The sequence below is a fragment of the Tachyglossus aculeatus genome, chromosome 1, assembly GCF_015852505.1.
Source record: "Tachyglossus aculeatus isolate mTacAcu1 chromosome 1, mTacAcu1.pri, whole genome shotgun sequence".
Classification (NCBI taxonomy): domain Eukaryota; kingdom Metazoa; phylum Chordata; class Mammalia; order Monotremata; family Tachyglossidae; genus Tachyglossus; species Tachyglossus aculeatus.
The window spans coordinates 141,006,153-142,159,585 of NC_052066.1; the positions used below are offsets into that span (position 1 = coordinate 141,006,153).

At 44.0% G+C, this 1,153,433-nt stretch overlaps 1 protein-coding gene, 1 long non-coding RNA gene, 9 other non-coding genes and 2 pseudogenes across 16 annotated transcripts; 9 read left to right on the plus strand and 4 right to left on the minus strand.

Moving 5' to 3' along the window:
• Positions 1 to 104,819: 104,819 nt before the first annotated feature.
• Positions 104,820 to 588,675, minus strand: SLC8A1 (solute carrier family 8 member A1). 6 transcript variants are annotated; one of them, XM_038757794.1, is made up of 11 exons: positions 588,610 to 588,675; positions 489,669 to 491,508; positions 179,565 to 179,671; positions 175,656 to 175,676; positions 175,184 to 175,201; positions 175,044 to 175,058; positions 168,855 to 168,923; positions 156,744 to 156,874; positions 150,126 to 150,225; positions 137,096 to 137,371; positions 104,820 to 107,981 (listed from the first exon to the last, which is right to left on the minus strand). In XM_038757794.1, the coding sequence occupies exons 2-11, from the start codon at positions 491,471 to 491,473 to the stop codon at positions 107,605 to 107,607; spliced, it is 2,919 nt and encodes a 972-aa protein (XP_038613722.1). In that variant the 5' UTR covers positions 491,474 to 491,508; positions 588,610 to 588,675; the 3' UTR covers positions 104,820 to 107,604. The 6 variants fall into 6 exon arrangements, with proteins under 6 accessions (XP_038613722.1, XP_038613795.1, XP_038613873.1 ...); XM_038757867.1 differs by lacking the exon at positions 588,610 to 588,675 and adding an exon at positions 510,502 to 510,655; XM_038757945.1 differs by lacking the exon at positions 175,656 to 175,676.
• Positions 312,111 to 312,248, plus strand: LOC119936534. The gene has a single exon (XR_005453799.1). It is a non-coding gene; the product is annotated as a small nucleolar RNA SNORA7 (small nucleolar RNA).
• A 291-nt stretch (positions 588,676 to 588,966) lies between the features above and the next one.
• LOC119930975 lies at positions 588,967 to 605,189 on the plus strand. Its single transcript, XR_005451867.1, has 3 exons — positions 588,967 to 589,193; positions 597,395 to 597,487; positions 605,023 to 605,189. It is a non-coding gene; the product is annotated as an uncharacterized LOC119930975 (long non-coding RNA).
• A 66,628-nt stretch (positions 605,190 to 671,817) lies between these two features.
• LOC119937133 lies at positions 671,818 to 671,956 on the plus strand. Its single transcript, XR_005453929.1, has one exon. It is a non-coding gene; the product is annotated as a small nucleolar RNA SNORA7 (small nucleolar RNA).
• A 50,196-nt stretch (positions 671,957 to 722,152) lies between these two features.
• Positions 722,153 to 722,289, minus strand: LOC119936740. The gene has a single exon (XR_005453834.1). It is a non-coding gene; the product is annotated as a small nucleolar RNA SNORA7 (small nucleolar RNA).
• Positions 722,290 to 833,311: 111,022 nt separating this feature from the next.
• Positions 833,312 to 833,449, plus strand: LOC119937068. Its single transcript, XR_005453918.1, has one exon. It is a non-coding gene; the product is annotated as a small nucleolar RNA SNORA7 (small nucleolar RNA).
• Positions 833,450 to 909,556: 76,107 nt separating this feature from the next.
• LOC119934639 lies at positions 909,557 to 909,694 on the plus strand. Its single transcript, XR_005452990.1, has one exon. It is a non-coding gene; the product is annotated as a small nucleolar RNA SNORA7 (small nucleolar RNA).
• A 17,136-nt stretch (positions 909,695 to 926,830) lies between these two features.
• LOC119934435 lies at positions 926,831 to 926,968 on the plus strand. The gene has a single exon (XR_005452935.1). It is a non-coding gene; the product is annotated as a small nucleolar RNA SNORA7 (small nucleolar RNA).
• A 48,039-nt stretch (positions 926,969 to 975,007) lies between these two features.
• Positions 975,008 to 975,145, minus strand: LOC119934585. The gene has a single exon (XR_005452974.1). It is a non-coding gene; the product is annotated as a small nucleolar RNA SNORA7 (small nucleolar RNA).
• A 68,349-nt stretch (positions 975,146 to 1,043,494) lies between these two features.
• Positions 1,043,495 to 1,043,896, plus strand: LOC119932607 (annotated as a pseudogene).
• LOC119936035 lies at positions 1,043,647 to 1,043,766 on the plus strand (annotated as a pseudogene).
• A 43,480-nt stretch (positions 1,043,897 to 1,087,376) lies between the features above and the next one.
• LOC119934938 lies at positions 1,087,377 to 1,087,514 on the minus strand. Its single transcript, XR_005453043.1, has one exon. It is a non-coding gene; the product is annotated as a small nucleolar RNA SNORA7 (small nucleolar RNA).
• A 36,222-nt stretch (positions 1,087,515 to 1,123,736) lies between these two features.
• LOC119936735 lies at positions 1,123,737 to 1,123,894 on the plus strand. Its single transcript, XR_005453833.1, has one exon. It is a non-coding gene; the product is annotated as a U1 spliceosomal RNA (small nuclear RNA).
• The last annotated feature ends 29,539 nt before the right edge of the window (positions 1,123,895 to 1,153,433 follow it).

Genomic DNA, 1,153,433 nt, shown 5'->3' on the forward strand with positions numbered 1-1,153,433 from the left:
ATGTGGCTGTAGTGAGTAGAAACAGCTCTCCTGTCATGGTCCAGGCTTAGCATAGATATGGATTCTAATCCCAGCTCTGCCACTTGCCTGCTGTGTGAACTTGGGCAAGTCACTTCACTTCTCTGTGCCTCAGTTACCTCATCTGTAAGACAGGGATTAAGATCATGAGCTCCATGTGGGACAGGGACTGTGTTCAATCTGATTAGAGAAGCAGCGTGGCTCAGTGGAAAGAGCCCGGGCTTTGGAGTCAGAGGTCATGGGTTCAAATCCCGGCTCTGCCAATTGTCAGCTGTGTGACTTTGGACAAGTCACTTCACTTCACTGAGCCTCAGTTCCCTCATCTGTAAAATGGGGATGAAGACTGTGAGCCCTCCATGGGACAATCTGATCACTTTGTAACCTGAACAGTGCTTTGCACATAGTAAGTGCTTAATAAATACTATTATTATTATTAACTTGTATCTAATTAACCTGATTACCTTGTTTCCCCCTCTAGACTGTAAACTTCTTATGGGTAGGGAATGTGTCTGCTAATTCTGTTATATGATTCCAAGCACTAAGTATAGTATTCTGCACATACTAAGTGATTGATAAATACCAATGATTGATTGATTGATTATCTACTCCAGTCCTTAGCACAGTGCCCGGCACACAAATACCATTCAAAAAGAAAATAATAATAATAATAATGGTATATTTTAAGAGCTATGTGCCAATCAATCAATCAATCGTATTTATTGAGTGCTTACTATGTGCAGAGCACTGTACTAAGCGCTTGGGAAGTACAAATTGGCAACACATAGAGACAGTCCCTACCCAACAGTGGGCTCACAGTCTAAAAGGGGGCGGGGGGGAGTCTAAAAAAAAACTGTACTAAGCTCTGGGGTGGACACAAGCAAATTGGGTTGGACACAGTCCCTGTCTCATGTGGTGCTCACAGTCTCAATCCACACTTTCGTAAATGAGGTAACTGAGGCACAGAAAAGTGACATCACACAGCAGACAAGTGGCAGAGCTTGCTAAAAAAAGTAGCCAGCTTTGAGGTGCCATCCTTCCAGGTCAAGACTGTAAGCTCATTGTGGGCAGGGAATGTGTCTGTTTACTGTTGTATTGTACCCTCCCAAGGGTTTAGTACAGTGCTGTGCACACAATAAGTGTTCAATAATTCCAACTGAATATATAATAATAATAATAATAATAATAATAATAATGATGATGATGGTATTTGTTAAGCACTATGTGCCAAGAACTGTCCTAAGTGCTGGGGAGGTGGGGGGAATACAAGGTACTCAGGTTGTCCCACGTGGGGCTCACAGTCTTAATCCCCGTTTGACAGATGAGGGAACTGAGGCACAGAGAAATTAAGTGATTTGCCCAAAGTCACACAGATGACAAGTGGCGGAGCAGGGATTAGAACCCATGACCTCTGACTCCCAAGCCCAGGCTTTTTCCACTGAGCCACACTGCTTGAATATATGAATGAATGAATTTTTGCCTATTGAAAGAACGATCCCATTTGTTCATTGATTTAGCTGTTTAATCTCTCCATCCAGAAACACGGATAGTTGTAAAGGCTATTTTACTTAAAACTGTGATTAGGGAACTTATAACCCTCTCTCTAGATTGCAGGATACTTGTAGGCAGGGACCATGTCTACCAACTCTGTTATATTGCACTCTCCCAAGCACTAAGTACAGTGCTCTGTAGCGTGGCTTAATGGAAAGAGCATAAGCTTGGGAGTCAGAGGTCATGGGTTCTAGTCCCAACTCCGACACAAAGCTGTGTGACTTTGGGCAAGTCACTTAACTTCTCTGTGCCTCAGTTATGTCATCTGTAAAATGGGGATTAGGACTATGAGCCACACGTGTGACAACCTGATTACCTTGCATCCCCCCCAGCTCTTAGAACAGTACTTGGCACATAGTAAGTGCTTAACAAACACCGTCATTATTATTATTACTATTATTATAAATACCATTGATGATGATTATGATGATGACGATGATGATGATGATCCTGATATCACCCAGGAAGTTATTGAAAAGAAAGGTACCGCAGCCTATAATCAGAGCATACTATTATTATATTACCCTTCCTCCCAGTAAATTTTTAATCACTGAGGAATGGAAGGATGAGTCGTGTAATTTAAGACTTTAAATTACATGCTGTCTTTTAATTAATATTTTTAAAGGGAAGAATGTGAACAATTCATTGGGAATGAATCATTTACGTTTCTTTTGTGCCCCAGTCACCGCATCTGGATCAGGCAGTTCCCAACAAACACGGGTCAGAAACGCTTGTGTATAAATGGAACAGGGTGACAGGTCTCTGCTTGAAAGATCTGTGTCTTTTCTTTGCTCTGGAGGTCACTGCTGAAGAAATGGTCCTGCCCAGAGAAGGAAATACATCCAGCCATAATCACCTTCCTGAAATAATAATAATGATGGCATTTGTTAAGTGCTTACTATGTGCAAAGCACTGTTCTAAGCACTGGGGAGGGTACAAGGTGATCAGGTTGTCCCACGGTGGGGCTCACAGTCTTAATCCCCATTTTACAGATGAGGTAACTGAAGCCCAGAGAAGTTAAGTCACTTGCCCAAAGTCACAGCTTCCACAGCTTTAAGGTTTTCCACCGCTTGCTCCTCCTTAGTTATTGGCTCTCCCCACCCACTTCTCCCCTGATAATAATAATAATTATGATGATGATGGCATTTGTTAAGTGCTTGCTATGAGCCAGACACCGTACCAAGCACTGGGGTGGATACAAGCAAATCGAGTTGGACACAGTCCCAGTTTCATGTGGGGCTCACAGTTTCAATCCCCATTTTACAGATGAGGTAACTGAGGCCCAGAGAAGTGAGTGACTTGCCCAAGGTCACACAGCAGACACATGGCAGAACTTGGATTAGAACCCATTACCTTTCACTCCCAGGCCTGTGTTCTGTCCACTGCGTCATGCTGCTTCTACCCCTGATGACATTCGTTGCTCCTCCCAAGCTCACTGATGAGCTGCATCCCACTCTTATCTTTCCTACTTCTGATCCCTTGCCCATTTTTTTTATTAATTAATTCATTCAATCATATTTATTGAGTGCTTACTGTGTGCAGAGCACTGTACTAAGCGCTTAGGAAGTACAAGTTGGCAACATATAGAGACAGTCCCTACCCAATAACGGGCTCACAGTCTAGAAGGGGGAGACAGACAACAAAACAAAACATGTGGACAGGTGTCAAGTCATCAGAATAAATAGAAATAAAGCTAGATGTACATCATTAAGAAAATAAATAGAATAGTAAATATGTACAAGGAAAATAAATAGAGTAATAAATCTGTACAAACATATATACAGGTGCGGTGGGGAGGGGAAGGAGGTAAAGCGGGGGGATGGGGAGGAGGAGAGGAAAAAGGGGGCTCAGTCTGGGAAGGCCTCTTGGAGGAGGTGAGCTCTCAGTAGGGCTTTATGGAACATTTATTATGTGTTAGGCACTGTACAAACCTCTGCGGTAGATGCAAGGTAATAAGGTTGGACCCAGTCCCTGTCCCACATGGAGCTCACAGTTTTAATCCCCATTGTATAGATGTGGTAACTGAGGCCCAGAGACGCGACTTGCTCAAGCAACTTCTGTGTGCCTCTGTTGCCTCATCTGCAAAATGGGGATGAAAACTGTGAGCCTCGTGTAGGACATGAACTGTGTTCAACCTGATTAGTTTGTATCTATCCCAGCACTTAGTACGGTGCCTGGCACATAGTAAGTGCTTTAACAGATGCCTTAAAAAAATATCCTAAAATACAGCAGTGGGAAAAGGGCAGCCAGAGGATGGCAGCAGGGCCAGTAGCAATGATATCAGTATCAACAATACTTTAGGTACCAGTCTTTTGCAGTAGCAGTGATAATTAGAGAAGCAGCGTGGCTCAGTGGAAAGATTACGGGCTTGGGAGTCAGACATCATGGGTTCTAATCCTGGCTCCGCCACTTGTCTGCTGAGTGACTTTCGGCAAGTCACTTAACTTCTCTGTGCCTGTTACCTCATCTGTAAAATGGGGATTAAGACTGTGAGCCCAATGTGGGACAACCTAATCACCTTGTATCCCCCCACCCAGCGCTTAAAACAGTGTTTTGCACATAGTAAACAACAGATACAACAATAATAATAATAATTGTGCCCAGTGGAAAGAGCCTGGGCTTGGGAGTCAGAGGTCATGGGTTCTAATTCCGGCTCCACCACGTCTGCTGTGTGACCTTGGGCAAGTCACTTAACTTCTCTGAGCCTCAGTTCCCTATCTGTAAAATGGGGATGAAGACTGTGAGCCCCACATGGGACAACCTGACCATCTTGTATTCCCCCAGCACTTAGAACCGTGCTTTGCACATAGTAAGTACTTAACAAATGCCATTATTATTATTATTATCTTCCCCACTGCTGAGTGGCATTGAGTCACTTAACTTCTCTGGGCTTCAGTTACCTCATCTGTAAAATGGGGATTAAGACTGTGAGCTCCCCGTGGGACAACCTGATCACTTTGTAACCTCCCCAGTACTTAGAACAGTGCTTTGCACATAGTAAATGCTTAATAAATGCTATCATTATTATTATTATTGCCACTGCTTCTGCTGTCCTTTGCCCCCGTTAGCTATGGGCACCTCCAGAAGAAATGCTGGCAGGGGAAGTGGAAGTTACTACAGTGGCAGCATAAATCACAGAAGCATTGGAAGCTGTACTGTATTGTCTGTTGATTCTTACCTACTCTTTCTCCTGCTCTCGATTTCTCACTGAAGAGATCACTTAAGAGAACACTACTTGTTCGCGTGCATGCGTGTGTATCGTGTGTTTGTTTGTTGGGAAGCGCGGGCCTGAGAGTTAGAGAACATGGGTTCTAGTCCAGCCTCTGCCCTGCTGAGTGACCCTGGGCAAGTCCCTTAACTCTCATCCCCGTAAACTGGAAATATGTGTTCTCTCTCCAACTTAGACTGCAAGCTCCACGTGGGACAGGGATTGGATCTGACCTGATTAACTTGGAAAGGTGCTGGACACATAGTAAGTGCTGAACAAATATTATCATCATCATTATTACTGTCTCTATCTATGTGCTTTCTTCTTTCTCTCTTTTCTTTCTCCTTTCTGGTCTTTTTCTTCCATGCCCTCCCGAAGTTTACCCAGCAGCCTGCCCCTCACCCCACCTTAAATTCCAGATAGACCTCCGGCCTGGGAGTCAAAAGGTTGTGGGTTTTAATCCCGGCTCTACCATTTGTCTGCTGTATGACCTTGGGTAAGTAACTTCACTTCTCTGGGCCTCAGTTACCTCGTCTGTAAAATGGGGTTTGAGGTTGAACCCCATGTGAGACAGGGACTCCTCCCCAGCACTTAGTACGGTGCCTGGCACATAGTAAATGCTTAACAAGTGTCATTATTATTAAATAGGCCAACAGATGATAACCACGTGCTGTTTTCATTTGCCCTGGAAAGAATCCATCGGATTGCCACATGAAGCCTGGAGGCGGCTCTCCATCTCTTTGGTGGTGAATTCCGATCCCAGGCTCACACATTCCAACAGCGTTTTACTTTGATTTAACAACAACATGCTCTTGCCCTCGAGTTCGACTGCACTGTAATATTTTTATATTATATTACTTTATATTTTATATTATTTTATAATAGAGAAGCAGCATGGCTCAGTGGAGAAAGCACGGGCTTTGGAGTCAGAGGTCATGGGTTCACATCCCAGCTCTGCCAATTGCCAGCTGTGTGACTTTGGGCAAGTCACTTCACTTCTCTGTGCCTCAGTTACCTCATCTGTAAAATAGGGATGAAGACTGTGAACCCCCCGGGGGACAACCTGATCACCTTGTAACCTCCCCAGTGCTCAGAACAGTGCTTTGCACATAGTAAGCGCTTAATAAATGCTAACATTATTATTATTATGATTATTATTTTTGATGGACAGTCGATTGTAAACCAAATGCTTCAGAAACTATAAAAGTCAACCCGGAAAGCAATAGTTCTGCCATGTGTCCAGTATCCTTAAAGGGATATAAATTCAAGGGGGGGGGAAAAGCATTCATCGGAGAAGGTTGGGTCCAGAGAGGTTTCTCTTTTCTGGAGATGGTCTCCACTGACCCTTGTTGACCAGGGCCTTTCCCCACTGGTAGCATCAGCTGCAGTAACACTAGCTAATTTCCAAAAGACTTACATCTGAGTAGCAACATGACCTACTGGAAAGAGCTCGAGGCTGGGAGTCAGAGGACCCGAGTTCTAATCCCTGCTCTGCCGCTTGTCTGCTGTGTGACCTTGGGCAAGTCACTTCACTTCTCTGGGCTTCAGTTACCTCATCTGTAAAATGGGGATTAAGACTGTGAGCCCCATTTGGGACAAGGACTGCATCATTTCTTCATTCAATGGTATTTATTGAGTGCTTACTTTGTGCAAAGCACTGTACTAAGTGCTTGGAGGAGTACAATATAACAATTAACAGACGCAATGAGCTTGTGTCCAACCTGATTAACTTGTATCTACCCCAGCATTTTAGAACAGTGCTTGACACATAGTAAGCGCTTATCAAATAGCATAATTATTATAATAATTATCTAATTACCTTTACCTAGAGCAATAGGCGAGAGGTTGAGGACAGAGCACATATTGATTCCTTAATTATAATGCAGAGAGTCCAATAATTATCCTCAGCCAAAGTTCCCCCAAGAAGTCGATTAATTTTCGAGAGTGTACAGACTGTGAGCCCATTGTTGGGTAGAGACCAACTCTATATGTTGCCAACTTGTACTTCCCAAGTGCTTAGTACAGTGCTCTGCACACAGCAAGTGCTCAATAAATACGATTGAATGAATGAATGAATCAGATCCCTAGGCCTGACCCAAGGTTTGTTTTTTTTTTCAATAAGGGTTTGAGCCTGATGGTCTATATTTGTAGATGAGCTAGCCCTGAGCTCTTCAGTGAGCTCTCAGTTTCCAATTGTTTTGTGGAAAGTGTTTCTGTAATTACCCCCTTGTTTTGTACAGAGTGTTTGGGGTAGCTGCTTTAGCTTAATGTTTAGACATCAATGGAGAAATTGGGCTGGGGATGAAGCCAGCCCTGGGCATTGTTATTAAGGTTATAGGTTTTAGCCTGATTGGATTAAATGCTGATTACATCTAAAGACTCCAGGGGGAAAGTTATTAAAAGTTATCGGGAAAGACTTGTTCCTTGTGACTTGGTGTAATTCCCAAGGGCTTCTACAGGTCAAGGCCATTAACAGATGTTTGGGGGAGTGAAAGCCAGTCTTTATAAATGAAAACAACCCGGGGACTGAACAATGAAGGGTTTCCTGGGTGTAGCACCCTCTTTTCCAAACGTGGCAGAAAATGCATAGCCAAAACAATGCCACACCAAGCAATGGGATAAAGTTGATTAATTTGCGTGGTGGAATTAGCAAAATGGCAAGTTTGAACTTGCTAAATATGGGCAGATACATTCCACTGTTCTGTACACCCCATGCTAGCCTAAACAGTGAATCTGCTCCCATGACAATGTACTTCTTCCATTTTCAAAGATGCCAAGCACAGATAGGAAACCCTACTTCATAAATTGTGGTCCTGTTCTTTACAGCGTTGCTATTTTGGTCTCCAGATGTGATTTCTGCCTGTGGCTGCACTGACCAAAGAGGATTGATCACTCCCAGGTAAAATGGAGGCCCGCCTTTCACTTCCATGCTGCTCCTGGTCAAGGAAAATTCCTTTTCTGGGAATACGGTTCCCGGAAACGGTCACAGGCCTCAAAGAGAACACATAAAGGTGAGCCCTGGGAGAAAGCTCTGCTGTGGATTGAGATGCACACAGAAATACTTGTTTTAGAAATGGGGTCGTGACCTCCAGACAAGATTTATTTCATTCAATCGTATTTATTGAGCACTTACTGTGTGCAGAGCACACAACAAAGATGCTCCTGCTGGCCAAGGACATACTTAAGTCCATGGCCCTGTGAACAATTCATTTATCCTGGACACGGTGGGGTTGGCTAGATTAGTCACCGTGCAGAATGAACTGAGATTCCTCCTCAGGCCCATATGGTCTTTTCCAGCCACTAAAGAGACCCCAAAAGCCAAGAAGTTCAATTAATATGTATACTGCTCTGCCCTTTGGAAGGAGCTGGGTGGCTGCCCCCTTGGGTCCTTGCCCTTAGGAGTGGATGCGGGGGTGGGAATGAGGTAAGCAGGGCACAGGAATGATATTTAAAATACTAGGAAGATCGGGCAGGTCTTAAACTGAGGATTGTGAGTGGGACAGGATAGCGCCTGAGGACTTGTCCATGCAAACCCTAATGAACGGTTACACTTTGGCTTCTCGAAACTTTTCAATTGTTGAAGTTTACCCGTTTTTCTGAAGTCTGATTAATCCTAAATCCCCCTTTCCTCTTCTCCCACTCCCTTCTGCATCACCCTGACTTGCTCCCTTTGTTCTTCCCCATCCCAGCTCCACAACACTTATGAAAATATCTGTAATTTATTTATTAATATTAACATCTATCTCCACCCCCCTTCTAGATGGTAACATCATTGTGGGTGGGGAATATGTCTGTTTATTGTTGTATTGTACTCTCCCAAGCATTTAGAACAGTGCTCTGCACACATTAAGCGCTCAATACCACTGAATGAATGAATGAATAAATCCTACTTGCTGACTTTGCTACCCTCCCCTTTTTAGAGTGTAAGCCCCCTGTGGACCAGAGATCTTTCCTAATCAATTCCCTAGGAATCATCCCCTCACTCAGAACAACTGTTCACATACTACAGGACTATCGCCAGCTCTCAGTACAGCTCTGCATGCACTGCAGGAATCTCCCCAGTGCTCAGTATAGGTCATCACGCACTGCAGAAATATCTCCAGAGGTTAGTACAGGTTTCTCGCCACCGCAAGGATCTCTCCAGGGTTCAGTACATCTCTTCATGCACTGTAGGAATCTCCCTACTGCCCAGTAATCCTAACACACTGCAGGAATCCCCCCCCCATTGCTCAGTACAGCTCATCTTGCACTGCAGTAATCTCCCCACTGCCCAGTACAGCTCTTCACACACTGCAGGAATCTCTCCAGAACTCAGTACAGTGCTTCACACTCTGCAGGAATATCCCCGGTGCTCAGTACAGCTCTTCATACCCTGCAGGAATCTCCTCAGTGTTGCCAACTTGTATTTCCCAAGCACTTAGTACAGTGCTCTGCACACAGTGAGCACTCAATAAATGCGATTGAATGAATTCCCTTCCCAGCTCCACAGCACTTATGCATATATCTGTAATTTATTTATTTCTATTGATGTCTGTCTCCCCATATAGACTGTAAGCTCATTGTGGGAGCGAATGTGTCTGTTTATTGTTATAGCGTATTCTCCCAAGTTCTTAGTACAGTGTTCTGCACATAGTAAATGCTCAATAAATATGAATGAATGAAAGAACACACATGCACACACAACCACACACATCCACAACTAGGGAAGTGCATTCGACCAGGGAAGTGAACAAGTAGATAGATGCTCACCCACCCACACTGGTCAGGAAGGCTTACAGACACAGATATGGGGTGGGAAGAGCTCCAAAGACACACAGAGAAAGCAGTTGTGGCTTGACAGTTCCCATTCCCTGCTGAGATTGGGACAGGAAACATCTGTGATCGGGGTCAGTGTCTCTGCTCCTGCTTCTGGATGGTATCTTTTGATAATAATAATAATTGTGGTATTTAAGCACTTACTATGTGCCAGGCACTGTAATAATAATAATAGTAATAATGATGGCATTTGTTAAGCACTTACTATGTGCAAAGCACTGTTCTAAGTGTTTGGAGGTGATACAAGGTGATCATGTTGTCCCACGTGGGGCTCACAGTCTTAATCCCTGTTTTACAGATGAGGCAACTGAGGCTCAGAGAAGTTAAGTGACTTGCCCAAGGTCACACAGCAGACATGTGGGGGAGCCGGGATTAGAACCCATGACCTCTGACTCCCAAGCCCGTGCTCTTTCCACTGAGCCACGCTGCTTCTCTTCACTGTACTAAGTGCTGGGGTGGATACAGTCCCTGTCCCACATGGGGCTCACAGTCTCGATCCCCATCTTAAAGATGAGGTAACTGAGGTCCAGAGAAGTGAAATGACTTCCCCAAGGTCGCACAGCAGACAAGTGGTAGAGCCGGGATCAGAACCCATGACCTTCTGACTCCTGGGCCTGTGCTCTATTCACTATGCCATGCTGCTTCTCTGTTTCTTCTGATCGACAGGGGCTAGGGGTGATAAACTGCCCAAAAAGTGGTGGGGGTAACTCTACCCCCTCCCCTCCCCAGACCATAAGCTCTCTGTGGGCAGGGAATGTGTCTGTTTATTGTTGTAGAATACTCTCCCAAGCGCTTAGTACAGTGGTCGGCACACAGTAAGTGCTCAATAAATACAACTGAATGAATGAACAAATGAATCCCCTGCCCTCCCCCCAGTTCAAATTGTAAGGGGAAAATGTCCCCTTTCTCCTTCCACATTTGCACACTTGACATCCCTGGTGACATTTATTCCAGTGGCTTGCTCTGTGACCTCAAATAAGTGACAACCTCAGGAGAGGCAGTGAGCCCTAGTGACTGAGCACGGGACTCAGAGGGCCTGAGTTCTAAATCCGGCTGTGTGACCTTGGCCAGGTCTCTTCAACTGTCCAGGACTCAATTTCCTCATCTGTAAAATAGTGATTAAGACTGTCAGCCCCATGTGGGACAGCAACTGAGTCCAACCCCGGTTATCTTATATCTACCCCAGTGCTTAGTACAGTGCCTGGAACAAAGTAAGGGCTTGAAAAATCCCGCAATTATTAGGAGGGTTATTTTTCTTGTCCAAGGTTAAGATGTCATGGCAAGTCAGTGCAAGACACAGGATTAGAACTGAGAATCAAATACTTGGTTTACCTCATCATTAGACTGTGAACTGTTAAGAGGGCATTTTATACTTCCTCGAAAGAGTATTCAAGGACCTTGAGCAGTCCATTGCACTTTTAATAAACACTGTGATCCTGATCCTCCTGGGGTTGTGTTGAATCAGCATTTTCCTGGAGCACACCATTAGCCAGGCTAAGTATTACAACTTATTAGTTGTGTAATTTTTTTAAAAGGCATTTGTTGAACACTTACTATGTGGCATGCCCTCTCAGAGGTCACCAATGACCTCCCTCTTGCCAAATTCAATGGCTCCTACTCTATCCTAATACTCCTCGAACTCTCAGCTGCCTTCAACACTGTGGACCATCCCCTTCTCCTCAACACGCTATCCAACCTTGGCTTCACAGACTCTGTCCTCTCCTGGTTCTCCTCTTATCTCTCTGGCCATTCATTTTCAGTCTCCTTCGTGTGCTCCTCCTCCCCCGTCCAACCTTTTACTGTAGGGGTTCCTCAAGGGTCAGTTCTTGGTCCCCTTCTGTCCTCCATCTATACTCACTCTTTTGGTGAACTCATTTTCTCCCACGGCTTCAACTATCATCTCTAAGCTGATGACACCCAAATCTACATTTCCACCTCTGTTCTCTCTCCCTCCCTCCAGGCTCGTATCTCCTCCTGCCTTCAGGACATCTCCGTCTGGATGTCTACCTGCCATCTAAATGGTGCCATCTTCCCATTAGGGGAAGCAGTGTGGCTCAGTGGAAAGAGCATGGGCTTGGGAGTCAGAGGTCATGGGTTCTAATCCCGGCTCTGCCACTTCTCAGCTGTGTGACTTTGGGCAAGTCACTTAACTTATCTGGGCCTTAGTTCCTTCATCTGTAAAATGGGGATTAAGATTGTGAGACCCATGTGGAACAACCCTGATTACCTTGTATCCCCCCAGCACTTAGAATAGTGCTTGGCATATAGAAAGTGCTTAACAAATACCAACATTATTATTATTATTATCTAAAACTCAATATGTCCAAGTCTGATCTCCTTATCTTCCCTTCCAAATCCTGTTCTCTTCTTGACTTTCCTGTCACTGTGGATGGCACTACCATCTTTCCGTTTCACAAGCCCACAACCTTAGTGTCATCCTTGACTCCGCTCTCTCATTCACTCCACACATCCAACCCATCATCAAAACCTGCCGGTCTCACCTCCACAATGTCGCCAAGATCCGCTCTTTCCTCTGCATACAAACCTCTACCTTGCTGGTTCAATCTCTCATAATATCCCAACTGGATTACTGCATCAGCCTCCCTTCTGATCTCCCATCCACCTGTCTCTCCCTGCTTCAATCTATACTTCACACTGCTGCCCAGATCATCTCTGTGCAGAAACACTCTGGGCATGTTACTCCCCTCCTCAAAAATCTCCAGTGGCTACCAATCAACCTATGCATCAGGCAAAAACTCCTCACTCTCATTGGCTTCAAAGCTCCTCTACTGGTCCACGCTGCTTCTCTGCTTTCATGTTCCATGAAAGCACCCATTTTTCCAAATGCCTGAAGACTCTCTCCTTTAAACTTAAACATCCTATTTTAATACACTCTCTCCAATCAGTTAATGAATTGATGGTATTTATTGAGTACTTACTGTGTGCAAAGCACTGTACTAGCCCTTGGGAAGGTACGACACAACAGAGTTGGTAGATTCGATCGCTGCTCACAAGGTGTTTAGTCTCAATCCTAAATGCCTCTTCTTCTTTCACTCCTCTCTTCCCATGGATACTGTAGGGGCCAAAGCTGTTAAATCGTAAAGCAAGGTGATGCTTCGTGGGGAAAAAAAATAAAAGATCGAGTTCCAGAACTGCTGTGGTTGACTACTCAATCAATCAATCAATCAGTCGTATTTATTGAGCGCTTACTATGTGCAGAGCACTGTACTAAGCGCTTGGGAAGTACAAATTGGCAACATATAGAGACAGTCCCTACCCAAGAGTGGGCTCACAGTCTAAAAGGGGGAGACAGAGAACAAAACCAAACATAGTAACAAAATAAAATAAATAGGATAGATATGTACAAGTAAAATAAATAAATAAATAAATAGAGTAATAAATAGGTACAAACATCTATACATATATACAGGTGCTGTGGGGAAGGGAAGGAGGTAAGATGGGGGGGATGGAGAGGGGGACGAGGGGGAGAGGAAGGAAGGGGCTCAGTCTGGGAAGGCCTCCTGGAGGAGGTGAGCTCTCAGTAGGGCCTTGAAGGGAGGAAGAGAGCTAGCTTGTTTTCTACGTTTTTTTCTCCAGACCATGTCCTTATTTACACCAGAATGGAAAGAAGGCCAAATCCCGAAGAAAAATTCTGGAAATAATAAGCTCTATTCCAGCTGCTTCAGCAAAAGGAAACAGCTGTGTTAGCAAAGGAAATCATACCCGCTGGATTCCCCTCTGAAGCTGAAGATCGAAAGAGTTTCAAGATGTCTGTGACAGTAATGCATTTCTCTTCCCGTGATTTCACTTTGCTCTGACTTAGAAAAATCCTCTTTGAAAGAGATTGTTTTTATTTTAATGAATATCATGGAAGAATAATGGAGAAATGATTAGGTTTCATTTTCAGGTTGGATTTTGCTTTCCAAATTTCCATGTGACACACCACCTCTGTGATTCCAGGGGTGACTGTGACTCTATTATGTTCACTGAAAGAACCTCAGCAGTGGCTCAGTGGAAAGAGCCCGGGCTTTGGAGTCAGAGGTCATGGGTTCAAATCCTGGCTCCGCCAACTGTCAGCTGTGTGACTTTGGGCAAGTCACTTAACTTCTCTGGGCCTCAGTTACCTCATCTGTAAAATGGGGATTAAGACTGTGAGCCCCACAAGGGACAACCTGATCACCTTGTATCCTTCCCGGTGCTTAGAACAGTGCTTTGCACATAGTAAGCGCTTAATAAAAGCCATTATTATTATTATTATTATTATTATTATTATTATTATTATTATACGTGAATGCCATCCTTAACAGTGCAACATTGACATAAAGAACAGGTGAAGACTAATGCTCCTGTAGACTGAGAGCCCCATGTGTGACAGGGATATGTCCAACTTGATGATTTTGTACCCACCCCAGTGCTTAGCAAAGAGCACAACTATTGCTATGACCAAAGAGCTTCTTGCGGCAAAACAAACAATATATCAACAACGCTTAATGGAAAGAGCACGGGCTTGGGAGTCAGAGGTCCTGGGTTCTAATCCCAGCTCTGCCACTTGTCAGCTGTGTGACTTTGGGCAAGTCACTTAAATTCTCTGAACCTCAGTTACCTCATCTGTAAAATGGGGATTAAGACTGTGAGCCCCACGTGGGACAACCTGATGACCTCGTATTTAGCCCACTGCTTAGAACAGTGCTTGGCACATAGTAAGCGCTTAACAAACACCATCATTATTATTACCTAGTGACAGAGAAGGAGCATAGCCAAATGACAGAGCAAGAGCTTGGGAATCAGAAAGACCTATGTTCTAATTCTGACTCTGCACTAGTCTGCTGTGTCACCTTGGGTGAGTCACTTAACTTCTCTATGCCTCAGTTACCTCATCTGTAAAATAGGGATTAAGACTGGGAGTTTATTACTCTATTTATTTTACTTGTAGATATTTACTATTCCATTTATTTTGTTAATTATGTGCATCTAGCTTTAATTCTATTTGTTCTGACGACTTGACACCTGTCCACATGTTTCGTTTTGTTGTCTGTCTCCCCCTTCTAGACTGTGAGCCCGTTGTTGGGTAGGGACTGTCTCTATATGTTGCCGACTTGTACTTCCCAAGCGCTTAGTACAGTGCTCTGCACACAGTAAGCGCTCAATAAATATGATTGAATGAATGAATGAAGTGGGACAGGGACTGTGTCCAACCTGATAAGCTTTAACTACCTGAGCTCTTAGTACAGTGCTCTGCACACACCAAGTGTTCAGTAAATTCCACTGATCGATTGATTCCTTTCTCCATCACCTGCAGAGAAAAGCTGTGTTGTTATAGGTCCATGGTTGTTCAACCTATTCTATATGTTGATGAATGACTTTTAGAAGCATACACCCCAGAAGGCATGAAGATGATTCTGGACTGCTTCTCACAATCAGTAAAAATTTTTCTGGCTAACAATTTGTCTTCTAGACTGTGAGCCCACTGTTGGGTAGGGACCATCTCTATATGTTGCCAACTTGTACTTCCCAAGCGCTTAGTACAGTGCTCTGCACACAGTAAGCGCTCAATAAATACGACTGATTGATTGATTGAAGGAGTGAGAGGTTATGTAGCAGCCTGTTCTACCTACAGCTGATGTTTTCTTGTAACAACACAGCGTGGAATAATAATTACAGAATTTGTACTAAGTGCTGGGGTGGAAATAAGTAAATTGGGTTTCAATTTACTCAGTCTCAATCAAAAACAGTCTCAATCCCCGTTGTACAGATGAGGTCATTGAGGCCTGGAGAAGTGAAGTGACTTGCCCAAGGTAGAGAAGCAGCATGGCTCACTGGAAAGAGCTCAGGCTTGGGAGTCAGAGGTCATGGGTTCTAATCCCGACTCCTCCACAGATCAGCTGTGTGACCTTGGGCAAGTCACTTGACTTCTGTGTGCCTCAGTTACCTCATCTGTAAAATGGGGATGAAGACTGTGAGCCCCACGTGGGACAAGTTTATTACCTTGTATCCCCCTCCCCCCAACACTTAGAAAAGTGCTTTGCACAGAGTAAGTGCTTAACAAATACCATCATCATTATTATTCTCTGGTCCTCAGTTCCCTCATCTGTAAAATGGGGATAAAGACTGTGAGCCCCATGTGGGACAACCTCATTACCTTGTGTCTACCTCAGTGCTTAGAGCAGTGCTTGGCACATAGTAAGCGCTTAAGAAATGCCATTATTATTATTATTATAGCAGACACGTGGCAGAGCTGGGATTAGAACCCACGACCTTCTTACTCCCAAACCCATGCTCTATCCACTACACCATGCTGCTTCTCTATGTTGTCACTCAGTTTTGTTAACTTGTCAACAAAGTTGTGGGCAGGGAAAGTGGATACCAACTCTTGTTACACTGGGCTTTCCCAAGTGCTGGTACAGTGCTGGGTACAAAGCAAGTGTTCAGTGAATATGCCTGACTGAGTGATCAGTTGATCAAGGAGTCTAGGGTGTACTTGAGGAGACTACAATAGAGTGACATTAAATTCAGATTAAACTGAAGTTATGCAGTTTTGTCACTTGGTTAGCCCGTTGTCCAAAGACACAAGGACAGACAAAGAGGTGTAAAACCCAATCAGGGAGACTAGGTTATATTTGGGGAAACCCTAGGGCTTTTAAAATAATAATAATAATAATAATTGGCATTTATTAAGCGCTTACTATGTGCAAAGCACTGTTCTAAGTGCTGGGGAGGATACAGGGTGATCAGGTTGTCCCACGTGGGGCTCACAGTCTTAATCCCCATTTTACAGATGAGGAAACTGAGGCCCAGAGAAGTTAAGTGATTTGCCCAAGATCACACAGCAGACATATGGCGGAGCGGGATTCGAACCCATGACCTCTGACTCCAAAGCCCGTGCTCTTTCCACTGAGCCACGCTAGGCACTGTATTAAGTGCTGTGGGAGATACAAGATAATTGAGTTGGACACAGTCCTTGATCCCTCATGGGGCTTACAGCATCAATCTCCATATTGCGGATGAGGAAACTGAGGCCCAGAGAAGTGATATTACTTGCCCAAGCTTACACAGCAGGCAAGTGGCAGGGTCGGGATTACAACCCAGGTCATCTGTCTCCCAGCACTGTAATTATTATTATTGCTATATTTTTTGGTTGGAGCATGGTGAAAGAATTAGGGAGCATTCTTCATTCATTCATTCATTCAATCGTATTTATGGAGTGCTTACTATGTGCAGAGCACTGTTCTAAGCACTTGGAAAGTACAAGTTGGCAACATATAGAGAAGGTCCCTACCCAACATCCAGAGGGATCCGGTGGGATATAATGTCAGACTCGGGGTGAGTACGTCAATACAATTTATTCTTAACAAGGGGTTCTGAGAGAGATGCAATTCTTGCGGTAAAGCAGAGCTGAGTGCACATCTAAATCCCCAAGAGTTCACCCTCTTTAAATACACTGAGCTTTCCACGGAGGAAGATTAGCATGAACTGTTCCAACACAAGCAAAACGAATGTTTACATTTCTGCTGGGGCAGAAAGTAAGAAACTTCAATTTTGGAACAGTAAAGATAGTCATCACCCTGACTCTGTTTACCGATTGTATCTCGTCTTTTGCATTCCAGAAGAGTTAAAGATTTACCAATGAGAAATCTCCAGCTTCTACCATTTGAATCCACTCCCCACAGACTGGACTCCAATGGCTCATTCTTAGAGTTCAAATCCTTGCCATCTCCTCAGTCGATCCTTTAAGCACCAAAGAGTCAGCGGTAAAGGCCGCATCTACACAGTACTGTGACTGGTTGAAAGTGGGAAGAAAAAAAGGGGTTGAACAGTGTCCATTTTCCATGCTCCCTGTGGCAACCCCAGAGGGGAAGAATTTGGCCCTGGGAGTGAAAAATCAAACAAAAAGACATAGAATTGTTTGTTTTATGATACTTGTTGAGTGCTTACTATGTGCCAAACAGTGCTCTAAGTGCTGGATGATTATAGTATTTGTTAAGCGCTTTCTATGTGCCAGGCACCGTACTAAGCACTGGGGTGGACACGAGCAAATTGGGTTGGACACAGTCCCTGTCCTGCGTAGGACTCACAGTCTTAATCCCCATTTTACAGATGAGGTAACTGAAGCCAGGAGAAGTGAAGTGACTTGTCCCAGACCACACAGCAGGCAAGTGGTGAAGCCAGGATTAGAACACATGACCTTCCAACTCCCAGGCCGGTGCTCTATCCAAGCTGTTTCTTGGACCCAACTCAAGGCCATCTATTTGGGTTTCGTATAATAATAATAATGGCATTTATTAAGCGCTTACTATGTGCAAAGCACTGTTCTAAGTGCTCGGGAGGTTACAAGGTGATCAGGTTGTCCCACGTGGGGCTCACAGTCTTAATCCCCATTTTACAGATGAGGTAACTGAGGCACAGAGAAGTTAAGTGACTTGCCCAAAGTCACACATCTGACAATTGGCAGAGCTGGGATTCGAACCCATGACCTCTGACTCCAAAGCCAGGGCTCTTTCCACTGAGCCACACTGCTTCTTTCTCTTCTTTTACTCTTCCGTCACATGTGTTTCCCCTGGGGAGCTCCATTTACTCTGAGTGTATTGCAGACACGCCTGGTCATTCTGCGTCAAAGAAGAGGCACATCACTAATTGGTGTCAGGGAGACATCTGATCCCGGGGTGATGTTGCACAGCAACCACGGTTCTCGGTTTTTTCCCTCTTTCCTCCTAGGCAGCCAAGTCTGGGAAGCTTCAGGCCCTGGACAGGGGCCACACTCTCTCACGTGGGCCGGAACATGGTTATCCTGACCTAAAATAGGTTACATGTGGACCAGTGGCCTGGGTTCGAACTCACTTCCGTACACCCTATTGCCACACTGTGTAGTCAGCTCCCTTCCCTTCTCCTGAAGATTTCCTCTTCCTCCCATCCCACAGCAGATGGAAAAAAAAACCCTGCAGGCCATGCTCTGGGAATACAAATCTCAATTATGAGACATATTCCTGCTACGCAACTGTACACCGATCTGGTCTTATAGTTGATTTTCAATTGGAAATTCACCCTTCCTGAATTCCCAGAAACTGTGATTCAGTTTAAATTCTACATTTACTATGTACAGATGTGCATGTGTTCACATGGATACACACGCACGCGCGCACACACACACACACACACACACACACACACACACACACACCTACCTCTAGATTTTAAACTCTTTGCTACATTGAAAGTCTTTCAGGGACACAATAGTGTTTATTTACTCTACAGTACTCTCCCAAGGACTTAGTGCAAAGTTCTGCACATGAAGTGCTCAATAAATACCAGTGATTCAGAGACACGCACCCACACATGGACAACCATCCTCCAGGTAGCAGTGCTTATTCATTCATTCATTCATTCAATCATATTTATTGAGCACTTACTGTGTGCAGAGCACTGTACTAAGCACTTGGGAAGTACAAGTTGGCAACATATAGAGATGGTCCCTACCCAATAAGGGGCTCACAGTCTAGAAGGGGGAGACAGACAACAAAACAAAATATATTAACAAAATGAAATAGAATAAATATGTACAAGTAAAATAGAGTAATAAATATGTACAAACATATATACATATATACAGGTGCTGTGGGAGGGGAAGGAGGTAAGACGGGGGATGGGGGGAGGGGGGAGAGGAAGTAGGGGGCTCAGTTTGGGAAGGCCTCCTGGAGGAGGTGAGCTCTCGGTAGGGCTTTGAAGGGAGGAAGAGAGTTTTGACAACACGTGGTGGAACGTGTTGACGTCTCTTGTCTTATGCTGCCGAGTTGTCTCCAACCCATAACGACTCCACGGACACATCTCTCCCAGAGCGCCCTACCTCCATCTACAATTATTCCGGTCGTGTTTCCATAGAGTTTTCTCGGTCAAAATACAGAAGTGGTTTAATAATAATAATAATAATGGCATTTATTAAGCACTTACTAAGTACAAAGCACTGTTCTAAGCACTGTGGAGGTTGCCAGGTGATCAGATTGTCCCATGAGGGGCTCACAGTCTTAATCCCCATTTTACAGATGAGGTAATGAGGCACAGAGAAGTGAAGTGACTTGCCCGAAGTCATACAGCTAACACTTGACAGAGCTAGGATTTGAACTCATGACCTCTAACTCCAAAGCCCGTGCTCTTTCCACTGAGCCATGCTGCTTCTCTAATTGGGGAATCTGATTCTCTAATTGGAGAATCCTCCAAGTGCAGATCTCCTGCAGACTAAGCACTCATTCACATATCCCATTTTCCCTCCTTACTTCCCCATTCTTGACATTAGTCCCAATCTGGAAGAATTTAAATATTTCCCCTAACACCAAAAAAATTTTGTACCTATACTGTTCTGCTTCTCCTCTCTGGAATTTATTTTAAAGTCTGTCTACCCCACTAGTCTGTAAACTCCTTGAGGAAAGGCATTATGTCTTTGAATTCTATTGTATTTGACTCTTCCAAGTGCTTAGTTCTGTGCTCTGCATGAAGAGATTGATAAATGGCTTGATCAGCTGATTGAGTGGCACTGCAAGCCCCAAGCACTATAATTCATTCATTCATTCAATTGTATTTATTTATCGCTTACTGCGTGCAGAGCACTGTACTAAGCACTTGGGAAGTACAAATCGGCAACATATAGAGACGGTCCCTACCGAACAACGGGCTCACAGTCTAGGAGGGGGAGGCAGACAACAAAACAAAGCAAGTAAACAGGTGTCAATACCATCAGAATAAATAGAATTATAGCTATATGAACATCATTAATAATCAATTCCTCTATTCAGGTTCCTGCTCCTTGCACCCCAATTCAACCACTCCACCCTCTCCCCTGATTCTTCAGTCAGTCATACAATCAATCATATTTATTGAGCATTTACTAGGTGCAGAGCACTGTACTAGGCACTTGGGCGAGCACAATATAACAAAGTTGGTAGTTATGTTCCCTGACCGCAATGAGCTTACAGTCTAGATGGGAAGACAGATGTTTATATAAATAAATGAATTTAGGATATGTGCACAACTGCTTTGGGGCTGAGGTAGGGGTGAATAAAGGGTGCAAATACAAGGGCAAGGGTAACACAGAAGGGAGTGGGAGAAGAGGAAGTCGGGGAAGTCCTCTTGGAGGAGATGTCTTTCCCTACAGCCTATTATTTTGGGTCCTTGTTTGAACCCTAAACACAAATTCAGTTGGTGTTGGTGAAATACCCACCATCACTACCCTGCCTCATCCTAACCCCATTCTCACAGTTCTGGTGAGGGTTGTAATTCATTTCTTAGATCTGTAATTTAGTACAGTGCTCTGCGCACAGTGAACGCTCAGTAAATATGACAATGAACAAACGAAAAGTTCATTCATGCATTCAGTCATATTTATTGAGCATTTACTGTGTGCAGAGCACTGTACTAAGCGCTTGGGAGAGTACAATAGGACAATAAAGGGACACAATCTGTGCCCACGAGGAGTTTACAGTCTGGTAGAGCTGCAGGCTGGGAAGGGAAAAGGGATGGCATTCATTCATTCATTCAATCGTTGTTATTGAGCGCTTACTGTGTGCAGAGCACTGTACTAAGCGCTTGAGAAGTACAAAAGGCAAAGGAGGTACCGCATCAGCAGTCGCTAATGGTTCCTTGAAACAAAAATGATACTTAACTGGAGCACGGAAATGTTGGGATATGCCTGGGAAGTGGGAGGAAGATTGAATTCAGAATTCATGGCAGGTGGGATGGGGAGAGCTATACAGGACAATTTTTTACTTATAGCGCTTGGCTGCATACTGGGACTGACTCTGGAAGGGATTAGGGGCCTGAGAGTCAGAGGACCTGGGTTCTAATTATGGCTCTGCCACTTGTCTGCCGTGTGACCATGGGAAAATCACTTCCCTTCTCTGGGCCTCAGTTATTTCATCTGGAAAATGTAGATTAAGACTGTAAACCCTGTGTAGGGACTCTGCCCAACCTGATTATCTTGTATCTACCCCAGTGCAGTATGGTGTAGTGGATAGAGCACAGGACTGGGAATCAGAAGGTCATGGGTTCTAATCTTGGCTCTGCCACTTCTCTGTTCTGTGGTCTTGGGCAAGTCACTTCAATTCTCTGTGCCTCAGTTACTTCACCTGTAAAACGAGGATTGAGACTGTGAGCCCCTAATGGAACAGGTAGTTTGTTCAACCTGATTTATAATAATAATAATAATAATGATGATGGTATTTGTTAAGCATTTACTATGGGCAAAGTACTGTTCTAAGCACTGGGGAGGTTACAAGGTGATCAGGTTGTCCCACGGGGGGCTCACAGTTTTTAATCCCCATTTTTCAGATGAAGTAACTGAGGCACAGAGAAGTGAAGTGACTTGCCCAAAGTCACACAGCTGACAGTTGGAGGAGCCAGGATTTGAACCCATGACCTCTGACTCCAAAGCCCAGGCTCCTGTATCTACCCCAGTACAGTGTTTGGAATGTAGTAAGTGCTTAACAAAAACCTCAATTATCATTATTATTAGTATTATTACAGTGCTTTGTACATACAAAGTGCTTAAGAAATACCATAAAAAAGCTTATATAATTTAATGTGAGTTTATGGGAAAGCATACTCATGATAATAATAATGTTGGTATTTGTTAAGCGCTTACTGTGTGGCAAGCACTGGTCTAAGCACCGGGGTAGATACAAGTAATCAGATGGTCCCACGTGGGGCTCACAGTCTTCATCCCCATTTTATAGATGAGGTAACTGAGGCACAGAGAAGTTAAGTGGCTTGCCCAAGATCACACATCTGACAAGTGGCAGAGCCGGGATTACAACCTACAACTTCTGACTCCCAAGCCCGGGCTCTTTCCACTAAGCCACGCTGCTTCTCAATATGATGATATAATCATTCGTGATACAACTGCATTTTCCAGGATCATAATCAGGTGATATTGGGAGGTTTGCTTGGCATTTGTGACCTAGACATCCTTGGTTTCTTCAAACTCAGAGGACAGGGACAGACTTGTTCAGGAAACTGGGCTGAGACTCTTTAGGACAGGTGAGAGTTGAGTATCAAACAAAGACATGCTGGAATTGGGCTGCTATCGACTTTCTGAGAAGTGGAAATAGTCCAAACCAGAAAGCAATTCTCTTACTCGTTGTGATTTATTGTGGCCTCTGTCATTTCTGCTGCTTCAGTCCTGTTTATTTCCACTCAGCCTCGCTTCCCCATAGCTGCCATGGACAAATCAAATCATGAGCTCTTTCTGTCTAGGGTCCCACTGTGTTCTGAAATACTCAATACAATTTCAGTTGTTCCCCATCTTCCTCCCTCCCTTGTCAGATACCTAGTAGGTGTGTGAGTCTTGTAGTCAGATGACCTGTGTTCTAAAACCCCTCCACTCCTTGGCTGCTGTGTGACTTTGTGCAATCACTTGACTTTTCTGTGCCTCTGTTCCTCATCAGTAAAATAGGGATTAACTTCACATTCTCCCTCCCTCTAAGACTGTGAGCCCCATGTGGGAGAGGGTCTGTGTCTGACCTGGTTATCTTGTATCTACTCCAGCAGTAGAATGGTGGTAGGCTGAGAGCAATAATAATAATAAGTATGATATTTGTTAAGCACTTACTATGTGCCAAGCACTGTTCTAAGCACTGGGGTAGATACAAGGTAATCAGGTTGAACACAATCCCTGTCCCACATGAGGCTCACAGTTTTAATCCCCATTTTGTAGGTTGGGTAACTGAGGTGCAGAGAAGTTAAGTTCACACAGCAGAAAAGAGGGGAGCCAGGATTAGAATCCACATCCTCGACTCCCAAGCCCATTCTCTTGCCTCTAGGCCAGCTCTTGCTTCTCAAGAGATTAACAAATATCACAATTCTGATTCTGATTCTGATTATTAATAAGATGCTCTCCCTGCTAGCAACTCTGGGAAAAGGAGCCCATCCACATCTGAATCAAACAAAAACTCTTCACCATTGGCTTTAAAGCATTTCATCACCTTTCTCCCTCTTACCTCACTTCACTTCCCTCCTTTTACAACCCAGCCCGCATACTTCACTCCGCGTACTTCACTGCACTCGATCTTGCCTGTCTCACTGCTGATCCCTCACCCACGTCCTTCATCTGGCCTGAAGCACCCTCCCTTCTCAAATCCAACAATTACTGTCCCCTGCTTAAAGGTCTTATTGAAGGCACAACTCCTCCAAGAGGCCTTCCCAGACTAAGCCCCACCTTTTCTCATCTCCCACTCCCTCCTGCATCACCCTGACTTGCTCCCTTTGCTCTTCCCCACTCCCCTCCCCACAGCACTTATGTACATATCTGTAATTGTATTTATTTGTACTGATGTCTGTTTCCCCCCCCACTCTGGACTGTAAGCTCACTGTGGGCAGGGAATATGTCTGTTTACTGTTGTTTTGTACTGTCCCAAGTGCTTATTTTTTAGAGTGCTCTGCACACACTCAGTGCATACGTTGAACAAACGAATAGAAAGGATTCCCTGAAGGGTTTCCTGGGGGAAATCCCAAAGCCTTGGACTGTTAAATCATTGCTTTTCCCATTGTTGGGAGAGTCTCAGGAAGCCTAAGCTCACTGTGGCCAGGGAATGTTTCTACCAACTCTTTTCTATTGTCTTCTCCCAAGCACTTAGTACAGTGCTCTGCACACAGTCAGGCACTCAGACTGACTGACTGACTATAGGCAGGATGGATGAAAACCTTTTCCACCCCAAAGTAATTAGGTGCTGACTTGTTCAATTTATTCTATACAGTCATACTAAACACGAAGCATTCAAATGATTATGAAATAATTTTCTGGATCAGCAAAGTGTTATGTTTAATGATTTGCCTGAAGAAAACAAACACTATGAATTAGGAGGCACCAGGAGAGGAAGAAACGTGTCCTAGTGGAAAGAGCAAGAGCCTGGGAGTCAGAGGACCTGGGTTTTAATCCTAGCTCCATCTCTTGTCTGCAGTGTGACCTTGGACAAGTCATTTAACTTCTCTGTGTCTCAGTTCCCTCCTTTGCAAAATGGGGATTCAATACCTGATTTTCCTCCTACTCAGACTGTGAGCCCCAATTGGGGGCTTATTATCTTGCCTCTATCCCACTGCTTAGTACATTGCTCGGCACATAATAAATGCTCAGAATATACAATTATTATTATTATTATTATCATTATTATTAACTCTGCATAGTCAAGAGTACCCACTGATGACCCAGAGTTGAATGCAGTCCCTTAAATTATTTATGCATTACATTGCCCTATGGTGGCAGCGCTTCTTTAGCAGACATTTTTTTAAAGGTATATGCTAAGTGCTTAATCAATCAATGGTATTTATTGAGTGCTTACTATGTATAGAGCACTGTACTAAGCACTTGGGATATTCATTCATTCAATCGTATTTATTGAGCGCTTACTGTGTGCAGAGCACTGTACTAAGCACTTGGGAAGTACAAGTTGGCAACATATACAGACGGTCCCTACCCAACAGCAGGCTCACAGTCTAGAAGGGGGAGACAGACAACAAAACATATTAACAAAATAAAATAAATAGAATAGTAAATATGTACAAGTAAAATAAATAGAGTAATAAATCAGTACAAACATATATACAGGTGCTGTGGGGAGGGGAAGGAGGTAAGGCAGGGGGAGAGGAATGGGGGGGCTCAATCTGAGAAAGCCTCCTGGAGGAGGTGAGCCCTCAGTAGGCCTTTGAAGGGAGGAAGAGAGCTAGCTTGGCGGATGTGCGGAGGGAGGGCATTCCAGGCCAGGGGGAGGACATGGGCCGGAGGTCGATGGTGGGACAGGCGAGAACGAGGCCCAGTGAGGAGGTTAGCGGCATAGGAGCAGATTCTGCAGGCTGGGCTGTAGAAGGAAAGAAGGGAGGTGAGGTAGGAGGGGGTGAGGTGATGGACAGCCTTGAAGCCGAGAGTGAGGAGTTTTTGCCTGATGCGTAGGTTGATTGGTAGCCACTGGAGATTTTGGAGGAGGGGAGTAACATGCCCAGAGTATTTCTGCACAGAGATGATCCGGGCAGCAGCGTGAAGTATGGAATGAAGTGGGGAGAGACAGGAGGATGGGAGATCAGAGAGGAGGCTGATGCAGTAATCCAGTTGGGATAGGATGAGAGACTGAACCAGGGGTAATGGTTTCCTCTCCACCCCTGGTGGAGAGGAAAGGGTGGATCTTGGCGATGCTGTGGAGGTGAGAGCAGCAGTTTTTGGTGACGGATTGGATGTGAGGGGTGAATGAGAGAGCAGAGTCGAAGATGACACCAAGGTTGCGGGCTTGTGAGACGGGAAGGATGATAATGCCATCAACAGTGATGGGAAAGTCAGGGAGAGGGCAGGGTTCAGGAGGGAAGATAAGGAGTTCAGTCTTGGACATACTGAGTTTTAGGTGTTGGGCAGACATCCAGATGGAGATGTCTTGAAGGCAGAAGGAGACACGAGCCTGAAGGGAGGGAGAGAGAGCAGGGGCAGAGATGTAGATTTGGGTGTCATCAGCGTTGAGATGATAGTTGAAGCCGTGGGAGCGAATTGAGTTCACCAAGGGAGTGAGTGTAGATAGAGTACAGAAGGAGACTGAGAACTGACCCTTGAGGAACCCCTGCAGTAAGGGGATGGGAGGGGGAGGAGGAGCCCGCAAAAGAGACTGAGAATGAATGGCCGGAGAGATGAGAGGAGAACCAGGAAAGGACAGAGTCTGTGAAGCCAAGGTTGGATAGCTTGTTGAGGAGAAGGGGGTGGTCTACAGTGTCGAAGGCAGCTGAGAGGTCCAGGAGGATTAGGATAGAGTAGGAGCTGTTGGTTTTGGCTAGAAGGAGGTCATTGGTGACCTTTGAGATGGCAGCTTTGGTGGAATGTAGAGGACAGAAGCCAGATTGAAGGGGGTCGAGGAGAGAGTTGGCATTGAGGAATTCGAGGCAGTGGGTGTAGATGACTCGTTCAAGGAGTTTGGAAAGGAATGGTAGGAGGGCATTAGGGTGATAGCTAGAAGGGGAGGTGGGGTCAAGAGAGGGTTTTTTTAGGATGGGGGAGACATGGGCATGTTTGAAGGCAGAGGGGTAGGAACCAGTGGAGAGTGAATGGTTGAAGATGGAAGTTGTGGAGGGGAGGAGGGAGGATAGTGGATAGAGCATGGCATAGTGGATAGAGCACGGGCCTGGGAAAGGGACTGTTTCCAACCTGATGACTTTGTACCTAGCCCAGCGATTAGAACTATGATTGGCACATAGTTAGCGCTTAACAAGTACCATTATTATTATGAGATGCTGTCTGCATCACAGCTTCTCTGAATGGTTAACAGCAGGGCACTGAAATGGCTGCTTCACTAAGAGATGAAATGGAGGAACAGTAAATAGGGTGGGCAAAAACCATGATTTAAGGATAAAATAAAGCTCAACTTCATATGCCATTAAATAGCAGTGGATAGCTGGGAAAAAGCAGCAGAAGATGGACCAGGCTTGCCATCAATAATCCGAAATGAGATGCCTCTCAAAGATTTAGAAAAAACACCAACTGTGATATAATGAAGGGAGATGAAAACGGAAATTCTGAGGGTAGCCAAGGGCTCTAAACCCTACAAGAGGCAATTTTTCCACACACCCAAAGAGGATTGTTAGTCATTCGTTGGCCTTGTCAGCCCCCCTTTGCCTATACTGATTAAATTTTGCCTTCTGGGACCTCATCTTTGAATGCTGAGGAGCAGGTAGAGAGTTGCTAATGGGAGTTCCTTCTCATTTCTAGGGGACCCCAGGGATGGCAGACACTGTGAGAGTGAGTCCAGGTCACATAAAACCCGTTTCCTGTAGGAAACCTCCTTCGGATAGGCAAAAAAGGGAAGTTATACTGTTTCATTCATTCATTCAATTATATTTATTGAGCGCTTACTGTGTGCAGAGCACTGTACTAAGTGCTTGGGAAGTACAAGTTGGCAACATATAGAGACTGTCCCTACCCAACAGTGGGCTCACAGTCTAGAAGGGGGAGACAGACAACAAAACAAAACATATTAACAAAATAAAATAAGTAGAATAAATATGTACTAGTAAAATAAATAAATAAATAGGGTAATAAATACATACAAACATATATACATATATACAGGTGCTGTGGGGAAGGGAAGGAGGTAAGACGAGGGGGGATGGAGAAGGGAAGGAGGGGGAGAGGAAGGAGGGGACTCAGTCTGGGAAGGCCTCCTGGAGGAGGTGAGCTCTCAGTAGGGCCTTGAAGGGAGGAAGAGAGCAGGTTGAGAAGCATGTGGCCTAGTGGGAGCAGCCATAGGACCTGGGTTCTAATTTATGTACGAGACCTTTGGAAAGTCACAACTTCTCTGTGCCTCAGTTTCCTCATCTGTAAAATGGAGTATTGAATCCCCAATACTTGTTCTCCATCCCTTTAAGACTGTGAGCCCCGTTTGGGACAGGGACTGTGTTGGATCTACTTATGCAGTATTTACCCCAGTGCTTGGCAAATAATAAGAGCTTAAAAATGTCTAAATGAAACAGGTAAAAGCAGAGTGGGCTTTTCCCAGCCACACTGTGACAGTTAGTTCCCTTAAGCTTCCTTCTTTTTGCCTGGTAGAAGGGATTCAAGCCTGGGTTTTTGTCCTTGGACAATTCACTTAATTTCCCTGTGCCACAGTTCTCTCATCTGTATAATGAGGATTAAAACTGTGAGCCCCCGGTGGGACATGGACTGTGTGGATAAAGCACAGGGGTGGGAGTCAGAAAGTAATGTGTTCTAATCCCCACTTTACCACTTATCTGCCATGTGACCTTGGGCAAGTCATTTCATTTTTCTGTCCTCAGTTCCCTCATCTGTAAGATGGGAATTAAAACTGTGAGCCCCAAGTGGGGCAGGGACTGTGTCCAATCCAGTTGTCTTCTATCTACCCCAACGATTAATACAGTGCCTGGCCTGGCACATAGTAAACACTTAACAAATACCATAATTATTATTATTACTATTACTTGTGCCTGGCATATAGTAAGCACTTAAGAAATACCATTAAAAAAAAGCATGGGGAGGCCATATAATTCAGAGGTTCGAGAATTTTCCAAGGATCAGGAAATCCATTTTACATGGCACTCCCTAGAGTTTGTTTCCCCATCTGCAAATAGAAATTCCACTCCCCACTGTCCCTCCCTGCTCCCCAAGATAATGTGAAAAGGGAATTGCAGGTTGATGTCTTTGGGTTAAGGTGAGATGGGAGAGAGATTATTACAAAACAACATCATCCATGGGTAAATTGCTTGGAGAATTTCAGATGAAAGAGACCTCATTTGATTATTCCTGTCCTAGCCGCTGCTGCGACTTTGCTATCCCTCAGGTCATTTATCATTCGTTTTCCTCCCGGACTGCGCTTTCCCAGCAGCTCTCTAAAGGCTAGATGCGGGGTGGAAGGGCTTGAATGTTGAATAGGTGCGGCTATTAAAGGATGGCCTGATCATCTCAAAATATCAAAGCCCATCACAGCTGCTGGCCCACAGCAGCCTGCATCAATTCCCCCCACTCTTCCCTCCTCATCCCTTCTCCCCCCAACCCCCCCCCCCCCCTCAAATAAACCCCACAACTGTGTAAGCTTGATAATGCTAAAGGCAATTGATTCTTCTGGGAGAGGAAAACACTATTTGTTCAGGGGAAGAGGGGGCTTTTTGCCTCTGGTTAGTCTAACTTAATGGATGAAGTTCCTTCAAAATGAGACTCATAGAGAAGAAAAGCCTTGTTTTACCTTAGTGTGGTACAGCTTGCTACTCCCTCAGGAAACAGAGGGGTTGGAGATTTTCCTGTCCAAAAACCAAGAGCAGAGGATAGAGTCAGTGGTCCCTCTGCAGATGAGAAGCAGCAAGGCATAGTGGACAGAGCATGGGATTGGGAGTCAGAAGGTTATAGATTCTAATCCCAGCTCTGCAACTTGTCTGCTGTGTGATCTTGGGCAAGGCACTTCACTTCTATGTGTCTCAGTGACCTCATCTGCAAAATGGGGATTAAGACTGTGAGCCCTATGTGGGACAGGAACTGTGTTCAACCTGATTATGCTGTATCTACTCCAGCATTCAGAACCATGCCTGGCACATAATAAATTCTTCATAAATACCATAATTATTATTAAGGAAATGCTGAGCATCTGCAGGGACTCCGGTTCCCAAAGCCAGAGAGGACCTCTGAGGCTGATCAAATGTCTTGTTTTTTCTTTTCTTTTTATTGGCGGGGGGGGGGGGGGGGGGGGGGAGGGTATTCTTACTAGGTGCCAAGCACTGGGCAATATAACCAGATCGGACACCATCCCGTCCTACATAGCCTTAATCCCACAGATGCGGTAGCTGAGGGACAGAAATGGGAAGTCACTTGCCCAGAGTCACACAGCAGATGAGTGGTGGAGACAGGATTAGAACCAAGGTCATATGAATCTCAGGCCTATGCTCTTTTCCACTGGCCCACCCTGCTTCTCTTGTTCTGGGGGGCCAAGAGGGCATGGGGAAGGGAGAGGAGAGAGAATCATCCAGAAGCCACCCACTCATTGTACATTGGCTTCTCCCAAGAACTCAAGACCATTGCTAATGCTATTCTTTGGTTAGATCAATTGTCCATCAGTTCTCTCTGACCCTCAGTCAGCTCTCCCCCTCCTATCTAACCTCACTAATCTCTGACTATATTCCAGCCCTCCCGCTTCAAACTGCAACCTAATCACTCTGCCTCACTTTCATCTCTCTGGCCGAGGACTCCTTGCTTATGCCCGTCCTCCTGCCTGGAGCTTCTAACTCCTTCTTAGCTGACAGACGACCACTTTTCCTATCTTCAAACCCCTACCAAAATCATATTTTCTCCAAGAAACCTTCTGTGACCAACCTCTTTTATACCCACCCTATTAACCCCCCTTTCTGTATCACCTATGCATTTGGGCCTGTATCCCTTAAGCACTTTGATATTCTCCCCACCCCAGCCCCACAACACTTATGCACAACTCCTTATATTTTCATGCTCCTTCTATATGAAATTTATTTTAATATCTGTCTTCCCCATTAGATTGCTAAATCTTTGAGGATGAGGATTGTGGCTACTCGTATTGTATTCTCCCAAGTGCTTAGTATAACATTCCACACAGAGTAAGTGCTCAGTATATACCACTGATTGATTGACAGCAGCAACAAGATACTTGGAGGAACTGTGGGTTAAGATTAGGGTTAAGATAATTAGTTAATCAATTGTATTTATTGAGTGCTTACTATGTGCAGAGCACTGTGTTAAGCTCTTGAAAGAGTACAACAGAATTAGCAGACACATACCCTGTCCACAACAAGAACGCATTCCCTGTCTACAACAACAATAATAATAATATTCATTAAGCATATACTATGTGCCAAGCACTGTATTAAGCACTGGGTTAGATACAAGGTAATCAGGTTAGACGCAGTCCCTGCCCCACATGGGGTTTACAATCTTAATCCCTTTTTTACAGATGAGGTAACTGAGGCACCGAGAAGTTAAGTGACATGCCCAAGGTCATGCAGCAGACAAGTGGCTGAGCAGGGATTAGAACCGATGACCTTCTGACTCCCAGGCTCGTATTCTATCCATTAGGTCACACTACAGAATAGAGAGGGTTTACAGTCTAGATAAACCTAAAATTGATGGTTGCCCTCTCAGGTGACATCCCCATGGACTGGGATGGATCACCTAATATCTCTACTACATCCCTAACATTCCCTTTGATGACCCAATATGGACTGCTCATATTTGCATTTGTTCAAAGCCCTCTTTCCAGCCCAGACAACTTCCTGGGGTAAGGTGCTCCTTGGGCTAACCTTCCACTGAAAGAAGAAACATTTTCTCATTTGTCTTGAATCTCCCAACCTCAAGCTTCTTGGACTCACCCTCATCCTTGTGTGGTGAGATTTACTGGACAATAATCCTGTTTTTACCCTGTCCACACCTCTCAAGATTTTGTGCTTCAAGTCCTTTCCCATCCTTCACCTCTCCAGGCTGCAGAGTCCTCTGGTCTATGGTGAGGCAGATATCCTGGGACTGCTTGAAATCCATCAATCAATTGTGTATACTAAACATATACTCTGTACAGAGCACAGTACTTGAGCGCTTGATTGCATACAATACAACTGAGTTGGTAGACATATTCCTGGCCCACAAGGATCTTATATGGACCCATCTTAGTTCTACACTCAGTCAATACTCCCAACAGCAATACTCCTAAGGCTGAGTTGGAAACAATTTAGCTTCTTGGAGAAGGTGGATGTGGGTTCATCCTCTCTCTGATTTTCCAGCAAAACTTTCTGAAGTGCTCCCTGTCAATCAATCAATCAATAAATCACTAGTGTTTACTGAGTGCTTTCTGTGGGCAGAGAACTGTACTAAGTGCTTGGGAAAGTACAGTAAAATAAAGTTCATAGATGTGGTCCCTGAGAAGCTGCATAGGCTAGTGGATAGAGCACGGCTCAGGAGACAGGAGGACCTGGGTTCTCATTCTGGTTCCACCACTTGTGGGCTATGGACCTTGGGCAAGTCACTTTACTTCTCTGTACCTCAGTTAGCTCATCTGTAAAATGGGGATTAGGACTGTGAGCCACATTAGGGCCAACCAGATTAGCTTGTATGTACCCCAGTTTTAGTATTGTGCCGGGCACATAGTGAGCACTTAATAAACACCATTAAAAAAAGAGCCCTAAACACAAGGAGCTTCCAAGTCCCTCAACCCTTACATCTCCTGAGAAGGTTACCAATTACTTGCCCCTGCTTGAAACCTCCTTCCCTGCTTAAGTTTCGAACACAACCAAGATAGATCTGATTACTTCTGTTGGAGTCGCTGATTGAGATAAACTACCATTCATTCATTCATACTTATTGAGCACTTACTGTGTGCAGAGCACTCTACTAAGTGCTAGGAAAGTACAATTTGGCAACATATAGAGACAGTCTCTACCCAACAATGGGCTCACATTCTAGTAGAGGGAGACAGACAGCAAAACAAAACAGGTAGACAGGTGTCAATACCATCCTCAGTGCAAAGAGCACAGGCTTTGGGGTCAGAGGTCGTGGGTTCAAGTCCTGGCTCTGCCACTTGTCAGCTGTGTGACTTTGGGCAAGTCACTTAACTTCTCTGGGCCTCAGTTCCCTCATCTGTAAAATGGGGATGAAGACTGTGAGCCTCACGTAGGACAACATGATTACCTTGTATCTACCCCAGTGCTCAGAACAGTGCTTTGCACATAGTAAGCACTTAACAAATACCAACATTATTATTATTATTATTATTATCCAAATAAATAGAATTGTAGATATATACACATAGGTGAATGCTTTCTATTTGAGATTGTAGTCTTGGTGCTAGACATGTTTGCTAAGAAAACCACCAGCTTTTATTTTATTTTTTTGTCCAATGGTATTTGTTAAGTGCTTACTGTGTGTCAGGCCCTGTACTAAGCAATGGGGTAGATACAAGCTAATCAGGTTGGACAGTCTGTGTGTCACATGGGACTCAGTCTTAATTCCAATTTTACAGATGAAGTAACTGAGGCACAGAGAAGTTAGGTTCCTTGCCCCAGGTCCCACAGTAGACAACTGGTGAAGCCAGGATTAGAACCCAGGTCCTTCTGAGTTCTATGTTGCCAACTTGTACTTCCCAAGTGCTTAGTACAGTGCTCTGCACACAGTAAACGCTCAATAAATACGATTGATTGATTGATTCTGACCCCACGGTGGGCCCCCCCCATCCACTCGGCCATGCTGCTTTATTCCCACACCCTTTTGACAGCATGATTTAGACTTGTGCCTCTCGTAACCCTCACAAAATTTGGGAGAATCAGACCTTCCTTGCGTCGGGAGACAGGTCTGACAGAGACAGAGGACCCTGCTTCTTGCTGTTCCCATATGCAGAGGCATGAGTCCGAATAAACTTGGTCTCATCCTGAAAGGTCGTGCCTTGCATCTTTTACCATTGACTACGGCATCAAATAAATAGATGACTGAGAAACAGCTCTCTCCAGCACAACCCATTTCTGCTGAGCTCTGGCTTCACGGTGATTAATGAGAATGCGCTCTCTTTCTCTCTCTCTCTTTCTCTGTCTCTCTTGCTCTCATGCTCTCTCCCTCTCCTCTCCACTTTTCCTTCCTTGTGAAAATTGGGTGTGCTGTCTCATTGGAGTCATTATGACTTACTCATGGGCGTCATTTTGACTTACTGGAAAGAGTGTAGAACTGTGAGTCAAAGGATCCAGGTTCTAATTCTGACTCTGCAACTAGCCTTCTGTGTGACCTTGGGCAAGTCTCTGAACTTTTCTGTGCCTTAGTTTCCTCCTCTGTAAATGGAAATGAGTTACCCATTCTTCGTACTTCTTAGAGTAGACTAGATGTAGAGAAGGGACTGTCTGTGACCTGATTATCTTGCATCTACCCCAGTGCTTGGTACATAGTAAGTACTTTATAAATATCGTAATTACTTTTTTTATCCATGAAGTCCTCATTTCTTCATTCTTCAGGGACCATCATGTTATTTCTCTAAGGGAGTTGTTTCCAGTTCGCTAATACACTATTGCTTGAAGATCGAATTGGCTCTAATCCAGGAGAAGTCTGTAACTTGGCATCTTTGTCATAAACTACAAGCACTCAGATCAAGAGAATTTGGTTTAGCCATGCAGGCAATCATTTTCTCCCCAATAATTCTGTAAATTATCATACCATTAGTTTCCAAGGAAACCCATCTCAGTGAATCTTGAGGAAAGTAGCTCATACTGGAGCAGTGCCATTTTTCTCCATGAGAATTGGATTCTCCATACTTCGTTTACTCCTGACCTTGACTCTGGCCACTGTCTGTCCATTTGACCTCATGTTGTTGGCTGATGTGAGTGAGTTCTATGACGGAAGTCGTCCATACCTACCTGAAAGATGGAGTTAAAATACAAATGCTCTTTGTGGGTAGGGAATGTGTCTACCAATTCTGTTATTCATTCATTTAATGGTATTTGTTATTAATAATAATAATGATAGCATTTATTAAGTGCAAAGCACTGTACTAAGCACTGGGGAGGTTACATGGTGATTAGGTTTTCCCATGGGGGGCTCACAGTCTTCATCCCCATTTTACAGATGAGGCCACTGAGGCACAGAGAAGTTAAGTGACTTGCCCAAAGTCACACAGTTGGCATTATGTGGAGCCGGGATTTGAACGCATGACCTCTGACTCCAAAGCCCATGCTCTTTCCATTGAGCCACACTGCTTCTGAATGTGTGCAGGGTACTGTACTCAGAGCTGGGGAGAATACACTACAACAATAAGAAGACAAATTCCTGCCCACAAAGAGCTTATAGTCTAGAGGGGGAAAGAGACATCAATACAAATAAATAAATTACAGATATGAACATGAGTGCTGTGGGCCTGGGGAGGGGGAAGAACACAGAGAGAAAGTCAGGAGGAAATGTGCCTTCATTCACTCATTCAATTGTATTTATTGAGCACTTACTGTGTGCAGAGCACTGTACTAAGCGCTTGCACTGTACTAATAAGGCTTAAAGCGGGGCAGAGTAATTGTCTGTTGGATTTGAGGAGGGAGAGTGTTCCAGGCCATAAGCAGGACATGAGCAAGGAGTCAGCGGCAAGATAGGCAAGATCAAAGTGAAGTGTGTGTTGTATTGTACTCTCCCCAGTCCACAGTACAGTGCTTAGCATACAAGTGCTCAGTAAATACAATGATTGATTGAAATGCTGTTCTGGGCTGTCCTCACTGGTCTCTGACCACATCATTCTCTGCCCCACATTTCAACCATTTGGATAACAACAACCCTTCCCAGACTGTGAGCCCGCTGTTGGGTAGGGACCGTCTCTATATGTTGCCAACTTGTACTTCCCAAGTGCTTAGTACAGTGCTCTGCACACAGTAAGCGTTCAATAAATACAATTGAATGAATGAATTAAGAACCTGAGCAGGATTTGAAGGGATTTTGCTGAATGCTGATTCACTCTCCTCTATGTTCCCCTTGCAGTAGCAGATTTGCCTTTCTTTTCAGCCTGGAAAAGAATAGTCAGGAGGTGAATGGCTTAATGGTTTGGCAATGCCTGATTTGTGTGGACTTCTGGAAATTCAGTCCCCCAGGTTTTCTGGAATTTTTGGATTTTGTTTTCCGTACCTGAAAAAAACATTTTTGAACAAAGCTAGGAAGCACTAGATATCATTAGATATAGGTCTCATTAAACAGTGCAGGCAGGAGGAGAGTAGTTTTTGGTTTTATTGGGTCTCTGGTGGGGAAAGGAGGAATGCAGAACTGAAAGGCAGTTAGGAAGATGTCTGGTGAGCGTTTCTCCCGGTCACTGACAAAATGGCTGCTGTTTCTCAAAGTAACTCTATTTCCAGAAGGCAAGGAAAGGATAATCATGGACAGACAACATTCCCACTGGCTTTCTGCATGAGGAAGAGGAGATGCTATTGATATCATGATGATGAGGAAAAGAAGAGAATCAGTGGGATAATTTCACCCACAGGACACAAGCTTTGCACCCCTGGACCAAAGACAGAACTGGGCTATCATAATCTTAGGACACTTCTATCTGGTCTTGCTTGTTTTTAACCAACTGATCTTCATTGGACAGTTTTAATTGCCAAATCAATTTTATTCTCCCACCCCAGATTGCTTTTTTACCCCTTATTATGACATTTTTTAAGTTCTTAGTATGTGCAGACACAGTATTAAGGGCTGGGGTAGATACAAGATAATCAGGTTGAACACAGTCTCTCTCCTACTTGGGACTCACAGTCTTAAGCCCCATTATACAAATCAGGCACAGAGCAGTTAGGTGACTTATCCAAGGTCATATAGCAGACAAGTTGTGGAGCTGGGATTAGAGCCCAAGTCCTCTAACTCTATCTTGCTGCTGACCTCTCGCCCAATTCCTGCCTCTGGCCTGGAAAACACTTCTTCCTCATATCTGGCAGACAATTACTTTCTCTGCCTTATTAAACCACATCACTTCCAAGAGATCTTCCCTAAACTCTCCTTTCCTCTCCCACACCCCATCCTCGACCTCTCAGCTGCCTTTGACACTGTGGAACACCCCCTTCTCCTCAACACGTTATCTGACCTTGGCTTCACAGACTCCGTCCTCTCCTGGTTCTCCTCTTATCTCTCCGGTCGTTCTTTCTCAGTCTCTTTTGCAGGCTCCTCCTCCCCCTCCCATCCTCTTACTGTGGGGGTTCCCCAAGGTTCAGTGCTTGGTCCCCTTCTGTTCTCAAACTACACTCACTCCCTTGGTGACCTCATTCGCTCCCACGGCTTCAACTATCATCTCTACACTGATGACACCCAGATCTACATCTCTGCCCCTGCTCTCTCCCCCTCCCTCCAGGCTCGCATCTCCTCCTGCCTTCAGGACATCTCCATCTGGATGTCCGCCCGCCACCTAAAGCTCAACATGTCGAAGACTGAGCTCCTTGTCTTCCCTCCCAAACCTTGTCCTCTCCCTGACTTTCCCATCTCTGTTGACGGCACTACCATCCTTCCCGTCTCACAAGCCCGCAACCTTGGTGTCATCCTCGACTCCGCTCTCTCATTCACCCCTCACATCCAAGCCGTCACCAAAACCTGCCAGTCTCAGCTCCGCAACATTGCCAAGATCCGCCCTTTCCTCTCCATCCAAACTGCTACCCTGCTAATTCAAGCTCTCATCCTATCCCGTCTGGACTACTGCACTAGCCTTCTGTCTGATCTCCCATCCTCGTGTCTCTCTCCACTTCAATCCATACTTCATGCTGCTGCCCGGATTATCTTTGTCCAGAAACGCTCTGGACATATTACTCCCCTCCTCAAAAACCTCCAATGGCTACCGATCAATCCGCGCATCAGGCAGAAACTCCTCACCCTGGGCTTCAAGGCTCTCCATCACCTCACCCCCTCCTACCTCACCTCCCTTCTCTCCTTCTACTGCCCAGCCCTCACCCTCCGCTCCTCCACCGCTAATCTCCTCACTGTACCTCGTTCTCGCCTGTCCCGCCATCGACCCCCGGCCCACGTCATCCCCCGGGCCTGGAAAGCCCTCCCTCTGCCCATCCGCCAAGCTAGCTCTCTTCCTCCCTTCAAGGCCCTGCTGAGAGCTCACCTCCTCCAGGAGGCCTTCCCAGACTGAGCCCCTTCTTTCCTCTCCCCCTCGTCCCCCTCTCCATCCCCCCGTCTTACCTTCTTCCCTTCCCCACAGCACCTGTATATATGTATATATGGTTGTACATATTTATTACTCTATTTATTTATTTTACTTGTACATTTCTATCCTACTTATTTTATTTTGTTGGTATGTTTGGTTCTGTTCTCTGTCTCCCCCTTTTAGACTGTGAGCCCACTGTTGGGTAGGGACTGTCTCTATGTGATGCCAATTTGTACTTCCCAAGCGCTTAGTACAGTGCTCTGCACATAGTAAGCGCTCAATAAATGCGATTGATTGATTGATTGATTGATTCATTACCCCTCTCAGCCCCATAGCTCTTACATATCTTCAATGTATTTACTTATATTAACGTCTGTCTCCCCCTCTAGACTGTAAGATCGTTGTGGGAAGGGAATGTGTCCGTTTATTGTTGTGTTATACTCTCTCAAGTGCTTAGTGCAATGCTCTGCACACAGCAAGTGCTTAATAAATATGATTGACTGACTGACTGACTCCCAGGACTGTGTTCTACCCACTAGGCCATGCTGCTTCTCTGGCTTGTGTAACTCTGGCCCAGGGTTATATAATATAGGATAAACCTGATTGTTTCCCCACGGGGTTTATCCAGAATGATGCCGGTTCTTTGCTGACATGTCATAAGTTAAGAAGAAAAGGTTTTCTTTTCATAAGAGATTTAGAGTTAACCAGAGTCCCCACTTCAAAGAAACCCCCCAATCCAATTTCTGGACTATTCAGTATGTGCCTGTTCCAACAGGAGAACTCCAAACATTAAGAAATGGAGTGGAGATTTCAAGGATTCCAAATTTAGTTTACATTTCTGCTTGAACATCTGTCTTGACAACAATAACTAGTGAGATGGAAATGTAATCTTGTGAGTCGAGGGTTGAGAGGGAGGTGGTCTGTAGAAAGTGCTGAAAGAGAGAAGAATGAACACGTAAGGGTACTCCAAGTGGAGAAGAAATAGTTGTCTTTGGGGATGAAATAGCAGGTTATTCATGTGTGCTTCTATTCTCCATCATCAACAATGCCAGTTTTGTGGGTTCTGTAGGTGGGATTGAAGAGAAGAAATAAAGAATTCAGAGGATGTACTACAATCCATAGGAATTTGTATTATTTCAGTCTGCAAAATGTGACCCACAGATTTTGAATTGAATTCCATAGGTTGTTGTAAAATTGTGGCTCATGAGAACGAGAACATAATTCAACTCCTTGAGGTGAAAAGTCCAACAGAGAACAATGTGGAAAGTTCCTTGAATGTCAGAAGAACTTGGCAGAGGTTGAAAAAGTTGTATCCAAGGGAGACGTCAAGCAGATGTTTCTCGTGGTCCCAGCTGTATCTTGGTCCAATTTATGTTCAAATCATATACATTTAGAATGATTTCAGGCTAATATGATTTGGGTCTAACAGTTGGCCACAACGTTTAGGCACATTTCCAGTGTGTTTGTCCTTCAGTAAAACATTACTTTTTCCAACACCTGACATATCTTTAGGGCTAGGAAATCATTTTTATATTTTTCAGATTTTAGAAAGTGAAGAATTCTACATAAGGAAAGGATCTTACTTTAGGGCCATCACCAATTAAGCTCTCTTTTTCTGGCCTCCCTCTGTGTTGTCTGTGCACTTAGATCTGTCCTCTTTGGGCATTGGGTACCACCCTCAGCCCCCAGCACCTATGTTCATACCTATACCTATAGAGCCAAGATAGCTCTCGTCCTCCCTTCAAGGCCCTACTGAGAGCTCACCTCCTCCAGGAGGCCTTCCCAGACTGAGCCCCCTCCTTCCTTTCCCCCTCCTCCCCCCTCTCCAACCCCCCCGCCTTACCGCCTTCCCTTCCCCACAGCACCTGTATATATGTTTGTACGTATTTATTACTCTATTTATTTACTTATTTTACTTGTACATATCTATTCTATTCATTTTGTTAATATGTTTTGTTCTCTGTCTCCCCTTTCTAAACTGTGAGCCCGCTGTTGGGTAGAGACCGTCTCTATGTGTTGCCAACTTGTACTTCTCAAGCAGTTAGTACAGTGCTCTGCACACAGTAAGCGCTCAATAAATACGATTGATTGATTGAAATGATTCATTTACATTAATGTCTGTCTCCCATCTGGACTGTAAGCTCGTTGTTCTGGACTCTCCCAAACTCTTAATATAGTGCTCCAACCCACTACCATGTTAACACAATCACTCATCCTTTTCCGCTTGGATTACTGCATCAGCCTCCTTGCTTACCTCTTAGCTTCCTGTCTCTCCCACTTCAGTCCATATTTCTCTCTGCTGCACAGATTACTTTTCTACAAAAATGTTCAACCCCTCAAAAAACTCCAGTGATTGCCTAACCACCTCTGTATCAGAAAAAACCTTCTCACCATTGGCTTTAAAGCACTCTACCTCCTTGTCCCCTCCTACCTCACCTCACTACTCTCCTTCTACAACATAGCCCACAAACTTTGCTCCTCTAGTGCTAGCCTTCTCACTGTGACTCAATCTCTCCTGTCTCACTGCCAGCCCCTAGACCATGTCCTGCCTTTATTTATTTGTATTCATGGCTGTCTAGAGTGAGAACTCTAGACTGTAAGCTCATTGTGGGCAGGGAACATGACTGTTTATTGTTGTACTGGACTATTCCTAGCACTTAGTAGGGAAGCAATGTGGCTTAGTGGAAAGAACACAGGCTTGGGAGTCAGCGGTCATGGGGTCTAATCCCGGCTCTGTCACTTCTCAGCTGTGTGACTTTGGGCAAGTCACTTCACTTCTCTGTGCCTCATTTACCTCATCTGTAAAATGGGGATTAAGACTGTGAGCCCCACATGGGACAATCTGATTACTTTGTATCTATCCCAGTGGTTAGAATAGTGCTTGGCACATAGTAAGTGCTTAACAAATACCATCATTATTATTATTACAGTACTCTGCACACAATAGGAGCTCAATAAATACGATTGAATGAATGAATGAGCAAGTGCTCAACAAACATCACTGATTGATTGATTTATTGGTTGACCTGATTTTTCTTCCTTTAAAGCCACCTTCAAGAGCCACATTTAGGAACTTCTCTTTCTCAAATCTCTTCAAGATGGGGAGTGGTGATGTGGGAGGAGGCTAACCTGATTGCTACCCAGGGACATCAGTGAGGAAAATTTGTGTCAAATTTAATGTTGCTGTGCTGCAGTTTATAGCTGTCCTTTGTGTTCTAAGATGACTCAACTGGTGTTGAATTCATATTCTGCATGCAAACGTGGCCAAAAAGACTAACCCATCCCACATCACCTTCAGCCTTGTGACAAGAATGGATTCTTGAAGTGCTAGTGAGTTTGTCCCACAATGAGTGGGCCTAGATCTGTTTTCTGCTCTACTTCCTCATAACCCACTCTTCCTGATGCTTTTACCCTCAGAGAGCAGTCCCTCTCCTGACTTCTTCCCACTGGGATGGTTGGTCTGTCTGCTACAGTAGATTTCCAAGAGTCCACTGCTGGACTTCCAAGAGTCCATTTGCTATGGGACATCATTGGAGACTGTGCTTCAGTGTGGCTTCAAATTGTTTATTCCTCTCATCAGAGCTGCATGCACCCCTTTTCAGTGTCCTACACAGCAGCTGCTTGGGCACCTGGCTGTCATCCAGATAATAATAATAATAATGGCATTTATTAAGCACTTACTATGTGCAAAGCACTGTTCTAAGCACTGGGGAGGTTACAAGGTGATCAGGTTGTCCCACGGGGGGCTCACAGTCTTCATCCCCATTTTACAGATGAGGGAACTGAGGCACAGAGAAGTTAAATGACTTGCCCAAAATCATACAGCTGACAATAGGCAGAGCCGGGATTCAAACCCATGACCTCTGACTCCAAAGCCCGGGCTCTTTTCACTGAGCCACGAATGGCCTGGTGAATAGGGCACGGGTTTGGCAGTCAGAAGGACCTGGGTTCTAATTCCAGCTCTGCCACTGGTCTGCTATGTGACCTTGGGCAAGTTACTTCACTTCTCTGGGCCTCACTTACCTCATCTGCAAATGGGGATTAAGACTGAGGCAGGGACTGTGTCCAACCTGATTAACTTGTAACTACCCCAGTGCTTAGGACAGTGCCTGTCACATAATAAGCACTTAACACATATCAAAAAAAATCCACTCTCACTTGTCCTACCTACCTTGGCCTCACTGCATATGGATAATCTTTTAATATGGTGTTTGTTAAGCACTTACTACGTGCCAGGAATTATTATAACTGCTGGGGTAGATATAAGATTGTCAGGTTGGACACAGTCCTTATCCCACATGGGGCTCACAGTCATAATCCCCATTTTACAGATGAATAACTGAGGCACAGAGAAGTGAAGTGACTTGCCCAAGATTAGAAAGCAAACAAGCGGAGGAGCTGGCAATTAGCACCCAGGTCCTTCTGACTTCTAGGCCTGTGCTCTTTCCATTAGGCCACACTGCTTCTTGACCTGCCACTCGATGGTAAATATGGTTTGTTGGTGATGCTGATGCATCAGCTTGAGCAGCTGAATGTGTAACTAATGATGGTATTTTTTAAGTGTTTACTATGTGCCAAGCACTGTTCTAAGCACTGTAGATCAATTCCATATTGTTCGCCAGCAAAGGGAGTTCATATCTATTAAATGGCAATAACTTCTAATTTGTACTTTCTAATCAGTCATCTGCAAATGACAAACATTCATTCATTCAATCGTATTTAGTGAGTGCTTACTGTGTGCAGAGCACTGTACTAAGCACTTGGGAAGTACAAATCGGCAACATATAGAGACAGTTCCTACCCAACAACGGGCTCCCAGTCTAGAAACATGAGAGAAAATAGAGACGGAGAAATCGAAAAAACAGCGCTCTTTACTACAGTGAACTGAAGGCTTGGTGGCATTACTAAACACCTGAAGAAAAGCTTCTTGTAGGTCCTAAACAAAATCCATCACTGCCACCTTCCGATTCCGGACTTGGACCATCTACAGATGATGCATCCAACTGTTGAACCGGTTCAATCAGTGTCACCTATGAATCATACTCACCATCGGATGGCAGGACAAGATCATCATAAAGACAGTGAGGCCATGCTCACAGCTCTGTTAGGCAGGACAAGTGAGAGTGGATTTTAAAAAATGGTATTTGTTGAAGTGCTATGTGCCTTGCTCTGGGGTAGATACATGTTAATCAGGTTGGACACAGCTCCTGTCCCACATAGGGCTCGCCATCTTAATCCTTATTTTACAGGTGAGTTAACTGAGGCCCAGAAAGTGAAATGGCTTGCCCAAGGCCACACAGCAGACAACGGTGGAGCTGGGATTAGAACCGATGACCTACTGACCCCAGGCTCTTATTCTATCCACCGCACCATGCTGCTCTCTAACTTTCCCTTTCTTCCCCATCACCACGTCTTTTAAAATTTTCGTTTTCCTGTGCCTCTTGAGCTTTCTTACTATACCATGCCACCATATAATAATAATAATAATAATAATAATTTTGATATTTGTTAAGCACTATGTGCCAAGCACTGTTCTAAGCACTAAGGAGAATTCAAAGTGATCAGGTTGTCCCACATGCGGCTCACAGTCTTCATCCTCATTTGACAGATGAGGGAACTGAGGCCCAGAGAAGTGAAGTGACTTGCCTAAAGTCACACAGCTGACAAGTGGCGGAGGTGCAATTTGAACCCACGACCTCTGATTCCCAAGCCCAGGCTCTTTCCCCTGAGCCACGCTGCCATATCTGCCCCCATGAACTCTGCAACTTTCCCTTCAACCCCAGCCAACAATACTTAATTATTTTTTTCTTTAATTTTTTTTTTATTTGTTAAGCGCTTACTATGTGCCAAGCCCTGTTGTAAGCGCTGGGATAGGTACAAGGGTGTTAGGTTGTCCTACGTGGAGCTCACAGTCTTAATCCCTATTTTACAGATGAGGTCACTGAGACACAGAGAAGTTACGTGACTTGCCCAAAGTCACCCAGCTGACAAGTGGTGGAGCTGGGATTAGAACTCACGACTTCTGACTCCCAAGCCCGGGCTCTTTCCACTAAGCCAGGCTGCTTCTCTGAATCTTGTTTCAGTGCTGTGACTGGTCCTTTCTCTGATCACATTTTTGGGGCTGCCAAAGACATGGGGACTGGATGGGTTTAGAGAGAGCAGTGTCAGACCCTTCTTGAGCCCTTCAAAATCTCCCCGTCCCTGCCCGGGTCCTGTGAAAAAGTAAAGGTGGAAAACTGTCTCCTACCTGCCCTACATTGGTCTTTGCAGTCACAGCTACACTCAATAGCGATGGAAACACATCCACAACCAGATCCATTTAGTGGTAAATTTTAAAAATTATGTCATTTCAAAGGCAATCTTGCAATTTTCATATTTGACTGAACATGTTTCTCGAAAAGTATGACAATTTGTGGTTGAGATATGTTTTCTGTTATAAACTGAATTGTTAAGGTTAAATCAGTGATATTCTACTGAGACTGTTTTCACTTATTTTTGATAGGCCTTTTTTATTTATTTGAGGAAAATAAATAGAAACAACGAGAGTATTCTATGACTAATCTCTTTCCTCCCCTAAATTTCTTCCCCTTCTGAATTGATGCATTTTAGTTTTAGTTATTATGTTGTTCTTTTTCAGTAAACCTAGATCCCTTGACAGAGCTAGTAAACTTCATTTTGTCAAAGGGACTCTCTTTTTTATTTTCTGTAGTTTCCCATTAAACTTCACCTTGCCGACCTAGCAAACACAGGATGGAGGAGGTGAGAGAGGGGGATGTAGTTTAAAGTATTAGCTGCAATGAAAAGGGACAGCTAGCTTTTAATTTCCCTTTCAGGATCGCACCAGGAGACTTTCCTCTAACGGTCCTGACTACAGGAGGGAGAATCAAGTAGAGGCCTATCCACTCCATTCCTAGCTTGGGCAGTGGCTAACAAGTGGAAGGCCATTTACTACAAGTCAAAGCTCAGCTGTGTTGGGCTACAGCAGAAAGGGTGAGAATTGACAGTGGTAAACCATTTGCGTATTTTTACCAAGAAAACTCTATGGATCCACTACCAGAATGATTGCAGATGGAGGTGGGGCATTCTGGCAGAGATGTGTCCATGGATCGCTACGGATCAGAGACGAGACAACAGCATAAGACAAGTTTTTTATTATAAGATTCGATTACCCTTTTTATGTTTTACCATAATCTCCAATCTAAATGCAGAAGCAAGTAGTAGTGTTGACTGAGGGCCCACTTGATATGCAACACTGTACTTGGGAAGTAAAGAATAAAGACGTGTCACATAGGAATTTACACTCAAAGGGAGAAGACAGACATAAGCACATTTACATCGTCTTGTCTTATGCCATCGAGTCGTCTCAGACCCACAGCGACACCACAGACTTCCAGAATGCCCCAATGCCATCTGCAATTATTCTGGTAGAATATCCGTAGAGTTTTCTCGGTAAAAATACAGAAGTGGTTTACCACTGCCTCCTTCCCCACAATAAACCTGAGTCTCCACACTTGACTCTCTCCTATGCCGGTGTTGCCCAGCATAAGTGAATTTTGACTTGTAGCTGATTGCCTTCCACTCGCTAGCCACTGCCCAAGCTAGGAATGGAATGGGTAGGCCTCTGCGTGATTCTTTCTCTCATTGGTAGAGGACTGGTGTGACCCTGAGAGGGGATATTTACATTAAAGTAGTCAAAAATAAATAAGTAAATGGCATCAATCAGTAGCATTTATTGAGCTCTTACTGTGTGCACAGCATTGTAGTAGGTGCTTGGGAGAGTACAGTAGAATAGAGGAGAAGCAGTGTGGGCTAGTGGAAAGAGCACAGGCCTGAGAGTCAAAAGACCTGGGTTCTAGTCCTGGCTCTTCCACTTATCTGTTGTGGGACCCTGTCTGCTCTGTACCTCAGTTTCTGCATCTGTAAAATGGGGATGAAGACTGCAAGCCCCATGTGGGGGGCATGGAGTGTGTCCAACCTGATTAGCTTGAATCTACCCCAGTGCCAGGCACACAGTAAGTACTTAACAAATACCACAATTATTATTAAATACCTTTAAGAAACAGAGTTGATAGCCATGATCCTTGCTCACAGTGTAGAAGGGAAGACAGACATTAATATCAATTACAGATAGGGAAAATAATAAACAAATGCACAATTGAGTACACAGAGAAGCAGTGTGGCTTAGTGGAAAGAGCACGGTCTTGGGAGTCAGAGGTCATAGGTTCTAATCCCGACTCAGCCACTTGTCTGCTGTGTGACAACTTCCCTTACCTTAAAGTCACTTCACTTCTCTGTGCCTCAGCTTCCTCATCTACAAAATGGGGATGAAGACTGTGAGCCCAATGTGGGACAACTTGATTACCTTGTATTTACTCCAGCGCTTAGAACAGTGCTTGGCACATAGTAAGTGCTTAACAAAAAACATCATCATTATTATTACAGATACTTACATGAGTGCTATAAAGAATATAAATAAGTTCAGATGTGCTATAGTTGGCCAAAAGGATAATTTGGATCAGGGTGCTGGGAAATTAACTGGGGAAGGCAAATTGGAGAATGTGGGATTTTCATCAATCCTGTGAAATCTGTGGCAGTAAATATTAATTCTATACTTCTTATGTAGCTCAGCATAATAGACAGGGCATTCAATTCATTGGGTTTTTATTGCTGCTTTAACAGCTTTTCCTTCCACAGAATCTGAAAAGGATCTTTGATCTCCAGAGTATTTTTTTTTATTTCTATTGATTCAACATAAAACGAGGGGGGATAGGTTTTTTTTTTTTAATTTTACTCAACTCTATTCTCTTCAAACAGCTGGAGAGTTGTGGGGTTCACTGAGTAGGGTAGCTTGGAAGCTGAGGTTCAGAGCTGGTTCCTGCATCTTGCCCTTCTTTGATTGTAATGGAGGTAGCCTGATTTCCAGCGTTTAAGTTAGTCCTTTTTGCTGTAGAAGTTCCTACCTCTCAGCACTTGGGCTAATTATAAGGGCACCTACATGTGGCTGACTTATACTTCCCAAATGTGGAAAAGCAACATGGCTCAGTGGAAAGAGCAAGGGCTCGGGAGTCAGAAGTCATGGGTTCTAATCCCGGCTTCACCACTTGTCAGCTGTGTGACCTTGGGCAAGTCACTTAACTTCTCTGTGCCTCAGTTCCCTCATCTGTAAAATGGGGATGAAGACTGTGAGCCCCACATGGGACAACCTTGATTACCTTGTATCCCCCCCAGCACTTAGAACAGTGCTTGGCACATAGTAAGTGCTTAACAAATATCAACATTATTACTATTACAGTGCTCTGCACACAGGAAGTATGATTAAATGAATAGTTCCTGCTTTAGCTAGCTGACTGGAAGCCTTGGGAAGTAGCATAAGTCAACCATTAATCCTTGTATGGGTCTGAGATAACAATAATGATAATTGTGGTATTTGTAAAGTGTTTACTATCAGGTACTGTACTAAGCACTGGGGTATATACAAGCAAATCGGGTTGGAAACAGTTACTGTCCCACGTGGGGCTCACAGACTCAATCCCCGTTTTACAGATTAGGGAACAGAGGCTCAGAGAAGTGAAGTGTCTTGCCCAAGGTCATACCACAGAAAGGGGCACAGTCAGGATTAGAACCATTGTCCTTCCGACTCCCAATAATAATAATAATAATGATGGCATTTATTAAACGCTTACTATGTGCAAAGGACTGTTCTAAGCGCTGGGGAATTTACAAGGTGACCAGGTTATCCCACGTGGGGCTCACAGTCTTAATCCCCACTTTACAGAGGAGGTAACTGAGGCCCAGAGAAGTGAAGTGACTTGCCCAAAGTCACACAGCTGACAAGTGGCAGAGCCGGGATTTGAACCTATGACCTCTGACTTCAAAGCCCAGGCTCTTTCCGCTGAGCCACGCTGCTTCCCAACTTCCCAAGCGCTTAGTACAGTGCTCTGCCCACAGTAAGCGCTCCATAAATACGACGGAATGAATGAATAAATGAAGCACTGTTCTAAGCGCTGGGGGGGTTACAAGGTGATCAGGTTGCCCCACGCGGGCTCACAGTCTTCATCCCCATTTTACAGATGGAACTGAGGCCCAGAGAAGTGAAGTGACTTGCCCAAGGCCACACAGCTGACAAGTGGTGGAGTCAGGATTTGAACCCCTGACCTCTGACTCCAAAGCCTGGGCTCTTGCCACTGAACCACACTGCTTCTCTATACTGTTCTATACTATACTGTAATACACTATATACTCTCCTATTCCCAAGCTCTTGGTACAGTGCTCTACACACAGTAAGCACTCAATAAATAAATACGATTGAATGAAAGGTCTTGCTCTATCTGCACAGACCCCAAGAAGTAACCCCAAACAATAACCTCTGCATCAGTAAAAATTCTTCTTCCCTGTTCTTCCTTCACTTGTCCCATTTGGCAAATAGAGGTGACAATAGATGACCTTCCTGTCCTTAGCCTTCGTCGTTCCCAGAGGCGTCTGGGAGATATAGTGATATATCAGATATAGTGATATAGTGATATATCAGATATAGTGATATAGTGATATTGTCCCCCTCTCCATCCCCCCATCTTACCTCCTTCCCTTCCCCACAGCACCTGTATATATGTTTGTACATATTTATTACTCTATTTATTTATTTTACTTGTACATATCTATTCTATTTATTTTATTTTGTTAGTATGTTTGGTTTTGTTCTCTGTCTCCCCCTTTTAGACTGTGAGCCCACTATTGGGTAGGGACTGTCTCTATATGTTGCCAACTTGTACTTCCCAAGCGCTTAGTACAGTGCTCTGCACACAGTAAGCGCTCAATAAATACGATTGATGATGATGATAGTGAGCACATCATCCTCAGTATACATCATTCTGTCAGTCTGTTGCGGGGACCCACCCAGGAGGATGAGGGAGCCAGTGGCCCTGTTAAGAGCAAACAGCTTGGGGGGGGTAAATAATGTCATTTCCAGAAAAGATATACTGGATAATGATTATTCAGTCTGTGCAAGGTTGATGTATTTTTCTGCCAGTGCATTCACTAGGCTACATTCTGAAATTGTTTGTTATTTTTAGAATAGCATTCTTTTTCCCTGCCAACGATTCTGGAACTAATATTCTGATGAGAAAGCAGCTGGGGCTACTTCAATCATTCAATCTTATTCATTAATAATAATAATAATAATAATGGCATTTATTAAGTGCTTACTATGTGCAAAGCACTGTTCTAAGCGCTGGGGAGGTTACAAAGTGATCAGGTTGTCCCACAGGTGGCTCACAGTCCTAATCCCCATTTTACATATGAGGTAACTGCCTCATCTGAGAAGTTAAGTGACTTGCTCAAAGTCACACAGCTGACAATTGGCAGAGCCGGGATTAGAACCCATGACCTCTGACTCCAAAGCCCGTGCTCTTTCCACTGAGCCACGCTGCTTCTCAAAAATCAGGTTGGAGCTGTGTGCAGAGCACTGTACTAAGCGCTTGGGAAGTACAAATTGGGCAATCAATAGGTGAGCACTCACTGTGCACAGAGCACTGTATTAAGGGCTTGACTTTTAAGTGAAAAAGATGACCATTCTTGTGGCTGGAGTTAGAGACATTATTTTCTCGATCCAAATTAGAATTTCACTGAAACATAGGAAAAGGTAAATTTACCCTACACCAAGAGCTGGAACTGACCTGACACGATTGGGAGGCTGAATCTAGGAGATCTTCCTGCAGGAGGTGTCTGACATCCCAACCTAGTCTGGCCCTTCACGCAGGCAAGGAGAAAGCTCCAGAAGTTTCTATAACAGGGAAAAGAAAAAACTCACTCAGTCCCCTCTCAGAGGAGGTTTTTTTAAATTGTGGGGGATGTTAATCACTCACCTAGTAACATTAGAGAAGCGGCGTGGCTCAGTGGAAAGTGCATGGGCTTTGGAGTCAGAGGTCATGGGTTCAAATCCCCGCTCCGCCAATTGTCAACTGTGCGACTGTGGGCAAGTCACTTAACTTCTCTGTGCCTCAGTTACCTCATCTGTAAAATGGGGATTAAGACTGTGAGCCCCCTGAGGGACAACCTGATCACCTTGTAACCTCCCCAGCGCTTAGAACAGTGCTTTGCACACAGTAAGTGCTTAATAAATGCCATTATTATTATTATTATTATTACTACTACTACTGCCATCTGGATCACAGCCAGTCACAGGGGGAGTTGGGAAAAATCTGGGGGCTAGGAAATAGGGGCTAAACCCTAGAGCCAAGAGGAGAAGCCCTACTGGATATCTGAAGGAATGGACCTGGGAAATTAAATTTCATTAGGAAGGCGGAGAAGGACTGGATTACTTCTCAGTCCTCTAGACTATAAGCTAGTTATAATAATAATAATGACATTTATTAAGTGATTACTATATGCAAAGCACTGTTCGAAGCACTGGGGAGGTTACGAGGTGACCAGGTTGTCCCACGGGGGGCTCACAGTCTTAATCCCCATTTTCTAGATGAGGTAACTGAGGCACAGAGAAGTTAAGTGACTTGTACAAAGTCACACAGCTGACAATTGGTGGAGCCAGGATTTGAACCCATGACCTCTGACTCCAAAGCCCATGCTCTTTCCACTGAGCCACGCTGCCTCTCTGGACAAGGAACGTGTTCAACAACCCCATTATATTGTACTTTCCTAAGCATTTAGTACGGTATTCTGTGCACAATAAGCACTCAATAAATATGACTGATTGAACCGTGGACAGAAGAGCTGTCTGACTAAACCCTGACTGATTTGTGTGCTTTCAGAGATTCCAGTGTGGCTCAGTGGCAAGAACACGGGCTTGGGAGTCAAAGGTCATGGGTTCTAATCCCACCTCCGCCACTTGTCTGCTGTGTGACCTTGGGCAAGCCACTTAACTTCTCTGTGCCTCAGTTACCTCATCTGGAATATGGGGATGAAGACTGTGAGCCCCATGTGGGACAACATGGTTACCTTGTATCTACCGCAGCACTTAGAACAGTGCTTGGCACATAGTAAGTGCTTAACAAATACCATAATTATTATTATTATGTTCCAAATCTTAAAGTCATGGGATGGTGGCGACAAACTTGGGGGACACTACAGTCAGGACGCAAGAGAGTCCCTAACCTGGCTGTATATTGCTGAGGACACTGAAGCCTGGTGCTAGAGACTGGACATCTCATCTCAAATGATAGAAAGTCACCTGTGATCTGGGCAAGGTGATTTACATCACCTCACAAGGTGGGGTTGAAGTAGAGCCTTGAATTAATAATAATTGTGGTACTTGTTAAGCGCTTACTATGTGCCAACCACTATACCAAGTGCTGGGGGGATACAAGCAAATTGGGTTGGACACAGTACCTGTCCCACATCGGGCTCACAGTCTTAATCCCCATGTTACAGATGAGGTAACTGAGGCATAGAGGAGTGAAGTGACTTGACCAAGGTCACAGAGAGGACAAGTGGTGGAGCCGAGATTAGAACCCATGCCCTTCTATCTCCCAGGCCCAGGCTGTATCCAATAGGTCATGCTGTTTCTCTTTTAAACCTTGTGAACTACTAATTCATTAATTATTAACTGACAAACTATTTAGTGGCTCTACAAATTCTTTTTTCAACTAAAGGCTTTGAGATCAGAATTGTTTGTGTAATGACTCCTCCACCATTCCTTTATTTTGCCTGTCAGAGAGAGCCTTGAAGATCTTGCCTTTTGGAGGCCAACACCAATATGATCTTTTTAGAGCTCAATTAAATTTCTTCCCCTCTTGGCGTAATTTTTAAGACACCTTTCCAGATATCACTTTTAATATTGAACAATAAACTGTGCCCATAAAATTTAAAACTATCATATTTGTTCAGCATCTTCAATATTTAATTGTTAGCTTTATTTCCAGAGCCCCATACATACCACTATGATGTGTGACAATGAACATTTGAGAATTTCTAGAATACGTCAGCCCTATTCTCAGCTCCTATTGTGCTTTTATTGCCAGCGGCTTGATCTTGCTTACAAAAAGCAGGAGCTGATTTCCACTAGCTCCATGTGGATATAAAAAAAAATGTGAAATCAAGTTTTCTTCTTGAGACTAGGGAATGTTTAACTCATTAGCTAGCATCGTGACATGAAATGCCAGTTATTTTGGCTAAGGCCTCACATAGCTGTTTGGGGGGTACACAGATGCTGTCAAAAGGGGAGCAGGTTGGAGAGGCAAAAAAGGGCAACCTTAATGGTTTCTACCTAATAATGATTGTGGCACTTGTTAAGTGTTTACTATGTACCAGGCACTGTACTAAACTCTGTGGGGCTTGGGGTCCAGGGGGGATACAAACAAATCAGGTTGAACACAATCTCTGTTCCACATGGGGCTCACCATCTTAATCCCCATTTTACATATAAAGGTCACTTCACTTTTACAGGGAAGTGAAGTGACTTGCCCAAGGTCACACAGCAGACAGGTGAAGAGCTGGGATTAGAACCCATGACCTTCTGACTCCCAGCCCTGTGCTCTATCCACTAAGCCAAGCTGCTTCTTTTACAGATAAATGACAGATGTATGCATGTGTGCCATGGGGATGGGAGGGGGGATGAATGAAGGGAGCAAGTCAGGATGGCGCAGAAGGGAGTGGGAAGAGAGGAGAGGAGGACTTAGAGAAGGCTTCTTGGAGGAGATGTGCCTTCAATAAGGTTTTGAAGTGGGGGGCGGGCAATTATCTGTCTGAGATGAGGAGGGAGGGCATTCCAGGCTAGAGGTAGGATGTGGGCTAGAGGTCAATGGTGAGATAGGTGAGATGGAGGTACAGTGAGAAGGTTAGCATTAGAAGAACATAGTGTGCTTAATCACCTTACCCCCTCCTACCTTAAGGAAGCAGCGTGGCTCAGTGGAAAGAGCATGGGCTTTGGAGTCAGAGGTCATGGGTTCAAATCCCGGCTCCACCACTTGTGAGCTGTGTGACTTTGGGCAAGTCACTTAACTTCTTTGTGCCTCAGCTCCCTCATCTGTAAAATGGGGATTAAGACTGTGAGCCCCCTGTGGGACAACCTGATGACCTTGTAACCTCCCCAGCCCTTAGAACAGTGCTTTGCACATAGTAAGTGCTTAATAAATGCCATTATTATTGGAGAAGCAGCGTGGCTCAGTGGAAAGAACACAGGCTTTGGAGTCAGAGGTCATGGATTCGTATCCCAGCTCCCTCACATGTCTGCTGTGTGACCTTGGGCAAGTCACTTAACTTCTCAGAGCCTCAGTTACCTCATCTGTAAAATGGGGGTGAAGAGTGTGAGCCCCACCGTGGGACAGCCTAATCACCTTGTATCCCCACCTAGCGCTTAGAACAGTGCTTTGCACATAGTAAGTGCTTAACAAATGCCGTCATTATTATTATTATTACCTTACCTCACCACTCTCTTACTACAAGACAGCCCACACACTTCAGTCCTCTAATGTCAATCTACTGACTCTACCTCTATCTCAGATATCTCTCTAATGACCTCTTGCCCACATCCTGTCTCTGACCTGGGATGCCCTCCCTCTTCATATCCGGCAGATAATTACTCTTCCCACCTTCAAAGCTTTATTGAAAGCACATCTCCTCCAAGGGGCCTTCCCTGACTAAGCCCTCCTTTCCTCTCTCACTCCCTGCTGCATCACCATTACTCTATTCACCCCTCCCATCCCCTACTCCCAGCCCCACAGCATTGATGTACATATCAGTAATTCATTTATTTATATTAATGTCTGTCTTCCCCTCTAGACTGTAAGCTTGCTTTGTGCAGGGAATGTGTCTGTTGTATGGTTATATCATACTTTTCCAAGTACTTAATATAGCGCCCTGCACACATTAAGTGCTCAATGAATACAATTGATTGATTGATTGTTTGATTGATTGATTGAAACTAGGTTTTGTTAATTTTCTGGTTTCTAACTACCTTAACTAGGAATCTTCATCCTTTAGGCAGCACACATTTACATGGTTAACAGGCATTTAAATGCCAAAATGGGACTCTTCCACCGTTTGTTTTGAACATGTGGTTAGAATATGTAGAGGGCAATGTTGATGATAACAGTCTAAAACATGCAAACCATGTGGCAGGGAATACCAGTCACTCAATAGCTTTTTCCACCACATTCGCACACATGGGTTGGATCAGATCACACTGTCAGCAGTGCCACCTTTGAAAGCTAAGCAAAAAGCCCAGGCTGATGTCCATTTTAAATAGACTGAGGTTTTTCTCTGACACTTGGCTAATGGCTCCGGATGAAGGATCAATCAATCAATCGTATTTATTGAGTGCTTACTGTGTGCAGAGCACTGTACTAAGCGCTTGGGAAGTACAAGTTGGCAACATGTAGAGACAGTCCCTACCCAACAGTGGGCTCACAGTCTAAAAGATCTGACAGTGGATTCATTTACAAAGATCACTCAGATCTGGGCCATGGGCTCAAGGCTTTTTGAGGAAGAAACTCAATCAGTCAATTGTATTTATTGAGTGCTGACCATGTGCAGAGCACTGTACTAAGTTCTTGAGAGAGTACAAAATAACAGAGTTGATAGATACGTTTCTTGCCCACAGGGAGGTTAAAGTCTAGAAGGGAAGTCAGATATGAATATAAATAAATTACGGATGTGTACAGAAGTGCATGGCATAGTGAATAGAGCACATGTCTGGGAATCAGAAGGTCATGGGTTCTAATCCTGCTCTGCCACTTGTCTGCTGTGTAACCCTTGGCAAGTCAATTGTATATATCTATAATTCTATTTATATTGATGCTATTGATGCCTATCCACTCGTTTTGCTGTCTGTCTCCCCCCTTCTAGACTGTGAGAACACTGGGTAGGGATTGTCTCTGTTGCTGAATTGTATTATCCAAGCGCCTAGTACAGTGCTCTGAACACAGTAAGCCCTCAGCACAATTGAACGAATGAATGAACTTCTCTGGGCCTCAGTTACCTCACGGGCAAAATGGGGATTTTGGACTTTGTCCAAACTGACTAACCTGTATCTACCCTGGTGCTTAGAACAGTGCTTGGCACATAGTAAGCAGTTAACAAGTACCATGATAATAATAATAATAATAATTATTAGTATAAGTGCTGTGGGGTGGAGGGAGGGTTGAATAAAGGGTGCAAATCCATGTCAAGGGTACATATCTATTCTATTTATTTTATTTTGTTAGTATGTTTGGTTTTGTTCTCTGTCTCCCCCTTTTAGACTGTGAGCCCACTGTTGGGTAGGGACTGTCTCTATATGTTGCCAACTTGTACTTCCCAAGCGCTTAGTACAGTGCTCTACACACAGTAAGCTCTCAATAGATATGATTAACACAGAAGGGAGAGGGAGTAGAGGAAATGAGAGCTTAGGGAAGTCTTCTTGGAAGCAATAGGATTTTCATAAGGATTTGAAGGTGGAGAGAGTGATGATCTGTCAGATATGAAGGAGGAGGAAGTTTCAGTCCAGAGGCAGGTTGTGGGTGAAAGGTCAGCGATGAGATATATGAGATCAAGATACAGTGAGTAAATTGGCATTATAGGCGAGAAGATTTCAGGCTGGGTTGGAGTAGGAAATCAGAAAAGTGGGATAAGAGGAATCAAGGAGAGCTTTAAAGCACTTAATCTACACTGTGAGTTCTTTACAGGCAGGGACTGTGTCCGTTTGTTGTTGTATTATACTCTCCCAAGTGCGTAGTACAGTGTTTTGCACACAGTAAGTGCTCAATAAATATGATTGAATGAACAAAGCCAATCAATCAGTGGTATTTACTGAGCACTTACTATGTGCACAGCACTGTACTAAGCCCTTGGGAGCATGGTAAGGAGTTTCTGTTAGATGCAGAGGTGGGTGGTTCTGGAAATTCTTGAGTTGTGGGGAAACATGGACCAAACATTTGTAGAAAAATGATCAGAACAGCAAAGTATGACCTGGAGTGGAGAGAGACAGGAGGCAGGAGAACAAGAAGGCTGAGGCAGTATTCAAACCAGGATAGGATAAATACTTGAATTAATGTGGTAGCAGTTTGGATGGGGAGGATTTTAGCAATGTTGTGAAGGTTGAACTGACAGGATCTAGTGACAGATTGAATATAATAATAATAATGACGGCATTTGTTAAGTACTTACTATGTGTGAAGCACTGTTCTAAGCACTGGGGAGGCTACAAGGTGATCAGGTTGTCCCACGGGGGGGCTCACAGTCTTAATCCCCATATTACAGATGAGGTAACTGAGGCACAGAGAAGCCAAGTGACTTGCCCAAAGTCACACAGCTGACAATTGGCGGGGCTAGGATTTGAACCCATGACCACTGACTCCAAAGCCCATGCTCTTTCCGCTGAGCCACGCTGCTTCTCTGAATGTGTGGGCTGAATGAGAGAGATGGGTAGAGGAAAATGCTAAGGCTTGAGAGAAGCAGCGTGGCTCAGTGGCAAGAGCCTGGGCTTTGGAGTCAGAGGTCATGGGTTCAAATCCCAGCTCTGCCAATTGCCTGCTGTGTGACCTTGGGCAAGTCACTTAACTTCTCTGTGCCTCAGTTGCTTCATCTGTAAAATGGGGGTTAAGACTTTGAGCCCCCCCCCCACCCCGAGGGATAACCTGATTGCCTTGTAACCTCCCCAGCGCTTAGAACAGTGCTTTGCACATAGTAAGCACTTAATAAATGCCATTATTATTATGGAGAATGGTAGTGCTGTTTACAGTAATGGGAAAGTAGGGAGGAGAACAGGCTCTGGGTGGAAAGATGAGGAGTTGTTTTGGACATGTTATGTTTGAGGTGCCAACAAGTCATGAAAGGAAAGATGTCTTGAAGGCAAGAGGATAGGTGAGGCTGCAGAGAAGGAGAAAGATCTGGGCTAGAGGTGAAGATCATCTGCATAGAGATGTTAGCTGAAGCCATGGGAGTGAATGAGTTCTCCGAAGGAGTGAGTGAAGATAGGGAATAGAAGGGGACCCAGGACTGAGTTTTCAGGGATTCTATTTTGGGGGGTGTCTGCTATTGCAGGTGACTTTACCTACTCTGTTCTCAAATCCTGTTTCAATCTGGCCGCTTCCACCACTCTGCCCAAAGAAGGAAAAACTCCTCAATCTTAATACCTCCTCCACTCTCAGTTCCAGCTCATCTACTCTCAGTTTTAATTAAGCCCTCCCTGTATGTCAGTGATTACTAAATTATTAAACCACGAGACTAATTCATTTCTGAATTCTTTTAAATTAGATCTGCTGGATTTGGAACTCAAATCACACTTGCTAAAGCAAAGACAAACATTTCATCTCCCCAGAAAGCAAGACGGGTCAGGAAAGCCCCAGCGTAGATGTGTTCCAGGCCCTAGTTTTGCCCTCAATTTACTGGTCGACATTGGTTAGTTCAGTTTCTCAGTTCCCCAGACTTCTTTAAATGTGAAGATGGGGATGGTGCCTCTTTTATTATCATCAATCAATCAGTCATATTTATTGAGCTTTTATACTGTGTCCAGACCACTGTACTAAGCACTTGGGAGAGTACAATATAACAGAATTGGTATGTTCCCTGCCCACAATGAACTTACAGTCTAGAGGGTTTGTCAGTAGTTTGTAAGCAAATTCTTATTCCAGTAAATGGGGATGATGCTGGGCCTTGGGGTTAGACTACTTTCTGATCTCCCATCTTCCTGTCTCTCCCCGCTTCAGTCTATTCTTCACTCGGCTGCCTGGATTATCTCTGTACAGAAATGCTCTGGGCATGTCACTCCCCTCCTCAAAAATCTCCAGGGGTTTCCTGTCAACTTATGAATCAAGCAAAAACTCCTCACTCTCGGCTACAAGGCTCTCCAACACCTCACCTCCCTTTTCTCCTTCTACAGCTCAGCCCACACCCTCCGCTCCACTGTGGCTAACCTCCTCACTGTGCCTCATTCTCGCCTGTCCTGCCGTCGACCCCTGGCCCACATCCTTCCTCTGGACTGTAATGCCCTCCCTCCGCACATCTGCCAAACAAGCTCTCCTCTTCCCTTCAAAGCCCTACTGAGAGCTCACCTCCTCCAGGAAGCCTTCCCAGAAAAAGCCCCCCCATTTCCCTCTCCTCTTCCCCTTCCCCTCCCCACAGTACTTGTGTATATTTGTACATATTTATTACTCTATTTAATCAATGATGTATATAACTGAGCCCCTTCTTTCCTCTCCCCCTCGTCCCCCTCTCCATCCCCGTCTTACCTCCTTCCCTTCCCCACAGCACCTGTATATATGTATATATGGTTGTACATATTTATTACTCTGTTTATTTATTTATTTATTTTACTTGTACATTTCTATCCTACTTATTTTATTTTGTTGGTATGTTTGGTTCTGTTCTCTGTCTCCCCCCTTTTAGACTGTGAGCCCACTATCGGGTAGGGACTGTCTCTATGTGATGCCAATTTGTACTTCCCAAGCGCTTAGTACAGTGCTCTGCACATAGTAAGCGCTCAATAAATACGATTGATTGATTGATTGATTGATATAGCTATGATTCTATTTATTCTAATGGTATTGACACCTGTCTACTTATTTTGTTTTGTTGTCTGTCTCCCTCTTCCAGACTGTGAGCCCATTGTTGGGTAGGTACTGTCTCTATATGTTGCCGATTTGTACTTTCCAAGTGCTTAGTACAGTGCTCTGCACACAGTAAGCGCTCAATAAATACGATTGAATGAATGAATGAATTACCCAAGAAGGGATTGAACTGTTTCCCAAGAGCCTATGGGGAAAGTTGTACTTTCTGCAGTTTTTCAATCAATCATTTGTTTTTATTAAGCCCTTACTATAGGCAAAGCACTGTACTAAGCTCTTGGAAGTGTAGAGGGAACGTGTCTACCAACTCTGTGGTATTGTACTCTCACAAGTGATTAGTACAGTGCTCTGCCTACAATAAGTGCTCAATAAATACCACTGATTGATTACAACAGAGTTGGCAAACCTATTCCCTGCCCACAATGAGCTAACAGTCCTCAACTCCACTCTCTCATTCACCCCTCACATCCAAGCCGTCACCAAAACCTGCCAGTCTCAGCTCCGCAACCCTGCCAAGATCCGCCCTTTCCTCTCCATCCAAATCGCTACCCTGCTCGTTCAAGCTCTCATCCTATCCCGTCTGGACTACTGCTCTCTTCCTCCCTTCAAGGCCCTACTGAGAGCTCACCTCCTCCAGGAGGCCTTCCCGGACTGAGCCCCTTCCTTCCTCTCCCCCTCGTCCCCCTCTCCATGCCCCCATCTTACCTCCTTCCCTTCCCCACAGCACCTGTATATATGTATATATGTTTGTACATATTTATTAATCTATTTATTTATTTTACTTGGACATGTCTATTCTATTTATTTTATTTTGTTAATATGTTTGGTTTAGTTCTCTGTCTCCCCATTCTAGACTGTGAGCCCACTGTTGGGTAGGGACCGTCACTATATGTTGCCAACTTGTACTTCCCAAGCGCTTAGTACAGTGCTCTGCACACAGTAAGTGCTCAATAAATATGATTAATTGATTGATTGATTGATCACATAGTAGGTAAGTGGTGGAGCCAGGATTAGAAACTAGGTCCTCTGACTCTCAGGCGCTTGCTCATTCCACTTGACAAATGCGATCCAGTTAATCAATCAATTAATCAGTCATATATATTGAGTAACTACTGAGTACTCAGCACTGAACAAAGTGTTTGGAAGCATTCAACAGTAGCAAGACATACACTCTCTACCCTCAGGGAGTTCTAATGGAGGAGATGGACAAAATGTATTTACGGATAGTAAAAGCAGGAGAAAGTACAAGGATAAAGCAAGGAGCAGTTCAAGCACATCAGGATATAATAGCTGAAGACCTAACCAAACATACAGCCAACTATATTAAAAAAAATATACGAAGAGATTAAAATAAGCATATATGTGAGTGTTGAATATAGGAATAAAATATACAAAATCTGTGGATGGGCAGTGGACTGATGGGAATTAATTGGGGAAGAATTCCTGGAGAAGATGAGATTTTAGGAGGGCTTTAAAGATGGCGAGTGTTGAGGTCTGGTGAAGAGCTGCAGTTTCCAGACTGTGAGAACAATGTGAGTGACAGGCTGAAGGTGGGACTGTCAAGAGCTAGGCACAGTTTGAAGGTGAATTTGGGAGAAGAAAATAGTGTGAGTAGGGAAGAGTGGTTGAGAGAGTTGATACAGGAGATGAGAGAGGGCAGGCAGAGAGTCTTAAGGCAATGGTAAGGAGTTCCTGCTTCATGTGGAGTAAGTTGGCTAGTCAGTGGAGGATTTAGAGGAGTGGATGATGCATACTACAAGAAGATGATCTGTGCATCAGAGAGAAGCTGGAGGCAGGGAGACAAGTGAGAAGGCGGCTGGGGTAGTATAATTGTGGTATTTGTTAAGTGTCTACTATATACTGAGCCCTGTACTGAGCACTGGAGTCGATACAAAACAAGCAATTTCATATGGGGCTCACAGTCTAGGTAGAAAAAGTGTTGAATCCCCATTTTGCAGGTGATGGAACTAAAGAACAGAGAAGTTAAGTGACCAGTCCAAGGTCACACAACAGGCAAATGGGGGAGCCGGGATTAGAAGCAGGCTCCTCTTTGGGCACCTTGTGACATTGGACAAGTCACGTAACTTTTAGACTGTGAGCCCACTGTTGGGTAGGGACTGTCTCTATATGTCACCAACTTGTACTTCCCAAGCGTTTAGTACACTGCTCTGCACACAGTAAGCGCTCAATAAATACGATTGATGATGACGACAACTTCTGTGGGCCTCAGTTATCTGTAAAATGGATATTAAGACTGTGAGCCCTCCATGGGACAACCTGCTCACCTTGTAACCTCCCCAGTGCTTAGAACAGTGCTTTGCACATAGTAAGCACTTAATAAATGCCATCATTATTATTAATTATTATTATTAGAACCCAGGTTCTCTGACTCCAAGGCCTGTGCTCTTTCCACTAGGCCATGCTACTTTGATTTGCAAAGAGCTTGGGTCAGGGTGGGAATTGAAGTAGAGAGGAAAGGGCGGCTCTGGAAATTGAGGAGCGGTGTGACCTAGTGGAAAAAGCATGGGCCTTGCAGCCAGAGGATCTGGGTTCTAATCCTAGCCCTGCCACTTGTCTGCTGTGTGTGACCTTGGGCAAGTCACTCAACTTCTCTGTCCCTCAGTTACCTCATCTGTAAAATGGGGATTAAGACTATAAACCCGATGAGGGACAAGACTGTAACCAAACTGATTAGCTTGTATTTACGCAAAGACTTAGTTCACTTCCTGGCACATAGTAAGTTCTTAATAAATGCCCTAAAAACAAAGTAATGAAATGGAAGAAGAATTGGCAAGATTTATGTGCCATGAGAGATGGAGGGGGGGAAAAGGTCAAGGACAAAGCTTCAATAGCCTGTGACATTTCTGGTCATATTTTGAGATTGCACTCCTGGTTACCACACTAGGGTCTCAGTCTTTCTGGAAATTTATTATTATTATTGTTATTGCTATTATTTGTGCTAACAATAATAATTGTTAAGCACTTATGTCAAGCACTGTACCAAGTGTGGGGGAAGACACAAGACAATCAGGTTAGACAATGTCCCTGTTCCACACATAGCTCATAAGTAAGAGGGAGCACGGGTATTAAATCCCTGTTTTACAGATGAGGTAACTGAGGCACAGAAAAGTGAAGTGACTTGCCCAAGATCACCAATGCAGACAAGTGGCAGAGCAGGGATTAGAACCCAAGTCCTTTGACTCCCAGTCCATGCTCTTTCCACTAGGCAATGCTGCTCCTCAATCAGGAATACCTTCGTATCCCTGCCTAAAGTTATGGATTTCAATGGAAACCAAACCAGAAGGGCACTGCAAGTAAAGACAGGGTGCAGTCAGTCAGTCAGTCGTATTCAGTGAGCGCTTACTGTGTGCAGAGCACTGTACTAAGCGCTTGGGAGAGTACAGTAGAACAATAAACAGATACATTCCCTGCCCACAATGAGCTAGGAGGAAAAGTGGCTAGTCCCGTGAGAACTGGTTACCTCGCAACTCCTTCCTCCCCCATTCTGAGAAGCCAGGACATCAGGCAGAAGAGAGAAAGAGTTATGGAAGCCTTGCTGAGCAGTTCAAGTAGTAACACATCAGCCTGGAGATAATTCACAGAACATCCAGCGGGCGCTGAACATTCATCCTGGTACCTGAGCCTTCAAGGCCCTACTGAGAGCTCACCTCCTCCAGGAGGCCTTCCCAGACTGAGCCCCTTCCTTCCTCTCCCCCTCGTCCCCCTCTTCATCCCCCCATCTTACCTCCTTCCCTTCCCCACAACACCTGAATATATGTTTGTACATATTTATTACTCTATTTATTTTACCTGTACATATCTATTCTATTTATTTTATTTTGTTAGTATGTTTGGTTTTGTTCTCTGTCTCCCCCTTTTAGACTGTGAGCCCATTGTTGGGTAGGGACTGTCTCTATATGTTGCCAACTTGTACTTCCCAAGCGCTTAGTACAGTGCTCTGCACACAGTAAGTGCTCAATAAATACGACTGATTGATTGATTGATTAGGTGTTCTTTCTGGGCAGGTTGACCTTCCCTGGTGGGCAGCCCCAGAGGGAATATCAGTGTTCCACCACAACAGCCAAGGGAAAGGGAGTGAGGGGTAGCAGCTCATATGTACACATGCATTTCAGGGTTATTAGACTGTTTATGTCTTGCTTAATTCATTTCATGCCAATTTAGTCTTTTGTGATTTGGTTTATTCTGATTTCCCATTGATTGGCCACATTACTTTTGTTTGATTTAGGATTGTTTTCTGTTTTTGTTCATTATTTTATTTTCCAAGACATCTGTCTCCCCCTTATAGACTGTCTCCCCCTTTTAGACTGTGAGCCCACTGTTGGGTTGGGACTGTCTCTATATGTTGCCAATTTGTGCTTCCCAAGTGCTTAGTACAGTGCTCTGCACATAGTAAGCGCTCAATAAATACGATTGATTGATTGATTGTACTTCCCAAGCGCTTAGTACAGTGCTCTGCACACAGTAAGCACTCAATAAATACGATTGATGATGGTGATCTGATTTTTTAATTACAGGAATCTAATGAAATCTCTTCATTCCCATTGTCCTTTATTTCTCCCCATTGCCTTCCTTCCTCAATTTAGACTCGCTATGGGAGTAGAGAAGGTAAGATGAGAATTAGAGGGATAGTTAAGTCCACCCGCACTCCTTCTCATCAATCATATTCATTGAGCACTTACTGCATGCAGAACTAAGTGCTCAAGTAGATACAGCTCAACAGAGTTGGAAGACATGTTCCCTGCCCACACTGAGCTCACAGTCTAGAGGGAGAAACAGACATTAATATGAATAAATAATTTATAATATGGAATTTATAGATACATACATAAATCCTTCAGGACTAAGGATAGGGTAGATATCAAATGCCCCCTCCTCATGGGCCCCAGTGACCCCTTATAACATCTAAGCTTCAGGGCATCAGCTCCTCTCTGGGAATGGAGATCAGGGGGATAGCTCTTATGTGATAGACAAAGAGCCAACAGGATTGAGCTGGCCTTTGGGGAAATGGAAAGTTGGAATCATTGTTTTTCTTGGCCTAAGGAATTAGGGGATCCTTAATAGGGCTGGAAGAAGTCTTGGAATCACATTTATCCCTTGCTCCATAAAAGAAAGGGAGGGGTGAATCTCTTCATTTTAGACTTCCAGAGAGGGATGTTCCTTAGCCTTCTTACATAGTGGACCTCAGGGCTCAAGATGCAGCGTGGCTCAGAGGAAAGAGCACGGGATTTGGAGTCAGAGGTCATGGGTTCAAATCCCAGCTCCTCCAATTGTCAGCTGTGTGACTTTGGGCAAGTCACTTAACCTCTCTGTGCCTCATTTACCACATCTGTAAAATGGGGATTAAGACTGTGAGTTCCCCCGTGAGACAACCAGATTACCTTGTAACCTCCCTCAGCACTTAGAACAGTGCTTTGCACATAGTAAGTGCTTAATAAATGCCATCGTCATCACATACACACACACAACAAAGGCACACAAACCCAAACATAATAATTGTGATATATAATAAGGGCTTTCTAAGTGCCAAGCACTGTACTGAGCACTGGTGTAGATGCAAGATAATCAGGCCCCATATGGGACTCACAGACTAAGTAGGAGGGATAAACAGATATTGAATCCCCATTTTGCGGGTGAGGGAACTGAGGTGTGGAGAAGTGACTTGCCCATGATCTCACAAGTCAGTCAATCAATCGATTGAATTTATTAAGCACTTACTGTGTGCAGAGCACTGTACTAAGCACAATATAACAGTTCATAGACACATTCCCTGCCCACAATGAGCTTACAGTCCAGAGAGGTAAGTGGCAGAGCTGGAATTAGAACCCAGGTCCTCTGATCCCCAGGCCCACGCTCTTCCTATGGGTCATGTTACTTCTCCAATATAAACACACACAGCAAATATACAGGCCCAGACACACACAAGATAAATACAAGCATATGAACACATACAATCAGGACACACATAAGCAGGCCTGCACCATATACAAAGATGCACATGCTTAGCACAGTGCTTTGCACACAGTACTCAATATGATAGTATAAATGAATGAATGCCGAGATATAAAAACACTCATCCATGGGGGAATGGGACTTGAGTTGAAGGAGCATAGAATGGTGGACATGTGGGGCATCTGTCTCCCCCTGCTAGACTGTGAGCCCGTTGTTGGGTAGGGACCATCCCTATATGTTGCCGACTTGTACTTCCCAAGCGCTTAGTCAAGTGATCTGCACACAGTAAGCGCTCAATAAATACGATTCAATGAATTTAAGGCAGTATGGTAAGACTGGAATGCTGGGCCAGACAATTCAGACACACTCCAGGTTGGCTGCCAACATCACCCAACTCCCCAGGAATACCTTCCTGCCCGTGGCTTTGGACAAACCAACCAATAATCAGTGGTATTTACTGAGTGCTGTGTACAGAGCACTGTATTAAGTGCTTGGGAGAGTATAATACAACAGAATTAACGAATTCATTCCTATCACATAATGAGTTTACTGGCTATAGGAGGAGACAGCCATTAATCTAAATAATTTATAATATAGAATAAGCAGGCTGATGAGTAGAAACGCAAGCTTGCTCACTCTGTGCTATTGCCAACAACAGGCAGACAAAATGGTGTGGCCTATTGGAAAGAGCCTGAGCCTGGGAGTTGGAGGACCAGGGTTCTGCCTCCACTACTTATCTGCGGGGTGACCTTGGGCAAGTCACTTCACTTCTCTGGGCCTCAATTACCTCATCTGTAAAATGGGGATGAAGGCTGTAAGCCCCCTCCGTGGGACAACCTGATCACCTTGTAACCTCCCCAGCGCTTAGAATAGTGCTTTGTACATAGTAAGCGCTTAATAAATGCCATTATTATTATTATTATTATTATTATTCTCTGTGTCTCGGTTCCCTCATCTGCAAAATGGGGATTCAATTCCTGTTCTCCCTCCTACTTAGAATGTGAGACTCATATGGTTGTTGATTAGCTTGTATCTACCCAATACTTAGCATATATTAAGCACTTAAGAAATACTACAATTATTACTATTATTGCAAACTACTACTAGTTATTACCATTAATTTCAAATCTTATCACAACTAATTCATTTCCTGAGGGTCACAATACATGGCCACCTTTATTACCATCCCCAAACCTGTGTTTCACTCAAGCTATGAAAAAGTGGCTCAAGGAATTAGTGGTAGAGGTCACTCAAATATCTTCTAACAAGAGGAAATTCAGCCTGGAATAATGGTCTTCCTGGCTCAGACTTTTTCATCATAATTCAGCCACTCTTCCTCCACCTTCCTTCCCATTTCCCCCAGACTATGTGAAAACCATAGAAACAAATAAACCCTCTTGAGACTAAAGCACAAACTCTTCCAACCACCAGCAACTTCTTGGAAATGAGCTTTGCAGCTGTGGAAGATTTGAATGGGAAGAGAGATGAGAATTTTGCACTTTTAAGCACTTTCATGTTTGGGCTTTCATTTTTCCTTTGCCTTCCTCTTTCAGTGAAACATTTTATTTTAAATGGTATTTGTTAAGCATTTAGTATGTATGTGCCAGGCACTTTTCTAAGCACTGGGGTAGATACAAGGTAACCAGGTTGGACAAAGCTCCTGTCCCACATGGGGCTCAGTCTTAATCCCCATTCTACAGATGAGGTAAATGAGGCAAAGAGAGTGGAATCACTTGCCTGAAGTCACACAGCAGACAAGTGGAGGAGGCAGGATTAGAAATTAGATCCTTCTGACTTGCTGGCCTGTGTTCTATCTATTATGCATGACTCAGTGAAAAGAGCAAGGGCTTGGGAGCCAGAGGTCATAGGTTCTAATCCCAGATCCGCCAATTGTCAGCTGTGTGACTTTGGGCAAGTCATTTAAATTCTCTGTGCCACAGTTACCTCATTTGTAAAATGGGGATTAAGACTGTGAGCCCCACAAGGGACAACCTGATCACCTTGTAACCCCCCAGCACCTAGAACAGTGCTTCACACATAGTAAGCGCTCAACAAATGCCATCACTATTAGGCCGCACAGCTTTTGTTTGGTTAGCTTGCCACATATCTCGAGTCAGTCAGAGCCCATTTATTAGATCCCAGGCAAAGTAATCTTAGCCATCATTATTTCTTTCTAGAAAGGATACTCTGTGCTCATGTTTCGGAAGACCTCATAGCCTTTATCCTGTGGCAACTTTTTGGAATTTATTTCACACCATGCGATGGGTGAGTTAGGGATTAGTATCTCCATAATACTGATGAGGCACAGGAAGCTTAAGAAATTTGTCCAAGGTCACAGGACAATGCAGTGGTTCAACTAAAATTAAAGTCTCCTGTCACCCAGATTCAAGTGTTTTTTGCTTGTTTCCTCCCTGGATCTAACCTGTCTCTGACCTAACCAACCACGAAACCCACCATAAACTGACCCCATCTGCTTCAGCACTGGAGGTCTAAGCACACTGGGCTGGTTACTGCCTGCTATTAATTTCCTTCACCCCAACAGTCATTAAAGGGGAGACAAGCCAGGTTTTCTCTGTTCAGCTTTTATTATCACCACCTGATTGGTCATAAAAAGCAATTGGGCATCAGCAAACAGCAGCCTTTCAGAAATGACAATGGCCTTGTGAGAGAGGGCAGGCCTGATGTCAGGACCACCTGGTGTGTGTAAACATCTGACAGCAGAGGGGGAGGCTCAAGTCCCACCTCCAAGGGTCCATGGACCTTGAAGAAAATGGGGTTACAAGTCAAAAGGACCCCAGTGTTCTTGGTTTGGATGTGCCAGGCACTAAACTAAGTGCTGAGGTGGAAAATGAGATAATCAGGTTGGACACAGTCACTGTCCGGCACGGGACTCACAATCTTAATCCTCATTTTGCAGATGAGATAACTGAGGCCCAGTGTAGTGAAATGACTTACCTAAGGTCACAGAGCAGGCACGTGGAAGATCCAGGATTAGAACCCAGGTCCTTCTGACTCCCAGCCTGCATTCTATCCACCAAGCCACACTGCTTCTCATAATACAATAAAGTTAGTAATAATAAAAATAATAATTATGATGGCATTTGTTAAGTGCTTACTATGTGCACTGTTCTAAGCGCTGGGGTGGTTACAAGGTGATAAGGTTGTCCCACAGGGGGCTCACGGTTTTAATCCCCATTTTACAGATGAGGTAACTGAGGCATGGAGAAGTTAAGTGACTTGCCCAAAGTCACACAGCTGACAGTTGGTGGAGCCAGGATTTGAACCCATGACCTCTGACTCCAAAGCCCGTGTTCTTTCCACTGAGCCAAACTGCTTCTCTATTTATTAAGCACTATGTGCAAAGCACTGTTCTAAGCGCTGGGGAGGTTACAAGGTGATCAGGTTGTCCCACAGGAGGCTCACAGTTTTAATCCCCATTTTACAGATGAGGTAACTGAGGCCCAGAGAAGTTAAGTGACTTGCCCAAAGTCACACAGCTAAGTGGTGGAGTCAGAATTTGAACCCATGACCTCTGACTCCAAAGCCCATGCTCTTTCCACTGAGCAACACTGCTTCTCCGGTAGACACAATCCATGTCCTCAAGGAATTTACAATCTAGTGTGGAAGATGGATAATAATAATAATAATAATAATAATAATGGCATTTGTTAAGCATTTACTATGTGCAAAGCACTGTTCTAAGCGCTGGGGGGGATACAAGGTAATCAGGTTGTCCCACGTGGGGCTCAGTCTTTACCCCCATTTTACAGATGAGGTAACTGAGGCACAGAGAAGTTAAGTGACTTGCCCAAAGTCACACAGCTGACAATTGGTGGAGGCGGGATTTGAACCCATGACCTCTGACTCCAAAGCCCGGGCTCTTTCCACTGAGCCACGCTGCTTCTCTTTGTTGTTAAAATGTTAAAATGAATTACAGATAGGGGAGAAGCAGGTGATCTAGTAAGTAGAGCATGGGCTGGGAAGTCAGAAGAACCTGGGGTCTAATACCAGCTCTAACATTTCTCTGCTGAGTGACCTTGGGTGAGGCACTTAACTTCTCTGAGCCTATTATGTAAGCTGTAAAATTGAAATTTAGACTGTGAGCCCCATGTGGAACATGGACTGTGTCCAATCTGATTAACTTGTATCTACCCCAATGCTTAGTACAGTGCCTGGAACATGTAAATTCTTAACAAATATCACAAAAAACTAGGGGAAGCAGCGGAGTATAAGGATATGTACCTAAATTCATTCATTCAATCGTATTTATTGAGCATTTACTGTGTGCAGAGCACTGTACTAAGCTCTTGGGAAGTACAAGTCAGTGACATATAGAGACGGTTCCTACCCAACAACGGGCTCACAGTCTAGAATACTTTGAAGATGGGGTGAGTGTCAAAGTGTTGAAGGGGGACAGACCCAAGTGAAGTGGGTGAGGAGAAAAGGTTAGTCAGGAAAGGTTTCTTGGAGGAGATGTGACTTTAGTAAGGTTTTGAGGATGGGGAGAATGGTAGTTTCCCAGATATTAAACAGCATGGCCTTGTGGAAAAGCACAGGCCTGAGAGTCAGAGGACCTGGGTTCTAATTCCAGCTCTTCCAATTGCTTGCTATGGAACCTTGAGCAAGTCACTCGGCTTCTCTGTGCCTCAGTTTCCTCATCTGCAATACTAGTTTTTCATCCTACTAAGACTGTGAGCCTCGTGTCAGACAGGGACTGTGTCCAGGCTCATAAACCTGTATCGACCCCAGCACCTAAAACAGTGCATGACACATAGTAAGCACTTAATACAATAATAGTAATTATGATAATAATAATAATTATGAAGGGGGAGGGAGTTTCATCTAGGAGTAGCACTGTGACCTAGAGGAAAGAACATGGGCCTGGGAATCAAAGGACCTGGCTTCTAATCCTGACTCTGCCATTTGTCTACTGTGTGACCTTCGGCAAGTCCTTTCACTTTTCTGTGCCTCAGTTACCTCATTTGTAATATTTGGATTCAATGGCCATTCTCTCTCCTACTTAGACCGTGAGCCCCAAGTGGGACAGGGACTATGTTTGATCTCATTAACTTGTAACTACTCCAGGCCTTAACAGAGTGCTTGACAAATAGTGAGTGTTTAACAAATACCATAATGATAAGTAGAGAGGGACATACAGAGAGCAGTTCAGCAAACCAGTGGGCAGGGAAGCAACATGGCCTAGTGAGAAGAGCATGTGTGTGGAACCTGGGTTCTAATTCCAGCTCTGCCACTTGTTTGCTGTGTCACCTTAAGTCACAACTTCTCTGTCCATCACTTTTCATTTGTAAAAATATTATTGTTATTATTATTATTTTATTAAGCACTTACTATGTGTCAAGCACCGCTCTAAGCCTTGGGGTAGATCTAAAATAATCAGGTTGGACAAAGTTCCAAATCCCACATGCTGTTCACAATCTAAGAAGGAGAAAGAAGAGGAAAAATGAGGATTAAATCTCCCTCCCTCTACTTTAGATTGTGAGCCCCATATGGGACAGGGGCTGATTATTTTGTGTCTTCCCAAGTGTTTAGTACAGTACCTGCCATATAGTAAACACTTCACGAGTACCATGAATAATAATAAATGAATAAGACAGTTACCTCTTGGCTGAGATCTCAAACCCATGGAAATTCCTCCATAATACCTAGTGCCACCTTGCCAGATTATTTGACTGAGGGAATCCAACCTAGCCAACACCCACCTATTTTTTTAATGTTATTTGTTAATCGCTTACAACGTGCCAGGCACTCTTCTAAGCACTAGGGATGATACAAGTGAATCAGGTTGGACATATTCCAAGTTCCACATGGGGTTTTCAGTCAGTCCCCATTTTGCAGATGAGGTAACTGAGGCACAGAGAAGTTAAGTAAGTAGCCCAGGGTCACACAGCAGACTAGTGGTACAACAGGGATTAGAACCCAAGTTCTGAGTCAGCTCTGACGTCACCTATCTGCTTGAGTTGGGCTAGTCTGTGGCTCCAACCTCATGATAGCAAGGAGCGGTGGTTGGCTAGCCTTAAGGCTGCCTCTGATTAATAAAGATGATGGTATTAAGTGTTTACTACTTGCCAGGCACTGTACTAAGCACTGGGGTGGATACAAGCAAATTGATTTGGCCACAGTCCTTGTCCCATGTGGAGCACAGAGTCTCAACCCCCATTTTACAAATGAGATAATTGAGACATGGATAAGTGACATGATTTGCCCAAGGCCACACAGCAGACAAGTGGCAGAGATGGGATTAGAACCTATGACCTTCTGACTTCCAGGACCTTCCTCTATGGACTAAGCCATGTTAATCAATCAATCAGTGGTATTTAGTGAGTACTTACTGTGTGCAGAGTACCATACTAAGATCTTGGGAGAGTATAATTCAACAGCGTACATAGGCATGTTCCCTGCCAACCATGAGCTTACAGTCTAGACTGATTTAGAAGCCTTTCTAGTTTTGTTGAATCTGGGATTTAAACCAAAAGCAAACTTTTCAGTGTTCGTAATTGTTTACGCAAGGCAAAGAGAAATTTGCTGCTCCCTGGAAGGGAAAAAAATAAGCTTTTCAGGATAATTTTTTAGAACACAAACGGGTTCTTGGACACCCTTCTTCCAAATAACATTTAGATGAGTTAAATGTAAAGGAATCAGAAACATATGGATTAAGCTGCTATTAAAAACTCATAGGGGTTTCACGCAAATGGAAAATGCACATGGCGGGAGCTGGAGCTGAACCATTGGGAAAGCTCTGGAGGCACTGGACAAGCTCCACAGTTGCAGCTGCAAAATCCTTCCTTGCTCTGGTTCCCACGGCTCCAGGCTTCTCTCCCTCTTTACATCAATCAGTGTGCACAGAGAATTGTAATAATAACAATGACTATGGTATTCATTAAGTGCTTACTGTGTGCCAGGCACTGTACTAAGCACTGGGGTGAATATAATAACAGCATTTATTAAGTGCTTACTATAATAATAATAATAAGAAGAAGAAGAATGATGGTATTTGTTAAACCCTTACTATGTGCAAGGCACTGTTCTAAGCACTGGGGAGGTTACAAGGTGAACAGGTTGTCCCACGTGGGGCTCACAGTCAATCCCCATTTTACAGATGAGGTCACTAAGGCCCAGAGAAATGAAGTGACTTGCCCAAAGTCACACAGCTGACAAGTGGTGGAACTAGGATTTGAACCCCTGACCTCTGACTCCAAAGCCCAGGCTCTTTCCACAGAGCCACACTGCTTCTCGTAAGGTATAAGGTAATCAGGTTGGACACAGTCCCTGCTCCACGTGGGGCTCACAGTCTCAATCCCCAATATACAGGTGAGGTAACAAGTACAGAGATGTTAAGTGACTTGCCCACTGTCACATAGTAGATAAATGGTATAGCTGGGATTAGACCTCATAATAATAATGATAATGATAATAATAATAATGATGATGGCATTTGTTAAATGCTATGTACAAAGCACTGTTCTAAGCACTGGGGAGGATACAAGGTGATCATGATGTCCCATGTGGGGTTCACAGTCTTAATCCCCATTTTACAGATCAGGTAACTGAGGCTCAGAGAAGTGACTTGCCCAAAGTCACACAGCAGACATGTGGGGGAGCCAGGATTAGAACCCATAACCTCCTGATTCCCAGGCCCGTGCTGTATCCACTACACCATGTTACTTCTTTAAGTGCTGTACTAAGTGCTTTGGAGAGTGCTGTATAACAGAGTTGGTAGACATATTCCCTGCTCACAAACTGACAGTCTAGTCCAGAGAGACCTGAGAGGGCCCTGGGAATACATGGGATGAATGAGGGAAGATGGCCTGGATTCCCATTACTGGAACGAGGATTTCACGAGGTTGCAGCTGCAGGGACTAACAATTACAGGACAATTTTGCCCTGCTCCCTTAGTTAGAATCCATAGGGATTTTTTTTTAAAGGTACTTATCAAGTACTTACTATAAGGTAGGAATTTGTACTAAGCCCTGAGACAGATATGATATAATCAAATTGGACACAAACCCTGCACCACATGGGGATCACCATCTAAATATTTCCAACCTGCTTACTTCATGCTTTCCCAGCTCCACGGACAAAGGTGGAGCTTTGCTATTTCTATCCTATTCTATTTTGCCATTTCTATCCCTTGCTTCTGCACTCTTGAAATGGCAATAGTTCCCTTATGTGAACAGCTGTTTTCCATGTGGTGGGCTTGATTCCCTCCCTCTCTTCAAGCCCACCTAACAGCTAACACCTAACAGCCATTGGTGGTACCAGTAGTAGCAATATCATCATCATTAATGGCATTTTTTGAGCACTTACTATGTGCAGAACACTCAAGTGCTTAGGAGAGTACAATACAACAGAATTGTTAGACACGTTCCAAATATATTCATTTACCACTAATAGTATGCCAAAGCATCATGATAAGTACTTAAGAAAGAACATTAGATGCAAAAATCACTCTGCCTTTGATCTCGTTGAAGCTGACCTTCCACCCCTGAATGACATGGCCACAGGATTAGGAAAGAGTGTTTCTGTTATTGTCGAAGGAAGAGTGGGGAGGGAAGAGAAGCATTATAAAAATAACGACAAATTTTCTCTAATCCACATCACTCCTTAAATGGCGCCATTTTTTCCTACACCCAGACAATTGGTAGTAAGTAGAATGAGATGCTCTGGAAAGCATTGTGAAGTAGGTAAATAATGAGTAGGAGGATCAGTCCTTCTTGATGATAGACTTGTATTTTTTAAGTGCTTAATGGTGTCTAGCATTGTTCTAAGCACTGAGGTAGATAGAAACTAATCAAGTTGGATACAGTCCCTGTCCCACAAGAAGCTCACACTCTTAATCCCCATTTTATGTATGTGGGAACTGAGGCATTAGAGAAGTGACTTGCCCAAGGTCACATAGCAGACAAGTGGTAAAGCCAGGATTAGAACCCAAGTCTAAGTCTTGTCCTAATAGACACAACAAATTAAATTTGTTTTAAAATGGAGGTTAGACTCTCCTTGAGAATAATGGGCTATTTATTTACCTGGTCCTCTAAAATTTAAGAAGATGCAAAGGGTAAAGGAGGAGAAATTGGCAACCAACCACTGCACACCCCATCTGCCCTAGATTGTAAGCCCCCCAAATATTGTCAGCCCCTTGAGGAACAGGGACTGTGTCTAATTCCCACCTATGTATTCTCTCCAAGTGCTTAGTACAAAACTCTGTACACTGTAAGTGCTAAAAAAATACCATTATACTGCTACAACCCCACCCTGCTCCATTTCATCCCGTCACATCACCTGGTATTTTGTTGGATTTCAGGCTCATCAAAATGGTTCAACACAGCAAGTTTCCAGCTCTAATCCATGTGATCAGTCAGGGATAACGGTGGAAGAAATTCATGATTATTCCATACGGCCTCACCATCACTGGGGTGATAAAGTAATGGTGGTTTTAATATAAAGAGAGTAAGAAGAGATAGAAGCTAAGCTCAGATTCTTATACTTCACTTGTCACCCAGTAATAAGCTAACCTGCTTCCCTAACCATGCTTTATGGGATTTGAGTACATGTGGGTGGAGTTTTTACTCATTGATAAATAACACAGGGGCAACGGCAGAGAGAGAACCAACCCCATTTCACCTGGAATTGTAAATCCACCTGTTTAGCTGATTGGTTGAGTTTCTTCTAGGTTCCTATTGACAAGCCCCATCTCCTCCCATAAGGTTCCAGTTACCCAGGAACATAATCTCCTTTAGGATCTTGGGAAATATAGTTGCCAGTTAGGAGGGGGTTAGGAATAAGCCCTTATTATTAGAAAGTTATAGGAATAGGAATAAGTTTCCTATTCCTCCTTCAATCTCTTAACAATCAATGGCGTTTATTGAGCACTTACTCTTTGCAGAGCATTGTACTAGGTCCCTGGAAGAGTACACTATAACAGTAGGTAGATTCATTCACTGCCCACTTAGGATTTATGGTTATATAGCAATCACTTGTATTTATCAAATGCTTACTATGAGCAGAGCACTGTTTTAAGCACTTGGGAGAGTACAGTGTAAGAGAGTTGATAGACACAATCCCTGTCCACAAGGAGATTGCAATTTCTCTCTCTCTCTCTATATATATATGAATATGATATGATTACACAGTTTTATATATACTGTATGATTATGATTGTGGTTGTTGTCTCATCTCCAGCAGTGGCTTCACTATTTCAACAACCAGATCTCATTTTGTGCTTGGATTTGCATCCTTTATTCACCCCTATCTCAGCCCTACATCACTTATATACGTATCTATCATTTATTCATGGAAATGTCTGTTTCCCCCTCTAGGCTGTAAGTTCATTGTGGGCAGGGAACATATCTACCTACTCACCCACATTGCCCTCTCCAAAGCACTGAGCACAGTGCTCTGCACATAGTAAGTGATCAATAAATGCAACTGATGGGTTGATCTCATGAAGCTCAGCCCCAGCAATACCACCCAGTTGATATCATCAGAATTTGACTGTCTGCCTAAAATTGGATTATTACATTTAATGTTGGCATATAATCCCAACTGTCCCTGACCAGGTTCAGGCCTAAAAACTAGGTGTAGAAATGTGAAAATTGGATTTCTTCCACTTAAATGGGGGTGGAAATTTTGCAGATTCGCAGGGCTTGGCTGTGGCCTCAGACTTATCTGTTGAAATCTGTGGCATCAGCCGTAAAGGTGTCAGAGGGTCTGTCTGGCTAGACAATGGCACAAATACTGCTCGAGAATAGTTCAATTGGTTGACCCATCAATAACTCTGTCTAGTGTCTTGCCAGGATAATCTGGACTGGTTTTATGTGGGTAGCACTGACTCGTTGGCTGTGAAACCCACTGCAATTTACCGCCAGCTTTCATGTGTGTAGAATGTGAAACCAGCTCTGCAGCTTCACTGCCTGCAAAGACAGTCTGAATGGTTCAGATGATATGAATTAAAGGTAGAGAATGATATGTTTTAGATCACTGACATCTTACTCTGGTGGTAGAATCCACCTCAAGGCCTGCTTTCTTTTGACTGTTTCTTTGTTATCAGAAATATCTTTCCCTCTATCCTCATTAGCCCATCCAGGAAATTAATTTGGTCAATGATTGACTGACTGACATCTAACCATCTGAAGAATTACTTTCCTAACACCAAACAGGCTCTTTGTTTTGTCGCTGCTCTTAGGGCAAGATCTCAGTGACTTTGGATGCTCCAAGTGTTATTCCTATTAGAGATATCTGTTTAATAATAGTTCACTTATTCATTCATTCAATCGTATTTATTGAGCACTTACTGTGTGCAGAGCACTGTACTAAGCGCTTGGGGTATTATATGTTAAGCACTTTCTAGCTGCCAAGCACTGTACTAAGTGTTTGGGTAGATACAAGATAATCAGGTCCCTTATGGGGGTCACAGTCTAAGTAGGAGGAAGAGCAAGTATTGGATCTCCATTTTGCAGATGAGGGAATTGAGCCCAGAAAAGTTAAGTGCCTTGCCCAAGGTCATACAGCAAGTAAGTGGCAGAACTGAGATTAGAACCCAGGTCCTTTGATTCCCAGGCCTGAGCTCCTTCCACTAGGCCATGTTGCTTTTCTATTTCAGCACTGGGCAGTTTATTAGCTTGGGGAAGCTCAATTCATTAACAAACAAGCCTTTCATCAAACAATCCTTTCATCTAAACTGGGGATCTTTACCTATGTCATTCATTCATTCATTCATTCATTCATTCATTCATTCAGTCGTATTTATTGAGTGCTTACTGTGTGCAGAGCACTGTACTAAGCACTTGGGAAGTACAAGTTGGCAACATATAGAGACGGTCCTTACCCAACAACGGGCTCATAGTCTAGAAGGGAGAGACAGACAACAAAACAAAATATATACATACATACATACATATGCCCTTTGAGTCCCATAAGGGACGGAAGCTGAGTCCAACCTGATTACATGGTATCTACCCCAGTGCTTAGAACAGTGTTGGACACATAGTAAGCACTTAACAGATACTACAACAACAGTAATACCTAAAGTTCAATGAGACTGTCTTCTGATACACTTTCAGAGAAGTCAGACAAGCATCCAAAGTCATCAACATAGCAGAGAAAAAAGAAATCAGAACTCAGGAAATCTGAAACCATTCATTGCTCTTCCAATTACTTTAGCCAATATTCATTGCTCAGGGAAATATTTGATCAAGTGGCTTTAATTACATGTCGATCATTATGAGCTCTTCCAAAATCGGTCTTCGACTTAGTCACTGTGTGTTTTTAACAGTCACTTCAATGAGTATGGCTTAAGCGGTATACTTTCGAACCAGGTGACTTGAAGGACTCAGAGTAGTGATTCACTTTCTTCCATTTCTCTTGGAAAATAAGGAATAGGAAACTGAGAAAGAGCAGTAAGAAAGGTGGGGAGGGAGACAGGGGAAAACTGGGTGAATGAAACCAGGCCAGATAGAGTGTCAGTAAGAAAGGAAGTCAAAAGAACAAAGGCAGAACAGAATAGGAGCCCATCAGATATGGCTAAAAAGATATCATTAAGGACTTTGGTGATAGTGGACTCAGTAGACCTCCCCCTCTTGACTGTAAGCTCATTGTGGACAAGGAATGTGTCTGTTTGTTGTCGTATTGTACTCTTCCAACCACTTAGTACAATGCTTTGCACACAGTAAGTGCTCAATGAATACGATTGAATGAATGAATAGAACTCTTTCAGCACTTTCAGCAATTATGTGCATATCTAGAATATCCCAACTAGCCTTTGAGTCGGCTTAGAGTGCACAAGAAAAGCTGGCTGAGAACATGAAAGTCTTGGAGAAATGTTGGAAGGCCTTTTTCCTCTCTTCCTCCCCATCCACCCCCCGGCCCTACCTCCTTCCCCTCCCCACAGCACTTGTATACATTTGTACAGATTTATTACTCTATTTTACTTGTACATATTTACTAGTCTATTTATTTTGTTAATGATGTGCATATAGCTATAATTCTATTTAATCTGACAGTTTTGACACTTGTCTACGTGGTTTTTTTTTTTTTGATGTCTGTCTCCCACTTCTAGACTGTGAGCCTGTTGTTGGGTAGGGACCGTCTCTATATGTTGCCAACTTGTACTTTCCAAGCGCTTAGTACAGTGCTCTGCACACAGTAAGTGCTCAATAAATACGATTGATTGATTGATTGATTGATTGATTGATCTAGAAATGAAAGATTTTAATTTACTTGTTCATATTAATGCCTGTTTACCCCTTTAGACCGCAAGTTCACTTTGGGCAGAGAACGTGTCTGCTAACTAGGTTTCACAGTATGCTCCCAAAAGCTTAGTTTGGTGTTCTGAATATGCACTCAATAAATATCAATGCTGGATTAAATGATATAAATTATTTACATATATTAATATCTGTCTCCCCCTCTGTACTGTAACTATGTAGTGGGCAGGGAATGTATCTACCAACTGTACTTTATTGTTCTCTCCCATGTGCTTAGTACAGTGTTCTGCACACAGTAAGCATTCAATAAATACCATTGATGATGATGATATGCCCCAACTGCCCTTTCAGTATTTTTGTTCCACCTAAGTACTCAAAACCCTCAACTCCATCCAACAGCAAGGTACCTATCTTTATACTTTTTGATGTAATTTAGTAATTCATTTCAGTGCCTGTCTCCCCCTTTACATTGTAGATCTTTAGAGAGCAGAGATTATGTCTGCTTATTCTATTGTACTGTCCTGAGGGCTTACTTAGGTGCTCAGTAAATCCTATTGATTGACTGAGTAGTAGGATAAGAAGAGAGGAAGTGAAGTTAGCTGGGGGTACACAGTAAACAGCATGGCTCAGTGGAAAGAGCCTGAGCCTGGAAGACAGAGGTCATGGGTTCTAATCCCCACTCTGTCATTTGTCACCTGTGTGACTTTGGACAAGTCACTTCACTTCTCTGTGCCTCAGTTCCCTCATCTGTAAAATGGGGATTGACTGTGAGCCCCACATGGGACAAGCTGATCACCTTGTATCCCCCCCAGCTCTTAGAAACAGTGCTTTTCATACAGTAAGCGCTTAACAAATACCATCATCATTATTATTATTATTAGTCAAAGAGATTTGGCAGAGTGAAAAGAGGAAGTTGAGGTTGTATTTGGAGGAAAATGTGGAGTCAAGATAGAATTCTTTTAGTATGAAACTCAGGCATGTTTGGCGTAGTGGAAGGGGCCAGGGGAGAGGGTGAGGTTCGATATAGCAGTAAGGGAGGGGAAGAGGGTATGATCAAATGATTTTAAGAGGATGGGGTTCCACATAGAAGTAGAGGGGGAGTAAATTTCGTTGCTTCAGCATTGTTCTTAGTATCAAAATAATAGTAATGGTTTTCCACATTCTTCCCAATTATGCTTGCCACCATTTTGGAAACTGCCATTCATGGGGCATCATTAGACCTAGAGTTGTTTACTTTGTGGATCTCTGTGTTTGTGTGTGCAAGCGTGAGTGTGTGTGCACATCTAAATGTACATTTATGTATGACCCGTGAAGGTCCCTGTTAGGGTCCCTAGCATGACAAGTGGATGGGGGGATTCATTCAATCCTATTTTTTGAGTGCTTACTGTGTGCAGAGTGCTGTACTAAGCACTTGGGAAAGTACAATACAGATCATTTTCAGCTCTCTCCTTGTTCCACCGAGTCTCTAAATGAGTGGATCAAGATTACTTTAGAACTGGTTGCTTCGATTTGCCTCTGATTAATCCTGAGCTCCTATTGTGTTGAGGAGACTAACTGTAGTTGGAATCCGTGGGACAGGTTTTAAACAGATGGGTTCATGATTTCTGTGTGTTTTGGTTTCTATGGTAACAAAAGGTCGCACCTTTTCCTCAAGAAGTGAAAACATCCCTAGTGCATCATGGTATCTATGACAACAGATGCCACAGTTGGAGTCCTCATTCATAGCCTTGTAAGGGTTTGAACCTTAATCCCATGTGTCTACTTTGTGATTCTCATCTGGGTAATGTCATGAGAAACATCTCTTGGAATTGATCCATTGTTGATGAGCCCATTTTATCTGGAGTTTGAGGAGTGTTTGGTATTCCAAAGTTAGGGTCCGTTAAAGACTTCAGACCAGGAGTCAATCAGAACATTATCCCCCACTTCCTTCACACTAATTAAAAGATTCCATTGTAGCCTTGGCCCAGGGATTGCATCCTGAGCGGTGTAAAGTCTCACTGTGGGCAGGGAACATGTGTACCAATTCTGTTAAATTGTACTCTCTCAAGCGCTTAGTTCAGTCTCTGCACACAGTAAGTGCTCAATAAATGTATCTCACTGTCAGCAGAGAACATGACTACCAACTCTGTTATATTGTACTCTCTTGAGCGCTTAGTTCAGTCTCTGCACACAGTAAGCATTCAACAGATACAATTGACTGATGAAGTCTTGTAAAACTGGAGCATTCTAGGAGGTCCCACTGGGTCATATTGGCATTTAATATTTCACCTCTTGTCCCTCTAGACCATAAACTCAGGGAATGTGTCTGTTTATTGTTGTACTGTTCTCTCCCAAGAGCTTAGTACAGTGCTCTGCACACAGTGAGCACTCAATAAATATGACTGAATATGATTGAATGAAGGTCAGTGTCTCTTATGAAGTCTAAACAAGAGGAAAAGATGATTTCCTGTCAGATTCCTGCACCTGCTGTTATGCTGCCTTCATTCTTTAACCAATAAACGAACAAACATTAGAGCTAGCCTGAGGGCTAAATAAAGTCTAGAGCTGTTGCTCATTCAGGGCTTGTCTTGTTTCCTCTTCCACTACCAGGCAGAGACCTGTCACTTCCAGATAATATTCCCAGTCTCTCTATCCTTGCTACCCAAGGGTTGGGGAGGGAAGGGCCTGGAGATACGTAGCCTGATGCTTCATGGCTCTGGAGAAAAGCAGTCAAGGGTAATAATAATTATAATGAGAATTGTGGTATTTGTTAAGTACTTATGTGCCAGGCACTGTACTAAGCTCTGGGGTGGATACAAGCAAAAGGGTATGGAAACTTGGGAGAGAGAACGGTTTAGATGTCATTGACAGCCTTTTTTTTTTAAAGTGATATTTGTTAAGCACTTACTCTGTGTCAGGCACTTTACTAAGTTCTGGGGTAGATAGAAGTTAATCAGGTTGGACGCAGTCCTTGTTTCACGTGTGGCTCACAGTCTTAATCCCCATTTTTACAGATGAGGTAACCGAGGCAAAGAGAAGCTAAGTGATTTGCCCCAGGTCACACAGCAGAGAAGTAGAGGAGCTGGGATCAGAAGCCTGGTCCATTTGACTCCCAGCCCATGCTCTATCCACTAGGCCATGCTGCTTCTCATGGGACTTCCTCTTTTAATAATAATAATAATAATAATAATAATAATGGTATTTGTTAAGCCCTTACTATGAGCAAAGCACTGTTCTAAGTGCTGGGGAGGTTACAAGGTGATCAGGTCATCCCACGGGGGGCTCACAGTTTTAATCCCCATTTTACAGATGAGGTAACTGAGGCATGGAGAAGTTAAGTGACTTGCCCAAAGTCACACAGCTGACAGTTGGTGGAGCCAGGATTTGAACCCATGACCTCTGACTCCAAAGCCTGTGCTCTTTACACTGAGCCATGCTACTTCTCCCCCAAGTGCTTAGTACAGTGTTACACACACATTAAGCACTAAATAAATATGATTGATTAACACCCCTGACTTTGCTTTCCCAAAAAAAGAGCTGAGCCTTGCAGGATCAGTCGGTCAATCATTTAGTTGTATTTATTGAACACTTACTATATGCATAGCGCTATACTAAGTGCTTGGGAGAGTACAGGATTGAGGTCTGAGATCTTTGCCTAGCTTATCTCCCATGTCTCCCTCCTCTTTCCACCCCCACTTCTTCTTTCCTCCCCATCCGACTGCTAAGCCCTGAAAAATACAGTGGAAAAAAACCGAACTGGACCAGAAGAACATGATGTTGATAAAGAATGGGTTGAATGCTTCACAGTCTTTTTCATGCATCCAGAGTTCCTGATCCTGATTGAGGAAAATTTAATCTTCGACAGGAGTTGAATTTCTCAAGCACCGTATGCTGAAAGAGATGCAGCTGGGAATGATGATGAGAAATAGGACTGAATTCTTGAGATTCACTCCCAGAAACACCCCGTCGTCTAGTATTTACCTTACTTTTTGTGCCTGTGAGCATGCATGTATGTTTTTCTTTCTGTGTGTGTGCCTGGCCCTAGTCATTCAACCATATTTATTGAGCATTTACTGTGTGCAGAGCACTGTACTAATTGCTTTTGCACACATGCTTCTCTTTTTTGCCTTAAACTAGATTGTAAACTCCTTGAAGGCAGACTTCCTGTGTCAGTGTTCCCCATTTGGCAATCAGTATTGGTATTCACAGTGACAGAATGAACAGAAAAATGATGAATAGACACAAATATGCTTGAGGCTGGTTTTCACCAGAGTAGTCAGGCAGTGGATATCAGGGGCTAACCTACACAGACCTGACCCATCTAATAGAAAATTCCAATTGTTCCAGGCTTCTCTTTCTCCGTGCCCACCTCATTTCTTTCATGCCTATAACTCACCTTGGAATCAGATGTCCTGCTTTTAATGAAGAGGTGAAGGGATTAGGAAGGGAGATGAGAATTAGGCTGCACTTTAACTCCTAGACCTTAAATAATTTAGAACATGAAGTAGTGAAGAATGATGGTTTAAAAGAAAGTAAGATAATTCTACAGAAAAGGCATGATAATAGAAGGACTTCTGGAACAACTCTGTTTTATTGTACTCTCCAAGAGCTTCATAGTTTGCCCACAGCAAGTGCTCAGGAAATATTACTGATTAATATCCTCATCCTGCTTTCATTCTAGGTTATCTCATCGAAGAAGTCCTTTGGACAGCTATTTCTCCATAATCTTAATCCTTGTGTCGGGCATTCCAATTCAGACTGTTACAATATGGGCCATTTAATTTACATAGCAAACTTTCTCGAATGATCTGCAAACAAACACTTAATCTTCACAGCAGGGTTATGAGGCTCCTGGGATTTTTCTTCCAGGGGTGGGGACCAAATCTTTTTAATGACAAAGAGGACCTTGCATCTCTTGTAATGGTAAACAGTGTTGCCTAGTGGAAAGAACACAACCTGGGAGCCAGAAGAAATGGGTTTGAATCCTGGTCTGCCTCTTGCCTGCTGTGTCATTCAGGGGGAGTCATTTTGCTCCTCTATGCCTCAATTTCCTCATCTGTAAAATGGGATGAAATCCTCCTCCCTCTAACTTAGTCTATGAACCCCTTATCGGGCAGGGACTTTTGTCCAACCTGATTACCTTGTATCTAGCCCAGTATTTAAAACAGTGCTTGGCACATAATAATTGCGGTATTTGTTAAGTGCTTACTATGTGACAGACACTGTACCAAGCCCTGGGATGGATACAAGCAAATTGGGTTGGACACAGTCGCTGCCCCCCACAATGGGCTCACAGTCTCAATACCCATTTTAGAGATAAGGTAACTGAGGCACAGTGAAGTGACATGGCTAAGCCAGGATTAGAACCCAGGTCCTTCTGACTTCCAGGCTTATGCTCTAGTCATTAGGCCATGCTGCTTCCTAAATAGTAAATGCTTAACAAGGACCATAATTATTACTAATTATTATTAATATTTACATCTAAAAGCCCTGCCTAGTGAAATAATGCTTTCATATGCTACTGCATTTTGTTGTGATGCAAACTCTGATTTTCAACAGGGCCTTCTCCAAAACAAAATGATCTATGGATTCATGGTGGTCCCTGGTTCAGAATGGAGAAGTAGCTATTCCTCCATTTGCCTTTCCTTGCCTCCATCTGCCTGTGCAGGTCACCCTCAGGGCTGACCCAATAGTACAGAAAGTGAAAAAGGGAACAGCCTAATGGTCAGAGAATGGCCCTGGAGTCAGAAAGACCTGGGTCCTAATCCTGATTCCACCACTTGTCTGCTCTGTGACCTTGGGCAAATCACTTAACTTCTCTGTGCCTCGGTTACCTCACCTGTAAAATGGGGATTCAGACTGTGGGCCCCATGTGCGAAATGGCCTGTGTCCAACTTGATTACCTTGAATCTACCCCAGACCTTAGTATAATAATAATAATAATAGCATTTATTAAGCGCTTTCTATGTGCAAAGCACTGTTCTAAGTGTCGGGGAGGTTACAAGTTGATCAGGTTGCCCCACGGGGGGCTCACAGTCTTAATCCCCATTTTACAGATGAGGTAACTGAGGCACAGAGAAGTGCCCAAAGTCACACAGTTGACAATTGGCGGAGCTGGGATTTGAACCCATGACCTCTGACTCCAAAGCCAGTGCTTTTTCCACTGAGCCACGCTACATAGTAAGCGCTTAACAAATACCATAAAGAAACCCCAAACAATAAAGAAAAAATAAATAAAAACAATTGCCCCAGACCCCAGTCTTTAGGAAGAACCATCTTTCTCTTGGAGACCTCTCGGCCCTAAGAAATAGGGTCTTGCAGGATTCATTCATTCATCTATTCATTCATTATTTGTATTTATTGAGTGTCTACTGTGTGCAGAGCACTTTACTGAGTGCTTGGGGGAGCATATCACATCAAAAAACAGATACCTTCCCTGCCCACAATGAGCAGGGACTTGGTCCACTAGAATGTAAGCTACTTGAATAATAATAATAATTATGGTATTTGTTTATCGCATTATGTGCCAGGCACTGTACTAAGTGCTGGGGTGGATACAGGCAAATTAGCTTGAACACAATTCCTGTCCCACATAGGGCTCACAGTATCGATCCCCATTTTACAGATGAGGTAACTGAGGCCCAGAGAAGTGAAGTGACTTGCCCAAGGTCACACAGCAGATCATTGGTGGAGGCAGAATTAGAACCCATGACCTTCTGACTCCTAGGCACGTGTTCTAACTACTCCACCATGCTGCTTCTCTACTTGAAGGCAGGAATTGTGTCTACCAAGAATAGAGTTACACACTCTCCTAAACATGTAGTACAGTTCTCTGCACTCTGTAAGCACTCAAAACCTCTGACAGTGATTGATTGACTTATCTTGGTGGGGAATGACAATGGGCCTGCTTTCTGTCTCCCCCCTTCTAGACTGTGAGCCCGTTGTGGGCAAGGAACTGTCTCTATTTGTTGCTGAATTGTACTTTCCAAGTGCTTAGTACAGTGCTCCGCACACGGTAAGTGCTATGCTTCACCCTGACCCTATTTACCTATCGCTTACCTTGGGCATCCACTCTACTGATGCCTATGGACCCAGAGCAGGATCAGCCTACAAGTCAGAAGGACCCGGGTTCTAATCCCAGTTCCTCCACTTGCCTGCTGTGTGACCTTGGGTAAGTCACTTCACTTCTCTGGGCCTCAGTTACCTCATCTGCAAAATGGGGATAAGGACTGTGAGCCTCATGTGGGGCAGGGACTGTGTCCAATCTGATTTACTTGTATCCACCCCAGTGCTTAGTACAGTTCCTGGAACATAGAAAGCACTTAACAAATACCACAATTATTATTATTATCATTGTTATTGGCAGGTGGGAGTCGAATATTGAATTGATGCTACAAGATGTTAGACATTTGGAGACATCCACATCCACTCCCACGTAGACAGAGAGAAACAAAGTGAGACAGAGAAAAATGGGGACGGCAAGAGGCAGGAATATAAACACAAACACGTAGGGAAAGGTTAAAAAAATAACTCAGAATGTTGTTTGCCTTTTCTCTAGTATTTTCTGTTCTGGCCTTTGTTCCTTCTAGAGAGAGGCAGTGTGGTCTAGTGGAACGAGTACAGGACAGAGAGTCAGAGGAACTGCCGTAGGCCACAGTAGCCTTGTATTGAAAATGGAAGGGTAGGAATGATTTCCCATACTTCCACCAGGTTAGTCCACAAAGCCTCACATGAGAGACATAAAAGGAGACCAAATGGATGAATAATTTGCAAACATCTAATCCCGGCTCCATTACTTGCCTCCTCTGAGACCTTGGATAAGTCACTTAACTTTGTTGTGGCAGATAATTACCCATCCTCCCCCCTCCTTAGACTGTGAGCCCCGTGTGTGAGGGGGGCGGGGTCTGACATGATTAATTTATAGCTACTCCAGCACAGTACAGTGCTTGGCACATAGTAAGTGCTAAACAAAAACCAATCTCATTTATTATCAGTGGCACTTATGAGGAGAGGGTTGGGGAGCTGGTTAATGATGAACTTTCTCTCTTCAGGGCTAAATGGTGGAAAAACCATCTTCTTTTGGAGCAATGCAAAGGGGAAGTCAAAAGGTAGCTCATTTGCAATGGAACCGTGGAATCTTGGGACTGCTGCTGCAGGAAGGGCCCAGGGCTCTTAGGATCCTCTTTCCATTGCCATAGGCCAGAATAGCCTTGGATTGAAAGAGGAAGGGTGGAAATCATTTCCCAACCTTCCACGAGGTTAGTCCACAAAGCCTCACTTGAGAGACATAAAAGGAGACCAAATGGATGAATAATTTACAAACATCTATATTTCAGAGTTAGGAAATGTGGCAAGATTAGGAAAACAGTTAGTCGAAGACGCTGATTTGTACAAAGCTGACCATTTCAGGCCATGAGAGAGTTCTACAGGATACAGTTTAACAAGGTCAAGGTTAACACACGACATACATGTAGAACAGACATAACCCTTCTGCATTTGACAGAACACATCATCAGTTACACATACACCATGGTGAAACGCTGCATGTCAATTGCGGTTATGCAACATACAATCTTTTTGTATAAGGCAAGTCATATATAACTCTTAGTTTCAAATCACAATCTCAGGCAGCATGCAGGAAAAAAGTCATTTATTTTGTACAGTTGTGTGACACACCTTGCAACAAGCTTCCATTTTCGGTAATTAGATCAAGGATATAGAAACCATTCAAATAATAGATTTGTTTAATCAGCAGTTGTAATTACTTGATGAAAGAGCAGTAAGTCCTGGTAAAAATAAAACTATCTGATTCATTCATTAACAAAATGCACAGTGATCATGAACTCAATTCTTCTAAAAATGGCCTTTCCCAATTCATGCTCTGTGTCTGTGATTCAATTCTGGATACACAGAGCTGATTGGACATCACAGGAGGAATTTTGGTTCCTGTAGTTCCCATGGATACAAAAATGTTGCTAACCATTTGCAATCACAAATTATAACAACAGTGCTCCACTAACATCACACACATCTGATGTTTCAGAAGGTCAACAAGTATTATAATGTGTATTGTAATCACACGTATCGTAAGATTTAGAAAATACATTTTATACAACAGGTATTTAATTTCTTCACTACCTATTAGTTGCAGTGTTCCTCACCTGTACACTTGCAGTCCGTGAAGAAACTCTGGTTTGGCCCGAGTCAATAAAACCAATATAGTTGATTCTCCCCCCAACTGCCACCCATTCCCCCCCCCCCCCCCCCCGAAATATGGCTGAGTATATATTAACCTTAAAGTCAAGAAAGCAAATCTAAATCACGATAGCTTTCAAAAAAGTCTGTAAAATCAAATGGTTATACTAGAGATCGACTTGAAATTCACACACACAAAATTAAACAAGTCTCTTACAAAAGTCTGATGTGGGTTTTTGTGAATGGTTCATCCTTGCAAACTGCACACAAAATGATTTTCACACATTTTGGCAATTCAACTTGCTTACCATAGAGTTAAACTTCTTTATAGAGTTACATGAAATGTTAAATACAGTGTTGTGGAGACTCAGATTCCTAGAAAACTGGATGATGGTTTCTCTCCCCATAAACACTTGAGACATAAAATTCACTATTGGCTCCCACAAAGGTCAAGCTCCCCATTAATGATCTTAACCTCACCTGGCAGCACTACTAATTAGAAGAAAACCTAATTAGTTAGTAACCTCGTGCTCTGATTCCACACTATTATTTTGCAAGTGACTGGCATAAAGTTACCTCTTTATTGGTCAAGCCACAACCAATGACTTTGTCTTCAAATATAGAAAAATCTTGATTTCTGAAAATAAGCGGGTGATCAGGTGGAGGTACTTCACAAGCACATTCACGGCAAAAGATTTTAAATTACTTAATAGCTTATGAAACCATGGTCTTTGGCAGCGTATTTTCAATAAATCATCTTTACAAATAAATTTCGGCATTATCATTATTCATTTGGACTATCACACTCTGGCTTCAGCTGGATGGCTGCTTGTTCCCTACTTTAGGTCTATAGGAAAACACCACAGGTATAAAAATATACGAGTTTCACACATTATCTTTACTAACAACTCTTTGTCAAAGTGTTTTAATTCACACCAGAGAAGATAGATATTACACGGGAATTCCTAAGAGGGTCATTTCAGTTGGTCACAATTTTTACAATGCATCCAAAAAGACTCTAGCTTAGCTTCTGCCTTCCGCAAGATTAGCACATCAACACACTGGTTGAATTATGCATTTGGAATTGCTGTACACCTTCGTTTCTGTACAATAGGATGCTTACTAATCTCTTGAGAGATGCTGAGTTCTAGATGCCGAATGGGTATCTCTTTGAAATGCAAAGGCGCATAGAAAAATATTTCATATGAGGCAGTGAGGAATGGTTCAGGGTACTGAATTGGCCAAGGAAGGTGAAGACTTCATAAAAACACAGCCCAGAACACCTGAGCTGTGTTCCGGGGGCAAATAGGAGACTGGGCAGTGGGGGTGGGGTGGATAAACATCCCTGTGTCAGGATAATCTCGATTCCACCTTATTTTGAAGGGTTTTGTGAACATATTTTGTGAGGTCTCTCAGGCCCCAGTTTGGGTAAGCACACAATAATCACCACTGGGTTAGGGTTCGGAAGATCTGTAGTACCATAATCTCCTGGTTAAAATTGTGGAAAATCAAGCTAATTCAAATGAAGCTCAACTGCCTCACATATTCCCACCTGCTCGCCTTTTGTTACGTCTTCTTCCATGTGGACTAAGGAGTCTAAGTGCCCAAGGAATGCACAGTGGAGGCTACCCAAGTGCTAACCAGGTCTGGGATCTGCAACGAGGTCTTTGGAGGACTCTCTCTCCAATCCGATGAAGCAACATATGATCTTTATGGCATGTTATTCCCACTGTCCTGGCGGGATAATTTAACCAGTTTAACCAGTTTAACCAGTGAGAAAGATTTACCAAGGACACCAAGGACAAAGTCCCTTCTCCTCCTTCCCACCCACCCCTCTGATCTTACCATGTTAGGGGTGGAAATTTCCTTTCCTCCACCCCTCCTTGGTATATCCAGTGATTTTATGAAGTAGCTAGATATTTTAAACAACATATACACTATATACAGGTTTACAGTATGCCTCACCCTTTCTGGGACACTACAAGTGTTTCCTCATTGTGATCTCTCTATTATCAACTAATATTTCTATTTGAGACATAGGGGGAAATTCCCCTCTGTAATAGTAGGTGTGCTATCAGCTACTATTATGGCTTATTTCATAGCGTTGTATTGTGATGCGGAATCCATAAAATAATCAAGAAAGACATTGAGATGAGAACGTGGTTAAAGAGAAAATTCACTGCCCTCCAACAAAACGCACGCTCACCATGAACAGCGAGTGTATCCTGGTGAATTTCAGGCCTGCTTTGACTCTGCCAGTGAAACTTCAGTCAGCAGATCGGTTTCCATCTTCAAGACTTATGTGGGGAATCTTAGACCATTCTAATTGAATTTCTCTTTTCAGATCGTGTGCAGAGGCAGTGAGGAACTGGAACTTTTGAAAGAAAAGCCTCACCCCTCCTTACAAGAGTGCCCTGTAAATGTTTGGAGGAGATTATGATTCAGTTTTTTAAGGGCAGATTTTGGTGTCATCTCTAGAGTGGAAGGTGATGAGGGCCCTTCCCGTTCTTCTCTCATCCACCCAAATTCCTGGGTGGGAAGGAATCATTTTCCCTTTAAGAGATATGTTTTGAAGGCTTGTCCGATTTAAGCTCTTTTAGCTTTAAGTCAAAAACATTGTTGATTTGAAATGTGAATGAATGCACATATACATGAATAAGGAAGAGATGTGGTATGGTCTCTGGAGTTTCTTAGGGAGATTACCTAAGAGAAAAGGCAAAGAAATGTAGAGATAAAGCTTGATGTTTTCTAATTCATGAGTGTAAGAACAGAAGGCCAGCAGTAAGCCATCCCTGGATTAGAACATAGAGCCCTGTTTTCAACAAAAACAAAAGAGCATTTTGTTAAGAATGGATAACCTGGCATTCCTAACTTTTCCCCCTCTGCAGCCTTAACTTTCCATTCAGATAGTCCATTATGTATTTCTCATCATTGAATTTATTCATAGTCTTCTTGAAGTAACATTTTACATAAATGCTTACCACCCACTATCTGAAAAGGTGTTTCCTCTTCTTTACTTTGAACCTACTAGTCCTCAAATTTTCCCTTAGTCTTGGTGTTGTGGGATTTAATCAATAGCAATTCTGCATCTGTCCTGTTTCCATTCTTCACGATTCTGTATACTACATTCGTATCCCTTTACAGGCTCTGTCTCTCCAGATCAAAAAGCCCATTTACAGTTTCTCCTCTTAATGGAAACTACTCTAGGTTGCCCTTCTCCAATGCATTCATCTCCAGTTTTATTATGTTTTTATTTTTTATCAAGTTTTAGATATAAGAGGAAAGGACACATTAATATGGTCAGTGTTAAAAAAAAACCCGACACAAAATTCCCAGTGGCTTCATTGTTTAAATGCCAGTGATCATAGAAAAAAAATCACAAATAACCAGCTAGCTGAATTATCGCTGAACTAATGGAATGATATTACACCAAAAATGAAGCCTTTTGATCTTAAAGGCCAACAAAATCCAACCTTTAATAAAGATTCTACCCTAACCCCCATTTCCTCCTCAAGGCTAGCACTGTCAAACTTTTTATTACTTCTAGTTTCTGTGGGTTGGAATGACAGAAAGAGCAAATCAACTAACAGATTTACTTTGGTCTCAGTGCAGTGGCATTTATAATTCTTAAGTTTCCTACCAGAGTCCAGTGTCTTCTTTGGGGTATCTTTTGACTGTCCTCTCAGCCTATTTTTGACATCGAAGAGTCTTAGTACATTTCAGTTTCTTTGAGATGGCTTTAGTTTTGTCAATAAAAAGTGTCCTGAATATTCTATTCAGCTTATTTTTCTTCTCTAAATCTACCTCCTGACCATTCCCATCCTTTTTTATTTATTTTTCAATCTCATTTAGCTCCTCTTAAAATTAAGGCTCTTTGAAAAGAGTTTCTGATTGTCATCTGAATATTTTTAAATTGTTCGAAACCTCATGCTAACCAACTTTGGAAAAACCAGTCCAAACAGGCCATAGATTGCCTGCTGTCTATCGTTTATGGCAAAACAAGATAAACTGATTTAGATACTTAAGGCAATCATGACGAGGCAGGATGAGAATCAGAGAGATAAAAGGTTTCTGCTGTTATCTCTTAAGATAACAAAGTAAGGCATTCAACTAGAACAAAGTCTAGAAAAGGAATGAACAGCTTCTGTACCTCAAGGCGTTAGATGCTGGCCTCCTTAGTGGCTACAAGACATCAGTGTGTGGAAAAGTCTAAGTTGCTTAATGTGGCCTAGGAGTTAGTAATTGAGTGACTAAGGATGTGAAATCCTTTCTAATAATTATAATAATAATGGCATTTAAGCACTTACTATGTGCCAAGCACTGTTTCTGTTACGGTCACCTCTCTAACTTCCTCAAGACAGAGTGACTTTTAAAAGTATCAGGGACTCTTGTCTAGAATGTGCCCGATGGCTGGATTCCATGACCATTTATGTCATGCTGTCATGGCATCCAACATCTTTCCAGAAATTGAGAGTGGGAGAAGAATGGCTTTCTCCACTTCCAATCCCAGGGGCTTCCACTCCACCCAGGTGTGTAGGGGTCAGAATAGAGGGTCAAATTAAATATCATGCTCACTTGCTTTGAACACTGCAGCAGCTCTTAACCAGCTGGCCTTCAACAACAACCAGGACGGGTGGTGGGAAAAATCAGGACTTCCTGGACAAACTGAGGTGAATTAAAATAATTAAAAAGAATCATGGTATTTACTTAGTGCTCCCTACATATCAAGCAGCGTACTAAGGGCTAGGGTAGTCATGAAATGATTAGTTGGACACAATCCCTGTCCCACACTGGGCTCACAGTCTAAGTAGGAGGAAGTAGGATTTAATCTCCATTTTACAGATGAAGGAACTGAAGCCCAAAGAAGTTAAGTGACTTGCCCAAGGTCACACAGCAGGTAAGTGGCAGTGGACTTGAATAGTCGACAGTCTCCAGAAGCAACAGATAGCTATGCGATAGAAAGATGCCAAACTTGTTCTTGCTTTGGGACTCAAATACAATGCAAAAGACAGTGTATTATAATAGTTTTAATTTTCACCACCTTGCCGTATCTACCCTGTGGCCAGATGAATAGCTCTGAGCAAAGAATGTTTCAAATTTTCCAAACCTGTAAGATATGTCTTATTTCAAGTGCCTGGGTGTTTCCTGGTTTATTATTTCCTAGTTGATCCTTCTTCTTCTTATTATTATTCCCGAGTTTCCTGGAAGGCTGCAGCTTCTTGGAGAAACTTGTCCTCCCCTGGGGATTTGCCTGTGTCCTAGGAGGAATTAGCTAATTAACTGTGGGGTAAGTCTGGAGCATATCTTTATTATCATCATCACTATCATCACCATCACACCATATTTATCAAAGTGGCTGATCTACTGTGGGCACAACAATGTATTAGGGACTTGGGGAATTCAAATAATCAATCAAGGGTTTATATTGAGCATTTGCTATGTGCAGAACGCTGTACTAAGCACCTGTGATAGTACAATAAACAGAGTTGATAGACACAGTCCCTGACCACAATGAGCTTACTATCTAGGAGAATCTAAGGCATGATTTCAATCTAATAGCTCATGCCTAATCTCTTGTATCTGCTCCAGCACTTAACACACGGTATGTGCTTAATAAATTTCATGCTGTTTTTCTAGGTATTCCTACCTGTTTATGGAAAACAACAAATGATCAAAAAGGCCAAAGGTATGGCCTCGGAACACATAACAGATTAATTACTGATCAGAGAATAAAATTCAAGATTCCTATACCTCTTCCAAAACTCTGCAAGTCAACTCAGCTTCAAGTTTCATTTAACCAGCCCAATTTCTCTGTAAGAACTTTTCTTTGCATCTGGGAGTCATTCCGAGGCCTTCATTCTTAAGTGCTGGTTTCTTGGAGAGTTTGAGCATGGGGTGGAGACTGGATGGGTATTATATGCTGAAAAAAATTTATCTTGCACTATTTGGGTGCTATTATAGCTAAACATTATTTTAGTCCTAGTTTACAAATATTAAACCTTTTAAAAACAGCCAAAACAAATCATTTCCAAGAACATTTCACCTGCCTCATCTAATTAGTGGTAAAATGAGATTCCAGGAAGGTCATTTGTGATAGGTTTATATTAGGTTTCCTTCCCTCAGGAGTCTGAGTGCGTTTTTGTTGTTGGGAGAAAAAGTCGGGTTTGGTTTTGTTTTTGCTTGTTTTTTCAGGAAAGCCAGCAGCACCTTTAATGAGTTTCTTGCTGTCTCTTGCTCCAAGGCCCCGTTCTTGCTAAATTTCCTTTGCCACTTTTAAAGCCAAAGCCAACAGCCCATTTCATGGCTTAGCCTTTTGAAATCCTCCTCTGAGTGTGGACTGGGTACCAAAGTGCTAATGTGGTAGCAAACAGATGGGAAAAGCATGGCAGATCAATTCCTTTAGACCTGGCTTTTGAGGATTAAGTTGAAGATGTCATGACATCTAATTATATCTTCATGTTTCTTTGAGGATTCAGGGTGGGTCAGTGAAGGGGGCCAGATTTGTGAAAGGGACAGAACAAGAATATATGAGCTGGTAATCACAATATTCACGGGGCCAGAGGAAAGCTAAATTGATTCACACACTCCGCCTTAAAAGTGATCTCCTCAGCTGACTGACAGAGAAAGCAATACTCATCATAACAGCTACTGTAGACAGCTTGTGGCACAGCTGTTCCAACCTTACATTTTCACTTTCCCAGTCAAAATACAAATGTGGTCATAGAGGGCTGCGTCTTCAAGTCCAATGTAATTAGCTGTTCAAAATCAAAGGTCTAAAGTCCTCATTTAAAATAAAAGTAACTTAAAAGTAAAAATAAAAGACATAAGGAAAGTAGAAAGAGTAATATCTCCCTCCAAGTGATGTACAAAATATCTAAATGGCTGTACTTTATTTAGCACTGCACCTGTATTGTAGCTCGCTTTATGTCATCTGGTGGGATGTGGCATCTCTGTTTACTTTTTCACACAACATATTTGCCTTTTGGCATCAAGGCTAATAAAAGAAGGAGCCTATCAGTGTCAGGGTATTATAGGGATTTTGTGGTACCTGATTACTAACTGAGATTTTCTTGCAAGAGAATGATTATATTAATTTATTTTATTCAAAAGGCAGCTCATATTGATTCCTCGGTACTTTCTCTGTTTACATCACTCAAATTCACCAAAGGTACTTTTTTTACTTTTGTTTGCAATGTCAGTACATTTAGTGCATTTTTCTCTGGCTGGGTAGAGCCACAACATAATAATTTTAGGCCTACAACGGAACACATTTGGGAAGGAAATGATGATTGCTGCTGATGAGATTTATGTCTTTTTGTAATCATTACCGAATTTCATTTTTGCCATAATCATCACCCAGGGAGATATTTCAGACCATCTTGAATCTGTGGAAAATGCAAGACTTAAAGAGAGAACATGAAAAGCAATGGGGAGAAACAAATAACTGACTTCAATTTCCTCCCTTAGCCTGCTACCATCCAATTTCTTTCCATCAGTTCTCTGTTGCAGTTCAGAACTTGTACATTTGAGTTTAAAATAGTTCTGGTTGTCTTTTCCCCTCTAAAAAAGTTTTAATGTTGCCAAAGCCAAGCTGCGTCAGAAAGGAAAAGGAAATGAAGATAAACACCGACTGACCAGAGGAAACCATAAAAACCTGATATCTCCAAAATTTTGAATTTAGATCAATGGAGACATCATCCCTCGGTTTTTAAGAATTTTCAAGGAGTAATATACTAAAAATATCCTTCCTCTGCACAGTTTCCAAAGGTGGAACCCCAAATCAAGAACAAAGCATGCTGGGGGGGGGGGGGGGTGTTACTGGTTTAGAACTCACCAGTCCCATAAATCTACATAAAATTTGGTGGTGGGAAGAACCTACCTCTCAGAGCGGCGAAAAATGCAATGGGGAAATAAAGTAAATTTCTAGCCACTTTTTTATGATATTTGTTAAATCTATGTGCCAGGCACTGCATTAAGTGCTGAGGTCAATACAAGCTAATCAGGTTGGGCACAGTCCATATCCCATACGGGTCCCACAGTCTTCATCCCCATTTTACAGATGAGGAAACTGAGGCAATGAAAAAATTGAATGACATGCTCAAGATCACACAGCAGACAAGTGGCAGAGCTGGAATTAGAACCCAGATCCCTCTGACTTCCGGGCCCATACTCTATCCACTAGGCTACGCTTCTTCTCCACTAAGGGCCACATCTGATATAGTGGAAATTCAAATTTGTTCCTGGCAAGCTGGCTCAACCAGAGTAATAAACTGCAGCTGAAGGAAGGTGGGAGGATGGTTTCTAGGAGGAAATACAGTCTCTTTAGGAACTTCTGCTACACACTGAAAAAGATCCTTCATGAAAGGGGAATATTTTAATAGTCCTCCCTGAACCCACATTGCCTGAACCTTGTGGCCCTTTAATTGTAGAGGGGAACTCGTTATTTATGTTCTTCATGTTACTGAGGTCTTTGGGCTACTCTGAAAGTGCACCACCGATTCCATGGGGTGGGAAGCAGATGCACAGTACAGGAACCAAGAACCAAACAACAGAAAGTCACCCAATTCACGTGAATGGAGGTAGAACCATCCTAGACAAAATGATGTCAAGAAACTGTCATCCCCTCAGCTAGAGAACTGGGAGCCGGGGCTAGGCCTGAAGATTCAACTATTATATTTTGGTACAAATGATTTTCGCAGAACCAGAGGAGAACTCTGAATATGATTTAAAAAATCATAAGGATGACAAGCCCTCTGGTCTTTTTTTTTAACAATCCCTAAATTTTAAACACTTGCTTAAACCAATGGAATTAATCTAAGTGAAAATGAAGGGAAATTCAATAGAAAGTCCTAGAGTTAGCTGGAGATTCCTTATTTCCCAGAAAGACTTAATACTAATCCTGTCAGACTACACAAGTTAGTACTTTCTCTTCATTACCTATGAAAATTGGATTTGCGACAAAATTGCACCGTTGTGTTAACTGGGAGAAATCTTTTTCAGTTTTGTGTTATAGACAATGGTTGTTCAAAGGGGCATTAGCATATCCTCAGATTCAGAAGACTGAGTTTAGCTGTAATGACATTTATTTTCAACTACCTCCAGGTGAATATCTTTCTGAAAGGTATTCCTCCCTGAACCCACATTGCCTGAACCTCGTTGCCTTTTAATTGTAGATGGGAACTCATTATTTATTTGTTTATATTAACATCTGTCTCCCCATCTAGACTGTGAGCTCGTTGTGGTCAGGGAATGTGTCTGCTTATTGCTATATCGTACTATCCCAAGCACTTAGTACAGTGCTCTGCACACAGTATACGCTCAGTAAATATGATTGATTGAATGAATCAACTAACCTGGCCAAGAGGTTGTTCTGCAGAAGAATAGGAGGGTCTTTTAACTTCTGGGTATTTTCTAGTACTTCGTGATGGGGAAAACCTTTGACCTTCCTGAATCCTGACTGTAATCACCATAATGACAGATGTTGATGATGGAGATGGAAATGGGGGAGACTAAGGAGCTGTGCTTTGGTTCAAAGGCTGGGAAGTCAGATCACTTTTGCGAAAGTTTCAGCAACAGCTTTCAAGGATGTCTTCTTGCTGGGCCTTTGTCCCAGAGTGAAAGGTGAAATCATAGTGACACTTCTCCATTGGCAAGGCCAATGGTCAGTCAGCCCTGGTTAATCCCTGTCTTGGGAGAATTTCTGAAATAAGTGTGCCCAACCAGGCCCAGCCCGATCTCTCATTATCCTTTCTTGCTCCCCAATGCCAGAATGCTAGCCTGCTCTCCAGCCCCATCTGGTTCATTTTCCGAACATAATGTCCATCATCAAACTGGAAAGTTTTGTTCAAGGCTAGGCAGAGATGGTCATAAACCGCCCACACCCAACATTGGAGTCCGTAATGTTTTTCACTTGCAACATGAACATTTTCTTTTGGATACTGCTTTTAAAAAACTGCATTCAAAATGGATTAAAAATAATGCAAACACCCTTAGTTATTCTGGGAACTATTCATCATTTTCTTTGCAGAGGCAAGTACAATAAGCATAAATATATCTTCCTTTTTATAGACTCAAAAGACTATTTTCTACAGAGATAAACTGTTTTCCTCCCATTTAAAGAGATACACTTGCCACCCATTAGCTCTCTTCTTTAATTTTCAGCCATTTCTGAAGTAGATGGTTGGGCTTTAAGTACCTGTAGTGCTTAATGCCCTGGCCAAGACATGGTGGCGGCTCACAACCTTCTCTGTGAGCCCACCGTAAACTAATTGCTGTAGACAACATCAAATTTTCAGAAGCATCTGGACTGTTCACTCAGCCATTCCAGGGACCCACAGGGCTAAATCAAAAACCTGTGTAAAAAGTAAGTATATGGGGTAAAAAAAATTTCCAAAACAAAACAAAACAAAAAGATTATCAAGAGTTGTGGGAGACATTTAGAATACACTCCAAGAGCTATCCTCTGTGTCTTGGCAGTCAATCTGAGAATGAGGTAAAGTGTGCATTCTGAATTATTGCTGGTGACACTGAAAGTTGCAATAGGTCTGCATACCTATGATTACTACTTTTATGTTTACTAAATACCATGTTAAATTATATGACTGTTGCATTTTAGAGGTGGCATCTCTGACTCCTTTCTTTTTTATGTTCCACATTTAGTCTGCCTTTAAGCCTGGCCAGTTCTTCCTAAATCATATTTCATAGACCTACCCCTTCCTCCTCATTCTCATCACCACCAGGCTGAATGACTTAACTAGTTCCTCTCTGGTCTGCCTGCTTAGGCCCTCTCCCCTCTATTCTCTTTAGTGTGTATTACAGAGAGCCTCGATGATTTAAAACGCAAAGCAGCCCTTCCTCCGAAACTTCCAGTGGCTCCTCATTACTTCTTGCCTAAGATAGCATTTTATGAGGTAACAGTTTCTGACCAAGGATTTCAAGGCGCTATATTGATTGACTTCCTCCTTCCTATCTGCTAACCACCCTCTTCTCCCACTTTGCTCCAGTTCATGCTCTTCTTTCCTTGCAAACAAGTCAGTGAGGAATGGCCTCCTTCCAGTTTCACCAACGCATGTTTCTCCCCTTTTTAGAAGACCTTGCAATAGGCTACATTCTCCAAGAGAACATTTACCTCAACTTCCCAGGCCTGTCATTCCTTCAGTCACATATTTACCTACTTGTAATTGATTTTTTAAATCACTTGTGTTTGTTATTAATATTCTTTTAACTTGATGCCTATCAACTTGTTCCATTTTGTTGTCTGTCTCCCCCTTCTAGACTGTGAGCCCGTTGTTGGGTAGGGATTGTCTCTGTTGCCAAATTGTACTTTCCAAGTGCTTAGTACAGTGCTCTGCACACAGTAAGCACTCAATAAATATGATTGAATGAATGAATGTTGTATATATGTATATATGTTATATATATATATTTAAATGTATTTGTGCTCGTTCTTCTCTATTAATAATAATAATAATAATAATGATGGCATTTGTTAAGCACTTACTATGTGCAGACCACTGTTCTAAGCGCTGGGGGGGATACAGGTGATCAAGTTGTCCCACGTGGGGCTCACAGTCTTAATCCCCATTTTACAGATGAGAGAACTGAGGCTCAGAGAAGTTAAGTGACTTGCCCAAGGTCACACAGAGGACATGTGGTGGAGTCGGGACTCGGACCCATGCCCTCTGACTCAAAAGCCCGTGCTCTTTCCAATGAGCCACACTGCTACTCTACACTTGCTACTCTACACTTGCAAGAGTCCAACGAAACAAAGTTAGCAGATGTTCCCTGCCAACCACAAGCTTACAGTCAGCTCTTAGAACAGCATCAGTGCTTAGAACAGTGCTTGGCACATAGTAAGTACTTAACAAATACCATAATTATCATTATTATCTACAGGCAATGGTAGCCAGTTGACGAAAATCAGGGAGAAGACAGAGGGGCTTGAAGGTAATTGCTATCATTCCGGTGTTGATAGGCTAATATATTGTATTCTCCCAAGTGCTTAGGACAGTGCTCTGCACATAGTAAGTGCTCAATATGATTGATGGTGATGATGGGGACACTCTCTGGAGACCCACGTCCCCAGTGGGTTCTGCTGACCTGATCTTATCCCCATGAGTCCCATGACTCCACAATGACAGGGGCATTGGAATCAGAACCTATGTCTACTCCTTGGACTCCTAAGAAGGCAACTATAGCTTAGGCTGTAAGCTCATCATGGGCAGCAAATGTATCTGCCAAATCTGTTGTATTATACTCTCCCAAGTGCTTAGTACAGTGCTCTACACACAGGAAATACTCAATGAATACCATTGATTGATTGACTGATCAGAGATGAAGTTTATACTCCAACCACCAGTAAGCTTGAGGAAAAGACAAACACAGTCCTTTTCTGGTGGATGTACCTTTACCACAGTTCTACTGGAGTTTTCAGGTTGAGATGGGAGCTGCCCTCTTCTTAAGAGTCACTTGAAATGGGCCAACAGACCCAATAGCTGCTCTTCCTGGACAACTGAGGCAGTGACTTTAACATCCAATTACTGGTCCCCTCAATCTCTTTGCTGTACATTCTCTAGATAAACTCCCTAGGTGGAGATGGGATAAGAAACAGAGTGGGGGAATTGATGAACGTAACCAATTGGAGGATAAAAGATCCTTATCTAAGCTTTTGAAATAGTGCATCCATTACTGGGGTTTCCCATCCTATGGCACGCTGACTCAATCACTAGGAAGAGTGATTTTGGAAAAAAAAAGTTTTCAGTTTGCTGGGTCCTGAAGGTCCAGGTCTAGGAAAGCAAGTCATGGTGGGATTGAAACAGCATCAACCTTTTCCCCAAATTACTTTCCACTCTAAACATGTTCACTGTTTATAAGCTTTATGGGAGGGTGGAAAAAAATGGAAATTTCTGGCTGAATTTAAATGAGACCGTTACACTGTCCAATGACTTTCTGGAAATGTTTGCAATAAATTTCTGGCAGGTGATTGATAAAGATAGCACAGAAGACTGCTCAGCCCTCAATGCTCTCTGTTTACCTAAAACACTTTGCAAATATGTTCAAAAAGGGGAAATTTGACTAAACAAAACAACAAAGAACGGACCTAGCAACAACGCCATGGTAGTATAGTTACCCACCTTCTCTTTGATCATTCAGAAAAATCCCCAGCCAACACAGACAAGAGAACTGCCAGCATGAAATTCAATTTGTTTCAAATTCTTTACATTTCCTGAGTCGGCCTTTTATGATTTATATATACAAATGAGAACACCTACCTTTCCAGCTTTTTCCCTTTTCCCCCTTTCATTGTTGTCCATGAGAGCACACTGTAATGATATTGGCTAAGTCTGTGATCACTGACACAAAAGATCATTGTGTTTGGTCAATGAATCAGATGCTCAAGCATAGTTGTCCAGGTGGCTGAAGACATCTTCCATTATGAAAGGCCAGCAACATTTCTGCAGAGCCTATAAGAACCTGGAGGTTGGGATTTGCACTTGGAAAACTGCAAATAAATTTGAAGGGAAGACTAATTCTCTCAGACCAATCCTGCCCTATCCAACAAGAAAATGATTTTTCCTCAGCAGTAGCTGTCATCCTAGGGGGAGAGAATCTCAGCACCTCCCAAAGTGCCTAACCCAGACTGAGGGGGTGTTCTCTACTCACCTGGTCTACCAGCAGGAGTATCATACTGATACAAACCCCACAACACTTAATAAGAATAATAATAATGATGGTATTTGTTAAGCGCTTACTATGTGCAGGGCACTGTTCTAAGCACTGGGGAGGTTACAAGTGATCAGGTTGTCCCATGCGGGGCTCACAGTTTTAATCCCCATTTTACAGATGAGGTAACTGAGGCCCAGAGAAGTGAAGTGACTTGCCCAAAGTCACACAGATGACAGTTGGTGGAGCCGGGATTTGAACCCATGACCTCTGACTCCAAAGCCCGGGCTCTTTCCACTGAGCCATGCTGCTTCTCAGACTTATGTCCATATCTGTAATTTATTTAATTGTATTAATATCTGTCTCCCCCTCTAGACTGTAAGCTCCTCCTGGGCAGGGAATGTGTCTGTTTATTGTTCTATTGTACTCTCCCAAGCTTAGTACAGTGCTCTGCACACAGTAAGCACTCAATAAGTATGATTGAATGAATGAATGAATAGGACATTAAGAACCGATAGAATTGAATACTATTTCTCCTCTCATGCCTCATTTTCCTTTTTTTTTTTTTTTTGACTCTGCAGAAAGGATAATTAACTCAAACCACTGGCTCAAGGCATAGATACACTGGAGGATCAATTCGGGTTTAATCTGCACATGCTAATCAATCACTCTTTAAAAGAGGGCTTAATTAGATGGAATGAGGGAAGATGATGTGTCAATTCAATGCCTGTTATGATTTACTCATACCCATACCACTCTGTATTCAAACTCTTCATTTTTTTGGTTAAAGAATGGGATGAAATTCTCTCTAGTTACAGTTTCCTTCCTGGAAAAGACACTCTGGATTTCCCTCTGACAGTTCTCAGGCAGGTGGTACAGATGACTGAAACTGCTTCCTTGGGACAATAACTCGGGAAGATGTAATCAAAACTTGAACATCGTATTGGGAACTGGGAGAGGGCAAAGTCCGTGCGGTGGAAATCGGTGAAGGAGGATTCAGATGAATGATTCCATTACTCTGAGATGGTTACCATGACTGAGGAAAACAAAAAAATGTTTGGAAAGAAGCTTTGGGGAAACCTGCTACAGGTTGAGAAAAATCTGTCTGCTGAGTTGAGAAGATGGAGCAAATGTATGTTGATGTCTATTACTGAAAGGAAGAGGAAAGGATGGAATTATGATCCAGGCTAGAAAAGCACTCCCACTAATGTGGAGTCAGATTTTTCTCTGCTTTCTAATGTTGGGCTTCCAAATCATTTTGGGAGGCAGTGCTCTGGGGTAAGAAACTAACTGAACTAAATGAAGTTTTGTATACTCACTGTGTCAGTGTCTCATAGGAGAGAAAGTTTTGTCTTTGCGGTGAAGATGATAACAGTGAAACGCTCAGTGTATCTTCCTGGAAACTGGGCAGATAGGATAGGAGTCCTATAAAGTTAGATACTCTGTCATTTCTTGCTGAATGTAGAGGAAGAGAAGAAGGTTAGTATGGTTCTGGGTTAATTGAATTACCTCTTCATAGAGCGACTTCCTCTCTTTTGACTCTCAAAACTCGATATCCAAAACTGCATGGATAGAATTTTTAAATGCCATTTTCCTTTAGAAGATTCTGGCTTCACCTAAATGGCACAGAGCAAACTGAACATCTGGTGTCGACTACCTCTAGTGGGTGTGTACTATCTTTTTTAAGATTGTCCTTTCCGGAGCTGCATATCCCTAGTCTTAAATCCAAGCCTACCCACTGTAGGATAAAGGCAATGAAGAGGATGGAGCCTGCCAATATGAATGACAAGGTAAGCCTCAGTCCTGACCCTTCAGAGCTGAGAACATGTGGAGAATAATTGGTGCTGGAAACGTGGCCCGAACATTTCTGTAGAAAAATGATCCAGGCAGCAGAGTGTAGTGTGGACTGGAGTGGGGAGAGACAGGAAGACAGGAGGCTGATACAGTAATCAAGGAGGGATAAGGTAAATGCTTGGACTAATGGCATAGCAGTTTGGATGGAGAGGAAAGGGTGGATTTTAGCGATGTACCTCTTACATTCTTTCAAACCTGTCAGTCATGAAACCACTAGGGCACTGAGTGAACAAGTGAGTGTGTTGTCCTTGACAATATACAGGTTTCACCCACATTAGTCAGCTACTGGCAGAAGCAGGACTAGAACCCAGGTCTCCTGAAAGTCAATGCAGGGCTCTTTCCACCATCCCAGAAGCAGATCAGACTTTGCCTCGGTAGCATCTGCATAGCAACTGGGATCCAGAACATTTTGAAATGCAATCCAAACTAATCAGGAGCCCTAGACGAGACACAGCTAGGTAGAAAATATCCCCAGTCTGCACCTCATCATCCTGTTGCTCTCAAGTCCTTACATGCTGATTAAAAACAAAATTCAACCATCAAACTCTCCTTATGGAAGCAAGATAATGTGTGAGAAATCATTCAGACTGTCAGATGCGGTCATGAAGGGATAGTCAGTGAGTGTTGTCTAAGCCATCTTAGCTTGAAAAGGAATATCAGCAGCTGAGATAGAAATATTATTGATAACAACACCTTCAATGTGTAAAGTGTGTTCCAAAGCCCTGTCTCATCCAATACCCAACTTCATCCTCATAGTTTTCTTCTGAGAGCAATTTAAACAGGTATTATTATCCCCATTTTACAGAAGTGGAGCCCAAGGTACACGACGGGGGGTGGGAGGTGAGGTGACCTGCCCAAGGCCACATGATAGGTGACAGGCTAGGGACTATCCTATGACTTGACAAAGTGGCCGGCCTGCCGAGAATGGCCTATCCCCAATCCCGAGGCCAGACTCAGACAAGGTATTTCATGAGGAATACAGGGTATTGGAATAGCTGGATAAAAGACCAAAACGAATTGTAGGAAAAGTGAGGATTGGATGAGGCCAAAAAATCTTTAAAAATCCAATCGTTTTAGTGTCACTGTTCCTCCTGCTCACCTAATGTCCAGGGTTGTGATTTCCTTCCTCTCGCTTTGTCCCCGTGTAGCTTCACTAAGAGAGAGAAATCACTGACAGAGTTGAGCCATTATGATTTCCAAAGACAATAAACCCCTGGCTAGTGCCAGTGCCCTCCTCCAGTGAAGCCCCACTGGTGTTAGAAGACCAAAAGCTTATTGCAGTGCTCTGCACACAGGAAACATTCAAAAAATACCACTGATTGATTTCATTCCCGAGACTGTGTGCTGGACAAGTCTGTCTGAGAGGGAAGGGTTTAGAAAGAGGCTGTCCGGACACCATATCAAAATACGGATAGGATAGAAGGAAGGAAACCATGAGCTGCCATTTTGTGTGTTGTCCGCAGTGCAAACGACCTGAAATTCACTAACATTGGTCTCCATTAGGGCTTTTCCTGTCTCCCTGACAGCTGTTCAGCTACTGAGTTCATCTTCAAAAATATCGGCCAAGATAACAGACCATGTTAAATGGAGGCTTTCTGGAAGGAGAGTGAGCATCTGGGGATCGCTGTAATCTGGGCAGTCAGCCCCAGGCATGGGGGCAGATACTGGGACCAAAGACAAAACTAGACTGCAGAACCATAGTCCAGATTTGAGGCAGATTGGTAACAGCGAGACAACGATCCATGGGGGTAGGACAATCTCTGCTCCATAAACGCCCCTTTCACATACGTCTCAACATGTTGGAGAAAACAGCAGTTGAAGCTCTGTGAAATAAGCAAAAGGCATGGAATGCTAGTGAATGAGCAAACACAGTGGAACTTAATGTGCCTCTTCATTCCCATCTGCAAAATGCATGTCGAGTACAGGCCCTGCTCCACAGGCTGGATGAGAGAAATAATTTAGAAGACAATTGGAAAGAACTTCCCAAGTATAAAGTGCTTTATAGTTGCTTTGTTACCCTCACCCTGCAAGAGTCAGGTCTCCAGATAGCATGCCGCCTTTCTGATAAATACAAAATACTTCTCTGCCTCTCTCTTTTGGCTTTACTAACCTTAACCCCCATCCCTGCATGCTTTCCCCCCACCCCACTCTACCTCCCCAAATCCCCTATTCCCAAGTTGCATCTTCCACCATCCACATAATAAAAAAATATTGTCTGTAATCCTACTGGCCTGCCAGAAATAATTCCTGGCCATCGACAGGGGAAATTCTCCCATGGATCTGAGAATCTCTGTTATATGGCCCAGGACAATACCCATCTCCATCTCTGTTCAGCTCTAAAGGGATTGGCTGATGTTTTACCATTGTGCTGCATGAACCAGACCCTTAAGTTTCCAATAGGCAGTGATTAAACAATGGTATCAATTGGTGATGAGGTCTAAAAGACGCCAGATGGAATGATACCCCTTGCCTGCTGTTGGCTGAGCCTTGGAGGAAAATCAAAGATTCTGACACCCCAGAGTGCCATACTGGAAGGTTGAGATGACAGGGTTCATGGCCTTTTGGCTGCTATTCAGGAGAGATGGAATGTGGTTCCTTCCTTGTAAGGAGGAAGGGTTCCATGTGTCAAACACACCTTTTCAGCTTTTATTTTCTTCTGGACATGAAGACAGAAGGCAAAATCGCTAGATGACAATGGGAAGGGAGAAAACATTCCAAACAGAACATGCTTTATCACTACTGGTTAAATCAGAAACAATTATAAACTTTATTTGTCGGTGTCAATGATGTGTACCATTTATAAGGAATAGCACAATTCGTGCACTTTTTTCCTAAATCTGTGCACAATACACACACAAAACAAAATGAAATAATCAAACAAATAAAATGAAATAATTTTACACAAAAGTAATAATAATAATAATTAATTATAACCCTGAAGAGTCAGAATCATATTTTAATATTTTCCTTACAGGACAAAAAAAGTAAAACAAACCAAACCAACCACAAACAATCAAGGATTTCATTTTACTCCTCTGTGAACACCTAGCACCGGGGTTACCGTTCTGCCAGGGGGGACTAAACGTGAGCGTGAAATCTCTCTAACTATCACACATTGGCTTTCAATTCAAGAATTCATTTTCCTTCTTACTTACTGCTATGCCCTTTGTACATTCTCAGCAAAGACTGGAGTAAGGAGGAGCACTGTAAGGTGAGTTAACTGGCTGATTTCTGAACCATCGCAGGCCCAGGAACTGACCACCATGGCAGGGCATGGAACTGACCGGCACAGGTCATCGGGCCGGCCATGGCAGGGCATGGAACCGTCCGGCTCAGGATGCAAGTCTAGCCCTGAGTGGCCCTAGGACTGATCCCCAAAGTCTTAATCTCAAAATACTTGGATGAGCAATTGAAAAACACAAAATGGCCCTTCTCCTCTCTGGCTCTCCAATATGAATCATCAACTTATGCCCATTTTTCCCTTTTCTCCTCTGTTCAACTATGAAAGGCAGTCAATCAATCAACTTCCACAAAGGATGGGCTGAGAAATGGTTCATAACGCTGCACCCTATTTGCTCTGGTCTGAGAAGTGCCCCAACTGTCCCAAAAGAGAAAACCTTGCCTTCCGCTTGCAGCTGCTTTGGACTGAGGATTTTCCTCAACTGGTGACGTGGTATTTTTCCTCAAACAGCCCTTGGATCAATCTGTTTCTACATGGTGTTTTTTCTTTTTTAACCTTTGGCCTGATCCAGAAGAGGTGAGGAGGGAGCCAGGCCAGAGCTAGCTCTTACTACCTCGAAAGAGCCAATAACTCCTGGTCTGGGGTCTTTCCATGAGCTGTTGATGCCAGGTCACAGGTTGCCTAGAAACCCTCTAAAGCTAAAATATCCCTTCCTCTGGGAAATGCTCAACACTCCCAAGGAGAAGCCTCAAAGGGTGATCAATTTGCTGAGTCAATCAAGCAAGCGATGGCTTTTAGCGAGCATTTACTGTGAGTAGAGCGGTATAATAAGCTCTTGTCCCACCTCCAGAGTGGCAGAAGGTGCAGCTCTAAGAACCGAAACTCACTTCTGACTTCCTAACCCTTAGGAGCTGCGGATATGATCAGAATGATCTGACTGGCTGAAGGAATTTGGAGCTCAAAACACCCTTTAGTAATCCAGCTCACTCTCCCACCTGGGCTAAGCTAGTGTCTAAGAAAGCTCAGCCCATACCATCAACCTTACTTTCTGCACACTCTCATTCCCCCAGAAGAAGGACCCTAATCTCTACCAGCCTTCAGGCTGCCTTCAGCAAAGACTGATTGTCCACGAAGACCGTCTGCGTTCGGCTCGGCTACGGCTCGCTGGAATCATTTTATTACTTCTCAGAAACCGATGAGCACACCCACGCGAGCCTTTCGCTCCCTGCCCAATAACCAAAATGAGAATGGCGACGAAAGAAAAACAACCTTCAGGTGCAAAGAAAACTCATTCATGTCTCCGATGCTCAATTAGCACTGCTGAATGGGGTGACACGCGCCACTCTATCCTACGCGTCACTCTATTCTACTATATACACATAAATTGGGGTTTAGCTTTTTTTTTCATTCATGCACAGTGTAACAAGAATCACAACGACATTCCCAAACAGGAGGATGGAGAAGGAGTAAATGTTCGGCAGAGGCGGCATTGGCCAGGCCCAAGTGGTTATGAATTCCACTGAAATGACACCGACAGACAGTCCCACTGACACCACGATGCGGGGGTGGAGGATGTGATTCGGAGATGTCGGCGGTTGCACGGTGGAACAGAATGGGGTGCGCTCTGAATCCCTTCTCTTGCTCAGGGGTGGAGAGGAGAGGGCCAGGGGCTCCGAAGGATGTGTTGATCACAATACAGCTCAGAAGATCATGAGATGACTAAGTTTGTTCCCGGGGAACAAATGTGGTATTGTTTCGACCCTCGAGCCAGAAGAGAGGTGCCCCGGCTAGGTCAGCGGAGGGTCTGGTTTTGGTGTGGCGAGTGAATGACCTGAGCCTGAAACTGTTCCCTCCAGGTCTGTCTCTGCTCAGGTTTTGAAGCCGGCTGCAATATTTTCTAATAAACTGATAAAACTCCTTCTTTCACCTGACCATACCTGCCTCCTATGGCCAGAACCTTAACTTTTAAACAAAGACATTAGGGATCTGGCCACTTTCCATCTTTAACAGAAAGCACATGTTGCGTTCAGATCAGTTGTTTAACAAAAAAGAAAAGGAAAAAGAAAAAGGAGTCCATCCATCAAATCAATCGCGAGAGACACTCTTGGAGGAGTCGCAAAGATGGCCCTGCATCCATGCCTGGTTCAACGTGATGGCACCCTGGGTAAGAACCCTGCTGAATTCTTACCCCTATCTAGGACCAGTCTGCTCTTGAAGCTGTCTGTGTTCCGTCAGCAGGCAAGTCAACATGACAAATGTCAGTTTTCCTCTGTTCGTTATACATAGATCTTTATATATATATATATGTGCATATATATATATAAATTTACTATATTCGATTGTTCCTTTAGAAGCCTTTTATGTGGCAGTAGGCCTCCAGGGAGGAGAAGAAAATGTACAAGAGCCAAAGCAACACAAACAGGGAGGACGTGAGGAGCTTGGCAGTCCGGGGCCCACCCAGCTCACCTCCGATTTCTGGCCTCCGCCGATACAGCAGCACCCCGACATTGATGAAAGCAAAAATGGTGAAGAGGGTGACCGAGAAAGCTAGGGTGCCGGGGGACACTTCAAACTCCTTCCCGTTGGCCGCGTGGTAGATGGCGGCGATGGACCAGGCCACGCCGATCCCCAGGAACACGTTCACGGCGTTGCTCCCGGTGACGTTGCCGATGGAGGCGTCCGCGTACTGGTCCTGGGTGGCTGCCACTTTGCTGGCAAATGTGTCTGGAGTGGGGGAAAGGAGAAAGCAGAGGACCCTAAACTGGGAGCCTAAAGAAGGGGTGCTAGTCCCGGCTCCATCACTTATCTGCTGTGTGACCTTGGGAGAGTCACTTCAATCCTCTGGGCCTCAATCTCCTCATCTGCAAGATGGGGATTCAATATATGTGCTCCATCCTACTTAGAGTGTGAGCCCCACGTGGAAGCTGATTAGCTCGTATCTACCCCAATGCTTAGTAAAGCGTTCGGCACCTAATAAGCGCTTAACAAATGCCACAATTATTATCAACAAGGGGTCTCACAAGGGAGCTCCCATCATGCTCTCGTGAATGACCCAATCAAAGGTGGGATTTGGGATTCAAGGGTGATTCAAGCATGCCCAGAATCACTGGCTCCCACTATCAGGCAGGTGTACTATTCATTCATTCAATCGTATTTATTGAGCGCTTACTGTGTGCAGAGCACTGTACTAAGCACTTGGGAAGTACAAGTTGGCAACATAAAGAGACGGTCCCTACCCAACAATGGGCTAGAGAAGCAGCATGGCCTAGTGGAAAGGGCACAGGTCTGGAAAGGGGAGGATCTGGGTTCTAATTCCAGCTCTGCCACATGACTGCTGTGTGATCTGGGGCAAGTCACTTCGCTTCTCTGTGCCTCAGTTACCACATCTGTAAAATGGACATTAAATTCTACTTTCCTACTTAGACTGTGAGCCCCACGTGGGACAGTGACTGCGTTCAACTTGACAGATGTGTATCTATCGCATCTTTTAGAACAGTACTTGCCAAATAATAAATTCTTACTCAGTAGGCCTAACAGACAAACAAACAAACAAAAAAAAACAGGGTTGAACTCTCCAGGCTCAGAGTTAGTGGATTCCATTGGAGATTGATTCCCCAAGGCACATCTCTGGATAGATAGGTAATTGGCCATTCCTTAAAGATTGCCAGTTAATATTGCACAGCTTACTTTGGTACTCCCCTCTCAGGAAGCGCACTCTAAATGGTCTATGCTGAACCCCTGGTGTTTTTAACAATCAGTCAATCAATGTCATTTATTGAGTTTTTACTGTAGGCAGAGCACTGTACTAATTGAGTACAATATAACAGAATTGATAGACATGTTCCCTGCTCACAATGAGCTCTCCTCTTACTATGAAGCTTACATTTTTTGGTGTAATCACTCTTAGTATTCATAAGTTTCACTGGAGGGTGTAACAAAATTGTACGGTCTTAATCATTAGTGCCTGAATGAGACTCATCCAAATGGCCAAGGGCCAGAAATAATGCATTACTGGATTTTCATGGGCACAATATGCAAAAGATACTTTCTCAGAGACATTCATGGATACAATCTCACCATTGCCAGAATAGGCTTTGAATGGGACAACTCTACTAAATTCCACATCTAGAAACAATGCTGTCATGGGGCTAAAACCATCCCCATTGATATGGAAATTCTGCACTGCATATTCTCTTTGCCCACAGTCATTTCATTACCATGACTCAGCACTGCCATGACACAAACATTCAAATTTGTAGCTTGATTATCTTATATTTCCTACATATTCATTCTGCCACCAAATCCTGTCAGTTCTACCTTTTCAGCTTTGCTAAAATCTGCACTTTCCTCTCCATTCAAACTGCTACCATGATAATCCAAGCACTTTATTCTATCCCACCTTAATAATAATAATAATAATAATAATAATAATAATAATAATAATGGCATTTATTAAGCACTTACTATGTGCAAAGCACTGTTCTAAGCACTGAACATCAGCCTCCTTGCTGAAATCCTGACTTCCTGTCTCTCCCTACTCCAGTCCATATTTTACTCGGCTGCTCAAATCCTTTTCTACAAAAGCAGTCAGTCTATGCTTTCCCACTCCTCAAGGACCACGAGTGGTTGCCTATCCAACTCTACAATGAACAGAAATACCTCAATCTCGCTTATCTCACCGCAGACCTCTTGTCCACGTCCTGCTTCTTTCCTGGAACGCTCTCCCTCTTCATACCTGTCAGACAATGACTCTCTCCCCTTTCAAAGCTTTATTGAAAGCACATTTCCTCCAAGAGGCCTTCCCTGACTAAGCTCTCCTTTCCTCTTCTCCCACTCCTTTCTGCGTCACCCTGACTTGCTCCCTTTATTCAACCCCTCTTCCCAGGCCCACAGCACTTACGTACACATCTGTAATTAATTTATTTATATTAGTGTCTGTATTCCCCTCTAGACTGTAAGCTCATTGTGCGTGGGAATGTGTCTGTTTGTTGCTTCGTACTCTCCCAAGTACTTAGTTCAGTGGTCTGCACACAGTAAGTGCTCAATAAATGACTAACACTGCCGACTTTCAAGTGCTCAATCACTTTGCCCCTCTCACCTTATCTCACTGATTTCCTGCTATGACCCAGCCCTAACCCTTTAGTCTTCTAATGCCAACGTACTCACTACACCTTGATCTTGTCTATCTTGCCATTGACCCCTCACCCACCTACTGCTTCTGGCCTGAAATATCCTTCCTCTTAATATCCAACAGGTGATCACTCCTGCACCTTATCAGAAGCACATTTCCTCCAAGAGGCCTTTCCCGACTAAGTCCTCATTTCCTCTTCCCCACTTCCTTCTCCATCGTCCTTGCACTTGAATTTGCACCCTTGTTTCGCCCCTCCCTCACCCCCACAGCACATATGCACATATCCATATTTTATTTATATGCATTTATTTTATTTTATTTATTTATACAATCCAGCCCTCCCCCACATATAAACTCCATAGGTGTTCCACTCCTTCCAATATTCTGCAACTTTCCATACTCTAATCCTGGTCCCCCAACCCTCTGTGACACCCTGGTTTCCTGGCTCTCTCTATAACCCTTTTCACATCAAATCCACTACACATCCCCCTCCTGAGCTCCCAACAGCACTACAACCACTACAAACCCGATAATCATGCCTTGCCCTCTGCCCCCAAGAAACAACCCATCTCCCACACAGCCACAAAGTTGGAGGGCCTAGGCCAGGGCAGGACTGGGGGAAAGCGGGCAGTGCAGTGATGGCTGAGTTGGAGGAAGAGCCCCATATCCCAAAACTTCCTCCAGAGTAGGCTCAGCCTGGAGAATTCTAGACTGTAAGCTCATTGTGGGCAGGGAATGTGTCTGTTCATTGTTATACTGTTATTTTGTACTCTCCCAAGAGCTTAGTACAGTGCTTTGCACACAGTAAGCGCTCAATAAATGCAACTGAATGATTGAGTGAACTCAAGAGAAGACCCACTGACACATATGGATCCGGGCCCTGCCTGCTTCTGGTTCCCAAAGCCAGAGGGCCTAACGGATAGAGTACGAGCCTGGGAGTCAGAAGGACCTGAGTTCTAATCCTGACTCTGCCACTTGTCTGCTTTGTGACCTCGGACAAGTTCCTTCACTCTTCTGTGTCTCAGTTGCCTCATCTACAAAATGGGGATTGAGAGTGTGAACCCCATGGAAATGTGATACTGTGTCCAACCTGATTTGCTGGTATCCTCCCCAGTGCTTGGCACATAGTAAGTGCTTAACAAATATTTATTCAACAGGATTTATTGAGCACTTACTATGTGCAAAGCACCACACTAAGCCCTTTGGAGAGTACAATGTAGCAACAAAAAGACAGAGCCCACAACGAGCTCACAGTCTAGAGGAAGGAACAGGCACTAATACACATAAAGAAATAAATAATTCGATGAATTGCAGATATATACGTATGTGCTGTGGGGCTGTGAGGGAGGATGAATGAAGGGAGCAAGTCAGAGCGATACAGAAGGGAGTGGGACAAGAGGAGAGGAGGGCTAAGTCAGGGAAGGCTTCTTGGAGTAGATGGGCCTTGAATAAGACTTTGAAGTGGGAGAGAGCAATTATCTGCCTGATATGAGGAAGGAGGGTTTTCCAGGTCAGAGGCAGGATGCTAGCAAGAGGTTGGGGGTGAGAAAGATGAGATCGAGGTATAGTGAGAAGGTTAGCATTAGGAGAATGAAGTGCACTCACTGGGTTGTAATAGGAGAGTAGCAAGGTAAGGTAGGAGGGAGCAAGGTGATTGACTGCTTTAAAGCCAATTGCGAGGGTTTTTGTTTGATGTGGAGATGGATGGGCAACCACTGGAGTTTCTTGAGGAGAGGGGAAACATGGTCTGAATGTTTTTGAAGGAAAGTGATCTGGACAGCAGAGTGGACTATGGACTGGAGTGGGGAGAGACAGGAGGCAGGGAGGTCAGCAAAGAGGCTGATACAATAATCAAAGCGGTTTAGGATAAGTGCTTGTATTAATGTGGTTGCAGTTTGTATGGTGAAGGCGTGGATTTTAGCGATGTCGTGAAGGTAGAACTGACAGAATTTAGTGATGGTTGGACCATATGTGTTGAGTGACAGAGAGGAGTTAAGGATAATGCCAAGGTTATGGTTAAATATCACAATTATTATTATTATTATTATTATTGCACCGGAGTGTTTGGGGGAAAGCACTGATGCGGGAATCTGCGGGTTAATATAAAATGGCAAATTCCTGACCTGAGAATCCAGTGCACAAATTCATCCTTCTCACAGGGCAACCCCAAAACCACAAGGATAAAACAAGTTCATGGGTTCAAATTCCAGCTCTGCTAATTGTCAGCTGTGTGACTTTGGGCAAGTCACTTAACTACTCTGCACCTCAGTTACCTCATCTGTAAAATGGGGATGAAGACTGTGAGCCCCCTGTGGGACAACCTGATCATCTTGTAACCTCCCCAGTGCTTAGAACAGTGCTTTGCATATAGTAAGCACTTAATAAATACCATTTAAAAAAAGTTACAAAGCCCCACTAAAATCTTTACTACTTTTTCCAGCCAAGGTCTCCATTTCATAGCAGCCTCACGTGGAAACCAAAGGACTGTGCTTTTTGATTGTGTCCTGTTTGTTTTGTTTTAATGGTATTTTTAAAGGCTTACTATATGCCAGACACTATAACAGGAACACATTGAACAGGAATCATCACCTCTGTGTCCTTCTGCTGTGGCAGCTCACGCCTCCTTCTCTGAAATCCAACCCTTTACAGAAGTTATCAATCTTGCCAGCTAATCAAATAGGCTTCTCGTCTATTTAGTTATTCATCCCAGCCCCCTAGCAAACAGGGTGTGAAAACACCCCGCAGCTCAAACAGGTCTTAATTCATTCAAGCAAACTACTAGGAAAGGCTATATTCTACCAATTATAGCACTTTGAATGTTTGGAAAATTGCTCTCAGTCACTGCTTTGCTGTTTGGGATACAGCATAATGGAATTCACCATATGTTAATCCACACTAAACCTTTAAAGAATAAGGCCACATTTCACCAATGGGCAATTAAATTCAAATGCAATAAAATAGAATACATTTTTTTTTAGATTGAAATCTTGGGAAATACATTAATCCCAGGTCTCACTGGCTCTCTTGTGAGACCCTGGGGGTCTGAAGTCTGATTCACTGTCACACTGGCTGAAAGGTATTTCTCTTTTAACAAAATCAACTGCTTTGAAGTTCTCCTGCAGGGACCAAAAAGATTTGAGCTTTCTTTATATACGTTTTGCTCTCAGGCTGCTCTTCATTCCAGAGGAGAATTCAGTTAGGTTCACCAATAGCAGGCACCACTGTAGATTGAGGAATAGACAGTCAAGGGGAAAACATTTTGGATAAGGCATTAGAAGATCAGGGCCCTCTGATTTTCTCCCTGATTCAAGTACTTTACAGGTGACCCTAGATAAATCCCACCAGCTTTCTTTATTTAGGTCTCTGAAATGCCAGGGAAATAGACAGCCTAGCAATGATCTGGGCCATTAGAGGGGGTGAGAAAACCCGCTTAGAGCATTCAAGCTACACAATTCTCCCTCCCTTTTGTGTCAACTGTGTAATTAAATCCATATCCCTTAAGCATGTGATATTCTCCCCAACTCCCAACCTCACAGCACTTATTCATTCATTCATTCAATCGTATTTATTGAGAGCTTACTGTGTGCAAAGCACTGTACTAAGCACTTGGGAGAGTACAATATAACAATAAAGAGAAGCGTATCCTGCCCACAACGAGCTTACTTATAAATATATCTCCTTATACTCTGCCACTTTCCCTAGCTGTAATTATTTTAATGTCTGTTTTCATCATCGAATGTAAGCAGCATGAAGGCAGGGATTGTGTCTACCAATTCTGATGTATTGTACTCTCCCAAGAACTTAGTATAGTGCTCTGTACACAAGAAGGGTTAAAGAAAGGAGGGAAGCAGTGTGGTCTAGTGGAAAGAGCATGGGCCTTGGTGTCAGAGGACCAGGGTTCTAATCCCGGCTCTGCCACATGCCTGCTGTGTGACCTTGGGCAAGTCATTTAATTTCTCTGTGCCCCAGTTACCTCAGAATTGTCCCTTTGCCTGAGTTCAGTAGGCACTAGATGTCTCCACCCATACTGAAACATGTTCTCTCTGAATTTTACTGTCTTCGAAAGGGGACCACTCCTCTGTTCTTTGACCAAATAATTGCACCAAACGGGCATGGGGCAACTTATATTGGACTGTTCTACTCTCTGCTCTGGGAGGCAAAGTCACACTCCCTCAAAAGGTTCAAGGAGAGTGAGTGAGAAAGAGAGAGGAAATGAGAAGCAGTGTGGCTTGGTGGAAAGAACAAGTGTTTGGGAGTCAGAGGTCATAGGTTCTAATCCCAGCTCCACCACTTGTCAGCTATGTGACTTTGGGCAAGTCACTTAACTTCTCTGTGCTTCAGTTACCTCATCTGTAAAATGGGGACTAAGACTGGGAGCCCCACATGGGACGGCCTGATTACCTTGGGCCTACCCCAGTGATTAGAACAGTGAATGGCACACAGTAAATGCTTAACAAATACCATCAGTGTTATTATTATTAACAACGGGGAAGAGAGGGAGAGAAAGAGAGAAAGGGAGAGGAACAGAGAGAAAGAGGAGAGAGGAAAGAGAGAGAGGAGTGAGGAGAGAGAGAGAGTGGTTGAAGCTCCATGCCAAGTTGATGCTGGATTTAGGGGTGAGGGGGTTCTGGAATGGGAGGCAGAAGACCTGAAAACTGCTTTTTGTACTGTCCTGTGATAGCCAGGCTGGTTTCTACCACTCCAGTTGCCTCCTTTGAGTAAAACAGGAAGTAGTACTCTTTCTACTAGTCACAGTGTTTATTGAGGGTATAGTGAATGCAAAACACTGTACTAAGTGCTCAGGAATTACAGTGGAAGTATAAGATGTGCTCCCATCAAACTGGGAAGGACTCAATAAGGCTGGTGCAACTGCTTGAGTGGTCAGGGAGGAAGAGTCTAACTGAATGTGGTTGGCGGAATCATCATCATCATCATCAATCGTATTTATTGAGCGCTTACTGTGTGCAGAGCACTGTACTAAGCGCTTGGGAAGTACAAGTTGGCAACATATAGAGACAGTCCCTACCCAACAGTGGGCTCACAGTCTAAAAGGGGGAGACAGAGAACAAAACCAAACACGCTAACAAAATAAAATAAATAGAATAGATATGTACAAGTAAAATAAATAAATAAATAAATAGAGTAACAAATATGTACAAACATATATACGCATATACAGGTGCAGTGGGGAAGGGAAGGAGGTCAGATGGGGGGGATGGAGAGGGGGACGAGGGGGAGAGGAAGGAAGGGGCTCAGTGTGGGAAGGCCTCCTGGAGGAGGTGAGCTCTCAGTAGGGCCTTGAAGGTAGGAAGAGAGCTAGCTTGGCGGATGGGCAGAGGGAGGGCATTCCAGGCCCGGGGGATGACGTGGGCCGGGGGTCGATGGCGGGACAGGCGAGAACGAGGTACGGTGAGGAGATTAGCGGCAGAGGAGTGGAGGGTGCATGGTGGGCTGTAGAAGGAGAGAAGGGAGGTGAGGTAGGAGGGGGCGAGGTGATAGAGAGCCTTGAAGCCCAGGGTGAGGAGTTTCTGCCTGATGTGCAGATTGATTGGAAGCCACTGGAGATTTTTGAGGAGGGGAGTAACATGCCCAGAGTGTTTCTGGACAAAGACAATCCGGGCAGCAGAATGAAGAGTGGATTGAAGTGGGGAGAGACACGAGGATGGGAGATCAGAGAGAAGAATGGAGATCAGATCAGAGGAATGGACTGAAAGCTAAAGGACAAAATCCTTTCAATGGCTCTGCCTTTGTTCAGTCAACTGATCAATCAATGGTATTTACTGAGCTCTTACTGTGTGCACAGCACTGGACTAAGAGCTTGGAAGAGTTCAATACAACACAGTTGGTAGATATATTCCCTCCTTACAACAAGCTTACAAGTCTAGAGGGGGAGACAAACATCAATGTAAATAAATATATTATGGATAGCTATGTAAGTGCCCTGGAGCTGGATGTAGATCTAAGTTCATATATGACACATATTCATTTATCACTAAATAATGGAGCATAAAAATATGGAATGCTTTCCTGTGGTAAATTTGGCCTTTGCCTAGATGTTCATGCAAGGGGTCAACCTCACGTGAATTGGAAATGTGCTCCACAGGCCGGACTAGTGTTTTTGAAGCCACAAAAACATCCAAGTCCCACATTTAAGTCTACAGGAGGAAGCCTATATGAGCACCTCCCTCTGACAGAAGACATATCCAGGGTTTTCCAACCCCAGACTTGTCTCCTCACCCCACTGCTGCCTGAAAATATTTCCCTCCGATGCCCTTTTTTTTTTGCTGTTATTGTTAGGCTTCCTGACAAGTGATGGCTTTTACTGTGACTTTTGGTATGTGTAAGTCCTTATTATATGCCAGGCACTGTACTAAGCACTGGGATAGATCCAAGATAATCTGGTTGGACACAGTCCTGAACTACCACCTGCTTGCTGATGCCTTGCCAAGACTGTTTCTATTTTCTTTTTACAATACTGATCCAAACTTGGGTTGCTTATGTTCCAAGAAGGGGCTAATTTCAATTTAGAAGAAGGATGGTGAAAGTGTTTCTTTCCTCTAAACTAGGGTAAACAGGGAAGGCTCACGGCCCAGCAGGGATATTAATTCAGTATCCTACATGCCAGTTCATCCTTTTCAGAAAATGCCGATGATCCACCCACTCTGAGACACAGCCGAACAGGCATATTATCATCATAAATGGAACAGGGAAGAAGCTGTGAAGTCTAGTGGATAGAGCACAGGTCTGTGAGTCAGAAGTCATGGGTTCTAATCCTGACTCCGCCACTTAGAGAAGCAGCGTGGCTCAGTGGAAAGAGCATGGGCTTTGGAGTCAGTGGTCATGGGTTCAAATCCCGGCTCTGCCAATTGTCAGCCGTGTGACTTTGGGCAAGTCACTTAACCTCTCTGGGCCTCAGTTACTTCATTTTTAAATGGGGATTGACTGTGAACCCCCCATGGGACAACCTGATCACCTTGTAACCTCCCCAGTGCTTAGAACAGTGCTTTGCACATAGTAAGCACTAAATAAATGCCATCATTATTATTATTGTCTGTTGTGTGACCTTGGGCAAGTCACTTTAATAATAATAATAATAATAATGATGGCATTTATTAAGCACTTACTATGTGCCAAGTACTGTCCTAAGCGCTGGAGAGGTTACAAGGTGATCAGGTTGTCCCACATGGAACTCACAGTCTTCATCCTCATTTTACAGATGAGGTCACTGAGGCACAGAGAAATGAAGTGACATGCCTGAAGTCACACAGCTGACAATTGGTGGAGCCAGGATTTGAACCCATGACCCGACTCCAAAGCCTGTGCTCTTTCCACTGAGCCATGCTGCTTCTCTCACTGCTGCTTCACTTCACTCTCATGCTGTTTCACTTTACTTCTCTAGGCCTCAGTGACCTCATCTGGAAAATGAGGATTAAGCCTATGAGTCCCATACAGAACAGAGACTGTGTCCAACCCAATTACTTTGTATCTGCCCCAATGCTTAGTACAGTGCCTGAAGTGTAGTAAGCATTTAACAAATACCATTATTGTTATTATCATTATTATTGAGCACTTACTATGTGCAGATACACTCTGTTCTATTGTCTTCTTCCAAGCACTTAGTACAGTGTGCTGAATACAGTAAGAACTCAATAAATATAATTCAATAATAATAATAATAATAATAATAATAATAATAATGACGACACTTGTTAAGTGCTTACTATGTGTCAAGCACTGTTCTAAGTGCTGATTAGATTGATTGATTGCCTTACACTGTATTAAGCATTTGGGAGAGTACAATTCAACAGAGTTGGTAGCCATGTTCCAGGTCCACAATGACCTTACTTTCCATGTGGCAATGGGTTCAAACCCCTAGAGTGAAAAACCAGAAGAACCTAGTGACAAGCAGTATTGCCTACTGGAAATAGCATGAACTTGCAAGTCAAAGGTCCTAATCCTAGCTCTATTGCTTGTCTGTTGTGTGTGAACTTGTGCAAGTCACTTTACTTCTCGGTGCCTTAGTTTCCTCCCCTGTAAAATGGGGATTAATTTCTACCCCCCTCAGTTTAGACCATGAGCCCCACTTGGGACAGTGACTGTGTTCAACTTGATTATCTAGTTACACAGTGTTTGCAGCATAGTAAGCATTAGACAATTACCATTATTATTATTGGTATTCTCAATCTGGTTTGAATACGATCTGAATTTGCTGCTGTAGAACTGGGGGACCAAACGCCCCTGAACTGGGAAGCAGCTGCTTTTCAAGATCTCAAAACACTTGCCAGGCCTGGGGTTCTTGTCTCCCCCATGGATCAGGTGAGCAGTTGTCAAGTTCCTTCCTGAGAATGGAACTGGGAAGGGGATGTCTCAGAACTGTCACAGTGATAATTATTATCATGATGCTACTCGGTGAGAGCTTACTATGTGCCTAGTTGGGGAAGGTGCAAGCCAATTAGACGATAGGAAGCGTGGCTTAGTGGAAAGAGCCTGGGCTTGAGAGTCAGAGGTTGTGGGTTCTAATCCCGGCTCCGCCACTTATCAGCTGTGTGAATTTGGTCAAGTCAGTGAACTTCTCTGGGCCCCAGTTACCTCATCTGCAAAATGGGGGTTAAGACTGTGAGCACCTCATGGAACAACCTGATCAACTTGTACCCTCCCCAGCACTTATAACAGTGCTTTGCACACAGTAAGCGCTTAATAAATACCATTATTATCCAACTTGTACTTTCCCCAACTTGTACTTCACAAGCGCTTAGTACAGTGCTCTGTACACAGTAAGCATTCAATAAATATGATTGAATGAATGAATGAATGAGAAAGGGCAGAATGAATATCTGAAAGGGAAGTGATTGATTCCTTAGACAAAGGGAAGGGTACAAAACATCCAGTCAATCTAGGAGAACCAACATCCAGCCCAAGGGAGATATGAATAAGGCATCATCTGGCCCTTTCCACAATTAACTCCCTCCTTGGCTCCCCGGAATCTATCTCAGTACTAGACCCCAGAGTCATTCCCCCACCTCTTCTGGGTGCAGAGCCAGGTTGGAGTTGGAATCTATCAACAGACCAATCAATTAAGTGTTTATTGAGCACTTACTGTGTACAGAGCACTGCACTAAGCACTTGGGAGCATACAATATGATAGAATTGGTAAACACAATCCCTACCCTCAAGTAATTTACAATTTGGTGGAGGAGATAGACATTAAAATAAATTACAGATGGGGAAGCAGTAGAGTATAAAACTGAGGGTGGGGTATCACAATGCTTAAGGGATACAGGCCCAAGGGTATCGTTGATGTAGATGGGAGGGCAGTTAGGGAAAACATGGGTTTAGTCAGGAAAGGCCTCTTGGAGGAGATGTGATCTTAGAAGGGCTCGAAGATTGTGGTGATCTGTCGTACATGAAGGGGGAGGGAATTCCAGATCAGAGGGAGGATGTAGGCAAGGGGTCAGCAGCCAGAGGCGTGAGATCAAGATACAGTGAGTGGGTTGGTGTTAGAAGAGTGACGTGGGCTGGGGTGTCTAAACTGTGGACCTTTTTGTGTCGAAACAAAGTGATGATAACATGCAAGGTGGGATTATTAAATTGAGAATATATGTAAAGCCCTTAAAATCAGATCACTGGGCCTCCACGCTGTTTGCTTCCTTCATCAGTCACACAAAATGATCCTTGTCAGGTGTTCTCTGCCTATCTACTTGTTTGTTTTAATTTTTTTGATTTCTTGTCTCAGTATGCCTCTGTCTGCACTGCTGTGTTTGCCACCACGCCGAATTACTCACTTACTGACTCAGGAGTATTGCTTGAGCACCTGCTGTATTTACAGCCCTCTACTAGGTGTCTGAGAGAGAACAAGAGAGAAGAAGACAGGATCTCTGCCCTTTAAGTAGCTTTTAGTCTAACAGAGGAGGCAGACAGAAAATTATACAGTGTGCTGATCATTGTTAGAGAAGCAGCGTGGCTCAGTGGAAAGAGCACGGGCTTGGGAGTCAGAGGTCATGGGTTTTAATTCCGGCTCTGCCACTTGTCAGCTGTGTGATTTTCGGCAAGTCTCTTAACTTCTCTGTGCCTCAGTTACCTCATCTGTAAAATAGGGATTAATACTGTGAGCCCCATATGGGACAATCTGATTACCTTGTATCCCCCAGCACTTAGAACAGTGCTTTGCACATAGTTCGTGCTTAACAAATGCCATCATTATTATTATTATTGTTAGTCTGTGGAAAATTTCATTTTCTCAGCCAGTGTTTTCAGTCATCAAAGAGAATGCCAGTTACTTCAGATGAGCTTATCCCTGAAATCTTTTCCCTGATAATAATTGTGATATTAGTTAAGTACTTTCTGTGTGCCACCCGACGTTCTGGAGAAAATGTAATAATAATAAAAATAATGATAATTGTGGTATTTGTTAAGCACTTACTATGTGCCAAGCTCTGTTCTAAGCGCTGGGGTAGATACAAGGTAAGCAGGTTGTCCCACATGGGGCTCACAGTCTTATTCCCCATTTTACATTTGAGATAACTGAAGCACATAGAAGTTAAGTGGCTTGCCCAAAATCACACAGCAGACAAGTAGTGGAGCCAGGATTAGATATCCTTAGAGTCTCTATGAATCGGAAATGACGGGATGGCACTAGAAAAAAATAATAATAATGTGCCAAGCACAATACTAAATGCTGGGGTACATACAGGATAATCAGACTGGATACAGTCTCTGTCCCTGCCCCACATGGGGCTCACAGTCTAAAGCGGAGGAAGAACAGATATTTACCTGATTATCTTGTATCTACCCCAGCGCTTAGAACAGTGCCTAATGCATAGTAAGCACTTAACAAAAACCACAAATAAAAGCCCCAGGAGAAATCCTGGTAAATAACAGCCAATGTGGACAGCACAGACTATGGAAGTCATCAAGACAACCATCTGCTGGATCATGGAACTGTGGCATAGCAAGAAGCAGTGCTCTGCACACAGTAAGCACTCAATAAATATGATGTTGCCTGAAAAAAAACCTTCTTTATTCCTTTGTAAAAGGATGCTCTCCCACCTGTGGACTTGCTCCTTGCAATACATGTCCCACTGGGAACTTGACTAGCAGGGATGAGAGCAAATGGAACTGGGCAAATTCATTTTGCTGTAATCAATTCCTTCATGCAGATTCTGGGCCCTGAAGGTTCAGGACTACGACTCATCAGTGGATCCCAGCCTCATCATCATCACTTCGCTGATACTGTTCTTTCCTGACTTTCCTCCTATCTCTCTGACTATTCCTTCTTTTTTTTGTGGTATTTGTTAAGCACTTACTATGTTCCAGGAACTGTACTATGCCCTTTGTCACTTCTTTGCCCAGTAACTTGGGAACTAGATTTTCAGACACCCGACCTGTTGCGGTACCTCAGGGAGCCTGGTCAAGATTTGCGCTGCTACATATTTTTCCTCAAGGCAATGTTTCCAGAAGCAATAACCTCACAATAACGTAGCCTTTCTGAAGTCAGACTCAAAGCCCTGGGGGTTCTTGAAGGCAAGAGTAAACAAACACATCACTTCCTTAATGTAAATAATCATTCAAAAAATGAACTATTTCTCTTTGTCCCTCAGGACATGTAATTTGTATTTGCTAAGGGACTTTGCAGGCCTTGGGCCTCATCATTCATCAGGATAACAATATTAGCAGTGTTCGTACCTCACAAATCATAGCCTTAGAGAGGCTGGGAGGCTCAGAACCAGAGCTTTGCTGACATTTGACTGGAGCGAGAGAAGCTGCTGAAAACCATTTTTTAAAAATGGTATTTTTTAAAGCACTTACTATGTGCAGATAATAATAATAATTATAACATTTATTAAAGCGCTTACTATGTGCAAAGCACTGTTCTAAGTGCTGGGGAGGTTATAAGGTGATCAGTTTGTCCCACAGGGGGCTCACAGTCTTAATCCCCATTTTACAGATGAGGGAACTGAGGCACAGAGAAGTGAAGTGACTTGCCCAAAGTCACACAGCTGAAAAGTGGTAGAGCAGGATTTGAACCCATGACCACTGACTCCAAAGCCCATGATCAGGTGCTGTACCAAGTGCCAGGGTAGATACAGTTGGTCAGTCAATTGTATTTATTGAGTGCTTACTATGGGCAGAGCACTGTAATAAGCACTTGGGAGAGTACAACGTAACAATAAGCAGACACATTCCATGCCCACAACAAGTTTACAGTTTAGAGATCAATCAATCAATCAATCAATCGTATTTATTGAGCGCTTACTATGTGCAGAGCACTGTACTAAGCGCTTGGGAAGTACAAATTGGCATCACATAGAGACAGTCCCTACCCAACAGTGGGCTCACAGTCTAAAAGGGGGAGACAGAGAACAGAACCAAACATACCAACAAAATAAAATAAGTAGGATAGAAATGTACAAGTAAAATAAATAAATAAATAAATAAATAGAGTAATAAATATGTACAACCATATATACATATATACAGGTGGTGTGGGGAAGGGAAGGAGGTAAGACGGGGGGATGGAGAGGGGGACGAGGGGAGAGGAAAGAAGGGGCTCAGTCTGGGAAGGCCTCCTGGAGGAGGTGAGCTCTCAGCAGGGCCTTGAAGGGAGGAAGAGAGCTAGCTTGGCGGATGGGCAGAGGGAGGGCATTCCAGGCCCGGGGGATGACGTGGGCCGGGGGTCGATGGCGGGACAGGCGAGAGCGAGGTACAGTGAGGAGATTAGTGGTGGAGGAGCGGAGGGTGCGGGCTGGGCAGTAGAAGGAGAGAAGGGAGGTGAGGTAGGAGGGGGCGAGGTGATGGACAGCCTTGAAGCCCAGGGTGAGGAGTTTCTGCTTGATGCGCAGATTGATCGGTAGCCATTGGAGGTTTTTGAGGAGGGGAGTAATATGTCCAGAGCGTTTCTGGACAAAGATAATCCGGGCAGCAGCATGAAGTATGGATTGAAGTGGAGAGAGACACGAGGATGGGAGATCAGAGAGAAGGCTAGTGCAGTAGTCCAGACGGGATAGGATGAGAGCTTGAATGAGCAGGGTAGCAGTTGGGATGGAGAGGAAAGGGCGGATCTTGGCAAGGAAAGGGCGGATCTTGGCAAGAGATGAACTTATACTAGCAACTCTGAGGGGTTTCCCAGGAAAAGGCCCTGGAGTTGGCAGGATAACTCACTGCTGTTACTCTCCCAAAGAGAAACACACCTATGTACCTCCCATGATCGCTGGAGAGAATCCCATCCTCCACCCGAAACATCGACCCAATTTAAAACCCATTTGGTTTTCTTTCCTAAACCGCTGAGACATGTTAATTTATCCAATTCAATATTTATGGGCTCTAAGGAGACTCAAGATATACAACATTTCCTCTTCAATGTCCCTGGGGCTGCCCATCTGGAAAGCGCTCAGAGGATTTAGGAAACAGTCATAAATAGTAGGGGAAAGACCAAGATGCTTTCCATTCCCACTGGGAACCCTGGAATCCCAGGCTGAGATGAAGTTGAAAGAAAAAGACATCTTTCATGTCCAGGATTATACTCTGTCCCAAACCTCCTGGAATATAGAGCTATGTAAATAGTCCAAGTTAATGACCAACATTGGGTTTCTGTATAAAATCGATTGCCCATTCAATTATTTTTTTCTGGTAATCTGTAAATCTATTTATGTTTATCTCTCCTGTTAAAGTGTAAGTTTCTTTGTGGAAAGGGGACATGTCTTAAGCTTCTAATGTACTTTCTCAAAAGTACAGTTCATTGCAGTGCACTTAATGAGTGCTCAATACATGCCATTATTACTATTACTGTTAGGTGAGCCTCTAGTTCTACAATCATCATCATCAATGGTATTTTTTGAGAACTTAACTGTGTGTAGAGCACTGTGTTTTTTCACCCTTTCCTCAGCCCCCCAGGACTTATGACTATAACCATCCACCAATGCGGGCAGGGAATGCATCTACCAACTCTGTTATATTGTACTCTCCAAAGTGCTTACTTCAGTGCTCAGCACACAGCACTCAATAAATATGATTGATAGATTGATTGATTAAGAGAGTACAATAAGCAATAGGCCTTGCATCCTCCCTGGGGGTGATACTAGTGATGTTAATGGTGTTTGCATTTGATTCATGTTGTTTCTGGTGAAGTAAGGTAGTTTAAGACACCATGAAAGGCACTGTATTTTCTGGAATATTAAAGGAAGGAACTGTATGGGGTTTGGATTGGTGGGTTTCCAAAGTCATGTGAAAAATGGTCAGTGCAGAATTTCAGAGTTTGAATCTGTAGGAATCAGGAAGTAGTCTGATAAGCTACAATAATAATAATAATAATAATAATAATGACATTTATTAAGCACTTACTATGTGCAAAGCACTGTTCTAAGCACTGGGGAGGTTACAAAGTGATCAGGTTGTACCACGGGGGGCTCACAGTCTTAATCCCCACTTTACAGATGAGGTAACTGAGGCACAGAGAAGTTAAGGGACTTGCCCAAAGTCACACAGCTGACAAGTGGTGGAGCAGGGATTTGAACCCATGACTTCTGACTCTTTCCACTGAGCCACGCTGCTTCTCTAATGAACTCTAATGAACTCTTGCAGTCTTTTGCCTTTAAGATATTGAAAAATGGACAGTTTGAAGAAGTGGTGTGGCCTAGTGTGAAGAGCATGGGCCTCTGAGTCAAAAAACCTGTGTTCTGCCACTTTCCTGATGTGTGACCTTGGGCTAGTCAGTTCACTTCTCTGTGCATCAGTTTCCTCATTGATAAAATGCAGATTAAAGACCTATTCTCCCTCCACTTAGATTGGGAGTCCCATGTGGTAAAGGGACTATGTTCCATGTGATTATCTTGTAGCTTACCTTTCCAGGGCTTAGTACAGTGCTCTGAAATTAGAAAATCCCAAACTCGCAAGGAAATCAGACAATTTTCAATAGCTTGAAGTTGTTTCATGAACAAGAGAAATAATTTAAAATCTCTTTCAAATCATAAAACACAAAGTCCCTGAATTAAAGTCATGCTCACTTCAGCATTTAGTGAAAAGGTAGGAAGCTGTAGAAGAGTTTGAGGCCTGAAGGATAAAGGAAAACAATAATAGTAGCTAAGACATAACCCACGATCACCAGTCTCTAAGAATTGGCTCCTCCCTCTGAAAATATAACTGCTGACTTTCATTTAATTTTCAATTTGTCAAATCAAAGAGATGAGAACAAAATCAAAATGCTAATTATGAGCTCAGTTTGCAACTGGAATATCAAGGTTATATATTTCTGAAACAGACAAAGGGAATGAAAATGAATGCCTACTCGATTTCTCCTGGTCTTCTTTCTCCATTGATGTATTGATCGATTGATTGATTGAAGGTGCCCAAAACCTTCAGTTCCTTGCCCAAAGACTGTGCCTTTTTCTCAACATCACACTAAACATGCATCACTAAGGCAGCGCAAGCAGGCAGAAATCCTTGCTATGATTCTAGGTTTCACCTGACTCCTGTTATTACACTCCAACCACTCAGTGGTAAAGCAATATTTTGAAAAACAACATCCAAGCCCCCCAGATGGCAAAGCATCCAGCAGGGCTCTCTGTCTCACTAGCCCAGCAGTATTCCTTGCAGAAGGAACAGTGTGGCCCAGTGAAAAGAGCATGGGCTTAGTAGCCAGAGGCTCTGGGTTCTAATTCTGCCTCCTCCACTTGTCTGCTGTGTGACTGTGGTCAGGTCCCTTCATTTTTCTGGATTTCAGTTCCCCCATCTGCAAAATAGGGATTCAGTGCATGTCTTCCCTCCTACTTAGACGGTGAGCCCCACGTGGAACCTGATTATCTTATAATAATAATGATAGTAATAATAATAATTATGGCATTTGTTAAGTGCTTACTATGTGCCAAGCACTGTTCTAAGTGCTGGGGTAGATACAACGTAATTAGGTTGCCCCATGTGGGGCTCACGGTCTCAATCCCCATTTTACAGATGAGGTCACTGAGGCATAGATAAGTGACTTGCCCAAGATCATACAGCAGACACGTGGCGGAGTCAAGACTAGAACCTGCTGGTCTCACCTCCACAACATTCCCAAGATCCACACTTTTCTCTCCATCCAAACCGCTACCTTGCTGGTTCAAGCTTTCATCCTATCCCGACTGGATTACTGCATCAGCTTCCTCTCTGATCTTCCATCCTCCTGTCTCTCCCCACTTCAGTCTATACTTCATGCTGCTGCCCGGATCATCTTTGTGCAGAAACACTCTGGGCATGTTACTCCCCTTCTCAAAAATCTCCAGTGGCTGCCAATCAACCTACGCATCAAGCAAAAACTCCTCACTCTTGGCTTCAAGGCTGTCCATCGCCTTGTCCCCTCCTACCTCACCTTCCTTCTCTCCTTCTCCAGCCCAGCCCACACCCTCTGCTCCTCTGCCGCTAACCTCCTCACCGTACCTCGTTCTCGCCTGTCCTGCCGTCGACCCCCGGCCCACGTCCTCCCCTTGGTCTGGAATGCCCTCCCTCCACACATCTGCCAAGCTAGCTCTCTTCCTCTCTTCAAAGCCCTACTGAGAGCTCACCTCCTCCAGGAGGCCTTCCCAGACTGAGCCCCCTTTTTCCTCTTCTCGTCCCCATTCCCCCCGCCCTTCCTCCTTCCCCTCCCCACAGCACCTGTATATATGTTTGTACAGATTTATTACTCTATTTATTTTACTTGTACATATTTACTATTCTATTTATTTTGTTAATGATGTGCATCTAGCTTTATTTCTATTTATTCTGATGACTTGACACCTGTCCACATGTTTTGTTTTGTTGTCTGTCTCCTCCTTCTAGACTGTAAGCCCATTGTTGGGTAGGGACCGTCTCTATCTGTTGCCAACTTGTACTTCCCAAGCGCTTAGTACAGTGCTCTGTACACAGTAAGTGCTCAATACGATTGAATGAATGAATGAACCCATGTCCTTTGACTCCCAAGCCCCTGCTCTTGCCACTAGGCCATGCTGCTTCTCTTCTATCTACCCCAGTACTTAGTACAGTGCTTGGCACACAGTAAGCACTTAACAAATACCACAATTATAAAGTACCCATGCTGACAGAAAATGGACACTTCTGAGATCCTGTGGATCACCAGTTCAGGTTGAAACTTGGGCTCAGAGAACCAGTGACACCAAAATGGGGTTTAGGGAAAAGGTTCAGACAGGAGTGTGAGAACTGCTTGAATCTCCCAACCCTAGAACTGTAAGCTCGTTATGGGCAGGGAACACATCCGCTAATTCCCCACTTCTAGACTGTGAGCCTGTTGTTGGGTAGGGATTGTCTCTGTTGCTGAATTGTACTTTCCAAGCTATTAGTACAGTACTCTGTACACAGTAAATGCTCAATAACTACAATTGAATGAATGAATTATGATGATGATGATGGCATTTGTTAAGTGCTTACTATGTGCAATGCACTGTTCTAAGCGCTGGGGAGGATACAAGGTGATCAGGTTGTCCCACGTGGGGCTCACAGTCTTAATCTCCATTTTACAGATGAGGGAACTGAGGCCCAGAGAAGTTAAGTGACTTGCCCAAAGTCACACAGCTGACAATTGGCGGAGCTGGGATTTGAACCCATGACCTCTGACTCCGAAGCCTGTGCTCTTTCCATTGAGCCACGCTGCTTCTTTTAATTCTGTTATATTGTACTCTCCCAAGCTCTTAGTGCAGGGTTCTCCACATAGTAAGTGACTCAATAAATACCATTGATCGATTGATTGATTGAGTCTATCCATACAGAGTCTCAGGATGTGGAATTACCTGATCTGGTGGTATTACTGTTGTGCTTTATGCACAAGGAGGAAACGTACTGTGTGTATGCCTCCACAATTTTTTCTTCAACATGAACCACATGGAAAAGAACTCCTTATATTCCCCCTCAAACCCTGTCCTCCCTAGTATTTCCTAACCCTTCAGACAATGCTATTAACCCTCCATCTCACAAACCCTAAAACTTGGCATTATCTGAGACTCAGCTCTCTCACACAGCCCCAAAATTCATTCTCATCAAACCCTGTCAGTGCTACCTTCACAACCAAGCTAAAAATCTGCCCTTTCTTCTCCATCCAAACCGCTACTCTGCTGATCCAAACATTTATCCTACCCACTTTGATTACTGAATCTGCCTTCCTCACTGACCTCCCTGCTTCCTGTCTCTTCCTATTCCAGTCAATACTTCACTCTGCTGCACAGATTGCTTTTCTGAAAAAAAAAACACCCCAAAAACATTCAGTTCACATCTCCCCACTCATCAACAACCTCCAGCAGTTGCCCATCCACTTTTGCATCAGACAGAAACTCCTTACCATTGACTTCAAAGCACTGTCAGCTCACCCCATCCTATCTCACCTCACTGATCTCCAACTATAGCCCAGCCCGCTAGTGTCAGCTCAGCTAGGGTCAGCTTTCTCACTGTGCTCCGATCACATCTATCTCAGCACCAACCCCTTTCCCACATCCTCCCTTTGACCTGTAACTCCTTCCCCCTCCAAATATTCCAGACCACCACTCTCACCACTTTCAAAACCTTATTAAGCTCACATTTTCTCCAAGAGGCCTTCCCTCTCCCTTACATATCATCTATACACTTGAATATGTACCCTTGGGGCACATGGTATTCAACCCATCCTCAATCCCATGGCACTTTTGCATATATCCATGATTTATTAGTTTTAAACTAATGTCTGTCTTCCCCTCTAGTCTGTCACCTCTTTGTGAGCAGTATCTGCCAACTCTGTTGTACTCTCCCAAGCATCTAGTACAGTGCTCTGCACACAGTAAGTGATCAATAAGTACCATCGATTGATGGAGATGCTACCGGATTTCAAAGAGGCCAGCACGGTCACCATCAAAACGGCCCCCAACGTAACACTTTAAAACAAGCGAAACAAAAGGCAGTTTTCCAACTGTATAAAGCCTGGAATGTCCACACATATTTCCACATGCAATTCTTGTCACTGTATCTTAGGCAGGATGTAGACAGGATTCATCTTCAGGAGCCTGGTAGTCAGATATATACTGCTTGATTACCTGATCGCTGTCATCATTTAGGATTACATCCTTCGTTTAGAGACTGCTCAGCTGAGCATGTCAATCAATCAATCAATTGTATTTATTGAGCGCATACAAGGTTGTAACTGTTTTTCATCATGCACTTCTCTCTCACGCACTGTCTGTTCCCATCCAAGCTCATTGTGGGCAGAGAAAGTGTCTACCAATTCTGTTATATTTTACTCTCCCTGGCACACTTAGCACAGCATTCTGCACATAGTAGCTACTCAATGAATACTATTGATTGATTGATTGACTGAGCCAGGGTCCTCTTCCACACAACTCCTCCTCAAAAACAGACTTCCCTGACACACACCTATGCACTCACCAAGGAATAAGTTCCTAGGCTAGAATGAGGTTTAACCTGCCTGATTCTTTCTCCATTTCCTCCACAAATGAAAAACGTGAGACACACCAGTCAGCCCAGATAGGTGCTCTTGGTCACCACAGACATGGCTGGAACTCACTCTTTGATGCATGACAGCATCCCTCCCCCACCTACGCCTGCCCAGTGGCCACTCCATTTCCACCACCACAGAGTCACCCTTGGGCAATACAGAATGGTGGCAAGGTTACCCACTTCAGCAGCCAGCACCTCCCTCATTAATTATGTGACCTCAGACAAATCACTTCACTTTTCTGTGCCTCAGTTACCTCATCTGTAAAAGCGGAATAAGGCTGTGAGCCCCATGTGGGAAAGGGACTGTGGCAAACCTGATTAACTTGTATTTAGTCCAGGCTTGGCACATCATAAGCGCTTCACAAGTACCATTATCATTATTATTATTACAATTATTATTAATTAAATTAGAAGTAAGAAGCAGAGGGGCTTAGTTGAAAGAGCACTCACTGAGGCCCTGGGTTCCTAATCCCGGCTCCGTCACTTGTCTGCTATGTAACAGTGAGCAAGTCACTTAACTTCCCTGTGCCTCAGTTACCTCACCTGTAAAATGGGGATTAAGCTGTGGGACCTGTATGGGACATGTAAGGAGTCCAAACTCATTATCTAATATCTATTATCTAATATTATCTAATATCTATTATCTAATATTTACAGCAGCACTTAAAACAGAGTCTGCCACATAGTAAGCCAAATACCATTTTAAAAAGAAAATATCATTTTTAAAAGAAAGTGTTGCTATGTCATATCGGGACCCATCAGGTGCTGAGAAAGAGGCAAAAACCCACCCATAAGAAGCTTAAACAGAAACTTCAGAGTCTATAGGTTTTCTGAGTAAGAGGACTTTCCTTCACATCCTCCAATTTCAAACTAATCCAGCTTGGCAATAATAATAATAATGGCATTTATTAAACACTTACTGTGTACAAAGCACTGTTCTAAGCACTGAGGAGGTACAAGGTGATCAGTTGCCCCATGTGGGGCTCACAGTCTTAATCCCCATTTTACAGATGAGGGAACTGAGGCCCAGAGAAGTGAAGTGACTTGCCCAAAGTCACACAGCTGACAACTGGTGGAGCCGGAATTTGCACCCATGACCTCTGACTCCAAAGCCCATACTCTTTCCACTGAGCCACACTGATTCTCTAACACTTCTCTAATACTCACTCATTCATTCAGTGGCATTTATTGAGTGCTTATTATGTGCAGAGCACTCTACTAAATGCTTGGGAAATGTAATCCAAAAGAATTAGAAATAGTAGTAGTGCTAATAGTAGCAGCAGTGAAGCAGTAGTAGCAAGAAGCTGTAACCTAGGGGAAAGAGCAGGGGCCCAAAGTCAGAAGGACCTGGGTTCTAATCCCAGCTCTGCCACTTGTCTGCTATATGACTTTGGGCAAGTCACTTCACTTCCCTTGTCCTCAGTTACCTCATCTGTAAAATGAGGATTTAGACCAAGAGCCCCATGGAGAACAGGGATTCAACCCAATTATTTTGTATCTACACCAGCACTTAGTACAGTGCATGGCACACAGCAAGCAATTAATAATAATAATAATAATAATAGTAATAATGGCATTGGTTAAGCGCTTACTATGTGCCAAGCACTATTCTAAGCACTGGGGGGATACAAGACAATCAGGTTGTCCCACATGGGGCTAACAGTCTTAATCCCCATTTTACAGATAAGGTAATTGAGGCACAGAGAAGTTCAGTGACATGCCCAAAGTCACACAGTAGATAAGTGGTGGAGCCGGGATTAGAACCCATGACCTCTGACTCCTAAACCCGTACTCTTTCCACTGAGCCACGCTGCTTCCCACAACAAATACTTAATAACATAACAACTACCACAATTATGATAACTATCATTTTTATCAATGGTATTTATTAAGCCCTTTTTATGGGATTTGTTAAGCACCTACTATATGCCAGACACTGTTTGGAGTACTGAGGTAGATACAAGCTAATCAAGTTGGGCACAGTCCATAACCCACATGGGACTCTTTTAGACTGTGAGCCCACTGTTGGGTAGGGACTGTCTCTATATGTTGTCAACTTGTACTTCCCAAGCGCTTAGTACAGTGCTCTGCACACAGTAAGCGCTCAATAAATACGACTGATTGATGGATTGACTCACAGTCTTAATCCCCATTTTACAGATGAGGCAACTGAGGAACAGAGAAGTGATGTGATTTGCCCAAGATCTCAGAGTGGACAAGTGTGCTCTTGCAAAGGTAGCAGCACTCAAGGTTCTGGCTCAGATGTTACTCATAGGCTCCCCGTAACCCACAACCCTCAGTCATTCTGCATCTGATTGTTTTCTACAAGTGAGTGAGCTCTTCTGCCTCCCACCCACTAATTGTGGGAGTACTTCAAGGCTCAATTCTGGGTCCCCTTCTATTCTCCAACCAAACCCACTCCCTCAGAAAACTCATTCACTCCCACAGCTCCAACCTAATGAGAGTGATTCCCAAATCGACATCTCCAGCCCTGATCTCCTCTCTCTGCAGTCTCGTATTTCCTCCTGCCTCTGTGACATCTCTACTTGGACACCTCAAACTCATGGCTCAGTGGAAAGAACCCAGGCTTTGGACTTAGAGGTCATGGGTTCAAATCCCGGCTCCGCCAAATGTCAGCTGTGTGTCTTTGGGCAAATCACTTAACTTCTCTGTGCCTCAGTTCCCTCATCTGTAAAATGGGGATTAAGATTGTGAGCCCCCAGGGGGACAAACTATCACCTTGTAACCTCCCCAGCACTTAGAACAGTGCTTTGCACATAGTAAGTGCTTAATAAATGCCATCATCATCATCATCATTATTATTATTATTATGTCCAAAGCAGAACTCCTCATCTTCCCACCCAAATTCTGTCTTCCCCCTGTCTTTCCCATCAGGTAGACAGCCCCACCATCCTCCCTGTCTCACAAGCCCATAAACTTGGCATTACCTTGGACTCCTCTCTCTCATTAAACCCACACATTCAATCTGTCACCAAATCCTGTTGGTTCAACCTTCACAAAATTGCTAAAATCCACCCTATCCTCTCCATCCAGAAATGCTCTCAAATTAATCCAAAGCACTTATCTTATCCCGCCTTGATTATTGTATCACCCTCCTTGGTGGCTTCCCCACCTCCTGCCTCTCCCCACACCAGTTCATACTTTGCTCTGCTGCCCTGATCATTTTGCTACAAAACCATTCATTCTGTGTTTCTCCACTCCTCAAGAGCCTCCACTGGTTGCCCATCCACCACCGTGTCGATCAAAAATGCCTGATCATTGGCTTTAAAGCACTCAATCAGCTTGCCCCATTCTACCTCACATCATTGCCCACACATTCTGTGCTTACTCACCGTGCCCTGATCTCATCTATCTTACAACTGATGTCTTCCTCCTAGTCTGGAACTCCCTCTCCCTCCAAATTCATTCATTCATTCAATCACATTTATTGAGTGCTTACTGTGTGCAGAGCACTGTACTAAGTGCTTGGGAAGCACAAGTTGGCAACATATAGAGACGGTCCCTACCCAACAACGGGCTCACAGTCTAGAAGGGGGAGACAGACACCAAAACAAAATATGTGGACAGGTGTCAAGTCGTCAGAACAAATAGAATTAAAGCTAAATGTACATAATTAACAAAATATTTAATTTGTAATATTTATTTACTATTTATGTTGTAATAGAATAGTAAATATATACCAGTAAAATAAATTGAGTAATAAATCTGTACAAACGTATATACAGGTGCTTTGGGGCGGGGAAGAAGGGTAGGGTGGGGGGATGGGGAGGGGGAGAGGAAAGAGGGGGCTCAGTCTGGGAAGACCTCCTGGAGGAGGTGAGCTCTCAGTAGGGCTTTGAAGGGAGAAAGAGAGCTAGCTTGGCGGATGTGCGGAAGGAGGGCATTCCAGGCCAGGGGGAGGATGTGGCTGGGGGTCGACGGAAGGACAGGCGAGAACGAGGTACAGTGAGGAGGTTAGCGGAGGAAGAGGAGTGGAGGGTGCGGGCTGGGCTGGAGAAGGAGAGAAAGGAAGTGAGGTATGAGGGGGCGAGGTGATGGACAGCCTTGAAGCCGAGAGTGAGGAGTTTTTGCTTGATGCGTAGGTTGACAGGCAGCCACATGGGAATGTGTTAGACCATATGTTAGACCAAATGTGATAGACCACCACCCTCTCCACCTCCAAAACACTATTAAGGTCTCCGCTCCTCCAAGAGGCTTTCCCTGATTCCCCAGCGTGCTCTCCCTCTGCATCATCTATGCCCTTGGATCAGTGATCCCTGGACATTTGCTCTGCAGCCCAATCCCCAACTCCATAGCACTTTTGTAGATATATTTCAATTATGTATTATAGATAAGTTAATTAATAATAATAATAATAATGGCATTTATTAAGTGCTTACTATGTGCAAAGCACTGTTCTAAGCACTGGGGAGGTTACAAGGTGATCAGGTTGTCCCATGGGGGGCTCACAGTCTTCATCCCCATTTTACAGATGAAGGAACTGAGGCACAGAGAAGTGAAGTGACGTGCCCAAAGTCACACAGCTGACAACTGGCAGAGCCGGAATTTGAACCCATGACCTCTGACTCCAAAGCCCGGGCTCTTTCCACTGAGCCACGCTGCTTCTCTATTTATATTAATGACAGTCTCCCCCTCTAGACTGTAAGCTTGTTATGGGCAAGGAAGATGCCCACTAATTCTGTTGTACTGTACTTTCCCAAGTGCTTAGTACAGTGCCCTGCACATAGTTGGTGCTCAATAAATACCATTGATGATTGACAGAAAATTACTCTTCCCCCCTTCAAAGTCTTATTGAAAGCACATCTCATATAAGAGGCCTTCCACAACTAAGCCCCCCTTTCCTCTTCTCCCTCTCCTTTCTGTCGCCCTGATTTGCTCCCTTCATTCATTCCCCTTCCCAGCCCCACAGCATTTATGCCGATTTGTACTTCCCAAGCGCTTAGTACATTGCTCTGCACACAGTAAGCGTTCAATAAATACGATTGAATGAATGAATGAATGCATATATCTGTAATGTATTCATTTATAAATTAGTTGTCTATCTCCTCTGCTAGACTCTAAGCTCATTGTGGGCAGGAAATGTGTCTGTTTATTGTTATATTGTACTCTCCCAAGTGCTTAGGACAGCGCTTTGCATATAGTAAGTGCTTAATAAATATGCTTGAAAGTAAACACTTATGAATGAGGCTTTGAGGGTGCTGCTTGTCAGCTGACACTGGTGCTACCATTTCTTTATCTCCAAGCTCCCTACTTGCTAAATGAAATCCTTGCAGTTATCTTTGGGCATTCGGAATTCACCCCATCCTCAGCCCCACAGCGCTCATTTGTAAGTTATTTATTTGTGTAACTGTCTGACTCTCTCTTTAGACTGTATGCTCCTTCTGGGCAGGAAACAGGCCTACTGACTTCTCTGTATTTTACTTTCTCATGGTGCTTAGTACAGTTTTCTGTACACAGCAAGAGCTCAATAAATACCATGGATTGATTGATTAATTGATCGTCATAACCAGGTGCTTTGGAGATTTTCTTTCCATAGACTCCTCTAGTCTCTGGACCAGAAGGCATGTGGATGCAATGTCACTTCATGGTTGATGAAAGTGCCCTTTTTTACCATCCAATTTATAAGTTGCTACGCCAAGTCGTCAAGCAAGAGTCAGAAAACCCGGGTTCAAAGCCTAGTTCAGCCACTGGGCAGAAGGGTGACAATGCAGAAACCGCTCTGAGCATGTTACTCCCTTCCTCAAAAATCTCCAGTGGTTACCAGTTAACCTATGCATCAAGCAAAAACTCCTCACTCTCGGCTTCAAGGCTGTCCATCCCCTCACCCCCTCCTACCTCACCTCCCTTCTCTCCTTCTATAGCCCAGCCCACAACCTCTGCTCCTCTGCCACTGCTAACCTCCTCACTGGGCCTCGTTCTTGCCTGTCCTGATGTCGACCCCAGCCCACATCCTCCCACTGGCCTGGAATGCCCTCCCTCCGCCCATCCGCCAAGCTCGCTCTCTTCCTCCCTTCAAAGCCCTACTGAGAGCTCACCTCCTCCAAGAGGCCTTCCCAGTCTGAGCCCCCTTTTTCCTCTCCTCCTCCACATCCCCCCACCCTACCTCCTTCCCTTCCCCACAGCACCCTGTATATATGTTTGTACAGATTTACTACTCTATTTTACTTGTACATATTTACTATTCTATTTATTTTGTTAATGATGTACATCTAGCTTTATTTCTATTTATTCTGATGACTTGACACCTGTCCATGTTTTGTTTTGTTGTCTGTCTCCCCCTTCTAGACTGTGAGCCCGTTGTTGGGTAGGGACCATCTCTATATGTTGCCAACTTGTACTTCCCAAGCACTTAGTACAGTGCTCTGCACACAGTAAGCGCTAAATAAATACAACTGAATGAATGAATGAATGGGCAGTCAGTCCACTGTGCCTAAGTTTCCTTCTCTGTAAAATGCGAATAACAATGCCTGCCTCTTCCTACCTCACAAGGATCTAGGGTGGCCTTTCATCTTGGTTTCTACCAGACTGGCTTTCAGCTGGTCTGTCCCCTGCCCAGAATTGTATGAATAAGTGCCCTATGGCGTGCCATGAGTGGCATCCTACCAGGATGATGGGAGATTATTTCACGACAAAGTGCTTGGGAAAAAGTAGAAAAATGCATTTTGCTATCTGCTATTAGGAAGTGGGAGCTTTTATTTATTTTTTCTTTTTGGGGTATTTGTTAAGCATTTACTATTTGTCAAGCACTGTTCTAAGCATTGGGGTAAATACAAGTCTATCAGATTGTTTATTCAATCATATTTATTCATTCAATCATATTTATTGAGCGCTTACTGTATGCAGAGCACTGTACTAAGCGCTTGGGAAGTACAGGTTGGCAACCAATAGAGACGGCCCCTACCCAACAACGGTCTCACAGTCTAGAAGGGGGAGACAGACAACAAAACAAAACGTATTTATTGATTGCTTACGGTGTGTAGATCACTGTACTAAGCGTAGTACTAAAAGGATCCCTGTTCCACGTGGGGCTCACAGTTTAGGTAGGAGGGATTTAGAGATTTATGGATTTAGGGATTTATGTTGCCAATTTGTACTTCCCAAGCGCTTAGTACAGTGCTCTGCACATAGTAAGCGCTCAATAAATACGATTGATGATGATGATGATGATTTAGAGGGATCTCCGAGCAGAATCGTCTTCTAGCTGAAGCGGAACAGGCTGGCTGACCCTTTCGAGGCTCCCTACCTGGCACCGAGGTCCCGAGGGCCACGAAGACCACCGCGGTCACGGAGTCCTTCAGGCCGATGGTGCAGCCGAAGTGGGAGGCCAGGTCGCCGATGAAGGCCGTCAGGAGGCCGATCATGAGGATGGACACGACGAAGCAGGCCCAGCCATTCCAGTACTCCGTGGGGGGCACGAAGGCGAACAGGACCTTCCAGAATACCGTCAGGAAGTGCATCACATAATCAAAGCAGGAGGGCAGCTTCTCCTCCCCACATTCGTCGTCATCGTCGTCTTCGCCTGGGGAAAGACAGGGAGCTTGTCAACCACTGGCATGGCCCTGGGCCCTTCAGGTGGGCACCTGTTCTCCTCGTGCCCATCCATCCCCGTCACACCCTGGTGGCACTGGGGCCACCAGCTTGGGTTGGACTGTGAGCTAAGGAGGCTGTGCTTTAGCTTCCTCATCTGTAAAATGGAAACTAAATACCTGTTCTCCTTCTTAGAGAACCTCATGTAGGAATGCCACTTTGTCGGATGATGATAATGGCATTTATTAAGCGCTTACTATGTGCAAAGCACTGTTCTAAGCGCTGGGGGGATACAAAGTGATGAGGTTGTCCCACGTGGGGCTCACAGTCTTCATCCCCATTTTCCAGATGAGGGAACTGAGGCCCAGAGAAGTGAAGTGACTTGCCCAAAGTCACACAGCTGACAAGTGGCGGAGCCGGGAGTTGAACCCATGTCCTCTGACACCAAAGCCCGTGCTCTTTCCCACTGAGCCACACTGTTTCTCTAATCTGATCTGATTATCCTGTACTACATCAGCACTATATACACAGTAAGCATTGAATAAATATTATTATAGTTATGACCTCTGAGGAAGAACATTATCCCCACCAAGGCCACAGGGACCAAATTTTTGTTTTGAATATGAGGATGCAACGGGGCAGACTTTTTAGGTGGAAGAGGAGACAGGCTTCAATGATCTAACAGTTCAGAAATCCATCATTTTGGGTCGGTCTTGACTGGAACCCCTTAAATTTTGTCAGAGTAGAAGTAGTAGCGCTGTCATCTATGGAGCAACCACTGAGTATGGAAGTGCTTAGTACAGTGCTCTGCACACAGTAAGTGCTCAATAAATACGATTGAATGAATGAATACACTGCATTGATGTTAATAATGACTATAGTACTTGTTAAACACTTACTCAAACACCATGCTAAGCACTGGGATAGATAGAACAACAGGATAGACAGAGTTCCTGGCCCACAAGGAGCTCACAGCCTAAAGAGGAGGGAGGACAGGCATTTAATTCCCAATTTACAGATGAGGTAACTGAGGTCCTGAAATGAGAAGTGATTGCTCAAGTTCACCCAGCGCAAAAGTCGGAGAGCTGGAAATAGAACCCAGATTCCCTGACTGCCAGCCAGGTACTCTTTCCACAGGCCTCACTGCTTCCCTAGGTGTTGCTAAACTGAATAGCTTCTAGTGGAATCTGGGAATCAGTGGGTCTGGGTTTTAATCCTGGCTCTGCCACTAGTCTGCTGTGTGAGTTTGGGAAATTCATTTAACTTCTCTGGGCCTCAGTTAGACAATTTGTAAAATAGGGATTAAAATCTCCTCCCGCTGATTTGGTCAGTAAGCCCCATGTGGGACGGAGACTGTGCCAACCTGAATAGCTTATATCTACCCCAGTGCTTAGTACAGTGCCTGGCAAATAGTAAGCACTTATCAATTGCAATGAAAACAAAACAAAACATAAAAACCAAAAGCTCAAGGCACACTCCCGTGCACACCCTGAGTTTACCAACAGGGGAGACAGATATAAAAATATTTGCGAATATAATGATCCAAATAAACAATTGGCTGACAAAAACGGCATCTGTCTCCCCCTTCTAGACTGTGAGCCCGCTGTTGGGTAGGGAGCGTCTCTATATTTTGCCAACTTGTACTTCTCAAGCGCTTAGTACAGTGCTCTGCACACAGTAAGCGCTCAATAAATACGATTGAATGAATAGTACACCTGCCTGATAGTGGGAGCCAGTGATTCTGGGCTTGCTTGAATCACCCTTGAATCCCAAATCCCACCTTTGATTGGGTCATTCACGAGAGCATGATGGGAGCTCCCCTGTGAGACCCCTTGTTGATAACAATTGTGGCATTTGTTAAGCGCTTATTAGGTGCCGAACGCTTTACTAAGCATTGGGGTAGATACGAGCTAATCAGCTTCCATATGGGGCTGACACTCTAAGTAGGATGGAGCACATGTATTGAATCCCCATCTTGCAGATGAGGAGATTGAGGCCCAGAGAATTGAAGTGACTCGCCCAAGGTCACACAGCAGATAAGTGATGGAGCCGGGACTAGCACCCCTTCTTTAGTCTCCCAGTTTAGAGTCCTTTGCTTTCTCTTTTCCCCCACTCCAGACACATTTGCCAGCAAAGTGGCAGCCACCCAGGACCAGTACGCGGACGCCTCCATCGGCAACGTCACCAGGAGCAATGTCACTACTGCTGTACTTTGGGCAAGTCACTTCACTTCTCTGTGCCTCAGTTACCTCATCTGCAAAAATGGGGATTAGGATTGTAAACCTCCCATGGGACAACCTGATCACCTTGTAACCTCCCCAGTGCTTAGAACAGTGCTTGGCACATAGTAAGCACTTAATAAATGCCATTATTATTATTATTTTACTTTCTCAAGTGCTTAGTACCATGCTCTGCACACAGTAAGTGCTTAATAAATACTATTGAATGAATTCTCTGTATAATAAGCCCTCAATAAATATCATTGATTGATTATGATAACGATAACAATAATATTACCATTATGAACTCCTGGAAGCCTACCATGGGGCTGGTGGGCTCAGATTTTGAGTGTGTTTGTTGGGGCGGGGGGTGGGGGGGCGATGGGGAGATGCATATGTTTGTACATATTTATTACTCTATTTATTTATTTATTTATTTTACTTGTACATATCTATTCTATTTTATTTTGTTAGTATGTTTGGTTTTGTTCTCTGTCTCCCCCCTTTTAGACTGTGAGCCCACTGTTGGGTAGGGACTGTCTCTATATGTTCCCAATTTGTACTTCCCAAGCGCTTAGTACAGTGCTCTGCACATAGTAAGCGCTCAATAAATACGATTGATGATGATGATGGAGGAGAAAGCACAGGGATCCTGCCCCGAAAAGCATTAAGATTTCTGTGTGTGTCACCACTCCTGCAATTCTGCCTTTGAAACCGCCATCCTCCAGGGTTCCCAGCTTCCCCAACTCTGCAACTCAATCAACCCATCAATCACATTTAATAACAAATAATAATAATAATGGCATTTCTTAAGCGCTTACTATGTGCACAGCACTCACATTTATTGAGCACTTATGTGCAGAGCTCTTTTACTAAGTGCTTGCCCCAAAGCCACCCCAGAGACAACAATAGGGTCATCTTATTCTACTTTCCTGCCCAGCGGCTGTGGCTTTTCTTGGAGCTGGGAAGTGATGCCCCTGGCCTCGCCTCAGCACATGGGAACAGCTTAGGGGTATATTGCTCGGGATCACATTTTACCGGGTCCATGTTCACCTCAGACGCAGGTACTGCTTAATCTTGCAAAATGAGATTGGGGGAAGAAGCACTGCCCTTGCCCATCTGTGTCAGCTGTTTTGGATGATGGCATTTTTTTATTAAGCACTTACTATGTGCAAAGCACTGTTCAAAGCACTGGAGAGGTTACAAGGTGATTAGGTTGTCCCACGAGGGGCTCACAGTCTTAATCCCCATTTTACAGATGAGGTAACTGAGGCACAGAGAAGTTAAGTGACTTGCCCAAAGTCACACAGTCACGTAGCTGACAATTGGCAGAGCCGGGATTTGAACCCATGACCTCTAACTCCAAAGCCCGTGCTCTTTCCACTGAGCCACACTGCTCCTCCTGGATGCTTGGCCGGTGTCTGTTTTCCAGTGAGACCAACGAGGCAGACAACAATAGTCTTAGTGTCATTTTTTATGGGACGTCAAAGGCGATGCCTTTGACAAAGGCGATGTCAAAGTGTCCAGAAGTCTGCGGCTACAACTGAAAGATGCCGTCTGTCCTGCTTGCATGCAGGCAGCGTGACTGGTGTGTCTTTCTTTATAGAAGGCCCAGATAAATTTCTCTTACCTCAGTCAAGGTCCTGCTAACAGAAAAGTGGAGTCATAGTGACCCTACCACTTTTTTTTTTTCTCCTAAGGTATTTGTTAAATGCTTACTATGTGCCAAGCACTATACTCAGTGCTGGAGAAGATACAACCTAATCAGGTTGGTCACAGTCCACATCCCACACGGGGCTCACAGTCTTAATCTCCATTTTAGGGATGAGGTGACTGAGTCCCAGAGAAGTGAAGCGACTTGCCTAAGGTCACACAGCAGGCATGTGGCGGAACTAGGATTAGAACCCAGGTCCTTCTGATTCCCATGCCTGTGCTATTTCACCTAGGCCATGCTGCCTCTCAACTTGTTCCACTGAGCCACAACAGACTCCCTAGAGACAGCGAGGGACAGGGCAGACCTCAGGACCAGTGACCTCCCACTGAGGTGTGTAATATTGACCTAAAACACTGCTAGCTACGATTAGCATAGAGAAGCAGCAAGACCAAGAGGATACAGTACAGGCTTGGGAGTCAGAAGGAGCTGGGTTCTGTTGCCGCCTCCTCAGCAATCAGTCAATCAATTGTATTTATGGAGCGCTTACTGTAAGCAGAACACTGTAGGAGAAGCAGCATGGCTCAATGGAAAAAACATGGGTTTTGGAGTCAGAGGTCATGGGTTCAAATCCCAGCTCCGCCAATTGTCAGCTGTGTGACTTTGGGCAAGTCACTTAACTTCTCTGTGCCTCAGTTACCTGATCTGTAAAATGGGGATTAAGACTGTGAGCCCACCGGGGGACAACCTGATCATCTTGTAACCACCCCAGCGCTTAGAACAGTGCTTTGCACATAGTAAGTGCTTAAGAAATAACATCATTATTATTATTACTAGGCACTCAGGAGATGGAGCAAGCAAGATTATGGGCTCCTACTTACACAGGTTATTTGTTAAGGGTTAAGGAAGGGGGCTCCCATTCTGGGCAGGAATAGAGTTGTTTTGCAATGGACCATTCACACTCTTTCACTCATGGCGTAGTGGACAGAGGCCCATCCAGTGAGTCAGAAGGGCATGGGCTCTAATTCCAGCTCTGCCACATGTCTGCTGTGTGAACTTGGGCAAGTCACTTCACTTTTACTGTGCCTCAGTTTCCTCAATTGTAAAATGGGGATTCAATACTGAAATTGTGGTGCAGGGACTGTGTTCAACCTGAGTCACTCCCTTCCTATGGGTCACCCCAGCTGTGGTGGGCATCACAGTTGGGCCCGGGGCTCCCGGGGGCTTCCCCATTCCTCCCCACCCACCTATGGTCCATCTCCAAAACTCATCCTGTCCAAGACAGAGTTCCTTATCTTCCCTCCCAAACTCTGTCCTCTCCCTGACTTTCCCGTCACTGTGGATGGCACTACCATCCTTCCCATCTCACAAGCTCTCAACCTTGGTGTCATCCTTGACTCTGCTCTCTCATTCACCCCACACATCCAATCTGTCACCAAAACATGCCGGTTTCACCTCCACATCGCCAAGATCCGCCCTTTCCTCTCCATCCAAATCGCTGCTCTGCTGGTTCAATCTCTCATCCTATCCTGCTGGGTTACTGCATCAGCCTCCTTTCTGATCTCCCATCCTCCTGTCTTTCCCCTCTTCAGTCTATACTTCACTATGCTGCCTGGATTATCTTTGTACAGAAACACCTTGGGCATGTCACTCCCCTCTTCAAAAATCTCCGGTGGTTGCCCATCAACCTTCAAATCAAGCAAAAGCTCCTCACTCCTGGCTTCAAAGCTCTCCATCACCTCGCCCCCTCCTACCTCACCTCCCTTCTCTCCTTCTACAACCCAGCCTGCACACTCCGCTCCTCTGCCGCTAACCTCCTTACTGTGCCTCATTCTCACCTGTCCCGCTGTTGACCCCTGGCCCATGTCCTACCTCTGGCCTGGAATGCCCTCCCTCCACACATCCATCAAGCTAGCTCTCTTCATCCCTTTGAAGCCCTACTGAGAGCTCACCTCCTCCAGGGGCCTTCCCAGACGGAGCCTCCCCTTTTTCCTCTCCTCCTGCTCCTCCTCCCCTTCCCTTTTTCCTCTCCTCTTGCTCCTCCTCCCCTTCCCTTTTTCCTCTCCTCCTGCTCCTCCTCCCCTTCCCATCTCCACCCACCCCCCTCCTTCTGCCCTATCCCCTTCCACTCCCCACAGCACTTGTGTATATTTGTACAAATTTATTACTCTTTTATTAGTGATGTGTATATAGCTATAATTCTATTCATTCTGATGGTATTGACACCTGTCTACTTGTTTTGTTTTGTTGTCTGTCTCCCCCTGCTAGACTGTGAGTCCATTGTTGGGTAGGGACCATGTCTATATGTTGCCGATTTGTACTTCCCAAGCACTTAGTAGAGTGCTCTGCACACAGTAAGCACTCAATAAATATGATTGATTGAATAAATTAATGATTAGCCCCAGTTCTTAGAACAGGGCTTGACACACAGTAAACACTTAACAAATACCATTAAAAAAAACGTGGTGTTGGAGGGAAGTACAGTTATTCCTCCAGGAATCCATAAGGTGAGAATCCAGTTTCTGAGACTGGCCTTTGCTGAGGCTGTTCAGGAATCAATCCAAAGTAGATCAAGAAGAGAACAGATATTCTCAGAGAAGCAGCGTGGCTCAGTGGAAAGAGCACGGGCTTGGGAGTCAGAGGTCATGTGTTCAAATCCCGGCTCTGCCAATTGCCAGCTGTGTGACCTGGGGCAAGTCACTTCACTTCTCTGGGCCTCAGTTCCCTCATCTGTAAAATGGGGATGAAGACTGTGAGCCCCCCGTGGGACAACCTGATCACCTTGTAACCTCCCCAGCGCTTAGAACAGTGCTTTGCACACAGTAAGTGCTTAATAAATGCTATTATTATTATTATTATTATTACATTCCTTAGATTCTGACCACCATATTTCCTCTTCTTTCTCACCAACCCTTTTTTCTTAGCCTTCAAGACCTCCTGGCTTCATTAACCCTAATAGTTAATGGGTTCAAACAAGAACTTCTTAATAGACCCCAAAGAGCAAATAATCTCTCCTCTTATTGAGGTTTTATTTTAAAAGAAGGAACAAGTCGAGTAGCGCAAAGGGGGGAGACTGTTTTAATTTGACTTTCTTAGCTTTCCTTTTCCCAAACAATAAGTTCCTCTTGCACAGGGCATAATTCTAGCAGTGCTTTGCACATAGTAAGTGCTTAACAAATGCCATCATTATTATTATTAAAGAATCACAATAAAGTAAAATCTCAGTGGTCCTCCAAACCTTTCTGAGGTCACTATTTTGCGTTCACTAGCCAATGAAATGTACTGTCAAAATCTCTCTAATAGATGTCTAGCTTGAATATCCAGGAAGATCAATCAATAAATCTGTCAAGAGAGGGACAAAGGTAGCCTCCTTAGCCTGGTGGGAGACCAGACACCAAACAGTAAAATCATTACCCTCCTCTCAATGAATAATAAAAATGACATTTTGTAAGTGCTAACTCTGTTCCAGGTATTGTAATAATAATAATAATGATGGCATTTATTAAGTGCTTACTATGTGCAAAGCACTGTTCTAAGCGCTGGGGAGGTTACAAGGTGATCAGGTTGTCCCGGGCGGGGGGTTAGGGGGAGCTCACAGCCCTAATCCCCATTTTACAGATGAGCAAACTGAGGCACAGAGAAGTGAAGTGACTTGCCCAAAGTCACACAGCTGATAATTGGCGGAGCTGGTATTTGAACCCATGACCTCTGATTCCAAAGCCCGTGCTTTTTGCACTGAGCCTGTAAGCTCTGGGGTAGATACAAGATAATCACACATGAGGCCCACAGTCTAAGGAGGAGGGAGAACAAATATTGAAACCCCATTGTGCAGATGAGGGACCTGAGGCACAGAGAAGTTACGTGACTCGTCCAAAGACACACAGAAGTCTCACTGTAGGAACATAGCAGAGCTAGGATTAGCACCAGGTCCTTCAACTCCCAGGCCCGTGCTCTTTCTGCTAGGCCACATGGGTTCTCTGTTACTTACGATTAGGCTACAACGTTCAACATTTGAGGAAAATGTGAATTCAGACTCAGGGCACACTCACAAACATTAATTAAATTTTGCACTTAACATATGTTGTTGGTCTTCAAACAATGACAGAAAGGGCAGTTTAACAGGGGGAATCCCGCTCCTGTTATTTCGGTAACTTCCAGAGGAGGGGTAAGAAGACAACTGTGGTTTGGGGGTGGCCTAAAGCCCAAGATAGTGTCCTATTAAATCCTAGCCAATAAGATGACAGGAGGTAGACTTAGTTTACCCATGTGGGAAGGGTAAACTGATTTAGATCAGGCAGTCATGCTCTATGGTCAGTACTCTTTCTCCTTTCCCAGACACCCACGTAAACCTCTCTCTCTCCTCCCTCCCCACCAATGGACCTCTTAGGGGATCACAAAGCCCTGAAATGTTGGGCAGCCTCTATGAAGTTAATTACACTGACTGTTCCACATGGATACGGCTAAATTGTTCTCTCTCCAGGACTGCACACACCATGGGCAACCCGCACATTCACGCTTAAAGCTGAAAGTTTAGATTATCCAGCCTGGGACCAAAAAAGAGCCCAAAATTTGCTCAGAAAATTGGCTATGCTGGTATGCTCCTGCCTTTAATTCTTGAGTTGCTTTGCTCCAGGGAACTTCCAGGCTTTGAGCAAAGGAAATGAAGAGCGGTGAAAGCTCTTTATGCAGTTGTCCTGACTTCCCTGGTAGCAGATCCTGCCACAATACTGTTGAAACAGAACATGCCTTTACCAGGCACCTGACAGCATGACTGACCCAAAAATCACCTCTCAGCCTTCCCGGTCAAAGGGGCTGAAGCGGGGGAGACACATCAGAGGTCTCAGAGGCTTCTCTTCAGGAGTCTTGCTTTTATTTGCAAAGTCAGAGAGACACCATCTCCACTCCAGTGTATGCCGGGAATGGCCAGCCTAATTGCCATGTGGCATCTTCCTCAACTCAGCTCCTCGTCTGTGTGGGGAAGAGATGTCTTTTTTCCTGTCACAGCTCTTGCAAGAATGCTGAGATTTCTTTCCCCCCTAGAAAAGAAGTGTTCCCAGGTGCCTCCTGCCACAGGAGCATGGCTCCCTGCAGCAGCAGGGATCAATCCAAAAGCCCCAGCGGATTCAAATAGCATCGGGACCAGCTGCCAAACGAGCCACTGAGATCCAGTTTCAGCAGATTGTTGCAGGGGCCAGGTTTCTGCCACTCCAAACAAACATCAAACCACAGATTTGACCACCATCTTCTGCTATAGTGAGCTCTTCAGTGCAGTGTAACTCGTTGTGGGCGAAGAATGTGTTTGTTATACTGTACTCTCCCAGGCAGTTAGTACAGTACTCTTGACATAGTAGGTGTTCAATAAATACAGTTGACGGACTGACAGATAAGTACCTTGGGAGTGACCAAGTCCAGACATGACACTGTTCTTTTCAGAAGCAAGGTGAAAGTTGATCCAGAAGTGGTGGGGGGAAGATGGCAATTTTTCTCTCTTGGCTGTTTGGCCCACTGGATTCATTCATTCAATCATATTTATTGAGCACCTACTGTGTGCAGAGCGCTGTACTAAACACTTAGCACTGAATTCTGAGTTGAGGCATTCAAGCTGTGTGATTCAGTGTTTAGTACTGTGACTCAGGTGTAGGAGGAAGGAAGAGGGCCCTGTCAAGTTAACAACAAAGGGTCTCCTTTGTGCTCTTAGTGGTTTCTGGGAAGGAGAGGTATTTCCTAAAGGAGTGGAGTTGCTTTGTTCTGGTTTTCCACAGACCCACTGTGGTCTGAGCTGTAAAATAATGATAATAATAATGGTAATTGTTAAGTGCTTATTATGTGACAAGCACTGTTCTAAGCACTGGGATATATACAAATTAATCAGGTTAGACACAGTCCCTGTCTCCCATGGAGCTCACACCCGTAATCCCCATTTTACAAATGAGGTAATTGAGGCACAGAGAAGTTAAGTGACTTGCCCCAGTTCACACAGCGGATGTGACAGAGCTAGGATTAGAACCTAGGTCCTTCTGACTTCCACTAAGCCAAACTATTTTTCATGCTAGCTATGGGTCATGCTGACCCATCTCTTCTAGGCTAGGGCAGATTGCAGGAGTGGAGAGAAAAGACTCCACTTTTATATGTGGCCCGAGGCTCACAATAGTGGGCTGCTCAAAGAGCATAGCCAGGTTGTGAGGGGATCTGGCCTTTCTCTCCTGGGGTCCCTAATCTTCTTTGGGGGTTCCCAGCATTGTGGTGTCTTCTTCTCCCTTGAGGCGGGTCCTCAGCCGGCTAGGGGATGGGTGTGGTTCTGAACTGAAACGTGGGACACGAAGTCTTTTAGACTGTGAGCCCACTGTTGGGTAGGGACTGTCTCTATATGTTGCCAACTTGTACTTCCCAAGCGCTTAGTACAGTGCTCTGCACAGAGTAAGCGCTCAATAAATACGATTGATTGATTGAAGTCACTTACCCCTCATTGGCTGGAATCTCTTTAGCAGCTCTTTGGTTGCACCCAGGCTAAACACTGGAAAGTGTCAGAAGATTCACCTCTGGACTGAATCTCTACAGTCCCTTGCCATTTTCCCTACAGTGTTCTGAGTTACCGTTGGCCAGAGGAAACACTACAGGAAGTTATGAGGGCCCAGTATACTATAAATTAATGGATGGATAAATTGATGGACGGGTGAGAGGGTTAGGGAAGGAGAGAGGAGAGTTGAGTGTGTTGGACGGTGCATGGTGGGTCATTAGAAGAAGGACTAGGGATGGAGAAGGGAAAATTGGCAATGTTGGATGGCCCTTCCCCAAGTGTGAGGGAGGGTGCCCGCGAGGGCACAGCACATGGGAAGCAGCATGGTTTAGTGGATACTGCACGGGAGTCAAGGGTTCTAATCTTGCCTCTGCCACTTGTCTGCTGCATGGCCTTGGGCAAGTCATTTCACTTCTCTGGGCCTCAGTTCCCTCATCTGTAAAATGGGGATTAAGACCGTAAACCCTATGTGGGACAGGGACTTTGCCCAACCCAATTTGCTTTGATCCACCCCAGCACTTAGTACAGTGCCTGGCACATAGTAAGCACTTAACAAATACCTTAATTACTAATATTATTATGGTTTTACCAAGCGTCAGAGTGCCACTGTTTGAGACAGAGTCCTGAGGTGGATAGGTAAAGGGTTTGATTTAGGATGATTTCTCTCATGACATTAATTTCTAAGAACTTGAGCCAAAGTTCCCAAAGGGCTGGGATACAAAATACAGGCTAGATTGAAGAAAGATTCAGCTGCTTCTTGAGAATTAATTGAACCCAGAAAAATTAGATTGGTAAAGAGAGCGACCCTAATCCCTTTCCTGAATCAATTAACACTCATGAAAGAGGCCAGAATAATCAGCTTTACCTCAAACTATTAAGCCGTTGACATTTAGGAAGAAAAATGCCCCGAATCCTTAAAAGCATTTTAATTAATACAGTATTTTATAATAACCCAGCCTTTTTCTGTGCCTGAATATTCAGACAAGAGAACTAAGACTCTCAGAATACAATAAGTCTGTTTATGAGAATATTATACTAAGCACACTTAATTGTCAATTAGAACACAAGAGTGTTACCATTTTTGCAGTCACTCTAATGATCATTATAGTGAGATCTGTGTTTGATACAGATTTAAAACATTTCATTTCTCCTACTCCCTCTCCCATCTGCATCACCTACGCATTTTGACCTTAACTCTTGAGAAACATTGTGGCTTAGTGGAAAGAGTACAGGCTTGGGAGTCAGAGGTCATGGGTTCTAATTCCAGCTCCGCCACTTAGCAGCTGTGTAACATTGGGCAAGTCACTACACTTCTCTGTGCCTCAGTGACCTCATCTGTAAAATGAGACTGTGAGCCCCATGTGGGACAACCTGATTACCTTGTATCTACCCTAGTGTTTAGAACAGTGCTTGGCACCTAGTAAGTGCTTAAAAAATACCAACATTATTATTATTATTATTATTATTGATAAGCGCTTAACAAAGCCCATCATTATTATTATTTGATATTCACCCCACCCTCAGTCCCACAGTACTCACATATGTATCTGTAATTTATTTTAATATCTGTCCCCACCTCTAGACAGTAAGCTCTTAGTGGACAGGAAGCATGTCTGCCAACTCTGTTGCATTGCATTTTCCTAAGCACGTAGTACAGTGCTCTGTTCAAAGTGGGCACTCTATAAATACCACTGGTTGATTGACTGATGTCATGTGTGAGTGATTATACTCCCTCCTAGGGAATAAATGAAATATTCACCTAGGGGTTAACTTCTTCAATCTGCTAGGCTGCCGTTTAATGATCTGAATGGAGAATGCACTAAATCAATCAATCAATCAATCAATCGTATTTATTGAGCGCTTACTGTGTGATGTCCTAATGGGCCAAATGTATCTCTAAGGCCTAATTTACTCCCAAAGAAAAATAGAGAGCTCTGTACAGGCATATCCCAGGTGCTGAGCACCCTATAATGCACAAATCCTGTCCGTGTTCCTCATGGGATTTACAGTCTAAGTATGAGGGAAAACAGGTATTTCATCTCCATTTTACATTTGAGGAAGGTGAGGTACGGAGAAATTAGGTGACTTGCCCATGGTCACACAGCAGACAAATAGTAGAGTGGGATTAGAAACCAGATCCCTCTAACTCCCAGGCCTGTGCTCTTTCTACTAAACCATGTTGAGTCCCCCCTCCAAGTGTTTTGCAAGTGGATGCTAAATACCTTTGTTTTCCATTTTGTTTGGCTAGGAATACCCATCTGTCAATATTCAGCATGGCAGAGGTTCATTAAATAAAATCAGCCTGGGAGACAGGTCTCTTCCGCTTATCATGTGGGTTAGAGCAGAGGTGGGAACTCACCAGCGCTGACGGTGATCGCTTCAATAAACTGTTCTCTCCAGCTGTTTGTTCCGACCACAAGGGCTAGGTTCGTCTTCTTAATGAGTTTGTCCACGGTACTCTGGAGATGAAAAGCAAAATGAGGCCACTGTTATTGGGTTGGGTAAGGCCTCGGGAAACCTAAGATCTTGTTGATTCAAAACCTCCAGAGTTATACCAGGGGCAGCAGATGTTACACTCCAAACAAGAGTACTGGGAGCAAACGTCATCATTATTATGCATAAATGCCAAGTCACCAGTTTGAAATATCCATACCTGGAACTCTCCACTTTCAATCTCAGAATCCTCCTCAACCTGGTAACAGATGGAGCCTGACATGCCCCCGATGATCAGGGTGAAGCGGGTGGCAGTGACCCGACCATTTATTTCAGGTTGGATTATTGAGGCTTTGTGAACTTCCTTTATTTTACTCACGGCCTCCACTCATGTTACTGCACAGCAGTAACAGAGAACTCTGCTAGGTATTATTATGTCTGGGGAAGGTGGGAATGGTAGCAAAATAATAATTACGGTATTTCTTAAGTGCTTACTATGTGCCAAGCACTGTTCTAATCACTGATGGGCCTTTTCTCTGGATATCAAAGGAACTGTAGTGGGAATACATCAAGGCTACTCCACAGCCTGCAGTGGATTGATTTTCCCCTTGTCATCCATTTTTATCCACCTTGTTCCTGTTGGACCATGATTTTCCCAAGCTACTCTTTACCAGCTTGAATTGTGCCTGTCAATCTGGGTTTGCGTCTCCATCTGTTTTGCTACTGATGAGTTCCATGCCCCTTAATATTTTAGACACTTGTCAAGCGGTTGGATCCGTACGATGACCGCTAAATGTCAGTTAATATATCAGCTGAGGCAGCCAAGCGATCGTGTACTAAACCAGAAGACGCACACGGTAAACTCAGGGGTGTACCCATAGAGACTCCAGAGCTGGTGAGCACGCCCAGTGTGCTAAGCAGCTTTGGAGGCTAAACTACATTAAGTTCGCTACCAAACAACCGAACTTGCTGTCAGCGAATCCTCCAAATCCTAATTTTGAAGAAGCATAAACATGCATTATATTTGCTGATTTCAAAATTTTGACACGATGCACCTGCATTTCCTATGAAAGGAGGTTGCACATTTCAAGCTAAATGATGCATGGAGAAGCGAGCTTTGGAGGCTAGAAATGAAGAGCCATCAAAATCCCAAGTGGTAACAAAATAGAGAAATGGGAAAGGCAGTGATTTGCTCTGAAATGACACAGTCATAGAGAAAAAAATAAGGTTAGAAAGCCCTCCCAGCCTATTCCTTTCTCTTAATATCTGTTTACAGAAGCCAAAAAGTCTCTCTTCTATCTTGTTAACACAGGTTCTGGGGTCTAAAGGGAGATATTTACCAATGAAGGCATTCTCATCGTTCCACTGTTCATGTGACAGAGAATAAAAAAAAAGTCTGCCATTGGCTAGGTTTGATGTCACTTGACCCAAGCATTCTTCATCTCCCTTTCTGCTCTGGACTCATCCACTCTATGAAATGTTTCGGACATTCAGAGCAGTACCAAGATGGAGACTCCACATTCCAAGTGACAGTCAATCAATCAATTGTATTTACTGGGCGCTTACTGTATGCAGAGCACTGTACTAAGCACTTGGGAGAGTTCAATAAGACAGAATTGGTAGGCGCGTACCCTGCCCACAATGAGCTTACAGTTTAGAGGGGAAGCCAGACATTAATATGAATAAATTATGAATATGCACATAGGTACTGTGGGGCTGTGGCAGGGGTGAATAAAGGGTGCAAATTTAAGTATAAAGGTGATGCGGAAGGGAGTAGGAGAAGAGGAAAAGGGAACTTAGAGAAGGCCTCTTGGAGGAGATGTGGCTTCAATAAGGCTCTGAATGAAGGTGGGGAGAGTGATAGTCTGTAGAAGATAAAGAGGGAGAGAAATAACTTTGGGCCCTTTTTATGGTATTTGTTAAACGCTCACTATGATCCAGGCCCTGTTTTAATTGCTGGGGTAGATACAAGGTAATCAGGTTGGACAAAGTCCATATCCCACATGCAATCCCTATTTTACAGATGAGGTAACTGAGGCACAGAGAAGTTAAGTGAGTTGCCCAAGGCACATAGCAGACAAGTGGCAGAGCTGGGATTAGAACGCAGGTCCTTCTGACTCCTAGGCCTGTGTTCTATCCAAAACTGCTTCTCCACTAGTAGTAGTAGTAATAATAGTACTTATTATGTGTCTACTGTTTTTGCAGAGCACTGTACGAAGCACTGGAAGAGAATACACACTTGGAAAAATGTTACATTGTGCCTGTCACTCAGAGGCTCACTTCTAACCATGAATCTATGATTTACTCCAGATACCACTTAAGACTAGGCCTAAGTAGCAAAGTGAGTTAGCCAATAAAGTGCTTGGTGGTATATCTGCGAGGGAGAAGGGAAAGATGGTCAGTGTATAAAAACTGATTTTCCCATATGAGAAATACGACACTTTTTGTGATTATTATACGAACAAATGCTAGCTCAAAAACTAAAGTCTTGAAGGAATAAAAATTAGGGAGTAGCACGGCAGGGAGAAAAATTGAAGTCTCACTTGCATCTTTTGTTCTAGGAGATAAGAGGGATCGATGTGATATATTTGTCAATGCGTCACCATACTTGGGCCTACAAGGCCAGGTGGCCAGAGTCAGCAGCGTTTAAAACAGAGTTAGTCCAGGGGCTCAGAGTAATAGTAGTAGAAATAGTGTTGCCTAGTCGAAAGAGCCCAGCCCTGGGAGTCAGAGGACCTGGATTGCTGTGTGACCATGGGCAAGTTGCTTAAATTTTCTGTACCTCAGTTTCCTCAGTTGTAAAATGGGGATTTAGTACCTGTCTTCCCTTCTACTTAGACTATGAGCCCCATGTGGGGAAGGAACTGTGTCAAACCTCATTAACTTTTATCTACCCCATCCCTTAGAATGTGCTTGACACATAGTAAGTGCTTAACAAATACTACAGTGATGATTATTGTCATCATTACTATTATTATTATTATTAGTATTAGTAGTAGTAGTAATAGTAGCAGCCATAGCAGAAGCACTCACTGAAGACTTGCTTAAATGTTGTGGACCCAATTAGGTGATTGGAAAGTATGTAATATATAAGTGAAACATTCCCTTCCCACAAGGAACATATCTCTAATGGGGGAGACAAACATAAGTAGATTCCTAACTAGGGTCATCAAAATAAATAATTGAGTACACACACATGCCTGCACATCCACATATGAATGCTGAGGAAGGTGTGAACAAGTTCATAAATTCTAGGATTGGTCAAAGGGATACTGTGGCTTGGGGAACTGGGAGATTAATTGAAGTTGCCATGGTTTCTTTCTTTCCTTGGCTGGCAGGGAGAAAAGTAGTAATAGTAACAATAGTATTAATAATAATAATAATAATGGCATTTATTAAGTGCTTACTATGTGCAAAACACTGTTCTAAGTGCTGGGGGGGTTACAAGGTGATCAGGTTGTCCCACAGGGGGCTCACAGTCTTCATCCCCATTTTACAGATGAGGGAACTGAGGCCCAGAGAAGTGAAGTGACTTGCCCAAAGTCACACAGCTGACCATTGGCGGAGCCGGTATTTGAACCCATGACCTCTGACTCCAGAGCCCGCGCTCTTTCCACTGGGCCATGCTGCTTCTCAATTAATTGAGGGCTTACTGTGTCCAGAGCACTCTACTTACCCCAGGGAAAGAATCAGACAGAGGGGGAATTAAACATGGTCCCTGTCCCCCAAAATGGTCTAGATGAGACACTTTGATGTAAAACACCTTTTCAGCTCAGTTACTAATGAGCTAAAGAGACTAGCTGACGATGGTGTTGATGATAATGATGATGAAGGTGATGATAAAGATAATAATGAAGAATTTTTCTTCCCCCTGCACTTTGAGGAGGCACCAAGTGGACTAAATTTAGAAGGAATGGCTCAGTGAGGATCAAATGGAACATTAATGAGAAAAATTGAAAATACCGCAGGCTTCAATTAGTTGCTGGCCCATTTCTGCATTTTGGAACTCCGGATTCATATTCCAGAAGGAGCAGAAGCTGAATTGATGGTCTGTGGTATTCTGAAACTACCAGTCTAGGCTCTGATTCAGAAATTCTCAAATGTGGGTTCCGTCTGATGGTTTCTTTTTATGAGTATTCCATCCCAGAACAAAGATGTGGTATTGATGAAGGATGCTTTGATTCTGGCCCGGGGTTTTAACCTGGACAACTTGGCACAGCTGTTTGGAAAGTATCCTGTTTCTAGGAGGAATAAGAGTTCATGTGCCCAGTGTGAGTATATTGAAATTTCATTTACTTGACATTCCCTGATTCTAGGGTCTGAACAAGTAGAGGAATACAACTGCTGGGAATGGAGGAGACTGTGTCACCTCAATGTCGCTTTCCAATCCACTCAGCTTTTGCTGAAGAATTTCCATTGGCTGGATAAGTTTCTGGTGTAACACTGAGGTAAATTACATAACAATAATAATAATAAATATGGCATTTGTTAAGCACTTACTATGTGCCAGGCACTATACTGAGCACTGGAGTGGATACAAGCAAATAGGGTTGGACACAATCCCTGTCCCATGCGGGGCTCACAGTCTCAACCCCTATTTTACAGATGAGGTAACCGAGGCACCGAGAAGTGAAGTGATTTACCCAAGGTCACACAACGGACAAGTGGCAGATGTGGGATTAGAAAACATGACCTTCTGACTCTTGGGCCTGTGCTCTATCCACTGCACAATACATGTCATCCTGTTTGATTCTAAACTCCTTGAGAAAAGAGGTTCTTGGTTTTTTGCTGTCCTGACTTAAGGCTGAGTGCTGGTGTGTGAATAAAGGAAGTGAAACAGGCTTGCCAAGAAGTAACCGACAGGATTTGCTGCAACTTGACTAGTCTTGGATTTTCACCACCCTGATGATATTTCTCTTTGTAACCCTGTCATGGACACGGAATGTGCCTACCAACTCTATTGTAGTGTACTCTCCCAAGCGCTTAGTACAATGCTCTGTACACACGAAGGGCTTGATAAATGACAATGATTGATAGCATCCAAATTCATGTTTCATTTATTTTCCCTGCTGAAACAGCCCATCGAGACATCCCTCCTTCTCCCCCTTATTTCCTCCTCTAAAGCAACCCCCCAAATAACTATATTCCCGGGGTAGCATCATGGCCTAGTGGATAGAACATGGGCCTGGGAATCAGAAGTACCTTCATTCTAATTCAGGCTCCACCATTTTTTTAATAGTATTTGTTAAGTGTTTACTATGTGCCAATCACAGTAGTAAGTACCGAGGTAGATACAATATATTCAGATGGACACAGTTCCTAACCCACATGGGGTTCACAGTCTTAACCCCCATTTTACAGATGAGGGTACTGAGGCAGAGAAGTTGCCCTCGGTCACACAGGAGACAAGTGGCAGAGCCAAGATTAGAACCCAAGTCCTTCTGACTCCCAGGCCTGTGCTCTATCCACTAAGCCACACTGCTTCTCTTGTCTTCTGTGTGACCTTGAGCAAGTCACTTAACTTCTCTGTGCTTCAGTTCCCTCACCTGCAAAATGGGGATGAAATAAATACAATAAATAATAATGATGGCATTTATTAAGTGCTTACTATGTGCAAAGCACTGTTCTAAGCACTGGGGAGGTTACAAGGTGATCAAGTTGTCTCACAGGGGACTCACAGTCTTTATCCCCATTTTACAGATGAGGGACCTGAGGCCCAGAGAAGTTAAGTGACTTGCCCAAAGTCACACAGCTGACAACTGGCAGAGCCGGAAATTGAACCCATGACCTCTGACTCCAAAGCCCGTGCTCTTTCCCCTGAGCCACGCTGCTTCCCTGTGATTAAGACTGTGAGCCCGATATGGGACATAGACTGTGTCCAACCTGATTAGCTTTCAACTACCTCAGTGCTTATTACAGTGCCTAGCACATAGAAAGTGCTAAACAAATACCATTGAAAAAAAAATCACCTAGCAGTCCAGGAGCAAGGCATAACCCATCTCCACATTTTTTTAATGGAATTTGTTAAATGCTCACTATGTGTCAAACACTGTTCTAAGCACTAGGGTAGATACAAGTGAATTAGGTTGGACACAGTCCCTGTCCTGAATGAATAGGAGGGATAACAGGAAAACTGAGGTACAGGGAAGTTAAATGACTAGCCTAAGGTCTCACAGCAAGCAGAGCTAGGATTAGAACCCGGATCCTCTGTCTCTCATGCTTGGGTTCTTTCCACTAGGCTTTCTCCCACTCCCTTCAGCGTCGCCCTGTCTTGCTCCCTTTATTCATCCCTCCTCCTAGCCCCACAGCACATATCTGTAATTTATTTATTTACATTAATGTCTCTCTCCCCCTCTAGACTGTAAGCTCATTGTGGGTAGAGATTGTTTAGGTTTGTCTAGCCTCTGGCATTTGTCTAGCTCAATCCAGCTGCTTAATGTAACATTTTTTCATGTTACATTTTCCCTAAAGCACGGCTAATCCATGCGATTTCAGAAGTCATTGCCTGGACTCAGGGGTCCTGAGGTGGTTTCAGGGCTAGTACCTTGAACTCATAGGATTCCTCAATGATGATTTCCAGCTTGGTGTGTTCCCCCAGGATGGGACGGCCTAGTTCTGCAATGCGGCGTTCCTCTTCCTCTTTGCTGGTCAAGGGCTGTTTGTCATTTGCGTCATCTGCAGGAGGAAACAGACAGATGTTGAGTCGAGGGCAGGAGTTCATCCTCTACGAAACCAACAAGGAAACAGCAAAGCCCTTTCCACCAGTCAATCAATCATATTTACTGAGTGTTTACTGTGTATACATCACTGTACTAAGCGCTTGGGAGAGTAGAATATAACAATAAACAGACACATTCTCTGCTCACAACGAGTTTACGGTCTAGAGGCGGAGACAGTCATCAGTATAAAAAATAAATTACAGTTATGTACATAAGTGCTGTGGGGCTGGGAGGGGGGAATGAATGAAAGGAGCAAGTCAGGGTGATGTGAAAGGGAGTGGGAGAAGAGGAAGAGTTACCATCTCCACGTGTCAGGGAAAACGCTTCCCTGAAGAATATGGATCGCCCCTACTAGACTGTGAGTGTCATGTTGGACAAGGACTGGGTCTGACCCAATCAATTAATTGTAGCTACTGAGTGCTTATTATGTGCAGAGCACCATACTAGCACTTGAGAGAGTGCAATGTAATGGAGTTGGTAGACATGTTTCTTGCCCAAAATGAGCTTACTTTCTAGAGGGGGAGACAGATATTAAAATAAACAAATAAATTACAGTACTGTAGGGCTGAGGGGTCAATAAAAGTTTGCAAATCCAAAGGCATGGGTGATGTGATGGAGACAGCGTGGCTCAGTGGAAAGAGCAGGAGCTTTGGAGTCAGAGTTCATGGGTTCAAATCCCAGCTCCGCCAATTGTCAGCTGTGTGACTTTGGGCAAGTCACTTAACTTCTCTGTGTCTCCGTTACTTCATCTGTAAAATGGGGATTAAGACTGCGAGCCCCCCGTGGCACAACCTGATCACCTTGTAACCTCCCCAGTGCTTAGAACATTGTTTTGCACATAGAAAGCACTTAATAAATGTCATTATTATTATTATTCTGTGGAAAGGTGTTGGAGAAGAGGAAATGGCCTCTTGGAGGAGATTCACTTTTAATAAGGGAAGCAGCATGGCCTAGTGGATAGAGCATGAGGCTGGAGATCAGAAGGACTCGGGTTCTAATCCCAGCTCTGTCGTTTGTCTGCAGTGTGACCTTGGGCAAATCATTTCACTTCTTTGTGCCTCAGTTCCCTTATCTGTACAATGGGGATTTAGACTGAGAGCCCCATATGGGCTAGAGAACTGTGTCTAACCTGATTGGCTTGTATCTTCCCCAGTGCTTAGTACAGTGCCTGGTATATAGTAAGCACTTAAATGCCATACAAAAAGTCTGTGAAGGTGGGGAGAGCGATGGTCTGTTGGACATGAAGAGGGAGGACGGTCCGGACCAGAGACAGGAAGTGGGTGAAGGGTTGATGGTGAGATAGATGAGATTATTTACCCCAGCACTGAGTATACTGCTTGATATGTAGAATCACTTACCAAATACTATCATTATTATTATTGTTATCAGCCTAAGAAGAGGACATTCAATGAGCAAGAGGGAAGCTACCTTGAAGCCCAAACAAGAGACTTTTCTGTCACTCATCTGTCCCCTCACAACCCTTAAAATATAGCCACGGCCACAGGGAAAGCAAAAATTCCCTTCTAAGATTGCTGGGTCCTTGAATGGGCGATAGCTTCCAGAAGCGTGGCTCAGTGGAAAGAGCACGGGCTTTGGAGTCAGAGGCCATGGGTTCAAATCCCAGCTCTGCCAATTGTCAGCTGTGTAACTGTGTGACTTTGGACAAAGCACTTAACTTCTCTGTGCCTCAGTTACCTCATCTGTAAAATGGTGATTAAGACTGTGAGCCCCCTGTGGGACAACCTGATCACCTTGTAACCTCCCCAGTGCTTAGAACAGTGCTTTGCACATAGTAAGCGCTTAACAAATACCATCATTATTATCCCCGCTCCTCCACTCTTCTGCTGGGTGAACCTGACCAACTCACTTTATCAAGTGCTTAGTACAGTGTTCTGCACACAGTAAGCACTCAATAGATATGATTGAATGAATGTCCCTCACATTTTAGGCATCCCTCAGCCTGGCCAAGACTAGTTCTGGGCAAGACATTTGCCACTAACCTAATCTCACTGCCAGTCAACTTCCCTCTTGAAGGCCTCAAGTTTGAACCTCGATTCACTACTGACCTCTCCTGCCATCTTTCAATTTGCCCTCAAAGTCGAAAGAGAACACACCTGGGAGTAATAAGACATGGGTTCTAATCCTGGCTCTGTCATTTGTCTGCTGTGAGATGGCAGGCAAGTCACTCAGCTTCTCGGTAGATCAGTTCCCTCATCTATAAAATGGGAATTAAGACTATGAGCCCTATGGGGGACACAGACTGTGTCCAACCTAATCATTGTGTATCTACCCCAGCACCCAGTACAGTGCCTGGCACATAGTAAGCACTTAACAAATGCCATAAAAAAATAGTCAGGAGGCCGTTGCCCACATTCTGATCACGGGATTGAGCTAAAATGGTGACAGCAACAGTGGCTGTGAACCCGGCCCTAATTAAAAATCTCCCAGCAGCTAGGCTGAAAGACTTTGTCCCCTGCAGCAAATCAGCAATTAGAAATTCAAACGCTTCTTTAATTCTTCCCCTTGCTTTCCTACTGCGTTTTGTATGAGCTGCTCTTCACCATTGAAATCTCTTGCACACATTTAGTCATTGGCTGAGACTGCCCAGGAGCTGTGATATGTGATATTTTAGATAACAAAGGACTGAGAAAGTAACTTTCCCTTTCCCAAGAACTGTGTGAGATTCCCCCAGTGTGTGAACATCAGGAACACTGAATTCCTAACAAAATCCTTGCTTAAGGCTGACCCAAGGGAGAATCCACCCCCATTCCCCAGAAAATCAGATCGAGAACATTTGATTTTCTGGAAAAACGTGACGAAAATTCTGGCAGGAACCTAGGGTTGAGCAAAGTGAATCTTTGCTGCAAGGAACCTCCTTTAGAGCCTTGTGGATTCACATCTACATTCAGCGAAGGTAGAGATGAGGAAAGGTCTTAATGGAAATCTGACTCCAATTTGTTCTCACTGACTGGATCACAGAGACCAGAAACAAAGAGACTGTCTGTTTAATGGTAGGTTCTCTGAGGCTGGAGCTTGAGGACACTGTCAGAGTTGCTTGACCTTGGATAGTTGCTTCCCAGACAACCCCAGCCTTCTGAATCCAACATTTCAGGGGTTCAAAAGAGCTGGCAACACTTCAGGACTACACTTCAATCAATCAATCAATCAGTGGAATTTGTTCAGCACTTTACTGTGTGCACAGCCCCATAGTAAGCGCTTAGGAGAGTACAATGCAACAGAATTAGCACACAATGAGCTTATGGCCAGGTCCATGTTTGCGGAAGCAAAACTGTTGGATCAGGATACATTTTTTCTAAGAAAATCTAGCCATTATGTCAGGCCTCAGAGGGGTTCCCCTGGTCTGGGATTGTTTGTTGACTCTGAATGCATGTGTGTTTGGCTGTAGGATCCATTTTCTTCTGCCTGCAGAGGTGAGAAAGCTCTCCCTATGTTTTCTTATGCCTCCTTCCAGTGTCCCTCATTGGCAGGTTCAAATCTGGCTGCAGGAGAGGATGATTCTCTTTATGCTGCTGCTGACTGACTGGATCCTAGACTGACTGGTCCCTATCAATGGCGTAGGGCTACGATCTTTCAGAAACAGTTGAGCAATTTTCCCGTCCCCGTGCCTGAAAAGAGGCCTGCCTGCAAGCTATCCCATAGCAGTGTTGTTTCCAGGCTTCGATGGGGGCAGTAGTCTCTGCCCACGGTGATGGCAATGAGGGATACTGAGGCAGGGCTTTATGGCTGCTCTGCTCACCTCTACCTTCCTTCAATAGGAAAGTCCGCAGGAGAGAAGGAGGCTCAGGAAGCAATACTAATTGATCATGCGACTTGGAGATCTGAAAGTGAATTTTGGGGCCAGTTTTGCCAAGAACCAGGCTCACAGAAATATGAAAACTACTTGGGCCAAATCTTCCTTGAAGAGGATCTTTCCCACCTCCTTTTCTATTCTCCATATCACACATTAACTTATATCTGCCTTCAACCTGACTTCTTTCAGGCCTGTGGTACACTTTCACATGGGATTTCTCTAGGTCCCAAACTTATTTTCAGCTCTCTTTAGTTCAATCAGAAAATGGTTTATGAGCAGGTATTTTCCCACCTCTTCAATGCTGTGACCACTGGAACCAAAATGTTAGGCACCAATAGGAGAATTGGGGAGGACTCAAACTATGTATATATGTTTGTACATATTTTTACTCTATTTATTTATTTATTTATTTTACTTGTACCTATCTATTCTATTTATTTTATTTTGTTAGTACGTTTGGTTTTGTTCTCTGTCTCCCCCTTCTAGACTGTGAGCCCACTGTTGGGTAGGGACTGTCTATATGTTGCCAGCTTGTACTTCCCAAGCGCTTAGTACAGTGCTCTGCACACAGTAAGCACTCAATAAATACAATTGATTGATTGATTGATTGATTGATGTACATTGCTTTCCATCATCCAATCCATCAATGGCATTTATGGAGTGATTACTTTGCACAGAGCACTGTACTAAGCACTTGGGAGAGTACAATACAACAGAGTTGATATACAGGTTCCCTCTACTCTCAGCATCACATCTGTAGAGTTTCCAGTACTCTACCAGTCTCGGCTACAGGAGGGAGAGTCAATCAATCAATCAATCAATCAATCAATCGTATTTATTGAGCGCTTACTATGTGCAGAGCACTGTACTAAGCGCTTGGGAAGTACAAATTGGCATCACATAGAGACAGTCCCTACCCAACAGTGGGCTCACAGTCTAAAAGGGGGAGACAGAAAACAGAACCAAACATACCAACAAAATAAAATAAGTAGGATAGAAATGTACAAGTAAAATAAATAAATAAATAAATAAATAAATAGAGTAATAAATATGTACAACCATATATACATATATACAGGTGCTGTGGGGAAGGGAAGGAGGTAAGACGGGGGGATGGAGAGGGGGACGAGGGGGAGAGGAAAGAAGGGGCTCAGTCTGGGAAGGCCTCCTGGAGGAGGTGAGCTCTCAGCAGGGCCTTGAAGGGAGGAAGAGTGCTAGCTTGGCGGATGGGCAGAGGGAGGGCATTCCAGGCCCGGGGGATGACGTGGGCCGGGGGTCGATGGCGGGACAGGCGAGAGCGAGGTACAGTGAGGAGATTAGCGGTGGAGGAGCGGAGGGTGCGGGCTGGGCAGTAGAAGGAGAGAAGGGAGGTGAGGTAGGAGGGGGCGAGGTGATGGAGAGCCTTGAAGCCCAGGGTGAGGAGTTTCTGCCTGATGCGCAGATTGATCGGTAGCCATTGGAGGTTTTTGAGGAGGGGAGTAATATGTCCAGAGCGTTTCTGGACAAAGATAATCCGGGCAGCAGCATGAAGTATGGATTGAAGTGGAGAGAGACACGAGGATGGGAGATCAGAGAGAAGGCTAGTGCAGTAGTCCAGACGGGATAGGATGAGAGCTTGAATGAGCAGGGTAGCAGTTTGGATGGAGAGGAAAGGGCGGATCTTGGCAATGTTGCGGAGCTGAGACCGGCAGGTTTTGGTGACGGCTTGGATGTGAGGGGTGAATGAGAGAGCAGAGTCGAGGATGACACCAAGGTTGCGGGCTTGTGAGACGGGAAGGATGGTAGTGCCGTCAACAGAGATGGGAAAGTCAGGGAGAGGACAAGGTTTGGGAGGGAAGACAAGGAGCTCAGTCTTCGACATGTTGAGCTTTAGGTGGCGGGCGGACATCCAGATGGAGATGTCCTGAAGGCAGGAGGAGATGCGAGCCTGGAGGGAGGGGGAGAGAGCGGGGGCAGAGATGTAGATCTGGGTGTCATCAGCGTAGAGATGATAGTTGAAGCCGTGGGAGCGAATGAGGTCACCAAGGGAGTGAGTGTATATTGAGAACAGAAGGGGACCAAGTACTGAACCTTGGGGAACCCCCACCGTAAGAGGATGGGAGGGGGAGGAGGAGCCTGCAAAAGAGACTGAGAAAGAACGACCGGAGAGATAAGAGGAGAACCAGGAGAGGACGGAGTCTGTGAAGCCAAGGTCAGATAACGTGTGGAGGAGAAGGGGGTGGTCCACAGTGTCAAAGGCAGCTGAGAGGTCGAGGAGGATTAGGACAGAGTATGAGCCGTTGGATTTGGCAAGCAGGAGGTCATTGGTGACCTTTGAGAGCGCAGTTTCCGTGGAATGAAGGGGACGGAAGCCAGACTGGAGGGGGTCGAGGAGAGAGTTGTTGTTGAGGAATTCTAGGCAGCGCGTGTAGACAACTCGTTCAAGGAGTTTGGAAAGGAATGGTAGGAGGGATATGGGACGATAACTAGAAGGTGAGGTGGGGTCAAGAGAGGGTTTTTTTAGGATGGGAGAGACATGGGCATGTTTGAAGGCAGAGGGGAAGGAACCAGTGGAGAGTGAGCGGTTGAAGATGGAGTCAAGCAGAGGCTTGGGAGTCAGAGGTTGTGGGTTCTAATCCTGACTCTGCCACTTGTCAGCTGTGTGACTTTGGGCAAGTCACTTAACTTCTCTGTGCCTCAGTTCCCTCATCTGGGGATTAAGACTGTGAGCCCCACATGGGACAACCTGATCATCTTGTAGCCACCCCAGCACTTAGAACAGTGCCTTGCACATAGTAAATGCTTAGCAAATACCATTATTATTATTGTTATTATTCCTAGCTTGAGCAGTGGCTAGTGAGTGGAAGGCAAGCTGCTATAAGTCAAAATAATACTAATAATAATGATAATAATAATGGCATTTGTTAAGTGCTTACTGTGTGCCAAGCACAGTTCTAAGCACTGGGGTAGATACAAGGTAATCAAATTGGATACAATCCTTGTCCCACATGGGGCTCAAAGTCTCAATCCCCATTTTACAGATGAGGTAACTGAGACACAGAGAAGTTAAGTGACTTCCCCAAGGTCACACAGCAGACAAGTGGCAGAGCCAGGATTAGAACAGGTGAATCAAGGAGAGTCGAGGGCGGAGACCTAAATTAACTGGGTGGAAGAAGGCAATGGTAAACCACTTCTATATTTTGACCAAGAAAACTCATTGAATACACTACCAGAATGATTGCAGCTGGAGGTGGGGCATTCTGGGAGAGATGTGTCCATGGAGTCACTATGGGTTGGAGATGACTCAACAGATAAAATAAAATAAAATAGGACAGGTTCCCTGCCCCTGTCATCCATTCTCCCAGGACCAGAATATGTTTCTATAATCACTGGATGAGATGATACTTGCATTTTGCTGGACAATCTAAGTCTGGATCCCATGGCAATTTATGATTAACGTGGAAGATTTTCTTGGCTGCAATTCTGATTTGTAACAACAGATGGGAGATGGATGAGGAAGGGATCCAAGCTGATCTGTACACAGAATGGGGAAATTCAGTGGTCAAGGGTCAACATGACTGTATGGTGGGTAGGTGAGGGTCTCTGGAGAGTTCTCGGTTCCCCGATGGATTACTTTGGGAGCCTCTCACCATCTGCGCATCCTTTTCTTGCCCATTACACACAAGGGAATTGAACACTGATTGAACCAGGCTGTGGTGATGATGAATGAGACCCTTGCATTTGGAAGAACCTTTGAGTTCCTCAGAGGAAGTTGCTCAATCAATCCCAATTACTGCTGATTATAAAGATAAAAATTATGCTGCACATGTGGACATGGCATTTTCTGGGAAGGAAATGAGTTTACAGAATGGAAAAAAATCCAGGGCTTCAAACCAGGCTAAAAACCCATCAAATTGTTGGGGCCTGTGACAGTGGATGGAGAGTGGAGAAACTGTTGATGGAGACTGCAGGAGGAATACCAAGAAAAGGTTGACTTGGAGGGCTCAGGGGATGAGAGGCAGGAAGTGAATATTATTGGCCTAAAAAATGCTAGCTTCAAAGTGGGGCCTGGGTTGACACATGAACCATACTGGGTCACTGGCAGGAAAGGTAGGGATAGAGAATAATAAGAAGCATAACCTAGTGGAAAGAACACAGGCCTGTGAGTCAGGGGATCTGTGTTCTAAATCTGACTTCACCACTTCTCTGCCATGTGAATTTGGGAGATTCACTTAAATTCTCTGTGCCTCAGTTACCTCATCTGCAAAATAAGGATTATGGCTGTGAACCTCACGTGGGAGATGGATTGTGTCCAACCTGATTAGTCTGTATCTACTCCAGTGCTTAATACAGTGCCTGGCACATACAAAGTGCTTAGAAAATCTCATTTAAAAAAATAGAGAGGGGAAAGTTAAGGGTGGAAGATGGGTAATCTCTGATAGTCCAGATGGCTGTCTAGGAAGGCAACCAACTCATGACCACTCTGTGTGTCTTGTTACCCGATGGAGACACAGACCTGGGCTGGATGGACTAAGGGACTGGTCAAGGTATCACTGTGCTGCCACAACTTGATTGGCGAAGTGACTTGTGCCACCAACACAGGAATTTCTGATAACTAATCAACATCTAGGTTGTGTAAATGCAATACTGTATGATGTCACATCCCGATGGTTCAGGATTGATTGAGTTTCAGATATACGAAAATCAGGACTGTCTATACCTCTGTGTCAGTTCCATATTGGCCCCAAGCCCTGATTTCTGTTCCCAGGCCTGGTTCATGATCCTGGCTCCTAAAATAATTTAAATAATGGTGCTGGGGAGCATGAGCCCCTCTTCTCACTTCTACCTTGCTGTCGGGGAGTGGGAAGGGGTGAGATAGATGTGCACCTGCTCCCACATAATCATTTTTAAATTTTTATAGAGCTGGGAGCCATTGTTGGGAGATGGAACTTAGCTATGGGAGTTAGGTAAGGGAAGCAGCATGGCCCATCGGAAAGAGCACAGTCCCTGGGGGTCAGTAGACCTAGGTTCTAATCCTGGCTCTGCTACTTGTCCGTGGTGTAAACCCTGGGCAAGTCACTTAACTTCTCTGTGCTTCAGTTTCCTCAGCTATAAAATGAGGATGAAATATTGAGCCCCCTCGTTCTCTCCCCCTCCTCCCCATCCCCCCACCTTACCACCTTCCCCTCCTCACAGCACCTGTATATATGTTTGTACAGATTTATTACTCTATTTATTTTACTTGTACATATTTACTATTCTATTTATTTTATTTTGTTAATATGTTTTGTTTTGTTGTCTGTCTCCCCCTTCTAGACTGTGAGCCTGCTGTTGGGTAGGGACTGTCACTATGTGTTGCCAACTTGTACTTCCCAAGTGCTTAGTACAGTGCTCTGCACACATTAAGTGCTCAATAAATACGATTGAATGAATGAATGAATGTTCTCCCTCCTATTTAGACTGTGAGCCCCATTTGGGACAGGGGCTGTGTCTAACCTGATTAACTTTATCTACCCCACACTTGAAAGAGTGCTTGACACATAGTAAAAACTTAATAAATACCTCAATTATTAGTTAAGAGAGGTAGGAGTGAGTCCAGGAGCTTAAAATACAACTTCCTGTACTCAATCCTCTGAGGAGCCAGAAGTCAAAAAAGGTACACCAGAGATTTAGAATTGGGGAGAGAGACGAAGGGCAGAAAGAGATGGATGAAAAGCAGCGTGGCTTAGTGGATACAGCACGGGCCTGGAAGTCTGAAGGACCTGGGTTCTAATCCCGGCTCTGCCACTTGTCTGCTGTGTGACTTTGGGCAAATCACTTCACTTCCCTGTGCCTTAGTTAACTCATCTGTAAAAATAGGGATAACAGTGTTAGCCCCATGTGGGACAGGGACTGTGTCCAACCTGATTAACGTAACTTGCGTCTACTCCAGTGTTTAAAACAGTAGTTAACACATAGTAAGCACTCAACAAGTACCATAATTCTTAATTACTATTATTATAAATGAATTGTACTCTATACTCTGAATGAAAGTGTTTTTTCTGGCAGGTCATGCTTACCTTAAGGCCTAGCCAATCATTTTATGGAAGGGACCTATCCTTCTGTTTACTATAAGACTTTATTTTTCCTCTCTCCCTGCCACCACAGGGATTCAGGATCTGGCGCTCACTTGGGAAGGAAGGAGAGGAAATGGAGAACAGAAAGCAGTGTGGCCTAGTGGATAGAGCACAGGCCGGAAGTCAGAAGGACCTGGGTTCTAATCCCAGTTTCACCACACGTCTGTTTAGTCACCTTGGGCAAGTCACTTCATTTCTCTGTGCCTCAGTTTCTCTTTAAATTCTCTTTAAATTTCTCTTTTAATTTCAATTTTATTTAATGTTATTTAATTTTAATTTTTTAGTTTTTAGTTTCTCTTTTAATTTCCCCTTTAAAATAGGAATTAAGACTGAGCCCCAAGTGGGACATGGACTGTGTTGAACCTGATTAACTTGTATCTACCCCAGCACTTACTACAGTGCCTGGCACATAGTAAGCGCATAACAAATAGCATTAAAAAAAAAAGGAAGGGATGCTAAGGAGACCAGACAGAGGAGCATCAACAACCTTGTAAGGAAGGACCATCTTCTATCTTTGCTGGCTGGTTGGGTTGTTTTATGGTGAAGGACCTGATCTTTTTTGCATTGGTTCTTTGGCTTCCCCAGTGGGGTCCTAGAGCAGCATTCTGGTTTATCTTAGAACAGGGGTTCTGAGGCATCCGAGGCTTAGCTCATGAAATCGGGACAGGGGAGAAGTAGAGAGGGGGTGATGGGGATGGGGGACTGCTAGCAATGCTGCTTGAGAACTCCTCCATTGCTGAAAGCCCAGATGGAAAGGAAAGACTGGAAAGGGCAATGGTCACTGCGGCCCTAGTGGGGCTGAAGCAGACACAGTCCTGTCTCAGTGGGAGATCGGGAGGGCAGTGAGGAAATAGAAGGCAGTGAGAGGGGTGACATCACTGCACCTTCAACAGGCCTGACTGGGAAGGTTGGTTTCAACAGAAAACACAAACCACCCCCTGTTAAAAATTTGGATCTCTGTTCCTTCCCAGCACGTTTTGAGCCAAAAGCAAGATTGTGTTGGATCCAGATGAACCACTGGGGGACAACTCAAAGAGGCCTATCACCAGAAGACAGACCCCCCCACCCCCCGCCTTCAAACCAACATGTAATAAGCTTTCCAAGAACAGCTAGCTCTCCTTTTTCCTTCCAACTGAATGCGTGGGTGGGAAAAAAGCAAAGATGGAGACCCAGCTTTAGGGAGACCCAGCTGCAATTCTGTTCTTCTCAATCAATCACAGCTGGGTTCCCAAGCCTTGAGCAAGGGGTGCGAAATCCTAACTAGGAAGGAATACGATAGAAGACTAGTCTCAGGAAAGCCAAGAATGCGGTGTTGGCTTTTTGGTGGAGTTCTTGCTAAAGAGGTGTTGCTGCTATTCTGTTTACAGAGAAAAATCAACAATTAATTTAGAGTGGGAAAATGTAGTTAGAAGTGTCTTGAGATCATCCCTGTCCTGGATTCTCCAACTTTTCACTCATGCTGACAAAAGACCCAAAAGAGGCAGGACTAAACCGGATGCATTACATTTCCTGCTCCAGGTTCCCTTGAGACCCTGGGAAAGGAATCAAACAGTGCAATCTTCAAGGCAGCCCTTTGTCCTGAAGAGAAAGGATATATACTGCTCTTGGGATCAAAGGGTGCAGATTTGATTTTAATCAAGCTTCCATTTTCTTAGGTAGAACAATCCTTTCATTTCTGGAGAGGCGACAGACTTTTCCAAAAGCCAATGTCTCCCAAGGAATTGGGGAAATCTGGATTCATTTCCCCAACACATTCAGCCTTGTCTGATGCCTTCTTCACCCTTCCTGACCAGGTGTTTTTTTTTAATAAGAACATTGAAATCACAGGCCCAGCTCCTCACATTCCTAGAGCAGGGCAGAGGCTGCCCCAGACTTCTTGCTGCAAAGGTCTGTTTCCCAGAGATGTCCTGTGACAGAGGAGATGGAAGTTCCAACCTGAGCATCTGAGCAGCAGGATACCCGGAACCCCTGAAGCAGCTGATGCTCATGGAAGTATACTGTGGGCTACCATGATCACAATGAAATGGTACCTGCAATCCTGATTACAGTGGAGGGGATGGCGCGTTCTCTAGCATGAACCTTCCTGAAGACAGGCTGGCCTAGTGAAAGGAGCAGCAGAGAACCAGCTGAATGAACTGCACAGATTTGTCAAGGCTGCTAGTCTGTGGAGTTAGTAAACTAGAGCCCACCACAAACACACATTCACACACACCACTGTCACGTTCATGCAAAGGTTAGGTTTTGTTGAATGTCCACAATGGCTTTCCAGTACTCTCAAGCTTCTTTTGGAAGTGTCCAAGGGGACTCCTGTAGTTCTCTGACCCCAAAAGGTGCTCAGGCCAACCTGTTGGTCGATGGACAGACCATTTCCTTGGTTTGCTTGACTGATTCTGACCAATTCCTTCTCTATGTGGTGTTTTAGCAGGCAAACTTCGTTGGAGGGAGTTTCAGGTTCACCAACCAGGGAACTGGGGCAGCCTAGAGCATCTTGAATAGTGGCTTCAGTTCTGCTCTCTTGCTATGGGTGGCAGGTGCACCCCAGAGTCTCTAAAGGCCCAGAAATGACTGATCCAAGGAGTCATTAGAGAGGTGGTCTCCCCTTTCGAGCCAGAGATTTCCTGGGATGCTTGCCTCTTTAATGCTGCACCAATCGATCAATCAATGATATTTATTGAGCACTTACTGGGGGCAGAGCACTGTACTGAGTGCTTGGGGAAGGACAATGCAGCAGGGTTGGTAGATATGTTTCCTGGCCACCAGGAGCTTGCAGTACAGAGAATTACAGTAGTACAGAAGTACAGAAGTAGTACAGAAGTACAGTACAGAGTAGAAGCAGCGTGGCTCAGTGGAAAGAGCACGGACTTTGGAGTCAGAGGTCATGGGTTCAAACCTCGGCTCTGCCGCTTGTCAGCTGTGTGACTTTGGGCAAGTCATTTCACTTCTCTGGGCCTCGGTTCCCTCATCTGTAAAATGGGGATGAAGACTGTGAGCCCCCCGTGGGATAACCTGATCACCTTGTATCTTCCCTAGTGCTTAGAACAGTGCTTTGCACATAGTAATTGCTTAATATATGCCATTATTATTATTATTACAGAGGGTATGTACATAAGTGCTGTGGGACTGAGGGTGGAGTGCATGTCATGTGCTTAAAGGGTACAGAGCCAAGTGCAACAGCACTGCAGGAGGGAGAAAGGGAGCAAGGGAAAGGAGGATCTAGCTGGGGAAGGCTTCCTCCAGGAAGCCTTCCTAGATCAAGTCCCCTTTTCCCTTTGCTCCCCCTTCCCTCCCCATCGTCCCAACTCACTCCCTTTGCTGTAACCCCCTCCCCACCCCACAGCACTTGTGAATATATGTACATATTTATCATTATTATTCCATTTATTTTTATAATGATGTGTATATATCTATAATTCTATTTATTTATAATGATGTCACTAATGCCTGTTTTCTTGTTTCGATGTTTGTCTCCCTGCTTTTAGACTGTGAGCCCATTGTGGGCAGCGATTGTCCCTGTTGCTGAATTGTACAGTGCTCCGCATACAGTAAGCACTCAATATATATGATTGAATGAATGAATGAATGAAGGATTCTTGGAGGAGGTGTGATTTAAATAAGGCTAATTATATGAACCAGTTAGGAATTCCCCTTGCAGGGCCACTGATTGAGACAGCCACTCTAGAGTCATGGCACTGGGCAGTGGATATGACATGCACTCCTCGGTTTGGCTGTAGAGACCCTCCCCTGCCCCTCACATTTAAGAATGGTGGTTATTGCCTACTGGGTTAAAGCCATCTTGGGCTTCTCCTGTGAAAACGATTTAGATTCCAGTTGTCTAAATCCACCCTCCTGGGCCAGAAGAACCCTGAATAATTAGCTGTGAGGAGAAAAGTCTCTAAATTTATGTGGTCTGGTTCTAAGGCATTTTTGGGTCATATTTTTCTCCCTTTTGTGCTGGAGCCCAATAGTTAGCTACAGCTGTTTTAGGGTTGAAGGCAAGCAGGATTTTTTGCTGCCCTTTCAGCTCTTAAAAGCAACATTTTTTTTCCACGTATGACTTAGTGACCTCTAATGAGAGCAGGCCCAGAAAGAATGGGGAGGCCCATGGAGCTGTTTGCAAAGGAAAAATACATCTTCTTTCCTTGACCCTAGTCAAAGAGATGCTGGAAGACTTGGCACTGGCAAGGATCAAATGGCATATTCCCATGCCAGAGATTAAACCCCATCCAATTGTTCCTTTCAGGAGGCCCCAGTGCTAAAAGCCTAGGTCAATTTGTCAATCTCTCTGAAGTCTCAGAGATCACAATGGGCTTGTGATCTAAGGGAATCAGTGTGGCCTGGTGGAAAGAACACAGGCCTAGTGGAAAGGGAATTGGCCTGAGCATCAGAAGACCAGGGTTCTAATCCCAGTTCTGCTATGTACCTGCTGTGTGACTTGCGTCACTTAACTTCTCTATGCCTCAGTTCCCTCATCTGCCAAACAGGGATTCAATATCTGTTCTCCCTCCTACTTATGACTGTGAGCCTCATGTGGGGCCTGATTCTTTTGTATCTTACCCCAGCAAGCTCGCTGTGGGGAGGGGATGTGTCTGTTTACTGTAATATTGTTCTATCCCAAACACTTAGTACAGTGTTCTGCATACAGTAAGTGTATGATTGACTGACTGACTAGTAATGAGGATGATGGTATTTGTTAAGCACTTACTGTGTGTCCAGCACTGTTCTAAGTCCTGGGGTAGATACTTAACTTCTCTGAGCCTCAGTTGCCTCATCTGTAAAATGGGGATTAAGACTGTGAGCCCCACATGGGACAACCTGATCACTTTGTTTTCTCCCCCAGTGCTTAGAACAGTGCTTCGCACATAATAAGTGCTTAAAAAATGTCATTATCATTATTATTACAAGCTAACCAGTTTGGACAAGGTCCCAGTCCTTCATGGGGCTCACAGTCTTAATCCCCATTTTATGGATAAGGTAACTGAGGCACGGAGAAGTAAAGTGACTTGCCCAAGGTCACATAGCAGATGAGTGCCACAGCTGGAATTAGAACACAGGTCCTTCTGACTCCCATGGTCTATCCACTACACTATACAGTGCTTGGCACATAGTAAGGCTTAACAAATACTACAGTTGTTATCTATGAGCTCAGGGAGGGATTCGAGCCTGCCAATAGTCTCTCATCACTGCAAATCAAAATCCTTGTCGAAATGGGATCTGAGATTTGTTCATGGACTGTGGCCATGGGGCCCAAAAAAGGGCAGAAACTGTCAGAGGCATGGAAGCCTGGCTCTCATCATAGGTGCCTGGCCTCGTGGAAAAAGCCTAAATTCTAGTTCTGGGCTCTAGGGCCAACTCTTCCAATGATCTGTTGTATGATTTAGCCTCTGAGCTTCATATTTCCTGTCAATAAAATGGGCACACTTGAGAAGCAGCATGGCTCAGTGGAAAGAGCATGGGCTTCGGAGTCAGAGATCAAGGGTTCAAACCCCAGCTCTGCCAATTGTCAGCTGAGTGACTTTGGGCAAGTCACTTAACTTCTCTGTGCCTCAGTACCTCATCTGTAAAATGGGGATTAAGACTGTGAGCCCCACATGGGACAACCTGATCACTTTGTAACCTCCCCAGTGCTTAGAACAGTGCTTTGCACATAGTAAGTGCTTAATAAATGCCATCATTGTTATTATTATTATTATGTGCTCTCCACCCACCTTTTTATGGTATTTGTTAAGCACTTTGTGCCAGGCATTATAATAAGCACTGGGGTAGATTGAAGCTAATCAGCTTGTACACAGTCCATGTCCAACTTGGGGCTCACAGTCTTTATCTCCATTTTATAGATCTGGTAACTGAGGTACAGAGAACTGAAGTGACTTGCCCAAGGTCACAGAGCAGATAGGAGGCAGAGCTGGGATAAGAATATGAAAGACTCCCAGGCCTGTGTTCTATTCACTAGGCACGCCACTTCTCACCCCTCACAGGACGGGGGCAAGGCTAAATGGAAATAGTCGATATGAAAGCATTTTTGAAAAATATATGTCCTATTGAGAAGCAGCATGGCTTAGTGGGTAGTATATGGACCTGGAAGTGAGAAGGACCTGGATTATAATCCTGTCTTTGCCACACGTCTGCTGTGTGACCTTGGCCAAGTCACTTTACTTCTCTGGGCCTCAGTTATCTCATCTCTAAAATGGTGATTAAGAGTGTGAGCCCATATGGGACAGGGACTGTGTCCAACCTGATTAACTTGTATCTACCCCAGTGCTTAGAACAGTGATTGGTATATAGTAAGCGCTTAACAAGTACCATAATAATATTATTATTAATAATGGTTTACTAATGACGCTATTAATGAGAACCCATAACCTGAACAACAGTGACATTCATTCTCAACTGAGAATGAATGAGAACTTCTCCTCACTGTGCCTTGTTCTCGCCTGTCCCGCTGTCGACCCCCAGCCCCCGTCCTCCCCCTGGCCTGGAATGCCCTCCCTCTGCCCATCCGCCAAGCTAGCTCTCTTCCTCCCTTCAAAGCCCTACTGAGAGCTCACCTCCTCCAGGAGGCCTTCCCAGACTGAGCCCCCTTTTTCCTCTCCTCCTCCCCATTCCCCCCACCCTACCTCCTTCCCCTCTCCCCCATCTAGACTGTGAGCCCGCAGTTGGGTAGGGACTGTCTCTATATGTTGCTGACTTTACTCCCCAGGCGCTTAGTACAGTGCTCTGCACACAGTAAGCGCTCAATAAATACGATTGAATGAATGAATGAACGAACTGAGAAATTTTCCCTTGACTTTTCATGTGAGAAATATAATCCCTAAGAAAATGTGAATGCCTTGGTTTTTACCATTTTCGGAAGTGGGAACTCTCATTGGCTCTTTGGAATGAGAAATCTTTTCTGCAGTTTTTTGACAGCTCCCAGCTAGGGATCACAGATCAAAATGTCACTTTTCAGGTTTTTTTATGCTGAAATCCAAAATCCAAAATTTGACCGTGGGTAGAACTTCTCAAGTAGGTGAGAAAATATTACCAAGCACCATCATTGCTGGGTTATTCTGGTATGAAAAAGGATAGGATAATCTAATCTAGCAGGTCATTCTAACCCTAGCTGTATTCTGTATGTGGGGAATTTTGAATTTTTTATTAATGTATTTGGACTATGTGCCAGGCACTGTACTAAGAGCTAGGGTCGATACAAGACAGGTTGGACACAGTCCATGTTCCACATGGGGCTCACAGTTTTGATCACCATTTTACAGATGAGATAACTGAGGTACAGAGAAGTAAAGTGATTTGCCCAAGGTCACAATGCAGACAAGTGGTGGAGCAGGGATTAGAACCCAGGTCATCTGACTCCCAAGGCCCACACTCTTTCCATGCACTCCTTTTTTAGGGGGAATATTTAGACTGTAAATTCCTTGTAGGAAGGGAACAGGTCTACTAACCCTGTTATATTGTACTCTCAGTGCTTAGTACAGTTCTGTGCACAGTAAGCAGTCGATAAATATGACTGCTTGATTAGAATATTACTTTTTTTTTTTACTAAGGAATCCATTTGCCTTTCTTATCTCAGAGAATCCCAAATTGGAAAACCTCTCATGTCATTTTAAAGGCTTTTTCCACTTGCTTGTCTAGGTAGCATTTTCTGATTTATTTTACTTCGTCCAATTTTAATGCCTTTCCTTCTATGCATGTGTAAACTTGTTCACAAAAATTGTTCCTAAAATAATTTTTAAAAATTACCACAACTCATAGTCACAAAACTAATCTTTGGATCAATTTTTCAGAAAACCAATGGCTGAACAGATAGTCACTTGAAGAAAGAATTTTCTCAGGCTCCTAGTTCCAAAGACTTTCTGTGCTCTAGGGCAGAGAAAGTCCACAGCTTCAAAAGCTGCTGTAAAACTGTCATGGGTCGTTTTCATTTTCAAATCCTTTTAGTTTGCTAAACTAAACTGTGCTTCGAGTTTTGACAAGCAAAGGACTTTCTAAAGGCCTTAGAATGGTAATTAAATAGAATTTTGAGATATTAATGGCTGGATAATTTTCACTTTCAAAAGACTTGCTTTTTTAAAAGTTAAATATTGATGAACAAAACAAGCGTGCTGTTAAATGTGTGAAAATGGCACATCACTCTAAATTCCACAAATTGATGTTAACCCAGAACAGTCAAGCTCTGATTTGATGTGATTTTAGTATAACATAAGAAACACTTAATCTCTTCTTACCATACAAATATTTCCCTACATTAAAAAACAAAAACAAACACAAATGAGATATAACCACTGAGCACTTGACAGAATTATACAGTATAGAAACCATAAGGAATGTGAGGCAATTTTAATACTTTAAACTGAAACATCCATACCTGTTATTGTGAAGCCACCTGAGAGTAACAAAAAGAAAAGAAAAAAAGATTAAAATGCAAGTTAAATTGCATCTTAATTTCTTCTGTTTCAGAGTATACACCCACCCTCTGAAAATACAAGATTCCCCCTCCCCATAGTATATGTTTTATATGTTATATGTTCCCAGTGAGAGGAAGAATTCACTGAATGACTCTGTTACATGATTTGGGTCATACACATTCAATAGGGCTCTGGATTGATAAAAATAATATAAGAGTTTACCTCTCAAACAGCAGATCTTTTAGATCATTTTAAAATAAGAACACAACATGAATTACCTTGTGTTAGTAAAATGGTTTCAGGGATCCTACTACACCAATCTTGGCGGAGATCAACAGATTTAAAAGAAAAGTTGGATAAATGAAAAAAGTCACCTCACACATGGAGAAAAAGTGGGGAAAATGGCAAAGGCGGGGGGAATGCAATGCTTACCAAGCTCATTCAACAACAGGGCTGTGGAGGAAACAGACAAGAGACAACACAGAATAAGAAACAAAATGAATAATGAAAATAGGAGGAATATCCAGAGAAAGACATCTACAGAGATATGGTTAAGGGCCAAAGTACCATTGGGGCAGATTTCAGGGCAATGCAATGAACTTCAGGGTATGGAAGATTCCAGACTTACGATCTCTAGAAGGAATGCCTTTTCAAACTGTATGCAGTTTTGGGACATAGAAAGAAATCTGCAATCAGGGTCCACATCTGTTACTTTCTGTACTTTATAGGTTTGTATTAAACCAACACATGATCAGGGGTTAATCAGTATCCCTCTTTATAATTCATTCTATTGCATTTCAATCGTATTTATTGAGTGCTTATTGTATGCAGGACACTGTATTAAGTGCTTGGGAGAGTGCAATAGAACAATAAACAGACATATATCTTGCCCACAAGGAGCTTACAAACAAGAGGACTTACTCTTATATAGGAGTAAGGTCAAAGGCCCTAGAAAAACAGCTTTGATTCCCCCATGACAGGCAAGGAACCTATGACTTAGGAACCAGGGTACAGTCTCCGATGTTTCTTATTTCTGATCCATTTAATTTCCGTTTCTTTGGACTCTCCGGAAATGAAAGTTGTTGATCCCTCATTGTCTTTGATAGGCCCTTCCTTCTACTAAAGGGTCAAAGATAACTCTCCAAACTAGTCATGAAAACTCATTTCCAACCGTGGGCTTATCCCAGCCCCTGGGGGATGTTTGAGGTATTCAACTGGATTCTATTCTAAATGCAGATTCAGTGCAACTGATTGATGAAGTACACAGGCACATTCAATGGGGTTGCCCTTATTGCTTTCTCAGTCTCGGTACTTTGTTTAATTTAACTCCACTAAATGATAGCCACTGATAGGTATCGTTGATTTTATTTCTACTGTCAAGAGACCACCAGAGAGGGGCTAAAACCAGAGCTGACTCTAAAGGCATTTGATTTGTTCCTTCTACAGTAAATTTTACTAGAGTGATGATGAAACCCCCTGGGTAATCTTCTTGTAATCTTCCCTAAGCTAAAAGACAGTTCTGAAAGAAATGCATTAGCTGTAAATCCTTTTTCCTAGTCTGAAAATGGAAATGGAAGACACTGGAGAAATGTGTGATGCTTTTTTAAAACCCAGAATCTGTTTCCCATTGCCCCTCTGCTGTTGAGTCCCATGTCCTGTTTACAATTTTGTGGAAACATTTTCTTGAGTGTCCGGTGGCTTGACGGTTTAATTCTCTAATTCTTCCAGTCACAAGCTTGTGGCTGAATGTCACCTCATAATGGTCTCTGCTAGAGGTGAATCTTGTCCATAATAATAATAATAATAATAATAATAATAATAATAATAATAATAATAATAAAGGCATTTGTTAAGCGCTTACTATGTGCTTTCCACATTCTAAGTGTTCTAAGTGTTCTAAGCACTGGGGGGGATACAAAGTGATCAGGTTGTCCCACGTGGGACTCACAGTCTTAATCCCCATTTTACAGATGAGTTAACTGAGGCTCAGAGAAGTTAAGTGACTCGCCCAAGATCACACAGCAGACATGTGGCGGAACCGGGATTCAATCCCATGACCTCTGACTCCCAAACCCATGCTCCTTCCACTGAGCCACGCTGGGGGTGTGGAGGTTCACAGGATTTTAGAGCCAGGATCTGATCATGTGGGCTATGAGTCTAGACACCCCTAGCCCAAGACTAATGGTTCAATGATTCCACAGTGATTCTTATATGGAGAACACTTTCTCCCTTTTGTTCCTGGGACCTGTTCTCAAGTTATTCCTGAGAGAGAGGATATCTAACTACTGTCTTTCACCGTTGCACCAGACTGAAAGTTTACCTTAGCTCTCCCAGGGAAACTCAACAAAGGAAAGAAAGACTGTATTCTTCACCATGCATGGCAGCTGGGCTCTTGTCTGAGGAAAACTTCATTTCTGCTGAACCAGAATTTCAGTCCAAAGGCACTGAACATCTAGATTTACTGAGATTCAAAGAGAAACAAATTTGCTCCACCAACCTCATTGGATTGGAGGAGAAATTGTCTGAGGGCAGCTGAGACTACCTATATCCTTGAGTAATTGTAAATCACTCTGAAGGAGTTATCATTTCATGCCTCTGCCAAATGGAGGGAGGGTTAGGGGAAAAAACAGTGTAGGCTTTTCTTGAAGCTTATCTTGACGCTATCAAAAAGGCCCATATGCAATATATTTTATAAGGCACTGTACATCTCTCACTGGCAAGCTCCTAGGCTATGACAGACAGGCACCTTCATTTTCATTTTTGAGAAGTTTCTACAAGTGTGCATTTGAACTTATCCTTTTGGTTCTAAATGGTGCTATTGCCAGTAAGCTTTTATCCCTGAAGAAAGGGATGGCTGAAAAGAACAAAATGTACATGAATATTCATCAGAAAATCTGAATCTCAAAGCCAATATCTACATATATTTGGATATTAATGTTATTTTATTTTTTATACTTTTTGTGTAATTCAGAAAGCTTCAGAACTATACAGGTTAAATTACTGTAGAAATAATTTGCCTTTCTTGTTATTGGTGGTAGTGATTTCAGGGTCCACGGAGAATTCCCATCTCGGATCCAGTGACTCAAAGAGATTATAGGAATCCAGACATTACAACTATTAGGACAATCCCTTCGGAGGTTGAGTCTGGTGTCTTTCCTTTCTGGAATTTCATCTCTTTCTTTCTGAGCTTCCTAAAGGAAACTCTAATGCAGAATTTCCTTCAAAATTTCCTGCCATTGATTGTTCATTAGGTAGAGTCACTTTGGTCCCCACAGGTTTCCCATTTCCACCGTCAACTAGGCAAAACTCCCTTTGAGGAGAGGGATGCCAATACAGGAATCAGTGGCACATTCTGGAATGGAAAAAGGGCATCCATCCTGTGCCCTGAAAGGAAACAGCTGTTTCTCAAAACATTCTGCTATTGTTTTATTTCTGAAAAACCAAAAAAACCCTCCTGGTCCGTGAAATTCATTGCATCCCATCGTAGCCTGGTTAGCTGGCATTAAACCAAAACCTATTTTAGTGGGGATTGTCTGGTGCACTTAGGGTTAGAAAAAACAGCAAGATCGGCTTGAGTTTTGAAGGAGACAAAGCAAAGGGTTCGGAAGCCAAAGGGGAGAAGAAAGTTCAGTGTGAGAGTCAGGAGACACGGAGAGAGAAGAGTACAATTTCTCGCTGGCATGTCTTGGTATACTCTCACACCTTTCATTCCTCTTCGAATCCATATTGGCTCCTCAAGTACAAGGGAGAAACTGCACTCTTTCTCATATTCCTCACGGTCAAATATTGTAAGGGGAATGATCTTCCTGTGGGAACACAAGACAAAGGCAAAACAAATGGTTGGAGTCGCACGCTCATGCTCCGGGGTCCACAGTGGTTACTGGGATGTAATGAGTGGAAGACACTGCAGCACATTTATCTCATGTCATTATGAACAAGGCCTAGACCTGCTTCCCATCTCCCCACTGCTGGCCACCAGCTGACCACGGCCCTCCTTTCTCAATTAGGCGTGTATCCTCAGGAGGAAATCGGAAAGTGCCCCGTTTAGGGGTTGAAATTTAGAGCTCCGCACCTAATTCCTGAGAGGAGCAAGGCAGGTGATAGAATTGAGAGTCAGTGAGCTTTCCTCCTCACTCTCGAGGGCCAATACTGCATTGCTCCACTGAAATGATGAAGTGGAGCCTGCCAAGCCGTATGGGTTCGGTCAGCTGGGGTCCCAGGGAAGTCCCAAGCCCAGTTACATAGACAGAGGAATGTGCGCATTGCAAACTCTGTTCAGGCATCCAGATGGGGGAACGGCAGGCACAAGCACTTTGGCTCCACTCTGGAGCAACGTCCCACCTTTCTTCTCACTCATCTCCACCAGCCGAGGTTCCCCAATCTCAAGGAAGAAGGTCTTGTTTTTCTCATACTCCTCATCATCAATTACTTTGACTGATACTGTTTTGCTGAAACAGAGAAGAATATAGATTGACGAACAAAGGGGACAGGAAGGACAGGAAAACGAAAGGAAAAGTAGAGGAGGAAAGGCGTGTTAAAAGCTGTCTGCTCAGGTGAAGAACGAGGTAAGACTGCGGTAACGAGATTAAGTACTTCAGGGCTGAGGGTCAGAGACGGATGGAAAGCTGCGAGGATTCTACCTGTTCCAGTGCCCCCACAGCTGGTTGAAGATAGGCTGAAGTTAGCGAGATCAAAATAGAAGAAAGGGGGGAAATTGGGTGCTGATCAAAAGACACACAGAAAGCAGAGTTTGCAAATAGAAGACAGGAAAAAGTCATTTACCAGATAAAAATGTTATTAGGCAGAGATTGCTGCATGTGGTACTCAAAATTGGCTCCATGAGAAATAAATCCCCTAGTAGATTGAGCTGTTAGTTGAAAACATTTATCTCTATTGAGAATTTCACTCCCAACCCCAACTCAGTCTAGTCAAGATTTACCTCATCTATTACATGGACAGGGTTCATCAGCCCCAGTGGGAGCCACATACCCATTTTAAAGGAAAAAAAAATGGCTCACAGAGTTTCTTGTCTTTACCTCTAGACCCTATCCTGGCTTCGCACCACAAAGCCTCAAATGTTTCTTAGGCCACAGACCTAATTGGACTTTCCACAGATACTTATAATAATGATGAATGTAGTATTTGTTAAGCCCTTACTATTTTCATTACCATATCAGTATTAGGGTAAATAGAAGGTAATCAGGTCACAATCCCTGATCCACATGGAGCTCACAGTCAAAGTAGGAGGGAGAACAGGTATTGAATCCTCATTTAACAGATGATAAAATCGAATCACTGAGAAGTTATTTGCCCGAAGTCACACAGCAGGCAAATGCTGGAGCCAAGGTGGACTTTCCATGAGCCCATGCTGCTAAAGTTGTCCCAGTCCTCTTCTTCATTAAGACTTCAGAGCAAATGCTGATTGGGGCTGAATCAAGGCTTCTGGATCATAGTTGCACTTTATGAAAATTTTCAGTTCCAATGTCAGGTGTGTTTCACTCTTGAGGAGATAATGAGCTCCTTGAGGGCAATGAACATGTGTTTGGCTTCTGGTGTATTTTCCCAAGTACTTACTAGAGGGTGTTGCACTCAATAGCTGATCAATATTTATGGTTTCTCCTCCTTCTCCTCGTCCTCCTACCTGAACCTGACATGGCACCAACAGGGTATAACGGTGGGTCTCAGTGCAATCTCAGCTGCAAGCACCAAGCTTCGATCTGAAACTTCCACAGAAATCACTTCTGTCCCTTCAGGGGTCCAGGCTTATGCTCCGAGCTGCCACAAAAGTGAATAAGGCCAGGCCATAGGCCCTACTTTAGACAAGGCAAATCCATCCCCTGACTTGATGTGCCGAGAGTCGGCAATTCAATTTGATCTCTAAAGTTATTTCTCCCAAACTTATCAGGTTATTAGCTGCCCTGATGCTACCCATTTATGACTTGTGACAGCCTCAGACCCTGAGGGAGAGATATCCAGTTTGGAGATTAAATGAGGGAGAAGTGGAAGGACAAAGTGTCAAAAGTCACATCCATTTTCTTGTTTCGCTAGGCATGGAGCCAAGCGTTGCATTTGCCAAAGGCTTCAGGTTGGAAAAGGAGTACTGCTGTCCATTTTAGTGTCCCTGCATTGTGTGGCCTGGACAGGGAACAATCCTTCATACAAACTCCTGCTCTTTCAAGTTCGGGAACAGATGACATTTACTTTCCAAAGATCATCATTCAGATTCATTTGGAACATGCAAAGAGCATGTTTGAAAATAAATCATCAGTGTCAATTGTCGAGAGCTACGGTAAACATGGACCGAGTTGGAGGCTGCAAATATTGCTACAGCTGGAACTTACCCTTCGAAAATGTCTGTCGGCTTACCAGTTTCTCTGTCAATTGCATTTATTGAGTGCTTACTGTGTGCCGGGCACTGTACTAAACACTTGGGAGACTTCAACACAACAATATCACAGGCGAAGTCTCTCCTTTCCTCTTTGACATTATCTTTGTTCCTTCGGTACTCATGCTACTCTATTATCTGTAACACTGGCTAAGTTTCTAAAACATTTTCAGAAAGGAATTGGCACCCCCAGAACATAATGTGAAGAAGACAAGGAGCTCTGTGTTGGCCAGATATTTTCCCTGGGCAGAATTCATCTTCCAGGTTTCAGGGGAATCTCCTTGCTACCAGGGTCAGATTCTGATCTTCAGGAAAGAACATTCTTTGCACAAATTCCTATCTCCCATCCTGGTACCTCCTGGCTACTCTCCCTCCTTTCCTGGTCTCTGAACCCCAGACACCAGGCCAGAAGAGGTGAGGCTGGGGTCAAAAAAGGTGGAGTATTGAAAGGGTTGGGGAGAAAGAGTGGGAAAAGAGAATATGGAGTAAAGTGAGGAAAGGAGAGAGGGGAAAAAGGGAGAGAGAGAGAAAAGGAAAGCAGGTAAAGGGGAGAGAGAGAGAGAAGGGTCAGTCACAACGGGGAAGAGGCAGTTCTTTCTTGCTCCCTTGACTGCTTCTTTCTAGTGGTCCTGATAGAGGCCCAGTCCATGGCAGGCTTTATCACTTGGTCTATTGCTACTCCCTGGGCTGTCATGTTGGAGGTGCTGGCCCAAGGGGCACTGATCTGCTCTGCTTTGTCTCTTCTGGGGCCAATGGGCTGGTGGTGTTGACTGTAGTCATGCAACAGATTCAGCATCCCGGGCCCAAAATGGGAACTGTGGGTCTGCAGAATGGCCATGCCAACTCTCTGGATCACCCCCTCTGTCCCTTCTCAATCAATCAATCGTATTTATTGAGCGCTTACTGTGTGCAGAGCACTGTACTAAGTGCTTGGGAAGTACAAGTTGGCAACATATACAGTCCCTACCCAACAGTGGGCTCACAGTCTAGAAGGGGGAGACAGAGAAAAAAGCCAAACATATTAACAAAATAAAATAAATAGAATAGATATGTACAAGTAAATGTACTTTATTGTACAAGTATGTACTTCTCCCCATACGAGGAAGAAGATGGTGCCAGAACAGCCATACATCACGTTCCCCCCTACATCCATTGGCTGAGAAGCACAGGGGCATCTCAGCCAACCATTTTGTTTCTTTGAATGGGTCCCAAAGAACATAGAGTGGGCAGTGGAATAGTTTCCAGGTGGGCAGGATGATCCCTCCAGCAGGGTGTGGTGGATAGAGCCCAGGCCTGGGAGTCAGAAGGTCATGGGTTCTAATCCTGGCTCTGTCACTTGTTTGCGGTGTGGCTTAGGGGAAGTTAGTTCCCTTCTCTGTGCCTCATCACCTCATCTGTAAAATGGGGATTAAGACTGTAAGCCCTGTGTGAGATAGCCTTCTCTCTGATCTCCCATCCTCGTGTCTCTCTCCACTTCAATCCATACTTCATGCTGCTGCCCGGATTATCTTTGTCCAGAAACGCTCTGGGTATATTACTCCCCTCCTCAAAAATCTCCAGTGGCTACCAATCAATCTGCGCATCAGGCAGAAACTCCTCACCCTGGGCTTCAAGGCTGTCCATCCCCTCGCCCCCTCCTACGTCACCTCCCTTCTCTCCTTCTACAGCCCAGCCCGCACCCTCCACTCCTCTGCCACTAATCTCCTCACCGTACCTCGTTCTCGCCTGTCCCGCCATCGACCCCCGGCCCACGTCATCCCCCGTGCCTGGAATGGCCTCCCTCTGCCCATCCGCCAAGCTAGCTCTCTTCCTCCTTTCAAGGCCCTACTGAGAGCTCACCTCCTCCAGGAGGCCTTCCCAGACTGAGCCCCTTCCTTCCTCTCCCCCTCGTCCCCCTCTCCATCCCCCCATCTTATCTCCTTCCCTTCCCCACAGCACCTGTATATATGTATATATCAATCAATCAATCAATCGTATTTATTGAGCGCTTACTATGTGCAGAGCACTGTACTAAGCGCTTGGGAAGTACAAATTGGCAACACATAGAGACAGTCCCTACCCAACAGTGGGCTCACAGTCTAAAAGGGGGAGACAGAGAACAAAACCAAACATACCAACAAAATAAAATAAATAAGATAGAAATGTACAAGTCAAATAAATAAATAGAGTAATAAATATGTACAACCATATATACATATATACAGGTGCTGTGGGGAAGGGAAGGGGGTAAGATGGGGGGATGGAGAGGGGGACGAGGGGGAGAGGAAGGAAGGGGCTCAGTCTGGGAAGGCCTCCTGGAGGAGGTGAGCTCTCAGCAGGGCCTTAATAGTAAATAGTAAATAGGTACTATATGTAATATGTATATGTATATGTACATATGAATATGTATGAATATGAATATGTATATGTAATAGTAAATAGTAATAGAATAGTAAATATGTACAAGTAAAATAGAGGAATAAATAATAATAATAATAATAATGGCATTTATTAAGCACTTACTGTGTGCAAAGCACTGTTCTAAGCACCAGGGAGGTTACAAGGTGATCAGGTCGTCCCACGGGGGGCTCACAGTCTTCATCCCCATTTTACAGATGAGGGAACTGAGGCCCAGAGCACTTACTGTGTGCAGAGCACTGTTCTAAGCGCTTGGAAGAATACATTAAGACAGAGTTGGTAGGCATGTTCCCTGCCCACAACGAGCTTACAGTCTAGATGGGGAGAGGGAGACTTCAGGAAAGGAGCAGGGGCAGTGTGGCCTATTGGCTAGCACCTGGGCCTGAGAGTCAGAAGGATGTGGGTTCTAATCCCAGCTGGGTCACTGGTCTGTTGGGTGACCTTGGACAAGTCGCTTTACTTCTCGGTGCCTCAATTGCCTAATCCGTAAAGTGAGGATTAAGACCGTGAGCTCCATGTGGGACATGGACTGTGTCCAACCTGATTGGATTGTATCTACTTCAGCACTTTGTACAGTGTCTGGTGCGTAACAAATGCCATAAAATGCCAGAGAAGCAGCGTGGCTCAGTGGAAAGAGCACGGGCTTTGGAGTCAGTGGTCATGGGTTCAAATCCTGGCCCCGCCAACTGTCAGCTGTGTGACTTTGGACTAGTCACTTAGAGAAGCCCCGTGGCTCAGTGGAAAGAGCACGGGCTTGGGAGCCAGAGGCCATGGGTTCGAATCCCTGCTCTGCCACTTGTCAGCTGTGTGACCTTGGGCAAGTCACTTCACCCCTCTGGGCCTCAGTTCCCTCATCTGTAAAATGGGGGTTAAGACTGTGAACTCCATGTGGGACAACCTGATTACTTTGTATCCCCCAAGCGCTTAGAACAGTGCTTTTCACGTTGTAAGCGCTTAACAAATGTCATTATTATTATTATTCTCTGTGCCTCAGTTACCTCATCTGTAAAATGGGGATTAAGACTGTGAGCCCCCCATGGGACAACCTGATCACCTTGTAACCTCCCCAGCGCTTAGAACAGTGCTTTGCACATAGTAAGCGCTTAATAAATGTCATTATTATTATTATTATTATAAAAGGGGGGTGCCTGATTCAAGTCTCCTTGCTTCCCTGCTCTGCTGTCTTTCTCCAGAGACCCATCAGCCTGGAGGGAAGGGACCATGGACACAAGGCCCAGGGCTATACAGAGCCCTGTTGGAAAGGAAAGGGAGGATGGGGATATATGTTTGTACATATTTATTACTCTATTTATTTATTTATTTATTTTACTTGTACATATCTATTCTATTTATTTTATTTTGTTAGTATGTTTGGTTTTGTTCTCTGTCTCCCCCGTTTTAGACTGCGAGCCCACTGTTGGGTAGGGACTGTCTCTATATGTTGCCAATTTGTACTTCCCAAGCACTTAGTACAGTGCTCTGCACATAGTAAGCGCTCAATAAATACGATTGATGATGATGAGATAGGGACTGTGTCCAACTCGATTTGCTTATATCCACCCCAGCACTTAATACAGTGCCTGACCCATAGTAAGCACTTAACAAATACCATTGTTATTAAAATTATTAGCCCTCCCATAATAATAATAATGATGGCATTTATTAAGTGCTCACTATGTGCAAAGCACTGTTCTAAGTGCTGGGGAGGTTACAAGGTGAACAGGTTGTCACACGGGGCTCACAGTCTTAAACTCCATTTTACAGATGAGGTAACTGAAGCACAGAGAAGTTAAGTGACTTGCCCAAAGTCACACAGCTGACAATTGGCGGAGCCAGGATATGAACCCATGACCTCTGACTCCAAAGCCCGTGCTCGTTCCCCATTCCCAGACACATCCTTAGACAAGCATTGCAGCATAGAGAAGTGGGGAATTTACAGCCCTGGGTACCACCTTGGGCAAATCACTTAACTTCTCTGTGCCTGAGTTACCTCATCTGTAAAATGGGGTTTGAAACTGTGAGCCCCATGTGGGATAGGGACTCTATCCAAACTGTTACCAAACTTGTATGTACTCCAGTGCTTAGAACAGTGCTTGGCACATAGTGAGTGCTTAACAAATACCACAATTATCATTGTTATTATTTTTCTGCCTGTTCTCCGGGCAAGCCCAGCTGAGGACGAGAACATGGCTTTAAGGAAATGCCACCTGCAGTATCCTCAAGGAAAAAGTAATCCAAGTAGAAGGTTATATTTCTTCTACTACTTGGGGGAACCTATTAGTTTCTGCTCTTCAGGCATATAATGGATTTGTTTACTGTTTTCTGGGCTACTGACGGCTGGGGAAAATGTAGTCCACGGTTCAGCATAATGTGACAATATAATGAACAAAATAGAAATCAATGTTTATTCTGCCTATATATGACCATAGGGATCATCTGCAGGCACAGAAAAGGAGGCTGTCAAAGCAAAAGCAGAATACCTCACTAGGGGCAGAGATACTGGAAATCATTTTAGTCAAAGGAGGGAAAAAGAATAGAAAATTGTCTCAGAGCCTGTAGCGAAGGCACTTAAAATAGATGCAGAATGTAAAATGGCACTTAGTTTCAAAATCATTAGTGATGAGATCAATAATGGCCTTGACAAGAAACATTAAATTATGTGCTGATTTCTGTCTTCCTGCATGAAAGGGCTATTATTAGGATTTAATTAACAAAGAATTATCTCCATCAGTCTCAGGTAACAGCAGAAAGATGGTTCTGGTAACGAGGTCTCCTATATTCAGACAGCTGAGAAACGAAAAATACCGTACATGGTATTTTCATAAACGGGCTCTAGAGATGAACATTCTCCGCCAAGGACAGCTTGGGTAGAAATGGGTCCCTGTTCCTTTCAAAGGCTCACTTCCCAGTGAGATCAATGTCGTACTTTCCAACAAGCCAAGCACACAAAAGTAAATGAAATCACTACTTCCAAAGCAGGGAAAGTGTTTCTAAATGTTGCTTTCCTCAAGAGAGTATTGATTTGAAGGTGCCTACAGTGATTGATTTCCCATGTCTGGTAATCAAGGGTACGCCTGACAGTGCTCAAATTTCGGCAGCAGTCAAGTGCCTTCTCATAGACTCAAAGTGGGTCTTGGTACATCTCTCTCTTTCTTCCCCCTCCCCTTTCTGTCTCTCCCCCCGCCTCCCACTCTTTCTGTCTCTTGTGTTCTTCCTCTCTCTTCTCTTTTTTCTCTCTTTCTTCTTCCCTCTTTCTGTCTCTCTCCCTTTTCCTTTCTTCTCTTTGTTTCCCTCCATCTTTCTTCTTTCTCTTCTCTTTCTGTCTCTCCCTCTTCCTCTCTCTTCTCTTTCCCTCAGTCTTTCTTCTCTCTCCTATTTCTAACCCTCTCCCTCTTCCTCCCTTGCCTCTCCTCATCCCTATCTTTTCGTCTGAGGCTGAGACCCTGATTTTTTTTGTCAACATGGTGGTGCACAAAAGTGTACCACGCAATTATGTCTCCAGGCAATGATGGATGGCCAATTTAGAATTCAGCGATGAAACCCATGGCATATTTCTAGGGAATCTTTTTCTACCAAAAAACCATGTTCTGTTTCATCAGGGAAAAGCAGTTCATTGAAGGTGGCTGAAAGACTGCCCCAAAATGGATAGCATGGTCACTCTTTCTAGAATTCTGACCCATCCTGAAAGGCCTTAAGTGGGACCCATTAGGTCCCTGCTTCCATTCAGGGTTTCAAGAGAGAATCCTTTGACCACAGTACAAGGACAGGGGCTAATCAACACCGAGGATGATGAGAGATGGTGACACCATAGAAGAGGAGGAGAAGAACTTTTTCTCCCCTCCTGAATCTCTTTTCTTCCCCTCTCTTGCTTTCTGTCCCTTTATTCCACCCTTCGTTTCCCCATCATCCCTCTCCTCTATTTATTTCCTTTATCTCTGGATCAACAAGAGAAGCAGCATGGCTCAGTGGAAAGAGCATGGGCTTGGGAGCCAGAGGTCATGGGTTCTAATCCCAACTCCACCACATGTTTGCTGTGTGACCTTTGGCAAGTCACTTAACTTCTCTGAGCCTCAGTTACTTCATCTGTAAAATGGGGATTAAGACTGGGAGTCCCACGTGGTACAACCTCTCTCTGGGCATGTTACTCCCCTCCTCAAAAGTCTCCAGTGGCTACCAATCAATCTGCGCATCAGGCAGAAACTCCTCACCCTTGGCTTCAAGGCTGTCCATCACCTCGCCCCCTCCTACCTCACCTCCCTTCTCTCCTTCTACAGCCCAGCCCACACCCTCCGCTCCTCTGCCCCTAATCTCCTCACCGTGCCTCGTTCTCGCCTGTCCCGCCATCAACCCCTGGCCCACGTCATCCCCCTGGCCTGGAATGCCTTCCCTCCCCACATCCACCAAGCTAGCTCTCTTCCTCCCTTCAAGGCCCTACTGAGAGCTCACCTCCTCCAGGAGGCCTTCCCAGACTGAGCCCCCTCCTTCCTCTCCCCCTCGCCCCCTCTCCATCCCCACGTCTTACCTCCTTCCCTTCCCCACAGCACCTGTATATATGTATATATGTTTGTACATATTTATTACTCTATTTATTTATTTATTTTACTTGTACATATCTATTCTATTTATTTTATTTTGTTAATATGGTTGGTTTTGCTCTCTGTCTCCCCCTTCTATCATCAATCGTATTTATTGAGCGCTTACTGTGTGCAGAGCACTGTACTAAGTGCTTACTAGACTGTGAGCCCACTGTTGGGTAGGGACTGTCTCTATATGTTGCCAACTTGTACTTCCCAAGCACTTAGTACAGTGCTCTGCACACAGTAAGCACTCAAAAATACGATTGATTGATTGATTGATTGACAACCTGATCACCTTGTATCCCCCCCAGCACTTAGAACAGTGCTTTGTACATAATAAGCGCTTAACAAATGCCATTATTATTATTATTATTAAGAACTTCTTCTCTCCTCCTCAATCTCTTTTCTTCTCCTCTCTTGCTTCCTGTCCCTTTATTCCACTCTTCTTTTCCCTATCCTCCCTCTCCTCTATTTCTTTCCTTTATCTCTGGATCAACAACTCTTTTTGGCCCTGATCTGTGAAAGACCCACTGGTGTATTACCTTGGACCTGGGGACATTGGAGCACTTTATGCAGAGAAGGGATCAATGGCTCATTTCCAGAAAAGGAATAAGCAAACTAATGAGAATACAGATAACATTTCTATTTATAGGTTTTAGTGATTGTAACTAATGAGAAAAGGCACATCTAACACAATGCTAAGGACCCCTATGAATTCCATTCTGATCGGTTGGTGTATCACTAAGTCATGGGTTAATGCCAAGGACTATGGGTAGCAGTGTAGGGTCATGAATGGTATGGGAAGGGTCATGAATGGGTAGTGCATGGGCTTTGGAGTCAGAAGGTCATGAGTTCTAATCCAGGCTCCGCCACTTGTCTGCTGTGTGGCCTTGGGCAAATCACTTCACTTCTCTGGACCTCAGTTACTTCATTGGTAAAATGGGGATTGAGACTGGGAGCCCATATGGGACAGTGACTATGTCCAACTCGATTTACGTGTATCCCCCCTAGCACTTAGTACAGTGCCTGGCACATAGTAAGTGCTTAACAAATACCATCATCATCATCATCATCATTATTACTATTATTAAATTGCTACCCCTGATGGCAGTGCTGTGGCAAAATATGCGTTTATAATAATAATAATGGCATTTATTAAGCACTTACTATGTGCAAAACACTGTTCTAAGTGCTGGGGAGGTTACAAGGTGATCAGGTTGTCCCGTGAGGGGCTCACAGTCTTTAATCCCCATTTTACAGATGAGGTAACTGAGGCACAGAGAAGTGCAGTGACTTGCCCAAACTCACACAGCTGACAATTGACAGAGCCGGGATTTGAACCCATGACCTCTGACTCCAAAGCCCGGGCTCTTTCCATTGAGCCATGCTGCTTCTCTTTATGCATTCATGATGCTCTCAGGTGAGCAAAGCATAACTCCAACCAGGCTTGCAGACAAGTTTCGCAATCACTAAGTCCCCACATACATTCCACTGGCCCATGCTCACCAATTCCACACCACCAACTCCATATCAGTTCCCCTTCTGGCCTCTTCCCTATCTCATATTATCATGGCATCTGTTAAGTGCTTACTTTGGGCGAATCGCTGTATCAAGTTCTGGATTAGATGCAGATAGCTGTAGGTCAGATGCAATCTCTATTTCATAAGGGGCTCACAGTCTAAGTGGCGGGGGGAAATCCCCATTTCATAGATTAAAGAAATAGGCACAAAGAAGTTGAGTTGCCCAAGGTCGCATACCAGGCAATGTCAACCAATCAATAGTATTTATTGAATGCTTCTGTGTGCAGGGCACTGTGCTAAGTACTTGGGATAGAACTACACAATATGAAGGTAGACAAGATCCCTGACCAAAAGGAGCTTACAGACTTGAGTCGGGTGATAGACAATAAAATAACATTACGGCTGGATACATAACTGAGTGTTGTGTGACTGGACATGGGGTAAGTATAACACCTAAGTATCACGGGGTGAACACATCCAAGTGCATAGGTGATTCAGAAGGGAGGGTGAATACTTGCCTGTTTGCTTCTACTTATTTTGTTTTGTTTTGTTGTCTGCCTCCCCACTTCTAGACTGTTGCTGGTTAGGAACTGTCTCTGTTTCTGAATTGTATTTTCCAAGCACTCAGTACAGTGCTCTGCACACAGTAAGTGCTCAATAAATACAGTTGAATGAAAGGATGAATAAGGCATGTAAGGGCTTAATCCCAGAAGGCCTTTTGGAGGAGGTGTGATTTGAGCAGAGCTTTGAAGATGTGAAGTGTGATGGACTATCAGGGGCAAAGTGGTGGAATCATTATTAGACCCCATGTCCTCTAACTTCCAGGATCATGCTCTTTCCCTTAGACCTTGTTGCTTTCCCACTATCCATCAGAAGCAATTCTGCCCCCAAATGCCCTCAGTTTCAGCTCCAGGGATGTGAAACAAAATGGGAATTTATGATAACAGAGAAATGAGGGACTTTTAGGTCTCTTTCGATTCAATTACATTACATTATATGTTGACAATTTGTACTTCCCAAGTGCTTAGTAGAGTGCTCTGCATATATTAAGTGCTCAATAAATGCAATTGAATGAATGAATGAATGAGTCTGATTCCAGCTAACACTGCCTTCATTTTTATTTTATTTTATTTTTTAAGGTTTTTATTAAGCCCTTACTCTGTGCTAGGCACTGTACTAAGTGTTGGGGTAGATACAAGCTTATCAGGTTGGACATAGTACCTGTCCCATATGGGGCTCACAGTCTTAATCCCCATTTTACAAATGTGATAACTGAGGCACAGAGAAGTTAAGTGACTTGTCCAAGGTCACACACAGCAGACAAATGGCAGAGCTGGGATCAGAACCCAGGTGCTCCTGATTCCCTAGCCCATGCTCAATCCACTGGGTCCCGCTACTTTTTCATTTCTTCATCTGCTGCTTGGATCATTTTTCTAAAATTTCCTAATGGACACCCCAGGAGGAAGTCAATGCCATACCCTAGCTAAGACTTTGGGTATGCTTGAGTCAGTATGGGATTTAAAAGAGGACATAGCCAAGACCAACTTCCATAGATGAGTAATGTTTTAAATTAAAGACAATGGAAACTCTCTGGCTATTTTCCTCAGCAGCCTTTGCTACACCAAAAGCAAAGAAAGAAATAGAGAAGCAAAATCCACTCATTTTTCAGAGTGTGGGCTCTACAGTCTCTATCAGTTAGGGTAAAAAGGGGGGATGATATTAATAATAATAATATTTGTTAAGTGCTTAGTACGTGCCAAGCATTGTTCTTGATTATCTGATACAAGGTAGTCAGGTTGGATGCAGTCCCTGCCATTCATTCATTCATTCATTCACATTAATTAACTGCTTACTGTGTGCAGAGCACTGTACTAAGCAATTGGGAGAGTAAAATATAACAATAAATGGACACATTCCTTGCTCACAATGAGCACATTGAGTTCACAGTCTTAATCCCTATTTTACAGATGAGGGAACTAAGGCACAGAGAAGTGAAGTGACTTGCCCAAGGTCACACAGCAGACATGTGGTAAAGCTGGAATTAGAACCCAGGTCCTCCAACTCCCATGCCTGTGCTCTTTCCACTAGGTCATGCTGTTTCCCACTAGACCATGCTGGCATATCTGCTGATCTGTATCCACCCAATAGCCATGACCTGGAAGCAAAAGAAATATTGAGAAGCCTGGGCCCTAGCAGTGCTTTTCTCTGGGAAACCTCTGCCCAGGGATCAAGAGATCTTCTGTTTAGGAACTGCCAATACTCAAACCCAGAAATATCCAGCAAGAGGATCCGTGAGCAGAGGCATATCCTGCCCATTGGCAGACTGTGAGCAGGCAAGAAAAAATGGTAGATTTACCCTGAGGCTACTGTGTTGGCCTCCTTAGTCAGATGATTGTATTAGCCTTCTTGCTGGTCTCCTTAGCTCCAGTCTCTCCCCAACACTGCTGCAAGGATCAGCTGCTTGAAACGTCACTGGGCACCCATTTCCCTTCAGATCCAACAGGAACTCCTTTGCGGCACGCTATTAGCTCTAGGAACTTTACTAACCTTCACCCCCTACTCTTCAGCTGGAACTCTTTTCTCTTTTCTCCTCCACAGTTCAGCTTCTAACAGTCCCCTGTTCCAGACTTTCCTTCCTCTAGACTCTCCCTCTATCTGCTGGGGGGGTGGGATTGCACTTCTGACAGATCTTACAGCAGTGATAGCTCTGCTCTGGTTTTTCAGCCTGCATAACAGTGAAAAGCAATAATAATGGTGGTATTATAAGTACTTCGGCACTTGGGAAACTGAACTACAACAGAGTTGGAAAACACATTCCTCACTCACAAGAAGCTCACAGTCCTCTTGACCGTAAGCTAGTTGAGGGTAAGAAATGTGACTATCAACTCTGTTACAGAGTACTCTCTCAAAGGCTTAGTATAGTGTTCTGCACAAATACACTCTCAATAAATACGAATGATTAATTGAATGATCAAGGGGGAGGCAGTCATTGTTCCAAGCACTGTACTGAAGTAGATGTACAATGATCAGATTAGACACAGTCCTTGTCCCACATAGGGCTCACAGTCTAAGGGACATGGAAAACAGGTATTTCACCCCCATTTTACAGATGAGGAAACCAAGTCACATAGAAGTAACTTGCCACAGGTCACACTGCAAGGCAAATAGGGGAGCTGAGATTAGAACCTGGGTCTCCTGTCTCCCATTCTTGTGCTTTTTCCACTAGGCCCCACCCTGTTCTGTGTGGTTCATCTGCTTCCCTGCCAGGAACACTCTGAGGAATCCCCCACCTTCCCCAACCAGAAAGCAGAAGCAAACACCAGAAACCACTTCTATTAAAAATGAGAGAAATGGAAGGGAGGTGTTTCACCATCCCTTAGCCCATTCCTAGTGTCCTCAGCACTCTCCATTTCCCCAGTCCATCATCATGATGGTCAAATTGAATTTACTCTCCTCTCCCCAGAGGGCATGATGATTTACTCTGAGTTCTTCAACTTCCTGACCACTTCGTCTTTGCTAAGTAAAGCATTTCCCCTTATTAAAGCAGAAGGGTCCACCTCTGGTCTGAATGTCTCTCTGAAAAGAACCTGCCAGCTCTCACAGATTGCAGTGGGCAACCCACAAACTCCTCAGGAAAAGAGACCAGCAGGGCAGAGTCAGCCCGAGGATTTTTGACATCTTTCAGAAGGATGTGATATGCCCAATACTCCATTTTCCTCACCGCTGGTGGGCTTTGTGTAACTTTTAAGTGACTGAAAAGCCTGGAGAAACAGAAACAGGAGTCCAGGACTCCTCAGCCAGAATCCACCTGCAAGCTTGTGAAAATGTAGCCTTATCTGATTTACGGTTCTCAAGATGGAGAGGGGGCACTGGAAAGGGAACAAAGTACCAATCAATCAATCATTCAGTAATATTTATTGAGCATTTCCTGCGTGCAGAGCACTGTATTAAAAGCTTAGAAGACTACAATATGGCAGAGGTAGTAGAAAGGTTCCCTGCCCACAATGAGCTTAGAAGCCTTTTCAAAATTCTAAGATAGAAAACAGCCCCCATCTTCTCAGAGGCATCCTCTTTCTCCACCCAATGAGAAACTCAGTAAATCAATCAATCAATGGTTTTTACAAAGTGCCAATAGACAATGGAGAACTGTCCTAAGTGTCTGGGGGAGGAGAGAAGCGGCACACATTTACCCGGCCTTGAGGGAACTCAGTATTTCCAGCCGTTATTTTGGCCCACCGTCACCAGGACAGAGTTTCCGTTACAGAATAGTTATTTTACATTCCCGTTCGCCCCAGCTCCCAGGCTGGGAAAATGGACCAGAAGGCATAATTTCTTCCTTTTTTAAAAGTCCTGCAATGAACAGGATGCTTGAAGAACAAATCTTGCCCTGCCTTGAAGAGGAATTTGACAGTTAAACAGGATTAGTGGCAGGACTGAGGCACGGGGAAATACTTACAGCTAGATGTCTGAAGTAATTTGTCTGGGGTCAATCTGGGATACTTCTTGAGCACTTATGGTGTGCAGAGCACTGTACTAAGTGCTTGAGTGGTGAGTTCAATACAGTAGATCCCTGCCCTCAAGGTGCTTACAATCTAATGGGAGCTTGGCGTCCTCATGGATTGTCTTGGGGGGTTGACACAGAGTGGCTGGTAGAATGCATCAAACTTCAGTCTTGTTGATTCCAAGACACTGTGCAACTTTGACAGGATCCTTGCGCATCAGTAAAGGAGTAAAGAACAACCAGAAAACACCACACGTCACTCCATATGCTTGTTTTCCACTCCGGTCCCAAAAAGTGAATTTCCCATCCTTTCATAGTCCTCTCCATAGGGTGCAAACTTCACAGCCCCGGGGGTACGATTCCAATGCTCCAATCATTGAGTTGGTAATCAGAGAAACAAGGAGCTCAAGAGACTGTGGACTGTTAAGAAAACAAAGTGCCAGAAAAGGAGAAATCTCAGCATCCTATCACTCATTTTTACGGCTTGGATTGCTGGTGGGATCCACGCCATGGAGAGCCCCCTGGTACAAAGTCGCCAGGGAAAAAACTTGGCAGAAAAGCAGTTATTTCTTCATAAAAGTTTGGAATTCAGAAAATAGATATTGAGGAAAATTCTTGAGGAAACAATTGCAGAAAATGAGAATCCTATTTTTGCATGTGCTAACTTTCAACTGGTGGTGCTCATCAACGCCTTTGATTCAGTTTCAGTCAGTCTTTACAGATCCACAGGCCCTGGGACATAGCCCAGACGGCATCCTGCGGGATTTCAAAGGAGGGAGTATGTAATTTGTCATTTTCCTTTAGAAAACTTCCTTCTCTGAAAACCTCTTACAGATTTCTGGGTTGTTATTAACACTTTTTCCAAGATTACTTGAATCTTGGTTCTCTGAGTTTTCTTTGTGGGAAAGTTCAGAGGAGAACAACAAAAGAATTACATTCATGAAATGCGGCAAGATTGGGACTTCTGACTGTGGGGAAAATTGGTATTTCAACTTCAAAAGCTACTTGAGATCAAAATACAAAACCAGAATTTCTTTTTATTTGCATAATGTCTGTCCTTCTGTCTTCCTTTGTCTATATATTCAAATAACTAGAAAGATAAACTAATTACTGAAGATTACTGGAGACCCAAACAACCCACTGGAAAAAACAGTGTATGCTCCATGAACATAATCAATCAATCAATCAATACTATTTATTGAGCCATTACTATATGCTGAGCACTTATACCAATCTATTTTTATGGTGTGTTCCCAAATACCTAGTATAGTACTCTCCATGCAGTACAATGTAGATGCAGTGCTCGCAAAGAGGGGGCATGGAGTTAAGTGCTTTGCTTACAGAGGAGCCCAGTACATTGCTCTGACGATGATGGTATTTATTAACTGCTTACCATGTGCCAAACACCATGCTAAGCCCTGGGGATGACACAAGATGATCTGATCAGACACAATCCAGTCCCTGTCCTGCAGAAGCCTATCAATCTATTAAGGAAGGAGAACAGATATTTCGTCCCCATTTAAAAGATGAGGAAACTGAGGCACAAAGAGGTTAAGTAACTTACCCAAGGTTATACAGCAGTCAAGTGGCAGAGATGGGACTAGGACCAGGAACTCCTGATTCCAAACCCTATGCTCTCTTCACTATACCATGCTCTGCATACAGTGGGTTCTAGAGTAATAATCTATTAATCAATCAGTTGTTTTTGAGTATTTTGTGCAGAGCTCTGTACTTAGTGGGAGACCACAATACAACAGTGTTGGTAGACACATTCCCTGCCCATAATGGGCTTAAAGTCTAGAGGACTGTACTCTATACACAATAGGACCCCAGAAAAGTGCTCTCTCCAGCAGAGGGATCCCATATAGTGCTCTGCATATAATAAGTGTCCGGTACAGTGCTCAGGAAATACTGGTGATGATAGTGAAGATGTTCAAATACCCTGAAGGAGTTCCTCTGAATGGAACATCAATCAACCTGGCAATTGTATTGAGCACTTACTCTGTGCAGAGCACTGTACTCAGGGCTTGTATTGTCTTATGCTGTTGAGTCGTCTCCGACACATAGCAATTCCATGGCCATATTTCTCCCAGCATGCTCCACCTCCATCTGCAATCACTCCAGGAGTGTATCCATAGGGTTTTCTTGATAGAAATATGGCAGTGGTTTACCATTGCCTTCTTCCACGCAGTAAACTTGAATCTCCACCCTTGACTCTCTCCATGCCGCTGCTGCCCAGCACAAGGGAGTTTTGACTCGCTAGCCATTGACCAAGCTAGGAATGGAATGGGTATGTCTCTGCTTGACTCTCCCTCCCGTAGTCGAGACTGGTAGAGGACTGGAAACTCTCCAGGTGCCATCCCGAGTTGGGTACTCAGTAGTTAGGACAGTACAGTAGAAAAGTGTTAGTAAAACATGTTCCCTGCCCACAAGGAAGTTATTGACAGGAGGGGGACACATTTTTAAAGTACCTGAAAGCAGTTGATTGGATGAAAGGACCTTTGAAAGAACCCTCTGACTAGGTGACTAAATGGGATACAGAGAAGATAACCCATCTAACTTCACCTAAAGACCTAGAAGTGAATGATTTTCATACTGTTGAGGGGCTGTGGGAGGGGCATTTCAATTGTTTTTTATCAGCCAAGCCCTCAGTTACCTTCCACTTGTTACCTTTGAACCCTAAGGACCATCTATTAGCCTGAGGGTTAAAGTAAAAAACTTTTATATGCTCAAATTTCAAGGTCAGATCAAAGTTAGACTACTGTATCATCATCCTCTCTGATCTCCCCGCTTCCAGCCTATCGCCTTGCCAGTACATAATATGTGCTTCTAAACAGATCAGCTCAATGTGGGCAGGGAATGTGTCTGTTAATTGTTGTATTGTACTCTCCCAAGCGTTTAGTACAGTGCTTTACACATAGTAAGTGCTCAATAAATTCGATTCAATGAATGAATGAATGAATGAATGAATGAAAAGTTTCCCGTGTATGTCTTCATTCCTTCTTCTTGCTTCTTTCTAATCACTACTCACCTCTTTCCTGATTTATAAAAATTATAATTGTAAGTGCTTGCTATGTTTCAGGGACTGTACTAAGCCCTGGTATAGATAAAAAATAATCTGTTTGGACACCAATCCCCTCCCACATAGGGGTCATGGTCTAAGTTGGAGAGAGGATGATTTCCCCCTATGGACTGTATGCTCATTCTGGGCAGGGAATATGTCTACCAACTGTTATACTGCAGTCTCCCAAGCGCTTAGTACAGTGCTTCGCACACAGTAGATACTTTATAAATATGGTTGAATGATTGACTGCTGACTGAGGTACAGAGAAGTTAAGTGATTTGCCCAGGGTCACATGTCAGGCAGGTGGCATTGGGGCATTAGAACCCAGGTCCTCTGATTCCCAGGCCCGTATTCTTTCCACTAAGCTGCACTGCTCCTCATCAAACAGAAACTCCTAGTCATTGGCTTCAAGACTCTTAGCAACTTTCTCCACCTTGCATATCAGCTCTCTTCACCTATTATTCCTCAACTCACACCCTTTGGTCCTCCCAAGTTCACCTTTTAACTTGCTCTTTGCCCTAGATTCTCCCACCTCTGCCTCCTTGCTCATGTTGTTTCCCTGGCCTGAAATGCTCTCTCAGTGAAAATCTGTCAGACCTCAGCTTTCCCCCTTCCAAACACTCTAAATGCCACCTCCTCCCAGAATCCTTCTTCCTAATTGTGTCAACCCAACACCTGCTTTTAGGACTTGTGATTTTCTTCCTATCCTCAGCACTTATTTATACACACACACGTTTTCTTCATATGTTCACCTATTTATTCAGCTATTCTATCATGATATACTTACGTTACTGTTACTTTTTTTGTTCTCCCCCTGATCCCACTACTTGTAAATATAATTTGTCTCTCTGCTTCCCCCATTAGGTTGTAAACTCTTTGACAGCAGGGATTGGCCAGGGGGTGGTCTTGCTTCTGTTGTATTCTTACAAGCCCTTGTGGAAATCTTCACAATCAGCGCTCAATCAGTGCCACTGGATGGCTAACTGATTGAAGGGTATTTCTTCCAGGTTTTTCCACAATTCCTAGTACCCTGGCAGCTCAATCAGTATGTTGTAGATGCTGCGGTGCTGGTTGATATGGGCTGCCTGCACTTAAGGATCCATTATTGCTGACTTGTACTTTCCAAGCACTTAGAACAGTGTTCTACACCCAGTAAGTGCTCAATAAATATGATTGAATGAATTAATAAATGAATGAGACAGTGTTTCGATGGACAAGGAAGGCACTTTGCATCTGTGGTCTTACTTTGGACAAGTCACTTAACTCCTCTGTGCCTCAGTTTCTTCATCTGTAAGATAGGGATTAAATACTTTTTCTCCCTCTCAGACTATGAGCCCCACGTGGGACAGGGACTATGTCCGTCTTATCTTGTATCTACCCAAGTGCTCAGTACAGTATTTAGTACGAATTAAGACCTTAACTAATACCACAATTATTATTCTCATCATCGCTATTATCATTGTTATTATCATTGCCCCAAACCAAAGGGGGAGGCTTGATCTCAGAGGGAATAAGAAAGATTAAAATGCATAGATTGCAAACTGTTTGTGATCAGGAACTGTGTCTTCTTTTTCTATTTACTCTGCCAAGCACTTAATACTATGATTTCCATAAAGAAACTCCTCCTAAGTAACATTGATTATTTGACTGAAAACTTCTCTCATCCCTCCTTGCCAGCCTCACCTTTGGCCCCAGCCTCCTGAGAGTTTTTTTAATTTCATGGTATTTATTAAGCACTTATTATATGCCAAGCACTGTATTAAACACTAGAGTAAGCACAAAATAATCAGATTGGGCACAACCCCGTCCCACATAGCATTCACAGTCTTAATCCCCCTTTTACAGAAGAAGTTACTGAGGCACAGAGAAGTGAGGTGACTCCTCCAAGGTCACACAACAGACAAGTGGTGGAGTTGGGACTAGAACTCAGGTCTTCTGACTCTCAGTACTGTGTTCTTTCTACTAGGCCACTCTGCTTTGAGTTTTATTCCTGCTCTAAGTCCAACACTCATTCCCTCTTTCTTGCAGAAGCCAGCTGCATTACTTCAGTGGCATCAAATTCAAACTCTACTCCCACTTTAAACAAATACCAAATAAATACTAGTTCAAATCCACGGCTAAGGCTTCTCATCAGGAGCCCATCTAAAGGCAAGTCATTGAGTGGTCCCGAGCCCATACCGTTAAGAAAAACGTGCTCCAGTGAGATCATGACATCATTTGCTGATGGAACGGTCATAACTAATGGAAAAAATGAAGTACGAGCAAATGAAAGATCAAGCAGAAAAGAGGCTACCAGTCACAAGAATTGATTAAGCTCCCAGCAGCATGGTGGCCTAGTGAAAAGTGCACAGTTCTGAGAGTCAGAAGTCCTGGGTTGTCCTTCTTTTCCACTTGCCTGCTGCATGACTTTGGACAAGTCATTTCACTTTGTGTTTCAGTTCCCTTTTCTGCAGAATGGGGATTCAATACCTGTTCTTCTCCTACTTAGATGGTGAGCCCAATGTGAGACTGGTACAGTGTCCAACCTGATTAACTTGTATCTACCCCAGTGCTTCACAGAGTGCTTGGCACAGAGTGAGATCTTAACATTTATTACCACACTGATTATCATTATTATCCCATGCAGTCTAAAACAGTTTCCCCTAGGCACCTTACTCAGGCAGGCAAGAAAGATTTAGGTTTCCAAAAAACTATAATAATTGTGGTATTTGTTAAACATTTACTATGTGTCAGGCACTGTACTAAGCACTGGGGTGGATACAAGCAGATCGGGTTGCACACAGTCCCTGTCCCACATGGGGCTCAACAGTCTCAATCCCCATTCTGCAGATGTGAGGTAACTGAGGCCCAGGGAACTGAAGTGACTTGACGAAGGTCACACGGCAGACAAGCGGCGGAGCTGGGATTAGAACCCATGACCTTCTTACTCCCAGACCTGTATGCTATCCAGTAGGCAATGCTGCTTCACACAATTATGAAACCAGTATGATTCTTCAAGGTGAGGTTAGTGGTCAGAGATTGATTCCTTCTTCCATTCACCTCGCTCTTCGCAGAGGGAAGCTGGGCTGTTAGAGCTTTTCCGTTCAGTCATTCTGCCCGGGTGAGGAATTCAGTTTCCTTTATCCCACTTGGTTAAAACTCCCCTGCACAGTTCACAGCGTCCCTAATGCAAGAGGCCTGAGGCTCTCTGTAGGCAATCAGCCCAAGATAAAATTAGCAAAGAGCCAATTAAATTTGTAGCTACCAGCCTCTTAAAGCTGAAAAACAAATCTGAAAATGAGAAGCGGTCTAATGTGGGAAGGTTAATTTTTTTTTTTTTTGGTTTCTCTTCGGTTTTCTTTTTTTGCCACCGGAATCTTCCTAAATTTGTCTATGAGCCCACGCTTGATCTTCTAAAAGCAAACATTCTGCCCTTCACCTCCCCGCACCCCGAGCCATCTGACTGCATGGGATAGGAGAGTCGCTAGTGGGAGGCTGTGGCTAATTACAGGTTTTCTGGTGAAGCAGCGTGGCTCAGTGGAAAGAGCCTGGGCTTTGGAGTCAGAGGTCATGGGTTCTAATCCCAGCTCCACCACTTATCAGCTGTGTGACTTTGGGCAAGTCATTTAACTTCTCTGTACCTCAGTTACCTCATCTGTAAAATGGGGATGAAGACTGAGTCCCACGTGGGACAACCTGATCACCTTGTATCCCCCCAGCACTTAGAACAGTGCTTAGCAAATAGTAAGCACTTAACAAATGCCATCATCATCATTATTATTATTATTTGGAGTGAGAGGTCATGGGTTCAAATCCTGCTCCACCAATTATCAGCTGTGACTTTGGGTAAGTCACCTAACTTCTCTGGGCCTCAGTTCCCTCATCTGTAAAATGGGAATTAAGACTGTGAGCCCCCAGTGGGACAATCTGATCACCTTGTAACCTCCTCAGCACTTAGAACAGTGCGTTGCACATAATAAGCACTTAATAAATGCCATCATAATTATTATTATCTGCCATCCTGACTCCCTTGATTTGGAGTGAAGACCTTCAGATGTCCAGTTGGGCACCCTCTCCTTCCAGCTCTCAGTCCAGGTTGGTGCCTTCGGGCTTGTTGGTATTAAATCGGGTAGAATAATCACCACCCTCATCATCACAACTCTGGTTCCAGATTTAAATTTGCTCTTTGGAAAACGGGTCGCTTTTAGAATTTGTGCCAATTTACAAGCTCCGGGAATGCAGGTTCTATTGGGGATAGTGGTTTCAAATGATAATAATAATGATAGAATTAATTATACACTTCATTGTGCAAAGCAGTGTGCTTAGTGCTGGGTTTGGCTGCAAGGTATATCAGATTGGACACAATTCCCATCTCACCGGAGACTCACAGATCAATCAATCAATTGTATTTATTGAGCGCTTACTGTGTGCAGAGCTTACTGTGTGCAGATGTAAGGAGAACAGGTATTGTATCTCCATTTTGGAGGTGAGGAATCAGGGCAGTTAAGTGATCTGTCCAAGTTCACCCTGCAGACCAGTTGCAGGGCTGGGACTAGAACCCGAGTTCCTGTATTCTTATTTCTGTGCTCCTTTCACCACGCCATGCTGAACAGCGAGCCATTTGGTGATTAGGCCATGTGAATGGGTCTCCAAGGAAGGGAAGTGCTAATGTAATTATTATTCCTTTTTTATGGCATTTGTCAAGTGCTTACTATGTGCCATGCGCTGTACTAAATGCTGGGGCAGATACAAACTAATCATGTTGGACAGATTCCATGCCCTATGTGGGGCTCACAGTCATAATCCCCATTTTACAGATGAGGTAACAGGCACAGTGAAATGAAGTGACTTGCCCAAGGTCCCACAGCAGACAACTGGCAGAGCTGGGAGAAGAACCTAGGTCCTGTTGACTCCCATGCCTGTGTTCTATCCACCAAGCTATGCTCCTTCTCTATCCTAATCTATTCTTCTGTCCTAATCCTCATCACGAACACATGAACTCTCAATATAGCATCCTACACTTTGACCGACATTTTCAGTGGATAGCAATACACAGTTAGAATAATAATTGTGGTATTTTTTAAATGCTTACTATGTGCCAAACCCTGTACTAAGCACTGGGGTGGATACAAGCAAATCGGGTTGTACACAATCCCTGTCCCATGTGGGGCTCACAGTCTCGATCACCATTTTACATATGAGGCAACTGAGGCCCAGAGAAGTGAAGTGACTTGTCCGAGGTCACACAGCAGGCAGGTAATGGAGCCAGGATTAGAACACATGACCTTCTGTCTCCCATGCTCTAACCACTATGCCAGGCTGCTTTCCATGCATCTAACCTTTGGAATTCCATGAAGATGCTACTGATGGTGAGATTTTCTTGGTATATGTGGGCTGGCTGATGGACCAATGCTTGATTAACCATTGAGTGCTGTCAAAGCAGCCCTTTACTGTACAGTTGCACTCACTTTCCACAATACCTGATGCCATTTTCATTTCTCTCTCTTGATTCTATAATCCTGAGTCTGATTCAGAGCCATGTTCCAGACAACACAGTGGTTGCAGGTAAGCCTGCCCTAATGATCAATTCTGCACGCCTCTGGTAGGTCACCCAATCCCAAAGTGGATAGTCCTCTGTTTTATGTGTGACAGGAATGGCGTGAAAAGGGAAAAAGTTTTCTGTTCTTCACCCACTGGGGATTGGACACTTGGAATTTGTTCCCAAAGGATGCTGGGCATCAGGACACACCAGGAGGTTCAAGTGGGATGTGGATTATTGGATGAGACATACACAATGTGTTGCTAGAGAAAGAGTTAGGGGGTGTTGGGTGGTCCTTCTCTAATCAAGAGGGTGGGGTTCCAGGAAAACAACCCACATATGCGAGACTCAGTGGAAAAAGCATGGGCTTTGGAGTCAGAGGTCATGGGTTCAAATCCCAGCTCCACCAATTGTCAGCTGTGTGACTTTGGGCAATTCACGTCACTTCTCTGTGCCTCAGCTACCTCATCTGTAAAATGGGGATTAAGGCTGTGAGCTCCCCGTGGGACAATCTGATCACCTTGTAACCCCCCCCCCCAAAGCACTTAGAACAGTGCTTTGCACATAGTAAGTGCTTAATAAATGCCATCATTATTATTATTATATGGTTCCTCCACACATCTAGGAGTCCCTTTGAGAGAAAGACTCCTGGGCTGGATGGGGCCACAGGGCTGACCTGGAGTGGCATGGCACTAGGACTGATGATTTATGGGACTTTAGCAAACACCTTCCTAATAAGGTGTTCATAACACTGTCTGTAACTCCTGTCTTCGGGCTAGTTTGCAACTGGGTTTGGCACCTGGAGAGGAAGAAAAGGAGTGGAGGAGCTGGGGATTCTTTTCGGCCTGAAAATCTGAATTGAGAGTTGGAGAAATTGATTGAAATTCCAGGAAATGCTCTCCCCCAAGCTCTTTTCTCAGCTGCAGCCAGCCACCAGGAGCCGGCAAAGAACTATTTGTTGGAGGGAGTTGGAAAGAAGAAAATGCATTTCTTCGGGCTGTAAAGATGACTAGGGATTCATAGAGGAAGGATCACATTATCCCCTATGATTTCAAGTTGCTATGCCTGATGCTGATTTATTTATATTATCTGAGAGGCAAGCTTTATGGCAAAATGATATTAAAGGTTAGATGTCAAGTTTTTAAATGAACAGAATAAAACCTGAAGACAAGGGTTAATTAATCACATTGAAAATTGCTACCACATTACATTATATTTCTTAGACTCCATTGGCAAGTGTGTTGATGAGACGATTAGGCTTAATACGAAGTAATGAGATGGAAATCTACCAGCTGAGAGTGAGAGGTGGCACACAAAAATTCACTCTTCCAGTACCCTGACTCTCTCCCTAAAACTGATGGAACTTCAATTGCAAGTCAGTCAGTCAATGGTATTTATTGAGTGCTTTACTGTGTGCAAAGCACTGTACTAAGCATTTGGGAGAGTACAATACAAAGCATTGGTAGACATGTCCCCTGAATACAAGGGGTTAACAGTGTAGACAGAAGAGAATAAGTCAATAATGATGTGGATTTTACCTTCTCTCTCTGTTGAGAGTGCTTATTCCACAAGGATAGAGAAGACATGATGCAATCCCTGCCCTCTAGAAGTTTACAATCTAATATGGGAACAAGATATAAAAGCCCAAAATGATAGAGGGCAAAGAGTTTCAGAGGTTTTCAGATTTACTCAAATGTACTCAATGGAGGACAGGGACCATTGTCTTATCTGATTATCATGTATTCATTCAATTGTATTTATTGAGTGCTTACTGTGTGCAGAGCACTGTACTATCTGCCCCAGTGTTTTTCTACGGTATTTGTTAATCAATTTATTAATTAATGAGCACTCATTCATTCATTCATTCATGTGCATTACTGAGTGCCTACTGTGTACAAAGCACTGTACTAAGCACTTGGGAGAGTACAATATAACAGCAAGCAGACACATACCACGACCAGAACAAGCTCACAGTCTAGAGGGGGAGACAGACATTAATATAAATAAATAAATAAATAAATAAATAAATAAATAAATAAATAAATAAATAAATGACAGATCTATACATATGTGTTGTGGGGATGGGAGGTAAGATGAATGAAGGGAGCAAGTCAAGGTGATGCAGAAGGGAGTGGGAGAAGAGGAGAGGAGGGCTTAGTCAGGGAAGTCTTCTTGGAGGAGATGTGTCATCAATAAGGCTTTGAAGTGGGTGAGAGCAATTATCTGTATGATCTTTCCAGAGGCAGGGGATGGACCAGATGACCTTGTGGGGTTCATGATAGCCTGAGGAAGTTTTTCAGCAATACGGCCACCCTAATCTTAACTATTTCTTAAGCTTGTCCTGCCCAATCAGTTTTTGTTTCAAGTGAGAGAGGTTGCACAGGCCCAGACACAAAGTGGCACCAAGATTCCGAGTCCTGGATGGAAGACAGGAACCATGAGGCCGCTTTTCCTCTTCAGAGCACGGTAGCTTAATTTGTTTTTTTTTTTTTGAAGAAACTTTCTCTTCTCTTTACGTCTTTAATCATTTCTGCTCCTGAAAATATCTTCATCTTACACATCCTTAAACAAGATTCATTCCACCAGAAGATCAGCTAGTTTGGGACACCACATTTCTGACTAAATTAAATAGCTTTAATTTTATTTGTTCTGATGACTTGAAACCTGTCCACATGTTTTGTTTTGTTGTCTGTCTCCCCCTTCTAGACTGTGAGCCCGTTGTTGGGTAGGGACTGTCTCTACATGGTGCCAACTTGTACTTCCCAAGCGCTTAGTACAGTGCTCTGCACACAGTAAGTGCTCAATAAATATGATTGAATGAATGAATATGAGGAGGGAGGGCATTCCAGGCCAGAGGTAGTATGTGGGTGAGAGGTCAGCGGTGAGATAGACGAGAATATAACAAAAGAGAATTAGTGGTCACATTGTTAAAAGCTATGTGCTATCGACTATTTTATGTGTTGGGGTAGATACAAACTATTCAGGTTGGATAGAGTCCACGTCCCACATGGGGCTCACAGTCTTAATCCTCCTTTTACAGATGACATAACTGAGGCACAGAGAAGTTAAGCGCCTTGCCCAAGGTCAAACAGCAGACAAATGGCAGTGCTGAGATTAGACCCTAGGTACCTCTGACTCCCATGTCTATGCTCTACCCACAAGGAAACCCTGCTTCTCAGTGCTTGGAGCATAGTAAGAGTTTAACAAATACCACAACAATCATTATTAACAATTGAGGAGGGAAAGGCAGTTGGACAGGTGTGCTATTGGGGTGTTTGGAGTTGACCACATTTCGAGAGCCAGGTGGGCTACTTTGTCCTGGCTTTAGAGAGGAGGAAAAGGCTGAACCAAGTTAGAACTGGGGAAAGGATGTAGCTTAATTAATAAAATAATAATAATGATAGCATTTATTAAGCACTTACTATGTGCAAAACACTGTTCTAAGCACTGGGGAGGTTACACGCTGATCAGGTTGTCCCACGGGGGGCTCACAGTCTTAATTCCCATTTTACAGATGAGGTAACTGAGGCGCAGAGAAGTTAAATGACTTGCCCAAAGTCACACAGTTGACAAGTGGGGGAGCTGGGATTTGAACCCATGACTCCAAAGCCCAGGCTCTTTCCACTGAGCCACGCTGCTTCAGGGAGAAAAAGATAAGACGACCTTCTCTGACTCTTCCACTCCTTTCTGCGTCACCCTGACTTGCTTCCTTTATTAATCCCCCCTCCCAGTCCCAAAGTACTTATGAATTTATCTGTAATTTATTTATTTATATTAATGCCTGTCTCCCCCTCTTAGATTGTAAGCTTGTTGTGGGCAGGGTATATGTCTGTTGAATTGTTATATTGCACGCTCCCTGGCACATAATACAGTGCTCTGCACACAGCTAGCACTCAATAAATACAACCGACTGACTGACCTCATTTCGAGAGCCAGGTGGGCTAGTTTGTCCTGGCTTCATAGAGGAAGAAAAGGCTGAACAGAGTTAGAACTCGGGGAAGGATATGGCTTAAATGGGAGGAAAAGACAAGACAGTCTAGATCGTGGGAACTGTTTTCAAGTTTGGCATTCCTTCATTCATTTATTCGTATTTATTGAGTGTTCATTGTTTGCAGAGCACTATACTAAGTGCTCGGAAAGTACAATACAGCAGTAGAGACAAAAGGGTGCTCCACAAATTCCCCTGGCTTAGAGACTCATGAGTGAGGAGGCTGAGAGGCATGAGAGGGCAAAGTGGACACTGGGGATTCTGTCTAGAAACAGAGCCCTCAAATTGGGTTCTAGAAGCGAGAAGATTGGTCTGAGGCAAGGGCAGTTTTTCAATCAATCAATTAATCAATCAATCAATCATATTTATTGAGCACTTACTGTGTGCAGAGCAATGTACTAAGCACTTGGGAAGTACAAGTTGGCAACATATAGAGACGGTCCCTACCCAACAGTGGGCTCACAGTCTAAAAGAGGGAGACGGAGAACAAAACCAAACATACTAACAAAATAAAATAAATAGAATAGATATGTACAAGTAAAATAAATAGAGTAATAAATATGTACAAACATATGAACATATATACAGGTGCTGTGGGGAAGGGAAGGAGGTAAGATGGGGGGATAGAGAGGGGGACGAGGGGGAGAGGAAGGAAGTATTTATTGAGTGCTTACAGTGTGCAGTACTGTGTGTAATCAAAGGGCCCAATGTCCAGAGTTTTAATCATATTTGGGAAGCAATTCGGTTACCTCTTTGGGGTTCTCGACAGAAGAAGACTTTTTGTTACAAAGGGTGAGAAGAGAGAGTACCCTGAAAAGTTGGAGGAATCCAGGAGTGGTCTCCTGAAGAATAGGGAAACCAAGGAAGATTTCAAGATGGAGGGGAAGGAGCTACATCTGGGAATCTGGATTGATTCAGGCACGGATTTAAACAATAAGAAAGGTATCCGTTAAGCACTTACTATGTACCAGGCACTGTGATAAGCCCTGGGATGGAGACAACCAAATCAGGTAGGCCACAGTCCCCGTCCCACAAGGGGCTCAAAGGAAAATGGAATCCTTAAGACTCCTGCTGAGATTTTGGAATCCTCTCCTCTCCCCTGGAATGACTGAGCCCCATAGGTTTGGTATGTGTCAAAAGGTCCTTCTTGATGGGAAATGCAAACCTTGATTAGAATTAGCCACTGAGGCATGTGCCAGAAAAGGAGTGAGTGTCAGACTGTCTTTAATTATGGGAATTAATATTTAAGGTCTCCTAAACTGTACTGGCTTAACTCTTCGAAGCTCACAGAAGGTCCTGGATACCTCAGAATGTAAAATCCACAGCCCCCTTCCAGAAGCAATCTCACTTCATCTCAACAACTAAGAAGAACCATTTCAATCAATCGATCAATCATTGGTATTTACTGAGCACTTACTGTGTGCAGACCACTGTACTAAACACTTGGGAGAATACGAAACAACAGAGTCAGTCCCTAATCTAAAGAAAGCTTGTTCTGGAATTTGGAAGGGACCGGCCTACTGAACTTGGAGGGTTAGAAGAATCTCAGAGGGCATATTATTTGATCTGCATTACTCAAATGAAAGTTTGATTGGAAAACCCAGAAGGAAATGCAATAAATGGAGCAACTATTGAATCAGGAATTGCATCTACCAACTCCCTTGTACTGTACTTTCCTGAGTGCTTAGTAATCAATCAATCATATTTATTGAGCACATACTATGTGCTGAGCACTATAGTGAGCATTTAGGAGAGTACAATATAATAGACATGGTAGACACGTTCCCTGCCCACAACGAGCTTAGTATGGTGCTTTGCAAACAGCAAACATTCAATAATACCACTGATTTATTGAATTAACTGTGTGGGGGACAATTATGTCTGATTATTTGAATTTTCCATGATCTTAACTGTTCCTTTTTTTTAATGGCATTTGTTAATTGCCTACTGTGTATAAGGCTTTGTACTAAGCGCTGGGGTAGATATAAACTAATCAGTTTGGACGCAATCCCTGTCCCACACATGGTACATAGTCTTAATCCCCATTTTACAGATGAGGAAACTGAGGCACAAAGAAGTGAAGTGACTTGTCCAAGACCACACAGCAGACAAGCGGAAGAGCCGGGATTATAACCCAGGTCCTCTAAGTCCCAAGGCCATGCTCTTTCCACTAGGTCACTCTGCTTCTCTTTAAGATCACTAGCTCAGACAATCAGCCTTCTGTTAGTTGCCCCTCTATCAGGGTTGATTGCATTTTGCATGGCTGGACACTCTTGTTCCTAGCAGCTCAGAGAACTCTGTATATATTATCTCACTGATATTCATAACATTTGGGAAGCAAGGAACTTTCCATCCATTTCAAAGATGGTCGAAGTAAGCATAAGCAACAGACAGATTTAATGACTTGGCCAAGATATCTGTGTTTCCAGGGTAATTTTTTTCTCTTTTTTTTCAGTATGGCCAAATTGAAGGTTCCCCAGTGACGCTTGAAAAATTCATGCGAGAGGGTCACGTGAGGAAATGGAGAAGAGGAAGATACCCAAACGGCTGCTGGATGGCGAACCCAAATGGGGTACATTCAAGTTAGAAGGGTGGAATAAAGTATTTAAAGACACAGTGAAGCACAGATTCAAATGATACGGCTCAGGGATGAACTTCTGGGAGACCACTATTGCAGACAGACCAGTCTGGGAGGCAGCAGTCGGTGTAGGGATAGCTCTCCTCAAATAGGGACTTTGGGAAGATCAGCAGACTAGGAGCTCTCTTCAAAAATAGCAACTGGCCCTGTAAATGGAATGTACCTAGCACAAAAATGGCAATCTTTACTAGACTGTGGAATAGACTCCTTTCAGTCACACCCATTAGGCTTGGATGAGATCAATCAATCATATTTATTGAGCATTGACTGTGTGCAGAGCACTGAACTAAGTGCTTAGGAGAGTACAATATAACGGACACATTCCCTGCCCATAAGGAGCTTACAGTCTAGATTGCTAGATCTAGAGATTTCACCACAAACTGCCTCATCTTGGAAATGCCGAAAACAATTGATGCTGGTTGTTGACAGGGACTGTGTCTGTTATGTTGTTATATTGTACTCTCCCAAGCACTTAGTACAGTGAATTGTACTTTCCAAGTGCTTAGAACAGTGCTCTGCACACAGTAAATGATCAATAAATGTGGCTGAATGAATGAATGCTCTGCATATAGTAAGTGCTCAATAAATATGATTGATGCACCCACTCATCAACTTACATATTTTATCATTTTATTTATTCATCCATCTTTCTATTTCTTTCTCCTCCTACCTGCAAATACTTTTCTGTCTGTATCTCCTGTTAGCTGAAGTCAGGCAGACTTTCCTTTATTTACTGTTTTAGATGGAAAAAGGAATCAACAAACCAAATTCTGCCCCAGGGCATCCAGAAACCCACCAGGGCTACAGGAAAACAATCCCTAACTTTTGTGGAGTTGGGGGTGGATCTAGCCTCAGGATTGGATGTTCCTCAACCCTTTGGCTCAGTAGTTACATTGCACATTCTGCTAGATGGTCTCTCCAGTCTCATAATGCCACAACTCCATTCTTCCTGTTTTCTCTGAAGAGCCCTTGTGAAGTCACAGAGAGGGAGGATCAGGGAGAGAGGAGGAAGTGAATTGGACTCTGAGGAGGTGGAACTATCTGGTTCCTTCTCTTCCAGCACTGGAACGTTAGAGCCCCTCATGTTCTTGAGATGCCCTGCTTTGAGGATCTCAGAACATTTTGTAAACATGATTTAATTAGACTTCACTTCATTTCTATGCATTAGAGCAGATGTTGCCAATCCCATTTTGCTGGTGTGAAAATTTTATTCACTGATTTGATTTTTAAACTATGCCCTTCGCAAGACTGCCTCAGGGATCCAGCATGGAGAAAAGTGCCAATGAAACACAAATATGATATTGTATAAAACAGTGGCACCATGGTGGAACCAGTTTCTCTCAGGGCCTGAGCCATTCGTGGTTGAAAGTTGGGCATCTTTGAAAGCTGTGGTAACTTTTTCTCACCACCAGGAAGCCACCCAGCAAACTATCCTTTGGGATTTAATGCATCACTGTTGCAAACCCACTATCAATCAATCATATTTACTGAGGATTTACTGTGTGCAGGGCACTGAATCAGTCGATCAATCTTATTTACTGAGCACTTATCTGTGTGCAGAGCACTGTACTAAGCACTTGGAAAGTACAATTCAGCAATACAGAGAGACAATCCCTGTCCACACCGGGTTTACAGTCTAGTAGGGGGGAGACTGACATCAAAACAAGTAAACAGGCATCAATATAAATAGAATTATAGATAGAAACCTATATACATAAGTGCTGTGGGGCAGGGAGGAGGGGGGAAGAGCAAAGGGAGCAAGTCCAGGTGACGTGGAAGAGAGGGGGAGCTGAGGAAAAGGGGGCTTAATCTGGGAAGGCCTCTTGGAGGAGGTGAGCCTTTAGTAAGACTTCGAAGGGGGGAAGAGTGATAGGAAGATTTGAGTAGGGAGGGCACTGCAAGCCAGAGGTAGGATGTGGGCCAGGGGTCAATGGTGGGACAGGCGAGAACGAGGCACAGTGAGAAGGTTAGCACCAGAGGAGTGGAGTGTGTGGGCTGGGTTGTAGAAGGAGAGAAGGGAGGTGAGGTGAGATGAGGTAAGGTAATGGAAAGCTTTGAAGCCAACAGTGAGGAGTTTTTGTTTGATATGGAGGTTGATAGGCAACCATTGGAGATTTTTGAAGAAGAGAGTGACATGACCTGAACGTTTCTGTAGAAAGATAAGCCAGGCAGCAGACTGAAGTATGGACCGAAGTGGGAAGAGGCAGAATGTTGAGAGATGAGAAGGGAGGCTGATGCAGTAATCCAGTAGGGACAGGAGGAGTGATCGTACTAACGTGAACTGAACTAAGCGCGCGCTTGGGAGAGTACAACTCAACAATATAACAACATATTCCTAGGCATCAACCCATATCTAATAATAATAATAATGTTGGTATTTGTTAAGCACTTACTATGTGCCAAGCACTGTTCTAAGTGCTGGGGAAGATACAAGGTAATCAGGCTGTCCCACGTGGGGCTCACGGTCTTTATTCCCATTTTTCAAATGAGGGAACTGAGGCACAGAGAAGTTAAGTGAGTTGCCCAAGGTCACACAGCAGACAAGTGGCAGAGTCGTGATTAGAACCCATGACCTCTAACTTCCAGGCCCGGGCTCTTTCCACTAGGCCACGCTGCTTCTTTTAGAAGCAGCGTGGCCTAGTGATTAGAGCATGGGCCTGTGAGTTAGAAGTACCAGTGTCTTAATCCTGGGTCCTAATCTGTCACTTGCCTGCTGTGTGACCTCAGGCAAGTCACTTGACTTCTCTGTGCATCTGTTACTTCACCTGTAATATGGGAATTGAGAATGTGAGTCCCTTGTGGGACAGGGACTGTGTCCATCCTGATTACTTTGTATCTACCTCAGTGCTTAGAACAGGGCCTGGCACAAATAGTAAGTGCTTAAGGAATGCTGTATAAACAGACACTGAACAGTGCAGTACTTAGAACAGTGTTTGGCATACAGTAAGCGCTTAACAAATTCCATAGAAAGCTCGAGGTATTTGGAGAATGAGAAAAAGTGGGAAGTGGAGAAAGAGAGAGAGGAGGGAGAGAAAGAGCACATGAATGTATGCAAGAGGGAGATGGCACCTCTCAGGGATACATTTCCTTGGCAGTTCAATTTAGGGGGCAAATATTTTTCTTCCCTTGCACAGCCCACCCCACATCGCGATACCCCGCCGTCAACAATTAGCTCTAAGTGAGATGGCTAATGGCTTCAATTTGGAGAGGCTGCAGAGAATATTTCATTTCTAGACCCTGCAATTTATTTATAAACCATTTATTTACCTGATTTATCATGAGGACTGGGCTACCACAGTTCTGTGAGCAGGAGCGGGACACGAGGAATATAAAATGTGTTGAATTTATGTTCTGAAACATCGAGAAAGGAAACTACTAAGTCTGGGAGCCCCAACTGAATGAGTGCATTAGATCCGTGGTATATTGAAGTGACTATCAGGTCAGAGGGAAAATGAGCGGCAATATAACAGCATTCCTTCCATCTTTTCCAAAAGTAGACGCAATGGGGAAACAGCGTGGCTTAGTGGAAAGAACACAGGCTTGGGAGTCAGAGGACCTGGGTTCTAATCCTGCCACCACCACTTACCTGCTGTGTAACCCTGGGCAAATCACTTCACTTCCCTGTGCCCTAGTTTTCTCAACTGTAAAATGGGGATTCAATATCTTTTCTTTCTCCTACTTAGACTGTGAGCCCCATGTGGGACAGGGACTGTGTCTAACCTCATTACCTTGTATCTACCCCAGCTCTTAGAACAGCACTTGACACATAGTAAGTGTTTAACAAATGCTGGAATCATCACAAGTCGAAGCCTGATCCCGATACAGCCCACCCGTGGGAAAAAAGAGTTCCGAGTCTATTCCCGGCACTGTGACTCAACCTACTTCTCCTGTTCTGACAGCAAGCAAAGCCGACCTGATAATATGGTGCCTTTCTAGGTGAAAACCCATCTATAGAATGTGACTTAGCAGGCAGAGAAAGCAGCAGGCCTTCAAAGCTATAGAGAGCAGAATCAGGTGCAAATAATAATAATAATGATGGCATTTGTTAAGCACTTACTATGTGACAAGCAATGTTCTAAGAGCTAGGATGGGGATACAAGCTAATCAGGTTGTCCCACGTGGGGCTCACAGTCTTAATCCCCATTTTACTTATGAGGGAACTGAGGCACAGAGAAGCTAAATGACTTGCCCAGAGTCACACAGCTGACAATGGCGGAGCTGGGATTAGAACCCATGACCTCTGTCGCCCAAGCCTGTGCTCTTTCCACTGAGCCACGCTACTTAAAACTCCATGATCTGGAATTCTGGCAGCTAGGAGAGAAATCCCCCACTCTGACACTTGCCAGGAAACTATGAATCTGACCTCGACATTCCTTTCTTCAGTTAGAAAACCACAACCACTGAATATCATCCCCAGAGCTTGTAGGCCCTGGGTATTTTAACATACAGCACTGACTTCAACTTTGTAATTGGGTATACGGGAAATGCAGGTCCTTACATTAAATCTTAGTTTGTATTTTTGGTCTTCGTGGGTAGGCAAGCGGAGGGAGAGAAAATGATTCCTTCTTGGCTGCATTTGGCAAACCCTCACTGGTCTTCTTGCTTCCTTGTGACTATCCACCCTGAGTGAGTCCCGGACACAGGCCAGATGTCATTCCGATGTTAAAATTACAGTTTGTACAACCCAGTCAGCTTACATCACCCTTAAATTCATCAGGCAAATGTTTCTCATCCTCAGTTCTTTGTCCTGGTCAGAATGAATAAGATCTCCCCAGTGGATATGCCAGAATGAAAACTAAAGGTAGAGCTGGAATGTTTTTATGACATAACTGGCTTCTCTAGCACCCCACTAGTGTGATCTGAGAATCAGCATGACTCAGTGGAAAGAGTGTGGGCTTGGGAGTCAGAGATCATGGGTTTGAATCCCAGCTCAGCCGCTTGTCAGCTGTGTGACCTTGGGCAAGTCACTTAACTTCTCAGAACCTCAGTTACCTCATCTGTAAAATGGGGATTAAGACTGTGAGCCCTATGTGGGACAACCTGATCACTTTGTATCCCCCCCCCGTGCTTAGAACAGTGCTTTGCACATAGTAAGTGCTTAACAAATACCACCATTATTATTATTATTATCTCAATCATTGATAAGCACTTCATCATGTGCTTCTTGGGGTTTCTTTGAGCTCTGAAAAACTCTTTCTGAAGACAGGAAGAGACCCACACAAACACACAGACACTCACGCGTAGTAACTCACTGCACAAATGACTGGTCATCACCCTGCGCTCTTGAATCCAGGTGACCCACTTGTGCCTTGTTTGGCCGGTTCTTTCAGAGTCACAGTCTTGTCTGGCACTGAGCTGATGTCTGGAATTTGGATTGCTGAGCTCTTCCCAGGTTATAGAGCACATCGCTGACACTTTCAGGGGGTTGAGATTAGTAACTGCCATGTGTTCGGATTCAGAAAAAACAAACAAACAACTTTAAATAGGCAATAGGCAACAGAACGTGGCAGTTGCCAAGGGAAAAGATTCTGGTGAACCCAGGGCCCTATCTAATTGTTTGGTGAATAATTTTTCTTCTGGCCTGGGACTCACTCCCCATGCCTGTATGCCCCTACCTTCATAGCCTTATTAAGGTAACATCAGTGCTTAGAACAGTGCTTGGCACATAGTAAGCGCTTAACAAATGCCATTATTATTATTATTATTATTATTATCTCCTCCAAGAGGCCTCCCAGATTAAGTCCTCTTTTTTCCTGGCTCCCTCTCCCTTCTGCACCCCTCTGCACTTGGATCTCTACCCTTTGGGCATTTGGTATTTACCCCAAACACAGCTCCACAGAACTTCAGTACATATATATAAATTGTTTATTTAGATTGTCTAGACTGTAAGCTTCTTGTGGGCAGGAAACGTGTCTACCAACTTTGTTGTATTGTACTCTCCCAAGTGATTAGTTCAGTGCTCTGCACATAGTAAGTGCTTAATAATACCATGGATTCATTGATTAGTTGATAGAATTGAAGCAAAGTCCTTTCTTGAGATTTTCAACTCTGTGCTTCTTTGCTGCTGGGGAAGCTGTGAAGAAAGGCATGGATATGAATGGGGAAACCTGCCCTGGTTCTACTTCCAGCTTCTGACCTTGCCTTTTTTTTCTTTTTAATACAGTAGTTGTTAACACTTACTGTATAATAATAATAATAATAATAATAATAATAACGACGGTATTTGTTAAGTGCTTACTAGGTGCAAAGCACTGTTCTAAGCACTGGGGGGTATATAAGGTGATCAGGTTGTCCCACATGGGGCTCACAGGCTTACTCCCCATTTTACAGATGAGGTAACTGAGGCACAGAGAAGTTAAGTCACACAGCTGATAAGCGGCGGAGCCAGGATTAGAACCTCTGATTCCCAAACCCGGGCTCTTTCCACTAAGCCATGCTGCCAGGCACTGTACTATGCGCTGGAGTAGATACAAGCTACTCAAGTTGGACACAGTCCATGTTCCCCTTTGGTCTCACAGCCTTAATCCCCATTTTATAGATAAGGTAACTGAGACACAGAAGCCAAGTTACTTGATCAAGGTCACAGGGAAGACAAGTGGTGGAGCCAGAATTAGAACCCAGATCCTTCTGACCCTCGAGCCTGTGCTCTATCCACTAGGCCAAGCTGCTGCTTCTCAACCAGAATTCCTTGCTAAGGTGTCCTGGGTGAGTGCACCTCTATCCGGAGTGAACTGTGCCTCCTAAATCTGCCAATCCAGGTGGACACCTGGGCCACCTTCTTCCACACACAGTCCTGAGTGAGGGAACAGAGACAACTTTTTAGTCAGTCAGTCAATCGCATTTACTGAGCACTTACTGTGTGCAGAGCACTGTACTAAGAGCTTGGGATGATTCAACACAGCAGTGTAACAAACACATTCTCTTCCCACAGTGAGCTTGCAGTCTAGAGGGGGATGATTCACTCATTCATTCAATTGTATTTATTGAGTGCTTACTGTGTGCAGAGCACTGTGCTAAGCACTTGGGAAGTACAAGTTGGCAACATATAGAGACGATCCCTACCCAACAATGGGCTCACAGTCTAGAAGGGGGAGACGGACAACAAAACATGTGGACAGGTGTCAAGTCATCAAAATAATTAGAAATAAAGCTAGATGTGCATCAATAACAAAATAAATAGAATAGTAAATAGGTACAAGTAAAATAGAGTAATAAATAATTATAATAATGGTGGTATTTGTTAAGCGCTTACTGTGTGCAAAGCACTGTTCTAAGAGCTGGGGGGGATACAAGGTGATTAGGTTGTCCCATGATAGGCTCACAGTCTTAATCCCCATTTTACAGATGAGGGAACTGAGGCACAGAGAAGTTAAGTGACTTGCCCAAAGTCACACAGCAGACAAGTGGCGGAGCTGGGATTAGAAACCATGACCTCTGGCTCCCAAGCCCAGCCTCTTTCCACTGAGCCACGCTGCTTCTCTGTCTGTACAAGCATATATACAGGTGCTGTGGGGAGGGGAAGGAGGTAGGGCAGGGGAGATGATTGATTGCGAGTCTTTCGAGGGACAGGAATCCTGTCTAATTCCCACCTGTTTATTCTCTCCCAGCACTTAGTACAGTGATCTGAACACAGCAAGTGCTTAATACTATTATACTACTACTACTAACTGGGTAAGCGGATGATCAAATGATCAAAATGTTGATTAAAGATGACGGCAGAGACTCAGGTTTTTACTGTGGGGAAGAAGACAACGATAAACTACTTCCATATCTCTGCCACACATACCAGATATGCACACCAGAATGACTCACATGTCATTCCGAATGACTGGACACACACACCAGAATGATACACACGTCATTCTGAAGGAATGGACACACATACAGAATGACTTTATGACAGAAAATGGGATGTGGCCCAGAGGAAGGTGTCCCAGAATGACTTTATGACAGAAGACGGGATGTTCTGAAGAGGGTGTGTCCATGGAGTTGTTATGGGTCGGAAACAACCTGAAGGCATTTGAAGACAACTAACTGTTTCCATTTGCAGTTTCTACAAGGCCAGAGAAAATTCCTTCCCAGGAACCATGAATTTACCTTTTCCACCCTGTGACCAGCCCTCTCTGGGAAGCAGAGAGCGTTTCTCGGACCTGAAGGGCTCCGGAGAAGGAGATTATTCAACCATCCTCAGATGCCTGTTCCAACATTCAATAACCGGCTGCCTGGAGAATCCCCAACATGGCTTTACCAAATCTCTCCTGCTGAAATTATTTTGGCCTCAGGGAACATGAAGAACTTCGTCATTGCCCTCTGATTAATAACCGGGCCTAATCCTGAACATTATGGTCCGGTTGCTATGGGAACTAAGGAGAAAAATATCTTAGGACTTTTAGCCATTTAAGTCTTTAGTGCTCTTCTAGTGGTTCCACACATAACATACATAAGATATAGGGAGCTATCCTTCATAGGTAAGTTCTGCGGTTTGGAAGGCCTGATAGTTCGACCGTTAATCGGCCCAATGTTAGACAGATTGTCCCTTCTGAATCATGTGCTGTAAACCTCACTCCACCTTGTACTCCTTGCTGTTGTTACCCAGGGTTTCCTGCTGCCATATCCGTCAATCAGTCAATCATATTCCATGTGCGCTTCCTGTGTGCAGAGATCTATCGATCGATCAGTCCATCAGTGGCATTTATTGAGTGTTGACTGTGTGCAGAGCACTGCACTAAACACTTGTCTCTCCCATCTGGTTTCACCATCTTCTCAAAGCCTCCACTCTCACTTATCTGACTACGGCCCACCAGGTCGACCTGGTTTCTGTGACTGTCAACTAACTGACCACTGCTCGGCCACATCTTTTGAGGTTTTGCTTTGTTCTCTGTTTAAAATATTTCTTCCACCCTGTTCACTGTTATCCCATCTCAGCTCACCATCAGGCAAGTGGTAGCATACCCACTTTCATCCAGAGTCAATAATTCATGACAAACATAACTTCCTGGAAAGTATTGAAAAGAAATTAATGCACCTTGGACTATAAGCTCCATAATCAATTAATCAATCAATCACTGGTATTTACTGAGCCTTTTCTGTGTGCAGAGCATTATACTAAGCGCTCAATAAATACGACTGAATGAATACTAAGAAACTGGGTGAGTGCAATACAAAAGAATTGGTAGATACGTTCCCTGCCCACAAGGAGACTTTGCATTATACTTTTATTGAATGTGTACAATGTGACACACTGCAATGCCCCTGCTAAGTGCTCAATAAATGCTGATTAAGATACAGATGTTAAAGTGACTGAACTAGACAATGTAGCCCAAAGCAGACAGATAATGGCCAGACCCACGCATAACAATATGAGCAAGATCCAGCCCATCTACTGATTTAATAGGGTCTGAAAGGCAGGCCAGATGACACTGATAGATTCCAGGAAGTAAAGGTATTTGTTAAGCTCTAACTGTGTGCCAGACACTGTACTAAGTGCTGGGGTAGATACAGGCTAAACAGGTTGGACACAGTCCCTGTCCCAAATGGGACTCATAGTCTTGCTCTTGTAAAATGGGGATTAAGACTGTGAGCCCCATGTGGGACAGCCTGATCACTTTGTATCCCCCCAGTGCTCAGAACAATGCTTTGCACATAGTAAGTGCTTAACAAATGCCAGCATTATTATTGCTCAGTGGAAAGAGCACGGGCTTTGGAGTCAGAGGTCATGGGTTAAAATCCTGGCTCCGCTGCTTGTCAGCTGTGTGACTTTGGGCAAGTCACTTAACTTCTCTGGGCCTCAGTTACCTCATCTGTAAAATGGGGATTAAGACTGTGAGCCCCCCGTGGGACAACCTGATCACCTTGTAACCTCCCCAGCGCTTAGAACAGTGCTTTGTGCATAATAAGCATTTAATGAATGCCGTTATTATTATTATTATTATTAATCCCCATTTTACAGGTGAGGGAAATGAGGCAAAGAGAAATTAAGTGAGTTGTCCAGGTCACAGAGCAGATAAGTGGTGGAACTGGGATTAGAACTTTGGTCCCTCTGACTCTCACACCCCTGCTCTATCCACTAATAATAATAATAATAATGGCATTTGTTAAGCCCTTACTATGTGCAAAGCACTGGGCAATGGTGCTTCTTGCTACTGATAATAGTGGCTTTTACTTGTTTCCTGGTGGCTTCTAGTTGGTGCCTCTGCATGCCATAGACAAAAGAGCAGTGAGCTCAAGAGTAGTGACCTCAAGAGCAGCAAAGGTTGGGAACGTCTGAATCCACATTTAGCTGGGTCCAAGGGAAAATAATAATAATAATAATTTTGGTATTTGTTAAGTGCTTACTATGTTCCAGGCACTGTACTAAGCACTGGGGTGGATTCAAACAAACCAAATTGGACACAGTCCCTGTCCCACATGGGGCTCACCATCTCAATCACCATTTAACAGATAACGTAACCGAGGCCCTGAGAAGTGAAGTGATTTACCCTAAATCACATAGCAGATAAGTGGCGGAGGTAGGATTAGAACTCATGACCTTTTGACTTTCAGGCCCATGCTCTATTCACTACACCAAGCTGAACATGAATCCTGAACATGGAACTGCTTCCTCCTTCCCATCTGCTTCCCGACGTGCCCTGGTAACACTGGAGCAATCAATCAATCAATCCATTATATTTTTTAAGTGCTTACTATGTGCAGAGCACTGTACTTAGCGCTTGGGAGAGTATAACAGAGAGCATGTTCTCATAGGCTTAGAGGCATACCCTCAGAGCCAAATAACTGCCCCTGAGCTTTCAGTATTGCCTCTTGCCCACAGCCCTCACCCCTCAGGTTTAAATGCTTTTTCTTTCCTTCAGCAGAAGAGAAAATCACAAAATCAAATGATAATTCCCCTAGGAGAAGGGATGAGTGGGGAATTCCAATGAAAGCCAAAGTAATAATAGGATTTGCTAAGGGTTCATTAAGTGCCAAGCACTGGGCTTGATAAAATACAATACCAGATGGAATCCTTGTCCCAGATGGACTCAAGGTCTCAGGGGGATGGAGAAAAAGTATTTAACCCCCATTTTACATATGAGGAAACTGAGGCAACAGGGAGCCTACAAAGCTGTCCATTCTATGTTTCCTCAAGAACCTCTAATGGTTGTACATCCATTCTGTATCAAAACCATCAGTTTTAAAGTGCTCAAACACATCCCCCCCTCCTACCTTACCTCGCCGCTCTCTTACTACAGCCAAGCCTGCTTGCTCTGCTCCTTTAACACCAAGCTACTCACTGTACCTTGATCTTGTCTACCTCCCCAATCACCCCTCTCTAATGTTCTCCTTCTAATAATAATGATAATGGCATTTATTACATGCTTACTATGTGCAAAGCACTGTTCTAAGCACTGGGGAGGTTACAAGGTGATCAGGTTGTCCCACGGGGGGCTCACAGTCTTGATCCCCATTTTACAGATGAGGTACCTGAGGCACAGAGAATATAATAATAATAATAATGATTTTGGTATTTGTTGAGTGCTTACTTTGTGCAAAGCACTGTTCTAAGCACTGGGGAGGATACAAGGTGATCAGGTTGTCCCATTTGGGGCTCACAATCTTAATGTCCATTTTACAGATGAGGTAACAGGCACAGAGAAGTGAAGTGACTTGCCCAAAGTCAAACAACTGACAGTTGGTGGAGCCCATGACCTCCGACTCCAAAGCTCGTGCTCTTTCCACTGAGCCACGTTCCTTCTGAACTGGAACTCCATCCCCCTTTACATGGGACAGACCATCACTCTTCCCTTCTTCAAATCCTTACTAAAATCCCATCTCCTCCAAGAGGCCTTTCCTGACAAAGCCCTCATCTTCCCTACCCCTTCTCCCTTCTGTGCCACTCTTGCACTTGGATTTAATCCCTTCATCATCATCATCATCATCATCATCAATCGTATTTATTGAGCGCTGACTGTGTGCAGAGCACTGTACTAAGCGCTTGGGAAGTACAAGTTGGAAACATATAGAGACAGTCTCTACCCAACAGTGGGCTCACAGTCTAAAAGGGGGAGACAGAGAACAAAACCAAACATACTAACAAAATAAAATAAATAGAATAGATATGTACAAGTAAAATAAATAAATAAATAAATAAATAGAATAACATATATGTACAAACATATATACATATACACAGGTGCAGTGGGGAAGGGAAGGAGGTAAGATGGGGGGGGATGGAGAGGGGGGTGAGGGGGAGAGGAAGGACCCTCAGCCCCTCACCCCCAGCCCCCACCCTCAGCCCCATAGCTCCTATGCCCTTATCTGTAATTTATGTTAATGTCTGTGTCTCCATCTACACTATAAGCTCCCAGAGTGTGTGGAGAATGTGCCTACTAACTCTGATGTACTGTACTCTTGTCTGCTGTGTGACCTTGAGCAAATCACTTCACTTTCTCTGTGCCTCAGTCACCTCATCTGTCAAATGGGGAGTAAGACTGTGAATCCCATGTGGGACAGGGACTGTGTCGAATGCGATTTGCTTGTAACGATCCCAGTGCTTAATATAATGCCTGGCACATGCAAATAATACACATATTATTTGTACATATTTGTACATATTTATTCCATTTGTATTCTATTTGTATCTATTTGTACATATTTGTACATATTTATTCTATTTATTTTATTTTGTTTATATCATCATCATCATCATCAATGGTATTTATTGAGCACTTACTATGTGCTGAGCACTGTACTAAGCGCTTAGGAAGTACAAATTGGCAACATATAGAGACAGTCCCTAATATATTCTGTCTTGTTGTCTATCTTCCCTTTCTAGACTGTGAGCCCGCTGTTGGGTAGGGACCGTCTCTAGATGTTGCCAACTTGTACTTCCCAAGGTCTTAGTACAGTGCTCTGCACACAGGAAGCGCTCAGTCAATCAATCAATCGTATTTATTGAGCACTTACTGTGTGCAGAGCACTGTACTAAGCACTTGGGAAGTACAAGTTGGCAACATATAGAGATGGTCCTTACCCAACAGTGGGCTCATAGTCTAGAAGGGGGCTCAATAAATACGATTGACTGAATGAATAACTTGTCCTTCCCAAGCGCTTAGTACAGTGCTCTGCACACAGTAAGCACTCAATAAATACAACTGAATGAATGAACATAGTAAGCCCCTAACAAATACCACCATTGTCACTAGTATTATTAGTACCCGTGCTCTGCATACAATTAGCACTCAATACATGCCACTGATTGATTAATTGATTAACCACCAGGCCTGCATCACTATGCAGTGCTGGAGTCCACTGGTGACTCTAGATACAAACTGGGATTCCCAATCAAATACTACTACTATTACTACAACTACTACTACTAATGGCACTTATTAAGCGCTTACTATGTGCCAGGTAACTGTCCTAAGCACTGGGGTGGATATGGGAACATCAGGTTGGACACAGTCCCTGTCCCACACTGGGCTCAGAGTCTTAAAGAAGCAGCGTGGCTCAAGGGAAAGATCTTGGGCTTTGGAGACAGAGGTCATGGGTTCAAATGCCAGCTCCGCCAACTGTCAGCTGTGTGACTTTGGGCACGTCACTTAACTTCTCTGTGCTTGAGTTACCTCATCTGTCGAAAGGGGATTAAAACTGTGAGCCCCCCCGTGGTACAACCTGATCACCTTGTAACCTCCCCAGCGCTTAGAACAGTACTTTGCACATAGTAAGCGCTTAACAAATACCATTATTATTATTACTGTTTTACGGATGAGGTAACTGAGGCACAGAGAAGTGAAGTGACTTTCCCAAGGTCACACAGCAGATAAGTGGTGGAGCTGGGATTAGAAACCAGGTCCTTCTGACTCTCAGGCCTGTATTCTCATCCATTAGGCCACGCTGCTCAGAAACCTCCCCACTGTGGTTTAGTCTGAAATCATCGGGCTCGGATGGAGTCTCTGGCCTCTTGGCCCAAGAAATCTACAAAGATAGCAGTGCTCGAAAGGCTTTCAACCAGTGCTGGTGCAGTGTGGAGATGCCAAGGGCAGCCACCTAGACAAGTTCACCACCTCTCTGCTTTCCCATACTAAAAACTTTCTTAAAAATCCAGCAGGGAGAGAGCTAACACAACAGGTTGCCTGAATCCCTTAAATAAAAGGAAAAGATAGGTGTCCTTTAAATGGCATTTCAAGAACACTACACATTATCACGTCCCAAACACAAATGTGTTTTACGTGTTTCTCTCTCAGACGGCTGCTATGGCAGCACAAGTGGCATGGGAACTTAGTTCTTCTTGACTCAAGTAGGGGCTATTGGTACCTTCCGGTACCTGATGGTTGGAGCAGTGAAGTGGAGTCATCCTGACATTAACTGATTAATCAATCAATCGATGTATTTATTTATTAACTTTGAATGGTATTTGTTAAGCACTTACTATATGCCAGGCACTGTACTAAGAACTGGGGTTGATACAAGACAGGTTGGACACAGTCCATGTCCCACATGGGGCTCACAGTCAATCCCCATTTTACAGATGAGGTAATTGAGGGACAGAAAAGTTAAGTGACTTGTCCAGGGTCACTCAGTAAATCAAGTGGCTGGCCTGGATTAGAATGCAGGTCCTTTCAACTCCCAGGCCCATGCTCTATCCACAGGTCCGCTCTGCTTCTCCATTTATTGAGTGCTGAGTGCCCAGTGCAGAGCACTGTTTGGGAGAGCACAATGCAGTAGAGTTAGTACACACATTCCCTGCTTACAACGGGGAAACAGATGTTAAGCACTTAACATAGTGCCCTGCACACAGTAAGCACTCAATAAATACAATTGAATGAATGAATGTTAAAAGCAATTAAAGACAGGGAAGATAGAAGAGTATAAGGATTTGTACATAAGTGCTATGGGTGGGTTGTGTATTAAAATGCTTAAGGAATACACAGCCAAGTGCATAGATGGTGCAGAGGGGAGGTGAATAGAGTGAATGAGGGCTTAGTTAGGGAAGGACTGCCCAGATCATCTCCCATCTCAGGATTTTAAATCACAGAGACACAGCTTTTCAGCCATTAACAATTCCTCTTAGCCACTCAAGATAAATGGTCCTGATTGGACCAGGCTTTTTTAGCTAGGGAACTGCAGAAGCTCATTGTGGACAGGGAGTGTGTCTGTCATATTGTTATACTGTACACTCCCAAGAGCTTAGTACAGTGCTCTGCACACAGTTGGCACTCAATAAATGGGATTGACTGACTCATTTCTTGTTGGTGCTTAGATCTGGTGAAACCATCTGTTCAGAGCTCAGCTGTGTCAGAGCACAGTGGAACAGCTGGCTAGCTTTCCAGCTATGTTGGTTTTCTCGGGGTCATTCTTCTCCTTCCTATTATTATTATGTTAATAATACTAAGAAGAAGAATATTTAAGCAATATGCCAAGCACAGCACTAAATGCTTGGATAGAAAGAAGGTTATCAGGTTGGAGTCAGTCTCTGTCTTACATGGGGCTCACAATTTAAGTAGGAGGGAAAACAGACATTTGACATTTCATCAATAGGGAAACTGAGGCACAGATTATTTTCATCATTCATTCATTTAATCATATGTATTGAGTGCTTATTGCGTGCAGAGCACTGTACTAAGTGCTTGGAAAGTACAATTTGGCAACATATAGAGACAGTTCCTACCCAACAAGGGGCTTACAGTCTAGAAGGGGGAGACAGAAAGCAAAACAGAACAAGTAGACAGGTGCTGTCCTATTAGAGAAGCAGCGCGGCTCAGTGGAAAGAGCATGGGCTTTGGAGTCAGTGGTCATGGGTTTTTTTTAATGGCATTTATTAAGCGCTTACTATGTGCAAAGCACTGTTCTAAGCTCTCGGGGGGATACAAGGTGATCAGGTTGTCCCACGGGGGGCTCACAGTCAATCCCCATTTTACAGATGAGGGAACTGAGGCCCAGAGAAGTGAAGTGACTTGCCCAAAGTCACACAGCTGACAGTTGGCAGAGCCGGGATTTGAACCTGCCAGGATTTCAAATCCTGGCTCCACCAATTTTCAGCTGTTTACTTTGTGCAAACCACTTAACTTCTCTGTGCCTCAGTTAACTCATCTGTAAAATGGGGATTGACTGTAAGTCCCCCGTGGGACAACCTGATCACTTTGTAGCCTCCCCAGTACTTAGAACAGTGCTTCACACATAATAAGCGCTTTAGCCTTACTAAATTTGAGGTGACAGGAGGACATCCAAGAACACATTTTACAGATGAGGTAACTGAGGCACGGAGAAGTGAAGTGACTTGCCCAGGGTCACACAGCAGACAAGTGGCAGAACTGGGATCAGGTCCTCTGACTCTCAGGCATTTGGTATTTCCACTAGGCCTCACTGCTTCTCCACTATGACCTTTGACTCTCATTTTGTGCTTGGCAGGACACAAATCCTACTTCATAATTAAGCCATAGTGATCTTTTGCATGTATTTATTACTCTATTTATTTTACTTGTACATATTCTATTTATTTTATTTTGTTAATATGTTTTGTTTTGTTCTCTGTCTCTCCCTTCTAGACTGTGAGCCCACTGTTGGGTAGGGTGGTCTATGTGTTGCCAACTTGTACTTCCCAAGTGCTTGGCACAGTGCTCTGCACACAGTAAGCGCTCAATAAATACGACGGAATGAATGAATGAATGAACAAATGCCACCCTTATTATTATTACTATTATTACCCTCTGCAAGGAAGAATGATGATTCTTTTTTTATCAGACTAGATCTGTCCCTTTAATGTGTTTGAGGTGAGGATTTAGAGGGTAGAATGATGAGGATTTATCCAAAAGGTAGCGGCTTTATCCTAAAATGCTGTCCAAATAACTGCCTCGATGGCGATTGTGCTCATAGTACAAATTAATCTGGCCACTAGAGGGCACCAAAGATGTTGACCAATAGCTTTAACCCACCATCCTCAAAGAAGGGGATGAAATATTTTCCTTTTCCTTGGAAACCTCCCTTCAGGAGAGGTTCCCAATTACATTGGTAAGACTCAAATGTGTGCCAAAGAGGAGTTTGGAAAGACATTCTTCAGGAGACAGAAGGGGGCATCTGTTTTCTGCTGTTCCCATCTTCCAAGGGATGGGAACTGTGACCGATGCCCACATGTATATTCTTAGAACGAAACTCTGCACACAATAAACACTACATGAACAGTATTCCTACTACAAAGTAAGAAGCAATGCTTCTTGCTGGGCACAAGGATGAGACTGAACCTCGGGGGGCCCAGGAAATTGTACAAGGAATTCCGGAGGACCTGGGTTCTAATTCCGGCTCCACCCCTGGTCTGCTGTGTGACCTTAGGCAAGTCACTTAAATCCTCTGTGCTTCAGCTATCTCATCTGTACAATTAGGATTGACTGAGAGCTCCATATGGGACAGCTATAATTCTATTTATTCTAATAGTATTGAACCCTGTCTATTTGTTTTGTTGTCTGTCTCCCCCTTCTAGACTGTGAGCCTGTTGTTGGGTAGAGACCATCTCTATATGTTGCCGATTTGTACTTCTCAAGCGCTTAGTACAGTGCTCTGCACACAATAAGCGCTCAATAAATATGATTGAATGAATGAATGAATGACAATAACTGTGTCTAATCCGATTAACTAACCCCATGGCTTAGTATAGTGCCTGGCACATTGTAAGTGCTTAAATACCATGAGAAAAAAAAAGGCATCTGACAGGTGAGGACAGTAGAAAAATCAGTAGCTCCATGATCTGGGGTACACATATTGAAAAGTGTACCCCAAACTCCCTTTCTGTCCACTGACATTTACCACACAATTAGAAGTGTACCCCAGTAGGTACATGGTCATAGACATGGGGAAATACGTTCCACAGCCCATTGAGATTTATCTGCAACTCATCACTTCTTGCATTTTGGCATGATACAGGACCTTTTTCCATTAAATGGCTTAATTTTTTATCCTCCTGATGGCTTAGAGAGGAGAGGCATTGTTAATTACTAGGGTTTTTTTGTCATTGCAGGAAATGGCAGTGAAAGAGATTGGCATGACGTTGAAATGGCTCACCACCACATCCTTCACAATTTTTTTAAAATGTTTTTAAATGTTTGCTATGTTTTTTTTTTATGGTATTTGTTAAGCATGTACTATGAGCCAAGCACTGTTTTAAGTGCTGGGGTAGATACAAGGTATTCAGGTTGTCCCACGTGGGGTTCACAGTCTTAATCCCCATTTTACAGTTGAGGTAGCTGAGGCACAGAGAAGTTAAGTGACTTGCCCAAAGTCACACAGCTGACATGTAGTGGAGGCGGAATTAGAATCCACAACGTCTGGCTCCGAAGCCCATGCTCTTTCCACTAAGCCATGCTGTGTGAGACACTGTACTAAGTGCTGGGATGGATACAAGTGAATCATGTTGAACACAGTCCATGTTCCCTATGGGGCTCACAGTCTTAATCCCCATTTTACAGATTAGGTAAACCAGGCACAGAGAAGTGAAGTGACTTAATCAAGGTCACACAGCCGACAAATGGCAGAGTTCGAATGAGCACCCAGGTCCTTCTGACCCCCAGGCCCGTGCTGTACCCACTAGGCAACAAAATTTAGAGTATAATAATAATAATGATGGTTTTTGTTGAGTGCTTACTATGTGCCAAGCACTGTTCTAAGAGCTGGGATAGATACAAGGTAATCAGGTTGTCCCTCAGGGGGCTCACAGTCTTAATCCCCATTTTACAGATGAGGGTACTGAGACACAGAGAAGCTAAGTGACTTGCCCAAGGTCACAAAGTAGACAAATGGCAGAATCAGGATTAGCTTGCCCAAGGTCACCCAGTAGACAAATGGCAGAATCAGGATTTGCACCCACAACCTCTGACTCCCAAGCTTGTGCTCTTTCCACTAAGCCATGCTGCTTACTTTGGTGACGGGGTGGGCAAAGCTGGGTAATGATGAGAAGGCACATGGATTTGAGTTTCTGGTGACACTCAGAGAGAGAAAAAAATTGTTCTCTAAGTCACTTTCAAAGCATTCTCTCTCCTTGGGAGGTGGAACATGTAGAAACCCAATCTATAAATACTTTGGTGGCCATCTCTCCTTTTCACGTTACATCTTCAGAGAAGTAGCATGACCTAGTGTCCTGTGAGTCAAAGGACATGAGTTCATTCAATTTATTCATATTTACTGAGAACTTACTGTGTGCAGAGCACTGAATTAAGAGCTTGGCAGAGTACAATAAGCAAATACATTCCCTGCCCACAACGAGCTTAGAGTCTAGAGGGGGAGACGGGTGCTAACAGAAATGAATACATTGCAAATATGTACATAAGTGCTGTGGGACTGGAAAGGGGGATAATAATAATAATGGCATTTATTAAGCACTTACTATGTGCAAAGCACTGTTCAAAGCACTGGGGAGGTTACAAGGTGATCAGGTTGTCCCACTGGGGGCTCACAGTCTTAATCCCCATTTTACAGATGAGGTAACTGCGGTACAGAGAAGTTAAGTGACTTGCCCAAAGTCACACAGCTGACAATTGCCGAAGCTGGGATTTGAACCCATGACCTCTGACTCCAAAGCCCGTGGTCTTTCCACTGAGCCACACAAGTCAGGGCTACACAGAAAGGGGGAGCAGAGGAAAGGATGAGTTCTAAATCCGGCTCTGCCATTTGCCGGATGTTTGAGTTTGGGCAAGTCACTTAACTTCTCTGTGCCTCAGTTCCTTAAATTTGCTAAAGCAGTGTTCAATACCTGATCTCTTTCATACTTAGACTGTGAGTTCCATGTTGGGACTTGATGATCTTGCATATATTCCAGCATTTAGTACAGTGCTTAACAAAAACCACAATTATTATTGTGAGTGCTTGCAGTGTGTTTGAGAGCAAGCAGTAGAAACAGAAGATACTGTCCCCTCCCTCAAGGAGCTAACAACCTAATGAATCTCTAAATTAAAACAGTACTTAAGTCCCTTAATTCACAAGGGCCAGGAGTAAATTTTGGCTCTCTGGAGTTTTTCCTGCTCTGTTGAAGTTGGCTCCTAACTTCCCTTTTGCCTCTTTCTCTCCCCTTATTGCCCCAACCGAAGATAAATGTCCTAATCTGACTGATATTTCCTGCTCTCAGGCCTATTAGTTGCATCACTATCAACTTCAATCTGACAGAGTGTCTACTATGTGTCCAGCACTGTACAGAACACCTATCATGTGCAGAGAACAGAACTGAGCATCTACTATGAGCACGGGCCCTGATGGACCCCTCATCTACTAAGCTGGATATTTTATTAACCTTATCGTTGTTCAGTTTTTCAGAGCAGATTATAACTCCTTTATATAAAACACTTTTTGCTGCCAACACAAGGCCTCAGCTACTAAAATCCAAGCAGGGGGGTTTGTTGTCTACTGGAGTCTAGAGATGCAGAATGGCCTAGAGAAAAGAGCACGGGCCTGGGAATCAGAGGGCCTAGATTTTAATTTGGCCTCTGCCACTTGCCTGCTGAGTGACCTTGGGCAAATCACTGAACTTTTTTGTGCCTTAGATTGTAGACTTCAAGCTTGTTGTGGGCAGGGAATGTGTCTACCAACTCTGTTACATTATACTCTCCCATGTGCTTAGTACAGTGCTCTGAAAAAAGTAAGGACTCAGTAAATATGACTGATTGGTCGATTAGCTTCCTCATCTGTAAAATGGGGGATTCAATACCTATTCTCCACCGATACTTAGACCAGGAGCCCAATACGGAACAAGGTCTATGTCTGACCTGATTATCCTGAATCTACCCCAGCACTTAGTATGGTACTTGGCACATAGTAAATGCTTGACAAATACCAAACATTATTTTGGGGGTAGTAGGAAGCTGCTATCCTATTCTGATCTCACTGGCCCTGCATCTGCCTGATCTCTTCCCTTCCTTCCTGGACAAGCTTGGGGCTCATTAGAGACCCTGTAGGGCCTGGTTGAAAAGATTGCAAGAACTCAGGGCTTTTTTCTTCTGATTCTTCCAAGAAAAATCTGATTGTACCACATGACCCTTCTTATGGGCACACACCGTGAATGGCTCTGGACTCTGCCCAGCTGTACCGCTGACTTCCACCTTGGCTGAACTAGAAAGCAGGCCTGGATTGTATAAATACATTATGGATATGTACCTAAGTGCTGTGGGGCTCAAGGAGGAGTAAATAAAGGGAACAAATCAAACTGTAAAGGTGATTCAGAAAGGAGTGGGAAAAGAGGAAAGAAGGGCTTTCTTTCTGGAGAAAATGTGCTTTCTATAAGGCATGGGTGGTAGGAAGAGAGATCGTCTGTTGGATATGAAGATGGAAGGCGTTGGGTCGGTGGCGAGATAGATGAAACTGAGGTACAGTAAGTAGGTTGGCAGCAGCGTGGCTCAGTGGAAAGAGCCCGGGCTTTAGAGTCCGAGGTTGTGGGTTCAAATCCCGGCTCCGCCAATTGTCAGTTGTGTGACTTTGGGCAAGTCACTTCACTTCTCTGGGCCTCAGTTCCTTCATCTGTAAAATGGGGATGAAGACTGTGAGCCCCGTGCGGGACAACCTGATCACCTTGTCACCTCCCTAGCGCTTAGAACAGTGCTTTGCACATAGTAAGCACTTAATAAATGCCATTATTATTATTAATAATAATAATGATCATAGTAACAATGATAATAATAATCATGATGGTATTTTTTAAGTGCTTACTATGTGTCAAGTACTATTCTAAGTGCTGCGGAAGATTCAAGCTAATCACATTGGATACAGTCCCTGTCCCACATGGAACTCACTGTCTTAAACCTCATTTTACAGGTGAGGTAACTGAGGCACAGAGAAGTTAAGTGATTTGCCCAAGGTCACCCAGTAGACAAGTGGCAGAACCAGGATTAGAACCCAGGTCCTTCTGACTCCCAGGCTCGTGCTCTACCCATTAGGCAACACTGCTTCCTCAAGCAGCATTAGAGGAGAATATATTTTTATAATGTACTCTCCCAAGTGCATATTACAGTGCTCTGCACCCTGTAAGTGCTCAATAACCAAGTTGACTAGATCCTCATTTCCTTTTCTCCCACTCCCTTCTACCTCACCATGATTTGCTCCCTTTATTCATTCATTCAATCGTATTTATTGAGCACTTACTGTGTGCAGAGTACTGTACTAAGCACTTGGAAAGTACAAACCGGCAACATATAGAGCCAACAATGGGCTCACAGCCACCTCCCTTCAAGCCCTACAGCACTTAGGTATAGTATAGATTCATAATTTATTTCTTTATTTTAATGTCTGCCTCCTGCTCTACATGTGTCTACCAACTCACACTGTTGTATTGTACTCTCCCAAGTGCTTAGTACAGTGCCCTGCACACAGTAAGAGATTAATACTATTGATTGATTGTTTGAATAAATATGGAGGGGTATACTAGGTCAGTCAGTCAAGCAGTGCTTTATTAGTGCTATCTGCATGGCCCGATTCTTTATATTGGTTTTGTGCAGTGTTAGCTGTGAGCCATTCCATTTGGGAAAGACCCAGGAGTTTTCTTCAGGAAAAAAAAAAAAATCTTTCATTACTTTCCCAAAACCCAGCTGGGTATGTGAGGAAGGCATTCCATAATAATAATTACAGAATATAATAGTAATTAACTAAGCGCTCACTACATGCTAAGCACTAGAGAAGCAGCATGGCTCAGTGGAAAGAGCCCAGGCTTTGGAGTCAGAGGTCGTGGGTTTAAATACCGGCTCCGCCAATTGTCAGCTATGTGACTTTGGCCAAGTCACTTCACTTCTCTGCGCCTCAGTTCCCACATCTGCAAAACAGGGATGAAGACTGTGAACCCCCCATGGGACAACGTGATCACCTTGTGACATCCCCAGCACTTAGAACAGTGCTTTGCACATAGTAAGTGCTTAATAAATGCTATCATCATCACTAGGGTGGATACAAGGTTGTCAGATTGGATGCAGTACCTGTTCCACCCAGGGCTCATTGTCTACCTATTGCCATTTTACTGAAGCCGAAGAGATTAACTGGTTTGCCTGAGATCACTTACAGCAGGCGACTGGCAAAGCTGAGATCAAAACCCTGGAGAAGCAGTGTGGCCTATTGGGTAGTGCACAGGCCTAGGAGGCTGAAGAACCTGGGTTCTAATTCTGCTCTGTCACTTTGCTGTGTGACCTTGGGCAAGTCATATCATTGGTCTGTGCCTCAATTCCATCACCTACGAAAGGGGGATTAGGAATCTGAGCCTCATGGCAAACATGGACTGTGTCCAACTTAACTTGTATCTAACCCAGTGCTTTGTACCATGCCTGGCACATAGTAAGGGCTTAACAAATACCACAGTTATTATTATCATAATTATATGTATGCCAGAACTTAGTATAGTGCCTGGCACATAGTAAGTGCTTAACAAATACCACAATTACTATTGTATTATCACTATTATTAGTACTGTATCTATTCCAGCACTTAGTACAGTGCCTGACATGTAGTAAATGCTTGACAAATGCCATTAAAACAAAACAAAACAAAAAACAAAATGACCCCTGACCCCTTCCACCCCTGTGCTATTTGTATTTGATCATACTGCCTCCTCAGGATGAGCTGTTCTCAGAGCTTTCAATCATATTTATCGAGCACTTACAGCGTGCAGAGCACTGTACTAAGTGCTTGGGAGAGTAAATTTCCCGTCCACCACAAACTTGGAGTCTATAGCTTTGTCATGGCATTGCAGAAACTTCCAATACCTCAGTTTCATCAGCCACAGTACATGCTCATAGTTATGGCAACAACCACAAAGGGATGTTGTGAAGTGTTTTGAAAGACATATGTGCCATAAATCTAATTTATTACTGTATTCGCATATAATTAGCAGCCTATTTCTGGACCTTTAATATTCCAATTATGTTAAGCAAAGTTTTTGGTTGACTAAAATTTATGTTCACTAAATTAATTTCTTGGGGAATTTATATAGATGAATACAGGGTATATAAAAAAAGAAGCCGACCAGAGATAACAACCCTTTCTCATCTATAAAAGCAAAATCTTTAGAATCCTTCCTCCTCTCTCTCCTTCATTGGCTGGGTTGGTTCAGTTCAGGTGAACTGGAGGGCTGAGTAACTGTCCAACTGATTTAATCCATGCTATTTAACCAAAAATTGAGGAAACGCAGCCAATGAAGTGTGTCGGTATTGCGGTGGTCACCATCATAAGAAAGATAGCAGAGAACAGGGATGTTAGTTGATCGGAGTGGTGCCTCCTCTCAAATTCTAGCCCCTCCACCTGTATTTCCTTGCCCATCCCTTGCACCTTATCACCCTAGTTATCCCCTCCCTTCATTCATTCATTCATTCATTCATTCAATCGTATTTATTGAGCATTTACTGTGTGCACAGCAATGTACTAAGCGCTTGGGAAGTACAGGTTGGCAACATATACAGATGGTCCCTACCCAACAACGGGCTCACAGTCTAGAAAGGGGAAACAGACAACAAAACAAAACATGTGGAGAGGTGTCAAGTCATCAGAATAAATAGAAATAAAGCTAGATGCACATCATTAACAAAATAAATAGAATAGTAAATATGTACAAGTGAAATAGAGTAATAAATCTGTACAAACATATATACAGGTGCTTTGGGATGGGGAAGGAGGTAGGGCATGGGGGACGGAGACGGGGAGAGGAAAAAAGGGGCTCAGTCTGGGAAGGCCTCCCGGAGGAGGGGCATCTCTGACTGCTACCTTCAACCATTCACTTCCCAGTATCTCCTTTCCCACTGCTTTCAAACATGCCCATGTATCCCCTATCCTAAAAATAACCTCTCGACCCGATGGCACCCTCCTGTTATCGCCCCCACTTTTTCCTATCATTCCTCTCTGAGCTCATTGAGAGTTGTTTACACCTGCTGTCTCCACCTCTTTTCCAATTCTCTCCTCTACCCCCTGAAATCTGGCTTTCATCCCCTTAACTCCATGGAAACTTGACTGCCTTATTATCAAATCCAATGGTCTCTACTCCATCGTAATCCTCCCCAACCTCTCGGCTGGCTTCGAAACTGAGGACAACTTCCTTCTGGAAACATTATCTTGGCTTCACTGACACTGTCCTCTCCTGTTCTTTTATCTCTCAGGCCAGTCAATTCTCAGTCACTTCCACAGGCTCCTCCTTTGCCTTCTACCCCCTAACTGTGGGAGTCCCTCAAGGATTAGTTCTGGGTCCCCTTCTATTCTCCATCTATACCCTCTCCTTTGGAGAATTTATTCACTCCCACGGCTTCCACTACCATCTCTATGCAGGTGATTCCTAAATCTACCATTAGCACTGCAATCAGTTCCTCCTCAGCATCTTAGTGACTGGAGTGAGATTCATGGCCTAGTGGCAAGACCCCGGTCTTGGGAGTCAGAGGTCTTGGGTTCTAATCTTGGCTTTGCCACTTGTCTGCTGTGTGACCTTGGGCAAGTCACTTCACTTATCTGGGCAAGTCACTTCACTTATCTGTGCCTCAGTTACCTCATCTGTAAAATGGGGATGAAGACTGTGAGTCCCCCGTGGGACAATCTAATGCTCTTGTATCTACCCCAAAGCTTAGAACAGTGCATAGCACATAGTAAGCGCTTAAATACCACAATTATTATTATTATTATTATTAGTCAATCCCACCAAACAACTTGAGCTCTTGAGCCCTGCCTATCAGTTTGCTTCTGATGTTTTTTTTGCATTATACATCTTCTTACATCAAGATGAGGCAGGAGGTTGCTCTAACATTCCTAATCACTTCGATTTTCCAGGAATAGAGCTGTTCCTAATCCCAGAGAAATGACGCTTGGAGCTTGGAGTCTCTGAATTTATTACAGACTGTGTGAAAGCCCCATTTTTAAGACACATGCTTAGCACTCTGAAAAACTGGAAAGGTCAAACAAGATATCCAGTTGCATTTTTCAGCCCCATCTAGGCATGGAAAAAACCTTTATATTAATTATTCAGAGAAAACCCGGGGTGTTTACTAACCATGGCAATTTGCTAATGCTCTGGAGGCAGCTTTTCTTCTGGAGGCTGGGGGAAGAGACAGTGGCATTTTCAAGTTATTCTCTCTGTCAATTTTCCTGAATTCCTGGTTAGAAGGATCCTTCTGAAGCTCTGATTCCATCCTAATCTCAGCAATCCTGATTCCCAGGGGTCTTTAGTGGTGAGATTAGGCTGAAAAAGTATAAAAGGATGAATCTCCCTGTCTTACCAAAACTGTTGTTTCCGCCTTGGGAGCTGTTTAGGGGGTGAAAGGCTATGGATGCCATTTCTGCACATTTTCCCTACCTGACAGGGAATGTATCTACCAATTCTGTTATATTGTACGCTCCCAAGCGCTTAGTAAAGTGCTCTGTACACAGTAAGTGCTCAGTACATACCACTGATGATGATAAATACGATTGATCGATTGACTGACACAAGGTTAGCATATGCTTTCTGGATACAATCTGAGTGCATCCAAGCCATAGTGGCTTCAGATGGCAACTCTCTTCCGAATGCCCCATTTGACCACTGATGCTGGCTCAGACCAATGCCAGGCATGAACTGGTCCTTCTCTCGCTGGCATCCCAAGCCTACCAAGTCAGGATCATAATAATAATAACGATTATGGTATTTTTAACCTTGTGTCTAAGCACTGGGATAGAAACAGAGTAAACAGGTTGGACCCAGGCCCTATCCCAGACGGGGCTCACAGCCTAAAACAGAGGGAGGGGGATTTAATCCCTATTTTACAACTGACAGTTTACAGAGACTGCAGAGAGGACACACAGTAGACAAGTGACAGCACCAGAATTAGAACCCCCTGATCCCTAAACCCATGCATTAGGCCACAGTATTCTCACCCATGCTGGTTAAGAATATGAACTTCTGTCAGATTGTCAGAATTCTCACCTGATAAAGAAGCTTCTTGTGTAAACACACAACACAAACCCCCGTTTTTTGCTATTGTGTAAATGCTTTCACATGGGATGATTTTCGAATCTATTAGGAGGTCTGTCCCATGCCCCTCTCTCCTGAGAAATCCACAAGCAGACACCTCCCTCAGCTGTTCAGCAGTACAGCATCAAACTAGCAGGCAGAAGCCAAGCTTTGCAGGCTGGCTATAAATCCCAGCAACGTTTTGCCTGGAAGTTGCCTGAGATCTTGGAAATGGATTCTCCCAGCTCTGCCATCTCTTTGAGGTGAATACAAGTGTCTAGGCACTTTTAATGAGGACATTAAACTCCATTTCACCTGCATTTCCCCTGCTATGAATCTCTCCTAGGGTAAGCGCCTGCAGTCAATCCCTGCTAGAAAAATAGCTCTTCTTCTCCAACTTTTATTGGACATTTCTTTACCAATTTTTCCTCTGGAAATCCCATTCAGGGCCAAGAGGCTAACATAACTAATTGTTTCATCAAAACCCGATTCAGACTCATAAGCAAACTTGTCATTTGCCCTCTTAGTTTCCTTTCACAAGAATGAGCTGTGCTCTCTTTCACCTCACTGATCAACCCTGCGGTTATCTGAGCAGCCTCGAAACTGACATTTTACAAGAAAAGAAGTAACTTGAAGCAAAGAATTTAGATGTGCTCTAGCCACTGCACTTGAGCAGCAGCGTGATCTAATGATAAGAGAACGTGCTTGGGCATCTGAGGACCTGGAAATCTAATCCGAGCTCTGCCATTTGCCTGTTGGGTGGCCTTGGGCAAGTGACTTCACTTCTCTGGGACTCAGTTTCCTCACTTGCACTCTTCTACCTTGAACTAAGACTGTGAGCCCCATGGTGTGGGACAGATACTGTGACTGATCTGATTATCAGCTCATTTCAGTGCTTGGCACATGGTGCACACTTAACAAATACCACAATCATTATTAATGGTAATTGTTGTATTTATTAAGCATTTACTATGTTCCAGGCATTGTACTAAGTGCTGGGGAGAATACAAGCAAATCAGGTTGGGCACAGTCCTTGTTCCACATGGGGCTCACAGTCTTAATCCCCATTTTACAGATGAGGGAACTGAGGCACAGAGAATTGAAGTGACTTGCCCAAAGCTACACAGCAGACAAATGGAGTAACTGGGATTAGAATCCCAGGCCCATGCTCTATTCAATCGTATTTATTGAGCGCTTACTGTGTGCAGAGCATGTCCACTACAGCACGCTGCTTCACCATGAACAGCTCCCACCCAAAGCAGCAAATCTGTCAATATCTATTTACACTGACTAACCTCTGAAATCACAGAAAGCCCCTCTGCTGCAGTTGCCCTTTCCTGAGCATTTACTACAGTGCTTGGCCTATAGTAAGTGCTCAATAAATACCAATGATAGACTAATTGGTTGGCTCTCTGGGTCCAGTGGAAAACAATTTCAGGGAAAGGTCTGCTCCTCAAATCAAGACTCATTCACTATGACACCTCAAATTCATGGTCTTCTCCTGCACGACAAGCAAAAGGAACTGAAGGTCCAAAATGTAACCTGTAGGTTCCAATAAATCAATCATTCATCTTATTTATTGAGAACCTACTGTTTGCAGAGAACTGCACTAAGTGCTTGGAAGGGTACAATACAATGGAATTGGTAGATACAATCCCTGCCTTCAAGGAGTCTGTGATCTAGTTCCCTGTGAGGAACTCAAACTCAGATTCCTGGTGTCATGAGTTTCTTTTCAGTCTGGGTCCCTTGTGCAACCTTTCTTAGATTTTACCCTACAGTGGAGGGTTTTCATCAACAGATCTGGGGACAACCTTTAATAATAATAATAATAATAATGGTATTTGTTAAGCACTTTTTGCCAAGCACTGTTCTAAGCACTGGGGAGGTTACAAGGTGATCAGGTTGTCCCACAGGGGGCTCACAGTTTTAATCCCCATTTTACAGATGAGGTAACTAAAGCACAGAGAAGTTAAGTGACTTGCCCAAAGTCACACAGCTGACAAGCGGCGGAGATGAGATTTGAACCCATGACCTCTGACTCCAAAGCCCATGCTCTTTCCACTGGGCCATGTTGCTTCTCTAACAAAACTGTATCTACCCCAGCACTTAATACAGTACCTGGCTTAACAAATACCATAAAGGAATAGTTTGGTAGGAAGAAAATTAATTTAAGATGATTTTCCTTTCCATCAAACAGAGAAGCAGTTAATTACTTGATTGATTTGCCAAATTTCATCAGTTGAGTGTTGCCCAGAGCCCATGAGAATGCAGTTAAAAAAAAATTTTGGCATCAATCAATATTTTTTATTGAGCACTATTGCATGCAGAGCACTGTAATGGGAGGGTACAATACAACAGAGTTGGTAGACATGTTATTTGCTCAGAAGGAGCCTGTGGTCTAGATGGGGAGACAGACATTAAAAGAAATTACACAGTCCTATGGAAATGAGGGTGGAACCAAACAGAGGAATTTGATAGGCTGTGTCCTCAATACCCATGAAATCCCTTTGTTCAGTATTCATTATTTTACTCACCTTGTACTCAGAACCAGAGTGGAAAGATTGTGGCTTTGGCAGTTGAGTCTCTAAGTGCCTTCCTATCCCTCTCTGAGAAGCACCTCACACAGCAGATGACAATTAGGATGGCTTAATTTCCCAACCTTCAGGGGGAAGAACATTCTCTGCTGTCACAAAGTGATGCCCAATTAGGACACTGGTTCTTCCTGAACTGCAACTGAAAGGTAAGTGGTGAAAGTGCTGACCAGACACTTGATAGGAATTTCCTTATCTGGAGCAAATAAAAATGCTTGCTGGCAAAAAGTGCCAGGTGTTCTTTTAGCATTTACAGATGACTGTTTTGAGGAAATCACCATCACCATGTAAAGACAACTCTTCCGACATTATTCGAGCCTCACTGTAGCTTTCAAAGCTGCTGGCCAATCAATCAATTTATTAAGCATTTACTATTTGCAGGGCTCTGTACTAAGCATTGGGGAAAGTACAGTATAATAGAGTTGGTAGATACATTTCCTTCCACGAGAAGCTCACAGTCTAGAGGATGAGTTTACAGTCAAGAGGAAGAAAACTAAAACTAATCTCAAATGGTGACAGTGATACAATGGAGTTCTTTGGTGCCTTTAACAACTCTAACAATGAGAAGAAGCATGGTCTAATGGACAGAGCACTGACCCAGGAGGCCTAAGGACCTCAGTAAAAATACCAGCTCCACCACTTGTCTGCTATGCTATCTTGAGCAGGTTACTTAACTTCTCTGTGTCTCAGTTACCTCATCTGCAAAATATTGATTAAGACTGTGAGCCCCACATGCGACACGAAGTGTGTCCAACCTAACTAGCTTGTATCTACCCCAACACTTAGTGTAGTGCCTGGCACATAGTGAGTGCTTAACAGATACCATTCATTCATTGTCGCATTTATTGAGCCCTTACTGTGTGCAGAGCACTGTACTAAGCGCTTGGGAAGTACAAGTCAGCAACATATATAAAATAAATAAGAAAAAGAAGAACAACTATAAGGGATCTTAAGCAAGTTATTTCAATTTCCTCACAGTGAGGCCAGAACGGGAAGGGATCAATTCTTTTACAGATGGGGAAACTGAAGCACCAATAAATTAAGCATCTTCTCCAGACCAAACAGAATGGAAACTCCCAACCCAGGGCTTGCCAGATCCCAAACAACGTGAGTGATACTAGTGTCAGAGTTGGCCAAGAGCTCTCTTCGCCCATTCCTCCAACAGTTCTCTATTCATTTGCCATTTCTGAATCAGGAACAGACTCATCCTTCCACTCCCCCAGCCCCACCACATGGATTTCCTAACTCTCCCCCCTGCTCCCTTAAATTACTCCCCACCCCCCCCACCAAATCCCCTTCCTTTCTAGAACTGGGATCTGATGTCCTCAATTCACCACTCTCTTGAAGGGCAAAACTGAGATTCAGGCCTCACTTGGGAGGGTTAAATACTATGAGCGTCTCCAAGAATACAATACAGGATAATAATAATAATAATAATGATAGCATTTATTAAGCGCTTACTATGTGCAAAGCACTGTTCCCTGCCTTCAAGGATCTAAACAATTACCACATGCAACAAACACCAACTACTACCTGGCCTGAAAACTGAGTGATTCTGAGAACTGACCTTCTTTGGCCAATGCTTGTCTCCTCTTCCTGACTACTCCAGAACATATGTGATTATGGGGTAGCTTGGGCAAGCGAGTGTTTTTCAGGGGGGAATGGGGTGAAATGGCCTTTTCCTTCATCTGGGAGCCTTTTCTGGGTACGTTGGAGAGCCAGCAGTGGCAGCCCTGTCTTTAGCCTTATCTTAACCACAGAACAGTGGGCTCTGCTGTGGATCCTCTTCCGCAATTTAACTCAATGCCTGACAAACAAATCCTGTAAATGTGCTGGGTCACCTCTACTTTCTGGCTCCCTAGGGTTTTGCGACACAAGGAGTTGGTGGCTTTTTTTAAAAAGCAAAGTAACAGTTTTTAATACATTTCCTCTCAGTTTTTTTTTTTCTTTTGGAGAAAAACAATGCATGGAGTTTCATCATGGAAACCCCTTTCTTGCCTTCATGCACCTACAGATACACGCAGCAGCTATCAGTAATGAAATTTGCCTTTACAATGATAATTGCTCTAACCTTTTAAACTAAGACACATGAACAGTAGAACACGCACCTGTCAGAGGGTTGTCATAGTAACACAATTCTATTATGGAGCTGGTATACTTCCCCAAATGAATTTTAATGAAATTGTGCAAGGAGAAAGGCATTTTATGGAGAATCATAAATTATTTAGTGAAGTTTGCCAACTTAAAAGCTGACTAAACTACACAGCTGTAACCTTCCTCTGAAAAGGAAACAACAGAATCAGTAAATGTCAAGCAAACGAAAAGGAGCTGAAAATAGTTTCATTTAAAGGCAAGGCAAACTCCCAAATGCTGGCTTTTGAACGTCTGTCTTTAGCAAATGCTGTTGTGGGAAGGAAGAAAGTTTCCATGCAATTAGCTGGATGTTGACTGACCAACATGGAAGATGGCCTCGGGTCATATCTCCATGATAAAATGATCCAGATATTTGCAGCAAAAACACGATTTCACCAAAAATAGCTGGCTTTAGGGAGAAATTCTTTTGGGTCTGAATTTATCTAGAGAATTTGTTCCTGGAGACCTGACCAATCAATCGTATTTATTGAGCGCTTACTGTGTGCAGAGCACTGTACTAAGTGCTTGGGAAGTACAAGTTGGCAACATATAGAGGCGGTCCCTAACCAACAGTGGGCTCACAGTCTAGAAGGGGGAGACAGAGAACAAAACAAAACATATTAACAAAATAAAATAAATAGAATAGATATGTACAAGTAAAATAAATAAATAGAGTAATAAATACATACAAACATATATACATATATACAGGTGCTGTGGGGAAGGGAAGGAGGTAAGGCAGGGGTGATGGAGAGCGGGGAGAAAGGATACAGTGTTCTCTTTTATACTAGAAAGTAGATTCCCTCCACCTCCATTTAGGATTCATAGTAGTAGGAATAATAATTATTAAGAGCCTACAGAGGGCTGAGCACAGTATTCATCAGCACAGTCACACAGCAAGCAAGTAACAGAGCTGAGATTAGAATGCTCAGGCTTCTGCTTCTCAGACTATGTCAGTTTCAGAAAAAAATATAAAACTCAGTTCTATATCAGTACTGGGCAGGAGATGGGCCAGCTGAAAACCAGAGAGCCCAGTATAAAAAAAATTTGGTGAAGGGCCATTCCACTGACCTTAGGTACTTCTGAGAGTCTACTGTTCCCCTGCTGTTCTAGGTTTATGCAGTGAGACTATTAATGAATTAATTAATTCACTCATTCAATCATATTTATTGAGCACTTACTGTGTACAGAGCACTGAACTAAGCACTTGGGAGAGTACAATATAGCAATAAACAGACACTTTCCCTGCCCACAGTGAGCTCACAGTCTAGAGGGAGAGACAGACGCCAATATAAATAAATAAATTACAGATATGTACATAAGTGCTGTAGGGCTGGGAGGGGGTTTGAATAAAGAGAGCAGGTCAGGGCCATGCAGAAGGGAGTGGGAAAAGAGGAAGGGTACGCTTAGTCAGGGAAGGCCTCTTGGAGGAGTCACACCTTCAATAAGGCTTTGAAGGGGGGAGAGTAATTGTCTGTCGGATTTGAGGACAATATTGAGCCTCACCTAGAGCAGGCAACCAGCTAGGGAGTGGTTTGGCTACATTTCAGAGAAGCAGCATGGCTCAGTGGAAAGAACACAGGCTTTGGAGCCAGAGGTCATGGCTTCTAATCCCGGCTCCGCCACTTGTCAGCTGTGTGACTTTGGGCAAGTCACCTAACTTCTCTGGGCCTCAGTTACCTCATCTGTAAAATGGGGATTAAGACTGTGAGCCCCCCGTGGGAGAACCTGATCGCCTTGTAACTTCCCCAGTGCTTAGAACAGTGCTTTGCACATAGCGCTTAACAAATGCCATCATCATTATTATTATTGCTATTATTTCTTCACCTGGAGAAAGTGGAAGTACTGTACGTTCAGTTCTCTCATGACATAAGCTGTTGAGGAACTAGGAAACATTCTTATGACCGTGTGTCCCTTTCTGGACAGACTGTGGCACAATGTTGGAAGAAACTGTTGTGCACCTAAGGTGGCCAGTTGTCCAATTTTACACTGGACAGTCCATTTTTCAGTGGTGCAATCCCCTGCTCAGGACTTCTGGGGCCCAGAACGCCTTTATGTCCGGGATTTTAGTTTATGCACCCAGCCTCCGTCCGTCTGGTAACACAGCTCGGATACTACGCACTGGTTCACTGATACTTTGGAAGGGAACTCAAGGGCTCTGGAACAAAGAGTGTGAATCAGAGGTACCTCTCAAGAAAGTCCTCTAAACTGTACACAGGTTTTGAGCAGGGAATGTGCCTACCAACTCTGTGGTATTGTAATAATAATGATAATAATAATGCTGGTATTTGTTAAATGCTTACTATATGTTAAGCACTGTTCTAAGTGCTGGGTTATGATACAAGCTAATCAGGTTAGACATAGTCCCCGTCTCACATGGGGCTTACAGTCTTAATCCCCTTTTTACAGATGAGGTAACCAAGGCACAGATGTCCAGTGACTTGCTCGATGTCAAATCGAAGAGAAGTGGTGGAACTGGGATCAGAACCCAGGCTTTTTTGAGTCCCAGGCCCATGCTCTATCCACTAGGTCAAGTAGTCTCCCAAGCGCGTGGTACAGTGATCTGCACACAATTAGTGCACAAAAAATACCACTGATGATGATGATGAAAGGACGTAGGCTCAGGAAAACTCAGTATCCTTAAAGAAAATGTCCTACGTGACATTATCACATTACCCTGCATGACCCATGTGATATCAGGTGAATCTCAGTGTCCGGTATCTGCAACAGCTGGCAGTGGTCACTCTAATCTATGCATGTGCATAGCATTGGTAAAAGCACACACATGACATGATGAGTTTTCCTCAAGCTGAGGTTCGTCAGGAATGTAAGCCTTGCATTATCTGAGAACTGCTTTCTGAGTCTAGCCTCTCAGTCACGTGTCTGGAAGTCAGAAAGACCTGGGTTCTAATCCTGGTTCCGCCACTTCCCAGCTGTGTGACCTTGAGCAAGTCACTTCACTTCTTTGGGCCTCAGTTACCTCATCTAGAATGGGGATTAAGATTGTGAGCCCCATATGGGACAGGGACTGCGTCCAACCCAATTACTTTGTATTTACCCCAGTGCTTAATACAGTGCCTGACACAAAGTACTTAACAAATACCTCAATCCTTCTTCTTCTCCTTATTATCATTAACTGCATACAACTACATCACCACTACTACAAAAACTACTTAAATGTATGCCCTCTTGGAGGTATGACAATCCTTGCCCCTCTTAGCCATTGGTATTTGAGCAGCATTGGCCTTAATGATCTGGAGCCAGGAAAGGTGCCCACCACTGTAATTTCATGGGTACAGGGTGCCGGAGTTGCAAATGATTCTCAATGTGACCCTCACATTCTCCTAATGGAATGACAACTCTTCCCTCAGGCCTAAAAAACCTTTATCCAGTGCATTTTGGGTAAGGAATCTGCTCACTTGTCTGCCCATCTGGTGGTCAGAGTGAACATAAATCCAATAGATGACCTGGTGACAGGATGAAGATTACACTGGCTTGCCGAAGGTCTGGAAGCCACACAATATTTGCCAGACAAACATCTCCATTGATATCCCTCGTGCGATCTCCATCTTCCCATGAAGGTAGCAGTCAATTCTGAATTTGGAGCCGAGGAAAGGTATGATTATTCTAGTCATTTTACTTTTGTCACTGAATAACTATAGTCCTGAATTCTCGTTCCCCACAAGCGAGGCGCTTTGATTCTGAGTTACCAGGCACACAATCTACTTTATTCCTAGAGACATTAAAGGAGATCAGGATGACTAGTGGTGTTAAATTAAAGATGTGATCCAACTGCCAATTTTGTGCAAGACCACAGTATATAGGTGCTCTGTGGCATACTGTACTGCCCTCCAGGAGCTGAGCAAACATAAAAGCCTATGTTCTTCAGCTCCATTAAGGGACAGTCCAATTTTCAACTCTTCGGGAGTTTCTTTACGAGCATATGGCACAGGAGTTGGGTTTTTTCTAATTAGTGCAGAGACTGAGTTCGGAACTGCTATTGCACTGAAAGAATCAGCACTGAACTGGGAGTTTGAAGCCTGGTTTCTATCCCCTGCTTCATAAATACTCTGACTAAGACATTCAGTCCTTCTCTGATTCTTCCTTCCCCTCTTTAAGGTGAATTCCTTCCCTCGTGAGAGAGTCAGGGCTGTGCACTCTGATGAGAAGCAGCTGCTTGGTGGAAAGTGCATGAGCCTGAGAGTCAGAGGACTTGGGTTCTAATCCTGGCTCTGCCACTTACCTTTGTGACCTTGGGCAAGTCCCTTAACTTTTCTGTGCCTCAGCTCCCTCATCTGCCCAATGAAGTTTCAAAACCTGTTCTCCCTCCTACTTAGATTGCGAACCCTATGTGGAACCTGATTATCTTGTATCTGCCCCAGGGTCTAGTACAGTGCTTGGCAGATAGTAAATGCTTAACAAATACCACGATTATGATGATGATGATTATTATCACCACTATTGTCATCATTAATAATAACAATAACAATGGCATTTATTAAAAGTGCTTACTATGAGCAAAGCACTGTTCTAAGCACTGGGGAGATTACAAGGTGATCAGGTTGTCCCACAGGGGGCTCACAGTCTTCATCCCCATTTTACAGATGAGGGAACTGAGGCACAGAGAAGTTAAGTGACTTGCCCAAAGCCACACAGCTGACAATTGGCGGAGCCGGGATTTAAACCCATGAACTCTGACTCTAAAGCCCAAGCTCTTTTCCACAGAGCCACTTGCTGTTTTCTTGGAGGAAAGATAAGAAACAGAAGGTGCTGTTCATTGTTACTACCAGCGTGGCTCAGTGGAAAGAGCCCGGGCTTTGGAGTCAGAGGTCATGGGTTCATATCCCAATTCCGCCAATTGTCAGCTTTGTGACTTTGGGGAAGTCACTTCACTTCTCTGAGCCTCAGTTACCTCATCTGTAAAATGGGGGATTAAGACTGTGAGCCCCCCGTGGGACAACTTGATCACCTTGTAACCTACCCAGCACTTAGAACAGTGCTTTGCACACAGTAAGTGCTTAATAAATGCCATTATTATTATTATTATTATTATTATTATTATTATATACTTTGGATGATAGGATGGCAGTACCATCTAACTTGGGAAACGCAAAATAATTTCCACTATGAGACACAGGGTGGCTGCTTCCTTGCCAGCCTGTTAGAGCTGTAGAGAAAATTTCCAGGTTCTTTGACCACGGGGCTCTTGTAATGGCCCTTCTCAGCTCTAAAGCAGGGGCCAAACCCTCCCATGTTATGGAAAGGTATGAATCTAGACTGATAGAACAAACTAGATATTATTATTCAGCCAGTCAGTCAGTTAATTGTATTTATTGAGTGCTTATTGTGTTTACAGCACTGTACTAAGCACTTGGGCAAGTACAATATAACAATATTCAGGCACATCACCTGTCCCTAATGAGCTTACAGTCTATCATTAGTATTATTATCACTATTAGTGTAATTTGTTAAGTGTTTTCTATGTGTCAAGCACTGTTCTTTGTGCTGAGGTACGTTCAAGTTAATCAGGTTGGACATACCCTTGTTCCAAATAGGGCTCACAGTCCGAGAGGGGACAACAGACATTGAATTACCATTTTACAGATGAGGAAACAAGAACAGAGAAGTCAATAATTGTGGTATTTGTCAGGCGTTTACTAGGGCCGGGAACTGTACTAAGCACTGGGGTATATTCAAGATAATTGACTTGGACACCATACCTGTCACAGCTGGGATTTACAGTCTTATTCTCCATTTTACATTTGAGGAAACTGAGGCATAGAGAAGCTGACTTGTCCACCACCACACAGCAGACAATTGGCAGAGCTGGGGTTAGAACCTAGGTCCTCTGACTCCCAGCTCCCTGCTCTTTCAACTAGGCCATGCGGCTCCTCGATGCTTTCAAGGAGTCTGAAAAAGAAGCACGGAATGTTTACACAAAGTGCTTTGAGATAGATGTGTTTGTGATTCCATAAATTTTCGTGAACTGAATAGTTTTGAACCTATCCCCTCAGGATTTATTTTTTAAAGAACGGCTTACCTATCAGCTGCTTAAATTGTTATTATTATAATCATATTATTAAAACATTAGCTCACAGAAAAGAAATGAAACTCTTTCAAAGAAAAACAGTGAGTTTCACACCTTGAATTTCACTGTAAGTGAACTGGGTAAGCATCAGAACAAGGGTAAACTAAACGGTAGCATCAGTGCTACCCAAAACTGTCAACTTCTACCTTCTGTTGCCAGGGAGACTACTCAAACAGAGGTAAACAAAGGCAAGCAGTCTGGCTAGCAGGATCACTAATGTGGAAAACCACTTCACAACTGGGTGGCATGTTTCTCTTCAGGATGTGAGCTGCAGTGGGTGGCAGGGAGTCAGGAAGTAAAGGACTGAGGGAAAGCAGTTTTTAGTCAAGCAACACCATGATAGCCTCGAGCCAGGCCTGAAACTTGCTTCTTAGTAAATCCTAGAAACTTTCAAAGTCAGTCATTCAGACAATGGTACCGAGAGTTTACTGTGCACAGAGCATTGTACTAAGCGCTTGGGAGAGTGCAATAAATGGGCACATTTTCGGGCCAAAACAAGCTCACAGTCTAGAGAGCGTCTTCCAGAACCAGTTTCGGGAGCCTTATCTACTTTCCCATGATTTTCCTGTTAGCTTAGATGTTCCAGGCAGACCCGAGATGGAGGGGATCGACCTCATCTTTTTTAAATCTTCTCTACAGAATTTTAGCAGATCTGCTGTTGTTCCCAAGAAGAACCCTACCCTAAACAACAATAAATACTATTGAATGAATGAACTCATGAGGAGTAGCAAAAACTAAAAATTAAAAATTGGGTCCTCAGAACATCACCCTTTCTTTGTTACACGGGTCCAAATAAAATATGCTGAATCAACTGATCAATCAATTAATCCATGCTATATTTTGGGTGCTTCCTTTGAGCAGGGCATTATATGAAGCACTTGGAAGGGTGCAATCAATCAATCAATCAATCGTATTTATTGAGTGCTTACTGTGTGCTGAGCACTGTACTAAGCGCTTGGGAAGTACAAGTTGGCAACATATAGAGGCAGTCCCTACCCAACAGTGGGCTCACAGTCTAAAAGGGGGAGACAGAGAACAAAGCCAAACATACTAACAAAATAAAATAAATAGAATAGATATGTACAAGTAAAATGCAATGCATTGGGTAGATGCAATCCCTGCCCTATAGAAGCTCACAATCTAGTGGGAGATCAGGACATGTTTCCCCACTCCTCAAAAAACTCCAGTGGTTCCCCATCCACCTCCGCATCTTCCACATCAAAAAGAAACTCCTCACCATTTACTTTAAATCACCCAATCACCTTGCCCCCTTCTACCTCACTTCGGTACTGTCCTCCTGCAACCCAGCTGGAACACTTCACTCCTCTAATGCTAATCTTCTCACCGTGCCTTGATGTCGTCTATCTCACCACCAACCCCTGGCCCACATCCTGCCTCTGTCCTGGAACGCCCTCCCTCCTCAAATCTGACAGACAACTACTCTCCCCCTGTTGAAAGACTTATTGAAGACAGTCTTTTAGACTGTGAGCCCACTGTTGGGTATGGACAGTCTCTATATGTTGCCAACTTGTACTTCCCAAGCGCTTAGTACAGTGCTCTGCACACAGTAAGCGCTCAATAAATACGATTGATTGATTGAAGGCATATCCCCTCTGAGAGGCCTTCCCTGATTAAGCCCCCCTTTCTTCTCCTCCCACTCTCTTCTGCATTGCACCAACTTGCCCCCTTTGTTCATCCTTGCTCCCAGCCCCACAGCACATATGTACATATCTGTAATTTATTTATTCATATTAGTGTCTGTCTCCCCTCATCTAGACTGTAAGCTCGTTGTGGGCAGGGAATATGTCTACTGTTGTACCCTCCCAAGCACTTAGTACAGTGTTCTACACACAGTCACAGCTCAATACAATTGAAAGAATGAATGAAAGTTAAAATAAATTACATAATTATAAATATGATGTATTAATATACATATTTATATATATGTATATGTTGCGGGGGGTGAGGGGAGGTATCGAACTGCTTAGGGGGGTACAGATTTAAGTGCATAAGATCTTGTTCTTCCCAAACGCTTAGTACAGTGCTCTGCACACAGTAAGCGCTCAATAAATACGATTGAGTAAATGAATGAGAAGCAGCATGGCTTAGTGGAAAGAACATGGGTCTCGGAGTCAAAGGATCTGGATTCTATTCTCAGCTCTGCCTAATGTTTGCTGTGTGATCTCAGGCAAGTTACTTAACTTCTCTGTGCCTCAATTCTCCTGTTCTTCCTTTTACTTACACTGTGAGCCCCATTAAGGACAGGGACTGTCTCTTCCCTGATTAACTTTATTCTACCCCAGGGCTTAGAATAGAGTTTGACACATAGTGAGCACTTAACAAAGACTATTAAAAGAAAAAGGTGAGGCAGGAGGGAGAGAGAATAGGGTGGGGTGATAAGAGATTAGTCAGGGAAGACTTATGAATTTAGTAGGGTTTTGAAGATGGGGAAATTGTTAGTCTATCATATATGAAGGAGGAGAGAGTTCCAAGCAGTGGAGAAGAGTGTGAGTGCAAATGGTTGATGGAGAGAGAAATACAGATAGAAAGGAGGGAGAGAGCTGAATGAGTGCCTTAAAACCAATAGTGAGGAATTTCTGTTTGACGTGGAGATGGAAGAACAGACATTGGCAGTTTTTGATGAGTGGAGAGAAGTGGACTAGGCAGTTGTTTTAGAGAAACGACCTGGACAGCCAAGAGAGGTATGGTTTGGGGAGGACTGTGTATCCTATTAATCTATTTTGGGGCTATTGATGCCTGTTTTTACTTGTTTTGTTTTGTTGTCTGTTCCCCCTTTCATTCATTCATTCAATCGTATTTATTGAGCACTTACCATGTGCAGAGCACTGTACAAAGCGCTTGGGAAGTACAAGTCGGCAACATATAGAGACGGTCCCTACCCAACAACAGGGTCACAGTCTAGAAGGGGGAGGCAGACAACAAAACAAAACATGTTGACAGGTGTCAAAATCGTCAAAACAAATGGAATTAAAGCTATATGCACATCATTAACAAAATAAATAGAATAGTAAATATGTACAAGTAAAATAGAGTAATAAATCTGTACAAATGTCTCCATCTGTTGCCGAATTATACTGTCCAAGTGCTTAGTACAGTGCTTTGCACCCAGTAAGTGCTCAATAAATATGAATGAATGAACAAATGAGGGGAGAGGCTGGAGGCAAGAAGGTCAGTGAGGAGGCTGATGAAGCAATCATTAGTACTTCTGACTGAAGAACAGCCACTCTTTTCAGTCTGAGGTACCATGCTAGCATGACACTCCATAAAGGGCAGTCTGTGCAGGGTGGTTGGGGTAGTGAGTCCTGAATTAGCCTTTCCAAACACACACAAACACACCCGTGGGTGAATTTCACCTTCTTCGAGTAGGAAGGGCATCTATGTAGACAGTTTTAGATCGACTTTACAACTCCCCAATCTTTCCCTTCTGTGTACAAATGGATTGCTAGAAAGAATGAATTTGGCCAAAGTGGATGACAGCAGCAGATGGCACCTTCCCCAACCATCTGAACAATTTATAGCATTTAAGTGCTTTCTGAAGGCTGCCCTACTTCTCGGCCCCACAGACTTTTGAGCGCATCTGAAGGGAGGTATGGAGAGGAGATAAGCAGAAAGGTGGGCTTCCCTGGAGAACGCTGGGACCAACCTCTTCTACTCAGTGATGGCTTTCCACATTCCCAACTGCACGTGACAAGGCAGTACACCAAGGCAGTGTGCCTTGTCAGCTGTGTGACTTAGGACAGGTCCCTTAATTTCTCTGTGCCTCAGTTCCCTCACCTGTAAAATGGGGATTAAGACTGTGAGCCCCCTGTGGGACAACCTGATCACCTTGTAACCTCTCCAGAGCTTAGAACAGTGCTTTGCACATAGTAAGCGCTTAATAAATGCTATTATTATTATTATTATTTATGGATAGAGCACAGGCTGGAGAATCAGAGGGCCAGGCTTCTAATCCTGGCTCTGCTACTTGTCTGCTGAATGACCATAAGTCCCTTAACTGCTCTGTGCCTCGGTTTCCTCATCAGCAAAATGTGTATTAAAAGCTGGTTTTCCTTTCTGCTTTGACTGTGACCCTCATTTGGGATAAGGACTGTGTCCAATTGGCTTAAATTGTATCCATCCCACTGCTTGGTCCACAATAAATGCTTAACAAATAACACAATTTTTATTATTATCATCCCTAGTATAAGTAGAATGGCCTAGTAGAAAGAGAACAGGACTGGGAGTCAGAGTGACCTGGGTTCTTGTCCTGGCTCTGCCAATTGCTTGCTGTGTGACCTTAAGCAAATCACTTAACTTCTCTGTTTCCTTAACTATAAAATTGGTGTTAAATATATGTTTCTTCTCTTCTATTTAAGACCACGAGCCTCATTTGGGACAGGAACTGTGTCCAACCTGATTAACTTTAATCTAACCCAGTGCTTAGAACAGTGCTTGACATATAGTGAGCACTTAACAAATACCATAATAATGATAATATTTATTATTATTATAAGTCCCGTCTGATAGGATCACTTTTCTGGATAAAGGCACTGATTTAGCCCTCAAAGGCAAATCAACACATATAGAAATGATAGTGAAGCAGCCTGGCTCAGTGGAAAGAGCCCGGGCTTTGGAGTCAGAGGTCATGGGTTCAAATCCCAGCTCTGCCAATAGTCAGCTTGTGTGACTTTGTGCAAGTCACTTCACTTCTCTGAGCCTCAGTTACCTCATCTGTAAAAGGGGGATTAAGACTGTGAGCACCCCGTGGGACAACCTGATCACCCTGTAACCTCTCCATGCTTAGAACAGTGCTTTGCACATAATAAGTGCTTAATAAATACTATTATTATTAGTGCCTTTCCCCCTGCTCAAATAGTTGCTGACTTGTTGAGACCTTAAGCTTGCTGTGGACAAGGATTGTGCCTGTTATATTGTTGTGTTTTACTCTTCCAAGCGCTCATTACAGTGCTCTGCACACAGCAAGCGCTCAATAAATATGATTGATTGAGGTCAGTTCCAATCCTAGCATCCCTTTCATCACAATAAATGGGGCATCAGCAGATTGTGCTATGAAGCCAACTCCAAACATACTTTTCCTTAAGTAAGGCAGTCCTGGGTAGTCTTGGTGGTGTTTGGAGAATTTTGGTTGGGAAAAAGAATTTCTTCTGGGGTTTGAGCAGAGTTTTCAGAGGCAACTCTTAGAAATCCGACGCTTGCTCTCCACACATCACCTTTCCTCAGTGATAGCTGAAGGGAAGGACCAATGAGCATGATTATGAGCTCACTGTGGGCAGGGATTGTCACTGTTTATTGTTGCATGGTACTTTCCCAAGTGCTCAGTACAGTGCTCTGCACACAGTAAGTGCTTAAAAAACGATTGAATGAATGATGTGAAAGTTTCATTGGTTAGCAAAAATGAGATTATTTCAGATTCACAATTCTGAATAAACTCGCTAATGCCACCAGTTTAAGGCACCATAGAATGTACTTGTTGCAAGCTAGTTTATATCTATACTTCCCATGACACCACTTTTAACTGAGCAGACAGACGGTATCCATAACTGAGAGAAGGCCAGTTTTTAACGAAGATAAATTCCTGCCTCTCTTCAAACAGCCTCTATTTTTTGTCCTTCAAATACGTGCTTTATTTTATGGCTAATGTAGCACAGCAAGAACTGGCCTTCAAAAGGGATGTAAGGCCCACTCCATGTGGAAGGAAACAGTAGTCACCATGATAGTCTTTTTTTTTTCTAATGATATTTGTTAAGTGCTTACTATGTGCCAGAAACTGTACTAAGCACGGGGGTAGATACAAGCTAATCAGGTTGGACATGGTCCAAGTCCCACATGGGGCTCACAGTCTTAGTCCCCATTTTGCAGACAAGATAACTGAGGCACAGAGAACTGAAGTGAGGTAAGGTAACAGAGCAGACTAGTGCCGGGGCCAGGATTAGAACCTGTGATCTTCTGATTTCCAGGCCTGTACTTTGCAATACTGCTTCTCAGACTTTGCATTTGTATTCTTTACTCAGATGAGGGGCAAGCTATGAGCTCCCCAGTGGAGACGGAGGGGGAGAGGAAGATGGAAGGGAAATTAAACTTGTCCTTTACCTGTATTTAAAAAAAGAAATTCCAAAGGAAGCAAATGTGTATTAACCTGGAGGCAGCATCATCAAGAGTTTTTAAAATAATACCTTAGTTTTGTTCAGTGCTTTTATTCCCTATGTAAAACTCAGTTAATAAAATTACTTGGCTCATTTTTTTTCCCACATGACACCCTGTGGGGTAGGTAGAGAGGGAGGTATTATTATCCTGACATCAGATGAGGAAACTGAGGTGCAGAGATGTTGAGTGACTTCCCCTCCCCACAGCATCTGTATATATGTATATATGTTTGTACAGATTTATTATTCTATTTATTTTATTTGTACATATTTATTCTGTTTATTTTATTTTGTTAATATGTTTTGTTTTGTTCTCTGTCTCCCCCTTCTAGACTGTGAGCCCGCTGTTGGGTATGGGCCATCTCTGTATGTTGCCAACTTGTACTTCCCAAGCACTTAGTCCAGTGCTCTGCACACAGTCAGCGCTCAATCAATATGATTGAATGAATGAATGAATGTATGTTTGTACGTATTTATTATTCTATTTATTTTATTTGTACATATTTGTTCTGTTTATTTTAGTTTGTTAATATGTTTTGTCTTGTTTGTCTCCCCCTTCTAGACTGTGAGCCCGGTGTTGGGTAGGGACCGTCAAGATGTTGCCAACTTGTACTTCCCAAGCGCTTAGTACAGTGCTCTGCACAGAGTAAGCGTTCAATAAATACGATTACTGATTACTGTACTGTACTTGCCCAAGGTCACACAGGAGGCTGATGGCAGAGCTCAAACAGTGCTCTTCCACTGCATCACCCTGCCTATGCAGGTGCCTTGCCCTTGGTTCCAGCTGTGAATGGAGGAAAATAAATAGAACCCTCCAAAGTTTCAACGATAGTACCACCTCTCAGCTGGGAACTCGTGCCAGACTTTGGCTAATTGCTGCCAAAATGACAGACTCTTTAGGAGAGTATTAACATGTTGGCTTGAGACCGCCTACTGTGTGATGGTGATTATGCATATGCAAATACAGAGGAAATTAGACCACCACTATACAGTTGGGTTGCAGCAAGAGGACTCATGGAAATGGATGAACAGAATAGAATTTGAGTGCAATAATGGCCCCTAACACAAATCGTTCTCCCTCTCTTGCCCACGTGTCAAAGCATTTAATAATGGTGCTGATAATAATGGTAATAATGGTGGTATTTGTTATTAAGTGCCAGGAACTGTACTAAATGTTAGGTTGGATATAAGCAAAGTTGGACACAGTCCCTGTCCTACGTAGAGCTCACAGTCTCAATCCCCACTTTACTGATGGGGTAACTGAGGCACAGAGAAGTGAACTGACTTGCCCAAGGTCACACAGCAAACAAGTGGTAGAGCTAGGATTAGAACCCATGACCTTCTGACTCCCGGGCCTGTGCCCTTTTATTTTGTTCTATTTATTTTATTTTGTTAATATGTTTGGTTTTGCTCTCTGTCTCCCCCTTCTAGACTGTGAGCCCACCATTGGGTAGGGACCGTCTCTATATGTTGCCAACTTGTACTTCCCAAGCTCTTAGTACAGTGCTCTGCACACAGTAAGCGCTCAATAAATACGATTGATTGATTGATTGCTTATCAATAATCCAAAATGATAGATCTTGTCCAAGATCCATATCACTGGACCAGAAGCAGCAGTTTCCCACATGATGGAATACTGTCTGTCAGTGGGAGAGAATTTGAATGTGGAAAAACCCCCATAAAGAAAAGTCACTGGAATTGGGTTTCAAAAAAACCAACACAAACAAACACAACTTCCTGAAAGCCTATCTGTCGACTCCTTCCTCTTCCCAGCCCCCACAGGGGAAGTGATGCGATCCCACACCATCTGGAACGGCACATTCTTTGTGTGGGCAGCAAGTAAGCTTTACCATGACTGCATACACCCCTGTGGTAGAAATTCAAAGAAAGAATGCAGAACTTTCACAGGACCAGCGTGGCCTAGGGAAAGGAGCACTGGCCTGAGAGTCAGAGGCTCTGCCAATTGCTTGCTGCCTGACCTTGGGTAAGTCACTTAACTTTACAATCCTCAACTGTAAAATGAGGATTAAATCCTACTCCCTCTTATTTAGATTGTGAGCACCAGGTAGGACAGGGACTGTGTCCAACCTGATAAACTTATATCTACCCCAGAGCTTAGAACAGTGCTTGACACATAGTAAGGGCTACCCAGGTAACAGGCTATGTTTTTTATGGAAACCTGCAAAAAGAGGAGTGTAGAAGATTATTGCAAAATCTTGGGGATTTCTAGAAAGCCGGTGTGGATATGGCTCAGTGGAAAGAGCACGGGCTTTGGAGTCAGAGTTCATGGGTTCGAATCCTGCCCCTGCCAATTGTCAGCTGTGTGGCTTTGGGCAAGTCACTTAACTTCTCTGAGCCTCAGTTACCTCATCTGTAAAATGGGGATTAAGATTGTGAGCCCCCTGTGGGACAACCTGATCACCTTGTAACCTCCCCAGTGCTTAGAACAGTGCTCTGCACATAGTAAGCACTTAATAAATGCCATTATTATTATTATTATTATTATTATTATTATTATTATCAGAGCCACAACCTCAATATGTTACCTTTCCCCAAGTGTCCATAAACTCCAGATTTACCTCAATGACACTATCTCATTTCCTTTTATCACATTCCACTAAACTCACCACTTTCAAATAATTGCTATCCTTACTCTACACAAATGGCAAATGAGTATGGCTATAATCCTTGGGATATTTTTGCCACTCTGGTTCAGCCCCTGTCCAAAATCTGGTAAACTTCTTAATCTCTGCCAGGGACTTTAGATAGATGCTCTCTGTGATCTGTTGTCCTTTGCTTGATCATGCAGAATCTGAAATCTGAGGTGAACTAAGAAGCCAGCATGAATACATTCGGAAAAATAAAAATTCAACAGGAAAAGGACCTCTCTTCCCTCCACACTGGGGTCCGTCCGAGCTTTCCCAGAAGCAGCAAGCTGTGTTTCAGGAAGAGCAGTAATGTCTCAGAATAGGGGGAGGCAATTTCTGGCAAAGCCACTGTTCCAAATACTTGATCGAATCATCTGGCCAAAGTATTTTGTTGTCAGCAGTCCCAAAGTGACCGTCAAGATTTCTCAGAATTTAATTAAAGCAATGAATTCCTTTCCTTTTTAAACTACGAGAGCCCACAAACACGTAATCGTTCAATTTATATTGTAAATGTGGTTGACTCTAGGCTAAGCACTGAGCTGCCTTGTTGTATGTAACTCCAACTTGCTGTGCTGGAAGGAAGTACAGTCTGAAATGCGGGGTGGGGATGGAGTTCCCTTGACAGAGCCATCATTGATTGACATTTCCAGAGCAAATAGCCATTTGTATTCTCTCTAATGCCCATCTCCTAGCCAGCAGGAGCTAAGTGGTACTACTACTAATAATAATCATAATTGTGATATTTGTTAAGCGTTTACTAAATGCCAAGCACTGTTCTAAGCACTAGAATAGATTCAAGATAATCAGGTTGAATCCAGTCCCCATCCCACATAGGGCTTGCAGACTACGGAGGAGGGAATCCCCATTTTACAATAAAACCAATATTGTGGTATTTGTTGAGTGCTTACACTGTGCTACGTGCTTGGGGAGACAAGAGATAATCAAGTTGGACATGGTCCCTGTCTCAAATGGACTCATAGCCTAAGTTGGCGAGAGAATGGGTATTTAGCCTCACTTTTGCAGATGACGTAACTGTGGTACAGAGAAGTTAAGTGACTTGCCCATGGTCACACAGCAGGCAAGTGGCGAAGCTGGGATTGGAACCCAGGGCCTCTGACTCCTGGTCCCATGTTCTTTCCAGTAGGCCACAGTTGAGGGGTGACAGTAGTGGCAGGGCCTTCAGCCCCCACATAGGACTCCAGACTCAAAGAGACACCTATGTCAATGACATTTTTGATCTGAGCGGCCCCTGGAACCAGTTTGAATCAAACAATGGAATACTTTGCTGGAGGTTGGAAGGGGCTCTGTGGCTTGGCCACCTCTTACGTCTCTTCCCTCGGCCTCTTTCAGGAAAAGCCAGGTGACTCTTGGTGGCTAACATGCTGTAAGATTGGCTGCTTTAGGAGATTTGCTGGTGGAACAGAATTCAGACACCATGAATGTTCCTAATTCCCAACTTTGTGAAGGTTTGGGACACCCCAGGATCGCTGTGCAGTGTTGAGTTATAATAATAACAATAACAGTGGTATTTGTTAAGCATTTACTATGTGACATTCTCTGTACTAAGCACTGGGGTGGATAAAAGCAAATTGGGTTGGACACAGTACCCGTCCTACAGGAGGCTCACCGTCTTAATCCCCATTTTACAGATGAGGTAACTGAGGCACAGGGAGAAGTGATGAGAGAATCAGCATGGCCTCATGGTTAGAGAACAGGCCTGGGGTCAGAAGACCTGGGTTCTAATCTCAGCCCTGCCACTTTTCTGCTCTGAATCTAAGGCAAGTCATTTCACTTCACTTCTCAGTTACTTCATCTGTTAAATGGGGATTAGTACTGTAAACCCCATGTGGGACACAGACTGTGTCCAACTGATTCTCTGTCTTTTAAAACCCCACAAAGGCCAATTAAAATGCCTATTCTCTAGCCCAAGAGTCAGAATGAAATGAGTCTCATTTTCCCCTGACCTTTCTAGAGGGTTAACTGAATCTCCCAAATGGAGATTCGAGGGACAGGGGACACACTCCATAAAACAACGCCTGGAAGTTGGTGGGAGGGAGTCTCAGCCTTAGCTCCAGGTTTTCTGATAAGGGCAAAGAGTCTTCACTAATTTTTCCCTATGGATAGAGGAGAGGGGTGGAGAGAGAGATATGGAGGAGAGAGATGGAGACAGATATAGTAAAATGAGGAAATTTGGGAGAGAGAAAGGGAGAGGCCAGAGAGGTGTCATTCTCCAGTGCTGCCTCCACGAGAGTAGTTTATCCAAGAGCAAGAGTAGTTTATCCAACCTGTGAATGAGGATTTGCAGGCTTGATGCCTAAACAGAATTCCCCAACCCACCCTCTAGTCAAAAGGCTGAAATTAAATATGGGAAATGGGTAAATGGTTGAAAAATATTTCTCCATCTGCTGCCCCTAGCAGTCAATCCCAGCAGCAGCAGGTTAGTGGTTGGCCTATAGGAGGGAGGGAAAGTGAAGATAAGCTTCCCGGTTTGGGCTACTGAGCTGTCATTCAGTTATATTTATTGAGCGCTTACTGTGTGCAGTGCACTGTATAAGTGCTAGGGAGACTACAACATAACAAGCAGCATGGCTTAGTGGAACAAGCCCAGGATTAGGAGTCAGAGGTCATGGGTTCTAATCCCAACTCCACAACTTGTCAGCTGTGTGACTTTGGGCAAGTCACTTAACTTCTCTGTGCCTCAGTTACCTCATCTGTAAAATGGGGATTAAGGTTGTGAGCCCCACTTGGGACAACCTGATTACCTTGTATCTACCCTAGTGCTTAGAACAGTGCTTGGCACATAGTAAGCACTTTTTAATGGTATTTGTTAAGCACTTACTATGTGCAAAGCACTGTTCTAAGCGCTGGGGGGATACAAGGTGATTAGGTTCTCCCACGTGGGGCTCACAGTCTTAATCCCCATTTTACAGATGAGGGAACTGAGGCACAGAGAAGTGAAGTGACAAATACCAGTATTATTATTATTATCCTTAGGAGGAGGCTCCAGGAAGATCATGGCATCAAGGGATCAAAATGGCACCAAGCACTGTGGTTAACAATTGCAACAGTACAGTAAAGGACACGTGCTGAGTGAGACAGACCAAACGAAAGGAGCCAACATCAACCGATGAGATCTGGTCAACTCCATCCATGTATCATTCTATGATCCCAGAGAGTCAAGAATTGTTTTCAAACTAAATTCCCTGCAAGGAGAAGGCCCTAGTTCTTTTGTGGATCAGAAGTTGGAAGCCACATGGGAAGAGCAGCCTCTTGGAGACCATCCATCCTTTAGTTATCCACACTTCGGGCTTTTAATTCCACCCTCTCCATGTGGGCTGAGAATCACAGGGTAACAGGGCAAAACAGGCATCCTACTGTTAGCTCCATGTGTGTATGTAACTAGGTCCAAATGATGGTCTTGGTGTTGGTGGCGGTGGTGGTGGTACTTGCTAGGAATTGGATCAGCCTCCCACAAATGGTGGTAGTAAAGTGTGCCCTTCTCTTTCTTGCCAACTGTGAGAAGAATTACTCATCAGAGATACACACATATGTTCAGTACACTAATATGTTAAAGGAAAACAACTCCATGCTCTCCAAACAACAAGTTGGGTGGCACAACAAAAGACAGTCTGTATGCATACACTGTAGTTGGGTTTGTGAGTGCCACACTGACCTTTTTTCTGGTATTTTGTAAATGCTTACTATGTATCAAACACTGTTCTAAGCGCTGGAGCAGGTACAAATTGATTAGGTCGGGTCCAATCCCTGTCCCCCATGGGACTCATGGTCTAAATAGGAGAGAGAACAGGCATTTAAACCCTAATTTACAGTTGAGGAAATTGAGGCACAGAGAAGTTAAGTGACTTGCCCAAGCAAGCAATTGGCAGAGCCGGGATTAGAAACAAGTTCCTCTGATTCCCAAGCCCATGCTACACTGCTTCCCCATGACCTTTCCAGCCATGTGCGTGCCCATGGGTGAATTTTGCCATTAGTGGAATCGTCTTCCACCCCTGAACTCCTACATTTGGTTTTGTTTCTTGGCTGTCCTGGAGAGTTGGCACTGCTTTGCACTGCTTGGAGTTTGCACTGGGATAAGGGGTTAGAATGGGTTATTGCCTGTCACATGCACAGACAGGCATCAAATCTGACTGTTTGTAAAGATGCCCTTGATTCTGAATGAATTTATTTTCTCCTTGGTCCTCATCAGCAATCAGCAGTGATGGCAAACAGTAAGCCGGAACAGGGTCTTTCTGCCAGTCCCCTGCGATTCTAACTGGAAACACCCCATTTCAGACCTGTCCTCTATTTCCCTTTGCAAAACTGGAGCAATTGCTCTTTCAGCTTGTGAATCTATAGGATAAAAGTTGTTTTCAACAACTGCCAAAGACAGTCACTGGGGCAGTCTTGCATGGCATACGTGGTTCATGCAGTTCCAATCCATGTTCCAGGAAAAGATATCTTTGTGGGAAGGGATCGTGTCTTCGTTTTTCATTACTGCTAAGCACTGAGAAGGTACCCAAGAAATATGATTGATTGATTCACAGCTCAGCACGTGGGGACTGCCTGACCATAAATTAGTAAATAGACAGTACGTGCGCAGTATATTGTCCTAGAGCAGAATGTCTCTAAGACATCAAAATCCGTTTTATAAATCAACATTGAAGAGGATACTCAGAATGGCTAGGAAGGGTAGGGGAATGCTTTTCCACCTTCTTACAAAAACAAGTAAAAGAAAACAAACACACAAAAAAAGGACAAAAAAGCAACAGCAACAAAAATATTCTGTTGTCCTCATCACAACTAGAAAAGGCAAAAAACAACCAGAACATGAGAGCAGGACATATGCAGGCCAGGGTAACTAGATCAGGAAACAGAGTCACTTCCTCCTCTGGGCAGCTTTGGAAGAATTATCTCCGGCAGTATTTTGACTGTGAAACTACCTCCATAACAACTTTTATAAAAATAACAATAATAATAATAAGGATGATAATACTAGAGAAATGACTGTGGTATTCGTTAAGCACTTACATGTTAAGTACTGTACTAACTCTGTTGCAATGTACAAGTGCTTAATACAGGGCTCTGCACACAGTAAGCGCTCAGTACATATTGCGACTGTTTTCGAAGCTTAATGGAAGACAATCTAAAGTTCTCAAATGAAAAGTTGTTGTGAAAGCATGACATTTCCCTACAAATCATCCCATTGTATTGAATGTTTAGACTTGAAATCTCCTGGTAGACCATAAGAGTTGAAATCTGTGGCATGCGTCATTTGGAAGTTTATTTTTCTGAAATAAGATCTTGTACTTGAAATCACACAACCATGAAGTACCTGTGAGTTTCTAAAAGTGGTAGGTAGGCTAAGAAAACATACGTCTTCCCTCATCCCACCTGCACACTTAGCAGAGAGGTCCAGGAATTTTATTAATATCTGTTGATTAAATTAACAGAATCCATTTCAAAAACAGAACTTACTTCAATAAATTGACTTCATGCATTCAAAATTTATACATGCCTGGGCATAGTTGGTTTATACTTCAGAATGTATCTTTAATGCACCATAACTTTCTCTGTGTCATGATGGGATTCTGGGATAACTAAAACCACCTGAAGAATTGGTATGAGGGTCTGAAGAAACAAAGCAACACTATATACAGTTCTGTGTTACTGGTGTACTCTCCTGAGTGCTTAGTACAGTGCTCTGCATATAGAAAGTGTTCAGTAAATACCATTGATTGATTTATATTTTGACTGGTGTTGGGTCACAAATGATCTACACCACAAGACAGAATGGTTATGTGACCCAATCTGTTTCTACACTAGCCTAGGGAGGTGGTTTTTATTCTTCCCTTCTCTCCTAAATCACAGAGAATCCTAGAGAATTTTGGAGCAATGGAACATTTGCAAAAATACACTGGTATTTTTGCAAATAATCAATGGTTTATTGATTTTGCTCTTGCATTAAATGGCCAGTGTATTTGCTACCAGCATTTATGCAACGGATCCATCATATGGGGCATCAGGAAGCAGCGAGGCCTTGTGGAAAGGGCATGGGCCTGGGACTTGGGTTCTAATCCCAGCTCCACCTCTTGTGTACTGTGTAACCTTTGGCAAGTCACTTCATTTCTCTGTGCCTCAGTTTCCTCAACTGTAAAATGGTGATTAAATTTTACCCTCTCCTACTTAGACCTACACCATATGGGACAGAGATTGTGTCTGACCTGATTACCTTCTATCTAGTGTATAGAGCACCAGCCTAGGAGTCAGAAGGTCATGGGTTCTAATTCCTGCTCTGCCACTTGCCGGCTGTGTGGCCTTGGGCAAGCCACTTAACTTCTCTGTGCCTTAGTTACCTCATCTATAAAATGGGGATTAAGACTGTGAGCCTCATGTGGTACAGTGACTGTGTCCAACCCGATTTGCTTGTACCCACCCCAGCATTTAGTGCAGTGCCTGGCACAAAGTAAACACTTAATGAATCTCACAATTATTACTACCCGAGTGTTTAGTACAGTGTTTGCTACATACTTAACAAATACAGTAAGATTAATATTAACCACTATTGTTAGTATCAAAAGCACCACATTGAAAGGAGTCCTGCAAATTCCCTTCCCTTGGCCAGGCCAAGAATGGGTTACCTCAGATCAGGAAACAAAAGCCCCATGTCCTCAACTGCCTTGGATTCACTGGGAATCTTTGGACTGCTCCCTACCTGATGCAACATTTAGCGTTCTTCTCTGTACTGCACAGAACAACATTTTCTGCCCGACTCTCATCAGGGATAACACAGGAAGAATCAAAACAAAATTCTGGGGAACACAGGGAAGAAAGCTTCACTTGTGCCCAAGTCCCTCAGCACCACTCTTAGCTCTCCTCTTCATCCCTCTTATGGAGCATTGGTTGGTCGGGATTGATGGAAGAAGGAACCAACAGATTAGCATACAAATGAGGAATTGAGAACACCAGTAGTCACCTGAAACCACGTGGAGATACTGAATGTGGTTAAAAATATTTGCTGTGGATGTATCCATTGTGCTTCATGTTGATTGGGGATGACCAGAATTGAGGAACTTGAGTGACACTGCCACATAAATTTTTGACAGTCTGAGAAACGGACTATGGCCTGTAACTGGCTCATTTTTCATTTCCCCTTTCATTTCTTTTTATGGAAAAAGGCTTGGTCTAGAGGTAGGTAAGCGGAGCAGGGTAACTTCCTGTTGTATTACTTTGTTTCTATCCCTTCTTTTGACTTTATACTCCAAAGATAATGTCTTGATAATGGAAAGCCTCACGGCAGCTTCAATATCCTGTGATGGATTTCAATGACAAACTCAGAGATTAGCCTCAAACCCAAATCCCTAGTTCTTTAAAGGAATAAATCTTGGAAAAAGACAGGATCAAAACAGAGCTGAATAAGAACCACCATTTCACTAATGCTGGGGGTGCTTTTTTATTGTCTGTCTCTCTTGTCTTGCAAGGAGAAAGATGTCTACCCGATTCCAGCTTCTCAGGCAGGTAGCAAAGGAAAACTTTGACTCCAGGAGAGAAAGAATTGATGCATAAGCATAAAATATCCACCCATTCATTGGACCAAACTTTGTCAGAAACCAAGGTTCAGGGAGCTTCTGGGGGTCAGTGGGAGAAAACGTTCTGCCAGAAACTTGTGAGAATGATTGCTTTATTTAAATAGTAAATTACCAATTTCTGGATCACATGTAAGAGGAAATGTTCATGCTAATTCTTCTTGCCTTCCATCTTGTATCTCCTCTTCCTTCAAGATGTCTCTACATGAATGAACTACAGGCACAACATGTCTACAAAATTGAACTTATCTTCCCACCCAAACCTTTTCCTCCCATTGACTTCCACCATTCATTCATCCATTCATTCAGTCGTATGCCATCATTATTATTATTATTATTATTGAGCACTTACTGTGTGCAAAGAACTGTAGTAAGCACAATATAACAATAAACACATTCCTCCCCATAATGAGCTAACAGTCTAGAGGGGGAGACAGATATTAATATAAATAAATAAATAAATAACACACATATATATAAATAGATAGGTAGATAAATAGGTGCTGTGGGGATGAGAAGGAGGATGAATGAAGGAGCAAGTAAGAGCGGCACAGAACGGGGTAGAAGAAGAGGAGAGGAGGACTTAGTCATGGAAGGCTTCTTGGAAGAAATATGACTTCAATAAGTTTTTGACGTGGGGGAGAGCAATTATCTGTCTGATATGAGGAGGGAGGGTGTTTCAGACCAGAGGTAGGATGTGGGCGAGACAGATGAGATCGAGGTAAAGTGAGAAGGTTGTAGTAGGAGAGTAGCAGGGTGAGGTAGGAGGGGGAGGGGGAGAACACATCTACCAAGTCTATTGTATTGTACTTTCCCAAGCGCTTAGTACACGGCTCTGCACACAGTAAGTGCTCAATAAGTACGACTGAATGAATGAACAGCATCTCTGAAGACACCTCCACCATTCTCCCCAACTCTCAAGCCTGCAAACTTAACATTTTTGACTTCTTTCCTTCCTTCAATCCCCATATTCAAATGTCCCTCCATGGGGGTCCAAGCATGACCACTTGACTTGACTATATCGGCCTCCCCTCTGACCTTCCTGCCGCCATCCTCTCCTCTCTCCAGTCCACACTTCACTCTGCTGCCCAGATCATTAGTCTAAAAGACTGTTTTATGTGCATTTCCCCACTCCTCAAAAACTTCCAATTGCCTATTCCTGCTCTGCATCTAGAAGAACCTGACCATTAGAGTTGCTAGGGATAACATCTACCAACTCTATTGTACTGTACTTTCCCAAGCATTTAGTACATTTTGTTCTCTGCCTCCCCCTTTTAGACTGTGAGCCCACTGTTGGGTAGGGACTGTCTCTATATGTTGCCAACTTGTACTTCCCAAGCGCTTAGTACAGTGCTCTGCACACAGTAAGTGCTCAATAAATACGATTGATTGATTGATTGTTCTGCCTACAGAAAGCACTCAATAAATATAATTGATTGATCGATTGGTTGATTGATTTAAAGCACTTATGCAACTCTCTCCCCACTACTTATTCCCATAGCCCTCCCACTTTGCCTCTGCTTACACGCTTTACTCCTCTTAGTCAGCTACTCCCTGGTTGTGTTTGTGCATTAACTCTTTAACATAATTGCAGTAATGCAATACATCACTTGAGTGAATGAAATTGTACCCACCAGGCATGAGATATTTGACATAATTAGAAGCCCTGTAGAAATGGTAAAGGGGCAGTTTCAAAGCCAATGGGTTATCATCCTACCTAGCCTTTATTATTATTATTACTATTAATAATAATAATAATGATGATGGCATTTAAGTGCTTACTACGTGCAAAGCACTGTTCTAAGCACCGGGGAGGATACAAGGTGATCAGGTTGTCCCACGTGGGGCTCACAGTCTTCATCCCCATTTTACAGATGAGGTCACTGAGGCACAGAGAAGTTAAGTGACTTGCCTAAAGTCACACAACTGACAATTGGCGGAGCAGGGATTTGAACCCGTGACCTCTGACTCCCAAACCTGTGCTCTTTCCACTGAGCCATGCTGCAGACACTCAATCGTATTTACTGAGCACTTCATTCATTCAATCGTATTTACTGAGCGCTTACTGTGTGCAGAGCACTGTACTAAGCGCTTGGGAAGTACAAGTTGGCAACATATAGAGATGGTCCCTACCCAATAGCGGGCTCACAGTCTAGAAGGGTGAGACAGACAACAAAACAAAACAAAATAAAATAAAATATGTACAAATGAAATAAGTACAAATAAAATAGAGTAATAAATACGTTCAAACATATATACATATATGCAGGTGCTGTGGGGAGGGGAAGGAGGTAACGTGGGGGGGATGGGGAGGGGGAGGGGGAGGAGGGAGGGAGGAAGGAGGGGGCTCAGTCTGGGAAGGCCTCCTGGAGGAGGCCTGGAATACGTTAATAATGGGAATTACCCAAGTCATATGATTGGCTGATGAATCAGATTCCATCTGCAGGAACCATTCAGAAGACAAAGCTTATTAACAGGTCTTAAATCAACTCCTTCAGTGGAGGGAGAATGATCAGATAGAGGAAGACCAGTGTAGTCCACTCAAACCCACCTTAGGCAATTAGCACTCATGTGACTTATGCAAGACTACTTACACAAGACTACTTAGTACATTTAGCTGAATATTACCTAGACTGTAAACTCACTATGGGCAGGGCTAATTCTGTAGTATTATATTCTCCCAAGCACTTAGTACAGTGCCCTGCACATAGTAAACACTCAATAAATACTATTGATTGATTGATTATAGTACCCCAGTTTCTATACCAGATTAGATATACCAGCCAATGCATTTATTTCCTCACCTTAAATAGAAATAAAAAAATTGAGTGTCTGTTACATTGTTATGTTGTATTCCCCCAACCTCTTAGTACAGTGCTATGCACACAGTAAGCACTCAATAAATATGATTGATTGATGGAGTTGCAGAGGTTGAAAACCCCTAGAGATTTATGTCACAAAACAATCAAAAACTCAACATTTTGGAGGATGGATGGGAAAAATTTGTTTTGTGGACTGACCTCTTTTATTCAACATTGTTGAAAGCTTCAGGAAACTACCACTTTTTAAACCTTTCAAAACCAGTTTTTGCTCAAGGCGATCATTTTTATGGGATATTTTTATTCCTGGCTGCAAGCATTTCTTGACATTTCTGTTTTAAAGTAGCATGAAGCTCTCCCCATGTCTGAAGTAATTCAAATTAAATACATTCTCAGGGACACTGACACTTTTCATTTGAGGGGGAGTTTAAAGCACTTTCAGACAATAGCTCATCAAGTGTCACTGGACTGCAGGTAAGCGAGATGAAATGTGAGGGCCGAAGGAGTTGTTTTCTGTTTTGAAGCTGACTTTATCTTGTGCCTGGATGAGGAGAGGGGCCAAATATAAATTAGCTTATTATTATTATCAGTAAATGTTTTTCTCTCCTGGTTAAGGCACTCAACACTTTCTCATTTTCATGTACTTTCTTCTCCAATTACACACCAACTCACACTCTTCTTACTTCCCAAGTTAACCTACTTCCATGTAGTCTCTCCTGCCTCTTGTACAATCAATCAATCAATTGTATTTATTAACTGCTTACTGAGCATTGAACTAAGCACTTGGGAGAATACAGAGTTAGTAGAGATGTTCCCTGCCCATAACGAGCTTTTTGTCTAGAAAGGGATACAGACAGTAATATAAATGAATATATTTCAGATAGGGAAATAAGTGCTGTGGGGCTTAGGAGGGGTGAATGAAGTCTGCAAATCCAAGTGCAAGGGCAATGCAGAAGGGAGTAAGAGAAGAGGAAATGAGAGTTTTGTTGGGGAAGGCCTCTTGGAAGAGATGTGCTTTTAATAAGTCTTTAAAAGTGGGGAGAATGATCATCCGTTGGAGCTCTGTTTTTGTTCTCATAATAATAATAATAATCATAATGGTATTTGTTAAGTGCTTACTATGTGCAAAACACTATTCTAAGCGCTGGGGAGGATACAAGGTTATCAGGTTGTCCCACGTGGGGCTCATAGTCTTAATCCCCATTTTACAGATGAGGGAACTGAGGCACAGAGAAGTTAAGTGACTTGCCCAAAGTCACACAGCTGACAAGCAGCAGAGCCGGGATTTGAACCCATGACCTCTGACTCCCAAGCCTGCGCTCTTTCCACTGAGCCATGCTCCTTCTCATCAGGAAGACCACCGCTCTCCCCATTTTCAAAGCCCTGATGAAATCTCATTTCCTCCAGGAGGCCTTTTCCAATTAATTTCTAATCTCCCTATCTCCCACAATAGCACTTCCATGACACCTAGGCTATTGGGTTCTCACATCCCCACCCTACCCCTCTTTAAACATATCTTTATACTGTAGCGCTTCCATCTAATGGCAATTTATTTTAGTAGCCATCTCCACTGCCAAACTTTAAACTCTCCGAAGGCAGGTATCGTGTCTATTAGTTGTATTGTATGCTCCCAAGCCCTTAGTAAAGAACTCTTCAAACAAAAGGCACTCAATAGATTCATTTGCTTGACTGATTGATGGGGATACATGAGAGTCAATTTTCATCCCCTGAGATGGCAAGAGCCAAGGTTCCTTGACCTCTGAAGCTTCCTGAAACTGACCTATATAATAGTTTGGTGGCTATTAAGATTTTCAAGACATTTGGTCTTCAAATCCCAGGTTGAGATGGTGGGGTGTCGGCGGGCGCTTCTGAAGCTTGAGAATGACAGGTTCACTCTCAACCTCAAACAACAAGGAATAACATATGGATTTCATTACCACAGTGGGAGAGAGAGAAGGGAGAGAAAGAGGGGGGAGAGAGAGAAGAGAGAGTGAGAGGTGCAGGGAAGGAGAGAGAGGATAGAGAGAGCGAGAGAGTTTGGAATGCTTAGAAGAAAGTTATGGGGATTGGATGGCTCATCCCTATACTTAAACACATTCCTCTGAGTTTTAAAATTTCCTGTTAGGGACAGAAGGCTGGGAAGGGGCAAACCAAGTGGCTGACGCAGAATAGTGTTTTTCATGGTTTTAAATGTCTTATGTTCCTGGAGACTTTGATCACCTAGAAGGGCACTTGACAACTTCTTGTGATCTCTCACAGTTCATATGAGAAATATTCTGTTCCCTCAGGTGCCAGCCAATGAAGGTGGAACAACACTTAACTCCCTGGATGTTTGAAAAATTGGAAAAGGATAATCTTTTCTGTTTTGCTAGGGTCTCTACTTTCCTCTCCCTGGCTGCTATGTCTCACCATGCATCGCCCATCAGAATCCTTTGATTCAGGAAGGAATCTACAATACAAGTGTTGTCAGTTTTTCTGCCCTCCATCCTTAATCTTCCACCTCTCAGTAGTCTCGACTACTCTTCCAAGCAATTAGTACAGGCTCTGCATGCAGTAAATTCTCAATAAATACAATTAAATGAACGAATGAATTACTAATACTACAGCCTCTGCCCTTCTTCCCCCTAAGAACAGCCACTTTGCCAACAATCTACTCAGTTTCGTGGATCAAGCAGTCAATCAATGATATTAATATAAAGTACAGATATGTACACAAGTGCTGAGGGGCTGAGGGTGGAGTGAGTATCAAGTACATAAAGAGTACAAATCCAAGTGATACAGAAGGGAGGAGGGGGAAAAGAGGGCTTATTTATTTATTTTGTAATGGTACTTGGTAATCCCTATGTGTCAGGCACTAATCTAAACACTATGGTAAATACAAGATAATCAGTTTGGACACAGTCTCTGTCCCATATGGGACTCACAGTCTAAATTGGAAGGAGGAGGATTTAATCTCCATTTTTCAGACGAGAGAACTGAGGTACAGAAGTGAAGTGTCTTGTTCAAGGTCACACAGCAGATAAGTGGCAGAGTTAGGATTAGAACCCAGGTCCTCTGACTCTCAGGCCTGTTCTCTTTCCACTCAGCCAAGATACTTAACTGGCAAAGTCTTTTTGGAGAAGCCCCTAATAAGGCTTTGAAGGTGCCTTATCAGCTTGGCTTCTCCCATTTGGAATTGTTGAGCTGGTTAATCCTTCAAAAAAGTGGGGTCTGTGTCCTTGAGAATGTCCCATTTGTGAGTAAATTCCCCTCCAGCACACCACTGCTTATCCTCATACAACAGTAAGTACCTGACATTTGCTACAGAAGACTTTCCAACAGTAAAATGGAAGCAAAGAGAGCCAAGAGATTTTTTCAGGCAAGTAGGGATGGAAATTCAGTTCTCCTGATTTCCAGTTCCCCAAACCTAGCCTGGTTTGCCTTCAACCATTCCACCTAAAAAGGCCCCTATCTTCACTGCTTCAGCGATCTTCCACAGTTTCAGATAGGGGCTCAATAAGAAGGGCCTTTATGTTCTCATTCCTCTTATTCTTTTCCTTGCTTTGATGAGCATTGGAAGACCAGATAAAAGTTTGTGCTTGACATTTGCACCATTGTAATGTGTCTCCAGAACACACAGGCTTAAATGCCAAACATAATCGTGTTGTTCATCATATAATTCTGTGCCCTTTAAGAATGGGGCTGAGCAATAGAAAGTCAAGTCTTGCCCCAGACGTTATAACTTGACAGTTAATCATTTTACAAGAATTGAATCCTAGAATAAGTGTAATTTTGCATAACACTACTGAGCTTTCCCATTCATCTAGGCTCTCTGAAAAGGATGGTTCGTAATTCATTTCAGGTGGTTTACAGTTATCTCTACACAAGAATGCTAAAAGCCCAAGTACTGGTCTTTCTGGAATTGCTTTCAATACTGGACTCCCATTTATACCACTTTCCCTTCAAGTGCTGCATGTTTTTGTAATGCTAACTAGCAATTTCTTTCCTCTTATACACAGAATTGGATTCTTATAGCTTTTAGCCTGTCCCATGACATCTTGATGACTTTGCAATGATCTATAATTCACTGTCTTGAGATGAGTGGCACATTTCATAAATGGGTTGAAATAGAAATATGGAATTTTACAGAGAAGCAAGGGAGAGAAACTAAAGGAAAATAAAAACGTTGCTGAAAGCAGAACCAGTGTATAAAACTCTTTTCATTGCAAGATGGATCATTAAAGTGTTTCTGTCATTGGCTGAATGCCACATTTTGAGGCTAACCTTGAAATCGACCTTGAAATCCTGTAAAGGTTCTCAGGACCAGCTTTTGGTAAACAATGGGGTGGGATCAAATCTAAATTTTATGCATATATTAATAGTCTTTATTAGATTATCCCAATAAAGTCCAGAGCACAGCACTTAATGCTTTGGAAGAGTGCTATAGAATTACTAAACGTGATTCCCCCCCACCCCGCATAGAAACTTACAATCTAGCAGGTGAAACAGAAACTAAATTACATAAGGTGATAGAATTGAAGGTATATAAAGATATGTATAGATAGTGATGGCATTTGTTAAGCGCTTACTATGTGCAAAGCACTGTTGTAAGTGCTGGGGAGGATACAAGGTGATCAGGTTGTCCCACATGGGGCTCACAGTCTTAATCCCCATTTTACAGATGAGGCAACTTAGGCACAGAGAAGTTAAGTGAGTTGCCCAAAGTCACACAGCTGACAATTGGCGGAGCCGGAATTTGAAACCATGACCTCTGACTCCCAAGCCTGTGCTCCTTCCACCGAGAAACAGCATGGCGTAGTTGATATAGCACAGGCCTGGAAGTTAGAAGGTCATGGGTTCTACTCCCAGCTCTGCCACTTCTCTGCTGTGTGACCTAAAGCAACTCACTTCACTTCTCAGTGCCTCAGTTACCTCAAGTAAAATGGGGAATAAGACTGTAAGCCCTATGTGGGACAGGAACTATGTCCAACCAATTTGCTTGTATCCACTCCAGTGCTTAGTACAGTGCTTGGCACATAGTAAGCACTTAACAAATACCATAATTATAATTATTATAAGTATATGTTGTTGTTGCACCTGTAGTGTCTGAGGCGCACATGCACACCTCCCTCCAACTTAACATGTCCAAAATGTCCAAACCTTGTCTTCCTTCTGTTCTACATATCACTATAGACAACATCACCGTCCTATCTCACAAGCCTGTATCCATGGGATTGTCCTCAACTCATCTCTCTCATTCAAGCATGAATCCTACTCTGCTTTTACTACCACATCAGCCTCCTCACTGACCTTCCTATCTCCTGCCTCTCCACACTCCAGCCCATACATCACTGCTGCATAAATCATTTTTCTAAAAGAAAATATTCAGTCAATGTCTCCCCACTCCTCAAGAACCTCCAGTCGTTGCCCAGGCGAGGCAGCGTGGCTCAGTGGAAAAGAGCCCAGGCTTTGGAGTCAGCAGTCATGGGTTCAAATCCCAGCTCCACCAATTGTCAGCTGTGTGACTTTGGGCAAGTCACTTAACTTCTCTGTGCCTCAGTAACCTCATCTGTAAAATGGGGATGAAGACTGTGAGTCCCGTGTGGGACAACCTGATCACCTTGTAAGCCCCCAGAGCTTAGAACAGTGCTTTGCACATAGTAAGCACTTAATAAATGCCATTATTATTATTATTATTATTATTATTACACCTCCACGTCAACAGAAACTCTTTACTATTGAATCAGTCAGCTCACCGCCTCCCTAACTTACCACACTGACCTACTACAGCCCAATCCACGCATTTCACTCCTCTGGTGCCAGCTTACTCACAGTGCTCTGATCTCATCTATCTCACTGCTGACCCCCTTTCTACTTCCTCCCTCTAGCTTGGAATTCTCTCCCCTTCTATATGTGTTAGACCACCACTCTCCCCACCTTCATAGTCTTCGGCCTAGTGGATGGAGCCTGGATCTGAGAATCAGGAGGCCCTGGGTTCTAAACCCGGCTCCCCCACTTGTCTGCCGTGTGACCTTGGGCAAATCATTTCCTTCTCAATTACCTCATCTGTAAAATGGGGATTAAGACTGTGAGTTCCATATAGGACGTGGATGTGTCCAACCCAATTACCTTGGATCGACCCTAGCACTTAGAACCGTGCCTGGAACATAGTAAGTGCTTAATAAATCCCATAAAAACAAAACAAAACAAAATCTCCAAGTGGACTTCCCTGATTAAGTCCTCTTTTTTTCCGGTTCCCTCTCCCTTCTGCGTCATGTATGCACTTGGATCTGTGACTTTTGGGCATTTAGTAATCGCCCCACCCTCAGCCCCACAGAACTTCTGTACAAATCTCTAAATTATAAATTTTCAGTTATTTATTTATAGTAATGTCTCTCCCTCTAGACTGTAAGCTCATCATTCATTCATTCATTCAATCGTATTTATTGAGCGCTTACTGTGTGCACAGCACTGTACTAAGCGCTTGGGAAGTACAAGTTGGCAACATATAGAGACGGTCCCTACTCAACAGTGGGCTCACAGTCTACAAGTGGGAGACAGAGAACAAAACAAAACATATTAACAGTGGGCTCACAGTCTAGAAGACTTCTCTGGGCCTCAGTTACATCGTCTGCAAAATGGGGATGAAGACTGTGAGCCCCCCGTGGGACAACCTGATCACCCCGCAACGTGGGCAGGAAAGGTGTCTACCAAGTCTGTTGCCTCATACTCTCCCAAGCACTTAGTATGGTGCTCTGAACAAAGTAAGTGTTCAATACATATAATTAATTATATAAATACCACTTTGAGCTATGGAACGTCCTGCAGTTGGGAAAAGTTCTTCACCATTTATATCAACCGATAGGAGGAGGATGTTAAATGAAGAAAATGGGGATTTACTAGCCAATAGAAAGGAATGTTTATCTGGGAGTTGGAGGCATGTTAATCTGCAGTTGACACACTTTATAACCCATCCCGTGCACTGTACAGTATTGGCCAGAGTCAGGGAGTCAAATATGTCTTGAGATGTTGACTGTCAGGTTGTCTTGACTGCTGGATTCAGGCAGTTGGCTTGCCCTTTTGCTCCCAGATCCTGGGTTCTAGGATTCCTAGCATTCTAGGAAGAACCAGTGCGTAAAAGAGTGCAGGAATAAAGCGACTTGCCCGGCCATGGAGAGGGATATTACAAGCTATATGAACAACCCATATGCAAACAATAAAATCCTTCCAAATAGACCTGCATAGCAGACATCCATTTATTTAGATATTTATAAGAAATATTGAGATACTAGTTTGCTGACCTTTAAGGGTTCTAATGGCATTCTGTTAAACTCTTAGAGCCAAGAGGTATACGGACATTTTAAGGAAAATGTCAACTTCTTCACAGGGCAAGACATCTGGTCTACAGGAAAAGAAAATAACCTATTCCTGAATAATCCCACAGAGTATTTTACACGTAAGTAGATAGAAATGTTTTCCATTTTTAGACATGCTTCCCCTTTAGAATTGAATATCAGCTTGAGCCCAGAATTTTATACAACTGCCACACAATATTCACACAACCCACACAACATTCATTTTTCCTCCAGGTAGAAGCTGCCACAGTGTTGCAGAATTTATCATTCGGTTACACGAATTAGCTTCTCAGGATTATATTTCAAAAGATAAGAAACTGCCTAAATAGGTTAACAGTGGGACTTACTTCTGGACCAATAATTCATTTGTTTGGCCTAAGTCTATGATGCCATGGTCAATTTTCCATTAGTCAATGTGAACAAGCTTGGATAAGACCACTGGATTGTGCTGAAACCAATTTGAATTGAGAGGAAAGGTAGGCTAAAGTGGGTAATTTTTAACTTACTTTCACATCATTAAATCATCTGAATAAACAACAAAGATATTTTCTTCTCTTCGGTGAATCCAAGCTCTCTGCTTCAAGCTGTTTGGGCTTGATAAATTGTTGAATATGTAAATAAACAATGGACAGCGCCTGCTAAGATCCCTTAAGAATCACCTGTGATTTCCGTATTCAGGAGCAATGGATGGTATACAATTGTCGATAAGCCACTGTAATTGCATATGTGGCATAAATTAAAGACCAGTTTTGTAAAATCAGATGAAAGGGACAGAAGGATATTTCTTCCAGGGAGTTCTCCTTAATTCCATCCCTTCCCCTTTTCACCTGTACAGCTCCCAACTCACTTTCCTCTTCAACTCATCTTACAAGTCCTGTCTCTCTGAGTACATACACATTATATAATACACATCTGTCAGTTTGCCTCCCGAGAATAGCAACATGGTCTGAGGCATTGGAAGCTGCTCTGTCGGACACTTGAATGCCCCCCTCAGGCAGTCACTAATGGATAAATTGCTGAAGTTTCACCATGACCCTCAATCAATCAAGGGTACTTACTGAGCACTCACTTTTTTGCAAATCACTGTACTACATGCTTGAGAAAGTGCAATGTAATAGAGTTGGTAGACGTGATCCCTGCCCAGAAGGATCTTACAGCCTACAGGAGAAGACACACACTGAAGTGAGTTACAGAAAAGGGAAATAGAGAAAATGATCTTTACATGAGACATGTGGTGCTTCAGTGAGTACCAAAATGCTTAAGTGGAATATAGCCAAGTGCTTTGGCAATGCAGCGGGGAGGGCTCAGTTAGGGAAGGCCTCTTAGTAATAATAATAATGATAATAATAACTGGCGTATTTGTTAATCTCTTACTACATGCCAGGCACTGTACTAAACACCTGAGTAGGTACGAGATAATCGGGTTAGACACAGTCCATAGTTCACATAGGGCTCCCAGTTTCAATCCCCATTTTACAGATGAGGTTACCGAGTCCCAGAGAAGTGAAGTGACTTGCCCAAGGTCACACAGCAGACTAGTGGCATAGGTGAGATTAAAACCCTGGTCCTTCTCACTCCCAGGCCTGTGCTCTATCTGCTACACCAACATAGCTTCTGCGCTAGGATGAGCACTTCGCTCTGTGCTACCCCGGTGCATGAGGAGCATGTTGAGGCTCCAACCCGGTGGCCCTTTCTGCTGGAGAAGGCCACCATATCACCATGATGATCAATGGCCTGCAGAACTAGGGTCCTGTAACTGCTGGACATTTTGGGTGGCAGGTTTGTCCATATAGATTGGAAATTCTCTAATCAATCTAGCTAAAACCCCAGTTCTCTGGGGCCCAAACTTTGTTCTTCCCAGTCTTCCCCCCCACCGCCCCAGTCTAAGTCTCGGTTTTCCTGAAGCAAGCTGTGATCTTTTCCTCACATGTATGTAATTAGTGGCCCCACTAAGATGAATTGCTGTGAAAAATATCCAGGATTTTGCTATAGGTGGAAAACATCATTGCCCTTCCTTTCTTGGTAATTCCCCCTGTCTCTAATTTAATTTAGTGCCTCTCCCACTATAGTGTAAGCCCCTTGAGGGGAGGGATTGTTTCTATCAACTCAATTGTATCATACTCTCCCAAGAGCTTAGTACAGTGCTCTGCAGACAGTAAGCACTCAATAAATACCATTGATTCATTGACAGATTAATTCAGCATTTCCCTCATCAGCCTGATGTGCCAGGGCTGGTGCCTCAGCACCTAGACTAATAACAATAATAAAGAATTATTAATTATGGATTAATAAGTAAAAATTACTAATAATTGATAATAAGTAATGATACAGTTAATTAATAATCAATAATAATCAATAATTAATAATTAAGCACTTATTACCTGCCAAGCACTGTTCTAAGTGCTGGGGTAGATACAAGGCAATCATGTTGCTCTATGTGGGGCTCACACTCTTCATCCTCATTTTACAGATGAGTTCACTGAGGCCTTGAGAAGTGAAGTGATTCGCCCAAGGTCACACAGCAGGCAAGTGGCAGAGTCGGTATTAGAACTCATATCCTCTGACTCCGAGTTCAGCACATGCCAAAACCAGTGAGGGACAGTTTGCCACCATGTGGCTTGTTTGGATCCACATGAGGCAAACACCACCTGCAGTGAGTGACAACAGAGTAAGCAGACTGCGCTTGCACAAACGTTTTCTATCATGGTGATACAGCTCCACCTCTTCTACTAGTATGCAGAGACAGTATCCCTTCCTGAACATAATAATAATAATAATAATGGCATTTACTAAGCACTTACTATGTGCAAAGCACTGTTCTAAGCTCCAGATACAGCTCCACCTCTTCTACTAGTATGCAGAGACAGTATCCCTTCCTGAACATAATAATAATAATAATAATAATAACAATAATAATAATAATAATGGCATTTATTACACACTTACTATGTGCAAAGCACTGTTCTAAGTGCTGGGGAGGTTACAAGGTGATCAGGTTGTTCCACGGGGAGCTCACAGTTTTTAATCCCCATTTTACAGATGAGGGAACTGAGGCACAGGGAAGTTAAGTGACTTGCCCAAAGTCACACAGCTGACAATTGGCAGAGCCAGGATTTGAACCCATGACCTCTGACTCCAAAGCCCGGGCTCTTTCCACTGAGCCACGCTGCAAGTCACAGGCACTTCATTCATTTATTCATTCATATTTATTGAGTGCTTACTGTGTGCACAGCACCATACTAAATGCTTGGGAGAATACAATATAACAATAAACCGACACATTCCCTATCCACGACAAGCTTACAGTCTTGATAAGATGCCAGTCACTATCCTCCTGCTGTCTGATCTCTGATTCGGGACAACTCTATGCAGGCAAGATGGGACTGGGGAATTCTCTCTCAGTTGTCTGGCAAGAAGATAAATGGTGACTTTCTTATCTTGGGCAAGCTCTGAGAAGGGTAATGAGGGGAACAGGAAATCAGTAGAGTGAACAGAGCCATACTGATGATGGTGACCATCTTCATCAGCAGGGCTGTGTCTACATAGGGGCTGTGAAGTGGGTTTCTTTTCCTTCTCATTATTGTTAGTGATGAGAATAATAATAACAATAATGATAACTGTCGTATTTGTTAAGTGCTTACTATGTATCAAGGACTGTACTGTGTTGGGGTTGATATAAGATCAAGAAATCCCACATAGGGCTTACAGACTAAGTAAGTAGGGAGAACGTGGATAGACTCCCCATTTTACAGATGAGGTACAGAGAAGTTAAGTGGCTTACCCCAGGTCACACAACAGTTATATTGAAGAGCCTGGTTTAGAACCAGGACCTCTGATTCTCAGGCCCATGCTCTTTCAAGCAAGGTCAAGATGCTTCTTGAGAAAATGCAAGTGTGAGAGCAGAGCGATGCTTCCCCGAGCTGCCATGCTGACTCTGAGGCCTAATTAGTTGATGTTTGCATGCACTCTGACTACCACAAACAAAAGCTCTAGGAAAATGTAAAACATCCGATTTGCATTATAAAATCCAAAATAATGCAACCAAAAAATCAAATCTTCTACAAGTCTCTAAGAGTCTATGAAAAAAATCAAAACAGAGGTAAAACAAGGACATCCACCATGTTCTCCATGGCATTTAGACAATGAGTGATTTCTCAGCCAGGCTGATTAGAACCCTCGGATTTTGATGTTTTATTGCCAAACTCGGTGGGAGGAGATGTCTATAAGGCACCATGTAGCTACTCTGGAATGATGGACTTGAAATTTGAAGAAAAACAAAGATTTAAGCTGTCCCGGAAGCACATCCTGTATGCCCAGCAATTTTCCCATCAGATTTTGAATAGGAGCGCGCTGTAAATTAATGGAAGCGATGACGTGTTTGAGACATGTTTTTAAGCTGCACAGATTTCCAACAAGAAAGAACATATTCCCTCCCACAGTTGGAAGTTGGAAATAGACAAATCTAAAAAAAAATGCTGAATGTGAGCCGTATCCCATGGACCTTAGGGGTCTGGGGATTTTCCAGAGAAGTTATACTCTCCATATTTTAAAAATTACTTGTCTTTCAAATAGAAAGCATCAGATGTTTTCAGTTGAAATTTCCTGGGGTCCATCCCCAAGGGAATAATAAATCGACAGTGTTTATTAAAGGTGACCATTCCGTGATCCCGAGGAAGGGTCTCATTCCTGAAACTACTGAGATTTGAATCTTTCAGCGTTACTAAAGCCCATTTAATGAGCCAGGCTTTAATGCTGTTGAGTGAGCGACTCGGAGTTTATTCATCCTTGTAAATAAGTGTGACAACAGTGTGTAGCCTTTTGGCTGCAATCACGCCAGTCCAGCCTCACTAATAAAGGAGTAGCCATTAACAGCTGGAGCCAGGAGCAGTTCTGCAGCCTTTCCACAATAAAACCCCTTCAGGTTAGCACTCAATCAGCTGCGGGCTTGGCAAACAGGGACATTCTATTCTCTTCCACTCCTTGTTCCATTAGTCTTCCCCCCACCCACTTCTCCACGTCTGCCCAGGGGCATGCTGTGAGGGAGAACAGAGTTTGAAAACAAGATACACCGGAAAACGCTTATTTCCCCAATGAGCCTTTCACATCCATTCACTTTGTCCTCATTTTCTTCTCACAACATAACTGCCAGGTGTGGAGAGTTGGATTTGACTCTCCCCATCTTACAGATGAGGAAACTCAGACTCAGAGAGGTTAAGTGACATGCCCAAGGTCACACGAAAGGGCAGCAGTGGGCAAGGAGGGGTTAGAATCCAGGCTCTTGGCTCTTAGAGTCCCTTTCCCTCTCCGAGATTACCAGCTAATCCTTTGCCACTTCCTCTGACAGGATATTTTGGAGCTGTTCCCTCAGAGTGTACCCGCGGGGTGCTCTGCATCAATCAGCTTGTTAGCGGCAGCAGAGATCACACGAGTTCCCAAGGCAGAGTAGCGCTGGAATCCTCAGGAGTTACGTACATGACCTCTTTTCTGTCAAGCTATGTAAAACTAACCCCCACCACTCCGCCTCCAAAACCTCACAGCCCTGCCCTGCTACCCCTCTTCCTAACTTCTGTGGCTTTCACTGCTTTCCTGGCCTGGGCCCCCTCTATTCTATAGTCTTTCTTTTGGTTTGTTTTTATAGCCTCAATGCAGCTCTTCGTGGGCGCGCAACATATCTACCAGTTCTGTTATATTATACTGCATAGGGCACAGGCCCAGGAGTCAGAAGGATCCGGGTTCTAATCCCACCACTCCAGCACTTCTCTACTGGGTGACCTTGGGCAGGTCACTTGATTCATTCATTCAATCATATTTATTGAGTGCTTACTGTGTGCAAAGCACTGTACTAAGCACTGGGGAGCATACACTATAACAGATTCCTGCCCACGACGAGCTCACACTTCTCTGTGCCTCAGTTCCCTCATCTGTTAAATACAGATTAAGACTGTGAGCCGCACGTGGGACGGGGCTGTGTCCAACCCTGTTTGCTTGTATCCAGCCCAGTGCTTAGTACAGTGGCTGGCACTTAACAAATCCTGCAGTTATTAAGTGCTAGTGCAGTGCTCTGTCAATGGTAAGCTCTCGATAAATATAACTGATTGATTGGTTGGTCCTATCAGGGTCTTCGTTGTGGCTCCTGCAGTTACTACTGCCTTGGTCACCTGGTGGCCCTGGTCACTTTGGCAGTCAGTGCATTCCATCTATCGCAGCTGCAAAGTCTGAGGTGGATGGCTGGAGAGGAGGAGAAGAACTAGAGTTGGGGGAAGGGAGAGGAGGAGAAAGATGAAGAGGAGGAGGTGGAGGAGCAGTAGGGAGGAGAGCTTGGAACTTGTCCTACAAACCCCCTCACGCCTTCACCTTTCCTCCTCTTCCTCCTCCTCCTCCTCCTTTCTTGTTGCTTCCTCTCTCCCCACCCCACTTTGCCCCAGTCCAGTCCTGGTTCCTGCCAACTCTGCACCTCAGTTAGTCAGAGATCAGTATGGTAGCAAGACAGAAGAGATGGCAGCAGGGTGATCTATCACCAGATGGGACCCATAAGAACTCAAAGACTAGAAATAGGATAGAGGGAGCACAGAGGGACCAGAAGACAGAGTGTGAGGCGGGGTAACCAGGAAAGCCTTAAATGCTGCGGTAACTGGGGTGGGAGATGTTATTTCCCCGGCAAATTCGTCAAAGCAAAGACCTCTCCTGGAATCATTTAGGGAGGAAGTGGTTTCGGTTAAGCTGACGTGGAACCACCAAACCCTCTAGCAGTTAATGACAGTCCACCAAACCTGCTAGTTTCCCTGGGCTACGCTCTCAAAACACTGGGAAGTTTATGAACCAGAAAATGCAGTTGAACAAATGGGAAGATGGCGGAATTTTCGATAGGTGATTTAGACTTACAAAGAAGAAGGGGTCTCTCTGCCTGGATATCTGTCAAGACCTGTGAATGCCTGGAGGATGGGTCCCCTTGGGTGTTTGGCTGAGAGGATGGATTGAGAGAGGGGCAGGAACGGGAGCTGAAGTCGAGCAGTTAAAAGAAGAAGAGAGGGCTGGGGAGAAAGAAGGGCTGGGTTTGGAATGCCTAGAGCCACTGTAGTTGGGGAAGGGAGAAGGTCAGAGAGGGCTCTGAGGAGAGGGCTTGGCTGTAGAGGCGGAAGGAGTAGGGACTGGTTTGGGAGCAGAAGCACTGATGAGGGAGAAATTTGGGAGCACAGGGAGAAATTCTGTACTCTCCCAAATGCTTCGTTCAGTGCTCTCTTGCTCTCTAGACTGTAAGATCCTTGTGGGCAGGGAATGTGATTGTTTATTGTTGTATTGTACTTTCCCAAGTGCTTAGTACACTACTCTGCACACAGTGAGCGCTCAATACAACTGAATGAATGAATGCTCTGCACATAGTATGCACTCAATAAATACCAGTGATTGATTGAGAAAGACAGGGACAGCTGGACACAGATAAGGCATTTTTGCTTCTCAGTCATAAATGTGAAATGAACAAAAAGCCCCCAAATTCTTGTTTCTCATCTCACTGACATTCCCAATAACAAAGACCCCTCAGGGAACTCTCCACATGTATTTAGCAATGAGAAATCCTGAAGACAGGACGCCTATTCCAAACCACAACCTCCACCCATTTTACTCAGTGCTAAGGGATCTTCCAAATCTCGTATCACTTGGTTTTCTGTTGGTCCTGGTCCTTCTGGAAGTGGGGAGAGTAAAGATTTGGAATAACGTAGGCTTTACTGGGTGAGGAGGCATGAGCCAAAAGTGCTCATGAAATAGCAGATATTGTTTCACTCTGGTGGCAATTTCCTGGCAAAGAAGGCCAGGGAAGTTCATTATTATTTCTGATGCCATTATGCCAGTCCAGCTAATGATTTTCCCACAGGAAATCCTATTTCTACTCAGCCCAGGAATAAACCCTTCCCAACCACCACTTTCCCATGAGAAGCAGCAACCAATGGCATTTATTGAGGACTTATTGTGTGCAGAGCACTGTACTAAGCACTTGTGGAGTCCAATATAACAGAGTTGGTATACATACTCCCTGTCCACTGTAATATAACCCCTCCCTGAACAATTCCCCCAGATCCTACCAATTTCCTTCAATAACTGTCATACTCCTGTTAGACCTTTTGGTTTCCTGTTGGTCAGTCCTCTGGGCCCTGGGCATGCTCTTGCACCCTTCAGGTCTTCCATAGGCACATAGGAGGAAGACGTATCAGCAGGTTTTTGCTTGAAAGGAGGAGGGTCATTGTCAATAGTAATAGTATTAAGGGCTTATAGTGTGCAGAGTACTGTACTAAGTTCTGGGAGAGGGTACCCAGGAGGAAATTAGGCCCTGTCCCTCCAGAGGGCTCCCAGTCTAAGGCAGGATTGGCAAAGGCCTGCTCCTGCCCATTTTGAACTCCATCGAACAATGTGGCTTGAATCCCTTAAGTAGTGGGGCAAGTCGGGGATCTGGGATTAGAACTACCAGGCTCCTAGGACCCCCTCTTTGGAGCTCAGTACCCTGCAAAGTGTGTCATACAGGACAGAACCATCCACTTCTGGAGTTTCCATTTCCGGTTCCCTGGGCAAGCATCCACCCAGGCTTTCCTATTAGAAAAGAGGGTCTCCCTGCTGACCCACTGGACTACTTTAGTGGGCCTATAAAGAGCAATTCACCACGGAGTATTTGCCCTCAGGGAGAAGACCTATCCTCCAGCTGAGACCCTCCTTGGCTCTGCGAAGCCAGGAACCATAGTCTTACTGACTAATGGATGGAGAGCCCCAAAGCAGCTCGGCAGAATAATTAAATCCAGAAGCCTGCTGGGACAGGGAAGTGTCCATTAAGCAGATTTAAAGGCTTCCTCTGCCCAGACTGGAGAGTGTGATTGAGATCAAACCTCCAGCGGCATGCTAGTGATTGATTCTGACCAGGATTGTCTACCCGCCCTCCTCAAGATTGGGTCGTTTGGAACATGAAGAGGGCAAAATTATCTGTTCCAGATAGGCCCCTAATAAGTGCATGAATGAAAGCTGGAAAATGGAAGGGGTCTTGTTGACTGCAACGTGCCTGATCTGCACCTGATCGACGAGAGCAGCTGACCCAACAGAAATATATCTTGTGTGAATAAATAATAATAATAATGATGACATTTATTAAGCTCTTACTATGTGCAAAGCACTGTTCTAAACACTGGGGAGGTTACAAGATGATCAGGTTTACCCACGGGGGGCTCACAGGCTTAATCCTCATTTTACAGATGAGGTAACTGAGGCACAGAGAAGTGAAGTGACTTGCCCAAAGTCACACAGCTGACAATTGGCAGAGCCAGGATTTGAACTCATGACCTCTGACTCCAAATCCTGGGCTCTTTCCACTGACCCTGACCCACGCCTCAGAGGCCTCCGGCTCCCCTACTTAATAATGATAATAATTGTGACATTTGTTAAAGTGCTAACTTTGTGCCAAACACTGAATTATGTACCAGGGTAGACAAAAGATAATCAGACACAGTCATTCATTCATTCATTCATTCAATCGTATTTATTGAGCGCTTACTGAGTGCAGAGCACTGTACTAAGTGCTTGGGAAGTACAAGTCGGCAACATATAGAGACGGTCCCTACCCAATAACGTGTTCACAGTCTAGAAGGGGGAGACAGACAACAAAACAAAACATGTAGACAGGTGTCAAAATTGTCAGAACACTTAGAATTAAAGCTATATGCACATCATTAACAAAATGAATAGAATAGTAAATATGTACAAGTAAAATAAATAGAGTAATAAATCTGTACAAACATATATACAGGTGCTGTGGGGAGGGGAAGGAGGTAGGGCGGGGGGATGGGGAGGAGGAGAGGAAAAAGGAGGCTTTGTCTGGGAAAGCTTATTGGAGGAGGTGAGCTCTCAGTAGGGCACTGAAAGGAGAAGGATGTGTGGAGGGAGGGCATTCCAGGACAGGGGAAGGACGCGGGCCAGGCGAGAGAGCAGCAGAGGAGTGGAGGGTGCAGGCTGGGCTGTAGAAGGAGAGAAGGGAGGTGAGGTAAGAGGGGGCGAGGTGATGGAGAGCCTTGAAGCCCAGAGTGAGGAGTTTTTGCTTGATTCGTAGGTTGACAGGCAGCCACTAGAGATTTTTGAGGAGGGGAGTAACATGCCCAAAGTGTTTCTGCACAGAGATAATCTGGGCAGCAGAGTGAAGTATACACTGAAGTGGGGAGAGGCAGGAGGATGAGAGAGCAGAGAGGATCAGTCCCTCTCCCATATAGGGCTCACAGTCTAAGCAGGAGGGAGGACAGGTATCAAGTTCCCATTCTACAGATGAGGAAACTGAGATGTGAAGAAGTGAAGTGACTTGCCCAAGGTCTCACACCAGGCAACTGCTCAGTACAAGTGCTCTGCACACAGTACGTGCTTAATAAATATGATTGAATGAACGAATGAAAGGAAAGTGGTGGAGGTGGGAATAGAATCCAAATCCCTTGACTACCCAGGCTACCTCAGTGTCCGATTTCAATGTTGTGTAACTACTCCAGCACTTGGCACAGTGCTTGGTTCATAGTAAATGATTAACAAGTACTATTATCATTGTTATTCTTATTCTTATTGCTACTATTATTACAATTAGGCCCTAGGTTTTAATAATAATAATAATAATGATGGCATTTATTAAGCGCTTACTATGTGCAAAGCACTGTTTTAAGCACTGGGGAGGTTACAAGGAGATCAGGTTGTCCCATGGGGGGCTCACAGTCCTAATCCCCATTTTACGGATGAGGGAACTGAGGCACAGAGAAGTTAAGTGACTTGCCAAAAGTCACACAGCTGACAATTGGCAGAGCTGGGATTAGAACCCATGACCCCTGACTCCAAAGCCCGGGTTCTTTCCACTGAGGCATGCTGCTTCTCTGCTCCATGTTTTCCATGTAGGGGCCTAACCGTCATCCTGAAAGCTGAAGTTGGGCCTCTGGGGCCTGTGCTCTTTACAGGGAGCAGTGTTCCCCTTCAGCAGGCTGAACCCCTTCTAGACTGTGAGCCCACTGTTGGGTACGGACTGTCTCTATATGTTGCCAACTTGTACTTCCCAAGCGCTTAGTACAGTGCTCTGCACACAGTAAGCGCTCAATAAATATGATTGATTGATTGATTGATTGAACCCCAGGGATATTGGAACAGTGAATTGGAACAACCACTTCAGGGTTTGAGTGCTTAAGGGTGGCACCTGGATTGCCCTCCTTTCCTCTTCCATCCCCTTCCCTTTAACTGTGTTGGTGTGTAGGGTTGGGAGATCCTGGGGTGAAAGGCCCCATGGATACAAATCATTGAAATTACTGAACTATTCCAGAAATGGAATTCTGATGTTGGAACTTCAAAACAAAAATATACAGGCAATAGGATAAGATAATTTCAGTTTGTCCTTAAACAATGTAAGCATGCACATCACTTTGTTGCCAAAGGAAACAACCCATATACTTAATACTAACAGGAATACTAATAATAGTAATAATAAGAATAATAATAATATTTCTGAAGCACTTACTATGTACCAAGTATTGTAATAAGCTCTGGAGGAAATACATGGGGCTCACAGCCTAAGGTGGGGAGAGGGGAAATCAGGTATATAACACCCAATTTGTACGTAAGGAAATTGAGACACAGAGACTTGACCAAATTCATTACATAGGCAAGTGATAGTATTGGGATTAAAACCCAGTTTACTGACTTTTAGGCTTGTAATCTTTCCATTAGGCCACCTTGCTTTTCTATTAGTTTCATTACTGCTATTTTTAATAGTGCCATTTTTGAAAAATCTTCATTGTCTTCACCAGTTTCAATCCATCAGTAGGGATCGGCTTCACGGAGACTATGTGGTCTAGTGGAAAGGGACTGGGAGTCAGAAGATCTGGGTTCTAATCCTGGCTCTATCCCTGGCCTTCTGTGGGAGCTTGGACAAGTCATTTCACCTCGTTGGCCTTCAATTTCCTTACTGACAAAGTAGGGATGATAAAGCTGGGTTGCCTTTCCCTCCTTCAAAGCCTTATTGAAGACACATCTCCACGAAATCTTTCCTGACTAAACCTACCTCTTCTCTTCTCCCACTCCCTTCTGTATTGCCCTTACTTGCTCCCTTTATTCATGCCCCCTCTTAGACTGAGGGTTCATTGTGGGCAGGGAATGTGTCCATTCATTTATATTGTTCTCTCCCAAGCGCTTAGTACGGTGCTCTAAACACAGTAATCACTCAATAAATAAAACTGAATGAATGACAGTGTGCTCCTTCTCATGAAAGTCAGTAGTCCTCACTTGGTGGCTCTGTGGAGCAGAAGAAGTCACCCCATGGGAGCTCAGACTGACCCAGCTGCTGATAATCACATCCACATTTCCAATCCCTCCCGGAGGCCTTCTCTGCCGACAAGATGCCCAACCAAGGAACCACCGAAGCCCACTTTAATTAGAATGATGGGGTTCAGACAGGGGTGAAGGACACAGCAGATTAGCTCATTTTTCTTTCTGATCCACAGCCCGGTGAACCAAGCAGCCAGACCAGGGCAGCATACCTCGGCCGGTGGCAGGATTTCCGAGCCCTTCTCTTGCCTTAAATGAATTTACTTGCCACAAAGTATTGTGGCAGCAATGGGAGCACAAGCCATTGTGCATCTCCCCTTCGAAGCCCAGTGAGGTGTCACCAGGACCAGAGAGGGATATATGACTTAAAATCATTAGGTGGAAGCTTACGAGAAGGTTAAAGAAATATTGCCAGACTGCCCCATCCATTCTTTCTCATGCTTCCAACCCAGACCAGAGGATGAGTCCCAAGATCAGAAGGGAATCCTCAAAAAGATTCCTGCGAGGGGAGAATCTCCAGGAGGGTTTTAGTTGTTTTCTCCATCAACCTGCTGGGCAGGGGACTGAGGTGACCTTAATCCTGTTCTAAGATACCAAATTTTATTTCCTCATTCTATTAATAAAGTTAACTCTACAGTCAAGTATTTGTTCAGTTGTTTTTCCCAGCTGCCTTTGCCCTGCTTCCTGCTTTATACCTCTGGCTTTTACAGTTTGCTAATAATTTTTGTTTTTCTCACCCCTTTCATCGTAAACTTCTTGAGGACAGGGAGTATGGGAATCTGTTGCATTCTCCCAAACGTTCAGCACAGTGTCTAGCACTCTATAAGTGTTCACAAGTTCTACTGGTCAGTAGATTGATTGGCTCCTGGCCCCTCTTTGGCTGCTCTGAAGGTGAATGAGATGAGAAGCACTGTGGATTTAAGGAAAGTTGGGCATTAAGGAGGAAGATTTGCCCTATTCAGGTTCAGGACGGAAACTAATTTAATATCACTAGGATATCCTTCAAGGCCCACAATTACACTAAAGCCAATTTTTACAGGTAATTCTCAGGGTTTGCAAAAAATAACAAAAACCAAACACATCATTTGGTTTGTTACGATTTTCAACTAGAATACACCAAAAGTCCAGCATCCAAAAGATTTGGAGCCATGAAGGGAATCAAGGGATATTTCAGTCATGTCTGATCCAATGGCAGGAAGTAAAGAGGTCATACATCTTTCAGCTGCCTGCTCAGATAGATTCTGCTTCGGGGCAAGTCACTTCACTTCTCTGTGCCTCAATTACCTCATCTGTAAAATGGGGATTAAGACTGTGAGCCCCATCTGGGACAACCTGATCACCTTGTATCCTCTCCAGCACTTAGAACAGAACTTTGCACATAGTAAGCACTTAACAAATGCCATCATTATTATTGTTATTAAAGCAGGGAGATATCAGTTTACCTGCTCTCCCCTTCTTTCTTGAAGATGGGGATTCTAGTTGCATCTTTGTGTCTTGTGGCACTTTCTCTGTGGTCCACATGTAGCCTCATCTTTGCACCTCCCAAGATACATAGATACAGGGTTTTTTTTAATTTATGGTATTTGTTAAGCTCTTACTATGTACCAGGCACTGTATTTAGCGCTAGGGTAGATATAAGCTAGTCAGGCTGGACACAGTCCCTGATCCACATGGGGCTCACAGTCTTACACTCATTTTACAGATGAGGGAACTGAGGCACAGAGAAGTTAAGTGACTTTCCCAAGGTCACAAAGCAGACAAATGTTGAAGTCAGGATTGGAACCCAGGTCTTTCTGGCTTCCAGGCCTGTGCTCTAGGCATTAGACCACACTGTCTCTGTATTTAAATGAAAGGACCAGTATGATGACAAACTAGCTTGGATTGCTTGGATTGATTTGCAGCATGAATCAAAATGTCCACCTCTGATTACCATCCCTGAATTGGTTAAAATAAGATAGTAGGAGGAATCAGCTCGGCAAGCCTGCAGTCTCACCAGGGAGTATTTTTAGTAGCAGTTTCCAGGGTTCTTAAATCTACAGAGAGTAAATGTTTATCTGTCTTGCACATATGGCTTTCATCCCCCCAAATCTCATTCAATAATTGGGATTATGCCTGTCAACCCTAGGACAACATAACCCTCAGAATGTTTAAGAATTGCTGAAAACTGATGCTCTTTTTTGGGCAAAATGGAAATCTTGGGTCTTATCACTTTGGTGAACTTAGATGACTCTGCATGCAGACTGAATTTTCTTACTACTCTTGAAACCTGCTTTGGGAATTTGTCAAGTAAAAAAGCGGGGTGAATGGTTGATTAATGGGCCCGATGTTAATGGACTTATCCCCGCCAGAGGCCCCACAAAGTGTGGCTCAAATGTACACGGGTTTCAGGGCTTGATGCCTGAATCAAAAACCAGGAAACTGAAGGCCTTTTTCCATCAGAAGGCCATGTCGGAAGGATGTGCTCAGAATAAACTAGAAATAATCTCGATATATGGATTTTGATAAAAAGTACACAAACTTTTAGATTATTTTTAATATGAATTCTTTTTAGTTTTAATGAAAACGTTATGCATCAAGTCCAGAGTCTTCCTCCAATGGTGGCAAAAGGATGCTTTGAGGAATAATGTTCAGAGGAACTCATTTCCTCTTCTCCCACTCACTTCCGTGTCACACTTGCACTTGGATTTGCACCCTTATTCACCCTTCCCTCAGCCCTACCGCACTTACATATATATCTGTAATTGATTTATTTATATTGATGTTTGTATCCCCCTCCAGACTATAAGCTTGTTGTGGGCAGGCAATGTACTAAGTGCTGGGGTAAAAACAGGGTAATCTCCCCGGATAAAGATGTGCTTCCCTGTGTTCGTTTTAAACCTGCCATCCTCAAACTTTAGTTGAGGCTCCCTCAACTGGGATTTGGTAAATAACAATTCTAGGTTTGCCCTGACTCCCTGATTTTAATGAGGTCAGCCACCAGATCGCGGTGTTAAAATAACTTTTGTTCAAAACAAGAAGCTGGCGTTTGAAGTATGACAAGAAGCTGTAATGTCTGGGTGAAAATGTGTCTACCAACTGTGTTATATTGCACTCCCCCAAGCACTTACTCTGAATCAATCAATCAATTGTATTTATTGAGCACTTTGTGCAGACCACTGTACTTTGTGCTTGGGAGAGTACAATACAACCAAATTATCAGACACATTCCCTGCCCATGATGGGCTTACAGTAAGAGCTCAATAAAATGATTGACTGATTAACTATGATTAACTATATGATGGGAAAGGACATTCCTACCCCAAATTAACTTTTTCCTCTGCATCCTACAAATCCATTGTGGATCTTTTGGCCATGAATTGAATCAAACTTCTTCAGAGCTTGCTAACATTTTGGGTGTGAGCCTGTTGTTGGGTAGGGACTGTCTCTATATGTTGCCAACTTGTACTTCCCAAGCGCTTATAGTGCTCTGCACACATAAGTGCTCATTAAATACAACTGAATGAATGAATGATGGAGTCGAAATGCTCCTTGATAAAGGAGCATGAGAAGCAGTATGACTTAGTTGAAAGAGCAGGGACTTGGGAGTCAGAGGATGTGGGTTCTAATTCCAGCTCGCCACTTAAATGATGGCATTTGTTAAGTGCTTACATGTACAAAGCACTGTTCAAAGTGCTCGGGGGACTCAAGGTAATCAGGTTGTCCTGTGTGGGGCTCACAGTCTTAATCCCCATTTTACAGATGAGGGCACTGAGACACAGAGAAGTTAAGTGGCTTTCCCAAGGTCACACAGCTAAGTCAAGAGGCAGAGCCAGGAATCGAACCCATGACCTCTGAATCCCAATCCTGCACTCTTTCCACTGAACCACGCTTGTCAGCTGTGTGACTTTGGGCAAATCACTTAACTTCTCTGTGCCTCAGTTACCTCATCTGTAAAATGGGGATGAAGACTGTGAGCCCCACGTGGGACAACCTGATTACCCCTTATCTACTGTAGCACTTAGAACACCACTTGGCACATAGTAAGCCCTTATCAAATACCAACATTATTATTATTATTATAAAGATGTACTTCCTTGTGTTCATTTTAAATCTGCCATCCTCAAACTTTAGTTGAGGTTTCCTCAACTTGGATTTGGTAAATAACAATTCTAGGTTTGCCCTGACCCCCTGGTTTTAATGAAGTCAGCCACCAGATCGTGGTGTTAATATAACTTTTGTTCAAAGCAAGGAGTTCATGCTTGGGGTATGACAAACAGCTATACTCTCTGGGTGAAAAGGCAAAAAAATCTCAAACTTTCACTACATCCCAAACTCAGCCAAACAAAAATGATTCACTATCCCCAAATCAACCTTCTCCATTAGCCAAAGGTCAAGTCATTATGCTCATTAAGCTTGGGGGGTTAGAGGGTGGGGAGAGAGGGTATTCTTCCTGCTTCTCGAAAAGACCTCAAAACAAGAGCCTGACTGCCGACCTTGACCGTTGGCCTAATTCATATCCTCGTTCTGGCTTTCTCCTCGGGCAGAGGATATTCTGCACAAGCAGAAAAAAGTCCCTGGAGGACAAAGAAATGGGACAAATGAGAAGATTGCATTAAATTCTCAGTCCAAAATAGAGAAATTCTGTTCTTGATGTTGTGCTCATGGATAGGGAAGGGACAGACACACACACACACACACGCACACGTGACCCACACACTTATTTTCAAATATAAATGCTTTCAAATTCTTCTCTAGAGACTTCGCTTCATTTACTTCTCTTTGAATAAACCAGAATAGAAAGCCATATGCCTGCATGTCTGATTAGTACTGGAGTTCACACTGGGAAACAGTAGAGAGAGCATGAGCTGCTATTCAGTGGAATATGAACATTCAGAATGGAACCATAACCTGATTACGGATAGTATCGAGCTGGCGAGCTTAATGGTTTGTTTTTAAGGGACACTTGATCCAATCACTCCTTTTTAGGTGCTCCACTGAGATGACAAAATGAAAGCTTGCACACAGTTTTACTGACTTCAACTGTTTAGTAGTTTAAACATAGTCCAAGCACAATGATATCATCAAAGCTGATTGTGACCCCAAAACTATCAGTTTGAAGAGAATCACTAGCGACTGTGCTCTTCCAGTGTTGAATTTTCTCTCTCTCCCTCCCCTGTTTCCCATTAGACCTATGTATCCACTGAAACCCGGTAAATGGTTATGATAATCAGCACGCCAAGAACCTGAAAGTGTCCTGAAAGCGTTTCCATACATTTTCAACAAAAAGACAAACTACTGAAGGACTCCGGGAATATTGTTCTGAGGCTTAGATCTCTGTGAAAAAGAAATTCAACCAAAACTGCATCTCTCTGTATTTGGCTCATTTTCTTATGAAGGGTTCATTTCAGGCAAAGCAGAGCTTTCAATTAGCAGAGAAGGGGCCGGGTTCTTCACAGTGAACCTGTATTTAGGCAAACGCTGAGAAATTGTACATGGGTATCACCCTGACAGAGTTGGCTTCAGCCCAGTTGCAACATCCTTTCCTGTTTGATGTTCTCGGTGACAGAATGCATACCACCCCATGCCTTCACTAATGCATTCCTGCTTCTCTTCCTCCTCCTGATTCAGATAAAATAAACTGTTAGTGTAGTCTGACTGTGTTAATATTCATTCTGAATGGGCATAGAGCCCAGGCCCAAAATGGAAGGTAAAAACTTAACGTACTAAGGTGAAGTAAATTCCAGTAACCCCCTCCTGCCTGCAAAAAATCAATCCCACACTGGGATTTTAGTTCCAGAATCCTTCTGGGCTCAGGGTCTGGGGAGGAGGCTTCGGGGAAGAAGTGAGTTCTGTCTGATTTAAACCCTGGAGATTAGTGAATCAGAACACAGGATAGAGAGCCTCAGGCTAGGATCTGCTTATTCTTTTTTCTTTCTGTGATGGAGTTGCCTCAGAAGATCTGATCCATGCACGGGGCCTGGCTGGGAAGCATCTGGGGAGAGACACCGAAAGTTGGATTATATATTGATTTTGTTTTCCTGAGGGTTTCATCTTCTATTCAAATGGAAAAGGAAGAGGGGGAAAGGGCCATTTTCTGTTGATCTTTATTTACTAGGAATCTGCACAGTGTACCATTTAGATAAGCTCCCCAGTGGGACTCAATTAGGTTTCTTTTTTTAAATATGTCTGGTATATGAAATGAGATTATGATTTCTGCCCATTAAACTCCTTCTCCGTGGTGGCCGCTAGCTAGTCTATTTTTATCTGGGAGAGGAGAATAAGAATTTCCTAGGAAAAGCTGTAAACTAAGCTCCAGCATCAGCTATTTGCTGGCAAAATTATCCCTTACTGCTGTCTGGTAGTAGAGCTATCTGTAATTAGGGACATTGCTCCCTACTGCATCCTGGGAAAAATATTTTTAACGGGTGAAATCTCAGAAAACAAATGACTAAGAAAATGGCCACATATATATAATTTACATATATACCCACTAAATACACCCTCTTTATATATACAAATAAACTACATATATAGAGAGATGCAGAACCATAAAATTTTTTAAAAAGGGATCAGTTTGACAAGCAGATCTTTGGTATTTTCTTAAGTTTTGCAGGTTATTTCTGAGAAGATTTTAATTAAACTTAAGGCACATTTTTTTTCTCCTCAAATAAAAAAGCATTGATTTACTGCTATTGACTGGGAAACAGCTTCCATAACTTGCTAAAGAAGGAGAGTAAGTGTTTTTGATCAGTTTTAATTTAGTCTAAGTCATTGTTAGGAAGAATTTGGTTTAGGTCACCCTAGACAAGTAGGATAATGAGGTTTTATATGGCATCATTAAGCCCTTACTTTGTACTAGGCACCATACTAACTCTACAGTAGATACAAGGTTGTCACGTTGGACACATTCAAGGTCCCAGTCAAGCTCAGTTCTTCCCTGCTCTGCTTGGAACAGGAAGAATATCTATCTCAGTCCCTAGGACTACATCAATATTAAAAATGATGTTCTTTCCCATACAATTTACTGCTCCCCAAAAGTCAGGCCAGAATGATCATGGTTTGCTTTTTATAGACCAGAAAGCCAAATCAATGATTTTCAAAAAAATCCTCCTGGACCTTTTTATGACATCCAGCATATCGGAACATATTCTCTTAAATAGGCACTCTTTCCAGCCTTGACTTTATGACTGGTCCTTACCTGGCTTCCTCTGCTGGTCTTTCTCCATCTCCTTTTCTGGCTCCTCTTCCTGTTTTAACTTTTTAACTGTGGCTGCCCCTTAGGGCTCTAAGTTGAACTCTTTTGTCTCATCTCTGCACTCACTGTCTTGGGGACCATTTTGGCTCAACTGTCACCTCTGTGTGAGTAACTCCCAGATGTACCTCAGTCCTGACCTCTCGCCTGTTCTTCAGTCTCTTATTTCCTCCTGCCTCCAGCCCTTGCATTCATTTTTTCATTCATTCGTATTCATTTATTAATAAATCATATTTATTAAGTGTGTGCAGAGCACTGTACTCTGAATTGTCTATCAGTTCTCTTAAACTCAACCTGTCATAAACTGCATCCTCATTCTTCCTCCTCCAAGATGCCTTTAGTCAGGACTAAACCCTCATTTTCCCTACTCCCTCTCCCTCCTGAATCATTCTTGCACTTGGATTTTACCCTTTATTCACCCACCTCAGTTCCTCAGCCCTTACATATCCTCTAGACTACGAACTCCTTATAGGCAGGGAAGGTGTCTACCAACTCTGTTGCATTGTACTCTCACAAGATCTTGTGAGATCTCACAAGATCTCACAAAAAAAAAACTATTTTTTTTACAGTATTTGTTAAGCACTTACAAACTGTACTGTCAAGTCCCTGGGGTAGATACAAGCTAATCAAGTTGGACACAATCCATGTCTCACTTGGGGCTCACAATACTAATCTCCATTTTACAGATGAGGTAACTGAGGCACAGATAATAATAATGATGGTATCTGTTAAGTGCTTCCTATGTGTCAAGCAGTGCTCAAAGCACTAGGGTAGACACGAGATAACCAACTTTGATACAATCCCTGTCATTCACTCATTCATTCATTCAATAGGATTTATTGAGCACTTACTGTGTGCAGAGCACTGTACTAAGTGCTTGGGAAGTATAAGTCAGCAACATATAGAGATGGTCCCTACCTAACAATGGGCTCACAGTCTAGAAGGGGGAAATGGACTTGGGAATCACAGTCTTAATCCCCATTTTACAGATGAGGGAACTGAGGCACAGAAAAGTCAAATAACTTGCCCAAGATCACACAGCAGGACAGTGGCAGAGCTAGGATTGGAACCCATGCCCTTCTGACTCCCAGATCTGGGCTCTATCCACCAGTTCATGTTGCTCCTCCTCTCTTACCAAATGTTTGACCTTGCTGCCATCCATTAAAATTCAATGGCCCCCTGAAATTATTAGCTCTGCTAAGCTGGGCAAGTGCGGAGAGGGGCTGACCATAGATGACCTTGGCAGCTATTGCCTGGTGAACTGGAAGAGGGCACACAGAAGCCGGGAAGACAAAATAAACCCTTGAAAGGCGTTACCAAAATCAAGTCTCAAACACTGTGGTCAAGCAGCACAACAGACATACCAATCTGGTGGACAGCCATGGGGAAAAGGGTTGTTTCCTCGAGCAAAGGGTTTTGGTTTTTTTAATGGTATTTGTTAAGTGCTTTCTATGTGCCAGGCATTGTACTAAGTGCTAGGATACATATAAGCTAATCTGGTTGGACACAGTACCTGTCCCACATAGGGCATATAGTCTTAATCTCCATTTTAGAGATGAGGTTACTGAGACACAGAGAAGTTGTGAATTGATCAAGATCACACAGCAGGTAGGTGGTGGAACAGGATTTAGGATCCAGATCCTCTGACTCCCAGGCTTGTGCTCTTTCCATTCGGTCACGGTGCTTCTCAAAGAGTTGGCAAAGAGTGGCATACCAAGGGGCAGAAAATAGATAAACACACCAGTGCAGCAAGGAGCTATCTTTGGTAGCATAGAAGGAAAGGAATATCAACAGTATGATGATCTTTCCAGGCACACTGCTATGCACAGATAATAATAACAATAACAATTTTGGTATTTGTTAAGCACTTACTATGTGTAAAGCACTGTTCTAAGCACTGGGGAGGATACAAGGTGATCAGGTTGTCCCATGTGGGGCTCACAATCTTAATCCCCATTTAACAGATGAGGTAACTGAGGCACAGAGAATTTAAGTGACTTGCCCAAAGTCACACAGCTGACCAGTGGTGGAGCTGGAATTTGAACCCATGACCTTTGACTCCAAAGTCCGGGCTCTTTCCACTGAGCCATGTTGCTTCAATAACATATCATCAACAGTAGCATCAACTCTAAACTGAAGGTGAGATATGAACTTGTGTATTACGAGACAGATATGCCGTAGGCCCCCACAAATAAAGGAACTATAACCCACAGAGATCATATGCTAAGAAATATCAAATGTGCTTCTGAAAAAAACAAAAAGAAATAGAACATTTTAACAGCCATTGAATCATTTTATGTTGTCACCCTCATATTTTTCAAGGATGCTTTTGTCAATAATTATCCTATAATCATGTCTGGTTTAATGCAATCCCCAGAGAGTAATATCAACATTTTCTTTCATAGACAATGCATTCCACAATGATCCTTCTAACTCCTTTCTCCAGCAGTGAAAATATAGCACTTAGAGCCATGCTCTAAAAAAGATATATTTCAACTTCAAGATCTCCTCTTCACAAGCACGGAAGAGGTTTTGCTTATTTGTTTTTCTTTATATAGCCCCTGGTGGGCAATGAATGAAGGCATTTTCATATTGAGAAATATATTCAGGCCAACAGACTGGATGCGTAGATCCAGAGATGATGATAGTTTACTGAATCTGTGAAGCTCTCTGCTGTTTCTAGGTTCTGTTTATGAAAGGCTTAGGGAGAGATGGATGGGGTGAGCTTTCCTCCATGCAGCTGGGTGGTAGCATTTCTTGAGAATCTATCATGAAAAGCATTGCACTGAGTGCAGTGGAGTGAGGTGAGAGAAAAGATAAGGACCCTGGCCTTGGTTGTTCATGAAGAGACCTGTCCTCTGTTCCAAATCCTACATCAAGTTGGATTGTCTCATCCTGAATCTCATCCACTATTTGTCATGGAGTTCAATGGGAGAGTTCTACACTGGGAGAACTCACTCAGTGGAAGAGTGAGTTCTACACTCACTCCCTTGGTGACCTCATTCACTCCCACGGCTTCAGCTATCATCTGGGAGAGTTCCTTGGTGACCTCATTCGCTCCCACGGCTTCAACTATCATCTCTACGCTGATGACACACAAATCTACGTCTCTGCCCCTGCTCTCTCCCCCTCTCTCCAGGCTCGCATCTCCTCCTGCCTTCAGGACATCTCCATCTGGATGTCTGCCCGCCACCTAAAACTCAACATGTCCAAGACTGAACTCCTTGTATTCCCTCCCAAACCCTGCCCTCTCCCTGACTTTCCCATCTCTGTTGACGGCACTACCATCCTTCCCGTCTCACAAGCCCGCAACCTTGGTGTCATCCTCGACTCCGCTCTCTCATTCACCCCTCACATCCAAGCTGTCACCAAAACCTGCCAGTCTCAGCTCCACAACATTGCCAAGATCCGCCCTTTCCTCTCCATCCAAACTGCTACCCTGCTCATTCAAGCTCTCATCCTATCCTGTCTGGACTATTGTATCAGCCTTCTCTCTGATCTCCCATCCTCATGTCTCTCCCCACTTCAATCCATATTTCATGCTGCTGCCCAGATTGTCTTTGTCCAGAAACGCTCTGGGCATGTTACTCCCCTCCTCAAAAATCTCCGGTGGCTACCAATCAATCTGTGCATCAGGCAGAAATTCCTCACCCTCGGCTTCAAGGCTGTCCATCACCACACCCCCTCCTACCTCACCTCCCTTCTCTCCTTCTACAGCCCACCCCACACCCTCCGCTCCTCTGCCACTAATCTCCTCACCACGTCTCATTCTCACCTGTCCCACCATCGACCCCTGGCCCACGTCATCCCCGGGCCTGATATGCCCTCCCTCTGCCCATCCGCCCAGCTAGCTCTCTTCCTCCCTTCAAGGCCCTACAGAGAGCTCACCTCCTCCAGTAGGCCTTCCCACACTGAGCCCCTTCCTTCCTCTCCCCCTCGTTCCCCTCTCCATCCCCCCATCTTACCTCCTTCCCTTCCCCACAGCACTTGTGTATATATATATATACATATATATATATATATTTGTACATATTTATTACTCTATTTATTTATTTATTTTACTTGTACATATCTATTCTATTTATTTTATTTTGTTAGTATGTTTCGTTTTTTTCTCTGTCTCCCCTTTTTAGACCGTGAGCCCATTGTTGGGTACGGACTGTCTCTATATGTTGCCAACTTGTACTTCTCAAGTGCTTAGTACAGTGCTCTGCACATAGTAAGTGCTCAATATGATTGATTGATTGAGAGGAGGGAGAGGAGAAATCCAGCACTTAATACAATGCCTGATACATAATAAACACTTAATGAATACGAATAAAAAAAATCTAAGAAAGTATATAGGATACCTCTTGTTAAAGGGATCGTTTGCTCATGACTTCAAGGGTCACTGACAGGGTAGAAAGTATTAATGGCTTCTTAGGTGATTTTCTCTAAGTAAAGTGAATACCCTCTGGCAACTGAACATTTCAGATGGCTGACATCAAAGGGCCCAGGGTCATCTTTCCCGGGTTTCTGGGGCACCGAATCATGACCAGGCTGGAGACATGGACAGTGAAACATCAGAAGAGTTGTTGAGTAACACACAGAGATGTAGCTCTGTCCCTACTGCCCATTCTTGCCTGACTCTATCCTTTGTTGTCATGGAGTCTCAAGCTATAAGTTGACAACAAAAATGAATAAAATCAGCTGGACGTTTTTCAAAATAAGTGCTGTTTGAGTTCCCACATCTTTGGCTTCCTAGCCAGTTCTATTTAGACGATTGATCCAGTCAATTGAAATGTCCCTAAAGGAACTGTTGTAAGCTCTCAAACTGAAGAAGCTTTGGGAGCCTTTCATACATTATGACTTTAGAAGATCATGGTTCCCCTTCCTCTCTTCCCTCCCCTTTTTTCTCTTTTCTCCAGAGAAGTCTCTGGAGGACTTCTCTGAATAATCTCCCAAATCTCTGTTCATGGCATCACAGTAGTCTTCTCAGTATTCATCTATTTGTTTATTTATTTGTTAACTATTCTTCTCTTGTATCTATTCTCCCATTCCTTTACCATGAGGTTGCAAGACTGGGAAAGCAGCATGGCCTAGTGGCAAGCACTTGGGCCTGGGATTCAGTGGACCTGGGTTCTAATCCTGGCTCTGCTACTGTCTTGCTGTGTGACCTTGGTCCAGTCACTTAACTTCTCTGTGCTTCAGTCCACTCCTTTACATAAAATGGTGATTCCAGACCTGTTATCCCTCCCCCTTAGATTGGGAGCTCCCTGTGGGGACAGGTACTGTGCCTGGCTAGATTATCTTGCATATACCCCAGCGATTAGTACAGTAGTAAGTGCTCAAGAAATGCCAGTTTTTTTAAAAAAAGCTTTTCAAAGACTGCACTCACTTCTTTTATTTCTTTTGTATTTCCTAGGTACCTACTCTAGTGTCCATACCTTAGGGTCTAAGGGATACACAGTGCTCTTCCCATAGTAGGGGCCCAGTACAGTACTATGCATGTAGTAGACTCTTAGTATAGTGTTTGGTCTAGTGGATACAGAAGGGCCCGGGAGTCAGAACAACATGGATTCTAATCCCACTTCTGCCACTTATCTTCTGTATGACCTTGGACATGTCACTTAACTTCTATGAGCCTCAGTTACTTCATCTGTAAAGTGGGGATTATGAATGAGAGCCTCATGTGGAACATGGACTGTGTCCAACTTGATTATCTCGTATCTACCTCAGCGCTGAGTACGGTGACTGGCATATACGGTGACTGGGAAGGAGGGTGACTGGGGAAGCAGCATGGCTCAGTGGAAAGAGCACAGGCTTTGGAGTCAGAGGTCAGGGATTCAAATCCTACCTCTGCCAATTGTCAGCTGTGTGACTTTGGGCAAGTCACTTAACTTCTCTGTGCCTCAGTTACCTCATCTGTAAAATGGGGATTAAGACTGTGAGCCCCCTGTGGGACCACCTGATCACCTTGTAACCTCCCCAGCACTTAGAACAGTGCTTTGCACGTAGTAAGCGCTTAATAAATGACATTGTTATTATTATTATTACATAGTAAACACCTAACAAATACAATTAAAAAACAATAAAGTGATCGACGTACAGTAGGCACTCACAGAAGGACTCTACACTGATTGGGAGCCTAGTACAGTGCTCTGCACTCTGTACACTTAGTACAGTGCTTTGCATAGAGAAAGTCTTTAATCAGCACTGCTGCTAATGAATTAACTGAAGGTATTTATTAAGCACTGTTTGCAGAGCACTGTACATTAAGTACTGGGAGAGTACAGTACTACAAACCTGGTAGATATGTTTCCTGCCCACAATGAACTTAAAGTTTTATGATGTTGTTTTTGTTAATGATGTGCATCTAGCTTTATTTCTATTTACTCTGATGACTTGACACTTGTCCACATGCTTTGTTTTGTTGTCTGTCTCCCCCTTCTAGACTGTGAGCCCACTGATGGGTAGGGACCATCTCTATATGTTGCCAACTTGTACTTCCCAAGCACTTTCTACAGTGCTCTGCACACAGTAAGCGCTCAATACATATGATTGAATGAATGAATGATGATCATGTGTAGGTAAAACATCAAGGGATACGGAGCATTACATTTTAAAAAGAAGTTACTACCACCACATCCTGAAAGACATCTCCCCAATTCCACAAGGGGGTGGTGGGCACATAGAAAATGAACTTTCAAATGAAGATTGGGTTTCTTCCCAGTTCTTTTTTCACTTTTCCAACTGATTTAACCATGCTAGTAGAAACAATTTATACTTCAGGTTGCCTGTAAATGATTCCCTTTGGGACCTGAACTTTGCTGACTTCACAGGTGAATTTCAGACAAAGATTGATGAGGGACTGGCTTTGTTCTCACTCATCAGCAGATGCCACTCACGTGAATGTGAAGTCGGAAGCAGGCAATGTTGAGGGCAGGTTTCCATTTTCCCAACTAATAAAAGAACAGTTGCTGAGGTGGTGACCCAAATGTTGTCAAAGTAATCACTAGGTTGTATCCTGAAAATGGGAAATGCAAGCAAACCTAGAAACCTGCCCAGTGTCATCTTCAAATTAAGAACTGTCAACGTTTAAAATTGAAAAAGTCCCACAAGCCAGGCCACACACGGGTAGAGATAATCCTACATGTTTGTTGTGCTGGAAGCTAAATTAGCCACACAATCTGTGCGCTGCCTCATAAACTAACAAAGATAATTCTGTACGGAAACTCCAGTGCTGTGGAAATAGGAAGAGTTGACCCAATCCAGGAGAAAGTGTAACAAATTAAGAACTGTTGCTATGGGCTTTAAAGAGTTGAAATGAGTGTTGTAACATTCAGCTAGATCATAATTCAAACTAATTATGAGGAAGGTACTAAGTCTCTTTAACAAATTACTGAAGGCTTTGATTAGAGGCATTTTCTTCTCCTAGCATGACATTTGGAAAATGTGCTGTAGCAAATGATTAATACATCACCATTGATGTTTTTTAAATATGAGAAAAATCATTTTTTAAATTCTATCCACAAATGAAACCATAACACTTGGATCCAATTTTCTTCTTGGTTTCTTCAGGTACATCTGTGAGCGAATTGTGGGCAAGGAACATGTCTGTTTATTTTTAGTACTATGTATCTGTTCATTGTACTCTCCCAAGTACTTAGAACAATGCCCTGCACACAGCAAGTGCTCAATAAATACGATTGAAAGCATCTTTCTTTCACTAGGGATGGTTTGGGGACACTGTGTGAACTGTCTCTGATAGCGGACACAATAAAGCAAAACCTCAAACAATGAGGTAGAGTCCATGAACAGCTTCAGAAAATGTCAGAAATAGGCTGACTATTCTGGAGCAGATCCTAAGGGGGAAAGAAGACAGCCACTGTGGGCAACCAGTGGAATACAGTGCAGGAGGAGCAATTGTTACTGCCCTCAAAGTGAAAGGGATTGCCTTTCATCTTTCCCTCAGTTCTAGCTGCATTCACCAATACATCTCACCAACAGCAGAATCACCTTTGAATCCCAAGCAATTGGGCCAACTGGAAATAGCACCAGCCTGGTGATTAGGAGATGCGGGTTCTAGTCTGGATCTGCCATTTGTCTGCTGTGTGATCTTAGGCAAGTCCCTTCGCTTTTCTGTGCAAAAGTTTTCTCAGCTGTAAACATGGGGATTCAATATCCGTTCTCCCTCTGATTTAGACTATGAACCCTATGTGGGCCTGGGACTATGTTCTTCCTGATTATCTTATATCTACCCCAGTGCTTAATACTGCACCTGATGCATAGTAAGTACTTAAATAATAATGACATTATTATTACTACTGTTAATAATAATAATAATAATAACAGCTGAGTAGTCCCGATTGGACTGGAAATTGCAATAAGAAATTGAGTGGGGGACAATCTCTCATTATCTGAATATGAACCGTTCTCTAATATTTGTGCTGGGCCCGGGAGCTTAGAGTTTGCCAGGAAAGGAGGAGAATAACTTCAAGCTTTTGACATAATTATTGAGCCCTGGATATTGTATTACAGGCTATCCAGATGTTGCTTTAGAGACGGGGGTTATTTACGAGGTCCTCGTCATGCTCTACATTCACCGAGAGGAGCCAAGATGGGTTGGTTCCAGCCAAGAATGGTAAAGACTCTGAGATGGACTCATTCAGGTCAAACTGCCTCCTGGGCTGTCCAGAGAGGGAGGGATATATTTGCAGCAAGCCTGGGAGGGCTGTCATGGGATATGAATGGTCAAACATCCGGAAATGCAGTGGGCAAGATTCAATTCTGGTGGGATCAGCCTTTTTGCTCTCAGAGAAACACTGACAGGCCAACATCCAGTATCTGCTCTCTAGATGAAAAAATTTTAAAATGGGATTTATTAAATGCTTCCTATAGATTAAAATTAAATTATGGTATTTGCTGAGTGCTTACTATGCACTAAGCACACAACTAAGTGCTGGGGTAGATACAAGTTAATCAGGTTGGACGCAGTTTCTGTCCCACATGGTGCTAACACTCTTAATCCCCATTTTACAGATGAGGTAACTGAGGAACAGAGAAATGACTTGCCCAAGGTCATATAGAGACAAGTGGTGGAGTCAGGATTAGAACTCACGGTCTAAGTAGGATTCAATCTCCATTTTACAAATGAGGAAACTGAGGCATAGAGAAGTAGAGTGGTTTGCCCAAGGTCAGATAATTGGTGTTATATTATAGTAATTATTATTTGTTAAGTGCTTACTATGTGCCAAGCACTATATTCTGACTTCTGGGCCCTTGTTCCTTTCACTAATATATGCTGCTTCCTAAGCACGTGCTGGTGTAATAACAAGATCAGAGACAGTTCCTGTCACACATGGGGCTCACAGCTGAAGAAGGACGGAGAATAGGTATTTTATTTCTATTTTACAGACTGGAAAACTGAGGGACAGAGAGGGTAAGTGACTTGCTCAAGGTCACCTAGAAGGCCAGTGGAGGTAGTAGGACTAGAAAACGGTATCCCAGCCCCATACCCTAGCCACCAGGCCATATGGCTTCAACTATCATCTCTACGCTGATGACACCCAAATCTACATCTCTGCCCCTGCTCTCTCTCCCTCCCTCCAGGCTTGTATCTCCTCCTGCCTTCAGAACATCTCCATCTGGATGTCTGCCCGCCACCTAAAGCTCAACATGTCCAAGACTGCACTCCTTATCTTCCCTCCCAAACCCTGTCCTTTCCCTGACTTTCCCATCACTGTAGATGGCACTACCATCCTTCCTGTCTCACAAGCCCACAACCTTGGTGTCATCCTCGACTCCACTCCCTCGTTCACCCCACACATCCAATCCATCACTAAAACCTGCCGGTCTCACCTCCACAACATCACAAAGATCTGCCCTTTCCTCTCCATCCAAACTGCTACCTTGCTGGTTCAATCTCTCATCCTATCCCGACTGGATTACTGCATCAGCCTCCTCTCTGATCTCCCATCCTCCTGTCTCTCCTCACTTCAGTCTATACCTCACTCTGCTACCTAGATTATCTTTGTACAGAAATACTCTGTGCATGTTACTCCCCTCCTTAAGAATCTCCACTGGCTGCCTGTCAACCTATGAATCAAGCAAAAACTCCTCACTCTCGGCTTCAAGGCTCTCAATCACCTCACCTCCCTTCTCTCCTTCTCCTGCCCACCCCGTACCCTCCGCTCCTTTGCCGCTAACCTCCTTACTGTGCCTCATTCTCACCTGTCCCACAGTCGACCCCCAGCCCTACTGAGAGCTCACCTCCTCCAGGAGGCCTTCCCAGACTGAACCCCCTTTTTCCTCTCCTCCTCCCCATTCCCCCGGCCCTGCATCCTTCCCCTCCCCACAGCACTTATATATATTTGTACAGATTTCTTACTCTATTTATTTTACTTGTACATATTTACTATTCTTTTTATTTTGTTAATGATGTGCATATACCTTTAACACCTGTCTACATGTTTTGCTTTGTTGTCTGTCTCCCCCTTCTAGACTGTGAGCCTGTTGTTGGGTAGTGGCCGTCTCTGTATGTTACCGATTTTTACTTCCCAAGCACTTAGTACAGTGCTCTGCACACAGTAAGCACTCAATAAATGATTGAATGAATGAATGAATACCACCTCCACACTGAAGAGTTAAATGAGGTTACCCACTCTATTATGTTGAACTTTCCCAAGCACTGAGTATAGTGCTCTGCACACAGTAAGTGCTCAGGAAATACCACTGATCGATTGAATCAAATTACAGAACTGCAGTGACTCCAGATGAATACCTCGACTCTGTGGCACAGAATGGGTTACTTCTTGGATGCTCACTTTTGGATTACCACCATGGCAAAAACCAATCTTGAATAACCATTTCTCCTCAATGGAAATTCTCAGCTTTACGACTGTAGTGTTATTGGAGAAAGAGGTCATCCTAAAGGGTCAGAGATTTAATGCCATTATCAACCAGCTGGCCTGGCCCAAATGAATGTTCCTCTGGATTAAGTAAGGATATATGAATTCTCAGAACACCCGGATCACCTGACAGATGGCCTGCAAACAGCAACAGAAAACCTATTCGGCCTGTAATATTCGCATTTCTTCCCTTCGATGTACCTCATCAGGATTTACAACAGCATGGGGAAGGTTCCTTCTTCCATATGTTAAGAAAATCAGTTTATATAAGATGGACAGACTCATCAGTTAAGTTCCACCGGACTCAAGGAAACACGTGCATTTTCAAAGTTGCAGCCATGCGTTCATCAGTCCCGGTAGGGGGGAGGGAAGGAAATGATGTTGAAAACGACAAAGCAGCGAGGTCTACTGGAAAACACATGGACTGGGGAGTTAGAAGACCTGGGTTCTAATCACGGTTCTGCCACCTGGCTGTTGTGTGACTTCGGGCAAGTCACTTAACTTATAGATTGTAAACTCATCTCTAGAATGTAAGCTCATTTTGGGAAGGGAATGTGTCTACCAACTCTGTTATACTGTACTCTCCTAAGCACTTAGTTTAGGGCTCTGAACAGAGAAAGCGCTCAATAAATATGACCGATTGCTTCTTTGTGCATCAGTTTCCTCATCTGTACAATGGGGATTCTATCTCTTCTCTCTTCCCCAGGTTGTGTGCTCCATGTGGGACAGGGATTGTGTCCAACCTAATTACTCTGTATCTACTCCAGTGCTTGGCACATAGTAAGTGCCTAATAAAAAACATTATTATCTAGCCAAGAGAATTCAAAATATAATTGTATTGTAATTTCTCATGGGGAGGGATTGTATCGTTTACTGCATCCTCTCAAGAACTCAGCACAATTCTTTGCATTCAGTGTCATGCTCTGCACACTGTGTGTGCCTAGTGGAAAGAGGCTGCATGACCTTGGGCAAGAAACTTCACTTCTCTAGGCCTCAGTTTCCACAACTGTAAAATAATTGTTCTCACTCCTCTTCCCTCTGTCTTAGAATGTGAGCCCCACATGGGACAGAGATTCTGTCCGAACTGATTACAACAGTGCTAGATTCTGTCCGAACTGATTACAACAGTGCTTGACACATGGTAAGAGCTTAAAAAATGCATGATAATAATGACGACTATTACTATTCATTCATTCAATCATATTTATTGAGCACTTACTGTGTGCAGAGCACTGTACTAAGCGGTTGGGAAGTACAAGTTGGGGACATATAGAGGGGGTGATGATGGGGGTGAGAGGATGATGATGTGAGGGGGAAGGGGTAATGATGGGGTGAAGGGTGATAATAATAATAATAATTTGACGTGAGGAGGAAGAAGGAGTGAAGTGCGGGGAGAGGGTGATGAGGGAGGAGTAGGGGTGATATAACAATGATAAATGTGGTATTTGTTAAGTGCTATGTGCACTGGGGTGGAGACCAACAAATCAGATTGGTCCCAGTCCCTGACCCAGATGGGGCTCCCAGTCTCAATCCCCATTTTACAGCTGAGGGAACTGAGGCCCAGAGAAGTGAAGTGACTGGCCCAAGGTCACACAGGTTCCAGGGGAGGTGTCTCGCAGAGGCACTTGGGAAGAAAGGACTAAAATGTCTTAGTGCAGTGCTCCCTAGACGGTGAGGACACGATGTGCGGGGAAAGAAGGTGATGCTAGCGCATAATAATATTAATAATAATGGCATTTGTTCAGTGCTTACTATGTGCAAAGCACTGTTCCAAGTGTTGGGGGGGACACAAGGTGATCAGGTTGTCCCATGTGGCGCTCACAGTCCTAATTCCCATTTTACAGATGAGGTAACTGAGGCTCAGAGAAGTTGTGACAATAATAATAATAATAATGATGGCATTTATTAAGCGCTTACCATGTGCCAAGCATTGCTCCAATTATCTGAATTTAGTAGATATATAGACCTGTGTCTGGAGTCCAGGAGATGCACAGCACAATGTTCTGTATAAAACAGACAGTCAGTACCAGGCTTGGCATAAAGTATATGTTCAGTACAGCACTCTGCAGACTTGGCACCCAAGGCAGTGCTCTTTGATAGTAGGTACTCAGTAAATAATGATGATGGATATTGATTATGATGATGATGGTAATGAAGAATTCAATGGCTATTGTTATTTCAACATGCCAAGTGCAAAATAGATAATACTTGATGACAAAGGCTGGATGTTACAATTATTCACTGATGTGATTATTATTTCATTTGATAATGATTATAACTTTAATAATATACATATACATATATACACTTAGGTATATATCATATATATTTATGGTATTTATATATTTATAAATATATTTATGGTACTTAAGTGCCTACCTATGTGCCAGGCTGTGTACTAAGCACCATGGTAGATTCCAGCTAATCAGGTAGGACAAGGTCCCTGTCCCACATGGGGCTCACGGTCTTAATCCCCAATTAACAGATGAGGGAACTGAGGCACTGAGAAGTTAAGCGATTTGCCAAGGCCGCACAGCAGAAAAGTGCTGGATTCGGGATTAGAACCCAGGTCCTCTGATTCCCACACCTGTGCTTTATCTACTAGGCCATGCTGCTTTTAAGTCTGTTAAGCACCTACTATGTGCCACGTAGCATAGTAATACAAAATAATCAGAGTGGACCCAATCTCTTTCCCACATGGAACTCACAGTCCAAGATGCAGGGAGAACAGATATTGCATCCCTATTTTACAGACAAAGAAAATGAGACACAAAGAAGTCAAGAGCCTTGTGATGTCATATAGCAGGCAAGTGGCAGATCCAAGACTAAAACTCAGGGCCCCTAATCAATCAATCAAATTTATTGAGTGCTTAATGTGTGCAGAGTACTGTATTAAGCACTTGGGAGAGTACAATTCAACAGAATTGGTCAACATATTACCTGTCCACAATGAGCTCAAAGTCTAGAGGGGGAGACAGACAAACTAAATAAATAATAATAATAATAATAATGGCATTTATTAAGCACTTACTATGTGCAAAGCACTGTTCTAAGCGCTGGGGGGATACAAGGTGAGCAGGATGTCCCACGTGGGGCTCACAGTTTTAATCCCCATTTTACAGATGAGGGAACTGAGGCTCAGAGAAATTAAGTGACTTGCCCAAAGTCGCACAGCTGACAAATGGCGGAGCCGGGATTTGAACCCGTGACCTCTGACTCCAAAGCCTGGGCTTTTTCCACTGAGCCATGCTGCTTCTCATAAATAAACTATGGCTATGTACATTAGTGCTGTGGGGCTGAGGGAGGGGTGAATAAAGGGAGCAAATCAGGGTGACACTGAATGGAGTGGGAAAAGAAGAAATAAGAGCTTAGTCAGGGAAGGCCTCTTGGAGGAGATGTGCCTTCAGTAAGGCCTTGAAGGTGGGGAGAGTCATTGTTTGTCGGATATGACGAGGGCAGATCTTCCTGGCCCGAGGCAGGACGTGGGTGAGGGGATGGCTGCAAGATATGTGAGATTGAGCAAACTCCCAGGCCTGTGCTCCATCTATTTCATTCACAAGACTATTCACCGGACAACCCCATGAGCTCCCTTGTTCTAACTCTGTTCATCCTCCCTCACCCTTGTTCCATGAGTCTGCTTTACAAGTCACCACAATGGCAGGATCAGAGCCCATCACAACATTATGGAAACCAAAGCACAGTGTGACAGCAGATACATCAGTGCAGCATGAAATAAGTACAGTGAATATGAACAAACCCCAGGGTATCAAAACAAAGCTTCAGGATCAAATGAGCATTCATCCTTCAAATTTCTAGGTGAGGAGCAACTCTTTCACCCCAACTGGGGCGATATCTACTTTTAAAATACTTTTAATCTGTGCACTACCTCTTTTTGAAACCCTGTTTACATGTATATATATCGTTCTCCTTTTCTCCCTTCATCCTGTCTCTCTTTTGTCTCCTCCCTACCAAATTAGGCATCCCCTGTAGGAGAAGGGAGGGAGGGAGGGGGAGAGAGTGTATGAGAGAGAGAGACAGAGTGTGTGTATGTGTGTGCATAGAGGCATATGCACATATGTTATGCTTGGGAAAATTCTGTGGGAATGGCACTGAACTTCCAAAGGGCTGGTTAACTCTGCACCTGAGTTTAGGGGAAATAGACTGACCCTTAACTCTGATGAAAAACATAATAAGGAGAGGGTTGTTCTCTGACTATTTCCTTAACCTTTGTTGCAGGGCAAATATGAATGCTGTATGAAGGTTCCAATCCATCAGTGATATTCATTAAGCACTCCCTGTGTGCAGAGCAATGCTCTTAGGAGAGTACAATAGAGTTAGTAGACTAGATCCCTTCCCTCCAGGAGCTTACAATCTAGTTGGGGAAGCAGATATTGAAATAAATTGCAAGTAGAGTAAGTGGTAAAATACAAGTTGTACATAAAGCTAAGGGGGTGGGGTGGATATTAATCCAACTGCATTGGCAAATTATATCCTAACACCTGCTCTAGGGGAAGGGGAAATGGGGAAGCCAGAAATAAGATCTACAGAGGTGCTTAGGAGGTACTGACCTAAGTACATAGATAAGAGAGAAAATAGGGTGGGATGATGAGAGGTTATTCAAGGAGATCATGGGCCTGGGAGACAGAAGGACCTGGGTTCTAGTTCCGGTTCTTCCACCTGTCTGTTGTAGGACCTTGGGCAAGTCACTTCACTTCTCTGTGCCTCAGGTTCCTCATCTGTAAAATGGGGATTAAGACTGTGAGCCCCACGTGGGACATGGACTGTGTCCAACCTGATTACTTTGCCTTTACAACAGAGCTTAGAATGTTCCCTGACACGTAGTAAGCACTTAACAAATATCATAAAGGAAAGGCTGGTTAGAGGGTTCCAGCTGTGGTGGAGAACTCCAAATATAGCTAGAAAGTATTTTGCCAGCAGAAATCCCAAGCCTCAGGATAACCTGTAAAAGGGGCTTTTTTGTGTGTGTACAAAATGTAAAATGATCAACCAAGTGAATGGCACATACATTTGGCCAACTGGAACTTCAGTGACGAGAAAAGAGTGGAAAAACAAAATGAAAGTTTCAGAAAAGCTTTGCCATTAGATGGGACTGGAGCTTGAGTAATGTTTGCAGTTTCTGGTCAAGAGATTCAAAAGCCTGACAGAAAGGACATTTTGCTCCTTTAAATGTCTTCAGAAAAGGGCCTCCAGCTTTTCCATTCTGACAGCTTAATTGCAGAGAATTAGAGGTCTTCAATGGCTCTCCATTTGCAAAGTGACATTTTGTAACTGGACATCTGAATCGCTGCAGCAACTGAAGGCTAAATTGCATGTTTACCACATGTAAATGCATTCTAATCATTGGCCACCCTGAGGATGACTAAACACATCCTTGAGCCCATCCATCATCTTCTTCTGCAAGCTGAATCCCACCACAATATTCTGGATGAACAAACCTGCTATCTAGAGCATGAGACTTCCTACGCCAAAAACTTCTAACTGCTGCTTAGAGGCAAATTGAGAATTTTGGGAATCAAAGTCCAGCACCAACATCAAAGAACTTAAGTGAAAAATACCGCTCTTACGGAAATGTGCTCTAATGGGAAAATAGGTGATTGGGAGTTGACTCCTTCCTCAATTAATCAATCATTGGTATTTTTTGAGCAATTACTGTGTGTGGAGCACTGTACTAAGTGCTTGGGAGAGTACAATACAAAGAGTTGGTAGACAGGTTCCCTGCCCACAAAGAGCTTACAGTCTAGAGAGACTCCTGGTAGTATTATAATTATGGTAAAAATAATTATGATATTTGTTGAGCCCTTATTATGTGCCAAGCACTGTTCTAAGTGCTGGAGTAGACACAAGCTAATCAGGTTGTCCCATATGGAGCTCACAGACTTAATCCCCATTTTCCAAATGAGGTAACTGAGGTACAGAGAAGTTAAGTGGCTCAGGTAAGATCACTGCATCAGCCTCCTCTCTGATCTCCCATCCTCCTGTCTCTCCCCACTTCAGTCTATACTTCACGCTGCTGCCCGGATCATCTCTGTGCAGAAACGCTCTGGGCATGTTACTCCCCTCCTCAAATATCTCCAGTGGCTACCAGCCAACCTAAGCATCAAGCAAAAACTCCTCACTCTCAGCTTCAAGGCTCTCCATCGCCTCGCGCCCTCCTGCCTCACCTCCCTTCTCTCCTTCTACAGTTCAGCCCACACCCTCCACTCCTCTGTGGCTAACCTCCTCACTGGGCCTCGTTCTCACCTGTCCCACTGTTAACCCCCGGCCCACGTCCATCCTTCCCCTGGCGTGGAATGCCCTCCCTCCACACATCCGCCAAACTAGCTCTCTTCCTCCCTTCAAAGCTCTACTGAGAGCTCACCTCCTCCAGGAGGCCTTCCCAGACTGAGCCCCCTTTTCCCTCTCCTCCTCTCCATCGCCCCGTCCTACCTCCTTCCCCTCCCCACAGCACCTGTATATATGTTTGTACAGATTCATTACTCTATTTATTTTACTTGTACATATTTACTATTCTATTTATTTTGTTAATGCTGTGCTTCTCGCTTTACTTCTATTTATTCGGATGACTTGACACCTGTCCACATGTTTTGTTTTGCTGCCTGTCTCCCCCTTCTAGACTGTGAGCCCGTTGTCGGGTAGGGACCATCTCTATATGTTGCCAACTTGTACTTCCCAGCTCTTAGTACAGTGCTCTGCACACAGTAAGGGCTCAATAAATACGATTGAATGAATGAATGACAAGCAGCAGAGTCAGGATTAGAACCCACGTCCTCTGACTCCCAGGCCTGTGCTCTTTCTACTAAGCCACGCTACTTCCCTGTGTGCCAGAGAAAAAGCTATTCATCTGGCTGTTGTCCTTTGCCCTGTTTGTCCATTTCTTTCTTATCTATTTTTTTGTTCTTTCTGGGACAAAATGCATTTTGCTAAATTTGATATTTCAGCTTCTCTGGGACAGAGCTCTCCAGTGAGAATTAGCTAGAGGTTCAGGTTGTGATGGACAGGGAGATTCTAATAGTGCGTCCATGTGGTTGATCAGACCAATACCTCATTGATAGGATTTAACGCTCTGTGTGAATGAAAAGATTGAGTCTCGCCTGGCCAAGTGGAAAGAGCCTGGATTTGAGTCAGAGAACCCGGGATCTAATTTCAGCTCTGTCACTTGCTTGCTATGTAACCTTGGGCAAGTCACGTAACCTATCTGGGTGTCAGTTTCCCCATCTGCAAAATGGGGATTAAGTTCCTGTCCTCCCTCCCCTCTAAGCCTGGGGACCCCACGTGAAATGGGGACTATGTCTGAGAATCTACCCCAGTGCTTAGTAAATAGTAAGCATTGAAAAAATATTAATGTTATTACTTCCCTGTTACATGTGTTACCATCAGTGTCTTGTGCTGTTTTTATTTCTCTCTTCACTCCAAGAAAAATCAGTCCAGCCCTGATTTTGTGATTGTTTGACTCCAGTTTGGTCTTCCTGTTGTTGTCATCTCCCAGCTGTCCACTGCAGCATTTCTTCTGTCTATCCTATTTCTGGTTTTCCCATTTCCCCTCCCATTAGAGCAGCTGTTAGGATTTAATTTGCCTATGTCTATACTGGTTGGTCCCTCTCAGGGTCGCACCTGGAGAGTTTCCAGTACTGTACCAGTCTCAGCTAAGGGAGGGAGAGTCAAGCAGAGGCCTACCCATTCCATTCCTAGCTTGGCCAGTGGCTAGCGAGTGGAAGGCAATCTGCTACAAGTCCAAACTCACCCGTGCTGGGCAGCAGCGACATGGGAGAGAGTCAAGGATGGAGACTCAGGTTTACTGCACAGAAGGCAGCAATGGTCAACTACTTCCATATTTTTACCAAGGAAACTCTATGGATCCACTATCAGAACGATTGCAGATAGAGAGCGGGGTATTCTGGAAGAGATGTGTCCGTGATGTCGCTATGGGTCGGAAACAACTCAACAGCATAAGACCAGAGTTACTGGTTGGTCAGGCTAGCCTAAGCAATGTACCAAGTTAAAATAGCATTAATTTTTCTCGTGAGGCAGGGGTTGGGAACCTAAGTCTCGTGAACTAGATGTGACTTTTTTGCCACCGGCTGAACTCTTGAGCATTGTCTGCTGTATGACCTAGGGCAAGTCACTTCACTTCTCTGGGCCTCAATTATCCCATCTGTCAAATGGGGATTGAGACTGTGAGCCTCATGTGGGACAGGGACAGTGGCACCACTGCCATCTCCCCCACAGCTTTCTGGGCAGGATGCCGCTTGTCTTTCCCACCCCTTTGAGATGGAAGGGGGTCAAGCGGAATCTTGATTTCTCTCTACCTCCTCTGTTTTTCCACCTCTCTCTCCATCACTCTCATTTAACAGCATGGCATGAGAAGCAGCATGGCTCAGTGGAAAGAGCACGGGCTTTGGAGTCAGAGGTCATGGGTTCAAATCCCGGCTCCACCAACTGTCAGCTGTGTGACTTGGGGCAAGTCACTTAACTTCTCTGTGCCTCAGTTACCTCATCTGTAAAATGGGGATTAAAACTGTGAGCCCCCCATGGGACAAGCTGATCACCTTGTAACCTCCCCAGCACTTAGAACAGTGCTTTGCACATAGTGTTTAACAAATACCATTATTATTATGATTATCATTATTATTTAAATGAGAAGATTGGCTCTTTATACACCAACTGCTGAGTGATTTCATTTTATTCAGTCCTTCTGCGTGAAAAGGTATCAGATCCCTGCCATAGGGAAGCAGTGAGGTCTAGTGGAAAGAGCCCAGGCCTGGGAGTCTAATACCAGTTCTGTAACTTTCCTGCTGGATGATCTTAGGCCAGTCACTTCATTTCTCTGGGTCTCATTTTCCTCATCTGTAAAATGGGGATTCAATACCTGTTCTCCCTCCTACTTAGACTGAGAGCCCCTTGTGGGACAGGGACTATGTCTGATCTGATAATTTTACATCTATCCCAGTGTTTAGTACAATGCTTGATGCATAGTAAGTGCTTGACAAATGCCACAATTATTATTATTATTATTACTGATTTTTCTCTATCAACTCTTCTCCTAGCTGTTCTTTTTCATCCATCTACATTGGTTAGCAAAGTCTTTTTCCATTAGAATATAGAGCAGGGTGGGATGCAAGTATTCCATGGAGGAAACTTTACTGGGGAACACTTTGAAGAATGTGGTACTAGATATTAAATGTGATGAGCCATTTAGGGTTCCATCTGTCTGTCTTTTCTGCTAGGTGTATTTGGGACTTGCATGTTGGGTTGACTCAGAAGTCTTATTAGTTCCCATATTTCTCTCTGACCCAGGGGGATGATGAGACCAGGGTACGGTGAAGAGAGAAAGTTTCAGCAATGGGACTAAGGGAAAGAGCTGGGGGTGGAAGGTGAAACAGTCTTATGCAGTAATGAAACATTTGAAGAACTTGGATCAAGGCCACTTTGAGGAGGAATAATGATGATGATGGTATTTGTTAAGTGCTTACTACATGCCAAACACTGTTCTAAGCGCAGGTGTATCTACAAGGTAATCAGGTAGTCCTATGTAGGGCTCACTGTCTTAATCCCTATTTTCCAGGTGAGGTAACTGAGGCACAGAGAAGTTAAGTGACTTGTCCAAAGTCACACAGCTGACAAGTGGCAGAGCCAGGATTAGAACCCATGATCTCTGGTTCTCAAGCCCGGGCTCTTTCCACTAAATGAGACAGGGATAGAGGGAAGGGAGAGATAAGGGACTTGACCACCATCCCATTGACTTGGACATTTTAATCATTCTCAAACAGCAACACTACTGTCTCCTTCAGCAGTTCTAAGAGCTAATTAGCCTTATAGACACAGAGGAACTTCCTGACATGAGAGCTCTTTGAGACATCACCTGCTTTGAAAACATTTCATTTCAGGAATGATTTATTCATTGGTTTATAGACTATCCCCAGACTCCCCAATGCCAAAACCCTGCCTCTGAGAGGACCCAAAGAGCAGCAGATTCCTTGATTTGCAGACTGCTGATCGTTCCAATTAGTGGGGAATAGAGGGCTCAAGCTTGAAGGAGCAGTGGGAAATATCAGTAGAAGCAGCATGGCTTAGTTGAAAGAGCACGGGTTTGGGAGTCAGAGGACATAGCTTCTAATCTCGGCTCTGTCACTTGTCAGCTGTGTGACCTTGGACAAGCCACTTAACTTCTCTGTGCCTCCATTACCTCAATGGGGATTAAGACTGTGAGCCCCACGTGGAACAATCTGATTACCTTGTATCTCCAGCGCTTAGAACTGTGCTTTACACACAGTAAGCACTTAATAAATGCCATTATTATTATTACTAAGCCAGCACTTAGAACACTGCTTGGCACAGAATAAGCGTTTAATAAGTACCATTGTTATTATTACTATTATTGCTCCAGCGCTTTGAACTGTGCTTTACACATAGTGCTTAATAAATGCCATTATTTTTATTACTAAGCCAGCACTTAGAACACTGCTTGGCATAGAATAAGCGCTTAATAAGTACCATTGTTATTATTGCTATCATTGGAAACGGAAGATTGCTAGGACCTATCCATGGCCTAGTGAATAGAACACAGGCCTGAGAATCAGAAGGCCCTGGGTTCTAATCCCAGTTCCACCACTTGTCTGCTGTGTGACCTTGGGAATTTAACTAAATTTCTCTCTGCCACAGTGAGCCCCCTGCGGGAGAGGTACTGTGTTCAGCCTGACGGCTTGTACTAACTCAGCGTTTAGTACAGAGCCTGGCACATAGGAAGCTCTTACCAAATATCACAAAATAAAATAAAACTCAAAGGCAACCAAATAGAGTACATGTGTGTAAAAGTGCATAGAGCTGTCCAATATACATGTGGATTTCAGTCTTTAATGTCCTGTGAAGAGTTTGGTTCCAGGAGGTGTCTGTCAGAGAAGCAGCATAGTTTAGAGAATAGAACACGGGCTTGGGAGTCAGAAGGTCATGGGTTCTAATCCCGGCTCCACCACTTATCTGTTGTGTGATCTTGGACAAGTCACTTTGCTTCTCTGTGCCTCAGTTACCTCATCTGTAAAATGGGGATTAAGACTGAGATCCCCATGTGGGATAGGGAGTGTGTCTAACCTGATTACCTTGCAATAATAATAATTAATAATTATGGTATTTGTTTAGCTCTTACTATGTGCCAAGCCCTGTTCTCAGCGCTGGAGTAGATACAAGGTAATCAGGTTGTCCCACCTGGGGCTTACAGTTTTAATCCCTATTTTACAGATTAGGTAACTGAGGCACAGAGAATTTAAGTGGCTTGCAAAAGGTCACACAGCAGACAATGGCAGAGTCAGAATTAGAACCCACGTACTTCACGTACTTGAGTACACTGATGTATTTAATTCATTCATTAATTCAATCGCATTTATTGAGCGCTTACTGTGTGCAGAGCACTGTACTAAGCGCTTGGAAAGTACAATTTGACAACAGAAAGGGACACAATCCCTACCCAACAATGGGCTCACTTAATCTTAGAAACAGCTCCGGCTAAGACTTTCTCCCTGAATGAACACTTTTTCCAACTCACACTTCTGTTGGTTGTGGTGCATGTGTTTCCATCCCTCGTTTTTGCATGGAGGTTTTACTTTCTAAGCTTCCATCACTTGCACTGGGTAGGGCACAGATCTGGGATTGTAAAATGGGCTGTTCACTTGATTACCCACTACCAAATTGCCCAAAGTGTGCACGCTTCTCTCCTCTAATGCCAATTTACTCGCTGCAACTCTATCATACCTATCTGGTCGCTGCCCCTTCTCCATGTCCTCCCTCTTGCCTGGAACTCCCTCCCACTTCATATCTGATAAGACTATAAGCTCCTTGTGGCCAGAGTTTCTACCAACTCTGTTTGTTTTTTTATGGTATTTGTTATGCGCTTACTACATGCCAGGCACTGTACTAAGTGCTGGGGTAGATACAAGCTAATCAGGATGGATACAGTCCCTATCCCACATGGGAATCACAGTCTTAATCCCCATTTTACAGATTAGGTAACTGAGGCACAGGGAAGTGTGGTGACTTGCCCAGGTCCCAGAGTGACAAGTGATAGAGCTGGAATTGAAACCCAAGTCCTTTTGATTCCTAGGCTCATGTTCTATTCACTAGACCACGTTGCTTTCTATATCACTATATTGTTCTCTCCCAAGTGGTTAGTACAGTGTTCTGCACACAGTAAGCACTCAGTGAAAATGATTAATTAGTTGGTTAATCACCATTCTCCCAGTCTTCAAAATTCTACTAAAATCGCGCCTTCGCCATCATTTCAGCCACATCTCTGTAGGACCTCTTTGTAAATGCCAGTAGTGTAACCTTCTAATGTGAAAAGCAGATGCTTTTATATAGCTATATATAATAATAGTCACAATTATTAGAGAAGCAGTGTGGCTCAGTGGAAAGAGCACGGGCTTTGGAGTCAGAGGTCATGGGTTCAAATCCCGGCTCTGACAATTGTCAGCTGTGTGACTTTGGTCAAGTCACTTAACTTCTCTGTGCCTCAGTTGCCTCATCTGTAAAATGTGGATTAAGACTGTGAGCCCCCTGTGGAACAACCTGATCACCTTGTAACCTCCCCAGGGCTTAGAACAGTGCTTTGCACATAGTAAGCACTTAATAAATGCCATCATTATTGTTATTAATATTCTCCAAGACGTCTTCCCTGACTAGGTCCTCATTTCTTCTATTCTCTCTCCCTTCTGCATAGCCTATACACTCAGCTCCATACCCCTTAAGCATTTGATATGTACCCCACCCTCCACCCAACAGTACTTATGTACCTACCCTTATACACTATTTCCCTTATCAGCAATTTATTTTATTATCTCTCTCTCTCTAGACTGTGTGCTCCTTGTGGGCAGAGATCTTATCTATTAATTCTACTTAATTGTTCTCAACTAAGTGTCTAGTATAGTGCTCGGTACCCAGTAAGTACTCAATAAATACCATTAACTGATTCTTTTATTCATGTTCTTGGATTTCTGCCACTGCTGGAGTGTTTGTTGGGTCACAAAATCCAGGCCTAATTTCTGTCATTTTTAAACCAATTTGTTTTCTCTCCTGTGTCATTTTCTGAGTCACGCACTTAATTGTCCCAAATATTGTTGTGTAAGCAGAGCCTCCAGCTGGATGGGACAAAGATAAGAACCACTTCAAACAAAAAGAGGTCAGATTCAGAATCAGAGATGTTCTGATGAGTTCAAAATGTTTTAGGGGGTCCCAAATTTGCCATTCTGGGTCAGTGAGGGGGACTTGTGACTGAACATAGCCTGTGATTCTTGATATTTCTCAGTGATCACCTCAGTTCCCCTGACCAACCCTCCTGCATCTCCTCCTGAAGCTGTGAACGTCACTCTCGGCATTGACTGGTTCAATCCTTCCCTTCCCTTCTCCACAGCACCTGTATATATGTATATATGTTTGTACATATTTATTACTCTATTATTTTACTTGTACATATCTATTCTATTTATTTTATTTTGTTAGTATGTTTGGTTTTGTTCTCTGTCTCCCCCTTTTAGACTGTGAGCCCACTGTTGGGTAGGGACTGTATATGTTGCCAACTTGTACTTCCCAAGCGCTTAGTACAGTGCTCTGCACACAGTAAGCGCTCAATAAATACAATTGATGATGATGATGATGGCAGCAAAGGCTGCTGAGCGGGTGCACTTCCTTATCCCTATCAAATTGACAAATTGGGAGGGGGTCAAAAATGTGTGCTCCCTCAGGAAGCAGCTCACATTAAAAGCAACGGTGGAAAGAGCACAGGCCTGAGAGTCAGAGGATCTGGGTTTGAATCACAGCTCTGCCGTTGTCTGCAGGGGATCTTGGGTAAATCACTTAACTTTTCTGTGCTTTATTTTCTTTACCTGTGAAAATGGGGAGTCAACATTTGTTCTCCCTCTTATTAAGACTGTGAGCCCCATGTCGGACAAAGACTGGTTTCAACGTGAATACCTTGTATCTACCTCAGTGCCTAACACCATGCTTGGCACACTGTGTAGATTTAACAAATACCACAATTATTAATATTAGTATTAGCCTCCACCCAGGACTTTAGTACTTTGGTAGGGTGTATTGGATAAAGCATGAACCTGGGAGTTAAGTCAGGTTCTCATCCCAACTCCACCACATGTCTATGTGACCTTGGGCAAGTCACTTCGCTTCTCTGGGCCTCAGCCACCTCATTTGTAAAATGGTGATTGAGACAGATTCTCACATGGGACAGGGACTGTGTCCAACCCGATTTTCTTGTATCCACCCTAGCGCTTAGTACAGTGCCTGGCACGTAGTAAGCACTTAACAAATACCATCATCATCATCATCATTACTAAGAAGGCAGTGTTGCCTAGTAGAAAGAACGCCCACCAAGGAGACTTGGTTTCTACACCCAGATGAACTACTTGCCTGCTGCCTAACCTTCCATGGGGCTCTTACCATCTCTGGCCTTTCATTTCCTCCTTTGTAAAATGAGGATCCGACAACTATTATCCCTCCCACTTATGAGACTGGGACTATATCTGATCCCAGTGCTTAGTAAAGTGCCTGGCACATAGTAAACACTTAAATACCACAATTATTATTATTATCTGATGATCTAGTATTTACCCCAGGGCTTTGACTAATCCCTGGTACGCAATGATAGCTTAATAAATATTATTATTACTATTAGTAGTATTATTATCACATGATGTTGAGCAGATGGTGACTGGGGAGGCATATTGGGTGCATAAAATCAAACCTGGTCCTTGCAGCAGCTAAATAGTCCTGAACTGCTTTGCTGGCAACAGTAATAAGGATTATACTGCATTCACAGGAGTTCTGATATGTTTTACCTCTCAAATCTGCCAATGTAGGCAGGAGAACAGGATTAGTGAAAAGCCCAAGAAGCAGCAGAGGCATGAAGACCATGTGGTCTATCCCAGGCAGGAACAGATACTGAATCCAGTTTCCCTCCTATTAATTGTGGTATTATTTAAGTGCTTACTAAAGGAGCAGCATGGCTTAGTGGATAGAGCAAGGACCCAGGAATCAGAAGGTCATAATAATAATAATAATAATGGCATTTTTTAAGTACTTACTATGTGCAAAGCACTGTTCTAAGTGCTGGGGAGGTTACAAGGTGATCAGGTTGTCCCACAGGGGGCTCACAGTCTTAATCGCCATTTTACAGATTGAGGTAACTGAGGCGCAGAGAAGCTGTGACTTGCCCAAAGTCACACAGCTGACTATTGGCGCAGAGCCAGGATTTGAACACAGGACCTCATGGGTTCTAATCCCAGCTCTGCCTCTTGTCTGCAGTGTGTCCTTGGGCAAGGCCACTTCATATAATGTAGAGATTATATGGCCAAACACCATGTAGAGATGTCCTGAGGGCACAGGAAATACACGACTACTGAGAAGTAGAAAGATCAGGCCTGGATTCAGGTAGAGATGCTAGCTGAAGCCATGGGAGTGAATGAATTCTCCCAGGGAGTGTGTCTACATGAAGAATAGAAGGGGACCCAGAATTGAGCCTTGGGGGAGCCCTACAGTTAAGGGATGGGAGGCAGGGGAAGTGCCTGTGAAAGAGACTGAGAAAAAGTGTGGCCTAGTGAGAAGCAGTATGGCCTAGTGGATAGAGCATGGGCCTGGGAATCACAAGGGCTTGGGTTCTAAAACAGGCTCCACCACTTGTCTGCAGAAGTCAAGTCAGTCATTTAACTTTTTTGTGTGTGCGCCTTGGTTATCTCATCTGTAAAGTGGAGATTACGACTCTGAGCCCCACGTGGGACATGGAAAGTGCCAACATCTTGTTGCCAAACTGTACTTTCCAAGCGCTTAGTACAGTGCTTTGCACACAGTAAGTGCTTAAAAAATATGACTGAATGAATGAACTTGATTAGCTTATAGCTACCCCAGAGCGTAGTATAGTGCCTGGAACATAGTAAGCATTTAACAAAGGCTAGTGAATGAAAAGGTGGGGGTGGTCAGAGAGAGGAGAACCAGGAGAGGACAGTTTTGATGAAACCAAGGTTAGATAATGTACCCAGCAGTAGAGGGTGGTCCACAGTGTTGAAGGTAGAAGAAAGGTAGAAGCGGCTAGGATGGAGTAGTGGCCATTGGATTAGGCAAGAATAACATCATTAGTTTCCTTAAAGAAGGTCATTTTCATTGAGTGGAGGGGTTGAGTGTCAGATTGCAGGGAGTCAAGAAGGCCAATCAATCAATCAATCGTATTTATTGAGCGCTTACTGTGTGCAGAGCACTGTACTAAGCACTTGGGAAGTACAAGTTGGCAACATATAGAGACAGTCCCTACCCAACAGTGAGCTCACAGTCTAGAAGGCCAGAATGGGAGGAGAGGAAATATGCAAGTGTCACAGGCCCCCTCCTTGCTAGCAGCTCAGGGAGTTTGGAGAGGAATGGTAGGAGGGAGATGGAGTGATAACTGAAGGGAGCACCAGGGATCTAGGATACATGAGCATGCTTAAAAGCAATGGGGAAGGAGCCACTGGAAATTGTGCAGCTGAAAATGGTGGTCGGGGAGGTAAGAAGCAAGGGGGAAATTGCTTTGATGAAGTGATTAGGGATGCAATAAGGGTGTAGAATTTGAAAGAAGAGAGGTGCATACAAATCATTTCAGCCACGTCTCTGTAGGATCTCTCTGTAAATGCCACTAATGTAACCTTCTAATGTGAAAAGCAGATGCTTTTATATAGATATATCTGTAGATGCAGATTCAAGAGAGGCAGGTGAAATGTCAGTAATTACATTCTTTCTCCTAGTCCTTCCCTTCTAAGCCTTCAACTTCCCCAGCTCTCAACCATATTTGGAAGTAGGAGAAAAAAGGGCAGGGATTTAGGAGATTCCATCCACGGGTAGAGGAAAAAAAACTCTGACCCATTTTCTAGGATTTTCAGAGGAGTTGGTATGCATCTCTTTAAGCATCTATTGTGACCCAGGGGTAGGCTAGAGCTTTGACGAGGAAAGATTTTGACACCATCCCTTCTCTTCTGAAAGGATCGACCCGTTGAGGATAAATGCTGGTCGGGGGTGGAGTATGTGTTTGAGGAAGACAGGTGGGAAGAGAGAATATGAAGATTAATGGTTTAGTGGCCTTAACACTGAATTTGCTCATTAAATCTCTGCCTGGGCTTGCATTGAGGTCCAGATCTTCATTCAACGAAAGGTCTAAATTTCCTCAGAGGACCATGGGAAGGTGGTACCAAGTCACATGACATGCAATAAGTAGCCTGACCTGAGTCGAGGGTTACGGGCAACTTCTGGAGGAGGATCGTGCCAGCTAGCCATCACAGAAAGCTAGGAACTCACTGACAGCAGGCAGGAAAGGGGTTTACTTTTGCTCAAAGGGGTAGTACGATTGGCAGCTAGCTGTCCTCACATATATCAGCTTGGATGAGGTTCTAGCAGCTGTAGCAGTCTTGTGCTGAGCCTCTGATTAATTGTGGTATCTTTCAAGCACTTACTTTGTGGCAAGCACTGTTCTAAGCACTAGGGTAGGCATAGGATCATCAAGTAAGACACAGACCCTGTCCCAGAAGGGGCTCACAGTCTAAGTAGGAGGGAGAAGTGGTGTTTCACCCCCAATTTGCTGAAGAGGTAACTGAGGCACAGAGAAGTTAAGGGACTTGTCCAGAATAACACAGCATGTAGGTGGCAGGATTAGAACCCAGGACCTCTGACTCTTTGGCTCATGTTCTTTCTACTAGACCTTGCAGCTGCACATGCGTCCATGCTGCTCTGGTCTTGACTGACCCGCCCCTGCTTGAAGCCCTGAGGGAGGGATAAGAGAAGCAGCGTGGCTCAGTGGAAAGACCAAGGGTTTGGGAGTCAGAGGTCATGGGTTCTAATCCTGGCTCCCCCACATGTCTGATGTGTGACCTTGGGCACATCACTTAACTTCTCTGAGCCTCAGTTACCTCATCTGTAAAATGGGGATTAAGACTGTGAATCCCACGTGGGACAATGTGATCACCTTGTATCTCCCCCAGCGCTTTGAACAGTGCTTTGCACATAGTAAGCACTTAGCAAATGCCATCATTATTATTATTAAACAGCCAGACACATACTTCTCCAACTTTCAGCCCTTTTGAAACCCTTGAAGTTTATGAGTGTAGGACAGAGAAGAGGGGAAGTAAAGGAGAAGAGAGGGTCCTTGACTATGCCTCTCCTCTCCTCCTAACTTCTTCCTTCCTCCATCTATCCTGAGCACCTTTCACCTAGCTATGCCATTGTGCTTACTGGGGAGGGTTCCAATTCAGCTTCCTCTGGGACCCTAATGTCTGTGTAGCCTTTATGGAACTCTTCCATGCTTAGACCAGTGCTTGGCACATAGTAAGCATTTTAAAAATACCATCATTCTTCAGCAAGCCCCAGTTGAAGGCATCACTGCTGTTCTGAGGGAAGAAAAAGCCCATAAAATGCAGTTGATTCTCGACAACGACAGAACCAGAGATCATTCTCACCAGATGGGGAAATACAGGCAATCCACTGACACTGCGGACATGGTCTGTAGTACTGATTATTTCCCAGGGTCCCAGGGATGGCACTTCCACACAGATGCGTGGCTCATCTGGGCTGCTGATTGTCTCCTTGAGTCAGGCCTGACTGTCTCCTGCCCAAAGAAACTCAGCCTCAAACCCTCCCCTTTACCTTGGAAGCTACTGATCAGGACAACTGGGGAGACTTTCTAATTATAACACTGGCAGGTGGATGGGCAAGAGAAAGATAGGAAAGAAAACAGATGACAGACTCATTCCATCCCTCCCCTGACTGTCAACTTTGGAGAAATGCTTTTGGCTGGTCATGTCCTTGTGCTCACTGTGGGTGCCCGAGTTTTCCAAAGGATCTATTTGCTCTGGGAGATGTAGGGAACGAAATAATCATCCAAGAACTGGCCTGCAACCAGCCATTTTGTCCTGCCTAGCCTAGTAACCCAGGGACCTTAATGGGCTTCACAAATGATCTGAACACATTACTAGATCGGGCTATGGGGTAGCCCATACCTCTCTCAGCACAAGGGGTTATTCCCAGAGCCTGCAAACCCCACTGGTCACAAGCCCCCTTCTTGCTAGCCACCATGAATTAGACTCCTTATTCAGGGACAGAGGGACCCCCGTCCACCAGGACGACTTTTCTTACAGTCAGAAATCAGAGACATCTACTTCATAGCTGCCATGGGGAGGAGTGAGGGCCATCTCAGTAGCAGTGGAAGCAGCATGATGTAGAAGAGAGAGCATGGGCCTGGCAATCACAAGGACCTTGGTTCTAATCCCAGCTCCCTTGCTTCCCTGCTGTGTGACCTTGGGCAAGTCATTTCACTTATTTGTGCCTCAGTTACTTCAGCTGTAATAATGGGGACTAAGACTGTGAACCCTATGTTTCCAACCTAATTAACTTGTATCTACCTCAGTGCATAGTACAGTGCCTGGCATATAGTAAGTGCTTAACAAATTCCACTAAAAAAAAAATGAATGCTGGGTGAGATGACCTTCCCCGAGTGATGACCTCAAGCCTGAGTCTAGGGGTCTCCAAATGGGTCATCACTCCTGTCTTGCAGAGGATGGGCTGGAAATGATCTCTGGTGGAACTCTGAGCCCAGTGGGAGCCAAAGCTTTTGAAAGCCCTCTGAAAGAAGTGACTTAGACCTTACTCATCCTTCCAGACTGTAAACTCACTGTGGGCAGCGACCATGTCTATCAGCTCTGTAATAGTGTACTTTCCCTAGTGCTTAGTACAGGGCTCTGCACATAGTAAGCAGTCAATAAATATGATTGATTAATATAGGTTGGGCTTATTGATTTCCTGTTGGCCAACAACCTGCCAAAGTGCATGAGAAAAATTGGTATTAGTAATTCATTCATTCATTCAATCATCTTTGCTGAGTGCTTACTGTGTGCAGTCTAGAGGGGGAGAGAGACATTAATATATATACATACATACATAAATAAATAAGAAATGTCACCCCTGGTCTCAGAGCCCCATCCTCAAAAAACACTCCATCAGTTTCATACATTTGAGCCTTTCCCAAAATTTCAGCACCTCCAATAAGCTCTCAGCCATATCATGGTATCTATCTTCATGTATGCGTGGGACCCATGAAGGGAAACAGAAGAGAAGAGGGGCAAAGGATCTATTCTCTTTTACTATCACAATAATCAGCAACAGGGCTTGCTGGGCACAGCACATTGTACTATGTGCCAGAGAGCTATAGTGGGGAGACAGATATTAAGAATACGTAATGCAATTCCTGTCCTTGAGGAACTTATAGTCTACTAAAGATATTCAGGGCCTCAAACAAAAAGGTTAGGATTCATTTTACCAAAAGGTGGCTTATGCTCTTAGGGCCAAATGAATCAGCTCTGCTCATTTTTGCTCCCTGAAAGCCTAGGCAGCAGCATGATCTAACGGGAAGAGCACAGGGTTAAGTACCAGAAGACCAGTGCTCTAGTCCTGGCTTGGCTGCTTGCCTGATGTGTGACCTTGGGTAAGTCATTTCATTTCTCTGGGTCTCAGTTTCCTTAATTGTAAAATTCTTCTGTGAACGCCATATGGAGCAGAGACTATATCCAATATGATTGTCTTCACAGACAAGCACAGTGCTTGCTGAACACTAAAGTAAGCGCTTAATAAATTCCACCATCATCTTGAGCATGAGCTGTTGAACCCCCTAAGGATCCTTCTTGGAAACACTTTGGTTTCCATAATTACTGCTGGGACTCAAGAGCAAAAATAATAATAATATTTTTTAAATGCTTATTATCTGCCAAAACCTGTACTAACCTCTGGGGTAGATACAAGATCATCAAGTTAGATACAGTCCCTGTCCCATTTTACAGATGAAGAAACTGAGGCAAGCAGGCCAATCCAACTCACTCTGGGGCAGGCGGGCTGCCTAGATCCTGTCAGCACTGGAGACGCTAATCCGGACCGTGAACCACTATTTATCAACAGCCCTGTTAAACTGAAATTTCCTTCAGATGGGGATTAGTTGCAACTGCATAAATACCATCTAGAGGCCAAAGGCCAGTGGGGAAGCTTTTAATCTCCATAACAATTTTTAATTATAGCTGTGCGAGTGTTCACATTCCCCAGCAGGTAGACTCCAAGAAGGAACCTGTGTTATACAATCCCCATTTGTGACCACCCTCTCCCGTGCACGTCCATGCTCTTCCTCACCCTCTCGCCGTCTCCCTTGCATGTCAGGGATAAGAGGCTGGTGGCAACACTTGGGCCAGAAAGAAGGAGTGCTGCCAAGCACCAGACAGATTGCCAGCTAAACCTGTTTCTGGACTCTCTGAATTAACTGTCCTGCTTGCACGGGTGACACATGGCAGTTGTATGGGAAAGACCAGGTTTGGACAGTTTTTCCTGTGGCCAGACTTGAAAAAAGCTGTTCTGTGAAATGAGGGCCTCTGGGAAAGTGAGCAGAAGACATGGGTCGGTGCCTTCTGCCCACACTCCAACCACCCCAAAGGTGTGGCTTAGTGGATAGAAAACAAGCCTGGGAGTTAGAAGAACCTGGGTTTTACTTCTGGCTCTGCCACCTGCCTGCTGCATGAACTTGGGCAAGTCACTTCACTTCTCTGGGCTTCAGTTACCTCATCTGTATAATGGGGATTTAGAGCGTGAGTCCCTTGTGGAACAGGGACTGTGTCCAACCTGATTAACTTGTATCTACTCCAGCACTTAGAAGCTTGGCACATAGTAAGTGCTTAAAATGAATTATTACTATTATTAATATTATTATTGTTGCCTTCCTGGCTTGGCTGGGACTTCACCTCCCTTTGGCTGTCCAGGACAACTCCCTGGGCTCTCCTCTGTCCAGCTACTGCCCACCCTCTCAACTTCCTGAAATGTTTCCTATCTCCAGCATCCCCCTGGCCCAGGCTAGCTGTGACCCAGTGTGCTACCTTGGCTTCATACAGGCCACCCTATGAAGCATGTGCACATCGGATCTCCATGAATTAATTTAAAGGCCATGGAGCTTCTGTTGTTAGGAGAGCTAACTTTTCTCTCAACCTCCAGGAAGAGAGATCCAGAGGAAGAGGTCAGTGAGCAAATCAGCACAGAATTGAGAGAAAATGATCATCGCTGTGGTGACAGCTTGTACGTTTTTTGGGAGCCAGAAGACGTATCTTGAAAACATGCCAGTTTGGGGGATGTAGGGACAGGAGATTTGGGGCATTTTCCTTCAGTCTCCATAAAGTTCTGAGAGGGGCCCCAAGGAAACATTGGATGATTTTTATCCAAAAGATGGAAATGGATTTTGGCTGGACCCTGAAGAAGAAAATGTAATGGAGGGGTGGGGTATGGAGAAGGAGAGACTATAACCTCCTCAATCAATCGATCAATGTTGGCATTTACTGAGCGCTTACTGTGGCACAGCACTGTACTAAGCCCTTGGGAGAGTACAATGGAGTTGGTAGACACATTTCTGTCCCACAAGGAAACAAGATCCTTCCAGACAAGGATTGCCTCTTTCACACATTGTACATGGCAATATTTTTTATGGTATTTGAATAGTGATTTTTTATGGTATTTATTAAACTCTATGTGCCAGGCACTGTTCTAAGTGCTGAGGTAGATACAAGGTCATCAGGTTGGACACAGTCCACATCCTATATGGGCCTCACAGTCGTAATCCCCATTTCACAGGTGAGGTAACTGAGGCACAGAAGTTACGTGACTTGTCCAAGGTCACACAGCAGACAAGTGGTGGAGCCAGGACTAGAACCCAGGTTCTTCTGACTCCCAGGGCTGTGCTCTATCCACTAGGCCATGCTGCTTCAAAGTGCTTACTATGAGTCAGGAATTTTAATAAGCACTAGGGTAGGTAAAAGATAATCGAGTGGGACACAGAACCTACCCCACATAGGACTCATAGTTTTAATCCCCATTTTGCAGATGAGAGAACTGAGGCACAGAGAAATTAAGTGACTTGGTGGAACCAGGATTAGAACCCAGCTCTCCTGACTCCTGGGCCCGTGTTCTTTCCACTAGGCCATGCTGATTCAACTCTTCAACTCTTATACTGCGGCACACTCCACACCATTGCCGAAGATGCCTTCACATTTCAGATTGGATCCCTCTAGACTTTAAGCTCCTTGAAGGCAGGGATAGTGTCTATAAATTCATATTGAACTCTTCCAAGCATTTAGCAAGTATTCTGCACACAGTAACTCCCTCAACCCAGAAGCGGCATTTATTGAGTCCTTATTGAATGCTCAATAAATACCATTGATGGATTGAGGGAGGCTGAGCAACCAAGCTCGTTGATTTTCCATTTCCTGAGTGTGGAGAGCTGGGAAGCAGCTGTTGGTGGAGTTTTCCAAGCACTAGTGCAACACCTCAGTTTGACCTGTGAAGATAGGTGGTTTTCCTCTTTATCTCTCTTCATTATGCCTCTCAGAAGGTGGCTTAGCAGCGGATATTCAAGCCAATCAATACTGGGCTTTTTACAGAGGGAAGGCTATTTATTAGTCTGGATGGCTTCAGGATGGTTCCTTCTGCTACCTGGACATGAGGTTCCGTTTTCCGCTTCATGGGGTTTAGTACTCTCCTTTCCCTTTGCCAATGCTCTTGGCAAAGGATTGAGGCAGGAGATGCTCTGCTTGCTTCTCTTCCCCAGTGGGTCATAAACTCAATGGCAGGACATATATATTTTATTTCTACTGAGAAGAAGCTTGGCCTAGTGGAAAGAGCACTTCCTGGGAGTCAGAGGACCTGGTTTCTAACTCTGCCTTCACTACTTGCCTGCTGTATGACCTTGTCTAGGTCAGTTAACTTCTCTGTGCCTCAGTTTCTTTGCCAGTAAAGTGAGAATAAAATTACCCGTTATCCCTCCCTTCTTGTTATTGTTTGTACCATTTGTTAAGCGCTTACTATGTGCCAAACACTGAACTATGCACTGGGTGGGTACAAACACACCAGATTGGAAACAGTTCCTGTCTAACATAGAAATAACAATGATGATACTACTACTAATAATAATAATTGTGGTATTTATTAAGCACTTACTTTATGCCAGGCACTCTACAAAGCACTGGGGTGGATACAAGGATATCAGGTTGGACACAGTCCCTGTTCCACATGGGGCTCACGCTCTTAATTCCCATTTTCCAGACGAGGTAACTGAAGCACAGAGGAAGTGAAGTCGCTTGCCTGTAGTCAGACAGCAGACAAATGGCAGAGCTGGGTTTGAAAACTGTGTCCTTCTTACTCCCAGGCCTGTGCTCTGTCTACTAGGCCATACTGCTTCTTGATTGTGAGTCCCATGTGGGACAAGTACTGTGTTCATTCTGCTTATATTGAATCAACCTCAGCATTTAGTATGGTGCTTGGCATACAGTAAGTGCTTCACAAATACCACTATTATTATCATTGTTGTATGTCCTTCAAACATCTAATTACAGTTACTCAGCACACAGAAGGATTTGGGAGTCCAGTATGGTGTAATAACAATAATAATGATGGCATTTGTTAAGCGCTTACTATGTGCAAAGCACTGTTCTAAGCACTGGGGAGGTTACAAGGTGATCAGGTTGTCCCATGGGGGGCTCACAGTCTTAATCCCCATTCTACAGATGAGGTACCTGAGACACAGAGAAGTTAAGTGACTTGCCCAAAGTCACAAAGCTGACAATTGGATGAGCCGGGATTTGAACTCATGACCTCTGACTCCAACACCCGTGCCCTTTTCACTGAGCCATGATGGAGCTGAGTATGGTACTCTGCAACCCATCATAGTGCTTTGCTCACTGTAAAAGCCTTGTACAGTGCTCTAAACCCAGTAACTGCTCAATGAATGCTCCTGTAGTTGCCTAGATTCTCGCCCATGGAAAGTCCGTCCCAGGTTGAGAACATTTCGGGAAAGAGAGAACAGGTCACATCTCACACCACATGAGGCCAGCCTAAAAGCTACGGGTGTTCTGACAGCTACTGCCATGCTCTGGCCTCCGTGACCGGGTCATCTGACTTCCTCATATTTAGCTTTTTTCAGCCCTGAAATGTTTTCTGGCCATTTGCATTCAAAAATAATCTTCTCCTGCTCCTCTTCTTTCATGGAAAATGCACTGATGCTTCTGGGCTTTATTCCCTATCTGTGACCCAATGGAGAAAGATTCTTTCCTGTGGGGGAGTCATCTTTCCCCTCTAGACTGTAAGCTCATTGTGGGCAGGTTCCTTGGGTCACACATCCAATTTGATTAGGAAATTCCTGGTTCCTGGTTCCAGGCTAGGCATGCATGAGCTGCCAAGCAGAAGGGCGGTCACCAGGGTTACCTGATTGACTTTCCAGATGCCAGGGGACTTTCCACCCTTACTGGGCCACCCCCAAGGCAGCTTCAAACCCCTGCCAGGCACCTCACTTCCCAGCCACCATCCCAACCACTTCCAGTTTGTACAATATTTGTTCAGTGTGTACTATGTGCCAGGCACTGTACTAAATGCTAGGGTAGAAACAAGATAATCAGGATGAACCCAATCTCTGTCCCCGGAGGGGCTCACAGTCTTAATCACCATTTTACAGATGACACAACTGAGGCCCAGAGAAGTGAAGCAATAATAATAATTTTGGTATTTGTTTGGTGTGTACTACATGCCAGGCACTGCACTAAATGCTGGGGTAGCTACAAGATAATCAGGTTGGACCCAGTCCCTGTTCAATCAATCAATCAATCAATCGTATTTATTGAGCGCTTACTATGTGCAGAGCACTGTACTAAGCGCTTGGGAAGTACAAATTGGCATCACATAGAGACAGTCCCTACCCAACAGTGGGCTCACAGTCTAAAAGGGGGAGACAGAGAACAGAACCAAACATACCAACAAAATAAAATAAGTAGGATAGAAATGTACAAGTAAAATAAATAAATAAATAGATAAATAGAGTAATAAATATGTACAACCATAAGTTGTACTTATGTTCCATGTGGGGTTCCACTGTTCCATGTGGGGTTCACGGATGAGGTAGCTGAGGCCCAGAGAAGTGAAGTGAAATATTTATTTCAGAAGTGAAAATATTTATTTTATTTTGTTAGCATGTTTGGTTTTGTTCTCTGTCTCCCCCTTTTAGACTGTGAGCCCACTGTTGGGTAGGGACTGTCTCTATATGTTGCCAAATTGTACTTCCCAAGCGGTTAGTACAGTGCTCTGCACACAGTAAGCACTCAATAAATACGATTGATGATGATGATGATGAAGTGACTTGACCAAGGTCACTATGCTGACAAGGAGCGGAATGGGATTAGAACCCATGTCCTCTAACTCCCAGGCCCTTGCTCTATTCACTAGGCCATGCTGCTTCTCGTTGGGCCACATAGCTTCCAGTGCCATGCAGAAGAGTTGGTTGGCACATTCCCTGCCCACAGGGAGCGTCCAGTCTTCTTGAACCTACAGATAGAGCATGGGCCTGGGAATCAGAAAGTCAGCAGTGCTAATCCCGGCTCTGCCACTTGTCCGCTGTGAGCCCTTGGGTAAGTCACTTCACTTCTCTGGGCCTCAGTTACCTCATCAGGTTTTTCAACTCTCGAGTTACTGCTGGGAAAACACAAAGTCTGAACCTCCACCTGATGAGGAGGTAAAATGCAGAATTGGCCGCATTCTTTCCTAATCAAATTGGATGTGCGACCCAAGGAGCAAAGTCGCTAATTATGCTTCCCAGCAGGGAAAGCAAAGCTTCTGTTTACTGAATCTCTCTGTTCAATAAGCTCAAATGCTCCATTCCCAAGAAGAAAACTAATCCTGAAATGTTATGTTGGAGCTGTTTCCAGGCTCACCACTTTCTCTGCCTCTGAGTGGTCAGGGAGATGGAGGTCCTGAGAAATAGGGACAATGCAAGTCAGTTTGGGCTGTCAGCATCCGACCTGGCTTCTAGATGCCATTTTGGGTGGAAGTAGCTTTTCCAAATCACATCGTAGTTTCAGCTTTTAAGCAGTCATCATTTAAAGGAAATAGGTAACTTGGGATCATTAAGAACTGGAAAATGCTTCCGGCTCAAACAACAACAAAAACAACCATTAGGGGATTTTCTTAATCAGGGAAAACCATTGCAGTCCCCTGTAGGATTGATGGAGTTTCACTCCATAAACCTTCTTGCAAATCAAATAATTGTGGTATTTGTTTGATGCTTACTATGTGTCAGGTACTGTACTAAGCACTGGGGGTTGGGTGGGGTGGGGAATACAAACAAACTAGGTTGGACAGAGTCCCTGTCCCACATAGGACTCACAGTCTTAATCCCCATTTTACAGAGATAACTGAGGCACAGAGAAGTGAAGTGACTTGCCCAGGTTCACACAGGAGGCAAGAGGCAGAGCAGAATTAGAACCCAGGTCCTTCTGATTCCCAGGCCTGTGTTTTATCCATTAGGCCGTGCAAATCAAATTGAGGTTCTGGGGTGCTGGATTCTATCTGGCCCTCACAGGGTTTCTGAGAGGAAGAGAAGTTGTGAGTTTCTTCCATATTCTTTTATCATTTGCCTTTGCGGCTGCCTATAGAGAAGCAGAATGGTCCTCCTCTGGTTCACTAGTGCAGATTGAAGCTTTTCATTTGTGGGACTTGTTAGAGAGATGGTGAGACCAGGGGGCTGACTGGGGGTCTTGAGAGTCACTGGGACCCCAAGCCAAGTCAACTATCCACTCACCTTCCTATAGCAGTTTTAATTTTCTCCAACTTCAAGGGGTGAGGTGTGGTCTCCATCCCTCGCCTTGCTTTTTTTTGATGGTACTTGTTAAATGCTTACTATGTGCCAGTCATTGTACTAAGGGCTGAAATAGGTACAAGACAATCAGGTTGGACACAGTCCCTGTCCTACATGGGACTCAGTCTAGTAGGAGGGAGGAGGATTTAATTCCTATTTTACACAGAAGTGACTTTTTCAAGTTCACAAAGTCAGCAAGGGGCAGAGCCAGAATTAGAAACCAGGTCCTTTGACTCCTGGGCCCATGATCTTCCACCAGGCCTTTCATTTTCTACCAGATCCTGCTACTTCTCCAAGGGAACAAACCCACTTACTACATGCCAAGCACTGGGATAGATATAAGGTAAGCAGGTCACGCTCAGTCCCACAAAGCTCACAGTCTAAGCGAGAGGGACAACAGGCATTGAATCCTCATTTTACAAATGAAGAAACTGAGGCAATAGTAAATTAAGTGAGTTGTGCAAGGTCACACAGCAAGATAAGTGGTAGAGCTGACATTAGTACACTGGTCTTCTCACTCCTAGGCCCATGGTATTTCCCATAAGTCATGCTGCTTCTCCCAGAAGCTTCCCAGGAGAAAATTGGTAACGGGCCCGAGCTTCTGATTGTTTTTCTTGCCCAAAATCTCAGTACTGTGTAAAATGGAGGGTGGGATGGGGAGAGAGAAAGAGAGAGAGAGAGAGAGAGAGGGTGTGTGTGTGTGTATGTGTGTGTGTGTGTGTGCTTGTCTCCTCCCATATGTGTGTGAGACTGAAGGGCAAAGGCAAACAGTGGGAACCAGGAAGAGGAAGAGAATGGGAAAATCGGAGGAAGATACAGAGGAGTAAGAATAGGAAAAGGAGGAAAAGGATGAAGAGGAGAAAGAGGAAAAGAAAGAGAAGAATGAAAAGGAGAATGATTTTCTCTATAGATGGGGAACAAAATGTGAGTTTCATCCTGTGATTCCTGCTCTGGTATGGAATTAAACCTTTGCTGAAGTATTAACACACCAAGAAATCACCACCTGGTTGCCTTATCAATTCCTAAATTCTGTGCATAATAATGCTGATCTGAAGTGTGTTATCATCCCAGCTGACCCATTACCAACAATGGAGTCCAGTCTTGGATAAGACTAAAGATGGCCACAGTCTTTACCTGGGGTACATCAATCAATCCAATCAATGGCATTTATTGAGTGCTTACTGTGTGCAGAGCACTGTACAGTACAATAAAGTTGGTAGACACATCCACTGCCCACAGGGACCTTTACAGTCTAGAGGGGAAGACAGACATTAAAATAAATTACAGAAAGGGGAGATGGGAAAGTATAAAAATATGTACATAAAGAGCTGTGGGGCCATGGGTGGGATGAGTATCACAATGTTTAAGCGGTTCATAGCCAAGAACGTAAGTGGAGCAGAGGGGAGATGGAATAGGGTGGGAAAATGAGGGGTCAGTCAGGGAATACCTCCTGGAGGAGGCATCATTTTAGGAGGGCTTTGAAGGAGCAGAGAGTGGTATTCTGCCAGATACGAAATAGTTCTAGGTCAGAGAGAGGACATGGACAAGAAGTGGGAGGTGAGATGGATGAAACAGACTGGCATTAGAGGAATCAGGGGTGTTGGCTGGGTTGTAATCAATCAATTGTATTCATTGAGGGCTTACTGTGTGCAGAGCACTGTACTACGTGCTTGGGAAGTACAAGTTGGCAACATATAGAGACGGTCCCTACCCAACAGTGGGCTCACAGTTGTAGTAGGAAATCAACAAGGTAAGGAAGGATGGATAGAGCTTATTGAGTGCCTTAAAGCCGATGGACAGACATGCAGATCAGAGAAGCAGTATGGAAAAAATAATCATTCGAGAGTTCTCCTTTACAGAAGCTCTCTTCTGGATTTAAGGGGCCAACTCTACAGCCGTAACAGGACTGGCTACTGAAAAGTTATTAGGGAAAATTCAACTGACAACGGATGTTGACATGATGCCATCGGAAGAGAATACAAAGAAGAAGTTTGAATTGGAATCTCTGTCCATTGCAGCAAAAAGACAAAGAAAGAGGGATGCCATTTCTTCAATGGGAGGGGAACTGTTCACCAAAAGATCCCAATAGGATTATTTAAGCAAAACGGCTGTAGTCTGGGGCTCACACTAAATCATCACCCTAGAAGTGGTACTTTCCAGCAGTCAGGGTGGATCGAAATTAGTGGATCGGAATTACACCTTTGCTTCATATGGTCTGTGGCCCATGCTATTCTGCAAAAAGAAATGGAAAGAAAGAGCCCTCGAATGTTTCTTGCAATGAGAACATTTGGATGGATCATGGAACCGGTCTCTGGCAGGGGACCAAGATAAGTAATTGGTCTGGCCACACTCCAAGGTGAAGATGCAAGCCCTGAGCCTTCAGGATAAGAAAGCCCACTGGGTCTCAGAAGCAAGACTAAATGGAAACAGAGAAGTGATTTGAATGCCAGTTGTTTCCAGGCATGTTGGCTTGAGCACCGGGTGGTGCTTTATGAAGGATATGCATATCCTTTATGAAGGACAGGAGATGAGGTGGGGAAGGGAGGGAGGTTGGTGGAGAAGGAACAGACAGAAAGAATTCCTGATGGAAGGTCATAGAGGACTCTATTCCCTGGCACTTGAGCATCTCCATGGGGGAAACAACGGACTGCCGGTTACCTTAACCAAGGTTTTTAACCTCTCCTATTAGGGCCAATCAGACAACACCTAACCATTTTGCAGGTCCTCTGACAGGAGATTCACCCAGAAGCAGAATGGCCTAGTGGATAGAGAACGGCCCTGGGAGTCAGAAGGACCTGGGTTCTAATCCTGTCGCTGCCACTTGTCTTCTGTGTGACCTTGGGCACGTCATTTAATTTCTCTCTGTCTCAATTACCTCCTCTCTAAAATAAGACTGTGAGCCCCATGTGGGACGGGCTGTTCCAACCTGATTAGGTTGTATCTACCCCAGTGCTTAGAATAGCGAGTGCTTAACAAATACCATCGTTATTATATTAGTTTAATTCCATTTATGTATTCATTCACCTATTCATTTTACACTTACCCCATTATTATTTGTATCTATCTTTTCCATTTTGTTCCCTTTGTATGCTTCTTTCCCCCCACCAGACTGCAAGTGCAAACTAAGCACTCAATAAATACACTTAATTCATTGATTTGTAGGTGCTCACCTCCCCCATTAGACTGTAAGCTTCTTGAGGGGAGGGACTGAGACTTCTACTTTTGCTGTTAAATTCCAATACAATGCCCTGAATATAGTAGATGTTTGAAAAATACCGATGATTATGAAAATGAATCAGTAGAACTTATGGAGCACTTATTGTGTCCAGAACACTGTACTAAGAACTTGGGAGAATACCATGATAATCTTATGGACAATGGGGACACCTTCTTAATTTTTAATTTTTTATGGTATTTGTTAAGCACTCACTATGTCCCAGGCACTGTACTAAGGCTGGGGTAGATATAATCTAGTCAGTTTGAACACAGTCCATGTCTGACCTGGGGCTCATGGTTTTTATCCCCATTTTACAGATGAGGTAACTAAGGCACAGAGAAGTTAAGTGATTATCTCAAGGCCACACAGCAGAAAAGTGGCAGAGTTGGAATTAGAACCCAGGTCCTTCTTTCTGACTCTCAGACCCATGCTCTATCCATTAAGCCACACTGCTTCTCCAGAAGACAGGACTTTCATTCTCTCTTTATCTCCGTTTCCCTCTCTTTCATTCTTATAAACCCAGAGATCTAAGATAATTTAATTTAATCGGATCCTGGAGGTGTCTCCTCCAAGACATTCTCTAGCTATTTCAACTCTGGTCTAATGTTCTTCCATGTGCCCTCGGAAAGTATTTGTTAATAACTAAATGTCACTTTTGCTTTTTCAGTCCACAAACACTGCATTGATTTGTGGCCCCCAGCAGAGTCAACGAAATGCTTCATTAAGACAGAACATCCACTGAAGTCAGCGGAAGAGCGGCATTAAGGCCAGTGGAATGCAACAGAACCAGCATTGCTACGATGAGTACTAAATGAAATCATAACGATGGGACAATTAGAAAGGTTGCCAAATATGCACAGTTTCAGATTAACACCCAGGGAAAATACAGTTCATAAACTCTACTCTTTCCATGCTACACCTCGGATAAAATGTTCTTTCCCTCTGCATCTGGCATAGGCCATTCCTGCACCTGAACACCTCTGTGAAGCATTCCAAGAATGAGCTCTGGGAGGAACTGGATGAGCAGAGCCAGATAGAAAAAAAAAAAGATACCCAGAGGAGAAGGCGGGAGGAAGAAGGGCAGCTTTTCAGCCTGAGGGATCATCTGAAGAGCAGAATTGCTGTATGTTCAGTCAGCACCTTCTGGAGGACAGGAACACTTCCTCTGCACCTGGGGCTACTATGTTTGAGGCAGTAGTAGCAGCAGCAGAAGCGCCATGAGATTTATTATCGCTGAGATACAGTTCCTCCTTCCATCCTCCTGCATTCTGATTGCGCTCATCAGCTCCTGCCTTCACTGTACTGCAGCAGCCTCCTTGCTGACCTCCTTGCCTCCAGCCTCTCCTGTCTCGACTCCCACACTCCACCTTGCAGCCTGGATCATTTAAAAAAAAAATTAACTGATCTGCCCACATCTTCCCACTCCAATGATGCCTTACCAATGATGCCTGCATTAAACAGAAACTCCTTCCCCTAGGCTACAATAATTAGTAATTCATAATAATGATGGTACTTGTTAAGTGCTTTTCATGTGTCAAGCAACTGTTCTAAGAGCTGGAGTAGATACAAGTTAATCAGGTTGGATGTAGTCCCTGTCCTACATGGGCTCACACTCTTAATTCCCATTTTACAGATGAGGTAACTGAGGCTCAGAGAAGTTAAGTGACTTGCCCAATGTCACAGCAGACAACTGGTGGAGCTGAGATTAGAACCCAGGACCTCTGACCCCCAGGCCTGAGCTCTTTCCACAAGGCCACGCTGCTTCTCTAACCCCCATTTTACGGTTGAGAAAAATGAAGCACACAAAGTCAAACAGCAGGGACGTATCAGATTTGGGATTAGAACCCAGGTCCTGTGACTCCTTAGTCTGTGTTTTTTCCACCAGGTCTCACTGTTTCCCATAAAAATAGAACAACAGATCCCTGCTCTTATGAAAAACAGTTTTAAAAGTCTTACAAAGCTAAATCCATTTCTGATCTCTCATTAATTTCAGAAGAATTCTAATATAATGATATGTTAATAATAATGATGGTACTTGTTAAGCGCTTATCATGTGCCAAACACTGAACTAAGCGCTGGGGTGGATATAAGCAAATTCATTCATTCATTCAATCACATTTATTGAGTGCTTATTGTGTGCAGAGCACTGTGCTAAGCGCTTGGAAAGTACAATTCAGCAATAAAGAGAAACAATCCCTGCCCACAACAGACTTACAGTCTAGAATCCATTTGGACAAAGTCCCTGTCCCATATGGGGCTCACAGTCTCAATCCCCATTTTACAGATGAGGTAACTGAGGCATAGGGAAGTAAGGTGACTGGCCCAAGGTCACACAGCAAAGAACTATCTAGCTAAATTTTCCTCCAGGGTTGGCCCTCTGTTTACAAAATGACTAATACAATGTGTCCAGATCCCCTTTTTGAAGAGTCTATGTAACTTTTATTGGAAGTTGTTCTAGGAAATGACAACTGATTGGAATTACTGGTTGAAGAGCCTTGGGCTGGCAAATCGGTTTGCCTGGGATTACTTAGCAACTCAAAGTGAAAGTTCTTTGACTTTAGAGTGACTGTCCTAAAAGCAATTCAAGCAAGCTGAATGCCATAACACCATTTTAATAGCTTGACCAGTGATATAAACTGGAACGAACAAATGTGGCTTCAAAAAGTTCCTCATCGGCTCCCGCTGCTTTCTCCACTTTATAGAGTGCGGCTGGAAAGCAGAAATGAGAAATCTACTCAATAAAGAACCTGCTGTAAAATATCCCAATCTCAAACTAAAAGTGAACCCTCGGCTGGTTTTCTTATAAGGGGACTTGGTTTGTTTTCTAAGAAACAGTGCAGCTTATTCAATCCATGGCAACTGGTTCCGGCTTTTTGTTTAAAGATCCAAAAACATTCCACTATTACAAATCTCCTACCACGCTGGGAAGTTTATCCCCTTGGTGTATTTTATTTTTGGGGTGTAATTCATTTTCAGAGCCACACCTTGATTCTAAGCAGCTAAGGCCCTTGGATTTCAGTTTAAACATGTTTACTGAACATACCTGTTTCGCAGAGAATATAATTATTTCTCTCCATCATATTAATACTCCGATTCTGTAGTAATTGAAAGCCAAGCTGTGTGGCCTAATGGGAAGAGCACAGTCCTTGGAGTCAGAGGGACCTGGGTTCTAACCGCAGCTCTACCATTTGTCTGCTGTGTAAACTTGAAGTCATTTAACTTCTCTGTGCCTCATTTACCTCATTTGTAAAATGGGGATTATGACTATGAACCTCATGTGGGACATGGACTGAGTCAAACCTGATTACCTTGTATTTATCCCAGCGCTTAGTACAGTGAATGGCACATAGGAAGCACTCAACAAATATAATAATAATGATGATGATGATAATAATAATAATAATAATAATGACATTTATTAAGCCCTTACTATGTGCAAAGCACTGTTCTAAGTGCTGGGGAGGTTACAAGGTGATCAGGTTGTCCCACTGGGGGCTCACAGTCTTAATCCCTATTTTATAGATGAGGTAACTGAGGCACAGAGAAGTTAAGTGACTTGCCCAAAGTCACACAGCTGACAAGTGGCGGAGCCGGGTTTTGAACCCATGACCTCTGACTCCAAAGCCCGTGCTTTTTCCACTGAGCCACGCTGCTTCTCTATCATTAAACACCACCCCCGCTAAACCTGATAACCACAAATACTGGTATTATCCTGATGCTTAGGGACAGATTTGTTTCAGACTCCCAAGTATTTCAAGGAACTAAGAGGAGACCAATTCTCCCACGATGTGTTCACAGCTTTTGTGTCTAATACCAAACAACTCAAGACTGCATCCTCCAGCTTTCCTGTAACCCACACAAAAACAGGATTATAAACTGTTGGCCGAAGTGAAAAACCATGGGATTTATCCCCATACATGGATTGATATGTAAACACAAAGTAAGAGCTGCAGAGTGATTCAAATCTCTTAAACCTCCCTTTTGAATTTATTATGAAGGATATGTCAGCGCTCCTGATGACAAAGAGTAGTTCTGAATTTAAGGCAGCCAGATAGTAGAGATACTAAGTTGTTTTAGAGGAGATTTAATCCACTTCCAATATTTCCTTAAGAGTGTCCCAATTAACAATATTCCCCAAACAAACCTTAGATACAAGCATGTCCACAAAGTGATGTGTAAGGTTATAACAAATTTAATCTAGTTCTTGCTAGGTCTAGATATTTCTCTCCTCCTCCACCTCATCATCAGCACTGGAGTACATAATATGTACAGAACATTATACTGAGTGCTTATTGTGTGCAGAGCAGACAATGGAGAAGCAGTATGTCCTAGTAGAGCAGGGGCCTGGAAATCAGAAGGACCTGGGATCTAATTCCAGCTCCTCCACTCATCTGCTGGTGACCTTGGGCAAGGCACTTACCTTCCCTGGGCCTCATTTACCTCATCTGTAAAATGAGAATTAAGACTGTGAGCCCCATGTGGGACATGGACTGCATCCAACCTGATTATCTAGAGAAGCAGCATGGCTTAGTGGAAAGGGCGCGGACTTGGGAGTCAGAGGACGTGGGTTCTAATCCCGGATCAGCCACTTGTCTGCTGCGGTTCCTTGAAAAACCACTTAACTTCTCTGGGCTTCAGCTACCCCATCTGTAAAATGGGGATGAAGACTGTGAGTCCCAAGTGGGACAACCTACTTACCTTGTATCTACCCCAGAGCTTAGAAAAGTGCTTGGCACATAGACAGCGCTTAACAAATACCAAAATTATTATTATTATTATTATCTTGTTTCTACCCCAGTGATTAGAACAATCAATCAAAGGTATTGAATGCTTACTCAGTGCAGAACACTGTACTAAGAGCTTTGGAGAGTACAATACAACAGAATTAGCAGACACTTTCCATGCCCAAAATGAGCTGACAGTCCAGAGGGAATGCTTAGTACACAATAAGTGCTTAAGAAATACCATTAAAAAAAAGGACTGTACAGAGTGTCTTTTGCCACTTGGTGCTCCTGAGCACCCCATGAAAGTAGAGGTCACAGTCCATGCCTTAAAGAGCTTTAAATCTAATGGGATTGCAAAATTCCAAAATTGAATGAATTGAAAAACTTGAAATTGTTTGGAGCCTTCCACATGTTTGAACGAACAATTCATTCATTCCATTATATTTATTGGGCACTTACTTTGTGCAAAGTACTGTATTGAGCGCTTGGGAGAGTACAATGCAATGATGAAACACACATTCCCCGCCCACTGTGAGAACAAGGGGAAACCAATTCTAATCTATGCTGACTCCCTCATTCTCCTTCACAAACCTTGCCAAATAATTCAAATACCCCCAGAAAAGGAAAATTCCTCCTTTTCGTCTATCTTTCAGCTGATCATCAGCAATCTTTTATTTTTTTATAAAATGAGGACTAGTGGCAAATTCCACAACCAAACATCCTGCGAAAATTTGGATGGTAAGGTTCCAGGCACAGGAAATGACACAATGTGAAATTAGCAGGGTGGCATTCTGATGGAGCATACGATTAAAGCAGCTGCGATTGTGTTGATTATTTGTCCCAGTGCCCAGTCTGTGGAAGGGAAAAAAAATAAGAAAAAGATTTAACCAATGCCCAGATGGCTTTGGGGAGCTCTCGACTGCATTGAGCCGGTTCATAAGACTGTACTGCAGTCTTCATATTTCCTATGAAGCTAGAAATAGTCAGTCGATGCATATAGCAGAGAATAGGGTGGAAGAACTAAACCAGGGAATACATTTTTTTCAGGGAGCACAAGTAGTTAGGATCCTGGATCCCATGGGTTTGCCCTCTAGACTGTAAGCTCATCATGGGCAGGAAACTTATCTCCCAGCTCTGTTGTACTGTCCTCTTCCAAGCACATATAGCACAGTGCTCTGCTCATAGAAAATGCTCAATACCATTGATTGGTTGACTGATTGAGACAGCTTTACATAGGAATTCATAAAAACTTCATGGCCAAGGGGAAAGAACAAAGGCCTGAGATTCAGAAGATCTGGGTTCTAATCCCAGCTCTGCCATCTGTCTGCTGGGTGATCTTGGATAAGTCACTTGACTTCCCTGTGCCCCAGTTACCTCATTTGTAAAATGGGAATTAAATTATCCTTCCTTGACTTGAACTTTATACCCCATGTGGGATAGTGACTGTGTCCAACCTGATTATCTTGTGTCTACTCCAGTGCTCAGTACATTTCCTGGCACATGGTAAGCACTCAACAAGTATCATAAAAAAATAGAAGAGAAAGGATTACTCTATTCAGGACCTGCCAATTTTTGCATGTCATTTCAAAGTCATGTTCCTGGCTCAGTAGACTACATCAACATTGGCTATGTCTGCATTGGTAAACGGAATGACAGGTAAAAATAACTTCACATCACCTAGATGTAGATACTAATGAAATCGGACACATTAAGCAGCTAAGGTAAGGGGAAATGGATCCTAGTATAGTTAGTTCTGTCAAAACTTACGTTTTTACTACACATTTTTTTATGGTATTTGATAAGCTCTTACTATTTTCAGGGCACTATGTGCTGGAGTAGATATAAGATAATCACGTTGGACACAGTCCCTGACCCACATGGGGCTCACAAGATTAATCTCCATTTTATAGATAATGTAACCAAGGCACATATAATTTAAATGACTTGCCCAAGGTCACACAGGAGACAAGCAGGAGAGTTGGGACTAGAATACAGGTCCTTCTGGCTCCCGCACCTATGTTCTATCTACTAGACCATGCTGCTTCTCCACATTTGGGATAAAACACTTATTACAGAATGAAAGAGCATTCTTCCAACATCATATATCTATCTGGATAATAATAATAATAATGATGGCATTTGTTAAGCACATACTATGTGCAAAGCACTGTTTTAAGTGCTGGGATAAAACGTTAATCAGTGCCAGAAGACATGGAAGAATACTCAGTCCTCTTGCCCACTCCTATCTTACCTCAATTATTTTCTTACTACAACCCAGCATGTTCACTTCACTGCAATAACACCAACCTACTCCCTGAAACTTACATTCGTCTTTCTCACAGTTGACCCTTTGTCCATGTCCTCCCGCTGGCCTGGAACTTCCTCCCTCTTCATATTAGACTGACATCACTCTCCCCAACTTCAAAGCCTTGTTAAAAATCACATCTTCTCCAAGAGGCCTTCCCTGACTAACTTCTCATTTCCCCTAACCCCTCTCACTTCTGTGTGACACTGGCACTTGGATTTGTACTCTTTATTCACCCCACCTTGAGCCCCAGAGCATTTAATTTAAATCTTAAATTAAATTTAAGATTTAATTTAATTTAAATTAATTTAATTTAATATCTGTTTCCCCCATCTAGACTGTAATCTCTCTGTGGGCAGAGGGTGTGTCTTCCAACTCTGTTATATTGTATTCTCCTAAGCTCTTAGTACAGTGCTTTTGCACACAGCAAGCACTCAATAAATATGATTGAGTGTAAGCTCTAGATTATAAACTCACTGTGGTCAGGGAACTTACCTGCTATGTTGTTGTGTTGTTCTCCCTCAAACTCTTAGTACAGTGCTCTGCATATGGTAAGCACTCAATAAATGACTGATTAACTGATCAATTGGTTGATTGCAAATACAACAGACCACCGTTTTCCACAACTTCAAAACTTTACTAAAATCATATCTCCTCCTGGAAGACTTCCCTGACTAACCACCTTTTCTAACAATCCTTTTCTCCTTCCCTTTTGTGTCATTAGATGGGAATGACAGCACTTATGTATATCCCCATAGCCTTTTGTAGATATCCATGATTTATTTTTATTAATGTCCGTCTCCCCCTCAAAACCATTAGCTCCTTGGTGACAAGGAATGTGTCTGTTATATTATTATATTGTACTCCCCAGCACTTAGAACAGTGCTCTGCACACAGTAAGCATTCAATAAATATGATTGATTGATCATTCATACACTTGTCTGTACCTCTAAACACTTTAATACTCATTCCACCCCCACCCGTACTTATGTGCATATGCTTTTACTCAGTAGCTTTACTTGCTTACTGAAATTTATTTCTGTTTCTCCAAGCTCCCTAAGGACGGGAATCACGTATGCTAACTCCAAGTGTAATCTCCAGAGTGGTTCATATAGTGGTCAGCACACACTAAGCACTCAGTAAATCCACCAATTGATTGATGGGTGTAGACAATGGTCAAGTTGCAAGTACTAAAACTTGACTTCTCAGTGCCCAGCCAGGTCTCCTAAAATGTAGGGGTTTTATTCTTGAAATAACAACTTCTCTGAGCCTCAGTTATCTCATCTGTAAAATCAGGATTAAGACTGTGAGCCTCAAGTGGGACATGGACTGTGTCCAACCTGATTAGCTTGTATCTATCCCAGTGCTTAGTACAGTGCCTGATACATAGTAAGCACTTATCCAATACCATAAAAAAGGACGAATACATTGCCATTATTGAGTTAAACTGATCCCTTGGGGGAATCCAGTGCTGCTTCCCCTCCTGGACATCCATCCTCCTGGTCAGCAACATCCCCACATTTTCCTCCTTCTCCATCCCTGGCTTTCATTCATTCATTCATTCAATCGTATTTATTGAGTGCTTACTGTGTGCAGAGCACTGTACTAAGCACTTGGGAAGCACAAGTTGGAAACATATAATAATAATAATAATGGCATTTATTAAGCACTTACTATATGCAAAGCACTGTTCTAAGCACTGGGGGGGGGGGATACAAGGTGATCAGGTTGTCCCACGCGGGGCTCACAGTCTTAATCCCCATTTTACAGATGAGGTAACTGAGGCTTAGAGAAGTTAAGTGACTTGCCCAAGGTCACACAGCAGACATATGGTGGAGCCAGGATTCGAACCCATGACCTCTGACTTTAAAGCCCAGGCTCTTTCCAGTGAGCCACGCTGCTTCTCATAGAGATGGTCCCTACCCTACAACGGGCTCACAGTCTAGAAGGGGGAGACAGCCAACAAAACAAAACATGTGGACTGGTGTTAATCGTCAGAACAAATAGAAATAAAGCTAGATGCACATCATTAACAAAATAAATAGAATAGTAAATATGTACTCCAGTGACCCAGTATAGACTGCTCCAAAAGGGAATGATCCATACAACTCTGGAAACTGGCAGTGTTCCTGGCTGCACAGTGTCCTGTGGGAACAATTCTATGTGTTCACTTCCCATTGTTTATTTTGAACCTTGCCCTGTTTCTTCCCTGAATTATCAGCCCAAAGGTTGTATGCTCAATCCTGTTTTCCAGGGTGAACCCCAAAACATCACAAGGTGTCGATAAGCTCCTGCTCACATTTTTCTGTTGTCTGGGCCAATCCCCCCTTTCATTCTCTGGCACATAGTAAGCGCTTAACAAATACCATCATTATTATTATTATTCTTATTCCCAGATCTAAGTGACAACCAGATAAATGATATCTGACCTGATCTTCCCCACACACCAGCAAAGAGGGACCTTTGCTAATGATAATAACAATAATCGACTGCATAATAATAATTGTCCTCTAGACTGTAAACTTGTTGTGGGCAGGGTACATGTCAGAGAAGCAGTGTGGCTCAGTGGAAAGAGCCCGGGCTTGGGAGTCAGAAATCATGGGTTCTAATCCCGGCTCGGCCACATGTCTGCTGTGTGACCTTGGGCAAGTCACTTAACTTCTCTGAGCCTCAGTTCCCTCATCTGTAAAATGGGGATGAAGACTGTGAGCCCCACGTGGGACAGCCTGATCACCTTGTATCCCCCCCCCAGCACTTAGAACAGTGCTTTGCGCATAGTAAGCGCTTAACAAATGCCATCATTATTATTATTATGTCTCATATTGTTTTCCCCCAAACACTAAGTACAGTGCTCTGCACATAGTGAGCACTCAGTAAATACCACTGATTGGTTGATTGTGCTGTCAAGCTTAATGTTTGAAGCACTTGGCCCTGGTTTCTCTTTTGCTTCTGGAAGCCTGTGAAAGAGAGGAGTATGAGCTAGGGGAAAGTAAGAGAAGAGAGTGAATACTTAAGAGGAAGATGACTTATAGGGAGCCTTGAATCCATATTTTAGGACTCTGTTTTATGTGAACATTTTTATGTGTTATTTTTCTGTTTTATCCTGTGTATACATAGGATGTATTTAAAGAGAAAATGATAAGATATTACGTGTACTTGAATGCAATATGGACTGAGAAGGGAGAGGCTGAAGACACAGGGATCACTGAGGAGCCTGTAACAGCAATCCAGTCAGTACTTAATGACGGTGGTGGTTGAAGAATAGAGAGAAAGGTACGGTCAAGAAGTATTATGGAGGGCGAATAGGCAGTATTTAGAGACTGACAAAGTAGGAGGGAAATGACAGAGAGAAGAAAAAAGCACCAAGGTTATTTAGACTGTGAGCTTCATGTGGGACCACTGAATGATTAATAATAATAATAATAATGAATAATTGTGACAATTGTTAGGTCACGCATTCATTCATTCAATCGTATTTATTGAGTGCTTACTGTGTGCTGAGCACTGTACTAAGCGCTTGGGAAATACAAGTTGGCAACATACAGAGGTGGTCCCTACCCAACAGCGGACTCACAGTCTAGACGGGGGAGACAGACAACAAAGCAAAACATATTAACAATATAAAATAAATAGAATAGTAAATATGTACAAGTAAAATAGAGTAATAAATCTGTACAAACATAAATACAGGTGCTGTGGGGAGGGGAAGGAGGTTCCTTACTATGCAGTAAGCACAAAACTAAGCACTGGTGTAGGTACAGGATACTTAGGTCAGACACAGTCCCCATCCCATATGGGGCTCACACACAAAGGACATGGAGAGGAAATTGACTACTTAATCCCCATTTTACAGATGGGGAAACTGAGGCACAGATAAGTTACTTGCCCAAGATCATTCAGCAGGCAAGTGGCAGAGCTGAGATTAGAATCCAAATCCTCCCTCACCTACAAAATGAGGATTAATATTGTGAGCCCTATGTGGGACAGGAATTGTGTCCAACCCAATTATCTTCTATCTACTCTGGTGCTTAGAATAATGCCTGGCACATAGTAAGTGCTTAGTAAATACCATTACAAAAAAAGAAACAATCATCTGACTCTCGCATTCATGTCCTCAGACTGTGGCTCATGGAACAGGTCAGCTCAGCGTCTACAAGTTGCCACAAAGGCATGGGCAGGCCCGTCCTGCAGACTACTGCTGGGCTCGTTCTCCTGGCTCCTCCCTTGCCCACAGGGTCACACCTTAGCCAGCTTGGTGCCCAGGGAGCACCCCGCAGCTTTTACAGACATTTGTATCCACAGAAGCAGCATGGTCTTGAGAGAAAGATGATGATGATGATATTTACCTGTATATATGTATATATGTTTGTACATATTTATTACTCTATTTATTTATTTATTTTACTTGTACATACCTATTCTATTTTATTTTGTTAGTACGTTTGGTTTGGTTTTGTTCTCTGTCTCCCCCTTTTAGACTGTGAGCCCACTGTTGGGTAGGGACTGTCTCTATATGTTGCCAACTTGGACTTCCCAAGTGCTTAGTACAGTGCTCTGCACACAGTAAGTGCTCAATAAATACGATTGATTGATTGATCGATTGATTTGTTAAGTGCTTACTATGTGCCAAGAACTGTTCTAAGCGCTGGGGTAGATACAAGGTAATCAGGTTGTCCCACGGGGGGCTCAAAGTCCTCATCCCCATTTTACCAGATGAGGGAACTGAGGCACAGAGAAGTGAAGTGACTCACCCAAAGTCACACAGCAGACAAGCGGCAGAGCCGGGACTCAAACCCATGGCCTGTGATTCCTAAGCCCGGGGTCTTGCCACTGAGCCACATTTGCTTCTGTAAAGAGAGGTCCTGGGTTCTAATCTGTGTGACCTTGGGCAAATCACTTCACTTCTCTGGGCTTCAGTTCCCTCATCTGTGCAATGGGGCTAAAGACTTTGAGTTCCATATTGGACAGGGATTGTTTCCAACACAATTATCTTTTATCTACCCCAGTGCTTAGAACAGTGCTTGACACATAATAATGCTCAATAAATACTGTAATTATTACCGCCTATGCGGTTTCTCCTCCCCCATCCACTGTGTGAATCATGGCTGGGCATGCCTCTTTCCCAGAGGGAGAGCAGGGCGAGATCAATCATTTTTTTATGTTATTTGCATTTACTATATGTCAAACACTGTCCTAAGCACTGAGGTAAGTAAAAGTTAATTAGGTTTTTTTTTTGATGGCATTTATTAAGCGCTCACTATGTGCAAAGCACTGTTCAAAGTGCTGGGGAGGTTACAAGGTGATCAGGTTGTCCCACGTGGGGCTCACAGTCTCAATCCCCATTTTACAGATGAGGTCACTGAGGCACAGAGAAGTTAAGTGACTTGCCCAAAGTCACACAGTTGACAATTGGCGGAGCCGGGGTTTGAACCCATGACCGCTGACTCCAAAGCCCATGCTCTTCTCCTCTGAGCCATGCTGCTTCTCTGCTTATGAGAACATATGTTCTCATATGTTGGACATATGTTGGACATAGCTCCTATCCCACATGGGGCTAACAGTCTAAGTATGAGGGAGAGCAGGAGAAATGAGGCACTGAGAAGTGAAGTGACTTGCCCAAGGTCATACAGTAAGAAATTGGCAGAACTGGGAACAGAACCCAAGTCCTTCTGACCCCCAGGCCTGTGCTCTTTCCACTAGGCCGTGCTGCTCTGATATTTGAGTGCTCTCTATGTGCAGAGAACTGTACTAAGTGTTTGGGAGAGTACAATACAACAGAATTAGTAGACATGTTCCCTGCACATAATGAGTTTACAGTCTAGCAGTCCCCTCTGAAACTTCCAGGCATTTCTCACAGGAACACGACTGGCTCCTTTTGGTAAGCTGTTTTCCTTCCTTAAAGGTGTGGATTTTCATCCTCCCAGGGATGTTCCTCCAGTTGACTTGCACTTGCTCTGAAATTCTTTGGGCTCCTGCGATGAGAAAGCACTTTGGCTGAGCACCCCAGTGCCCGAAGCAAAATGTAGGCTTTACCATCATGGAAATAACAAAATCCTCTCCCGCCAACTAAGACGCAGGCTGCCTGCTTCTTCGGAGGAAGTAAACCTACAGAGAGTGGACACACACGGCGGTGTGTGCATCCTTGCATGGTGGTCACAGCCAGAAGCTACAGTCAGGGAAAACTAGAAAAATATTTGGATCCAAAAGAGAAGTGAGAGCTCTGTTTGGAAGATCAGATTTTTTGTCTTTATGGTATTTGTTAAGCACTTACTATGTGCCAGGCACTTTGCTAAGGCTGGGGTGGATACAAGTTAGATTGGACATAGTCCCCACATGGAGCTTACAGTCTTAACCCCCTTTTAACAGCTCATGGTAGGCAGGGAACATGTTCTGTCATATTGTTATATTCTATTCTCCCAAGGGCTAAGTACAGTGCTCTGCACACAGCAAGCACTCAATAAACACAACTGATTGATTAAGGATGAGGTAATGGAAGCCCAGATGTTAAGTGACTTATTTAAGGTCACAAAACAGACAAGTGGTGAAGCCAGGATTAGTATCTAGGTTCTTCTGCCTCCTAAGCCTCTGCTCTACCTACTAGGCTAAGCTGTTGATTTTAAGAGGTTTCCTCATTTTTGTTTATTGAAATCCATTTTTTCTCCCTATTTTTTCTGGGGCTGCTTTAGATCAATAAATCATATTTTTTGAGTGATTACTGGCAGCAGAGCCCTGTAATAAGTGCTGGAGACAGTATAATATAACAGAGTTGGGAGACATGTCCCCTGCCCACAAGGTGCTTACAGTCTAGAGGAAGAATACATTTTTAATGGTATTTGTTAAGCGCTTACTAGGTACCAGGCACTGTACTAAACACTGAGGTAAGTAGATACAAGATAAATGGGTTGGAAACAGTCTCTGTCCCAAATAGGGCTTACAGTCTTAATCCCCATTTTACAAATGAGGCAACTGAGGACCAGAGAAGTGAAGTGGCTTGCCCAAGATCACACAGCAGACAAGTGGCAGGGCTGGGATTAGAACTGGGCACCACGGCGCTGGGCTTCGTCCTGCTGCTGCTGCTGCTCATAATAATAATAATGATAATGGCATTTATTAAGCACTTACTATGCGCAAAGCACTGTTCTAAGTGCTGGGAAGGTTACAAGATGATCAGGTTGTCGCACGGGGGGCTCACAATCTCCATCCCCATTTTACAGTGAGGTAACTGAGGCACAGAGAAGTAACTTGCCCAAAGTCACACAGCTGACAATTGGCGGAGCCGGGCTTTGAACCCGTGACCTCTGACTCCAAAGCCCATGCTCTTTCCACTGAGCCACTCTGCTTCTCTATGCTGCTCATGACCATGGTCTACTGCTGCCTCGGGGTCACCGTGACCCGCCACTTACAGCACCTCAAGAAGAAGGAGCAGAAGCGACGGCTCTCAAATCTACCCTCTCTACTCAGCTCAACTCACTCGCTCCCCTTTCCCTTCGCCACTCTCGTACCACTAACCCACAGCCCTGAATCACTCCCACTGTCCACCTCCTTCGCTCTTATGCTCGAGCTGCTGAACGCTGCTGGTGAAAGTCTAAACACCAAGCCAAACTTGTTTGCTTCAAGTTTATTCTTTTCTGCCTTAACTCTGCCCTCTCCTTTGCCAGGCAAAACTATTTCTCCTCCCTTATTGACGCCCATGCCCATTATCCCCATCAGCTGTTCCATACATTTAACTCCCTTCTCAGGCCCCCTGTTCCTCCCCTCACATCCAACGAACTGGCTTCCTACTTCATTAGTAAAATTAACTCCATCAGGTCTGAGCTCCCCAAAGTCACTCCTCCCCCTTCTCCAACCCCCCGGCTCTCAACCCTCTCCTCTACTCTCCCATCCTTCCCAGCAGTATTCTCAGATGAGATCTCCTCCCTCCTCTCAGGTGCTACTCCGGCCACCTGTGCTTCTGACCGCATTCCCTCTCATCTTATGAAATCTCTCACCCCATCCCTCCTCCCCTCCTTAACTTCCAACTTCAACAGCTCACTCTCCACTGGTTCCTTCCCCTCAGCCTTCAAACATGCCCACGTCTCCCCCATCCTAAAAAAACCCTCTCTTGACCCCACCTCCCCTTCTAGTTATCACCCTATCTCCCTCCTACCATTCCTTTCCAAACTCCTTGAACGAGTCATCTACACCCACTGCCTTGAATTCCTCAATGCCAACTCTCTCCTCAACCCCCTCCAATCTGGCTTCCATCCCCTACCTTCCACCAAAACTGCCCTCACAAAGGTCACCAATGACCTCCTGCTTGCCAAATCCAACGGCTCATACTCTATCCTAATCCTCCTCGACCTCTCAGCTGCCTTCGCCACTGTGGACCACCCCGTTCTCCTCAACACGCTATCCAACCTTGGCTTCACAGACTCTGTCCTCTCCTGGTTCCCTCATCTCTCCAGCCATTCATTCTCAGTCTCTTTTGCGGGCTCCTCCTCCCCCTCCCATTCCCTTACTATAGGGGTCCTTCAAGGGTCAGTTCTTGGTCCCCTTCTGTTCTCTATCTACACTCACTCCCTTGGTGAACTCATTCACTCCCACAGCTTCAATTATCATCTCTATGCTGATGACATGCAAATCTACATCTCTGCCCCTGCTCTCTCTCCCTCCCTTCAGGCTCGTGTCTCCTGCCTTCAAGACATCTCCATCTGGATGTCTGCCCACCATCTAAAACTCAATATGTCCAAGACTAAACTCCTTATCTTCCCGCCCAAACCCTGCCCTCTCCCTGACTTTCCCATCAATGTTAGCAGCAGTCCCATCCTTCCCGTCTCACAAGCCCACAAACTTGGTGTCATCCTCGACTCCGCTCTCTCGTTCACCCCTCACATCCAATCCATCACCAAAAACTGCTGGTCTCACCTCCGCAGCATAGCCAAGATCTGCCCTTTCCTCTCCATCCAAACTGCTACCCTGCTGGTTCAATCTCTCATCCTATCCCGACTGGATTACTGCATCAGCCTCCTCTCTGACCTCCCATCCTCCTGTCTCTCCCCACTTCAATCTATACTTCACGTTGCTGCCTGGATGATCTTTGTGCAGAAATGCTCTAAGCATGTTACTCCCCTCCTCAAAAATCTCCAGTGGCTACCAGTCAACCTATGCATCAGGCAAAATCTCCTCACTCTCGGCTTCAAGGATCTCCATCACCTCACATCCTCCTACCTCACCTCCCTTCTTTCCTTCTCCAGCCCAGGCTGCACCCTCCACTCTGCTGCTAGCCTCCTCACTGTGCCTCGTTCTCGCCTGTCCCGCCGTCAACCCCTGGCCCACGTCCTCCTCCTGGCCTGGAATGCCCTCCCTCCGCACATCCGCCAAGCTAGTTCTCTTCCTCCCTTCAAAGCCCTACTGAGAGCTCACCTCCCCCAGGAGGCCTTCCCAGACTGAGCCCCCTCCTTCCTCTCCCCCTCCTCACCCCCCAGCCCTACCTCCTTCCCCTCCCCCCAGCACCTGTATATATGTTTGCACAGATTTTTTTACTCTATTTTACTTGTACATATTTACTATTCTATTTATTTTGTTAATATATTTTGTTTTGTTGTCTGTCTCCCTCTTCTAGACTGTGAGCCCATTGTTGGGTAGGGACCGTCTCTATATGTTGCCAACTTGTACTTCCCAAGTGCTTAGTACAGTTCTCTGCACACAGTAAGTGCTCAATAAATACAATGGAATGAATGAATGAATGAATGAATGAATGAATGATGGCGGCTGCTTTGTGTTATCGCTGCGCTGGTGGCCGTGTTTGTGCTCTGCGGGCTGCCCTCCCATCTGCTCGAGGGCCTTTACATGCTGGGTAGGCTGGGCCTGCTGGATCTGCTGTGTACCACCCGGGACCTCATCGCCTGGCCCACCCATACCCCGCGTGCCTGGCCTATGATGATGATGACATTTGTTAAGCGCTTACCGTGTGCAAAGCACTGTTCTAAGCATTGGGGAGGTTACAAGGTGATCAGGTTGTCCCAGGGGGGCTCACAGTCTTAATCCCCATTTTACAGGTGAGGAAACTGAGGCACAGAGAAGTTAAGTGACTTTCCCAAAGTCACACAGCTGACAATTGGTGGAGCTGGGATTTGAACCAATGACCTCTGACTCCAAAGCCTGTGCTCTTTCCACTGAGCCATAATGCCGGCCTATATCAACAGCTGCCTCAACCCTTTCCTCTACATCTCCCCGGACTTGTGCTTCCATGCTGGGTGCCTCTGCCTGCTGGGCCTCCACTGCCCCCGCCCGTGCGGACCCTCGGGTTCGCTGTCCTCCACCGCCAGCGCTCAGATGCAGAAGTCCGAGCTGCCCTCTCTGGCTGCCAAGGTGTGAATGGCCGGCGGGGAGGACTGATGAGACGCCCTCCTCCTCTGCCCACCCCAGGACTTGACCTCCCCTGTCCCCATGGCTGAGCTGGACTCAGGATGCGGGAGGGCTGGGTGGGAAGTTGGCCGGAGAAATGGTGGAAGGGGTCTATCCTGCCCCTCCAACACACACATGCGGGGCTGGACCAACACGCATCCCATTCGGACTTTGGAGCAGCCATGGTTCCCAGTGCTTTGCCCCCTCCTGCCATGTGGGACCCAATAAAACCTGCTTCGGAAAACCGTGTGCTTCCAGCCAACCCTCCCAGTGACGGAGTGATGGGGTCTCCCCGAGATGCAGGGTTGGGACAGGACAGCGGGCCCTAACCTGGACAATCATGTCCCCCCCCACACCGGGAGTCCGAGGCCAATTAAGCCTGCCCATGAGCCTGGAGGTATTGAAATAATAATAACTGGGGTATTTGTTAGGCCCTTACAATGTGCCCAGCACTGTACTAAGCGCTGGGGTGGAAGCAGCATGGAGAAGTGGATAAGCCACAGGGCTGTGAGTCAGGAGATCATGGGTTCTAATCCCGGCTCTGCCACTAGTGTGCTCTGTGGCCTTGGACAAATCTAGTTGCTTTGTTTTTCTGTCTGTATCCCTCTTCTAGACTGTGAGCCCGTTGTTGGGTAGAGACTGTCTCTATATGTTGCCGAATTGTACTTCCCAAGTGCTTAGTATAGTGCTCTGCACACAGTAAGCACTCAATAAATACGATTGAATGAAGGAAGGTCCTCTGACTCCGAGGCCCATACTCTAAGGTCGAGCAAAGAAGTAAAAGTAATTTTATGAAGACTGTTTTTCTCGCTTGATTTCAGCCATCCTGACAACTATCGAGAAGTTCCCAAATAGCAATAAGTGCAGGGAGTCAGACAGGCTTCTAGACTGTGAGCCACTTTTTGGGTAGGGACCATCTCTAAATGTTGCCGACTGTACTTCCCAAGCGCTTAGTACAGTGCTCTGCACACAGTAAGTGCTCAATAAATATGATTGAATGACTGAATGAATGAATGGTGATGTTATGAATGGTGATGTTTCCTTGCTCTTAGCATGCGTTAACCAGGGCATTGCTGATCCTGCTGACAACAGAAGATTGAGAAGAGTCATGTGGTTGAGCTAACAGAGCAGAGATCAGGTAAACCATAAAGGAGCAGCTATTTCACCGAGAAGAGAAGTACGGAATTTCACAGTTGTTTCCCAGGAGTTCTCCTAAGCTTTTTCATAATTGCAGATGCCTTATCTAGTGGACATCATGTTCATGCCAATTTTATTATGACTGAGAGGTGCTGAGTCAAATAGAATAACTTGGTTTGGGAAATGAGTTTGGGAACATGATTTTCTGATAGTCTTTGAGAACAAAAGGTAAAGAGGAAGGAAAGGGAAAGCAACCCACATAGTCAGAGCAAGGTCCTTTTGCCAACTCATCTCTAAACGCCATTCCAGTCCTATATCAGAGCACTTTCATTTTCCATAAATAGAGCTATCCCATAACGGCTTGTTTTTGTTCTCACAATATCTTGGGGAAGCAGCGGTGATTAGCTCCATTTTTCAGATGAGGAACCTGAAGCTCAGAGAGGTTGTGACTTGCCTGAGGTCACAAGTATCTGGTTATCACTGCATTGTACTCTCCCAAGCTCTTAGTACAGTGCTCTGCACACAGTAAGGGCTCAATAAATAAGATTTAATAAATGAATGAATAGAAGCCAGGTCCTTCTGTCTCCTAGGCCTGGGCTTGATCCACTAGACCACACTACTTATTTCAATGACTTCATTTTCTACCGGTTCAGTGCGACAGATCTCGCCATCACTCTCTTGATGCCTGTTTCCTTCAGAGGGAGGGGCTTTCCTGTTAAACCCAAGTCAAGCTCTGGGACTCTGGTTGTACAGCCTCATCGAGAGTGGGGGAACCACAGGCTCGGGGGGCAAAGGGGGCTGGGATGTCTATAGCTGTGGACAGAAACTGTTGCATTGGAGCTGTGGAGTAGGCAACAGAAGTCTCATAGTAAATATGAGGTATAGGGGGCTGTGGGGAGGCAGGGGGAGTGTAGGAGTGTGATTGGGGTGAGAGGCAAGGGGCCCAAAATAGCGATAAAGCCTCAGAACCATGCAGAGGGATGGAACAGGTGATGGGGCACATTCAAATTTGGAGCAGGGCTAGTTTTAAAAAGCTTGATGGGAAAACACTTTAGTACACAACTTCCAACACAACATAACCTCTGGGAAGCAGCATGGCCAAGTAGAAAGAGCTGGGCCTGGGAGATGGGATCCTGGGTTCTAATCCCAGATCTACCACTTAACTCCTCCTCAGTTCACTTCTCAGTTGCCTCTTCTATTCAGTGAGGATTCAGTCCCTGTTCTCCCTCCCCCTTCGACTGTGAATCCCATGTGGGTCAGGGATTGTATCCAAGATGATTATCTTGTTTCTACCCCAGCGTTCAGTACAGTGTTTGGTATATGGTTATTATGTCAAATTATTATAGAGAACTGAAATTCCCTCTCTGACTGGTAACTCAGCCTGGCCCCTGGCCATGGACAGTAGAATTGCGTTCATTTATTCATTCAGTCATATTTATTGAGCGCTTACTTTGTGCAAAGCACTGTACTAAGTGCTTAGGGAAGTACAATAGAGAAGCAGTGTGGCTCAGTGGAAAGAGCACGAGCTTTGGAATCAGAGGTCATGGGTTCAAATCCCAGCTCTGCCACTTGTCAGCTGTGTGACTTTGGGCAAGTCATTTAACTTCTCTGTGCCTCAGTTCCCTCATCTGTAAAATGGGGATGAAGACTGTGAGCCCGACGTGGGACAACCCGGTCACCTTGTAACCTTCCCAGCGCTTAGAACAGTGCTTTGCACATAGTAAGTGCTTAATAAAATGCCATCATTACAATACAACAGACACATGCTCACAGTCTAGTGTTGGGAAATCTCAAAAGTTCGAGAATACTGCCTACAGGGTGGGAAGGAAGGGAGGACATAAGGATGAAACCTGGAATGGACGGCTTCCTAAGCTTATTTTGATTGCCCAAATTGTAGGTCAAGCTCTCGGAGAGGGCTGGTGGGGAATCAAAGCTGCTTCACATCCTGCAGAAACAATATATTTTCTTTGGGGCTTGCTAATAGGATCTGTTGGCAAGACACAGCCCGGGGCAGCAGCTGGTTGGCCCGCCACGATTTGGACAGCTGCCAGTGAGAAACCCTCATTTTAGCACTGAATTGCTCAAAAGGAGGAAAAAAAAAATCAAATCTCATCTCCACCACATAAAGAGAGGCTTCTAGCCCCACGCTGGGTGTTAAAAACAGTTGTTTGTTTTGACCAAACACCGCCTGAATGTGTTTGCCTTGGGTTTAACCCCTGTTAAACATCCTGACTGAAACGCCTCCCCAAAGAACAGGACTAAGCCGCTATTTGCTATTTTGGCAGGCAATAAGCAATCTACCCATTATACAACCCTCTAGACTATAAGCTCATTGTGGGCAGGGAATGTGTCTATTTTTATGTTGTACTGTCCCAAGCACTTAGTACAGTGCTCCACACAGAGTAAGTGCTCAAATATGATTGACTGGCTGCAAACCCCTCTAACACTCTCCTAAAGTCCACAGGGCCTATGTTTTTGGTTCCCTTCCCCTTACCCATCCAGTCTCCTTTGTCTCCAACCTCACAGCTCTAGTACCTCAATCATACTTTTTGAGTGCTTACTGTGTGCAGAGCACTGTACTGAGCACTTAATAATTATTCTGTTTTTAATCCAACAGAATAAGCGGACACATTCCCTTTCCACAGATCCTTGCTTTCAGGCTCAAAGTTGCGACTACTGGCTGCAGGGTGGATGCTGCCAGGGGTCTCCCATGCTGGGACCCTCCCTCCCATCACCTTGCCAGGCACTGTTCTGCTGAGCCAGTGACCTGTGTTTCCGTGCATCCTGAAGAGCGAAAGCATCCAGGACTTGTTTGCATTGTGGGCAGGGAATGTGTCTGTTTATTGTTATATTGTGCTCCTCTAAGCGCTTAGTACAATGCTCTGCACACAGTAAGATTGAATGAATTAATTAATAAATGGATCACCAAGAAGGTTACCTCTGAGATGGAAAGGGAAGATGGATCAACAAAGAGCCAAAAGGACTGGAGAGGAGAAAGGTAATTCATTTGTGGTTCTTTCCTCTCCCTCTCTCACGTGCCCTTCTCTTCAGCAACCCCCTTCTTTTCCTGCCTCTTTCCTGCCCTTTTTATCTTCACGCCTCTGAACATTGAGAGAAATTCAAACCAGACCCCTGTTGGCAGGCCCTGGTTGTGGAAATGTTTGGGTCTCGATCAGTGGTGGAACTAAAGCCCAAACCCAGTGAAGGGATGGTGAGGAATGGATTCCAGCATGCTGCTCCCAGGATTTGAGAGACCAACATTTCCCAGAGTCTTTTGGGAAACTGGGCAAAGCACTTATATTTAGGGAAGATGAGGTTTTAGCTACCTCTTGCTCTTACCTGACTCTCTCACCTGCCCTGAGGTTGGCCTTTCGGACATAGTTTCTTCAAATCAAATGGTGAGTCTTGAGTGATATGGGGAGATCAAAGAAAATTGGTGTGTTTAAAATGATTTTGCATTCATGAACTTTATTTAGATGTTTATATTGGATGAGAAGCAGCATGGCCTCTTGGATAGAGCATGGGACTCGTTGTCAGGACTTGGGTTCTAACCCTAGCTCTGGGATTTGTCTGCTGGGTGACCTTGGGCAAGTCAATCGACTTATCTGTGCCTCAGTTAGTAAACTGGGGATTAAGACTATGAACCCCAGATGGGACATGGACAGTGTCCAGCCTGATTAGATTGTATCTACTCTAGCATTTAGTAGCAACTAAGTGCTGGAGTAGATACAAAGTAATCATGTTGACCCACATGGGGCTCACAGTCTTAATCCCCCTTTTCCAGATGAGGTAACTGAGGCACAGAGAAGTGAAGTGACTTGCCCAAGGTCACAAAGCAGAGAAGTGGTGGAGAAGGGATTAGAAACCATGTCCTCTGACTCCCAAGCCCATTCTCTTGCCACTAGGCCATGCTGCTTCTCTACCATGCCTGGCACATGGTAAGTGCTTAATACATGACATGAAAAATAACGTGTTTGGGAATTTATTGGAATCAGTGTCATTACTAAAGGGAAAACAATGGACTAAGTTTTTATTTCCCCTTTTTTCTCCCCTGGTATTAAAAACCAAACTGCTATACCTAAGATTGTTGTGGCACTCATTATAATGGCAGAGATGACTCTGAACTTCTCCGTGGTTTTTCTGCTATTAATCTTGGTCAATCAGTTTTCCCAGACTGTCACCCAGATTGTAATTGCCTGAATCTGAGACATGTTAAAGAGCTTCAATCTAACAGTCCCACCCCAAAGATTCAAAGATCCTGGAGAATAACAAGCCCTAGCAAACCCACAGCCACAGTGCACAAACCTTCACTGATGTGTTAGGAGCAACAGATCTGATATCAAATCTGAGCAACTGAATTTACACAAGCTAGGCTCAGGGGAAACTTTAGAAACTGAGAAGCAGTGTGACCTATGGCCTGAGAGTCAGGAGGACCTGAGTTCTAATCCTGGGTCTGCCACTTGTCTATTCTGTGACCGTGGGCAAGTCACTTCTCTTCTCTGTGCCTCATTACCTCATCTGTAAAATGGGATTAAGATTGTGAACCTCATGTGCGACACAGACTATCCAATTTGATTAGCTTGCATTTACCCCCGTGCTCAGTACAGTGCCTGGCCCACAATAATATTGTGGTATATTTTAACAAATACCATTAAAAAAAACAACAAAAAAACCCTGACATTTGAACTGAAAATGCAAGGAGAAAAGGAGAGATGTTAAGTAAAGTGAAACGGATGATTAGAAACACTGGACAAGAAGTTTTCTGTTAAACCATAAGTTCCATGCAGGCAGGAATTGGGTCTAATATGCTGTGACCTCAGGTCTTTCACTCTCCTCTAATGCCAGAGGCTCTACTGTGGCTGTAACTAAAAACTGTTGCCTGGAGGGAGATAGCCAAGTCCTATTTAGCCTTTCTCAAATGTCGCTATCATTATTACTATTATTAGTAGTACTACTATCATCTTGATTGTTTGATTTATAACTTTTTGAAGTTCCTGAAATATCTCATTGTTCTATGTATTCCCTTCTCCCACGTGCATTGTGAGTTCAAATCGTACTGCTGAACAAATACCATTAGCACCAATAACAAATGCAGTATTTCTTATAAGCACAGAGGTAAACACAAGATAATTAGGTTGGCCACAGTCCCTGTTCCATATGGTGTTCACAGTATAAGGGAAAAGGAATACCAGTAATAATAATAATAATTATGACAATAATTATGGTATTTGTTAAGCGCTTACTATGTGCCAAGCATTGTTCTAAGCGCTGGGGTAGATACAAGTAATCAGGTTGTCCCACATGGGGCTTACAGTCTTAATATCCATTTTACAGATTAGGTAACTGAGGTACAGAGAAGTTAAGTGACTTGCCCAAGGTTACACAGCTGATAAGTGGCAGAGCCAGGATTAGAACCCATGTCCTCTGACTCCCAAACCCCCACTCTTTCCACTAAGCCGCTATGATTATCAATCAATGAATGGTATTCATTGAGCACTCACTGTGTGCAGAGCATTGCACTTATTGCTTGGGAGAGTACTATACAACAGAGTTGGTAGACTCATTCCTTGCCCACAAGCTTACAGTCTAGAGGGAGAGTAGAGAGTAGAACAGTGCTTTGCACATAGTAAGTGCTTAATAAATGCCATTATTATTATTATTATTATTATTATTATTATTATTACCAGAGAAGCAGCATGGTGTAGTGGATAGAGCTTGGTCCTGGGAGTCAGAAGGTTATGGGTTCTAATCCCAGTTCCACCACATGTCTGCTCTGTGACCTTGGGCAAGGCAGGAAATGATAAGTGCTTGGATAAGCATGGTAGTAGTTGGGAAGGAGGGGAAAGGATAGATTCAGGAGACATTGTGAAGATCGAAGTGAGAGGATTTGGTGACAGATCGAATATGTGGGTTGAACGAGGGAGATATGTTGAGGAAAATGCCAAACTTTGGGGCATGTGAGACAGTTTAGCAAGAAGGAGGTCATTGGTGATGTTAAATAGGGCAATTTCTGTGGTGTGAAGAGGCTAGATGCCAGATTGCAGGGGGTCAGGGAGGAAACTGGAAAAGTGAAGCCAGTGGGTGTGGACAACTTGATCAAGAAGCAGCATCTCCTAGTGGTCAGAGCACAGGCCTGGAAGTAAGAAGGTCCTGGGTTCTAATCCTGCCTCCGCCATTATCTGCTGTGTGACCATGGGCAAATCACTTACCTTCTTTGTGCCTCAGTTACCTCATCTGTAAAATGGGGACTGGGCTGCGTCCAACCTAACTAGCCTGTATCTACCCCAGTGCTTAGTACAGTGCCTGGCACATAGTAAGCTCTTAACAAATTCAATAAAAAAAGAAGGTTGGGAGAGTTGGAGAGGGGGCAAGAGGAGGTAGGGATTGGAGAGGACCAGGAAGATTTTAGGGAGATCACCGGTGATTATTTCAATTTTATCAACGAAGTATGTGCAAGGTCATTAAGGGCAAGAGATGGGTGGGCAGAGGGTTTGAGGAGGGAGTTAAAAGCCTGAAATAGTTAATGAAAGCAATGGGCATGGGGGTCAATAATATTGGAGAAATTTTGTTGCTGAGTGTAGGAGTGGATGGAGTTAGAGCAGACGAGGATGAGTTTGAGATGAATTAAATAGGAATCTACTCCAGAACCTTTGGATTTATATAAAATTCCTTTAGATGCAATATTCTGCACCATTAAGTATCACTAAACTATTATTTGTTCTCTGGCAAAGTAATTCAAAGCAGATCAACATGACATTAAATGAATCAAGAGTTATGATCGTTACCAGTCTTTGCCGGAAACTGCAGAAGTAGAAGCTCACTTCACTATGTGGTAGCAATTTCTCAATTCAAGTGAAAAATTTGTCCAAATTAGGTAGAACCAACAGCCTTCTTTATTCTTCATGAAGTGCTTTGTAGTATATTAAGTCTTTCTGAACAATGCTGCACAACTTCAAGCTCTTCTCTCTACCAATCTTTCTTAAAAGTTCATCTGTTCCCTTGAAAAATGGAGGGAAGACCTTTTAATCCTAAAATATTAGCTGGTGGGAGAACTGGACTCTAGCCTTAGTGGGCTCCATGGAAACTTCCTCCTTCACCATCAGCAGGGGTGTCTCCCCTTCATCCAAAAGCAGCACAGAATTGGGGTGAGGTAGAAAGGCAGAGCTTTAATCAGTTATTTTTTATTAAGCACTGTGTCAGGCACTTTTTGAAGTGCTCAAGTAGATACAAATTAATCAGGTTGGACACAAGTCCTGTCCACATGGTACTGACATTCTAAGTAAGAGGAAGAACAGGTATTGAACCTCCATTTTACAGATAAATAAAATCACTTGACCAAGATCACACAGGAGACAACTGGAAGAGCTAGGATTAGAACGCAGGTCTCCTCACTCCCAGGCCCATGCTCTTTCTACTAGGTCACATTGCTTCCCATGGACTGCTAAATCTGTCAGATTTGGCAGCTTTTTCTACTACTGAAAAAATGATTCTTTGCTGCTTTTTTGATAGTATATAGGGAAGCTTGCTTTTAGTTTGTGTTCTGGAAAGGGTGGGAAAATCAGGTTGGAGAGGGAATGGAATTTCCCACAGTTATTGGATATAACATTAGGCGGGGCTTGTAGATCCTAGTTAGCGTTAGCAACGTAGCTCAAATTTCATAGATTGTGGTCATTCAGAACTTGGGTTACACTTGTATTTTGGTTTCTTAGGGGACCCAATTTTGCTTTTCCCCCCTTTTCATTGGCAACCCCTTCTTTGGGATTTACCAACCAGCAACTGATTGAACAAGGGAAACTGCAGTCTCAATTTTGTTTGACACTGATTAATATTGATTAATGTCCTGTCAAATTGCTGGTTGAAGCATTCTGCTTACCACAGAACTCTCATCTCAAAATAAGCCAAGGAAAATCACACACACACACACACACACACACACACACACACGTCAGCTTTATTTATTGCTCACTCTGGGAAAGCACTGGGAAAATTAAAAAAAGAAAAATGCCAACTGATTTTAAAAGACTGGGCTGAATTGCCCGAAATGGAAACTCAACGTTCTGGCTGGAAAAGGGTGATGATTAAGAGCTTGGCCCACTTCCTGCCTGTACCTTGGGAGAAGCATGGATTGGGATCCGTGGGATTTGGAACTCAATTCAGACAAGAAGGCAGTGGTGAAATCCAGGAAAACCTGTCCAAGACTGAGGACATTTTGGATGAATTCCTGGTTTCCCGTTCTGATCATCCAGACATTTAATTTATGGGCACCTCAGTGTTTGCACCTGGAATGAGGTTAAATTATTCTAAAGTGATTGGAGGATACTAGAGAGTTCACGAAGGGTTAGACTGATGCATGGCTCTACCACTTGTCTGCCATGTGACCTTGGGCAAGTAACTTAACTTCTCTGGGCCTCAGTTCCCTCTTCTGTCAAATGAGGGTTAAGACTGTGAGTCCTATGTGGGACAGGGACTGTCGCCAACCCGATTATCTTGTACCTACCCCAGCGCCTAGAACAGTGCCTGGCACATAGTAAGTGCTTAACAAATGCCATGATCATTATTATTAATTAAACTAATTTCCCTCCCCAAACTGTAAACTCCACAGGGGCAGGGAGAGTGTCTACCCACTCTGTTACATTGAAGTCTCCCAATCACTTGAGTGCTCTGAATACAATAAGCACTCAATAAATATGATTAATCTCACTCTCCTAGGAAACACTAGCACTTGTTTGTTCAATAATGCCAATCAGGAAGATCAGTTATTGGGGAGGGGCCTAAGAATGCCCAGAGGAGCCTAAAGATCTGGACTTTATGTCATAACAGCCTTAACTCCAGGATAAACCACATCTGCTCTTGTGGGACCCAACGCCACATAGTATTGAAAATGGGAAAAGTCACAGCTCCAAAATCTACTGGAAGGGGCCTGGACCCTGGAGTCAGAGGATCTGGGTTCTAATTCCAGCTCTGCCACCTGTCTACTGTGTGACCTTGGGAAAGTCACTTCACTTCTCTGGCTTCAGTTCTATATGAGGAGCAGCGTGGCTCAGTGGAAAGAGCATGCACGGGCTTTGGAGTCAGAGGTCATGAGTTCAAATTCCCGCTCTGCCAATTGTCGGCTGTGTGACTTTGGGCAAGTCACTTAACTTCTCTGTGTCTCAGCTCCCTCATCTGTAAAATGGGGATTAAGACACTAAGCCCCCCGTGGGACAACCTGAACAGTGCTTTGCAAATAGTAAGCACTTAATAAATGCCATCATTATCATTATTTTTATTATTACTATTATTCAGTTATCTGTAAAATGGGGATTAAGACTGAGCTCCATGTGGGACATGAACTGGGTCCAACTTGATTACCCAAGAAAGATTAATTAAATTAATTAATAATGGTATTTGTTAAGTGCTTACTAGGCACGAAGGACTGTTCTAAGCACGGGGGGATACAAGGTTATCAGGTTGTCCCACATGAGGCTCACAGTCTTAATCCCCATTTTACAGATGAGGTAACTGAGGCACAGAGAAGTGAAGTTAATTGCCCAATGTCACACAGCTGACAAGTAGCGGAGCCAGGATTAGAACCCATGACCTCTGACTCCCAAGCCTGGTCTCTTTCCACTGAGCCACGCTGCTTCTCTAGATCCTGGAAGGCAGGGACTGTGACCATCAACTACCCCGGAACTTATTTTTGTGTCTGACACATAGTAAGCACTTAACAAATACCAAACACAAAAAAAGATTCAGCTCACATTAGCTACCATTATCCAGAAAGCAATAAAAGGATTTTATAGAGGTTCTACAGCCATATCAAAGCAAAGGAAAATGAGCGTGGATTGACTGATAGCTACAGCTTCCTGCAGGAAATTCTCCTAAAAATATCCCGTCCCAAAGCTGAGACAATTTTCCTCAAATCTCCCTGTCTGGCATGTCCCTGATAAATTCCAATCCCCTGGGTTTTTAAAACCATGCAGTCATCCAACTTCAAATCCCATGAGGGCCAGAATATTTTGTAATATCACCGGAACTTCATTCTGCATCAGGTCCATTAAGTTGGAAAGATGTTCTATTGGAAATGGGTACCTCTTCCTAGATAAGCCAGCAGGGAATGTATCTGTTTTTTGTTATATTGTATGCTCCCAAGCACTTAGCACAGTGCTTTGCACACAGTAAGTGCTGCTCAATATGATCGAAAGAATGAACCCAAGACCTCTCAACATAAGGATTCATTTGCATGCAATAGTATTAATATTGACTGAGTGTCTGCAGAGCAACAGCTAAAAGCAGAAGCTGTTACTCTTGCCTTCAAGGGTATTAGGATCCAATGACAATCAGAGCTAAACTGATGATGATGAATTGGTTTTAAAAGACTGTAAATCTATTATTTAATTAATAATAATAATAACAATAATAATAAATTATTGAATTTGTTAAGCACTTACTATCTGCCAGGCACTGTACTACACACTGGGATGGATACAAGCAAATCAGGTTAGACACAGTCCCTGTCCCACATGGGGCTCACAGTCTCAATCCCCATTTTACAGATGAGATAACTGAGGCTCAGAGAAGTAAAGTGACTTGCCTAAGGTTATAAGCTGATGAGTGGTCAGGGAACATGTCTACTAACTCTACTGTACTGTAGTCTCCCAAGAGCTTAGTACAGTGCTCTGCACACAAAAGGTGATTAATAAATACCACTGAGTGAATATGATATGAATAGCAGAGATGACTACAGATAGATATGGTATAGCCATAGAATGATATACACAAATGGAAAAATTAGGGTATTTCAGAAAAAGCATGGCCTAGGAATTACATAATCTGGGTTCTAATCCCGGACCTGCCACTTGTCAATTAATCAATCATATTTATTGAATATTTATTGTGTGCAGAGCACTGTACTAAGCACTTGGGAGAGTACAAAAATAATATACTTCATAGACATATCCCATGCCTGCAACGAGCTTACACTTGTCTGTTGTGAGACCTTGGTAAATCATTTAACGTTTCTGTCTCTGGGAGAATAATAATAATCATAATCATATTTGTTAAGTGCTTACTATGTGCCAAACCGTGTTCTAACTGCTGGGGTAGATGCAAGGTAATTCAAACTATAAGCCCCATATGGGACATGGACTGTGAAGCAGCGTGGCTCAGTGGAAAGAGCCTGGGCTTTGGAGTCAGAGGTCATGGGTTCAAATCCCGGCATCACCACTTATCAGCCGTGTGACTTTGGGCAAGTCACTTCACTTCTCTGGACCTCAGTTCCCTCATCTGTAAAATGGGGATGAAGACTGTGAGCCCCCGTGGGATAACTTGATCACCTTGTTAACCTCCCCAGTGCTTAGAACAGTGCTTTGCACATAGCGCTTAATAAATGCTATCATTATTATTATTATTATTATTGTATCTACCCCAACACTTAGTAGAATGCCTTCCATATAGTAAGCTCTTAACAAATACCTTTTTTTTTTTAAAAAAAGGAGATAAGCACCAGGGCAGGTGGAGAAAAAGCCATGATTGGAAAGTTAAGTTAATCAAAGAAGACCTCCTGGAAGTGTTTCTGAAGGGCTCTGGACAGAGGGGAGGGATGTAGTCTAACAAAGCTGAGTGGGGAGGACTTTTTCTACTGTAAAAGTTTCTTCTCCATAGGAAGATAAATGAAAGTGCTTCCCCTCTAATTTAGCAAAATCATATGCATCTTCATTTTCAATTCAGGGCTCCCTATCAGCTTTCAGAGGAGGGCTTTATCTGAAGATTTTTCCTGGGGCTTTTCTCCTTCAGAAATGGAATGACTAATGTAGTACTAGTTCCTTTTTATACTGTTGCTCTCCTGGAAGTAACCCATTCCGAGACTTCAACATAGTAAAAATTGTGTTCCCCTTCTCCTCCACTTCCACATTTTGACCCCTGCCTTGACCTTAGGTCATAGAACTATGTGCTGATGTTGGAAAAGACCAGCAAGACAAAAATAGCTGAACATTTTAGTTTGACCAAACTGTGGAGAGGGAGCAGACAGTGTTGGTTTAAATCCAAAGGTCAAGGATACTCAGGGTTTCTTATGGGAAAGGAATGTCCAAACCTGTTTGAAGCCTTTGCTGGTGATCTCATCGTCCTAAGATGGCCACCAGCTGTGATTTCTGATATTTTCTTGAGATACACTGGACTAATGGACACTTTTGGTATAGTCTAGAGAAAACCTGTTTCTTTTGACTGAGGCACAGCACTGAAAGGCGAGAGTCACGGGCCTTGGAGCTTTTTGGGAAAGGCAGAGAAAGCAAACATTTTCTCTTGTTTACATTCAGAGGCCTTGTTCAAGAACAGGCAGAGAATCCTACCTCCCCTCTTAGCTCCATCTAGTAAGATAATAGTCATAAATGTGGAAAGGGCACTTTGTATGGGCCAAACACAGTACTGAGGGCCAGAAAGAAACAATACAATCAGTACTTACGCACATATCTGTAATTTTATTTATACAAATGTCTGTCTCCCCTCTAGACTGTAAGCTCCTTGTGGGCAGGGAATGTGTGTGCTATATGGTTACACTGTACTTTCCTAAGTGCTTAATACAGTGCTCTGCACATGGTAAGCACTCAATAAATATGACTGACCCACTGTTCAGACACAGTGCCTGTCCTAAATTGGGCTCATAGTCTAAGTAGGAGGGAGAAGCAACGTGGCCTAGTGAAAAGAGCACGGAACTGGGAGTCAGAAGGACCTGGGTTCTAATTCCGGGTCTGTCACTTGTGTGCTGTATGACCTTAGAGAAGTCATTTAACTTCTCTGTGCCTGACTAGCTTGTATCTACTGCAGTGCTTATAACAGTGCCTGGCACATGGTAAGGGCTTAACAAATACCGCAAGAACAACAACAACAAAAACCCTGCTCATGCTAGTTTTCAGGAGCTACAACTCTAGGTCTGTTCCATCAGCTTCCTTGCCAGAGTGAATGGGTATTGACTTCCCATTTTACATCGAAGGAAACTGAGACAGAGTGAAGTTAAATGACTTGCCCAAGATCCCACAGCAGGCAAGCGGCAGAGCTGGGTTCAGAACCCAAGCCCTCTCACTCCCGGTCCCAAGTTCTTTCCATTGCTTCTTCATCTTTGCCTGACCATGAGAAAAATAATCTGGAATTTAACTGATTTCTAGTCTGAGAGAAACCGTATGGGTCCCACCTGTAGCCTGACTGACATTTCTTTTCCATTCCACAGGTAATCATCTGCCCTGGAGCATATCTAGTGCCAGTTTTCTGCTCCTGAACCACCAAATCATTTCATAGTTGTCACCCTAAATTTGAATCCAATTGTCCACAGATGCCAACAGCAGGCGAAATTAGACTTGTGAATCAACTCAACTTCATGTGCCTAAATCAAGTTTCAACTCATCCAATCGGCTGAAGCCACAGTGTTTTCCCAGTTGGGAAACTCTTGGTGGGAACAGACCCTTTATGTTTCAAACAATTACCTTGGAGCAGTAGGAGGGCAGATTTATAGCTCCCGTCTTACTCGGCCATTTCATTAGCTAGTCACTGCACACTCATTAGCTTGACATAAATAATCATCAAAATAATTTGGGCATTATGTCAATGTCACAAGTAATGTCATAAACAAAATGCTTTCACTTATGTGTAGCAAACACCCAGTATTTCATCTGCTAAAAGCCATGAGACCCTCCAAATCTATTCTAAAGTCATTACTTCTGATCGAGATGAATTTGTGGTTCCCTTACATTGTACGTGTCTTTCCCTGGGAGATACACTGTTATACGACATTAATTCTTATTGCCCCAAAGAGAAATATTACCTTCTGCATCTGTCTGAATACTTCCCAGATTGGCAAATCAAATAAAGCATCCTCTGCTGGGATACTGAGTGAGGATGGTCCCTTGCTTAGGATGGTCTCTGCTTAGTTATTAACAATCCTATTTCTGGAATGGAAGTGTATTCCCATAAAATCAATCTCAATCTCTTTCTCTCGCTCTCCCTCTCCCCCTCCATCTTCCCTCCCTCCTGAGCCCATCGTAAATGCTGAATGCTGGGACAAATTAAACAATGTTCACAGAAACTGCACATTCAGCAACAATCACAAACAACCTTCTCATCAGTCAGTCAATCAATGACATTTATAGATCAGCTGTCGAGTGCAAAACACTGCACAAAGTGCTTATGAGACGAGATATGTCCTAATGGAAAGATCCTGGGCCTAGAAGTCAGATTCATTCATTCAATCATATTTATTGAGCACTTACTGTGTGCAGAGCACTATACTAAGCACTTGGGAAGTAGAAGTTGGCAACATATAGAGATGGTCCCTACCCAACAATGGGCTCACAGTCTAGAAGGGGAATCCAGATCATCCAGAATCCAGATGAACTGGAGTCTAATCCCAGCTCTACCACAGGCCTGCTGTGTGACCTTAGGCAAGTCACTTCACTTCTCTATGCCTCAGTTTCCTCATCTATGAAATGGGGAATCATTGTCAATGGTATTGATTGAGTAGATATATTACAGGGTACATAAGATTTTGCTCGACATAGTAAGTGCTGAACGAAGACTATTATTATAATTATTATTACTGTGGTCACAGGAGTCACATTCACTGTGTTCGATTCTGACCCTCATTTCCTTAATTGGATTTCTCCCTTACATCAGCCACATTGGCTTGGATCTAAAATAGGGGAAAGCAGCATGGCAGAGTAGATAGACCATAGACCTGGGAGTTAGGTCATGGGTTTCATCCCAGCTCAGCCACTTGTCTGTGCCTCATTTCCCTCATCTGTAAAATGGGGATTAAGACTGTGAGCCCTATATGGGACAGGGACTGTTTCCCACCTGATGCTTTTGTATCTTCCCCAGTGCTTAGAACAGTGCCTGGCACATAGTAAGTGCTTAACAAATCCCATAATTATTATTATTCAGTCTCTGCTCCTGGATTCAAAGTCATGGTTTCGTGTCCCTACCATCTTCCAGCCCAGATATTCCTTTCTGAGTTTGGAGAAAACCGGGGTATGTATGTAGGGGTATGACCTGCAGGAACAAAATTCATTTGCACATAGCACTTTACACTCAGCTCTCCATCTGAGCTAAGAGCAGGACTGTCACGGTGTTGGCAACTGGGCACCTCTGCCCAGCTTAGGTGGGCCTTTGGGGTCATGTTGTGGATGTTGCTACAGCTGCTGCCAACCTCCCCTAAGACAAAATCTCTAAAAGCCCTAGAGACCTCGAGTCTGCCTCCAGACGAAGCCCAGATGGTGCCAGAATCTGTTGAGGGCAGGATTCTCAGGTAGCATCCTGGTGTCCAAATATGGAAGGGGAAGACTCTTCTCTTACCACTCCCCTCTTGCCTCTTGTGATCCTGCTTTAACGGGCCCTGCCTCAAATCCCATCCCACACATGGAAGGAAGTGGAGAGTAGCTTGCCCAAATCTCAGGGAAAGCAGTGTGACCTGCTTTAAAGAGCACAGGCTTGGGACTAAGTGGATTTGGGTTCTATCACTTGCCTTCTGAGTGTCCTTGGACAAGTTACTTACCTTCTCTGGGCTTCAGTTTCCTCATTTCTAAAATGGATATTCACTACCTGCATTATCTCTCCTTAGACTCTGAGCCCAATGTGGGGCAGGGACTCTGTCCAACACCGATTATCTTAAATCAACCCCAGTGTGCAATACAGTGGTTGTCACATAGTGATTAAGAAATAGCACAATGATTATTATTATTAACAGTACTATTCTTATCACCGTCTCAGGTTCACACCTGTACTGTACTCCTGTACTCTACCAGTCTTGGCTATGGCAGAAAGAGTCAAGCAGAGGCAAGCCCATTCCATTCCTAGCTCGGCCAGTAGCTAGCAATCTGCTACAAGTGAAAACTCACTTGTTCTGGCCAGCAGCAGCATGGGAGAGATTCGAGGGTGGAGACACAGGTTTACTGCATGAAAGAAGGAAATGGTAAACCACTTCTGTATTTTTACCCAGAAAAGTCTATAGATACACTACCAGAACGATTGCAGATGGAGGTCGGGCGTTAAGGGAGAGGTGTGTCTATGGAGTCGGTATGGGTCAAATCATCAAAGATGATTTGACAGCGTAAGACAAGACTATTCTCATTTCTTCTACTGCCAGAGCTCTAGTCTGGACCAGGCTGCAACATTACCACTTTGCCTCCGGTTCATTTGGGCAGCCATTTGGTCTGAAAGTTCTGCGGCAGCTGGAGTTCACTATAACATTCATTCTTTCAATTTTATTTATTGAGCACTTAATGTGTTCAGAGCCTTGTACTAAGTAGGAGAGTACAGCAAAACTATAAACACATTTCCTGCTTACAACAAGCTTATAGTCTAGAGGAGGAGACAGAGATTAATATTAATATAAAAAATTTAAATAAAATATAAATACATTAATATAAATATAATATTAAATATTAATATAAATAAGTGCTGTGGGGCTGAAAAGGGCAGTGAATTATAGGGGGCAAGTCAGGACAATGCAGAAGGGAGTGGGAGGAGACAGACTAAGCCCCCCCTCCCAGACTAAGCTCCCCTTTTCCTCTGCTCCCCATCTCCTCCCCATTGCCCAGACATGTTCCCTTTTCTTTACCCCCATCCCCACCCCACAGCACTTGTGCATATATGTATGCATTTATAATTATAATTCTATTTATTTTTATTAATGATGTGTATATATCTATAATTCTATTTATTTATAATGATGCTACTGATGCCTGCTTACTTGTTTTAATGTCTCTCTCCCCTCTTCTAGGCTGTGAGACCAGTGTGGGCAAGAATTGTCTCTGTTGCTGAATTGTACTTTTCAAGTGCTTAGTAAAGTGCTCTGCACACAGTAAGTGCTCAATAAATACAATTGAATGAAGGAGAGAAAAAGGGGGACTTAGGGAAGACTTCCTGGAGGAGATGTGGCTTCAGTAGGTTGTGAAGTGGGGGAAAGTAATTGCCTGTCAGATTTGAGGAGGAGGGTATTTCAGGTCAGAGGAAGACATGGGCAAAGGTGAAACTGAGGTATAGTGAGAAGGTAAGCATTTAGAGGAATGAAGTGTGTGGGCTGTGTTGTAGTAGGAGAGTAGCGAGGTGAGGTAGGAGGGGGCAAGGTGATTGAGTTCTTTAAAGCCATGGTGAGGTGTAACAGTAATTGTGGAACTTAAGTGCTTACTCTTTGTCAAGGACTGTATTGGGAGCTGGGGTAGACACAAGATTATCAGGCCCAGACACAATCCTTGTCTCACATGGGGTTCACAGTCTAAGTAGGAGGGAGAAAAGACGTTGAATCCCCACTTTACAGAGGAGGAAACTGAAGCACAGAGATATTCAACGACTTGTCCAAGGTCACCCAGCCAGCAAGTGGCAGAGCCAGAGTTAGACCTCCGGTCTTCTGACTCCAATGCCTAAGTTTTTTCTACCCTCTGAAAGTTTCAAGTACCTCATTTGCCTTAGTGGAGTGCAGATAAATTGGCCACTGTCCCCCCTCAGAACTTGTTGGTCTAAACCTAAAGGACCCTAGGCCCTCCATTCATTTCAATTGTATTTTTTGAGCACTTACTGTGTACAGAGCACTGTACTAAGTGCTTGGGAAGTACAAGTTGGCAACGTATAGAGGCGGGTCCTACCCAACAGTGGGCTCACAGTCTAGAAGGGGGAGACAGACAACAAAACAAAACATGTGGACAGGTGTCAAGTTGTCAGAAAAAATAGAATTAAAGCTAAATGCACATCATTAACAAAATAAATAGAACAGTAAATATGTACAAGTAAAATAGAGTAATAAATCTGTAAAAACATATACAGGTGCTGTGGGGAGGGGAAGGAGGTAGGTTGGGGGGATGGGGAGGAGGAGAGGAAAAAGGGGGCTCAGTCTGGGAAGGCCTCTTGGAGGAGGTGAGCTCTCAGTAGGGCTTTGAAGAGAGGAAGAGAGAGGAATCAGAGACTAGAAATCTTGCTAATCTCAGTGGGTTGTTTGCATTGCAGCATCAAACAAAATAACTGCTTCATTTATTTTCTGGCATTTGTATGGTATGATATGCGCTTACTATGTACCAAGAAGTGTACTAAATGCTGGGGCAGATAAAAGCTAATCAAGTTGAACAGAATCCCTGTCCCACAAGGTGCTCAGTCTCAATTTCCATTTTCCAGATGATGTAGCTGAGACACAGAGAAGTGAAGTGATTTGCCCACGGTCACACAGCAGGGAAGTGGACTGTGAGCCCACTGTTGGGTAGGGACTGTCTCTATATGTTGCCAACTTGTACTTCCCAAGCGCTTAATACAGTGCTCTGCACATAGTAAGCGCTCAATAAATACGATTGAATGAATGAAGTGGTAGAGTCAGGATTAGAGCCCAGCTCCTTCAAACTCCCAGGCCCACGCTCTATCCACCATCCCCTGTCCTCAAGCTGCTTTTCTTCCTCAGGATCACCCTGCTCAAAGCTACATTGGTGGCTAGAAGAGCTGGGCTCTATGGATGCTGTTTTGCAGCATATCAGCTCACCTACTGGTGCAACCACAATTCTTTTGGCGCTTTGTCTAAGCAAACTTGGTACTTCACTATCATTGTTCCTATTTAAGGAGGTGGCAAGAAGAAATACTTCTTCACACAGCGAGTGGTAAGCAGATGGAATATGTTATCCCAGGAAGCTGGACAGGTGAAAATAACAGCACATTCAAGAGGGGCTTCGATATAACCAGAAATGAGCAGTCCTTGTTCAGTTCAGGATGTAGAGGTGAAAGTTCATTCATTCAATAGTATTTACTGAGCTCTTATTGTGTGCAAAGTACTGTATTAAGTGCTTGGGAGAATACAACAACAAACAGATACATTCCCTGCCCACAATGAGCTCACAGCCCAGAGGGGGAGACAGAATGAGAAGCAGCATGGGCTAGTGGTTAGAACCCGGATCAGGGAATCAAAAGGACATGGGTTCTAATCCCAGATCTGCCATTTGTCTGCTCTATGACCTTGGGCAAGTCACTTCACTTCTCTGGTCCTCTGTTATCTCATTTGTAAAATGGGGATTAAGACTGGGAGCTCCATGTGAGACGTGGACTGTGTCCAACCTGACTAGCTTGTATCTAACCTAGTTTTTAGTACAGTGACTGGCACATAGCAAGCACTTAAATATCATTTTAAATAAAAGTTAGGGATGGCTCATTGTTAAGCATGAGGATGGACAACCAAAATGCTTCATCTAGGATCTCCCAGTGTTTTTTTTGTTTGTTTTTGGAGTTAATGGTATCTGTTCAGGGCTCATTACATACCAGGCACTACACTAAATACTGGGGTAGACACAAGCTAATTAGGTTGGAACCAGACTATGCGCAGTGGATAGAGCACGGGCATGGGAGTCGGGAGGTCATGGGTTCTAATCCCGGCTCTGCTACTTACTTGGTTCATGACCTTAGGTAAGTCACCTAACCTCTCTGTGCCTTGGTTCCTTTCATCTGCAAAACGGGGATTCAATACTTGTTCTCCCTCCAAGAGATCCATCCCAGGCCCGTCCCTTTTCAACTAGGCCGCACTGCTTCTCAATATATCATACTGATTCCCCTTGCATTGGCCTTCAGCAATGATCATAGCCTAGAGAGCTTCTTCTATCATTTCCAAGTCTCTCCTTTGTTAAGGATAATCCAAATCCAGTGACCTTCACAGTATAAGACAAAGTCCTCTCATTCCTCAAGAACACATCAAAGACTGGTAGCTTGAATTCCTCTTCCAGTTTATTCTGATGTATTCTACAAGGTTACCCAGAAGGGCTCACCTCTTTTTTTCCATTTCAAAGATTAATCAATTGGGAAATTAACACCTACAGCGCATTTCTTCAGTCCTTTTGAATGCAAAATACAACTACATCTGGGATGTGCACGTGCTGTAATTAAGCCAACATGATTGGTCTATAACTATGATTAAATCTTCATTGTGCTGACAGGTTGAATCGAAATAGACTCTGTATACAAGCAGAAAATTAGGACAAGTGCTAATGACTTAATAGAACTAATTTTCTTAAGAAATATGATTAACATCCAGGTTTTCTTTCTCTGCCTTAGAAACAGGGCATGGAAGTTATTTTCCATAGACCCTCAAAGCAAATACAGGAACAAACATTTACTGTAAACTACTTGGTGACCATAATTTACAAACAAGAGAATGTAATTGTTTTCAAAAAAGAAGGAAACTAATTCCGGGAGCAGGTCTGTATAAAGCAACCAATTTTGACAATACACTGCATATAAGTATAGAAAGAGGCATGTACACTCAAAACATACTTCCATGAATAAAACCACATTTCCAAAATGTTTAGAAATATGGCAGGCTTGCTCATAGACAATAAAGTTTAATACAGAATCTTTGTGAGTTGTTTCATCAGCCTAGCTACTGTCTGCTCTAGATTGTAAATTCATTAAGGTCAGAGAACATGTCTACCAACTCTGTTATATTGTACTCTCCAAGCATTTAGTACAACTTTTCTGCACACAGTAAGCACTCAAATACAACTGAGTGGTTCGTGTTATCAGTTTTCATATTCTTTGTTTGAGCAACATTTGTTTATCTTTTTTACTTAAAAAAAATGGGTACCCTTTCCCAGAACTATTTTTAAAGGCTGTGAATTACAATGACTGGTCAGGGTGATTTTACAGCAGTAACAGTGGAAACTAGTATATCATTTTCCAATGCGCTAATGCTTCTCCCAGCAGCTGGTTACAAAATGAGTTATTTCGCTTCCTCGCTTTGGGGGCCTAGATTTTCCTAGCCTGTTCAGTTTTTCCTGAGAGATAAGGAAACTCTGCTTTCCCAGCTTTCAAGAGTACAAGTAAAGCACAAGTCTAAAAAGGTGAATAGCCCTGGCATTGCAATGGCAGAGTTCATTTGAGACCGCTCTCCCTCGGCTGAAGCCCCTGGGCGATTCGGGAACAATTTTTCTCAGCGTGTTTACATCCCGCAGATGCTTCACAGCAGTCGCTCCCTGTTTGCCGTCCTTTGTCCAACTGCTTTACATACACAGTGAATTCCTTGAGCATTTCCTCATCCACCAATCGCCTACCCCTGAATCATTCTGGCGGCTTCTCATTGAACTACCTCTTCCTTGCTGGTGTCTTTCTGGGGCTGAGCACCACACTCCGCAGGGAAACAATCTCTGTGAGAGGTCTAGAGGGATAGGGGATGTCCACAATCTGTGAAACCATGTGTACAACAGCTGCATGAATTTCATTCATTCATTCAATCGTATTTATTGAGCGCTTACTGTGTGCAGAGCACTGCACTAAGCACTTGGGAAGTACAAGTTGGCAACATATAGAGACGGTCCCAACCCAACAGTGGGCTCACAGTCTAGAATGGGGAGACAGAGAACAAAACAAAACATTCTACATAATAGAATAAATATTTACAAATAAAATAAATAGAGTAATAAATACATACAAACATACATACATATATACAGGTGCTCATCAATCCTCCCTTTGACCCGCCATCTTTACAAACTGTGGGAACATGTCATCTCTTTCATTCAATCGTATTCACTGAGCACTTACTGTGTGCAGAACACTTTACTAAGCACTTGGGAGAGTACATAATAACAATAAACAGACAGATGCCCCCCTCTCTCCTTTCCACTTCCTTCCTTCTATCCCTCTTCCCCTCCTTTCACTTCCTTCTATCCCTCCTTTCCCCTCTCACTCCTTCCCACTTTATTGCTTCTATCCCTCCTCCCCCCTTCCCATTCCTTCTATTCCTCCTTTCCCCCCCTCCTTCCCAGTTTCTTCCTTCTATCCCTTCTTCCCCCGTTCAAACTCTCTTCCTTCTATCCGTCCTTCCCCCACTTCTTTCTTCCATCTTTCCTTTCCTCTCTCTCCTTCCCAGTTTCTTCCTTCTACCCATCCTTTTCCCTCTCACTCTCCCTCTCTTTCACCTCTTTCTTCCCAAACAGTTATTTTCTCCAGATTTTTTTTATTTGTTAAGCACTTACTATGTGCCAGGCACTACACTAAGCGCTGGGGTAATTACAAGCTAATCAGGTTGGACATAGTCCATGTCCCACATGGGGCTCACAGTCATAATCCCCATTTTACAGGTTGTATTGTATTTCAGTAATCTGGTCCCCCTTGGTAGCCACTGTCTGTACCCTATGCCCAGTTTCTCTTTTTGAGGCTTTCAGTCTGTTTTGGAACCATGATTCTCGGTGGTAGAAATAGAGGCAGAGAAAGGCTGGGCATTCAAAATGAAAATACTAGACACACATATGACCAGTACTCTATCAGCACCAGACAAGGCACGTGATCCCTGAAAACTGAGCAGTCCAGTATAAATACAGTCATCTAGCTACCCTACATGGGCCTGTATATTAAACCAAGATTTTAACATTTATATAAAAACAGGGAAGAAGTGGTACAATACCATTGTAAGCAAAAGGTGGCTACAATGCTCTGTGACATCATAGGGAATCTGAAGCAGCATGACCTAATAATAATGATGGCATTTTTAAGCATTTACTATGTGCAAAGCACTGTTCTAAGCACTGGGGAGGTTACAAAGTAATCATGTTGTCTCACGGGGGGCTCACCATCTTAATCCCCATTTTACAGCTGAGGTAACTGAGGCACAGTGAAGTTAAGTGCCTTGCCCAAAGTCACACAGCTGACAAGTGGTGGGGTCAGGATTTGAACCCACTCTTTCCACTGAGCCACGCTGCTTCTCTTACCTAATGGAAAGTACATGACCCTGAGATTCAGGAGAACTAGATTCTAATCCTGGCTCCACCATTTGCCTATTGAATGATCTTGGGCAAGTCACTTAATTTTTCTGTGCCTCCATGTCCCTATCTGGAAAATGGGGATTGAATATCTGTTCTCTCTTCCCCTGAGAGAGGGACAGTATCTGATCACATTGATTCTATCCCAGTGCTTGGCATACAGTAAGAGCTTAACAGATGCAACAGTAGTTGCTATTATCACAACTATTATCATCATTATTAACACAGTCCAGGTGAGATGCAAAGAATGTTGGACAGTATCCAAGCATCTACAAGAGGATGTGTGTTAAAAATCCATTCAATCAATCAAAACACAAAACCCAATGGACAAGAGGGGGTGAGGTGAAGGAACTAATTCCACACCTATATGTGAAAGAAAGTGAAGAGATACATTTCTATTTCTATCTGGAGAAGCAGTGTGGCTTTGTGGATAGAGCATGGGCCTGGGAGTTCTAATCCCAGCTCTGCCACGTCTGCATCTGCTTGTGCCCTTGGGCAAGTCACTTCACTTCTTTAGGCCTCAGTTGCCTCATCTGTAAAAATGGGGATTAAGAGTGTGAGCCCGATACGGGACAGGGACTGCGTCTAACCTGATTAGCTTCTATCTACCTCAGCATTTAGAACAGTGCTTGGTGCATAGTAAAAGCTTAACAAGTACTATTATTATTATTATTATTTCATTTGGGCTAATGTAAAATGTGCACTAAAAATGGATTCCACTGAGGGATTCTAGAATGCTAAGAGTTTTATGTCCCAAGAGTGAAGGAGCTGGCTTGTTGGAAAAATGCAAAAAGAGGAAAGAATGTTAAGAGAAGAATCCTCTTAACATTCCTCAGGTAGAGTTTCTATTGGACAGGAGGCAATTGCCTTTTCATTAGAGCCAGTATCTATTTTGATTGACCAAGTTAGAGAGGATGGAAAATTAATCATAAAACATGCCTGAAGACTGAGGAGGAAATGGAAGAATCTGTAACTTTTTCTTGACCTCTGAAGAGTTTCACATGTTTGAAAGAATAGCAGTTCCTGGGCATTGAAAATCATTATGCCGATTAAAGTCCTCAGCACCCGCAGAGTCTCAAGGTTTGATGAGGAAAACATTTTCTGTCACAGAAATTCAAAAGGAAAATGAAACAATGGGTACGGGACGGGAAGCGGCTAGAAACAGCATGGCGTAGTAGATAGAGCATGGGCCAGCCTGAGAGTCATGAGTCATGGGTTCTAATCCCAGCTCCACAGTGTTTGCTATGTGACCTGGGGCAAGTCACTTCACTTCTCTGTGCCTCAGTTATATCATCTGTAAAATGGGGATTGGGACTGTGAGCCCCACTTAGACTATGAGCCCGTTGTTGGGTAGGGACCGTCTCTATATGTCGCCAACTTGTACTTCCCAAGTGCTTAGTACAGTGCTCTGCACACAGTAAGCACTCAATAAATACGATTGAATGAATCAATGAATGAACTTGCGACAATGGCTGCATCCAACCCGATTTGCTTTTATCCACCCCAGTGCTTAGTATAGTGCCTGGTACATAGAAAGCGCTTAATAAATGCCATAATTATTCTCTAGCTTGTAAGCTCATTGTGGGCAGGGAATGTCACTGTTTTTTTCATTTTCTCCAGAGCACAGTACAGTGCTCTGGACACAGTAAGAGCTCAGTAAATAAGATTGAATGAATGAATGAATATTTAGAAATGTGAAAAAATGGAAGAGCTGTGAACTATTTTATTTCAGAGATCATTTTTATAGTCATTTAACATCATCCTTACTGTCATCAGTATTTGCTAAGTACCTGCTGTGTGCAGAGCACTGTGTTAGGCACTTGGGAGCATAAGGTCAATGAAATGTCGTTATTGCTGCCCTTGAGGAGTTGACATATGAAAGGAAGGGTTTGGCATTCCAGTGTTGAAGGAAAAAGTGGAATTGTGATCTTTGACACAATATTTTTGTGTGTTATGGAATTTGTTAAGCACTTACTATATGTCCAGCACAGTTCTAAGCAATGGGGTAAATATAAGTTTATCAGGTTGGACACCATCCCTGTACGACATGAGACTCACAGTCTAAGTAGGAGGGAGTAGGATTTAATCCCCATTTTACAGTTGAGGAAACCATGGCATAGAGAAGTGGAGGGACTTGCCCAAGGGCAAACATCAAGCAATTGGTAGATTCAAGAATAGAACCCACATCTTCTAGCAGGCCTGTGCACTTTTCACTAGGCCACGCTGCTTCTCAGGAAATGTAATTGGTGGGGACTCATAGATATGATGATTCTTTCTCAGTATTGCTAGACAGACAAGTACTCTCCCCCTTTTCAAAGCTTTATTGAAGGCCCATCTCCTCCAAGAGGCCTTCCCTGACTAAGCCCTTCTTTCCTCTTCTCCCACTCTCTCCTGCATTGCCCTGACATGTTTCCTTTATTCATCCCCACTCCCAGCCCCACAGCACTTACATACATGCCTGTAATTTTATTTGTATTCATTCAATCGTATTTATTGAGCACTTACTGTGTGCAGAGCACTGTTGTAAGCACTTGGGAAGTACAAGTTGACAACATATATTAATGTCTGTCTTCCCCTCTAAACTGTAAGCGCATTATGGGCAGGGAATGTGTCCACTTATTGTTATAGTGTACTCTCCCAAGAGTTTGTATAGTGCTGTTCAGATAGTACGTGCTCAATAAATACGATTGAATGGATGAAATTTCTCCTTTCACTGCCTGAGGGATCAGACTCTGGAGGGGCATAAGTCGGGTTGTTTGGGGTCATGATCCCCTTGCGGCACTGGATCCCTCGGTGCCACCATTCGATCTCCCTAGAGTAGTCACTGAGGAAGGCAAAGTCCCGGCAAGCCATGCTCCCCACTGGCCTCTCCGTTTCTGCCCCGAAAAGGGTCATTAGAGATATCGTACTCTCCCAAGTGTTTAGTATAGTGTTTTGCACACAGTAAGCACTCAATAAATACAGTTTCATCAATGAATTTGCAAAAACAGTAATATGATTGGGACTACGGCATCACCGGTCCAAGATGAAAGCTGTTCTGGAATTGCAAGTGAATTCACTCTGGACAGTGAATGGTCTCTGAACTACAAACACTGGGTAATGATGGTGTAATGATAGTGATTTGAGACATTTTATTTTCATAATTTAGCGCCAAGTGTTTAGGAATACCTAATCTAGGGACAAATTTGTCCTTAATACTAATAGCCATTAAGATATAGATTTAGGCTTAATGACATATCAGAGGCAGTATCTGTGAGCCAGAGTGATAACTCTTTTCTAGAAAGATCATTGCCTAAATCAAAGAAGTTGGGGTCTCGCTAAAATCAGTGAAATCAAAGCAAACTGCGAGCATACTCGTTTTGTTTTGTTGTCTGTCCCTACCTTCTAGACTGTGAGCTCATTGTTGGTTAGGGACCTTCTCTGTATGTTGCCGACTTGTACTTCCCAAGGGCTTAGTACAGTGTTCTGCACATAGTAAGCGCTCAATAAATACGATTGAATGAGTGAATGAATAAAGTCTCTTCATCAGGCACTAACCCAGTTTACAAAATCAGATCATCAAGCCCACCAGTCTCATATGTATAGGCTTCTCTCCTGCAGTTGTTCATCCAGACTTTCTAAGGGCCCTGATGAACTTGGCTTAGTGGATAGAGTACGGGCTTGGAAGTCAGAAGAACCTGGTTTCTAATCCCGGCTCTGTCATATATCTGCTGCATGACCTTGGTCAAGCCACAACTTCTCTGGGCCTCAGTTACCTAATCTGCTAAATTGGGATTAAGACTGTGAGCCCTGAGTTGCACAGGGACTGTCTCCAACGTGATCAACGTGTATCAAGCTCCGAGTTTAGAACAGTGCATGGCACACAGTGAGTGCTTAACAAATACCATTATTATTATTATTATTATTAAAGGTTGTTCACTCATCCATATCCCAAAGTGCTAGGATGTGTGAGATTGCCAGCAGTAACTTCTGGTTTCACCAAGATACAATATACATTAGTCATATGCTTATCTAATCATCTGGGCTGAGAGAAGAATCAAAGTTGATGGTAGGAAATGGACAGTAAATTCTAGTTAAGAGGGTGAGCTATCCTTAAATCTGTTATCATGATTATTAGTTGAGATGGCTAGAGGAAAACAAGTGGCTAGAGGAAAACAAGTGGCTATAACATCCAGATCTCTTCCACTTCAGGTCTAAACCCCACAACCATCTCAAAATGGCACAGAAAGAAATGTATCCTTGCTTTAGAAGCAGCATGGTCTAGTGGTCAGAGCACAGCCCAGCCCAGCCCTGAGAGTGAGAGACCTGGGTTCTAATCGTGGCTCTGCCACATACCTGCTGTGTGACCTGCTTTAGTTCTATTTGTTCTGATGACTTTGACACCTGTCCACATGTTTTGTTTTGTTGTCTGTCTCCCCCTTCTAGACCGTGAGCCCTTTGTTGGGTAGGGACTGTCTCTATACGTTGCCAACTTGTATTTCCCAAAGGCTTAGTACGGTGCTCTGTACACAGTAAAGCGCTCAAAAAATACGATTGAATGAATGAATGAATGAATGTGACCTTGGGCGAGTCACTTAACTTTTCAGTACCGCAGTTCCCTTAACTGCAATATGGGGATTCAATACCTGTTCACCCTCCTACTTAGACTGTGAGCCCCATTTGGAACCTGATTATCTTGCAACGAGCCCAGCTGTTAGTACTGTGCTTGTCACTTCGAAAACATTGAACAAATACTACAATTATTGCTATTACTTTAATGAAGAGAGGTGTTCTTTGTGAGATGGTTGCAACCAGAAATTATGTAGATGAAGTCAGAGCATTCTAAACATGGGTCCACAATCTCAAAAAGGCATGTAAGACAGAAGCTTCTAAACTCATCTAGGGTAGAGATATTGCCATATCCTGTTTTACAACTTACTGACACATTTGTGCATTGCTCTTCACACAGTAGGCACCCAATACAGCGCCTTCCAATACAGGCATTCACTACAGTACTCCTCACACCACAAATGCCCATTATCATGCTCTGTATATTGAAGGCACCTATCACACTGCTCTTCACACAGCTGGTACCCAGTTCTGTGTTTTTTACACAGTTGGAGCTTAGTAAACACTGATTCTCTAGACTGTAAGCTTGTTGTGGGCAGGGAATGTGTCTACCAACTCTATTTTGTGCTGTCCTATTTAGTTCAGTGCTCTGCACACAGTAAGTGCTCAATGAATACAATTGCTTGATTGATTGGACATTGAGGAGCAAATAAAATGGTTGACTGGACTAACTTTACTAGTTGCTCAACTATGGGGCATGGCTAAGGGTGGCCGATATTTTTTATCTTTGTGACCATTTATTCATTCAATCGTATTCATTGAGTGCTTACTGTGTGCAGAGCACTGTACTAAAAGCTTGGGAGAGTACACTATAACAATAAACAGATTCCTGGCCCACAAAGACCTTACAAGTCTAGAGGACCCATCCTACCTGGGCTCCGATGAGTTTGAAGTGTCATTTCAGAGGATGCAATCAATCAATGGCATTTATTGAAACCTTATTATGTGCAGAGTACTGAACTAAGAGCCTGTGAGAGTACGCTACAACAAAATTAGCAGACACGTTCCCTGCCCATAACGAATTTACGATCTAGATGGTGAAGCAATAAGCAGCCCGACGTGTGGTCAGATTGCAGAGACTGTACGTGAAAGTATCAAGCGCCAAACAAGAAACAGAATCCATAATCCTTGCCCAGTGTTTGAAGAAAATAGATGGAAAATGTTTCAGCATGCTCAGGAGCATTTCAATATTAACTGGAGGTCAAAATAAGCATCTGATAAAGAACCAGCATGGCCTCGTCAATACAGTACAGACCCGGGAGTCCGGAGGATCTGGGTTCTATTACCTGCTCTGCCACTTGCCTGTTGTGTGACCTTGGGCAAATAACTTCTCTGAGCCTCAGTTCCCTTTTCTGAATAATGAGGATTAAGACTGTGAGCCCCATGTGGGACAGGGACTGTGTCTGACCCATGTTGCTTGTATTCATCTCAGCACTTAATACAGTGCCTGGCACATAATAAGCGCTTAACAAATATCACTATTATTATTATTATGGCTCATGGTTACCAAGGGTTAGCAAGGAAGCTGAAGGTTTACATTTTTGAAAAATTCCCCAACCCCAGAGGTAAAGAATTTGTGAACTACAGCACACAATATGGAATAGGAGAGATATGCTTAGGTGACAGGTGAAGAGGTTGATGGATATTCCCAGATGGATCAAATGTCAAATTACAATCAAGAAGCCCATTACTTCTGGAGATTTTTGAATGATAGCAAAGAATGTCATTCTTGACCACTGCCTCTATTCTGAATATCTGTGTTGGACTAATTGTGACCTCTTTAAGTTAAATCCAGTTAGATGAATGGGAGAATGGTTAGCTGGCTTTGAGGATGTCAAACTGCAGCAATGTCCTGGGCAATGAACAGAAGAACACCATCAATTCCCCAAGGAACCAGTAGCTCACTGTGATGTTCATAAACTGCATTTGCTCAGTCTTGGAAGCAGTGAGAAATTTACCACTTGTTGATGATAAAGATAATAATAATAATAATTGCATTTATGAAGCGCTTACTATGTGCAAAGCACTGTTCTAAGCACTGGGGAGGTTACAAGGTGATCAGGTTGTCCCATGGGGGGCTCACAGTCTTCATCCCCATTTTACAGATGAGGTAATTGAGGCCCAGAGAAGTTAAGTAACTTGCCCAAAGTCACACAGCTGACAATTGGCGGAGCCTGGATTTGAACCCATGACCTCTGACTCTGAAGCCCATGCTCTTACTGATTTTAGTATTTTGTCATAGGGCAATCAGAAGCTAGCTACAGATTGTGAGCCCCTCAAGGGACAAGGTTCGGTGTCTAATTCCCACCTGTCCACTCTTTCACTACACTTAGTACAGTGCTCTGCACACGGTAAGCTCTTAATAAATACTATCATTACTACCACAGGGACAAGAGTTTTAAGAGCAGAGAAAGTGTGGTATAATAGAAAAAGCAAGGGCCTGGGAATTCCAAGGATCTGAGTTCTAATTCTGAGTCCACCCTTGTCTACTGTATGACCTTGAGCAAGTCATTTAACATCTCTGCGTCTCAGTTACCCAACCTGTAAAATGAAGATTAAACCTTACTCTCTCCTACTTAGACTGTGGGGCAGAGTATGTGTCTAACACAATCATCTTGTATCTATACCAGTGCTTAGTAAAGTGCTTGGCACATGGTAAGTACTTAATAAGTACCATAAAAAAGCAAAATGTGTTCTGTAGCACTTATGTATAGATTTATATATCTATAATTCTATTTATTTATATTGATGCCTGCTTACTTGTACTGAATGTCTGTCTTCCCCACTCTAGAATGTGAGCCCTCTGTAGACAGGGGATGTCTCTGTTTTTGCTGTATTGTACTTTCCAAGTGCTTAGTACAGTGCTCTGCACACAGTAAGCGCTCAATAAATATGATTGAATGAATGCATGAATGAATTATGTAAGATGGCTGCAAGAGTAGAAGCAGAAAAGAGAAATCATACCTAATCAGAACTCCTTAATGATGCCCTTAGACAGTTTGCTGCTTGCTCCTTTTTTATGGCATTTGCTGAACACTTACTATGTGTTAAACACCGTTCTAACCGCTGAGATAGGTACAAGGTAAGTAGGTCAGACATAGTCCCTGTTCTGCATGGGAATCACAGTCTAAGTAGGATGGAGAACAGACATTTAATCCCTATTTTAATCCTTGAAGGTAGAGATATACAGTGCTCTGCACACAGTAAGCGCTCAATAAATACGATTGATTGATATTGTTCTACTTACTATTGTTAATGTAACTGATTATTAATCATTTAGTTACTTATAATTATTTAAATAATGATGATAATAATAACGACTGCTGTGAATATTAAGAACTTCCTATATGCCAAAGAGTGATGTAGTAATAATAATAATAATAATAATTTGATAAGTATTTGCTAAGCACCTACTATTTGACAAGCACTGTTCTAAGCACTGGGGTAGATACGGAACAATCAGATCAAGTACAGATCTTGTCCCATCCACGGATAGGGAGAGAAGGATCATATCCCAATTTTAGGGATGACGAAGTGGAAGCACAGAAATCTTAAGTGACTTTTGCGAGGTCACACAGCAGGGGAGAGAAGGATCGGGGATGTGAAAGGCCTCAGGGAAAAATATGTTCTATGTAGACGTTCTGCCACATTATTTTCAGAGCCAAATCAGCACAACCACAAGAAAGACAAAGGCAATTTCAAGGGGCAGAAACCATCTGCTTAAAGAGGGAGTGAAGCATGGCAGAGCCGGGTTCATAAACACAAGCCTCAGATGTTAATTCAGAAGCTCTAGCTACCGGTGACACATTACCAGAGCTGCGGAAAAATTAGGAGGATTTGGTGGGACTGAAATTACTGCCCTCGTGAATTTCTGTGCGCCTCTGATCTGTAAATCAGGGGAGATGATTCTAACTAAACTAAGGAAGGATTAATGGACAGGCAGGCAACTGAGGGATGCGCCTAAGACTTCCTCTTAAGTGATCAATGCTCTCCCCTCATAGCCAAAGTCCTAAAAATGTGCTGTACTTTATCTGGGGCTCTAGGGCCCCAAAGAAGTGGATTGGAAAGCAGTATAATCAAGGGGAAAGAGCATGGACCTGGAAGCTGGAGGATCTGGGTTCTAATTTTCATTCATTCAACCGTATTTATTGAGCACTTACTGTGTGCAGAGCACTGTATTAAGCGCTTGGGAAGTACAAGTCAGCAACATATAGAGACAGTCCCTACCTAACAATGGGCTCACAGTCTAGAACGGGGAGACAGACAACAAAAAAAACCAAACATGCAGACAGCTGTCAAAATCGTCAGAACAAATAGAATTATAGCTATATGCACATCATTAACAAAATAAATAGAATAGTAAATATGTGCATATGTAAATAGTAAATATGTATGTAATGTTGACTCTGTCCCTTGTCTGCTGTGTGACCTAAGGAAAGTCATTTAAATTCTCTGGGCCTTAATTAACTCATCTGTAAAATGGGGATTAAATCCACCCTCCAGTTTAGACTGTGAACCCCTTGTGGCACAGGCACTCTGTTCAAGCTGATTATCTCTCTCTCTGCTACTGCTTAGTTAAATGCTTAATAAGTATTCTCTGGATTATAAACTTGTCCTCTAGACTGAAAGCTCCATGTGGGGGGAGAATGGGTTTACCAGCTCTGTTGTATTGTTGTCTCCCAAGTGCTTAGTACAGTGCTCTGCATTCAGTAAGTGCTCAATAAATAGGGTTGATGAATAATAATACTAAAAATAGTGATATTAAATAATAATAATAATAATGGTATTTGTTAAGTGCTTCCTATGTGCCAAACACTGTTCTAAGCACTGAGATAGATACAAGGTTATCAGGTTGTCCCACGTGGGGCACACAGTCTTAATCCCCGCTTTACAGATGAGGTAAATGAGGCACAAATAAGTGAAGCGATTGAGATAGATAACATATATAAATATACTAAAAAATGTAAAACAAAAGAAGAATTGTCAAAGCTGAATTCAGATCTTCACTGGGAAGTAACTTGTCTGCTGTTTGACCTTGGCCAGGTTGCTTAACTTATCTGTGCCTCAGTTATCCCTCATCTGGTATGTGGAGTGGGTCCACCCTGATTATTCTAGAGAAGCAGTGTGACTCAGTGGAAAGAGCACAGGCTTTGGAATCAGAGGTCATGGGTTCAAATCCCAGCTCCGCCAATTGTCAGCTGTGTGACTTTGGGCAAGTCACTTAACTTCTCTGGGCCTCAGTTACCTCATCTGTAAAATGGGGATTAAGTTTGTGAGCCCCACGTGGGACAACCTGATCACTTTGTATCCCCCCAATGCTTAGAACAGTGCTTTCCACATAGTGAGTGCTTAACAAATACCATCATTATTATTAGTATAAACCCTGAACACATTACAGTGCCAGGCACATAGCAAGTGTTTAACAAATACATTAAAAAAATTAAGTCTTTAAACGACCTTATGATTAACGAAAATGGTTCATATGTGGCTGAGTTTGATCCAAAGAAGCTCATTGACTACAGGGCCCAGTAAATGACACACAGGTCTAGGATTAAGTAAAAAGTGGTTTGTAGGTAGGCTTAGCTGAGCACTTAATACCCATTACAGGACAAATTTAATCAATCAGCTTTAAGTAAGCTGATGTTATTAGTGAAAGACTAAAGCAGATAAATAGTGTTTTGGTCTCACTGGGGGATGAAAGCAGCATTTCCCCAGCTTGAGCCCTGTTCTGTGCTGAGTATACTTGCAGACATTCTCCTAGATTCCTTTGTCCTCATTTTGTTCCTCTAAGTGGTCAAAGAGGGTCCTTTCAACCTAAAGAACTCCTGGGTTAATTTCGTACAAACCATGCTGAGGCTTCAAATCTGATCTTGTCTATCTCACCGCCCACCTCTATCCTACATCATGTCTCTGGCCTGGAAGGCCCTCCCTTTTCATATCAGCAAGACAATTACTCTCCCCACCTTCAAAGCCTTATTGAAGGCACATCTCTTCCAAGAGGTCTTCCCTGACTAATCCCTCATTTCCTCTTTTCCCACTCCCTTCTCCTTCGCCCTGACTTGCTCCCTTTACTCACCACCACCCGCCCCACAGCACTTATGTATACATCCACAATTTATTTCCTCGTATCTGTCTTCCCATCTAGACTGTAAACTGGCTGTGGGCAGAGAGTGTGTCTGTAATGTGTTTGTACTCACCCAAGTGCTTAGTACACTGCTCTGCACACAGTAAGCACTCAGAAAATACAATTCGTTGATTGATTCTAGTTTAAACCAACAGCTAGCTTCACTCTGTTTCACTGCCATTCACACCTGAAAAAATACACTTTAGAAGACAGCCAAGAGGATTCTAACTGAAATCTAAAAAAAAAAAAAAAATGGGGAATGAAGATGATCAACAATCGGAGACACTCAAGTTTTAAGGGAGGTTCTTCACAAACGATATTTCGGAAGCTGTTTTACAAACGGCTTCAGACCTTGCCAGCATGGCAAAGGGACTAACTTCACGTGCGCAAAAACAAGCAATGGGCTGCCTTCTCATTATCCACCCCTGGCCTCAAGGGGAGGATTTCACTGCCAGTGGTTTCATGTTCAAATGAAGAAAGGTAGACAGACACACTCATATACTTATATACACCACAGGGCAAACAACTGCAAGGAAACACCCCTCAATCCCGGCTCTGCCACTTGTCAGCTGTGTGACTTTGGGCAAATGACTTCACTGTACCTCAGTTCTCATCTGTAAAATGGGGATTAAGACTGTGAGCCCCACGTGGGACAAACTGATTACCTTTTATCTATCTACCCCAGTGCTTAGAACAGTGCTTGGCATATAGTAAGTGATTAACAAATACTATCATCATCATTATTATTATTAAATTGCTATCCCTACCCATTTGTCTGACTACAAAGGGGCATACAGGTTAAATGGGATTTTTAGGTCATGCTGATGTTCTCTTGATTTCTTTAGCTCTTGGAGGAGATGAAATGTGACCTGAAAAATCTTTAGTAACGCATCATCTCACACCCAGGTGTAAGGATCAGAAGATCCAAAGGATTTTGAGAAGCAGTGTGGTCTAGTGGATAGAGCATAGGCCTGAGAGTCAGAAGGATCTGGGTTCTAATCCTGACTCCACTACTTGTCTGCTGTGTGACTTTAGCATGTCATTGAACTTTTCTTTGCCGCAGTTATCTCATCTGTAAAATGGGGATTAAGACAATGAGCCCCATGTAGAACAGGGACTATGTCCAATCCAATTAGCTTGTATCTACCCCAGTGCTTAGAAAAGTGCCTGATACACAGTAAGCACCTAAAAAATACCACCCCCTCCCCAAAAAAACCCACATCTGGAAGCATCTATCTATTACTCTTCCTGGGTATGGCTGGGAAAGGGAGTTCAGGTTTAGGGGCTTTCTCTCCTTGATTTATGAGAAGAGTGAAGTGGCCAGGGGGTCTTTCTCTCCTTGATTTAGGGGAAGAGTGAAGTGGCCAGGCTCCCTCTCCTACCTACACACGCAAAATCTACTGCTAACAGTCCATTTTAATTTGAAATTCACTTTCCTTTGATCTTGTTTAATAGCATTGTGTGAAAGTATGGGGCGGTGTGTGTGTGTGTGTGTGTGTGTGTGTGTGTGTGTGTGTGTGTGTGTGTACACACGTACACACGTCCTACCCATGAGTTTCCCTAATTCCCTGAAGGCCTAACGCAAGTTTCCTACCTCAGCTATCCAAATCACCTGCAGGAAAGAAAAGTCAAAAGCACTAGACTGTGAGCCCTATGTGGGACAGGGACTTTGTCTAACCTGACTAGCTTGTATCTAAACCCAGTGCTTACAACAGTGCTTGGCACATAGTAAGCACTTAATAATTGCCATAATAATTATCACTATCATTATTAGCAGATGAGCCAGATCTCCCGTGATCCAAGCCAGGTGGCCTTGCAGCAGTGATGCTTGGCTGGCGAAGACCCAAGTGGTGGGTCGATGGGTAAACCAGCACTTTCCAATCCAGTCATCGCCCATGCCTTGTGCAATCCCACAGTGGAATCACTTTACTCAGAGTAGCCACAGACTGCCCCTTTGGAAGCCCAGGGATGGAATGAGCAATAACATGGACCAACAGGATGAGGTGAAGTTCTCTGCCTCTGGCCTAATGTTGCTTTCAGAGCCTGATATCAAGGCCTGACCAACGGTGATTTCTGCAGATTTACACTTCCATCCCGTACCTTGCCATCCAGGCCCTGTGCCAATGTGAAAATACTCCAGAACTGTGATTCTGGAAAATCCTATGCAATGTAAGTGCCATTTCTAATGCTCTAGGTGGGATTTTCAGGCTAATCTCAATGTCCCTTTTGTATAGCTCTTCCTTTCTCAAACCATATGGGACCAGTATCCTTTTCAATCCTTCCTCTTCACTCTTTCTCCAGCAAACCATTTTGGATGGACTAGAAACTGCCAGTAACCCACAGGTAGAACTAACACTAACAATTTTACATTGGCTTCACAACAGAAGCAGCATGGCCTAATGTAAAGCGCATGGGCCCGGGAATCAGAGGAAGCTGGGTACTAATCCTGACTTGTCTGCTATTTGTGAGACCTTGGGCAAGTCACTTAGCTTCTCTATGTCTCAATTTCCTCCCCTGCCAAGTGGGCATTCAAAGCTTAGAACAATGCTGGCTACGTAGTAAGTCTTCACAAATGACAAAATTATCATTAATTTTTTCCTGGCAGTGGGAATGGTTTAGGGAGAATATCCTTGTCTGTGTAGGCATTTCCTTGTCTGTTGCACAAAAGAATGTAATATGGGCACAACTCCCAAAATGATCTCTATGACACTCACTGTAGTATAATCTGTTCAACGTGATATCTTCTCCCTCTCCAAGCAACTGGGTATTCAGTTGATCTGGAGAAATAATGCAGGAAGTGCTTTATAACCTAAAATTTGGAGTGTAAGATAAGGAACTAGAAACCTGTTTGTGATGTGCTTCCTTGCATCAGAATGCCAAATTGTCAAGTCAGAAAACATTTCTGCCCTCCGTGTGGAGAGAAAAACAAGTTCACCTCCTCATTCCCAGTGTACTTAATCCAGAAACATGGAAAAGGATTGGGAAGTCAGACTTACCAGCATATCCTGACTCATCTCGTTGAATGTAAATATTATAAAATGACAAGTGGACAACTGGCAAGCTCTGTATTAGAAAACCCCTTACTTTCCCGGAGCCTCCCGATTGCAAAATCCGGCATGAGGTGACCAGCAGTCCAAATGGAGTCATTAGTCAATGTTTAATGTTTCCTGCATGTTCGGGCTCAACGATTACATTGCTCAGCTTAATATTCTGTGTGGTTTTCATTCCTCCGTGGAAGCAAAAGAGAAAGAGATTTGCTGAATAGAGTGAGAGGTCGTGACTCAGTGGGACCCTGGTTGTTCCAAGGGATTCAGTTTCTTTTGTTAAAAAGGCTGTTGGCGCTTGCACTCTGGCCAAGAAATCTCCGTCAATGCCCATCCTGGATCATGTATCCTTGGGAAACCAAGGTGCTGAAGTCAAGGGTGTAGACACTGAAAACAGCAGGCTACAGAAAAGCCTGCTAGATGATCCAGACAGGTTGGGAGAAGGGTGATTAGAAAATTAAATGACTCACTGAGGCAGCAGTTCTATGCTTAAAATTCTGCCAGCCTGGACTGAATCCTTCAATCAAGCAATTAATGTGGGCAAAGAACCATACTAAGGATTTGGGAAAGTATAATAGAGTAAGTAGATATGAGGCCAGCCCTCAAGGAACTTAAAATTTAGTGGGGGAGATAGACACTAAAATAAACTATAGGTAGGGAGGTAACAGAGTATAAAAGCAGTTTGGCCTAGTGGACAGAGTCAGAGAACCAAGGTTCTAATCACTTCTCTGCCATATGTCTGCTGTATGACTTTGGGCAAGTCCTCTGCTTTAGTTACCTCATCTGTAAAATGGGGATTACATTTTATTCCTTCCTACTTAAACTGTGAGCTCCAGATGGGACAAGGACTTTGTTCAACTTGTATCTCCCCCAGCACTTAGAATAGTGTTTGGCACATAGTAAGGATTTAACAAGTACTATTATTGTTATTATGGACTAAATTGGTCGGGCACGGGGAATGGGGTGAGTACCTAAGTGCTTAGGGGATACAGACCCAAATACGTAATGCAGGAAGGAGGGAAAACAGGGTGGCAGATGAGCGATTTAGCCATTTGTATTACGATCTGATTTCATCCTCCAAATTCACATGATTGGTGGCCAGATTAAACCAGGAGGTGGGTACTGATTGGTCCATGGGCCAAAATTTGGACATCCCAGCTTTCAGTACAGCCCAAAGCCCAAAGGAAGTACTGTTCCCCTCCAGGCTGTAAAGTTCCCCGTCCCAGAGTTTATCCGTCTAGAGTGGAAAGGGCAATCCTAAAAATGGAGCACTGGAAACGAGGGGAAAGAAAAAGGGTGCAGAGACAAATTATCCCAGGGGTTAAGTTGTTTGGTCTGCATCCTGTCTGAAGGCTCCAGAGAGCCGGGAGAATAAACTGAAGGAGGAGAGGAACCTGGAGCTCAGTGCTCTTCCAAAATTTAGATCATTTTCAACAGAGCAATATTCCGGGGATATGTGCAGCCAGCATCTGTCTGTGCTCCACCAAGTTTCAGGCCGCTTTTCAATCCCCTGAAGAATTCACACACGTGCAAGCAGTTTAAAGGAATGGAAAAATCACTCATTTCTGTTTTTCTCTCTCTGTCCGTAGTGCAGTGGGAAGGCTTTCATGGCACCTAAGGTAACGGGTTAGTCTGAACCAGAGGGAAGGCTGGTTTTAACTCTGTCTTGGACTGCATTGAGAAAAGACTGCAGTAATTTGTCCTATTAAGAAGAAAATCAGGCAAGACCCTGAAAGCCTTAAAGCATTTGCTCTTGAGGAGAAGGGAATGAGGGCATTTTTTTAAAAAAAGAATGGTAATTATTAAGCACTTATTATGTGCCAGGCACTCTACTAACCACTGGGGTAGATACAAGATAATCAGGTTGGACACAGTCCATGTCCCACGGGGGGCTCACAGTCTTAATCTCCATTTTAACATGCCGGAACTGAGGCACAGAGAAGTGAAGTGACTTGCCCAAGGTCACACAGCAGACCAGTGGTGAAACTAGGGTTAGAACCCAGATCCTTCTGAGTTCCAGGCTGTGCTCTATCCACTAGGCCAGGCTGCTTCTCTCTTGCAGGGAGGGAGCCCCATCCCTGCAAATGTAATGTCTGGTTCAATATGGGTGTTCATAAAGGGATCAGACACAACTGCCTAATACGGTCTGAGCAATAAAACCTAATTGGCCATGTGTCTCAGTGTGTCTTCAGGCCTGTTTTTAACAGTGATGTGACCTGAATACGGGGCTGGATTGGAGAGGAATATGGCTTCAGCCCGCCCCTCTAGGGAAGCGTGTTTGGTTGAAAGCCTCCGGAACATGTTCCCAGCCCGCATCTCCTGTTTATATCACACAACGTTAACAGAGAGGCTCAGGCTTGGCTAAGGAACGAGGGGCCTGAGGAGAGATTCCAGGATGAAGTAATTGGGGAATGCAGCCCAGTCATCCTCTATCCTAAGGGGAAGGCCAGCAGAAACCGGTGCCTTTCTCTGTGAGGAAGCAACATCTCAGGGAATGACATGCTCCAATTGGCTGGTTGCGAAGCGAGGAGGCAGCGGGTAGGATGGGCAAAGCCAGAGATGTCACCCTCATGTCTCTTGACCATGCAGGTCGGGCAATGTCAACTGCCGCAATACCCCTAATCCTACTGAGGGAGGGAGGGAGGGAGGGAAAGATGGAGAGAGGGGGAGAGAGAGAGAGAGTTGGGGAGGAGAGGGGCGAGGAGAGCCTCTGCAGTCTTGGATCATCAATGCTCTATGTTTGGACCAAATAAGAATTCAAGCTGCGGACCAAGGGGAAAATAAAACACAACAGAAAGGCAGTTATTCACACTAATCTAACCTGGGCCGCAGTCTGATTGATTACTGAATGTCCTAATGTCATCCTTGGCCAGCATGGATGGGAGAGAGAGCTCAATCTTCTCTGGCTAGCCACACAATAAAAATAACAATAATAATAATAATTGCTGCTGTTGCTGTTATTGTTATAACAACGACATTTATTAAGCACTTAGTAGGTGCCAAAACTGCACTAAGCACTGGGGTTGGTGCAATATCATAAGATCCCACATGGGGCTCAAAGTCTAAGTAGGTGAAAGAACAGATACTGAATCCTCATTTTGCAGCCAAGGGAAATGAGGCCAAGCCAAGAAATGTAACATGCCCAAGGCAGAACCCAGCAAATAGAACCCAGGACTCCTAACTCCCAGGTCCAGGATCTTCCCTCTAAACCATGCTGCTTCCTGTTTTTCCTTATTTTGATTCTCCAAAAACCCTGTGTTTTGATCAACAGTGTTTGGAACATCAGCTGTCCACTGGGGCTCGGGAGTGAAAGAGGTACTCCTTTTCCTTCTGCTACCTCAGATCTTCAGGAATGGAAAGGATACACTTGTTCAGCAAAGAGGAGAACCAGATCATTTGGAGTGGAAAGGATACACTTGTTCAGCAAAGAGGAGAACCAGATCATTTTTCTACAAAATCGTTCAGTCCGTACTTCCCCACTTCTCAAAATCTTCAGTGATTGCCCATGCACCTCTGCATCAAACAGAAATCCCTTACCATCAGCTTTAAAGCATTCAATCACCTTGCTTTCTTCTGCTTCACCTCGCTGCTCTCCTACTACAACCCAGCCCACACACTTTATTCCCCTATTGACAACCTACTCACTGTACCTTGATCTCATCTCTCTCACTGCTGACCTCTCACCCAGTTCCTGCCTCTGGCCTGGAAAGCCCTCCCTCTTCATATTTGACAGACAATCACTCTCCCCACCTACAAATACTTATTAAAGACATCTCCTCCAAAGAGACCTTCCCTAAGTTCCTTTTCTCCCATTCCCTTCTGCATCACCCTTCCACTTAGATTTGCAAACTTAATTCACCCCTCCCTCAGCCACACAGCACATAGCTGTACATAGCTGTAATTTATTTTGTTATTTATATGAATGTCTGACTCCCTCTTTAGACTGCAAGCTCACTGTGGGCAGAACAGGGAACGTGTCTACCAAAACTGTTTTATTGTACTCTCTCAAGCTCTTAGTACAGGGCTCTGCATGCAGTAAGCAGTCAGTACAATTGACTGATTGATATAAATGTGGGATGAAACACATTTGGATGAAACTTGAATGTCTACCCTTGTCCCATCCTAGTTTGGGGCTAGTAACCCCCAAGGAATTTGTGGCCTTCCCTGATTAATTTTTTAAAGGTATTTGTTAAGTACTTTCCAAGGGCCAGGCACTTAGGATAGTCATAAGCTTATCAGGTTGGACACAGTCCATTTCCCACATGGGGGCTCATGGTAATAAACCCCGTTTTACAGATGAGGTAACTGAGGCACAGAGAAGTGAAGTGACTCGTCAAAGGTCATACAACAGACAAGTGGCAGAGTAGAGAGAACTCAGGTCCTCCTGACTCCCATGCCCGTGCGCTTTCCACTGGGCCACACTGCTTCTCTGAGAGTATCTCTTGTCCTAAGAGACATACTGCTTGAGCACAGGGTGGTTGATTTGGGTTTTTTCTCTTTAGTCTTGCCAAGAAGAGCTAATTTAACCACTCGGCTATTTCTTTCTTGGTCAGGCCAGTCCACACTGGCATTACAGGTTCTGAGATTGGAATGGGAAGCAATTGTCTCTGCTCAGCTTGAATTCGGTTTTCAGAAGGTGGGAGGGTTTGTCTTCCTTCCTGCTTCATCAGTTTGGACACCCTTCTCATACTCGGAAGAAAAAGAAAATCCAGGAGATTTCCTGAAAGCTCCATTTGATGTCATAGAAGTAGATGATGAAACTCTGTGGGTAGGGAACATGTCTACCAACTTTATTATATTGTACTCTCCCAAGTGCTTAGTACAGTGCTCTGCACACAGTAAGTGCTCAATAAATATGATTGATTGATTGATGAGGCACTTTCCAAATCTGGGGCCAGGGGTAAGAGGTCCCAATGTTTTTTGTGTCCACTTGAACAAACATCTCCCTCTCCTTCTCTACCAAATCACAGAGAATTTTGACCCCTTTCTAAACTCCTTTTTTCTGGTATTTATTAAGTGCCAGGTGCTGTACTACATATTGGGGTAGATTCATTCATTCATTGGTATTTATTGAGCACTCTACTGTGTGTAGAGCACTGTACTAAGCATTTTGGGAGAATACAAACAACAATAAGCAGACACTTTGCTCAAAATGAACTTACAGTCTAGGGACGGGGAGACAGACATCAATACAAATAAATAAAATGACAGATATGCACATAAATGCTGTGGGGCTGTGACGGAGGAAGAGCAAAGGGAGCAAGTGAGGGAAACACAGAATGGAGATACAAGATCGTCACCTTGGATACAGTCCCTGTCCCACCTGTCTCAGTCTCAATCTCCTATTAAGAGATGAAGGAACTGAGACACAGAGAAGTTAAGTGACATGCCCAAGGCACACATCGGACAAGTGGCTGAGCAGGATTAGAAGCCAGGTCCTTGCTCTATCCATTAGGCCATACTGCTTCTCCATACAGGTTCATCTTGATACTGGTTCAGTGGAAAGAAGGCTCCAGTCAAACGGGTGCTCTTTTGTGATGGGGGAATATGGTTGTCCTCTAATAATAATGATGGTAATTGTTAAGCGCTTACTATGTGCCAAGCACTGTTCTAAGCACTGGGGAAGATACAAGTAATCGGGTTGTCCCACGTGGGGCTCACAGTCTTAATCCCCATTTTAAAGGTGAGGCAACTGAGGCACAGAGAAGTTAAGTGAATTGCCCAAAGTCACACAGCTGACCAGTGGTGGAGCTGGGATTAGAACCCATGACCTCTGACTCCCAAGTCTGTGTTGTTTTCACTGAGCCACAGAGTGGTGCCCACAGCACTTAAGTCCAGATCTGTAATTTATTTATTCATAGTAACTTTTGCCTCCCCATCTAGACTTTAAGCTCGATGTGGATAGGGAATATGGCAGTTATAGCATTCTCTCCCAAGCATTTAGTACAGTACTCTGCACATAATAAGAGCTCAATAAATACAATTGACTGACTCACTGACCGGGTAGTAGACTTCTCTCTATACCTTAACTCTCACCAAGTCTTGAGCCCAGGGATGTTACTAGAAGCAGCATGGCTCAGTGGAAAGAGCACGGGCTTTGGAGTCAGAGGTCATGGGTTCAAATCCCAGCTCTGCCACTTGTCAGCTGTGTGACTTTGGGCAAGTCACTTCACTTCTCCATGCCTCAGTTACCTCATCTGAAAATGGGGATTAAGACTGTGAGCCCCACATGGGACAACCTGATCACCTTGTATCCCCCCCAGTGCTTAGAACAGTGCTTTGCACATAGTAAGCACTTAATAAATGCCATCATTATTATTATTATTATTTGGAGTCAGAGGTCATGGGTTCAAATTCTGGCTCCGCCACTTGTCAGCTGTGTGACTTTGGACAAGTCACTTCACTTCTCTGTGCCTCAGTTACCTCATCTGTAAAATGGGGATTAAGATTGTGAGCCCCCCGTGGGACAACCTGATCACCTTGTATCCCCCCAGTGCTTAGAACAGTGCTTTGCACATAGTAAGCACTTAAGAAATACCATCATCATTATTATTATTACTAGGACCAGGCCCTGACCAGGGGATCACCCAAACTACCTTTAAATTGCTCTTAAAAGGGAGAAGATGTCGGCAGTTCCCCTCCTACCATACCTCAGTGATTTCCTGCTGCAACCCAGCTTACAACTTCACCCTTCTGTTACTCACTGAGGAACTCACTGTTCCTCAATCTCATCTATCTCACCTTCTACCACTGTCCTTCCTCTGGCCAGGAATTCCGTCACCTTTCATTTATGCCAGACCATCATTCCCCTCACCTTCAAAACCCTTCCTCTGGCCTGGAATTCCATCACCTTTCATTTATGCCAGACCATCATTCCCCTCACCTTCAAAACGCTCTGAAAATGACATTTACTCCAAGAGGCCTTCCCCAACTAAGCCCTCATTTCCCCTCCTCAACCTTCTGTATCAGGCAGTCACTTAACTTCTCTTTGCCTCAGTTACCTTATCTGTAAAATGGGGATTAAGACTGTGAGCCCCACGAAGGACAACCTGATCACCTTGTAACCTCCCCAGCACTTAGAACAGTACTTTGCACATAGTAAGCGCTCACTAAATGCCACTATTATTATTATTATTTATTGTGTGCTTCCTGTGTGCAGAGCACTGTATTCAGTGCTTGGGAGAGGACAAAAAAAAAACCAATATGACAGACATATTCCCTGCCCACAACAAGTTTATAATCTAGAATGCCACTTTCGTGCTTGGCTTTTAACTTTAACCACTTGATCTTCACCCCTCCCTCAGCCCCACAGCACTTATGTACACATCCATAACTTATTTTAATGCCTGCCTCCCCCTGTAGACTAAGATCCTTGGTGGCAGGGATGTGGTTCAATAAATAGAGCACGGGCCTGGGTTCTAATCCCAGCCCTGCCACTTGTCTGCTGTGTGACCTTGGACATGTCACTTAACTTCTCTGTGCCTCAGTTACCTCATCAAAAGGGGGATTAAGACTGAGCCACATGTGGGACATGGATTATGTATTTTGTATCTACTGCAGAGCTTAGTGAAGTGCCTGATCCATAGTAAGTGCTTGTCTAATACCAAGATTTAAAAAAAGGCATCTCCCAACTTTATTATACTGTAGTTTCTCTAGCAATTAGTGCAGTGGTCTGCACACAGTAACCGTTCAGTGAAAAACATTGATGGAATGATCATAAGGGTTGAGTGGGGTTTCCAAAACGAGCCCAAAGTACAGGATATTTACCAGCATGGAGCGCAGTAAGGAAAGATAAGCCCCAGAAGTTCCCAAGGCCCAAATATCAAAAATTATAAAGGGGAGATTAATTAAAACTACTGGCTGTGGTTTTATGGCTTGGCTTCTTTTATTTTAATAAAAGGAAAATTGAAATGAGAAGAAGGTTGAATTAGAGATTGTTAGTTTTCCTTATGTAATCCAAAGCCCTGCACGTAAACATTCTTTTCTTCACTATTTATATATGCTGATAATGAAAGGAAAATGTTATTAATTTGGGGGTTACAGCACAGAAACAAATAAAGATAAATCCCTATGGCTTTCTCTGCAAATTCAAAACTTTCCCAAGGGAGTTCTTTTGAGATTAAATCAATGTATAAAGTTTTTTTTTAAAAAAAGACCTAAATTGTACAATGATATTGGAAGGTAGCTCTGGTTTCAACAAGTGAAAAAGCTTTTACTAGATTGATTCTAATTGAAGATAAAGTTATTGGCGATGGATAGCTGGCAAAATGCCATCCCTAATCCCCACAGGATTCTCTATTCTAGTTAGCGCCTAAGGCAAGTGTTTCCAAATTGAGCTTTATTGTTTGTCTCCAAATGTTTTCCCTACTCTATGTGGTACGTCTGCTCAGCATTAATGATAAAGCCCGGGGAGAGACTAAATCCACCGATAGCCAACGGAGAGGCTTTATCTGCCAACGCAGTCATGCTTGGCAGCCAACTGGGAGGGGTTTGGGTGAAAAGCTCCCCTAAATAATGCAGCAGGAGAAAGTTTAGAAAACTGATGACTGCTAGGGTGTGGGATGCTGTGGATATGAAGGGGTTGCCACCCATATTGCTGGCATCTCTGTGCCTCAGTTCCCTCATCTGTAAAATGGGGATTAAGATTGTGAGCCCCACGTGGGACAACCTGATCACCTTGTAACCTCCCCAGTGCTTAGCACATCCTAGGCACTTAATAAATGCCATCATTATTATGATCATCATTGCCATCAGGATCATCACAATCATCAATATTATCACAGTCATCAACCTCATGGTCATCTAGTTCAATGAGGGACTACTGCATGTAGAGTGTTGTGCTGAGCGTCTGGGAAAGTACAACAAATGTAGAAAATATGCTCCCTGCCCTCAAGGAATTTGTAATCTAGAAGCAGCAGGAGGCCCTAGTGGAAAGAGCATAGGCTTGGAAGTCAGAAGACCTGGGTTCCAGTCAAGACTCTGCCACTTGTCAGCTGTGTGACCTTGGGCGAGTCATTTTACTTCTCCATGCCTCAATTCCCTCATCTGTAAAATGGGGATTAAGACTGTGAGCCCCACATGGGACAGGGACTGTAAGAAATCTAATTAGTTTAGTACAGTGCCAGACACATAGTAAGCACTTAACAGATACCATTAAAGAGTAAGAGCAAAAGTAAGTCTAAGCAAAAATGAAGGAATAAATAAATGACTGTTAAGTGTGACTCACGGGAGGTGAGGTGTAGGACTACTTGGGTGGAGAACCTGAAAATAGTCATTTTACCTGCCCCACTGTTGGATTATTTCTCTTTTTATCTCTCTATTCTCCTTGGGGCTTCCATGTTCGCGTTCCAACCCGGGCATTGAGGTGACTGGGTTTCTGTCTTTGGTCCATTCAGTGCTGCAATTCAGTCAACACTGAACACGACTGGATGAAAAGGACGAAAGACCCCTTGATCATCTGAATCTGTTGGGCAGAGATTGTCTCTAATAATGATGGTATTTGTTAAGTGCTTACTTTGTGCCAAGCACTGTTCAAAGCACTGGGGTAGATACATCTAATCAGGTTATCCCATGTGTGGCTTACAGTCTTAATCCCCATTTTACAAATGAGGGAACTGAGGCCCAGAAGTGAAGTCACTTGCCCAAAGTCACCCAGCTGACAAGTGGCGGAGCTGGGATAATAATCATAATAATAATAATAATAATAATAACAATAATAATAATAATAATAACAATGATGGCATTTGTTAAGTGCTTACTATGTGCAAAGCACTGTTCTAAGTGCTCAGGAGGTTACAAGGTGTTCAGGTTGTCCCACGGGCGGCTCACAGTCTTCATCCCCATTTTTCAGATGAGGGAACTGAGGCACAGAGAAGTTAAGGGACTCATCCAAAGTCACACAGCTGACAATTGGTGGAGCCGGGGTTTGAACCCATGACCTCTGACTCCAAATCCCATGCTCTTTCCACTGAGCCATACTGCTTCTCTGTTGCTGAATTGTATTTTCCAAGCACTTAGTACAGAGCTCTGCCCACAGTCAGTGCTCAATAAATACAACTGAATGAATGGACCTGAGATGACTGATTAGGGTAACCTTAAGGAGAAGGGCAAGTTTTTTTAAAAAAATGGTATTTGTTAAGTGCTTAGCACTGGAGTAGATAGAAGATAAACAATTTGGACACAATCCCTGTCCGACATAGGACTCATGGTCTTACTCCCTGTTTCACAGATGAGGTAACTGAGGCACAGAAAAATGAAGCGACTTGCCTGTAGTCCCACAGCAGGTAAGTGGCAGCCTGGAATCAGAACCCAAGTCTCCGATTTACAGGTCTGAGCTCTTTCCACTAGTCAATGCTGCTTCTCAAGATAGCAATTAAGCTATCACTGGTATTTATTGAGTGCCTACGGTGTGCAGAGCACTGTACTAAGCTCTTGGGAGAGACCAATACAACAGAATTAGTAGATATGCCCCCTGACCACAACAAGCTTACAGTCCGGAGGGAACCTACATATAATCTATTTATAAAATACCTGTCCCCCTCCTCTGGTGAATGAAGATCTGTGTCACGTCTCCCCCATACGCTTCCTAGACAAACTAACAAATAAAGGAGGATTGAACTTCCGGCAAAGTTTCAGTTTGACGATTCTGGGAATTTTGAGACTAAAATTAAATCTAGACTGATCTGATAAGCATGAGCAAAACACATCCTTTAATGAGGTTACATCAAAGACAGAAGGTTCTAGTGTCTCAGCTCTCCTCTCCCCCACCCACAGACTTCAAAGGGAGTCCCAGACACGGGGAATGATTCAGATATAGACAGAAAAGATTAGGATTCATCAGTCTGGAGAGACAGTGGCTGAGAGGAGACAGGATTGAAGTTGACAGAATCATGAAGTGGGTGGGCACAGACCAAAAAAGAAACACTGATCATCCAATCCCACAACCCTGCAATTAGTGGGTTTCCAATAAAGTTTGTTTGGGGTTGTTTCACCAAATCTAGCAGCATGTCTTAGTGGATAGAACAAGGACCTGGGAGTCAGAAGGATCTGGGTTCTAATCCTGACTCCCCCCCCAAGTCTGCTGTATGACCGTGGACAAGACACTTCACTTATCTGTGCCTCAGTTTCCTCTTCTGTAAAATGTGGATTAAGAATGTGAGCCCCTTATGGGACAAGGACTGTGTCCAATCTGATTAACTTGTATCTAACCCAATGCTTGAAACAGTGCTTGGCACATAGTAAGCTCTTAACTACAATGATAATAATGATGATGATGATGATAATAATAATAATAATAATAATAATAATAATGAACTCTACTCTATCAATCCTTTTTAACTTCTTGACTCCCTGTGGCATGGTGGAAACACTATCTAACTTCAGTTTTACCGACAGTTCTTTCTTATTACCTCTCTGGCTGCTCCTTCTCGGTTTCTTCCACTTCTCACCCCAAACCTGTGGGCGTCTTTCTGTGATAATGATAATGATGATGATGATGACAATAATAGTATTCATTAAGCATGCACTCTCCTCTCCCACTACACCCCATCACACACTCTTCCTTCTCTCAAGCTCACCTCACTGCGCCTTATCCTTGTCATTCTCACCTTTCTCCAGACAGAATCTCCTTTACATTTTAAATCTGCCAGACCACAGCTTCTCTCTGTTTTCAAAGCCTTTTGAAAGTCCCACATCCTCCAGGAGTCCTGTACCAATTAATACTTCTAATCCTCAGGTCATTATAATAATAATAATGATAATAATAATAATAATGGTATTTGTTAAGTGCTTACTATGTGCAAAGCACTGTTCTAAGTGCTGGGGAGGTTACAAGGTGATCAGGTTGTCCCATGGGGGGCTCACAGTTTTAATTCCCATTTTACAGATGAGGTAACTGAGGCACAGAAAAGTTAAGTGACTTGCTAGCTCTCTTCCTCCCTTCAAGGCCCTATTGAGAACTCACCTCCTCCAGGAGGCCTTCCCAGACTGAGCCCCTTCTTTCCTCTCCCCCTCGTCCCCCCTCCATCCCCCCCTTACCTCCTTCCCTTCCCCACAGCACCTGTATATATGTATATATGTTTGTACATATTTATTACTCTATTTATTTATTTTACTTGTACATATCTATTCTATTTATTTTATTTTGTTAGTATGTTTGGTTTTGTTCTCTGTCTTCCCCTTTTAGACTGTGAGCCCACTGTTGGGTAGGGACTGTCTCTATATGTTGCCAATTTGTACTTCCCAAGCGCTTAGTACAGTGCTCTGCACATAGTAAGCGCTCAATAAATACGATTGATGATGATGATGATGATGACAGTTGGCAGCGTTGGGACTTGAACCCATGACCTCTGATTCCAAAGCCCGTGCTCTTTCCACTGAGCCACACTGCTTCTCTAAACTATCCCTACCACACTTATACAGTCAAAATCACCCATAATATATAGACTTCTAAATTCAACTACTGAAGCACTTAGTAAACCACAAATCCTTTTCTCAATTCTCTCTTTCTCCTCTCTAATTTCTTTTAAATTTTTCCTCCCCTCCCTAGTTTGTCAAGATCCTTAAGGACAGGGGTTATACATTCTATTGTACCCTTTCAATCACTTAGTACTGCTCTCTGCGCCAGTAATAAAACTTATGGATTAATTGATTCGAGAGGGGTTTGGAAAAATTTATGGATAATACGTCCATTATATGAAACTAGTGAGGAATTTAGGTATATAGAGTGAAAGATTTAAGGAAATTAGATAAGCCATCCTTGAAAATTAGAGTGGATGTCCCAGGAGGACAACCAGTCCACAGGGCCTAAGTGGATAGAGCATGGGCCTGGAAATCAGAAGGACCAGGGTTCTAATCCCGGCTCCATCACATATCTGCATTGTGAACTTGGGCAAGTCAGGTGGTCATGGGCTCTAATCTCAGATCCACCACCTATCTTCTGTGTTACCTCAGGCAAGTCACTTCACTTCTCTGTGCCTCAGTTACCTCATCTGTAAAATGAGGATTGAGATTGTGAGCCTCACGTGGGACAGGGACTGTGTCCAACACAATTTGCTTGTATCCACCCCCATGCCAGGCACTGTACTAAGCACGGGGGTGGATACAAGCAATTTGTGTTGGACACAGTCCCTGTGTACAGTACAGTGCCTGGCACATAGTAAGCACATAACAATCCCATAATTATACTTATTGCTATTATTATTCCCTGGGTTTCGGTTACCTCATCTGTAAAATGGGGATTAAGACTGTGAGCCCCATGTGGGACAGGGACTGTGTCCAACCTGATGATCTTGTATCTACCCTAGCACTTAGAACAGCGCTTGACAGTCAGTAAGCACTTAATAAATGAAATCATTATTATCATTATTCACCCCAAGCATCTCAGTACCACTGTCAGAGTCAGAATTCCAGGCTGGAAAGGAGCTTGGTCTGACCCTTTGTCTTACACAGTAGTTTGGATCATAGACACATCTGCTTCAGTCCAGTTGTAGGCCACACTGCTTCTTGGGATTGTATATAACATCTTCTGACCTGACAGCTATTTTTAAAACAACCTTTTCTTGCTCAAAGCCCCCCTCTCCCCCCACCCCCGGGCTTTATATGTTTGTTTGTCTATTATGCTCCCTTTCCATGTGGGGCAGGGATTTTGTCTGATCTGATTTTATGTTGTCTCTAGCCCATTGCTTAGAACAGTGCAAGACATTCAGTAAGCACCTTATACTATATTAGTCTAAGCAACAGAGCTTCCTTGCTTTTCTGAATATCACCCCTGTTTGAGATGGCATTATTTAGGAATTCCATCTATCAAAGGGTCTGAAATTTGAGAACGCAAATGACTAGTCAGATTTCTCTGATGGCCTTTCCCCCTGGCTACCCAATCTTTATATGGCTGACCTTCTCATGATTTCTCTAAGAGCATTAGGGTTGTAGAAAGAGCTTATCCATTAAGTGGGCTTCAGCCAATATAATTTTGTACTTTGGAAAGGGCTGGGAGTTGACCAGAGTTTAATGGATTTTATGTTGAATGAAATAAATTCTGCATATTTGAGAGCAGCCACTGAGACTTCAGCCTGCTAGAATGGATTCTGGTACAAGTCAAATCTCTTCCTCTTTGACATTCCTCTTTCCAGGTTAGGGTGATGGTGTCAGCCAATGGGATTTTGAGGGACTGAGAAGAAAATTCTAGGTGCAGAGCAGGAAGACACCTTGTACACCAGGTTAGCAAAGTTTTCTTTACCTTCCGTGGTGCTGATGAGATACCCGTGGGGTATTTAAATGGTATTTATTAAGCACTTACTGTGTGCCAGGCACTGTACTAAGCACTAGGGGAGATACAAGATAATCAGGTTGGGCACAGTCCTTGTCCTTCATGGGGCTCAAAGTCTTCAACCCCATTTTTCAGATGTGATAACTGTGGCCCTTTCCCAGGAAGCTGAGTTCTTACATCAGGGCTGGAACTGACGAGCTGCATTCTGTTGAACTGAGCCCCAGTTAGGAAATCAGGAGTCCTCAATTCTAGACTCGCTCCAACCCTAGATTCCGCAAACGTCCCCGGATTAGGCCCTTTCAGTTCTGCTTGCCTCAGTTTCCCAAAGAACTAGAATCTCCCCTTCTCCCAAGAAATTTGGGTCCATGAGATCCTGGCCATGTTTGCCTGGGAGCTGGCATGTTTCCAAGAGTGGCAACCAACCAACCAACCAAACAAACAAAAGCCACATTAACACTGAGCCTGCCCAGTGCTGCTGAAAGCAATTTTTATGGAGTTGTGGTCCCACCTCCAATCCCAACCACGATGGATGTGTTTGAGAGTTTGGCACATTCAGGACGCTGTCACACCCAGCCTCAACCCCTCACTCCTCTGCCAGACTGAAGGGATTCAGGGCATCCCAGAGGCCTTTCAGACTGGCAGGTCAAAAGATGGCAGTATAGTAGGACATGGGTTCTAATCCCGCTTCTGCCACTTGTCTGCTTTGTGACCTCAGAGCAGTTGTTTCATTTCCCTGGGCTGGAGTTATCTCATCTTTAAAATGGGGATGAAGACTGTGAGCCCCACAAGGGACAAGGATTGTGTCCAACATGATCATGCTGACTCTCTGCTAGTGCTCGGTAGAGTGCCAGGCACACAGTAAGTGCTTAATAGATACCATTTAAAAAAAGCCATAAGGCCAGTGATCCCCCAAAGCAACTGTCAATCACATGTCTGTAGACAATACAGAGCTGCCAGTGATGTAAATATCAGCTGTCAATCAGGTGGCTCGGTCATAAGGGAGGCTCTAAGTGTTTCTGCACAAGCATGGACTATAATAATGACAGTATTTGTTGAGCACTTACTATGTGCCACGCACTATACTATGACTTTTGAGTACAGACTAGTGGAAAGAGTGGAGGACTGGGAGTCTAAAATCAAGAGATACAGATTCTACCACATGCCCTACTTAATAATAATAATAATAATAATAATAATAATAATAATGACATTTATTAAGCACTTACTATGTGCAAAGCACTGTTCTAAGCGCTGTGGAGGATACAAGGTGATCAGGTTGTCCCACATGGGGCTCACAGTCTTAATTCCCATTTTACAGATGAGATAACTGAGGCACAGAGAAGTTAAGTGACTTGCCCAAAGTCACACGGTTGACAAGTGGCAGAGCCGGGATTTGAACCCTTGACCTCTGACTCCAAAGCCCGTGCTCTTTCCACTGAGCCACACTGCTTCTCTTGCCAGGTGTGTGACCTCCCGCCAGTCACTCGACTTCTCTGTGCCTCAGTTTCCTCTTCTGTAGAACTGGAATAAAATACCAGTTCTTCCCTCAGACTATGAGTCCTATGTGGAATAGACATTCTGACCTATCTGGTTTTATCTACCCTAACATTTAAGCACAGTTCTTGGCATGTAAGGGGCACGTCATAAAATCCATGAATATTTCTGAGCCATCTGAGTGTGAGTCCACTGTTGGGTAGGAACCGTCTCTACATGTTGCCAACCTGTGCTTCCCAAGCGCTTAGTACAGTGCTCTGCACACAGTAAGCACTCAATAAATATGATGGAATGAATGAATGAATCTGAGATGATTCCAAACCCCTTCTCCTTAGCAGGCAGGTGATTTGACCTCCACTGATTTGGCTTCCCACGCCACTGGGAAGCAACATGTAGTGAATAGATCCCGGGCCCAGGTGACAGAAGGCCATGGTGCTCTAATCCCAGTTCTGCCACTCGTCTGCTGTGTGGCCTTGGGCAAGTCACTTAACTTCCCTGTGCCTCACTTACCTCATCTGTATAATGGGGATTAAGACTGTGAGCCCCAGGTGGGACACGGACCATGTCCAACCTGATTTGCTTGAATCCACTCCAGTGCTTGGTACAGTTCCTGGCACATAGTAAGTGCTTAGCAATGCCATAATAATTATTATTAACACTAGCAGCATAAAGCAGTAAAAGGGTAGTAAATGTAGGACCCTAAAGAATTGTACAGTTGCATATAAAGCAATTCAAAGCGTCACAGAAAAAGTAATCACCTTAATGAGTGGTGATGACACATCCCTAATGCCCACAGATGTAATGTTAGTGAAATGAACAACTCTGGTTTCCAGGTGGAATGCCGGGAATGAGTTTCATTCTCTCCACCAAACTCTTCAGAGCCACCATACACACATGCAGTCATTAGTTAATTCACCCTTCCAGTGCCACAGTGTCTCTCTCCCTCTAGAGTGTAAACTCGTTGTGGGCAGGGAATGTGTTTGTCTATTGTTGTATTGTTCTCTCCCAAGCACTTAGTAATAATAATAATAATAATAATGTTATTTGTTAAGCACTTACTATGTGCCAACCACTGTTCTAAGCTCTGGGGTAGATACAAGGTAATCAGGTTGTCCTTGTGGGGCTCACAATCTTAATCCCCATTTTACAGATGAGGGAACTGGGGCCCAGAGAAGTTAAGTGGTTTGCCCAAGGTCACACAGCAGACAAGAGGCAGAGCCGGAATTAGAACCCACATCCTCTGACTCGCAAGGCCATGCTCTTTCCACTAAGCCAAGCTGCTTCTCTTGGTCCTGTGCTCTGCACAAACTAAGCGCTCAATAAATAGGATTGACCGACTGACTCTGCATAATGATGCTCTCCTCATGCCATCACTCTCTACATACCGATGCTTTCAGTGTAACGTTGCTCACAACTCAGCACAGGGCCGCTCTTAGCATAGCGATGCTCTCAATGTAGTGCCACACTTTGCATAGTGATGCTCTCGGGATAGCTGCGCTCTCAACATAGCTCAGCTGTCAGCGGAGAATCTCTCTCTGTACAGAGATGCTCTCAGCATAACACCACTCTCAGCAGAGTGATGCTGTCAGCTCAGGCCAACAAGTAAGCAAAACGCACTCCCCTAACAAACACACTGGGACAATTCAAACTTCATGGGCTTGTGGGACAGTTCAGGTTGCACAACCACCACATCCATTTTCTATCTCCCAGACCAGAGAAGCCTCCACAGAGATGGAGAATCCGCGGGTTAAAAAGTCAGTCATCGAGTTGTGAATCTGCCAACACAGGACTCAGTTTAGGGAGCGGTTTCTTTTAACACCTTAAGACTCCTCTAACTCTTTCTGAGGCACCAAGGAGGAACCTACAGATGAACGGGAGTTCTGAGCCAACCCTTTCATTTATGGCATTTGTTAAGAACTTACTATGTGCCAGGATGCTATTCTTGGTTCCTTCAGTCATATTTATTGAGTGCTTACCGTGTGCAAAGCACTGTACCATGCACAATACTAAGTGCTGGGGGTAGATAAAAAGTAATAAGGTTGGACCCAATCCATGTTCTAGACGGGGCTCACAATCTTAATCCCCATTTTACAGGTGAGATAAATGAGGCACAAAGAAGTGAAGTGACTTGTCCAAGGTCACACAGCAGACAAATGGAGGAGCTAGGATTAGAACCCAGGTCCTGCTGACTCCCAAGGCCTGTGCTCTATCCAACCAGAGAAGCAGTATGGCTCAGTGGAAAGAGCACGGGCATTGGAGTCAGAGGTCATGGGTTCAAATCCCTGCTCCGCCAATTGTCAGCTGTGTGACTTTGGGCAAGTCACTTAACTTCGCTGTGCCTCAGTTCCCTCATCTGTAAAATGGGGATTAAGACTGTGAGCCCCCTCCGTGGGACAACCTGATCACCTTGTATCCTTCCCAGTGCTTAGAACAGTGCTTTGCACATAGTAAGCACTTAATAAATGCCATCATCATCATCATCACTAAGGTCATGCTGCTTTACTTCATGTGACCAATTCAATTTAGTATACATTTAGCTGGGGAACCTGAACTGCGCTGGCTAAATAGAGCAGAGAGAAGAGATCATTTATCTGTTAAAACACCAGACCTTAAACTGTTAGGAAATCAGTGTAACTTTCATAGTTTTGTTGAGTTTCCCAAAACTTCTGGCATCTCTCGCAATAAATTGTGACCTTCCATATCATTTCTGACACAGTGGAAATGAAATTATTCCACTCCTTATCAGACTGGCAGCCAGGTTCCTTTCCTACAATCTCTGGAATTTTGCATTTATAAGGGAAACTTCCTGAGTGTGCCGATTATGAGGCCCTGGAACTCATTATCCGAGGAGGTCTCAGAATAGCCAAAATGATGATTTTGGAACGTGTGGGTGGCGAGCCCGTTTTCAGGAAGAAGGATGGGCTGAATGACCTCGTTAGGTAGGTCGTAGTTAAGGGAACTAACACTACAAGCAAATCAGTAGCCATACATTCACATCTGCATCTTTACCTAATAGGGTTCTAATCCTGGCCCCGTCGCTTGACTGGTGCGTGACTTTGGACAAGTCACTTAACTTCTCTCTGCCTCAGTTACCTCATTTGTAAATGGGGGTTAAGACTGTGAACACCAAATGGTACAGGGACTGTATCCAACGAGGTTATCCTGTATCTACCCCAGTGTTTTGTACAGTGCCTGGCCTTTAGAAAGTGTTTCACAAATACCACAGTTATTATTATTGGATTGTTTTGATTTAAAAATATGCTTGCCTAAATGTCCCTTTATCTAACTTCATTTCTTCATTGAAGTTAGATTTCCATCTGCTCAAACAAGTGAACATTTGGTGGCTCTCTTCATCCCTGTTTGACCCATGTGAAAATCCTCACCTCCCTTTTGCAGACCTCCAGTAGGGTGGTGGTGGGGAAATCGAGACAATTATCTGGATGAAAGGAATATGTTGGTCTAGACTCTTGAACCTTTTCAAGTCCTGTGGACAGTAAAGTCCTTGAGGACAGGGACTGTGTCTACCACCATAGCCTAGTGGGAGCTTGGGAGTCAGGGATCTTGAGTTCTAATCCTGATTGTACCACTTGTCTGCTGTGAGACCTTGGGCAAATCACTTCACTTCTCTGTGCCTCAGTTCCCTCATCTGCAAAAAAGGGATTCAATACCTGTTCTCTCCTCCTACTTAGACTGTGAACCCCATGAGAACCTGATGATTTTGTATCTACTGTAGCGCTCAGTACTTACAGTACAGTATGCGCTTAAATACCATTATCATTATTCTCTAATATATTGTACTGTCCCAAGAGCATAGTACAATGCACACAGTTAAACGCTCAATAAATATCACTGATTGACAGATAATAATAATAATAATAATGGTATTTATAAAGTGCTTACTACATGCAAAGCACTGTTCTAAGAGCTGGGGTAGATACAAGGTGATCAAGTTGTCCCACATGGGGCTCAAAATCTTAGTCCCCATTTTACAGATGAGGTAACTGAGGCACAGAGAAGCTAAGTGACTTGCCCAAAGTCACACAGCTGACAAGTGGCAGAGCCAGGATTCAAACCCATAACCTCTGACTCCAAAGCCCATGTTCTTTCCACTAAGCCACACTGCTTCCCGTATGGATTGATGGATTGATAATTCTGCTCAGATTGTCCACATGTCCTGCTGGACACATCGGGCCCTTCTTCCCTTAGTGACCAGTCTGGCAGACACTGACCACAACGTTAAAAGTGACTGATTCACCACATGGGTGCCCCACAGAGGAACTGGCTGCTCTTTTTACCGATGTTCCTGGAGAGTTCGGGATCCCTGCCTGAATGAGTTTGTCTGCTCTTAATTCTGAACCATAATATTTACAGTTCTGTAAGCCATCTGAATCTTAAAAATGGGAAAACTTGGAACAGAGTCAAGGAAAATCACATTCCACTCTTTGACCATCAGAGTGGGTGGGAGAGAATGGATGGTGGCCATTTTAAACTACTGCTCTCTTCAGAAGAGGAAAACTCCGGAATTTAGGGGATTTGGTTCAGCTGAGGGCTTCTGCATTTCCACCCGAGTTTTTTTGTTTTTTTTTTTAGGACTCCAGCTCCCATCCTGGGTTGTCACTCTGAAAACAATTATAGAGGATCCTAGCCCCCTGCAAGCATCCTTGGTAACAATAATAATAATAATATTAATGGTATTTGTTAAGCCCTTGCTATGTGCCAAGCACTGTTCTAAATGCTGGGGGGATAGAAGGTGATCAGGTTGTCCCACGTGGGGCTCACAGTCTTAATCCCCATTTTACAGATGAGGGAATTGAGGCACAGAGAAGTTAAGTGACTCGCCCAAAGTCACACAGCTGATAATTGATGCAGGCAATAGGGGGAAGGAATCATCATGGGGTGAAGGGGGCTACTGAAGGCATTCCAGAACTCTGAAAATCCCCATGCCAATCCAGAAGTGACAGAAATGAGTGATGCTACAAATGCTACATAAGTGACTTTATGTAATGCAGCAGTATTGTATGCTTACATGAGAAGGTTCTCTTTTCAAAGCCAGTTGCTGGTGGCCCCTCGCCCCCACTCCATAGTTTCAGACTCATCAATGCCTTCCCCTTCCAGCTGCTTCAAAGCCACAGAACTTGGCTGCAGGGAGTGAGGGGGAAGATGATTGTTTAAAAAAAAAATACCGGACACTAAGGTGTCTGGTGCGGTATACATACCACCAGAGGACAGACTCAAAATCGGACCATCTGAATGGCCACCCTTGGTCCAGGGGCCTGCCTGACGCTTGATGATGATGATGTCATTTATTAAACGCTTACTATGTGCAAAGCACTGTTCTAAACGCTGGGGAGGTTACAAGGCAATCAGGGTGTCCCACAGGGGGCTCACAGTCTTAATCCTCACTTTTACAGATGAGGTAATTGAGGCCCAGAGAAGTTAAGTGACTTTCCCAAAGTCACACAGCTGACAATTGGCGGAGTCGGGATGACGCTTGTCTCATGATCCTTCGGAAAAGGCCAGGAGCCCAGTTATGGGCCAGAGTGGACAGAGGTGGGGGACCAGAGAGCCTGACTGGGTTCTGAAACCCCCAACCAGACAGGACCCCCACCCTCCAGGGGTGGTAGCGAACTCTACTGGGGTGGGGGCGGGGGGGAAGAGAGAGAGAGAGAGAGAGAGAGAGAGAGAGAGAGAGAGAGAGGTTGTGTGTGTGTGTATGAGTGTGTGAATTTCCTGTTTGCCTATGTGAGTGTTTCTCTTGGCATGTATGTTTATCTGCGACATCTGCATATGTGCATTTTTGGGGGGTGTCAAGGTAGGTATGTGTCTGTGTGTGTCCGTGTGTGTGTGTCTGTGTGTTTAGGTGTTCGCAAATGTACTATGCAGCAGCATGGCCTAGTGGATAGAGCACAGGCCTGGAAATCCGAAGAACCTAGGTTCTAATGCCGGATCTGCTGCTTGTCCGCCGTGTGAACTTGGGCTGGTCACTTTATTTTTCTGTGTCTCAATTACCTCATTTGTAAAATGGAGAGTAGATTGCGAGCCCCAAGTGAGACAGGGACTCTGTCTAACCTGATGATCTCATATCTACCACAGCACTTAGAGCAGTGCTTGACACGTAGCAAGCACTTAATAAATACCTTTATTATCATTAGTATTACTACTACTAACATTCTCTATGCAGATGTACGATGCAGTAGCATGGCCTAATGGATAGAGCACAGTCCTGGAAATCAGAAGAAACCGGGTTCTAATCCTGGCTCTGCCACTTGTCTGCCGCATGACCTTGGGCAAGCCACTTAACTTCTCTGGGCCTCAGTTACCTCATCTGTAAAATGGGGATTAAGACTATGAGCCCCGCTTGGGACAACCTGATTACCTTGTATCTACCTCAGCACTTAGAACAGTGCTTGGCACATAGTAAGTAGCGTGGCTCAGTGGAAAGGAGCACGGGCTTTGGAGTCAGTGGGTTCAAATCCTGGCTCTGCCAATTGTCAGCTGTGTGACTTTGGGCAAGTCACTTAACTTCTCTGGGCCTCGGTTACCTCATCTGTAAAATGGGGATTAAGACTGTGAGCCCCCTGTGGGACAACCTGATCACCTTGTAACCTCCCCAGCGCTTAGAACAGTGCTTTGCACATAGCTCTTAATAAATGCCATCATCATCATTATTATTAAGTGCTTAACAAAAACCATAATTATTATTATTACATGTCTGTCTATGTTTTGGTGTATGCTCCCAACACTGTTCCCTCCTTTTTCTCTCTTCCCCTATGTCCCCCTTTGGTTTCTACCGTTTTCTCTCTATTTTGCAGTCTTTCCTCCCTGTCTGCCAGACCCCTGAAGCGCCATCCCCGTCTTACTCTGAATTCACAAGAATCCGATCGCCTTAGTTATTCCATTCCTGGGAAATGACTTCCTTGTTTGAGAGATAAATCGCTAAAGGGAAAGAAGCAGACAGCAAAGGCTATGTACAGATGGTGGTAGAATGAACTGCTGCCCCTTAGTCTGGTTGGAAAAGGCTGAGTCATGTGGTCTAACGGTAATCTGATCTGTAAAAGTTAATCAGGCTCCGCTGGTTTATATGGAATTCCATTAGCAGCAGTCAGATTTCCTGGAGGAGTGTTATCCCTTTCTTTGGCCCATGATTCGTGGGGACTTCTGTGTTCCAAGTGGCCAGGGCCACCATCTCTTTCCACCAAGTGAGAAGCAGCATGGCCCAGTGAAAAGAGCCATGAAGGAACTGAGGCACAGAGAAGTGAAGTGACTTGCCCAAGGTCACAGAGCAGACAAGTGGCTAAGCCAGGATTAGATTCCCGGTTCTTCGAACTCCCAGGCCCGTGGCTCTGTCCATTTGGCCACACTGCTTCACAAAATAAAGATTCAGACTGTGAGCCCCATGTGAGACACGGACTGAGTCTAAGCTAACTCATATCTACTCTATCTCTTAATAAAGTGTCTGGCACATAGCTTAACAAATGACATTAAAAAAAAAGCCAAAAACATGAAACTTTGATTTGACAGTTGAAGGATCCCCTCAATTCCATTATGGGTTGGGAACATGTCTACCAAGTCTGTTATATGGTACTCTCCCAAGCGCTTAGTACAGTGCTCTGCACACAGTAAGCACTCAATAAATACGATTGATTGATTATATTTTACTCTCCCAAGTGCTTAGTACAGTGCTCTGCATGCTGTAAGCGCTCAATGAATACCACTGACTGACTGACTGAATTCCCCCTAGCATGGGAGTGGAGCCTGTGGGAGAAGGGAGGTCTAGGCAGCCCCTGATGACTTCAGCTTTGAGACGAATGCTTTCATTTGGATGGTGCTTACCCCAAACCACAATGTTAAGAAGGTTGTTTTGTTTTAGTCAAACTCCCACTGGAGAAACTGAAAGAAAATATATTCTGCCCTCATCTGCATGTGGCCTGAAAACAATCCAATTGTAGGCACACAACCATAGCACAGAATCCTGTCAATAGATCACCTTGGCAGCTAAATTATAATAATGTTCATTGTGGGCACTGGGAAGATGATGGCAAAACAGTTTAGAAACTGTGTAAGAGTTGTGCCTCCTAAATTATTGTACAAATGATCCTTCTGACCTAAACCTTATTCCTAACCCCCATCCAATGTTCCAACTTGGCCAAGATTACAATTATTGCTTCAAAATCCAGCTTCCACAACCTGCACTTTGATGAGACTCAGGAGTCATTAATTGAATCTGAATGAACATTGAAAAAAAGAAGCACAATGGTATACTTGTCCTGGCCAAAAATCCGCAAATCACTTCTGCCTTCTCATCAATTACCACGTTATCCTCATAATATCCTGGTGAAATAAGGTGAGCAGTAGATAGTTCCCTGCCTTCCATCCCAATTGTACAGTTAAGGAAATTGAGGCACAGGAAGGTCAGTGATTTGGCCAAGACATGGAGCCAAGCTGGGTCTAGAACTCAGGTCTCCTCAACTCCAGAACATGAGGTTTCCTCTAGGCCTCACTGTCTACTTTTCTGATATCTATATGCTGATGAGCTCAAATGTATAGATAATAATGACGGTATTTGTTAAGCACTTACTATGTGTCGAGCACCACTCTAAGTGTCAGATAGCCAACTGAAGGAAGAAAGAGCTGTTTAAACAAAGATGGAGAAATAAGAGTAGTCTAATTTTTGGTCCCACTCAAAGGAAAATCACAATGGGACCTAAATTGATAACATTTGAGTTGCTCTGTCCCAAAATTATAGTTTTGGGAGATCTAAAAAGGAAAATTTTAGGTGAGATTTTAAATCTGATGGTACTGACATTATGAAACATGTTTTTATGAAACCCACGATACAATTTTTTTGCTGAAAACTCTTCCCTTTTCTCCAACAGAAACTCAGCATGTTATATTGGCAGAGCGATGGAACTTATCAAATCCAAATTTCACTCAGCAGTGTGACTTTACTCAGACCTTTAGTGGAGGCTTTTAACAAAATCTATGAGAAATTGGTTCAGACTCACAGAAAGCAACTGGCTTAATGGAATACTGGTCCAGTTGTGGAGAGCTGTGGGGAAGACACATAAAATGAAAACCTATGGAAAAATTAAGGGCTGAACAAGAAGTGACTTCGCCCAGTAAAGTAACAGAGAACAAACAGAAAATAGTCCATTATTAAGATTTAGGACATTATCACTAAGCAGCGTGGTTCGGGGGAAAGAGCACGGGCTTGGGAGTAAGAGGTCATGGGCTCTAATCCCGACTCCGCCACTTGTCAGCTGTGTGACTTTGGGCAAGTCACTTGACTTCTCTGGGCCTCAGTTACTCATCTGTAAAATGGGGATTAAAACTGTGAGCCCCATGTGGAACAACCTGATTCCCTTTACCTCCCCCCCCAGTGCTTAGAACAGTGCTTGGCACATAGTAAGCACTTAACAAATGCCATTATTATTATTATCACTATTATTACTAAAGGGCCTTTTCTTTGAAGAAATAGCACCTTCGACTCAGAATTGCTGACTCTCTTCACTTGTGCTTGAACTTTGTACTGGATCCAAATTTCAGCAAATATCTTGTTCCCATGTACCTTCCTGCTGTTCAGTTATTACAGTAGTGATTACAGGAGAAGCAGAACTTCCATTTCTCCTAGAAACATAGCAGGCATGGGGAAGCCTTCTGGAATTTTCAGTGTGGAACTTCTAGAATCAATCAATCAATGGTATTTATCGTGTGCTCACTATGTGTGCAGCACTGTTCTAAGTGCTTGGGAGAGTCCAGTACAACATTTAGCAGACAGTCCCTGACCATAATGAGCTAACAGTCTAGAGGGAGAGAAAGATATTAATATGAATAAGTGATAATATAGAATTTAAAGACATGCACAAAAGTGCTGTGAGGTTGGGAAGAATGTCAAATGCCCAAAGGTCCCAGAAGGGAGATTGAGCCAGGGTAAAGAAGGACTAATCAGGGGAAGGCTCAGTTCTACATATCCATTTCTCAGTCTCATAATCAGTCAATCATTGGTATTTATTGAGTGCTTATTGTGCAGGGAGCACTGTACTAAATGTCCTTTAACTCCCTGGCTCACGCTCTGTGCGCTAGGCCTCACTGCTTTTTTCTCACAGGCACCATTCACCAGACCAAAAGGAACCGGTCTGAGGTTGGTTTCCCCAGCACTCAAATCATCTCCCAGACTGAGCCTCTTCCTTCCTCTCCCCCTCTTCCCCCTCTCCATCCCCCCGCATCTTACCTCCTTCCCTTCCCCACAGCACCTGTATAGATGTATATATGTTTGTACGTATTTATTACTCTATTTATTTTATTTGTACATATCTATTCTATTTATTTTATTTTGTTAGTATGTTTGGTTTTGTTCTCTGTCTCCCCCTTTTAGACTGTGAGCCCACTGTTGAGTAGGGACTATGTTGCCAATTTGTACTTCCCAAGCACTTAGTACAGTGCTCTGCACATAGTAAGCGCTCAATAAATACGATTGATGATGATGATGATGATGATATGGGAGAGTACAGTGTAATAGGGTTGATTGACATTATCTTGGCCTGAAAGGAGCTTACAGTCTACAGTGGGAGACGGGTGTTAAATTACAGATAGGAAAATTGTAGAGTATAAGGATATGCACATATGTGCTGTTGGGCTGGGGCATGTATCCAAGTGCTTAAGGGGTATACAGCCAAATGCATCGTCATCTCAGAAGGGAAGTGATTAGGTGACGTGATTTTAGGAGTACTTCAAGGTGGGGAGATAGTTGGACTGTTGGACACAATAGAGGAGGAAGAAACAGGCCCAAGGGAGGAAGTAGACAGCAGTAAGAAATATAATAATCAAATGATGGTGTTTGTTAAGCACTTACTATGTGTCCAGCACTGTTCTAAATTCGGAGGTAGATACAATTTAATCAGGTTGGGTGCAGTCCATGTCCCACATAGGGCTGGCTCACAGTCTAAATCTCCATTTTACAGATGAGGAAACTGAGGTACAGAGAAGTTAAATTACTTGCCCAGAGAATAGGGTGGTATTAGAGGAGGAGAGTGTGTGGATTGAGTTGTAGTAGGAGATAAACAAGGAGAGATCGGAGGGATTCAGTTGATTCAGTGCCTTAATTTGGTTCGGTACCTTAAGGCTGATGGTAAGAAGTTTCTATTTGGAGGTGGCTGAGCAACTAATGGAAGTTTTTTGGGAGGGGGGAGATACGGACTGAACAGTTTGTTAGAAAACTGATCCAGGCAGCAGAGTGAAGTATAGGTAAGGAAGTCAATTAGGAGACTGATGCAGTAGTCAAGGAGGGACATTTTAAGTGCTTGGATCAACATGGCACAGTTTGGATGGAGAGGAAAGAGTGGATTCTAGAGATGTAAATATAAAACAGACAGGATTTTCAGACCAATAAAATCTGTAGGTTGAATGACAGAAATGAATTGAGGAAAATGCAAATGTTACAGGCCTGTGAGATGGACGGTAGTGGATTTGTCTACTGTGATAGGAATGTTATGGGTAGGACACGATTTTGGGCATGTTAAATTTGAGGTGTTGGCGGGACGTAGGAAGACACTGCGAGCTCAGGATGTTGTTCCAAAGTCTTAGTTTTCCACAAAAATAAACCGGTTCATCCCCTTTTGCCCATTCTATTATTTTCCAAAGGAAGGTATGGCCCACTTCTAGCTGGCTTCCAAACCAGAATTTCCATAGCCGGGGAAGAGGGAACTCAATTAGTTAACATTTATGAAGCAATACAGTGGCTCGCACACAGAAAGTGCTCAAATACAACTGAATGAATGAATTTACTGACCACCTACTGTATCCAGAGCATTGTGATAAGTCCTTGGGAGAGTATAATAGAATTGGGACACAATTCCTGCACTCGTGGAGCTTACAGTCTAACAGGGAAGACAAACACTTAAAAATATTGCAGGTAGGGAGGATACGCCCATGAAGGTGAATGAGCCTACCAGATGTCCCTGATTCCCAGAGGCAGTCATAGTAAGCACTCAATAAATGTGATTGAAATATGATTGAATGAATCTCTCTGACCGCTGCTGGTACCATTCCCTGAAAGTGGCATCACTCTGGCATCACTCATGGACTCTCCCCTGCCATGGGAGGAGGGAGATGGAAACCTCTCCTACCCCATCTTTAGAGTTGGCTTAACTGTGGGATGACTGGGCAGGTGACTATGCCCAAATTAATTAATAATTATTATGGCATTTGTTAAGTGCTTACTAGGTGTCAAGCACCATTCAAAGGGATGGGTAGATACATATTAATCGGGTTGGACACAGTCCCTGTTCCACAAGGGACTCACGGGATAAGTAGAAGGGAGAGCAGGTATTGAATCCTCATTTTACAGTTGAGGAAACTGAGGCATAGAGACGTTAAATGACTTGCCCTTGATCACACAGCAGGCAAGTGGCAGAGCCAGGATTAGAACCCAGGTTCTCTGACTCTAAGCCCTGTGCTCCTTCCTCCAGGCCACGCTGCTTCCCATTAGACAGAATTCCCTGCCCAGAATTCCACCATGATAAACAGCTCACTCAAGATGGAGGGAGGGAATGATTACTTAGTGGCTTACGAGAGGGCGAGAGGCAACCAACTTTGGCCAGCGGCCAAGCTTTCTTTGCCTGGGCACCCCCACCTCCTAGCCTGCATTTATGTCTCCCGGGTCCTTACGGAACATTTCCTCTCTGGTAGCCCTGGAGTTTCACTACAGACATCTTTCTCTTCCCCTACCTAAGCCTCTCTGCCACCCTCTTCGTGCCTCAAAATATGCTTCTTATATCAGCTGTGTCAAGCCGTAACTATAGGCTGAGCAGACTAATTTGATTTCATCTTGCGTACCTCACCAACATGGAAATGTATGCAAACAATATTCAGATTAGACTGTCCCCAGACTAATTGACAAAAATTGGTAGCCTTTTCTCAGAACAGTTTCTTCAGAACACATTAAATGATGATTTAACAGAGGCATGTTAAATGATGGGTACCCAATTAAGATCAATTTCAGCTTCATTCAGAGAGACGATGCATGGAGAACTCACACAGCTCCCTAAGAGGAATGGATTTTAAAATACGCAGTGCGTACAGTGTGTGTAGTCGTCTGGTGATCTGAGCGTGCCTACGTGTGCCCACATGAAAAAGCCACTGTTCAACAAAGTGTGGTGGATTCGGGCACTTTCCACCTTCCTTTTGAGCACTGTTTTCCCCATTTAAAGTCTGCAAGATGAGGAGGATGTCTAACAGCTGGCTCAGTCGAAAGAGCAGCCAGTGGAAAGTTGAAGCAGCCTGGCTCAGTGGATAGAGCCTGGGCTTTGGAGTCAGAGTTCATGGGCTCAAATCCCAGCTCTGCCACTTGTCAGTTGTGACTTTGGGCAAGTCACAACTTCTCTGTGCCTCAGTTACCTCATCTGTAAAATGGGGATTAACACTGTGAGCCCCCCGTGGGACAACCTGATCACCTTGTAACCTCCCCAGCACTTAGAACAGTGCTTTGCACATAGTAAGTGCTTAATAAATGCTATCATTATTAGACTGTGAACCCGCTGTTGGGTGGGGACCGTCTCTATGTTGCCAACTTGTACTTCCCAAGCGATTAGTACGGTGCTCTGCACACAGTAAGTGCTCAGTAAATACAATGAATAAATGTCATCATTGTTATTATTATTATTATTATTATAGCTTAAAATGCCTGCAGAAGGGCTGCTTCACTGCAGCAGGGGGAACTAAGCTGCTGCTGCTGATGAGAATGGTATTTGTTAAATGCTTACAATGTGCCAGGCACTGTTCTAATTGCTTGAGTGATACAAGCAAATCGGGTTGGACATAGACCCCATCCCACGTGGGGCTCAGTCTCAATCCCCGCTTTATAGATGAGGTAACTGAGGCCCAGAGAGGTGAAGTGACTTGCCCAAGGTCACACAGCAGGCAAGTGGCAGAGCCAGGATTAGAACCCATGAACTTCTGACTTCCGGGCCCAGGCTCTATCCACTAAGCCACACTGCTTTCCTTAGTGAAAGCTCATTCAGGACCCTTTCAACTTCCTTCTTGTTCCCCCCTGAAGGTAGAGGTCAAGCTGAATTTAATCCTGATCTCAATCAATTGTCTTTATCAAACGCTTACTGTGTGCAGAGCACTATACTAAGTACTTGGGAGAGTACTATATAACAGAATTGGTAGACTCATTCCTGGCCCACAACGAGCTCACCGTCTAGAGGGGAAGGCAGATAATCTCTGCCCCTTCCCATGTGTGATGCCACAGCAATGTGGAGAAGTTTTGCGAACACACCAAGTTCTTAGGAAATTCTTACCAAGAGTCAAATCACCCACCTTAAACAAGAAACATCTTCACTATGAGTGAGCACATCCATTCTGTGCTTGACCTCTGGGGTATTTAATAAATCAGAAGCTCTAGGGCTTCCTCCCAGGTCCATTTTGGATTTCAGGTATTAAAAACCGTAGGGACTTAATGTAAGACCATCTGCAGTGCCATTATTGGACCAATCCAGTAGCTAATCCCCACATGTATTCTTTGTCCGACTGCCACATCAGGATGCCTAGTGGATCTGGGTGATCATAATAATAATAATAAAAATAATTTTGGTACTTGTTAAGCACTTATGTGCCAAGCACAGTTCTAAACCCTGAGGTAGATCGAGTCAATCAAGTTGGACACAGCCTCTGTCCCACGTGGGGTTTGCGGTCTTAATCCCCATTTTATAGATGAGGTAACTGAGGCCCAGTGAAGTGACTTGCCCAACATCACACGGCAAACATGTGGCGGAGCCAGGATTAGAACCCAAGTCCTTCTGACTCTTAGGCCTATGCTCTATCCACTAAGCCACTCTGCTTTTCTAAGTGGGCCTTGGTTTCTCCAATCGTTTTTGAATGCTTACTCTGTGCAAAGCACTGTACTACACACTTGGGAGAGTACAGTGTAACAATAAACAGCATAAGAGCTGGGGCTGGCATGACCCTGACCGGGGTCTCATCCAAAGGGACCCCTGATGTTGTGACTCAGCCAGGAAGGCAGCACCCAAAACACTGGCAGAGAAAATGTACAGACTGTATTCTACAGTCCTCTGGACTGGACTCTCCTTGTAGGCAGAGACCTCTCCCAAGTATTCCGTTCAGCATTCTGCACATAGTAAACACTTGATAAAAACCACTGATTGATGAATGGATTGGTTCTCTGGGACCTGATTTCCGGTAAAGAATGGCAAATCCCTCGCCAAGGTCCTGGGTTCTTGTATAGACTCTTACACCTGGACCCGAAATCCAAGAGAGGGACGGGTGGGAAGAAGGAGAGTTGGAGAAGAACTGTTAATCTCGTCAGATGACAAATCTTCTGAAATACAAACAACTGGAGTCACCTTGCCTAACAGTGGAAACTTGGAGATTACAACAATTGAAATCAGCCCTGCTTGAAAGCCAATCTTTGTCCAAATGGCAAAAACTGATTTTTTTTTAATACCATCCTCACATAATCCTCACATAATTAGAGAAGCAGCATGGCTCAATGGAAAGAGCACGGGCTTTGGAGTCAGAGGCCATGGGTTCAAATCCCGGCTCTACCAGTTGGGCAAGTCACTTAACTTCTCTGTGCCTCAGTTCCCTCATCTGTAAAATGGGGATTAAGACTGTGAGCCCTCTGTGGGACAACCTGATCACCTTGTAACCTCCCCAGCGCTTAGAACAGTGCTTTGCACATAGTAAGCGCTTAATAAAATGCCATTATTATTATTATTATTATTATTATTATAATCCCTCCAACCACTATAAATCTTCATCACTGAAATCTGGGCTCTGGTAACAAAGTGTTTACCTGCCTAGAGTTTAGTCTCTTATCTGGTCCCTAGGCTGCAACCTTGTTATGGGCAGGGAATGTGTCTGCTAGTTCTGTTATATCATACTCTTCCAAGCACTTAGTAAAACAATTTGGTATTTGTTAAGTGCTCACTATGTGTCAGGCACTGTATTAAGCACTGAGGTGGATACAATCAAATCGGGTTGGGCACAGTCCCTATCCCTTGTGGGGCTTACAGTCTCAATCTCCATTTTACAGATGAGGTAACTGAAGCACCGAGAAGTGAAATGACACCCAAGGCCACACACCAGAAAAATGGTGGACCCTTAATTAGAACCCATGACCGTCTGATTCCCAGGCCTGTGCTCTATCCACTATGCCATGCTGCTTCCCCTCTCTGTACTTGGTAAGTGCTCAATAAATACCATTGATTGATTTAGGAGTTTATCAAGATCCCAAGAATACTCCACAATTGCTTATCTCTCTGCCTCAGAAACAGCAGAACTATTTAAGATTCATATCCAGTGCCACAAAACGGACTGTCGGCCATAAAACCAGAAGATTGACCATCCTGAGCAAATAGACAATCAGAAATAAGAGAGCCATCACTTCCTTTCTCCTTCGACACCTGGACTCACTACATTTAATGGTTAAATTTGTAAGAGGGACACAATGAGCTACTTAATAAAGTGTCAAATTTGGGGGACCTGCCAGTGAGTGTGAAAGTCATTAGCAGCTAGCAGGCCAGATTCTTGGCCTCCGCAACTTTCTAATCTCTCATCTCAGCTACCTCCTTCCTATCATGTTGCATCTTCTGGGAAAGATGTAGTCATTCATTCAGTTGTATTTATTGAGCGCTTATTGCGTGCAGAGCACCATACTAGGAGAGCTTGGGAAAGTACAATACAACGATAAAGAGACATATTCCCTGCCCACAAGAGAACTGCATGGGCTAGCTGTCTTAAAGTCCCTGTAGACTGCAAGCTCATTGTGGGAAGGGAATGTGTCTGTTTGTTGTTCTATTGTACTCTCCCAAGTGCTTAGTACAGTGCTCTGCACACATTAAGCACTCAATAAATATGACTGACTGACTTCTCAAGTCTGTCCAGGGTAGTGTATGTGGAATGGGAAATTAAACCTCTGGCCTTTGAGTGGGCCCAAAGAAGCCCAAGACCCAGGCAGCCAACAAGAGGGCAATTAGGGGGTCAAAGACTGAATGGGCTTCCTCTGTGTTTTTTTATGTCCCTGTCCACACCTGCCAGAAGAATCCCCCTAAGAGCAGGGGCCATTGATGCTCTATTCTATGACCGTGCTTTCTTTGGCTCCCAGGCTCTCTTTGAGCATGTGACACTCTAAGGTTCCCTGTTGCCCTAGTAGCAGCCCCATAGCAAGACAACACAGAATTGCAACATCAGATTGTTGAGGTTAGCAACACTAGAAGTGAAGCTTCGAGTTGAAAGCCGCATTGTATTTGCGTTTTGGATCAGGACCGGGCCTGCTGCTGATTTCTTCATTTTAAAATGGTTTTGCGAAGGAAGAAAGACTTTTTAAAATGAGATAATTATGGTAATCTGCTCCATGCGAAAAGACTGCTACCAAAAGTCAAGGCTTAGTTTCAATCACCTCCTAACGTTAAAATGCTAAACAGAAAACCCCATTTCTACAGTCTCATGACAGGACTGCGGCTATATATGGTCAGAGAACTCCTTTTATCATTGTGTATATGTTCTCCCACAGGGATCCATTAACCTCGGTAAAATTGGAGACTACAAATCATTAATCAGTCTTAACAAGGGCCCTGCAATGCTTTCCATTCTCAGCAATTTCACTCCCTCTGGGGAGGTTGAATGTCTCTCCAACTAAAGTTTCACCTTCCTGAGAAGCAGCATGGTTCAGTGGAAGGAGCCCGGGCTTGGGATTCAGAGGTCATGGGTTCTAATCCCAGCTCTGCCACTTGTCAGCTGTGTGACCTTGGGCAAGTCACAACTTCTCTGTGCCTCAGTTCCCTCATCTGTAAAATGGGGATTAAGACTGTGAGCCCCATGTGGGACAACCTGATTACCCTGTATCCCCCTCCAGCACTTAGAACAGTCTTGACACATAGTAAGTGCTTAACAAATACCATCATTATTATTATCCCAGATAGTGGTTGGCCAAGTGCACCATTCAAGCACTTAGAACAGTGTTTTGCATCCAGTAGGTGCTCAATAAATACTAATGACTGGCTCAAAACTCATTTAAAAACTTTGTGTCCACCTTCACGGCAGCTCCCCTTTACCCCTTCCTGTGACAGGGTTGTTTCCTAGGAGACAGGCTCTGGGGAAATCAGTGGATTTTTTTTTTCCTCATTTCCTGCAGGTCTAGAGGTTTTCCTGGTCCCAGGTTGAGAAACAGGGTTTTTTGGGTGGCTCCTCTTTTCCCATAGTTACACTGGTTACACTTGATTTCCAGGCACCCTGGGGTGGAGATGGGAAGCTGGGGAGTGGAGGTAGGAAAGTCTTTACCTCCAGCTTCGCTCTTGGGCAAAGACAAGATGAAGGGCCTCAGGGAAAAGGAGGAGAGAGCGGAATCTCCACCCGGAATGACTCGGTGGAAAGGGGAGTCTGTGCACAATGCCATCATCTTGCAGCCGGCTCTGGCCATGAGCATTTCCTTGACACTGAGTCTTGTGCAGCCCTAATTTTTTGAAAAAAAAAAAAAAAAACCACTTGCATTCCATCAACTTTAAGATGTGGGAGGAAAGCTGGAACTACTTTTAGTTTGAGATGCTCTTTTGGCTCCTTGGCAACATCTTTGTTTTTTGGCTTATAAGGCTTCCCTTTCAGACTCTGGCTATTATTAGGTTTCATGTTGTTTCAGGGTGAGGGGTGAGACTTAAAACGCACAAACTCCCTGAACTAAAGAGTATGTTTGGCTCTATCCCCTTGGGTAGACACGGGGCTGCCACCAAAGTATTTTACATTTATATTTCATCCACAGCAGTGCAGCAATATAATGTTCCAGAAACCAATAAGGATGGTAGGGTATTGAGGATGTGTTCAGCCCAGAAAGGGCCTGCCCAAAGTTAGAATGACTTTCCATAAAACACACAGTCCTGTAATGCAAGGCAGTTCTCCAGATGCCTTCCTCAAATAATAATAATGATGATAATAGCGGAATTTGTAAGCACTTACCACGTGCCAAGCACTATACTAAGTGCTGGGTGAGCTACAAGGTCCCACATGAGACTCACAGTCCAAGTAGGAAAGAGAAGAGAATCCCCAATTGGCCAAGGAAAGAACTGAGGCAGAGAGAAGTTAAGTGACTTGCTCAAGGTCACTTGGCAGGTGCATGGTGGAGCCAGAATTAGAACCCAGGTCCTCTGACCCCCAGGCCTGGGCTCTTTTAACTAGGTAACACTGCTTTTCAATGTTCCTCTAGCCTGTAAGGTCCTTGTGTTTACCTACTCCATTGTACTTTCCTATTGACTGTAAGATCACTGTGGGCAGGGAATGTGCCTGTTATGTTGTTCATTCAATCGTATTTATCGAGTGCTTACTGTGTGCAGAGCACTGGACTAAGCACTTGGGAAGTACAAGTTGGCAACACATAGAGACGGTTCCAACCCAACAGTGGGCTCACAGTCTAGAGGGGGGAGACAGAGAACAAAACAAAACATATTAACAAAATAAAATAAATAGAATATGTACAAATAGAGTAATAAATATGTACAAACATATATACAGGTGTTATGTTGTACTCTCCCAAGCACTTATTACAGTGCTCTGCACTCAGTAAGCGCTCAATAAATACCATTGATTGACCTCTCCCAAGTGCTCTGCACACAATAAGTGCTCAACACTGATTGGAAACTCTGATTCACCACCAGCGAATCACTCAAAATTCAAGATTTGAAGCAGGGTAAGAATGAGAGGATTTTCCCCTCCGTCCTTCCCGTCTCTTAGCAATGCCACTGCTACCTTTACCGGGACTGTTCTAGAAGCTAGAGAGTCTGTAAGCCTGGGGTCTTTCCTGCTCTTCTTGTTCCCCTGAAATTCACACTATTAAAGATACCCCTGATTTTTATCAGTATGACCTAGGGGAAAAGAGCAAAAGAGCAAAGTCCTGGGAGTCAGGAGACCTGTGTTTTAATCCTGGCTCTGTCACTTGCCTGCTCCATGACCTTGGCTAAGTCTCAACTTCTCTATGCCTCAGTTTCCTCATCTATAAAATGTGGATTAAAATATCAGTTCTCCCACCCACCAAGACCATGAGTCCCATGCGGGAAAGGGATTGTACCTGTTCTGATTGCACTGTATCTACCCCAGCACTTAGTACAGTGCTTGGCACAAAATGGTCCCTCACCCACCTCCTGTCTCAGGCCTGGATTGTCCTCCTTTCTCATATGTGACAGACAATTACTCTTCCTCCACTTCAAAGCACATCTCCTCCAAGAGGCCTTCCCTCCAAGCCCGCCTTTCCTCTTCTCCCACTCCCTTCTGTGACGCCCTGACGTGCTCCCTTTATTCATTCCCCCCTCCCAGCTCCACAGCACTTATCTGTAATTTATCTGTATTACTGCCTGTCTTCCCCCTTTAGAGTGTAAGCTCTTTGTGGGCACAGGATGTATCTATTTTTATATTGTACTCTCCCAAGCACTTATTACAGGGCTCTGCACGCAATCAGTCCTTTATAATTGCAATTGACTGATTGGCTATGTAATCCCTCAATATAAAAGATGATGTGCGACCATTGTTTTCATCACCGTGGAGCTTCTGATTGGTTGTCAGGCAGCTTACTTGGCCTTGAATAATAATAATAATAATAATAATAATAATAATAATAATAATAATAATGATGGCATTTGTTAAGTGCTTACTAGGTGCAAAGCACTGATCTAAATGCTGGGGGGATACAAGTTGATCAGATTGTCACACGTGGGGCTCACAGTCTTAATCCCCATTTTACAGATGAGGTAAACAGTCTCAGAGAAGTTAAGTGACTTGCCCAAGGTCACACACCAGATAAGTGGCGGAGCCGGGATTAGAACCCATGACCTCTGACTCCCAAGCTCTGGCTCTTTTCACTGAGCCATGCTTGAATGGATCCACCAAGTGAGGCCATGGGTGTGTGAGAGAGAAGCAAGATGGGGAGGGGGGAAGATAGGAGCAAGAAGGAGAGGGCATGAAAATCCAGGGGAATGTTGACAGTGTGCAGAGAGGAGGCATTACTCACTCTAGACTATAAGCTCGTGGGCAAGGAGTGTATCTGTTTATTGTTAGATTGCACTTTGCACACTAAGTGCTCAGTAAAGGCGATTGAATGAATGCCTGATGAGAGGAACGTGAGAGGTAGTAGAAAAGAAGAGAAGTCATGGGGAAGAGGATTTTGGGAGCTGCCACTCTCACTGGGAAGAGTTTGGATACCTCTACTACTTTAATAATAAAATAGCAATGATAATGATGATCACACTGTCACCTTGATTTAAGACAACATCTCTGGCTATTATTTGCTATCCATTTGAATGGGAGCCCATTCTAATGCTTGTGCTTTAAATGCACAACTTTTACATGATACTTAGCACTGTATCATCCTCTAGCCCTTGGATAATGGATTTAGGCATGAAGGAAAGAGCAGTTTCTGTCACTGAAGATTAATTGCCACAGCCCTCTCTTCTGTAAGGAATTGATGCTTGCTTCCAGCAAACCTGGTCACAATAATTAGTCGATATTTTAAAGCAGAGGAACAGAACACAGAGGGTCTGGAATTGGCTAATGAAGTAATAAAATAAATGTGTCACCTCAGAGTGATTAAGCTGCATGTAATTCTTCTCAAGCACCGAAATGCTGAAACCTTGATAATTTTCCAGACACCCCCTACTCTATTAGTTTACTGTCTTTCCCCTTCTCAATGTAACTAGACTTTTTAAATGCCAACTCCTTCCAAAAACCATAGGTCCTAGAACAGTTGTTTTCTAATCAGCTAATTATCTCAGATGCACTCAATTAGTTAAGCTTCTCATTTCTGGAAGTGATTCATTTTCAATTTTCACGTTGCACCATCTTAACATGCTTTCCTCCTCCTCTAAAGATTAGTCTAAAGCTGTTACACTATACCGTTTTTTTTTTTTTTAAAGAAAGTTACTTATCTCTTTTTTTGACATATGGCCCAGGCCAGAAGGTGCTAAAGTCTTGGCATAAAGTTTGATCGAGAGTGACCCCACACCTTAGACCAGGGAAAAAATCGACTGTCAGAGCAATCATTTCAAATGCTTCCTCATTCAAAATGCGGTAATTAACTAGAAAAAAGGATCCTGATGTGAAATGCAGAGAGAGGCAAGAGCCAGAGATGGGAAAGTAGAGTACCTGACAAAACACAAAAGAATATTCTTTTCTCATTTTTAATACAGTCAATTGAGCAGTCAATCAGAGGTATTTACTGAGCACTTTCTGTAGGCAGAGCACTGTCCTAAATCCTTGGGAAGGACAAGAGTGCAAGTAGGCACAATTCCTGCCCTGTCAGCTGTGTGACTTTGTCAGCTGTGTGACTTTGGGCAAGTCACTTCACTTCTCCGTGCCTCAGTTGGCTAAACTGTCAAATGGGGATTAAGACTGTGAGCCCCCACCCCGTGGGACAACCTGATCACCCTGTAACCTCCCCAGCGGTTAGAACAGTGCTTTGCACATAGTAAGTGCTTAATAAATGCTATTATTATTATTATTATTATTATTACCCACAGCCCCAAAACTTCTCTACAGGAAGTTTTCTTAGCAGTATCTATCCTCAGTTCTGAAATATTTCCTTAGCCTCTTCCCACACATATATTGGGAACAGTAATAGTAGCAGCCACATGGTGCATTGCACCTTATTCGGTGCTGGGAAGAACAAAATAATAAATAATGATAATAATGATGGCATTTATTAAGCGCTTACTATGTGCAAAGCACTGTTCTAAGCACTGGGGAGGTTACAAGGTGATGAGGTTGTCCCACATGGCTCACAGTCTTAATCCCCATTTTACAGATGAGGGAACTGAGGCACAGAGAAGTGAAGTGACTTATCCAAAGTCACACGGCTAAGTGGCAGAGCCAGACTTTGAACCCATGACGTCTGACTCCAAAGCCCGTGCTCTCTCCACTGAGCCATGAGTGACCCACACCCCAGCCACAAGAAAGAGAAACATACAGCACCCTTTAAAGATCATCTCCTCCAGACAGACTACTTGCCAGGCCCGATTCAACTGAAATGGCAATGATGAATCACACGTGGTTTCATGCCCGAGGTTTGCTACTCTGAGCCCTGTCCATGCCCACACCATGGTGCTGCACGCTTTCGTTTCCTATTATGATCCAGGTCATCACCACACACTCCAGAGTCAAGCCCCCAAGCAGGTGTTCCAAGCCACCACTGGTCCATCACAGAAGTAGCCGCTCAACCTCACTTTGGTTCATGGTACTTGTTAAGCACTTACTATAAGCCAAATACTGTTCTAAGCACCAGAGAAGTTGAGTGACTCACCCAAGGTCACACAGCAAACAATTGGGAGAGAAATTGTCAGTGCTGGGATTAGAGTCCAAACCCGTGCTCTTTCCACCAGGCCACGCTGCTTCTCAACATGTTGGGTTGAGCTACTTGAGGACAGGGATCATGTCTTCATTGTCCTCTTCCAAACACTTAATGCAGGAGGATCTGCACAGAGTAAGCACTCAAACACTATTGACTAAGGCAGGACAGTTCTAGGTTGACAAACAGATTTGGAAGGAGCACCTTAAGTCAACTGCTATCACCCCTCTACACTAATAATAATAATAATAATAATAATAATAATGGCATTTATTAAGCGCTTACTATGTGCAAAGCACTATTCTAAGCGCTGGGGAGTTTACAAGGTGATAAAGTTGTCCCACAGTGGGCTCACAGTCTTAATCCCCATTTCACAGATGAGGGAACTGAGGCCCAGAGAAGTGAAGTGACTTGCCCAAAGTCACACAGCTGAAGGTTGGCAGAGCCAGGATTCGAATCCCTGACCTCTGACTCCAAAGCCCGGGCTCTTTCCACTGAGCCACGCTGCTTCACTTATGAAAGTCTTGGCACAAAAAAATGGAATGCCTAAACCTTCCTTTAAGGTGGTGAAGGGGATGAGAAAATAGATTATTGATAATAACTGTGGTATCTTTTAAATGCCGTACTAAACACTGAGATAGATTTAAGATAATCAGGTGGGACACAAGGCGAGGTAATATGGAATCCCATTTTACAGATGAGGAAAGTGAAGCACTGAGAAATGAAATGATCTGCCCAAGGCCACACGGCAAGAAAGTAGCAGTGCGGGGATTAGAAACCAAGTCCGCTGACTCCCAGACTCATGTTCTTTCCACTAGGCAACACTAGTCCTAGGTTTGTTACCCTATTATCATTATTACTTTGATTATTATGATTCTTATTACATTAAATGGGGTATTATATTAAACAAGTTAAGCAGGTCAGAGACACCTCCTGTCCGACACAGGGCTCACAGCCTGTGTAGAAGGGAGAAGAGACATTGAATCCTCACGCTATGGATGAGGAAATTGAGGCCCAGAGAAGTTACGTGATTTGCCCATGATCACACAACAACCGACAGAGCCAGGATTAGAACCTATGTTTTCTGAATCCCAGACCTCTGCCCTTCTGACAAGGACATGCTGGACTTCAACCTTAAAATTCCTTTCCCACTCTTCCTGCAGCCAACTCATAAGTCTCTTTCTGAACTGGGAGTTCTAAGTCCAGAGTTACAGGAAAACACTTTCCTACAGTTTCTTTCACATTTTTATGGTATTTGTCAAGCACTTAACAATGTGCCAGGCACTGTAATCAATCAATCAATCGTATTTATTGAGTGCTTACTGTGTGCAGAGTGTTTGGGAATTACAAGTTGGCAACACATAGAGACAATCCCTATCCAACAGTGGGCTCACAGTCTAAAAGGGGGAGACAGAGAACAAAACCAAACATACTAACAAAATAAAATAAATAGAATAGATATGTACAAGTAAATTAAATAAATAGAGTAGTAAATATGTACAAACATACATACATATATACAGGTGCTGTGGGGAAGGGAAGGAGGTAAGATGGGAGGGATGGAGAGGGGAAAAATGCTGGGGTAGATAAAAGATCATCAGGTTGGATACAGTCCCTGCCCCACATGGAGCTCACAGTCTTAATCTCTATTTTACAGATGTGGGAACTGAGACACAGAGAAGTTAATGACTTGCCCGAGGTGACAGCAGAATAGTGGTAGAGCCAGGATTAGAATCCATATCCTTCTGACACAGGCTCATACTCTATCCACTAGACCATGCTGCTTCATATTCCTGCACTTCTCTGAACAACACTGTTGGCCATTCTTTGCAAGGAGGTGGATTGGGGGGCTAAGGGGGAGAAGCAGCATGGCTCAGTGGAAAGAGCTTGGGCTTTGGTGTCCTAGGGCATGGGTTCAAATCCCGGTTCCACCACTTGTGAGCTGTGTGGCTTTGGGCAAGTTGCTTAACTTCCCTGTGCCTCAGTTCACTCATCTGTAAAATGGGGATTAAGACTGTGAGCCCCCAGTGGGAAAATCTGATCACCTTGTCACTTCCCCAGTGCTTAGAACAGTGCTTTGCACATAGTAAGTGCTTAATAAATGCCATTATTATTATTATTATCTTAGAAAATTTTGGTTCAGGGTTGACTCAAGTCAGAAATAATTATCTGCACTAACTGACCCCTCCACTGTGCTGAGTGGAAGAAAATAAATACCGTAACTGGTGGCAAGTTACGGGGCCTGACTGTCTTATCAGAACATTTATTAGTGAAGGCTTCCCAGACTGCTTTTAATAGAATTTTCTGAGAGCATCGGAAAGCCCGTTGAACGGAAATGGTTGCGGTCGGGGAACACCGTCTAAAAGGGCTTTGAATATGCACAGCCTGGTGGCTTCCTCTCTCTGTGAGTGTCCGTCATCTCTGGGTCTGGCCTCGGCGCGGAGATGAGAGGTCCCAGCTGGTCCATTTCTTGGGGGGATGTCCTAGTTTTCCTGTCACCAGCCTGCATCCCACTGCAAGTAGGGCATTCTGAATGTTGGATTTTTGGGACATTCTTGGTCCTGTGTGTCCGCATTGCCACTGCTGCCTGGCAGCAGATAGCGTGAAGTGCCACGTGGTGTGCGGGGGTGGAGTGGCACGTAGCTTGTCAGGACAGAGGACAGCTGAAACCTCCAACCATCCTCCCCGGCCTTACCTGGTGACCTGGGCCTGGTCACTGCACAATGCATGGAAAGATCCTGGGTGTCTGTTTCCTCTGAGCTCAACAGGGAATGAAAAAGAGTACGGAATGAGAAACAGCATGGCATAGTGGACAGAACACGGGCCTGGGAGTTAGAAGGACCAGGGTTCTAATCCCGGCTATGCCACATGTCTGCTGTGGACTTTGGGCAAATCACTTCACTTCTCTGTGCCTCAGTTACCTCATCCGTAAAATGGGGATAAGAGTGTGAGACCCTTATGGGACAGGGACTGTGTCCAACCTGATTAACTTGTATCTACCCCAGCACTTAGAACAGTGCTTCACACATACAAGTACCATAATTATTATTATTATTATTACGACTAAGGGGAGAATCATCATCATCATCAATCGTATTTATTTAGCGCTTACTGTGTGCAGAGCACTGTACTAAGCGCTTGGGAAGTACAAGTTGGCAACATATAGAGACAGTCCCTACCCAACAGTGGGCTCACAGTCTAAAAGAATACCTCCCTGAGGCTAATCCCCACCTCCTAAACCTGACTCAGAATTTCCCAGTCCCCAACCTATGCTCTCTAGACCACGAGCTAAGCTGTTCACATGCAGGCCTGCCTCATCATCCTCATCTTCTGAATCATAATCAAAATAAAAATGTATTACTGCATTTATTAATGTACATAAACAATTACTCAAAATAGTCTTTGGTATAATAATCAGTGTAACCTGGTAGAAAGAGAATAGACCTGACAGAACAGTCAGAGAACATAATCCTGGTTCCACCACTTGGCCACTGTGTGACCTTGGACAAATCATTTCACTTCTATGTGCCTCAGTCATTTCATCTGTTAAATGGGGATTAAGATTGTTAGCCCCACATGAGACAGGGACTGTGTCCAACCTGATGTTCGTATACCTACCCCAGCACATGTACAGTATAGTACCTGGCATATAGTAAGCACTTAAATACCATCTAAAAAAAGAAAAAATCAATGCTATTTGAGAACTTACTGTGTCCAGAGTACTGTACTAAACCTTTGGGAGAGTACAGTCCCAGAGAAGCAGCATGGCACTGTGGAAAGAGTCGGGGTCATGGGTTCTAATCCCGACTCTGCCACTTGTCAGCTGTGTGACTTTGGGCAAGTTACTTAACTTCTCTGAGCCTCAGTTACCTCATCTGTAAAATGGGGATTAAGACCGTGAGCCCCAAGTGGGACAACCTGATCACCTTGTATCCCCCCAGGGCTTAGAACAGTGCTTCACACACAGTAAGCACTTAACAAATGCCATCATTATTATTTACAGTCCTCTAGACTGTAAACTCACTGTGAGCAGGAACATGTCTAACAACTGTTATACTCTCCCAAGCACTTATGGCTCAATGAATACCACTGATTGATTGATTTCAATACAATGGAGTTGTTCCCTGCCCACAAGGTGATTATAATCTAGAAGGAGAAACACACATTAAAATAAATTAAGGCTATGTACATAAGAGATATGGGGCTGAGATGAATATCAGAGGTGAATATTAAGCTCTTTAAGGTTACAGATACCCATGCATAGGTGACACAGAAGTGAGAGGGAGTAGGGGATTTAAGGTCTTACTCTGGGGAGATGTGATTTTAATAAGACTTGGAAAGTGGGAAGAGTGTTGGTCTGTTGTATATAAGTGGGGAGGGAATTTGAACAAAGGCAAGGGCTTGGTGGTGAGATAGATGAGATGGAGGTACAATAAGTAGGTTGGCATTAGAGGAGTACAGTATGCTGGCTGGCTCCTAATAGGAAGTCAGCGAGGTGAGGTAGGAGAAGATTCGATGATTGAGTGGTTTAAAGTCAATGTTAATGAGTTTTTGAAGAGTGGGGAGATGTGGACTGAATTTTTAAGAAAAATGATCTGGAGCAGAATGAAGTAAGAAATTCACATGGGGAGAGACAGCCCTTAGAATTACCCCAAAACTTAGTACAGTGTGTGGTACAAGGTAAGTGCTTAGCAAATATCATTAAAAAACCCGACAAAGCACGTGCTTGGATAAGCTTATCATTAGATATGTGCCAAGCACTGGGGTAATAATAATAAGAAGAAGAAGAATAAAATTGTGGTACTTGTTAAATGCTAACAGCGGGGCTCAATGGAAAGAGCAAGGGCTTAGGAGTCAGAGGTCATGGGTTCAAATCCCAGCTCCGCCAACTGTCAGCTGTGTGACTTTGGGCAAGTCACTTAACTTCTCTGTGCCTCAATTACCTCATCTGTAAAATGGGGATTAAGACTGTGAGCCCCACGTGGGACAACCGGATCACCTTGTAACCTCTCCAGTGCATAGTATAGTGCTTTGCACATAGAAAGTGCTTAACAAATGTCATCATTATTATGTGCCAAGCACTGTACTAAACACTGTGATGGACAAGCAAATTGGGTTGGAAACAGTCCCTGTCCCATGTAGGGCTCACAGTCTCAATCCCCATTTTACAGATGAGGTAACTGAGGCACGGAGAAGTTAAGTGACTTGCCCAAAGTCACACAGCTGAAAGTTGGCAGAGCTGGGATTTTACTTCACTTCACTTCTCTGTGCTTCAGTTTCCCCATCTGTAAAATGGGGATTAAGGCTGTGAGCCCCACGTGGGCTGACCTGATCACCTTGCAACCTCCCCAGCGCTTAGTACAGTGCTTTGCACATAGAAAGTGCTTAACAAACGCCATCATTATTAATTATGTGCCAAGCACTGTACTAAACGCTGTGATGGACAAGCAAATTGGGTTGGACACAGTCCCTGTCCCATGTAGGGCTCACAGTCTCAATCCCCATTATACAGATGGGGAAACTGAAGCACAGAGAAGTAAAGTGACTTGGCCAAGGTCACACAGCAGACAAGTGTCACAGCAGGAATTAGAACCCATGACCTTCTGACTCACAGGCCAGTGTCCTATCCGCTACACCATCTCCCCCTCCTCCCCACCCCCCGCCTTACCTCCTTCCCCCCCACATCACCTGTATATATGTTTGTACATATTTATTACTCTATTTTATTTGTACATATTTATTCTATTTATTTTATTTTGTTAATATGTTCTGTTTTGTTCTCTGTCTCCCGCTTCTAGACTGTGAGCCCACTGTTGGGTAGGGGCCGTCTCTATATGTTGCCAACTTGTACTTCCCAGGCACTTAGTACAGTGCTCTGCACACAGTAAGCGCTCAATAAATACGATTGAATGAATGAACGAATACAAGATAGTGCTGCCTGAGTAGGAGTGGAAGTGATGATAGTTATTGAGGGACTGCTGAATTGGACTTTTTCCTCACTGGCCACTCTTTCTCCCTGTATCCCCCCTCCTTACCCCACCACCTCCCCATCTCTCTCTCACACACTGAATCGGGAACTGGTCCAAGTCCAACTAGATTTGCCGTGAAGCCACCCTGGTGCATTTCCCAGATTCAGGACTCTGAGAACGGGCAGACTTGGCCCTGCTACGCAGATAGAGATCCGACCCTCGGCTGTGGCCTCCAGAACACGTATCTGAGTCCTCAGCCACCGTCTGCATCGGTCCCTGCTCCTGGTCCATGCTGCGCTCACTCAACGTCATCCTGCAAAAAGAGATGGGGGAATCTTCTCCTGTCTGGCACCAATTTCTTACACCCCCGTTTTTGTTCTTTCAAACTCAAATTCTCAAAGTAAAATGAGGTGAGGTGTGAACAGTGGCTTGAGAGGGAGCTGAGATCTGAGATGGGGTCGTCCCTCCCTACTGAATCACTTTCCCACTGGCGACATACTGCTTAACTGAGACTGTGAGTCTCCCTCTAGATTGTAAGTTCACTCTGGGCAGGGAAGGTGTCTCCCAAGTCTGTTATACTCTCCCAAGCACTTAGTGCTCTCCACATAGTAAGCACATAATATGTAGCCCTTGAATGATTTAGACAGGGAAATCACAGCCATTACCCTACTGAGCACTGAACAATCAAGTCAATCAGTCATATGTGTGCAGAGCACTGTACTAAGTGCTTGGGAGAGTACAATATATCTGTTATACTGTTATATTGTACTCTCCCAAGCACTTAGTACAGTACTGTACTTGCAGGAAGCACTCAATAAATATGATTGCTTGCATGATTAAAATATAACGGAGTTGGTAGACATCCAATTTTGCCCTGCCACATACATATAGGATCTCCCACATCCTCAGCCAGGGATGGAGAGGGCAAAATTGACACGCTATGGAGAGCTGGAAGAATGACACAAGCAATGTGAAATTAATATGCCACTGTTATGCCCTGAAGTGGTCTCTATATATCAGATATCTCTTACTCTGCCAAATAATAACAACAGACTTGAGGGGGGCATTTTGTGAGCCCTTTTTTTTTTTTTTAACAGCCACAATCTGTGAAGACCTTAGGAAAATGAAAACGGAGAGAAATGATTATTCTATTTGGAATCTATGCTGGAACCACCTCCTATCTACTCCGGGGAAAAATAGAGTTCTCTAGACTGTGGACAGTAGTTCCAGGGGAAGAGAAGCAAGGATTTCTAGATAAATTTCTGAAGTAGAGTGAAAATACTTCTAAAATTGGATAAGAGGGCAATAGCTTTTGGGTACATTTTAAATGATTTCCTCTTTCAGATATCTGACTCTGTTCAGGGAAAAAGGTTTGCTGTCAAAAGCTCCCTTCATTCTATGGCATTCAAAAGGCTTCAGGAATATCATCTCCAAAAGCAATTACTAGGATGTATATAATTCATGGGCTGGAAAACCAGGGGCTATTTAAATGCCGGTTCTTGTTCAAAGAAGAATTCAGACAAAAACCAAGGTTAATACTCCACGCTTGCCTTCTACACCTTCGTTGCTGTTTATGTTTCCCATGTGCATATTCTATTACATGATTGTGTCTTTTAATGACTGTATTAACTGAAGTATTTTTTTTAATGATATTTGTCAAGTGCTTATTATGTATCAAGCACTGTTCTAAGCACTGGAATAGATAGAAGCTAATCAGGTCAGATACACACCGCATCCCACGTAAGGTTTGTAGTCTTAATCCCCATTTTGAAAATGAGGGAACTGAGTCACAGAGAAGTTAAGTGATTTGCCCAAGGTCACACAGCAGACAAGTGGCAGAGCCAGGATTAGGGGAATGGCATGGTTAAGTGGCAGAATGCCAGTCTAGGAGTCAAAGGACCTGGGTTCAAGTTACAGGTTTGCTGCTAACATGCCATAATGAACAAAGTCACTTAAGTTCCCTGTACTTAAGTGAGAAGCAGCGTGGCTCAATGGAAAGAGTCCGGGCTTTGGAGTCAGAGGTCATGGGTTCAAATCCCAGCTCCACCAATTGCCAGCTGTGTGACTTTGGGCAAGTCACTTAACTTCTCTGTGCCTCAGTTACTTCATCTGTAAAATGGGGATTAAGACTGAGCCCCACGTGGGACAACCTGATCACCGTGTATCCCCCCCAGTGCTTAGAACAGTGCTTTGCACATAGGAAGTGCTTAACAAATACCATCATTATTATTATTACTTCTTCAGTTTCCTCATCTGCAAATTGGGGATAATACCACCTGCCTTCTCTACCTTCTTCAGAGGGTGGTTGTGAGGGCTAAAATGAACTAATTAATGTGAGAGCACTTTGGGAATAAAAGCACTATAGAAAATCAAGGTATTATTATTATTATGGTTATTATTACTACAACCCAGGTCCTCTGATTCCCAGCCCCATGTGTTCAGTCTTTGCCTCTCCCCAGTAATGTCCCTCAAAGATCTGGAAGCACAGTATCCAAGTGGGAAGTACAGGGGATTGGGAGTCAGGGTCTAATCCCAGTTCTGCCACTGCCCTGCTGGGTAACTTTGGCAAAGTTACTAAACCTTTCCGAACCTCAGTTTCTTCATTTGAGGATAATGAAGCTACACTCAATACCTCCTAGACTGTGAACCCCATGTGAGGCAGGGAGTGGGTGAGAGTTGATGATTCATTCATTCATTCAATCATATTTGAGTGCTTACTCTGTGCAGATCACTGTACTAAGCGCTTGGGAAGGACAAGTCAGCAACATATACAGATGGCCCTACCCAACAACGGGCTCACAGTCTAGAAGCGGGAGACAGACAACAAAACAAAACATGTAGATAGGTGTTAAAATCATCAGAATGAATAGAATTAAAGCTATATTCATTCAATCGTATTTATTGAGCGCTTATGTGTGCAGAGCACTGTACTAAGTGCTTGTGCACATCATTAACAAAATAAATAGAATAGTAAATATGTACAAGTAAAACAGAGTAATAAATCTAAACAAATATATACAAGTGCTGTGGGGTGGGGAGGAGGAGAGGAAAGAGGGGGTTCAGTCTGGGAAGGCCTCCTGGAGGAGGTGGGCTCTCAGTAGGGCTTTGAAGGGAGGAAGTGAGCTAGCTTGGCAGACCTGGATCTAGTTTCAACCTTGAATTTAGTTCTTGACACAAGGTAAGCACTTAATGAAAACCAAAGTTAATCTAAATGACTCTGGTAATAATAATACTAATAATAATTATGGCATTTGTAAAGCACTTACTACATGCCTGGCATCATTCTAAGAGCTGGGGTATATACAAGATAATCGGGTTGGACACAGTCCCTGTCCCACATAGGGCTACCAATCTTAATCCCCATTTTACAGAAGAGGGAACTGTGGCACAGAGAATTTAAGCAAGTCACTTAAATTCTCACAGCAGGCAAGTGTCGGAACAGGGATTAGAACCCATGACCTTCTGACTCCCAAGCCCAGGCTCTATCCACTAGGCCATGCTGCTCCTCTGGTACTGGAAGAGGGATTTCTTTAACCAGAGACTGGTGATCCAATAGCTTCTAGTTGGCCAAGTAGAGTTAGTGTGTGTCACTGGACAAACCGAGGCTAGGAATCAAAGTGTGGACAGTCTACATTCTGTTTGACTCAGGGCTCACATCTCCCTGAGGTAAATGTAATGACAGCAGTGGGAAAAAAATTCACAGGTTCGGCCTACGCAATGACATCTGCCCCGCTAGCTTGCTTACTTTAGCACACATTTCTCCACACTTCAGCAGGGCTGTGTGACAGGTTATTTTTCAGAGAGATGAAGGCTTCCATTATGGCTTCATGAGTTACATTTGGTCTGCTCACTCAGGGTCTGAAAGCTTTGCAAAGCAGCGTGGCTCGGTGGAAAGAGCGCGGGCTTGGGAGTCAGAAGTCATGGGTTCGAATCCCAACTCTGCCACTTGTCAGCTGTGTGACCTTGGGCAAGTCACTTCACTTCTCTGTGCCTCAGTTACCCCATCTGTAACATGGGGATTAAGACTGTGAGCCCCACGTGGGACAACCTGATCACCTTGCATCCCCCCAGTACTTAGAACAGTGCTTTACACATAGTAAGCGCTTAACAAGTACTATTATTATTGTTATCCTCTAAAAGGCAGTGTGGACTAATGGGTAGAGCCTGGGCTTGGGAGTCAGAAGGACCTGAGTTCTAATCCCAGATCTGCCACTTGTCTTCTGTGTGATCTTGGGCAAGCACTTCACTTCTCTGTGCAAGTTTCCTCATCTGTTAAATGGGAATCAAAATTGTGAGCCCCAAGTAGGGCATGGACTGCGTCCCAAATTATATCTACCCCAGCGCCTGGCACATAAGTGCTTAACAAATACCATAAGAAATTAAACTGTTGGAGCCAGGTTTAGAGCCCATTTCCTCTAGCTTCCAGGCCCACGCTCTTTCCACTAGGCCACACTGTTTTCCTGACACCCTCAACTCTATCCTCTCCACTGAACACAACTCCCTTGTGCCTCTACAAGCAACACCCATCCCTGTTTCCCCTTCTGCCTTATTCTGTCCTTATTCTAACTTCTGTTCCTGCAGCTGTCAAGGTCATCCCTCCTCATCAACAAAAGTAGCTTGCCCGAAATTCAGAGTGGTAGAAAGGAATCCTTCACTGAATGCTTTTTTTCCATCTTCTAACCCATGGGACTGATGAATTAAAATTTCATATAGACTCACTGCTATTGAAAGCCAACATATAAATATCACTCAACCTATGCAACCCTCTCCACCCCCGCTTCCTCTCAATATGCCCCGAGTAGGTTTTCCTGGTAGGCTGTTGCTGTCATTCCTAGCCTAGAGAGTCCACAAGATAAGCTTCATTTAAAGACAAGTGATAAATTTATTATATCTATGGGTGCATTTATATACGAGGTATTGTTAACATCTGTAGGGAAAGAAATGTCTGTTCCTCAAAATGCAGTGAAAGGAGCCCTTCTTCAATGCTCACAAAGTCCCTCCAAATATAGATTTCAAATGTCATTTCCCTTCTATGTTGAAACTGAGTCCCTGAGACACCTATGGGGAAGTGGTGAATGTGTCTATACATCTGCCAAGGTGCATTCAGTCAGGGAAGAAAATGCAGACAAAAGTCAGCAGGTAGCTGTGGCTAGAGAAGGAGAATTTCAGGCTCTTTGTGGCTCAGAGTCCAAGGCAGAACTGTAGCAATGACTACTGCAGTTTAGCCAATGCAAGGGTCTTACCCAGTGATCCTCTGAGCTTACAGATATAAGGAAACCAAAAGAGAGGACATTTCCTTGTAGAGCTCGCCTCACTGGGACATCACAAAACCACAGGAATGCAAACTGATGCCCATACACACACACAACTCTAATGAATGCTGCAAGTTGTAGTTAAGTTCCTACCTGTTGTGTTTCACCACAGTTGGCTATGTCCATCGAGACGCAGCCTGAACAATTTACACGAGTTACTCTGCAACTGCCTCTTCTGAAAATGACAGATAAACTACGGGAAAAAAAGTGCCTTGTAAGGTAACGAACCTTGTAAGTGTCGGTGGCTTTATCTGACCAAACTGTCTCTTCCCTAACAGATCACAGCCACGAGGAGGGACAATAAATGCTAAAGGTGCTGAAATGGCTTGTGCAGATTTCATCCAGGGGCTGAGCAGCAGGCTTTGGAGATCAATCATATTGCCTGAGCATTTACTATGTGCAGAGTGCTGTAATAAGTGCTTGGGAGAGTACAAAACATCAGAATTATCAGACATGTTCCCTACCCGTAACAAGCTTTTTATATTTGGGTTAGGTCCGACGGAGGTTACCTTCTCATTGTACCTCGGTCTTGTCTATCTTGCTGCTGATCCCTGGCCCATGTCCTCCCTCTGGCCTGGCGCACTCTCCCTCCTCAAATCCGACAAAGTCCTCTCTTCAAAGTCTTATTGAAAGCACACCTCCTCCAAGAGGCCTTCCCTGACTTTCCTCTTTTCCTCCCTTTCCTCTTCTCCCACTCCAGTCTTCATTCCCCTGACTTGCTCCCTTTATTCATCGTCCCACAGCACTTATGTACATATTTGTAATTTATGTATATTAACGTCTGTCTCCTCATCTAGACTGTAAGCTTGTTGTGGGCAGGGAATGTGTCTGCTTATTGTTGTATTGTACTCTCCCAAGCACATAGGACACAGTAAGCACTCAATAAATATGACTGAATAAATGGATGAATGAATGCCATTGAGAACCAGAGGGGATGATAAAAGACCTAAAAAACAGAAGCAATCAAGGGAGTCATGAAAAAACCACCTAAAATCACCTCCACATAAAACCAGGGATGTATTTTATTCCATTTCCCAGAAATTCACAGGGCTAAAGGAATTCTTCCATTCATAAATAATAATAATAATAATAATGGTATTTGTTAAGCGCTTACTACGTGCCAAGTACTGTTTGAAGTGCTGAATAAAAAGTGCTGCACCTCAGGGAAACACCCATATAGACAAGATTGTTTCCTAAAGCTACACATGAAAACTAACATATTTTCTTTGGGAACCACGTAGCAATAATAATAATAATTGCTTAAAGATTATTAAAATACTTATAATTTTTAAAAATATCATTATTTCTATGTGGTTGATACGTAGTAAGTGCTCAACAAATACCATAATTTTACAGATGTGGAAACTGTGGCACAGCAAGGTTAAGTGACTTTTTGTTAGCATGTTTGTCTCCCCCTTTTAGACTGTGAGCCCACTGTTGGGTAGGGACTGTCTCTATATGTTGCCAACTTGTACTTCCCAAGCGCTTAGTACAGTGCTCTGCACATAGGAAGCGCTCAATAAATATGATTGATGATGATGATGATGCAAACAAATGGCTGGAATTAGAACCTAGGTCCCGTAAGACCCAGGCCAGGGCTGTTTCCAATAGGTCACACTGCTTCTTAGACCAGAACTGACAAAATTCCTCTGCTGGATATTTACTCAGTCATTGCTTTCCTTACATCCAGTAAGAAAATTAAGAATGTTCAGGGTGGAAGAGATGAGAGGGCTCTCAGCAACATTTAATCACGGCCCACAGTGGAGCATGACAGTATCTTCAGGAATTGCTCCCTTTATTCATCCCCCCTCCAATCCTCACAGAACTTGTTTACTTGTCTGTAATTTCTTTATATTAATGTCTGTCTCCCCCTCTAGACCGTAAACTCATTGTGGGAAGGGAATGTGTCTGTTATATTGTGCTCTCCCAAGCGCTCAGTACAGTGTTTTGCACACAGTAAGCCCTTGATAAATTCAATTGACTGAATTATTTGCTCTCCAGAAACTACCTCTGGGAACTGTCATATTTGCCAAAGATTATGCCTCTACCAGAGATTTTCAGAGTCCTTTCATCAGAATCACTGGAATTAGAGAGGCTTTGCTCAGTCATCTTAGTTCACCCTCTTCTCTGGGGTCCTCCTTCTCCTCTCCCCACCCCACATCCCCCCACCCTGACACAGACACATCTTAAACCATCTTTTAGAAAGGAAGATGGAAGAAAAAACACAGTCTCTGTGGGTAACACGTGTTCTTTCCACAGGGTGGTGTAAGCAAGTGAAAAGACCTGGTTTTAATTGCTTGCTGTATGATCCTGGACAACTTCTCTGTGCCTCAGTTTCCTCAATGTAAAATGGGGACTCAATAATTCAATATTAATACAAGCACTTATCCTATCCCTCCTTGATTATTGTATTAAACTTCTTGCTGATCTCCCTGCCTCCTGTCTCTCATCACTCCAGCCCATATTCCACTCTGCTGCCCAGATCATTTTCCTTCAAAAATGTTCAGTCCATGTTTCCCCACATCTCAAGAGCCTCCAGTTGTTGCCCACCCACCACTGCATAAAACAAAACCTCCTCACCATTGGCTTTAAAGTACTCAATCAGCTTGCCCCCTCCTACCTCACCACCCTCCTATTACAACCCAGCCCACACACTTTGTTCCTCTAATGCAAACCTTCTTATTGTGCCTCGATTCATTCATTCATTCAATCATATTTATTGAGCGGTTACTGTGTGCAGAGCACTGTACTAAGCGCTTATCTCATCTATCGCACAGCCAATCTCTTGCCCATATCCCACCTCTGGCCTGGAACACTCTCCCTCCTCACATCAGACAGATAATTGCCCTCCCCCACTTCAAAGCCTTATTGAAGGCCCATCTCCAAGAAACCCTCCTTGACTAAGCCCTCCTCTCCTCCCACTCCCTTCTGCCTCACACTGACTTGCTGCCTTAATTCATCTTTCCTTCCAGCCCTGCAGCACATGTGTATATATCTGTCATTTATTTATTGATATTAATATCTGTCTCCCCCTCTAGAATGTGAGCTCGTTGTGGGTAGAGAATGTGTTTGTTGTATTGTATTCCCCCAAATACTTAGTACACTACTTTGTGAACCCCACGTGGGACAACCTGATCACCTTGTAACCTCCCCAACGCTTAGAACAGTGCTTGGCACATAGTAAATGCTTAATAAATGCCATTATTATTATTATTACCTTCCTCACAGTAAGCACTCAAATTCAATTGAATGAATGAACTTCTTTATACCTGTTTCCTCAATTGTAAAATGAATAATGCCTGTTCTCCCTCCTACTTAGACTGTAAGCCCCAAGGGGGACAGGGGCTGTGTCTGACCTGGTTAACTTGTATCTACACCCTACTGTACCTAAGCCCACATTAATCCAATTCCTTATACTATCCCGCCTTGATTAGTTTCAACTTCTTTGCTGACCTCCCTGCTTCCCTGCCTCTCCCCACTCCTGTCTATACTTCACTTTGCTGCCTGGATCATTTTTCTACAAAAACATTCAGTCCACATTTCCCAACTCAAGAACCCCCAGTGTTGCTCATCCACCTCAGCATCAAACTCCTCACCATTGACTTTAGAGTACTCAATCCGCTTGTCACCTCCATTTCACTACTCTCCTTCTACAACTCAAACCAATTCATTTGGCTCCACTAATGTTGTCATTCTCACTGTACCTCGATCCCGTCTATCTTACCACTGAAACCTCACTTATGTCTGCCTCTAGCCTGGAATGCCCTCCCTCCTCCCTCCTCATATTCAGACAATTGCTGTCCCCTCTTTCAAAGTCTTATTGGAGTCACATGTTCTCCATGAGGCCTTTCCTAAGCTCTCCTTTCCTCTTCTCCCACTCCCTTCTGCATCATCTTGACTTGCTCCCTTTATTCATCCCTCCTCCCAGCCCAACAGCACTTATGTACATATCTGTAATTTTATTTATTTATATTAATGCCTGTCTCCACCTCTAGACTGTAAGCTCATTGTGGTGAGGGAATGTGTGTATTATAATATTATATTGTACTCTCCCAAGTGCTTAGTAAAGTGTTCTGCATGGAGTAATTGCTCAATAAATATGATTGACTGACACAGAATAGTGCTGAACACATAGTAAACACAAATACCATAATAATAATTCTGGTAATAATGATAAGAAGAGCATGGGCTTCAGAGTCAGAGGACGTGGGTTCTAATCCCAGCTCTGCCACTTGCCTGCTGTGTGATCTTGAGCAAGTCACAACCTTTCTGTGCCTCAGTTTCCTCATCTGTAAAATGGTAGTTACGACTGAGCCCCACGTGGGAGAGGAACTGTGTCCAACCTGATTACCTTGTATCTACCACAACACTTAGCACATAGGAAGCACTTAACAAATACCATAATCATTATTAACAATAATAATAATTCTAAGGTAAAAAGCCCCAGCAGGAGGGTGATAACTGCAAAAGTCCCTTCAGTGACCGTTAAAGTCCACTTCCCCTTGCTGAGTTCTTAATTGTTCCATACCTGCGCTCACTAAATGTTTATTGGATTGAAAACTGTGGTCAGCATATTTCTCAGCGGTAGTTTATCACAGAATCGTTGAACTGGAAGGGATTCAAGAGCTTGGCAGGGCTAGCCCCCAACCATTGGCTGGCCCCATTAAGGCCTTTCCCAGCTGTGAGAGAATAGCCTTCTGTGAGATATTCCTTAATCCCTCCGAAAACTCCAGGGTAACGGAGCGGAGGTGTGGGGGCTGAAGGGAGAGGTGTTGTTCATCTGAAATTGATCTGAAAATTCAAGATAATACATGCTAACTGATAAAACGCTGATTAAACTGCTTAATGCTCCTTGAGGCTTCACCAAGGTCGGGGTCAGGGGAAGAGATGGGATTGGAAAGAGAGGAGCGGGTTTATTTGGTGAGACCCTGTCTGTAGGGTGGGTGTGGACAAAAAGGTGGACATGTGAAGAACCATCAGGCACATTGATCGAGGGGAAATACATGGAGTATTTTCAACCTGCTGCTTATTTCATCCTAGGCAAATATAGTCATTAGATCTATAAAGCAGCTTTGCTTAGTGGAAAGAGCCCGGGCTTGAGAGTCAGAGGTCGTGGGTTCTAATCCCAACTCTGCCGCTTGTCAGCCGTGTGACCTTGTGCCAGTCACTTCACTTCTCTGGGCCTCAGTTACCTCATCTGTAAAATGGGGATTAAGATTGTGAGTCCCACGTGGGACAACCTGATAAAACTTGTATCTCCCCCAGTGCTTAGAACAGTGCTTGGCACATAGTAAGCGCTTAACAAATACCATCATTATTATTATCTATAAGTACAGAGGGGGATCTTTGGAGTCCTGCACATATGTTGATGGTTGGCCTAAAAGAATAAGGAAAATAGAACCAGTGTGTTGGCAGTTCAATCCACTTCACAGACCTTCAGCTCTGTGCCTTAAGAAAAGCAGTAAAGCCTTTCCCCGGACCTTCTGATAAACCTCACTATGGCCACTTCTGTGAGCTCCTATCATTTTGACTGGTTACCTCCCTCAGGAGCCAGCAAAGAATGAAAAATAATCAGAACTCAGTAGAATATTCATGGCCATTTCACAATTTTATCACTATCCCTCTCTGTGTTTTATGTCTTCAGTTTCTCTCATTTTCTTTGTGTCTTTCACTGTCACTGTCTGCCTCTCTGTCTCTGTGGATGCCCACTAGCTCAAAACTGGCCCACTGGTACTAATGCACTGGTCCACTGGTAGTGCAGATTTGTAGCCGTCCTGGCAGCCCAATTTGCAAAATGACAGTTTCAGGTTGTCGGAAAGTTAAGGGGCTACAACTATTCCTTCAGTTCCTGGGGTTTTAGGTTAAGTCCTCAAATATACAAAAAAGGGCCATTATCCCTTCCTTATGAAGGAGGCATTCAACTATGCTTGTACTCTCAGAGATTAGATTCATTCATTCAATATATTTATTGAGCACTTACTGTGTGCAAAACAATCGTATTTATTGAGTGCTTACTGTGTGCAGAGCACTATACTAAGCACTTGGGAGAGTACAACAACAATACAATGAGTTCACAGTCTAGGGGGGAGACAGACAATAATATAAATAAATTACAGATATAAGCATGTGCTGTAGGGATGGGAGGGAGGATGAATGAAGGAGCAAGTAAGAGCAGCACAGAAGGGAGTGGGAGAAGAAGAGGAGGGCTTAGTCAGGAATTGGGAATACTACATCTTAGCAAGTTATTTACAGGGATATTTAGAAAAGTAGATGGAACAGAATAGAAAGTTTGAACAGATACAAACTTTCACTCTGTTCTCCACTTCTACCTGGAGGAGAGAGATTTTGGCAGCCCAAATGTCAAGGTGTGACTAGGTGGTTTGGAATGAGTATCAATACCGAGTTGTACTGTTTTCTTCCAAGCATTTACTACATGTTCTGCACACAATAACCACTCAGTAAATATCACTGAGTGACTGGCTCTTACTAGGGCTACTTGAACATTGAGGAAGACTCTCCCCAAATAGTGAATGCCCTTCAATGGAACCAGAGTGCATTTGGTTCAACAATATTGTTCCACAAGCAGTCACATGAAGCAGCCCTGCCTAGTGGAAAAAGCATGTGCCTGGAAGTCAAAGGGCCTGGGTTTTAAATCTGGGTCCTCCACTTGTATGCTGTGTGAACTTGGCAAGTCTCTTTAGTTTTCTGTGCCTCAGTTACCTTATCTGTAAAGTGGGGATTAATAATAATAATAATAATAATGACATTTATTAAGTGCTTCTATGTGCAAAGCACTGTTTTAAGTGCCGGGGAGGTTACAAGGTGATCAGGTTGTCCCACGGGGGGGCTAACAGTCTTAATCCCCATTTTACAGATGAGGTAACTGAGGCCCAGAGAAGCTAAGTGACTTGCCCAAAGTCACACAGCTGACAATTGGTGGAGCTGGGATTTGAACCCATGACCTCTGACCCCAAAGCCCATGCTCTTTCCACTAAGCCACACTGCTTCTCTGAGATTAAGTCTGTGAGCTCCACATGGGGCACAAATATTTCCAACCTGATTATCTTGTATCTTCCCACATGTTTGGCATATAGTAAGTGCTTAACAAACACCATTAAAAAAACCCCCAAAAACCATGATTAGATTATCCCACAGGAAAGGAACTGACCTGGAGCTCTAGCTCAGACATCCAGGCTTAGAGCAAATGAAAACTCAGAAGGAGAAGCACCAAACCAGCCAACCAACTACACAACACACTCATTCAAATGCCAAGAGAAACACTGACCTGCAGCAGATACGTCTTTCCGACTTGGGAATAATGCCAAACCATATGATCTGAGATCCCGCTTTTGCCCTGATATTCTTTTATCTGCCTTTATCTGGGCTTTATCTCTATCTCTTTATCTTTATATATCTTTATCTCTATCTGGGCTGTAGCAACCATTGCTCCATTATCATTAACCAGGCTGGCCAGAAATCTCCCCCATACTCCTAGAAGTGGGAGGGTGGCCCCAGCCAAGGCAATCCTGGACTCTCAACCAGGAAGCTGCCTCAGTTTTTGTCATGAACCAAGTTTCCGGAAACCTCCTACCAGCAGTCAATCACATTTATTGAGTGTTTACTGTGTGCAGAGCACTGTACTAAGATCTTGGGAGAGTGCAATATAACAATAAACACATTCCCTGCCCACAGCGAATTTATAGTCCAGAGGAGCCAAGAAAGAAGCCACTTACCTGGCAATCCCATGGGGCCATTTGTATAGGCAAGGCCAAGACTGGGCAATTGCTTTGAACAAGCCTTACTCAAAGTTCAAGGGGCAGTTTCCATCCAGGAGTGCTATTTTTTTTTTTAATGCTTTTTTTGTTGTTGCATCTCCCAAGTACTTTGAATAATGCACTGCTTTCATCAGCTGCTCAATAAATACCATTACTCCTGCAACTAAACAGTCCATCTACACTACCTCCCAAATGTCATTGGGAAGCAACGTGGCTCAGTGGAAGGAGCACGGGCTTTGGAGTCAGAGGCCGTAGGTTCAAATCCCGGCCACACCACTTGTCAGCTGTGTGACTTTGGGCAAGTCACATCACTTCTCTGGGCCTCAGTCCCCTCATCTGTAAAACGGGGAAGAAGACTGTGAGCCCCTCGTGGCACACCCTGATTACCTTGTATCTACCCCAGCGCTTAGAAAAGTGCTTTGCACATAGTAAGCGCTTAACAAATACCAACATTATCATTATTATTATTATTATTATTATGACTTTCTGGTTGAATATAGGTTGAAAAGTAGCCTATTTCCAAGACCTGAGATGTTTCAAATTTTCACAGAATAGTTTGTGTCTGCAGAACAAGTTGAGTGGCTGCTTCCTCTTTTCTCCAGGTTACCAAAAAAGTCACAGCATTTTTTAATGGTATTTGTTAAGCACTTACTATGGGTCATGCACTGTTCTAAGTAGATATAAATTAATCTGGTTGGACACAGTCCATGTCCCAGTCAATCTCCCCATTTTAGAGATGAGGTAACAGGCACAGAGAAGTGAAGTGACTTGTTCAAGGTCACACAGGAGACAAGTGGAAGAGTTAGAATTAGAACTCAGGGCCTCTGGCTCCCAGGTCTGTGCTCTTGTCACTAGGCAACACTGCTTCCCCATACAGCCATCCTATATAAAGGCATGCTTCTGTGAATTAACTGGCATTTATTAAGCACTTACTATGTGCCAGGCACTGTACTAAGCACTGGGGTAAACACAAGCTAATTTGGTTGGACAGTCCACGTCTCACATGGGACTCACAGTCTTAATCCCCACAGATGAGGCAACTGAGGCAAAGAAAAGTTAAGTGACTTGTCCAAGGTCACACAGTAGACAAGTGACAGAGCTGGGATTAAAACCCAGGTCCTCTAACTCCTGGGCCCGCACTTTTTCCACTAAGCCACTTTGCTTCTGGAGCCCTGACTGCACAGCTCTGAGCAAGACAGAGGGCTAGAGAATTAATTTCCACAGGCTACGTAAATGAACCTCGTCAGCAAAGGGAAGACTGATCTTACTCCTGTTTCATCCTCATGATGCAGGGGCCGGCAATAAAGGTCTCTTCCAATGTTCTTTGAATGAGCTTCCCCTGCGGAAGTTCCCTGCTTATTTCAGCGTTTTTTGGCACCAGGCCCCCAAAACCACATTAGAGGTTGTCATGCCATTTTTATTTCATGCTTCCTGCAGGGGTTAATATCTTCCGTCCCCTGAGGGGGTGAAAATCGTCCATATGGTCCCCTCTGCTGCTTGGTTTCTTTGTTAGAGAATTTTGATTGTGTGTTCCTCTTGCCAGTGAAGGGCATCTCCTCTCATTTTACAGCTTATGTTGCTATAGTAACAGCCATCTTGGTATTAAGCCACATTTTCCTTTTCTTTAATAATAAAAAAAAAATGAGTCCAAACTGAAAAGTCCCAAGGGCTTTGTGCTTCTCCCTCCCCTCTCAGAATGGGGAAGCCAGGAGATGAAGTTTCTTGTCTAATCTTACCCAGAAAAATCATAGCAGACGTCAGCAGGACTCCCAGACTCTAGATTTCTGGCAAAAGCAGCCTTCAAACCACCAGGACACTCCTAGAGAAACAGCCAAGTGGTATGCCCCAAACAAACAAAAGACTGGCAAGAAAAAGAAAAGTATGAGCATGTTTTCCAACAGACAGGGTTTGGGATGGAAAGCTAAAGAGAGGAGAGGGAATTCAGACTGGCCCCCTCTGTTCAGTCCCCTCCGTCCAGGGCAACTTCCACGTTGATAAAATTAGGGAGGAAATTCTCAGAAAAATACTCATCCTGAGTGCTGGCTTGCAGTTCCAGTTTTGCCTTTCTCCCCTCTTTAAACTATTAAGCTTCTTGGGATCCGGTATTTCTTTTGTGCTTAGAACAGTGCTCTGAACACAGCAGGTAAATACTACTGACGGACTGATTGATTAAATCCATTGTTAGAGCATTGTTTTTCAGTGGCAGGAAAGACGGAAAGTGGAAAACTGAGATGTGAGTGGATCCTTAAGGGTCCCAAATGAATTAGGGGGATTTCTTACTATTTTGTTCTAAAAGCAAAGGTTTAACTCTTCTCATAAAAGACCTCAGAGGTGAGGTGTTACCTGAAGTGGAAATGCAGAGAAGCAGTGTGGCTCAGTAGAAAGAGCATGGGCTTTGGAGTCAGAGGTCTTGGGTTCAAATCCCAGCTCTGCCAATTGTCAGCTGTGTGACTATGGGCAAGCCACTTAACTTCTCTGTGCCTCAATTCCCTCATCTGTAAAATTGGGATTAAGACTGTGAGCACCCTGTGGGACAAACTGATCCCCCTGTAAACTCGCCAGTGCTTAGAACAGTGCTTTGTACATAGTAAGCGCTTAATAAATGTCATCATCATTATTATTATTAAATATATTTATTGGAATTTTGAGTATTTCTAGTTACTGAATACAGCCCTCTTAGAATACAGCTGCTGTTTTCAATCAGCTCAGCCTTCAGAGATTAGAGAGAAATTAATTGGCAGCTAATCATTCTTTTCTTATGGTATTTGTTAAGCTGTACGTGCCAGGGACTGTATTAAGCAATGGGGTAGATAAAAGCTAATCTGGTTGGACACAGTCAATATTCCACATGGGGCTCACAGTCTTAATCCCTAATTTACAGATGAAGTTACTGATTAATCTGATCAATCAACCAATAGTAGTTAATGTACAGCTACTATGTGCCAAGAACTGTACTAAGCATGGGGGAAAAAAAACCAACATCTGAGATTTAGACAACCCCTGGTCCCCTGGGGACTCACAATTTAAGACTAAGCGGGTAGATGGGGAGGAGGGAAGTGATAAACTAAAAGAGAGACGAAATAATCTGGACTCAAATACATGAGGAAAGCCTCAAAGACTTCCCAGGTCTACCGACTTCCTGGTGGACAGATGGAAAGATTCTATGGTCTACTTGAAAGCCAACTTGGATGCTCTGTCAATCGATTGCCCTCAAGAGAGTTTAGGCCACCGGGCAAAGGTCAAGGAATTTTCATCCTATCAAGGGTACTGGGATTCTGGAGAGACCGGATCCATTTCCTGTCTGGACAAAAATTATGAAGGAAGGCTCCTCTGGTGGTTTAATGGGAAGGCTCTAGTGTGGGGGTGAAAAGAGAAATCTTGAGGGTGGTCCCTCTGTTCCTTTCCATCAGGAAGAAACTATGATGAGGAATTTCCCGCTATTAGAAAGGAAAGGTGCTTAGATAAGAATCTATTATTTTAAAGAACCAGGAAATACCAAAGTTAACATTTCTAGCAAACGTGAACTCCCATTCTAGAAAGGCTCATCAGGGATGTAGAAAAACTGAATTTCAGCACCGACATAAATGCGTGCTTTTTTGGTTATGGACAAATATATTTAAGGTTTGTCACTAGACTGCAAGCTCATTTTGGGCAGGGAATGTGTCTATCAACTCTGTGGTATTGTACTCTCCCAAGCGCTTAATACTTAAGCGCTTAATAATGCTCTCTGAAGCAGTGAGGCTTAACAGAAAGAGCCCAGGCTTGGGAGTCAGAGACCGTGGGTTCCAGCTTCACCACTTATCAGTTATGTGAATTTGGGAAAGTCACAACTGCCCTGTGCCTCAGTTACCTCATCTGTAAAATGGGGATTAAGATTGCGTCCCCCCCTCCATGGGACAACCTGATTACCTTGAATCTACCCTAGAGTTTAGAACAGTGCTTGGCACATAGTAAGCATTTAAGAAATACCATCATCATCATCATCATCAAGTGCTCAATAAACACCATTGATGACAATGATGACAGTTTTCCTTAGAAATCCAGATTTTAATCTGGGCCCTGTCTCTCAGAGGTAACTTTTCCAGATTGCCTGAAATGTGGAGGTCACCTGACTTGGTGGGATGAGCTTATGTGATGTCTTCATCCAGCAAGTCTTCCAGATCTTAATTTCTAATGCTAATAAAACAATAGCATTGTCCTTCTGGAATCTCTGTTGGTTTGTAAGGACAAGGAGGAGGAAAGGCCTGTTAAAAAGATTAGGGGAAGGAAATAGTATGAATGGGGCCTGTAAAGCTCGCTGTAGGCGGGGAATGTGTCTGTTCTATTTTTATGTCGTACTCTCCCAAGTGCTTAAATAATTAACAATAACTATAGTACTTGGTAGCATTTACTATGTGCCAAACGCTGTTCAAAGTGCTGGTGTAGATACAAGTTAATCACTTTGGACACAGTCCCTGTTCCACATGGGGCTCACACAGTTCCCATTATACAGATGAGTTAACAGGCCCAAAGATGTAAAGTGACTTGCCCAAGATCACACAGCACACATGTGGCAGAGCCGGGATTAGAACCCAGACCCTTTTAACTCACAGGCCTGTGCTCTATCAATTGAAGTACACTGCTTCTCCTGGTACAGTGCTCTGCACACAGTAAGCGCTCAAGAAATACGACTTACTGACTGGCTCGGAAGACAATCCTCTCCAAGGACTGTTTCCATCTCAGGCAAAAGACAATTTAGCACCCCATCAATTATCTACAGGGCTGGGAAAGCCCAGTGAAGATGAGTAATGTGACAATCAGGTCCTATTTAACTCATTAGCATGGCTGTTGTCACTGGTGTCAGGCTGCAAACACAGGGATTATTGATGTGGGGCTGCAGGGTTCAAGGCTAGTTAAGACCGCTGCTTGTTACTAAAAGAGAAAATCAAGAGGAGGAAGAAAGCACAGAGTGGAGGAGCTGAGGGCATTCAGATATCAAAGCAGCAAAGTCCCTTTCCTATAAAGAGAGTGTACCAGACAGCTACAGACTTCAGTGAAGTGAAGCAATCAATCAATCAGGAACCAGTGTGCCAAGTAGAAAGAGCAGGGGCCTGGAAACAATAGGACCTGGGTTCTCATCCCAGCTCCATCACATGTCTGCTGTGGGACTTTGGGCAAGTCACTTTGCTGCTCTAGGCCTCAGTTAGCTCATCTGTAAAATGGGCTTTAAGACTGTGAGCCCTCTGTGGGACAAGGGACTGTGTCCAATCTGATTAACTTGTATTCATTCAGTCATACGTGAGTACTTACTGTGTGCAAAGCACTATACTAAATGGTTGGCTCTACCTAAGGCTTAGTACACAGCCTGGAACACTTGATTGGAAGAAAAAGCCAACCTTGGAGACAGGCGGGACAACTCACAGATTCTGCCCATATCCTGATTGACTCCTTTTCCCCAGTCATTGCTCTCTGTTGGAGAATGTTATTGGCTGTGAGATGAGTAATCCTGGTCAATAGGGCCATGGAGAGCAAGAGAGCAGACAGGCCAGAGGCTGATGGGGGCCTGGGTTGGGCTACTTAGGGAGTCACTTTGGAAAGAAAGAGTTTGGGCTGCCCAGGCCCATGGTTTTTTGCTCCTGGCCTCCTCATCTCCAATCTGCTTTCTTTGTTATTTTTCTAGATGGTATTTGTAATGCACGTACTAAGTGCCAGGCATTGTACTAAGCATTGGGGTAAATATAAGATAAGTTGATTGGACACAGTCCATGGGGCTCATAATCTTAACTCTATTTTACAGATGAGGTAACAAGCCCAGAGAAGTGAAATGACTTGCCCAAAGCCATACAGCAGACAAGTGGGGGAGCCAGAATTAAAACCCATGTCTTCTACTAGGCCACACCACTTCCACTTGAGCTCAGGCCCTATATCCAGCTCGAAGTAAATCCCAGCTCCTAGCAGAGATTTATTTACTTCCTCCCAGGGGTGCCCAAACCATCTGAGGGTTGCTCATTGTCACTATAGAAATTTACAAAGTCGTGCGCAATTAGCCTAAGGAATGGGAACAAACTCTCAACATGACAGCGTTCAGCATCCCTGCTCTCGTCTTCCTGAAGGGATCAATGATTTGGGAGGATACAAAATAATGGAAAATAGTGTTCTTAATGAGTCAGAAAGGGCACTGGGCATTTCAATCAATCATAGTTATTGAGAGTTTACCATGCGCACTGCATACACTTGCACTTTGTGAAGTGCAGCAGCTTGGGAAAGTACAATATAACAGTTGGTAGACATTCTCTGACCACAATGGGCCCACAGTCTAGAGGATAAACTTACTGTAATAACAATAATTAATAATAACTTATATTTGTTTAGCACTCATTATTTGTTAGGCACTGCACTAAGCTCTGAGGTGGATACAAGCAAATCGGGTTAGACACAGTCCCTGCCCCACATGGGGCTCACAGTCTTAGTCCTCATTTTACATATAAGGGAACTGAGGCCCAGAGAAGTGATCTGACTTGCCCAAGGTCACACAGCAGACAAGTGGCAGAGACGGAATTAGAACCCAGGTCCTTTAACTCCCAGGCCCTTGCTCTACCCACTAGCCCGTGCTCAAGGCCTTGCATTTGAGTAGGGCACTTGGAGTCAGGACTTTTATAAGCCTGAATGCAGCTACTCAACCAGTAAAACCATTTCAGCTTTCCCAATCATTAATGTTATTTATTGAGGACTTACTGTGTGCAGAGCATTGTGGTAAGCACTTGAAAAAGTACACTACAAGAGAGTCGGCAGATGTGATCTCTGCTCTCATGGAGCTTAAAGTCTACTGGGGGAGTGTTTCCAAAATGTAGGCTCTTAGTCATAAGTCATCCCTTGTGGGTGACGGTGGGACAGTCTTAACCCAGGCAAGGGTGTTCAGAAGATTTGTCCTATCCTTCCTTGCAAATTCAGCTAAATCCCATTTGCCAAGAGAGAATTTAGTCCTCTTCCCACTGGACCAGATACAGATGCTTCCTCAAGGGGTTTAGTGTGGAAAAGCCTTGTTTGCTCACCAAGAAAATAGTGCAAACAGACTTTTGCTTTGCCAATCACTGCTTGTGGAAAGATGAACACTGCCAACTTGGATGAGGCCTTCAACAGCCCTCCTTAAACCAGTTCCCACAAAGCTGCTTCTCTCTCCCTCGGGTCTCGAGGCCAAACCCCTGGATTAACTCACGGGGAGAAACAAAGTCACCAATTTGCTTTTTGGTTTGAGAGGATCAGGGTTGAGGACATTGTGTCCTTAGATTTCCTTTCTGGTTCCTCCCAGATTTCAAGGGGAAGCATCTCTTGGGTTGACATTATCTCTGTGTTCTCAATGTGGCCTCTCAGCCACAGAAAGAAGCAGTGTGGCCTAATGGATAGAGCATGGGCTTGGGATTCAAGGAACCAGGATTCTAATCTCTGCTCTGTCACCTGCCTGCTTTGGGACCTTGGACAAGTCACTTCCCTTCGCTGTGCTTCAGTTTCCTCATCTGTAAAATGGGGAGTCAATACCTGTTCTCCCTTCCCTTTGGCCTGTGAGTGTCATGTAGATTAGGGCCTAGATCCCACCTGTTTACCCTGCCTCTACCCAAGTCCTGGACACATAATAAGCACTTAATAAGCACTCAATAATAGTAGTAATGGTAATAGTGATATTTATTAAGTGAAAACACCGTGTGTCCAGCCCCTCCAAGAGATATTTGAGTATATAGTATATTTCAGCTAATCAGGCTCCAATTTGCTCCACTGCATCTCACTAATATGCTTGTGTGGGGCGGTAATCTCTTGGAGATGAAGGCCTCTGCTGATGGATACTGACCCAATGACAAAGCCACTTTACTCAAGACATGATGCCCTGCATAAGAGCCTACAGGTAGCCAAATTAAAGCCATGCATCTTCCACTAAATAGGCATCCCAGCCTTAACTGAGTTAGGCTTCAAAGAGTTCAATTCTTTGGGGTGGTACGTAATCCATATCAATAGCAATCTATGAAATTGCCTTGGAGTTTATATTCAGGTTTCAACTTGAATATAATCCTCTCTCAGGAGGAAAAAGGAAAAAAAATGATTAAAGAGCCCGCTTGAGAACCACAGGACAGCTTGGCATTATGCAGCATTATGCCAACTTGCCTTATTCCAAAAGCAGCCATTTCATGGAGCAAAAACATTTTCTCCTCCCTTTAGACAAAGGCAGGAAACTTTGGTCTTTGCAACAGTGTGGGAAAGAGGAGCCCGCAGGTAGCCGGCAAGGATTGGAATTTCTTTATGTCTCCAAAATTAAAATATAGCCTGGAGTTTTCTCGGGGTTGTTTGGTTCTGAGACACACTTGCACCCCTTTCCTCCCAAGTGGATGTGATTAACATCCTTGCTCACCAGTGGTTTCAGTTTCTAGGTAGGCAGAAATGAGATTATTGATCACAAAGGGAATTGGAGTGACTTTACCGCTCTCTCCAGTGTAAGTTATAATGTTCAAGGTGAAACAGCTAATTTGCGGGTGGCCATCCTCCATATTCCCCTAGCCCCCAAAGGTTACAAATCATTCTCCCATTGCATCATTCCTCTACTCCTACCCAGGTGCCCTGGACTTCAGCTGAAAAGATAAAAGCAAATACAGAGAAGCATGAGAAGCAGCACAGCCTAGTGGATAAAGCATGGGGCTGGGAGTCAGAAGGACCTGGGTTCTAATCCTGGCTCCACCACTTGTCTGCTGTGTGACCTTGGGCAAGTCCCTTAACTTCTCTGGGCCTCAGTTACCTCATCTGTAAAATGGCAATTGAGGCTGTGAGCCCCATGTGTGATAAGGACACCTATATGTCAGGGGAAAGTCACACACACACACACACACACACACACACACACACACACACACACACCCCACCCCCCCCCCACCCCCAGTGGAAAGAACATAGGCATCTCTACACTAATGACACCCAAATCTACATCTCTGCCTCTGCTCTCTCTCCCTCCCTTCAGGCTCGTGTCTCCTCCTGACTTCAGGACATCTCCATCTGGATGTCTGTCCACCATCTAAAACTCAATATGTCCAAGATTGAACTCCTTATCTTCCCTCCCAAACCCTGCCCTCTCCCTGACTTTCCCGTCACTGTAGACAGCACTACCATCCTTCCTGTCTCACAAGCCTGCAACCTTGGTGTCATCCTCGACTCTGCCCTCTCATTCACCCCTCACATCCAATCTGTCACCAAAATCTGCTGGTCTCACCTCCACAAGATCACCAAGATACACCCTTTCCTCTCCATCCAAACCGCTACCCTGTTGGTTCAATCTCTCATTCTATCCCGACTGGATTACTGCATCAGCCTCCTCTCTGATCTCCCATTCTCCTGTCTTTCCCCACTTCAGTCTATACTTCATGCTGCTGCCCAGATCATCTTTGGGCAGAAACGCTCTGGGCACGTTACTCCCCTCCTCAAAAATCTCCAGTGGCTACCAATCAATCTGCGCATCAGGCAGAAACTCCTCACCCTGGGCTTCAAGGCTGTCCATCACCTCGCCCCCTCCTACCTCACCTCCCTTCTCTCCTTCTACAGCCCAGCCCGCACCCTCCGCTCCTCTGCCACTAACCTTCTCACTGTGCCTCGTTCTCAGCTGTCCCACCGTCGACCCCCAGCCCACGTCCTCCCCCTGGCCTGGAATGCCCTCCCTCCGCACATCCGCCAAGCTACCTCTCTTCCTCCCTTCAAAACCCTACTGAGAGCTCACCTCCTCTAGGAGGCCTGAGCCCCCTTTTTCTTCTCCTCCTCCCCATCCCCCCCACCCTACCTCCTTCCCCTCCCTACGGCACCTGTATATACGTTTGTACAGAGTTATTACTCCATTTTACTTGTACATATTCACTATTGTATTTATTTTGCTAATGATGTGCATCTAGCTTTACTTTTATTTATTCTGATGACTTGACACTTGTCCACATGTTTTGTTTTGTTGTCTGTCTCTAGACTGTGAGCCCGTTGTTGGGTAGGGACCGTCTCTATATGTTGCCAACTTGTACTTCCCAAGTGCTCAGTACAGTGCTTTGCACACAGTAAGCGTGCAATAAATACGATGGAATGAATGAATGAATGAAAAGGACTTAGGTTTAAATTCCAGCTCCACTTATCTGCTGTGCCTCAGTTACCTCATCTGTAAAATGGTACTTAAAACTGTGAGCCCACGTGGAACATGGACTGCACCCAACCAGTTTAGGTTGTATCTACCCCAGGACTTAGGACAGTGCCTGGCACTTAAGTACCTTTAAAAAGAAAAAAAATAAACACATACAAGCACGAGCACGCAATTATTCCATGATGAGATGCACTCGGCAGAGATCTCTCTTCCTCTCTCTTTTATGGAAACAAATCTGAGACTTCAGGCCTGCAGAATACTCAGAGGAGTAACATCATATTTTCCACACAATGACCCAGCCAAGAGATAGTGGCGTCTTGGGCTGTCAAACACTCCCTGCTTTAGATCTGTCTGGAATAACCAGTCTGCTTGCCTTTTTTTCTGCAGCTCTCCAAAAACTCACTGGGAACCAAAAATCCTTCACTGGATCTCCCAAACGAACCCAAGAAAAGCACCCCAGGAGACAAATCTAGAATCCAGTTCTCTGGCAATTCTTTTCCAGGGGCCCCTTTTGTCTCACGAGTCAAATGAATCTCCAGCAACGGGGGTCATGGACGCATCGTTTTGGAACTTTACAGACCAGATTGAGAGAGGATGGATGTTTTGAGAGAGGGAAGAAAAAGATAAAAGAACACATGCACTTCTCTCAGTCAAATCACGAGATCTGCCACATGCCATTGATTTGACCTACAAATCCAGGGTGGAAAAAAATAGTTTATTTTATTTTTAACCAGATCGTTAGAAATCTCCGAAATTGCACGTAGGACCGTCCTGTTTTGAAAAATTATTTCTGAATCTTCAGTCTGGTCCTGGCAGTTGAGGGCTTGTTTTTCTAACTCCCCTTCCCTTCTCTGCACACACCCAACTACCCTGTCACCCAACAGCAACCAGTAAGACACCTCTCCTGACCCAAGATGCGCGTGCACACATACACACACACCCATCCATCCATGCCAATGGGAAACCCAGCAAACCCAGTTTGGGCAGCAAGACATGTCAGATAAATCAATCATATTCAGTGGGCGTTTACTGTGTGCAGAACACTGTCCTAATCAGTTGGGAGAGTCAATTTTACAGAGTTGGTTGCATGTGTTTCCTGTCCACAACAAGCTTACGGTCGAGGGGAGAAAGGCAAGTAATGCTGCCAATCGCCATCACCACAGTCACCATTCATTCAATCATATTTATTGAGCACTTACTGTGTGCAAAGCACTGCACTAAGCACTTGGGAGAGTACAATAATAGTAATAATGATGATGGCATTTGTTAAGGGCTTACTATGTGCCAAGCACTTTTCTAAGCCCTGGGGTAGATACAAGGTAATCACGTTGTCCCACGTGGGGCTCACAGTCTTAGAGAAGCAGCATGGCTCAGTGGAAAAGAGCACGGGCTTTGGAGTTAGAGGTCATGGGTTCAAATCCCAGCCCTGCCAATTGTCAGCTGTGTGACTTTGGGCAAGCCACTTAACTTCTCTGGGCCTCAGTTACCTCATCTGTAGAATGGGATTAAGACTATGAGCCCCCTATGGGTCAACCTGATCACCCTGTAACCTCGCCAGCGCTTAGAACAGTGCTTTACACATAGTAAGCGCTTAATAAATGCCATCATTCATTCATTCAATTGTATTTATTGAGCACTTACTGTGTGCAGAGCACTATACTAAGTGCTTGGGAAGTACAAGTTGGCAACATATAGAGATGGTCCCTACCCAACAGTGGGCTCACTGTCTAGAAGGGGGAGACAGAGAACAAAACAAAACATATTAACAAAATAAAATAAATAGAATAAATATGTACAAATAAAATAAAATAAGTAGAGTAAATTATTATTATTAATCCCCATTTTACAGATGAGGTAACAGGCACGGAGAAGTTAAGTGACCTGCACAAAGTCACACAGCTGATAAGTGGCAGAGCTGGGATTAGAACCCATGATGTCTGACTTCCAAACAAGTGCTCTCCACTAAGCCACGCTGCTTCTCTACAATGTAATAACAGACACACAAGCTCATAGTCTATTGGATGTGCTTACCACTGCCATCTTGATGGCCGTGACGACTTGCACCCCAATCAACTGTTCACCAGAAGCTTTCTACAGGGCAAATCAGCAGGCCACAGCAGCAGGGTGGCCAAAGCCAACATAACAGCAGATTAGCTGCCTCTGTTTAAGGAGCCATCTCAACAAACATGTCTGTGTAAATGCATGTGAGTACACACACTAATGCAACTCTTTTATCCCTTCCTGGCTCTCTTTCCCTCTTTCTGCCTCTGACTCCCTTTCTTGCCTTTAACTCTCCCCTGTCCTTTGAACAGTGGATGTCTTCTCTCCCACTCTGGACCAGCCCACAAGAGATGTAGGGATGATTAGTATAGTGCTTTGCACGCAGTAAGTGCTCAATAAATATGATTGATTGAATGATTGGTGTTGTAAAGAGATTCTGGAAGTCAAGGTAGGTGCAGAAAGCACAGCTATTGAGGGGATTGATGGTTTAGCTGAAACAGGCCTCCAGCTTGAAGACCAGTGGGGATGCTGGTGGTATGGGAGGGGTCCTGTCTTGGGCCCTGGACCAGTGAGAAATAAAAGAAAGGGGGTGACAGCTTAGTATAGTGCTCTGCACACAGTAAGTGCTCCATAATAATTATAATATTTGTTAAGAGCTTACGAGGCAGGCACTGGACTAAGTGCTGGGGTGGATTCATTCATTCATTCAATTGTATTTATTGAGTGCTTACTGTATGCAGAGCACTGTACTAAGTGCTTGGGAAGTACAAGTCGGCAACACATAGAGACGGTCCCTACCCAACAATGGGCTCACAATCTAGAGGGGGGAGACGGACAACAAAACATTTGGACAGGTGTCAAGTCATCAGAATAAATAGAAGTAAAGCTAGATGCACACCATTAACAAAATAAATAGAATAATAAATAGTAAATATGTCTTTCTTCCAGAAGGAAGAGGAGGAGGAGGAGAAGGGCACCCAGTGACAAGGGAACTGAGGCCTAGAGAAGTGAATGACTTACCCAAGGTCACACAACAGACAAGTGGGGAGTCAGGATTAGAACCCATGACCTTCTGACTCTCAGGCCCGTGCTCTATCCACTATGTCATGCTACCTCTCCCATGACACCGACTGATTGAAAAGACTGGGAGCTCGTTGCAGAATGGGGACTGTGTCTGTCCTGATTATCTTGTATCTTCCCCAGTGTGTGTTTAGCATAGTGCCTGGCACAGAGTAGGTGCTTACCAAGTGCCACTATTATTATTATTCTGACAACGCCCCGAACCATGCCACATATCTCTTCCCCCTCCCTCTGAGAGCCTTATTGTAAGTTGGTGGAGATTGGAACAGTCACACTCAAAGCAGCGTGGCTCAGTGGAAAGAGCCCGGGCTTTGGAGTCAGAGGTCATGGGTTCAAATTCCTGCTCCGCCACTTGTCAGCTGTGTGACTTTGGGCAAGTCAATTCACTTTTCTGGGCCTCAGTTACAGCATCTGTAAAATGGGGATTAAGACTGTGAGCCCCCCATGGCACAACCTGATCACCTTGTAACCTCCCCAGCACTTAAAACAGTGCGTTGCACATAGTAGCGCTTAATAAATGCTATTAAAAAAAAAAGCCCAAATCCTCAATCCCAGCTCATCGAGAGCTAATCTCCAATGCTACGGAGCAGGTTCATTCATTCATTCAATCATATTTATTGAGCACTTACTGTATGTAGAGCACTGTACTAAACTCTTGGGAAGTACAAATCGGCAACATATAGAGACGGTCCTGACCCAACAATGGGCATGCAGATCATAGACAAAGCTTCCCACATCAGATGGTGTCCAAATTGTCTCCAATAAAAGCTATGCCAGCACCCTTCCTCTCTAATGGGAATCACCTGCATAGGGGTGGCAGCTGAAGCCAAGGGAGAAAATGAGCTCTCCAAGGGAGTGGGTGTAGGTGGAGAACAGAAAGGGGATGCAAGACTCCTCAGTCTTGGCTTCAATGCTCTCCATCACCTCACCCCCTCCTACCTCACCTCCCTTTTATCCTTCTACAGCCCAGGCCACACCCGCCGCTCCTCTGCTGCTAACCTCCTCACTGTGCCTCATTCTTGCCTGTTCCGCCTTCGACCCCCAGCCCACGCCCTTTCCCTGACCTGGAATGCCCTCACTCCATACATCTGCCAAGCTAGCTCTCTTCCTCCCTTCAAAAGCCCTACTGAGAGCTCACCTCCTCCAGGAGGCCTTCCCAGACTGAGCCCCCTTTTTCCTCTCCTCTTCCCCATCTGCCCCACCCTACCTCCTTCCCCTCCCCATAGAACTTGTACATATATTCGTACAGATATATTACTCTATTTTACTTGTACATATTCACTATTCTATTTATTTTGTTACTGATGCACGTATAGCTTTAATTCCATTTGTTCTGACAATTTTGACACCTGTCTACATGGTTTTTTTTGTTGTCTGCCTCCCCCTTCTAGACTGTGAGCCTGTTGTTGGGTAGGGACCATCTCTATATGTTGCCGACTTGTATTTCCCAAGCTCTTAGTCCAGTGCTCTACGTACAGTAAGTGCTCAAATAAATACAACTGAATGAATGAATGGGACCCCCTGCCACTTCTTCTGAAGCACCATCACTCTGCATAAGGAACTGCCACTCATACAAATGATTCAGTTAAACATCCTTATCCCCCCTCTCCTTCTGGCTCTTGTTGCATTATTCTGAGAACAAAAGAACTTGCCCACGATTCAAGCTGTTAGGAGCTAAGTGGCTTGATTTCTCCGTTTGCCTCCAGCGGGCGCCTCGTCACATCCCCAGTGTGACGAACGATCATCCCACACAGCCTGTTGGGGAAAGTGTTGCAAATTAAACTGTGTCTCCTTGGCTCTCGGGGGCCACACAATAATAATAATAATGATAATAACAATGGTATTGGTTAAGTGCTTACTATGGCCAGGCATCGCATAAGTGCAGGGGTGGATACAGGCAAATCTGGTAGGACACGGTCCCTGTCCCATGTGGGACTCACAGCCTCAATCCCTATTTTAAAGATGAGGGAACTAAGGAACAGAGAAGTTAAGTAACTTACCCAAGGTCACACAGTTGGCAAGTGAGCCCTTCTTCTTGACTGTGAGCCTGTTGTTGGGTACAGACTGTCTCTATATGTTGCCAACTTGTACTTCCCAAGCGCTTAGTATAGTTCTCTGCACACAGTAAGCACTCAATAAATACAATTGAATGAAGTGGCTGACCGGGATTAGAATCCATGACCTTCTGACTCCCAAGCCTTTGTGTTTTTAACAGGATGAACCAGTTGTTAGAGTTAGTCAGCATGCTGTTGTCCTCATTAATACTGATATCTGTCTCCCTCCCTGGACTGGAAGCTCATTGAGGGCAGTTATGGTGACTACCAACTTAATCATATTGTTCTTTCTCCAGTGTTCATTACCATGCTCAGCACTCAGTAAATACCCTAGACTGTAGGCCCATTGTTGGGTAGGGATTGTCTCTTGGTTGCTGAATAGTACTTTCCAAGTGCTTAGTACAGTGCTCTGCATGGAGTAAGCGCTCAATAAATATGATTGAATGAATGAATAAATACCATTAACTGTTTGATTGTTTGCTGGGGATAATGCCTTGAAGAGAATTCAATTCAATCATATTTTCTGAACGCTTACTGTGTGCAAAGCACTTGGGAGAGTACAATATAACAATAAACAGACATTTTCTGCCAACAAAAACTATAATAATGATGATGGCATTTGTTAAGCGCTTACTATATGCCAAGCACTGTTCTAAGCGCTGGGGTAGATACCAGGTTATCAGGTTGTCCCATGTGGGGCTCACAGTCTTAATCCCCATTTTACAGATGAGGTAACTGAGGTACAGAGAAGTTAAATGACTTGCCCAAAGTCACACAGCTGACAAGTGGCAGAGATGAGATTAGAATCCACAACCTCTGACTCCCAAGCCTGTGCTCTTTCTACTGCTTCTGTAGTCTAGATGGGGAGACAAAGAAGCCCATCATACTGGGCTCCAGTGGCCAGAGTGCATACCTGGAAATCAGGAGACCACTGGCCCGCTATGTAACTTGGGGCAAGTCAAAACCTCTCTGGGCCTCATCTGTATATGGAAACCATAGTTCCCGCCACTCCTTACCTCTCATGGACGAGCAAAGTGATATCATTGATTTTACAGCATTTCAGGGAAATGAGAAAAATGCCTCTATGTGCTTCCATGCCCCACCAAAGCATTTAAGTACATGATACTCACCACTTTCCCAACCCATCAGGACTCCTGTTTCCCCCCCTAGCCCTCACCCCTGCTCTGTCCCCTGATACCATCTCTGCCACTCTTCCCCGCTGTTCTGATGACTCGAGGTTCTCACCCTCCGCCGTATCTATCTCCTCATTTCTCACCTCCTCTTTCCACTGTTCTTTGTCCCCCTTGCCCAGCTCCTGCCCCTCGTTTGGCTTAGTCTTGCCAACCACCCGCAAGCCAGAAGCTAATTCCAAGCCAATCAGAGTGCTGGGCAGTGAGAGAGATGGAGGCAATTTCTACTCTGTGTTCATCCATAAATATGTATATTTATTTATCTATATATATAGCAAAAGAGATTGTATGCACACATCCGTTTACGAAGTTATGGCTAGAGAAATAAAAGCATGAAGAGATAGGAAGAAAACATAAAAAAATAGATATAAATAGAAGATAACACACTATCCCTGCAGGAAGTAAGAGCTAAAGGACTGTGGTGAGAAAAAGACAGTAGGGGCCCTGAAAAGTCAGGCATACTATCTGTCATCTTATAAGCAAACTGATCATTTTTAGAGTGCCACATTTCATTCCGGAGGAAACAAAAAATTCATTATGTGATATGAGTAAAACAAATCACCTCGTCGGAACTGTGCCTAGAAGAGTATGCCTCCATTTGATGAAAAATTGGAATCACAAAACTAATCTTGATTTTTCTATTGGAAAAATGTTGTCTGAACCTTTCAAGTGTTTTGGCAAAGAGCAATCTAAAATAAAGTGCTTTTGTAATTACTAAACACTATTTATTCCCCTTACTTCAACAGAAATGATTACTTGCTGTTTTACCTGTTTAGAAATGCATCCCATAATCAACAATTCCATGTGTTTCTGTGTGTCTGCAAATAGTGAAAGTTCTCCTTTGCACCCAAAGGAGATGCTACTGGTGGCGATTTCTACCTAGGGGTGCATAAGTGGTTGAAAAGGCCAATGGGGAAATTACGGTCCTGATTCATTCATTCAGTCAGTCAGTCACATTTATTGAGCGCTTACTGTGTGCAGAGCACTGGACTAAGCACTTGGGAAGTACAAGCTGGCAATATATAGAGATGGTCCCTAGCCATCAACAGGCTCACAGTCTAGAAGGGGGAGACAGACAACAAAACAAAACATGTGGACAGGTGTCAAGTCATCAAAATAAATAGAAGTAAAGCTAGATGCACATCATTAACAAAATAGAATAGTAAATATGTACAAGTAAAATAAATAGAGTAATAAATCTGTACAAACATATATACATGTGCTGTGGGGAGGGGAAGGAGGTAGGGCGGGGGGGATAGGGAGGAAGAGAGGGAAAAAGGGGCTCAGTCTGGGGAGGCCTCCTAGAGGAGGTGAGCTCTCAGGAGGGCTTTGAAGGGACAAAGAGAGCTAGGTAGGCGGATGTGTGGAGGGAGGGCATTCCAGGCCAGGGGGAGGACGTGGGCCGGGGGTCGACGGCGGGACAGGCGACAATGAGGCCCGGTGAGGAGGTTAGTGGCAGAGGAGTGGAGGGTGCGGGCTGGGCTGGAGAAGGAGAGAAGGGAGGTGAGGTAGGAGGGGGCGAGGTGATGGACAGCCTTGAAGCCGACCTCTCCAAACAGAAACTCCTTACCGTTGGCCTTAAAGCACTCAATCATGTCCCCTCCTAAATAACCTCACTAATTTCCTACTGCAAACGAGCCTCTTCTGTCAACCTACTCATGGTGCTCTATCTAGCTGCTGACAACTGGCTTACATCCCACCTCTGGCCTAGAGCTCCCTCCCTCTCCATAACCAATAGGCATTCAATTGCCCCACCTTCAAAGTATTATTAAAAACATATCTCCTCCAAGAGAGCTTCCCTGATTAAGTTCTCATTTTCCTCTTCTCCCACTCCCTTCTGCATCACCTTTGTGCTAGGATTTGCACACTTCATTCGCCCCTTCCTCAGCCCCCATAGCACTTATATATCTATATACATACGTTGGGTAGGGACTGTCTCTATATGTTGCCAATTTGTACTTCCCAAGCACTTAGTACAGTGCTCTGCACATAGTAAGCGCTCAATAAATACGATTGATGATGATGATGATTATACAATATATACATACACCAGAAGCAGTGTGGCTCAGTGGAAAGAGCCCAGGCTTTGGAGTCAACGGTCATGGGTTCAAATCCTGCCTCCGCCAACTGTCAGCTGTGTGACTTTGGGGAAGTAACTTCCCTTCTCGATGCCTCAGTTCCCTCATCTGTAAAATGGGGATTAAGACTGTGAGCCCCCCGTGGGACAACCTGATCACCTTGTAACCTTCCCAGTGCTTAGAACAAAGCTTTGCACATAGTACTTAATAAATGCCATTATGATTATTATATCTGTAATTTAATTTTTTAGCATTAATGTTTGCCTCCCACTGTGAACTGTAAGCTTGTTGTGGGTGGGGATATTACATTCTCCCAAATGCTTAGAACAGTGCTCGGCACACAGCTAGTGCACAACGCAATTAATTGATATGTATACTTAAAGATTGTCTTTTGTTGTGTTGTCACGTGAGTGTTGTTTGTAGTATTTGGAACTGTTTTTGCCTTCATCACATGATCCTCCTGAAGCTTCAACTCATAAAAAAACTTGTACCTTTCTTGTTTATAATGAGTTGGGTTTGTCTGCCAGCGTGACTTAATGGAAAGAGCATGGGCTTGGCAGTCAGAGGACATAGCCTAAGTGTCTGCTGTGTGACCTTGGGCAAGCCACTTAACTTCTCTGTGCCTCAGTTACCTCATCTGTAAAATGGGGATTAAGACTGTGAGCCCCACATGGGACAATCTGATTATCTTGTATCCAGCTCAGCACTTAGAACAGGGCTCGGCACACAGTAAGTGCTTAAATACCATTATTATTATTATTATTATTATTATTATTATTATTATTATTATTATTACTACAACTCTCAGTTTTTACCTGCAATGTAGTTTTGTGAGAGTCTTTGTTTCACTGGATCATTAAACGTATTTCCTTTCTCCCCCCTTGCTTCAGATGCTCAACATCAGCTCACCAACACTTTTTTTTAAAAAATGGTATTTGTTATGCACTCTCTATGTGCCAGGCACTCTTCTAAGAGCTGAGGTAGATACAAACCAATCAGGTTGGAAACAGTCCAAGTCCTCCATTGGACTCACAGCCTTAATCCCTGTTTTACAGATGAGGTAATTGAAGCCCAGAGAAGTGAAGTGACTTGCCCAAGGTCACGCAGCAGACAAGTGGCAGAGCCTGAATTAGAATCCAGGACCTTCTGACTCCCAGGCCCAAGCTCTACTAGTCCACACTCCTTCTAATCAAATATCTGACTGCCATTCATCTTCCTCACATCCCACCCACTGTGAGCACAGCTTCACTGTGAATATATCAATCCATCATCATCAATCAATGGTGTTTATTTAGGACAATTTGGGCAGATCATTGTACTAAGCACTTGGCAACTTTAACAGAGTTAGACATAACTGACTACAATCTAGTAGACTACAATATGGTAGTATCTACTTTTTGCATACCTTATGAAGAAAGAATAATAATTGTGGTATTTATTAAGTGCCAACTCTGTGCCAAGCCACTGCCTTAACTTCTAGGGTAGATCATCATCATCATCAATCATATTTATTGAGCGCTTACTGTGTGCAGAGCACTGTACTAAGCGCTTGGGAAGTACAAGTTGGTAACACATAGAGACAGTCCCTACCCAGCAGTGGGCTCACAGTCTAAAAGGGGGAGATATGATATAAGCAGTTCAGACACAGTCCCTGTCCTATATGGACTTCACAGTCTACCTAGGAGGGAATGAAAACTGTTCTCCCATTATACAGATGAGGAAACAGACAGAAAAGTTAAGTGATTTGCTCAAGGCCATACAAGCAGGCATGAGGCAGAGATGGGATTAGAACCCAGATCCCCTAACTCCTGCTATGAAGAATGTAATCTTTAGACGGAAAGCTCGTTGTGGGCAGGGAACATGTCTGTCAACTCTGTTGTCTTCTACTCTCTGAAGTGCTTAGTACAGTGATCCTTCTAGACTGTGAGTCCGTTGTTGGGTAGGGACCGTCTCTATATGTTGCCAACTTGTACTTCCCAAGTGCTTAGTACAGTGCTCTGCACACAGTAAGCATTCAATAAATACAATTGAATGAACGAATGAATGATCTGCACATACTACTGATAATGAATGTGATCGAAGGAACTCTAGACTGCAAGCTTGTTGTAGGCAGGGAATGTGTCTATTATATTGTCTTATTGTACTTTCCTAAGTATTTAGTACAGTGCTCCCCACATGGTAAGTGGTCAATCAATTTGCTTGACTGGATGAACTAAGGAACTGCACTAGATGGAATGAGGAATCAACATTAATGTCCTCGTCAGCTTGTACAGAGCACCTATTTGGAGCAAACTGAGTTGGATTCTTAAGCTTGTCATGAGATACAGAAGAGCTTTCAGAGACGGCTGGCTTGAGAGCAATAACTCTCTAGCTTTACTCCAGGTCGCTGTGTCTTAATCAAGCACCTAAAAGACAGTTTGGCCTGAATTACCTTCCTGCTCCCAGGCTATTAAAAAAAAAATCTGTCTAAGCTATATGTATTCAAATTGCTGCCCTGTTACTGAATTACTGGGAAAACATACAGGTATAGACATGGCCACAGTGTGATGAGAGTTACATCTCCTCTAGCAGAATAACAAATCCATTTTCTGAAATATTCCATCTGGCTCCCATGTAAAATAAACTTTTCCTGTTCCATCTCCGTTCCCCTGCCTTTTAAAGAAACACCAACCTTTCTGAAATCCAATTAAGACAACTCTCCCCGTAAACGTGTCTGCAGAAATGGAGAATGATAGGTAGTTAAATGTAATTTAAAACTAGAGAGACGTAAAGACAACGCTGAACAGAAGGAATGCACTATGTTTAAACTCTATCGCCCAAGTGGACTCCATCAACCTCCCATTTATGGTAGATGTTTTTCTGTCTTCCAGAGCTCATTCAATTGATTTTTTTTCTTCCTAAATCCAGTGAAAACTCTCTACTACTACTAATAATAATGATGGCATTTATTAAGTGCTTACTATGTGCAAAGCACTGTTCTAAGCTCCGGGGAGGTTACAAGGTGATCAGGTTGTCCCACGGGTGGCTCACAATCTTAATCCCCATTTTACAGATTAGGTAACTGAGGCACAGAGAAGTTAAGTGACTTGCCCAAAGTCACACAGCTTCACACAACGGACAATTGGCAGAGCTGGGATTCGAACCCATGAACTCTGACTCCAAAGCCTGCGCTCTTTCCACTGAGCCACGGAATTGAAGCCAAATTATGAATTGTATATACAACACCCAAACCATCCCTTGAATAGGGGCAGGGAGTTGTTTTTTTTGTTTTTGATTTCTTCCAATCAAAACACTTGTGGAATGGCTATTTGCTTTCATCTATTTGTTAAGGAACTTCTCTTGTCCTGAAGGGAAGGTGCTGAGAATGAGGTGGATGTTTTCTCCTTGCCTTCTGCTCTCACTTTGGCCATCCAGGCTAAGCCCATCTACTTGGATGTCCCTCTGACACCTCAAACTTAAAATGTCCAAAATAGAACTCCTCCTCATCCAGAATAGTGCCTGGCACATAGTAAGCACTGAAATACCATAAGTATTGTTATTATTATTTTTATTCCCACTCAAACCCTGACCTCCCAGTGACTTTCCCATCACTGTAGACAGCACCACTATCCTATCTCACAAGCCCATAACCTTGGCATTATCCTTGACCCATCTCTGTCATTCAACCCACATACACAATCTGTCACCAAATCCTGTCAGTTTTACTTTCACATCATCTCTAGAATCCACCCTTTCCTCTCCACCCAAACTGCTACCATGCTGATTAAAGTAGTTATCTATGTACCTTGACCACTACATCATCCTCCTTAATGACCTCTTTGCCTCCTGTCTTTCCACACTCCAGTACATAGTTCACTCTGTTGTCGACTAGATCATTTTTTCTACTACAAAAAAAAAAAAAAAGAAAAAGTTTCAGCCCATGTTTCTCCACTCCTCAAAAATCTCCAGTGGCTGCTTTTTCACTCCTCACGAAACAGAAACCCCTTACCTTTGACTTTGAAGCACTCAATCCCCTTGCCCCTTCCTATCTTACTTTGCTGATTTCCTATTACAACCCAGCATGCTCACTTGACTCTAACATCAACCTACTCACTGTACCTTGATCGTGTCTATCTAGCCACCAATCTCTCACCCATGTCCTGCCACCAGCATGGAACTCCTTCGCTCTTTATATCTGACAGACCATCACTCTCCCCAGCTTCAAAACCTAATTTAAAATCACATCTCCTCCAAGAGGCCTTCCCCGACTAAATCCTCATTTCCCCTACTCCCTCTCCCTTCTGTGTTGCTCTTGCACTTGGATTTGAACCCTTTATTCATGCCACTCTCAGCTCCACAACACTAATGCACACATCCATGACTAATTTTAATGTCTGCCTCCCCTTCTAGACTGTAAGCTCCTTGTGGGCAAGGAACATGTCTACCAACTTGGTTATAATGTGCTCTCCCAAGTGCTTGCATAGTGTTCTGTGCACTGTAAACACTTAAATACTGGAAGCCCTGGTGATGAAACCTTGCTCTAGGACAAATTCTGTGGGAAACACTTATTCCGCAGGTACCTCAAGACAACTGGTAATTTTTACATCTGCTATTCAGTCCTGTCTTCCTCAGTATCCAGTCCTAATGTTCTGTCCTTGTAGGAATCTGATTCTGACACCTGTTTACTCTAAAGAATCTAAAGGGTCAAGAGCTTAAGGCAAATGGAGAGAGTTCTCTGACCACAGGCAGCAGTCTCCAAACCAAGATGAAGGTCTTCAAGGCGCTGTATATGGCTATATATCTCTATATATGGCTGTAAGAGTTCTACAGGAAACATATTCAGCTCCTGAAGCTGTTTCATAATGGTTACAGATGACCCATGGTCAACAATAAAGAGGAGGAAGGTGAAGGGGTCACCAAAAATAAGGTCCTTGTACTTGGCCAGTTCATCAGCTTTGAGCCAATGCTTGCGGCCCATATTTCACTTGTTAGGAGAATGAATGGCATCAGGATACCCAAGGAGTTCCTGAAGGGTGAACTCGAAGGGAAAATGAGCAAGCCAGGATGACAGCCCTCTCGTACACATGTTACATATGCCATTATATATTCAATAATTTCATCCTCACCTATTACGACTGGCTTTTTTGTCTTCCTGCTCTCACCATTCACAAATCATTTTTGTCTCCCCCAGTAGATTGCAAGTTTCTAGAAGACAGTGACTGTGGGTTTGCTTATGTACTCACCCATATACTTAGTACAGTGCTTTGCACATAGTAGGTGCTCAATATATATGATTGATTGAAGGACCAATAAATGATTTCAAGACATGACAATCTCAAACAATGCAACATGGCAATATATTGCTGAGGACCCTCTAGAGCAGACAGACCAGGCTGTCAGGCAGCAATCAGGGGAACATCGGGAAACCAAGAGGAGGCTTGGAGAGACAGAGACAAATCTGGCCCATCCAGAGGACATTTCCATTTGCACAGCAAGGATCTATATTTAGGTGCAAACAATATGTATAGACATTGATCACGTATCCGTGTTTTCAGGCAGACTCATACATATAGATAACATTTCACCATCAGAAGCATTGACTCTGAACATGAAGGGCAGATCTATGCATGTATAATATGTGGGTTGTGTGTGTCTGTGTGTACACACACAATCACACAGACTCACACACACTGCGATGACACTGTCTCTTCAGGGTGTCCAGAAGGCAGCGTCTGCTCCCACCCTCAGCCTCAGATTGCAGTCAGTTTAATCAAGAGGAAATCAGATTCTCCCTAAAATAGTGGTAGTGGGACCGGACTGTTCGATAAGCAGCAAGTTCACGTTCAAAGGCTTAGAGAGCAGGGTGCCAACAGCAGGCTTGCATTTCAAGACGCTTAGAGAGAACTGCAGCTTCTGAAAAGGCATCAATAGCAGGCAAACTGACACTTTGGGATGGAAGGAAGAAATACTTATGACTGCACCTCCCTCCTCCAAGGTGAGAAAACAGCAGGGGCTCAGAGAAGCTATGTTGCCTAGTGAATTTAGCAGGAGCCTGGGAGTCTAAAGGATCTGAGTTTTAATCCCAGCTTTTCCACTTATCTGCTGTGTGACCTTGGGCAAATCACTTCACTTCTCTGTGCCTCAGTTCCCTCTTCTGTAAAATGGGGATTAAGACTGTGAGCTCTCCCCCCTCCCTGGATCACACCTGGAGAGTTTCCAGTACTCTACCCATCTCGATTATGGGACAGAATCAGAGCAGAGGAGCAGTGTGGCTCAGTGGAGAAAAGCACGGGCTTTGGAGTCAGAGGTCATGGGTTCGAATCCCGGCTCTGCCACATGTCTGCTGTGTGACCTTGGGCAAGTCACTTAACTTCTCTGAGCCTCAGTTACCTCATCTGTAAAAATGGGGATTAAGACTGTGAGCCCCATGTGGGACAACTTGTTCACCTTGTATCCACCCCCAGCACTTAGAACAGTGCTCTGCACATAGTAAGTGCTTAACAAATGCCATCATTATTATTATTATTATGATTATACCCACCCCCTCCCTAGCTTGGGCAGTGGCTAGCAGGTGGAAGGCAATCTGCTACAATTCAAAACATACCTGTGCTGGGCAGCAGTGGCATGGGACAGAGTCAGAGCTGGAGACTTGAATTCACTGTGCGGAAGAAGTCAAGGGTAAACCACTTCCGTATTTTTACCAAGAAAATTCTGTGGATACGCTACCAGAACAATTGCAGATGGAGACAGGGCATTCTGTACATATCTATTCTATTTATTTTATTTTGTTAGTATTTTTGGTTTTGTTCTCTGTCTCCCCCTTTTAGACTGTGAGCCCACTGTTGGGTAGGGACTATCTCTATATGTTGCCACCTTGTACTTCCCAAGCGCTTAGTACAGTGCTCTGCACACAGTAAGCGCTCAATAAATACGATTGATTGATTGATTCTGGGAGAGATGTCTCCATGCAGTTGCTATAGGTTGGAGATGACTTGACAGCGCAAGACAAGACAACATTGTGAGCTCCATGTGGGACATGGACTGTAGCCAACCTGATTATCTTGTATCTACCCCGGCACTTAGAACAATGTCTGGCACACAGTAAGTACTTAATTTTATTTATTTGCATTGATATTCGCCTCCCCACCTCTAGACTGTGAGCTTGTTGTGGGCAGGGAATGTCACTGTTTATTGTTGTATTGTACTTTCCCAAGCGCTTAGTACAGTGCTCTGCACACAGTAAGCACTTAATAAATACAATGATTTTTTTAAAAAGGAATGGAGTATTAAAGTAACTGGCTGTGCTCTGGGGTGTCTGACCCCACAGGCATCTCTCTTGGCTGCCCAGCTGGACAAAATCCTTGAGAGGAATGGAAATTTACAGACATAGAGGCAGTCTCTGGCCATGGCAAGCATTTATGTTTTGTAGTGTTTGTCACAAGACAGCAGCTGGAGGTCTTGACTCTGCCCTGAGCAGGCTAATACCATCCTAGCACTACACTGAGTCTCCCCTGCCTGCTATCAACTCCCCGACCTGATCAATTGGCATCATAGGGTTTCTGTGCCTTGTGAATCACTGTAAGTAATTAGGGTCCTAAAATCCCATGCCAGTCAGCTAGCACTCATTTTAAAGAAAAAATGGATATACATTGGCACAGTATTCTGCAGCCAGGAGAAAATGCTTCCCCCCACCGCAACCCACATTGCTAACAAGAGGAACAGTGGCTCCATAACAGCATGCAATTACATTGCGAAATTTAGAAATGTTTCTTAGTTTACAAGCCATTTAGCTGAATATTTATTGGGATGACGGCTTTGCGTTGAGAAGACAAGTTTATGTCAATCCCTCATGCTAATTTTAGTTTGCGGGATTTGTTTTTGTTTTGTTTTCATTGGTTGATCTATCCAGAAAGAAACTGAATTAAAAAAGGACATTTTGAAAGAAGGGATGTGTTGGAATTTGACTTTGTAAAACAATTTGGAAATTCTCTCATATATATATATATATATATATAAAGAGAGAGAGAGAGAGAGATCTATATAGATATACACACATATATACACACACATATTTACATGTGTGTGTGTATATTTGTATACATATATATACACAAACACACACACAGACCTCTACCATGTTATTCATTCATTCATTTGTATTTACTTAGTGCTTACTAAATGCTTGGGAAGTACAATTCACATTAGTACAATCACTCATCCTAAACCGACTGAATTACTGCATCAGCATCCTTTCTGACCTCCCAACCTCCTGTCACTCCTCACTTCGATCTATACTTCACTCTGCTGCCCACACTGTCTTTCTACAGAAATGTTCTGGACATGTTAACCCCCCTCCTCAAAAATCTCCAGTGGTTGCTCCATATCAAGCAAAAACTCCTCACTATTGGCTTCAAAGCTCTCTATCCCCTTACCCCTCCTACCTCACCTCCATTCTCTCCTTCTCCAGCCCAGCCCGCAAACTCCGCTCCTCTGCAGCTGCTTACCTCCTTGGTGTGCCTCATTCTTGCCTGTCCCGCCATCGACCCCTGGCCCACATGCTACCTCTGGCCTGGAATGCCCTCTCTCCTCACATCTGCCAAACTAGCACACTTCCTTCCTTCAAAGCGCTACTGAAGGCTCACTTCCTCAAAGAAGTCTAACCAGACTAAGCCCCCCTCTCTTCCCTAGCAACTCCCTCCCCATCACCCTGAATCACCCCCTTTGCTCTACCCCTCCTCCCCACCCCACAGCACTTGAGTACATATCTCACTTCCATTTATTTACATTAATCCCTGTTTACTTGTTTTGATGTGTATATATCTATAACTATTTATTTATATTGATGCCTGTTTACTTGTTTAGATGTCTGTCTTCCCCCTTCTAGACTGTAAGCCTGTTATGGGCAGGGATTGTCTCTCTTTATTGCTGAATTGTACTTCCCAAGTGATTAGTACAGTACTCAGCACACAGTAAGCACTCAATAAAAGTCATTGAATGAATGTATACATCTATAAATACAATATATATTTACATGAGAGGAAGAGGGGGCAAGAGGAAGAGAAGGAGAGAGAGCTCGTCTGGATTATAGACAGCTCCTTCCCTTAATCATCATATCCTCCTGTTTTCCTTTCCTTCTCTGCTCCCACATGTCTATGTGTCTGAGTTTTTCTGTAAGTCTGTGAGTCTGCCAGAGAGTCTATGTATAGCCAGATCTGACTATATGGCCTGTGTAGTGCAGTTTGTGGGTATGTATGTGTTTGTTTCTATATCTGCCTGGGATTGTATAAGTGTACTTGGCTCTGTGTCTTTAGGTGTCAGTCACTAGCTTTGTGTGAGTGACACAAATTTAGTGGATGCCTGAAAAGCTAAGTAGGCATTTCTATGTACGCTCCATGTTCATGTCTGATAAATTAATTTAGGGGTACTCCACCTCCACATCAAACTATAACTCCTCACCATTGGCTTCAAAGCACTCACTTTGTTCTCTTCTACTTCACCTCAATACTCTCCTACTACAACCCAGCTCTCACACTTCACTCCTCTAATGCTAACCTTCTCACTGTGCCTCCTTCTTGTCTATCGCACCGCCAACCCCCTCGCCCACAACCTGTCTCTGGCCTAGAATGCCCTTCTTCCTCAAATCAAACAGACAATAACTCTTCCCCACCGTCAAAGCCTTATTGAAGGCACACCTCCTCCAAGAGGCCTTCCATGACTAAGGTCTCCTTTCCTCTTCTCTCACTCCCTTCTGCGTCGCCCTGACTTGCTCATTTTTTTCAACCCTCATTCCAGCCCCACAGCACTTATGTACATATCTGTAGTTTATATTTATATTTCCCCCTCCAGACTGTAAACTGGACAATTGTTATATTGTATTCTCCTAAACTTAGTAATAATAATAATGATGGCATTTGTTAAGCGCTTACTATGTGCAAAGCACTGTTCTAAGCGCTGGGAGGGATACAAGTTGATCAGGTTGTCCCATGTGGGGCTCACAGTCTTAATCCCCTTTTTACAGATGAGGGAACTGAGGCACAGAGAAGGTAAGTGACTTGCCCAAGGTCACACAGCCGACACGTGGTGGAGCCAGGATTAGAACCCATGACTTCTGACTCCCAAGCCCGTGCTCTTTCCACTGAGCCACAGTTCTTTGCACACAGTAAGTGCTCAATAAATTTTTAAATGAATGTCACCCCTCCACACCACACCCATACACCTAGGATTTTTTGTTAGCCTTTTACTTAGAACAGGATTGCACTAAATTGTTGGAAGCAGCTCTCCAACACAAGTCCTTGGACTCATGACTCAACATTCCTGAACACAGCATCCTAAGCCAACAGTTTAAAGTTGGAATCAATTTTCTCATAGGAACCAAGTTATAAAGGGGAGGTTGGTTATGATATCCAGGCCCTATTTTCCAAAATTACCCAGAACTCTACTCAATTATGGATGAAATAATAATTATGGTATTTGTTAAGTGCTACATGCCAGGCACTGGACAAAGCACTGAGGTGGATACAAGCTAATTGGGTTAGACACAGTCCCTGTCTCGCATAGGTCTTAATCCCCATTTTACAGATGAGGTCACTGCGGGACAGAGAAGTGAAGTGACTTGCCCAAGGCCACACAACAGACAAGTGGCAGAGCCAGGATTAGAACCCATGACCTTCTGATTTCCGGGCCCATGCTCTATCCACTACGCTATGCTGCTTAGTGGATAGCTATAGCTACATTCCTGTATTTCTATTGAATCAGAGAGATTCCACAGTAAAATGCCACACTTTTCTTCCTGGTCGACCCTCCCTGGTGATCAATAACTTCCTTTCTCACAGCCTCTCTTGCTCTCTTTAAACCTGCCTTCCTTCTCCCCATCACAGCTTTAAAATGGTCTCCTCATTTCTCTACCACTCCTGTGACCCCTTCATGCCCCCAGAGCTAGTGTCATAAAGGAAGCTGTTGGTATAAAATCAACCCGATGCTGTAAAACTGAAGCAGTACACATTTAGCACACAGTAAGCACTCAATACAACTGGATGAATGAATTTAGAACTAATGTACATGCCTTTGATAACGTTTTAAGTCACAATGTTTTAAGTTGAGGGCTTCCCATTCCTGTAAATTGATAGATATTATTACTTTAAAACACAAAGACAGGCACAGAGATACACATCTGACTACAGTGAGCCTCGCCTTGTATTGCTTCTTTGTTGCTCTTAAAATGCACAGAGAAGACCACTATTTTGTACAGGAAAAGCTATATTCTAGGGATGGCCTTATAAGGAAGTCTAGCATTGCAAGTCTCAGACAGCCAAGGGCAGGAATCTAATAATAAAGCTGTGCTTTATTTATGAACCAAGGAAAAGCAACATTTTGATAGAAAAAAGGTAGGGGACTTAGAAAAAAGACAGAATGTGTCTGTTGAAGAGGTGACATAAATGGCACCCAGGTATGATGCTTCAGGGCATATAGGGCTTTCCTCTAATGGGAAGACATTCAGGATACTGATAATTGGCACATACAATTTAATCTCATGTCAGTTGAGTGTTAGGAAACTCCAACTCCAGGTGAATCACTGGTTCCTGGGTTTCATTTCCCAGAACTACATGAGCCTAAACTGCAGACAAGGAAACAGGGAAACCAGAATCATCATATCACCGTTATTTACCGTGCGCTTATTATGTGCAGTCCACTGTACTAAGCACTTGGGAGAGCATAGTACAACGCAGTTGATAGACAAGTTCCTACTGTTTTAGCCACAGAAAATGTCTGGGAGGAAAGATATTAGAATAGTGCTTGGTACATAGTAAGCTCTTAACAAATACTGTCATTATTATTATTATGTTGAGCCATAAGGTTTGGTGAGAAATAATTTTTTACCTGAAGGTTACTGATGAAAACCATCAAAGGATCTTGGATCCCTCTCATATGGGGTAAATCATTCCCTGGCTAGTGGCACATGTCTCAAGGAATAATAAAAGTACTTGCAGAAGCAGTGTGACCTACTGGAAAAAGCCTAGGCATCAGAGGACATGGGTTCTAATCCTGGCTCCACCACTTGTCTGCTGTATGACCTGAGACAAGTCATTTCACTTCTCTGTGCCTCAATTACCTCATCTGTAAAATGGGGATTCAATACTGGTTCTCTCTCTTACTTAGACTGTGAGCCCCATGTGGGACCTAATCACCTTATACCTACCCTAGTGCTTAGTACAGAGCTTGATGCGTAGTAAGTACTTAACAGATAACATTATTATTATTATTGCTGGGACTGTCCCAATCAGTTGCCAAACTGTACTTTCCAAGTGCTTAGTACAGTGCTCTGCACACAGTAAGTGCTCAATACGACTGAATGAATGAGTAACAGTTCAGAGAGTAGACAATGGGTGACTATCTGCTGATCTTCCCTACAGACCTATGAAAAATAAGGGAGTGGATTTGGAATCCTCCCTGGGGCAGAGGAACAGACTGTAAGCTCCTTGTGGGCAGGGAATGTGTCTATTATATTGTTATACTGGACTCTCCCAAGCACTTGGAATAGTGCTCTGTGCACAGCAAGCACTCAAATACGACTGAATGAATAGTCAGCAATTCCTGGGCTACCTCTGGAAACCTATAAAACTTTCATACATTTCCATCATTTTAACAGAGAAAACACTTAAGATCTATGGACACTATGGAAGGAGAAGTTTAGCTTTGAAAAGATGGTTCCCTGGTCACCCCAAGGATAACCACTGAGAAGTACCATTGCCTAGTGGATAGAATACCTCCTGGAAGTCAGAAGGACCTGGTCTCTGATCTTGGCTCTGTGGCCTTGAACAAGTCACTTCACTTCTCTGTGTCTCAGTTTCTACATCTGTAAAATGGGGATTAAGACTGAGTACTATGTGGGACATGGACTGTGTCCTACCTGATTAGCTTGTATCTATCCCAGCTTTTAGTATAGTACCTAGTACGCACTTAATACCATATTTTTTTTTAAAAAAAGACCTAATGGCCTTCCCGGCAGGATGAAAGACAGTTTCTTCACACAGAAGCAGCAGAGCTGCATCAGGAAGCATATCTTTCTATGGTCTAGCATCATCATTTCTTCTATAAAAAGCTACCTATTTGGAAAAATCTCTGATCTACTCTGATGCAGGAAGTCATCTGGCCAGTGATGTGTATATAGCTGTAATTTTATTTAATCTGATGGTATTGACACCTGTCTACTTGTTTTGTTGTCTGTCTCCCCCTTCTAGACAGTGGGCCCGTTGTTAGGGAGGGACTGTCTCTATGTTGCCAATTTGTACTTCCCAAGAGCTTAGTACAGTACTCTACACACAGTAAGCACTCAATAAATATGATTGAATGAATGAATGAATGAATTGAAGGAGGTCTTCTACTAACTCCCAGGTAATGTCAGGGCAGCAGCATTATCAGCAAGAAAATTAAAGCCCGGAGTGATTTCAACCCAACTGCCCAGCAATTGGGCAGTTGATTTGGGAATCAGGGTAGACCAACCGCTACCCTGCTCATTCAAGCTCTCATCCTATCCCATCTGGACTACTGCATCAGCCTTCTCTCTGATCTCCCATCCTCGTGTCTCTCTCCACTTCAATCCATACTTCATGCTGCTGCCTGGATTATCTTTGTCCAGAAACGCTCTGGGCATATTACTCCCCTCCTCAAAAATCTCCAGTGGCTACCAATCAACCTGCGCATCAGGCAGAAACTCCTCACCCTGGGCTTCAAGGCCCACCTCGCCCCCTCCTACCTCACCTCCCTTCTCTCCTTCTACAGCCCAGCCCGCACGCTCCGCTCCTCCGCCGCTAATCTCCTCACCGTACCTCACTCTCGCCTGTCCCGCCATCGACCCCCGGCCCACGTCCTCCTGCTGCCCATCTGCCAAGCTAGCTCTCTTCCTCCCTTCAAGGCCCTGCTGAGAGCTCACCTCCTCCAGGAGGCCTTCCCAGACTGAGCCCCTTCCTTCCTCTCCCCCGCATCCCCATCTCCATCCCCCCATCTTACCTCCTTCCCTTCCCCACAGCACCTGTATATATGTATATATGTTTGTACATATTTATTACTCTATTTATTTATTCATTTTATTTGTACATATCTATTCTATTTATTTTATTTTGTTAGTATGTTTGGTTTTGTTCTCTGTCTCCCCCTTTTAGACTGTGAGCCCACTGTTGGGTAGGGACTGTCTCTATATGTTGCCAATTTGTACTTCCCAAGCGCTTAGTACAGTGCTCTGCACATAGTAAGTGCTCAATAAATACGATTGATGATGATGATGAATCTAGGGCCAGGGGCAGAATCCACAAAGCATAGAACAGTGCTTTGCACACAGTAAGCACTTAACAAATTCCATTATTATTATTAAAGCATCCCTCTCATTCTTCAACCATTGTCTCACAGAACTTACAAAAGAGAGGAGAGAGAAGCCAGGGATCGGCAAAGGAGAGCCACCCAAGAGATAGAGCGATCTTGACCATAAATGCAAAATGCCGCCCAGAAGTTACCCATCAGGACAGTCCAGCCACATCCTTAGTGTGGATCTGGCCTAGGAGGGCGGCACAAGGCCATAAGATCTGCCTCCAATATGAGTCAATCATATTTAATAAGCTCTTACTGTCTGCAGAACACTATACTAAGCACTTGGGAGCGTACAATATAACAGACGTATTCCTTGCCCACAACGAGCTTACAGACTAGAGGGGGAGGCAGACATTAATAAAAACAAACAACATGAGCTGCCCTCTGCTCCCCATTGCTACAGGGCCAAGACCAGCAGCCACAGATATCTGGTGGCCAGGTTCCCTGCTAAAGACCTTTGGTTGCCAGGGACTTGTAGCTGGGTGTTGTGGAGTCCAACGGCCCTAGGAATCAATTTGGGTGATGACAATGATGGTGTTTCTTAAATATTCATTAACATCTGCATTGGACACAGTTCTTGTCCCACACAGCATTGGCAGAGAGAGGGAGATCAGTACGTCATATTTCTTGAGTGCTTTACTATGCACTTGGGAGAGCTCAACATGTAGTTGGTAGACGTGTTCTCTGTTAACAATGTGCTTAAGTTGTCCTTCCTCCTACTCCTTCAGCCCACCAAAAGGAAAACCCCATCAGGGGAAGCAAAATTCATAATAATAATGATATTTATTAAGCACTTACCAAGCACTGTGCTAAGCACAGAGGCAGGTACAATATTATTAGATCAGACTCAAGAGAAATTAAATATTCACAAACGATGAAGTCCTGAATTGTAGTCAGTTTTCTAACATCAAAGTTATGTTTTTTAGTTATGGTATTCATTAAGTGCTTACTCCGTGCCAGGCGCTTCACTCAGAGATGGGGATGGATACAAGCAAATCGGATGGGATTCATTCATTCAACCGTATTTATTGAGTGCTTACTGTGTGCAGAGCACTGTACTAAGAGCTTGGGAAGTACAAGTTGGAAACCTATAGAGGCGGTCCCTACCCAACAGCGGGCTCACAGTCTAGAAGGCAGAGACCGACAACAAAACATATAAACAAAATAAATAGAATAAATATGTACAAGTAAAATAGAGTAATAAAAATGTACAAACATATATACATACATACAGGCACTGTGGGGAGGGGAAGGAGGTAAGGCGGGGGGGTTGGGGGGGAGGGGTTGGAGGGATGGAGTCCCTGTCCCACGTGGGGCTCACAGTCTCGATCCCCGTTTTACAGATGAGGTAACTGAGGTACAGAGAAGTGAAGTAACTTGCCCAAGGTCACAGAGCAGACACATGGCAGAGTCAGAATTAGAACTCATAGTAGTTATATTCAACTAGCACAGCTACACCGGGCAAAACATGAGGCAAAGGAGCATCTCAGGATGCCTAAAAGGCTGCAACATAGGGAGCTGAAAACGGGAAACGAAAAGCAAATGAGACAGAGGAAGCTTTTTAAGGACATGGTAAAACAAAGCCCCAGTCAGCCAGTCAGTATCCCATTTGAAAATTAGAAGCCAATTCCCAAGGACAGACTTGCATAGTGCATTGCCATCAAGAAGCCAAAGCTTCATAAGCAAAGAGAACTAATGAGGCAAAAGAGAAAACAGCCCCAGGCCCTGAAACATCAAGCACAATATAGCAAGGGACAACGTTTTTGTGCAGCCGGGACACTAGATCCTGCCCTGGCCTTTTCAACCACGTAAGCCCTCATAAAGTGAGCTTCACGATCACTGCTGCTATCTTTAAATACAAAGGACAACTATACATATATCAGATCAAACCCAATCCCTGTCCCACATGGGGCTCACAGTCAGGGAAGGAGAACAGGGACTCAATCCCCATTTCACAGAAGATGAAATTGAGGCACAGAGCAGTAAAGTGACTTGCCTGAGGTCACACTGCAGGCAAGTGATGGAGGCAAGGTTAGAAGGAGGCGGCATCAGGATGGGATTTAAACAAATTGCTTCTTATTCCTTCCTTTCCTGGCTTCTTGGGTATGTATATATGTCCAAATATCTGGGAAGGGGCATCCAGGGATTGACTATTCTCCCCATCAAGTCTTTCACTTCTGCTCAAGTAAAATGGGATTCTCTGGTGTGGGGCAGGGAAGTGAGTGGGGAGAGGAAAAATAGATCCCAAAGGGAGAAATGACCCAAGACAGTGGTCGTGACCCTGGCTCAGGGCAGTTAGCCGGGCCATCTTTAAGCAGTTTCTCCAGCCTGTGGTCAAGCATCCAGGAAGTGTACCAAGATGACAAAGCCACTGCAGAGAGATGATGGACATTTGAAAGGCTGGAGATCTGAACTGTGACATCGCATCATTTGTTCTGGCACAATTTCTTTGCATCAGGATATGGTCTCCAAAACCCTAATTAGCAGAAAGCAGAAAAGATCGGGTAGCGGAAATTACGCTTCAAGTACAGAACCAGTTCTGACTACTGGCAGTCAGGAATCCGGTGCTCGTCCTCTCACTTACCCTGTCTCAGAACTATTTTTTCTTTTATTAATTTTTTTAATGGTATGTTAAGTACTTACTAAATGACAAATACCATTCTGAACTCTGGTGTAAGTACGAGTTAAATACTAACTTCTGCATTGGACACAGTTCTTGTCCCACACTGCACTGGCCACAGTCCCTCTCCCTCATGGGGCTTACAGTGGGGGGGGGAGAAGAGTTATTGAGGAAACTGAGGCACAGAGAAGTTAAGTGACTAGTCCAAGGTCACACAGCAAGCAACTGGCAGAGTTGGGATTAGAGCCCAGGCCCTCTGGCTCCCAGGCTCATGCTATTTCCACTAGGTCATGCTGATTCTAAACTATTGAAAGTCTTTTAAAGATTCTTCCTCTAGTGGACTACTCCGTCATTATTATTCTAATGAGCAACAATGGCATCTGAGCAGAAGACAACAATCTAACTCAGGACCTACCTGGACAATGCCATTTCAAGTCTCAGGTCCTCTTTGCTTCACAGTAAAAATGTCTCATTGTGGGCAGGGAATGTGTCTGTTTATTGTTGTATTGTACTCCCCCAAGCACTTAGTACAGTGCTCTGCCCACTGTAAGTGCTCAATAAATATGACTGACTGAATGAAAGAATCTCCATTAAGTCCAGAAGTAGAAATCACACAATCCTCTAGTCTGAACTCATTGTGGGCAGGGAATGTGTCTACCAACTCTGTTGTATCATACCCTCACAAGAGCTCAGTACAGTGCTCTGCACACAGTTAGTGCTCAAACATTCATTCATTCAATCGGATTTATTGAGCACCTACTGTGTGCACAGCACTGTAGTAAGTGCTTGGGAAGTACAAGTTGGCAACATATAGAGATGGTCCCTACCCAACAGTGGGCTCAAACATGATTGATCAATTACAAATACCCTCCACTGTTAACTTCAGCCCTATCTTCCCTCTTTCCCCAGTATCCACAAGTTTGCTAAGTGCTTTACTTCTTTCTGTTAAAAAAAATGGTTCTTTTTAATTCAGTAGACTGCCTCCCTACCTATCTCTAAATCTCACCACTCCCACCCTGGGTCCCCACTAAGGAAATCCAGAAGGATTATGGGGACCAAGGAGAAGATGGCTCTAAGGTCGCTGAGTCTCCTGGGAAAGTATCTATTCAATCAGTCCGTCTAGATCCTCAGGAAGCTGGCCCTGGTATGTCTCTCTCTCCTTCTCTTCCCTCCCACTCCTCTTTATAACCATGCTGATTCTATCTATGATCAGTTCCGAGAGACAACTATTTAGGGAAACAGCAGGGACAACCAAATTCTTTTAAATCCATTTAAAAGAATTCCTAAAAATACAATACCAGGGCCTCGATTGCACATAGGGTGAGGTGGGAGGGAGCTAAACTCCTTAGAATAAAAGAGGGAGAGAAAGGAAAAATAGAACAATTGATGAGGAGGCCAAGACCCAAACAAAAAAGAAATCTAATGTCTTAATCTCAGTACAGTACATCACTTGCTAAAATGATAACTCATCTGAGCACAGAGGGAGATGGACTGACTTCAGCAATAGTTCTGTAAAAGTTTCCAACCATAAAATGACAACATATTGGCAGTTAAGTGTGCACAGTCTCTCTTAGGTTTTCATTTGAAATGCTGCTATTTCATTTATTTGTGTATTCAGAGGAGGTATGCGTGATGGCTCTTAGAGGGATCTATTCTTATTACGCACTTTTAAAAATGGCAATCCGTAAAAGTGGGGCAACAAACAGCATCCTTCAACAATTAGGGACCACTTTGCAAACCATATGACGCACTTTGAGCATTCAAGATCAGCTTGAAAAGATTTGTGCATCATTATATGAAGACAATTAACTGCAAAGAGGCAGACGCAATTGAAGCATGTTTAGAAATCACTGCTTCCACTCAGTGGCAAGATTCATCCTGTCTTACTATGGACAGTGCTGTTTGTGTCTATGTGGATAGGAGAAAGACAGACTTTGTTTTCATTTTTATCTCCACTCCCAATCCAATTACACTGGCCTCAATACGTGGCCTACCTCTGTTGGTGGAACTCTCTGAAGCCACCCAACAGGTGAAGTCACTGGTGACATTACTTCTTGGTGGAAATTTTTATAATGCTATTGAAATGTTATGAAATCCACTGAATGAAGAGAAGAGCTGGAAATTATCTAGCAATTTTACTGTAGATTGCCACACTACCACTGTATACCTAAGGAAAATAAGCAATATTGCCTAGTGGATTTTGCATGGTCCTGGGAGTCAAGAGAAAGCGGATTCTAATCCTGATTCTACCACTTGCCTGCTGTGTGACCTAAGACAAGTCACTTAACTTCTCTGTGCCTCAGTGACCTCATCTGTAAATTGGGGATTAAGACTGAGCCCCACATGGGACAGGGCTGTATCCACCATGATTATCTTAGTACAGGGAAGTAGAGAGAAATTAAGTGACTGTGTCCAATCTGATTAGTTTTCATCTATCCCAGCACTTAATACAGTGTCTGGCACATAGCTGAACAGTTGAATACCATATTTTTAAAAAATTCACTTTGGGGAGACAAGTAAATGAATTGTATATCCCAATCCTTTGCTAAACTAGATCTGCTTGGATTGTGTGTCTGGCTCAAATGATCATAGCATAGCTAACTCTTCACACCACCTGAGCTGAACTTACGGACTGGACACAGGTAAAAGTTGGCAAAGGGATGTGATAACTTGCAAGTGAGTAGCTTCTTATGAGGGAATAGTTTCCTTAGGGACTGATTCTTGTAGACCGAAAATAAGGAAACAATTTATCTGACTTGGATCTAGGTGATGAACAGCCAGAAGGACAACTGTACTGTTTCCGTGATTAAACAGAAAGCCTAATTTGGGTTACTTCCTGGCAGTGAGCTCCTTGTAGGCAATTCTTTTGTGCCCTTAGTGCAGTGCTCTGCACACAGTAAGCACTCAAGTATGTGCTCAATAAATAGAACTGATTGAAAATAAATACCATGGATCGATTGCCTTTAAGGTAAAATCTTCAGAAATGGTTGCAATTCCCTCTAGCTACCTTCCCTTCCTAATTTAGCAGTGACTGAGCAAAACAGTCAATAATGTGGCAGCTTCCCTCTACTGAGGAAATACCCTGGATCATGGCTGAGAAAAAGTGTGTTTCGTTTTGGATGACGTGGGTTCCAAAGGGATATCTCTCCCATTAAATCTTGGGTAATTCCCATGGGAGAGTACAGTTCAAAGCAAAATGGATTCAATTTCATTGTCTGTATTTTTCAAATGGAGTCTGTAGAACAAATGAATCCATCACATCAACTTCTGATTAGCTTTCTTTTTTGTTTCCTTACAGAGTCCTGCAGAAGAAAACCTCTGAATTTATGGTTTGGTAGAACTCCTGGATCAATCCCTTGGAGAGAAATATCTCACTGCAACTGAACAGGGGCAGTGCAATCTATTTCAGGGCAAATCGGTATTTTTTTTACAAAAGAAAAAGACCTAATCCAATTGCCTTCCCATTTAAAGAACAGCATGGTGATTATATCTACAAAATACATGTCCCACAAGGACTACTACTAATTATTTTAAATCCTACCTTCAACATCATCTGGTAAAGGATTCAATGAACTTAATTCTTTTTATCTTTTCATTCATATTTATTTTTATTTATTGAGCAGTATGTGCTGAGCAATGTACGAAATACTTGGAAGAGTACACCAAAATTACCAGACATGTTCCCTGCCCATAATGAGCTTACTGTCTAGAGGCAGAAATGACTATGGAATCATTCACAGACTAGAATGAGAGAACACAGTAAGAATGGGTGAAATGCATTACTCAAAAAACAGCTATTGATTGTAGGCCAGAAGCCTATCTAATGACACTCCAGCAGATAGGTTCCCACAGGGTTAACCAGGTTATTAATCTGACAGTCATTCGGCACATCTCAATCAGTTAGCAACAAGCCCTTAGGAACCACAAATCCCAAGGAAAAGATTCAAAGCAACCAGCGGGACAATGGAAAGTTGCACCAAAACTCTCCCAAAGGTGGGATGCAACTTAAAATATGGATTTCATTAGCAATTCCTATCGACCAAGTGGCCCATGGAACTGGATTTGTGCCGAAACTTTCGTCTGTCAGATCTCAATCAATACTGGTCCCCACCCTTGCTGTTTCAATGGTCCATGGGAAATAACCACGTTATCGGACTGCTCACAGGGAATTCAGTACACACTTTTCCCACAGCTCTACCCCATTCTCTGTGCTACCTCTAGACTGCACATATACCAGCAATTCGGTCTTCCCCAGCTCCTACTCTGGCAGTTTGCATGACAGCAATTTCATGGACTGAGTTTTGGATTCCTCCGGAAATTCAAATCACCATCCCTGATCATATTTTGCTGAATTCTGAAACAGCCAATTGACCCATGTGGGGTTTCGAACCCACTGCTATCGATCTAAATGTCTTAGTATCCCCTCTATTCTGTTTAAAATGGTACCGTTATCCAGCCCTGGTCATGGTAGCCTGGCTCCCGGGGAGTGTTCACCTGGTGTCAGGATCAGATTTTGATATTCTAGACTCCATGCTGCCTGGGGACAAGTCTAGGCCAAGGTTCTACCCAAGACCAACCCCCTCCCCATCTGGAGAATGCTGACAATCGCCCTTAGCCCTTCCCAAATTTTCCCTAGGATCCAGGTTTATGGGAGGTAAGAGGAAGCAGAACATTATGACACCCACTCAGAGCACAGCTGCATAGTCAGAATCCAAAAGCGACGCTATTACAACCCTCCCCCCTACCACCAGTCATAGTCCAGGGAAAAAAATGAGTAAGTCCCCACTGTGGATGAGGGAAGTGATACCTTCACCCATGACATTCCTGGAGTCATCATCTAGCTTGACAGCAGTTCGTGCCTAAGGGAAGAGAAGAGGCCAGGCAGGCTGAGCAGATAGAGGGAGAGTGGGTGAACTGGAACAAGACTTGTGGCCTTCCCTGGGGACACAGCACGATGGAAATCAGCTTATACGGAGAGAGAATTTTTGGGTCACTGAACTGCATTTTGGGATCCAAGTTTCAGAATGAGTGCTTCTGGAGGGGAAAACTGACATTCTTCAAATGCGGCACTAAAGAGCATCATCGATGTTGTCACCAGCCCCGGGGGCCAGGAAGTCCTTATCTGAGAAGGTGTTTCCATTCATTGCTTTTCCCCTTTGCATACTGGTATAAAATGGGGAACCTTCTAATGGTTTTAAATAAACCTCCTTTGAGAGATATTTCTCCCATACCGACAATAAATTATTCATTCCCTCACAGATTTTGCTGACAGTCTGCCATAAGACGCATTCCATCCTTGTCCATCCATATACATATTTTAAATACTTAAAAATAAAACAATGTAAAGCATGATTTCAGCCAAACATTTCTTTTCCCTTCGCCTAACACGGATAGAAGAAATAGCCCGAGAGACATTCTGACGACAAGGGGTATATGCCTGGGGCCATAACCATAGCACATACCATTTAGGAAAAAGGACACCCATCTCAGTCGAATGTGGTTCTAAGGTACTTACACAATCTCATCGTTCTGAAATTCCAGCTCTCCGCAAGTATCCTCAAAGTCTTCTCCTCCACCTCTGGCTGACCCTTCGATGGTCTTGTAGGGAACGATAACATTTCCTCGAGCTCCAGAGGTTCTCAGCACTTTCACCTCCATGACCCCGACGCTCTCACTGACGTGGGTCACTGGTTCCTCAAAGGTAAAGATACCCGCGTGGTCATCATCAAAGATGGTCACAGTGGCCGTGGAGGGCGATCCAAGGCAAGCCAGGGTCGCCACGTGATTGGCCTCCCGGATGCCATCTTCTGAGATCTCAGCGGTCACTTTGACGTTGCTGAGATGCACAAGGAAGTTCTCGTCTTCCTCGAAGATGTCGTCGTCGATGATGCCAACCCGGATCTCCTTCTGGGTCTCGCCCGGCTTGAAGGCCACCGTCCCTTCGGTAAACTCGTAATCGGACCCTGCATTAGCCGTGCCATCTTCCGTCCTGAAGTCGACGTACACGGTGTTGGTCAGATCGCCACCCCGGCGGACGATGGTCAGCGCCACAGTGCCGCAGTTCTCCAGGCACTGGTAGGTCCCCTGCTCGAAATAGATCTTGCTGACCGGATCGTTCTCAGCCACTTCGACGTTGACCTCGTGCATGCTGACGGCTTTTCTGGCCTGATCGGCCGCATGTCTCTTCAGAATGTTGCCCGCCCCGGTCATCAGACGGGTCGCCTGGATCCGATAGAAAGCCCGGCTCTTTTGCTGCTGACTAAGGACCTGATAGTTGGCCAGTTCTATCAGCTGCTCGATTTCCTTCTCGGGGTGCTTCTGCTTCAGCTCCTTCAGGATCCTCGCCATCTCCCTCCTGGCCTCTTCGTCATCCTGGTCTCTCTCGTCCACCTCCAGGACCAGGGCCCCGTCCAGAAAGTTCTCCACGTGGGAGTTGACCACTTTCCCATCCATCTCGATTTCGGCTTTGGATGAGGGCCTGTCCCCCTCATGTTCGATGATCATGCCCCTCTGCTTGCCGGCCCGGTACCTCTTATAGACGTACTTGTAAAACAGAAGCCTGCGGTCCGCGACCCACGCAAAGACAACGCAGATGGGGAAAAAGAAGAAGGTGAGCAGGCCTTCCCAGACCTCCACCACCCCGGGAGAGATAACGGATAAAATCATGTAGAGCCAAGTGTAGGCAAAGATGCTCCAGGCGGCCGTCACAAAGAACACCCGCAGGTGCTTGATCTTTCTCGTCTCCCCATCGGGGACCACGTAGACACAGAGCGCGATGATGATGAACATGTTGAAGGCCGCGCTACCCACGATGGTGCTGGGGCCCAGGTCTCCCGCGGTGAAGTTGTGGCCGCACACTTCGATGACGGAAAGGAGGATCTCGGGGGCTGACGAGCCCAGGGCCATCAGCGTCAGGTTGGAAACCGTCTCGTTCCAAATTCTCACTGTCGTCTTGGTGGTCTCGCCATTGGGCTTCTTTATGGTGATCTCCTTCTCTTGGGACGTGATGACCTCTATGGAGGACATGAACCGGTCCGCGATGATCGACACCCCCAGGAACATGTAGACCATGGCCACAAAATACACCGTCGCCCGGGCGATTTTGTCCCCGAAGGAAGGGTCTTGAGGTTCCCATATTGGCAGAATCACACCTTTCTTGCAGTAATAGGAGCCGGTGCACTCGTTCGTCATATTCCCAGGTTCTCCCACTTCAGTTTCCGCCTCTGCGCCTGCTTGGCCTCCGTGGCAGAGTAACAGAGCCACGACGGTCGCTAGACGGAATCCCATCGAGAGGGTGGGCAGAAGGTTGGATCTCGGCATGGTCGCTGCTCTGACAGACTGCCAGTTGTCTCCACCTGCAGGAAGAGAACCAAGAAGGGACAAACCACAGACATTAAAGCCATATCCAATATCCGTATGAAGGCAAGGTCATCTTCTGCACTGTGGATCTGTTTAATCACAAATAGCTCCGGGAGACAGAGAAAGGGAGGCAGCTTTGACGGATAGAAAGGGCATGGAATCAGGAGATCAACGTCTGAGCCCCCTTCAAAACCGTACTGAATGCATCTCTCCTTCAAAAGGCCTTCCCTAAGCCCTCCTTTCCTCTTCTCCCACTCCCTTCTGCATCTCGCAGACTTGCTCCCTTTATTCATCCCGCCTTCCAGCCTCACACTTATGTACATATCTGTAATTTACTTATTTACATTATTGTCTGTCTTCCCTTCTAGAATGTGAACTCATAGTGGTCTGTTTATTGTTATATTATACTCTCCCAAGCACTTAGTGCAGTGCTCTGCACGCAGTCAGCACTAAATACAAATGAATTGAGCCCAGCTTTTCCACTGACCCTGAAAGATGGTGTTAGATGCCCTGTGCCACAGTTACTCCATTTGTATGATGGGAATAAGATATTTGTTCTCTACTTCTAAGATTGTGTGTCCCATGAGATTATCTTGTATCTACCCCTGCCCTGAACCTAGGGGTTGGCACAAAGTACTTAATGAATACCAGAGGTATGAGTATTAGCAAATTACCCTCATTTTCCAGAAACTCTCACTGAGTCTTTTAAATTTTAAACATTGTGGTTCGCAAATTCACTACCTTTTTTTCTTCCTACCATTCACTGCTCAGGATTTACAAATTGATTTATCAGAAACGTGGACCGCAATGATATTAAATAGCCATTTAAACATTAATAGCTAATAAGAAAAACTCTTGGAGCATTAAGTAATTCTCCCTGGTTGATGAAAACATACTTTTTTCATTCTTTGGTTAATGCATCATCTGTCAGTAACTATTTTGTTGCCAAGAAAAAAAAAAAGGTTCTTTTTATGAAGATTTATGTTTTGAAACTCAAACTCTTTGGGAAAAAAAATCTGCCAACAGAATTCCTGATGAGGAATTCCAACCCAGCGTGGCTCAGTGGAAAGAGCACGGGCTTTGGAGTCAGAGGTCATGGGTTCAAATCCCGGCTCCACCACTTATCAGCTGTGTGACATTGGGCAAGTCACTTAACTTCTCCGTGCCTCAGTTACCTCATCCGTAAAATGGGGATTAAGACTGTGAGCCCCCCCCCGCCATGGGACAACCTGATCATCTTGTAACCTCCCCAGTGCTTAGAACAGTGCTTTGCATATAGTAAGCACTTAAATACCATTATTATTATTATTATTATTATTATTATTATTATTATTATTATTATTATTATCTGGCCTGATTATTTTTGTTGAAAATTGGGACATTGGGAAACTCTTTCGAAGCTGAACATTTTCCTCTTCCCAGAAAGTCTTGGAAATATAGGATTAAGGCCTCTAGCATTCTGGAACGCTCACGTTAGAAGCCCCAGAATGCTGTGAAGTCTGAGCATCTTCCAGTCTAAGTCAAGAATATCAAGCAAGGTGCCAGAAAGATTGATCTGTTTATTTTCTTCCAATTCCAAAAAATTTTTCCAAAACTGCCCAGAATGGAATACAAAATTCTCAACTCGGAGGGGATGGGTAGGAGCTATCTGTTGCCGAATTGTACTTTCCAAGCACTTAGTACAGTGCTCTACAAACAGTAACAGTTCAGTAAATACAATTGAATGAATGTATGTTTGGCCTGCCAAAAGCACAAATCTTCTAAATTTCTGAAAAGCACCATTCTCAAAATGCTGCAAAACCAACCGGTTCCTTTTTTTATGGTATTTGTCAAGTGCTCACTATGTGCCAGGCACTGTTCCAATCAGTGGGGTACATACAAGGTAATCATATTAGACATAGTCTCTGTCCCACTTGGGGCCCACAGTCTTAATCCCATTTTGCAGATGAGGTATGAGGCTTAGAGAATAATTATAATAACAATGGCATTTGTTAAGCGCTTACTATGTGTCAAGCACTGTTCAATGTGCTGGGGTAGATACAACCTAATCAGGTTGGACACAGTCCCTGCCCCACACGGAGCTCACAGTTTTAATTCCCATTTTACAGATGAAGTAACTGAGGCACAGAGAACTTAAGTGACTTGCCCAAGGTCACACAGCAAACACGTGGCGGAGCTGGGACTAGAACCCAAGTCTTTCTGACTTCCAGGCCTGTGTTTTATCTATAGGCCACACTTCTTCTCCTATGATCAAAGGAGCTGTTGCTCAATTTCCGAAGGCTACTGGAGGTAGCAAGAAGCATCTTTCCCTCCAAAGGCAGTCTAGACTGTAGGCTCATTGTGAGAATGGAACGTGTCTGTTTATTGTTATATTGTACTCTCCCAAGCACTTAGTACAGTGCTCTGCACAAAGTAAGCACTCAATAAATACGATTGAATGAATGAATGAGAACATCTGAACAAGAGCACAGCTGGCTCCTTATCCACTGCCGGCCCGGACCTCCCGATCCCCCAGAATTTGGGAATCTATTCCTCCCAGTTCAGCTCTCCACATTTGGGTTTGAGACCCACTGCACAATCTGTGGACCAGTGATAAAACGAGAACAACTTGGGCCCCGAATCTCGCTGCGGTAGGGCGGCGGGCAGGAAATCAGCACGGCCAACCCCAGGGCGTTATATTCAAAGAGCCGGATCAGTGTCATCATGTTTTCTGTGTCCACTCCAAGGGCCCTTCAGCAGCTCAAATGGCCAAAAACATGACCCTAAATAAGCAGGACATGGAAGACAATTGGAGCCAATTGAAGCCACGGCTATGCTACCTCAACTCACTTTTCAAAAAAGTGCCTCCTTCCCTGAATGGTCCCCACACTTCCCTTCCACCAAGCTGCCATCCCCTTGGCCCTCTCCACACTTTAATGCACATATCCGCTTATACCTGTGTCATGAATTGATCTATTCTCCTGGTCTCCGGCTCTTTTAGCCTTTGATTCTCCACCCACATATGCCTCCTTGTCTTCCCCATATGCCCCTCATATGAAGCGATTCTATCTTTCCATCTTCTCACTGACTTCTGAGCATTTAGAAAGGCTTGGCTCAGTGGAAAGAGCACGGGCTTTGGAGTCAGGGGTTCAAATCCCGGCACTGCCAATTGTCAGCCATGTGAATTTGGGCAAGTCACAACTTCTCTGTACCTCAGTTACCTCATCTGTAAAATGGGGATTAAGACTGTGAGGCCCCCTGTGGGACAACCTGATCACTCTGTAACCTCCCCAGCGCTTAGGACAGTGCTTTGCACAAGGTAAATGCTTAATAAATGCCATTATTATTATTTAGAACACTTCTCTGCACTTAGAGGACCCTGACCATTTGGATTAACACTGGACAGTTCAGTTTTCAGCTGGCCTGACCCCTGTCCAGTTCCAATCCAGAACCAGATTCTTTCACTCCTGTTTTTATTTATTTTTGGCACCAAGCCTCCTCCACCACAATTCTTGCCACTGAGTTCCACGTCTCGGGGGGCTGGGCCAGATTTCACAATGAATGGGGAAAGAGAAATGCAAAGACTCTGAAGCAAGTGAGGAGTTTGGTGTTCCCCCAGAGAATCGCTCTAGGATTGCCCAAATCCACAAACTTCCTCAAAATAGCAGTGGGGACATCATCTCTCTAGGCTGTAAGCTCTTTCTGGGGAAGGAATGTGTCTACCGATGCTGTTATATTGCACTCTCCCAAGCACGTGGTACAATACTCTGCACACAGTAAGCACTCAATAAATACAATTGATCGATCATATTAGACTGCATCCTCAGCATGGTAAGTGTGATATCACAGGCATCTCATTGTCAGGCATACGGGAGGGCCACCATTAGCCACACTAGGCTGTAAACTCATCCTCCAAGACTGCAGGCTCACTGTGGCCAGGGAACGGGTCTACCAACTTGGTTGTATTGTACTTTCCCAAGCTCTTAGTAAAGTGCTCTGTATACAGTAAGCTCTCAATAAATATCATTGATAATGATGGTGTACCCAATAGATGCTCAATGACTCCTGATGAAGGGAGACTTGAATACTCTCCATTCAGAAGGAATACTGACCTTACACCATAGGGGTCTGATAAGAATGAACTCAAATTAGGTGGGTTGCCTGTGGCATGTCCTGATTGGCGTAGCCCTCAGATTCCAGATCCAGGCCCCATACTGATATATGGTTGGGTTTGTGAACTCGGCTCCCTGCGTAGATAACTGCTATAGCATGGCGTAGTGGATACAGCAAGGGACTGAGAGTCAGAAGGACCTAGGTTCTAGTCGCGGCTTTGCTACTTACGCCCAAGTCACTTATCTGTGCCTCAGTTACTTCATCTATTATGTGGGGATTAAGACTGCAAGCCCCATGTGGAATAGGGACTCTGGCCAACCAGATTACCTTGTATCTACCCCAGCACTTAGAACAATGCCTGGCACATTCATTCATTCAATCGTATTTATTAAGCGCTTACTGTGTGCGGAGCACTGTACTAAGCCTTGGAAAATACAAATAGAGATAATCCCTGCCCACAATGGGCTCACAGTCTAGAAGCAGGGAGACAGACATCAAAACAAGTTAACGGGCATCAATCACATCAATATAAATAGAACTATAGATATATACACATCATTAATATAAATAGAACTATAAATATGTACATATATACAGAAGTGCTGTGGGGGCAGAGAAGTGGGGTAGAACAAAGGGAGAGAGAGCCAGGGTGAGGGGAAGGGGAGAGGGAGCAGAGGAAAAGTGGGGCTTAGTCGCGGAAGGCCTCCTGGAGGAGGTGAGCCTTCAGTAGGGCTTTGAAGGGGGGTGTGGGGAGAGAAATGTGATTGTTATTGTAAGTACTTAACAACAACAACAAAAATAGTGGCAGATCCCAGATTAGAACCCAGGTCAACTCCCAGGCCCAGGCTCTTTGCATTAGGCCAAGCTGCTTCACAGCTAAACTCTCCGGGAAGTCAAAAGGGGTGGGGAGTGCCAACCTGCCAAAACGTCATCTTCCTGGAGGAGCTCAGAGAACCGAGAGGTTACTGCTGGAGATTTTCCTTCTCCAAGAAGACCGTAGGGGACCGGGCGCCTAGTAACACACTCAGGCGTGACAACAGGCTGTCTCTCTTCCTGTCTATCTGTATTAGCCTGGAGGCTTGTGGGGCAGGATGACAACCGCCCCGTCTCTGACACAGCACGCGAGAAATAATAACAGCAACAATTTTGGTGTCAAGCGTGTGCTGCTGCGTTACTAGAAACAGATAGCTGTGACTCACCGCCTGCTCTCTTAGAATCCTAATTCCATTCTTCCCCAAACATGAGGCTGTTGCCATCCCTTATCTCAGCCCTGTAAACAGATTGGAAAAGCTACAAGGGCTGAATCGATCGTATTTGCGAAGCCCCTTGCTTCGCTCTTTATCTTCTGGGGTCTGCAGGAAGCACCCCTCCACACACAGTTCCTCTAATATCTTGTTGCCTCAGACCCATTCCTCATCTCCTAGGCAAAGCACCTCATTGCCCACCTAAAGGAAACTCTGTCAGATTTGCCCCTTCAACAAGGATGTCCATGAAACTCAAACAAAAAAGGGGAATCAGTCCTGAGAGGCAGACTCCATTGTGGCTCTGCTGACTGATTTCCAACAGATCCACCCTGATTTCTGCTCAGTCCTGAGCCCGGGGTTTATTTTCATCTCTTTATGAGAAGAAATACAGCCTTGTGGAAAGATCAGGGGACTGGGATTCAGGAAACCTGGACTCTAATCCTGCTCTACCATTTGCCTGTTGCGTGACCTTGGGCGAGTCATTTAACTTTTCTGGGTCTTCAATTTCCGCATCTGGGAAATGTGTATACAACAGCTGTTTTCCCTCCCTCGGACGGTGAGCCTTTTGAGGAGGAGAGATTTCAGCCTGATTGTGTCTATCCTAGCACTTAACGTAGTATGTAATAATAATAATATGTGGTATTTGTTAAGCACTTACTATATGCCAGACACTATTCTAAACACTGGGGTAAATACAAAGTAATTAGGTTGGACACAGTCCCTGTCTCACATGGGGCTCACAGCCTTAATCCCTGTTTTACAGGTGAAGGAACTGAGGCACAGAGAATTAAAGTGACTTGCCCAAGGTCACACAGCAGACACATCAGAGATGGGATTAGAACCCACACCCCCTGACTCTCTGGCCCATGCTCTTTAGCACTCAACAAATACCACAATTATTATTCATGTCTCCACCAAGTGAACACTGATCTCAAAAAGCTGGCTCTCTTCTGAGTCCTTAGAGAGATCCATCCAGGGTCTCAGCCCAGCAGCCCTCCAAAATAATCTCACAACTTCTCTGTGCCTTGGTTACCTCATCTGTAAAATGGGGATTAAATCCTCCTCCCTCCAATTCAGACTGGAAGTCCAATGTGGGACAGGGACTGAGTCCAACCTGACTGCCTTGGTCCTACCCCCAGTGCTTGGTACAGTACCTGACACAAACACTTAGCAAATCCCATTAAAAATAGCTGGGGGTGGAGTTCTGGGACGCAAGCAGCACTAGTAATAATAATAATAATAATAATAATAATAATAATAATAATAATGGTATTTGTTAAGCACTTACTATGTGTCAGTCACTGTGCTAAACCCTGGGGTGGATACAAGCATACTCATTCATTCAATTGTATTTATTGAGCGCTTACTGTGTGCAGAGAACTGGACAAAGCACTTGGGAAGTATAAGTCGGCAACATATAGAGACAGTCCCTACCCAATAATGGGCTCACAGTCTAGAAGGGGGAGACAGACAACAAAGCATGTATATAGGTCTCAAAATCATCAAGAAATGCCCAGCGGAGGAGGGCTTTGAAGATGGAGAGTCCTGCAGTCTGGTGGTTTTGAAGCGAAAGGCAGCTCTGGAAGGGGAAAGGTCCTGTGCAAATCTAGAACAAATTACGGTTTGTAATTTGGGAGGCACAAAGAGCACAGGTTGGGGAGTGGTAGAAGTTGAGAGCAGATGTGAAAAGAGGGAGAAAGTTAAAGAATCTTCAATAGTCCTGGGTTTCCTGTTTGTTATAAGGGGAAATAGTAGCCATTGGCATGGACTGAGATGGAACAAATGACATTTTAGAAAGGGAGTGTAGTCCAGACTGAAGAGGGGAGCGGTTGGAAGCAGGGAGGCCAGGGAAAAGGTTGTTGGAGAAGTCTGGCCAGGAGAGAAAGACAAACATATCAAGTTGGACATAGTTCCTGTCCCACGTGGGGCTCACAGTCTCAATCCCCATTTTACAGATGAGGTAACAGGCACAGAAAAGTGAAATGACTTGCGCAAGGTCACGCAGCAGACACGTGATGGAGTCAGAATTAGAACCCGGATCCTTCTGACTCCTAGGCCCTTCCTCTATTCATTAAGCCACTCTGTTCTCTATTTCATTGTTCGATTGACTGAAAGAGCAACAGACAGCAAATCCTGAAAGTGTGAGGTCAGACCACTCCAGGAAAAGACCTGACTAAATGGGAAGAAAGCTGAACCCTATTGGGATTCAGCCTGCCTTCCACCCAATGGTCCCGGGTTCCCTTCCACATCACGCCAGCAGATGCTAAGCAATTAATTAACCTTTGTTTCTCGAAACAGCCAAAGTGGCACTAAATCTTTCTCCACAGCTGAGTTCAGTATCTCCTAAATGGCAAGCAAAATAAAGGAGCTCCAGAGGAGAATTCTCAGATCCCAGCACAAAACACCCACCGGTCCTCATCAATTAATCCACTAGTTGTATTTTTTGAGCGCTTACTGTACACAGGGCACTATACTAAGCATTTGGGAGACTACAAAAGATTTGGCAGACATGTCCCCTGCCCATAATGAGCACACAGTCTCAAAGACATTTCAACGCTCTCGCTGGTTTCCTCTCTGTCCAGGTTTGTACCCCCCAAAAACCTAGATGAGGAAAAGGGTCTTAGAAAAGAGAACTCCTAACCCTGGTGGGAGCAGAAAGTCAAGCAGTGACACTCTCTCGTCTAAATGGATCACCACAGAGCTTCCCCCCCTTCACTGCCCCTGTTTCAGAATCACACTCCCTCCAGGAAGTTTTCCCTTACTAATCTCTCACCTTCTCCTCTCTTCTCTTCAATCAATTCGATTTATTGAGCATTTACTGTGTACAGGGGGAGTACACACAACACATTCCTCTCTCAGTGAATTTACAGTCTGGATGGGGAGACAGACATTAATGTAAATAAATTACAGATATGTACATATCTGCTGTGCTGTGCTGTGGGGCTGAGGGAGGGGGTAAATTGAGGGAGCAAATCAGGACAATGTAGAAGGGAGTGGGAGAAGTGGAAATGAGGACTTAGGGAATGGCCTCTTGGAAGCTATGAGCAGGCTTAGGTGGGGAGTGTGATCAATCAATCAATCATATTTATTGAGTGCTTACTGTGTGCAGAGCACTGTACTAAGAGCTTGGGAAGTACAAGTTGGCAACACATAGAGACGGTCCCTACCCAACAATGGGCTCATAGTCTAGAAGGGGGAGACAGAGAACAAAACAAACATATTAACAAAATAAAATAAATAGAATAGATACGTACAAGTAAAACAGAGTAATAAATACATACAAACATATATACATATATATAGGTGCTGTGGGGAAGGGAAGGAGGTAAGGTAGAGGGATGGAGGGGGAGGAGGAGGAGAGGAAGGAGGGGACTCAGTCTGGGAAGGCCTCCTGGAGGAGGTGAGTTCTCAGTAGGCCCATCTGTCCGATATGAAGAAGGAGGGAGATTCAGGGCAGAAGCAGGATGTGGGTGAGAGGTCGGCGGCGAGATAGCACAAGATCAAGGTACAGTGAGTAGGTTTGTATTAGAAGAGTGAAGTGAAAGGGCTGGGTTGTATTAGGAAAACAGGGAGATAAGGAGGGAAAGAGGCAAACCTATGGTAAGGACTTTCTGTTTGATGGGAAGGTAGATGAGTAACCACTGGAGGTTCTTGAGGACCTAGACTGTGAGCCCACTGTTGGGTAGGGACTGTCTCTATATGTTGCCAACTTGTACTTCCCAAGCGCTTAGTACAGTGCTCTGCACACAGTAAGCGCTCAATAAATACGATTGATTGATTGATTGAGGAGTGGGGAAACGTGGACTGAAGTGTTCTGTAGAAAAAAGATCCAGGCAGCAGGGTGGCTTAGTGGAAAGAGCACCGGTCTGAGAGTCAGAGAACCTGCTTTCTAATCCCAGCTCCACCATTTACCACAGGCCACCCAGCAGATATGTCACTTAACTTCTTTGTGCCTTAGTTACCTCACTTGTAAAATGGGGATTAAGACTCTGAGTCCCAGATGGAACAGGGACTGGGTCCAAGCTGATTAGCTTATACATCTATCCCCGTGCTTAGTACAGTGCCTGGCACATAGTAAGCCTTAAATACCATTAAAAGCACAAAGCTGTAAGCTCATTCTTGGTATGAAAAGTGTCTACCATCACTTGCACGGCAATCTCTCAAGCACTACAGTGTTCTGAACACAGCAAACTAAATAATTTGAAGGGGAGGAAGAATCGCTCAAAAACATTTGCACAGGGCTCCGACAAGGGGAGAAATGCAAACCTTACAGGGGAAGTGCCCCTATCCCTCACGGCCCCTCAGCCACCCTGTGCTCCCCTCTGCTGTCCATTAGAGACTCTCTTTTGGCTTTCCCTGAGCAGTCCCTGTGGGCACCGAGGAATGGGATCCAGATAAGCATCAGCTCTTGCACAGAAGCAGGCTCAGCTTTCAGCATGGAGCAGTGACTTGTTACCAAGCTGTCCCGACACTGTCGGTTATATTCGAGCGCTTACTATGTGCTGAGTATTGTACTAAGCACTTGGAAAATACAAGTACAATACAACAAAATAATAGACACGTAGTAAGCACTTAAATGCCAGATCCTCCAAATCCCAGATCCGTGCTCTTTCCAATAGGCCATGCTGCTTCTCACACTATCACCTTGGCTGAGTTCTAGGGCACATAATTGTTTGAATATAATGATGGTATTTGTTAAGCATTTGCTAGGTGCCAAACACTGTTCTACAATGAAAACACCTAAATCTGGAGTGCACTGAACACCAGGAGGTATTCACATGCCAGGATATCACTCAGGAAAGCCGAGAGTGGGGGAAACTCAAGTCTCTCCCATTCTCTTCAGAGCCCCTGGCACCCTCCCTGACTACCAACCAGGGATGCTCCCGTAGCTCAGATAATCTTAGGGACCACAACAACCCTAGGTTTGGTAAATCTGTTACTGCCTAATAGCGAGCGGAATGTTTTTCCTCTATCATGCTGTCATCTCTACACACCTAGAAGTGATGGTTTGTGCAGTGCACTGGGTTAGAATCTCTATTTCCACATTTCTAAATCCCTGGATAAGCTTCGTCACTGTCCAGGAGGGGAAGCGAAGGCAGAGAATGTGGAGAGACCGAGAATAGAACAAGAACATTCTGCAGACTTTCTCCAAGATGTCAAGAGCAGATTTCTCTTCTAAAATCCCCCTCCCCCTCGCACACAAATGCGTACACATGTAAAACGATAATTATGCTATCTGTTCAGTGCTTACTATGTGCCAACACTTTCCTAAGTGCTGGGGTAGATTCAAGTTAATCAGTCCAGATAATCCCTGTCACACATGGGGCTCACAGTCGGGAAGGAAGGTAAAACAAGTTTTTAATTCCCATTTATAGTTGAGGAAATCAAGGCAGAGTTGGGATTAGAATTTAGCTCCTCTGACTCTCAGGGAAGGCCATGTTACTTCTCAAATACATAAAGTACAATAGTATTAATTATGCTATTTGTTAAGCTCGTACTATGCGCCAGGCACAGTACTAAGTACTGCGGTGGATACAATCAAATTGGGTTGACAAAGTTCCTCTCCCAAGTGGGGCTCACAGTCTTAATCTGCATTTTACTGATGAAGCAACTGAGGCACAGAGAAGTGAAGTAACTTGCCCGAGGTCACAAAGCAGACAAGTGGCAGAGCTGGGACTAAAACCCATGACCTTCCGAATCCCCAGGTGCATACTCTATCTGCTACACCATGCTATATATGAGTGCCCATGCAACCCACTAGCAAACATGTATTCACACACCATTCCTGCAACTACGAATGAGCGTCCATATATATACATACATGATAGCAAACATCACAGGCACACATAGACACACACATGCCCTCTCCACATTTTGCAGATGGCTGGAAATCCCCAAAGGCTCAAATGAAACAACATGGTGCAGTGGCTAGGCCCATGTCTGAGTGTCAGAAAGTCATGGGTTCTAATCCCAGCTCTCCCACATGTCTGCTGTGTGACTTTGAGTGTCACCTCACTTCTCTGTGCCTCAATTACCTCATCTGTAAAATGGGGATTGAGACTGAGCCCCATGTGGGTCAGGGATGGTGTGCAAGCTGATTTGTTTGTATCCACCCCAGCACTTAGTACACAGTTAGTGCTTAATAAATACCACAATTATTATGATGACAGACAGGCCTGGCCTGCAGTCATAATGGTGTATTCATTTCTGCTCCCATCTCCCCACTTCCTCTTGGTCTGATTGGTGATATCGCTGCCAAAGATACCCCCCTGAAGCCCTGTGCAGAACTGGCAGTGAACCTCTGTTATATTCAGAGATCTAGAGCGGGCTACAAACAAGAGGAAGTGCTCTGAGCCCAAGCTGCCATCCCCCGCCCAGTCAGGTCGCTTGGGGACAGAAAAAAATCAGCTCTTGCGGTATATCTTTCCAGTACCGAGACGGATCTGTTTACAAGTTCTGCAGGCTGAACGGAAAACCTTCTCGTTGGCTCCCATCTGCAGCCCCTTCACCACAGATTGGGCCCTGAAGGGAGTCAAGGGAATAGTCGACATTGCTGTGGGATCGGGACTTCCAAGGGGCAGTAGACCCTCCCTCCACAAAGTCCTCCCTCGTGATCTGGGGGAGTGGGTGGCCCAGTGTGGAGGGGCTACCTCAGCACCTAAATGGGTGCTGTCGCCCTACCTGCCAGATCCAAGAATCCATGTAGCCACACTCTCGGGCCATCCTTTCTTTCACCACAGAAGAGGAGATTCTCCAGGTCTGAGCATTCCCCCAGAGAGGCCTAAACTGCAGGCTTGGCTTGGTTCAGGAACATGACCAAGGCCTCAGGCCACTCATTCATTCATTCAATAGGATTTATTGAGCACTGCATGCAGAGCACTGTACCAAGTGCTTGGGAAAGTACAAAACATCAATATACAATAAATAATAAACTCCTGCCGGATGCATCCGGGACTCCCCTAAATTCCTCATCCCACTGGCTTGGCATTCCCTCTCCACTAGGCAGGTGAAAAGAGATCTTTCATCCCAGAGGGGAAGTGTACAGGAGAGTCAAAGTGGTAAGGATGGGTGGGAAGCAGCATGGCCTAGTGGAGAAAGCATGAGCCTAGGAGTCAGAGGGCCTAGGTTCTAATCCCAGCTCCATCGCTTGTCTGCTGTGTGACCTTGGGCAAGTCACTTAACTTCTCCATGCCTCAATTACCTCATCCATAAAATGGGGATTAAGACAGAGCTCTATGTGGGGAAGTAGACCGTCTCCCATCTGATTAGCTTGTATCTACCCCAGTGCTTAGTACAGTGCCTGGCACCTAGTAAGCACTTAGTAAATACCAAAAACAAAAAAAAAAAAACAGGATAACAACTTGTGCTCAGGAATGGAAGCACCTTGTTTTCCTTGTCTTGGGCCCCTGAACGGTCCCCACTGAAGGTCACTGTCACTGCTGCAGCAGGAGGAGAGAATTGGAAATGCCAAGCTGGAATTAGAGTTTCAGCCTGAAGTTTCAAAAACGTGTCCTAGTGGAAAAGGCACAGACCTGGGACTCACAGAACCTGAATCCCAACTCCACCTGCCTGTGTGACCATAAGCAAGTCACTCCAATTCTCTGTGCCTCACTTTCCTCATCTTTGAATGGGGATTCAATCCCTGTTCTCCATTCCTCTTAGACTGTGAGCCCCATGTGGAATAGAGATCGTGACCTGATTATGTTGTATCTTCCACGATGCTTGGTACTGTGCTTGGCACACAGACACTTAAATACCACAATTATTACTTTCCCTGAGGAAAACTGTATTGTTCGGAGGCAGGAAGGGGTAAGGATGAATAGGCAGCCATTAGCAGGGCTGGGGCTTTTTATTTTTATGGGACATTGAGGCGATGGACACTAAACTCATCTTTTAATTAATAAAATTATTCTCTGGCTACATTTTAATCTTAAAACATACCAAATACAGATTTAATTCAAAATAGTTTATTTCTTACCTTAGAACTGCTTTATGTTCCCCAAGCCCTAGGTTGTACATTATGTGTATGTACATCTCCACATACATAATATATATACATATACGTATATAACTATGGATTTATTCCTGAAAGCCTCCTCCTCAGCTTGAAGAACCAGGCTGCAGCCCCTAAAGTCTCTGCATTAAACATAATAATAGTATTCATTAAGCGCTTATGTGTCAAGCACTGTTCTAAAGCACTAGGGTAGATACAAGGTAATCAGGTTGGACACAGTCCCTGACCCACATGGGTCTCACAGTCTTAATCCCCATTTTATAGATGAGGGAACTGAAACACGGAGCAGGTAAGTGACTTCCCCAAGGTCACCCAGCAGACAGGTGGCCAAGCCGGGATTAGAATTGTGGTCTTTCTGACTCCCAGGCTGGCAAAAACGTTACACTGCCTTTAGACAGATTTAAGCAACCTGCCTTATTGACTTCCAGGAGTCCTAGTGTTACCAGTCACTGTTGGAAATATTTTTTCCGAAGGGTCTTCGGCTCCGAAAGTTGATGAGGTGATTAGGACAGCCCCCCCATTCTCTCCCCAGGGGCTGTATGTAGGCAATTTGTACTTTCCAAGCGCTTAGTACAGTGCTCTGCACACAGTAAGCGCTCAATAAATACGATTGAATGAATGAATGAATCCCTTAAGGATTCCCACCGAAGGAAAAGATTCCCAAGTAACCACAGGGGAATTTTTCTTGGCCACTAGAGGGAGCGTGAATGTGGTCAGCAGGAAGGAGAGTAATGGAATCAGTCATTGGTATTTATGGAGCGCTTACTTTGTGCAGAACACTGTGTGGCTGAAAAGTCTGAACATCCCGGGATGGTAAAAGTGGAGGAGGGAGAAAGTGCTGTGTCTATATGAGCTCTCACCGAATGGGAAAGGAGGTGAAAATACCTTCCCAAACTGCAGTAAGGCAAAGACCCTGCAATAGATGACAAATAACTGCCGTGCAGGATGAAGCCTTTTAAAATTGGCTTTTAGTTATGGGTGTCGGCAATATTTCCTTGGAATCTAAGCAGTCTTCTAGCCTTTGGGATTTCTTAGCCTACCCCTGCCTCCAGCAGACATTCTGTCGCAGCCCACCCCAGTGCTCACAGACTGCTGGAAAGGCGGCTGGGAGGGTGAAATTTACAAGGCGATAAAGGGATCTGAGAAAATGAGACTAAAGTTTCTTGTGAATGCGCCTCTGCTCTCACATAAACCCAGCCAAAAGAGCATTGTTTAATGGAATTAGTAGCAGCATTGATGCCACCGGCCTTAGAGAGAATTACTGCTTAATTGGATCTGCAATGCCTTTCTTATTATAAAGAAACAGACTAAATACCAAGGGAGAAAGACCCCCGGATTGGCTGTGGAAGAAAAATAAAAACCTATTTATGTCTGGAAGCAAACATGGTAAACATTGCATGATAAAGAATTCCTAAGCCAGTCTAGAAGACCCTGCCTTACTATTTTTTTTTTAAGAAGTCAGAGTAAGCTGGAAAGGGCAATTAACCCTAACACCGAAAGGACAATTAACCCAAACTCCTACAAACCATCCTCCAGAAGTTAGTGGTTAAGTCTCCCCCAGACTTTCCTATTCATTCTGCCTTTGAGCGCACATCCCGGGAATCTGTTATTGTCTTTTCATGGGCATCGGATTGCTTTCTGGTCCCTAGCTGCTCTGTGCCTCATATGCTCTGCTTTTCATCATCCCGTGCTGCGATGCTTTCCAACCATGGGCTACAGTGGATGAGGAAGGCGTGGATGTGATACCCTCTCCCCCCCCCCCCCGCTGAGGTGCGCTAAACACTATTTGTCAATGGATGGAGTTTGCTTCTGTCCAGCCCTCTATTCTAGGAACTAATAGCTCTAACTCTGAGGTTAAAAGTGCCTAGGTCAAAATTAAAATGCCTTTCCCCTGCGATGGGCAGGAGAATTCTCAGATGGCTAGTCAGGTAACTCTGTTTCCCTCCCAAATGCAGTAACCCTTTGCTTCCATCTGTGACTCTCCATCACCCCGATTTTAGTCGGTCAGCAAGACAGGATGGACCTCTGCTGCTCCTAACCCTCTCAACCCCATCCTCTCCCACTCTGTTCATCCCCCCATCTCCAAAGGTAGCTTCGAGTTCTACCTGCTTCCTTCGCATCCCCAACGTCTTCGGTACTAGATCGGTGGGAAATCACGCATTTGAAAGGGAACAAGATATTCCTCTGCTCCGGTTCAGGAATGACTTCAGGATGTGATGGATTCCGCTTCCCACATCCAGTTTTTGCTCCTTTAAAAACCGTCTTCTCTGAACCCTGCCCTCCTTTTCAGACAGACAGCGTGCATATACATTACTAATCGTATTTACTGAGCAGAAAGCACTGTACCAAGCGATTGGGGGAGTACAACATATCATGCGACGTTATAAGAATATGCGATCACATCCATTCCGGGTACACCCACACATATGTGCTTAGAGAAGCAGCGTGGCTCAGTGGAAAGAGTACGGGCTTTGGAATCAGAGGTCATGGGTTCAAATCCCGACTGTGCCAATTGTCAGCTATGTGACTTTGGGCAAGTCACTTAACGACTCTGTGCCTCAGTTCCCTCATCTGTAAACTGGGGATTAAGACTGTGAACCCCACGTGGGACAACCTGATCACCTTGTATCCCCCAGCGCTTAGAACACTGTTTGCACATAGTAAGCACTTAACAAGTACCATCATTATTATTATTACTGAACAGTGCTCTGCACACAGTAAGCGCTCAATAAATACGACTGAATGAATAAATATGTGAATTTAGGAGACATATGCAGTAGAGTCCATGCACATATATATGAAGGTTGAATACGCACAAGTACACACACACACACACACTCAGTGCAGGGACCTACAAATCTACCCACACAATTGGGGAATCCCTCCCAAATGGCTCTGCTTCCTCATGGTTCCCAAACCTTTCTCGGAATAGGGTGCCCACTCTGGCAGGGGGAGGATGGCAATCCGACCTCCATGGTGACTATCTCCATGCCCTCCCTGGCATCTAGATTCCCCTCTCCCCAAGAGGGCTGGGGGTTTGGGGGGCGCATCAACCTGGCCAAGGGCTCGCGTCCGGCCGCAATGGGGAGGGAGGCCTGGGAAGGGGGCTTCTCGCAAAGTGGTGCACCTCCTCCCTCGGGCCCACACGTCCCCCTCTCCATCCCCCCACCCGGGGAAGGGTCCCAGGACACCAATCTCCCGCCTCGCAGGGCGCACGGATTGCGCTCCTCTCCCGGGTCCTACCTGGCTGCTTTGCAGGGGGTTGAGGGGGGAGGGAGGGACGCAAGTGGGAGGTCTCCCCTCGGTCACACCGAGCTCGGGTCGGGGCACCGGGGGTGGCTCATCCCGGGGGCGACAAGCGGCCAGTCGCCCGCAGGCCACCCAAACCGGCTCCTGCTCCGACAGCCCCAATGTGCCCGGTGGAAACGCACACGCGCAATCAGTCACACACCCTCTCTCTCACTCACACACTCACGCATACATTCATTCACTCATTCAATCGTATTTAATGAGCGCTCACTGTTTGCAGAGCACTGGACTAAGCGCCTGGGAAGTACAAATCGGCAACAGAGAGGGGCGGTCCGTACCCAACAACAGGCTGGGGCGAGACAGACGACCCGACAAAACAATCAGGGTACGGATAAATGCTTAAGTAGAGGGAAAAATTCCAGGTCCAAAATCATCTATAAAAAAAGACTGCTTTCAATTTAAAAACAAATTCATTCTTTTTAAATGGGGTATTGTTATTTTTCTATATCGCAGTAAAGACCCACATCAATGAATGTGAAGGTTCGATTTTTAGTAGTTTTTAAAGGAAAGGTATTTCATCAATACAGATACATTTCCTGTATAATTCACGCACACACATACAGATGCACACACCGGCCCGACTGCTCACACTTACACGCACACCCACGCACAAAAACGCCCCAGGACTGGCCAGCTTGGAAGGCCGCCCTCCTTCTGATGCCCTTGGGGCTGCGATCAGCCGCAGCTACTCCGACAAAGGGGAGTGGGAGCGGAGAGACCCCCCCCCCCACCGCCTTCTTACCCGAGGGGAGCCCCTCCTAGAGGGATCGGAGACCACCCCCACCTAAGGAAAGGAACGCCTTGGGAAGGGCGAGGAGCTCCCCCCCCCCCCCGAGAAAAGGTGAGAGCTGAGCCCCCTGTGAAGGGAACGAAGCCTCTGAAAAAAAGGGTGGGAGCAGAGCCCCCCTAAGGAAAGGGTGGGAGCGGAGTCCCCTCCCCCAGAGAAAGGGTGGGAGCGGAGCCCCCTGTGGAGAGAACGGAGCCCCTAAAGAAAGGATGGGAGAGGAGCCCCCCCACCCCCGTCCCCAGTGGCCAGGTGGGAGCAGAGCCTCCCCACCCCCCAGGGGCCAGGTGGGAACAGAGACCCCCCCCGAAACCAGGTGGGAGCAGAGACACCCCCCCCCCCAGAGGCCAGGTGGGAGCAGAGCCCCCCCCTCCCCAGAGGCCAGGTGGGAGCAGAGCCCCCCCCTCCCCAGAGGCCAGGTGGAGCAGAGCCCCCTCCTCCCCAGAGGTGGGAGCAGAGCCCCCACCTCCCCAGAGGCCAGGTGGGAGCAGAGCCCCCTCCTCAGGGACCAGGTGGGAGCAGAGCCCCCTCCCCAGATTCTAGGTGGGAACAGAGCCCCCTCCCCTGATTCTAGGTGGGAGCAGAGCCCCCTCCCCTGATTCTAGGTGGGAGCAGAGCCCCCTCTCCAGATTCTAGGTGGGAGCAGAGCCCCCTCCCCAGATTCTAGGTGGGAGCAGAGCCCCCTCTCCAGATTCTAGGTGGGAGCAGAGCCCCCTCCCCAGATTCTAGGTGGGAGCAGAGCCCCCTCCCCAGATTCTAGGTGGGAGCAGAGCCCCCTCCCCAGATTCTAGGTGGGAGCAGAGCCCCCTCCCCAGATTCTAGGTGGGAGCAGAGCCCCCTCTCCAGATTCTAGGTGGGAGCAGAGCCCCCTCCCCAGAGACCAGGTGGGAGCAGAGTCCCCTCCCCAGAGACCAGGTGGGAGCAGAGCCCCCTCCCCAGAGACCAGGTGGGAGCAGAGCCCCCTCCCCAGAGACCAGGTGGGAGCAGAGCCCTCTCCCCAGATTCTAGGTGGGAGCAGAGCCCCCCCCACCCAAGAGGCCAGGTGGGAGCAGCGCCCCCCCAAAGAGACAAGGTGGGAGCTGAGCCCCCTCCCCAGCGGCAAGGTGGGAACAGAGTCCCCCCCGGCCGTCAGAGACAAGGTGGAAGCAGAGTCCCCTCCCCAGAGACAGGATGGGAGCAGAGCCCCCCTAAAGAAAGGGTAGGAACAGAGCCCTGGATATAAGGGTGAAAACCCCCCTCTGGAGGGAACGGGGGCCCCAAAGAAAGAGGGGAGCGGATCCCCAGTGGAGGGCACGAAGCCCCCCGGAGGAGAGGGGCGGGAAGGGATGGAGCGGATTGCCGCCTGGCTTCTCCGCCTTCCGGCCGGCTGGTCCCGTTTCCCCCGCCGCCGCCGCCGCTGTTAATATTTTCCGATTTCCTCGGCTCTTGCAGTGCATCATGGCTGCAGGCCAGCCCCCTTATCAGCTTCCCAGACCCTGCCGCCGCCTCTCCCACACCTCCATCCCCGAGCCAGACCCGCCCGCCTCCAGCTCAACGTGTCTGCTACCTCTCCTTCCTCCTGGAATCGCCTTCTGGGCGCGGGGGATCCTGCGGTCCTGCGTGGAAATCCCCTCTCCCCCCCACGGTGGGGGGATGGCCTTTCGCCAAGCCGGTCCCGTCTTTCGAAACCCGCAGGCCGGGACCGGCCCGGGAAGATCCAACACCCGGGAGAGACGAGGACTCCGGGAGCTGAACGCCCGGACAGGATGGAAATCCGAGTGGGAAGCTCGGCCGGGACTCCCTCTTGCAGGGAAGCTGGGGTGGGACTCCCTCTTACACCAGCTGCGGTAGTAGCAACAGCCACGCTTAGTGGAAAACACTAATAAAGAGGATGGTGATCAGAGTCAACTCACTTTCCAAAATGCCTTGACACTGCCCCTGCATGGACCACTCACAGGTAGAGCGTAGCTGGGTTACTAAGGCACAAAACCCCTCATTTAAATAATACTAATTATAATACACAGAAATAAATAGCCAGAAATAGTACCTTCTGAATGGGATAATTCCCCAGCGGCTTAAATCGTTCACTAGATGCAAAAACACCCCCTGGGCAGGACTGTAATTGGCTTTATAGCGGTGTATTTACTTCGATTTCCACCTTCGCTTCCTCTCCGAGACTTCACCTCCTTAAAGGCTTGGCTCTTGGGCGAGCTGTGATCTTGCTTTGGAAACTTCATCATGTTTAGGGCTTACTGAGTGTTCAACACTGTGCTAAGCACATGGGAGAGTACAATATGACAGAGGTGGTAGAGTTATTATTACCTGTCCACCTTGAGCTTACTGTCTAGAGAGGGAGACAGACATTAGTATAAAAAAATATTATGGATACATACATGTTTGGCAAATAACACCAAATAATCTCCACCATTTTAAGGTGTAGCAAGCAATATGATATCTCATCTAAATATGCCATTTGCTTGTCTCCTCTTCTGCCTTGGGATAATTTATAATGACTTTTCCACGTAGTCTCAGGTTTTTCACCTGCAGTAGGTGGTTATTCTGCAACTCACAACAACCAATGGCTGTTTTAACAACAGAATTAGGCCTGGTACTATAATTCTCAGCAGCTGAGAAGCAGCCTTCAATTATACATTGGTGTTCCAATTACCCACTGGTCCCCATGGGAAACATTTTCCTTCTTAATTCGCTTGGGATCACATTGAATGCTAGTCATCCCATCCTAATCCAGTCCGTCAGACCTGTCTAACACAGCCAACAAAACTCATGCTTTAAGCATGTCAGACATGGTTTTTATCTGCATCATTTCTTGTTTGATGTGAGAGTTTTGTTGGTATGTCAGTCAATTGCATTGAGTGTTTACTATGTGCAGAGCATTAAATTTATTAAGTAAGCACAATAACACAATATAACAATATGATAGTCACATTCCCTGCCCACAGTGAGCTTGTCAGAGGGGAGACAGCTAGTATATGCTGAGGGGCTGGAGGGGGCAGGGGAATGAATGAAAGGAGCAAGTCAGGACAATGTCACAGGGAGTTGAAGAAAAGGAAAAGAGGGTTTGGTCAGGGCCTTGGAAGAGATGTGCTCTCAAGGCTTTGAAGGGGGTGAGAGTAATCCAGTATGAGGAGGAAGGGCATTCCAGGCTAGAGGCAGGACATGGTGAGAGGTCAGCAGCGAGATAGAAGAGATGGAGGTACAGTGAGAGGGTTAGCATTAGAGAAGCAGCATGGCTCAGTGGAAAGAGCACGGGCTTTGGAGTCAGAGATCATGGGTTCAAACCCTGGCTCTGACAATTGTCAGCTGTATGACTTTGGGCAGGTCACTTAACTTCTCTGTGCCTCATCTACCTCATCTGTAAAATGGGGATTAAGACTGTGAGCCCCCCGTGGGACAGCCTGATCGTGGCTCAGTGGAAAGAGCACGGGCTTTGGAGTCAGAGGTTATGGGTTTGAATCCTGGCTCCACCACATGTCTGCTGTGTGACCTTGGGCAAGTCACTTAACTTCTCTGAGCCTCAGTGACCTCATCTGTAAAATGGGGATTAAGACTGTGAGCCGACGTGGGACAACCTGATCACCTTGTATCCCCCCCAGTGCTTAGAACAGTGCTTTGCACATAGTAAGCACTTAGCAAATGCCATTATTATTATTATTATTATTATTGTAACCTCCCCAGTGCTTAGTACAGTGCTTTGCACAAAGTAAGTGCTTAATAAATGTCACCATTATTATTATTAGAGGAGCAAAGTGTGTGGGTTGGGTGGTAGTAAGAGAGTATGGAGGTGAGGTAGGAGGGGAAAAGGTGACTGAGTGCTTTTAAGTCGATGGTAAGGAGTTCCTGTTTGATGCAGAGGTGGATTTGCTGGTAAATTCCATGGCACTTTCACAGGTTTGGCTGGCAGGAGGCTGCGATCAGTTTAAAGGGTCAGTATGTAGCAAGTTCAATCAGATATAGGTAAAACCAAATCCTGCCGTTCACAATCTGGGAGCGCAGATTTTAAGGGTTGTTAACTAGCCCTTTTCCACTAGGCAGAGCTGTGTTCTCTTCAAGATTAGTTCCAGGTAATACATGCAGTACTGGGATTTTAGGTGTGAGCCCAGGAGGTCTTTATCTAATCATTTTGTAAAACTAAATAAATCTGTTACAGTTGGAGTTTCTAATACACAGCAGTTTTTCTCCAAGTGCCAGTTAACTGGTTTCAGCTGCATTGCTCTGACTGCAGTGTAGTTAACTCCCTTGCTCAGTCTACATTTCTCCATGTAATAATAATAATAATTGTGGTATTTGTAAGTGCTGGGGTAGACACAAGGTAATCAGGTTTGACACGGTCTCTGTCCCACATGGGGCTCACAGTCTTAATCCCCATTTTACAAATGAGGTAACTGAGGCCCAGAGAAGTGAAGTGACTTGCCCAAACCCACTCAGCAGACAAGTGGCGGAGTCAGGATTAGTCCCCTGACTCCCAAGCCCATGCTCTTGACACTAGGCCATCCACGCTGCTTCCTAATGATGGTATTTGTTAATCACTATATGCCAGAGACTGTACTGAGCACCGGGGGAGAATACAAGCAAATCAAGTTGGACACAGTCTCTGCTCCAAATGGGGCTCACAGTCTCAAACCCCATTTTCCAGATGAGGGAACTGAGGCCCCGAGAAGTGAAATGACTTGCCCCAGTTCACACAATGGACACGTGGCTGGGATTAGTAGAACCCATGACCTGCTGACTCTCAAGCCTGGGCTCTAGCCACTACAACATGCTGCATGTACTTAACGTGATCTTCCTAGTAGCCAACCTGTCCATCCCAGAAAGTGTCCAACCCCATTTCTGTGGACTTTATTAAGGTAAATTTCAGCTCCTTGCTTTCACTCATGCTCTCTGCATTTTTTTAGCAGATTTTGAAGATGAGTTTCAGAATTGTCTGGGACCCTCAGAATTTTGGGAACCCCTCGAAATGTTCCCCACTTCTATAAACATTTATGGACAGTGTGACTGCCATTTAGAAGAGAGAGCGATGTATTTGATCTGCTCATTTAAAACTGGAAAACTCTAGCAAATCCAAGGGTAGGGGGAAGCAAGATGGCCTAGTGAAAAGAACACAGGAGTCAGAGGACCTAGGTTCTAATCCTGGCTCTGACACTTACCTGCTTTGTGACCTTGGGCAAGGCGCTTCTCTGAGCCTCAGTTGTCTCATCTACAAAATGGGGATTCAATACCTGTTTGCTCTCTTACTTTGCCTTACTTTAGTGCAGTGCTTGGCTTATAATAGGCACTTAAATACCACAATTTTTGTTATTATTATTACAAACCTTCAGAAAATCCACATGATAGTGCTTCCCCCCCACTGAGACTGGAAAGCTGGATTTTGACCTAGAACTAGGGGCAGAGAGCTGGACACTTCTGGGGCTTCCTTAGATTTTTCTCTGTCTCCTCTGCCAGTCCATGCCTTCCTGCCACCAGTGAAAGAAGCACATAAGAAGCCATTCCTTTACCTGGGTCTCTGTCTCACTTATTATTCCTACCTTGAGGGAAGGGTCATTCATGGGTGTTCCTGGGGTGGGATTAGCGCTAAAACAGCCATCAAACCTCCTTTATTGGAAAACAACCAACCAGTCAATGACATTTAAGCACTTACTCTGTGCAGAGTCCTGTACTAAGCACTTGGGGGAGTACAATACTACAAAAGTGGTAAACACAGTCCCTGCCCACAAGGAGCTTGCAGTCTGGAGAGGGAAACAGTTATTAACATAAATTTTGGATTCAAAGCCAAGTGCTGTGGGGCAAGTAAAAATAAAAGTAAAAGGAGTGGAGAAGCTCCTCTCTTGTGATAATCAAGCAGGAGGTGAAAAGAAGGGCTAGATTCAAATTGGGATTTCGGTGGTAAGATTTTGCATCTGTGCCCAATTAGCATCAATCATATCATATGGAACACTTATTGTGTGTGCCAATCACTGTGCTAGGTGTTTGGGAGAGACACATTCCCAGCCCACATAGAAGGGAGAGCTACTGGGATGGGAGTGGGGTTAAGTGCTCAATAAATACAATTGAATGAAATAAGCAAGTTCATTTTTTCCTCTTGAACCTTTGATCTCATTTGTTTCAACCCAAACCTGCTCCTTACCTCCTGAACCAATTCACTAGCTTCAGGGAACTGAGAGGAATTTTGGTAATGTGATTGAATTCTTGCTTGTTCTTTGACAGCTAGATTAATCATCACAGAGTCTATCACTGGACTCTTCATCTCAACTGCATGGCCACTTGGGACCCCCTCCCCTCCCCCCGATCAGTTCTGCAGTAAAAATCTCACATCTCACAAAGTGGGCATTTTTTTTTAAGCCAAAGGATGTCATCAGACTGGAGGCACTCAGCTATATCGGTCTATGCTGCACTACATTTGAAGTGTGGCCATCTTTTGGCAAACGAAGGCTGTTTCCAGAGGCCATAAAACCAAGTATTTCTTCTTGGCATGCATCCTCTTTCCACGAAATGTCTTGCAAATGTTCCAAGAGCACTGTGGACTTCTTGCGCCAGGTGTTAAGACCTGATGCTTTCCAATTCTCAGCCATGCTGATGGCTGCAGGAACCATCCCATTTAAGAGGTCCAGGACGTGACAATTCACTGATTTTTGCCTCTCTGAGTTTTCTCATCACAACTCCTTGCTCTAATGCTTCAGCTGCTCAAGATTTCCTAAGTTCTTACCCAGAATCCCCCAAGACCTCCAATCAGCAAGCATCCTATTTCCTAGCATGACAAACCTTATTTTGATTATCCTGGTAAATTTGGTTTTTATTTGTATCTCTTTTGATTTTCTTCTTTAAAACTGTAAGCCCCCTTACTGAATCTGAAGAAGCAGCATGGTCTAGCAGAAAGGTCATGGGACTAGGAGTCAGAAGACGTGGATTCTAATCCTAACTCTGCCACTTACTTGCTATGTGACCTTGGGGAAGTGACTTAACTTTTCTGTGCATCAGTTTCCTCATTTTAAAATGAGTATTAATACCTGGTCTCCTTCCCCCTTGAACTGTGATCTTTATGTGGGGCAGGGACTGTGTCCAACCTCATTATTCTGTGTCTTCTACCCCAGCACTTAGTGCAGTACTTGACACAGAGTAAGCACTTTATAAATACCATTGTAGCTATATGATTAATAATAGTCTCTAGCAATTAATACACTGTTCTGCACACCATACCTGCTCAATAAATACTATTATTTCTACATTCTTATATTCAGTTGAAGTAGCAGTTAGTATTTGCATTCATTTGCCACTCTTTGATGAAAGCATTTGGTGGGAGGGGACTAATTATCAGGGCCTCAATTAATTTGTTGGGTATCGGCTAAGCCTGCCCAGCTGTTTTTTGACTTACTCATTTTTTTGTTTCTGTCATCTACATTCTGAAACACAGTTCACCCCGCTGACTCATTTGTTGTTATGTCGAGGAAGTGCATTGCGGTCAAACCTGTTTATTATTATAGCCCATTATAATACCCATCACTTAAGAGCTCTTTAACTTTGGGATACTTTGTCATTGTATTTGGTCAACAGCTCCAAACTAAGTCTTGGAAGCATTACAATGATGTTCTTCTGGTTGAAATAATTATAGTTTTTCCTGTCCTTCATCCACAAATTCTTCCTTCAGTTTTCTTCATCACTCTTGTGATTTGTAATTAACCAGGTATTTAAAAAAATGGTATTTGCTAAGTGCTTACTATGTGCCAGACACTGGTCTAAGGACTGGGATTGAGACAAGGTAATCAGGTTGGATTTAGTTCATGTCCCACACAATAACAATTCTGGCATTTGTTAAGCACTTACTGTGTGCCAGGCACTGTACTAAGCGCCGGGGTGGATACAAGCTAATCGGGTTGGGCACAGTCCCTATCCCACGTGGGGCTCGCAGTCTCAATCCCCATTTTAAAAATGAGGAAACTGAGACACGGAGAAGTGAAGTGACTTGCCCAAGGTCACACAGCAGACAAGTGGTAGAACTGGGATTAGAACCCACAAATGGATGACTCCCAGGCCTGTGCGCTATCCATTACGCCATCCTGCTTCTGTGAGCGCATGGGGCTCACAGTCTTAATCTCCATTTTACAGATGAGGTCACTGAGGCACAGAGACCCACGCTGTTTCCATGAGGCCACGCTGCTTCCCATCAACTTTTCTACTGATTCATATTTGTTCTGACACCCGTTGTCTGATGTTGTTAATTCCAGTTTCTCACTATCAATTAATCAACCAGTGGTATTTATTGAGCACTTAATGTGTTCAGAGCTCCTAATTAGTTTCTGGGAGACTACAAAGTAACATAGTTGGTAGATACATTCCGTACCCACATAGAGCTTGTAGTCTAGGTGGGCAGAGAAACATTAATATAAATAAATATATTATGGATACGTACATAAGTGCCTGTGGGGCTGAGGGTGGGGCGAATAATGGGGAAAAAAAATCCAAGTGCAAGCATAATGCAGAAGGGAGCAGAGTATATGAGGGCTTAGTTGGGGAAGCCTTCCTGGAGGAGGTGTGATTTTATTAAGACATTGAATGGTGGGAAGAGTGGTAGCGATAGAAAGGAGGAGAGAGTTCCAGCCCCTTTGTGGTTTCCTATGTGATTCCAATTCTCTGATAGCTTAAATTGAATTTTCAGGTCTGCAGAGTAAAGGAAGGGGCCGGGTCAGGGGGCACGGTGGTGGAGAGAAAGAGTGGCTGTTTATTTAAAACGCCTGAAAAATGTTATCTTTTATTGAAAATTTAGGAAGAGAAGCAAAATCCTCAGGTCTATTTTTGATTCACATAAAATAAAGTCTTCTTTCAGTCTCCTGGAGAGTCACCTCTTTAGAATCTCTGGCTCAAAGCCGGCTCGCAGATCAGCAATCATCCTTCGGAATACCACATTGGGGCACTTCAGTCCAACACTTTCCAAAAGAACTTCTGTTCAAGCCCTCAGAGCCCAAGCAATTCTCAGGCCAAGAGACAGCAGGAGCCAATACCAATGTTCATTATATTAAATTCCAGAACTGTTGAATGCTGGGGCAAGTCACTTACACCAAGCAAAGGGCAAACAAGTTGTACCCCTTGAAGTATTAATAATGATATTAATAATAATAATAATGGCATTTGTTAAGCACTTACTATGTACCAGGCACTGTACTAAATGGAGGGGTGAATACAAGCAAATTGGGGTCGGCACAGTCCCTGACCCACATGGGGCTCACAGTCTTAATTGCTATTCTACAGATGAGGGAACTGAAGCACAGAGAAGTTAAGTGGTTTTCCCAAAGTCACACAGCAAACAAGTGTCAGAGCTGGGATTAGAAGCCAGGTCCTTGTGACTCCCAGGCTGCGCTGCTTTTTTGTTTATATATATATATATATTCCCATATATTCAGAACTGCTTGACATCTTCCTCACTTTAATTATGATCCTGACTTAAACACTAATCTGGACCAGGGAAACCAACCAAATAACTGAAGATTTCTATCACCAACACGGATCAGGCTATTGAAATGGAATTCTGCCCATCAAGGTAGTTCATTATGCAACAATTCACTAAGAATTAGAACCCTGAATTAAGAAGACTAAATAAAGCAAGAGAAACAACATGGCCTAGTGGAAAGAACACAGGCCTGGGGGTCAGAGGACGTGAGTTTAAATCCTGGCTGTGCCACTTGCTGTCTGTGGGAACTTGAGCAAATCACTTAACTTCTCTGTGCATCAATAGGCTCATTTGTAAAATGGGGATTCAATACCTGCTTACTCTCTGTCTGTGAGCCCCATGTGGGACAGGGACTGTGTCTGCCCTGATTATCTTGTATCTATCCAAGTACTAGGTACCCAATAAATGCTTAACAAGTACCATTATTATTATTATTCTGGGTGACTCACAAAATGTGGAGATAATATGGTCTACAGATTCAGATAAGACAAATATCCAGAGCCTTTAGTATTGCCCAATTGAAGCAGTGTTGCCTAGTAGAAAGAGCACTACCCTGAGAGTCAGAGGGTATGGGTTCTAATCCCAGCTCTGCCACCTGTCTTCTGTGTGACCTTAGGCAAGTCACTTTACTTCTCTTTGCCTCAGTTACCTCATCTGTAAAATGGGGACTAAGACTGCAAGCCCCATGTGGGACCTGATTATCTTGTATCTACCCCAGTGATTAGAACAGTAAGTACTAAACAAAAGCCATTATTATTATTGTCTATAGTGGTAGAGGCTGGATTTCAACACTGAATTTCAACACTGTCATCACAACATTACACACTCTTAATGAGTACTTGCAATGAGAGAACAACAGTACTAAATGCAGGGAAAAACACAGATTTGAACGCTGACAATCTAAGAAAAGGGAAAGAAAAATATATGAGAAGGAATCAGAACCCGAATTAGTTAAGTGGTAAAATCCAAAAATTGTAATTTTTCAGCAGCAAAATACAGTAGGTCCATAGCAACAGTGATTAATATTCCTGAGACACTTAGCATGCCAGGTTAGGCAGCCTTGAGCCCAAAGCTCCCAGTGCCTTCTCCAGACAACCCTGCCATACTCTAGGTCAGATGAAAAGTTAGGACTACAAACAATTAGATCCAGTACTGGAGTAGATAAGACTTAATCAAGTTTGACCCCATCCCTGTCCCAAATAATAATAAGAATAATAATAATGGCATTTAGTAAGCACTTACTATGTGCAAGGCACTGTTCTAAGCCTTGGGGAGGCTACAAGGTGATCAGGTTGTCCCACCGGGGTCTCCCAGTCTTAATCCCCATTTTACAGATGAGGTAATTGAGGCACAGAGCAATTAACTGACTTTCCCAAGGTCACACAGCCTACAGGTGGCTTAATTCAGTGCTCTGCACACAGTAAGCACTCAATAAATATGATTAATTGGCTGATTGCCCTCCAAGATCATTCATTCAGGTGGAGAGTTAACACGGTAATGTTATGGTTAGATTTATGGTAAGATATTACCATGTTATCACATTAGTACAATCACTCATCATTTCTGACTGGATTATTGCATCAGCATCCATTCTGATCTTCCAACCTCCTATCTCTCCGCGCACTTCATTCTGTGACCCGGATTATCTCTCGACAGAAACGATCTGGACATGTCACCCCTCACCTCAAAAATCTCCAGTGGTTGCCTATCAACCTCCATATCAAGCAAAAACTTCTCACTATTGGCTTCAAGGTTCTCCATCACCTTGGCCCCTCCTACCTCTCCTCCCTTTTCTCCTTCTCCAGCCCAGCCAGCACCCACCACTCCTCTGCCACTAACCTCCTCACTGTGTCTCATTCTCGCCTGTCCCGCCGTCAACCCCTGGCCCACGTCCTACCTCTGGCCTGGAATGCCCTCTCTCCTCAAATCCACCAAACTAGCACACTTTCTCCCTTCAAAACCCTGTTGAAAGCTCACCTCCTCCAGGAGGCCTTCCAGACTAAGCCCCCATTGTCCTCTGCTCTTCTTCTCCTCCCCATTGCCCCATGCTGCTCTCTTTGCTCTACCCCCGTCCCCATTCCACAACACTTGTGTAAATAAGTACATATTTATAATTATAATTCTATTTATTTTTATTAATGAGGTGCATATATAGCTATAATTCTATTTATTTATAATGATGCTACTGATGCCTGTTTACCTGTTTGGATGTCTATCCCCACCCTTCTAGACTGTGAGCCCACTGTGGGCAGGGATTGCCTCTGTTGCCAAATTGTACTTCCCAAGCACTTAGTACAGTGCTCTGCACACAGTAAGCACTCAATAAATACAATTGAATGAATTAATAAATGAATGAATGTAAGAGGATGAACACAGAAGCTTCCTTAGCAGGTTTTCTAAGCACAGTCCAATGGCTATCTCAAACAATGTCAACTGAGAGCAGGAAGGGGAACAAGTTAAAATGTTGAAGGATGGGTCTGGCCCCTCATGGGTAAATTTCACCATTAACAGCCCCAGTGCTGACATCAACAACCCAGATTCCCTCTTCCTTGCTCTCTGCAATGACAGGCCTTGATCTGAAGCCAATTCACCCAGGGGAGGAGAGAACCAATCCTTGGGCTGCCTTGGACTTTGAAGGTTCAGATAGGATTTTTTGTCTCTTGGATTTATCTTAGTCCTGATACTGTTCTAGGGGAGGTGCTCTTCGAACTCCAAAGTGACAGTAGCTGCCCTGTGCCATGCTGAGACACATTTTACTGGACAACAATTAGTAGCCTGAGTTATGAATGAACGGAGCGTAAAGATCCAGATTCATTAATTAGTCGACCCTGTTTACATGTAGGTTGCATCTCTTTACATATTGGAGTCACATCTCCTCCAGGAGGTTTTTCAGAGTCATCCTCGACTCTGCTCTCTCGTTCACCCCTCACGTCCAATCCGTCACCAAAAACTGCTGGTCTCACCTCCGCATCATCGCCAAGATCCGCCCTTTCCTCTCCATCCAAACCGCTACCCTGCTGGTTCAATCTCTCATCCTATCCCGACTGGATTACCGCATCAGCCTCCTCTCTGATCTCCCATCATCTTGCCTCTCCCCACTTCAGTCTATACTTCACGTCGCTGCCTGGATCATCTTTGTGCAGAAACGTCCTGGACATGTTACTCACTTCCTCAAAAATCTCCAGTGGCTACCAGTCAACCTACGCATCAGGCAAAAACTCCTCACTCTAGGCTTCAAGGGTCTGCATCACCTCGGCCCCTCCTATCTCACCTCCCTTCTTTCCTTCTCCAATCCAGCCCGCACTCTCTGCTCCTCTGCTGCCGCTAACCTCCTCACTGTGCCTCGTTCTCACCTGTCCCACCGTCGACCCCCAGCCCATGTCCTCCCCCTGGCCTGGAATGCCCTCCCTTCGCACATCTGCCAAGCTAGCTCTCTTCCTCCCTTCAAAGCCCTACTGAGAGCTCACCTCTTCCAGAAGGCCTTCCCAGACTGAGCACCCTCCTTCCTCTTCCCCTCCCCATCCCCCCCCACCCTACCTCCTTCCCCTCCCCATAGCACCTGTATATATGTTTGTACAGATTTATTACTCTATTTTAGTTATAAATATTTACTATTCTATTTATTTTATTTGGTTAATATGTTTTGTTTTGTTGTCTGTCTCCCCCTTCTAGACTGTGAGCCCGTTGTTGGGTAGGGACCGTCTTTATATGTTGCCAACTTGTACTTCCCAAGCGCTTAGTACAGTGCTCTGCACACAATAATCACTCAATAAATATGCTTGAATGACTGAATGAATGAATGACTGAATGATAAATCTCTCACCTCCACACCCTATTTGCCTCTCCCCCCCACCCCAACAATGGTGCCACTTTGGCACCTCTGCATCATCTACTGCTTTTAGGTACTCATACCCCCCTCTTTTTTGCACTTATATACATCTATTTACATTCTTTAACTTCCCCCATTAGTAATTTATTTTATTTTCTGTCTCTCATATTAGACTACAAGTACCTTCAAGGCAGAGATCACATTTATTAGCTCTACTGTACTCTCCCAAGCAGTAGGTGCGGTGCTTCACACACGAGAAACACCATCAATACTATTGATTGTTCAACTGGTCGATGATGTTCATGAACAATACATGATGTTCATGTATTTGAAGTTAAAACATTAAGAATCAGAGTTATTTGAGTGACCAGTGCAGGTGTGCCCAGGACTTTGTGAGTCTAAAACCTCAATCACAATTTTCATTTGAGTGGCTGGGAGGGGCAGAAATGGCCACCTGATGGGGAGAAGGCAAATAGGAAGGGTTAAGATGCTGAGTTCAAAATTCCCAGAAGGATTTAGGGGATGGGAAGGGCAGAGGAAACACAGCCCTACTCAAGGAGATGGCTCTTGTTCCATGATGAGACTCTCGACCTACATCATGTTGTCTTCCCTGAATGGCATTTGGCATAGTGGATAGGGCACTGCCCTGGCAGTCAGAAGGTCATGGGTCCTAATCCCAGCTCCACCACTTGTCTGCTGTGTGACCTTGGACAAGTCCCTTCACTTCTCTGGACCTCAGTTCCCTCATCTGTAAAATGGGGATTAAGAGTGTGAGCCCCATGCAGAGCAGGGACTGTGTCCAACCTGATTTGCTTGTATCCACTCCAGTGCTTAGTACAGTGCCTGGCACATAGTAAGTGCTTAACAAATTAACAAATGACACAATTATTATCATTATTATTATAATTAATTAGGTTTTAGTTGACACAACCCTTTGGAAACTACCACCCACACCCTCTCAGTGTCTCCAGAGTGATTTTTTGGGGGGCGGAGGGGTCCCTTTGGACAGGAGCACAAAGACAATAAAGTAGAAACCTAAGTTTCTATTAGAAATAATAATAATAATTGTGGTATTTGTTAAGTGCTTACTACTTGCCAGGCACTGTACTAACCACTGGGATAGCTACAAACAAATCTATTTGGACACAGTCCCTTTCCATTTGGGGCTCACAGTCATGACCCCCATTTTACAGATGAGGTAACAGGCCCAGAGAAGTGAAGTGACTTGCCTAGGATCACACAGCAGACAAGTGGTGGAGCCGGGATTAGTACCCATGACCCTTCTATGCCCAGGCCCGTGCTCTATCCTCTAGGCCATGCAACTTCTGAACTGATTAGTTTATTACTCTATTCTATTATTCCATTAGAAACAGAATTAGAAATTAGAATAGAATGGAAACCTCAGTTGTTTGGGGTCATTGACCATTATGAAAAATTCCCCTTAGGAAACACATGTAAGTTGTAAGTTTGTTTATTATTTCCTCTTGGTGAAGTAAAGTGATTGTGCTTCTAGCTCTGCACTGCAGACTTTGAAAGTTTAGCCTTATGCATCAAAAGCCTGGTCTCCTCCGTGGAGAATCTGACCATCAGCTCTCAGGGTTTCTGGGTCTGAGTTGCCTGATGCCCCAGTGGAACAGAACTAAAGTTAAAAGGGTGTGAAATTGAAAATTAACTAGCCCACTACCCCATGCCCCAGAAAAAACATAAAATCCTCAAAGATCCCTCTGAAACAGACAGGCCCAGAGGCAAATAACAAAGAGCTAAATAACATTTTTTTTCCAGTGGAATGATTTTCTTTTTTGACCCTTTTAAAATATGCATCCAGTAGAGATCTGCCGGATAATGTGTGATTTTATTAGATGAGGGATTCAGAGATAAAATCTATTTCTTTCGGGTTTGTCATTTGGTTTCTGACATGTCTTGAAAGACCCACACCCATTAACACTATGCAAGTGAAAGACGGCCTATTCACTGGTGACAGATAATTCATCTTTGACAAATCTAATCTTGCTCTAACACTGCTGCACTCTGTTTCCCATTGTTCTGCTTTTCCCACATTATAGTTCTCATTATTGCTTCAGTACAACATTGAATGCTGAGAAGCAGCACAGCCTAGTGGATAGAGTAGGGACCTGGGAATCAGTAGGACCTGGGTTCTAATCCCGCTCCTCAACTTGTCTACTGTGAGACCTTGGGCAAATCATTTAACCTCCCTGTGTCTCAGTTACCTCATCTATAAAACAAAGATTAAAGACTGTGGGGTATGTACTGTGTCCAACCTGATTATTTGGCCTCGTGGAAAGAGCACGGGCTTGGGAGTCAGAAGTTGTGGGTTCAAATCCTGTCTCTGCCACTTGTCAGCTATGTGACTTTGGGCAAGTCACTTAACTTCTCTGTGCCTAGGTTACCTCATCTGTAAAATGGGGATTAAGACTGTGAGTCCCATGTGGGACAACCTGCTAACCTTTCATCTTTCCCAGTGTTTAGAACAGTGCTTGGCAAATAGTAAGTGCTTAACAAATACCATCATTATTATTTTTACCCCAACAATGATAAAAAATGATGGTACTTGTTAGCTGCTTACTATGAGACAAGCACTTTTCTAAACCCTGAGATAGATACAAGTTAATCAGGTTGGACACAGTCCCTGTCCCACATGGGGCTCCATTCTTAATCCACATTTTACAGATGAGGAAACTGAGGCTCAGAGAAGTCAAGTGACATGTCCAAAGTCACACAACAGACAAGTGGCGCAGCCCGGGATTAGAACCCATGACCTTCTGATTCCCAGGCTTGGGCTTTTTCTACTATACCATGCTGTTTCTTAATGTTTAGTACAGTGTTTGGTACACAGTAATCACTGAACAGATACTATTAAAAACCCCCACAAACACTTTAGAGAAAGAAAACAATAAAATTCTTCCAAAATTGTTTATTGGGAAGTAGTGTTGCCTAATGGGTAAAACAAAAACCTGGAACCCGAGGACATGGATTCTAATCCCAGCTCTGCCATTTGCCTGAAGTGTGACCTTGGGAAAGTCACTTAACCTCTTTGTACTTTGGTTTCCTCTACTGCAAAATGGGGATTCAATGCCATAGACTGTGAGGTGGGTCAGAGACTGTGCCTGGCCTGATTAACTCGTATCTATCTACCCCAGTGGTATCTAGCCCAAGGCTAGAACAGTGCTTGACTCACAGTAATCACTTAACAAACACCTTGAAAAAAAAAGATAATTTTAGTGAAAGTTCCCATCGCGTCAAGAAATTTCAGTGTTTTGAATTTTCAGTATCTAGAGAAGTCTAGATAAATTTCAGTGTCTAGAGAAGCAGCATGGCTCTGTGGAAAAAGCCCGGGCTTGGGAGCCAGGGGTCGTGGGTTCTAATCCCAGCTCTGCCACATGTCTGCTGTGTGACCTTGGGCAGGTCACTTAACTTCTCTGAGCCTCAGTTACCTCATCTGTAAAATGGGGATTAAGAATGTGAGCCCCAGGTGGGACAACCTGATTACCTTGTATCCCCCCAGCGCTTAGAACAGTGCTTTGCACATAGTACGCGCTTAACAAATGTCATTATTATTATTATTATTGAACGAAGTCACGGATTTGGGTTTCCTCCCTCCCTCTCCGTTTCAGTTCAAACAGACGCAGCGTTGTATGAAGGCCTCAGTTGGTGATGATTCTTGAAGCACTTTCAGTGCTCTAGAGTAATTTCCAGCTTAATTGTTTAGACGTAAGTAGGGTCTGCAACAGGCCTGCACAAACGAATGGGTGGATGGGTGACAAGCATTGGGGACTAAAGCAGACAGCATGGGCCTAGGAATCAGAAGGACTCTGCCACTTATCTGCTATGTGACCTTGGGCAAGTCACTTTAGGTTTTTAGATACAGCATGGAGTAGTGGACCAGATCCTGGGCCTGGAACTCAGAAGGACCTGGGTTCTAATCCCAGCTCCATCACATAATAATAATAACAACAACAACAATAATAATAATAATAATAATAATAATAATGACATTTGTTAAGCACTTACTATGTGCCAAGCGCTGTTCTAAGCACTGGGGAGGATACGAGGTGATCAGGTTGTCCCACATGGGGCTCACAGTCTTAATTAGAGAAGCAGCATGGCTCAGTGGAAAGAGCATGGGCTTTGGAGTCCGAGGTCATGGGTTCAAATCCTGGCTCTGCCAATTGTCAGCTGTGTGACTTTGGGCAAGTCACTTAACTACTCTGGGCCTCAGTTACCTCATCTGTAAAATGGGGATTAAGACTGTGAGCCCCCCGTGGGACAACCTGATCACCTTGTAACCTCCCCAGTGCTTAGAACAGTGCTTTGCACATAGTAGGCGCTTAATAAATGCCATTACTATTATTATTATTATTATTATTATTATTAATCCCCATTTTACAGATGAGGTAACCAAGGTACAGAGAAGTCAAGTGACTTGCCCAAAGTCACACAGTTTACAAGAGGTGGAGCCGGGATTAGACCCCATGACCTCTGACTCCCAAGCCCAGGCTCTTTCCACTGAGCCATGCTGCTTCCCTTGTCTGATGTGTGACCTTGGGGCTTGGGCAAGTCACTTCACTGCTCTGTGGCTCAGTTACCTCATCTGTAAAATGGGGATTGAGACTATGAGCCATATATGGGACAGGGACTGTGTTCAACCCTCTATACTGTAAGCTCTTTGTGGGGCGATGTGTCTGTTTATTGTTGTATTGTACTCTCCAAGCACTTAGTACAATGCTCTTCACACAGTAAGCACTCAATTAATACAACTGAATAAATGATTTACTTGTATCCAACCCAACGCTTAGTACAGTTCCTGGAACATGGAAAGTGCTTAACAAATACCATTATTATTATTATTATTATTCATCATCATCACAATAATAATGATGATAATGAAGTTTTCTGTGCCTCAGTTACCTCATCTATGAAATGGGGATTAAGACTGCGGGCCCCATTTAGAACATGGACTGTGTCATATCTGAATAGCTTTAAACCATCAATCAATCATATTTATCGAGTGCTTACTGTGTGTAAAACACTGTACTAAGTGCTTGGGAGAGTGCAATATAACAGAGTTGATAGACACTTTCCCTACCCACAACGAATTTACAGTCTAGAGAGGGTAGCTTGAATCTACTTCAGCACTTAGTACGGTGCTTGGCACATAGTAAGCACTTAAGAAATACCATAAAAAAAAATTCCGCAAACACTCTTCAATTCTGAATTCACTCTAATTCCCATCCCTGAGGCCCGGTTGGTTCTGCTGGTTATTCTAGGGCTGGCAACAGGTGGGAAAAGCTATGGGAAATCCTGCTGGAGACATTCCAGTGGGACCTGTTCCTCTGGAGATGAAGACTTGGAAAATCCCGCTGCTTGATGGAAACCCAGAAGGGACACTAGATCCCAGGCAGAGGCAGGGGCTAGTCCTCCACCCACAATTTATCCTTCAAAATAAGGTTTCCCGGAGTACAGGATGACTTAGTGGAAAGTGCACAGGCCTGCCATTTGGGAGATGTGGATTCTAACCCCTGCTCTGCCACCTGCCAGCTGTGTGACCTTGGGCAGGTCACTTAAGTTCTCTATGCCTCAGTTTCCTCATCTGTAAATTGAGGATTCAAAATCTGTTCTCTCTTTAATTTATACTGCGAGCCCCATGTGGGACAGGGACTGTGTCAATAAATCAATCAAGCAATCATATTTATTTACTGTGTGCAGAGCACTGTGCTAAGTGCTTGAGGAGTACAGTATTATTGAGTTGGTAGACACATTTCCTGCCCAGAACAAGCCCAACCTACTCATCTTTTATCTACTCTACTTCTTAGCATACACTATCATTATTATCCTTATTAATGTGTTGCTATTGCAATCGTTAATGATAGCAAATAATTATAATAATAATTTAAAAGGTCATTTTTGGAACTCAACTCTGCATTTAGATTAGATCTGTCAGCCCTTCCCTGCTCAGGGTCGCACCTGGAGAGTTTCCAGTCCTCCATCAGTCTCAGCTAAGGAGGGAGAGTCAAGCAGAGGCATACCCATTTCATTTCAAACTTGGACAGTAGCTAGCTAGTGGAAGGCAATCCGCTACAAGTCAAAACTCTTCTGTGTAGAGCAGCAATGGCATGGTAGAGAATGGAGTTTACTGTGCGGAAGGAGGCAATGGTAAACCACTTCCAAATTTTTACCAAGAAAACTTTGTGGATTCACTACCAGAACGACTGCAGATGGAGGTGGGATGTTCTGGGAGAGATGTGTCCATGGAGTTGCTATGGGTGGAAGATGAATCAGCAGCATAAGACAAGTCAGCCCTTCCCACCACCACTGTTCATAGTCCAGGACACAATATGCAGCCATCACCTCACTTGATTCCCTTTCATGTTTGCAAATACGTTTTCTGCAGGATGCTTGTGGAAAACTAGTTCCTTGGGTCATCACCCCAAGCCTGCAAGTTTGCCTTTGGGTGACTGAGAGGAATGATGGGACAATGGCAGGAGATAAAGCCTGACTAGGCCCTCCATGTCCCCTACACCCTCTCCTTCTGTGTAGCCTATGCACTTGGATAATATTAATCATAATAATAATGATGGTATTTGTTAAGCGCTTACTATGTGCCAAGCCATGTTCGAAACACTGGGCTAGATACAACGTGATCAGGTTGTCCCAAGTGGGGCTCACAGTCTTAATCCCCATTTTACAGATGAGGTAACTGAGGCACAGAGAAGTGAGGTGATTTACCCAAGGTCACACAGCAGGAAAGTGGCAGAGCTGGGATTAGAACCCATGACCTTAAGCACTTGATATACACCCCACCCTCAGCCCTACAGCATTTATGCACATAGCCATAATGTATTATAATGCATGTCTCCCTCCTCTAGACTGTGATATGATTTTGTACATGTCTATAAAATCTGCTGTACTCCTCCCCCTGGCCTGGAATGCCCTCCCTCCTAACATCTGCCAAGCTAGCTCTCTTCCTCCCTTCAAAGCCCTACTGAGAGCTCACCTCCTCCAGGAGGCCTTCCCACACTGAGCCCCCTCCTTCCTCCCCCCTCCTCCCCCTCCCCATCCCCCTGCCTTACTTCCTTCCCCTCCCCACAGCACCTGTACATATGTATATATGTTTGTACATATTTATTACTCTATTTATTTTATTTGTACATATTTATTCTATTTATTTTATTTTGTTAATATCTTTTGTTTTGTTGTCTTTCTCCCCTCTCTAGACTGTGAGCCCGCTGTTGGGTAGGGACCATCTCTATATGTTGCCAACTTGTACTTCCCAAGCGCTTACTGCTCTGCACACAGTAAGTGCTCAATAAATATGATTGATTGAATGAATGAATGAATACTATACTCTCAAAGTGCTTAGTGCAGTGCTCTTCACATACTAAATGCTCAATAAATACCACTGATTGACTGATCAATTGGGTGAAGGGGGAGGAGGTGTGGAATTTGTTGCCTGTCTTCTGAGTGGCCGGGTCATTAGGGGCAAGAGATGGGGGAGGTCCGGGGGCGGGCGTTTGAGGAGGGAATTAAATGTCCATAACAAATGGGAAGGGCGATATCTATGCGTTTCAATAAGGATGGAGAAATTATTTTTGGAGGGCAGAGTTAAAGCAGGCAAGGATGAAATTGGAGGTGGATGAGGTCGGCCTGATAACTAGATTTCAGCCACCAGGGCTGCACAAAAGTGAAGGAAGCAGACTGTGGAGGTAATCCAGGATTGTGGGTTAGTGGTATGACAGCAATGTTGCACGGGTTTCAGTCCGGATATGAATGTCAAAACATTTATACCTTGCTGGATTGCTGAAGGTTAGAGGCAGGTGAGTGGACAAACTTAATCATGATGGTTCCAATGTGAAGGTGTTTGGCTCGCTTTTTAACACTGGCTAGGATGAAACCACCTTGGACATGTGAAGATATATTGGGTCTAGAATCAGGCAGTCAGTCAATCAATCATATTTACTGAGTGCTTACTGTGTGCAGAGCACTGTACTAAGCACTTGGGAGACTACCTTATAACAATGTGACAGACACTATTGATGCCTGTCAACTTGTTTTGTTGTCTTTCTCCCAGCTTCTAGACTGGGAGCCCATTGTTGTGTAGGGATTGTCTCTCTATCTGTTGCTGAATTGTACTTTCCAAGTGCTTAGTACAGTGCTCTGCACACAATAAGTGCTCAATAAATACAATTAAAAGAATGAATGAATGAATGAAGATGCATTCCCTGCCCACAAAGAGCTTACAGTCTTCTTGTCTTGGCTGGTTGGTCAATCTGCAGCAAACCAGTGCAGGGTTGGGTTGGATGCAGATGTTCAACCATCTCTGTTGTATTGTTCTATTCCAAGCATACTGTATAGTGTTCTGTACACAGTAAGCACTTAAGAAATATGATTGATAGATTGGCCACGGAGAAGGACATCCTGAAGATGCTTAGCTTCAGGTTGGGTCACCATGCTGGTCGGTGAAGCAGTTGTCATGGAGCTGACTGATTCAAGGACAAGGTGACAATGATTCCCCCCCATTTAAAAGCCTTAGTGAAGGCACACCTCCTCCATGGGGCCTTCTCTAAGCCCTCCTTTCCTCTTCTTCCACTCCCTTCTGCATCACCCTGACTTGCTCCCTTTATTCACCTCCTGTGAATATAAAAATATTTCTACTGATGTCTGTCTCCCTCTCTAGACTGTAAATTCGCTGTGGGCAGGGAATGTGTCTTTTATTTTACCAAGTGCTCAGTACAGTGCTGTACATATAGTAAGTGGTCAGTAAATATGATTGATTGATTAATTGATTGATTCCCAAAACCAAATCCTCTTTAGATAATGGAAACTGCATCAAGGAAAGTTATTACTACACTGCTCACTCAGGTAAGGAAGGGACAGGATGGAGCTTGGGAAGGGGGCTTGAAACTGAAAGAGCATCTTGAACGAATTGGAAATGCCCGTTCCAATTTTGGAACTTAGAGCGAGCCTGAAAGATATCAGCAGCGTCTTTGTAATGAGGTCTTCTCATTTTCCACCTGCTCGATTGTAACACCTTGTCTCTAAACCTTGTCTCTCATGAAAGCCACTCATAATGACATCTTTGAGGTGAATATATGACACCGTAGACCCATTTGGAGATCACACAAGATAACATTCAAGTTTAGAGCTCTTGGTGCTAATTGGGAATAAACTAATCTTAGACCAGAGTAGATTACTGATATAAACCCAAATGTACAGAGATAGAAAATTGGGTAAAAACTCAGAGACGATCTAAATTAAGAGTGAAATAGCACACGGTTTGGGGCGTGGGCAGAAAATGAGGATCAGCTGAAAATGTGAGATCTGGGTCCTACAAAGGGGAAGTCAGACTAAATTACAACCATTTTAGAACGGAAGGACAGGGCTAGAAATGTAACCTGGTGCAGGCATTCATTTTCCTAAGCAGAACACTCCACATTATCTTTCTCTGTTGAACTTTAACTGTGATTAGCTCTGACTGTTTTTCTTTTATAATTTCCTGCTCAGAAAACTGACTGTCTCTGTCAACCTGTTCTTTTAGCTTCCCTTTTAGAGACCAGATCTTCTATTTTAATTAAGTTCATGTGATGCCTTTTTATACTTCAAATTCACAAAAAGATCCTCACGGTATCTGTCCTTGTAATTCCCTTCAGAATAATGTACAGTTTAATTAAGCTCCTATTAATTTCCTTTTCTCCCAAAGAAAACAGTCCGGGTTTCCTGCATCTTTTTAGAATCTAGTCATGTTGTTATAGTTATAGTCTTCATTTTGTTGAGGTGCTTATGAGCTTTTCCATCTTAATGGCATAATCTTCAAGATAAACTAATCAGAATAATAATAAGGGTAGTACTTATTTACTATGGGCCAACCACTGACCAGTACAGCTTCCCAAATAAAGAACTGAGACTAGCTGGTCTCCTCAAACATGGCCCTGTGATTGAAAACGAACTTCATTCATTTTTCTGCTTATTTGTTTTGATGGTATTTGTTAAGCACTTACTATGTTCCAGGCATTGTACCAAGTGTTGGAGTAGATACCAGCTAGTCAAGTTGGGCACAGTCCATGTGTCACATAGGGCTCACAGTCTTAAGCCCAATTTTAGAGATGAGACAACTGAGGCACAGTAGTTAAATGACTTGCCCATGGTTGCACAGCAGGAATGTGGCAGAGCCAGGATCAGGACCCAAATCCTTCTGATTCCCAGGCCTGTGCTCTATCCACTAGTTATGCTGCTTCTCCATTTTGTCCATTCTTTGGTTCTAAAGGGCCAGTTTGGAACTCTCCTGACTCCCTAACACAAGAACAGTGTCTCCTCCATGAATCCTACCTTTTTTGCAGAAAGAAAGCTGTAATTGTGCCTTCCTGTGTGGAAAACATGGGTATTGATTGCATTTCAAGTAGTTCTTTCATCCATAATAGCTGTAGTATTTGTTAAGTAGGGTCAAGCACTGCTCTAAGGGCTGGGGAAGGTACAAGATAATCAGGTCAGATAAAGTCCCTGTCCCACACTGGCTCACACTATAAGTAGGAGGGAGAACAGGAATGGAATCCCTATTATACAGACAAGGTAACTGAAGCCCAGAGAAGTTAAGTGATTTGTCTAGGATCACACAGCAGGCGTATGGTGGAGCTGGGATTAGAGCCCAGGTCCTCTGACTCATCTTTGTTCTCGTTCCACTAGGCCATGCTGCTCTTCTATCCATGCTCCTCCAGAAGACAAAATTCTTTCCTTGTGGGGTGTGTATGTCTCCTTGCCTTACTTCAAGCCTCTTCCTCCTCATCTGCTTTAACTTTCTTTTCAATTATGATAAATGGTCATTCAACACTTCTGGTTCTTGGAAATCATTCTGTTTTTCCTTCCTTTTAACCACTCCATGTCTTTGTCCTGAACCTTTTCCTGCCTCTCTCATCCTGAAAGAGTTGTTTAATCTTTGCTGTGCTTTAATCTTGCTCTTTCCTGCTTCTTTAACTTCCTATTCATCTACACTGGCTTTTATCTCCTGATGTATATAGTATATACTGCTCTATAGTGCACATAATCCTTAGGATAGAATCATTTACCTTTGAACAGCTTTTCCTATCTGCTTTGCCTGGCCTGACTTTTTCATTGCTTTTTTTAACTTATCTTACCCCATTTTTCCCTGTATTTTTCCCAAATCCAATGCTAAAATTCAGGTCTTTTCTCCCTGACTAGGCTGCGTAGCATATTAAAATCCAAATGCTACTAATATTTCATTTCTTTCATTGCTTTCTTTCACTGCCACACCAAACAGCTAATCATTAAAGTCACCAATCAGTCACTCAGTTATTTGATAGTATTTACTGAACATCTTCTAGACTGTGATCCCACTGTTGGGTAGGGACCGTCTCTATATGTTGCCAACTTGTACTTCCCAAGCGCTTAGTACAGTGCTCTGCACACAGTAAGCGCTCAATAAATATGATTGATTGATTGATTGATCTATTGTGTGCAGATCAGTATATTAAGTGCTTGTGAAAGTGAAAAATAATTAGTACACATGATCCCTGCCCTCAAGGAGCTTGCGATCTGGCAGGAGAGACTGGCATTAAAATAAAGTGCAAGGAATCAATCAATGGTATTTATTCAGTGCTTACTCTGTGCAGAACACTGTGCTAAGTGCTTGGGAAAGCACAGTAAAATAGAGTAATTATATATGATCCCCGTTCACAGGGAGATTACAGTATACAGGGCAAGGTAGACATTAAAATAAATTACAGATGGGGAAATAGCAGACAACAAGGATATGTTCATAAGTGTTTTGGGGCTGGGGTATCAAAGTGCTTAAGGGGTACCCAGTCAAGTGCACAGTTGACACAGATTGAAGGGTGGATAGGGGAAATGTGGGTTTAATTAGGAGGTGAGATTTTAGGAAGGGATACTGGGAGATCAGCGAGGTAAGGTAGGAGGGAGACAGTTGATTGAGTGTGATAAAGTTGATGGTAAGGAGTTTCTGTTCGATGTGGAGGCAGATGGGCAACTGGAAGTTTTTGAAGAGTAGGGAGATATGGACTGAACATTTTTTTAGAAAAACTATCCAAGCAGCAGGGTGAAATATGGACCAGAAAGGGGAGCATTTGACTGCATAGCAAGAGGTCCCTGGTTCATAACTGGGTTCCCCCTGCCTAGGTCATATTTCCCTTCTAGACTGTAAGCTCCTATTAGCAGGGAATATTATACTCTCCCAAGCGATTAGTACAGTGTTCTACAGATAGTAAGCATGCAATAAATAGATTGATTGATCGATTGATTGTGGCAGGGAGGTCGACGAGGAGGCTGATGCAGTATCTGAGGCAGATGAAGTGATGAGGTGGATAGGAAATAATAGAATATAGTGATACAAACAGAAGCGCTCTGCCCCAATCCTCTCTATTTGTTCTCCCCAATATAACCTTTTAACTGTATTGACTCTTGAATTTTCTGCCTCTATCTTGTCGCACACACTTTTCCCTCATCTTAGAACTTCCTCTCTCCCTCCCTCCTTTCCAAAATCCAACATACCACAGGTGATATCCCTATATTTACAGCCCTCACGAAAGTCCACCTCCTCTCAAATGCTTACTCTGATTAATTCTCAGCTTCCCAATCATATGCATTCTAAATTATGTCTACTCATCCTCTGCTCCAGTTTATTCGATTGCACTGTTATTTATTTTGATAACTCTGCTTGGAAATACTTTTATATCAGTCTCCACCTTAGAATGTAAGCTCCTTGTGGGCAGAAAATGTGCAATGCATCCAATGACTGTTTAATAAATGCAATTACTCTATTAGTATTTCAGGGGGTTGTGAGTACTTAAGTTTTGCTGAAGTGCTGAAATAGCAGAAGGGGAAATAAAGTGGGGAGTTTAGGAATAAATCTGCGATGGCTTCCTCCTGCAGATATTATTTCAAAAGGCATTTGATGATGATCATCATCATCATTATCAATCGTATTTATTGAGCGCTTACTATGTGCAGATGTGAGATCAGAAGAACTGCAGTCTGCTGGATGTGAGAGGGGGACTTCTAGGCAAGGGGAAGGGTATAAGCAAGAGTTTGGTGGTGGGAGAAGCCAGAATGAGGCATGGTGAATTGGTTAGCTTCAGAGGAATGAAGTTTGTAAGCTGCGGTGTTGGGGGGAAGTGGATAATTAGTAGGGAGAGAGCTGGGAGAGGGCCTTAAAGTCAAGAGTCAGAAGTTTCTCCTTGTTGGGTAACCCCAGGAGGTTTCTGAGGAGTATGGAAATGTGGGCAGAATGGCAGTTTTGGGAGGGTTTGTTTTTAGTGGTATCAGTTAAATGCTTATTATGTAGCTAGCACTGGCTAGATACAAAGTAATCAGGTTAGACTCAATCCATTTCCTACATAAGGCTCAACGTCTTTATCCCCATTTTAGAGATAATAATAATAATAATAATTTTGGTATTTGTTAAAGTGCTTACTACGTGCCAAGCACTGTTCTAAGCGCTGGGATAGATACAAAGTAATCAGGTTGTCCCATGTGGGGCTCACTGTCAATCCTCATTTTCCAGATGAGGTAACTGAGGCCCAGAGAAGTGAAGTGACTTGCCCAAAGTTACACAGCTGACCAGTGGCAGAGCCGGTATTAGAACCCACGACCTCTGAATCCCAAGCCTGCGCTCTTTCCACTGCGCCACACTGCTTACTGAGGCACAAAGAAGTGAAGTGACTTGCCCAAAGCCACACAGAAGATAAGTGGTAGAGCTGGGATTAGAACCCATGTCCTTCTGACCCCTGAGCCCATGCTCTATCCTCTAGGCCACACTGCTTCTCCTGGTATTTTAGAAAAAATGATTCTGACAGCAGAGCATAGTAAGGACCAGAGAAGTGAAGGGAGATTTGGGAGCAGGGTGATGAAGCAGGGAGATGGCAAGCGCCTAGGCCAGGTTGCCAGGCTTTTATATGGCGAGGAAGGGACGCATCTAGGAAATGTCGAGGAGGAAAAATTGATAGAATTTGGCAAAAGACTGAATTTGGGGTTTGAAAGAGAGGGATGAGTCGAGGATAATGCGAAGGTTGTTTGCTTCAGGATGATATGGATGATCGTGCTGTCAACTGTGAACAGAAAGTTAGCTGGAGGAGAGAATTTGTTTGGGAAGATGTGGGCAGGGAATGTGCTTACCTATTCTTGCTGTACTGTACCGTCTAAAGTGCTTACAACAGTTCTCTGCGTACAATAAGTGCTCAATAAGTAGTGCTCAATGGAGAAACAGTCAGGCCTGGCTGATAGAGAACAGGGCCTGGAGTCAGAAGGATCTGGATTCTAATCCTGGCTCTGCCACTTTTCTGCTGTCAAGTCACTTGGGCAAAGTCTCTTCAATCAATCAATCAATCGTTACTGTGTTCAGAGCACTGTACTAAGCGCTTAGCACCGTACTAAGCACACTTCCCTGTGCCTTGTTTCCCTCATCTGTAAAATAGTGATTCAATCAGTGGTATCTGTTGAGTGTTTATCATTCTCCCTCCTACTTTGACTGAGCTTCATTTAGGACACGGACCATGTCCAACCTGATTAACTTGTGTCTACCCCAATGCTTGGTACAGTGCTTGGCACATAAATAAGCACTGGTATTAACAAATACTATAAAAAAATGATCTTCAGTGTCAAGTGCAGTGAAGATGTCAAGGAGTAGAGTGCATTTAATTTGACAAGGAGGTAAATGGTTGTGACTGAATGGAGGTGGTGGAAACAAGAATCAAAAAGGGAGTTGGAAGAGAGAAAGTAGAGGCAGTGGGTATATACAACCCATTCAAAGAGTTTGGACAGGAACGGTGGGAGGGAGATGGAGTAATAACTGAAGGTGCACTGGGGCTCAGAGAAAGTTTTTTTTGGCTAGCAGAGATGTGGATATGTTTGAAAGTAAAGGGAAAGGAGCCATCGGAAATGAATGGTCCTCCAGCTTTGAGATGGGAAATATAAGGAAAATGAATGACAACAAGTGCATAAAACAGTGTTTTGCACACAGTAAGTGCTCAGTGAATATGACTGAATGAACAAGACAGCAAGTCAGCTGTAGTTGGGAGAACTCTAAGCAAAGAGGATAGAAAAAAAAACTATTTAAAAATCCAGTGAAGCAAGGCCTCAGACGGTGTGCATTTGGGAGATAGCAGACAGGGGAACATAATGATTATAGTTTCCCCTCAGTAATGGTGGTCAGGAGTGGAAGCAGCATGGCTTAGTAGCTAGAGCAGGAGCCTGGGCATCAGAAGGTTATGGGTTCTAATCCCAGCTCTGCCACTTGTCTGCTATGTGATGGTGAGGAAGTCACTTCATTTCTCGGTGCCTCAGTTCCCTCATCTGTGAAATGGAGATTGAGACTGTGAGCCCCACGTGGGACAGGGACTGGGTCCAACCCAATCTGCTTGTATCCACCCCAGCGCTTAGTATAGTGCCTGGCACATAGTTAAGTGCTTAACAAATACCATTATTATTATTATTATTATTATTATTATTACTAAAGAGCTGGAGCCCTAGTGTAGTGTGACCTAGCTTAGGAGCTAGAAAACCCAGGGTTGACTCTCAGCTCTGCCACTGGCTTGCTGCGTGACCTTGGGCAAGTCACTTAACATCTTTGGACCTTAGTTTCTTTCCCTGCAAAATGCAGATAAGATAGATTTTGAGCCCTATGTGGGGCAGGGACTGTGCTACACTTGATAACTGTGAATCTACCCAGTACCTGACGCAAAGAAAGAGCTTAGTAAATGCCTTAATTATTACCCTTATTATTAGAGGTTTCCACAGCATCCTAGCATGAAACTAGTAAAAATGGGATGAATCTCTTACACTAGAGGATTTTCCAAATTAGAATCCCAAGAGGCTGAGGCCGGGCTTCATTGAATGAATTGAAGATGTTGTCAGTAGCAAAAATCATGTATTATATTGACTCCATTCTCCAAACCAAATGGGTATGATTTCACTCACTCATTTCTTTTGTTCCAAAAAGAATAGGCCATCTTGAATAAATGTTTATCATCTGTGAATTGTCTTTATGATCTTTCAATTTCCATCACACAAGTCTCATTTAATTAACATCAATTACAAGAACGTGATCAATTCTTACAAAATCTTTGCCACTACTTGTTTGTCTTAGAGCTGAATACAGCTCACTTGGTGACTAAACCCTCATGACATTTTCAACAGCTTCAATTCCCTACCAATCCTCTTCTTGTCATGCTCAGAATAATAAATTGTAAATCATATACCCAGCATTCCACATCCCTTTATTTACCTAAATACATTTTTCTAATTTAGTTCTGTTGAGGAAACACACGCTTTGGCTAAAATGAGAATTGATCTCAAGCATCTGTCCAGAAATGCCCTATTATGTATTGAGAACCAATAAAATGGACAGAAAACCTGAAATGATTATTACAGATGGTAGCCTATTAGTCATTCAGGGGTTGAAATCAGTGCTTTGAAAGCAGCTGCAATTTAGAAATCAAACAACTCTGACAAGGTAAAGCTAGGTTTTTAAATTCCTATCAAGATGCTTAGGCAGGACTCCAGTAGATAGCCCCCTTTCCATGCCCATTCATTAATAACAATAATAATAATAATAACAATAATCATAATAAAAAAGACTAATTGGTCTTTTAGAAGGATGATAATTGACCTTTTCTCAGAGAGTCAGAAGACAAAGGGTAGAGTGCATGGGAGAGAAAAGAATATTTTAGGTCAGTAAGCAGGTTTGAGCCCTCTCAGGGTCGCACCTGGAGAGTTTCCAGTACTCTACCAGTCTTGACTACGGTAGGGAGAGTCAAGCAGCAGCATGGCTTAGTGGAAAGAGCAAGGGCTTTGGAGTTAGCCGGGTTTTAATCCCGGCTCTGCCACTTGCCAGCTGTGTAACTTTGGGCAAGTCACTTAACTTTTCTGTGCCTCAGTTACCTCATCTGTAAAGTGGAGATTAAGACTGTGAGCCCCACGTGGGACAACCTGATTATCTTGTATCTATCCTAGTGCTTAGAACAGTGATCAACACATAGTAAGTGCTTAACAAATACCATCATTGTTACTATTATACCCATTTCATTCCCAGTTTGGGCAGTGGCTAGTGAGTGGAAGACAATCTGCTACAAGTCACAACTCACCTGTTCTGGGCAGTAGCGGCATGGGAGAGAGTCAAGGCCTAAGGCTTACCATTGCAGAAGGAGACAATGGTAAAGCACTTCTATGTTTTTTCCAAGAAAACTCTATGGATACACTACCAGAATGATTGCATATGGAGGTGGGGTGTTCTGGGAGAGATGTGTCCATAGAGTTGCTATGGGTCGGAGGTGAACTCGACAGCATAAGACAGGACAACAGCTTTGACCCTTCCAAGTGGTGAAATTGGTAATAGAAAGGAAGCGCAATAAGAACCCAGTTCTGAGGTAGAATCATAATGTTGGCTTGGAGGTAAGGGAATTGGAGGAGAGTGCATGGGCTAGAAGACAAATTAGTGTGTTCCTTGATCTCAAACCTGGATGCGGGAGATCAGCCACAGAGAAGGGAAAAACCACTGACTTCAGCGAGCCATCCTATAAGGCAAAGGAAGTTTGTTCTATTGTTTCCCATGATATTGGAAACCCTGTTGGATTTCAGATGTAATTCTGCCATGGCTAGAGATACTCTCTCATTTCCCCATTGATAGAAAAGTAAAATATTGCCCACAGTAAAATCCCTGTTCCATTCTGATTTAGGGCACCACTGTCTCCAACTCCTCCCCAAACCTGAATTTCCAGTTTCTTCAAAATATGGGGGATGGAACTAGCAATTTTCAAGAAATACTACTCCTTAGACTTCTAAACCTCCTCAGACACAGACATCCTTGGTTCTTTCTCCGGAAACTAATCCATGTGCACTATCCAGCCCTTCCACCCAAACACAGGGTAGTGCTGTGAAGGAAGGGTTAACTGTGGGATTAAAGCTCACATGTGCACACAGAAACATGCACACACACACAAACACACAACCAATGTGTGAGAATGAAAAACTCTCTCAACAGCAGGACTGGATTCAACTTCCAATTCCCATCTTTGTCAATTCCTGGCCCAGTGGATCGAGCACAGGTCTGGAAGACAGAAGGGTTCTAATCCCAGCTCTGCCACTTAATAATAAATAATAATAATGATGGCATTTATTAAGCACTTACCATGTGCAAAGCACTGTTCTAAGAGCTGGGGAGGTTACAAGGTGATCAGGTTGTCCCATGGGGGGTTCACAGTCTTAATCTCCATTTTATAGATGAGGTAATTGAGGCACAGAGAAGTTAAGCGGCTTGTTCAAAGTCACACAGCTGACAAGTGGCGGAGCTGGGATTTGAACCCATGACCTCTGACTCCAAAACCTGTGCACTTTCCACTAAGCCACTCTGTTGTGTGACCCTGGGCAAGTCACTTCAGTTCTCTTTGTCTCAGTTACCGCATCTGTAAAATGGAGATTAAGACTGTGAACCCAGTGTGGGACAGGGACTTTGCCCAATCTAATTTTCTTGTATTCCACCCCAGCACTTAGTACAGTGCCTGACACATAGTAAGCCCTTAGCAAATACCACAGTGATTTTTATTATTATCTGAACATGCCTATGATTTTAAGATGAGTCTCCAACCTTCTTTGTTATCCTGGAAGTCATGAGAAGCAGCATGGCCTGGTAGGAAAAGCGTGGGCCTGGGAATCTGAGGAACCGGGTTCCAATCCTTAATCTACCATATGGCTGCTATATGACCTTGGAAAAGTCATTTTTAACTTGTCTGTTCCTCAATTACCTCATTTGCAGAATGGGGATTGAGACTATGAGCCTGACATGGGACATGGACTCTGTCGAACCTGATTAGCTTTTATCTACCCCAGCATTTAGTAAAGTGCCTGCAATATACAATGTGCTTAGCGAATGCCATAAAAAATTGTTCTCATAGGGGTATAGAATACCTTGGGATTTCTTTTTTTACTTCAGATTCTTACTTCCCCTCAATTTTAGGAGCAGGCTTCTTTCCAATATTCTGGTCCTGTTTCCCTGTCAGGTTAATAGTGACTGATTATTGTTAGTTTCACTGCACTTTGTATGCAGAACCCCAAGGACTTAGTAAGGTGCTCTGCACACAGTAAGAGCTCAATAAATACAATTGAATGAATGAATGAATGAGCTGTAAGCACTCTTCTGAGATTTCTTGCTGTAGGGGAAAGGAGGAAGTTTCACTATTTGTGAGCTTCAGAAAGATCAGGAGATCTGTTTGGAGGTAACACCTCTAGGAACTGAGATTGTGCAAGGTATCGAGTTGTGAGTTTAATGGCCAGACTCTTGGACTTTGAAATGATTCTGATATGGGTTCAAGATGTGTCTAGTGTCTTGTGACTCCAGGACTGTGGAGGGAAACAAAATAAACTTCAGGGCTTCCTCCAGCCTATTATGCAAGAGTTAGGCCGACCGCCTTTAGTTTCAGTTCTCCAAGCAAATGCTTATCTTTTCCGCAAGTCCCGGGGGTTTCTAATCCCATCTTATAATAAATAAGGAGCTGAGCTGGCAATCCTAATACATTTGCATTCTCTTGGTTTTTCTTTGCATTTACTGTTTGGGAGCAGACTCAGACTCTGTCAATGAATGGATATTTGTAAGCAATGGGGAGTCAAGGAAAACATTTTGAAGGTTTTTGGGGAATCTAGGTTTCCCCAGAAACAATCGGGGCTGGGACATTTTGTCAGTTGATCGGTACTGGTAACACCAAAAACACGCCGAGATGCTGCGGATATCCTGCAATATTAATTAATTAATTCATTCACTCGTATTTATAGAGCGCTTATTGTGTGCAGAGCACTGTACTAGTCACATGGAAAATCATCATCATCATCATCAATCGTATTTATTGAGCACTTACTATGTGCAGAGCACTGTACTAAGCGCTTGGGAAGTACAAATTGGCAACATATAGAGACAGTCCCTACCCAACAGTGGGCTCACAGTCTAAAAGGGGGAGACAGAGAACAAAACCAAACATACTAACAAAATAAAATAAATAGAATAGATATGTACAAATAAAATAAATAAATAAATAAATGGAGTAAAAAATATGTACAAACATATATACATATATACAGGTGCTGTGGGGAAGGGAAGGAGGTAAGATACAAATACAATTTGGCAACAGGTAGAATCAATCCCTACCCAACAACAGGCTCACAGTCTAGAAGAGGGGAAAGAAATGATATTTGTTAAGTGCTTACTATGTGCCAAGCACAGCTCTAAGCACTGGGGAAGATACAAGGTAATCAGGTCATCCCACATGGGGCTCACAATCTTAATCTCCATTTTACAGATGAGATAAATGAGGCCCAGGGAAGTTAAGTGACTTGTCCAAGGTCATACAATAGACAAGTGAAAGAACAAGAATTAGAACCCATGACCTTCTGGCTCCCAGGCCTATGCTCTATCCATTACACCATGATACTACTGATAATACCACCAGTAACTCCACAATAGGGAAGCAAGACAGCATCTGAGCTGGGGTCGAGTCCTAATCAGCATGACATAGCAGACAGAGCACAGGGCCGGGAGTCAGAAAATCATGGGTTCTAATCCCGCCTCCGCCACTTGTCTGCTGTGTAACCTTGGGCAAGTCATTGGGCAAGTCCATCAGGTCCGACCTCCCCAAAGTCTCTTCCCCCCTTTCTCCAACCCCCCGGCTCTCAACACTCTCTGCTACTCTCCCATCCTTCCCAGCGGTATCCTCAGAGGAACTCTCCTCCCTCCTCTCAAGTGCTACTCCGGCCACCTGTGCCTCTGACCCCATTCCCTCTCATCTTATGAAATCTCTCGCTCCATCCCTTCTCCCCTCCTTAACTTCCATCTTCAACCGCTCACTCTCCACTGGTTCCTTCCCCTTTGCCTTCAAACATGCCCATGTGTCTCCCATCCTAAAAAAACCCTCTCTTGACCCCACCTCACCTTCTAGTTATCGTCCCATATACCTCCTACCATTCCTTTCCAAACTCCTTGAACGAGTTGTCTACACGCGCTGCCTAGAATTCCTCAACAACAACTCTCTCCTCGACCCCCTCCAGTCTGGCTTCCGTCCCCTTCATTCCACGGAAACTGCGCTCTCAAAGGTCACCAATGACCTCCTGCTTGCCAAATCCAACGGCTCATACTCTGTCCTAATCCTCCTCGACCTCTCAGCTGCCTTTGACACTGTGGACCACCCCCTTCTCCTCAACACGTTATCTGACCTTGGCTTCACAGACTCTGTCTTCTCCTGGTTCTCCTCTTATCTCTCCGGTCGTTCTTTCTCAGTCTCTTTTGCAGGCTCCTCCTCCCCCTCCCATCCCCTTACTGTGGGGGTTCCCCAAGGTTCAGTGCTTGGTCCCCTTCTGTTCTCAATCTACACTCACTCCCTTGGTGACCTCATTCGCTCCCACGGCTTCAACTATCATCTCTACGCTGATGACACCCAGATCTACATCTCTGCCCCTGCTCTCTCCCCCTCCCTCCAGGCTCGCATCTCCTCCTGCCTTCAGGACATCTCCATCTGGATGTCCGCCCGCCACCTAAAGCTCAACATGTCGAAGACTGAGCTCCTTGTCTTCCCTCCCAAACCTTGTCCTCTCCCTGACTTTCCCATCTCTGTTGACGGCACTACCAACCTTCCCGTCTCACAAGCCCGCAAACTTGGTGTCATCCTCGACTCCGCTCTCTCATTCACCCCTCACATCCAAGCCGTCACCAAAACCTGCCGGTCTCAGCTCCGCAACATTGCCAAGATCCGCCCTTTCCTCTCCATCCAAACCGCTACCCTGCTCATTCAAGCTCTCATCCTATCCCGTCTGGACTACTGCACTAGCCTTCTCTCTGATCTCCCATCCTCGTGTCTCTCTCCACTTCAATCCATACTTCATGCTGCTGCCCGGATTATCTTTGTCCAGAAACGCTCTGGACATATTACTCCCCTCCTCAAAAACCTCCAATGGCTACCGATCAATCTGCGCATCAGGCAGAAACTCCTCACCCTGGGCTTCAAGGCTCTCCATCACCTCGCCCCCTCCTACCTCACCTCCCTTCTCTCCTTCTACTGCCCAGCCCGCACCCTCCGCTCCTCCACCACTAATCTCCTCACTGTACCTCGCTCTCGCCTGTCCCGCCATCGACCCCCGGCCCACGTCATCCCCCGGGCCTGGAATGCCCTCCCTCTGCCCATCCGCCAAGCTAGCTCTCTTCCTCCCTTCAAGGCCCTGCTGAGAGCTCACCTCCTCCAGGAGGCCTTCCCAGGGTGAGCCCCTTCTTTCCTCTCCCCCTCGTCCCCCTCTCCATCCCCCCGTCTTACCTCCTTCCCTTCCCCACAGCACCTGTATATATGTATATATGGTTGTACATATTTATTACTCTATTTATTTATTTATTTATTTATTTTACTTGTACATTTCTATCCTACTTATTTTATTTTGTTGGTATGTTTGGTTCCGTTCTCTGTCTCCCCCTTTTAGACTGTGAGCCCACTGTTGGGTAGGGACTGTCTCTATGTGATGCCAATTTGTACTTCCCAAGCGCTTAGTACAGTGCTCTGCACATAGTAAGCGCTCAATAAATACGATTGATTGATTGATTGATTGATTTCACTTCTCTGGGCCTCAATTACCTCTTCCATAAAATGGGGATTGAGCCGGTGAACCCTAGGTGGGACAGGGACTGTGTCCAACCCAATTTGCTTGTATCCACTCCCATGCTTAGTACAGTGCCGGGCACATAGTACGTGCTTAACAAGTACCATTATTATTATTGTTATTATAATCAGAAATAAAACAAATGAGGAAGAAAAAGATAAATGCCATCTTCCCCAACCTAGCTAGCTGCTACATCTTCCCTCTCCCCCAGAAATCAGGGGAATAAGTCCAAAAGAGCAAGGTTGCTAACAGGATTAGTCTTCTGATTGTCCTTGGGGCAGACTGGAGATTACAAAGTGACCTTTTGGTTCTGTTATCAGTTCTGATTCAGCCAATGGAGCCTCAAACTCAGCCCTCCCTGGCAGAGCTTAGTTTTTAGTGGATTCTGGATGGGGAAAAATCTCAGAGAGATCCCGTGACTTTGGAAGGCGAGTTTACCTCGCTGTTGTTCAGAGATTTAAGCACCCAGAAAACAGGGCAACTGTCTGTTTTCCAGTTTATCCTCCATTGGGCTGAGAAGAGGATGGAGCTAGCCCCTCAAACCTTCAGTGGGGCTAAATACCCTCTTCAGGGATTTGTTGAAATGCTTGCTTTTGTTTGACTCTTCGTAGTTTTTAATCTATTTACCTGCTACTTGACCCACCTACCTCTTAGCTCATTCTGGACCCAACCAGGAAAGGTGCTCTGGCCCCTTATACTGGGAACGTGACCACTGCTTTTGACTCTGATTGTTTGTGTTTTTGTGTGTTGTTTGTGGAGATTCGGTGCTGGTTTTCCCTCTTATTTAATAATAATATAAGTATTTATTAAGTGCTTACTGTGTGCAAAAGACTGTTCTTAGTGCTGGGGAGGTTACAAGGTGATCAGGTGGTCCCATGGGGGGCTCACAGTCTTAATCCCCATTTTACAGATGAGGTAACTGATGCACAGAGAAGTTAAGTGACTTGCCCAAAGTCACACAGCTGACAATTGGCAGAGCTGGGATTTGAACCCATGACCTCTAACTCCAAAGTCCATGCTCTTTCCACTGAGCCAAGCTGCTTCTCCAAATGTGAGCCCCTTGTAGAACCTGATTATCTTCTATCTGCCCCAGTGTCTATTATAGTGCTTGGCATAAAGTAAATGTTTAATAAATACCACCATTATTCCTATCCTTGCACTCTCCCTCAACCTCTTTTCTGCTTCTACACTGGAGAAGCAGCATGGTTCAGTGGAAAGAGTGCATGCTTGGGAGTCAGAGGTCATGGGTTCTACTCCCAGCTCCACCACTTCTCAGTTGTGTGACTTTGGGCAAGCCACTTCACTTCTCTGTGCCTCAGTTCTCTCATCTATAAAATGGGGATTAAGACTGTGAGCCCCACGTGGGGCAACTTTGATTACCTTGTCTCCCCCCAGTGCTTAGAACAGTGCCTGGCACATAGTAAGCATTTAACAAATACCAACATTATTATTATTATTATTCTGCTTTTCAAGATGAATGCTTCAATCAATCAATCAATCAATGATATTAACTGAACACTTACTTTCTGCAGAACACTGCACTAATCAATGGGGAAAGTACAATAGACACATTTCCTGCCCATAACGAACTTCCAGGCTAGAGGATGCTTACATGAGCACCTCTTCGTCACAGTGGTGAAGATAAGTAACATGCATTGAAATGTTACTTACTTTGTTGCAAGTAGCTCTTTGAGCTTGCCATCATCCTGGTGTCTTAATCAGATAAACCCAAGCATCTTAAGGGCTGTTTGGTGTTGACTGAGTTATCCAAATGTTGGTCAAGTTTGAAGAGGAAAATATTGTTTCCTGTTCTAAAATCTGGAGAGTATCTCCTTTACTGGAAGTTTGACATTTAGCCGCCTGGATGTCAATTTTTGAGACCCTGACTTTATCACTAGTGGAAGTTTGGGATGTATCAGGTTATGATCAGCCCAGAAATTGGCATCACATGTAGTGGCAGTGATATGAGCACCTTCTAGTTCTCTCTGTAGGATGATAGTATAATCACAGTATGACTTAATGGGAAGATCCTGGGTATCAGGAGAGCCATGTTCTAGTTCTAGATTTGCCACCTGCTTGTTGTGTGAACTTGGGACAGTCACTAACCTTTCTGTGCCTCAGTTTCCTCATCTGCAAAATGGACAAAAAATACCCCTTTTCCCTGTCTCTCAGGATGTGAGCCTCCTGTGGGACAGCATCTGATATAATCATCTTGTATTTCTGCCAGCACTTAGAATAGTGCTTGGCACTTATTGAGTGCTTAATACTATCATTGTTATTGTAATTATGGTGTATTCAATGTCATCTAGATTGTAAGCTCATGGTAGGCAGGGAATGTGCCTATTTATTGTTGTACTCTCCCAAGTGCTTAGCACAGTGCTCTGCACACAGTAAGTGCTCAATACAAATAATTGAATGAATGAAAGTCTTACGGATGGAACTACCGTTGATCTGGAAGTCTGGATAGTTGGGCTCAAAGTCTCAATCCCCATTTTACAGATGAGGTGACTGAAACACAGAGAAGTGAAGTGACTTGCCCAAGGACCCACAGCAGACAAGTGGCGGAGCCGGGATTAGAACCCATAACCTTCTGGTTCCCAGGCCCATGCTCTATCCAATATGCCATGCTCACATGCACATCCTTCACTTAGAGTCCTGCACACCTGCTCTTTACCCAATCCAACACACTGGTACCCACAGCAAAGTTGCGGGCTGGGTCAGTTATTGAGTGTCAGGGTACATGTTCAGGTTGTGTGTGGGTCAGGTCAGGGGGTGCTGTGTTGCATGAATAAATGAATCCTCTGCTGCTAACCTCCTCACTTTACCTCGTTCTCGCCTGTCCCGCCATCGACCCCTGGCCTGGAATGCCCTCCCTCCACACATCTGCCAAGCTCACTCTCTTCCTCCCTTCAAAGCCCTACTGAGAGCTCACCTCCTCCAGGAGGCCTTCCCAGACTGAGCCCCCTTTTTCCTCTCCTCCTCCCCATCCCCCCCGCCCTACCTCCTTCCCCTCCCCACAGCACTTGTATATATTTGTACAGATTTATTACTCTATTTATTTTACCTGTACATATTTACTATTCTATTTTTTGTTAATGATGTGCATATAGCTATAATTCTATTTGTTCTGACGATTTTGACATCTGTCTACATGTTTTGTTTTGCTGTCTGTCTCCCCCTTCTAGACTGTGAGCCCGTTGTTGGGTAGGGACCGTCTCTATATGCTGCCGACTTGTACTTCCCAAGCACCTAGTACAGTACTCTGCACACAGTAAGCGCTCAATAAATATGATTGAATGAATGATAGTATGTCACCCTCAGTAGGAAATCTCAGAAGAGGAAAGATTCATTCATTCATGCAATCATATTTATTGAGCACTTCAGAGAGCTACTGAAGGTAGCTATAACTACCTATGCATACACACAGACACGCACACACACAAATAATACAGTGCTCTGCACACAGTGAGCACTCAATATGATTGACTGGTAAAGTATACTAATGGTGAGGGTCTATCCATATGTGTGAGAGTGGCTGATAGGACAAAGGCTCGAGTGATACCTGCTCTGCATCATTTCCAAGTAAGGATTGATCCTCGTGACACCGATGGGTTTGTCCCACAATGGACCCCTGTTCATTTTCAGCTCTGTCTCCATACGGCCCCGTCATCATAAAGGAGAGGGACTCCCCTCTTGACTGTAAGCTCCTTGTGGGCAAGGAACGCATCCACCAACTGTACTGTATTGTACTCTTCAAAGCGCTTAGAAAAGTGCTCTGCACACAGAAAGCATTCAGTAATACTTACAATAGTATTACTATTGTACATAGATAGAACATGACATGTTCTATCTTCTCTATAGAGAAGGAGCGTGGCTCAGTGGAAAGAGCCTGGGCTTGGGAGTCAGAAGTTGTGGGTTCTAATCCCGGCTCTGCCACTTTTCTGCTATGTGACCTTGGACAAGTCACTTCACTTCTCTGGGCCTCAGTTCCCACATCTGTAAAATGGCGATTGAGACTGTGAGCCCCATCCGGGGCAAGGATGGTGTCCAACCTGACTACATTGTATCTACCACATCACTTAGTACAGTACTTGGCACATAGTAAGCACTTAACAAATATCACTAAAAGGAAAAATAGAGTAGTTGTCCAGTCAGGAAAATGGCACTTGCCAGGTACAGAGTTAGCACTGCACCATTAAGTACAGCATTGAAAAGCAGCATAGCCTAGTGGATGATAATAATAATAATAATAATAATGGCACTTAAGTGCTTTCTATGTGCCAAGCACTGTTCTAAGCACTAGGGGGAGATTCAAGGTAATCAGGCTGTCCCATGTGGGGCTCACATTCTTAATCCCCATTTTACAGATGAAGTAACTGAGGCGCAGAGAAGTTAAGTAACTTGCCCAAAGTCACACAGCTGACAAGTGCCGGAGCTGGGATTAGAACCCACGACCTCTGACTCCCAAGCCCGGGCTCTTTCCACTGAGCCACGCTGCTTCTCTATAGAGAAGATAGAACATGTCATGAGAGTCAGAAGACTTGTGAGCCCCCTGTGGACAAGGACTGTGCCCAACCTGATTAGCTTGTATCTACCACAGCGCTTAGTCCAGTGCCTGGCACATAGTAAGTGTCACTACACTGTAAGTTTGTTGTGGGCCAGGAATGTGTCTGTTTGGCCCAGTGGATACAGCAGGGACCTGGGAGCCAGAAGGTCATGGGTCCTAATCCCGGTCCTGCCACTTGTCTGTTGTGTGACCTTGGGCAAATTGCTTCACTGCTCTGGGCCTCAGGTTCCTCATCTGTAAAATGGAGATTAAGACTGTGAGCCCCACATGGGACAGAGACTGTGTCCAACTCATTTTGGCTGTATCCACCTGGGGCTCGCAGTGTGACAAGTGGCAGAGCGGGATTAGAACCCATGACCTCTGACTCCCAAGCCCGGGTTCTTTCCACTGAGCCACGCCGCTAGAGCACTAGCACCAGACTGAGACTTGGAGCCTCTTCCTTGTTCTTCTCTGGGCCAGGATTAACCATGGGCTAAGTTCTGAAATACCCTCTGGGAGAAGAGGGAGAGGTCCACTTCCTCTTCCTGTTCTTTGCCTCTCCCTCCCTCTCCATGGTGGAACTCAGAGCAGCAGGGCTGGATAAAGACACACCCACATGAGACTTTGGTCCCTAGGCCCCTGCTACAAGCCACTGGCTTTCATTCTTTCATTCAATCGTATTTATTGAGTGCTTACTGTGTGCAGAGCACTGGACTAAGTGCTTAGGAAGTACAAGTTGGCAACACATAGAGACGGTCCCTACCCAACAGCGGGCTTACAGTCAAGAAGGGTGAGACAGACAACAAAACAAAACATGTGGACATGTGTCAAGTCACCAGAATAAATAAAAATAAAGCTAGATACACATCATTAACAAAATAAATACTATAGTAAATATGTACAAGTGGACTAATGGAGTAATAAATCTGTACAAACATATATACAGGTGCTGTAGGGAGGGGAAGGAGGTAGGGTGGGAGGGATGGGGAGGAGGAAAGGAAAAAGGGGGCTCAGTCTGGGAAAGCCTCCTGGAGGAAATGAGCTCTCAGTAGGGCTTTGAAGGGAGGAAGAGAGCTAGCTTGGCGGATGTGCGGAGGGAGGGCATTCCAGGACAGGGGGAGGACATGGGCCAGGGGTCGACGGCGGGACAGGTGAGAATGAGGCCCAGTGAGGAGGTTAGAGGTGGCAGAGGAGCGGAGGGTGCGGGCTGGGCTGGAGAAGGACAGAAGGGAGGTGAGGTAGGAGGGGGCGAGGGGATGGACAGCTTTGAAGCCAAGAGTGAGGAGTTTTAGCTTGATGTGTAGGTTGACTTGCAGCCACTGGAGATTTTTGAGGAATCTGGCTTTCACAGCCTTGTTTCCGTCCTGCCTCCCTGTGCTCTCTGAGGGGCTTTGCAGGTGTTGTTGGGGGATTCATTCATTCACTCAATTGTATTAATTGTGCAAGAAACAGCTTGGTGTATAGAGCCCCATTCTTGGAGTCAGAAGTTCTTGGGTTCTAATCCTGGCTTCACCACTTGTCTGCAGTGAGACTTTGGGCAAGTTACTTAACTTCTCTGTGCCTCAGTTCCCTCATCTGTAAAAAATGGGGATTAAGAATGTGAGCCCAAAGTAGGACAGGGACTCTGTCTAACCTGATTAACTTGTGTCTAGAACAGTTTCTAGAACACATTCATTCATTCAATCGCATTTATTCATTCATTCAATCATATTTTTTGAGGGCTTACTGTGTGCAGAACACTGTACTAAGCGCTTGGGAAGTACAACTTGGCAACATATAGAGACAGTCCCTACCCAACAGTGGGCTCTATTATTGAGCGCTTACTGTGTGCAGAGCACTGTACTAAGCTCTTGAGAAGTGCACGGTACCATAATTATCATTATCATTACCTTGTGCAGAGCATTGTAAGAGCTTGGGAAACTACAATAAAATAATATTATTATTATTTTTATGATATTTGTTAAGCACTTACTTTGTGCCAGGCACTGTTCTAATAGCTGGGGTTGATAGATGCAAAATAGGTTGGACACAGTCACTGTCCCATCTGGGGCTCATAGTCTCCATCCTCATTTTACAGATGAAGGAACTGAGGCCCAGAGAGATGAAGCAAATTGCCCAAGGACACACAGCAGACAAGTGGAGGAGCTGGGATTAGAACCATGACCTTCTGGCTCCCAGGCTGCTGCTCTATCCACTATGCCATGCTGCGTCTCCAATAAGCAGACACATTCCCTTCACATTGGAGAAGCAGCGTGGCTCAGTGGAAAGAGCATGGGCTTTGGAGTCAGAGGTCACGGGTTCAAATTCCGGCTCCACCAATTGTCAGCTGTGTGACTTTGGGCAAGTCACTTCACTTCTCTGTGCCTCAGTTACCTCATCTGGAAAATGGGGATTAAGACTGTGAGCCCCCCGTGGGACAACCTGATCACCTTGTAACCTCCCCAGCACTTTGTACAGTGCTTTGCACATAGTAAGCGATTAAGAAATTCCATCATCATTATTATTATTATTATTCCCTGCCCACACGAGCTTACATCTAGAGTGGAGAGACAAACATTAAGCACTGTCCCAATTCTGTTTTCTCTTATGGGTCACAGCATCCCCTTCCCTGATCACTGCCTCGGGACTGTCCTGTTGGTCCGGGCGATGACACCACACAGGAGGGCCACACTGTTTCAGAGACTGCCTGGAGGGCAGCCCAAAGCTTTTGTATTTCTGTATTCCTCCCTGACTGGCCGTGGCCCCCATAGCACTATAAGAGGTGAGGGTTCAATAATAAGCCACTGGAGATGTTTATTCTCCATTTTTTAAAATGATATTTGTTAAGCGCTTACTATGTGTCAAACACTAAGCACTGTGGTAGGTATAACTCAGGTTGGAGACCATCCCTGTCCCACATGGGGCTCACAGTCTAAGTTGGAGGGAGTTGGATTTAACCCCCATTTTAGTCCAGGAAACTGAGGTACAGAGAGGTGAAGTGACTTGACCAAGGTCATACAGCAAGCAGTTGGCCTAGAGGGGATTAGAAATCAGGTCCTTTGACTCCCAAGCCCATGCAAACACTAGGCTAGGCCGCTTCTCCTTCATAATACACTTCTATTCTGTTCTCTCACCTTACAGGGTCACACATGGAGAGTTTCCAGTCCTCTACCAGTCTCAACTAGGGGAGGGTGAGTTAAACAGAGGCATATCCATTCCATTCCTAGCTTGGGCAGTGGCTAGCGAGTGGAAGGCAATCTGCTACAAGTCAAAACTCACCCGTGCTGGGCAGCAGCCACATGGGAGCAAATAGAGGGCGGAGATTCAGGTTTATTGAGTGGAAGGAGGCAATGGTAAAAAGCTGCTGTATTTTTACCAAGAAAACTATATGGATACACTACCAGAACGATTTCAGATGGATGTGGAGCATTCTGGGAGAGATGTCTCCATGGTGTCGCTATAGGTCGGACACGAATCGACAGCATAAGACAACAACATTCTGTTCTTTGATGTTCAACCCTTCACCATCCAGGATGAGGCACAGTCAACACCCATTCTCCTGCTGCAGTCAGTGGCTCTGAAAAGAGTAGCCGGGTGGCCTAGTGGAAAGAGCAGCCCTAGGAGTCAAAGGACCTGAGTTGTAATCCCAGCTCAGCCACTTGTCTGCTATGTGACCTTGGGCAAAACACTTCACTTCTCTCAGTGTTCAGTTGCCTCATCTATACAATGGAGAGTAAGACTGTGAGACCCGAGTGGGACAGGGACTGTTTCTAACCTGATTATCTTGTATCTGCCTCAGTGCTTAGTACAGTGCCTCTCACATAGTAAGTGCTTAACAAATAGCATTAAAAAAGGTTCATTTTAGCCAGCAGATTTTCCTGTTGTCCCAAGGTATTCTTCATTCTGATCATCATCATCATCATCAATCATATTTATTGAGCGCTTACTATGTGCAGAGCACTGTACTAAGCGCTTGGGAAGTACAAGTTGGCAACATATAGAGACAGTCCCTACCCAACAGTGGGCTCACAGTCTAAAAGGGGGAGACAGAGAACAAAACCAAACATACTAACAAAATAAAATAAATAAATAGAATAGATATGTAAAAGAATAGAATAAATAGAATAGATATGATCCATAATTAAGAGTCCTTAGCTACCATTTCTGAGTTACTTTTACCAAAAGTATCCAGTAGGGCTTTGCGGGTGTTTTTCCTAATCCCATAATCCCACCAAGGGGAGGAAATAGATGGAAGGTGGAGGAATTTCCTGGGAAAGTCTGAGAGTTGGGGGCTTGCACATCTTTGAGGATGAGAGCATTCAGGTTTCCAGTCCTTCATCTTGGATCAGGTCCTTGAGCAGGACACAAACAGCTCCCAACAGGCTTTTTGGCTGCCAACCTGGGATCCCATGTGAACAATCTGCACAACCTGGGACCAGCGTGAAGTAGACCTAGAGTTCTGGGTTCTAATACCAGCTCTGCCCCTTTCATTCATTCAATCACATTTATTGAGCGCCTACTGTGTGCAGAGCACTGTACTAAACACTTGGTAAATACAAGTCGGCAACATATGGGGACGGTCCCTACCCAACAACGGGCTCACACTGTATGACTTGGGGCAAGTTCCTCAACTTCTCTGTGCCTTAGGTTCTTCATCTATAAAATGCTTACTAAGTTCCTGTTCTCCCTTTTACTCTTCTCGTGAGCCCATCTGGGACAGGGACTGTATGCAACCTGATTATCTTCTACCTTCCCTAGTACTAATTACATTGCTTAGCACATAGAAAACACTTAACAAATACCACAGTTATTATCAGTCAGTCAATCATATTTATGGAGCATTTACTGTGTGCAGAGCACTATATTGAGCACTTGGGAGGGTACCACATAATAATATCTGAAAAGCAGCATGGCTCAGTGGAAAGAGCTCAGGCTTGGGAGCCAGAGGTCATGGGTTCTAATCCCAGCTCTGCCATTTATAAGCTGTGTGACTTTGGGCAAGTCACTTAACTTCTCTGTGCCTCAGTTACCTCATCTGGAAAATGGGGATTAAGACTGTGAGCCACATGTGGGACAACCTGATTACCTTGTATCTACCCCAGCACTTAGAACAGTGCTTGGCACATAGTAAGCACTTAACAAATACCAAAATTATTATTAATATAACAGACACATTCCCTGCCCACAACGAGCTTACAGTCTCTTATGAATTGGCACTTTGGGGCCTATAGGGAATTGTTTTCATTCCTCCCATGCCCCAGATTTGCCCTCTGATACCCATGGAGGTGGCCCAGATGGGGGAAGAGCTGAGGGATTGCCCAAAGGGTTGGCAGTCAATTTTCTCCTCTTAAGCTTTCACAGTACTTAGTACAGTGTTCTGCACCTAGCAAACACTTAATGAACAAGATTACTCTGTTTACTATTTGGCTGCTGACATTTTCTTCATCTTGTTCTCATCCTTTCTAGGGACAAGATGTTAAGGAACGGAACGGAACAATTGTGGGAAAAGTTAAATGCAATAAAGTCTGCTGATGAAAGGCCCAAATTAACTGCCCTGAAGACACATTTCATACTAGAGGCTCCAAGGTGCTGACTCTGGAATCCAGTTCGATTCCACTGTCATGTTGAAGATTATCCAGCCATTGGTTCTAACAATCCCACTTTGGGCTTCGGGGATACTCCCTTGCTCACGTCCCAGCCTCCTGTCCCTCCCCACTTCGGTCTATACTCACTGCCTGGATCATTTTTCTACAAAAACTTTCAGTCCATGTTACCCCACTCCTCAAGAAATCCCAGTGGTTGCCCTCCACCTCCACAACAAACAGAAAATCCTTACCATCAGCTTTAAAGCAATCATCTTGCCCCCTCCTTCTTCAGTTCACTACCCTTTTACTACAATCCAGCCCACACTCCTTGCTCCTCTAATGGAAACCTTCTCTCTGTACCTCAGTCTCATCTGTCTTGTCACCAACCTCTCGCCCATATCCTGCCTCTGTCCTGGAACAGCCTCCCTCTTCCTATCCGACAGACATTGATTCTTCCCCACTTCAAAGCCTTACTGAAGGCACATCACCTTCAAGAGGCCTTCCCTGACTAAACCTTCCTTTCCTCTTCTCCCACTCCCTTCTTCATCACCCTGATTTGTTCCCTTCATTCCTCCCCACTTCCAGGCCCATAGCACTTATGTACATAGCTGCAATACATTTATTTATATTATTATCTATCTCCACCTCTAAACTGTAAGCTCACTGTGGGCAGGGAATATGTCTCTTTACTGTTATATCGTGCTCTCCCAAGCTCTTAATACAGTACTGTGGTCACATTAAGCACTCAATAAATATCATTAAATGAATGAATACTGGGCTCGTTTAAGCATTTATTCCGGTGCTCTGCACAGGGTAAGTGTTCACTAAATACGATTTACTGACATCAGAATCTGACCACCTCCCCCGCCTCCCTCCTTCCCCTGCCATTCAAGCCAGCATCTATCAGTGTTTCAAAGGCTATAATTTAACTTCACTGGCTATAAAACTCAGGTGGTTAGCACTTTTCTCACTAGGAAACTTTCCTATAAATACACAATCTGCAAAGTATCTATTACAGAGAAACCATCATCCAGGTAATACTGAGGGGATGAGGAATAGCATTTTCATGAAGATGGGATTTTCCTGGGCTCTGTCTAGAAGGTTTGATGGACCTCCTGGGGAATAATATGTTGAATCTCTTTTTCCTGCTCATATAATTTTATTCTGGTTGGACTGATCATCCACTCTGTTCTTTTAACATCTGTGTTTCAACTTTCTTACAACAATGTACCCCCAAATGCATTAAATAGAGCAGGCCTTCATTTTCCAAGATGATGAGGTCTCATCCATCTGTGATAGTGCAGCTGAAAAGACCATTGTGTAGCCAACACTCCCTTCTGGATTATTTATGGAAAGCTAGATACTAGCTGAGCTCACGCATCTGTCCCATACAGGGCTTGTGTCTGTTCTCAAGCCTGCCTCTTGTTCTCCCAGTCTTCCTGAAAACTTTCCCATTTGCTGCCCATCAGGCTGGTCTGTCTGAGGTAGAGGTCTACCAGCAGCTTGTTGCAATGGCATGGTGGAGTCCACCTTAGGGAAGCAGCATGGCATAGTGGATAGAGCACAGGCCTCGGAGTCAGAAGGTCATGGGTTCTACTCCCACCTCTGCCTCTTGTCTGCTATGTGGCCATGGTCAATACACTTTATTTCTCTGTGCCTGTTACCTCATCTGTAAAATGGCAATTGAGACTGTGAACCCCAGAGGGGACAGGGACTGCATCCAACCTAATTTGCTTGTATCCACCCCAGTGCTTAGTACAGTGCCTGGCACATAGTAAGCACTTAACAAATACCATTATTATTGTTATTATTGTTTCATCTCAGGCTTCCATGTTGAGTGGCCCTTTCAGTGTACCAAACCACGAGTCCTTGAGTATCATAATAATAATAATAATAACAATCATGATACTTGCTAAGCTCTCACTGTATGCCAAACACCATTCTAAGCCCTGGGGAAGATACAAGTTCATCAGGTTGGACATAGTCCCTTGTCCCAAGTAGGGCTCACAATCTAAGTAAGAGGGAGCAGGATTTAATTCCCATTTTACTGATATGGTAATTGACGCACATAGAGGTGAAGTGACTTGCCCAAGGTCACACTGCAGACATGTGGTAGAACTGGGATTTGAACCCAGGTCTTCTGACTCCCAGGGTGTTCTGCTGTTCCCTAAGAATAACTATTAGTATGATATTTATGAAGTGCTCACTATGTGCTAAGTGCTGGGAGTAAACAAAGATAATCATAGGCCTTGCCTAGTTGTGAGCCGGGTGAGCCTATTGCATTCCAGGACTTGGTTGTTGGCAATCCTGTCCTGTCATTTTTTTCAAATGCTATTTGTTAAAACCTACTTACTATGTATCAAGCATCCTTCCAAGTACTGGGGTAGATAGGAATCGATCATTTGTTGTTGGAAGTAGTTTATGGGTAGCTTTGATGGGACTTGCTCAGAAATCTCTGCTCCATTTCAGAGAACCAGATGTGGCCTCAGGTTAAACCTATTTCGCTGTGCTAAGCACTCAGGAAGATACAAGGCAATCAGGTCCCACATGGGCTCACTGTCTAAGTAGGAGGGATAACAGGCCTAGAATCCCTGTTTTACAGTTGAGGGAACTGAGGCTCAGAGAATTTAGGTAAGTTGTCCAAGGTCACACAGCGGGTCAGTGGCACAGCTGGGATTGGAATCCAGGTCCTCTGACTCCCAAGTTTGTGCTTTTTCTCCTAGTCCATGCCGCTTCTAAAGAGAAGGTCAAATCTGTGATAGTAACTGGATGGCAGACAACTTCCTGAACTGGTGTTCAGGAGCTTAAAGCAGCTTACAGTTCTATGTCTCACTGATCTTCACCGCCTTATCAGTTTCTTTTTTAAGGTATTTGTTAAACACTTACCAGTGTGTCAAAGACTCTTCTATGTGCTGGGGTAGATGCAACTGAATTAGTTTGGACCCAGTCCCTGTCCCCATGGGGCTCAAAGTCTAAGTGGGAGGGACAAAAGGGAGAACTGAAGCTCATGTATATATGTTTGTACATTTTTATTACTCTATTTATTGATTTATTTATTTATTTTACTTGTACATATCTATTCTATTTATTTTATTTTGTTAGTATGTTTGGTTTTGTTCTCTGTCTCCCCCTTTTAGACTGTGAGCCCACTGTTGGGTAGGGACTGTCTCTATATGTTGCCAATTTGTACTTCCCAAGCGCTTAGTACAGTGCTCTGCACACAGTAAGTGCTCAATAAATACGATTGATGATGATGATGATGATTGGGTGACTCACCCAAGGTCACGCAGCAAGCATTCGGCAGAGGCTACTCTTTCCACTAGGCCATGAGAAGTAGCATGGTGTAGTGGATAGAACACCGTCCTGAGAGTCAGAAGGTCATGGGTTCTAATCGCGCTTCTGCTGCTTGTCCATTGTGTGACCTTGGGCAAGTCACTCCAGTTCTCTGGGTCTCAGTTCCCTCATCGGGAAAATGGGGATAAAAACTGTGACCATGTGGGACAGGGACTGTGTCCATCCCAATCTCCAGCACTTAGTACAGTATCTGGCACAATGTAAGCGCTTAACAAATACTACAATTATTATTATTATCATTATGCTGCTTCTCTTAACTGTTCCCCAACCTAAAATTCTGATGAGGATCCTTTTTTTTTACCGTATTTGTTAAGTGCTCACTATGTACCAGGCACTCTACTAAGTGCTGGGGTAGATACAAGTTTATCAGGTTGGACAGAGTCCCTGACCCACACGGGGCTCACAGTCTTAATCCCCAGTTTACAGATGAGGTAACTGAGGCACAGAGAAATGAAGTGACTTTCCTAAATCAAGCAGACAAGTGGCAGAGCTGGGATTAAAACCCACTAGGCTCTATCCACTAGGCCATGCTGCTTCCCCACAGTGATGGAGGTGATGCTGACAGGATTATCCCAGTCTGGGCTGGGGAAGCCAAATCACAGACTGGCTGAATGATGGGCTCAGAGCCCCAGCTAAACTTATGCCCCTTCCCAGTGCCCCAACCTTCAAGACTTGGGGTTCCTCCGTGGCCTCTAGCCCAGACTGACTCAATCCAGCCACCGTCACCTGCCCCTCAGAAATGTTGACCGGGAAACGAGCTTTGGCTGCAGCATAAAAGGAGTATTTATCTGGTTTTTGTGGTCAGAAAGGAAAGGAAATGAAAGGAAAGAAACAAGGTTTTGAAATCATCTGACTTAAGAGGAAAGTCCCAGGCACTTTGAAAAGCTGCTGCATCGTTGGGTTTTTGTGCTCCTGGAACGCTTTCCCGTGGTTGCCTCTTTAAGGAGTTCCCCACTAAATCTGCTTCTAAGAAGATTTCAGCCTGACCCTGCAGAAGACGCAGTGGAAGGTGGCTGAGGCCTGGTGATAAGGTTTCCACAGCAACTTGGCTTTTTGCGGGAAGACCCCTGGGGAAGGAGCAGCCTGCCAGAATTAAAACGGCATCTATAAAGCTGACTTTTGGGATAATAATAAGAATTTTGGTAATTTATTAAGTGTTTACTATGTGCCAGGCGCTGGGGTGGATACAAGCAAATTGGATTGGATGCGGTCCCTGTCCGACATGGGGCTCACGGTAGCAATTCCCATTTTACAGATGAGGGAACTGAGGCCTAGAGTAGTGAAATGACTTGCCCAAGGTCACACAGCAGATGAGTAGCAGAGCGGGGATTAGTACCCAGATCCTTCTGAGTCCCAGCTGTATCCACTAAGCGAACAGCCAGTCCTCTGGGGCCAGGGCTTAGCAGCAGCTATGAAGGAATGTTTGAGGGGGTGGTTGCAGGACAATAACACAGAGCAGCAGGAGGCCACTGGCCTGGGACTGAGGAGAGAAAAGAGGCCCAGAGTAAGGATAGGGCAGCTCAAGGTACAAGCAGTGTGACTTAGTGGCTTAATCCCCATTTTCCAGATGAGGGAATTGAGGCCCAGAGAAATGAAGTGACTTGCCCACGGTAACACAGCAGACAGGTGGCAGAGCCGGGATTAGAACCCACGACCTTCTAACTCACAGGGAAAAGGAACAATGGGAGATGAGAGAGATCAGAGGCCACCTGCAAACCTCCTGCTCCATCCCACTTATGCACTCACCAGCTCGGATAATAATAATAATTTTGGTATTTGTTAAACACTTACTACGAGCAGAGCACTGTTCTAAGCACTGTGATACAATGTGATCAGGTTGTGCCATGTGGGGCTCACAATCTTAATCCCCATTTTACAAATGAGGCAACTGTATATATGTGTATACCTGTAAATATGTTTGTACATATTTATTACTCTATTTATTTATTTATATTTACTTGTAGATATTTATTCTATTTATTTTATTTTGTTAATATGTTTTGTTTTGTTGTCTGTTTCCCCCTCCTAGACTGTGAGCCCGCTGTTGTAGACTGTCTCTATATGTTGCCAACTTGTACTCCCAAGCTCTTAGTACAGTGCTCTGCACACAGTACTCACTCAATAAATATGATTAAATGAATGAATGAACTGAGGCACAGAGAAGTTAAGTGACTTGCCCAAAGTCACACAGCTGACAATTGGCAGAGCCGGAATTTGAACCCATGACCTCCGACTCCCAAGCCTGAGCTCTTTCTACTGAGCCATGTTGCTTCTCTTTGCACACTGGATCTCATCATCACCAGCCATAAATGCCCTCAGTAAATATGAATGATTAATTGATAGCCATTGCCCCATTTCCTACCTCAGTGCATCCACCATTAGCTCCTTCCCCTCTGCTTTCAAACAGGCTCACTCCTCCCTTGCCCCTATAAACATTTTGTCTGGATTCCACTGCATCCTCCGGCTGTCCTCCCAACTTCTTGCTCCCATTAATGCTCAATCACCTCAGAAGCAGAGTGGCTTAGTGGCAAGAGCTTAGGAGTCAGAGGACGTGAGTTCCAGTCCCGGCTCCACCACTTGTCTGCTGTGTGTCCTTGGGGAAGCCACTTCACCTCTCTGTGCCTCAGTTCCCTCATCTGTATAATGAGGATTAAGACTGTCAGTCCCACGTGGGACAACCTGATTACCTTTTATCTACCCAAGTGCTTAGAACAGTGCTTGGCATATTGTAAGCGCTCAATAAATACGATTGATGAACAAATACCATCATCATCATATTGGAGTTACATACCTGCTGCCTCTATTGACTCTTCTCCAACTTCTCCCCTCCGCACTCTAGACTCTTAGCTCATTCTGTGTAATGTGGTAATTCTTTTGTATTGTACTCTCCCAAAGCACTTAGTACAGTGCTCTGCACATAGTGCAGTGCTGTGCACGTAGTAAGCACTCAGAAAATACCATCAATTAGGATTATCGACCTTCTACAATCCAGTTTCCACCCTTTCCACTCCACTGAGACCACACTTTCAATGACTTCAGTGACCTTTTCCTTTTCAAATTTATTCAACATCATCTTAAACCTTTCAGCAGCCTTCCACACTGTGGACCGCTCCTTTTTCTCTGGAAACGTAATCTAACCTTGGTTTTACTGACGCAGTTCTCTTCTGGTTCTCCTTTTCGCTTTCTGGCCACTCGTCATTTTCTTTAGCTGGCTCTTCCTCTAACTCCCTCCCCTTTCTGCAGGGGTGCCTCTCAAGATTCTAGGTTCCCATCCCACTCTTTTGGAGAGCCCAGGATCCATTTCTTCCTCTCCATCGAGGAGCTGACACACTGGTCTAGGTACAGTCATATTCCCGCTTGACTGTGAGCTCTTTGAGGGCAGGAATGTGTCTGTTTGTTCTTATATTGCACTCTCCCAAATGCTTAGTGCAGTGCTTTGTACACAGTAAAGACTCAATAAATATGACTGAATGAATGTGCCATCAGTCTTTTCCCTGGTCTCCCTCTCTCAGTCAGTGTTTCAATCTGTGAGCCGTACCGATTTTCTAAAATGGCATTCTGCACATATCTCTCCATTCCTCAGAGATCTCCGATGGTTATCCACACAGGAAGTGCTCAATAAATACGATTGAATGAGTGCTCCACCATTTGCCTGCTGTGTGACCTTAGGCAAATCACTCAACTTCTCTGTGCCTCAGTTACCTCATCTCTAAACTGGGGATTAAAACTACAGGACATGGACTGTGTCCAACGCAATTAACTAGTATCTACCCCAACACTTATAATAATACAATACTAATGGCATTTATTAAGCACTTACTATGTGCAAAGCACTGTTTTAAGCGCTGGGGAGGTTACAAGGTGATCAGGTTGTCCCACGGGGGGCTCACAGTCTTAATCCCCATTTTACAGATGAGGTAACTGCGGTCCAAAGAAGTTAAGTGACTTGCCCAAAGTCACACAGCTGACAATTGGCGGAGCCGGGATTTGAACTCGTGACCTCTGACTCCAAAGCCCGGGCTCTTTCCACTGAGCCACGCTGCTTCTCTAGTACTGTATTTGGTACAGTACGTGGAAACAAATACCATAAAAAAAATAGGTTGAGGGTCCCGAACATGCTGAGGAAAAGGTACGGCCGAGATGCTACTCTGGGAGGCGAGGCAAGTGACTTCAGTCTCCAGGAGATGAGGACGTGGTTTAAGAACCGGTGGCCGAAGACATTTATGAGTGTCAGCCGTGGCTGGCACAGGTTCAGCATTTACTCCAATTGCATGCCGCTAATGAGAAACCGACAAATGAAATCCCTACACTGCCTTGAAGAAAAGCGGCAGATGAGCCATCAGCCCAATCCTCTTAGAAGAGGGAAATGGCTCACTTTCTGTTACCAGGGCTGCAGGAAAGGACCCTAAAGTTCAGATGAAGTGAAACATCATGGCCTAGTGGATAAAGCATAGATCCGGGAGTCAAAAGGACCTAGATTCTAATTCTGGTTCTTCCACTAGTATGCTGTGTGACCTTGGGTTAGTCATTTCACTTCTCTGGGCCTCGGTTACCTTATCTTTAAAATGGGGATTAAGACTATGAGACCCACATGCAACAGGGATTGTGTCCAAATTATTAGCTTGTTACTACCCCTGTGCTTAGAATAGTACTTGACTCATAGGAATCACTTAGTAAATATTATTATTATTATTATTACTAGATTAGAACTAGGAAATAACGGCAGAAGGACTGTGAATGACTGTCCCTGTTCATCCACTTTGGGCAAGGGACAAGAGCAAGGTGAGAAAAGTCTCTCTTGACAGCCAGAACCTCACACAAGAATGAATTCACTGCCAACAAAAGTCATAGAGTGGTCTATACGCTGGAAGTGTGGCTCTCTGCCACCAGGTTAAACCCTTCCTTAATTAGAGCCAAACTGTGGGTGGCTAATATTTCTGACATATTGTTATTTTGTACTCTTCCAAACATTTAGTACAGTGCTCTGCACACAGTAAGCGCTCAATAAATATGATTAACCTGACTGACTGAAAACCAGTCCTCCCTTAGAAGCAGTAGAAAGGGCAGAGAGAAGAACTAAGAATTGAATGATTATAGATTCCAGAGCAGTGTTGCAAATTACTTAGGTTACTGAATCAAATCTAGCTTTAGCTCTAGATCTGGAGGTAGAGAGTTGATGTATGTCTATATGTAATATTGAAAATCTTTCCTCTGGCTTCACCCTGGCCTGGATAACTCATCTTTCTGGCACAGAACTGTGGTAATAATTTAATCCGAGCAGGAGTTTTCAGGCCACACGGCTTGTATGTTCCAGTGGGAAACAGAGACAAATGTCCTCAAAATGAAATGTAGAAACTAAAGAGGTTTAGCGGGGCTCTCCTCCGATGGGAATGACGGAGTTTTCCAGATGGGGCCAGAGAGAAAATGGGTGCTAGTCCACTTGGCCCATCTGCTTAAGCCGTCTGCCCTGATTCCAGTCCTGGATGATCACCTGAGGTCGCAAACACTCACCCACTCTGCCTCAGTAGGCACGTGGTGGTTTTGTCCAATGGTCTGTTCTGAGCTGCAGCGTGGCTTAGTGGAAAGAGCCTGGGCTTTGGAGTCAGGGGTCATGGGTTCAAATCCCCGCTCTTCCAATTGTCAGATGTGTGACTTTGGGCAAGTCCCTTCACTTCTCTGGGCTTCAGTTCCCTCATCTGTAAAATGGGGACTCATTCATTCAATCGTATTTATTGAGCGCTTACTGAGTGCAGAGCACTGTACTAAGCACTTGGGAAGTACAAGTTGGCAACATATAGAGACGGTCCCTACTCAACAGCAGGCTCACAGTCTAGAAGATGAAGACTGTGAGCACCCCATGGGTCAACCTGATCACCTTGTAACCTCCTCAGTGCTTAGAACAGTGCTTTGCAAATAGTAAGCACTTAATAAATGTCATTATTATTATTATTATTATTATTTGGGGTTAGCGCTTCTGCTCCATGCTGACCCCGGGAGGGTCAGGTAGCTAAAGAGGGGTGGAGGATGCTCACCCTTTGGCATTGCCTATGCACTTGGATCTGTATCCTTTAAGCACTTGATATTCAAGCACTTGATATTCACCTCCCTCTCAGCCCCACAGCTCTTATGTACAGTCTGTATCTATGTACATTCATTCACTCATTCAATTGTATTTACAGAGAAGCAGCGTGGCTTAGTGGATAGAGCACAGGCCTGGGAATCAGAAGGAGCCGGGCTCTAATTCTGGCTCTTCCACATGTCTGCTGTGTGACCTTGGGCAAGCCACTTCACTTCTCTAGGCACCAGTCACCTCAACTGTAAAATGGGGATTTAGACCATGAGCCCCATGTGGGACAGGGACTGTATCCAATCCAATTTACTTGTATCCACCTCAGCACTTAGTACATAGTAACTGGCACATAGTAAGTGCTTAACAAATTGGGGAAGCAGCGTGGCTCAGTGGAAAGATGACGGGCTTTGGAGTCAGAGGTCGGGGTTCAAATCCAAGCTCTGTCAATTGCCAGCTGTGTGACTTTGGGCAAGTCACTTAACTTCTCTGTGCCTCAGTTACTTAATCTGTAAAATGGGGATTAAGACTGTGAGTCCTCCGTGGGACAACCTGATCACCTTGTAACCTCCCTAGCACTTAGAACAGTGCTTTGTACATAGTAAGAGCTTAACAAATGTCATTATTATTATTATTATTAAATACAGTAATAATAATTATTATTATACAAGAGAATCAGGTCCCACATGAGGTTCACAGCCTTTGGGGAAGGGAGAATAAGTGTTGAATCCCCATTTTGCAGATGAGGGAACTGAGGAATAGAAAAGTTAAGGGAATTGTCCAAGGTCACATAGCCGTTAAGTTGCACAATTACTCTGCTTCCCTAGAAAAGTCCCAACTCTTTGGCTTAATACTCATATGGAAGCTTCTCCATGTCCTGACTGACCTTTTGACACCTTCTTCACCTTTATTTCACCTAAACTGACCAGCATTGCCATTGGCATTATAATAACAATCATGATAATTGGCGTATTTTTAAGCACTTTATCGTGTGCTAATCACAGGGATAGATATAGTACTATCACATACAGTCTCTCTCCTACTAGAGGTTCACAATATAAGAGGAAGGAAGAAATATGATTTAATCCCCATTTTACAGATAAGGAAATGGAGGCACAGGAAAATTAAGCGACTTGTCCAAGATGACACTGCAGAAATGTGACAGAGCTGGGATTAGAATCCAGATCCTTCTGATTCCCAGGTCTGTGCTCTTTCCACTAGGCAAAACTGCTGCTCACTAGGAGAAACTGCTGCTCACTCACTGCTAACTCCCCCTTCTAGAACATTAATGAAGATTTAAATAAAAACCCTAGGGATTCTGCTGTACAATCAATTAATCATACTTATTGAGCACTTACTGTGTGCAGAACACTATAGTAATAATAATAATAATAATGATAATAATAATGGTATTTGTTAAGCACTTATTATGTGCAAAGCACTGTTTTAAGTGCTCGGGGGATGCAAGGTGAGCAGGTTTTCCCACGTGGGGCTCACAGTCTTAATCCCCATTTTACAGATGAGGTAACTGAGGCCCAGAGAAGTTAAGTGACTTGCCCAAAGGCACAAAATCGATAAGTGGTGGAGCCAGAATTAGAACCCATGAACTCAAATTCCCAAGCCCGTGCACTTTCCACTGAGCCATGCTGCTTCTCTACTAAGCGATTGGGAGAGTACATACCTCTCTTACCTGAAAAGGTCCTGTATTATAGCCTGTCTTTTATTTAAATACGAGGGGAAGAACTGCGCAAGTGAAATGCAAGTAGAATGAGCTATCACAGTTTCCTTGACTGCTGCGTGAGATTGATGCTTTACTTCAGGTCTACAGGTTCCTGGACTCCTGATTCAACGTAACCTTTCCTCTGTAGTTGTGGCAGTAGTGGTAATAGTATAGCAACAGTCGTAGTAGTAGTTGTATTTATTAAGCAGGGCTCCAGGTTCCAGAAAATAATAATAATAATAATAATAATAACAATAAATATTTATGGTATTTCCAGCACATAGTACTAAGCGCTTGGATAAATACAAGGTAATTGGGTTGGCTGCAGTCCCGGTCCCACATAGGGCTCATAGTCTTAATACCCATTTTACAGATGAAATAACTGAGGCCTAGAGAAGTGAAATGACCCACCCAAGGTCACACAGCAGACAAGTGGCAGAGCAGAGATTAGAACTCGGATCTTTCTGACTTCCAGGCATGTGCTCTACTGATCTCTCAAGGAGAGAGCAGGCAGACAGGGAAAGTGCAGATTAAATCACTTTTAGGTCTCTCATCAACTAGGTCAGTATTTGATTGGTAACTATGTTATTAAACTTTGTACTTTGGCCATCTTTTACTGGAGCAAAATGTTTTGGGGATTGTCCAGAGGCCGGACCTGCCCCAGATCAAGCCGAGCACTCTTTCTGGCACTCTGACGAAAAGGAGCAAACCCCTCGGCTCTGAAGCCTTTTGTGGGTCAATAGACCAGGAAAAGGAGAGGGTAGCGGAGAAGGCTGGGTCTGATTCCTGCTGAGTCAGACTGGTTTCCTATTGCTCTTGCAACAAAAGTCTTCGATTGCCCAATTGAGGCAGCCTGACAGTTCGCCAAAGAGCACGGGAAGATTCTGTGGCTCAACAGTTCCTTGGGCTTCAGCAAACAGGTGGCACAGGAAAGATGACGTGACTGCCATTGTCTGTCCCACTCTGGGGAGAAGCAGAATGGTGAGGACCAGTAGGGACAAAGTCAGGAGGGATCAGGCAGATATTTAGAGAGATTGCTGCCAGTCAAATTCAAGTGAACTTCAAAATCGAGACCTCACTGAAAAACAACAACCAAAAACGGGAATGATGTGGGAGACAGAGTCCAGGCCTTCTCTTGCAAATTATCCAAATAATGCCACCTCACTGAAAATCACGTTTTGTCTTCTATCTTCAGATTTTTCAAGTCTCAAAAACATCCTGGTGCCTGATTTAATAGTACTGTGTCAATCCAACACTGAGCACGGTGCTTAGCTCAGAATGAGTCTTTACCAAATTGCCCACTTATCATTATTATTATTATTACTATTGCTGTCATTATTATTATATTATTGCACTTTCAGCTTGACCCAGAAATCCTGTTACAATAGTCAGTAGCAGCACATGGCCCTGGACATTCTATTATGTGTAATTTTGACACCTGTCTCCATGTTTTGTTTTGTTGTCTGTTTCCCCCTTCTAGACTGTGAGCCCGTTGTTGGGTAGGGACTGTCTCTATATGTTACCGACTTGTACTTCCCAAGAGCTTGGTACAGTGCTCTACACACAGTAAGTGCTCAATAAATACGTTTGAATGAATGAATGAATGAATGGTCTGGCCTAAAGGCTATTTTCCCTGTGGGATGACTTTCCGGGAATGAGGCAGAATTCCCATCAAGCTGCAGCTACTGTCACCAGAGGGTAATCTTCCATGCCTGAGAAGAGCTGCGGAGTATTTCCTTACTAGGTCGGGTGGGAACTGAATTTACCGGATGCACAAGCTGCTTGCGGAAATAGAAATTCCTCACCATCGGTTTTAAAGCACTCAATCGTCTTGTCCCCTCCTACCTCACCTGGCTACTCTTCTACTACAACCCAGCCTGCACACTTTGCTCCTCTAATGCCAACCTATTCATTCATTCATTCAATCATATTTATTGAGCGCTTACTGTGTGCAGAGCACTGTACTAAGCACTTGGGAAGTACAGGTTGGCACGATCTCGTCTATCTTGCTGCTGACCTCTCGCCCACATCCTGCCTCTGGTCTGGAATGCCCTCCCTCTTCATAGCTGACAGACAATTCCTCTCCTCACCTTCAAAGCCTTATTGAAAGCATATCTTCTTTAAGAAGCCTTCCTTGACAAAGCCCTCATTGCCTCTCTTCCCACTCCCTTTCACATCACCCTGATTTGCTCCCTTTATTCATCCTCCCTCCCAGTCCCACAGCACCTATGTACATATCTGTTATTTCCTTCCTTCCTGCCTGCCTTCCTTCCTTCCACTCTCTTGCCCCCCCTCCCTCTCTCCCTCCCTCTCCCCCTTCCTCCCTCCCTCCCTTCCCCTCTTGCTCCATTCCTTCCTCCCTGCCTCCCTTCCCCTGAATGTGTCTACCGATTCTGTTATGTTGTACTCTCCCAAACACTGAACACAGTAAGTGATCCACAAATACAATTGATCAGCTGATTGCTTGAAGAGGTGATTATAAGGAGGACAGCAAATTTTATTGCTGGGCGGTACTAAGCCCACCTCCCATAGAAGCCTGGTTCTTCCCAGTCCATGTTTATGTATTTGGTTCCACGACAGGTTGGCCTATTTTGCTCTAAGAAACATTATTCTTATGGCTGGGGTAGAGGAGAGGTGGCACCATGTTAGTTCAACCCTTTGACCTCGGGATTGGTGGATTTGCTAGGGTGTCAAGACAAATTCATAAACCATCAAAATGCCTTTGATCGCACCCCCATTGTGAACTCGTTCATTTACACATTTCCAGGACTGCAGCAGATTCCTGGTTCTCTAAGAGCGGCCTGGAAAGATTCACATTTCTACCCAGAGTCTTAGAAGAAATGTCATCCTTTCTAAATGAGTGGGAAGAATGGAACTTGAAAGGGGAACTCCCATGATGAAAGTTCTGCTTTTAGGAGGCAATTGTTTCTCATGGAAAAATGGGAGTTGGGCTGTGGGGACCCTGGGACAGGAAGGATCAAGGATATTGGGGAAATTACTGGGAATGAGGATTCTATTGCAGCTGCAATCCACTCATTTCAGGCTGACTGACACTTCCAGGGTGGACAAGATGACCTGGGTGAACCATCCAACTCCACAACTGCAAAACAGCATGGCCTAGTAGCTCAAGCATAGGCTTGGAGTCAGAAAGACCTGGGTTCTAATTCTGGTTCTGCCATGTAGCTGTTGTGTGACCTTGGGCAAGTCACTTAACTTCTCTGTGCCTCAGTTCCCTCATCTGTAAAATGAGGGAAATAAGACTGTGAGCTCCATGCGGGCGAGGGACTGTGTCCAGCCCGATTTTCTTGTATCCAACCCAGCACTTAGTACTGTGCCTGGAACATAGTAGCATGGCTCAGTGGAAAGAGCAAGGGCTTGGGAGTCAGAGGTCATGGGTTCTAATCCCGCCTCTGCCACTTGTCAGCTGTGTGACTTTGGGCAAGTCACTTAACTTCTTTGGGCCTCAGTTACCTCATCTGGAAAATGGGGATTAAGACTGTGAGCCCCATGTGGGACAACCTGATTACCTTGCATCCCCCCCTAGCGCTTAGACCAGTGCTTGGCACACAGTAAGCGCTTAATAAATGCCATCATTAATTTCTTTTTGAGAAGCAGTGTGGCTCAGTGGAAACAGCACGGGCTTGGGAGCCAGGGGTCATGGGTTCTAATACAGGCTCCACCACTTGTCAGTTGTGTGACTTTGGGCAAGTCACTTAACTTCTCTGGGCCTCAGTTACCTCATCTGTAAAATGGGGATTAAGACTGTGAGTCCCACATGAGACAACCTGATCACCTTGTAGCCCCCCCCAGCACTTAGAACAGTACTTCACACACAGTAAGCGCTTAACAAATGACATCATTATCATTCGTATTATAGTTAGCGCTTAAGAAATATCACAATTATTATTATTATTATTATTTAAGTGGGCAAGTCCCTGGGAAAACCACTCTGAACTCTGAATTGAAGCATGCTCATCTCTTGAAGCTTTTAAAATTGGCGTGGCAGCCCCCTTTTCAAGAGGAGCAAGGATAATTCAGAGGCTCATCTAGGTGCCCCAATCCCTGAACTGAGTCAGGGAGCAGACAGACTGCGAGCATGGTGAGGGTTGGGAATGGTGTCTAATGTGCTCATCTTGTATCTACCTCAGTGTTTAGTCCAGTGCTTGGCACACAGTGAGTGCTTAACAAATACTATGATTCCCATGATATTATTAGCACAGCACGGAAATTCAGAATTTGACTTCTCTTGTATATTTGACAGTTTGTGAGAAGCATCATGGCCTAGTGAATAGAACTTGGGCCTAGGAGTCAGAAGGACCTGGGTCCCAATCACGGCTCCACCACTTTCCTACTATGTGACCTTGGGTAAGTCACTTAACTTCTCTGTGCCCCAGTTACCTCATCTATCCCAAGTCTGTCACTGGAATGCTGTGTGATTTTAGGGACATCATGTCAGAAATAGTGTGTGGCCTAATGGATAGAGTACAAGTCTGGGAGTCAGAAGGAACTGAGTTCTAATTCCGGCTCTGCCACTAATCCGCTGTGTGACCTTGGAAAAATCACTTAACTTCTTTGTGCCACAGTTTTAACTATAAAATTGGGGTTTTTTTTACCTGTTCTCCCTCTCTTCTAGACTGTGAGCCCCATTTGGGTCAGAGACTGTGTCCAAGGTCACTAACTTGTTTCTAACCCAGTACTTAGTACAGCACTTGTTATATACTGAGTGCTTAACAAATATAATAATAATGATGGTAACATAATGATAATCCTTTCTCTTCCAGGCTATGCTGCTGATTGACTGTTGCGTTTGCCCCTTAATGTAACTGCTCAGTGTTTAAAATCTGTAAAGTCTGTAAAACAGGCACACTGTATCACACTCTATCCTACTTCCTGAGTGTGGTGTGAGGATGACTAGGATACTCTGTGGACAGTGCCCAGAATCCTCTGAGTAGAATGGTTGTTAGACTGTAAGGGGTTAAAATTTTTGAATTAAAAGATGGTGGTACTCTTGCCATTCCTTCAGCAGAACAGCTGGCACAAGTGGCAGAGGAGAAGCAGTGTGGCTCAGTGAAAAGGCATGGTCTTGGGAGTCAGAGGTTATGGGTTCGAATCCCAGCTCTGCCACTTGTCAGCTATGTGATCTTGGGCAAGTCACTTAACTTCTCTGGGCTTCAGGTCCTTCATCTGTAAAATGGGGAATAAGACTGTGAGCCCCATGTGAGACAACCTTGATCACCCTGTCCCCCCCAGCTCTTAGAACAGTGCTTGGCACACAGTAAGCACTTAACAAATACCACCATTATTATTATTATTAGGAGCAGAGGGAATGATAGGGAGAAATGTACTAATTAATATGAGAGTGCTTTGGAAATAATAGCACTATGTAAAACCAAGAAATAAGCAGCATGGCCTAGTGGAAAGAGCACAGCCCTTGGAAACAGAAGGGCATAGGTATTAATCGCGGCTCTGCCACGTGTGCTGTGTGACATTGGGCAAGTTACAGGAGCAGCATGGCCTAGTGGACAGAGCATGGGCCTAGAAGTCAGAAGGACCTGGGTTCTAGTCCCAGCTCTGCCACCTGTCTGCTGTGTGACCTTGGGCAAGTCACTTAACTTCTCTGTCCCTCAGTTCCCACATCCACAAAATGGGGATTAAGACTGTGAGCCCTATCTATATCTACTCCAGTGCTTAGAACAGTGTATGGCACATAGTAAATACTACAACAATAATAATAATTATGGTCATTATTATTAAGGACTTCACTTCTCTGCATCTCAGTTACCTCATCTGAGAAAACGGGGATGAAGACTGTGAGTCCCATGTGGTACATGGACTATATCCAACCTGATTAGCTTGTATCTACCCCAGCGCTTAGTACAGTACCTGGCACATAGTAAGCACTTAGCAAATACCATTAAAAAATGTATATTTTGAGAAAAGCTAGGGTAGCAGTATCGGGCTTGCTTTCCCTTCCCTTAAGCTAACCCGGAACTGCAGCAGGGAATGCAAAATCACTTCGTGGCTGGTCACCTCAGAGGAGACTGGTGACAGACACCCTTCTGGGACTGGAAGGGAATCAGAAGATGCTTCAGTAGAGCCTTCCTGATCTAACCCTCCAAAGGCCCGGAAAAGAACCCAAAACGCTTCCTTCCAAATTCCTGCGGGATCTCAATCCAAAACCTGCAGGCCAAGACCAGCTTCCCTGATCCCGTCCCAGTGTGGGAAGACGCAGCCTCAAGCACCCAGTGTGAAGCTTTCCCCTTGACTCCTCTGCTCTCCTAGTAGATCCCTGACTGTGGCCTTCCAACCAGACTTTCACATTCCTGAGAACCCAGTAGCCCAGTCCCGTGACGGTGCTGAAGCCACATCCAGATGTGAGACTGTCGCACTGTGGTTGAACTGCCCGTGGAAAACAAGAACTAGAGCCATGAGGCTGAGCCTGCTTTCGTTAGACTTGGGCAGACGCTTGTGAGCAATCACTGGCTTATAGATGCAGCCTTTCCTCTGGGCCAAACTGAGGTGCCTGGAACCTTCCAGGCCACAACTTGGCCACAAGTTGGTCACAACTTTTTGCCATGGGGCGGACCTATTCTTTTGAATCTGAAAAAAGGGATTCAGTCTCTGTAGCAGCCTTCAGGGAACTAAGGGAGTAAAGAGCAGGGCAGCTAGCATTTTGAGCTAAGATAATCCCCCCCCCCCACCTTGCCCCACAGCATTTATGTATATATTGTTGGGTAGGGATTGTCTCTATCTGTTGCTGAATTTTACTTTCCAAGTGCTTAGTACAGTGCTCGGCCCATAACGAACGCTCAATAAATATGATTAGAGTATCTGTAATTTTATTTATTTATATTAATGCCTGCCTCCCCCTCTAGACCGTAAGCTCATTTTGGGCATGGAGTGTGTCTGTCGTATTTTCCTTTCCCAAGCACTTAGTACAGTGCTGTGAATAATATAATTGACTAACTGGAGAGTGTCCAGCTGGATAGATGGTCTGCCCTGCAGAGCAGACTGGAACCCTCCTAAAGTCGTTTTCTTTTGTGGGGAAACTGGAAAATAAGTCTCAAAACTTGAAGATGGCAGAGTTAAGGGAATACACGTGTGCATGCGCATACGCGCGCGCACACACACACACACACACACACACACACACACACACACACACTCCCCCCACCATCTCCCACTCCACCTGGGGCCTGTTTTGTGGAATGGCCTGTGGTATATGTACTGTTTTATCCTTGTTTCAACTTCAGGGTGGTCACTCACCAACTTGAGGGAACTGACATCTCCATCAGTAGCCATAAACACTTCCTGTTAGTGGGCTTTGTTTTAGGACAGGACAATCAAGCAATCAATCAATCGTATTTATTGAGCGCTTACTGTGTGCAGAGAACTGTACTAAGCACTTGGGAAGTACAAGTTGGCAACATATAGGGACGGTCCCTACCCAACAGTGGGCTCACAGTCTAGAAGGGGGAGACAGAGAACAAAACCAAACATATTAAGAAAATAAAATAAATAGAATAGATATTTCAGTTCTCTAAAAACGAACATCCCTGTCTCCCTGCAACCATGAGTGCTGAAAATTCAAGCAGAACGTTTGGACCTTCCTCCCCCTATGGGATTCAGTTATCACGGCAACTATTTGGCTACCTACAAAAACCCCAGATGATGGGCTCATCCTTGGGAATCAATCCATCATATTGATTGAATGCCTACTGTGTGCAGAGTGCTAAGATAATTCAGGTCTTTTAATGATTGTCTGGGATACAGAGACATTGAGAAGCAGCATGGGCTGGGAGTCAGAAGGACCGGGGTTCTAATCCTGGCTCTGCCACTTGTCTGCCGTGTGACCTTGGGTAAGTCACTTAACTTCTCAGTGCCTCAGTTACCTCATCTTTAAAAGGGGGATTAAGACCATGAGCCCCATATGGAATATAGACTGGGTCCAACCTGATTAGCTTGTATCTACCCCGGCAATTAGTATGGTGCCTGGCAAATAATAACTGCTTTACAAATGCCATTTAAAAATATTGCAATAATATATAATCCAATGGTTAACATTTAAACCAAGTGTAGTATTGACTTAGTACAGTGCCTGGCAAATAATAACTGCTTTACAAATGCCATTTGAAAATATTGCAATAATATATAATCCAATGATTAACATTTAAACCAAGTGTAGTATTGACTTCGTACAGTGCCTGGCAAATAATAACTGCTTACAAATGCCATTTAAAAATATTGCAATAATATATAATCCAATGGGTAACATTTAAACCAAGTGTAGTATTGACTTCAGCAAAGAAATGGGGCAGGGAATTGTTTACTAACTCTGTTTCAGTGTACTCTCCCAAGCACTTAATTCAGTGCTCTGCACATAGTAAGCACTCAATAAATACAATTGACTGATTGATTGATCTCACAGTATTGCCTTAGGTTGGTCAAGAGAAAAAAGCATCCATATTTCAGATCATTTCTGGCACCCTTGGTACAATGTAGGTGGAGTTGAAGGGACCTCAGTTTAAGGAAAAATCTGTGGATGAGAATTCCATAGCAGAAGGGAGGAATTAGAGGGTGAGTTAAAAAATTTATAGGGAACTGTTAGGGGTGTTAGAATGATCTCTCCCAAGCCCTTAGTACAGTGCTCTGTAGACAATAAGCACTCATTATATATGATTGTTTGATTGATAGGTTCAAAAAGGTTGAGAAACAATCATGAAAAATAGGCCTATGACAGATTTACTGGAGAGGAAGGGGAGTGGTGAGAAAGGAAAAAAAAAAGATAGGGGTCTTTGAGGGGTTTTGCTCTCAAGGACTTCTAATATGTTGTGTTAGCAGAACTGATCAATCCATTAGTATCATTGATTGAGCACTTGGTGCAGAGCTCTGGGCTTGAAAAAACACGATAGAACAGAATTCCTTTAGGATATTAAGGTCAGGTGGCTCAGGTATAGAGACTTAATTCATGTTCCTACAGGGGTCGGTACCTGACAGCGTGTGAGGCTGAAGGGGCTCACACCCCAGAGGCAACCAAGGAATCCCTCTAGACTCTAAATTCCTTGTGGGCAGGGAACACATCTACCAACTCTGTGATATTGCACTCTCCCAAGCTCTTAGTGTAGTGCTCTGCACACTCTAAACATGATTGATTGATTGGATGCAGGCCCTATAGGGGAATTCAGATTTGTCTAATCTGAATGTTCGGTGACCTTCATGATTCAGAACGTGGGAACTTGCAGTGATAGGGCCGTGGGGTGGAAAGTGGGGAGATTGGGTCAGTGTTTGGCTTTCTGTTGGAAAGATACAACTCCAGCAAGAGGGATTTGGTGCTATGTAATTCACCTCTTGATTGTGGTATTTGTTAAACACTCACTATGCGCCAAACACTGTACTAAGCACTTGGGGAGATACAAAATAATCAGGTCCTACATGCGGCTCGCAGTCTAAGTAGGAGGGAGAACAGGGACTGAAACTCATTTTGCAGATAAGGAAACTGAGACACAGAGAATTAAGGGAATTGCCCAAGGTCATATAGCACACAAGTGGATGAGTCCGGATTAGAACTCAGGTCTCCTGATGTCCAGGCCCGTGCTCTTTCCAACTAGGTCACGCTGTTTCTCTGGGCAAGTCGCTTAACTTCTCTGGGCCTCAAAGCTGAATAATTTTCAGACCAAAAAAGAGGTGAGAAAATGGAGATGTAAGTAACTGATTAAACTGAAGGGTATGTAGGTCAATCAATCAATTGGTCAATTTATTGAGCCCTTACTGTATGCAGAGCACTGTACTAAGTGCCCGGGAGAATACAATATAATAGAGTTGGTAGACACGTTCCCTGCTCACAAGGAGTTCACAGAAGAGCTATGGGTCGGTGTGGGTGTCTAAGAAAAAAGTTGACCTGGAAGTGCTTAGGTGGGGGTTGGGAGACATATCTTGGAGAGAAGAAAAATCAATTGGGGAAGGCTTCCTGGAGGATAATAATAATGATGGCATTTGTTAAGTGCTTACTATGTGCAAAGCACTGTTCTAAGCCCTGGGGGGGATACAAGGTGATCACATTGTCCCACATGGGGCTCACAGTCCTAATCCCCATTTTGCAGATGAGGGAACTGAGGCTCAGAGAAGTTAAGTGACTTGCCCAAGGTCACACAGCAGACAAGTGTGGGGAGCCGGGATTAGAACCCATGACCTCTGACTCCCAAGCCCGGGATCTTTCCACTTAGCCACGAGGATGTGAGACTTCAGAAGGACTTTGAAGGTGGGGAGAGCTGAGGTCTGGTGGACTTGAAGTTAGAGGATGTTCCAGACAAGAGGAAGGACATTAGTAAGGTAGCATGGCCTAAGTGGAAAGAGCTTGGGCCTGGGAATCAAGGGACCTGGTTTCTAATCCTGGCTCTGCCATTTGTCTGCGGTGTGACCTTGGGCAAGTCACTTAACTTCTTTGTGCTTCAGTTTCCTCCAACTGTAAAATGGGGATTGAGACTGTGCACCCCATGTGGGACAGGGACTGTGTCCAACCTGATAATCTAGTATCTACCCCAGGGCTTAATACAGTGTCTGGAAGATAAGAAGCACTTAACAAATACCCATTATTATTATTATCAGAGGCTGGAAGCAAAGAATAACACAATGAATAGATTAGCTCAAGAAGAAGGAAGAGTGAGGCAGAGCGTGGATGCAGTAGGTACTTAATATGATTTCTTCACATTTTATGCAATTTCCAATAGACCACACTTTAGATTAGGGCAGAGCATGGGTCAATCAATCAGTCAACTTATCAATAGTATTTATTGTGCACTTACTATTTGCAGAACACTGAACTAAGTTTTAGGGAGAGTAGAATAGAATTAGTAGACATGATTCCTGCCCCGAAGGAGCTTTTGGCCTGGTGCAGGATTGTTATTTCTTTTAACCCACTCAGTGCCTTAATCAGAACTCAGAGTATCGGTGGTGATAGCAGGTGTGGTATTAGTACTTTGGAAGTGAAACATCCGACCGACATCTTTAAATCACTCCATCACCTTGCCCCCTTCTATCACCCAGCCCGCAAACTCTGCTCCTCTGGTGCTTTCTCACTGTGCCTCGTTCTTGCCTGTCTCGCTGCCGACCCCTGGCCTACGTCCTATGACTTGACTCGAAAGACCTCCAGCTTCAAATCCACCAGACAATTACTCTCCCCTCCTTCAAAGCCTTATTGAAGGCACATCTCTTCCAAGAGGTCTTCCCAGACAAAGCCCCACTTTCCTTCATCTCCCCCTCCTTTCTGTGTCACCTTGACTTGCTCCCTTTGCTCTTCTCCTCACTTCCTGTTCCATAGCACTTATGTATATATATCTATAATTTTATTTATTTATATTGATGTCTCTTTATTTGTACTGATGCCTGTCCCCTGTCCTCTAGACAGTGAGCTCATTGTGGGCAGAGATTGTCACTCTTTATTGCTGCATTGTGTTTTCCCAAGTACTTAGTACAGAGCTCTGCACACAGTAAGTGCTTAATAAATATGATTGAATGAATGAATGAGAAATAGCTTCTGTATTTCCTCCAGAAGTGACAAATCAATAGGCAGGAAAAGCAATACGACTCTCTAAACACTCCATCAAAAAGGGCCAGGGTTAGCACTAGCCTGATCATAAATAAGCCAGAGAACATTTTTCCTGCCATTTTCAAAGCACTAAATGTGTAACTCTGTGATGCTAATGGAAGCCGTAGGCCAAATTCTCCTGGGGCCTGTTCTCATAAGTTTAACCCAAATTGTTAGGTGGAAGGAAAATGGAGTTACCAGGTTTCTTGTTTCTCATTTTAGATTAATTAATTGGAGTACTAAAATGCATCTTAGCACAGATAGCCTGCCCTTCCCATGCCAGCCACAATTTTGCATTGATTTCATTGCTGGAAGAGGTTGAAACTAGGACCATCCCAAAAAGGCAGAGACTCATGAAATGTCACCATGGCCAGAGGTAGGGGTGGACCAGCAATTGGCCAGTTCAGGTCCAGGGGGTGTTGAAGGGAGCATGTGGGTCAAGGGGACAGGTGATGGCTGGACATAGGGGAAAGGTCATTCCCTTTTCCCTGGTCACAGGGCACTCTAGAGCCAGGGCAATTGGTCACCCTTAGTTGATGTAAGCCCGCTGTTGGGTAGGGACCATCTCAATATGTGCCAACTTGTACTTCCCAAAAGCTTAGTACGGTACTCTTTACACAGTAAGCACTCAATAAATACAATTGAATGAATGAATGAATCACACAGGGGACACAAAAAGGAGCCTTTTTCACCCCTCCCTTCAGGCACAAAAGTTCATTCTGCTTCATAATGGGCACAGGTTCCTAGCAGACACTTTAGTGAGTGCTCTTTGTATGAAAGTCTCTCACGCACAAATACTCCTGCTGCACAATGAACTGTCATTTGGTCGATCATCAATCTGTATCCTCTGTTCTGCCATAACATATGTTTTCATTAGGCATTTTGGTTAGGAAACTATTAGAGAACTAGATAACTTTTGTCTAACAGTAGGGAGCCTATTTGGATTCTTGGTGCGATGGTGTCAGAATAATGAGCTGTGCATGCGTGTCTGTGTGCATTTGTGTTGTGTGTGTGTGTGTGTGTGTTAGTGTGTGTGTATGGGTGGGTGTGCTTGTGAGTGTGGGGATATGTGAATGGGTATTTGTGGGCATGTCTGTGTGGGGGTATGACGTGCATGGGTTTGTATGAGTGTGCAAATGTGTGGGGAGACGGGTACATGTGTGTGGGGGGGAATGATGTATGTATGTGTGGGTGTGCGTGTGGGTGGGTGAGTATGCACCTGGGAAGAGGATTGCCAAAAAGGTATTCCTTAATAAGGGTCTTCGAATCCAGCTGCTGAGAGTCTGTCTGCTATGTGACCTTGAGTAAGTCACTTCACTTCTCTGTGTCTCAGTTACCACATCTGTAAAATGGGGATTGAGACTGTGAGCCCCATGTGGGACAGGGATTGTGCTTGTATTCACCCCATCACTTAGTACAGTGTCTGGCACACAGTAAGCACTTAAATAGCACAATTATTATTATTATTACTAGTGCAACCCCTAGGTTACATGAGAACCATCTGTGCTCACTGAATGTCAGCTGTTAGTGCAGCACAGCTTTAGGGGCTTGGGAGAATATAATCAGAAGTGAAAGATACAACTCCCTCCCTCAAGGAGCTTACATTATTAATCGAACGCTCTTTTTGCATTCCCAGATGCATTTCGGCTAAGTACTTGATCAAGCTCTGTGGAGAATTATAAAAAGAAGATAGAACCTTGCCCTTGAGGTATCTACAATCAAAGGGTGGGGGGAGGAGGGGAACCTGGCAACTGAAAAAAAGTTGAATATAAAACAGACACAGTTTCAGTCCAAAACCTATGCAGGTCAGCAGTACACATATACACTAAAACTCTGAGGGTTGCTGAAATGCTCGGAAAGATTTGAGCTAGGTCTTTCCTTTTAGACTATGAGCCCACTGTTGGGTAGGGACTGTCTCTATATGTTGCGGACTTGCACTTCCCAAGCTCCCCAACTCTCTGGGGAGGAATATATGCATGAATGCCAGCTAGGGTTTAGTTATATAAGAATAATGATTGCATTTGTTAAGCGATTACTATGTGCCAAGCGCTGTTCTAAGTGCTAGGGTAGATACAAAAGAAGCATTGTGCTTAGAGAAGCATCATGGCTCAGTGGACAGAGCCTGGGCTTGGGAGTCAGATGTCTTGCGTTCTAATCCCGTCTCTGGCACTTGTCAGCTGTGTGATTCGGGCAAGTCACTTAACTTCTCTTGGCCTCAGTTACCTCATCTGTAAAATGGGGATTAAGACTGTGAGTCCCACGTGGGACAACCTGATTGCCTTTTATCTACCCCAGTGCTTAGAGCAGTGCTTGGTAAATAGTAAGTGCTTAACAAATGCCATTATTATTATTATTATTACAAGCTAATCAAGTTGTACACAGTCCCTATCCCACATGGGACTCATGGTCTTAATCCCCATTGTACAGATGAGGGAACTGAGACAAAGAGAAGTTAAGTGACTGCCCCAAGGTCACACAGCAGACAAGTGGCGGAGCTGGGATTAGAACCCAGTTCCTTCTGACTCCCATGCCCGTGCTCTAGCCACTAAGCCACGCTGTTTCTCAGTGCTGCCCTGGCTACTTTCTCTTTCTGCAGTCAGGCTCTCTGGTATCATCATCATCATCATCAATCGTATTTATTGAGCGCTTACTATGTGCAGAGCACTGTACTAAGCGCTTGAGAAGTACAAATTGGCAACATATAGAGACAGTCCCTACCCAACAGTGGGCTCACAGTCTAAAAGGGGGAGACAGAGAACAAAACCAAACATACTAACAAAATAAAATAAATAGAATAGATATGTACAAATAAAATAAATAAATAAATAAATAGAGTAATAAATATGTACAAACATATATACATATATACAGGTGCTGTGGGGAAGGGAAGGAGGTAAGATGGGGGGATAGAGAGGGGGACAAGGGGGAGAGGAAGGAAGGGGCTCAGTCTGGGAAGGCCTCCTGGAGGAGGTGAGCTCTCAGCAGGGCCTTGAAGGGAGGTATGGAGGGATGGTGGCAGTTGAGAGCTGATATTTTGTACTGGGTTTTGAGATGCCCTCTCTCCTGCACTACATACCCAACTCGATGGCTTTCTTAGCACTAACATCCCAAACCCTCTCCCCCCAGTTCTTTGCCAACAGCAAAGATCAGCCGCCCTATTGGATAGAGCACAGGCCTAAGAATCAGAAAAACCTGTGTTCTAATCCTGGCTCCTCCACTTCTCTGCTGGGTGACATTGGGCAAGTCATTACACTTCTCTGAGCCTCTTACCCACTTTCCTCTGTAAAACCTGGCACCTTCATTTCTTAAAAAAATGGTATTTATTAAACATTCCTCCTCCTCTCCCCATTGGCCCTACTCCCTCCCTCTGTTCTACCTCCCTCCCCACCCCATAGCACTTGTGTATATATGGACATTTTAATCATTCTATTTATTTTATTAATGATGTGCATATATCTATAATCCTATTTATTTATTTTGATGCTATTGATGTCTGTCTACTTGTTTTGTTTTGTTGTCTGTCTTCCCCCTTGTAGACTGTGACCCCATATTTGGGTAGGGATTGTCTCTATCTTTTGCCAAATTGTACTTTCCAAGAGCTTAGTACAGAGCTCTGCACACAGTAAGCGCTCAATAAATACGATTGAATGAATGAATGAATGAATGAAAATGGGAATTAAGCATGTGAGCCCCATGTGGGACACAGACTATGTCCAACCTGACTAGCTTGTATCTACTGCAGTGCTTAGTACAGTGCTTAAAAAATACCATTAAAAAATGGCCCAAGGTGAGCTTATCAATAAATCAGTGGTATTTATTGAGGGCTTCCATAGTGCAGAGCATTTTACTAAGCACTTGAAAGAGTGCAACTGAGTTGACAGACACAATCCCTGTCCTTAGTAATGGTTTCACATGGCTTAGGGCTTGGGAGTCAGAGGTCACGCGTCCAAGTCGCAGATCCACCGCTTATCAGCTGTGTGACTTTAGGCAAGTCACTTAACTTCCCTGGGCCTCAGTTCCCTCATCTGTAAAATGGAGATGAAGACTGTGAGCCCCACGTGGGACAATCTGATTACCTTGTGTCTACCGCAGTGCTTAGAACAGTGCTTGGCACATAGTAAGCACTTAACAAATACCAACATTATTATGTACAAAGTAGAGATGCCAGGCAGAAATATTTATACAGTGTCCTCTCTAAATTCTCCGGGTACCATAAAGTTGTACTCAAATGATCTCAACTCTGATCACTTGAAAAAAAAACAAAAAACTACCTCGCCAGTCCTTTAGGACAAGATCTGGGTAGGAAAATCCCAGACTAAATTTTCCTTAAATATTAGGAATCTTCCGCAGATCCCCTTCCCTCCTACACCTTCCACATTTTTCTGAAAGGATCCTAACTGGTCTTGCAGAGTTAATGCGAATTGAGAGGCAGAAATATTCTTCAGAGACTACTGCCCTCTTCAGGCCCGAACCCTGAAACTCCTAGGGGCGGCCAAATAATAATAATAATGATAATGATGGCATTTGTTAAGCGCTTACTATATGCAAGCACTGTTCTAAGTGCTGGGGATACAAGGTGATCAGATTGTCCCACTTGGGGCTCACACTCTTTATCCCCACTTTACAGATGAGGAAACTGAGGCCCGGAGAAATGAAGTGACTTGCCCAAAGTCACACAGCTGACAATTGGCAGAGGCGAGATTTGAACCCATGACCTCTGACTCCCAAGTCCGTGCACTTTCCATTGAGCCACGCTAATGGAGAAAGGCCGCTGACCGATCAGCATAGGGTGGATAGTTTAGATCATTTGATGGGTACGGAGACCTCAAAGGAGACCTTTACTTTCCTCCAATCATATTTATTGAGCACTTTCAGTGTGCAGAGCACTCTACTAAGCACTTGGGAGAAGCAGCGTAGCTCAGTGGAAAGTGCACGGGTCAGAGGTCATGGGTTCAAATCCCGGCGCTGCCAATTGTCTACATGTCTACATGTTTTGTCACCAGTCTACACGTTTTGTTTTGTTGTCTGTCTTCCCCTTCTAGACTGTGATCCCGTTGTTGGGTAGGGACCATTTCTGTATGTTGCCGACTTGTACTTCCCAAGCGCTCAATAAAGTGTACTGCACACAGCAAGCGCTCAATAAATGTGATTGAATGAATGAATGAATTGTCAGCTGTGTGACTTTGGGCAAGTCACTTAACTTCTCTATACCTCAGTTACCTCATCTGTAAAAATGGGGAGACTGTGAACCCCCCATGGGACAAACTGATCATCTTGTAACCTCCCCAGCACTTAGAACAGTACTTTGCACATAGTACATGCTTAATAAATGCCATTATTATTATTACAATATAACAAATGGACACATTCCCTGTCCACCAAGGCACTGACATCCGAAATTGTGATTTGCTTTGAAGCCGTGTGGCTTAATGGATAGAACATGGCCCGGGAGTCAGAAGGACCAAGGTTCTAACTCCAGCTCCACCAACTTGTCTGCTGGGTGACCTTGGGCAAGTCATTTAACTTAGCTATGCCTCAGTTACCTCATCTATTAAATGGGGATGGAGTCTGTGAGCCCCATGGAGATATGGACCCTGTCCAACCTGATCTCATCTGTAAAATGGGGATTAAGATTGCGAGCCCTCCGTGGGACAACCTGATCACCTTGTAACCTCCCCAGCTCTTAGAACAGTGCTTTACACGTAGTAAGCACTTAATAAATGCCATTATTATTATTATTATTATCTACCCCAGTGATTAGCATAGTTTCTGGCACATAATAAGTGCTTAACAAAGGGAAGCATGTGGCCTAGTGGAAAGAGCACGGGCCTGTGGCTCTGAAGGACCTGGGTTCTAATACTGGCTCTGCCATTTGTCTACTGTGTGACTTGGGGAAGTCATTTCTGTCAGCATGGCCTAGTGAAAAGAGCACTGGGCTAGGAGTCAGATGATGTGGGTTCTAATCCTGGCTCTGCACATGTCTGTTGTGTGACCTTGGGCAAGTCACTTAATTTCTCTGGGTCTCAGTTATCTGTAAAATGGGGATTAAGACTGTGAGTCCTATAGGGGACAGGGACTGTGTCCAACCTGATTACCTTGTGTCTACCCCAGAGTTTAGAATATAGTTAGCGCTTAACAAATACCATTATTATTATTATTATTATTATTATTCTATGTGCCTCATCTGTAAAATGGGTATTAGAGAAGCAGCGTGGCTCAGTGGAAAGAGCACGGGCTTGGGAGTCAGAGGTCATGGGTTTAAATCCTGGCTCCTCCAATTGTCAGCTGTGTGACTTTAGGCAGGTCCCTTAACTTTTCTGTGCCTCAGTTACCTCATCTGTAAAATGGGGATTAAGACTGTGATCCCCTCATGGGACAACCTGATCACCTTGTATCCCCCCAACGCTTAGAACAGTGCTTTGAACATAGTAAACACTTAACAAATGCCATCATTATCATTATCAATAATAATGTTGGTATTTGTTACCAACATTATTGGTATTTGGTATTACTTTAATTAATTAATTAATTAATATTGCTGGTATTTGGTATTAATACTGTGAGCCCCACTTGGAACATGGACCATGTCCAACCTGATTAGCTTGTATCTACCCCAACACTTAGTAGAATGCCTAGTACAAGCATTTAACAAATGGCATAACCTCCCCCATCAAAAAACCAAAACAAAACAAGAAACAAACTAGGATACAAAGCAAAATATGAAACAAAAAACAAAACAACAAATACTATAAAAGAAAAAAAAAGCAGTCAGTGGAGGCTTCAAGGTTGCTCTCTATATTTGGGCAGAATCAGCTGTACTTCTGGAAAACGCCACATGCCCAGGGTGGCTCATTCATTGCTAAGTAAGAGTCAGCCTATTAATGGCCACCCTAACTCAGTACCTCCTCTATTTTAGCTACTTCTGCCTTTGTCATTAGGCAGAGCTACAGAGGATTCTGGTTTTATTCATTCATTCGATCACATTTATTGAGCGCTTACTGTGTGCAGAGCACTGGACTAAGCACTTGGGAAGTACAAGTCGGCAACATATAGAGATGGTCCCTACCCAACAACGGGCTCACAGTCTAGAAGGGGGAGACAGACAACAAAACATGGGGACAGATGTCAAGTCGTCACAACAAACGGAATTAAAGCTAAATGCACATCAACACTCCAAACCTTTACAATTACAGCCCAAGGATCAAGGCCAACAACCCTATCCATGTGTGATTTTTACTCTTCTTCCAACTTGACCACTGTAACTTTGCTGAGGTGTTACGTGTCCCCATAAACCATGAGTTGCCTGTGCCCTTCACACTCTTTCCTAGCTACTAAGAGGTCAGGCACTCTAAAAAAGCCCATTTTGGGAAGCAGTGTGGTCTAGCAGAAAGAGCACTGGTTTTTGAGTTGGAGGACTTGTGTTCTAATCCTGCCTCTGCCACTTGCCTGCTGTGTGATATCAGTTTCCTCATCTGTAAAATGGGGATTCAATATTTGTTATGGGGATTCAATACTTGTTCTCCCTCCCACTAAGGCAGTGAGTTTAGTACAGGGTTGTCACTTAGTAAATGCTTAACAAATACTACCATTATTATTATTACCTTACACCATCCTCTTAAGCATCGTCTTCCGGGCAGGAAGAGGACTGGAGGATCCCTGGCTCTTTATCACTCTCAAAATAATAATAATAATAATGATGATAATAATAATAATAATGGTGCTTGTTAAGCATTTACTGTTCTAAGCACTGAGGTAGATACAAAGAAATCAGGTTGGACACAGTCCCTGTCCCCCATGGGGCTCACAGTTTTAATCCCCACTTTACAGATGAGGTAACTGAGGCCCAGAGAAGCTAAGTGACTTGCCCATGGCCACACAGCAGACATGTGGTGCATCCGGGATTAGAACCCAGGTCCTTCAGACTCCCGGGCCCGTGCTCATCCATGAAGCCATGCTGCTTCTCAAAATGGGAACAGTCAAAGAGTAATGGGCAGATGATATAATGAATATGTTTCCTCTGTGTCCAATGCCAAATCTTATCATGCATGTGAGGCTGATATTGTATGGCACAGACATTTTTCCTGCAAGTGTCTTCCAGAGAGCTGGCCGGAGTTTAACATTTAACGCGGCTGCTTTCGACTCTCCCTCCGCAGGCCAGCTTCATTAGAGCTCGGTTTGGTCAGCTTGTGCTTAAAACAAAGCTCTTTCATTTTCATTTTTCCTTTTCTTGCTAGCGGGTTAGATTAGTGTTTCCAAAAAGAAGATATAGAAGGGGTGAACTGAAGAGTCATATTGACGGAGGAAGAATCTGAATGAAATCTGGGTTAGCTTTTGAGGATAAGAATATTGTTAAAGATTCACTCCACAGGATTTCTCTTATAAATATGTATTTGCTATTTTAATGAAGGGAATGCAGGGCTATATGTTAACTTCATTTTATTCCTCTTTTCGGCACTGCAACTTCTTCAGGATCATGCAGTATGAATACTAACTTGGCCAGTCACACATCTAAAGATCGTCTGCTTCACACAGACGCATTACTTTGGCATGTATAAAGCATTCCCAAAATTACTGTTGGTTCACTGGAAAATCTACTGCTATGGGAATTGGGAGAACTGTGTTCTAGTACCCATCCTGCGTGTTGGGATTGGTCATCGGTGGTGAATGATAAAAATAATGGCATTTATTAAGCCATTGAGAAGTGTCAGGCACTGTACTTAGCTCTGCAGTAGATTAATGATAATAGAGTTGGATACAGTCCCTGTCCCACTGGGGGATCACAGTTGAAGAAGAAGGGAGAGCAAGTATTAAATTCCCATTTTACGGGTGAGGAATCTGAGGCACAGAGAAGTTAACTGACTTCTCCAAGACCACACAGCAGGCAAGTTTTGGAGCTGGGTTTAGAACACAGGTTGTCTGATTCCCAGAATCATGCTGTTTCCACTAGGCCATGCTGCTTCTGATCGAAAAAAAAAGCAATACTGGAAAATAGCTGCCTAACTTGGGAAGCAACAACTGCAGCACATATCGAGACAGCTGGCTGGTGACACAACATCATCATTATTGTTGTAGTTGCTTTAGCCACAAGTGGATCCCTACCCATAAAAACACCTTTGAGGAACTTCGTAGTGTGCTGTACCTCTACCTAACTACATGCTTGCTACACTCACAGCCCCTACAGAAGCGTTGCTGACAGGGAAGAGGGAGTGTGAGTGATGCTATATGCAAACTAGCATGATAGTAGTAGTCAATTTATCACTGGGTTTTTTTTAATGGTGTTTAATGGCATACCATGTGCCAGACTCTGTATTTATTGCTGAGATATATACAAGGTAATCAGTTGGACACAGTCCCTGTTCCACATGGGGCTCAGTCGTAATCCCCACTGAACAGATGAGGTCACCGAGGCACAGAGAAGTGAAGTGGCTTTGCCCCAGTTCACAGAACAGCAAGTGGAGGAGCAGGGATTAGAACTCAGGTCCTTCTAACTCCCAGGCCCATGCTTTATCCACTAGGCCATGCTGTTTCTCTGATTTTCAGTCCTGAGTATCAAGATCTAGTCTCATCTGAGTCTCCATCATCATGATAATCATTATCACAATCATTGTGATCATCATAATGATCATCATTATCATCATGCATTCAATGAGGCCATCACAGTCTCCTTTCTCTGGCTCAGTGGAAAATTCTGCCATACCACTAGTTAGGAACCATACCCCAGTATTGCCTGGATAGTCATTTTTCTTTCCCCAGATGACACTATCTGATCGGTCCCTGCTTATCTCTAGAATTTCGCAGATTAGTATTTTGTGAAGACACGATGCCATTAAACTGAGCAAGACTTTATTCAGGTTTTTGCTTTCATTTTATCAAAAGTGAATATTCATTTGGAATTAGCTCTCTCTGACCCCATGTAGGTAACTTTCTCTGGAATCCTGGGCAAATTTTGGTGATTAAAGTCACTGATCTGCTCAAGACTATAGCTAACTTCAAGAAAACAGTCTTCATCACCCAATTGCCATTTGTTTGGAAAGATAAATTTTGGCTCTAACCATGTTAATCCTGGGCTAAAAGCACAATGCTTCAAATGCAAAATTAATGGAAAGTTCAAAATTTACAAAGACTCCTCTCTCCCCAGTGAGCAACCTCATACATACATGGAATACACTCATGAGTCAGCTATTCTGGCATTGTAATGAAATATATTCCTCAGGAAACTCTGGATAATCCCACTTTGACAATATCTGGTAAGAATGAAGGCTATGGACACAAGTCCAGTGTCTGCAGCTGAGTCCAGCAATCCGGCTGTCATGACGATCCAAGGGCAGCTACAACGGCGCAAGAACCCCTAAGCAGGATGGAATCAACCTCTGACCCACGGAGAAGCATCAACTTCACATGCCAAAGTAAACAATGTCCCAACAATAATCCCATCCTGTGTCCAATTAAGCGCTACCAACATACAGTATATGGCAGATTTGCTTCTGCAAAAAAACCCCCGAAAAAAACAAAAAACAGAAACTAATCTGCCCTTCAAAAAGTCATAGAGCGGGACCACAGACTCTAAGGATAAAGAACCAAGATAGAAGAGCCAAGTATGAACCGGGGCTGGGAAAACTGAGAGATTACTATCTAGGGGGACATAGCAGCGAATGGTACCTCTCCCTTGGAATCAATTGGCAACAATTCTGTTCTGTCACATTCTCTTGGTCAAAGTTACGTTCACTCTCCAAGTAGAGTTCTTGCTTCCTCACGTGAACTAACCCCGATCGGAGCTGTCGTCTTTATGAAACCCTATCCCGCTTTTCGGCTGCAGCTTTCAAAGGGAGATTCTAGGAAAACTGTGGCGAGGCTACTTTTCCGCGCAAAAATTCCAGTTTGTTTTCACTTACCTCTGCCAGTTCTTTGCAGCTCAATGCTGGGCTGAGTGAGGAAAGGACCTCAGAGGGGAGCGTCTCTAAATTTACCAGAAAGCAAGGCCCCAGGATGCTTGTCCTTTAAGTGTCTCTAAACATGGTTTGCATAGCTGGATCTCCGCTTATCTGTGCTTTTCTGCTTTCGCTTCCATACATGGATCTGTTCCCAACAGTAACTCCAAGCTGTCGAAAAGAAGCTATCTGGCAGCTTTCAGCTTCATCCAACACATGAATGATAAAAAAGAATTCTCCTTTCCACCTGGCACAGTGCCCAACCCAAGTCTCTACAGCAGTGAGTTTTTTCCATTGAACTAGAGTATGGTTTAAGCCTTCATGAGACCCCCAGTGGGTGACGAATTCCAGCAGGCTTTCCCTACCCTGCTGTGGAAAGCAAGGAGTCTTTAGGTTTGTGGGGATCAACAACCGGATTTGGCTTAATGTAGGGGCTCACAGAGACCATCCATTTCTGGAGGGAGAGTGAAGGAGGAAGAAGAGGAGGAAGAGAAGGAGGAGGAAGAAGAGGAGGAGGAGTGAGGAGACTCTTGCCCCTAAGTGAGTTGGTAAGGTTTGCTTTACTTACAGGCTCGGTCATGCTGACCTCATTTCATTCTGGGTGTTCAGTAGTGAGGGTGTAAAATCGATCAATCAATCAATGGCATTTATTAATCACTTACTGTGTGCAGAGCACTGTACTAAGCGCTTGGGAGATACGATGTAGCAGATTTGGTAGACATGCTACCTGCCCACAATTAGCTTACAGTCTGGAGGGGGAGACAGGCAATAAATCAAGGAATAATTTATAATATTTTGTGGCCTAGAAGACAGAGCATGGGCCTGAGTTCTAAAGCTAGTTCCGCCCCTTGTCTGCTGTGTGAGCTTGGGCAAGCCACTTCAATTCTCTGTGCCTCAGTTGCCTCATCTGTAAAATGGGGATTGAGACTGTGAGCCTCACATGGGACAGAGACTGTGTCTAACCCGATTAGCTTGTATTTATCCCAGCTCTTAGAACAGTGCTTGACACATAGTAAACGTTTAATACCATTATATAATGTATAGATATGTACATAAATGCTGAGGGGCTGAGCATGGGGAGAGTAGAAAATACCCAAAAGGTACAGACCCAAGTTCACAGATGATGCAGAAGGGGAATACATGGGAATTCAGGGTTTGAGTGGGAGGATAAACACTTCTGTTTTGGACATGTTTAATTTGAGGCGGGACATTCAGGAAGGGATGTCCTGAAGGCAGGAGGAAATGTGAAATTGGAAGAGAAGGAGGGAGGTCAGGGCTACAGCTGTAGATTTGAGAAAACACAGGGAATTCTCTGGGGAATGTGTGAGACGATGTGAGTTAAAAGGTTTGAATTTTCTAGGAGAGAGGAGAGACAAAGTACTTAACACAGGGCCAACGGACAGTCTGGTGCATATGAATGGCAGCAGTTTCTGCCCTGCACTGTTGTGAACTTTGGGCATTTCTCAAACAAACTTGAGCAAAACTGAAATAGTGTAAACCATCTCCATGGAAAACAACTGTGCTGCTTGTCACTTAGAAAGACAAGGCACAGTTCTGAAAACTGCCCAGAAGGGGGGTGGCATTAGAGGAGCCCTAAACCGGCTCAGTGGAAAGAGCCTGGGCTTTGGAGTCAGAGGTCATGAGTTCAAATCCCTGCTCCTCCAGTTGTCAGCTGTGTGACTTTGGGCAAGTCACATCACTTCTCTGGGCCTTGGTTACCTCATTTGTAAAATGGGGATTAAGACTGTGAGCCCCCGTGGGACAACCTGATCACCTTGTAACCTCCCCAGCACTTAGAACAGTGCTTTGCACATAGTAAGTGCTTAATAAATGCCATCGTTATTATTTTTAAAATGTCTCCATTCCATCCTTTACACAACAATTAAAACTCTGATTCACCGTTTCTCTGTTCAATGCTGCTTTTCAAAACAGGCCACCAAGCTAAACATTCAGAAGCTTCTGCTCATGGTTCACATTTTGTTCTCTCAAGGAAACCCAGCAGTCTCCTGAGAGACCAAGGCCACTTGACTTAACTTTAGCCTGGTCTGGATCCAGGCCAGCCCAGAGCACATCTCAAGGTCACCACACAAGAGCTTTTTCAGATCTGACAGGAAAAGTCTTCCCAAAGCCACTGACCCATCCCAGAGACTCCCCTTGGCCTTCTCCCAGTAATATTTATGGTCTGTAGTAACTTTGAGGAAGTTTCAACTCTAAGAATCTGGGCCTTCAGGCTTTTTAGAAGGCCCAGAGGAGCATGCCTCTAAAGGAGCAGCATGACCTAGTGGATAGAGCCAGGGGCTGGGAGTCAGAAGGTCATATGTCCTAATCCTGCATCTGCCACTCATCTGCTGTGTGACCTTGGGAAAAATCACTTCACTTTCCTGTGTCTCAGTTACCACATCTGTAAAATGGGGATTGAGACTGTAAGCCCCACATGGGACAGGGACTGTTTCCAATCCAATTCACTTGTGCCCACTCCAGCGCTTAGTACAGTGCCTGGTGCAATTTAGGCACTTAACAAATACCACAATTATTATAATTATTATCATAAATTCAAAGTGGGTGTTTCCTGGGAAAATCCCAGGTCTATCACCTGTCTGCTATGTGACCTTGGGCAAGTGACTTCACTTCTCTGTGCCTCAGTTACCAGATCTATAAACCGGTGATTAAGACTGTAACCCTTAAGTGGGACAGGGACTGTGTCCTACCTGATTAACTTGCTTCTACCCCAGCATTTAGTACAGTACACAAATATGCTTAGAATACTTAATTTCTCTCACCTTTAAAATAGGGATTTAATATCTATTCTCATCTACTTATATTGTGAGTCGCATGAGGGCAAGACCCCTCTCAGGTTCATACCTGGAGAGTTCCCAGTCCTCTACCAGTCTCGACTACAGGAGGAAGAGACAGACAGAGGCATATCCATTCTATTCCTAGCTTGGGCAGTGGCTAGCAAGTGGAAGGCAACCTGCTACAAGTCAAAACTCATCTATTCTGGGTAGCAGTGGCATGGGAGAGAATCAAGGGCAAAGACTCAAGTTTCCTGCATGGAAGGAGGTAATGGTAAACCACTTCTGTATTTTTACCAAAAAAACTCTAAGGATACACTACCAGAGTGATTGCTGATGGATGTGGGACGTTCTGGGAGAGTTGTGTCCTTGGCGTCGCTATGGGTTGAAAACAACTCGCCAGCGTAAGACAAGAAAATGAGGGCAAGGACACTGTCTGATCTGATTACTTTGTGTCTACCTTGGCAATTAGCTCAGAGCCTGACATATAGTAAGCATTTAAGAAATGCCATTTAAAAAAAAAATCTGGATAGCAGGGTACATGCTCATTAGTGAATTATGTAACCCTGTCACTAGCCCTGCATGTCTTACGTTAAGTGCCCTAGAGAATACTAGTTTAGCTGTGAGAGATCTGAGGGAGAAGCCAGAGCTTGGTGAGTTGTCGATTTTCTTTCCTTCACTTATTCAAGAATCAGCACTTGCCCTGAATCACTGGCACTTATGCTCAGTTTTTGCTTATCTCTTGTGTGAGTGAGATCATTCTTCTCCCCTCTTTCTTTCTTTCTCTTTCTCTCTCTCTCTCTCATATGCACCCCCCCCCAAAAAAAAACAAAACTAGGATGTATGCTGCCTCAGGGGTTTTCATCCTTGGTTAGAAGCTATTCCAGGACTCTCACCTGAAGCTGAATTTTACTTCCCAAGCACTTAGTACAGTGCTGTGCACACAGTAAGCACTCAATAAATATGATTAAATGAATGAATGGTGAGCATATGTGTGTGTGTTTGTTTTCCAATCCTAGCCATAACAAAAAGTGCCAAGGAGTGAGAATAAAAGAAAATGGATAAATGGTGAATAAATATTGTGTTTAGAGACCTATGTACCTTTTGTTTCCTTTGAGGTTCACACAGATAATTATTATTATTATTATTAATAATAATAATAATAATAATAATAGTAGTAGTAGTATTTGATAAGCATTTACAATGTGCCAAGCATTGTTCTAAGTGCTGATAATTATGGTATTTGTCAAGCGCTTACTATGTGCCAAGCAGTGTTCCAAGTGCTGGGGTAGATACAAGGTAATCAGGTTGTTCCACATCAAGGCTTACAGTCTTAACCCCATTTTACAGATGAGGGAACTGAGGACTAGAGAAGATTTACCCAAGGTCACACAGCAGACAAGTGGCAGACCCGGGATTAGAACCCGGGTGATTCCCAAGCCTGTGCTCTTTCCACTAATCCATGCTGCTGCTTGTAATTAGTGATTGGTCTGGTTACACAGGTGGTGGGCTTTTTCCCATCTCTCTTCCTAGTGGAAAAGGGAAGTTGCCAGTCACCAGCCCTTCCCCATCCATATTCCTCCCCCTCCTGCCCTCTCACTTCTAAGATGTAGCCAGGCCTACTGATTCTGTAGAAGTGGGACTGGGTTGTAGTGGCCAATAGGCAGGAAAGGAAGGCTGAAAGGCAAGTGATTTCTAGACCATCAGCTTGTTAAGGGCAGAGAATGCGACTGCTAATTCTGTTGTATTGTACTCTCCCAAGCGCTTAGTGTACAGAGCTCTGCTCATAGTAAGTGCTCAGGAAATACCACTGATTGATAGCCTGCCCCCATTTTTTCCAAATCCTTTAGCTATCCAAATATGGGGTTTTGTTAGGGAGAGTGGGTTACATTGGAAGATGATGTGTGTGAGCCAAATCCTCTTGGTCAATCACATCAATTAGGTCTCCCAACTAAACAAAACTTCCTGAGATGGTAACTACATTTTTGTTACTGATTTTATTGTCTCTGAGGCAGCACAAACCAGTTCTATTAGAATGGCCCAGGTTCTGGTTTCATCAGCAAAGGAGAAATATAAATGTAGGGACTTCCAACTCCACCAGAGGTAGAATTCATAACTAGAAGGAAGAAGAAAGCAGGAACATTGTTTCCACGATTGTGGCTTCCTTGTAAACTTCTATCATCATTCTAGCAGCCCTCTTGAACAAGGACTTCCAGTTACAGCATGGGCAGGAAATGGAGGTATCAAGGAGCTATCGAAGTATGGGTATGACAAGGAGACACAGTTAAACTGATTTGACAGAAATGACTCAGATTGAAAAGCTATTTTTTGGCAAAGCAAAGTTAGAAATGCAGCTGCTATATTTTTCAACTCCTCATGATGATGACAAAATAGAGAGCTCTAAAACAGGAGGCTCCAAAATGGAGAACGCAAAAATGGAGGACTTGAAAATGGAAATCTTTAAAACAGTTGGCACCAAATTGGAAAGCTCTAAAATGAAGGGTTGCAAAATGGAGAGCAGCAAAAGATCATAGATCAAAGGATCACCTCATTCTTGCCTGTCCCACCGTCGACCCCCGACCCACGTCCTCCCACTGGCCTGGATGCCCTCCCTTCACACATCCACCAAGCTAGCTCTCTTCCTCCCTTCAAAGCCCTGCTGAGAGCTCACCTCCTCCAGGAGGCCTTCCCAGACTGAGCCCACTCTTTCCTCTCCTCCTCCCCATCCCCCCCACCCTACCTTATTCCTCTCCCTACAGCACCTGTATATATGTTTGTACAGATTTATTACTCTATTTTTCTTGTACATATTTACTATTCTATTTATTTTCTTAATGATGTGCAGCTAGCTTTATTTTTATTTATTCTGATGACTTGACACCTGTCCACACATTTTGTTTTGCTATCTCCCCCTTCTAGACTGTGAGCCCATTGATGGGTTGCCAAATTGTACTTCCCAAGCACTTGGTACAGTGCTCTGCACACAGTAAGTGTTCAATAAATACAATTGAATGAATGAATGAAAGAGCAAAGAAACATGTATTAAGTTGAAGCTATTCAGGGGTATGCTGTATACCAAACTAAGCACTTTTTGCTCATCATTCAGGGTGTGTACTAAAGAGCCTAAATGGGATATTACAAATCATAATAATAGCTGTGGTATTTGTTAAACATTTACTATGTGCCAGGCACTACGCTAAGTGTTGGGATAGTTGCAAGGTAAAAGGGTTGGGCATAGTCCCTGTCCCACATTGGGCTCACAGTTTTCATCCCCGTTTTATGGGTGAAGTAACAAAGGCACAGATACGTGAAGTGACTTGCCGAAGGACACACAGCAAGCAAATGGCAGAGCCAGGAATAGAACCCAGGACCTTCTGACTCCCAGTCCCTGGCTCTATCCACTAGTTCACGCTGCTTAGTTCCTGCCTTGAAGGACTTGTCATCCACTGGGTGAAAGGAATCCTAAAATGGAAAAAAGTCTGTCTTTTCTCTCAAGTTACTTAGAATGAAGAAATATTCTCAAGGCCAAAGCATCTGACTGTTGAACCTGGAGCATCACCTTGGGACTGTGGTCCTTATTACCCACGGTTGCTCCCAGGACTTTGGTAGGAATAAGAAATTGCCCTTGTCAATGCTGACCTTTTCCCTCAGAGGGCTGTTCAGAATTCTAATTTGGGAAATTGCATTCAGACTACTGAACTCCATTCAGACGGTGCCTGGCATCCTTTTTGGGGCTAACCCTCAACTGGGAAAATTGATCACTTGACCCACACAATTGAAAAGGATGCTTTTTGTCCACCAAGTCTTATCTTCACAATGACCACTGCCCAGATCCCCGGTTGAGGCAGATTCAGGAAAGTGTTGTTCTTATTTTGGAGTTGGGGAACTGAGGCGTAATAATTGTCGTATATTAAGTGCTTAACAAATGGTCATTTATAATCATTAATAATAATAATAATAATAAAGGGCAGCTGATTGCTTAATCCTGTGGAACTGTCCGGTATTGCGTTTGAGTGGAGGCAGAAAGTTTTTCTTTCCTTGCTTCTTTCTTTTTTCCTTTCTTTCTTCCTTCCTTTTTTCTTTCCTTCTTTGTGTTTTCTTTCTTTCTTCCTTCTTTCTTTCCTTCTTTTTTCTTTCATTTTTCTCTGTGCTAATTGTTGTACCAACTGCTAGGGTGGAAACAAGATAGATAGATGAGACAGTCCCTGTCCCACACAGGGCTTATAGTCTAAGAAGGAGGGTGTAGAAGTGTTTAATCTCTATTATAGAGAGGAAAAAACTGAGGCACAGAAAAGAAAATAACAATAATAATAGTATTTGTTAAGTGCTTACTATGTACCAGGCACTGTACTAAGCACTGGAGTAGATACAAGTAAATTAGGTTCGACACTGTCCCTGTTCTACAGAGGCCTCAAAGTCTCAATCCCCATTTTAAAGCTCAATTAAGTGAGGCACTGAGAAGTGAAGTGACTTGCCTAACATCACACAGCAGACAAGGGGTGGAGCTCGGATTAGAAGATAAATGACTGCCCAAGGTCACTCAGCAATCAAGAGGTTGAGCCAAAATTAGAAAGCAGGCCCTCTGATTTCCAGGCCAGTGCACTTTCTGCTGCTCCCCCAGACTGAATCACTTCAGGAAGGACTGAGCTGGTTTGAAGATTTTAAGAAAAAAAAAAAAAGGGAAAAAAAAAAAAAGGGAAAAATATGGAGATTTTATTTTTCATTTTATTCATATGACTTAAATGGGAAATACAGACATGCTAAGGGATATAAACCACCAAGGCCAGAAGTGCCAGGAAGTCAGATGACCTGGCTTCCAATTATGACTATGCCAATTACCTGCTGGTAACCTTGGGCAAGTCACTCAATTTCTCTGCCTCAGTTCCCCTTATCTGTAAAATGGGGATTCAAGGTATGCAAAACGGTGTAGTGGAAAAAGCATGGGCCTGGGAATCAGACAGTCATGAGTGCTAATCCCTGCCCTGCCACTTATCTGATGTGTGACCTTGGGCAAGACACTCCACTTCTCTGTGCTTCAGGTACCTCATCTGTAAAATGGGGATTGAGACTGTGAACCCCACATGGGACAGGGACTGTGTCCAACTTGATTTGCTGGTATTCACCCCAGTGCTTAGTACAGTACCTGGCATACAGTAAGCACTTTGCAAATATTAGCAGTATTAATTATACTATGAGTCACATGAGGGCAAGAACTCTGTCTGATCTCATTACTTTGTGTCTACCCCAGCGCTTAGTACAGTACCTGGTTTATAGTAAGTTCTTAACAGATAATATTATCATTATTACGCCACCATGAACCTCAGAAGGCCCCTTGTGACAGTGAGCATAGTTTAACCAAGTGGCCAGTGTGAAGAGATTTCTTGCAGCAGCATGGAGGTGGACTAGCAGTAGATTAATGGTGACAATAATAATAATGATAATATTTGTGGTATATGTTAAGTGCTTGCTATAGTGCCAAGCACTGTACTAAGTGCTGGGGTGGATAAAAGCAAATCAGATTGGGTTCAATCCCTGTCCCACATGGGGCTCACAGTCTCAATCCCCATTTTACAGAGGAGATAACTGAGGCACAGAGAATTGAAGTGACTTGCCCAAGGTCGCACAGCAGGAGCATTACAGAATCAGTATTAGAACCCATACTGAACATAGACTTCCTTTACCACAGGTTTGGTGTGGATTTTAAAGAGTTATGGAAAACTGAGTTGCTCTTTGGGTAATTATTTTAGTGGTGGCTTGGAAAGACTGAGTGAAGCCCAGTGGTATAAAAAGCACCCATTTCAGAGAAGGAGTTTGAAAGATTGATTCTTTAGTGACAAAAGACTGATAAAAAAGGAATGGAGGTGGACATTCAATTAAGGTCCAAGGCAGATTTCTTTCCTATTTTTACGGACCCTGCCTGACCTGAGTTTCCTCTTCTCATTTTCGTTCCTTTGCAGAAATTTAAGATGGAGTATTCCTGCCCAGCTCAGCTGGTCTCACTATCTGTGGGGCTTGACTCTGGAAAGAATCCAGGAAGCAGTTCTACTGATGTGAGAATTTTCTGGACAGACACAAATACCTTCAACATTGCTAGGATCCATACACCGGTTGAATTTAAATGCAAATCTCAAAATGTGTCCTATTGCTAGGTATCCTGGATACAGATGCCCTAGCTCTCCTGTTAGAGCACTGTACGAAGTGCTTGGGAGAGCACAATTTAACAGTATAATGGATCCATTCCCCACCCACAAAGAACTTACTGTCTAGAGTGCTGTGTACACACTCTGTGCCATGCATTGAACCAGGCACTTGAAAGTTAGAAATTAATGAGTGTGATATGGTTGCTGCTCTCAAGAAGCAAACAATCCAAGAGGAAAATTCATTCATTCATTCAATTGTATTTATTGAGCACTTACTGTGTGCAGAGCACTGTACTAAGCGCTTGGAATGTACAAGTTGGCAACATATAGAGATGGTCCCTACCCAGAAGTGGGCTCACAGTCTAGAAGGGGGAAATGGGAATCAGTTAATCCTGGAGGTAACATCTTAAACTTTAAGAGCCTCCCATTAACTGACTAAACCATCTGGGCCAGGGTTGGCTAGGAGACAGTAAACCCTGTAGAGAATTCAAGTCCAAGTTTCAATTCTAGTCTCTCTCTTTCCCTCTATCACGCTCTCTATTCCTCTAGGTACCACCCCAGATTTTCTTTGGATCCTGCCAGAGGCTTAAAGGCAACGTGACATTTTCAAACCATTGTTTTCTATTCTGAGGGCTTGTACCTCTTCCCAGCACTCTAAAAAAGCTTCTCTGCTCTTCAGTTTCCTACCACTGCCTAGAATCTAATGCTCTGTGCCCATTCTCTGGGCCATCCCAGCCAACGCTACCACTTTCCCCCTCATTTTTTCCTGCGTTAATGATTAATAGGACCTTTATTTTTTCAGAACATCTCAGGGAAGCAGAGGAGTAAAAAGACAGGGATTGGGGTTTGTGCCCACCCTGAGATTCAAGCTCTCATGAATGTGGACACCAAGGTTCCTAGGGCTCTGAGACATGGTAATGGGAAATAGTGAAAATAATGGTATTTGTTAAACTCTTAGTACAGTTACTGTTCTAAGCCCTGTAATAGAGACAAGATAATCAGGATGGACTCAGTTTCTGTCCCACATGGGGCTCACAGTCTTAATCCCCATTTTACAGATGAGGTAACCTGAGGCACAAAGAAGTTAAGAGACTTGTCCAAGGTCACACAGCAGACACGTGGCATAACTGGGATTAGAACCCAGGTCTTACTGGCTCCCAGGCCCTTGCTCTATCTACTAGGACACACAGTTTCTAATGCTTCTGCCTTAAATCTGATCTTCCCAAATCCCATATTTCCAATTTCTGCCTTTTAGCCTGTCTGACTGCAGCAGTGGCCTCCCCAAAGTCTACCGCTTTTGTCCAAGACTGGCCTTCATCAGATCTTTAATTTGGTTTCCAGCATCATACATAATCCATTTATAGGTTACCAAACAGGAGCTACTTGGACATCTTGCTATCATCTATTTTCCTCAAGTTGTCCATCTGGAGGAACTGTGCTTCCATGAGCAGTCCGTAGACTGACAGGATGTCATCTTTGGTGAATCTGCCCAGCCACTTGATGTAATAATAATAATAATAATAATAGCACTTATTAAGTGCTTACTATGTGCAAAGCACTGTTCTAAGCACTGGGGGGTTACAAGGTGATCAGGTTGTCCCACGGGGTGCTCACAGTCTTCATCTCCATTTTACAGATGAGGGAACTGAGGCGCAGAGAAGTTAAGTGACTTGCCCAAAGTCACACAGCTGACAGTTGGCGGAGCCGGGATTTGAATCCATGACCTCTGACTCCAAAACCCGGGCTCTTTCCACTGAGCCACGCTGATAATAATTGTGGTAGTTACGCACTTACTATGTGCCATGCACTATTCTAAGCGCTGGAGTAGAGACAAGATAATTAGATTGGACACAGTTCCTGTCCCACATAGGGCTGTCTTAATCCCCATTTTACAGATGAGGGAACTGAGGGACAGAGAAGTTAAGTGACTTACCCAGGGTCATTTATTATTATTTAAGAGGAAGGTTTTGAAGGGTCAATTTAAATGTCCTTTAAAATGTGTGACCTTGGGCAAGTCACTTCACTTCTCTGTGCCAGAGATACTTGTACTTCCCAAGTGCTTAGTACAGTGCTCTGCACACAGTAAGCACTCAAATGTGATTGAATGAATGAATGAATACCTCATCTGTAAAATTCGGATTAGGACTGTGAGGCCTAAGTGGGATAGGGTCTGTGTCCAACCTGATTATCTTATCTACCCCAGCGCTTAGTACAGTGCCTGGCACATAGTATGTGCTTAACACATACTATTAAAAAAGTTCCCACAGAAGGCAGAGCTTGGATTAAAAAACTCAGGCCTCCATCTCATGCTCTTTGCACTCCGCTATCATCCTTATAGGCTCTGGAGCAGTTGAAGGTAACAAAGTTTGAAATAAAAGATGACTCCACAGGAATTCAGGCAGATTCCAGTGGTGCCCAAGGATAGTTCCTTGGGCTGTTTTTCCTCAGACTGGGCAGGGGCCGGGAAAGGCAGGTGGAAACACAGCAGGGCATGGCCTGCCTAGTCTCCTTCTCACTTCAAGAGTCAGGCTGAACTTGTGATCGGATGGGTCTTGCCCGCCTATTCACCACGGGGCCTGCTTGAGCCCCCGACTCACGAGCCTGTCGGAAATCTGGATGCTGCCCAGAGAACTGGCTCTGATCACGCTCTGCTGATCCCCAGGACTGGCCCCAGGCACATTTTAATCAGTTGGTTTCTCAGAATCAAGCTGCAACACCTTTAGCACTACGGCCCTGGGTTTCCAGGGGCACTGCCAAATAAGCATGTTACCTAAGGGTCAGTAAAATCTAGTATGTTCCCCTTCAAAGTGGTGGCATCCAGGGAGATCCCACAGATCCTTCACTTGAGCAGTAGCCATCCACTTTTAACTGTTGGGGACTTCCATTTGTCCAATTTCTTCTGCTTTGCCTTGGTTTGCTCTCTTTATTCATTCCCCCTCCCAGCCCCATAGCACTTGTGTTCCCAGCTGTAATTTATTTATTTGTATTAATGTCTGTCTTCCCCTCTAGACTGTAAGCTTGTTGTGGGCAGAGAATGTGTCTGTTATATTGTACTCCCATCTACACTGTATCTGTCCCCCTTAAGCACTTGATTCATCATTCATTCAATCGTATTTATTGAGCACTTACTGTGTGCAGCACTGTACTGAGTGCTTGGAAAGTACAATTCAGCAGTAGAGTAGCAATCCCTGCCCATACCAGGCTTACATTTCTCACCTCACCTCCTGCCTTGTGTACATATCCTTACACTCTCCCATTCCCCTACTAGAAATTCATTTTAATGTGTCCTTCTCTAGACTGAATACACCTTGTGGCAGGGATCAGAGGTGTATACATACCACATAGCCCACAACTGGTTAGACTCCAGATGTCTGGAAGAGTTAATTATGAGAAGCAGCTTGACTTAGTGGAAAGAGCATGGTCTTAGGAGTCAGAGGACATGGGCTCTAATCCCTGCTCCACCACTTGTCTGCTGTATGACCTTGGGCAAGCCACTTTGCTTCTATGTGCCTCAGTTACCTCATCTGTAAAATGGGGATTAAGACTGTGAGCCCCACATGGGACAACCTAATTACCTAATATCTACCCCAGCGCTTAGAACAGTACTTGGCACATAGTAAGTGCTTAACAAATGCCATAAATAGAGAAGCAGCGTGGCTTAGTGGAAAGAGCACGGGCTTGGGAGTCAGAGGATGTGGGTTCTATTCCCTGCTCCATCATTTGTCTGCTATGTGACCTTGGGCAAGTCACTTAACTTCTCTGTGACTCAGTTACCCTACCTGTAAAATGGGGATTAAAAGTGTGAGCCCCAGTTGGAACAAACTGATTACCCCGTATCTACCCCGGTGCTTAGAACACTGCTTGGCACATAATAATAATTATGGTATTATTATTATTATTATTATTATTAATGATCCTCCCAATGTATCAGAAGTAGTCTCAGCAGGTATTCTATACCCTAGGAGAGATGGCTCCACTGTTTTTACTGCATCTTTCTTTGGAATAGCTCAAATAACTTTCTAAGCCTTGTCTTCTTATTCCTCTTGGATTACCGGGGTAAATGTTTTAACAGTTTATAAGCACTAGAAGGCAAGTTGGTTTCCCATCTCATTGCCTCCCTAAAGTATTCACTTTCCATCTCTTCACATTAGAACTCCTAAGTGATATGAACCAATCATGGGGATCCATTCCATGAGGGCAAGAGGACCCCACTTCAGTTTTCAGAACTAGATTTCCAAACTTGCTCATCCCTGTTCTCTGACAAGACCTGCGAGTTCCCTCCGGGCTGAAAATAACCTGAAAGGGTGGCTTTCTGGCCTGTTAGCTCTGTGAAACCTGATCCCCATCAGAGTTATCATTCCTGGTTAATATTTCTTCCTCTGATCATCCCCAAAACTCAAAAGGAAAAAGTTGGCACCTAAGGAACCAAAGATAATCAATTCAACCACCAAATCATGTAAAAAATGTTTTCTTTTAACATTAGGTTCCTGCTCATTCTTTCACTCAACCACCATGCTCTTCCCCAGTCCAACGTTTGCATTTCTGGATTGGTTGCGTTTGTGGTGGCTTGACCTTATTTTGAAGCCTGGTGGCCTACAGATTAGCCCATGTAACTTTCAGTGTTGAGGCACAAGGAGAGCCATGACTAGCTTCTAATACCATTTTCTTAATCTATGATATTCAGACCTGTTGCTAGATACTTCATTCATTCAATTGTATTTATTGAGCGCTTACTGTGTGCAGAGCACTGTACTAAGTGCTTGGGAAGTACAAGTCGACAACTTATAGAGATGGTCCCTACCCAACAATGGGCTTACAGTCTAGAAGGGGGATAATAATAATGTGGTATTTGTTAAGTGCTTACTATGGGCCAAGCACTGTTCAAAGCACTGGGATAGATACAAGGTAATCAGGTTGTCCCCCATATGGCTCACAGTCTTCATCCCCATTTTACAGCTAAGGTAACAGGCACAGAGAAGTTAAGTGACTTACCCAAAGTCACACAGCTGACAAGCGGCAGCCGGGATTAGAATCCACGACCTCCGACTCCCAAGCCCAGGCTCTTTTCCACTAAGACATGCTACTTCTAGAGGAGGAGACAGACATTAACCCCAGGGCTATTCCCCAACTAAATACTCTTCTTTATTGATTTCCCAATGGTAGATCTGGGATTCAAGAGCTCCTACATCTCTTAATGCATCTCACTCTCTCATCAGAATTACCTCATCCTCAATGATTCTCAGAAAAATCTACATAGATCCTGGGACTGTGGATAGATTTCAAAACTCTAAGGAATTCTTTGAAACTCTTCCACACCCAAACTCGAATTCAAATTTAGACTCAATACATTTAGGCTTCAGGCATTTTCTTTCAGTCACAACCTGTTTAAACCTGTTTAGAAGCAGCGTGGCTCAGTGGCAAGAGCCCGGGCTTGGGAGTCAGAGGTCATGGGGTCTAATCCCGACTCCGCCACTTGTCAGCTGTGTGACCTTGGGCAAGTCACTTCACTCCTCTGGGCCTCAGTTACTTCATCTGTAAAGTGGGGGTTATGACTGAGCCCCACATGGGACAACCTGATAACCTTGTATCTACCCCAGTGCTTAGAACAGTGCTTAGCACATAGTAAGTGCTTAACAAATACCATCATCATTATTATTATTTAATCTTCCATTTCAATTACATATGTTCGCTTTTTTTTTTAAATGGTACTTGTTAAGAACTTACTATGATCCAGGGCTTGTACTAAGCTCTGGAGTAGATACAAGACACTCAGGTTGGACACAGTCCCTATCCTATATGGTGCTCAGAGTCGAAGTAGAATGGAGTGCAGGGATTGAATCCCCATTTTACAGATGCGGTAACTGAAGCACAGAGAACCTGAGTGACTTGCCCCAGGACCCAAAGCAGACAAGCAGTGGAGTGGGGATTAGAACCCATGACCTCTGATTCCCAGACTTACGATCTTTCCACTAATCCATGTTGCTTCGCATCCTTCTCATACTCCATTACTTTCTACATAATCCTCCCTGTTGTCTTCAAAGATGAAATGCCAGCCCATCATTTCTTCACAGTATCAGAAAAATCAAAACTTACATTTTTCTCCTTTAGTGTTAGGCTTAGTCTGCAAACTCTCTTCCCTCCTCAGGTTTCATTCCTTAAGTCATCCTGACACCTCTCTTTCTGAGTCAGATAAAACTGCAACCTTCCTGGAAAATATCCTCCCTTGCACTCTGTGAATGAATGTCAACTGAATCATCCATCCTTCTCTCCTCTCAACCCACCTCAAAGATTGTTGCCCATCTCTTAAGGCAAGTCCACAAGGGAGTTGGCTTAGAGAAGCAGCGTGGCTCAGTGGAAAGAGCACAGGCTGTGGAGTCAGAGGTCATGGGTTCAAATTCCAGCTCTGCCACTTGTCAGCTGCGTGACTTTGGGCAAGTCACTTCACTTCTCTAGGCCTCAGTTACCTTATCTGTAAAAGGGGATTATGACTGCGAGCCCCCTGTGGGACAACCTGATCACCTTGCAACCTCCCCAGCGCTTAGAACAGTGCTTTGCACATAGTAAGCACTTAATAAATGTCATTATTATTAAATCAACCAAATGATACAGAACTGCTGACTCATGCCTCCGCTGAGCTATTTTGGTATACAAGCTTCAAACAGTTCTACACATTCTGTTTTCCTTAGTTTATATTTCAGCACCACCAATATTTTATAATTTGAAAATCAAATAAACTAAATCTCTCATCTCCATCCTCTTCTCCACCAGCAACTCACCACTCACCTCGTCCATCATTCATCGTATCTCTGCCTCTTGACAATTTTCTCAACATCCGTGGTGGAGTCAGGGGCACTAAGAAAAGGGGTCTCTAATTAGCGAGAGAGCAGGATTTGCTGGCTTCGAGTTACAGAACAAATCAATAACCACCTTCAAAGCAGCATAGTTTCATGGAAAGAGCAGAGGTCTGATAGCTTCTAATCCAGAATCACCCTCTTGCCTGCTTCCCGTCCTGTGCTGCGCTTCAGTTTCCTCAACTATAAAATGGGGATCCAATACCTGTTCTCCCTTCTACAATGGGATAGAGACCATGTCCGATCACGTACACTGTATCTACCCCCATGTTTAGTACAATGCTGGGCACACAGTAAGTGCTTAACAATTACCACAATTATTATCCAAAGACAGGGCTCAATTTCCCCAGATCTTGGGAAGACAGGTAAAAAAAACAAAAACAAAAAACCCACAACTACAGGGAGGTGAATGTACTCTGTAGGAATATTTTCTAGATTCTGTTGGTGGATTTAGAGAAACTGAGATAATCTAAAATGTCTTCATTCCTTGAGTACCACCTTTGGCTTGTGGAAGTTTTCATCAGTCAAAAAAGAGTCAGAGAGAAAAATTAACAAGGATCTAACACTCAATCTTCCACCTCTTTATTATTCCAGGGCATGTAGGCGGCTGAGACAAGATTGATCACCATCTCTTTATTAACAATCATTATGAAGTCACTTGGAAATGGAGGGATTTCTTTCTTCATCTGAAAGTTGCCTTTGGAATGTTTAATCAAATTTCCAGTGTCTTAGTTCAAATAAACACCTGATAATTTTGTTTAGCTATCTGTTATCTGAATAATTCTTTTCTGAAGCACAATATAATACCATTGCTTCAAGGGCATAATAAAGTAATGGTACTTTTCTTACTTGTGCTTCATGTTACAAGAAAATGATGAGTAGAAAATTGGGCTCCAGATATGAAAGGCATTCTTTGAGGCAGAAGGATGCAAATTAGTCCATTAGTTCAGTGTCTTTTGCAGCTCCAAGGGATTGTAAGATCCTCCCACTCAACTGTAAGCTCCTTGAGGGCAAGGATTGTGTTGTATTATACTCTCCCAAGCATCTAGTACAGTTCTTGGTATATAATAAGCAATGAACAAATGCCATTTTATAAAAGCACAATAAAGGGAAGGTATCTGAAGTTCACCTGGTCAGTCAAGAGGAGTCATTTCTAAACCTTCCAAGTTAGTGGGGAAGACATTCCCATTCCTAGGGAGAGACCTGGAAGGATCAAGTGCTTAGTACAGTGCTCTGCACTCAGTAGGTGCCTAATAAATAATATTACTACTATTGCTTCAACCTACATAGCCTGAGAGAACAAAATAATCGTGGTATTTGTTAAGCATTCATATGTGTCAAGCACTGAACTAAGCGCTGGGGTAGATACAAGATAATCAGTCCCCATTCTAAATAGGAGAGAGAACATGTATTGAATCCTCATTTTGCAGATGAGGGAACTGAGGCACAGAAAAGTTAAGTTCTTGCCCAAAATCACACAGCAGGTAAGTGATGGAGTCAGAATTAGAACCCAAGTCTGTGCTCTACTAGGTCTGATGTTTGGATATTTTTCACCCTTCCCCCACCTACCTTACCTCACTGCTCTCCTACTACAACCCAGCCTGCACAGTTCTCTCCTATTATAATAATAATAATAATGGCATTTATTAAGTGCTTACTATGTTCTTACACTGTTCTAAGCACTGGGGAGGTTACAAGGTGATCAGATTGTTGTTTGTTGTCCCACAGGGGGCTCACAGTATTAATCCCCGTTTTACAGATGAAGTAACTGAGGCACAGAGAAGTTAAGTGACTTGCCCAAAGTCACACAGCTGACAATTGGCGGAGTCAGGATTTGAACCCATGACCTGACTCCAAAGCCCAGGCTCTTTCCACTGAGCCACACTAATGCCAATCTACTCGCTACACAGAGCTTAGTGGAGAGAGCATGGGCTCGTGAGTCAGAGGTTATGGGTTCTAATCCCAGCCCCACCAATTATCAGCTCTGTGACTCTGGGCAAGTCACTTCACTTCTCTGGGCCTCAGTTCCCTCATCTGTAAAATGAGGATGAAGACTGCGAGCCCCACGTGGGACAACCTGATAACCTTGTATCTACCCCAACACTTAGAACAGTGCTTGGCATATAGCAAGTGCTTACAAAATACCATCATCATCATTATTATTATTGTGCCTCGATCTCCTCTATCTTGCCAAGACCCCTTGGCCATGTCCTGGAATGTCCTTCTGATTCATATCTGACAGACAATTACTATCCCCTCCTTCAATGCCTTATTGAAGGCATGTCTCCTCTGAGAAGCCTTCCCTGACTAAGCCTTCATTTCCTTTTTCCCCATTCCCCTCGGTGTTGCCCTGATTTGCTCCCTTTACTCCCCCCTCCCTCAGCCCCACAGCACTAAAGCACATATCTGTAATTCATTTATTTACATTACTGTCTGTCTCTCCCTCTAGACTGTGAGCCCTTTGTCGGCAGGGAATATGTCTGCCAACTCTGTGGTAATCTCCCAAGTACTTAGTACAGTAGGGACTGTCTCTATATGTTGCCAACTTGTACTTCCCAAGCACTTAGTACAGTGCTCTGCACACAGTAAGTGCTCAATAAATACTATTGATTGATTGATTCTCTATGGCAAATTGTTATTGAGGCTAATAAAATGTGGCTTGTTGGTCAAATTCATTGCCACACTAGATGAAGACTCAGAAAACATTGTGACAGTCAGATAGTAATAATATTGGTATTTGAGGCAGAAGGATGCAAATTAGTTCATTAATCAAGCCCTGAGATAGATACAATATAGTCAGATTCGGCACAGTCCACTTCCCAAGTGGGGCTCGCGGTCTAAAAGGAAGGGAGAACAGATATCGAATCCTCCTTTTACAGATAACTAAAGTCCAAAGATTTCAAGTGATTTGCCCAAGGCCACACAGCAGAAAAGTGGATTAAAACCTAGGTGTCCTGACTCCTCTTCCTGGGTTCTTCCACCTGGCAACCCTGCTTCCCTCAAGCCAACAATTTGAGTCTACCAATGGTAAACTGGCATTTTTAGCCAAGACCACAGGAATATCCATTGGTGGCAAACTGGCCACTGGCAGTCAGGCTCACTTTTTTCTGTGGCTTACCTGAAGAGACTGAGTGTTCGCTTGACTTTTTATCACCAATGATGATGCGCTTAGAACAGTGCTTAGCACATAGTAAGCACTTAAATACCATTATTATTATTATTATCATCAATGGTAATAATAATGATGATGGTATTTGTTAAGAACTTACTATGTGCAAAGCACTGTTCTAAGCATTGGGGTCCAAAGTAACCAGGTTGTCCCACGTGGGGCTCACAGTCTAAATCCCCATTTTACAGATAGGGTAAGTGAGGCACAGAGAAGTTAAGTGACTTGCCCTAAGTCACACAGTTGAGAAGTGGGGGAGCCAGGATTTGAACCCACAACCTCTTACTCCCAAACCCATGCACTGTCCACTAAGCCACTCTGCTTCTTGTGGTATTTGTTATGGCATTTATTGAGTGCTTACTGTGTGCATGGCACTGTAGTTCTTCTTGCCAAATTCAATATTTATCCTAATCCATCTCAACCTTCCAGCTGCCTTCGACATTGTGGGCCACCCCCTTTTCCTAGGATCATTATCTAACCTTGGTTTCATTGACACTGTCCTTTCCTTATTCTCCAACCTTTCTGGTCCTCTGGCTGCCCATTCTCAGTCGCTTTTTCACAGGTTCCTCCTTTGCCCCCTACCCCTTAACTGTGGGAGTTCAAGGTTCAGTTGTGGGTCCCCTTCTATTCTCAATGTACACCAACTCCCTTGGAGAACTCATTCACTCCCATGGCTTCAGCTTCAATCTCCATGAGGATGATTCCCAAATCTACATCCCTAGCCCTGATCTAGGGCTCACTGCAGCTCTGGATTTGCTCTCCATCTAAAAAGGAGAACGTATTCTATAATCTCAGTTTCATTCATCAGCATTAACCTGAGACAATAGTTGCCCCACACAAGCAATGCCACAATACTAGGCTGCCACACTCCATTCCCACAGTTAGGCAGAAAAAGAGACCCAGATGTCAGAACATTTAAGGCTCTGATCAGTCTTTTCCAACCTGATAATTTGAGAGAAATATTAGTTTATGAAATGTTAGTTTATGATCAAGGCTTTCCTCCCATCTCCATAAAGATTAAACACCAGATGATACGCTGACATGTGACAGAGCATCTTTAGTCTGAGGGATTCAGTGTCAGATTCCGCTTACCCCTGTGAAACTGGCTTAAGTTACTTCTCAGACCCAGAGGCCACCATTATGGAACAATCTATAATACACATAGGAAAACTTAAAGTAGGTTCTACATCATCATCTTCGGATCCCAAGGCTACTCTGAACAGCTCTTTCTTGCAGCGCTGAGTATATCAGGAGGTTCACGAGTTACGCGACCCCCCGAGGTCTCCATCACCTCGCACCCTCCTACCTCACCTCCCTTCTCTCCTTCTACAGCCCAGCCTGCACCCTCCGCTCCTCTGCTGCTAATCTTCTCACCGTGCCTCGTTCTCACCTGTCCCTCTGTCAACCCCCGGCCCACGTCATCCCCATGGCCTGGAATGTCCTCCCTCCGCACATCCGCCAAGCTAGCTCTCTTCCTCCCTTCAAGGCCCTACTGAGAGCTCACCTCCTCCAGGAGGCCTTCCCAGACTGAGCCCCCTCCTTCCTCTCCCCCTCGCCCCCCTCTCCATCCGCCCGTCTTACCTCCTTCCCTTCCCCACAGCACCTGTATATATGTATATATGTTTGTACATATTTATTACTCCATTTATTTATTTATTTTACTTGTACATATCTATTCTATTTATTTTATTTTGTTAATACCTTTGGTTTTGTTCTCTGTCTCCCCCTTCTAGACTGTGAGCCCACTTTTGGGTAGGGACTGTCTCTATATGTTGCCAACTTGTACTTCCCAAGCACTTAGTATAGTGCTCTGCACACAGTAAGTGCTCAATAAATATGATTGATTGATTGATTCACTGTTTGGATTCATTAACATTTCACTCATTAGGTCAGTCGTAAATTACTGAGTGCTTTCAGTGCAGAGCACTGTACTATGTGCTTGGAAAGTGCAATTTGGCAACAGATAGAGATAATCTAATCTAACGGGCTCAATCAATCAGTCGTATTTATTGATCGCTTACTGTGTGCAGAGGACTGTACTAAGCACTTGGGAATGGCAACATATAGAGATGGGCCCTACCCAACAGTGGGCTCACAGTCTAGAAGGGGGTGACAGAGAACAAAACAAAACATATTAACAAAATAAAATAAATAGAATAGATATGTACAAGTAAAATAAATAAATGGAGTAATAAATATGAACAAACATATATACATATATACAGGTGCTGTGGGGAAGGGAAGGAGGTAAGGCGAGGTGGTGGAGAGGTGGAGGAGGGGGAGAGTGTTGAAATACCATTCTGGGGAAGTGAGATTGAGGAAGATTTAAGGGATTGGGAATACTCTTACTGTCCATCGGTCTGCTGGGGAGTTGAGGAACACTAGAATTCATTTGGAGCAGCATTGCATAGTGGATAGAGCACGGGTCTGGGAATCATAATGTCATGGGTTCTAATCTCTACTCTGCGACATTTCTGCTCTGTGACCATGGGCAAGTCACTTTACTTCTCTGTGCCTCAGTTACCTCATCTGTAAAATGGAAATTGAGACTGTGAGCCCCACGTGAGACAGGGACTGTGCCTGACTTGATTTGCTTGTACCCACCCCAGAGCTTAGTATAGTGCCTGGCACATAAGTGATTAATAAATCCCCTAATTATCATTATTATTATTGTTTGGGTAGGGCTCAATTTGTCCAGCAACTTCAAGTTCCACCTCTTTAGGAACGTGACAAGTGGACTCCCCCTGGGTCCCTTGGGAGGATCTCTCCACTATGAGGGAGGCTCTGAGAAAGGCTAAAGGAGGCCCACAAAGAGACTCCCACACTCCACCTCCACCCGTCTGAGGAGCCAAGCACCATGGCTCAGTGGAAACAGCACGGGCTTTGGAGTCAGAGGGCATGAGTTCAAATCCCGGCTCCACCAATTGTCAGCAGTGTGACCTCGGGCAAGTCACTTCACTTCTTTGGGCCTCAGTTCCCTCATCTGTAAAATGGGGATTAAGACTGTGAGCCTCCCGTGGGACAACCTGATCACCTTGTGACCTCCCCAGTGCTTAGAACAGTGCTTTGCACGTAGTAAGTGCTTAATAAATACCATTTTATTATTATTATCTGTGTTGCTGAAGTAGGCGCTGGGGCCTTCTCAGCATAGCTAAGAGGGGGTCAGCATGGTGTAGTGGATAGAACACAGGACTTGGAGCCAGAAGGACCTGGATTCTAACAGTAGCTCGGCCACTTGTCTGCTGTGTGATCTTGGGCAAGTCACTTCACTTCTCTGTGTCCGAGTTACCTCATCTGTAAAATGGGGAATAAGACTGTGAGCCCCATGTGTGACAGGGACTGTGTCCAACCTGATAAAGTTATTTCTAACCCAGTGCTTAGAACAGTGCTTGGCACACAGTAAGCACAATACCATCAACAAATACCATCATTATCAGCCTATAGCTTGTACAACTTACTGCGTATCCCAGGGTCTTAGGGCAAGACACCGAATCCAGAACTGGCTCAAAATCCTTCTCCAAAATGCATGAGGGAATCATGGTTAGGGTCTCCCAAGCTACAAGGGGTTTCAGTCAGACACACAGTGACAGGACCCTGAAACTACCATAAATCGCTCAGTGTTTGGTTGAGAGCTGCCTGGGGAATAGAAGTAGCATGGCCTAGTGGATAGGGCACAGGCCTGGGAATAATAATAATAATAATAATAATAATAATAATAATAATAATAATAATAATAACAACATTTGTTAAGCACTTACTATGTGCCAAGCACTTTTCTAAGTGCTGGGGAGGTTACAAGGTGATCAGGTTGTCCCACAGGGGGCTCACAGTCTTCATCCCCATTTTACAGATGAGGTAACTGAGGCCCAGAGAAGTTAAGTGACTTGCCCAAAGTCACACAGCTGACAATTGCCAGAGCTGGGATTTGAACCCATGACATCTGACTCCAGAGCCCGTGCTCTTTTCACTGAGCCATGCTGGTTCTCTAGGATCTGTGTCCTAGTCCCGGCTCTGCCACTTGTCGGCTGTGTGATCTTAGTCAAGTTAGTTAACTTCTCTATGCCTCAGTTCCCTCATCTGTAAAATGGGGTACGACTAAGAGCCCCATATGGGACATGGACTGGGTCCAACCCCAGGGCTCAGAACAGTGCCTGGTGCATACTAAGTGCTTAAGAAACCCCATAAAAAAAAAAGAATAGTTTGGGATGGTGTGAGGGAGCTGGAGAGTTGAAGTAAAGGAGACCACAGTAGAAAAATCCATCAGCAGCCATTTACTGGTAATGATCCAAAGTTTCTACCATCCTATATCTCCTGTACCCAGGACTATCATTAGACTGCTCATGGTACAGTGCTTTGCTCACAGTAAGCTCTCAACAAATACAATTGAACAAAAGAGTGAATGCCCTTGTTAGCCCAGCCTGCTAACTGCTCTTGGAAGAGAAACATCCAAGGTACAATATTGTTCCTGCATCACTGGAGAAATCTAGCTCCTTGCTAGACAGAGACCCTCAGTTTCCACCCTGTGGGGATTAGCTACATTTTCTGACATTCTTAAATAATAGGTAAAACAGACAACTGTGGTGTGGGGGTGGAGTTTTTCTGCGTCACACTGCAGTGCGGACTGCTAATGTGTTTACCAAGAGGCTTTTAAAAGCCACATAATGGAATCTTACCAAGCTGGTGGGCAGCAATGTCAGGTTTTCCTCACTAATGGTACAAAGCCCAGGGTCCTGTCACTCACCACTGCCGCCTCTGCTGTAGGTCGCTTGGATTCATGCCTCTGACCGTGGCATGCACTGATCGCTGCTCGTAGGACAGACTTTTTTAAAAATAAGAACTTGTATAGTAATAATGGTATTTAATAATAATAATAATGGCATTTATTAAGTGCTTACTATGTGCCAAGCAGTGTTCTAAGCGCTGGGGAGGTACAAGGTGATCAGGTTGCCCTATGGGGGGGGCTCAGTCTTCATCCCCATTTTACAGATGACATAACTGAGGCACAGAGAAGTTAAGTAATTTGCCCAAAGTCACACAGCTGACAATTGGCAGATCCTGGATTTGAACCCATGACCTCTGACTCCAAAGCCTGTGCTCTTTCCACTGAGCCACGCTGCTTCTCTAAGTGCTTGTTAAGCACTTACTATGTGCCAGGCACTGTACTAAGCACTGAGGTAGATACAAGCAAATCCGGTTGGACACAGTCCCTGTCTCACATGGGGCTCACAGTCTCCATCTCCATTTTACAGATGAGATAACTGGCTCAAAGAAGTGAAGTGACTTGCCCAAGGTCACACACCAGACAAATTGCGGAGCCAAGATTAGAACCCATGATCTTCTGACTTCCAGGCCTGTGCTCTATCCACTAAACCAAGCTGCGCCCTGTATCATAACAATAATAATAATGGCATTTATTAAGTGCTTACTATGTGCAAAGTACTGTTCTAAGCGCTGGGGAGGTTACAAGGTGATCAGGTTGTCCCACGGGGGGGATCACAGTCTTAATCCCTATTTTTACAGATGAGGTAACTGAGGCACAGAGAAGTGAAGTGACTTGCCCAAAGTCACACAGCTGACAAGTGGCGGAGCTGGGATTTGAACCCATGACCTCTGATTCCAAAGCCCGGGCTCTTTCCACTGAGCCATGCTGCTTCTCTGTAGCAGCATATCTCTGTATGCATATCTCTAGAGTGACATGCATGTGTGTGTGTCAGGGGGGGAGGAGAGTGAGTGAGAGAGAGTGAGAGAGAGACAGAGAGAAACAGAGAGCTGCCTTGGCTACATTAGTTGACTATCACAGAGACAGAGAGAGAAACAAAGAGAGCTACCTTGACTACATTAGTTGACTATCACAGAGTTTTTCACAGAAGTAGGATTTAATCGGCTCACATTAATACTTTCTGGACCATGCTCTTTCTGGGATTCAACCTTAAACTTATTAGAGAAATCAGAGGTCACATTTTAATAGGTCTGAACAAACAAATGCCAGCCCTGCCTATGTCTTAAGCAGTGTCAATCTTAACTGGAAATATGCCAGATTTATTATCAACCTTAACCCATTTCTTAGTAAACTGCCAATATGTCAAGAATCTAGTTGCTCCCTATTTTAGAAAAGCCTACTTTGTTGGCTCTAACAGTACCATGGGTCAGGTATTCTAGCCACAATAAGGCACATTTCAGGAAGCATAGCTAAGTCTCTAGTCGGCTCATTTGCTCCTCTTCTATTTTTTTTTTTTCTTCAATTAACCCATCATCAACTACTCCCTCCAAGATGCAGCCTGGTAACTGAGTTGTTAGATTTTCTTCAGAATGAGCTAGCATTCATTTCTAAACAATCAGCCACTCAAACATTAAACCACCTACTAAGTACAGAGCAGTATACTAAGCACTTGGAAGAGTACTATTCAGTAGATTCGTGGACACAATCCCTGACCTCAACGATCTAACAATCAAGTGTGGGGAGAAGGAGTGTTGCCTAATGGAAATATCCTGGGTCTGGGAATCAGAGGACCTCTGTTATAATCCCAGTTCTTCCACTTATCTGCTGTATGACCTAAATCACTTAGCTTCTGAGTCCCTCAGTTTCTGCATTTATAAAATGGGGATTAAATCCTAATCCTCCTTACTCAGACTGTGAGCCCCATATGGGACAGAGACCGTGTCTGAATTGATAAACTTGTATCTATTCCAGTGCTTACTACAGTACTTGGCACATAGTAAGCTCCTAATAAATACCAAAAAATAAAAAAAATAAAAAAACCCAACAAAAAAAACTACATAGGAGAGGCGGCAGAGGATAAGGATATATACATAGGTGCTGTGGGGTTGAGGCAGAGTATCCAAATGTTAACTGAGTACAGAGTCAAATGCAAAGATGTCAGAGAAGGGAGGGCGAATAAGGTGGCGAATGGAAAGGTTAGTCCGGGAAGGCTTCTTGGAGGAGATGTGATTTTCATAAATGTTTGAAGATTAAAAGGATTTGTCATTGGGCCCGGCATTTTTGGCCTTCTGGTTTGGTGTTTCCCAGTTATTGAGGTCCAGGCTATTTGGTGGAACACCCATCCACTGTCCCAACTGTTCAAAATAGTCAGCTTCACTTTGTTTCTATTCATGGTTGTTCAGTCCTTGTTTCCCCACTCCTCAAGAACCTCCAGTGGCTGCCCATCCACCTCTGCAAACAGAAGCTCCTCACCAGCAGCTTTAAAGGACTCAGTTACCTTGCCTCCCACTTCTACCCCACTACTCTCCTCATATGCAGCCCTTACACTTTTCTCCTCTAGTGCCAACCTACTCACTGTACCTCAATCTCATATATTTTGCCTCCACCCTCTCACCTATGTCCAGTCTCTGACCTGGAACACCCTCCTTAATCATAGCTAACAGAAATTTCTCTCCCCCACCTTTAAAGCCTTAGTGGAGGCACACCTCCTTAAGAGGCCTTCCTTGATTAAGCCCTCATTTCCTTTTCCCCACTCTCTTCTGCTTCTCTCTGACTTGCTCCCTTTATTCACCACCCTCGCCTCAGCCCCATAGCACCTATTCATAATTTATTTTAATGTTTTTCTCCTTCTCTAGGCTGTAAATTTGTTGTGCGCATGGAATGTCTGTTATATTATTGTTTGTACTCCTTGAAGCACTTAGTACAGTGCCTGCACACAGTAAGCACTCAATAAATACAATTGATTGATTGCTTGATATAGTTTAAGGGTATTTGTTTAGTTCTCACTGCGTGCCAGGCTCTGTACTAAGCACTGGGGTAGATACAAACTAATCAGGTTGGACACAGTCCCTGTTCAACATGGGAGTCAGTCCTAATCCCTATTTTACAGATGAGGTAACTGAGGCACATAGAAGTGAAGTGACTTGCCCTGGGGTCACATAAGTCAAGTGGCTGAGCAGGGATTAGAACTCAGGTCCTTCTGACTCCTAGCCCCATGCTCTATCCAATAATAGCCCACACTGTTTCTCATCAGCTTGAATCAGGCTTCATTCTGCTGCCTGGCTCATTTTTCTGAAAAGGTCATTCAGATACTCCTCAAAAACTTCTATTACCCATCCACTTACACATAACTCCTTAGCATGGGTTTTGAGGCATTCAGTTAGCTCTCCTCCTCCTACCTTACTGATCTACTGCAGCACTTAAAACAGTGCTCGGCACATAGTAAGTGCTTAACAAATACCATTATTATTATTATTACTACTACTACCACCAATCCTGCACTTTGCTCCTCTAACATCAACCTGTTCTCTGTACCGTGAACTTGCCTCTCTTCTTCTGGTTTGGAAGTCCTTCTTCATATCTGACAGACTACCACTCTCCCCACCTTCAAAACCTCCCTAAAATCATATCCCCTACAAGAATCCTTATTCATCTATACCCCCATTTCCCCTACTCAGCCTCCCCCCAGGTTGTGTATCACTGCAGCACTTTGACACTCACTCCAGCCACAGCACTTAGGTATGTATCCTCATACTCTACTATTCCTGCTATCTATAAAAAGTATAATGTCCGTATCCTCCCTAGGTTCCTTGTGGGCAGGGACCAGGTACCTATTTTATTTCACTTTCCCAAGAGCATAGTACAGTGCTATGCATACAGTAAGCACTCAGTAATACAACTGATTGATTCATTGATTTGATACATGTAAAAATTATTAATGACAGTCCCCCTTTTTGATGGTATTTGTTAAGCACTTACTCTGTGTCATGCACTGTTCTAAATGCTGGGGTAAATACAAGGTAATCAAGTTGTCCCACGTGAAGCTCACAGTCTTAATCCCATTTTACAGATGAGGTAACTGAGGCATAGAGAAGTTAAGTGACTTGCCCAAAGTCACACAGCAGACAAGTGATGGAGCTGGTATTAGAACCCATGACCTCTGACTCCCAAGCCTGGGCTCTTTCCATTCATTCATTCAATTGTATTTATTGAGCACTTACTGCATGCAGAGCACTATACTAAGCACTTGAGAAGTACAAGTTGGCAACGTATAGAGACAGTCCCTACCCAACAACAGGCTCACAGCCTAGAAGGGGGAGACAGACAACAAAACCAAACATGCGGACAGGTGTCATCAGAATAAATAGAAATAAAGCTAGATGCATATCATTAATAAAAGAGAGTAGTAAATATGTACAAGTAAAATAAATAGAGTAATAAATCTGTACAAACATGTATATAGGTGCTGTGGGGAGGGGAAGGAGGTAGGGCGGAGGGATGGGGAGGAGAAGAGGAAAAAGGATGCTCAGTCTGGGAAGGCCTTCTGGAGGAGGTGAGCTCTCAGTAGGGCTTTGAAGGGTAGGGGGAAGAGAGCCAGCTTGGCAGATGTATGGAGGGAGGGCATTCCAGGCCAGGGGGAGGATGTGGGCCAGGGGTCAATGATGGGACAGGCGAGAACGAGGCACAGTGAGGAGGTTAGCAGCAGAGGAATGGAGGGTGCGGGCTGGGCTGGAGAAGGAGAGAAGGGAGGTGTGGTAGGAGGGGGCGAGGTGATGGACAGCCTTGAGGCCAAGAGTGAGGAGTTTTTGCTTGATGCATAGGTTGACTGGTAGTCATTAGAGATTTTTGTGAAGGGGAGTAACATGCCCAGAGCGTTCCTGCACAGAGATGATCCGGGCAGCAGCGCAAAGTATAGACTGAAGTGGGGAGAGACAGGAGGATGGGAGATCAGAGAGGAAGCTGATGCAGTAATCCAGTTGGGATAGGATGAGAGATTGAACCAGTAAGGTAGCGGTTTGGATGGAGAGGAAAGGGCAGATCTTGGTGATGTTGCAGAGGTGAGACCGGCAGGTTTTGGTGACGGGTTGGATGTAAGGGGTGAATGAGAGAGCAGAGCTTAGGATGACACCAAGGTTACAAGCTTGTGAGATGGGAAGGATGGTAGTGCCGTCTACAGTGGTGGAAAAGTCAGGGAGAGGGCAGGGTTTGGGAGTGAAGATAAGGAGTTCAGTCATGGACATAATTGAGTTTTAGAGGGCAGGCAGACATCCAGATGGAGATGTCCCGAACTCCCATTTCTTAGCAACTAGGACTTTCCAGGACTGGTGAAACTTCAGTGACACATAGTAGAGTCAGAGCATACCACCAACCGCCAAGGTTACTGTGGAAAATTTTTTTACTTAGTTTTACCAATGTACAAGGGAGTGACACATACGCACATACTCACTCCACCAAGGGTCCACTACAGGTCTACAGGTCTGCTGGTCAAAGGAGTCCATTTTATCTACCCCACAGAAGAAGGTTGGAAAAAGTTCCTGGAGACATGGACTGCTGATGCCACCAGCCTCCTCCTCACACCGCTTCCCCCCCTATTTTCAGGTGCTGCTACTGACGGCTGCTTCTCTCCTCCTCTTGAATACTGCTTCTTCAATGCTTGTTCAATGCAACTGCCTTTTATCTGCCTTAAGAGTCCAGCTGGGGCTCTACATGGCAGTCATTGATTGGTCCAGGCTCTCCATGTTCTGCCCCATAGGCCAGCAAACACCTGTCCTCAAGCAGAGCCCATCAGTGCTGCCTTCTTCAGTCTCTTCCTTGTTGTTCTTCATGGGATCACAAACAGTCACTAATAAGGCAGCTTGTTTTGGGCTCACCACACAGAGAAGTGAAGTGGTTTGGCCGAGATCACAGAACCAGCAATTGGCAGAGACTGGATTAGAACCCAGGTCCTCTGACTCCCAATCCCAAGCTCTTTCCACTAGGGCATACTGCTTCCCTTATAAAGCATCTCCTTTTTCACTGAATTCCCCTAATCTTATAATCTCCTGGGTATACACAATAAAAAAAGTCGTGGTATAGAGATAGAAATTTCCTCAGAGCTAGCCTGGCATTCCACCACATGGCCTGCTTCTCTGGAGAATTGTCCCATCGAGGACATTGGATTCCATCTTTCCAGCTATACTCTGGCTTCTGATTTAGTGGGATCTCTATAATTTCCAGGATACTTAATAAAGCGGGCTAACAAATGAATTCTATCTTGGGCAATGAGATAAGGTCAATAGAAGAACAATTTTGGGATCCTAGCATTTTCACCTTCTTCTGAATGGGACACCAGAACCATTCACTCCTTAGGGTGGCCTCAGAGTCTTGTTTTGGGAAGGCTAAACAAGCATCAGTAGCCTAACATTATGTCCTAGTGGAAAGAGCTCAGGGCTGGGATTCAGGACACCTGACTTCTAAACCCATCTCAGCCACTTGACAGCTGTGTGACTTTGGGCAATTGGCTTCAGAAACAGCAAAGTGCAGTGGATAGCCAGAAGGTCCTGGTTTCTAATCCCAGCTCTGCCACTTTTCTGTGTGACCTTGAGCAAGTCACTTCACTTTTCTGTGCTTGTTACCTCATCCATAAAATGAGGATTGAGACTGTGAGCCCCTCGTGGGACAGAGATTGTGTCCAAGCTGATCTGCCTGTATCTACCCCAGTGGTTAGTACGGTGTCTGGAACATAGTAAGAGCTAAATGATTAAATGAAATATGATTTTTGCATTGCTCTATGCTTCAGTTTTCTCACCTGTAAAATGGGAATTCAATTCCTGTTCTCCTTTCCCCTTAGACTATGAGTTTCATTTGGGACAAGAACTAGGTCTGATCTGATTATTTTGACTCTGCCTCAGTGCTTACCATAGTTCTGGGCACATGGTAAGTGCTTGATAAATACCACAATTATCATTATTATTATTATGCTGATTCAGCCACACCTCCAACACATCTACCCATGAAGGCAATCCCCAGCTGACTGATATGTTTTCAGGTATCAAGCATTTCAAGAGATAAGATATCCACCACTGCTTTGCCTCTGTGGGCAAATGGGTTTCTTTGTCACCCTTTCATGCTTGGAAAGGTAAAATATAGCTCACATGGCCCTCAGGAATCCAGGGATTGCTTTTCTCAAAGTTTCACCAGAAGCTAGAATCAACACCAATTTATGTGATATGGGGTTATTTCGAAAGCTTCTAAACATTCTGCTTGGGGAAACATAATGGCAAATGCTTGCTCTCCAGCAAAGTAAGCAGTTTCTTTATGAAATTGTTGACTGGGGGATTGAATGGGGGTCTCGGGGTCAGTGAAGGTGAAATAGGGTGCACTGCAAAATGCCAGAATCTGAGGTGTACCTAACATTGAATTTGAACACTTGACATGCAGCATATTGTCATGAGACCAAATGTAACAGAAGCCTGTCTATTTCTTGCTTGTGTATGTGTGTGTGTGGTGTGCACACATGGGGGGTGGGAGATGACCCCTCCACATGCTTGAGATTCTTTGTGTTCATCTCCCAGTTCTCTCTGAACATGGAATGAGGAAGAGGGAGGCTGAGGCCTGATCAATCAATCATATTTATTGAGTGCTTACTATTTGCAGAGCACCATACAAATACCTGAGAGAGTAAAATACCAGATAAAGAGTCTTCAGTGTGACATCCATACTAGACAGGGGATAGACCAGCTATAAACTGGATAGTCTAGAATAAAACTTGACAAGTAATAATAATAATAAAATGTCATTTGTTAAACACTTACTATGTGCCAGGCACTGTACTAAGCACTGGGGTGGATACAAGCAAATCAGGTTGGACACAGTCCCTACCTCACATGGGGATCACACTCTCAATCCCCATTTTATAGATGAGGTAACTGAGGGACAGAGAAGTGAAGTGACTTGATCAAGGTCACACAGCAGACACATAGCAGAGCCAGGATTAGAACCCATGACTTCCAATTCCCAGTCCTGTGCTCTATCTACTACACCATGCTACTTCTTCAGGGAAACTGAGCCTGTCAAATTATTGGTGGTTCTTCCCTCCTCCTAATTTTGGGACACATGGATGAAGGAAGAGATAGGAAAGGGAAAGAGTAATTCTCTGTGTCACCGTGGAACCCATGGCTGCTTTGGAGCTTCCTGCCAATTATGGGACTCTCTGCAATTGTCCCGTTCCCTGTCCTTCTAGCACTGGGCTGCTTTGCCCCTGTTAAAACTGGTAGTGGAAGAAGACCCCGGTGTTGGGAAGAGGTAGAGCCACACGCAACATGGCCTCACTGTCAGAAGAAAACTTGGGATGATGATGATGGTATTTGTTTGGTGTTTACTATGTGCCAAGCACTGAGATGTGAGGTTACAGTCCCTCCTCTGCCTTTTCCGGTGGTATGAGCTGATGGACATTCTCCTGAGGGTCCCTTGGGTTAGCCCAACTCTGGGACTAGGAAGAAGCTGAAAATCAAAGATTGGGAGATCGGAAGCCGCCAACAAGTCCACCTAAAAATGCCCCCTGAAAATCAATCAATCAATCAATCAATCAATCATATTTATTGAGCACTTACTGTGTGCAGAGCACTGTACTAAGCACTTGGGAAGTACAAGTTGGCAAAATATAGAGACGGTCCCTACCCAACAGCGGGCTCACAGTCTAGAAGGGGGAGATAGAGAACAAAACCAAACATTAACAGAATAAAATAGAATAGATATGTACAAGTAAAATAAATAGAGTAATAAATATGTACAAACATATATACATCTATACAAGTGCTGTAGGGAAGGGAAGGAGGTAAGGCAGGGAGGATGAAGAGGGGGAGGAGGGGGAGAGGAAGGAGGGGGCTCAGTCTGGGAAGGCCTCCTAAATGTGTAGCAAGGTGGGATGAACACACTTATCCCACACAGAAATGGAAAAGGAAAAAGATGAATGCTTCCCTGAGTTCCCTTCCGCCACTCGGAAGCCTCCAAATAGACACCAGCCATCCAGTTAGTGGGACGATTAGAGCTTCATGGATCACAGCCAGATTTTTTCACTCGTTCAATTTATTTAGGGCTGAAACAAAAACCCCCAATGGTGGGTGGGACACCAAAGAAGTGTGAGGCACACTGGGAATGCAACTGCAAGTAGGATTTCTGCGAAAGATAGCTCTCACAGTGATTTTCCAATCCATAGAGGTATTCGTTTGAGCCAGACAGTAGTTTATAACATGCCCCGGGGTGAAATGCTCATTTAGCAGAATCTTTCAGAAGTTTGGATCGAAGCCATCAATTCCATATCAGCAGATTCAGCGTGAAAGAAAATGAAAGTGTTGAGTTGCCTGAAGCTAAATGTAGAAGGGTCCAAAACCCAATTTGGATCCTTTCTGTGGGGTCTAGGGCTCCGGATCGCTTCGTCAGTTGTAAATTAGGAAAGAGGCCAGTTAATAATAATAATGGCATTTATTAAGCACTTACTATGTGCAAAGCACTGTTCTAAGCGCTGGGGAGGTTGCAAGGTGATCAGGTTGTCCCACTGGGGGCTCACAATCTTAATCCCCATTTTACAGATGAGGTAACTGAGGCCCAGAGAAGTGAAGTGACTTGCCCAAAGTCACACAGCTGACAATTGGCAGAGCTGGGATTTGAACCCATGAACTCTGACTCCAAAGCCCGGGCTCTTTCCTACTGAGCCACGCTGCTTCTCCAATTCCAGTTTTAACTCACCTGATCATTCCAGCATCAGGGTGATCTTAGCTCAGATGACATGGCTAGCCCTAGTTTGGGTGTGTCTCATCATTGGCTCATCGTTGGTTATGTTTCCATGGAAACATAGGGGAAAATGCATATGGCCATGGCATCGTGGGTAGAATAGTAGTAGTAGTAATGGCATTTATTAAGCGTTTACTGTGTGCAGACTACTGTATCACTGGTAGAAAATGCACAGTTGGGAATTAGACATGGTCCCTCACCCTCAGGGGGCTCAAAATTACAGTCCAGACCTGGGAGTCAGAAGGACCTGGGTTCTAATCACAGCTCCGCCACTTGACTTCTGGGTGACCTTGGGTAAGTCACTTCACTTCTCTCTGTCCCAGTTACCTCATCTGTAAAATGGGGATTAAGACCCTGAGCCCCTCATGGGACATGGGTTGTGTCCAACCTGATTAGCTTGTGTCTACACCTGTACATAGAACAGTGCTTGGCACATACTAAGTGCTTAACAAATACCACAATCATCATCATTAACAAATATCCTTAAAAAAACCAGTTTTGCCTTCCTTTTGAAGGTGTCTCTGGCCACAGGATCAGGTTTTACCAAACTTGGAGAACCAGTGGGAAGCTCGGAGTCAGATCTAACCAGCATGGCTCAATGGAAAGAGCACAGGCTTTGGAGTCAGAGCTCATGGGTTCAAATCCCAGCTCTGCCAATTGTCAGCTGTGTGACTTTGGGCAAATCACTTAACTTCTCTGGGCCTCAGTTGCCTCATCTGTAAAATTAAGACTGTGAACCCCCTGTGGGACAACCTGATCACCTTGTAACCTCCCCAGTGCTTAGAACAGTGCTTTGCACATAGTAAGCACTTAATAAATGCCATTATTATTATTATTATTATTATTATTATTTATTATCTAAGGGTCCCGGACACTGTTCATCAGGGAAGTAAATAACACATCTTTGAGCTACATTACTCAGCAGACTGCATGCTCCCAGGCGGGTCCACTACTGCTTCTGCACTTTTCTTTCCAATAGTATGGGAACAGCAGCAGGAAGAGCACAGGCCTTGGAGTCAGAGGACCTGGGTTCTAATTCTGGCTTGGCCAATTGCTTGCTGTGTGACCTTGGGCAAGGCACAACTTCTGTGGGCCTCAGTTTCCTCAACTGTAAAAAGAGGATGACAGCGTGGCTCAGTGGAAAGAGCATGGTCTTGGGAGTCAGAGGTCATAGGTTCTAATCCCAGCTCCGCCACATGTCTGCTGTGTGATCTTGGGCAAGTCACTTAACTTCTCTGAGCCTCAGTTACCTCATCTGTATAATGAGGATTAAGACTGTGAGCCCCATGTGGGACACCCTGATCACTTTGTATCTACCCCAGTGCTTAGAAAAGTGCTTTGCACATAATAAGCACTTAACATCATTATTACTATTATCTCTGTTCTCCCTCCTACATAGACTGCAGGTCCAATGTGGGACAGGGAATGTGTCCATCCTAATTAACTTGTACCTTTACCAGCACTTGGGACAGGGTTTGATACATATTAGGTGCTTAACAAATACCATAAAAAAACTAAGTAAGTGCTGAGGTAGCCCTAATTGACAAAGGTAGAAGAGTAACAAGGAGGTGCAGCAGGGAAGGTTTCAGGGAGGCAGGCAATTTAGTTGACTGTTGAAGTAGTCACAGCCCACAATATTATTCTTCCCTGGACAGCCATGCCATCTCCCTGAGAAACAACACTGGCTCCCCGTTATGTAATCAAGTAGCCTCCATCCTGTCCTTCCTTGCACCATTGCAGCCACAATATGATGATTTTTTTATGGCATTTGTTAAGCGCTTAATATGTGCCAGGCACTGTTCTAAACTCTGGGGTACATACAAGTTAATCAGATTGGACACAGCCCATATCCCACATGGGACTCACAGTCTTAACCCCCATTTTGCAGATGAGGTAACCGAGGCACAGAGAAGCTAGATGACTTACCCAAGGTCACATAGCAAGTGGCAGATCTAGGATTAGAACCTGGGTCCTTAGCTCCCTGGCCCAAGTTCCATGCACTAGGCCAAGCTGCCTCCGTTGGTTCCACAAAATTTAAAGGATCAGGAAGACTCCTCTTGTAGCTACTGTTACTGCTACTGTACTAGTGACCATGACTGTGGTTGTAACTGTTGGACTCTGAGTGGTGTGGAGCCTGTCTTAGTGGAAAGAGACCGGGCTTGGGAGTCAGAGATCGTGGGTTCTAATCCAAACTCTGCCACTTGTCAACTGTGCGACTTTGGGAAAATCATATAGCTTCTGTATGCCTCAGTTACCTCATCTGTAAGATGGGGATTAAGACTGTGAGCCCCAGTGCTTAGAACAGTGCTCAGAACATAGTAAGCACTTAACAAATACTATTATTATTATTATTCTGCTGGCACCAGTACCCTATCACTTTTTGTTTTTATTTTGTGTATTTGTCCTTGACTCCTTTATTATTTCATCGTTCTTTATATATAGTCTCCACTCCCTTCTGCTCAATTATATTATTAAGTAGTGAGCTCCTTAAAGTCTAGGGTTGATGTCTAATTACCATCAGTACGTTCTTTTCCGATGCTCTGCAAACAGTAGGTGCTTAATAAATACATTTACTACTAATGTTGGTTGAGACAGTAAAATGCAAGGCACCCTGGCTTAGTGGAAAGAGCAGGGACTTAGAAGTCAGAGGTTGTTGGTTCTAATCCCGGCCCTGCCACTTGTCTGCTCTATGACCTTAGGCAAGTCACTTCACTTCTCTGTGCCTCAGTTACCTCATCTGCAAAAATGGGGATTATGTCTGCGAGCCCCACATGGGACAACCTGATTACCTTGCATTTACCCCAGAGCTTAGAACAGTTCAATAATAATAATAATAATGGTATTTGTTAAGCACTTACTATGTGCGAAGCACTGTTCTAAGTGCTGGGGGGGGGATTCAAGGTGATCAGGTTGTCCCATGTGGGGCTCACAGTCTTAATCCCTATTTTACAGATGAGGTAACTGAGGCACAGAGAAGTGAAGTGACTTGCCCAAGGTCACACAGCTGACAAGTGGCGGAGTTTGGATTAGAACCCATGACCTCTGACTCCCAAGCCTGTACTCTTTCCACTTAGCCACGCTGCTTCTCTACATAGTAAGCTCTTAACAAATTCCATCATTATTATGAGAAGAAGCATGGCTCAATTGAAAGAACATGGGTTTGGGAGTCAGCAGTCATGGGTTCTAATCCCACCTCCAACACTTGTCTGCTGTGTGACTTTGGGCAAGTCACTTCACTTCTCTGTGCCTCAGTTACCTCATCTGTAAAATGGGGATTAATACTATGAGCCCCACATGGGACAACCTGATTACCTTCTATCGCCCCCAGTGCTTGCCCCACATCAGTCTCACAGTCTTAATCCACATTTTACAGATGAGGTAACTGAGGCCCAGAAAAGTGAAGTTTTCCTCCTCCTCCTCCTCCTCTTCCTCCTCCCAGAAGCTGAGAGAGGAGGGCTTTCTGGGAAAGTTCGGAAGTGATTGGGTGTATGTGTGGGTATGAGAGACATGAGCAGTGTATCTGAGGTGGGAGAGTTAAGTGTGGGTGAAGGAGACAGTTATGTTGCATGCGCTACACTTCACCTGCCTATACTGAACAGCCAAGAATATGGCATCAATAACCTCTGCTGAAGCTGACCATCCCTACCAGATCCCCAGGACTGACACTTTCATTCACTCAATTGCACTTATTGAGCACTTACTGTATGCAGAGCACTGTACTAAGAGCTTGGGAGAGTACAATACAACAATAAACAGACACATTCCCTGCGCATAACAAGCTTAAAGCCTACACACTCTCCACATGAAACCATTACCTCTTGGGAAACTAAGAAACCTTCAAAATAGGTTGTTAAACTGTAAGCTCCTTGTGGTCAGGGAACATGCCTACAAAATCTGTGATATTGTACTCTCCCACGCTCCTAGCATACCAAGCAACTTAAACGCCTCAACTTTGTCTCCAACTGAGGTAAATAACAGGAAGCTAAGTGTGAGTGATCAATTCTTCAGTTTACCTTTACGATGTTCCCTGAAGTCTAATGAGTCCAAGTATAACACTGGAGGACTAGATTGTGTGCTTCATGCACACAATAGACTACATATTAGGACATTTACGCGAGGGGGTGAGTGTGGCAGACCAAAGCAAACACACTGCCCACACAGAGACTGACTGTTCTGGTTGTGCTGATGTGTTAGCTATTCACAGTCGCGTTGCTGTTTTGTCTTTGCCTCTTGGCCTCTTGATCCTCTAAAGCTCCCTTTTCTAAGGCCCTACTCCTTTCTGGATCACGGTCCCCTAGGCCAGTCAGTCTGCCCCAGGCTCCTCCCAACATTCACCAATTTGTCTGGCTTCTCCTGAGTCCTTAAAGCTCTCTTCGATTGCATCTTGTTTTCTTTCCGTTGCCTGGTTCCTTATTGGAGCTCTCTTGGAGCTCATTACAGGCAGGGAATGTGTCTATTTGTTACATTGTACTTTCCCAGGCACTTAGTACAGTGCTCTGCACACAGAAAGTGCTCAATAAATATGACTGAATGAATGAATCAACCGTACAAAAGTTATTTGGGAGGGAAACAACCACCCACTCTCTTCGCATGTCCCGCTCAGAGAAACCATGAGGCGGGAGCTCAGTTTCGGTCTGTACCTTGGGTGCCTGAATGGATCTATGCTAAGTGCTCTGATTGGTTAAGAATAGGGGGTGGGGGAACTAAAGCAGGGATAGTGGGATCGGGATGAAGGAGGGGAAGTCCGAGGAAGCAGAGGAGGGATGTGAAAAGTCAGGAGGATCAGGGCCTGAAGGCCTGGAGCAGTCAAGGTGGTCAGACAGTCAGTCAATTAAATTCATCGAGCACTTACTGTGTGCAGAGCACAGAACTAAGTGCTTGGGAGAGTACAATGTAACAATATAATAGACACATTCCCTTCCCACGACAAGCTTACAGTCTCAAGGGACAAGTTTAGGAGACAAAGACTGGCTTCGGAGTTTGGTTCGGGCACTTGAGCCCTGAAGTGAAAGTTCAATGTGCCAACTTCCTCACAACCTGACATGGAGGGTCACAGTGGCTACATGAAGCAGGCTTGTGGCTTGTGGCTTAGCTTGTCCTGGCTAAGAGAGAACTGAGAGACCTGGTCCAAGCAGAACTGTCCCCATGTCTGGCTTGACCCAGGTGGGAAGGGAGAGTTGCCTGTTCTCTCAGGCAGGAACAGCTGAACTTAGGGTGTTCAGCCCCAAGTGAGGATAATCAATCCTGGGAACCCAGTGGTCCCCAGAACAGGGAATTAGAAGGCCAGGGAGCAGAAGAAGGGAAAATGGTGATCCACTGGCTTTTGGTAATTAATTTAATAAAGAATAATAATTTAAAAAACCCTGTCAAGCCCTTTACAAAGAATCAATCCTTTATTTAAGAGGGTGTACCTTAGGGGAGGAATTTGTTTGGGGAGGGCAGGGAAGTAGAAGATCATTCAATCAACCAATCAATCAGTGATATTCATTGAGTGTTCACCACCTGCAGGGCACTGTACAAAGCACTTGGGAGAGTACAATACAATGGAGTTGGTAAATATACTCCTTGCCTTCAAGTATCTCAGAGTCTAGAAGGGGACAAAGGCATTTAAATCACTCCATCACTCAACCAGTGGACCCCTGTGAAAAACAAATCTAAAGATGGTTGCTGTGAATATGATGGGGTAGGAGGGACAAGGGGAGAGTTGGGAGTCTGCATGCTTGCCAGCCATTTTGATGAGGTATCTGGAATAAGTGCCATCTTGGATGTCCCAAAGAGCAGCCACATTGGCAGGGTCTGGAGGCTGCCTTTACTTACTATCCAAGGCAGGCTTTGATAGAGTGGCGGAGTCAGTCGCTTGGGATGAGAATCCTGGCAAAGAGGGAGCAAGGTCAAGGCCATAGACAACTGGTCCATAGTAGGTGTTCAGCAATTAGTCTATGTAAGTGCATGGCACTGTGCACAGTCTTTGCTCCCCAAAGCGTCATGACTGATTGACAATTCCTTCTATGCTCCACATCCTACTTGAGTGGCTCTCTTCACTGTGCCATAGTGGATAGAGCACGGGTCTGAGAGTCAGAAGGTCATGGGTTCCAATCCCGGCTCTGCCACTTGTCTGCTGTGTGACCTCAGTCAAGTTGCTTCACTTCTTTGGGCCTCAGTTCCCTCATCTGTAAAATGGGGATTAAGACTGTGAGTCCCATGCGGGACAGGGACTGTCCAAACTGATTTGCTTGTATCCACCCCAGCTCTTAGTACAGTACCTGGCAAATAATAAGAACTTAGCAAATACTACAATTATTATTCAATGTGGCATTTCCTAAGGCAGTTGAACCATTCACTCCCAGACCTCAGTGGGTTCCATGATGGACCACTGGCTGGCCACTGCCCCCTAGGCAAATGACCTGAATCAGACTGTTCCTTTTCTGTCTTTCTTTTATGGTATTTATTAAGTGCTTACTATATGCCAGGCACTTTACTAAGCTTTGGGGTAGATACCAGGTAATCACACTGGACACAGTTCCTGTCCCACTTAGTGCTCACAGTCTTAATCTCCACTTTACAGATGAGGGAACTGAGGCACAGAAAAGTGAAGTGACTTGCCCAAGGTCACACAGCAGATATGTGGCAGAGGCAGGATTAGAACCCAGGTCCTTCTGACTCCTAGCCCCTTCTCTATTCCGTAGGCCATGCTGCTTCTTACTGTATTGGCTTTCGTACTCTCTCCAGGTCTTGGGTTAGGAGTCATCTGTTTTATTTCTCTTGAGAAACAGCCTCTCACAGTAACATTTCTTCCTTCTGGCCCTGATGAAATGAAACACCTGAAGGCAGGATGAAGGAAGGAAGCAGCATGGCTTAGTGGAAAAGAGCATGGGTTTGGGAGTCAGAGGTCATGGGTTTAAACCCAGCTCTGCCAACTGTCAGCTGTGTGACTTTGGGCAAGTCACTTCACTTCTCTGTGCCTCAGTTACCTCATCTGGAAAATGGGGATGAAGACTGTGAGCCCCCCATGGGACAAACTGATCACCTTGTAAACTCCCCAGCGCTTAGAACAGTGCTTTACACATAGTAAACACTTAATAAATGCCATAAAAAAAAGGAAGCCTGCTTACTCTTAGACTCTCCGCTGAACCAAGGGACAGATGCAGGCAGAACCTCATCCTGGGAAAAGAGAACAAAGTTCCCTGCTTTCCCCCTTCTGGTCTCAGCCAGCCACTTCCCCATTTGGCTCCCAGCAGGGAGTTTGGCTATCACTGTCCTTGGCCCAATCTCTTCTACACCTTGCCCCCTCCTACCTCACTGTGCTACTCTTCTACTACATCCCAGCTCGCAGGCTTTGCTCCTCTGATGCCAATTTTCTCACTGTACCTCAGTTTCATCTACCTCGCTGCCGACCTCTTGCTCCTGTCTTGCCTCTGGCCTGGAATGCCCTTCCTCCTCATATCTGACAGATAATAACTCTCCCTGATTTCAAAGCCTTATTGAGAGCACATCTCCAAGAGGTTTCCCTGCCTAAGCCCTCCCTTCCTCTTCCACTCCCTTCTGCATTACCCTGACTTGCTCCTTTTATTCATCCCCCCTCCCAGCCCCACAGCACTTAAGTACATATCTATAATTTATTTATTTACATTAATGTCTCTCTCCCTTCTAGACTGTAAGCTCGTTGTGGGAAAGGAATGTGTCCGTTGATAGTTGTATTGTACTCACCTAAGTGTTTAGTACAGTGCTTTGAATACAGTAAGCGTTCAATAAATAGGATTGACTGACAAACAGGAGCAACAGGGTGACCCAGGTAACACCGATTTCCTGTGCTCCTAGGCAGGGGTGGGGCTTCACATTCCTGGAAATCCATTGAGTCACCTTCCTCTGCTCCTTAACCTCCCTCCCGAGACCTTGTGACTTTACTTCCTCCCTGGACTCCTTAGGTCTATGACTTTCTTCTGAATACTATTGTTGCAACCATACCATTAGCCAGCCATTTTAATTCTACCCAATCCAAACTTCCAGGTCTGCTGTCCAATAAACAAATCTACTGACATCTGGACTCTCTAATGACTTTTAAACTCCCACATCTCAGCATCGTGTCCACTGGGGCCTTCTGCTATAGAACAAGCCCGTGACGTGGTACTTGACACATCACTGAAACACCTCTTATGTAGACAATTACAATTACCTTTCTGACCGACAATTACTCTTCCCCCTCTTCAGAGCCTTACTGAAGGAACATCTCTAAGAGACTTTCCCTGACTGAGGTCTCCTTTCCTCTTCTCCCACTCCCTTCTGTATTACCCTGACTTGCTCCCTTTATTCATCCCCCTTCCGAGCCCCATACGTATATGTAATTTATTTATTTATATTAATGTCTGTCTCACCCTCTAGTCCTTAAGCTAACTGTGGGCAGGGAATATGTCTGTTATATAATAATGATGGTACCTGATAGCGCTTACCATGTGTCAAACACTGTTCTAAGCACTGGGGTAGGTACATCCGCACATCCTTCAAGCTAGCTCTCTTCCTCCCTTCAAAGTCCTACTGAGAGCTCACCTCCTACAGGAGGCCTTCCCAGACTGAGCCCCCTCCTTCCTCTCCCCCTCCTCCCCCACCCCATCCCCTCGTCTTACCTCCTTCCCCTCCCCACAGCACCTGTATATATGTATATATGTTTGTACATATTTATTACTCTATTTATTTTACTTGTACATATTTATTCTATTTTATTTTGTTAATATGTTTTGTTTGGTTGTCTGTCTCCCCCTTCTAGACTGTGAGCCCGCTGTTGGGTAGGGACCTTCTCTATATGTTGTCAACTTGTACTTCCCAAGCGTTTAGTGCAGTGCTCTGCACACAGTAAGGACTCAATAAATACGACAATGAACGAATGAATCCAGTGCTTAAAACAGTGCTTTGCACATAGAAAGCACTTAATAAATGCCATCATTATTATTATTATTACAAGCTAATCAGGTTGGACCCAGCCCCTATCCCACACGTGGCTGACAGTCTAAATTCCCATTTTACAGATGAGGTAACTGAGGCCCATCATCATCATCAATTGTATTTATTGAGCACTTACTATGTGCAGAGCACTGTACTAAGCGCTTGGGAAGTACAAATTGGCAACATATAAAGACAGTCCTTACCCAACAGTGGGCTCACAGTCTGAAAGGCCCAGAGAAGTTAAGTAACTTGCCCAAGATCACACAGTAGATAGCAGAGTCAGGATTAGAACCCAGGTCCTTCTGACTTTCAGGCTCGTGTTCCTCACACAGTACACACTCAATAAATATGATTGACTGACTGACTCCTCTGTTTGTCTCCATTTTGGGTGAATCTCTCTGCCTAAGAATGAACCTGATGGGGATTTTTTTTTTAAAGAGGCAACATCTTTTAAAAATAAACATATCTGAGTCACGCACAAAGACAAGCATTATTAGCATGGGTTGCACAGTTTGCCCATCCATTAAGATTTATTCCTGGGGGAAAAATGCATTCCTAACCATTTTTAAAGTCCCAATTTTTGAAGTAGAACACTGGTAGTGGAGTAGCAGAGCAGGAGAGCTAAATTTCTGCTCAAGAGTTGTGTCAACCTGTTTCCCAGAAGGAGGCCATGAGAACAATTCAGCAGATAGGGTCTGGCCTTGCAGAGGATGCTTGACTAATGATAGTCCAAGTAGAGTTATGCTTCGAGGGTTGATACGTGGCTGTGAAGTTTAGAAAAATAACCGATATGACAGCAGTAAGAAAAGGGGTAGGTAAGGGTTGTCAGGAGTTCATAACCTGTTCTGAATGCATTTCCATTAACAGCAGTGAATGAACATCTAACATTTGGAGAGCATTGTTATTTTCGTTATTATTAATATTATTATATTTGTTAAGCACTTACTATGTGTCAAGCACTGTTCTAAGTGCTGGGGCAGATACAACTTAATCAGGTTGGACACAATGCCTGTCCCACATGGCACTGGGTTTAAAGCATTTCATCACTTCACCCCCTCCTATTTCACCTCGCTACTCTCCAACCCAGCCCTCGCATTTCGTTCCTCTAATGCTAACTTTCTCACTGTACCTCCATATCATCTGTCTTGACACTAGCCTCTCGTCCACATCCTACCTCTGTCCTGGAACGCCCTCCCTCCTCATATCAAACAGATAATTGCTCTCCCCCATTTCAAAGCTTTACTGAAGAAGCCTTCCCTAAGCCCTCCTCTCCTCTTCTCCCACTCCCTTCTGCATTGCCCTGACTTTCTCCTTCATTCATCCTCCCTCCCATCCCCACAACATATATGTATATATCTGTCTAGATCTGTAATTTATTTATTTGTATTAATGTCTATCTCCCCCTATAGACTCTGAATTTGTTGTGGGCAGGGAATGTGTTTGTTGTTAAAATGTACTCTCCCAAGAGCTTAGCACAGTGCTTTGCACACAGTAAGCACTCAACAAATGATTGAAAGAATGAATGAGAGCAGGTATTGAATCCCCATTTTATAACTGAGGAAACTGAGACACGGAGAAGTTAAGTGACTTGCCCAAGGTCACACTGCAAGGAATTGCCTGATCTGGGGTTAGAACCCAGGTCCTGCTGACTCACAGGTCTGTGCTCTTTCCACTAGACTATGGTGCTTTTAGGTATTTACACATGGAACAAAATACCTAATGTGGGCAGAGTGTTGTATTGGGTACCTACAAAGAGCAGAGTAATGAAGTGATCCCTAGTAGCTTTAGAGGACTGTACTGACCACCTATTTGTGGAGAATTCTACACAAACGCTGTCTTAAAAGCACTGTCTTTCTCTCATCCTGCCAAATCTAACTCTGCCCTGCCTGTGTGTTCCCATACTCCATCCCTGCTCTCAACACAGACAAGTTGTCTCAGGTCCCTGGACTACTTTGACCTTGCAACTCCTTGCCCTCAACCTGGCCTGCACCACCAATATCCTCTCAATCTTTCGTTGGAAGAGCAGGAGTCTTGGGGGAAGAGAGAAGACCAAAGTCAGGATGAGGTACAACTGAGACTCCCTGAGAGAAGGATGTCTACATGCGGACCTACAAAATCATGGAAGTCTAAAAAGACCTGTGACCAGACAGCATGGTGTAGTGGATAGAGCATGGACCTGGGATTCAAAAGGACCTAGTTTCCAATCCAGGCTCTGCCACCTGTCTGCTGTACGACCTTGGGTAAGTCGCTTGACTTCTCTGTGCCTCTGTTCCTTCCTCTGTAAAATGGGGATCAAGACTTTGAGCCCCATGGTGGGGTTTGGACTGTGTCCAGCCAGATTATCTTGTATCTACCCCAGTACTTAGTATGGTGCATGGCATATAGTAAGCACTTAACAAATACCAAAAAGAAGAAAAAGGAAACAAAAAATAAGTCAGGCAAGTTGCAGGTAAACTAAGAAGCATATGCAAGTGGAAGTGAGACATCAAAGTTGCAGGCACCAGGGATAAGCCAAGCATTACCAAAAGAAGGTCTCTTGCTTGTCACTAAACAAGTACAATGTCCTGAGACACACAACAATGGCAGTAACGAAGAGGGCAGATAGAAACATGTTCGAAACCAGACAAAGAGGAAATCCTGCGCTGATGATAAGAACACTGGGAAGCTTTGGGGGAACCTGTGGGGACACATAGAAAGAGCATGGGCCTGTTGTTTGAACTTGGGCAAATCATCGGTCTTCTATGGGTCTCAGTGGCCTTATCTTTAAAATAGGGATTCAATACCTATTTCCCCTCCTACTCAGACTGTGAACCCAGTGAGGGACAGAGACTGTATCATCTGATACTAAAAAATAACTGCAGTATTTATTAAGCACTGACTATGTGCCAGGCACTGTTCAAAATGGTGGAGTATATACAAGGTAATCAGGTTGGTCACAGTCTCCGTCCCATTTTTATGGCTCATAGTCTTAATCCCCATTTTACAGATGGGGTAACTAAGGCAAAGAGATATCATCATCATCAATCGTATTTATTGAGCGCTTACTGTGTGCAGAGCACTGTACTAAGCACTTGGGAAGTACAAGTTGGCAACATATAGAGACAGTCCCTACCCAACAGTGGGCTCACAGTCTAAAAGGGGGAGACAGAGAACAAAACCAAACATACTAACAAAATAAAATAGATATGAAGTGACTTACCCAAGTTCATAGAACAGATAGGTGGGCAGAATTAGAACCCAGGTCCTTCTGACTCCCAGGCTCATGCTTTATCCACTAGCTCACACTGCTTCTCATAATCTGATCTGATTATACTGTATCTACCCCTGTGCTTAATTTAATGTTTGGCTCATGGTGAGCACTTAAAGAATACCACAGTTGGTGTTAGTACTACAGAGAACTACTAAGTATTCCTGCCACCATAAAGGCAGAGGCCACCTGAGGCAGAGAAATCTCCATATGGAGAAATGGAGATAGAGCTTTAACTGTCTATTGAGGACCTTGCAGGCAAAGCTAGAAAAAAAAATGGGTGGCCCCAGATCCTATTGAAATCTATAGCTGTAGGAGGAAACTAATCCAGAACATCCTACTGTCAGCTGTGTGACTTTGGGCAAGTCACTTAACTTCTCTGGGCCTCAGTTACCTCATCTTTAAGATGGGGATTAAGAATGTGAACCCCACATGGGACAACCTGTTCAATGTGTAACCTCCCCAGTGCTTGGAACAGTGTTTTGCACATAGTAAGCACTTAATAAATGCCATCATTATTACTAAATGGAACCCTGAGGCATTAAGACGAGACTTCAAAGATGCCACCTTAATCACCATTTTCAAGAAGTTGGAGAGAGCTGATGATGGAAACCATAGAGGAATCTCCCCACAATCCATTGCAAGCAAGATTCCAGGCAGAATTAGTTCAGAAATACCAGGATATCTCACATCTCATGGAGAGCTGTTGTACCTTGACTCTCGGGTGTGGGATTTGAGGCTGTTTGGGTTCCTCCTACCTCTCTGTCCTTCATGGAAGCAGCATGTTCATTCTCAACTGGAGGTGTGCTCAACCCCTTCTCTTTCACCTTCTCATCCTGGGAATTTTTCGTGAGTGCTTAGTGGGGAAGAGATCATGAGAAAACAAAGTGCTTTTTGGGTAATCAGGTGTAACTGCTCAGGTCCTTAAAGATATTTTGGCCATTTTCATTCACTCTCTTGAAGAGAGAAACAGCAATGGGCTTAAAGGCACATGAGAAAAAATGAACAGACAATCATTACTCAGTGATTTTTCAAGAATGTGTTGGTGTAAAATTTGGGTTGAACCTGCACCCAAAAGCCTTAGGGATCCTTTTGAAATACAACTAACAGTCTTGGCATTAGGTTCAAAGGCATAATACTGTAAGTTGAATTTCAAAAGGATCCTTAAGGCTTTGGGTGGAGGTTTGACCCTAATGTCGAGAAACCTCTTGCCTATCATTAGGAGGAACATGAAAAATTCGCTGAAATAACCCTTTTATCTTATCATGTGTGAATGAACACATGTGGGTGCCTCCAGAATAAAGTGTCTAGAGCTTTGGCAAAAAGTACTGGTAGTAGTGGTAGTAGTAATAATAATAATGATGGTATTTGTTAAATGCTTACTATGTGCAATGCACTGTTCTAAGCACTAGGGAGGTTACAAGGTGATCAGGTTGTCCCATGTGGGGCTCACAGTCTTAATCCCCATTTACAGATGAGGTAACTGAGGCACAGAGAAGTTAAGTGACTTGCCCAAAATCACAAAGCTGACAGTTGGCGGAGCCGGGATTTGAACCCATCACCTCTGACTCCAAAGCCCGTGCTCTTTCCACTGAGCCATGCTGCTTCTCCATTACTACTAATAGTTGTAATAGTAGTAGTAGTAGCAGTAATAATAGTAGTAATAGTAACTACTATTACTATTACTCGTAGTAGTAGTAGTAGCAGCATTGAATTAAAAGCCCTACTAAACTTGCACTTGGATTTATACCCTTAATTCACCCCACCCTCAGCCCAACAGCACTTATGTACATAATTTATTTGAATAACTGTCTCCCTGGGGTCTAAGCTGCTTATGGGCAGGGAACATATCTTCCAAATCTGTTATATTGTACTCTCCCAAGAGCGTTGTACAGTGCTTTGAACAGAGTAAATGTTCAATAAATATTACTGACTGATTGATGAATATTAAAATCACAACTCTTCCAAGAGACCTTCCCTAACTTCTCATTCATTCATTCATTCATTCATTCAATCGTATTTATTGAGAGCTTCTATGTACAGAGCACTGTATTAAGTGCTTGGAAAGTACAATTCAGAAACAGAGACAATCCCTGCCCACAATGGGCCTACAGTCTAGAAGGGGGGAAACAGACATCAAAATAAGCAAACAGCCATCAGTAGTATCATTATAAATTAATAAAAGTATAGATATATACATATCATTAATAAAAATAAAAAGAATTATAATTATAAATATGTACATATATACACAAGTGCTGTGGGGTGTGGGGTAGAGCAAAGGGAGCAAGTCGGGGCAATGGGGAGTGGAGGGGGAGCAGAGAAAAAGGGGGGTTTAGTCTGGGAAGGCTTCCTGGAGGAGGAGAGCTTTCAGTAGGTCTTTGAAAGGGGGAATGGGCCATTTTATTCACCCTACATTCTATGTCACCAAAGTACTTGTACCCCTTAAGTACATAAGGTGGGCATCCTATCGATCAATCAATCAATCAAGGAGGGGAGACCAAGCCGTCACCAAAACCTGCCGGTCTCAGCTCCGCAACACTGCCAAGATCCGCCCTTTCCTCTCCATCCAAACCACTACCCTGCTCGTTCAAGCTCTCATCTTATCCTGTCTGGACTACTGCATCAGCCTTCTCTCTGATCTCCCATCCTCGTGTCTCTCCCCACTTCAAGACATACTTCATGCTGCTGCCCGGATTGTCTTTGTCCAGAAACGCTCTGGGCATGTTACTCCCCTCCTCAAAAATCTCCAGTGGCTACCAATCAATCTACGCATCAGGCAGAAACTCCTCACCCTCGGCTTCACGGCTCTCCATCACCTCACCCCCTCCTACCTCACCTCCCTTCTGTCCTTCTCCAGCCCAGCCCGCACCCTCCGCTCCTCTGCCACCGCTAATCTCCTCACCGTGCCTCGTTCTCGCCTGTCCCGCCGTCGACCCCCGGTCCACGTCATCACCCTGGCCTGGAATGCCCTCCCTCTCCCCATCCGCCAAGCTAGCTCTCTTCCTCCCTTCAAGGCCCTACTGAGAGCTCACCTCCTCCAGGAGGCCTTCCCAGACTCAGCCCCCTCCTTCCTCTCCCCCTCACCCCCCCATCCCCCGTCTTACCTCCATCCCTTCCCCACAGCACCTGTGTATATGTATATATGTTTGTACATATTTATTACTCTATTTATTTATTTATTTTACTTGTACATATCTATTCTATTTATTTTATTTTGTTAATATGTTTGGTTTTGTTCTCTGTCTCCCCCTTCTAGACTGTGAGCCCACTGTTGGGTAAGGACTGTCTCTATATGTTGCCAACTTGTACTTCCCAAGCGCTTAGTATAGTGCTCTGCACACAGTAAGTGCTCAATAAATACGATTGATTGATTTATTGATTGATTGAAACAGACGTTAAATCTTACCACACAGCATTTACGTGGATATCCATATGTAATTTACTTTAATGTCTGTCTCCCCTCCTAAGTAGTAAGCTCCTTGAGGGCAGAGATGTTGTCTACCAACTCTATTGCATGCTTCCATACACTCAATAAATATTATTGGTTGATTGATTAGTATTTTTTGAGAACACACTGGATGCAGTACACTGTAAGGGGTGATGAAGGGACGGAACAATCCGGGTTAAAATGGGACCTGGAGATGTGAGGAACATTAGTGGTGGATGGTATTTGATTTTACAGGCCAAGACCCCACATCTCATTTTCTCAGTTCATCCAGCTTCTCATCGAAGAAAACATTTTCTCCTTCTCATTTACTCCTTCATTGACCTTCACCGAAGAAAAACTCCAAAAAATCTTCATCTGTCCTTTTCTCTATATAAAGGCCTTTACACTGTCTACTCCTGATCTTATATTCTTAGTTTTCAATGAATTCAATTTCCCCATCACAGAGTACTAAATTCCATTTATTACTTCCCTAATTTTTTTAAGAAGATGCTATAACCTAGTTTTCACATTTTTTTTAACTTGGAAAATTAACCTTGCTGCTAAAATTGATCCCTGCTGCATCTTTCCAAATCATTTCCCCTTAAACCATGCAGCCATTAGAGGAGAAACTCTTGGGAGGTCTTTGCTTTTGCACAAATTCTCTCTCTTCTCAAAAAGCCTAAGGAACACTGAACACTCTAAGAAGTTGGAAGACCTTACCAGCAGGAATCTCTGAAGGTCGGCCCTTCACCTTTTATTAAATTTTTATGGTATTTATTAAGTACTTACTATGTGCCAGGTTCTATACTAAGTACTGGGGTAGATACAAGCTAATCATGTTGGATACAGTTCATGTCCCACACTCACAGTCTCCATCCCCATTTAACAGATGAGGCTACTGAGGTGCAGAGAAGTAAAGTGATTTGCCCAAGGTCACATGGCAGATGAATGGCGGAGCCAGAATTAGAACCCAGGTCATTCAGACTCCTAGGCTGTGCTCTATCCACTAGGACATGCTGCTTCTCTGCTGCTTCACCTATCCTCCAGGAGACTTTCCCTTATTCATCTCTGTCACTTCTGCATTTCTCTGTCATCTAAGCCTTTAGATACTTAAACCCCTCTCACCCTTTCCCCTTGCACTTTCTGGGCCTCAGTTTCCTCACCTATAAAAAGAAGATTAAACAAATTGCGAGTCTTGTGCAAGATAGGGACTGTGTCCAATCTGATGTCCTTGTAACTAGCCCAGGACTTGGCACATATTAAGTACTTAACCTGAAATTTTGCATTATCTTCTACTCATCTCTCTCATGCAAACTCCATGTTCAATCCATCACCAAATCCTTCTGTTTCTCCTTAGAATGTTGTTAAAATCTGCCCTTTCCTCCACATCCAAACTGCTATGTTGATGTTGATCCAAGCACTTTTCCTATCCCACCATGATTACTGCATCTGTCTCCTTGCTGATATCCTTGTCTCCTGCCTCTCCTCACTCCAGTCCATACTTCACTCCACTGCCCAGATCATTTTTCCAAAGAAGCATTCAGCCCACATCTCTCCACTTCTCAGGAACCTCCAGTGGTTGCCCAACCACCTCTGCATCAGACAGAATCTCATTCATTCATTCATTCATTCAATCGTATTTATTGAGCACTTACTGTGTGCAGAGCACTGTACTAAGCGCTTGGAAAGTACAAGTTGGCAACATATAGAGACGGTCCCTATCCAACAACAGGCTCACAGTCTAGAAGGGGGAGACAGACAGCAAAACAAAACATGTGGACAGCTGTCAAGTCATCAAAATAAATAGAAATAAAGCTAGATACACAGCATTAACAAAATAAATAGAATAATAAATATGTACAAGTAAAATAGAGTAATAAATCTGTACAAACATATGTACAGGTGCTGCGGGGAGGGGAAGGAGGTAGGTGGTGGGGATGGGGAGGAGGAGAGGAAAAAGGGAGCCCAGTCTGGAAGGCCTCCTGGAGGAGGTGAGCTCTCAGTAGGGCTTTGAAGGGAGGAAGAGAGCTAGCTTGGTGGATGTGTGGAGGGAGGGCATTCCAGGCCAGAGGGTGGACATGGGCTTTAAAGCACTCAATCAGCTCACTGCCCCCATCTTACCTCACTGATTTCCTACTGTAGCCCAACGCACACATTTTGTTCTTCTGGCACCAGCTTGTTCCCCGTACCCATGATCTTTTCTATCTAGCCACTGTCCCCTTCCCCTACATCCTCCCACTAGCTTGGAACTCCCTCTCTGTCCATTTACATCAGCCCACCTTCTCCCCACCTTCAAAGCCTTACTAAGGTCACATTTCCTCCACGAGGCCTTCCCCTTTTAAGTCCTCTTTTCCCCAACTCCCTCTGTCTTCTGCAACATCTCTTCACTTTAAGCTCCTGATACTCACCCCACTCTCAGCTCCACAGCACGCATGGTCATATCCGTAATTTATTTGTTTGCATTAATGACTGTCTCCTCTTCTAGACTATAAGCCCGTTGTGGGGAGGGAACACATCTTTCAACTCTTTTGTATTGTACTTTCCCAAGTGCTTAGTTCAGTGTTCTGTACACAGTAAGTACTCAATAAATACCACTGATTGGCTGATTCATAATTCCCATAATTATTTTCCGACCTCGGTTCAAGAACCCATCCCCTACACATTAGTTTGTAGAAGAAATTTTGTTTGACTTGCAACATTTTGATTAGACACAGCTTTCAAGAACTATTATGCCTTCCCAGATGCTTAACACAATGTTTGCCCAGAGTAGCATTTAATAAATATTGATTGATAATCAGAATGATAATCGTGTCGGTATTTATAAAGTGCTTACTATGTGCCAAGCACTCTACTAAGTGCAGGAGTAGATGACACAGATCATGTCTAAAAAGCTTACAGTCTGTTTATATTTGAAGAACATCATCTATTTCTCCTCCTGCCCTTTTCCTATGTCCTCCTTCTGACTTTGAAGTTCCTTTACCTCCATAGACTCCAGGCCACCACTCTCCACTCCTTCAAAGTCTCATTAAAAATATGTCTCCTCCAAGAGGCCTTCCCTGATTAAGCCCCCTTTTCCCTGAATCCCTCTCGCATCTGAGTTACCTATACACTTGGAATACCCCTTAAGCACTTGCTATTTACCTCACTGTCAGCCCCACAGCACTCATGTCCATATTGTAATTTATTTAGATTGATGTATGTCTCCCACAGTAAACTGTAAACTCCTTTTGGGCAGGGAACTTGTCTGCTAATTCTGTTGTCTTGCACTTTCCCAAGCACTGATTACAGTGCTCTGAACACAATAAGCTCTCAATAAATACTATGATCGATTGAGTGATTACCATTGATTGATAGAATCTTTCTTAGAATTACCATCCTCTGACCAAGCTATTGGGTAAATCCTTGCCTTTAGGATCAAATCCCAGAGCTTCAGTCCCCAGATACACTAACATCAGGAACAGGCACTAAAAAGAAAAAAATGCAATTCCTCAGGAAGTGGTCAATAAACAGGATTGATAGATTAACCTTCCACAATGACAGTTATCATTCACATTGTGCTTTCCCACTGTAGCTCGTGGGGTGTTTCAAAGGTAGATTCAGAAGTGTTACCAGATATGTTTTATTCACAACATAATTTCCCTCCTTTTCTTCTGGTCAGAATCCTTTTCGTTACAAAATCAGGTTATACATTGGAAGCTGACCTCAAGAAGAAGTAAGTTAACTCGTTATATCCTTATGTTGGTTTGAGCTAAACCCTCAGGAGTTGCTCAGTTGAAAGCCTTGGAAGGCCTTTCCCATGCCATGCTGATTTTTTGCTTGTATACTCAGGGACCTTTCACATCAATTAACAATACAGAGAACTAGATTTGCCTGTTTTTTTTAAAAGTATTTGTTAAGTTCTTACTATGTGTCAGGCACTGTTCTAATAGCTGGGGCAGTTACAAGATAATCAGGCAGTCCCTGTCCCACATGGAGCTTACGGTCTTAATCTCCATTTTACAGATGAGGGAACTGAGGCATAGAGATGTGAAGTGACTTTCCCAAGGTCACACAGCAGGCAAGTAGTGTAGCTGAAATTAGAAACCAGGTCCTTGCAACTCCCAGGCCTATGCTCTATCCACTTGGCCACAATGCTTCTCATTATTCAGGGTCCCCACTCCATATTTAGCAGAGTGCGTGTAATTGACACTGCACACAGCCTCACAACTTCTTCTTCTTATATCACTTCCCATTCTATTGGGATAGGCAGGCTTTGTCTGAAGAATGTTCTCTAATTCCCCTTAACTGTGTAATTTACCCTTGCACTTGGATTTTTATCCATTATTCACCCCACCCTCAGCCCCACAGCACTTGTTAATTTATTTTATTTTAATGTCTGTTTCCCCCTTTAGACCGTGAATTCCTAGACGGGGAATGTGTCTACCAACTCTGATGTACTGTACTCCCCCAGTCAGTACAGTGTTCTCCATACAGTAAGCACACAATAAATGCCCTAGATTGATTGAATGAGAGTGTGAGTAATGGTGGAACTGAGTGTCATTTCAAAATCCACACGACGTGAAATGACTAACAGTCAGAACTGCCCTCTGATAGCCACCACAAATTGGTATTTCCAATTTTCGAAGTCCCCATGTAGCCCATGGTTTTTCATGCATAATTTTACCTATATCAAAATGGGTCACCAGTCAGTGAAATTAATCCAGGCAGAGCCTGGTATTCTAGCAGCCCAGTAGCAGGACATAGCAGGGTGGAGCTGGGGTCCCTGGTGAATGATGAATGACCTTGAAATGGTTAAATGATTCAGCCCAAGAATCAAGAGGCTGTACTGAGAAATTCACCAAGATCCTTAAGCTACTCCATGATGAAATGACTGGGACAGGGATTATGTCTGACTTGATTATCTGGCACTGAGTACATTGCTTTGTGCATAGTAAAGTGCTTAACATATGCCACGATTATTACCTTTTCATGGTATTTGTTAAGCACTTACTATGTGCTAGGCACTGTGTTAGGCAATGAGGTAGATACAAGATAATTGGGTTGGACACAATCCCTTTCCCTCAGTCTCAATCCTCATTTTACAGATGAGGAAACTGAGGCACAGAGAAATTGAGTGACTTGCCCAAGGTCACACAGCAGATAAATGGAGGAGTCAGGATTAGAACCCCTGACTCTCAGGTCCATGATCTTTCCACGAGGCCACACTGCTTCTCAGGGGCTTCTTAATCTAGGCAGAATTGAAAATGCTTGCTAATTACAGTCTTCTCACTCTTACCCAGGTGTGTGAATTGGATTTCAGTCCATGGTGTTATCTTGGTAACCAAAAGTCAGCTGTACTTAATGGTCCAGGACTTGAATAGTGTCTTTCCTGCCACATCAAGGTCGTAGCTCTACTCTAAGGGATTATGGAAACGGTTGAATCTTGGATCATAAAGAGTCTATGCAGTGCCTTCTTGGGTCAGAGAAATGATTCATCTAGATCAGAATTCTGTCTCTGACACCAACAAGATGACAAGATATCCAACAAGATATGTCAGTGAGTGATGCTTGCCCAAATGAACTTGCAATCTAATGATTAATGTAGCACCATCTAATTCTGCTAACTTGTTCCCTTTAATAATCAACCAAGAGTCTTCCATCCACATCTCCATCACCTCGACCCCTCCTACCTCACCTCCCTTCTCTCCTTCTCCAGCTCAGCCCGCACCCTCCACTCCTCTGCCGCTAATCTCCTCACTGTACCCCGTTCTCACCTGTTCCCCATTGACCCCCGGCCCACGTCCTTCCTCTGGCCTGGAATGCCCTCCCTCCACACATCCACCAAGCTAGCTCTCTTCCTCCCTTCAAAGCCCTACTGAGAGCTCACCTCTTCCAGAAGGCCTTCTCAGACTGAGCCCCCTTTTTCCTCTCCTCCTCCCCATTCCCTGCCCTACCTCCTTCTCCTCCCCACAGCACTTGTATATATATTTGTACAGATTTATTACTCTATTTTACTTGTACATATTTACTATTCTATTAATAGTATCTGCTAATGATGTGCATATAGTTTTAATTCTATTTGTTCTGACGACTTTGAAACCTGTCTATTTGTTTTGTTTTGTTGTCTGTCTCCCTCTTCTAGACTGTGAGCCCATTGTTGGGTAGGGACTGTCTCTATATGTTGCCAACTTGTAGCGCTCAGTAAATATGATTGAATGAATATCTATTTAAACTTTTTCCAAGCCTCTTAACATATATTAATCAATCAACCAATCAATCAGTGGTATTTATTGAGCACTTATTAAGTTCAGAGCACATTACCAACATGTACTTCCCAAGTGCTTAGTACAGTGCTCTGCACACAGTAAGTGCTCAATAAATACAATTGAATGAATGAATTACTAAGTGCTTGGGAGAGTACAGTGCAACAGAATTAGCTGACACATTCCCTGCCCATAATGAGCGGACAGTCTAGAGGGGGAGACAGACATTGATAATATGAATAAATAAGTAATTTATAATATATGATATAAAGATGTTTACGCAAGTGCTGTGAGTTTGGGTGTGGGGTGAATATCAAATGTCCAAAGATCATAGAAGGGAGAGTAAGCTGGGAAAAATATGGCTTAATCAGGGAAGGCCTCTTGGAGAAGATGTGACCTTAATAACATTTTAAAGGTGGAGAGATGGCATATTTATGGAGTGGGAAGGAGTTCCAAGCTAGGGGAAGGATGTGGGTAAAGGGATCAGCGGTGAGATAGATGACATCGGGGCACAGTGAGTAAGCTAGCGTGAGCGGAATGGAGAGTGCGGGCCAGGCTGTAGTAGGAGATTATGAAGTGAGGTAGGATGGGGTGAGCTGACTGATGGCTTTAAAGCCAATGGGAAGGAGTTTATGTTTGATGTGGAGGTGAAAGAACAAGAATTGGAGGTTCTTGAGGTGTGGGAAGAAATGGACTGAACGTTTTTGTTGATCAATGATCCAGGAAACAGAGTGAAGTATGGACTGGAGCAGGGGCAGATGGGAGGCCAAGAGGTCAGCGAGGAAGCAAATGCAGTAATCAAGGCAGGATAGAATAAGTGCTTAGATCATCATGGTAGCAGTTTGAATGGAGAAGAAAGGGCAGATTTTCACAACGTAGTTGAGGTAGAACTATCAGGATTTGTCGACAGGTTGACTATGTAGGTGGAATGAGAGAGTTAAGTCAAAGATAATGCCATCAGGAATAACCCAAGATTAAGGGATTGTGAGACAGGGAGGATAGTGGTGTTGTCTACAGTGATGGAAGAGACATGGGAAGAACAGGTTTTGGGTATGAAGATAAGGATTTTAATTTTGGACATGTTTAATTTGAGCTGGCAGTGGGACACCCAGTAGATATGTCTTGAAGGCAGGAGGAAACGCGAGATTGCAGGGAAGGAGAGAGGTCAGGGCTGGAGATGTAGATTTGGGAATCATCTCACTAGAGATGGTAATTAAAGCCATGGGAGTGAAAGATTTCTCCAAGAGAATTACTGTGGAGGGAGAAGAGAAGGGAACCTAGAACTGAGCCTTTGAGGGATCCCCTTCTGTCAAGGAGTGGGAAGTAGAGTTGGGGACAGCAAAAGAGACTGAGAAGGAGCAGTCAGAGAGATAGGAGGAGAACCAAGAGAAGACAGTGTCATGCAATCCAAGTTTGGATAAAGCTTTAAGGAGAAGGGGGTGGTTTTAACGGACACACAACTGCTTATGGGGTACACAGCCAAGTGCATAAGTGACGCAGAGGGGAAGGTGAATTGGAGAAATAAGAGCTTAGTCAGGGAAGGCCTCTTGGAGGTAGTGTGATTTTTGATTAATCAATCAATCAATCAATCAGTGACATTTATCAAGCATTTACTGATGGCTAGGCATCATAAAAATGACCAAGCGAGTGCAACTTCACCACCTCAGAGGACTACCATATCTGTGAGGTTGTCTGAACTCCATGCAAACCAAGATATCCATCAGCCCCTGCTCCAGCGTAGAAAGGATTCAAACATGGCAGCATTCTGATCCCTCAACCACTTCCCTTCCTCCTGACCTCTGGTGCACCACCCCATGGAGAGGGGGATAGGTCAACTCCCATGTCATGAGAAGCAGCGTGGCTCAGTGGAAAGAGGCCGGGCTTTGGAGTCAGAGGTCGTGGGTTTGAATCCCAGCTCCACCACAAGTCTGCTGTGTGACCTTGGGCAAGTCACTTAACTTCTCTGTGCCTCAGTTACCTCATCTGTAAAATGGGGATTAAGACTTTGAGCCCCATATGGGACAACCTGATCACCTTGTAACTTCCCAGCGCTTGGAACAGTGCTTTGCACATAGTAAGCACTTAATAAATGCCATTATTATTATTATTATTATTATTAGGGCTCCCAACAGCCTTTACTCCAACTCAGGAAGGACTCAGACAACTGCAAGAAAGGGTCCTTCTCAATTTATACAACACTGGGAGGGCCAGGGCCATGAGCCACATCCATGATGTCTGTGACCTGTGGTTCAAACCGTGAGAAGCCTGAACTTCTGCTGCGTCTGTGATATTTAGAGTCACCCTTGTCTTTAATATGTATTTGTTTCACCTTTCCTTATGTGCCCATTGCCAACCTTGTCCCTGATGTCTCCCCTCTTCTAGACTGTGAGCCCGTTGGGTAGGGATTGTCTCTATTTGTTACCAAATTGTACTTTCCAAGAGCTCAGTACAGTGCTCTGCAAAAAGTAACTGCTCAATAAATACAATTGAATGAATGAATAAATGAGGGCCACAGTCCATGTCTCATCCAGGCACTTCTTTCCCAGTGTTTAATACGATGCTTTGCAAACAGTAAACTCACAATAAATGCCAACATTTCTACTATTGTGCTCCCTACTCTCAAGCTGACGATCCAATGAAGGAGTGAGACCAAAATTATGAAAGTTTACAGTTTACAATCAAAGGGAGGGGGCAGACCAAAATTATGAAGGTTTTATTCATGAATTTATCCAAACCCTTCAGGAAACCATTCCCATTTTTCTGTTTTGCTCTAACTTTCTATGATTAACAAAGGCTAAATACAATTTAAATACAATTACATTACCACTTCTGAGATTACGCTGCAGATATGATTTATGAGTCACTCATTGGCTTTTGGACACTTGAGAAGACCATTTTTGTATTTTGTATTATTTTTCCTGATGCCATAGTCAATTCAAAACTGATGAAGCTTGCAAATAGAATTCTTAGATTGTAAGTCCTGTGGACTGTGTAGTAGGAGACGGACAATTCTCAGAATGGTGACAAAGATGGTGTTGATTTTAAATGTTTGAAAAGGACAAAAACAAATCATGGCCAGACTTTTTATGCCAGTCATTTGTAGCCACGTTGGCAGCAGCTTATAGTGGCCTGAAGTAAATGATGAAGAGGTAGTGAGGTTTAATTTGGTCCACTGCAGATTGATCTTCTAGAATATACAGACAAAACAGAAATGGAAAAAAATAAAATACTTGATAAATATTAAGAAATGTAGTGCAAGATTTAAACATCTAATTCTGTATTTTGAGAGGCATTATTCAGCACAGATGAGAAAGCTGATGGAATTGACTTGAGGTCATAAATGTCATGTTGAGAGTTTGTCCTTTAAGATAAGTCATGGACCCTATAAACAAGAACTTCTATAATTCTTGGAGATAGTTTTCAGTTCTGACTTTGCAGAATTGACAGTTTCCAAAGTTCACAAAATATTGCTTTCGGAAGGAAATGAGCCATCTAGATGTACAGAAGAATGTTGGGCGAAATAGCATTCCACAATCACACCCTGGCTACTCAGGTGTCCAAAAGGGAAACAGTGTGATCTGATGGATAGAGCTTGGACCTGGGAATCAGCTGGACTTGGGTTCTAATGCCAGCTCTGCCACATGCTTGCTGTGTGACCTTGGGCAAGTTGCTTACCTTCTCTGGGCCTCGGTTACCTCATCCATAAAATGGAGATTAAGACTGTGGGCCCTATGTGGGATATAGACTGCGTTCAACCTGATTACCTTGTATCTACCTCTGTGCTTACTATAGTGCCTGGTGCATAAGTGCTTAAAAAATACCATTAAAACAATAGCCCATTTCATGTTAGTCAATCAATCAATCATATTAATTGAGCTTTTACTTTGCACAGAGCACTGTAGTTAACACTTGGGAGACACATTTCTTCCCCAAAGGAGTTTACAGCCTAGAGGGTTTTTTTTCACTGATGTTTTTCAGCCTAGCAGAGTCTTGGTGTACAGGGAAGACTAACAGACCCAAATAATCTGAAAATAATTGGAATACAAGAAAGAAGTAAGGCTATAGCTATTGATAGCAGGAATGTGTAAAGATAAATAGATAAATGAACAGGTGTGAATTCAAGTAAATTGATATAATATGTAAGTGGTAATGTGAGGGGGAGAGAACAGAAGTGCTAAGTGTGATGTGAGGGGAAGAGAGCAGAAGTGCTAAGGGTGGTGGTTAGATTGATTGGGTCAAGGGAGATTGAGTTTAATCAGAGAATGTCTCCTGAGGAAGGTGGGTTTTCAGAAGTAATTTTAACCTGTGGTTTGATTCATTTGACTGGGGAAGGAGTTCCAGGAAGGAGGGAGTGAGCCAGGGGTTTGAAGCTAAAGGGACAGGGAAGAGACACAATAAGATGAGTTTGATGAAAAATGCAAGTTAGGGAGGACTAAATGAAGACAGCCTTTAGGCAAGATAGAGAAAACTAATGAAGAGCCTTGAAACTAATAGATTTTTCGGCATTTAGCAAAGCAGATTGTGTAGTGACTATTGGAGGTTTTTGACATGTGGAGGTGGATGTACTGAATACAGCTTTAGAAAATTGATCCAAGACACAGAATGTAGTATACACTAGAGAAGCTTGAAGCAGGGAGTCAATGGGAGCTGATTTAGGACCTTCATTTTTTCCCATTCCCAGTCTTCTGGGGGCATTTCCTCTTTGGTTTCTCCTCTTGTTATACTCAAGTGTCTGCAGAGTCCACGTAAGGAAAGGTTTAGGTGAAGGGAGATGGGAAGCCGTGTGACTTAGTGGAAAGAACATGGGCCTGAGAGCCAGAGAACCTGGATTCTAATCCTGACTCTGCCACTTACCTGCTATGTGATCTTGGGCAAATCATTTAATTTCTGTGCACCTCAGTTTCCTCATCTGCAAAATTAGGATTCAATACATATTCTCTCTCATACTCAATACCTGTTCTCCTCCTCTGAGAGCCCCATGTGGAATAGGGACCATGTCCATCCTGATTAATTTGTATCTATCCCAGTGCTTAGAACAGTGGTTGACACATAGTAAGTGCTTCATAAACACCATAATAATAATAATACAAAAGGTAGAGTGGAAAGAAGAGACCAAGGAGCCAGATGGCAGAGAGTATTGATAGGTATGAGAGGTCCTTCTAGACTGTAAGCTCAGTGTGGACAGGAAATGTTTCTACCAATTCTGTTATACTGTTATATTGTACTATTCCAAGCACTTAGTTCAGTGTGCTGTACACATTAAGTGGAATGTGCTCAATCAATATGACTGATTGATTGATTGGGCACAATCCATCATCCATAATGATGGATGATAATCCATCACTAAGAGAAGCAGTGTGGCTCAGTGGAAAGAGCCCGGGCTTGGGAATCAGAGGTCATGGGTTCTAATCCCAGCTCCGCCACTTGCCAGCTGTGTGACTTTGGGCAAGTCACTTAACTTTCCTAAGCCTCAGATGCCTCATCTGTAAAATGGGGATGAAGCCTGTGAGCCCCACATGGGACAACCTGATTACCTTGCATCCCCCCCCCAACGCTTAGAATGGTGTTTTGCACATAGTAAGTGCTTAACAAATACCATCATTATTATTATCACTGGTCTTAGTGCTTTTCCATGGGAGCTGGCTTCTCACAATGAAACTGTTCCTGTTGGACTCTGTTGTTTTGCAGTAGTTGTCCGTGCTGCTGACAACCCCGCTGCTATGGGCGTACGCTTGGCATCTTGGCAGGCTGCTCCCTGGCTTTGAAGGAAAGGGCCCGGTTCTAAAAATAACCCAGGATTTTGTTTGAAAACACGGTGGTGAGAGTCCTGGGAATTTTGTTGACAATCACCCTGGTTACTCAGGTCTCTTCAGGCCCCACGCTTTCTTTCCCTTTGCTGAGAATGTCCTGAAGTCTTCCCAAAGTCCTTGCTGGAGGACACATTTACTATGAACGAACACACTGGCCAAGAACACAGGATGGGCCACATTGGATCCACTGCCAATGTAGTGGGTTTGCTAGGCAACACGCATCTCAGTTAAATTCCCACACAGATGGCCATTTTCTGAACTACAGAGGACTATTTCAGAGCAAAGTCTTTATCCAGCACCCTGGAGCCTGCAAATCAATAACAGTTCAAGGTGAGTCTCAGAGCTTAAGAGAAGGTCAAAAATGATCCTGAATATTTGGATTGGTACAGTTTGGGACCTTAACATGTCCACAGTTGCTTTCTTACAACTGAACATTTTGAATCCATGAATATAAATGAGTGGGATCCCTTATTGAAAGTCACCTTAGTTTCTCAAGTCTCTGGCCCAGTGATTTCTTCCAATGTCCAAAGAACTCAGAATGTTTTAATTCAATTCAATCGGGCAGAACAGAAAGTAGAAATCACAGGCAATGAAGCACCTAAGCTTCTGGAACCATATTATCTAACTACCTTCCAATTGCTCCTCTACCATTAGTCACACTAGAGATCAGTTTTGTCTTATATTACGGCTCAGGCCATATGATGTCTCCTTGTACCAACTACAGTGCTTAGAACAGAGCTTGGCACATAGTAAGCACTTAACAAATGTTCAACGCTTAGAACAGTGCTTGGCACATAGTAAGCACTCAACAAAAACCATCATCATTATTATTATTACTATTATAATCACAAACCATGGTGTGGAAGGACTCAATAAACAATTTCAGTGTGTGTGTGTGTGTGTGTGTGTGTGTGTGTGTGTGTGTGTGTGTGTGTGTGTGTGTGTGTGTCCACTTAGGGTTATCTTCAGAATGCAAATTTCTTTGGGCAGGGACATTTCTAACTAGTCAGTCAGTGGTATTTATTGAGAGCTTATTGCATGTAGAGCACTATATTAAGCACTTGGGAGAGTATGCTATAACAATATTACAGACAAATTCTATCATATTGCCCAGCAAACATGAGAGTGGATTTTAAAATAAAAATAATGATTATGGTATTTGGTAAGTGCTTACTATTTGCATGCTATAACAATATTACAGACACATTCTATCATATTGCCCAGCAAACATGAGAGTGGATTTTAAAATAAAAATAATGATTATGGTATTTGGTAAGCACTTACTATTTGCAGGGCTCTGTACTAAACACTGGGTTGGATACAAGCAAATCGGTAGTGGTCCGATGTGGGGCTCACAGTCTCAATCCCCACTTCACAGATGAGTTAAATGAAGCACAGAGATGTGAAGTGACTTGCCCAAGGTCACACAGCAGACAGGTAGCCGAGCTGGAATTAGAATCCATGACCTTCTGACTCCCACTCTCAGGCCCTATCCACTACACCATGCTGCTTCTCCTGCCATGCTGCTCAGTTCAGAGTCTCTATGTCTTATGGGGGTTCTGCCAGAGTCTATGCGGCCTAGTGGGCTTGAAGAATTTTAGTTTGGCATCTCTGGGCAGGGCAGTTGGATGTGGAATAGCATCATCAGAGGTTCAAGGTTTGCTGCTTGCTGGTGCTGGAGTTTTGGGCTGCTTTATCCAGCTAACCAGATTGTTTTTGTCTCACCTGAAGTTGTCCAAGATAGCATCCATCTCACAGATATCAGGGGTGTTACTGTTTGGACTCCTTGATCTCCTTAAGCTCCTGCCAGGGACTCAGAGATGGAACATAGGCACAGAGGTCTAGTAGGGTTATCGTTGCTTTTGTTAATGGTATTTGTTAAGCTCTTACTATGTGCCAGGTACTAAAGCACTGGGGTGGATACAGGTTAATCAGGTTGGATGCAATCCCTATCCCACATAGGGTTTACAGTCTTCATCCCCATTTAATAGATGAAGGAATTTAGGCACAGAGAAGCAGCGTGGTATAGTGGAAGGAGACTGGGCTTGGGAGTCAGAGGTTTTGGGTTCTAAGGCGTCTTCACCACTTATCAGCTGTGTGACTTTGGGCAAATCACTTGACTTCTCTGTGCCTCAGTTCCCTCATCTGTAAAATGGGGATTGTCTGTTAGCCCCACATGGGACAACCTGATTACCTTGTATCTACCTCAGCAGCTTATAACAGTGCTTGGCACATAGTAAGTGCTTAACAAATACCATCATTATTATCATTATTATTATTATTAGTGAAGTGGAGAGAAGTAAAGTGACTTACCTAAGGGCTCACAGGAGATAAGTGGAGGAGCTGGAATAAGAACCCATGCCCTCCTGATTCTGAGGCCTGGGCTCTATCTACTAGGTCACATTTAATCCAGGGAATTTCACTAACAACATATATATGCTTAGTATACAGTCCTGGGCCAAGCTAAAAATGTTGGGAGGAAGAAAATGTAGATTTTCCTTTCCTCTTCTTCCTAGGTTTCAGCAGAAATAGGCTGAACCAGGTCCATGGAGTACAGTGCAATCTATACTCATTCATTCAATTAATCATATTTATTGATTAATAAATATGCTTGCTTTGTGCAGAGCACTGTTCTAAGTGCTTGGGAGAGTACTACAATACATAGTAATAAATAGATACATTCCCAAGTCTAAAGTTCTGATATTTCATTTTATAGCTGTAAGGGAGCCTAAGCCTTTGAGTTTGAGATAAATCTTAGCTTAACAGCATTCTAAGAAGCAGTGTGGCCTTTTGGAAAGACCATGGGTATGGGAGTCAAAGGGAGTGGATTTGAATTCACGGCTCTGCCATTAACTTGCTGTGTGATCATAAGTCACTTAACTTCTCTGTGCCTCAGTATCTGTTTTCTCCGACTTTTACAGTGAGCCTCATGTAGGACATTGACTGTGTCCAACCTGATTATCTTGTATCTACCCCAACACTTAGTTCAGTGTTTGACACAGGGCAAGTGCTTAAGAAACGTCACAATCATTATTGATCAATCAATCATATTTATTGAGTGCTTACTGTGTGCAGAGTGCTGTATTTGGGAGAATACAATGCAACTATACTGGTAGACACATTCCCTTCCCCAAGTACCATACAGTGTAGAGGGATTATTATTATCAATACTTCCAGATTACTGGCTACCATTTTGAACATGCCTGTAGCCAGCAATGCTTGTTACTCACAAGTCCTCCAGCATCTTCCCAGAGACCTGGAGAAGTCACTTACTTACCTCATGGATGTTGTTCTTGGAGTTTTTTTCCACTGGGCCAGCTTCAGCATGCCCTAGTGGAGAGAGCACAAGGTTGGGAGTCAAGATACCTGGATTCTAATCCTACCTCGTCATTGACCTGTGAGCCCACTGTTGGGTAGGGACCGTCTCTATATGTTGCCAACTTGTACTTCCCAAGCGCTTAGTACAGTGCTCTGCACACAATAAGCACTCAATAAATACAATTGATTGATTGATTTATTGATTGATTGAGTTGCCTGCTGTGGGACTTTAGGGATGCCACTTCACTTTTTTGCGCCTTTGCGCCTTTAGACTAAGAGCCCCGTGTGGGGCAGGGAAAGCCTCTGATTCATTAGGATTATATCTTCTCTAGCACTTAGTTCAGTGGTGGGCACATAGTAAGCCCTAAACAAATACCCAAATTAAAATTAATGCACTTGGATCTGTGCCCTATTTATTATCAAATGTCGTCAAGTCGTTTCCGATTCATATTCACCCCACTTGCATTCCCTCAGCACTTCTGTACTTAGAACAGTGCGTCGCACATAGTAAGCGTTTTACAAATACCATCATTATTCTGTACATACCGGTAATTTATTTATTTATTTTAATGTCTGCCTCCCCTTCTAGACTGTAAGGTTGTTGTGAGCAGAGAACGTATCTACCAACTCTATTGTATTGTACTTACTTTTTCTGTGTCCAGCTCGATTTGCTTTCATCCATCCCAGTGCTTAGTACAGTGCCTGGTACACAATAAGCACTTAACAAATATCATCATTATTGTTATTATTAAGTGCTTAGGACAGTGCTCTGCACACAGTAAGTGCTAAATAAATACCTCTGATTAATTTATCAGAAGTCCAGACTGTTCAAATGAAGAAATTTGAAAAAAAAAATAGCATCTGTTTGTGGGGTTGGACTGATCTTTTTAAATCTTTTGAAGCCATCCCACTTAGACTGTGAGTCCCATGTGGGACAGGGACTGTGTCCAAACTTTTATCTACCCCAGCACTTATAACATAAGGAGCATGGCCTAATGGAAAGATCCTAAGACTGGGAGTCAGGACACCTGAGTTCTAAACTCATGTCTGCCACTTCCTGCTCTGTGACATTGGACAAGTCACTTAACTATGTCTCAGTTTCCTCCATTGTAAAATGAAGATTCAATACCTGTTCTCCCTCCAACTTTGTCTTGTTCCAATGAGGGACAAGGACTATGTCCAACCTGATTAACTTGTGGCTTAATGGAAAGAGCAAGAGCTTGGGAGTCAGAGGTCATGGGTTCAAATTCAGGCACCGCCACTTGTCAGCTGTGTGAGTTTGGGCAAGTCACTTCACTTCTCTGTGCCTCAGTTACCTCATCTGTAAAATGGAGATTAAGACTGTGAGCCCCACGTGGGACAACCTGATAACCTTGTAACTACCCCAGCAGCTTAGAACAGTGCTTTTCATTCATTCATTGATTCAATTATATTTATTGAGCACTTACTGTGTGCAGAGCACTGTACTAAACGCTTGGGAAGTACAAGTTGGCAACGTATAGAGACGGTCCCTACCGAAAAGTGGGCTCACGGTCTAGAAGGGGAAGACAGACAACAAAACAAAACATATTGACAAAATAAAATAAATAGAATAAATATGTACAAGTAAAATAAATAAATAAATAGAGTAATAAATATGTACAAACATATATACATATATACAGGTGCTGTGGGGAAGGGATGGAGGTAAGACGGGGGATGGAGGGGGGGGCGAGGGGGAGAGGAAGGAGGGGGCTGAGTCTGGGAAGGCCTCCTGGAGGAGGTGAGCTCTCAGTAGGGCTTTGCGCTTAACAAATACCATTATTATTATTATTGTACTTACCCCAGAGCTTAGGACAGTGCTAGACACAGAGTAAGTGCTGAACATACTTTTTTTTACCATATAAAATAAAAAGCATTTGGCTCCCCACTTGCTGAAAATGCACTTCACTCAATGGTATTTATTAAGTGCTGTGCAGAGCATTGCATTAAGTGCTTAGGACAGTACAAAAGAGTAAGCAGACATGATGCCTGCCCTCAAGGAGCTTGTAAATTAGTGGAGGGGTCGGGCACTAAAGTAATGTAATAATGTAGAAAAGCAGCATGGCTTAGGGATACAGGGAGTCAGAAGGACCTGGGTTCTAATCCGCCTCTGCTGCTTGTCTGCTGAGTGATCTCAGGCAAGTTGCTTCACTTCTCTGGGCCTCAGTTGTCTCATCTGTAAAATGGGAATTAAGTCTGAGTTCCAGGGGGGACAGAGACTGTGTCCAACCTGAATTGCTTGCATCCACCCCAGCACTTAATACAGTGCCGGGCACATAGTAAGCGCTTAACAAGTACCACAATTATTATTAATGTATGGATACGAGAGAAGCAGAATGACCTGCTGGATAGAGCATGAGTCTCGGAGTCAAAAGGATCTGGACTCTCAACCTGACTCCGCCACCAGTCTGCTGTGTGACCTTGGGCAAGTTACTTAACTGCTCTGGGACTCAGTTACCTCATCTGTAAAATGGGGATTAAGACTGTGGAGACCACTGTGGAGCTTAGTTCAGTGACTGGCACATAAGTTCTTAACAAATACCATTTAAAAAATAGGAGGAAGTGTGTAAGCAGATATGTGTCTGAGTTAGTGCTTAGGTAAGAGCATATGTAAGTGCTACTTGGTGGCTGTGAGCATTTTACTGCATAGGTGGCACAGAAGTGTTGAGATGGCTGTTGGGGAGTATAAAGTGGGGAGATTTGATTAATTAAACTGGGGAGAGGCTCCTGGAGTAGAGATGATTTCAGATGGGCTTTTAAAATGGGGAGAGCAGTGACATTAATAAGACTCTTTAAAGTGCAAATGTGCTGGGAGAATTCAGCTCCAATCCCCCTATCCAGTATCAAGATTTCACCTCATATGCTCTACTCCATTCGGGAACTTAATCCATAAATAAAGATTTCTTTCCCTCTGACAAGCTAAAGTATCTTGAAAGTGTGGTTTCATCTTGGGTCAACGGTATTTTACATTTAATTGATTCTCTCCTGTGAACTAGCACTGTAATCACCACTCAGTCCAAAAATCCATAGCCTGTGCAGATATGCTGGGCCAAGAAGGGAAATAAAACAAAACGCATCAGTAGTTTGAGTCCAATACGGTTAGCTTCTCATTGAAATGTTCCCAGTTTGGGAGCTGCTTTTAAAGAAATTACTTTCCTCACTTGCTGGTCATTGTTTGACTCTCTATGGGTGTTTTGTCAATATTTGACAACTTCAAAATATGTTCTTGTGGAAAGCTGGCTAGAGTTATTTTAAGCAAACTCTAATTAGAAGCTCTCTGTATTCCTGGGATCAAAGCATAGGCAGGGGAAGGTGGGGAAAAATGACAATTCTGAAGATGTATATAGCATCTTTCTCTGGGAATGCAAAGTCCTAACAAATAATGAGTCTGTTTCTGCCTCCCTACAGTCAATGGGGGCTATATTTCCTGTAATGGCTATTTTCTACAGGCTATTATAGGAAAGAAAAAGGGCATCTTGAAACACGGCACTTGGTTCATTTGGGGAGAGACAATAACAAGCTTCATATTCTCCTGGGAAATGTGTGATATAGAAGCCTCAAGAGAGGAGAGAAACCTAAAGGAAAAGGCCTTGCTATCTCTGGGCTGAACCTCGCCACTGGCCAGCTCTGTGTACTTGGGCAAACCACTTAACCTCCTTGGGTTTTCCCATCTGTAAAATGGCATTATGGAGGGAATGTATCTGCTTAACATTCCAAGCACTTTGTTCAGTACTCCGTACACAGTAAGTGCTCAATAAATACAATCGATTGATGTATTTTATGGCATTTGTTAAGTGCTTACTAAGTGTCAGGCACTGTACTAAGTTCTGGGGTAGATATGAGCTAATCATGTTGGAAACAGTCCATGTCCCACCCAAGACTCAGAGTATTAATCCACATTTTACAGATGGCGTAACTGAGGCACAGAGAAGTGAAGTGACTTGCCCAAGGTCACACAGTGGACAAGTAGTGGAGGCGGGATTAGAAAACAGGTCCTTCTGACTCCTAGACCTGTGCTCTAGCCATTAGGCCAAGCTGTCTGAAGCTACCCAGTTCACAAGGATCTTCGTGGGCAAGGAACGCTTCTACCAACTCTGTTATATTTTACTTTCCTCTGCACTAAGTGCTCAGAAAATGCAATTCATTGATTGATTGGTTATTGTGAGGATCAAATGTGATCGCTAATGTTCATGTACTTTGGCAAAATTAAAGAAAATCTAAACTGCTGAGGAGATTTTCAAGAAATTTTATTTCCCCAGTGAACAAAATTGCGACAAGAAATGGTTTAGCACATGAGAATAGAAGGTTCTAATTCAGGCGGGGTCCAGCCCCTCTCTGGAATCGCTATTGCTTCAGGCATCTTCTGTTCCGAGTTGTCTGGCAGAAAAGTCTCTGCTCCCTGTTCTCACTGAGAAGCTGTTCTGTCACTGCCTCGGGAAATGAATCCCAGTCTCTGCTTGATTTTTCTTCCCTGAGAGAACAGGATATACAAGATATATCTAACCCAAAACTTAGTACAGTGATTGGCACATAGTAAGCACTTAACAAACGTCATGATTAGAACATGAGGCATTTCCTGTCAAAGGACAAGCCTCTCCGCCTAAACGTAGAAGACCTGAATAAAGGCAGAAGTGTGGAAAAATGGTAGCAAATTTGGAACTTGACACTGCTTCGACTTATGGCGTTACACAAAAGTGGGCCTTGAGCTCACTGAGGAGAGTAGGAGAATTTTACCTCATTAAGGGCAGACTGAGAGGATGGAGATGTGGCTTCGCAGTGGTTTAGGCCTCAGAGTCTTTCCAGCTTCAGGATTCTGAAATGACCACCCAATATTAACACAGTATTCTAATTTCCCAGAGTAGCATCAGGATCATTTTCAGGATCTTTTTTTCTACAAAATCATTCAGTCCACATCTCCCCTCTCCTCTAGAACTTCTGGTGGTTGCTCATACCCCTCTGCATCAGACAGAAATTCCTCACCATAGGCTTTGAAGCACTTAATCACCTTGCCCCCTCCTACCATACCTTCCTGATTTCCTATCAATCAATTAATCAGATTTACTGAGCACTTACTACGTGAAGAACACTAAACTACTTACTTGGGAGACTATAATACAACAGAATGAGGAGTCATTGTTCCTGTCCATAATGAGTTCACATACTAGTTTAGCCTATAGTGTGGAGTCACACAGCACAGCACTTGTAACTCTATTTATTTTACTTGTACATATTTACTATTCATTTATTTTGTTAATGATGTGCATATAGCTTTAATTCTATTTGTTCTGATGATTTTGACACCTGTCTACATGTTTTGTATTGTTGCCTGTCTCCCCTTCTAGACTGTGAGCCCATTGTTGGGTAGGGACCGTCTCTAAGATGGTAACTTGTACTTCCCAAGTGCTTAGTACAGTGCTCTGACACAGTAAGTGCTCAATAAATATGATTGAATGAATGAATGAGTCATCCTATCACCCAACCCGTTCACTTTGCTCCTCTAATGCCAACCTATTAACTGTACCTTTAATTCATCTATCTCTCTGCCAAATTCTCATCCACCTCCTGCCTCTGGGCCGGAACACTCTTCCTCTTCATATCTGATCACTCTCCTCACCTTCGAAGCCTAATTAAAAGCTCATTTCTTCCAAGAGGCCTTCCCTACACTAAGCCCTCATTTCTTCTTCTCCCCATTCCCTTCTCCCTTGTGGTTGGATTTGTGCTCTTTATTTACCTCCCCCTGAGCCCCACAGCACTCATGTCCATATCCATAATTTGTTCATTATATTAATGTAATTGAACGAATGTAAGTTCCTCCTGGGCAGAGATCAAGTCTACCAACTCTGTTGAATTGTACTCTCCCAAGCACTTAGTACACTGTGCCTGTAAGTGCTCAATAAATACCATTGATTGATTAATTATTCATAGCCAGAAAAACAACTGAATCTGTCAGAGCACTGGTTGTAGTTCTCCTCCCTAACAAACAACCTAAAGATGGAAATATCCCCACAAATCCTTTGCCTCAGTGTGGACTGACTTGTGTAGGCATGGACCTACAGTTAGGTGCTAGGAAAATGCTTTGGAGTAAAGTAATGATCTCATGTTTGGATTTTTCAAGCGGACCAACGGGCCTGGTGAGCCTTATAAGAAGCATCGTTGCCTCATTTAATCAGAGAAGTGTGCAAAGCAGCATACCCCCACCAACTCGGAAATTCCTCTGTCAGGCCCCAACCTCTTCACTTGCTCTCTTCCCATATACCCACAGTAGCATACCCCCACCAACTCGGAAATTCCTCTGTCAGGCCCCAACCTCTTCACGTGCTCTCTTCCCATATACCCACACCCAGGAAATCTGTCCCGTTTCCCCACAGAGACCTCCAATCTTTTGACTCCTTCCAATGTTCTAAAACCCTCACACCCCATTTGGACTCCATTCCCAAACTACCTTCTTGAGGCACAAACGGACACACTCCACACCGTCCCTCATATACGCCAGACCACCACTCTCACCTCTCCTGAAGCCTTATTAAGATCACATCTCCAGAGGCCCTCCCCAATTAAGCCGTATCTTTCCCAACTCCCTCTACCTTCTGCTCTTATGCCCTTGACTCTGTGCCCTTTAAGCATTTGGTATTTGCCCCACAGTACTTATCTACAATTCCAAATTATATCATCCTCATTCCAAGCATTCAGTACAGTGCTCTGCACACAGTAAGCACCTGATTTGGAGTCAGATCAGTGATCTTTATGATTTATTTATATTAACACCTCTCCTGCCACATTGTAAGCTCACTGTGGGCAGGGAACTTATTTTCCAACTCTGTCCTCTCCCAAGTGCTCCTCTCACAGTAAGCACACCAATACCATTGACTGATGTCAGCATGGCTCAGTGAAAAGAGCACAGGCTTTGGAATCAGAGGTCATGGGTTCAAATCCCAGCTCTGCCAATTGTCAGCTGTGTGACTTTGGGCAAGTCACTCAATTTCTCTGTGCCTCAGTTCCCTCATCTGTAAAATGGGGATTAAGACTGTGAGCCCCCTGAGGGGCAACCCGATCACCTGTAACTTTCCCAGCACTTAGAACAGTGCCTTGCACATAGTAAGCACTTAATAAATGCCATCATTATTATTATTATAAGCATCCTCTCTAGATTGTAAGTTCCTTTTGGGCAGGGAATGTGCCTACGAATTCTGTTATATTATACTCTCCCAAGAGCTTAGTAAAGTGATCTGCACACAGTACTTACAGAATAAATATGATTGATTGATTGATTTTGCTATTTAAATTCAGGATGAGGGAGGAAATAGCTACAGGGTTCAACTCAGATGCTCAATGGGTATTCTCCAACACATGCACACCAAATATTCTCCAACATACGCTCATCAGGGATTCTCTACCACATGCTCACCAGGTAATAATAATGATACTAATAGTAATAATAATAATAATAATGGTATTTGTTAAGCACTTACTATGTACCAAGCACTGTTCTAATCCCTGGGGTAAATACAAGGTAATGAGGTTGTCCCATGTGGGGCTCACAGTTTTAATCCCCATTTTACAGATGAGGAAACTGAGGCACAGAGAAGTGAAGTGGCTTGCCCAAGGTCACACAGCTGATAAGTGGTGGAGCCGGGATTAGAACCCATGACCTCTGACTCCCAAGCCTAGGCTTTTACCACTAGGTCATGCTGTCTGCTTCTGGTATTGTCCAGCGCATGCTCACTGGGGATTCTCCAGCACAGGCTTACTAGGTATTTTCCAGCACATGCCCACTGGGTATTATCTAGTCCTGTGCAGAGGATGAAATCTGGGAAAATCTGAAGTGAGGTTCTTTTTTTCCTCCCTTATGAGTTTGAAAGGAAGCAGCATGACCCAGTGGGTAGAGCCCGGACCTGGACGCCAGAAGCACCTGGGGTCTAAACCCTGCTCCACCACTTGCCTGCTGTGTGACAATGGGCAAGTCTCTTCACTTCCCTGGGTCTCAATTCACTCACCTGTAAAATGGAGATTCATTTCCAGTTCTCCCTCCTACTTAGACTGTGAGCCCCATGTGGGACATGGATCGTGTCCAACCTTATTAGCTTGTATAATAATGACGGCTTTTATTAAGCGCTTACTACACGCAAAGCACTGTTCTAAGCACTGGGGAGGTTACAAGGTGATCAGGTTGTCCCGTGGGGGGCTCACAGTCTTAATCCCCATTTTACAGATAAGGTAACTGAGGCGCAGAGAAGTGAAGTGACTTGCCCAAAGTCACACAGCTGACAACTGGCAGAGTCAGGATATGTATCTAGGACTTGATAAAGTTCCTGGCATATGGCATATACTTGACAAATACCATAAAAATAAAAAATAATAATAATTTAACTAAATATCAGTACAGGCAATCCCAGTCATCTACCACATCCCCTCAAATGACCAAAATATATATTTACAGTTATTATTCCTTCCTTGGAAGCTGAGAATATTGATGGTGCAATTTTATCAACGTAGATACATAACTGATTAGACTGGTGGGTGTCTGACACTCCTCAGGATTCTCCCTTCCTGGATCTCTACTGATTTCAGTTCACCCTTTTAGTGCCAGGATTTATTGAGCACTTACTGTGTGCAAGGCACTGAACTAAGTGCTTGGGAGAGTACAGTATCAAAAAGAATGGGCACATTCCCTGCTCACAGCAACCTCATATCTGTCTCCGCCTCTGGACTGTAAGCTCATTGTGGATAGGGAATGTGTCTGGTATATTGTTGTGTTGTACTCTTCCAAGTACTTAGTACAGTGCTCTGCACATGGTAAGTGCTCAATAAATATGATAGATTGATTGACAGAGATAGGGAAAGCAGTAGACTATAAGTAGAGAAGCGGTGTGACAGTGGAAAGAGCACAGGCTTTGGAGTCAGAGGTCATGGGTTTGAATTCTAGCTCCACCACGTGTCAGTTGTGTGACTTTGGGCAAGTCACTTAACTTCTCTGTGCCTCAGTTACCTCATCTGTAAAAATGGGGACTAAGACTGTGAGCCCCACATGGGACAACCTGATCAGCTTGTATCTACCCTAGCACTTAGAACAGTGCTTTGCACATAGTAAGTGCTTAACAAGTACTATCATTATTATTATAATTATAAGGAACTGAGGACGGGGTGAAAATCAAAGCGGTTGGGGGTATGGAATGTATAGGGTGTGTAGGGTAGGGTGATATGAGGTATGATAGTACAGTGCTAAGCGCTTAGTACAGTGCTCTGCACACAGTAAGCACTCAATAAATACGATTGATTGATTGATATGAGGTTAGTCAGGGAAGGCTTCCTGGAGGAGATATGATTTTAGCGGGGCTTTGAAAATGGGGAGAATGGTGGCCTGTCAGATGTAAAGGGTGAGGGAAACGAAGGGGTAGGGAGGTGATAGCAAGAGTTTGATGATGAAATATTTGAGACTGAGGTACAGTGAGTAGGTCGACATTAGAAAAATGAAGTATGTGGCCTGGGTTTTAGTGTGAGAGCAGCCAGGATAGATATGAGGGAGAGAGCTGTTTGAATGCCATAAAGCCGATGGTGAGGAGTTTCAGTTTGATGAGGAGCTAGATAGGCAACCATTGGAGGTCACAGAGTATAGAGAAGCAACGTGGCTCAGTGGAAAGAGTATGGGCTTTGGAGTCAGAGGTCATGGGTTCGAATTCTGGCTCCGCCACATGTCTGCTTTGTGACATTGGGCAAGTCACTTAACTTCTCTGAGCCTCAGTTATGCCATCTGTGAAATGGGGATTAAGCTTGTGAGCCCCACGTGGGACAACCCGATCACCTTGTAACCTCCCCAGAGCTTAGAACAGTGTTTTTTAGAGAAGCAGCATGGCTCAGTGGAAAGAGCACGGGCTTCGGAGTCAGAGGTCATGGGTTCAAATCCGGGCTCCACCAATTGTCAGCTGTGTGACTTTGGGCAAGTCACTTAACTTCTCTGGGCCTCAGTTTCCTCATCTGTAAAATGGGGATTCATGTGAGCGCCCCGTGGGACAACCTGATCACTTTGTAACCTCCCCAGCACTTAGAACAGTGCTTGGCATATAGTAAGTGCTTAATAAATGCCATCATTATTATTATTATTATTGTGTGGGTAGGATGAGTTAGAAAAATAATCCAGGCAGCAAAGAGTAGTATGGCCTGGAGAGGAGAGAGGCTGGAGGCAGGGAGGTCAGTGAGGAGGCTAATACAGAAGTTGAGGAGGAAGAGCAAAGCATGGTGGCTTTGCTGCCCAACTCTGCCCACCCCACCATGGGCATTTTCTCACAGATACGCAGTTTCTCCTGGTCAGGAAAGTGGAGAGACATCACAGAGTTCTGATGCTCCAGTGTACAGTTGCAGAATCAATCAATCAATCAATCAATCGTATTTATTGAGCACTTACTGTGTGCAGAACACTGTACTAAGCTCTTGGGAAGTACAAGTTGGCAACATATAGAGACGGTCCCTACCCAACAGTGGGCTCACAGTCTAGAAGGGGGAGACAGAGAACAAAGCAAAACATATTAACAAAATAAAATAAATAGAATAGATATGTACAAGTAACATAAATAAATAGAGTAATAAATACATAGAAACATATATACGTATATACAGGTGCTGTGGGAAGGGAAGGAGGTAAGGCTGGGGGATGGAGAGGGAGAGGAGGGGGAGAGGAAGGAGGGGGCTGAGCCTGGGAAGGCCTCCTGGAGGAGGTGAGCTCTCAGTAGGGCCTTGAAGGGAGGAAGAGAGCTAGCTTGGTGGATGTGGGGAGGGAGGGCATTCCAGGCCAGGGGGAAGACGTGGGCCGGGGGTCGACGGTGGGACAGGCGAGAACGAGGCACAGTGAGGAGATTAGCGGCAGAGGAGTGGAGGGTGCGGGGCTGGGCTGTAGAAGGAGAGAAGGGAGGTGAGGTAGGAGGGGGGCGAGGTGATGGACAGCCTTGAAGCCGAGGGTGAGGAGTTTCTGCCTGATGCGTAGGTTGATTGGTAGCCACTGGAGATTTTTGAGGAGGGGAGTAACATGCCCAGAGCATTTCTGGACAAAGACAATCCGGGCAGCGGCATGAAGTATGGATTGAAGTGGGGAGAGACAAGAGGATGGGAGATCGGAGAGGAGGCTGATACAGTAGTCCAGACGAGATAGGATGAGAGCTTGAACAAGCAGGGTAGCGGTTTGGATGGAGAGGAAAGGGCGGATCTTGGCAATGTTGTGGAGCTGAGACCGGCAGGTTTTGGTGACGGCTTGGATGTGACGGGTGAACGAGAGAGCGGAGTCAAGGATGACACCAAGGTTGCAGGCTTGTGAGATGGGAAGGATGGTAGTGCCGTCAACAGTGATGGGAAAGTCAGGGAGAAGGCAGGGTTTGGGAGGGAAGACAAGGACTTCAGTCTTGGACATGTTGAGAAGCATGTGTCAGATCAATGCAGAGCGGAGAGAGGAAACTATTGACCTGAGGACCTGATTCTGGGATGGAACTTCCCCACCCCCTCCAAGCAACAAGCAACGAGCAGCAAGCCAGGCCCAAGTCCAGAAGCCTCACGAGAAGAACGTTCCATCTGTCATTCAGAAAGGAAAAATACATTCTCATCAAATTGCCTGATATTAGATTTCTGCCTGATAAGATGTTGGAACCTCGATCCGTGGCTTCTGGGATTCTCAGGGCTTGACAGCCTCACTCATTCTAAATTCCCTGGGTAGATTTGGAATTATTTTCAGGCTCCAGGGTTCTTGGTTGGGGGAAACCGGTGGGTCCTATAGTTCAATGTTTACCTCCGTGTTCACAGATAACTCTGAAGGCATATCCTGAGTCACTTTTGTAGGGACAAAAAAAAGGGGGAGAGTGGGAGGAGGCTGTGGAAACTGGCTCAGGGAGGATTGTGAGAGCAGCTACCGCTGGAGATGAAAGTGAGAGCCTGCCAGTAGGCCTCATCATCTTCCATCAGAAAAACAGCAAATCTTAGGGCATAGAGCATGGGCTTGGGAATCGGAAGGACCTGGGTTTTAATCCTGACTCCGCCATGTGTCTTCTGTTTGACCTTGGGCAAGTCACTTCACTTCTCCATGCCTCAGTTGCCTCATCTGCAAAATGGGGATTCAGACGGTGAGCCCCACATGGGACAGGGACTGTAACCAACATGATTTGCTTGTGGCTACCCCAGTGCTTAGTGCTCAGTACAATGCCTGGTACATAACAAGGGCTTAACCAATACCACAAATGTTATTATTAATTATTATTGTTACTATTATTTTTTTCTCCATTTCTCTGAGTGAATTTCTCCATCTTTGTCTGTAGGCAGCTCCACCCAACACATTGCTCCTTGTGTGCACTCACATACCCTTGAAGGCCTGAGGTGGAGTAAGGAACAGGAGATATATCTGAAAGAAGTCAATTTCTCCTTTTGCCCCTCAGATATCCTCTTTTGAGGCCTTGAAGACCTTAGGTGGATAAATATGCAGGAGAGTTTCTACATGAAGCAAAATTCTACTTTTTTTTTTAACCCCATACAATGTCCTTTCAGGCCTTGAAGACATTAGGTAGAGAAAATAAAGCAGGAGATTTTGAATATAAAGCAAATTTCCTCTTATTCACCTCCAATATTCTCTTTTGTGACCTTGAAGACCTTTGGTAGAGAAATAAAACTGGAGATTATTTGCTTGAAGCAAATTTCTCCTTTGGCACAGCTCATGTTCTCTCTTGAGAACATGGCATCAGAGACATTCAATAGAGAAATGAAACCTGGAGATTATTGGCATGAAACAAATTTCTCCCTTTTCCCATCAAATATTATTTCAAAGGCCTGGAAGACCTTCGGTAGGGAAATGAAATCTGAAGAATTTTTGCGTGAAGCAAATTTCTCCTCCATACCCTTCTTAATTTATACCTACTCACTTTCTCACTGCAATTTATCAGTAGAGCATATTTCTCTTGTGATGAAGTCTGCTCTCTCCTTTAATCAAGACAGTTTATTTTCAAAAGAGAGCTGGAGTCTCTAGACTATCAGGGAAGCTGTTTCATTTGAGGGTTGAGTATGCTCCCGAATCAGTCGGTCTGTCAGCTAATCAAACATTTGTCTGACTCCCCTCTTCTAGATTGTGAGCCCATTGTTGGGTAGGGTTGTCTCTGTTGCTGAATTGCACTTTCCAAGTGCTTAGTACAGTGCTCTACACACAGTAAGTGTTCAAGAAGTAGGAATGAATGAATGAATGAAACATTTATTGAGCACTTACACTGTGCTGAGCACTGCAGTAAGCACTTGGGAGCGTATAACAGAACAATATAACAGGCACATTCCCTGCCCACAGTGAGCTTATAATCAATCAATCAATGGTATTTATTAATAATAATAATAACTGTGGTAGTTATTAAGCACTTACTTTGTACCAGGAACTGTACTAAGTGCTGGGGTAGATACAACCAAAACAAATTAAACACAATCCATGTCCCGCACGGGGCTCACAGTCTTAATCCCCATTTTAGAGATGAGGTAAGAGAAGCATAGAGAAAGTGAAGTGACCTGCCCAAGGTCACACAGCCGACTAGTGGCAGAGTCAGGATTAGAATCCAGGTCCTTCTGACTCCGAGGCCCATACTCTATCTACTAGGCCATATTGCTTCTTCCTCCAGAAGGCCTTCCCAGACTGAGCCCCCTCCTTCCTCTCCCCATCCTCCCCCTCCTCATCCCCCTGCCTTACCTCCTTCCCCTCCCCACAGCACCTGTATATATGTATATATATTTGTACATATTTATTACTCTATTTATTTATTTATTTTACTTGTACAGATTTATTCTATTTATTTTATTTTGTTAATATGTTTTGTTTTGTTGTCTGTCTCCCCCTTCTAGACTGTGAGCCCGCTGTTGAGTAGGGACCGTCTCTATATGTTGCCAACTTGTACTTCCTAAGCGCTTAGTACTGTGCTCTGCACACAGTAAGCGCTCAATAAATATGATTGAATGAATGAATGAATGAATTGAGCACTTACTAGTAAGCGCTTGGAGCTTACTCCAAGCTTGGAGCTTATGCTAACACAACATAGTTAGCAGAGACATCCCCTGCTTATAGTCTAGAGGGGGAGACAGACAGGTCAGTTTTCACTGAGAAAAAAGTGTGGGTTGGTCTAGAGAATGAAGTGGCATTTACTTGTACTTGTACTTCCCAAGCGCTTAGTACAGTGCTCTGCACACAGGAAGCGCTCAATAAATACGATTGAATGACTGAATTTACACAGAGTACTTGAAGGATTGGCAGTCTGTATACACTCCTACTGCGTCTTTTCCCTGCCTCACTGCCATCTAGATGGTGAAGGGCATCTCTTAAAGTTGGCTAGAAAAAATCATTTTTACAGATTGCACTTCCATGGTGTGCTAATAAAGGACATTGGGGTGAAACTGTATTCATGTGCCTTGGGGACAGAACATAAGAACATATGGCTGTGCCTAATTCATTCATTCATTCATTCAATCGTATTTATTGAGCACTTACTGTGTGCAGAGCACTGTACTAAGTGCCTGTAATAACTGGGTCATACCAGTGGTCTACCCAACCCAGGTTTTGTCTCCAGTATTGGCAGTGAAGGACCCTGAGAGACAATGGATGACAATAGAACCCTACTGGAAAGAGTATGGGCCTTGGAGTCAGAAGGACTTGGGTTCTAATCCTGCCTCCTCTATTTTTCTGCTGTGTGACCTTGGACAAGTCACTTCACTTCTCTGTGCCTTAGTGACCCTGCCTGTAAAATGGGGATTAAGATTGTGGAGCCTCATGTGGGACAGGGACTGTGTCCAACCTGGTTACCTTGCACCTACTCCAGCTCTTAGAATAGTGCCTAACACGTAGGAAGTGCTTAACAAATAGCATCAAAAAAATTCTACACATGTAAATGTCCCATGCTCAGTGCCTGGATCAGCATCCAAATGCTGAACTTGCTGTACAACTTTGGTCAAGTCAATTAATTTTCTGCGCCTCAGTTCCCTCATTTATAAAATGTAATTTAAATACCTGTCCTCCTTCCCTTCCTTTAGACTGTGAGTCTCATATGGGAATCCTACTATAATATTAATATTAATGATAGCTTTTATTAAGTGCTTACTATGTGCAAAGCACTGTTCTAAACACTGGGGAGGTTACAAGGTGATCAGGTTGTCCCATGGGGGACTCACAGTCTTAATCCCCATTTTACAGATAAGGTAACTGAGGCCCAGAGCAGTGAAGTGACTTGCCCAAAGTCACACAGCTGACAATTGGCGGAGCTGAGATTTGAACCCATGAGCTCTGATTCCAAAGCCCGGGCTCTTTCCACTGGGCCACGCTGCTTCTCTTGCTATCTTCTGTCTACCCCAGTGCTTGGCATATAGTAAGCACTTAATAATTATAATCACTAATATTATTATTACTGCAGTCGAAGTGTGGGTTCACCATAACTCTGAGAGGAATGAAACTCTGCCCCTTTCTTCCAATGTTTTGCATTTGTGAATACATGGAAAAGAAAATGGTCCCAGCTCATCTTTAAGGGTTACCTAAAAAAAAATACACCAAAAAACAATTCTGGCCCAAGCTTTCCCACAGGCTGCCACTCATCAGCCTGCAAGTCGCCACTCACGAATTAATTAATTGTATTTATTGAGTGCTTACTGTTTGCAGAGCGCTGTACTAAGCACTTGGAAGAATGCAATACAACAGAGTTGGTAGATTTGTTCTTTGTCCACAATGAACTTGTAGTTTAGAGGGGCTTGAATGAGCTTGAGGTGCTGGTGGAGTGAGTTTCTTGTTCTAATAATAATAATAACGGTATTTGTTAAGCATTTACTGTGTGCTAAGCACTGTTCTAAGTGCTGGGGCTCCCAAGTGGGGCTCACAGTCTTAATCCCCATTTTATGATGAGGTAACTGAGGCACAAAGAAGTTAAGTGACTTGCCCAAAGTCTGCAAGGTCTGTGTTAGGGAGTCTGAATGATGCCCAGTTTAGTATGAGATTGCCAAGCCCGACAGTGTGTCAAGAAGTCAAGTTTGGGCCCTGAATCATCTCTCTCCAAATCTCTCCTGCATAGCTAGAAATGAAACATTCCAGTCCTGCTTAGAGGGCCCAGGAGAACCAGCTACAATTGAAGTGGCTTTTCAGAAACTAGACTCTTCTAGCCCATCCTGGACCACATTATGTTTTCTCATAAAAAAATAAGACTTTGAAAACCACCAATGTGTCGCTTGGCTATAATTAATTTCAGCAGCATTTGGGACTTCAGGAACAAAGGGCTGGACAATGAATCAGAGGAAACTGCAGATAAAAGGATGGCTGCCATTTGAGAGAATACCTCTTTCCTGAATATTGTGGCATTGCCACTCCAAAATATCTGAGTCTGTAATGTCACAGCCAGCACTAGAAGAAGAAATCATGTAAGATCATTATTCGGTATTTATTTGACTGGCAAGAAAGTTACTCCAGCCTGCTGTTTAGTGGACGCTTCTGCCTCACATTAGAGCTGGTAAACACAAGTTTGGGAGGGAAGTAACCCAGGCATATAGCCTTAGCAGTTAATTTTCTGGAGCATGGGAATGGGATGATTGATTAAATGAAGCAGTATGGCCTTATGGAAAGAGCACAGGAGGGAGAATCAGGAGACCTGGGTTCAAATCACAGCTCCACTACCTGCCAGATGTATGACTTTGGGGAAGTCACTTAGTAATTTCTTTGTGCCTCAGTTTCCTGATCTGTAAAATGGAGACTAAGTACCTGTTCTCCCTCTCCTTTAGACTGATACTCACGTGAGGCAGGGGTTGTGCCCAATCTGATTGCATTGTATCCACCCCTGCCCTTAATATGGTGTTTGGCAAATTCATTCATTCAATCATTCATTCAGTCAAATTTATTGAGTGCTTACTGTGTGCAGAGTACTGTACTAAGCACTTGGGAGAGTACAAAATAACAATTAACAGACATATTCCCAGCCCACAGTGAGCTTACAGTCTAGAGGGGGAGACAGAAATTGATATAAATAAATAAATTACAGATATGTACTTAAGAACTGTGAACCGGGGAGTGGGGGATGAATAAAGGGAGCAAGTCAAGGTAACGCAAAAGGGAGTGGGAGAAGAGGAAAGGTGAGCTTAGTCTAGAAAGGCTTCTTGAAGGAGATATACCTTCAATAAGGCTTTGAAGCCAGGGAGAGTAATTACCTGTCAGATTTGAGGAGGGAGGGCATTCCAACCAGAGGCAGGACATGGGCGAGGGGTCAGCAGTGAGATAGATGAGATTAAGGTACAGGGAGAAGGTTAGAGATAGAGGAGTGAAGTGTGCGTGTGCTGGATTGAGAGGCTGGGTTGTTAGTAGGAGAGTAGTGAGGAAACGTAACAATAATAACGATAATAATGATGGCATTTGTTAAGCACTTACTATGTGCAAAGCACTGTTCTATGCGCTGGGGAGGATGCAAGGTGATCAGGTTGTCCAATGTGGGGCTCACAGTCTTAATCCCCATTTTACAGATGAGGGAACTGAGGCTCAGAGAAGTCAAGTGACTTGCCCAAGGTCACACAGCTGACAATTGGCGGAGACGGGAAGTGAACACATGACCTCTGACTCCCAAGCCCGTGCTCTTTCCATTGAGCCATGCTGCTTCTGGGAAGAGGAGGGCAACGTAGCAGGGGGCAAGGTGAATGAGTACTTTGAAGTCAATGGTGAGGAGTTTAAATTTGATGCAGAGGTGGATGGACAACCACTGGAGTATCTTGAGGAGTGGGGAAACGTTCTGAACATTTTGGTAGAATAATGAGCCGGGCAGCAGAGTGACGTACGGACTGGAGTGGGAAGAGACAGGAGGTTGGGAGGCAAGCACATAGATGGTGCTTAACAAATACCACAGTTACTATTATTATGATGATGATCAGAGTATTTGTTTCAGATCAGTGTTTCACTGGGCCATCTGCTCTCACTAGATACTAAGCCCTCAACCAAGTGCTAGGGTAGGTATTATACAATCAGATCAGACACAGTTTCAGTCCCCCATGGGTTCACCTTCTAAAGGGGAAGGAGAAGAGGAATTTAATCCCCATTTTACCAGTGAGGAAAAAAGGCCAGAGAAGTTAAGTGATTTGCCCAAGGTCACACAGCAGACAAGTGACAGATTCAGGGGGCTTCAATGATTAAACTCAAATCAATCAAAAGAGAAAAGTTAGCAGGAGGAGAAAAGGATGAGGACATTGAGAGACAATGAGAGAGATCGGAGGTTCAAAGGCATGGGTGGATTTATTCTCCCATTAGGAACTTTTCCTACGGGTGAAGAGTTGTTTAGAACCTAACAGATCTACCGTCTGCCTCTTTTCAGGGCTGGAAGAAATATATGATGACATGGCAATTGATTTAATTTTCCTCACATCCTTCTTATTGCCTGTGTGAGGACATGATGTCATTTGGTTATGGAATTTATGTTTGTGTAGACCATATTTGCTATACTTATTTCCCATAACAAATGTGGTAGTCTCTGGGAGGTGGTGGAGGAAGGAATAGCTCCAAGTGACAACCCATATGTCTGAAATTGATTTACCCAGAGCCCAGCAGGACTTCTCGTCCAGAGGACAGTACCCTGCTGTAATTTGTTTGTGATGATGGTGATTATGACGGTGTTAGAAGCCCAAAGTCCAGTGGATTTTGTCCTTGGAAATCATTCCTGAGTTTCCTGTAGAACTTGGAGTCATTTTCCTTCCCCTTGATTATTATCCCCCTAAGTTACACTCACCCCTCTCAGGGTCACACCTGGAGAGTTTCCAGTACTCTATCAGTCTTGGCTATGGGAGACAGAGTCAAAGCAGAGGCCTACCCATTCCACTCCTAGCTTGGGCAGTGGCTAGCGAGTGGAAGACAATCTGCTACAATTAAAAACTCACCCATACTGGGCAGCAGGGGAATGGGAGAGAGTCGAGGGTGGAGACTTGAGCTTAATAATAATGGCATTTGTTAAGTGCTTACTATGTGCAAAGCACTGTTTTAAGCGCTGGGGTGGATACGAGGTGACCAAGTTGTCCCACACAGGGCTCACAGTCTTAATCCCCATTTTACAGATGAAGTAACTGAGGCACAGAGAAGTTAAGTGACTTGCCCAAAGTCACACAGATGACAAGTGGCGGAGCCAGGTTTAGAACCCATGACTTCTGACTCTCCTTTCCACTGAGCCACGCTGCTTCTCTGCTTGCTGCGTGGAAGGTGGCAGTGGTAAGCCACTTCCCTATTTTGGCCAAGAAAACTCTATGGATACACTACTAGAATGATTGCAGATGGAGAGTGGGCCATTCTGGGAGAGATGTGCCCATAGTGTCACTATTGGTCGGAAACGACTCGACGGCATAAGACGAGTTACAGTCACAACCTGGTGTAATTAAAAATTAAAATTGATAGGAATGGTGGGTGGTCTTTCCCTGCTATCCCTCTCGATTGAAATAATGCGAGTATGGTCATTAAGGTTACCGCGCCTTTAGAATCTCAGCAATTATCCCATTTGACTCCTGTTGCTTAATTTTGTGGAAAGCCTCTGAAGGAGAGGGTGACCATGTCCGTTGTGGGCAGGGAATGTGTCTGTTTATTGTTATATTGTACTCTCCCAAGCGCTTAATACAGTGCTCTGCACACAGAAAGTGCTCAATAAATACAGATTGGATATGTGGGTTGAATGAGAGAGTCGAGTCAAGGATGACACCAAGGTTATGGGCTTGTGAGATAGGAAGGATGGTTGTGCCTTCTACAGTGATGGGAAAGCACTGTACTAACAACAGACACAGTCCTGCCCACAACACGCTTACAGTCTAGAAGGGGAGACAGAGAGTAATTAAATAAATAGATAAATAAATTCCAGATATATACAGATATATGCATATATGCTGTGGGGATGGGAGGGAGGATGCCTTATGTTTTACATAAACAATGGAGATAAGGTAAATACTGCTTCTGCAGAAGATGATGGAGTAATAATAATAATTATGGTATTTGTTAAGCACTTACTGTGTGCCAAACACTGTTCTAAGCACTAGGGTAGACACAAGGTAATCAGGTTGTCCCAAGTGAGGCTCACAGTCTCAATCCCCATTTTACAGATGAGGTAACTGAGGCCCAGAGAAGCAAAGTGACTTGCCCAAGGTCACACAGCGGACAAGTGGTGGAGTCAGAATTAGAACCCATGACCTTCTGGCTCCCAGGCCTGTGCTGTACCCACTATGCCATGCCACTGCTAGAGTAAAATGCAATCCCTACTTTGCAGTTGAGGGAACTGAGGCTGTGAGCCCACTGTTGGGTAGGACTGTCTCTATATGTTGCCAACTTGTACTTCCCAAGCGCTTAGTACAGTGCTCTGCACACAGTAAGTGCTCAATAAATACGATTGATTGATTGATTGAGGTGCAGAAATGTTAAACGATGTGTCTAATATCTCACAGCAGGCAAGTGGCAGTCCTGGAATTAAAAATCAGGTCCTCCCACTCCCAGGCCCATGCCCTTTCCACTAGGCTACACTGCCCTCTAATCACATGCTTAGCACTGTGGTCATACCCTAATTATTATTATTATTAGAGCCATCCACCCATCTGAGCAGCGTGGCTCAGTGGAAAGAGCACGGACTTTGGAGTCAGAGGTCATGGGTTCAAATCCCGGCTCCGCCACTTGTCAGCTGTGTGACTTTGGGCATGTCACTTGACTTCTCTGGGCCTCAGTTCCCTCATCTGTAAAATGGGGATTAAGACTATGAGCCCCCAGTGGGACAACTTGATCATCTTGTATCCTCCCCAGTGCTTAGAACAGTGCTTGGCACATAGCAAGTGCTTAATAAATGCTATTATTATTATTATTATTATCTGACTGGTACATGCTTCATGCAAGCTTTCTCCTTAGCAGTGGCTCTGGGATTTGCCTCCGGGTCGGCTTTCCAAAGCCTGAGGGGCAAGGAGTTAATGCCTGATGAGAGCCATGTGGGGCTATTGCTTGAGTAAAGCCACTTGCCCATGCAACTTTACAGATTGGCTGAATGGCAATAACAGTAACCTGAGCAATGGTGACCCAAATACCATATGCCACTCTAAGCCCATAATCTACACAGAGGTCACTCGGAAAGAGCTGTTCACCTTGAGGTGAAACTGCAGCTCCATATCTTGAGATTTGGAGATAGTAATAATACTAATAATTATGGTACTTGTTCAGCACTTACTATATGCCAAACACTTTTCTAAGCACTGGGGTAGATATGAGTTAATCAGGTTGGGCACAGTCCCTGTTCCCATGGGGCTCATATTCTTAATCCCTATTTTACATAATAATAATAACAATGGTATTTGTTAAATGCTTACTATGTGCAAAGCACTGTTCTAAGCGCTTGGGGGAAACAAAGTAATCAGGTTGTCCCACGGGGGTCTCACAGTCTTAATCCCCATTTTGCAGATGAGGGAACTGAGGCCCAGAGAAGTTAAGTTGCTTGCCCAAGGTCACACAGCTGACAATTGGCGGAGCCGGCACTCGAATCCATGCCCTCTGATTCCCAATCCCGGGCTCATTCCACTGACCCACGCTGCTTCTCTAAGACAAAAGACAGAGGAGAGCAGAGGAGAAGGGAGGAGAGAGGGAGAAAAGGGAGGAGAGAGGGAGAAAAGTGAGGAGGGGGAGAAAAGTGAGACAAGGAGAGGAGCAGCGCGGCTCACTGGAAAGAGCACAGGCTTTGGAGTCAGAGGTCATGGGTTCGAATCCCTACTCCACCACATGTCAGCTGTGTGACCTTGGGCAAGTCACTTAACTTCTCTGAGCCTCAGTTACCTCATCTGTAAAATGGGGATTAAGACTGTGAGCCCCACGTGGGACAACTTGATTACCTTGTATCCCCCCCAGCACTTAGAACAGTGCTCTGCACATAGTAAGCGCTTAACAAATGCCATCAAAAAAAAAAAGGAGAGAAGAGAGAAGGAGAGAAGGAGAAAAGTGAAAGGAGAAGGGGGAGAAAAGTGAGACAAGGAGAGAAGAGAGGAGGGGAGCAGGAGAAAAGTGAGAGGAGGGAACTGAGGCACAAAGAAATGAAGCGACTTGCTAAGGTCACAAAGAAGACAAGTGGCAGTGCCGGGATTAGCAGCCAGGTCCTTCTGATGCACAGGCCCTTGCTCTATTGGCGAATGGCAATAGCAGTTACCTAAACAATGGCAACCAAAATACCATCTGCCTCACTAAGCCCTCGGAGGACTCAGAACCTCCAGAGAGGGCACTTGAAAAGAGCTGATCGACAACCTTAAGGTGAAACTGCAGCTCCATATCTGGAGATTTGGGAAGACTTTGTAAGGAAATTCCTCTCTCCTTGCATTTGAAACTTGAAAAAATGTTTTGTTTCCCACCTAATGACAATTATTAATCATCCCACACAGAGATTTGGGGACCCAAATGCCATTCCATTCCATAAACAACGTGCCCAAGGACGTCAGGTGAATCCTGCTTCTGCAGAAGGTGAGGAAGGAAAAAAAAACACCTTTGAAAGTGGGCTTATGGGCTAAGATGAAATGTAATTTAAGACTTCTCACTCTGCCTGGATCTGCAGCTGCCATTTCAGTTTGGGAAGCGGATAGTGTGGTTTCCATGGTGCTTGGAAGCGGGGGCTGGGGAAAGGAAAGGTTGAGGAGAAAAAAATGCACAGGGTCTTAAAAAAATCCTTAAGAATTCTGTTTTCAGTGCCAGCAGGTAGAATCCAGAAGGTAGTTTAAAAGATGATGAGTTTATTGAGAATCATTTTGGCCTAATGGAAAGAACCCAGGCCTGGGAAAAAGAGGACTTGTGTACTAATAACAATAATAATAATGATAGCATTTATTAAGCGCTTACTATGTGCAAAGCACTGTTCTAAGTGCTGGGGAGGTGATGAGGTTGTCCCATGGGGAGCTCACAGTCTTAAAACCTATTTTATTGATGAGGGAACTGAGGCCCAGAGAAGTTAAGTGACTTGCCCAAAGTCACACAGCTGACAAGTGATGGAGCTGGGAGTTGAACCCATGACCTCTGACTCCAAAGCCCGGACTCTTTCCACTAAGCCATGCTGCTTCTCTACTTATGCTGCTACTAATCCCAGCTCATCCACTGGTCTGCTTTGTGACTTTGTGCTAGTTACTTAATTTCTCTGTGTCTCCAATTCTTCACCAATACCAGTTCTCACTCTTAGATTATAAACCCCTTGTAGGACAGGGACTAGTGCCCAACCTGATTATCTTGAATCTGTCCCAGTGCTTAGTACAGTGATTGGCACGTAATAAGTGCTTAACAAAAACCTGATTATAATTGGGGGGATGGAGGAAGGTAGATAAGGTTGTGTGTAGGGTGTGTGCTCTCCTTAAGTGTGGTGCTACTGGAAGTGACCACCATGTCTTTTCCTTCTTAATTTTAATAAACTCTAGTCTCTCCTAATTCTCCTTGACATCTCCACTGCCTCTACCAGTGCTGTGGACTACTTACTTCTCTCTGAATCACTCTCTTATTGCCTTCTCTAACCTCCCTGTAGACTGTAAGCTCATTGTGAACAGGAAATATATCTATCAATTCTTCTTTATTGTGCTCTCCCAAGCTTCTAGTGCAGTGCTCTCTGCACACAGTAAACGCTGAATAAATACCATTGATTGGCTGATTCATTGATTCTCTGACACTAGTATCTCTTGTTTTTTCTTCTACTTTTCTGGCCATTTCTTCTCAATCTCTTATGATCATTCCCTGCCCTCTAGACCATAAGCAAGTTGAGGGCAGAGCCACCTTGTCTGGGTCAGAAAAGGGGTCCTGGGGTGCTTAGTTCCATGCACTGCTCAGTAAGTACCATAAAAACAAGTACTAGTACTAAGCTCATTGTGAACAGGAAACATATCTATCAATTCTTCTTTATTGTGCACTCCAAGCTTTTAGTGCAGTGCTCTGCACACTGTAAACGGTGAATAAATACAATTGATTGGCTGATTCATTGATTCTCTGACACTATTATCTCTTGTTTTTTCTTCTACTTTTCTGGTCATTTCTTCTCAATCTCTTCTGATCATTCCCTGCCCTCTAGACCATAAGCAAGTTGAGGGCAGAGCCACCTTGTCTGGGTCAGAAAAGGGGTCCTGGGGTGCTTAGTTCCATGCACTGCTCAGTAAGTACCATAAAAACTACCACTATTACTCTTTCCTTCCCAATCAATCAGTCAACCAATCATTTTTATTGAGCCCTTACTGTGTGCAGGCCAATGTAATAAGCACTTCGGAGAGTACAACACAACAATATAACACACATATTCCCTGCCCACAATGAGATTATAATCCAGAGGGGGAGACAGATATTGATATAAATAAATAAATTATGGCCTACTAAAATCACATCTCCTCCAAGAGGCCTTCCCCAACTAATGTCTCTTTTCTCTACCCTATTCATTCTCTGTTTTAGTTTATGCTCTTGGGTATGTACTCTTTAAGAATTTATAATCCTCACTCCACATACCCCACTCCCAGTTCCATACATTCATGTACGTATCCAATAATTTATTTTATTGTCTGTCTCTTTCAGTAGACTGTGAGCTCCTTGGGGGCAGGATTTGTGTTTATCATTTTGTGCTTTCCCGTACACTTAGTACTTGGCTCTGCACAGCTAGCACTCAATGACATGGTGTAGTGGTTAGAGCACAGGCCTGGGAATCAGAAGGTCAGGAGTTCTAATCCTGGCTCTGTCACTTGTCTGCTGTGTGACTTGGGCAAGTCACGTCACATCTCTGGGCCTCAGTTACCTCATCTGTAAAATGGGGATTAAGAAGTGAGCCCCCTATGGGACAGGAACTGTGTCCAACCCGATTTCCTTGTATCCACCCCAGGACTTATACAGTGCCTGGCACATAGTAAGCACCTAACAAATACGACAATCATTGTTGATTATTATTAAATACCATTGATTGATAGATTGATACTTCAACTACTACACTCCCCATTCTCCCTCCACATGCTATCCTACTTCCCAAATTCAATATCTTTCTCTTTCCCTTCTCCCAGAATGAGTCCTGCTCTCCCCAAGGAGGGAGAATTCCATCATGTCAGTCAACTGAATGACTGCAATTTGTTAAGCCCATAGTAAGTGCATAGTGCAAATGTATAAGAAACAAGGTCCCTATCCTCAGGGAGCTGACAATCCATTGTGGGAGGAGAGGGTCTCTTCTTACTGAATCTTCTTGTACATGTCCATTCTTTCTCTTCACAGTCCAGTGAGCTAAAACGGTTATTCCCACCTTTATGTCTTCAGTATTCTCGGTTTAAACCGCTCTGTCTCCCTCTGACTCTTTCTCTCTCTTTCTGGTCTGATTATCCAGTGTTTACTAGTACAGTGCTTGCCACCTAAAAAGTGTTTAACAATGTCACAATTATGATTTTTTTAGAATTGAACCATGGTGGTCAGGGGGATAAGCTCACTATGCTGTACATATTCATTTGATACATTTTGTGGCATAGCTGATTAATAATCCCATGAGAGTAAATGAATTCTAGGGTGAGTTGGAAATCTTCACACTTATAACTGCTTGTCATTCTAAACCTCAGATTTTTAGATGTGGGTTGGAGAAAAGGTTTAAAGAAAGTCGAACATTTGTTTACAGAACTACTTTAACAGTCACGGAAAGCAAACACTATTCTTTCATTATCACAGGCAAAATGATTACTGTAAAATGGTTAAATTCCAGATTGATGAAGTCAGACATCATTATTGAGTGCTTACTGTGTGCAAAGTAGAGTAGCAGCGTGGCTCAGTGGAAAGAGCCCAGGCTTTGGAGTCAGAGGTCATGGGTTCAAATCATGTCTCTGCCAATTGTCAGCTGTTTAACTTTGGGCAAGTCACTTGGCTGAGGGCCTCAGTTACCTCATCTGTAAAATGGGGATTAAGACTGTGAGCCCCCTGTGGGGTAACCTAATCACCTTGTAACCTCCCTACTGCTTAGAACAGTGCTTTGCACATATTAAGCGCTTAATAAATGCCATTATTATTATTATTACTATACTAAGCTCTTGGGAGGGTACAATGCAACAGAGTTGGAAGACACATTATCTGCCCATTATTAGTTAACAGTCTAGAGGATAAACTAGATAGAGCACAGAGAGTTTTCAGGAAAGAATCATGGGCTCTCTCTGCTGATCTCACTACTGGCTTCATATCACATACAAATTAGGGGTTAGGAAAATTTTAGTACTTTACTTTCTCCTGCAGGCAAGAATTTTTTCCTTTGATTGGCCCTTCTTGATTGAAGGTTGTGGATTTGCATGTGACAATTTCATTGTGATGGTTATCTTTATCTTGAAGTGTGAAAGGTGAAAATGTTAATGGTATTCCTGTAAAATACGGCAGCTTCAAGAAAACAGACAGAAATAAGAAGAAGAAGATGGTGTCCTTGCATGCTTATACAGTAACTCAGAATCTTGACTGTTAACAGCACTGATTAACACATTATTTAGCACAGGATTTTTATGGACCTTATCCTCTAATAATAGTAATGATGGTATTTGTTAAGTGCTTACTATGTGCAAAGCACTGTTCTAAGCGCTGGGGAGGATACAAGGTGATCAGATTGTCCCACGTGGGGCTCACAGTCTTAATCCCCATTGTACAGATGAGGGAACTGAGACAAAGAGAAGTGACATGACTTGCCCTTGGTCACTCAGCTGACAATTGGCAGAGCCAGGAGTAGACCCCATGACCTCTGAGTCCCAAGCCCGTGCTCTTTCCATTGAACCACACTGCTTCTCTAGAATGTAAGCTCATTGTGGGCAGAGAACCTGTCTAACAACTGTGTTCTACTGTATTCTCCCAAGTGCCTGGAACAGTGCAGTCCACACAGGGCAACCTCCCACTGTTGAGTATGACATATCCTGAGGGGATATAAGAAATTTTGGGGCTACTTTTATCTCATCAGTCTGATTGGAGAAGCAGCGTGGCTCAATGGAAAGAGAAAGGGCTTTGGAGTTAGAGGTCAAGGGTTCAAATCCCGGCTCTGGCAATTGTCAGCTATATGACTTTGGGCAAGTCACTTAACTTCTCTGTGCCTCTGTTACCTCATCTGTAAAATGGGGATTAAGACTGTGAGCCCCCCGTGGGACAACCTGATCACCTTGTAACCTCCCCAGCGCTTAGAACAGTGCTTTGCACATAGTAAGCACTTAATAAATGTCATTATTATTGGGGGGGACCCCTCTGAGACTTATCAACATGCTAACAAGGCCCAGAAAGATTTCATTTTCAAGCACATCACATCAGCTGTTTCATTTTCGATACCTCAGCCCCACAGCACTTATGTAGCTATCCTTACAGTCTAGTCCACTATAATCAATGGTTGGGTATTTATTGGGCACTTCCCATGTGCAGAATACTATACTAAGCACTTAGAAAAGTACAACAAATTTGGTAGACATGTCCCCTGCCCACAAGGAGTTTATAGTATAGAAGAAGAGTCAAGCATTAAAATAAATTGCAGATGTGCACAGAAGTGGTGTGAGGCTAAGGGTGGGGACTGTGAGCCCCTTCTAGACTGTGAGCCTGTTGTTGGGTAGGGACCGTCTCTATTTGTTGCCAACTTATACTTCCCAAGTGCTTAGTACAGTGCTCTGCACACAGTAAGTGCTCAATAAATACGATTGAACTAATGAATATCCAGTGCTTAAAGGGTACAGATCTGAATACACAGGTAATGCAAGAGAGGGAGTAAAGGAAATGAGGGCTTAGCAGGTGAAGTCTTCTTGGCAGAGATGTGATTTTAATAAGGCTTTGAATGGGGAGAGAATATGTTTGCTAAAATGTATGTCTTTAACCTGCATGTAAAATGAAATAGCAACCTAATTTAAAATCTGTATCTTCCAGAATCCCTTAGCTTGTCAGGGACCCAGATCAACTGCAGGAAAACTAGGAGGGCTGTGTTTCCATAACAAATGAACCCTGCCTCTGAGGTACAACATAGGGAGATGTGATTCAGGATTTAAATGGTACTTGATAATAATGATGGTATTTGTTAAGTAACTTCTCAGGGTCACACCTGGAGAGTTTCCAGTACTCTACAAGTCTCTACTACAGGAGGGAGAGTCAAGCAAAGGCCTACCTATTCCATTCCTAGCTTGGCCTCCTTCCCCCCTTAATTACCATCTTCAACAGCTCACTCTCCAACAGCTTCTTCCCCACTGCCTTGAAACATGCCCAAATCTCCCCCATCCTAAAAAAATCCCTCCCTTGACCCTACAGCCCCCTCCAGTTATCAAATTCCTTTTCCACCAAATGCCTACAAGTGTTCAGCATGTTTTGTTACAGTTTCTAAGTGAGTCTTGATAACGGAACATTCTCTGTCCATCCCAGACCCCTGGTTGTCTCAGGAGAGGAGGCACAGTGAGGCTATATTGCATAAGGTTATTTCTTTATGGGAGGCTTTTCCAGGGATGTGAGTCTCCTGTCCCCCTATTCCAGAATCAACCACACCGGATAATTCTACCTTCTCGGAATGGCCTGGCTGAGAACAAAGAAAAGAGAAAAAGAAATGAAGTCCTCCTTGTCTTCCTTCCCTGCTCTGCTTGTGCTTTGTTTGTGTTTGGGGGGTTGTTTTATGGTGCTTGTTAAGCTCTTACTATGCATCAAACACTGTTCTAAGTACTGGGGTAGATTCAAGATCATCAGGGAGAACACATCCCTTGTCCCAAATTGGGCTCGCAGTCTAAGTAGGAGGGAGAACAGGCAAATTGAGGCACAGAAATGTAAGTTCATTGTGGGCAGGGCATGTGTCCATTTATTGCTCTATTATACTCTCCCAAGCGCTTAGTTTATTGCTTTGCACTCGATAAGTGCTCAATAAATGCGATTGATTGAAGTTAAGTAACTTGCCCAAGGTCACAAAGCAAGCAATTGGCAGAGCTGGGATTAGAACCCAGGGCCTCTGACTCACACTTTCCACTAGGCCACGCTGCTTTCCTTTTTCTAAATTGGCCTTAGATTCTGTTCACTATCCATGGCAGGAGCCTGAAAAGCTAATAGTTTCTGAACGGTGCATTGTTTGTCTTCTCCAAGGCAGCTAGCCAGTGACTGATGGGCTGTGGGTTTCTCCCTGCCTTTCTCCCTCTCCCTTCAAGTGGCCTACCCCTGAAAACAGAAAATTTTGGTCAGTCCCTCCTCTTTCATGTTCTGTAAATGTCACCTAAAAGCTTTCTTAAGAGCCCAGTGGCTCTGTCTTCTTCACCCTTTCTTTCCCCGTGCCTTGAAAAAGCTACATTTTTAATGTTGCTACCATTTTTAAATGTCTGCTTTCTTCTAGTCAGAACAGCCCCTGCTTAGCTTAATAGCATTAATTTTATACAGAAATGCCAGCAATAAATATGCAGCCCAGATACAGAGAGGAAGACAATATATTATTTTTGAAAAGTGATTGCAATTTAGCTGAAAACTTGTTTCAATTTTCTGGAAGAGAAGAAAGCCTTTTTTTTCCAGAGAAAATATGGGCTTGGATGTAGACATGACTTTCATCTTCAAGTTAGCTTTATTTTAAGAGAGGGAAGCATCTTCCAAATATCTCCCGGGAACCGTAAGGCGCTATGTTCCATTTACGCCAGTGTGTGAATAAAATGGAAGCTGTGTGAAGGAAGGAACAGCTGTGCTGATGTGTCAATCTCTCCACCCGCATTGATGCGCAGAGCCATTTCCAATATTCCTCTCAATGGGCCAGCATCTCATATTATCTGGCAACCAAGATCCCCATTTTATGTCTTTTTGCAACATATTCCCTCTCTATCTCATCCCAAATCAATCTTCCTAACACATTTACCTTTCTTGCTATGGAGATTATTTTATACAAGACAATTCCCTACATTCTGCAAAGGGAGGCTGAAGGGTTCTGGGAGTAATGTCTGAAGAGATGAACTTCTTTATGCCTCAGCCATCCTAGCTGATCACTAGGTCACTGTAATATTAATGATTGTGGTATTTTAAAAGCACTTACTAGGTGTCAAACACTATGCAAAGGACTGCAGTAGATTCTAGTTAAGCAGGGAGGACAAAGTCCCCGTCTCACATGGGGCTCACAGGGGGAGGAAGAATGGGTACTGATTCACCACTTTACAGATGAGAAGACTGAAACTCAGAGAAGTTAAGGGACTTACCCAAGGTCTCACAGTAGGAAAGTGTGGAGTCAGGATTAGAACTCAGGTTCTCTGATTCCCAGACCTCTGTTCTTTCCACTAGGGCAGACTGATTACATCTTCAGGCTAGAAATGCTTTAAAGACAAAATAGATATAACAGTTATTATTATCATCATTAAAATGTGACACTGTATCCAGCCTTATTAACTTGTATTTACCCCAGGGCTGAAAGCAGTGCCTTACACATAATAAATGGTTAACCAATGGCATTAATAAAATAAAATAAATTATGTAGCTTCTGTGGTGTGCTGAGCACTGTTCTAGACAGTTGGGACATACAAAAAAAGAAAAAAATGTGGTTCCTTTGGGAATTTATGATCAAATGAGGGAGACAAGCAGAAACTTAAACTTGCACATTGATATCCATTCTACACATATAAGCATATAAGTATACTCAATTGTACAATCAATCATTTATTTAGCCATTTCATCCTGACACATCTATGCAATTTTCTATCGTATCCTTGTTCTTTCTCCTGCTCCCACTATATATCAATAATTTAAGGCAGGTTGTCTCCCCCATTAGATTACATAGTCCTACCCAGTGAGGATCATGTCTTCTAATTCTGGTGTAGTCTTACAAGTGCTTAGCCTAGTAGTTTCTCAATAACTATGCTTGCTGATTCTATGATTAAAATTCAATAGGTAAAAGATCATGAGAGTAGATAGAGTATATACAGAGAAGCAACGTGACCTAGGGAAAGAGCTCGGCCCTGGGAATCAGGGAATCTGGATTCTAATCCCAGATCCAGCACTTATCTGCTTGAACAATTCACTTAAATTCTCTAAGTCTCAGTCACTTGATTTGTAAAACGGGGATTAAATCCTACTCCCTCCTGCTTAGACTATGAGCCCTCCAGGGACTGTGTACAACCTGATTGTATTGTATCTACCCCAGAAAGTACTCAACTATTATTAACTCTATTATTATTATCTTCATAATGAGCACAAGTGAAAAGACAATTAATAATCAATCAGCTATATTTACTGAACACTTACTTTGTGCAGAGCACGACATTAAGAACTTGGGTGAGTACAAAATAAGAATTGGTAGACATGTTGCCTGTTCACAATGAGCTTATAAGCTAGAAGGGGAGATAGACCTTAATTTAAATAAATAATGTCTGATATATATGTAAGTGCTGTGGGGCTAAAGATGGGGTGAACAATGGGTGCAAATCCAAATGCAAATCAATCAATGGTATTTATTGAGTACTTATTGCCTTGACAGCACTGTACTAAGTACCTGGGAGAGTACAAAACCAAAATCAATAACCAAAATAGCTGGTGGAACTGGGGTGATCTGATTAGAGAGCTGGGGAAGGCTTCTCAAAGGGGGTGGCTTTTTAAGAGGGCTTTGAAGTAGGAGGAGCAGGAAGTAGTCTGGTGGATTGGAGAAGGGGTAGGGAGTGCTATAACAGAGAAAAGGCCAGAAATGGGAGGAGTTGAGAGAGAGGAACAGATTGAAGTCTGCTTGAGAGGCAGGAAGGGTATGATCTGGCATGCAGAGGTAGATGAGAGCTAGGAGGAAAGAGGGATTCAGTTGGTGGCAAGCCTTGATACCAGCTGTTGGTTGTGAAATGCTGAGAGCCTCAATATGTCTTTAGGGTTGGGAGCCTAAGGGTCAGACTCTGTTGGATAAGTCTCACCTTAGGCATTACTTTTTCCATTTTGTCCAACTGAATACATACAAAAAAAGAAAAAATGTGGTTCCTTTGGGAATTTATCATCAAATGAGGGAGACAAGCAGAAGCTTAAACTTGCACATTGATATCCATCCTACACATATAAGCATATAAGTACACTCAGTTGTACAATCAATCATTTATTTAGCCATTTCATCCTGACACATCTGTGCAATTTTCTATCATACCTTTGTTCTTTCTCCTGCTCCCACTATATATAAATAATTTAAGACTGTAATTTACAGTTCTGTAAGGCTGCTTCATGAGGAGTTAGCTCCTTCCTATTTCTCCAACTTGTTGCTGTGAGAGGTGAGCAACCAGATGGTGCTAATGGGTTCTTTGAATAATAATAATAATAATAATAATAATAATAATAATAATAATTGTGGCATTTGTTAAGTGCTTACTATGTGCCAGGCACTGTAATAAATACAAGGCAATTGGTCTGGACACAGTCCATGTCCCACATGGGGCTCACAGTTCTAGTCTCCATTTTACAGATGTGGGAAATGAAACACAGAGAAGTGAAGTAGCTTGCCCAAGGTCACTCAGCAGACAATGACAATAATAATAACAGTGCTTGTTAAGCACTTACTATGTGCCAAGCACTGTACTAAGCACTGGGGTAGATACCAGTTGGACACAGAGTCTTAATCCCCATTTTAAATTTGCGGGACCTGAGGCACAGAGAAGTGAAGTGAATTACCCAAGGTCACACCATAGACAGTGCATGTAAAGCACTGTACTCAGTGCTTGGGAGAGAGTACTTGGTATAAGACTAAACAGACACATTCTCTACACAAAACGAGCTTACAGTCCAGAGGGTTCACTTACAGTTTAGAGGGTTCCTTCTGCTGCACGTATCGTTTGTCAACAAAAATATTCAGTCCCACTCCTTAAGTACCTCCAGTGGTTGCCTATCCACCAGGGCATCAAACAAAAACTTCTCACCGTCGGCTTTAAAGCACCCACTCACTTGCCCCCACCTACTTCCCCTCACCAATTTCCTACTATAGCTCAGCCCACCTACTCTGCTTCTCTAGTACCACCTTGCTCACTATGCCCGGATAATAATAATAATAACAATGATGGCATTTATTAAGCTCTTACTATGTGCAAAGCACTGTTCTAAGCACTGGAGGGATACAAGGTGATCAGGTTGTCCCACGGGGGACTTACAGTCTTCATCACCATTTTACAGATGAGGGAACTGAGGCACAGAGAAGTGAAGTGACTTGCCCAAAATCACACAGCTGAACAATTGGCAAAGACGGGATTTGAACCCATGACCTCTGACTCCAAAGCCCATGCTCTTTCCACTGAGCCATGCAGATCTCATCTATCTCACCACTGATCTCTTTCCCACATCCTCCCTCCTAACCTGGCACTACCCCACTTCCTCATACGTAGGACCACCACCCTCCACACCTTCAAAACATTATTAAGGTCACATCACCAAGAGTCCTTCCTCAAATAAACACTCCTTTCCCCACCTCTCCCTCCCTTCTGCATCATCTATGCACTTGATTCTGTGACCTTTGGACATTTGATATTCACCCCCAACCTCACAGCACTTATGTTCATATCTTTAAATTGTACATTATAAATGACTGATTTAATCATATTAATGTCTGTCTCCCTGATCTAGACTGTAAGCTTGTTATGAGCAGGGAACGTGTCTGCTTTTCTTTTGCATTGTAGTCTCCTAAACTCTGAGTATAGTGCTCTGCACATAGTAAGGACTCAATAAATAGTATCGATTGACTGACTGATTCAATTGAGCTCTCCTAGCAAAGCTCCTGGAATTAGTCTGTGAGTTTCCAAAGTACCTCATCAAGGTTTGGGAAAGGCAAGATACATTTTGGCTTCCCCGTCTCTCCCAACCTTCAGCATCCTGTCCAAGAAGCCGCTCATTTTTCCTGGCACAGACTGTTTAGAAAAGTCCATGCTGTTTTCTGCTCACGATTCTGGAATCTGCTGAGTTTTTCCATGTTGCTTCCAGTAAGGTTCTGGAGCACAGGGCATGATGCCTTGCTGATTTTCCTTTATCCTCAGTTTACATTTTAGGAGGTCATTGGCTGCAGAATCCTTCACAGCTATATTAAGAAATTAATTACATTGCTTTGGGTACCCCTTTGGACAGGAGCACACCTAGAGTCACTGCCACGGCCCATGAGAAACCATGTGGACTATTGGCTCGTAAAGCCTCCAATTTTAGCAAAGGTTTTTCTTTTTGCTCTTCAGCAAGTTTACCCCTTTTGAAATTTCATTCTGTCGAGCCTATTCATATTTGAACTGAGATGTGTTCCTATGCAATCCCTCCTTTTTTATTCTTTCATTTCAAATACAGGAAGTGTTTGATAAATACAATTGATTGACTGATAAATGCAATGATCCCACAGTCCCCAGTAGGACAGGGCCTGTGTCTGACCTGATTATCTTGTTCCTACCCCTGTGCTTAACAAATCCCACTATTATTAGTCAGTCCATCATATTTATTGAGCACTTACTGTGAACAGAGCACTGTACTAAGCACTTGGGAGAGTATAATACAACGATAAACAGACACATTGCTGGCCCACTGGTCCCTCCTGCAACTTCTTAACATGACATAAAAATGTGAGACCTTCGTTATTGGGTCACACTAATTGTCCATCCAGCCCAAGACTCTTACTCTAACGAAGGTCAGCAGGACACTTAGCAGAAAGTGTGTGATAGTTACCCTTCCTGATACCCACCTAAATGATAAAGAACTTGCAACCCCACCTGGTTCACTGCTTTCTGTCCCTGACTCACCCTCCAGTTACTCAACATAGAGTGTTTGCCCCATGAATCTATTCAAACCCCTCACTAATCTGCTGGCACCTCTTTCCGGGAAGTTAGAGAATGGATTCCTTGTGCTCCACGCTTGCTTGGTAAAATAGTATTTGCTTTGTACAAATAATACTTCTTTTTTTAACACCTTATATATTGTTGGACACCCTGTGGGTCTTCTTTTATGCTGTCGAGTCATCTCCGACCCAGAGCGACTCCATGGACACAAGCGGCATGGCTCAGTGGAAAGAGCCTGGGCTTTGGAGTCAGAGATCATGCATTCGAATGCCGGCTCTGCCAATTGTCAGCTGTGTGACTTGGGCAAGTCACTTAACTTCTCTGTGCCTCAGTTACCTCATCTGTAAAATGGGGATTAAGACTGTGAGCCCCTCATGGGACAACCTGATCACCTTATATCCCCCCAGCACTTAGAACAGTGTTTTACACGTGGTAAGCACTTAACAAATGCCATCATTATTATTATCATCTCTTCCAAAATGCCTCACTGCCATCTGTAATCACTCTGGTAGTTTATCCACAGAGTTTTCTTGGTAAAAATGTGGAAGTTGTTTATCACTGCCTTCTTCCACAGAGTAAACCTGAGTCTCCACCCTCAACTCTCTCCCATGGTGCTGCTGCCCAGCACGGGTGAGTTTTTAATTGTAGCAGATTGCCTTCCACTCTCTAGCTACTGCCCAAGCTAAGAATGGAATGAGTATCCCTCTGATTCTCCCTCCCACTGGCGAGATTGGTAGAGTATTGGAAACTCTCCAGGTGCCATCCTGAGAGGAGACTCTGTGGGTACTCAATTATGATGGTGAGCACAGATGCAGGTGATAATAACCTTTCCTATAATAATTATTGGGTTAAGCAAAGCACTACACTAAGCTCTGGAGTAGGTACAATAAAATCAGGTCGGAAACAGACCCTGTTCCACATGTGACTCACTCCCTGAAAGGACCTCTATTCTGAGGAGCTGGGCAGGACACTTTCTAATCACCCTCCCCTTCATCTTCTTTCAGGGCTCCCAGCATTCTCATTGTCTCTCCTCACCGTCTGCCATATTGGCCATCTCTCCTACCGTGCTTTGAAATACCTCCGTTGTGGTTCCTACCACATTTATAAAGTTGAAAACAATTACAACACTTTTCTTCAGCAGTTCCAAAAGTGCCTATGCTTATCTCTGAGTTCAGAGTTATCTCTCTCTGCCCTTGAGATAAACCCATTTTTATTTTTTTTTCTTCTGGGAACTTCTTCCAATCTCTCCTAAGCATAAGTTTTGTAGGAGAGAGGGTGAGTTCCCTTATGCAGTGAACTAAAGCTTCGCAGACTTGATCTGCACGGGTGAAAGAGAAAGGGGTGAGTTGAGGCCAATAGACAATTCAAGCGAAAAATAAATAAAAAAATTCTTGGCTATTCACCAAAGCTGGAAATAGCTAATTAACTGCCTCAATCCTTCTCTTCATCTGGCTGGTATCACCCTTGTGTCTTTTCTAGATTCTTTACAGCCTTGGAGCAATTTTATAGACCAGGAGGGCAACTATCTCTGTTTGTCTGCCTCTATTGGAAAGGGTCTGCATTCATTGTCCTCGTATCTCTCCCCAGAGCTAGTGTGTACTTCATACCTTGTAATAAGAATCATCGATCAAACAATCAATAAATTGTATTTATTGAATACTTATGAAATGAAATAACCCAATAATGGACTAACAGTCAAGACGAGGGAGACAGACAACAAAACAAATCAGGTCCCAGATGGAACCAGAATCAACGTGGCTCAGAGGAAAGGACATGGGCTTTGGAGTCAGAGGTCATGGGTTCAAATCTTGGCTCCACCAATTGTCAGCTGTGTGACTTTGGGTAAGTCATTTCACCTCTCTGTGCCTCAGTTACCTCATCTGTAAAATGGGGATTAAGACTGAGAGCCCCCCATGGGACAACCTGATCACCTTGTAACCTCCCCAGCACTTAAAGAGTGCTTTGCACATAGTAAGCACTTAATAAATGCCATTATTATTATTATTATTAAGTAGGAGGGGGAACAGGCATTGAATTCCCATTTTGTAGATGAGGGAGCTAAGGCACTCTGGGCAAGTCACTTAACTTCTCTGTTCCTCAGTTACCTCATCTGTAAAAATGGGGATTAAGACTGTGAGCCCCACGTGGGACAACCTGATTACCTTGTATCTACCCCAGCACTTAGAACAGTGCTTGGCACATAGTAAGCACTTAGCAATTATTATTATTATTATTATTATTATTATTATTATGTGCCTTACCCAAGATCACACATCAGGCAAGCAGCAGAGCCAGGATTAGAACCCAAGTCCTCTGAGTCCCAGTCCTGTGCCCTTCCCACTAGGCCACACTGCTTTTCAATATCATTACAACTGTTGCTACTGGGATACATGGATCATTCCTTTATCAACACCAGTAGTGGAGTACACAAGACCACAATTCTCAGTCACAAATTTCACTTTCAATTATTTCAAAGATGCCCCTCAGGCCGAATTAAATTGTACTTAATTCACTGCTCAAAACTTTAAAAATTAAAATCTGCTGGCATGCTTTTACCCTTTTATGCTAGAGAAAAACTAAATTATGCTTGCAAACTGCTAGATCTCTTGTTGAGAACTTAACCAGTGTGACTACTGTTCTTCGTAAATTCTAAAATAACTTGAGGGTTTAATGCTGCCCAAGTGACATTATTCTTCATTCTTCATTCACTCTTTGCTATTCTTCAGGCACCTGCCTTGTAACTGGTATTTGCTGACAGTGCAAGGTTTTAAATAGGGGGGGGAAAGAAGGTTTCCAAACTGCATAAAAGCCTCTCTGCATTTAAAGAAAATAAGTCTGAAGCTATCTCACCGTCAACTCTATCGAGTTATGTTTGTGTGCTCTAGCGGCTCACAGCTATACATAATCCATTTTTTTCTTGCTTGTCTAGAGATGCAATCTGTTTATAATTTATGAGGCCCATGTTTTCAGCCTCGTGGCATAACTGCTAAACTGTGAGCCTGTTGTTGGGTATAGGGACAATCTCTATATGTTTCCGACTTGTACCTCTCTAGTGCTTAGTACAGTGCTCTGCACGCAATAAGCACTCAATAAATACAACTGAATGAATGAACTGATTAATGTTCACTGGGAGGCGAAATGCTCCTTGCCAATGGGGGCAGACTTCAAACCAGGAGCATACTATACTATGTAGTTATAATAACAATAATGATAATGGTATTCTTCAAGTGCTTACTGTGTGCCAGGCACTGTATTAAGCACTGGGGTGGATACAAGCAAATCGGGTTGGACACAGTCCCTGTTCCCACGTGGGGCTCACTGTCTCAATCCCCATTTTACAGATGAGGTAACTGAGGTATAGAGAAGTGATGTGGCTTGCCCAAGTTCAAGCGGCAGACAAGTGGCAGAGCTGGAATTAGAACTCATTCATTCATTCATTCAATCATATTTATTGAGCGCTTACTGTGTGCAGAGCACTGTACTAAGCGCTTGGGAAGTACAAGTCGGCAACGTATAGAGACCGTCCCTACCCAACAATGGGCTCACAGTCTAGAAGGGGGAGACAGACAACAAAACAAAACTCATGACCTTCTGACACCCAGGCCCTTGCTCTATCCACTATGCCAGTTGCAGTGTGGCTACAGAGAAGTACCATGGCTGTAGGGAAGCAGCATGGCTTAGTGGAAAGATCATGGGCTTGGGAGTCAGAGGTCGTGGGTTCTAATCCCTGTTCTCTCCTGTCCCGCCATCGACCCCCAGCCCACGTCATCCCCAGGGCCTGGAATGCCCTCCCTCTGCCCATCCGCCAAGCTAGCTCTCTTCCTCCCTTCAAGGCCCTACTGAGAGCTCACCTCCTCCCGGAGGCCTTCCCAGACTGAGCCCCTTCCTTCCTCTCCCCCTCGTCCCCCTCTCCATCCTCCCCATATTACCTCCTTCCCTTCCCCACAGCACCTGTATATATGTATATATGTTTGTACATATTTATTACTCTATTTATTTATTTATTTTACAAGCAGCGTGACTCAGTGGAAAGAGCCCAGGCTCTGGAATCAGAGGTCATGGGTTCGAATCCCGGCTCCGCCACATGTCTGCTGTGTGACCTTGGGCAAGTCACTTAACTTCTCTGAGCCTCAGTTACCTCATCTGTAAAATGGGGATTAAGACTGTGAACCCCACATGGGACAACCTGATCACTTTGTATCCCCCCAGCGCTTAGAACAGTGCTTTGCACATAGTAAGTGCTTAACAAATGCCAACATTATTATTATTATTATTCTATTTATTTTATTTTGTTAGTATGTTTGGTTTTGTTCTCTGTCTCCCCCTTTTAGACTGTGAGCCCTCTGTTGGGTAGGGACTGTCTCTACATGTTGCCAACTTGTACTTCCCAAGCGCTTAGTACAGTGCTCTGCACACAGTAAGCACTCAATAAATACAATTGATTGATTGATTGATCCTGGTTCCACCACTGATCAGCAGTATGACTTTGCGCAAGTCACTTGACTTCTCTGTGCCTCAGTTACCTCATCTGCAAAATGGGGATTAAGACTGTGAGCCCCATGCAGCTGCTGACATTGTATCTACCCCAGCGCTTAGAACAATGCTCTGCACATAGTAAGTGCTTAGCAAATGCCATCATTATCATTATTATTATTCATTTACATGGGATATGCTCGCCTCCTATGCCATTCCCCTGTGCTCAGAGAAGCTAATGCAGACAACAGACTCTTAAAGGATTATGGGAATGCTGTTTCCTTTGGAGACTCAATCAGATCTATTTCAAGAAAAGCTGTTCTCGAGATAGAAAAATTTTCTCTTTCTTCTTTCTTTCAGATAGGCTCCATTTGCCTTTTCCCTTCATTTTTTTCCTAATCTCTGTAGCTTTCCTGCTTCTATTTTAAAATAGGCACAGCCCATGAGGTAAGTATCCTTTACTCATCACATTGTATGCAATTGGAGACCATAAATACAAGGGCTGAGACATCCAGTGTTACATATATTTAACAAAAAAAATCGTTCAATATTTAAGTCATTAAAGGGGCTTCTCTTACAGAAACTAGACATTGAGGTTGAGGGGTCCTGCGGCTGATGTTGGGGCATTCTAATCTTGGGGTACTCAAGATATATGGATGGGGAATACTGGAAGGAGAAAGAAAATGGGATGGTGCAGGCAGATCCTAGCAGTAACACAAAAAGGGAGGTACCAGGAGAAGTGAAATAGTAAAAAGAATACAAAAGGATGATGGGATCAAGATCATTACAAAGAATAATATGCCTACAACAAATAATAGATAATCCCATCACCACCAGGAAAACAACTGATATTGGCAATAATGAAGAAGTAGGAAAATGTCCTATATTAGCCCAAGAAAGTCATAGTGGCTGAGCCAACTGTGGACCTTTTGCAAGAACTGTCAATCAATTGTATATATCAAGCACTTACTGCGCACAAAGCACCATACTAAATTCGTGGGAGAGTACTATATAAACAGATACATTTCCTGCCCACAACAAGCTTACAGTCTAGAACTGCACAGAATCCCAACCAGGGAACACCCGGAGATATGTGGACATGTCACAGGAACACCACCAGACCACCCAGACTGACACCAGAGGTGAAGCTTATTATCATTATTATTATCATCATTATGGTATTGGTTAAGCACTTACTATGTGCCAGCCACTGTACTAAGTGCTGAGGATACTCACCTTCAGGGCAGAACTGAGGAGGGCTAAGAAATGTTGAAGGATATTAAAAGGGTCCAGAGGACGATGGTCTTTGCTCTGAGGGCTGGTCCCTGCATCAGTATAAAGGCAAGCCAGTGAATTGCATTGTTGTGGACTTCTGGAGATGTCATCTTGTTCTTGAATTGGTAATTAAGCAGCATGGCTCAGAGGAAAGAGCCCGGGCTTGGGAGTCAGAAGTTGTGGGTCTAATCCTGGCTCCTCCACTTGTCAGCTGTGTGACCTTGGGCAAGTCACTTAACTTTCCTGGGCCTCATTTACCTCATCTGTAAAATGGGGATGAAGACTGTGAGCCCCTCCTGAGACAACCTGATTACCTTGTATCTACCCCAGCGCTTACAACAGTGTTTGGCTCATAGTAAGCACTTAATAAATAAAAATATTATTATTATAATTATCAATTAAACAAAGCAATGAACAGGTTCTTTTTCCTTTTGGGGGGAGGCGGGGTTCTCTTATAGAAATTCCTGTATATTGGTGATGGGAAGTGGTTGTCGGCAACAGTTTCATACTACTTATATTGATCTGTAATAAGCATCCTCATCTGTGATTCGCATCCTATCAGTGCAAATGCATTATTTTCAGTGTTAGATAAAAATATGAATCATTGAACAAATGAATGAAATAAATGAGGAGGTTAATGCAGTAATTGAGAATGTGAGCCCACTGTTGGGTAGGGACTGTCTCTATATGTTGCCAACTTGTACTTCCTAAGCGCTTAGTACAGTGCTCTGCACACAGTAAGCGCTCAATAAATACGATTGATTGATTGATTGATAAGTGGAGCATTTAGGAGGATCTATGCTAAGGTAGCTATTGGGATAATATGAATATGAAATTTCATTCTCAGTCTCTTTTGCAGGCTCCTCCTCCCCCTCCCATCCCCTTACTGTGGGGGTTCCCCAAGGTTCAGTGCTTGGTCCCCTTCTGTTCTCAATCTACACTCTCTCCTTTGGTGACCTCATTCGCGCCCATGGCTTCAACTATCATCTCTACGCTGATGACACCCAAATCTACATCTCTGCCCCTGCTCTCTCCCCCTCCCTCCAGGCTTGCATCTCCTCCTGCCTTCAGGACATCTCCATCTGGATGTCTGCCCACCACCTAAAACTCAACATGTCCAAGACTGAACTCCTTGTCTTCCCTCCCAAACCCTGCCCTCTCCCTGACTTTCCCATCACTGTTGATGGCACTACCATCCTTCCTGTCTCACAAGCCCACAATTTGGTGTCATCCTCGACTCCGCTCTCTCATTCACTCCTCACATCCAAGCCGTCACCAAAACCTGCTGGTCTCAGCTCCGCAACATTGCCAAGATCTGCCCTTTCCCCTCCATCCAAACCGCTACCCTGCTCGTTCAAGCTCTCATCCTATCCCGTCTGGACTACTGCATCAGCCTTCTCTCTGACCTCCCATCCTCGTGTCTCTCCCCACTTCAATCCATACTTCATGCTGCTGCCCGGATTACCTTTGTCCAGAAACGCTCTGGGCATGTTACTCCCCTCCTCAAAAATCTCCAGTGGCTACCAATCTGTGCATCAGGCAGAAACTCCTCACCCTCGGCTTCAAGGCTCTCCATCCCCTCGCCCCCCTCCTACCTCACCTCCCTTCTCTCCTTCTACAGCCCAGCCCGCACCCTCCGCTCCTCTGCCGCTAATCTCCTCACTGTGTTTCGTTCTCGCCTGTCCCGCCATCGACCCCCAGCCCACGTCATCCCCCTGGCCTGGAATGCCCTCTCTCTGCCCATCCGCCAAGCTAGCTCTCTTCTTCCCTTCAAGGCCCTGCTGAGAGCTCACCTCCTCCAGGAGGCCTTCCTAGACTGAGCCCCCTCCTTCCTCTCCCCCTCGTCCCCCTCTCCATCTCCCCCATCTTACCTCCTTCCCTTCCCCACAGCACCTGTATATATGTATATATGTTTGTACATATTTATTACTCTATTTATGTATTTATTTATTTTACTTGTACATATCTATTGTATTTATTTTATTTTGTTAATATGTTTGGTTTTGTTCTCAGTCTCCCCCTTCTAGACTGTGAGCCCACTGTTGGGAAGGGACTGTCTCTATATTTTGCCAACTTGTACTTCCCAAGCGCTTAGTACAGTGCTCTGCACACAGTAAGTACTCAATAAATACGATTGATTGATTGATTGATTGAAATCTGGTGGTGGACATTAATCAGGAAATACCTCCTAGAGGAGTCAGAATTTCAGGATGACATTAAAGATGGGGAGGTGGATTGAAGGGTGATGAGATTCACTCATTCATTCCTTCAATTTCATCTATTGAGTGCTTACTGTGTGCAATGCACTGTACTAGGCACTTGGGAGAATACAATATAACAATAAACAGACACATTCCCTGCCCATAGCAAGCTCACAGTCTAGCGCATACTGGATAGAGCACGGGCCTGGAAATCATAAGGTCATGGGTTCTAATCCCCACTCAGGTACTTGTCTACTGCATGACTTTCACTTCTCTGTGTCTCAGTTACCTCATCTATAAAACAGGGATTGAGATTGTGAGCCCCACCTGGGATAGGGACTGTATCCAACCCAATTTGCTTGTATCCACCCCAGTGCTTAGTACAGTGCCTGCCACATAGTAAGCACTTAACAAATACCATGATTTATTATTATTATTATTATTATTATTATCATTATAGATGAGCTCACAGTCTAGAGACAAGCTCAGAGTCTGGGAAAGCTTCCTGGAAATGTGATCTTTAGGAGGATTGGAGGATGGGGAGAGTGGTGGCCTGTTGGATATTAGGGGGAGGGAATTTCCAGAAGGAAGGAAGGGCATAAGATAAGAATGAAGTACAATGATAGATAGGTATTACAGGAGCAAAGTGGGTGGGTGGGTTGAAGGGGGAGAGGAGTGAAGTAAAGTAGGAGGTGGAGAGCAGACTGAGCATCTTAAACCCAAAGGTGGGGAGTTTCTCTTTGATGCAGTGATAGTTGGGCAGCCATGTGAGCAGGGAACGTCACTGTTTATTGTTGTATTGTACTCTCCCAAGCACTTGGTACAGTGTTCTGCACATAGTAAGCGTTCAATAAATACAATTGAACCGATGAATGAATTGGAGGTTTCTGAGGCAGGGAGATACATATGAAACCCTGTGTTTTAGGAAAATGATCCAGGCAGCAGAGTGAAAATTGGATTGCTGAGGGGAGAGGTTGGAGGTAGAGGGATCTGTGAGGAGACTAATGCAGAAATCGAGATTGGATATCCATTGGATATGGATTCCCTATGTTTTAGGGAAATGATCCAGACAGCTGAGTGAAGATGTGATGTGATTGCTGAGGGGAGAGGTTGGAGGCAGGGAGGTCCATGAGGAGGTTAATGCAGTAATTGAGATACAACAAGGTGCTCGGAGAAGCCTGGTGGTCATTTAGATGGAGAGGAAGGGGAGGATTCTGGAGATGGCAAGATGTCAAGGAGGTCAGTACTCTGCACACAGTAAGTGCTCAATAAATACGATTGAATGAATGAATGAATGAGGTAGAACCACAACAGTCACGTGGATTGGATCTCAAAGTCAGTAGAATCATCTTTGAAAATGAATGGCAGCCTTTCTCTCTCACCTTGTCTTTTTCTCTCTCCCCTGTTCTCTCTCTATAACATGTACACTTAAATTCATATAGTGCTTTTATTTTTCCAAGACATTTTCTCATCAATTATCTCATTTTATCCTCAAATAATCTTTGTGAAGTAGGAAGAGGTAAATGCCATTATTTCCATTTCACAGATGAAGACACTGAAACCCGACAGGTTAAGCCGTTTACCCAAGACCACACAGCTGGCCAGTGACAGAGCTAAGACCAGATCCTAGGTGACCTGACATCCCCGACTTGTACTTCTCAAGTGCTTGGTGCAGTGCTCTGCACACAGTAAGCACTCAGTGGATACGACTGACTGACTAACTGAATGAATCCACTTCTGCTCAAACCGATTCTTCTCACTATCAGCTTTAAAGACATATTCAATCTGTCACTAAATCCTGTCAGCTCAACCTCCATAACATCGCTAAAATCTGCCATCTCTTCCCCATTCAAACTGCTACCACGTTAATCCAAGCACTTAACCTATCCCGTCCTGATGACAATCAGCCTCCTTGCTGACCTCCCTGTCTCCTGTTTCTCCCAGTCCGTACTTCTATCTGCTGCCTGGATTATTTTTCTACAAAAACATACAGTCCCTGTTTCCCCACTCTTCAAGAACCTCTGGTAGTTGCACATCTATAGCTACAATTCTATTTGACGATTTTGAAAAGTCTACATGTTTTGTTTTGTTGTCTGTCTCCCCCTTCTAGACTGTGAGCCCATTGTTGGGTAGGGACCATCTCTATATGTTGCCGACTTGGACTTCCCAAGCGCTTAATACAGTGCTCTGCACACAGTAAGCACTCAATAAATATGATTGAATGAATGAATGATATCCAGTTCCATATTCTTTTCACTAGGGGTTGGAGGAGGTGGAAGTCAGAGAAGGGCCAAAACAATACAGAAAAAATACATAAAGAAACCAGATCAAAATGTACTCTTATGATTTTCATGTGCCTTAAATTTTGAAATATTTTGAGGTATCATGAATGTTTTCTTAAATGGCTATTAGGAAAGCTGTTCGATTACTTTTGCAGTGAACAAAAATAACACTTTTCACAGGTATTTTTGGCCTGGAAACCGTTGATATCACTCTTAGTTTAGAACTGGGCCTCTAACAGTGCCTTTCATTTTCAAAGTAGTGAACTGAACTGAGCTTTGTGTTCATGTACTAGATTTGGAGTAAGCAGCCAAGCAATGAGAGAAGGGCATTTCCAGTTGGTAATAAATCACCCATAGCCTCCAACACTGGAATCGGTTTTATTGAGAGATAAAACCAATCTGGCCTGGACATCAGGACTAATATCCACAATGCCTCCAACACTGAAATCTCAAATCTTTATCTCCCGTTGCAAGGGACATGGCCATCCTCAGGCCCACCTTTGAAATCCCTTGTTCGACAGCACATTAAGAATAAATTTCAGGTTTCAGAGTTTCCATTTAGCGAGTTGACTCCCTCAACCTGCCCAGCCGTTTGATGAGGAGTTTCCCACAGGGATCTAAAGACTCCAGTTGCTATTTTCTTGAGTTTTGTTGTGGAAGTTTTCAGCAAAAATGTTTCCCGTGCTCTTTGGCAGCTTGACGGTGGCTATTCCCAGATGTTTGCACAGCCAAAGGAAGGTGAAAGTGGATCCATCAATGAATCATATTTATTGAGCACTTACTATGTAAAGAGCACTGTACTAAGCGCTTGAAGAGTACAGTACAACAGAATTAGCAGACACATTCCCTGTCCATTTCCCACATGGGGCTTACAGTCTTAACCTCTCATTTTACAGATAACTGAAGCATGGAAGAATTAAGTGATTTCCCAAGGTAACACAGCAGACAAGTGGCAGAGCTAAGAGTAGCACCCAGATCCTCTCTCTGGCCCATGCTCCAACCCCTAGGCCACACTACTCTTCTGTTCCCTCTTTATACTGCAAGCCCTATAATGGGGCATGAAAATGGTCTGATCTGATTGTACTGTATCTGCCCTACCGCTTGGCACATAGTATGTGCTTAAAATATTTATAGTTACTATAATTATTACCTTATTGTAGATTCACCTAGGCAAGAAGTTGGGAAAAAGTGTGAAATGTATTGCTAGGATGTAAATGAAAATTACACCTGCACTAGTCATAGATAAACATCCCTCCAGACTGTAAGATTGTTGTGGGCAGGGATTGTATCTGTTATCTGCACTCAGCAAGTGCTCAGTAAACACAATTGATTGACTGATCTCATTCAACATCCCAACCAAGGCAGTGAATCATGTCAATATCACCACTGACATCTGTAGGACTATTAAGTCCTCTCAGTATATTTATGGGTTTTAGGCCAGAAAATGACCACTGTTTGAAATTTTTTTTTTTCTCAGGGTTTCCTTCATCGATTGTGATTGCCCTAAAGAATACTGGTAGGAAAAGGAAAAAAGAGTGAGTTATCTGAATTTGGGGTAGGGTGGTTTGCAATGAATAAATCAATTACAGTTCTTGATTTTCTGTCAAGTACCAAGCTCTGTACTAAATACTTGCAAGAATCCAGTGGAAGCAAGTAGCCTCAAGAAGCTTACACTCTATTTACTAATAGTGTGAGCAGGAGGAAGAACACAGATCTAGCAGGCAGCAGTAAAAATATATTAGGATGATATAGCTGAATAAATGGTTGTATTTACAAAAAATATATGTGAATACACAATTAAATAAAAATATATACATGCATATATGAGATGGGGATAGGAATAAAATAGTAAATACTAAGGGTAGTGGCACAGCCATTACATTCCTTGCTTGGCCATTGGCTAGAGAGTGAAAGGCAATCGGCTACAAGTCAAAACTCACCTGTGCTGGGCAGCAGAGTCAAAGGTGGAGGCTCAAGTTTACTGCAAAGAAGGAGGCAATGGTAAACCACTCCTGTATTTTTATCAAGAAAACTCTATGGAGCCACTACCAGAACAATTGCAGATGGAAGTGGGGCGTTCTGGAAGAGATGTAGCTATGGGGTCACTCTGGGTCTGAGATGACTGAATAGCACAAGACAAGACAAGACAAGACTGTGTGCTAAGTGCTTTTGTTATGAATTAATCAGGAAAGGTTTTCTGGAGGATGAGAAATTTTAGTAGGGCTTTAAAGGGTTGGGAGAGCTGTGGGGAGATAGTCCCAGGGGCAGGGAATAGCATGAGTGATGGCTTGGAAGGGATGACAGAAATCTACAGGGCCTTCAGTACTCCCTATGGGCAACTGTCACTGTGGTCCACTCACCATTGCCTTCTTGGGCTTCTGGCTCTTTGCCTTTCCTGACTCTACCTCCCCTAAGGTGACATGGTAGCCACAGCAGACTTAAAAAAAATGCTATCGGGCTACTCTCAGCCTGGTGTAGGAACACATAACCTTTTCTTGCTTTGGTAAGCAAGGCAGACCATGGATCATGGAGATATTCTGGTTCTCCTTCCCAGCTTGTATATGAGCTCTCTCTGGGCCCATGGATGGGACAGCTCCTTCCAGATCTGAATCTCCCCATCTGGATAATGACAGCTATGATTTCTGAACCATTGACCTCATGGTGGATTGAAGAATCCAAGGATACAAACTCAGCAAGTCCCTCAGGCTCCTATAGCAGAAGTGCAATAGTATAGGAGGTCAACCAATGGACTGCAGAAAACTCTGCTTCCTTGTCTCACCGGCTCTCTCAATTTGGGGGAATCTTAACAGGCAGCAGATACCGTTAAGAATATCCCACCAAGATCTGCCGACGTTTTGCTTCTAGAGAAGAACATTGTCACAAAATCTTCGGACTGAAATCCTGAACCCCACTGCATGGTTTCACTGCCGCAGAATCACTTAATCCGTGGATGCCGCACTGGGACATTTCCAAAGATGAGAGGGGAAGTCTGCTTGCAGGATTGTGGAAACCCAGTCTTTCCTTTGGCGAACGTAGCCTAGTGTCGGAAGTTCAGCATTATTTAGGGCTGATGGTAATTGCATCCTGGAGGAGGGAACTTGACAGATTGTTGACTCGGATAGCCCAAAATAAAGCTTTCAGGTTTCCAGAAAGTACAGTTTAGTGTACTGGTTATTGCTAGAGTCTTAGTCAGCCTGCCAATATCCTCAGGGTCTCTAAGAGCAGAGACTGCAGTTCATAAGCTATCCGAGGGGTTGAATTTTCTTGACTCCAAATTTCCAGCAATCATGCTGCTGGAAAAAATTAAAGAGGAAAATAAACTAAAAAAGCAAAGCAAATTCAAAGTGGTCGCACTGACTGTTACAATGATCCTTTCTTGTTTTCCTTCAACACCATTCCTCTGGCCAAAGATCCCGGCAAAGGAAAGCATAGAGTCATCAGACACTATGAGCATTTGCCTGGGCATTTCTCTGTAAAATGGTTGTACTTTTTTCTCTATTGGCAAAATCTCATCGTCTGGAAATGTCTCTCTTGCACAAGAAGAAAGGCAGTTAATTCATTCTATCTGATGACAATTCTATCTGTTTCTGTGGAAACCATTGATCTTTCTCCAGAAAACCCTCCCTGATTTTGAATTACTCTGCATGGCATGGATAATGCTTGCCCTAGCCCCTTAGGTCTTCAAACTTGAATGTTCTTTGTGGCTCACTGGAAAGATCATGGGCTTTCAATTGTCAAATCCCAGCTCTGTCAATTGTCAGCTGTGTGACTTTGGGCAAGTCACTTAATTTCTGTGTGCCTCCAGTTACCTCATCTGTAAACTGGGGATTAAGACTGTGAGCCCTCCATGGGACAACTTGATCACCTCGTAACCACCCTAGCACTTAGAACACTGCTTTGCACATAGTAAGCACTTAATAAATGCCATTATTATTATTATTATTGTTATCTTTTCATGAACAATATCAATCACCTCTTAGGAACCAGAAAGACAATAATTCATCCCTTCCAGTTATTTAATACATGCTTTTTACTCTCATGGAAAGTCGTTCAGTCAATCATATTTACTGAGCGCTTACTGTGTGCACGGCACTATTCCGTTTGGGAGTGTACAATTTAACACTATAACAGACACATTTGCTGCCCACAACGAGTTTACAGTTTGAGACAGCTTACAGTCTAGAGGAGCTTACAGTCAGCTACTAAAAGCATTGGAGCAACCGTGCCCCCTGCCATAGCTACTGCTGAGAGGACAGGAGTGGAATGGTTTTTTCTACTGCCACAGCTATAGCTGGGAGGGGTGGAACAGTTGTGCCCACTGCCACAACTGCTGGGGTTGTGGGTATTAGCTGTGGTCACTGCCACAGCTACTGTTGAGAGGGTTGGAAGGGTTGCCAACTGATTTCAAGGACAGTCTGTAAAAATGAGCTAAAATGGGTCACATCCATAGATCTCCAAATAATATCTTGGTATCTACGTGGGGAATGGCAGTGGGATCGGCTGCAAGACTGTATGGCAGTTGACAACTTTGATGAATCCTGATTCTCCCTTACCACTACAACGAATAAGTTAGAATGCATGATTCCCTTTAGCATGGAAATATTGAGATATTAAGAAGCTGTGAAGCGTAGGAAGATATTATGAAGATCTCCCTAGACTGTAAACTCCATGTGGGTAGGGAACCTAACTACCATCACTGTTATAGTATACTCTCCCAAGTGCCAAGTACAGTGCTCTGAACATGGTAAGCACTCAATAAATCAATCAATTATATTTATTGAGTGCTCACTATGTGCAGGGCACTGTACTAAGTGTTTGGCAGAGAGGACAATACAACAGAATTAGAAGAAATGTTCCCTGTCCATAATGAGTTTACAACCTAGAGGAAAAGACAGAAATTAATATGAATACATAATTTATATATATATGATTGATTGATTGATCAGTCATATTTATTGAGCACTTACCATGTGCAGAGCACTGTACTAAGTGTTGGGGAGAGTACAGTATAAGAATATAACAGGCACATTCCTTGCCACAGCGAGCTTACAGTTTGAGGACTGATCCTCAAACAGTCTTTAAAATGAGCTTTCGGGCTTTTAAGTGAGATATACCTAAAACTCAGCGGGAGTATGGATTGTATGAACTTCTGACCACCTCTTATCCCATCCTCACAGACCTCTCAGTGGGAGGAGAGGTGGTAAGGGGAGTGAACTATTCTAGGAAATGCCTTCCAGAAATGCTAAAAAGCAATCAAGGAGAGGATCTTCTTTCTGTCCAACCTAATTAACTTGTATCTACCCCAGGGCTTAGAAAAATGCTTGATGCATAGTAAGGGCTTCCATAAATACTATAAAAAAAATCATCACAACATTAGTCTGTTGGTAAGGACCCCTTGGGAAAGGTAATACCCTCCAAGAGATATGTGGAACCAGAATTCGGGCAGCAATGCTGTACTCCCCACAGAAATATTTCTTAACATAATTTTGTCACTGTCAGAAAGGAACTTAGCATATCTGTCTGCTTATCCTTCAGCCCTCACTGATGTTAACTCCCTTTCCTCTGGAATCCTTCCAGGACACGTATACCAAACCAACTCCCTTCCTTGTTTATCATCTATATGATGTGCATATGGCTTTAATTCTATTTGTTCTGACGATTTGACACCTGTCTTCATGCTTTGTTTTGTTGTTTGTCTCCCCCTTCTAGACTGTGAGCCCATTGTTGGGTAGGGACCATGTCTATATGTTGCCAACTTGTACTTCCCAAGCGCTTGGTACAGTGCTCTGCACACAGTAAGTGCTCAATAAATATGATTGAATGAATGAATGAATCTTCCAAAATACAAGTCACCGGTCATGCCTCAGAGCTCTTTAACAATTCATGAGGAAGGCCTCTGGAGGAAACTTGATACCGGGTCTGCTGCCATAGTAAATTTCAGGTGGCATCAGGAAGACAGGGGCTAAGGAGCTAGGGGGACCCTGCTCTTTAAATGGACACAGATTCAAAGTGAAATCCTCTCAGGAAGATGAAACAGTGTGACTTCCATTCTTCTTGACAACAGCCTGGCAGGGGGCCCTATTAGGAAATTGAACTCTCTTTCATTTTTTCAAGTTTTCTCTAGATTGTGCTTCACCTGAGAGGACTAATGACCAGTTTAATTAACTCCAGGTATGGGATGACTCAACATACTAAGTCATGACCAATAGCTCTTTATCAATTTCAGTTCTTGGTCCCCTTCTGTTCTCTATCTACACTAACTCCCTTGGTGAGCTCATTCACTCCCACTGCTTCAACTATCATCTCTACGCTGATGACACCCAAATCTACATCTCTGCCCCTGCCCTCCCTCCCTCAGGCTCGTGTCTCCTCCTGCCTTCAAGACATCTCCATCTGGATATCTGCCCGATATCTAAAACTCAGTATGTCCAAGACTGAACTCCTTATCTTCACTCCCAAACCCTGCCCTCTCCCTGACTTTCCCTTCACTGTAGATGGCACTACCATCTTTCCTGTCTCAGAAGCCTGCAACCTTGGTGTCATCCTCGATTCTGCTCTCTCATTCACACCTCATATCCAATCCGTCACCAAAAACAGCCCGTCTCACCTCCGCAACATCGCCAAGATTCGCCCTTTCCTCTCCATCCAAACCGCTACCCTGCTGGTTCAATCCCTCATCCTATCCCGACTGGATTATTGCATCAGCCTCCTCTCTGATCTCTCATCCTCCTGTCTCTCCCCACTTCAGTCTATACTTCATGCTGCTGCCCAGATCATCTTTGTGCAGAAACGCTCTGGGAATGTTACTCCCCTCCTCAAAAATCTCCCATGGCTACCAGTCAACCTACACATCAGGCAAAAGCTCCTCACTCTCAGCTTCAAGGCTCTCCATCACTTCACCCCCTCCTACCTCACCTCCCTTCTTTCCTTCTACAGTGCAGCCCACACCCTCCGCTCCTCTGCCGCTAACTTCCTTACTGTTCCTCGTTCTCACCTGTCCAACCATAGACCCCTGGCCCATGTCCTCCCCCTGGCCCAGAATGCCCTCCCTCCCCACATCCGCCAAGCTAGCTCTCTTCCTCCCTTCAAAGCCCTTCTGAGAGCTCATCTCCTCCAGGAGGCCTTCCCAGACTGAGCCCCCTCCTTCCTCTAACCCTCCCCATACCCCCTGCCCTACCTCCTTCCCCTCCCCACAGCACCTGTATTTATGTTTGTACAGATTTATTACTCTATTTATTTTACTTGTACATATTTACTATTCTATTTTTTTTGTTAATATGTTTTATTTTGTTGTCTGTCTCCCCCTTCTAGATTGTGAGCCCGTGGTTGGGTAGGGACTGTCTCTATATGCTGCCAGCTTGTACTTCCCAAGCACTTAGTACAGTGCTCTGCACACAGTAAGTGCTTAATAAATATGATTGAATGAATTAATCAATTTATGATGGAGACCTTTCCTTTTTGATGGGCCCTGGTGAAATTTGAGGCCACCGAGGATGGCCTGGGGGATGGCAGCCTTGATTTTCTGAGAGAATTTACCATTTCACTCATTTGCAGAGTCTTTATGATCAGGCTTTTGTTGGGTGACTTTTTGCAGTTCATTGAGGAGACCTGCCTAGAATCCTTTCCGAATTAATTTCAACTTTACCGTGACTCAGGATAGGACTGACACAAATATTATTTCAACTGCTGGAACACCAGACATTCTTTTTGTTTGAATAGCACCCTGAATATATAATCATAATGACAATAATATTAATGATAATGATGATGATAATAATAATAGTAGGAGTGTTAAGAAGGTGTCTGAGAGTCAGAGGATTTAGATTCTAATCCTGGCTGTACCACTTGCTTGCTGTGTGACTTTAGGGGTCGTTTAATGTCTTTGTCCCTCAATTTCCTCATCTGTAAAATGGGGACTCCGTACTTAGACTGTGAGCCCCGTGTGGGAACAGGATAGCGTCGAACCTGATTATATCTTACCTACCTCAGTGTGGCTCAGTGAAAAGAGCCTGGGCTTTGGAGTCAGAGGTCGTGGGTTCTAATCCCGGCTCCGCCACTTGTCAGCTATGTGACTTTGGGCAAGTCACTTAACTTCTCTGGGCCTCAGTTCCCTCATCTGTAAAATGGGGATGAAGACTGTGAGCCCCCTGTGGGACAACCTGATCACCTTGTAACCTCCCAGCGCTTAGAACAGTGCTTTGCACATAGTAAGTGCATAATAAATGCTATCATTGTTATTATTATTATTGTTACCTCGGTGCTTATTATGGTGCTTGGCATATAGTAAGTGCTTAACAAATATGACAATTATTGTTTATTATTATATGCCAAGCACTGTGTTAAGCCCTAGAGTAGATAGAAGGCAACCCTTGCGACATATGGGTTTACAGACTATTTCATCCCCATTTTACAGAGGATCAGGGATGTAAAGTGACTTTTCCCAAGTCACACAGCAGGCACGTAGCAGAGCCAGGACTACAACACAGGTCTGCTGACCCCACGTCCAGGACTCTCCCTACTAGTAAACCGTTACTCTCATTAAGAAGATCTCAGTGATTCTCTTCACTCACCACCTGCCACTTTAGCATTTCAGCAGATGAGGTCTCTCCTTAAGATCTAGCCAGCCTGGGGTTTAATTTGCATTTAAATGAAGCCTGGGTTTAAGAGATTATGTCATTTTGCATTTTGGATTTGTAGCAATTTAGAACCTGTGCTGGGATGATTAGAGAAGCACTGTGGCTTAGTGGATAGATCTCAGGCCTGGGAATCAGAAAGTCCTGACCTCCAACCCCAGTTCCTCCACTTGTCTTCTGTGTGACTTTGGGCAAATCACTTCATTCTGGCCCTCAGTAACCTCATCTGTAAAATGGGGATTAAGACTGGGAGCCCCATGTGGGACAGGGACTGTGTCCAAACTGATTACCTGGTAACTACCCCAATGTTTACAACAGTCTCTGACACATAGTAAGCACTACCCCAATGGCTTAGAACAGTGCTTGACATGCAGTAAGTACTTAATAAATATCATCATTATTACTTTGACTACTGATGACGTTGATATGCCAAGCACTCAGTACAGTGCTCTGCACACAGTAAGTGCTCAATAAATACAACTGAACAAATGAATGAATGATATCCAGTTCCATATTCCTTTCACTAGGGGTTGGAGGAGGTGGAAGTCAGAGAAGGGCCAAAAAAATACAGAAAAAAATACATAAAGAAACCAGGCCATTCATTCATTCAGTCAGTCAATCATATTTATTGAGCACTTACTGTGTGCAGGGCACTGTACTAAGTACTTGCGAAGTACAAGTCGGCAACATATAGAGATGGTCCCTACCCAACAATGGGCTCACATTCTAGAAGGGGGAGACAGATAACAAAACAAAACATGGAGACAGGTTTCAAAATCGTCAGAACAAATAGAATTAAAGCTAGATGCACATCATTAACAAAATAAATACAATAGTAAATATGTATAAGTAAAATAGAGTAATACATCTGTACAAATATATACAAATGCTCTGGGGAGGGGGAGGAGGTAGGGTGGGGGGATGGGGAGGAGGAGAGGAAAAAGAGGGCTCAATCTGGGATGGCCTCCTGGAAGAGGTGAGCTCTCGGTAGGGTTTTGAAGGGAGGAAGAGAGATAGTTTGGCGGATGTGTGGAGGAAGGGCACTCCAGGCCAGGGGAAGGATGTGGGCCAGGGGTCGATGGCGGGACAGGCAAGAATGAGGTACAGTGAAGAGGTGAGTGGCAGAGGAGCAGGGGGTTCGGGCTGGGCTGGAGAAGGAGAGAAAGGAGTTGAAGTAGGAGAGGGCGAGGTGATGGAGAGCTCTGAAGCTGAAAGTGAGGAGTTTTTGCTTGATTCATAGGTTGACAGGCAGCCACTGGAGATTTTTTGGGAGGGGAGTAACATGCCCAGAGCATTTCTGTACAAAGACAATCCAGGCAGCAGAGTGAAGTATAGATGGAAGTGGGGAGAAACGTGAGGATGGGAGATCCAAGAGGAGGCTGATGCAGTAATCCAGTCGGGATAGGGTAAGAGATTGAACCAGCAAAGTAGCGGTTTGGATGGAGAGGAAAGGGCGGATCTTGGCAGTGTTGCGGAGGTGAGACCGGCAGGTTTTGGTGACAGATTGGGTGTGTGGCATGAATGAGAGCAGAGTTGAGGATGAATACCAAGGTTGCAGGCTTGTGAGATGGGAAGGATGATAGTGCCGTCAACAGAGATGGGAAAGTCAGGGAGATGGCAGGGTTTGGGAGGGAAGATAAGGAGTTCAGTCTTGGACATATTGAGTTTTAGATGGCGGGCAGACACCCAGATGGACATGTCCTGAACAAGGGCAGCTGAATGGCAAGTCGTGCCCAAGCACCCAATATGGTATGTGAGTCGGGGTGGATGGTTGAGAGACTGCAGATAGAACCTCTCCCTGAGACTAACTGCAGGAAGGTCAGGGCTAGGTGAAGCAGTTAAATAAAAATAACTTTCAAAAGAAATAAATGAAGGATTTTATTTTATTTTCATGTCTGAAGTTGCAAGGGCAGAGATGCCAGGGCTGTGGACTGACAATTCCAGAGGGGCAGGGGGGAATCTAAATGAAACCCCAAGGCCCTCATTTCAGGAAGCTGAGGCTGAAGGAGAAACATGTCAGACTTCTCACCTAAGTCATCTTCTCCAGTAACAACTGTGGTATTTGTTTAGTGCTCACTAGGTGCTGAATCCTAGACCTAAACATTAATTCATTCATTCACTCAATAGTATTTATTGAGCGCTTACTGTGTGCAGAGCACTGTACTAAGCGCTTGGGAAGTACAAGTTGGCAACATATAGAGTCGGAAACATTGGGGTAGATACAAGATAATCAGGACAGACACAGTCCCCATCCCACATGGGATTCACAGTCCAAGCAAAAGAGAGAACAAATATTTATTAAGTACTTACTGAGTACAGAGCACTGTGCTAAGTGCTTGGGAGAAGAGAATACAATAGAATACAATAAATAGACACATTCCCTGCCCGCAATGAGCTTAAAATCTAGAGGGGGAGTTGTTGTTTTTTAATGGCAGTTATTAAGCACTTACTATGTGTAAAGCACTGTTCTAAGTGCTGGGGAGGTTACAAGGTGATCAGGGAGCTCACAGTCTTCATCCCTATTTTACAGATGAAGGAACTGAGGCCCAGAGAAGTTAAGTGACTTGCCAAAGTCACACAGCTGACAATTGGCAGAGCTGGGATTCAAACCGATGACCTCTGACTCCAAAGCCAAAGCGTGCTCTTTCCACTGAGCCATGCTGCTTCTCCCAGAGAAGGTATCTACTAACTCTGTTATAGTGTACTCTCTTAATCGCTTAGTACAATGCTCTGCCCACAGTAAGTGCTAAATAAATACCATTGTTTGATTGATTGACCCAACCCAGCTTCTGGAACACTTTGGTCAATAAAACCGCTGTGGAAATCAAATGGCAGGACAGAATTTCCAGTACTTAGGGCCTGGAATTCAGTCAGTACATCAGCAGGTGACAAAGCTCTTTCAGTCAGTAATAATAATGATAATAATAATACTAATATTGCAGTACATGTTAGGAGAATGGACAGCAACTAGGGACCCAATCACTTGCCAAAGACGACCTGGAAGGGGATGAACACGTGGTAGGGAGGCAGAAAATCTAGTTACAGCTGAAGTGAAGCTTAGTGTCAGTCTCGGTGTGGAAATGAAGTATGTTACTGGACAAACCGCTATAGAGGACAAACCACCCTCACAGACAAAGAGCAACTGGGAAATTAAATGAGATAAATCAATGACGTAGAAGCAGCAGGGCCTCAGGGAAAGAGCCCAGGCCTTGGAGTTGAGGATCTAGATTCTAATCCTGGCTCTGCCAATTGTTTGTGGTGTGTGACCTTGGGCAAGTTATTTAACTCCTCTGTACCTCAGCTTTCTTATCTGAGAAACAGCATGGCTTAGTGGAAAGAACCATGGGCTTGGGAGTCAGAGGTCATGCGTTCTAATCCTGGCTCTGCCACTTGTCAGCTGTGTGACTTTGGGTGAGTCACTTAACTTCTCTGTGCTTCAGTTCCCTCATCTGTAAAATGGGGATGATGACTGTGAGCCCCACGTGGGACAACCTGATTACCTTGTATCTACCCCAGTGCTTAGAACAGTACTTGGCCCATAGTAAGCACTTAACAAATACAATTATTATGATGATGATGATTATCTGTAAAATAGGATTCAATATCTGTTCTCCCACCTCATGAGCCCAGTGGTGGGACAGGGATTGTGTCCAATTCGATAATATTGTATCTACCCTCGCTCATAAAACAACACGATACATATAAGTGCTTAACAAACACTGTCATAATAATCATAATTATAATTGCATAGCAAGGGTCTGTAGTATTTGCCAAAAATGGAGTCAGTAACATCAATTACGCATCAGTGATTTCATGCAAATTCACCTAAACTAGTAGAATCTCACTGTTTGAAATGTCATCTTTTAAATCATCTTCAAAAATAAAAGCTATCTAGATATGTATCTATGCTTTATATATTTTTCTCACCTATACAGAATCCCACTACAAGTAATTTGTACAATGAAAAATCTTTTTCCCAATGTCACATCAAATCTCAACCTATGATATGCCAGGATGTTTTGTTGCTTTTAAATGGAGAGGGAAGAGGATGGTTACTTGTTCTGTGCAAAAATGTTGCATTTAGAAGACCCAAGCCTAGTGCAATAATAATAACTGTGATGCTTGTTAAGACCTTACTTGCCAAACACGATATTGAGCACTGGGGTAGATACAAGATAATTAGTCTTCAGACTGTAAGCTCATTGTGGGCAGAGAATGTATCTATTAACTCTGTTCTGTTGTACAGTCCCAAGTGCTCTGCCCACAGTAATAATAATAATAATAATGATAGCATTTATTAAGCACTTACTTTGTGCAAGGCAGTGTTCTAAGCACTGGGGAGGTTACAAGATGATCAGGTTGTCCCATGGGGGGCTCACAGTCTTAATCCCCATTTTACAGATGAGGTAACTGGGGCACAGAGAAGTTAAGAGACTTGCCCAAGGTCACACAGCTGAGAATTGGCAGAGCCAGGATTTGAACCCATGACCTCTGACTCCAAAGCCCGGGCTCTTTCCACTGAGCCATGCTTCTTCTCTAGTAAGCCCTCCAAAAATAACAGTAATTGATTAATCAGAGTCCCCATCCCACATGGACTCACAGTTTATTTATTCATTCAATCGTATTTATTGAGTGCTTACTGTGTGCAAAGCACTGTACTAACAGCTTGAGAGAGCACAATACAACAATAAACAGATTCATTCCCTGACCACAACGAGCTTACAGTCTTGGTGGGGGCAGACAGAGATCAATACAAATAAGTAAATTATAGAAATGTACATAAGTGCTGTAGGACTGGGACAGGGGAAGAACAAAGGGAGCAAGTCAGAGTGATGCAGAAGGGAGATTTGGAGAAGAGGAAGGTGGCTTTAGTCAGCGGCGGCCTCTCGGGGATGTGCCTTCAATAAAACTTTGATTCCGAGGAGAGTAATTGTCATCAGATTTGAGGACGGAGGGTTTACGGGCCAGAGGTGGGATGTGGGCGAGGGGTCAGTGGTGAGATAGATGAAACTGAGGGATAAGGAGAAGGTTAGCATAACAGGAGCAAACTGTACATGCAGGAGAGTAGCGAGGTAAAGTAGGAGGGGGCAAAATGATTGAGAGCTTTAAAGCCAATGATGAGGAGTTTTGTGGTTTTTTTGATGCAGAAGTGGATGGGAAACCACTGGAGTGTTTTAAGGAATGGGGAAACGTTTTTTGAAGCTTTTTGTAGAAAAAATGATCCAGGCAGCAGAGTGAAGTATAGACTGGAGACAGGAGGCTGGGATGTCAGCAAGGAGACTGATGCAGGAATCCAGGTGGGATAGGATGAGTGACTGACTGTATTAGTGTGGCAGCAGTTTTGTTTGGAGAGGAAAAAAGGGTGGATTTTAGCAGTGTTGTGAAGAAGGGACTGACAGGATTTAGTGATGGATTGAATGTGTGGGTTGAATGAGAGAGAGAGGTCAAGGATAACGCCAAGTTTCGGGGCTTGTGAGACAGGAAGAATGGTGGTGCCATCTACAGTGATGAGAAAATCAAGGGGCGGGGGCAGGGTTTGGGTGGGAAGATATGAAGTTCTATTTTGGAACTGTTAAGCTAGAGGTGATGAGAGGACATCCAAGTAGAGATGTCTTGAAGGCAGGAGGAAATGGAAGACTGCGATGAGGGAGAGAGATCAGGGCTAGAGATGTAGATTTGGGCATCATTCACAAAGGGATGGTAGTTGAAGCCATGGGAGTGAATGAGTTCTCCAAGGGAGTAAGTGTAGATGCTTAAATAGAAGGTGGACTCAGAACTGAACCTTGAAGGACTCCCACAGTTAGTGGGTGGGAGGAGGAATAAACTAAACAGATTTCTCCATTTGACAGACAAGGAAACTGAGATCCAGAGAATTTAAGTGACTTATCCAAGGTCACACAGCAGGCAAGTGGGAGAGGCAAGATTAGGAGCTAGGTCTTCTGACACCCGGGCCTGTGATCTTTCCTTTAGGCCACAAGTGTAATGCTGCAAATGCTAACCCTGGAGTGAGTTTGGGATCTGGGTAAATAATCCACCGAGCGGAATCTCCTCCCTGGCTGACATGTATATCAAGAGCCTCTGGAGTCAGAGTGTAGAGATACACAGATGTTTCTCAAAGACCTTCAGTTTGTTTCACACATATTTCCATCAGCCTGGTTTCCCTGCCGGACTGTTCAAATGACACAGGTGTTCTGAATGAACTGTGAATTAGAATGAAGACACACCAAAGGGATTGTAGTTGCTATGTTACTAAAAAAAAAAGGACAAATTATTTCACAAGTCAAGAAATCTAAGGGTAATTTATGAGCCACAGTCTTCAAAGGACAGATCTTTGTCGTTTGAGGAAGTCCAAACCTGCCCACATAACTCATGAACAACAGTCACCACATTCAGTTACTTAGGAAAAACACTCTCCAACGATTCAAACTAGCTAAAAACAGAATCAAAATGGGCAGTATGGCCTTAGGTAGTCTGCAAGACACAGTACAGTGACATCAAACTCCGTAGCCAGCCAGAGGTCTACAAGCTGTTGTGGTGTCTGGTCATCAATATGGCTGTCAACCAGCTAACGCTTGAAGAGCTTTACCAGAACCACGGGTGAAAGAAGACTGGCATCAAATGTCAAGAAAATTAACCTAAAGGGAGTCCCAAAGCAGTCTGTTGCCATCCTCTCTCTTCAATAGAACAAATCAATAAACAGACTCAGTAGTCATATGAGTGGCAAGGTAATAATAATCGTGGTATTTGCTAAGTGCTTATTATGTGCCAGGCACTCACTGTATTAATCACAGGGGTGGAAGCAAGCAAATCAGGTTGGAGAGTGTCCCTGGTCCAAGTAGCTGAAAAGATGTTACAGCCACACAGGAGGAGAGAATTATCAGGGAAGGCCTCCCGAAAGAGGAGACATTTTAGCAGGTCTTTGCAGAAGGGAGGGATGTGGTTTGGAAGATTTGAAGTGGGAGGAATTTACAGACAAGAGGAAAGACTAAGGAGAGGAATAATTGAAGAGCCTTGAAGCACCCATATATATGTATATATGTTTGTACATATTTATTACTCTATTTATTTATTTATTTATTTTACTTGTGCATATCTATTCTATTTATTTTATTTTGTTAATATGTTTGGTTTTGTTCTCTGTCTCCCCCTTCTATACTGTGAGCCCACTATTGGGTAGGGACTGTCTCTATATGTTGCCAACTTGTACTTCCCAAGTGCTTAGTACAGTGCCCTGCACACAGTAAGCAGTCAATAAATATGATTGATTGATTCATTAATAATCAAGGTCATTTGATTTTTTGCAAGAAGCAAGGAGGAAACTTTTTATGGTATTAGTTAAGTGCTTACTCTATGACAGGTACTTTACTAAGACCTGGATTGACACAAGCCAATATGTTGAACAAAGTCCATGTCCCACGTGGGGCTCACAGTTCTTGGCACATAGTAAGTGCTTAACAAATACCATTATTATTATTATTATTATTATTATTATTATTATTATTATTATCCCCATTTTACAGGTGAGGTAACCGAGGCACAGAGATGTTAAGTGACGTACCTAAGGTCACAAAGCAGATAAGTAGCAGAGTTGTGATTAGAACCCAAGGTCCTTCTGACTCCTGGGACTGTGCTTTATCCATTAGGCAACACTGCTCCTCAGGGTTCTTCTTGGAATGAGCACTGTCTAATAAAGTTTCAACTCTGACTCAACTGTACCTTCCCATGTGCTTACTATAGTGCCTTGGAAATAGTAGGCACTCAGTATTTGCCATGCGTTTATTACAATGCCCAGCACACAGTAGGCACTCCATACCTACCACTGATAATAATAATAATAATAATAATGGCATTTATTAAGTGCTTACTATGTGCAAAGCACTGCTCTAAGCGCTGGGGAGGTTACAAGGTGATCAGGTTGTCCCATGGGGGGCTCACAGTCTTAATCCCCATTTTACAGATGAGGTAACTGAGGCACAGAGAAGTTAAGTGACTTGCCCAAAGTCACACAGCTGACAGTTGGCAGAGCCGGGATTTGAACTCATGACCTCAGACTCCAAAGCCCAGGCTCTTTCCACTGAGCCACACTGCTTCTCAGATTGACTGGCACGCCATGGAAGCTTCAACCAAATGATCCGTGCCAGGGTGAGAGCCATCTGAACTGCACCTGCAGAATCAAAGTTCTCCTTCTCCTTTGTTCAAACAATTAATTGTAGAACTAATTGTGGTATTTGTTAAGCACTTACTTTGTGCCAGGAGCTGTACTAAGCACTGGGAATGATTCAAAACAATGAGTTTGGATACATTCTCTGTCCTACATAGGGCTCACAGTCTTAATTCCCATTTTACAGATGAGGAAACTGAGGCACAGGGAGGTCAAGTAACTTGCCCAGAGTCACACAGCAGACACGTGGCAGAGCTGGGGTTAGAACCCAGGTTCTCTGACTCCCGGCCCGTGCTCTTTCCACCAGGCCACACTGCTTCATCGGCAGAGTACTCTACTAAGTCCTTGGAAGAGTACGGTGCAACAGAGTTGATAGATGAGTTCCCTGCCCACAACAAACTTACAGACTAGAGAATCATATTTGGAAATGCATATGGGAAATATGCTTGCTACTTCCAGAACCGTGAAATGCAGGGTGGGTAAGCTTTTCCCTGGAATTTCTGGGAAAGGATATGATAGGATTGATAGGAAGCAGCATGGCGTAGAGGTTAGAGCTCGGGTCTGGGTGACAGAAGGACCTGGGTTCGGATTCCGGCTCTGCCACTTGTCTGCTAAGTGACCATGGGCAAATCATTCCACTTCTCTAGGCTTCAGTTACCTCATCTGTGAAATGGGAATTAAGTCTGTGAATCCCATGGGGGACAGGGACTGTTGTCCAATTCAATTTGTTTGTATGCACCCCAGCACTTAGTATATGCCTGCCACATAGTAAGCACTTAAATACCACAATTATTATTATTAGTAGTATTGATAGGACTGCATGCTCCGGAGTTGGAGAGCTCCCCGGATGATAAAGCCTGAGGCCCTTTGGGGAGGGGAAGAAAACAGCTTCCTTGTTGCCGATGGTCTCTCCAGTTGGAATATGTGGGTGAGAGGTACTGTAATGAGGGTGCTTGAGGAAAACTACTCGGAAACATTTCGCAAACAGGCTGGATCCAGCTATTTTTACCAAAATTGCTACTTTGATGTGTTACTCAGAAATTTGCCTATTGCCTGTCTCCCTCTCCGGGTACTGACCTTCCGAGAGTCTGAGGGGCTGGCGCCCTTGAGAAGTGGAGGAAGTGGAAAATAAATGGAGCCAGGCTGTGGTGTGTCCATGAAAGTAAAATAATCCCTGTCTCCTTGGAAAGTTCTTTAGCAGCCTTTTCCCGGGGAGGGGGTCGCATTCCTCCCCCTGACTGCCGAAACTCAGGTTCAGACCAGGACTCAGCCAATAATGATAGCGTATATTTATAAAACACTTATCTCCCAGCAGCTCCAAGCCTTTCCCAACTCCTCTGGGTGGGAGGAAGCTTGTTTTTCTTAATTTTATATTTAAATTTTTTATGGCATTTCTTAAGCAGTTAAGCTCATTGTGAGCAGTGAATGTGTCTGTTATATTGTATTCTCCCAAGCTCTTAGTATAGTGCTCTGCGCGTAGTAAGCACTCAATAAATATGATTGAATGAATAAACAGTTAACTGAGTTACTATGTGCCAGGCACTGTACTTAAGTGTTGGGGTAGATACAAGATAATCAGATTGGACACAATCCGTGTCCCATATGAAGCTTACAGCATTAGTACCCATTTTACAGATGAGGCAACTGAGACACAGAGAAGTGAAATGACCTGCCTAAGGTCACCCAACAAACAAGTGGTGAAGCAGAGATTATTAATAATAATAATAATAATAATGACATTTTTTAAGCGCTTACTATGTGCAAAACACTGTTCTAAGCTCTGGGGGGATTCAAGGTGATCAGGTTGAACTACGTGGGATTCACAGTCTTAATCCCCATTTTACAGATGAGGGAACTGAGGTGCAGGGAAGTGAAGTGACTTGCCCAAGGTCACACAGCTGATAAGTGGCAGAGCCTGGATTAGAACCCATGACCTCTGGCTCCGAAGCCCGTGCTCTTTCCAATGAGTTCTGTTCAGTAGGCCGTGCTTCTTCTTTGGTTGACTCAGTGGAAAGAGCCTGGTTTTGGGAGTCAGAGGACATGGGTTCTAATCCTGGCTCCACCACTTGTCTGCTTTGTGACCTTGGGCAAACCACTTAACTTCTCTGTGCCTCAGTTACCTCATCTGTAAAATGGGGATTAAGATTGTCAGCCCCACATGGGAAAACTTGGTTACCTTGTATCTACCCCAGCGTTTAGAACAGTGCCTGGCACATAGTGGGCACTTAATGCCATTATTATTATTATTATTGGTATTTAAGTCCTTAGTATATGCCAGGTGCTGTACTAACTTCTAGGGTGGAGACTAGATAATCAATTGGACACAGTCCCTATTCCACATAGGGGCCACAGTCATAACACCCATTTTGTAGACGAGAAAACTGAAGCCCAGGTAAGTTAATTGATTTGACCGAGGTTATACAGCAGACAAGTGGCGGAACCAGGATTAGAACCCAGGTCCTCTGGATCCCAGGCCCGTACTCTTTCCATTAGGTAACACTGCTTCTCCAGCACTGTAGGGGGAAGAGCAGAGGGCTGCGAGTCACAGGGCACAAGTTCTAGTCTCTGCTCTGCCACAGTCTTGCTGTGTGACCTCTGGCAAAAACACAACCTCTCTGCGTCTCAATTTCTTCACCTACAGAATGCAGGTAAAAATAATAATAATAATAATAATAATGGCATTTATTAAGCGCTTACTATGTGCAAAGCACTGTTCTAAGTGCTGGGGAGGTTACAAGGTAATAACACCTGCCCCTCTGTACCTCATAGTGAAGTAATAAGGACAAAAATGGGACAAGTGATGTACGATCACTTTTAAAAATGCTACGTAAAGTCAAGGTATTATTATCATCCTAATTCTGTGAGCCAAGGAACTGAGGCATGGGAATTAAGGAAACAGGCAAATAAGACACCACAAAATCATTGGAAGGGCAGCAAAGAAATAATGACTTTTCTGCCATGGAAGTCCACCACCTGTTTATCTCCTCTCCATCTGGGAGTTGGCATGGAGCAATGACTGAAACACTAATGGTCTGGGAATCCAATCCCTGCTCCCACAACTTTACAAGCTGCCTGGAGAGAAGGTATGAAATTGTCCCATTTTATTCCAAACACCTCAAACGGAATGCTTTCCTGGGACTGATAATGGGGCTACTCTGCTCAGTCCTGAAAATCATTTAGGAAATCATCAGATGCAAGAAGCAAGCAAGAAACTTGGCCTAGTGGATATGGTGCAGGCCTAAGAGTCAGAATGACCTGGGTTCTAATCCTTACCTGTTGTGTGACCTTGGGCAAGTCACTGCACTTCTCTGTGCCTCAGTTACCTCATCTGTAAAATGGGGTATGAAGATTGTGAGCCCTAGGTGGGAAATGGACTCTGGCCAAATTGATTAGCTTATAGCTACCCTAATGCTCAGTACAGTACAGTACCTGGCATAAAGAAGCAGCAGCATGGCTCAGTGGAAAGAGCACGGGCTTTGGAGTCAGAGGTCATGGGTTCAAATCCCGGCTCTGCCAACTGTCAGCTGTGTGACTTTGGGCAAGTCACTTAACTACTCTGTGCCTCAGTTATCTCATCTGTAAAATGGGGATTAAAACTGTGAGTCCCCCGTGGGACAACCTGATCACCTTGTAACCTCCCCAGCGCTTGGAACAGTGCTTTGCACATAGTAAGCACTTAACAAATACCATCATTATTATTATTATTATATAGTAATCACTGAACAAGTAGCATTAAACAAAACTAGACCCTCAAAAGCTCTCTCCATTCTTTAAATCTGGCAAGGTTTTTGCCACTTTCCAGCAATCAATCAACTATATATTGAGGGCTTACTGTGTGCTGAGCACTGTACTAAGCATTTGAGAGAGTACAGTATAATAGAGTGCCATAAAGTACAAGATCTGTCCCTGCATGGAGCTTACAGTCTCAACCCATCTACTTCTATAGGTCATTGTCTCCTACTAGTTTCCATGTCACTGGGTGGCTAAGATGAATATATTTGCCTGCAGCTGAAAATGCACAGAATTGACCTTTTCGTTCCCTTGAAAATCTCTCTCTCACACACACAGAGAACTCAAGTATGAAACAAAATCAGGCACCATCTGATTTCCATTTAGCCACTACTGATTGTTTTGGAACACAGGGCCGTGGGACAGTTCATATTACTGAATGAAAATCGATTGTAAAAATCCCCCTCAAATCAAAGACGGTGGAAGTTAAGATAGGGAAGAGGGTAAGTAATTATCCTTAAGGCAGTTCAGTTCGGATTCCTTCAGTTTTTAAGCTTTTGTTTGTCATTGACCATGGGAGCCTTCCAGAGGGCAGGAGGTGAATCGATCAATTGATTGATGGATTGATTGATTGATTGTGGGAAGTGTTTTTGGTACACAGCAGCTTTGCCAATAATCAGATACCAATTTCTCTGGAGTGCCGCTCAGTATGGGTAGTTAACAGGTCTGCTAATTCCATTGTACTGTACTCTCCCAAGTGCTTGGTACAGTGCTCCCCATTTTACAGAGGAGGTAACTGAGGCACAGAGAAGTTAAGTGACTTGCCCAAGTTAAGTGACTTGTTCAATAATTATTAGCAATTGGTTGATTAATTGATTGATTCTCCAGATGAGAAGAAAAGCTTTCGTCACTTTGACCTATCTTATTCCCCAGGGAACTACCCAGATGGTCAAACCTTTTGCAGCCTGGTATCGTTTGGCTACTCAATCAATCAGTCAATGGTAACGTTTGAGTGCTTACCGTGTGCAAAGGACCGTACTAAGTGCATCGGAGAATACACTATTACAGAAATGGTAGCCACATTCTCTGCCCACAGTGAGCTTTACCCCTTCACAGAGCTGGTATAAAATGAGTTTGATTTAGGTGCAGCTGCCTAAAGCCACCCAAGCAGGCCAGTTTCTCCACTGAGTATCCGTTCCACTCCACCCTACCACCTCTCCCTTATAACTCTCTAGAGGATATCCATACTGAGGCCCTAAATGAGCTTGGAGAAAATGGAAGTTTATTCAATCATATTTATTGAGCGCTTACTGTGCGTAGAGCACTGTATTAAGCTCTTAATAATAATGTTGGTATGTGTTAAGCACTTCCAATGTGCCAAGCACTGGTCTAAGCGCTGTGGGGGTACAAGGTAATCAAGGTCATCCCGCGTGGGGCTCACAGTCTTAATCCCCATTTTACGTATGAGGGAACTGAGGCACAGAGAAGTTAAGTGACTTGCCCCAAGTCACACAGCTGACAAGTGGTGGAGCTGGGATTAGAACCCTTGACCTCTGACTCCCAAGCCCGTGCTCTTTCCACTGAGCCATGCTGATTCCCACCCTAAACTAAATAAACGCAAGTTAAGACATCTCCCGGAAATAGCTGGTTTTCTTTTTCAACTACCTCTTGGTGTGTTGAATTATTCTTTACATCGACTTCCAAGTCCACATTTATCATTCCGGCATCCAGATTCAATGGGTAAATAGGGCAGAAACCAATTTGAACATTACAGATTCTCCCTACGATTTCTTCTCATTCCAATTCTTATGCATTTTTGTTTTCAATGTACTCTTTATTTAGCTTCCTATAAAATGGGAGATTTATGGGCCAATTTCCCAACTCAATTCAGACGAGGTCGTGCTCATTTCTTAAAATCTCCTCAGTGTTTGTTCCAGGGTTCATAGCTGGAGCCAAATTCTTCCTTCTCTCAGATGGACTATTAGCATTTTTGACAAAATAATCCCCAAATTGGGAGCCTGACCCTATTCAGTTCCCCTACCCCTTTCAGAATAAAACTGGAATTATAGAAAAGAAAGATAAGTAGGTGAAATTGCTCCAATATGTTAAGAAATGGTCTTCCTTTCAAGTTGAAATTGTTATTAAAAATACATGGGAGACTTCTTATTTGACAAGGAAAAGGAGCAGGCAAAATGTTATCCAAATTCTCTCTACAGGGTGTGGTGCTTAGATTTAGAACCGACTTGTTTTCTGAGTTCTCTTTGAGGCTATTTCCAGTTCAATAGGATTGCTATACAGTACTATCACAGGCCATAGCTTCAAGGTGACTATGAGGAGAAGGAAAGTGGAGAGATGGGTGGCTTTGTTTTCCTACCGGGAAGGGGCTTGTGAAATGGGGACAGGCCAGTAAAGACAAGGGGGATGGTCAACTACTTTGGTCTGGGACACTGATGGTCCTTCATTGATAATAATAACAATAATAAGGGTATTTTTTAAGCTCTTACTATGTGCCAAGCACTGTTATAAGTGCTGGGGGAGAATCAAGGTAATCAGGTTGCCCCAATTTGGCCTCACAGCCTCAATCCCCATTTTACAGATGAGGTAACTGAGGCACAGAAAAGTTAAGTGACTTACCCAAGGTCACACAGCAGATAACTGGTAGAGCAGAGATTGGAACCCACGACCTCTGACTCACTCTCTTTACTCTTTTCTCTCCAACCATTTAACTTCCGAGGTCCATTTTGCTGTGCAGTGGTTCTTGTTTGTTCAAACCCTGGGGAGATGTCTTCAGACTTGGGTGAAGATTGAGGGCATGTGATTTTCCATTGCAGAGATCAAGGCATCAGTGATGGGTCCCTATAATGTATAGCAAAGCAGGATACTCTTTCTCCATCTTTGCTGTTGTTGTCTTATGCTGTCATTCATTCATTCATTCATTCAATCCTATTTATTGAGTGCTTACTGTGTGCAGAGCACTGTACTAAGCACTTGGGAAGTACAAGTTTGCAACGTATAGAGAACGGTCCCTACCCAACAATGGGCTCACAGTCTAGAAGGGGGAGACAGACAACAAAACATGTGGACAGGTGTCAAGTTATCAGAATAGAAATAAAGCTAGATGCACATCATTAACAAAATAAATAGAATAGTAAATATGTACAAGTAAAATAAATAGAATAATAAATCTGTACAAGCATATATACAGGTGCTGTGGGGAGGGGAAGGAGGTAGGGCGGGGGGATGGGAAGGAGGAGAGGAGATAAGGGGCTGAGTCTGGGAAGGCCTCCTGGAAGAGTTGAGCTCTCAGTAGGGCTTTGAAGGGAGGAAGAGAGCTAGCTTGGCAGATGTGCGGAGGGAGGGCATTCCAGGCCAGGGGGAGGACGTAGGCCGGGGGTCGACGGCGGGACAGGGGAGAACAAGGTACAGTGTCGAGTTGTGTCCAACCCATAGTGACGCATGGACACATCTCTCCCAGAATGCCACACCTCCATATGCAAACTTCTGGTAGTGGATCAGTAGAGTTTTCTTGGTAAAAATACGGAAGCGGTGTACCATTGCCTCCTTCCACGCAGTAAATGTGTCTCAGCCCTCGACTCTCTCCCATGCCACTTCTGCCCAGCCTGGGTGAGTCTTGACTTGTAGCAGACTGTCTTCCACTCTCTAGCCACTGCCCAAGCTAGGAATGGAATGATATATCTCTGCTTGACTCTCCCTCCCATAGTCGAGACTGGTAGAGGACTGGAAACTCTCCAGGTGTGACCCTGAGAGGTTTCTCCATCTTAATACAATGCAATAATAATAAAAACAAGAAGATACTAGACAATCAGGTCAAACACAATTCCTGTTCCACATCAGGCTCACAAACTCAGTGGGAGGGAGAACTGGCATTTATTCCCCATTTTACAGATGAGGCGTATGGGAGTTACAAGACTTGCTCAAGACATAGAGCTTGCAAGTCGTAGAGCGGGGATCAGAATCCAGACCCGCTTATTCCCATGTCCGTCGTTCTTTCCACTAGGACACACTGCTGTCCAACAATTGTGAAAGGAAGCCTTTCCCTCATACCTTGAGGTTCCAGCCTGGAAACCCATTTGGAAGATACGGAAACACACTGGAGAATTTACCTGGGAAGAAGTATAATACGGATGATCACTTCTTAGACTTCTTATTAAAGGACTACGGCTGACCTTTGGAGGTGAAATAGTACCTCATGTCTGTGTAGATGCTCGGAGATACTTTTGAAAAAAGACCTCATGATCTGGCTGTATTGTATGTCAGAAAGATTAGCTGAAAAATTTTTCTTCCCCAGGTGGTGATTTGTTATGGCATTATTATTATGAAACACTAACTATGGGCCAAGCATTGTTTTAAGCACTGGGGTAGATAATCAGGCCAGACACAGTCCCTGTTCCACATGGGGCTTACAATCTAAGTAGGAGGGAGAACAGGAACCGAGTCTCCCTTTTACAGGGGAGGACACTGAGACACAGAGAAGTTGTGACTTCCTCCCAGTCACACAGCAAGAAAGTGACAGAGCTGGTATTAGGACCCAGCTCCTCTGACATATAAGGAGCAATGAATCAATAAAAATACAAACACCTCCTCCACCACAAGTTGGCTGTGTGATTCTTTCTATCGTGGCTTCCAAGATGCAGCTCCCAGCATGCCTTCTGCACAACTAGTCACGTGGAGTGAAGTTGCTCACATCCGAGATTCCTCCATATCGATTCATGTTAACATCTGTCTCCCCCTCTAGACTGAAAGCTCACTGTAGGCAGGGAACCTGTCTGCCATATTGTTGTGTGTACTCTGTCAAATGCTTAGCACAGTGCTAGGAACACAAAAAATACTCAAGAAATACAATTGATTGATAGAAGAAAAAAGGAGCTAAAAAAGGAAGGAGAGAAAAAGAGAGACACAAAGCAGGCCCATTTTGCCCCAGGTAAGAATAATAATAATAATAATAATAACAATTAATAATTATGGTATTTGTTAAGTGCTTACTATGTACTAAGCACTGCTCTAAGCACTGGGGTAGTTACTGGGTGATCAGTTTGCTCCACGTGGGACTCACATTTTTAATCCCCATTTTACATGTGAGGTCACTGAGGCACAGAGAAGTTAAGTGTCTTTTCCAAGGTCCAACAGCAGACAAGTAGTGGAGATGGGATTAGAATCCATGTTCTCTGATTCCCAAGCCCGTGCTCTTTCCACTAAGCCATGCTGCTTCTCTACTGACTTCCAGATAAGGAACATGGCCTATTATTTTTTTTATGGTACTTGTTAAGCATGTATTTTGTGCCAGGCACTGTACTAAGAGCGGTGGTAATCACAAGCCAATCAATCGATCAACCATATTTATTGAGAGTTTACTGTTTGCAGAGCATTGTACTAAGTGCTTGGGGAGTAAAATATAACAATATACAAATATAATTGACACATTCCCTGTCCACAGTGAGAGGGTTGAACACAGTGCCTGTCTCACATGGGGCTTACAGTCTTAATCCCCATTTTAGAGTTTAGTAACTGAGACAGAGAGAAGTTCAGTGACTTGCCCAAGTGATGGGGCTGGAATTAGAATAATTATAATATTTGTTAAGTGCTTACTATGTGCCAAGCATTGTTCTAAGTGCTGGAGGAGACACAAGCTAATCAGGTTGTCCCACGTGGGGCTCACAGTCTTCATCCCCATTTGACAGATGAGGGAGCTGAGGTGCAGAGACGTGAAGTGGCTTGTCCAAGGTCACAAAGCAGACACATGACAGAGGCATGATTAGAACCCACGTCCTTTGACTCCCAAGCCCAGGATCTTTCCACTGAACCACACTGCTTCTCCCAGGCCCGTGCTGAATCCACCAGGCCAGGCTGCTTCTCATTTATTATGTAAATGTGTTTTTTATGTTAATATTTAAATTACCTAGGCTTGGAGCATTTGCTGGACTCGTTCGCATCCTACTCCCTTCTTTGATCGTTAAAGAGTCATCTAAGTGACTTTACATTCCTCAAACCCCAGTAACATAAGTCTTTTCCAGGTGAGGATCAAAAGAGTACATGTTCTCTTCAGGAGGAGTTACAGATATGTACATACATGCTGTGGGGCTGGGGACAGGATGCATGGTGAGGGGGATGAAAAAAGGGAGCAAATCAGGCTGACTCAGAAGTGAGTGGGAAAAGATGAAAAGAGAGCTTAGTCAGGGAAGGCTTTTTGGAGAAGACGTACCTTCAATAAGGCTTAAAGGGTGGGGAGAGTAATTGCCTGTCACATATGAAGAGGGAGGGCATTCCAGGCCAGAGGCAGGACATGAGCGAGAGGTCGGCTGTGAGATAGATGGGATCAAGGTACAGTGAATAGGTTGGCATTAGAGGAGCAAAATGTGGGATTTTTTTTAATTATACTTGTAATTAATTTGTAATAAAATTTTATGTTTGTAAAAAATGGGGATTAAAAATGTGAGTCGTACATGGGACAACCTGATCACCTGGTATCTATCCCAGTGCTTAGAACAGTGCTTAGCACATAGTAAACACTCAAAAAATACCATAATTATTCATTATTATTATTACTATGTGCAAGACACTGTTCTAAGTACTGGGGTTGATAAAAGTTAATCAAGTTGGACACAATCCTGCTGCCTCAATCTACCTGATCCTTAAGTCACTGTTGGTCTCCTGGGCTAGACTGGAGGGCAGTAGTTGTGTCTTCTAGCTACTGTCCTTTCCCAAGTGCTTAGCACAGCACTCTGCACAGAATAAAGCCTCGATCAACACGACTGACAAACTAATCCTAGAACGTGGTTGACTAGGATCGAGACCACCACCCATCCCCACTTCCTTAACTTCTCTGTGCCTCAGTTCCCTCATCTGTAAAATGGGGATCAAGCCTGTGAGCCCCACATGGGACAACCTGATTACCTTGTATCTTCCCCAGTGCTTGGCACATAGTAAGCACTTAATGAATACCATAATAATAATTATTATGATTATTATTCCTTCCTCCGGCACCACCAACAGGGCATCCTCTACTCTGCCCTGGCCAGATGAGAAGCACCATCAGAACGCCAATGAACTTGGCAGGGCATCCCAGTTTGCTAAGTGATCTCCGGAGCCCTGATCTAGTCGTGAAAACAAGTGTTTTTTTCATGTCTACGCAAACCAGAGGGACCTCAGAGCTGGTCTGAGCTGCTCCTGGCATTGCCACTTGGCAGAGATCATGTCTGTTGTTCTCACTCTGTCTGAAGACACAAAGGGATTCCAAGAGCGTTTGGTTGATGACACTGCTCCGTAGCCGATCAGGCTGGAGATGGGCTAGGAGCAGATGAGGGGCCCAAGACCCCTTGAGGATCACTGCCTGATTTTTCTCCTTGAGGTTGGAGGGGCTGCTGCTGTCTGAGCTCCTGTGGCCATTCCTCCAGGGTCCCTGGCTTGAGGCTGCTGAGGGAAGTCCAGTGTGGGCTGGGTTGTAATAGAAGAGTTGAATGGTGAGGTAAGAGGGGCAAGGAGAAGGTCAGGGTCTCCCTCCCATTTCCTATTTCCCCAATCTAGAAGTCATGTTAATGTCTTTCTCCCCCTCTAAACTGTAAGCTCCTTGTGGGCCGGGGTCTTGTCTGCCAACTCTGTTATACTCTCCATGCTCTTAGTACAGTGCTCTGCATACAGTCAGCACTCAATAAATACTTTTGACTGATGGACTGACTGATCATTAATTCTCCTCCCTGATCTGTTTCCCTTAAAAGCAAACCCTAAGATATATCTCATTTGACTCTCTACTGTAAGCTAGATGTGGGTGGGGAATTCATCCACCAAGTCCGCTGTATTGTACTCTATCAAGTGCTTAGTCCAGTGCTCTGCACTCAATAAATGCCACTTATTAATGGATTGACCCCGGAAAACAAAATCTTTTCAATTGACTTGATTTGATTCCATTTCACACTGACTTCCTCATCAAAGCCCCATGGACTTCTCCTGACTCACTGTTTCACCCTGCTAGGCTCTCAGTAATGTGACTCAATCACTGCTTTGGGTTCTGATTAAAGGAGCAGAGGGAGACTGTCAAAAAATAAATGTTAAGATTCAGAACCACTTGGAATGAAATATAGTCCAGATATATTGTCCTTCACCACAATCAGGCAAAGGAAGCTTTGGGGGCCAGTCACTTAAATTCTCTGGGTCTCAGTTTCCTCATGTGTAAAAGGGGGATTCAATGCCTGTTCTCTCTCCTATTTAAATAGTGAGCCCCAAATGAGACAGGTACTGTGTCCAACTTTAGGCACTTCAAAACTCCCGGTAAACTGTCTGCAGTTACAAAGTCCCTGAATTTCCAGTTAGGCTATAAGTTCATTGTGGACAGGGAATGTGTCTGTTGAACTACCCCTAATGTTTAGTCCAGTGCCTTTCACATAGTAGGTGCTCAATAAATAGGATTGACTGACAGTTAACAAATAGCATAATAATCTGTAAAGTGAGGATTAAACACCTGTTCTCCCTCTCCCTTAAACTGTGAGCTCCACGTGGGACAAAGACTGTGCCTGATTTGTTTATTCTGAAGCTAACTCGGTGATTAGCACAGTGCTTGCCACATAATGAGCAAATGCCACTATCATTAATCAATCAATTGTATTTATTGAGCACTTAACATGTACAGAAAACTAAGCACTTGGGAGACTACAGTGGAACAGGGTCAGTATACATGTTCAACCAACATTAACAATATTCATAAAGAAGACACTAATAAAGAAGAAAGTGTATAATATGAATGTGGAGGTCATTCATTCATTCAATCATATTTATTCAATCAATCAATCGTATTTATTGAGCGCTTACTGTGTGCAGAGCACTGTACTAAGCACTTGGGAAGTACAAGTCGGCAATATATAGAGACGGTCCCTACCCTGAGCAATAGAACTAGATTTGAGTTGGGCTTTCACTGCCTTATGTCTTCCCTTCCAAAACGTCCTAGCAAATAAAGCACTGAAAATCCAGAGAACTGAAAGGAATTACCAATCATACAAATCCCAGCAAGTGGGGAATGAATAATATAACCCCTTAATAAAGTTCCCGTTCAACTCTGTGCTTTCCTCTCTGCAAGACTCTCCCAAACAGCAGTCATTTCTTCCAACTGATTCATACATCAGGCAATAAGTGGTTTTCTGTTTAAAATCACCATCGCATTCAGCTCTCCAATAAATGTTCCGGCCGACGCAATTTTTCGGCAGAAGAGAAATTTGGGGCAAATATACTCAATTTTCAGTCAATTACTGTGTGCTGCCAAACATGAAACTAGAACAATGTCAGAAAACATAACAGGAAGACAAAGGTAGCAGTAATGAGGCCTCGGCTCACTACAAGTCAGACTTCCGGGGACAAAAGGCACCAGAATGCTCAAGTGACTACAGAAAGATTTTGGACAACATCGTTATGGAAGGGAAGAAGAGGGCAGACAAGTATGTCAAGGGCGTGCTGAAGTATGCTGGGAAGCAATGAGATGTAGCTGCTGATTGACGGGAAGTTGCAGCATTAGACATACCACGTTGGTGAGCAACTGTCAGAGATGGGATGGTTCACGTTGGGTGCAGCTAAAAGGGCCTGGCCATAAATAGCAAGCATCACAGCCAAGTCCACAGAGCAAAGGTCAGTGTGCAGTGGGAGGAGGCTGACAGAGTAATGGAGCTTTGGGACTTGCCACTCAACTACTGCATTTTTCGGCAAGAACAAGTTAAAGGTATAAAATCATCAGAGGCAAGCTTACCAAAAATGGCTGGATTCAAATTTGCTTCTGACAGCACCAGAAGATTCAGATCAATCAGTTGCATTTATTGAACACTGCTTAATGTGCAGAGCACTATACTTTGTGCATGGGAGAGTACAATATAACAGGGTTGATAAGACATGTTCCCTGGTACTTGTAAACTGCTTCCAACTCTAGGGTTGATGCATCTGACACATAACTAGCTCACTTCCCTTTCTGGATTCCAAAGCAGACCCAGTAGATAGTGGAAGTAAAATAATATTTGTATTTTATATAATATTTGCATTTGTAAGTTGGAGGAGACACCAGGAAGGAAGCTGTTACAGTGATACAGCAGAAAGGGTGTAAGGCTGAAATGAAAGGGGTGGTTTTCTGCGATTTATTTGAACTGGCAGGATCTAAATACTGAAATGAATTGGGTAGCAAATTGGAGAGAAGAGACAAGAATAAAACTACTAGGATTGCAGGGTCGTAGGGGAGAGAGGATGATGGTAGTTTCGACTTTGATGGGAAAGGAACTAAGAAAGTTAGGTTTAGGAGGGAGAGTGAGGTCCATTTTTAATATATTCAGCTCAAGGTGCTGGCAGAGAATCAGGGTAGAGCTGTCCTGAAGGCAGGAGGCAATTTGAGTTTCTACTACATCGGTCTGTCCATTGTATTAAAAAATGATTCCATAGATGGTCTTTGTAGATAAGGAGTTAGATCAGAGTTAGAGATGTCAAAGAAGCAGTGTGACCTAAGGCGAGAGCACAGTGTGACCTAATGGAGAAAGCACAGTCCAAGGAGAACCTGGGTTCTAATCCCGGCTCTACCAATTTCCTGCTGTGTGACCTTGAGAAAGTCACTTAACTGCTCTATGCCTCATTTTCCTCATCTGAAAAATGGTGGGGGGATTGATACGTGTTTTCCACCTCCTCTAGATTGTGACTGCCATGTAGGAAAGGGAACAGTGCCTGATCTGATGATCCTCTATCCATCCTAGTGGTTAGTACAGTGTCTGCCATAAAGTGTTTAACAAACACCGCAGTTATTATTATTGTTACCTGGGAATCATTCCTATTGAAGATGACAATCAAAAAGAGTTGGGTTCCCTGAAAGAATAAGTGTAAAGTAAGCTTATTGTGGGCAGGGAACATGTGTACCAACTCTGTTATATTGCACATTCCCAAGCACTTAGCAGTGCTCTCTCTGCACATAGTAAGCACTCATTAAATATGATTGATTTATTGAAGTAGGAAGAGAGGAACTACTTAGAGATTCTGTCCTGCCACTTAATTCATACAGTTCATTCAATATTATTTATTGAGCGCTTACTGTGTGCAGAGCACTGTACTAAGCACTTCGGGAGTACAAGTTATATACATCCTGCCACTAGGTAGAACAGCTCTATGGGAAACACTATGGTCTAGTGGAAAGAACAAGGGCCTGAGAGTCAGAGGACCTGGGTTCTAATTCCGGCCCTACCACTCATCTACTGTGTTTTCCTAGGGCAAAGTCACTTCTCTGTGCCTCAGTTCCCTCGAATGCAAAATGGGGATTCAATCCCTGTTCTCCCTCCTACTTAGACTGTGAGCCCCATGTGGGACCTGATTATCTTGTATCTACCCCAGAGCATGGTACAGTACTCTTTTTCATGGTATTTGTTAAGAGCTTGACACACACAAGGCATGTAACAGATGCCACAATTATTACCATTACTATTAGAGGCTCCTGAAGATGTACTGTAGCAACAGGGTCCAGAGCTATGGTACTGGATTTTGCAGTCCTCTAGAATGCAGTCCTCTAGACCATAAGCTCCTTATGGGCAGGGGATGTGTCTGCTAATTCTGCTGTATTATACTCTCCCAAGAGCTTAGTACACTGCTCTGCACATAGTAAGTGCTCAATAAATACCACTGATGGATTGATTGCTTTTGCATCCCTAGCGCAAGGCTCCCAAAGTGGTCCATTCGATTTTCACTTTTTTCTTAAATGATATTTGTGAAGCGCTTATGATATGTGAGGCACTCTACTAATCAGGTTGGACATAGTCTATGTCCCACATGGGGTTCACAGTCTTATTCCCCATTATACAGATGAGGTAACTGAGGCAAAGAGAAGTGAAATGACTTGCCCAAGGTTACACAGCAGACACGTGGCAGAGACGGAATTACAACCTAATTCTTCTGACTTTAAGGCCCATGCTCTCTCCACTAGGCCACGCTGCTTCTTTCTGTTATCGATAAAGCAATCCAAAGGGAAAGTAATCACATCAATCAAGCATACACTCTAAAAATCGATTCTCAATCCAGGCTCAGATTGTTGGCTCTCAGCATGCTGCACACAGGTGTAGAGAAATCTGTATTTATTTTCCTCCCCAGGCATTTAAATGTGATCATTACGCAATTTACAATATCTTCACGAAAGCCTTCACAATCACTGTTTTGGTGCTGTCACAGATACAGCATTTTCCATAGTTTTTAACACCAACAAAATTTAGTACCTATAATTCTACTCAGGCTCACTTATTGAGTTTTGTAATTAGAAATGGTTGCTATCACGTTGCAATAGCTGCCATAAATACAGCTTACTTTGTTGACTGCATTTTTATGGTCGTGTTGGAAAAAAACACTCCACACTGAAAGGTAAATTTATAATACATGGAAAATACAGTTCAACAGTAAGGTATTTTCATAAGAATTCCAGAAGAGGTGTGTGTACAGAAGAAATTTTGATTAACAGGCGATGGAGGAGGATTTCACTGAGGTAAGACTTGAAGCAAGGAAACTTGATTTTGTGATCATCTGATGATTAGCGAGGCTTTCCTTTCTACCCGGATAGAAATTAAGGGCCTGGATTCTATAACCTTAAAAATACATTTCATAGACCTTTTCTCAACCAGTCAATGATATTTCTTAAACACTTTATGCAGAAGACTGTACTAAGCCCTTGGGAGAGTACAGTATAATAGAGGTGGTAGATATAATAATAATAATAATGGCATTTATTAAGCACTTACTATGTGCAGATCACTGTTCTAAGCGCTGGGGAGGTTACAAGTGATCAGGTTGTCCCACGGAGGGCTCACAGTCTTAATCCCCATTTTACAGATGAGGTAACTGAGGCACAGAGAAGTTAAGTGACTTGCCCAAAAGTCACACAGCTGACAATTGGCAGAGCTGGGATTTGAACCCATGACCTCTGACTCCAAAACCTGTGCTCCTTCCACTGAGCCACGCTGCTTCTCCTAGATACAATACCTATGCACAAAGATCTTACAACCAAGTGAGGGAGAAAGACAAATTACAGATAGGAGAAGCAGCAGAGTATATGTATATTGAGCACTTAGTACAGTGCTCTTTATGCAGCAAATGCTCAAACAATACCATTGATTGATTGATATGAGCAGAGTAATGCTCACGTTTAGGCAGACTGAATATGGTTTTTGAAAACTGGGCCCATCTTAAAGTTTCCTGCTTGCTTTTCTCTAACCTCCCTCACTGAAGGGAGGTTGTTTCTAATTTATTTATTTATATTAATGCCTGTTTACCCCCTCTAGATTGTAACCTCACTGTGGGCAGGGAAAGTGCCTGTTATATTGTACTCTCCTGAGTGCTTAGTAGAGTCATCTGCACACAGTAAGTGCTCAATAAATACGATTGACTGACTCACTGACTGACTGACTGACTGTTGGAATGGATGTTTGGGGAAACTCCCTCAGCATTCTGGGACATGAATACTGCCCATCCCAAAATGACGAGTGAATTAAATTGATCATTACCTGAGCATGTTCCAGCCCAGTGAAGTAAATCTGCTACGACGTCAACTGCCCTAGGGTCCCACACTCAATCACCAAAACCTGCCGGTCTCACCTCCACAACATCGCCAAGATCCACCCTTTCCTCTCCATCCAAACTGCTACCTTGCTGGTTCAATCTCTCATCCTATCCCGACTGGATTACTGCATCAGCCTCCTCTCTGATCTCCCATTCTCCTGTCTCTTCCCGCTTCAGTCTGTACTTCACTCTGCTGCCTGGATTATCTTTGTACAGAAACGCTCTGGGCATGTTACTCCCCTCCTCAAAAATTTCCAGTGGCTACCAGTCAACCTAAGAATCAAGCAAAAACTCCTCACTCTCAGCTTCAAGGCTGTCCATCACCTCGCCCCCTCCTACCTCACCTCCCTTCTCTCCTTCTACAGCCCAGCCCACAACCTCCGCTCCTCTGCTGCTCACCTCCTCACTGTATCTCGTTCTCACCTGTCCCTCCGTCGACCCCCGGCCCACATCCTTCTCCTGGTCCTCCCTCCACATATCCACCAAGCTAGCTCTCTTCCTTCCTTCAAAGTCCTACTGAGAGCTCATCTCCTCCAGGAGGCTCTCCCAGATTGAACCCCCTTTTTCCACTCCTCCTCCCCATCCCCCCCGGCCTACCTCCTTCCCCTCCCCACAGCACTTGTATATCTTTGTACAGATTTATTACTCTATTTATTTTACTTGTACATATTTACTATTCTATTTATTTTGTTAATGATGTGCATATAGCTATAATTCTATTTGTTCTGATGATTTTGACACGTGCCTATGTGTTTTGTTTCCTCCCCCTTCTAGACTGTGAGCCCGCTGTTGGGTAGGGACTGTCCCTATATGTTGCCGACTTGTACTTCCCAAGTGCTTAGTACAGTGCTTTGCACACAATAAGCACTCAATAAATACGATTGAATGAATGAATGAATGACAGCATAAGACAACGACAGCAAAGATGGAGAAAGAGTATCCTGCTTTGCTATATAGTATAGGGATCCATCACTGATGCCTTGATCTCTACAATGGAAAACGACAGTGCTCTGCACACAGTAAGCGCTCAATAAATACTATTGAATGAATGAATCATACCATTACCCCCCACAGTAACGTTGGCTGGGGCAAGCCTGGATCTGGATGGGAGGAGAAGAGGTAGCAATGATGAAGGCAAAAGAAAGCTTGAAGGAGAAGGGAGGATTTGGCAGAAGAAGACGGTAGCTCTTCTGCTTTCCTCCATTCTGTTCTGGTGTGGGCTTAGCTCCCTTGTTGGAAGTGGGGGCAAGGAGACTGAGGGAAGACAGCAGTTTTGGCTTGGGCTTTGAGGGCTGTAGTAGCCGCTGTGGCTAAACTCTGGTAGATAAGTGGAAATTGCTGGATTTGGAGCAGGGAGAGGCTTAGCAGCTTTGAGTAGTAGCAAGGTACCAGATTAGGGCCCAGGAGAATGGCCCAAAAGGCCAAAAAGCTGTGGAATGCCACAGAGCGCAGAAAGAGCAGGGCAAGCTTTATATAGCTCTGGTGGGAGAGGGGTTGCATTGGATCTGAATATCTTCCACCTTTCCCAGTGTAGTGGAAAGAGCTTGGGCCTGGGCGGCAGAGGACCTGGGTTCTAATCCTGACTCTGCCCCTATAATAATAATGATGGTATTTATTAAGTGCTTACTATGGGCAAAGCACTGTTCTAAGCACTGGGGAGGTTACAAGGTGATCAGGTTGTCCCACGGAGGGCTCACAGTCTTAATCCCCATTTTACAGATGAGGTAACTGAGGCACAGAGAAGGCAAGTGACTTGCCCAAAGTTACCCAGCTGGCAATTGGCAGAGTCGGGATTTGAACCCATGACCTCAGACTCCTCCTTCCCCTCCCCACAGCACCTGTACAGCACAGTCTTCTAGACTGTGAGCCCACTGTTGGGTAGGGACCGTCTCTGGATGTTGCCAACTTGGACTTCCCAAGCGCTTGGTACAGTGCTCTGCACACAGTAAGTGCTCAATAAATATGATTGAATGAATGAATGAATATATGTATATGTGTTTGTATGTATTTACTACTCTTTATTTCATTTGTACAAATTTATTCTATTTATTTTATTTTGTTAATATGTTTGGTTTTGTTCTCTGTCTCCCCCTTCTAGACTGTGAGCCTACTGTTGGGTAGGGACCGTCTCTATATGTTGCCAATTTGTCCTTCCCAAGCGCTTAGTACAGTGATCTGCACACAGTAAGCACTCAATAAATGCGATTGAATGAATTGAATGAAAAGGTAACTGAGGCACAGAGAAGTTAAGTGACTTGCCCAAAGTCACACAGCTGACAATTGGCAGAGTGGGATTTGAACCCATGACCTCTGACTCCAAAGCCCATGCTCTTTCCACTGAGCCACGCTGCTTCTCTAGTCTACTGTGTGACTTCTGGCAAATCACTTCGCTTCTCTGTGCCCCAGTTCCATCATCCAGGAAATGGGGATTGGATGCCTTCTCTCCCTCCTATTTAGACTGCGAGCCCTATGTGGGATCTGATTATCTTGTATCTAACCCAGCACTTAGTGCAGTGCTTGGCACATACGATTAAAAAATACTATTATTATCTTTATTCTTATTATTGTTATGTAAGAGCCCTCAAATACTATTATTGCTATATTTATTATTATTATTATGTAATAGCACTTAATAAATACCATAAATAAAGGGCATTTCATCATTATCACCATAGATTTCTTTAAATAAACATCGCAAGACCTTCAGTTAAGTTTTCCAGGTGCACAACACCCAGTCTTCATTAGATTGGTTTCTTTGCAAAACAGAAAGAACATATTTCTAAAATTCCTCTGTCTTGTCACTCTTTGGGCGTATCTCCCCCAAGCAACTTTTTCTTGTAAAGTTGCCAAGACAACACTGGCTGCTTGTGACATCATAGAGGGCGGAGGTCACAAAGGAGAGGATTATTTAAATATTGCAATTCAATTACCGCTTTAAATATCAAGTCAAGAATAACCCCGGCTTCATTCGTTCAGGCAGGGGGGAGTATGAAACTATTTGCATTTTAGTGTTTCTCCGGAACGTAATTAATGTCTCCCCCGAAAAGCCTATCAAACTGAAAAAAAATCTTTGTTTGCTTTATTTGACCTTTGAGAAAGTTTTCCAAAGCTTCGTTGAATTATATTAACTATATGGGTGAAAAATACATCTTCCCCAGCTAAACATTAGTGCCTACGGAGTACCTACCACTTAATGCAGAAATGATTTTAAGTGCCTTTAAACTGACAAATCATGAATGATGATGTGCCAGCTCCAGGAGAAACGTTTACATGAGGATCATGAAACTGACTTATAAAGATCTCCAGCTTAAAATCTGCCTCTCAAATGCAGCTTCTGACAAAGAGGAAGAAAAGGAGCTGGACTAGTTCCATGTGTAATAGTTAGCACTTTGGACTCTGAATCCAGCAATCTGAGTTCGAATATCCATGGGACCTGTCGAGTTTTCCCTTTAGACTGTGAGCTCTTTTGGGGCAGGGAATGTTACTGTTTATTGTTGCATTATACTTTCCCAAGCGCTTAGTACAGTGTTCTGCACTCAGTAAATGCTTAGTAAATATGACAATGAATGAATGGGCAAACAGAGGAAAAAACCCACTTCATTAAATCTCTGTTATTTAAGGCCACAGCAATGTTGTAGAAGTTGCCCCACTGTAGAGCTTCCCACACTTGGGAAGCAGTGTGGTCTAGCGGAAAGAGCACAGAGGACCTGGGTTCTAATTGTGCCTCCATCGCTTGTCTGCTGTGTGACCTCGGGCCAGTCATTTTAACTTCTCTGTGCCCTCTACAATGCCAACTCATTGTGGGCAGTGAATGGGTCTGGTTATTGTTTTATTGTACTCTCCCAAGCGCTTAGGGTAGTGCGCTGCCACAGTAAGCACTCAATAAACACGATTGACTGACTGACCTCAGTTCCTTCATCTGCAAAATGGGGATTCAAAACCTGTTCCCCTTCTTACTCAGACTGGGAACTCCATATGGGACCTGATGATCTTGTGACTACCCCTGTACTTGGAACGTAATAAGGACATAAAAATACCCAAATTATTATTATAATTATATGAAAATAGTAGTGTAACTTTCTCTCTTTTTATGGTATTTGTTAAGCACTTCTTTTGTGCCAGGCACTGTACTAAGTGCTGCACATTTCTTCCATAGAGTAACATGGACCAAGTAAGGAGAAGCGGCGTGGGTCAGTGGAAAGATCACAGGCTTGGGTGACAGAGGTCATGGGTTCTAATCCCGGCTCTGCCATTTGTCAGCAAATCACTTAACTTCTCTGTGCCTCAATTCCCTCATCTGTAAAGTGGGGATGAAGACTGTGAGCTCCACGTGGGACAAACTGATTACCTTGTATCCTCCCCAGCACTTAGAACAGTGCTTGGCACATAGTAAGCGCTTTACAAATACCATCATAATAATAATAATGAAATGTGGAGACATTCCGGGCTTCTCCTGCCCTTCTCCATTCATTCACTCATTCAATCGTATTTATTGAGAGCTTACTCTGAACAAAGTACTGTACTAAGTGCTTGGAAGAGTAAAATATAACAATAAACAGACTAATTGCCTCCCCACAATGAGCTTACCTTCCCAGAGTATGACTTTCTTTTAGCATGTTGCCTTCAGATTAGTTCTCCCTGGGGAAAGGATTTGGGGAGATGCAGAGGTGGCTGGAAAGGTGACTGGATAGACTCCTCTCAGCCTTGTATAGACTCATGTAGCCTTCTAGACTGTAAGTTTGTTGAGGGCAGAGAATGTGTCTGTTATATTGTTGTGTCGTACTCTCTCCAGCTCTTAGCACACAGTAAGTGTTCAATAAATAACTTACATTGACTTATCATTCCTCTGTGTTCCTTGTATTTACCGCTTCAGTAATGCAGTGATTTCAGTTTACCCCTGAAATTCTAGGGAACTATAATTATGATAATTTTGTGATTTGTTAACTCCTTACTCTGCACCAGGCACTGTTCTAAACTCTGGGGTAGATAGAAGTCAATTTGGACACAGTCCACATCCAAAGGAGCTCACAGTTTTAATCTCCATTTTACGGATGAGGTAACAGGCACAGAGAAGTTAAATGACTTGTCCAAGGTCACACGGCAGAAAAGTGACAGACTTGGGACTCGAACCCAGAACCTTCTGATTCTCAGGCCTGTGCTCTATCCACTAGGCCTTGCTGCCTCCTAAAGTGTTCCCTGTCCTCATCTTCTGTCCCCTTCCCAGTCTTCTTCTCCATGTGTTGCCAGCCTTTCTAGAGAAGCAGCATGGCTTAGTGAAAAGAGCACAGGTTTGGGAGTCAGAGGTCATGGGTTCTAATCCTGGCCCCCACCACTTGTCAGCTGTGTGACTTTGGGCAAGTCACTTCACTTCTCTGGACCTCAGTTACCTCATCTGTAAAATGGGGATTAAGACTGATTACGTTGTATCTGTCCCAGCACTTAGAATAGTGCTTGGCACATAGTATGCGCTTAACAAATACCATCATTATTATTATTAAGCTGTGAACTCCACGTTGGACAGGGTCTGTGTCCACTCTGATTGCCCTATAAACTACTGGAGAGTTTAGCCTAGTGCTTGGCACAGAGTAGGCAATTAATAAGAAACATATTAAATTCCTATATGTATTTCAGTTTACTGTCTGTCTTCCATGCTAGATTATAAATTCCTTAAGGACAGGGATTAAGATCATAGTAGGTACTTGATAAATAAAATTGATTGGTTGATTATCAGTAGCTCACTCAGACACCAAGCATGATTTACTGGGAGCTCAATATCATGGATGGCCTAATCACCAGAGTGAAAATTAAGGATCATTTAGAATGTGAAGAGGTAACAATCCAGGGCAAATCATTTGCATGGCTTCATTTCTCACTGGACAGTTAGAATGCAACTAGAAACACAGTGTATAATAATAATAATAATAATAATAATAATAATAACGATGATAATAATGGTAGTGGAAAGAGGATGGGCTTTGGAATCAGAGGTCATGGGTTCAAATCCCAGCTCTGACAGTTGTCAGCTGTGTGACTTTGGGCAGGTCATTTAACTTCTCTGTGCCTCAGTTCCCTCATCTGTAAAATGAGGATTAACTGTAAGCCCCCCGTGGGACAACCTCATCACCTTGTAACCTCCCCAGTGCTTAGAACAGTGCTTTGCACATACTAAGCGCTTAATAAATGCCATCATTATTATTATATTATATTATAATTATTATAGTATATTATTATAGGGCACTGTACTAGACCCTGGGGTGTATACAAGCAAATCGGGTTGGACACAGTCCCTGTCCCACTTGGGGTTCACAGTCTCAATCCCCATTTTACAGATGAGGTAACTGAGGCCTAGAAAAGTCACACAGCAGACAAGTGGCAGAACCTGGATTAGAACCCATGACCTTCTGTCTCCCAGGCCCATGCTCTATCCATTATACCATGCAACTTGAGCGAACATAAGACTGACTACCCAAGCACTCAGTAGAGGATGTCCACTCTCTTTTCTTTTTATGGTATTTGGTAAGCACTTAACTGTGTCAACCCCATTTCTATGCACTGGAGTAGGTACCAGTCCCTGTTCTGCAAGGGGTTCATAGTCTGGGTGGGAGAAGAGCTATTTAATCCCCATTTTACAGTTGAGGAAACTGAAGTGCAGAGAAATGAAGTGATTTGCCCAAGGTGACACAGCAAGCACCTGGAAATTGGCAGAGCCCTAATTAGCTTTCTCTGCACTGGATCTCCTGGAAACATCCTCAGTCTCTGAACTCCACTGTGAGCAGGGAATGTGTCTGTTTATTGCCGGATTGTACTCTCCCAAGCACTTAGTACAGTGCTCTTCACACAGTAAGTGCTCTAGAATGAAAGAAAGTTGTATACTTCCCACTGGCCTGTCCCATCAAAGACACAACCTATTAGTGTTTCTGGGCTTAAACTCCACAAGTGTCAGCATGGTGTAGTGGATTGAGCATGGGCCTAGAGGTCACAATGTCATGGGTTCTAATCCCGGATCCGCCACTTGCCTGTTGTGTGACTCTGGGCAAATCACTCTGGGGCTCAGTAACCTCATCCGTAAAATGGGAATTGAGATTGTGCTCTGCACACAGTAAGCGCTCAATAAATACGACAATGAGTTGTGAACCCCACATGGGGCAGAGCCTGTGTCCAACTCCATTTGCCTGTATTCATTCAATTCAATTTATTAATGATGATGGCATTTGTTAAGCACTAACTATGTGCAAAGCACTGTTCTAAGTGCTGGGGGGGATACGAGGTATTCAGGTTGTCCCACATGGGGCTCACAGTCTTAATCCCCATTTTACAAATGAGGTAACTGAGGCTCAGAGAAGTTAAGTGACTTGCCCAAGGTCACACAGCAGACGTGGCAGATTCGGGATTTGAACCCATGACCTCTGACTCCCAAGCCCGGGCTCTTTCCACTGAGCCACGCCGAGCTCTTACTATGCACAGAGCACTGTACTAAGCATTTGGAAAGTACAATGCAACAACAAAGAGAGACTATCCCTGCCCCTACCCAACCCAGCACTTAGTACGCTGCCTGGCACATTGTATGTGCGTAACAAATACTATCATGGTGATTATTATTGTTTTCAGGAGCCGAACTAAACCAACTTGGGAAAAGCGACATCTCAACAGTGGCTGCAGTTCTGGAAACATCCGGTGCTCCAGCTGCACAGGACAGATTTTGCTCTTTGATCAGATTGGCAGGGTATTCCAAAACTGTGAGCCCGCAGCAGAAACTCCCCCTTTTCCTCAGCTTCCCCGGAGGGCTGAATCTGGGAGCTACTAGCTGAAGCCACTGGAAGATCACTGCTGCTTCCAGCCAGGGATTGGGGGACTGCTCACTGACTCCAAAAGGACCACTGGAGGGAAAACACAAACCCATTTCTGAGTAGCATCAAGCAAACCCTCAGAGCTCTTGGCTTCTGGATTGGCCCCATTGCACTACCACCCCATTACACTGTCATTAGGAATGATTTGCTTTCCTAGTTCCATCTGTTCCAAACAAATGGGAAGAAAACAAGAAAACCAATGAGCCCATTTGCTACATTGTTCAGCTTTCTGAACCGCATCCAGACCAAATAATCATTATGCATGAGTGGAATTGTCTAGCCTTTTGACCTTTGTCCTCCTCTGACCATGAATTTGCTGTGTTTTCTGTAAAACTAAACAGCTGTAATCATCCCCCTCTTTTACCCCAACCTTCAACTGCATCCACAACCCAGCCCTCACCCTTCCACCATATTACTGCTATGGTTCTACATACATAAGCAGTGAATTGACCCTCCATCAATGGCTACCATCATTTTTTATGGTATTTGTTGGAGTCACTATGAATCAGAAATGACTCAATGGCACTTTATAATAGTAATCATTTGTTAAGAGATTACTATGTGCCAGGCACTGTACTAAGCTCTGGGGTGGTTACAAACAAATTGTGTTGGGCAAAGTCCCTGTACCATGCGGGGCTCACAATCTCAATCCCCATTTTCCAGAGGAGGTGACTGATTCCCAGAGAAGTGAAGTGACATGCCCAAGGTCACGCAACAGATTAGTCGTGGAGCTGGGATTAGAACCCATGACCTTCTGACTCCCGGGCCCATGCTCTATCCATTATACCATCTTGCTTCTCAATTGGGATTGACTGTGATTCATGAATTACAATATTTTGCTTAAACCAAACTTACCCAGCAACTGGGTAGTGGAAGCAGTGGTGGCAACGGAAGGGAAAAGAAACTCTTTAAAAATATAACAGATTCAGTCTTCCAACAATGCAGCAAAGCGCTGGACAGGGAGAGATTTCAGTGGAAAACAGTCCAGCCTCTCATGCCACAGTCTGAAATGGGACAATGTTTCCAGAAATGTCAAAGCTCCAAGAGAGAGAAAGAAAAACTCCTCCAGCTACTGTGGCAGCAAATTGAATTGGGATGAATCTTGTGTAAATGTGTAAGTATGGAGAGTGAGAGGGGCATAGGAAAAGAGACTGAGACAAAGACATTAAGTAATGGAGGAGACAGGGATAGAAATGGAGAGTGAGGAAGTGAGAGATTGGGAGAGAAGCAGTGTGGCCTAGTGGATAGAGCATAGACCTGAGTGTCAGAATAATAATAATAATAATGGCAGTTATTAAGTGCTTACTACATGCAAGCACTATTCTAAGCACTGGGGAGGTTACAAGGTGATCAGGTCGTCCCACGGGGGGCTCACAGTCTTAATCCCCATTTTACAGATGAGGGAACTGAGGCCCACAGAAGTGAAGTGATTGGGTTGTAATCCCAGGTCCACCATTTGTCTTCTTGACCTTGGACAGTTCCCTTAATTTCTCTACCCCTCAGTTCCCTAATATATAAAATGCTGATTAAGACTTGAGCCCCACATGGGACATGGTCTGTGTCCAATTTGATCAGCTTGTACCTACCCTAGTGCATAATACAGTGCCGTGCATATAGTATTTGCTTAACAAATATCATAAAGAGGGAGAGGGGAATAGAGGAAGAGAAAGAGAGAGAGGAAGAAAGAGAAAAAGAGAATTTTCTACTTCAGCCTCTCAGCCGGTTTGTTTTTTTAATGGTATTTGCCAAGGGCTTACTATGTGCCCAGCACTGTTCCAAGTGCTGGGGTATATACAGGTTAATCAGGTTGGACACAGTCGCAGGCCCACATAAGTCTCAACACTCTTAATCCCCATTTTACAGCTAAGGGAATTAAGGCCCAGAGAAGTGAAATGACTTGCCCAAGGTCACATGACAGGCAAGTGGCAGAGTCTGGATTAGAACCCATGACCTTCTGACTTCCAGGCCAAGTGCATCGTGGCTCAGTGGAAAGAGCCCGGCTTTGGAGTCAGTAGTCATGGGTTCAAATCCTGGCTCTGCCAATTGTCAGCTGTGTGACTTTGGGCAAGTCCCTTAACTTCTCTGTGCCTCAGTTACCTCATCTGTAAAATGGGGATTGACTGTGAGCCCCCCATGGGACAACCTAATCATCTTGTATCCCCCCCAGCGATTAAAACAGTGCTTTGCACATAGTAATTGCTTAATAAATGCCATCATCATCATCATTGTCATGCTGCTTCTCATTAATTCATTCAATCACATTTATTGAGTGCTTACTGTGTGCAGAGCACTGTACTAAACACTTCCTCTATTCCCCATTCTCCTCAGGGTAATCTGGATGATGGAATATCCTGTCGAGAAGAGCAGATGAATCTCAGTCCTGAGACTGAGAAATTGCAGAGTAATTGATTCTAGTAATAATAACAATGATAATGATAATGGCATTTGTTAAGCGCTTACTATGTGCCAAGCACTGTTCCAAGCGCTGGGGGGGGATACAAGGTAATCAGGTTGTCCCACATGGGGCTCACAGCCTTGATTCCCATTTTGCAGATGAGGAAACTGAGGCCCAGAGAAGTTAAGTGACTTGCCCAAACTCTCACAGCTGACAAGTGGTGGAGGCAGGATTGGAACTCATGACCTCTGACTCCAAGGCACGTGCTCTTTCCATTGAGCCACACTACTTCTAGTGCTAATATTAGTACTAATACTGGTACTATTACTACTTTAGTACTTCTAGGACTAATGCTAGTACTAGTACTAAAGGCTTGCGTGACACTACTCACACTCTTTCTTCTCCTCTAGTCATTCATTCATTCATGCAATTGTATTTATTGAGCGCTTACTTTGTGCAGAGCACTGTACTAAGCACTTGGGAAGTACAAGTTGGCAACATATAGAGACAGTCCCTACCCAACAGTGGGCTCACAGTCTAGAAGGGGGAGACAGACAACAAAACAAAACATGTGGACAGGTGTCAAGACATCAGAATAAATAAATAAATAAATAAATAATAAAATAAATTAAATAATAAATAAATAAAGCTAGATGCACGTCATTAAATTATATAGAATAGTAAATATGTACAAGTAAAATAGAGTAATAAATCTGTACAAACATACATACAGGTGCTGTGGGGAGGGGAAGGAGGTAGAGCGGGGGGATGGGGAGGAGGAGAGGAAAAAGGGGGCTCAGTCTGGGAAGGCTTCATTCATTCATTCAATCGTATTTATTAAGTGCTTACTGTGTGCAGAGCACTCCGGGGACGTTGAGTGCAGTGCTACAACCCATACCCAATAATCAAGGAAATATGGTTTCATCAGATCACTCTTCCTTTGTAACTCTACTTCTTCAGCTTCCTTGCCAAAACCGGCTACTTCAGTCAGCTCCACCCAGCCTTTCAGAAACTAAACGGTTTTGGGTTTTTTATGGTATTTACTAAGTGCTCACAAGATGCCAAACACTGTTCTAGGAGCTGGGATAGGTACAAGTTAATGAAGTTAGACACAGTCCCTGTCCTCGCATGGGGATTGCAGTCTAAGCAGGAGGGAGAACAGGTATTGAATCCCTATTTTACAGTTGAGCAAACTGAGGCACAGAGAAGTGAAATGACTTGCCCAAGGTCATACAGCAAGCAATTGGCAGAGCCAGGATTGGAACCCAGGTCATTCTCACTATCAGACCCGTGATCTCTCCAGCAGGCAATGCTGCTTCTCACAATAAGGGACAACCGTTTGGGGGCCCTAGTTTTGAGGAGCCCCAAAGTCCCATATTGACCCTCACTTTGGGACCTCCCATCTCAGAGCTCTGCCCTTTTGGCCTTGCTCTTCTCCTCTCTTCTGTTCCTCTCTTCTTGAATCCTATCCTTGAAAGTGTGCTGGCTTCCCCTGGGGCTATTACTGAGCTTCTCTCTGCACATGGGGATCCTGAGGTTAGATTACTTCTCTTGGCCCACGGTAATTATCTTGGTACATAGTAAACACCTTACAAATAGCAAAACCAAGCAACCAATAGCATTTTAAAATGCGGCAAGTGATGAATAATTTTCAGAAATTGTAAGCAATTGGCTACATTACCGTTAAGGAGAACTAAAAGAGATGAAATCAGGGCCGAGCACAGTCATTTTGTATTTTGTTCAGAAACAGTGTCGATGTGCGGGGCTTCTGGGGTGGCAGGGCAGTGGTCTAAGATTAGTGGGAAGAAAAAGAGAGAAAAGGGTAAGACAAAGAAACGCCACCATTCAGAAATACAGATGCTCTCAAACTCCCACTAGTCCCAAATCCAGTCACTCCCACACATGCAGAACACTCACAAATATGTCCAATCTTGCACACACACACACACACACACACAAATACCCTCCCTTTCCTCCTTGCTCTCACTCACACTTTTTTTAATGGTATTTGTTAAGCGCTTACTATGTGCAAAGCACTGTTCTAAGTGCTGAAACACTTCAACATCAGAACCTGACACATCATAAAAGATTTTAAAAATTAATCAGCAAAATATATAAGGTTTTTAAGGTTTCTCTTAATGTTTGTGCATCTGAGTCTTACCCCAACTGTGTTTTGTTCGGCATTGGCAGTATGTATCCATTGAAGCATTTAACTGGCTGAAATGGCGGTGGCAAATTATTTAAATCAAAACAAGGAAGATGTTTAAAAACTGAAATCCTTCCAGTGTTCAGAAACCAAAAGTTGTTGTCCAAAAGCCAGGAATAACAGAATTTGGTGAGTGTTTGCTCATTGTAGAAGAAGGGGGTAAGGGTTACGATGAAAACTCAGAATGAAAAAAAGGAAAATCTTAGCCATTTTTTGGTCCTCTAACCCAAACCTCTATAAAGAACCCAGACTCAGCTTTAGACACTCATTCCCTTAGACATTTGAAGTGTCACCTCCTCTGTGATAACTGCCAGCTTCAGCGGAAAACAAGCTAGAAATGCACTAGGAGACAAAAATAGGTAGAAAAACTAGCTTCTTCAGAGCAGAACCCACATTTCAATAAAACCGTGTCTTCAGAGTAAATCTTCTTGTTTTCTAAGCCCCATGCCATACTTTTCAGTGAAATTCTGGTTTTCAGAGATTGGAAATTGGAGCATTTTGTAAGCAGGCATAAAGTAATTGTGTTTCATTCTACTTGGGAGTAGCTATCAATCACCACAACTTCATTTCTGCTAAGGATAGTCTTCATGGAACCTAATTTCCCCGGCAGAGTAGTAAGTTCACACTATTCCTTTTTAAACTTTTAGAATGCTGACTCAGAATAAAAATGTCCTTTAGAGTTTCAGAGGTTTGCCTGACATTTTTGCAAAATTTGAACTTGATCTCTAAGATTATTGGAAATTCACTGCGTTTAGGACACTCACCCAATCAGTACACTGCTCTGCAGACAGTAAGCATTCAATGGGCTTACTTGCTATTGAAGTACTTATTTTATTCTTTTATTCTAAGTATCATCCTCTGGATGCTTGCAAATTGAATCTGTCTCTTCCCTGCATCTTTCTTCTTTTCATCCGACAATACATTGTTCTATTGTAGTGAGGTGGCTTATGGATAGTAGTCTGCTGGTATGGACATGCCCACTGTTGGGTAGGGACTGTCTCTATATGTTGCCAATTTGTACTTCCCAAGCGCTTAGTACAGTGCTCTGCACATAGTAAGCGCTAAATAAATACGATTGATGATGATGATGATCAGACCAGTAAAAGCAATCCTACCGAAACCTAATCCTGTTGCCATTGAAGGATCAGTGTAGACTGTGAGCTCCTTCGGTGACTGTAAGCTCTTTGTGGACAGAGATAGCACCAAACTCCTCTTTTATATTGTCCTCTAGACTTTGAGCTCATTGTCGGCAGGGAATGTGACTGTTTATTGTTATATTGTACTCTCCCAAGTGCTTAGTTCAGTGCTTTTCACACACTAAGCACTCAATATGATTGAATGAATGTTCTCCCAAGTGGTTAGTACAGTGCTCTGTTATTGTTATATTGTACTCTCCCAAACACTTAGTACAGTGCTCTGCACACAGTAAGCCCTCAATAAATATGACTGAATGAATGAATGAACAATAAACACTTAATAAATGCCAATAATTGGTTGATCCTGTAGACTGTAAGCTCATTATGGACAGGAAACAAGTCTGCTACTTGTGTTGCATTGTACTCTCCCAAGCACTTAGCACAGTAAGTGCTTAATAAATAAGAAGAGCAGCATGGTTTAGTGGATAGTACACAGGCCTGGGAATCAGAAGGACCTGAGTTCTAATCCCAGCTCTGTCACATGTCTGCTATGTGACCCTGGGCCAGCCAGTTAAATTCTCTGGGTCTCAGTTACCTCATCTGTAAAATGGGAATTAAGAGTGTGAGCCCCATGTGGGACAGGTACTGTGTACAATCTGATCAACTTGTATCCACTCCAGCACTTAGAACAGTGCTAGATACATAGTAATGCTTTAACAACTACCATTATTAGTCGTATTATTAATAATTATTAGTAGTATTCATTCATTCATGGGAAGCAGCATGGCTCAGTGGAAAGAGCCTGGGCTTAGGAGTCAGAGGTCATGGGTTTGAATCCCAGCTCCACCACATGTCTGCTGTCTGACCTTGGGCAAGTCACTTCACTTCTCTGAGTCTCAGTGACCTCATCTGTAAAATGGTGATGATGACTGTAAGCCCCACATGGGAAACCTGACCACCTTGTAACCCCCCAGGCGCTTAGAACAGTGCTTTGCACATAGTAAGCACTTAACAAATGCCATTATTATTATTATTCAATCGTATTTATTGAGTGCTTACTGTGTGCAAAGCACTGTGGTAAGTGCTTGGGAAGTACAAGTTGGCAACATATAGAGACGATCCCTACCCAACAACGGGCTCACAGTCTAGTAGTATTATTAATACTACTACTACTAATAATAATACTTACCATTGATTGATAGTTGAAAGCCCTGTCAAACCCAGGTCCCATATTAATAATCCCTACAGTTTAACCAAGAACACAGCCACCCTAGAGCCTCCATTTGTACCTGAGAAATGGTAAAAGCTGACATACTTCCCAAGCGCTTAGTACAGTGCTCTGCACACAGTAAGCGCTCAATAAATACAAATGATTGATTGATTGTTTTTTTCCACAGAAGAATAATATTCTCAAGATGAGAGCTTTGGATTTAGGGCACCTCTCCTGCCTGGATCTAGCGAGGGTGTGTGAGTTTTTAATGTCTTTCTCAGAGTATAGCTCTTCATCTTTCAAGATCTGCATCCAGAGGACTTAAGTATCAGAATTTGAGAAGAGTGAGGAAGGGAAGATTTATGTGACAGGACAGTGCTGTCTGCCCAGGAGGTGTGATCAGCCTGCAGTGATGCAGGTGTCAAGTTAGCAGGGCAGTTGGGGGTTTTATTAAGTGCTATGTGACAAACACTGGGGAGCAGGTGTCAAACAGAACACCTTCCCTCTTCACATCAGACAGATGATCACTCTCCCCACATTCAAAGCCTCATTAAAGGCACATCTCCTCCAAGAGGCCTTCTCCAGCTAATCCCTCAGTTCCCCTTCTATTCCCTTCTGCATCATCCTTGTACTTGGATTTTCACCCTTTATTCACCACTCCCTCAGCCCCACAGTACTTATGAACCTATTCATATTTTTTTTTTATATAGTAATGTATTCTCCTATGGACTGTAAGCTCACTGAGGGCAGAAAACATGCCTAACAACTCTGTTATATTGTACTCTCCTGAGCACTTAGAACAGTATTTTGAACAGAGTAAGTGCTCAGTAAATTTGATTGATTGATTGGGAGTAGATTCAGGACAACTAGATGTCAGTGGGGTGAGGTGGGAAGATGGACTGTGAGTCCGTTGTTGGGTAGGAACCGTCTCTAGATGTTGCCGACTTGGACTTCCCAAGCACTTAGTACAATGCTCTGCACACAGTAAGTGCTCAATAAATATGATTGAATGAATGAGCTAGATTAGATAGAGATCTCTGTCCTGCCTAGGGTTCTAATTCCAAAAGATAGGAAATGCAGGAATCGTATCCCCATTTTACAAATGAGAAAACTAAGGAGATTAAATGACTTGCCCAAGGTCACACAGGAGACCAGTGACAACATTGGGATTAGAACACTTGGCATATGGTAAGCACCTAACAAATACCTCAATTTTCTTTTTTAAACCCGGTCTCTTGATTTCCAATTCAATGTTTTTCAATCAATCAATGGTATTTATTGAGCACTTACTATGTGCAGAGCCCTGTATTAAGCACTTGGGAGAGTACAACAGACTTCCAAGTCTTTTTGAAGGCACATCTCCTCCAAGAGGCTTTCTCTCCACACAGCAAAGTGGCAGAGTGAGGATTAGAACCCAGGTCCTTCTGACTCCCAAGCCCATGCCCTATCCACTAGACCATGCTACTTTAAGTTCTAACTAAGGCACACTGCCTCCCATAATGATGAGAATGAGCTGGTGATTGTCAGAGCAAGAAACCAAATGACCCTGCCTAGAGAATGCTGTGAGCCCGCTGTTAGGTAGGGACCGTCTCTATATGTTGCCAACTTGTACTTCCCAAGCAGTCAGTACAGTGCTCTGCACACAGTAAGCGCTCAATAAATATGATTGAATGAATGAATGCTCCTCACTGCTCTGCCTGCATCTAATAGTAGTAATACTACTACTAACAATAATATTAACTGTGATGTTTGTGCCAAGCCCTGGACTAAGCATTGAAGTACATACAATCTACCCCTACATATTTCGCCCCTTCTCCCTCCCTCTGCTCTATTCCCCTCCTCTCCCCATGACACGTGTATATATGTACATATTTATTATTATTCTATTTATTTTATTAATGATGTGTATATATCTATAATTCTATTTATTTTGATAATATTGATGCCTGTCTACTTGTTTTGTTTTATTGTCTGTCTCCTCCCTTCTAGACTGTGAGCCCATTGTTGGGTGGGGATTGTCTCTATTAGTTGCCTAATTGTACTTTCCAAGCGCTAAGTTCAGTGCTCTGCAAACAGTAAGCGCTTAATAAATATGATTGAATGAATGAATGAGAACAGATAATCTGTCTTTTAAATTAGCAGTTAGAGGCCCATGGGTGTTTACAAGCATTGGAAATATTTAGAGAAATCTCAAATTTCTAGCCAGGTGAACCGAGAATTGGAAGGAGAAATAAAATCAGTATTTTGGGAAAAACAAAGACAATTATCCAGAAGGTAATTTTTATGGATTTTATCTCTGCACCAACTTAAAAATCGTTTGCAAATCTCGACTCTTTAGTTCCTATGCTAAGGATCAACAAAATCCCTCTTTCCATGCTCCTCCCTCTATTGGTAGGACACAAAGCAAAGAAATAATCAAATGACTAGTAGAATGCTCATCATATGGTAAGCACTTTATAAATATCACTGATTGATTGACTGATTACAACCACATAAAGTCTCAGAGTTCCTGGGCTCCTCTGGGAAAATTCCCCATATTTTTTATGCTAGAGGGTTAATTAGGACAACTGGACTCACCCTACCTGCAGGATTTCCCCAGATGAGGAAGAGGGTCAGGAAGAGGTGAGGCGGGAAGGAGACAGAGAAAGAGAGAAAGAAAGGAAAGGAGGAGAGATTGTTTTGGGTCAAGGAACGTGTCTGACAACTCTGCAGAAGCAGCATGGACTAGAAAATTGAGCACGGGCCTGGGAATCAGAAGGACCAGGGTTCTGATCTCGGCTCTGCCACTTGTCTGCTGTGTGATGTTGGGTAAGTCACTTCACTTCTCTGGGCTTCCTTCTCACAGGTTAAGGCTGTGAGCCCCATGTGGGACATGGACTGTGTGCAACCTGATTAGCTTGCATCCACCCCAGCATTTAGTCCAGGGCCTGGCACGTAGTAAATCCTTAACAAATACCATAAAGAACTTGAAAAAAAACCTCTGTTATGTTGTATTTTTCCAGGGGCTTAATACAGTGCTCTGCACGCAGGTAAACACTCAATAAATACTACTGATTGATTGAGAAGGGAAGACAAGGGAAAGATAAGAGAGATAGGACCAGGGTTAAAGATGACTTACCTCCTCCTCCTCTACCAATTGCTCTATAATCTCCTCCTTAGGTTTGAAGGCAATGCTAAAGAGGGCAGAAGAGTGGCCAGGGGTCAGAGGTCAGTCCCAGTTTTGCCCCCACGACCAAAGAGCCAGATCAGAAGTGATCCTTCTAGGTTGCTGATGTCACTTTATGTTGTTGTGGTGGCAAGAGGGTCAACATCAGGGATTTTGAACCTTTCAATCAATCAAACAACCAATCAAGGATACTCAGGATGGACAGAACGCTGCACTAAATGCCTGGGAAAATACAGTACAGTAGGTAGACACAATCTCTACAGTTCAGTACATTTCATCCACAACTCAAGTTTGAGTTTCTTGGACTTGGATTTGCACCCTTTATTCACCCCTCCACCTCACAGCATTGATTAATTTTATCCATAATTTAATTTATTTATTTAAATTGATTTATTTCTTCCCCCTAGACTGTAACCTCAATGTGGGCAGGGAATATGTCCACCAGCTCTGTTTTATCACACTCTACCAAATGCTTAGTATTCACTGTGGTTTCAATAAATAGCATTAACAATAATAATAATGATAATTGTGACACAGATTAAGCGCTATGTGCCAAGCACCGTCCGAAGCACTGGGGTAGATACAATTCGATCATATCAGATATAGTCTCTGTCCCACACAGGGCTCACAGTCTAAGGGGGAAGAACAGGTATTGAATCCCTTTTATATAGCTGAGGCATCTGAGGCACAGAGAGGTGAAGTAACTTGCCCAAGGTCACATAGCAGGCAACTGGTGGGGTCGAGATGAGAACGTAGGAACCCTGACTCCCAAGCCTGTGCTCTTTCCATTAAGCCAGATCCTTCCCTCCCATTGGTGGATGGATTAATGGATTCTCTTCCTGGGGTCCAGAGGGAGGTGAAAATGTGTGCTCCCCTAAATATTCAGCATCTAGCATTCCTCTCCCCATTGTGCATACCAAACCTCTTTCCAGCAAACACCCCAGGACAAACTTCTCATGTTGCCACTTACAGCTCAGAATAAAGGCTCACAGTGGAGGGCTAAGGTTCTTGGCCCCTGGAGACATGTGTCAAGGAAATCACACAGGGATATCGAGGTACTGCTTCCTGTGAGGCTGGAAAAGCAGAGCAAACTGTGGTTTGAAACGGTTCTTCTCGGGCTATTTGACTCCTGAATTACTTGTTGGCTATTTCCGACAGGGAATCGGGAAGTCTGTTCTTTTGGAAAGAAACTCATCATTCAAGCCTGTGCTCTGATGGACTGCATGACGACCACCTTCACCAGAACCAGGAATCTACCAAATTCGAGCCTTAAAAAAGGATCATAAAACATTCATTTATTCAATCGTAATTTCTGAGTGCTTATTGTGAGCAGAGCACTGTACTAAATGCTTGGGAGAATATAACAATGAACAGTCACATTCCCTGCTTGCAACAGGCTTATGGTCAGCATTTTATAACACCAGTAATACCAAACCTGATTATGAGTTTCATGGGAAGCAGCATGACCTATTGAAAAGAGCACTGACCTGGGAGTTGGAGGTCATGGATTTTAATCTTGGCAATGTCACTTGTCTGCTGTGTGACCTTGGGGAAGTCACTTAATTTTTCTCTGTGTCTCAGTTACCTAACTTATAAGATGGAGATTAAGACTATGAGCTGCATTTACAGGGACTGGGTACAGTCTGATTATCATGTAACTATCCTGGTGCTTGGTACCGTGATTGGTACATAGTAAGCACTGAACAAATATCATTAAAAAATACTGCTGCTACAGTCTTAGGATTTCATGGCTGATCAATCCATCAATAATATTGACTGCGCACCTTCTGGATGAGAGGAGCTGATGCATTAGTCAATCAATCAATCATATTTCTTAAGTGCTTACTGTGTGCAGTATAGTGCAAACTATAGTGTTTGGGAGAGTACAATTCAACAGAGTTCTCAGACATGTTCCCTGCCCACAAGGAGTTTACAGTCAAGAAGGGAAGAGACAGGCCTTAATATAAATAAATCACTTATCTGTATATAAGTGCTGTGGGGCTGAGGGGGCAATGAATAAAGCATGCAAATCCTAGGGTAAGGGGAATGCAGATGGAGAAATGAGGACTTAGGGAAGGCCTCTTGGAGAAGATATAGTTTTAATCAGACTTTAAATGTGGGGAAAGCGATCATCTCTCGGATACTAAGAGTTCCAGGTCAGAGGCAGGACGTGGGTAAGGGATTGCTGTCAAGATAGACAAGGCTGAGGTACAGTGATGTAGGCTGGTGTTAGAGGACTGAAGTGTGCAGATTGCCTCGGCCAAGGTGATAGGCGTTTGGATGAAAAATTAGGGATGGATTTTGGCAATACTAGGGAGGAAGAATCTGTAGGATTTGGCAACAGACAGGTTTTGGGAAGCAGTGTGGTCTAGTGGATAGATCTTGGTCCTTGGAGTCAGAGGATCTCGTTCTAATCCCAGCTCTGCCACTTGTCTGCCATCTGATCTCGGGCAAATCATTCATTTTTCCGTGACTTCATTACCTCATCTATAAAATAGGGATTAAATCCTCCTGCTTCCAATTTAGACCATGAGCCCCATGTGGGACAGGAATTGTGACCAGCCTGATTATCCTGAATCTATCACAAGGCTTTGTAAATAATAATAATAATATCAGTATTTTTTAAGTGCTTAATATATGCCAGCCACTGTACCAAGTGCTGGGGCAGATACAAGCAAATAGGGTAGGACACAGTCCCTTGTCCCACGTGGGGCTCACATTCTTCTCTCCATTTTACAGATGAGGTAACTGAAGCACAGAGAAGTTAAGTGACTTGCCCAAGGTCACACAGCAGACAAGTGGCGGAGCCAGGATTAGAACCACAAATGCTGCAAATACCGCAGTTATTAATCATTCATTCAATCGCATTTATTGAGCACTTACTGTGTGCAGAGCACTGTACTAAGTGCTTGGGAAGTACAAGTACAAGGGAAGTACAATATATAATATATAATATAATATATATATAATATAATATTAAATATAATATATAATATGTTGCCAATTTGTACTTCCCAAGCGCTTAGTACAGTGCTCTGCACATAGTAAGCGCTCAATAAATGCGATTGATGATGATGATGAAGTACAAGTTGGCAACATATTATAACAATATGGGGGTTGAAAGGGAGGGAGGCGTCAGCGATAATGTAAGGGTTTTTGGACTTGAGAATTGGAGAGGATGATGGCTAGGCCAACCAGGAAGAGTATGGAAATAAGGTTCTAGATGGTCAAGAAGGGAGTTGGAGCAGCAAAAGTGGAGTCAATGAGTGTTTATGACCCATATGAGGAGTTTGGTCAGGAACTGGAAGAGGGTTATGGGTGAGGAGAAGGGCAATAGCTGGGTGGTCCAGTGGGGTCTGGAATAGGCTTATTTTAATTATAGGGAAGACCTGGAGAAATTAGAAATTGAGCAATTGCAGAAGGCATCTATTCATTCTTAGATTTTAGCAACATTTCCTGATGTGTGGGGCTGTACCTACTGAAGGATAGAGCATAGGACAGGGAGTCAGAAGGGTGTGGGTTCTAATCCTGAATCCTCCTCTTGTCATTCATTCATTTATTGAATCATATTTATTGAGTGCTTACTGTGTGCAGAGCACTGTACTAAGCACTTGGGAAGTACAAGTGGGCAACATATAGAGACGGTCCCTACCCAACAATGGACTCACAGTCTAGAAGGGGGAGATATGCAAGAAAACAAAACATGTAGACAGGTGGAACCTTGGGCAAGTCACTGAACTCCCCTTCCTCCCCTCCACCTTACCGCCTTCCCCTCCCCACAGCACCTGTATTTATGTATATATGTTTGTATGCATTTATTACTCTATTTATTTTATTTGTACATATTTATTCTATTTATATTATTTTGTTAATATGTTTTGTTTTGTTCTCTGTTTCCCCCTTCTAGACTGTGAGCCCACTGTTGGGTAGGAACCGTCTCTATATGTTGCCAACTTGTACTTCCCAAGCACTTAGTACAGTGCTCTGCACACAGTAAGCACTCAAAAAATTTGATTGAATGAATGAATGAATGAACCTCTCTACCCCAGTTCCCTCATCTGTAAAATGGGGATTAAGACTGTGAGTCCTCTGTGGGGCAGGAGCTGCATCTGACCTGATCATCTTGTATCTACCGCAGCACTTAGTACAATGTCTGAGGCTTAGTAAGCTCTTAACAAATGCTAGTTATCATTATTATCATCATAATTATCTATAAAATGGGGATTAAAATTTTGAGCCCTTTGTAGAACATGAGATGAGTTCAACCTGATTAACTTGCATTTATCATAGTAGTTAGTACAGTGCCTGGCACAGAGTAAGCACTTTAATAACTATCATAAATCAAAAGCATTGCATGCTTTATTAATTTATTCAGCAGACAGTTGTGGGGTGGGTGGGGATTTGGTGAGAAAATGCTTCATGGGTTGGCCAATCCCACTGTATTTCAAAAACCCTTCAGAGTATTTTTTTCGTTGTTTTTCAAGCACAAAAGGCCATGGGGTGCCCCTAAGATCAATTCTCTTTTAAGACCCCTCCATAATTCTTGCGTAGAGCAGAGCTGTTCCAGTCCACTAAGCCCCAACATACCCATAAAAGCTGTTGGAGACTTTCTGACCCATTTCTTCCATTTCTTCTGACTTCAGCTTGCTGGCTAAATCCCGGGACCCAGCAGAGAAAATGATCTATTTTTGAGGTGCCAGTAGCTCCAATCCCAATCAGGCTTCTAGGAGAGAGGAATCTGCTTGCAGAATGTTGACTAGCATATCCTGAAATCTATTTCCCAGAAGCGGAATTCACCTCAATCTCGAGTATGGCTAATTGGACTCTAAATCTTTGATTGAGATTTGTGTTCAGGGAAGCTGTGCTTGATTTTCATTCAATGTTCTCCATGATAAGTGGCCAACCTTGCCTGCCCCACGGGCTGCTGGGTAGGATCAGTGGACTCCTTGACCACTTGGGCCAATTTTTCAATCCCACCTACCTAAAATCAACAACTTGGGCTGGAGGTCTTGCCTTCCCGGACAATGCTCCGAGTCTGAGAAATCCTTGAGAGAGTCTCCTCTATCTGTTCCTCTGGAAGAGGTCATTGATTTTTTTTAAATTGCATTTTTAACCTGCTGTCAAGGATAGAGGAGAGCAGAAGTCAAGTGCAATGAGATTCATGATGGATTGGACTTGGGGGGCCTACTCACTTTGCTCTCCGTCCTTTCTCATATTCTTTTTTCCTCTTTCCCCAGGGAATTCCTCCTTCAAGAGCAGCATCATGGAGTGAGACAAGGAGAGGGATCAGGATGGCAAAGTCTCTTCGTGAGAAAGCAGGTTTAAGGGGGGGGGGGGGGGGGGGGGGGGGGGGAGAGAGAGAGAGAGAGAGAGAGAGAGGGGAGAGAGAGAGAGAGAGAGAGAGAGAGAGAGAGAGAGAGAGAGAGAGAGAGAGAGAGAGAGAGAGAGAGAGAGAGAGAGAGAGAGAGAGAGAGAGAGAGAGAGAGAGAGAGAGAGAGAGAGAGAGAGAGAGAGAGAGAGAGAGAGAGAGAGAGAGAGAGAGAGAGAGAGAGAGAGAGAGAGAGAGAGAGAGAGAGAGAGAGAGAGAGAGAGTGAGTGTTGATGGTGCATTTCTTTTTTATCTGCATTTTCCAGATCGGGCACCTCAAGAAGCTGCACTGGCCCTTTCAGACAATGCGATAATATATAACCACTTTTGAACCCTAAGGAGCAACTAGTCGGCTTGGAAGAATCCATGGTCCTTCCATGGTGACGGTAAACTTCCAGCCAGTGGTTTAAATCCAGCAACCCTTCAACTCAACAGAACCCATGGTCCATCCCACTTCACCCACTCTCCAACATGGACACATCCTGGATCTCATCGTCACCATTTTTCACCATGACAACTCACTCCCTGACCACAATCTCTTAGTCTGCCTTCTCTCCACTACTACCCCCACCAGAAGCCTCCAATCTCCAAACACTTCCACGATACCCTATTTGAATTTCCTATACAATTCAATTGTATTTATTTAGCAACATTGCCAAGATCTGTCCTTTCCTCTTCATCCATACTGCTACCCTGCTCATTCAAGCTCTCATCCTATCCTGTCTGGACTACTGCATCAACCTTCTCTCTGATCTCCCATCCTCATGTCTCTCCCCACTTCAATCCATACTTCATGCTGCTGCCCGGATCATCTTTGTCCAGAAATGCTCTGGGCATATTACTCCCCTCCTCAAAAATCTCCAGTAACTACCAATCAATCTGCGCATCAGGCAGAAACTCCTAACCCTGGGATTCAAGGCTAACCATCACCTCGCCCCCTCCTACCTCACCTCCCTTCTCTCCTTCTCCAGCCCAGCCCGCACCCTCTGCTCCTCTGCTGCTAATCTCCTCACCGTACCTCGTTCTCGCCTGTCCCGCCATCGACCCCCAGCCCACGTCATCCCCCGGGCCTGGAATGCCCTCCCTCTGCCCATCCGCCAAGCTAGCTCTCTTCCTCCCTTCAAGGCCCTACTGAGAGCTCACCTCCTCCAGGAGGCCTTCCCAGACTGAGCCCCTTCCTTCCTCTCCCCCTCATCCCCCTCTCCATCCCCCCATCTTACCTCCTTCCCTTCCCCACAGCACCTGTATATATGTATATATGTTTGTACATATTTATTACTCTATTTATTTATCTATTTATTTTACTTGTACATATCTATTCTATTTATTTTATTTTGTTAGTATATTTGGTTTTGTTCTCTGTCTCCCCCTTTTAAACTGTGAGCCCACTGTTGGGTAGGAACTGTCTCTGTATGTTGCCAACTTGTACTTCCCAAGCACTTAGTACAGTGCTCTGCACACAGTAAACGCTCAATAAATACAATTGATGATGATGATTTAGCACTTACTGTGTGTGAAGCACTGTACTAAGCACTTAGAATAGTACAGCACAGAGTTGGAAGACACATGCCCTCCCCACAATAAGCTTGCAGTCTAGGAGGAGGGACAGATATTAATACAAATAGATGACGGATATGTTCATAAGTGCTGTGGGACTGAGTGTGGGGTGATTACCAAGTGCTAAAAGGCACAAATCCCTAACTTCTCACTCTCCACCAAAATTAACTCCTTTGCAACCCGTCCCTTCTTTAATATGGCACCACTAAAGTCCATCTGTTTATAGTACACTTCCTCTCCTCCTGCTCTGGTGCCCCAGAAACTATGCTGACTTTGGATGCTTTAAGTTCATCTTCATCTACCCGTGACTCAGTGGAAAAAGCCCCGGCTTTGGAGTCAGAAGTTGTGGGTTCAAATCCCGGCTCCGCCAATTGTCAGCTGTGTGACTCTGGGCAAGTCACTTAACTTCTCTGTGCCTCAGTTACCTCATCTGTAAAATGGGGATTAAGACTGTGAGCCCCACGTGGGACAACCTGATCACCTTGGAACCTCCCCAGCACTTAGAACAGTGCTTTGCACATAGTAAGCACTTAATAAATGCCATCATTATTATTATTATTATCTACCATAACACTGTCCTCTATTCCCTTCAGCAACATTACTGATCTTCCCTAATCTATCCACATAACCACTGTCCTTACCAACTAATCCCAACTTCTAGCTCCATCAATACCCACCTTCTCCCTCTCTCATCCCTGCTGCCAATATGTTATTGGCAAAATTGAAATTACCGATGGTGACCTTACCCCAAATCTCCTCCCCATCTTCCCAGCTCTCTCCTCTCACCTCAACAACTCTCTAATCCTTGCAGGCCACCTTTCAAGAGGAGATCTCCTACTTGTTTCAAAGACCACCCTTCTACCTGTGTCTTCAACCCCATCCATTTATTTCACCTTCTAAAAACACTCGTGTTCACTCTCCTTCCCTTTCTACCATCTCCAACTTCTCACTCTCTGATGGCTCCCTCTCCCTTCATACTTGCCAGGACTCAACCATGTTGGTGACGTGCTGGCACTGCAAGTTCCATATACCCAAAAAAGAACTTCTCATCTTCATTCTAAAACTCTCTCCTCTCTCAACATCACCTCCATCGACAAAAACACCGTCACTCGTGTGACTGTAGCCCGCAACCTTGATTTTATCCTTGACTGCTCACTGTCATTCTGCGCTCATATCCAATCTACTCCAAAAATCTGTCCATTTTTCTACAATAACATTTTGTAGATCAACCCCTTCCTCTACCAGTGTAGCCATCTCCTGGTTCAAATGATCATTAGTTTCTCTGCATCCAGTCAATCAATCAATAGCATTTATTGAGCACTTACTGTTTGCAGAATATTGTACTAATATTCTAATTTAATACTACTACTACTATTACTACTAATAGTAATACTAATATTACTAATATGTAATATTAGTACTAAGTACTAATATTGTACTGTAATTTGATCTATTTATATTAATGTATGTCTCCCCTACTCTAGACTGTCAGCTTGTTGTGGACAGGGAATGTCACGGTTTATTGTTGTATTTTACTATCCCAAGCACTTAGGAAGTGCTCAATAAATGTGATTTAATGAATGAATGAATGAAGCACAGAGAGAAGGTAAGTTAAAATCACACAACAGGCAAGCGGCAAAGTCAGGATTAGAATCCAGGTTCCCGATGTTCAGGCCCAGGCTCTTTCCTCTTGCTCTATTTACAAGGCAGAGCTGCCATGGATCCATGAGAGAGTCGCATCTTTTACTTTTTCTCATACTCATACCAGAGTTTTTTGTGGCACCTGTCTTCTAGATAATAATAATATAATATGTTATAGTGTATAATTTTATCAATTATAGTATATATAATATATTATATCACATTATATAATATATTAAATATAATATAATGTTAATAATAATGGTTCAATATAATAGTGTTGGTACACATGTTCCCTGCCTTCAACAAGCTTAAAATCTAGAGGGGGAGACAGGTAATAGCATAAAGAAATTATGGACATGGACATAAGTGCTGTGAGGATTAGGGAGGGGAAAAGGGTGCAAATCCTAGTGCAAGGATGACACAGGGAAAGGGAGAGGGAGAAATGAGGGTTTAGTCAAGGAAGGCCTCTTGGAGGAGATATGCCTTCAGTAAGGCTTTGAAGGTTGGGAGAGTGAACATCCACTGACGATGAAGAGGGAGGGCATCCTCTTTCAGTCCAAACTCCCCACAGCTGTCTGGATTATCTTCAATCAATCAATTGTATTTGAGAAATCCTCCAATAGTTACCCATTTCCTCTGTCCATCAGGCAGAAATGCCTTACCTTTGAGGCTATCCACCAACTCTCCCAACTTTACTTATGGCCTCTCCTTAACCACTACTTCCCTATTTGCACTCTCTGCTTCTTCCAAGTCAAGCTCCTGGCTGTTCCCTGTTCTCTGCCCACCTCTCTCCCTTGCCTCATGTTCTCCCCAGGGCTTGGAATTCCTTTCTCCCACGAGTCCACCAGCCCTCTTCGGCTTTCTATTCATTCATTCGTTCATTCAGTCGTATTTATTGAGCACTTACTGTGTGCAGAGCACTGTACTAAGCGCTTGGGAAGTACAAGTCGGCAATATAGAGAGATGGTCCCTATCCAACAGCAGGCTCACAGTCTAGAAGAAACTTACTTTGTGCTGAGAACTGTACCATGTCAGACACAGTCCCCGTTCTACACAGGGGTCAAGGAGGAGGGAGAAGAGATACTGAATCTCCATTTTACAGATGAGGAAACTGAGGCACAGGGATGTCCAGTGACTTACCCAAGATTACACACAGCAGGAAAACAGCAGAGATGGGCAAGGAATGTGTCGGTTTATTGTTTTACTATATTCTCTGAAGCTCTTAGTACCCCATTCTGCACATGGTAAGTGCTTGATAAATACAACTGAATGAATGATTAGAACCCAGATCCTCTGACTCCTGGGCCCGTGCTCTTTCTACTAGGCTATACCGCTTCTTGTTCTTCAAAGCCCCCTTACAATCACAACTCCTCCACAGCAAATCTTATTCAGCTAATTATTAATACTCTAAAACGTTCAACCCTTGAGCTACTTCTCGTGATTATGTATTCGTTTATGCCCATTCTTAGCAAAGGTGTATCCTGTGATACAAGGGGTAGTGTTCCTTGAAAATATGCCTGGATCATAAATGGATTGATCATGTTTCCCTTTAGATTTACCTGTTAGAATCTATTCCAGAACCTCTGGAGAAATAATACAAAATTCCTTGATGTATTAAATACTGTTATACTACTACAACATTAACTAAACGGAAAGTTGGAATTGGAATATGATTAAGGGTATTTGTAAGAGGCTGCAGAAATAGAAGTTTGTTCTGCTGACTGTGGTAGTGGTTTATCAACTTCAGTTAAGTATTTGCCCAATTTTGAGTGAACAATGTCCTTCTTCTACCTTGGCCTTGGGCAAGTCACTTCTCTGTGTTTGTTACCTCATCTGTAAAGTGGGAATTAAGATTGTGAGGTCCTGTGGGACAGGGACCGTGTCTGACCTGATTAACTTGTATCTACCCCAACACTTAGTGTAGAGCCTGGCACATTTTAAGTACTTAACACCCCCCAAAAAAGGACTACGAAAGCCAGAAATAATCCACCTTGAAGAATTTGTCCACAAAGGCATGCACAGAGCCAGGCTAAGCCACCCTCTCCCACATTCTCAGTGAATTCTCCATGTCTGAACTCCTAAGAAAGAGACAAAGAAGCACAGCTTATTTGGCTTCATGAAATATGAATGACTGGAATGAGTCAATAGCAATCCCCGAGAACTGGTGTCGGCTGTATGTAGCTGTGCGGCTACTCTGTCTTGGGTTTGTATTAGCAATGATAAATGTCTGGAGAATGGGGAGGCTTCTGCTTAGGGCTCTTTCTGTGTCAGTGCCTTTGATTGATGCATTGCTGTCTCTTGGGTTGCTTTATGCATTTTACATAAGGTGGCAAGTGCAGTTGGCAGGAAGCTGGAGTTCAGAAGGGGCGACGGAGTCGCGAGCAGTGTATGATAGAAAAATTGCTTGTGTTCCCTTCATCCTGCACTTGAAAATTGTTCCGTGCTTCATTCCGTCCTGACAAGAATCCCTTGGGATTGGCTTTCCCCTCAGCTACCATTCTAGACTATGAGCCCGTTGTTGGGTAGGAATTGTCTATGTTGCTGAATTGTTTTTTTCTAAGCACTTAAGTACAGTTCTCCGCACCCAATAGGAGATCAATAAATGTGATTGATTGAATGAATGAATCTGGATGCTATCTTCTCAGTCTGTCAGTAAATTGTTCATATTGAGGGCTTACTGTACAAAGAACGCTGTACTAAGTTCTTGGGAGAGTGCAATACAACAATAAACAGACATTCCCTGCCCACAACAAGTGAATGGTCTAGAGGAGGAGACAGATGTTAATATAAAGAAATTATAGCTATGTACCTTGGTGTTATGGGGCTGGAGGTGGGGGGATGAATAATAATAATAATAATAATGGTACTTGTTAGGTGCTCAACTATGTGCCAAGCACTGTACTAAGCCATGGGGTGGATACAAGCAGGTTGGGTTGAACACAGTCCTTGTCCCACGTGGGGCTCACAGTCTCAATCCCCATTTCACAGATGAGGTCACTGAGGCCCAGAGAAGTGAAGTAACTTGCCCATGGTCACACAGCAGACGTGGCAGAGGTGGAATTAGAACCCATGACCTTGTAACTCCCAGGCCCATGCTCTATCCACTATGCCATGCTGACTCTCCAAAAATGAAGAGAATAAAGAGAGTAAGTCAGGCGGATGCAGAAGGGAGTTAGCGAAGGGGCAAGGAGGATTTAGTCAGGGAAGGCCTTTTGTGCCACTTATTGCCCAGAGAGGTTTCTTTAGACCAGGGTTGGGGAGGACCTCCACATGTCTTAAAATATCCTGGTCAGAGCCACCCAGAAAATCTCCAAGAAAATCTGACCTTCAGCCTGAGAGGAACCACTGGGGATCAATCAATGGTATTTATTAACACTTACTGTGTGCAGAGCACTGTACTAAGTACTTGAGCGAAGGACCATGGCATAGTGGATAGAGCACAGGCCCGGGAGTCAGAAGGTTCTAATCCCAGCTTCTCAACTAGTCTGCTGTGTGACCTTGGGCAAATCACTTCACTTCTTGGTGCCTCAGTGACCTCACCTGTAAAATGGGGATTGAGACTGTGAGCCCCATGTGGGACAGAGACTATGTCCAACCCAATTTGCTTGTATCCACCCCAGTGCTTAGTACAGCGCCTGGCACACAGTAAGTGCTCACAAATACTATTATCATTACAATACATAGAGTTGGTAGATACAATAATAACGACATTTGTTAAGTGCTTACAATGTGCAAAGCACTGTTCGAAGCTCTGGGGAAGATACAAGATAATCAGGTTGTCCCACGTGGGGCTCACATTCTTAATACCCATTTTACAGATGAGGTAACAGGCACAGAGAAGTGAAGTGACTTGCCCAAAGTCACAGCTGACAAGTGGTGGAGCTGGGATTAGAACACATGACCTCTGACTCCCAAGCCCAGGCTCTTTCCACTGAGCCATGCCCCGGGCTCAATAATGATGGTATTTGTTAAGTACTTACTATGTGCAAAGCACTGTTCTAAGCTCTGGGGAGGATACAAAATAATCAGGTTGTCCCACGTAGGGCTCACAGTCTTAATCCCCATTTTACAGATGAGGTAATTGAGGCACAGAGAAGTTAAGTGACTTGTCCAAAGTCACACAGCTGACAATTGGCGGAGTTGGGATTTGAACCCATGACCTCTGACTCCAAAGCCCATGCTCTTTCCACTGAGCCATGCTGCTGCTTCCTGCCCCACCATGATTTTACAGTCTAGAGGAGATGCCCTCTTCGTTCTATCCTCCTTAATCCTCTTCCCATAATCCTGGTTGTGATGAATGTAACTGAAATGTGATGTGATTCCAAATGATGTACTCATTGTCATTGGGTTCCTCAGTGGGGCTGGTTCACCCGCCAAATTCCCCATGTTCTTTCCCCTTGGGATTTGGCTAGAGGTGGTGGGAAAGGAAATGAGAGGACTATGAATGGAAGAGGTTGAAAAAATGTAACTTGAACACTTCTGCCCCATCATCCCCACTGGTCTCTGAGATGATGGGAACCCAATGTAACCCAGTTTCCCCATATGAAACATGAGTATAATACATCCTTTCCTCCCTTTGTTATAGGACTCACAGAAGACTGGGAAACCATGGTGGGGTAGAGATCTAGACTCCACCTCCCTTATTTTTATGTTTGTCTCTCCTGCTGTAATAATAATAATAATAATAACAATAATAATAATGATTGTATTTGTTAAGTGCTTACTATGTGCAAAGCACTGTTCTAAGCGCTGGGGTAGATACAAGGTAATCGGGGTGTCCCACATGGGGTTCACAGGCTTCATCCCCATTTTACAGATGAGGTAACTGAGGCCCAGAGAAGTGAAGTGACTTGCCCAAAGTCACACAGCTAAGTGGCAGAGCTGGGATTAGAACCCATGACTTCTGACTCCCAAGCCCAGGCTCTTTCCACTAAGCCATGCTGCTTCTCTGTAGTATAACCTCCTTGTGGAAATGGAGCATGTGCCTAGTTTGGGGGGTTTTTTGGTGCTATTTGTTAAGCACTTACTATCTGCCAGACACTGTGCTAAGGGTAGGGGTAGATTACAAGATCAATAGGTTGGGCCCAGTACCTGTCCCACATAGGGCTCACAGTCTTAATCACCATTTTAGAGATGAGGTAAGTGAGGCACAGAGAAGTGAAATAACTAGCCCAAGGTCACACAGCAGACAAGTGGCGGAGCCAGGATTAGAACCCATGTCCCCAGATTCCCAGGTCCATGCTCTGTAAGCTTGGCAATGCTGCTTTAATGTCCTGCTGGTACTCAGCTGCCCCCACCAGAGTCCCGTTGTCCTTTAACAGAGGAAAAAATTGGCCAACTCTTAGTCCCCAAAAGGGCAACACTCCACCGTGGAGCCAACTGGCCCAAGAACATGCCTTGAGATAGCCCGGTTTCCATGGAAATAAGGAGCAGAAATGGTGACGGGCAACTGGGTGAGCGCTTTCTGTCTTTATTAACATAGGCAAAGAAAATGTCCTCTAGAAAGCAATGCAAAATGTGAAGCCTAGAGTTTTGTTCTGGTGTTTTAGTTGTTTTTGTGGTATTTGATAGAGTGCTAACTATATGCCAGGCACTGTACTAAGTGCTAGAGTAGATACAACTTTGTCTGGTTGAACCCATTGTTGGGTAGGGACCATCTCTATATGTTGCTGACTTGTACTTCCCAAGTGCTTAGTACAGTGCTCTGCACACAGTAAGCGCTCAGTAAATACGATTGAATGAGTGAATGAATAAATTGTTGGACACATTCCCTGGCCCACACGGGGCTCACACTCTTTGCTCCCCATTTTACAGATTAGGTAACCATAAGACAGTTAAGTGGCTTGCCTAAGATCACACTGCAGACAAGTGGTGAAGGCGGAATTAGAACCCAGGTCCTTCTGACATCCAGGCCCATGCTGTATCCACTAGACCACACTGCTTCTCGTGCTAAATCTCTAGAAATTACAGAAGCAGCAGCAGCAGATGGAGGTAAGAAGGCTTTATATTGTTTATTCTGCCCTATCGGACAGATGTTGGGAAATAGAGAATTGAGGAAATGCCAATAGCACGCAGAATTGCAGCCATACAACCTGTGTTGAGTGATTAGAAATAAAAGGGTGAGAGCATCTGCTCTCATCCCATCCCATCTGGACTACTGTATCAGCCTCCTCTCTGATCTCCCATACTCTTATCTCTCCCCACTTCAATCCATACCTCACGCTGCTGACCGGATTGTCTTTGTCCAGAAACGCTCTGGGCATGTTACTCCCCTCCTCAAAAATCTCCAGTGGCTACCAATCAACCTACGCATCAGGCAGAAACTCCTCACCCTCGGCTTCAAGGCTGTCCATCAACTCTCCCCCTCCTACCTCACGTCCCTTCTCTCCTTGTACAGCCCAGCCCGCAGCCTCCACTCTTCTGCTGCTAATCTCCTCACTGTGCCTCGTTCTCGCCTGTTCTGCCGTCGACCCCCAGCCCCCGTCATCCCCCTGGCCTAGAATGCCCTCCCTCCCAACATCCGCCAAGCTAGCTCTCTTCCTCCCTTCAGGGCCCTACTGAGAGCTCACAGTAGGAGGCCTTCCCAGACTGAGCCCCCTCCTTCCTCTCCCCCTCCTCCCCCTCTCCATCCCGCCCGCCTTACCTCCTTCCCTTCCCCACAGCACCTGTATATATGTATATATGTTTGTACATATTTATTACTCTATTTATTTATTTATTTTACTTGTACATATCTATTCTATTTATTTTATTTTGTTAATATGTTTGGTTTTGTTCTCTGTCTCCCCCTTCTAGACTGTGAGCCCACTGTTGGGTAGGGACCGTGTCTATATGTTGCCAACTTGTACTTCCCAAGTGCTTAGTACAGTGCTCTGCACACAGTACGTGCTCAATAAATAGAATTGACTGATTGATTGATTGATTGATCTGCTGCAACAAACTCTGCAGAATCACCATCTGAGGCTGAATTATGTCCTGTAGTTTCCATCTCCAGCCCTGTTTATGCAGGTCATGTAACATGAATAACCAACAGTGAGCTCCTATGGGCAATTTTTTTCCGATCTGCTTCACGGAAATAAATATAAGGCTCTGTTCAATAGTGGCAATTGAAAAAAAAAAAAATGAACTGCCTCAAAAAACAAACCCAGTCACAAAGTTATATTTAAAAGGTCAACGGACAGACTGAGACCTTAGAATGTTCAGTTGTTAAACCCAGATTTATGGTATCTAAGATTCATCTTCATCACAAATATTTCATTGACGATGATGTGACTGTGAGATCCTTAAGGTCAGGGGACATATTTTGCTTATACTGAATTTTCCCAAAGGTTTAATGAAAGACTCTAAAAATTGCTCCTACTTAGATTGGGAGTCCCAGGTAGGACAGAGACTGTATCTACCCCAGCACTTAGAACAGTGTCTGGCATTACTAAGTGTTGAACAAGTACTACTATTATTATAATTATTATTATTATCTTGGCACAGTGCTCTGCCCACAGTAGGGACTCCATACAGTACCCCACACATCATCTAAACCCAAAACAGTGCTCTGACACCCAGAAGGTGCTGGATAAATACTGTTGAGAAATTGAGTCCCCTGCCTGTGATGAGTAACAGTTCTTGCCACTTTTCACCCATTGGTAAAATGATTTCATTGTGGGCCTCAGAGGGAGCATTTATTCTGCTTCAAGTGAGGCCCTCAGCAAACATCTTGAGAGGTTTTTGTGGTGTCATAGTTAAGAAGAGCATGAGCCTGGGGGTCAAAAGGATCTGGGTTCTAAATCCCAGCCCCGCCACTTGTTTGCTGTATGATCTTGGGTAAATCACTTAACTTCTCTGTGCCTCAGTTACCTCATCTGTATAATGGGGATTAAGGCTGTGAGCCTCACGTAACACATGGACTGGGTCCAACTTAATTACCTTGTATCTATCCCAGAGCTTAGTACCATGCTTGGCACATAGTAAGTGCTTAACAAATATCAAAAAAAAAAAGAAGAGATGGTAGAAATGATTCCTGACGTAACAAAATATTAGAGTTGGTAGACGTGACTCTTGCTTACAATCACCTTTGCATGGCCAAGCTTGCTCCCTCTCCATTGGCTCAGGAGGACAGGGAAGATATCTGGAGACCGTTGATTTTGACTCTTTTACCTGCACAGCATTTTTATAGTCATTTCAATCAGATACGCTAACGAGCCTTTGCGAAAGGCCTGCATCTCTGCCATTGTAGGCACTTGGTTATGTGACAATCCTCAGATGCTGTACGGAAAAGATTCAGTGCACTCACTGGTCCACCCTAAAAGCTTTGATACTGGCATCATACCTTAAATTTTGACCATGGAGTATTTGATATATCCTTCCATGGCTCCTTTCCCCAAACATAAGTTCGTTTACAAAGATATAAAACCATTTTGGGGCCATTCACTATTAATAATAATAACAATAATAACAATGGTGGCATTTAAGCACTTACTATGTGCTGGGCACTATACGAAGCGCTGGGGTGGATACAAGCAAATCATGTTGGACACGGTCCCTGTCCCCATTTTACAGGTGAGGTAACTGAGGCACTGAGATGTGAAGTGACCTGCCTAGGTCATTGGCCCTGTAAATGCCATGAATACACTCCTGTCTTTTTCTAAAGAGTCTGCACCTTATAATAATATCACTATTCCTGAGAAATATAAAACTTTGGCAGAATCAGAGGCATGAACACTTTCCCCATTTTATCAGTGGGTATGCCCAAGACTAATGGAAAACTTTCTCAAATGACTGACAATGCACACCAGTTAAGATGTCTCAAATGATTCTTATATTAATCCTGGAACATCATGCACAACTAACATCAACTGCGCGAAAATTTTTTAAGAGCAGAGAATTTTGCTGATGCAAGAATCCCTGTGATACTTCCCCATTCTGCTTCCAAGCAGGATGTATGGAGGTAAATCCACTAGATCATTTTTCCTAATAACAGGAACTTCATGATGCCAATTCACACTTGTGCATCTTCCTTTCCTCTCCCATAGAGCATTGCGGGACTCACGCTAAGTATGGACTGAGCCTACTACAGTTTAGACATGGAGCTCTGAATCTTTGAAAACAACTGGGGGTTTGTCCAAGAAAGCTCCGAATCAATCATTCAATCATATTGAGTGCTCACCATGTTCAGGGCACTAGTGGCTCAGTCACTTGTCAGCTGTGTGACTTTGGGCAAGTCACTTAACTTCTCTGGGCCTCAGTTACCTCATCTGTAAAATGGGGGTTAAGACTGTGAGCCCCCCATGGGACAATCCAATCACCTTGTAACCTCCCCAGTGCTTAGAACAGTGCTTTGCACATAGTAAGTGCTTAATAAATGCCATCATCATCATCACTAAACACTAAGTAATAATATATCGCAGATAGTCTACCTCTCCCACCCCACGGTGACCATAACAATGACAGTATCTATTTTGTTCTTGCTATATGCTTAATGCAGTGCTGAGCTCTGGAGTAGCTCCCAGATGGTGCAGTAGCCTCATCTAGTAACAATAATAATCATTGTAGTATTTTTTAAGGGCTTACTATGTACCAAAAACTGTACTAAGCACTGGGGTATGTACAATTTCATCATGATGGACATAGGCCCTGACCCTACATGGGGCTCACAGTAGGAGGGAGAACAAGTATTGAGTCCCCATTTTATAGATGAGGAAACAGATACAGAGAAGTTAAGTGACTTGCCCAAGGTCACACAGCAGGGATGTAGCAGAGCCTGAATTAAAACCCAGGTCCTTTGGCTCCCAGGCCTGTGTTCCTTCCAGAAGGCCACGTTGCTTCTCACCCTGCTTTTCTGAATACCTATTCAACTGTCCACTGTCAGACACATTTGCACATTAAGACTCTTTTTTTGGTCCCCAGTAAAATCCTTGGGTGAAAAAAAAATTATAAAAATGTTGTTGAACTCTATTCAGAAATGTTCTCCAAAAGTTATTAGAGAAATTGTTAAATGAGCAATAAAGTGAGCCATTAAATATTCCCTGGATGCCAACTATTGTTATACTGAGATCAAGGCGTGATTTTAAAATATGCATTTCCACGTAAGGTCTTAGTAATTTCCGCTATGCTTTGCTATGGCAACTGAAAGAAAACAATGGGGTCGACAATTATTTATTTCATGGCCACTGGAGAGGTGTTGAGTGTGTTTAGTTTCTCTGTTGAAGGACCCTCAGTGTTTTTGTTCTATTCCAAATTGATTTGTCAGATCGGTTGAAAAGAAATATTATTGAAGTGTTTTGGTTTCCAATCTGACAAGTTCATAATGAGGAAAAAAAACCCTCATTAGAAACTTTGGCATTGCCGGGAATGCAGTTTTGCATCCTTGTCTTATGCCATCGAGTTGTTTCCGACCCAAAGCAACATCACGGACACGTCTCTCCCAGAACGCACCGCTCTCCATCAGCAATCATTCTGGTAGTGGATCCATAGAGTTTTCTTGATAAAAATCCAGATGTGGTTTACCATTGCCACCTTCTGCATAGTAAACTTGATTCTCCACCCTCGACTCGCTCCCATGCGGCTGCTGCCCAGCATAGGTGAGTTTTGACTTGTAGCAGATTGCCTTCCACTCTCTAGCCACTGCCCAAGCTAGGAATGGAAAGGGATATACCTCTGCTTGACTCTCCCTTTGGTAGCAGAGACTGGTAGAGGATTGGAAACTCCCCAGGCGTGACTCTGAGAGGGGTGGTTTTGCAGTAGGAGATAATTTTTGCCATTGCAGAGTAGATATTCCTGCTCCACACATGAAAGACCTCATCCCCCTCTTTAAAGCAGAATTCCAAGGCCGGCATCTCATGACGTTTTGAGATCTATCCAGAGATGGACACCATTTGAGATTGGACCTTTCCACTGAATGTCCATTAAAAAGATGGCCTTTTAATGTCATTCTTTTCATTCTTTAACTCTTCTCATTTTAAAACAGGGACAAACAAATGGGAGATATAAAAATAAATAAATTTGAACATGAAGACACTGGAAAAGAGATTGAGTCCCCCAACTCTCCTTCATCCTAATAGATCATTTTCCCAACATGACTGTATTGTGGGTTCTAATAAAGCCTAATTGATTCCATTTGCTACCTAAAGTGGGCTTCCTGGTGTGCTGGAAATTAGTTGCTCCATTAAGCCCAATGTAATATGGACTTCTGTTAAGGCAGTATGATGCCAAACTTCCACAAATTACTCTCCACAACCTACTTCTTCAGGAGAAGCTGTGAGCCCTATTTGCTAGAGACCAGGCCTGGGAGTTAGAAGGACCTGGTTCTTATCCTTGCTCTGTCACTTGTCTGCTATTTAAACTTGGGCAAATCTGGTCCTCAGTTACCTCATCTGTAAAATGGGAATTTAGACTGTGAGCCCTATGTGGAACAGGAACTGTATCCAACCTGATTACCATGTATCTACTCCTGCATGTACAGTACAGTGCCTGGCATGTAATAAATGCTTAAAAAACCCGACAATTGTTATCATTCTTCTATACCTTCAATAGGTACCTCTTTCCCAGTAGTTGGTATGGTTCTTTGCATGTATTAAGGGCTAAATAAACACTGCTGCTGTTCCAACATCTATCTGGATAAATGTCTTGCCCTGTCTTTGGTGGTTGAGCATAGCTGGTAGAAATCCAGGGTTGAGGATGACTCCTGTTGCTCCATATTTCCTCGGTTGTGGTATAACATCTCTGTTTTCTGCTTGCCAACTCTATTATTCCTTCCTCATTGACTCACTTGCCCATAATCTACACTAATTTTTCTAGATCTACAACTCCCTCCCAAAGGTGCTAGTCCCTTCACAACCTCCCTCTATAACCTCTACTCATATCATGATGATTTCAAGTCATCAAGGATCAGAAGAAGCGTGGCCTAGCAGTAAGAGCATGGACCTGGGATTCAGAAGACCTGGGCTCCAATTCTGGCTTCACCGCTTGCCTGTTGTGTGTCCTTGGGAAACTCACTTCATGTATTTGGGCCTCAGCTTCCTCATCTGCAAAACAGGGATTCCAATAGCTTTCTCCCTTCTAGTTAGATTATGAGCCTCATGTGGGACAGGAATTATGTCTGACCAGATTATCTTGTATCCACCTCAGCCCTTAGGACAGTGCTTGACATACAGTAAAGGGCTTAACAAATACCATAATTATTGTCATTATTGTGATGAATTTCCCAAAGCCCCTACATCATTCCCCCAACATTGGGCTGCTGCTTCCTTTTCTTCTCACCTTCTTCCTACCCACTTTCTAAATCAACACCAATGGCCCTCCTAAAACCCCTTGCTCCTTGCTTTGCTACTTCATTGGTTTTTTCAAACTCTCCCTTTTGGTTAGGTCATCCCCCATGCCTTACACATTTCTTCTCCACCAATTCTCTTCTTTACCCACTGCAGCCAGGCCAAGATGCAAGATGACAAATATCTCGATCAGCCTGGTGGTCACTGGGATAGAGAAGAAGGGATAGAGAAGAAGGGATAGAGAAGAAGGGACAGACTCTAGAAATGTTGTGGAGGAAAAACTGAGAGAAGTTCAACAACTGTAAGCTATCAATCAATCTATCGATCAATCAGTCATATGTATTGAGGGTTTACCGTGTGCCCGGCACTGCAATGGGTGTCTATCTATATTACCACTGACCCCCTTGCCCACATCTTGCCTCTGTCCTGGAACTCCCTCCCCCTTCATATCCATTATGGGCAGAAACCCTAATTCTGTTATATTGTATTTTTCCGAGCACTTAGTACAGTGCTCTGCATATAGTAAATGCTCAATAAATACCATTGATTGATTTGTGCCCAACAGGCGATCACTCTCCCCATGTTCAAAACCTTTTTAAAATCACATTTCCTCCAAGAGGCCTTCCCAGACTAAGCCCTAATTTCCTCTTCTCCCACTCCCTTCTGTGCTGCTCTTGTACTTGGATTTGCTCCCTTTACCTCACTCTCAGCATTTATGTACATAACTGTAATTTATTTATTTATATATTATCTGTCTCCCCTCTAGATTGTAAGCTCTTTCTGGGCAGAGAATGAGTCTATCAACTCTGTTATATTGTACTTTCCCAAGTGCTTAATATAGTGCACTGCACACAGTAACTGCTCAATAAATACAATTGATTGAAACACCTGGGAAAGTACAATAAAAGAGTTGGTAGACATGTTTCCTGCCCATGAGAAGCTTATATTCTAGAGGGATCTAGATATAATATCTGCCTTCAAGGAGTGTGGGATTGGATTGGGAAAGCGAGCAAACATCAATTGACGAAGATGCAACGCTTCTTACAGCTTAAATAAAAATAACCAAGATGAGATAAATCAATAAATCAATAACAAATCAATGAAAACATTTGACACTACTCAGTAGATCTGGACTCTGGAAACTCCTAAACAACTTTGGCGCTCCTGAAAACTTCATCAGGGTTCTCTCCCCCTCAAGACTATAAGTCTGTTATGGGCAGGGAACGTGGCACTAATTAGTGATATATATGTGCAGAGCATCGTACTGGCTGCTTGGAAAAGTACAATATAATTAGCAGCCATGTTCCCTGCCCATAATGGGCTTACTGTCTCAAATGGGAGAGAATACTGATGAAGCCTTCAGTAGAGCCAGGTCAGTCAATCGATAATAGAATATTGAGCACTGTACTAAGCATTTAAGAGAGTACAATATAGCAATAGAAACATTCCCTGCCCACGAAGACCTTACAGTCTAGAGGGGGAGACGGACATTAATATAAAGAAATTATATATATGAGGTGCAACAAGCACAACCAGGTCTTTGGTATCTTACGTGCTTAGGTGGAGTAGGAGGGGGATACAAACTGGGAAGATTTGTCTGTTGTGTGACCTTGGGCAAGTCACATAACTTCTCTGTCAAGTCACTTAACTTCTCTGTGTCTCAGTTACCTCATTTGTAAAAATGGGGATTAAGACTGGGAGCCCCTTATGGGACATGGACTGTGTCCAACCTGATTAGCTTGGATCTACCCCAGTGCTTAGTAGTGCCTGGATATTGTAAGTATGTAACAAATATCATTAAAAAAACCAAACAGTATTGCCCCTAAAACCCTCTTGAACCTGTTGCCATTTTTGACCTACCCAGTTTCCTGTGGGGATGAATTCCATAGACTTATCCTTGAAGTGAAGAAATTTCTTGTTTGTCTAACCTCTCCTACTCAAGTTTTAACAATTGTCCATTCTTTCTGACTGTAAAAATTTGGGGGCCTCACTCTGCCTACAGACCCTTCAGGCATTGGTGAATTTTTCTGCTTCCTCCTTCAAGCCACACCAGCTGCAGTCTGTTGGGCATCCTCTGCAGCCACCTCCTTTGGCCTTCCTAAAAATGTTCTTTCACTTCTCTGGAATTTCTTTGAACATGGAAATAAATATCACCCACCATCTTCTTCCCTGATATCCTGATAGGGTAAAAAAGGACTTTGAACTTTTCTGGGGCAAAACCCTGGAATCACTACTGGAAATAGAGAAAGCTCTTGTACTGAAAATGGAGAAGCAGCGTGGCTCTGTGGAAAGATCCCAGGCTTTGGAGTCAGAGGTCATGGGTTCAAATATCCGCTCCACCACTTGTCAGCTGTGTGACTTTGGGCAAGTCACTTAACTTCTCTGTGCCTCAGTTACCTCATCTGTAAAAATGGGGATTAAGTCTCTGAGCCCCAAGTGGGACAACTTGTTTACCTTGTATCTACCCCAGTGCTTAGAACAGTGCTTTGCACATAGTAAGCACTTAATAAATGCCATTATTATTATTATTGCTATTATTATTATTTGCATGCTGGGTAGTTGATGCATAAAATGAGGTCTAGTACAGGTTGCTGAGACACATGGGCCACTGAAGCAAATCACAGTCTGCAAATGTGATCAATAGAGAAGAAGCATGCCCTGGTGGAAAGAGCAAGGGCTTGGGCATTAGAGGATCAGAATTCTCATCTTGGCTCTGCCACTTGTCTGCTGGATGTTCTTCTCTGTGCCTCAGTTACCTCTTCTGTAAAATGGGGATTTAGACTGTAAGCCTCAAGTGGTACATAGGGTGGATACTAGCTAATCAGGTTGGACACAGTCCAATGCTTAGAACAGTGTCTGGCACATATAAGTACTTACATAACATTTTAAAAAATAGTGCTGCTATAGTCTGGTTAGCAAACTTCAGTGGTCCTTTGAAATAATAGTTTTAAGTGAAAGGTCTGTAAACAATGCATAGTTTCCCCATAAGAAATTATTTAAAGTATATGAAGCATTCCAAAGATATATTAAAAGGCAAAACATAAATACTGTGGTAAGTGATGGTATTTGTTAAGCACTTACTATGTGCCAAGCACTGGGAAAGATACAAGGTCATCAGTTCACCCCATGTGGGGCTCACAGTTTTAATCCCCATTTTACAGATGAGGTAACTGAAGAATAGAGAAGTTAAGCGTCTTGCCCAAAATCACACTCCTGACAAGTGGCTGAGTGGGGATAAAAACCCACAGCCTCTGACTCTCAAGCCGGTGCATTTGTAAAGCACTATGTGCTAAGCTTGTACTAAGACTGCGTAGAGCAGCAACGTGACTCAATGGAAAGGGCATGGATTTGGGAGTCAGAGGTCATGGGTTCTAATCCCAGATCCACCACTTATCGGCTGCGTGACTTTGGGCAAGTCACTTAATTTCTCCGTTCCTCAGTTACCTCGTCTGTAAAATGGGGATTAAGATTGTGAGCCCCACATGGGACAACCTGATCACCTTGTATCCACCCAGCGCTTAGAACAGTGCCTTGCACATAGTAAGCGCTTAATAAATACCATCCTTATTATTATTATTTGATAATCTGCAGGATAATATGGTCAGACACAGTCTCTATCACAAATAGTCCTCACAGTTTAAGAGGGAGAGAACAGGTACTTAATTCCTATTTTACAGATGAGGAAACAGAAACAGAGAAGTTAAGTGACTTGTGTAGGTCACTTATCAGGCACTTGGCAGCGCTGGGTTCAGAAGTCAGGTCTTTTGACACTTAGGCCCCTGTTCTTTCCACTAGTTCACTGTGTTTCCTCTCTAGCAATAAATCTAAATTACATTAGCCACTAGCTGTGAGCCCGTTGTTGGGTAGGGACCGTCTCTATATGTTGCCGACTTGTACTTCCCAAGCGCTTAGTACAGTGTTCTGCACACAGTAAGTGCTCAATAAATACAAATGAATGAATGAATATACATTTATACCAATAATGAAAGATTTCAAATTGCGTTAATTTTCAAAATGTCATCTTTCCCATCCTATTCAGAAAAAGCAACAACCCGTGCATGCTAAAAAGAATGCCATCGTCTGTGTTTAATAGATGTTATCTAAGATTGTATTAGTAAGTCTCATCAGTCAAAATACTACAGAGGGAGGAAAAAGGAAGTGCAAAAGTTTACTTTGGCAATGTTATCTCAAAAACAATACTGTCAACATTCAGTAACATTATAAAATGTTTAAAAAGAACATTATAAAAGGAGATGACAATCCAATTAGAAAGATATGTATGTGTGTGTGTGTGTGTGTGTGTGTGTGTGTGTGTGTGTGTGTGTGTGCATGCATGTACATTTATAAACAAAAAGCTCTTGTTTCTTTTAGGATTATAAATCAGAGTCAGAGGCATCCCCTAGACAACCAGATCTGGCTAGGCTGTTTATGAGTTTATTTCATATTGTTTTTGGTCAATTGTTTTGATCTTGGGAACATATTAAGGCACTCTTCATTATGTCCTATGGGAAATTATATCCCACTTAGTGCTCTCTGGCTTTAACCTTCCATTTTCATGGAACCATTTATGAGTGCTAATTGGGGCAGAGCACTATTAAAATAATCAATACCCTTGACCTTCTGAAGGATCTAAGGTACTGATTCCTCTCAACCCGCTAAAACCGATGCTTTGGAAAAAGGCATGTCATAGCAAATCACTTACTCTAGAAACATATGGAGTAATCATGACATTTCTAATTCATACAAAGCTAGAAGCCGTTCATCACCCTGCTCTCCTTAATTATACAGTCTGTGAAATTTTCACCATCCTTGTTCTCCTCCTCTGTGTCCATTCTCCTACTTGTTAACAGCTGTGTGATGAGAGATTGGTGGGAAAGATCAAAGCTTCTAGACTAAATGAGGTTTGGAGATAATCCGGGGATTTGCATTATCTGAGCTCTCCTTTTCCTCAGTTAGCCCATTTAAAAGTGAGTTAGCTGTGTAGTCCTACTGAAGGGTGAACTAAAGACATTTCTCTGATTCACAGTCTAATCAGAAATACAGCAGGAAATCTTTAGCATCTTGATTTATGAGCTAAGCAGAATGAACTCTTGACCTCCTACATTTCCTGGGTTTTCTCATTCTGTTGAAAAAAATGACATTTGGCAGCTTGGCTGTGTTGACAAAGCACATTACTGGTAACAATATGAAATCCAATGAGGTGGTCAGCAAAACAGCACATGACTGTTCTTCCCTGAATATGTTGCTCAAAGCTACTGTGTTTTGCATGGTTTGTTATTTGGCTTGCGTATTTTCATTCAGTAGGCAACACTGATTCTGAAAACAATTTTTTTTAATTGAATGTCTTTTCTAAAGGAAATTCTCATCAAGTACCTTTTTTTTGTTTATTTGTTCTTAGTGGCAATTGTTAAGCACTGACTATATGCCAGGCATTATACAGTGCTCTGCACACAGTAAGCGCTCGAGAAATATGATTGAATGAATGAAGGAACTAAGTTCTGGGGAAGATACAAGCTAATCAGGATGGACACAATTCAGTCTTACATGGGGTTCACAGTATTAAACCTCATTTTACAGATGAGGGGACAGAGACATGGAGAATTTAAGGGACTTGCCCAAGGTCACACAGAAGACACGTGGTGGAGCTGGGATTAGAACCCAGGTCCTTCTGACTCCTAGGCTTGTGCTCTATCCACTAGGACACTCTGCTTCTCTATCTTGGTTGAGTATTTCAGGTCATGAATGGAAAATACTTTGGCCAACAGCAGTGCCTGAGAACTTGGAAAGGTAGTATACTGAGCTTCTGTGACCCTAATGGATATCTGCATTGTTCATGAGTGCTGGGATGGAGACTGGTATAGGACAGATGCTTTCTGTTATGGTGTTTAACAAATGAGGCAAAGCCACCAAAACTTCAAGGTTCCAAAATGAGAGAGAATCAAAGAGAGAAAAGGAAAGTTACTTCACTTTGCTTTCTCCTCTGTGCTCTATCCCAAGTCCTGCAATGAATTTGCCATTTACCTAGCATTTGCATGACCGTCTGAGTATCTAGCTCTTCTCCAATACTCGAACCCCTGCCTGTTTGGAGCAGTGCCCAGAGTCCATACAGAACTCATCTTCTCACCCAAACCCTGTCCTCTCTCTCTGACATTTCTGGCACTATAGACAGTACCACACAAGCCCGTAACCTTGGCATTCACCTGGACTGTGTCCAACATTCAAAACCCCTAAAATCTGCCCTTTCCTCTCAATGCATATTACTACTATTCTAATCCAAGTTATCCTACCCATCTTGATTATTGCATCAGCCTTTTTGCTGACCTCCCTGCCTCCTGTCTCTTCCCACTCCATTCGTACTCCACTCTGCTTTCCAACTCACTTTTCTACAAATGTGTTCAGTCTATGTTCCTCCACACCTCAAGAACCTCCAGCTTTAGCCCATCCCTTGGCACATAGTAAGCACTTAACAAATACCATAATTATAATTATTTTCCACCTCCACAACAAAGAGAAACTCCTTACCATCAGCTTTAAATCACTTAGTCACCTTGGTTCTTCCTACCTTGCTTCCCCGATTTCCTACTGCAAGTCAGCTCACACACTTCATTGTCACCTACTCACTGTGCTTCAATCTCATCTATCTCCCCACTGACCTCTTGCCCACAACCTGCTTCTCTCCTGGAACACCCTTCCTCTTCATATCCAACAGTAAATTACTCTCCTCACATTCAAAGCCTTTTTGAAGGCACACCTTCTTCAAGAGCCCTTCCCCTCTAGGTTCTCAATTCCTCTTCTCCCTTCTGCATCACCCTTGCACTTGAATTTCCTCCCTTAATTCACCCCTCCCTCAACACTACTGTGCTTATGTACATAACCGTAATTTCTTCATTTACTTGTAGTAACGTCTGTCTCCCCCTCTAGACTGGAAACCCTTTAATAATAATAATAATAATGACGGCATTTATTAAGCGCTTACTATGTGCAAAGCACTGTTCTAAGCACTGGGGAGATTACAAGGTGATGAGGTTGACCCACGGGGGGCTCACAGTCTTAATCCCCATTTTACAGATGAGGTAACAGGCACAGAGAAGTTAAGTGACTTGCCCAAAGTCACACAGCTGACAATTGGTGGATCCGGGATTTGAACCCATGACCTCTGACTCCAAAGCCCGTGCTCTTTCCATTGAGCCTCACTGCTTCTCTAAGCTGCTTCTCTTCTCTTTGTGGGCAGGGAACATTTCTACCAACTTTGTTCTATTGTACTCTTCTAAGGCTTTAGTTTGGGGCTCTGCACACAGTAAAAGCTCAATGCATATGACTGATTGATAGGTGGACAGTTGGATGAAGCAGCTCAGGACTGAAGGAGCAAGGGAAGCAGCTGTCCAGCAATCAGGACATCCGTCTTCATAGAGTCTTGCCCCCGCAGTTTCCCTTTGATCCATACAAAATGTCACTTTTGGCCCTTGCTTGTGGATGATTCTCCCCCATTCCAGTCACAGTCCTTGACTAAGTTGGCTCATATATGGGATTCAGTGTCAGGGCCACAGACAAGTATTATTCATTCATTCAATCATACTTTCTGAGCGCTTACTGTGTGCAGAGCCCTACTAAGCACTTGGAAAGTACAATTCAGCAACAGAGAGAGACAATCCCTGCCCACAACGGGCTCACAGTCTACAAGTGGGGGGGAGACAGACATCAGAACAAGCAAACTGGCATCAGTGGCATCAATATAAATAAATAGAATTATAGATATATACACATCAAAACAAGTACACAGGCATTAATATAAATAAATAGAATTATAGATGTGTACATATTATGAGGTCTGGAGAAAACAGCTTGTGAAAGGCATTTAATCATGTGGGGAAAAGAGTAATTGGAAATGTTTAGTGGCTGAACAGCACACTAGACAATGATCTAGTCAGCCTGTACACTGCAGCGTCACCTGCGCTGAGCGAAGAAATCAATTCAAACTTTGACAGATTAATTAAATCAGTCAACGGTACTTAGTAAGTGCTTACTATGTGCAGAGCATTTGGGAGAGTAGTAAAACAGAATCAGCAGACGTTCTCTGCCCAGTAAGAAAGCAACTCACTGGTGAACAAAAAAAATAAAATTGTCTTCCAACCTCAAAGTAGTTGGAAGAATAATATCCATAGCAAGTTCAGCTAATATAGTTCTGCACCCAGGAAATGAATCTACAAAAGCTGTTGGAAGAGGTCTCTGGTTCCTATTGGATTTACGTCTTCCTCTCCTTTTCTGGAGTGAGAAAGTCCTATTCATTTCCAGAAACTGGTGAAATTATCATTAGTTTTTCCACTTACCACAGCAGAAAGTCATGGTGGTAGATCTTTAGTCAATCGTGCTGATCGCCAGAGATATTCTTTGTCCTTACTTGGATCCATCCACTAACACCCACATACCACCAGATGGAAGTGCCGACTGGTTGTTACTTCTGACCCACTAGGGTACCAAGACTGCTTGATGGGCAACCATTCCCAAAGGGACCATTCATCTCATTCAATCCTATGTATTGAGTGCTTACTGTGTGCACAGCACTATACTAAGCACTTGGGAAAGTACAACACAATACAAAATTACAATACAACAATAAACACTGACATTCCCTGCCCACAACAGTCTAGAGGTGGGGAGACAGATATCAATACAAATAAAGTTATGGATACCTACATAAGTGCTGTGGGGCTGGGTGGGGTTGGGGGAGAGCAAAGGAAGTAAGTCAGGATGATGCAGAAGGGAGTGGGAGTTGAGGAAAATTGAGACAGTCTGGGAAGGTTTCTTAGAGGAGATGTGCCATTCATTCATTCATTCATTCAATTGTAGTTATTGAGTGCTTACTGTGTGCAGAGCACTGTACTAATCAATCAGTCAATCAATCGTATTTATTGAGTGCTTACTGTGTGCAGAGCACTGTATTAAGTGCTTGGGAAGTACAAATTGGCGACACATAGAGACAGTCCCTACCCAACAGTGGGCTCACGGTCTAGAAGGGGGAGACAGACAACAAGACAAACCATATTAACAAAATAAAATAAATAGAATAAATACGTACAAATAAAATAGAGTAATAAATGCGTACAAACGTATATACATATATACAGGTGGTGTGGGGAGGGGAAAGAGGTAAGGCTGGGGGGGATGGGGAGAGGGAAAGTGGGAAGAGGGAAAGTGGGAAGAGTAATTGTCTGTCGGATTTGAGGAAGGAGGGCATTCTAGGCCAGAGGCAGGGTGTTGGCTAGAGTTTGGTGGCGAGACAGGCGAGATCGAGGCCCACTGAGAAGGTTAGCACCAGAGGAGCGGAGTGTGTGGGCTGGGTTGTAGAAGGAGAGAAGTGAGGTGAGGAAGGAGAGGGCAAGGTGATGGAGAGCTTTAAAGCCAATGGTGAGGAGTTTTTGTTTGATATGGAGGTAGATCAATCAATCAATCGTATTTATTGAGCGCTTACTATGTGCAGAGCACTGTACTAAGCGCTTGGGAAGTACAAATTGGCATCACATAGAGACAGTCCCTACCCGATAGTGGGCTCACAGTCTAAAAGGGGGAGACAGAGAACAGAACCAAACATACCAACAAAATAAAATAAGTAGGATAGAAATGTACAAGTAAAATAAATAAATAAATAAATAAACAGAGTAATAAATATGTACAACCATATATACATATATACAGGTGCTGTGGGGAAGGGAAGGAGGTAAGACGGGGATGGAGAGGGGGACGAGGGGAGAGGAAAGAAGGGGCTCAGTCTGGGAAGGCCTCCTGGAGGAGGTGAGCTCTCAGCAGGGCCTTGAAGGGAGGAAGAGAGCTAGCTTGGCGGATGGGCAGAGGGAGGGCATTCCAGGCCCGGGGGATGACGTGGGCCGGGGGTCGATGGCGGGACAGGCGAGAGCGAGGTACAGTGAGGAGATTAGTGGTGGAGGAGCGGAGGGTGCGGGCTGGGCAGTAGAAGGAGAGAAGGGAGGTGAGGTAGGAGGGGGCGAGGTGATGGAGAGCCTTGAAGCCCAGGGTGAGGAGTTTCTGCCTGATGCGCAGATTGATCGGTAGCCATTGGAGGTTTTTGAGGAGGGGAGTGATATGTCCAGAGCGTTTCTGGACAAAGATAATCCGGGCAGCAGCATGAAGTATGGATTGAAGTGGAGAGAGACACGAGGATGGGAGATCAGAGAGAAGGCTAGTGCAGTAGTCCAGACGGGATAGGATGAGAGCTTGAATTAGCAGGGTAGCGGTTTGGATGGAGAGGAAAGGGCGGATCTTGGCAATGTTGCGGAGCTGAGACCGGCAGGTTTTGGTGACGGCTTGGATGTGAGGGGTGAATGAGAGAGCAGAGTCGAGGATGACACCAAGGTTGCGGGCTTGTGAGACGGGAAGGATGGTAGTGCCGTCAACAGAGATGGGAAAGTCAGGGAGAGGACAAGGTTTGGGAGGGAAGACAAGGAGCTCAGTCTTCGACATGTTGAGCTTTAGGTGGCGGGCGGACATCCAGATGGAGATGTCCTGAAGGCAGGAGGAGATGCGAGCCTGGAGGGAGGGGGAGAGAGCAGGGGCAGAGACGTAGATCTGGGTGTCATCAGCGTAGAGGTGATAGTTGAAGCCGTGGGAGCGAATGAGGTCACCAAGGGAGTGAGTGTAGATTGAGAACAGAAGGGGACCAAGCACTGAACCTTGGGGAACTCCCACAGTAAGAGGATGGGAGGGGGAGGAGGAGCCTGCAAAAGAGACTGAGAATAGATGTGTAACCACTGGAGTTTTTTTGAAGAAAAGGATGACATGTCTCCCCCTTCTAGACTGTGAGCCCATTGTTGGGTTAGGGACCATCTTTGGGGAAGCTTCCCCATCTTTGGGGAAGCAGTGTGGCTCAGTGGAAAGAGCCCAGGCTTTGGACTCAGAGGTCATAGGTTCGAATCCCAACTCCACCACGTCTGCTGTGTGACCTTGGGCAAGTCACTTAACTTCTCTGAGCTTCAGTTCTCTCAACTGTAAAATGGGAATTAAGACTGTGAGCCCCACGTGGGACAAACTGATCACCTTGTATCCCCCCAGTGCTTAGAACAGTGCTTTGCACATAGTAAGCACTTAAATGCCATCATTATTACATGTTGCCGACTTGTATTTCCCAAGTGCTTAGTACAGTGCTCTGCACACAGTAAGTGCTCAGTAAATACAATTGAATGAATGAATGAATGTCCTGAATGGCTTTTCTGTAGAAAATCGATCCAGACAGCAGAGTGAAGTATGGACTAGAGTGGGTAGAGGCAGGAGGCTGGGAGGTTAGCAAGGAGGCTATTGCAGTAATCCAGGTGGGATAGGCTGACCACATGCCAGTTTACAACAGATACTCTTTATTAAAGTGACACACTCTCCCCACAGGCCAGGTTGCACCATTCCAGCAGAATTCATTCATTCATTCAATCATATTTATTGAGCGCTTACTGTGTGCAGAGCACTGTACTAAATACTTGGGAAATACAAGTCGGCAACGTATAAAGACGGTCCCTACCCAACAATGGGCTCACAGTCTAGATGGGAGAGACAGACAACAAAACAAAACATGTAGACAAGTGAAAAAACATGTAAACACGTGTCTACTATATGCCAAGCCCTGTTCTAAGCACTGGGATAGATACGAGGTAATCAGGTTGTCCCACGTGGGGCTCACAGTCTGAATTAATTAATTCATTCAATCATATTTATTGAGCGCTTACTGTGTGCAGAGCACTGTACTAAGTGCTTGGGAAGTACAAGTTGGCAACATATAGAGATGGTCCCTACCCAACAGTGAGCTCACAGTATATAAATCTAGTCTAGTCTTAATTCCCATTTTACAGATGGAGTAATCGGGTAGACTCACACTGACCCCACATGGTAGTCAGGCAATCAGTCCATCATATTTATTGAGAGCTTACTGTGTGCAGAACACTGTTCTAAGCACTTGGGAGAGTACACTATAACAATAAATAGACAGATTTTCTGCCTGTAACGAGCTTGCAATCTAGAGGGGGAGACAGATATTGATATAAATAATTACAGATATGACATAAGTGCCGTAGGGCTGGGACAGGGGAATAAATAAAGGGAGGTAGTCAGGGAGATGCAGAAGGGAGTGGGAGAAGAGGAAAGGAGGGCTTAGTTAGGGAAGACCTCTTGAAGGAGGTACCCAGGTTGCATTATCCCAGCATAATCTGGTAGACTCACACTGTCCCCATATGTCAGGGTGCACCATTTTAGCAAACCTGGTAGGAGTATATCTCCACAGCAGAGTCTGGTGTCTTTTATAGCTAAAGAAATCCAAACTTCCAAATTCTTCCCAAACTCCTCCCCCTATTTCCTAGTCCAGCAAAGTGTTCTTCATACTGAGCAAGTTCTTCCTTTCTTTTCCTGATAGTATGCAGGGAACATAAAGTAATCTCTTTCTAGGCAATCTGTTCTCAAAAGAAATTCCTCTCCTGAGCCTGCAAACAGGAGTGTGTCCTTTTATTGTTATACTGTACTCTTCCAAGTACTTAGCATAGTGCTGTGCATACAGTAAGTTCTCAATAAATATGACAGGATAAATGAATGATTCCTCCCATTGTGTTGATAGTATGCAGGAATGCTGTCCTTGAGAAATCTTTATTTTGTTCCATATTGATGTGTTTCCCCCTCTAGACTTTTGGCTTGTTATAGGCAGGGTAGGAGTCTGCTAATCCTGTTGTGTTATGCGCTTCCAAGTGCTCATTACAGCACTCTGCACATAGTAAACTCTCAATACTACTGATTGATTTTGATGCTAGCCTGAATGAATCTTCTCCTAGATCAGTTCCATCATCATCAGTGCTATTTATTGAGCACTTACTAGGTGCAGAGTGCTGTACTAAGAGCTAGAAAGAGCACAATACAACATAATTAGCAGAAATGTTCCCTGTAGTAAGATAGAAATCAAGTACCTGTTCACTCTTCTCCTTAGACTGTGAGACCTATTTGGGATAGAGAGTGTGTCTGACCAAATTATCTTGGAGATTATCTACCCAGCCTTAGTACAATGCTTGGCACATAATGCTTTACAAATAGAAGCAGTATGTTACAGTTGATAGAGCACGGGCTTGGGAGTCTGAAGATCATGGGTTCTAATCCTGGCTCTGCCACTTGTCTGCTTTGTGACCTTGGCCAAGTCACTTGACTTCTCTGTACCTCAGTTACCTCATTTGTAAAATCGGGATTCAGACTCTGAGCCCCACATGGGTCAGGGACTGTGTCCAACCTGAATAGCTTGTATCTAATCCAGCTCTTAGAACAGTGTTTGACACTTAGTAAGTGCTTAACAAATATCATCATGAATTTTCTCCTCCTTCAATTTCTTATTTGCAAGACCAGGGAATTATGGCTAGTTATCATGGTCATGTATACTAATCAATCAATTGTATTGCTCTAGAGAAGCAGTGTGGCTTAATGGAAAGAGCACGGGCTTGGGAGTCAGAGGTCATGGGTTCTAATACCAGCTCTGCCACTTGTCAGCTGTGGAACTTTGGGCGAGGCACTTAACTTCTCTGTGCCTCAGTTACCTCATCTGTAAAATGGGGATTAAGACTGTGAATCCCATGTGGAACAACCTGTTTAACTTCTCTCTCCTCCCCAGCGCTTAGAACAGTGCTTGCCACATAGTTACTGTGTAACAAATGCTGTCATTATTATTATTATTATTGTACTCTCCCAAGTGCTTAGTACAGTGTTCTTCACACAGTAGGCTCTCAATAAATATGATTGAATGAACGAATTTAGAGCACTGTTGAAAGTCCTTGGAAGAGTACCATATAACAGAGCTGGTAGACATGTTCCCCTCCCACAAGGAATTAACAATCTAGAGGGAAGTGTGACTCTCTTTCCATCTGGATTGAATCATAATAATCATGATGATAGCATTTACTCCCTCCTCAAATCTGCCGAACTGTCACACTTCCCCCTTCAAACCCCTACTGAAAGCTCACCTCCTCCAGGAGGCCTTCCCAGACTAAGTCTCCCTTTTCCTCTGCTCCTGCTCCCCATCACTCCGACTCCCTCCCTCTGCTCTATGCCCCTCTCTGCCCCACAGTACTTTATATGTACAAATTTACAATTATAGTTCTATTTATTTTCATTAATGATATGTATATATTTATCATTCTATTTATTTATAATGGTGCTACTGATGCCTGTTTACTTGTTTTGATGTTTGTCTCCCCGCTTCTAGACTGTGAGCCGGTTGTGGGCAGGGATTGTCTCTATTTGTTGCTGAATTGTACTTCCCAACTGCTTAGTGCAATAAATACACTTGAATGAATGAACGAGTGCTCAATAAATACACTTGAATGAATGAATGAGTGGGGGTAGAGGAAAGGAGGGCTTAGTCGGGGAAGGCCTCTTGGAGGAGATGGGCCTTATTTGTTCTCTTATCTGCAAAATGAGGTTTTTGTACCTGCTCTCCCTCCTACTTAGACTGTGAACCTCATGTGAGACCACAATATCTTGTATTTACTTCAGCACTTAGTACATTGCTTATACATAGTAAGTGCTTAACAAATGCCATAATAAGTATTTGAGTGCCTACTGTGACCCAGGACAAGTTCAGTGTGGCTCAGTGGAAAGAGCACGGGCTTTGGAGTCAGAGGTCATGGGCTCAAATCCCGGCTCTGCCAACTGTCAACTGGGTGACTTTGGGCAAGTCACTTAACTTCTCTGTGCCTCAGTTCCCTCATCTGTAAAATGGAGATTGACTGTGAGTCCCCCATGGGACAACCTGATCACCTTGTAACCTCCCCAGCACTTAGAACAGTGCTTTGCACATAGTAAGCGCTTAATAAATGCCATTATTATTATTATTATTATCATTAAACACTTTCCTTGTGCTTCAATTTCCTCCTCTGTAAATCTGGGGATAATAACCTGGTTGTTCTTCCTTCTTAGACTATGCGTCTCAGGTGGGAGATGCACTGTGTCTAATCTGCATATTATTCCCTTGGTTCCAGTTAGACTGTGAGCTCTTTGTGGGCAGGAATGTGTCTGCTTGTCATTCTATTGTACTCTCCCAAACACTTAGTACAGTGATTTGTACATAGTAAGCACTTAATAAATATGATTGAATGAATGAATGAATCTGATTATTTCTACTCTAGGGTTTGGCAACTAGTAAGGGCTTAGTAAATTCATTCATTCATTCAATAATGTTTATTGAGCACTTACTGTGTGCAGAGCACTGTACTAAGCACTTAGGAAGTACAAGTTGGCAACAGAGACAGTCCCTACCCAACAACGGGCTCCTTTCAGCATCACCCTGACTTGCTCCCTTCATCCATCCCCACTTCCAGTCCCACAGCACTTATGTACATATCTGTAATTCTTTTTATTTATATTAATGCCTGTCTCCCCCTCTAGACTGGAAGCTTGTTGAGGGCAGGGAATGTGCCTGCTATATTCTACCCTCCCAAATGCTTACTACAGAGTTCTGCACCAAGTAATGCTCAAGAAATACAATTAACTGAATGATGTGATGAAGAGCCTGAGGACTGCCCCTTCAAGCTGTTTATTTTATTTTTAATATTTGATCGTTGTATTTTTAAATATTTCTGTTGCTCGCCATTCATTCCTATTTTCTGTTTCTGCCCTCAACCACTTTGATTCTGAGTCTTGAGTGGGACAAGGAGTTTGCGCTAATGGCTTATCTTATATCTCATCCAGTGCTTAAGTACAGTGATCAGCACACAGTAAGAACTCAGTGAAGGAAATAATAACCATAAAATAACATTAGTAATAAAAATATAATAATAATGATAATAATAATAGAAACTGGATCTTTTGAGGGTCTGTTCCACCCTTAGGAACTAAAGTGTGTTAAAGACAAATCCAGTTCCCCAACCCCATCAGGATACGTTTGATTTTTGGGTTTTTAATGGTATTTACTAATAATAATGCTAATTAGTATTATGATGGTATTTGTTAGGTGCTTACTATGTCCCAAGCACTGTTCTAAGCACTGGGGTAGATACAAGGTAATCAGTTCATCCCATGTGGGGCTCACAGTCTTAATCCCCATTTTAAAGCTAAGGGACCTTAGGCCCAGATAAGTTAAATGAAATGCCCAAGGTCACACACTAGATGAGTGGTGGAATCAGGATTAGAACCCAGGTCTTTCTGACTCCAAGTCCCGTGCTCTGTCCTCTAGGCCACGCTGCTTCTCGTTGAGGAGATCTTAGTCAAGAATCCCACCTGAGGTTAATAGGATTAGGATATAATATAATGATACGATGGTATTTGTTAAGCACTTACTTTGTGCCAAGCACTGTTCTAAGCGCTGGGATAGCTACAAGGTAATCAAGTTGTCCCACATGGGGCTCACAGTCTTAATCGCTATTTTACAGATAAGGGAACTGAGGCACAGAGAAGTGAAGTGACTTGCCCAAGGTCACACAGCAGACAAGTGGCAAAGCAAGGATTAGAACCCATGACCTCTGACTCCCAAGCCCAGGCTCTTTCCAATAAGCCACGCTGCTTCTCAATGCAGCAGCATGGATTTAATTAGGATGAGGATTTGGAAGGGCATTTGGGAGTCACAGAATCTCCAGGTTTCCAAAAAAATCCTTGTACCCTCAAGATATTAGTACAGTGCCCTGCACACAGTAAGCACTCAATAAATACCATCGATTTGCCCACTCTGCCCACATTCTGCCACCTGCCTTGTCGCTCTTCCAGCAGCTTGGGACTATCTGTATCTGAACATTAATTAAAGTTCAAGAGCAGCCTTAGCCTATTCTGGACATCGTCAATTTTGGAGGTTTCTAAGTGAGGATTTATGAAGAAAATACAAACTCCTTTAGCCTGAATAATTGGGCTAGTGCCATGGCGGAATAACTCTTAGTGCTAAAGCAGTGTAACTCTCTCCTATTAGTTTTTTGCTTGTGAGACTGATTTCCAGGTCCAGGAAGAGATAAAATGAAATTCATTTTTCTTCTATCATTTCCACACATAGATGTCTTTGATCTAATTCACGATGTTGTTAGGAGGTCTGCACTTACATTTATTGCCTCATTTCTTTGAGAAACAGTTGTAGGGGGTTTCAGAACTTGATGGAAACCAAGGAGAGTCTTTTCAGTTCTGCCTTGGCAGTACATGTTCCAATGAATCATAGAGAAGCCGCCTCATCTAGTGGAAAGAGCACAGGCCCAGGAGTCATCATCATCATCATCATGATTCGTATTTATTGAGTGCTTACCATGTGCAGAGCACTGTACTAAGCACTTGGGAAGTACAAGTTGGCAACATATAGAAAAGGTCCCTACCCAACAGCGGGCTCACAGAAGACTTGGGTTCTAATCCCCATCATCCTAGCTCCACCACTTACTTGCTGGGTGACTTTGGACAAGTCAGTGAAATTCTCTGTGCCTCAATTTCCTCATCTGCAAAATAGGGATTCAATATTGTTGTTCCTCCTAGACTGTGGGACCTAATTATCTTTTATCTATGGTAGTGCTTAGTACAGTGCTTGGCACATAGTAAGCATAGTAAGTCAAAACACCATGCCAACCTCGTTCACTTCAAGTTTATCCTTTCCTGCCTTAACTCAGCCCTCTCCCCTGCCAGACAAAACTATTTCTCCTCCCTTATTGACACCCATGCCCATCATCCCCATCAGCTCTTCCGTTCATTCAACTCCCTTCTCATGCCCCCAGTTCCTCCCCCTCCTCCTTCCCTCACCCACAACGATCTGGCCTCCTACTTAATTAAGAAAATTAAATCCATCAGGTCTGACCTCCCCAAAGTCACTCCCTCCACTTCTCCAACCCCCCGGCTCTCAACATTCTCTGCTACTCTCCCATCCTTCCCAGCGGTATCCTCAGAGGAGCACACCTCCCTCCTCTCAAGTGCTACTCTGGCCACCTGTGCTTCTGACCCCATTCCCTCTCATCTCATAAAATCTCTCGCTCCGCTCCTTCTCCCCTCCTTAACTTCCATCTTCAACCGCTCACTCTCCACTGGTTCCTTCCCCTCTGCCTTCAAACATGCCCATGTCTCTCCCATCCTAAAAAAACCCTCTCTTGACCCCACCTCACCTTCTAGTTATCGCCCCATCTCCCTCCTACCATTCCTTTCCAAACTCCTTGAATGAGTCGTCTACATGCGCTGCCTCGAATTCCTCAACATCAACTCTCTCCTCGACCCCCTCCAGTCTGGCTTCCGTCCCCTACATTCCACGGAAACTGCCCTCTCAAAGGTCACCAATGACCTCCTGCTTGCCAAATCCAATGGCTCATACTCTATCCTAATCCTCCTCGACCTCTCAGCTGCCTTCGACACTGTGGACCACCCGCTTCTCCTCAACACGCTATCCAACCTTGGCTTCACTGACTCCGTTCTCTCCTGGTTCTCCACTTATCTCTCCGGTCATTCATTCTCAGTCTCTTTTGCAGGCTCCTCCTCCCCCTCCCATCCCCTTACTGTGGGAGTTCCTCAAGGTTCAGTTCTTGGTCCCCTTCTGTTCTCGATCTGCACTCATTCCCTTGGTGACCTCATTCGCTTCCATGGCTTCAACTATCATCTCTACGCTGATGACACTGGCGTCACTGGTTGCTGAGCCAAAGAGAGATGTGGAAGTGCCAGGAGTTCCAAGCTGATTCCCCAGGAGCATGCCTAGGCTGATGTTTTATGGTTCACACATTTGAGTTTACAAATGAGAATTCCCCACCCCCACCCCCGCCACCACCACCACCACTAGTCATTGAAATAACCCCAAGAGCCAGCTATTTGCTCATGGATTTTGGTTTCATGAAATATCCTTAAAGGACAGATTAGACAGGTCTTAAAAATAACGTTTCTGAGGTTACAAAGTTGTCGTTTACGTATTGGGGAAAATGCCAGATATCCAGTTGGCAATTGTGCAAAATGCTGACCTCAGGTATTAGTCTTTCAATGTTTCCTAATTCTGTATTATAATCTCTCTCTGTTTTTCAGTTATGGGTTAATGGAAGATTTCTTAAAGAACTGTTTGTTACTTGAACAAAGATCAAAAGAGCTATTTAATTTAAAACCGTTTTGCCCAGATTTTTGGAGATATCCCTGAAATTTAAAAAGAAAACATCTAATCTAAAAAAAAAAGTCACCGAACTGCTCATTTAAGGAACTTTAAGAGAAGCTTGTACATTTTATTTAAGTCAATTTTGATTCAGATCATGTCTGTAAAACCTGATGTATTTTGTGTACGCATGTTTTCATTTTTGCAAACGTTTACTATATAGACCTATGATGTACAGGTACGATATGTAATAGGTTACCTAGATGTTATGGGAACTTTAGGTTTACTGTGGGTATTGAAGTTGCTTAAATAGCTAAGTGCCACTGAATGACTAGCTGCTGGCTTTATCATTTTTTATTCTGTAAAGAAAATGGAAAATGATCTGGAACATTTTTTTTAGGCAGATGCAGCATAGAAGCATTAGTGAAAGCCTAAAGTCAAGACTGCATGTTGAACTTTTTTTAATAGTTTCAGGACTGCTTGGTTAAAATACAAGGAACCATGTGCTCATTTTTCACAACTATTGACCTGTATTGATTGCTGCTGTAGTTTGATATCTACCTTTGCATCTGTTCCCCACTTCTCTTGGACCCCTGGAATCCAGCTCACCGCTCCAGGCAGTGGAATCCATCTCCCTGTTGTTTGCCATAAAGTACACCCTGTACATTCTCCTCTCTGAGGTGGAAATTTTATGCATGTTCTGGACTTTTGAAATATTTTATAAATAGTAGCACACAAATTTTGTGCATGGGCCGCTATTTTTTTTGGAGAAGCAGCGTGGCTCACTGGAAAGAGCACGGGCTTTGGATTCAGAGTTCATGGGTTCAAATCCTGGCTCCACCAATTGTCAGCTGTGTGACTTTGGACAAGTCACTTAACTTCTCTGTGCCTCAGTTACCTCACCTGTAAAATGGGGATGAAGACTGTAAGCCCTCCCGTGGGACCACTTGATCACTTGTAACCTCCCCAGCGCTTAGAACAGTGCTCTGCACATAGTAAGTGCTTAATAAATGCCATTATTATTATTATTATGACACCCAAATCTACATCTCCGCCCCTGCTCTCTCTCCCTTCCTCCAGGCTCGCATCTCCTCCTGACTTCAGGACATCTCCATCTGGATGTCTGCCCGCCACCTAAAACTCAACATGTCCAAACTGAACTCCTTGTCTTCCCTCCCAAACCCTGCCCTCTCCCTGTTTTTCCCATCACTGTTGACGGCACTACCATCCTTCCCATCTCACAAGCCCGCAACCTTGATGTCACCCTCGACTCCGCTCTCTCGTTCACCCCTCACATCCAAGCCATCACCAAAACCTGCCGGTCTCAGCTCCACAACATTGCCAAGATTGGTCCTTTCCTCTCCATCCAAACCGCTACCCTGCTCGTCCAAGCTCTCATCCTATCCCATCTGGACTACTGCATCAGCCTCCTCTCCGATCTCCCATCCTCTTCTCTCTCCCCACTTCAATCCATACTTCACGCCGCTGCCTGGATTGTCTTTGTCCAGAAATGCTCTGGGCATCTTACTCCCCTCCTCAAAAATCTCCAGTGGCTACCAATCAACCTACGCATCAGGCAGAAACTCCTCACCCTCGGCTTCAAGGCTCTCCATCACCTCACCCCTTCCTACCTCACCTCCCTTCTCTCCTTCTACAGCCCAGCCCGCACCCTCCACTCCTCTGCCACTGATCTCCTCACCGTGCTTCGTTTTCGCCTATCCCGCCATCGACCCCCAGCCCATGTCATCCCCCTGGCCTGGAAAGCCCTCCCTCCCCACATCCGCCAAGCTAGCTCTCTTCCTCCCTTCAAGGCCCTACTGAGAGCTCACCTCTTCCAGGAGGCCTTCTCAGACTGAGCCCCCTCCTTCCTCTCCCCATCCTCCCCCTCTCCATCCTCCCCGCCTTACCTCCTTCCTTTCCCCACTGCACCTGTATATATGTATATATGTTTGTACATATTTATTACTCTATTTACTTTACTTGTACATATCTATTCTATTTATTTTATTTTGTTAATATGTTTTGTTCTCTGTCTCCCCCTTCTAGACTGTGAGCCCACTGTTGGGCAGTGACCGTCTCTATGTGTTGCCAACTTGTACTTCCCAAGCACTTAGTACAGTGCTCTGCATACAGTAAGTGTTCAATAAATATGATTGATTGATTGATTGACTTAATAAATTCCAAAATTATTATCAGTGCAATACTTCCTGAAGATAGGGATGTAAAGAGGCAGAGTCATAAACAGGCCTGATGTAGAGCAGTATCACTAGGGCACTATGCTACCCCTTCTAGACTGTATACTCTTGCGGGAAGGATAATCTCCCAAGTGCTTAGTCCAGTGCTTTGCACACATTAAGTTCTCATTAAATACCATTCATTGATTGATAGAGCAACCAAGACCTAACCAAAAAAAAAGTTATGTGTAAATGAAGTTAATCTGACTTTTGACTTTTCAGCCACACTTACATGTGTGGATCAAACATCATTTGGACTTTTCAGCCATACTTACATGTGTGGATAAAACTTCACCATCAGTTGTGCAGCTCTATATTGGTTTACTATTGGGGAAATTAACATCTCAGTTATGATTTTCACATTCAGGACACCCCTGAGGGAGTTTTCCTAGAGAAGTGTGCAGAAGGCATAACTGGTCCTCGAGGAGCAACATCATTTTTTTTTTTTTTTTACTTCTGGGGATCGTGAAATAATTATAAGAGGAAAGGAAAAAATAAACGCAATTAAAAGATAATGATATACCTGCATGACCCCAGGTAGAAAAATAATTTCATGATGATGATCAGACTAGATACAAGCTTCTTGGGTTGTGTTTATCTGAATGAAAGTCAATCAATGAATGGCACTTATTGAGTGCTTATTGTGGGTAGAGCACTGTACTAAACCCTTGAGAAAAGCAGTATGGGCTGGGAATCAGAGAACCTGCATTCTGTTTTGTACTCTCCCAAGCACTTAGTAAGTGCTCAATAAATATGATTAAATGAATTATAATCCTGGCTCCATCACTGGTCTGCTGTGTGACCTGGGGCAAGTCACTTAAATTTCCTGTGCCTCAGTTTCCTCTTCTGTAAAATGGGGATGAAATCCTACTACCTCCTACTTAGACTGTGAGCCCCATTTGGGACAGAGACTGTGCCTAACCTAATTATCTTTCTTGCACCCCAGCACTTAGTAGCGTACTAGGCACATAGTAAGCACTTCACAAGAACAATTAGTATTAGTAGTAGTAATATTACAGTACAATAGATTTGGTAGACATGGTTACATACCCACAAGGAGTTTAAAGACTAAATGGGGAGACAAATGCATTTGTATGTAAGTGCTGTGGGCTGAGATTGGGGTGATTGGAGAAGCAGCATGGCTCAGTGGAAAGAGCCCGGGCTTTGGGGTCAGAGGTCATGGGTTCAAATCCCGGCTCCACCAACTGTCAGCTGTGTGACTTTGGGCAAATCACTTAACTTCTCTATGCCTCAGTTACCTCATCTGTAAAATGGGGATTAAAACTGTGAGCCACCCGTGGGACAACCTGATCACCTTGTAACCTCCCCAGTGCTTAGAATAATGCTTTGCACATAGTAAGCACTTAACAAATACCATTATTATTATTATTATCCATTCATTCAATAGTATTTACTGAGCACTTACTCGGTACAGAGCACTGTAGTAAGCAACTGGAAGAGTAGAATACAACAATAAAAAGACACATTTCCTGCCCAAAATGAGTTTACAGTCTAGAATATCAAAATACTGAAGTGGTTCAGAGAATAATGGTATTTATTTAGCACTTACTATATGCCAAGCACTATAGTGCAATGGGGTAGATACACAATCATCAGGTTGGACACAGTCTCTTGTCCCCCTCATGGGGCTCACAGTTTAAACAGGAAGGAGAACAGGTTTTGGATCCCCATTTTACAGATGAGGAAACTGAGGCACAGATAAGTCAAAAGACTTGCCCAAAGTGACACAGAAGCAAGTGGCTAAACCAGGGTTAGAACCCAGATCTTCGGACTCCAAGTCCCAGGTTCTTTCCACTAGACCATGCTGCTTCTCCATATAGTAGAGAAGCAGCGTGGCTCAGTGGAAAGAGAACGGGCTTTGGAGTCAGTGGTCATGGGTTCAAATCCCAGCTCTGTCACTTGTTAGCTGTGTGACTTTGGGCAAGTCACTTAACTTCTCTGTGTCTCAGTTACCTCATCTGTAAAATTGGGATTGACTGTGAGCCCCCTTTGGGACTACCCGATCACCTTGTAACCTCCCCAGTGCTTAGAATAGTGTTTTGCACATTGTATGCACTTAATAAATGCCATTATTATTATTATTACATATGTATATAACTATAAGACTAATATAAACATTATAAATGATTATAAATGAAGATTAAAAATATCCTTCAGGGAAAGGCAGAACAAATATAAAAAATCAGTGGCCAAGATTTAGAAAACTAGGGGAGCATCCAAAGTAAAAAGTTCTTCCAAATGTTCTTCATCCAAATTAAGAAATCCAAAATCCACCCTAGAAAACTGCACCCTGTAAATTACCAAAACCTTTGAGATAAGTGATTTGTGATAGCTGAACAAAAAAGAAAAGCTTAAATCACATTCTTGAGAGGGAGAAACTAATTCCATGCTAAAAGATATTTCTTCTATAGAAACAGCATAGCCTAGTGGAAAAAGCACAGGCCTGGGGGTCAGAGGACCTAGATTCTAATCCTGGCTCCATCACTCTCCTGATGTGTGACTTTGAGGCAAGTCACTTAATTTCTCCTTGCCTCAGTTACCTGATCTGTAAAATGAGGATTTAGACTGTGAGCTTCCTGTGGGTGGGGAACTGGGTCCATCCTGATTCTGTTGTAGCTACCCTAGTACTTAGTACAATACCTGGCATATAGTAAGTGCTTAACATATATCATTTAAAAAAAAAGTTTCTCTGTCACTGTTATTTTCTTCCCAATGCTACAAGCAGCCTTCAAGATTTAAAACTAAGTGATCTCCTAAATTAAATCTAGTTCCCTCTTCCTTAAGCCCCATATCATTTTATGGTCATTTTTACCTCTCATTTGCTCAGCTTCTTAAACATTTCTCTCTGTAACCACTCTGCCAGTTGAGACAAGTAAAATTTCAGTTTGGATGATGACTGGAAAGCCAGTGCACAATTTCAGAGTTTTCATCTGGATTACCTCACACGCTAACAGACCAGATTATATATGTATATATCTTTGAGGGACCATATTGAGGAAAGGATTAGAAAATACTCTTTGACTGGTATGGTGGCTAAAGACCTGGATCTATTTGTATTTTACTCACCAAGGTTTTTTAAATGAGATTTTTTAAAAAAAATCTATATTTTTTTAAAAAAGCCTATTGCATTTCCATTCTTCAAAATATTAACTGGCCTATTACAGAAAAGAAATTAAACTTCCTGAAAAGTTTTAACTCTGAATTGAGCAAATCTTCTAACATCACAGCAACAATAATCACTGAGGTATTGGTTAACTACTTAGTATGTACAAAGCACTATTCTATGCACTATGGTACATACAAGTTGTTAAGTCTAAATGCAGATCCTGTCCCACAAGGGGCTCACAGTCTATGTAGGAAGAACAGATAATGGCTCCCCCAGTGTAGTATCTACCCCAGCACTTAGTACAGTGTTTGACACGTTGTAATCAGTTAACGAATGCCATAATTATTATTATCATTACCTAGGAAATGGGAACCTCTGCAACCTAGAATCTCAGGAGGCTCTAAGCCCAACAGGCCAGAAACTCAGGAACTGGAGCTGGGAATATCAGTAGTCCAGAACTTCAGGGACCTAGACAGTCAGGAGACTGGAACCCCAAGAGGCCAGAAATTCAAAAGATGGAAACCTTAGGAGTTTAGAACCTCACGGAAGCTAGAGCCTCAAGAGCCCAGAACCCCAGGGACCTAGAGCCTCTGGATACTAGAACCTCATGGAATCGAGAGTCTCAAGAGCCTAGAACCTCAGTGGTCTAGAACCTCAGTCTGGACCCTCAGAAGTGTAGAACCTCAGGAGGCTGGAACACCAAGAGGCCAGAAACTCAGGAGCTTGAAACCTCAGGAGTCTAGAACCTGGAGCCTCAAGAGCCTAGACCTCTAGGGACGTAGAGCCTCTGGATGCTACAATCTCATGGAACCTAGAGCCTCCAGAGTCTAGAACTCAAGGGACCTAGAACCTCACAGGATGTAGAACCTCACAGGACCTAGAACCTCAGTCTGGACCCTCAGAAGTCTAGAACCACAGGAGGCTGGAACCCCAAGAGGCCAGAAACTCAGGAGCTTGAAACCTCAGGAGTCTAGAACCTGGAGCCTCAAGAGCCTAGAACTTTAGGGACCTAGAGTCTTTGGATGTTAAAGCCTCACAGAACCTAGAGCCTCCAGAGCCTAGAACCTCACAGGACCTAGAACCTCAGTGACCTAGAACTTCAATCTAGACCCTCAGAAGTCTAGAACCTCAGGAGGCTGGAACCCCAAGAGGCCAGAAACTCAAAAGCCAGAAACCTCGGGAGTCTTGAATCTCATGGACATGGAGGCTCTGGAGTCTGGAACCTCATGGAACCTAGAACCTCAGTCTAGACCCTCAGAAGCTTAGAACATCAGGAGGCTGTAACCCCAAGGGCTAGAAACTCAGGAGCTAGAAACCTCAAGAGTCTAGAACCTCAGGGACCTAGAGCCTCGAGAGTCCAGAAACTCAGTCTAGACCTTCAGGAGTCCAGAACCTCAGGGTGCGGGAACCCCAAGAGGCCAGAAACTCAGGAGCTGGGAAACTCAGGAGTCTAGACCCTCATGAGTCTATAATCAAGAACTTCAGTGACCTAGAATCTCAGGATCCCTGAACTCCAAGAGGCCAGAAACCCAGGAGCTGGTACCTCATCGACCTAGAGCCTCGGGAACCTAGAACCTCATGAAACCTAGAATCTTAGGGGTCTCGAACCTCAGTCTAGACCCTCAGGAGGCTGGAACCCCTAGAGCCCAGAAAACTGGGAGCTGGGAAACACAGGAGTCTGGAACCAAATTAACTTAGAATTTCAAGATCCCAGAACCTCAAGTAGCCAGAAACTCAGGAGTTGGGAACCTCAAGAGTCTAGAACCTATAACCCTCAGGAACCTAGAACCCCAGGAGTCTAGAGCCTCCGCGACCTAGAATCTCAGGAATCTAGAACCTCAGAAGCTGGAATATCAGGAACCTGAGGAGTCCAGAACCTTATGCCTCCTGCAAATATTCACACAACCACATGACTTTTCATGTTGGTTTCTGGTTAAGTTTGACTTCTTCCTAAAACAAGAACTCAATGTATAACTTTCTCCTCAGATCTTCTCACAGACAGACTACTGCTACTATGGAACCAAAAAAAATCACAACATAGATTCCCAAATGAGAAGACAAGATAACTATGATGGGGTGGGAAAAAAAGCCATTTTTGACTTAAGATTCTGAGCTTGGATAAATGGAATAAATGAATTAGACAAATTATCTCTAGATATTGCTAAAATACATTCCCCAGCAGCTCATGAACTCAGTACTAGTTGGGGAAAATGAATAACGTGGATCTCTAAAACCCCTACAATTCCTTGAAGTGACAACTAAGATTTTTCCTGAAGGTCATTTTATCATTTTTCTCTCTCAATTTCTAGGAGTGAGAACAGCTTCCTACTGTCAGTGCCTCTAGGAAATCAAACTGTCACAACAGAAAACCAAGTCAGCACAAACTAAAGTGGCAACAGCAAAATTAAAAAAAAAATTCAAAACCAGAAAGCTTCAGAACACAACATATGATGTTAAGTGTGGAAACCTCAGCACATCTCTAAAATCGACCTTCTCCTCTCCAACTAAATGCTACCACATTGATCCGAGCACTTAGTCTATCCCACTTTGAATACTACATCAGTCTTCTTGCTGACCTCCCTGCCTCCTGTCTCTTCCCTATGCCACTCCATACTTCACTCTGTTGCCTGGATCAGTTCTCTACATAAGAGTAAAGTCCGTGTTTCCCCACTCCTCAAGAATCTCCAGTGTTTGCCCCTCCACCTCTGTGTCAAGCAAAGACTCCATAACATTGGCTTTAAAGAACTCCATCACTTTACTACCTCCTCTCTTAACCTCGCTGGTTTCATACTACAGCACAGCACCTCACTTGGCTCCTCTAATGCCAATCTACTCACTGCACCTCAACCTCTTCTATCTCACCGCCAACCACTTGTCCACATCCTGCAATTCCCTCCCCATTCATACCTGGCAGACCACCACTCTTCTCATTTCAAAGCCTCAATAAAATCACTTCTCCAGGGCCTTCCCTGAGCTTTAATTTCCCCTATTCTCCCTCCCCTGTCTGTGTTGCCCTTGCACTTGGAGATGTGCTTGTAATTTATTGTTATGCCTGCCTTCCCTTCAAGACTTCAAGCTGGCTGTGGGCAGGAAACAGCTCTAACAGGGTTTAACTCTTTAAAACTCTAAATAGGGTTTACCTCTTTAGGATGAGATTACTCCATCTGTGTCTCTCAAAAGCCGCAATAGCATGCAGAGATTTGCAAAATTTTTAATAGGTGAGAAGAATTTTGAGACTACATCCTATGCAACTGGATAGAATCAAAAAAATATCTCTGCCATCACTTTCATTTTTCCGGGAGCAATTCACTTTGGCCTAGAAGAAAATGCACAGGTCTGGGAATCAAAGGTTCTAATCCCAGTTCTGCCGCTTGTCTATGTGACTGTAAGCAAGTCATTTAACCATTCTGTGCCTCAGTTTCCTCATCTGCAAAACGGGGATTAAATTTTACTTCCTCCTACTTAGACTGTGAGATCCAAATGGGACAAGAACTCTGTCCAGCCTGAATAGTTGTATTTACCCCAGTGCTAGGCAGATAGTAAATACTTAAAACCATAAAAAGAAAACCCAACACAGGCCTCTTAAAACAGTTGTAGCAGTTTGCTCAATATCACCTTTACAAAATAACCTTGACCAAATAACCTCTGATATACAAATCACCTTTTACCATCTTCACACAAAGTGCATAGGCAACACAGAAGAGAGAAATGAGGGTTTAGTCAAGGAAGGTCTTTGGAGAAGATACAATTGGAGTAGGGCTTCAGAAGTGGGGAAAAAAGTGATGATCTGTCAGATATGAAGGGGAAGGATGTTCCACACAAGAGGAAGGACTTGGACAGTGGGATGGCAGTAAGGCAGTAAGAAAGATGAGAATCGAAATACAGTGATTATGTTGGAGTTAGAGGTGAGACGTGTGTGGGCTGGTTGTGCTAGCAGATCAGCGAGGTAAGGTAGAATGGGGAGAGCTGAATCATTTCTTTGATGATGGTGAGGAGTTTCTGTGCTTCTGTTTGATGGGGAGATGGATGGGCTACCATTACACGTTTTGGGGGAGAAGGAAGGTGTAGTCTGAGTAGCTTCTTTTACAATAGTGATCCAACAGGAGAGTGAAGTATGGACCGGAGTGGGGAGAGACAGGAGGCCAGATGCTAACGAGAAGGGTGATGCACTATTCAAGGCAGAACTTAAGTGCTAGAATTACTCATTCTATCCCACCTAGATTACTGCATCAACCTCCAACCTGACCACCCAGCCACCTGCCTCTCCCCATTACAGTCCATACTTCACTCTGTTGCCTGGATCATTTTTCTACAAAAACGTTCAGGACATGTCACCCTGCTCCTCAAATCACTCCAGTGGTTGCCCATCACCTCCACATCAAACAAAAATTCCTGGCTTTTAAGCACTACATCACCTCACTTCTCTCCTATTGTAAGCCAGTCCTCACACTTTGCTCCTCTACTGCTAACCTTCACTATGCCTCCAACTCATCTATCTCACTGCTGACCCCTTGGCCATGTCCTACCTCTGACTTGGAACATCCTCCCTCCTCAAATCCAACACATAATTACTCTCCCCCTCTTCAAAGCCTTATTGAAGGCATATCTCCTCCAAGAAGCCTTCCCAGACTAAACCTCCCCTTTCTTCTTGCCCCACTCCCTTCTACATCACCCTGATTGACCTCCCTTTGTTATTCCCCTCTCCCAGCCCCACAGCACTTATGTTCATACCTGTTTTTTATTTATATATGTTAATGTCTGTCTCCCCCCAGCACCCCAGACTGTAAGCTCGTTTGGGCAGGAATGTGTCCATTTATTATATTGTATTGTACTCTCCCAAGCATTTAGAACAGTGCTCTGCACACAGTAAGCACTCAAATATGATCGAATTTGTCAGCATAGTAGCAGTTTGGGCAGAGAGGTCCTATGAAGGCAGAACTAACAGGATTTGGTGACAGATTAACTACATGGACTGAATGAGAGAGATGAGTTGAGGGTAATGTCAATGCTCTTTTGAGACAGGGAGGAGAGTGGTGCAACCTACAAATATTTGAAAGTCTTTGGGGAAGGCTGGAGATAAGGAGTTCTGTTTTGTACATGTTAAGTTTGAACTTAACTGTCAGTAACTGAAAGCAGGAGGAAAGGCGAGACTTTGGGGAAAGAGAGAGGTCAGGACAGATGTAGATTTGGGAATCATCCATAAACAAGTGGTAACTATTGCCTTGGGAGCGAATGATTTCTTAAAGGCAGTGGGAGAAGATGGAAAACAGAAGGGGACCCAGAACAGAGTCTTGAGGGACTCCCACAGTTAGGGGGATTTTTGAACTCTGGATTGGCCAGAATATTCTGGTTGAATATATAATGGTCAAACTAAAACATTTGGCCTCCTTTGTCTTTCTGGGGTCTGAAGCCAGGGAGAACACAAGGAAGCCTAATTTACTTTGCTCCCTGAAGAGTTTATCGAATCAGGATAGTTGATTGTATGCTCCCTGAACCAGCAGGAGGGGACACCCTTGAAGATGGATGAGAGTTGGTTGAAAAAATAAGGAAACACTTCTTTACCCAATGGGTGCTGAACCCAAGAATATGCTACCATTGTTATCATCAATGGTATTTATTAAGCACTTACTATGTGCAGAGTACTGTCCTAAGCACTTGTGAGAGTGCAATACAGTCCAGTTGGTAGACACATTCCCTGATTATGCTGAGCTTACAGCCTAGAGTACAAATGTAAAATGGGGATTAAAATGGTAAACCCCATGTGGTACAGAGACTGTGTCCAAACTTCTATCTACTCCAGAGCTTAGAACAGTTACAGACATAGTCAGTGCCTAACAAATACAGTAAAACAAAAAATTTACAATCTAGAGACAGTTTTCATCTGATGCAGGGTAAAAGGGGACTGATCTTTGAGCCATCATCTTGGAGGAATCAGGGTTTAAGCACCAGCCATTTCACCAAGTCCTTCGAGTAAGGAACCAGGGGATGGAGAGCAGCAGATGTTTGCCCCAAGATGTAGGGAGAGCAAGGAGCAGCCCAGAGCAAGGATAACATTTACAATTTCTCTCCCTCCTTGAACCAATTATCACCTGCTGTAATCTGTCAGGGTGAAGTCAATGACGATGATGATGATGGTGGTATTTGTTAAGCACTTACTATGGGCCAAGCACTGTTCCAAGCGCTAGGGGGGATACAAGGTAATCGGGTTGTCCCACGTGGGGCTCACAGTCTTAATCCCCATTTTACAGATGAGGGAACTGAGACCCAGAGAAGTTAAGTGACTTGCCCAAAGTCACACAGCTGACAAGTGGCGGAGCCAGGATTAGAACCCATGACCTCTGACTCCCAAGCCCGGGCTCTTTCCACTGAGTCACGATGCTTCTCCTTTTAGTGGGGAGAAGAGACATTTATATTTTATACCTATATGTTTAGCCCTCAGAGACATACAGAGTATCACCTCGGTGAGCCACATCTCTGGGAAACTATGTGAAATAAGTCAGCCAGTTAATAAGATTAATATTCATATCAGCTTTCTGGCAGGTTGCAAGGGTTCCAGTGTTTTTTTTGTTTCTTTAATGATATTTATTAATCATTTATTATGTGCCAAGCACTGCATTAAGAGCTGAATTCTGAGGTCTAAAAACCTTCACAGAAGTATTGATTATGATGCTAGTGTTTAGCAAAGCACCTATCAATTAATCAATCACTTAGTGTGCAGAGCACTGTAACAATAATATTAATTCTGGTATTTGTTAAACGCTTACTATGTGCCAAGCACTGTAGTAAGTATTGGAGTACAAGAGTTAATCAGATTGGACATAGTCCATGTCCAATCACAGTGAAACGGAATTAGTAGACACAGTTCTTGCCCACAATAAGCTTATCGTCTAGAGGGGGAGACAGAAATTAATATATATAATTTATGATATATCAGTATACTTAGTGTTGCGGGGTTGAGGGTGGGGCAAATATCAACTGTCCAGTGGGTCATGATTCCAAGTAACCTTCTCACTGTGCCTCATTCTCACCTGTCCCGCCGTCGACCCCTGGCCCACATCCTACCTCTGACCTGGAATGCCCTCCCTCCTCAAATCCACCAACCTAGCACACTTCCCCCATCAAAGCCCTACTGAAATTTCACCTCCTCCAGGAGGTCTTCTCAGACTAGACTCCCCTTTTCCTCTACTCCTCCTCCCCACCCCATCGCCCCAACTCCCTCTCTCTTCTCTACCCTCTTTCTGCCCCCAGCACTTGTGTATATATGTACATACTTATTAATCTATTTATTTTATTAATGATGTGTATATATCTATAATTCTAATTATTTCTATTGATGCTATTGATGCCTGTTTACTTGTTTAGATGTCCGTCTCCTCCCTTCTAGACTGTGAGCCCATTGTTGTGCAGGGATCGTCTCCGTTGCTGAATTGTACTTTCTAAGTGCTTAGTACAGTTCTCTGTGCACAGTAAGCACTTAATAAATATGATTGAATGAATGAATGAACGATTCAGAACGATAAGCTCTGAGTCTAGGAATAACAAATCAATCAATAGTATCTATTGAGTGCTTACTTTGTGCTGAGCACTGATCTAAGTACATGGGGTACAATACAATAGAGTTGGAGACATGATTACTGCCCTTGAGGAGCTTACAGTCAACTGGGAGATAGTCTAATGGGGAAGACAAGCATTAAAATAAATTACAGGCATGAAAAGTAACTGAATACAAATATATGTGCATAAATGATGTGGGAGTGGGGATGGGAGGAGATGGAGGAGTATCTAAGTGCTTTGTATCCAACAGACCATCACTCTCTCCATTCTCAGAGCCTTATTAAAATCACAGCTCTTCCAAGAGGCCTTCCGCAACTAAACCCTCATTTTCCCTACTCCCTCTCCCTTCTGTATCATCTTTGCACTTGGATCTGTACCTTGTATTTGATATTTGCTCCAACTTCAGCCCCACTGCATTTATGCACATATCCATAATCTGGGGACAGGGAACTTGTCTACCAAGTATTTTGTATGATACTTACCCAAGTGCTTAGTACAGTGCTCTGCACACAGTAAGCACTCAGTAAATGCTATTGATTGATGGATTAGGGGGTGGGACTAAGTGTATGGGAGGAGCAACAGGAAGAGCAGAGAGGGTGGGGATGAGAGCTTAAGCTGGGAAGGCTTCCTGGAAAAGATATTATTTCCGTAGGGCTTTGAAGATGGGAAGAGTACCAGTCTGTTAGATAAAATATGTAAGTTCTAAGAGTATATGCTGTGATATTAATAATGATCATATTTGTAAAGCACTTGCTATGTGCCAAGCACCGTTCTAAGCACTGGGATAATAATAATAATAACAATGATGGCATTTATTAAGCGCTTACTATGTGCAAAGCACTGTTCTAAGCGCTGGGGAGGTTACAAGGTGATCAGGTTGTCCCACGGGGGGCTCACAGTCTTCATCCCCATTTCACAGATGAGGTAACTGAGGCACAGAGAAGTGAAGTGACTTGCCCAAAGTCACACAGCCGACAACTTGCAGAGCCAGGATTTGAACCCATGAACTCTGACTCCAAAGACCATGCTCTTTCCAGTGAGCCACGTGGGTACAAGGTAATCAAGTCGGGCTCAGTCCCTGTCCCACATGGGTCTCACAGTCTCCATCCCCATGTTACAAATGAGGTAACTGAGGCAAGAGAGAAGTTAAGTGACTTAACCAAGGTCACACAGCAGACAACTGGTGGAGCCGGGATTAGAACCCACAGCCTCTGACTCCCAAGCCACTTGTAAATTGTTCTAGGAAATCTTGAAGAAGATGCCATTTAATGAGGGTTTTGGAGGTGAGTAGAGCTGTGTTCTGGTGGATTTGGGGGAAGGGAGTTCCAGACAAGGGGATCAGCATAAGCAAAGAATTAGAAAGGGGTGGGGAATGTCAAGTCTGGGCCCCCCATGATTGAGAAAACTGCTTTCCAATCACACCACCTCCATCCTGAAATCAAGATTTCGGTTCAAAGCTTAACAGAAAACTTCTTCAGCCTGCCTACTCACTAATCACCAATCTCCCTCTTACCCCATGGCTGTGTGTGGCAGCATGAGACAGCAGGATGGATGTCAAACTGTCCCAAAAGGAAGGACACAGATGCCAACCCAGTTTCCTGGAGCCTTCAGGGGACAATTGTGCCTTCTGTCCCAGGCCTGACCCTTTACAAATGCACACTCTGCCTTCCTTGTGAGGCCCTTCAGGGAGAAAAAATCCCTTTTGGAACCTGATTATGTGTTAAGCAGCTTACATGGGCAATAAAAACTTTCCTGGTTTCCTGGAAATCTAAAGCTAATGGGCTAGAGTAGGCCAGGCCCCTGGATTTTCTGTTTTCCCTACCAAACACTTTCCACTGTGAATTCTCCGAAAACTTCCCCTTCTCCTGGGTCTGTTTGCCTGCAAAACAGTTCCTGCATTTGTCCTTATGTCCCCAGAGTTTACAACCACTTCACCTCCACCGTCTTTACGAGCACATTACGTGTCTCCCACCTCCAGTGTTAAGTGTTGTAAATACTTGGGTCCGGCTATTTATGAAATTGGAGCCGGGACTCTACTCTAAAATCAGGAAGAGTAGGTTTACAAAGAAATAGGAGGAAGTCTGTTCTGCACATAACCCTGCTGAAGAGATACCCGAAACAGGGTTCAAAAAAAAAAAAAAAACGGCCCCTCAGGCTGAGACATTTTGATGCGAAGCAGTGACACACCAGTGATGGAGTTGCCAGGCCCTGTCCTGCTGAGGTGTGGCTGGCCTGAGTGAGATGGGGATTTGAAAGTATCTCCAGAGACTGAGTTGCCTGGGGGAGTCAACAAACTAGCCTGGCTTTGATTTCCACATCATCTCTTAGCATAATAATAATAATTACAGTAATAATAATAATGGCATTTGTTAAGTGCTTTCCAAGTGGCAGGTACTATACTAAGAGCTGGGGAGGTTACAAGCAAATTGGATTGGATTCAGTCCCAGCCCCATATAGGGTTCACAGTTCTAATCCCCATTTTACTGCTGAGAAAGCCGGGGTACAAAGAAGTTAAAAGCGACTTGCTCAAGGTCACAAATCAGGCACTTGGTGATGTCCAGATTAGAACCCAGGTTCTTCTGACCCCCAGGCCTGGGATCTATCCACTAGGCCATGCTGCTTCTTGAGGATCCTTTCTCCTGGTCATCCAGAAGGATGTGTTATGTCCTCCCCCATCATCCACAGGCTGATGGTTGCCTTCCTCATTTCCTGTCAGAGGAGTCGATGGAGACTGGGACATATTACCTGCCCAGCTCTGTGACGTGTTGAACAATAAGTGCTTCTTCAATCAGCCTGTGATCAGTATATGGAATTAGGGAAGCAGTATGGCCCAGTGGATAGAACATGGGCCTGGGGGTCAGAAGGACTTGGGTTCTAATCTCTGCTCTGCTACTTGTCTATTTTGTGACCTTGGGCAAGTCACTTCAATTCTTTGTGCCTCAGTTACCTCATCTGTAAAATGGGGCTTAAGACCATGATCCCTATATGGGACAGGGACTATGTCCAACCTGATTAGCTTGTATTTACTCCAGCGCTTAGCACATAGTAAGCACTTAATGCCCTCATTATCATCATTAGTTTCCACAGGAAGTTGTTCAGAATGAAATATATCACAGTGTTAGGGGGGAGAATGAGCTGTCTGTGCTTGGTCATCAGAGCAAGAGTCAGAAATGGAGAAGGGAGAGTTGGGGTGTTGGATGGTCCATGCTGGGTCACTGGAGGGAGAGTCAGGGATAGAGAAGGGAGACTTAGGGCTTTTGGAAGGTCCAACCCTAACCATTAGGTGGGTGTCCAGGAGGGATACCAACACACAGTTCCTCTAAGTGCCCAAGTGTCACTGTCAGAGTACTATTCCAGCAATAGGCAAGGTGACCTAGTGGAAAGAGCATGGATCTGGCAATCAGGGTATCTAGGTTCTAATTCTGACTGCCGCATGCCATCTAGATTACTGCATCAGCCTCATTGCTGACCTCCTAGCCTCCTTCTCTCTCCACGCCAGTCCATACTTGACTTTGCTGTCCAGATCATTTTTCTACAAAAACATTCAGGACATGTCACCCCACTCCTCAAAAAAACTCCAGTGGTCACCAATCCACCTCCATATCAAACAAAAACTCCTCACCAATGGCTTTAAAGTACTCCATCACCTTGCCCCCTCCTACCTCACCTCGCTTCTCTCCTTCTACAACCCAGCCCACACATTTTGCTCCTCTGATGCTAACCTTCTCACTGTGCCTCCATCTCACCTGTCTCGCTGCCAACTCCTAGCCCACATCCTGCCTCTGGTCTGGAAAGCCCTCCCTCCTCTAACAGACAATTCCTCTCCCCGCCTTCAAAGCCTTATTGAAGGCACATCTCCAAGAGGCCTTCCCAGACTAAGACCCACTTTTGCTCATCTCCCACTCCATTCTGCATCAGACTTACTCCCTTTGCTCTTTCCCTAGTACCAGCCCCTTAGCACTTATGTACATATCTGTGATTTTATTCATTTGATTTGATGCTGTTTTCCCGATTAGACTGTGAGCTCATTGTGGGCAGAGAATATCACTATTTATTGTTGCATTGTACTTTCCCAAATGTTTAGTACAGTGGTATGCACACAGTAAACACTCAATAAATGATTGAATGAATGCCTGCTGTGTGATCTTGGATAAGTTACTTAACAGTAACTTACTGTGTTCAGTTTCATCGGTAAAATGGTGAATAATCCTGTTCTCCCTCCTGCTTAAAGTGAGAGGCTTTTGTCGAACAGGGACTGTCTGACTACCCCACTACTTAGTACCCCCATCACTTTAAGCACAGTGTTTAATAGACAGTAAATGCTTTAAAAAAAATTGTTATTTTTACTGGGCTAATCAGTAATGGCCTGGATCACAGTCTTTATGATTTTCATTAATATGTAGACCTTCAAAATCAAACCAGACTGCACGTTTGCAGGTGAGCCAATGGGTGGAAACCACATTCCCTAATAGTGTATTTGCAAGTTTGAACTGATTTCTGATCCCTTCTCTAAGGAGGCCATGCCCCAGTGCAAAGCTGTCGTTCTAAACTGCTCTGAAGCCTTTTTCCTCAAGCCGGCTCTTGCCCAAGTCACCAATAGCATTCTCATCCGTGCCCTGCTCTGAAGTTGACAGGTGGGCCTGAAGGATTTCAAAATGAACGAGGTCACCTTGAGGCCTGTTTAACCAGAAAAGATTTTCAGAAGGGATTTATCTCATTATGACAGCCAAGATCCCTCCTCCGCCCTGTCAGTCAACTCCACCTGAAAGGCAAGCTTTGCCGTTCCTTCTCATTGGCTTCTTGATGCAGCTTGATAAGACAGTCCAGTTATCAAGCCTCCTGCTTTCTCTGTAACTGTGTCATCACAGTCATCCCTCAGTGGGTTGCATACAAGTTATGAATTATCAAGTAGCAACAGAGTCCAAAGTCATCATGCTGAACAACACCTGGATGAATCACCGGCTCTCTAAGCAGTGTTGCTTAGTGGATAAAGAAAGACCCTGAGTTCTAATCTTGACTCTGCCACTTGTCTGTTGTGTGAACTTGGGCCAACCACCTAACTTCTCTTTGCCTCAGTTACCCAACCTGTAAAATGGGGATTAAGACTATTAGACTGATGTGGGACATGGACTGTGTCCAAACTGGTTATCTTGTATCTACCCCAATGTTTAAAGCAGTGCCTGCCACATGGTAAGTGCTTTGAACAATGCTCTGTACATAGTAAGCATTCAATAAATATCATGGATTAACAAATACCTTAAAAAAACTTTGCTGGGTTGCTATGGAAATGGGATTAAGATGATGGACAATGTGTTGGGGACCACTGCCCAGCTGGTGATGGATCTATTGCAGCCAGACTTGCCATATTTGTTTCCTTCTGACACCACCCTACTCTTCCTTTGGTTACTCTTCCTTTTTCCTGTAGTATCAGGTGAGGTAATGTTCAGAGAAATATTCATTCATATTTACTGAGCACTTACTGTGTGCAAAGCACTTTACTAAGCACTTGGGAGTGTACAATATAACAGGCAGACACATTTGTGCCCACAATGAGCTCACAGTTTAGATATGAAGTCTATCACTGACTGTAGCCCAGTTCTCGTCGAGGCCTTGACCTGGTCATATTTATGGGAGGCAAGAGAAAGGAACTCACATTTTGGAGGAGGTACTGAAAATGCACTATAACAGAGATTTCCAACCAGGGGCCTATATACCCCTAGGGAAAATATAAAATGAAATAAATAATAAGTGATAGTAATAATCATAATTTTAAAGTGTCATGCCTATTAAGTGTTTACTATGTACCATGCACTGTACTGAGTGCTGGGGTAGATACAAGGTAATCAGGTCACACGCATAGTCCTTGTCCCAAATGGTGTTTGCAATACAAGTGGAAAGGAGTACAGCTATTTAGAGTGTAAGCTCCCTGAAGGCATGTCCATACCTTAACTATTGTACTCTACCAGTTTCTTCTTCTCCCACTCCCTTCTGCATCACCCTAACTTGCTCCCTTTATTCACCCGCCCATCCCAGCCCCACAGCACTTAGGTACATATATGTAATGTATTTATTTAAATTAACGTCTGTCTCCCACTCAAGACAGTAAGCTTGTTGTGGGCTGGGAATGTGTCTGCTTATTGTTCTATTGTACTCTCCCAACCACTTAGTACAGTGCTTTGCACACAGTAAGCGCTCAATACAATTGAATGATTGAATGAAGTGCTTAGTACAGTGCTCTGTACACAGTACATGCTTAATAAATGCCACTGATTGACTGAACCCCCATTTTCCAGATAAGGATTTAAAAGGGTTGAAAATCCAGGCACTTCATAGATCTGAACACCAAGGAGATTTGGGCTTTTCTGGATCTTTCATGTGAACTATGGGAATTTAAAAGACCAGGAGTTGAAAATGAAAACCCTTTTACTGCTGGCTTGAAAGAACAAGAGCAGGTATAGAAAGATCAAACTGATTAATATATGACCAAGTATAAACCATTCCTGTAGAACTAAATGTTTGGGATACTCAGTATTGGTTTGGGTGGTTATTTAACAAGAATCCCCCATCCTCTCATTTGTAGGGGCATGCTGGCAGCTTCTCATTCCACTTCCCTTTCTTGAGGTTTGGGTCCAGAGAGGAGACCAACGTCACCAGGGAAAAATGTGTGCCATTGGTGTGAAAGAGGGCCAGAGGGAGGGCTATTTCTCTGATCAAGATATGGACTTTCTGTGAATGATAATAGATCTCTCTTTATCACCCCATCTCCCTCCTACCATTCCTCTCCAAACTCCTTAAGTGAGTTCTCTACACTTGCTGTCTCAATTCCTCTCCTTGACACCCTCCAATCTGGCTTCTGTCCCCTTCAGTCCACCAAAACCTACCTCTCAAAGGTCACCAATTGCCTCCTTCTTGCCAAATCCAGCCTCTGCTCCATCCTAATCTTCCTTGACCTCTCAGCTGCCTTTGACACTGTGGACCACCCCCTTCTCCTGGAAATGGTATCCAACCTTGGTTTCACTGACCCTGTCTTCTCCTGGTTCTTCTCTTCTCTCTGGCCATTCATTCTCAGTCTCCTACTCTGGTTTCTCCTCTGCCTCCCACCACCCAACTGTGAGGGTCCCTCAAGGTTCAGTTCTGAGTCCTCTTCTATTCTCCATATACATCCACTCCTTTGGAGAACTCATTCTCTATCATGGCTTCAACTACTACCTCTCTGTGGATGGCATCCCAATCAATATCTCCAGCCCTTGGTCTCTCTTCATCTCTCCAGTCTCACATCTCCTCCTGACTTCAAGACATCTATACTTGGATGTCCTCCCATCAGCTCAGGCTTAACATGTCCAAAACAGATCTCCTTTTCTTCGCATCCAACCCTGTCCTCCCCTGACTTTCCCATTACTATAAGATGGCCCCACCATCCTTCCTGTCACATAAGCCTTTGGTGTTAACCTTAACTCCATTCTGTCATTCAACCCACATAGTCAATCCATCACAATCTTGTCAGCCCCATCTTCACAACATTGCTAAAATCTGCCCTTTCCTCACAATCCAAACTACCACATTAATACAGTCACTCATCTTATTCCACCTGGATTACAGTATCAGCTTCCTTGCTGAAATCCAGTCTCCTGTCTCTCCCCACTCCAGTCAATACTTTACCCTGCTGCCTGATCATTTTTCTACACAAACATTCAGGACATGTCACCCCGCTCCTCAAAAAACTCCAGTGGTTGCCCACCCACCTCTGCAAACAAAAACTTCTCACCCTTGGCTTTAAAGCATTCCACCAAATTTGCACACTCCTACATCAACTCACTTCTTTATTTCTACAACCCAGCCCACACACTTCACTCCTCTAATGCTAATCTTCCCACTGTGCCTCAATCTCTCCTACCTTGCTGGCCACCCCTAGCCTACATCCTGCCTCTGGCCTGGAACACTCACCTTCCTTCCTCTAATCTGACAGACAATTACTCTGGCCCCATTTAAAGTCTTATTGAAGGCACATCTCTTCCAGGAGGCCTTCCCTGGCTAAGCCCAACCTTTCCTCACCTCCCACTCCCTTCTGCATCACCCTGACTTGCTCCCATTGCTCTTTTCCCCTCCCAGCCCCACAACACATGTACATATCTGTAATTTATTTATATTCCTGTCTATTTCCCCCTCTAGACTGTAAGCTTGTTGACATCAGGGAATGTTCTGTTTATTGTTGTAACGTACTCTTCCAAGTACTTAGTACAGTGCTTTGCAAACAGTAAGCGCTCAAATGTGATTGAATTAATGAATATAAATCAGGGAGGAAGTGCCACTACCAGTCAGATGGGTATGCCACATTTGAAACTAAAGTCGGTCAGTCAGTCAATCATATTTGAGCACCTACTGTGTGCAGCTCTCATGGGAGTCGACACTTTATCATGTCAGGAGAGTTTGTGTACACTGATGAAGCTCAGAGCTATGCCACAGAGGGCTACCCAGAATGGTAAGGTCTAAGCCAGAGCATCAGACAAAGTTGATTCACCTGTGCTGGGAAGGAGCAGCATGGGAAAGAGTTGAAGCATGGCTCAGTGGAAAGAGACCAGGCTTTGGAGTCAGAGGCCATGGGTTCAAATCCCAGCTCCACCAATTGTCAGCTGTGTGACTTTGGGCAAGTCACTTCACTTCTCTGGGCCTCAGTTCCCTCATCTGTAAAATGGGGATTAAGACTGTGAGCCCCCCGGGGGCACAACCTGATCACCTTGTAACCTCCCCAATGCTTAGAATGGTGCTTTGCACATAGTAAGCACTTAATAAATGCATTAAAAAAAATAGTTGAAGGCAGATGATCAAGTAATCAAAAGGTTGATCAAATACAATGGCAGAGACTCAAGTTTTCACTGCATGGAAGAAAGCAACAGTAAACCACTTCTGTACTTATAGTAGGAAAACTCTCCAAAACGACTTTATGACAGAAGATGGTACATACTGAAGAAGGTGCATCCATGGAGTCGCTTTGGGTTGGAAACGATTCGACGGCATTTGAAGAAAGTGATTCGACAGGATTTGAAGAAAAAAACTTTGTGCCGAGCACTGTACTAAGCACTTGGGAAAGTACAATATAACAATATTATATTATATGTTGCCAACTTGTTATATGTTAACTTTTACTTCCCAAGCACTTAGTACAGTTCTCTGCACACAGTAAGTGCTCAATAAGTATGATTGAATAAATGAACAATGTAAGACACATTCCCTGCCCACAATGAGCTTACAGTCTAGAGGGGAAGACAGACATTAATATAAATGAGGTCACCTTGTCCTGAGCACAAACACACACACACACACACACACACACACAGAGCACACATCCATTCAAGTGGCCTCACAGCTCTCTACCCTTAGAGATGTAGCATAGTCTAATGAAAACACCAACTAGGACTTAGTACAGTGCTCTGCACACAGTAAGCTCTCAATAAATGCGATTGAATGAATGAATGAACTAGGGACCTGGGCTCTAATCCTGGCTCTGACACTTGCCTGTTGTGTAACCTTGGGTAAGTTATTTAATTGATTCCTTCAATCATATTTATTTAGCACTTACTGTGTGCAGAGCACTGCACTAAGCACTTGGGAAGTACAAGTTGGCAATATATAGAGATGGTCCCTACCCAACAGCGGGCTCAAGTTACCTTGTCTGGTCTCCTTTTCGTCATCTATAAATGGAGATGGAGTAGCAGTTCTTCCTCCTTCTTAAACTGTGAGCCCCATGTGGGATTAGGCCTGTGCCCAGCCTGATTAACTTGTATCTACCCCAGCTCTTAGTACAGTGCTTGGCACAAAATAACCACTCAAATATCATAATCATTACTATCAGTCAAGATTGTGGCTTTTCTAGATGAGTAAGAAAGCAATGAACTAGAACCTCCAATCAGTTCCACATACCTGAGTCTTCTGAACCTATATGACCAAAGAGATTGTGGATAAATTATCCTACAGACCACATTTTTCCAGGAAAAAGTCTGAGTGAGTGGCAAGTGGGACTTACAGTGAACTAGAATGGACCGTTTTTGATTTAGGAAAAGAAAGTCAAGTCATAACTGGGATTAACAACATATCTCCACCTATATTTTTTGACACATGAATGCTGAAGCAGGATTCCTGTTCTCACATAATAATAATAATAATAATAATAATGGCATTTATTAAGCGCTTCCTATGTGAAAAAGCCCTTCCTATATGAAAAAGCCCTGTTCTAAGTGCTAGGGAGGTCACAAGGTTTCAGGTTGTCCCATGGGGGCTCAAAGTCTTAATCCCTATTTTACAGATGAGGTAACTGAGGCACAGAGAAGTTAAGTGACTTGCCCAAAGTCACATAGTAGTAGTAATAGTAGTAGCATCACCAGCAAACATTGTAGTAGTAGCAGCAGCAAAGGTATTAGTAGTAATAGTAGCAACAGTAGTAACAGTGGGATTCATTGAGCACCCACTTGGTGGGGTGCCCTGAACTAGGCCCTTGATTAGTTCAGAATAATGAAGTAACACATTCCCTGCCCACATGAAGCTCACACTCTAGGAGGGGAGACAATCACCCAAATATTTACAGCCACCTATGATAATAATAATAATAATGGCATTTGTTAAGCACTTGGCAAAGCACTGTTCTAAGCACTTATGGTAATAATGATGTTAACTTTGATGGACATTATGAAAGTTCTTTTATCTAGAATACATCCTAGCAATCAGATAATAATAATGATGATGATATTTGTTAAGCACTTACTATGTGCAAAGCACTGTTCTAAGCACTGGGGGGATACAAGGTGATCAGGTTGTCCCATGGGGGGCTCACAGTCTTAATCCCTATTTTGCAGATGAGGGAACTGAGGCCCAGAGAAGTCAAGTGACTTGCCCAAAGTCACACAGCTGACAGTTGGTGGAGCTGGGATTTGAACCCATGACCTCTGACTCCATAGAACATGCTCTTTCCACTGAGCCACACTGCTTCTCATAAGATGAGAAGCTTCTCATCTGCTTCTCAGATGGTTAGAATTCCTTCTGGAACGTTTTTTTCATTATTTTTTTTAATGGTATTTGTTAAGCAATTACTATGTGTCAAGCACTGCACTAAGTGCTGAGATAGATACAGGCTAGTCAGGTGGAACACTGCCCAAGGTAACAGAGCAGACAAACGGCAGAGTCGGAATTAGAATCCAGGTCTTTCAGGCCCATGCTCCACTAGGCCACATTGCTTCTCGCTTAGAAAAAACGTTAAAATAAATACGATTGAATGAATGAATGAATGTTAAAGCACATTGGGTTCCTCTGTCAGCCATCTTCCAAAAACGTACTTCTGATAATCAGTAGAAATATGCTCCTTCCCAACCTCAGCTATCCCTGATAGGAATCCCTCTCCAACTAGGTTCATTCGAAGATCTCTTCTTTTTCTGATGACACCTTTTCTAGAAACACTTAATATGCATACTCAGGTATTTTAACCACTCAAATCTATTTTTTTGGTTTCCCCTAGTAAGCTTCTTGAGGGCAGGTAACATGTCACTTCTTTATTTTGAATGAACAAACAGTGCATCCTAATATTAATAATAGCATTTGTTAAGCACTTACTCTGTACCAGGTACTGTACTAAGTCCTGGGGTGGGAACAAGCAAATAGGGTTGGACACAGTCCCTATCCCTCATGGGGCTCACAGTTTTAATCTCCATTTTACAGATGAGGCAACTGAGGCACAAAGAAGTGAAGTGACTTGCCCAAGGCCACTCAGCAGACAGCTGGATGAGGCGGGATTAGAACCCATGACCCATTAAGTGGGTACTCAGTAAATGTTGTTCTTACTGCTACTATCATTACTGCCGTTACTTGTCATTACTAATTGAGAAGTAATTCATCATTGAGAAGCAGCGTGGCTCACTGGAAAGAGCACAGGCTTTGGACTCAGAGGTCATGGGTTCAAACCCCAACTCCACCAACTGTCAGCTGTGTGACTTTGGGCAAGTCACTTAATTTCTCTGTGCCTCAGTTACATCATCTGTAAAATGGAGATTAAGTCTGTAAGCCCCACATGGGACAACCTGATCACCTTGTAACCTTCCCACTGCTTAGAACAGTGCTTTGCACATAGTAAGCGCTTAATAAGTGCCACCATTATTATTACTACCACTGCCATTACTACTACCATTAGTACTCCTACTACTACTACTACTACAACCATCACTATTATTTCTACTACTTATTAAACACTTACTGTGTGTAGAGCACTGTATTAATGCTGGGAGAATTGGGAATTAGACAAGATCCTTGTCTCTCAGGAAGGGGGGCAGGTGCTTCCAATCTAGGAGTATAAGTGGGGATAAGGTAATGGAGTCAAACATCAGGAGTGATGAGATATTAAAACCCCCAAAAATACACAAAATAAAAACAAAATCATTTAGATGCTGTGCCTAGAGGAGTAGCATTACTACTATAATATCTCTAAGCCTCCCCTTTTTTCCTCAGCTTTCCCCTCCCCTCCCAATTGCCACAAATCACTCCCTTTGCTCTACCCCTCTTCCTGCCCCATATACATATAGATGTATATATCTATAATTTTATTTATTTATAATTAATGCCTGTTTACTTATGTGCATATTTATATAATTCTATTTATTTATATTGATGCTATTAATGCCTGTTTACCTGTTTTGTTATCTGTCTCCCCCCTTCTAGACTGTGAGCCCACTGTGGGCAGGAATTGTCTCTCTGTTGTTGAATTGTACTTTCCAAGTGCTCAGTACAGTGCTCTGCATACAATAAATGCTCAATAAATATGACATTGAATGAATGAATGAATACCACTGCACCACTACCACTAGAAAGGTTTTGAAGGCTGAATTTCTCTTCCACGAGGCAGGTATCAGCAACCAAAAAGGGGCATTTACCACCCCACTAGATTGTTTCTGTGGTTCTCTCACAAGGATTTTGAAGTGGATCTTCATTTTACTTCCTTTCCTTCCTAGCTCTGACCCTCATAACTCTGGCCAGATGCCTGCTATAGCAACTTACAAATATTTTTTAAAAGGGAACACTTCCAGACAGTATGAAGTTGGGAATTTGTGAGCAAACATGACTGGATTTTGGGGTGTCGGGAAGAAGGAGTTTTGAACCTAGAAGCCTCATTTCACCAGTCACAAATCTGAACTCTAATTTAAGGTGAGAGCACAATTCAACTGGCTCCTAAAATCAGGCAGTCTCCCTCTCCTGCATCAGATTAAGTGTTTATCTGGAACACCCAAAATACTTTTTTAGTGTCTGATTAATTCTTGCAGTAAAGTAGGCATAAAGCAAAGGTCTATTAAAATGCTGTAAGGAATCCCATGTGTGGATGAAATTTGCATTCCAATGTGCTGATCACATTCCATTTCCTAATGAAGAAACATTTCCACTCGGGAGTTACTCCAATAAGAACAGCTTCTACTCTCTACGTTTACAGTTTGCCTGGTGGGCAAAAGCTCAGGTGGCTGCTCATTGAAACTCCCTGTTTGGAATGGAAAATACATCAACCAACTACTTGGAAGTCAGCTCATTTAGAAATACAACTGCTCTTAGAAGCCTTGGCACCCAGGATCATGAGCTGTCTGAGGCTTTGAGATTAACATGTGGGCAGAGAAGAAGGATTATCACTTTATGTAGTGAGGGGAAGACTCAGCTAATCATGGGATTCCTAATAGAAGAATCATTGGGCACATCGCCTCTCTGATTAAACCAAAGAGCAGAAACCCTTTCTCTTAGTGAAGTTCATAGTCTCAGTAAAGTAAAATAGAGGACTATTAAAAGACATCTAAGTAAAAAAATCAGGTTTGGGGATAAATGACTATTGGAAAACCTTATTCCCCCACTGCCCAGAGTTTTCAGGAAAAAAAAAAAACCAAGGGCAAAGGGGGAGAGGCAAATCTTCCTAATACCGAAATGGCCCTGGGGTTACTAAATTAAATTTATCTCTGGAGTTGACCTCTAACAAACTGGGTTAAGCTGGCTGGTGGATTTTCTCAGGCAGCCAAAAACTTGATTTTTTTTTTTTTTGCTTTTACCAATCAGAAATGGTTGGGAGAAATTAGGTAATTTTCCATGTTACTTATTAAAGTGGGCAAATGAATAGATCAATCTACAGTTAATGATCATTATTTTTGGGTATTACCCAATGTGTTCTTTCTTGATGGCTATTATCAGATTGTCTCAGGCAAAATAGACGAAGAAAATGCCTGATACTTAATAGTTGATCACCCATTTTCTCATGAAATCTTATGGGCTCCCAAAAGGACATGCAAATGAACACAACAAAAATATTCAATGATAAGTAGAAGTCAGATTGAAAATATGCTCTTCTAAGCTTAAGCAAGGGGGCAAATGGAGGTCATAGTCTTTTGTTCCATGGTTTGTGCTGAATTTATCTTGGTTAAAAAATTACTCTTCTGCAAGTTTTTCTTTCCTTCTTTTCCTTTCCCCTTCCCTTCACAGTAAAAATCGAGCTATCCTTAAATAAAATAAATGATGGCATTTTGTTAAGTGCTTACTATGTGCAAAGCACTGTTCTAAGTGCTGGGGGGGGATAATCAGGTTGTCCCACATGGGGCTCACAATCTTACTTCCCATTTTACAGATGAGGTAACAGACTCAGAGAAGTGAAGTGACTTGCCCAAGGTCACACAGCAGACAAGTGGCAGAGCAGGAATTCAAACCCATGACCTCTGACCCCCAAGCCCGGGATCTTTCCACTGAGCTACGCTGCTTCCCTAAGTTTAAAGATGATGTTACTGATGTTGAGAGTTTCTCCACTCACATAGGCGTAGCTAAAAGGAGCAATTTGAGATTAACACTCCATTTTAAGTTGGAAGATGGCTTTCTACCGCATTGAGGCACTTACGATATGTAGCATATGTTGCCACTTTAGCATCTCTCTTGAACCTTCCATTTTTCCCCCCAGAGTCTCCACTCAAAGACAACAAACCTTCTCTTGACGCCCACCATCTTCGAGAATCTGCAATCAATCATTTGTATATCGAGTGCTTACTGGGTACTGAGCACTGTACTAGCTCTTGGGGGTGTACAATATAAGAGCACTGGCAGACATGTTCCCTGCCCACAGTGAGCTTATTCATATTCATTCAATCGTACTTACAACTGTTACCTTCCAACAGTCCATTATTTTGTTACACTGTTAGAGACTGTTTCACTGTGCCTTTAGCACATTGGTTCTGACCTCCCTATTTGCCATTAATACCTCCGTTTAAGTTCACCAAAAAATTTACTTCTTGGGTATCCTACATCCAGCTATTCTTCTCATAGGTCTTGACCAGGGAAGCTTTGCCACAAAAATATGGTGAATTTTCTCCTTGTTGATCATATCCTGCCTTGTCTTTTAATGTGTCTTTTGTGGAAAATCCTGTGCTTACCACATAATAGTATGTGATAAAGAAATTATTTTCACAAAAGGCAAAAGCAAATCCCAGGAAGAATTAGACCATCTCAAAGCAATTTAGTGCCATTCAGAGAAAGTCTTTTAGAGTTGACCTTCAAAATATAAGGCAACCACATGAGATCTGTTGCCCATCTTCCCTGTCACTAGACAAACAGGGGACAAAGATATGGTAGCTTGATCAAAATTGAGGTGGAAATTACACCTATGTATCTGTAACTCAGATCTAGGGCTACATTTGAAGAGAAGCCCTATCTGCTTGGAAGGCAATATCTGCAAAATGTGGCATTAAAAGGACTTATAATTGTAGACCCCTTGTCAGCATCACTTAAAAAGAGAATTTTGGGGTAGAATTAGGGGGTGGGGGGATGCTGCCCTCATGATTATGGTATGGAATGGGTTAATTCAGGGAAAGATCTTATGATCTACTTCTGACTACACAAATATTTGACTGAAAAAATATTTCTCAGTCCCCTATAGTGATCCACATTGATACGCATTTGAACCATGAGGCAAAACATGTTTGTAAGGATGAAAATGTTGGTCAGACTGTGCAACTGGAACGCATGTGCGATTTCTATCAGTTTGTTTGGAAACATATCTTGGTCTAGTTGATTCATTCACTCATTCATTCAATCATATTTATTGAGCAATTACTGTGTACTGAGCACCGTACTATGTGCTTGGAAAGTACAATTCGGCAATATATAGAGACAGTCCCTACTCAACAACGGGCTCACAGTCTAGAAGGGTGACACAGACAGCAAAACAGAACAAGTATACAGGTGTCAACACCATCAAAATAAACAGAATTATAGATATATACACATTATTAATAAAATAGAGTAATAAATATGTACAAATATACACAAGTGTTATGGGGAGGGGAAGGGGATAGGGCAGAGAGAGGGAGTGGGGGTGATGGGGAGAGGAGGAGGAGGAGAAGATAAGGGGGGCTCAGTCTGGGAAAGCCTCCTGGAAGAGGTGAGCTCTCAGTAGGGCTTTGAAGGGAGAAAGAGAGCTAGTTTGGCAGATGTGTGGAGGGAGGGCATTCCAGGCCAAAGGTAGGATGCAGGCCAGGGGTCGACAGCTGGACAGGAGAGAACACGGTACAGTGAGGAGGTTAGCGGCAGAGGAGCGGACTGTGTGGGCTGGGCTGGAGAAGGAGAGAAAGAAAGTGAGGTAGGAGGGGGAGAGGTGATGGAGAGCTTCGAAGCCAGTTGATGTAGGGACATTAGCAGAAAGCTCACAAGAATTGGCCTTCAGATGAGGAATATTCAGAAGGGGTCTTAGATGCCAATACCACTTCAGGAATGCCTGTACAATGGGTTCTCCTATAATAGATGTTTTCACTACGCGCTTTGGGTTGAAGATCACTGAGCAATTAGAAAGCATTCCTCTTATAAAGCATGCCTGTCTGGATAGACTGTGTTATCAGGTCAAGAGAAATAGTTGTGTGTGGCATCTGTTATATTGTACTCTCCCAAACAGTAGTGTTCTGCACACAGTAAGTGCTCAATAAATACCACTGATTATACAGCAGCAGTAGCCTAAATATCGTGGAAGCTTTCCTTGATGTGGCGTTTTCTGAGATTTTAGCTCCTGCATTGCAGGAGACCTTCCAGAACTTCTGGGGAGGGTGCACCATTAATAAAGTCAAGGCTTCAGTGTAACTAATAGCTCCAACCTCCACCATCAAATCTGTAATGCAGTAGTTTGCAAGTTACCAGTGCAAGGGAATCTTATTCATGATAATTGAACACTTGGCCATTTATTTCAGCCGTTTCCTCCAAACTGTAAATGATTTGAAGATGCAAACTGTGTTGGTTTTTTTTTTTAAACTTTAATTTTGTGTTTTCACTCACTGGTTCAGTAGGTGCAGGAGAATGAGTGAAGGGAATCATGAGGGATTACCCAAACCACAGTTTTATAGAGATTTAAAATGATCTGGTATTATTATAGACTTTTTAAAGACTCTTCGAGAAGCAGCATGGTCTTCTGGAAATATCTCGGGCCTGGGAGTCAGAGAACCTGCGTTCTAATCCCAGCTCCACCACTTCTCTGCTGTGTGGCTCGGGACAAGACACAAAACTTCTCTGTGCCTCAGTTACCTCACTGTAAAATAATGAAAACTGTGAGTCCCATGTGGTACATGGACTGTGTCCAACCTAATTATCCACCCCAGCGCTTGGTACAGTGCCTTGTTCCTAGTAAATGCCTGGCAATTAATATTAAAAAAAAAATACAGAAGACCAAAGAAGCAAAACCTCAGATAATAATAATTATGGTACTTGTTACATTTACTATTTGCCAAGCATTGTACATATTTACTATTCTATTTATTTTGTTAATGATGTGCATTTAGCTTTAATTTTATTTATTCTGATGACGACACCTGTCCACATGTTTTGTTTTGTTGTCTGTCTCCCCCTTCTAGACTGTGAGACTGCTGTTGGGTAAGGACCATCTCTATATGTTGCCAACTTGTACTTCCCAAGCGCTTAGTACAGCTCTCTGCACATAGTAAGTGCTCAATATGATTGAATGAATGAATGAATGAAGCAAATAGGGTTGTACACAGTCCCTGTCCCTCATGGGGCTCACATTCTTAATCCCTGTTTTCCAGATGAGGTAACTTGCCCAAGATCACTGCTCTATCCACTAAGCATGTGGTATCATGGACAACTGAGAAATAGCGGCAGTGAATAGTTATCTTGGCATGGGAAAATAATGAATGGAGTAACTGTCTAGGAGCAGAGGGTTAGGGAACTGTGTGGCACCAAGAGGGAGAAAACAAAACAGTGCCAGGTGCTGTGGTTAACAGATTCAACAGTTCAACAGAGGACAATATTTACAGTGCATGATGTGGAAGTGTGGAGCAGACTGTCCCTCAAACATTGGTCTTAGCAGCATTCGCACACACGAAAATAAGTCTTTGAAAGTAGTTTCATCTGTAAACCTCAAGCAATATTTTCCTCGAATTACTGAGACTTCACATTTTAAATCCAATTCTCTCAATGCCTAAAATTAATCTTTCATCGTGTTAGCTTCTTTGGAAAAGTCCTTCACTCTACTGGTCCACTAGTGGACTATTCATTTTGTTAAAGATGTGCATTATAGCTGCAGTTCTATTTGTTCTGACGATTTGGATTTCACCTGTCTACATGTTTTGTATTGTTGTCTGTTTCCCCTAGACTGTGAGCCCGCTGTTAGGTAGGGACCGTCTCTATATGTTGCCAATTTGTACTTCCCAAGCGCTTAGTACAGTGCTCTGCACACAGTAAGTGCTCAATAAATACGATTGAATGAGTATATTACATAATAATAATAATGGCATTTATTAAGTGCTTACTATGTGCAAAGCACTGTTCTAAGCACTGGGGAGGTTACAAGGTGATCAGGTTGTCCCACGTGGGGCTCACAGTCTTAATCCCCATTTTACGGATGAGGTCACTGACGCACAGAGGAGTTAAGTGACTTGCCCAAAGTCACACAGCTGACAAGGGGCAGAGCAGAGATTTGAACCCATGACCTCTGACTCCAAAGCCCGGGCCCTTTCCACTGAGCCACGCTGCCACATACATCATACATACATATATATGTATATATGTTAGTGTTCTACACTACACAGAACTTGGTAGCCCAGAGGTCAGGGATGTCTAGTTTATTGTACTCTCCCAAGTGCTTAGTTCAGTGTTCTGCACACCGTAAGCACTCAATACTATTGACACATTGTAAATACTATTGATTCACCTCTGCATCAAACAGAAACTCATCACCATTGACTTTAAACCACTCACTTTCACCTTGATCCCTCCTACCTCACCACTCTCCCATTCCAACTCAGCCCACACACATCACTCCTCTAATGGGAAGCAGCATGGCTCAGTGGAAAGAGCCCGGGCTTTGGAGTCAGAGTTCATGGGTTCAAATACCGGCTCAGCCAATTGTCAGCTGCGTGACTTTGGGCAAGTCACTTAACTTCTCTGTGCCTCAGTTACCTCATCTGTAAAATGGGGATGAAGACTGTGAGCCCCATGTGGGACAACCTGATCACCTTGTAACCTCCCCAGTGCTGAGAACAGTGCTTTGCACATAGTAAGCACTTAATAAATGTCATTATTATTATTATTATGACTTTATGACCGTACCTCAATCTCGTCTATCTCGCCACCGACCTCTCACCACATCCTTCATCTGGCATGGAACACCCTCCCACATCAAAAAGACAGATAATTACCCTCCCACCCTTCAAAGCCTTCCTGAAGGCACATCTCCTCCAAGAGGCCTTCCCCGACTAAGCCTTTCTTTCCCCTTCTCCCACTCCCTTCTGTGTCACCTTCACTTTGTTCCTTTATTACCATTCCAAGCCCCTCTGCACTTACGTACATATCTGTAATTAATCTCTCTATATTAATGCCTTTCTCCTCCTCTAGACTGTAAGCTCATTGTGGGCAGGAAATATCTGTTATATTGTTATATTGTATTCTCCCAAGTACTTAGTACAGAGTTCAGCACACAGTAAATATTCAGTAATATTACTGACTGACCATTCTGCACACAGTATGTACCAACTCTGCACACAATAGCTAGTCTCTACAATTCTCTGTCCTAAACTGGTGTTCAAAAAATACTGATGACAATGATGATCTTACAATACTTTTTTCCTTTCAGTTCATGGGTGATGTGAAGAAACTCAGCCTCCCCTCTCTATTCCTCCCTCTGCTTTTCTTCCCCTGGCATTTTCTTCTCTTTTTCTTTCTCTCCCCCCTTCTAGTTACCATAGCAGAGGAAGTATGAGGAAATGCCAGGTATCAGATTAACTCAGAAAATAGACGATCATAATCTGAATAATTATGTACCAGCCATGCCATTATTGTTAACCAAGTCAAAAAATAGCTCAAATAGTCACAACCACTGTTATTAATCACTGAACTTGTTTATTTTCATCATCCATTTAGTATTCACCATGATATAGTTAAGCAGCTATTAGTATTCTTAGTGTTATATCAGAATATTTGAACAGCTCAGGCCTGGAGGAGTTACTTTTATTAAAATAAATGATCATCAATCCACAAAATGAGTACCTAATAATTCTAAGGAACCAAACAGCAAATAAAGCAACCAAATAAAGACAGATAAATGTATGGAGAGAGATGAAAGATATTTCCATTTTAATTTTGACAAAATATTTTGCCTCCTGAAACATTTATGCAATTTTGTGACTGCTCACTGGGGGAAGCAGGACTGTGTCATCTGTAGCTATGGATATGACATGGGCTTTGAAGTCAGAGGTCATGGGTTCAAATACTGCCTCTGCCAATTGTCAGCTATGTGACTTTGGGCAAGTCACTTAACTTCTCTGTGCCTCAGTTACCTCATCTGGAAAATGGGGATTAAGACTGAGCCCCCCATGGGACAACCTGATCACTTTGTAACCTCCCCAGCACTTAGAACAGTGCTTTGCACATAGTAAGCACTTAATAAATGTCATTCTTCTTCTTCTTCTTATTATTATTATTATTGTTATTATATAGATCTGCTCCAGTAGCACTTCAGGTTCTCTCTAAGAGGATTTGTGGCCGGAGAAGTTTCATGTTTGGTATTTCTATTGTGCTTGACCTTTAATTTTCTCCTCACCATTAAGGCTATTGAGATGGCTAGACTGTATGCTCAGGTTTTGCCAGGGAAATGACATGGTGGATAGAGTTAGAGGGTCATGGGTTCTAATCCCACCTCCCCCACTTGTCTTCAGTGTGACCTTGGGCAAGGCACTTCCTTTCTCTGAGCCTCAGTTACCTCATGTGTAAAATGGGGATTGAGACTAAGCCCCATGTAGGAGAGAGACCATGTCCAACCCAATTTGCTAGTATCCAGCCCAGTGCTTAGTACAGTGCCTGGCACATAGTAAGCCCTTAATAAATACCATCATTAACCTTAAGCAGTTTTAAAAAATGGAAAAATGTCCTGGAATCATTTTTGTGTTTATTTAACTTTACTCTTTATGGTATTGAGCCCTATGTGCCAGGCATTGTACTGAGTGTTGGGGTAGATACAAGCTAATCAGATTAGTTACAGTCCATGCACCACATAAGATTTGCAGTCTTAATCCCTATTTTACAGATGAGGTAACTGAAGCACAGAGAAGTGAAGTGACTTGGCCATGGTCATGCAGCAGAGAAGTAGTGGAACAAGCATTAAAACCCAGGTCCTGACTCCTAGGCATCCTTCTGGATACAGAACCTTTACTGTTATTTCAATGATAATAATAATAATAGTAATAATGATAGTGGTCTTTGCTAAGTGATTACTATGTACCCCACTAAACACTGAGGTAGATATACGTTAATCAGGCTGAGTACAGTCCCTGCCTCATATGGGGCTCACGGTCTTGAGTGGAGAGAGAAGAAGTGTTTAATCCCTATTTTTTTTAACCCCTATTTTACAGTTGAAGAAACAATGGCCCAGAGAAGTCAAATGACTTGCCCAATGTCACACAGCAGGCAAGTGGCAGCACCATGAGTAAACCCCAGGTCCTCTCCACTAGCCCACGTCTAGATTGTGAGCTCACTGTAGGCAGGAAATGTTTCTACAAATTGTTATATTGTACTCATTCACTCATATTTATTGTGTGCTTACTGTGTGCAGAACACTATACTAAGCACTTAGGAAGTACAGGTTGTCAGCAAATAGAGACGGTCCCTACCCAACAACGGGTTCACAGTCTAGAAGGGGGAGACAGACAACAAAACACTCTTCCAAGTAATTTGTACATTCAGTGTTCTGCACACTGTAAGCACTCATTAATATGATTTATTGCTTCTCAAACATGGCAATATGTGTAGCAGTGGTAAAATCTACCAAGAATTTCATATCCAGCACATTGGAGAAGGCAGAACATGATCCAGTGAGTCAGGAGACCCACTCGTTAGTACCTCTTAATGGTGTGCCCTCAGAAAGGAGACCTAGTTACAAAGAAAGATAAACTAAAGGTGGGGCAAACTACTATAAGATGAATGCAGCAGGGGTAATTTCAGAGTCGAGGATGTGGAAGAGTTTGTCAGTCATGCAGGGGCCAGTTAAATTAACCTCTTATACATTAGTAGAACCTCAATTTCCATAACATCATCCTGAAACCAGCAGGACAGCAGCTGTGTATACTAAGCCAGATTCCCATTAACCTCTAGAAGGAAATTTTTTTATGGCATGTTAAGCACTTACTATGTGCCAGGCATTGTTCTAAGTCTGGAGTAGAATCAAGGTAATCAGGGTGGACACAGTCCATATCCCAAATGAAGTTCACAGTCGTAATCCCTATTCTATCACTTGCATTTATTGAGCACTTACTGTGTACAAAGTGCTGTACTAAGCACATGAGAGAGTACACTGTAACAGACATAGTCACTGCTCACAATAAGATGAGGTGACAGGGGCAGAGAAGTGAAGTGACTTGCCCAAAGACACACAGCAGAGGTATGATTAGAACCCAGTTCCTTCTGAGTCCCTGACCTATTCTCTATCCAGTAGGCCACACTGCTTCAGACCACTAGGTGTGGCGTATTGCCTTGCAACCTACACTGTGCCACAATGCACCATGGAAACTCCCAATCTTCTGAAGATATAACAACAATAATGATATTTCTTTAGCACTTAATCTGTGACAAGAACTATACTAAACTCTGGAGGTTCACAGTCTAATTAAGAGAGCAAACAGATATTGAATGCCCATTTTGTAGTTGAGGGAACTAAGGCACAGAGAAGTGAAATGACTGACCCTGTGGTCACACAGACAAATGACAGAGCTGGGTTTAAAACCCAGGTCCTCTGACTTCCAGGCCCTTTTTCTTTCCACTAGGCCATGTGCTGCTCTTAAGAAGTGGTCAACTTGTTCTCTTTATTCATCACCACCCCGCCCCCCCGACATCTCTACAGCACTTATTTAGCTAGCTGTAATTTTTTAAATTTATTTATAATAATGTCTGTCTCCCCCTCTAGACTATAAACTCATTGTGGACAGGGAATACGACTGTTATATTGTTCATTCATTCATATTTATTGAGTGCTTATTGTGTGCAGAGCACCTTACTAAGCACTTGGGAAGTACAAGTCGGCAATATATAGAGACGGTCCCTACCCAACAATGGGTTTACAGTCTAGAAGTGTTGTTCTCTCCCAAGCACTTATTACAGTACTCTGCACACAGTTAGTGCTCAATGAATATGACTGAATGAAGATGCTCCAGAAGTTGGATGTGTCTTCTGTAGATAGTCGAGGACACCTTCTCAACCTCAATGAGACCCTGACGTTTAGTCAGCTCAGCAGTTTTAAAGCTCAGAATCACACACCTCTGCATTCTTGGGGGAGAATGGAGGACCTGATACCAACAGGATACCAAGGCAACTAATACCAGTGCACTTCAATGGGCCCAAACAAGCCCAGAAGGCAGAATAAAGAATATAGACATTGTGAATCAATCAGTAGTACTTACTGAGCATTTACTGTATGCAGAGCACTGTACTAAGCACTTGGGAGAGGACAACTTAACCGAGTTAGTAGACAAGCATGATCTGTTATCTTCTAGACCGTGAGTCCGTTGTTGGGTAGGGACTCTCTCTATATGTTGCCAACTTGTACTTCCCAAGCGCTTAGTACAGTGGTCTGCACACAGCGCTCAATAAATACGATTGAATGAATGAATGAATCTGGATTGTTGTGAGATCAATTGGGGCAGAACCGATCAGCCAGGAGAATGGTCAGCCTACGCTCAGGCATCAAGAATGAGGTTTTTCTTCAAAATACAGAGATGCCATACGATTTCAAAGTCACCGTCATCGCTTACTTGAAGAAGTTAACTTGAGAAGCAGCATGGCCTAGTAGGAAGAGCATGGTGTGAGCCTGTTGTTGGGTAGGGACCATCTCTATATGTTGTCCACTTGTACTTTCCAGGTGCTTAGTATAGTGCTCTGCACAAAGTAAGTGTTCAATAAATACAATTGAATGAATAAATCTGGTTCCGCCACTTCTCTGCTGTGTGACCTTGGGCAGATAATAATGACAATTATGGCATTTAAGCACTTACTAATCGGATTGGACAAAGTCCCTGTCCCACACTGGGGTCACAGTCTCAATCCCCATTTTACAGATGAGAGAACCGAGGCCCAGAGAAGTGAGTCGTTCAAGGTCACACAGCAGGCAAGTGGTTAGAACCCAAGTCCTTCCAACTCCCAGCCCATACTCCATCCACTAAGGCACACTGCTTCTCAATTTATCTGTGTTTCCATTGCCTCTTCTGTCAAATGGAGAATATGTGAGCCCCATGAAGGACAAGGACTGCGTCTAACCCGATTAGATTGTATCTACTGCAGTGCTTAGTACAGGGCTTGACACATAGTAAGTGCTCAAGAGCCCAGTATATCTTTTCCTAGTTTCAGCATGGCTCAGGAAGAAGGGACATAGATCATACAAAATTGGATTGCCACCTGGCAGAGGAAAATAATAATGATAGCATTTATTAAGTGCTTACTATGTACAAAGCACTGTTCTAAGTGCTGGGGAGGTTACAAGGTGATCAGGTTGTCCCACAGGGGGCTCACAGTCTTAATCCCCATTTTACAGATGAGGTAACTGAGGTAACTGAGAGAAGATAAGTGACTTTCCCAAAGTCACACAGCTAGCAATTAGCGGAGCTGAATTTGAACCCATGTCCTCTGAATCCAAAGCCTGTGCTCTTTCCACTGAGCCATGCTCTGAGGTCAGCAAAACTGCATAGAAGGTTGTGGAATCAGCATGGCCCTGAGAGTCTGAGGGACCTCGGTTCTAATTCTGATTTTGCCACTTGTCTGCTCTGTGGCCCTGAAAAGTCACTTCACTGCTCTGTGCCTCAATTACCTCATCTGTAAAATGGGGATGAAGACTGTGAGCCCCATGTGAGTCATGGGCTTCATCCCACCTCATTAGCTTGTATACAGCCCAGCACTTAGTACAGGGCTTGGCACATATCAAGTGCTCAAAAGCCAAGAATGTTACCACCTGGTAGGAGAAATTAAGATGTCAGCAGCACAGCAGAGAAAGTGTGGAATGAGCCTAGATCTGGGAGTTAAAGACCAAGGTGCTTATACCAGCTTTGCTCCTGGTTTGCTGTGTGTCTATGGGGAATATGTTTGTACATATTCATTACTCTATTTAACTTGTACATATTTATTCTATTAATTTTATTTGGCTTGTATGTTTTGTTTTGTTGTCTGTCTCCCCCTTCTAGACTGTGAGCCCACTGTTGTGTAGGGACCGTCTCTATATGTTGCAAACTTGTACTTCCCAAGCGTTTAGTACAGTGCTCTGCACAAAGTGCTTAATATGATTGAATGAATGAATGAATAATAATAATAATGACAGCATTTATTAAGCACTTACTATGTGCAAAGCACTGTTCTAAGCGCTGGGGAGTTTACAAGGTGATCAGGTTGCCCCACGGGGGGCTCACAGTCTTAATCTCCATTTTACAGATGAGGTAACAGGCACAGAAAATGTTAAGTGACTTGCCCAAGGTTACACAGCAGACAAGTGCCAGAGTTGGAATTAGAACCCAGGTCTTTCTAACTCCCAGATCCGTCCTCATTCTGCTAGACCATGTTGCTTCTCCAGCATGGAGAATTTTTATTATATCACTCTTCCTTAAGCCTCACCTAATCTCCATCACTGTATATGACGCATCTGCTCTGGGTGACACCAAGTCTCTGGGTGAGTGTTAAAAAGGTATCAACCCTCACAAAGACCCAGCTTTCCCCTATCCTCTGTTACCCCATGACCCCCAAACCAACTGGGAAAGAATTAAACAAGCTTTGTGTTTTGACCCTCTGCCAGTTAAATTTGAGACATTTCTCATTATAGTCCTTGATGTCAATGGAGCGCCTCTCGAACAATGGGGTGTGTAGCTGGCAAAGAGGCTGATCTTTATTTAATAAATGGAGACCTGGACCTTCGCAAGCCACACAACATGGTAGTCTCAAATTTTAAGGATTTCCTCAGCAGACTTTTTGTGTATTTGTTAAGCCCCTACTGTTTGCCAAGCCCCGTACTAAGTGCTGGGGTAGATTCAAGATAATCAAGTTAGACACAGTATATGTCCCACATAAGGCTCACGGTATCAATACCTATTTTATAGATGAGATAACTAAGGCACAGAGAAGTGAAATGACTTGCCAAAGGTCACACAGCAGATGAGTGTTGAAGCCAGGATTAGAAACCAGGTCCTCTGACACCCAGGCCAATGTTTTTTTCTGTAGGCCACAGATCCTTTCTCCACTGCAGTCCCCAGTCCCTCCAAGGTTACATAATTGGCATGGTAGAGGAGAAAAAAAATCCAGGATGCACAAGATGCCATGAGAGAGAAGAAGAATCTTGAGAAGGTAGGGTATCAGAGACGGAAGTTGCCATTAGGCCACTTGGGTTTAAGTTTTACCATGGGAATATGGGGTCCTCATTTTCATTTCAGATATCCTTCTTTCATAGGTTTTAACTGATCTACATGAGTCTGAACAAATCCCTACCATGTGGACCAGCCTTTCGACGTAGTTGTGATCATGAATGGGAAGCATCACGAATTATACTTTGTAGAGGATGTCACCTCAAATTTGCTCTGCTCACATAGCAAACCTAAGAATGGGTTTTTAGATTTTGGAGCCCCAGTCTGTATAAAATACATGCCCAGCCGTTGAACATTTTGTCTGACTGATGGACAAACATCCATTTCATTGCTCCAAGGCCATGGACTGTACCTTGCACAGAGCTCTAAAAATGATTATTTTCCAATGAAACTTTTGTCGCAGGAAGCCTATCTAGCAGATGATGAAATTACCTCAGCCGGCTGAATTTCTAGACGATAATTAAGAATTTGATTCCCCATTTGTTGAAGCTTGTTATCAGATGTTTGGGTAGCCTTCATCTAATTCAGTCTGTGGCCAACATGTGACATCTAATTACTTAGGAGAGGACTGCAATCCATCATCTTGGGCCTGCAGTAGAATGCAATGCCCCTTTTAGAGAGTCAGCACTGGCTCAGATGGTGGGTGGACTCAGCCCTTTCACTTATGACCATATCTGCAATTGTTAATAATAATGGTACTTGTTAAGAATTTAATATGTGCCAAGCACTGTAGTGATCCCTGGGGTAGACAAAGTCCACTTTCCACAGGGGGCTCACAGACTTAATCCCCTTTTTATAGATGAGGTAACTGAGGCACAGAGAATTGAAGCACATACTAAATGCCAGGCACTGAAATAACTGCTGGGGTAGATACAAGCTAGACAAGTTGGACACAGTCCATGTCCTTTGTGGGGCTCATAGTCCTCATCCCTTTTACAGTTCTGGTAACTGAGCCACAGAGAAAGGAAGAGACATCCCCAAGGTCCTGCAGCAGAAAAGTGGCAGAGGTGGGATTAGAACCCAAGTCCTTCGGTCTCCCAGGCCGCTTATCTTTTTGATGTCTGTGTCCACCTCTGGACTGTGAGGTCATTGGAGCAGGGAACAGCCCTACCAACTCAGCTATATTGTACTTCCAAGTGCTTAGTACAGTGCACTGCATATGATAAGCACTCAATAAATACAATCTGACTCTAATCAATCGGGTTCCAATGACTGGCTTCCAGCCAGCAGGGTATATCCCTTGGCTAGCAGAACCCCAGCTGGGTGTGATCACAGAACATTTGGACTTCGGAACTCTAAGCCCATTGTGGGTATGGAACAGGTCTATCAGTGCTTGTGTCAAACTCTCCCAACCACTTAGTTCAATGCTCTGCATATAATAAGGTGCTCAATTAATATCAGTGATTGATTTCAGGTTTGGGCTGGGGTATGCACAGTGTGCTGTGCCTCGCTGATGCCACAGCACTCTGGGACTGATGATTATTGTGATCCACAGCCTTCTAAACAGCTCCTTTCCCTAACCACAGAGTCATGAAGAAGGAAGGGGAAGGCACAAAAGTTAGGGATTATGTCATGCTTCCACCTCAGATAATTCAGTGTCTATTCAGGCTCCCCCTTCAAAGCCTTACTGAAGGGGTAACTTCTCCAAGAGGCCTTCCCTAAGCCCTCTTTTCCTTTTCTTCCATTCCCTTATGTGTCACCGTGACTTGCTCTGTTTATTCATACCCCTCCCAGCAGCATAGCATATAGGCAGGTATCTGTAATTTATTTATTTGTATTAATGTCTGCCTCCCCCTCTAGGGTGCAAGCTTGTTGTAAGCTGTTTGTTATACTGTACTCTCCCAAGTGCTTAGTACAGTGCTACACATAGTAAGTTTTCAATAAATATGATTGAATGAATAAGTACAATTGATTGACAGATGCATTTTAGTGTGGTTCAGAGGCAAAGGAAACTGTGCAGTGGAGGCTAGGAGGCCTAGACAATAGATGTTGCAGACAGTAGTAGTAGTAACAAATACCACATTTATTATTAAGTGCTTACTATGTGTCAAGCACTGTTCTAAGCAATCAGGAAGATATAGGATGATCAGATCAGAGTCCCTGTCCCACACAAGGCTCATAATTGACATGAGGGAGAACATAATAATAATAAAAATAATAATGATGGCATTTGTTAAGCATTTACTAGGTGCCAAGCACTGTTCTACACGCTGGGGGGGATACAAGGTAATCTGGTTAGCCCACATGGGGCTCAGAGTCTTAATCCCCATTTTACAGATGAGGTAACAGGCACAGAGAAGTCAAGTGACTTGCCCAAAGTCACACAGCTGACAAGTGGCAGAGTTGGGATTAGAACCCATGACCTCTGACTCCCAAGCCCGGGCTCTTTCCACTGAGCCACACCGCTACTGTAATTTATATTGAATCCCCATTTTACAGATGAGGTAAGAGGCACAGGGAAGTTAAGTAACTTGACCAAGGTTACACAGCAAGCACGTGGTGGAGTCAGGATTAAAGCCCAACTCCTCTGACTGAGGCCCATGCTTTTCCACTAGGCCATGCTGCTCCTCAGTAGTAATAATATTTGAGCACTCACTGTGTGCCAAATACTGTAATAAAAGTTAGGAATGAATACACAGGTAGGAATTAGACATGATCCCTTGTTTCAGACTCAGTATAATCAAGTTCTACTCCTGGTTCTAAATGGCTGGTTGGTTGGTTTCCAGCTTTCTGAGTTAGGATGCATATTTATTCCCTCCCACCATTTCGGCAAGTTAGAATTAGTAGCCGTGTGACCTAGTGGACAGATCATGGGCCTGGGAATCAGAAGGACCTGGATTCCACTTTCTGCTCTGCACTTGTCTGCTTTGTGAATTTAGGTAAGTCACTTGGGCAGGGATTGTGTCCAGTCTGATTAGCTCGTATCCACCCCAGCACTTAGTACAGTGCCTGGCACATAGAAAATGCTCAAATCCCACAATTAACATCTCTAGGCTTTGGTTACCTCCTCTGTAAAATGGGGATTGAGACTATGAGTTGTACTTGGGACAGGGACTGCGTCCAACTTTATTAACTTGTATCTACCACAATGCTTAGTACAGTGCCTGGCACACAATAAGTGCTATTAAAAACACAGAAGCTTGGCTTGTTCCAAAGATTTTGATGGAATGTAGATATCCAGAGGAACGTACCTCTCGAACTCTAAAAATGTTACTAGGATCAGAGGGGGAATCAGACACAGAAATGAGTCTTATAGCAAGACTGACTTTCACTCATTCAATCGAATTTATTGAGTGCTTACTGTGTGCAGAGCACTGTACTAAGCGCTTGGGAACTACAAATCGGCAATATATAGAGATGGTCCCTATCCAACAACGGGCTCACAGTCTCCCACTGTCATGCCAGAAAGTTTAGGTAACCAAGAAAAGGAGCATAAAGTACAGTACTGCTCTGCATAGCTTGGGAAGGACATTAGAGTTGGAGAAGGAAAAGAAAAGAGCGACAACAATGATCAGGAAAATGGAAAGTTCCACATAAAAATTAAACTAAGATTAAACATGCTATAGTCTGAAAAGGTAAAGCACCACTGCAGTAAAGAAATCAATCTTATTCAGCCCCCAGTGGGTCCAGATCCCTCAAGGTCGCATCTGGAGAGTTTCCAGGACTCTACCAGTCTCAGCTACAGGAGGGAGAGTCAGGCAGAGACCTACCCATTCCATTCCTAGTTTGGGGAGTGGCTAGTGAGTGGAAGGCAATCTGCTACAAGTCACAACTCACCCATGCTGGGCAGCAGTGGCATGGGAGAGAGTCAATCAATCAATCAATCGTATTTATTGAGTGCTTACTATGTGCAGAGCACTGTACTAAGCGCTTGGGAAGTACAAATTGGCAACACATAGAGACAGTCCCTACCCAACAGTGGGCTCACAGTCTGAAAGGGGGAGACAGAGAACAGAACCAAACATACCAACAAAATAAAATAGGATAGAAATGTACAAGTAAGATACATAAATAAATAAATAGAGTAATAAATATGTACAAGCATATATACATATATACAGGTGCTGTGGGGAAGGGAAGGAGGTAAGATGGGGGGATGGAGAAGGGGACGAGGGGGAGAGGAAGGAAGGGCCTCAGTCAAGAGCAGAGACTCAGGTTTACCAGGCAGGAGGTGGCAATTTCCATATTTCAACCAAGAAAACTCTATGGATCCACTACCAGAATGATTGCAGATGGAGAGCGGGGCCTTCTGGGAGACATGTGTCCATGGTGTTGCCATGGGTCAGAAATGACTCGATGGCATAAGACAAGACAAGTGGGTCCAGAGCTCTGCACTAGACACTTAGTAGCATACCAGAGAAGCAGCATGGCTCAGTGGAAAGAGCCTGGACTTGGGAGCCAGAGGTCATGGGTTCAAATCCCAGGTCCCTCAATGGTCAGCTGTGTGACTTTGGGCAAGTCACTTAACTTCTTTGGGCCTCAGTTACCTCATCTGGAAAATGGGGATTAAGACTATGAGCCCCCCATGGGACAACTTGATCACCTTGTAACCTCCTTAGCGCTTAGAACAGTGCTTTGCACATAGTAAGCACTTAATAAATGCCATTATCATTATTATTACCACAGAATTACTGGACTTGATTCCTGCCCTTAAAAATCTTACAATCTAGCAGAACAGAAAGACACTAAAAATCAATCACAAATAGGAGGAAGAGTCAGAACTTAAAGTCGTAGGGTTTGTGAGATGAACAACAGTGCTATGGAAGGTTGAGAGCTTTTAAGTACTTTTGAGTAAGTACTATTTGAGTGCTTACTGTAAGCAGAGCACTGTACTAAGTGATGATTGTGATATTTCTTAAATGCTTACTATGTGCCAAGCACTGTTCTAAGCACTGGGGTAGGTACAGGGTAATCAGGTTATCCCACGTGGGGCTCACACTTTTAATTCCCATTTTATAAATGAGGTAACTGAGGCACAGAGAAGTTAAGTGACTTGCCCAAGGTCACACAGCAGACAAGTGTGGGAGCTGGGATTAGAACCCACGTCCCCTGACTACCAAGCCCGGGCTCTTTCCACTAAGCCACAATAACAATACTGGCAGACACATTCCCTGTACACAGTGACCTCACAGTCTACCGGTGAGTTTACAGTCTAGAAGAGCACTCCTACTGTGAGCTCACCTCCTCCAGGAGGCCTTCCCAGACTGAGCCCCCTTTTTCCTCTCCTCCTCCCCATCCCCCCCCACCCTACCTCCTTCCCCTCCCCACAGCACCTGTATATACGTTAGTACAGATTTATTACTCTATTTTACTTGTACATATTTGCTACTCTATTTTGTTACTGTGCATCTAGCTTTATTTCTATTTATTGTGATGACTTGACACCTGCCCACATGTTTTGTTTAGTTGTCTGTCTCCCCCTTCTAGACTGTAAGCCCGTTGTTGGATAGGGACCGTCTCTACATGTTGCCAACTTGTACTTCCCAAGTGCTTAGTACAGTGGTCTGCACACAGTAAGCGCTCAATAAATACAATTGAATGAATGAATGAATTGGCAGCTGGAGGGATAAAAGCAGGAGGGATTAGAAATGAATCAGGGAAGGCTTCCTGGAGGAGATGTGATTTCAGAAGGACTTTTAAGATGGGAAAGATGACATTTTTTTTAATGGTATTTAATTATTTACTATATGCCAGGCACTGTACTAAGCACTGGGGTAGGTACAATTTAATCAGGTTGGACAGTCAATGGCCCACATGGGGCTCACATCCCCATTTTACAGATGAGGTAACAGAGGTACAGAGAAGTTAAGTGATTTGCCCAAGGTCACACAACAGATGGGAGGGAGTTACTGCAGGAGAGGACATGAAAAAATAGGTAGATGCAGGAGAGACAGGAATGAGTAGTATAGATGGAGAGAAACAGAGTGTGAGCTGGAGTGTGGTGGGACCAGAGAGTGGCCAAGTTGGAGGGAGAGAGAGTTGATGGAGTTTATCCAAGTCAATATTTCTGCTTGATGCAAAGAGAAGTGGGTAACCATTTGAAATTTTATTTTCATATTCATGGTTACAGTTTTCTTTCCATCAGGGCATCTGACTGAAGTAGAAATGACTACCCTCACCTCTGCAAACACTGACTTCAATCCACTTGATGGAGTTGAATTTTTTCTTGTGAAATTTTTTTTATGGACTTTTTTTTTTCAGGACTGCCTTCGTTTCTGCCCAAGGGATATTGTTAATAATTATTGCCTGAAAATGAATTAATGGCATTTATCGCCAAAGATATTTTGGGAAATGCTTGGGGTAAGTTACCATGACAACAAAAATAATGGCCCAAGAGGACCACGGAAGCCATTGTAAAGAAAACACCATGAAGCCAGTGGGATAGCTTCTTCGGGCATTGGTACAATATGCCCATTCCATTTATGATTCTGTCACGCTCTTCAAGTCACACGCCTAGTAACAGTTCTTTCTGAGGGGTTACTGATCATTTGGCTCCAGGACTAGTTGTGTTGCATCAAAGTCGAGCCATCTGAGAAAAATCAATAGTGAAGGAGGAGGAAGGGGAATTCCATATGGCTGCTAAGAGCATCCAATTAGCTACCCACTGACAACTCATGATTCATTTCTTGGTGGGTGGCTTTAGCATCTTATGCATTTTCCCTCTCAACATCTTCTTGGGTTAAGTTGCATGGAAGGGGAATCACTGCCCTTCTGACCCTCGCCTTTAGACTGTAAGCTCATTGTGGGCAAGGAATATGTCTGTTATATTTTACCCTCCCCAAGGGCTTAGTGCACTGCTCTGCATGCATTAAGCACTGAATATGATTGACTGACCTCCAGTCTACACTGCCCAGTGATGTGTGGTGCAGAGGGAGAAAGCTAATCATTCATCTCCTCTTGTTCAGTGTCTGCAGTTGGTGGTGCCACCATGAGCACCCCAAACTACTGATGGGAGTTTTCTGCCTCAACTGGGGTCACCAGGCGGTAACAGGAGTCGTGTCTAATTCCCACCCTTGTGTTCTCTCCCAGCACTTAGTTTAACGCTCTGCACACAGCAATTCCTGATAAATACTATTGCTAGTCAATCATATTTGAATGCTTACTGTGTGCAGAATGCTGCACTATGCTCTTGGGAGAATACAATGCAGTAAACAGACATATTCCCCACCCACAATGACCTTACAGTCTACAATAGGGAGAGACATTAATATGAATAAATTACATTTGTAAATAACCACTGCGGGTTTGGGATGGGAGATGAATAAAGGGAGCAAGTCAGGGTGGTGTAGAAGGGAGTGGGAGAACAGGAAAGGCGGGGCAGGGGGGCTTAATCAGGGAAGGCCTCTTGCAAGAGATGGGCCTTTGATAAGGTTTTGAAGTGTGGGGAGTAATTGTATGTTGGATAGGAGGAGGGAGAGTGTTCCAGGCCAGGGGCAAGATGTGGAAGAAGGTCAGCATCAAGATAGACAAGATCAAGGTACAGTATGAAGGTTAGCATTAGAGGAGTGAAGTGTGAGGTCTCGGTTGTATGGCTTAGTGGAAAGAGCACAGGTTTGAGAGTCAGAGATCATGGGTTCTAATCCCAGCTCTGCCACTCGTCAGCTGTGTAACTTTGGGCTAGCCACTTAACTTCTCTGGGCCTCAATTACCTCATCTGTAAAGTGGGGATTAAGACTGTGAGCCCCATGTAGGACAACCTGATTACCATGTGTCCACCCCAGCACTTAGAACAGTGCTCGGCAAATAGTAAGTGCTTAACAAATACCATCATCATCAGTGCTCTGCACACAGTAAGCTCTCAATAAATATGACTGACTACTACTATAGTAATAGCTCCTGACATCCACTACTCACTGCCATCCACCCACTACTTGGCTCATAAAGGAATGGTGTGGGCAACAGGCTGGACCCCCCAGTCCAGGAGAAGTGTTAGGGTTAGGTGGTGATGGCAAGAGCACAGTAATGCCTCATCATCCCCCTTCTTCCTCTCCCTTCTCTGTCCATCCCAACCCCCCTTCCAACTCTGTCTTCTTCCCTATTTTTCCCCTTTCTGCCTCTCCATCTTTTTCCTCTGCCCTGCCTCTTTGTCCCTCCTTTATCTCCCTGTCCTCTCTCTCTTCCCCTCCATCTGTGGGTTTCTCCACCATCCTCCAGCCAGCTTTCATTTCTGCCCCATTTCTTGGGGGTCACTCCCACACAGCACCATGTATCTGGTTCCTTAGAGAGTGCTGAACAATGAAAACTGGCCCAGCTCTAGAAACCATACCTCATACTTGTCAAGGCAGCAAGCAGAGTCATATCAGGCTTGAGGGGACTGACTAGTTGTCAGTCAATTGTATTGAGCATTAATGATGTGCAGAGCACCATACTAAGCACATGGGAAATTACAATATACCAAATAACAGACATTCCCTCCCCACAACTAATTTGCAGTCTAGAGGGGTTGTGACACTAGTGAGGTGGAGGTACATGGCGTATGTGGAGGGGGAGAGAGTTCCATACCAGAAGAAGGATACGGGAAAGGGGCTTGGAGAGAATTATTTTAGCTTGGCTGGGCCAGATTACCTATATGACCCCCATCACCAGCTGAGGCACCTGGTTTTCAGCATTAAATCTGCTTTTGGAGGGATCCTGGAAGTTGGAGAGGCTCTGTCTGGAGCACTTAGGAGTTGGAGATTGGCAATTTGTTACAACCAGCAGCCCAAGTGATCACAAACAAGATTCTTGAAAATTAGCCTGGAACCTTGGCACAATCCTTGATTCATCCTCTCTCATACAACCCACATATTCAATCTGTCACCAAATCCTATTGGTTCTACTTTCACGGCATCGCTAAAATCCAACCTTTCCTCTCCCCAACCAAACTGCTCCTAACTTGATCCAGGCACTTGGCCCATTTTATCTAGACTACTGCACCTGTCACCTCATTGACCTCCCGGCCGCCTGTCCATACATCATTCTACTGCTGGAATCATTTTTCTATAAAAACGGTCAGTTCAGGTCTCCCCACTCCACAAGAACTGCTAGTGGTTGCCCATCCTCCCCCACATCAAACAGAAACTCCTTATCAGCTTTAAAGCACTCAATCATCTTAACTCTTACTACCTCACCTCAGTGATCTCCTACTTTAACCCAGCCTGTACACTTCATTCCTCGATGACCAGCTTGCTTACCATGTCTTTATCTCATCTATTTGACACAGACCCTTTTCCCATGTCCTTCTTCTGGCCTGGAACTCTCTCCCCCTCAACGTATGCCAGACTACCACATTACCCTCCTTCAAAGCCTTAAGATCACATCTCCTCCCGGAGGCCTTCCCTGATTAAGCACTGTTTCACAACTCCCTTTCCCATCTGCATCGTTTATGTACATGGATCTGTACTCTTTAATAATAACAATAATGATGGTATTTAAGTGCTTACTATGTGCAAAGCACTGTTCTAAGCACTGGGGGGGGATACAAGGTGATTAGGTTGGCCCACGTGGGGCTCACAGTCTTAATCTCCATTTTGCAGATGAGGTAACTGAGGCACAGAGAAGTTAAGTGACTTGCCCAAAGTCACACAGCTGACAAGTGGCAGAGTCGAGATTAAAAGCAATGACCTCTGACTCCCAAGCCCGTGCTCTTTCTACTGAGCTATGCTGCTTCTCTAAGTACTTTAAGCACTTGGTAAATAATAATCATAATAATGGCATTTGTTAAACACTTACTATGTGCAAAGCACTATTCTAAGCACTGGGGGGGGGGGGGGATACAAGGTGATCAGGTTGTCCCGTGTGGGGCTCACAGTCTTAATCCCCATTTTACAGATGAGGTAACTGAGGCACAGAGAAGTTAAGTGACTTGCCCCAAGTCACACACTCACCCCACAGCACTTATGTATACATCCATAATGTATTTGCATTAATTTCTGTATTCTCCTCTAGACTGTATCCTTGTTGTGGGCAGGGCATGTGAATAGCAATTCTGCTGTACTGTACTCTCCCACCTGCTTAGTATAATGCGCTACACACAGTAAGAGCTCAGTAAATACCACTGATTGACTGAAGGTCACAGAGAAGCTGGATGCCACATGCAATAATGATAAGACATTTTGCTAAATTTTGGGGTAGATACAATCAGATCAGACTTAGCCTCTATCCCCCTTGGGGCTCACATCTTAAAGGGGGAGGGAGAACAACTATTTTACCTCCATTTTACAGATGAGGAACTTGAGGCACACAGATGTTAAGTGACTTGCCCAATTCAAGATAACAGGCAAGTGGCAGACTTCATGTCCTTCAGAGAGCTATCTTGTCCTTTCTAGGGGACATTTGGGTGAAGGATCTGCAGAGATCCCCTGCTTGGGAATTGGGTAGCCTCTAACATCACCCGTTTCATGAGACACACGGTCTAAAATGATGACATTGTAGAGACAAATTTGCAGAAGTACACCGAGCTGCCCCAAACCTAGAATGTTTCACCGTGAGAACCCCTGAATTCCCTAGTTGCCCCCGGAGTCATTTTGTCCCTGGTAACACAGGCATTGCTTCCGACCCTCAAAACCTGGAGGAAAGAGATGAGAACTTGGGAGGTGGGAGTTTGGAAATAAAAAATACCTGGCAAAAATGTATCCAATGCTGGGTCTGTATAGGATAGGGGGCAGACCACTGGAAAACAGCTTTTGGGTATAAAACCAGTCAGCTGGCAATCCTTCTCTGGAATCCCTTAAAGCTCTGGAATCAATGAAGTGATCTGATAAAATTCATAAGCTAAGAGATTGGTATTAAAGACAACTTAAGTGTTTCTCATTTAGGTAGGACATTCAAATAGGTTCTAGGAGAAGGATCTAGTAAGAAGGCTTTAGACTTGATCATAACATTTGAATTCCTACAAAAAAAATCATGAAAATATAGGATTCTGCAATAGGACATGCAGAGAGATTATTTTCCCATCTCACAGATTTTCATTCATTCAATCATGCATTCAATCGTATTTATTGAGCACTCACTGTGTGCAGAGCACTGTATTAAGCACTTGGGAAGTACAAATCAGCAACATATAGAGACGGTCCCTACCCAACAATGGGCTCACGGTCTAGAAGGGGCAGACAGACAACAAAACAAGATTAAGATCAAGTTGCACTTCTGTTAATCAATCAGTTGTATCTATTGAGTGCTTACTGTGTATAGGCACTGTACTAAGGGCTTGGGAGAATACAATATAATGTAGTGGGTGGACACATTCCCTGCCTAAAACCAGCTTATAGCCTGGATGGGGAGACAGACATTAATTTAAATGAGGGGCTGATGGAAGGGTGAATAAAAGGAGTAAATTCAAGTGCAAGGGCAACACAAAAGGGAGTGGTCATTGCTAATGGTGTTTGTTAAGCACTTACAATGTGCCAAGCACTGTTCTAAGCTCTGAGGTAGACACAAGGTCATCAGTTTGCCCTATGTGGGGCTCACAGTCTTAACCTCCATTATACAGATAAGGTAACTGAGGCATAGTGAAGTGACTTGCCCAAAGTCACACAGCTGACAAGTGGCAGAATCAGAATTCAAACCCAGGTCCTTCTGACTCCTAAGCCCGTGTTCCATTCACTAGGCCATGTGAGTACCATTTTCAGATCCATATGCAATGGGCAGTCTTTAAAGAAAATTCTCTAGCTGTGGAAAGAAAGAATTGTGGGGGAAATCAGAATCAGACCCATAAGCTCATGCTTCAGTTGCTTCCTACTAGCACAGAGAGCACCTAATTCAACAATGAGGGCATATTTCAGGGAACCAAATTTAATTCTTCCTGCTATTAACTTAGGCTTTGGCAAAATTGCATTTTAGCTGGTTATTCATTTTGTCATCATTGTCATAGACTTCTTTCTCTTTAAGCATGGTTACCCAGTGCTGTCAAATAGCTTTCATACCTCAAATTAGCCTTATAGCATTAACAAAGTCATTCCAAGGATATACGATTAAAAACACTAAATTCGATTTTCCCTCCCTTTCCACTAGGAGCAGTTGGTACAGGTTAATTTCAGAACTGACTTGTGCAGTGTTTTTTTCCTACTGAATCCTCAAACCAGAGTGTTGAAAAACACACAAACTCTGGTGTTTCTTTCTGCCTAGCAACAGATTTAGAGGTTTTGCTTTCCCTCCCCCTCACCCCCAATAAAATCTAGTCTACTGATCCAGAATTTCTCCTTCCTTCTTACATTTAAAGATCATCCTGTGCTGCATTTTTTATGATACTTGTTTAGGGCTTACTATGCAAACACTATTCTAATCACTGGAGTAGGTACAAGTTAATTAAACATGGGGCTTACAGTCTCAGCAGGAGGGAGAACAGGTATTCCTATTCTATAGTTGAGGAAACAAGCACAGAGATGTTAAGCGATTTTCCCAAGGTAACGCAGCAAGTAGTTCGCAGAACCAGGATTATAGACTGAAAGCTCATTATGGGCAGGTACATGTCTGTTAATTCTATTGCACTGTACTCTCCCAAGCACTTAGTACAGTGCTCTGCACATAGTAAGTGCTCAGTAAATACCACTGATTGATTAGTAGGTTATTCCACCAGGTCATGCTCTCTTCTTCAGGCTAAGTTGCTAATTCTGGGTTGGTCCCTGAGAGGGTGAATTTGTTTCCTGCATCTTAGCATCCGGAAGGAGAGCAATCTGGCCTAGAATGCTCTCTCTCCTCTAATCAGACAGTGTCTCTTCCCATCTTCAAAGTCTCATTGAAGACGTCTCCTCCAAGAGGCCTTCCCAGATTAAGCCCCACTTTTCCTCATTCATTCATTCAATCGAACTTATTGAGCACTTACTGTGTGCAGAGCACTGTACTAAGCGTTTGGAAAGTACAAGTCAGCAACATATAGGGACGGTCCCTACCCAACAATGGACTCACAGTCTAGAAGGGGGAAACAGGCAACAAAACATGTCAAAATCACCAGAACAAATAAAATTAAAGCTATATGCACATCATTAACAAAATAAATAGTAAATATGTACAAAATAGAGTAATAAATCTGTACAAATATATATATACAGGTGTTGTGTGGAGGGATGAGGAGGAGGAGAGGAAAAAGGGGGCTCAGCCTGGGAAGGCCTCCTGGAGGAGGTTAGCTCTCTGCAGGGCTTTGAAGGGAGGAAGAAAGCTAACTTGGCGGATGTGTGGAGGGAGGGCATTCCAGGCCAGGGGAAGGATGTGGGCCAGGGATTGATGGTGGGACAGGTGAGAACGAGGTAGCATCGCCCTTACTCCCTTTAATCACCCCCCATCCCAGCCCCCTGGCACAAAGTAAGAGCTCAAAAAATACAATTGAATGAATGCCCACCAGTCTGGCCAATCTGCCATCGCAGAAGTCCCCCCATAGTCTATAGCCACTTCTGTAGCATATGTTGTAGAAGAAGCTTCGTTAGGGCAGGGATTGATCTATTTATTCTGTGATATTGTACTGTCCCAAGCATTTAGTTCGGTGCTCTACCTACTGTAAGTACTGATAAATACCATTGATTGATTGAGCCTGAACATCAATGTACCATTAAATAGTTTATTCTGCTCTTCCTTCTTGTGTTTGGCTGTTTCCAGTTGACCATAGAACAGGGTGCCTTGTGGCTGGGGCATTTTAGAAAGACGAGGATTATGCAGCAATTTACAGGACACTTTTTCCTCCAAATGTGAAAAACATTTCCCTCAGACAGAACCATGATTTCCTCAGGGAAAACACCAGATGCCACAGCCTGACCCCTCTCTGCCAATTGATAATAATAATAATAATAATGATGATGATGGCATTTGTTATGTGCTTACTAAGTACAAAGCACTGTTCTAAGTGCTGGGGGTGATACAATGTGATCAAGTTGTCCCACGTGGGGCTCACAGTCTTAATCCCCATTTTTACAGACGAGGTAACAGGCTCAGAAATGTTAAGTGACTTGCCCAAGGTCACACAGCAGACAAGTCAGGATTCGAGCCCATGACCCCTGACTCCAAAGCCCTTGCTCTTTCCACTGAGCCACGCTGCTTCTCGCCCAATTAGCCCAAACCCACTGAAAAGGGGCTGGAAAGGAATTAGACCATGTCTTAAAAATAAATAAATAAACATATATATATATATATATATATATATATATATATATATATATATATAAGGCAGTGGAGTGGTGAAAATTTGAAGTAAATTGAAGTTCTGACCCTCAGGACTGGCCTGAAACTTCTCGTGCATCCTGCTCCAATTTGACACCCAAAGAGATGGGGAAAGACTGAGGAAAAATTTTAAGACTGATATTTTTTGGACAGGTTCTGAATATATTAGAACTGCAGAATTGGTCTGGAACAGGACAGAAAAAGTGCCTGCTAATGCAGAGTGAGAGCAGCAAACCCTTCAATCTACTTGCCGGTTTCCTGCATCAGGGCTCAGATGCTCTGCAGACATGTTCCCTTGATCCTTTCCCTCTTCTGAAAGGGAAATAGACACACCAGCCCCATAGTTAGGAGAAAAGGTATTACCAAAAAAATTCTTTATGATGCTTAAGATGGAGCACCTTGCTGAAGTGGATAATGGCTGAAAATATCAGAGTTACCAGCTCATTGGGTTGGTTAAATACAGATAGATTTTCACGCACGCACACACACACACGCACACACACATACACCCTTCTAGATCCTCCATGAAATGAGAGCCCAAATTCTCTTTCAAAATAAAGCCAAAGGGAATAGAGGAACAAAATGTAAATCAGCATGGCCTAGTGGATAGAGGCTGGGCCTGGGATCAGAAAGATCTGGGGTCTAATTCCAGCTCCGCCATTTGTCTGCAGTGACACGATGGGCAACTCACTTCACTTCTTTGTGCCTCAGTTCCCTCATCTATAAAACAGGGATTAAGGCTGTGAAAATCCTGTGGGGCAGGGACAATGTCCAACCTGATTAACTTGTATCTACCTCAGTGCTTAGAACAATGCTTGGAACATGGCTATTCTGATCCATTCTGATTCAGACTGCAGCCCTAACCCCAACCACCTATCATTCATTCATTCAGTCATATTTGTTGAGCGCTTATTGTGTACTGAGCACTGTACTAAGTGCTTAACTCCCAGTGAGGGCTGTTGTCTACCTTCCAACTAATATATCAGCTCCCAAATCAACCTGATAGGTCAGCTTGAAGTTCCTGGAGAATGAAAGCAACTGAAAACGCTCTAAACACAACAGCTAAACTCGAACTCAAAACCCCTGGTACAAGACTCAAGTACCCTGCAAATTAACTTCTTTGATGCAACCCATGAGCACTGGAGAAGCTGCCTGCCTAAGTGAATAGACCATGGGCCTGGGAGTTGGAAAGACCTGGGTTTTAATTCCAGCTCCTCCAGGGGTCTGTTGTGCGACCTTGGGCATGTCATTTAACTTCTCTGGGCCTCAATGACCTCATCTGTAAAGTGGGACAGGGCCTGTGTCCAACCTGATTAAGTTGTATCTACCCCAGTGCTTAGAACAGTGCTTGTCACACAGTAAGCACTTAAAAAGTACCATATTCAACCGCTAATGGCAAAGCAGAATTACCAGCAATGGAGGCTTTGAATCAATCCATCAGTGTTCCATCCAGACTGTGAGCTTGTTGTGGGCAAGAATATGTTTGCTATATTGTATTCTCTCAAGTGCTTAGTAGAGTGCTTTACATGCAATAAGTGCTCAATAAATATGATTGAATGAATTTCTTGAGTACCTACAGGGTACAGAATACTGTACTAAGCACTTGGGAAAATACACTATAGTAACACTGGCCCTGCCTACGTACAGTCTAGAAGCGGAGGTGGTCATTAGAAGAAATTACAGAGACGGGATATGGCAGAGTGTAAGGAGTTGTACATAAGTGTTGTGGGGATGGAGTGGGTGTGAATATCAAATTGCTTAAGGATACAGAGATATTGGATGAGCGTGGTTGCACTTTGGATGGAGTGGAAAGCATGGATTATAGAGATGTTGTGAAGGTAAAAGTGTTAGCATTTGTTGACAGATTGAATATGTGGGTTGAAAAAGAGATGAATCAAAGATAATGCCAAAAATCACAGGCTCGTGAGATAGGGAGGGTTGTGATGGGAAAGTCAGAAGAAAGACAGGGTTTGGGTTTCCAGCTCCGAGGATGCTGGCTGGAAATCAGAGTGTCTGTCCTTGGGCAACAGGTTTGGGAAGATCAGGAGAACAAGAGGCAAATTTGAAAACCACCACTGGCATTGAAAGGAGTGGCTAAGGACTCTTGATTCGTGTACAGTGTGAAATGAGGTGGTCACACATGGGTATTTTCAGCCACATACACTTGTATAGATTAGATTTTACCACCCGGAAAATCATCTTGAAATTAAAAGCGTGTGTGTGTGTGTGTGTTTGTGTGTGTGTGTGTGTGTGTGTGTGTGTGTGTGTCTCTCTCTCTCTCTCTCTCTCAAATGGACAGATTGAGTTACAACATCTTTCAGTGCATTCCAAGAGCAGACCTCAAGTCCCAAATCCCACCATGGGATGCTCAAACCCAGAAGTGCTGTAAGCAGAGCCGAATCAGCTGTAGACTAATTCTGGACCACTGTCTCAGACCCCTTGTAAGTCCCACCTCACCTGGTAACTGGGACTCTGGATAGTTGTTGGGCAGCATGGAAAGGGAAGCAACGATGCTCCCAGGTCTCCAGTTCTCTGACAAATAACCCTGGCCCCTTTTGCCCTCTGGAGTCTGAAGTCTAGTGCCACCTAGAATCCCCTGAGGTGGTGAAGAGGCCACTGAGAAAGAGAAAGGGTGGGGAGTGGGTATCTGCTCTTTAAACCCTCCCATTCCCCATTCAGAACCTGCCTCCAGACATAGAAACCCCGAGGTCTCAAGAAAGAACATTACAGGTCATCACTTAGCTATCCAACCTGCCCAGGACTCTGTCTCCAACAGGAGCACTGGACAGGTGTCCATCCAATACCCCCATTCTCCATTTTGTCGTGCTATCTTTTCTATGTCTGCCAAAGGGGCAGAGGGCTGTCCATTTAAACTGTTAGGACCAAACATGGTGTCAGGCTCCCAGGAGCATGACTAACAACTGTCATCTGTTGATGCCACAGTAAGTATATACAACGAGCTAACCCAAGTTAGCCAGCAGTATAATACTCATAATAATCATGGCATTCATTTATTATGTGCCAGTTACTACTAAGGAATGGGGTAGATGACAAGTCATTTAACTTCTCTGTGCCTCAGTTACCTCATCTGTAAAATGGGGATTAAGACTGTGAGCCCCACGTGGGACAATCTGATTACCTTGTATTTACCCCAGTGCCTAGAACAGTGCTTGGCACGTATTAAGTGCTTAACAAATACCATAATTATTATTATCATTATAATTGGGTCAGACACCATCCCTGTCCCATAAAGGGCTCACAGTCTTAATCCCCATTTTACTGATGAGGTAACTGAGGGACAAAGAAGTGTAGTCAGTTGCCCAAGATCAAACAGCAGACAGGGGGTGGAGATGTGATTAGAACCTAGGTCCTGTAGCTTCCAGGCCCATGTCTTTCCACCGAGTTCCCTGACTAAACTCTGTTTTTCTTTTCTTCAAGTTTCTTCTGCATCATTCTGACTTGCTTCCTTTATTCATTCCCCTCTCCTAGCCCTACAGCACTTATTTACATACGTGTAATTCATTTATATTAATTCCTGCCTCCCCCTCTAGACTGTAAGCTCACTGTGGGCAGGGAACGTGTCTATTGCTACATTGTACTCTCCCAAATGCTTAGTATACAGTGCACTGCACATGGTAAGCACTCAAATTTGACTGACTGACACTAGGCCACACTGCTTCCTATAATGTGAGAACACAATTCTATGTGAGAACAGAATTCCTTCGGTCTCTGATTCAAGGACAGATGATCTTGGCTTGGGTTGAGACTTCCCAAATCTTGACGATGGACCCAACAAATCAGACTGCAGATCAATCAGGACCTCACCTGAACCCAGGAAATAATTATGCCTATCGATCAGTCAGTGGTGTTTACTGAAGGCTTACTATGGGTAGAGTATTGCACTAAGCATTTGGGAGGATGTAAATCAGCAGAATTAGCAGATACATTCCCTATCCATCACAAGCTTACAGCTTATCATGGGACTTCTGAAACACTGAACAGCACTGATCATCACACTGCATATTTCTTTAGGAAGCTGAAAGCGTGTTACTGGGAAAGAAAATGCAATGGCTTTTGCCAAAACAATGGCCTTGTGCTTTGACACAAGCCCTCAGGAAGGAGGAGTGTTCGTTTTGATGTTCTGGATGGCAAGAGAGTTCAAGTCCAGAGCTCAATGAAAAAGTAGGAAAGGCCAGAGTCAGATGAAGGAGCAGTCATTCAAAATTATGTAGACACAAAATAATCCCAAACAAACCACAGTAGCTAAGTGATTGGACTGGTTAGCAGCCTTTGATTAATCCAAATCCAGAATTTTGAGTGTAACCATGTAAGTGCACATGGGACTCCCCGGTTGGGAGAATAATCAGCCCGCAGAGGGGAGCTAATAACCATAAGAGTGGTATTTCCTAAGCACTACGTGCCAAGCACCAAACTAAACACTAGGGTACACATAAGATAATCAGATCAGACACAGTTCCTTCCCAACATTGGGCTCAGAGATTAAGTGGGAGGGAGAACAGAGATTGAATTCCCATTTTATAGAAGAGAAAACTGAGGCAGACAAAGTCATTTGCCCGAGGTCACACAGCAGGTAACTGACAGAGCCGGAATTGGAACCCAGGTATTTTAACTCTCAGTCCTTTGTAATAGTAATAATAATAATACAGATGTTTTTTGTTAAGCACTTACTGTGTGACAGACACTGTACTAAAACAATCAAATCTGATGAATACAAGCAAATTGGGTTGGGTTTAGTCCCTGTTCCTCATGGGATACACAGTCTAAATCCCCATTTTTACAGATAACGTAACAGGCTCAGAGACGGCCCACGATCACACAACAGACAAGTGGAAGTGGCAAGATTAGAACCCATATAATGGTTCTAGCCATCTCAATAGCCTTAATGGTGAGGAGAAAATTAAAGGTCAAGCACTATAGAAACACCAAACATGAAACTTCTCTGTCCACAAATCCTCTTAGAGAGAACTTGAAGTCCTATTGGAATAGACCCATATAATAATACTGATAATAATGGCACTTATTAGTACTTACTATGTGCAAAGCACTGTTCTAAGGGCTAGGGAGATTACAAGGTGATCAGGTTGTCCCACGTGGGGCTCACAGTCTTAATCCCCATTTTTCATGAGGTAACTGAGGCACAGAGAAGTTAAGTGACTTGCCCAAAGTCACACAGCTGACAGTTGGCAGAGCTGGGATTTGAACCCATGACCTCTGACTCCAGAGCCCATGCCTTTTCCACTGAGCCATGCTGCTTCTCCAATCCTAACTTCAATCCTTCCAGCAATCCTAACTTTTCCGCCTAACATTTTCCTTCTTGCCTCCTAACTTTTACTAAATTTTAAACCTACAGATAATTTTGGCCTGCCCAATATTCTAAGGTAGCTAATTTTAAACCTACTGGTGATGATGGCATTTATTAAGCACTTACTATGTGCTGGGCACAGTTCTAAGCACTGGGGGAGATACAAGGAAATCAGGTTGGACACAGTCTCTGTTCCACATGGGGCTCACAGCCTTCATCCCCATTTTACAGATGAGGTAACCGAGGCACAGACAACACTGTGGCAGTAGCAGGAGGGTAAGCCTCCTAAAGGACCCCCAACACCAGGACGACAGGGCTGAGTGTGAGGGAGAGAGGTTGCCCACCTGACACCATCGGGATCCTTGGGCTACCCCTTCTCTAGCCAGGAGGGTGAGAAAACTCCTGCAGGGTGAGGCTTTCTCAATTTGTCAAAGATTGACTGTTCTCTCACAGCTCATGGATGACCACTCTCCCTGGCTTCATTTAAAGTTCTTCTTTGAATGGATTCAGCAAGGGCAAAAAAAAACTGCTTTTCCACTGGACAGAGTTGAACTTCTCCCTCCAGCTCAAAGTTGAAATCTTGGAAAGCTCAAGTAGACAGGACTAAGCGCTTAGTATAATGCTCTGCACACAGTAAGCGCTCAATAAATACGATTGAATGAATGACTGAGATGACAAATCCTACCCTGCCTTAAGAAAAAAATGTCAGTTTGTCTGCACTCTCTGCCTCACCTATAATCAATCTCTGGTATTGTAGCACTTACTGTGTGCAGAGTATTGTACTAAGCACTTGGGACAGCATATCATAACAGAGTTGGTAGACATATCCCCTGCCCACAAAGGAATTCACAGTCTAGAGGATATTCTTCTGATACTAAACCTTTGCTTGTTCTCTGTCCCTTCAGCTGACTGTGGTTGGATTCTAGATGCTAAAACATCCATTGACATGTCAGCTGCTTGAAGTGCTCTAGTTCCCATGTTTCTAAGTTTGGCTAATATTTCCTTTTATTTAGTGTAAATGTCCTCAGCACACAAGCCTAGAAAAAGTTCTGCTAACTTTCGCCGTGGCCTATTGGCCTGAATTATTGAGGGTTGGAAATATTACCTCCTATTGCTCCTGTTGTACTTAGGAACTCTTAAATGGACATTACATGCTGAGTTTCCCATCTTCGGATAACAGTGCCTGCATAATCAAAGCTTATTTTGCTCATCCTTCCTGAAAATACACAAACCAAATCATTCTCATTGCTTTCATCCTCCTCTTCATGGTTCATGAGTTAGACCTTCTGTCTCCATGAGGAGCTTATTGAAATAAAAATAACATTTGCCCTCAGCCCAAATTCCAATCAAAATTCTAATTTCACAGTACTTTCCAGATTCCTTTAATTAATGCTAAACAAACATTTTCAACTACAGTAGAGTCAAATTATCCAACTTTTTTTAATCAAAGGATTTACCACACACACATACACTACATATATAACACTTGGGTTTTTACCAAGTGGTAACCATATTGTAAATGGACATTTAGGGCTTTAGGGCATCTGCAAAAAAATTTTGGTTGGAATTTCATTTACATAATAGTGCTAAGTTTATGAATTCAGTAATGATGTTCTTTCTTGCATGGCTGATTTGTCTTTGGGGAAATAATATTTCTGATTCATTGCTGATAAGATAAAAATCCACATAGTTCTTTCCTATGAGGTTATGCAAAAGTATTATTTTCTGTGAATGATAATGATGATGGTATTAGTTAAGCACTTACTATGAGCCAAGCACTGTGAATAAAGGAAACCCATCAGGGCGACGCAAAAGGGAGTGGAAGAAGACGAAATGATGGCCTAGTCAGGGAAGGCTTCTTGGAAGAGATGTGCCTTCAATAAGGCTTTGAAGGTGGGAAAAGTAATTGTCTGTCAGATTTGAAGAGGGTTGGAGTTCCAGGCCAGAAGCAGGACGAAGGCGAGATGTCAGTGGTGAGATATGAGAGACCAAAGTATAGTGAGTAGGTTGGCATTAGAGGAGCCATGTGCTGACTGGGTTTTATTGGGAGAGCAGTAAGGCGAGGTAGGAGGGGCAAGGTGATTGAGTGTTTTCAAGCCAATGGTAAGGAGCTTCTGTTAGATGCTGAGGTGAACAGGCAATCACTGGAGTTCTTGAAGAGGGGGAAAACATGAACTGAATATTTTTAAAGACAAATGATTCGTGCAGCAGAGTAAACTATAGACCCGAGGCAGGGAGGTTAGCAAGAAGGCTGATACAGTTATCAAGGCAGGATATGGTAAATGGTTGGATTAACGTGGTAGCAGTTTGGATGAAGAGGAAAAGGCAGATTTTATTGATGTTCTGTAGCTTGAAAAAGAGATTAGTCGATGATAATGCCAAGGTTATGGGTTTGTGAGACTGGAGTAATGATGATGTTGTGTACTGTGATGGGGGGAAAAAAAAAATCAAGGAGAGAATAGGTATTGGGTGGGAAGATAAGGAGTTCTGTTTTTGATATGCTAAATTTGAGGTTTCCGCAGGACAACCAAGTGGCAATGTCTTGAAGGAAGGAGGAAAAGTAAGACTGCAGAGTGGGAGAGAGATCAAGGTTGGAGATGGAGTTTTGGAAATCATCCTCATAGAGGTGGTAGTTGAAGCCATGGGCGTGGATGAGTTCCCCAAGGGAGTGAGTGTAGATGAAGAATACAAGGGGACCTAGAAATAAACCTTGAGGAACTCCCAGTTAGGGGAGTGCACCACCTACATTTCCAGGTGGTGCACTGCCATACGTGGGAAGTTTGATGGATATTGGGGCAACCAGTTTCAAATAGACAAATAGAGAATTTTCATCAGTATGTGTATGCTAATATCGTGCTCAGTATTGTATTTTCCTGTATGTATATTTATAGATAGGCTCTGATAATAATAATGGTATTTATTAAGCACTTACTATGTGCAAAGCACTGTTCTAAGCGCTGGGGAGGTTACAAGATGATCAGGTTGTCTTGCAGGGGGCTCACAGTCTTAATCCCCATTTTACAGATGAGAAGTTAAGTGATTTGCCCAAAGTCACACAACTGGCAATTGGTGGAGCCGGATTTGAACCCATGACCTCTGACTCCAAAGCCCGTGCTCTTTGCACTGAGCCACGCTGCTTCCTGTAATGGACTGTGGACCTACCTGCAGCCACAGGCTTAGACTATGAGTACCATGTGGGATTGAGACCATCTACAACCTGATTAGCTTTTAATTCCCTGGTGCTTAGTATGGTAGGAAGAGGAGGTAGCAGACTTCTGGGTATTTGTTTCTTTCCACATTTGCTCTCTTGCTACCACACATGGGGAAAAAAAAGTCAACAGATGTGAGTTTACAAAGTGCAATTTTCTTGCTTATGACCCCAAGTGATCTTCACAGACACAGTGAGGTTCACTGCTCTTCCTCAGGCCCTCCTTTCTCAAAGAAGGATGAATACTTTTTACTCTAAATCACTTCCCTCAACATCTGCTGAGGCATATCCACTGCGAGATGTGCACTTTATGCTATTGCTTTGGAGCAACCTAAGAGTTAGCCGCCTACTGGCTATCTTCCCAAATTTACAGGGGCATGGATGACATGTTTGGAGGAGGATGGTCCTTGGGAACTTGTGCCTGGACAGTCCGGATACCTGCTCATCCCTGCTATTATCCTCCTCACCATGTCAGACATTCATTCATTCAATCGTATTTATTGAGCGCTGTGTGCAGAGCACTGTACTAAGCGCTTGGGAAGTACAAGTTGGCAACATATAGAGATGGTCCCTACCCAACAGTGGGCTCACAGTATAGAAGTGTCAGAGACCTGGGGTCTAACCCAGCCCCACCACTTAAATACTTGCAGATGCAAAGAAATCCGTGCTGCTTCCCTTCTGAGAAGCAGCATGGCTCAGTGGAAAGAGCCTGGGCTTTGGAGTCAGAGGTCATGGGTTCAAATTCCAGCTCCGCCAATTGTCAGCTGGGTGACTTTGGGCAAGTCACTTCACTTCTCTGTGCCTCAGTCACCTCATCTGTAAAATGGGGATTCAGATTGTGAGCCCCCCGTGGGACAACCTTATCACCTTGTAACCTCCCCAGCGCTTAGAACAGTGCTTTGCACATAGTAAGTGCTTAATAAATGCCATCATTATTATTGGGGAAGCAGCGTGGCTCAGTGGAAAGAGCACAGGCTTTGGAGTCAGAAATCAGGGGTTCAAATCCTGACTCCACCACTTGTCTGCTGTGTGACCCTGGGCAAGTCACTTAACTTCTCTGTACCTCAATTACCTCATCTGTAAAATGGAGATTAAGACTGTGAGCCCCCCGTGGGACAACCTGATCACCTTGTGACATCCTCAGTGCTTAGAACAGTGCTTTGCACATAGTAAGCGCTTAATAAATGCCATTATTATTATTATTATTATTATTCTGAGGGATGTGTTAGATTTGCTAGACAGTAATTCCCCCCCAAGAGCAGGAAAACAACATCGCCTTGCCCTTAGCAAAGTGAAGCTTCATTGGTTCCATTTTACAGCTTGAGATTTTCACCTGGAGAGGTCAAGGGAGTTTTTCAGACCACCCAGTGAGTCCTAGTAATGGTGGCAATTTTTAAGTACTTTCTGGTGCCAAACATCAAACACTGGAATAGATAGAAACTTAGTATAGTGGAGAGATTTATCCTATGTACAGGATATTTTCTAACAATTGTGGTATCTAGAGTATGTGTGTGCCAAGCACTGTACTAAGTGTCAGGTCCCACATGAGACTCACAGTCTAAGTAGGAGGGAGAACTGGTATTGAATACCCATTTTGCAGATGGGGAAAACTGAGACAGAGAAGAAGCATGCCCTAATGGATAAAGCATGAGCGTTGGAGTCAAAAGGACCTGGGTTCTAGTCACAGCTCCTCTACTTGTCTGCTGTGTGACCTTCGGTGAGTCACTTAACATCTGTGCTTCAGTTCACTCATCTGTAAAATGGGGATTAAGACTGTGAGCCATGTGGGACCTGGACTCTAACCTGATTACCTTGTATCTACCCCATCACTTAGAATAGTACCTAGCACATAATAATAATGACATTAGTTAAGCACTTACACTGTTAAAGCACTGTACTAAATAGTTGGGTGGTTACAAACTAATAGTGTTGGACACAGTCCCTGTCACACATGGGGCTCACAGTCTTAATCCCCATTTTACAGATGAGGTAATTGTAGCACAGAGAAGTGAAGTGACTTGCTCAAGGTCACCCAGCAGAAAAGTGGCAGTCTCGGGAATCAGAAATCAGGTCTTCTGATTCCCAGGCCCATGCTCTTTCTACTAAGCAACACTGCTTTTTAGACCCCACTCCCTTTTTTTAAATTATGAGATCACATGCCCCTCTCCAGTCATCCCATAAACCCACCTTGCTCTTTGGCGAGTTTCAACCCTCACCAGCCCAAACCAAACCCACCAGGGTTCAGCCAACGCAGCAGATTCAGGAGTTGTGAGGAAATGGCTTTCTAATTTCAGTTTTCACCCTCCAACCTACTCCAAGTGGAGTGGAGTCTCAGCCCAGTTTGTGATTTGGAAAAAAAATCTTTGAACAAAAGCATCTTATCCTTCTCCAATTTATGTCATCCTCAAAAGAAGGGCATGTTTTCCATTTTCGAGATCAGGGAGCTTTTGTGATTGAGTAACTGCAAATGCTAGAAAACTTGGCTTGAGCTCTGCCCTCACCCTGCCACGTGGATCACAGCTGGGGATGAGTGAAAAGGTCAACTCTGGCTTCAGAAAAGGCCTGCGGAGAGCACGCCCGTGGTGCTATGGGGATGTCAGTCAATCGATCATATTTGAGTGCTGTTTGCAGAGCACTGTACTAAGCGCCTGGGAGAGTACATATAACTGACATATTCCCTGAATTTATAGTCTAGAGGGGGAGACAGATGTTAATATTAATAAATTACAGATGCATACATAAGTGCTGTGGGGCCAGGAGAGGGGGATAAATAAAAGGGAACAGATCAGAGAGACGCAGAAGGGAGTGGAAGAAAAGGGAAAGAGGGCTTAGTCATGGAGCCTCGGAGCAGATGTGTCTTCTATAACACATTTAAGGTGGTCGTTGAGGGGGGTGTGGAATAGTTGTCTGTAAAATGAGGATTAAGACTGTGAGCCACGTGGGGCCTGGACTAGCCTGATTACCTTGTATCTACCCCAGTATTTAGAATAGTGCATGGCCCATAATAATAATGGCATTTGTTAAGCACTTACACTGTTCAAGCACTGTACTAAGTGCTTAGTACACAGTTTACAGATGAGGAAGGGTATTCCAGGCCAGAGGCAAGACTGGGTGAGAGGTTGGTGGTGAGATAAACAAGATTGAGGAACAGTGAGTAGGTTAGCATTAGAGAAGGAAAGTGCGCAGGGTGGGTTGTAATAGGACAGTAGCTAGGTGAGGTAGGAGGGGGCAAAGTGATTGAGCGCTTTAAAGCCAATGGTGAGGAGTTTGTTGTGGAGATGGATGGCAACCACTGGAGGTTCTTGGATGTCTTACCAAGCTTGCACCCTTGCCTCCCGGAAGAGGAATGAAACTACAGTAAAACAGCACAAGAGACAAGAACAAATATTCAGAATAAAGGCAGTCAGCAGCGATCTGTGGCCAGAAGGGTAGAAATGCAAAGCGTCCCCCAAAAGCCATATCAACAGAGAAGCAGCACGGCTTAGTGGAAAGAGCACGGGCTTGGGAGTCAGAGGATGTGTGCTCTAATCCCGGCTCCATCACTTGTCTGCTGTGTGACCTTGGACAAGTCACTTTACTGTGCTTCAGTTACCTCACCTGTAAAATGGGGATGAAGACTGTGAGCCCTATGTGGGACAACCTGATTACCTTGTATCTACCCCAGTACTTAGAATAGTGCTTGGCACATAGTAAGTGTTTAATACAATTACAATTATTATTATTAACAGCTTCATTAGCCACCAGCTCTCCTGAGCTAGGAGGCCTCAAGCTGCAGGTGCTGTCCTCTCCCACAGTACACCGGGGCTGGCAGTTGGAGTTCCGCCTCATCACCCCAAGATAACTCAACCTGCCAGCCCCTCCATCAGCATCCAGACCGCAAATGGTGAATGCTACACTTGATCACAGTGCTAAAAATCAATCCATCAATCATATTTGAGCTCTTACTACGTGCAGAGCACCATTCTAAGCTCTTGGGAGAGAATACAACAGAAATAGCAGTCACCTTCCTCTCCTGTAATGAGCTTACAGAGGTCAGCATGCAGAACTTATCACAGCCCACACCCATGACTTGGCACAGAGAGGGGCTTTCCAGTCAGAAGGGGAACACAAGAATACTAGACTTCAAGAGATGTAAAGCTAAGGACCCGGAAGCTGTTCCATTCTGAATCTGTGGAAACAATGTGTCAGTTTCTTCTACCAACTATTACTTCAGGTTGGGGTGCAGGTGTTGGGGAGGTATGGAGGAGAGCCCAGAATCCAATTTTGTTTCCCACGGGATGTGATCAGGCACCCCTGCTGCCTCTCCTGATGATCCTCCTCGGCCAGGCACGTTCCTGTGAATGTGGGCACCTCTGCTTTGTGACCTAGGTCGTTAACTTCTCTGTGTCTCAGTTACCTCATCTGTAAAACGGGGATTAAGACTGTGAGCCTCAGGTGGGACATGGACTGTGTCCAACCTGATTACAGTGTATCTACCCCAGAGGTTAGTACAATGATTTACATGGAAGAAGCACTTAAATACCATAAAAAAAAAGAAATGCAAGTTAAAGAAGTGGCCAAGGACACCACATGGACGCATCCCTGCAGAAATACAAATCCAGTGATAATTGCAGAGCTGTCCATAATGCAGTGTTCGCTCAGTGGAAAGAGCCCGGGCTTTGGAGTCAAAGGTCATGGGTTCAAATCCCAGCTCTACCAACTGTCAGCTGTGTGACTTTGGACAAGTCACTTAACTTCTCTATGCTTCAGTTACCTCATCTGTAAAATGGGGATTAAGACTGCGAGCCACCCATGGGACAACCTGATCACCTTGTAACCTCCCCAATGCTTAGAACAGTGCTTTGCACATAGTAAGCACTTAGCAAATACCATCATTATTATTATTACTATTACAAAGCTGGTGTGAGACTGGGCCTCGAACATTTCTTTTTGCACAGATGTGGCCAGATGTGGCTATTCAGGGAAGCTTATGAAGGGTTTGTTTTTTTAGGGTATTTGTTGAGTTCTTACTATGTGCCAGGCACTGTATATAGCAAAGGGGTTGATCCAAGACAATCAGATTGGACCCAGTTCATATCTCACATGGGGCTCACATCTTAATCCCCATTTTACAGATGAGGTAACTGAGGTACAGAGAATTGAAGTGACCAAGTGATTAAATTCTCCCTCCTGCTGTTTCCCTTCTCCATGCAGCTGACATTCAACTCAGGCTTCACTCAGTGGCAAACCATTACAAGGATTTTCCCACTGATAGAAAGCTTGAGGTCCCTGGGGCTCCTCCCCATGAAGAAATTCAAGTGCAGAGAGCAGGCCAGCTCCAGACTCAACAAGAAGGAGGCAGACATAGGCCTGCGGGGAGGTGGCAGAGATCAGTGACATCAAATCCCAGCAGGAGTGGGGAGGGGAGCTGTGTGAAGAGGGACCAGGGAGGTGAACACAGTGGTGGTCAGAGGAATCCTGGAGAAATTCTAGATTGGGAAGTTGGAATGCATTTCCAAATGCCCTCATGATATTATGCTGAGTCCATTCTATGGGACAGGCGGAGTTGTGAATGTGTGGGAACCCTGTCTGTTAATTCTGCTGTATTGTTCTCTCCCAAGTGTTTAGAGAAGCAGTGTGGCTCAGTGGAAAGAGCATGGGCTTTGGAGTCAGGGATCATGGGTTTGAATCCCAGCTCTGCCAATTGTCAGCTGTGTGACTTTGGGCAAGTCACTTAACTTCTCTGTGCCTCAGTTCCCTCATCTGTAAAATGGGGATTAAGACTGAGCCCCCCATGGGACAACCTGATCTCCTTAAAACCTCCCCAGTGCTTAGAACAGTGCTTTGCACATAGTAAGCACTTAATAAATGCCATTATCATTATTATTATCCTTGAGTCAGGGTGGCCAAGTATCTGCAACTGGCCTAAGGAAGCGGGACCCCGGACTCAACACATCCTTTGGCTAGGCCCCCAGACTCAGAATCCCCCTCAGAAAATGTTGGCTAAAAAGTCCTAAATAATGGTTATTACAAGCATCTGTCAGCACACAAAAAATAACTGGCAGGCCTCTGATTGATAATTGGACAAACTAAGGATACCATAAAATGCTTAAGTATATAAGACCATGAATAACCTCTTCAGTAGATCAGTTCCATAGCCCATCCAACCCAGGAAGACTCTTTCCCCACCTAGGGCTATCAGACAGGTCCACATCAACCCCCACCAAGACACAGAGGATCCATTTTTCAATAGTCACTTGGCATATGATACCATTGGACAGCAACAAAGAGAAAAAGAGGAGACTTACAGGTCTCCCGGAATCACCAACACCCCTATGAGCATATTTCAGCAAATCTCAGGGCATGCAGACATACCTGATATTATCCAAGATATTGTAGCGATACACCCAGCATCCTGGAGAGACACCATGGTTTAGTGGGTAAAGTACGGGCGTGGGAGTCATGGGTTCTAATCCTGGCTCTGCTGCATGTCAGCTGTGCGACCTTGGGTAAGTCACTTCACTCCTCTGAGCTTCAGTTACCTCATCTGTAAATGGGGATTAAGAGTGTGAGTCCTATGTGGGGTAGGAATTGTGTCCAACCTAACTTGTACCTACCCTAGCACTTCATACAGTGCTTGGCACATAATAAGTACTCAAAAAATACCATTATTATTATTCCATCTTTCCCAGTTGTGACCAAGCCTCAAAAGAACAGGCTTGCAGCTCAGTGGAAAGAGCTGGGGCTTGGGAGCCCAAGGTCATGGATTCAACACCCAGTTCCACCAATTGTGAGCTGTATGACATTGGGCAAGTCACTTAACTTCTCTGTGTCTGTTACCTCACCTGGAAAATGGGGATTAAGACTGTGGGGATTAGGACTGTGAGTCCCACAGGGGACAACCTGATTCCTTGTATCCTCCCCAGTTATTAGAACAGTCATTTGCACATAGTAAGCACTTAACAAATAATAATAATGGTATTTGTTAAGCACTTACTATGTGCAAAGCACTGTTCTAAGTGCTGGGGGGGGATACAAGGTGATGAGGTTGTCCCACGTGGGGCTCACAGTCTTCATCCCCATTTTACAGATGAGGTCACTGAGGTTCTCAGAGAAGTAAAGTGACTCACCCGAGGTCACACAGCAGACATGTGGTGGAGCTGGGATTCAAACCCATGACCTCTGACTCCAAAGCCCAGGCTCTTTCCACTGAGCCACGCTGCTTCCCCAAGTGACCAACAAATGCCATCATTAGTCAGCACTTACAACAGTTCTTGGCACATAGTAAGCACTTAAATACCAACATTATTATTAAATAATAGCCAGACACAGACCTCTTAGTAGAGCAAGCCATGTCCAGATGTCTGGGAAAAGTGAAGAGAAATGTAGCCCTCCACCACACCATGCCTAAAGAGAAAGAAAGGGAAAAAAAAAACATGTGCCCCGCTTGGCCTTTTTAAGACCCAATCTCCCATTACACCTGCTGAAGCTGCTGCTTCCTAGGAAATGTTGCCAAATTCTTACCTTGGGAATAAAAGGGAAGAGTGTCTTTCCCCATGTCTGGAATTTAGAGAGGCTCCCTGGGAAGCAGTAGCTGAGAGTGAAGAACAGATGCAGCTGGGGGGCAAGGAGACTCCAGCAGGGCACATCACTAGCCCACATGGCCCAGTGCCCCCATTGCTCTGATTGGAAGGGAGAAGTCAATCAGTGGGCTCCATTATCCCCTGCTCTTTCCAAAGTCCTGACTCACCCTTCCTATCACCTGCCCCTTACATCCTCCCACCTGGGTGTGGATCACCCTGCCAAGAGAAGCAGCATGGCTTAGTGGAAAGAGTCTGGGTTTGGGAGTCAGAGGTTGTGGGTTCTAATACTGCCTCTGCCACTTGTCAGCTTTGTGACTTTGGGCATGCCACTTAACTTCTCTGGGCCTCAATTACTTCATCTGTAAATTGGGGATTTAGACTGTGAGCCCCACGTGGGACAACCTGATTACCTTGTATTTACCTTAGCACTTAGAACTGTGCTTGGCACATAATATGTGCTTAACAAAAGTCATCATTATTATTATTATTATTATTATTATTAATAATAATAATAATACCAAACTGGAATTGGCCCTAGCAACAAGCAAGGGAGGGAGTTCTACTGCAAGAATCCCCCTAGAGTGTAAGCTCGTTGTGGGCAGGGAACATGTCTACCGACCCTTTTTCCTCTCCTCCTCCTCTTTCCCCCCAGCCCTACCTCCTTCCCCTTCCCACAGCACCTGTATATATGTTTGCACAGATTTATTACTCTATTTTACTTGTACATATTTACTGTTCTATTTCTTTTGTTAATGACATGCATTTAACTTTAATTCTATTTGTTCTGACGACTTGACACCTGTCCACATGTTTTGTTGTCTGTCTCCCCCTTCTAGACTGTGAGCCCGTTGTTGGGTAGGGACCATCTCTATATCTTGTCAACCTGTACTTCCCAAGTGCTTAGTACAGTGCTCTGCACACAGTAAGTGCTCAATAAATATGATTGAATGAATGAATAACTCTGTTGTAGTGTATTCTCCCAAATGCTTAGTACATTGTTCTGCAAAACATAAGCACTCAATACATACAATTGATTGATTGATTAATTAATAGGGTCAGCTCCAGGTTACCTCTCTCTCTAGGGCATGAGGGGATTTAGTGATCAGTGTACTAATGAGAGGTGGGGAAAGGCTGCCGTTGTTAATTAAAGACTATTTTAGAACACACGCAGCTTCAAGAATAACAAGCAATTGCTTCAGGAAGAGGTGGGTCACTTCCAAATGGTGCATCCAGGACAGTCTTTCAATAGAAGTGCAACTAAATCTATTGATGTTAATAGGGAATGGTGGAACCTATAAAGAACCAATCGACAACACAGACTCATTTCTTCTGAACGATCAAGTGAATGAGGGCAGAACCTTCTCTTTTTAATTGTGGCTCACTGTTTCTGTGTAAAAGCATTTGAACGAGAGTCTGTTGAAAAATCAAAGCAGCAATGTGCCATTAGGCTCTCAATATGCCATACAAAAGTCAGGGTCGGCCATGATTCATTAATAAATAATCACGAGGGGTAGGGAGAAATAGATTGGCTCCTTCACTCAATAGGTGGGCCTTGTCAGTTAAACAGTATTTGGCCCTCAAATGATCAAAGGACCAAAGGTCAAAGTGATTAGGGGGATGGAGAAGCTTTTGGAGAGGAGAGATGGAAAGGGTTAATACTCCTCATACCAGCATGATGCAGGATGAATGGGGGACAAGATCAAAATTTATGAATTTATATAAGAAAACGGAGTGTCTTAGTGGAAAGATCTTGGGCCCGAGCGTCAGAGGACCTGGGTTCTAATATTAGCATTGCTACTCACCTGCTGTGTGACTTTGGACAAGTTACAAAATTTTTATTTGCCTCAGTTTTCTCATCTATAAAAGGGGGATTAAGTATCTGTTATCTCCCTTCAGTTGGACAGAGGGATAGTGACTGTGTCTGACCAGTTTATCTTGGACCTACTGTGGTGCTTAGTACAGTGATTAGGACATAATAATTGCTTGAAAGATACCTCAATTTTTATTAAAATCATGATAAATAGAAGAGTTGCTATTCATTGAATTCCACAGCGCCAAGGTGAAGGACTCCCATTGGAACATGGAAAAGGTATTAGGTTTCACTAAAGTCTCACTCTAAGTCCAATTATTTTGAGGAGGGATTTCTGCCTCTTCAGGAACCCATCTTTAGAGGGATGAAGGCAGAACAAATCATATCATTTCTTTCTCTTTGCCACTGGGAACAGGATTCTTCCTTGAATTAAGTACTAGGATGGGTGAGGAATCATTTTTACCTCCTACCCCACTGTTCACGTAGAGTCTGAGTGCTGATCTGAGCCACTCAGTTGCCAATTCAAGCTGCCTGTTCACAGTGGGGAGAAATGGAGTTTCAGCAAACAGAAGGGCAAAGCGGCAGAGCCTATTTACACTCAACATTGGCGGGGATATTTCCCACATTTCCAGATTGCTCCCATCTTACAACCAACCTTGATAATTTTGGATAATGCACTAAAATTTATCTTTTCATGTTAACATGCTTTTTTTTGGTTGTTGTTCTTCTTGTTCTTCTCCTTCTCCTTCTTCATTCATTCAATATCTTCTTCTCTTCCTCCTCCTCCTCCTTTTCCTCCTTCTCCTCCTTCTCCTTCCTCCTCCTCCCTCTCCTTTTTCCTCCTCCTCATCTTATCATGACTGTTATTATTCTATTATTGATATTATTATTATTATTATACTTACTATGCACTTATTATGGGTCAAGCACTGTGCTTGGGTAGATAAAAGAAGATCAGATCAGACACATGCCACTTGTCTGCTGTGTGACTTTGAACAAGTCGCTTCAGTTCTCTGGGCCTCAGTTACCTCACCTGTAAAATGGGGATTGAGACTATGAGCCCCACGTGGGACAGGGACTGTGTCCAATCCTATTTGCTTGTATCTACCCCATTGTTTAGAACAGTGCCTGGCACATAGTAAGGGCTTAACAAATACCATTATTATTGTTATTATTATTGTATTTACCCCAGTGCTTAGCTAAATGCTTGGCAGACCGTTAAGTGGAGAAGTGGCGTGGCCAAATAGAGGGAACACTGGCCTGAGAGTCAGAGCACCTGAATTCTAATCCCAGCTCTGCCATGCCCAGCTCTGCCACTTGCCTGCTATTCTGGCTAAGCCACTTCACTTCCCAAAGCCTCAGTTACCTCATCTGTAAAATGGGGATTAAGATTGTGAGTCCTATGTGACAGGGACTGTATCCAACCTGATTAGCTTGTGTCAACTCCAGTGCTTATTACAGTGCCTACCATATAGTAACCACAAAACAAATACCATAAAAATGGCAAATAAAAAATACTATCATTATAATTATAGTAATTATTACTACTATTCATTCATTCAGTCATATTTATTAAGCTCTTATTGTTTGCAGAGTACTATACTAAGCACTTGAGAGAGTACAGTACAACAATAAACAGACACTTTCCCTGCCCATAACAAACTTACATCTAGAGGGTACTGCTACTACTGCTATTAATAGTAACAGTGGTATTAGAGCTATAGTAGTAATAATATTTCTACATCTTTCAAGGCTATGGGAATGGCTGAGAGAGGTTCATTCATTCATTCAGTCATATTTAGTGAGCACTTAATGTGTGCAGAGAACTGTACAGAGCTCTTGGGAGAGTTCAATACAACAATGAACAGACACATTCCCTGCCCACATCGAGTTCACAGTCTACTGGGGAGCTGCAGGTAGGTTATTTATTCATTCATTCAATCATATTTATTAAGCTCTTACTGTTTGCAGAGTACTATACTAAGCACTTGAGAGAGTACAGTACAACAATAAACAGACACATTCCCTGCCCTTAACAAGTTTACATCTAGAGGATATTGCTACTACTACTATTAATAGTAATAGTGGTATTGTAGTTATAGTAGTAATGGTATTTCTACATCCTTCAAGGCCATGGGAATGGCTGAGAGAGGTTCATTCATTCATTCAATCATATTTAGTGAGCACTTAATGTGTGCAGAGAACTGTACAGAGCATTTAGGAGAGTTCAATACAACAATGAACAGACACATTCCCTGCCCAAAACGAGTTCACAGTCTACTGGGGAGCTGCAGGTCAGTTATTTACTCATTCATTCAGTCATATTTATTGAATGCTTACTGTGTGCAGAGCACTGTACTAAGTGCTTGGGAAGTACAAGTTGGCAACATATAGAGCCAGTCCCTACCCAACAACGGGCTCACAGTCTAGAACGGGGAGACAGACAACAAAGGAGAGCATGTAGACAGGTGTCAAAATCATCAGAATAAATAGAATTACAGCTATAGGCACATCATTAACAAAATAAATAGAATAGTAAATATGTACAAGTAAAATAGAGTAATAAATCTTTACAAATATATACCTCCTTAAACCTCCATATACCTCCTCATTGGACTCCTTTTAGACTGTGAGTCCACTGTTGGGTAGGGACTGTCTTTATATGTTGCCAATTTGTACTTCCCAAGCGCTTAGTACAGTGCTCTGCACATAGTAAGCGCTCAATAAATACGATTGATGATGATGATGACGATGATGATTGGACTCTACAATACTAAAACTGAATTACCAATCAGGGGTCCAGCCCTCATAAACCAAGTACCAAAGGAAACCACCTCACAGTTGAACTAGGGAAATCCTGCCCTACTCAAATGCCAGCCCTCTCTAAGACACCAGTGCAATCAGAGAAAAGCTTGAAAGTTTCCTGGCCTCCCAGGGAACTGCTTCAATCATTGATCTGAATAAAGGAGTGAAATGTGAAATCAAGGAATGAGAACTGGATTCATTGCCTCATAGTTTCTGAAAATGCTTGAACACAGATTCCCAAGTCCTGTGTGCAGTTAGTCCAAGCACAATGGCTTCCTTTGGAAAAAAGACAGCAGGAAAGTCAGCCATTGCCTTCCCCTGTTTTTTATGCTAGTATCAGGTGTGGAGTCAAGCCAGACATTCAATCAGTGATATTTATTGAGCACTTACTATGTGCAGAGCACTTCACTAACCACTTGGGATAGTTGTTGTTGTCTTCTGCTGTCGAGTCGTGTCCAAATCATAGCGACGCCATGGACACATCTCTCCCAGAACACCCCGCTTCCATCTACAATCATTCTTGTAGCATATCCATAGAGTTTTCTTGGTTAAAATACATAAATGGTTTACCACTGCCTCCTTCCATGCAGTAAACAAGTCTCTGCCCTCGACTCTAGCCCATGCCACTGCTGCCCCGGTGAGTTTTGACTTGTAGCAGATTGCCTTCCACTCAATAACCACTGCCCAAGATAGGAGTGGAATGGGGGGCATGCCTTTACTTGACTCTCCCTCCTGTAGTCGTGACTGATAGAGTACTGGAAACTCTCCAGGTGGGACCCTGAGAGGAGGCTAGGGATAGTACAATACATCAAAACTAGCAGACCCGATGCCTACCCATAATGAGCTTATGGTCTAGAGGAGGAGATGGGCATTAATTTAAATAAATAAATGATTTACAATATAAAGTTCTATGGGTTTGGGTGGGGCCAATATCAAATGTCCAAAGGTTATTCATTCATTCATTCATTCAATCAATCGTATTTATTGAGCGCTTACTGTGTGCAGAGCACTGTACTAAGCGCTTGGGAAGCTCCCAAGTGCGTAGATGACACAGAAGGGAAAGTGCGTCGGGGAAAAGAGGGCTGCAGAGCTTGAGAAGAAATGCTTGTGCCACTGATACCTCTGCCCAGAGATGGAGAAACATTATAGACAGCTGGTCTCCAGAGGAAGAAGGCACAGGTTATGTGATTTTATTTCCAACATAATGGCCAGTTTAATTATCCTCAAATAATAGCTGATTTGTAAATGACCCCAATCAATAGAGGCTACTGTCCCCCACCCTCTTAACATCACCTGGCCAAATAAGTCCTTGAAGATGGGCTCTGTTACATTGTACTCTCCCAAGCATTTAGTACAGTGTTCTGCACACATTAAGTGCTTGATAAATACCATCTATTGGTTGTTTGACTGTGGATTAAAACATAAGCTATTTCTCAAAAGGCTCCTCTGATGACTTCTCAGTGGTCGTTTAGAGCCATGTGTTTCGGTTTGAAATAGAGTTGCAAACCAAGGAAAACTCAGCTCTTGCACATACACCCCACACCCTGACCTCCTGAGCCCTGAGTCCATCCCCCCACATCTCTGAGGTCTCCTATGAGGCCTCCCTTCTCTTTTCCTACCTGGTGTTATCTTGATCAATCGATCGATTAATTAATCAATCAATGATATTTGTTGAGAACTTACTGTGTGCAGAGCACTGAGCAAAGTGCTAGGGAAAGTACAATATAATGGAGTATAATGGAGTTGTGATTCTTGCCCATATTGAGCTTGTTTCACCCAGGTGGCCAGGCAGTTTCTAGGCAATCCTCAGTCCCATTGTTCCCCCAGATTGAAACTCCACCACACTCCTGCCCTCTGCCCCCAATTTCTTGGGACTGCTCATCTTCAAAGCCCTCTGAATAACCCAACTCCTCCTCCAGGACGTCTTCCTCGATGAAATCACGATAATCCAGTCCTGTCAACCCACTGAGACCCTTAGGGTTTCTGTATTTTATCCCTATCCTCAATACTTTTTATGTAGATCAATCAATCAATCAATCAGTGATATTTATCAAGTGCTTACTATGCATAGAGCATTGTAATAAGTGCTTGGTGAAGTACAATATAACAGAATCAGCAGACATGCTCCCTGCCCATAATGAGCCTAAAACCTAGATGTGCACATTTATTTGTATATTCTATTCTATTTTATTCTAATATATTTGAATTACTTGTTATATCCTGGCTCTTCTTCCTGCTACCACTATTTTTTTAATGACCTTTTTTAAGTGCCTACTCTGTAGCAAGTTCTGAGGTAGATACAATTTAATCAGGCTAGAAACCTGATTAAAGTTCATGTCCCACATGGGGCTCACAATCTTGAGCCCCATTTTACATATGAGGGAACTGAGGCACCTACAAGTTAAATGACTTGTCCAAGGTCACACAGCAGACAAGTGGTGGAACTGGGATTAGAACTCAGGGCTTTCAGACTACCATGCCTTACTGTATCCTCCAGGCCATGCTGCTTCTCTGTAAGCATTGATCTGTTTGTGTTCCCTATTATATTGTAAATTCCCTGAGGGCAGAAAATGTGTAAACTGTAAACTCCTTGTGGGCAGGGATTGCATTTGCAATACTAACTCTGTTGTACTGTACTTTCTGAAGTACATAATACACTTCTCTACACTTTGTAAGCCTTCAAAAAATACAGGGTGATTCAGAATCACAAGGGAGCCACAGAGAAATAGGAGAATAATTTAAAAAGTCATGTTAGATGATAGAAAGGGAGGGAAAACAATAAAACAGAGAGAGAGAGAGACAGAGAGAGAGAGACAGAGAGAGAGAGAAAAAAAAAACTGGTGTCAAGGAGAAGGTGGTCTTACCTGGCAGCCAAATTGAGATTCCAGGGAGCTTTCATTTTGAAAGATGACTCCTGTGTCAGAGAGGGTCACCATTTCTGTGTCTGAGGAATTCCTTTAGGAACTGCCTTGCACAGGACTATATGGATAGAAACAGGCCATTTCTGGGAAAAAAATTACTCAAAATCAGGGTTATTGGTCTGTTTTTAGACTATTATGCTGTTGCAGTGAATCATACTGTAATACTGGAGGTATTTATTTTCATACTGGCTTATGTACATATCTATAAAATATTTGTTATAAAATATTTATGTTAATGTTTGTCTCTCTCTCTAGACTGTAAGCTTGTTGTGGGCAGGCAATGTGCCTAACAACTCTGTTCTATTGTACTCTGCTAAATGCTTAGTACAGTGCTCTGCATACTGTACGGACTCATTAAATGCCACTGATTGATTGATTACAGAGTCCTGATTTCCTACTCTCTTGGACACAGCACAAAATCCAATCATTTTGTCTGCCATTCTCTTAAGGGTAGTTTGGGGAATTTTCACTTGCCGGACCTTGGTAGAAGTATCCAGTACTGAATGGAAATGAATATCTCTTGGAATCAAAGAGAGAAAGAACTCACAGTCACTAATCAATGACAGAAGGAGAGCAAACACTTAGACTAGGAGATAGTTAGTGGATAGTTAGTGTATGTTAGTACAATCTCTTATCATATCCCAACTGGATTACTGCATCAGCATCCTTTCTGATTTCCCAACATCCTGTCTCTCCCCGCTTCAGTCTGCACTTCACTCTGCTGCCCGGATTATCTTTCTACAGAAACGTACTGGTCATAACAGCCCCCTCCTCAAAAATCTCCAGTGGTTGCCTATCAACCTCCTTATCAAGCAAAAACTCCTCACTATTGGTTTCAAAGCTCTCCATCACCTTGTCCCCTCCTACCTCACCTCCCTTCTCTCCTTCTCCAGGCCGGCCCACACCCTCAGCTCCTCTGCCGCTAACCTCCTTGCTGAGCCTCGTTCTCACCTGTCCCACCATCGACCCTGGGCCCAAATCCTACTTCTGGCCTGTAATGCCCTCTCTCCTCAAATCCACCAAACTAACACACTTCCCCCATTCAAAGCCCTACTGAGAACTCACCTCTTCCAGGAGGTCTTCCCAGACTTAGCCCCCCTTTTTCTCTGCTCCCCCTCCCCTCCCCATTGCACTGACTCACTCCCTTTACCTCCCTTCCTTCCCCACAGCACTTGTGTATATATGTACATATTTATAATTATAATTCTATTTATTTATAATGATGCTACTGGTGTCTGTTTACTTGTTTTGATGTCTGTCTCCCCCCTTCTAGACTGTGAGTTAGTTGGGCGCAGGGATTGTCTCTGTTGCTGAATTGTAATTCCCAAGTGCAATGCTCTGTACACAGTAAATGCTCAATAAATATGATTGAATGAATGAATGCATGAATGAAGGTGGAGTTTCCTAAAGAGCATCTCTGCCCTGTTACCATAAAGTCCTTGTGGGCAGGTATTGTGTCTACAAATTCAGCTTTATTTTAGTGCTCAATAAATGTCACTGATCTATCCACCAGCTCCTGCCTCTGGGATCTTGAAGACTGAGGAATTGTTCCTTTCCTCATCATCCAGCTAGGCACCTGCCCAGGATTTGAGACTTCCTGATCTTATCTTGGAGGAAAGAAACATCAGGTCTCAGGCACATTTTCAAGAAGTGAAAGACATAAAGCAGCATCCATTCAGGAAGGTGGGAGAAATCAGAGAGAAAGGCCGACACTAATGTTTCCCAAATGCTGTTCCTGCTGATACTTGGGGAGATTTCAAACATTTTATCATCTGTTTCAGGTAGTCTGTAGGAGCCAAATTCTAATTCACACCTGCCTTGCATTTGGCAAGTCAAAAATCCCTCTGAGTTTCTAACCAGCTTTTGTTTTTCTTTCTCTAAGGGTGTTCTAATTTTTTGGCTTAGAAAGATCCTAAAATAGCAGGCTATGCTCATTACCAGACAGAGAGCAGTAGAATGAGATCATGTTTCAGACTGTCTTCCACCTTCTGAGTCGGTCGGCTACTTCTGCAGGGCTGGTCCTTCCTGCTCGGGCTCTTAATAAGAGGAATTACCCTCTCTGGTCAAGTTCCAGGTTGATCTTTCCTTGGCCAGGTCCATTCCTCTTTCCCTCCTTCTGGAAATACACTGAGAATTCACAGAGGCCTTGGACCATCAGGACAGGATGGATTGGTCTGAGCAAGGCGCTAGGGCTGAGGGTGGAGTGAATATCAAGAGCCCAGAGGGTAAAGATCCAAATGCATAGGAGATACACCACATTTACGCACATATTGCCCATTTTACAGGTGAGGAAACTGAGGCACAGAGAAGTTAAGTGATTCACTCAAGGTCACACAGCAGACAAGTGGCAGATCAGGATTAGAACCCAGGTCTTCTGACCCCAGGCTCATGCTCTATCCACTAGGTAAGTGCAGCAGCTTTAGCTCCACGTGACGTTTGAAGGATGATTCCCCACTGGCCCAAGGTTTCTCTGCCCTTTTCACTCATGTGCCCAGAATGGTTTAGCCCAGTTTATTGTGATAACAATGATAATAACTACAACAGTAATAATATTAATAATAATAAAAATAATAATGGTATTTGTTAAGCGCTTACTATGTGCAAAGCACTGTTCTAAGCACTGGGGGGGATACAAGGTGATCAGGTTGTCCCACATGGGGCTCACAGTCTTAATCCCAATTTTACAGGTGAGGTAACCGAGGAACAGAGAAGTTAAGTGGCTTACCCAAGGTCACACAGCTGACAATTGGCCGAGCTGGGATTCGAACCCATGACCTCTGACTCCCAAGCCCGCATACTTTCCACTGAGCCACACTGCTTCTCTCTAATACTAGTGATATTTGTTAAGTGCTTACTATGTGCCAAGCACTGCACTAAGCACTGGGGTAGATCCAAGATAATCAGGTTGGGCACAGTTCCTTTCCCAAAAGGGGAATCACAATCTAAGTAGAAGGGACTATGACTTAATCCTCATTTTACAGATGAAGAAACTGAGGCCCAGAAAATTTAAATAACATGCCCAAGGCAAGTGGCAGAACTGAGATTGTGGGTCCAATTATGCTATGTTGTTTCTCTGATAAGGTCAGAGTTTTCATGCCTTTAACTTTGAACTTGCCTTATAATTTCCACTCAGCCAGACTATGAACCTGAGGTGCATCTCCATCAGCTTCCAAATCAGCAAGAAATCAGGCCATTTGAATTAAATTGCAGATGGAGGACAGCTTCCCTTTAAAGAGGGAGTTGAGAAGAGAAGCACAAATACATGGATTCATTGGACTGTGCCTGAATGATCAATGTCGGCTCTATACCCTAATACCATGAGACTCACGAAAATTTCCCTCCAGATTCTAGACCAAGTCAAATCGAGTATTTAAATATGCAAACTCAAAACCCACTATCCCACAGAGCTAGAAGGCTAAACACAGTCTCCGTGGCTTTCCCACATCACTTCAAATTTGAGAGAGCCTGTTTTTCAAGTCTCGTTGGATCTTGTTAAACATTTCTTCTCTCAGATCTTCAGAGGTATTTCATCTTTTCTCCTTCTGTTTCTGAGTTTGAGTGGCATATAAGGACATTTCTCTGGCACCTACCCAGAGACTCATGTTACAAGTGTAAAAGAGTAGTTAAGTGGCAAAGAAAGTATTTCTGGGGAGTGCAATGGAGTTATCAAAGTTGTATGTATGCTATTCACTTACTTCCTTTAGTAATAATTGTGGTATTTGTTAAGCACTTACTATTTGCCAAGCACTGTTCTAAACACCGGGGTAGACACAGGGTAATCAGGTTGTCCCACGTGGGGCTCACACCTTTAATCCCCGTTTTACGATGAGGTCACTGAGGCACAGAAAAGTGAAGTGACTTGCCCAACATCACACAGCAGACAAGTAGCAGAGGCAACAGTAGAACCCACATCCACTGATTCCCAAGCCCGTGCTCTTTCCACTAAGTCACACCTTTGATAACCTTATTTGAAATGTGTTAATGGCTGACTCTGCCAGAAATGTGGGCAGGGACTGTGCTGCTGGTTGGTGTTTAATATAGTTCATTATGCCAAGTAGGAGCTCAGTAAATGTCATTTAATCTTACCCCTTTGTGAGGCTGTCCAACTGGCGATGATTCGACAGCATCATTCTGAGGGGTGGCCTTGGTGGGTCCCCTGAATTCTCACGCTGTTTATCACTCTGATCCTGCATGGCAGGGCTGGCTGGCTTGCATCAAATCCACCCTTGAGTACAACTGACCAGCAAGCCTGGGAGAAGGGGCTGGTACTGATGACCATCTTCCCCCAGGCATGGATTCTTACCAATCGAATTTACTAAGTGCTTAATATGCGCAGAGCACTGTACTAAGAACTTGAGTGAGCACAACATAACAATATAATAGGCACATTTCCTGCCCACAAGGAGCTAATGGCCTAGAGGGGAAGACAGACATTAATATAAACAAATAAATTATGGGTATGTAGATAAATGACATGGGGTTTGGGGGGATGATGAATAAAGGGCACCCTGAGTCAGGGTGATGCAGAGGGACTGGAAAAAGAGGGAATGAGGGCTTATTCAGGGAAGGCCTCTTGGAGGAGATGGGCTTTCAATAAGGCTTGGAAAATAGGGAGACTAATTGTCAGTTGGATACAGAGAGGAAAGGGTTCCAGATCAGAGGCAGGATGTGGGCAAGAGGCTAGCTGCGAGATAGATGAAATTGAAATACGGTGAGAAGTTGGCATTAGAAGAGTGAAACTGCGCAGGCTAGGTTGTTGTAGGAGAGCAGTGAAGTGAGGTAGGAGGGGGCAAGGTAATTGAGTGCTTTAAAACCAATGGTGAGGAGTTTTTGTTTGATGTGGAGGTCCTTAGGAATAAAGCCATCTCTTTATCTCCAAGGCTTTCTGGGAAGTTAGGGTTTCCGCTGGGGATCCAGTCCCATTCCAAAAGGCACAGCTGAGATAATAATAATAATAATAATAATAATAATAATAATAATAATAATAATGTTGGTATTTGTTAAGCGCTTACTATGTGCAAAGCACTGTTCTAAGCGCTGGGATAGATACAAGGTAATCAGGTTGTCCCATGAGGGGCTCACAGTCTTCATCCCCATTTTACAGATGAGGGAACTGAGGCCCAGAGAAGTGAAGTGACTTGCCCAAAGTCACACAGCTAAGTGGTGGAGCCGTAATTTGAACCCACAGCCTCTGACTCCAAAGCCTGTGCTCTTTCCACTGAGCCACGCTGCTGATCTCCCATCCTCGTGTCTCTCCCCACTTCAATCCATACTTCATGCCGCTGCCTGGATTGTCTTTGTCCAGAAAGGCTCTGGGCATGTTACTCCCCTCCTCAAAAATCTCCAGTGGCTACCAATCAATCTGCGCATCAGGCAGAGACTCCTCACCCTCGGCTTCAAGGCTGTCCATCACCTCGCCCCCTCCTACCTCACCTCCCTTCTTTCCTTCTCCAGCCCAGCCCGCACCCTCCGCTCCTCTGCCGCTAACCTCCTCACTGGGCCTCGCTCTCGCCTGTCCCGCCGTCCACCCCCGGCCCACGTCATCCCCCGGGCCTGGAATGCCCTCCCTCCGCACATCCGCCAAGCTAGCTCTCTTCCTCCCTTCAAGGCCCTACTGAGAGCTCACCTCTTCCAGGAGGCCTTCCCAGACTGAGCCCCGCCTTCCTCTCCCCCTTGTCCCCCTCTCCATCTCCCTGTCTTACCTCCTTTTTTCCCCACAACACCTGTATATATGTCTGTACATATTTATTACTCCATTTATTTATTTATTTTACTTGTACGTATCTATTCTATTTATTTTATTTTATTAATATGTTTGGTTTTGTTCTCTGTCTCCGCCTTCTAGACTGTGAGCCCACTGTTGGGTAGGGACTGTCTCTATATGTTGCCAACTTGTACTTCCCAAGCGCTTAGTACAGTGCTCTGCAAACAGTAAGTGCTCAATAAATACGATTGATTGATTGATTGATTACTACGCTCCCAGCACTGTACTAAGTACTGGGGATAGATAAGAACTAATCAGGTTGGACAAAGTCCATGTCCCATAGGGGGCTCACAGGTCTTATCCCCGTTTTACAGAAGAACTAACTGAAGCAGAGAGAAGTTAAGTGACTTGCCCAAGGTCACACAGCAGACTGGTGGCGGAGCCAGGATTAGAATCCAGATCCTTCTGACTCCCAGGCTCATGGTCTATACATTAGGCCACCCTCCTTTTTGAAGGGAGTATTTACCTTGATTCTATAATTGCAACAACAAAAAAAAAACACCCACTGGACACCTCCCAGTGACACAGTAGACACAAGCACTTAGTACAGTGCTCTGCACACAGTAAGCACTCAATAAATAAGATTGAATGAATGAATGGTGGTATTGCTGATGCTGTTAAAGAAAATACTATTTTATGGTTTTAAAACTGCTTAATGCCTGCACATCCTTGATGACCCCTAAGTTGCTTGGGGATTTTTGTTTGTTTTCTGGTATCTGTTAAGTGCTTACTATGTGCCAGGCACTGTACTAAGTACTAGGGATAGATAAGAGCTAATCAGGCTCAGGCACAGTAAACTAGAGTCTCCATCCTCGACTCTCTCCCCTGCCTCTGCTGCCCAGCTCAGGGGAGTTTTGACTTGTAGCAGTTTCTTCTTAGAATATTCAGGATAGGCAGATGATCCTTTCAGCATGTTGTCAATTTGCAAAAATGATTTATTAAAAAAAATTACTTTGACAATTTCATTACTGACCTCAGGGATAGCAAATTTTAAAGGAAATGATGTAGTGTTACAAAGAGGGTTGACAAGTAATAAGGAAATTGCTGGTCTTTGTTATATCAGATTGTTTTCTTTGAAACCTGTACATTTAATTAGGAAACTCAGGAAATAAATGAGCCATATTATTTGTTCTGTGGCCTTTTTTGTGATTCATTTATTGCAATATGCAAAGCATAATATGTCTAACAAAATCAATTGGTCAATCAATGGTATTGACTGAGCATAGAGCACTTTACTAAGTGCTTGGGGAAGAACAGTACAATAGATTTGGTTGACATGATCCCTGTCCACAAGAAACTTATTGTCTACAGGTCCAACAGCTGCACCATCCTTGCAATATATCAACAGCCCATTCAGTGCAGCGTTATGCCTTCAGTTGCAGCATCAAGATGCTAAGAACTGTTGGTGTCCCTGGTCAACTATTCTGCTGGTTACAGATGGTCCAGCCAACATCCTAACCTTTCCCTAATGATGGTGGCATTTATTAATAACAATAATAATAATAATAATGGCATTTATTAAGCACTTACTATGTGCAAAGCACTGTTCTAAGTGCCGGGGAGGTTACAAGGTGATCAGGTTGTCCCACAGTAGACTCACAGTCTTAATTCCCATTTTACAGATGAGGTAACTGAGGCACAGAGAAGTGGACTTGCCCAAAGTCACACAGCTGACAATTGGCAGAGCTAGGATTTGAACCCATGACCTCTGACTCCAAAACCCGTGCTCTTTCCACTGAGCCACGCTGCTTCTCTCTTAAGTACTTACTATGTGCCAAGCACTGTAAGGAGCACTGAGGTAGATCTTGTCTTATGCTGACGAGTTGTCTCCAACTCATAGAGACACCATGGCCACATCTCTCCCAGAACCCCTCAACTCCACATGCAATCATTCTGGTAGTGGATACATAGATTTTTCTTGGTAAAAATATGGAAGTGGTTTACCACAGCCTCCTTCTGCGCAGTAAATTGGAGTCTCTGCCCTCGACTCTCTCCCCTGCCTCTGCTGCCCAGCTCAGGGGAGTTTTGACTTGTAGCAGATTGCCTTCCACTCCCTAGCCACTAGCCAAGCTAGAAATGGAATGGGTATAATAATTATGGTATTTGTTAAGTGCTATGTGCAAAGCACTCTTCTAAGCGCTGGGGGGATACAAGGTGATCGGGTTATCCCACGTGGGGCTCACAGTCTTAATTCCCATTTTACAGATGTGGTAACTGAGGCACAGAGAAGTTAAGTGATTTGCCCAAAGTCACACAGCCCATAAGTGGCAGAGGTGGAATTAGAACTCATGACCTCTGACTCCCAAGCCCAAGCTTTTTCCACTGAGCCTCTCCTTGACTCTCCCTCCCATAGTCAACACTAATAGAGTACTGGAAACTCTCCAGATGCGACCTTAAGAGGGGTTGAAGTAGGTAGATTATTATTATTATTATCATTATTATTATTATTATTATTATTATTATTATTATTATCATGGCATTTGTTAAGCACTTACTATTTGCCAGGCACTGTACTAAGTGCTGGGGTGGATACAAGCAAATTGGGTTGAACACAGTCCCGATCTGTGTGGGGCTCAAAGTCTCAATCCCCATTTTACCGATGAGGTAACTGAGGCACAGAGAAGTAAGGTGACTTGGCCAAGGTTACACAGCAGACAAACAGTGAAAGTGCGGTTAGAACACATGACCTTCTGGCTCTCAAGGCCCATGCTCTGTCCACTATGCACACTGCTTCACATAAAGGTTAATCAGGACTGACACAGTCCCCGTCCTACATGAAGTTCACAGTCTAAATCACCATGGGGTGACTTTTTTTCTCCTCTCTGTCATTTCCCCCCAACATTCTATCAGTCTCTAAATCCTGCTAATTCTCCCTCCATCTCCTTCCATTTCAGGGATCCATACCTTTCTCTCCATTCTCCTGCCACCACCGTCATTATGTACAGGCTGGATTGCTTTTATTCATTCATTCATTCAATCGTATTTATTGAGCGCTTACTGTGTGCAGAGCACTGCACTAAGCGCTTGGGAAGTACAAGTTGGCAACATATAGAGACGGTCCCCACCCAACAACGGACTCACTTTTACAGGCTCCTTATTTATTCCCCTGCCTCCAGGCTCTTCTCTTGTCAGTCTTTGTTGCATTCAAGCACACATCTTTTCATGGTCTCCATCCTGAAAATCTTCCAATGGCTATCCATTTCATCTCACATAAAACAGAAAGTCCTCAATTATGGCTTCAAGGTTCCCTGTAAGCCATCTCCCTCTTAACTATCCACTATTTTCTCCCACTTTTCCCCACCTCACACTCCGCTCTTCTAGAGACTTCCAGAAGCAAAAGAGAAAGACAGACCAGAGGCTGCAAACATTACACAAACAATCAATCAATCAATAATGGTATTTCTTGAGTGCTTACGGGGTAATGGTATTTACTGTGTGCTTACTTAGCACTGTGTTAAGTGGTTGGGAGAGTCCAATACAACAGAGTTAATAGACATGTTCCCTGCAGACGGCGAGTTTACAGTCTAAAGGGAGCTTACAGTGTGATAACGACTATAATACCCTCACTGGCCTTTTCAGCACACATACCTTCAGAACCAAATTTCCCCATCAGTGGTGTCTTCTTCAAATACATAGAAAAACTGTGTGGCCTAGTGGATAGAGCACAGGACTGGAAGTCAGAAGGAACTGAGTTCTAATCCAGGCTCTGCCACTTTTCTGGTGTGTGACCTTGGGCAAGTCACTTCACTTCCCTGTGCCTCAGTTTCTTCATCTGTAAAGTGGGGATTAAGACTGTGAGCCCCATGTGGGACAGGGACTGCGTCCAACCAGATTTGTGTGTATCCTCCCCAGAGCATAATAGTGCCAGACACATACTAAGCACTTAACGAATACCATTATTATATTAAATACCATAATAACTATTACTATTGTTATTATCATTTGTCTCTGCCATTTAATAATAAGCTCCTCAAGGGCAGGAACCACATTTTTCATTCTACTCCAAGCACTTAGAACAGTGCTGTGCATGGAGTACATGCAGGGAGAGTGAAGACTAGTGGGTTTTTTTGCTTACCGTTTGTTTTATTGTTAAGCACTTATAGCACTGCTGGGGTAAATCTCCACTGTCATCTGGGATTTTCTGCCAAGTTCCATAAGAGCCTAGATGGTCCCTCTTTCAAGACTCGGCTTCTGCCGATAAGTGATGGAAGCCTTCATCTTAGAGAGCCACACTAGGCCTTCCAAATACGGTGGCCATCTAATCCTTCTAAACTTTGGCCACCCTGTGGCTTCTCCCAGAGGTGGGTGTACTGCTGCCCTTCTCAAACATGTCAGTGAAACATGTCATTTGGCTTCTGTCAAAGAGGGTGGTGGGAGGAGTGGAAGTGATTCATTAGCAGGGTGTAAAATGGGGTCTCTAACTAAATGCCCAAGGCACTTGGTCAAAAAACAACCTAGGAGTAAGCAGGGGTGGGGGTGGAGGTGTGGTGGTGGTTAAACCCTGCTCTGAAAGATGTGGCATTATATATTATGATTTATTCATTTATATTGATATCTGTCTCCCCCTCTAAGCTTTGGACAGGGAACATGTCATTCAACTCTGAGGTATTATACTCTCCCAAACTCTTAGTACAGTACTCTGCATACAGTAAGCACTCGATAAATACCACTGATGATGATATGATGCCATTACATATTGCATGCACAAACAGTGTGAAGCATTGGCCTTATACATACTCCATACTTCATGCTGCTGCCCAGATTATCTTTGTCCAGAAATGCTCTGGGCATATAACTCCCCTCCTCAAAAATCTCCAGTGGCTACCAATCAATCTGTGCATCAGGCAGAAACTCCTCACTCTGGGCTTCAAGGCTGTCCATCCCCTCGCCCCCTCCTACCTCACCTCCCTTCTCTCCTTCTCCAGCCCAGCCTGCACCCTCCGCTCCTCCGCCGCTAATCTCCTCACCGTACCTCATTCTCGCCTGTCCCGCCATCGACCCCCGGCCCACGTCATCCCCCGGCCCTGGAATGCCCTCCCTCTGCCCATCCGCCAAGCTAGCTCTCTTCCTCCCTTCAAGGCCCTGCTGAGAGCTCACCTCCTCCAGGAGGCCTTCCCAGACTGAGCCCCTTCCTTCCTCTCCCCCTCGTCCCCCTCTCCATCCCCGCTATCTTACCTCCTTCCCTTCCCCACAGCACCTGTATATATGTATATATGTCTGTACATATTTATTACTCTATTTATTTATTTATTTTACTTGTACATATCTATTCTATTTATTTTATTTTGTTAGTATGTTTGGGTTTTGTTCTCTGTCTCCCCCTTTTAGACTGTGAGCCCAATGTTGGGTAGGGACTGTCTCTATATGTTGCCAATTTGTACTTCCCAAGCGCTTAGTACAGTGCTCTGCACATAGTAAGTGCTCAATAAATATGATTGATTGATTGATTGATTGATTGATTATACAGAATGTGAGGCAAACCTTTTAACTCTGCCTCCAGGTAAGCAGAAACCCCAATCTGGACTCTTTGAAAAGCATCCCTGAGTGTGAGATTCCATTATGAACCTGACCCTGTTTCCCACTACCTGTCTCTCTTTCTCCATCTCTCCCTTTATCTCCCTCTATCCTCTCTCCCTCTCTCTCTCCACCTCACCTCTCTTGACCCTCCCTCCATATCTCTTTTTCTCTCTCCTCTTTCTCTCTTTCTTTCTCCCCTTTAGATCCTGGCCCCTAGGTCACAGATTTTCAGAGTAGTTTGTGCCTTATTTTAGATTAGGAGGCCCCTGGCCATTTCTGTTATCCTCATCTGTGTCACCACAGAGCCTGCAGAGAATGAGGAACACCTTACAGATTTAATTTCTTCCGCACAAGGAGAACAAATGCAGCTGCTCAGCAATTCAAGACCAAATGTCCCAAAGAGGATTTGATTTTCAATTGCTATTCACATTCAGATTCTGCCCAGATCCCTCTACACCCACTTGAAAGCCTGAAAGCCTGTTATTATACCATCTAAAGGAAAGGAGACAGCTCCTCTTGACCTCCTGAACACGTGAGGGCTCTGATTTGAGGAGCCTGAAGTGAACACATGAACACCAGATAATACATTTGGGTAACAACAACCCCACAGGGTGAGCGATGCTTCCCACAGACTCAGAAAAGTCTGAGTGATGTCACACCTCTTTCTCAGGGAGTCAGCCAGCCATTCCTATTTACTGAGAGCTTACTGCGTGCAGAGTACGGTACTAAGCTCTTGGGAGAGTACAATATAAAAATAACAGACACATTCCCGGACCCCAAAGAACTTACAGTCTAGAGGAGGAGACTGACATTAGCATAAAGTGCCTGGCACATAGTATGCTCTTAAGAAATACCACGAAGCAAATTAATAAAATTACAGGTATGGACTTCAGTGTTGTGGTACTGGAATGGGGGATGAATAAAGGAAGCAAGTCAAGATGGCGTGGAAGGGAGTGGGAGAAGAGGAAAAGAGGGCAGATGCTTCAGTTCTTCTGCTTTGTTTATGCACTTAATAATAATAATAATAATAATAATGGCATTTATTCAGCACTTACTATGTACCAAGCACTGTTCTAAGCACTGGGGGAGATACAAGGTAATCAGGTTTTCCCACATGGGGCTCACAGTCTTAATCCCCATTTTGCAGATGAGGGAACTGAGGCACAGAGAAGTTAAGTGACTTGCCCAGGGTCACACGGCTGACAAGTGGCGGAGCAGGGATTAGAACCCATGACCTCTGGCTCCCAAACCCATGCTCTTTCCACTGAGCCATGCTGCTTCTCTATAGGTCACGTGGATCTGTGTGTGACCTTTGGACATTTGATATTCATCCCAGCCCCAACTTGGCAACATTTATTTACATATCTTTAAGTTATATATTATATATTATTAATTTATAGTAATGTCTGCCTTCCCCTCTAGACTGTACGCTCATTAAGGGCAGAGAAAGTGTCTGCTAATTCTGTTGTACTGTACTCTTCCAAGGGTGTAAGCCTGTCCCCTAGACTGTAAGCTCACTGTCAGAAGGGAATGTATCTCTTTATTGTTGTATTGTATTGTTGTATTGTACTCTCCCAAGCACTTAGTATATAGCTCTGCCCATAGTAAGGGCTCAATAAATACCACTGATCGATTGACTGGTGTCTGCAGTGTCTCCAACAGATTCTAGTTTGTTATTATTTTTATCCATAGGGAGAGGCAACATTGTCTATTAAAAAGAGTATATAGTTTTGGTGTCAGAATTATTGGGTCTTAGACCTGGCTTAGCCACTGGAATGCTGTGTGACTGTGGAACGGTCTCTCAGCCTTGCTGTGCCTTAGTTTCTTCATCTTTAAAATGGGGATAGTACCTGCCCTCTCCCTGATTCACAGAGATGTTGTGAGGATAAAATGAGATACTTGCTGTGAAAGTGTTTGGGAAATTAAACGTACTAAATGCATTCAGAACAGCGCTTTGCACATAGTAAGCGCTTAACAAATGCCATTATTATTATTATTATTATTATTCAGGTTACAGCTGCACAGAGAAAGCTTTCAATAAATACCAAAAAGAAGAAGCATGGCTTACTGGAAAGGTCATAGACATTGGAGTCAGGGGGCCTGGGTTCTAATCTCTGTTCCACCAATTGTCTGCTGTGTGACCAAGGGCAAATCACTTAACTTCTCTGTGCCTTACATAACTCATCTGTAAAATGAGTCAGGGAATGTTCCAACCCCATTATAACAATAACAATAATAATAATGATGGTATTTGTTAAGCACTTACTATGTGCAAAGCACTGTTCTAAGCACTGGGGGGATACAAGGTGGTCAGGTTGTCCCACGTGGGGCTCCCAGTCTTAATCCCCATTTTACAGATGAGGTAACTGAGGCACAGAGAAGTGAAGTGACTTGCCCAAAATCACACAGCTGACAATTGGCGGAGCTGGGATTTGAACCCATGACCTCTGACTCCAAAGCCCTGGCTCTTTCCACTGAGCCACGCTGCTTCTCTGTGTATTATCTTGTATCTACCCCATGCTTTAATGCACATAAAAAGCATTCAGCAAATACCATGAAAATAACACTGACTGATACCACTGTATGCTAATTTATTACTGCAATCATTATGTTTATTTAGCATTTACTATTTGTCAAACACTCTTCTAGGCCCTAAATTTGATACAAGATAATCAGGTCAAACACAGCCCCTGTCTCACATGGGCCTCAGTCGAAATAGGCAGGAGGAAGATTTAATCCCCATTTCATAGATGAGGTAATTGAAGCAAAGAGAAGTTCAGTGTCTTGCCCAGGGTCACACAGAAGGCAAGAGGTAGTTTTAGAATTAGAACCCAGATCTTCAGGCTCCCGGGCCTGTACTCTTTCCACTAAGCCACCCTGAGTCGGGTAGGCTTTACCATAGAGAAGAAGAATGGCTTAGTGGAAAGAGCCCAGGCTTGGGAGTCAGAAGTCGTGGGTTCCAATCCCGACTCCGCCACTTATCAGCTGTGTGACTTTGGGCAAGTCACTTAACTTCTCTGTGCCTCAGTTACATCATCTGGAAAATGGGGATTGTGAGCCCCACGTGGGACAACCTGATTACCTTGTATCACCCCCAGTACTTAGAACAGGGCTTGGCACATAGCAAGCATTTACCAAATACAACAATAATAATAATAATTCCATTATGTGGCTTAGTGGATAGAGCACGGACCTGGGAATCAAAAGGAGCTGGGTTCTAATACCAGCTCCGCCACTCGTCTGCTGTGTGACCTTGGGCAAGTCACTTCATTTCTCTGTGCCTCAGTTACCTCATCTGTAAAATGGAGGTTAACAATGTGAGCCCTATGTAGAGTAGGGACTGTGTCCAACCTGATTTCCTTGTATCCTCTCCAGCTTTTAGTATGGTGTCTGGCACATAGTAAGTGCTTAATAAATACGGGAATTATTATTATTGTTAATTAATTAATAATCAACAAGAATTAATAATAATAATAACTTGTAATTGCCCCAGGGTTTAGAACAGTGGTTGGGACAAAGTAAGTGCTTAACAAGTACCATTATTATTATTACTATTATCATTCTCTGTGGATTTGAAAGGGAGACCAGCTGATGGAGTCTACCTACCTCACAGCACGGGACTCGTGGGAAGATATCTGCCACAGACCCAGACCAATGCTGCCTCAGTTGTCTCCACAACCTGTCATTGTTGAAGTAAAGACCCTGCTCGCCCCAGGAACTAGGAGCCTGGAACTGCAGGAGTTTGAAACCAATCAATCACTCGCATTTATTGAGTACTTACCATGTGTACAGCACTGTAATAAGCACTTGGGAGAGTACAGTGTAACAGAGTTGATAGACAATGAGCTGATGGTCTAAAGGATGGTGGCCTGGAGTGGGCAGAAGCATTAGGATTGTCTCTCCAAAGACAAATGGGCTGTGTCTGACCTGAACATTTTGTATGTGCCCCAGCACTGAGTACAGTGTCTGCCACAGAATAAATCCTTAACAAGTGCCAAGCAAAAAAATAATCTTCTTCCTCCAAATTTCCATTCTTGCACAGTATCCTAGATCTTGCACTTGGGTCTAAAAGAAAAGGCAGAAGAATCTTCTGATTTGTAATCAATCAATCAATCAATCGTATTTATTGAGCGCTTACTGTGTGCAGAGCACTGTACTAAGCACTTGGGAAGTACAAGTTGGCAACATGTAGAGACGGTCCCTACCCAACAGCGGAATCACAGTCTAGAAAGGGGAGACAGAGAACGAAACCAAACATATTAACAAAATAAAATAAACAGAATAGATATGTACAAGTCAAATAAATAAATAAATAGAGCAATGAATACGTACAAACATATATACATATATACAAATAATAATATTGTAAGATAATAATAGGAAAGTGGCCTACCTAGGGAAAAGAACATAGGCTTGGGAGTCAGAGGACCTGGCTTCTAATCCTCAGTCCACCACAAACTGCTGTTTGACTTTGGGCAAATCATTTAACTTCTCGGTGCCTCAGTTCCTTCATCTGTAAAATGGGGATTCAATACCAGTTCTCCCTCCTACTTAGACTGTGAACCCCATGTGGGGCCTGATCATATTTATTTACCCCAGTGCTTACTACAGGGCTTGGCACATAGTAAGCACTTAACAAATAGCACAATTACTATTATTATCATAATTATTATTTGTAAGCAGTAATCTCAAATCAATCAATCAATCAATCAATCAATCGTATTTATTGAGCGCTTACTATGTGCAGAGCACTGTACTAAGCGCTTGGGAAGTACAAATTGGCATCACATAGAGACAGTCCCTACCCAACAGTGGGCTCACAGTCTAAAAGGGGGAGACAGAGAACAGAACCAAACATACCGACAAAATAAAATAAGTAGGATAGAAATGTACAAGTAAAATAAATAAATAAATAAATAAATAGAGTAATAAATATGTACAACCATATATACATATATACAGGTGCTGTGGGGAAGGGAAGGAGGTAAGACAGGGGGATGGAGAGGGGGACGAGGGGGAGAGGAAAGAAGGGGCTCAGTCTGGGAAGGCCTCCTGGAGGAGGTGAGCTCTCAGCAGGGCCTTGAAGGGAGGAAGAGAGCTAGCTTGGCGGATGGGCAGAGGGAGGGCATTCCAGGCCCGGGGGATGAAATCAATCAGTCTGAGAAGTGAGGGGATAAATGATGAAAACATCTAGTTTTTTCTACTGCATTTGTATTTTTCCAAGGTCATTCAAAAACAATTTTTCTGATTTCACCATCACCAAATCCTTGTGTGGCTGGTATTATTGCGCCCATTTTACAGATGGGGAAACTGAGTCCCAGAAAGGTTAAGTGACTTGCCCAAGGTCACACAGCAGACCAGTGGCAACCAGGATTTCTTGCTCTCTAGCCCCAGGCTCTTTTCACTACATAATACCACAGTCCAGCTAAAGACCCCAGGCTCATTGAGTACAATACCCAGATTGTTTAGAGTAACTCACTTGCTCATTAACTTATAGCTAATGCTCTAATTAGAAGTGAAACTTTTTGGTCTTTAAATGACAGTTTAATAGTGCTCTCAATCCTTGTAAGTGGTAGTGCTGCAGTGCTGCGTGGGATGCTGGAGTATGCAGTTTGCTTACTCATTAGCTCTGGAGAAGTGCTTCTGGGTGGGCTGTGTTTTTAAAGCTTTCATTCACTAGTTTGGCAGACTTCCTCTCAGCTCCTCACTTCATCACATGTTCCTTGGCCGGGATGCCCTACATGGTGAGGGGCCACCTCCACGCTGGCCTCCCCTCTCAAGATGGCCCAGGACCGACGGTCTCTTCCCCTCCAGGGCTGAGATTTCCAAGGCCATGATCCTCCTGGCCGGAGAGAGCCTTCAGGGGAAAGGAATAATTCAATAATAATCAACGTCCTTTAACTCCATCCTTTTTCAGAGAGGCCAATCATACAAACCAAGTGTGTTTCAGAGAGAGGCTGCTTCAGTTTCTGGACAGCTAATGGTGAGTAGTATCTTCGGAATTGTGGGCCATCCCCTTCTGGAAACATTATCTTACCTTGTGCTTCAGTGATGCTGTCATTTTTTCATAGTATTTGTTTAAGCTCTTACTTTGCACCAGGCCGTTGGACACAGTCACTCTCTTAATCCCCTCACAGTCTTAATCCCCATTTTACAGATTCAGGAACTGAGCACCAGAGAAGTGAAGTGGCTTGCCCAAGGTCACACGGCAGACAAGTGATGGAGACAAGTGAGTGACTCCAAGACCCATGCTCTAACCACTAGGCCATGGTGTTTCTCACATCTCCCACCTCTCTTCCTACCTCTCTGGGTGCTTCTTCTTGGTTCCCACTGTTGGGTAGGGACTGTCTCTACATGTTGCCAACTTGTACTTCCCAAGCACTTAGTACAGTGCTCTGCACACAGTAAGCGCTCAATAAATATGATTGATGGATTGATTGATTGATTGATTGATTGGTTCTCCTTCTCTACTTCCCACCCTCTAACTGTGAGGGTCTCTCAAGGCTCAGTTTTGGGTTCCCTTCTACTCTCCATTTACAGCCACTTCCTTGAAGAAATCATTCACTCACATGGCTTCATGGCTTCAATAACCCTCTCTACGCAGATGATTAACAAATCTACCTCTCCAGCCATAAACTCTTTCCTTCTCTGCAATCTCACATTTCCTCCTGATTTCAGAATAGCTCTGTTCAGATGTCCTGCTGATACTTCAAATGGAACATACCTAAACCAAAACTCCTCACTTTCCTACCCAAACCCTCTTCTTCCCTTGACTTTCCCCTCACTGATGATAATGTAACCATCCTCCCTCTCAGACATCCACAACTTCAGCATTATCCTTGACTCATCTCTTTCTTTCAATCTGCATATTCAGTCAGTCCCCAAATCCTGTTGGTTTTGCATTCATAAATCTCTAATTGATCCGTCAATGGTATTGATTGAGGACTTATTATATGCCGAGCACTCTTGAGAGTACAATACAACAGAGTAGGCTGACATGATTCCTGCCCAGAAGGAGCTCACAGACTAAAGGGGGAGGCAGACATTAAAATAAATGACAGAAGGATATATGCATTAATGATGTGGGGGTGACAAACGCCAGTGCACAGGTGGTACAGAACGGAGAAATGACACAGAAGGGAGGGCAAATAGTAACGATGTTCACCAAAAGTGATGCAGAAGGAAAGGCAGATCCCTAGAATCCAACTCATCTTCTCCATTCAAACTGTTACAATGCTGGTCTGAGAACTTGTGATTTTCCACCTCGACTACCGTATCAGCCTTCTCGCTGATTTCTCTGCTTCCAGTCCATACTTTCCTCTTCTGTCCGGATCATTTTTCTAAAGACTCACTCTGTACCCATCTCCCCGTCTTCATAAATTTGCAATGTGTATCCCATCCATCTTTTCATCCAATGGAAACTCCTCACCATGAGAGTTAGGGCACTAAATCAGTTTTCTCCCTTCTACCTATCCTCACTACAACCCAGCCCACACCTCACTCCTCTAACACCAACCTAATTATTGTGACTCTATGTTATCTTTCTCATGACTGACCAATTGCTCACCCCCTCCCTCCTATCTAGAACTCCCCCCCCTTTCGTATCTGACAGACCACTACCCTCCCTATCTTCAAAAACCTGTAGAATCCTATCTTCTTCAGGAAGCCTTCCCAAACCAATCTTTCATCTCCCCACCAAATTCTCTCTCCCTTCTGAGTGACCTAATCATTTAAATCCATAACTTCTAAGCCCACTGATGCTAACCCTTACTGCACTTTTTTATGGCATTTGTTAAGTACTTATTATGTGCCAGGAACTCTTCTAAGCACTGAGATAGACACAAGATAATCGAGTTGGATACAGTCTGTGTCCCACATGGGGCTCACGTTCTTAATCCCCATTTTATATATGAAGGAACTGAGGCACAGAGAAGTGAAGTGACTTACCCAAGGTCACATAGCAGAGAAGTAGTAGAGCCAGGATTAGAACCCAGGTTCTTCTGACTCTCAGTCCAGTGCTCTATCCCCTAGGCCATGCTGCTTCTCATTTATGTGTATGTCTTTATGTACATATGTACATATCTTTATATTTTGTTGCTTCACTACCTGATTGTTTGATTGATTGATTGATTAGGTCATGCCCACTGCTTATGGGTCCTCACAGCCTCTGTCCTTTTTGGAAGGGAAAGCTTCCTCTGTGAGTGATAGTAAACTTCAGGTGGCCCAGGGCAGAAGTCTGGAGCAATAATAAAAATAATAATAATGGTACTTATTAAATGTGTACTATGTGCCAAGCACTGTTCTAAGCACTGGGGATAATACAAGTTAATTAATTCATTCATTAAATCATATGTATTGAGCACTTATTGTGTGCAAAGCACTGTATTAAGTGCTTGGGAGAGTACAATTATAACAACAAACAAATGCATTCCTGCCCACAATAAGTTCACAGTCTGGAGTGAGAGGCAGTAATTAATATAAATAAATAAATAAATAAATTACAAATATTTACCAATCTATACATATGTGCCACGGGAATGGGAGGGAGGATGAATGATGGAGCAAGTAAGAGCAGTGCAGAAGGGAGTGGGAGAAGGGGAAAGGAGGGCTTAGTCAGGGAAAGCTTAATCAGGTTGTACACAGTCTCTGTCCCATATGGGGCTCCCACATGAGGTAACTGAGGCACAGAGAAGTGAAGTGACTTACCCAGAGTCACAAAGCAGACATGTGGCACTAGCGGGACCAGAATCCACGTCCTTCCGACTCCTAGGCCCGTGCTATCTCCACTAGGCCCTGCTGCTTCTGCTTCCAAAATGGGACTGGCCAGGCTGGGCTGTCCCTCCCCACACCTCACTTTCAATCAATCAGTAGTATTTGTGGAGCACTTACTTGTGCACATCCCAGTGCTGTAAAGAGTGTTCAGGAGAGAACCATAGAGTTAATAGAGATGATCCCTGCCCTCAAGGAGCTTACTATAGAGGAGGGGTGCTTAGGACAGTGCTCTGCACACAGTAAGCCCTCAATAAATACGATTGACTCACTGACTGACTGACAGACCCTAAAATAAATTACAGATTGGAGGAAGCAATGGAGCTTAGAGATATAAAGGTCAGAGGTAGGGGAGGGCCGAATAACCTAATAAGTAATGATGAAGTGTTGAATTGGGAAGAGATTAATCAGGGAGGGCTTTCTGGAGGGAGGGTATGAGATTTCAACATCCTCAATCGATCAATTAATAAATGGTAGTTACTGAGCACCTGTGGTGTACAGAGCATTGGATTAAGCACTTGGGATAGTAAACCAGAAATCAAACACGTGACTCCAGCTCTCAAAGAGCTTAAACGCCAAGGGGGAATACAGGGCGACACAATGATAAAGGCTGAGGGAATTCTGGGTGGGTTTATGATTTGCTGCCCCTTCTCTCAAAGAAGAGCCTACTGAAGGAAAACCTAGATTTTTCTGTTCCTCATGAAATATTATGGTATCATTAGGAGACGGGTCCTTATGAGAAGGAACGAGGAAATCATCCATCAGTAGTATTTTAGTGCTTAACTGTGGACAGAGAGTGTACTAAGCACTTGGGAGAGTATAACATAACAGAGTCGATAAACATGTTCTCTACCCTCAAAGACCTTAAATCAAATAAGGATGTACCCTCTGAGCACTTGGCATTCGCCCTGTCCTCAACCCCACGGCACTTATGTCCAAATCTGTAATTCATTTATTTATATTAACGTCTGTCTTCCCCTCTAGACTGTAAGCTCACTATGAGCAGGGACTATGCCTCCCAACTCTGTTAAATCATACTCTCCCAAGTGCTTATTTCAGTGCTTGGCACACGTTATGTGCTCAAGAAATAACATTGATTGATTGATTGATCGATGTGGCTGCTGAAAACTCCCCTGGCTCTCTGCACTTTGTGGGAGCCTGCTCTGAGCTCCAGGCAAGGTAACATCATCAACTTTACTGCATCAGCCTCCTCTCTGATCTCCCATCCTCCTGTCTCTCCCCACTTCAATCCATACTTCAGCCGCTGCCCGGATTGTCTTTGTGCAGAAACACTCTGGGCATGTTACTCCCCTCCTCAAAAATCTCCAGTGGCTACCAATCAACCTATGCATCAGGCAAAAACTACTCACCCTCAGCTTCAAGGCTGTCCATTACCTCGCTCCCTCCTACCTCACCTCCCTTCTCTCCTTCTACAGCCCAGCCTGCACCCTCTGCTCCTCGGCCACTAATCGCCTCACCGTGCCTCATTCTCACCTGTCCCGCCATCGACTCCTGCCCCACATCCTCCCCCTGGCCTGAAATGCCCTCCCTCTGCACATGCGCCAAGCTAGCTCTCTTTCTCCCTTCAAAGCCCTACTGAGAGCTCACCTCCTCCAGGAGGCCTTCCCAGACTGAGCCCTCTCCTTCCTCTCCCCCTCGTCCCCCTCCCCATCCCCTCACCTTACCTCCTTCCCTTCCCCACAGCACCTGTATATATGTTTGTACATATTTATTACTCTATTTTATTTGCACATATTTTTTCTATTTATTTTACTTTGCTAATATGTTTTGTTTTGTTGTCTGTCTCCCCCTTCTAGACTGTGAGCCCGGTGTTGGGTAGGAACCGTCTCTATATATTGCCAACTTGTACTTCCCAAGCGCTTAGTACAGTGCTCTGTACACAGTAAGCCTCAATAAATGCGATTGAATGAATGAATGAATGAACTGGGGCACTGCACATTTCATTATTTCAAAGCCGAATTCCATCGATGATCTTATGCTGTCCTCATAACATCCCTCTGAAGCAGGGTGAGACAATATTATGATCCCCGTTTTACAGGTAAGGAAGCTCAGGCCAAACACATTAAGTGACTTTTCCGTAGTCACAGAGCAGACCCGATCTCCTGACTGCCAGCCTTAGGTTGTTTCCACTAGACCATACTGCTTTTTCAGATCATTGCTTCTCAGGTGAATGCTCACAGTTCCTCTGACCTTACAGTGCCATTCAACTGCAGCAACTTCAATGCTGATGCTCCAGGGCGCACCTTGGTCTAGCAGAAAGACCACCAGTCTGGGAATTGAAGGACCCACATTCTAGTTCCAGCTCTGCCACTGTCCTGCTGATGGCTTTGGGCAAGATGTCTAGCCTCTCTTTGCCTCAGTTTATAAAAGGAAAATTAAAATACCTGCCCTTTCTCAACCTCTTGGGGATAGTGTGGGCAATGAAATAAATAATACAAATGTGCTTTGAAAAATAAAAGTGTTATGAAAAAGACCTCAAGAAGAAAGGAAACAAAGCACATTCTACTCAGACAGGATTCCCCAGACCTACCAATGGGAAATTCACAGTCCTTCTGTCAAAAATCATTGTTCCTTAATTCATTTACCTTTCTTTTATGCTGGTTCACTACTGCTAGTTACAAGGAAATGGTGTGGTGGATTCTCAAATTTGGTTTCTAGCCACTGGGCACCCTTCAGCAGCACTGTCATTCTCAAAGCATCTGCGGAAAATATTTTCCCATCCAACAATTATCAGAGAAGGCTATTTCTTAAGATATTTTGTCTCTTCTCCTTCTCTTTCTCCTTATCTTTCTTTCTACTCTTACTCATCCTCCTCTTCCTTCTCCACCTCCTTTTCCTCTTCCTCCCCTTCCTTCTCCAAATCCTTTTCCTCCTTCTCTACCTTCTCCTTCTTTCTTATCCTTTTTCTCCTCTTCTTCTCCTTCTACTCCTTTTATCCTTCTTCATCTATTATGTACAATAGTGTGATATTATTATAAATAAGAATAACATTGAAATGATAACTGAGGTATTTGAATAGTAATATACTATTCACCATGTACTGTATTGAGCGCTAGGGTTGATATAAGAAAATTGGGTTGGACGCAGTCCCTGTTCCTCATGGGGTTCACAATGTAACTGTCTTCTTTGGGTGTTTTATCGAACTGGGTCAATCTCACCCAGATTTTAAGTACCTGGGGAAGCAGCGTGGCTCAGTGGAAAGAGCATGGGCTTTGGAGTCAGAGGTCATGGGTTCAAATCCCGGCTCCACCACTTGTCAGCTGTATGACTTTGGGCAAGTCACTTAACTTCTCTGGGCATCAGTTACCTCATCTGTAAAATGAGGATGAAGACTGTGAGCCCCACGTGGGACAACCTGATCACCTTGTAACCTCCCCAGTGCTTAGAACAGTGCTTTGCACATAGTAAGCTCTTAATAAATGCCATTATTATTATTATTATTATTATTATTATTACCTTTTTCAGGTTGGATTCCTAATCAGAATCGTATGTTGCTGGGAATTTAGAAACCCTTGAGTTCCTTTAGGACTATCCCTATTGCTCTCTATTAGAGACTTTAAAACAGAAAGTTTGTCATCTCAGATCCACCCTTTCCTTTCACCCAGACTGCTACCCCTGCTTCTTTAAACAGTAGTCCTTTCCTGATTAGGGTACTACATCAGCCTCCTTACTGGCCTTTCTGCCTCCAGATTCTCCCCTCTTCAATGCTCCCTTAGAATCCACAGCCTGGATCATCAGCTCAGGTCTCTCCTGCCCTCAGAGACATCCAATGGTTGCCCATTTCCCTCTGCAACAAGCAAAAACTCCTGACCATTGGCTTTCAGCCTCTACACTGGCTCTCTCCTTACTTATTGGCTTTCTTCTCCCATTACTCTCCACACTGAGCTCATCACTTTTTCCAAGTGAACCTTATTGATACTTGTTCTCTCCTTTACCCGCTCTAAACATTTGCTCAAGTCCTTCCCCTTGCTCAAATCTCCTTCTTGCTTCAAATCAAGTATACCACAGCCTCTAGAATTAATTTTCTTCTTCTGAAGTTATATTCTTCCAATTACGACCCCAACAATTTTGTGCTGACAGTCACATGCCTATAGCACTTTGGTATGTAGCAACTTGCATATCTACATTTCCCTTCTCTTCTTCCTCCTACTGGCAAATTCTTTTTTGACTGTCTTCCCCATTTTGGATATTTTCCCTCTAATAATAATAATAATGACATTTGTTAAGCACTTACTATGTGCAAAGCACTGTTCTAAGTGCTGGGGAGGTTACAAGGTGCTCAGGTTGTCCCACGGGGGGCTCACAGTCAATCTCCATTTTACAGATGAGGGAACTGAGGCACAGATAAGTTAAGTGACTTGCCCAAAGTCACACAGCAGACAATTGGTGGAACTGGGATTTGAACCCATGACCTTTGACTCCACAGCCTGTGCTCTTTCCTGGACTAAGTACTTGGGAAAGTACGATATAACAGAGTTGATAAGACACATTCCCTGCCCACAGTGGGCTTGCAGCCTAGAGAAGACGCATGGCTCAGTGGAAAGAGCACAGGCTGTGGAGTCAGAGGTCATGGGTTCAAATCCCGGCTCCACCAATTGTCTGCTGTGTGACTTTGGGCAAGTCACTTAACTTCTCTTTGCCTCAGTTACCTCATCTGTAAAATGGAGATTAAGACTGTGAGCCCCACACGGGATAACCTGTTCACCTTGTAACCTCCCCAGCACTTAGAACAGTGCTTTGCAGATAGTAAGTGCTTAATAAATGCTATTATTATTATTATTATTATTATTATTATTATTATTATTAATTGGAGGACCTGCATTCAAAATCTGGCTCTGACATTCACCTGCTCTCTGACCTTGGGCAAGTCACTTCACTTCTCTGTGCCTCAGTTACCTCATCTATAAAATGGTGATTGAGACAGGTGAGCCCACCGTGAGACACAGACGGTGTCCAACCTGATTAGTTGGTATCTACCCCAGCGCTTAGTACAATGCCTGGCACATAGTAAACACTTAACAACTACCACAATTATTATTATCCCTGGAGATGCGAGTATCACAGGGGAAATGCAATTAGAACACGTGCTTGGCAGGAGAAAGGGTGCAGAGTGTGAGCTCAGAAGTATCGCAGGAAAAGAGCTGGTGTGAAGTGCAGAGCCCGGATCCAACCAAGAGGCTTCTGCCGGTTGGGAATGAGGACTCCATACAGGCAGCGTGACGGAGTGTGGATAAGGAGGGCACGATTCGGGCTGCTAAGTTTGGCAAGGAATGCATGGGAATCTATTTCCAGATCTGAACCACCTTAGACTGAGCCACAATCCTCTCCCTTTCAGACCTCCGGCCAGCCCGCTCCTATGAATACTCTGGGCCACTGATGCCTCTCTGTTTGCAGAGCCCTGGTAGTACCAGAGAGAGAATCAGCCAGCTGGAGAGATTTGGAGAAAGAAGCATCCTGCGACTCTAATTTGTCAAAGCCCGGAATGAAGTTGGCAATTTTCAACACAGAGATAATGAACTGACTGAAAATATCATATTTATGTGACAGCCCCAAACTCAATTACTTTTGAAATCCCTTGAGAACTTAATGATAATAATAATAATGGTACTTGTCAAGCACTTACTATGTGCCAAGCACTGTTCTAAGCACTGGGTATGATACAAGTTAATCAGGTTGGATACAGTGCCTGTCCCACGTGGGGCTCACAAGATTAATCCCCATTTTACAGATGAGGGAACTGAGTTCCAGAAAAGTGAAGTGACTTACCCAAGGTCACAAAGCAGACATGTGGCAGAGCCGGGATTAGAAACCAGGTCCTTCTGGCTCCCAGGCCCGTGCTCTATCCACTAAGCCACACTGCTTCCTCTAACTTGAGGGCTGAAAAAACCCTTCAGGAAAGCAAGTGGCGGGGGCAAGATAATCAATCGATCAATCAATCATTCAATAGTACTTTTGTTGAGTGTTTACTGTGTGTAAACTAAGCGCTTGGGAGAGTACTGTTCTAAAGAGAAGATATAGAGGATCCCAGACCACAAGGAGTTTAGTGGCTAGAGGTAGGGACGGATATTAAAATAAATTACAGATATGGACATAAATTTTGTAGGGCTGGAGGAAGGGTGAATGTCAAAATGCTCAAAAAGTACAGAAGTCAGAACTGGGACAAACAGTTGGGAAAAAAAGCACGGAACTGTTTCAGCAACAATCAGGACAGGAATCCATTACTATATTCTGTTATGCTGAACCAATGCAGAAGGGAGCTCATTGTGGACAGGGAACGTGTCTGTTTAGTGTTATATTGTACTCTCCCAAGTGCTTAGTACAGTGCTTTGCACACAGTAAGCGCTCAATAAATATGATTGAATGAATAAATGGAGGTAGAGCTAAAGCAGGGAAGTGAGGATTTAGTTGCGGAAGGCCTCTTGGAGGTGATGTGACTTGTGTAGGACTTTGGAGATGAGGAGAGAAGTGATTTGTGATATTATTTTTTTTTTATTACTATGAAGCAGGGGGAATCCCAAGATATAGGGAGAGGGAGGATATGACCAAGGGGTTGGCGTGGAGAAAGACAAGGTAGAGGTACAGGAAGAAGGTTGGTGTCAGAGGAGCAAATTTTGTGGGTTGCCTTTATCAGGAGGACCTCCTGCTCTGAGACAGAAGGAGGGGCTTGGTTAGCCTTCTCATCTCCTCTCAAGTGCAGCTGCAGAAATAAATTCTTCTAAAGTGGAAATGAGTCTTGCCTAAAAGAAAGTACGTCAGGCTCAGAAGGCTCCCCGGGAGTTTCGTGTCAAGTTCCTGGCTGAACGGTGAGTGGGAATAATTGTCTGATGCTAAGAGCATCTGTTAACGTTGTAACACTGATAGAAGAATTCCTCATTATAAACCTCCACCTGGCAGTGACAGGCTGGTGGAATGATTGGAAGTAGTCACAGTTCCTTCCAAATAAGGGGTGATGTCTTCATCCAAAGCTTCAGAATGCACTGGGTAGGGATCGTGCCTAACAACTCTGATGTACTACTCTCCCAAACACTCAATACAGTGCTCTGTACACATTAAGTGTTCAATAAACAGCATCCTGGATTGATCGACTGATAAGTGACGGAAGTGTAACCACACAGCATTGGTGAGGTGTCAAGATCTTCAGTAATTTTCACAGCTTGCCCCAGAACCCTGCTGGCACTGTAAGCTGGTAGCCCCCACGAATAACCCATAAGATGGAAATCAATACTTCCCCTTCTCACATCTTAAAATAAGGACTCCAAAACAGACTGCAGTAGGAAAGGGGAAGTGTCTTTCTTGCTTGAGAGGGAGAAAGAAGCTGTAGATTCAAGGTTAAAATGCCCCTGTATGAGGACTGATTCTGGACAATGGAGCTTGTCCATGTAGGGCTGGTTACAATCCATCAATCAATCATATTTATTGATGAGCACTTGGGAGAGTACAATAGAATAGAATTGGCAGACACGTTCCCTGCCCATAACTAGTTTATGATCTAGAGGGGAGAGGCAGGCCTTAATATGAATAACAGTCATGTGGGACACTCTGAGGCAGAGCAAGAATCAGAGTGGCCTAGCAGAAGGAGCACAGGTCTGGGAGCCAGTAGAACTGGGTTCTAATCCCAGATCGGCCCTTTGCTTACTACGAGACTTGGGGCAAGTCAGGCTTCTCTGTGTCTCAGTTTCCTCATTTGAAATATGGGGATTCAATCCCTCTTTTCCCTCTTAGACTGCGAGCCCCATGTGGGACAGGGACTGTGTCTGACCTGGTTATCTTATATCTATCCCAGAGCTTGGCACAGAGTAATACCAAAACAAAAAATGGTAGATAGATAGAGTAGGTCCTTATTTTCATTAGGTGATACTTTTGAAAGGTGGGCAATGATTTAATTATCCTCTGATAAGGGCAGTTCTATCTATCCTAACCAAAAGTATTGTCAGAATCAGCAAGGCTTAGTCAAACTCGGTTAGGTCAAAGCATTCTCTTCTCAGAGCCCTGTCCAGACTCCAAGATACTCTCTGAAATCTTCAGGAAATTCAGCAGTGCCTTCATTTTGGAATCCCCTTCTCCAATATAATCACCAGGGGAGGTGAAATTGGGAAGACGCAACTCCTTTATAAAACAGACAAGGTTTTTCCAAATAATCCTTCAATGGGGATAAATCCTTCAGAAGCAACTTTAACTTTTTGAGAAAAACATGAAAAGAACTTGAAAAGGGAGAGATTTCCCTCCCCTTCCCTTTACTCCCTCCCCTCCTCTTCCCTTCAACTTCACTGACACAACTTATTGAGGATTTCCCCAACTGATGTCTGAAATTTAATTAGAAAAACTGATCTACTGGGCTATTTTAGAGGGATCTGAGTCTGAGCTCTCATATTTTCCAGACACATTTGAATTTTTCCCATTTGCTAATTTCTCATGGGAGAAATTGATAAACAGTGTGTCCTAGTGGATACAGCACAGACCTGGGAGTTAAAGGACTTAGGTCACAGTAGTATGTTGTGTGACCTTGGGCAGGTCATTTAACTTTAGATCAGTTCTCTGATCTACCAAGTGGGAATTCAATACCTCTTCTCCCTCCTACTTATTCTGTGAGTCCCCTGTGGGACATGAACTGTCCAATTTGATTATTCTGTATCAACCCCAGCTCTTAGAAAAGTGCCTGGCACATAGTAAATGCATACAAAATACCATTTAAAGAGAAGGTGGGGGAGCGGGTAAGGAATGGAAAGGGAAAACGGAAAACGCTCAGTTCTTTGAGGTTATGGTTGGAGAAACGTGGTCAGAAAAATAGGTCACCTCAACCCAGGCCTGTAAATGAGGGGCCTGAGTCCCCACATCAATCCCAGATTTGCCCCCTCACTTTTTCTTGCTGGTTTCTGCTTCACCTCTCTCAGAATTAGATTCCTTTCCACTCAACCAGCGAACTCCCCTCACTCATCCTCACTCCTCTCCAACCACATCCTACCCCTCACATTTTACTCCTCTAAAAACAACCTATTCACTGTGCCTTGAGCCTGTCTCTCATCTTTCTTTGTCTTTGACCCTTTGTTCTCACCCTCTCCCCTCCCCTTTCATATCCAATAGACTATCACTCTCCCTATCTTCAAAGCATTACTGGAATCACACCTCTTCCAGGAAACCTTCTCTGACTCTCCATTCATTCAATTCATTCAATCGTATTTACTGAGCACTTACTGTGTGCAGAGCACTGTACTAAGCGCTTGGGAAGTACAAGTCAGCAACATATAGAGACGGTCCCTACCCAACAACGGGCTCACAGTCTAGGAGGGGGAGACAGACAACAAAACAAAACAAAACAAAACAAAACATGTGGTCAGGTGTCAAGTCATCAGAATAAATAGAAATAAAGCTAGAAGTACAGCATTGACAAAATAAATAGTAACTATGTACACGTAAAATAGAGTAATAAATCTGTACAAACATATATACAGGTGCTGTGGGGAGGAGAAGGAGGTAAGGCAGGGGAGATGGGGAGGGGCAGAGGAAAAAGGGGGCTCAGTCTGGGAAGGGCTCCTGGAGGAGGTGAGCTCTCAGTAGGGCCTTGAAGGGAGGAAGAGAGCTAGCTTGGTGGATGGGCAGAGGGAGGGCATTCCAGGCCAGGGGGAGGACGTGGGCTGGGGGTCGACAGCGGAACAGGCAAGAACAAGGCACAGTGAGGAGGTTAGTAGCTGCAGAGAGTGGAGGATGAGGGCTGGGCTGGAGAAGGAGAGAAGGGAGGTGAGGTAGGAAGGGGTGAGGTGATGGACAACCTTGAAGCCTAGAGTGAGGAGTTTTTGCCTGATGTGCAGGTTGACCGGTAGCCACTGGAGATTTTTGAGTAAGGGAGTAACATGCCCAGAGTGTTCCTGCACAAAGATGATCCAAGCAGCAGCATGAAGTATAGACTGAAGTGGGGAGAGTCAGGAGGATGGAAGATCAGAGAGGAGGCTGATGCAGTAATCCAGTCGGGATAGGATGAGAGATTGAAACAGCAAGGTAGCGGTTTGGATGGAGAGGAAAGGGTGGATCTTGGTGCTGTTGCGGAGGTGAGACTGGCAGATTTTGGTGACGGATTGGATGTGAAGGGTGAATGACAGAGCAGAGTCAAGGATGATGAATGAGAGAGCAGAGTCAAGGATGACACCAGGGTTGTGGGCTTGTGAGACAGGAAGGATGGTAGTGCTGTCCACAGTGATGGGAAAGTAAGGGAGAGGGCATGGTTTGGGAGGGAAGATAAGGAGTTCAGTCTTGTACATATTGAGTTTTAGATGGCGGGCAGACATCCAGATCATAGGTTGTCTCCTATGTCTCCTATGTCTCCATCCTATTTTCCCTCCCATCTGCATTACTTAGGCACCCTTCCCGCACCAAACACCTAGATATTCACTTCCCCCTCCACAGCGCTTACATATATATCTTTATTTACAGACCTGGGAGTTGGGGGACCTGAACTCTAATACTGACTCTGCCACTTTTTCTGCTGTGTGACCTTGAGCAACTCACTTAACTTCTCTGAGCCTCAGTTCCTTCATTCGCAAAATAAGGGCTGATGCCTGTTCTCCCTCCTACTTAGACTGTGAGCCCAGTGTAAGAACTGGTTAACTTGTGTCTACCCCAGAACTGTACTAAGTGCTTGGCATATAGTTAGCATTTAACAAATATTACTACTACTACTAATAATAATAATGATGACATTTATTAAGTGCTTACTATGTGCAACACACTGTTCTAAGTGCTGAGGAGGTTACAAGGTGATCAGGTTGTCCCACGGGAGACTCACAGTCTTAATCCCCATTTTACAGGTGAGGTAACTGAGGCACAGAGAAGTTAAGTGACTTGCCCAAAGTCACACAGCTGACAATTGGTGGAGTCGGGATTTGAACCCATGACCTCTGACTCCAAAGCCCATGCTCTTTTCCACTGAACCATGCTGCTTCTACTACTACTACTACTACTACTACTACTACTACTACTACTACTACTACTACTTCAACTACTATTATTATTATTATTACACTCTCCTAAGCACTTAGTATAGTGCTCTGCCCACAACAAGCATTCAATGTATAACACTCATTGATTGATTGATTGCCAACAGCTCAGCCCCTGAAAGACAGAGATGTTATCTTTTCTTCAACTTGTAATCCTTACAAGACTTAGAAGAGCATTATACGAAATAGAAGTGGAGCAGTGTTACTTTTGATGGAAATGATGAGCTTTCCTGGGTGAAGGACATTAAATACTGCTGCAACATATTATTAATCTCTTACATGCTGAAGCCAAAGGATAAGCAAAGAGAAACACTTCCACGGCTAAAATAAGATTGTGGCAGGGAGGAAAGAAAAGAGGAAAAACAAATTACAGAGGTACATGGAGTACTTTGCTTCTTTTCTCTCTTCACAGAAAGAGGCTCTTAAAATGCTGATGTTATATTAAAGCAGAATATGTCCTTAAGCACACCATAGGCTTTTTTCAAAAGAAAAAGCAGCGAGATCTAACTGTGTTGTTAAATGTCAAGAGGGCTTGACTGTGAGCCTGGCTTCATCAGCACAATGGCGAAGCCTTGAATGCCGGGTCACCATTCCCCAGGATTCAGATTGACAAGCTTCCCACAAATGCAATTGCTAAAAGCATTGGATACCTTTCTAAAGCCAAGAGAGAACACTCTTAATATGAGCCTTGTTGGTGCCTACTGCTGTTTGGACTGAATGGGGGCATGTAAAACTCTTTATAGACTGTAAGTGGTTGTTGGCAGGGACCGTGACTGCCAACTCTGTTAATTTGTACTCTCCCAAGTGCTTAGTACAGTGCTCTGCACATAGTAAGCACTCAATAAATACCATTGATGATACAACCTGCTAAAGCAGAGTCACGCAATCAGAACCTGCAATCAATCAATTGCATTGAGCACTTACTGTATGCAGAGCACTGTACTTAGCACTTGGGAGGGTACAATATATCACATCATGCAAGCGCACCACCAACACACACCTCAAAATGGAGCGATGACCCGGGACCGCACAATTTTATTATTTGATTGCATGTTCATTAAGTCTAACTTTCTTTGGGCTGGGGTGCCTGAAGTGAACCACCCTACCCCATGCCATGACATGTCATGATAAGCCAACACAACACGCCCCTCTCAGGTTTCCAACATGGTGTTGTTGTTTGTGTGACATTCAATCACAGCTCAAGCCATGCTGTGTTGAACTAGCACAGGGCAAAGGCCGGAAGTATTTCTATTTATCTATTTTGCTGCTATTGATGCCTGTCTACTTGTTTTGTTTTGTTGTCTGTCTCCCCCTTCTAGACTGTGAGCCCATTGTTGGGTAGGGATTGTCTCTGTCTGTTGCCCAATTGTAATTTCCAAGTGCTTAGTACAGTGCTCTGTGCACAGTAAGCACTCAAGAAATGCAATTGAATGAATGAATTAATGAAAGTGTGCATATGGTCAGCAAAAGGGCAGGATGGTGCTTGGCTGTCTCTTGACTGCTGCAAGGCCGGTGGAGAAAGGGAAGGTGAACAGGGAAAATGTTAAAGAGGAACAGAAACAGTAACCCACATTGGCATTCATCATGTAGAAAGCCCCCCGGCAGACTAGATGCATGTTTCTGGAGATTTGTGATGTGACGTGATATGGGTCTTATTTCTTGATGTACTTTCAAACCCGCAATATGCCATTACCCCAAGGGAAGTCTTAAACACTGGAATTCAGTATTTCTCTGGGGCCACGCAAGGGAATTAAGCAGTCATTTTGTTACCGTGTTATTAGGCTCTGTTACTTCATTCCTACTTTGGAAAGCTGTGAAAATCCAATCTAGAGGGATATCTTAGGGCTAAAGAGCCGCCCAATGCTCCCAGACCAGTTCTGGTTTTCAGATTTGCAAGGTTTCCCTCTGCACAAAGCAAGCACTCAATAAATATGCTTGAATGAATGAATGAATTTGGACCCAATTGTCCCTCTGCAGCTCTTTGAAACACAGCAGAACTGAGCTGCAGTCAAGAAAATTTTACTTCATTGTTTTATTGTACTCTCCCAAGCGCTTAGCACAGTGCTCAGCACACAGTAAGTGCTCAGTAAATACGACATTAGATACGGCAGTGAATAAAAGAATGAAAGAAAATAATATAGTCTCTCATCCCATTCCTAAATCCAATCCCCAAACAAACAAGCTGAGGAGAGAAATGGGCAAGGGAATATATTTTGTTGACCTCGCTACTTCCAGAAAGTCCTGCCTTCCTTGATGATGATAATAATGGTGAGGGTGATGTATTTATTAGGTGCTTATTTTGTGCCAAGTACTGAGTTAAGAATTAGGGTTGATCCAACATAATCTGAGCAGAAACAGCCCCTATCCAAGGGGGAAGAAGAACAGATATTTTATCCCCATTTTTTTGACGAATAAACTGAGACACTGAAAAGTTAAGTGACTTTCCCAAGGTCACACAGCAGACAGGTGGCTGAGCTGGAATGATAACCTGAGTCTCCTGAGTCTCCTGACACCCATTCCTGAGCTCTGCCCAGTAGCTTACCTCAACAGGGAGAAGGAGCAAAGTCTCAGGCCTGACAGGTGGGAGAAAAAATTTCCAGAGCCACTTTCTGCACTGCCCCTGTCACCCCACCAAACTTTGGATCCCCCGGCAAGACGAAGTTCAAAGGGAGAGAAGTGGCACAGCTTCTTTAAGGGCCAGGACCCTTCCGACTTCTCACCACTGTGAGCTAAACATCCTTGCCCTCCCACCGATGAGCCTTGAAGGTCACCTGCTCCTCAGCTGTCTTCTCACACCTCATTTAGCATTTCTGGAACCTCACTAGGCAGAGCTGCCCAAAAGACTCCGGGAAGAGAGAGATCTAACGGCCGCCCGAGAAGACTGCCTCCCCAGAAGCGGCCAGCCTGGTGGGGCTGATTTGAATTCCAGCAGGCCGAGCAGGAGTTCCCCAAGACAGGCATCCATAAGCTTGCTGCTTAGAGCTGAGAAGGTAAGTGTATTTCTCTGAGAACCGGGCACTGCCATTTTGTCATTTCAGTGCCCTGTGACAGGTCCTGTGAGGTGAGGGGCAGCTTGGGTGATGGCTCCAGCCCAGGCTGGTTTTCCCCTGGAACTCAGTGCTAAACCAAGTGAGGCAGAGGCCCGATCTATGCTTCCCCTGAGTATCCGTGCTGGACTCTGGGTCAGCATTTCCCGCAGAAGATTCAGACCAAGTCCCTGCTGGCAAACTGCTCCAGAGTGGGGGTCATGATGATGATGGCATTTGTTTAGCACTTACTATGTGCAAAGCACTGTTCTAAGTGCTGGGGAGGATACTAAGCGATCAGGTTGTCCCATGGGGGGCTCACAGTCTTAATCCCCATTTTACAGATGAGGTAACTGAGGCAAAGAGAAGTTAAGTGACTTACCCAAGGTCATACAGCTGACAATTAGAAAAGCCGGGATTTGAACCCATGACCTCTGACTCACAAACCCGTGCTCTTTCCATTGAGCCACGCTGCTTCTCATGGGCCCAGACCAGAGCCAGCCCCTAATGCAAAGCCATGAGCTACACTCGTCCTCTTCCCGTTCATTCATTCATTCAATCGTTAAACAAATAAATAAATTACAGATATATTTACAGATATATACATATGTGCTGTGGGGATGGGGGGAGGATGAATGAAGGAGCAAGTAAGAATGGCCCAGAAGGGAGTGGGGAAAGAGGAAAGGAAGGTTAAGTCAGGGAAGGCTTCTTGGAGGAGATGTGCTTTCGGTAAGGTTTTGAAGTGGGGGAGAGCAGTTATCTGAATGATATTCATTCATTCATCCATTCAATCAATCATATTTATTGAGTGCTTACTGTGTGCAGAGCACTGTACTAAGCGCTTGGGACGTACAAGTTGGCAACATATAGAGATGGTCCCTACCCAGCAAAGGGCTCACAGTCTAGAAGGGGGAGACAGACAACAAAACAAAACATGTGGACAGGTGTCAAGTCGCCAGAGCAAATAGAATTAAAGCTAGAGGCACATCATTAACAAAATAGAATAGTAAATATTTACAAGTAAAATAAATAGAATAATAAATCTGTACAAACATATATGCAGGTGCTGTGGGGAGGGGAAGGAGGTAGGGTGGGGGGGGGAGAATGGGGAGGAGGAGAGGAAAAAGGGGGCTCAGTCTGGGAAGGCCCATAATCTTCGGTTTGCTATGTGCCAAGCACTGTACTGAACTCTGCGATAGATACAAGATAACCAAGTTGGACACAGTCTAAGTAAGAGGGATTAGAAATTAATCCCCATTTTATAGATGAGGAAACTGAGGACCAGAGAAATGAAGTGACTTGCCCAAGGTGATGATGATGTTGATGGTATTTGTTAAGAGCTTACTATGAGCCGAGCACTGTTCTAAGTGCTGGGGTAGATACAAGGCAATCAGGTTGGCCCGTGTGGGGCTCACAGTCTTAATCCCCATCTTCCAGATGAGGAAACTGAGGCACAGAAGTCAAGTGACTTGCCCAAAGTTACACAGCAACCAAGTGGCCAAGTTAGGATTAGAACCCAGGTCCCCTGACTCTCATACTCATGCTCTATCCACTAGGCCATGCTGCTTCTCAACACTTAAGCATCATTAGACGCATACTATGTGCCAAACATTATAATAAGAACTGGAGGTAGATATAAGATAATCAGAATCAGAAATAGATGGGCAGTCCCATGTGGGACAAGGACTGTGTCTGACCTGATTATCTTCTATCACCTAGTACACTGAAATACCACAGTAGTCATTATTTAAAGCAGATTCACAATGAAGGGACATTACGGGGTGCTTACACTGTATAACTGGCCTTTTGTGTACCAACTACTTAAAGATTTCATCCTGTTTGACTCTTCTACACAAAAAAGTTAATGACAAAAAGGTTTGTACACTGTGAGCCTTTTTCAAGACCGTGAGCCCATTGTTGGGTAGGGATTGTCTCTATTGCTGAATTGTACTTTCCAAGCGTTTACTACAGTGCTCTGCACACAGTAAGAGCTCAATAAATGTGATTGAATGAATGACCCCTCACAGTAGAGATCTCTGTGGCAGAGCATGGGCTTGAGAATCAGAGGTTGTGGGTTCTAATCCTGGCTCTGCCACTGATCAGCTGTGTGACTTTGGGCAAGACACCTGACTTCTCTGTGCCTCAGCTACCTCATCATTCATTCAATCATATTTATTGAGCGCTTACTGTGTGCAGAGCACTGCACTAAGCACTTGGGAAGTACAAGTTGGCAACATATAGAGACGGTCCCTACCCAACAACGGGCTCACAGTCTAGAAGTGGGGAGACAGACAACAAAACAAAACATGTGGACAGGTGTCAAGTCGTCAGAACAAATGGAATTAAAGCTAAATGTACATCATCAACAAAATAGAATAGTAAATATGTACAAGTAGAATAAATAGAGTAATAAATCTGTACAAACATATATACAGGTGCTGTGGGGAGGGGAAGGAGGGATGGGGAGGGGGATGAGGGGGAGGAGAGGAAAAAGGGGGCTCAGTCTGGGAAGGCTTAATGAGAAGGGAGAAGCCAGATATAGGATGTGGGTGAGTGGTCGGCCGTGAGATAGTCAAGATCAAAGTACAGGAATCACAGTGCCTCTGCCCCAGGACACCCTCCAATCAAATAATAATAATAAAAATAATAAAAGTATTAATAATAATAATAAAAACTGTGGTATTTGTTAAGCACTTGCTATGTGTCAGGCATTGTGCTAAGTGCTGAGGTGAATACAAGCAAATCAGGTTGAACACATTCTCTATTCCATGTTGGGCTCACAGTCTCATTGAAGTAACTGAGGCACAGAGAAGTTGTTAAGTGACTTTCCCAAGGTCACACATCAAACAAGTGGCAGAGCTGGGATTAGAACTCATGACCTTCTGACTCCTAGGCCTGTGCTTTATCCATTATGCCATAAGCACTTACTATGTGCCAAGTACTGTACTAAGTGATGGGGCAGGTACAAGGTTATTGAGTTGGACACAGTCCCAGTCCCACATAGGGCTCACAGTCTTAATCCCTGCTTTACAGAAGAGGTAACTGTGGCACAGAGAAGTGAGATGACATGTCCAAGGTCACACAACAGACAAGTGTCAGAGCTGGGTTAGACTGTGAGCCCACTGTTGGGTAGGGACCGTCTCTACATGTTGCCAACTTGTACTTCCCAAGCGCTTAGTACAGTGGTCTGCACACAGTAAATGCTCAATAAATACGATTGAATGAATGAATGAATCCAGCTCCTTCTGATTCCCAGGTCCATGCTCTACAACTCCCAAAAGGCATCTGGTGGGTACCAGAGGGAGTCTCCTGGCAGTCTGGCCCCTTCCTGTAGCACAGACCACTCTGGGCCTCCCTACCACCACCATCACTACCCTGACCTCCCAGGACTGAAAGGCTACATCCTGCTGCCACCCAGGGGGTCCCCAGTGTGTCCAAAAGCTTTCTGGAGCATTACAGTTCACCCCCGTGGTTTTCAGAGCATCCCAGCACTTTTAGAAGCACACCAACCTATCCCAGGACTTCCCAGAGCATCCCAGCACTTCCGGGAATGTCCCAGCACGCTCTACCATTTTCCAGAGTGCCTTCACACTTCCTAGAGCATTCCAGAAATTCCAGGAGTATTTCAGCACTCCCAGAGAGTCTGAGAGTCCCAGGGGATTCCAGTACAGCCTAGAACCACCAAGGGCATCCTAGAGGTATAGTGGAAAGAGCTAAGACATAGGAGTTAGAGACCCTGAGTTTTAACCCTGGCTCCGACATTTATCTGAAGTGTGATCTTGGGCAAATCACTTCATTTTTCCATCTTACTTACTCTGTGAGCTCCATGTGGGTCCTGATTGTCATGTATCTATCCCAGCACATAGCATAGTGCTTGGCATATAGGAAGCACTTAAATATTATTATTAGTATTATCATTATTATTTCCCAAACTCAGTACAGCACTCTGCACACAAACTAAGCACTCAACAAATGCAACTGATTGAACACCTGATTGATTCCTTTCAGTAGTGCCACACCCTCCTAAGAGTTGAAGCCCTAAGCAGAATCTGGCTATTATCCATTCGTCCTGAAGAAATATCCAGTCGTCAAATCGGCAGTGAAAGCCCTGGAGAATCCTGGCTGGGAATTCCTCTCTGAGCACCTCACTCTGAGGAGTTGGCTGACATAATTAATGAAGATCCACAGTTTCACGTGACTGAACCTTGGAAACAGAAAGTAGAATCCAGCAAGCAGCCTCCATTCTGTCACTCATTCATTCTCATTCATTCAAACATTTATTGAGCACGTACTGTGTGCAGAGCACTGTACTAAGCCCTTGTAAAGTACAATTCTGTGATAATTCAGCTTCCAGTGGGAAGCAGCATGGCCTAGTGGAAAAAGCATGACCCAGGGAGTCAGAAGATCTGAGATCGAGTCCTAACTCCACCACATGTGTGCTGTATCACCTTGAGTAAGTCACTTAATCAATCAATCAATCGTATTTATTGAGCAGTTACTGTGTGCAGAGCACTGTACTAAGTGCTTGGGAAGTACAAGTTGTCAACATATAGAGACAGTCCCTACCCATCAGTGGGCTCACAGTCTAGAAGGGGGAGACAGAGAACAAAACCAAACATACTAACAAAATAAAATAAATAGAATAGATATGTACAAGTAAAATAAATAAAAAATAGAGTAATAAATATGTACAAACATATATACATATATACAGGTGCTGTGGGGAAGGGAAGGAGGTAAGATGGGGGGATGGAGAGGGGGACGAGGTGGGAAGGAATGCCTCAGTTTTCTCATCTGTAAAATGGAATTCAATACCTGCTCCCACTTCTGCTTAGACTGTGAGCCCTATGTGTGAAAGGGATTGTGTACAAATCTGATTATGTTCCATTTACCCCAGCACTTAGAACAGTGCTTGATCCTTAGTAAGCATTTTAATGAATATCATAGCCATCCATCCATCCAATGGCACCCTAAGAAATGCAGAACCAGGAAAAAAGAAGGAAGAAGAAGAAGAAGAAGAAGAAGAAGAAGAAGAAGAAGAGGAAGAAGAAGAAGAAGAAGAAGAAGAAGAAGAAGAAGAAGAAGAAGAAGAAGAGGAAGAAGAGGAAGAAGAGGAAGAAGAAGAAGAAGAAGAAGAAGAAGAAAAGAAGAAAAGAAGAAGAAGAAAAGAAGAAGGAGAAGAAAAGAAGAAGAAGAAGAAGAAGTAGAAGAAGAAGAAGAAGAAGAAGAAGAAGAAGAAGAAGAAGAGGAAGAAGAGGAAGAAGAAGAAGAAGGAGAAGAAGAAGGAGAAGAGGGAGAAGAGGGAGGAGGAGGAGGAGAAGAGGGAGGAGGAGGAGGAGAAGAGGGAGAAGGAGAAGAGGGAGGAGGAGGAGGAGAAGAAGAATTACGATATTTATAGGCACTTACTATATGTTGTGCACTGTATTAAGCACTGGGGTGGATACAAGCAAATCAGGATGAACACAGTCCCTGTCCCACATGGGGCTCACAGTTTCAATCCCCATTTTAAAGATGAGGTGACTGAGGCACAGAGGTGTGAAGTGATTTGGCTAAGGTCACATAGCAGACAGGTGGTGGAGCCTAGATTAGAACCCATGACCTTTTGACTCCCAGGTCAGGCCTGAGCCCTATCGGCTGTGCCATGCTGCTTGTCACAAGGTGAGAACTTCACAACTGCAGAGTGGTCCACATCAGCTTGGCCCAAACCATGTGTCTACCTTATGACTAATGGGCTGAAATGAAATTTCCTTTTTTCTTATGGTAAATATAGGGTTTGTAGTTTGGTGAGCCAAAGATGTCAGTAGGAACAGGGCAGAGAAAATGGCTGTAGAAGTGATTTTAGAGTTGTCAGTTGGAGAAAGACACACTTTATGTTGGTTGCAGAAGATATATGGTCCAGGCGAGACACGGTAAAGTCTGCTCAGATTGTAAATGGACTAACTCTGTGTTGTGCGTGGGAACTGAAGGCTGATTTGGGAATTTGTCAACTTCAAGATGAATAGGACAGACTTGGCTCAGACAGATATTCTGCCTGTCGATGAAGTGATGAGCTTATTCATTCTGACTCATTAGGAAGAACAGAGGGAAGAAGGAAAGACAGGAAATGAAGACTATAGATACAGATCTGAAAGAAGATGTGAAAAAAACATGGAGATGGAGTTAACCTCAGAAAAGTCCAAAATCGGGTCCTGACTCAAATCACCCTTCACTGCAGTCACAGCCATCGACCAAAGAAGGAACTGTAAAATGGGGATTCAGTGAGAAACAGCATGGCCTTACTGATAGAGCACTGGCCTCGGAGTCAAAAGGCCATGGATTCTAATTCTGGCTCTGCCACTTGTCTGCTGATTGACCTTGGGTGAGTCACTTCACTTCTCTGTGTCTCCGTTCCTACAACTATAAAACAGGGTTGAAGATCCCCAAGTGGAACAGGGGCTGTGTCCAACCTCATTAGCTTGTACCTATCCCAACGCCTAAAACAAGTCTTGGTATATAGTAAGCACTTAACAAAAAACATCATCATTATTATTGTAATTATTATTATGTCCTAGTCCTGCCTCTGGTCAGGCTGACTTTCTTCCGGGCCAGCACAAACCTTTCTTGTGGTGAGGTTTTGCAGCCCCTATGGAGGCTGTGAGAGCCACTTCTTATTACTATTCTTTGTCTTCTCATTATTATTATTATTATTATCATTATTATTATTACTATTATTATCAAATTTGTTAAATGCTTACTATGTGTCAAGCACTCTTCTAAGTTTTGGGGTAGATTAGGTTAGGCACCATCCCTGTTCCACATGGGGCTCACAGTCTTAACCCCTCTTTTACAGATGAGGTAACTGAGACACAGAGAAGTTAAGTGACTTGCCCAAAATCACGCAGAAGACAAGTGGTGGAGTCAGGACTAGAACATGGAGTCCTTCTGAGTCCAAAGCCCATTTTCTATCCATTAGGCCATGCTGCTTTCATTGAATCCCCATTTTCCTCGGGATCCTCCTGGTTGGTGGCCAATCAGGGTGCTGATCTGAGGTTGGTAGAATGAGAAGCAGCACAGCCTAGTTGATAGAGCACAGGCCTGGGTGGAAGAAGAACCTGGGTTGTAATCCCAAATGTGCCACTCGACTGCTATTTGATCTAAGGCAAGTCACTTAACTTCCCTGGGACTCTGTTCCCACAAATGAAGAATGGGGATTTAATCACTAGTCTCCCTCCTATCTACACTGCAAACTCCATTTGGGACATGATTATCTGGGATGTACCTCAACATCTAATATAGTGCTTGGCACAAAGCAAGCACTTAACAACAACCGTTAGTATTATTATTATTCATTCATTCATTCAATCAATCGTATTTATTGAGCACTTACTGTGTGCAGAGCACTGTACTAAGCACTTGGGAAGTACAAGTCGGTGATATTTAGAGATGGTCCCTACGCAACAACAGGCTCACAGTCTAGAAGGAGGAGACAGGCAACAAAACAAAACTTGTAGACAGGTGTCAAAATTGTCAGAACAAATAGAATTAAAGCTGTATGTACATAATTAGCAAAATAAATGGTAAATATGTACAAGTAAAATAGAGTAATAAATCTGTACAAATATATATACAGGTGCTGAGGGGAGGGGAAGGAAGTAGGACGGGGTGATGGGAAAGAGGAGAGGAAAAAGGGGGCTCAGTCTGGGAAGGCCTCCTGGAGGAGGTGAGCTCTCAGTGGGGCTTTGAAGGGAGGAAGAGAGCTAGCTTGGCGGATATGTGGAGGGAGGGCATTCCAGGCCAGGGGAAGGATGTGAGCCAGGGGTCGACGGCAGGACATTATTATACTTGTTAAATACTTACTGTAAACCAAACACTCAGTGCTGGGGTAGATACAAGATAAACAGGCCAGCCACAGTCCCTGTCCCACACAGGGCTCATTGTCTTAGCGGGAGGGAGAATAGATATCAGTTTTACAGATGAGGAAATTAGGAGTTCCTCCTGGGGGAGATGGGATGTTAGGAAGGTTTTGAGGGCTTGGGGAGCTGTGAACTGATGGACCCCTCTCAGGGTCACACCTGAAGAGTTTCCAGTACTCTACCAGTCTCGACTATGAGAAGGAGAGTCAAGCAGAGGCATACCCATTCCATTCCTAGCTTGGCCAGTGTCTAGAGAGTGGCAGGCATTCTGCTACAAGTCAAAATTTCCCTGTGCTGGGCAGCAGCAGCATGGGAGAGAGTCGAGGGAAGAGACTCAAGTTTACTGCGTGAAAAGAGGCAATGGTAAACCACTTCCATAATTTTAGTAAGAAAAGTCTATGGATACACTACCAGAACTATCGCAGATGGAGGCAGGGTATTCTCGGGAAGATGTGTCCATGGCATCGCTAGAGGTCGGAGATGACTCGATGGCACAGGAAAAGACAAGATCTACTGGAGCAAATTCTATTCAGGGAGGCCTGTGAAAGCAACAGGTGCGGGGCCGGAGAATTGAGAGTCAGGTTTACTTGGGAGGAGTGAATGGTATGAGCTGGGGAGCAGAGAGTGAAGAGAACAGATCACCTTGCCCCCTCCTACCTCACCTTGCTTCTCTCCTTCTACAACCCAGCCTGCACACTTCACTCTTCTGCTGCTAACCTTCTCACTGTACCTCAATCTCATCCGTCTCACCACTGACCTCTCACCCCTGCCCTGCCCCTGGCCTGGAATGCCCTCCCTTCTCAAATCCACCAGACAAAGACTCTCCCCACCTTAAAATCCTTATTGAAGGCACATCTCCTCCAAGCGGACTTCCCTGACAAAGCTCTCTTTTCCTTTTCTTCAACTCCTTTTTGCATCATCCTGACTTGCTTACATTATTCATCCCTCCTCCCATCCCCACAGCACTTATGTACATATCTGTAATTTATTTATTTGTATTAATGTTTGTCTCCCCCTCTAAACTGTAAGCTTGTTGTGGGCAGGGAGTGTATCTGTTATATTGGTATACTATGCTCTCTCAAGCACTTAGGATAGTGCTATGCACACAGTAAGTGCTCAGTAAGTATGACTGACTGACTGATGCTTAAGGAGAGAGTGTTGATGGAGAATCTTGATATCAGTGGTCTTTTGAGGTGGCTTTACAGGAGTGGAAGGATATGGGCTGAATAAGATGTTTATAAAGATGATCTGGGCCTCAGAGTTTAGTAGTAGTAGTAGTAGTAGTAGTAGTAGTAGTGTAGACTGAAGAAGATCACCATCAGTTATATTTATAGAGTGCTTACTTTGTGCAGAGTACTGTACCAAGCACGTGGGAGAGTATAGTGCAACAGAGTTGGTAGACACATTCCCTGCCCATAATGAACTCACAGTCTAGAAGGGGAGACAGAAATTAAAATAAATAAACTCTCTTCCCTCACGCATATGTCAGACACTCTCCCCACCTTCAAAGTTTTATTAAGGTCACATCTCCTCCAAAAGGCCTTCCCCAATTAAGCCGTCTTTTCCCTCTCTCCTTTCTGAATCATTCAGTCAATCAAATTTCTTGAGCACTTGCTGTGTGCAGAGTATGGTACTAAGTGCTTGGGAGAAAACATCCTAACAATATAACAAGCACAACCCCTGCCCACCACAAACTTTCTATGTATTTGGATCTGTGCCCTTGGACATTTGATACAGTGCTGTGGTTTATATCATATGTGAATTATATTACATATTCTATTATATTTGTGCTTTAAATGACATATTATAAATATTTAGGTGGTCTTTCCGTAAAAGTTACAAAGTTAAACCTACGTAAAGAACTTCCAAGCCAAATCAATTTAAGATCAATTTAAGATCCACAGTATTTTCACCTAGGGGTGTGGCCAGTCTGATAAGTAAACAGTCAATGATATTTATTGAGCACTTAAGTAGAAAACTTAGAGTTTGCAGTCCCCAGCTTTAAGCCATGGCATTCTCATTTCCAAGTTCCACTTGTACAGATTCACTTTTGCCTCTGTCTATCAAAGAGTATTCAAAAAAACAGGTTTAGCGTTTGGCTTTTTCACAATTGAATTAGATTCAATTCAATGTTGTCTTGGTTTTGTCACACAACTGCCGGGCCCTATAAATAGTATAAATATGACCACAGTTGCTCGGTTGGCTGAGGGTTTGGCTCGTAACCGCCTACTCAAATGAGTCAAATGGGCCTTAATTTGATTTTTAACCTTTTAAACAGCCTAAAATAAGGGAGAAGATCCAATTTGAGAAACAGAAAGATGAACAAGATGGCAATACTAATCTGGTCCATGTGATGAGTCAGCTGTTGACCCCGAGAAAGAAACATCAGTATGCCTCAAATCAAAACTGTTGAGAGGCAGAATGAGGTACTTGACTGGGGAAAACCATGAATCTTAAGGAATTCTGGGAGTCAGAAGTACCTGGGCTCTAATCTCAGCGCTTCCAGCTGTCTGTTGGGTGACCTCAAACAAGTCACTTCACTTTTCTGTGTCTCAGGTACCTCAACTGTAAAATGGGGATTAAAACTGTGAGCCCCATGTGGGACATGGACTGTGCCCATGCTGATTAGCTAGTATCTTTCCCAGTGCTTAATACAGTGCCTGGCACATGGTAAACACTTAACCAATGATTAAATGGGTATTCCATGAATCTCATAGAAAGGAAGAAGAACAGTTAGCATACATCTGGGAAACTTCTGAGTCACCTTTGCGCTTGGATTTGTACCCTTTATTCACCCCACCCTCAGCCCTACAACTCTTATGTCCATATCTGTCATTTATTTAAACTAATGTCTGTCTCCTCCTCTCGACTGTAAGCTCTCTGTGAGCAGAGAACATGTCCACTGACTCTGTTGTACTGTACTCTCTCAAGCATTTAGTACAGTGTTCTGCATGGGTAAGCACTCAATAAATACCACTGATGATTTTGTACTCTCCCAAGTGCTTAGTCCAGTGCTCCGCACATGGTAAAATATACCACTGATGAAGAAGATGATGAAAATGATATGGATGATGATGACGATGCATTCATTCATTCAATCATATTTATTGAGCTCTACTGGATGCATTGTACCATACTAAGCACTTGGGAGAGTACAATATCGCAATAACCAGAAATATTTCCTGCCTTCAGTGAGCTTACAATCTGGGGTGGGTTGGAGGGGAAGACAGACATTAATAAAAGTAAATAATTCAGAGATATGTACATAAATGCTGAGGGGCTGGGAGTAGGGAAGAACAAAGGAAGTGAGTCAGGGTGATGCAGAATGGAGTGGGAGAAGAGAAAAGAGGGGCTTAGTCAGGGAAGCCCAATTCGAGATGTGTTTTCTATAGGGCTTTGAAGGCGGGGAAAGTAATTATCTGTTGGATTTGAGGAGGGAGGGCATTCTATGATGATGATGAAGACCAATCCAAGGAACTTCTATTTTTGGATCTGTCTCATCTCTATCTTGGCCTGGTTCTGATGGGCTTGAGTGGATCTGGACATATCCAGGAACTCCAAACTTCCATAGGAATGTTTTGGAACTAGTAGGGAATTACCATTACCAATATGAATTTTGAGTTGTGCATATGGCTTCCGTGGTAGGAGCTGATATATCACCCTGGTTTTCTTTAGACATATCAATCCACAGTGCCTGACTGATTTAATGAAATTGTTTACAATCATACACATATCTTCCTGGGCGTGGGCTTCTAAGAGGCAGTTTTCTGAAACTGCAATTCTCAAATGACTCTTTCTAGGACTTTGGATGATGCTTAAAGTCCATTAAGGTGGAATAAATGATGGCATTTGTTAAGCGCTTACTATGTGCCAAGCACTGTTCTAAGCGCTGGAGGAGATACAAGGTAATCAGCTTGTCCCACATGGGGCTCACAGTCTTAATCCCCATTTTAGAGATGAGGGAACTGAGGCAAAGAGAAGTGAAGTGACTTGCTCAAAGTCACACAGCTGACAAATGGCAGAGCCAGGACTAGAACCCATGACCTCTGACTCCCAAGCCCGGGCTTTTTCCACTGAGCCACAAAGAGCTTCCTAGAGGTGCAAGAGCATCTTCAAATACCTACGTTCAGGTCTTTTTTGCATCCTCTAATATGACTTCAAAAAACAAGGTGAATAGGTAGGATCAAGTCTACTATACATCCCTGCTTTACTCCATTGACATAAGGGGGTGGATCAGACAGGACATGATCGGCTCTGGCCTAGCCAGATATGCCATTATGAATTTCTCAGAATTAGCAGCATTCTCAGAATTTTGGTGAATCTTTCAGGGAAGTCAAATATGCTTAGTAATTTCCCGAGTCAGGATCTGTTGATCAATCACTGATCAATCAATGCTGATTTTCAGGAGTATATAAACAGGGAGTCTTGGAGTATAGCATCCAGATTTGGCTATTACTCTCTAAAAGGAGTGTAGAGAAACTGGGCAAAGACCCAGAAAAAGCAGCAAACTTGATGATTGGGTTAGAACATTGGTTTCATGAACAATGGTTATAAGTATACAATTGGTTAATCTGCAGAGGAAAAAAATAAGTGTTTTTATTTGTTTGCTTTTTTATGGCATTTGCTAAGCACTTACTACGTGCCGGGCACTTTACTAAGCACTAGGGTAGATACAAGATAACCACGTGGGACACAGTCCATGTCCCACATGAAGTCACAGTCTTAACCCCTATTTCACAGATGAGGTAAGTGAGGCACAGAGAAGCGAAGTGACTTGCTCAAGGTTACACAACAGAGAAGTGGCATAACTGGGATTCGAACCCAGGTCCTTCTGAGTCTCAGGCCCATGCTCTATCCACTAGGCCACGCTGCATTGAATTAATGGATATTGGTGTGACTTGAAATTAAAGAAGGAGGACATTTGGTCTAGTCAAAAGATCATGGAAGTCAGGAGATCTCTGTGCTAGCTGTGCAGGTTGTCTGGGCAGGTTGGGCAGCTTGCTTAACTTCTTGGGAGCTCAGCTTCCTCCTCTGGAAAATAGCTACAATATCCACTTAATAGAGATAGATAAAATGAGAGAAGTGATGTGTAAGCATTTTTGAAAAGTAAAAGCACGGAACAAAGTCAATGATGATGTATGAATAGTGGTAATAGGTATAATAGTAGTAGCACTCATAGAAGTAATAGTAGTATAAGGGTTGCATATTGTGGAGTCTGTCCATTAAGAATATAATTATTCTTTATATCTCAGTGGAACTGATCAAGCAGTTGTGGAAGGGCATAAGAAAGAATTTCCTGACAGTTGTAAGCTGTCTCATAAGACTATCATCTCTATTCCTGAATACATTTAGGAAACCATAGACCACCTTCTATAATGGAGGACTCAGTCATTAATAATAATTATTACTATGATGATATTTGTTAAGCACTTACTATGTGCCAGGCGCTGTACTAAGCACTGGGGTGGATACAAGCAAATCAGATTGGACACAGTCTCTGTCCCTCCTGGGGCTCACAGTCTTAATCCCCATTTGACAGATGAGGGAACTGAGGCTCAGAGAAGTGAAGTGACTTTCCCAAGGTCACACAGCAAACAAGTGATGGAGCCCGGAACAAATGACCTAACTTGTTCTGTAGCCGCCACTTTGCTCGTTTCTCTGGTGTTCTACAAGCTTGTTTCTCTGCTCTGACTTCATCCGTGTTAGGATATTGGTGGTGCTGCTTTTTGAATTAGAAACATGTCTTCTACTCCACAATTTGTAATCATCCGTGCGGAAGTTCATTTCACAAACATTTCTAACGTTCTTAAGCACTTGTAAAACAAATCTTTGGAAGTCTATTTATATTGCCTGCAGGCTCATGTGGGGATCCTAGTGTTAGCTAAACCATCTGTTAGATGCCAGGCTGTTTTGCATTCTGCCGCGGGCAGAGAATGAAAGAATAGGTCATTTTCCCTCATATTGATTGATTTTTTTCTCTTGGCTTCAGCTAACGAAAAGTAAGGGTAGACCCAATCATAATAAGTAAATAGTCCAGCTTGTATAGTTTTATGAATGAACAACACAAGGTAAAAACTCATGTCTAGCCTATAAGCTAGGTGTGGGAAGGGAACGTGTCTACTTATTGATATATTTTTCTCTCCCAAGCACTTAGTGCAGTGTTTTGCACGTAGTAATTGCTCAATAAATACGATTAAATGAATGAATGAATGAACAAGCTAGGTCACTGAAGGGAAAATTAGAGACACCGATGGGTGAGTTCCAGATGTTGGATGAAAACTTGCAAATTCAACTCATCAGTGGTATTTATTGAATATTTACTGTGTGCAAAGTGCTGTATGAAGCACTTGGGAGAGTCCAATACAACAGAATTAGCAGACATGGTCCTTGCCCATAATGAGTTTACAGTCTAGACCATTTGACCATCATCTATACCTATCTTATTTTGGATTTCATTAATTTAAAGAATGCACTGTTCATTCAATCGTATTTATTGAGCTCTTACTGTGCTCTTTACTGGCAACAGTGGCAATTTTTCAGAAAGGACACCAACTGTGACAATCAGGCAAAAACTCCTCACCCTCGGCTTCAAAGCTGTCCATCACCTCGCCCCCTCCTACCTCACCTCCCTTCTCTCCTTCCACAGCCCAGCCTGCACCCTCCCAGCCGCTAACCTCCTCACCGTGCCTCGTTCTCGCCTGTCCCACCGTCGATCCCTGGCCCACGTCATCCCCCTGGCCTGGAATGCCCTCCCTCCCCACATCCGCCTACCTAGCTCTCTTCCTCCCTTCAAAGCCCTACTGAGAGCTCACCTCCTCCAGGAGGCCTTCCCAGACTAAGCCCCCTCCTACCTCCCCCCATCCCCATCCCCATCCCATCTGCCTTACCTCCTTCCCCTCCCCACAGCACCTGTATATATGTATATATGTTTGTACGTATTAATTACTCTATTTATTTTATTTGTACATATTTATTGTATTTATTTTATTTTGTTAATATGTTTTGTTTTGTTCTCTGTCTCCCACTTCTAGACTGTGAGCCCACTGCTAGGTAGGGACCGTCTTTATATATTGCCATCTTGTACTTTGCAAGCGCTTAGTACAGTGCTCTGCACACAGTAAGCGCTCAATAAATACGATTGAATGAATGAATGAAAGTAAACTCCTTGCAGGCAGGAAATGTATCCACCAGCTCTGTTGCACTCCCCCAAGCACTTAGTACAGGGCTCTGCATACAGTAAGTGCTCAATAATATATACCGGTGATTGACTGAAAAGGTGAGAGTGCTTGTATGCCCTCTCACCACAGGAAACCAGAAGAGAGGAGAAAGTAGACAGTCTGCGACCAGGAAAAAATTGACTTCTTTAAATCAACAGAGTATGATGGAAGAATGAGGCAGGTTTTCTCAAAGGAAGAGAGACAGGCTTTGTTTCCAGTTTTGGAACTGTCACTGTCAATGAGGCATCGCCAGCATCTCTATTCTGACCCATCACAACCAATTAGAAGTAGGTCAGCAGAGGGCTGGAATCTGGCAAGTCTTATAGGAGAAAATCAAGGCAGGACTGGTTTGGGAATCTTCTCAAATTGATTTGAGATGATACACAGGAAGGAAGGATCCTTCTAGTTGGCTCAGCAATATCATGGCTCAGTGGAAAGAGCCTGGGCTTGGGAGTCAGAGGTCATGGGTTCTAATCCCAGCTCTGCCACTTGTCAGCTGTGTGATTTAGGCAAGTCACTTAACTTCTCTGTGCCTGTTACCTCATCTGTAAAATGGGGATTAAGACTGTGAGCCCTATGTGGGACAACCTGAAAACCTTGTATTCCTCTCCAGTGCTTAGAACAGGGCTTTGCACATAGTAAGCACTTAACAAATACCATTATTATTATTATTATTATTATCCAATAAAAGCTGGGATGATTGCCACAAGGCACTTCCTCTTTGTCTCCTTCCACCATTTTAACAGTGATTTATCATCATCATCATCATCAATCGTATTTATTGAGCGCTTACTATGTGCAGAGCACTGTACTAAGCGCTTGGGAAGTACAAATTGGCAACATATAGAGACAGTCCCTACCCAACAGTGGGCTCACAGTCTAAAAGGGGGAGACGGAGAACAAAACCAAACGTACTAACAAAATAAAATAAATAGAATAGATATGTACAAATAAAATAAATAAATAAATAGCGTAATAAATATGTTCAAACATATATACATATATGCAATTTATGGCTTCAGATCCTGAAGGATAATACTATCTATCAATCAATCATATTTATTGAGCATTTACTGTGTGCAGAGCACTTACTAAGAGCTTGGGAGAACACAACACAGTAAAGTTGGTATCCAGGAACCCTGACTTCAAGGTGCTTACAATCTAGTGGGCAGGGAGCATGTCTGATAATTCTGTTGTATTGTACTCTCCCAAGTGCATAGCACAGTGCTCTACCTAAAGTAAGCACTCAATAAATAATGACGATGGTATCTGTTAAGCACTTACTATGTGTAAAACACTGTTCAAGCTTGTCAGGTAAATACAAGCTTAACCTGGTTGTCACAGTCCCTGTCCCACATGAGGCTCACAGTCTTAATTCCCATTTAACAGATGAGGTAACTAAGGCACAGAGAAGTGAAGTGACTTGTCCAGGGTCACACAGCGGACAAATGGAGGATCTGGGATTAGAACCTATGACCTTCTGATCCCCAGGACCATGCTCTATCCACTAGGCCATAATGCTTCTCATAAATATCATCGATTGATTGATAATGGAGGAGACATATATTAGCATCAGTTCCATATAATTTAAGGAGCAGGATATAAGGATATGTACAGAGGTGCTGGGAGCTTTGGGGGCTGAGTATTGAAGTGCCTAAGGGGAACAGTGAGTAGTTTGGCATTACAGGATTGAAGCGTGTGGGCTGAGTTGTAGTGGGAGATGAGCAAGGATGGGTAAGAAGGGGAGAACAGATCAAAGACTGTAAAGAGAGGTGTGCCTATTTGATGCCAGGATAGAGTGGAGAAATCCTCTGTCTCAGTTTTCCATTTGAAGAAGTCCAAGTTGTAGAAGTGGGCCATCAGTTGGGTAATGATAATAATGGTATTTGTCAAGCCAATTAGGTCAGACGCAGACCCTGTCCCATGAGGGGCTCACACTCTAAATAGCAGGAAGAACAGGCATCAAATCCTCATTTTATAAACGAGGAAACTGATTCATTCATTCAATTCATTCAATCGTATTTATGGAGAACTTACTATGCGCAGAGCACTGTACTAAGCGCTTGGGAAGCACAAGTTGGCAACATAGAGAGACGGTCCCTACCCAACAGCGGGCTGACAGTCTAGAAGGGGGAGACAGACAACAAAACAAAACATATTAACAAAATAAAATCAATAGAGTAGTAAATATGTACAAGTAAAATAGAGTAATAAATATGTTCAAACATATATACATATATATTGATGCATAGAGAAGTGAAAACTGATTCATTCATTCAATTCATTCAATCGCATTTATTGAGCGCTTACTGTGTGCAGAGCACTTGGGAAGTACAAGTTGGCAACATAGAGAGACGGTCCCTAACCAACAGCGGGCTCACAGTCTGGAAGGGGGAGATAGACAACAAAACAAAACATATTAACAAAATGAAATAAATAGAATAAATATGTACAAGTAAAATAAATAAATGGAGTAATAAATATGTACCAATGTATATACATATGTACTGGTGCATAGAGAAGTGAAAACTGATTCATTCATTCAATTCATTCAATCGTATTTATTGAGCGCTTACTGTGTGCAGAGCACTGTACTAAGCGCTTGGGAAGTACAAGTCGACAACATAGAGAGGCGGTCCCTACCCAACAGCAGGCTCATAGTCTAGAAGGGGGATACAGACAACAAAACAAAACATATTAACAAAATAAAATAAATAGAATAAATATGTACAAGTAAAATAAATAGAGTAATAAACATGTACCAAGATATATACATATATACTGATGCATAGAGAAGTGAAGTGACTTACCCAAGGTCACTCAGCAGGCAAATGACAGAGGTGGGATTAGAACCCAGGTCCTCTGATTCCCAGGATTGGACTCTTTCCATTAGGCCACGCTGCTTCTGTAATTCATCATATCGCAGAACATCAAACTGCATCTAATATTGATAACAATAATAATGATATCAATAAATGTTGTGTTTCTTAAACACTTACTACATGCCAGGCACTGTACTAAGCACTGGAGTAGATACAAACTAATCAGGCTGAACACAATCCACTTCCCACTTGGGGCTCACAGTCTTAATCCCCATTTTACAGATGAGGGAACTGAGGCCCAGGGAAGTTAAGTGACTTGCCCAAGATCACACAGCAGAGCCAGGATTGGAACTCAGGTCCTTCTGGCTCCCAGGCCAGTGCTCTATCCACTGAACCATGCTGCTTTTCTATTTTTTGCCCCCAAACTAATGGAAAGAATCTAGAGAGATGGAGGATGAGTCAGTTCTTGCAGGGGGTTCACAGCTCACCATGGCCAGTTCCATGTGGAAGGACGGCGCTTGATGGTGGGAAGTCAACTCCTGTCTCTCACCCCACAACTTTGCTTCAACTGACTTGGGAATTAGAACAGCCGGCTCAGGCAAAACCCTGCATTTCTGATTCATTTTTAAATCGATTTCCTTAATTGCAGGGAAAACCATAGGAAGTAAAGTCTGACGAGAGAGTCCAGTCCTTCTACCCCATAGTCCAGCCTCTGGTGAGATTTCCACAGAGACAGACTTCAAGAGCCAGATGGCCAGCTTCCCTTGCTCTGAGGCCAGACACTTCACAACACAACACAACACAACACTGGAGACGCAGTGTGGCTCAGTGGAAAGAGCACGGGCTTTGAAGTCAGAGGTCATGGGTTCAAATCCTAGCTCCGCCAACTGTCAGCTGACTTTGGGCAAGTCACTTCACTTCTCTGGGCCTCAGTTCCCTCATCTGGAAAATGGGGATTAAGACTGTGACCCCCACCCCGTGGGACAACCTGATCACCTCGTAACCTCCCCAGTGCTTAGAACAGTGCTTTGCACATAGTAAGCACTTAACAAAAAGCACTTAAGCGCTTAGAGAAGCAGCGTAGCTCAGTGGAAAGAGCATGGGCTTTGGAGTCAGAGGTCATGGGTTCAAATCCCGGCTCCACCCCTCGTCAGCTGTGTGACTTTGGGCAAGTCACTTAACTTTTCTGGGCCTCAGTTACCTCATCTGTAAAATGGGGGTGAAGACTGTGAGTCCCACATGGGACAGACAACCTGTTCACCTTGTAAATTCCCCAGCACTTAGAACAGTGCTCTGCACATAGTAAGTGCTTAATAAATGCCATCATCATTATTATTATTATTATTAACAAATACCATTATCATTATTATTATTATTAACACTTTGAGGGAGAATAGCCAAAGAAACCAACTTTCTTTTGTTGTCCTTAGAATAAGCACATAGTACAGGAAGGGCTTTTTATGGTATTTGTTAAGCACCTACTAAGGGCCTGGCACCGTACTAAGCGCTGGCTTAGATACAAGATAATCGGGTTGGACACAGTCCACTTCCCACATGGGGCTCACAGTCTTAATCCCCATTTTACAGGTGAGGTAAATGAGGCACAGGGAAGTAAAGGGACTTGCCCATGGTCACCCAACAGAGAAATGGCACAGCTGGGATTAGAACCAGGTCCTTCTGATGTCCAGGCCCATGCTCTATCCACTAGACCACACTGGATCTCTTGACCAAACACAATTAATGCTCATTTTTGTTGATTCCTGGTCACAGATTGCAGTTTGGTTTTGGTGGTACAGGAGTAACAATAATAATAATAATAGTAATATAATAAATGATTGAATATTAATAATAATAATAATGGTACTTGTTAAGCACTTACTGTGTGCCACACACTGTACTAAGCGCTGGAGTAGATAAAAGCAAATCGGGTTAGACACAGTCCCTGTCCCACGTGGGGCTCCCCGTATCCATCCCCATTTTGCAGATGAGGTAACTGAGGTACAGAGAAGTGAAATGTTTGGGCTTCCATCTGCCACGTTGAAGGGGTCTGCCCCAGTAGGCCCCCATTACCCACCCCCATCACCCAAGAGAAGCAGTGTGGCCTAATGGATAGAGCACTGTCCTGGGAGTAAGAAGGAACTGGGCTCTAATCCCAGCTCCGCCACTTTTTCAATCGTATTTATTCAGTCGTATTTATTGAGCGCTTACTGTGTGCAGAGTACTGTACTAAGCACTTGGGAAGTACAAGTCGGCAACATAGAGAGACGGTCCCTACCCAACAGCGGGCTCACAGTCTAGAAGGGGGAGACAGACAACAAAACAAAACATGGAGACAGGCATCAAAATCTGTCTGCTGTGTGTCCTTGGGTAAATCACCTCACTTCTCTGGGCTTCAGGTCCCTCCTCTGTGAATGAGGATTTAACTTAATCCTAATAAGCTAATTAACTTATTAGCCCCATGTGGGGTATAGACCGTGTCCAACCCGATTAGCTGATATCTACCCCAGCACTTAGTACTTGGCGTAATGGATACAGCACGGGCCTGGGTGTCAGAAGGTCTTGGGTTCCAATCCTGGCTCCACCACTTGTCTGCTGCGTGACCTTGGGCAAGTCACTTCACTTCTCTGAGCCTCAGTTACTTCATCTGTAAAATGGGGATGGAGACTTTGAGCCCCACGTGGGAGAGAGACTGTGTCCAACTTGATTTGTTGTATCCACCCTAGTGCTTAGTACAGTGCCTGGTACATAGTAAGCACTCCATCATTAAGCTCTTAACAGATACCATGAAAAAAACAACAAACCTGAATGTATTTTTAGGGGGGAAAGCTGTGTCCCCATTTCCGGTGCCCTTGGCCTTTTCCAACTCGTAGATGAGACAGGCATTATTCAAACGATTCTTTTTAATCTCGGCACAAACACCCATCCTTCTGTTCAAGACACAATCCACCTCTGATTGCTGTGAAGCTGAATACACACTTACTGTTTTAATTTGCCAAGCACCCACAGATTCCCAGATGAACGCTTCTGATATTCAAGGGTAGGTAACTCAATTATGGAGTTCATTTCATATTTTCCTGTCCACTGTGTTCTTTCAGCTAAAGAAGTTGCACTTCTTTCTACTAAACACTTCATAAACTGTTTTCCTTTTGTCTGCCTTTCTCCGGGGACAACTGGAAAAGTATTTGAGATTTTACCTTCATGCCGGATCTTTTGTTTATCCAATTGTCAGCTGTTTCAGGATTTTTCTGGAGTTCAGCCTCTTGAATTCTTCACAGCTAAAGGAAAACAGCAAACTCCTTCTGTTCTGCCAAACTCGGTTCCAGATAAAAAGGTCAATAACTCTGAAGCAGTCCATTTTTTTCCCTAACAGTGGTCTGAGAGATGTACTGCCTAATCTAAGAAATTTGAGATAGTCTCCTAAGTACAATTTTTTTATGGTATTTGTAGTGGATAGAACAGGGGCCTGGGAATCAGAAGATCATGTGTTCTAATCCCTGCTCTGTGACATGTCTGCTGTGTGACCTTGGGTAAGTCGCTTCACTTCTCTGGGCCTCAGTCATCTGTAAAATGGGGATTAAGAGTGTGAGCCTGATGTGGGACAGGGACTGTGTCCAACCTGATTCCCTTGTATCTATCCCAGCGCTTAGAACCATGCTTGGCACGTACTAAGTGCTTAGCAAGTACTATAATCATTACTATATGCTAGGCAGTGTACTAAGCATTGGGGTTGATTTAAGATAATCAGGTTGGACACAGTCCATAGCCCACATTCTTAACCCCCACTTTATGGATGAGATAACTGAGGCACAGAGAGGTTGAGTAGCTTGCCTCAGGTCACACACAGTAGAGAGGAGGCAGAGCCAGGATTAGAACTCAGGTCCTTCTGACTCCCACGTTCCTTCTCTATTTGGTGCTTCCTGGGAATGACTCTCATTTGGTGCCATCCACGTTGTCCTTGAAGTGGAAGAATCATGGATCAAGCAACAGACTAATTGAAGAGTAAAATGACAGCCGGAACCTGCATCTGAAAGGAGACGGAAATATCCTGTACCCAAATTGTTCCCTCGAAATCTGGTGACAGGAAGTGAGATCATGAATTTTTCTGGGCCTCAGTTTCCTCATCTGCAAAATGGGGATTAACACCTGTTCTACCTCCCTCTTACACTGGGAATCCTATGTGGGACAGGGATGGTGATCTTAAAATCATGTAATGAAAACCGGTTTGCAGTGGCTAAGAGACAAAATAAAAGACAATACTGCAATGAGTCAGAATTAGTGGCAGGCTTTGTGGTTTCTTAAGAGAAGGGTTTGGGAGATTTTTCTTGTGAAGGAAATTGTTCGTAAGAAAAATTGGTTGCTTAGACTAAGAGCCTTGTGTGGGGCAGGGACAATGTTCAACCTGATTATCTTCTATCTACCCCACTGCTTAGTACAATCCTCAGCACATAGTAAGTGCTGAAACAATACTATAATCATTGTTAAATTTGGACCAACAAGATGTTAAGTGGTGGCTTCCAGGGGTAGAGAACGGGGTTCTAGTAACAATGTTAAGAAGCCTGGCTGATTTGCTTTAAAAAGGCTCCAAATGTGGGATTGGGTGCTGCTTCTTCATGACTGTCCTAGACACCTCAGGCCTCGCACTCCCATGTCGAGTAGCAGAAGTCAAGCAGATGGTGAAAATTAAGTGTCAAACCTAGGCAATCCACACTGCTCAGAAGCCTCCGTCATTAGAGAATGCATCTGTCATCTTGTATTGATTGGGTGTTACCTAAGCCCAGAGGATGCTCGCTTCAGACTAAGCATATGTTCAGACAGAAGCAATCCAACCCTTTCAGCAAGGCGATTGAGCACTTTTCAATCGCCTGTGGACCTCTCTGAGCAGAGCGAGAAGTCATGACAGTTGATGAGGTCAATTGACCGGAGAGAGACAGCTGTTCCTCAACATGGGCCATAGAAACACACACACATTTGCTCTCCTCTAGACTGTAATTTTGTCCTTTAGACTGTAAGCTAGTAGTGGTCAGGGAATGTGCTTGTTGTCATATTGTACTCTCCCAAGCGCTTAGTACAGTGTTCTGCACATGGTAAGCACTCAGTAAATACGATTGAATGATTATATATTCAATCGATCAAACTGGGGTATTTATTGAGCGCTATGTGCAGAGCACTACACTGAGCGCTTGGGAGAGTACAGCAGAATTAGCAGACACGTTCATTGTCCATAATGAGCTTGCAGTCTCAAACGTATTCACTGAGTGCTTACTGTGTGCAGTACACTGTGCTAAGCACTTGGGAGACTACAATATATACACGTACACCATGCGCACAAACAGTTATACAAGCATTTTACTGGTAATAAACACATTGGGTAAAGGAGCACTCTGACTTGGCAGTATTTTCATAATTTTTCAGTTGAATCCAAATCTTAACAAGAACATTTCCCCTCGAAGAGTCCACTTTTCAGAAAACAGTCCTCCAAATCTTTTTTCAATTCCAAATTCATTTTCACCGGTTTACAAGACTTGCAAAAAGTGCCAAGGGGATTTAAAAGCCTGGAAAAGGTTTGAAAGAACGTTCTCTGACCCCGAGTGATTTCTAGAGTTCACCAAGTGAGCCCTGTCTGAAAATTGGCCACTCTGCTGAACTATGTTTGATTTTCCTATTTGAACTGAGCTGAAGTGAGCTGAGGTAATCAAAGGGATGTGGCTTCCCGGGGTTGTGACTGTGGGGGTGAGCTTAAGATTGTAAGCTCATTGTGGGCAGAGCTTGTGTCTGTTTATTGTTATATTGTTCTCTCCCAAGCACTTAGTACAGTGCTCTGCACATAGTAAGCAGTCAATAAATACAATTGAATAATGGGATGTGGCTATGAGGGGCTTGATTGAGAGGGATGTTGCTTCAGAGAATCTGGCTTCACTGGAATGTGATTTTTTTGAAGCACTATTTTGAGGTTTTGGGAGACGTGGCTTCCATGGGATGGCTGCAATAAAAGGCCAGTGCCAGTGTTGGAGACCACTGGATGTGCAGTGTGGCCTAGTGGAGAAGTAGCATGACCCAGTGAATAGATCCCGGGCCTGAAAGTCAGGATCTGGGTTCAAATCTCAGCTCCACCCCTTGACTGCTGTGTGAACTTGGGCCAGTTACTTCACTTATCTGGGCCTCAGTTTCCCCATCTCTAAAATGGGTATTAAAACTGGGAACTGCATCTGGGACAGAAGCTGTGTCCAACTCTATTGGGTTGCCTCCACTGCAGTGCTTAGTACAGTGCCTGGCACATAGTAAGTACTTAACAAATGCCACAATTATTATTATTGCTGATAATAATAATAATTATTATTATGGTATTTATTAAATGCTTACTATGTGCAAAGCACTGTTCTAAGCACTGCTGATAATAATAGATATGGAGTGATTGTCTTAGAAGTGAGAATTTTGGAAGGTTGTAATAATGGGGGCAAATGACAATAATGCCAGGTATTGTAAGTAACAAATGCAATAGTGTAGCAAGGAGTGATCTTTATTTCTATCTACACCCTCTCCCTTGAAGAACTTATTCACTCCCATGGCTTCAACTCCCATCTCTACGTGGATTATTCCCCAGTCTCCATCTTCAGTCCTGATCTTTCTGCTCATCTGCAGTCTCACAATTCCTCCTGCCACCAAGACACCTGGATGTTCTGCTGACACCTTATACTTAACATGTCCAAAGCAGAACACCTAATCTTCCCACTCAAACCCCGTCCTCCTCCTGACTTTTCTGTCACCACAGACACACTACCATCCTCCCTTTTTCACAAGCCGGTGCCTTTAGCGTTAACCTCGACTCATCTCTCTCATTCAACCTACATATTCAATCCGTCTCCAAATCCTGTATATTCTACCTTGACAGCATCGCTAAAATCCACACTTTCCTCTCCACAGAAATTGCAACTATGCTGATTCAAGTACTTATCCTACTTTGCCTTGACTATTGCATCTTCATTCTTTCATTCAATCATATTTATTCAGCCCTTAAAACTGTGCTTGGCACGTAGTAAGCACTTAACAAATACCATCACTATTATTATTGAGCACTTCTGTCTCCTCCCTGACCTCCCTGCCTCCTCTCTCCCCATTCCAGTCTATACTTCACAAAAAAATGCAGTCCACACTTTTCACTCCTCACCAACCTCCAGTGGTTGCCCATCCACTTCCACATTCACTCATTCAATCATATTTATTGAGCACTTACTATGTGCAGAGCACTGTACTAAGTGCTTGAAGAGGAACTCCTTACCATTGGCTTGAAAGCCCACAATCAACTTGCTTCTCCTATCATCTCACTGAATTCCTTCTACAGCCCAACCCACGCATTTTGCTTCTCTAGTGCCAGTTTAGCCCTCTCAGGGTCACACCTGCAGAGTTTCCAGTACTCCACCAGTTTCAGCTACGGGAGGGAGAGTCAAGCAGAGACCTACCCATTCCATCCCTAGCTTGGCCAGTGGCTAGCGAGTGGAAGGCAATCTGTTACAAGTCCAAACTCACCCATGCTGGGCAGCAGCGGCATGGGAGAAAGTCGAGGGTAGAGACTCACATTTACTGGTGAAGGGTGGCAAGGGTAAACCGTTTCCTTATTTTTTCCAAGAAAACTCTCTGGATCCACTACCAGAACGATTGCAGATGGAGAGTGGGGTGTTCTGAGAGAGATGTGTTTGTGATGTCGCTATGCATCAGAAACGACTCGATGGCATAAGACAAGAAAAGTGCCATTTTGCTCACTGTGCCCTGAACTCATCTATCTTACCACCAATTCTTTCCCGCACTATCTCTCTGTCCTGAAACTCCCCTCCCTCCACACATGCTAGACCACCACTCTCCCCACCTTCAAAGCCCTATTTAGGTCCCATCTCCTCCTCCTTCTACAATTATGCCCTCTTATACCCTACTCTCTCTCCCTTAGGATTGTTTACGCAGTTAGATCTCTCTTTTATGGGCTTTTGGTATTCACCTCACCCTCAGCCCCAAAGTACTTCATTTATGCAATCACATTTTTTGAGTGCTTACTGTGTGCAAAGCACTGTACTAAGCACTTGGGTGCGTACAATATAACAATGAACTTTTGTACATATCTGTAAATGATGCATTATATTCATGTCTGTCACCCTCTCTAGACTAAATACATTGTGAGCAGGGAATGTGTCTACTAACTATTTTATTGTACTCTCCTCAACTGCTTAGTACAATTCTTTGCACTCAGTAAAATGCTCAATAAAAACCCTTGATTGATTGATCACTTGAAGTGACACTATCAGAGAAGCAGCGTGGCTTAGTGGAAAGAGTCCTGGCTTGGGAGTCAGAGGTCATGGATTCCAATCCCAACTCTGCCACTTGTCTTCTGTGTGACCTTGGGCAAGTCACTCAACTTCTCTGTGTTTCAGTTATCTCATCTACAAAACGGGGATTAAGACTGTGAGCCCGACGTGGGACATCCTGATAACCTGGTATCTATTCCAGTGCTTAGAACAGTGCTTGGCACATAGTAAGCATTTAACAAATACCATCATTATTATCAAGATTAGAACCCAGGTCCTCTGACTCACAGGTTTATGCTCTTTCCATTAGTCCCTCCTGTTTCCTCTAATTATCCTGTGGGGATCATCCCTCGGAACCCTCCAGCTTCTAGTTCAACCTTTTCTTCTTGGCCTTGATTTTGAGCCTTTCTTGCTTTGCTCATTCTGCTCAGGGCTTTTCTAACCCATCCTTACTCTCACAGCTTCTCGACACAGCCTATCGGGCTCCTCAAAGTCCTCTCCCATAACGACCGTGCCTGTGAATGTGCCTCCTCCCATTCCCAGCCTGACGAACGGAAGGCTGGCGACTGCTTCTCCCAGATCCCAGTCTGCCATACCACCCCCGACCCTGACTCAGCTCAGGGACCCCATGGAGCCCAGGGCGCAGTGCGAGCTACTTGGTGGACAGAGATTTCTGCATCCTTAAAGTCAGAGCTCTGTCCCCAGATGAACTGATTATCATATTAATAATAATAACAATAATGGTATTTGTTAAGCACTTACTATGAGCCAAGCACTGTTCTAAGTGCTGGGGTAGATACAAGGTAATCAGGTTGTCCCATGTGGGGCTCACAGTCTTAATTCCCATTTTACAGATGAGGGAACTGAGGCATGGAAAAGTGAAGTGACTTGCCTAAGGTCACACAGCAGACAAGTGATGGAGTTGGGATCAGAACCTACGACCTCTGAAGCCCAAGCCCATGCTCTTTCCACTCCGCTCACCCGAGGAAGGCAACTGAGGGAGTGATTTCATAAACTGAGCTTAAGGATTGCATTATTACTTTTAAGGCCGAGAAAAACTTACTGCTTAGTCTTTTCAAAGACTTCACTACTTGGGTCCTGCCCTCTCTCTCCCCAGTCTTACTTTTCCAGAGGTGAACAGCAAACGTTCCTTTCTCCTAAACCAGTGAACACAATGATGGATAAGGGCTTCTTCCTAGAGGGACATACAATGGCAAGCACAGTTTTCAGACCCTGAGATTGATTCTCCTGCCTCCTGCATTCCAACAGGGAGAACCTGGCTATCCAGATCACATGAATCATCACTGCCTAGTAGGTTGGAATCAGCATTCAAATACCAACATCAAACCATAAGTAAAGGTGAATACTGGGTCAGCCCCTCCATCCATCCAACCCAGTATTCGTCCTCTGCTTTGGAAGAACCTTACAATAATTGCCTCCCTTGACCTATGTCCTCACTGTTAAAAATGGACCATAGAAATCCCTCATGGGATGGTTCATTTTGCATATCTCATCTTGTATATGTCCTTGGAGCTATTCCTTCCCCTTGGCTTGGATGACAGGTCCATGACTGTTGGAAAATCAGTCCTTCTGCCTGTAATACATCAAGACTCCGGAGGTCTCTGTGTGCACCTGGATAATTCTTCCAGTGTGTAATTGGACCCAAGAGGCTTCCTGAATGACATGATAATTTACAGGCAGAGTTGGCTGTGGCAGATTTCAGGGAGCCAAGCAATCACCCAGTCAGATCTCCAATAATCTAAGATCGTGTAATTTCCCTCATTTGAAGTATCCCTGAAGGACTGGAATCCCAGAAACAGCAGCAGCAGGCAGGAGTGGTTTGAGAGTGGATGGAGGAACTTCAATACTTCACAGATAGATGAAACACTTCTACCTCATTACCCAACTAAACAGATTGTCCTCTATCTTTTAATCCCAGCTCCACCACTTGCTGTGTGACCTTGTCAGAGTCACTTAACTTTTCTGTGCCTCAGTTACCTTAACAGTAAAAAATGGGGATTAAGAGTGTGAGCTCCATTTGGGACAGGGACTGTGTACAACCTGATTAACTTGTATCTACCTCAGGGCTCATTACTCTATTTATTTATTTATTTATTTATTATTATTGCTCTATTTATTTATTTATATTACTCTATTTATTTATTTATTTATTATTGCTCTATTTATTTATTTATTATTACTCTATTTATTTATTTATTTATTATTGCTCTATTTATTTATTTATTCATTATTACTCTATTTATTTATTTATTTATTTTACTTGTACATATCTCTTCTATTTATTTTATTTTGTTAGTATGTTTGGTTTTGTTCTCTGTCTCCCCCTTTTAGACTGTGAGCCCACTGTTGGGTAGGGACTGTCTCTATATGTTGTCAATTTGTACTTCCCAAGCGCTTAGTACAGTGGTCTGCATATAGTAAGCGCTCAATAAATATGATTGATGATGATGCTTAGAACAGTGCTTGGCATACAGTAAGCACTTAACAAGTACCATCATTATTAATTATTATTATTATTTTTACTGATCTAGATTGGCCAGGTAGTGTGTCTGATTGGTAGCTGCTAGCCAGGAGCTTTAGTGGCTTTGAGGTTAGAACAGTGCTTGGCACATAGTAGGCACTTAACAAATCTCATTATTATTATCATTATTTGAGCTTTGTCCCACCCTGAGGCCCCTCTGGACTGCAGTGAAAAACAGAGCTACAGCAAGAGGAGGGGACAAGGCTGGGAGAACAAAAAAGCCAGAAATAGGTTCATTTCAGGCAAGCTGATGAAATCAGGGTTCCTTGTGGCAAGATCAGAGTGGGATAAATCAATCAATCCATCATGAGTATTGATTGTGTGCAGAGCAAGCACCAGGAGAGTACAATACATTGCAGTACAGTAGAGAAGCAGCTTGGCCTAGTGGATAATAATAATAATGATGGTATTTGTTAAGCGCTTACTATGTGCCAAGCACTGTTCTAAGTGCTAAGGGAGATACAAAGTAATCAGGTTGTCCCACATGGGGCTCACAGTCTTAATCCCCATTTTACAGATGAGGTAACTGAGGCACAGAGGAGTTAAGTGACTTGCCCAAAGTCACAGAGATGACAATTGGCAGAGCTGGAATTAGAACCCATGACGTCTGACTCCCAAGTCCGGGCTCTTTCCACTAAGCCACGCTGCGGTTACAGCCTGGCCTGGGAGTCAGAAAGTCATAGGTCTTAATCCCACCTCCATCACTTGTCTACTGTGTGACCTTGGGTAAGTCACTTCACTTCTCTGTGCCTCAGTGACCTCATCTGTAAAATGGGGATTGAGACTGTGAGCCCCATGTGGGACAGGGACTTTGTCCAACCCTATTGGCTTGTATCCACTCCAGTGTTTAGTACAATGCCTGGCATTTAGTAAGTGCTTAACAAATACCACAGTTATTATTACTACAATATAACAGAATTAGTATGTTCCCTCCCCACAGTGAGTTTATAGTCTAGAAGGGGAGACAGCTCACTGTGGGCAGGGAATGTGTCTGTTTATTGTCGTATTGTACTCTATCAAGTGCTTAGTACAGTGCTTTGCACACAATAAGCATCAATAAATACAATTAAATGAATGAATGAATGAATGCAGTTAATATATATTTAAATGTATTACTGATATGTACACAGGTGAATTAGGACTGAGGGAGGGGTATATAAAGGGTACAAATCCAAGTACAAAGGAGACACAAAATCAATCAATCGTATTTATTGAGGGTTTACTGTGTGCAGAGCACTGTACTAAGCGCTTGGGAGTGAAAGGGAGTGAAAGAAGAGGAAATGAGGCTTAGCCAGGTAAGGCCTCTTGGAGGACATGCACTTTTAATAAGACTTTGGGGGAGAGTGAACACCTGTCGGATATGAAGAGGGAGGGAGATCCAGGCCAGAGGCAGGACATGACTGAGAGGTTGGTGGCAAAATAGACGAGAGAGATGAGGGGGATGTTTAATGTCTTAGCATCCTGGTTGCAGGAAGATCCTACCTCATTAGAGTTGCCCATTCTGATGGAAAACATCTTCCAAAGAAACACTTGCCTTGAGCAGAGGGGCCCAATTCACCTGGAAACTGGAAGCCTGTAGTGCTTCAGTTCAAGAGAGGTTCTCATTATTGGATACACTTCTGGGACCGCTAATGATGATAATAATGTTGGTCTTTGTTAAGTGGTTGCCGTACGATGTGCTGGGGTAGATACAGCACAGACAGGTCCACCTCAGAACTTGTCCCACATGGGGCTCATGATCAAGGAGATCAGGTGCTTAATCCCCGTTTTATAGGTGAGGAAACTAACACAGAAGTTAAGTGACTTGTCCAAGGTCACATAACAGGCAGAGGGCAGAGCTGGGATTAGAACCCAGCTCCTCTGACTCCCAAGCCTGCGCTTTTTCCATTAGGCCTTGCTGCTTCTCTAGGCCTAGAGACATAGAGAAGCAGCGTGGCTCAGTGGAAAGAGCACGGGCTTTGGAGTCGGAGGTCATGGGTTCAAATCCCGGCTCTGCCAATTGTCAGCTGTGTGACTTGGGGTAAGTCACTTAACTTCTCTGTGCCTCAGTTACCTCATCTGTAAAATGGGGATTAAGACCGTGAGCCCCATGTGGGACAACCTGATCACCGTGTGACCTCCCTAGCGCTTAGAACAGTGCTTTGTACATAGTAAGCACTTAAATACCATTATTATTATTACTAGTAGGAGGAGGAGGAGGAAGAGGAGGAGCTGGAGGTGCAGGATGAGGATGAAGGAGAAGGAGGAGGAAGAAGAAGAGGAAGAGTCCTCTAGACTGTAAGATCTTTGTGGGCAGGGAATGTTTCAGTTCCATTGCTATATTGTACTCTCCCAAGTACTTAGTATAGTGTTCTGCACACAGTAAGTGCTCAGTAAGTACAATTGATCAACTAGGGTAATAACAATGGTATATACTGAGCAACCCATAGTGCAAAGCATGGATTAATACTTGGGGACATACAGTAGAAGCATGAGACATGTTCCAGCCCACAAGTTAGTTCTTGATCTAATGGCACTGCCCTAGATCCCCAGTTTTTGGAGAACCCCTTCAGATGGAAATCCAGTAAGCCCCCTGCCTCTTCTCTGTGAGCAAGAAATTGTTCCCTTTCCCTTCATTCAATCATATTTATTAAGCACTTACTGTTTGCAGAGCACTGTACTGAGCACTTGGGAAAGTACGAGAAGCAGCGTGGCTCAGTGGAAAGAGCACGGGCTTTGGAGTCAGAGCTCATGGGTTCAAATCCCGGCTCTGTCAACTGTCGGCTATGTGACTTTGGGCAAGTCACTTCACTTCTCTGTGCCTCAGTTACCTCATCTGTAAAATGGGCATTAAGACTGTGAGCCCCACGTGGGAAAACCTGATCCCTTGTAACCCCCCAGCACTTAGAACAGTGCTTTGCACATAGTAAGCACTTAACAAATACCATCATTATTATTATTATGATACAACAATAAACAGTGACATTCCCTGCCCAGAATGAGATCAAGTCTGGTGTGAGAGATAGACATCAATACATATAAATAAAATTACGGATATGTAAATAAGTACTGGATGGAGGGGAAGAGCAAAGCATGGCTCAGTGGAAAGAGCACAAGCTTTGGAGTCAGAAGTCATGGGTTCGAATCCCGGCTCTGCCAATTGTCAGCTGTGTGACTTTGGGCAAGTCACTTAACTTCTCTGTGCCTCAGTTCCCTCATCTGTACAATGGGGATGAAGACTGTGAGCCTCCTGTGGGACAACCTGATCGGCTTGTAACCTCCCCAGCACTTAGAACAGTGCTTTGCACATCGTAAGCATTTAATAAATGCCGTTAAAAAAAAAACCTCAAGGTGATGCAGAAGGGAGTAGGAGATGAGAAAAAGTGGGGCTTAGTCTGGGAGGGCCTCTTGGTGGAAATGTGCCTTCAATAAGGCTTTGAAGGGAGGGGAAAAGTAATTGTCTTTCAGATTTGAGGAGAGAGGGCATTCCAGACCAGAGGCAGGGTGTGGGCTAGGGGTTAGTGGTGAGACAGGCAAGGTGGAGGCACAGGGAGAAGGTTAGCATTAGAGGAGCAAAGTGTGTGGCTGGACTGTAGAAGGAGAGAAGTGAAGTGAGTTAAGAGGGGGCAAGGTGGTGGAGTGCTTTAATGCCAATGATGAAGAGCTTTTGTTTGCTGCAGAGGTGGATGGGCAAGGAGTGGAGTTTTTTGAGATGTGGGTGACACGTCCTGAAATTTTTAGTAGAAAAATGATCCGGGCAGCAGAATGAAGTATGGACTGCAGTGGGGAGAGACAGGAGACTGGGAGGTCAGCAAGGAGGCTGACACATTAATCCAAGCAGGATAGGATGAGTAACTGTATTAACATGGTAGCAGATCCATGGTAGAGAAGCAGCGTGGCTCAGTGGAAAGAGCATGGGCTTTGGAGTCAGAGGTCATGGGTTCAAATCCCAGCTCCACCAGTTGTCAGCTGTGTGACTTTGGGCAAGTCACTTCACTTCTCTGTGCCTCAGTTACCTCATCTGTAAAATGGGGATAAAGACTGTGAGCCCCCATGGGACAACCTGATCACCTTGTAACCTCCCCAGCGCTTAGAACAGTGCTTTGCACATAGTAAGCACTTAATAAATGCCATTATTATTATTATTATTATCCTCTAACTCTGGGCAGTTTTAAATAGTGAAAACTGGGATGGTATCCTGTGAACCAAATGTATACGGACAAGGAAACAGACCCAATAAATCGAATTCTACAGGGAAGGGGCCAAACCTTCTCCTTTCCTAGTAACTTCCCCTAAAGCTTTGGCAAAAGCTCAGCACTAAACCAGAACTGAAAATGGTGGCAGTGATGCTGACAGTGAAGAGAAATTTGGCTTTGAGCAGAGAAAGCCAGCTCGCAGCATTCTCGGAGGCCTGTGAGCCTGTTACTGGCAGTCCCTGTGAGACAGGGACTTTTTCCAACTTGATCATCTTGTGAAGCTTCCTAAGGGTCCCTGTTAGGAATATGGGAGAAGGGATTTTTCGAGCAGTTGTTACCCTGACTCCAGATCCTTTGCGATTGAAAGCAGGTGATGGATAGTGTTAGGGGGAGGGCAAAAGATGACGAAGAGAGGGATGACCACAACTCGAGGAATTTTTCCCTCCCAGGTGAAAATGACCAGCTTTTGAGAATCGTCCTTGAAGACCACCCAGTGCTCTTATAATGAACAGGGCGATGATGGGAAATTTGAAGATATGTATCACATCTGTTCAGCACAAAGAACATGGCCATTTGGTGAAAGATGGCACCCTTCAACAAGAACGCTGTCCATGGAACAGATTCCATGTCGGCGCTCCTATTAAAGTGTTACATTTCCGTTATGAAATCAAGATCATGTGCTTGGCAAGGCAACCGGGGCTTTGCGAATGTGAAAAACAAAAATTGGTGATGATCCAAAGCTTCAGTTCTGAATTAAGAAAGAGAAAAAGAGAGGTTCCTGGTGCGAAGGAAAATGGGTAATTTGGGAGAGCATTTTAATATTGGGCATCTGTTCATTGTGAAAGTTCTTAAAGCCCAAGAAAGAAAATAACTATTCTGTGAATACATCAAAAGCAACTTCTTCAGAGGATGGGCCTGGGAGCCAGAGGCCCTGGGATTTTATTGCCTTCTATTCGACAGTAAGCAAGTCACTTACTTTACCTATGCCTCAGTTTCTTCATCTTCGAAATGGGTTCTGCCCTCACACCTATTTAGACCCTGAGCCCCATGTGATATGGGGATTGTTTCCAACTTATCTTTTATTTACATTCAATACAGTGCTTAGCATATTGTATGCACTTAACAAATACCACAACTATTATTAATAACATGATGGGTTAATATTATTAATATTGATGTTATCATTAATAATAACATGGATTTGTTGATAGATTAAATATGTGGGAGGTATGAAAGAGATGAGTCGAGGATAAAGACAAAACTATGGGATTGTGAGATGGGGAGGATAGTGGTGTTGTCTACAGTGATGGGAAACACAGGCACCATCAAATTTTGAACAACAAAATTGGGTGCATTTTAAGAGATCGTATCACGATCTGGTTAGAGGAGAAGCCGTGAATGCCAATCTAGAAGTGAATTTTGGATGAGAATCAACTGTTTGCAATAACTCATTCCTGGAGCCAGGCCTATTATAGGGCACTTTCCCACCTCTGTCCCATTGCTTATGCTATCAAACAGAAATTCCTCACCATGGGTTTTAAAGCACTCAATCAGCTCTCTCCCTCCTACCTTACCTCACTGCTCTACTACAACCCAGGCTGCATACTTCATTTCTGCAATTCCAACCCACTCACTGTATCTCGAGTTCATCTATCTTGCTACTGACCCCTTCCCCACATCCTCCCTCTGACCTGGAACTCCCTCCTGCCTCAAATCGGACAGACCATCACTCCCCCAACCTTCAAAGCCTTACTAAAATCACATCTTCTGCGTGAGGCCTTTTTTTTTTTTTTTACTGTACTTGTTAAGGATGTACTACGTGCCATTTCTGAGCACCGGGGTAGATACATGATAACCAGGTTGGACAAAGACCCTGTCTCACATGGGGCTCCCAGTCTGTAGGAGGGAGTAGGATTTAATCCTCATTTTACGGGTGAGGTAACTGAGGTACAGAGAAGCTAAGTGACTTGCCCAAAGTCATTCAGCAGACAAGTGGTAGAACCAGGATTAATAATAATAATAATGATAATGGTATTTGTGAAGCCCTTACTGTGTGCCACGAACTGTCCTAAGTGCTGGGGTGGATACAAGCAAATCGGGTTGGACACAGTCCCCGTTGCATGTGGGGCTCCCAGTCTCGATCCCCATTTTACAGATGAGGTAACTGAGGCACAGAGAATAATAATGATGGCATTTGTTAAGTGCTTACTATGTGCAAAGCACTGTTCTAAGTGCTGGGGGGGGATACAGGCTGATCAGGCTTTCCCACGTAGGGCACACAGTCTTAATCCCCATTTTACAGATGAGGGAAATGAGGCAAAGAGAAGTTAAGTGACTTGCCCAAAGTCACACAGCTGACAAGTGGTGGATACAGGATTTGAACCCATGACCTCTGACTCCCAAGCCCAGGCTCTTTCCACTGAGCCACGCTGCTTCTCCCTGCTGCTGCTCACTGCTGCTGACTCCCATTCATTCATTCATTCAATTGTATTTATTGAGCACTTACTGTGTGCAGAGCACTGTACTAAGCGCTTGGGAAGTAAAAGTTGGCAACATGCAGACATGTTGGCAACATGTAGACAGTCCCTACCCAACAGCGGGCTCACAGTCTAGAAGGGGGAGACAGAGTCCGTGCTCCATCAGGGGAAGCAGCATGGCTCAGTGGAAAGAGCACGGGCTTTGGAGTCAGAGGTCATGGTTTCAAATCCTGGCTCTGCCACATATCTGCTGTGTGACCTTGGGCAAGTCACTTATTTTCTCTGAGCCTCAGATACCTCATCTGTAAAATGGGGATTAAGACTGTGAGCCCCACATGGGACAACCTGATCACCTTGTATCCCCCCCAGCGCTTAGAATAGTGCTTTGCACATAGTAAGCACTTAACAAATGCCATTATTATTATTATTAATATTATTATATCCACTCCACTACATTGCTTCTGCTTCAAACCCAGATTCTCTGATTCCTAGTGCCATGCTCTTTCCACTAGCCCATGTTGCTTCTCAATGAGGTCTTCCCTGACTAAGCCCTCATTCCCCTACTGCTTCTCCCTTCTGCCTCACCCTTCCACTTGGAACTTTAATCTTTAAGCACTCTATATTCCCCTCCACTCTCAGCCCCACAGAATTTAAATGTCTACCAACTCTACCGTATCGTACTCTCCCAAGATCTCAGTACAGTGCTCTATGCACGGAAGGGCTCAATAAAGGCTTTTCATCGATTGCTGTTCCCTTGGTCTGAAACTCCTCCCACCCTCCTCCAAGAACAAAACGCTTCAGTTGTTCCCCAGAACTCACCCTTGGCACTTATGTACATATGTCTGCTTTTGTTTATGCATTTCAGTTGTTTGTTTATCAGAACAAGCAGTTGTTTGTTCAGTTGTTTTATCCTAATGTGCTTGCGCTGCTTCCTGTTTCATCCTTGTTAATCCTCTGGCTTTCATCAAATATTTCCTGTCTGTCTCTTCCACTAAATCTTGCTCCCTTTATTCATCCCCGCTCCCAGCCCCACAGCCCTTATGTATATATCTGTAATTTATTTATTTACATTAATGTCCGTCTCCCCCTCTAGATTTTAAGCTCGGACTGTGTCTGTTTATTGTTACATTATACTATCCCAAGTGCTTAGTACAGTGCTCTGCATGCAGTAAGCTCCCAATAAATATGATTGACATCCTTGAGGGCAGAAAATGGTGGTCTGGGTACTCGTGTAATGATAATAATAGTATTTGTTAAGCACTCACTATGTGCCAAGCACTGTTCTAAGATCTACCAATCAACCTACACATCAGGCAAAAATTCCTCACTCTCAGCTTCAAGGCTGTCCATCACCTCGCCCCCTCCTATCTCACCTTCCTTCTTTCCTTCTACAGCTCAGCCCACACCCTCCGCCCCTCTGCCACTAACCTCCTCACTGTGCCTCGATCTCGCCTGTCCCGCTGTCGACCCCCAGCCCATGTCCTCCCCCTGGCCTGGAATGCCCTCTCTCTGCACCTCCGCCAAGCTAGCTCTCTTCCTCCCTTCAAAGCCCTACTGAGAGCTCACCTCCTGCAGGAGGCCTTCCCAGACTGAGCCCCCTCCTTCTTCTCCCCCTTCTCCCCCCCTCCCCCCCTGCCTTACCTCCTTCCCCTCCCCACAGCACCTATATATATATATGTATATATGTTTGTACAGATTTATTACTCTATTTTACTTGTACATATTTACTATTCTATTTATTTTATTTTGTTAATATGATTTGTTTTGTTGTCTTTCTCCCCCTTCTAGACTGTGAGCCTGCTGTTGGTAGGGACCGTCTCTATACTGTTGCCAACTTGTACTTCCCAAGTGCTTACTCCAGTGCTCTGCACACAGTAAGCGCTCAATAAATACGATTGAATGAATGACTGAATGAATACAAGGTAGTCAGGTTGTCACATTTGGGGCTCATACTCTTAATCTCCATTTTACGGATGAGGTAACTGAGGCATAGAGAAGTGAAGGGACTTGCCCAAGATCACCCAGCAGGCAAGTAGAAGAGCCAGTATGAGAACTCAAGTCTTCTGACTCCGAAGCACTTGCTCTTTCCACTAAGCCACACTGCTTCTTCAAGTTGTACCATTCCAAGGGTTTAGTTCAGGGTTTAACACTCAGTAAGCACTCGGTATTCAGCATTATAATAATAATAATAATGATGGCATTTATTAAGCACTTATTATGTGCATAGCACTGTTCTAAGTGCTGGGGAGGTTACAAGGTAATCAGGTTGTCCCGCGGAGGGCTCACAGTCTTAATCCTCATTTTACAGATGAGGTAACTGAGGCCCAGAGAAGTTAAGTGACTTGCCCAAAGTCACACAGCTGACAGTTGGCAGAGCCAGGATTTGAACCCATGACCTCTGACTCCAAAGCCTGGGCTCTTTCCAGTGAGCCACGCTGCTTCCCCAGATTTATTATCTGATTTATTATCTGATAAAGGACACCATGAGGGGAAGAATCAGGCCTTCCTGCTATGAGGCATACCTCACCAGTACACTTATCCCCCATGCTGGGGAAGCAGCGTTGCTTAGTGGAAATAGCCCGGGCTTGGGAGTCAGAGGTCTTGGGTTCTAATCCCTCTTCTGCCGCTTGTCAGCTGTGTGACTTAGGGCAAGTCACTTTACTTCTCTGTACTTACTTTCTAGACTGTGAGCCCACCGTTGGGTAGGGACTGTCTCTATATGTTGCCAACTTGTACTTTCCAAGCACTTAGTACAGTGCTCTGCGCGCAGTAAGCGCTCAATAAATATGATTGATTGATTGATTGATTCTCTGGGTCTCAGTTCCCTCATCTGTAAATTGGGGATGAAGTCTGTGAGCCCTACGTGGGACACCCTGATTACCTTGTACTAGCCCAGCTCTTAGAACAGTGCTTTGCACATAGTAAGTGCTTAACAAATGCCATTATTATTATTATTATTATTATTATTATTATTATTATTATCATTTTCATCAATCTCAGAGTGTACAGCTCCCTTGATGAATGGGTTGGAGTCCAGACAATCAATCAATTATATTTATCTGAGCAATTACTGTGTGTGCAGAGCACTGTACTAAGCGCTTGGGAGACTACAATATTATTGAGTTGGTAAACACATTCCCTGCCTGCAGTCCCTCCTTCCTCCCATTTCAGATTTAGGGCAAATGACAAATATCCTGTAAAAGTGATGCAAAGGATCTCAGAGAACATCAGGAGACCCTGGCAGCCGACAGACTAGCTCTGTCTGCCACTTTAGAAAGGAGTGGCTCTCTGGAAGTAGAAGCTTCTAAAGGATCTTTCTTTTTCTGTTTTCAGTGGCATTTGTTGACACTTTCTGCTGCCTGTTGCAGAGGATAAAGCATGGGCCTGAGAGTCAGAAGGTCATGGATTCTAATCCTGGCTCTGCTGGGTGACCTTGGGTAAGTCACTTCACTTCTCTGGACCTCAGTTACCTCATCTGTAAAATGGGGATTGAGACTGTGAGCCTCATGTGGGACAGTGTCCAACCCGATTTGCTTGTATCCACCCCAGAGCTTAGTACAGTGCCTGGCACATAGAAAGTGCTTAAATACCATAATTATTATTACTGTTCTAAGTGCTGGGCTAGATCATGTCAATCATCATCATCATCATCATCAATCGTATTTATTGAGTGCTTACTGTGTACAGAGCACTGTACTAAGCGCTTGGGAAGTACAAGTTGGCAACATATAGAGACAGTCTCTACCCAACAGTGGGCTCGCAGTCTAAAAGGGGGAGACAGAGAACAAAACCAAACATACTAACAAAATAAAATAATAAAATAAAATAAAATAAATAGAATAGATATGTACAAGTAAAATAAATAAATAGAGTAACAAATATGTACAAACATATATACATACATGCAATCAGGTTGGGCCCAGAACCTGCCCCTCGTGGGGATCACGGTCTAAGTTGGAGTGAGAGCAGACACTGAATCCCCATTTTACAGATGAGGAAAATGAAGCACAGAGAAAGCAAAGTGCTTTTCCCCAAGGTAGCAGAGCCGGAATTAGATCCCAAGTCCTCTGATTCCCAGGCCTTTACTCTTTATGCTAGGCCATGCTGTTTTGATCCACAGTCAAGGAGGCAGAATTGAAAAGAGCACCAGGCACATCAGAACCCAAACAGGACAACGTGGATACAGACAAGAGTGGCTTGATTTGTGAGTCTCATGATGTCTTTTCATTCGTACCCCTCGACTGGAGTGACATAGAGAAAGACACATAACATCTCTGGGTTTCAGTTCCCACCTCACAAAATTAGAATTCAATACCTGTTCTTCCTCTTAGACTGGGAGCCTCATATGTGGTCAATGATGATCAGTAACACCTTTTTACAAAAGATGGGAGTAAACACTCTAATGGACTTTCCTCAAGGATGGTTTGTTTCCAAGTTTTTTATGCAGCCTCTGTCCACATCAATATGTAATTTGCCGGATAAATTTTGGACAGGGCAATCTGACCTGCATAAATACAGGTATGTCTTTTTTTAAGTCATCGAATATTCTGAAAGACGGAGTAGATAACGAAGCTCTCTCATAACAAAAAAAAAAAGAGTTAAGAAAACTTCCTGTGTGGATTTCAGGGGACCTGGGTTCAAGAATATTTTCTTGCTCAAAGAGGCAGGTAATAACAATCCCCATAATTCTCAGATTCGAACTGAATATTAAGCTTCTTTGTCTTGTCAGGCCAACCGGAGACACAGGCAGATGGGTAATTGGGGGACAACAAGGTTTGTATGGAATTTCTACAATCATTTTTAAGGTTACAGTTATCAAGTGCAGAATAGAATTACTTCCAGAAAAACCTAGCCCCAAATTGGGATTATCCCACAAATAATAATAATTGTGGTATTTGTTAAGTGTTTACTATGTGCCAGGGATTGTGCTAAGCACTGTGGTAGACCCATGTTTGTCAGGTTGGACGCAGCCCCTAACCCCCCTGGACCTCACAGTCTTAATTCCCACTTTACATATGAGGTAACTGAGGCCCAGAGAAGTGAAGTGATTTGCTCAAGGTCACACAGCAGACAAGTGGCAGAGTCAGGATTAGAACCCAGGTCCTTCTGACTCCCAGGCTTGCGCAGAAGGCGCCGCTGCTTCCAATAGATTCCTCATTTTTCTGGCAACAGTATTCCTCCATTGCAAGTTCTTTGGCCTAGTGGATAGAATCAGGTCATGGGTTCTAATCCTGCTCTGCCACGTGTCTGCTGTGTGACCTTGGGCAAGTCACTTCACTTCTCTGGGCCTCAGTTACCTCATCTGTAAAATGGGGATTAAGACCGTGAGCCCCATGTGGGACAACCTGACTACCTTATATCTACTCCAGTGCTTAGAACAGTGCCTGGCACATAGTAAGCGCTTAACAAATACCATTATTATTATTATTATTATTAAGAGTCCTATCTTTTGCTTCTGGTACATATTTTCTAAGAACCTGAGAAGCAGCATGGCCTAGTAGAAAGAGCACTGGCCTGGAAATCAGGGGACCTGGGTTCTAATCAAGCACTTAATACAGTACTCAAGTGCTTACTACAGTGTTTTGCACAGTAAGCATTCAAAATGATTGAACGAATGAATAATTCATTCATTCATTCAATCGTATTTATTGAGTGCTTACTGTGTGCTGAGCACTGTACTAAGCACTTGGGAAGTTCAAGTTGGCAACATATAGAGATGATCCCTACCCAACAGTGGGCTCACAGTCTAGAAGATCCTGGCTCTGCCAGCTGACTGCTGTGTGACCTAGGGCAAGTCACTTAACTTGAAGCAGCGTGGCTCAGTGGAAAGAGCCCGGGCTTTGGAGTCAGAGGTCATGGGTTCAAATCTCGGCTCCGCCAATTGTCAGCTGTGTGACTTTGGGCAAGTCACTTAACTTCTCTGTGCTCCAGTTACCTCATCTGTAAAATGGGGATTAAGACTGTGAGCCCCCCGTGGGACAACCTGATTACCTTGTTACCTCCCCAGCGCTTAGAACAGTGCTTTGCACATAGTAAGCGCTTAATAAATGCCATTATTATTATTATTATTATTCTCTGCATTTCAGTTCCCACATCTGCAAAGTGGGGATTCAAAACCTGCTCTTCCTCTTACTTAGACTGTAAGCCCCTTGTGGGCCTGATTATTTTGTGTCTATCCCCGGTGTTTAGTACAGTGCAGTGCATGGCACATAATAAGCCCTTAACAAATACCATTAAAAAACCCCAAAAAACAAAGTCCTAGCACTGTGCTCTGCACACAGTACTCAGCACCCAGAAGGCATTCGATAACTCTTGAAGATGGAGCTGGATTCCAGCTATGAGAAGGTGGCACTGCCCACTGCCCACTGCTAATCTCCTCAACGTACCTCGTTCTCGCCTGTCCCGCCATCGACCCCCGGCCCACGACATCCCCCGGGCCTGGAATGCCCTCTCTCTGCCCATCCGCCAAGCTAGCTCTCTTCCTCCCTTCAAGGCCCTACTGAGAGCTCACCTCCTCCAGGAGGCCTTCCCACACTGAGCCCCTTCCTTCCTCTCCCCCTCGTCCCCCTCTCCATCCCCCCCATCTTACCTCCTTCCCTTCCTCACAGCACCTGTAGATATGTATATATGTTTGTACATATTTATTACTGTATTTATTTATTTATTTATTTTACTTGTACATATCTATTCTGTTTATTTTATTTTGTTAGTATGTTTGGTTTTGCTCTCTGTCTCCCCCTTTTAGACTGTGAGCCCACTGTTGGGTAGGGACTGTCACTATATGTTGCCAACTTGTACTTCCCAAGCACTTAGTACAGTGCTCTGCACACAGTAAGCGCTCAATAAATACGATTGATTGATTGATTGATTGCCCAGATAGATGCAAATCTTTTTGTTTTCAAGTTTGTGTTTTTGTGGTCTTCAAGTATCTCCTGAAATATCCCACACAATCATTGCATTTCCCTTTGTATTGCCTTCCACCTTCCATTCCTACCAAGTCTTCCTTCAGACTTGCCTATGTGCGCGCACACATACACACACACACTCTCTCTCTCACACACACACACACACACACTCACACACATACACGCAAATATTAATTGGGTTTGAGTCACCCTTCTGGTGAAGCAGAGACCAACAGTAGCAAGAGTAGCCAGTGACAAGATCAAATAACTTCTGTGTAACTCAGACGGAGACCGTGACTGAGACACTCTCTTATCACCTTTTCATTCAATTGTATTTATTGAGCGCTTACTGTGTGCAAAGCATTGCACTAAGGGCCCGGGAGAGTACAACAGAACAATAAATAGATGCATTCCCTGCCCACAGCGAGCTTACAGTCACCTGCCACTTCCCCTCTGCTGTTCTTTGCTAGGCTCCTGAATAATAACGATGGCATTTGATAAGTGCTTACTATGTGCAAAGCACTGTTCTAAATGCTGGAATGTCCATTTGTTACCTTTACTTCTCTGGGCCTCAGTTACCCCATCTGTAAAATGGGGATTGAGACTGAGCCCCATGCGGGACAGAGACTGTTTCCAACCCAATTTGCTTGTATCCACCCCAGCGCTTAGTACAGGGCTCTGCTCACAGTAAGTGCTCAGTAAATTCCATAGATGATGAAATACTACGCGCATGTTATCATTATGAAACTGAAACACTTGGGGTTTTTCTTCAAGACGTTGTTTGTTTTTCCAAGTATATTCAATCCATTCATTCAATCATATTTATTGAGTGCTCACTGTGTGCAGAGCACTGTACTAAGCACAGAAGCAGCGTGGCTCAGTGGAAAGAGCCCGGGCTTGGGAGTCAGAGGTCATGGGTTTGAATCCTGGCTCCGCCACATGTCTGCTGTGTGACCTTGGGCAAGTCACTTAACTTCTCTGAGCCTCAGTTACCTCATCTGTAAAATGGGGATTAAGACTGTGAGCCCCACATAGGATAATTTGATCACCTTGTACCCCCCCCCCCGCGCTTAGAACAGTGCTCTGCACATAGTAAGCGCTTAACAAATGCCATTATTATTATTATTATTATTATTATTATTATTATTACAAGTCATCAACATATAGAGACAGTCCCTACCCAACAAAGGGCTCATAGTCTAGAAGGGGGAGACAGACAACAAAACAAAACATGTTGACAGGTGTCAGAACCATTAGAATAAATAGAATTATAGCTATATGCACATCATTAATAAAATAGAGTAGTAAATATGTACAAGTAAAATAGAGTAATAAATATGTACAGATATATACAAGTGCTATGGGGAGGGGAAGGAGGTAGGGCAGAGTTGGGGGGGCAATGGGGAGGAAGAGAGGAAAAAGGTGGCTCAGTCTGGGAAGGCCTCCTGAAGGAGGTGAGCTCCCAGCTGGGCTTTGAAGGGAGGAAAAGAGGGACTCAGCTGTTTTATCTTCTAGGTGAGAAATATCAGGAAAAGAACTCATGAAAGAAAAGAGTAATTTCGAGGGTCTGCACAGCTCTCATCATGATCTGGATCTAGTGCAATTGTAACTAAGAAAGCTAGTAAAAGTCAAGCAGATAACCATGAATTTCAGACTTTCTCTATTAAAGAATACTAATGGAATTGGTTAAGTGTTCATATTATGTGCCAAGAGCTGGGATAGGTATTATACAATTAATTCAAACATAGTCCCTGCTTCACCCAGGGATCACAGATGAAGTGGGGGTGAGAACAGGTTTAGTGTTCTATTGTACTCTCCCAAGTGCTTAGTACAGTGCTCTGCATACAGTAAGAGCTCAAAAAAGATTGACCCCAAGAAAGCAAGGGCCCCACTGTCTTCAATGCACCTCCCCCGTCGTCATTCACTCAATCAATCATATTTATTCCGTTCATTCATTCATTCATTCGTATTTATTGAGCGCTTACTGTGTGCAGAACACTGTACTAAGCGCTTGGGAAGTACAAGTTGGCAACATATAGAGACAGTCCCTACCCAACATTGGGCTCACAGTCTAGGAGGGGGAGACAGACAACAAAACAAAACATATTAACAAAATAAAATAAATAGAATAAATATGTACAAGTAAAATAAATAAATAAATAAATAAATAGAGTAATAAATGCATACAAATACATATATACAGGTGCTGTGGGGAAGGGTGCTTACTTTATTGAGTGCTTACTGTGTGCAGAGCACTGTACTAAGCACTTGGGAAGTACAAATTGACAACATATAGAGATGGTCCCTACCCAATAATAATAATAATAATAATGGCATTTAATTAAGTGCTTACTATGTGCAAAGCACTGTTCTAAGCACTGGGTAGGTAACAAGGTGATCAGATTGTCCCACAGGGGGCTCACAGTCTTAATCCACATTTTACAGATGAGGGAACTGAGGCCCAGAGAAGTTAAGTGACTTGCCCAAAGTCACACAGCTGACAATTGGCAGAGCCAGGATTTGAACCCATGACCTCTGACTCCAAAGCCTGTGCTCTTTCCACTGAGCCCTGTTGCACAATCTAGAAGGGTCCCAACCTAGCCCCTCATTGCAAGATGCAGTTCTGGTGTCAGAATAGACCCCATCCACTCAGCTCCTATCATGCCAGAACACTCAAGGTAGGACTTTATCTAATGGTTTCCCATATTATTTTATATGATATTTTTATATTGTACTTAAATTTTATATTAAAGCCCTACTGAGAGCTCACCTCCTCCAGGAGGCCTTCCCAGACTGAGCCCCCTTTTTCCTCTCCCCTCCCAATCCCCCCTGCCTTACCTCCTTCCCCTCCCCACAGCACCTGTATATGTTTTATATTAGCTTTATTACTCTATTTTACTTGTACATATTGATTATTCTATTTATTTTGTTACTGCTGTGCATCTAGCTTTATTTTTATTTATTCTGGTGATGACATCTGTCCACATGTTTTGTTTTGATGTCTGTCTCCCACTTCTATACTGTGAGCGCTCAATAAATATGATTGAATGAGTGAATGAATCCATTTTCTTATATTTCTTATGAAGAATAATTTTGCATCCCCCTTATTTGCTCCCTTTATTCACCCCTCCCTCAACCCGATAGCATTTATGTTCACTGTAATTTATTGATTTATATTAATGACTGTCTCCCCTTCTAGATTGTAAGCTCATTGTGGGCAGGGAATGCATCTCGCAACCAATATTCTTGTATTGTTGTCTCCCAGGTGCTTAGTACAGTGCACTGCACACAGTAAGCACTCCATGAATATGTTTGATTGACTGATATTTGGAACTAAGTTCTGGCTGCCCACTCATTGAACAGAATAAAAGTTGAGCCGTAGCAAGCCTCTTCAAGCTTCTTAGAGAAGCAGTGAGGCTCAGTGGAAAGAGCACAGACTTGGGAGTCAGAGGTCATGGATTCTAATACCTGCTCCACCATTTATTGGCTGTGTGACTTTGGGCAGGTCACAACTTCTCTGTGCCTCAGTTACCTCATCTGTAAAATGGGAATTAAGATTGTGAGTCCCACGTGGGACAACCTGATTCCCTTGTATCTCTCCAGCACTTAGAACAGTGCTTTGCACATAATAAATGCTTAACAAATACCGTCATTATTATTATACTATTATTATTATTCAACTCTCAGAGCAATGGGAAAACTATGCTATGGTTTCATGGCCAAGTATGCCACCAAACCCCTGAACAACATCACAAGAATCCTCTTCTGGATGCTGAGGAAAATAAGTAGGCTTGGAGGTTTTTGAAAAATGGAGAGCTATGTGCTAAATGACGCTTCCAGGATAATAACAACTAGGGTATTTCAATCAATCAATCGATCATATTTATTGAGTGCTTACTGTGTGCAGAGCACTGTACTAAGCACTTGGGAAGTACAAGTTGGCAAAATATAGAGACGGTCCCTACCCAACAGTGGGCTCACCGTCTAGAAGGGGGAAACAGGGTACAAAACAAAACATATTCACAAAATAAAATAAATAGAATAGATATGTACAAGTAAAATAAATAAGTAAATAGAGTAATAAATATGTACAAACATATATACGTATATACAGATGCTGTGGGGAAGGGAAGGAGGTAAGGCGGGGGGATGGAAAGTGGGAGGAGAAGGAGGGGGCTCAGTGTGGGAAGGCCTCCTGGAGGAGGTGAGCTCTCAGTAGGGCACTGAAGGGAGGAAGAAAGCTAGCTTGGTGGATGTGGGGAGGGAGGGCATTCCGGGCCAGGAGGATGACGTGATTCGGAGGTCGACGGCGGGACAGGTGAGAACGAGGCATGGTGAGGGGATTAGCAGCGGCAGAGGAGCAGAGGCTGCGGGTTGGGCTGGAGAAGGAGAGAAGGGAGGTGAGGTAGGAGGGGGCGAGGGGATGGACAGCCTTGAAGCTGGGGGTGAGGAGTTTCTGCCTGATGCGTAGGTTGATTGGTAGCCACTGGAGATTTTTGAGGAGGGGAGTAACATGCCCAGAGCGTTTCTGGTATTTGTTAAGCATTTACTAGATATCAGGCACTGTACTAAGCACTGGGGTAGATACAAGATCATCGGGTCCCACATGGCGCTCACAATCTAAGTAGAAGGGAGAAGAGGTATTGAGTCTCCATTTCACAGATGAGGGAACTGAGGCACAGAGAAGTTAAGTGATTTGCCCAAGGTCACACAGCAGACATATGGTGGAGCTTGGATTAGAACCTAGGTCTTCTGACTCCCAAGCCTGTACTCCTTCCATTAGGCCATGCTGCTCTCCTCAAGGTATATGGCCTTTACGGCAGAGAGTGGGCATAGATCAGTCAATCAAATTTATCAAGAGCTTACTGTGTGCAGAGCACTGTACTAAGCACTTGGAAAAGTACAACACAAAAGAGTTGACAGACACATTTCCTGCCCACAATGAGCTTAATCAATCAATCATATTTATTGAGCGCTTACTGTGTGCAGAGCACTGTACTAAGTGCTTGGGAAGTACAAGTTGGCAACATATAGAGACATTCCCTACCCAACAGTGGGCTTAAGGTCCAGAGGAGATAACTGTGTGGGGAGCAAAGCATAGAAAGTGAAAGGGATTAATATTCCCATAATCAGTTATTGTGGGAATGATCCCACGGTATCTAAAAGGGCTGAATAAGAGACAAGACAGATGGGGCCCAAGGGCCTGGACCATTGGTGGGCAGACGTAGAAGGTGCAAACAGCCAAATTCAAATTTTGGCAGAGTAAGCAGACAATGGGAGCAGAGAGGAGAGTGTGGGGGAGGGATGAGATATAAGGCCCTGCTGTATCCTGGTACTGGAGTGCTGGCAGTTGATTCTGTTTGCCAAAAAGGTCCCACCTTTTGAACCATGGACTCCTCTTTCTGTTCTAGGGGAGGGGCTGCTAGAGGTTTGGGATAATAATAATAGTAATTGATGTATTTATTAAACATGTACTATGTGTCAGGCACTGTACTAAGCACTGGGGTGGATACAAATAAATCGGGTTGGATGCAGTCCCTGTCCACCATGGGCCTCACAGTCTCAATCCCCATTTTATGGATGAGGTAACTGAAAATAGAACACAATGGACACGTTCCCGAGCTTTCAGTCTAGAGAGGTCAGTATAGGGAGGGACTGTGTTGCCAGCCTTAGTCACAGCTTATCTGTTGTACCTCGCCCCCTCCTACCTCACCTCCCTTCTCTCCTTCTACAGCCCACCCTGCACCCTCCGCTCCTCTGCCACTAATCTCCTCACAGTACCTCGTTCTCTCCTGTCCCACCATCGACCCCCGGCCCACGTCATCCCCCGGGCCTGGAATGCCCTCCTTCTGCCCATCCGCCAAGCTAGCTCTCTTCCTCCCTTCAAGGCCCTACTGAGAGCTCACCTCCTCCAGGAGGCCTTCCCAGACTGAGCCCCTTCCTTCCTCTCCCCCTCATCCCCCTCTCCATCCCCCCATCTTACCTCCTTCCCTTCCCCACAGCACCTGTATATATGTATATATGGTTGTACATATTTGTTACTCTATTTATTTATTTATTTTACTTGTACATATCTATTCTATTTATTTTATTTTGTTAGTATGTTTGGTTTTGTTCTCTGTCTCCCCCTTTTAGACTGTGAGCCCACTGTTGGGTAGGGACTGCCTCTATATGTTGCCAACTTGTACTTCCCAAGCGCTTAGTACAGTGCTCTGCACACAGTAAGCATTCAATAAATACGATTGATGATGATGATGATGTTGTCTCCTCGTTCTCCAGTAGCAGCATTCCTGCCTCTCCCATTTTACTGCACCTCACGGCTCTGGCCTGTGTGTCAGCGGTCCTCTTCATTGGCCACTTCTTCCATCCCCTTGAGAAAACATGGCCAAGTGGGTACATTACAGTCCTGGGAGTCAGAAAGATCTGGGTTCTAATCTCAGCTCCACCACTTGTCTGCTGTGTGACTTGGGGTAAATCACTTCACTTCTCTGGGCCTCAGTTACCTCATCTGTAAAATGGGGGTTAAGACTGTGAGACCCATGTGGGACATAGACTGTGTCCAAACCAATTAGCTTGTATCTACCCCAGCACTTAGAATGGTCCCTGACACATAATAAGAAGTGGAGGAGAGTAATTATCTGTCAGATTAGATGAGGGAGGGCTTTCCAGGCCAGGCGCAGGATGTGGGCTAGGGGTTGGCAGCGAGATACACAAGATTGAGGCCCAGTGAGAAGGTTAGCGTTAGAGGAACAAAGTGTGCCGGCTGGGATCTAGTAGGAGAGTTTGGGAGGTGAAATAAGAGTGGGCAAGATGGTGGACTGCTTTAAAGCCAATGGTGAAGAGTTTTTGTTTGATGCTTGATTCATTATTTCATGTCATGTCCACTTCTCCTCTGCTATCTGTCTTGCCTTCGGTGTTACCGTTCAGCAACGTGGAATAGTTCACGTACAAAGAGAGGATCAATGATATTAACAAATCCAAGTTACTCTCCAGAGAAGTAACAGGTATTTGAACACGAGCCCCAGCTTCATATGTAAAGCAGGAGCAAGCTTAATGCTCCTACTCAAAATGGTCATCAAAACACGCTTGATTACAGTGTTGAGAGCTTTGGCACCACAGTGAGAGGAACAAGTGAAAACTTGGATGCTTGTAAAGCTCTTGAAGAGTATCAAATTGAAGTTGTTTGAGATCATTACATTATGCCAATGTTATTTATAGTATACGAACATCAGCTCCGGTCTTCCAAGTGAATTTGCTGGTCCTTCTGACTACATTCAGCTGCTTTAAAGAGCTGTGTAGCGAAAAGACTTGTTTTAATGTAGAAATAATTGTTCTGTCATCTTCCAGGTTCACGCAGAGTGGATATCTGTTGGGAATTTCTAGAGCAGAGATTTTCAACTAAGGGTGGAAATAGAGAGGGAGGAACAGAGAAAGAGACAGAGACAGAGAGAGTGTTGTCTAGTTTTCAAAGATGATGCTACTGAAATAATAATAATAATAATGATGGTGTTTAGCGCTTACAATGTGCAAAGCACTGTTCTAAGCCCTGGGGGGGGATACAAGGTGATCAGGTTGTCCCACATGGGGCTCACAGTCTTAATCCCCATTTTACAGATGAAGTAACTGAGGCTCAGAGAAGTTAAGTGACTTGTCCAAGGTCACACAGCAGACCAGTGGCAGAGCCAGAATTAGAACCTGGGTTCTTCTCATTCCCAGGCCTGTGCACTTTCTTTCCTCTAGGCCTTGCTGCTTCTCACGCTGAATCTCTAAATTCCAGAAGCAGCAGCAGCAACAGTAGCAACAAGCCTCTAAATTTGAAGTCCTTACACATTTTCAAATAAGTCTGGTGAGTTCGTCGTCTCTATGTGTTGCCGACTTGTACTTCCCAAGTGCTTAGTACAGTGCTCTGCACACAATAAGCGCTCAATAAATATGATTGAATGAATGAATAAAGAGGAAATCTGATTTTACCATTACCAAAAAACTCCATTAATGTAGTCCATTCACTGGGTGCTAATTCTTGAAAAATGTTTCTCTGTCATCTGATAAATATCACCCATAATATGTTGGCTCTGCAGAATTACCTGTCTTATTCAAAGGCTGTCAAACAGAGAAGATTGATAAGAGTCCCAGAAAGAGACAGGTATGTTTTATTTAGGTTTCCCTCCCCAAAGAAAATTTGCATTTTTCTGTTACCATTTAAAATTTCTCCTGTTCAGAGGTCTCAGTTTTGCTGATTCCTGCCGTTTTCATGGAAGGCCGAATCAGCAGCTCTACCTCTTGAGATCGATGACTGAACTTCCTGGAGCAAAGTATGTGGGCTGGGTTGTAGTAGGAGAGTAGTAAAGTGAGGTAGGAGGGGCCAAGGTAGTGGACTGCTTTAAAGCCCGTGGTGGGGAGTTTTTGTTTGTTGTGGAGGTGGATGGGCAACCAACCACTGGAGTTTTTAGAGGAGCAGGGTGACATGTCCTGAACGTTTTTGTAGAAAAATGATCTGGGCAGCAGAGTGAAATACGGATACGAATATCCACCAGTTTCCCACACATGCCAAGATGAAATGAGTAGAAAGAATTTCAGAGAGCGGCGAGCTTTTCTTAATGCAGAGTTCGGCAAAGTACAAAATTACGTAGACTGTGAGGCTCGTGTGGGACAGGGACTGTGCCTAACCTGATTATTTTGTGTCTACCCCAGAGAAAATAGTAAACACTTAACAAGTACCGTTATTATTATGCAACCTTTGCATTATAGGAGAGCTGGGTGAAATTTCTCTAGATCTATGAGAATGAGTAAGACAAAGAGAAGTTGGGAAAAGTTGCAAAAGTGATAATTCTTTTGTGGATCAACAGGACTGCTCAAAATAGAAGTTTACAGAAATAAGCCTCTTATGCTGACATTCAAGAATCTTTTATCTCACTCCCTGGATGTCATCCAAATAACCCGAGGCCTTTCTTGCAAATTCCCTTTTCTCTAGAAGTGGATGAACTATTCAATATAAAGGATTATCTTTCTTTCAGAATCTGGAACAAAACCACTGCAACATATTTGTAAGTTGCTCGTGGGAACTCTCGTGTCTACCAACTGTCTTGTATCACATACTCCCAAGTGCCTAGTACAGAGGTGATCCCTGACTATGACTGATTGATAAATACTATTTATTTACTGTATGCTTTGCACAAAATAAGCGTTCAGTAAATAGGATTGAATGAATAAATAAATGAATTTATTGATGGGGAGGGTAAATCTGCTAGAGAACACTCTATTGAAGTTGTTTCAAATAGTACATCTAAATTTTTTTTCCCAACATGATAGTTTGGGGGGTTTTTTTAAGGCATTTGGTAGGTGCTCAGTACGTGCCAGGCACTGTACTAAGCACTAGGGTAGATACAAGCTAATCTGGTTGGACACAGTTCGTGCCCCACAAGAGGCTCACAGTATAACCCAGCTCTGCCACTTGTCTGCTGTGTGACCTTGGGCAAGTCACTTCACTTCTCTGTGCCTCAGTTACCTCATCAGCAAAATGGGGATTGAGGCTGTGAGCCCCACGTGGGACAAGGACTATGTCCAACCCGATTTGTTGTATCCACCCTAGTGCTTAAGACAGTGTCTGGCACATAGCTAGTGCTTAATAAATACAATCATCATTATTATTATTAATCCCCACTTTACAAATGAGGTAACTGAAGCACAGAGAAGTGAAGTGACTTCCCCAAGGACAGATGGCAGAAAAATAGCAGAGCTGGGATTAGAACCCAGACCCTCTGACTAAAAGGCCTGTGCGCTTTCCACTAGGTGACGCTGATTCTCAACTTGGTTGAGATCAATCCAATCAATCAATTAGTTGTATTTATTGAGGGTCTTTTGTGTGCAAAATATCTGTAATAAATAAATAATTAGGAGAGTACAGTGGAGTCAATCGATTGCCCTGAAGGATTTTATTATCTTACACAGGAGATAGATATTAAAATAATTTACAGATGGGAAGATGGGAAAGGAAATGTATATGCTTATAATAATAATAATAATAATAGTAATAATAATGGCATTTGTTAAGCACTTACTATGTGGAAAACACTGTTCTAAGTGCTGGCAGGGTGGTGGAGGGATACAAGGTGATCAGGTTGTCCCACATGGGGCTCACAGTTTTAATCCTCATTTTACAGATGAGGTAACTGAGGCCCAGAGAAGTTAAGTGAATTGCCCAAAGTCACACAGCTGACAAGTGGCAGAGCCGGGATTAGAACCCATGACCTCTGGCTCCCAAGCCCGTGTTCTTTCCACCCTGTTAAAGTGTTGGACACATACTAAGCATTTAACAAATACCATAAAACAAACAATATGTGAGTTAGTGCTTAGTATTTCATGTGAAATAAATATGTCCTATGATATCTTGTGGATGTAGGAGAGCTTGGTGATGCAGATGTGAAGAAAAGCAAGATGACCAAATAGATGCTCTCAACTCCACCCTCTCAACTCATTTAATCCCCTTTCCTTTCATCGCTCTCGCACTTCTAATCCATAGCCCGCCATGACCTCCACTGTCCACCTCCTTCACTCTTATGTGCAAGCCACTGAACGCTGCTGGACAAAATCTAAACACCAAGCCAACTGTGTCCACTTTAAATCTGTCCTTTAATAATGATAACATTTGTTAAGCACTTACTACGTGCCAATCACTGTTCTAAGCCCTGGGGAGGATGCAAGGTGATCAGGTTGTCCCATGTGGGGCTCACAGTCCTCATACCCATTTTACAGATGAGGTAACTGAGGCACAGAGATGTTAAGTGACTTGCCCAAAGTTACACAGCTAAGTGGCAGAGGCAGGATTAGAACCCACGACCTCTGACTTCCACCCCGGGTTTTTTCCACTAAGCCATGCTGTGTCTTTTGCCTTTCTTTCTCTTGTACTTTCTTGCCTTACCTCTGCTCTCTCCTCTGCCCGGCAAAACTATTTCTCTTCCCTTATTGACACCCATGCCCATCACCCTCATCAGCTGTTCTGTACATTTAACTCCCTCCTCAGGCCCCCTGTTCCTCCCCCACCCCCGTCCCTCACCCACAATGATCTGGCCACCAACTTCATTAGAAAATTTAACACCATCAGATTTGAGCTCTCCAAAATCACCCCTCCCCTTACTCCATCTCCCCTCCTCTTGACCCCTTCTTCTACTTTCCAATCCTTCCCAGCAGTATCTTCAGAGGAGATCTCCACCCTCCTCTCAAGTGCCACCCCTCCCATGTGTGCTTCAGACACCTTTCCCTCCCACCTTATAAAACTCTTGCCCCTTCCCTCCTTAACTGCTGTCTTCAACTGCTCACTCTCCAACAGCTTCTTCCCTTCTACCTTCAAACATACCCAAGCCTCCCTGATCCTAAAAAAACCCTCCCTTGACCACACAGCCCCTTCCAGTTATCACCCCATCTCCCTCCTACCTTTCCTTTCCTAAATCCTGGAGTGAGTAATCTACACTCACTGCCTCAAATTCCTCTCCTTTAACTCTCCCCTGAACCCTCTCCAATCTGCCTTCTGTCCCCTCCACTCCACTGAATCCGCCCTCCCAAAGGTTACCAATGACCTCCTTCTTGACATATCCATTGGCTCCTACTCCATCCTAATCCTCCTCAACCTCTCAGCTGCCTTTGACACTTTGAACCATCCCCTTCTCCTCCACATGTTATCCAACCTTGGCTTCATTGATTCTGTCCTCTCCTGGTTCTCCTCTTATCTCTCTGACCATTCATTCTCAGTCTCCTTCTCTGGCTCCTCCTCCCCCTCCCATTTCCTAGCTGTAGGAGTTCCTCAAGGGTCAGTTCTTGGTCCCCTTCTATTCTTCATATATACTCATTCCCTTGGTGAACTCATTCACACCCATGGCTTCAACTATCATCTCTATGTGTCTATGCGGATGATGCCCAAATCTATATCTCCTCCCCTGTTCTCTCTCCGTCCCTCCAGGCTCACGTCTCCTTCTCCTTCAGGACATCTCCACCTGGATGTCCACCCGCCACCTAAAACTCAAGATGTTCAAGACTGAGCTCCTTATCTTCCCTCCCAAACCCCGTCCTCTCCCTGACTTTCCCGTGTCTGTGATGGCACTACCATCCTCCCCATCTCACAAGCCCGCAACCTTGGTGTCATCCTTGACTCCGATCTCTCACTCACACCACATATCTAATCCGTCACCAAAACCTGCCGGTCACACCTTCGCAACATCACCAAGATCCTCCCTTTCCTCTCCATCCAAACTGCTATCTTGTTGGTACAATCTCTCATCATATCCTGACTGGATTACTGCATCAGCATCCTTTCTGAATTCCCAACCTCCCCACTTCAGTCTATACTTCACTCTGCTTCCTGGATTATCTTTCTGCAGAAACTCACTGGACATGTCACCCCCCTCCTCAAAAATCTCCAGTGGTTGTCTATCAACCTCCATATCAAGCAAGAACTCTTCACTATTGGTTGCGAAACTCTCCATCCCCTTGCCCCTTCCTACCTCACCTCCCTTCTCACTGTGCCTCATTCCTGGCATCTAGATTGTAAGCCTGTTGTCTGGTAGGGACTGCCTCTATATGTTGCCAACTTGTTCTTCCCAAGAGCTTAGTACAGTGCTCTGCACACAGTAAGTGTTCAATAAATATGATTGAATGAATGAATTAACCCCTGGCCCACTTCCTACCTCTGTCCTGGAATGCCCTCCCTCCTCAAATCCATCAATCACACTTCCCCCCTTCAAAACCCTACTAAAGGCTCAATAAACATGATTAAATGAATGAAAAGCAGCATGGCCTAGTGGATGAAGCATGAGCCTAGGATTCAGAAGGACCTGGATTCTAATTCTGGCTCTGCCACTTGTCCACTGTGTGACCTTGGGCAAGCCACTGAACTTCTCTGCACCTCAGTTACCTCATCTGTAAAATGGGGATGAAGACTGTGAGCCCCATGTGGGACAGGGACTGTATCCAATCTGATTCACTTCTATTCACCCCAACGCTTTGTACAGTGCCTGGCACATAGTAAGTGCTTAACAAATAACACAATTATTATTCAATGCTGAAAAGGCAGTTGAGGGATATATCCTGGGAAGGATAGAAAGTAATGGGGAAGCTCCCCTGGAAGAGAAGTGATTTCAGAAGGCTTTGAGGATAGTAGATACCCATGATCTGTTGGATTTGAAGAAGTCCAGGCAATAGGGAGGTTAGGAGCCAGCAGTCACCTGAGTCCTTGAGCAGATAGATGTGGCCTCTGTGTTGTCCACATTTACTCTTGGAACTTAGATTTAATTCCTCATTTATCTCTTTAAATGCTTGCAAACACACTCTCCTGTTTGAGCATTTTTTTCTAACCCATGGATGAATAACTCTTAATGGAGCAAGCTTTCCCCAATGAGGGCCTCGCCAATAGAGTTTTAATTAATTGACTTTGTTATTGATTCTTTCTTTTCTGTAATTAAAAATTAAAAGTAATGGTAGTTTACAAACATATTTTGCAAGACCAGTAATTCTTTATCAGAGGCATCATTTCTTTCTTGCAAATCCTGGATAGTTTCATTTTGAACAAAGCCAATAACATATTTATGGTGGGAAGACATTTCAGTTTTATATAAATGGCTTGAATTTCCTCTTTTTTAGCATCTCAACTTTCCAGTTAAAGAAAAGCTGTAGACCTTTCTACCACAATGAGAACCGTAGTGCAAAGACCATAGATCTGGGAGTGGTGGTGAAAGTAGTAGTACTAATAATAGTAGTAATAGTGTTAATTAAGTGCTTGCTGTCTGCAGAGCATTGTGCTGATAGTGAGAATTAGACTTCTAGACTGTGAGCCCACTGTTGGGTAGGGACCATCTGTATATGTTGCCAACTTGTACTTCCCAAGTGCTTAGTACAGTGCTCTGCACACAATAAGTGCTCAATAAATATGATTGAATGAATGAATGGACATGGTGGAGTCAGAGGACCTGGGTTCTTGTCGTAACTCTGACACTTGCCGGCTGGATGACCTTGGGCACTTCACTTCTTTTTGCCTGAGTTTCTTCATCTGTAAAATGGGCACTAGGTTCCCATTCTCTTTCCTATTTAGACTCTGAGCCCCATGTGAGGCAAAGATTGAGTCTGACCTGATAATCTAGTGTTTACCTCAGAGCTTTGTGTATTGTAAGTGCCTAACACATAACACAACTAATTTTTGGCGTGCTACGGGTACAATAATAATAATGATAAGAAGAAGAAGAATAGTAGTTTTAAGCACTTACTATGTGTCAAGCATTGTGCTAATCACTGAGGTAGATTTAAGATAATCAGGACCCACACTGGGGCTCACAGTCTAAGTAGGAGGCAGAATAGGTATTGAACTATTTTGCAAATGAGGAAACTGATGCCCAGAGAAGTGAAGTGACTTATCCAAGGTCACACAGCAGGCCTAATAGAGCTAGGATTAGAACCCAGGTCCTCTGACTCTCAGGCCTTTGCGCATCCCACTAGGCCATGCTGCTTCTCATTCCGATCAAAATTTACAGGGAAGCCACGTCCGTGGGATTGAGAAAGCTTTGTTTCATTTTCCAGTGAAGATTTCTGTTAAAATATAATTTGTTTATAGGTGTAAGTCTTACCCCAGAATGCCTCCATTTCTGGATGAGGAAATTGAGGTCCAGAAAAGTTGCATGACTTTGCCCAAAATCACATGGTAGGCAAGAGCCAGAGTTGAGATTAGAACCCAGGCTCTTTGGCCTTTGGTGCATCCCCTTCTCTATCATTCAATCAGTCATATTTATTGAGTGCTTACTGTGTGCAGAACACTGTACTCAGCACTTAAATCTCATGGACGGTCTGTGGGTCCCTTGCAGGACTGTTTGTGTGGTGATAATAATAATAATGATAGCATTTATTAAGCGCTTAGTATGTGCAAAGTACTGTTCTAAGCACTGGGGAGGTTAACAAAGTGATCAGGTTGTCCCACGGGGGGCTCACAGTCTTCATCCCCATTTTACAGATGAGGTAACTGAAGCTCAGAGAAGTTAAGTGACTTGCCCAAAGTCACACAGCTGATAAGTGGTGGAGCCGGGATTTGAACCCATGACCTCTGACTCCAAAGCCCAGGCTCTTTCCACTGAGCCACGCTGCTTCTCCACCCACCAGCTTTCACAGACACGTTCTGTGCCCATAACAAGATTAGAAGTGCTATGTGCCAGGCCCCGTACTAAGTGTTGGGGTACACACAAGCTAATCCGGCTGAACATAGTCCCTATCCCACAGCGAGCTCACAGGTCTACGTCGAAGGGAGAATTTTAATCCTCGTTTTACAGTTGAGGGAACTGAGGCACGGAGAAGTGATGTGACTTGCTCAAGATCACACAGCAGACAAGTGGCGGAGTCGGGGTTAGAACCCTGGTCCTCTGATTCCCATGCCCGTGATCTATCCATTAAGCCCTACTGCTTTCTTCTCAGGACAATGGGATGATCCAGGGAATGATCTGGCTGGCTTGAGGGGAGCCAGCCCAGAGGGCCATCGCTGGCCCTCACCAAGCAGGAGGAAGTGTCCAGAAGGTAGGGAAAAGGGGACAGGAAGGAAAACACCTTTCAAACATCCAACCCAGAATGGAGGAAGGAGATTGGGTCTCGTGAAAGCCTCCTGTAAGAAGCTGAAACACACAAAGAGGATAATAATAATTACGGTATTTGTTCAACATTTACTATCTATCCGGCATTATTCTAAATGCTGGGATAGATACGATTAATCACGTTGGACAAAGTCCCTCTCCCTCACGGCACTCACTCACAGTCAAATACGAGGGAGGAAAGGTGTCAAACTCCATTTTGAAGATGAGTAAATCGAGGATCAGATTACTTAGATACCTTGCCCGAGGTCACACAGCATGCAAGTAATGGAGCTGGGATTAGAACCAGGTCCTCTGACTCCCAAGCCTGTGATCTGCCCATTAGGCAATGCTGCTCCTACACTGTTCCCAGATTTGGACTTATTTTTCCACATAAAAAGGGAAGTGGTGAAGAAACCAGTAGAGCTTCCACTGAGAAGCAGCATGACCTACTAGAAAGAACAGGGCCTGAGGTGTCAGAGGATCTGAGTTTTAACCCTGGCTCCATCACTTGTCTACTGTGTTACCTTGGGCAAGTCACTTACCTTCTCTGTGCCTCAGTTCCCCATCTGGGGATTCAATATCTGTTCTCCCTCTTACTAAGACTGTGAGCCCCATGTGGGACCTGATTACCTTGAATCTACTCCAGCACTTAGTACAGCAGCATGAGAAGCAGTGTGGCTCAGTAGAAAGATCCCGGGCTTTGGAGTCGGAGGCCATAGGTTCAAATCCCGACTCCACCACTTGTCAGCTGTGTAACTTTGGGCAAGTCACTTCACTTCTCTGGGCCTCAGTTACCTCATTTGTAAAATGGGGATGAAGACTGTGAGCCCCCCGTGGGACAACCTGATCACCTTGAAACCACCCTAGTGCTTAGAACAGTGCTTTGCACATAGTAAGCGCTTAATAAATGCTATTATCATTATTATTATTATTACAGCAGATAAAACAGTCAGGAGAAGCACCATGGCCTAATCGATAGATCATGGGCTGGGAGTCAGAAGGGTCTGAGTCATAATCTAAGCTGGCACATAGTTGGCACATAGTAAGTGTTTAAAAATATCACAGTTATTAATTTTTAGTGGTGGTGGGGGTGAAGAATGAGGAGATTTTTTAACTTTACAAACTCCGAATTCTGAATTTAATGAACTAGACCAAAGCTCAAATTAAACCTCTTAATAAACAAATCAACAGATTGTTAGCTCGTTTTGGGCTTTCTTATTGTACTCTCCCAAGCACGGAGTACGGTGCTCTCCACACAGTTAAGTGCTCAATAGATATGATTAATTGGTTGATATAAGAGCATCAGAAACCACTTTGAACTGAGTTTATATTCACCAGATGGAGGAAATGTCTGGGGGATTTTACAGTGTAGTGGTCAAATAAAAAACAAAGAAAGGGAGCAGGGGAAAATTGATTGTTTCCCCAGATTTATTCAATATGTCAACAAAATACAAGCCCGAGTTTATCAGGTAATTTCTATAGTAATCATAATAACAGTTGTGGTATTTCTCAAGTGCTTACTATGTGCCAGACACTGAGCTAAGCACTTACTACAGTGCTCTGCACACAGTAAGTGCTCAATAAATATGATTGATTGATTGATTGGTATGGATACAAGAAAATCCGGTTGGGCTTTTAATCCCCATTTTACAGATGAGGTAACTGAAGCACAGAGAAGTGAAGTGACTCGCCCAAGGTCACACAGAAGACAAGTGGCAGAGCTGGGATTAGAACTCAGGTCCTTCTGACTCCCGGGCCCATGATCTTCTAGACTGTGAGCCTACTGTTGGGTAGGGACCGTCTCTATATGTTGCCAACTTGTACTTCCCAAGTGCTTTGTACAGTGCTGTGCACACAGTAAGCGCTCAATAAATATGATTGAATGAATGAATGATCTATCCACTAGGCCATGCTGCTTCTCTTGGCAGTTTTATCTGCTGCTCTGTTTCACAGTGATTCAGACAAGAATGTTTCTGCAATTGCAGTCAATCAGGTATGAGAGAAAGAATGTGCTTAGTAAGAGTTAGGATAAGGGCACATTCAAGTACCTTTCGTGGGTAAATCCACGGGCAATCTTTTACGACAAGTGACCGCTAAAGACCCCTCTCAGGGTCGCACCTGGAGAGTTTTCAGTATTGCACCAGTCTCAGCTACAGGAAGAGTCAAACAGAGGCATATCTATCCCATTCCAAGCTTGGACAGTGGCTAGTGAGTGGCAGGAGATCTGCTACAAGTCAAAACTCAGCCATGCTGGGCAGCAGGGACATGGGAGGGAGTCGAGGGTGGAGACTCGAGTTTACTGTGCAGAAGGAGGCAACAATAAACCACTTCTGGATTTTTACCGAGAAAACTCTCTGGATCCACTACCAGAACAATTGCAGACGGAGAGCGGGGCGTTCTGGGAGAAATGCGTCCGTGGTGTCTCTATGGGTCGGAAACGACTCGACGGCATAAGACAAGGTAGCTAAAGATCATGGCAGAGTATGAGACTGCAGAATTGTTATTGCAGTCTGAAGTGGGGAGTCCTTGTTTGATGCATGGAGAGGTCACGTTAGAACGGAGAGCACCTCAATTCTAATACACTCATGCGATTAGATGATGCTGAAGAAAAGTTCAGTCCTTTGTGTCTAACTACCATCAAGCCCCATGTGCCACTGCTGAAATCTGTTCATTTGAAAGGTAATTTCACAGAATTAAATTGCATTTGTAAAATGTATGGCTTTAGGGGAGATTCGATTTTATTTGCATGGATCTGTTCCAGAACACTGGTGGGAGAGAGATCGTACAAGGACTGCCGGGGATTTGTTTGGGGATGTTCCCGGTCCACAAGGTACCAGGTTATTCATTTTGTTTTTGTGTTTTAAAATGTGCCTGCTATTGAGGCTCTGAATGCCCAGATGAAGAACCAATCTACATCCTAATGCTCTTGAAAATGGCCTTCTTTCCTCTACTAATTACTTTGTGTGGAATCAGTTTAAGGGTAAAATCTCCAAACTAAAGGGAGGAGGCTTTTTACAATAATGATAGCATTAGTTATGCTCTTACTATATGCCAAGCACTGCAATAATAATATTAATAATAATAGTATTTGTTAAGCCCTTATTATGTGCTGAGCACTATTCTAAGCGCTGGGGTAGATACAAGGTAATCAGGTTGTCCCACGTGGGACTTTCAGTCTTCATCCTCATTTTACAGATGAGGTAACTGAGGCACACAAAAGTTAAGTGACTTGCCCAAGGTCACGCAGCAGACAAGTGGAGGAGCTGGGATTTGAACCCATGTCCTCTGACTCCCAAGCCCCTGATCTTGCCACTAAGCCATGCTGCTTGTACTAAGCTCTCGAGTAGATATTTAATTAGTTATGTGACCCCCACTCAAAGTCTTATTAAAATCACATCTCCTCCAAAAGCTGTTCCCCAGTAAAGCCCTCATTTCCTTTTTTTAATGGTATTTGTTAAGCACTTACTATTGGTCAGGCACTGTGGGGAAGATGCAAGCTAATGAGGTTGAACAGAGTCCATGTCCCACATGCAGCTCACAGTCTTTATCACCATTTTACAGACGAGGTAACTGAGGCACAGAGATGTTAACTGACTCGCCCAAGCACACACAGCAGTCAAGTGGCAGAGCTGGAACTGGAACCCAAGTCCTTCGGATTCCCGGGCCCCTGCTCTCCCCGTTAGGTCACGCTGCTTCTCTGCTTCCTCTTCTCCCACTCCTTTCTACGTTACTCTTCCACTTGGATTTTCACCTTTTATTCACCCCACTTACAGCCCCATAACACTTATGTATATATTCATAATTTATGTATTTATATTATGAATTTCAGCTTCCCCCTCTAGACTTAACATCCTTGTGGGCAGGAAGTGTGCCTATCAAGTCTTATATTGTACTCTCCCAAGTACGTAGTACTGTACTCTGCACATAGTAAGTTCTCAAAGACCATTGACTGATTGACTGACACAAGATAATCAGGTTAGACACAGTCCCTATTCCACATGGAGCTCACAGTCTAAGTAGGAGGAAAAACAGGTTTTGAAGCCCCATTATACAGATGAGAAACGGAGTCATGGAGAAGTGACGTAACTTGCCCAAGGTGACCCTGGAGGAAAACTGCAGAGCTGGGCTGAGAATCCAAATCTTCTGAACTCCCAGGCCTGTGTTTTTTCCCCTAAGCTATTTTCTCCGAAAACCTTCATACCCTCTGCAAGGAAAACACTGAACACACCAGTGGATTCCCAAAAATTGAAGCAGAGGTTGTCTGTGTCTCAGTTTGCCTCAATTCCCTCATCTTCCATGTATTCCCAGTACACGATATCTGTTCAATCAATACGATTGGTGAGAATGGTGAAAATTATATTATTTTTCACTGGATTAACTAGATCTTGAGGCGCTTTCATTTGATTTAGAAGATGTACGTTTCCATACCCCTCTTAGTATCGTACCTGGAGAGTTTCCAGTAGTCGACTAGTCTCGGTTATGGCTACGGGAAGGAGAGTCAAGCAGAGGCCTACCCATTCCATTCCTATCTTGGGCAGTGGCTAGCGAGTGGAAAGCAATCTGCTACAAATCAAAGTTCACCTATGCTGGTCAGTGGCAGCATGGGAGAGAGTCGAAGGCGGAGGGTCACACAGCAGACAAGTGGCGGAGACAGGATTAGAACCCAGGTCCTTCTGACTAGGACCCTACTCTATCCACTAGACCACACTACTCATTTTTCTGCTTGCTGATTTTTAGAGGATAAGTCCCTTCAAGGGCAGCATCCACAGCACAGCCCCGCATGGAGATGAGAAGCAGCATGGCCTAATGGATAGAGCCCAGGCCTAGGAATCAGAAGGACCTGGGTTCTAATCCCAGGTCCACCACTTGTTGGCTGTGTGACCTTGGGTAAGTCACTTCACTTTTCTGGGCCTCAGTTACCTCATCAGAAAAATGGTGATTAAGACTGTGACGTGGACTGTGTTCAACCTGACTACCTTGTATCTACTGCAGTGCCTGGGCAGGGAATGTGTCTGTTTATCATTTTGTTATACTCTCCCAAGCCCTTAGTACAGTGCTTTGCACACAGTAAGCACTCAATAAATACATTGAATGAATGAATGAATGATGGCAGATAGGAAGTGCTTAACAAATACCATTAAAAAAAAAAACTTCTCTGTGCCTCAGTTACTTCATCTGATAATTGGGATTAAATTAAGACACAGCCCCACGTGGGGCATAGACTATTTCCAACTTGATTATCGTTTACCCAACGCAGTGTTTGGTACAATGCTTGGCACATAGTAAGAGCTTGACAAAAATCATAGAAAGAAATTCCGCATTTAATGAGAAGTAGTGTGGCTCAGTGGAAAGAGCATGGGCTTTAGAGTCAGAGGTCATGGGTTCAAATCCCGGCACTGCCAATTGTCAGCTGTGTGATTTTGGGCAAGTCACTTAACTTCTCTGGGCCTCAGTTACCTCCTCTGTAAAATGGGGATTAAGACTGTGAGCCCCCTGTGGGACAACCTGATCACCCTGTAACCTCCCCAGCACTTAGAACAGTGCTTTGCACATAGTAAGAGCTTAATAAATGCTATCATTATTATTATGAGGCTGCCCTAATAGATGGTAAAGAAAATCACCCCTCAGTGATCTCATCAGAAAAATGAGGAATTTTTTAGATCCTGACGGCTTTAGACCCTTTAGATCCTGACAGCTCTAAAAGAAGGTCTGAGTGAGAACTTCTCCATTCATTCTTCCTGGGTCTAACTGCAGTGGTGAATTTTGCCATCACTGGATCAAACAAAGGTTACATAGTTACAAGGTGGCCAGTTTCCTGTTGTTGAAAGAGCCCCTTCAAGTTGTCTACTTCAGGCTTCAATTATCTTTAGACTGTTAGACATGAAACAGGAAAGGTTATTTAAAGATATAGGAGAGCATTTATCAAAGAACATGAAGTTATTGAGTCAGTCAGTCAGTCTTATTTAGTGAGCACTGTGCTAAGCATTTGGGAGAATACAATATAATAATATAACAGACACATTCCCTGCCCACAACAAGCTTACCTTCTAAGGGATACAGATGGACTTCATATATGTTCCCCCATCAGCCTTCTTCTGCCAAAAGGAGAATGCTAATCTTAATCATTTATTCATTCATTCATTCAATCATATTTATTGAGCACTTACTGTGTGCAGCGCACTGTACTAAGCACTTGGGAAGTACAAGTTGGCAACATATAGAGCCAGTCCCTACCCAACAATGGGCTCACAGTCTAGAAGGGGGAGACAGACAACAAAACAAAACAAACAAAATATAATAAATAGAATAGTAAATATGTACAAGTAAAATAGAGTGATAAATCTAATATAAAACATATACAGGTGCTGTGGGGAGGGGCAGGAGGTAAGACGGGGGAATGGAGAGGGGGAGAGGAAAAAGGGGGCTCAGTCTGGGAAGGCCTCCTGGAGGAGTTGAGCTCTCAGTAGGGCTTTGACGGGAGGAAGAGAGCTAGCTTGGCGGATGTGCAGAGGGAGGGCATTCCAGGCTGGGGGAGGATGTGGGCCAGGGGTTGACAGCGGGACAGGCGAGAATGAGGCCCAGTGAGGAGGTTAGCGGCAGAGGAGTGGAGGGTGAGGGCTGGGCTGTAGAAGGAAAGAAGGGAAGTGAGGTAGGAGGGGGTGAGGTGATGGAGAGCCGTGAAGCTGAGAATAAGGAGTTTTTGCCTGATGCGTAGGTTGACTGGTAGCCACTGGAGATTTTTGAGGAGGGAAGTGACACTTTTGAGGAGGAAGTAATGCCCAGAGCGTTTCTGCACAAAGAAGATCCGGGCAGCAGCGTGAAGTGTAGACTGAAGTTGGGAGAGACAGGAGGATGGGAGATCAGAGAGGAGGCTGATGCAGTAATCCAGTCGGGATAGGACGAGAAATTGAACGACCAGGGTAGCGGTTTGGATGGAGAGGAAAGGGCGGATCTTGGCGATGTTGCGGAGGTGAGACCGGCAGTTTTTGGTGACGGATTGGATGTGAGGGGTGAATGAGAGAGCAGAGTCGAGGATGACACCAAGGTCGCGGGCTTGTGAGACGGGAAGGATGGTAGTCCAGAAACGCTCTGGGCATATTACTCCCCTCCTCAAAAATCTCCAGTGACTACCAATCAATCTGCGCATCAGGCAGAAACTCCTCACCCTGGGCTTCAAGGCTGTCCATCCCCTCGCCCCCTCCTACCTCACCTCCCTCCTCTCCTTCTACTGCCCAGCCCACAACCTCCACTCCTCCACCGCTAATCTCCTCACTGTACCTCGTTCTCACCTGTCCCGCCATCGACCCCCGGCCCACATCATCCCCCGGGCCTGGAATGCCCTCCCTCTGCCCATCCGCCAAGCTCGCTCTCTTCCTCCCTTCAAGGCCCTGCTGAGAGCTCACCTCCTCCAGGAGGCCTTCCCAGACTGAGCCCCTTCATTCCTCTCCCCCTCGTCCCCCTCTCCATCCCCCCATCTTACCTCCTTCCCTTCCCCACAGCACCTGTATATATGTATATATGGTTGTACGTATTTATTACTCTATTTATTTATTTATTTATTTATGTATTTATTTTTCTTGTACGTTTCTATCCTATTTATTTTATTTTGTTGGTATGTTTGGTTCTGTTCTCTGTCTCCCCCTTTTAGACTGTAAGCCCACTGTTGGGTAGGGACTGTCTCTATGTGTTGCCAATTTGTACTTCCCAAGCGCTTAGTACAGTACTCTGCACATAGTAAGTGCTCAATAAATACGATTGATTGATTGATTGATAGTGCCGTAATCAATCAGTCAATCATATTTATTGAGCACTTACGGAGTGCACAGCACTATAATAAGGGCCTGGTAGAGTATAACAGAGTTGAGAGACACATTCCCTGCTCACAACACGCTTACAGTCTGACAAAGACAGGGATATGGTAGAGAAGAACTAGTGGAAAGAGCACAGGCCTGGGAGTCAAGGACTTGGGTTCGAATCCAGGCTCTGCCACTTGTCTGCTGCTTGATCTTGGGCAAGTCGCTTAGCTTCTCTGTGCCTTAGTTTCCCCATCTGTAAAATGGGGGTTAAATCTAACTCCTGGGTTTGATATTTGCCCCACCCCCAATCCCACTGTACTTATGCAATATCTTTAAATGATATAGTACAAATGACTTATTTATTTATATTAAAAATAATGGCATTTGTTAAGTGCTTACTATGGGCAAAGCACTGTTCTAAGCGCTGGGGAGGTTACAAAGTGATCAGGTTGACCCACATGGGGCTCACAGTCTTAATCCCCATTTTACAGATGAGGTAACAGGCAAAGACAAGTGAAGTGACTTGCCCAAAGTCACACAGCTGACAACTGGTGGAGCCGGGATTTGAATCCATGACCTCTGACTTCAAAGCCCATACTCTTTCCACTAAGCCATGCTGCTTCTCTATTAATGTCTATCTCCCTCGCTAGACTGTAAATTCACAATGGGCTGGGAACATGTCTGCTAATTCCTTTGTGTTGTACTCTCCCAAGAGCTTAGTACAGTGCTCTGCGCATAGCAAGTGATCAATAAATACCACTGATTGACACTCCATCCTACCTAGACTGTGAATCACATGAAGCTCAACAACTATGTCCAACCTGTTAACCTTGTAATTACCCCAGTGCTTAGAACGGTGCTTGGCACATAGCTAACACTTAAAGCCATTATTATTATTATTACTATTAATTTTACTATTATTAACATTAATATTACCATTATTATTAAGAGAAGCAGCATGGCTCAGTGGAAAGAGCACGGGCTTGGGAGTCAGAGGTCATGGGTTTGAATCCTGTTCCACCACATGTCTGCTGTGTGAACTTGGGCAAGTCACTTAACTTCTCTGAGCCTGTTAGCTGATCTGTAAAATGGGGATTGACTGTGAGCCCCATGTGGGACAACCCAATCACCTTGTATCCCCCCAAGTGCTTAGAACAGTGCTTCGCACATAGTAAGCACTTAACAAATGCCATTATTATTATTATTGCTCTTATTATTATCTTGCCTTGTTTCTGAAAAGGTCATCTTCTAGGGCAAATCACTTCACTTCTCTGAGCCTTCGTTCCTTCATCTGTAAAATGTGGATTCAGACTGGGAGCCCCTTGTGGGACAGGGACTGTGTCCAACCTAATTAGCTTGTATCTATCCCAGCTCTTAGTACAGTATGTGGCACATATTAAGTGCTTAACATATACCACAAAAAAAATGAAAACAACAAATTCTCAGCCTTATCAGGGGCATCACTCCCTCACCCTGTGGGAGGATCCTTCTTCCTGCTCATGGGCCAGGGTTGTGGGGGGATGTGAAGTTTCTCCCTTTAACTTTGAAGGAGGAGGCCTTGTGAGAGATTATAGTTATGCCTGAAATGGAAAGGGCACAGAGCTCCAATGGCACGGCCTCAACACCCAAAGCCATTCTGGTGTTCACCTCAGTTTCCACACTGCTGGTCCTGGAGAGAGGGCAGGCCCATTTGTGGCACCAACTTCCTTGTCTCCGGGTCCTACACCAAATGCTGAAAGGTAGTCCAAGGACACCTCTTTGCTTTGCTGGAAATCTGCAGCCCAGATGGCAACCCCTTAAATCCAATCCAGTAATTACCTACAGCATTTCAGTCCAAGTGTACCTCTCCTGAAATCAAACTCTGGGTTGGAGAAATCTGTTTTTCTACAAAGGACAGAGAAGGGACTCCGTGACACCTGGCTCTGACCGCCTGCAGAGTCATCATGAACCCATAGAGATCAAGTGCTTAATACAGTGCTCTGCACACAGTAGCGCTCAATCAATATGATTGAATGAAAGAATTATCCCTCTCAGTGTGTGGCCTAACAGAAAGAGCATGGACCTGAGAATCAGAGGGACTGGGTTCCAATTCTGACTCTGCCCCTTGACTGCTGTGTGACCTAATGCAAGTCACATAACTTCTCTGAACCTCAGTTGCCTCAACTGTAAAATGGGGATTCGATACCTGTTCTCCCTCCTACTTAGAATGTGAACCCTGTGTGAGACGGGAATAATAATAATAATGATAATAATAATGATGATGGTATTTTTTAAGCATTTACAATGTGCCAAACAATGTTCTAAGCACTGGGGTAGATACAAGGTTATCAGGTTGTCCCACTTGGGGCTCACAGTCTTAATCCCCGTTTTACAGATGAGGTGAAGTTAAGTGACTTGCCCAAAGTCACACATCTGACAAATGGCCTTGACAAGCTGACAAGTGACGTAAGGAACTGGGTCTGACCTGATAATCTTGCCTGTAGCTCAGTGCTTAGTACAGTGATTGGTACATAGTAAGTGCATAACGAATACCAAAATTATTATAATAGGTATTATTATTATTAGAAAAGAAAATTCAGAAAATTGACTTCTTGTGGGTGCGCATGTGTGTGTGTGTTTGTGTGTGTTCTTGGGGTAAGGATGGTTGGCAAAGAAATGTCCAATTTTCCTGAGGGCCAAGAGCAGTCACACAAAGGAGTGGGGCAACCCAGGGCCAAGTAACCCAAGCACAAACCAAGTGATCAGTTAATCACATAGGCCCATTTTCCCCCTCACGAGTTGCCCTCTGCCTACCTCCACATACTCAATACCCACTCTGAGATCTCTTTGGATGAGGTTAATGAATCAATCGTCAAGCTACAACTCCTATTTGTAAATGGAACTAATTGGACACAGTCAGCCATCCCTCTGAAGCGTGCCACACGACAAGCATGACAATTCAGCCAAGTTGCGTGGGACGGTCAGAGAGAGATCACAGCTGCAAACACCACTCAGACCCGATCACAGCTAGCAAAAATCTCTCTTGGAGCTGTCTGGCCATTACCTCTCCTATCCCACCCTGACCACAAAGGGTGTTGGAAGAGATTCTGCCATTTCAGAGCGGTCTGGAGGGGAAGAAAATTTTCGTATCAGAATCAATAGTGTCTATTCAGAATGTAACTGTGTGCAAAGCCAGATACTAGAACTTGAAAAACAGTCAAAGGATATAATTATTGTCCTTGAGGAGCTCACATTCTAATAGGAGACTTGGTCAACATAAATAGTCGAATATTTTGGTTAATTCAGATAGTTATTTCAGAGTTTTCTCTCTCAGTTTAAAATTACCCTCAGATTGGCAGTCTGTGCAGTTTTTCTGGAATCAAACCCCTCCCTCCTTCAACTGTCTCCTCTCTTGGTCCCTCATCTTTCAAGCAGCACTAGGTTTTGGTTGTTTTTGGGTTTTATTTTAGTGGGATTTGTTAAGTGTTTACTATGTGCAAGGTAATATACTAAGCTCTGGGGTAGTGTTAAACTCACTAAACCGTTGAGATAATCGAGGCTTCTAGACTGTGAGCCCACTGTTGGGTAGGGACCGTCTCTATCTCTATATGTTCCCAACTTGTACTTCCCAAGTGCTTAGTACAGTGCTCTGCACACAGTAAGCACTCAATAAATATGATTGATTGAATGAATGAATGAATGAGGCACAGAGAAATTAAGTGACTTGCTCAGGGTCACACAGCAGACAAATGGAAAAGCTAGGATTAGAACCCGGGTCCTTCTGATTCCCAGGTCCATGCTCTAACCACTAGACTATGCTGCTTCTTGCATGCAGCAAGCTCATCTAGGCTCCAGCACTTGGGGGAGTATAAATAAATAAATAAATAAATAAATAAAAAGTCAAGGTCCTTGCTTTCAAGAAGCCGTCAATCAAACCGATGAAAAATCCAAACATGCATCCTCACACCTCTCCGTTATCAATACTGAACTCAAATTGAAACTTTTCTTTAAGATTTTTAACTTTTGTTGACTATCAATCATATTTATTGAGTGCTTATTAAGTCCAGAGAGTCCAATATAACAGAGTTGGTGGACATAGTCCCTGCCCACATAGACCCCAGAGTCCCAACATCTTAAGAAAAATGTTCATTTGGGACTTCATAATCAAGAGTCAAAACTAAGCCTCACGCAGTCAATGTTCAATAAGTTATGTTAAGTCATCAGTTATGTTAAGTCATTGATAGTCCAATCATCAACCAAATCATTTGGCCATGGAACATGCAACCCTAGATCCAGGCAGGAATTGATTTTAAAAATGAAATCTCTAGAGCTCCCATGCAGAACAGTGCCATCGAATCTGATCACCCTGAAAATTGGATTAACATATTTATTGTTTGGGGAAGAGGAAGAAAATCCATTCTTCATAGCACAGCGAAGTTTGAAATATTGTTACGAGCTAGCATTTTAGAGGAATGCAAGTGCAAACTGCCAATGCATTTGCAAAAATGGGGATTTCTAGCAAATCTTTCCTCCCTATGGCATCAGTGACTCCTGTCCCTGCAATGCAGTAAGCCTCTGGAGATGGGGCGGGAAGGTGATGCCAAAGAATTTGGGAAGTGCAGGCAGATCACGAAGGTCAGACCTAGGCCACATAAAAACTGCACACAGAGGAAGCAGCGGAAGAGTTACAACCAGGTGTTCCCTGTAGAATTTGGCCAGGTCTGAGATTTATCTTCCCCTTAGATCAGGGGGCCAAGGCTCCCATACTGACCAGCGGACAGAACCTCTGGCATCCATCTGATGAGTACAGCAGGACCTGGGGCAATTAAGTGATTGGCTAAATTCCACCTGCAGGAAGTGAACCATCCATCATCATATTCTCTAGACTGTAAGCTCATTCTGAGTAGGAATGTGTCCATTTATTCTTATATTGTGGTCTCCCAAGCACTTTGAACTGTGCTTTGCACAGAGTAAGCCCTTAATAAATACAATTGAATTGAATATTACCTTTACTGAGGCCCTTTGCTGTTGAGAGGTGAACCTGAAGAAGGAGTTTCAAATCAAAGTGTATCAAAATCAATTTCCTTTTATTTCCCTTTTGATTTCAAGTCGGAGCTAGCAAGGAGACTGTCCAACTCATGGGGCTCTCCCACAATCCTCACTGTTTCTCCATATTCCACATAATAATTGTGGTATTTCTTAAGCATATACTATGTGCCAGGCACTGTACTAAGTGCTGGGGTGGATTCATTCATTCATTCATTCATTTATTCAGTCAATCGTATTTATTGAGCACTTACTGTGTGCAGAACACTGTACTAAGCTCTTGGGAAGTACAAGTTGGCAACATATAGAGACAGTCCCTACCCAACAGTGGGCTCACAGTCTAGGAAGGGGAGACAGAGAACAAAACTAAACATATTAACAAAATAAAAACCAAATAAAATAAACATATATATATATATATATATATATGCCCAACCCAATTTGTGGGCATATTTGTGGATACAAACAAATCGGGTTGGGCACTGTCCCTGTCCCGCATGGGGCTCACAGTCTTAATCCCCATTTTCCCCATCAAGCCCCAAGATATCTGGATATCCCCAAAATATCCCCAAGCCCCACCTCTATCCTTTCATGAGCCAAAAAACATAAAAATCAAGTATCTGTATAGATGCAGATACAGACTAGAAAGGTTAAGTGACTTGCCCAAGGTCATACTGTAGGCCTGTGGCAGAGCTGGGGCTAGAATGTAGCCTCCTGATTTCCCAGGCCCGTGTTCTTTCACCCTGCCACTAACACCTGAAAAGAATGTATTTTATTATGACATTAAGCACTAAATATGTGTCAAGCGCTGTTCTAAGTGCTGGCATAGATACAGATCAATCTGGCCAGACATAGTCCCTGTCCCCAATGAGCCTCACAATCTAAGTAGGAAGGTGATTTCTTATTTTCTACTATAACCCAACCAACACACTTCACTCCTCTTACACCAGCCTAATCACTGTACCTCGTTCTCATCGATATCATCGCTGATCTCTCTCCTACGTCCTGCCTCTAGGCCTGAAACACCCTCCTTCATATTCAACAGACCATATTGAAAGCGTATCTCCTCTAAGAGGCCTTCCCCAACTAAGCCTCATTTCCTCGTCTCCCACTCCCTTCCACTTTAATAATAATAATAATAATAATAATAATAATGGCGTTTGTTAAGCACTCACTATGTGCAAAGCACTGTTCTAAGTGCTGGGGGGATACAAGGTGATCAGGCTGTCCCACGTGAGGCTCACAGTCTTCATCCCCATTTTACAGATGAGGTAACTGAGGCACAGATAATTTTGCCCTTGTAATTGGATTTTCACCCTCAATTCACCTCTCCTTCAGCCTCACAGTACTTAAGTACATACCCATAATTTATTTATATCAGTTTGTGTCTCCCCCTCCAGACTGTAAGCTTGTTGAGGGCAGGGAACATCTTTACCCACTCTGTGATATTGTACTCTCCCAAGGGCTTAATATAGAGTGTTCTGAACACAATAAGCATTCAATAAATAAGATCACCATTCTACTCTCTTACTACAACCCAGCCCACACACTTCATTCTTCTAAGGTTAATCTTCTCATTGTGCCTTGATCTCAACTATCTCACTGCTGATCCCTCACCCACGTCCTCCCTCTGGCCTAGAACATTTTCCCTTCTCAAGTCTGACAGGCAATAACTATCCCCTCCTTCAAAGAGGCCAAAGATTACTATCTCCTCCAAGAGGCCTTCCCTGACTAAGACCTCCTTTCCTCTTCTCCCACTCCCTTCTGTGTTGCCCTGACTCACTCCCTTTAATAATAATGATGGCATTTATTAAGCACTTACTATGTGCAAAGCACTGTTCTAAGCACTGGGGAGGCTACAAGGTGATCAGGTTGTCCCACGGAGGGCTCACAGTCTTAATCCCCATTTTACAGATGAGGTAACTGAGGCAGAGAAAAGTTAAGTGACTTACCCAAAGTCACACAGCTGACAATTGGCAGAGCTGGGATTTGAACCCATGACCACTGACTCCAAAGCCCTTTGTTCTTCCCCCCTCCTAACTCCACAGCATTTATGTACATATCAGTAATTTTTTTCACGTTAATAACAGACTCCCTCCCTCTAGACAGGGAATGTTTCTGTTCATTGTTATATTGTATTCTTCCAAGGACTTAGTACAGTGCTCTGCACACAGTAAGCACTCAATGAATAGGACTGAAGGAATGAATGATTGTTAATTGATTGATCTCTACAGCTTTCACAATCAAATCAATTAATCAATAATATTTACTGAGCATCTATTATGTTCAGAGAACTTTACAAAGTGCAATGGAGAGTACTATAGAATAACTAGTTAGGATCCCTGCCATGGCACAGTTTATAATTTAATCCGGGAGGTCGACGCTAGAATAAATTACTGATGAGAGAAAGAAGGAAAAGGGATTATACATATAAGTTTGTGCTTAATAATAATGATGTGATAATAATAATAATTGTGATAGTTAAGTAGCTGTTATATGTTAAGGACTGTACTAAACTCTGGGGTCTTTTCTTAGGCTGTCAAGTAGTCTCCAACCCATAGAGACATGACAGACGCATCTCTCCCAGAACACCCCACCTTCATCTGCAATTGTCCTGGTAGTGGGTCTATAGAATTTTCTTGATAAAAATATGGAAGTGTTTTACCATTACCTCTTTCCATGCAGTAAAATTGAGTCTCCACCCTCAACTCTCCCCCATGTCTCTGCTGCCCAGCACAGGGGAGCTTTGACTTGTAACAGATTGCCTTCCACTCTGTAGCCACTGGCCAAGCTAGGAACGGAATGGATATGCCTCTGCTTGACTCTTCCTCCCGTAGTTGAGACTGGTAGAGTACTAGAAACTCTCCAGGTGTGACCCTGAGAGGGGCAAACTCTGGGGTAGAGACAACATAATCCAAATGAGCCTCATATGGGGCTCATAGTCTAAGCAGGAGGGAGCACAAACATTGAATCCTCATTTTACAGAAGAGAGAACTGAGGCACAGAGAAGTGAAGTGACTCATCCAACGTCACCCTCCAGGAAAGTGGCAGAGCCGGGATTAGAAGCCAGATCCTCTTTCCTCTTTCCACTAGGTAACACTGCATCCATAGCACTTGCATTATAAGGTAGGTAAGATATGCACAGAAGTGCTATGGGAGATCGTTAGTGCTTAAGTGGGGAGAAGAAAAAAATAATCAGGTAAATCCTCCTAAAGTAGATGAGACTTCCAAAGAGTTTAAAAGCTGGGAGAGCTGTGATCTGAAAACTTCCATGGGAAGGGAGTTTCAGGTGCAGGGAGGACAAACGAATGAGGAGAGGCCAGAATGAGGCATAGTAAGGAGAGAGGTTTGAGAGGAGATTGTAGTGACGTCTCCTGGTTCACACCAACCAGGACCTTCCTGGACCAGAGGAGCCTCAGTGACACATAATAGCAGTCAAACCACACTTCTGATCACCAAGGTGACTGTGAAAAGTTTTTTTACTTAGTTTTACTGACATGCGAGGGTGTGACACATACACACCCTCACTCACTCCACCAGTCTGTGGTCAAAGGAGCTCTATTTTGCCAATGCTTCTTTCTGTTTTTAAGTGCTGCTGCCTTCTGCTCCTCTCAATAGGCTTGCTTCTCTGCATCCTTCTGTGCTACCTCTTAGATGCACCTTCAATTGCCCCCCGACACATACCTCAAAGCAAATGCCTTTTCTCTGCCTTAGGCATGGCAACTGTGGCTCTAAAAGTAAGACACTGGTTGGTCCAGGCTTGTTACTGGGTAGAACAGGGAGAGAAAGCCCCACTTCCCTCCATGTTGTGCCCCGCAGAAGCCAGCAATCACCTGCCTCAGGTAGAGCCCATCAGAGCCTTTGCAAAGCCTCTTCCTTGTTGTTGTCCACGGGATCACAAACAGTCATTAATAATAGCAGAGAAGCAGTGTGACTCAGTGGAAAGAGCACAGGCTTTGGAGTCAGAGGTCATAGGTTCAAATTCCAGCTCCGCCAATTGTCAGCTGTGTGACTTTGGGCATGTTACTTCACTTCTCTGGGCCTCAGTTACCTCATCTGGAAAATGAGGATTAAGACTGTGAGCCCTCCATGGGACAACCTGATCACCTTGTAACCTCCCCAGCACTTAGAACAGTGCTTTGCACATAGTAAGCACTTAATAAATGCCATCAGTATTATTATTATGATGATGATTAAGGCAGCTAGTTGTGGGCTTACTTCAGGGAGAAGAAAAAAAACAATTGCATAAATCCTCCTAAAGTAGATGAGATTTCAGAAGGGCTTAAAAGCTGGAGAGAGCTGTGATCTGATAGCTTCCATAGGAAAGGGGTTTCAGGTACAGGGAGGACAAATGGATGAGGAGAAACAAGAATGAGGCACAGTGAGCATATAGATTTGAGAGGAATGAGGTTGCAAGGTGGTGTGTGATGAAAGAAGAAAGTGAGTAGAGAGGAGGGATTGAGTTTAGACTTTTAGACTGTAAGCCCCCTTTTAGACTGTGAGCCCACTATTGGGTAGGGACTGTCTCTATATGTTGCCAACCTCTACTTCCCAAGCGCTTAGTACAGTGCTCTGCACACAGTAAGTGCTCAATAAATACAATTGATGATGATGATGATGATGATGATGAGTTTATTGAGTGCCTTGAAGCCAGCAGGCAGGAGTTTCTATTTGATCCAAAGAGTAATGGGAAATAATTGGAGCATTTTTAGGAATAGGGGGATGTATACAGAATGATGTTTTTGAAAACAATGATACAGGCAGTAGGGTAAAGTATGGACTGGAAAGGGGAAGGACTGAAGGCAGGGAGATCAGTGAGGAGGCTGATGTGGAAGTCAAGCGGGATTATGACAAATGTTTGAACCATTATGGTAGTCCTTTGGGTGTGGAGGAGTGGACTGATATGAGAAATGTGGATGAAGAACAAACAGAATATTAAATGTGGAGGTTGAAAGTGAGGGATTTGAGACAAGAGAGGGAGACAGACATTATACAAATAAATAAATTACAGATATGTACTGGGACAGGGGATGAGTAAAAGGAGCAAGTCAGGGCAATGCAGCAAGGAGTGGAGGAAGAGGAAAGGAGGGTTTAGTCAGGGAAGGCTCCTTGGAAGAGGTGGGTCTTCAATAAGGCTTTGAAGATATGGAGAGTAATTGCCTGTCAGAGATGAAGAGGGAGGGCATTCCAGGTCAGAGGCAGGATATGGGCGAGAGGGTTTTTTTTATGGCATTTATTAAGCGCTTACTATGTGCAAAGTACTGTTCTAAGCACTGGGGAGGTTACAAGGTAATCAGGTTGTCCCATGTGGGGCTCACAGTCTTAATCCCCATTTTACAGATGAGGTAACTGAGGCCCAGAGAAGTGAAGTGACTTGCTCAAAGTCACACAGCTGACAAGTGGTGGAGCCGGGATTTGAACCCATGACCTCTGACTCCATAGCCCGTGCTCTTTCCATTGAGCCACGTTAGCGGCAAGATAGACTAGATACCTCATCTAAGGGCTCAGCGAAGCACATGGTATTAGGGTTCATTAAACCTAATGGAGTGTGTCCTGGGACCACTGCAGTTTTCAGACTCTGGGGTTCTCCTCGAACGTGAATAAGGATTGACACACAGCATCTTCTATAGAAAACCAGGCACGGTAGAGCAGATCCTCAGGGCTTCATGCACAAATGAATCTCCAAGAACGTGAAAGAGCGCAGCCGGGCAGGCCCCAGTGACAATAAACAGAAAATATGCCCCAGTACACACTGCAGAGTCTAGCTCGTATTTCATTACCATCTTGTGTTCCAGACGTTTGAAAACTTGGCTTTCTAATTTGGCTGTTTTTTTAAAAAAAATACAAAATTAAAAAAAACAGCAAATTCATCATCCACTGGCTGTGGGAAAGTGCTCTTACAGTGACTATTTAAAAAAAAATCAGTTTCGCAATCTTGTTGAAACCTGTTTGAAAAACACCTCTCCAGATTTAAAGATACTTTACTCAGTAAAATATACTGATGCAGGCAAGTGAATGATCCTGCATACACGCATACAGTTAATCATACAATCATGCATATGAAATGGGGATACTTGTAGTCCAACAGAATGAATCCAAAACAACAGAGCCCGGGATTGGGAGCCAAAAGGTCATGGGGTCTAATACCGGCTCTGCTACATATCTGCTGGGTGACTTTGGGCAAGTTACTTCACTTTTCTGGGCCTCAGTTACCTCATCTGTAAAATGGGGATTTAGACTGTGAGCCCCACATGGGGCAACCTGATAACCTGTATCTACCTCAGCGCTTAGAACAGCACTTGGCACATAGAAAACGCTTAACAAGTACCATAATTATTGTTATTATTTTAATTGGAAATGTCCTTCTCTACCTTTTCATCTCCCTTATCTCCTCCCTGTTCTGCCTCTTTGATTTCTTCCCTTTTAACCTCTCCCCCACTTCCTGTCATCTTCCTCTCAGTGTATGTCTCCTCTGCCTCCTTTTCTTCTCACCCTTTCCCTGTGGGCTTTTTCTCTTCCCACAACCTTTCCCCTGACACTCTGATTCTCCCTATCACTTCCTTTCATTCATTCCCTCTCCTACCTCACCTCCCTTCTCTCCTTCTCCAGCCCAGCCCGCACCTTTCGCTCCTCCGCCGCTAATCTCCTCACCGTACCTTGTTCTCGCCTGTCCCGCCATCGACCCCCGGCCCACGTCATCCCCCGGGCCTGGAATGCCCTCCCTCTGCCCAACCACCAAGCTAGCTCTCTTCCTCCCTTCAAGGCCCCGCTGAGAGCTCACCTCCTCCAGGAGGCCTTCCCAGACTGAGCCCCTTCCTTCCTCTCCCCCTCGTCCCCCTCTCCATCCCCTCATCTTACCTCCTTCCCTTCCCCACAGCACCTGTACATATGTATATATGTTTGTACATATTTATTACTCTATTTATTTATTTTACTTGTACATATCTATTCTATTTATTTTATTTTGTTAGTATGTTTGGTTTTGTTCTCTGTCTCCTCGTTTTAGACTGTGAGCCCACTGTTGGGTAGGGACTGTCTCTATATGTTGCCAATTTGTACTTCCCAAGCGCTTAGTACAGTGCTCTGCACATAGTAAGCGCTCAATAAATATGATTGATGATGATTCATTCATTCAATTGTATTTATTGAGCACTTACTGTGTGCTGAGCACTGTACTACACAGTACACAGTCTAGAAGGGACTTCCTGTTGCCTTCTCCTCTCTCCCACATCCTGTGACTGATTCTCTTCCTCTTTCATTGATTATCTTCTCGTGGTATCCTATCATTCACTCAATCAATCGAATTTATTGAGTGCTTACTGTGTGCAGAGCACTGTATTAAGTGCTCGGGAGAGTACAATCCAACCATAAACTGACACATTCCCTGTCCACAACAAGAATAAAGTCTAGAGGGGGAGACAGACACTAATATAAATAGGAAAATTAAAGATAAGTACATAAATGCTTTAGGGCTGGAAGATGGAATATCCCCATCGCCCCAGGAAATTCAGACCTGTCAGGCCTCCAGACTCCCCCAGACATGGCCTTTGAGCAACTGGGTCTTCCTTTCCTTATGGAGGCTGAGTGAAAGCAAACAGTTCAGGGTCACATTCTGATCATTACAGGGAAGTTCTGATTACTGCTCTTTGTAACTCTGTAACTGGAATCTGCTAATGACCTGGAACTTGGAAAGTGCCCACCAAGAAAGACTCCTGACCATCATCAAGGCAGTCGATCAGCTTTCCGGCTTCCCATCGTCACTCCTTTCTCATTACAATCCAGCCTGCACGCTTCTCTGCTCTAATGCCAACCTACTCACTGTGCCTCGTCCTCATCTCTTTGGCCACTGACAACTGACTCACAGCCTCGCTCCTGCCTGGAATTCCACTCAATCAATCAATGGTATTTATTGAACACAGAGCACTGTACTAAGTGCTTGGGAGAGTACCATACAACAGAGTTAGTGAACACGTTCCCTGCACCCTGCATATCCAAAAAAACCCCAGCCAACTCTCCTCATCTTCAATTTCCCACTAAAATCATACCTCCTCCAGAAAGCTTTTCTTGGCTAATCTACTTTCTTCACTTTCCCTCCCTTCTGCATCACCTCCGTACTTGAGTCTATGATCACCACATTCCCTCCCACCACAGAACTCACATCTTTATCCTTAGATGCTTCCCCTACCTGGAATTTATTTAAACATCTGCCTTGCCTGCTAGATTGTAAGCTCCTTTAAGGCAGAGATTGTGTCTGGCTCAGTGGAAAGAGCACGGGCTTGGGAGCCAGAGGTCATGGGTTCAAATCCCAGCTCCGCCACTTGTCAGCTGTGTGACTTTGGGCAAGTCACTTCACTTCTCTGGGCCTCAGTTACCTCGTCTGTAAAATGGGGGCTAAGATTGTGAGCCCCACGTGGGACAACCTGATCACCTTGTATTTCCCTCAGCACTTAGAACAATGCTTGGCACATAGTAAGTGCTTAACAAATGACATCATCATTATTATTGTTATTATTATTATTATTATTAAGTTCAGTGTTCTGCACAGAGTTAGTATTCAATAAATGCCAGTAACTGATTGACTACCAACTCTGTTATACTGTTGTAGTGAACTCGCCCAAACGCTTAGTACAGTGCTCTACACACAGTAAACACTCAATAAATCTGATTGATTCATTGATTGACTGATTGATTAAATTGTTTGGAATTTCAGGCAGTGATGCTCTAACAAGCCCTGATGTGACAAATCACTTAAGAGCTTAAAACAATGTTCTGCCCACAGTAAGTACTTAATTCTCTCCCAGAGCTTAATACAGTACTCTGCACACAGTAAACAGCAGCGTGAAGCAGCATGGCTTAATGGAAAGAGTACGGGCTTGGGAGTCAGAGGTCATGGGTTCTAATCTTGGCTCCACCACTTATCAGCTGTGTAACTTTGGGGAAGTCACTTAACTTCTCTATGCCTCAGTTACCTCATCTGTAAAATGGGGACTAAGACTGTGAGCCCCACGTGGGACAACGTGATTACCTTGTATCTACTCCAGTACTTAGAACAGTGCTTGGCACATAGTAAGTGCTTAACAAATGCCATCATCATTATTATTATTAATAAACAGTTAATAAACCCTTTTGTTACTATTACTACTCGATTGATTGATCACTGAAGGGTAAGGATTGCTAACAATGTGAAGAAACAGAGGAAGAGTTCTACATGATAGCTTGAGGTTATGGATAGCTGGCCTGCATGTACATCATTCATTCAATCATATTTATTGAGCACTTACTGTGTGCAGAGCACTGTAATAAGCACTTGGGAAGTGCAAGTTGGCAACATATAGAGACGGTCCCTACCCAACAACAGGCTCACAGTCTAGAAACAACAAGCTCAGGATCTAGTGTGCAAACGTAAGTACAGCCTATGGAGATGCACGCATCATTCCCCTATTTTCCAGGATCAAGCAATTTATTCTTATTAACAATAATAATAGTAATAATAAAGGTGTTTTTTAAGTGCTTACTATATGTCAAGCACTGTTTTAAATGCTGGGGTAGATATAAAGTTATTAGACGGATGCAGTACCTGTCCCACATGGAGCTCACAGTCTTTGTCCCCATTTTACAGTTGAGGGAAGTGAGGCCCAGAGAAGTGAAGTGACTTGCCCAAGGTCACCCAACAGACAAGCGGCAGAGCCAGGATTAGAACACAGGTCCTCATGACTCCCAAGCCCATGCTCTAAGATCTAGACCACTCTGAGGGTTTGCTGTGTGCAGAGCGCACCATACTAAGCGCTTGGGAGAGTACAATAATGTTGCCAACTTGTACTTCCCAAGTGTTTAGTACAGTTCTCTGCATACAGTAAGTGCTCAATAAATACAATTGAATGAATGAATGAATGATAGACACTTTCCCTGTCTTCAAGGAGCTTACAGTCTAGAGGGGAAGAAAGAAAGAAATTATGGATAGGGACATAAGTGTTGTGGGACTGAGGGTGGGTGAACATCAAGTGCTCAAAAGGAACAGATCCAAGTGCATAGGTGACGTAAAAGGGAGAGGGAGCTGGGGAAAAGAGGTTTTAACTGGGGAAGGAAGAAGAATTAGCTGGAGCATTTCTTTCATCTGAATTGGTTCTGACAGGAATGAAAGTGAAACAACTCCCACAGTGGAGATTTCTGAAGGAATCCATTAGTGGCCTGGCCTTAGGAGAGCGTGGGGTATATAGTGCTCCGGGGTTTAATATCAGCACGGCTTCACTGTTTGTCGGTGAGCACTCAGCAACCGCCACTTGTAGACAATTTTTCTGGACGTTGTTGAGGGCGGGCTGCTGTGCGCTGATTCTGATTTCTTTCAGCAGAACCGCTGGAGAGCGGCCACTTGGGGCTGGGTTTCTGAGAATCCCTGCTGCAGTGATTGTTGTGAAGCGCTGAGGGTTGAAAGAGTCCTTTTACCTCACAATTATTCAAGATTTTGAGCGAGGGCACCGCGAATGCAACTGCAGTAATAGCTACCGACTTTGTTTCTCTCTTTTTGTGCCAGCCCCTTGAGAAAACAGATGCCTGCTGAGGGAATGGGATTGGTATTTGCCTGAATGGACTCTGCTTCTCAGCTCTGCTTTCTGCCTGGATATTGTTTTGCGTGCATGCCTCAAAATAACCGATCCTGTTCCCGCTCTAAGTCTGAAGGAGCCTGACAGGCCTTCCTCGGTGGTGAGGATGAGGTCTGGAATCTGGGGCAGGGCGTGAGGAGGCGGGCTCACTCTTGGCTGATGAAGATATTCATCCAGTGGGTAGGGATCTTGGGAAGGAATCCAGTGATGAAATAATTGAGATAATAATAATACTAGTAATAATAACTGTGGTATTTGTTAAGCACTTACTATGTGCCAGGCCCAGTACTAAACACTGGGGCGAATACAAGCAAACAAGGTTAGACACAGTCCTTGTCCCATGTGGGGCTCATGGTCTCAATCCCCATTTTACAGATGAGGTAACCAAGTGCCGGAGAAGTGAAGTGACTTGCCCAAGGTCACACGGCAGATAAATGACAGAGGTGAATGGGTCGGGAGGTTGGATGGATAGACGCCAACATGATTCCCCCAGGACTTTCAAATTCTAGAGCCTAAATGAATAGCCATCTATAAATCAAAGCAATGGTATTTATTGAGTGCTGATTGTGTGCAGAGCACTGTACTAAGCGCTTGGGAGAATACAATGCAACAGAGTTGGTAGAAGCCAGGGTGGGGGGATTCTACCAACCATTCCCTGCCCTCAGTGAGCTTATGCTGTGTGGGAGCCATTCTGGAGGGTGGGTTTGATGTCAGTCACCACAGCACAGGGAGCTGTGGGTAGCATCTTTGCCCTGCCCCAGCAGGCCTTCCCAGACTGAGCCCCCTTTTTCCTCTCCTCCTCCCCATTCAATCAATCAATCGTATTTATTGAGCGCTTACTGTGTGCAGAGCATTGTACTAAGTGCTTGGGGAGTACAAGTTGGCAACATATAGAGACAGTCCCTACCCAACAGTGGGCTCACAGTCTAAAAGGGGGAGACAGAGAGCAAAACCAAACATACTAACAAAATAAAATAAACAGCACTTGTATACATTTGTATAGATTTATTACTCCATTTATTTTACTTGTACATATTTACTACTCTATTTTAATGTTGTCCATGTAGCTATAATTCTATTTATTCTGATGATTTGGATACCTGTCTACATGTTTTGTTTTGTTGTCTGTCAACCGCTTCTAGACTGTGAGCCCGTTGTTAGGTAGGGACCGTCTCTATATGTTGCCGACTTGTACTTCCTAAGCGCTTAGTAGAGTGCTCTGCACACAGTAAACACTCAATAAATACAACAATGAATGAATGAATGGTGTAACCCGTAATGTCCAACTCAGTGGCTGCTCTAATCCAGAGACAGGGCAATTCTCTCCAGAATTAAGAAGAGGACTGGGAAGGATGGAGATTAGTGGATGAGTCCAGACCAGCCCCCTACTCTATCCTGATGACCCTGGGGGGTAAGAGAAGAAGCATGGCCTAGTGGATACAGCAAGGACCTGGGAGTACTAAAGACCTGGGTTCTAATCCCAACTCCGCCACTCGTCTGCTGTGTGACCTTGGGCAAGTCACTTTACTTCTATGGGCCTCAATTACCTCATCTGTCCAATGAGGATTAAGACTGTGAGCTCCATGAGGGACAGGGACTGTGTCCAACCTGAATAGCTTATATCTACCCCAGCACCTAGAACAGTGCTTGACACGTAGTAAGCGCTTAACAAATACTATTATTATCATCATTATTATTATTATTACAGATTGGCTCCAGGCATTGAGAAACAGTATTGCCTATGGAAAGAGCACAGGTGTGGGAGCAGCCTCAACTCTGCCCCCAATCTTGAGCAAGTCATCTCACTTCTCTGTGCCTCAATTTCCTCACCTGTAAAATGGGGGTTCAATACCTGTCTTCCCCCCTACTTAAACTGTGAGCCCCAAGTGAGACAGTGACTGTGTCCTGTGGGCTTAGCCGTACCTACCCCAGCACTTAGAACAGTGCTTGTCGCTTCACTTCTCTGTGCCTCATTTTCCTCATCTGTAAAATGGGAATTTATTAAATGTCTTCCCCACTACTTAAACTGTGAGCTCCAAGTGAGACAGTGACTGTGTCCAATGTGATTAATGTGTATCCCCTCCAGAGCTTAGAGTATTGTTTAACCAATAATAAATACTTCACAAATATTATTATTACTGTTATCATTATGATTACAGGGTTTGAGGGTCCCAGTTCAATGAGTCCTGAGGCACCCTGACCCCCTAATGCTAAGAGAAAGCAGCAGAACCCCTTGACTTTCCTCTACCTTCACTGAGAAGCAACTCAGCAATTGTAGGTTTTATAAAATAGCCTAATAAGCTACTCCCAACCACAGCCATGACCAGCTAGGTTCAGCTGTTTCTGATCCAATTTGTTAATAATCAAAGTGTTTGTTAAGGGCTTACTTTGTGCCAGGCCTTGAGGTAGATATAAGATAACAAGATTGATCCCAGACACTGTCCCACGTGGTGCTTATGGTCTAAGGAGGAGGAAAATGAGGTACAGAGAAATTAAGTGAGAAGCAGCATGGCTTAGTGGAAAGATCAGAGGATGTGGGTTCTAATCCCAGTTCCACCTGTTGCCTGCTGTGTAACTTTGAGCAAGTTACAGAAGCAGTGTGGCTTAGTGGAAAAAGTACGGGCTTGGGATTCAGAGGACGTGTGTTCTAATCCCCACTCCATCACTTGTCTGCTGGGTGACCTTGGGCAAATGACTTCACTTCTCTGTGCCTCTGTTACCTTATTTGTAAAATGGAGATTAAGACTGTGAGCCCCACGTGGGACAACCTGATTACCCTGTATCTACCCCAGCACTTAGAACAGTGCTTGGCACATAGTAAGTGCTTAACAAATATCATCATTATTATAACTTCTCTGTGCCTGTTACCTTATCTGTAAAAGGGGGATTAAGACTAGAAGCCCCACATGCGGCATGATCTGTATCTAAACTGATCAGGTTGTATCTAAGCCAGTGCCTGGCAAATAGTAAGCCCTTTACAAACACCATAAAAAAGTGACTTGCCCAAGGTAACACACCAGGGAAGTAGCAGAGTCAAGATTAGAACCCAGGTCCCCTGACTCCAGCAAGATACCCAAGCAGTTAGTATATGATTCATTCATTCAGTCAGTCAATTGTATTTATTGAGCACTTACTGTGTGCAGAGCACTATACTAATCACTTGGGAAGTTACATATAAAACTTATAACAGCAACATATAGTCAATCCCTACCCACAATGGGCTCACCTGAATGGGGCATAGAGGACTGAACATACATTTTAAAGACCCAGTGGGGCTCAGTCTAGACTGTAAGCTCGTGTGGGCAGGGAATGTGTCTGTTTTTTCTTGTACTGTACTCTCCCAAGTGCTTAGTACAGTGCTCTGCATACAGTAAGTGCTCAATAAATCCAATTGACTGACTGTAGCAGCAACCTATAGAAGGATAAGAGCAGGCCCATGTCCATTTCTCCTAGGCCCATGCTCTCCATTAGGAAACACTGCTTCCCCAACACTTTTCTAAGTCAGTCTGTCAGTCATATTGAGTACTCAATGCGTGCAGAGCACTGTACTCAGTTTGAGAAAATACAGCATAACAATAAACAGACATATGCCCTGCCCACAGCAAGCTTACAGTCTAATGGAATACGGACTCAACCTTCAGCTCCTCTTGTCTTGTCTTAATGCCATTGAGTCAGCTCATCCGGTGCCTCCAAACCCCATTTTACAGATGAAGTAACAGGGACAAAGTTATGTGACTTACCCAAGGTCACACAGCAGGCAACTGGAGTAGCCAGGATCAGAACCCAGATCCTTTGACTCTCAGGCCCTTATTCTTTGCTTGTTTCTTGCTCTACTGCTTCTCACTTAACTCCTATGTACCTTATTTTCCTGCTCAGGGAGGAACCTCATTTTCCTCCTGATGCAGGGTTGGTCTGTTGGTCCCAAAGCTCCTGCTGATGAAACATCTTAAGGAAGCCCCGGGCTGAGCTTGCTCTACTTATGTTGTGAGCCCATATAGCAAACCAAATAGCCAATCAGTCCATGACATTCAGCAGCCTGCCATGCCTTGATTTAGGGGGGCATTATAACAGTCTTTAACCCATAAACAGGTCACACACATATAAAATACTGAGGAACAGGCAGCATGGCCTAGTGGATAAAGCATGTGCCTGACTGTGAGCCCTCTGTTGGGTAGGGACCGTCTCTATTATGTTGCAAACTTGTACTTCCCAAGCGCTTAGTACAGTGCTCTGCACACAGTAAACGCTCAATAAATACGATTGAATGAATGAATGGGAGTTAGAAAGACCTGGGTTCTAATCCCAGCTCCTAGTTCTTGACCTTGGACAAGTCACTTCACATCTCTGTGCCTCATTTCCCTCATTGGTAAAAGGGGGATTAAGACTGTGAGCCACAAGTGGGACAGGGATTGCGTCCAACTTGACTAGATTGTATCTACCCCACCGCTTAGTACTGTGCCTGGCACATGGTAAGCGCTTAATAAATGTCATTTAAAAAGAAAAAGGCAGAGGGAATCAGCAGCAGAATATGACACACCCAGCCATCATCTGTACACAGTCTACTTCCATGCCACTGCCCGCTCTAACCATGCTCAAAAGACAATCAGCACTTTTCACTGAAGAAGCTGCGGGTTCATATGCCACCTCCTTCCAACTTTGAGAGTTTCTGGATTTTAAAAGCTGTGTTTTTAAAAGATGTGCCATCTTTGGTGGTTTTATGATTGTTATTATTATTATTATTATTATCATTACGGTATTTCTTAAGCATTTACTATTTGCCGAGCACTATACTAAATGCTGGGGTGGATACAAGCAAATTGGGTTGGACACAGTCCCTGTCCCACATGCAACTCACAGTCTCAATCCCCATTTTACAGCTGAGGGAATTGAGGCCCAGAGAAGTGAAGTGACTTGCCCAAGGTCACACTGCAGACAAGTGGTGGAGCCAGGATGACCTTCTAATTCCCAGGCCCATGCTCTATCCACTATGCAATGCCAACCCTGATCTTAACAATAACCCTAAATGTAACCGTAACCCTAACCTATTCCCTAGTTTAGCCCACTGGCTATTTTACCTCACTTGAATGTATTCTCCAGGAGAAATGTTTGTGTGTTATTCAGGATTTGTTTGAATCCTTTGAAATACTTCATAATAATAATAATGATATTTGTTAAGTGCTTATTACATGCCAGGCACTGTACTAAGTCCAGCACTTAGAACAGTGCTTTGCACATAGTAAGCGGTTAAAAAATACCATCATTACTATAAATAGAGCCAGATTTACCTACTCCTTAGCAATTTTGCAGAGCAGGGCAGCCAATCTCCATGAGTTCTGCTGGTGACGCTGAATTTAAGCCACTGCCACTGCCTTTTCTCTGTACCCTCCACAAATACGCTGGATGGGAAAAATGCTGTTGCCCTAAGCAAGTATTCCCACCCACTACAGTGACAATTCCATAAGTTTGGAAAGAGAAATCCATCAATCAATCAATCAGTGGCATTTATTGAGCGCTTACTGTGTGCAGAGTACTGTACTAAGTGCTTCGGAGAGTACGATATCCATCCACCCATGAAATCCAGAGTGCCCTGATATTTTCTTTCTTGCAAAACACAAGAAGCAAAAACAGATGGTTTTTCCCAGAGTCACTGAAGAGGGGAGTGGAGAAGGCCTTAATTTGAAGAGTTCTCCCAAACTTTTATTTTGTGATCTTGTTGATACCTCTTCCCTGGAAGAAAATCCATGAGGACTCTGCTGCCATAGTTCACCTTGGCACCAAACGCTAAATTCCATATTTATGAGACCTTTAAGCTGTTATCAGAGGAGCCAGCAAGCTCAGCACATCCCGCACCTCCCCCGAGGCTGAGATAAACGTCCCTGCAGCAGGCTGTCATATTTCTTCTAAGAAAGCAGCATTGTCCAGTGGAAAGAGCACAGCCCTGGGAGTCAGAGGATGTGGGTTCTTATCCCAGCTCTTCCAAGTGTCTGCTGTGCGACCTTGAGCCAGTCACTTCACTTCTCTGGGCCTCAGTTACCTCATCCATAAAATGGTGATTAATACGGTTGAACCTGATTACTTTGTATCTAATGCAGCACTTAGAACAATGCTTGGCACATAGTAAGCATTTAACGAATGCCACACATTATTATTATTATTAGTAGTAGTAGTAGTAGTATTACTCTGTGTCCATGGGCTTTCAGAACCAGATTATATGTTTGAGCAATAAGAGGGAGGGGTCCTCTCTCTTCTGCCTCCATCTTTCCTCCTGGACAACCAGAAAAGAGGTCTGGATCTGAAATACTGGGACTCCCCTCCCCATTCACTGGTTCCAGTAGTCTCCGGAACACCTGCTTCCTTGCTTTTATGCTTTGTGACCTTGGGCAAATCACTTAACCTCTCTGCACCTCAATTTCCTCATCTGTAAAACGAGGAGTAAATAGCTGTTCTTCCATCCTCTTGGAATGTGAGCCCCATGTGGGACAGGAGCTGTGTATGAGACTGGATTTCTTGTATCTACCCCAGGACTTAGAGCAGGGCTTAGCACATAGTAAGTACTTAACAAAAGCTTCAAGTATCATTGAATTTATTGTTTCCTGGGCTGAGAGTTTTCACCAAATATTTTGTTCTGTGGATTGGAGACAGGAGACTGTGAACCCATTGTTGGGTAGGGACCATCCCTATATGCTGCCAACTTGTACTTCCCAATAACTTAAGACAGTGCTCTGCACACAGTAAGTGCTCAATAAATACAATTGAATGAATGAATGAGTGTGTGTGTATGCATGCAACAAGGGTAGTGGGGCTGAAAGGGATTAAATGAATAGAAATTAACTAACTACAATGTCCCATAAAACAGATAATAAGCACTGGGCTGGAGACCAGTGAGAGGCAAGATAATGTAACAAAAACTTGATTTTGGATTAGTATCCCAAAGCCAGATTTTTCTCCAGTAGTTAGTAGAGTGCTTGGCACATACTAAGTGCTTAACAACTACCAGTGCCTGGTACATAGTAAGGACTTAACAAATACCCTTAAAAAAGGGGGATCTCACCTACCAATAATTGTCAGTCACTTCCCCTCTATGCAATCCATTTAACTCACAGTTACAGGGAAATAGGTAATGGCAGAGCCTCAGAAAGGGGCTGTCCGCAGGGCATGAAGCAGCATCAGAACATAATTAATCAATTAGTTGTATTTATTGAGCACTTACTATGTGCTGGGCACATAGTATATAATACAACAGAGTTGGGAAAGTACAATACAACGAAGTTAGTAGACACCTTCCCTGCCCATAATGAGCATACAAACTAGAGGGAGAGACAGACATTAATATGAATAAATAAGTCATTTATAATACATAATTTAAAGACAGGCACCTTCTGACTCTGTCTCTGACTCTGACACCTTCTGATTCCCAGCTCTGTGCTCTATCCACTACACAGTGTAGCATTTACATTGCACAGAACACTAAATTGGGAGGCTTCTGTGTGGAGAGAGAAGCAGCATGGCTCAGTGGAAAGAGCACGGGCTTTGGAGTCAGAGGTCATGGGTTCAAATCCCGGCTCCACCAGTTGTCAGCTGTGTGACTGTGGGCAAGTCACTTAACTTCTCTGTGCCTCAGTTACCTCATCTGGAAAATGGGGATTAAGACTGTGAGCCCCCCATGGGACAACCTGATCACCTTGTAACCTTCCCAGCACTTAGAACAATGCTTTACACAAAGTAAGTGCTTAATAAATGCCATCATCATCATTATTTAATGCCTTCTGCATATAGAGCTTTGTAAGAGGCACTTACTGTGTGCAGAACCCTAAATTAGAAGCCTTCTGTGTGCAGTTCAATCAATCCGTTTGAATTTATTGAGTCCTTACTATGTGCACAGCACTATTCTAAGCACTTGGAAGAGCACAATACAGCAGAATTAGAAGACATGTTCCCTGCCCATGACAAGCTTAGAGTCTAGAAGGGGAGACAAACATTATTATGAAGAAATAAATTGAGTGTCTCTTGCATGTGGAGCTCTGTACGGACCACCTATTGTGTATAATAATAATAATGATGGCATTTGTTAAGCGCTTACTATGTGTGAAGCACTGTTCTAGACTGTGAGCCTTTTGTTGGGTAGGGACCATCTCTATATGTTGCCAACTTGTACTTCCCAAGTGCTTAGTACGGTGGTCTGCACACAATAAGTGCTCAATAAATATGATTGAATGAATGAATGAATGTTCTAAACGCTGGGGGGGGAAACAAGGTGATCAGGTTGTCCCACATGAGGCTCACAGTCTTCATCCCTGTTTTATAGACGAGGGAACTGAGGCACAGAGAAGTCAAGTGACTTGCCCAAAGTCACACAGCTGATCAAGTGGCAGAGCCAGGATTAGAACCCATGACCTCTGATTCCCAAGCCTGGGCTCTTTCCACTATGCCCCGCTGCTTTTCTACTATGCCATGCTGCTTCTCTCTGGACTAGTGGATGGAGCATTCATTCATTCATACATTCAATTGTATTTATTGAGTGTTTACTGTGTGCAGAGCACTGTACTAAGTGCTTGGGAAGTACAAGTTGGCAACATATAGAGACGGTCCCTACCCAACAGTGGGCTCACAGTCTAGAAAAATGGGCTCACAGTCTAGAAGAGTGGGCTCACAGTCTAGAAGCAAGGGCCTGAGAGTCAAAAGGTCTTGGGTTCTAAATTAAGCTCTGCCACTTGTCTGCTGCGTGACCTTGGGCAAGTTGCTTCACTTCTCTGGGCCTCAGTTACCTCATCTGTAAAATGGGGATAGAGACGGTGAGCCCCAAGTGGATCAGTGACTGTGTCCAACCCGACTTGCTCATATCCACCCCAGCACGTAGTACAGTGCCTGGCACACAATAAGCACTTAACAAATACGATTATCATTATTGTTATTGTAGAACACTCTAATGGGAGCCTTCTGTGTACAGAGCTTTCTTTTGGGTGCCCTCTGCATGTGGAGCTCTGTATAGGACACCTACAGTGTATAAAACACTATATTGAGAGGCTTCTGTGAGCAGCACTGTACTGGTTGCCTTTTGGGAGTGGAAAATGCAGTGCAGGGCCCAAAGCATTCTTATCAGCCCTCTGGCAGCCCCGGGGAGACAACTTGGGGTGGATTTTTTTTCACAGTAGGACACAATAATAATAATAACAATAATAATGGTATTTGTTAAGCACTTACTATGTGCAAAGCACTGTTCTAAGCGCTGACAAGCAGGAAGGGCTGATTCATTCATTCATTCAATTGTATTTATTGAGTGCTTAGTGTGTGCAGAGCACCGTATTAAGCACTGGGAGAATACAGTGTAACAATTAACAGACACATTCCCTGCCCACGACCAGCTTACAGCCTAGGGGGGCAGAGACAGATGTTAATATAAATACATAAATTATAGACATGTGCATAAGTGGTGTGGTGCTGGGAAGGGGGAAGAACAGAGAGAACAAGTTAGGGTGACACAGAAGGGAGTGGGAGAAGAGGAAAGCAGAGGCTTAGTCAGGGAAGGCCTCCTGGAGGAGATGTGCCTTCAGTAAGGCTTTGAAGGTAGGGAAGAATAATTGTCTGTTGGCTATGAAGAGGAAGGGTGTTCCAGGCCCAGAGGCAGGACACGGGTGAGAGGCCTGCAGCAAGATAGATGAGACTGAGATACAATGGAAAGATTTCAATGGTTCTCCTCTTATCTCTCAGGTCTTTCATTCTCAGTCTCTTTTGCAGGCTCCTCCTCCCCCTCCCATCCCCTTACAGTGGGGGTTCCCCAAGGTTCAGTGCTTGGTCCCCTTCTGTTCTCAATCTACACGCACTCCCTTGGTGACCTCATTCGCTCCCACGGCTTCAACTATCATCTCTATGCTGATGACACCCAGATCTACATCTCTACCCCTGCTCTCTCCCCCTCTCTCCAGGCTCGCATCTCCTCCTGCCTTCAGGACATCTCCATCTGGATGTCTGCCCGCCACCTAAAGCTCAACATGTCGAAGACTAAACTCCTTGTCTTCCCTCCCAAACCCTGCCCTCTCCCTGACTTTCCCATCTCTGTTGACGGCACTACCACCCTTCCCGTCTCACAAGCCCGCAAACTTGGTGTCATCCTCGACTCCGCTCTCTCGTTCACCCCTCACATCCAAGCCATCACCAAAACCTGTCGGTCTCAGCTCTGCAACATTGCCAAGATCCGCCCTTTCCTCTCCATCCGAACCGCTACCCTGCTCGTTCAAGCTCTCATCCTATCCCGTCTGGACTACTGCATCAGCCTTCTCTCTGATCTCCCATCCTCGTGTCTCTCCCCACTTCAATCCATACTTCATGCTGCTGCCCGGATTGTCTTTGTCCAGAAATGCTCTGAGCATGTTACTCCCCTCCTCAAAAATCTCCAGTGGCTACCAATCAATCTGCGCATCAGGCAGAAACTCCTCACCCTGGGCTTCAAGGCTGTCCATCCCCTCGCCCCCTCCTACCTCACCTCCCTTCTCTCCTTCTCCAACCCAGCCCGCACCCTCAGCTCCTCTGCCGCTAATCTCCTCACCGTACCTAGTTCTCGCCTGTCCCGCCATCGAGTCCCGGCCCACGTCATCCCCCGGGCTTGGAATGTCCTCCCTCTGCCCACCCGCCAAGCTAGCTCTCTTCCTCCCTTCAAGGCCCTACTGGGAGCTCACCTCCTCCAGGAGGCCTTCCCAGACTGAGCCCCTTCCTTCCTCTTCCCCTCGTCCCCCTCTCCATCCCCCCCATCTTAGCTCCTTCCCTTCCCCACAGCACCTGTATATATGAATATATGTTTGTACATATTTATTTCTCTATTTATTTATTTTACTTGTACATATCTATTCTATTCATTTTATTTTGTTAGTATGTTTGGTTTTGTTCTCTGTCTCCCCCTTTTAGACTGTGAGCCCTCTGTTGGGTAGGGACTGTCTCTACATGTTGCCAACTTGTACTTCCCAAGCGCTTAGTACAGTGCTCTGCACACAGTAAGCGCTCAATAAATACGATTGATGATGATGATGATTAGCATTAGAAGAGGGAAGTGTTATAGCTGAGCTGTAATAAGAGGGTAGCCAGGAGAGGTAGAAAGGGGAAAGGTTATTGAATGCTTTAAAGCAACATGGCCTAGCAGATAGAGCACTGGCCTGGGATTCAGAAGGACCTGGGTTCTAATATTGACTCTGTCACTTTTTTGCCATGCATCCTTGGGAAAGCCACTTAACTTCTCTGGATTTCAGTTCTCTCATCTATAAAACGGGGATTAAAACTATGAGCTATATTAAAACTATGGTACAGGGACTGTGTCCAGCCTGATTTTCTTGTATCTACTTCAACACTTGGTTCTGTGCCTGGAACATAGTAAGCACTTTAAAAATACCATGGGTTTTTTTTATTATTATTGATTGGGAATGTTCACACTGTGTAAGGAAGGACTCAGGATTGTAGGAAAAAACACAGACATTTAAATGATTTAGATTTATCAGTACAGTACTCTAAGCCCAGAGAAATGCCCTGAAAAGCGAATGTCTCGGATGAATTGTTCGGGGCTATTTCCTCTCCCCTCACAGATGGACAAAATGTGTGCTTTAGGTGCCAGTTCATACACATCCATCTCACCTGCAATCCTGCAAATGGAAATGGAAAGACTGGAGAATGGTTTCTCAAATGGCATCAAGAAGAGCCAAATATTGCCAACCGCTGAACTCTGGAAGATGACAGAGTCTTTGGGTTTTGGTTATTTTTTGTTTTTTTGTTTAATGGTAAATTTTAAGCACTTATTGTGCCAAGCACTATTCTAAGCACTGTGGTAGCTACAAGAGCATCGGGACGATCGTGGTCTGGGTCCCACCTGGGGCTTGCAGTCTAAGTAGAAGGAAGGAGGATTTAAACTCAATTTTAAAGGAGATGTAACTGAAGCACTGAGTCATGAACAATGAGTTTTATCATGAGGGTTTCACAACTTCCCTTTGAACTCAAGGGTGGCACTGTCTGAACACATTGCCTAGAAAGACTCTTCATGAGCCTAGGGAAGGATAAATCTAGCTGGTTCTGACAACGATACCATTCAAGACCGGCAACCTTGCTGTAGAGTGCTGATTAACGGTAGTCTGTGTGAAAGGCTTTTTCCCATAACCCATAAAGTTGATGGTAAGACATTTTCTTTCCCAAGTATCTCTAGGTCTGAACAACCAGCATGAGGGAACAACTGCTCCAACTACTATTCCAGAAGTATTGTATGTGGTTAAAAAGATAATGACAATCACCTCTGAAAAAAAACAAACGTTTTGATTCATTAAAACTTATATCAACCCCAGAAAAGTAGACAGTTGAGGGTTTCTTTCAGAAGTCCCCCTAGGTCAGTACCACAAGGCTGTATTATTAGACTGTAAGTTCCTCAAAGGCAGAGGATCAGGTTTTTATATGCTCATAAGAGATCAGTACAGTGCTCTGTGCACAGTAGACTCCAGGACAGTGCTCTGCAGACAGTAGGTGTGTAGCTGACATTCCCTGTTGTCAAAGATCATAATAATAATAATAATAATAATAATGTTGGTATTTGTTAAGCACTTACTATGTGCAAAGCAATGTTCTAAGCGCTGGGAAGGTTACAAGGTGATCAGGTCGTCCCACGAGGGGCTCACAATTTCAATCCCCATTTTCCAGATGAGGTAACTGAGGCCCAGAGAAGCGAAGTGACTTGCCCAAAGTCACACAGCTGGCAGTTGGCAGAGCCGGAATTTGAACCCATGACCTCTGACTCCAAAGCCCAGGCCCTTTCCACTGAGCCACAGCAGCTTCTCCAATCATGCCTCTTCTGAGCTGGGGAAACCACATGGTTTAGTCGAAGTCACAGAAGTTTCAGATCAAGAAGATCAGGATTCTAGTCCCAGCTAAAATAATTGTGATATTTGTTAAACACTCATGGGCCAAGCACTGCGCTAAGCACTGGGGTTAATACCACTAAGCAGAGAAGGAATATGGCCAAGAGAAGTGGCATGGCCTAGTGGATAGAGCACGGGCCTGCAAATAAGAAGGATCTGGGTTCTAATCCCTGCTCTGTCACATCTGCTGTGTGAGCTTGGGCAAGTCATTTCACTTCTTTTGGCTCAGTTACCTCATCTGTCAAATGGGGAGTAAGACTGTGAGCCCCATGTGGGACAGGGATTGTGCCCAACCTGACTTGCTTGTATCAATCCCAAGGCTTAGTACAGTGCCTGGAACATAGTAAGCACTTAATAAATACCAACATTATTAAGCATCATCAGATAGGACACAGTCCCTGTCTCACATGGGGCTCACAATCTTAAGTTGGTGGGAGAACAGGTATGCAGTCCTCATTTTACAGATGGGGAAACAGAAGCACAGAGAAGCGAAGAGACTTGTCTAAGATCACAAAGCAGACAATTGGCAAATCTGGATTCAAACACAAGTTCTCTGTCTCATACACCCAAGCTATTTCTGCAAGACCATACTGCTTTCCAGCTCCATTAAATAGGGAGAATCATTCCTTCCTCACAGGGATTTTGGGGAGATGGAAAGATAAATGGACCAAAAAGTCCTTTTGAAAAGATGAAAGCACTCATAAATTCAAGGTGTTATTATTTCCTGGAGCTTTTAAAAAGTCTGGTCTTGGTGACAAGCAGTACATTTTCATTTTATTGCTTGGAGATAAAGGCTCAAAGTAAATATTGCCTGGATTGGAAACTGGATAGAGGGCGTTAGGGAAGGGAGATGGTGAATATCATCGAGCAACAGTGGCGCACAGCAAAGAACTGTGGGAGGAGGTGCTTTTCGCCAGGATGAAAAGGGATGAATTTGGCAATACCTTTTCTGAAGATTGTGATGGAAAGTGGTGCTAGTGATATACCAGGCTCCCAACAGTGAATTTCTTACAAGTTTGGATTTTTCTTTTGCTGAGGAGAACAAGGAAATTGCACCCTGCCACATCTCTGCAGAATTCATGCCCAAGACAGGCGAACTGGAATTGAAAATCCAAATTCACATCCTGGGTGAGGAGAGCAAGATATGTATTTTCTCTGTTGTAGTCATTCCACCAAATGAACCAGTCAGCCTCTTGGAATCCCAGGGAGGGGAGCAGCGTGATTACCCAAACAGCTGGATGCCATTTCATTCATTCATTCATTCATTCAATTGCATTTATTGAGCGCTTACCGAGTGCAGAGCACTGTGCTAAGCACTTGGGAAGTACAAGTTGGCAACATAATAATAATAATAATAATGGCATTTATTAAGTGCTTACTATGTTCAGAGCACTGTTCTAAGCACTGGGGCGGTTACAAGGTGATCAGGTTGTCCCACTGGGGGCTCACAGTCTTCACCCCCATGTTACAGATGAGGAAACTGAGGTCCAGAGAAGTTAAGTAACTTGCCCAAAGTCACACAGCTAAGTGGCAGAGCCGGGATTTGAACCCATGACCTCTGACTCCAAAGCCCGGGCTCTTTCCACTGAGCCACGCTGCTTCTCTATATATGCTTCTCTATATAGAGACGGTCCCTACCCAGTAAAGGGCCCACAGTCTAGAAGGGGGAGACATTTGTTCACCTTGCTTTAGCACAGCTCTGAGTCGAAACCGCAAGCAATACTGACAATCTCTCGGTTAAACAGGAAGTTGTCTTATACCTACAGAAGCTTAGAGGGTTTCTACTCTCTGGGATGTGAGGGAAAAAGGGACCAGCCATCACGTCTGGATACTTTTCTCTCCAACCATGGGATTTAGTATTATTCCATTCTGCCAGGGAACAATTATTTTCTAGCAGAGCATTGCAAATGCTGATGAAGATACCAGGGATATCTTTGAACTTTTGATGCAGTTATCTCTCCGCAGTAAATAGAAGCTCCTTACCATAGGCTTTAAAGCACTGGACCACTTCCTTGCCCCCTCCTACCTCACCTCTCTGATTTCCTACTACAAGCCAGCCTACATACTTCACTCTAATGCCAATTTACTCACTCTACCATGATCCCATCCATCTCGCTGCTATCCCTTCTCCCACATCCTGCCTCTGGCCTGGAACGCCCTCTGTCTTCTTATCTGACAGACAATCACTCTCCCTACCTTTAAAGCCTTATTAAAAACACATCTCGTCAAGAGACTTTCCCTCACTAAACCCTAGTTTCTTCTTCTCCCACTCCCTCCTGCTTCACCCTTGGACTTGGATTTGCACCCTTTATTCACCTTTCCTTCAACCCCACAGCACTTATCATCATCAATCGTATTTATTGAGTGCTTACTATGTGCAGAGCACTGTACTAAGCGCTTGGGAAGTACAAATTGGCAACATATAGAGACAGTCCCTACCCAACAGTGGGCTCACAGTCTAATGTACCATATGTACCATATCCTTAATTCATTTATTTATATTAATGCCTCTCCCCACCTATAGGCTGTAAGCTTGTTGAGAGCCAGGAATGTGACTATCAACTGTTGTATTGTACTCTCTCAAGGGCTTAGTGTAGTGTTCAGCACACAGTAAACACTCAATAAAAACGATTGAGCCATTGATTAATTAATTGAACTTCTACTTTGGCTGAGGTGAGCTGCTTCAGCTCAACATAAGATTTGAAGAGTTGGTCGCATTTTCAGAATTCCCAGTTCTGTCTATTCCTAATCAGCTGCTGAAGAACCAGGGGTATTTAATGGGGCAATCCCAACCCTCAGAGATGCTGAAAAGACTGAAAATTTTTCTTTATCTGGTCCTCATCGGCTGTTTTTTTGTGGCTGGTCATCATTATCTAATGCTACTACTAATAATGATGATGATGGTATTTAAGTGCTTACTGTGTGCAAGGCACTGTTCTAAGTGCTGGGGGGATACAAGGTGATCAGGTTGCCCCACGTGGGGCTTACGGTTTTAATCCCCATTTTACAGATGAGGGAACTGAGGCACAGAGAATAATAATAACAATAATAATAATAATGATGATGATGGTATTTGTTAAGCACTTACTACGTGCCAAGCACTGTTCTAAGCTCTGGGGAGGTTACAAGGTGATTCATTCATTCATTCATTCATTCAATCGTATTTATTGAGCACTTACTGTGTGCAGAGCACTGTACTAAGTGCTTGGGAAGTACAAGTTGGCAACATACAGAGACGGTCCCTACCCAACAGCGGGCTCACGGTCTAGAAGAAGTCTAGGTGATCAGGTTGTCCCACGGGGGGCTCACAGTTTTCATCCCCATTTTACAGATGAGGTAACTGAGGCACAGAGAAGTTAAGTGACTTGCCCAAAGTCACACAGCTGACAGTTGGCGGAGCCAGAATTTGAACCCATGACCTCTGACTCCAAAGCCCAGGCTCTTTCCACTGAGCCACGCTGCTTCTCTGTGACCAATCAGAGATCACAACTAAAAACAAGGCTATTGTACTTCAGTTGGATGGCCCTGACAACTAACTCTGTTATTTAAATAACAGTGCTATATTCAAGATTTTCTATCGTATAAATAACCCAGGTCATGTTTTCATAACCTCCTGGGTAACCTATTGGTGACCTCCTGTGAAATCTACTGGGTAATCTGGAAAATTGAGTAATTTCCTGAGTAACACCTTGGGTAGAGAAGTGGTGTGTATTAAGTCGATATAGAACATGGGTCTGGGAATCAGAAGGACCTGGGTTCTAATCCCGGCTCAGCCACATGTCTGCTGTGTGACCTTGGGCTACTCACTTCACTTCTCTGGTTCTCAGTTACCTCATCTGTCAAATGGGGATAAGAGTGTAACCTGTTTAACTTGTATCTATCCCAGCGTTTAGAACAGTGCTAGGCATATAGGTAAGCACTTAACAAGTTCCATAATTATTATTATTGTTATTATTGGGTAACATACCAGGTAATTTCCTGGATAATGTCCTGGGTAACCTCCTGGGAGACCTACTGGGTAATCTCTGAGGTAACACTTGGGATAACTCATCAGTGGGGTCAGTTTCCTAAAGCAGTCCCTTGATTACTATATCCCTAGAACCAGTGATCTGTTGAAAGCAGTATTTACTTCCCTGATGTACAGATGAGGAGGATGGGTTACAGAGGAGAGGAAATGTAGGCAATGTCTCCCACTGAATAAAATGTTTCAGGGGAAGCACCAGAATTTGGATCCCTAGGGCTCATGCTGATTCTTTGAGGCCTTTTGACAAATCACTGAGCCAGTCTTGTAATTGCATTCATTCATTCATTCATTCATTCATTCATTCAATTGTATTTATTGAGTGCAAAACACTGTACTAAGTGCTTGAATTTTCCCATCTACCACTGGGGCCCCCAGGTGGGAAGGATACTCTGACTAGTGTGTTTTTTTAACACTTACTATGTGTCAGGCACTGTACTAAGCGCTGGGGTAGATGCAAGGTGATTAGCACAGACACAGACCACGTCCCACATGGGGCTCACCCTCTTAATCTCCATTTGACAGATGAGGAGACTGAGGCCCAGAGAGGTGAAGAGACTTGCCCCAGGTCACACAGCACACAAGCTGCAGAGCCAGGATCATCATCATCAATCGTATTTATTGAGCGCTTACTATGTGCAGAGCACTGTACTTCTACTAGCCAGGATTAGAACCCAGCTCCTGCTGGTTCCCAGGCTTGGACTTTAACCCCTAGGCCACGCTGCCAACTTGAAGAATAGTGGCCTCCAGTCTTAACATTCAAGAATTAGCTCCAACTCTGACCTTCTCAATGCCAGTCTGCGCTAACTACGACTTGCTCCCTCTCTTCCAGGTTCAAATCCAGGTTCCAAGGACCAATCCCATTGGACCGGCCAATTAGCAAAAACCTCAGGCCTGAACAGCTAATCATCCCGGCATAAAAAACAAGGCCCTCTCAAAGATTCCATAGAGATAGGGTGGTGCTGCTGATTTAGCAGCTCAGGAAGACTTGGAGCTGGTTGAAACTAGTTACTGTTTGGCAAGTGCTTCCTAACTAATGATTGAAAGGACAGCAATGGAATGCAGTAAAGGTCTTTCCTCATTGTTCTGCAAAATTGCACTTCATTAAATCCCGGTCTTCCTACAAGCCTTAAATAATGAACTCTAGTCCGTGTCAATAGAAAAGCACTTCAATATTTTATAGCAGCTAAGACTGCCTGCTATCTATAATTACGGTCAATACTTGGACGAAAGGGAAATGTCTGCATTTTCTTAATGTTTCGTGCATGGAAAAACAATCAGCCCCCTCCCTATTTTTGTAATTACATCCACTAGCTCTAGCTGGGTGCCCTTGCCCAAATTATAACCAAGCCAGGCCACTGGAGGGTTGAATTAAAAGCCTTTTCACAGCGAGCCTCTGTTCCTTCCCGTGGCCTAATGGCACAGATAAGATCTTTCAAGTCCCAATTATCTCCCTGCTCCCATACAATCCCTCCCACCAGCCCCCCATCACACACACACACACACACACACACACACATAAACACACACACACAACTCACTGGCTATTCATCAACTTTAAATCTTGATTAAGTTTGGGCTGGGTCAGCAGGAAGGTAATAATGCTAAAGGAGGGGAATTGGCAGAGCCTATTATGGATGGAATTTGGATTTAAGAAGTAGCTGAGGGGTGGCGGGGGAGGTGGTGCTGAATCAATCCATCTAGTTTGGAAAGGTTAGTGTGGGGATGCACTCTGTGAACTCACACATAGAGCTGAATCAGGGATTTAGGAATGGTAAAATAAAATTTTCCTGACCCTATGTGTTTGCTTCATTTCGGGGAGTGCTAAGAAGCAGCCTGACCAGTGGCCCGCTGATATAGAGGTGCATGACCTTTTTCCCCAGTATTCTTCACCTTAACTCAGTCCAAAATTTATGTTTAAGGCCGCTTGAAACCAGAGGTAGAGCTCTAAGACAAACCCTCATTGTGGGCAGGGAATGTGTCTTGATTGTTATATTGTACTCTCCCAAGCACTTAGTACAGTAAGAGCTCAGTAAGTATGACTGAATGAATGACAAACACATCAGCATGGCAGGAATTTATATTTGCTGGGTAACATTTTGGAATGGTATTTCTACCAGGAACCCATTTTTTAATGATATTTATTAAGTGTTTACTAAGTGTCAGGGCTGTTCTAACCGCTGGGGTATGCCATTTAATCAATCTGGACACAGTCCCTGTTCCACATGGGACTAGCAGTCTAAGTAGGAGGAAGAAGAGGTATTGAATCCCTATTTTGCAGTTGAGGAAACTGAGGCACAGAGAAGTTAAATGACTTGCCCATGGTCACAAGGCAGGCAAGTGGTGGAGGTGTGATTGGAACCCAAATCCTCTGGTTCTCAGGCCGGGCTTTAGCCACTAGGCCACATTGCTAGATAATAATAATAATAATAATAACAATAATAATAATAGTATTTGTTAAGCACTTACTATGTGCAAAGCACTGTTCTAAGCGCTGGGAAGGTTACAAGGTGATCAGGTTGTCCCACAACCTGACAACCACAACCTGATCAGGGGGGGTTCACAGTTTTAATCCCCATTTTACAGATGAGGTAACTGAGGCACAGAGAAGTTAGGTGACTTGCCCAAAGTCACACAGCTGACAGTTGGTGGAGACAGAATTTGAATCCATGACCTCTGACTCCAAAGCCCGTTCTCTTTCCACTGAGCCACACTGCTTCTCTTCAGCCACATTCACACACAAGGTCAGATTCTCATCATTGATGGTGTTATCTTAGAAAATTAGTATATATGTACTAAGATAACACCATCAATTATATATATAATATGTATATATATATTTATATTTACATTTTGCCAAAATCATGTATTTTAGGTCCACCTTATCCACATCACCGCTAATTATAGCATTTATTATATACTTAAGCGCTTGGGAAAGTACAATACAACAATAAACAGACACAGTCCCTGCCCACAACAAGCTTACAGTAAGTGCTAAGGGGCCCAGGGTGGGGTGAGATGTGCATTTAGCTTTAATTCTATTTGTTCTGATGACTTGATACCTGTCCACATGTTTTGTTTTGTTGTCTGTCTCCCCCTTCTAGACTGTGAGCCTGTTGTTGGGTAGGGACCGTCTGTGTATGTTGCCAACTTGTACTTCCCAAGCGCTTAGTGCAGTACTCTGCACACAGTAAGCGCTAAATAAATATGATTGAATGAATGAATGAATGAATATACTATGTGCTTAACACTAGGGAAGATGCAGAGTCATAATATCAGACAGTCCCTGCCTCCCACAGGGCTCACAGATATCTTTTCTCCATTTACAGACAAGGAAACTTAGGATCAGAGAGGTTAGGTGATTTGCCCAAGGTCATGTGATAGACTGAGCAGAGCAGGGATGTGCACTCATAACTCCTTTCATCCATTCACATGCTCTTTCCACTTGCCAGTTCTCTTGTTCTTGCAAAACCTTACAGTAAATTCAACTCATTCCGCAGTCCTCACCCTTTCTAACACTGTCTGTTCACGTGACGATTTATTCTGACATCATGGAGTGCTGTTTCTAAACAGGGTTGCATTATTGGAAGAGCCTTCTGCAATTTTCTAATGATGCTCTTGCCAAACTCCTAGAGAAAACACGTGCTTCGGCAGTTCAGAATGAACCTAAGCTCCTGGAAGGTAGGCAACATTTTTTTGAGTTTAGCTAGGAACTGTGCCTAGCGGAGCGTCATATGCCTAACTATAAAACATCCAATATGTGGCTTTGAGCCTTGTTATGCTAATAAAATTTACAAAGCTAAATTATGACGGTTCCATCCCACACAGGGATGACATTTCTTTTTTAATTAATGGGAAAATGTTTAGCAAAATGTAGCTTTGGGTTTTGATGAGCATCCTGTGGCATTTGAAAAATAGATTAAAATATTCAAGGCACCAAAATACACCCAGCTTGTGTGGCTTTGCAAAGGGATGTGTGTTCCAATGGAAATGCGTTAGTCTAGTCGCTCGCTCCTGAGATTCCGCTAGGCTTATATTCCATATGCATTATCAGAGACTGGCCCCATAATGCCCTTGGGATAATAATAATAATAATAATAATAATAATAATAATAATGGCATTTATTAAGTGCTTACTATGTGCAAAGCACTGTTCTAAGTGCTGGGGAGGTTACAAGGTGATCAGGTTGTCCCACAGGGGGCTCACAGTCTTCATCCCCATTTTCCAGATGAGGGAACTGAGGCACAGAGAAGTTAAGGGACTTGCCCAAAGTCACACAGCTGACAAGTGGCGGAGCCGGGATTTGAACCCATGACCTCTGACTCCAAAGCCTGGGCTCTTTTTCACTGAGCCACGCTGCTTGGGATGAAAGGAAAAGGGGGAACTGGCCTCTGTCACAGCCAACAAACGAAGGATGAGAAACCCATTTCATCTTGAAGCAACGAGGCCTCCTGGAAAGAGCACGGGCCTGCGGGTCAGAGGTCCTGGGTTCCAATGCCGGCTCCACCACATGTCTGCTCTGTGACCTTGGGCAAGTCACTTCACCTCTCAGTGTGTCAGTTACCTCGAATGTAAAATGGGGATTGAGACTGTGAGCCCCCCGTGGAACAGGGACTGTGTCCAACCTGATTATCTTGTATCTATCCCAGTGCTCTATTTTGTTAATATGTTTTGTTTTGTTGTCTGTCTCCCCCTTCTAGACTGTGAGCCCACTGTTGGGTAGGGACCGTCTCTATATGTTGCCAACTTGTGCTTCCCAAACAGTGCTCTGCACACAGTAAGCGCTCAATAAATACGATTGAATGAATGAACAGTGCTTGGCACATAGTAAGCCCTTAGCAAGTGCCATGTAGGAGCGACATCAATCGATTAACTGTATTTATTGAGCACTTTTTTTTAATGGTATTTGTCAAGCGCTTATTATGTGACAGGCACTGTACTAAGCACTGGCTGGGCACAGCCCATGCCCCACTTGGGGCTCACAGTCTTAATCCCCATTTTACAGATGAGGTAGCTGAGGCACAGAGAAGTAAAGTGACTTGCCCAAGATCACACAGCAGAAAAGCGACAGAGCTGGGATTCGATCCCAGGTCCCTCAGACTCCGAGGCCCATACTCTGTCCTCTAGTACAGAGCACTGCACTAAGTGTTTGGGAAAGTACAGTACAACAGAGTCGGTAGACATGTTCTCTGACCACAAGAAAAGTGATAATAATAATAATTATGGTACTTGTTAAGCCCTTACTATGTGCCAGGCACTGAACTAAGATTTAGGGTGGATACATGGTAATCAGGTTGGACATAGTCACTGTCCCACATAGGGCTCACTGTCTTAATCCCCATTTTACAGATGAAATAACTGAGTCACAGAGAAGTTAAATAACTCAACTGACCAGAGGTCACACAACAGATGCAGAGTAGAGCCGATATTAGGAGTTAGGTCATCTGATTCCCTGGCCCATTGTCTTTCCACTAGAAAACACTGCTTTTCCATGAGCTCAATCCCAAAATCATTTGAAGTGAGGTGCCTACTATGTGAAGAGCACTATGCTAAGTACTTGGGAGAGTCCAATGGAGATAAAAGACTTAATAATTTAGATATAGAAAGAAAAATAATAGGGAGGTCAAATGGTAGAAAAAATAATTGAGGAGATATTCAGAGCCTTGGTAACCTACCTTCTTCAACCGTGTTGGGTAGGGACCGTTGTTGGAGAGGGACCGGCTGTGTATGTTGCCAACTTGTACTTACCAAGTGTTTAGTACAGTGCTCCGCACACAGTAAGCGCTCAATAAATATGATTGAATGAATGAATGAATGAAAGTGTAGCCCCCATCTTCAACTTCTGTTGGAGTTTATCATCCTGGAATCTATTGAGCAACTACTATGTGCACAGCAATCAATCAACCAATGGTATTTATTCCTTCATTCATTCAATCGTATTTATTGAGTGCTTACTGTGTACTAAGCGCTTGGGAGGTACAAGTTGGCAACCTATAGAAACGGTCCCTGCCCAACAATGGGCTCTTGTGCAAAGTACTGTACAAAGCACTTGGGACAGTCCATCACATTAGAGTTGGTAGACATGACCCCTGCCCACAAGAAGCTTACAGTCTAGAGGGGGAGACATACAATAAAATAAATTACAGACAGAATACTATACTACACTTCTGGTAGTGTACAATAAAGCTAGAAATACGATCCCTGCCCTCAAGGAGATTCTGATCTAACCGGAAAGCCGACACAAAATATAATTACAGATAGTAGGAAGAAGAGAATGAAAAGATGGATATGTGGATGCCTAACTACTTGAAATCATAGAATACCGAAAGTTAATGTATATAGAAATATATTAAGGTCACATCAACACGAAGAGGCCTTCCCCTATAAAGCCCTCTTTTCCTCCACTCCATCTCCCTTTTTCATCATCTATGACTTGAATCCATGACCTCTGGGCATTGGATATTCACCTCACCCTCAAATCCACAGCACTTATGTACATATCTTTAAATTATATATCATGAATTATCTATTTCTATTAATGTCTGTCTCACCCTCTAGAATGTAAGCTCATTGTGGGCAGGGATCTTGTCTGCCAATTCTTTCATATTGTACTCTCCCAAGTGCTTAGTACTATAGTCTGCACATAGCAAACACTCAGTAAATTCCACTGCTGAGGTTGATGATGAGAAATGCTAAGGGTGGTTCATTCATTCATTCATTCAATCGTATTTATTGAGCGCTTACTAAGCACTTGGGAAGTACAAGTTGGCAACATATAGAGATGGTCCCTACCCAACAACAGGCTCACAGTCTAGAAGGGGGAGACAGACAACAAAACAAAACAAATTAACAAAATAAAATAAATAGAATAGTAAATATGTACAAGTAAAACAGGGTAATAAATCTGTATGAACATATATACAAGTGCTGTGGGGAGGGGAAGGAGGTAGGGCTGGGGGGTGGGGAGGGGGAGAGGAAGGAGGGGGCTCAGTCTGGGAAGGCCCCCTGGGGGAGGTGAGCTCGCAGTAGGGCTTTGAAGGGAGGAAGAGAGCGAGCTTGGTGGATGTGTGGAGGGAGGGCATTCCAGACCAGGGGGAGGACCTGGGCGGGGGGGTCAACGAGGGGACAGGTGAGAACGAGGCACAGTGAGGAGGTGAGCAGAGGAAGAGGAGTGGAGGGTGCGGGCTGGGCTGGAGAAGGAGAGAAGGGAGTGAGGTAGGAGGGGGCGAGCTGATGGAGAGCCTTGAAGCCAAGAGTGAGGAGGTTTTGCCTGATGCATAGGTTGACTGGTATCCACTGGAAATTTTTGAGGAGGGGAGTAACATGCCCAGAGTGTTTCTATACAAAGATGATCCGGGCAGCAGTGTGACTGAAGTGGGGAGAGACAGGAGGATGGGTGATCATCCATCACCATCCATTTTAGACTGTGAGCCCTTTCTTTTAGACTGTGAGACCACTGTAGGGTAGGGACTGTCTCTATATGTTGCCAATTTGTACTTCCCAAGCGCTTAGTACAGTGCTCTGCACATAGTAAGTGCTCAATAAATACGATTGATGATGATGATGATGATGATCAGAGAGGAGGCTGATGTAGTAATCCAGTCAGGATAGGATGACAGATTGAACCAGCAGGGTAGAGGTTTGGATAGAGAGGAAAGGGCAAAAGTTCAGTGCTGGAGCAAAAGCGCTGAGGTAGTAGTTGGGAGACTATAACCCAAGGAGAAGAAAAATCAATTAGGGAAACATTCCTGGAGAAAGTGGGATTTCAGAAGCTCTTTGAAAATGGGAAGAGCTGTGGTCTAGATTTGAGGGAGAAAGAAGTTCCAGGCAAGGGGAATTACAGGAGTAAGGTGTCAGAGGTGACAGCATTGTAAAGGAGACAGAGTGAAAAGTTTAGCTGGAGGGGACCAAAGAGTTTGAACTGGAGAGTGGTAGGAGAAGAGAGTGGATATGTAAGAGTGAGAGAACTGATAGAGTGTCTTAAAGTAAATGGTCTGGAGTTTTGGCATGATGCAGAAAGCAAAGAGCAACCATTATTGGTGGGGAGAGAGTGGCAGAATGTGTTTTAGAAAAATCAATCAATCAATCAATCGTATTATTGAGCACTTACTGTGTACAGAGCACTGTACTAAGCACTTGGGAAGTACAAGTTGGCAACATATAGAGATGGTCCCTACCCAACAGTGGGCTCACAGTCTAAAAGTGATCCAAGCTGTAAAGTAATGACCATAGAGGCCTGGGAGATGAGTAGGTGAATAACACAGTTGTCTAGTAGAGACGATGAGTCCCCAAGATGCAACCATTCGGATGAAAAGCAGCCATGTGGAGAAGCAGTGCGGCCTAGAGGATAGTGCGTGGACCTGAGAGTCAAAAAGACCTGGGTTCTAATCCTGGCTCCACTGTTTAATAATAATGATGGTATTTGTTAAGCACTTACTATATGTGAAACACTATTCTAAGCACTGGGGGGGATACAAAGTGATCAGGTTGTCCCACATGGGGCTCACAGTTTTAATCCCCATTTTACAGATGAGGTAACTGAGGCACAGAGAAGTTAAGTGACCTGCCCAAAGTCACACAGCTGACAAGCGGCAGAGCTGGAATTAGAACCCATGACCTCTGACTCCCAAACCCCGGACTCTTTCCACTGAGCCACACTGATTCTCTGCTGTGTGACTTTAGGCAAGGCACTTAAATGCTCTGTGCCTCAGTACCTCATCTATAAAATGTGGGACATGGACTGTGTCTAACCTGATTAGCTTGTATCTTAGTACAGTGCCTTAGTACAGTGCCTGGCACACAGCAAGCACTTAATAAATACCATAAAAAAGGAAAAAAGAAAAGAAGTGTGGATCCAGGAAAGTGTGGGGAAAAAACAACCAGATTTAGCAAGAGATTCAATATGGGGATAGTAAAAGAACCTTGTTGACACTACAGCCCCTCTGTATTGCTACAACAAATTTTTAGATTTAATACACAAGGCTTTGCTGCCAATTTTCACTTCTCTGCCTACGTAACATCAGTGTCCTTTCAGTCTGCCATCCCCTGCCCTGATCTTTGACCGACATTCAGAACAGCGCGCGATACAGCTTCGAAGAAGGAGTCAGAGCAAGCTGGACCACCCCATTCTCTCAAAAAGGGGAGAAGGGAAATTGATTCTGGGGTCTTGTAGACAGACAATGCAAAGGAGACAGCATTTTCCAAGTGAGGAGGGGAGGATATCTGAATACACAAAAATTGAGATAACACATTCCCAGAGCCACAGTTAGCCATTTTTAATGGTATTTATTAAGCACTTACAATGTGCCAGGCACTTTACTAAGTGCTGGGGTAGATACAAGCTAATTAGGCTAAACATAATCTATGTCCCATGTGGGGCTCACACCTTTAATCCCCATTTTACAGATGAGGTAACTGAGGCACAGAAAAGTGAAGTGACTTGCCCAAGTTCACACAACAGGCAAGTAGAAGAGCAGGAATTATAACCCAAGTTCTTTTGAGTCCCAGGCCTTATCCAGTAGACTACACTGCTTCTCTTAAGAAGCATTCTAATCAATCAATCAACCAGTGGAATTTATTGAGCATTGACTCTCTGCAAAACACTGTAGTAGAGGCTTGGGAGAGTACAATACAGTAGAATTGGTCGATGTGATACCTGCCCACAGGACCATAAAGTCTATAAGAGTTAGACATTAAAATAAATTCTAGATCAGGGAAAGAGTATAGTCACCTTGTACCCCCCCAGCGCTTAGAACAGTGCTTTGCACAGAGTAAGCGCTTAACAAATGCTATAATTATTATTATTATTATTCATTCAGTCATTCAACCATATTTATTGAGCACTTACTGTGTGCAGAGCACTGTACTAAGCACTTGGGAAGTACAAGTTGGCAACACGTAGAGATGGTCCCTACCCGACAACGGGCTCACAGTCTAGAAGGGGGAGACAGACAACAAAACAAGGATATTTGTCCTCTATACTATAAGCTCACTGTGGGCAGGGAATGTGTCTGTTACCTATTTCCCAAGTCAGTGCTCAATAAATATGATTGAAATGCCTAAGTGGTGTGGGGCTTGGTGTAGGGTGAATATCAAGTTCCTTAAAGGGTACAGATCTAAGTACATTGGTGACATAGAAGGGAGAGGGAATAGGGGAAAAGAGGGCTTAGTCGGGGATTGTCTGTGCAGTAACCCTGACACCCACCCACCAAGCCAGGCAATAAGTCTGTGGCGCCTTTCGGCACCTTCCCTTCAGCTCGGACACCTGAGGGTTTTAGTGGGGTGGCATGGACGTGGCAATCACATCACATAAGAAGCAGCATGGCTCAGTGGATAGAGCACCAGCCTAGGAGTCAGAAGGTCATACGTTCTAATTCTGGCTCCGACACTTGTCAGCTGTGTGACCTTGAGCAAGACACTGTGCTTCTCTGGGCCTAAGTTCCCTCATCTGTAAGATGGGGATTGAGATTGTGGGACCGGGACTGTGTCCAGCCCTATTTGCTTGTAATAATAATAATAATGATGATGGCATTTATTAAGCGCTTACTATGTGCTTAGTGCAGTGCTCTGCACACAGTAAGTGCTTAATAAACATGATTGAATGAATGAATGAATGTGCATATAGCTTTAATTCTATTTATTCTGATGATTTTGACACCTGTTTACACGTTTTGTTTTGTTGTCTGTCTCCCCCTTCTAGGCTGTGAGCCCGTTATTGGTTAGGGACCGTCTCTATATGTTGCCGACTTGTACTTCCCAAGCGCTTAGTATAGTGCTCTGCACACAGTAAGCACTCAATAAATTTGATTGAATATGTGCAAAGTACTGTTCTAAGTGCTGGGGAGACTACAAGGAGATCAGGTTGTCCCACGGGGGGCTCGCAATCAATCCCCATTTTACAGATGCAGTAACTGAGGCACAGAGAAGTTAAGTGACTTACCCAAAGTCACACAGCTGACAGTTGGCAGAGCTGGGATTTGAACCCATGACCAATGACTCCAAAGCCCATGCTCTTTCCACTATCCTCACCGGTGCTCAGTACAGTGCCTGGCACATAGTAAATGCTTAACAAATACCGTAATTATTATCATTATTATTATACTTAATGGATTCTTTTCGACTGAAGCTGCACAGTACAACAAACAGCTGAAGATGGACAGCTACAGATCCCCTCCTTGGCCCTCCTCATCAACAGAGACTCAATCTGAGGTAAAATAAATCCCTCAGAGGGAGGGAGAGCAGGTGGAGGGGAGGGAGAAGCAGTCAGTCAGCCAATCGTATTTATTGAGTGCTTACTGTGTGCTGAGCACCGCACTAAGCACTTGGGAGAGTATAATACAACAGTAAACAGGCACATTCCCTGCCCACAATGAGGTTACAGTCTAGTGGGGGGATACAGATAATAATATAAACTCATTCATTCAGTCAGTCAGTCATATTTATTGAGCTCTTACTGTGTGCAGAGCACTGTAGTAAGAGCTTGGGAAGTACAAATCGGCAACATATAGAGATGGTCCCTACCCAATAACAGGCTCGCAGTCTAGAAGGGGGAAGCTTTTGTTAACCGCTTACTATGTTCCAAGCACTGTTCTAAACACCAGGGTAGATACAAGGTAATCAGGTTGTCCCACGTGGGGCTCACAGTTTTAATCCCCATTTTTCAGATGAGGGAACTGAGGCACAGAGAATTTAAGTCACACAGTCACACAGAGACTGAGACAGAGACAGAGAAGTCACACAGCTGATAAGTGGAAGGGTCAGGATTAGAACCCACGACCTCTGACTCCCAAGCCCGTGCTCTTTCCACTAAGCCACATTGCTTACTTCTATATAAACTCCAGATACTCATATAAACTCCAGATATAAGTGCTGTGGGGCTGGGAGGGGGCAGTGAACAGTGATTAAGTGAGGATGATGCAGAAGGGAGTGGGAGAAGAGGAAAGGAGGGCTCAGTCCGGGAAGGCTTCTTGGAGGAGATGTGCCTTCACTAAGGCTTTGAGGTGGGGGAAAGTCACTGTTTGTTGGTTATGAGGAGTTGGCCTGATGGAAAGAGCACAGGACTGGGAATCAGGAGACCTGGGTTCTAATTTCAGCCTCACCTCTTATCCGGTGTGTCACCTTGGACAAGTCACTTACCTTCCCTGTGCCTCATCTGTATAATGGGGACTAAATACCTGTTCTCCCACCCTCTAATGGTAATAATAATCATAATGGTATTTGTTAAGCACTAACTTTGTGCCAAACACTGTACTATGCGCTGGGGTAGATACGGAATAATTAGGTCTCACATGGGGCTAACAACGTAAGCAGGAGGGAGTGGGATTTAATATCCATTTTACAGCTGAGGAAACTGAGGTACAGAGAAGTTAAGTAGCTAGTCCAAGTTCATACAGCAACCAACTGGGAGAGGCCGGATTAGAACCCAGGTCCTCTGTCTCCCAGGCCTGTATTCTTTCCATTAGGCCAAGCTGCTTCTCTGACTGCTTCTCTTAGATTGTGTTCCCAATGGGACAGAAACTGTGTGATCTGAGTGTGTTGTAGCTAATCCGGTGCTTAGTAGAGCACTTGGATTTAGCAAGAAATTAACACGTCACTGCCATTATTATTACTATTATCATTATTATTATTATTATTATTATTATTATTATTATTATTACAGAGGGCCATCAGAAGGCCAAGGCAGAAACAAAGACTCAACTTGTTGGTTCCTATTCGTTGCCATGAATAATGGTGCTGAGAAGGGATTTCATTTCACGGGACGCATATTTCATGTGATCGCTCCTGCATCTTAAACAGATCATTTCATTATGATGCAATGTCAGAATCATTTCCCAGAAATTATCGCCATAAGTAATTACAACTCTGATTTCAGAGGGGGATTTCCCGCTATGGAGAGGCTAATTTTCACGAACTCTCAAGATATGATTCACGATGAGAGACAAGATTTGCTTCCCGAGTTTGCAGAACAACGATTTAATATTTACTGAACACGGGTCTATATGAAGTGCTGGGAACAATCCAGAGACCAATACGATTCTTACCCATTAGTTTATAGATAGAGATTTAATTCAGCCGATCAACTTAAAATTGAAAGTGCATTGGTGCTTCTTAAAGGGAAACTGATGATAAGGGAAAAGGAATGTTTCATTAAAAAGCAAAATTGCTGTAGGAAGGAGAACCTATAGAAACAAAGAAAATTTGCTGAGGGAACAATTCGCAAAAGCCAGACGTAGATTCTGCTATTAATAATCATATTGGTATAGGGCAGTCAATAGCATCGATTCTGTGCTTACAGTGAAAAAAGGGCTACATGCAGCATCAGGAAGAATACAAGGGCAATGAGTTCAAACTCTATATCTAGTCCACAGACGAGGTTCACAGACTAAAAGCGGGTTGTGAGGAACAGACAGGCACAACTGAAGCCAGTCAATCAACAGCATTTATTGAGTGCTAACTGTGTGTAGTATTACTGTTTTATTACTCTATTACTACATATTTTATTGTAATTATAAATAGTAATATTACTACATATTTATTACTCTATTTATTTATTTATTCATTTATTTTACTTGTACATTTCTATCCTATTTATTTTATTTTGTTGGTATGTTTGGTTCTGTTCTCTGTCTCCCCCTTTTAGACTGTGAGCCCACTGTTGGGTAGGGACTGTCTCTATGTGTTGCCAATTTGTACTTCCCAAGCGCTTAGTACAGTGCTCTGCACATAGTAAGCGCTCAATAAATACGATTGATTGATTGATTGATTGATTGATACTGTTTCCGACCTGATAAATTGTATCTACCTCTGAACTCCTTTACGGTCAGGGATTAAGTCTACAACTGGAACTATCGAGGCCTTAATTGTAGGGAAGCAGCGTGGCTTAGTGGAAAGAGCACAGGCTTGAGAGTCAGAGGATGTGGGTTCTAATCCCAGCTCTGCCACTTCTCAGCTGTGTGACCTTGGGCAAGTCACTTAACTTCTTTATGCCTCAGTTACCTCATCGGTAAAATGGGGATTAAAACAGTGAGCCTCATGTGGGACAATCTGATAACCCGGTATCTATCCCTGCGCTTAGAACAGTGCTTGGCACCTAGTAAGCGGTTAATACCATCATTATTATTACTAATCGCTTAGGAGAGTGCAGTACAAAAGAGTTGGTAGACACACTCCCTGCCCACAACAAGCTTACAGCACAGAGGGGGAGGCAGACATTAATATAAAGGAATAATTTACAGATATGAACATAAATGCTGTGGGGCTGAGGGTGGGATGAATATCAAATGACCAAAGGGTACAGAGGTGAGTCAGAACAGGGAGAAGCAGATGAAATAGAACCATGGAAGAGTTTTAGCCACAAACACGACAGCAGTCCCTTAATGTACTTGATTATACTGTCTTTTCTCAAGCGATTAGTACCATGTGCTGCACACTGTAAACACTCAATAAATACCACTGACTGAATGTACAGTACATAGGCATCTCAGCTTTCCAGGAAAATGGTTAGAAATGAAAAACCCCACTACCCTTCCAATTCTCTAAAGGCGGTAAATGGATAGAAGGTTGACAAGCAGCATGGTAAAATGGATAGAATTAGGGCCTCGGTGTCAGAAGAACCTGGATTCTAATCATGGCTCCACCGCTTGTCAGCTGTGCAACCTTGGGCAAGTCACTTCACTTCTCTGTGCCTCAGTTACTCATCTGTAAAATGGGGATTAAGACTGTGAGCCCCATGAGGGACAGGGATTGTGTACAACCTGATTAGGGACTGTCTCTATATGTTGCCAATTTGTACTTCCCAAGCGCTTAGTACAGTGCTCTGCACATAGTAAGCGCTCAATAAATACGATTGATGATTAATTTGTACCTACTCCAGGGCTTAGGACTGTGCCTGGCACATAGTAAGGGCATAACAAATACCATTAAAAAATGGAGACTTCTCTCCAGCCAACCATTCTGGGGAGGGTGGGACTTCTCTCCAAAAATGTCAACAAACAGGGGGGACACCCAGTTTTCAGACAACACAGTGTAGATTCCAGGGTCCCCATGATGTCAGAGTTGCTCGGAATTGTGGTTTCATCCAAGACATCTTCCTAGGAGATAGGTTTGGGGCTCTCTATTTCCCTTGAAACAATAGAACACCCAAATTTTCAGGCAGAATTGAATGGATTCCTGGAGGTATTTGCCTCTTAGGTTTAATCACAAACAGAGGGCCATTTCCGTAGAGTCTGAGCTCTCCCTGGTAGAAATGCAAAGTCGTGAACAGCTTTGTCTGTTTACTCCATTAGATTTTAAAATCCTTGTCGGCAGACACACACACTTAGCTTCTACTGAACTTTCCCCAGCACATAGTTCAGTGCTTTGCATTTATTAGACACTCGATTGATTGATCGATTGATTGAATGAATGATTAATTCTCTCTCTGCCCATTGTCCAAATCCTCTCCTCTCCGCTCCTTACTGAGAGTCTTTTCCAGGGGCAATAGCATGGCTGAATCTGATATAATACTAAACCCACCACCACCCTTTCCCTCATCTGTTTGTAGAAGTTACACCCAGTTATGCGAACCCAAACTTTTTTTCAGAGATCAAAACCTTCCCATGCTTGGGACTTGGAGCTGCAGCATAATAGATGAAGTTGATTGGACTGGACGCAAGGAATCCCATTTGTTCCAAACTCCATCTCTTCGCACTTGACAATTCCCCATCCTGAACAGAGTCTTATGAAACTGTGTGCCATCTGCCAGAGAATCTCAATTTTACCTCTGAAATTGTCACCCTGAGAACGGCGCTCTGGGAGGCTGCTTCTCAGAGAGAAGGCAGCCACCAGCAGGAATGAATTACCAAGAAAACGTCTCCTCGAGTGTTCGAGGATTAGAGAGAATTGATCAGTGAATCAGTCTGTGGTAATATTGAGTACTTATTGGGTACCAAGTGCTGGGGAGAGAACATTCATTCATTCATTCAATCATATTTATTGAATCATTCTCGCCTGTGCCGCCGTTGACCCCCAGCCCACGTCATCCCCCTGGCCCGGAATGCCCTCCCTCCGCACATCCGCCAAGCTAGCTCTCTTCCTCCCTTCAAAGCCCTACTGAGAGCTCACCTCCTCCAGGAGGCCTTCCCACACCGAACCCCCTGCTTCCTCTCCCCCTCCTCCCCATCCCCATCCCCCTGCCTTACCTCCTTCCCTTCCTCACAGCATCTGTATATATGTATATATGTTTGTACATATTTATTACACTATTTTTTATTCATTTTATTTGTACATATTTATTCTATTTATTTTATTTTGTTAATATGCTTTGTTTTGTTGTCTGTCTCCCCCTTCTAGACTGTGAGCCTGCTGTTGGGAAGGGACCGTCTCTATATGTTGCCAACTTGTACTTCCCAAGCACTTAGTACCATGCTCTGCACACAGTAAGCGCTCCATAAATACGACTGAATGAAAGAACAGTACAACAGAGTTGCTAGGCATTTTTCTACCCACAAAGGGCTTACAGTTTAGAATCCAGGGGGACCAGAAACACTGGTTCAAGGCAAATCTCTACAGTAAACCTCTTGAGAAGCACATTAACGTAGTGGATTGAGCACTGGCCCAGGATCAGAAGGTTGTAGGTTCTAATCCCGGCACTGTCACCTGTTTGCCGTGTGACCTCGGGCAAGTCACTTCACTTCTCTGGGCCTCAGTTACTTCATCTGGAAAATGGGGATGAGTGTAAGCCTCACGTGGGACAGGGACTGTGTCCAGCCCTATTTGCTTGAATCCACCCCAGTGTTTAGTACAGTACCCGGTACGCAGTAAGAGCTTAAAAATACCACAGTTATTATTATTGGATGATGTTTTTCTGGGCTCAGTAATGCAGTGGACAGTACTATTACTATTTTGGTGATCTATCTCCATCCCTTGGCTCAAATTAGACGGGGTTTGGGGGGTGGGGGGGGCAGATGCTTCAACTCAAGTCTAGTTAAGTTTCAATCCACAAAATAGTATTTAGTGAATAGCTACTGGACAGCCCAGCTTTCAGCTGGTTTCTACCATGTTCAATATGGACAGAGTGAAGACATAATCCCCACCTAATGGGTGAGACAGACAGACAACTATTTACAGTTAAGAGGAAAAAAAAGCAACTCGTGACTTGTGACTTTCATCTGGGACAGGGGCTGAGTCCAATCTGATAATCTATTATTATTATTATTATTATTATTATTATTACTGTTATTATTAGTAGTAATAGCATTAACTTGTAGCTAAGACAGCTCTTACACCATGTTTGGCAGTTAGTAAGCACTAAAAACAATAGTTATGGTATTTATTAAGGGCTTACTGTGTGCCAAGCACTGTTATAAACTCTGGGGTAGATACGATCTCTGGGGCCTGGAATGCCCTCCCTCCACACTTCCACCAAGCTAGCCCTCTTCCTCCCTTCGAAGCCCTACTGAGAGCTCACCTCTTCCAGGAGGCCTTCCCAGACAGAGCCCCCTTTTTCCTCTCCTCCTCCCCATCCTCCCCGCCCTACCTCCTTCTCCTCCCCACAGCACCTGTAAATATGTCTGTACAGATTCTTTACTCTATTTCACTTGTACATATTTACTATTCTATTTATTTAGTTAATGATGTGCATCTAGCTTTATTTCTATTTACTCTGATGACTTGACGCCTGTCCACATGTTTTGTTTTGTTGTCTGTCTGCCCCTTCTAGACTGTGAGCCCGCTGTTGGGTAGGGACCATCTCTATATGTTGCCAACTTGTACTTCCCAAGCGCTTAGTCCAGTGCTCTGCACACAGTAAGCACTCAAAAAATATGACAATGAATGAATGAATGAATATGAGGTAATTAGGCTGGAAACAGTCCCTGTCCCACAAGGGGCTCACAGTCTAAATTAAAGGAAGGGGGACTTAATCCCCATTTTACAGATGAGGTAACTAAGACGCAGAGAAGTGACCTGCTCAAGGTCACAGAGCAGACAAGTGGCTGAATGGAATTAGAACTCAGGTCCTCTGACTATCTACACTCTTTTCACTAGGCCATACTGCTTCGAGTGGTATGGCCTGGATTAAGTACTTAATCCATACCATAGCTAAAGAAAACAGGTGAAAAGTAAGTGCTTAAATAAAAAGGGCTATGAGAGGGGGCTGTGAGGGCGTAAATCTGAAGTGGCACTTTGGAGGGTATGACCTCAGGAGAGGAAATCTGTCAAATTAATTGAGAAATTCATTGCAATTCATAGAGACTGCGAACATGTTGTGGGTGGGGAATGAGTCTACCAGCTCTGTCATGCAGTACTGTCCCAAGTGCTAAGTACCCTGCTCTGGACACAGCAATCACTCAATAAATACTGCTTTATACAGTGTGCTACACACAGTAATCACTCCATAAATACAAACTAACTGATTGATAAAATTAAGCATCCACCGATGGATCCTGTCGGTCTAACCTTTTAATTCCCATCCCCGGCAAAATTCCCAGGCCTGGGAGCCCAAGACCATTATGGAAAATTTGGCCTTTCAACCCATCTCCTACCCAGGGACAGATGGAACAACACATTCCCCCATGTTCTGCGGAGAAGAGAACAGAACGTTTTTCTAAGTATTCATATTAAATTAAGAAGTACTGCTCAAATTTCTTGGTGCCTAAAATTGCCTTTCCTGTTTTTAGCATTGCTCAGATATGAGTTGCCACTTCAGGGGAACATTTTCAAACCTTGCACGTTCCCTGCCACGGCCAACAACAGAAGGTGGAAGCATATTGACAGTCTTATTCCCAAGCCCGCTGCTACCTCCCAGAAAAGTGACAACGTTCTCCCTAACTAATCTTTCTGCTGCCTTTTCCTCCTGGGTAAACTGAGGGGCTGAGAGTAGCAGGGAAGAGGGTTGCAAATCTAGTGGTCTTTGGAGGGAGGTACTAGGCCTTGGCCATCTTTAGTGCTGGAATTGAGCTCGTCCTCTATAATAATTAGTAATAATAATTATAGTATTTTTTAAGCACCTACTATGTGCCAGGCACCGTACTAAGTGATGGAGTGGATACAAGCAAATCAGGTTGGACACAGTCCCTTGTCCTAAGTGGGGTTCACAGTCTCAATCCCCATTTTACAGATGAGGTAACAGGGCCCCAGAGAAGTGAAGTGACTTGACCAAGGAGGAGGAGCTGGGATTAGAACCCATGACCTTCTAACTCCCAGGCCGTGCTCTGTCCACTACGCCATGCTGCGTCTCCAGACTGAGTTAGTTCACTGTGGGCAGGGAATGTGTCTGTTTATTGTTATATTGTACTCTCCCGAATGCTTAGTGCAGTGCTTTGCACACAATCAATCAATCAATCAATCATATTTATTGAGCGCTTACTGTGTGCAGAGCACTGTACTAAGCGCTTGGGAAGTCCAAGTTGGCAACATATAGAGACGGTCCCTACCCAACAGTGGCTCACAGTCTAGAAGGGGGAGACAGAGAACAAAACCAAACATATTAACAAAATAAAATAAATAGAACAGATATGTACAAGTAAAATAAATAGAGTAATAAATATGTACAAACATATATACATATATACAGGTGCTGTGGGGAAGGGAAGGAGGTAAGACGGTGGGGATGGAGAGGGGGACGAGGGGGAGAGGAAGGAGGGGCTCAGTCTGGGAAGGCCTCCTGGAGGAGGTGAGCTCTCAGTAAGCACTCCATAAGTACTATTGAATTGAATTATGAACTGGTCCACCTGAATCCTGGGAAAGTCCCACAGGGCTTATAATTAGCCATTCATCCCAGGACAGTTGAGTTTCATTCATTCATTCAATCGTATTTACTGTGCACCTACTAAATGCAGAGCACCGTTTTCGGTTGGCCTTTCTGGTACAGATATGTCCCTGGACTTTTTATTTTAAGTGACCAGCTTCCATGGGGACGGGGAGAAGCTCCCTTCAAATTCATTCATTCATTCATTCAATCGTATTTATTGAGCGCTTACTGTGTGCAGGGCACTGGACTAAGCACTTGGGAAGTACAAGTCGGCAACATCTAGAGACGGTCCCTACCCAACAGTGGGCTCACAGTCTAGAAGGGGGAGACAGACAACAAAACAACACATATTAACAAAATAAAAAAATAGAATGGTAAATATGTACAAGTAAAATAGAGTAATAAATCTGAAACATATTCATTCATTCATTCAATCGTATTTATTGAGCGCTTACTGTGTGCAGAGCACTGGACTAAGCGCTTGGGAAGGACAAGTCAGCAACATATAGAGACGGTCCCTACCCAACAGTGGGCTCAAATGTTAAGGGGTTTGTGACAGGGAGGATGCAGCGTGGCTTAGTGGACAGAGCACGAGCCTGGGAATCAGAAGGTCAGGGGCTCCACTCCTGAGTCTGCCACTTGCCCACTGAGTGACCTTGGGCAAGTCACTCACTTCTCTGGGCCTCAGTTACCTCATCTGTAAAATGGGGATTGAGTGCGAGCCTATGTGGGACAGGAACTGGGTCCAACCTGACCAACCTGTATCTACCCCAGTGCTTAGAACAGTGCTTGACACGTAGTAAGCATTTAACAAGTACTGCAATTACTATTACTATTTATGTATTCACCAAGGAATGTTTTGTTTAAAGAGGTGAGCTGTCCCCAAATTGCTCAATCTCTTTTTCCTGAATTACCATATTTTATGTTTTAAGAATATGTTGATGATATTCTGACTCTTCCATGTAAGTCTTTTCAATTTATGACCTCCTTTTGGGGTCAGATGTTATGTCTCAAATGATTTTTAGTCAACGGTCCCCACACTCTTGACGATGATGGTAATGTCAGCAGGGTTGATGATGGTCATTAAATTCAGACAATCTAGTTAAAATGCCTCAAATAATTATCTCTACTCCACCCATGCCATACCCACACAAAATCTGGAATGTTAATGGCCACCGTCTCCAGACTGTAAGCTCACTGTAGGCAGAGGACGTGTCTACAAACTCTGTTGTATTGTACTCTCCCAAATGTTTAGTACAGGGCTCTGCAAATGGAAAGCATTCAATAAATACCTCTCTATATACATAAAATATATGTATATAAATAGTTCTCTCCCTCTTATTTATATAACTACATATATATATATATATATAATGTAAATATATCAATCAGTTTATTTATTTAGTATTTATTGAGCTCTCACTCCATGCAGAGCACCACACTAAGCACTTGGGAGAGTACAATATATTTCCCTCCCTCAGCCTATGGGAGTGAGGTTCGCCAGGGTCTCTGCCCAATGTGATTGTCCTGTAACTACCCCTGTGCTTGGGACATGGTAAGTTCTTCATATATACCATTTTTTACTATTATTACCCAGGAGAAAGGTTAGAAAGTTATAGAACCATATTTATGATTCATTCATTTAATCATATTTATTGAGTGCTTACCGTGTGCTGATCAAGATTACAGTGGTCACACCAAGGTTCTCCTCAAGACAGGAAGCTCCTTTTCATCAGGGAACATGTCTAGCAACTCTGCTAGGTTGTATCTCCTAAGAGCTTGGTACAGTGCTCTGCACACAGTGAGCGCTCAATATATACCACTGATTGATCCATTTGATTAATTTCATATTTGAAAAATAATACTGATTATGGTATTTGTTAAGCACTTACTATGTGCCCGGCAATGTTCATTCATTCGCATTTATTGAGTGCTTTCTGTGTGCAGAGCACTGTACTAAGCTCTTGGAAAGTACAATTCAGCAACAAATAGAGACAATCCCTACCCAAAAAGGGCTCACAGTTTAGAGTACTGTTCACTGTTCAATACTGTAAGCACTGGAGTAGATAAGGTAATCAGATTGTCCCACAAGGGGCCCACAGTCTTAATCTCCATTCTACAGATGAACTAACTCAGGCCCAGAGAAGTGAAGTGACTTGCCCAAGGTCACACAGCAGATAAATGGCAGAGGCAGAATTAGAACCCAAGTCCTCTGACTCCCAAGCCCATGATCTTGCCATTAGGCCATGCTGTTTCTCGAAAGAGATCACTGCTGGTAAAATATACCTTTGAGTCCTTGTGTGGCTGAAAAGGACACTGTGGGATTCACGGTCCCAGCCACATTAGGCACCAAAAAAAAAAAAAGGTTGTCCGGTATTGAGTTCTTAATACTGTAAATAGATATTTCCAAGGTTCAGATAGTGATTTGGGGAGAAGTTCTAAGGCTGCTGTGAGCATTCCAATCCCGGACAAATCTTTAAGGGTAAATCTCCAGCTACAAGATTCATAAGCGATTTTTTCAAGAAGAGAAGGAATAGAATTCGACGAGAAAATGAGTTATCACCCTCCACCCCCCAAAATCCAAACCCCTGCTTCCCTGACTTCAATTTCCTGACAAAAGATAACCGTGGTAGTTCAAAGCCTTTCAGAAGGGCCTGTTAAGAGCCCAATTCCCAAAGATAACAACAAAGAGCTACCAATCCGGCAGCACTAAAAAGAAGCAGGTTGGGAGTGAATGGGTTTGAAGGTCTTTATGAGATCTTGTTATTTCTGGATCCTGCTTAAGAACAGGATACAGTCCCTTTGGATTCTGGGAAATATAGTCAACTTCTTTTTCCTTCTTGTTCCTTGGACCCTGTTGGGAAGACCATGATGCCCAACGATGGTAAAGCGTTTAATTGCAGAAACCTGTCAATCAGTCAGTCGATCATATTTATTGAGTGTTTACTGTGTGCAGAGCACTGCACTAAACTCTTGGGAGAGTACAGTAGAACAATATAACAGACACAGTCCCTACCCACAACAAACTTACAGTTGAGAGGGGGAGACTGACATTAATATAAATAAATTAGTTACAGATAATGATAATAATAATGGCATTTGTTAAGTGCTTACTATGTGCAAAGCACTTTTCTAAGCACTGGGGAGATTACAAGGTGATCAGGTTGTCCCACGGGGGCTCACAGTCTTAATCCCCATTTTACAGATGAGGTAACTGAGGCCCAGAGAAGTGAAATGACGGGTCCAAAGTCACACAGCTGATAGTGGAGGAGCCGGGATTTGAACCCATGACCTCTGACTCCTAAGCCCGTGCTCTTTCTACTGAGCCATGCAGATACATACATAAGGGCTGGGGGGTTGGGGGGAAGATTTTAAAAAGGAAATTTTAAGTTCGAAAAGTGTAAAAAGATTTGAAAAAGTAAATTCAATTTTAAAAAGGAAAACAGACAACTTATTTCTAGGTGTAACAGAATCTAGGGGTCTGACTCAATCTGGTCATCAGGTATTGTTTAATCTGCTTCTGGATAAATGTTAAAATAGGAAACTAAGTTTGTTTGAGCTGATTATTAAGGGAGGGGACTAGGAGAGAGAGCATGGGCCTGGGAGTCAGAGGATCTGGGTTCGAATCCCACCTCTCCCTGTTGGTTTCTGTGTGACCTTGGGTAAGTCACTTAACTTCTCTGTGCCTCAGTTCTACTTAGATTGTGAGCCGCACGTGGGACAGGGACTGTGTCCAACCTAATTAACCTAGAGCAGTGTTTGACATACAGTAAGTCCTTAACAAACACAAAAATTCCCAAATATCTGAAAATGGCATTTTATCCAGAGTGTTAGCGTCATGATGAATCTCAGCTGGTTAGAATACTGAAGATCTTCCAAGGCTATGATTTGTTGCCTAACGAAAATAGCCCTTCCCTACTGCAGAAATAAGAATTTAGATCCTTTAAAGATGTTTTATCACAGGCTTTAGTAAGAGGCTTAATATTATACCAGAGACTAAATGGGAGTTCAACTGAGGGTTGGGTTTATAAGGACTAATCGGCTGGGTTTATGGAGGCCTTAGCCACCATCAGTGGGCTCATGTTTAATAAGATTCTTCTGCCATCTGCTCCAACACAGTGCTCCAATAGTGAAGGGACATTTCTTTTGGCCACTGGATTTTTATGTCTTCCAATGAAACGAGAGTTAAAGAAGCAATCGCCTGGAACTCAGCACACTCTAAGATGCCATAAACCTCTATGGCAGCACTGTGGACTGGAAGAATCTTTGAAATGCCCCTCAGGAAACTGTTAATCCGCTCAACTTCCTCTCTTCAAGGGTTGCCCGAGTGAGAAAATCGAAGCGGCTGATTGTGTCCGCCCACGAGGTCCTCCTCGGAAACACAGTCTTCTCATGGGCGAGTCGGGAGATGCCATTTTGTCAAACTCTACTATTGCTCCTTTGGCAGTTCTCTGCACACAGTAAGCACTAAATAAAAATGACCGAATGAATGAACAAGAAATGAGAGGGACTGAATTCATTGAGAGGGGAAACCCGGACTATCAGGGGGTTCTGAGGCTGCCATTTTGTGGAACTATTCTCCTGTTTCCCTCTGAGGTTTTTGGAATGTATTGACAGCATCAACCAACACTCTTCTCCCACTCCCTTCTGCGTCAACCTTGAGTTTGGATTTGCACCCTTTATTCACCCCTTCCTCAGCCCCATAGCACTTATGTACACATCCAAGTGCTTAGTACAGTGCTCAGCACACAGTAAGTGCTCAATAAATATGATTGAATGAATATCTGTAATTTATTTATTTATATCAACATCTGTCGCCCATTCTAGACTGTAAGATCATTATAGGCAGAGAAAGTTTTTATCAACTCTGCTATGATGTACTCTCCCAAGCACTTAGTACAGAGTTCTGTGCACAGTAAGAGCTCAATAACTACGATTGATCAATTGACTGACATTGAAAAACAAGACGGAAGAAACACATTATCCAATCTCTTCTAAAGGGCAAGGAGGAAGAGAGGTTTTGGCAAATGATGAGAGGGGAGTAAATTGTTAAACTTTTGTTGGTGATTTCATTAGTCTCAGATGATTTCATTACTCTCAGACCATGGGGCTTTCCCTCAGGAGGTGATCAAAAAGTGCACCAAAAGGTTAACACCTTTCTCAGTGTCAGAAATACATCTCCTTCCTGGGCCACTCTTACTCGCTCCTTCATTCATCCTCCCTCCCATCCTCACAGCTCAAATGTATACACCTGTTTATTTATGTATTTATTTATTTATTTATTTATTTATATTACTGCCTGTCTCCCTCGCTAGACTGTGAGCTATTTGTGGGAGGAATGTGTCTCTTTGTTGTTATATTGTACTCTCCCTCGCGCTTAATACAGTGCTTTGCCAACAGTAAGCACTCAATAAATATGACTGAATCTCCTCTCAGTGCCCCAGAAACAGCCAGGATGAAACCAAGGTAATTTTGCCGAAAGGGAGAGCATATTGTACAGGCTACTAGCTTTTACTGGCACCCAGAAGTGTTATGAGTTACTGGAATAATAGGAGCCAATGTGGCATATGGTACTTGGCATATTTTTAAATGTTACACATTTTCATTTTGGGCAATAGTTCAATGCCAAACGTTCTTTCGTACTCTTTTGGAAAACAGCCCATTGCTTAGTAACAGAAGAATGTCGGTATTGTCTTGGTTAAAAGTACTCATTTGAAGGTCTTATTCAAATGTTCCAGTTCAGGTGCAGAGCTGAAGTCTTTATTAGATCTTGATACAAGTATATCATTGTCTCATTTTCAATGACGATGCCACTCTTTCTGATACCCTATCCACGCCTACGAGTGGGGATGATAAAAATGACATGTGACCAGCACATAACCTTTCCAAATGGGTGTAGGTGAAGATTATTTGTGCTTTCTCTGCTGCATTGCTTCCTGACGGGCCCTAGGATCAAGGGACAAGTTTTCTAAGTGGCGGAGTGGCTAGAGCACGGGCCTGGGAGACAGAAGGTCATGGGTTCTAATCCCACCTCCACCACTTGTCCGCTGCATGGCCTTGGGTAAGTCGCTTCACTTCTCTGGGCCTCATTTAACTCATCTGTAAAATAGGGATTAAGACTGTGAGCCCCACGTGGGACAGGGACTGTGTCTAACCCAATTTGCTTGTATCCACCTCAGCGCTTAGTACAGTGCCTGGCACATAGAGAGCATTAACTTCCCAAGTGCTTAGTACCATGCTTTGCACATAGTAAGTGCTCAATAAATATGATTGAATGAATGAATGAACAAATACCACAATTATTATTAGTCCCACATCCTCCACTTGTCTACTGGGTGACCTTGGGCAAGCCAGTTAATTTCTATAGGCCTCAGTTACCTTATCTGTGAAATGGGGACAGAGTGCATGTTCTCCCTCCCTCTTAATAATAACTGCGGTATTTGTTAAGCACTTACTATGTACAAAGCACTGTTCTCAGCCCTGGGGTAGATGTAAGCGAATCAGGTTGTATGCAGTCCGTGTCCCACTTGGGACTCACAGTATAAGTAGTAGAGAGAACAGCTATTGGGAGCCCCATGTGGGGCAGGAACTGTGACTGATATGCTATATTGTATCTACACCAGTGCTTAGAATAGTGCTTGGCACATACTAAGTGCTTAACTGTTTTTTTTTTTTTTAGTCTGTCTCTTGGAATACTGATCTTCACCGAGTTTGTTTTTGCTTTGAGAGACTACCTCCACCCCCTCCCAGTAGCTGCCCCAAATCTGGCCTTCTGCAGCATGGCCCAGTGGAAAGACCAGAGGTCTGGGAATCAGTGGTTCTGGGTTCTAATCTTAGTTCTGCCGCTTACCTGCTGTGTGACTTCTCTGCAAAATGGGGATTCCCTCTTCTAAGGCATTTATTGAGTGCTTACTCTTTACTAAGCTCGCCTACTCAGACTGTAAATACCATGTGGGACCTGATTATCTTGTATCTACCCTAGAATTTAGTACAGTGCTTGGCATATAGTAAGTGTTTAACAAATATTATTATTATTATTACCACTGCTATTATTATTCTGCAATGGTGTCCCAAGTCTACTGCTTTGCTATGTTGCTTGAGACTCTGTGCTTCATTGTGCTGTTTAATCCATCCTCTTGGCTACCCCATGTCCTGTTCAGTTACCTACTGAGCAGTTGCTTGGGGAATCCCAAAGTCAGCCACTCCCCTCAAGTGTCTTACCCAGCAAAAAACACCTTTCTGTTAGCACTGCCTCAAAGTCAGTGAGCTGACTCCATGCCAGGACTCCACTATTAGTTATCTTGTCCTGCTGTTTGTTGCCGAGCATGGCATAAATACACCTATCTAGCTTGACATAACTGCGTCAAGGTTTGACGGTGACACAACTACAGGGGAGCGCTTATCAGGGTGGGTTGGGTTGGCTGATCAGAAACCGGTGTTTCTACAATCCCTTTTACATCATGTGCATGGAAAGACTGCCATTTGCGGCATTTTCTTATTCATTCATTCATTCATTCAATAGTATTTACTGAGCACTTACTGCGTGCAGAGAACTGTACTAAGTACTTGGGAAGTACAATTTGGCAACATATAGAGACAGTCCCTACCCAACAGTGGGCTCACAGTCTAGAAGGGGGAGACAGAAAACAAAACAAAACATATTAACAAAATAAAATAAATAGAATAAATATGTACAAATAAAATGAATAAATACATAGAGTAATAAATACATATAAACATATATACATATATACAGGTGCTATGGGGAGGGGAAGGAGGTAAGGTGGGGGGATGGGGAGGGAGTGTTAACAGGTGTTAACATTTGTATTCAAAGGCGATAGTTAGCACTTCCTTCTCTCCCCTGCTTCTTCTAGACCTTCCTGAGTCCTTCTAGTCCTTCCTGAGTAATCGGGATTAGGGCCATAGTGCTGGCAGGTTTTTTTTTATTTCTCCATCTTGGTGTTGTGACTTTCCTGAAGCCTCCATTGTCAGAGAGTCAGAAAGCATCTCATTCATCGAACTGTACTTTCTAAACACTTAGTACAGTGCTCTGCACACAGTAAGCGCTCAATAAATATGATTGAATGAATGAATCAGGGCAATGAGGAGTCACAAGGAGTTGGACAACGACCTCTGATCTTGGAGTCACTCTCACCAAAGCACTACCAATACCCCGTATTGAATACATGGATTTCTCTTAGGGCCATCCTTTTTTCAGGTGCATAGGCTTGTAATATATTGCCCCGATTGGTTGCAGAATTTCTTCCAGGTTCCTTTGTTTCCCTGTAGTTTTTTTTTTATGATATTTGTTAAGCACTTACTGTGTGCTAGGCACTGGACAAAGTGATGGGGTAGATAAAAGCTAATCAGGTTGGACACAATCCATGTCTTACATGGGGCTCCCATTCTTAATCCCCCTTTTGCAGATGAGGAAACTGGGTCACAGAGAAGTTAAAGGACTTGCCCAAGATCACACAGCGGGCAAGTGGCAGAGCCAGGATTGGAACCCACTTCCTTCTAACTGCCAAGACCATACTGTCTCCACTGTTCTTCCCATAATCTAGAATTCAGCCATTTGCATGGTTTGGATAGCCCAGTGTTGAGGTTTCAACCTCATGGGAATGTATCAAACAATAGCCCTTCCAGCACTCCATTCTGTACATAGTCACTATATGATCATCCTTTAGGTCTCACTGAAGGACAATAATATGTCAGGAAGGTGTTTAGCTCTTGGGTGACATTCAAGAAAATTGTTTGGGCAGTTACAAACTAGTATTAAACATGTTCATTGAGCACCAGTACGCCATAATTATTTAGCTTGCTAATCTTATGTGGTCCAGTGATTTTTTTTCAGCACCACTGCCTATTGGAATGTTGAAATTAATTCATTCAGTTGTATTTATTGAGAGCTTACTGTGTGCAAGGCACTGTACTAAGTGGTTGGGAAGTACAAGTTGGCAACACATAGAGATAGTCCCTACCCAACAGCGGGTTCACAGTCTAGAAGGGGGAGACAGACAACAAAACATATTAACAAAATAAAATAAATAGAATAGTAAATATGTACAAGTAAAATAAATAGAGTAATAAATATGTACAAACATATATACAGGTGCTGTGGGGAGGGGAAGGAGGTAGGGCAGGGGGATAGGGAGGGGGAGGAGTGGGAGAGGAAGGAGGGGGCTCAGTCTGGGGAATCTACCCTGACAGCTCATCAAATCCTCAAAAATCTCCAGTGGCTACCAATCAATCTGCGCATCAGGCAGAAACTCCTCACCCTGGGCTTCAAGGCTGTCTATCACCTCGCCCCCTCCTACCTCACCTCCCTTCTCTCCTTCTCCAGCCCAGCCCGCACCCTCTGCTCCTCTGCTGCTAATCTCCTCACTGTACCTCGTTCTTGCCCGTCCCGCCATCGACCCCCGGCCCACGTCATTCCCCGGGCCTGGAATGCCCTCCCTCTGCCCATCTGCCAAGCTAGATGTCTTCCTCCCTTCAAGGCCCTACTAAAAGCTCACCTCCTCGAGGAGGCCTTCCCAGACTGAGCCCCTTCCTTCCTCTCCCCCTCGTCCCCCTCTCCATCCCCCCCCATCTTACCTCTTTCTCTTCCCTACAGTACCTGTATATATGTTTGTACATATTTATTACTCTATTTATTTATTTATTTTACTTGTACATATCTATTCTATTTATTTTATTTTGTTAGTATGTTTGGTTTTGTTCTCTATCTCCCCCTTTTAGACTGTGAGCCCACTGTTGGGTAGGGACTGTCTCTATATGTTGTCAATTTGTACTTCCCAAGTGCTTAGCACAGTGCTCTGCACACAGTAAGTGCTCAATAAATACGATTGATGATGATGATCAAATGCAGATACTGCTGTGATCAGTCTATTTTAGACCCTTCCGAGTCTTCCTGGCTCCTCATTGGTATCAGCCATGATGGATTGCAAGGGTTATCATCTTTGGAAACATTTTTGGTTTTTGGTTCATGCCATGCCCCACTGGTCATGGTCCTCTGGTGAACTGGTGAAGGTGAGGTTTTTTGGTTTGTTTGTTTGTCTTTTTATGGTGTTTGTTAAGCCCTTACTATGTGCCAGACACTGGACTAAGCACTGAGGTAGATACGAACTAATCCAGTTGGCCCAGTTCATGCCCGACATGGGGCTCATGGTCTTCATCCCCATTTTATAGATGAGGTAACTGAGGCACAGAGCAGGGAGGTGAGTTGCCCAAAGTCACACAGCAGACAAGTGACAGAGCCAAGATTCAAATCCAGGTCCTTCTCAATCCCAGGCCCATTCTGTATCCACTAGGCCACACTGCTTCTCTTTGTTAGGTAGCTTTTCTGGTTTCCTCTTCTCCCCAACTCAGGGGGAATGTACATTGGGCTGCTCAGACATCCAGAGAGCCAAGGGAAGCATTCTTGCCCCCAAAGCAACGGAGAGCCCAAAGCCTCAGGACTCCATCTCATTTAGGATTTTTCTTTAGATTTTCCCCACCATCGGCAGAGCATGCCTTTGTTTCCATTGGTGTGAAATAGGTTGTATTTTTTTAATATGGTACTTGTTAAGTGCTTACTATGCATCAATCATATTTATTGAGCGCTTACTGTGTGCAGAGCACTGTACTAAGCGCTTGGTAAAGCATCAGGAACTTTACTAAGCTCTGGGGTACATTCAAGACAATCAGTTTGGAGCCAGGCCCTCTCCTGGCTCCAGGACTCACAGTCTAGGTCAGAATGGGGTTTTAATCCCCATTTTACAGAAGAGGTAATGGAGGCACAGAGAGGTAAGTGACTTGCCCAAGGTCACGCAGCAGGTAATTAGTGGAATTGGGACTAGAAGCCAGGTCTTCTGACCCCCAGGCATATGCTCTTTCTACTAATAATGACATTTATTAAGTGCTTACTGTGTGCAAAGCACTGTTCTAAGTGCTTGGGGAGGTTACAAGGTGATCAGGTTGTCCTATGTGGGGCTCACAGTCTTAATCCCCATTTCACTGATGAGGTAACTGAGGCACAGAGAAGTCAAGTGACTTGCCCAAAGTCACACAGCTGACAATCGGTGGAGCCGGGATTTGAACCCATGACTTCTGGCTCCAAAGCCCGTGCTCTTTCCACTGAGCCATGCTGCTTCTCTACTAGTCAATGTTGCTCTCATTAAGTCATCCAGGGGTTATCAACACACATTTTGTGATGACTAGCTGAAGTTAAGGATACAAATCTATGACTGTGGATGACAAAATCTCCACGTGTCCTTGTCCACGGTCGACAGAGCTGTGTCCCCACTCACTTCTATGCCATGGTTTAGAATGGCACTCGCATCTGTGATGAAAACCATTATGGTTTTTGCTGGTTACATAACACAGCGTCATTTATATAATTCAGGATGGGAATGTCAAGCGATGCTTGTGATTCGGGTGAATTGAGGAAATGGGGGCATTTTTTAGGGAAAAATAATCAAACGGGAAACAATCCTTATTTATAGCTTATCAGCCTTGCTCCCCGCTCACAGTTCTAATAAGAAGAACTATGGCATTTGCTAAACGCTTACTATGTGCTCAATGGAAAGAGCACAGGCTTTGGAGTCAGAGGTCATGGGTTTGAATCCCAACTCCACCACATGTCAGCTGTGTGACCTTGGGCAAGTCACTTAACTTCTCTGAGCCTCAGTTACCTCATCTGTAAAATGGGGATTAAGACTGTGAGCCCCATGTGGGACAACCTAAGCACCTTGTATCCCCCCCAGAGCTGAGAACAGTGCTCTGCACATAGTAAGCGCTTAACAAATGCCATTATTATTATTATTATTATTATTAGGGTAGCTACAGTACAATCAGATCAAGACAGAGTCCCTGTCCCACAAGCAATTCACAATCTAAGGGGGAGAGAGAACAGGAATTTCATCCCTATTTTACAGATGAGGCACAGAGAAGTTAAGTGATTTGCCCAAGGTCACACAAGAGGGAAGTGGCGGAGCTGGGGTTAGAACCTAAGTCTCCTGACTCCCGGAGAGGCTTCTCTGATTTACTTTAATTTGGGAAATTGTGGGGACCAGTAACCCCAAAGAGAACACCCCAAGGGAAATCCAAGACGTTATTCCCTTTCTCCTTCCTTCCGGATCCACGCAATCTCTCCCAAAGCCCTCCATCTTCTCCCACCGGGGCCGCCCACTACCAAATATGAAATCAGACCCAGTGGCTGCCAGAGGAGTTTATCTCTGCAGTCCATGGCCATTCAGAGAGTATTTGATTGTGCCACTTAACGGGAACCGAACCGCTAGGTCTATTTTATTTTTTTACAGAAAAAAAAAATCACACCCACATACTTTATAAGCCTGGCATTTGGTTTTGTTACACCGTTTCCTGGTTTCATTAAAGAATGATCGTTGTTTATCATGCTCTCCTAACAAAAACTCCCCCGTAGCCTGTTGCTAGCAGCTGTGCCGTGAATGGGACGCAGGGAAGTAGGAGGAAATAGCAGTTCTTGCAGTCAAATCTTTTCCCCAGCCAAGAACAAATCACACTTGGCCGAAAGGGTCTTGTGGAGCCAAGATAAACCTTGGAGTAAACCAACGCTTGAGTTTGTTTTGGTTTCCCAAAGAAAAGATGCCTAAGAAGGAAGATATTCGTGAGCCCATTCACCAAACCCTTCTCTGTTGGCAAAGTAGCGTGGAAAAATTGGAGCAGGACAACACGAATCCAACAATCAATCAATCATATTTACTGAGCGCTCTGCAGAACACTCTACTTAGTGCTTGGGAGGGTACAATAGCACAAGGGTTGGTAGACATGTTCCCTGCTCACAATGAGCTTACAGTCTAGAGGGAAGCAGTACTGGAAAGCACTGGGAACCACTGGGAAGCAACCTGGAATAGCAGATAGACCACGGGCCTAGGAGTCAGAAGGTCATGGGTTCTAATCCTGGCTCCATCACTTGTCTGCTGTATGGCCTTGGGCAAGTCACTTTACTTCTCTGTGCCTCAGTTACCTCATCTGTAAAATGGGGATTAAAACTGTTGGCCCATGCAGGGCAGGAACTGTTTGTATATAATAATAATAATAATAATAATAATAATGGCATTTATTAAGCGCTTACTACATGCAAATCACTGTTCTAAGCATTGGGGAGGTTACAAGGTCATCAGGTTGTCCCACTGGGGGCCAAGAGTCAATCCCCATTTTACAGATGAGGTAACTGAGGCACAGAGAAGTTAAGTGACTTGCCCAAAGTCACACAGCTGACAATTGGCAGATCCGGGATTTGAACCCATGACCACTGACTCCAGGGTCTGTGCTCTTTCCACTGAGCCACTCTGTTTTTATCTCTCTCTCTCTTTCTCCCTCCCTCTTTCCCTCTCCCTCCCTCTCTCTCTCTCTCTCTCTCTCTCTCTCTCTCTCTCTCTCTCTCTCTGTATACCCACCCCAGTGCTTAGTACAGTGCCTGGCAAATAGTAAGCGCTTAACATATACCATAATTATTGTTATTACAGGGGGAGACAGACATTAATATAGAAAAATTTGTAATATATAATTTAAAGAGATTCACATAAGTGCTGTGGGGTTGAGGGTGGGATGAATGTCAAATTCCCAAAGGACAGAGATCCAAGTACATAGACAACACAGAAGGAGAAGGGAGCCAGGGAAAAGAGGACTTAATCAGGAAAGGTCTTTCAGAGGAGATTAATCAATCAGTGGTATTTATTGAGTGTTTACCGTGTGCAAAGCGCCTTAGGAAGCACTTGCAAGGGTACAATAAAACAGAGTTGGTAGACGTGTTCCCTGCCCACAGTGAGGGAGAGAATGACATTAAAATCAAGAAATAATTCACAATACACAATTTAAAGATATAATAATAATAACGGCATTTGTTAAACGCTTACTATGTGCAAAGCACTGTTCTAAGCGCTGGGGAGGATGCAAGGTAATCAGGTTGTCCCACGTGGGGCTCCCAGCCTTCATCCCCATTTTACAGATGAGGGAACTAAGGCCCAGAGAAGTAAAGTGACTTGCCCACAGTCACACAACTGACAAGTGGTGGAGCCAGGATTAGAACCCATGACTTCTGACACCCAAGCCTGGGCTCTTGCCACTGAGTCACGCTGAGTGCTGGATATTTGCTGGGGCAAATATCAAATGACCAAAGGGTGCAGCTCCAAATGTATAGATAAATCAGAAAGGGAAGGGAGCTGGAGAAAAGAGGGCTTAATCTGGGAAGACCTTTTGGAGGAAATCAATAACAATAATAATAATAATGGCTTTTACTGAGCACTTACTATGTGCAAAGCACTGTTCTAACTGCTGGGGAAGTTACAAGGTGGTCAAGTTGTCCCACAGGGGGCTCACAGTCTTAACCCCATTGTACAGATGAAGTAATTGAAGCACAGAGAAGTAAAGTGACTTGTCCAAAGTCACACAGCTAACAATTGGCAGAGCCAGGATTTGAACCCATGACCTCTGACTCCAAAGACCGTGCCCTTTCCACTGAGCCACTCTGATTCACAATCAATCAATAGTATTTACTGAGCACAAACTGTGTGTCTAGCACTGTACTAAGGGCTTGGGAGAGTACAATATAACAGAGTTTGTTAACAAGTTCCTTGCCCACAATGAGTTTAAGAATAAGTCATGAGTGGTTGGAACAAACTCTTCCTCTAGACTGTAAGCTTGTCATGGGCAGGGAATGTGTCTATTCATTGCCATATTGTACTCGTCCATGCACTTAGTACAGTGCTTCGCACACAGTGAACACTCAATAAATACAATTGAGTGAAAGAATGAATGAACAGCAACCTGGACAGAGGACTTGATTTATACAGAATTTTGTTCACTTTCAGCTACCTGGTACAGTGGGCAGAGTTTGAGGAAGATAAGAACATAAGAAATTCCACTCAGCTAGGAAACTAACTCCAACAAAGACACCAGGACTCTTTGAAAAATCACATTTTGGCTGCCTTTCTGGACTTTCATATTCATGATTATAGATGGTCCATCCAACACCTCTAATTCTCCTCTCTCCATCCCTGATTTTTCCTCCAGTTTAATGGCATGGCCTACTTCCTCATGGATCCGCTTCAAACGTCTGCTATTTTCTATCTCCATAATTTCTTGCGGGAACAAACTCCATAGGTTTACATCCCACTGGATTTTGAACCTACCTATTCACTCATTCATTTGTATTTATTGAGAGCTTAATGTGTGCACAGCTCTGTACTAAGCACTTGGGAAAGTACAATACAATGACAAACAGGGACATTCTCTACACACAGTGAACTCACGTTCTGGAAGGGGGAGACAGACATCAACAGCGTGACTCAGTGGAAAGAGCACGGGATTTGGAGTCAGAGGTCATCGGTTCAAATCCCGGCTCTGCCACCTGTCAGCTGCGTGACTTTGGGCAAGTCACTTAACTTCTCTGTGCCTCAGTTACCTCATCTGTAAAATGGGAATTTTAAAAAAAACTGTGAGCCCCACATGGGACAACTTGATCACCTTGTAAACTCAACAGCGCTTAGAACAGTGCTTTGCACATAGTAAGCACTTAATAAACGTTATCATTATTATTAATAATAATAATACAAATAAATACAATTACAGATATATACATAAGTGCCGTGGAGCTGGGAGAGGGGGAAGAGTAAAGGGAGCAAGTCAGGGTGACACAGAAGGGAGTGGGAGATGAGGGAGTGGGAGATGAGGAAAAGTGGGTTCAGTCTGGGAAGGCCTTTTGGAGGAGGTGTATCTTCAATAAGGCTTTGAAGTGGGGGGTGTAATTGCAATTTACATAATGCATTTCCAGTAGGATGGCCTTGCTGGGAGATTCAGATCAGGAATCTGCAAGATCTGTTCCCTGAGCCTCCATCCCTCCCCAGAATCACGCTAAATCCCACAGCCAATTAATTAATATTACTGCTGATGACACACGCATTGCTATTGCCAAGCTCATCAATGTGAAAGGCATGCAGTGCGTACTGAGGAAAATTATCTTTGCCCCCTGATGCCCTAGGCTGAGACTCCATCCTCTGAGGTGTAATAGAGCTCAGACCTTTCTGTTTGGGTCCCCAGGAGAGGCTGCTAGTAATGAGCCACGGAGGCTTTCTCAGGTGAGCGTGTGTCTGTCAGTCCCGATCTCCGCAGGCTTTCTCCTCCAGATCACGATGTCAATCAGTGGGGTCGCCTGCTCAGGTCTTGGCTTCCCGCTAACTCTCCTGCCCTCGCAATTCGTTAGGTGTGTGCAGATAGCACTCCAGTTCCTTTGAACATCCCTGTTGGCCAGGTGGAAAAATTGAGGTCTGGGTTAAGGGCAGAATTCAGCCTACAACTCAGGTTTTGCTCCTCCCATTCCTTGCACTTTCCACCTCCCATTCCTTGCACTTTCCACATTATTCTCTTGCCGTGGTATTTGAGTGTACTTTTAGACTGTGAGCCCACTGTTGAGTAGGGACTGTCTCTATATGTTGCCAATTTGTACTTCCCAAGCTCTTAGTACAGTGCTCTGCACATAGTAAGTGCTCAATAAATACGATTGATGATGATGATGTACTCTCCCAAGCTCTTGGAACAGTGCTTTGCACATGGTAAGCACTCAATAAATGAGTAAATGAATGAATATGAGTCTTCTGGAATATAGCCAGACTTTCAATCAATCATATTTATTGAATTCTTACTGTATGCAGCACACTGTTTAAGCTTGGGAGAAAATAATAATAATATTAATGGCATTTATTAAGTGCTTACTATGTGCAAAGCCCTGTTCTAAGCACTGGGGAGGTTACAAGGTGATCAGGTTGTCCCACATGGGGCTCACAGTCAATCCCCATTTTACAGATGAGGTAGCTGAGGCACAGAGAAGTTACGTGACTTGCCCAAAGACAGATGACAAGTGGTGGAGCCGGGATTTGAACCCTTGACCTCTGACTCCAAAGCCCGTGCTCTTTCCACTGAGCCATGCTGCTTCCCCACAACAGAGTTGGTAGACATGTTCCGCCGCTGTGTGCTGAGCTCCGTACTGAGACTGAACAGTTTGTCAAGCACTTTATTGGATACTATTCTGTTCAGATCACTAGACTGGATGTCTAAGGGAAGAAGAATAAGGCATGATCCCTTCACCTGAATAGCCTATAAGCTAATTTAGAGACAAGCAGACATAAATTGGCACAGAAGTTAAGGAATGTGAGAGCAGATAAAAATAATAACCCGAAGCAGATAAATAATAATAATAATGATGGCATTTATTAAGCGCTTACTATGTGCAAAATAAATTCATAATGAAACAGTAAACAAGCAAATAACTTCTGCAAACAAGGACTTAGGTGTTTTTGCTCCTCAGAGCAGGCACTAAATCCATTTGGCTCCTGATTTGTTGACATCGCACAAACACTGTACTGACATCATACAAACTTTCCTTCTCTTTTGTTCATTCATTCATTCATTCAATCATATTTATTGAGCGCTTACTGTGTGCAGATTACTGTACTAAGTGCTTGGGAAGTACAAGTTGGCGACATATAGAGCCGGTCCCTACCCAACAACGGGCTCACCATCTAGAAGGGGGAGACAGACAACAAAACAAAACATGTATGTGGTGGCTCACACACACCTCCTTATGCTGTGTTTTAGAAAGAATCCATCTTACTGACAGGAAATATTCTTTGACCGCCAAGGGGGCAGAAAGCAAGGCTCCTGCTAGGTCTGAGAATCTTTAATTGAGATAACTATGGAAGACCTTGGGCAAGTTACTTCACTTCTTTACTACCTCATGTGAAAAATGGGGATTGAGACTGTGAGCCCCACATGGGCCAAGGACTGTGTCCAACTTGATTTCCTTGTATCCATCCCAGCACTTCAATCAATCAATCAATCAATCAATCGTATTTATTAAGTGCTTACTATGTGCAGAGCACTGTACTAAGCGCTTGGGGAGTACAAATTGGCAACACATAGAGGCAGTCCCTACCCAACAGTGGGCTCACAGTCTAAAAGGGGGAGACAGAGAACAGAACCAAACATACCAACAAAATTTAGTACAGTGCCTGGCACATAGTAAGCACTTAACTAGTATCATCATTATTATTATTACTGGATTGAGTGCTGCCCAGTGGGAAAAAAACGGGGTTGAATATCAGTTGACTTTACATAAAGAAGATGCATTCATGGCCGCAGAGGGAATGACTTTTAGAAATGCTTTCTTTTTGGCTCGAGGTTTGAAAATGAACAGAATTCACCGTGCCTTAAATACCATTAGCCATGTCACTGAGAAAGGCGGAGGTGTTATTTCAAACCCTGCCTCTCCAGTGCCTGAACTAATTAAAACACTTCAAGTCAAAGATTTATTGGGAAAGCATATTGGACTTTAATTTTGTCTGTCTTTTTCAATTAAAGGATGACAAAGCTTGGCCTCTGGTTAGAAAGGAAAATTCCAGGTTAAGATGAATTGATTGGGGTGTGAGTAAGTTAATGCAGTGTAGAAAATGATTTAAAATTCATTATTTAGCTATCAATCCACCAATCATATTTATTGAACACTTACTGTGGGCAGAGCAGTGTACTAAGCGCTTGGAAGAGTTCAATACAACAGTTGCTATACACGTTTCCTGTCCATCAATCGTATTCGCTATGTGCTCTATACTGTACTAAGCACTTGGGAGAGAACAATACAACAGAATTGGTAGACACGTTCCCTGCCCACAGTGAGCTTACAGTCTAGATATAAAATAACAATAATAATAATTATGGTATTTATTAAGCACTTACTATATGTGAGGCACTGTACTAAGCGCTGGGGTGGATACAAGCAAATGGGGTTGGACACAGTCCCTGTCCCACATGGGGCTCACAGTCTCAATCCCCATTTTACAGACGAGGTAACTGAGGCTCAGCAAAGTGAAGTGACTTGCCCAAGGTCACATGACAGACTAGTGTCCAAGTCAGGATTAGAACCCAGATCCCAGGTTTGAAGATGTTGCTCCTGACAGTGTGCTCATCTCCGAATGTATGGTAGACACTGACGAGGCTGAGGTGAAGAGGAAACTCCCTGAACCTTGGGCAGCGAAGGCAATTTGGAGCCAAGGACCTTCTCAGTCCATAATGAGCCTTCCAAGCTCACTATTGTCCGGAAACATGTCCACTCATTCCGTTGTATTGTACTCTCCCAAGCACTTAGTACAGAGTTCAATGAATACCACTGATTAAAGACTCCCCAGAGAGGGGCTGCACCTAGGAGACTCACATCAGGATCCTCCCCACAGGACGCTCCAGGAATCCTTGGGAGACGAGGTGCAGGAGGAGGGACATTTTTTGTTTTGTTCTGTTTTTACAGTATCATCATCATCAATCGTATTTATTGAGCGCTTACTATGTGCAGAGCACTGTACTAAGCGCTTGGGAAGTACAAATTGGCAACGTATAGAGACAGTACTAAACCCTGTGGTAGATACAAACGAATCAGATTGGACATAGTCCATATCCTATGTGGAGAACACAGTCTTAATCTCCATTTTACAGAAGACCCAGAGAAACTGAGTGACTGGCTTATGGTTACACAGCAGACAATAATAATGATGGCATTTGTTATGTGCAAAGCACTGTTCTAAGCGCTGGGGGGGATACAAGGTGATCAGGTTGTCCCATGTGGGGCTCACAGTCTTCATCCCCATTTTTCAGATGAGGCTCAGAGAACTTAAATGACTTGCCCAAGGTCACACAGCAGACAAGTGCCAGAGCCGGAATTAGAACCCAGGTCTTTCTGATTCCTAGGCCCATGCTCTAGCCACTAGGCCATGCTTCTTTGGAAGTTACCCAAAAGCATGCCCACGGACCCTGGTAGTTTCCAATGCTTTGCTTGCCCCTTCAGAGCTTCCTGCCTCTGCCCTGTTAATCACTTACCTTCCTTCCAGGCACAAAGAGCACAGGCATTTGTGCAGTAGCATACGTCCAACTCATAGCTCATCCCACTGGTGGGTATAGACATTGAGGATTGGATTGGAGGGAGAAAAAGCAGGGATCATTAGAGACAATCCTGCTTCTCTCAATCTCTCCAGGGCTCCAAGAAAGGCCGGCACTGAGTCAGTGGCTAACTGATAGAAACACAATACATTCCATTTATTCATTCATTCAATCCATTTAATCGTATTTATTAAGTGCTTACTGTGTGCAGGCCACTATATTAAGCGCTTGGGAAAGTGCAGTGCAACAATAAGGAGTGACAATTCCTGCCCACAACGAGCTCATTATCTAGAGGGGGGGAGACAGGCATCAATAATACAAATAAACAGACATCAATATAAATAAATAAAATTACAGATTTATACATAAGTTCTGTGGGGCTGGGAAGGGGGTGGGGGAGAGCAAAGGGAGTAAGTCAGGGTGATGCAGAAGAGAGTGGAAGATGAGGAAAAATGAGGCTTAGTTTGGGAAGGCCTTTTGGAGGAGATGTACCTTCAGTAAGGCTTTGTAGGAGGGGAGATTAATTGTCTGGCAGATTTCATTCATTCCTTCATTCAATCATTTTTATTGAGCGCTTACTGTGTGCAGAGCACTGTACTAAGTGCTTGGGAAGTACAAATCGGCAACATATAGAGACGGTCCCTACCCAACAACGGGCTCACGGTCTGGAAGGGGATTTGAGGAGGGAGGGCGTTCCAGGCCAGAGGTGGGACGTGGGCCAGGGGTCAGTACAGTGAGAAGGTTAACACTAGCGGAGCAAAGTGTGCAGGCTGCGTTGTAGAAGGAGAGAAGCAAGTTGAGGTAGGAGGAGGCGAGGTGATGGAGTACCTTGAAGCCAATGGTGAGGAGTTTTTGTTTGATTCCTCCCTGGTAGCAGGAGCAGTAATAATAATAATAATAATAATAATAATAATAATGATAATTGCATTTATTAAGTGCTTACTATGTGCAAAGCACTGTTCTAAGTGCTGGGGGGATACAAGATGATTAGGTTGTCCCACGTGGGGCTCACAGACTTAATCCCCATTTTACAGATGAGGTAGCTGAGGTATAGAGAAGTTAAGCGACTCATTAAGTGCTTACAAGGAACCTAGTGCTGTACTAGAGAAGCAGAGTGGCTCAGTGGAAAGGACATGGGCTTTGGAGTCAGAGGTCATGGGTTCTAATCCCAGCTCCCCCATATGTCTGCTGTGTGACCTTGGGCAAGTCACTTAACTTCTCTGAGCCTCAGTTACCTCATCTGTAAAATGTGAATTAAGACTGTGAGCCCCACGTGGGACAACCTGATCACCTTGTACCCCCCCACCCCGACACTTAGAACAGTGCTTTGCATATAGTAAGTGCTTAACAAATGCCATTATTATTATTCCTAAGCATTGGGAAAGGGTCCTCTGGTCCCCAAGAATAAAGAATAACCCTTTATTCTTAGAGGGTTCACCATCTAAGAATAAAGGAAAAAGAAGGCTTTTGATTGTTTTTTTGTTTTTATGGTATTACTAAGCGCTTACTATATGCCAGGAATTGTCCTAAGCACTGGGGTAGATACAAGTTTATCAGGTTGGACTAATTTAATCCCCATTTCACAGTTGAGGAAACTGAGGCCCAGGGAAGCTAAGTGGCCTGCCCAAGGTCACTCAGCAAGAAATCGGCAGAGGCAGGATTAGAACTCAGGTCCTTCTGACTCACAGGCCTGTGCTTTATCCACTGGGCCATGCTGTTTCCCCAAATTCCTCTCCTTGCTCAATTTGATGGAATGTTTCCCACTGTTGGGTAGGGACTGTCTCTATATGTTGCCAACTTGTACTTCCCAAGCGCTTAGTACAGTGCTCTGCATACAGTAAGCGCTCAATAAATATGATTGATTGATTGATTGATTGATTAATTGAATGTTTCTGTGGCTGGGCATTCTGCTGAGACGTGTCTGGGTTCTCTGAACCTGGAAGAAGGGGAAGGGATTTAACAGGACAGAGGCGGGAGGGTGGAGGGTGTTGGACAAACGGACAAAGCGCTGGCAACTACCACGAGGCTGAGGACCAAGTGCTTGGAAACTCTGAGTCAAGGGCTTGGGAGGGAATAACATTTTGCAAACCCCACATGGGACAAGGACTGTGCTTGCAATTCACCCCAGCGCTTAGTACAGTGCCTGGCATAGAGTGCACACTTAACAAATACCATAATTATTATTATTATCATTGTTATTGTCATTAATAATTTCCAGTCCGAGGCTTGGCCGATTGGTCTCTTAATGCAATTTTTATTTCCAGTCAGCCCATTATACTGGACAACATATTTGGGCTACGGCATCATCATCATTAATTATCATTAATGAATCCAAACATTCCATCAAGTTGAACAAGGAGCGGAACTTGGAGAAGTAGCATGGCCTGTAGAAAGAGCGTGGGCCTGGGAATCAGAAGGACCTGAGTTCTAATCCTCCATCTGCTGATTTCTTGCTGAGTTATCCTTGGGCAAGTCACTGAACTTATTGTATTTATCAACATTTCTAAAGATGATAATAAATAAGCACAGCACTTGGATTTGTTCCTCTTTTCACCCCTCCCTCAGCCCCACAGCACTTATGTATATATTCTTAGTTTATTTATTTTATTTTCATTTTCCCCCACTAACAATAATAATAATAATTGTGGAATGTGTTAAGCACTTACTATGTGTCAGGCACTGTACTAAGAGCTCCCCCTCCAACAATAATAATAATAATGGAATTTGTTAAGAATTTACTATGTGCCAGGCACTGTACTAAGAGCTTCCCCTCTAATAATAATAATAATAGTAGTGGAATTTGTTAAGCATTTATTATGTGTCAGGCACTGTACTAAGAGCTCCCCCTCCAACAATAATAATAATAATGGAATTTGTTAAGAATTTACTATGTGCCAGGCACTGTACTAAGAGCTTCCCCTCTAATAATAATAATAATAGTAGTGGAATTTGTTAAGCATTTATTATGTGTCAGGCACTGTACTAAGAGCTCCCCCTCCAACAATAATAATAATAATAATAATAATGGAATTTGTTAAGCGTTTACTATGTGTCAGGCACTGTACTAAGAGCTCCCCCTCCAACAATAATAATAATAATAATAGTGGAATTTGTTAAGCATTTACTATGTGTCAGGCACTGTACTAAGAGCTCCCCCTCCAATAATAATAATAATAGTAGTGGAATTTGTTAAGCATTTACTATGTGTCAGGCACTGTACTAAGAGCTCCCCCTCTAATAATAATAATAATAGTGGAATTTGTTAAGCATTTACTATGTGTCAGGCACTGTACTAAGAGCTCCCCCTCTAACAATAATAATAATAATAATAATAGTGGAATTTGTTAAGCATTCACTATGTGCCAGGCACTGTACTAAGAGCTCCCTTTCTAACAATAATAATAATTGTGGAATTTGTTAAGTGCTTATTACATGTCAGGCACTATACTAAAAGCTCCTCCTCTAACAATAATAATAATAATTGTGGAATTTGTTAAGCATTTACTATGTGTCAGACACTGTACTAAGAGCTCTCCTTCTAACAATAATAATAATAATAATTGTGGAATTTGTTAAGTGCTTACTATACGTCAGGCACCATACAAGCAAATCGGGTTGGACACAGTCCCTGTCCTATATGGAGCTCACAGTCTCAATCCCCATTTTACAGATGGGGTAACTGGTGGCCCAGAGAAATGAAGTGACTTGCACAGGGTTACACAGCAGACAAGTGGAAGAGGTAGGATTAGAACCCATGACCTCCTGAGTCCCAGGACCCTGCTCTATCCACTAGGCCATGCTGCTTCAAGACTGCGAGCTCACTGTGAGCAGGGAGTGCGTCTGGCATACTGGCGCACGCGCGGGAAGGCGGCAGTCCCAACGCGTGGCCGGCGGCAGGATGAGCAAGGCGCACCGCCCTGAGCTCAAGAAGTTTATCGATTAATCAATCAATCGTATTTATTGAGTGCTTACTGTGTGCAGATCACTGTACTAAGTGCTTGGGAAGTCCAAGTTGGCAACATATAGAGACAGTCCCTACCCAACAGTGGGCTCACAGTCTAGTTTATGGACAAGAAGCGATCACTGAAGCTGAACGGCGGACGGCACGTTCAGGGGATCCTCCGCGGCTTCGATCCCTTCATGAACCTGGTATGAACGACGAGTGTGTGAAGGTGGCCCACAGTGGCCAGCAGAACAACATTGGCATGGCATACATTGTGTTGTATGAAAGGAGAGAAGGTTAGTACTCCCCTTGAGAAGGATGGAAGAAGTCCTATACAACACATATATGGTTAAGGCATTGCCACCTACTTCGCGGCATCTAACCAAGTTTTTTTCCAACTTGTACTTCCTCAGCGCTTAGTACAGTGCTCTGCACACAGGAAGCGCTCAATAAATACGATTGAATGAATGGTGGTCATAAGAGGCAACAGTATCATTATGTTGGAAGCCTTGGAGCGAGTTTGAGAGAACCTGTCCGTCCGCCCATCTGTCCACCCGCCCACCCGTCCTTCCTTCCTGTCAAATGTTTTCACAATAAACTTTTGTAATGGTAAAATAAAGATTTCTCAGTCAGCGCTCATTTATTGAGCGCTGACTGCATGCCCTGCATGCAGAGAAGCAGCATGGCTCAGTGGCAAGAGCCTGGGCTTGAGAGCCAGATGTCATGGGCTCTAATCCCGCTTCTGCTACTTGTCTGCTGTGTGACTTCGGGCAAATCACTTCACTTCTCTTGGCTTCAGTGACCTCCTCTGTAAAATGGGGATGAAGACTGTGAGCCCGTGGGACAACCTGATTTCCTCCCCCTCCTCATCCCCCCCCCCCGCCTTACCTCCTTCCCCTCCCCACAGCACCTGTATATATGTTAGTACATATTTATTACTCTATTTATTTTACTTGTACATATTTACTATTCTATTTATTTTATTTTGTTAGTATGTTTTGTTTTGTTGTGAGCCCGCTGTTGGGTAGGGACCGTCTCTATATGTTGCCAACTTGTACTTCCCAAGCACTTAGTACAGTGCTCTGCACACAATAAGCGCTCAATAAATACGATTGAATGAATGAATGTTATGTTGTACTCTCCCAAGTGAGCACTCAGTAAGCACAGCTGATTGATCAATCATGTGCCAACCACATAGTTACGCTGGAATAAATACAATACTATCAGGTGAGAAACAGTTGCTTGTCCACATGGGGTTCAGAGTCTGTGGTCAAGAGAAAACATATATTGAATACCCATTTTACAGATATGGAAACCCAGGCACAGAGATGTCAAGTAACTTGTCCAAGGTCACCCAGCAGGCAAGTGGTGGAGTCCGCTTCTTCCGCCAGGCCGCCCTACTTTTCCTCCATGTCAGGAGTCCCCTCTCCAAACCGGGAAGGGAAAACCAGTTCTGAGCCTTCCAAGACATAACAGAGCCAACTCGGCCAGTGTGTGGAGGGGAGATTGAGGAAGAAGTGAGGCCATGATGGAGACCAACCCGATTATAATGTGAATAACGCACCGATAAAATAAGACTGCAGTCGTTCCCAGGGTTCGTTGCTCACAAGGCTTATTAATTAAGCTGCCAGCTTATTAAACAAATGCAGAGTGGAATAACATTCATTAAGGCCAATTCTTAAGACCCATCTGCACCGCAGATAAAGCTTTGGCAGCTCCAGATTCTTCCAGATCTTTACTCCAAAATATCACTGACATGAGCGCAAGTTTTAATCCCTCTCATTCGCCTCCCTCCCTCATTTAAGCGCTTTGTATTGTATATGAACAGGCCTCGTGTCTCCCACTTGAGTAAGACATCACAAAAAATCCAGAGTTAATCGGCGGAAAAGCATTTACAGAATGGATGCCAATTTCACAAAGCCTCCCTTGCTAATTAGTCTCCTTGTATGATCTCCATTTTAATTTCAATTTCCCAAATCACCACACAAAGGCCACACTTGCAATTATCGTGGCTCGCATTATTGTGTGGTTTCCAGCTCATTTGCAGGCAGGCAAATTAAAACTCTGCAGTAGTTCACTCTACTGCGCAAGGAGTAGCCATTCCTTGTGCAGAGGATGCTTCTGAATGCTTATAATAATAACGATAATAATAAAAATAATGACTGTATTTGTTAAGAGCTTACTATGTTGCCAAGCATCGTATTAAGGGCTGGGATAGATACAAATAATCAGGTTGGACATAGTTCCTGTCCACAAGGGGCTCACAGTCTAAGTAAGAAGGAGTAGGATTTAATTCCCATTTCATAGATGAGGACACTGAGGCACAGAGAAGTGAAGTGACTTGCCCCAGGACACAGAGCAGACAAGTGGCAGAGCCGGGATTAGAACCCAGGTCCTCTGACTCCTAGACACTTTAGTCTTTCCACTAAGCCATGCTGTTGCTCTCATGCTGCCTGTACAGTGTGGCTCATTGGAAAGAGCACAGGCTTTGGAGTCAGAGGTCATGGGTTCGAGTCCTGACTCTGCCACATGTCCGCTATGTGACCTTGGGCAAGTCACTTAACTTCTCTGAGCCTCAGTTCCCTCATCTGTAAAATGGGGATTAAGACTGTGAGCCCCACGTGGGACAACTTGATCACCTTGTATCCCCCCCCCAGCACTTAGACCAGTGCTCTGCACATAGTAAGCGCTTAACAAATGCCATTAAAAAGAAATGCATCTCCATTGTTTGCTCTGGACCTGGAGTTCTGTCTCTGTGTATCATCAATGGCATTAACTTGTGTGTGTGTGTGTGTGTGTGTGTGTGTGTGTGTGTTATTGTCTGTACCTTGGCACCCCTGAAAAGGACCCAGCTCAATGCCAGCATCAACTAAATAATAGATCGTAAACTCCTTGAGCACAGGGATTGTGTCTAACAACCCCCTGGTATTGTTCTCTCCCGAGTGCCTAAACCAATGCTCTGCACATAGGAAGCACTCAAGAAGACTATTCACTGATTGACTGAATACACCCACCCAATAAATGTTCAGTAATAGTCGGAATGGAGCTATTACAGGTAGCTCTGAACCTCGGAATAAGAGGAGAGGAATTGAAGAGTTTGGTCTTAAAGAAACTTGCAGACTACAGTGCACTCATGGCCAAGGTGCTCTCCATCTCCTGATCATTGTTTACAATTAAACATTTTTGTGGGTTAAAGAGTGATAATGTGAGGGAGATTAAATAAAAACTGGTTTTCATTTTTTGGGCATTACATGACCATCATTTTTAATACCCCAATGGGAACTTTCATTCATTCAGTCATACCGATTAAGCAATTACTGTGTGCAAAGCACTTGGGAGAGTACAGTACAGCAACAGAGACATATTCCCTGCCCACAGTGAGCTCGTGATCGATCTCTCATTCATGAATCACCTGATGCTAATCTTATTTCTAGAATATAAACCCTTATTTCCTCTTCTTCCACTCCCTCCTGCATCACCCTTGCACTTCGATTTGCACTCTTTATTCACCCCTCCTTCAGTCTCACAACACTTATGTATATAACCGTAATTCAATTTATTTTTATTACTATCTGCCTTCCCCATTAGACTGTAAAGTCACTGTAGTCAGGGACCATGTCTACCCACTGTTACATTGTGCTCTCCCAAGTACTTAGTAAAATGCTCTGCACACGGTAAGCACTCAATATACAGATGAATGATTGATTGACTGATTTCTGAAGATCGTTGTCAGCTTAAGCTTGTCCAGTGCCTTGAGATGGATAATTTTGCTCATTGTGGAACGGTAATCTCCAGAGATTATAATTTACTTTGCTTTTCATGTTGCCACTCAATCCAGATCCATCAGATCTTCAAAATATTGAGCTCTCCAATAGAGGTACAGAAGAAGGAAAATTACTTAGTAAATATATTAAGCTTGGAAAGAGCAGAAGAGTCTTCAGGATTTGCGGCTAGCCATTTTCTGATTTTATATATTCATGTCCAAGAGAAATGTATTTTGATCCATGAAATGAAGGCACCAGACCAAAGGGATCATAACTTTTGGAACGAATTGCATTTATATTTTGCTTCTCAGCTCAAGTGATCTGCAAAATAGTTGATTAATTAATGTGTACGCTACATTTACATGTAGGGAAAGGATTTTCTCAACACATAACTAGATTTCAACCATCTGTTTTGTTGAATAGGTGGGCCAACTTAGTAAGACTGTGCTTGTCTGTGAATATGTGCCCTGCCTCTGTGTAAATCTATGTAAAAATGGGTCCTGCCCTAATGGAAATTTTGTGCAAAAATAGAGGCAGATTAAGAATGTGTGCCTTCACCCCACAAGGAGAAATTCAGGGATACTTACTGTGCTGCCACCAATATCTACAATACTTTCTTACTTCATTACCGTTTCTCACCTCCGGGACTCAAAGAGGCAGAGTTAAGCTGAATTCTACCAAATCTACCTTTGATGAGCCTTTTGTCACATGCCTGCATTATGGAATTGTGTGACTTCATCCCGAGTCCATTGAGAGTACTGTTGTGCACTGTTATTTTTGTTTTTGTTATTAATGGTATGTGTTAAGCACTTACTCTGTGTCAGACACTGTATTAAGCACTGAGGTAGATACAAGCTAATCAGGTTGGGCACAGTCTCTGTCCCACGTGAGACTCACAGCCTTAATCCTCATTTTGCAAATGAGGAAACAGAGGCAGAGAAGGTTAGTGACTTGCCCAAGGTCACAAAGCAGACAAGTGATGGAGCTGGGATTAGACCCCATCCAATTTTCTAAACAGATGCCCCATTTGGTTTCCATACCCCAGCTATCTTCTCTTGACCCCCAAATCCACACCCTCAACATTGCCCTTCCCTTTAGCTCAGCTAAGTCAAGCCCCATTCCTCATTTGATCACATATCACTAATCCACAGTCCTGAATCTCCCCCACAGTACTCTTCCTCTGCTCTTGTGCATGAACTCTGGACCACTGCAGGCAGAAATCTAAACACCAAGTCAAACTCATCCATCCTCTCCTGCTTTAATTCTGCCCTCTCATCCACCCAGCAACAATACTTCTCCATCCTTATTGACTCCCACACATTGCCCATGACAGCTTTTTAAGACTTTCAATTCCCTCCTCAAAACCCCTGCCTCCCATCTTCCCTATCTCTTGCTCCTAATGACCTGGCCATTTACTTTGTCAGTAAAATTGAAACCATTAGTCATGGATTCCCTAAAATCTTCCCTCCTCCTTTACAGTTCCTTCCTCCTCCAGCCCCCTCCTCAACTCTCCCACTTTCTCAGCCGTATCTCAAGAGATCTCCCTTTTCCTCTCAAATTCAACCCCCTCCACCTCCGCTTCTGACCTCATCCCTTCTCATCTCATCAAAGTAATTGCCCCATTCCTTCTTCCCTCCCTGACCTCCATTTTCAACCGCACACTTTCCAATGGCTCCTTTCCCACTGCTTTCAAGTATGCCCATGGATCCCCTAGCCAAAAAAAAAAAAAAACCCTCCTCACACGGGTTCCAATAAATTGATTCTGTGTACTATTTTTGGACAACATATTAAATAAATCATCTCAAAGAAATAGCATACTTGTCTGACTGCAGAACTTGGAGGCCGTTCCACATTTCAGATATCATTAAATTCACAGAAGGCCTATCAGCCAACTCAACCGGGCGGTTTCAGGATAAAGATTCACGAAGTTGGAATAGTTTCCTTGCAACAGAGCTGTATTTGGGATGAATTTCAACTGCAGACCAATGAAATGCTTAGCCAACCCAACTAGACATTTAATTCGTGTTGTTAAAGCATCAGAAGGAAGAAAGTGTGATGTAGAGGCTGGGCATTGCAACTGTTCTCTGTTCACAGAAAGCCTTTAATAAGTACCACTGATTGATTAATTGATCAAGTCAAAATGAACCAATGAAATGGACCTGAACACGTGAAAGTTGATTTGCAGCCTGAAGAAACAGAAGAAGATGTGGACCGTTTTATTTTTTTATTTCACATCTGCCCTCGAGAACAGAAATCTGACTAGGTACAAGAGGAAGGAAAGCTATCTGAACCTCGCAGTTCTAACATAATTTCCAAAAAGGCACAGAACTCTTCTGGTTCCCAGATTCTTCTGCTCAGCTTGGATGTTGGAATCTGGTCTAAAAGAATAGTTAAATTTTGATAGGGAAGTTTAATTTATGGAGAATAAAATGGCTAGCAGCATTCCTCTCCCCTCGACTTTTCAATTTTGAAAATAATTGAACAAGACGGGAGATGAGGAAAGGGAATTCACCAGAAGCCTTACTCGGGCCAGTGAAGAGAGAATTGAAAGCAAATGTTAAATAGAGAGAATTGTCAGAAGCAATTTTTGTATATGGCAGTCTTCTCAATTTAGCTTTTATGGGCATATTTAAGTCTATGATTATGTGGTTTTTCTTCATTAGAAGTTTGTAAATGTATTTATGATCCTTATAGTGCATAGCCTTTATTAAATTCTGTCATGCAATGATTTCTGCCCTGAGGTACTGTGGCCTAGTGGAAAGAACACAGGCCTGAGTGTCAGGAGATCCATTTTCTAATCCCAGCTCCTGCATTTCCCTACTGTGTAACCCTGGACAAGTCACTTGACTTCTCCAGGCCTCAGTTTCCTCACATAAAAAATGGGGATCAAATACCTGTTTTCCCTCCCCTTGAGACTGTGAGACCCATATGGAACAGGGACTGTGTTCATCTTGAGTATTTTTTTTTATCCTCCCTATCGCTTAGCATAATGCTTGACTCACAGTAAATGCTTAACAAATAGCACAATCATTATTATTATTATTATTAAGAACTAAATGTACTATCAGTAAATCAATCTATTGAGAGCTTACTGTGTTCAGAGCATTATACTAAGCACTTGGGAAGTACAAGTTGGCAACATATAGAGACGGTCCCTACCCAACAGTGGGCTCACAGTCTAGAAGGGGGAGACAGAGAACAAAACAAAGCATATTAACAAAATAAAATAGAATAGATATGTACAAGTAAAATAAATAGAGTAATAAATACATACAAACATATATACAAATATACTAGAGTCTCTTCAGATGCCTTTTCTAGTAAATCTCTCACACTACTACAACATACATAGTTATTGACGTGGATAGCATCCAAGTAATTATCCATAAATTTCTATTTTACTATTTGACTGGTTTTTTGCCTATCACTCAAAAATCAGTACATTTTGCCAAGATGTTCATGTCCAGGGAGAAAGTTTCTCCTCTATGTTTCCTTGACCCTTATTCTTGACCCCACAAACATGATATCCCAATTTGAAACTTCTCTCAGAACTTCAGAAGAAATGATAAATGTGGTACTCAGGTATAGGGGATTTCTAAGAACAGGGGCAATATGCCAGTGATCCTTCAATCAATAAATCAATGTTATTTATTGGGTGTAGAGCACTGTACTAAGCTCTTGGGAGAGTACAACAGAGTTTTTTGTCATTGCTTTGTTTTATGGTATTTGTTAAGCACTTACTATGTGCCAGGCACTCTACTAAGCGCTGGGGTGGATACAAGGTTGTCAGGTTGGACACAGTCCCTATCCAGCATAAGGTTCACAGCCTTAGCCCCCATTTTCCAGATGAGGTACTTGAGGCTTAGAACAGTGCTTTGTACATAGTAAGCACTTAATAAATGCCATTAAAAAAAAAGGAAAGAAGAACTGAAGTGATTCACCTATGGTCATACAGCAGACAAGTGGCAGAGTCAGGATTTGAACCCAGGTTCTGGTTGGTGGGCAGTTCCCTACCCACAGAGAGCTCACAGTCTGTCTGACAGTGACGTCGAGGGAGAGGTTGGTAAACTGTGGGCTAGTCAGGTGCTCAAAACAGGGCAATCAACTTCAGAATGGAACAGATGATTTAGAAGGTGCTTCATAGATCACACCGGATAAGATGGGCAACTCCGTTGTTTTTTTCACAGCTAAAAATAATGCACGGTTTCTGGGTGTGGCCCTTCTATCACGAAGACCGTGACATAACCACTCAGGGGTGCTGTTGATAGTGCTTGGACAGTGGAACTTATTATGAGAAGCAGCGTGGCTTAGCGGAAAGGGGTTTGGGAGTCAGAGGACACGGGTTCTAATCCTGGCTCTGCCACTTGTCCGCTGTGTGACCAGCAAGTCACTTCTCTTTTCTGGGTCTCAGTTACCTCATCTGTAAAATGGGGATGAAGACTGTGAGCCCCATGTGGGACAACCTGATTACCTTGTATTTACCACAGAACAGTGCTTGGCACATAGTAAGTGCTTAACAAATAATAATAATAATGGCACTGTTCTAAGCGCTAGGGTAGATACAAGGTGATCAGATTGTCCTACATGGGGCTCACAGTCTTAATCCCCATTTTAAAGATGAAGGAACACTGAGGCCCAGAGCTGTGAAGTGACTTGCCCAAAGTCACATGGCTGACAAGCGGCGGAGCCGAGATTAGAACCCATGACCTCTGACTCCCAAACCCAGGCTCTTTCCACTGAGCCACGCTGCTTCTCTATTATTGTCTGCTGTGGGACCTTGTGCAAGTCACTTCACTTCTCTGCACCTCAGTTACCTCCTCTGTAAAATGGGGATTAAGACTATAAATCCCAAGTAGGACAGGGATGTGTCCAACCTGATCAGCTTGTATCTACCCCAGCACTTAGAACAGTGCTTAACAAATGCCATTTAAAAAAAAAAAGAACAAAATAGTCCCTGGCCACCTCCCTGCCAATATGAGGGCACCTACTAATAATAATGGTATTTATTAAGCGCTTACTATGTACAAAGCACTATTCTAAGCACTGGGGGGATACAAGGTGATCAGGTTGTCCCACGTGGGGCTCACAGTCTTAATCCCCATTTTACAGATGAGGGAACGAAGGCACAGAGAAGTTAAGCGACTTGCCCAAAGTCACACAGCAGACAATTGGTGGAGCCGGGATTAGAACCCATAAACTCTGACTCCAAAGCCCGGGCTCTTTCCACTGAGCCACACTGCTTCTCTACTAGCCTCCTCTTGTGTATTGCATAGCCCAGGGTCACCTGAAATGACTTCCCTCATCTGGCCCTAGAGAAAGGTCTTCTGGATTGTGGAATCTCAGCATGTCTCCTCTAGACTGTTAGCTTGTTGAAAGCAGGGAACATTTCTACCAACTCTATTATATTGTGCTATCTCAAGTGCTTAGTACAACCCGCACCCTCTGCTCCTCTGCCGCTAACCTCCTCACTGTGCCTTGTTCTCTCCTGTCCTGCCATCGACCCTCAGCCCATGTCCTTCCCCTGGCCTGGAATGCCCTCCCTCCGCACATCCTCCAAGCTAGCTCTCTTCCTCCCTTCAAAGCCCTACTGAGAGCTCACCTCCTCCAGGAGGCCTTCCCACACTGAGGCCCCTTTTTCCTCTCCTCCTCCCCATCCTCCCTCCACCCTACCTCCTTCCTCTCCCCACCGCACTTGTATATATTTGTACAGATTTATTACTCTATTTTACTTGTACATATCATTCTATTTATTTTGTTAATGATGTGCATATAGCTATAATTCTATTTATTCTGACAATTGACACTGGTCTACATGTTTTGTTTTGTTGTCTGTCTCCCTCTTCTAGACTGTGAGCCCGTCGTTGGGTAGGGACTGTCTCTATATGTTGCTGACTTGTACTTCCCAAGCACTTAGGACAGCGCTTTGCACACAGTAAGTGCTCAATAAATATGACTGAATGAATGAATGAATGAATGCTATGCGCACAGTAGGGATTCAATAATTATGATTGATCTCCCTATGCTTGAAGCTACTTACATTGCGGATCATTTCTGGGATGGCTCCCCATCCCCTAAGGAATAAGGAGGAACAGAAAAAGACATTCAGTGGATAAGGGGTCCCTGCTGTCTACATAGAATCCATCCAGCGACACACTGACCATAATGTTTTTGAAATACCAGGAGAGTCTGGGGACAAAAGAAGCAAAACCCAACCGTACACATTGTTTTCCCAACCTAACGTAGGGGCAGAGACCAGGTGGCCTAGCACTGTAGAACTGCTAGTTTAGTGGAGTGGAGGGAACTGACTGGGGCCAGAGCTGGGGAAGAGAGACAGGGTGATCTCGCTGAAGAGAGCCAAAGAAGAGAGAATCGGTCATCTCATCAGTCAATAGAATACCTCTCCTATTAAGGCAGCGGGAGTTAAAGGGAGAATCCAATATGGGGGTGCCCTGGTACCCCCATGGTCATCATGGGTTATCTGGGTTGACATCCATGGCCTCTGATAGGTCTTGGGGAGGAATTCCATAGGCGGTTCATTTTCAGAAGAAGGTAGGGACTTGCTAATCGTTATTCTGTATTCTCCACCTGCACCTGGCTCCTCTCTCTCCCCTGGGAGAGAGGGGTCCAAACCTTCTGCCATTTGCAACTGATGAGGATAGTATTTGTTAAGCACTTACTATGTGTCAAACACTGTTTTAAGTGCTGGGGTAGATACGAAGCATGGCTCAGTGGAAAGAGCCCGGGCTTGGGAGTCAGAGGCCATGGGTTCTAATCCCAGCTCCACCACTTGTCAGCTGTGTGACTCTGGGCAAGTCACTTCACTTCTCTGTGCCTCAGTTCCCTCATCTGTAAAATGGGGATTAAGACTGTGAGCCCCATGTGGGACAACCTGATCACCTTGTATCCTCCCCAGTGCTTAGAACAGTGCTTTGCACATAGTAAGTGCTTAACAAATGCTGTCATTATTATATGAGATCAGGTTAGACCCAATCCCTGACCCACGTGGGGCTCACAGCCTTAATCCTCATTTTACAGATGAGATAACTGAGGCCCAGAGAAGTGAAGTGAGTTGCCCAAAGTCACACGGAAGACAAGTGGCAGTGCCAGGATTAGAACCCAGGTCCTTCTGACTGCCAGGCCCGTGCTCCATCCACTAGGCCACACTGCTTCTCCACTGGCTGCATCTTGGCTGGAAAGAGAGGCTTAGCAAGTAACTCCAAAGCAACAGTCTTCCTCTGGAGAGAGCTCACTGGGAAACTACCTTCTTGTACTTTCCAAGCGCTTAGTACAGTGCTCTGCACACAGTAAGCACTCAATAAATACGATTGATTGATTCATTGATTGATCTATGTGAAGCAGCATGGCCTAGTGGATAGAGCCTGGGGCTGGGAGACAGATAGTGGGTTCTAACTCTAGCTCCGCCACTGAGGTCCCTCCTTCCCCTCCCCACAGCACCTGGATATATGTTTGGACAGATTTATTACTCTATTTTACTTGTACGTATTTACTCTTCTATTTATTTTATTTGGTTAATATGTTTTGTTTCGTTGTCTGTCTCTCCCCTCTAGACTGTGAGCCCGCTGTTGGGTCGGGACCATCTCTATATGTTGCCAACTGCACTTCCCAAGCGCTTAGTCCAATGCTCTGCACACAGTAAGCGCTCAATAAATACGATTGAATGAATGAATGAATAGGTTGACAACATGCCCCCATTCAGTTGGACAGTCCCGGATTACTGTAGGTTGCCCTGAGGAAGTTTAGAAAACAAGTCAAATGTCTCTAAGTTAAGGCTGCCTGGAGGGGACCTTGAACCAAGTCCCAACTGTCCTCGTTCACTGAGAACATTTGTACGACTACATCTGTGCTTGGACCTAGCTCTGTTTAGGTCTCAGAGCATTCTGGGATTTCCTGGGTGGACGTCCCTCAGATGCTAGAGATCTTCATCCCCAATTACCCCCCTCCCCAACTTTCAGAGGCTCTTAGCGGAAGACATCCTCCTACCCCAGCCCCACAGCATTCAATCAATCAATCGTATTTATTGAGCGCTCACTGTGTGCAGAGCACTGGACTAAGCGCTTGGGAAGCACAAGTTGGCAACGTATAGAGACGGTCCCTACCCAACAGTGGGCTCACAGTCTAGAAGACTGCCCATTCGTGTCCATACCTGTAATTCATTTATTTCTATTAATGCCCATCTCCCCCTCTAGACTGTAAGCTCATTGTGGGCAGGGAATGTGTCTGTTTATTTTGCAGTTGTACTCTCTCAAGTGCTTAGTACAGTGCAGGAAGTGCTCAACAGATACAACTGAATACTAAATATGTACAAGCGTAATAAGCTTCCCCATGGACTGGTTTAAGCCTAAAAAATATGGTCACTTGCCCATGAGCCAATCAGATCTGCCCCGAAAATCTTGGTGTCCCCTATGCTGTGTGTCTATTGCTGACTCATCCCCAGTGTCACGGGAGTCAGGACCAAAATGAAGAATGAAGCTATTACAGCCGGGCCCACGAATCTGAAATGACTTTGGCTACTTTCCTCAACAAGATCTCAGCAGCAAATCAATTCTGCCACCAACGAATTCAAAACCGTTAGTAACACCATCAGCATTTTATGGGCAAGATAGGGCTAATTGTAATTTACATTTTCTTTTCAGTGGGGTCCTCACAACGCTACTTTCCGTCTCCCAATTCCCACTAAACACATTTAATGGCACTTGACTGAAATACTTGGTAATCAAGTTTTATTCTTTACCTCCAATTGGTCTCCAGTCTAATTTTCTGAAGTTCCAGAGATGTTTGGATAAACTGCAGTGAGAAATAAAACAATCTCAAAGGGCCTAGACCTTCATTTTGCTGGAAAGATAAAGCAGAGTGTTCTCTGCCTCTTTCCTTCATGGCCATTATTCCTTCCATTCCTTAATGAAACGGTGATGGCTGGAGGTTGAATTACCTCTCTGCAGATTACACCGCTGCCTCACAAATGCTTAGAAGTTTCCATTTCTTTCAATGAAGCTCCAATCTGGGGCTCTGCATAATAATAATAATGATCGTGGTACTTGTTAAACACTTACTGTTAGTGATAATAATTGTGGTATTTGTTAAGCACTTTCTATGTTCTAGGAACTGTATTAAGCATGTGGGTGGATACAAGCAAATCAGGCTGGACATAGTCCCCATCCCACATGGGGTCCACGGAGCAGCGTGGCTCAGTGGAAAGAGCATGGGCTCTTAGTACATAAGCACTTAGTACAGTGCTCTGCACATAGTAAGCGCTCAATAAATACAATTGATGATGATGGGCTTTGGAGTCAGAGGCCATGGGTTCAAATCCCGGCTCCGCCACTTGTCAGCTGTGTGACTTTGGGCAAGTCATTTAACTTCCCTGGGCCTCAGTTCTCTCATCTGTAAAATGGGGATTAAGACTTTGAGCCCCCAATGGGACAACCTGATCACCTTGTATCTCCCCAGCACTTAGAACAGTGCTTTGCACATAGTAAGCGCTTAACAAATACCATTATTATTATTATTATTAATCCCCACTTCACAGATGAAGGAACTGAGACCAGAGAAGTGAAGTGACTTGCCCAAGGCCACACAGCAGACAAGTGGCAGAACCAGGGATAAGAATTCATGACCTTCTGATTCCCAGGCCTGTGTTCTATCCACTACATCATGCTGCTTCCCAGTGATACAGTATAATCAATCAGCCAGTCAGTCTTACTGACTGTGTGCAGACCACTGTGCTAAGCACTGGGGAGAGCACTTAAGACACATTCCCTATCAATCAGGTTGGACACAGTCCATGTCCCACATGGGACAGCCTTAATCCCCACTTTACAGAGGTGGAAACCTAGGACCAGGGAAGATAAGTGACTTGCCTAAGGTCACAGCACACAAGTGGCAGAGTCAGGATTAGAACCCAGGTCCTCTGACTTCCAGACACATGCTCTTTCCACTAGGACGCTAGGCTGCTTCTCATGTTTCAAACATGCTTCTGCATTCGTTCATTCATTCAATCGTATTATTGAGCGCTTACTGTGTGCAGAGCACTGTACTAAGCCCTTGGGAAGTACAAGTCGGCAACATATAGAGACGGTCCCTACCCAACAATGGGCTCACGGTCTAGAAGGGGGAGACAGACAACAAATCAAAACATGTGGACAGGCGTCAAGTCATCAGAACAAATAGAAATAAAACTAGATTCACATAATTAACAAAATAAATAGAATAGTAAATATGTACAAGTAAAATAAATAGAGTAATAAATCTGTACAAACACATATACAGGTGCAGTGGGGAGGGGAAGGAGGTAGGGTGGGGGGGATGGGGGGAGGAGAGGGAAAAAAAGGGGCTCAGTGTAGGAAGGCCTCCTGGAGGAGGTGAGCTCTCAGTAGGGCTTTGAAGGGAGGAAGAGAGCTAGCTTGGTGGATGTGCGGAGGGAGGGCATTCCAGGCCAGGGGAAGGACATGGGCTCGGAATCAATGGCAGGACAGGCGAGGTGAGGGTCAGTGAGGAGGTTAGCAGCGGCAGAGGAGTGGAGGGTGTGGGCTGGGCTGGAGAAGGAGAGAAGGGAGGTGAGGTAGGAGGGGCGAGGGGATGGACAGCCTTGAAGCCGAGAGTGAGGCGTTTGAAATGCATGTTTGAAATGTTTCTGGAAACGGTTTGGGTTGGAATGATCACCTTCACGCCTGTGCTGCATGTGCCAAACAAGCGCCATCAATCCATCAGTCTATTTATTGAGCCCTTACCGTGTGCAGAGCACTGTACTAAGCAACTGAGAGTATTCAATACAGTAGAGCTCCCAATTCAAGGAGCTTACAGACTAGAGGGAGAGGCGGACATTACAGTAAGTTGAAGATGAATATGTGCATGACTTCAGCGGGACCTGGAGGCGGGGTGAATCTCAGAGTGCAGAGGCAACACGTTTCTGAGATATATAGAAGCAGCGCTTAGTACGGTGCTCTGCACACAATAAGCACTCAATAAATATGACTGAATGAAATACGATTAATGAATAAAGTGAGGGCTTAGTCAGGGAAAACACAAGGGTGTTATTTACATGACAACTGTGGGTTTGATTTCTGAGATTATCTGGGCTCCTTATTAATCAATCAATCAATCGTATTTATTGAGCACTTACTGTGTGCAGAGCACTGTACTAAGCGCTTGGGAAGTACAAGTTGGCAACGTATAGAGACAGTCCCTACCCAACAGTGGGCTGGACAGGAGGCCTTCAGAATCATGAATAGATCTGGAAATAAAAATAATGGTATTTGTTAAAATCTTTCTATGTGTCTAGCACTGTTCTTATCCTTGGGGTAGATACAAGCTAAACAGGTTTGACACAGTCCCTGCCTTACATTGAAATCACAGTCTTAACCCCCATTTTACAGATGAGGGAACAGAGAAGTGAAATGATTTTCCCAAGGTCACCCAGCAGACAAGTGGTAGAGCCGGGATTAGGACCCAAATCCTTCTGACTCCCACGCCTGTGCTCTAGCCACTAAGCCATAAGGAAAAGAACTATTCTAATTCTCTCCTCCACCTTCCTGCTTGTCCCTAACCCCCCATTTCTCTACCTCCATTGGAAGCAGCATGGCGTAATGGATAGAGCACGGGCCTGGGAATCAAAAGGTCACGGGTTCTAATTCTATCTCCGTCACTTGTCTGTTGTGTGGTCTCAGGCAAGTCACTTCACTTCCCCGTGCCTCAGTTCCCCCATCTGTAAAATGGGGATGGAGACTGTGAGCCCCACGTGGGACAGGGATTGTGTCCAACCCGATTAGCTTGTATCCACCCCAGCACTTAGTACAATGTCTGGCAAATAGAACAGGTATTTGCAGCTGAGGAAACTGAGGCACAGAGAAGTGGAGTGACTTGCACAAGTTCACACAGCAGGCAAGTTGCAGAGTTGGGTTTAGCACCCAGATCCTCTGACTCCAAGTACCATTCACTTTCCACTAGACTGCTGTATTTGAAAAACCATTTTGTGATTACCTTTGTGGAATTCCTATGACTAGGATGAAGCGAATTCACTCTTCAACTGAACTGTGCTTGGTGGTATGAGTATTTAGAATCCTTCTGGGCAGTATAGAGTCATCTAATGTATTAAACACTGGCATTGCAAGGTGTTCTTCTCAAGGGCTGGGAAGGATTAGGTTGTGATTTTCCCTATTTTAACATCATTGCCTCCCTGTGCCCCAAATCTAAACCAGCCTCTTTTCCCCTACCCAACAGAAGCCACGGATTTTTCCACCCCAAACACCAGACCCCTACAGCAAGGTCCAGATCCCACCCCTAACTCCACTAATCCAGCAGTCTGTGATCCCAGCCCCATGTCCCAGACAATTAAATCCCCTGAGTCTTAGCTCTGAAACTCTCCAGCTCCATAAAATTGTTCTCGACTGCAAAATTGATACACTGTGGATAATAATAATGATGGCATTTATTAGGCATTTACTATGTGCAAAGCACTGTTCTAAGCACTGGGGAGGTTACAATGTGATCAGGTTGTCCCCCGGGGGGCTCACAGTCTTAATCCCCATTTTACAGATGAGGGAACTGAGGCCCAGAGAAGTGAAGAGACTTTCCCAAAGTCACACAGCTGACAATTGTCGGATCTGGGATTTGAACTCATGACCTTGGCTCTGCTCAGCTCAGCTCCAAATCTAGTCCAAGACTCTGCCTCCATCGGGGGAATGAGGACACTTGGATGTCAACCTGGACACCTGCCCTCATGGCTGGGGATGGTCCACTCAATGCCTCTATAACTCTCTCCTCCCCATCCCTGACTCTCCCTCTGGTGACCCAGCACAGACCATCCAACACCCCCAACTCTCCCCTCTCCATCCCTGACTCTCCGTCCAGTGATCTGGGATCAACTGTTCATTTTGGGGTCTTTCTACACCCATCTAGACTCTGCTGGATCTGCAGAGGATAAACTAGGACCCTCAAGAATCAAACGATCTTCCAGAGTCTGTACCACAGTCTTCTGCTCTGGTTCTGAATCAAGAACGGTTTCATCGTAACTCGGCGGGCAGCTCATAGTTACGTCCAGTAAGTAGCCAAAGCAGTGCATGTTAGGTTATTTTGTGAGCAAGAAAGTCTTTCGACGTGCAATAGAGTGTTCCTGTTGACAGCACCATTGGTATGACTTTGGCCTGATCTTCTCCCTCCCACCCTCTATCCCAATTAGGACCACCAAGTTTTGTCAGCGACCTTGGGATCAGCAGGAATCTTTCCTTGGAAAGTTCATCCCCCGCAATTACGCACTCGGCTTCCTTTTCAGTTTCCTGAAATACAACCCCTGACAAGGTGTTCACATAAAGGGGCTTTATTGCATCGGTTTCATTATCACGCTCTGTAAGATTCACCATATTTTAAACAAAGAGAAAACCTCTCACAGTCTTACTGCTATTTTCATACGCCTAACCAGCGTGTTCTGTTCAGATCGAGATGTAGGGTGCATGTCTTACTTTAGCTGGGGCTGCGGTGGTCTCGCACTGTGTTGTTTCATCTTGGAAAATGCCATCTTCAGGGATAAATCATTCTATGATCCGAGGAAGAAATAACAAAGATTCCTGAATAATGAAGGTGACTCTTTTGGCTGGGCTGGCCTGGGAGAGGGAGTGCATGTGGAAAATATCAGAGGGAAAGAACAACTAGAAAGTCCGCAGACATTAGCAAGGGAGAGGAAAAGATAAGGACATTCTTTCTCACCTTGGGGATTTGAAAGATTCCCCTGGAGACAGCGGGGTAGGGAGCGGGGTTAAACAGCTGAGGTCTAGAAAGGTCAACCAAATCTTTTCCAAGTTGTCGCGCTGACAGATCTCCTTGGCTCTGCAGGTGGGTTGAAACTGCCTGAAGTTCAAGCCATTATGTTCCAGGATGAGCCAAGTAGAAATCGAGATGGTACAGAGGAGGGCGACTAAAATGTTCGGGGATAAGGGCTTAGTACAGTGTTCTGTACACAGTAAACATTCAATCAAAACAATTGAATGAATGACTAACAACTATAATAATTCTCATAAAAATGTCAATAATAATGGTACTTGTTATGCACTTTTTATATGCCAAGCACTTTATTAAACTCAGGGGTAGATGGAAGATAATCAGGTTGGACACAGCCCCTGTCCACTTGGGGCTCACAGTTTAAGTAGGAGGGAATAGGATTTATTGGCTCAGTGGAAAGAGCACGGGCTTTGGAGTCAGAGGTCATGGGTTCAAATCCCAACTCTGCCAATTGTCAATTGTCAGCTGTGTGACTTTGGGCAAGTCACTTAACTTCTCTATGCCTCAGTTACCTCATCTGTAAAATGGGGATGAAGACTGTGAGGCCCCCCATGGGACAACCTGATCACCTTGTATCCCCCCCAGTGTTTAGAACAGTGCTTTGCACATAGTAAGTGCTTAATAAATGCCATCATTATTATTAACAGTAATAATAATAATAATAATGGTATTTGTTAAGGGCTTACTGTGTGCCAGGCTTGGTATTAAGCACTGGTGTGCCTACTGAGAGCTCACCTCCTCCAGGAGGCCTTCCCAGACTGAGACCCCTCCTTCCTCTCCTCCTCCCCATTCCCCCGGCCATACCTCCTTCCCCTCCCCACAGCACCTGCATATATGTTTGTACAGATTTATTACTCTATTTTACTTGTACATATTTACTATTCTATTTATTTTATTTTGTTAATATGTTTTGTTGTCTGTCTTCCCCTTCTAGACTGTGAGCCCGCTGTTGGGTAGGGACCATCTCTATATGTTGCCAACTTGTACTTCCCAAGCGCTTAGTACAGTGCTCTGCACACAGTAAGCGTTCAATAAATATGATTGAATGACTGAATGATACAAGTAAATCATGCTAGACACAGTCTCTGTTCCACATGGGGTTTACAATCTCAATCCCTATTCTACAGATGAGGTAACTGAGGCCCAGAGAAGTGAAATGACTTGTCCAAGGTCACACAGCAGACAAGTGGCAGAGCTGATATTAGAACCCATGACCTTATGACTCCCACTATGCCCTACACCATTTAATTCCCAATTTACAGATGAGGAAACTGAGGCCAGAGAAATGAAGGTCACACAGCGGACAAATGATGGAGTGTGGATTAGAATGCAGGTCCTTCTGGCTCCCAGGACCATGATCTATCCACTGGGCCAATGCTGCTTTTCTCTGTTGTAGGGCAATATCAATTAATCCATCAATGGTATATATTAATTTAGTGCTTACTGTGTACAGAACACTGAGCTATGCACTGCCACCCAATGTCAGACCTACCTGTGGGTGGCTTCATTTCCAAGGAGAATGCTTGTTATGTCTCCCAAGTAATCTGATCCATTGGCCCCATTTTGCACTGCCCCCTGATGTGGTGAAGACAATTCAGACAAAGCAAGTGGAAAAACTCAGCGCCTCAGTTCCTACATCTGTAAAATGGGGTTTAAGACTGTGAGCCCCATGTGGGACAGGGACTGTGTCCAGTCTGACTTACTTGTATCCACCCCAGCACTTTCTACGGTGCCTGGTACATAGTAAGTGATTGGCGAATACCACAATCATTATTAATATTGTTATGATCATTATTTCAACCTGGTGTTAGAACTCCCTAGGGGAGACAGCCATCATGACAACTTAAGCGCTTAGTACAGTGCTCTGCACACAATAATCGCTCAATAAATACGATTGATTGATTGATGACAATGGCTGCCATTGCTAAACTGCTTTTAGCTGGACTTCTTGTTGCCTGGACAAATTTGGGGAACTCAGGAAAAGCAGGGCAGAAGGTGGGCAAAGGAGCTTTCACCTGTTGCTCTCGTCCCCGTCAACACCCTGGAATTTGTGGTTGGCAATGAGCCCAGGAAGAAGCAGCTCTCTGGTACAGAAGTCCAACTCTAGGGGGGAAGGTGACCATCTCGAGAGAAGTTGCATTCCAATCCCTGCTGCTGTTCTGCCTTTGGGAAACATTTCTGTGGGCGTTTCATTCTATAGTATCTATTGAGTGCTTACTGTGTGCAAAACACTGTACTAAGTGCTTGGGAGTGTAAGCGCTTAATAAATGCCATCATTATTATTACAAGTCATATCTTCTCCAAGAAGCCTTCCCTGCCTAAGCCCTCCTTTCCTCTTCACCCACTCCCTTCTGCATCACCCTGACTTGCTCCTTTTATTCACCTCCCCTCCCAGCCCCAAAGCACTCATGTTTCATATCTTTTAGACTGTGAGCCCACTGTTGGGTAGGGACTGTCTCTATATGTTGCCAACTTGTACTTCCCAAGCACTTAGTATAGTGCTTTTCACACAGTAAGCACTCAATAAATACGATTGATTGATTGATTTTTTAAATTTATATTAACATCTGTTTCCCCCTTTAGACTGTAAGCTAGTTGTGGGCAGGTAATAAATTTGTTAGATTGTACTCTCCCAAGTGCTCAGTACAATGCTCTGCACACAGTAAGCGCTCAATTGACTGACTGACTACAACAATAAAATGGACACATTCCTTGCCCACAACAAGTTTATAATCTAGAGGAGCAAACAATATGATTAAATAAATTAATAAATAAATTACAGCTATGAACACAAGTTCCTTGGAGTGGGAGAGGGGATGAATAAAGGGAGGTTGTGTGAGTGGAGATTGAAGATTTTCCATTTTGGGGAGGTTAAGAGGATGGGCATGAAGGGAAGTGGATGGAATGGGGAGCAAATGAGTCAAGAATCCCGTCTTCTGGAACAGGCTTGGGTTCTAACCCTGATCCCTCTAGGCTGAGAACCCAAGGTGGGTCAGGGATTGTGTCAAACTGAATATCTTGAATCTACCCCAGTACAAAGTACAGCATCATTCTTCTCTTTTTCAAATGCGGTCAAGTCTTTTCTGATTCACAGTGACTTAATGAGCCCGCTGTTGGGTAGGGACTGTCTCTATATGTTGCCGACTTGTACTTCCCAAGCGCTTAGTACAGTGCTCTGCACACAGTAAACGCTCAATAAATACGATTGATTGATTGATTGATTAATGGATTTATCCACAGAGTTTTCTTGGTAAAAATACAGAAGTTGTTTACCACTGCCGTCTTCTGTGCAGTGAAAACTTAAGTCTCTGCCATCGTCTTTGATCAACATTTTGATCACTTGTAATCATCCGCCTTTGACTCTTCCCCATGCCACTGCTGCCCAGCACAGTGAATCAACTATGTCTGACACTTCAGCATAGATCTTTCCATTATGGGTAACCCTGGCAAGAGAGTATCTTTCACTGGCATAGCTCTAAGCTTCACTGATTTATGCAAACTCTCCTACCACGGCAAGGCATTGAATCATAGGAGAGTCAAATATCACTATATGTGGAAGGAGCCCGGGCTTTGGAGTCAGAGGTCATGGGTTCAAATCCCGGCTCCGCCAATTGTCAGCTGTGTGACTTTGGCCAAGTCAGTTCACTTGTCTGTGCCTCAGTTACTTCATCTGTAAAAGGGGATTAAGACTGTGAGCCCCACGTGGGGCAACCTGATTCATTCATTCAATCGTATTTATTGAGTGCTTACTGTGTGCAGAGCACTGTACTAAGCGCTTAGGAAGTACAAGTTGGCAACATATAGAGACAGTCCCTACCCAACAACGGGCTCACAGTCTAGAAGGGGGAGACAGACAACAAAACAAAACATGTGGACAGGTCACCTTGTAACCTCCCCCAGCCCTTAGAACAGTGCTTTGCACATAGTAAGCACTTAAATGCCATCATTATATATATATATGTATATATATATACACATGTACACATGTATGTGTATATATATATACATATATATATGATATGTATATATATTGGCAAGTCAAATACCACTATATGTACTCTATTGTACTCTCTCAAACACTTACTTCAGTGTTCTGGACAGAGTAAGAGCTCATCTTATAGCATGATCAGCTGATTGATTGAGAGGTGAGTGTGAGAAAATCTGCCAATTCTTTGCTGTGTAGCTTTGGGCTAGTCACGTAACTTCCCTGTGCCTCAGTTCCCTCATCTGCAGAATGGGGATTCAATATGTGTTCCTCCTTCAACTTAAATTGAGGGTCCTGATTATCTTGTATCTTCCTGAGCATTTAGTTCACTTCTTGACACCAAGTACTTAACAAATATTATTATCATTACCAAGTATTTGGATATACTTACAAACTGAGGTGGGTATAAATACATTTTTCAGAGCTAGAGTTGCCACTTATAGCTACTTCGGAAATGCAGGGCAGTGTACCAGGTATTTGGGAGCAAATAATAGAGTGAGAAACCGTGGTCCCCGCCTTCAGAGTTTTTATAATTTAGTTTCAGTTGTCTAGTGCGGAATGATAAATGTTGCAGCTTAGTTGCTTTCCAGTGGAAAGTAACCCACCACCAAGATCCCTCTGACCCTCACTCTCCCCATCAATCCCCTGCGGCCTGGTAGACAGAGGAGGGGATAGAGACGGGACCCGGAGAAACGAATTCCTAAGTCCACCAGCCCCCGGCTGCGTAGGATATGCAGCAGTGATGAATGGACTTTATGAGAGACCTGCTGTTTTCCTAAAATGGAGTTCCATGCGGGTGGTAAAGAGTTTATTGCATAAATGATGGAATTAATTTAAACAGGAACAAATAAAACACTACAAATAACAACCACCCACAAAAGCGAACTAATCATTAGTGTCTGATGGATTCCTGATTACCCCAACACCAAGACTGAGTCTATATTTGTAATAAATCCAAATGAATGTTGTTGAGAAGGCTGAATTATGACGAAAGATGAATGATTAGTGACTCATATTTCATTAGATATTCCCAATTCTTTTCCACAGACGCTGGCCCGATCATATTAATTCTTTATGGTGTTGTTTGTTAGATGGCCCATTCCTTCATTTGGAAGTACGTTTGCATTTCTAATAAATATCCACCAGAATAAACCTCTCATGGCAACTCACATTTTCCATGAATCCAGGGCTGGTTATTGCAAAGCTTTCCTTGGGGATGGAGTGTTATTTCAACCATTCAATCAGCCTGACTTGGGGGCCTGAGTTGTACCAACGAGCCTCAGGCTTCTTCCCTGTAGGACACAGGGGCCTGTGCCCAGGTCCTAGGGCTGAAGGAAAGCACAGAGAAACAATGCCCTCTTAGGTCAGTCCATCCTGATAGGGGAGGTGGGCACAGCTAGCCAAATTTTCTCAGCTAGCCATATTTCACTGGTTGGTCAATAGGGGACACACAGAGGGGTACTACTATTACTACTACTACTACTACTAATAATAATAATAATGGTATTTGTTAAGCACTTACTATGTGCCAAGCACTGTTCTAAATACTAGGGAAGATACAAGGTATTCAGGTTGTCCCACGTGAGGCTCACAGTCTTCATCCCCAGTTTACAGATGAGGTAACTGAAGCACAGAGAAGTTAAGCAACTCACCCAAAAATCACACAGCTGACAAGTGGCGGAGCCAGGATTAGAACCCATGACCTCTGACTCCCAAGCCCGTGCTCTTTCCACTAATCAATCAATCAATTGTATTTATTGAGCACTTACTGTGTGCAGAGCACTGTACTAAGTGCTTGGGAAGTACAAGTTGGCAACGTATAGAGACAGTCCCTCCCCAACAGTGGGCTCACAGTCTAAAAGGGGGAGACAGAGAACAAGACCAAACATACTAACAAAATAAAATAGAATAGATATGTACAAGTAAAATAAATGAATAGAGTAATAAATATGTACGAACACATATGCATATATACAGGTGCTGTGGGGAAGGGAAGGAGGTAAGATGGGGGGATGGAGAGGGGAACGAGGGGGAGAGGAAGGAAGGGGCTCAGTCTGGGAAGGCCTCCTTGAGGAGGTGAGCTCTCAGTAGGGCCTTGAAGGGAGGAAGAGAGCTAGCTTGGTGGATGGGCAGAGGGAGGGCATTCCACTAAGCCATGCTGCTTCCCATACTACTACTACCAATAACAACTGTGATATCTGTTAAGCACTTACTATGTGCCAATCATTATTTTAAGCACTGGGGTGGATACAAGAAAACTGGGTTGGATACAGTCCCTATCCCACATGGGGCTCGCAGTCGTAATCCTCATTTGCTGGAGGAGGTAACTGAGGCACCGAGAAGTGAAGGGACTTTCCCAAGGTAATAATAATTATTATTATGGAATTTGTAAAGCACTTACTATGTGTCTGGCACTATACTAAGCACTGGTGTCGATTCAGTTATTCATTCATTCAATCGTATTTATTGAGTGCTTACTGTGTGCAGAGCACTGGACTAAGCGCTTGGGAAGTACAAGTTGGCAACATTCAGGCGCATCCCCAGGCTGAGCTTCGCCTCCCTCCCCTTACCTACCATGTGTTTGGTCTTAGTACAGTTCTGTGCACACAGTAAGCGCTACCGTAAATACCATTAGTTGATTGTTGGCCTTCCCCCTTTGCCTTCTAACATGCTCAAGTCTTTCCCACTCTAAAAACAGCCCCCGGATCCCACTGCCCCCTCTCCCACTCATGCTCTACCTATCTGCTGCCATTTCTGTCCAAACTCTTTGAATAGGCGATACACACCCACTTCCTCAGGTCCTGTCTCTCTCCGGACCGAACAGAGAGGCCATTCAGCTTCCAGGGGCCCGGCCCGAGGGGGCTTTGGAGAATTTGGGACCTTTGGCCTTGGCTTCGGGCAGATGCTAAAGAAGCAGACAGGCTGAGTCCTTCCAGCCTCAGGGATTTGCCCAGGGCACAGTCAGGTCTGGAGATAGAATGGCCCTGCTGACTTCTCAGCCAGGCCCCAGGGTCAGCTGCTCTGGATGCCATCACACTCTGAGGTGGGACTTCCAGGACCCCTTCTCCCCGTCCCACAACCTCCCCCCATCCTGGTTGGGAGTTTTAAACTAAAATTGCTCTTGACCAATTCAAGTGCTGGGCTGTGCTATTCTCCACCCCCAAACCCAGACTGGGTAAGGTCTGGCTTGTCCTGAATAGGGCTGACACACAAAAGTGGAACTTTGTTTTGGCATAAAACTACCAGTTTCTGGTGTTGGTACATCCTCTCCTGAACACCAAGTTAAATCCAGAGGGAGCATGCTTGGCCTGGGCCAAGGGAATAGTCACTGCCCTGAAAAGGGCTTGGCACATAGTAGGCGCTTAACAAATACCATCATTATTATTATTATTACCTTCAGTACCTGTTGTTCCTCCTACTTAAAAGTTTAAGCCCCCATGTGGGACAGGGACTGTGTCCAACCTTCTAGACTTCCACCTTCTAGACTGTGAGCCTGTCGTTGGGTAGAAACTGTCTCTATGTGTTGCCAAATTGTACTTTCCAAGTACTTAGTGCAGTGCTCTGCACATAGTAAGCACACAATAAATACAATTGAATGAAAATACGTGAACACCTCTGCTTTCCACCTGCAAACTGGCCAATTTGACTCTTTTGGTACCCCTGACACAGACCCTGTCCCATGTGGGGTTTACAGTCTCAATCCCCATTTTACAAATGAGGTAACTGAAGCCCAGGGAAGGGAAGTTACTTGCCCAACGTCACACAGCAGAGAAGTGGAGGAGCTGAGATTAGAACCCATGACCTTCTGATTCTCAGGTCCATGGTCTATCCTCTGTGCCATGCTGCTTCTCTAAAATAACAGGTAGCTGTGCAAAATCAACCTCCCTGACCAGGAATCAAACCTGGGGTTTGGCCATAGGAGAGCCGAATCCTAAAAGTTAGACTACCAGAGTGCACAGCAGACAGTTGTCCTTCTGACTCCACTAGGCCTTGCTGCTTCTCTGCAACTATGCTCAGCAATAGGCCTGGAACGCTGCAACGTTGTACGTTGTGAGATGGCGGCCTTTCGTAGCGTTGAAAGTTGTTTTGGGGATTGTTTTGTGTTTTTCTTTTCATTAAACTCTGCTTAGGCAGCAGGAGATGGGTCTCATTTGGGAGGTCCGTGTACCCTTCATGTGTTCACAGCTGTGACTTGCGCCTTGAGTTTGCCGCATCAGATGGAACAAACAGGAAAAAGGGAATAAACGGTTGGCTTTCCCTCCTCCTATTCTATCCCTTTGTTTCTCCTCTCCTTTCTTCTTCCATCCCTCTCTTCTCTGGGGTGAGGCTAAATCCCAAATATAACCAGAATACCTAGGGCCAGCTGAGAACAAGTCATTGATGTCATTTTATCGTGATCTCATCTATCTCACCGCCGAACCCTTGCTCATAATCTGCTGAGAAAAAGAAGTCATTGATGTCACTGTATTGCGATCTCATCTATCTCACCTCCGAATCCTTGCCCACAATCTGCTTCTGGCCTCCCTCCTTCCTCAAACCTGACAGACGATTACTTCCCCCCCACCCAGCCTTTAAAGCCTTATTAAAGGCACACCTCCTCCAAGATGTCTTCCCTAAGTCCTTTTTTCCTCTTTTACTCCCTTCTGCATTGTCCTGACTTGGTCCCTTTATTCATCACTCCCCCAGCCCCACAACACATTCATTCATTCAGTCATATTTATTGAGCACTTACTGTGTGCAAGGCACTGTACTAAGCACTTGAGTACTTATGTACATAACTGTAATTTATTTCTTCATTTATATTAATGTCTATCTCCTCCTCTAGGGAATGTGTCTGTTTATTGTTCTATTTTACTCTCCCAAGCACTTAGTACAGTAGTTTGCTATCATCAAATGCGTTATTGGGAAGCCGCTTAATCTAGTGGAAAAAGGTTGGGACTCGGAGCGCCTGGGTTGTAATCTTGGTTCTGCCATTTGCCCGCTGTGTGACCTTGGGCAAGTCACTTTCACTTCTCTGGGCCTCAATTGCCTCATAAACAAAATGGGGATTCAAGACTTTTTCTCCCACCTAGACTGTGAGCCTCATGTGGGACAGGGACCATGTCCAACTTGATAAAGCTGTAACTACCCCAGTGCTTAGAATAGTGCTTGACACAGAATCTACACTAGCGTAGATCCAAAATAATCCAATTGAACACTGTCCCTAACCCACTTGACATTCATAGACCGAGAGGGAGGGCCAACGGCTATTTAATTCCCATTTTTCAGATAAGGAAATTGAGGCCTAGAGAAGTTAAGTGACTTGCCCAAGGTCACACAAGAGGCGAGACTAAATCCCGAGTCTCCTGTCTCTCAGGTGATGAGGGGGTCAGGTGGGAGCCCCATGTGGGAGAGGGATTGTGACAATCTGATTGTAGTGTATCTTTTCCAGCGCTCTGTATTGTGTTCAGCATAAAGAAAGTGCTTAACAAATACCACAGTCATTATTAAACTATTTTCAAAAAGTGGGAGCAGGAAAAAGAACACGGATACAATTGGCGGCAGCAGGAGTTTGGTAGAATGAAATAGAATAAATAAGCAGGTTATATAGATTGATAAAGACTAACAATGTCAGATTTTAAAAGTCCAATTTACCTCCTATAGCAGGGTGATGGTCACCATAAGATGTCTCTAGACTGTAAGCTCCTCGTGGGCAAAGAACATTTATACCAACTCTATTGTACTGAACTCTCCCAAGAGCTTAATACAGTTCTCTGAATCCAGAAAGCGTTCAATAAATATGACTGATTGATTGATGCCTCCTTTAGTAAAAGAGCCTAAAATCCTTCAAGTGAGAGAAAGACTTATCCCCCATCTTCCACTGGTCATGGCTTCTAACACCTACCATCCCCAACCTTGTCAACTTTGTATTTCACCTCGATGTGGTTTGAGTAAATTACATACCCCGATTCTCCAGAGAGCCCTCCTCCCTCCGCCTGTCACAGGGAATTCAATAGCTGTCTGACTCGGCTCAGCAAAATTACAAGGAAAATGGAGGAAAATGAAAACCACCATATGTAATCTAAACTCTACGAGGGTTTTAAGGAAGAAAAATGTAATTACCCAATTGGAGTTCATCCAATCTTCTCCTAGACTGAGTCAAACTGCCAGCTGATATTTAATCTCCACCATGGTCAGGACCTCCATTTTGATCTCCTCTGGATGATGACCAGGAGAAATGAATCCAATACATTTTAGAGAATGTTTTCTTGATAAATGTCTTTAATGGTCTACTCAATAAGTCAGTTAACTCTCACCAAATCCCCTGGATAGTCCAGAAGCTGTCCAAAGTCCACATCAAGCCCCAGACCTCAGGTAGACCCACAGGATCTTCCCACCATCTGGCACCAGCCCAGGTGCTTCACCCTGCGAGGACTGATGTGCGGTCAGATAGTTTGATATCCCGCACAGGATTACTTTAAAAGCCTCAATTTAAAATTCAGTAAAATGCAAGCCGTCATCATCATCATCATCAATGGTACTTGAGTGCCTACATGTGCAGAGCACTTAGTTAAGCATGGGGGAACTAGAAGGACCTGAGTTCTAATCCCGGCTCCACCACTTGTCTGTTATGTGACCCTGGGCAAGTCATTTCACTTCTCCGTGCCTCTGCTCCCTCATCTGTAAAATGGGGATTAAGACTGTAAGCCCCAAGTGGGACAAGGATTAGGTTCAAACTGATTATTTTATATTTACCCCAGCACTTAGAACAGTGCTTGACACATAGAAAGCACTTAAATACAATTATTATTATTACTATTATTATTATTATCGGGAGATTATAATGCAACACAGTCAGTAGATGTATTCCCTGACCACAAAAAGCTTGCAGTCTAGAGGGGGAGCGCATCCATATTGAGAAAGATTCTTCTTCATCGTCATCAGCATCATTGTCATCATGGTATTTGTTAAGCACTTACTATGCGCCAAACTGGGGTGGATACAAGCAAACCAGGTTGGACACCGCCCCCGTCCTACTTGGGGCTCACGGTCTTAATCCCCATTTGCCAGATGTGGTAACTGAGGTACAGAGAAGTGAGGTGACTAGCCCAAGGTCACAGAACAGACAATTTGAGGAGCAAGGATTTAGAACCCAGGTTCTTCTGACTGCCAGGGCCGTGCTCTGTCCACTAGGCCACCTGATTCATTTTCCTTGTAGTAGTAACCAGCTCATCCTGTTTGAGTGACGGGTTATTTCATATGGGAGGAGGGAAAATGATTCATGTGATTATTGCCCCACCTGCTCCTGACAAGACTTCCAACCTTCCAGCTTCTCAGTCCCATCCTCTTTTGATTCCCCATATTCCAGCTCCCTGCTCCTTCTTCCCTGCCTCACAGCCTCCTGGATCCACATCCCTCTGCCCCCCTTCTATCGATCCCAACACTCACATTTCCTCACCGCTTCATGTTTCATGCCCTTCAATCTGCTCATCCGTAGTTCTCACCTTCAACTTCCTTCTGCTGCCATCTTCCCTCAGTCTCTTCTTCATCTCATTATAATAATAATAATGATGGTGGTATTTGTTTAGTAATAATAATGATGGCGTTTGTTAAGCGCTTACTATGTGCAAAGCATTGTTCTAAGCTCTGGGTTTAGTGCGTATTAGTGGGCAAGCATTGTACTAAACTCTGGGATAGACACAAGATTATGAGGGTGGATAACACCTGTCCCTCATCGAGCTCACAGTCTAAGTAGGAGGGAGAACAGATATTGAATCCCCATTTAATAGATGAGGTAAACTGAGGCAAGTGAAGTGATTTGTTAAAGGTCACGCAGTGGGCTGGTGGCAGACCTGGGATTAGAACCCAGGTCTTCTGACTCCTGGACTCATTCTCTTTCCAGTAGATATTGCTGTTTCCTGTCTTCTCTTTCTTCTTTTCTTCCAGCTCATCTTTCTTTGGTCTGTAGTACCAATAAATACCACTGATTGCTCGAAGTCATAATCATAGAGCATGAGTCTGGGAGTCAAAATGATTTGGGTTCTAATCCCGGCTCTGCTACTTGTCTGCTAGGTGACCTTGGGCAAGTCACTTATTAATGGTATTTGTTAAGTGCTTACTACATGCCAAGCACTGTTCTAAGTGCTATGGTACATACAAGGTAATCGGGTTGTCCCACATCAGACTCACAGTCTTTATTCCCATTTTACAGAAGAGTTAACTGAGGCACAGAGAAGTTAAGCAACTTGTCCAAGGTTATATAGCAAACAAGTGGCAGAACTGGGATTAGAACCCATGACCTCTGACTTATTTACTGCCACTAAGCCCTGCTGCTTCTCAATAACGATAGTATTTGTTAAGTGCTTACTATGTGCCAAGCACTGTACTAAGTACTGGAGTAGAAACAAGGTAATCAGGTTGTCCCATGCGGGGCTCCCAGTTTTAATCCCTATTTTACAGATGAGGTAAATGAGGCCCAGAGAAGAAAAGTGACTTGCCCAGAGTCACACAGCTGACAAGTGGTGGAGCCGGGATTAGACAACTTGTGTGACTCAGTTCCCTCATCTGGAAAATGGAGATTAAGACAGTGAGCCCCATGTGGGATAGGGATTGTGTCCAACCTGATTACTGTGTATCTACCCCAGTGCTTAGTGCATTTCCTGGCCCATAGTAAGAACTTTACAAATACCATTACAAACCCACTTGGTACTGCACACTGACTAAGCACTTGGAAAACACAGGTTAAAGAAGGGACACGTTCCCTGTCACAAGGAGCTTACATTCAAATGGAGAAGTTTACAGGCTAGCCTAACAATAACCGCAATATTAGTTTAGCTTTTATTCTATGTCCAGTACTAGAGTAGTAGCAAATCAATCAACCACTCAGTTGTATTTATTGAGCACTCACTGTGTGCTTGGGAGAGAACAATAAGGTGGAGATGGCAGTCACATTCTGCCCACAGGGAGCCCAGAGTCTAGAGATTATATTACATATACAAATGATAGATGTTATATATACATATAATAATCAGATCAGATGCAGGGAGAGGGAGTACAAGTGTCCCATTTCCATTTTACAGATGAGAAAACTGAGGCTCCCAGAAATTAAGTGACTTGCCCAGTTACATCCAGGGTGAGTCTCTAGGTTGATTGGGAAGTGTGGTCCTGGGGTTTACACACCGGGGAAAATAGGACCAAGGATGTCAACAACTGAGAAGTAGTGTGGCCTAGTGGAAAGGACACAAGCCTGGCAGGCAGAAGACCTGGGTTCTAATCCTAGCCTCAGTTTTCTCATCTGTAAAATGGGGAGTCAATTCCTGTTCTCCCTCCCACTTAGTTTGTCAGCCCCACATAGGACAGGGACTATAGCCAATGTGATTATCTTATATCTAACCCAGTGCTTAGTATAGTGCTTTGCACAAACAGCACAATTATCACAATAATAAGTGTTAACATAAACAACCAAATCATGATGGAGAAAGTAATCAAATCTTCCTTCTAAACACCTTCCTATTTTAGGATCAACTATTCTCCAACCTAGATCTCAAAGGGTTGGCCTTGGTTGCCTGCACCTTAGCATACACTCCTGAGACCAATGTTAGCAAAGTAACAGATTTTCTTCCCTTCATCTTGCTTTCTCTCACCCTTCATATCATGGGCTCTCCTTGGACCCCAGCCTGGGCTAGGTTTTCCCTTGTCTTCATTTGGTTTTCATTGGCTGCAAAATTTCCAGGCTTGAAAGACTGGGCATAAATCAGTTATCAGTTCTTCCAACCTTTCTCACTGAACCATTCTTGGTATTTTCCAGCCAAGGAACCAAGAGTCTCTTCATTGGGTCTTAAAGGAATCCAGATTTTCCACTGGAGACTTCTGCTCGGCACTCCTGGCAAAAATGCAGCTTGGCCTAGCGGAAAGAGCTTGGGCCTGAGAGTCAGAAGGACCCAGGTTCTAATCTTGGCTCCTTCACGTGTCTGCTGTGTGACCTTGAGCAAGTCATTTAACTTCTCTGTGCCTCAGTTTTATCAACTACAAAATGTGAATTCAATACCCTTACTCCCTCCTACTAAGACTGTGAGCCCCATGTGGGATATGGACTGTGTACAACCTTATTAACTCAAATCTTCCCCAGCACTTAGAAACAGGCTTGACACATAATACCATAAAAAAACCCATCCTACCCAGAATTCTGCCAAACAGAAGAATACTGTTAACCAGAAGCTACCTGAATTATGATGTGGCTTCAGTCCGCATTAGAAAGAGGATCTTGGCAGCAGGAGACGTGTCAACAGTCCCCAACAACACCTCTATTCTCAGCACACTATCACTTAAGCTTGGACAGATTTAAAATTAAAAAAAAATCAAAAAGACCAGCTTTTACTCTGACAGATTGGCAGAGTTTGATGACCTTAGGGTAGTAATTGTCAGTTGAAAGTCGATAAGGCCGTAAAGGTTTCTAACCTATAGTGGGGCATTGAAACCAGCTTCTGTCATTTCATCAGCCTCACCTATTTCATCACTCTCACCGCCAATTAGTGGGAAAAGATTACCAATGACAGCCTCCTAAAATATAGAGTCAGCTCACAAAGTCATTTGACTCCATCAGGCGAGCGGGGATCAAACCATATTCAGCTGCCTCAATCACATTTTTTGAGCACTTACTGTGTGCAGAGCACTGTACTAAGTGCTTGGGAGAGTACCTTGAAAACCCACCAAGATTCTGAGCAGGGAAGGTCAGTGGGGCCAGAATTGAAGCTATACCCCAGCTGACCCTCTCCTAAATTCAGTCAGAGCAAAACAAGCATGAATTTTAGGCTTAACCCCATCCTCTGTCACCGTGCTTGAACAGTGATCAAGTAGCCTGCAGCCAGAGTCAAAATACGCCACTGAACCGGCAGGAAACTCTTCGACTCGACAGGCCACGAGTATCATTAACAGTGCCTTTGTGCCGGTCAGACAGGAGTTGCTGCTATGGGATGATGAGCATTGATTCAGCCTAATCCCATGGGCTGACAACACACCTGAATCAGGCAGAGACGATCGTTCAGACAGACAGCATAGGGAGATTCTAGGAGTAATAGTAGCAATCATGGTAGCAGCATTTATTGAGCAGCCTGGATAAGCAACATGGCTTAGTGGAAAGAACCCTGGTCTGTGTGTTGGAGGACCTGGGTTCTAATCCTGACTCCTCCATTTGTCTGCTGGGTGACCTTGGGTAAGTCACACTTCACCTTGTGTCAATTACCTCATCTGGAATATGGGAATTAAAACTGTGACTTCTGTGTGGGACATGGACTACGTCCAACCTGATTATGTTACAACTACCCCAGTGCTTAGTATCGTGAGTCATACATAGTAGGTGCTTAACAAATACCATTTTTAAAAAGCCTCTTGGCATTGTGCACTGCCTTAAGCACTTGGGAAATACAAAATAACAAGGGATTCACTCCCTGTCCACAAGGATTTCCTACTTAGACCATGATCCCCATGTACGATAGGGACTGTGTCCATCCTGATTAACTTGTATCTCTTGTTTTATGCTGTCAAGTCATCTCCAACCCACAGCGATGTCATGGACACATCTCTCCCAGAATACCCCACCTCCATCTATAATTGTTCCGGTAGTGTAGCCATAGAATTTTCTTGGTAAAAATAAGGACGTGGTTTACCATTGCCTCCTTCCTTGCAGTAAGCTCGAGTCCTTGACTCTATCCCATGCTGCCCAGCACAGGTGAGTTTTGACTTGTAGCAGATTGCAATCCACTCGCCAGCCACTGCCCAAGTAGGAATGGAATGGGTATGCTTCTGCTCGACTCTCCCTCCCATAATCAAGACTGGTAGAGTATGGGAAACTCTAATGGTGCGACCTTGAGAGGGGAAAAGATTAATGATAGAATTTATTAAGTGCTTACCATGTGCAAAGCACTGTTCTAAGTGCTGGGGAGGTTACAAGGTGATCAGGTTGTCCCACCAGGGGCTCACAGTCTTAATCCCCATTTTGCAGATGAGGTAACTGAGGCACAGAGAAGTTAAGTGACTTGAGCAAAGTCGCACAGCTGACAAGTGGCAGAGCCGGGATTTGAACCCATGACCTCTACTCCAAAGCCCGGGCTCTTTCCACTGAGCCACGCTGCTTCTCTAAAGATTGCTGATCATGGCATCCTGAAATATGCACTCAGCTCACCAGCACTGAGACAAGGCTCAACCCTAACTGCAGTTCTGCTCCACTACTGAGGGTAAGTTTGAAAGAGGGGCACGCAAAATCAGGGAGGGAGTACTAAGGTGCCAAACATTGAACTAAGCATTGGGGTAGATACAACATAACCAGGTTCCACAATGGACTCACAGTCTAAATAAGAGGGAGCACAGGCTCCCTCTCCATTTTGCACATGCAGGAACTGAGGTCCCAGGGAAGTGAAGTGAACTGTCCAAGGTCACACAGCAGGTGTATGGTGGAGCCAGGATTAGAACCTAGGTCCTCTTATTCTCAGGACTGTGGTCTTTACACTAGGCCGTGCTTCTTCTCTTTCTTCCATATCTTCACAGATCTATTGCAAGGGATATGTTTCTTCCACAATACAGAGTTCAATATTTCAGTAAGTTCAGAGCCAGTCAAAATCCAGGGAAAATACTATTAGGGAGGTGGTTTTAATCTCAGTGAAATAGTTCCAAAAAAAAAAAAAAATCAATGAATACTCTGGAATTCACACATTTCCAGTGGTTTTGATATTAGGAAGCAGCCTAGCCGAGTGGACAGACCACAAGCCTGGGAATCAGAGGACCTAGGTTCTAAACTTGGCTCTGCCAATTGCTTGCTGTGTGAACTTAGGCAAATAATTTAACTTCTCTGTGCTTCAGTTTACTCAACAGTAAAGTGGGAATTAAGTACCTCATCTTCCTCCTTAGACTGCAAGTCCCGGGTGGGACAGAGACTGCAACCAAAATGAGAAAGGGGAGAGATAGAATAAAAGGAAGGGGTGGTGGGGGAAGAGAAGACGGAAGAAAGGGAAGGGGGGGAGAGAAGACGGAAGAAAAGGAAGGGGGGGAGAGAAGACGGAAGAAAAGGAAGGGGGGGGAGAGAAGACGGAAGAAAAGGAAGGGGGGGAGAGAAGACGGAAGAAAAGGAAGGGGGGGGAGAGAAGACGGAAGAAAAGGAAGGGGGGGAGAGAAGACGGAAGAAAAGGAAGGGGGGGAGAGAAGACGGAAGAAAAGGAAGGGGGGGAGAGAAGACGGAAGAAAATGAAGGGGGGGAGAGAAGACGGAAGAAAAGGAAGGGGGGGGAGAGAAGACGGAAGAAAAGGAAGGGGGGAGAGAAGACGGAAGAAAAGGAAGGGGGGAGAGACGACGGAAGAAAAGGAAGGGGGGAGAGAAGACGGAAGAAAAGGAAGGGGGGAGAGAAGACGGAAGAAAAGGAAGGGGGGAGAGAAGACGGAAGAAAAGGAAGGGGGGAGAGAAGACGGAAGAAAAGGAAGGGGGGAGAGAAGACGGAAGAAAAGGCAGGGGGGAGAGAAGACGGAAGAAAAGGAAGGGGGGAGAGACGACGGAAGAAAAGGAAGGGGGGAGAGAAGACGGAAGAAAAGGAAGGGGGGAGAGAAGACGGAAGAAAAGGAAGGGGGGAAGAGAAGACGGAAGAAAAGGAAGGGGAGGAGAGAAGACGGAAGAAAAGGAAGGGGGGGAAGAGAAGACGGAAGAAAAGGAAGGGGGGGGGGAAGAGAAGACGGAAGAAAAGGAAGGGGGGGGAAGAGAAGACGGAAGAAAAGGAAGGGGGAGAGAAGACGGAAGAAAAGGAAGGGGGGAGAGAAGACGGAAGAAAAGGAAGGGGGGAGAGAAGACGGAAGAAAAGGAAGGGGGAGAGAAGATGGAAAAAAAGGAAGGGGGGAAGAGAAGACGGAAGAAAAGGAAGGGGGGAAGAGAAGACGGAAGAAAAGGAAGGGGGGAAGAGAAGACGGAAGAAAAGGAAGGGGGGGAAGAGAAGACGGAAGAAAAGGAAGGGGGGGAAGAGAAGACGGAAGAAAAGGAAGGGGGGGAAGAGAAGACGGAAGAAAAGGAAGGGGGGGAGAGAAGACGGAAGAAAAGGAAGGGGGGGAGAGAAGACGGAAGAAAAGGAAGGGGAGGAGAGAAGACGGAAGAAAAGGAAGAGAGGGAGAAGAGAAGATGGAAGAAAAGGAAAAGGGAGAGAGAGAAGACGGAAGAAAAGGAAAAGGGGAAGAGAGAAGACGGAAGAAAAGGAAGAGGGGGAGAGAGAAGATGGAAGAAAAGGAGGAGGTGGAGAGAAGAAGGAGTAAGGGGAAAAGGAGAAGAAGAAGGGGGAAAAGAAGGAGGAGGGGGAAAAGGAGGAGGGGGAAAAGAAGGAGAAGGAGGAGGGGGAAAAGAAGGAGAAGGAGGAGGGGGAAAAGAAGGAGAAGGAGGAGGGGGAAAAGAAGGAGAAGGAGGAGGGGGAAAAGAAGGAGAAGGAGGAGGGGGAAAAGAAGGAGAAGGAGGAGGGGGAAAAGAAGGAGAAGGAGGAGGGGGAAAAGAAGGAGAAGGAGGAGGGGGAGAAGAAGGAGAAGGAGGAGGGGGGAGAAGAAGGAGAAGGAGGAAGGGGGAGAAGAAGGAGAAGGAGGAGGGGGGAGAAGAAGGAGAAGGAGGAGGGGGGAGAAGAAGGAGAAGGAGGAGGGGGGAGAAGAAGGAGAAGGAGGAGGGGGGAGAAGAAGGAGAAGGAGGAGGGGGGAGAAGAAGGAGAAGGAGGAGGGGGGAGAAGAAGGAGAAGGAGGAGGGGGGAGAAGGAGAAGGAGGAGGGGGGAGAAGAAGGAGAAGGAGGAGAGGAGAGAAGAAGGAGAAGGAAGAGGGGGAGAAGAAGAAGGAGGAAGGGGGAGGAGGAGGAGGAGAATGGGGGAGAAGCAGAAGGAGGAGAGGGGAGAAGGAGAAGGGGGAGAAGGAGAAGGAGGAGGGGCAGGAGAAGGAGGAGGAGGAGGAGGAGGAGGAAGAGAAGGGGGAGAGGGGGAGAAGGAGAGGGAGGAGGGGGAGGAGGGGATGCCGGGGGAGGAGGAGAAGGAGAAGGGGGGAGGAGAAGGGGGGAGAAAAAGAAGGAGGGGTGGGAGAAAAAAGGAGGGGACAGAAAGAGGAGGAGGAGAGGGGAGGAGGAGGGGGAGAAGGGGAGAAGGAGGAGGAGGGGGAGGAGGAGGGGGAGAAGGGGGAGGAGGGGGAGGAGGGGGAGGAGGAGGAGGGGGAGAAGGGGGAGGAGGGGGAGGAGGGGGAGGAGAAGGAGGGGGAGGAGAAGGAGGGGGAGGAGAAGGAGGAGGAGGAGGAGGAGGAGGAGGAGGGGAAGAAGGAGGAGGAGGAGGGGAAGAAGGAGGAGGAGGAGGGGAAGAAGGAGGAGGAGGAGGGGAAGAAGGAGGAGGAGGAGGGGAAGAAGGAGGAGGAGGAGGGGAAGAAGGAGGAGGGGGAGGGGAAGAAGGAGGAGGGGGAGGGGGAGAAGGAGGGGGAGAGGGGGAGAAGGAGGAGGAGAAAAAGAGGGGGGAGAGGAGGCGCAGATATATATAAATGTATATATACATATACATTTATTTGGAGTTGCTCCATGCCCTGAAGGAGACTACCAAATTTCTGGAGTGTTCAAGTAGAACCCTTTACTAAGGAAGGATAGTACATAACTGCTGACAGAGATAGAATTTTGGGTTTACAGTTATTTTGAGCAGCAGGTCCCCTCACTGCTGAATTTCCGTTTGTCCTAGCCATCCTGCAGTGCAAACATGAAGAGTGTAAGCGATTTCACTAAGTCCCAATCAATCACTGGTATTTATTGAGTGCATTCGGTGTGAAGAGCACTTTAGTACATTTAACCCTGCTGCCCAGCTCATTTTTCTACAAAAACGTTCGGTCCATGTTTCCCAACTCTTCAAGCGTCTCTAGTGGTTGCCCATCCACCTCCACATCAAACAGAAACTCATTACGGTCGGCTTTAAAACACTCAAACCAGTTTGCCCTCTCCTTCCTCAACATGCTACTCTCCTACTACAACCCAGGCAATAAACTCTGTTCCTCTAATGCCAACCTTCTCACGATGCCTCGTTCTCATCTATCTCACCTACTCTCCCAACCTCAAAGCCTCATTGAAGACATCTCCTCCATGAGGCCTTACCTGATTAGGTCCTCATTTCCTTTTCTCCCACTCCCTTCTGATATGCCCTTATTCGGTCCCTTCATTCACCATCATCTCAACCCCCAGAACTTATTTATATAACCGCAATTTATTTATATGAATAATAATAATAATGTTGGTATTTGGTAAGCGCTTACTATGTGCCAAGCATTGTTCTAAGCGCTGGGGAGGTTACAAGGTGATCAGCTTGTCCCACGGGGGCTCATGGTCTTAATCCCATTTTATAGATGAGGAAACTGAGGCACAGAGAAGTTAAGTGACTTGCCCAAAGTCACACAGCTGACAAGTGATGGAGCCGGGATTTGAACCCATGACCTCTGACTCCAAAGCCTGTATTCTTTCCACTGAACCATGCTGTCTGTCTCCCCCTCTAGACTGTAAGCTCATTGTGGTCAGTAACTGTGTCTGTTATATTGTACTAAAAGCTTGGGAGAGGACAATACAACAGAAGAATTCAATTACAATATTTTAAAGAGTTGGTGAACACTTTCCCTGACCACAATGAGCTTAGAGGAGCTTACAGTCTAGAGACACACAGGAAGTCTCTTAGAGATACCCTTTCTCCCCATCCCTCTGAATCCCCATTCATTCAGGTTATCCCTTAGCGACCTACCTGCCCCAGACCACTTTAAAATCTAATAGTCATTCCACAATTAGAGAACTTGTTTCCTATATGGAATCTTCTGATCCAGGTAGTTCAAGTGAAGAATTTAATTAGAATATTTTAAAGAGAGGACAACAACCTCCCTCCTGCCTTCTCTCCCAGACATTTCCTCCCCAGGAAACTGTCCTGTTCCCCTACAGAGACCTCAGATTCCACAACCCCTTCCAATTTTTCCAAGTCATCAAGCCCCAGTTTGTCTCAATACCAACCTACCTTCTCTAGATCCACAAATTTACATCATCAACTCCATCCTCTCCATTGAACTCCATCATCCTTCTGTTCCTCTGCTGATCTCGTGCTACCAACCTGCAGCCCTGGATCACCTCTACAGTCTGCTTCCTCTGCTCTTACGCGTGAGCTGCAGAGTGTTGCTGGCAGAAATTGAGACAACAGCCTGACCCAACCATCTTAAATTCACTCTCACCTGTTTTAGCTCTTCCCTCTCCTCCACCCATCCTGATTCCCAATCCCATTTCCTACACCAGGTGTTTCAGCTAACTCCCTCCTGAAACCCCTTTTTCCCCTGCCCTCTACATCTCTTGCTCTTAATGATCTGGCCATGATCTCCCTAAAATCTCCCCTACTTCTCTCCAGTCTTCCTCTAGACCATAAGATCAGTATGGGCAGGGAATGTTTCTGTTAATTCTGCTGTATGTACTCTCCCAAGCACTTAGTACACTTCTCGGCACTTAGTAAGCCCTCAATAAATACCACTGATTGATTGATTCCCTTCCTTGACTCTCCCATCCTTCCCCACACTATATCTCTAGAGGAGATTTTCATTTTGAAATCTCTCCCTTTAATCTGTGCTTCCTACTCCATCCTTTCTCACCTTATTAAAACACATGCCCTCTCCTTTCTTCCCTCCCTCACTTTAATCTTCATCCTCACTTTCAATGGCTCCTCCCCACTGCTTTTAAACATACTCATTTATTTCCTACCCTAAAAAATCCTCTTTTGACCTCCTGGCACCCTGCTATTATCACCCCATCTCTCTCCTACCCTTCCTTTAAAAATTCCACAAGAGAGTTCATTTATTTAATCGTATTTATTGAGTGCTTACTGTGTGCAGACCACTGTATTAAGTGCTTGGGAAGTACAAGTCACGTTGTTTACATCCACTGCCTCGATTTCCTCTCTACCAACTCTTTCGATGACCCCCTGCAATCTGACTTCCACCCCCTCCCACTCCATGGAAACTTCCCTTTCTAAGGTCACCAATGACCCCCTTTCTTTCCAAATCCAATTACCTCTACTCCAGCCTAAACCTTCTTGATCTTTTAGCTGCCTTAGATACTGTAGACCACCCTCTTCTCCTGAAAAATTATCTAACCTTGGCTCTACTTATACTTTCCTCTCCTAGTACTCCTCCTGAAAACAATCAGAGCTCAATAAATGCCACTGAGTGATTGACCTCCCTGCCTTCTGTCTCTCCCCTCTACTGTCCACATTTCATTCTGCTGCCCGGATCATTTTCCTGAGACAGCATTCAGCCCATGTCTCTCCACTCCTCAAAAACCTCCAGAGGTTTCCCATTCACCTTCACATCAAACAGAAACGCTACTCCATCAGCTTTAAGGTCTGGAATCAGCTCTCTCCTTTCTGCCCTACCTCGATGATCTACTATAACACAAATCAGAATCATTACTCCTCTAAGACGAGCTTACTGTACCTCAATCTCATCTCTCTTTCTCTTTCTCTTTCTCTCTCTCTGTCTCTCTGTCTCTCTGTCTCTCTCTCTGTCTCTCTCTCTCTCTCTCTGTCTCTCTCTCTCTCTCTCTCTCTCTCTCTCTCTCTCTCTGTCTTTCTCCCTCTCTTTGTAACCTCATTGTGTTCAGGGAATGTGTCTGTTTATTGTTAGATTGTACTCTCCCAAGCGCTTCGTACAGTGCTTCACAACCAGTAAGATCTCAAAAAATATGATTGAATGAATAGCTCCTTGTCCACAGCCTCCCTCTGCCTTGGAAGTTCCTCCCCCATCGTATTCTACTACCACTCTACCCACCTTAAAATCCCTCAATACCACATCTCTTCTGAGTGGTCTTTCCTGACTAAGCCCTCATTTCCCCCAGCCCCACAATACTTATGCTCCTATCCCTATACTCTACCATTTCCATTATCTGTAATTTAGTTTAAAGTCCATCTCCCCCTCTAGACTGTAAACTGCTTGTGGGCAGGGATCTCATTTACCAATAATCTCGTTTACCAATTCTACTGTATTGAACTCTCTCAAGCACTTAGTATAGTGCTCCGCACAGTATAAGCACTCAAAGAAGATCATCAGTTCATTGATTGATAGATGGCATCCCTAGCCTTGAGAAAAGATTTCAATCCTTGAAGAGTGAAACAGGCATCTTTGAACTTAAGCCATAGATATAAAATGTCTCATTTCAGTCAAAATGCCTCTCTGGGCATCTATCTAGGTCAGTTTCGCCGGAAAATCTCCTACATCTTTCCTTCAGAGAAACCTGACAGAACAATCCGTCTTATTAATGCAGCTGTGATGCAAGCCACTCCAAAGTCTGGTAAATAGATGCTTTTAAATTCTCAACAAAACAACAACTTCTTTTGCTGTCAGGGGGGATAAAAACAACCTTAATAGATTCAATTGGATGATTTCAGTCCATCAAGGGAGGAAAATACGTCTCTCAATTGAGATGCCTGCACAGACTAATTCTGAGACCATCCCAGAGCCAAACTTAATATTATGCCATAAAGGACTGATTTATCAATCCCGTAGTTCTGAGATAATTCTATGGGGGAAGATTCTCCTAGTTACCCAGGATGAGAAATTCACACATGATTCCAATTTCTGGCCACTCTAGGGAGGTAGCTGTCCCCACTATTGATTTTGTTTTTATTTATTTTGGGGTTTATCATTTATTTTATCAGAATCATTTTTAACAACAAAATGAGGAAATGCTTGAATTCAGCCAAGAATGAGAGTAGAAACCTCTAATTCGAAGACTCCGGTACGTTCTGATGTTTATGACATGTATGCAATCTATCATCAATGCCAAAACTATTTAAAGCAAAAGTGCAATTTCTGGTTATTCATTTCATGATGTAAGCTAGCAGCAGTAGAAGTTAGTAGTTGTAGAAGCAGCAGTACTTGGGGGGGTGCTGTAACAGGGGTATGATTTGCATACTACTCACTCACTCTCACTCAATCGTATTTATTGAGTGCTTACTGTGTGCAGAGCACTGTACTAAGCGCTTGGGAAGTACAAATACTTCCCAAGTATTTGTACTTGAAGTACAAGTACAATCAGATACTAGGTATTTGATTGTATTATGAATGTCAATCAGTCATTCAATCGAATTTACTGAGCGTTTACTGTGGGCAGAGCACTGTATTAAGCACGTGGGAGATTATAATATAGCAATAGAAAAGACACGTTCTCTGCCCACAGTGAGCCTACGGTCATCTGGGTTTCCTGAAGCAGCATGACATAGTGGATAGCACACTGGTCTGAAAGTCAGAAGGTCATGGGTTCTAATCCTGACTCTGCCACATGTTTGCTGAGTGACCTTAGGCAAGTCACTTCACCTCTCTGGGCCTCAGTTACCTCATCTGGAAAACGGGGATTGAGACTGTGAGCCCCACATGGGAAAGGGACTGTTACCAACCCAATTTGCCTCTTATCCACCCGAACACTTAGTACAATGTCTGGAACATAGTAAGAGCTTCACAATACTATAATTGCAGTTATTATTATTACCAATCCCTAGTAGAAGGGGTTGAACCACGACCCAACATGGTGCTGCCTCCCCTATGATTGACATCTGTCAGTCATTTGATGCACTCTGACTCAGTCTTGCACCCCCTCCCCAACAGCATGGCTTAGTGGAAAGGGCACGGGCTTGGGAATCAGAGGTCATGTGCTCTAATCCTGGCTCTGCCTCTTGTCAGCTGTGTGACTTTGGGCAAGTCACAACTTCTCTGGGCCTCAGTTACCTCATCTGTAAAATGGGGATTAAGACTGTGAGCCCCACATGGGACAACCTGATTACCTTGTATCTACCCCAGTGCTTAGAACAATGTTTGGCACATAGTAAGCGCTTAACAAATACCATAGAGAAGCAGAATGGCTCAGTGGAAAGATCACGGGCTTGGGACTCAGAGGTCATGGGTTCTAATCTCGGCTCTGCCATTTGTCAGCTGTGTGACTTTGGCCAAGTCACTTAACTTCTCAGTGCCTCAATTACCTCATCTGTAAAATGGGAATTAAGACTGTGAGCCCCACGTGGGACAACCTGAGTACCTTTACCCCCACCCCCTACCCCCAGCACTTACAACAGTGCTTGGCAAATAGTAAGCACTTAACAAATATTATTATTATTGTTATTATTATTATTACTATTATTATTATAATGGAGCCACCAGGAGACAAACCTTTCTGTGTCTGCAGCACGACTGGCAGGCCCATTCTAAAAGGGAAAAGAAAAAAATCAAACCCAAATTAATTTTCTGTCATTTTTTTTAAATAAAACAAACACAAAGCTTCTCATTTTGTCCCTCACAAAGCTTGTCATTTTGTCTATATTATTGAGACAGGCATTAATATAAATAAATGAATTATGGATATGTCCAAAAGTGCTGTGGGACTAGGTACAGTTGCAGCCCATTGCCGGAGGTAGGCTTACCCAGATCCCACTTCTCCTCCAGTTATCCCAGGTCCAGGGCAGAAGGGTCTGGAGTCCACTGAGGAGCCAAATGTCTGGCCCTGCTTTCAGGGGAGTGAAAGAAGGGCTTCCCATTCCAGCCATCACTCTGGAGTCCGGGCTGATGAATAGGGAGATAATCATCATCATAATAATAAACTCTAGACTGTATAATCCCTTTCCTGCTGCATCCTTTGTCCCCCTAACTTATCCCCAGGTGTAATCCTTCTCCCTCCAAATCCAGGGCATAGTAAACTCTAGACTTGTTAGCTCGTTATAGGCAGAGAATGTGTCTTCCTATTGTTATGTTGTACCTTCCAAAGTGCTTAGTACGGTGCTCTGCTCACAGTAAATGCTCAATAAATATTATTGACTGACTAATAATTGTGGTTTTGTTAAGCGCTTACTGTGTGCCGAGCACTGTTCTAAGCAGTAGGGTAGATACAAGGTAATCAGATCGGACACAGTCCCTGTCCTACCTGCGGCTCACAGTCTTCATTCTCATTTTACAGAAGAGGTAACTGAGGCCCAGAGAAGTTAAGTGACTGGCCCAAGGTGACACAGCAGACACGTGGCAGAGCCAGAATTAGAACCGACATCTTCTTTCTTTCAGCCCCGTGCTCTTTCTTCTAGGCCGTGCTGTTTCAGTGGATCTCTGTCCCTGATCTTTCCCAGACACGGGGACAGGATCCCTCCCGAGGAACCTGGACAGAGACAGTTCGGTTCACTTCCACCCCTCAGTCAATCGTATTTATTGGGCTCTTACTTTGTGCGGAGCACTGTATTAAGCGCTAGGGAAAGTCTTATTTTATGACATCAAGTCATATCCAACCCATAGCAACATATCTCTCCCAGAATGCCTCTCTCTCCATCTGCAACTGTTCTGGTAGTGTATCCATAGAGTTTTCTTGGTAAAAATCCAGAAGTGGTTTACCATTGCCACCTTCCACACGGTAAACTCGAGCCTCCGCCCTCGACTCTCTCCCATGTCCCTACTGCCCAGCATGGGTGAGTTTTGACTTGTAGCAGATTGCCTTCCATTCGCTAGCCACTGCCCACGCTAGGAATGGAATGGGTAGGCCTCTGCTGGACTCTCCCTCCCATCACCAAGACTGGTATACTACTGCAAACTCTCCAGGTGCGACCATGAGAGGGGAAGGGAAAGTACAATGCAACATTATAACAGAACGGAGGAGACCCCCCACATATCCCCGATCCACATGCCCACGGTCTGCTTGGATCCCTTCTTCCAGAGCTTTTCAGAAAGTCCCGCTTCTGTCTTTCCCCGTGTACCACCCACTGGCCCAGTTAGAAAATCGGGTGCCCTTGTAGACTAAACTATGAAAACAATCGATCAGGAGCTGCTACAAACCATTCAATTATGTGATCATCTTGAAGGATTTTGCCAGTAGTAGTAAGTACATGTCATTGTTCAAACTACTCCAATTCCTCATAGAACCACTTGGGGAGTGAGTATAACACAAAGCAAGTAGGCATATCCCCTGTTAATGATGGGCATCTAGCTTTATTTTTATTTATTCTGAGGACTTGACACCTGTCCACATGTTTTGTTTTGTTCTCTGTCTCCCCCTTCTAGACTGTGAGCCTAGGGACCATCTCTATACGTTGCCAACTTGGACTTCCCAAGCGCTTAGTACAGTGCTCTGCACCCAGTAAACGCTCAATTAATACGATTGAATGAATGAATGAATGAATGAAAAGGATAATACGCTCTAACAGGAGATGCAAACAGAAAAGCCGTGTAGGATACTCACAGGGATACCCCACAGCAAGGGATGACAGACAGAAGAGGAGCATGGAAACAAAACTGCCACTAGCCTGCTGTGTGACCTTGGACAAGTCACTTCACTTCTCTGGGCCTCAGTTTCCTTATCAGTATAATGGGGAGTAAGTAAGACTGTGAGCTCCATGTGGGACAGGGACTGTGTCCAACCTGACTAGCTTGTATGCGATAGCATTGCCTTGCACGTAGTAAGTGCTTAATCAATCAATCGTATTTATTGAGCACTTACTAAGGGCAGGGCACTGTTCTAAGCACTTGGGAGAGTATGACACAAAAATATAACAGAAACATTACCTCACCACAATGAACTTACAGTCTAGAAGGGAAGTCGGACATTAATATGCATGGCTCAGTGGAAAAAGCCCGGACTTTGGAGTCAGAGGTTACGGGTTCAAATCCTGGCTCTGCCAATTGTCAGCTGTGTGACTTTGGGCAAATCACTTAACTTCTCTGTGCCTCAGTTACCTCATCTGTAAAATGAGGGATTAAGACTGTGAGCCCCCCTGATCACCTTTTAACCTCCCCAGTGCTTAGAACAGTGCTTTGCACATAGTAAGCGCTTAATAAATGCCATTATTATTAATAATAATAATAAGAAGAATATAAATAAATTATGGATATGTCCAAAAGTTCTGAGGGGCTGGGGAGAGGGTTGGTGGTGAAAAAAGGGTGCTTAATAAATAATAAAGAAAAATAACTGTGAAGGAACAATTGCTACTGGGTAGGAATGGGGCTAGAATTACTTTGCTTACCTGGAATGGGCAGTTTTTAACTTTCTACTTCACCTACTCCTCCCCACGCCCTGCCAGTCCTCAACTCAGCCTCCTCTCTGATCTCCCATCCTCCTATCTCTCCCCACTTCAGTCTATACTTCACGCGGCTGCCTGGATCATCTTTCTGCAGAAACGCTCTGGGCATGTTATTCCCCTCCTCAAAAATCTTCAGTGGCTGCCTGTCAACCTATGAATCAAGCAAAAACTCCTCATTCTCGTCTTCAAGGCTGTCCATCACCTCACCCCCTCCTACCTCACCTCCCTTCTGTCCTTCTCCAGCCCAGCCCGCACCCTCCGCTCCTCTGCCGCTAATCTCCTCACAGTGCCTCATTCTCGCCTGTCCCACCGTCGACCCCCAACCCACGTCCTCCCCCTGGCCCGGAATGCCCTCCCTCTGCCCATCCGCCAAGCTTGCTCTCTTCCTCCCTTCAAAGCCCTACTGAGAGCTCACCTCCTCCAGGAGACCTTCCCAGACTGAGCCCACTTTTTCCTCTCTTCCTCCCCATCCCCCCCACCCCACCACCTTCCCCTCCCCAGGCACCTGTATATATGTTTGTACAGATTTATTACTCCATTTTACTTGTACATATTTACTATTCTGTTTATTTTGTTAATGATGTGCATTTAGCTTTAATTCTATTTGTTCTGATGACTTGACACCTGTCTACTGTTTTGTTTTGTTTTCTGTCTCCCCCTTCTAGACTGTGAGCCCATTGTTGGGTAGGGACCGTCTCTATATGTTGCCAGCTTGTACTTCCCAAGTGCTTAGTACAGTGCTCTGCATACAGTAAGCACTTAATAAATACGATTGAATGAATGAATGAATGAATGAACTCTCGATTGCTCAATGGGTAGCAGTGCCTTTGGACAGTCCCTCAGGTGTTCAAGGAGTTCCATTTAGAGACACAGCACTTACCCCAAAAGGGGTCCTGTTAGCTTTATGTGCGGGCAATATAGGGGAGGTGGACATACACACACATAGACACAAGCACACACTCACAACAAGTCTCACCATCAGCAACATCCGTGTCAAATAAGAAGAATGGACAAGCATCTCTGGAAACACACGCAGGCCCGACAAATTCTCACCATCCGTTTCAAATAGGAAAAGGGGTCAGATATGTATAGAAACATATTAACGCAAACACAATCGCTACTGGGTGGAAATGGGGCTTGGTTTACATTGCTCACCTGGAATGGGTACACATGCAAAGTCTCACCATCAGGAACAGCCAATTCAAATAGGAAGAGTGGTCACGTATCTGTAGAAACATGTGCGCACGCACACATACACACACACAAAGTCCCACATCAGTAACATCCCATTTCAAATGGAAAGAATGGTCATAAACACATAGAAATACACACACACACACACACACACACATTCACACCAAGCCTCACCATCAGCAACATCCATTTCAAATAGGAAGAATGGTCATGTGTCTCTGAAAACACACGCACGCACAGACATGGAATGCCCTCCCACCTCAAATCTGCCAAACAACCAAATTCCCCCCTTTCAAAGCCCTGCTGAAGGCTCATCTCCTCCAGGATGCCTTCCCAGACTAAGCTCCCCTTTTTCTCACCTCCCCCTCCCCCCATCACCCTGATTCACTCCCTTTGCTCTACCCCCTCCCCGCCCCACAGCGCTTGTGTACATATGTGCATATCTATAATTCTATTTATTTATATTCATGCCTGTTTTATTTGTTCTGATGAATGCTACTGATGCCTGTTCACTTGTTTTGATATCTGCCTCCCCCCTTCTAGATTGTGAGCCCGTTGTGGGCAGGGATTGTCTCTCTTTGTTGCTGAATTGTACTTTCCAAGTGCTTAGTACAGTTCTCTACACACAGTAAGGGCTCAATAATAAAAATAATAATAATGGTATTTGTTAAGCACTTACTATGTGAAAAGCATAATAAATACAATTGAATGAAGGAATGAATGATCAGTTAGCCTAAGTGACTCCATTTTGACCAAGGACTACACCTTATCAGTATTGAGCAAGAAGTTCCTGTTAATGAGACAAGACATCTTATTAGGAGGTCCTGCTCAAGCAAACCGAGTAAACAAGCAAACAGGATGTTTCTGTTAATCTGTTACATTCCTGTTAAACTGTTACATTCCCTGTGAGTCTGATTGTTTGAGGCTGTGATAAAAGCTGCAGCAGAAGATGGGATGGGGCTGGTCCTCACTCCTACCCCTCCAGGGTGATGGGGTCGGGGGGAGTAGCTGCTTTCCTACCTTTCCTGCTCTGCCTGACTTCTCTCTTGTGAGTTTCATTCATTCCTGCACCTGGGGTACGACATCCTCAACTAAGGAGAAACCTAACCCTTCCCCCTTGGCAGGACATGAGTTTCTCCCATAAAGGTTTCTCCCATAACAATAAAAACATACACACACACACACACACACACACACACACACAAAGTTTCATCATCAGGAACATACATTTCAAATAAGAACGGTTATATATATATATATATATATATATATACATATATATATATATATATAAACACATGCCTGTGCAGACAAACACACACACATATGCAAAGTCTCACCATTGGTAACATCTCATTTCAAATAAGAAGAATGGTCATATTGGTATAGAAATACAAACAGGTGTGCATGTTTTGCTTTGTTGTCTGCCTCCCCCTTCTAGACTGTGAGCCGTTGTTGGGTAGGGACCGTCTCTATATGTTGCCAACTTGTACTTCCCAAGTGCTTAGTACAGTGCTCCGCACACAGTAAGCACTCAATAAATGATTGAAATTCACACACAAACACGCGCACATGTGTTGGGTAGCAGTGAAACACTACGGGTCAGTGAGACTTTAATGAAAATGTCCTAATGTCCATAGTCCACACGGGAGAGGATTTTACATTGCTTTGGCTCAGCCAGAACCAGGGGCAGACACAGACTGGCATGAGGTTTAATTTAATTTTAGAAGTGTAACATCCAAGAATAGCCCCGAGGTTATCTGATGCCCTCTTTGGAACGCTGGTCTGTCAACAGTGCTGCCTTCCCATGACCCACACAGGGGTCTGTAATGGCTCCAAGGTACCAGCCATCTAACAGGAGCCCAGCTCGTGGGAGGCCCAACTTCTGGGGAGTTGGGCAACGAGTTTCAGCTTCACTGCCCGTGCCACAGGAAAGTTGGATTTGGGAGAGCAGCTCGAGGACTTACAGCTCCTCGGGCTCTTAAATCTCCTTCAGACCCCCCTACTTGCCATTCTCTATCCTTGGAAAGGGACGTTATACAGCCTGATTTTAAACCCCAATCCCTGGCTCTTCCAAGGATTTAGCAGTTACCTCAGGTAGCTTGGACCTGTTATCTGTCCTTTAGTTGTCAAGATGATCGGGTCTTCCCCCCTCCCCACCTCCTAGCCCCCAACACATACTGTTATCAGACCCTTGGAAATAAAGAAAGCTGGAACTGATTAACTCACCCATTATGCGAACAAAGGTCATCGAGGGAAAGGCTATAAATTGCTCCAAGTAGCCAGCAAGGACTATCAAGATGACTTTATCTCTGACTGCTTTTAATGGTGTGTGTAACAGACCTTAAAACAGCCCTTATTTAGCCCTGAGCCAAAACCCTGTCGTTAACAGGCATAACTCAAACTGAGTCAGACGAGAAGGCCCCCAGGTAAAATTTCAGAAGTCACAAGCGTAGCATGCGTTCGTTTGAAAGAAACACTCCGCCAGGCCTCAAACACTCTACTTGTCTAAGTTCCAAAGAGGAGGTTGGACTGATGCCAGCCCAGGCTTCACCCTGAGCTAGATTTCTCTGTGTCTTCTCAGGGGCTCCTGGATTCAAGTGCAGTTAGGAATTAAGGTTTAGGAAGCTCCCTGCTCTCCCGCCTGCTGAACTGTGAAAAGAGCAGTGCACTGAGAATAAGGACCCCCTCCACTGGTCGAGGCTCTGCAGAAAGCAGTGAGAGTGTCCAACCACCTAAGGTCATTGTGTGAGGTGGACAGGACCAGCAGGAATCCTGAGAAGAAGTTTGGGCAACTTGGGCAGTGAAGATGGCCACCATAACCACGACAGTGACCCACAGGGTAATAACTCAGGGATACACTAGACTGTGAGCCCACTGTTGGGGAGGGACCGTCTCGATATGTTGACAACTTCTACTTCCCAACTGCTTAGTACAGTGCTCTGCACACAGTAAGCGCTCAATAAATACAGTTGAATGAATACAGCATTGACACTGGGATGCGGTTGCATAAAAAAAATAATAATAATGATATTTGTTCTTAGTATTACATAGTGAGCACTTAACAAATACCACTCATTTTGTCTGTTTATTGTTTAGTGTACTCTCTCAAGCACTTAGTACAAATGCTCTGTACCCAGTAAGCACTCAATAAATTTGATTGAATTATTATCAATATTATTATTATTATTATTATTAGTTGTTAAGCACTTACTCTGTGCCAAGCACTGAACTAAGTGCTAGGACAGATACAAGATCATTAGGTCCCATACGGGGGTCACATTCTAAGTAGGAGGGAGAACAGGCATTAAAACCCCATTTTGTAGATGAGGGAACTGAGACCCAGAGGAGTTAAGTGACCTGCCCTAGGTCACACAGCAGAAAAGAGGGGCAGTTGGTATTAGAACCCAGGTCCCCTAACTTCAAGGCCCGTGCTCTGTCCACTAGACGACCCTGCTTGAACCAGCAGTGGGTAAGAGGCCTCTGTAGGAGACTGCTTTCTGAGCAACTCTGTGGATCTTTGCCTTCATTTCCTCCATAGCTTCTCTCTTGGGAAATAGGCCAAGTGATTTGAACTGTGAGTGAGATCAGACCACGTCAAATAGTGTCCCTCCTGTGTCCCATCTGGGTGACTCCAAAAAGGGACTATATAAGATACTCTTGTGCAGGAATTATGTCTACCAACTCGGCCGTATTGTGCTTTTCCAAGTGCTTAGTACAGTGTTCTGTCTACAGTAAGAGCACCACTGATTGATTGACTGATTGAGAGCTGGCCCTCCAGTGGTAGGAGGTTTGGAGCTCAGATGGAAACCTGAATCTATGGAAAAGGGAACATGGGGCTTATCATTTCCAACCTGCTTCTGAGGCAGAAGAAAATATTCCCCAAATATGAAAGGATCCTGTCTAACCTCAAGCTGACAGGCAGGGTTACAAAGGAAAGACAATAATAATCAAAGTAATAATAGTAGTGATATTTGTTAAGCTCTAGCTAGAGGCCAAGCATAGTGTAAAGCTCTGGGGTCGATACAAGGTAATACCATCATCATCACCATAATAATAAAGATAATAATGATGGTATTTGTGTAGCACTTACTATGTGCCAAGCACTGTTCTGAGCACTGGGGGAGATACAAGGTAATCAGGTTGTCCCATGTGGGGCTCTGGAAACTGATGCCCAAAGAAGTGAAGTGACTTGCCCAAGGTCAAACAGCAGACAACTGGCAGAGCCGGGATTAAAACCCACGATCTCTGACTCCCAAGCCCGGGCTCTTTCCACTAAGACAGGTTGCTTCTTGATGTATGTTAAGGCTTACTGTCTAGCCCTCATGTGGCTCACAGTCTAAGTAGGAGGGAGACGAGATATTTAATCCCCATTTTAGTCAGTCGATTGTATTTATTGAGCACTTACTGCATGCAGAGCACTTTACTAAGTGCTTGGGAGAGTACAATATAGTAAAACAGACACATTCCCTTCCAGCAACTAAAGCACTTACTGCAGTGCGCTGAACATTGTAAGCGCTCAATAAATACTACCAATTGATTGATTGATCAATTGAATTCTCTGTAGGAGCAATGCTGCCTGGAGGGACTCATCTCCAGTCATCCCAGCTGTCTTGGGGGCTACAGACCCCAGATGGGTGATAATGATGATGGTATTTGTTAAGCACTTACTATGTGCTGTTACTATGTGCTTACTTACCATGTGCTTACTTACTATGTGCTTACTTACCATGTGCTTACACTGTTCTAAGCACTAGGTGCGGTTTTACTAGGGGGTGGGCCTCACACCCAACTCTTTGACATGGGGCAATCGGTTCTGTTGGAAACTGTGCCCAAACTCTAGGTCTAGAGCACCAGTCGTGGAAACCTGGCCAGAAAAGCTCCCTGGTGGCATTCTCACCATCTCTGGCACTCATCGCTCACAGATCCTTGCCCAACTGCCGGACTCGTTCTGTCTCAGACAGATTGAGCATAAAATCTCCTGAGAGAAGAACATCCTGGGTCTGGCAGGTGACACCAAATTTTTTACATTAGCTAGTAATGAGTTTGTATTTTTCTTTTTAAGCAAAAACCCTCAACAGGAGCGGTAACTACAATAAGAGCAGGGAATGTGTCTGTTACATTGTTATATCATACTATGCTATGCTATGCTTAACTTCTCTGTGCCTCAGTTACCTCATCTGTAAATTGGGGATTAAGACTGTGAGCCCCCCGTGGGACAACCTGATCACCTTGTAACCTCCCCAGTGCTTTGAACAGTGCTTTGCACACAGTAAGTGCTTCATAAATGCCATTATTATTATTATTATTATGCTATGCTCTCCAGAGCATAGAACACTGCTCTGCTCTGGTATTTGTTAAGCACTTACTATTTGTTGAGCACTCACTCCCCTTGTCCCCTCCTACCTCACCACTCTCCTACTACAACCCAGCCGGCACACTTCACTCCTCTAATGACAATCTTCTCACTGTACCTCCATCTCATCTACCTCACCGCCAACCTCTAGCCCACATTCTGCCTCTGACCTGAAACACCCTCCATTCTCAGATCCAGCAGACAATTATTCTCCCCACCTTCAGTGAATATGCTTAGTACAGTGCTCTGCATGCTGTCAGTGCTCAATAAATATGATGTATTGCTCTAGGTCACTTCCCATGGAGACCAAGCTTTCAGGAGACATGAGCAGGATATTTGCAAATAACCTTGACTAACCCCTCATTTCCTCCATTTTCTCTGTCCTCCCTTCTGCAAAGCCTAATCCCAGGGATGTGGACCCCTAAAGAATTTTGATACCCCACCCCCAGCCCCCTAAAGAATTTTGATACCCCACCCCCAGCCCCTCAGAACTTCTACCCATCTCCTTACACCCTGCTCCTTCCCCTATCTGTAATTCATCTTATTGTTTACCTCCCTCACTGGACTGTAAACTACTTGAGGGTAGGGATCATGGCAGAACTGTGGATAATAGGCATTTCCTTGGCTAATGTATTGATCTGGGTATCCTATCCATTCAACCAATCCTCGGACGAAAGGGTTGGCCACCTCCCCCTGCCAGTCATATTGTTTATAACAGTATTTGTTAGGCGCTTACAATGGGCCATGTGGTGTACTAAGCACTGGGGTAGATACAAGCTAATCAGGTTGGCCAGAGTCCCTGTCCCACATGGTATTGGTTAAGTGCTTACTATGTGCCAAGCACTGTCCTAAGTGCTGGAGTAGATACAAGGAAATCAGGTTGTCCCACTTGGGGCTCACAGTCTTAATTCCCATTTTACAAATGAGATAACTAAGGCACAGAGAAGTTAAGTGGCTTGCCCAAGGTCACACAGCAGACAAGTGGCAGAGCTGGGATTAGAACCCACGTCCTCTGACTCCCAAGCCCGGGCTCTTTCCACCAAGCCATATGGGGCTTACAGTCTCAATCCCCATTTTACAGATGAGGGAACCGAAGTCCAGAGAAATGAAGTGACTCGCCCAAGGTCACACAACTGACAAATGGCAGAGCCAGGATTAGAACCCAAGTCCTTCTGACCCCCTGGCCCGTGGTCTATCTACTATGCCACTCTGCTTCTGATGCCCACCTGTTGGCCGCCCTTATAAGGGCACAGTGCAGACATCAGGGGGGTGCTGAGTCATTCATTCATTGTCGCACTTATTGAGTGCTTACCACGTGCACAGCACTGTACTAAGCGCTTAGGAGAGTCACGGGCCCATTCCAGAAAGGGAAAGAAAAAAGTGCACCCAAATTTATTCTTCATGTTTCGTCAAACAGAAAACAAGCACGAAGTGGCAGGAAAACCCAACTTTCCTGCTTTCCCTGCCCTGGACACAGCTCCGGAGCCCGGCACCATGAGTGGGGAGATGGATCTTGGGCAGTTTGAACCACCAGCGTCCAGGGAGCCTCTGGCGAGGAGCCTCAGATCCTTCCCTGTTCTCCCCAGTCCGGCCTCCATTCCCGAGTCCGGACTGCCGAGCCAGGATAGCCAAGAGAAATTTGCTTCTTATCTCTTCCATCTCCGGTCACCGCTCCAGAACCCAGACTAACGAGCAGGGACAGTGGAGGAAAACACACTTTCCCGCTCTCCCCACTCCACACATCAATCAATCAATCAATCGTATTTATTGAGCGCTTACTGTGTGCAGAGCACTGTACTAAGCGCTTGGGAAGTACAAGTTGGCAACATATAGAGACGGTCCCTACCCAACAGTGGGCTCACAGTCTAAAAGGGGGAGACAGAGAACAAAACCAAACATGAACTACACAAAAATTTCCTTTCACTCACACAATCTCCACCTCCTCTCTGTTACCCGTTCAGTGTTACCCCTTCACCCTCGCAACCCTCTGTCTCCTCTATGTACCCTATTCAATCAATGTCATATTTACTGAGCGCTTACTGTGTGCAGAGCACTGTACTAAGCGCTTGGGAAGTACAAGCTGGCAACATATAGAGACAGTCCCTTCCCAACAGTGGGCTCATGTGTGTGTCCCTTTGAGAAGCAGTGTGGGCTACTGAGTAGAGCAAGGGGCTGGAAGCCAGAAGAACCCGGGTTCTGATTCCAGTTCTACCACTTGCTGTGTGTCCTTGGGAAAGTCATTTCACTTCTCTACCAAGAGCAGCATGGATAGAGCCTGGGCCTGGGAATCAGAAGGTCATGTGTTCTAATCCCGGCTCTGCCATTTGTCTGCTGTGTGACCTTGGGCAAGTCACTCCACTTCTCTGGGCCTCAGTTCCCTCATCTGTAAAATGGGGATTGAGACTGTGAGCCCCAGGCTGGACAGGGACTGTGTCCAACCCAATTTGCTTGTATCCACCCAGCGTTTAGTACAGTGCCTGGCACATAGTAAGCACTCAACAAATGCCATAATTAATTATTCTTATTCTGTGTGCCTCCTTTATGCCTCATTTATCTCATCTGGAAAATTGGGATGAAGACTGTGAGCCCCATGTGGTAAAGGGACTGTTACCAACCCGATTTGCTTATATTCATTCATTAATTCAATCGTATTTATTGAGTGCTTACTGTGCGCAGAGCACTGTACTAAGTGCTTGGGAAGTACAAATCGGCAACAGATTGAGACGGTCTCTATCCAACAACCGGCTCACAGTCTAGAAGGGGGACACAGACAACAAAACAAAACAAATATACAGGTGTCAATACCATCTGAATAAATAGATTTATAGCTATAGCTATGGGCTGGGGAGGAGGAGAGGAAAATGGGGGGGGGGGGGGCTCAGTCTGGGAAGGCATCCTGGAGGAGGTGAGCTCTCAGTAGGGCTTTGAAGGGAGGAAGAGAGCTAGTTTGGTGGATGTTTGGAGGGAGGGCATTCCAGGCCAGAGGAAGGACGTGAGCCGGGGGTTGACAGTGGGACAGGTGGGAACGAGGTCCAGTGAGGTTAGTGGCAGCAGAGGAGCAGAGGGTGCGGGCTGGGCTGGAGAAGGAGAGAAGGGAGGTGAGGTAGGAGGGGGCGAAGTGATGGAGAGCTTTGATGCCAAGAGTGAGGAGTTTTTGCTTGATTCAAAGGTTGATAGGCAACCACTGGAGATTTTTGAGGAGGGGTGAGACATGCCCATATCCACCCCAACGCATAATACAGTGCTTGGCACATACTAAGCACTTCATAAATACTACAATTACTGCTATTAATATTACCACTAATCCCTACCAATCCCTACCTCAATTGGAAAATGGGGATTAAGACTGTGAGCCCCATTTGGGACAGGGACTGTGTCCATCCCAATTTGCTTGTATCCAACCCAGCACTTAGTTCAGTGCCTGGAACATAGTAAGCACTTAACAGATATCAGAATTATTATTATTCATCCATGCATCCCTCCGCATCCTCTCTGTCTGGGGATCCAGTGGTAGAAACCACATTCACGTCCCCCTTCACCCACACAAGCTTCAGTTTCAGTGGAAACTGCATATACATGTGCATGGCCCTGAGGGGACAGTTCTCTCCCCTCGCAAGACTCCCTCTCTCCTATGGAACTTCCTGTAAAATCCGCCTCCCTCTTCCCCCATGCTCCCTGTTGCTCAGAAGATCAGGTGACTAGTAATTTAAACCACCAGATAATTTAAACCACCAGACGATCGATCAGTAGCCATTAAAAACCCCTCATTTTTCATTTCTCCCTGAAGGGTTTCGCCTCATTAACGTTTCGCGAAGCAAAATGCATTAACCTATTTTGGAATCGGGATCACGTCTCCCAACTTTATTGCATTCAACTCTCTTGAGCACTTAGTACAGTGCTCTGTGCCCAGTAAGCACTCAGTAAATACCACTGATGGATATCAATTGAAATGGAGGGTCTGCACGGTCTGTGCACTTGGACCTGTGCTTTTTGGGCAATGATTATTCACCCTACCCTCAGCCCCACGGCACTTACGTCCATACTCATAACTCCCCTAGACTGTAAGCTCCTGGGCCGGGAACGTGACTACCAACTTTGCTATATTGTACTCTCCGGAGAGCTTAGTACAGTGCTCTGCACACAGTAAGTGGTAGTAAATACCATTGATTGATTGGTGTGGTGGTCAGTGACTACTCAGGCAGCAGGGAGCCACCCTGAATCAAAGGGACCCAGGATGGGACACGGAGCATGACAAAGGGCTGACTGTGTGAGTATGTGTGTGCGTGTGTGTGTGTGTGTGTGTGTGTGTGTGTGCATGTGAAACATGCCTGGGAATCACAAGTCACTTCAAGTCACTTCACTTCTCCGTGCCTCAGTTACCACATTTGTAAAATGGGGATTGAGACTGAGCCCCATATGGGACAGGGATTGTGTCCAACCTGCTTTTCTGGTGTCCACCCAAGTGATTAGTGCAGTGCCTGGCACATAGTAAGCGCTTAACAGATACCATAATAATAATTATTATTATTAGAGAGAGAGGGAAGGGTAGAGGGAGAGAGAGAGTTGGCTGACTGTGCGGTAGGTCTTCCCATTCTCAAAGGCTACACTTCTCTTTGCCTCAGTTCCCTCATCTGTAAAATGGGGACTGTTAGCCCCCCATGGGACAACCTGATCACCTTGCAACCTTCCCAGTGCTTAGAACAGTGCTCTGCACATAGTAAGTGCTTAACAAATACCATCATTATTATTATTATAATAAGCCTGAAGCCCGTTAGGTAGCAAACACATAAACCTTACACTGAACCTCATCTGTGGCAACCGCCTCTTGACTCTGAGTGCTGGGGTCAATAAATGCCATCAATTTCTCCCTCCTGGCCTGGTAGTCTGGAGCTATGATAGATCTCTGACCACAGACTCTTCCAGTTTCCACAGACTATACCACAGAGGGGTGATTGAAGAAGGGCCTAGTAGAAATCATAATTGTGGTATCCTTTAAGCGCTTTCTGTGTGCCAAGCTTTATGCTAAGCACTGGGGTGGATACAAGTTAGTCAGGTAGGACGCAGCCTTTGTCCCGCATGGAGTTAGAGTCCAAGGGGAGGGAGGAGAGGCACTGAATTCCCGTTTTACAGATGACAAAACTGAGGTACAAAGAAGTTGACTGACTTACCCAAGGTCACACAGTGGGCAAGTGAAGGAACTTCCATTAGAAGTTGGGTCCTCTGAATCCCAGGCCTGAGCTCCTTCCACTAGGCCATTCTGCTTCTCACCAGGGACAGGGAGATTTCAGGGTGGGCCTGAATAATAATAATAATAATAATAAAAATAATAATAAATCATATTTATTGAGCACTTACTGTGTGCAGAGCACTGTACTAAGCCCTTGGGAAGTACAAGTTGGCAACAATGATGATGATAATAATGATAATGATGGCATTTGTTAAACACTTACTATGTGCAAAGCACTGTTCTAAGTGCTGGGGTGGATACAGGGTGATCAGGTTGTCCCATGTGGGGCTCACAGTCTTCATTCCCATTTTATAGATGAGGGAACTAAGGCACGGAGAAGTGAAGTGATTTGCCCAAAGTCACACAGCTGACAAGTGGCAAGGCCGGGATTTGAACCCATGATCTCTGACTCCCAAGCCTGTGCTCTTTCCACTGAGCCACACAGCTTCTCTTGGTTGGGTTGGGGAAAAAGGAAAGCACCCCTCCACCCCAACAGCTGATGATTGGTTTCTCCCTCTGATGTGACACTACCTGGACCCTAGGGAAATCTGCCCTCTTCTGAAGTAAGCTCTTTCCTTCAACCTCCCCAGACTCTCCCACTAGGCCAGACATAGTGTGTCTAGAAAACCCCAGGGAAAGCCATGCTTGCTCCAATCAATCAATCAATCAATCAATCAATCAATCGTATTTACTGAGCGCTTACTGTGTGCAGAGCACTGTACTAAGCTCTTGGGAAGTAGAAGTTGGCAACATAATCAATCAATGCATTGATTGAGGGCTTGCTGTGTGCAGAGCACTGTACTAAGCACTTGGGAGAGTACAGTATAAAAATATGAGACACATTCCCTGCCCACAAAGAGCTTAAAGACTAGAGGACAAATTTACAGTCTAAACTTACAGTCCAAACACAAGTCGCACCCTGCAATCATGGCATAGGGATAGATTATAGACTTTGGAGTCAGAAGGTCATGGGTTCTGATCCTAGCTCTGCCGCTTGTCTGCTGTATGACCTTGAGAAAGTCACTTCACTTCTCTGTGCCTCAGTTCCCTCAACTGCAAAATGCGGCTTGAGAATGTGAGTCCCATGCCGAACGGGGACTGGGTCCAACCTGATCTTCCTCTATCCACCCTAGCGCTTACTAGTGAGAAGCAGCATGGCTTAGTGGCAAGAGCACAGGCTTGGAGTCAGAGGACATGGGTTCTAATCCTGACTCTGCCACTTATCTGCTGTGTGACCTTGGGCAAGCCATTTCACTTCCCTGTGCCTCAGTTACCTCATCTGTAAAATGGGGATGAAGACTGTGAGCCCCATATGGGACAACCTGTTTACCTTGTATCTCCCCCAGCGCTTAGAACAGCACTTGGCATATAGTAAGCTTGGCATATAGTAAGCATTTAACAAATACCATAATAATAATAATTATTATTATTATTATTATTAATAGTACAGTGCCTCCCACAAAGTAAGTGCTTAACAAATACTATTATTATCATTTTTCAGTTTCACAGTTGTTGCCCCCTTCTCCCCTCCCGCTTTTCCACACTCTGTGCTTTACCCCGCAGAGGAAAGACTTTTTCTCTTTTGCCATTCAGCCTGTGTGGCGGCCACTCCTATAACTGGGAATTAACTCCTGTAACTGGGAAATAGCTGAATATTCATTCATTCATTCATTCAATCGTATGTATTGAGCACTTACTGTGTGGAGAGCACTGTACTAAGCGCTTGGGAAGTCCAAGTTGGCAACATATAGAGACGGTGCCTACCCAACAGTGGGCTCACAGTCTAGACAACCTCATTACAGAGCTCCCCTGGGCGAGCATCTCCTACTGAATTACGGCCTTCATTCGTGTGCTTGTTGTCCTCTTCTGGATAGAGATACAGCGGAAGGCAAAAAAGCAGTTAAGTGACTCAGGGGGTTCCAGAAAGCCCCCTACTCACCTTTCACTGAGGGGCTATTCAGTCAATCGTATTAATTGACGATGATGATGCCATTTATTAAGCTCTTACTATGTGCAAAACACTGTTCCAAGCTCTGGGGAGGTTACAAGGTGATCAGGTTGTCCCACTGGGGGCTCACAGTCTGAATCCCTGTGTTTACAGATGAGGTATCTGAGGCACAGATAATAATAATAATAATGATGATGGCATTTATTAAGCACTTACCATGTGCAAAACACTGTTCTAAGCTCTGGGGAGGTTACAAGGTGATCAAGTTGTCCCACTGGGGGCTCACAGTCTTAATCCCTGCTTTTACAGATGAGGTAACTGAGGCACAGAGAATAATAATAATAATAATGATGCCATTTATTAAGCACTTACTATGTGCAAAACACTGTTCTAAGCTCTGGGGAGGTAACAAGGTGATCAGGTTGTCCCACTGGGGGCTCACAGTCTTAATCCCTGTGTTTACAGAAGAGGTAACTGAGGCACAGAGAATAATAATAATAATAATGATGTCATTTATTAAGCACTTACTATGTGCAAAACACTGTTCTAAGCTCTGGGGAGGTAACAAGGTGATCAGGTTGTCCCACTGGGAGTTCACAGTTTTAATCCCTGTTTTTACAGGTGAGGTAACTGAGGCACAGAGAACAATAATAATAAGAAGAAGAAGAAGAAGAAGAATGCCATTTATTAAGCACTTACTATGTGCAAAGCACTGTTCTAAGCACTGGGGTAGATACAAGGTAATCAGGTTGTCTCACTGGGGGCTCACAGTCTTAATCCCCATTTTTACAGATGAGGTAACTGAGGCACAGAGAATAATAATAATAATGATGGCATTTATTAAGTGCTTACTATGTGCAAAGCTCTGTTCTAAGTGCTGGGGAGATACAAGGTGATCAGGTTGTCCCACGGGGGGCTCACAGTCTTAATCCCCATTTTACAGATGAGGTAACTGAGGCCCAGATAAGTTAAGTGACTTGCCCAAAGTCACACAGCTGATAATTGGTGAAGCCGGGATTTGAACCCACGACCTCTGACTCCAAAGCCCAGGCTCTTTCCACTGAGCCACATTGCTGCTCATATTTATTGAGCACTTACTGTGTGCAATGCACTGTGCTAAACTCTTAACGGCTTCCTTTGCTGTATTCTCTTGTTTCCACCTGACCTCCTCCCACCACGCAGCAGGCTCTGTCTTCCCCTATCACAGTGCCAACAATGGTTATCTGTGCCTCAGTTTCCTCAACTGCAAAAAGGTCGATTCAGTACCTGTTCTCCCTCCTACATAGACTGTGAGTCCCATGTAGAACATGATCATCTCATATCCACCCCATCACTTAGTACAGAAGGAGCATGGCTCAGGAGAAAGAGCCCGGGCTTTGGAGTCAGAGGTCACGGGTTCAAATCCCTGCTCCGCCAATTGTCAGCTGTGTGACTTTGGGCAATCACTTAACTTGTCTGTGCCTCAGTTCCCTCATCTGTAAAATGGGGATGAAGACTGTGAGCCCCCTGTGGGACAACCTGATCACCCTGTAACCTCCCCAGTGCTTCGAACAGTGCTTTGCACATAGTAAGCACTTCATGAATGCCATTAGTATTATCATTGTTATTATTACAGTGCCTGGCACATAGTAAGCGCTTAACAAATACCATTATTATTATTATTATCAACTCATTGGCCAGGAGGGAGGGGGCCTTTCCGACAGAGGAAGCAGTGTGGTCTAGTGGAAAGAGCATGGGCCTGAAAGTCAAAGAACCTGGGTTCTAGTCCCGGCCTCCCCTACTTCTCTGCACAAGTCACTTTCCTTACCTGTGCCTCAGTTTCCTCAACTGCAAAAGGCGGATTCAGTACCTGTTCTCCCTCCTACATAGATTGTGAGTCCCGTGTAGAACCTGATCATCTTGCATCTATCCCAGTGCTTAGAACAGTGCTTGACACTTAGTAAGAACTTAACAAATACCACGTATGCTCTTTTGTAAAGCATAGGATTGGCATTAGGAATTTTGGCTCCACCACTTGCCTGCTGTGTGACATTGGGCAAGTCACGAAACTTCTCTGTACCTCCATTCCCTCATCTGTAAAACGGGGACAAAATACCCGTTCTCCCTCCCCCTTAGACAGTGAGACCCATGCTCATGGAGATTCTGTGGGCCCGCTGTTGGGTAGGGGTTGTTTCTATTTGCTGTTTGTTGCCGAACTGTACAAATGTTCAGTACAGTGCTCTGCACACAGTAAGCACTCAACAGATATGATTGAATGAATGAATGAATGAAATCTGAGTGCATTATATCTACCTCAGCCTTAGTCCATATAGGTACTTAACAAATGCCACAGTTATGAGGAGGGTGAAAGCTTCAGAATCCCCCAGGCACTGAATCAGTGGTTAGAGAGTGCAAAGCACTGTACACTGTCCTGGAAAAGGTACTGGCTGGTGAGATCAATCAATCAATCGTATTTATTGAGCGCTTACTGTCTGCAGAGCACTGTACTAAGCGCTTGGGAAGTACAAGTTGGCAACATATAGAGACGGTCCCTACCCAACAGTGGGCTCACAGTCTAGAAGGGGGAGACAGAGAACAAAACCAAACATATTAACAAAATAAAATAAATAGAATAGATAGGTACAAGTAAAATAAATAAATAAATAGAGTAATAAATACGTACAAACATATATACTGGTGTTGTGGGGAAGGGAAGGAGGTAAGGCGGGGAGGATGGAGAGGGGGGCGAGGGGGAGAGGAAGGAGGGGGCTCAGTCTGGGAAGGCTTTGTCTTATGCTCTCAAGTCATTTCTGACCCATAGCGATGTCATGGATGCATCTCTCCCAGAACACCCAACCTCTAGAACCCAAATTCACGCAGAACCTAAATTCATCAGCAAATCATTTCTAGGATAATAATAATAATGTTGGTATTTGTTAAGCTCTTACTATGTGCCGAGCACTGCTCTAAGCACTGGGGTAGACACAGGGTAATCAGGTTGTCCCACATAAGGCTCACAATCTCAATCCCCATTTTACAGATGAGGTAACTGAGGCACCGAGAAGTGCAGCGTGGCTCAGTGGAAAGAGCACGGGCTTTGGAGTCAGAGGTCATGGGTTAAAATCCCGGCTCCGCCACTTGTCAGCTGTGTGACTTTGGGCAAGTCACTTAACTTCTCTGTGCCTCAGTTACCTCATCTGTAAAATGGGGGTTAAGACTGTGAGCCCCACGTGGGACAACCCTGATCACCTTGTAACCTTCCCAGTGCTTAGAACAGTGCTTTGCACATAGTAAGCACTTAATAAATGCTATTATTATAATTATTATTATTATTATTAAGTGACTTGCCCAAAGTCACACAGCTGACAGGTGGCGAAGGGGGGATCAGAACCCACGATCTGTGACTCCTGAACCCGGGCTTTTTCCACTAAGCCATGCTGTTTCTCAAGCTTGGAAGGGAAAGGGAGGGGAGTCTCTCTCCTTACAGAGGCAGTCACCAAGGCAGGGAGACAACTGAACACACAACCCGGAGAAACACACACACACACACACACACACACACACACACACACACACACATATATATATATATATATATGTATATATATATATATATATATATATATATATCCCAGAGCAATCAGGAAGAGACATGAAGCCCTGCTCCTGGGTCCAAGTGGTGTGAGACACAGAATGAGACTCAATGTGCAGAGGGTCACTCCAGCTTGCCCACCTAATCCTTGTTATGATGATTTATGGTATTTGTTAAGTGCTTATTATGTGCAAAGCACTGTTCTAAGTGTTGGGGGGGATACAAGGTGATCAGGTTGTCCCATGCGGGGCTCACAGTCTTAATCCCATTTTCCAGATGAGGTAACTGAGGCACAGAGAAGTTAAGTGGCTTGCCCAAGATCCCACAGCTGACAAGTGGCGGAGCCGGGATTCAAACCCATGACCTCTGACTCCAAAGCCCAGGCTCTTTTCACTGAGTCACGCTGCTTCTCATGGAAGCTTCTCATGGATGCTTCTGTGGAAGTATCAAGGGGCTGAGGTAGAGAAGGGGTGTTTGATGAGGCAGCTGTGTACAGCCAGGAACCCAACACATCAAAATTATTTATTGAGTGCTTACTGTGTGTGTGCCGAGCACTATACTAAGAATTTGAGAGAGCACAATAGAGCTAATAGGCCTCTTCCCAGCACATTTGGTTAGAACTACTCACTAGAGTCACCCCAGTGGTCCTAAACATTGACAGTGGATACTGCAAATCAGGACAGAAAAATATGAGAAAGCAATGTCCACATTTATATTAGCTCATTACATAGCGGTCATGCTCTCCTCAGTCAAATATTGGTCACAGGTTTATTGAGCACTTATGCTGGGCAGAGCACTGAACTAAGCCCTTAGGAGAGTAGAGGATGTGGGTTCTAAACCCAGCTCCCCCACTTGTCTGCTGTGTGACCTTGGGCAAGCCCCTTAACTTCTCTGTGTCTCAGTTACCTCATCTTTAAAATGGGGATTAAAACTGTGAGCTGCATGTGGGACAACCTGATTACCTTGTATCTACCCCAGTGCTTAGAATAGTGCTTGGCACATAGTAAGCATTTAACAAGCACCATAAATATCATCATTATTATTATTATTACAATATATCAGAGTTGGGAGACATGTGCCTTGCCCACAGGCAGCTCACAGTCTAGATTACAGATATATACATAAGTGCTGTGTGGCTGAGAGCGGGGAGAACAAAGGGTACAAATCCAAGTAACAGCGTGATGTAGAAAAGAGAGGAGGTAGGGGAAGTGAGAGCTCAGTTGGGGAGGTCCTCTTGGAGGAGATGTGCTTTTAATAAGGCTTTCAAAGTGGGGAGAGTGATCATCTGTCAGATATAAAGGGGGTGGGAGGTCCAGGACAGAGGCAGGACATGGGCCAGCGGTCGGCTGTGAGATAGACAAGATGGAAGTACAGTGAGTAGATGGCATAAGATTGGCAATAGATTGTGCTGGGTTATAGAAGGAAATCGGTGAGGTGAGATAGGCAGGGCCAAGAGGATTGAGAGCTTTAAAGCCAATGGTAAGAGGTTTCTGTTTGAGGCAGAGGTAGATGGGTTACCACTGGAGAGTCTTGAGAAGAGGGGAGAGGTGGACTGAACTTTTTTTAGAAAAATGATCCAAGCAGCAGAGTGAAGGACTTGAGTGGGGAGAGACGGGAAGCACAGAGGTGAGCAATAGTAATGTTCTTTCTCCAAGTAAAACTTCACATAGCTCTATCCTGCAACTTCCTATCAATTACGTGCAACGCCCTTCAATCTTACCTTTCACTTACCCCAAATAATAATAATAATGGCATTTGTTAAGCACTTACTATATGCAAAGCACTGTTCTAAGCGCTGGGGGGATACAAGGTGATCAGGTTGTCCCATGTGGGGCTCACAGTCTTAATCCCCATTTTACAGATGAGGTAACTGAGGCTCAGAGAAGTTAAGTGACTTGCCCAAGATCACACAGCAGACATGTGGCGGAGCCAGGATTACAACCCATGACCTCTGACTCCCAAGCTTGTGCTCTTTCCACTGAGCCACGCAGGCAACAAAGCTTTAATAAGGCCACAAGAAAGTCAGCCTTGTGCAAGGATGAACTGAAGCAGCAAATGAAGTGAGCCTCACAAGAAAGGAAAATGATTCTCTAAGGTTAGAAAAGGAAAAAGGGAGGTAGGATGTGGTTATGATAGGATGCATTAGAACGGAACTCACCAATGAACTAAGAGATGAGAACCGGAAAAGCTTCCTCTCTTGAAGACGGGGCTTAACACATATATCAGTAACCTATTTATATAAATGTAGGTCTCCCCCTCTAGACTGGGGCTTGTTGTGAGCAGGGAATTTGTCTATCACCTGTGTTGTATTGTCCTCTCCCAAGCGCTCAATACACTGCTCTGCCCATAATAGGCGCTCAATAAATACCACTGATTGATTGACAGAAGATTGCCATTTGGCCTGGAAAAGATATGAGCTACTGTAGAAAAGGGTTTCCGTGAAGCTGCCCTGACAGCAGGTAATAGTCAGTGGAAAAAACATGGACTGCAATCTATCAAATAAACCTCTCTCTGATCTTCTGGGAGGGGAAAATGGGACCATTTCAGAGGAATCACTGTTTCCTGGAGCAAAACTTGTACTGATGTGTAAAACAGCCTTAATGTGGCATGAATTGTTTCCATGAAGAGTTTGCTTAGAGCAGGCAGCAACCTAATTTGATTTAATGGGGAGAAGAACATTGCAATTCTTTTAAATGGCATCAATCTGGAGAGATGAAATTAACGGGCGTTCGACACCCTAAAGAGTAGCAGGAAAGGGGGCTGTTTGGGCCACACACCTATCAGCCTCATGAACACCTCAACCCCTGAATAACTCAGCCTCTTAATTCTATCATAGGTTAGGAAATTACTCACTCACCTATTTTACACATGAATAAATTAGGACTTAGATGGGTTATCAGTTGCTGACTGTCAGGATTCCCCATATTCCTCCTCTTGCACTTTTGCACTTTCTCCCCTTCAGCGTCATTCCCCTGCAGTTAAACAACTAACCAAAGAATCTAGGGAAGCCTAATAGAATGGGTTCAAACCAAAAGGTTTTGTTCTCAGTAAATTATGACCCTGCTTTTCAGGTCCATTTCTCTATATTCCTGCTCCTAGGGGCTATTTCCCAACTAATCAGTGGGGTTTATTGAGCATCTGCAATATTGTGCATGGATACTTGTCTGCCCCTTGTCTGCTATGTGACCTTGGGCAAGTCATTTCACTTCTCTGGGCCTCCATTACCTCATTTGTAAAATGGGGATTAAGACTGTGAACCCCAGGTGGGTCAGAGGCTGTGTCCACCCTGATTAGCTTGTGTCTACCTCAATGCTTAGAATAATAATAATAATACAAGTATTAAGTGCTTACTATGTGCAAAGCACTGTTCTAAGCGCTGGGGAGGTTAAAAGGTGATCAGGTTGTCCCATGGGGGGCTCACAGTCTTAATCTGCATTTTGCAGATGAGGTAACTGAGGCACAGAGAAGTTAAGTGACTTGCCCAAAGTCACACAAGTGGCAGAGTCAAGATTTGAACCCATGACCTCTGACTCCAAAGCCCGTGCTCTTTTCTCTGAGCCACGTTGCATCTCTATTAAATGGAGAAATCCCCATTCAATAGAACAGTTCTTGACACATAGTACGTGCTGAACAAATGCTATCATTATTAATAAACAGCACCAACCGAGGGTGGTGTTGAGCACTTGGAAGAGTGTTGACAGAATAGAGATACACATATTCAGCCTCTTGGTATCAAATTTTAGGTTTCATCGTGCCATCCTCCAGGAGAAACAAAGTGAGGGTCATTCAAAGGAACTCCACCGTGTCCAGGGAGACTGCCATATTAGGGATGAGCCCCCGGCATTGGATACTTCCTGACTCTGCCCCTGAAACTCTTTGGCTTGGAGCCGCATGGCATGCGGAAAGAGCACAGACTTGAGAGTCAAAGGACCTGGGTTCTAATTCTGTCTCTGCCACTCTGCTGTGGGACCTTGGGCAAGTTACTTAACTACTCTGTGCCTCAATTTCCTCATCTGTACAATGGGGATTCAATACCTGTTCTCCCTCTCCCTTAACCTACAAGGAATAGGAACTGTAGCTGGTGGGATTATCATGTGTCTATCTCAGTGCTTGGCACCTAATAAGCACTTAAATACCACAATTATTACTGTAAGCTCCACTTTGGGCAGGGAATGTATCTGTTTATTGTTGTATTGCACTTTCCCAGGCACTTAGGACAGTGCCTTGGAAACGGAAGCGCTCAGTAAATGCGATTGAAGGAATATAATGGTAATAATATTTCCAATCAACCGACTCAGCATTCTGCAAGAGTCACCCTCCAGAGCCAGGCTTGCTTCCTCTGTGTATAGAAGGACACTTGGGCAAGTCACTTCAGTTTTCTGTTCCTCTGTGACCTCATTTGTAAAATAGGGATTGAGACTGTAAGCCCCACGTGAGACAGGGACAGTGTCCAACTTGATTTGCTTGTATCCACCCCAACACTTAGTATAGTATAGCGCTTAACAAATACCATCATTATAGTAGTATTGTCCTTCTGAAGTCACATCTCCTCCAGAAGGTCTTCCCAATTTGTTTTCCACCCCCGCTTCCCATGACTGATGATGAAGTCCTTCCCAAAAAGTACCATGCAGAATCAACATATCCACCTGCCTTGTTTCCTGGTAGTCTCCCCCCTTCTAAACTGTGAGCCTGTTGTGGGCAGGGATTGTTTCTCTTTGTTGCTGAATTGTACTTTCCAAGCGCTTACTCCAGTGCTCTGCACACAGAAAGTGCTCAACAAATATGACTGAATGAATGAATGGTAAACTGCTATTGCACCAGAAGATTAAAGGTCACCTGGCGTGGTCCTCTGGAGACTCAGTTGGGAGGTTGGTGAGGCAGCGAGCAATGAATAGGGCATGAGAAGCAGGGAGGAAAAGAAACGGGAGTAAGAGGACCTGGGTTCTAATTTCAGCTCTGCCATTCATTCATTCATTCATTCAATCATATTTATTGAGCGCTTACTGTGTGCAGAGCACTGTACTAAGCGCTTGGGAAGTACAAGTTGGCACAATCAGCTGTGTAACATCTAGTAGGGTGTGAGAAGCAGGGAGGAAAGAGTCCTGGGAGTCATAGGACCTGAGTCCTATGAGCTCTGCCACTGGTCAGTTGTGTGACTTTGGGCAAGTCATTTAACTTCTCTGAGTCTCATTTCCTTTCATCTGTAAAATGGGTGTTAAGACTGTGAGCCCCATGTGGGACAGGGACCGTGTCCAAGACTTTTCCTAATGAGCCCAGCGTGGCTCAGTGGAAAGAGCCTGGGCTTTGGTGTCAGAGGTCATGGGTTCAAATCCCGGCTCTGCCAGTTGTCAGCTGTGTGACTTCGGGCAAGTCACTTCACTTCTCTGGGCCTCAGTTCCTTCATCTGTAAAATGGGGATTAAGACTGTGAGCCCTCCGTGGGACAACCTGATTTCCTTGTAACCTCCCCAGAGCTTGGAACAGTGCTTTGCACATAGTAAGTGCTTAATAAATGCCATTATTATTATTATTAGTATTATTATTATTAGCTTGTATCTACCCCAGCACTTACTACAGTGACTGGCGCATAGTAAGCACTAAATAAATGCCATTAAAAAATTAGGGGATCCTTTGCTAACCCTGTTCACATTTGGGGTGTGTAGTGCATCCCTAAATAGGACTACTCAGATACACAGACTTCAGCAAAAGAACAGAAAGTCTGTAAGCTTCTTTAGGACAGGGATAGGGTCAAACTTACTCTACCCTGCCCTCCCAAGTGCTTAGTACAGTGTTGTGCACAAAGTAATTCTGCACTAAATGCCACTGATTGCTATATCTTGAGATGCTTACTTCATTCAATCGTATCTATTGAGCACTTACTGTGTGCAGATCACTGTACTTGCATAGGACTTTGGTATAAGGGGATCCTACTGTGTGTAGGATTGGTTTGCTTCTTTTCTGTCCTTCCAGTAATGGTGATGGTCTGCGAAGATTCATCCACACTCTCTCACCCAGTACCCCTGAGGTCAGCAGCAGACAATAATAATAATTATGGCTTTTCTTAAGTGCTTACTACATGTCAGGGTCTGTACTACGCATTGGGGAGCATACATGCAAATCAGGTTGGATACGGCCCCTGTCCCACATCAGGTTCACAGTCTTAATCCCCATTTTACAGATGAGGTAACTGAGGCACAGAGAAGTGAAGTGACTTGCCTGAGGCAACACAGCAGACAAGTGGTGGAGCCGGAATTAAAATCCGTGACCTTGTTGGGTAGGGAACATCTCCATATGTTGCCAACTTGTACTTCCCAAGCACTTAGTACAGTGCTCTGCACACAGTAAGCACTGAATAAATATGATTGAATGAATGAATGATTTTCTGACTCGCAGGCCTGTGCTCTGCACATTGTCATGCTGCTTCTCAGATGCTGCAAGACAGCTGATCCGTAATTCCTTCAGCAATAGAGCAAAAAGCTTTGCCTTATAACTTGTCACTCCAGCTGGTTGCTGTTTCTAGCTCTGAAGTCTATATATATGTAGTTGTACTCCATAGTCAAAGGCACCACCAGCAGTGAGGTGGGGGGTTTTTATGGCATTTATTAAGCGATTACTATGTGCAAAGCACTGTTCTAAGCGCTGGATCACCAATAAGTGTGTGTGTGACTGAAAAGGCTAAAGCAGGGTCCACAGTCCCGACAGTAATGAGTACACAAAAAAGTCCCCCCTGTTGTTGCGTTGTACTTTATGTTTGTAGCTATACACATTATTTTCCTTTTCATCATTCCTACCTCACTTTGCTACTTTCCTGTTACAACCCAGCCCACATATTTCATTCCCCTAATGCTAACCTTATCATTCACTCTTCTAGTGCTAACTTGCTCACTGTAACTCGATCTCATCTATCACTTCACTGACCTCTTGCCCACCTCTTACCTCTGATCTGGACCACCCTCCATCTTCATATCAGAACAGACAACTACTCTCCCTCCCTTCAAAGCCTTACCTCCTCCAAGAGGCCTTCCCTGACTAAACCCTCTTTTCCTTTGCTTCAATTCCCTTCTGTGTCACCCTGATTTGCTGCCTTTATTCATCCTCCTTCCCAGTCCCACTTCACTTATGTACCTATCTGTAATTTATTTATATTAATGTCCGTTCCCCGCCATGTTGGATTGTAAACTCGTTGTGGTTAGGGAATGTGTCTGCTATATTGCTACAGTGTACTCTCCCAAGCGCTTATTACAGTGTACTGCACAGAGTAACTGCTCAATAAGCATGATTGACTGACTGATTCTGTAGTATAGGAGTCGACCCAAAGCAGAAACTGCATGACCCAGTGGATAGACCAAGGTCCTGAGACTCAGAGAGACCTGGGTTCTAGTCCCAAATCCTCCACTTGTTTTCTGTGAGACTTGGGGCAAGTCACTTCATTTCTTCATGCCTCAGTTACCTCATCTGCAAAATAGGGTCTAAGACTGTGAGCCCCATGTGGGACATAGACTGTGTCCAACTGCTGTGGTGAGCCCACAACAAGTTGCTTTACCAGTAACTGTTTGTGATCCCACAGACAACAAAGAAGAAACTCGTGAAAGAGCCGGTGTGTTCTACTTCAGGGTGGGTCATTGCCAGTCCGAGGGGATAGGACACAAAGAGAGATGTGACCTTCTCTCCCTGCTCTACCCAGTAATGCGTCTGGACCAGTCAATGACTGCCAGATAGTGCCACAGCTGCGATGCCCAAGACAGATAAAAGGTGGTCACTTTTAAGAGTGAGGAAGGGGAAAGCAACATTCAAAGGGGGAAGTAGAGAGGAAACAACATTCAAAGAGGAAGCAATATTGAAAGAGGAAACAATATTCAAAGGGAAGCATTTGAAGTGGAAGCAACTCTGGGGAGAACCAGCATTGGAGGGAACCGGCATGCGGAAGAGCCTTGCAGCATCAGTGGTAGGCTTCAACAGGAACTTCTCCCAACCTTCTGCCGTTGGGTCAGCAGAATGGGCTCCTTTGACTAGCAGACTGGTACTGGACCCTTGTAGGAGTGGAGTGAGTGAGGGTAAGTACATGTCACTCCCTTGTACAATGGTAAAAAAAACTACGTAAAAGTTTCCACAGTAACTTCAGTGGTCTGGTTTGACTCTATTATTTGTCACAGAGACTACTCGCTCCAGGAAAGTCCTGGCTGGTAAGACTCGGGGGCTTGTGACACCAACCTGAGTACTTTGTATCTACTCCAGTGTTTAGAACAGTGCCTAGCACATAGTAAATGCTTAATGAATACCCTGTTAAAGAAAAAAAAATCTGGGATTGGATAATAATAATAATGATGGCATTTGTTAAGCGCTTACTATGTGCAAAGCACTGTTCTAGCTGCTGGGGAGGATACAAGGCAAACAGGTTGTCCCATGTGGGGCTCACAATCCTAATCCCCATTTTACAGATGAGGTAACTGAGGCACAGAGAAGTGAAGTGACTTGTCCAAAGTCACACAGCTGACAAGAACCCATGACCTCTGACTCTAAAGCCCGTGCTCTTTCCACTGAGCCATGCTCCATCACTGATTAATATGCCTCACAAGGGATTAGTTAAGCTTTGTACTCTGACTTCCAGAACCAGCCTGCCTTATTATGTTTTCAGAAGGCATCTGGAAGCCTGCAAATTTCTCTTCCAATTAGCCTCTCGGTGTTTACAGGTGCCCCAGCTTTGCCATCTTTCCAAGATGCTTAACCTTGCTGTAGGAGAAAAGAGTTCCTCTTAATTCCTTAGACAGTACCCTCGCTGGGCCTCAGAAAATAAATGGACTGAAAACATAATCTATCCAAATCATATTTTTATGTTGGAAACTATTATGGTGAAGGTTTGTGGAAATTTATGGCTCTTCTGAAGCACAATGCATTTTCCCTCTGACTTTCAGGGAATGAATAAAGTAGATGGGGCAGCCTCTGGACTTGTTTTCCTAATAACCTGCAAACATTGCTGTGAAATCTATTCACGTTATGGATGCCTACTTTGGGTGGCATTGAATGTTCCCTGTGAGCTGTTTGGTAAAACAACAGATCATGGAGTGTGCAAATACATATACTTGAACTCCACACTTAAAGGGAATCCAATTGGAAATGCTGTGATTTCTCTCATTCCAAGGCTAGTTTCCATGACTGTAAGGTTGCCATGGGCAGGGAATTTGCCTGTTTATTGTTGTATTGTATTCTCCCAAGTGCTCAGTATAGTGCTCTGCACATTGAAAGTGCTCAGTAAATACAACTGAATTGGAGTGGGTTGGGGATGGCTAGTAATGATAAATTTACACCTCGAGAAACCAACAGATCATTTGGGTTGGCGCACATCAATTCCCTACTTATTAGGAACTAAGAGCCTCCTCAAAAAGATCCAGTGGTTCTCTATCACCCTCCATATCAAGCAAAAACTCCTCACTATTGGCTTCAAAGCTCTCCATCACCTTGTCCCTTCTTACCTCACCTCCCTACTCTCCTTCTACATCCCAGCCTGCACACTAAGTTCCTCTGGTGCTGCTAAACTTCTCAATGTGTCTCGTTCTCACCTGTCCCACCATCGACCCCAGGCCCACATCCTGCTTCTGGCCTCCCTCCCCAAATTCATTCATTCATTCACTCATTCATTCAATTGTATTTATTGAGCGCTTACTGTGTGCAGAGCACTGTACCAAGCGCTTGGGAAGTACAAGTTGGCAACATATAGAGACAGTCCCTACCCAACAGTGGGCTCACAGTCCAGAATCATCACACTTCTCCTCCTGCCCCCCTGCCTTCAAAGTCCTACTGAAAACTCACCACCTCCAGGAGATCTTCCCTGCCTAAACCCCCCTTTTCCTCTACTCTCCCCCCCCCCCCGCCCCATAGCACTTGTGTGTGTGTATATATGTACGTATTTATAATTATAATTCTATTTATTTTTATTAATATGTATATATCTATAATTCCATTTGTTTATAATGATGCTACTGATGCCTGTTTATTTGTTTTGATGTCTGTCTCTCCCCTCCTAGACTGTGAGCCCACTGTGGGCAGGGATTGTCTCTATTTGTTGCTGAATTTTACTTCCCAAGCGCCTAGTATAGTGCTCTGCACACAGTAAGTGCTCAATAAATACCATTGAATGAATGAATGTGACAGTAGATACAGACTAGTGAGACCAAGGAATTCATCTTAGAGCAGTGGGAGAAGGGAAAAGGAGATCAATCATTGCTATTTGAGCACTTACTGTGTGCAGAGCACTGTACCAAGAGCTTGGGGGAGTACAGTAAAACAGAGTTGGTAGACACATTCCCTGTCCACAGTGAGCATACAGTCTAGAGGGGAATACTGTCATTAATATAGTTAAATGATTTCTGGATATGTGCAGAAGTTCTGTGGAGATCAATCAATCGTATTTATTGAGCACTTACTATGCAGACAGCACTGTACTAGTGCTTGGGATAATACAATATATCAGACACATTCCCTGCCTGCAGTGAGCTTACAGTCTAGAGGGGGATACAGATATTAATATAAATAATTTATAAGATAAAAACTAAAGGAAATGTCTGCACAGGGTAAGTGCTCAATAAATACTATTGCTTGATTGTTGGGTCATCCTGATGAGGGCATGTGATGCCGAACTGTACTTTCCAAGCACTTAGTACAGTGCTCTGCACAAAGTAAGCACTCAATAAATGTGATTGAATGGATGAATGAATGATCAGTCAGTCACTGAAGAGCAGCAAGGGGACTAGGAGCTAGTGTTTGCACCTCCCCCCACCCCCACCTCTTACCAGTTATCAGAAGAAGCAGCGTGGCTCAGTTGAAAGAGCCCGGGCTTTGGAGTCAGAGGTCATGGGTTCAAATCCCGGCTCTGCCACTTGTCAGCTGTGTGACTTTGGGCAAGTCACTTAACTTCTTTGTGCCTCAGTTACCTCACCTGTGAAATGGGGATTAAGACTGTGAACCCCCCGTGGGACAACCTGATCACCTTGTAACCTCCCCAATGCTAGAACAGTGCTTGACACATAGTAAGCGCTTTAAAAATGCCATCATTACTATCAGGACACCTTTCTGGTGATAAGGGTGAAATATGCTAGCTGCAAGGAGTGGAAGATCGTCTATAAATCGTTGGCTCAGAGAAGCAGCATGACTTAGTGGATAGAGCATGGGCCTGAGCGTCAGAAGGACCTGGATTCTAATCCCAGCTCCACCGCATGTATGCTATGTGACCTTGGGCAAGTCACTTCACTTCTCTAGGCCTCAGTTACCTCATCAGTAAAATGAGGATTTATAGTGTGAGCCCCAAGTGGGACAGAGATTGTGTCCAACCCATTCATTCATTCAATTATATTTATTGAGTGCTTACTGTGTGCAGAGCACTGTACTAAGTGTTTCAGAAGTACAAATCGGCAACATATAGAGACAGACCCTACCCAACAACGGGCTCACAGTCTAGAAGGGGGAGACAGACAACAAAACAAAACATGTAGACAGGTGTAAATACCATCAAAATAAATAGAAGAATAGCTATATACACATCATTAATAATATAAATAGAGTAAGTATGTGCAAATATACACAAGCGCTGTGGGGAGGGGAAGGGTGTAGGGTAGAGGGAGGGAAGGGGGGTGATGGGGAGGGGAAGAGGAGGAGAGGAAAAAGGGGGAGACAGTCTGGGAAGGCCTCCTGGAGGAGGTGAGATCTCAGTAGGGCTTTGAAAGGAGGAAGAGAGCTAATTTGGCGGATGTGTGGAGGGAGGGCATTCCAGGCCAGAGGTAAGACGTGGGCCAGGGGTCAGCAGCAAGACAGGTGAGAACGAGGCCCAGTGAGGAGGTTAGCGGCGGCAGAGGAGCAGAGCATGCAGGCTGGGCTGGAGAAGGAGAGACGCGAGGTGAGGTAGGAGGGGGCAAGGTAACAGAGAGCTTTGAAGCCGAGAGTGAGGAGTTTTTGATTGATTCAAAGGCTGATAGGCAACCACTGGAGATTGCTTGTGTCTACCACAGTGCTTGGTACATAGTAAGCACTTAACAAAAAACATAATAATAATTATTATTATTATCAGAACAGGAGAGTTTATATACACTGATGAAACTTAGAGCTATGCTCTAAGGATACCCATAATGGAAATGTCTAAGCGGAAGCTTCAACAAAGTCGATTCACCTGTGCTGAGCAGCAGCAGCATCGGAAAGAGTCAAGGGTGGTTAATCAAAGAAAATGTCAAAGACTCAAGTTTTTACGGAGAGGAAGAAGGCAATGGTAAATAACTTCCAAATCTTTACCAAGAAAACTCAGTGGCTGCACATACCATGGAGACTTTATGACAGAAGATGGGATGTTCCAAAGAGGGTTGTCCATGGAGTCGCTATGGGTCGGAAACGACTCGATGGCATTTGAAGAAGAAGGAGTGGAGGAGCCGCTGAAGTAAGACCCAGGAGTGGGTTTCGGCCCTGAGTTGTGCGTAGATTGTTAAAGAATCTACATACAGTCCAAAGGGGAAGACAATATGCATAAATTGATGAATAGAACGATGAATGAATAAGTACAAATGATAGACACAAGTGACTCTAGAAATCTGTGCTTGTTTAAGCAGATGATGGCATGACCGGATAGGAAATGTGGATCGATTGGGGGATGCCTCACAGCTTTTGTCAGAGGAATTCAGAGAGCTTATTGAGGATTGGGCTCATAATCAAGTTTCAACCAGCCGCAAATGAAATGCCAAATCCAGTGTCCTTAAAGGGTAGAACCAGAAGGTTAAAAATAGTTGCAACTTGGCCAATGGAAACCCTGAAGACATAGCTCCTTGGAGGTTTTCCTATACCTTTTAGCAGGAATGTGTTTATAAATTTAAATTGAGGGCGGGTGGGGATGATATTAAGCTAAAAAATAACTATTTTCATACACTGGTTCACAGGGAAAATAGACTTGTGGTACATCAGAAACTCTAAAATGACAAAATTTCCTTCAAAGTTTCAAAAACAAGCACAAAACAACAACAAAAGTCACAGAATGAAAATAAAGTCCCCAAGCTATGAAGTAAGTATCTAGGAAAGAGAGCTGAAATCTCTCTCGTTCACAACTGGAAAGTTATATTCTGGATTATGTAAACTGCAGGAGTTTGCCCAAACAAGTGAATCCCCCATCAAACAATGATATTTATTGAGCAATTACTATGTGAAGAACACTATGTGAAGACAATACAACACAGCTGCACATGTTCCTTGCCCAAACTGAGCTAACTGGAGGTTTATTATTAACTTTTATAGACTTTATATCATCTAATAACTGGACTAATAGTTTTAGAGCAGTTCCCCCACAGGCTTTGGGAGAAATTATACCAATAACTCAGTCCTCTGTAAGCCTCAAGTGTAAAGTTTCTTCTATTTCCTGTCCTTCAAATGGAGAGACTAGATCATTCTCAACAATATCAAGTCCAAATGCAACCCACTCCCTGAGACCTAAGTGAATAAAAATACAAGTAGTAGTAGTAGTAGTAGCATTTATTGACCCCACCTCCCCTTCTAGTTATCGCCCTATCTCCCTCCTACCATTCCTTTCCAAACTCCTTGAACGAGTCATCTACACCCGCTGCCTCGAATTCCTCAACACCAACTCTGTCCTCGACCCCCTCCAATCTGGCTTCTGTCCCCTACAGTCCACTGAAACTGCCCTCTCAAAGGTCACCAATGACCTCCTGCTTGCCAAATCCAACGGCTCCTACTCTATCCTAATCCTCCTCGACCTCTCAGCTGCCTTTGACACTGTGGACCACCCCCTTCTCCTCAACACACTATCCGATCTTGGCTTCACAGACCCCGTCCTCTCCTGGTTCTCATCTTATCTCTCCGGCCATTGATTCTCAGTCTCCATTGTGGGCTCCTCCTCCCCCTTCCATCCCCTTACTGTATGGGTTCCTCAAGGTTCTCTATCTACACTCACTCCCTTGGTGAACTCATTCGCTCCCACGGCTTCAACTATCATTTCTATGCTGATGACACCCAAATCTACATCTCTGCCCCTGCTCTCTCTCCCTCCCTCCAGGCTCGTGTCTCCTCCTGCCTTCAAGACATCTCCACCTGGATGTCTGACCGCCATCTAAAACTCAACATGTCCAAGACTGAACTCCTTACCTTCCCTCCCAAATCCTGCCCTCTTCCTGACTTTCCCATCACTGTAGATGGCACTACCATCCTTCCCGTCTCACAAGCCCACAACCTTGGTGTCATCCTCGACTCCGCTCTCTCGTTCACCCCTCACATCCAATCCATCACCAAAACCTGCTGGTCTCACCTCCACAACATCACCAATATCCACCCTTTCCTCTCCATCCCAACCGCTACCCTGCTGGTTCAATCTCTCATCCTATCCCGACTGGATTACTGCATCAACCTCCTCTCTGATCTCCCATCCTCCTGTCTCTCCCCGCTTCAGTCTATACGTCATGCCACTGCCTGGATCATCTCTGTGCAGAAACGCTCTAGGCATGTTACTCCTCTCTTCAACAATCTCCAGTGGCTACCAGTCAACCTACGCATCAGGCAAAAACTCCTCACTCTTGGCTTCAAGGCTGTCCATCCCCTTGCCCCCTCCTACCTCACCTCCCTTCTTTCCTTCTCCAGTCCAGCCTGCACCCTCCACTATTCTGTCACTAACCTCCTCCCTGTGCCTTGTTCTCACCTGTCCCACTGTCGACTCCCGGCCCACGTCCTCCCCCTGGCCTGGAATGCCCTCCCTCCGCACATCCACCAAGCTAGCTTTCTTCCTCCCTTCAAAGCCCTACTGAGAGCTCACCTCCTCCAGGAGGCCTTCCCAGACTGAGCCCCCTCCTTCCTCTCCCCCTCCCCATCGCCCCCACCCTACCTCCTTCCCCTCCCCACAGAACCTGTATATATGTTTGTACAGTTTTATTAATCTATTTATTTTACTTGTACATATTTACTATTCTATTTATTTTGTGAATGATGTGCATCTAGCTTTACTTCTATTTATTCTGATGACTTGACACTTGTCCATATGTTTTGTTTTGTTGTCTGTCTCCCCCTTCTAGACTGTGAGCCCGTTGTTCGGTAGGGACCATCTTTATATGTTGCCGACTTGTACTTCCCAAGTGCTTAGTACAGTTCTCTGCACACAGTAAGCACTCAATAAATATGAATGAATGAATGAATGAATGAATTTATTGAGTCTAATAATAATAATGATGATGATGGTTTTCGTTAGGTGCTTACTATGTGCCAAACACATAGTGCTGTGGTGGATACAAGCAAATCAAGTTGGACTCAGTCCCTGTCCCACGTGGGGCTCACAGTCTCAATCCCCATTTGAGAGAGTACATAAGTGGAAATTAGATATGGTTCCTATTCATCAGAGGACTCACAGTTAATGTGAGATCCTCTAAATCCTGTTGAACTTTTGCTGTTCTGTTAAATCAGGCAACTACTTCATCTGTCATGCGTTTTTCCACTGGAAGGGGTGGGGCAAAAACAGGGAGGAAGAAGCTGGGGAGCACTGCAGTGGTGGTGGGAAAGAACTAGCCCGGTGGCATAGATGCCGTGAGTCACCTAATCTGGGGACCCCGGATCTCCCCACTCTCATTCAGGCCTTCGTCTACTTATTTAAGGTGAGTAGCAGGACAGGCGTGTCAGAATTTCTGATTCAGGAGTCTCAGTATCATGGCTATGCTAATAGAGGAAATTACCAGGATGCATTTAGCTAACACAGCTGCTTCATCCCTGAGGGTTACTACTGCAGGAAGTCTCTGGACCTAAGAGGCTTTCCAAATAGGAAATGGTAACTTATTGGACAGGGGTGATCGAACCTCTTCCAGGCCAAAGATCACTAAGCTAGACAGGATGACATCAGAGCACAGCATGATAAAATTATTCTGAGCTATACTGATGGGAAGCAAACCTCGAAAGACATCTCAGAGGCAAGGTTGATGCTAATACAAAAAAAAACCATATCGGTAGGGGCTGTAGAATGTACCTTAAAATTTCCCTGTTGATGCACTTGTAGCCTTTTTCCCCCAAGAATTGATTGGAGTTAACAGCTTTCATTTAGTTTATTGTATTTACCCATTCACTTTTCCCCAACAGTAGAGAAATGTCAAAACTTCCCCTTTTTAATCACCCTGCAGTTCATTCGGCAAGAGCAGATTTTAATGGTGTTAAGGATATCTTGCAATGAATATTTGATGTTGGATTTCAGCGAGATTTAATCGCAGCTGTTTCCAGATCAAACTAAATCCTTAAACTAAATCCTCCAGCCAGATTAACAGATTTTTTTTCAGATACTCCCTGAAATACACAGTAAACACTTTTTCACAGGAAGAATCCTGAAAGAAAAATAATTTCTTCGCATTTACATACTATCATGAGCCTGGGAAATTCACAGCTGTTTTCACTCAGGGCCCCGAAGAGATACAATGAAAGCTTCTCCCATTTTACAGATTAAGGACTCCAAAATTTAGGTTAGTTCCCCAAACTCTAATAATGTGAGCAGAAAAGGTGTGATGTAATGAGCTTTGATAGACAGGAAAATCAGATGTCAACAGATACCACTTAGCCCCTGAATGCTGTCTCCGGTTGTAAATCTGTCTGTCTCCGGTTGTAAATCTGTCTTCTGGGTGAGAAGCAGTATGGCCCAGTGGATAGATGGGTCTGGGAGTTGGAAGGACATGGTTTCTAATCCCAGCACTGCCACTTGTCTGGTGTGTGACCTTAGGCACTCAAAACACTCAATAAATATGACAATGAATCAGTGAATGCTTACATGGCAGAGGAGATATCAGGATCACGTACATGGTTTTCCAACAGTGAGACTCATCATCCCCCTGCCCTCCACCCAGCCCTAGGATGGCACCTGAAGAGTTTCCAGTACTCTACCAGTCTCAGCTAAGGGAGGGAGAGTCAAGCAGAGGCATATCCATTCCATTCCTAGGTTGGCCCGTAGCTAGTGAGTGGAAGACAAGTCAAAAACTTATCTGTGCTGGGCAGCGGCAGCGTAGGAGTTGAGAGTGGTGATTCAAGTTTACTGTGCAGAAGAAGGTAATAGTAAACTGCTTCCATATTTTTCTCAAGTAAACTTATGGATCCACTACCAGGATGGTTGTACATGGAGGTAGAGTGTTCTGGGAGAGATGTATCCATTGGGCCACTACAAATCGGAGACAACTCATCATCATAAGACAAGATAAGGGACTCCCAGACTGAGCCCCTTCCTTCCTCTCCCCCTCGTCCCCCTCTCCATCCCCCCATATTACCTCCTTCCCTTCCCCACAGCACCTGTATATATGTTTGTACATATTTATTACTCTATTTATTTATTTTACTTGTACATATCTATTCTATTTATTTTATTTTGTTAGTATGTTTGGTTTTGTTCTCAGTCTCCCCCTTTTAGACTGTGAGCCCACTGTTAGGTAGGGACTGTCTTTATATGTTGCCAACTTGTACTTCCCAAGCGCTTAGTACAGTGCTCTGCACACAGTAAGCACTCAATAAATACGAATGATGATGATGATGACTCATCCATTGCACTCTGGTAGGCTGACCCCTGTGATTTCCCCAAAATAAGGGAAACTTGACTGTATAATTTGTGATAGTGGAGGGGACTGCATTTGCACTCTCCCCAATATCATACTCAAAAGATGATCGTTCATTGCATTAAACTTCCTATTCACTTGGAGCCTATTAATCTCTGTCTCCCCTTTTCTAGACTGTAAGCTTGTTACGAGCAGCAGGTGGTGGGATTTGATTGATTAAGAGAGCATCTGGGTATACATTCATATAATAGCCCCTCTCAGCTGCTAACAAGTTCTAAGAGCTCATTGTTGGCAAACTGCATCTGTGAACCATTCCTTCTGTTGTCATTTCCCTCCACCAATCTCCCTTTTTGCCTGTAATCAAACGTATTTATTGAGCACTTTCAGTGTGCAGAGCAGAATGCTGTACTAAGCTCTAGGGAGAATGAAATATAACAGAGATGGTAAACATGTTCCCTGCCATCAAGAAGCTTACACATGCATATCAATCAATCAATCGTACTTATTGAGGGCTTGCTGTGTGCAGAGCATTATACTAAGGCTTGGGATAGTATGATATAACCAAATAACATTGTTGGTAGACATATTCCCTGCCCACGATGAGCCTACAATCATGAAAATGTGTATTTGGAAATTTTTTAATTAATGTAAATAATGGGAAGAGCAGGAGATTGGGAGCCAGAGGGTCTGGGTTCTAGTCCCATCTCTGGATCGGCCTATTCTGTAACCTTGGGCAAGTCACAACTTCACCGGGCCACGGATTCCTCAACCACAAAATGTGGAGAAGATAGACCATAAGCCCCATTTGAAAAAGGGACTGTGTCTGCTCTCATAACCTTCTAGACTGTGAGCCCACTGTTGGGTAGGGATGGTCTCTATATGTTGTGAACCTGTACTCTCCAAGTGCTTAGTACAGTACTCTGCACACAGTAAGTGCTCAATAAATACAATTGAATGAATGAATGAATAACCTTGCATTTACCTCACTGTTCAAGCACATTGTCAGCACTTAATAAGTGTTATATTCACTCATTCATTCATTCATTCAATCGTATTTATTGAGCACTTACTGTGTGCAGAGCTCTGTACTAAGCGCTTGGGAAGTACAAGTTGGCAATATATAGAGATGGTCCCTACCCAACAGTGGGCTCACAGTCTAGAAGGGGGAGACAGAGAACAAAACAAAACATATTAACAAAATAAAATAAATAAAATGAATATGTACAAATAAAATAAATAAATACATAGAGTAATAAATATGTACAAACATATATACAGGTGCTGTGGGGAGGGGAAGGAGGTAAGGCGGGGGGGGATGGGGAAGGGGAGATGAAGGAGGGGGCTCAATCTGGGAAGGCCTCCTGGAGGAGGTGAGCTCTCAGTAGGGCTTTGAAGGGAGGAAGAGAGCTAGCTTGGCGGATGTGGGGAGGGAGGGCAATCCAGGCCAGGTGGAGGACATGGGCCGGGGGTCGATGGCAGGACAGGCGAGAATGAGGCCCGGTGAGGAGATTAGCAGCAGAGAAGCGGAGGGTGCAGGCTGGGCTGGCGAAGGAGAAAAGGGAGGTGAGGTAGGAGTGGGTGAGGGGATGGACAGCCTTGAAGCCGAGGGTGAGGAGTTTCTGCCTGATACATAGGTTGATTGATAGCCACTGGAGATTTTTGAGGAGGGGAGTAACATGCCCAGAGCGTTTCTGGACAAAGACAATCCGGGCAGCGACATGAAGTATGGATTGAAGTGGGAAGAGACAGGAGGATGGGAGATCGGAGAGGAGGCTGATACAATAATCCAGATGGGATAAGGTGAGAGCTTGAACGAGCAGGGTAGCGGTTTGGATGGAGTTTGTACATATTTATTACTCTATTTATTTATTTTACTAGTACATATCTATTCTATTTATTTTATTTTGTTAATATGTTTGGTTTTGTTCTCTGTCTCCCCCGTCTAGACTGTGAGCCCACTGTTGGGTAGGGACTGTCTCTATATGTTGCCAACTCGTACTTCCCAAGCGCTTAGTACAGTGCTCTGCACACAGTAAGCGCTCAATAAATATGATTGATTGATTGATTGATTGAATATGAGATGGATCGGACGGAGCCTGCTTCAGGGTGAGCTGAGGTCCAGTGTCTCTCTCCCTTCTCTCTTGTGCCCCCCTCATCTCCCCCTCGTCCTCCTCTCTATCCCCCGTCTTACCTCCTTCCCTTCCCCACGGCACCTGTATATATGTATATATGTTTGTACATATTTATTACTCTATTTGTTTATTTATTTATTTTACTTGTACATATCTATTCTATTTATTTTATTTTGTTAATATGTTTGGTTTTGTTCTCTGTCTCCCCCTTCTAGACTGTGAGCCCACTGTTGGGTAGGGACTGTCTCTATATGTTGCCAACTTGTACTTCCCAAGCGCTTAGTACAGTGCTCTGCACACAGTAAGCGCTCAATAAATACGATTGATTGATTGATTGAGAGGAAAGGGCGGATCTTGGCAATGTTGCGGAGGTGAGACTGGCAGGTTTTGATGACAACTTGGATGTGAGGGGTGAACGAGAGAGCGGAGTCGAGGATGACACCAAGATTGCGGGCTTGTGAGACGGGAAGGATGGTAGTGCCGTCAACAGTGATGGGAAAGTCAGGGAGGGGCAGGGTTTGGGAGGGAAGTCAAGGAGTTCAGTCTTGGACATGTTGAGTTTTAGGTGGCGGGCAGACATCCAGATGGAGATGTCCTGAAGGCAGGAGGAGATGCGAGCCTGGAGGGAGGGACAGAGAGCAGGGGCAGAGATGTAGATTTGAGTGTCATCAGCATAGAGATGATAGTTGAAGCCATGGGAGCAAATGAGGTCACCAAGGGAGTGAGTGTAGATCGAGAACAGAAGGGGACCAAGAACTGACCCTTGAGGAACCCCTACATTAAGGGGATGAGAGGGGGAGGAGGAGCCTGCAAAAGAGACTGAAAATGAACGGCCGGATAGATAAGAGGAGAACCGGGAGAGGAATCCTGGTAATCATATTATTATGATTACTTGGCATTTTAGTGTAGCTCAATTCATAGCCTGCACCCAGCCAAAAGCTGATACTGTTTCACCATGTGGCAGTCTTGGAAATGTTTTCCAATCTCTCTACGTTATTGTTCCTAAGCTAATTTCCGTGGTTTTGTTCTGCTCGATGAGATTAATGCATGTTTCTGGGGTGCTGAATGCAAGAACACCAAAAGGGGCATTCTGGCCCATAAGAGCCAATTCCAGTGTTTCAAAACTCAGCAGGGTTCAGTTAAGGCTCAATATAATCCAGAGGTCAAAAATCAGAGGTTCTTTAGTGTAGGGTTGAAAATGGCTTTTAAGAACTGAGAGAACTTTTTCTCTCTGGTGGCAGAGAAAAAGCAGGAATGGGAGTGGAGCATCATGGATTAGCTATACATTTTTTCATTTTTAAAAAATTGTTATTTGGAAGCAGCTCTCACATTTCCTCCAACAGGAATACACACCAAAACTGAGGAAGAAACTGGGGAAAAGCTCTAAATTTCCAGTGAAGTAATGTTTCTCTCATGTGAAGAACTCTTCCTGAAATCACCTTCTCTCTATAAATACGTATATATAGAAAATACATACTTGGAGTCGCTGTGAATCGGAAAAGACTGAACGGCACTTGATAATAAAAATAAATATGTACTGAACTCCAGCAAATGAACAATCACAAATTCCATGCAGGTATGCCCAGGCTGGTCTTGGGAGCTCCAGTTTAGGATGCCGGTAACGAAAAGTCAGATTTCTCCATTGTCCTAGAGTGGAGGCACTTAATGGGCACAGAACACTGTACTAAGCACTTTAGAGGCTATAATAATATAGAGGCAGTAGTCATGATCCTCCAAAGAGTTTACAATCGAGCAGGGAAATTGTTATCTTATGCTGTTGAATCATGTCTGACCCATAGCAACGCCATAGACACAGCCTTCCTAGAATGCTCCACTTCCATCTGCAATCATTCTGGTAGTGTATCCATAGAGTTTTCTTGCTAAAAATACGGACATCATTTGCCATTGTCTCCTTCAGCACAGTAAACTTGAGTTTCCACCCTCTACTCTCTCCCATGCTGCTACTGCCCAGCATAGGGGAGTCTTGACTTGTAGCAGATTGCCTTACACTCACTAATCCTCTGCCCAAGCTAGGAATGGAATGGGAATGCCTCTGCTTGACTCTTCCTCCTGTAGTCGTGACTGGCAGAGTACTGGAAAGTCTCCAGGTGTGACCCTGAGAGGGGGAGCAGAGGAGACAGACGTGAAATCAGTTACTGTGAGGGGAAGGAGAAGAGTTTAAAGAAAGGTTCATAAAAGTGATAATACTGATAAAGATGGTATTTGTTAAGTATTTACTTTGTGCCAGGCACTCTACTAAGCACTGAGCACACACCTCCTATGAGCCGGAATCTAACCAGTGACCTAAGAATCCCTCCAATGGGGTTGCCACACTGCAGTCCTCTGCTCTACCAGCTGAGCTTTCATAGGAGTCGGGGTGGAGTGAGAATCAAAATGCTAAATGGGTACAGGACCAATAGCATAACACAGACAGGAGAACGATATGAGAGGTTAGTCAGGGAAGGCTTCTTGGAGGACACATGATTTTAGTAAGAATTTGAAGGTGGAGAGAGTGGTGAATACACCAGGAGAGGTAAGGGGGGAGGATGTGAACAGGGGGTTGATTGCAGGAAAATAAGATTGAGGCATAGTGAGGAAGTTAGTGTCAGAGGACTGAAATGTTTGAGCTGGGTTGTACAGAGAGCACTGTGAGCAGGGAACTTATCTACTAACTCTGCTCTATTGTACTCTCCTAAGCCATTAGTAGAGTGCTCTGCACACAGTCAGTGCTCTGCACACAGTAACTGCTCAATAAATACCATTGATTGAGAGGAGTGAGGATAGGTAATAAGAAGAAAGAGTTGACTGACTGACTTAAAGCCCGTGGTGAGGAGTTTCTGTCTGATGCAGAGATGAATATGTAAACATCGGAGGTTTTAGAGGAGTGAGGAGTTGAGGGGCCAACTGATTTTAGCAAAATGATCTGGGAGGGTGAGTGGAGGGACACGAGAAGAAGACCAGTGTGAAAGATTTGCAGTAATTAAAGCTGGGTATGATAATTATTTGTATCAGCATGGTAGGAGTTTGGAAGGAAAGGAAGCGCTGGATTCTGGAGATGTCATGAAGGCAGAACCAACTGTTTTTGGAATACGCGGGTTGGATGAGAGAGATGATTTGGGGATAATGCCGAAGTCACAAGCTTGTGAGCCAGGGAGGCTTGAGAGGATCGTGGAGTTGTTTACAGTGATGAGAAAGGGAGTACAGATGGATCTAATGCTGAGGAAAGACGAGAAGAAAGAGTATGCAATGACTAAATCCAATCTGCTTGTCTTCCGGAACACACCTGGTGCCCAAGGTAGCTCAGAATGGAACTGTGGTCCCCGTGGGTGGGGGGATGAATGGTGTGTGTTTGACATTGGCATTGTCAACTGTGACTATGGTCCTTGTGGGGGGCAGTGCTTGACCTCGGCACCAGTCACTGTGACCGCGGTCCCCATGGGGAGATGACCCAGGCCCAGCTGGGATTGTGCTTGGCAAGAGAAATGGCAACAGAGTGTGCCAGCATGACTACCATTCCTGCAGTCAGGTCCCTGGGGGTTCATGGCTGAGAGGAGTCAGGGCTGGCAGGGGGTTGGTGGGGGGCCTCTTCCCTCCAACTACATACTGCTCATTTTATTTATTTATATTAATGTCTGTCTCCACCTCTAGACTGTAAATTTGTTGTGGTCAGGAAACTGGTCTACCAACTCTGTTATATTGTGCTCTCCCAAGAAGTACAGTGTTCTGCACAGAGTAAGTACTCAATAGATCAATAGATTGAGGATTGATTGATTGAGTGCTTTTCTCCAGCCCCTGAACCCCCTGGGGAATGAATAAGGGAAAATGGCCCATATAAACTATTTATTTTTATGTCTGTCTCCCCTTCTAGACCCTAAGCTCACTCTGGGCAGGTAATGTCTGCTACATTGTTTTGTTGTCCTCTCTCAAGTGTTTCATACAGTGTTCTGCACACAGTAAGCACTCAATAAAGAGTGTATAATGAGAAGTTTGACTCCAGAACTAGGAGGCTGGAACTGAACCCACATCTCAACAGTTCCAACCTTCCAGAAGCTCATTACAACTTATCTGAAACTCACTGTGGGCAGGGAACATGTCTACCAATTCTGTTATAGCATACTTCCCCAACGCTTGGTACAGTGCTCTGTATGCAGTAAGCTCTCAATAAATCAATCATATTTATTGAATGCTTTCTGTGTGCAGAGTACTGTACTAAGCACTTGGGAGAGTACAACAGAACAATATAACAGACGCAATCACCGCTCACAATGAACTTACAGTCTAAAGGGGGATTGTTCTGAAGAGTAATAATAAATAAATAATGACGGCATTTAATAAGCACTTATTATGTGCAAAGCACTATTCTAAGCACTTGGGAGGTTACAAGGTGATCAGGTTGTCCCATAGGGGGCTCACAGTCTTAATCCCCATTTTACAGATGAGGTAACTGAGGCACAGAGAAGCTAAATGACCTGCCCAAAGTCTCACAGCTGACAATTGGCAGAGCCAGGATGCGAACCCATGACCTCTGACTCCCAAGCCCAGGCTCTTTCCACTAAGCCACACTGTTTCCCATTTACAGAGTACATTTCTGTTTAAGCAGCATGACATACTGAATACAGCAAGGGCCTGAGAGTTCTGTCTCTGCCACTTAATAATAATAATAATAATAATGGCATTTATTAAGCACTTACTATGTGCAAAGCACGGTTCTAAGTGCTGGGGAGGTTACAAGGTGATCAGGTTGTCCCATGGGGGGCTCACAATCTTAATCCCCATTTTACAGATGAGGTGACTGAGGCACAGAGAACTTAAGTGACTTGCCCAAAGTCACACAGCTGAAGTTGGCGGAGCAGGGATTTGAACCCATGACCTCTGACTCCAAAGCCCGGGCTCTTTCCACTGAGCCATGCTGCTTGTCTTCCATGTGGTCTTGGGCAAGTCACTTCATTTCTCAGTGCCTCAGTTACCTCATCTGTAAAATGGGGATCGAAACTGTGAGTCCCATGTGGGTCAGGGACTGTGTCCAACCCGATTTACTTGTATTCACCCCAGTGCTTAGTACAGTGCCCTGCACATATTAAGCACTTAACAAATACCATAATCCAGTCAGGTGGTTCCTGTCTCCTGAAGCCTGTTCTTTCCTCCTCTCTGGATCTTCTGCAAAAGGGAGCCAGGCCAAAGCAAAAACCAGGGTGGCCCTGGTGAGGAGATCTGAGCTTGGACAGGATACTTGCCAATAGTTAAAAACAAATGACTGTGCCTGGCTCTCCACCCTCTTTGAGAAGTAGTGTGGACAAGTGGAGAGAACACAGACTTGATAGTCAGAAGACCTTGGTCTGCCACTCATCTGAGGTGTGTCCTTGAACAAATCACTTCTTGAACCTCAGTCAGTCAATCCTATTTATTGAGCGCTTACTGTAGGCAGAACACCATGTTTGGTTTTGTTCCCTGTCTCCCCCTTCTAGCTGTGAGCCCACTGTTGGGTAGAGACCATCTCTATATGTTGCCAACTTGTACTTCCCAAGCGCTTAGTACAGTGCTCTGCACACAGTAAGCGCTCAATAAATACGACTGAATGAATTGAATGAATGAATATTAAGTGCTTGGGAGAGGACAGTATAACAATACAATAGACACATTCCCTGCCCACAACGAGCTTACAGTCTGACAGACAGACATTCATATAAATAAGTAAATTATAGATATGTACATAAGTGCTGAGGGCCTGGGAGAGGAGATGAATAAAGGGAACAATGCAGAAGGGAATGGGAGAAGAAGAAAGTGGTGTGGTGGTGGAGCTTATTCAGGGAAGGCCTCAAGGAAGAGATGTGCCTGCAATAAGGCTTTGAAAGGGGGCAGGGTAATTTTCTGTCTGATATGAGGAGGGAGGAAGTCTGAGGCCAGAGGTAAGATGTGAAGGAGATGATGGTGGTAAAATAGATGAGACTGAGATATAGTGAAAAGGTTAGCACTAAAGGAGAAAAGTGTGTGGGGTGGGTTATAATAGGAGAGTAACAAGCTGAGGTAGGAGGAGGCAAGGTGGTGGACTGCTCTAAAGCCATTGATGAGGAGTTCCTTTTTTCTACAGAGGTGGATAGGGAACTACTGGAGGGTCTTGAGAAGAGGGGAAACATGGCCTGACATTTTTGTAGAAAAATGATCCGGGCAGCAGGGTAAAGTATGGACTGCTTTGGGGAGAGACAGGAGACTGGGAGGTCAGCGAGGAGGCTGATACAGAAATCAAGGCCAAATAGGGTAAGGGATTGCATTAACATGGTAGCAGTTTGGATGGAGAGGAAAGGGCGGATTTTAGAGATGTTCTGCGGGTAGGACCGACAGGATTTAGTAATGGAATAGGTGGGTTGAATGAAAGAGGAAAGTCAAGGATAATGCCAACGTTACGGGCTTGTGAGACAGGAAGGATGGTATTGCCACCTACAGAGATGGGAGAGTCACTGGGAAGACAGGGTATGCGTAGGAAGATAAGGAGCTCTGTTTTAGACATATTACGTTAAAGGTGACGGGAGGATATCCATGTAGAGATGAAGGCAGGAGGAAATGTGACACTGCAGATAAGTTCCCACATCTGCAACGTGGGGATTCAATACCTGTTCTCCCTCTGACTTTGACAGTAAGCCCAAGGTGGAGCAGTAACTGGGTCAGACCTGATTATCTTATATCTGCCCCAGTGCTTGGTAGGTGTTTAAATAACACAATTTATTACTATTGTTATTATTGTCATGCCACAGTCATGCTAATGCTACAATCACTCTAAGTCTTGGGAGAAAAAGAGCTATGTAACAGCAGATAATCAGGCCTAGTGGATAGAGCAGACTGTGAGCCCGTGGTTGGGTAGGAACAGTCTCTATATATTGCCGACTTGTACTTTCCAAGCGCTTACTACAGTGCTGTGCACACAGTAAGTGTTCAATAAATACGATTGAATGAATCAATGAATGAAGTCAGAAGGACCTGGGTTCTAATCCTGCCTCTGGTACTGGCCTGCTGTGTGACCTTGGACAAGTCACTTCATTTCTCTGTGCCATAATTCCCTCATCTGTAAAATGGGAATTAGGACTGTGAGCCTCATGTGGGACTTGGACTTATCCAACCTGACTAACTTGTATCCACCGGTGCTTAATAGAGTGCCTGGCATATAGTAAGTGCTTAACAAATACCATTAAAAAAATCAATGATGAATAAAGTATTAGATTTTGAAGTATTTTAGCTTGTAAAAGAAGCTTGGCTTCCACCACAGACAACAGTCCACAAAAGTTTTAGTAGGAGGCTTTCTCCCACACCTTTCCACATCTTATTTTCTCCACTGTTTCTCCCTCAGATAGCAGGCCGGCTCAGGAAAGAAGCAGTTCCCCTCCTTTGATTCCGCTGTTATTCGAGCCGCAGGGGCTCATAATCTGCATTTCTCCTGAGAAGGCAGCAAACCCAAAAGCTGTGGTAAATCCTAGCCTCGGGCTGCAGCCCCTATAATGAGAGGAGCACCGGGATAAAATTCATTCTCCAATTCAAAATGGGCCGCCTTTCATGGAAATATCAATTTATAAGTTTATACTTGGCCTCAAGCTTCCATGGAGTTTGGTGAATTGGTCCCTCCAAAGGGCTCCCTTCAAAGCCCTACTGAGAGCTCACCTCCTCCAAGAGGCCTTCCCAGACTGAGCCCCCTCCTTCCTCTCCCTCTCCTCCCCCTCCCTATTATTACTCTATTTTACTTGTACATATTTATTCTATTTATTTTATTTTAATATGTTTTGTTTTGTTCTCTGTCTCCCCCTTCTAGACGGTGAGCCCACTGTTGGGTAGGGGGACCGTCTCTATATGTTGCCAACTTGTACTTCCTAAGCGCTTAGTACAGTGCTCTGCACACAGTAAGCGCTCAATAAATACGATTGAATGAATGAATGAATGGTCCTTCACAAGCAGGATGGTGAACGGTGGAATGGAGAGGTGGAGGTCCATACTGCCTCTTTGCCACTCTGTAATAGTAGTAGTAAAGTATTGATTAAATGTTTAAGCAGCGTGGCTCAGTGGAAAGAGCCCGGGCTTGGGAGTCAGAGGTCATGGGTTCTAATCCCGGCTCCGCCGCTTGTCAGCTGTGTGACTTTGGACAAGTCACTTCACTTCTCTGGGCCTCAGTTACCTCATCTGTAAAATGGGGATTAAGACTGTGAGCCCCACGTGGGACAACCTGATCACCTTGTATCCCCCCAGCGCTTAGAACAGTGCTTTGCACATAGTAAGCGCTTAACAAATACCATCATTATTATTATTATTATTATTGTATCTATCCCAGTGCTTAGAACAGTGCTCAGCACATAGTAAGCACTTAAAAATACCATTATTATTATTATTATTATTATTATTATTATCTCCTTTGTGCAGAGCACTAAACCTTGGGTGTGGCCAAGTGAATCGAGTACATGCCTGGGTGTCAGAAGGCCATGGGTTCTAATCCCGGCTCTGCCACTTGTCTGCCGTGTGACCTTGGGCAAGTCACTTCACTGCTCTGCGCCTCAGTTACCTCAACTGTAAAATGAGGATTAAGACTTTGAGCTCTATGCGGGACAGGGACTGTGTCCAACCTGATTAGCTTGTATCTACCCCAGCACTTAATATCGTGCTTGGCACATGGTAAGTGCTTTAACAAATACCATTAAAAAAAAATACATAGCTGAAATTTAGACATGGTCCCGGGCCTTTAAGGGATTCAATAAACTTGTTGTGAGCAGGGAATGTATCTACCAACTCTATATTGTACTCTCCCAAGTGCTTAGTATGGTGCCCCTTCTAGACTGTGAGCCTGCTATTGGGTAGGGACCGTCTCTATATGTTGGCAACTTGTACTTCCCAAGTGCCTAGTACAGTGCTCTGCACACAGTAAGTGCTCAACAAATACAATTGAATGAATGAATGAATGAATGCTCTGCACACAGTTTAGTACTGGATATATACAACTGATTGATATTTAAATAGATCTATATAATGTCATGCTTGTCCTCTAGACTGTAAACTCATTGTGGGCAGGAAATGTGTCTGTTATATAGTTATATTGTAATAATAATAGTAATAATAATAATTACGGTATTTGTTAAGCACTTACTATGTGCCAAGCCCTGTTCTAATCACTGGGGTAAATACAAGGTTACGAGGTTGTCCCACATGGGGCTCACAATCTCAATCCCCATTTACAGATGAGGTAACTGAGGCACTGAGAAGTGAAGTGACTTGACCAAAGTCACACAGCTGTCAAATGGCGGAGCTGGGATTAGAACCCTTGACCTCTGGCTCCCAAGTCCGTGCTCTTTCCACTAAGCCTAGCTGCTTCTCTTCTGTCTTGTCTTCTCTGTACTTCCCCAAGCACTTAGTACAGTACTTTGCACACAGTAAGCGCTCAATAAATACAATCAACTGACTGACCAGCGATTCTTGATGTATTTGAAAGCAGGGGCTTGTTCCCAGTTGTGGGATCTTAGTCCTGGCAGGCAGACAACTCATGCTGCATGATTCACGGATCCCTTCAGGCTATTCACTTGTTTTTGTTGCTGTTGTTTTAGTTTGTTGTTTTTTATGGTATTTGCTAAACACTGATCATGTGCCAGGCACTGTACTAAGCACTGGAGTAGATAGAGACCATTGAGTTGGAAAATTACTGGCCCCATGTAAGGCTCACCTTCCTATTCTCCGTTTTACCGATAAGGTAACTGAGTCCCAGAGAAGTTAAGTGACTTACCCCAGATCAGGTAAGTGATGAAGCCAGAATTAGAACACAGGTCTTCTGGCACCCATGCACATTCCACAAGACTATACTGCTTCAATTCAGTGCTCAGTTTCTGACCCCAATTGATGAAGGCAGGAGTTTTGCCAGCAGAGACACAGGCGGGAGTCTTGGAATCTGGAAGACTGAACAGATTTCTGGTTCTCGGGGCCCGTGAACTCTGCAGGAGGCATCAATCAATCAATCAATCAATCAATCGTATTTACTGAGCACTTACTGTGTGCAGAGCACTGTACTAAGTGCTTGGGAAGTACAAGTTGGCAACATATAGAAACAGTCCCTACCCAACAGTGGGCTCACAGTCTAAAGGGGGGAGACAGAGAACAAAACCAAACATACTAACAAAATAAAATAAATAGAATAGATATGTACAAGTAAAATAAATAAATAAATAAATAGAGTAATAAATATGTACAAACATATATACATATATACAGGTGCTGCGGGGAAGGGAAGGAGGTAAGATTGGGGGGATGAATTGGTCTCCAAACTAAAGCTGAGACAGAAAGGAAGAGGTATCTCTGGACTGGAAGAGGAATATCCCCAGGAAATTGTCAATGTGAAACCAACTGAAGGTTGCAACTGACTAGGGAAGGCAGGCTGTTTTAAGCCAACCCTGCCTTCTGGATGTGAAATTAAAATGATCAATCACTGGTATTTATTGAGCACTTACTGTGGGCAATGCATTGTACTAAGTACTTGGGAAAACACAAAATAATAAATTTAGTACATGTGAACCATTCCCACAAGGAGCTAACGGTCCACAGGGGGAGACAGACATTTGCGGGTCATTGGCAGGGAATATGTCCAATGACTCTGTTGTATAACACTCTCCAGACAAGTCTGATTGACATCTGAATCAGAAACAGCATGCTCTAGTGGAAAGAGCACAAGCCTGGGAGTCAGAGGAGCTCTTCCAATTGCTTACTGTGTGACCTTGGGCAAGTTGCTTAACTTCTCTGGGCCTCAGTTTCTTCAACTTTAAAATGGGGCTTAAAACTTACTCCCTCCTACTTAGACTGTGAATCAATCAATCAATCATATTTATTGAGCACTTACTGTGTGCAGAGCACTGTACTAAGTGCTTGGGAAGTACAAGTTGGCAACATATAGAGACAGTCCCTACCCAACAGTGGGCTCACAGTCTAAAAGGGGGAGACAGAGAACAAAACCAAACATACTAACACAATAAAATAAATAGAATACATATGTACAAGTAAAATTAATAAATAGAGTAATAAATATGTACAAACATATATACATATATACAGGTGCTGTGAGGAAGGGAAGGAGGTAAGATGGCAGGGATGGAGAGGGGGACGAGGGGGAGAGGAAGGAAGGGGCTCAGTCTGGGAAGGCCTCGTGGAGGAGGTGAGCTCTCAGTAGGGCCTTGAAAGGAGGAAGAGAGCTAGCTTGGCAGATGGGCAGAGGGAGGGCATTCCAGGCCCGGGGGATGACGTGGGCCAGGGGTCGATGGCGGGACAGGCAAGAACGAGGCCTAACGGTGAGGAGATTAGTGGCGGAGGAGCGGAGGGTGCGGGCTGGGCTGGAGAAGGAGAGAAGGGAGGTGAGGTAGGAGGTGGCAAGGTGATGGACAGCCTTGAAGCTGAGGGTGAGGAGTTTCTGCCTTATGTGCAGATTGATTGGTAGCCACTGGAGATTTTTGAGGAGGGGAGTATAATGCCCAGAGCATTTCTGGACAAAGACAATCCGGGCAGCAGCGTGAAGTATGGATTGAAGTGGGGAGAGACATGAGGATGGGAGATCAGAGAGAAGGCTGATACAGTAGTCCAGATGGGATAGGATGAGAGCTTGAATGAGCAGGGTAGCGGTTTGGATGGAGAGGAAAGGGCAGATCTTGGCAATGTTGCGGAGGTGAGACTGGCAGGTTTTGGTGACGGCTTGGATGTGAACCCTGTGTGGGACAGGAACTGGGTCCAACCTAGTCTTGTAATAAACTTAGAGCAATGCCCCTATGTGATTTTAAAAAATGTTATTTATAGAGAAGCAGCGTGGCTCAGTGGAAAGAGCCTGGGCTTTGAATTCAGAGGTCATGGGTTCGAATTCTGACTCTGCCACATGTGTGCTATGTGACCTTGGGCAAGTCACTTAACTTCTCTGAGCCTCAGTTACCTCATCTTTAAAATGGAGGTTAAGACTGTGAGCCCCATGTGGGACAACCTGATCACCTTGTATCCCCTGCAGCACTTAGAACAGTGCTTTGCACATAGTAAGCGCTTAACAAATGCCATCATTATTGTTATTATTACTGTATGTCACACACTCTACTAAGCATTGGAATAGATACAGGATAAGCAGATAGGACGTAGCTCCAATTGGACACTCATTGGGCTCACAGTTTAAGTAGGAGAGGGTAGGATTTAATTTCCATTTTACAGATGAGGAAACAGGCCCAGAGAAGTAACTTGTCCAAAGTCGCAGAACAGACTAGTGTCAGACCCAGAATTAAGCCCATTAGTCCTGGATTATGTATCCTGCCAAACCTCAAGAAGCTGGAAATAGATGGATGCGTGCACTGGACAGACATCGCCTGCTAAATGAACTGTTTCCAGCACAGGTGGTGGTTGGCAGTGAGTCATCCACACTCTCTCACATGCCCCAAAGACCCGTAGCATTTATCAGTGAATCAATAGTATTTGAGTGCTCACAGTGTGGAGAGCATTTTATGAAGCACTTATGAGAGTACAATATAACAGAGTTGGTAGACACTTTCCCTGCCCACAAGGAGCATACAGCCGGGATGGGGAGACATATTAATATCGATAAATTATGGATATGTACATAAATACTATAGGGCTGATGAAATAATCCAAGTGCAAGGGTGATGCAGAAGGGAGAGGAAGTAAAGGAAAAGAGGGCTTAGTCAAGGAAGGCCTCATGGAGGAGATAGGATTTTAATAAGGCTTTGAAGGTGGGGAGAGGCATTTTCTGATATGAAGAGGGCCAGAGGCAGGATGTGGGTGAGGGGTCAGCAGCAAGATAGAGGTACAGAGAATAGGTTGGAATTAGAAAAATAAAGTGAGCGTCCTGGATTGTAGTAGGAAATCAGTGAGGTAAGGTAGGAGAGGGCAAGGTAATTGAGGGCTTTAAAGCCAATGGTAAAGAGTTGCTATTTGATATGGATATGATGATGATGATGATGATGGCATTTGTTAAGTGCTTACTATGTGCAAAGCACTGTTCTAAGTGCTGGGGGGATGCAAGGTGATTAGGTTGTTCCACGTGGGGCTCACTGTCTTAATCCCCATTTTACAGATGAGGTAACTGAGGCTCAGAGAAGTTAAGTGATTTGCCCAAGTTCACAAAGCAGACATGTGACGGAGCTGGGATTAGAACCCATGACCTCTGAATCCCAAACCCATGCTCTTTCCACTGAGCCATGCCGCTTCTCTAAAGACCGGTCCCATGGGGGCTCAAACCCAGGACAATCTGCTTGTGAAGCAGACATGATAACCATTACACTGTAAAACCCTTCTATGGATATGGATATGGATGGGCAACAACTGGAGGTTCTTGAGGAGAGCGGGATATGGACTGTAAGGTCTTGTAGAAAAATGATCTGGGCAGCATAATCATCAATCGTATTTATTGAGCGCTTACTATGTGCAGTATGGACTGGAGTGGGGAGAGACAGGAGGCAGGGAGGCCAGCAAAAAGGCAGATGCAGTAATCAAGGCGGGATAGGATAAGTGTTTGGATTAACATGGCAACAGTTCGGGTGGATAAGAAAGGGTGGATTTTAGCAATGTTGTGCAGATTGAACCAACAAGATTTGGTGACAGACTAAATATGTGGGTTGAATGTGAAAGATGAATCGAGGATATCACCAAGGTTATGGGCTTGTGAGACAGGGAGGTTGGTGATGCTATCTACAGTGATGGGAAAGTCAGGGGGAGGACAGGCTTTGGGTGGGAAGATGAGGAGTTTATTTTTGGACACGTTTAGTTTGAGGTGTCAGCGGGACATCCAGAGATATCCTGCAGGCAGGAGGAAATATGAGACTGCAGAGAAGGTAGGGATCGGGGCTGGAGATGTAGATTTAGAAATCATCTGCAGAGATGGTAGTTGAAGCCGTGGGAGCAAATGAGTTCTCCAAGAGAGTGAGTGAAAATGGAGAAGAGGAGGAGATCCAGAACTGAACCTTGAGGGATTGCTGCACATCCCTGGAGATTCTAAACTGTGAGCCCATTGTTTGGTAGGAAAAGTCCCTATTTGTTGCTGAATTGTACTTTCCAAACGCTTAGTACAGTGCTCTGCACACAGTAAGCACTCAACAAATACAATTGAATGAGCGAATGAATGAATCCCAAACTCCACAGGCAGATTTGAACACAGATGAAAACATTAGTCTGTCTTGTGAGGGTCTGGATTTAACTGGTGCAGATATTGTTCTTTGGCCCCTTGAAGGCAGAGATCATGTACACCAACTGTATTATACTCTCTGGAGGGCTTAGCACAGTGCTCTGCACTCAGTAAGTTCTCAACAAGTACCACTGATTGATTGAAAGTCCATCCTTGTGGATATCCGGGCTTTTTTTTTTTTGGAAGTGGTTCTGAATTGAAGAGCAGGCCTCATTCAGAACTCTTCAGAGTATTTATCCGTGGTCCAGGAAAGAGAAGCGGTTGGCAAGTTTGGGAGAGTTTATCTCCAATTTGTAGGCCGGTGGGGTTCGGTGAATGTTACAGCATTTTCGCAGCTCACCCAGTGAGAGGAATCCCTTCCAGGTCAGACACTCAGTAGCCCCTCCCTTTCTGTGTGTGCTCAAGAGCGCTGAGGGAGTAACGCCTACAGCCAACTGGATGGATCATCCACTTAATAATAATAATCATGGAATTTGTTAGGTGCTTAACTATGTGCCAGGCACTGTACTAAGCACCGGGGTAGTTACAAGCTACCCCGCAGTCTCTGTCCCACATGGGGCTCACAGTGTCCGGGATCGGGGGAAGAAGGGAAAACTCTAGGCACTCAAATACTGGGGTGAAAATTAAACCTGGGAGGAGTGAAGAATATTAAACTGTTCCTTTCATCTCTTTAGGATTTCCTCTTGTGTTTACAATGAGACTGAAGTCCATCTACGTGCTTCAGAACAATGGACATAATGACTGTGGGACTGTTCCACACTGTTTTTTTATGGTAGTTATTAAGAGCTTACTGTGTTCTTGGTGCTCCTACTAAGGGCTGGAGTAGATACAAGTTAATCATGTTGGACACAGTCCATGTCCCACATGGGGCTCATGATCTTAAAACCCCATTTTACAGATGAGAGAATTGAGGCACAGGGAAGTGAAGTTCATTCAGAACTTCCCAAGTGCAGAAAGCACTTGGAAAGTGTAATTCGGCAACAAATAGAGACAATCCCTACCCAACAATGGGCTCGCAGTCTAGAAGGGAAGTGAAGTGAAGTGACTTGCCCAAAGTTACCCAGCAGACAAGCTGCCGAGGTGGGATTAGAATCCAGGTCCTTCTGACTGACAGGCCTATGCTCTATCTACTAAGCCACGCTTCTTCTACGAGTGGAAGGACGATATATTGGCAGTGGTTCTGCTGCCTTGGGCCTTCACACACTTAAATCTCATCTAAACAGAAACGTTCTTACCTATGTTAGTGTGAAAAGGAGAGTTGTAAAGTAATATCCTATCCCCAGGATTCAGCAAAGACTGTGAAATAAACACCGCCATCCCCTGTGAGAAAATGTCTGAGGACATTAACATCAGCCAACCCATTAGAAAAAAAAGCACCATCACCAACAGCCATTGATTTCTCTTTGAGGGCAAGTTGGCTAATAATAATAATAATGACGACATTTATTAAGCACTTACTATGTGCAATAAACTGTTCTAAGCACTGGGGAGGTTACAAGGTGATCAGGTTGACCAACAGGGGGCTCACAGTCTTCATCCCCATTTGACAGATGAGGGAACTGAGGCCCAGAGAAGTGAAGTGACTTGCTCAAAGTCACACAGCTGACAATTGGCAGAGCCAGGATTTGAACCCACGACCTCTGACTCCAAAGCCCAGGCTCTTTCCACTGAGTCACACTGCTTCCCCTACTGACTTCTCCTGCTTCGGCTGCTGACATCTACTTCCTCCCGGCAAACCTTTCTAAGTTTGGGATTTTCCCAGAGATGTAGAAATGTATCCTAATATGATTTTTTTCTCGTATTTGTAAAGTTCTTCCTATGTCTCAAGGACTGTTCTAAGTGCTGGGATAGATAGAAACAAGTTAATCAGGTTGGACACAGTCCCTGTCCTACATGGGGCTCACAGTTTAAGTAGGAGGTAGGACAGGTATTGAATCCCCATTTTGCAGTTGAGGAAACTGAGACATAGAGAAGCGAAGTGACTTTCCCAGCAGGCAACTGACAGAGCCAGGATTAAAACCCTCAGGCCCATGCTCTTTCCACTAGGCCAAGCTGCATCTCATGACACTTGCACTTAAGTTTCTTGTTACTGTTCCCAGAATGGCTACCTAAGATAAATTAAACTGGACCAACTAACTATACATCCCTACTTCATTCCACTGGCAAATGGGGATAGATTGGATGGGATATCCTTCTCACTGATTTGGCTCATCATTCTACCATGAATTAGTCTCAGCATCTTGATGAATGCTTCTAGGCATCCAAATTTGATCTTAGATTTCCAGAGTCCAGAACTACTGAAAATATCAAAAGTTTCAGGTAAATTCTCTGAAAACTGAATGGAGGTTTTGGTACTATTCCCTGCACATTTTGGTCTCATTAGGCCACAAGGTAATTATGAGAATATTCAATCAATAATATACTTTAATAGCCAATCCAGGAGAAGCCTAGCTAGCATTCATTCAATTGTATTTATTGAGTGCTTACTGTGTGCAGAGCACTGTATTAAGCACTTGGGAGAGTACAATACAACAATAAACAGCATCTTGCTGGAGTGGAGAGAGTGAGATTCTTTGATAATTTGCCACAAGCTCATCTCTCTCCTTGAAGATGATGGCATCTTTGAGATCCTGTGGCCTTTCCTTGGTGAGCAATAGGATGAGGAAGAGTATGTGGAATGTTTAAGCAGAGTGCCCATTCATGCTTGGAATTCTCAGGTCTCCCATCTTGTCCAGCTGCTTTTCTCTTTTTCATGGCTCTGACTGGGGCAGTGCCTTCTCTAATAGTTGGCACAAGTGCCACAGAGAGGAAGGCTTTGTATCTTTTGCAGAAGCAGCTTGGCAGCAGTGTGGATAGAGCACCCTGGGAATCAGAAGGACCTAGGTTCTAATTCTGGCTTCCGCCACTTGTCTGCTGTGTGACATTGGACAAGTCACTTCACTTTGCTGCACCTCATTTACGTCATCTGTAAAATGGGGATTAAGACTATGAGCCCCATGTGGGATATGGGCTGTTTCATTTGGCTCCTCTTATGGCTTCAACTACCACTTCTATGGAGATGATACCCTAATCTACATGTCCAGCCCTGATCTCTCTCCCTCCTGCAGTCTCGCATTTCCTATTGTCTTCAAGACATCTCTACTTGGATGTCCTCCTGTCACCTTAAGCTTAATGTGTCCAAAACAGAACTCCTTGTCTTCCCACGCAAACCCTGTCCTCTCCCTGACTTTCCCATCACTGTAGGTGGCACCACCATCCTTCCTGTCTCACAATTCTGTAACCTTGACATTATCCTTGACTCCTCTCTCTCGTTCAACCCATATATTCAGTTCATCATTAAATCCTGTCGTTCCCACCTTCACAACATCGCTCAAATCCAACCTTTCCTCTCCATCCCAGCTGCTACCATGTTAATACAATCACTCATCCTATCCCACTTGGATAACTGCATCAGCCTCCTTGCTAATTGCTAAACTCCCTGCCTCCCATCTCTCCCCACTCCAGCCCCTACTTCACTCTGCTGCCTGGATCATTTTTCTTCACAAACATTCAGGACGTGTCTCTCCACTCCTCAAAAAACTCCAGTGATTGCCCATCCACCTCTGCATTGAGCAAAAACTCCTCACCATTGTCTTTAAAGTATTCCCCACCTTGCCCCCCATCTCACCTCACTACCCTCCTTCTACAGCTCAGCCTGCACACTCCGTTCCTCTAATTCTAACCTTCTCACTGTGCCTCAATCTCATGTATCTCGCCGCCGACCACCCTCTTCTGTCCTGCCTCCTCCCGTCCTTCCTCAAATCTGACGGACAATTACTCTGCCCTCCTCCAAAGTCTTATTGAAGGCACATCTCCTCCAAGAGGTCTTCCCTGACTAAGCCCCCCTTTCTTCTTCTCCCACTCCCTCCTACATCGCCCTGACTTGCTCCCTTTGTTCTTCCCCGCTCCCAGCCCCACGGCACTTATTTACATACCTGTAATGTATTTATTAATTTTATTATTTATTGTTTATTATTTATTTATTTATTTATTTTAGAGGCGGTCTGTCTCCACCTCCTCTAGATTGTAAGCTCATGGTGGGCAGGTAATGTGTCGGTTTATTGTTCTATTGTATTCTCCCAAGCACTTAGTGCAGTGCTCTGCACCCAATAAGCTCTAAATAAATGCAATTGAACTAATGAATGAACTGCTCTGTGCATCAATTAACTCATCTGTAAAATGTCTTCTTTAAGACTATGAGCCTTATGTGAGACAGGGAATGTGTTCCAACTGATTAGGTTGTCTCTACCCCAGCGGTTAGAACAGGGCTTGATTCATAGTAAGCGCTTAACGAATACCGCAGAGTTACCAACTCATTTTCAGTAGTGGAAGACGTGTTGAGAAGAACGTTAAAATGTTCCCGTCATTTCCTTAGAATGTCTTCCTTTGTCTGGGATGAGACTGGAGCCATCTTCAAACTTCCGAAGTACTGTAGTGGCATAATCGGGGCCATCTAACATTGTTAGTGATGTGTAGAAATTTTCGGTTTGGGGCTTGTCTGCAGAGTCCTGGCTCTCTTCCACTTTGACAGTCTACCACCTGTCTCACACATTCCTTATTTTGATTCGCAAGTCACAACACAATTTCTGAAAGCATCACTTCCGTCTAAATCCTTGGGAGCTACAAGGTGCTTGTAGTGTAATGAATGTTGCGTGGCAAGAAGAGTTTTTTATTTCCAAGTCTTTTGCAAGGAGCCAGTCTTGGCCCTACCCCATTGTTTTAACAGCTACCTGAAATACCAAACTAGAGAACTGCCCATTCGTTGTGTACGTTGGGGACGGTGGCTTGATTTTCTTGTTTCAGCGGGGCAGTTGTGATGTTGTTTTAGATCTCCTTGCTGATGTTTTATTTCCCCCAGGAGCTCAGCTGTTTTGGTGATTTGGAGGCAACTTTTTTTTCTAAGAGCAGTGTGAGCTTGGAAGAATTGAGATGAAAAGCTAGGGGCAAACGAATGATTCATAGAGCTAATGAACTCCCTGCCTGGCTGCTGTAATGTGTACATCTCTGAGGTCCTTCTGCCTTACTCTGATGTCAGTCTGTCATATTTATTAAATGCCTACTGTGTGCAGAGCCCTGTACTAAACCCCTGGGAGAGTACGATACAACAACATAGACACATTCCCTGCCCACAATGAGCTTACACATCAATAAGATGCCAGTGTTTAGATTTGGGAAGAACTCAGGATGATTTTCTTTGGTAGGTGAAAGAATGAGAAGCAGCGTGGCTCAGTGGTAAGAGCACAGTCTTTGGAGTCAGAGGTCATGGGTTCAAATCCTGGCTCCACCAATTGCCGCTGTGTGACTTTAGGCAAGTCATTTAACTTCTCTGTACCTCAGTTCCCTCATCTCTAAAATGGGGATTGACTGTGAGCCCCCCGTGGGACAACCTGATCACCTTGTAACCTCCCCAGTGCTTAGAACAGTGTTTTACACATAGTAAGCACTTAATAAACAGCATTGTTGAAAGACGGTGTCTGATCAAAGAACATAAAAGACTGGCCTCGAAAACAGCAGGTGGAGAGTCACACTGATCATTAATATTCGAAAGACAAATGAGTTCTCTTGAGACCAAAATTGCAGGGGGGTTTTCCACACAAAACATCCTGAAAACTGCAGGCAAGGATTTGGGGGAGAGGAAGATTAGTCGAGGGAAATCATTTAACTCTGCTGTGGGGAAGCAGGGTGATCTAGCAGGAAGAGCACAGATCTAGGAGTCAGAGGACCTGGGTTCTAACCCGAGATCCGCCACTTGCCCGCTGGGTAAACTTGGGCAAGTCACTTAACATCTCTGTGCTCCACTTCCCTCATCTGTAAAACAGAGATTCCATACCTCCTCTTCCTCGTCTTTAGATTGTGAGTCCCAGTTGTGTCAGACCCAATCATCGTAGGTGCTTGACACCCATTAAGCATTTTAGAAAACCATGATTATTACTGGAGTCAAATGGATTCCAGCTGGATTAAATGGCAAAAAAAGAAGTTTCTAAATTGGAGTTGCTGAGCTACCAAATCTATTCATTCGTACATTCAATCATATTTATTGAGTACTTACTGTGTGCAAAGCACTGTACTAACCTTCATTAATCTTCACGTGAAAGGAAGTAAAAGAACACATTCTCCCACTGCCTATCTGGCAGGGAAAGGACAAGACTCCATTCCCCAGTTCTTCTATGCCCATAGGAGAAGAGGGAAGAGCCCCAAGATCTGTACATCTTTAAGGATTTCAGACATTAAAACCACAGCCCCTCAGCCCCCAAAGGAAACAGTCCCATTAAGAAGTTAGTGTTTCAGCCTGACCAAAGTATATTACAAACCTCATCACAGCATCACCCTTTGGCTCATCACCCCTCTTTTCCCACACGAAGGCTACTGTTTCCCCTCAACAGGGCCATCAGCAATCCCCAGTGCAGCCAAAAATCATAGGAGTGTCTTTCCCAAATGCTTATCACAGAAAATACAGTGACAATCCCTTTCTCATCATCATCACTGTGGCTTGCACTATGCAGCTACCACTATACTAAGCACAAATATAGATAAAAGATGATCAGGTTGGACACAGTCCCTATCCCACATGTGAAAAATCCTGTTCCAAATCAACCTTATGGGCTTGCTGTCTTTGGCTGGAGCCTTGGTTCACATCCATCTAATCAGCTAATTGCTCAAAGAATTCAGGTCCCCACACTATGTTAAAAAGAACAGTGCTTAGAACCACTCCGGAACTTGATTTTCCTTCTTCCAGTAAACCAGCATCTAACTCCACATTTCAAACATCCATAGTAAACAAATATAACTTTATATAGGTTAATAAATATTCCTAACATCTACCCCAATCTGCACTGCTTGTTTGAAGACTCAAAAAGACATTCACACCTCTGAGGCTGAATCACGAGCAGATTGCGGTACAAAACAAGCTTCGGGAAGGAATTGAAATTGCTTAAGGGAAAAAATAGCCTCTTCCCTTTCCCAGTTTCCAATACCTCAAGGGAACAGGCAATGAACTCAGAGGGTTATTAACACTGCCCCAGTAAACCACACCAAGACGAAATCATCAAGTCTGACTTTCTGAGGAGAAAACAGAGGCAAAATGGATTCAGGTGGATTCAAGACCGAGCTTACTAGTCACTGGAAGTGGAAAAGTAGGACCATCATCCTAATAATTCACAATAATTGTGGTATTTGTTAAGTGCTTTCTATGTTCCAGGCACTGTTCTAAGCACTGGGGGTGGATACAGTCAAATCGGGTTCGACGCATTCCCTGTCCGACATGGGGCTCACAGTCCTCGTCCCCATTCTGTAGATGAGGGAACTGATCATCATGATGATGATGATGATGATGGGATTTGTTAAGCACTTCCTATGTGCCAGGCACTGTACTAAGCATTGGGGTAGATACAAGTTAATCAGGTTAGACAGAGTCCCTGTCCCACATTTGGCTCACAATCTCAAATCCCCATTTTACAGATGAGGTAACTGAGGCAGAAAGAAGTGAAGTGACTTGCCCAAGGTCACACAGCAGACAAGTGTTGGAGTCAGAATTAGAACCCATGACCTTCTGACTTCCATGTTCTATCCACTGTGGCATGCTCCTTGCACTTAAATCGTGTCAAATACTGTCCTAAGCACTAGGGTAGTGAAATGACTTGCCCAAGATCACACAGCAGGCAAGCTGGCAGAGCTAGGATTAGAACCCAGGTCCTCTAACTCCCAGGCCCATGCTCTTTCTACTAGGCCATGCTGCTTCCAATCCTTAAAATGTAATTTATTTATTTAACATCCGTCTCCTCCTTTAGACCATAAGCTTGTTGTGGGCAGGGAATGTGTCTGTTTATTGTTACATTGTACTCTCAAGGGCTTAGTACAGGGTTCTTCACACAGTAAGTGCTCAAGAAATATGATTGACTGACTGATGTCAAATGAAAACTCCTCAACACGGTGGTTCTAAGAAATGGATTCTCTGTCATTCCCATGGATATATGTGTGTGGATCTGTTCTCTCTGGGATTTGTTTTTGAATGGACAGATTGGTAAAGACTCCCTCTGCCAGAGAACCCCACTGTGCTTTTGACTGTATATTCACAAGAGACTCTTTATTTTGTCTCTCCCAGACTTTCCAGCTGTGGCTAAGAGGCTGAATTTTCCCAAAATAGGTAGACACTGGCATTTACTTTTTATCAATTATCCAAGAACACCCAGACCAGAAAGTCAGGGTGAGCATCCAGGGAGTTAGATGAAACCAGTGAAGAAAATGTGAAGGCAGAGGAAATTCTTCACTTAGGGAAAAGCTCAACAAAACCCATGCCAGATACATTTTAGGAAGGACGACTAATCACAACCACTCTTAACTTCAGGGATCAAACTAGGATTTTGCTTCCAGGTTCCCTCCTCTCCCTACCTAATGTTGTCCATTCATTCATTCAATCATATTTATTGAGCGCTTACTGTGTGCAGAGCACTGTGCTAAGCGCTTGGGAAGTACAAGTTGGCAACATATAGAGACGGTCCCTACCCAACAATGGGCTCACAGTCTATAAGGGGGAGACAGACAACAAAACATGTGGACAGGTGTCAGGTTATCTGAACAAATAAAATTAAAGCTAAAAGCACATCATTAACAAAAGTTGTTGTTCTTAAGTGCTTGCTAGGTGCCAAACCCTGTGTTAAGCACTGACTTTGATACAAGATAATCAGACTGGGTACCATTGCTGTGCCATTCAGATTCACAATGTAAGAAATAATGATAATAATAATAATCATGGTATTTACTAAGCACTTACTGTATGTCAAGCACTGTACTAAGCACTGGAAAAGATACAAGATAATCTGATCAGACACAATTCTTGTGTCACAACAGAGTTCACAGGGAGAACAAAGTAAAAAAAAAATACTTCCACACCTCAACCCCCACCCATGGGTCTTGTTCTGGGTTTTTATACTGAGCAAGGTATATGATACGCACATATGTCAGTATGCTTCCCCATCAGTACGGGGAAGCAGCGTGGCTCAGTGGAAAGAGCCCGGGCTTGGGAGACAGAGGTCGTAGATTCTAATCCCAGCTCCGCCACTTATCAGCTTGTGACTTTGGGCAAGTCACTTAACTTCTCTGTGCCTCAGTTACCTCATCTGTAAAATGGAGATTAAGACTGTGAGCCCATGTGGGACAACCTGATTACCTTGTATCTCCCCCAATGCTTAGAAAACTGCTTGGCACATAGTAAGTGCTTAACAAATGCCACGATTATTATGGTGATGATGATGCACATCCAAGCCTATATATATGCATAAAGGTGCCCATCCAAGTTTAGCTAAGCATAGTCAGTGTAATCCGATGAAGCACTGATAACTGAATGATTACAGACATGATTAATTTAAAGGAATACATCTGAAATGCTTAGCAAACTTGGTTCTAATGACTGAGCCATTTGTCTTGTCTTTGAGGAATTAAAAATGGTTAGTATTGGCTTTCAGTGCACTCCCTTGGTGATTGTGGAGACTGACAAGGGACTTTCTGAGTCCCCCCACCCCAACTTACTGAAGGACAAACCCCCTCTATGCCCATCCTCAGCTCTATGGAGCCATTTTGAGGAGAGTTAGGAGTGCTGGGTGGTCCAAGCTGGGTCACGGGATGGAGAGTAAGTGATGGAGAGGGGAGAGTTAGGGGTTTTCATTTGTCCATGTTTGTTCAAGGGAGGGAGAGTGAGGGATAGAGGATTTTTTTTAATGGCATTTGTTAAGTGTTTACTATGTGCCAGGCACTATGCTAAGTGCTGGGGTAGATACAAGATAATCAGGTTGGACACAGCCCCTATCCCACATGGGGCTCAACAGTCTTAATGTGTTGAGCAGAAGAAGTCAAGAAGGCCCTCAACCCAGCCAGTCCGGAGCCCTCCGGTAGATTGGCGGCTTGGTGCTACTGAGTCTGGAAGGCTAATACAGCCCTCCTATCCCACTGGTCCCCCAATGCTATGACATCAACAGTGGGTCTGAGCCATCCCTCTGAATGATAATAATAATAATAGTATTTGTTAAGTGCTTGCAATGTGTCAAGCACTGTTCGAAGCACTGGGGTAGTTACAAGTTAATCAGGTTGGACACAGTCCCTGTCCCACACATTTGCAGATGAGGAAACTGAGGCCCAGAGAAGGGAAGTGACTTTTCTAAGGTCACACAGGAGACCAGTGGCAGAGCCAGGATTAGAAACCAGGTCCTTCTGACTTCCAAGCCCGTGCTCTATCTACTAGGCCACACTGCCTCTGGGTTGGGGGAAGAAGAAAAGGAGAGGTGTTCAAGTTCTAACAATAATAATAATAGTATTTGTTAAGTGCTTGCCAAGCACGTTCTAAGTGCTGAGTACTGTTCTAATGCTGTTGAATGCTGGATAATAATAATAGTAATTATGCTATTTGTCATATGTTTACTTTGTGCCAAGCGCTGTGCTAAAGGCTGGAGTTGCTAAAAGATAATCAACCCACTTATTTATTCATTTAAATCGTATTTATTGAGTGCTCTCTGTGTGCAGAGCATTGTACTAAAAGCTTGGGAGAGTACAAAAGAACAACAAACAGACATATTCCCTGCCTACAAAGAGCTTTCATTCTAGAGGATGAATTTACAGTCTAGAAACATTGACCGTCCCCCATAGGGCTCACAGCTATTCCAAGCCCGTATCCTCTTCCTTTCCTTCACGTCTACCTCCCCCAAACACATTTACTCTCTTGGACTGGGCTAATGCCAGCTGAGAGCAATTATCCTGATAATTCAAATCCCAAAGTCCTTGGGCTCTGGCTTCAAGCCTATAAAGAGGAAGATGAGTCATTCTTTGGCCTTTCACCCAGACCAAGTGCAAGGAATCAAATTGGGAAAGTGGCCTCTGACCTACATGTGGGAACCCTCATTTGAACTGCTGTACCCTGGGACCCATGGCATTCAGTCTTCCCAGCATCCTGATACCCTCAGGGCTGCCTGTATAGAGGCACAAAGCCAGACACATAAATGCCAATAAAGCATCTAAGAACATCAGCCTGATTTCTCTGCCTCAAGAGACATCGTTTAAAAATGATCCATTAATTCCCTCTCAGGCTTCTTTATTTTCTTTTTTATGATATTTAATAATAATGATGGTATTTGTACTATGTGCCAAGCACTGTTCCAGTATTTGTTAGGTGCCTACTACGTACCAGACACTATAAAAAGCTCTGGGGTAGATACAAGATAATTAGGTTGGACACAGTCCATGTCCCACATGGGGCTCACTATCTTAATCCCCATTTTATGGATGAGATTCCTGAAGCCCATAGATAATAATAATAATAATAATAATAATAATAATAATAATAATGGTATTTAGTGCTTACTATGTACAAATCACTGTTCTAAGTGCTGGGGGGATACAAGGTGATCAGGTTGTCCCACATGGGGCTCACAGTCTTAATCTCAGTTTTACAGATGAGGTAACTGAGGCACAGAGAAGTGAAGTGACTTGCCCAAAGTCACAGAGCAGACAAGTGGCGGAGAGGGATTAGAACCCATGACCTCTGACTCCCAAGCCCATGCTCTTTCCACTAGGCTACAATTCTTCTCAAAGGTCATTTTAATTTGTCCAAAAAAGTGCCAACCAATCAATCAATCAGTGGTATTTATTGAGTGCTTACTTTGTGCAGTGCTAAGTACTAAGCGTTTGAGAGTACAGTATAACAAAGTTGGTAAACATGCTCCCTGCCCTCAATGAGCTTTCAGTCTAGAGAGATAATAATAATGATTGAGAAGCAGCATGACTTAGTAGAAAGAACACAGGACTGGAAGTCAGAAGGAACTGGGTTCTAATCCCAATGCCACCACTTGTCTGCTGTGTGACCTTAGACAACTCACTTCACTTTCTCCGAGTCTCAGTGACCTCATCTGTAAATTGGGGATTAAGACTGTGAGCCCTCTGTGGGACATGGACTGTGTCCAATTTCATTCATTCATTCAATCGTATTTATCGAGGGCTTACTTGTGCAGAGCACTGTACTAAGCGCTTGGAAGGCATAATTTGGCAACAGATAGAGACAATCCCTACCCAACAAGGGTTCACAGTCTAGAATTTGAGTAGCTCGTGTCTACCCCAGTGCTTAGAACTGTGTGGCACACAGTAAGTGCTTAACACACGCCATTAAAAAAAAAAAGCAGGAATGATGATAATTGTTCCCATGCGTAGGTTTAGCAAATGGATTTATTCAGACATATTTACTGAGCGTTTAATGTAGAATACTGACGCAAGAGCTTAGTAGAATACAGTCATGGTGCAGAAAAGTAGAGTCCTTCATTCCCAGCTTCCTCAAAGCAGTTCAGGCAGTCCAATGCCTGAGAAAAAAGCCTTTGAAGCTACTAGCCTGATCTGCCACACCCCAAAGGGAGAGCAAAACACAAGCTGCTGCTCCTCTGCTGCCTGAACCTCTGGAGTGTCAAACTGAAATGTCTCAGGCCCCAAAGCAGGCTGAGATTCCTTCCCTTTATATATGGGCAGAAAACCAAACTCAGAGTCCTCCACACTCCTTTGATGCTCACGGTTGCACTGAAGAAGAAGAGAAACTTAGTGTTCTAATGGATAGAACATGGGCTTGGGAGTCAGAAGGACCTGGGTTCTAATCCTGCCTCCTCCACTTATCTGCTGTGTGACTTTGAGCAAGTCACATCACTTCTCTGTCCCTCTGTTACCCCATTTGTATAATGAGGATCGAGACTGTTGAGCCCCATGTGGGATAGGGGTTGTGTCCAGGCCGATTATCTTGTATCTACCCCAGCACTTAGCATAGCGTGTGGCACGTAGTAATCACTTAACAAATGCCATTAAAAAAAATCCTTCTCTATCCCTGACTCTCTTTCCCTTGAACCAACGAGGACAAATGAAAACGCCTAACTCTCCCCTCTCTATCCCTTATTCTCTCTCCCACAACTCAACAGAGATCATCCAATCACCCTAACGCTTCCCAGTCCGATCCTGACTTTCCCCACAGGGATTCAGGCTGGAACAGCTGATCCTTGAAGCTACCCAAACCCCTCTATATTACTGATCTTTCCAGCTGCACAGCTTCCTGCAGGAAGAGATTCCAAGAAAGTCATCCCATCTCTGATCGCTCCTCCCCTGACCATCTGTCTCCTGATGCTACTGCTGCTGTCTCCCAGCTGTCCTCATTATTTCACGGCTTGAGATTCTGCTGATATAATTCCGCCGCAAGTCGTTGGCAGCCAGCCCTGGTCAGAGGGAGTTGAGTTGTGGAGCGCACCATTATGCCGAAGGACCATGGGGAC

Coding starts and splice junctions, on each gene's coding strand:
- SLC8A1 (XM_038757794.1), bottom strand. CDS start 491,473: ATGCCGAGATCCAACCTTCTGCCCACCCTCTCGATGGGATTCCGTCTA. Junction 156,875..168,854: donor CACTGTAATCAGGATTGCAG/GTACCATTTCAT, acceptor TTCCTCCTGCAG/ATGACGCAAATGACAAACAG. Junction 137,372..150,125: donor AGCGATCACCGTCAGCGCTG/GTGAGTTCCCAC, acceptor GTCTTTCCCCAG/GCGAAGACGACGATGACGAC.